At 37.9% G+C, this 932500-nt stretch overlaps 11 protein-coding genes and 3 long non-coding RNA genes across 22 annotated transcripts; 8 read left to right on the top strand and 6 right to left on the bottom strand.

The window, feature by feature from the left end:
- Window positions 1-57730: 57730 nt before the first annotated feature.
- On the bottom strand, window positions 57731-84986 carry prkd1 (protein kinase D1). The gene is made up of 21 exons (XM_055057201.1): window positions 84331-84986; window positions 77270-77408; window positions 76007-76138; window positions 75728-75897; window positions 75609-75632; window positions 74897-75104; window positions 74662-74739; window positions 73844-74045; window positions 73643-73766; window positions 72986-73063; window positions 72049-72216; window positions 71118-71229; window positions 69500-69552; window positions 67794-67866; window positions 65454-65560; window positions 64688-64849; window positions 63737-63835; window positions 62845-63005; window positions 62600-62706; window positions 61077-61162; window positions 57731-59938 (listed from the first exon to the last, which is right to left on the bottom strand). Exons 1-21 carry the CDS (start codon window positions 84544-84546, stop codon window positions 59708-59710), a joined length of 2730 nt encoding a protein of 909 aa, XP_054913176.1. The 5' UTR covers window positions 84547-84986; the 3' UTR covers window positions 57731-59707.
- A 58866-nt stretch (window positions 84987-143852) lies between these two features.
- Window positions 143853-148475, top strand: eapp (e2f-associated phosphoprotein). The gene is made up of 6 exons (XM_055057208.1): window positions 143853-144017; window positions 144494-144672; window positions 145074-145175; window positions 145873-145981; window positions 146072-146200; window positions 147593-148475. Exons 1-6 carry the CDS (start codon window positions 143938-143940, stop codon window positions 147864-147866), a joined length of 873 nt encoding a protein of 290 aa, XP_054913183.1. The 5' UTR covers window positions 143853-143937; the 3' UTR covers window positions 147867-148475.
- Window positions 148476-149599: 1124 nt separating this feature from the next.
- Window positions 149600-156370, top strand: sptssa (serine palmitoyltransferase, small subunit A). The gene is made up of 2 exons (XM_055057200.1): window positions 149600-149789; window positions 154451-156370. The coding sequence occupies exons 1-2, from the start codon at window positions 149687-149689 to the stop codon at window positions 154552-154554; spliced, it is 207 nt and encodes a 68-aa protein (XP_054913175.1). The 5' UTR covers window positions 149600-149686; the 3' UTR covers window positions 154555-156370.
- A 2684-nt stretch (window positions 156371-159054) lies between these two features.
- egln3 (egl-9 family hypoxia-inducible factor 3) lies at window positions 159055-166862 on the top strand. Its single transcript, XM_055057199.1, has 5 exons — window positions 159055-159606; window positions 164865-164984; window positions 165154-165290; window positions 165725-165798; window positions 165921-166862. The coding sequence occupies exons 1-5, from the start codon at window positions 159247-159249 to the stop codon at window positions 165953-165955; spliced, it is 726 nt and encodes a 241-aa protein (XP_054913174.1). The 5' UTR covers window positions 159055-159246; the 3' UTR covers window positions 165956-166862.
- A 7490-nt stretch (window positions 166863-174352) lies between these two features.
- Window positions 174353-413024, bottom strand: LOC129377323 (neuronal PAS domain-containing protein 3). Of its 3 annotated transcripts, none has more exons than XM_055057195.1 (12): window positions 412185-413024; window positions 351898-351996; window positions 318927-319171; window positions 289545-289627; window positions 256679-256768; window positions 220440-220620; window positions 200449-200567; window positions 199144-199337; window positions 194189-194295; window positions 182739-182886; window positions 182517-182632; window positions 174353-179902 (listed from the first exon to the last, which is right to left on the bottom strand). In XM_055057195.1, exons 1-12 carry the CDS (start codon window positions 412376-412378, stop codon window positions 178290-178292), a joined length of 3189 nt encoding a protein of 1062 aa, XP_054913170.1. In that variant the 5' UTR covers window positions 412379-413024; the 3' UTR covers window positions 174353-178289. The 3 variants fall into 3 exon arrangements, with proteins under 3 accessions (XP_054913170.1, XP_054913171.1, XP_054913173.1); XM_055057196.1 differs by lacking the exon at window positions 412185-413024 and adding an exon at window positions 408985-409633; XM_055057198.1 differs by lacking the exons at window positions 351898-351996; window positions 412185-413024 and adding an exon at window positions 408985-409633.
- Window positions 413025-415680: 2656 nt separating this feature from the next.
- Window positions 415681-416401, top strand: LOC129377359 (uncharacterized). The gene is made up of 3 exons (XR_008607903.1): window positions 415681-415870; window positions 415970-416218; window positions 416294-416401. It is a non-coding gene; the product is annotated as an uncharacterized LOC129377359 (long non-coding RNA).
- Window positions 416402-431098: 14697 nt separating this feature from the next.
- Window positions 431099-596605, bottom strand: akap6 (A kinase (PRKA) anchor protein 6). Its single transcript, XM_055057090.1, has 23 exons — window positions 596195-596605; window positions 589355-589627; window positions 586748-586919; window positions 572760-572869; window positions 572509-572650; window positions 571757-572338; window positions 569026-569334; window positions 567769-567912; window positions 567541-567681; window positions 567206-567457; window positions 548232-548354; window positions 535607-535703; window positions 534602-534804; window positions 503565-503680; window positions 490228-490348; window positions 472758-472904; window positions 467596-467856; window positions 448607-448690; window positions 448179-448331; window positions 441064-444018; window positions 439221-440435; window positions 438053-438147; window positions 431099-435197 (listed from the first exon to the last, which is right to left on the bottom strand). Exons 2-22 carry the CDS (start codon window positions 589570-589572, stop codon window positions 438082-438084), a joined length of 7611 nt encoding a protein of 2536 aa, XP_054913065.1. The 5' UTR covers window positions 589573-589627; window positions 596195-596605; the 3' UTR covers window positions 431099-435197; window positions 438053-438081.
- On the top strand, window positions 564298-565638 carry LOC129377271 (uncharacterized). Its single transcript, XR_008607892.1, has 3 exons — window positions 564298-564533; window positions 565157-565286; window positions 565376-565638. It is a non-coding gene; the product is annotated as an uncharacterized LOC129377271 (long non-coding RNA).
- Window positions 596606-600080: 3475 nt separating the features above from the next.
- On the top strand, window positions 600081-606894 carry LOC129377257 (snRNA-activating protein complex subunit 1-like). Its single transcript, XM_055057072.1, has 10 exons — window positions 600081-600508; window positions 600741-600891; window positions 600982-601122; window positions 601203-601307; window positions 601627-601785; window positions 602560-602613; window positions 603039-603101; window positions 603389-603527; window positions 603881-603952; window positions 604034-606894. The coding sequence occupies exons 1-10, from the start codon at window positions 600378-600380 to the stop codon at window positions 604108-604110; spliced, it is 1092 nt and encodes a 363-aa protein (XP_054913047.1). The 5' UTR covers window positions 600081-600377; the 3' UTR covers window positions 604111-606894.
- A 2613-nt stretch (window positions 606895-609507) lies between these two features.
- On the bottom strand, window positions 609508-644130 carry ppp2r5eb (protein phosphatase 2, regulatory subunit B', epsilon isoform b). 4 transcript variants are annotated; one of them, XM_055057067.1, is made up of 14 exons: window positions 643451-644130; window positions 632404-632567; window positions 622745-622941; window positions 620884-620985; window positions 619304-619396; window positions 619062-619192; window positions 618241-618300; window positions 616267-616375; window positions 615729-615782; window positions 614849-614899; window positions 614648-614767; window positions 614437-614564; window positions 612674-612775; window positions 609508-611772 (listed from the first exon to the last, which is right to left on the bottom strand). In XM_055057067.1, the coding sequence occupies exons 1-14, from the start codon at window positions 643477-643479 to the stop codon at window positions 611673-611675; spliced, it is 1440 nt and encodes a 479-aa protein (XP_054913042.1). In that variant the 5' UTR covers window positions 643480-644130; the 3' UTR covers window positions 609508-611672. The 4 variants fall into 4 exon arrangements, with proteins under 4 accessions (XP_054913042.1, XP_054913043.1, XP_054913045.1 ...); XM_055057068.1 differs by having other exon boundaries at window positions 632404-632564; XM_055057070.1 differs by having other exon boundaries at window positions 632404-632564; window positions 643570-644130.
- Window positions 644131-655560: 11430 nt separating this feature from the next.
- LOC129377422 (sphingosine-1-phosphate phosphatase 1-like) lies at window positions 655561-669398 on the bottom strand. Of its 3 annotated transcripts, XM_055057348.1 has the most exons (4): window positions 669154-669398; window positions 668437-669062; window positions 662223-662312; window positions 655561-660383 (listed from the first exon to the last, which is right to left on the bottom strand). In XM_055057348.1, exons 1-4 carry the CDS (start codon window positions 669194-669196, stop codon window positions 659832-659834), a joined length of 1311 nt encoding a protein of 436 aa, XP_054913323.1. In that variant the 5' UTR covers window positions 669197-669398; the 3' UTR covers window positions 655561-659831. The 3 variants fall into 3 exon arrangements, with proteins under 3 accessions (XP_054913323.1, XP_054913322.1, XP_054913324.1); XM_055057347.1 differs by having other exon boundaries at window positions 668437-669398; XM_055057349.1 differs by lacking the exon at window positions 662223-662312 and having other exon boundaries at window positions 668437-669398.
- Window positions 661744-662573, top strand: LOC129377423 (uncharacterized). Its single transcript, XR_008607917.1, has 3 exons — window positions 661744-661770; window positions 661848-661914; window positions 662171-662573. It is a non-coding gene; the product is annotated as an uncharacterized LOC129377423 (long non-coding RNA).
- A 43084-nt stretch (window positions 669399-712482) lies between the features above and the next one.
- On the bottom strand, window positions 712483-776965 carry LOC129377307 (protein jagged-2-like). Of its 2 annotated transcripts, XM_055057165.1 has the most exons (26): window positions 776684-776965; window positions 774701-775012; window positions 758618-758675; window positions 747043-747297; window positions 746222-746282; window positions 734919-735049; window positions 734661-734780; window positions 734437-734550; window positions 733663-733776; window positions 731357-731470; window positions 729660-729706; window positions 728950-729123; window positions 728529-728679; window positions 728262-728426; window positions 727587-727700; window positions 726139-726252; window positions 725671-725784; window positions 725452-725565; window positions 724929-724956; window positions 723919-724004; window positions 723270-723383; window positions 722055-722170; window positions 721691-721951; window positions 720584-720715; window positions 716959-717118; window positions 712483-715140 (listed from the first exon to the last, which is right to left on the bottom strand). In XM_055057165.1, exons 1-26 carry the CDS (start codon window positions 776750-776752, stop codon window positions 714644-714646), a joined length of 3735 nt encoding a protein of 1244 aa, XP_054913140.1. In that variant the 5' UTR covers window positions 776753-776965; the 3' UTR covers window positions 712483-714643. The 2 variants fall into 2 exon arrangements, with proteins under 2 accessions (XP_054913140.1, XP_054913141.1); XM_055057166.1 differs by lacking the exon at window positions 731357-731470.
- A 58064-nt stretch (window positions 776966-835029) lies between these two features.
- esr2b (estrogen receptor 2b) lies at window positions 835030-898188 on the top strand. The gene is made up of 10 exons (XM_055057251.1): window positions 835030-835239; window positions 860520-861029; window positions 866872-867071; window positions 867159-867275; window positions 868410-868760; window positions 875113-875251; window positions 890583-890716; window positions 894891-895074; window positions 895912-896247; window positions 897363-898188. Exons 2-10 carry the CDS (start codon window positions 860602-860604, stop codon window positions 897478-897480), a joined length of 2007 nt encoding a protein of 668 aa, XP_054913226.1. The 5' UTR covers window positions 835030-835239; window positions 860520-860601; the 3' UTR covers window positions 897481-898188.
- The last annotated feature ends 34312 nt before the right edge of the window (window positions 898189-932500 follow it).

The raw sequence follows: 932500 nt of genomic DNA, 5'->3' as shown, positions 1-932500 counted from the left end.
TCATTCATTTTGACCTTGTGATGACCTTACAGACGCTCTAAAACCCTACAGTAGTTGTGTCTTAAACTGTCTCAAAGATGAACAAATATTGTCATTAAGGTACTGAGATTTTATATTGATTTTTTTTTTTGATAGACAGACAAAATTAAAGTTACTGTGAAGAAGGAGGTTTTACTCAGAGTTTGGTACATTGACTAGAAGAGGGAAGATGAATGAGAGGTGGAAAAAAAGCAGGTGGATGTAAAGAAAAAATAGAGCTGAAGAGAAGAGAAAATAAAGAAGACAAATGGATTTTCAGATTAGCAAAGTTCAACTGAGGTTTCAATGCACATGAACATGCACATGCCCACACATGCATAAAGTACGTCACTCTGTTTATTTCTATTGCCTAATCGTGCACCTGACCTAAACTCAACTCATGAGTTAGTCCTAAAACACCACTTCTTTTTATGGGGCCAGGGCTTTGAGACCCATAAGAAGCCGTTGGTCCCCACAATGTTGTGTCAGACACAAGGTCACACACACACACGCACATGCATGCACACACACTCCCAGCTTGCAGCTGAGGAATGGTTCCAAATTCTCTGGAGTTTATTTAGTTAGTGATCTGAGCTGAAGGAAGATTTGGGCAAGCATCCACATGATATGCAGTTGTGTGTGTGAGAAATCTGAAATGTGTCTTGAAAAATAAACACACTCAGAAATGTTAACATACTCACATGAATAGCCCCTTTCTGGCCATGTAATAGAATAGAATAAAATAGAGTTCATTGTCATTTAGTGGTGGACTAAATTAGATGAGAATTCGTACAGTTAACGAAAAACAAATATTAAACAAAACATCCACACATTGTTAAAGTAACAAAAATAAAGAAACATCTGTAAAAGGTAAATGAATAACAACTGCAAGGTGCTTTTCTGTCTTGCAAAGCACAACAGGTATCATTTATGTAAATGACTTCCTGTCTAGCTATACATTTTGTTAGCCAGTGAGTATTTTTATTCTCTACTGCCACACTCCAGCTAATTAAAATGCCAGCTATCATCTGATTTTGTGTATTTTTGTGTTTTTTTTTGTTTTTTTTTTACAGATTTCTGCTACAGATATCTGTATTTCTGTAAATACAAATTTGATACATCAGACCTGCCTGTTCAATGTTTCTAAATCCTTCCTTATTTATAAACTGATGCAAGGCTAACATCATGTCTTTGTGACTTCACGCATGTTTTAGCCAAACCTTTTGGTCCAATATATGTGCTAGGTATTTGCTAACTTTTTCTCAGTAGCTTATATATTCATCCATGGAAAAAACTGGTTCTGTATTTTTTTTTCTGCCATTTTGTGTGACTTCACTATTCTCACACATTGTGGAAGAATTTTCTATTAAACTGTATTTGTGTTTTTCATCAACAAGGCTTTGCATCATAAAAAACAAAAATATAAATTCAAAGAAACAACAGTTGAGGCATTACATTTTGTCAAGTGTCATCATTACACATCTAATTTTTATTAATGTTTCATGACTATGTTTCAAAGCAACGCCAAAACAGGTGGGTTTTTCGTCTAAGGAACTCAGTGTTTTGGCTGTTTTGCATTTTTCTGGAAGTTTGTTCCAGATTAGTGGTACATACTGCTGCTTCTCCATGTTTGGTTCTGGTTCAGATGCAGAGCAGAACCAGAAGATACATTTTTAATGAACCAGGAAATACATTTTTAATGTATTTTGGCTAATTCTTCTTTCTATCATCGCCAGAAACAAATAATATCTGTCAACATTGAATTTCTTTCTGTCTTCATATCCCAGTACAATGCTTCAGTCATGTTGACTAGACTTTGACTTGGCAATTACAACAAAGCAATTCTTGTTTTTCTGCTTTGTGATGATGTCCTTGGGATCATCCTGGAACATTAACAACTTTATAAAACCTTTATATGCGTTTAATGCAAACCGTATCTTCATATTGTTAGAGTGTGTTTGGTTCAGCGTTTCCCAGCTCTTGTCCTAAAGGCCCACTGAATCAGTGTGTTTTAGGTGTTTCCTTGCTTCAGTCCAGGTGATTTCAATTGACAAATGTTTGCTCAACTGCAATCATCTGAATCAGGCCAATCAAAGCAGGATGTCTGAAACATGCTGGGCACTGTTGCTTGAGGACCAGGGTTGGGAAACATGCTCCTAAATAAATATTAACAATATTTGTTTCCATTCATTCATTTTCAATCCCTGTTCAATGTGACTGAAGGTTGTATACATAAAACAAGTTATATAAGCAAAAAGGATGTTTTTTTTTCTTTTCCAGACCTTGTCAATGCAGAAAACAAAGATCCTTCCAATTCCTGGTTTTGTGGGAATGTGAACTAACGAAATGTATATTTTCTATACTGTGCAGAGCTGCTTGGAGCTCAGACAGATGGACAGACATAACCTTATCCCATCCATCTGCAGTTGTCTTCTATGTTTCATCTGATCATATATTCATCACTGTATATATAGACACATATAGATAGATGCAGACCGAGTGCCAGCAGTACTGAGGCCTCCTTTTCCAGACCTCCATCTGTCTCTTCCACCCCCTGCCATGTTTGATTGACAGCCAGTCTTAGGTGGAAATAAGGAGTGATACGAGGGAGGGAGTCAAAAAGAACATAATTGAACAACAACAACAAAAAAATCTGCAATACAATGTTTGTATTTTCTGTCATTTGCATTTTTGTTGGTTTGGAAGATTTATTATAAAAATAGCAGGTGGTGAACTGACCCCAAAACCTTTCTGGAGTCATGTCAAAACACTGATCATAGAGCAAGCAACACACCAAATGTAATTTACCAATCTATAGGAAATACAGGACACATCACTTTTGTAGTTTACATAACTAAAAATATTATACTTGTTTTAATGCATCATTATGCTAGATGACACTATAGAAATTGGAAAGAGTGGCTGTGATTTTAGCTGGTTAGCAGAACTCTGCAGGCAGTAGTTTGTTTTCTGATGGGAATTTTTCATTTGTTGATGCTCGTCTTCATCTTAATAGGTAACTTCTAATCAGACCCATCTGAAGAATGAACCTTCAAGCCACATGAAGAAAATTACAAAGTCAGCCTTTTATCACCTGAAGAACATTAGAGGACTAATGAAAAATCTAGAGAAACTCACCAGGTGTTTATTTTCAGTTGCATCGATCACTGCCAGTGTCTTCACAGATCTGTCCAAAACAAGCAACCCTCCAGCTGCAGCGGATCCAGAACGGTTCTGCTCGCATTCTCACTAACACGAGAGCACATCACCCAGTTCTCAAGTTCTTCCACTTGGAGAACAGACTTTAAAATGCTGTTGTTAGTTTAAAAATTGTTGAAAGGCTTAAAGACCTGCTGTGGTTGTATGCTCTTGTATCAACCTTTCAGAAACTCTCAAGTCTTCTGGCTCTGGTCTATTTTGCATACCAAGGACCAGAACCAAACATGGAGAAGCAGAAGATTTCTGCAATTTTCCCAAAAACTGAACACAGTTGAAACTGAGTTCCTTTAAATCAAGGCTAAAAACACATTTGTCTTTGATCACAGATGAATTGTAGATTGAGTTGCAGCTTTATTACTACTATGCTCTTGTAATGGACGTTTCTTTTTATAGTACTTCAGTGTGTTATGTTTTTGTAAATATAAAGCCTTTTGAAACGCCTTATTGCTAAAATGTGCTATACAAATAAAGTTGACTACTCAAAATTCCCCAGCATTCAAAACCTTACAGTTTAAAAGTGTAAAGTAAGTCAGTAAGTGTAAAGTTGTGTTTCTAATGTGTCTCTCCCGGTTGTAACAGCCTCCAGAAGTTAGATCTTGACTATATAAAAACAGATTTAGGTAAAGCACAACAGTATAGAGGTACATAAAGAATTCAATAGAAAAGAATAATCGTTTCAAAATCAAGAGGTTATGAGTGTGATTCTAACTCCCCCTTCTGCTGCATGTTGAAGTGTCCTTGGGCAAGACACTTCCAACCAAATTACATGCTGATGACCAACATGTGTGATGTGAGTTTTTGTAGATCAGTGAGGATTTTAGTACAGAAGTGGTTTCAGTGGTCAATAAGGCCAAAAAGGCTCGCTGTAAGTGCAGTCCATTTACTGTTTAATATTTATCAGTCAAAATCAGTATCAACCAACATTAGACTTCTTAACATTTGTTATTGTTGTTTCATGTTTCACATTATTGGTGTGTAAAATGAAACGACCAATGGCACAGACTGTTCTGTGTCCTCTTCCTGTCCGAGTGTTTGTTCAGCCTGAAACCGTCAAGATTTACAGAAACACAAATTTCAGTGTCTCAGTACTATCTCTCTCTGTCCCTCTTTGTCTCTCTGTCTCTCTCTCTGATTCTCTCTCTCTTTCCTGATTTGAAACAACTAAATGCATTGTAAAGCTATCCAGTTAGAACTGAACTCCTCATTTGAAATATCCTTACATTGGTCTAATAGGAAGTAATGTTAACATTTTTAGAGTTTGCAAGAAGGAAAGGAAAAAAAAGGAAGAAAAGAGAACAGAAAAAAGGATGGTATGCTTTGGTCATTTTAAACTTTAAAGGCTGATCATGAAAAGTATGAAAATCAAGGTATTGGATGTTGCTTCATAATCAGAGGACAACATTGGCCAACCAGGAAATAAAGTCTAACATGGTATTGTCATAAGCGTCTATACCATTCACTTCCTTAAAGGGTTACTTTTTTTTATCTTTTAGTGTGTTTCTGGTCTTATAGACACACCATGTCAAAAAGAATGTATCATGGAGGGATACTATTCCTTTTAGAGACTTGACTGTCGTTACTTTTGTCATAACATTTCTCAGGTGATCTCAGGTGATCCCATTCATTCTGACTGTAGCTTTTTCCATGAATCAGGGTATTTTAATGAAGCATTTTTTTAGTCTATTAGGTTAACTCACTGTTGAAACAGAAAAACTCTGTAGGTTTCTCACACTTTAGAAAAATGGCAAGCAAAGCAAAAGATGAGGAGAGGATGTAGGATGCAAAGGAGATATATTTAGGAGAGTGGCAGATTGTGCCCATGTATTTGGGTCTCTCCATATCCGTCTTTTAAACTGTCATCTATCATCTACACCTTTACTGACAGACAAGATCCAAGAAGAGGCGGACATATTTTTAATAACCTCTGTCATCCAAAACTTTCTGTTTTTGTGGTGAATATGGGTGCTGTTAAAACTATCTCTTTCTGTCATACATGTTGGCATATAGAAAGTCATTTGGAAGACTGCATTGTAGAGAACACAAAGACATGCAAATACATGAAGAAATATATAGTTCATAACTAAGCAGGTCATCTTGCGACAAAGAGAACTTTTTGACTCACAGACAAATTTAAATTCAAACTATATTTCTTTGCCCTAACAACCTGAATCTCATGAGGATGTTAGCTGTAAAACTGAGTTCACAAGGTTGCTAAATTTATTTAATGACAAATTCAATAATTTTTTAGGCTCAAATTACCAAAGACCGGCCATCCATCCATCCATCCATCCATCCATCCATCCATCCATCCATCCATCCATCCATCCATCCATCCATCCATCCATCCATCCATCCATCCATCCATCCATCCATCCATCCATCCATCCATCCATCCATCCATCCATCCATCCATCCATCCATCCATCCATCCATCCAAGCAAGATTTTTTTTTCTATTTGCTAAATGACAGGATAAAAAGAGAAATTCGGAAAATGTAACTCCCTTTCCATAATATTTGATAAAATTGACTATAAATCTGTGTGACTCGGCCAAATATTCTGGAAATCTTTACCCAAGCTGCTTAAATCTTTTGCACATTCCTCCTGGCAGCAAATTTGTAGGCTACCTTAAACAGAAACACTTCGCTGCCTATAGATTCTCTAAGAAAAAGACATAAACTTTCCCAAATATCAGTTTTGTTGTCTTTAAGGCATATTTCAACCAATGCCAAACTTTCCAAAAGATTCACAACTTCTGTTTAGTTTTATAGCTTTTTTCCGATAAAGCAAAGATCTCAGGTGTCAAACATATTTGAAGAAAGACACAGGAAGAGACAGGCACAAGCAGCCAGGAAAAGCTGAGTTATAGTCACATGCAGCATTGTTAAGCTGCACAGACAGAGGGGAGAGTAATTGCTATTTTGAAATGAGTAAAATTAACTTGTAACCCCAACAGGCGTTATTGACATTGAATACATCAAATTAACAGTTATTTTCCAACACTTTACATATCAAACTAATAAGTAGCTTACTTACTGTTGAGAAGTGAACAAAGCTCTCTTTGCACATTCAGAACTAATATTTGTTGCTCAAATCTGTGGAAGGAGTCTTCAACAATCACAATTGCCTCAAACACAATGATTTATTTTTTGAAAAAGGAACAAAAACTAGAACAGTCATTCATAGCTTTTGTAGAGAAAACAAAGAAACTTCTATCTCTGTTGTCACCTAGCAACAGCTTTCCTGTGATTTATAGTAAAACTAACTGTCTTCATGTCTTATGTTGGGAGGTCCCTCCCAAAAGCCTGAAATGAGAGTTAACTACTAGCTTATTGTTGTATTTATGTATTTTATTTTATTACCAATCTTAAAAAAAGCTCTAATTAAGTTTTATTTCATATATTAGCAGAACAACTCTTCCTGTTTTTGTTGTAAAGCCGTACCATCCATCCATGGCGTTACATGATCCCAAAGTGGGTCACAGAGGTAACAGGGTAAGGGGTGCGATGATTGCAATGTTGGTAGGAGTTGATCCTATAATCAACAGGTTGATGGTTCGAGTCCAAAACTCTGTGTGTCTCTGTGTCCTTGGGAAGACCCTCCACCCAGCCAGCCTGCTGGTGGTGGTCAGAGGCTGCAGTGGCACGGGTGGCTACAGTCCAGTAGCTCACCACCATCAACAGTGTAAATGGTTGGATGTAATGCAAAGCGATTTGGGGTCATAAAGCCCCCAAGTATAAGTACAGATCATATAACGAGGGATACCAAGGAGGCAAACACACACCTTCTGCAGGTAATTCAGGGTGTTCCCTCTCCAGATGGGATTGTTGTCTCTGAAGTCAGTTCCTGATTTGCCTCTTGGACTCCTACCAGTGGTGTTCTTCCTCACCGTCTCTTTACTGGAAACTCAATGCATCATAGAGACTCCCCAGTAACTTATCTTTACTTGAGATTGGGTAACCAAAGGGAAACCCAGATCCCCCTATTCCCAGGGACACACTCTGGCTCATTTGGGGCATTCCAAGGGGTTCCTCGGTGGGTGTGCCCTGTTATTCCATTTAAGTAGGTTGGCTATGGAGAGGCACCCAGAAGGCATGCAGATGAGATGTGCAAACAACTGTTACTGCTGGAGGGGAGCAAAGATTTTACTCTGAGTTGCCCATGTCTGACGCCTGGACCCAGCCGCTCTAAGGAAGCACATTTCAGTCTCTTGTATCCCGGATCTTGTTCTTTCAGTCATGATCCATATCTAATGACAACAGGTGAGGAATGAAATGTTGACGGACCATTAAATTATGAGCTGTACTTTTTGACACAACTCCATCTTCACCACAACAGACCAGAGCAACACCTAGATAATGTACTGACTCACTGACAGCTGGCAGAATAGAAGTGAATATTTACACCTCATATTAGTATTGGAACAATAAACATGTTATCCTAAAAAAAATGTATTTAATTGTGTTGTATGTTGCCTCTTCTTTCAATAACAGAGACATAGTTTTAATGATAATTCTTCTGATGTTGCATTTCAGTGAAAAAAACCATAAGAACTTTCACTTTGATTTTTATACTGGAGATGAAGAGATTCTGTCATTCTTGGTCATGCATACACATGCATAATCATACCCTGAGATAGACAGATATAGTATGAATGTCTTGCTGTGATGTATATGAGGGTACAGTTACATCCTGGGGTTAATAATGGAGCTGTCAGTTTGATGTGCATACCTGTGTGTGTGTGTGTATATATCTGTGTGAGCCATTAATAGTGTGTTAGCTGCTATTACAGTTGAGGGGTTTGCGTCAACAGGGTCGACTTGCTCCTATTCAGTCTGTTCAGACATAATAACTTTGTAGCAAATAAATAAAGACTATATTAGCATTTGTATTTCAGGTATTTGCCTTGTTTCTTTTTTTTCTGATAGATTTTGTTAAAAAATTTAGCATAGATTTTAATAAATTTTTCTGAGTCACAGTGAGTCACAAAAGAATGATGTGTTTTTATTTCTTATCTGTTGCTTTTATAACCTTGCTTGGGTTCATAGCAACAATGTCATTAAAAAAATATGGTGATCCATCCATCCATCCATCCATCCATCCATCCATCATCCATCCATCCATCCATCCATCCATCCATCCATCCATCCATCCATCCATCCATCCATCCATCCATCCATCCATCCATCCATCCATCCATCCATCCATCCATCCATCCATCCATCCATCCATCCGAAAACTTTGCACTGACCTGGAACAAGATCGTCTCTGATACTTTACAAATCGTTTCCGTTACTTCTCTCTTCCACACCAGCCCCACTGATCTGCTCAATATTTGGCCCTTAAATGTTCCTCTCTTAACAGAATCTGGAAGGCTGAGGTTGCTGCTGCACAGAAAGTTGATAGTCAACAGATCAAGAAACTAATAGATTCCCAAGAATACAAGTTATTCAGAAAAAGGTTGCTGGTTACTAAATGTGAAAAAATTTCTGACGTTTATTTTTTCAAACGTCAGAAATGCGTATTTTGAGTTTATTTATATATATACATAAAATTCTGGAAAGGATGTGACTCTCTGACTGTTGCATAATTGTTGGGTTCTGCAGAGGAGTGGTTTCTCTACATTTACAGGGTGATGGGATCCAGCTGGTGCTCATCATCACCAATCAGCAAGGAGCTTAAATAGGAGCGGCTTCTGTGAGGCAGATGCCAGATGGTTCTGCTTCAACAGTGACTCAGCTCTGACCACTCTATGGTGCTGAATTACCTGATCCTTGCTGCTCCACTAGGCCTTTCCCCAAGATACATCCATGACCACCACCCAGCTGCTGCCTGTCCACCCTCAGTCTCCTGCTGGAACTCCTCCACCTGGAAACCCCACACTCTACCAACTACTGGCAAACCCATGTACCCACCTCACCTCCGCTTATCTCAACTCTCAGACCGGAAGCCATCACCAGGTTACCCCATCATTCCCTTCATTACATCCCTGTTTAACTGCTCACCTTTTCTCAGTTCCTCCTCTGGTCCTGTTCCTCCCTACTGCTGCAGATCAACGCCTCTCCATTGCGTTCAATAAATTTCTGGAACTGCTTTGGGTGTCCATAGTTTTTTCTTGCCTTTGAGTCCTGGTGGCCTCTCATCATGATAATAATTTGAAAGGGAAGTTGTTAAATGTGAAGTATGCTGGACAATGTTGATGATGTCCTCACACACTTAGATCTCAGTGAAGTGTGTGAAAGAAATGTCATGACGTTCATCCATCCATTTTCCGGTCACCCTTCTCCCTAATGGAGTCGGGAGGTGCTGGTGCCTCTCCAGCTGCGTTCCGGGCAAGAGACGGGGTCACCCTGGACAGGTCACCAGTCTGTCGCAGGGCAACACAGAGAGACAAACAGGACAAACAACCATGCACACACACTCACACCTAGGGAGAATTTGAGAAGGCCAATTAACTTGACAGTCATGTTTTTGGACTGTGGGAGGAAGCCGGAGAACCCGGAGAGAACCCACGCACACACAGGGAACATGCAAACTCCGTGCAGAAAGACCCCAGCTGGGAATCGAACCCAGGACCTTCTTGCTGCAAGGCAACAGCGCTACACACTGTGCCACTGTGCAGCCACGTCATGACGTCCAACTTTTCCTTAAAAAAATAAATATACTCTCTGAAGCTAAGTCTAAAGTTGTAGTATTTGTTGTAAATCCTATATAAGAGCCAGTTCCACTTCTGCCAATGGCTTAAGGCAAAACGAATTCTTGTGATAAAGTTTTACCACTTTTTCATCAACTGGCACAAAACTCACCAAGTAGATTTTCAGATGGCAAACCTTTCAGGATGACTGTCAATAACGAAAAGCAGACTGCCACACTCTTATCTTAGGAGTCAGAGGAGAGGCACTGAAAGGGAACTCCTCTTTGTAAAAGGGAATCGAAACTGCGGCCTCCACCAGCGTTACAGCCGGCTAATGCTTCCCTGTCAGTATACTTGAGCAGCAGCGTGTCTAAATCCTTCGAATCATTTTGTGGAGCCCCACTGAGCCAGGACCAGCCAATGTCAAAGTAAGCCATCAGCCAGATGAAAGGCCTGTAAGCCTTTTCTTTTCTCTAACTATTAGGAAAGACCAACTGAAATATTATTATTCTCCTGTTCAGAAATATGTCAGATTAAACTGTTACTTTCACTGAGCCATACATGAAAGACACAAACACTAAAAGTGCTTTACAGCCGTATTCCAGAATGCATTTGGAATTTCCTGAAATATTATATTAAAACATTTTTAACCTGCTCAGCAACATGACAGCTTAAATTGTTACTTTTACAGCAAAAGGGAGAAAAAAAGGAAAAATGACAGCAGAAGAAAAAAAGGAGAAGATTTAGAGAGAAAACCAGCAGCAACTTTGGTTTCTGAATCCCACCAGCAGATTATTGTATTAATTCATTGAATAAATGAATCAAGATGATAGCTTATCATGCACATGCTTGGCTATGTAAATAAAAAAATATAACAATACAGTCAATTACAAAAATATCATATTTGAGTTGATTCAGATGGCTGATTAAGATAACAAAAATAAGATCTTGCTAAAATGACTGAAGATGAAGATTTCTGAAACTAAATACATTTATTGTAAGGTAAATGCTATTTCAGTTCTTCAGTTTTATATCACCTTAGTCTAATATCTTTACAACCTTCCTTTTACATTATTTCTTTAAATGTATGAGATATTTCAACTAATTGATTTCACAAAAACTTGTAAACTGTGAAGTTTGTATGAAAAGTTAAATCCACACTGCAATTCAATCAGTCTTGCAGTAGACTGACAACCTGTCCAGGTTTTACCTCTGTCCATTTCCATTTATAACCCTACAAATGATCAGAGCCCAGGAGCCATGTTTAAGGTTATCAGTATCTTTTTTCTTTTTTTTTTACAGTTCTGAATCCACATGTGCAAAATAATCAGAGCAAATATGTCTACAAATGAAGGGATGTGTAAAAATATTTAATCAAAGTACTGAACACATTATGACAAAGACAGGCAATAAGGAATAGAAAGCTAAGAAAGCAGCAAAAATCTGACAGTATTTAGAAAGTTTTCCAGTGGAAAATGTTCTGGATGACCACATTTATATTTTTTTCTGCTATCTTCATATGATCTTTAAGAGATTTTAAATTCCAACGCATGCTGCCATTTTTGTATGTTGGCCCTAACATATGAACGTTTTGGAGCAACATCTCCTCCTGCGATGCTTTTCTAATATGATGTTGCTTTCTTGTAAAAGTTTGTACATACTGGATGCCAATGTGTCCTAGTGTCCTGCAGAATTATGACTGGATACGTTTCCTTTGTGTCTTGATTTAATTTTTTTATGATAAAAGATTAACTGAGCGACATGTCCAGATTGACCTCGCCTTTAGCCCGAAACGTTCGCTAGAGAGAGGCACCAGCACCCCACCTGATTCCACGAGGGATCAGGTGGACAGAAAATGGATGGATGGATGGATGGATGATGGATGGATGGATGGATGATGGATGGATGGATGGATGGGTGGATGGGGGGTGGATGGATGGATGGATGGATGGATGGATGGATGGATGATGGATGGATGGATGGATGGATGATGGATGGATGGATGGATGGATGATGGATGGATGGATGGATGATGGATGATGGATGGATGATGGATGATGGATGGATGGATGGATGGATCATGGATGGATGGATGGATGGATGGATGATGGATGGATGGATGGATGGATGGATGATGGATGATGGATGGATGGATGGATGGATGATGGATGGATGGATGATGGATGGATGATGGATGGATGGATGGATGGATGGATGATGGATGGATGGATGGATGGATGGATGATGGATGGATGGATGGATGGATGGATGATGGATGGATGGATGGATGATGATGATGGATGGATGGATGGATGGATGGATGGATGGATGGATGGATGGATGGATGATGGATGGATGATGGATGGATGGATGGATGGATGATGGATGGATGGATGATGGATGATGGATGGATGGATGGATGATGGATGATGGATGGATGGAGGGATGGATGGATGGATGGATGGATGGATGGATGGATGGATGGATGGATGGATGGATGGATGATGATGATGGATGGATGGATGGATGATGGATGGATGGATGGATGATGGATGGATGGATGGATGATGGATGGATGATGGATGGATGGATGGATGGATGGATGATGGATGGATGGATGGATGGATGATGGATGGATGGATGGATGGATGATGATGGATGGATGGATGGATGGATGGATGGATGGATGGATGGATGATGGATGGATGGATGGATGGATGGATGGATGGATGGATGGATGGATGGATGGATGGATGGATGGACAGACATTGGGTCATTCCTGCAGTATTCAGGCTGTATTTGCATTGATTCTGAGGCTGACATATGATTTTCAAGTCAAGTCAGATCTGCGTTGCTCATGTGGCAACATTTGTTTGGGGATCAATTAGTGGAACCATCAGTGTTAAATGGGATGTTGGGTGATACTGGTGGAATCATTGGTAGAGAAGCAGTAAGCAGTAATGTGTGCTTATTTCTGATGATTTGCAACATTTACATCATTTTAAACCCTAGCAAGGAGTAAAAAACTTACTTCCACATATTAGAATTTAAAAACTGTTCATTTGCTTTTTACCATGGCAGTATGATTTTGTCACCTTTTAAACTATTAATCGAAGATTTTCTGAAGATGGGTATCACCACGCTTTGCACAAACATTTTCCAAAACAGCAGTGTCTGTGTGAGCCAACTTTTAGTGAAAGCTGTGAGTCCAGCTGGGTGCTTAAGAATAAATTGATCACCCATAAATGTCACCTTGTTTTCAGCTGCACACTCAGACACTTCTTGCTTGCTAGGGGCTTCTCACAGTCATTTTGCAGATTTGAATTGCCAAACTGAAGAAATATCAGTCTTTGTTCTTTGAATCATACCAGTGTTTTTTTATTTATTTTATTTTCACCATTGACTAATCCTCTATTAAGCTTTCCAAATTATCAAATCATTTTCTGTCACTTTGCAACCTGCTACTGAACTCAACACAGTAAGACATTCATGAGAACTTTATTTTTTGAGTGCTTAGAGTAAGAAAATAGAAATATAACTTTTTTTAAGCTTACACTTTCACATGTCCTTGTTTATTTGCTATAACTTTCTTTATTTGAAAGCTGTTCCATAGTACAGAGCCCTTCAGGGGACATGGGGATTTTTTTTTCTTTCACATTTCATTGCAAAACTTTACTGATCAGTACATGTGACATAAGTGAATACTGTAAGCCTTCCTTACAGTGGCTGCGGTACTTTCTGCTTTAATATTGCAGAAAGAATTGCTATAATGTGAACTTCATTCATTGAATGTCAGGTTTTTAATGTTAATATCTCTTTGTGAAATATCTGAAGTTTTATATCTTTTTCTTTACTATAGAAAAGCATCAAAAACCTATTAAATAAACAGAAACATTCCATAAGTAGGAAAGAAACAAAAACACATCCTAATTGGGATTATTTCTGAGTTATTGTCATGGGGTAATTAGTCATCTGACTGTTTTTATTGTGTCTCTGTTGTTCTGGTTGTCTGAATGATTTAAAGGGCCGATTTCATGTTAAGTTCCATCTCAACCTTAACAGACATAAACATGAAGTAAATAAATCAAGTTTTGATCAGTTTTTGCACCAAAGACTTTATAAAAATAAACATGTTTTATTACTATAAAACATGGTAAACTGATGGTGTTAAATGGCCGCACTGATAACTCAGGGAATCTCATTTGTCCGTTTATCAATCAACTCCAAACCTTTTCTTTGTTTTGTCACAATTATCGATTTCTTCCATTTTGATTATCAAGCTCCAAACTTTGCAAGGACTGACCTCACCGCTCATTGCTTCCTCACACACACAAAGCCAGCAGGATAGTGACCTTTTCATTCATACTTGACATCACGCCCACATCTACACACCCACCACCCAGGTGTCAAAGCCGTGTGCTGCTGTCATATCAATAATCACTTATTTCATTCATATGGCTCTCAGTGAAAATGTGTTTATTATTATTAACTCTTTGGTGCAAAAAACTGATTGAAAATCAATTTATTTACTGCATGTTTATGTCTATTAAGGTTGAGATGGAACAGCGGAGAAATCGGCCCTTTAAATCATTCAGACTAGAACACAACATAGACACAATCAAAACTGTCAGTTGACTGATTACCCCGCGACAATAACTCAGAAATAATCCCAATAGATAGGATATATTTTTATTTCTTTCCTACTTATGGAAAGTTTCTGTTTATATCATAGATTTTTGGCTCCTTTCAATGGTGAAGAAAAAAATATAAAATGTCAGATATTTCACAAGGAGATATCAGCATACATGGAAAAACCTTACAAAAAAAGTAGAAAGTACGTCGCCCACCGTAAGAAGGGCTTACAGTATTCAATTATGCCACATAACTGATCAGTAGAATATTGCAAGAGAACCAAAACTTTTTGCAAGGGAACGGAAAGGGAAAAAAGAGTATGTATAAGTATATATATATATATATATATATATATATATATATATATATATATATATATATATATATAATATATATATATATATATATATATATATATATATATATATATATATAAGTATAAGTATATATATATATAATAAGTATAGTATATATATATATATATATATATATATATATATATATATATATATATATAAGTATAAGTATATATATATATATATAAGTATAAGTATGTATATATATATATATAAAAATTACTAATATATATATATATATATATATATATATATATATATATATATATATATATATATATATATATATATATATATATATATATATATATATATATATATATATATATAATTAATGTCTTATAATTAATGTCTTATTGGTTAATTAATGTCTTAATCTTGGTTCTTCTCAAGCAAGTTATGAATGCTGAGTCTGCAGTTTGATAACTCAACATCTCTATAAATGTTTGCTGTATTATGTGATATGTTTGCTGAACATACATCATCTTACAACTAGAAATGGCAACAATTAAAATCATCCACTTCAACTGGTGATCAACATTTCCTTGATTTGTATAAAGACCATATTTTTCTGACTTTGATTAAAAACTGCAGAAGGCAATGAACAAAAATGAACTCCAGACAGAAGAGGACATGTTTGTATTGTCTTCTCTCCTCTTCCTTTCAAGGTCCTCCCCATTGTTTCTCTCACTTTGTAACTTCACTTCTCACCTTTGACCTCCACTCCTCTACATGTCCAATGTTCAAATGATTTTCGCCCCTCTCTCCCCCCATATGACCTTCACTCCTTACCTTTCACCTGCTCTGCTCCTCATACCTAAATTCTCCTCTTTTTTTTTTCCAGAGGATCCTTCTCTCCGTCTTCATCCATGTTCTCCCCTCTCCTGCCTGTCCATCTCTCTTTCTCTCTGCTTGGTCGGGGGTCTGTATTGTCCCACTTTTGGCTCTCTGTGGGAACAGCTTCTCTGTTTTTTTTAGTAATTCAGCTGAGTTTTTTTTTCTTTTTTTTCAAAGAAGGCCACCACAAAAGGTCCCATCCTCCAAATACACACAAATCTAAGCAGTACCCCCTGCTCCCCACCCTCCCACTAAGGCCCTCTGAGTTTGTTTAAGAAATTGAGGACATAAAAAAGACAGAAAGGGAGAGGGACAGAGAGAAAGCGTCCATCCATTAAGGTAATTATATAGAGCCTCTGTTCCTGTTAGGGCCCTTAATTGATGTTAATGTTTGCCTAATTGGGGGGATTGAAGGAACTGGGGGGAGATGGGGATCGTCCTCAAAAGGGCCTTCTTCCCCACAAGGAGCACCCTTCAGTTCTCCCCACATCGTCTTGCTCTGCCGTTCACACCTTCCCCACAATAGCTGTTACTTCCAGCTTTATCACATTACTTTTTCTTAACACCCCGCCACCACCTCCCCCTCCACCTCTTGTCCCCTGTCCTCACCCCCTCTGGGCAACTGAACAGGCTCTCACAACTCACATACCAACCTCATTTAACTGCATCAAAACACAGCAACACGGTCAGAGACGAAACACAACAGGAGAGAAACGGAGGCTTAGTTTACCCGTCAGATAAAGATTTTTTGATTTGACGCCTTAAAAGTGCTCACATCTTTAGCAAAGTTATTATTTAAAGCTCATGCAGCTGAATGACAGTCTGATATGTGGACTATTTCAATTTTCAAAAAAACGTTTTCAAATACTTTACAATGAAAGATCATGGTTTAATTTTAGATTTATATTCGCTTTCTTACCTTACCTTTTTGAATTGTTTTATGGTTTATAATAACACAAAATAATTTTGCTTCATGAACACTTAACATTTAGGTCAAGTGTTTGTTGACAACGTTTTAATAAACATGGTAAATTATTTTAAGAGTATTTTCGCTGGTCATTTATACCTAACCTAAAACCAGTTAAAGTGTTTCTGTCTGTAGCTGAGTGTCCTTGCAGGCCTGCTGTTTCGCTCCAAAGCTCAACAGGCTGAAAACGAGCTTCATCCTGAAGAAGTGGCCAGTCCATCACTGGAGAACAAAGAGACACACAGGAGAAACAGCCTGCATCACATCATTAATGACTCAAAAATAAGTAAAGCATTAACAAATTTTGAAAGAAACGAAATAAATTACAAATGTTTGAACAAAAAAAAAATCCATCCTATGGCTGGATATGAAGAAGAAAAAACAATCAACCAAATACAAAGAATATCTATTAAATAAACAACAATAAATGGCGTGAGGGAAATTTATTGGGAAGAGAAGATACATAGTATGCACTATGTTCATAATGATCAATTTATTCTGTAAGGTTCCTTCTTATTTTGTCAGAACAACTCAAACAACGAAGTGATTACTGAAAACTAGTCGTTTAAAAATTATAACTAATTTTAAAATATTGTAAAGGAATAAATGCTTCATCCTCACCATGTGAACATTCATGTAGCATTTTGTCAGCATTCCTCAGCTTTTACTTTTTTCTTTGCCTTATTATGTTCCTTCTCCTGTTTTATTTGACAAATACTTGAATCAAATGTTTGAATTTTAAATTCCCTTCACAAAGGGAAACTTTACAAAGGGATTTTAGGTTATTCAAAAGGAAACAAAAAATCTGGTGCATTCTTTTACTTTTGCCCACATCTCAGTAAGCAGAGGCTCAGCGTTGCCTTTTGCATTCCCACTTTTATTTCATGCATTACTTCTCCTACTGCATAGCCACATAAAAGTAAGAACTATTGGAGGTTAGAACAAATTATTCCACGTTTGGTTCTGTTTGATGTCCTGACATGTTGTTCTGATCTGTTTTAATCGGTTATGTTTGGTTTTATAAACATAAAATTAGATTTTATTCTAATTAAAACCTCCTCAAGACCAACTCATTTACATTTGTTGAATTTGAAATATTCTGATATGGCATCTTGGGAAATCTCTCATAAATAATGTGAGGCAAAATTTTGTTGGATGCAATCTGCATAAATTTTGTTTCTAAGAGGAAGTCAAAGAGATCATATTGCTATTAATGTGTACAACTATTTCCTAAGAAAAATATAAATAATAAAAATCTCAAAGACTTATATTATTACATGATTATATATTTTATTTGATACCGGACTGCATTTCCAGCAAAAGTACATAGCAAATGTAAAACATTTAATCCGTTCCCAAAATATTTACTTAAGGTTTATACACTTGAAGACAAAACTATAATAAGTTATATATTCAGGACTCAAATCCAGGTATTGTAATATATTCAATCAATCAATCAATCAATCAATCAATCAATCAATCAATCAATCAATCAATCAATCAATCAATCAATCAATCAATCAATCAATCAATCAATCAATCAATCAATCAATCAATCAATCAATCAATCAATCAATCAATCAATCAATCAAGAACATAGAGACACAAGCACACATTCCCACTCAGCAGAAGACTGGAGGCTGTAATCCCCAAGTGAAATCCCTATGATCGCTCTATATTCCTGGCTCCAGGTTCTCCTATACCAAAGGTCCAAGGCCCAGAAGGCCCTGCTGTCTGACATGCCGCTGTCAGGTAGCAGCCGGTGTCAGAACGCCTGCCCAACACCACTCGTTCCAGGAACCTCAATGTCTAAATCAAATTAACATTTGAAAGTGGAAACAAGCATCAGAAGTTAGGTTGATTGAACGCTCTCCCTCCTGATGCCACTAACTGTCCCCAACCCCAAGGCCATATGTGTCCATGACATGAGAATTTGTGTCTGGGTGGTTCAATTCAACTGGGGCTACTATGAGACAGGAGATGGAGAATCCACAGCACACCCAAGTGACGCACCTGCATCCTAAGAACCTACAGGTGTGGAAGTAGCAGCATCACAGAGCCCCAAAACCTGACAGGTTCAAATGAATAAAACACATACAGATCTGAATCAGAAACTTTGTAATTGATTAAGCAACATTACATGTTGTTTATAAAAGACATACTGCGGTGTTAATGTGAAACTGTTCAAGACATCACAGACTAACCTACCTAACCCAGCCCAATCCAACTCCAAGGTAAATGTGAAATAGAGCTCACTGGGCCTAAACACCAAATCAGTCCAAAATCATTAGATCAAACATTCAGGATTAATCCCATTTTAAACCAAGAACTCATCCAAATCAGCCAACCAAAGTTAGATTAAACTAAAACACATGACAACAAACAAACACACCCATCTTCTTCCAGAGCAAACACAGTAAACTGAGTTGATCCAGAAGAACTTGAGCTAACTGACAGCCGCCATTGTGCTGCAATGACATGCTCTGCTCTGACACAAACTGACAGCGATTGTTGGTTTGTGTAGGCTCTGATGATGATGATGGTGATGATGATGATGGCAGAGGGTGAAAGGCACCGTCAGCCTCCACTGTTCTCCCGTCAGCTCCACCACCAGCATGTGCTGGCACTGCCGCCACCACCAGGCCCAGTGCTAATTACAGCTACATCTGTTTTTATTCTTCCTCTCCTCTCGTCCCGCTGTTGTCGGCTGAACAAATAGTTCACGCCTTGTCCCTCCCATCCTGCGTCTCTCCTCTTTACTCCCTCTGACACCTTCCTGCATGTCCTCACAGCTGGAGGCAGTGTCAGCGCTGCTCTATTATGGAGTGTATTTGCATGTTTTTGTGTGTCATCTGTGTGTGAGAGAGGGAACGTTTGGTATTAAACACTGGCACATTTTTTCGTGTTCCCACATCTCTCTGTGTTTGTATATGCTAATGAGAAATTTCTGTCCTGCTAGCCATAAAGGAGCTGCTGGATAATAACCCTGTAAAACAAACAGCTGCGAACCAGCAAACCAATTATCTCTGCTCTTGTTTTTCTGAGCCCACTGAAATTGCTGGATGTAAAAGAAAGAGAAGTGTGTTTTTACCAACACTGAAGCTTGAAATGACCCAACACACTACCCTGCATTCTTTCTCTTGGTTCAGTTAAGAGTACCCGTCATTTCAATGGGGGGGGAAAGGAGTTGAAGGGACCAACAGATGACGACAAGGCCGTTGGAAAAAGCTAAGAAAAATGACAGGACCACAAATAACCTTCAACGCTTTCTGCCCACGAATTCAGCCATACACACAGAAAGCTCCCCTAAACTATGTCCTGCAGCCAAATGAGACACCTGTCCAAACCTCCAAAGACCTTTTGTATCTTTCACAAATTCTCTACACAGTGTTCTAATTGGCTAGCCGGTCTGTGTGTTAGCGTGCATGGCATGCCTGGCTGCCGAGAAGGTAAAATAGGCAGGCGGGGGAGCTGAATAGAAATTTGATTGTGTTGCTGTCAAGCGCTCCCACATGAACTCCCCTTTTCTTTTTCCACTGAGACAGAGAGGAAAAGTGTGAAGGGAGAGTAGGGGGATAAGAAGGTGTGTGTGTGTGTGTGTGTGTTGGGGGTAGGGAGAATGTAAGGGCTGGGTATGACGAGGGAGGGTGAGAGAGAGAGAAAGAAAGAGAAAGGGTGAAAGAGACACACTTCATTTGCCATCCAGTGGCCTGATTGGAGTGGCAAAGCCAATTCACATTTCAAGTGGAGTTCCCATCACACAAGCCCCCTATACCAAACCTCCATTCCTCCTTCATCACCCTACCTCCCCGTTCCCACCGCACCCCCCACCCCCGTCCCTCGTATCCTGCCAATCAAGCACAGCCTGTACAAGCTGCCGATGTTTCGAGCAGAGAGCTTCATCATCATGGATGGGAGCGGTAATGACTCTCTCTGAGGGGCTGTAATAGCTGCGGCTAATGGGGAAGGGTGACAGGGAGCGGGGCACAGGGAGCGAGGGTCATGGGGAGGGTTGGGGGTGACTGCAGATCGGCTGCCGCTGTCACGGCCAGAAACTTTTTTGGGGTAATTTACACTGAATGTTTCCCATCGTTCAACAAGTTGGAGGGGTCTCACAGCAGCTTCTGATTGTCTTCAATACACACAGAAAGAAATCTTCCTAAAAATACCAGACGAACAGAGTTCATGTATGTGTAGCCTTGAGAAGGCCGCTGAAGAGGAAAGCACCGGGTAAATGATGGAAGATTCTGAAAGAGACCCGACGCGCCTAAGGTGGTTACAGACTTGGTTTTTGACATTTTGGGGACTTCATCTTTAAAAGTTTATTAAAAAGAAGAAAGAAACCAGAAGACGACAGGCCAGAATTCAAGAGGCTTAAAATTTGTTTAAAGAATCACAGATGACTAAAATAGACACACATAGAAAGTGTCAGAGAGGCAGATGACATGCTTCCAGTGACATCTTACAGATTCATCAAATATATTTTGTTATAGATCACACACTCTAGTGGTATACAAAATATGATGACTAAATTTTGTATAGTGTATACCTCAACAATGTTTAAGAAAATGTGTAAAATGATTTTATTAATCTGAGTAATTCAGGACATCTGTGAAAAAAGCATATTATTCTGTGGACTGGACAGACATGATGGCGTTCCTCAGAGACACAGACGACGTCTCAGTATTGGCCTTTGAGCTGAAGCCTCTTTGCTGCAGAGCCGCTGCGCTCCTGTTCTTTTGTTTCCCAAAGATTCATAGCAATTTAGAGCTTGAACCAGAGAGGCTGGGCCTTCTGGAAGAGCATCTATGTAATGTGCCAACAAGAAAAACAATTTCAGAACAAAGTGGTATGGAAAGAAAAACTGTGTTTTGGCCATCCAGTGAAATTCTCTCCATAGCGGTACAAACAAAAATACTTTTTAGCCTATATTTTCAGTTTGGTTTTGTAAAAAGTCACAAGAAAAACGTAACTTTCATGATGAAAATTACATTTAGGCAAAGAAAAAAAGGCAAACTAATTACTATCTTGATTTGAACTGAATGTACATTTTATGGGGTACTTTCAAATATTTGGAAAATATGTTGAATTTGTAAGTAGTATTTTCTCTTATCAAAATATACACTTTCTGTTTCAATTACATTTGTAAGCAGTTTGTTGTGCTGTAACATCTGGGTTTGAACTGTCATCAGATGTCCCTACATTTCACATTATTCATCTTTCTGTCCTGTTAATGTTGAAATGCAACCCCGCCTGCACTGAATGAAATAACCCCCAGAGTGCAATAAAACGAAATTGTTGTCTTGCTCAGCAAAATGTGAAACCTGTCGAACACAACACAGCCAGATTTACACAGTTTTAAACTTTTAGGAGATATTTTGACAGTGGAACAATTAAAAGGCTGACTCAAAGGTGAGTAATGTTGTGGAAGTGATTACCTGCAACAGTGAGCATGCACCTTATTCACTGCCAACAAACAGGATGAGAACTGAGCAAAGCAAAGCAGAGCCATCTCCTGGATGGCTGACATATATCATAAGAATTTCACAAAAACCGATTTAATGTTTTACTTTAAGGTTGAGTACCTGAAAAACACCAAGAACACAGAAGTGCACAATGCATGGTGGACAACAGTTCAATTACCTGCTGCTGCTATTTATTCATTTCTCAACAAATGATACCTGAACATTTCAAATTCCTACGTTCTGCCTGAATGCTTTGCTGGATATTTTGACATAATTAACATCTTAAACATTATATATATATATATATATATATATATATATATATATATATATATATATATATATATATATATATATATATATATATATATATATATATATATATATATAAATACGTATATTGTTTGTGCTTTTATCCAATGACAGAGTTTATATAGATCTGGCTGCTGACCTATAGTTCCTCTTTTGAACGTAAAGTTGCCCTTTTCTTTTAAATTATGTGGACGGCAGGATCTGTGTGTATGTCTCCTGTAAAACAGTGAAGGAAGGAATGTTGTGGTGACATCTTCATCTACACAGGCATTGTGGCTGAATTATTAAGTGCCAACCATGGCACTCCATGGATTCCCTAAAAGCAGCAGCAACATACAGGAGACTAATGTATGTTGATTCAAAGTTGTGCAATTTATTATGCACACCAACACATACACACACACAGAGACATATACAGAGACATATATATATATTTCTATGTTTGGTTTCTGTCCATTCAAGTCACTTCTTATAGAAATTGCTCCAAACTCCATTGACAAATTTTAGTGATTTACACTTCTATAAATTTTTACAGTTCATTTTATTCATGCATTTATACTTTGGGTTTATATGGTGACATGGCGGAACTGTAACTAGTTGTGTAAGACTTTTTTGCCTTAACTAAAAAAATTGTAAGACCCTTCATATCTGTAAAACCAGCACAGACATGTCTCAAAACTCAACAGCTTTCAAAACTTTCAATTTAAAAATGACTGAATGTTTGGCTTAAATTTACTTGAGGTTGTTTTGCTGAAGGAGGAGGGACATGAACGTAAAATGCCATCAATCACCAAGACGAAAAAACAAAATTGTAATTCAACCATTTTTGTTGATACTATATAGTCGAAACTCATAGCACCTTATGAGACATCAGAATCAACTTATAAATAGACATATATCATAATATTAATTACATTATATGGACGGTCAGCTACCAGTTGAAGTCTAGTTATGATAGAGTGCAGTCCAGTTTTTGGAAAGGCCAAAATAATATGTATGTAGTACGGATGAGGAAATTGATCAAATTTGCTTCTAATTTTCAAACAAAACAAAAGGCCCTTTATGCTTCCAACAGCAGTTGTGAGTAATCTGCTTTATGGCAGTGAAATTCAGTGAACACGTTTCTCATTTTATGAAAAATTTGAACTCTAATTTGAAAAACTGAATACTTTTCATGATACAATGACACCAAAACAAGTCAGGTAAAAAGTTATATATATATATAACTTTGACATAATTAACATCTTAAACATTTATATATATATATATATATATATATATATATATATATATATATATATATATATATATATATATATATATATATATATATATATATATATATAGTGTGTTAAATTATTAATTAATTTTAAATTTTTCATAATTCCATGTATTTCAAAGTAAAACATTTGTTATCCTTAATGTGTCTCTGATCAAATGGTTGTTCAGTTCAGTAGAAAAATATCCCAGGTTAATCAGTTCAGGTAAAACATAGAAAAAAAAAACACTGTCAGTTTTTGCTGTAAAACAGTGCATCATGTACAATGTGAAGGGGAAAATCAGTTCCTTTTGTAAAATAAAAACTCACACTTTAAGTAAAGTTTGTTCCACTTTAAGTTTGCAACAGCAACCAATTTTTGTTCTTGTTTGGATTTTCTGAGTTTCTTTGGTCAAAACTCAGAGTTCATCATGCAGAATTTTACAAAGCTGATTTAATGCTGAAGCAACATTCACTTCTCCAATTATTCATTCTCAATCAAAATTTACCAGCAGGAAACCAGAGATGTTTTCTTGCTCCATAAACAAGTTGTAATTAATAATGAATAGTTTGCTGTTTTGTGGTCAGGGTTCTGCTGGTGGTCAGAGGAGGAACTGAACTTCTCTTTCTCTAACTCCTCTATCACTGTGAACATCAGTGCAGAGGTAGACTTATAGGTCGCTGTGTTTTTTGAAGGATTGCATTTCAAATGCACCAATTAAATGCTGCATGGTTGTGCAGTTGGTAGTGCGGTCTTCCTGCAGCAACAATGGTCTGGAGAGTTTGCATGTTATCCCTGTCCATGTGTGTGTTCTCTACGTGTACTCTGACCAAAAACACGACTGCTACACTACTGTAAAATTTCCCTGAGGTGTAAGTATGTGGACGGTTAATTGGACCAGATTTTTGACAGGATTGATTGGCTGTTATGTTACAGAAAAGTTAAGAGGAGGAGCTATAGATGTATAAAAAATATAAAAACAAAACGGACAAAAAAAAAAAAAACAAGCAAGTAAAAAACTAGAATACTTCTAGCACAATTAGATGGCACATTGTGTTTTAACAGAAGAAATATTTTGCATTAAAACTCAAATAAAGTACAGTCTGTATTTCTGGCAGTAAAGCACAAACTATTGAGATTGTACCAGTTTTACTCATATGTTAGCTGTGGCTACGCTCTGTGATGTGAAGGAATAATACTTTTCAAAGTAAGACTTGTCAGCAGATAGGCTGGGTGTTGGTTTGGATATTTTAGGCTATGAGGGTTTCTGAAATGAGTTAACCTTTAGAGCAGAGGGACACAGAGAATTATCAACATGTCCTACACCACAAATTAAATTCTTCAAAATTCAGCGTCCACTCCTTGACCTCCTGTGAGTTTCTTTCTTCCCTCTACTCAGGGGAATTCTTTCCACAGCTTGGCTTTTCCGTTTCCTATCAACTGAATTTTCTATCTTTTTTAATATTCTGTCTTTTTTCTGTCACCTCCTCTTTCCTGTTGTCTCTTCCAGCTGTGGCTGACAGTCCCATGAATGCAGGGTTTGTAGATTTTGCTGGATGAGACGTGTGAAGTCATTTATGCAGGTCCGTCATCCCCACTGGTTCTGAAGATAATCTGATAAACAAACATGTTACTGTGTTTGTGCTGGATATTTCTCCGGCTGCACAGATGACTTTTCAGAAGTGATGAAAAACCATGTCAGTTTTTAGACTTTATGTCATAATTCTTCCTTATATTGACGCAAACATGACACATAACAGGTTAAAGACTTACCGAGTCTAAAAAAAATCCATAATATTTTATGTCTCAGTTTGTCAGATCATCAGTGCATAATGCTTGACATTTTCAAATATGTAATGGCTCAAAATGACACATTTTTGATTTGGTGCTGAAGTCCAAATGTCATCTTTTGAACCAAATATCCTGAAGTCTTGAAAATATGAAACATTAAGTCATAAAACATTTAACCTATTTTCAAAAGCAGTTTATTTTTAAAATACACTTTTTGTCATAAAACCCCCTCTGAGTCCTCACCCTTTGAAACAGAAATAAATGGAGTATAGCATATTTAACTGGACCTCTGAAAACCGTTTTAACAGGAAGGGTTTGTGTAGCTGCGATAAAACAAACAGAAAAAATTCTTTTAACAAAAAAGAATTAAGAAAAAATAAGTATTCTTACTCCCAAAAATCCTTTGCAGGAATTGTGGGTGAGCTTTGTGAAAAGTGAAAAGAACAGATTTCTCCTTCACTGTCTATGTTGGAAAATATTTTGTGTCAGGATGATGAAACTACATTAAAAATTTGACTTCAAATTAATGAACAAACTAAAGCTGAGAGACGAGGACACAAACATTTCGTGGCTCTTACAGAGTCAGCAGCATGAGCTCTGGTCCTCAGTGAACATCAGACATCTACAGATAACTACGCTACATGATCAACAGCCGCTCTCTATAAATGGCTCCCCTGTTTGTTTTCTAAAAATGAACTTTCATCTAACTGTTAGGTTTGATACATGTCAACCCTTGCTAGGCGTCTTATATGAAGTTGACATATTTACAAACAAGCCCCCCAAAAGACAGCTTTATTCTTTATGCCCAACAAATATATTTTTGTTATAACATATGCTGGATAAATGCTCCCTCCAGCTCAGCGTACAAAACACAGCATGTGTGTGTATGTATATATACATATATAGAAGTTGGACAGAAAAGATGAGAAGAAATAAATAACTGATATCTTAATTCTCTTCACCCTGGAGCAGAAATATTTTTTTTTTTTTTTTTTTTTTTTTTATCAGCAAAGAAGTAAATTAGTTTATTTACCTGGGATAATGTCCACATTAAACTGAACCTTTGACTCTTAAAAAAAAAAACAAGATAACATCAGAAAATGCATTTTGTTGCTTTCTACTAAGCATGAAACAACATCCTCACCATCTCCTGAATGCTGTGCTTTGGCTGACCTCTGACCTGTCTGAGAAACTCCCCCTCAGTGTGCATCAGCTATTAAAAGCATTATCTGGAGGTTTGTGTCCATTAGGGCTTTCAAGTGGTCAGTGATGAGGTCTTAAGAGTCTGTTCAGCCAATTTAGAGGACCTTGCATTGAGGGTTCTGATGACCACTTTCTATGGTCACTTTAGAGAGGCTCGGAACTCTGTTCGATGGAGAAACGAATTCAAAGATAGCCATCCTTTTTAAAGTCTGAGTGTAATTTAGAAAGGTGCAGAGTTTTTTTTTTCAAGTGAGTAAAAAAGAGCTGGTACACTATATTATAAAATGCATTAGTTTCATAGCAAACAATGAATATGTCTACAGTTTCACTCCTATTAGTGCGAGTTAATGGGTTATGAGTGAAATGTAAAAAGCTGAGGTTAAGCTTCAAACTGTTCTTGTGAGGTTTTTGTGTTTAAGGCTTTTAGGAACTGCTACCATCTCAGATAATACTAAGCTTTCCCTGTATTTCTATACTGCAACTATTTTGACAAAATAGTTTACTGAGACGTTTTTTCTTTTTCAGTTTGCTGAGGGATGTCATTAAAGCAGAAAGAAAACAATTAAAAAGATACTTTGCACTGACTGAAGGATGATGTTTTCATAATGTGGTGCAATTCTGGAGGTTGAAGAGTTATTTCAAGTCCAGTGAATTTGAAATTTCAAGTTAGAAGTTTCCCCAAACCTTAAAATCCAACATGTCTGCCTGTTCAAAATGAATCTGTAGTTAACTCAACTTAAACTTATTTGAGTTTGAATTGCAACAGAGGTATAAATGTATTAGAAAAAAAGAAGCTTTTTTATTGCTATTTTCATGATTCCATTATTTATCATCTTCAATAGAAAAACTTTGTTGGCATGACAGCAATAAAAGTCTTCTTAAGAGTGCAGAACAACTGATTGCTTGTTTCTTCTGGTGTTCTTACAATTCATGCTTGATGTTGAGTTCTAAGATCAAACTATTGATAGCAATAGTTGGAATTCCACATTCCCATCATCCTGATCGCTCCACACATTATTCATCAGATTGAAGGCAGGACTCAGGCTGGGCCACTGCAAAGCACATAAAAATATCCTTGAATAGTATCTAATTCTGCCACTGGTATGAATTATTGTGGGTCTAAATGTATGTAGATTTTTTTTTAAGGGAGGAAAAAAAAATTAACAATTTGCACTCTGGTTTTCTGACATTACCATCCAACCTCTTATATTAAACCTGCTGCTACAGTGTCTGGCAGTGAAATTTAAAGAAATATATTGTTTTAGCTTGTTAACAGCTAAAAGTAGTTCAGCTGAGTGTGTCAGTTAGGATTTCCAGAAATTTTAAAACAGGACTGCGTCTCTGTGAAGTTAGATGCCATGTTAAACCAAAAGCTAAGGACAAACTTTACACAGCTTCCAGCTGTTTCTGGTTGCCACAAATATTTATCTGAATTCATCAAACTTTCCCACCATCAGTGGTACCTGCTCCAAAAGTTTGTGTTTCTGCTAATAGTGGAATTGTGGAAATTGACATTGCAAAATTATTTATTTTTATTATTTTGAACAACAACAACAAAACCTCATGCATTTTAATATGTTTTTCAGCTGTATAGAAATAAATCTATTTCACAAAACTGCAACTGAAACATTTTTTCACATTGCATGAGTCATGTGATCAACAGCCCGATGTTACTGCTGGAGAAAAAAACCACAAAGAAGACGACAGGAAGTAGTAAGAAGATGGTTGTTTGTGTTTCTCCATCTGGCTTCACCAGAGCTCTCACATAATCACAGTTCACCAAAAGTTGTGTCATTTTCAAAGTACTGAATCCATAACTCTTCTGTAAAATTGCAGACTACAATTTCCCCAAAGTGCTGCATTCATAGCCACTCTAAAGTAGGCGGGGCTTGTTGCTCCAGTGCTTGAATAAGATGCTGACGTCTCCTCTGATTGGCTGGTAGATAATGAGCACTTATCTAGTGTACCTGTTTCATCACTAATTGACCACATTTTGACAGGGATGAGGGCAGCAGTAAGAGCTGAAAAAGTAAGAGCATTGAATCTGTTCCAAATTGTAGAACTTATAAAAACTCCTAGGAGCTGAAAGCAGAACGCTAAGTTAACATGAGGAGGAATCAACATCATTCTGCAACATCTGGAAAAAAAGTCTGTGTGTAAATGTCTCCTTAAAGTCCTAATCCTGTTGATGTCGGAGCCTTGTTTGGCCCAAAGAGCAGCAGAGGAAGTCTTAGCCGTTGAAGAATTAACCCGAACACGCCAAGGTTTCTATCTGAGCATGTAATCTTCTCCACAGGGGAGCTGAGAGTCTGGCTGCTCCGGATGCTCTGCATAGGTCATAGGCCATGACCTATGACCTCTGGTAAGGTCTTCATTGGGTTCTGTCCAGCATTGTTTTCCCCATTTTCTTTTCACCAATGTATGCCAACAATGACTTCAGAAAGCATACACCCCCCTGTGTTTGCTACAATATGTTACAAAGTGATGCTAAGGAATCAATAAAAATCAATCCCTCCTGGTTTCAGGTGTCAAGTCGACCCTGTAGGGTTTGGACCAGAACTGCCTGCCTGTTGGAACCATCTCAGTTTCATCTAAATAAAAGTAACCCAAAACCTTGTTACTACCACCTTAATGTATGACAGCAGAGCGTTCGATGTGGAGTGTTGTTTCTGTGCCAAACATGCCAGGACTGTGTTCAATTCCTCTTGCACTGGTTTTTGGGAGATTGTGACAAGACCTCTATGGAGAGGCATCATTTTGATCCTTTGCAACATTTCTGCAAGCAGTGGCTTTAGCTAAAGTATGGACATTGAGACCAACTGCTGGTATAGTTGGTCTCAATGTCAGATTGATCAGATTCACTAGAAATATTGCAATCAAGAAGATTGAAAATAAATGTGAAGGTACTTCAGCAAAACAGTGAGAAGATAAGGGTGTGCAAACTTCACTTTTCTGTAGCCAGCTTGTTGTGCTTCTTTAGTTTACATTTTTTTCCCTATAATGTTATTTTTCCATTTGAAGTGCACAGGACATATCCCACAATACAGATGGAGAAATATTGGACTTTTTTGTGGTGGTCTTTAGACTCTGAGAGCAGCATATCTATCCAACTCCAATCTCTCCTCAGTCTTGTTACGTTTCTTCTTGCTGCCTTGCATTCTTTTCATACTTTTCTCCATTCCCTTATCAACACTGTTTTGCTGTCCACTGCCTTCCTTTCAGTGGTAATGTTGATGACATTTTTGGTTCCTCACAGCCTCCTCTGAAGAAATCACTTGTCACCGTTCTAGTTTTGGCATCATGAAGCTTTTACAACAAAGTAGAGCACTAATAAGAGAAAAGTCTCCATGTTCCCTCATCTCCCCAATCCCCTTCTTCCTGCTCCTTCCTCCTTTCTGTTTCGGTACTGAAGGAGAACTTGACTTCTTGGCTGTAATCACTTTACTACTGTTTTTGTTCCTGGTAAGTGGACTAAATATTTGGATGCTCATAAGCAAAGCAGAATAATTGAATGTGTGATTTGTGGCAGCTGGCTCAGAGTCTATGGGCTTGTCTTGGCATAATGAAAACAGCTAGTGAACCGTTGTAAACAAAAGCAACTTGTTATGTTGCAAACCCCTTGCTGTGATTTGCTGTGTGTGGAAAACAACTAATTTTCTTGATGGTATACTGTAATCATGGCAAAGCTTTACCACGCACTGTGCTGAGAACTGCACTGCTTATTAATACAGAGAGAGAAGAGAGAGAGAGAGAGAGAGAGAGAGGGTCCACTCCTGGCAGAGTTGCAGTAAGGAGAAAGAACAACACACCAACCTGAATTATTATAATTATTAGTTGAGTCCAGAGGGGCAGATTGGGCTGGCTGGAGGACCTGAGTGTATTTACTGAAACCACTGGAAGCTTCAAATTTGGATTCTAGCAGCAAGGAGTTGGAATGATTTGAGGGTACTTATGGCTCTTTAAAATTCTACAATAATTATAATAATAATAAAAATAATTACAGTAATTACAGTTTGTCGGCTCAGCGGGGAGTTTCATAACTTCTGGATGTTTAAACCAGAACACAGCTCCTCTTTTGGAGCAAAAAGTGAAAACATTTTTTTATTTGTATACATTTTTGCTCAACAGTGTCCATCTGACGCTTTCAGCTAATTTATTTTTACTGATACACATTAGAATTTCCTTCCTGTTAAGTGCAGATGATGAAGTCGTGTAAAAAGCTGATACACCCTATGAAGAAAATGAATGTGGATCAATTTTTAGTATGGGCTGAAATTGAAGACTTGGAAAAAGAAAATGTTAAAAACAATTTTTTACTGCAACAAAAAATAAAAATAAAAAAAATAAAGACAATATTAGAAGAGCCATAAATTTATGAATACTTGATAATTATATTTTCCAAGTCTGGTATGCATTCTATTATCATGTTGAATTTAAAAAAATCTACACCAAGTACATTTTTTGATTAAAACAAAATTTACTAATTTCAATAAAGTTTTGTTTGCTCAAAAATAACTTAAATACGGAGAAAAACTACAGGGAATATAAAAGAATTTTATTCTTGAATTTTATCAAAAACAAAATTGTTGCCCTAAAGTGTTTCAAATGATTTTGGCCAAACAAAGAAAAAGATTATGGCAAAAAGTAACTTAGCCTGGTATTTTAGGAAGATGAAGATGACCAAGTCAAGTTTTACAATTATGACTCTTGTTGGAAAACATTTGCTCCATTCTGATCTATATAAAGTCTAATACATATTCAGGACATAAAGGACAGAAAGTTAAGTTCACAACACATCAAACTGTAAACTGGCTCTGCTGCGCTTTGGTGACCTTGACCAACTGGACCCTGAAACAATGACCCAAACTTACCCAGGAGTAAGTTTGACTTATTCATGGGTATCAAGAAACTCAAGGTTCTTGGCATAGTAAAAGCCCAGACCTTGAGCTCATTAAGATGCTGCTGAGTGACTTTAAATGTGCAAGAAAACCCTTAAGCTTCCTGAGAAACTGGACACTAGACACTGGTCTAGTTAAAGGACGTAACCAGCTGCTATTGGAATGGTGTCTCAATGTTTTACTCAGCTAGATGACACGTTTTGTTGATATTGTTTAATGAGTGAAAAGTTGTGTAATTGCTTTTAAACCCCTTCTTTTTCATATTTAAATAAAAAATAAGATTAGACATGTTCATGTTTTATAAAGAAGAACATTTAATGGGAAGTTAAATGTTTTTTTTTATAATACTTCAAACCATCGCCACAGATTTTGCTTTTGAGTTTCTACTGATGTTTAGTGAAACAAAGGCGCTGAGAATATGTTTCTCTTTCACTTTTCCCCTTCCTCCTCCTCCTCTTCCTCATCTGTCTCCTCCTCTTCTTTCTCTCTGAAGAACCCAGAACAACAGGCTCTTTAACTTCTTGTCCTGATTCTCTCATCTTCGTTCCTCCTTTGTCCATCGCAGATTCCTCCTTCAGAGGAACAAAAGCTTCTCTCCACATCACCCAGAGCCGACCTGCACCTGTGGGAGGGAGAGGGACGTCCACACAGGCCTGGAGAGAGAGGACGGGAGAAGGGGGAGGGGGGCGGCTCCTGCCCTAAGTGGAGTCAAGAGTCAGGGTGTGGGTCAGAGGTCAAGAGGAAGTCCTTTCTGCCCACAGAAAACCACTTATCATTCTTATCTAATGGAGCAGCCATCTGTCAATCAGGAAGAGAGAAGAGGGGCCAACAGGTATCACTGGCCCCTGATGCTGCACGTGCTGTCCCCTGAGGGGCCAAACCTTCCAGAAATATGGCTGAGGGGAACAGATCAGGTCGTGGGATTGTTTATGGTCCTTCTTCAGCCCCTGACCCAGACAAGTGCCGAGTGTTTAATCAAGTCTGTCTGACCTGAGCCTGGCCTGCTGCTCTGATAATGAAGTGTGAATTCCACCTGCACACATTCTTTAGAGAGTCTTCACTAATGTTCTGGGCAGTTTGCCCATAAACTGACTATGGCATCATAATCAGTTTATAAGCCCTGGTTCTGATATCACTGTTTAAAATATTGGTCTGTAAGCTAAGTCAGAATTTCTAAGATGTAACAGAGATAATTGATTTTTCTGAAATTTCACCATTTTGCTTTAACTGCTGTGTTTTCAATAATCAACATTCGTCAAATACCACTTGTTTTTTGGAAAATCAATATCATCTACCAGGACGTAATAGATAGAAATGAACAGGTTGAAGTTAAAGGGTTGACCCCGTTGTCGGACATGGCCTTCTGTACCTTCGCACAATTAAGACCTAATTTTATCGCAGTGAAGTTACTGTCAGGTTGGATGTTGTGTTTTCACAAAAATGTTATATTGTAAAATGAAAATGTGAAATTGCCAGACATCTTGATCGATGTTCTCCTCTAGATTTGCTAATATGTTGTCACTAAAATAAATGTTGAAAATGTCTTGACAACATTCCTTGACATCATTACATGCTGTAGTGATGTCAGCGATGTGACCACAGCCTGCAGTAGTTAGGCCAGTCTTGGAGACTTCAGTTAACAGATGAGAGAAAAACTATTCAGGATTTAAATTTGTTTCTGTGGTAACAGCTTCCTTGATGCTCTCTGTGCTTGTGTCCTCTGCATTGTGGCACAGAGATGGTGAAAAGGCAGAACAAACAACAGCTTTAATTATTTACAATATTTTATGAATACAACAGGGTGCTTATTTTGAATTACTGTCCTAACTTATAAGAATCAATAAGAGAGTTGAGAAGTGAGATCGATAATAGACTTTGAATTGACAATATCTAATCAGTTCCCATTCCTAATCTTGGGCTCAAATCAAAATAAAAATCTGGACAACCAGCAGAGCTGTGATGGTCTTCTACATGTGAGTGACATCAGAGATGCACGTAAAGTTAGATAAATAAGACACACTAATAATTCTGACTAATTGAAGCCATTTTTTCCTTTGTAAGTTGCTAATTTAAAAAATAAAACTTTCACACTGAGACAGAGATTTCACTTGCAGTGACTGCAGCGTTTTTATTTGCATCGTTTTGTTGATTGTTTGGGGCATACTTATACTTTCTGTGTGTGATTGCAGCATATGTTGCTTGCAACATTTTCTGTTGCATTTATTTTGTGTGTTTGTGTTTCAATGCATGTTTGAAATATCTCACCATTTGCTGGGCGTTTGCACCATTTAAGGCAGAGAAAAGAGGAAACTTATTATTATTATTATTGCTAAATATATAGCTACATTTGTAAGTTGCTTTGGATATAACTGGATAAACATTGTTATTTTATCTGAAATGAGGCACAACTGAAAAGTTGAAATTGAAGCAACATTTCATAAACGTGCATTTTATATCAGAAATGATGCAGCTCTGTACACAATGAGGCATTTCAGGCCAATCTCCTCTCTTTGTGAGGCTCTGGGAATTTGCTCCTTTCCTCCTTTTCTCCAGAGCACATCCTGTCTGCGCTAATTTATATTAGCATTCTAGCAGTCTCTTATCTCCAATCCATCCATCCATCCATCCATCCATCCATCCATCCATCCATCCATCCATCATCCATCCATCCATCCATCCATCCATCCATCCATCCATCCATCCATCCATCCATCATCCATCCATCCATCCATCCATCCATCCATCCAAATCAGCACTAATCAACAACAGCCATTTCATTCCTCCTCATATCAAATCATACAAATGATTACTGGCATTCAGGCAGCGAGGGGCAGCACAGTGCAGCAATCAGCCCGCTGCTCGCTTCCCGGGGATCTCACTGCCGAATCACTGTGTTTTTCTTTTCTTAACTAATCGTTTAATAATATATGACTATGATTGACAGCCTGTAAAATGGAATTATGTGTTTCTGTGGGAATAGACGTCCTGAATCTCCACATCATGAACTCAAAGGCAAGCTCATCTGGATATGAGCAGATCAGCCCAACCTCAAAATACTCATTCTGTTTTGTTTATTTTTTTTTATTCCATCTTCCCTCAATCACTCTCAGCTCCTGCAGGTGTAATTTAATTTCCACTGTGGTGTAAATACAGCAGGCAGGTACGAGATGAAAATGGATTCACTCAGGATTTATTGTAAAAAATGACAGTGTTGATTTAAAATGTTTCTACCCTGACCTGTGGTCACTGGCGCTGTTCCTACACACTGACATTGGAGTATTTAGTGAAAGTACCACAAAAAGGGAATACACCATTTCACATCTGCAACATCTATAATTCTCATCCTCATTTTAGCAAGAAAAAAACAAGCATTTTTTATGTTCTTTATTTTTAAATCAGTTCTATTTATTTCTTAAACAAATTAATAAATAAAGCATTCAGAATATTGCTGCACAACTTGAAAACAATAAGAACAAACTGGAATTTTGAATAGTTTTAAAATTTGGACAGAATTACTTTAGGAATGTTGTTAGTTGATTTTTAAAAAATCCTATTTTAGTGTCATTTAAAATTTTTTGTTGAAAACCTCAGAAAAGTTCTTCTTGGTTTTGTGAGCAAAACCATGGAGCCGTCAGGCATTACTGGTACCGATAAGCCAGGCCAGCTGCCTCTCTACAGCCAATTTAGTCTCAACACAGAAAAAACTGGATAAAAACCTTAATCATGCCCTAAGGTCTGCATGTCAAACGCTCCAAAGGTTTAATGAGAAAAATAACCTCTTTTCACCCAGCAGTGTCTCATGAGTTACTTTTTGAAATATGTGCTCCTATCTACTGGTAGGAAAGGAAACAGCAAGCAAATGGTGTCTACCAACTTTTATTTGTTTATTATTTATTGGCTGTTAATCCTAAGAAAGTCAAACAACTGGACAATGATTTCTACTCTGCTGTTTGTAATCTAATTCCTAAGCTGTTCAGAACAAAACCTGGAAGTAACTTACTTACTCATATATCTGCATCAGACTGAAGTAACAAAACAAAACAAACAGGAAACGCAAGGCATTATTTAAAGTACTCAAATTAAAAGTATTTTAAGCACTTTTTATGTAAATAAAAGTGCTTAAATTAATGCATCTAAGGGTTTATCTTTAGTATTTTCATATATGCACAGGGTTGAAGTCTCAGAACACTAAATGAGAACACTGACCTTTAGGTACATAAGAAAGTTTATCTGCAGAAACTTGCTCTCATACAAACACAGCAGCGGTTTAATGTGTTATGTAAAGAATTTAATACCAGATTTTATAGTCTAATTAAAATGATAAAACTGAAGGTCATGAATTGGAAATAAAATAGATAAACAATAATGTGAAAATAACCCAAAACGGGAATCAATGAAAATAAAATGAAGCATTCCTTTTATCATGATCATGAGCACTGTGCACAAAATGTTTTACATCTGGTAGTCTGGCAGGTTTAGACTATAAGGATTGTATGTGACTCTATTAGGGACCAACATTTCCACAATTTGTTATAGTTTTAGCTTAAGTGGTTCACCTTCACACTGCATGGTGTCAGATGAATTAAACACTGTGGTGGTGCTACTGAAGGAAACGACAAGAAACCTCAGAAGAAGACACTGAGCACAACTTCCTTCTTCATGAAATGGAAACAAACATTGATTGTTATCAGATTTTAGGAGTGGGAGGATTTCTCTTTTGTCTTGGGTAAAAGTCATTTCGTGTTTGTCTTAGTTAAATGTACCCAGAATGCTTTGCACAATAGTCCACTTCCTGCTTTTGGTCTCCGCTCTGCTTTGCATTCACATATGCATTGAACTGCATCAGAGTCCCTTTAACCAAACCCAGTTAGAGGTATTTATTTGGCCTCGTTTGCTTTTTTGTCCACATCAGAGTTTGATATTACACATTCCCAATTCCCCAAACAAACCAGAGTTTCATTAAAGCAGACTAAACATGACTCTACCCTTTCTTCTTTGTTTTTTAATTCAATATCATTTTACAGGACAGACAGTTAAAGCCTCAAGCAGAAGATAAGTTTGGAGTTTTTCTGAATTGGATCTCAGATGAATCTTAGAAGTACTGACTTAATGAAGCACTTTACTGGATCTCCTTAAGGTAATGTGTTGTTGATAGGGGTGTACAGATACATTGGCTCAGATTTCCTTATTTGTTTCTTGACCAGAGAGAAATTGATTATGTTCACCATTATTATCTACCTCATCAAAGGTCTGAAAATCATCCACTGTTCCCTTTTGCTCTGCTGAGAGAGAGGTTTGACTGACTGACCCATCCTCCAGGTCACCTCTGAAACTGTATCTTTTACATTAGTCATCCCACTGCTGCCAATTATGTGACTTTGTTGCTCTGTTTAGTGACTTTTTAGACAAAAAAAAAAAATTGGCCGAAAATCTAAATTAGCAAGTCAGACTTTTTATAGATTGCCGATCAGCCAGAGAACTGCAATCAATGCAACCACCTGACAAATAGATTTTTTTTTCTTGTCAGGTGTTCTCGTTAGCACTTGACAAACTTGAAGACTGTTTGACATAATCGAAGATCTAATCTGATCATTTGTAATTCTGCAGATGGCTGTAGAACTACAGCTCTCCCTGTGGCAGAGCTGCTTGATTTTTATTTCATTTTCTGTCTCATGCTGTAATTACATTATGACAGTTTCAACAAACATATAAATACATCGTTTTTGATAAACATTACAGCTGCAGCTTAAAAGCATGGATGGCATTAAATGAATCCGCTCATCCTCGATCCCCAGGTATTCTCACAGGTTTCCAGAGGGCTGGTGCCTTCATTTCATCCCACTTCGACAGTTTCATTAGTCATCATGCTGGCATGGCTGAGCCACTGAAAAGAAAAGACTGGAATTGTGGCCTTTTTATGGCTCCATTGGTGAAATTAAAAGAGTGATGGAAGATAGATCTGAAGTCATGGAATAGGCTTCAGATCTATTCCATCTGCACTGTTCCGTGATCAGTGCAGATAAGAAAAATCTCTTATCGTTAAAATATTACAACAGAGGGTGAACAGGAAGTAAAACCAGGGGGGAGAAAAAGCACCCACTGAAGCAGACGGATAATAAATTAATACAGCAAAAAGACGTCAACATTAATCATTTTAGAGTCAGAGGAGAGTCAGGTCTTAGACTTTATTGCAGGAGAATCTGTACAGAAACATGGCTGCCAGCCAGCAGCTGAAGCAAGGAATTGGGATGACTGAGCACTCCAAGGGGCAGACGTGTTCTCACCATATCTATTTAAATACAGTGTATTCCTTTTTCTGTCTAAAATCTATCAGAAATGACAGCATGTGTAATTGCATTAATATATTTCAATTATTATTTAGGGGACAAAACAGGGCAGATAAAAACCATGGAATAACATTTGATGTGACCTGGTGCCAAAGAAATAAAGACTTGAGCAGAACTTCCGGGTGTTTTCATCCCCGATAGTCCAGGATTCGATTGGGGGTCAAAGTCGTAACATCTGTTCAATTTTAAACTGGTGTGGTTCACTTTTATAATGCACTGTGTCAAACCACCAAATGCTTTGAACTCCCCACTCCGCCCCCATACACATAACTCCTCACCCACCCACCTGTGGGGGGCGCTGCACCGAGAACCACTGAAGAAAAGAAAATGAAAACCTCTGAGGAAAACTGACCACAACTTCTTTCTTCATGAAATATAAACATAAATGCAGTGGATCAGACTGGTTGGAGGATTTCTCTTTTGTCTCCTTTGTCTTTTGTCTCCTGCGGAGGAAGGGGACAGGGTGTCAGAGCCAAACACCTTTGTTTTGGCTGTATTTACCCAGAATGCCCTGTGCTAGACTTCACTTCCTCCAGGAGTGGTCTCTGGTCTGCTTGGTGTTCACATATGCACCAGAGTTCACTTCAGTAGAACTGAGACCAGGGTTTTTAGCCAGACCAGAGTTCAATTACACATCCACACCTCCCCAAGTGAACTGGACTTTGTCGGCAAACCAACCAGAGTTTGATTAAAGTGGACTGTGAATGTATCCTTAGTCACCTTCTGAGCTTCCTACATCTCTTCTCATGCACATGAATATTGGTATAAATAGGGATTTATTAATTTTAGAACTGTGAATAAAACTTTTTATAGATGTCTTCCTCATTAACCTGTTCAGGCACCAACACCATTTACACTGGCAGAAGACATGTGTGCTAAGACTTGCTGTGAGCTTGGATGAAACTCAGGGTGGTCTTATGGTCAGGATGCCTCCTGGAAGCCTCCATGGTGAGGTGTTGTGGGCATTTCCCACTGGGAGGAAGGCCTGGGGAAAATCCAGGACATGCTGAAGGGACTATGTTTCTCAGCTGGCCTGGGAACGCCTTGGGACTCCCCTGGAAAAGCTGGAACAAATGGCTGTGGAGAGGGAAGACTGGGCCTCCCTCCTGAAGCTGCTACCCCCCATACCCCAGATAAAGTGGAAGAAAATGGATGGATGGATGGATGGATGGATGAAGGATGGATGGATGGATGGATGGATGGATGGATGGATGGATGGATGGATGGAAGGATGGATGGATGGATGGATGGATGGATGGATGGATGGATGGATGGATGGATGGATGGATGGATGGATGGATGGATGGATGGATGGATGGATGGATGGATGGATGGATGGATGGTTGGTTAATGAAATAATAATCTTTTAATCTTATGCAATTAATGGTTTGGTAAAAAGGTTTTATTTTCTTATATTTCATAATTCCAAAGTTTTCCTGACAAAAAGGGTTTCTTGTATTTCTGACCTCTTGGAAATAAGACCACAAAGTAATGTAAACATTGCAAAGAGACTTTGTTTGTTTAGAAAATAACTTGAAGAAGTAAAATGATGCTGAAACATACAAATTAGTCTCTATACATCCTTTTTTTATGTTTTACTCTTAAACTCCAGGAGGGGGCAGTTCACAAAATTAAATTGACATAATTTTCCACCAGTAGCAAAAAAACTAAAATTACATGGCAATTTTGTCTTTCAGTTAAAACATGTGAAGGTGTAGACAGCTGCAGATGGATGCATCATATAACATTATAAGTTACCTAATCCCTGACCCTGGACAAACCCAGTCACAGTTCCCGGCGTTGCCTCAGTTTGTACCTTTGGTGTCAACAGCAACACAACAATGCCATCGGACCTGCTGTCAGATGAAAACAGCAGCGTCTTTAACTCCTAAATGAACAGAAATATAAGAGGATCAAGAAGAACTCAGCCTGAAAACAGTCTGCAAAACTGTTCAGCTAATGAGAAGTCGAGTTGTATAAAGGTAAGTCTTTATGGAAAAGGGTACAGTAGATTTCTAATTTAGCAACCAGCATGATTGGTTAGACTTGAGTCACCCTGAGAGATACAGAGACAAAGAGTGGTTTAATTTCCTCATCGAAGTCCAGAGCTGCATGAGAAGGAGTTCTGAGAGCCATTATCCTCCCTTCTCTCATCAAATTGGAAGCAGGTCTGATTTGGCCTTAATCGAGCTAATCTCCCCTGCTGCTCCTTCACAAAACTGGCTGCAGCTCAAATCATTTCCCTCCTGACGAGGAGTATAGGTCATTCTCCTTTAGCACCGGGATTCTTATTAAGAGCCATGTCTCATTTTCCTACTGTCTCACTGAGAGGTTCTTGTGAGGAGGAGGAGGCGGAGGAAGGGGACAGGGCGTCAGCGCCATGATTGCTGTTACCAAGACGACGGTGCAGCGGGTGCTCCCTGGATCATAGCAGGGTGGGGTGGAGGAGAGCAGACGGAGAAGTGAAATTGCATTCCATTAGTGCTAATACAGATACATTAAGAGTCTGTCTGAGGCACGGCCGCTAACGATTATGGTCACTAATTCATCCAATCAGCTCATGAGCAGACATTTCATAAAGTCATAACGACCTTGTCGCCTCTCCTTGCCGGCTATTACCATGTGATTGACAGCAGCCAACACTTTGTTTTAAACTGAGCGAGGAGGAAAGGGAAAGGTCAACAGAAGGAACATCACTGTCACTCCAAAAGTGTTTCTGCTGCATACTGTCAATTCCTTAACATTAGTCATAGTTTTACTGGCGCTTCAGCCCATCACACACTATAATCTTATATATCTGCCGGCTGTTTAAAAAAAAAAAACAACAACAAAAAAAAAAACTGTTATTGGAGGTACATTAATTCTCATGTATTTTCAGTAAACATCAGTTTTATTTTAGGTTGAATAAAATTTAATTAGGTCATAGTAAAGTTTTTACTGGTGGCCACACTTCTTTCAGAAACAAACTAATTGATGGAATAATTCATGGTGGTATGTCTGATTGTGAGCTGACCCGGTCCTGCTGCACCAGAACCACGATTCTCCCAGATCCAGGTTGGTTCAGACCAAACATGTCGCCTCTTCTGCTGCACAAATCTTTTCATTTGCTGCATGTAACAATGTGAACATTTCAAACTGTGCAGAGCCAGTCTTCATGAAAACATGAAGACTGGGTTAGTAAAATTACACTAATTAATCACTAAAAGTGATTTAATAATATAATACAGCTAAAGAAAAAATGGCTTAGCAATAATAATAATAATAAAAAGAAAACATTTTGCATTTTGACCTCTGTAGTTTTCCACTGCAGAATCTAAGCCATGTTTCATCTCACATTCAGCCGCTCCAAACAGATAACAGACGGGAGACATGGCTGTGCTTTAACTGGACCTGCTGGCCCAGTTAAAGTAAACACAAAGCCTCCTGAAGCTGTGCTGCTCCAAAACAACACAGGGAAATTCAGAAATAGGATCATTCCTGAACAACGGAACAAAGTGAATCCTCTTTTGGAGACCTTTATTCATGCCTAAAAATCTTAAGAGCTCCCTATAATAACAGACTGATGGAATTATTAAAAAACAGGAACTCTCTGCACTCATTGTCCCCTGGGGGAGCTCCACTTCACACAGGCCTGTAGAGTTCAGGCTGAATGATCCCGGATACTTTGCCAGTCCTTCCACTTATTTTGTGAACGTTTTTTTTTTTTTTTTTTTTTTTTTTCTGGCTGAACATGGGAAAGGCTTTTAGAAGTTTTGATAAGAGAGGTGAATATGCACCAAAGGTCAGAATCCATAATTTGGCCTCTTTTTAAGATGTATGGATGTTTACAGGTGTTGACCTGTGAAGTTCCTCTGTGTTTAGAAAGTGTTATGTGAATTACTCATAATGAGGAAAGATGGATGAGATGAGGTATTTGGAAGCTGGGACTGTTTTAATGGACTTTTGGTTTGTATCAAGGAATCAGCCACTAAGAAGAGAAAATGCAGCTCTAACATGGAAACCAAAGTGTTGTTTGTAAAAAAAAAACACCCTGTTTGTTCAGTGTGGATTTTAGAACAGCTACAACCTGCACATTAGAGCTAGATTTATAGGAAAAATGTTGCTATTCTTCAAGTTACTGTGGTACTAAGTTTTTTTTTCATTAGTAATGATGTCAACCTGTGATGTTCATTTTAATGGTCAGAATCAAGACATTTTAGTGTTTTCTGTGGAGTAAAACTGAGTGTCTATAAGTTTTATGACTGGTTGGAACAACATTATGACTATGAATCAGAATGTGAATTGTTTTTATTGATTCACTAATTATCAATCAATCAATCAATCAATCAATCAATCAATCAATCAATCAATCAATCAATCAATCAATCAATCAATCAATCAATCAATCAATCATTTATTCTCTCAATTTAATAAATTTCACAAACATATTCTCTAATAACACTTTCTATACTCTTACTGTACGTACAGTGTAGTAAGTGTACTAATAATGTACATTATTATGTAATGCAATAATAATGTACATTATTTCATTACATTATAATAATCTAATGCATACATGTAGAATAAGTATACATTACATTATTACAAACCTTATTGCTGGTTTGTTTTTCAGATATTCTGATTTTAGGAGTTTGGTTTGACCTGCAGAGCCATTCAGTGTTGACTAGGATCCCTCACTGAGAGCTTCAGTCCCAATATAACACTGGGAGAATCTAGTCTGCTCAGAGGAGGCCAATCTAAAATCTTTGATGTCCTTACACATTGTGTTTGGGAAGAGAATATGTCAGTGCCTCACACAAGAAACACAATTTCAAAGTGAAGTTGTTAGGTGAGAACTTTACAGCATGGAGCATCTCTCTACATCATAAGATCCAGGATCTTTACTGAGTGTGTTTTCCCAAACCACAGGCCCCAGAAACACAGCAGAGTTTTGGTTGAAAGCAAATTGTTGGACTTCAGCAGTCAGTCCCAGGACTTATATGAAACTGGCAATGAGGACTAACACTAAGATTTATTTAGAACAGATGTACTTGACTTAAGATTTATCTGTATGATTGGACTGAATTGACTTTTTAATAAAGTGACATGAAATGAAATAAACAGAATTGAATTTACTGGAACAGAGTTTCAGGAAGGACCCAAAGAACCTTTAAGATTTAGAGAGCGTTTGGGTGTAAGAATGGATCAAAATATGAAAGACATCTTAAAATTATTATTTAAATGTATTTTTCCAATGTTTAATTTTTAAGCTCTTTGTGTATTTTCCTTGTGTGTGTGGATTCCTTAGCTTTTGGATGACTTGGGGTGTGAATTTCATGTCAATGGTCCAATTAAAAACTAAACAGTTGACATGTTTAACACTGACAGTGTTTTACCAGCTGTAACTTCTTGATTCCTTTGTTCCTTTTCAATTTGTTTCATTCTCTCTTCACCTCTCACCCATTAGCTTAACTATTTCTAGATTTTGAAATTGATTTTATTGTTATTATTTTTACTTTAATTATTTTTGTTTTCTTTTAACCCTTAAGACTCCTACTGTATTTGGTTCTCCATAAAGCTGTAACACTTGTGATGGCTGGTGTGTGTAATTAATCCGCTTAATTTTTTAACTAAAAAAATGGTTTTCACAAAGTTCTTCTTAACATGTGTGCTCTTATTAATGTATAAATATAATTGCAAGGTGGTTAAAATGGACAGGAGAAGCTGTAGAATGTCAGGATGAATTAACACACAATCCATGTAAAACAATTTTTTTTTCTTTATGTGGCATAAAATCTACTCTGGAATTATCGAATTATTATTTTTGTGTCCAAATGATTTTTTAAAAATTGTTTTAAATTGCATTATTAAGAGCCTAGGATCAGAATTCTTATCACAGCTGAGCTGCATCAGTAGATCACAGCAGCACTGAATGCATAATAAATGACAAAGAACTTAAAAAAGAAATTTACAGGTTCACAGCATTTATAATTTTGCACTAAACCTCATCATTTTTGTTGTCTGTCAGATTTTGTAAATGTACCCTGAAACTTTCAGACAAGACACATTTGTTTTATCAAGTTATTGTTATTAAATTCCTAAGTATGATAAGCTCCAGCATATTATTTCTTTGTTTGTCTTGTCGAAAACTGAATTAGAATGTTGGCAGTAAAATATGTTGCATATCAGCTACAGACCAGAGTTGTACAACTGATCTGGCATAAGCGGATCAGAAAGCTGAGTTGCCATGAACGTTTGGCTGAGTAAAGCCGGTTGGTTATCCCAGTGGTAACTTTTCTAACACCTTCTGCTCTGTCCAAACCCCGTAATTAGTACTGAGCACACTGAGGCAGAAGACTGATCACCAGAATAAATTAAACAATATTCTTCAGTTTAAGTCAGGTCATCTTAAGATACTAAAACAACTTTAAGTTGAACTGATGTTTTAATTACCACATTGCTTCTATTTCTTTTTATCAAGGTTTTGTTTTTTGTTCACATTCATTTTACTGATATGTAAAAATTTATACTAGTTTTGTTTATTTATTTATTTATTTTAAAATGCCCTCATAACAATACTTTACCTTTGTCATACGGTGTTTGGCTGTCCTTTTCTGTTTGTCCAGCACACACTCACTCAGATGTGTAGGTTGGTTGTGGAGTGTCAGTGGCAGGTAAACAGCATTAACAGTTTGCAGGCTTGTATTCAGAGCCTGTAAACTCCTTTCAAATTCTCCCATGGGAGCAGAACTGCAGCGGCAACACAAAAATTGATCCGGCTGCTGAAAGGATGGAAATACGGAGGGAGACGGAGGCCTGGCCCGTCAGGAATGACTCAGGAAGTTTTTGTAGAGATAATTGCTTCAAAATTGGGGCTGATGGGAAATAAAATGCTGTACATTATAAAAGCAGATTGGTGGCTTATGAAAGACTGAGGGTCAATTTTGTTCTTTCAGAAAAAAAATCTATTTTCTTTAACAAAGCTGATGTGAATTTTGACTTCCTGCTTTAAAAAAAAAAAAAGAAAATATATATATATATATATATATATATATATATATATATATATATATATATATATATATATATATATGCACAACAAAGCATACATATTTGTGCTTTGTTACTTTTCCACCAGCAACCTTGAGGTGAAGGAAAGTCATCGTCTTCATCGTCTTTAACCTATCTGTTGTCTCAGATAGGTTAACCCTGCAGACTGACAATATAATGGCAATTTTTCCAAAATGTTAGAGTGTGGACATGAGCAGGTCTCTATGGACAGATTCTGTTTTTTAATTGCAGGACTTAATTCAGCGATGTGAGTGCTGCCAGCACTTCTAAAGACGGTGACATTCAGGGTGCCAATGCTGCTGAAATTTGTGGGGGTTCAGTTGGCTTAGAGGTCCAGAGCAAAAAGCCTCAGCATCCAGAGTCTCCCCTTGAGTCATGATGGAAGTGGCTTCTTTTTTCAAAGAATGTTAGGGATGTCAAACAAGTGAACGTCCAACAGACAGTGTGTAGAGTTTCTTTACTGTTTATTGACTCATCAATCTCTCACCACACAGTTCTTCCAGCAGTGTTTTGGGTTAATGTCTGTAAGACTCAAAAGTAGCGTCATTTGAGTGCTGTGCATTGGTTGGCGTGTGGGTGGGGGCTTGGAATGAGTTTTTTCTTTTTTAATTCATCAGTTGTCATAATAATTTTAGCTGCACTGTAGCTGTCTCCTGCTTTTTAACTGAACTAAAGGTCCGTGTCAGTGTAAAAGGCAGCTCTGCCTTTCTGCATACATTTTATGTTGTTCTTCAACAGTTTGTTCAGATGGCAATATATCAAGCTCAGGCATGAGGTGAAAATACACACTCACACTCACACGCACGTACGCACACATGCATGCATACATGCACACACACAACTACACTTTGATGCTAACAAAAGAATTAGCCTGATTCACTTGCACAGCCAGCCTCCTGACCAGAAGAGAGCTTCACTGAGTTATTTTTGTCAAACTGTTCTTAACTCTAGAGTTCCCAGGCTGCATTAAAATGGTGCAGTAAGATGTCTGAAATAAAGGATGTAAACATAAACTGATACTAAACAATGTATTTTTTGAAATAGCCAACTATAGCGAATACCTTTCTGACTGCACACCACCTATTCAAACGCTTTAGTTTACATGTTCACTCCAAAAGTAAGCTTGCTCCATTTTATTTTAAAATTAAGGAGGACAAGCTGCAGGTTTTTTTTTTTGTTTTAATTTGCCTAAATTCACATGAAACAAATTGCATATTGTGAAAATTAAACAAGATTACCATAGAGGTTAAATTATATAGCTCTATGTTACTTTGAAACTTGAGTTTTAGTTAAACATAAACAAAATTTACCGTTCACTATAATTTATACAGCGATATACAGTTTTAAATTTATATTCTATAAATGTTCTTAAAGCCTTTATGGTACTTCTCAAAAACAAAGTATATTCTGTCCATCTTACAAACTGCAGATTCTCCAGTTTTGTAATAGTTTATTAGCATTCAACTTTAACAGAAAGATCTTATTATTGGGAAAAGTTTCATAAAGTATTGATTTATTGCTGTTGTAGACATTTGATTTATTGGGCTGAACATGGTAGATTCTGTCTATCAACACTGACCTGAGAACAAGTAAAAGACTGTCCTAGTTAAAGTACATTTCAAACATCCCTCAGGTGAAAATGTGTGTCTGTTAATATTACATTCAACCAAAAAAAAACCTACTGACTTTACTTAACTACAAAGCTCTTGACCGCTTGAGGTCAATGACCGGACATTGGGGTCTTTATCCTAAAACACACATTCTACACACACTTTATACAAAACTGGAGCACAGTCATTTGCTGTCTGTGAATTTTCTGACAAAATAAAGGGAGAAATGCTTTCAGTACATGCTGTGAAACCTACATGTTCATATTCAGTATATAAATATCTGTAAACATTTTAGCCTCACTGTTTAAATGTTACCTGACATTATAAAGTTTACTCACATTTCCTTAGTATTTCTCATAATTACTCTTTAAACTCTTTTAGACAGTTTGGCTGTCCTTCCAGATTTTCTCTCTTAGCTTGAGATTCGATCCAGTCCACCAGACAGAACTGCTGGACCTCAGTAAGATGTCTGGGCTTCATTGCTCACACACCTTTACAGTTTCACATGCATATTTTCTATGCAGCTGAGTTCAGGACTTTGTGACAGAAAACACAGATGTTGATGTCTTTGAGCCACATTATGACTAATTTCAGTGTGCAAAAGGTCATGCAGGTGATGCTTCAATATTTTTCAAAGTAGTAATCTTTGTGTTTGAGTTAATCTTGTTTACAGAGTAAATCTGAGTTGTTTCAGGCAGTGAGAGAAACTCACAACTGAATAATATACCAGGCTTACTTGGCTTTTTACACGCTTTTATTATTTTTATTGTTATTTTAGTATTTTTTTTTATTATTTCAGGCAATTTGACCACCGTATCTAATCCATGCCACTGGCGGGCTGTTGAAAAAAAAAATAAAATAAAAATAAAAAGCGGTCCAGGTCTGTTTATGTGTCCAGGGGAAATGCTCACCTAAATTCGGCCCAGAGCCACCAAGTGATGTTCCAAATGATTCAGTTCTTATGAACGACTCTTTACCCGGAACTATAGGACTCAAGGGAGAGCCAGGTGAATTTTGTTTGTTGTTGTTTTTAAACATTGCTTGTTTTTAATGCTTTGCATAGAAGTCAACAGCTATTATATTGTTGTTTAATTACAACAGAAGGAAGTATGGAGACATAGGTCCCACAATTCATTTCCTTCATTGGTATAGATGATGGTAGAAAAGAGGATTTTTGATTCTGTCGAAGCAACTTAAGTTCATGTTCTTCTCTACAAATTGTTATATTTTTCTTTTAAATTCAGTATTACAAAAAGCAATAACAAGTTATTAGTGCACACAACATTAGACATTCCCATTGTATTTGCACCGGCATATAAATGTTGTAACAGGGGAACATGCCAGAAACTTTGCACCAAACGATGAAGCAGAATTGCAGACATTCATCATTTTCTTCCTTAACCCCCAACCCAAGTCATGAGAAATCCTCTCATTATTCTGCCATTCAGAAAATATTAGCTACTAACTCACTACGACAAGAAAAGTTTAGTGCGATTAAATGTAAGACACAGAAGACAAAAGACTTTTGATAAGGTGTATGCAAATATCTGGACCTCCTAACCATGGTGGTGTGTGTGTTGGGGGCAAAAAGAGAAAGAATCTAGCTGTGGTGGTGAATTATTTAGACCTACCTGTCACAAGTCATCTTTACTCATCAGTTGTAATGAGTAAAGGTCCAGCAGAGACTTTTGAACCTTACCCTACTTGTGAGATTTTCTTAGCAGTGTCTTGTCCATGTTTATTATTTTTACAAGAACTCAGCCTTTTGCTTTGCCTGACTGCAGCGATCAATAAAGCTTCATCTCAGTGGGCTAAAAACAACAAACATCTGAGAAGAGATGCTCTGAGATGAAAAATTAGTTGGCAGCGAGGCAAAAATTGTGAGGCACGATTCATTTGTTTTTACTCGTCTGTTGTCTGTGCTGCCACTTTGTGTAGTCAACATGTGAGTGAGCATGGCAGACAGACGGATGGAAGGGGAAGGGAAGGAGGGATAGTCAGAGGGAGGGCTGCCATGTTGTCTGGTCTCATTTATTTTCTAACACACAACTAAATCACCTCGATGTGGGAAAATGGTTGTATATGGATGTCGTCACTGGGTGATGCTTCTGATTTCAACAGAGAGAGGGCTGAATGAAGTAGTTACTACGGCAACAAACCCATCATCCCTCTCACTACACGAGCAGAAAGAGAGTGAAGGAGAATAGACAGCAAGAAGGGACTGAATATTCAGAGGGAGGGGAAAGAAGTGAAAGACAGTGAGAGGATGAGGAGGTGGAAGAGGATGAGAAAGTAAAAGATGAAGATAAAAAGAGAGTAGAGGAGTACAGCTGTGTGAGACCGCAATGTAATAATAATAATATTAATAAATAAATAAAAACAAAAGAATCAGAGCAGCTGGAAAGTGCTGGAAACTAATATAAAGACCCAGACAGAAAACAATCTAGTCTGGTGTTTACCTTTCTATTTTCTCAGAATTGTATTTGATCTAAATATGGATTTATTTGTGTGTGTGTACATATATATATATATATATATATATATATATATATATATATATATATATATATATATTATATATATATATATATAAAACAGCAGCTTTTAAATTCCAAACTTGTAAAAAGACAAAACAGCAATTAGTTGAAATCCTTCAAGCAGATTTACTATGAGCATCTAAATTGGACCATGCTTTAAGCGGAAAACACGAAAAGTAATCTTTCAAATGAATGATCTAATAACTGCGTTATGCACTCTTGTTGGGGAGGAAGTTGGATTTCTCGCAGTTGGATTAAACATAATTTGACGTCTCCTAAATCTTCTATAACGTTTCTGGACTGTTTTGGTCATTGCGCATTTAAATGCAAGCATGCCTTAAAAAAATTCAGACTCCAAGAGGAAGAATTAAGCTGATTTCTAATATGCTGGAAAGACGGCAAAAAGGATCGCAAAAGAGACAAGTGAATAAAAGGAGGGAGTAATGAAGCGAGAAAATGGCAAAGGGAGTGAGAGACATATGGCGACTGGTGGTTTGCAGACTTTTCCGCCTGGTGGCCCCGTGCTGACAGCTCGCTTCGGCCCCATGAATAACGCAGGGACACAACATGGACGGACATAAAGACAAGGTGGAGACAATAGAATCAGGCAGGAGTGATAAAGTAAAGTAGAAGCAAATGGACGCGAATGCAGAGCAAAGGGTGAACGTATTTACTGGGCTGTGAGAGCGGAATATGACGGCAGCCAGAGAAAGAGAGAACATTTGTCTGAGCCGGAGCGCCGCGCGCTCCCCCACAAATGAAAGCCTGACAGATTAATGGCATCTTATCCTGTGTTTGTACTCTGAAATATTATCTCTGGACAAAAAAAAAAAAAAAAAAAAAAAAAGAAAAAGAGCAGATAAAGAAGAATTAACACAACAACCCAGCAGGAGAGAAAGGAATTAATACAGCAAACAAGGAGCTCAACCTAAATAAAGAAATATGACTAAATAAAAAACACAGCAGCAAAATGTTTTCATGCATTTGGGATGTAAACAGAAACTTTTACTTTTGAACTTTTTACTCAATAATATTTAACTAAATTGCTATTAATAAATAATAATAACAATAATAATAATAATAAAAATAATGTTAAGCATATAAATGTATAATATAAACGTTAATCACATTGTGCAGCTTCTTTATACAGTAGAGGTGAAGACAGTTTCTGATTCATCTCTATATGTGGAGGTTTTGTTTTAGTCACTGATGTTTCATCTGTTCTGTTGTTTTGTTCTGCACTGCACAGCTTTTTATTTTAACCTGCCGCTGATTCAAAAGCTGAAGGAACCACACACAAAAAATCTAAATATGAATAAAAACAAAACAATATATAGCTACAAGATGCTAACGTAAAAATATAGAGCTGTAGTAAATACAAAAATTTGGATGACAAGAAAATAATAACACAGTCGTCAAGCAAAGTCCATCCAAAGTGTAGAATTATAAACACAGCAAAATAAAAATTTTACAAAATGCAGAAGCAAAGGAAGAATGTCTGCGAGACAGAATAAAATGAGGCAAATATTAAAATGTTATTTTATTTCCACATTTAAAGACTGACATGTTTATTTCAGACTTAATTAATAATTAAGCAAGGATAACTATTGATTTTTAAATATTTACATATGAATTGTCTTTATATCATAACACATTTTTAATAAATGAGCAAACAGGAAGTTACTGTCTTATTTTTACCCAATTTTAAACTTTTTAAATTCAAATTACAACATTAGAATATTATTAAAATACTAATGACATCTAAAAATATTACTAAGAACGGGTTTGCATATTTTATTTACATTGAGATAATATATTCTATATACACATAGTCATATTCAATAAATGACAGGTACAGATGAGTTTCCTTTTATCAGAATAAAATTACCTTTTGAAAATAACAACCTTAAAGCAGGTATCATATTTATGGTTTAATAAAACCCACATTTTCGTTTTTTGAAAATGTTTTCTTTAGTTGTCTCTTGTAATATTCTTATTTAAAATATGACAATAAATGCACAAGAATTGTTCAAAAATAATCTAAATTAATAGAAATAAAGGCTGTCAAATTTATGTGTATAATGTGTTTCACAAAGTTCATTTATTTCACTAAATAAATGAACTTTCCAGTATTATTTTTATTTATCAAATGTGTATGTAGAGCATAAGTAGATCAGTAAAATTTCTTCTAAAGTGAATTTTCCTTCTCTATTTGACAGCAAATTTCCTGGCCAGTCTGTGGGACCATGCTCTGATGAATCTTTACGGATTTTATTTTGTCCCACCTGAAGTTTCTCCTTGTTTATTTTAGGCTGCTGGATTCATCTAGCATGAAATCAAACATCTGACAAGCTGCTGTATGTGGCTTTTCCTCATTGTTTGGTGGCTGCTACAGCAAACGGATTGTTAAAGAGAATCGAAACACAAAGACTGTTTCCCGCCGAGTGAACAGACAGAAGCTTCTTTCTCCTGCAAGAAAACAAACGGCCCGACACCACAGACAGACCAGGATTCTGCTGGAGACACGTAAGAGATGGAATATTGTACATCTGTTTCATAAAAACTGAAATATGGATTACTGAAAATGAACTGCCAATAAAAAGTGATGCTGCTTTAATGTCCTAAAATATTTGTCAAATAACATGTAAAACTCCTAAATGTGAAGTGATGTAAATATTACAGAAAAAAGAAATGTAAAAAAAAAAAACTGTTTCTTCTGTATTGAATAATATGCTTTCAATACATAATAATTACTTTAGACATTTTATACTGGTAACTTATTGTGGCAAGTTCCAGTTAATTTGCAAATATTAGTAAAGATAATCAGGATAAAATAATAAGTATCAGCTGTCTTCATCCTGCAGAACAGAACATTAGTAAACAATAAAGAGCTGATGCCAAGAAACTGATTTAAAATTCTAATGAAATGATTCGTTTAGTTGACAAATATAAAACAATAGCAATGCGGCGTGTCATGTAACATGTTGGTGGATCTGCAGACACACACCGTCCCTGCAGAACAAGACAAAGACGATTCAGTTCAGTTTTCCTGCAGCTGCTTTGACTTGACAGCTCATTTACACACGTGACAGGTTTCACTGCTTTGGTTTGAGTGCGTGTGTGCGTGTGTGTGTGTGGGTGTGTGTGTGTGTGTGAAAGCATGAAGCCCAGGTAACAATGTGTGCTTTGCAGCAGAAGAAAAACCTGAATTAGCTGCTCGCAGTTGGATTTTACACGTTGTACAGTTTGTCATTTCATGTTTCTGATCAAATAGTTGGAGGATTTCAGACTGTTAATTGTCGTTTGCCTGTAATTAGCTTCTCGCAGTCTCTAAAAAAATATTTCTGTTTTTGTCTTAAAGCCGCCTCCTTCTCTCCCTCCATCTCTGTGTTTTTTAATTGGCATATAGGGAGGCTTGTTTGTTTTTGTTGTCTGCTGTTTCTTAAATGTGTGTGTTCGTGCTCATGTGGCCCCCGGTGTCCCAACAAGCACTGCGGTAGGTGTTGGGAGGCGCTTTCGGTGGCAACAAACACACAACAACAAAACAACACAGAAAATCTCCACACAGGGATCCACATGACAATGTACACGACAAAGACAGAAATAAGCAACACAAACCTGACACAAAGCGCTCTGGAAGGCACAAAAACACAAAAATATGCACATGCTTTAAAAATGAAAAGGAAAAAAGAAATACACACGCACACACACGAACACGCACACATTCATCATGAGGAACTGAAGCAACAGTCTCAAACGTTAGTTGGCTCTCATGTGGCCCCATCTAGTGGTAGTGTAAAAAAAAAAAAGAAATAACTCACCCGCAAAAGCAGCAATTATTTAATGTCAGGAAAAGATCAATTATTTCATCTTTTTAAATAGTGACTTTTGAGAACAATAAAATGCAAATATAGCCAAAAAAACAAACAAATAAATTTACAAAGATGCATAGAAAGGAATTATTTTCCATTTCTACATGACCGCAGTGATTTCCTGCAGATCTCCTGTCTGCCATGAAGCCACCAGGCAGACAAAGCTTCCTGGAGGAGGCAGATGGAAGCTCAGTGTGTGCATCTTCATCTGCAGGTGTGCAGCATGCAGTCCATAAAAATGAGTGATTTATAACAGTTTTTTTCTTATATGCTGTTTTTTTTTTTTTTTACTGGATGTCTGAAAAACTCTTTTACTGATATAAATTCTGTGTTGTATGAACCACTGAAAAAAATTGGATCCTAAATAAACTAAATTAAACGAAGAAGAGAAAAAAACAAAAACAACATAAAACAAAGGTCTCATATGACAGGTTTGAGAATAATTAATAAATTCTATTATTAGAGGCTGAGATTTATTTGGTACTGTTGAGGATGCATCTTCATTTACAAGTTCTTCACAGTAGAAATAATGTGTGACGTCTGTTTGATTAAAGCTACGCTTAGAACTTTCCATTCAGGACTTCCAGTTTGGGAATTAATGATGCGTCTGCATTTAAATACTCTTGGAAGCTCAATACACCATATTTTAATTACTCCTGTCTGTAATTACATCACTTTTAAGGAGTCAGAATTAAAATAAATGTAATCATTTTTAGTCTGATTCTAATTGTTGGAGACGGCTTTATTGAAACTTTATGAGGAAACGCTTTAAGAATCCTTCGGTTTAATCGAACGTTCTGACATTTAATGATCAGACAGGACATGTGCAGCTTTTATTCTTTTTTTTTCAAACCTCCCTAATCTTTGCAGCCATGTGGGGAGTGGCTGCTGTTGTTGTCTGTCTGCAGTGGCTAATGGTTGAGGTGCAGGTCATCATTTGACCGTGAGTTCATAGAGAGTGTTCTGCGACCAGGTGTTTCACTGGAAGTAGGTTCTCTTAAATGTTTAAGTATTTCATAATTTCATAAACTGATTTAAATAATAATAAAAAAATTGTTTGTTTGTATTTTTGAATCAACCAGGACAAATTTAGCAGTTTCCTCACATAAATGTCTCTTTCAGTGCTGCCCAAAAGTAATATTCATGTTTTTGATAGGTTTCTTTGAATACTATTATTTGTAAACTACTCTTAGAAATTTCAAAACATTATTAGCCCAAATAGCCCTACAAAAAATATCCCATGAAAATCACATGTGACTTTCACCTGTGACCACATGTGCCACATGAAAACCACACATGTGGTTCACACAACTTTTCACATGTGAATGCTGTGAATCACATGTGAAAGCACATGTATATGTGTGATTTTGGAACGTTTCGTGGTAAAATCACATCTGGTTGCCATGTGGTCAGATGTGGTTGCCATGTGATCACATGTGATACACACATTTCCACATGTGGAAATATGATACATATGTGTATCACACACACACATATATATATTTATCAACACATAAATATAAGTGTCTCTTTGTGTTTAAGTTGAAGTTTATACCTCTAGCATAACATTTATTTCACCTTAGTTTATGTGTATCCCAGGCACATAAACTGAAGCACATGTGAGAAATATGTGATCACATGTTGAATAAAACACGGATCACATGAACAAAATACTTTGTCACATGTGGAAAAAGGGAGCTACATGTGAATTTCATGGGACTTTTTGGTGTTGTACCTGTAGGGGGTGATGACATCAATACTAACCTCAACACAGCACACACACACAAAATCAACCTCAGCAGAACTTTAGTAGTCATGTAGCTGTAGAACAACTCTAGATAATGACAGTGCTATAAGTTCAATGTGTTTACCATTCTGCTCGTTTCCTGAGGAGTTAGCAGGAATCCACTGGGCGTTGGAGGGTGGACAGGCGGTGCAGGTGAGCTGACAGGAAGGAGGAAAAGAGTTGCTGAGAAGAACCACTGAGTCATCCAGGAGAAAATATTGTTATTAGAATTCCTGTGGTTGCTCTTTTTTTTTAAATCGGTGACTGTGAATGGATCATGGATTAAGTAGAGAAAACACAGGCAGTTATTTGAGGGGAAAACATATTTAACAAAAATAATCACAGAGGACTTGGAATAAACCTCAGGTAGCAGAGGCTGGGACGGGGTGCAGCAGGTGTAGTCTGCTTGATTTAACCCCTAGAGATGGAAGCTCCAGCTCAGAAGAAAGGAAAATATCACTCAGACAACAGCAAACCCCCAAAACAGGACAGTTACAGAGTAAAGTTATCTTTAGTTATCATTGTCTGGTAGAAAAACATTTAAGTGTAAAAAAAAAAAAAAGCAAATACAGAAGAAAAATGTGAGAGAACAAAATACTCTGACAGAAGAAGTCTTACTTTCAGGTTAGCAAAAATGTGGCAGCACAGTTATGTAGCAATTGGTGTTTGAGTGTCCATATGTAAAAAGATATACTAATCACCACAATTAACTTTGTTATCATTTTAATTTTGAGACATAAACAAATAAAATGAAGTTTAAGATAATAAATTGCAGCAAATTTAAAACACTGCAAAAAAAAAAAACATTTAAAATGCTCAATTACCACTCATTCCACAAACACATTTTCAGAGCTATAAGCAGCATGTCAACATAGTTTATGATAGAGTCATTGTGTTGTCTTTTGCAATGTGAAATGAAAGAGTTAAGAGTAAATACTGATCATTTCCAGTTCAGTAAAACATCCATCCATCCATCCTGTTGCCTGGGAAGAGGGGGGTATTAATAAGGAAGAGAGGTGGAGTACACTCTGGATGGTTTTGAGTCCCAAATATGAAAAGGTTTTTATAACCATAAAAACAAGTATGACATTGAGCATTTCTTCAAACAGCAAATTAATTCACAGTTATGAATAAAGGCATTTTGAGATTCATTGATCAATTCACCAAAAAAGAGAAACATGCACCTTAATAAGCTTCAGTTAACAGCAACTGGAAAAAAAGAAAAAGGAAAACAGAAATGTAAACCTCAGACACTTTGTCAATTAGTTACAGAGCAACTAGTGTCTCCGACTCCACTTGAAAACTCAAATATCCATCCATCCATCCATCCATCCAGGAGAGGACAATGGTGGGACAATGTGGTGGTGCCTGGTGCCTATCTCCCACATAGAAAATGTACTAAAACTGTAAGCCTGAGACCCTGGAGAGAAGTCTGATTAGAACACTGACTGACATTTTACAAATCATCTGATGCAGCCACATGAACCCAGCAAATGAAGGGGGAATGATTGTTCCAACACAATATTTTTGGCTACTCTTTAGCTGTGGAAATAATTACTGTCAGTGGTAAACAAATGCCATGTAAGATATAAAGAAAATACTTTTTTACCCTTCAAAATGTCAACCAGAAAGTGTAACTTCTAAGACCAGTAGCTGTGGTTTATTCAACCCATAGATAATTCTTCCATTAATTTCATAGAAGTTAAAACAGTCTTGCCTGTTGCAAACATGAAGCTCTTCTTCTCTAAACCATGTTTCTGCCCTCATAGTGACAGACTTCCTCACATAAAATCTGTTGATTTTTTTATCTTGCTCTTTGATTTCAAACTGATTTAAACTGAGTGATTATTATTTTCAGCAGTGTTAACTCTGACATCAGAATAACACAAACTCTGGTCAGGAAACAATTCTGGATAAAAGTCCTTTACAGTAATAATAACTTCAGTCATTTGTTCAGTTTTAATTTTTCACATCAGCCACCAGAGGGCTCTGCAGATTTTCTCCAACAGATGACTGACAGCAAGTATGTGCCAGAGTCGGGTTGCCTTCAAGTCACAGGAGCAGTTGTGTAAATCTAATATCACATTTTCTCCAGTGAACTCTGTTAACTGCACAAAGGCATCAGTGACACAGTGATGTGCAGTCAGGATAGACACTAACTTTTTCTTCAACCACAAAGCAGCTTTACATTGTAGAATAATCTGAAACAACATGAAGATAAACTCAGTTCTGATGTTTTCCTGCTCTTAGAGCGCACAGTCACAGCTGATTTGTTCCTTTACATCTACCATAGTCTTATCATATAGATCTGTTGAAGTACAATAAGAGGTGAATGGGAAGGCAGCCTGTTCTGCTGCTTTCAGACTGACTCCTATGGTGCCTGTGTAAGGTTAAAGTTCAAAAAGAGGAATTGTAGAAGAAAGCAACTAAAGTCAGTTTCTCTATTCTTAACTGAAGAAAGTGTGATGTCTATATGTCTGGAGAAGTTGAGGAAGTGCATCATGACATTATGACATGTACGACACTAAAAATGATAAAATAAATCAATTTGTCAACTTGATGGGTCTTAGAATTTATAAATAAACATTTTCATGGTCAAAATTGCTAAATTTACACATTGCCGGCAAGGCAGTGATGAGTCATGGTGGTGGTGTCACACATTGACTGACGGAGGCTGGAGAGGGCAGCGATTAAAGCTGCAGACTGTGACTTTTATATATATATATATATATATATATATATATATATATATATATATATATATATATATATATATAGATATATATATATATATATATATATATATATATATATATATATATATATATATATATATATATATAAATATATATATATATATATATATAAATATTTGTCTTCACAAACTGTTGAAAATCTCTATATGGCTGAATGGCTGCATTCACGCTGCAGCCTGAAGTGACCCAAATCCATTTTTTTTTTTTTACCTTAATACAACCTGTACCTGATCTTTTCATGACAGTCTGAACAACTCAAGATTAATTTTTTTTAATGTGACCCAGGCCACTTGAATATGTGGTTCTAAATCTGATACATATTTAATCTTTTCATATGTGACCTGAGTCTGTACAGTAGGTCACATTCATCCCTCCTGGACGTCATTGATACTCAGCAAATGTCACTATTCTGTATCCTGATAGTTTTAGCTGTTTATATTTAACTTGGGCACTGAAAAAATATTTCTTTCGTTTTGTTTTGGAGCCATTCAGAGTTGGGCTTGCTGCTGTACATTAGATCATTGTCGTGCTGGATTAACTAGACTAGTCACACCTGTAATACTTTACATCAGGGCTTTTCAAAGTGTAGTGTAAACGTCTATGAATGGAACATCAAGTATAGCGACAGAAAGAAAAACAAACAAACAACATAAATAATAAGAACAATGTAGTTGGTGGTGACGGGAATTTGGAGATTGTCGATTTGCCCTCTGACAGGCAATTAGCTCCACCATACTTTGAAAACCCCTGATTAGCATATTGTTCTGGGAGGATGGAGATCTCCTGGATGAGTTGGCGGTGTGCTCTTAGAGGTGTTTTCTCTGTGCATATTGTCTCTCACTAGAGTCCGCTGGAGTCACAAAGCCTTAGGGTGTTTTCACACCCGACAGGCTGGTAAACTTGATTGGGGACCAAAATTGCTGCATTTAATTCCATTTCCAGCTGGTGTGGTTTGCTTTCACACTGCACTGTGTCAAACCAACTCAGCCCTTTGAAAAATCTGTTCACCTCCTCGCCTGTGGCGGCGCTGTACCAAGAACCACTGAAGGAAAACTTAAGAAGACACTGAGCACAACGTACTTGTTCAGGAAACGTAAACCACAATTGAGTGTAATCAGATGTTAGTATTTGTAGTATTTCTCTTTATCTCTAAACTCACGTTTGTTTTGGTTGTCTTTACCCAGAATCCCATGTGGTATTGTCTACCTCTTTTGACCTCCACATATGCATTCAGACCTCACCAGAGTTCCCTTCAACTGAGTCAAAGCTTCAACAGAGTTTGCATTTTGGTCCGCAACAGTTTTATTATGCATTCACACCTCCACAAATGAACCGGACTTTCTAAACAAGACTGGAGTTTAATTAAAGCGGACTGAACAGGACTGGTGTGAACGCACCCTTAGAAATAGTTTTGTAACCCGGACAAAAAAATAACAAAAAACAATAAGTATGTCTGATCTGTTCTTGAATATGTTCAGATCATGGCATAATGGGTTGAATTTTAAGACCACAGTAGGGTTAACAAAAATAATAATAATAATAATTTCTCACAGAACATTTAATAGTGACAATAAACAGAAATCTGTAAGGAAGATTTTGTATTCAGTCATGTACTTCCTATTTCTTATTTCTTATTCCGACTCGGTTACTGTCACCTGGAAAGACATAAAGAATTGTAATGTTTATTTTGAATTTACTCAAACCTAATCATGAGACCTTCAATTCTAATGAGCTGCCTCCTTCAGAGGGTCACACCTGATCAGAACCTGAGCTTTTTATGAGCCATGGGGGAAACCAGAAACAGAAGCATGCTGATGCTTAAGTTTATCATCTCTAGTAAGAGTAACATGTATGTTTTAGGAATGTAGGCAGAAGCAAAAATCTTATTCAAGAAAAGCTACTGGAAAGACATGCAAACTCCACACAGAAAGCCTCCAGTTAGTGTTTGACAGGAACATTTACCTTGGAGAAGTCAGTCCACACTGCCGGTGTGCAGATTAGTAAACCTGTAACTGTTTTCATAGAAAAGAAGCCGATTTGAATGAAATGAAATAAAATGTAATACCTGCTTGAAAAATATTTGTAAATGTTCAATACTGCTCCTCCAGAAAAAGTTCAAACTTCCTTCTTCTGGTTTGTGTTACGTTGCGACGCTGTCCTCAGAGTTCACTGACCCTCTCACTGAGGGTCTCCAGCTCCTCCTCCTGCTCATGGTAGCGCTCCATCCCTGGATCAACATCGTTCAGAGGACCATTCATGAAATTGGAGGGGTAGTCAAGGCCGCTGAGCTGAGCATGATGGAGCCAACGAAGGTCATCGCTCTCATGGGTGATATACCGCTCGTTCATTCGACCCTCTAAATTTCTCAGGTCCAGCCACATCTGATAATCCTAGAGAGAAAAAAACAAACACACCTTCAGATAAAATGATTTAAAACTAATTTAATATTTTGTCACAATGCAATTAGAATTTCAATGGGTGGAATAAAAATCTTTGTTTTTGTGTATTAGAGGAAAAAGTAGTGAAAGTGATGAGATGGGAAGATGAAGTATGAACTTTGATAACTTTCTGTAAACATTCAATGGCTCGAGACTGTTCACTGTTCATTTTATACAAACAAAGTTGTTCATCTTAAAGTGTCACTTCCACACTTCTGTGAGTTAGGAATAAATATTTTGGAATGTCAAAGGAAAAAAAAAACAACAACAATAAAGTCATACCTGACACACAACAGGCCTGCTGGACTATCTGGGCTATCAATGGTAAGCAGTTTTGAGGTTTAAGTTCAGAGGTCATTGTTGTTAGTTAGGAGGTCTCAATTCAAGATGAGCTGATTCATTGGTCTTTTCTCCCTTTTTTAAAGCAGTCAGAGATTTAAATATCTGACTTTTATAAAAATATCTTTACATAGTTATTCAAACTGCCTCTGGGTGTTTTAGTTTGAATATGACATGAACTGTTTTCATGTAAAAGCTTAATGATCTGATTTTCTATAACATATCTAAAAAGTTACATCACATTACCAACTGCATGCTATTTCTAGGCATCAAATAGAAATAAATAAATAAAGATAACACTAAATAACGCGGACCAAGTGGAATTTGTATTTCTATCACTAAAACACACACAATTCTACAATCCTTATGAAAATGGGTCTGCAGGGAAAACAGACACACAAACTGTCCACTAGTTGATTATGTCAGGCTCTGTATTATGCAGAGCAGCTCTTCTGTTCATTAAAAATTGGACATGTTAATAGAAAAATGTGTTTCATAAAAGCTTTGTTTAGTGTGTTGCTAAGTCAGTGTAGTACCAAGGTAAGATGAAACATTTATTTCATTATACATTTCAGCTATTTTCTTTTGAAGGTTTTAATTGAACGATTTGAAACAACATAGCATGTTACATAAAATTAAACTCACCCATAAACACACAACACCCAAACAAAAATACAGAACAATAACAACCCCATCCTTTTTTTGTTTTTGTTAAATGATCACTGTAAAAGTTTTGAAATGTGTTTCCTACCTGTAGCCAGGGGTGACTGAGAGTCTTGTCCACACTGTACCTCTTCCTCATCTTCACCTGCAGGAGGTTGTTGATCAGGTCGATTGCTGCAAGGAGGGAAAGTAAGCAACAGAACCAAAGTAAAAAGGGCTGCCAGTTTTGTTTTTGTTTTCCTTCACTGTGTCAAAGAAGAAGCTCATTTACAAAGGGAGTTTCAGTCTTTATTATCACCAATTGGTAAAACCAGAGCAAGAGAACGATCGTTTGCAGGTTTTCCAGTGATTGTAAAGTTCCTGTTTTACATGTTTTGCTTTGCATTGAAACACGTTAGAAAGAAAATTAACAACTTAAATGATTATAGAGCGTACTACGTATGGAGAGCGTATTACTCTTCTTTAATTCTGAGGTTTCTATATTTGGTACAATAAACTTTCTGAAAGTGTTTTCTTCTTGAATTCTTCTTGATTTATTTTGGATTTTTAGCAGGTATTTTACAGTTGAGAAGTTGAGTTAATGTGTCAAAATGCTGAAACTAATACCCATAATGAAATCCTGACTAATTTAATAGGCTCTGCATCCAGGTAACTGACCTACATTTTATTTCATTTAATTATACAAAAAGTTTAACTTTCACCTTCTTTCATTTCCGTCTATAAGTTGTAATGTTCCGTGGGCAGGAGTCTTTCTTTTACCTGATATTTGGACATGCAGATCTATTGTTCAAAGACTGTCTCCTGACATTTAATCTGGAGGAACATTGCCTGCATTTACTTCTAAACAGCACCTTAAGTCACTCTGTCAGGATGAGGGGGAGGATGAAGAAGTGCTCGGGGTTTCTGGCTGAGGAGCGAGTGAGTCACTGATAAAACAGTCTCAGTGTCAACTTGACAACTTCAGTCAACAGACAGAGTGGACACATGTAGAGACATCGTCATGAGTCACCGAGCCGCCCAGAGAGGCAGCAGCAGACTTTACAGACATGGTGAACAATAGCAGGGCGAGGCTGGATTAGTTAGCTGTAAAGTGTGTCCAAGAACATGACTGCAGGTTTTTTCTCTTTTGATAGCCTGCCAGCATGTTGCTATAACAAGTGGTGGGTTTCAGGTGGCTGATGTGAATCTTAAAGCTGAAGTATGAAATGTTTAGAATTTGACATATATGTATTTGTTGAAACTGTTACTTTCTATGATTAAATCTCATAAATTATATAGATTTATTCATGAAATTTATTTTCTCCCTGCCTGAAGTTAAATCTGTATTCTTATTCCATACCTTCTGATTTTCTCAGTAGTTTTTATTCCAATTTTATGTCACCTTTCTTGCCTTGCGACAGTCTGGCCATCTGTCCAGGGATGGAGATGGGCACCAGCAGCCCACCTGACCCCACTAGGGACAAGGATGTCCATCATTACCACGTTTCTTTCAGACTTGGTTTCAGTGAGCTCAGGGTTTTTTTCACTGAAAATTTTATGGAAAATAAACTGCGGTATGGTGAACCTGACGTCCAGCCTAAACCACTAAAAAGGTTCTGCAGGATCACATACCTTCCTGGGAGACTTTCTTCCACGGGTGTGGAGGGTACATGAAGGCAGCATTCTGGATTTGATCATTAATATCTTCATCTTCATTGAAAGGGAATGTCCCACTTAAACTGCAGATACACGATATAGTTACAATGCAAAATATTACTATGATGACAAATATATTATTTCTGTTGATATGCATTTTTCTGAATCCAAACAGGAATTTGACCACTGATCTGATCACGAGTCATTTTTCTGATACCTACCTGACGTAGATGATGACCCCCACTGACCACATATCCAGAGAACGATTGTAGCCTTTGTTTCTCAGGACTTCAGGAGCAAGGTATGCTGGTGTGCCAACCACTGAGCGCCGGAAGGACTTCTCACCAATGATCCGAGCAAATCCAAAGTCACAAAGTTTTACCTGCAGCAGCACAAGTGAGAGGAGGCTGGTCTAACAAACCCCCACTTCTCAGCAATTCCCTTCCTGCTCGCAAGTGACTGGGCATAATGGGCGTTTTCCAGTCTCTGTCCCAAAAACAGTGGCATGACATGAAGCCTGGGCTTCTGGACAAGTTTTCATATGCATATAAAAAATTTACTCAAGACTTCAACCCATCAAAATGCAAACTTGATAAGCTGGTTGGCTTTCTGGCACTGACCTGGTTTTAGAAAAAATTCTTAAGACTTTCAGAAATGTTTGCGGGATGTTATTCGGTGTAGCTATCGTGGAAAAAACATTCAGTTAAAAGAGGACAAGAAGCATTTCCTCTCAACATTTTACAATATATGCCTCTGTTTTCATGAGTCCTTTAAATAAGGATTTCTTTCTCATAAAACATGGAGACTGTACCAGAAGACATCTTCTAAAATTAAAGAAGCTAAGAAGGTAACTTCATAACTTAAAGACAAATTAGTGTGGTTTGGCATTAACAATAACGCCAAATCAAGAAGAGGACATATATAGCTATGCACCATCTATAGCAAAACTTCCAAAACAAAGATAGTGGATTGGTGTTATTGTTGCCTTCATGTATTTCCCATGTCACCATTCATATTAAGACTTTAAAACTGTACTTAACTTAGCTAATTTAGTTAAGGTTAAATGCAGTCCAGCAGTGCCATAATTTGCATTGCTAAATGGACACCGATTACCTGAGGAAAAGAGTCTGCAGAAGCCAGAAGCACATTTTCAGGCTTCAGATCACAGTGGACGATGTTCTTGAAGTGGAGATGCCGCAGAGCCACCAGGATCTGATGAAGAAGCAGAACACTGAGGAAGAGCATCACAGGAACCTGCTGGAAGACTCTGAGGGAACTCCAGAACCTGGGCTATATCAACCGGCTTTTCTGCAAGTGTTTGCTTTATTTTTGCATCGGATTCACAAAGAAGATTGTATCCATAAAATTCATAAATCCTGTCCACAAAGGCTTTAACTGTGATCATCTCCACTGTCTATATGTTGTGTGACGACAGACAAAAGACTGACTTTCTAACATCTTTCTGTTCCAAATGAACTCGATGAAGAAAACAATGTCAAATAATCTAATGTCAGAGAGATTATTGTAAAGATAATCAGTCATTTTTATTCTTGGTCAGGATGATGTGGCTTTCAGACCAAATGTTGCCAAAACTCCCCAAGAAATCTGCAAGTTTACCTCTGGAGCTAAAAAGGAGGAGGACATTGTGACAGCGCACAACGCAGACAGCAGAGTGGGCTTTGTGGAAAAGCTGTTCCCACACTCACTGTTTGCCTTTTACTCTATCTGGAGCACTATGATACCTGCCTCTATTAGCTGTGAACGCCGGAGCAACGCAGACAGATTTCAACACTTTCAACGTGTGCTAGCTCCACCTTGCTGCATGAACTACCTGGAATAGTAATGATTGGTTCAGAGCGCTCAGAGGAGTCAATGCTGCTTTCAGCCCAAAAGGCTCATAGAACATCTTAAGTCTGTTTGTACTGGAAATGCTCAAGAAATCCTCCTGTTGATTTGTGGATTTTCTAACACTGAAGTTGAAAAGAGTGTCTTTATTTCATAAAGTTTAGTTAAGTAACGTCAAGCTCATGATTATGGGTAATGCTGATTATAGTGAAGTATTACCTGTGTGACTAGGAACTTGGTGATTCTCTCCGGTAACCGACCTTTCTCACTGGACAGGATCATCTCAAGCATGTCTCCATGGAGCTTCTCCATCACCACAAACACTCGCTCCGGCGTCTCAAACATGCACTCTAAGTTGACCACCCCGGGGTGGTGCAGACTCTGACAGAAAAGAAGTCAAATGATATTTATCTCCACTTGGGCAATAACCATCATCAATGTTTCACCTTCAAATGAGAGTTTATACCAATAGTTTCTTCACCCTACATGTACATAAATGCTTACGAAACGTAATAATGCATGATGGGATGGGAAAGTTACCTGGGTTTTAGGAACTGCACCAAACTTCCATAGGAATGTTTTGCTGGTTCCTTGTAATTTTGGTGATTTATGCAGCATTAGTCTTGTCTGTATTGGCTGCTGATCCACAATGCTCTAAGTCTGAATTTGAAACAAGTCTGAGTATTCTGACGAACAGGCCAATACGATGATCCCATCATGCTCACACTGATTGGCAGCGCATAAAGAACGTTGACTAAACGTCACTTTAGAGACGACAGGCGCTGTGATCTACAGCAGGGCTGGTTTATAAAACAATATCGAGCAACAGAAAATATGTCAGATAGAATGTTGACAATGTCATTGGACTCAGATCCAGAACCACAGCATTCTGGGGCATGTAAGGCAGAGGAAATGCTTTGATCGCTCAACCTCTCACTGCCAGCTATAGGTTGGCATCAACTAACTAACTCATTGCTAAGGTTACCTGCAGGATGGCCACCTCATTGCGCAGTTGGCTCTCCTGCTTAGTAGGAAAACGAAGTTTATCAATTATTTTGATGGCAACATCTCGACCAGACTTCCGCTGTTTACCTGCAACAAATACATTAACTTTTGTTAATTCCAGTTTTGTTGGATAATACTGGGAATGCAGAAATATAGCATATATTTGAGAAGGTTACAGTGACACCAGGGGAGATTTTAGTTTTAGATCTTTAGGGATTCTCAGCAAGTAACTTTATCGAAACAAATGTTTCACATCGATTTATTATCTTTGGAGAGATGCTTGTCTCTTTTCCAATCAGAAACAAACTTTATTGTTGAATGAAAAATAAAAAAATTAAAATTTCCCAAAGGTATGAATAAATTTGACCTTCCACATATAATAGTTTAAGGAAAATGCTCACATATATCTCTAAAGGGTGAGATAATGTTCAGTCACATACAACATGGCCTCTAGGCATGTTGTATATGCCTGGAGGCCATACAACATGCTATCAAACATACCTCAAACAGGTATGTTTGAGGCCACCTGTAGAAACTGTTGACCTGTAGAAATGTTTGCTGGTCCCTTGTTATTTTGACCTGGTCAAAGTCAAAGTTTTTACAGGTCAAAGTTTGACTTGTAAAAACTTTCAGTTTCTACAGGGCAAACAGGTGTACAGTAAGTTAGTCAACCAAAAAAAAAAAAAAAAGAGTGCTTGTTGGATCATGGACTTGAATTATTTATCCTGTGTTGCAAAAGGTGACATCAAAGTTATTAATCATTTTTCTGTTACTCAGGAAACAATTGTATCCTGCTTCCAAGGATAAAATCAGATTTAAATACATGAGTAGGAGGCATTAAACAGGGTAAGTTAGTCACCTGTCTAGCCTACAGACTGTAATAATAGCTAATTCATGCCAATAACCTGCCCACATTAAGCACTGTGAACACCCAACATGGGCAACACTTAACACAGGTGGGCAATTCATGTAGCACTTTATATTATAGCACTCTAAGACCCAGTGCTGTAATGTTACAAAATCTTTTTTTTGTTTTGTTTGCCACCCAGACTGAGAGACTGAACCTTATTGTTCAGCCAAATGCTTATGGTAAGACATTTGGAATTAAATTGTCATATTATGGTCACAACTTAAAAAACCTTGACTGAGCATTTTCAGTTTTGGAGTAATTATTACAATGTCAATTGGTGCAACTCTTAAAAAATGGAGCATGTTTTATGTGTTGTAATATTACAGAGTTAGGACAGCATGGCAGTCCATGCTGTGCTGAAAGTGCACAAAGTTAAGTGTGGTCCAAAGAGATATATTGTAACAGTACAAATACAATCATGTTCCCTACATCCTGATGACAACCAGAGCTCAATGCCCAGTGTCCTAAATTTCTTTTCAAAATTTCAAACAATGCATGAGAGGCCAGCAACACCCATTGGGCCTCCAAGTGAGAACTGCCATATCTGGTATCATGATGTGTGAGTTTGATGTGAACCATGGTAACATGTCTACCAATGATATTCATAATTTGCCTCATGATAATCAATTGATGAGGCGAATTAAACATTCAGTTGTTCAGTTGTTATTCAGACAGTGACTATCAATAACTTATGCAAAATTCTGCCATATAATGCAGCCATTGTTGTGATATCACATTTTCAAAAGACATTAAAAAAACTAAAACTCTGAAAACATCCTTCTTCATTTAGATCTGACAGAAAATCCAAACCGATCCAACCTTGCGTCCAGTCCGATCCAACCTGATTAACTGATTCTAATTAGACTTTTGAGTGAAGCAAACCTGACCTGATAGTTTAAAGACCTCTGTTCTCTGCTGGCCCAACTTTCCTGTTTTTAGCTAAATATCTTCCAGCTCCAATTTGTCGCTTATTGTAATCGCAGGGAGAGTCAAGTGCAAATTTTCTGGGATGTGAGATTACTAGGAGTGAAGCAGGGCAGAGCCGCGTTGCAAGCAGTGTGCTACACTTTTTACAGTATGATTTTATTTTTTTTCTTTCTGTCTTTCTTTCTGCATTTCTTTTTTTTTTCTTTTCATCTTTCTTTCTCTCTTTCTTTTTCACTGAAAGCTTCACGTTCATACAGCAGCTAACTTTCAAAAAAACTTATACAGTATGTCAAGTAACTTTTGGTATTGTTTAAACAGTTAATTTTTAACACTTAATCATTTAAAATGCTGTAATAATTTTACAAACAGTAGCTGTAACAGAACAACAAATTTGTTTGGGCTACTTCTTTGCAGTGGAAACAATTACTTGAAATATACACCTTAAATAATAACAGCAAGGGTTTGGATGAATGTGTAACTCACCTCCGTAAACAATACCAAACTGTCCCGAGCCAAGAACTTCATCTGGAAAAATCTGATAAACTGAATTGATGTCCTGGAGAAAAAAGTTTGAATACAAGATCATTAGCAGATTTGATAGCATTAAAGTGTTTACTAAACTTTAATTTTTCTAAAACAATTTAATATATGTCTGTTCTGAAAAAGCAATAAAAAGCATAAATGAGACAGATTTCAAAATTGGTAAATAATATAATATTAACAGTAACTATCAATAATAATCAATAAGTACCAATAACAGAAAAAAGCAAAAAAAAAGTAAATAAAATGTAAATGTGATTTGTCTATAAAAAACACAGCACTTATACATACATAGATATAGAAAAACTAAACAAATATGCCAAAATTAGTGAGTTTGCTGTCAATACCTAAAAACTTTCAGAACAATCTTAAATTGACAAAATTTAAGATTCAAATGTGAAACCGGAAGTAAATCAATCAAACCAAAAACCATAGTCACATTTTATTGAGCAGGTGGGGGTCTTGGAGAGAACAGGGTGGGGTCACTGGGGTTGCAGAGGTTTGAACGGTTACCATGGGATCGGTTTGTTTAATTGGTGCTAATCTGGTTCAGTTCTAATTGCTCGTCCCCAGACATGGAGCTCTGCGTCAGTTCATTTATGTCACACATAATGCTATAATTACTGATCGTTTAACAAAGATCCACCTGATTTTGTGTTATATTTATGTTAAATCCATAATAAAGCCTTTCTGCAGAGAACACTGAACACTGCTCCCATGGCGGTACTTTGCTCCAGTCGTTCTGTACCGGCTGCTTTCATTCATTCATGTGTTTGGCAGATCATTTTGTAAACTGGTCTTTGTTGCTTTGGTCCTACTGATGGAGGAATGATGAGAATCTCAGATGCTATTTTCCTTTGCATCTGAGCATGGAGCATAATGGCAGAAAGGATTTTAAATGTGTATTGTGAGGAGTTCAGACTATTTTGTGATATTAGGTCATACCTCTGAGCTTCAATGACAACATCACCAAACAATTTCACATGTTAAATTAAGAAAAAGTTTCTTCAAATACAGAGAGCTTCCCGGATTTCGGAATGGATCCAGGACTGGACTGGAGCCCGGAGACAGTCCAGTGCCTTACAGTGTGTCACAACACAGCATCACAGACCAATCGTCTGAAACTAGAAAATATTTCCTGCTTCTGCTGTCCGTAATCGCTGTCATTTCATCCCCTGTTCACAGAAAGCCTAATATCACACCTCAGGCAAAGACGACAGGAATACAATATTATAAACCTCGTCCTCCTCCTCATAGTTTGTGGTCTAATTACCATAGTCTCTATGGAAACCATGTAGCTGAGTGAGTAATCACAGTAATCTCCATTTGATGTGCTTGATACTTGCTCACCTTGGAGATGGTAAGGGTACATGTCTGCACGGAAACATGACACGATGTTCTTGGCAGCTTGCAAGCTTTTTTCTTTTAATATACATTTCAGTTACATAAACCCATGCTGACACAACGGCAAAAATCTGAAAAGTGTCAGTGGAAGCAAAAAGCATAATTGATTCAAATCCATCAACTCTGTAACCTTGCAAACGCTTGTGTGTGTGTATATGTCTGCATGCGTGCGTGTGTGTGTGTGTGTGTGTGGGTGTGCGTGTGTGTGTGTGTGTGTGTAGGTGTGCGTGTGTGTGTCTTCTTACCACATTTTCCTGGATCTGACAGTTGGAGACTGAAATACTGATGGAAATTTCCTCTGTTGATCAGAAACAAAGATGATCAGAACAGAAATGAAGCCAAACTGTCAGACTGACTCATTAGCAAAGAAAATTCAGTTCTTGGTGCAACTTATCTGCCACAAAGGGAAGAATGACCATGTAACTCAACTCTTAAATGTTAAAACTGTTGTTTCTCATTTCCTGTGGCAGTGATCTGGTGTTAAATCAATATTTTAATCTGTTTAAGTCTTATACCTGAAGGCTGTAGACGACTGTTTTAGTTCAACAAGCAACCTCGGTCTGACTCTTTGGAAGGATTAGTCATGAACAGTTTGACGTCACCAAAGCTTTAAATATCTCTGATGGGCTTTGAGTGGGCATTGTCAGTCTAAGGAGAGCAAAGTCCCTGCAGGGGGATTCAGCTTGAACAAAAACAGTTATATCTAAGTCATTTACCATGGAGATGATTTTCTATTTTTGCATGCTTTAGGGTGCTACAATATTTTACCTCTGATGTGTTCACAAGAAGAGTCCTTTATTCATTCTAAAGGTACTCTCTCAAACTGCAACTTGTCATTTTAGTTCAAGTAGAATAAAAGATGAATTTGCATTGAAAGTTAAATTGAGAAAACATTACATGTTCAGTAATAAGTGTTTGGTTCGTTGTTGGGTTTCAAAACAAATTATTGCGATTTTCAGGTTTTTACAGCTAAATGTAAAATCAAACTAATTATTTTTTGCTTCAGTCATTAACAATTTGAAATAAATCATACAATTATAGGTCTGTTCCTGTAATGTCATCAGCTGCTCCTGAAATGGGTCGACTCCCTCTTCAGACAAACAGAATAAAACTGGTGCTGGTGCCGCAAATCTGTTTGTACAACAGATTTGCGGTACAAACAACATATCTTCAATTTTCAATTGATTAGTTTTCAGAAGTAACATTTTTATTTAAATGTGTTCCTAATTTCACTGCCATTAAACAAGAGACATTATGGCTAATACTTTAGACCTGGTGTTTGTGAGTTTTCTTTCTCACACATCTCTGTTAAGGTAGTGACAGCTTATAACCATGATGGTGTTGACAGAGTACTCAAAGCAGTGTTGAATGGTGAATATTAATGTATTGGTTTGTTTTTCTTGCTTGTCCATATGTTGCGGTTTAGGTAAATGTTGCACAGTGTGAGCTCTGCTGGACACACATATTGTCACCGTCGACTGAAGGCCTCCTGGCTGGTCAAAATGACCTTTTCAGAGTGATGATGAAAGACAACAATTGTTTCACTGATGTCAGTTGTTTGCTGTATTTTCTCAACATCTTCAAAATCATGAAGAAACAATGAGGATAAATTTCAAGTCTCACACCTGTTTCTCAGTATCTTGGCTAGTTTTGTTACTGAAATGATTCACTGAAGGTATCCTGTCCTATTCTGCACCTTTATCTGAGATTGCGCAACAGTTAATATTTTACCTCAACAAGGACATGAGTCTTAAAGCTTTAAGCATTGGTTGTTTAACAAATGTCATAATCATTTAGTCTTTTACATCTTTAATTTATAAAATATTTGCAGGTGAGCTGGTCTTGTGTTAATCAGTGTCTTACTGTGCCCGGTTCGGTGGGAATTGTGGCAAATTCCTGTAGAGACAGCTGGCATCAGAGCATGCTGGATGGCCATTTCCCACATCCGAGCCACATCCTGCCCAACTCCACTGACCTGAAACCAGTTTGTGGAAATGAAATATTTTAAATTAAATTGTTTTTTTATCTATCATCTTCTTCCAATTGATCTGGGGTCAGGTCACGAGGGCAGCAGGCGAGCAGAGGCCCAGACTTCCCTCTCAACAGCTGATTGTCCAGCTTATCCAGGCGAATCTCATGGTGAGGCCAGGCCAGCAGAGAAATGTTGTGCCTTCAGCATGTCCAAGGTCTCCCTCTGGATCTCCTCCCACTTGTGAGGAGAACTCATGAACAAGACCCTGGGGCCCTTGAACTCCTCCACTTGAGGCAGGATCTTGGGGCACTCGACCCTTCTCTGTCTCAAGACATGACCTTAGATTTGGAGACCCTGAGCTTCACACATCTGTAAACTGCTCCAGTGAAAGTTGTGGGTCATGGTGTGATGAAGCCAGAGAACCACATCGTCCACAAAAGGCGGATGCTGAAGCCGCTTACAAACCAGTTTTTGTTGTCAATGGAAATGCAGCTATTGCATTTGTCTTTTTGTATGAAGATTCTAAAGTGCTGATAACCAAATGACTTTCTACATTTTAGAGTTGCTGTCAATTATTACTGAAATGCTGGGATTCATTCACAGTAAACAACACAGATGTAACCAACACCAAGCATGATGGGATTGAGAAGATATATTGGCTTACCATGCAAAAGGATGAAAATGTATGCTCATAATACAATCTACTCAAAGTTCTGTTCTGATAAATCATTTAAACACCAGCATGGGTGCATCAAACCCTCAATCACTGAAAGCTAATTCTGTATCATTTCACATCAAATATAATTCAAATCAGTCTCTCACCAGGATGCTACTGCCAGTCATGGATGATTCGCCTCTCAACAGGTTCTCTCCGACATAATAAACTAACATTGCTGTAGTGATTTCAAAACAGTGAGGGTTGGCTCCTTCTGGAAGCAGAGAGAAGTTCTGAGCTGGCTCCAGAGACAGGATTTCTGACAGAGGAATCTCCTGCAGACAGATAAGGAAATAAACGGAGCAAACTTGTGAAGATACAAATTATTTGGGTTTGGGAGATGAGTAGAATTCAGAATCCATAAAGTCTGGGTTTACTGAATCCACTTACTCTGAATCTGTGTTCATATTGGTAATGATGACGATACCTTTTCTAACAATGATAATGAGATTGAACTGATATGTGACTAAAACTACATTACATTTTAGGCCAAAAACTGAGATTAAAACTAAATAGATGAAAATTTGTTGTCAAAATTAACACTGCTCTGAATTGGAAATGTTAGTCTCTGGTTGCACAATACCGACTTCAATGTGGTTTAAGAATTCTGAGTATTTTTAAGTTCAGAGTGAGCAGGAGAGCTATACAAATCCATTGTGGTGAAGCCTTGACATCTTGAATCACCATGGCAACAACTGGAAAATAAAATCAAGCTATTTTATTTTGCTGCTGCAAGATGCTCTTCATCAAGCTTCTAAAGGACATAAGATATTGAATAAAAGAATAACATGGCAGGAGCAAGAATACTGCTTCACAAAGCAACACACAGTTGAAAGAAAAATTATGTGACAGAGAGAATTCACTGAGATCATTAATTTCTGGTTTTATGTACCTTGTTTTTATATTTGTTATGAAACAAAGACTAAGGGATAATAACATGTAAACTGTGAAGATAGATAGATCAAAATGCCAAGTCAACATTTACTATCATAAAGAATGTGATTCTTCCTCAGTAATCAAAAAGGTTGGAAGTGTGTATCCTACCTTGTAGTATTTACTTCCTGTATCGTTTTGATATAAGGTGATGCATTTACTGTCCAGCCGCCAGTAATGGCGTTTTCTCTGAAACAGGGAGAAAAACAGACGTCAGCAGAGGAAAGCAAACATAACCAGCAATAACTGAGAAACATCAGTATCAAAAGACTGTTTTGGTGGAAAAATTATCTTTAAATTTACTCTATTGTGATCAAAAACCTTTTCTATGAAAAAAGGGACAAACATTCTCTCTAAACATCATTTGGAACTCAAATAGGATTGCAACTAATGACTATGTTAGTAATCAAATATCCTATAGATTGCTTTAATGATTAATCAATTAAATGGACAAAACACGGCACATTCTGCTCATTTTTTATTGAACCAATTCAGTTGATTTTATTTTAGTATTAGAAACACATTCAAAAAACACAAAAAGTCCACAAATAATTAAATTCAGTTTTTACATCAGTTGCAAAATTAGTCGATGATTATTGATTATTTCAGTAACTGATTGATCACAATTAATCCAATTAATTGATTCAACCATAAACTCAAATTGTGCTAAGTATAAGATGCTTTTTGGTCAAAAAATAAAGAACAGCATTTAACCAAGTGAAATATTTCACAGTTTGTGGATAGTATAGGTGTTCAAAAATCAATTACAAGAGTATCCTTGCTGGTGTAGTGAACCATCCAGCCTTCCTTCATCACATTGCTGTTCTTCCTCTTGGTGTGTTTGACAGACTGAACAATTCGCATCAGTGGGATGTTGTTACTGGTGGACGGGCTGCAGGCAGACAGACAAAGCACAGCCTCAGCCTGGTTCTGTTCCAGCTTCAGTGGATGAATTGTTGGAGTGTTTACCTGATGGCACGGTTGGAGTCATCCAGGTCAGGGTCACGGAGGTCACTAAGGTCAGCAGATCCGGTGTCCAGCATTAAGCCCCCATCTGAAGTTAGCGCTTCGTCCATATCATCCAGGAGGCTACCACGTCGGTCACCACTGGGGTCGTCAAGGCAACCCTCCACCATCACAGCATCTGACTCTCCTCCGGGGCTCAGAAGATCTGTAACACAACAATTAAAGTCATAAAATAAAGAATTTAACTCGGGCTAGAATACAATTTCAAAACAAAATTATTAAATTGTCAGAGCTAGCATTGCTCTGACAACACTTAGACAAAAAATAGGTTTAACAATGAGAAATCGGAGAATTGTCTCAGTTAATGTGAGTGAATCACCAAGAGGTTTTGACTTAATTTCAGCTAAGAAAAGAATTTTAATTATACAATAGTTGTTTTGTTATTGGGAAATAATGTTACATCCCAAATAACAAATATTGGTTCATTGGTTAAAGAACATTTATGTGATTTGAGGCTTTGTTGTGTAAAAGCTAAATATACTTACTTTTGGAAATAGCTCAATTTAAAAGATAAACAAGCTCATGTAAAATCGTTTTTTCACATTTGATCTTGTCTTCTAATCGTCTTTATATAGTTTTATTTTTTTATACTTTAGTGGTTACATTAAGCTTGGCTGTAGGGTGAAGGTCCAGAAATACCTGGTTAACCTGAATAGCTTGGCCTGTCAGGGTTGTTGTACAGAATGTTTTAGCAAGAGAATCCATTCACCTATATGTAAAGTATGAAATGAGCTCTGATGGTTTTGTGTGTGGAAACTTGCCTTCATTTCTAGAAACTTCTCCAAGGCAGTTGTTTGGCACTTTCAGAGCACATCGTTTATGGCAGTTAAATTTACAATCTGAGAAATACACAAGAATGGAGAAGGTCACTGTTACAGTGAGTAAGCTAGCTACTGAACCAGGCAGTTACTCTTCATCAAACCCCCCATAATAATGTTCTTTAGCACATTTAAGTACTGGTGCTGGCTTAAAAGTAAAGATCACTAATGACCGTACCTTTGCATTGGAGACCCTGTCTGAAGAGGCCTTTCAGCAGCTTCTTGCAGTGTTGGCACACAGTTGGCCGGGTGTATGAGTGGATTAGGAATGTGTGGGGAACCTTGACCTTTGACAGTAGGATTTTGTCCAGCTCAATGGGGCGTCCGATGTATGACTGGGTGCTAGCTCGCCGCTCCCTGCCAGAGTAATAATCTAACTGGTTCTTCTGTCGCAAAGACAAACAACCATGAGGTTTGCTGGTGACAAGTGACATTTTTAAAACAATTATAATTCAGACACACTGAAGGAAACAGAACAGAATGACTCATATGTTTTATTATTGAAGCAAAGGAATCTAGCATGACAAAAGTGATGTGTTATAGTGCGACATAAGGCTACATATTCAGCCTCTACTATAGAACAATACTGGAGTCTGTTTTGTACTTTCTTGCTTAACTCAGTTTCATCCTAATTACCTAAAGGAGTATTTCAACATCTAACTGTTTTCTTACTATCCACATTATAATCTCAATATTACCCAAAATATTCTCATAGTTCAAAATCTCTTTTCTTTTGTTCGAAACAAATAGTAAGTTTAAGTTAGAACTAAAAAAACTCTAGATTGTAAAATCCTGCTTCTGTATTTGTATAATAAAAACATTTATGCTGAATATATTTATTATACAAATTTACACTCTAAGTTTGAAATTTTGAAATTGGAGGGACTTACCTCAACGTTGGGACTTACAGGAGACTGTACCATAATGAACATACACAATAAGACAATGCAGTCAGTTATGTCTCTGAAAATAACATGATTTTTTTTTCATCTCTTACAATAAAACTGACCAGCAAAGCATCATCTGTGTAGTGGGGAGGGGATGGCTCAGCAGAGAGGGGGCGGCCCACGTTGACAATTCCTCCTGTTAGTGAAACCGTTGAATTGCGACGCCTTCTCACCCCACTGCAGTTGTTGGGAATTTTAAATGCACAGCGTTTGTGATAGTTGAGACCACATCCTGGAAGACAAAAGTCCACCAAGATTGTATTTATTTATTTTTTTAGTTATTATACTCTGGGTTTTCCTTTCTTTCATCATGCTCTGGTTTTGAGCCTAAACTTTCTTACCTTCACATTTGAGCCCCTGCCGAACCAGACCCCACAACATCTCGCCGCAGTGGTCGCAGAAAGTTGGAGCTCTGTACGAATGAACAAACAGACTGTGTGGACGGATTTGGAAGTCCTCCATAGTGGCTGAAGCTGCAGAAGATCAGATCATAATAGCTGTGAACTTGTAGAAAAATATTACTTGTAGAAATATTTATTTTAAAAGACCTGCTTGTTTTAAAATAAAGCTAATTCAAACTGTTGTAGGTATTTTTAATGTAAGTTATTGATAAATGAGCTGAATAGTGTTATAATTCAAGGTAACTGGCTAGATACGCCATCTGTCCATCTCCCCTAAAAATAGACCCTATCCCAAAACCAGCACTTATCCTTATGGGGCCTGAGCTTTGGGCCCTATAAGAAGTGTGGGTCCTCACAAAGTAGCATTTGTTGAAAAGATTTTTTTCACCTTGCCAGGTGAGAAAGTATCACACTCCCACACAAACTCCACTGTGCTGTGCTGATAGTGTATACAGACATTGGGAAACATCAGTTGTTCGGCTGTCGTGCTGCTGTGTATGAACAGCTGAGTTCTGTTCTTCAGCCCAGAGACGGGTCCAAAGGACAGATGAGGACCTTGCTCTAAGTTAGCCACTTAGAGCCACTTCTTGTTTGCAATATGTTTCTTAATTAAAAGTAACATGTTTACTGGATTCTTTAGGCTGAGATGCTTTTCCTCACATTTTAAAATCGCAGGCAGACCTGCAGTAGGGTTGTTTCAGTAGCACCCTTTGAGACTCCTGACAATGTGAAATGACATACACTGACAAAGTGACTATTAGGCATGTTTCAATCAATTCCAGAAATGTTTGTCTGCACCAGTGAGTGTATTGTTGTGGGCTCACATCCTGAAACTGATGTCAGTTCTTTGAGTTAGGCTCTAAGGAATTGACCAACAATTAGACCTGCATGGTATCAGTATGTGCAATATCACATGTTGCTCTTTGAATATTATACAAACTATAGGAAGTCATCAGATTGGGTTTACATTTACCAGAATATTATACAGGGCATCTGGACTGTTTGATCACAGAGTTTTAAAGCATCACTTCAGAATCAGAATTCCTATCTGATCAATTCTCATGAAGGCCTGAATTTGTTTGTTCAACAAAATGATGTGCAAGACCTATCGTACACTTTTGTAAACTCACAAAAATGTATTCCACAATACCCAGAATGTTTTGCCCGTTTGGCAACGCATTAACACGCTTCCTCTTTTCTCACCTGACAGAATGGCCTCCACCAGGTCGCCCTCCTGGATCTGCGAGGCAGAGCGCAGCAGCTGCAGCATGTTGTCTGATGTCTGGTCATGACGAAACAAAAGAATCTTTTCATACATTCCATAGAATCCACACTCTGGCAGCTGGCAAAGAAAAGAAAATATATTGTGAGCTTTTGGGTATGGTGTAACTGCTATATTCTTGCAGCATTCTGCCATTCTGAGGTCTGAGTACCAAAACTGTTGCCCTTGGAATGGCATAATCTGACTCAAAAATAACAGAAAAGCAATGTAAGCAGATAGTATTTATTTAAAACTTGAAAGAAATGGTCAAGAGTTTATAAAACGGAAAACAAAAAACAAATCGTCACTGCTTATCTCAGCAGCTGCACTTCCCTTGACCATGTAATTTCACAATGTAATATCTTGAAAATAATTTTGCTAAATGTAAAAACATAAATTTTGCAAAGACTTTTGTTTTTCAATAAAAAGTCCTGGTGCTAGAATGAGATGGTTTTTTTATGCCCCATCTCAAACCCTGAAATGGGTTTATTTCGTAAAACTGCAAAGAAATCATTTTGTACCAGATGGTGCACCGGTGGAAAATACAAAATATAAATAAGTTCCAAAACATGAAAATCATATTTATATGTAAAATGACTCACTATAAACAGAGAAGAGAATATGACATGCAGCAGCAGAGAAGGAGTGACGTGAGCAGAAAGTGATGACAAAAAGAAAGAACATGAGGTTGAGTGGCCTCATTGTTCAGACCTTCACCTGCCTCTCCTCTCTACCGGCTTCTCAATAATACACTGCATAGATACAGTTTTGTATGTGTGCTGTCGCCATAGCAGCATTGCAGCTCTTGTTGTCATAGAGACAAAACGAGGCTGATTCCTCTCCATCTTTCCAATCTTTTTATTATATACAGCTTTAAGACTTTATATGTTGGCCAGTCTGCACAGCAGTTAGACCTGCAGATCCCCAAATGCTCAATTTAAATTATTTTAGCTCGTAATGCAACCCAAAACTGAAAGTTGTAAGGGTAATAAAGTTTTAGCCATCAGTTAATGGGTGATATCGGTTACACTCCTCCTCACAAGCTTTACTAAGTAAAAACCAAAAAGTGATCACTGCATACTGCCAACTATTAGAGAAATAATTTTTAAAACAAAAATTAGACAAAAATTACAACACAATACATTTGTGTAAAATCGAATATTTCTGATGAGGCCTTTATGAATAACTTGTGAGTTTTCAGATTATTTTCAGGTCTTTTTGAGCAGAAAATTAAAAGTCATCCAGAGCTTTACATCTTAAAAAACAAGCTTGTATTTTGTGCATCTGATGGTATTCATCTGGCTTCAGGGAATAAAATAACTTACTATAATCTTCACTACATTACAACAGTCTTAGAATAGTTTACCTCTTGTTTTTCACCACTTAGCTTCTTAAGACTCAAAGACTTACTGAAGTAAGTCTTAACAGTAAATGAACAGTAGATTGAGCCTCTGCTCCTTCATGTTCATCAATATAAATACTTAAGCTCTTAGTCCAGTGGTTTCTAACTCCAGTCCTCAAAAACTACTTCCCCATGCCTTTAGGATGCATCCCTCCTCCAGTGCAGTTGAGTCAAACGGATTGCTCATTTCCAGGCCTTTGCCAAACTTGATGCCTGCTGAAAAGATCATTTAATCGTTTGAGCAAGGTGTGTCAGAGCAGGGATGGATCTAAAAGTTGCAGGACAGTAGATCCTTAGGATTGGAGTTGGAGACCACTGCCTGGCTCTCACTGCCAAACTGCCTTAAACTGTTTCTGTGCTTGGTGTAGCTAAAGTGATGCATGTCCTACACATACTAAGGATCATGACGGAAGCACCTAGTCACCATGTAGCAGTCCAAGTCTGAGTGAGCTCAGCTTGTGTTTTATAATATTAAGCTATATTCGGAATACTGTGATGAAGGGCCAGGAAGAATTCTTTTTATTTGTATTCAAATCCATGCACAATAATGTCAATAAACCTGTCATTGGGTGCTTTTAACACATACTGGGTGGTGAAAGAACACATTACAGTCCTTTAGCTGTGAATAGTTTTATCAGAAGTGTTGACTTTTCTGAACAGAAGAGGTTAAGAAAAAAAGATTCAGTGGGTAGTAAGTTTGGTGTGTAGACATAGACCAGCATAACAAATGTGACTCTTTAAAATGCAAGTGATGGATTATTTCTACTTTAAAACTACATTGAAAATCAAATAACAATTACAATTTCAAAAAATCAAATAACAATTTTCAGTTTATTTAAAACTGAAAGTTTTTAATATTTATAAAGTCATGTACAACAGGAATTACCTAAAACATTTTAAGGTGAGAGGGGGATAAAATAAGGTAAAAAGAAAGAGGCATGAATAAATAAATGTGAGGACTTGAAACAAGCAGGAAGAGATATGACTACCAGATGGATGAAAGTCACATCTGTTCATCATCTTCCAATTTGTTTGGAAAGCAACGGCCTGCCTGTATGTGTGCGTCTGTAATAACGGTCCTCACAAGGACACTTCACAGTCCCAATCATCATCAGTTGCCAGGCAACAAAGGGAAAGCACAACGGACTGATACACGGTACACACAGTTCCATTTTTACTGCTTTAGAGGAGCAGAGGTGTTAGTATATGTGTATTCAAAACCTATCAGAGGTTATAACCAGACTGCTGCATGAACTAAAGTTAAAGTTAAGTTATGATGTATTTTCTGGATCTGACCCAAAAACTCTTCCTTGTTAGTTCAGATAGCATTCATGCAAATGAGCATCAAAAGCAGATGATGGAGCTCCTCTGCTCATTTCTCACTAGAAACTTAACCAGAGGGCTACTGCTCTGCAATATGTCTTAACCCTCTTAGTCAAAGTAAATAAAACTTTATTTATGTAGCACCCTGTAGATTTCAAATGCTGTGCAGAAAAAAAACCCCAAACAGTTAAAAGCAGTTTCTAGTTAAAAGCAATTTTAAAAAGCTGAATTTTCCCCTCAAACTAAGGAGGGGCTCTTTCAGTCTCACAACCAGCGGGTCTTGGTCACATGACCTTAGCATCCTGCTGGGGACATCTGAGGAGATGTAAACCAGTGCCTGAACAGCCCTGTAAGTGAGAACCAACATCTTAAAGTGAACTCTGCAGTTGATGGAAAACCAATGGATCTGGGCAAGTATCTCTGTGACGTTGGCACTGCACAGCTTCTAGTTTTATCAGTCATGACCTTATGTAATGACCATAGTTTAGTGTGATAATATGAAAACCTGAAAATTAAAAGAATGTCTTTGTGGATTCTCACCGTGAACACCTCACTCTAAACTGGGCCTTAGGGTGTTTTCACACCTGAACGTCCAGTAAACTTAGTTTGATTGGGGACCAAAACTGCAACATTTATTATGTTTTCACTTGGAGTGGTTAGCTTTCACACTGCTCTGTGTCAAACGAACCAATGTTTTAAAACACCTGTTCAGCCCCTCATCTGTGGACGCACTGCACCAAGAACCACTGAAAGAAAATATTGTATATGAAAACATCTGAAGAAGACACTCAGCGTAACTTCCTTCTACAAGAAATAGAAGGAAAAATCGAGTTTAACTGTGTTGGGATTTTCTTTTGTCTTCAGCAAAAAGCCATGAGCTATTCCTAGATATGTGTTTGTTTTGGTTGTATTTACCCCAGACACCCTGCGCTGCACTCCACTTCATGCTGTTGAAGTGCTCTGTGGTCCACTTGGCATTCACATATACATTAGAACCACACCAGAATTCACTTCAACTGAACCAAAACCTAGGTTTGTAGGGTGACCAGAGTTTGTTTTTTGTGGCGTTCATCAGAATTTGATAGTGTATTTGCATCTCTTCAAATGAACCAGACTTTATAGGCAAACAAACTCGAGTTAGATTATAGCAGATACTTTAAGACATCAACAGAAACAAACTCTTTGCAAAAACTCTGAGGCTCCCAAACAAATAAAAAAAATCATTTCCATAACTGCTAGCCTTTCAGGTACTATCTATGAAAATCACAAAAGAGACCACTGACTAAAGGAAAGCAGGATGAGCCCTTATCCATACTAGAAACAAGCTCAACTTCTCTTAAATTTCAACGGTGTTAGCAAAAGCTCCAACTAATTCAAGTGACTAATTCTTTAACAGCAATATCACAGAACTTCACATTTAAGCAAATATTCAGTTTCTTAGGAGAGTTCTTGATGTTCTTTTGAATCAATTGTTTAATGAACCCAAAGTTAAAAATCAATTCAGACAATTGAGGCTTGATTAAAAAAATTTAATCATGCATCCTTTTCTGGAAATGTACTCATCAAAAGAAGATGGTGAAGGGAATTATAACCATGAGTATTTCTTCTGGGAAATTCATTTTGTAAAGATAATTTTTGGTAATCAGCTCTACAAGTCACACAAGGGAATTATTACTATTGTTATTAATGTAACAATAGGGCCAGCTACCAAATCAAGAATATAACTGGAAAAATGTATAGAAGATCAGACCTCAGCATTTCAATCCCTATTTAGAATCTGAAATATGATGGTTTGAAATGTGACCTAATGATGAATGCTAATTAAAGATCAGTATTAGCTCACTCTGTTTTCAGTTATAGCTAAAAAATAACAACAGGAGATGTGGGATTTTGAAAGAACTGTACCTGACCAATTATCAGAAAAATATATTTTTATGTAGAAAGATGTTAGCAAGCATTCTCCTCATCACTACACTGGCACACTAAGCATTCACCTTCCAAATATTCATAAACAACCAATCATGCAAAGTGTCCTGAAACAATATTTGCCCACTTGCAGATTTTACCTTCTTGTTTAACAGTTCAAATATTTCAGGTCCTCAAATACATACATTTTGTAAGAGAAAAATAAGATGTGTACAGTAGACCTCCGGTGTGGGTGGGCCATTAATTCATCTTATTGATTAATCTAAAGTGCTATCATTAAAAATAACATTTTGGGGAAAATTACTTTTCTTTTTCGCCAATGAGTGTAAAGAGAATAACTTTAGAGTTATGATCCACAGGAAAATGAGTGGATGGGTAAGCGCACAAAAATTGCATTGCAAACAGGAGGACTTCATTGTGAATGCAAAATGTAATTTTCAAATGATTTCAAGTATCCAAACCAACATGGCCTTATGCAAAATTATAATGACCCTTTTGTTAAAGAATGAATTAAGAGTGAGCAACACAGGGGGGATTTTTTTAGGCACCTTATGATTTGATTAATTTATGAGTCAGAAGAAGATGTAATTATAAATCAAATGTTAAACCCTTCAATCACACAGAACCACCACTAGCGTCTTCGTAATGTAAACCTTCTATTATAGTTAATTGATATTTCCACCTGTGTGATTCTCATTCACAGCTCCTGTATGGGATTCACAACATGCTAGCTGCCACACATCAGAAGACAAACGTGAGTCTAGAATCCATGGCACTGGTTAAGAACTATCCCACATGCTTCTAGTGATTCTGGCACTTTGTTTCCATCTTGTAGGATGAGCTCACTGTGTCCTAAGGCTCCAGCTCTTCAACTGCACTTCAAAAAAAAAAAAAACTTCAGACACTTCAACAAAATCTGCTCTGGACTTTGTCTGACAGGGTTTCTCTTGTTTGTCACAAACAAAGTGAACAAATTGAAGGTTTCAGAGTGGCCTAATCAAAGTCAGGACTCAAATTCAATTGAAATTGTGTGGCAATACCTTAAACATGACGTTCATGCTCAAAACGCATCCTGTGTGGCTAAAATTACGTGTGCAAAGAAGTGAGATAAATGACTCACTGCCAGTTTTTACAGATGATTGATGGTGGCGAGAAAAAACATTTGATTTTTTTGTTTCATTACAGTTTTTTGTTTGTTTTGTTTAATTTACTTTAAGTCAGTTTGGATATAATATTTTCTCCTAAAAATGGATATAATTTTAGAAAACTTGTCTATATTTTCTCTAGTCATGCAAATTATCACAATAAACCTTATTTCAATGTCAGGCATTTGAACTTGGGTTTCTGTAAGGAACTTGATATATTAATAAAAAGGATGAGTGATTTGTTTTCATTTTAGAACAGTGTATGAAATATTACCATTTTAATGACCATAAAATACTGGGCATTTAATTAGGTCAAAGTTTGATCAGGTCAAAGTAGTTATAATTTATTAAGCACTTATCAAGGAGAAAACACCTGACTAATTAGTCAGGCTGTCTGCTTGAGTTCAGTTCTCAGTCAGCTGTTTGACAGATATGCAGCCCATAGCTTACCAACTGTACTTTTGCAAAGGGTGTTCCATTAATAAGAGTAACACACACAATGACTGTGTGTGCTTTACACACCTGCAAATATCTATTGTGACATTTTTTGAGTGGGAAATATGATGTGTAAGAACGTCATATCAGCCAGCTTATGCCAATGTATTTGCTGCAAAACATGCACTTTTTTCACTGGCTTGCTTATATGCTAACTTTGTGTCTAATTTTTGGAAAATCAGACTTCTAGAACACAGTTAGAATGTGGTCTAGAATTTCCCAGCTGTGCTGTGGTCAGTATCAGGTCAGAGAGGTGCATGTCTGCCGACAGTTTTCTAGCAGATCTGGACACAGTTGAGAGGAGATTCTCCAGGGCTCCAAAGTTTTGAAGAGAGGATTCAATCTGCAGGTGTTGCATATTTGTGTCATCACTTTGATATCCTGATCACCTGTTTTCATTTTAGTGTATTATTGTATGCATTTGTTATTGGGGTTTTTTGTACCTGTACAATGTCCTGCACAAACACAAACAAAATGCACTGTTATTATTATTATTATTATTATTATTATTATTATTATTATTATTATTATTATTATTATTATACACTAACTCGATTTAAGAACATGTGATAAGGATCAGTAAACAAATAACTACAAAGTGCATCAGGATGTGGTTATTATTGAAAAACGGTTTTGTGTTACATTTATGCATTTTGTTTGCAATGTGACAGAATCAAAGCTTCCGTTGAGCGTCTGACAAACTGCTGGTTACCTTCTGGTTGATGATGGAGCACGCCACTTCCCGGACCTGACTGAGGTTGAGCTCCGCGGCGTCCAGCAGCACCGGCTCCCGGCTCATGCCTATCTGGATCTGGAAGGAGATCACGCCGCCTCCCACTTCCCCTCCTCCTCCCTCGGCGTTGAGGCTGCTCGTCCCTCCCAAAAACGGCAGCGGGCTGGGCGCCCGGATCAGCGGAGGGGCACTCATTGAAGCCTTCTCCTCTGCGGTTCCCAACTTTGCCAAGAAACAATTAGAAGTCACAGCGGTGACAGATAATCGCCCGGTGCTGCACAGAGAGAAAGAGAGGAGGGAGCCAAGGGAGCAACCCTTGGTTTAAAGGAGATTTAAAGGAGATTTAAAGCGTGGAAAATCGCGGGATGCTCTGACGCACGGAGCGCCCCAAAGCGTCAGAGAAGCGCAAAAAGAGTTTCAGACGAAGCACAATTCATCAACTACAGAAAATCTCTCAGTAGCCCCGGCTAAAAACGCACAGAGAGGCACGAGGACACAGAACGGATGTGAAGGGAGAAGGAGAAGTGACTACATGACTGGACCAGAGACTGGAGCTGCCTGGAAACCGGTGAGGCGGGTGACAGAGTCAGAGACGTCAATACTGGATGGAGACGATGAGGAGGAGGGAGATGAAGAGGAGGAGAGGAAACCTCCTGTGCTGATATGGACTGAGATGTTTTCATTTTTAAGGACCATTGTTTTGGCTTAGAGATTTGAAGTGTCATTTACTGGAAGGAGAAAATCTGGAAATTTAAGAACCGGTAGCTAAAGTTCTAGCAATATAGAAACTTTGAAGATTAAATAAATGAATAGAAATAGCTACTCATCAGTATGTAGAGAAATCGGGTTAAATGTTAGGATTTCTTATCTGCTGTAATGGCTTTTATTGTGTGGAAACTGATATTTTGTAAACCAAAGAGTAAATTTACTCAGATGTTGGTGTGTTTTGTAAAACAGAAAGTGCCAAGATTATGTTTGCCTGTAAGAGAAATGTAATCTCAGTGTTTATATATATATATATATATATATAGATATATATATATATATATATATAATATATATATATATATATATATATATATATATATATATATATATATATATATATCTATCTATATATATATATATATATATATAGATAGATATATATAGATATATATATATATATATATATATCTAGGAAGTGAGTAGATAAGAGCAGGAGCTGGACTGGCTGGCAATGTGTAATAACTCCAAGTAGGTAAGAGAAGTATAAAACAAATTATAAAATGCGTATGTGTATTGATAAGGTACATCTGAAAAAATAGGAGTATTGTGCAATAAGTGCAATATTTCCTGCCAGTCATCTCAGAAAGTTAGCCAGTTATATGACTGAATGATATTTTCTTCCATTTTTATAAGTTTGTAATGAACCAGAAACCTTTAAACATTTTCATTATAATTGTGTGTAATTCGTAGAAACAATATGTGGACATAAAGTTTCAAACATTTTTGGAGCAGTTTCTAGTTATGGCACCTTGACTCTCATACTGTTGAGCCTGAGCTTTTTAAAACTCTTGTCACAGTTTGTTACAGTAACTCATACTGTTTGACCCACATCCCATTTTGAGGTGAACCCACACAGAGAAGTAACGCTTGACATGAGCTGCTGGCTGGTCCTCTAAACTCATCTTTTCACTCCCGCCTCATGTTTTTCAGAGCACCTGTTGCATCTGCCTGCTCAGCTCACTCAAAGCAGACAGAGACCTCCGGAGAGGTGCCGGTTGCTAGGAGACACACACGCGTACGTACACTAATACACACTTCAATCAGCCCTCCTACACTGCAGCCTTGCCTCTATTTACTTCCCTTTGTAATCAGGAACTATGACTGTATTTTAGAATCTGGTGCATGTGTGTGTCTATATCTGCAGCATGAGGGCTAATCTGCAAGTGACTCTGGTTTGAATGTATTTGCTGTAACAAGGACAGACCTTCAAATTGCTTTTTGACTTGGTTCAGAGTCAAAGTTCCTGTTTGGTTTTAACTTGTGATGAGTTGGATGTGAAAAAAGGATTTATTTATTGATAAAAAATCCATTATGTCAGGATGATAACAATATTAAAACAGAATTTATCCAGTTTCAGACAAATGAGGCTGAGCTCCAGCATCAGATCAACACCGTCTTACAAATGTTCTAATGTCATCCTAGTGAATACAGTAAAGTTTTCCATCCTGCCCTCACTGTGTTCTCGTATGTAACACACTATTGATGAAATAATATTACAATGTTAAAGTGTTCAAGCAATACCTTGTGTTATGTTTTTGTCAGCTGTGCAGCTCACACATCAGTTATGTACCTGCCTGAAAGAAATCTGACAAATTAAAGATAGAAAACAGTTCCAGAGATCACATCCTGCTTTCCACCATCTATAATGCTGTTGCTCAGGATTTGTTGGACCCAAATGGCATTTTTCTTCTTAAAAGAAAGAAAAATGCCTTTGAAAAAAATGCAATTTTTGCAACACCATAAACAATAAGTCACTTATATTTAATACATCAGAATATTCAATAAGAAAAAAAAACATGAATATAATTTCACCCAGACTGATGTTTTCAAGAATAAAAATATTTTCGACACTGAAATGAGGGCTTGATCCAAAGTAAGTTTAAAACCTGCTTAAAGGCAAGGCAGCACAGTTAAGTGAAAAGACAATTCAAAGGACTTTCAATGATGAAAACCTAAAACAACAGCATCATTCAGTGGCATAATGAAAAAGAGACTAACAGTTTGAATTCAGACTAAAATGAGTTGATTATTAATCTAACACGACTTTAAACAAATGCGTTATTAGCCTTGTCCAGAAGGAGCTCAGGGTTTTCAGAAGTATTGCATTTTTATGGAAGTTTTTTTTTTTTTTTTTTTTCCAGATTACAGCAGCACAAAAACTAAAAGCTGTTTGTTTATCTTTGGTTCTGGTTTCAGGAGATGTAATGCAGACTAGAACCAGAAAACCTGAGTGGTCTGGAAGGTTGATACAACCATGTATTTTGGTGCTAAGCCACTCACTGGTCTCTTAAACTCACCAAAGCATTTAAAGATCTATTCGCAGAGCTCCAGGGAGCCAGTGGAAGGACTTCAGGACTGGAGTGATACGCTCTAGTTTCATGGTTTTAGTGAGGATGTGAGCAGCAGCGTTCTGGATCAGCTGCAGATGTTTGATATTTTAGGCAGACCTGTGAAGACACTGTGATAGTAATCAATGTGATTAAAGATAAGTTTTTCTTGATTGTGCTAGGACACAATCTTTTGACCATGGAAAAGACCCTATCACCTGTTCTCCAGGTGATAGAATAACTGTCTTTAAGTGACCCTGAAAGTTTAGGTCAGAGTCCATCACTACATCCATTTTTTGGGCCCGATCTCTATTCTCTATCTGTAAGAGCTGCAGCTGTGCATTAACTCCAGATCATTCCTCTTTAGGTCCAAATTTAATATCTCCAGTTTTGTTTCTGCTTTGCAGAGTAAAGTCATATCAGATCCATGCATTGTGTTCTATGTATTTGTTCAGTGCTTGAATGGGTTCATAATCACCTTGCAGCATCACAATGTAGAGATGTGTATCATCTACATCATTATCATAACTTATCTTGTTTTAATTAACATAATCTAATGGGAATATGTGGATATTAAATAAGATGGGGCCCACGATGGAACCTTGGGGTGCCCTGCATGGGATTTGTGTCTGATCTGATGAAAGTTACTTGTTGGCTGAAAGAAGTTCCCATTCTGTGAGTAAGACTTGAACTAGTCAATCACTGTGCCATAAAGTTCAACCCAGGTTGTTGCTTTTAAAACTAGTTTTATTCTAAAAATGAATCTCATTATGTCAGATGTAAAAATTAGCCTGCAGTGAGAGTTAACAGAAGTGATGTGAGCAAACACTGAGAGAGAAATCAGACTCATGCATCAGGCACAAAAGTGTCACGTCTGAGTAATATTAACCCATTCATCCTTTTGTCAAACACTCTGAGGCATTAAGAGATGCTTCATCCACAACTTCTAATGGCCTGGTTTTCTGTCTGTCAACAAGCTATCACCAATAGCTTTCCTGTGATATCATGGCTTTATATATTGGTCTTTATTTCCCCATCAAGATTCATCTCAAAATAGGGCCTGATTACACTTCACACCACAGGTCGTAGGAGTAAAACATGACTGACAAATAGTCCAGCGAGAAATGAACCAACTTCAGGGAGAGGAAGACTCTGTTCTCAAAATACACCCAAAGTGTATTTCAATGTATCAAAAAGGTCAGGCTCAGTTCCATCCCTTTCCTCCGTATTTAACTTGGTTGCAGTGATTCACTGTGACTGCTTTGGCCCCAGAGGCTTCATGTAGGCTGAAAATATTTATTGTACTCAATGTCCTTATTTGTGGAGCCGCTTGCTAAAACAGGATGTTCACGATGAGTCATGGAGGATGAGCAGTAGAACAGTAAACTGTGTGAGGGAGTTTCATTTGTATGTGGATAAGCGAACCATATTGAAGTACTTTGAAGATACCAGGAACATGCAGGTAGTGATTGTAAAAAGAAAAATGACTTCTTGACCTTCACTGAAAGTGGACAAAGAAGACATATTCATCAAATGGCAACCAGAAAAAAGAAAAAGTCTTCTACAGTATATATATATATATATATATATATATATATATATATATATATATATATATATATATATATATATATATAAATATATATATATATCTTTTTTTTTGCAATGTATCACATGAATATTACACAAAGTCATAGACCTTACACATATTGCACAGCAGCTTAACCTGTTAAAAGTAACACTGTGTTTGAAGACCACAGACATCCTATAACTGAGATGCTTCAGTTTCATCCTACAAAACTAAAGCAACTGATACTTTTTCTTCCATCAGATGATTCAAAATAATCCAGTCTTAAAAAGCCATTCAGCTGTAGATTTAGTCTCATGCAATTCATAAAATGGAAGCATATTCCTGAAAGTCGCATGATGCTTAAATGTTGAACTAAATGAACATGATTATCTAAATGCTTTCTGAGACTGTCCAGATGTTGATGATGTTTGGCTAATAGTATTTGAAGACCTGTCAATGTGCCTCCACGACTGTCTCTAACTTTTCACTTCTTTCTGACATAATGTGTTGTTTTGTTTTTACATCCTGTCTTTCTCCAAGGCTATTCCCATTACTGTGGCTCATTATAGGACCTGAAATGTGTTCCTGCTCAATACACTAAATTCAGTGAGAATTTAGTTGTAGTTGTGTGTTGCAGCAAATCATTCTGAGACTTTAGAATGGTAAGTTACAACAGTTGTCATTTCAGGAAGTTAGATCATGTTGGAAGAAAGCGTCAGTCTGTGGATCACTGGTCACATCTACTGCACGTTACGCTTTGTCTCCAAACATTTGTTTTGAAATTGCAACTCACTAGAAAATTATAAACACAGATCAAGAAATTACAAAGGAAGGAAATATGTAAGCTTTTTTTTCTCAAAGACAGAAAGTTATCTGACTCTTTCTCTTCATCCAATCAGCTGCTGAAGCTCCAATTACTGAAGAGCAAATTTCAAGTCTGGTCTGCTTTGTGATAAAACGTGAGTTTGTGATGATTAAATTGGCCAAAAATTTATAGACTTATGGAGACAAAATATAACCTTCACCTTCTAAATTGGATCAGATATTAAAAATTCAAATTTAAAAAACTTTTCTGCAGCTACTAATGAGCTCTTGTCATTGATGCCATTTTCTGTCAATACAAACAATTGATAATGAACTGCTGACAGACTGGTAAGATAAGAAAGCAAGGTTAGAATGCAATTCTTCCTTTGTTGTGAACAACAGTTTTTGAAATATGAAGTTAATGAAGATTTTTGGTATGACATCTTTTCAAGGGTTCCATGCTGTACATTCATTATAAAAAGTGATAGTGGATGGGTGTTCCAGTTCTCAAGCAGAAGCCAGAGTAGTTGCCAGTTTAGTGACCTTATCATTATATATTATATTATGCAACCTTTCAGACCCCCTCTATTTTTAAAAGCTACTAACAACAAATCTAGCAATTATCTTCTGTTGCGTAAGACTTTGGCAACAGCATGTGAAAGCATCAGTCACTCTGCAGTGATTGAATGAGGAACAAGTCTTGTCTTGCAGCAAACCTGCCTGGCAGTCAGAGCACAGGGGGACTCCCATTCCACTCCATGTCCACATTGCAGATAAAACACTCGTGCAAAGCCAGAAAAACGCTGGCTATCAATTCTCAACATGCTCACAATTCCAACTCCTGACTGGTCAAAGTGCTGGTGTCTGAGTAAAATGATTATACTTCTGTGGGGCTGAGATGTAGACATGAACCAAACTATAGTGTTGTATTCAATAGCAAATTTCAACTGCAGTAGCCTCTAAAGAGGGCAGCACATGAATTTAGACCAAATGTTTCAAAATTAGATAGTTTTTCTGAAAATAAAAAAAAGTTGATTTGGGTTTAATTTTCTCTACATCCAACTAAATGTTTTGGAATATTCTTTGGGTTTGGTTAATTCTCAGAAATTTTTCATAAATGTTACTTTTGCCTCTGTGGGCTTTTCGGTCATTAACAAAAAGATACCAACAATTTTGTCCATGAGTGTAGTTAAAACATCTCCCCAGCAGCAGGCCCCCAGGGGCCAATGGCACCAGTGGAGAGGCGGTGTATCAAGTGGAAGTGTCTGGAATAACTGGTTTCAATGATTTTAATGTGTCGTCCAATAAAGAGTTGGACGACACAACTCTTGAAATGAGTTGTGTCGATCTTGCATTTAGTGCAAGATCGAAGGTCTTGCACTAAATGTATCGAAACAAGCCGAGCGAAATGATCCAAAATGCCGACATGCAGTGACTGGCTGCTGCCAGGAAGACACAGGAAGATGCAATTTTATATTTTGTAGATTTGTTCTAAAGTAGATTTGTTCTAAAGAAGTATGTCTAATGTACATCTGACATTAGACATTTATTTCTTTTTTTATTTTGATCTTTCAGATCTTTTTATCTTTACTTGATTTGTTGTTTGTGTTATTCTTTGTTAAAGTTAGATAAACACAAACTAGTAGCTGATAAAACATAGCTCAGGCAAAAGCTTATTGCCATTCAAAAGTTACTCTAAAAAAAAAACAAAACAATTCCAAAATTTTGTAATAAACTGCAACTTCTGAAAGCTTTCATTGCCTTTTTACTCTGTTTCTTGTATTTTCTGCAGGTTCACTTTTCTACAAAAAAAGTAGGATAAAACAACCATCAAACAATAAACAATAAAATAGATAATCGCTGCATGCTTAAAGAAACCTCTTAGTCATGCAGTTTATTATTGTTTAGACAAATTTACTGTATCTTTATACACATTACTATGAACTCATGTCACTGTAAAAACTATTTTCTGAGGATGGAGGAGAGCACAGATACATGTGCAACATTAAAGGAGTTGATATGCAGGTTTTTATCAAGGTCATTTCAGCTGTAGCTGCCTTCTGCTGCAGGGTTTGTGAATATTCTTGTTTGTTCATCTGCACACTTACAGACAGAACTAATAGAACATTTATGCTCATACAAGAGCACATAATGTGCTGGTTTCTCTTTGAAGCACTTATGGATTCTCACCTGGTGTGTTTGGCTACATCCATTTGATGTGGCTGCAGCAGCAGTATGAGTGCATTTGTGTCAAATGCATTTTGTTTCAAATGAAGCAGAAAACCTACAAATACAGATTTACGTTTTTGTGATGTGAGAGTGCCCTCCTCCGCTCACAACGGAAACTGCTTCTTCAACACGTTACACTAACTGATAATAGGTTTTGTCGTGGCCATAAGAATCTTAACCTACATGTGGATCAAGCGGCAAAAAAAATAAGTTATCTCCAAACAAAGCTAAAAACTTGTCAGGTGTCACAAGGGCAACAAGGTAAAATGTTAGTTTCTTTCATAATGAAACTGACATGAGGATATTAATTGGCTGCTGAAGATAAAAACAATGTAATTTTTTTTCATGCTGTAGAGCCACAAAATGTCAAGTGGACAGATGCAGCTGTTTTCCTTTAAATTATTGTATGACATTAGCATTTAGAAGGTAAGTTAAACACGTAGAGTATAAATCTAATTATAGAGAGAAAAAGATTAAAACACTTTAATTAAAAATCCATGGACAAAAAAACCACCTGGTAACACCTCAAAGACAGATGACACCCAAGGGAGAACAATATATTTTAGAGAGAGAGAGAGAGAGAGAGAGAGAGAGAGAGAGAGAGAGATACATATACAGGTACATTCTAAAACAGGATGCACAAAACTGCATCAAATATAATAAAGTATCTCTAATTGACCCCATGATGCATCAAATACTGGCGACTATAACTATTCTAGTCTGTAAATCAAGTCCGAAATCAAGTGTTTGATTTGGAAAGACACAGACTGTATGCTGTGCTCTACATGTACATCTGACATTAGACATTTATTTCTAAAACTCTAAAGTAAATGTAACTTGGTATTTTATCTTTATAGCACCACCTATCTTTAATTTCCTGAGGGAGTCTTCCCAAGGGATCAATAAAGTACAAGTCTAAGTCTAAGTCTTTCAAATAAAAAATTACAAGCAGCTTCACAAAGACAACATAAAACTGGTAAAATAACTAAAAAGAGAAAAAATAAATCCCATAACTAATGACTGAAAAAGAACAGAAATATTTGAAAACATCTGAGAGCAGGATGGTTTGAATGCCTTCATTTGTTGTTGTTTTCAAATTGGTTCAGAATATCAAGACTCAAGATAGCTTAAGAAGCTCCATTACTACATGCAAGACTGATGAAGTGTCTTGCTCAAGGACACAATAGTTGAGACAGAAGCCTCACTGGATGTAGACAAACAGGCAGCCAATGAAACTTGACCACCACTGAAAAAGGCTCAGAAGCTGAAGTGTTTCAATTGGGCCAAGAAACGCATGTTGACAGATTTTTCAAAGTTTTTATGAACTGATGAAATGAGAGTGACTCTGTTGGATCAGATGGATGGGACAGTGGCTGGATCTGTAACAGACATTTTCTTCCAGCTGTGGTACAAGAAGAAGTCTGCATCTTTCAGAGACAATGACTTTTATGCCGGACAATGCTCCATCACTTGAATCAAAGTACTAACCAGAAAAAATGTAAAACCTAACATCAGCTGACAGCTGTGGGCAGTGAAGTAAGAAAGTCCACCTCTCTGAACAGGCCTGGGAGTAATAGTCTCCACTTTCAGTTTTATTTCTCAGTTTTCTTCCTTCGTTTGTTGTCTTCTTGAAAATCCAGAAGGGTTTGTGCGGTTCATTGCTTGAAGTTCACCACTAGCTGCTGTGTCAGTCTGGGCCCTTTTCAGACAGTCGCAGGGCCCCTTTCACATAAGGGGATGACACAATCAAATTGTGCTGTTCAATGGGCTTCACTGGTTTCTTTCACCAAGTTTCACTGTCACAGTTATTATTTACATCTCTCCAGTCGTCTCTGTGGTGATCAATGGGGAAAGGGAAAAACCATCATGCATTGCACCTTCTTGTATGTAACCCCTGATCTGTATACATGTAAGTGTTTGGGGAATTGATGGCAGGAAAGGATTATAAAAACCATCATGTAAACATTTTTGACCTAAAATGTTTAGCAGATGTTTCTTTGATGATCAATTCCATGGTGTTTGCTTCAGATACTTTGTAGTTTTTCTTATAAGCAAGAAAAGCTGAACTTCTGAAGTTTACGCACAACACAATTTGCATTTCTAACCCAGGGGCATGCAAATACAGACACTCATTACTGTGAATATCAGGGTGACAATGACACCAGCTCCTCCATGATAGCTGTTTCCCCCGTGAGTTTCATGTAAATATTGACGAGCGCCTATGCCCGCAGCTGAGCTGCAGTGCACAAGCTGTCAGCTTTCATGTTTCGTTTCCTTAGACATATGTTGATGAACGACAAAATAAAAATGGTGCCGCAAAAGGTGACAAGACTTGCAAGCATTTTTTCTTCCATCAAGTTAGTGCAAAAAAACAGGCAGCTTCTGTTCATTACTTGGTTCCTTTTCTTCTGCACTGAGGTTCAATATTAAACACGTTAGCATTGGAATTCCAGTATCTAAAACATTTAGATCTCCCTCTTGATTACATGGCCAGCACAACAGAGTCAACCACTTGGCTCATGTTTATGTTATCACATTAGCAAAATATCTTTGTGCTTATGAATTTCTAATTCATGTTTAACCAATAAATTTATTTCACAATTTCAGTAAAAGTATTGTAGACGTACAATTATTCCAAGAAATCTTCTATTCACAGGAGAAAAAACAATCATCACCGTATCATTAGCCAAAGGAACAATGCAGTGATGCGACAGCATAAAAAGGTGACAGTGCTGCAGATTATTAAATAAGGCTTGTTTGGTAATGTATTCCAAAGTGTTGCAGTGGAACATATGTTGTGACAAAAAAAAGAAAGTAAAACTTCTCTTTTTTTCTACGTGTGAGTCTTTCGTTACAGACTCATCAATATACTTTACAGAAATCATTTTGGGACTGTCACACCAGCGTGTCACTTAAATTAATCAGCCTCAATTACATCTTGAAAATATCACTCAAAACTGTTTCTTATAAAGATTCATTTCTTTCATTAACTGCTTTGTGGTTCACCAAGGATCCATCCATCACATATTAATAGTTGCTTTACGACAAAAAACACTGCAAAATATCAGTGGTTTTCATGGATTCGGCATTGTACACACCTTTAAAAATGATAAGAAGAAGGATTGATAAAAGGTCAATACAAAATCTAATTGGTCTTTGATAAATAATTATCTACTAAACTGGTTTACTACATTTTACTTTTGAAGAACTAGGACCAAATTGGAATGAATAGAACTGAATTGATTTCTGTTTTTTCTATTTGATTATTATGGATATGAGTTTATGATTCTGTACTGACTGGATTTGTGCTTTGAAATGACACTTGTTGTGATATGGCGCCATTATAATACTTTTAGTTGAACTAATCAACAATCATTGTAAAATTTAAAAGTTTTTCACCAACATTACACCAGATGTACGCAGACATGCTGCAAATTATAAGCAAAATATTAGCAAAATATAAAAACTAAGCATTGTTTGCAATAAAAAATAAACTAAAAGAACTATTTAAGTAGCTCCTTGTATTTAATATTAATGGCAGTTTCTCTGAATTCAGCATAAAATGCCTCTTTTATAAAACAGATAAAGATCAAGCTGTGGATTATTCGGTCTGAGGTCATGAAATTTGGTTCATGGATACTTTTTACTGTAAAGTGGTTCTGTCTTGGATGTAACTTGAGGAACTGGATCATCCTGGGTTAGTTGGGAGTGGAGTCACTTCTCCCTCAAATTATTAGCTTTAATCCTGATCAAACTGCATCCTTTACTGAAAAGGTTCCAGTCTCAGTTTGCTGCTTCATACATCAGAATTTTGTTTTGTTGTTTTGAGTTAATTGGAAATGTGTTTTCTTACGGTGAGTGGTGGTGAACAGCTTGGAGTCAGTCATACAGCCGTCAGTGTTTAAAGGATGACTCCATGTTGGTGCATGAAAAGCTTAAGTTGTTAACTTGAAAAGGAAGGACTTGTATCTCCTGATAAACATTTTCACATACAAGGGAAATACATCAACAGTAACAGTAATTTAACACTCCTGCTCCACATAACTTGTGCCAACACTGTGAGCCTTAAGGCTTCAAAAAGTGTAGAGTGTGAAGATCCTGTATGAATAATATATATTTCATTGCTCAAACATAAATTCTGAGATCCCGCTGTGTTTGTTGCAGTCTATGATCCACCCTGCTGTGAATTATTCATCAATTTACAAACAATTTCTGATTTGATAAATACACAAAGCCTGGGGTTTAAAGTAGTGACACAATAAAAAGTAATGTAAGAAGCAAAGAAGGAAATGGAGTCTGTAATGTTAGACTGCTGTTCAGTCCATAGCATTTGGACATAAATGAGTAATTATTATTATTATTTTTTTTCTTCAGATTTTGTGGTTCAAGTGGTTATTATTCAAAGTCGGATATTCAACTTTGGGCAGCTGCATCTGGAACTACAATTGCACCATAAAATGTAGCATCTCTATAATTCTGTGTTGAAATAGATCAAGTTAAAATATGCCACCGATTCCCACTTCTCATACCTATATATTTCTGTCATGGTTTTTAGAAAGTGACTGTAATTCAAACTGAGAGGTTACAGAGTAGGACAATAATAGTTTTACATTCCCTGAAAAATCACCTCAGCCTAGTTAATTAAAGACATTCAAATGAAGAGCAGTACAACTACATGATGTGGTCAAGGTGTCCTAGTATACCAACAGGTCCTTCATTATGGTCTGATTTGTAGTCTGAGTCTCTGGCCCATTCCACTGCAATCACATCAACACAACAAAAGCTTGTGATGGATCATCAGCGGCTTTCAACTGTTATAGTTCTTAGATGTACGTTTTTTTGAATGTTTCTTTCAGCCTGATACTTTCTCTTACTATAGTTGCCCAAACATTTTGTTTCTGTGACTACATTCGCTTTCTTCTTTCTCTTCACAAAGTTTTAAATCATCCTGTGATTTTGGTCACTGTGCTGTTGTGTTTACCAACACATCCGCTCAGAAAATTCGTTCCAAATGAATGACTGCTGTTTACCAAGAAAATAGGAGTGTGGGCGTTTGGTCCAACCTCTACCCTGCAAAAGCTGAAAACAGAACACAGGTGTTGGTTGTTCTATGATGTACACCTCCCACGTACAGACATGGTAAAACAAAACCACAACCTCTGCCATGTCCAAGCTTTTATATATGAGGAAATTACAAAAATAATAAATTCTTTATCAGGTTTTCAAATTACATAAATAAAACTTCAAGTGTGATTACAACTTGCTTGCTTTCCTGGGCTGGGAACTCCACCAAAACATCACAAAGACCAATGGTCCCTGCTCTGCTGGAGGAGGCAAAAGTTTGTTTCATCTTGAGTGTCCACTAAATATATCAGTTTTCTTCTTGCTTTTCTAATGATTGTCAGGCCTCTGCAGTGATATTAACATCACACTATTCTAAAGAACCATTTGACATCTTGACACTACAAGGTTCAAGAAGGTCAAATTACTAATAAAATAAGTACATGCAATGTCTTAAATAATTAATAGAAACCCACTGGCAAATAAAGTGGCTGTCACTATTCACCAATAGAATTTTCTGCTGGGAAAACCAGCATCCTAGCATTCACATGGATTTATCACCAAACAACACAAAGAAGAACCAGAGAAAAGCCTCCCAACTCTCCTGACACCAACCTGTTGAAGCTTTTGTGTGACGGAAACCACAAAATTAATCCACAGAGACACTCAACAAGCCTCAGGGCCCAGAGGATCTGTGGCTAATTTCCTCAGACCGTCCACCACAGACCCCCCAGATGTTCTTCCTCCACACTCTGACAGTTCAAACCATTTTTGGCAGAATCCTGAGACAAACACAGTAATAGGCAGTTGGTGTAGCATTGATGAAATGGGTGTTGTGTTTCTTTCTTCATAATTATAGGCTTAGAAACCAAAGATATGAAAGAAGCACTGAATTTGTGGTGATCTTTTTCTTTTCCAAAAAAAAAAATTTATATATATATATATATAAAAATTATATATATATATATATATATGTATATGTATATATATATATATATATATATATATATATATATATATATATATATATATATATATATATATAATATATATATATATATATATATATATATATATAACCTCAAAACAACAACAAAAAAAAGATTGTTCATCCTTATTCTTTCCAGTTAGTAATAGTCAGCTTCAAAGGCAAGTTGTACCCATTTTCATTTGTTTAATGGAAAAGATCTTGACTTTCTCCACTCAGTTCAGAATGCGTCTCCTGGAAGGATCATTACAGCACGTTAATCTCTCCACAGTGGCTGTAGCTACATTTTACAATTCATTTTATTCATTCATCTATTATTCATCTATTCATTTTTCATATTCACTTTTAAATCTCATTCCTTCCAGGGTTTTCAGTTCTCCAGAGGCCGTTTCCAACCAGAGCATCGACCCAGAAATTCTCTGGTCTTCCTTACAAGTAGCTTATCGTTAGCTTTTTTATTAACTGCATTGTTATATCTACATTTTTAAGCTGCTGTGGATAAAAGTGTGTGCCAAATGCATATTCAACAACAGATTACCTGCAGTGGGGACTGGATAACTTCTGCTTGGCTCTGGGGATAGATGTGAGAGATTCAGGAGTCTGAGACCTGACCGAGAAAACAAATAGAAATTTTAAGAACTGTTTTTCTAACTGACATTCCATGTGTACACAAAGTGACACACTGTAATTGTTTCTTTACTGCTGTGTTCTGTGTTTTTTCTTCCAGAGTGTATTCTCCGCTGCCCTGTGAGACAGGGTGTTCACAGCATCTCCCAGAGGGGTCCACACATACAGCTACTGAAGCCTTGTTAGAGCTTATAATGAGCCATAAAATTGCTCAGCTGTATCTAACATGCATGTGAGTATCACCTGTCTGCAGAATCACACACACACATACTCATGAGCTCACCCCCCCTCACCCACCCCCCTCACACACACACCCCAACACACACACACCACACACACACACACACACACACACACTGCTTTCTCCCGCAGGAACAAATAAAGCCATATTGTCCCTGGTCTGATTGCTGTGATAATTAATGTAGCATACGACCAGAAAAACACACTGAGACCAATTATACCAGAAAGAGTGAATCAAAGAGGAGGAGATGGAAAGAAAAGAGTGGTGAAAAGAAGCAACGAGACAGGGCGAAGCTGAAGGAGGGAAATATTATTGAGAAAGAAACATACATCTGTTAGAAAACTTTTGAGATAAAGACCTTCCCCTCTGCACTCATAAGAAAAAGCAACACCAAGAGGAAACACAGCCAGAACAAGAAATATTCATTTTTGTCCCATATGTAATGTGTTGAGCTGCAAAGCCTGTTTCATTACTTGTTTTTGCATTTTCCAACTTTATTTTCAGAAGGCCTGTATATTACTTTTGTGTAACGTCAGAAATCCAGAGCAAGCAGTGATCAGCGAACCCCTTTGATTATTTAAACCTCACAACTTACAAGCATGGGAGATGACACCTTTAGTCTTGGACTTTGACTGTAAGTCTTTATAAGCAAATATTTGTTTTTAAATTGAAAGTGACTTAACTTAATTACTTTTCATGCCTAAACAAATAAGCTGCACTTTGTCTGAATATGAAGGGAACATTGTATATATATATATATATATATATATATATATATATATATATATATATATATATATATATATATATATATATATATATATAATATTATATGCTGTATAATATAATTATTATTTATAGGTTGTCTGCAGACACTAGTGTCTGCTTTCAATGAGCTGTTCAAAGACCCAATGACAATAATTTTATCTAACATTTGGTTACTGTGTAATTTATAGCTAACTTTACAAAAACAGTTTAACAGAAAGAGTTAAGAAATATTTGTAAAGATCTTACAATTTTTGTCTTGTTCACACAACTTTTCACCAGTATTATTTTGCCTGCAATTGGATTGTGATTGAGGTGATAAAAACAACTGCATAGAATAACTATTAACATAATTCAGCTTTAATCGAGTGAATTTAAAGACTTGTTGTCTTGTAATTCATTTCAGATTTAATGAACACTATGTCGCCTCCAGCTCTTCAAAGTTGCTGCAATGGTTAGGAAATAAAGGCTTAATGGAACAAAGCAATGATAAGTGCCACTGCTGCCATGGAGCTTTATTCAGGAGAGAAATAGAAATGTTCTGGCAACATGTGCACAAATACCACAGTTAGATTATATTCCCCCTCTGTCTCTCTGTTGGTTCCATTCTGACTTTCAGAGTGACATCTAAGAGTAATTAAAAGCAGCAGAGCCACTTTCACCTTACAGCCTGGAAACATGTGGCAACTTGTTAATTTACCTCCATCCCTCCTGCTCCTCCCCCTTCTGTCTCCTTGGAGAAAAAGGAACAGATGGGCTGCATTTCAATGACTAGTGAAGCCTTTCTGCATCTATCTATCTATCTATCTATCTATCTATCTATCTATCTATCTATCTGTCTATCTGTCTATCTATCTATCTATCTATCTATCTATCTATCTATCTGTCTATCTATCTATCTATCTATCTATCTATCTATCTGTCTATCTGTCTATCTATCTATCTATCTATCTGTCTATCTGTCTATCTATCTATCTATCTATCTATCTATCTATCTATCTGTCTGTCTGTCTGTCTGTCTGTCTGTCTGTCTGTCTGTCTGTCTGTCTGTCTGTCTGTCTGTCTGTCTGTCTGTCTATCCATCCATCCATCCATCCATCCATCCATCCATCCATCCATCCATCCATCCATCCATCCATCCATCCATCCATCCATAACACAATGTTCCTATTATCACAAAAATCTAGTAATTAAACTATTTTTGGTTCTGTACAGAAACAGTGCAGTCTGTCTGGGGTCCAGCTGAACACTGAGTCCAAATTGAAATCAATTTTCTAGATGTTCTAAGACATCTAGAGGGGATTATGCACCTTTGCAATTGCTGCCTGTATTATCTGGAACAGCTTGTCTTAGAGAGGCTCAATGATTGCTTTTACTTTTTGTGTTTTTCTTTACAAAGCATTACAACACATTGGAAACATTCCTCAAAGGTTTCGGTTTACATTAACATGATACCATCCCATGTTAATATAACGTATTATATTAAAATCCCATGATGTTAATATGATGTTAATATAACATGTTAACATCATGGGATGGGATTCATATGTTAATACGCTATATTAACATATGATAATAATATATGTTATATCATAATATCATATGTTAATATAGCATATTAAGATATGAATTGTCTGCTGAACTTCCGTGATGCAGCAGCCATTCCACCATGCACCAAAGCTTCCATATTGGACAGATCTGATGACTTGCAGATGAAATCAAGACTCAGATCAGATAACATTCTGTCAATCTACAGACCAACTTTGGAGAGGCTTTTTATACATCACTCTAAACTTCAACTTCTGGCGTTGAAAGACTGGCATCTGGTGTGGTCTTCTGCTGCTGTAATCCATCTGCTTCAGAGATAACAAGCCTTAAACTGGGAATTCCTGATAAAGGGATTGCTGTTTCTCCTCTCTTAAAGTGTTGCTGCAGTGTATCAGAGCTACATACCACAAAAAGTTACTTACTTCTAAGGAGCCAATGTGTCCACGCCTTCACCATGACACATAAGACCATTATGTGGAATATTTGACTCAGTTTAACTGATTACAGATCCTACAGCAACATTCTTCATTCAGGAGCCTCTTTGGATTTGCTGCTAGACTGACTGTTACTGGAGATCCTTCTTGTGCACAGCATCACGACTCTTTCAAGGTTCTTAAACCAGAAAATCTTGAAAGTTATTTTTCCTTTTTGATAAATAATATATTTCTGAACTGAATGACAGGAATTTAAGGTTTTAACATTTTCTCTCAAAATGCAATAAGTTGATTTTATAGATACGTTTTATTCTCTGAAATGAGTGACAAAAATATTGAACCATTTCATACATTCTAATTTTTTTTAGATGAAGCTGTACAATGTTCATCTCAAAAAGGCTGTACAGTCTTTTTTCATATTGATCCTTCTCCAAAAGGATCAATATGAAAACAGATTTAGTTGCTGAGTGGTAAATATTTCTCTCTTTACTCTCTTCCTTCCCGGTTTCTGGAGAAACATTGGAGCCTGTGCTCTGCTCTTGTGCGTCATCCAGTCTTGTTGTCACGTCTACCAGCTTTCCATCACAACTAGGTGTTAAGAGTGGCTGCTGATATTTCCTTTATGAGTCACTGTGGAACCTGCCAAGGACTTCATTAGACTTACAATTTAGTTGTTGGTTTAATGGAGCTTCCAAGTCCTGTATATTTCTCTTATGGGTCTTATTTTCAAGGGTTAATCTGGACATCCAATATCAATGCTATGCCCAAGATAACAAATGCTTTGAAGAAATTATAAATCAATTAAGCCATTCTTCCTGCTGTATTCATATCATACTTACAACTTTCTACATATACAGTATGTTCACCATGTCAGCTCAGTTTTCCTAATTTATTCTATTTCTGAATAGTTTCTCTAGTTTCTTCCTGTTATTGTTTGATTTTAAAATTAAAGTTCTCTTTTCTTCATTTTTGCTTTATTTTGGTTAATTTTGTCACATTCTGTTCAGTTCTTTATATATAAGCTTATTTTTAAGTTATTGTTTTTAAATATTCTCTTCATGTTCCATACATGTTCAATTCTATTTTTTTCTTTTTTATTCTTCATGCTCATCAGATTTATTTGTTTATGTTGACTGTTCTTTTTCACTGTTATTGTCTAGCAGTGTTGCTATATTTCCCTGTGTTTAGTGTCTTAGTGTTACGTTTGTATTCAGTTTTCTGTCAGGTTCTTCTTTTGATTCAGGTTCTATTTAGTCTCAGTTCATCTTCTGTGTCTCTGACCTCCTGCCACGTTCCTTGTCACAGCTTTCATTATTATCTACTTGGTTCTCATGTTACTTTTTCTCTGCAGTTAAACCCTCTGAACCCACCAGTGTTTCCCCATCTCAGGTATTCCACTCATCTGCCTCTCCAGCTATTTAAATTCACAGCTTTTCTTTATTCATTGCAGAATTTGGGTTCTGTTCTGTTCAGATTCGTCCTCCTGTTCAAGTCAGTGTCCATGGTCAATCTGAAGGCTTTTTTTTTTTTAGATGAGTGTGAAGGCCGAGAGGCTCAATTTTTTCTGTATACAAATAACCTGCAGGATTGTGGACAGAGGCGCAACAAACTGATAAAAGGGATACAATAATTTATTTTAAAAACAACTAGTTAAAAAGGAAACATTTGCTAAAGAAAGATCATTATACAAGTCCATAAAAAAAAAGTCTTAACTGGCCCACAACAGGGGGAAGAGGAAGGGGCGCGGTCCGCTGCTGCTCACACGTCCAGCCGGGTCCAAACAATCCTCCAGTCCACACGGACCTCAGTGAGCGCTAGCCAACGGCTCCGTTCAGGGGAACACGGTCCTTACTGCTTCTGTACGTCCAGCTTGATCTCCGGTTCTCAGCCCAGCAGTTCCACTTCCTTAGCCGGCCGCCCGCTCCTCTGCCGCGACCAGATTAGCAGTCCTCAGGGCCGGTCCCTCCTGTAGCCAACGCCTGAAGCCAGTCCGAGCCGTCTGCCGCTCCTTCACGCCGTCACAGTCCCAATGGCCTTTTTACTCCTCCTGATCTGTAAACAACTTGATGAAGATGCGGATCAGCTGTGTTGCTGCCGTGGGGCGCATGCGGCACGTGACCAACAACCAATCAAAACATGCAAAAACAAAACATTTAATCCAAAATAAACTAAGAAAATAACTTCAAAATATACAATCCAAAACAATATCAAAATCTAACTCAAAAGGAAAAACAAGGTCACCTTGCCACCCCCCCACACTTTAATGAGGCCCGTCCCGGCCGATGTTTAGTCTCTATAACGAGAAGGACATTGTCCTCTCGTAGCGCGTGTTGAACGGCGCAATCCTTGTTCCGGTTCTTCATTAACCACAGGGTAATAGAGCATTAACGGCAGTTCAGGTGTCTCAACAGAAGGTTGTTCTCTCAACACATCAATGGAAGGAGCAATACAAATCTTCAAAGCATTTCTATGCAAAGTTCGCTCCTTCCCACCTTTCTCTAGCCTAACCCGATAAACCAGCCCTGTATCTCCAACAACCCCCACAACCACATGTGGCTCTGGATCCCACCAACTATGTAGTTTCCCTTGTCCTTGTCGGTTCCTATCACGGACCCACACGCGTTCCCCGGGAGAAGCGCACTGGCCTTTGCTTTTTTGTCATAACGCCGTTTTTCGTTATTTGCAGCACTACTCATCCTATTCCAAGCTACCTCATAAGCATAAGATAACTTCTGGTGGTGTTCTAAGACCCATCCTTGCAAATCTCTACGGGGTTGTGTGTCTAACACCCCCAAACTCAAGTCGACCGGGAGCCTCAGATGACGCCCAAACATAAGGTAAGATGGCGTAAACCCTGTAGCGCTATGGATAACATTGTTATAAGCATGTAATAACTCTGGCAAATGCTCTGGCCACCTACTCTGTTTTTCAACCTCAAGTGTGCGAAGCATATTTAATAACGTCTGGTTCATCCTTTCTACTCTCCCATTACCTGCTGGATGATAGGGGGTAGTGCGACTTTTAGAAATGCCATACAAACTGCATAGCTCTTTCATAAGTTCCGATTCAAAATTTGGTCCCTGATCCGAATGGAAACGCACTGGGCAACCAAATGGTTGGATAACATGAGACCAAATTGCACGAACAGTAGTTTGCGCAGTTTGATCCCGTGTAGGAACAGCCCATGAATAACGAGTGAACATATCAGTCATTACTAGAATACTTTGATAAGTGTCGCTCGGCCGACGCAAGGAAAGGAAATCAAGAGCTACTACCTCTAACGGGTAGGACACTTCTATGGGCTTAAGAGGTGCTCGAGGTTCTACACAGTCTTTTTGTAAACTACAGACAACACACCCATTCTGGAAACACTGTACCCCCTTTTCCATGCTTGGCCAAAAGAAATGGCGCCTTAGGTGAGCGAGGGTCTTCTCCACTCCTGCGTGGGCTGTAGCTTCATGACATTTCTCCCAGACCTCCTGACGCTTAAGATCTGGGCACACAATCTGAAAACGGGGCTCACATACATATGAGTCAAACACACGTCTACAGAGAATCCTTTTGTGTATACAGAGTCTTTTCCAGTGTTTTAACAACTTTTTTGCTGGTTCACTTAGAGTTGCCTGCTCAGTCGTATTTGGGGTTCTCCCTTCTTCCACATACACTCGTACCTGATGTATGTCTGGGTCTGCCGATTGTAGAGCCTGCCAATCTTCACCCCACTTCAGTAAAGCCACGTCTTCTGTATCCGCCTCTGTTAAAGCCGCCACAGCACAGCCACTGTTGATGGAAGTTTTGGGGAATCTAGACAATGCATCTGCGTTAACATTCTCTTTTTCCGCTCGGTACTTTACCTCAAAATCAAATGAGGCCAGCTGGGCAACCCATCTTTGTTCCACTGCCCCTAGTTTGGCAGTTTGAAGGTGGGCAACTGGGTTATTGTCCGTAAATACTGTGAACTTGGCACCAGTCAAATAGTCCTTAAATTTTTCAGTAATTGCCCATTTCAGTGCCAAAAGCTCCAATTTAAATGAGCTATAGTTTGCATCATTTCTCTCGGTAGGGTGTAAACTACGACTAGCATAAGCGATTACTCGCTCTTCTCCTTCTTGATTTTGTGCCAGTACTGCACCCAATCCATAATTGCTGGCATCAGTGTACAACCTAAAGGGCTGGGTGTAGTCTGCATAGGCCAATATTGGTGCTTGAGTTAACGCCTCCTTCAGTTTGTCAAATGCAATTTGACATTCTAATGTCCAATCAATTAATTTTGCACCATGCTTCTTGTCAGTAGGGATGCCTGTTAACAGAGAATTAAGTGGGTATGCGATCTTAGAGAACCCCTGGATGAAACGTCTATAGTAGCCTGCCAGGCCCAAAAACGCCCGTACTTCCTTAACAGTCTTTGGGGCATTCCACTCTGTAACTGCAGTCACCTTCTCTGGATCAGGCATAACTCCCCTCTGATTGACCACATGACCCAGGAATCTCACCTCTTTCTGAAGCAGGTTACACTTGTCAGGTCTCAACTTCAGGCCATGCTTCCACAGACACATGAAGACTTCTTCCAAGTGCTGTAGGTGGGTATCAAAATCAGGTGAATATACAATTATATCATCCAAGTATACAAGCAGAGACTCAGCGATCTGACCACTTAAGCATTGTTGCATCAATCTCTGAAATGTTGCAGGTGCATTGCAGAGGCCGAATGGCATGCGCTGAAATTCAAAAAGGCCCAAAGGTGTAGTAAAGGCAGTCTTTTCTCTATCCTTAGGATCAACCTCGACTTGCCAATATCCACTGGCCAAATCTAAGGTGGAAAACCACTCTGCCTTGGAGAGGGAGGTCAGAGTCTCTTCAATCCTAGGGAGAGGGAAGGCATCTTTATGAGTAACAGAGTTCAGTTTTCTGTAATCGACACAGAACCTCCAGCTCCCATCTTTTTTCTTGACCATGACAATAGGTGCGGCCCAGGGGCTGGAACTTTCAGTTATCACACCTTTGTCCAACATGTCCGCTAATAATGACCTCATTTCTTTATACATGAGTGGTGGCAGTGGTCTGAATCTCTCCCTTGTGGGGCATGCATCTCCCGTCGGAATGGTGTGCTTGACGGCATCCGTCCGACCGAAGTCCTCATCATGTTTAGAAAACACTTTCTCCCATTTTTGTAATAAGGTGGCCAACTTACTGGCCTCAGCAGGCGTTAAAACTGGTTGTTCCACCAGTCTCTGTAGGCTGAAGCTTCGGCTCTCCTCCAAGGAATCCACAGCTTCCACCAGTCCAACCTGCACCACACCGCCGTCATCAACAGTGAGGCCGACATCACGACCTCCATGGACATCCACGTCATCAACCTGATAGAGGCGGCCAATTTTCCGGTAGCGCCCTAAAGTAACTGGAAAGTTATTCAAATTTTTCAGCCGAACAGGGAGCCTACCATTTCTGACGACAGCGAGGGTGCGGGCCACTGAAACAGTGTCGGGCTCCTCCAAGGCTTCCACCAGGCCACAATAGTCTCTCCCAGCTGGTCCTGCTCGAGCTCGTCCCCAGATCACCACCTCGCTTCTTGCCGGGATCTTAACCCTCGTCGCTGAGCTGGCCAGACATATCCTTTGAAGTCGTCCTCTGTGGCAACAGTTATCCTCCGGCAAAGAGAAAAAGCCTCCCGCCATGCCCGTTGGAACCTCGGGCTCTGGCAGCAAAAAGACAAAGGCTTCCCCGGGTTGCAGAAGACTACATCCCAACAGGGTCTAATTACATTCATGCCAATGACAAAGGGGTTAGTAGAACATTCATCAGTCACTACAAAAACACCCTTCTGGTTAATATCAACACCCTCAATCTTAAAGTCCATTAGGGCGTACCCTATACAGGGGATCTTAAGGCCATTTGCCGCCTTAAGCTGGATGTAGGTAGGTGCATTACTAACATCACAGTCAGGGAAATGTTCGAGGAACAGGCTCTGCTGCATAAGTGTCACTTGTGAGCCAGTATCCAAAAGTCCCTCCAACCTGACTCCTCCCACAAACACCTCCACATAGGGGCAGTTCCCCACTAAATCGGTCGTGGCCTTTTGGTCTCGCTGACCTGACCCCACTGTATAGGCCGCTACAGTAGGGTGTGCTAGTTTAAAGCTGGCTGATTTACAGAGGATTCTCTGCAAAATCTGGCTATATGTCCAGATTTTTTGCACACCCTACAAATAGGCCTACCATCCTCATCCCATTGGTAACTGGTGTCACGGTCCGGGTGCCATTTCCCTCGGCGACGTGGGGGAACAATCCTGGGGTACGCTGATGTTGGCATGGGACCCTTTGTCCTCTGGTCCTTGATCAATTCACAGGCCAGGTCCTTCATCTGGGCCTTTACTTCCTCCATAAGTTCCTTTTTCAGCTCCTGTTTCCACACATCACTCTGTTGAGATCGAACAGTGTTAGGGTCCCTTACCGCGGCACATGTCGCTTCAGGCCATCTTGGACTTTGTTCCTCTTCTAATAGAAGAGCCTCTTGTTGAACAGCGCTGAAAGTCGCATCAGGGTCTAGGCGCACAACTCGCTTTAGCAGCTGAAGCATGGCGCCATCCTCCAGGCCAAGCAGGAATTGGTCCCTAAGGTGAATATCAGTGGGTGCTTCAGTTGCATTGTGTTTCTGTAGTTTACGGTACAGCTCTCTCAACCGGAGTCCGTATGCCTGAACGGACTCACCTGGTTTCTGCACACAACCAAAAAATTGTGACCGTAAAGCAGACACAGGAACCTTCTTTGTATACAAGTCATCCAAAACTGAAAATATTTTTTGTCACCCTATCACGTTCATCATCACAGAGCACATTAATTTGGCGTCTGGGCAACCCAGACAAGGCACCAATCAAAATTTTTACCTTATGCGATTCAGGCAAATCATTTGCATCTAAAAGACCTTGTATTTGCTCCTTCCATTCGTTATATTTAACATCATCATTTTGCCCTACAAATTTAGGAATCCATGGGGCACCAGGATAAATGGGCATCATCATCTTTTCCTTTTTTTTTTAAAAAAAAATGTCTAATAAAACACTGTTCACAATCCCGCAGACCCTTCTCGCAGCGCCAAGTTGTGAAGGCTGAGAGGCTCAAATTTTCTGTATACAAATTAACCTGCAGGATTGTGGACAGAGGCGCAACAAACTGATAAAAGGGATACAATAATTTATTTTAAAAACAACTAGTTAAAAAGGAAACATTTGCTAAAGAAAGATCATTATACAAGTCCATAAAAAAAAAGTCTTAACTGGCCCACAACAGGGGGAAGAGGAAGGGGCGCGGTCCGCTGCTGCTCACACGTCCAGCCGGGTCCAAACAATCCTCCAGTCCACACGGACCTCAGTGAGCGCTAGCCAACGGCTCCGTTCAGGGGAACACGGTCCTTACTGCTTCTGTACGTCCAGCTTGATCTCCGGTTCTCAGCCCAGCAGTTCCACTTCCTTAGCCGGCCGCCCGCTCCTCTGCCGCGACCAGATTAGCAGTCCTCAGGGCCGGTCCCTCCTGTAGCCAACGCCTGAAGCCAGTCCGAGCCGTCTGCCGCTCCTTCACGCCGTCACAGTCCCAATGGCCTTTTTACTCCTCCTGATCTGTAAACAACTTGATGAAGATGCGGATCAGCTGTGTTGCTGCCGTGGGGCGCATGCGGCACGTGACCAACAACCAATCAAAACATGCAAAAACAAAACATTTAATCCAAAATAAACTAAGAAAATAACTTCAAAATATACAATCCAAAACAATATCAAAATCTAACTCAAAAGGAAAAACAAGGTCACCTTGCCACATGAGTAGTTTTTTGTTTTATTTTTAATGAGGAGTTAGGGTTATTATATCAAATTAAATTTTTCAAGAGTAATGTTATAGCGTATGTTATAATGTTATTCCCTCATCAAGAATATACCTGGAGTATTGATCTGATTATTTCATGCATGTTTAGGCATTTTTAGATGTGAATGTAACATTTTGCAAAGTATTTCTCCTCTCAGTTCATATTCCATATGCTTGCAGAAGTAAACATGCCTTCCGGCTCTGCCTTGCTGATCTTCCTGCTTGGTGAGCATCACTCAAACAGAGCACCAACTGTTACAAAAGTGATGTGCAAGACTGACAGAAATGACAGAACAGGCCCGCTCCCAACAGTACACACGCAGGCCCGTCTGTTGTGAGATATAGTTTGTGAGGACAGTAAAGCCGAGTATATCAAGTGTGAGATATAGACCAACATTTGTTACAACCTCTTACTGTGAAAACAACCCAATGCATATTAAAGTCCTCTATTTCAGTGTCTCCCTCCAAAAACACAAACATAAACTTTGCTGTCTCATTTACAGAGGCTACATTTTCATTTCATTACTGTACTAATTAGTACTGTATTATATGGTTCTAATTAGGTTAATAAGTAAGAGAAGGCTCTGGCATTTCAATACATCTTGCAAATTTCCTAATGTAGTTTTGAAATAAACGCTCCACCTTTAACATGATCAGTGTACTGAACATGATTACTAGACTGTCAGACCTTGGCGTACTCACCGCCTTTATTGGACTTTCAGATGCTTTCATTGGCAAGTCAGAGGTCAAACCAACCAAACTATTCACCTCCTCGCCTGTGGTGGCGCTCCACTGAGGACCACAGAAGGAAATGACTTGAAAACCTCCAAAGAAGACACAAAGCGCAACTTCCTTCTTGACAAAATGTTAACAATAGTGTGGTGGAGTCAGATTTTAGTAGTTGTAGGATTTATCTTTTGTGTTTGTCAAAAGACCATGAGTTATATATCCTGCTAGCACTATATTTGTTGTAGTGGTACCAAGTGTAGTTCTCTTCCTGCTTGTGGAGCCGTCTGTCTGCTTGGAGCTCACTGTGCATTCGAACTGCACCAGAGTTCACGTTAACCAAACTCAGACCAGAGTTTGTTTGTTGGTCTGCATCAAAGTTTGATTGCACATTCACATCTCAGCAAATGAACCGACCATTAAAGGCAAACAAACTGGAGTTTGATTGAAGCAGACTAAACAAGCCTGCTGTGAATACACCAATGGTTGACATTTCATAAAAACATTAGGAAACAATGTTGCGCACTCAGGCCCAGTTTTCACCCTCACACAGCATATCAATGGTGCAGTACAATGTGCTGATGCAGTACTCTGGTCTGGTAAATCAAAATCAGCTCATTGTAGCACATTTATGAAATCAGGAAAGATGCATTTGTGCATTTGATATTACATGTGGAAAATCAAATGTGCACCTGTGTGTAAGTAAAGTTTTACAGTAAAAAAACGTTTCAGGATTATCAAGTTTGCAAAGTTTCACTGCCTCCTGCAGGCCTGGCATGTGCACTGCATCATTTTCTTTGCAATTTGCTTTTTCATCTGGATGTAGAGTGTTTTCATTCTGATGTTGGGTAAACAGTTTTTATTTTGGATGTGCAATGGAAAATGTTTTTGCAAATGTCATGTAAACAGGATCTATGTCTGTACAGCATAGCCAGCTAATGAAGCTGGAGTTGGTGCCTGGGTCCTAAAGCATCCACATTAGGGCTAAATTTATGAGCTAGTTCATTGTTTTTTAAAAGGGCTGGAGCATATGTGATGAATTCTAGTCCTAAATCTAAAATACTTAAACCTGAAATGGATTTTTACGATGAATCCAACTTGTCAAGCTCAGAAAAAAAATGCTGTTTTAAATGTTTTTGGCATCAACACCAAATTAAACTGAGAAAAACAAGGCAGTAGAAAATACATCTGAGTCATAAATGTATTTTTGCTTGTTAACGTTTCTGATCAGTTGATAGGATGTATGCATATTTGTTTCAGAACAGTCTTCAGCCAGGGAGTGGGTGCGTGTTTGGTTGTGTGTAGGGACCTGTATTTTAATAGATCATTCAAAACGGTGACATGTCTTATCATTAGTCAGTGATTCCATTGATAGAGCTGAGCAGAGAGAGATCTGGTCTGAGTTGCCTGAGTGTGTTTTAGTGTCTTTTGTTCTAAGCGGTTTGATTTACGGTGTTTTTCCAGTGTTTCCATAATGCCTTTCACTGTCTGTGCTGGAGTTGTTGAATCTGTCTCTCAGTGTTAGAAGTGATTATAAATACACTGACATGTTGCCTGCTTAATTAAGGTGTATAATTCTTGTTGTTCAGTGCTGTCACATAAAGAGAGATGATAATAGACCGAGTGTGTGCGTGTACGTGTGTGTGTGGGTGTGTGTGTAATGATAATTAGATGAAGGTTGGTGCTGTGGAATAATTGAACGTCTGAACTACAAACACAGTGACAACAGCAGCGGCTGCAGGCTTCATTCTGTTTGTTGTAAGCAGAAAAGGAACAAACAGCAGCAATGTTTTGTCCATCTGACAGTAAACATGCAAAATAAACAAGAGACGAAGCTGAAACAGAGAGAAACAACACAGCACGCCGCTTCCCCCGTCTCCCACTGCCTTTACCTCACAAAGCAGACTGCAGAAATAACACGGCTTCTAGACGGGCTGGAAGAGATTAAATATGTAACTTTGTACAATAAACCATATGTATGATCAGTGACTTGTATGTCTGTCTCATATATGTACAATTATATGCACAGAAAGGTGAAAACAGAGGATCTCTACCATTATTGTGCAAGAAAGCACAACTAAATTTTTAAAAAGTGTAATTCTCAATGGCAGTGCAGATGAATAAGTATATCTTAATAAATATGAAAATTATATTAGAAACATACAGAAAGTACTAGAATGTTAGGGTTAATATTGCTCTTATGGTTCAGGGTTTTTCAGTAAGATCAGATTACCTTATTGTCTTGTTTTTACTTTATAGCCCTGAATTTTCATGTTTCACTGAGGCTAAGAGTTGGAAGAGCTGGTGGCTGGGCTGTGATGGGTCTCTGGTGATGCTGTGGACTCTTCAGATGCAGCAGGTCCCATAGGTCTCCTGCAAAGATGGAAGAGTTTAAGACTCTCTGGAGATACTTCCTCTCTGCTGCAGTGCAGCTGGAGAACTACAGCAAAACACCACAGTTCAACACCGGGTCCAACGAGACTCCACGGCTCAACACCGGGTCCAACGAGACTCCACAGCTTAATACCGGGTTCAACGAGACTCCAAGGCTCAACACCGGGTCCAACGAGACTCCACGGCTCAATACCGGGTCCAACGAGAATCCACGGCTCAACGCAGAGTCCAATGAGCAGAGATCAGACAGAATCCTCAGGAAAAACATCTTGCTGATTGTGTTAAACTGAATATGATATGAACAAAGTTCTTGCTTCTTTTACTGCTCACCAAAACAATGCTTCATTTCACCTGGAATGTGAAACATTATTTAAGTAATTCTAAGGAACATTGTCCAATAACTTGCCAGGTTGTGCAACTCTTAGGATTCAAACCTTCTCACATAAATAATGGTAAAGGTGAGGTGTTTTTATATTCGCAATGAAAACAGGAGTTCATGTGATCAAAAGTCAGTCTCCAGAGTTTCACAAAAGAATTTGTGAAAAAAAAAATGTTTTCAAATGTCATGGTCTCCAGATGTTTTGGTCTCCTTAAACAACTTGTCACAGTTATCTATGACAGTATGGCCTTTCATAGTATCATATGTGTTTAGTATCATATGGGACTAAACATCAGCCATTCAGAGGGTTTAAATGGAGAAGCACTATCAGGCAGCTTAGTATTGGCCTCTGCAGCACAGGAAACATGGAGCAAAGAAAACAAAGGTGAGAGAATCATCCTCAGCCAGCTTTGTTTTACTGTGACCACTGCTGCCAATGTCTGTAAAACATGAGGTTCAGGTGAATTTAGCCATAATCCCAGGACATGAGAAGGAAATCCAACTCCAACATGCCCAAAATACATTGTGTGTAATTCAGGTTAAATGAAAAACACAAAACATTTTCCCACAGGATTATTTCTTCTGCTCATTATCCGTCCTCTGCTGCCATCTATAGGATACAGTTGCGACAACAAGCCGGCAAAACCCTTTCATAATTTCCCTCCACATTATTATTGAGGAATGAAAATAAAAGATAAATATTTAATGAACAACACCTAGACCAGTCTTATACAATTATTTTTGTAGCTGATATATTATTTTGTAAAGCCAAAAACAGTGCTGATTTTTTCTCTTTCAAACTGATCTATTCTATATTTTCCACAGTAGACAGATTTCAAAAAATAAATTACAAAACTGTTTTGCAAACAGTGTAACACTGTTGTTTGTGAAAATCTGGCCTCTTGCATTGCTCCTTAAGGGTGTTTTATTTTTCTGACTTTACGTTTTAAATCATTGTGCAAGAAATACTGAGAAACCGTTAAGAGCAGCTCCAACGTTTGCTCCAGATTTAATGGGACTTGAGATCATCGCCTGCATGTAGTCCAACATGCTGCAGAGAGAACACACATTAGTTTATCAATGAAGTCGAATTGCTGTGACTGAACACATACAGAGCAGACATGGACTTTTATGTATGTGATTTTTTTTTTTTTTTACAATCTGGCGAGTGTAGAGCTCTGGAAAAAAAATTAAGACCACTTAAAATGATCAGGTTATCTTATTTAAATTTTTATAATATATAGCATATGTTCCTGGTGAAATATGAAATGAACATTGTTCTTGTATTCTATGGAGTACTGACAATATGTCTTTGAAATTATAAGCAATTGTTTGCAGAAAATCAGAAATGGTCAAAATAACAAAAAATAAATAAATAATGCAAAGGAAAAAACAAAACAAAATATACATACAATATATTTATTTACAATATATATATATATAATTTTAATTACATTTAAATTGTATGATCTTGTCAAACAACATCAAGTTATCTCTCAAGATGCCTGAAACTCATCTGATTCCTACAGGTTTGTTTTTAGTTTCATACTTTAAGGCTAGAAATAGAAATATTTTTTCAATTAATGAAAAAAGATGACACACCTTTTACATGTAAGACAGAAATTGTACTGAAATCAACAGTACAGGTGATAATTTAATCAACTTTAAATATATTATTGAACAAGACCAGCAGAATGTATTCCTGTCATAACATGTCGGCTAAGCAGAGCTAACTGAGGTATTCCAAAAGACCAAATTAAAAGTTTTTAGTTCAGTGTTTTTATGGCCTTTTTATGGCAGAGCATTGCAGCAGTTAGCTGCTGCTGATTTCACTCAACAAATACTCCAGGCAGCAGGTTTCCCCTCAACCGTCACCTCTCTAACGTCCAAACAGAAAGCCGTCTCTCCATGAAGGCTCGGTCCACATTAGTGAATCAGCTGCCCTGCTGCAGCGCATTAAGCTGCATGTAAATGTGGCTGCACATGTCAGTCCGATCTGGTTAAATGCTACTGTGTTTTTGGTGCAGGGTTTTACATGTGTGTCAGTACAGATGACTAGAATTACCGAAGTGAAGCTTGTTGGAAAAAAGGTAATGTCAGACCTGAAGCAGAAATTATGACTACTGATGGTAAAACCACCAGTTGTTAAAATTTAAATTCAGAAATACAACAAATTGCTGTCAGTCATCTAAGAAAAGAAATGACTTGTCATTTGAAGTTTCTGGTGTTAGCCTCTTGAAGCAAATTTGGAGTTAGACTGAAGTCAACATTTGCTTTTACTATTTACAAAAACTTGGCTTTGAGATGTAGAGGCATTGACTTTTTAAGCTTTCATGTTCTGTTTCATGCTCAGTATATATAAATGTTTGGTTGGATTGCACAATTTTTGTTTTGGTGATGGAGTCTACAATGACCTATCAAATATAAGTGAGCAGTTATGATGTGTTCAGATGATTCTCTCTTATGAGCAAAGTTCACTAGGAGACATTAGCTCATTACCGGACAGCTTCACTCAAATACTAACTTTTGTTGTTTTGACCTCTTATTTTTGGCGTTTGTGTAAACAACAATTAAACTGGAATGGAGCGGAGCAGCCGGCATCAATCAGCGATCTCTGGGTCGTCACCCAGCAGGCCTACCAGTTTTATTTTTTGCTCATTTTTTCACTGCTGTGTGATGTTTTCCGTGGCTCCGAAAACAAAATTCAACATATGTTGTTTCGTTTTCAGTTCTTTGTTCTTTATTATTAAATCTGGTTCATTTTAAGATTTTTATTAAATAAAACCGTTAATGCAAGATGTTTGTAAAGTAAAAAAAAAAGGCATACGATGTCCAATTTTTTCCACTTAATGTGTTGTCAATATTCAGTACAACTGAGTTGAAAACTATGTTGAGGAAAAAAAAAAAAATCTAAATCTTCAACTTGATTGCATAAGTTTGCACACCTTTGAACTAAGTCTTTGTTGGAGTGTCTCAGTATTCAGTATTTGGTGGAAGATCCCACTGGTTTACCTTTGAACAGGTCCAAATAGATCAGCCTGTGAGTCTGTTAGTGGTCCACACTGGGTATTAAACCCGGTGTGGATGTTTTCTGGCTCAGCATGTGAACGATGCAAACGCTAAGAGTTCCAGTTTGATAAAATCAAACAGGAACAAAAACACTTTCTTCCACAAGCGCTGTGGAGGGGATGGCCAGGACCAGATGTTTTCTCTAATGCTAAAAACTTCTGGCTTACAACATTCAGGTGTTTGCAGAATACAAGAGATTGTTGTCAAATGTTGAACACAACCAGCTCATGTTGGAAGTTCTTGCAATTTCCTCAGTTAGACTCAGACCAACCTCACTGAACATGTTTTTAATCTTTCGACCTACATTTTGTGCATTTTAGTCCATATAAATTAGACTGAAATGCAGCAGAGCAAATGTCAAGAATATCCAATTTGGACAATGGCAACTCTGTGGTTAATCAGGTCCTCTGGCAGCATCATCAAGAAGTGTTATTATTTTAAAAATTATTTGTTTAGGATTCTGTTCACTCTGGTAAAAGAGGATGCATGTTTCATATACAATACAAGTCTGAAGCTTTGCAGTTTGTTTGGTTTTATTCTTTAAATACAACATATTGTGATTCGGCTTCAGTTTTTCTGTCCAGTGCATGAAGTGTAGCTTCAGGTGGGAGATGAGTTGGGTTTCCTAAAATGTCACAACATGAACAGCCCTGACCATCTGTTTGGAACAAACTCTTTTCTGCACTGTGGCACTTTTAGAAGCTGCTTTATTTTCTAAGTTTGGTGTTTTTTAAATTACAAAATATACAAAAACAAACTGACATTTCCGTCTTCATAAACTTCATAAAAATCTGTGGATTTTTTTCTTTTTTTTTTTTTCTTTTTTTACAGATGCTTGGTTTCCACCTGCCACCAAGTGTTTCATTCATCTGATTATGTTCCTCATTCTTTATGGTACAAGGTGTCGTGTCAGGTGGGAATTGAACTGGCAGTTCTTGGAAAGAGCAGAGGGCAGGTTTCACACTATAACTCCTTTTTAAAAAGGAGCTCTGTCTCCATTTCTTTTACAGCTCTGATTAAAGGTGTCGTCACCATGTCATACCTATGATTATGTCTGAAGTCAATGGGGGGAGTGTGTGTATGTGGGTACGTCTGCGCGTGCGTGCGTGTGTGTGTGTGTGTGTGTGGGCGTGTGTGCGTGTGTGTGTGTGTGTGTGTGTGTGTGTGTGTGTGGGCGTGTGCGTGCGTGTGTGTGCGTGTGTGTGTGTGTGTGTGTGTGGGTGTGTGTGTGTGTGTGTGTGTGTGTGTGTGTGTGTGTGTGTGTGTGCACATGCATGTGTGTGAGACAGGTCAGTGAATACCAGAGAGAACCTGTTCAGTAATGTGACTAATATACTGAGCATCACAGGCCGGTGAAGCTTGACAACATTAATAATAGCTTCTTCTGTCAGGAGATGAATGACCTGCCTGCCTGTACCAGTTCAACCACAAACCCTGTACACCCATCAAAACTGAGAAAGACGAGAAAAAGTCTCAGGATACTGATGATTACTGGAGGATCATGTTTGTGTAGCACAGGATGTGCATATTAGGAGCTCAGGTCAAATACGTCTCAAGTAGTCGGCCATGTTACGGTCAGATTCCCCTCACTTTCCTCCTGCTTGTTTATGAACTTTAGATTTTTTCAATTTAAAACATTAACAGTTTTTTCATAGCAAACTTTCACCATTCCTTATTCATAGGATGGAAATATGAAGATCACATTCTTTCTGTGATGACATAGACATTGATGGAGCCCAGCCTACTGTCAGTTCGTCATTCACAGAAGATTCACCTTTTCACTGATTTTTTCATACAGCACATCTAAAATTACATCTAAATATTTTTTAAAGTAGCGCCAGTCATTTTCTTTCTGCTGATTGGCTGGATCCTAACGAGTGGAGAGAAGGAAGAACATGGATGTTAGCTTCTGCTGTTATGCCAAGACTTTTTCCACTTTGCTTATGAATGCATTTTAACTTAGAAAATAATTTGTTAAAAGCTTATCTAAAGGAGGTTCTCTAGTATTTGTAGATTTCAACTATTCAGTGAATATCAGAACACCAGCAGTCTGCTGGGCTGCTTTTAGTGTCGATAGGGTCAAACTAACAGAAAACAAAATGTGAGATTAATGTGACATAATTTAACAAACTTGGATGAAACTGTCCCAGCCAAAATCTACAAAAATAAATGCCACCAATTAGCTGATGTTGATGCTTTAATAAAGTTTTTGTTATTCACAAGAAATGTTTTTCCAACAGTTTTATCCCACCCTGATATCTTGCACCCTGATATCTTGCACATGTTGAAAGTATGTTGTGTCTCAATTTTCCATTCAGAAAAAAACAACTGAAAGAAACAAACAGAAAGGGAAATAAGTACAGAGACGCTCTGTTTCATTCAGCAGTCAGAGGAAAAACAAAGCTTTTTCCTCTCTGTACAAGCAAGTTACAGGTCAAAGCACAACTACAGATAAAACATAAATTGTTATTTATGTTTTAACTGTGATAATCATCACTTTATCCAGCTGAAGTGATGATTAGTTGGTTCTGGAAGCTAAAGCCAGCAGCTACTCCGACACCAAGGTAGAGTAAACCAACTCCAGAATTAAAACCATCATAGCTTCTCATGCGTACAATATTTCACAAATCTGTAAAAAGTGTTTATGTTTGCATTGGGTGGTTATAAAAGAAACTCACGACTGTTCACACACGTAAAGGAGGTCAGAGGTGTTGCGCCACAATGATTTTTCTGTGTGAAGCGTGCTGAGAATGGAAGATCCAAAGAGTTTCCTATCAGAGTGACTGTCTGATATAAAAATGAAACGATGTAAAATCTAATTTGGGAATTTTGTTTCACATTGCCTCACTTTTCTATGAGTAAGTTAAAAGGCTTTTCTCCTGTGGAACCACCTAGGCCAAAAACTTGGTTGGCTTATGCTGTGAATATTGTGAAGTGCACAATTCAGAGACGGAGGTCCAGACAAAAGTCAGGGAGCAAAAACAATCTTAAATACATCTGCAGACGGAGAGCAAAAATACACTACATTACATGAAAATTTTAATTTTCTTTTTCTCTTAACATTTACTAAGTAACTTCAGTTTTATGTGCTTCCTACGTTTAAATTTATTGATCCCTCATGCTGAGCAAAATTCTTCACTATTGAATAGATCCTATAAATAAGTCAAATTTAAACTTCTGATACCTACAATATTCAGATTCCTGATGTTCATTGATTTAAAATTTTTAAGCAAACTGAGCATGTTTTTTTTTATAAAGAAAAAAGAAAAACATGGGTTTTTGACTTTTGCCCAGTTTGGCTGCTGCTGATGTGATAATTTTTTAAAGCTAAACGTTCACTTTATCTTGAAGTTGGAGGTTTTGAACATAAAACAAACTCACTTTTGCTGAAATCAAAATACTGTCATTAAATGACAGAATTATGTTTCTAGCAAAGATTTTATTTTTATAAAACAGGAAGAACGTTTAAGAAACGCCTTTAAATTGTTACGGCTGACTCTATAAGATGTAAATGTGTTTGTGTTACACCAAATGAAATAGTGACCAAATGTCAATATTGGACTTCATGACTGTTGACTTTAAAGCGTTCTTTACATGTGAGGAAAAGAAACTCTTTGAGATAAAATGTCTCACCGGTGGCCCAGTAAGAAGCTCCAGAAACATCTGGATGGCAGTGAGTTTTCATCTAACTGAGATGGAAAGCAGAATATAAAACAACTAACCATGAATGTGTTACTTTCCTTTGTAGAATTTCAAATGAGGACAAATCCTGAGGGATATTTAAATTGAATGGTTGGTGCAGACAGTTTCAAAAAGACTTAAATGTCTCAAAAAGTCTTAATCAGTAAAAATACATAGAAGAAATGTTCCACAAATGTAAAACATGGATGGTGAAATGGATGGGGTAGCTGCATCAATAGATAGAGAGGCAGATGAATAGATGGATGGGTGCAGCTTGACTGCTGTGCCCTGCTCTGAACCTTCTTTTGTACCAAATTAGGGAGAGTATGAAAAGACAGAAAAAGAGAAAATGGCTGCTCTCTCCTTCTGCTTCTTGTTGTGCGATTTAATTTCCCCCAGCACCGGTGCTTCAGCTGAAATCTAATTTGAGTGAAAAATGGCAATCCAGCTGTTCCGTTGACAGAGCCCAACCAAAACATGGTTTTCTTTCAGCGCAAAAACATGCGGCGGCCATCTTCATCTGCACATCAATGACTGCTGAGCGGAGGCTGAGCTCAGCGCAGGGTGGTAATTATAATGTTCCTGCATGCGTGTGTGTGTGTGTATGTGTGCATGTTTTGTACTTTTACTGTGCGTTGCAGTGGAGGTAATTTGCAGCACTGCTCCTCCTCTGCTCTCTCTATAAAACTGAACGAATACAGAGAAAGAATGCATTGAGGCAGTTATCGAGATGAGAAGGAATGGAAATTATTTGGTTCATGCTCTCTCTCTCTCTCTTTCTTTTTTTCCTCTCTCTCCGCTCATTTGCTTTGTGTCACCAGGCAGGATGAGTTGAACCGGGAATTAAATAGCCCCCCTCTACCTCAACCTCCTCCCCCTCTACCTCCTTTCCTAATCTATTATGCAAACAGAAGTGGTTAATTGTCCATATATTTGCATGCACTGGGTAAATGAATTATACACTGGCTGTGTTGCTTAGCAACTATCCAGGGTGAGAGAGTGAGAGGCGGAGACAGAGGGTTGGGGGAACTGTTGAAAGAAGGGCTGGCAGTGACATTAGGGTATCTCACAACACAAAATGTAAAGAAGTCACAGAAGAGCGAATTCAAAAGTTCGATGAAAATGTCTGTTAAATCACGACTTTCCACTGAGCCGCTGGGCTGTGGGTATAAGAGGAAAGAGAAACACCAAGGAAATAACAATTATACTCAATGTCTCAGTTTGTCACGTAATTATATTAATACAGTTTTTTTTTCATGGTCAGTTTTTTATGTTCTATTTTTTGAGAAATCCTATTACTTTCTTCCCACCTTCCATCCAGTCACAGTTATCACCACATGTATCATGCATTATAATATCTACACTAGATATATCATGAACAAGTCAATGAAACATCTATTCATGTGAGAATCTTCTGTACTCACACCAGCAGTTTCAGAAATGATTCAGTTGCTGGGAGGGTTTCCTCAAGGCACGCTCCATGGCCCCCGTATCTTCTCAACTCTGCTAGCCGTGTAGCCTTCAGATGATTTCTGCTGCTGCTGCCATTACTTCCCTCTCTTCCCCCTCTCAACCCATCATACTTTGTCTCCATAGTTGCTGCTATTGCTGGTCTGTGAAGACAATCTTCCTCAGTATTTGCCCTTCTTAACCAAAGATGAGCATTTTTTCTCCTGTCTGCCATGATTGATGGAGAATGACTGCATGAAAATTGAACAAAAGGAATCTTAAAAGTTAGACTCCTGGAAGTCACGGACATAAACAACAGAGAACCATGGAAGACAGAAGAACAAATGGAGAACAATGAGGAAAGCCAGTATTAAATACTGAGGGAGAGAAGAGTGTGGCATAGGAACCAAGCGGAGTAGTCAGAGGTAAGCATGGCAGCTGGGGAAGAGAGGAAGCAGATGGAAATCAGGAAATGTAAAACAGGAATCATTAAAGGAAAAAGACTGAAACTAGCATAAATGGCAAAAGGAAAGAAACACCATTCAGAGGAACCTGACACACAGAAATGAAAACTATAGCTACAAAAACCAAAACAGGTATAATCAGAAAATAAATAGTAAAAAGTTCCATCACAGATGAAATAAGGCTAAAGATGAAATTTTCTATTGCGCATAATAAGCCAAAAATTATGGTGGCAAAAAATTTCAACAAATCACTAAACACAATGACAAATTAAATAACACAGCATATCCAAAAACACGACAAAGTAAGCACACCAACAAATGAAGAAAACACACCAATGTTAACAAAATGACAGAGGCATGCCTGAGTGGAAACTCTGATTGGACGATTCCTCTTTTGGATTTAAACCAGAAAATACTCTGGGAAATATGAAAGTAACCGGTGATGCAGACTTAGCTACATAACTCAGTTGTCTTGTCGGAGCAGGAATACTTCTCCAATAGTTTTTGTGATACAAGATTAAAAAACAAAATTTAATAAATTATTGCTATGGTATTTTAATGTAGGCTATTAAAAAACCCCCAGAAAGATAAGAAAACAAAACTCTGATGGGCCTTATTGCTGACTGAAAAAGAGCCTGGCTTTAACTAAACCTGGTCTGGTTAGTCTTGACTGTTTATCTTTTTTCCCTTTACCTCTGTCACGTTCTTCTGGTTTTGGTGTCCTGTTTTTTTTTTTATCACCCATCCTCTGTGTCCCTAGTGAGGTTTGCCGTTCATGTCTTTGTCTAGGAAGTGTTGCCATATTTATTTATGATTGTTATCTTAATGTTACATTTCCTGTGTTTTTGTATCCATTTTCTCAGGTTTTTGCCAGGCCTGGTTCTCCTTTTGGTTCCAGTTCCTCAGTCGAACCCGCCTGTGTTTGTGTTTCATTGTCTGAGTTAAACCCGTCACCCATTTATTGCTTGTTTCATAATTATTCCCTCAATTATATTTTTATGCCATAAAGCACTTTGATCTCCTATGTTCCTGAAATGTGCTGTGCAAATTGACTCCTCAATATCAGTTCTGATGACCAAGGATTTCACATCAGAATACAAACCATGCAGATGGCATCTTATGTACTTAAACCCTACATGTTTTAAACATTTAATAATCTGAATGATTCAGTTATGCATATATAGATAATCTTAAACTGAACATAAAGTCTTTTGTTGTTCTTTAAATTTCAGTTAAACCTTTTTTAGTTGCACTTTTATGTCTTGTTGCTGGTATGTCCACATTTTACCTGACAATGTAAGACTCTGAGTCAGTGTGGAAGTCAGAGCAGCAGGACGCCTTTCTGTTACACTGCAGCAGTTTGTTCATGTTCAAACAGAGATTTTTACTGATAGTTCAGCTGCTGGAACTCAATGATCACCCCATTTTATCTCACTGTTCTCATAAACGAGCATCACTGGTGATGTTAAAGTAGATTGAAAGCCTACTGTATAAAGTGGGGTTATGAACAATTTTGCAGTGTACTTTCTTATCCAGAGAAAGTTGAGAAACATCAACAATGAACTAAAACTGTTCTGGAGGTCAAGTGGTAACACTGCACACCTCTGTGAAGGGTCAATGAGAGTCATGATGGATTAAGGTGTGGACCGACATCAAAAGTTTATCACTTCTTAAATGTTTAATGCCCCAGTCTGATGAGAATATCCATGGAATTCTGTTATTAATTACTGAAGTAATTTATCACAGAAAAAGAACAATAACAAGAATGCAAAGATTACAATTTGATAAGAGCATCATCCATCCCAAAATGTACCGCTGTCTTTATTTATTTCTAAATTTTGGAAAGGTGAACATGTCAAATGTTCATTTTTGCTTACGGAGATCAGAAAAGGCCAGAGCTGCTCCAAAAAGAAAGACGTCTTCATGTCCTTACAGAGGCAGCAGATATGAGACATCCTCATTCACAGGATGTCGCCTCTTCATACCTCTGTTGCTTTATGTCTTCCCATGTATTTGCAGATGAGCAGCTCACACTGTGTCTCTGCAGGTCTGCAAGGTTTATGAGCCTCATCACCATTAATGCCATCAGTCTTCTTCAGCCTCTAATTGGCTCTGCACCCTAATTAGCTCTCACTGTTAGCACCTGCGGCTCCCCCATTCAATGAACAGTGCTGAGTTTAAGTCCTGACAATTAATAATTATTAAGAAGGAATGATACTGGGAATGTGGGACTTAAGTTTGAGGTGTAACATTTTTGTCACTGTCGGAAGCAATTCAGGTGTCAAACAGTGTTGAAATATGAGTCATTTAGCAGTGTGAAATATGAATTAAGAAGAAAGGGTTACTGTTCACACTGTTTAATAATTTAACGAGTGACAAAACCACACTTACTGATAGACTTGCAAGAGAAACTCCAGCTGGGTGAGCAACGGTGCACATGTTGGAGTTGTAAGTGCAACATATTCTGGGACTGCTCTTAAACACACCCTTTGCATTTGTAAAGAACTAATATGGCAATTCTTACAAAACAAAATCTCAACAGTGGATGTGTTTAAATTCACAGCTCTGCTGGATTGCTTTTCTGAAGTTATTAAAACCTGAAAGAAAAACATGAGAAAACTTTTCTGTGCTTCTGAGCATAATTTATATCAATATTTGCAGTTCTACCCATTGCAAAACTAACATAATTATTTGGTTTTAGCCTTTAGGCCAAAGTATCTCATTCAGTGAGTTCTTTAAACTAACCACAATCCCACTTCTCTCAGAACAAAAGAAAATCTCTCTAATCACCTGTTTCCAGCTTGTTGTCTTGTTTGTTAGAAATGCTTTCCAGTTAACAATATATCATGAGACATTTCACTTTACTTACTGTATGAAATAAACTGGCTGATACACTAATATTTCACCTGAGTTGAAATAAGTTTACACACCTCACACATATACCAACATTATTGTTAGTTTACCCTTACCAACTTCAAATGGTAAAAATCCAGACAGTCAGGTATGTCCATGTCTGGCATCACTGAAACTCATCCTGTCAGCATCCACCTGGAAAATATTAATCAGGAGTTACACCATTGTTTTCATGTAGATTCAAGATGCACAGTGCTGTACAGAAATGTTGAAGGTAAAGTAAAAAGAAAAAGAAAAATTCAAAAGGAACACACGGGGAAAAAAACATAATAAAAAATTCATAATAAAAAATTCAAGATTTAAAGAGAAAAATAAATAAATAAAAGTTGTCAAATGTATATTTAATCCTAAAATGTATTATTTTTGGAGCTAAACTGAAAAAAAAATGAATTGAATTAAATAATAATACTTGAAGTAAAGTTCTTTATTCAAATATTAATTGGTACAATTTAAATGTATTCATTTATTTCTTGGGCCATTTACATATTTCTGCTTTTATTTTTACTTTGGTTTATTGCACTTTGAATTGTCCTCGTTCATCACATATGAAGTTAAAATTGCCAATTTTCCTTTTTTTTTTTTTTTTTTTTTTATAACTTGTTACTTTCACCAAGCATCCAAATTGGAGCATTAATCTGTGCGTTTGTGATTCACCTCTGTGTTTGACAATAGGGATGGTTATTTTTCATAATGCTTAGTTGTCCTCTCAAGCTGTAATGTTAAGATTTGGATTGGTAACATAATTATCTGCTAATTCTAGCAGAACTGCTTTAGCAGCTCCTAATTGCTCCAGAGTTTGTTTTTTTATTATTATTGCAATTTATATTTGTTGTGTGTTTGTAAATTTTCCAGTTTGCTTGTTCACACCAGGAAACTCTAAAACAATTTTTCTTAGTTGTTTTTTATTTCCATATTTTTGCAGCTTTTGTGTTCATACCATATGAGCAGCCAGGATCCTGTTATTTACTCCAGGAAGCGGCTGCTGTCCATCAGTAGCTCTCCCATTTGCCTCCCACCAACCCAATGGTTCATGCTCACTGGGAGATGCAGAACTGATGCTAACCTTGGGTTTCACAAAGACTCTGACCTGATCTGGAACTCAAAAAGGATCAAACAAATGAATATTACAAATTACACTGGAATGAGAATATGTGGTGAAGAAATATTTACAAATCTCAGTTGACTGCATGTTCAAATCCCAGAGGACCTCAGCTTCAGCCTGAATGTTTCAGCAAAAAATTAGTTTGCTGTAAAATAAATTAAATGCTGCTGAAGGACTTTTTGAGCCCATCATGAGATAATGATTTGCAGCAGCTTTATTAGACAGTACAAACCTCCAGTTGGTGATCCTGACATCTGACTGACATCATCACTCAAATTTGAGATCCATTCAGTTTTTCTACACCACAGGTTACCAGTCAAATACATCTGAAGAACAGCTTTGCTTAATTTTTATATCATTCATCATGTAGTATGATATTTAAAATCCTAGTCTTTAAACAAAACTGTATTAGAATCAACAGAGCTGAGACCTCAAAGGATCACATCCAAATAAAAACGATAGGGAGGAGAAATCCCCCACCTGGACGACTCAGTCATGTGATGCCGTATTAATCTGTCTGTCTGCACAATTCTTCCTCTTAGCTGAACACACTGTGACTTCTGAACTTTAACCCCAGCTCCATCAGTGGGTCGTGTCTGAAAAACTTATACACTTTATTTTGAATAAAGCTACATTCTCATTGTGTGAAGATTCAATAAATAAGTTTTAAGCTGTATCATAGAAGTGTCATTTACTGCCTCCTTTTCTTCTATGTGACGTCCTCAGAAATTATGTGAACATAACAGTGTGTACATGTGTAAGTAATGCGTTGCTGCGCCAACATACAGATGAGTTTACAGACAGAGGCAGAGCCTGAGGGACAGCAGACTGTTTGTTTTGGAGAGACGGTACTGTTGGTATGACTGAACACACAAACACACATTTCCTTTTCTATCTCGTCTTCATGTTCTCTCCTTTTACTTTCACTCACTTCTCCTCCCAGTCCTCCTCCTTCTCACCCCACTACTAGCCCCCTGCTCCTAAAGCTCCACCCCCCTCCATTCCATCCCGCAGCGTTGCGTGCTAGCTGCTCTCCTCTCTGTCCGGATTGCTGCTCTGATGCTAACATGCTGTGACATGTTACACTGAAACTACTTTATGGAATCAATATTAAATTCACGGCCTATGACACTGAGGGCTAAACACACTCCCTTACTACTCCACTGAGTGTGTGTGTTTGCTCTGGTCTTTGTGACCTCATTAGGACGCTTCTTGTAAAACCAGTCGCCTTGTGTGGACAGTAGTCTTTATGCGACCAATGTACCATGATTATAAGGCAGAAAATACATTTTGGCAATTAAGTGATGTTTCTGTGTGGGACTGGGAAATGGGTTGAGATTGATTGTGTACAATAATAAGAAGCAAAATCCTTTGAATATCAAAGCTTTTTGCTCCTATTTCAATTGCTGACACACTGACTGGGGTGTCAAATATAACTTTAAAAACCAATGTTTATTATTAAACAACATTTTGGCAACATCTATGTGTTTCACTAATATTGAGTATTTCTATAAAATGTTTTTTAAAGAAGAACTCCTCTAGCACAGCTGCAGATCACATGTTGTCTGTGAAAATTTCAGCAAATTAATGATTTGGATAATTGTTAATTCATAAAAGAAATTTAGAAACATTTTCAAGATTAAATTTTTGGGCTTTGAAAGGAAGATCTTTTGAATTTAATGTAGTTCATCGCTTCATCATATTGTCTGTCTGTGGTTATTACAACACAAATATGTGAGTATGTCTGTGTGTGCAAATTTGTGGATATGTCTGTTCATTCAAGTGTGTGAGAGAACAAGAAGCCTGTTGAATGTATGTGTGTGTGTGTGTGTGTGTGTGTGTGTGTTTTTGGGTGTCCTGGGGATGAATTAGAGCAAAGGCAGTCATGTTTCATAGCAAGGTCTTGACATCAATGAAAACACTGCAAAACGGCACGCAAACTTAGAAAAAAATAATAGAAAGAATAGAGGGAGGAAACGAAAAAGGAAAAGTAGAGGGTCAGATAAAAAGAGTGAAAAGGGAACAAACAAAAACAAAAAGAGAAAAATGCTATGAAATAAAACAGTCAACAGAAAATGACAAGAAAGTAATATGAGGAATTGACCTGGAAGAACACACACGCGTACACACGCACAAATGCATGTGCATGCACACACACAAGCACACGCACACACATTCCTTCCAAAACAATTTGGAGAAACAAAAGGAAAATATAAAGAAAACAAACATAGTGAATTTAAAGAAAAATATAATGCAGGAGGCATCTATATTTTAAATTATGTTTATATTACTTTTTGATCCATCCTGAAGTTTTACATGGAATGAATTTATATAGAGCTTTTCCAGTCATTTTGACCACTCAAAGCGCTTTACCCTAGAGTCACATTCACCCATTCATACACCGATACGCAGACCGGTAGGCAATTTGGGGTTAACCTTGCCCAGAGGCCATCGATCGACATAGGGCAGGAGGAATGAATAAAAACCTTCTGATTGCAACAACCTCGATTGCAAGACAACAAAACACACAGCCACAGTCGCCCATTTGTGTTGGGCTTTTTAGCGGCTGTAGTTGTAATGCCAGGCCACTATATGGCACTGTGATTTTAGCCTGTTGTCGAAATGCGGATGTGGTTTTGACCCTTTGCTTTCACATCATTTGGAAAACAGTAACCCGTCTCAGTCTCCAATGAACTAAGTCCTCATGTTACACACATGTCCCTTATCAGAGGTTGTATTAAACCAAACAGGTTGAGTAGCACACATAGTGCTATGCTATCCGGCATTGTTTTAATTGGTATCGGCCCATGCATGCATAGAACAAATCCTGCAGCCATGTCTTCAAAGACTGTGTGCTTTCACACCTGTACAGTTCTTTGCAGGTGTGAAAGTGAAAACAGAACATGCTTTTCATAAGTGCTGGTATCAGAGACTCCTCAATGTTTAAAGATGCTGCTGGATTGTAAAAAATATATATATATTTAACTGAAAATCATCTCTATGTAATGTCCCTAACTCTCATCATTCAATAGTGTTTGAACTTGGAGAATTCATAAAGAGATGCAGATATACTGTAGATTAAGATTTTGGTGCCCGGACCCCAGCTGAAGACGTGGTCGCTGTGAATTGCATTAGACTTTGATGAGCATTTTAGATTGAGGATTAAAGATATCTTCCCCATTGGGACTGGACAACGGTGGTGAAGAGAGGATGGAAGCCTGAAGAAGATGTCGGGGAAACATGGATGAAGTAGATGGAGCCACGGATGGAGGACTTATAAAGGGAAGTTTGTATGCATCATACACGTATGAACATGTATGACATTGTGATTGGATGATGCAGGTGAGGTTGAAGAGTCTTTCAGTTTGAATTAATGCTTGGGCTTCATTTCAGAGCTGGGTGTGATGTAAATTCATCGATTGAAGAAGCTACTAGGAGGGAGGAGTTCTCAGTGACGTCATAAGTATAAAGCAGAGCACCAAGACAAGGGCTGGCCTTCCAGTGATCCCCGGTCATGTAAGGAGGTTCAGCATTGCATTAGAGAAATCTAATTGGATTAATCTTGTTGGCCTAGTACCTTTGGTTATATGGTGATCTTGATAAATATCTACAAAACCAATTCATAAAGAAACTCTGTTCCTTTTTTATATTGACTGCTTCCGAGGAAAGGACCGTTCAGCTGTTTGTGTAACTGGTGATCTTATAAACTCCTTGCAGAAGAAAAACCTGGACCCAAATCTTCCAAAAGTTTGTGCTTTACTCCTGCCGGTGTACTGTTTAGCTGCTCCCAGGATCAAGCTGTCCTGCAGCCAGCCAGAGTGCTGTCCCGGTCCATTCAGCTCCTGAATAGACTTCATTCGCGCTTTGTTCTGAGGAACCACATGCTTCAGTCGCTAACAAGCAGGGGTCTTTGTGTCTGGGCAGACACATTAGCTTAGAACTTAACAGGCTGGAGATTGTTGATTCTGTTGTTCTTTGTTGTTGCTCAAAATGTTTAAGTTTGCTAAACCAGTCCAATAAGTTCAGAGACAGCATGCAGCAGTAGAATTATTTTAGTTATTGATTTTTACCCTTTGATCTGTTGTAATATGTACAAAAAAGTACACATTTTTAAATATATATATTTTTATTTCCAATAGACATACTGATTAACAATGATATTCTTTTACAGAGAACATCTGTCCTTTCTGTTGGTCTTTCAGCCATCTTCCTTGTTTCAGACATTATAGTCTTGCCAAAAGTGCTCCTCACTACTCCTAACAGTTTGTCACTTATGGCATACTAGGAGGCCTTGTGTCTTATCTTGCCAAGATCCAATTCTAAGAAAAAATTTGAATTTGAGAAATCCCCAAAATTTTCCGAAAATGACATCAGTAGGAGCTAATTTGTCATGTGGGATTCTCTGAGATTATGGGCCCAGTCTATAGTCATTGAAAACTTAAAGGTGGTCTTTCTTTGGAATGAGACAATATGTATTTCACTACACTGGGACACTTCTGGGTTCCGGTTTGGCTGGCAGCATCTGTCTAGATGAGAGAGAGTCTAGAGGTCCAGACATCGACATCTTCTGATTTGATTGAAGACGATGAAGATGCAGAGGCAGATGCAGAAGCAGATGCAGAATGCTCCATGACTGAGGAAGAGGATGAACCATCTGATTTGTGACAGGGCAGCCATGATTGGAGGAATGTTTGGGTGTTCATTTGACCAGAGTAATGAGAGGAGCATGCTGAACTTGTTCTTGAACTAAACTGATTGAAATATTGTGATCAGTTCATTGGTTCCAGTCAGTCTTTGGTCTAGCTGATCTGTTTTCTGTTTGAAGTCTGTTGGCTTCACGTCTGAACGCATATTTGACTTAGTTATGTGGGAGCTTGCTCTTCAGATTCATCCTGTGTACTTCCTTGCTAAATCTAATCTTGACTTTAGGTTGCTCTTATATATAAACACACACTCACTAGAAACAGCAGCCATTAAACTTTGACAATCTGGCGGCAAAAGAGACTAAATGTTTTTTCTCTCCCACTGAGACATTATTTCATTTAAACCAATGACAAACACACATACATACAAACACACCAGGACCAGGACAACCCCCCGCCCCCAAACACACACACGCATCCACAAAATCATTAATGACACAGAGGTCTGGGCTAAGCTGAAGAGCAACAGACAGCTCGTTAAGATTGTCTTCACGCTGAGGCCTGAACCTTGTTAGTGCAACACACATCCAAATACAGAACACAGAACAGCCACACACACTGTTATAAAAACACTCACACACTTGCAAACACACATGAACACAATGTTATTTTAAGACATGCTGGGTTTTGGTCTTGGTCATTGTTACCCAGGCTGAATAGAAGACCCTGAGAGGTCTGTGTAGACATGTGTGTGCATGTGTGTGTGTGCGTGTGTGCGGAGGGGTGTGTTGGTGAAGATACATTTGAAAATATTATCTGCTGTGGTTGCTGAAGAGAAACAAACTTATTCGAACTTATTTAATTTTAATCTATATGAAGAAAAATCTAATTTAATTAATTAATGGTTGCATTTCTGCTTTGAGTAATTTGGTTGTTTTGTAGTAAACATAAACACACAAAAGAAGTGATAGATTTTAAATATAAAACCAGCAAAGAAAGGGAAAATATTTAACTAAAATGTCAATTTTAATTCCAGCCACAGCAAATCTAAATTAAATGTTTCTTCATTTTTTCGTAGAAAAATTCTTCCTGAATGTTAATTAACTCTGATCTTTTTAATTGGATTTACTCTTTAATAATTCTTATTTTTAGAGATTCCAGGGACTGGAATCTTTTCTAAAAGGATACTTTATACTTTTTCTTCTCTCAGACTTTAGATTTATTTTGTATTTGGATTTATGTTCCATATCCGTATTTATAGTGCACATTTTGATGTCATGAATGAAGCAAATTTCTGTTGAGTGTTGGATTATTATTTTCCGTTATGTATTTTTTTTATTGCAGTATTTTTATTAAATTGCAATATTGTATGATTGCTCTTTTTTGTACTCTTGTGAAGGCTCATCACAAAATTGTTATATTTCCATTTGGTAAAATCTGACTTGCTTAAATTTGTATTTTAGATAAATCAAAATTCAGCAAAAACAAAAATTTTACAAAACATTATTTTAGTACTAAGAGAAATTTTTGATGTATTTTCAAATAAAATCATACACTTTTGTAATTAGATGAATTCATCATGTAAAGGTTTAGAGCATTTGAGAAAATTTTAAACATGGTGACGATATCAAAGAAATAATTTTAACAAAAACATTAAACAAATACTATAAACAAAAAACAAACAAATTTATAACTGATTTATCTTTGATTTTATGCCTTAAATGATTAAAATAATAAGAAGCAAAGTCAAACTGAATTCATTTTCTAGACTCATGACATTATTTCCTGTCAGTCTATTCAGAAAGATATTAACACACACACACCAACACACGCGCGCGCACACGCACACACACACAAAAACAAGAACCTCTCTCTCACTCTCTCTAATTGGATTGAGACATCAGGAGGTGTCAATCAAGCGTCTTTATAAACGACAATCTCCTCAAAAAGCCATTATGTACACCAATGGCCCCTCGGGGCCACAGCATACACTGGTACTCACAGAAGACCGTGCACACACATTGACACAGTGAGAAAGGAGAGGAAGGTAATAATTAGTTGTTCGTGGTTTGATGGATCTCTTGACACCTCAAGGCCTCAAGAAAATATTCTCACAGCTCTCGACCCTGTGCATCTGCATGTGTGTGTGTATTTGAAAAAAAGAAACTGACCTGTCCCATATCACAACCCAGAAGCCTTGAGGCAAAGGGAAGAACAAAAGCTGGTTTCCTGCTCTGCTGGGAAATCCAAGTGAAAACCCATACTGACCGTTGATCAGTGCTTATTCTGTTAGTAAAATGGATATTTTTTTTACTTCCGGATGTTTTTAACGCAGTAATAATTGCATTTTTAGATGTGTTTTCTTCTTCATTATATTTTATTGTTAGTTTTTTGTCTCACAGAAAGGCAGATTGGAAATGGACGGATGGGTTTGATGGATTACGTTTTCTTAATTGATTTTGAGACACATTGTTCCTGAACTGGATCAGTCTGTATAAGAATCACCAAATCTTGTCAGGTTTAATGTATCTCCAAAAACTTTATCTTGGAACTTGCAGCAGATAAAATTGATTAGAAGGGCTTTAAATATTGTACGACGGTGTAACATTAATGGAGACGCCACGACTGCAGGAAAAAAGAATGTTTCATCTGCACATCACCCCAGGGCGTATGTCCTGCTCAGGCATGCAGACACACAGCAGTCTGACACAGAGAGCTGCAGCTCTGCTTCTTCTAATCAGAAGGCTTGCTTAGCATGGTGAAATCCAACATGTCACCTCAGATCATAATGTCACAGCTGCTGGGACAACATGTGACATAAACTAGCAGCTGTAGACATGTTTCATAAAACACTGTCAGACAGAGTTTAGTCACTGGAATCACAGCGGAGGGAAGGAAGACACAGACACTGCCATTTTGGACAGAGTGTCCAGGTGTCTCTGCTCCTCTGTTTAAAACTGGAGACACCTTCACTCTTTAGAACTAAGAGAAGCTACATGATAAAAAAAACTGACTCAATGGAAGGTCATTTGTATTGGTGAGAAAACTACTAGTTTGCAATCATGGAAATAGTCAATAGTCACGAAGAAATGGAAAAACACTGACATGGTCTGCAGATCCAGATGGACATAAAACGACATTCTTCTTTCTGAGGGTATTTCTCATAAACTCACAGGTTATGTTTGTGTTGGTTCAAAAACAGTTTCCTGTCTTTAAAAATAATAATACAACTTGCATGTGACTTACCTTTTTTTTTTACTTATCTAGAAGAACATTGTTCTTTTAGGAAATAAATTGTCTCCCCTCTTTTTCTGAACACATCTCAAATCTATTTCACATGGTTATTTTTTAAAAACATGTTTTTTTTTTGTTTTTTTTATGTATCTATTCATTTAGATTTCATATCTAAGTTTGATCTAGAAATCTGCATGGAATATTCTGATCTTCTGTTTTACCTCACTGAGCTGCCGCTGTTTTTCTGATGTGTGTCTTCCAGAAAAGTATGACAATGCCTTCAAATTTTTATTCTCAGCAACTTTAAAGACTTAAGCTTTTTCTAAATAATTTCCAGTAGGCTGTAGGTTGGTTTAGCACAACCTACAGCTAACCCAAGACCAATAAGACTCCACTGGTCTTATTTATATAAGCTTCACCAGGGAGTTTGATTATTGCAGGATTGAAGTTGAAGATGTTGTAATGCTTCTGCCTCAACAACCCCACAGAGATCAAAAGAAAGCAGGCAGCACTGACATGATCATGTTTATGTCTTTTGTGCATTTAACACAGTTCACCCCATTTTTCTACGTCAGAATATTCAGAGACACAAGTGGAGAACTCACAAACCGCCTGGCCAGACTTACTCATGAATCTGCAGATGTTAGACAATAATGCTGGCTCCTTTCATCTGTCAAATTGTGAGAAACTTGTAGAAGGTTTAGTAAAACCTTTCACACAATTCATAAAAAAAACACAAGGAAAGGAAAAAACTAGATGAATAAAAAAAAAAGCAAATCTTGAAGATAAAGATCCATACAGCACGAGGAGTCACTGAATTCAAATTTTCTGCACTCTGAGAGACTTCAGATTACACAACCACATGCATTGAAGAGCTAAAAATGTTACATTTCGCATTTATCTCCAAATCGAATTAAAAGAAAATGAATTTAAAGGTCTTCTGTCGCAGCCTCTCTTAAGTCACAAACAATATTGTCATGCACAGGTTTCTCACCTGAGCATGACAAACCCTGTCTACCAGGAAAGTAAAAGCAATTCCAACAGGGCCAAATAAATGATTGTTAGAATAGTGAACGCCTGTCTCTTTCTGAGTGTGAACTCATTTTATTCTTGAGTGTGAGGGTGGATGCTGTATTTACAACATGACTGAATAAAAACAATATTTTAAAATAGTTTATTGATGAAACGATGGTCCCTCCACCTGACAGTATCTCTTTTAACTTTATTGCGACATTAACAAAATTACATCAGTGGTTTGCATAAACATAAACTTCATACCAAAGTTCACCTCTGGTGTATCTTGTCTTGTTTCATGTAGCATCTTATAGTTATTCATTTTCTTCTCACTGTCATAAACTCCAGTGATACTCCAGCGGAATGCAAAGAGATACTCAGCCGTATGTGTTTGTGTAAAATATATTCATGTTATCGTGGATGCATGTGGTGCAGTGATTTTTGTCTGTAGGGTGTGTGTGCATGCCTGCGTGGGTGCGTGTGTGTGTGTTTAGGCCACCTGCTGTGTGTATGCCTGTTCAGCTGCTCTCCCACTGAGTCTGCAGCTAAATAATACTTCATTAAAATGGCAATAAATACTCCTAAAAATCACTCAAAATCCCAATGAGAAAGAAACTTAATTAAAATACCAATAAGCAATTAAGTTAATTTCATCAGCCAACAGATAAGCAGGAAAAATACCAGGCAGCAGCCAACTTCTTTCAAAAACACCCAATCAAACACAGTCAAAGGAGTGTGTGTGAGTGTGATTTATGTTTGTGCAACATTCCAATAAATGCCAGTTAGTCTCTTTCTCCCTCTGTGTGTGTGTACGTGGGCGTGCACATGCATGTGCAAGCATGTGCGCGTAATTTAAATGGTAATAACCGGGCCATGCTCTGGAAGTTTTTCTCTGTAAGATGAGATCCGCCTCACTCTTCCTTCATTCTTCCCATGTTCTTCCCACAGCTGGACTTTTGTATCTCTTCATCGCTTGTTCTGTCATATTTATTATGAGCATTTTAGCATTTCTGGCATGCTAATCCCATCCGAACAATCGACTGATGCAGAGGAAGTGAAACACACGCTTGCAGAATGGAACTACGAAGACTGAATAGACATACAAGGGTAATAAATGAAACCTTGCATATTTTTTCCCCATTCAATTCAAAGAACTTCTGATTCAACCAATCCACTTTTGTGGATTGGTTGGAAGATATGACACAATATGGGATATTTCAAATAATGTGTGAGAAAGGCTACCAAAGTGTTCTTGATGAAAGCAGACTTTATGGTGAGGAACAAGAACATCAGTCACAGCTGCTGAATACAGATATTGGCTTCTCACTGATAGTCAATCACAATTTTACGTTGGCCAAATCACATGAAAGTAAGAGCAAAAGCTAAATTTGAGGCAGCAAATCATTCCATGAATTCATGCAGAACCGACATTGCCAGGTGATACAAAACTTTTCTTAGCTCCTCTGAATTGTCTGCCTTTAATGTGCTTTTTTTTATTTTAATCTTATTTTCCAGAGGTTTCACACACCCAGGCTAAAATTACATGTTTTTCTGATGAAAATAGTGGAACTATAATAAATCATTGGATTTTTCTTTTCCTCCTATGGGATACAAATCCTGCAGAATTCACTTCAGTTGAAGACAATTTAATTCAGTCCAGAAATACTTTATTATTTTCAGATAAACATTAAAAATCAGTGTAACAAGTGGGAAGGATCTCCTGTAGAGGTTTGTATTGCAGTGGTTCTGAAGGCTCCTCTGACTGAAGGCACTCTGTTGCATAACAGTCTCATGAACAGAATCTTAAACGAGAGAGAAAATATTGGAAAAGATAAAATGTGTGTACGCTGACGGCATTCACTCCCTCAATCTAAAACCATGTGAAAGCATTTTGTATTTCAGCTTTAAGTTGTGCTGATTTCACATCTGCCATTAACTATACCCTCTTTGAGAGCTAAGTAAAGTTAATTATTAAGTAAAGTTCAACTTAATAATATCAATAGTATTAATATTATGTAATTTCCACAGCACAGCTCAGTGCAAGCTGTCACCAATAACTGGAGAAAATCTGGAATGAATTCAGTTCAGTTCAGTTTTTTGTCCATAGCACCAATTCACAACACTGCAGGAAGTTTCCCAAAAAATAAAAATAAAAAATCAGTTGAATCCAATCATGTAGACAGATTCCAAGTTATCTGCTTAGATTCCTAATTGATGATAGTCATCAAACAGTGCAGTCAAGTTCAGCTTGTTATTCAAATTACCTAAGATGTTATTTTTTTTAACATCAAGATATTAACATGCAGCAATGTTCCCTCTTTGTAACAGGAGAAATAAAAAGTTATCAGCAGAAGTAACACCTTCAGTGACTTAATGTAGGAAAGAAACTGAGCCAAAGCAGTTTTCAAACCTTTAGGATAACATGGATGAAGTAGAGAAAAGACAGTTAGTCGTCAAAACCTCAGCCGGCAGCTGTCTCTAAGGGCTTCAAAGGGCTTCGTATCATGACAACAAAAAACATTATGAACACATCACATAGTCAATAGATGTGAAAAACAAAATCAGACATTTTGTCGATAAAATCATCAATACACATGAATTATGTTGAATGTTCAATTTATTATGGTTTAAAAGCAACTCTAAACAGGTGGCTTTTTAGCCTTTACATAAAGGCTCAGTGTTTCAGATATTTTGCAGTTTTCTGGCAGTTTCTTTCAGATTTGTGGTGCATAGAAGCTGAATGCTGCTTCTTCATGTTTAGTTCTGGTTCTGAATGCAGAGCAGAACCAGAACCAGAACCAGAAGACTTAAGAGGTCTGGAAAGTTGATACAACAGATCTTCAGTGTATTGTGGTGTTAAGCTGTTCAGTGATTTATAAACTAACAGTTTTTTAAAGTCTACTGGCTGAGCTCCATGTAGGTCAGAGAATGTGACTGAAGATAAACGCATGAATGAGTTTTTCTAGATCCATTCTTCCTCCAATCCAAATGTTCTTAAAATCAGTTTTCTTATGGTTACTAACATAACAAAATCAGCATTTTCTGGAACATGTGTTCAAAATGATGAAGTCTCTGGAACAAATGAAATGACGTGTATGAGTGGGCTTGAGAAAGGAACATTTTGAATTTGCATCACCTGCAGGGGGTTAATTTACCTGAAGGACTGCAGGCAGGAACAGAGGACTGAAATGAAAGGAGGAAGGATGGAAGTGATTCATATTCAAACTGTTGGGAAATACTCCCGCTGAAACAAACACAGGTCTTTCAGATATTCCCTGGTGTAAGAGGAACAAGGTAAGTGTGAGGAAATAACAAGGGACTGACTCATTTAATTTGCCTTCATGGAGAACGGGTGTGTGCGTACGGGTGTGTACGTGTGTGTGTGTGTGTGTGTGTGTGGTGTGTGTGTGTGTGTGTGTGTGTGTGTGTGTGTGTGTGTGTTGTGTGTGTGGTGTGTGTGTGTGTGTGTGTGTGTGTGTGTGGTAAAGTGGAGAGAGGGAGGCAGGCAGAAAGAGAGAGAAAGAAACTGTGCAGGTGTGTTTCAATCTCATCAGAGGCTTCCAGACAGTCCCAGTTCACAAACATGGGCCGTTAATCATGTCCCTGCACTTTTTGCATGGAGGAGGTGATGGGGTTATGGGTGAAGGGTTGGAGGGGGGGTTACCTCATCTGAGGTGGCACAAGATAATGAAGCTTGGCCATCTCCTGTGTTTGCAGTGCAGGTCAAAGGGTGGAGCCCACAATTTGTGCAGCAAGGTAACTTTAAGGTTACCAATTAGAACCCAAGCAGAAAACAGCTCAGAGCGACCCGTGTTGATGCACAAAGCCTGGTGACATGGTGAACATTCTGAGGCCAAATGTGCATTTCAAAGCGAAACAAATAAAATGGATTCAGGCACACTTGTTAAAGGGGTGGCATCATCTACTTTGAAGGCACATAGTGCCGTCTTATAGCACAATCATGAAACTATGTCACCTTGAGTTAATATGGAAATGTTACATATATAAAACATGACTGAAGAGAAATTTGACTTTGCAATTTAGTGCCTTAAAACTGATTCTCTGTCTATTTAAGAAGTTTCCAAAAGTCAGTACATCATCACAGCAATGCTCCACATTATGCCGTTTACAATCGTTTCTTATTCATTTTGGACTGAGAAGTAATTCCTTCCTGTGAAGAGCTCAGTCCTTGCAGAGCTGATATTGGATGGAATTAGTTCCACGATGCAACTCAGTGCTTCAAAGCAACAAACTTCTGATTATCTTCAGTTCATGAACACTTTTAATTAGCAACATCCACCTCCTCTTTCCAGCCTGCATGACTTTGAAAGTAATATTTTGTTTTATTAATATTTTTTTTATGTTTAGCATAGGGTTTTGTTCCTAATGCAACATCATGTTTAAAAGTAATAATACACTAACAAACTAATTTTGTTCTCTGTTAAACCTTAGTGTTGTTCAAAAGGAAGCTCTGCCTCAGAGCTGACTCTGAACCTTCATGTGTCAGAGTGTGTTGGGTCTCAGCAGGGCTTTGGAGCACACCGCTGTGTGACAGAGACTGACAGCTCCATCTGGATCTAAGTGAGGGTGTAGAATAATGCCATCCATATGGACACAGTCATCACACACGCTCCATAAGAAGCAAAGACTATGTGACGGCAGGAATGTAGATAAGGAGGTTATGTGTGAGGGCCAATTTATTATTCCTGGCAGGGTGGGAAGGCTTCACGGACATGTTTCATGTGTCTGCAAGACAGCAGTGGTTGCAATAGAGAAATCATTTCAAACTGTATTTATATCTGCACTTCCTCCAGTCCAGTTAGGTGACAGGAAGGCACTCCGGCGGCACTCCGGCGGCTGACTGAATAACGATCAGCCCCAACAGTCCCTTTGCATCTTCTCACATTGTTTATTTCTTCTGCAGCCTGTGAAAAAAAAAGAAGAAGAAAAAACAGCCGGTCTTGTTTTTAGCTTTTGCTAATTGGAAATGGTGCTGCAGAAAACAAGCATGGTGGTTGTCAGGTAATCAGGTGAAATACTGTCAGACCTTCCAGATCATATCTGTTATTAATCTCTGTGAAACACAAAGAGTTGAAGCTGCAAAACAACATCAACTTTCTACACTCAGGTCTTGGAACCAGAACAAAGGATCCCTGACAAATACTCCTACGGAGAGAATAGTAACAACTTCTGGTTGTTGTAGCAAGAGGCTCCTTCTGTTGTTTGAATCCTGAATGTAGAAATACTTGCTGTTCAAAAGGAAACAGTGAAAATGTGTATATGCTCATGGTGGAAAAAAAGCACACCTCTGTCTGGGCTTTTAAAGGATAAATCATCAGAGGCTTCCAAAGTTAAAAGATCATTTAGATTTAATCTCAGATGCATAGAAACACAGAGAGCAAATTCCATTATTCCACTGCTTACTAACCATAAATAAACAGTTTTAAATAAAGTTAAAACTGAAGCAGTTTGGGAAATATTTATCCTACCACTGATATATGATACTACAGAATCAATTAATTTAAAGGGATGTGCATTTTTTTTTTTTTTTTTTTTTTTTTTACCATTATTGTGTCTGTCTGACTGAAACACGTTTCCTCAAAGATGCCCAGTTTCTGACATGGGAAATATGGCTCTCCACCCAGAGAGCCATTCTATCATGGGTTGGCAAAGACAAGCATGTAAAGAACAAGGATCCCTGTTCGCTCACCAACCAGGAAACACAGTAGAGGCTCTAAACACAAGGTGGTGTAGGTGTAGAGGTGTTGTGGGTGTTGGAGGTGTCCAAGCAAGTATTCGCTCTGTTGGGTATTCATGCAAGAAATGCCACTGGTTGTAGGCCACATCCATTTGATCCTACAACACAAGATGCTCTGTTTAACACCCACATTCTGCTGAGTTGACTTGTATGATGTGATAATAAATGATTTATGAAGTGGTTTTAAAGGCTGTTAATTGTGGAACTATGGCCTAAAAAGGGCCTGATATGAAACCATAACAAAAAAATCCATGATGAAGTATTGATTGTGAGGTAATGGTTCCCAACCCCCTCTCAAACACACACACTGCGCTCTTTCTGTACCCTATAGCTGTGCTTCCCAACCCCTGGCTTTTAGGGCATACTACCCCGCATGTTTTAGGGGTTTTTCTTGCTTCAGCGCAGCTGATGTCTGATTAACAGATGTTTGCTGAGCTGCAATCTTCTGAATTGGCTGTGTTAAAGCAAGGAATCATCTGAGACACCCAGGGCAGTGTGTCTTGAGGACCAGGTTGGGAGACACTACCTTACAAAGAGTATCCACTTCCTGTTGGGTTTTTAGGTTGTGCTGCGGTCTTCAACAAGCATAGCCAGTACAGACTATGTTTGCCTAAACCTGTTGCAAAAAAAAAAAAGACTGAAGACATTTTGTAGATGCCACATTATTTCATACTGTTTCTGCAGGGAGACACTGTGAACACTTCAGTCAGTTTCTCCCTGTGCTGACCTTGTTTTGTGTTTGAGTTCTGAAAAAAAAGCCTCCTCTCCTCACACACAACTCTAACAATGACACAGCCAACCCTGTTGCTTTGAAAAGCAGCTTCACGTAATTATCCCGCCACACTAAAAGTCTGTTTCTTCTTTCTTGCAGGAAATTGCAGTGTATTACTGAAAATCCATTGAAAGCCTCAAACAAAAGAGGGAAAACGCAACAGCGGCCACATCTGAAATTCCTCCATACACACGGTTCCATCCATCCACATAGATTGTCTGCTGCCTTCTTATCTATGATCTAAGCCAACAGTGAGTGTTTGTCTCTGCTGCGTGTGTTTGGCGGTTGCAGTAAAGCCGACACCCAGTGGGAGAGCCTGTCTGCCTGCAGAGGGACAGATGAGTGTAATTATGCTATTTTTACCTCCTCCAGGAGCTGGCTGCCAGCTCGGGGAAATTAGCATCACACCTGCGTGTAATTGGCTAAATTAGCTTGTCGAGCAGCAGAGCTGAGACAGAGGTGGACGCTGAGGTGTGTGTGTTAGTGTGTATGTAGGAGGCAGGTAAAACTGGAAAACAGTTGTTGTTGTGTGTGGTGCAGGAGGCTGTCAGGGGAGCGACATGTCACACCTGCGATGGAAAATGTCACCAAGCAAATCCACACACAAGAAGACACTTTGTCACACAGTCACACAACTGAAAGCTGCGTTCAGCTGCAAACTCGGCTAAAGGCGAGCAAACAAACAGACAAACAAAAACAGATGACGATATCAACACAGAGAGGCTGAGCAGAAAATGGGAGGCTTCATGCAGACGCTCAGGGGATGGTGGTCAATTTGTCTCCAGAGGACAGCTCTTCTTCTGCCTGGGAGAGGAACGTGGTTAAACATTCCGGACTTCCAAGCTTTTTGTTGTTTTTTTTTTTCTGACTTATCTAATCGTAATTCCAGCCTTAAAACTGTATTACAGGCTGGAAATTAAAAATAGTCCAAGAAGTTAAGAAGATAACTGATATTAGTTTTCTTTTTGTGAGAAAGAAGCAAATAATCACCTCATTAAGGGTGATCAACTACAAAACTTCAGGCGCATTGCGGCCGATTCTCAATCCATCAACTGTGTTTTTAGAGTAATTGTTCTCGGCCTCTCAGTTTGTCAAACTCCTGGGATTTTATGTTCTTTACTCCTGCAGTTTAAAAAAGATTTAACTATGACAACATAAAAAAAGTTTAGTCATCTTGGATGTGAATTGCTTCTACAGCGGAGCATTGGGGCCATTGCAGACAGTCAACAAGGAGTAAATGTCCTCCTAAAAACCTTTGAAATTTTAAAAAGAATCTCACAAAGTTTCCTGCAGATTTTCACACTTTTTGGTGGAAATTTGATCCTTCTTGTTTTTTTTTTAATCTAAAATTTTCCTAATCTACTGTCATAAGCTTCTTCTTTCACTTGGAATTAGAAAAAAATTGCTTACAGGAGCATTGTCCCCACCTGGTGGACTGAAGAGCCGTCCAGATTATTAATCATCAGTTTTTTCCATCCATCCATCCATCCATCCATCCATCCATCCATCCATCCATCCATCCATCCATCCATCCATCCATCCATCCATCCATCCATCCATCCATCCATCCCGTTATCAAAGTAGGAAATGAAAGGACACTCTGAGGTCTGATGACATTTACTGTCAGCTGGTGACTGACAAATTTCCCCCCACATGGTGTGAACAATAAACCTCGCAGATGCTTCTTTCCTTTAGAGGTCAGAGGTGATGTGGTTGACAGCTGTGTTATACATATTTTGTTTTTTCAAAGTTTTGTTTTCAGAATCTTGTCTCTGTATTCAACATTGCACCTTATTATGAAAAGTTGCATGAGAAAAACCGAAGAAAAGCAGCAGCCTTGACCTTAGAGTGACTGAAATACATTTTTCACATGTCCTATCTGTTGGCTCCACCTAGTGGTGGTACTGATGAACATTGCTGTTGTTCTGACCAGAAAAATGTACCAAAGCATTTGAAGCAAAACTGTAGCCCATCAATTCAGAAAGAAGTCAAACATGGTGGTTATTCAGATTTTTCTTCGCTGGTTTACGAGTGCAGGTTCTATAGGATCTTCTGTAATTAATGGAGTCATGAATTCTGCTCAATAGCAGAACATTGTGACGGAGAATATTGAACTGTTAATTTCTGAATTTAAAGGATCTTCTCAGATCACATTCAGAGATTTTCAGTTTGAGTTGTTTAAAATTCTGTAATCGGCTAAAACAGATTTTGCCCATCTGACTAAAAGTTAGAATCCATCATTCATGCTTTTTACTCATTTTTCAACAAACTCACAATACTACAGTGTAATAAATTACATACACTTTTATACATTTACTGTGCTTTCGGACAGCACAGGTATAGGGATTACAAGCAGTTACAACTAAACCTTAAATAAAAAAATAAAAAATCTAAACAAGGTTTTGCTTACATGGATTTGAATTATTCAGTGGGAAAACATACCAGAAAGTCAGGGGAGGCCTACTCAAAGTCTGGACTTAAATTCAATAGCGATGTTGTGGCTCGACCTTGGTGCAAATCATGACAAAACATCCTATTAGTTTTATGGTGTAATTGTTTTTCACCTGGTACAAGATTCATTTGGGTTATTATTAATAATTTAAAAAATATCTGAAATATTTTAGATAAACTCTCTGGTCCACCAGGAGGCGCTAAAGACACTTCTAAATTAATCAGCGTCCAAATAAATGTAAACGAAGAAGAAGCCACTTCACATCCAGGTGGTTTAGATTTATTTTCATTTGTCATCTGTTTTGTTTTTTATGTCTACAAAATGAACAAGTTGATTAAAACCCAAGAGTTTGACTCGTATGAAATTGAGGAACCGAGCGACGAAGAGCGAGCGGAGAGCAGGTATGCTACACATCAGCTTTGAACCATTAGCATGAGGCTAGCAGCTAAAGGCTAGCTGGATGCTAACATGTAAACAAAACGCAGGCGGTGGTTATAAATTGAAGTCTCGTCCTGTCAGGGTTTTATGTTGAGAGCGTGGATTTATTTCTGTCTGTAAGCAGCAGAGCAAGGCAGCGCATAAAGGCTCTTCATTAAACACACTGAGCTGTGATTTTAGTGTTTATGTCCGACACTGGTTGGAAGAAAAAGTCATTTATTTTTGAATACTCGTATTGTCACCTTTAACCTTACTGAAATAAGTAAGGTTATTACTTATTCCAGTTATTAAGAAATTAGGTCATTCCTTACTTATTCCAGTGAGATGTCAGAAAAGTATCTGAACTTTTGTCTTAGTATCCATTGACATGTCTATGGGACAGAAAGGAGGGACATAAGGCAACAATATGTTTGGATAAGAACGTTTCGCTTGGTTTCAGCTCAGAGGACGAGCTGGACGTGCTGCTGAACGGAACCCCGGAGCAGAAGAAGAAGCTGATCCGGGAGTACCTGACCGGAGAGAGCGAGTCATCCAGTGAGGATGAGTTTGAAAAAGAGATGGAGGCCGAACTTAGCTCCACCATCCGGACCATGGAGGGAACCTGGGGACCAGCAGCTGGTAAGTTGGTTTACTCTTTAAATTGCCATTGTTCAGGATTTGCGTCTCACTGAGTCGAGATGATTCACGCTATTTAGAGTTTGTCTGTTTGGAAATTCAGAGGATTGAATGTTCAAAGTCGATTGCAAAATAAATAGCAAAGGATATGAGAACAGATTCAAAAACATCTTAAATGTGTCTTGTCCAGTTTGGGCTTCATTACTGTTCTAATTGTTTTATTCCTTCAGCAAATGGCCTTCTAGTGAGTCTGTATGCTCCAGTTAACATTTAGATAATTACTGAGGTAGTTGATGATTGTTTCAGTAATTGATAAATCAGATTGTTTCAACCCTCATTTGAATATTGTGAGTTGTTGGCCAGAATCTATTTTCAAATAAACTAACATAAATATTCTGTGACAGATCCCACAGGTGGAGGAAGTGCTGGAGCTTCCTGCGTTTCCAAACCTCAGATGTACGATAAGGTCTACTTTGATTCTGACTCAGAGGATGACGACACTCCAGGTAAGATATCCGTCTGCATGGTTTCTTCATGAAAAATACCTTCTTTCTCTCTATGCCTAAATCATGTCAGTTAATATTACTATAACTTTCTCTGTTTACTAGAAGCTAGAATTTTGATAAATGCTTTCCTTCTAATTCAGAAGTTTTTATACTCCCAGATGAGGATGTTGGGGCTTTTTGAGTTTCGTGTTATTTAATTCAGAATGTTAAATGGGGAAATTACAAATGACAAAACATATATTTCCAAAATGGCATCATTCCAATCATTCCTTTTGTGAGTTGTACAGCCAGAGTTTTTTGTTTGATTTCAAGAATATAGTCATAATATTAGCAAAGTAAAAACATAATTTTACAACTACCCTCCCCCTACAAAAAAACAAACAAACAAAACAAACCCCTTAAAATTAGGAGAAGAAAGATATTTAAATAAGAAAAAAGTTTGGATAGATCAGGGTGTGATGTGAGCAGCTCAGGCAGTGATTCTTTCGTCCATTTATTTACATAATCATTTCAAAGTTCTGCTGCTGATAATACTTGGGTGCTGACGTGTATTAAGTAAACTCTATACCAGAGTTCAACCAACTGATCTGCAGCAGGAAAACTCTGATTTAATGTTAGAAAGTGTGGAGGAAAAAACAGTCAGCTGGTTTAAGAAGCCATGTTGAGTCTTGAGCAGTGATCTGAATCTGTACTGTAGGCAGCTCCACAGACCGGCGGCGCAGGCAGCGGATGGTTCCCAGTAACGATGAGCTGCTGTACGACCCAGACGAGGACGACAGGGACCAGGCCTGGGTGGACGCAAGGAGGTACAAGCATGACCTTTTTACTGCTATGAAAGTGCAGCAGAATGATGTTTTTCCTCTCAGTGTAAATCGGCATTCTTTCATTCTGTGAAGGTATAACGGCAGAAGGCATCTGAGCACAGCATCCCGGTCCCAGGCCGGCCAGAACCATCGCCTCCCCAGTAGTGACGCCGTGTTGAACTGTCCTGCCTGCATGACCACGCTCTGCCTAGACTGTCAGAGGTCAGGAGAAACACAACCACCTCAGTCTCACAAACTGTGTTCCGTTAGTGAGATAGTCATAGATCCAGGTGATTGTTGAGGTTTTCACCTTTGTCTTCTGGAGTTTGTCTCAGAGCAGATCAGGCTGACTTGTGTAAAATTCACTGGAGAAATCAAAGAGCATGACCCTCACAGTGCTGCCTGCTTTGTACAGATGACAGTGGATTTGTTGACAAAGGTGTATCATGGCACCTTCAACTCCATCTTCATGGCGATAAGTAAACTGCAGGGGGTCCTGATATGAGCTTGTTCACTTATTCAGACAGGAGGCTCCCCAGGACCTTCATGATGTGGGTTGTCATGGTTACTGGTCTATAGTCATTAATGACTGATGGCTGAGTTTTCTTTGGTACCAGAACCTGACAGGATGTCTTCCACAACAGAACCTTTTCTTGGGTCAGAAGAGATGCTGCAGAATCCCACAGAGCCGCTATGCAGCTTCAGGCCTTCAGGACTGTGGGCATGACACCATCTGGACCTCCAGCCTTGATCTGGTTCTTCATCTGACTTCTAAATCCAGAGAAGTGGGCGCAGCAGCAGCTCCTAATTCGGTTGAAGACAAATTTGTAGAAGCAGAAGAATTCATGGAAACTTGAACATCTGAGGTTTGACAGGAAAGCTGTAGGTTAGAGGAAGGTGGGATGTGTGTTTGACTCTGGACAGGAAAGGATGATGATGATGATGATGATGATGATGATGATGATGATGATGATGAGCTTGTTCCTGAACAGAACCTATTCAGGAACAAGCATCCATTTATCTCAGGGGTGCCCAAAGTCGGTCCTCGAGGGCCAGCATCTTGCATGTTTTAGTTCTCTCCCTAGTTTAATGCGGCTGGATCAAATAATGGCTCGTAAGAAGGCCTAAGAAGAACACTGACATGCTGAAAAGGTTATTTCAACCTTTTCAGGTTGAAATACCTCTCCCTGGTGGTACTTTACCGCCAGGGAGAGAACTAAAACATGTAGGATGCTGGCCCACGAGGACCGATTTTGGGTGCCCCGATCAAGCTGATCCTCCTTTTATTTGAATCCTATAATCTTCATCCCTGACCACACATCTCTGATATTGTTCTTCTGCAGTTTATTCTCCTGCTTCTTCCTCTACTTCTCTTTGCTGTCTCCAATTTTGACTCTGAGCAGCTTCTGTATAGTCCTACTCAATAACTTAAAAGAGTGGCAAAAGCAAATCAGATGGATTAGCAGAGTAGGGAACAACTGCTGGTGTCATTCCACCATGAAATATCATCTTTGCTGCCTAAAAAGTAGGAAAGATTTGTAACATCTCAAAGCAGTGTTGAATGAATTGGAAACTTTGTTGAATAAATACCGTTCTGTGTTTTGTTTTATCCAGGCATGAGAAGTACCGCACGCAGTATCGAGCCATGTTTGTGATGAACTGCACAGTGAAGACAGATGAGGTGCTGCGCTACAAAACGCAGCAGGAGAAAAAGCCCAGGAAAAGGAGGAGAGGCCAGACAGTAGAGGCTGCCAGCCCGAGCCCGGCAGGCATGGACTCTGATGAGATCTACCACCCTGTGAAATGTTCTGAGTGCTCCACAGAGGTGGCAGTCTTTGACAAAGACGAGGTCTACCATTTCTTTAACATACTGGCCAGTCACTGCTGAGGTGGACTGAACGGGTTCAAATCCTAAATTCATCTTTTGTCTGTTTTCCAGTTTGTCTGTGGAATCTCGTCCAACAGAAACTGTTTTTAGCTGTTTTGACTAAAATCCAAGAGCTGGATTTCCTCTCAACTTTTAAAAAGTCCAGTTTCCTGCATTAGTGTCACTTTTCATAGAGATTCACCTCAGACTGTCAGAGAGTCTTCCACAGCCTAATAAACTACTACTTCACATCCCAGTCCACTTCTGGAACAAGAACTATTTTTTTCTTTTGCTTGGGAATGCATTTTAGGTCCATGCTCTGAGGTCATATTGTGAAATCCACATAATTCTCTTTGTTTTCAGCAACTTGTTAAACAACTAAAAGACTTTTAAACAGTTGGAATTTTAATATCTGCTTCTTTTTTAACAACTATCATTTGCTGCACAGTTCTGAAAGCGTTAAGATGTTTTTGTGGATAACTTATTTATGGTGAAATGTTTATGGTCACAGGTCAGTAGAATACAAAAGACAGACTTGATGAGAAGTAATCTTGTGTTATTCATCAGCTGGATTTTTTTTATTAACATCATCTTTGCTATTACTTCAGTAAACTTTAATGTTTTCCCTTAGTTTTTGTCTCTTCATAAAAAACAAATCTGCCCTTAGGGTTATCATACTAGTAAGTATTAGTAGTATATCATAATTATCATTGGCACACTAGTAGTATAATACTAGTATCATTACTACTGATAGTAGTAGTGATATTATTCGTGAATACTGAACCTTTTTTTGTACATAGCATTTTATTCACATACTTCTCAAATAATGCAAAATGTTCTTATATTTAACCTTTTTTTTATTTACAATAATATGTCCAACAAGTTATCTAAACAGTAACTTGAACTGTGAGGCTTAAGGGAGGTAAAAGCAAAAATTACAAACAGGAAATTGTAAAAAAGAGGAAAAGGTTACAAACAGGAAAATGTTCAATACAAAAAATTAGGGCAGATTACATGATAAATTCTTTACAAATTGAAGTAGTCTTTAAAACTTTAGTATTGGTACAGTACGTCAGAGTGCAAATACGAAGAATCAGGCTTAAAAGCATTCAATTTGGGTTTCAACTTAGGAAATTTGCAGCTGTGGATATTACATTTAGCTAAAATTAATATTAAGTTTATAACAAAGACTTTATTTTCTTGGAGTGTTGAAATACAAAAAGCCACATAATATATTTTTAAAGTTAAATGGTACATCTATTTCCAATTTTCTTTTTAGGAGTAAAAACATGTTTCCAAAATATTTGAATATTAGAGCAGTCCCAGAAAAGATGAGTGATGGTTTCCTTTCCTAACCAGACATCTTTCCAGCAAATATCATTAAAGATATTGTCCCAAAAAAGTAGATGCTGGTTTGCTTATATGCGCTCTTATTAGTTCTCTAATAATAAGAGCCGTTCTGTGTTTTGTTTTATCCAGGCATGAGAAGTACCGCACGCAGCTCCATAGAGGTGCGTGGAGCTGCGTGCGGCTTCATAATACATTTATTTGTTTTTATACTTAAAAATGGGTCAGACCAGAGTTACCAATGAATAATTGTTCTGTTAAGTAATCAGTATGGTGCTGACATACTGATGAACATTTTCACCCCGCGAATCCTGAGCCATCTTCATGTGTCTGTCCTGGATTACGTCATATTCGCGCAATAGAAAACTGAGCTGTGATTGGTTGAAAATAAACACCAAACGAAATACAGGAAGTCACTCTGGAAACGCCGGAAGACATACCGGGGAACAGGCAAGCTTGGTGAAAGCTAAGTTGAAGTATTCTGAAGTTGGACTATGGCGCTTGGAGACTGTTGGAAGCAGCTGACCTGGTTTTACTACCAGTACCTCTTAGTGACAGCGCTGTACATGCTGGAACCCTGGGAGAGAACGGTGTTCAGTATCCTTTTCCGTGTCACAATGACTCAAAACTTGTTGCTAGTAGCTAGCGGAAGCTAACCTTAACGTTAGGCTCAGTGATAATTTGACACAACTTGAGTTAAATTGTCTTTGAGGTTCACGTCAAGTGAGTAATAAATTTAAACTACACGAATTTACGATTAAAATGATTTTCTTTTATGTATTTAAATAGGAAGGTGCGTTTACTTCCTATTGTTTTCACCTGGGAATTAAAAAGGTTTTAATTCCCAGCCCTTGTTCTGTCCTGAGAATCTCCACCTGCGTCAGAAAGTTCTCTGAATACAGAGCTTGTTTATAGTTGAAACTGGTGATAACTCTTTCTGTTGCGTGACAACCGTAGTTTTTTCATTAACCTGGCCCGTTCAAATGAAAACGAGAGAAGATGAATGGATGCTTGGGTTTAACCGATGGATCTGTCATTGCGTCACTGCTTCGTTTTGACGGGACATGACTAATTAATTTAGCGTTTCTCAACGGGGGCGTTGAGAGGATAACGGGGTAGCAGACGGCAATATTTACTAAAAGGGGGCGCTGACATTCTTTTGGGGGCGTTTGCTTGGAGGTAAAGTTTACACCAAAGATCCACAACAATACCAGTTTAATCTTTGAACAACTTGCAAGAAACTGGTCTGAAACATTAAAACCCACAAGGAATTGTAACGATATTGATCGTTTTTCTGTTTCTCTCAGCTGAAGCGCATCTCAGTGCTGCCTTCAGGAAAGTGGGACATCAGAGCATCATGGACCTTACCACAGTGCCCGGGTTTCATAGGCTTGATGCCCATTCGACGTAGTATTGCGCTACTACGTATGTGGCCGACTCACAAACACTAGCTAATGTACATGCATTCATAAACACATGCTAACGTAGCGCCAGGCTACATTGTGGACGAGCAGATCGGTGAAAAGTTTTCACATCAATAATCGAGAAAGAATGGTTCTCCTCTGTCCATTGTTGTAACTGATATTTGGTGAAAATCTGGCAGGAATGATGCAATAATCGACTCAGAAATATTCTATCAGTCCAAGTGGAAGATCCCATGTTTACATAGAAACAAAGCACCGCGAGGCTTTGTTTGTGAGACTTCCGGCCACGTGGGATTTTCTAGGTCGGTTATGGGCGGAGCTTTGTAAGGTACATTCATAAAGTTTCTCTCTTTAGTGGTATTACTCCTGGAAAAACGATTCTCTTAAATAAGTTAAAATTTATCAAGGATACGAGGTGAGCGAATTGTTATTGCAGTGGTTAAATATGCAATGTGCATGTATTCTTTATTTAACCAGGGAAACATAATTAATTGATATTAAAAACCTCTTTTCCAAGAGTGATATTTTGTTTTCAGACTTCCCTTTAAAACGCCCAGCATGCAGGCACACATTAAAACACTTCAGCACAAGATGCTTTTTTGGTTTGACTGCGGCACAGCATTTCCAAAGCATATGAACACAAAACAAAAATAGATTATGAAATATTATAATACCAGAGACGTACGCCCTGACAAGTGCATTACATCAACAGCACTTGTCGGTGCAATACTGGGCCAATATCGGCTGACAACTGCGACTTTTCTTTGTAGCTCTCTATGAATTTGTGTTGTTGTGAACTTAAAAGTCTTAACATCAATTACAATCTTTGATACATCTTTGAATAATATGGGTTTGATTTTTATGGTTTCTGTATTTGTCATTAGACTTTGATCTATTTGCAAAACGATAGTGCAAACAATACTCAAAACAAGGATAAAACTGTAACTGTATAATCAAAAGTCTTCAGTGTTTCCGTCAGTTTCTGGTGGTGCAGTTGTGTGCTGCCTTCAGGAGAATGGGACATTAGAGTATCTTTTGTAAAACCCAAGGCATTTTGTGCTTTCACTGCCATACAAATATGGGACAGAAACATGGATTATATCTTTATATAGACCTGACTATTTATTTATAAATTAATAGTTTTACTGAACAGAAATTGCAAAGACCAAAGCTGGCTCTTATTAAAATCCTAATGAGTCAGATTTAAAGTGTCATGGAGTCACTGAACAGCCTCGTGACATTAACACTGACATAAAAAATAATATTGGAAGAAATATATAATCTAATTAAAAACATAAATGAGCGATAAGCTCCTTATTACTGCTTTGGTCTGTAAGATATATTTCTTCTTAGAACTAGATATGGTCTCAACAAATTCATGGCACTTGAACAATATTATTTTACCTTTTATCTGAAAACAATGACTGTTTATTCTTGCCATATAGTCTTCTGTGTTAATTATTGCTCAAAAGGTTTAGCCATACAGGTTTATTCCTCTGTATTTACTTTAGTTTTAGTTAATTCTTGCATTTTGTTCTTCATCCATTTCCATTTAGTTTTCTTTGATTAGTATTATCCTCTCTTGGTTTATTGTTATGTCCTCTTTAGTCTCTTTCCTGTTGCTAGTTTTATTTTATCGTTTGTATTGATGCTCACCACCAGTAATCTTCACTGTTGTGCCGCTTAATCATCGTGTCTTTCACCTAATTTGCCACTCATATTGATTTTTCACTGTTCACTGCCGAATAGTCTGATCCAGAGTCACATTAGTCGTTCTATATCCCGGTTCTCCTGTTTCAGGCCTAAAAATCCTACTTTGTTCTCTGTTCTTAAGTGGTCGATTCTTTTATGTTGGAACAATTATTCTGTTCATTGTTTGGCTTTTCTGATTGGCTGTTATTTAATTAATTAATGAATGGTAGATTGCTGGCTGTTTCTGATTGGTTCCTGTTTATTATTGGTAATGAACATTTGAACTGAAATTTTTAGCAGTTCTGATTGGCGTATCTAATTTAAGTTAAATTTAGTCTGCTTTTTTAAAAAGTAATTAAAAAATGTTTTTTGAAGCAGCTGTGCATAACTTTTATTCTTGTGCCATTTTTGCTTCCCAAGAAACTAATAAATCTCTTTATCATTCATAGATGTGCTTAAAGAAATTATTTTTAATAATAAATTCAGAAACAATACTTGTCATAATGTTAACAGTAGTTGTAGCTCATCTCATTTGCAGAGGGGCGGTAAAGGACCTAGATAATGGATAGGGGGCGCTGGCCCAAGAAAGGTTGAGAAACACTGAATTAATTAAAGCATTTATGCTTATTGTGGACTAATTCAGTTTCAAAAACATAAACTTAAGATTGTGTTGAAAAACAAGTGACTCATGGCCAGATTATTAAAGTTAGTAATGCACTGAAGGCAGCTTAATTGGGCACGTCATTAAATTTGATTAGAGAGCCTATCAGGAATCTGTATCTTATTGTTCTCCAAAAGGCCTGACAGACTCAGCAGATGGAAAATAATATTAGAGCTTGTACATAAACAAGAGTTCTCACTCTAACAGAAACTGACTGGTGCATTATTGGTTAAAACATGTTTGTTGCTATTTCAGTGAAATTATTCACACTAGAAAATAAATTTTACTCAGGGAAGAGTATTGTTACTGTTAAGATTGCTCAATTGAAAGTTAATAGCACAGTGTCACTGTGCTATTACTCTTAAAAGTACATTTTGTTCCCAAAAAGATACATTATTGTCATTTAGTAACTGTAATTAGCACTGCCCACATAATAGTCTGCTGTTCAATTTAAAAGTCAGTATTCTCCACAAACGTGTCACAATTTCAAACAACCTTTCCAACAAATCTAATTTTAAGCTCAAGAAACCTTGTTATAACTAATAAACATTTGTCTTTTGTTTGTGTTTTTTGACGAGTTTGAAACCTTCATTCATTTAAATAAATAAATAAATAAATAAATAAATAAAAACTCTACTTTATTAATGAAGACCAGGGATGGGACTTAATAAAAATCTTTTATCAAGTTAATTGCTGCGTTGATTTATACAAAATTAACTGGGTTTGAATCTAATACCATAGTTACAAAATAAGTAATGGTTTAATTCCAAAAACTACAAAATTACTGGATACATAGACAAATGAAGTCAACCACAAATGTATTTACTCTTTTTAGTCTGTTCCTTTGTTTCTTCAACCATCAGATTGGAGCAAAGTGTTGTTCTCTTCTTTCATCTTTCTGGAGTTTCATGAAGCTTTAATCACTCATTTAACTGTGGGGGATGTCTGTGCTGCTGCTGTATATTTTGCATTGCGATGCTATTTCAGGCGTGAATAGCTTAATTGAGAGACTAACTCCTTCAACACAACCTAAACACAACAATAGTCTTTTTGCAGCGTCGCATCAGATTGGTTTTTGAAGCAGAAATGAACCAATGGATCAAAACGAGCTGCTTCATCTTCTACCGCTGCTGTTTGTAGATGTCGGATTTACCAGAAACACACAGATGTGGAGGTCCCAGCTCTGGTATGTTTTAAGAGAAAGAGACTCCATTAAAATCTTTGTAACTAATCACAATTAATATGTTAATGTCCCAGCCCAAATAGAAACACAACCAAGTTTTTGATCTTCTTCTTCCTCTAACATAGTATAGATGCCATGCATTAACCTTTAACCCTCACCTTAATTTTCGTCTCTACAAGGAATCTCTATGCAGTGTACTTGTTGTTTTATGATGCGATGCTGCTAATAACTATAATCCCTCACAGCAGAAAGAGTCTATTTTCCAATAGGAAGTTCTTCCTTAATCTCTGCCTGTCAGACTCTCTGCTGATCTCCGTGGCTGCCATGGCCATCTACACTGGCTACGTCTTCATGCCGCAGCACATCATGGCCATCCTCCACTACTTTGAGGTTGTCCAGTGAGCCGTCTCCTCTGGCGTTCCACTAATCCAGCCTGTCATCCATCCGCCTACCACATCCTCCAACAGCCCTCTGTTTTTCTCTGCTTGGATACACGTCTTTGGTTGAAGTCGTACTGTTGCAGAACTTCTCTCCTCATGGAATCCAGATCAAAAGTGGAACCTGGGGTCACTGTGCTGGAGGCCATGTAAGACTACATCCAACCGCTGTGAGAGCGGACATTGTAAGCAGTGTTTTACTTGGAGGAGAAGTGCTTCGTTTCAGCTGATGTTTGTTTTTTCACTTTGACTCAAGTGCACTTTACTGTTGGAGTGATGTGTCTTTTGTTGGACTGTACTTTGTTTAGTTGTTTAACTGACTGAGCAGGATGAGATCTTTAGATCTGGAGCTTTCCACCTCCTGTGATGAAGCTCAGCAACCTGATCTGGACAATTAAATCATATGCAGCATAAAGCCTCTCCAGAGAGCCTGTTAGCTCTGTTACAGCTAGTTAACAGCAAGCAGTTTTAGCACCATAACACATGATACTGTAGTTATCTTTGTGGCACACAATCCTTAATATAGATTTTTTTATTATTTTATCTTCTAACTTTCCTTTCAGACTCATTATTTTTAGTTATATTTTACCTTTTTTATCTGATTTTTTAATTTTATTTTTTTTGGAACTAATAAAGTAGATGGTTGCGATACTCTGCATCCCAAAATTATAGTTCACTTATTGAGCATAAAGAAACAATCAGCAAAAGTTTTAACATTTTTCTAACCATTATGACTTTTTTGATTCTTAACTTCAAATCTATAAACGGACAATAAATATATGTAAAATTAATTCCACTAATCACAACTTTGATAAATTCTAGCTCTTGAGTCAAGCTCTTCCTAGATGAGTTATAAACTGTAAAAAGCAGACAAATTTCTTTACAGGCAATAGATCTAGAAAATGTGTTGCAATGAAATGATTGTGAAAATCTGATTGTAAAGAACAAAAACATCTCTAATTTTCCTGTAACTCAAGATATGCTTTTTAATAGATACTTTCTATTTATGTTTGTAATGTAAAAAAAAAAAGTTAACCCTCCCGTGGTCCATTGAACCCCTCAAGCTTTGGACCCTGTACCCAGTCCGGTGGGATTGCAGTGACCATGTGTGCGCTTCCCCGTTGTCTGTCCTGGCAAGACCGCAGGAGGGTTAAACAATTCAAGGTTTAGGTTGTTTTTCAGTTTTCCTTTATTGTTCATTCCAGAGATTTAACTGTGGTTTTTAATCTCTGAAATGCTTCAACCAATCCTCAGGCACATTGTGAGCAGCAGTTATCTCCATCCCCATTTTAATTGACCAAAATTTGATCCAATTTCTGGAAATTGGTCTAAATTTTCACAAGGTTTGTGAGAATTTGGGGTCTATTCTCAATCCAGTGCAGCTCCTTATATACAAGCTCAGTGGACCATAACAATCTGTTCCTCCAGCACTTGATCAATACATGCAGGAAGGATTTACTGGACTGTCGAAAGGAAGGTTTAGTGGGAAAGAAAATCAGTCAAAATAAGGCCTAATCTAATTAGGACAAAGCTAATTTGTCCTTATAACAAAATATTGGATATCCTTTTTATATTTTGGTTGCATTTATTAGCAACATAAACTCTCACTGCCACAGCTAACACTTTCTCCTGCTAAAATATGTACTTTTCTTGAATGTATATATCTTGTATACATATTTGTAAAGTTTTGCAGTCAGATAATTTGACTTAACGAGATGTTTTGGTGAAGTAATACAATTCTATATATCTGAAATGATTAAACCTGTACTTGTTTTACCTTCTTCTGGTTTTCATCATGTTTAAAGTTTTGTCTTGTAAGATGGATTTTAGTCAAATCTGAAACATATTTTGTTGTCTATTGATAGAAAATATAAAATATTTTCTTGCATTTTAAGACAATGAAAGAAAATGATTTTAGTTCAGTCATGAATGACACACAGACCATATAAATAAGGTGGTGTTGGCTAGTTCAGAAAAGATTGACAAAATGAATGATGGTGACGAATCACACATACAAAGATACACAATAATAGAGGGAATTTTTGCTCATGTAGCTTACTGAGCATGCATACTTCGTATGTATGTAACATATCAAGTATGCTACATGCATGCTCAGTATGAAGGATTTCTCCAAAGTCACAATGCAATTAATTATCTGCTGTCCACATCAGTGTTTTCCTTAGAAAACTTAAGCTAATTGAATAATGAACTGAACAACTGGAATGGATTGAAATTACTTTGTTTTTTAAGACCCTTGAGATTACATTTTGTCATCGGTTTTAGAACAAAACTAAAAACAGTTGTAAAGTTGTTCTATAATAAACTGAATTGAATAAAATTGATGATTAGCAATTGTACACATACAACTTTGAGACTTGTGTTTGGCTGACAAAGTATACATTACTGTCAGTCAAAATCCATCGGTACCAAATATTTCAATAAAATTGCATAGAAAATGAATGTGGGTCATGACCCACTTATGGAAGCTCGGAGTTTGTAATTCGAAATGTAAATGTAAATATATTAATACTGAAATAGTATTAGAGAAGGAAAGATTGACTTTGAAGTTGCATGATGTCAAAAATCCATTTCTGGAGAAATACGTGGAATAGTGAAATGATACAAACGTGTCAAAACGTGTAAGACAGCGATTTTTGACGCACTTATACATGTCGGGTGAGAAAGTGCTGAATGAAATGCATTCCACTCTTTGAATTCTATTTGTGAAACCTCATCAGTTTCTTTCAGCTTCACAGATTTATTCTAACTCTCTTAAACAACACAATCATTGTACATTTTTGGCCAAGTTTGGAGCTGCAAAGAAGATAAAATACTACAAAGTTTAAATGCCTTTGCAACAATTAACTTTACTCCGTGACTTTGCTCAGTATTCGGTGTTTCTTACGGTCTCTGCTGGTCATATAAATAGACAGGAACCGACACGCAACTTGTCCATTGAATCCGTTTTGTTTTGAGCTGACTGATGAATAACAATAATAACAATAAGTTTGTTATGTCCATGTCTAATGCTAATGCCCATCATTTCCTAAGTCTGCTATATTGTGCAGCTATAGCAACATTTCTTTTCTCTGCGCGTGGCGAAGATCACGTCCACTGCTAACAGGAACTGTGATGGTGAAGTCGCGAGAGCTACATGTTCTCCACGTTGTTCTCAATGGCGCCGGGTACGCCCAGTGCGCGAGCACGTCGTAAACAGCTCGTGTTGTCTTTTAACCCTGAACTTGTTGTAGAACACAAAGAACATATGTTCAGCTCCACTGCTGACGGGAGGAGAACCCACAACCTCTGAAATGCTGCGGGTCTAACTTTGCTCCCGAGTCCCGGTTACTTTTCCCAAAATATACTTTTAATAAGAAATGTGACGTCATGTGTTGTCATTAAAGCCAGTGACCCCCTCGCCCCCTCCTGCCTCCGTTCCTCTACTCACAGCGAACATCACATTCAGCACGTCCCACACCGCTCTCACATTCAGCACACACATTCTCTATGTGAAGCAGCTGGAACAACAGCGGAACATGTAGAACCTGCTTTTCAAAATAAAGCCCTAGTATCACTGTTGCGACATGTTGGTTTTGTTTCATGATGAATAGCTGTTGTATGGTAAAAACAGCTGAAACACTGATACAAACAGTAGGATTGGTGGCTAAATGTGTGAAAGTTGACACGTGTTCCTCCTTCACTGTTGGCTCATCTACAGAACAGGACAAGTCCAAACAGTGGAAAGGATCATCTTGACTGAGCTTTCCTCAATACAGGATTTGTGCAGTTCTATGGTAAAGAAAAGGGCAGGCAACATCTCTGCAGACCCCACACATCCTGGACATGAACTGTTTAGACCTCAGAGTGCTGTTTGCAAGAAGCTGCATCTTCAACAGAGATGCAGCTTCTTCCACCATGATGACTCAGATTGATACCTTACAAATGTGCACTAATTCAACCTTGTCTCCTTCTTTTTGTGAAAACACTGTACATAGAAAGAGTATATATATTTTTTTATTTAACCTTTGTTATATATTCATATTTTAAAATGTTTACAGTAAGGGCTAACAGCTAACCTCATTTGGATTAGACCTAAGAGCCCTGCCTCTTCTATCTTCATCTACTTGTTGCAAAAGCTGGATTCTGAATATTGCTGAGCTGTTTCTTTCTTTCATTGTTTTATTAATACAATTTTTCCTCTGATTTAAAAGAAGAGGGGGATGTTCTTTTTTTCCATTTCTTTTTTCTAGTTACTTATCTGCTGTTGGAATGTAATTGCTCTACTGTGAAACAAACAAATTAATATTTTGATGCTATTCCATTGTTTTCTGCATATTGATTAGTAGCTTACATGCATAGAAGAGGCACGTAATGTCATTTTGAGATTTAAAGCTGACATTTTATTTTGAAGTGCCTACCGGAAGCAGTATGTTGGCAAAGTGTCTGTCTCTGCAGTTTTCAGTGTTTCTAACGGCCCTGTGTTTCCCTTAGCTGTGGAACGTTTTCTGACAGCAGTTCAACAGGGAACATCTGCGCTTCCACTCAGGCTCAGCTGAGTCTCTGACAGCTGTCCGCACACGCAACTTTTCTCTCTGTGTTTGTAAAATTTAGCTGAACTTTTTAAACACTCTACCTCAGTTCAAGTCCGCCCGTCAAAATGCCCTTTATTGAGAACATGTCGAACACGGACTTGGAGCGGCTGGCTTTGGAGCGGCTCATCCCGGCTCTGCTGTCCCACGGCTTCTGCTACGTGGACGGTCTCCTCGGGGATCTGGCCGGAAGCACCGTGTTGGACCAGGTGGTGGAGATGCATCGCTCCGGACAGCTCCAAGACGGTCGGCTGGCCGGCTCTATCCCGGGCGTCAGCCGCAAGAGCATCCGCGGGGATCAGATCGCCTGGGTGAGCGGCTCGGAGCGCGGCTGCGAGGCGATCAGCTTCCTGCTCAATCTGATTGATCGGCTCATCTCCGTGTGCGCCAGCCGCCTGGGAGACAAGGCGATCCGGGAAAGGTCTAAGGTAAGGACGCCCCGCTAAGAAACTTTAAAAACACTGACATCAGCTGCAGTTACAATGTGTTGGCTGCATAACTGCTGCTTTAACTGGATAAATGCTTTTAACGTTTTAGAAAACAAAGCAATCAGACTTAGATTTTAGAACCTCTGTGTTTTACTTGCCCCGAAGGCTCCCGAGAACATCTATGCATTTTATTGATGTTCATTACTTTTCTCTTTTCCACTTGATACAATTGTTTTATACATAAGATAATCGCAGGATAACCTGCAGCTAAACAATAAATACATTATAGAATGCAGATCAAAATCACCAGCCAGGCGATTTTACAAGGACAGAATTTTTTTTTTTTTCTAAAAAGATAATGTTCATCCTTCTTTCCTTAGAACTGTTCCACAAGCAGATGAAGTAAACTACCGCGAGATCATTTATTTACATGATAAGGATGGATTTGCCTGAAAGCATAAAGGATTTGTCTTCATTAGTTTTTCTACTTCCGATCTGATTCGTTCTCGTTTTGATTCTATTAATATAACAAAAATGTAATGGAAGAAAAAACTGCAGCTATAAAGTTTGTGTATTTTTTGTCTCTAGCTGATCAGAACAAAAACATATGATTATTATTATTTTTTTTGTGATTTTGATTTCTAGGGATGCACGATACATCAGTCATTTTTTAAAACATATTGGTATCGGTCTAATGAATGAAGCATATTTAGTTTTCTTTTGGTTCTGGACAGGGAGTGGAGGAGGTTGGTCATGTGACAGTGACGGTGATGCAGCAAAGAATTGTGGGGAGTGTAACTGAAGCAGAGGTGTGGTCTTTCCTTTCACCGTGTCAAAGCCATAGTGAAAAACCATAATGTTGTTAAATATCGGTTATGGACTGAAACAGCAATATTAATATTAAATATTGACCTTGGTCGCAGCTTTCATATTGGTGCACTCCTAATACTCCCAGTTTGTTTATTAAATACTGGGATACATTGCACTAACTCATCAAATAATCGTTTCAATCATTTATAATAAAATGATTATTAAAAATAAACAATTTTAATAATTAAGGTTTCAGAAATAAACAAAGAAATTGTTATTAGGATTCTTGTCCCAGAGACGAACAGATAGGGACCTGAGGTGTGAGTCTGCCTCTGGATTGACCTTGTGTTGGACGTCCTGTCAACAAGCTTCCTGAGACAGACGAAGCCTGGAATGGTGACGAATCTTTCCCATAGTCAACAGTTTGGATGGAGAAAAAGGACAAAGTGCCAAAAAATGGATGATAATAAAAGAAAAAAAAAAACAATGACAAAAGCTACAATAAACATCTTTAGTTCTGACTTCACTGTGTGAACAGATTGCTCCACATTTCCCTGATGGCGACAGCCATTCAGTACATACACATGCAGACTTCAACACACTTCAGACCTCATTAGTTCTGACTCGTTCAGAATCCAGGGAAGCTTTCTGTCAGAAAAACCATGCATTAAATGAGCAGAAATGTTCAAACCTATGGTTGAACATTAGGTATGTATAGATGCCATCAGATATGCGTCTATAGCTCAGCACTGTCTGCACCTGGTGGATGGTAGACTGAGAGTGTTGCTGAGGTCCGAAACGGCCATTATGTCATCCAAAGAGCCACCGGTTCCAAAGCATCTTGTGTGAGGGTGTCAGTGGGTCAACGCTCTCCTTCCTGACCCCCGTCATGCAGGCAGGCAGGCCAGGCGGGATAAATGAACCTGTACACACTGTGTTCTGATCACTAGTTTGTTTGGAAAACTTTCCTGAGCCAGAGTTTAGATAAAACATGATGGAACACCCACTGCCACTGGTGAGGCTCACGGCTTCATCTCCACGATCTTCCACTCATTCAGATTTTCACTGCCTCACTTCTTCTCAGAACCAATTCAGGCTTGCTCACTCACACAGATTTACAGTAAACTCAACACAAACAAGCACACACACTCACACACATTCCCAGCATCCCTTTCCATCTCCACCTCCAGCAGTATACAGTAAGGCCTTATCAGACATCTGTTTGGATCAGATGGAACGTTGTGAGGGGGTGTCAAAGGAAGCAAGCCGACACACACACTCACACACACAGTACCTGTTGGTGGGGAAAAAAAAAAAAAAAAAACTTTGGAAAGATGATCAACATTTCCTAGGAAAACCATAAACCCCTCAAACTTAAACAGCACATTTCTAACCTGTTTGATGTGAATTTGTCATTTAATATGTTTTTACAATGTCAGCAATCAGGGCCGAGCCAAGCCTTTTGGGGGCCATTGGGGCCCCCCATACACAATGAAAACATATCAACTTCAGATTCATTATCATTCCTACGTAACATACATGTTATTTTTATTTTTTGGTATGATGTAAATTAATTATATCGTACCACTGCTGTTGATTTCAACCTTACATAAGTAGCACACCAAAATATAGCAAAAGATTTTTGTGTGGTTTTCTAAATCTAACTACTTTTTTTTTTTTTTTTTTACAGATATTCACAAACAAAATTGAGAGACATGTTGTCAGTAATTCATAGAATAAAATAATAATAATAATAATGATAATTCATAGAATAAAATAATAATGTTCATTTTACTCAAACATATACCTGTAAAGAGTGAAATCAGAGAAACGTAATGTTTTTTTTTTCCAGAGGTTCATATTCTCAGTTTGAAACATAATCTCAAGACTAAATCAGACTGTTTGTTATTGTGCTAGCTAGGTGCTCTTGGGGAGAATCTACTGTAGCTCCCACACCAACCCCAGCTGGTGTAACAGCCCTAAGCAGCCGCTTAACTTACTTATGCCTTGGGCCGCCTCTGTCCAGGAACACGACATGAACTTACAGCTCTGCCTTTTCAAACAGAACGATTTGGGATGAGTGGCTCTTTTATTTGTGCTTCATAAATTGAAGCACAAATATGGTAGCAGTAGTTTCACATAAAAGTCACAGTGAGAGTCCGTTTGTTGGAGACTGGCACAGAAGCAGTGGAAAGACGTGGGCAGCTGTGCAGACGGCCTGCAGCTCCACGCGCCTCACGTAGCTCTGTCATTAAACCATCAACAGGCTGGACGTCAGCCAAACTGCTGCTCAAAGCTTCCCAATCCAACCACCACCCTGGGCTTTCTTTGTAAATAAGATAAGATAGCATTTAAACTTGGAGGGGTTTGGTTTTGAATCTCTTTCTTCAGCTGGGCTCCACTTCCCCTCCTATGTGTTTCTACATTTTTTTCACTGTGCTTGTGTGGCGATGATGATAAAAATGAGAGTACAGCGCACTTGGGCGTACGTGCTTTGGTGCTAGTGAGTAAACAAGCTTGCGTGATCTTCCCACAGCCAGACTGCGGTGCCGGATCAGTTCACCAGCTCTTTATCAGTGCTGGGGGTTTGTCGTCATCAGCAGCCGAGAGGAGCTGACGTCAAGACAAACAGGACAGAGTTCCACAGTAAAGAAGTCACTGCAATATCAATGTGTGCAGCAGTGATTTTCCAGAGAACTGCTCAGAAACAATATTTACTAAATTATTCTATTTCAAGTTGAATGCATGCAAATTCTGCAGGGCAGTTGTTTAGGTGGACAGTCTGTCTTCGCTAGGTTTATAATTTAGTGGCGATAGCAAGGCAGGGAAAGAAGCAAAGACAGGAAAGATATAGAAGAAAAGAAGGTTAATTGTAATTTGTATTATGATCTTAATGTCCTGAAATTGAGTAATTCAGAAGTTTCAATGTCTGTCTCCACTGAGGTTCACACCAGTCCTGTTTTGTCGTCTTTAGTTTAATTCTGGCCTGTTTGTGTACAAAGTCTGGTTTATTTCTGGGAGTGTGAATCAAACTGATGCAGACCAAAGTTCACTTCAGTTGAAATGAACATTGTTGCTGTTCAAACAAGCAGATCAGAGACTGTTCCAAAAGCAAGAAGTGCAGTGCATTCTGGGTAAATTCAGTCAAAACAAATGTGTGAGACTATGGCGAGCTGGAGAAATGGCTCTTATTTTATCTTGTTTTTTAGCACAAACAAAAGATAAATCCTGGAAAGACACAAAGTATCAACACAGGGAGTGAATATTGTTCCATCTTTCATGTTTCTGCTGCCTGTTGCTAAACCCAACATGTCCACATCTTGGAGCTGACAGGCACCAGCACCTTTACTCTGAATCTCATGATAAAATAGATCCAGCTATTTGGTGGATCACAAGTAGCAGATCCACCAAGTAGCTGGATCAGCTATTTGTGGCATTGATTTTGGTTTGTTTTTATTTTCTGTGATAGGAAGTCCACAGTTTATATTGACCTTTACAATCTCATATTTGATCATCATATCCTGGTCTTAGCCAAGCAAACACTTCCTGCTCAGGTGTAAAGGTCACGGCCAATCAGGACGTGCATGCAGGGTAAACAATGCTCCTTATCCTCTCTAAAACAAGATGATTCAACTTGTAGAAAACTAATATTTACAGCTTTGTTCCAGCCAGAAGTTTTTATGAAGCTGAAGGAGTTGATGAAATTGTCGGTCTGTTGTAACAAAGTGAGAGACGTCTCACTGCTAAAGAATACAACATGTTTCTTCTCATGCACACTCAAATGCCAGATGTAGAGCATGTATCACAGTGCAGAGGAGGTTGATTTGAATGGGATCTTTAAGAAAGATTGATGCGTACGTGACCCGGGAGTGAATATTGCCCCAGGATATGAGCTGAAGTTAACCCTCACATGCCCACGCTTTAATAGCTGTTTTCAACACTCCTTATAAATTACAGTGCAAAGTCTAACTCGCTTTCCCTTACCACTGACTCCTGAAGTTCACCCCTGTTTCGATTTGTTTTCCTTAAGGACTGGTGGTCCAAACTAGGCCAGTCCTACATAACAACACAGCTAGAAACGCCCACACACAAACCAAGACGAGTAAGCATGTGCACTATTTGTGTACGTGCTGCTGAGGGTGTAGGCACACAACTTTACGACACACCTGTGATGTGCTCCAGAATATTAGCAAATAGCTCTGCATGCAGGCGGCTGCACAGGAAGCTTCTGCCATCTGCTGCAGCTGATATTCATCAGCTCCTGAGTTGGTGCTGATGGTGTGAAGTACTCACTGTGAATCCTCTTCCTCATCAATATTCTTTTAGATGGAGACATTTAACACTTTTTGCTATCCAGAATCAACTTTGATGATGAATTCCCTTGGACAACTTGTAATGTCTTCCACTGTTCCGATGCTTCCTATTTATGTGAATCTGTTTGTCTTTAGGCCATGGTGGCATGCTACCCAGGAAATGGGGCAGGCTACGTGAAGCATGTGGACAACCCAAACCGTGACGGACGCCATCTTACCTGCATCTACTACCTGAACAAGAACTGGAACCCAAAGGTGCCGCAAGCTCTTTGTCTTCTCTGTATATGGCCATGATGACTTGAATACAGCATAATGATGGTGAAATGAAAACATTAACTTTGAAATTGCTGAGCCAATTCAAAATTGGAATTGCACCACCCCTCAGTGACTGTTGCTTAATAGTTTGATGTGTTTGTGCTGACAGGAGCATGGTGGTGTGCTCAGGATCTTTCCAGAAGGAAAACCATACGTGGCTGACATCAAGCCGCTTTTTGACAGGCTCCTCATCTTCTGGTCTGATCGCAGGAACCCACACGAGGTGCAACCCTCCTATTCCACAAGGTAAACCTCAGGAAAAATGCTCATAGGTCGGACATAGTGACAAATTATCAAGTTTAAAAAAATCCTACATTTTGAATAGATGGGATCCACAAACGATTTCAGAGACTAACTGTCTCTAAAATGCCTATTTCTATAGTTCAAACACCAAATGTATGCATATTTATGCACACAGTGGAAAGCATCCTGGCAAATACATAAAAGCTAACATCCATGCTCTGCCTTATATTCGATCTTGGAAAATGAATGTTGTACCTGGATTGAGATAATGTTTCAAGTCGCATTACACTATGTACAATGAAAAAATAAAAGAATAAAAAAATCTGAGAAGTATAGCCACAAACAGGCAGGAATCCACTGAACCATTCTTGCAGATTTTATATTTGTAACTTGTCAAAAAGATTCAATCACTGAAGTCACTGTTGTATTGGTTTCAGGTATGCCATCACAGTTTGGTACTTTGACTCTGAGGAGCGAGCCCAGGCTAAGAAGCGCTTCAGAGATCTAACAGGTAACAACTCTTTACCTCTGCTGCTCTTTGTAAAGTTAGTTTTATCTTCAAATATTTGGCTGGTTTTAGTTCCTATTTGGCTTGTTCTGTTTTTGACCTTCAAGCTTTTCTTTTTATTTCAGCTTCTACTGAGCAGCAGGGCAGCAGCTCTAGTTGATGGTGAGGAAATACTGCCACCTCGTGTTTGGAGAGAACATCACACTTTCACTGAGACCCAGCGTTTTAAACAGCTGAATCAACACAGTGGAGGACAAATAGGAAGACGAATTGTAGGATGCACGGACAAGTCTTGTGGTCTCCAGTTCTCCGAAATACAAATTTCCGATGCTGCTCTGACCGAATCAGGGCTGAGACAGAGCTGGCAGGACTGCATCCGATTAACCAGAGGAGCTGTTCTGGACTACTTTCGTTTTTTGTTTAATCTTTGTGTAACTCTGCCAACTCTTGCTGAGTGCCCAGCTGAGACTCCAGCCTTGATCTCACATATCCTGTGAGATCAAGGAGAAAAGTTGTCAGAAAGCCTGCAGAGTTTACATGGATGTGAAAACGACGAGCCTATGAGACAAATGATCCAGAGCTTGCTCTGAAGAAGCTGGCACACATGTATGATGCAGGTTTACAAATTGAGAGGAAAAGACACTATGTAATGTCTGAGTATAAACTAAACAATGAAAGCTGAATTTAGAAAAGTCTTATTATGACTCACTCTAATTTGAATTTTTTGTGAATTTCTTTTAAAGAAATGTTACAGATTTCCCTATAAAATAAATGGCTTACCACAGGCAAAGCTAAACAAGAAAACAAGTTAAGAAGAGATTAAATGATATCATATATAATATAGACTTCTTCAGAAATGCATGACACTGCATTTCTGAAATGCTGTAATGCAGGGAACAAAAACACACATTTGTTTACAAACTGTTACGAATTAAAGATTCATGTACAGATCAATGAAACACAATGATGTTGTTGCTGCTTTGTTTGCACTTAACTATTTTGGGAAGGTCACAGAAAGAAATGGCATACAGAAACTTCCAAGATTAAAAATACATGCTTGTAATTCATTACAAGAGCACATTCTTGAATTGCAAAAAGAAATGTCATTGATATAATCTTGATTTCTGGACTGTTTTTCATCTCCATTGAGCTCCAGTCCCAGTTTAATGAGATATGGTAATCCTGAAACTTGGTGAAGTTTGAGATTCCAACAGAGGAAGTGAGAAGGTGTCGCTCTGAAAGGTTCTGCTTTGGGGCCTACGGTTCCAAAACACCAGATGTGAGAGTGAAACATAAAGGTCAAGGTAACAAAACTTTCTCCAGTGCCTCAAAATAGCAACCTGCTTACCATGGATTTAGTCAACAGCTGCTCCATCCTACTGTGGATGGAGCAGCTCCAATTTCTGGAATATTTTATTTAATTTTTTTATGGTAATCCAGGTTCACACCAGGTTACGCAGTTATAGTTTCATGCTTTACCTGCTTGTCCATGGCCTTAGATATAGAAATCCAGACACAAAAGAATCACAAACATTTCTTAAGATAATCTAATCTGTTACTGAGCAAAAAACCCAAACATTTCTGGTCTTTAATTCAGAAAGAATTAAAGAGTTTATCGTCTTTGTATCAGAACATTAATTTAGTTTGGGGTATTGCAATTATTACTATCATTTAATCAAAAAAGCATTAAAATATGTAAAGATGTCTTTGTGTTGTGTGTCCTGGGCTCCTCCAGGGGGAAACCTTTAATGATTCTACTGATACTCTGACAGAATCTGTGAGAAGCTGCCAAATTACTCATGTTATCAAGTTCCAGGTTGAATGTATAATGAAGTTCAAGCATTCTTACATCGATATGGAAGCATGCTTTGACTCAGCAATGCTGAAACAGAAAATCCCTCTTCATCTTGAGCTTCCGAGCCGAAACCAAAATCAAAAGTAATATTCAGAACTGTTCATGATTCCATCCACCTCTTGTTCTATCAGAAGAAAAGTAATCCCAAAGTAATCCCAGAGTGATCACAGAGTGATCCCAGAGTGATCACAGAGTGATCCCATCCATTAGCATGTATGTATTTCATTGCATGGGTTATTGTGTGTTTGTTCTGTGTCGTTGTGTCAGACATACATGTTGGAAATGCAGTGAAAGGTTTTAGTTTAGTTCTATCAGACCAGTGCTGGGAGATTTTATCCAACGTGAATGTTTCAACTCTGCACAGTTCAGACATATGTATAATACATGACATTTTTCAGTTGAATTGGCAACGATAAAGAAAGAAGATTTCTAAATGATTCATCACGTTCTCCTATTTTAATGACACAAAAGCCAGACATTGTCATCTAGGCGTGTTGACTTTTCACATCCACGCTTCAGTGATTCAAAGTCTTAATACTATTTTACCATTAGACTGGTTAATTTAGAAGTGTTCCAGTCTGATAGTAACTGTCAGTCATGATACATTTGCAGCAGTCACAATACAGCAACCTAAAGGTGTAATACCTTTAGGTGGAAATAATCTGGATAAGATAAAAATTTTCCAGTGTTTGTCCTTCTCTTCCATGCTCTGGGTTAGCTCCTGTTGTTCCATTAAACCAGCTCTGCTGTAATTTTACTGACCAATTTTTCAAAAAATTATTTGTTTCCATAAACCGAATCATGGTTTTCCACAAGCTTACATTTGACTTATTTGAATACAAAAATAATTGAATCATTCGGACATTTCTTCTAATAATTTTCTTTCTTCCAGGAGTTCTTGTGAAGTGTTTTGTGACGCAACAGCTTCACATCTACGACACAACTACCGCAATATTAACCTTTTCTCTTTTTTTGAAGTAGTAATTTTCCTGAAGCAAATTTCCATCTCAAGAAAATGTATTTTTCAGCAAGAGGTCAAAAAGGTATCCATTAAAATGTTTTGTGAAAAAGACACATCTTCTTTTAAATGTTTATTTTTACATTTTTAATAGAAACAATATTGTTGGTATTTTTGGAGAAACATTACATATTATTACACTTTGCAAACTGAGAAAATACTGAATCTCAGCATAGAATTTCATTAACATAAAAGTGGACATTAACAATGAAGAAAGTCTCTTTACTGGGTGTTGTTACACTATTTAGCCTCTGGATGTCACTGTATCTCCACTTTTATGCAGTCTCCATCAGCAGTATGATGATACATAAAAACGTATCAAAAACTTGAACATTACAAACTGAATCGGAGGAAATGTGTTTCATACTTCTCTATGTAAACCTACAACTAAAAGTTGAAATGCAAATGTTTTAAAACCCTAATCACCTTTAAAAATGACTTAATAAACATAAGCTGAAGATCAGTTATTCAGGACTGTATCATTGGATGATGTAACTAAATACAAAAGCATCACTACTACACACTAAAACTCTGAAGTAAAATTTTAGATAAAAATCTGTTGGTTACATTTATGTAATCTAATTATAATCTTATGCTGCCTTTCAAAGTTAGAGATGATTTATTATTGAAACTGAGCATCAATATCATACTTCAACACCAGGAAGTTCTCAGGATTCCATTAAAAGATTCACTTCCATCAGTGGATGATGATTATTTGGTGGTGTGAGCGTGACTGATGATTTTCTGAGTTACAGATTTTTACATTTTCTAGATTTTTTAAGGTGGTACATAAAAGACTGAATATAATAAACACTAATAATAAACACTCACCTAAAACATTCAAAGGAGTTTCCATTAAGAGCTTTAAGTTGACAGTCCTTTGCCTTGTATATTTGGCAACAAGTTGTCAATTCTCATTACAAAGATCTCCCAACAAAACATCGTGGAAAAATATCATTTGGCATAATTGATCTATATTTGACATTGATCTGCTGTAATTTCACTCCACACATTATCCATGGTCTGCAGAAAGATGTCTCTGATAAACCTTCTTTTAGAAAAAACAAAACCAAACAAAACTCTTCACGAGGGTTGAGGATAAGAGAGGATGGAGGTAAGTACATGATAGAATGCTTGATGTCTGATTGCGCCAGGTGTTCATTTGAAACCTGATATTATCCCATCTGACCAAACAGGATGGGATATGTTGGGATGAATCATGTTCTGGATCCAGAGCTGCCTGACCAAGTGTCAAAACATGGAGCTGAGCTTTATAGGAGCCAACATCAGGTCTGTGTCCCACCATACCACAGCTCCTGTCCAGCTATCATCATGTTCCTCTTGCAAATATATTTTTCTCCTCTCTGCCTGATTTTGGCTCAGTTACTGCATGCCTAATTCACATTAATACAATAAATTAATGTGATGTCCATCCAGTGCCATCATGGTCTGGAGGAATACAGACATGTTGGAAAGACACTCACTGATGAGGTTCCTGTTACTGTTCACAAGCACCATGTTGTGGCCATTTACGCAAAATTTTTGTGCAATGTAATTTCTACAAATTTAGTTTTCTTCTTTGGGTAGTTAGAATATATTTAAGTTAGTTTAGAACCAAAACTCGTAATTAATTTTTATATTTGGAATTGTTTAGATTCCATTGTTAATTGCTAGACCCTCCCATTACTTTGAGTAATTAAGAACACACTGGGAACTTGGTGGAGGTCTATTGTTTGGTAAATGTCTGTTGTGTTGACGAGAAATTTTGTAAATGATTTTCTGACCATCTTTCAGAGCTTCAAACGTCAAATTGAGATTATATTTTGTTTTCGACGAAGTTACAAGACATTTTTAGTCATTGTTTCACAATAAATAAATCATACAGTATATATTCTTACAAAACAATCAAGTTGGTTGGAAGTGTGTGCAAATCAAACCACCTGTTACCACCCACCGCCTTTGTTGGAAATTTGTCGTGTAGCCACGGTTCAACATCAGGATTAGACTTCTTATATTTATTGGGAGCAACAAAGTCCAGAATCACACAATTGATTTTGAACACAGGTGATGTTAAGTCAATAGGACAAAAGGAGCTTCTGATTACAGGAGAAAACTGTAATAAGCTGCTGAGCAGTAACAGAGGAGAGGAAGCGACCTGCTAACAGTGGTTCACTAACTGCTGAGAGCTGTAAATTCAGTCAAGCTGGGAAAATGATCTAAAGTAGCAGTCTGAGAAATGTCACAGCATGAAACAACGAGGTCCAGAGTCTATCTGAGTAGACGGGTCGAACCACAAACAGACTGATTGCAAGAAACTAAAAGCCTTAAAAACTCAGAAGCCAATGACTTAGCAGAGCAACACATGTTTAGAAACCATCACAGTTTACAAGATTATCAGGCATTATCAAAATTATTACTCAAAAAAGTCTTGAATAAAATCCATATTGTACTGTGGTGGGTAGTAAACAACCTCACACACAGCAGGATATATGAGCTCAGCAACAAACATCCACAAAAAAAAAACCATCTGTCAAAAGAAGACGAAGTCACTGTAAATGCTGCAATAAAAATAATTTCTGTGGACTGTGGCAATCCCAGCATCATTCTGGTAGAATGTGGGGAGCTGAAGAACGAGCAGCTCTGAGAACACGCTGTTGTCACCCACTTTAATCCACGTTTCTCTCAACATTATCCAATCCAGGAAGTGAATTTGGAAAGAGACATTAGGGATAAAGTGGTATTTGTGAGTGATCTGCTTAGTAGCAGAATCTGAACTGAACGCTGGCTATTCTGCTGGGAAGCACCACCAAATGAGCTGAGATTCAACAAGCAGTCCCATGTCTGCACTGAGCAGTGGTAACAATGTTCAGGGATGGCTAGTGCTCCATGCAGGTCCCATGTACGGCATCAAGAAAACAACATATTTAAAATAAGAACATGTAAAGCATGTTAATGGTGTGGCAGTTTAAAATTAGATAAACATGGTGGGTTAGCGTCGATCGTGGCCTGTCTTGTCCATTCTGATGAACTCTCCTTAATTCAAAATCTGACAGCAAAAAAATGTATTTATTTATCATATATAAACATAAACATTCTTACCCAGGAAAAGGTTAGCCTTCTGACCTATCACAAGTTTGGACTGTTCAGTAGATTTTAATGTTAAAATCAAACATTTAGCTCTCCTAACTGTTGATGCACAACACAATACAGTCAAATGAATTGAACAAATACAAATACATATAAATGCTTTTCACAGAAATCCATGCCTGAAACTTGCTATCCCAGTACCTTGCTGTCACACATGAACTTTCAGCCCCAGTGACATCCAGCAGCACCACTAGATATCAGCTTTCATCTTCAAAATGTAACAGCCCTCTATGTTAAGAGATGGTCTGTCTTCAAAATACTTATACAGCTTTTTATGTTTTTACTTCTTCTGCATGTTGGGAATTAGTAGGAGCCCATGTGAAAGTGTAGATGAAAAACAGGCCATGTTTTCATCTCTAACGCTTTGTTTCATCATCTGTCCATCACGGCTTGTGATGAAAGGCTGCTCGTTACGCCTGCGGTGAACGTCTGACGCAGTTGGATCTAAATTCAACATCAGGCCTTCTCACTGAGATGGACAGCCAGAGGTTATTAAAAGGAGTTTCAGGTTGGAGCACCACAACACACACACATGGGCACGCACACAGCACTAGCTGTGATCTATGATTCATGTGCGCTCATTTAAAATAGAGTGAAATATTTAAAGTTAGCTGGTTGGCCCTCTGAGGGTCCAATGACTAACCTCTCTCCACTTATTAATGCATGGAGGACGAGATGGAAGAAACGGGAGGCGTTTTAAGCAAAAAGGATATGAAGACAGCCGAGACTGGAGAAGTACTAACTGGACGCAAGATGGAAGAAAGACATAATGATTTTGTTGCCTTTTGGTTTGCTCAGTTTATGTTTCATCTTAGCCATTTTGTGATTAGAATGAAGGTAAGTTTTGTACAAGGTTATAAGAGGACACCGTCCTTCAGCTCCTTACATTTAGTAACATTTTAAAAAGCTACTCAAAGTTCAATCACAATGTTAACCCACAAGGTTTAGCAAAAACTACATTTTTGATGACTGAGTTATCTTATATATCTTGTCTGGGCTGTTTCAGAAACCCAGGATCAGACTGTGCTTTTGTTTGTTCAAGTTTAATTCAACCAGTATTTGTTTTAACATGTTAAACTTGATGTGCTAACAGAAGAAACTTTTTACATCCTCCTCAGAAGGAGGTCTGATGTGGACAAACTGTAAACAGATATAAACAGGTGCTTTCCAAACCTGCAGGAGAACCTGTTAAGGTAATCTAGCAAATTAGATTCTGCTCAGGGATTAAAGGGATGGGGGTGCCCCTTTAATTAATTAGTCTTTCAGACCATTCCAAACGCTTTAAGCTTCTCGTCAGTTCTGGGGGACTGCATTGGACCTGCTTAACATCCTCAGATATGAAGTTTTCCATAGTTTAATGTTGCTATGAAAACACACATGTTCTCACAAAAATAGCTGTAAGAAGTCACAGGTTCCGCAAAACTCATTCAGGTCAGTGGCTGAAGCTTCAAAAACACTCAGCATAGACCTAGCTCTTACTTTGACTGTTCCATTCACTCCCTTGTGGTCTAAAACACTGGAATATTTCAATTTCTGCCAATAGGTTGGAATGAGATAAAGACAGTGATGATCAGAAAGTCACAAAACGACCCTGCAGACAGCCAGATATGAATCTTCGAAAGCCAGTTTTTACTCCTGCTGGGACACGTGACGCTGTCTGTAGTCCAAACCTCTTTCATTGGAGAGGTTTGCACTATTTAAATCCTAAAGAACATTGATGAGAGATTCTAGGGTTTTTTCTCCATGTCTTTTATCAGTTTAGTAAGCTATTTTCCAGCATCTTATGTGGTGGTATGCAAACCTTGACCAGAACATTATTAATTGGTTTTATCTCGTAACCAGGTTTCTGCGTATTGCAGAAACTTTGGAATCAATCTTCAAGGACAGGAAAATGTACAAGCACAACATTTGCATTTTCAAAAAGATCAACCAAGACACACTACATTTACATTGTCTTCTTAGTGGATATATGAGTACATTTATACATAAATGTTGTCAGCATGCATTTATGACTATGCAAACACACAAAATGTGGATTCAAATTCTCTTGCTTGAGTCACAGTACAAGTGTCAGGCAACACAGAAGAAGCAAAGAATTTGTATTACCGGCTTTATCATATGATCTCTCATTTCTCACACTTGCTTATTGCAACGTCTGGGCCTCACAGCGGAGTGAAGCCACATCCAGAGGTACAGGTTTAATTGGAGGATCTAATCCATTACCTAGCACCCTAGTTACCTCTTACAGGTATTAGGAAGTACCTCTGTATTTCCTAGTTACTGGCTGCTGGCGTATAAGAGAATTTGAGGTGTTGTTTGAAGATGGAAGGATGTAAATGTGAACCCACGGTAAAAAAGCTCCTTACATTACCTGAAGGACAAAGTTCCACTTACCTTGCTGATCACAAACATCAATCAGAAGACATGAAGGAAAAAGAAGACAAAACAAACCTACATCTCAGTGAGTGGGAGCGTTAATAGTCTGGTGAGGAGTGAGATGGCTAAATGTGGAACAGAAGAAATGATGCAATCTGGTAACCAATTTAATAGAACCTTTTATTATGAATATGGCACCTGCAAGATGGTCAAAATTGGGTTACAGAAAGACAACCATGTATGTGACGTTCTTTTGAACAGATGAGAACCTAGTAAACTTAAAAAGGAACATAGCTATAAAAAATGAAATATGTACATTTTTTGATTTGCAGCGTTATTTATGACAAATGAAAATGTAATTTCAAAGTAAGATAAAAATAAGCCAGGCACTCACAGTTAGCATCAGTTTGTCATGAGGTTTGGACTCCTTTACAAGGGAAATAAAAATATACACAAAAAAATAGAAACCATAGTAGCATAGTTTTCTCTTTTTTAATATTTTAATTTGTTTGTATTTAGAATTTTATAACACTGTTAACACTGATAATAAGAGATTCCCGCTTTCCCGTATTTCAGCTACTTGGCACCAGGTTCCTCATAAAAGAATCTGTTTAATTGTACAAGAAATAGTTAAAAACACAGACACAGTTTCTTCACAGGTGAATGAGATGACTTTTCAATATTTGAAAATTTTAAACACTATGTATTTGACAGCAGCTGTGATTAAGGTTTTTTATGGTTTAAAATCACCAGCAAAGTTTTCATTTTTCGACAAAAAACACAGAAAAACATTAAAACAGCTTGAAGCAGCTGTTCAGTTTTAGTTACATTTGGGTGTATTTCTTGGTTTCATTTGTGATATGCCTCCCATTGAACACGCGCTAAAGTATTTTCTACATGCTTGCACTCTTCCATTGCCTTTGAATCCATACATAGAAAATGTTCAAATTCAGAGGGTGGAAAGAAATTGCTCCTGAAAAAAAAACAATCTTAACACTGATAAACACAAGATGTGACAGCTGGTTTGTTTTGTCCAGATGTGATGGCTGGATCAGAGACATGGTCTGCTGAACTTCAGCAAACCTTCATCTTTCAAAAGGCCTCCATTTTATCCACATAATGGATATTCCAGACATGAAAAACAAAAACAATCAAACACGAAGTAAAATTACAGCTATTGGACTAAAAATAATAATAAAAAATCAAAAATGGGATTGTTCACAGTAAATGGACAAAATTACTAAACATGCATTTCAGTTTTCCAAAACACTTAGAAAAATAGATTTATAGTGAGAAAATTTTTTCCTGCTTTTAATATTTATAGAAATTGTTAAAACTGTTTTTTTGTTCATTTTTTATTATTGTGTCTTCAAAGAGAATTGTGGATGTTTTCAAATCCCTTGAAACCTAAGTCAGTTTGATTCCCAAAGACAAATTTGACTGGGAGTTCAAGACGTTTTGGTGCGGACCATTGAAATACACCCAATGCACAGAAAACACCTCCAGGAAGTCTGGGAAAATGTTTCACAGTCCAGGCTGTGGTCATTTTTAACCTTCACCTCACAGTATATTTAAAGTCCTTCCTCAGATTTTTCCTCATCAAACTTTATATTAAATTATGTAAATGACATTATTCCTACACAATTTAAATAATATAAATATTTCTTATTATGTTCTTTTGGGTTCATGAGCAGGAAACCTGTCCCAGAATTCCTCAGAGGCAAATACATGGCTCCATAAACCTTTGAGCTAGTTAAATATTCTTTTCATCTCTGAGAGAAAAGACAACAAGATAAAGAGGTTTGAATAAGACTACACAACAGCAAAAAGCAACAGTCGAGTGAAAGAGAGAAGGGTTAGAAAATAAAAATGCAATTTTACAAAGACAAAAAGGAAGCAGCAAAAAGTAAATGGTGGACTCTACCAATTTTTACTCCTGTTTTTTTTTTCTTTTTTGCAAAGGCCACCAAACACGAAATTCCACAACCTCCACTGGTTTCACTAAGACTGCAGATAGAGGGAAACGGAGGAGAAGGAGAAGGAAGCAGAGAGGCAGAGTTTAGATTAGAATTCATCCAGCTGACAGTTTTTCCCTCTGACGCCACTTCCTCTCCTTCACCACACTAGAGATAGAGCACAGAGAAGACAAAGGACAAAAACAGCTACAGTAGCTCAGTATATACTGCATATAGTCAACACACACACAGAGAAGTTGCCATGAAAGACGTTTTGACAGCCAGTGACACTAAACACATCGGTAACACGGTTTTACGGCTTAATCACACGGGGTAATAAGATGACGAGATGATAAAGACAGGGCTGTCAACTTTCAAAAGATTGACACTGTGATAGCTTATTACAGTTTGATTTAGTATGTTTTTTTTTTTTTTTTACCAAAAAATTACAAATGAGCAAGGATCACAGTGCTTTTAAAACACCCAAATGTGTGAACTTAGCATTTCTTTCTTTCTTTTTTTTTTTTGGCAAAGGAGGCTGGGGGAAGAAAGACACAACCAGAGCGAAAACAAAGCTTTTTTTTTTTTTTTTTTTTTTTTTTTTTTTTTAAGAAGAGGGATTTTCTCTTTTTCTAATCATCTAAATAAAGGAAATCCCACTTTACTCCTGTTGTACATTGATTGTTTGACAGATTGATTGAAAATGCATGTCTTTATTACAATCTCCTTGTTGATATGTAGTTTTTAATCACAGGTTCTGGCGATGGGATGGAAGAGAGTGGATTGTTGAGGAAAATGTTGTGGAGGTGATTCTGGTTCAGGAAGAAAAAGGAGAGCATAAAAAAACAAACAAACAAACAAACAAACGGAACAGGAAATCAAGATCCTGTCAAGGTTGTCAACATTCATTTTTTTTAAGTTTGCAATGTTAAGTATTTAGCCTCAGTTTAACTGAGAATTGAAAGTGACTCACTTATCAAATATACAGAAATAAAAAGAGCAGCAGAGCCTAAACATCTACTGATCAGCTCTACATTGTTGTGTGTATTCTGAGATTCCTGAAGGTTAGTCATAAAAAGAACATTAATCAAGCTGGAGGAAAGACAGGAGGACCGAATTTACAGTACCCACATCAGCCAGCTGAATCTGGGTAACTGGACATTTGTTAGCACCACAAATCTGTAGAATTACCAGACAAATGTGGACTGAAAGTTAAAGGTCATATAAGCAGAGTGAAGGTACAAAAACTCGACAGACTGAGATGGGAGTAGATGAAGTGGAGGTTATGTTTGGTGTGAGACCTGTAGGTAAACTCCTCAGATAAATGAGGAAACTTGTAGTAACATTCGATAGTTCACAGGTCTTTACCCGGCTGAAATTGCTTTTTTTGTTGTTTTTCTGTATAATGTTTGATTCCAAAGTTACATCTGAGCTAGAATATTTCATAAAAAGGAAGAAATAGAACAGGAAAAAGCATCGATTACTGTCCCCTCAATCGAGAAACATTCGCAAAAACCTTTTGTGAAAAGATTATCTCTGAGACAGCTGCCCTCTCTCCTCTCAGGTTAAAAACTCTTTTTCTTTAGCCTTGATCACATCAAGATACAGAAGAAAGAGAGGCAAAGCATTTCCAGTGTGTCACAAATACCTGCACCAACCTCCTGAAAGTATGCACAATCAACATCTTCATAAAGATGCAACCAAAACAAGTGATATAAAATGATTCCCTTCAGGCTCCAGTGGAATCCTTAGGCAACATGAATTCTCTGTAGGCAAAAAGGAATTCTTTACAGTAAAGAATCGTTGCTTTTTATTTTTTTGTTCATTTGTTAAAAGAAAAAAAATTGTTGATTACAATAAATGGAAGCAAAGAGATTGGTGATAGAGAAAATTAATAGAAAAGGGTTGTGTGTGTGTGTGTGGGGGTGTGTGTGTGTGAGGGCCACTCATGTCTTCCACAAGTTCAATTGCTCAAAGTGCTAGAGTACATTTGACAGTTCCTGTCTTTTGTTCCATCTTGGAAACACAGTGCTGCTCCACGCTGATAAATTCTTTCTTACTATTTTTTACTACTGAGTAGTCTTTGAGTTAGAAACAGTTGTTGATTCTTTAAACACAGTAATGCGGTCTTGGATGTATTTCATTAATCCTCCTTTCTTTCCAGAGTTGTCTGCGTAGTGTGGATCCCGTTGCTGTACACGGGGAACGGTAGCGTTGAGAAAAGTCCCTCCGCTGTGGTGAAAACGTTGGCTGTCGCTGACATCTGGCCTCCCAAGCTGCCATTGCCAACTGCAGGCGCAGAGGATCCAACAAAAGGGCCTGCAGCTGCTGCAGCGGACATGTTTAGCCTGTGGACATGATGATAGAGCATCTCCATAGGCGTCTTAGGGTCCAGACCAAACCCTGAGCTCTCCACAAAGTTCATGGCAGCATTGGGAAGGAGGTTCCCTTGTGCCATGGCCAAAGTGACGTCTGCTGGCGCGTACCTTATGGTGCCGGTGGTGTAGACACGAGGCGTCGTGGTGCTGGTAGAAGACAGAGTTCCTGTGACGCGGTGAACCAGCGGAAGGACCACATTACCAGCCTGCAAGCGCTGAAGTGCTTCAAGATCCCCAGAATACAGCAGTGAAGAAGAGCTTGAAGTTGAAGAGGAGGATGAGGAAGAGTTTGAGGATGTCGTAGGAGTACCTTGTTGCTTGTCCCGGGGGGATGCAGAGAGCGGAGGGGAAAGGGGGTCAGCGGAGGAAGTGATGGAAGGAGGAGCTAAACTCGTAGCAGTGGAAGAAGAGGACGAGGCGGAGTTTCCGTTGTATGGAGGCTTTCTCACCCCACCTGCTGCCCCTTCGGGTCCAGGAGGAGTGAGGACCGAGTCAGGGATGGCTACCTGTAGAGAGCCACCCTGTGGGGAAGGGAATGTCTCCTGACTCCCTGCAGCAGGAGGCTTGGAGGTCATGCTATATGGAGACTCATTTCTGCAAATCTCTCTGTTGGGTGGGTAGTTCCAGATGCTGCTGTCATTGTCAAAGTTTATAGGCTCTGCCATCTCTGTCTTGATTTTAAGAACAGAGGATGTGGTTCCTGTGCTGTCTGGGGAGTCGGACGAAGTTAGAAGCGGTGTGGAAGTGATGGAAGTGGCCCCTGAGGGATTGGCCTGTGGTGTAGAGTCGCCTATTGCTGCTGGGCTCGAGGGAGTTGTGGAAAGACGAAGCCTCCTGCTTCGTGTTCCATCCCATTTTTGCACTTTTCTCCTTTTCTGCCTTTTCTGGAGCTTGCTACCAGCACTGGCATCGTCACATTTTTGTACTCCTTCATCATCCACCTCATCAATGTCCTCTTCTTCCTCTTCTTCATCATCCTCTGATGAAGACATTTGTGAGTTGTGGAGTTCTTCCTCTCCTTCTCCATAGTGCTCTACCTTAATATGGAGCCCTCCCAAACTCCCCAGTCCACTGATGGTGTTGAGTCCCTCCAGTGCTCCCAGTCCAGCTAATCTCCCCAACCTGCCTTCCAGTCCTCCCCCCTCTCCTCGGACCACCTCCTGCTCCTGTTCCTGCTCTCCATCTGAGGGCTCCAGGCTGTCATCACTGTCCTGACTTTCAGGGTTACTTGAACTGTCTCCATCGTCATGGTTCTTCATTTCCTCGGATGAGCAATGTGATTGGCCTGGTTGCTGCTGACGTTTGCTGTCTGCTTCTGGATCCTCTCTGTGTTCTGCTTGGTGGCCTGGCTTTCCCTCAGACTTGGTATTTTCATTGTCTGTAAAAAAACAATAGGATGGTTGAAATAAAAATATTAGACAAGTTATCTACATAAGAAGACATGACATCCAGCAGAAAGCAGAGTTTCCTCTTCCATCATCCAGGGGAGCTTCCATCACAGTTAACCAGACCTCCTGCCTCCCCAAGAAGATCACAACATATAGTGATTGTAGATGTAGGTAGAGATGTTATCAGCCTTTCTACGTAGCACCAGGTCACATCGTCCGACTGCTTGATGCACGTGAAGGTCACGTCAAGCATTTTGTGGAGGTATATTTAAAGTTAGGTGGTCTGTGAGTGTTTGTTAAATAGGTGAAGTGGTTCTCAGCCGGAAAACGTTTGAGAAACTGAGCTTAAAGCACTGTTTGATAACTAGGATGAATTGTGATGTGTATGTGTGTGACTGTATGTTCTGTAAAGTCAGTCTTGGCCAGGATTCTCTTGTAAAAGAGATTTTTAATCTCAATGGGATTTGCTGTTGATATAATGGTCAATATTAGTAATAATAATAATAATAATAATAATAATAATAATAATAATAATAATAATTGAATTGACCTTTTTTGTAAAGTGTCTTGAGACAATTTGTTCAGAATTTAACTGCATTATTTTCTGTATTTGCTGTGTTCACCATCTGTTTTTGTTTAGTCATGTTGGCTTTGTCCAGCCAATTACACACAAACAATACACATATTATACCAGCACAAACAAAGCACTGCCCAGTTGGCTCTGTTTGGAGCGCCTAATGAATCAGTTTGGATGAAAGCAAAACAGATTAAGTGGAAAAACATCTCTGTATAATTCATTTACCATTTCCTTAATCAATGTATCTATTTATTGAACATCCAGAGATTTTGTTTGCTTTACTGGCAACTCGTTTGGGATGCAACATGACTGACATTCTGCCTATAAGCTCAGGTGTGGACTAAAGACAGCTGCCTTAACAGAGAGGCAGTGGAGTCACAGAGATGCACAGCGGTGGTAAATCTTTAGATCCGTTGTTTCAGTCTGACTTCCAAGGTATTGCAACATTTTTGTAAGCATTTGCAAACACAGGAGATAAAAGCTAAATGCATGACGGAAACTAAAAGAGAGGATTTCAAACTGAAGCAGGGGGATGTTCTTTGTGTGGATTCAATTAGACTTTGGTGTCGATTGTTCTGTAACAGCTGTAAACAAAACAGACACATCTTCTCATTTTGGTTGCCATCTAACGGCAGAAAGGTCAAAGGGCATCTGTTTCATTTTTGAACATGTTGAATCAGAGCACCTTGGGCCTGTTGGACATTTGCTGAAGCTGGCCCCCTCCTGCTGCAGCTGGCATCAGTTTACAGCCAGCAGCCTGCCAGAATCTCTATCCTCTAGCAAAAATACCAGCTGGCCCTGAGATCCACTGTGCCAACACAGGCTTTAGGATTTGATGGTATTATGCTTGAAGTGGAGGGGCTGTCTTGGTTTAAATTCACTTACAATGTGTAAGCTCTAAGTCACTTAGTGCTGGCTGCAACAAAGATATAATGCAACAATAATGTTTAAGATGTTTTTTTTAAGTTGTGAACAACTCACAGGAAGGTAATGGTGTTAGCAAATTGACTAAATTTCTGTTCAAGTAATGTGAATGACCTTAAAGACGCTTCAATTACTATTGATTCTAAGGCTTTTATAAAAACTTTGCTGGTTTGTGTAGATTTCCAACTCAACAAATATAGTGATAGCTACAACTCTGACTAATTATTATTTGCTCCATGTCAGGAGTAGAAGCTCCTGGTCGGGTAACCCATGACAAACTGGGTCCAATAGTCTCAGAGCAACTGAAAGGTTCTGAAGTAACTGACCACACAAAGAGCTCTCTCACTGTCACCTGTGTTTATTTACTGAACAGTTGTTCAAATGACCTGGAAGTAGAACCATTTTGTTGCAGGTTTGAATCTGGGGATGAGATATCAACAGAATTACATAAACTGTCTATAAGGTCCACTGGCTCCACAGGTCAGCGTGTCCTTCTGTCTCTAAGGTGTTTGAACTAACAAAGCTCTCTTAAGGATAAACGTTTATCTCTAGTATTTATTTTTAATTCTTTGCCCATTTTCTAAGTCATATTTGGAATTTTACAAATGTGTTTTTTTCTTCTCAAAAATACGTTCTGCTCTACACTGTTTAGAAATATTTTGAAGTATTTTGAGAAGTTGTTGAATTTGCAGAGCTTTGTGTATTTTGTCTGAACATATTTGATCATGTTGTCATTTTGCGGCAGCAGGCTGGGCTGCCAGTGAGAGCCCAGTCCCTGCAGCTGCTGGCACACACCACCGCTCAGCCTGGAACAGACCGCACACTGGCACCGACTGATTAAATATCTGGGACTTCTCTTACCTATCGCTTGGATTTTGACTTGTTTTTTTCACAACTTTCTATACATGAAGACTACATCTCTGTTGTGGTCTGACTTTAAAACATTGAAAAAACAAAACAAAACAAAAACAACCCAAACATTTTATTTAACATTTCAATAATATTTTACTTTGTAATCCTTTTTTTTTGTTCCTTTGTTTTTCAGCTATAACTCTAGATTTATTACGTGGACCTGTTCCTCCACCCTGCTATCACTTACATACCTGAGTTCTCTTTGGACTCAGACTCAGAGTCGGAGGTTTCGGAGGACTCAGAGGCTTTCTCTGGAAGATTTGGCAGCTGGGCAATGTCAATGGGTGTGTCTTTATACTCAGGATTACTGTGAGGAAAAACAGGAAAACTGTTACTGACAATTGATAATTCAAAATGAGAGGGGTATTGCTGCAGTTACTGTCCAATATTTCCAGTAGTGAGTCTTGTCTGACCTGAGGACGTAGTTGACCCAAATGATGTTTTTCTCACTGGAATTCTTGGCATTTATAGCAATGGTGGCACTGGACTGGATCCAGATGTAACCACCGTTCTTCTGAATCCACCGATAATACTTTGTCACACATTGACCTTTATTCATCACTAGAGAGAGACAGAAAGACACAAGAAAATTATTAAGCTTTTGTTTTATGTTAACTCAGCTAAATTGTTGCAGGTCTTAATCTTGGGCTCAGGTGGTTTTTAGCCTTATCAAAATTGGTTTATTTGACAGAATTGGAATCAGTTTTGTTGATGACTTGATGAACAGCGCTAAGACCCTCCTCCTCGCTCTGATTAGTTGATTCAGACTGAGCTGCATATTTCTGCAGATGACATTACGACCACAAGGAAGAAGCAGAGGAACGTTTTTTCAGATTATCTGTCACATATTAAACTGTGACAACATAGCAACAGTTTTAATAAATATGTAAAAAACTTTTTTCATATAAACGCTAGATGCTGCAGCTTTAAGCTGAATAAGTTCTTAAACAAGACAGATCAAAGAAGAAAAGCTTTTGAGGACGGGAATGCCAGATGGAGAGTTGCAGTGACAAGAAGATGACATCCGGAACATATGATTCAGTAAGAACTAGCACTTACTGCTAGCCTGTCTATGTTGAGTCCTCTTACACACCTATTAGTGGCACCAATTGCTCTCCCACAACCCCAGATAAGAACAAAGAAAAACAGAGACAAAGGTGATTATATTCAGTCATGATTCATTAACCTCTGTACTGCTAGTTTTTATCATCCTTTCAGAAACAAAAAAACCTTATTATACAGCTAAGATTTGAACTTTTTAGTGTCATTAAGAGACTTAAACCTCTTCAGTGTGTTAAAGTAAGTTTATCAGGATCACATCACGGTCAGTTCTTTTACTTTCCAAACACGCAACATGAGCTTTTCACTGAATAAGTGAATAAAAGTAATACTCCTGCTCTCCACCAGACATCGCTGTGCCACTTCAGCAACCACATGTCTCCATTTTAAAGGTGGACCCCAACCCCCAACCCACACCCAACACCCAAACCTCGCTTCACCCTGAGACAGCACGCGGGTAATAAATTTGGCTAAATTAACCACTAAATGGTTATCTCAAGCAATATGTATTGGCATTAATCAGGAGCCGCTCAAACAGAAACAGTCAGAGACGAGAAGCGAAGGCCTCTGAATTCATATCCCGCTCCTCAATTTAATTACGGACACAAATAGGCTTTCCATGACAGAGAAGAAAGAGAGAGAAAGCGAGGGCTGATTTATATAAAAAGAAGGCCAGTAATTAAAAACTATTAGAATCTAATAGCATTGTTTAAGACGACATCCCCAGGGCTTCAGTAATTGACTTTGGTTGGACGGCTGCTGCTTATTCCTTCTCTATTTGCCTATTCATAGGAGGGGAGAGGCAGAGAGACAGAGGGAAAATAACTTGTTTGCATGTTAAGGTAGAGATGGTGAGATCATGTCACCTTGAATGTGACCTTGTTTTGTTTGTACAACAGAGTAAATAACAGCACAATGAATACACACACACACACACACACACACACCATCAGACACATGTGCACAAGCATGGCAGTGGTGGCTGTTCAGATGACGGCAGGTCCTCAGAGAGATGCTGGCTGTATTAGCATGCCCAACGGAAGAGGACACACACCACACACACCATGAAACGTGGAAGGAGCTACCGCTGGAGTGAACTGTTTCTGCAGGTGAAATCTAAACACAAGCTCAGGTCCAAAATAACTGACTCCTCCGAAAACAGCTCAACTACACACCATCAATGAGAATGACTTTGTTCTGAAGCCATCCTTCATTCTCCAGCAACTCGCTCAAAATGAAACATCTCAATTAGATATCTGGTCCTCACCTAGTTTAAAGGAGAATCCACAGCAACAGACATGTTACTGTTTCACCAGATGAACAAACACCTTAACAATCCAAAAAATTCAAAGGAATGTAGAATCATTATAAACTTTATCATTCTTGGCACTTTGGATCAAAATTTTTCCACTTCTCTTGAAAGTTGTTCTGTGTGCGAATTACTAACAGTACATTTGGAAAAATGTTTAACTCATGTTGTTTTCTACTAAGAGTTTATGACATTTATTGGCTACATTGACATTGATCATTTACTCATTTGTCACAATTTGATCTCATATTTGGAAACATAGTTTTGGAAAAATGCGACACAATGAAAGTTGAAGTGAAACATCGCAGCACTTATTGTATGTCGAAAGACTAAGTTCATAAGTTTGTTTCATATTTGAGACGAGATGAGGAACCATCATTTCTAGGCATTTTCAGGGCTGAAAAACATCCACCTGACAGCTGTGAAGGAACGTAGGAAGTAGATTCAAACAAGACCAGAACGCTCTGACTTACCAACAGTGGAACTCATTACATTTTCTCCCTGCTTTCAATTAATGCAAGTATCGTTAAAGATCTAGAGAGACTCTCTTGTGATTCCTGCCTGGGTTGTTCTTTTCAACAACAAAAAAATGTCTAACATGTATGTTTGTTCATTAATGGGAATAACAGTTGTTTCTCAACTGTTGTTGAGAAACATTACAGTAGGTCACCATCTCTACCTTAACATGCAAACAAGTTATTTTCCCTCTGTCTCTCTGCCTCTTTTTACATGCATCTTTTCTCTTCTTTCCAGGTTTTCTAAATCTGTCTGTGATTGCTCCTTGAGTCTGAGACAACTCTTGATTATTATTTTGACACCTTTGTCAGAAATGGTATGATGAACTGTGCCTGATTTGCTTTGTCTCCAATGACCAGCTGGACTTTTCAGAAGTTTAGAAATGCAGTTGCAACCATTGTCACACAAATCTGTTTTAAAATGCTCCACTTTTTTGTGAAGGTCTTGCTGATTTCACCAGTATTTTGTTGTTGAGAAACATTACAGTAGGTCAGAAGTTTTAACCCAGCAGCTGATGATCTGCCCATAACAAGCAGGAATTGTTTCTAACTGTTGACATCTATTATTTGGTTTCTTGAGGTTCTGTGGCTTTTTGGAAATCTTCAAGCTCAGTCATCCACTCCTCTGCATCAGGAGGAGTCAGTTTGTGGAGTCAGGGCCTGAATCAGGATACCTTCTTTACGTCTCTTCACTACACACAGTATGACAAGGAAAACAGTTTTACATGCATCTTTTCTGTTCAAATAGGAACAATGTAAATTTTCCTAACACTTCCAGAAAGTTCATATCACTCAGTTGGAGTTCAACTTCAGTGACAGTAGCTGAAAAACATTCGGGGGGTGGAGTCTGGGTGAAACAAATGTAGGAAAATGTAGTCTGAGATGACCAAAAAAACCCTCCAGTCTGTATGATAAACCTTACTCTTTGTCTCCTTCAATTTTAAATGGCTCCCTCACTGATTGTTCACTAATGAAGGACAGAGGGAGAGAAGGAGAATAGATGGAGATGGGAAGAAAGGGAGTGCTGGAGGCTAGCCTGAGGCTGCAGGAGAGAGACTGCTCGATTAAAGGAGTTCTATTCCCTTTTAAAGTTGAGTCTCTTCACTTCACTTTTTCTCATCTTTTTCACCATTAATTTTTTTCTCCTTTCATCACCTGTCACACTTCTCATTTATTGATCATTGGTATTTATCACATATTTTAACCAAGCTATCTGTCTTAATCGTAATGATGTGAAAAATAAATCTCCTAACTGATAAGATTAGTCAAGCTGGTTCTCATGTTTATCCTTTCAGCACTTCAGTTCTGAACTCTATCATTTGACCAAATTAGTTTGCAAAGGACTCAGACTGGAACCCTCTGCTACCCCACTGCTTCATGCTGCCCAACATTCATGTTTCTTTATTGAGATGCTGATAAACGTCAGGTCTTGTTGGTGCCTAAAGAACTGGAGTTTGTAAGAACCAGTCCACTTTGTCAAGGCTTTCTGCTGTTCAGAAACAATTCCTTAATGGACTCTGCTGATGTTTTGAATTTTACCCAATCACTAACATTTGACACTAAGCTTCATAGTATCAAATGCACCACTTTGAAGCTTACTGTAGACTGCCTGCTCTGTAAACAGCCATTCTCCACAGCAAAGAGAAACTCTGAACAAAACGAAATGTTTTCCCGCTGCAGACTGAGTTGCTCTGCGCCTGGATGTGACTACAGTCCCAGTTAGGGAGATCTGAGACAAATCACAGGCTGCTTCTTCCTGGAGGTCTGTTTTCATCAAACAAGTGATAAGTTATGTATTGAAGCAGAGGACAGCTATGTTTTCTTTCAACAATCTTTAGTTGCACAATCATCAAATACATATTGACTCATCTAATCCCTACCTGAGTTTACTTTTTTGTATTTGTTTGTAATACATGTTATATACTTTTGAAGGGAGACTTATTTGCAAAGTGAGATCATACTATCTGTATTTTATTGCAGAACAATAAATGCTTTTAATTTGGAAAGATGTAAAAATGCAGCAATACCAGGAACCTTATTCTGAGACAAAAACCTCAAACTGTAGAAAAGTGAGAGGAAAGTCAGGATGTGATGCTGCTGATTCCGTCCCTTCATCCAGCTTCATCCACAGAGCAAGTCTTCTTCTGTTATCCTAGTGTTCTAAAAGGTTTTCTGTGTGTGTGTGTTTTACAACAAGTGTGTGTGTTTTATCCGAGAGGATAAAATATGCCTTTTTGAGTGTGTGTCGGTGAGGATTCATTAAAGGCAGTGTTGGTCCTGAGAGACGAGCTCTGCTGAAACGCCTGCAGGCTTAAATCCACAGAGTTTTCACTTTTTTGTTTATTTCTTCTCTTATTTTTCCAGCTTTTCTCTCTCACATCCTGTCTGTCATATTTTGTGACATTTACTCTGTTGTTGAAATTGATCTTGGTTTTACCAAAAGAATAAAAATAAATCAAAAACCCATTTTGCATCTCTAATTCTTGGCCCAGTCTCCTTTTGTCTTTTCTTATTATCAGTTTGCATTTCATTAACAGTTTTTGAATTTTATTGACTTTAATAACTAGACTAAAATTTGCAGAATCTGCACAGTCAACTGATAACCTTTAGTTTCCATGTTGTTGCTCATTATTTCTAATTTGCATGATGATTAACTAAGGAAATTCTTCATCCCCAGTAGGACTCATTTATGCTTTTTAGAAAAAGTTGTTGCATAATCTCATTTACTTCCTGGAAGTGTAACAATCTATTTTTTTCTGTCAGCATATCTTGCCCTTTTCTCCCCAACAAAACTGTGCATTTTCTCATCTGTCCTTGAGAAGACAGGGATTTTACCCTCTTTTCATTTTCTGCCTGTGAATCTAAAGTTCCTATTTCTCTGCCTTTCTTTCACCCGCTCCCTTTGCTCTGCTGACAAATCTCTCCTTCCTTTACCTTTCGTTTTCTTGTGAAAACTGCAGTTCACCTTCTATATCTTCTTTTCATGTTTCTCTGTTCTTGGAGTGGAAACTAGGACAGACTGACTTTGAGATCTGACCCAAGCTAAGACCGGCTTGTCAGCAGGTAATGATAGAGACTTAGCGAGTGACACCTTCTCACAGAAAGGGATCATCCTGTGTGCTACACTTAAAAAGAAGCCTTTTAAAATTTAGATCCCTGTTCAGAGAACAGCCTATCCCTCCAAAATGCACGTTGATTGATTCTCTAACTCCCTAACTCCTGCAGCAATGGAAAAACCAAAAATAGACGTTCAAATAAATCCCACAAAAAGTAATGCTGTATGTCTTTTTTTTTTTTTTTACCAGCACACTGACATAAACTCTCCATCTATTCATCCAGAAGAATAACTGCCTTTTTCTAGAATACTCATGGAGTTTAGTGACTGGTGCTTTATGTTTTGCTGTGAGATCAGGCAGATCAAACATCATCAGACTGCTCTGAAAAAATATTAATATGCCCTCAGGTCTCAACCTCATGCAGCTTTTCTTCAATAATGCCCAAATGCAATCCGGATTGCCTTAAAAAGTCTGTTAATAAGGTCGGACTGATACACACTGCAAAAATACAGACGATTAACCTAAGTCTAAACACCTCTGTTAAAATGACAGGCTTTGTGATGGTTATAAATGAGACCATTAATGATCATGTCAAAATTTTTTACACCTTCAGTGAGAATTACATCTTGGAGTTTTCATATGTGGGGGCGCTACACCACATAAGGAAACTACACAAAAACATCTGAAGAAAACAAAAGCTTTCAACTTCCTTCTTCATGAAATGTAAATAAAAATTGAATGCCATTAGATTTTCGTGGATTTCTCTTTTGTCATTGATAAAAAATCACAAGTCATTTCTCCCTCTAGCTCTAGAATCGCACATTTGTTCTTGTTAGATCAAATGATCATAATGCCCTGTGCTGTGAAACTGATTAACGTTGATTGTACAGTGCTGATGTGAATGCAATCCAACTCTATCGAGGAAAACGTGTCATCATCTAAAGGAACCAGACTGGAACTTTTATAGGTCCAAATCAGCAAAGAAAGCAAATCAAAATACTGAGTTAGCCCAAGTTCAATGGAAAATCTGACAAAGAAAATCAGTAACCAGTAACATTCTGGGACATTCTGACGACTTTGAAGTCAGAGTCTTAGATTACAGTAGAAGTCTACCACAGACAACTGAATGCTGGAATTCAGTTGAAAGATATTCCAACACAGAGTTAATTTATGGGTCTGTGGGTATGCAACCAGCAGTTTCACCACATGTTAAATTAGTTTTTATAGTTTTTATATTGGTTAATGTATTTATTGTAATTCTGCAGCACTTTGAGATTTACATATTCAGTATCTTGCATTAAAAAAATATTATTATTGTTTCCATCCGTCTGTCCGTCCGTCCATCCATCCATCCATCCATCCATCCATCCATCCCATCCATCCCATCCATCCTCCATCCATCCATCCATCCATCCATCCATCCATCCATCCATCCATCCATCCATCCTCCACCCACCACCCATCCAACCAACCCCAACCACCACCAACCAACCAACCCAACCAACCAACCAACCAACCAACCACCAACACAACCAACCAACCAACCAACCAACCAACCAACCAACCAACCAACCAACCAACCAACCAACCAACACACTCATGCCTACAGGAGTCAATGGGTGAGAGTAATGTGCAATTACTTTCTACAGCCATTTTTTAAGATGAACATTTTTTCTGGCTCCTGTGGCCTTTATTTGAAAGTAAACCTACAGAAAAGGGGCAGAGAAAACGGGGAAGGCATGAGCCACGAGGCACTGAGGATGGGTCTTGAACTCAGGACAATGGCATTGAGGTCTGTAGCCTCTGGGCACGCGGTGCCCTCTCTAATCATTGCGCCACACAATGTGCTTTCTATTACCGTTTTTACTAATGAAGCACACAGAGACAATAGTTACTGTTGGACATAATCTGGTTCACAAACAGACCAGCAGAGGGGATGAAAATACTTTAATTTCTAAGGTGATAGACTTTATCAGTGGGGGCATCATGAGGGCGACAATGGAGTGAGTGCAGGGTCTGTTATTTAGAGCTGTACATGAAGGTCAAAAGATATACTTTATGGTACCTGGTAAAAAATGTAGAATTTCTCCTCCGACTGGAGGAATCTCCATAATTATTACTTATTATGCTCAGGTAAAGACATCAAGTGGACCAGAAGACCTGGCTTGGGTCTTTTTGAGAGTTTAAAAAGAGAAAGGACAAAGGAGATATAAAAGTGATACCTTCCCCAGAAACCATATCTGTCATTATCCAGTCAGGCAGAGAGGTTCATAAGGTCTGCTGAAAAGGTTTAGTTGTTATCTGCTTTAGAACCAGGCTGTAGAGAATCTCTGGCATGCTAATAAATCACCAAATCAAACGGTCCTGGAACAAAAAGCCATCTTTCACAGCAACATCACCAACACTCCACCAGCTGGGCTTGGTTAAAGGGAAAAAAGAAGAGACATGGGCCCCTTCCTGCAACCCCTGTTTCTCAAAGCCGGCTTTTCACAAAGAAATGAATTTTGAAAGAAGCTGAATTAAACGAGCAGCCGGGGTGACTGAAGGTGCTTTATTAGAATATGCTCCTCTAAAACCAAGTCGTTTAAACTGCTGGCAGCCAGCTCGCCTTCCTGACCTCCTGTCCTCACCGCAGTGAAGAATCATCTGCCTCACTACTGCACACCTTTTTTGTGTGTGTTTTACACATTCTAATCTAACCCACCTCATTCTGTCTGACCCTTCAAGGCCAGTGTAAAGTTCTTACCTGATTACCACTCAGAATGTTTGGAGCTCAAAAACTTTGGTAAAAAACATGACAGAAAAGTTTCCTCATGTCACTTCTTTGTGTTGGACATATATCATCCACCCTTGCTCAAAATCTAAAACCCAGGAAGGAAATGTATCAATATTTTGTATCTGCATTCCCCTACAGATGCTGTCCTAAGGCCACTGGGCAGCAGCCAACAGCAGTGAGGGGCTTTATGGGGGTCGAAGGTCAGACTGTGTCTCTAAAGACAGCTGATCTTTTACCCGAGCACAGGGAAGATCCACCACCTAACTCAATTATCTCATCATACAGAACTTTCAGAAATGTATTTAATGTCTTGCTGCATCCAGATGCAGAGGACAAACAACCACACACACAATTATAGTCATGTTTCTGTTTGCACCTCTAATAACTGCCTAAAACTTCTAAAAACTACAAAATGCGTTTTTAAACATAGATATAACACATTCAGGTCATATTAGTTTTTGCATTGAGTAAATTCATTCAATTATTCAGTAAATATTTTTAGCTTCAGTTTTTAAATTTTTTTTACATAATTTTTCACAAATACTAACCAAGAACAAATACTGCATCAATCTAACAACCTAAACAAAGATATAAAATGGTGATTCTTTAAAAATGACCAAAAAAATACAAACAAACAAAAAAAAGCTACAATAGGCAATTATTAAAAATAATAAATGGCTCTCAACACAACATAGTAGCATTTTTAATCTTTGCAGATGTTTTAATTGAGCAATAAATAACAAAACCTGGAGACTATTTTGAAAGCTGTAGCAGAGCACACAGCTTCTAAAAACACCTTTAAGAAACACTTCATGTTCCTCACACGACCCTACTTCAAAAGACCTAAACTATCTCTGGAAGACAAGAAGGAATGGTTTCTCTATGTCACAATAATAAGATACAGGGGCTGGCATATGAAAGAATCTGACAGCTGCTGTCAACATTTGACTACCATCAGGCCAGTTGTCCTTGCTGTGTGCTTGTTATTATTTGGCATTCTGCCTAAACACCCTGACTGCATCAGATGAACCGTGAAACGCTGCGCTGCTCTGAATGCCTCCTCAGCTTTTACTGCCACTGTAAAGATCTGACTTCTGCAACAAACACAGTGCTGCAAATCATCCAGACAGACTCTAAAAGGCACAGCAAACCCACAGCCTGCACATGTGTGTCCATGTCACTGGGTGCATTGTGCCTACTGACAGCCGTAATAAGATTGTAGAGCTGCAGCTGAGAAAAAACTTAGCTAAGATACGAGAGAAGAGCAGAGTCTGTAAGAGGCCTTAAACTTTTAAAAACGGAGACACGGCTGCAATAATATTCCTCCGCCAGGCAGTACAAAGGATATTTACACTTACTGTGGAGCGAGACAAGGCTACTGCTGAAGCTTCGGAGCAGAGGTTTATCAGAACCTTCTGTCTTTTCACTTTCAGAGGGAAAGAGCATATTTAAAACCCCATAACTGTCATGAGGACAGCGGTGTGCTTGTCAACTCTTAGACATACATCCAAGTGTTTTAAAGGGTTAAAATGGCTGTTAACCATGTAAACGGCCGTGCATATGTATAGAGTTATATCAAGTCAGAGGACATTCATACAGACATTTACACACTGATGGTGGTAAGCTACATTCCAGCCCCTGCTGCCACTCAGTTGGTGTCACCAGACCGTATGATCATCATGGCGTGGAATGGAGGTGAATGTTCTGTCCAGGTACACAGCAGCATAGTGATGATGCAGAGCAGCTGTTCAAACTGGAAACCCACCGGTTACAAGAATCCTCCTCAGCCACTGCTATACCATGAGTGCTTGAACTTCTCAGTTGTTTCAAGCAGTCAGTCTTTCCATCAATATACATAGAACTGGAGCTGGGCCTACTGACCGTAAGATCTAAAATATTTTGTGTCATTATTCCTTAAGCCGTCTGCCCTGGATATGAGTTTATTTTTCTGACTGAGCAGGTGTCCTAAACAACAAAAAGCTCTTCATACTCTCAAACCTTTCAGTCCAGTCCCTATATACAATTTTTTTTAGGTTTTATATTGCTGTAGCCAAGCCCTAACCCTAACTCTGGAAAAACCAGCCCCCTTTGTTATACACTTTGCTTATTTTAGAGAGTCTGGACCCTCACCTATCGAGAACAATTGCTTCCTGGAGCCGTGGTAGACTGATGAAGTTTTAAATCTTACCCAATTGCTAATGTTTGACCGTGACGCATGTCTTGATGAAAATTGCCTGGCAGTAAACAATCATTCTCCACTGAGAAGAGCAGTGTCGAGCTAATATTTAGAAGTGTGGCCAACACCGACTGAACGGCTCAGTTCACTTCCTAAGCCTTGTTCTGTTATAAAGGTTTTTGGCTCTATGCATGTCTAAAGTGATGTTTGGTTTAATCATAAGGGTTTATTTGATGTTCAAACAAGTCTATTGCTCAAACTTTACCTTCTTCATTTAACAGTTGGTTGTCAGGTGGTGTATGGGTGGTGGGCATGCTTTGGGCTGACTAAGGCAGGGATGGCCAGCTCCAATCTCCAGGACCGGAGTCCTGAAACTTTTAGATGTTTCTCTGATTCAACACACTGGATGAATAATGAGGACATTAGAATTTAACTGTACAAAGGAGATAATTAAAATGTTTATTTTCAGAAAAACATTTTAAGATCCTTCAGTATGTTGGACCAGGGAGGCAGCTAAGAATTGGAGGACTGATGTGTAATTTCCCTTTTCGCCTTGCTGGGGATCCTTCACTAAATGGAGAGGTGATGCGCTCTTCCTCCCTTTGAACTGAATTCCATAGAGGATTGGCCCCTGGGCTTGGTCTGCATGGTGGAAGACGGTGTGGCTCTTTGGTCTGGCCGCTGCTGCCTTTGTGGGGGCATACAGCGTTCGGTTCTCTGGGGGTGGCAGACTGGCTAGCTGTTTGTTTTTTGTTTTGGGTGATACTTTTTGGCTACAATTCACTCATTATTTACTGTCAGTATAACAATTAACACTGATTTAAGCTGATTCAGTTGCCATGGAAATACTCAAACTTGTTTTTGTTTTGAGGAATGTGTGAAAATGAATTACACAAACAAACACAGCTAAAGCCGTAATAAAGACAGATGTTTTCATGGCTGGGGTGGGACAGAAGTGGTGAAGGTACTCACAGTCCAGGTGACTCTGTCTGATCCCCTCCACGTCTTCCGCATGAATGAACTGGTAGCACCTCTTCCCTACAATGTCCACAGGGGTCAGGTCCATGTAATCACTGATTCTGTAACAAAGCAAACAAGTAGCAAAATGAAACGAGAATGAAGACCTGCAGTTCAGACACTCACAGACACAGAAGCATGTCTGCTGTTTTTATTTTTGAAGCAGATCCTGCTTTGATGTGGATGGTTAAAACATTTATGAACATTTTTTATATATTTTTTGTTTTCTTGTTTGTTCCCTTGAGTATATGCCAAAATATTATGCCAACTTTTGTGTGGCCATTAAAGAATAGTGAGACTATTAAGGAACTGATAAGAATCTTTTACATCTCATAATGTTGAAGCAGTTTCTTGCATTGAGACTGGTTTTAATTTAGAAATAAAAGTCATGCAGTCAAAGAAAACACATGCATTTAATCCTTCATGCTGCTCTCAAAATGAACATTAAGTAGAAAAGGACAAGTAAGACAGAACTGCATTAAAATGAAAAAATCCTGCTTTTCACTGGTTATGCTATGTCATCTTGTTGTACCATTTCATCCACACCACATAACTGAGCTGGTCGCCAGAAAATATTTATAAGAAGAATACCTCAAGATTGAATTATAATTCAGTGATTGACTTGACTGAACCAAGACTGCATACAGAATCAGAGCAGGCAGGCCACATTGCTGTAGTAGTAACTGTGTTTGTATGACCTGCATCCATTCATATTTGTGTACTGTCTATGTCAGTGTGTTTGTGCCAAGATGCACACTTGCAAAAACGTAGAAAGCAGCAAAGGGTGCTTGGACTAGGCTCTGGAAGGCTGCAGCAGGACTCAGGCCATCACCCAAGTACCTGGAGGCGGCATTTTATTAACCGGCTGAACTGAAACTGAATCTTTTTGGCATTAACCAATCGGTACATTTTAGTGTCCTTGTAATTTTGCATGCAACTTGTCTGTAACAGTAATATATCTCCTTATTAATTAAGCCTGTTATGAAGAAGCAAAGCAAACCTCAACTGAGCATAAACTGTTTTGTTGTGTGTGAAACGTGTTGTAGTGAATCCGGGCAGGAGGAACTGGGCTGATCCTGATAACTATGAGATACATAAAGAGGATCCAATGGATTTGGGACTCAGACTCAACAAAAACACATTAATGTCTTTCACAGTCTCTTCCAGAACTCAGTCATATTCTTTTATCTCACCTTTTGATATTTTTAAAATAATTATAAAGCATTATAAACGTGTTATGCATTATCATGTAATGTGTCATGTAAACGTTCCTGACCTGCTTGTCTGTATTGAAATAACTATTCAGATGGGATCAGTGATTGGTTCAAATGCTACATTTTTTTTTCTCAACAAAATGTGTCAGGATGAAATTATTTGGTCCTTCTGTTTCACATTTACAACTCTTGTAAGTTTTTGGAGAAAAAAAAACAAAAAAAGAAATAGAAATGTTTTAAAACACTATAGCACCAAGAACGTGATCCAACTAGTCTCACAAGAAACACATTTCCCATTTAAAACAAATGCTTTATGACTAAGGGACAAGAAACTGGTCAGTCAGGTTCGGGTATGGCTAACACTCATCAACATTAAAAAGATTAACGTGAACAAAAATACCACAGAATGGAGCAGACAATTTCCCGTTTTAGTCAGATTGAGGATGGTTGAGGGCGACTAATGTCTGTACGGCAGATAACAGCCCATTTTGTTCTTTGGAGAAAAAGCATCCTTCCATTTTCTCATTCTCATAGAAACTTATCCTCAAAATTGAGCTGTAATGGAACCGACGCTTGTCTCTTTAACACAGCGGCGATTTCTGTCGCTCCACAGTGAATATCATCATCTGCTGCATTGTATCCACTTTTCCACCCACAAAAAAGCAATCTGTCTACCATCATTTTCCTGCTCTTTTTATTATGAAACATGAAGGAGGCATTTCTTTTTTTTTTATATATTTTGCCTGATATGAATCTTTGCAGTCAAGGCGTTAGCTCCTGCACAAGATCCTGATGGCTATCTGCTTTATCTGGACAGAGCGAAGGCGATAGAACCATCAGAGACATATTTCACTGTTAAACCAGGGAGGATTAGGTCATATTCCTCATGAATACGGAGCTCCAACAAGGCTGACAACTTTTTATTCTTGGAAATAGCCATGAAACATGGATGCAGATACAGTCAAATCATTTTTAGGATAGTTTAAAAACTGACATTGTTACATCTTTAAGTAATCAGAAAGTTTGTCAAAAGACAAAATATAATGTATTTGCATTTTTTTGTATTTACTTATTTCAAGCAGGTTTTAAAAACAAACACGAGAACAAACAACTCAATATTGATGAAAAATTGTAATTAAAATCATGTTCTAATGTTCATATGCCTGTTCAACAGTAGATTATATGACATAGACAAGATGGTTACAAATGAACTAATAAGACAAGAAAACAGTAACAATGATGATTGTAAATAACAACTTGACATAAAGCTAAGGTTCCCTGCACAATGTGAGTGTCATAGCTTTGTATTTTTTGAACTGGTTGATGTTTGGACATTGTTTTAGTTCCATATTCAGTTTGTTTCATTGTTTGACTCCAGATTACAGTGATACAAAATCTTCTCATGTTGCTTTAGCTATAATTAATGTATAATATGAATAATTTGGGAACCGACTTTAATAAAAGAAAACCTGAACACCTGACCTGTGCGACAATTATTGATTTTAAAAGTGATTTAAAATATGAATGTTGTATACATTCAAAAACAAAAAGTATTCATTTATAGTTGATTTGATTCTGACCCAGACTGAGTTCCAGTAGAGTCTGAAGAGGAAGCCAAAGACTCTGGTGATGGTAAAGTGACTTAACATCACCAAAGATGTTTTGTCATAATGTCACTGGAAACATGAATTTAAAGGAGGGATTTGGAGTTTGTATTGCCAACAATGTTTTTTTTCCAGTGATTGTTGTGAAATGTACAATAATTTTTTATACAACATTTGAAAAATGTTAAATAACATTAAATAAAAATTTGATTTTCAAACTGATACTATTATATTCTGAGGGCAGGGCTGGGGTTGCTGTTCAATCACCATAATGTTGATGTTTTTTAAGTTCAGGTTTAGGTTCATTTCAGATTTATACTCTATGTTTGCTGACCACATAACCACATGAACCACATTCACTTTAGCTATTCCTTAACACATGTAAGATACTTTTAGTGTAAAGTGAAGATTGTAAGAACATGTTTCTTAAATAAATAACTCCTCATTGCAGCGTTCCCTGGTGTTGGATGTTTTCCATATTGTGTAAACCAAGGACCAGGTTTCAGGTTTGGGATGACAATTTAATCTCAGTATCTGTCATTATGTCTGAGAGTTGTCCAACTTTGTTCACCGTTCGAACTAGCAATAAAGTTTTTGATTTGAGAGACTTTAACAATATTCATTTTGATTATTTGACTGCATCTCTACATAAGATATGCAGGTCCATCATTAAGTCTAACCCCAAGGTGAGGTCTTGTAAGAAGCATTTGCATTTTCTGTGTTGTGGCAACAATCTCTTATTATGCAAGGATCCTAATCATATCTAGTAAAATAACATTTATGTAATGTATTTGATGTTAAGATTTAGGTCGTAAGCCTAAAGGCATTAATCTGAACAACAACAACAACAAAACAAATCAAGAAAACGGCAGTTACAGCAGGGTTCCATGTCCATGGATGAATAGAAGGCAGCTGTGTTCGCTTGCTTCCACCTTCTTGGACCCCTAATTATGCAGCAGATGTTTGCATCAAGCTACATTATGCAGGGTTTTATATTTTATGTGGCAGTTTTACTGATGAAAGTGACAGGAAAACTTTAGGTCGCAGCTCTGCTGTAATATGTCACCAACACATTCTTCTTTGTGTTTTTTTTTTTACTCTTAATCACTACTCACTCTCTTCATATTGTTTGGCAAAGCAGCTTCTCTCAAATTCAGATCTTAAGGTCAGTATGTACTTTTCATCAAAGGAGGAATCAGTTCTTTCCCAGAGTTGGAAGAAAAGACGACATCATTCTGTTCATGCAACACTTGGTTTGGGTCTTTTTGCAGATTTCTCTGCATGTAAAATCGGGGCAGAACTTCTTTGTGTGATTATTTAGAAACAAGGACTTGCATAAGGACTTCTTTATGGAAAGATGCAGGACCAGCTCCATCTGGAAAAAATCCAGATTAGTTTTTTTCTGGAGGAAAAAAAAATTGCATAAATTTATATGCAAATGTTGTACATGTTTAAATGTATCCTATTCAGCTGCACATTTCAATCGGCTGTCATCGTTTTTCTCATGCAGTAAATTTGCCATTTCTGTACCGAGTCTGATTCTTACAGAATTAGATACTCACATATTCACCTTTGTCTGAATACAGGAGCTTTCATTCTTTGCTCCTCACATAAATTTCCCTACTATCAAACAATGAAGGATATTTCTATTCTATTGTATTGCATCTTAAAAAATCCATATAAGTCAAGTTTTCTTTATTTGTTTGCATGACAGCCCAGCAGTGTGACAGCTGAGTGTCCCACAGTTTTTTACTACAGGTAGTAAAAATGACTCCATTGGTTGTTCTTGTAACAACCAACGAGAACAACCAATAAATTACACATATTCCTAAAGAGGAGCTCCTGAAGAGAGACACCTTACTAAAAAAGATGAAATATGACATAAACAATATCCAATTTATTTGAGTTAAAGAGAGCAAAAATTCTGCAGGGGGTAAAACTCTTTATGGTCCTGCTGTTAATATATATGGAAACACTATAGAAATTGATCTGAAAAGGCTAGATGCATTTGTTCTGATCCATTACATTTTTTTTTATGTTATTCTCTGACACAAACAAAAGAATCCCTGAGGCTAATATTTTTCTCCCCTACCTGTTCTCACAGTAGACGATCTTGAGATCCATGTTGACTCTGGTGACAAACATTTGGCAGTCAATGCGAACCTCATTAATTGTGGGCGGTGGGAGGGCGTGAGCTACCACCACCATTCCCATTATCTGATTAGGCACCGAGCGGCTGTGCGTCAGAGCCATCCTGATCCGCAGACGCCCTGTGATGTGGATCACCTGACAGGGAAAACACAGCAGGTCACAGTCAGAGGGCGTGACAGCTTTGGATGTGGACATGGATGGTTCCAACATTTGTTACTTTAAATGCTGGAGAGAGAGAATCCACGTGAACCTGACAGCGAAACATTGAAAAGAGCAAAAAATTAAAAAAAGAACATTTTAAACACGTCTTGTTTTTAAAACGACCTGGAACAGAGTCAACTAGCAAGCACAGCTTTTTAAAGAGACTTTTCTCTCACTTTTTTCTTTAATGTTGGCACACATTAAAGAACACATGAACAGGTTTCAGCAGAAATGTTCTCTGCCTCATACTTTACAAAAGAGATGTCATTTCTCCTGCAAAGAAATTCAGTTAAATGCAATAGCAGTTACAGCAGGGTAAGTGCTGTATGGCTTCAATCGCCCATGGAAACACTTTACATGTACCATTCTCAGTATGTGTTTCACACTGGACAACTATTGGTGGTACATGACCTTCTACATCTGCCTAAATAATCATTAGCTTCTGTGTAATTAAATGTCTACTGCAAATATGACAACAGACTTTCAAGATTCACAAACTATTATTTGTAGAAAGTGAGATTGGAGTTCTATTAAGACACTAAGTCTGCTTGGGTCTCCAAATTTTTGGAGACCCAAGATTGCAGATTTTATTATGAAGCAAATCCTATATTTGAAAAAAAAAAAAAAAATGCAGATTGGGAAGCCAAAATACTTCCCAAGCTGCACAGTACTAAGCAGCTATGTGGTTCGCTTTGCAAAGCAGCCAATTGAGCAGTGCCATTCATTTGCCTCGCCATTGATTTGTTAAGAACAGAGAAAAGAAAGACTGTGAATGTGAGCTTCAGGAGAGGAGGTGGTTTGTCACTGATCACATTAATGCATATGAAGGTATATATTGTGTATGAACTATTAACCTATGTTAATAATAATGCCTATGCATTTAGATGTATTTCGAGAAGGTGTCTCAGGTAATTGCAGATTTTCTTCTCATTCCAATATCACTACCAAGATCCACAAACATGTCTAAGAATTTTAATGTTCACCTTAAGAAAGAAATCATGTTATCTCCAGTGATTGTAAGCATAGTTTGGGCTTATTCTCTTACTTTATATCCTGAGGACTTGATGTGCACACCTCTCTTTGTTAGAGTGGACTTCATCCGGATGAAGAAGGATCGTTCCAGAGAGTTATCAGGAGACAGGAGGCTGGGACTGCTGGACTCCACTGCACAACGAACAACACAAAGACAAGCAAAAGGAAATGAGCTAACTGCTGTTGACAGCTCTGGTGGGTTTAGGTTTAATGTTCCTCACAGTCTGACCAATATGGTTCCTGTCCTGAAGTCAGTGGTCGTTCCGATGCATAGCATAACTTAAGTTTGACAATGTTTCGGTGTTTCTATGGAGCAGAGGCGAGTGTCTGCAAGTTTTATTACAAACAATGTTGACTTGATTCAAGACTTTGTCACCCAAAAAGGTGAAGGTTTTGTTGCATTCTGTTCACTGCCTTCTGATTAGTTTTGGTTTCCATCAACTTTTTTTGTGGTCTAATATTTGTTTTGGCCTTAGTCCCAGAAAAAATAAAAAAATAAAAAACAAAGCAAACAAACAAACAAAAAACACCTCAAGTAAAACAAATAAGTCCAATTCATTCAATTTAATGTGACGGCAGTTTAAACAAGCACCTCCTCGACACAACTTATTCCATTAAAGTAAAAACATCACTCTCTGTTTCTATTTCCACTATTTACAAAATATCGTACAATTTTTCACTTTTCAAAAATGCGGAATCAGAGTTATTATCTTCTGAAAATAGTAGTACATACTTGGGAGAAGGAATAATAAAACAGAAAAAAGAAAACCACTAACAACAAAAAACAAAGATTATGTTTTTTTCCTTTCTGCCAGCTGGTGGATGAATGGCATTTCTGACAGGCTGAATTCTCTAACTTGACCAGTAGATGTCAGTGATAGTTGCAGTTCTTCAGTCTAAGTGCATTTGATGAGAAAACTTAATGTTATCCTGGCTCTTGAAGTCTTCTGAATCATTATTTCAATTTCACTTCAAGAGTTTATTCCACTTTATTTGATCAACATAAAAAACAAAAAACTGGATGAACAGTGCATGCTGGAAAATCTTATTAATTCTTCCAAAACAAATTTATGATCAATTTGTCAGTGGTCATAATGAAGATACAGATATTTTACTTTATTATTTACTGCGTAAATGACAAGTAGTGATTTTATTGTAAGAAATTAAGCTGATGTTTTACCTGGTTTCAAAAATCCAGAAGTTACATCAGAAACATGTTTGTGAAATAAACAAATATAGCATTTCTGTCAGGCAGATTTATTGGATAACTACAACTGCTATTAAACCATATAAGCTTGATGCCTTTTATTACATTCAAGCTGAAAAAAATGTCACAACACATCTGAAAACATAGATGTGTTGTGACTCAGAAATAAGTTCCACGTGTTTGTTAGAGCAGAGCATGAACTCTACAGACGTTACGCCTTCATCAACACGTAATCTCTGCAGGTAGAAATACAACATCAGATCACCAAGATGCAGGATCTGTGAGTCTGCTGCTTGTCCTCAACAGCCAGCATGGATCCACTGAATAAATAGATGAAGAACATTTTACACATGCAAGCAAGCACACAGACACGCAGCCAAGTCTCTGGTGGATGCACTGGTTGATCACTGCTGATACATGTTGACAACGTCTAATCTGAAAAATTGAAAGAAATGAATTAATATGCAAATTCATCCTTTATAATATAAATGTCCTTGAAACAGAGAGGGGGTGGTGACAGAGAGAGAAAGGCAGTGGGAAGAGGTGGAGGGAAGGGGCAGCGGCAGTAATGGAAGGGAAGGAAGAAAAGATGGGAAAATCTGACATGTACAAAAAATACACGAAAAATAAACTTAATAAATAAACTTGATGGACGAGTGTATTAAGACATGAAGAAAGGCAAACAAAAGAGAAAGAGGTAAAAAAAATTAAAGCTAAAGTAATGATTCGCAAAACACTGAATGCAAACAATTGTGTACTGCTCCTGCAGTACACAAAGAGATTGAGAGGAAGGAAAAAGTAAAGCCGAATGAAAGAGAGATATTAATAATGAAGAAGAAAAATAAAAATTATGAAATTTACCAGAGGAGGAAACAACTCTTTCTCTGCACCACAGTTTCCTCTGCTGCTTCTCTTCTAAACACCATCGGCCAGTTAGCTGTCAGTGCTTCAGGACAGTAAGGGACCATCAGATGGAGGGACAATGTCCCCATCATACTATGGTGTATTTAACTTCACTTTCTACGGTGTAAAACTTTAGGTATGTATATATGTGCCAAAGTAACATGCATAATGTGACATCCAGCTATCCCAAACAGCTCCAGCTGGTTAACATTTTTTATGTATATGTCATAAAGTGGTGTAGTGGAGGTGGTGAGGCAGATGCTGGAGGCCCAGGTAAGGTGAGTGGTAAAAGTTTAATAACATAAATAGTCCAGAAAACACAGTCAACCACACAAGTCCGCGGCCAGGCAGCACATCTGAGCGGAAGCCAGGGCTCACACCGGTAGGAACATGTCAAACAGGCGGACAGCACAAACGACAAGAACGTCAAACAACGACAAGGACCCGACCAGGAACAAAGGACACAGGTGGGATTAAATACACAGAGGGTAATCAGGGGAACAAGACACACCTGGGAGCAATCAAGGGGAAGACAGGACAACGAGGAGACTAGGACACAGAAAACTCAAATAAACAGAACAGAAACACACGAAACACAACAGTATATTGACAAAAGTATAAGCAACTCAGCCTGATAATTGTCTCAGCGGTGGGCTAATTAAACATTGTCTTAAAAGGGCCATATTATCTATAATCTAGGCACATAGAGAGATTTTTTAAACATAATCCAGTAACTATGTAATAGAAATGTAGTATATATCAAAATGAGACAGACACTGAAATGGGGTTGTTGTCTCTTTAAGAAGCTCCTGCTCTTTCTGACTGCACCTTCAGCTCGTCATCACACCAACGACTCTCCATTATGCCATTTACAGCTGTCCTTTTGTGTTAAAGTGTTTTTCAGCCTTCATTTGACAGAGATGAGACAGGAAAGTGGGTTATGAGTGAGTAGGAACACACTGCAATGGTCATCAGGCGGGACTCAAACCTGCAATGGCCTGGTAGAGGACTGAGGCCACCGGATGTGGATTTGGTGTTTTACCCATGAGCCATCACTGCGACCCTGCAACTGTTCTTAAGGAGGTTACCCACAATTCCTTAGCATATTAGACGACTGAAGTGGTTTACAAGGCCTTGTCTTCAGAGTAATTCAAGTAATAATGATTTGACCACCAGGGTGCGCTCACAGGCCTGCATTTTGTGGCTGTTATTAAGAATGAGAGAACTTGGCAGTTCACAAAATGTAATTTCTCCACATTTCGATGTATGTGAAAAGACAAGAAATAATATGACAGCAAATTACATCACTAAATCAAATCATAAATGAAGCACTCACTGTCCTCCTTTTTCTGTCTTTTGTCAATAACTTTGTGTTTTCTCATGAAAATTCAGTTAGCACACACGTTCATTCATTTGCACACTCTTACATGAGAGTCTGCTTGTCTGAAACTGAACAACTTCTACATACATTAGGTAAAGAGAGAAGTCTGACATAAAGTCAGACAAAAAAAAAACTAGGTGCAAAGACAGAGGATGAGAAGAGTTAGAGGAAAACAGGAGGAATTAAAAAAAACAAGAGGGAAGGAGAAGATCATGTGGGGATTCAGAGGTGTTTTCTCATTCTGCTTGCCTGGTTTGTGTTACCGTGGGGACAACGTTCCTACAAGACAAAGATTAGTGCTACAAAGGCAGCAGGTGGCTGCCGGCTCCACCGCTGCCCGACTCTGGGACTTAATTATCTGTGGCACTGAAACTTTCCCTCGTTTGAAGGACAAATGATTAATTAAAAAGAACAACTCACCTACGCCTCTCATCTGTGGACAATACCCAGTGCAGAGGGTTTCTTTGCATATGTGAATGCGATTGCAGGGATGTCTCAATGGGACTGCGTATCATTGTCAGACAGTCTAATAATGCTGCTTGGTTCAGGGAGCCCATTGAGTCAGACTGATAACTAGCTAACGAGCTAACGTGATGGAGGAGCAGCAGTGCGATACAAAAGCCACCAATAGCAAGGTCACCACAACCTCCTCCAGCGGCTGCCATCACTACTGCAGTGCAACACGGCTCCTACACACTAAGGCAGAGTGGGGAAAACACAAATATAATTGGCTTGACAAGAGGACTATAATACAGCAGATAAGGCAGACACATGTAGCGCATTAATGAGTCATTTAGTAAATTTCAGTGGCCCAAAGCAAATGGAAGAAGAGAGAACAAACACTGAGAATCCTGAAGGGCACAAACAAAACCATTACATACCTTCATCCTTTCATCCTCACACTTTCCCATTGTTGTGTCTCCATTTCCTTTGGAGATCACTTCTGGGCCTAAATGGTGACAACTGGTTGTTCACTATGCAGTACAAGGTATGTACTCAACATATTGTAAATGTGGAAGGTAACAGAACATGTTTCATTTTCATAAGCATTCAATTATATTCTGTGTAAAGTACAATCCAGCAAAAGCAAACTCAGTAAAAACAGTTTTAAAAGCAGCTTTGTTTGGGAGCAAAATTTAATCTAGACTACTCATGCATTAAAGTTAAACAGTATGTTATGGGGTCATTTACACAACTGTTTTGTTGGCACACACAGCCATGTCCAGGTTCAGAAAAAGTGTTCAACATTATAAATGTAAATATACTGTATATACATATATTTTCAAATAGATCTAGACAGCAAAAATACACAACCAAAATGCCCATTTTCCAATAGTCTTTTCAATAGTATTGATAGAAAATGAAAATCAATTTTTGAGGTTAATTCCACCACCATTTCCAGACATGACTCCTGTCTAAGTGCTTGCTTGTTACAGGCCAGAATCAACATTTTCCAACAATTTCACTGCTGCACTGTATGTCCCCAGAACGAATATTCTGGTGTCTTATGAGGGAAACACTGAGAAAGCAAAGGGACAGAAATAGTTCAGACATGTTTAGTGTTATGAAAACTAGAACTGGTGCTGAGAAACAGTTTGTAAAAAAAACCCTCATCATTACACTGCAATCAGTGAGTAAGTCCAAAATGTCTGCATTTACTAGACCATGATGCCATGATGGCCCTCATTTATGTGGCTGAGGTAAACACATGAATAGTAGAATAATAATGTGCAGCAAAACAATATACAACGTCCATATATAATAAAATTATATATATATGGATGGATGGATATCCAAACATTCATCCATTATCTGTTCACCCTTATCCCTATTGGGGTCGGGAGGTGCTGGTGCCTCTCCAGCTGCGTTCCGGGCGAGCGGCGGGGTCACCCTGGACAGGTCGCCAGTCTGTCGCAGGGCAACACAGAAACAAATAGGACAAACAACACACACCTAGAGACCAAGGGAGGAAGCCGGAGTACCCGGAGAGAACCCATGCAGGCACAGGGAGAACATGCAAACTCCGTGCAAAAAGACCCCGGGCCGGGAATCGAACCCAGGACCTTCTTGCTGCCAACTGCACCACTGTGCAGCCCTAAAACTACGATTTCCTTTTAATACACCCAGTATTACATTGGTTGAGCATTTCAACCACTGTTATTTGGTTGAAATAACAGAATCCTTCATAGAATCCTTCTTATTTCTCTTGTCATTTTCTTAGTCATAATTCAAAAGTTTTAGTGAGTGGAAAGAGAGAAATGTTTGACCAAAGTACTGCAGCTCCCCTACTTTCATATTTACCTTTAGGGAGTCCAGTAAAAAGAATCTGATCTAAAATAACCAAAATATGAAGCACACACACATAACCAAAATATGAAGCACACACACACACACACACCCGCACACACATGCAGAAATCCCCCAGCTAGCATATAAAGCCATGCTCAAATCATTCTTGTCCCACAAAGCTTGGATTGTGAGTGAAAGTTTGTGTATGTAAACACTCTGTAACTGTCACATTGCTGCCTCTCTCTCCCTATCGCCTCTATGGCTGTAATTGAATTGCTACTGTCAGGGGATGGGGGGCTGCTGGGTGAGACCTGCCTTATGAATAGAATGTGTTTTCTATCAGGAGGAATTTGACAAATTGAGTCAGGGAGGGAGACGAAAGAGGAGAAGGCAGAGGGAGAGTTAGCAAACGTAAGAGAACTTTAAAACATCAGAGACGAAAACAATCAGTGAGAGAAACTCAGAAAGAAAGACAACGTGAGAGTATATAAGAATAAAAGTGAGAACAATTTGAGGTCTTATCTTAAAACCAGGACAAAGGTTGCATAAACATTCATAAATAGAATAGAGTTAGACATGTACTGGAATATGAAGCAATTCACATACTCCCTTTTCACAGGAAACTCTGCTCATATGTGTATATGTGTGTGTGGCCTTACATCTGATACAGTGTAAGGACCATTTTCCTAACTCATACTACGTTGTGGGACAGACTGCTGGCCAAAAAGCCCAGACTCTGTGAAACAAAGTGCTGTTTTTGGGTCAGGGGTTAGGTTTGAATGAGGTTAGGTCAGGTTTAGGTTAGTCATGTACTGGTAATGGTTAGGTTTAGGGAAGGGTCAGGGGTAGGCTATAGAAATCAATAAAAAATGAATGGAAGTCAATGCAAAGTCCTTGTGAAGATAGCAGTGTGTGTGTGTGTGTGTGTGTGTTTTAAGGTAGATTTCTTCAAAGCCTTTTCCCACATTGCAAAAGCATGGGAACTAAATGTAAAGAAGCTAAAATCCCTTGTCTTTCCCAACCCACTTCCTCTTCACCTTTGTCTTTCTTCCTGTCTTTTCGCTCCATTAATCTCTGGATGCTCCTCTATCCTCATTCTTGCCCCCGCTTTGCTGCACTGATGAAAAAAAGAGACTTACATCGACAGTCTTATCAAGACAATGAGCTCAAATCAAACAGAGCTCTAATAGTCTGGAGACATCGTGATCCTGCCTTTGTCTAACTTTTCTTTCTTTTCATCCACATCTTCCTGCGGCTGAACTGCCTCCCCCTTCCTAGTCTTGGTGTAATGGGACTCCAGGACTTCTCTCAAGTTATTGAACGGGAGGGACAATGGGGGCACTACTCTGTGATGGGGCAGCTTGCCCACACATTTTATTTCAGATTTGGTCTTTTTTTCTTTATTTAATGCAGTTTTGAGACAACTGCACCTGTTCTCTTCCACTAATCCCAGAGCACATCATGGGAATGGTCATGAAGTGGAGCCAAGGCCTTTGGCCACCTCTGCAGCTTCACTACAAAACAGCTGACAATACAAATGTAACAATCTACCTTTTTCACTTCAAGAAAATATTTTATGTCTTTAGTGAATTATTTGTAAAATTTGGATGTTGTGCTCTGAACTGGTGCAGATCAGTTGCTGGCCACGCCTGAGTGAGCAATGCTCCCATTCTGGCCACCCTATGGAAATCTTCTGGCTCCCACTATAAGGGAGCAACAGATCAAGAAGGCAACTCTGTGCATTCATCTCCACAGCAACAACCCCTAACTCTAAGGCGGAGTCCAGTTCCCGTCTGGAGGAAGCTCCTCTTGGCCACTTTTATCCAGGATCTCATTCTTTCAGTCCTGATCTATGTCTCATCATGACTGTGGGTTAGTCTCAGAACATTGACGAACTGCTAACTCCTGAGCTTTGCTTTGTGACTCTGCTCTTTCTTTATCACAAAATATGGGCATAGTACCCGCACTACTGCAGATGCACTTCGAATCTGTCTGTTCAGCTTCTGTTTTTTCCTATCATCACGTGTAAACAAGACATCAAGATACTTCAGTTTCTCCACTTGAGAATGATACTGATTCTCAACTCCTACAACTTCACCCACTGATATAAAATATAATAATATTAAAATGAATCGATAAGAAAACAAAGAATGAAACAAGAGAAGTGGACTATCTAAGTATGCAGTAAACCAGAAAGAGATGATAGAAAGAGAGTGAAGGGAAAAAGACAAGAGGGAGATAGCAGGAATGTTAAAGATTGCTTGTTTCCGATGAGTTGGATAATTAAATTAGCAACCCATGTTTGTTTTCAGAAAGATTAAAGGTTAAAACGACACAAATTCGTAGCGGAAAAATAATAAGCAACTGTTTTTATACGCAACCTGCACAAATACTGCCCCAGACAGAAACGTGACTAAGGCAAAGTTCCTGTAAGACTGAAAACAGAGGGGGAGGAGCTAAGCAAACAATTATTTTAATTGAAAAACCAACTAACACCTGAGGAAAATGCAACCTTTGATTTTAGCAATCTTTGCTGCATATGAATCAAACTGACTCTTGAATTTTGGAAATCTGAATCGATACCCAGCACTAATTGGGAGTTTGAATCAAAGAGGATCAACAGTTTCTAGAAACACTCAGGGTCTGAATGTCTGGCACCACCAACCATGACATGCTTTCATGACCACTTTGATATTTAATTTGAACTAAAAAAAAAAGACATTATTGTTAAATAGTCGGCTGGATTAATGTTTCTGTCCAGAAATGGGTCTTTTACAGGCATTATTTCAAATAGCCTATAAACTTTATGAAAGATACCTGCTTTGTGATAATGGCCTGCTAATAATTTTCATTCTATCACACAGCATACATACAGCTATAAAAAGACTTAGGAGAGTATCAAATATTAACTATAAAGATAAGAAAAGTCAATCATAGTAGTTTACAAAAATGTAATAGTTAAATTTTACTTTTAGCTATATCTAGATGACTAGATATGGTTAGTCTATAGATGACTAACTGTGATTAAAGTAAACTAATCAGAATCTAATGACATTTGCTATCTGATTTGCTGAACGTTACTGAATCAGAATGTCCTGATTTGATAACTGAAGATATTGGTTTAGTCACATGTTATTCTCAATTGTCATAATAGTTTCCAAATGTCTGTCTGTTATGAGCTTATGCATTTATATATTTCTTCAGTGTAAGGCACTGCAATACATTTGTTTGGATCCAAATTTAACTAACTTAGGGTAAAATTAAAACTGCTAGCAGGTTCTTAGCCCTGATCCAGTCTTTGTGTATGAAGGTTGGCTGCTATGATCAACTAAAATCTATAAATACCACTGTGGTTGGATGGACTTAAAATATGTATTTCTTTTTTCACAATTTTGATGGCAAACCAGTTCATACTTGATTTTTCTTTTTAATATGGAAGGTTGAATGAGATTAGTAAAAAGAACAAAATAATTAATTTAAATTATTTTAGCCAGAAAATAACAGAATTTCTACTTAGTTGTTGATTAAAATACAACACATCCATGAATACATTTAATTTGAGCAAATTTTAATCATCCTTTCGGTGGTTTTCGACTCACTGGACATCACTGTTTTTATGTCACATTCTGGAATAAATTTATTTTTCATCTCCACTGTTCCGCGCTCTGTTTCTGAGACCTTTTGTCAGCATTTCATCTCTTTCATTCTTTTTCATCTAATTCCTCTGTTCCTGTTAGCTGTACCTTGATAAATCCGACAGAACATGTGAAGAAGGCAGAAGAAGCACGAGAAGGGAAACAGCATGTAGAGAAAGAAAAACAACAGAGAAGTTGAGGATCACAGTGCACTTGGCTGCAGAATATAGAAAGACAGATGGATGAACTGAACAGCTTAGCATCCATAATCAGAGTAAGGCGTGAGCAGGAATAGAAGCGGCAGCCGTGTTCATTGAGCTACTAACTGGTTTTACAAACACGTCTGTGAGGAGCTGCAGCAGCAACTATGACTTATTGTTGATCAGATGGAACAGATGCACACATATTGTGTAACATGATAACTAGATCCACAGGTTTAATGGAGGTCAGCTTCCAGTGGTTAAGAGAATATCTGCAGCACATGGAACTTTTTTCAGGATCTGATGACCTTGACTGTTGACTGGTTTGCTGAAATATTGTGTTAAAAACCAATTGTTTTCTGATTGTTTACTGACAAAGATTACAATCTTATATTTTTGGCTAAGAGTTATGGACATGTCTAGCTGGTCTTAAAGCATATTTCTGGAGTCTTAGCCTCGGTTAAAAAAATTGAATCAAGACAACTGCAGGATTCATAAATAATTAATTGTAATTCATGGCATTTCAATAGAAATCTATATATTGACAAAATAAATATTTTCAATTCAAACCCTTATTTGCTGCTAAATTATTGAGCAAGTAGATATAATCAGGTTATTCAAATTCTTCAACCATCACATAGGAACAAAGTGATATTCTGCCCTTTCATATTTCCAGAGTTTCCTGAAGTTCTGATCATTCATGGACCTTCTTCAGAAATGTGGACTATGGACACTAACATTAGTGTGTGGGACGTCTGTGCTGCTGCAACATATTTTACATTGAGATGCTATTTCAGGCTTGAATTGCTTCACCGATAGGCTAAGTCCTTCAACACAACTTGAACGCAACAGTTTTTTCCAGCGTTGCGTCAGATCGGTTTTTGAAGCAGAAATGAAACCCCAGAGGTGGCTTTGTCTTTCATGGATGGAGTTTGCCAATAAAGACTCCATCTGATAAATTTGATAAAGCTTGTGCATCAGATTTACGGGTGGGTATACCAGAAACACAATACAAAGGTTCCACTCAGAGCTTTTGTATGTAAAAAAAGAAAATGTGATTAGTGTTAAAATTCTTAAAGTGAAAACCGATGGAATCAATTAATGAAAATTAATGGTTTAAAGTCTCAGCCCTAACAAGTCTTATAACTTCAACCACTCTCAGAAAGCCCAAAATTTTCTTACATTTTTTTTTTACAAAGAATTCTAAAAACAAAAAAAAATCAGACCAATATAAAATCATAGCAAATAAATAAACAAGTAAAAAGTTCTGCAATTACAGAAAAAAATGATCTATTTCCATTAACTTGGCTTAAGATGTAGGATTTTTAGTTAAAGTTGGTAAAATATCAAAAACTATTTTAAATTCCCATTTCACATGTAGTTTTTCTCTGTGGAGGTTTGCATAATAATGTTGAGGCCTGCAGGCATTGCAGGTCATGTAAATGTTTAAATAATAACTGGTAAGATCTATTCTTCCTAATTGCAGTCTTTCTGTTTTGCCTTCTGTATTGTTTTTAAGTCCTAAGCATTTACTGCCCAGTTTACATGCAACACACTGCTAACACTGAGGTCTGAGACTGAACTGGAAAGAAGAAGGCACACATGAACACGCCTCAAACTTCAGCTCAAATTAAAAATTTCAGTCTCGGAACTAGCAGAGTTCCTGTGTTATCGCTGTGGTGACAGACAGATAGCAGCGAGTAGAGCTTTATTTGCCATGCGGTGCTGTCCTGTCCTCTGCTGTCGTTATCTGAACAGCTCCGGCTTCCATTGTAAACAGCCCCATCCTCGTTAAGAAGCCTAATTAGAAAACCCTAATAATAATGGCTTTTGATTGGCCATTGTGTACTCCAGATTGCAGTTTGAGGGTGGACAGTTTGATAGAACTTAACCAAATGGATAATTTTGTTTTAGCATTAATCCTCTACCTCACAGAAGTTCTTTGTTTGGCTCGAGTGGTTTCATTGCTTTTCTGAAAAAACATTCATGATACAAATTTAATTACTTCCAGCACTTTCAGAATTATGACTAATTCTATCAGTATATGTGCAGTTGAGAAGATTTGGTGTAGGAATATTATTTAGAAGGTCAAAAACCAAAGATGAACCTTTTGAATTAAATTTTCAAGAAAAATCTGTATCAAAGGTGGAACCATAGCAAACCCTCCATGTGTACAAAATGATTTTCAGATTTTTTTACTGTCAGAGTTTCACTGTGTGGACAATAGGCTGTTCAGTCTGATCAGTAAATAGTAATGATTATTATTTATTGGTGAGACTGAAATGAGTGAGGATTAATGAAAACTGCAACCTCTGTAATTCAAACGTGAGAAACAAAACAAGGATTGATAAATAACAGTGAGTCATCAAGTGATGCGCAAGTCAAACTTCAGATCTGTGTACAGACAGTAATATTCAATACAGTAAATATTTAAAACTTTCTGTTTTAAATATTTACAGAAATAAATCAATCAAGTTTAAAATGAATTTTAAACTTGATTCAATTGTTATGACATTATTACAAATTATGACTCTACAATGCTGGCTGGTTATCCTGGCCTGAGAACAACTTCCTCACTCTTGTCTTGTTTCTAAAGGCAGCAAGCATGAAGTCTGAATTGCTGAAGTGAAATTAATGAAAAGTTCCACCTTTTTATTAATTTTGTATCAAATTTATATCAGACATAAAGTCTTATTGATTTGACTTAAATCATGAGTTACAGATTACTGAAAACTATACCTTCCTAATTGATACTATTTTCTTCCAACAGTGGTAACACACACATCCTAAGTATGTAACAATACATATGTATTTAGTGATAATTATCATTTTTATAGGTTTTTAACGTTGATGCAATAAAACAATTTTTGATATAATGCAGATTGTTGGTACAATCTTTTCTAGAGTAGCTGTGTGAGATAAATGATTCATTGTGTGCTCCTGCAGAACGTTGTGACTCCGGCTTTGCAGGCCTAGAGTTGGCCACAAGGTATGGAGTAAAAACCAATTTGTTTGAGATCAAGACCAAAACCAAGACCAGACTTTTTGAGACCAGGACAAGGGTCAAATGTTTCGACCTTGAATAAATATTTCAGGACATTGTTTTCTGTACATCACAAAATGCAAAACCTAATTTAAAAAAATGCTAATTACTCAACCATTACCAGTTTAATATTAGTTTTAATCCACCCAGGCTCGGAAATTGCCTCACAGAGGGAATTCCCAAAACCATCAGAGCCAGTAAAATCCATGGCCATAAAACAACAAAGGTAAGACTGAATCATCCATTTTAAATAAAACCAAAAGGAATAATATTGATACTAAAGATAAAATTGCAACTCAAAATATTATCGCTGACAGAAATAAATTTAAATTAAAAATTGCAAACTGAAACACTTAAAACTCTAAATGTGTAAAACAACTTATTTTGCTGACACCTTTTAGTGCCCCTAACACGAATTGAATATGCTGCACTTTGTTCTTGTATTAACCTGTTAGTGCCAGAGCAGTTTCTTGTTTTATTTTTTTTAAGTACACTTTATATATGACAGTTTAAAGCATTTGAGATGTTTTTTTTAATGCTATCTGGGAACTACAGATGTAAAGCTACTGAAATTAATCATTACTCAATTAATTAGAGTAAAATTTGGGCATAAAAATATGTTAAAACATATAAATATGTTTTATAAAATTAACATTTATATATAAGACTAAGTTAAACCAATATCAAATATTTGACTTTTGTCTTGTTTGGAATCCAAAGCACATATTCAGAGCAAATGTAAACTTATTTAACTAAACACTAATGCACATCGACACACACACACACACACACACACACACACACACCCCCCCCCCCCCCAACCACACACACTCACAAGCCTCACTTAGTTTGTCCTTGAGCAGCAGCAACAGCAGCTGATGGTTGCTCTAAATGATATTAAAAGTAGGTTCTTGTAAACTTGGATAATTATGATAAATGTGAGTGATTATGATGAATTATTCCCCTCCATTGTGCTAATGGTGTAATTAGCAACAATAATCAAAGACTTGTGATGTTGAAATAAGGCAATGCTGTGGACAATTAGACGGCCCAGAGCTAATAACAGGGAACTTATGGTTTTTTATTTTTTTTATTTTTTTGAGGTCAGATATAATGTCATTCCTGGAAGTCTTTGAAATGTTTTTTTTTTTCTTTTATTGTTTTTGTGTTTCCTGATAAAATTATAACATGGTGAACCCACAGCTGATTCTGCATTGTCATTCAACTCTAAATCACACCTGTGATTTAACCTGATCAGGGTGAACACATAACACTGATGCTGTAAAATTGTGTATTAAGTTTATGACATTTTGTGTTTTAAAGTTTTTCTGCATTATTGGCTGTTTTTTTTTTTTGTTGAGGGTTGTGATGAAGATTAGGATTATCTTCATCAATAGATGGAAGGTTAAATCTGACTTATGGAGGATGAAACACATGACAAGTTACTAAGGAGGCAACACACCAAACCAGGACAACACAACCAGGACAACACAACATGTTGCCTGGACAACATGCAAAATCTAGAGCTTAAACATCTTAAAACAACAACACTGCTGCTTTTTTCCCACTAACATCATTTTCTTAGATAAGAAGAGGGAAAGTTCCATCTGCAACTATACATGCAATGTGTACGTTCACAGTCTGGTTTTCTGGGGAGAATTAGAACATAAATTTAAACACCGGGGCTTATGTATTTTCCAGGCACATAGTGACATTTTACAGTGAAATGTGACCCTCAATTGTTATGAAAATGCTGTACTTATCAAATCTAACTTGGAAATTCGGCGCTTTCAAATTGGCTTCCGTCTCTTTAAGAAGTTCCTACTGTTACAGACACGCCGCCTTCAGGACGTTATGACAACAATGCTCCTCATGACACTGACAGCTGAGGGCTGCTCTGTGAGACTGCGGCTCCAGTAAGGAGCTATGTGAGAACAAGCGTTCAGGCAGCCCTGGATGGTTGCCACGGGAGATTCAAGGATTTCTCAAACATGCAAAGAATCAAAGCATCACTCCACGTCTGTTTTTGATGACAGAATAACATTATTACCTGGTGTAATGCTCAAGACTTTAATTTTACTCATCCTTAAAAAGACTTGACTTTCCAACTTATATATTTCCTTTATTCAGCACAGCTAGTCATCACTCAGTTATTTTATCATGAATATTACAATTCACCTCAAGTGTCCATATTCAAAGTCGACAGGCAGAGGACAACAGATACATTCTAAGCATCTACCAGAGACTGATCTCTGATAATATGGAATTTTTTCAAGTAGAGAGGAAAAAAAGTGAAGAGATACAAGAAGTCTTTCTTCCCTTTAGCTGGACTCTGAATTCCCCTTATGAGTAATCATTTTCAACCACTCATTCTCAGTTGGAGACACTGGTGCTCTCAGCCTCAGTTTGACGGATATTAGTCAAATTGCGTCATGTGCTTTTAAAGATGAGTCTCTTTAACTGCAAGAGTGTGTTGGCAAGAGGCGTCAAGCTTCAAAGGAGGTTCTTTCCTCCAAGGTCATCTCATGTTTTAACTTCAATTTTTGCACTTTATGAGTGTGACTATAATTAAAATGATGGGGCCAGCTTTCTAATATATTTCAACAGAGCAGCCTGAGAGACAAGCCTGGCTGATAACCTGAGGTTTAAACTGACAGGTGACTCTTACCTAACAATAATCCACATTTGGCTAGTTTAGACATCAACTGATTTCTGATATGAATTTCTTTCCATCTACAAGAAATAAATTATTCCTAGAGAATAATTTAAGAGTATTATTCTTAAATTATAAGAATAATTTAATTTCTTAATATGGCAAGAATTTTTTTATGCAAAAATACATGAATGTAAGAGAAAAGCGAGGACTCTTAATGGGAACAAACAGATTTTATGCTAACTAAAAATGAGGTAAAATGTAAGTCTATAATTTGTAGGAAATTGCTTTTTTGAAACTTATGCAAAAAATATGAAAAGTCTTTTACTGACCAATTCATAAAAACACAGTAGAGCAAGATATGCAGAGGGTTAGCAGACGCAAAGTAGTAATTTGGTACAACCTGCCAAATAAGTCAAATTAGACTGATGCCAGGGGCCTTACAATAGAAATAGTTCATAATTTATAGACTAAGTAATAAAAAAGTCAAGTTTTGTTATATTAAAGGGATTTGAAGATCAAAGAGTGTAAAGCTGAATTCAGGTCTGATGTAATTACATCAGGACATGGACGACTAGAACAAATAAAGTGCTCCAGAAAAGTGGCTCAGATTTGAAGTTGAAACTGTTTAATATTTGGTTGCAGATCTAAAGGCTTGGAATGTCTGAGAACTTAGTGTAGCAGACAGAGATATAGTGAAATGATACACAGTATTACAAAAAAGTACTGAGACACACCCTCCAGACTTTTCGATTGAATTCAATTCATTTATATATATATTACTTAGACCATTAGTTTAGGAAGGTGACGATAAGTTATTTTCATACCGCAAGAGTTTAGATGAAAAAAAATAGATTTACAATTGACAGTTAATCAGCAATCAGCTAGTGAACCTATTCTGGGATTGATTGGTAGTGGCTCTGTCCTCCACTAGGGAGTTTTTGTGATCTGTCCTCATTGTGTTAAATTGCTGCATAAAAAAACTCACTCTCGTTTTTCTGTCTTCTCTATTTTCAAGGGTGTAACAAAACATTTTGTTTCCAACACAGAGGGAACAACAAACCTTAATATTCATCTATAGCAACAGAAACTCTTAATAATATCATGTACGTGGATGATGTAGTCATGAGGAGACCCATCAGCTAGACTAAATTTCATCAATAAATGGGTGCAGGGTCTTCAAAAGCAGTAGAGGAAATGACAAATAACTAGACAATGTCATGTTATCGTTCAGTGAACTTGTCCATGTAGGCTTTTAATTGACCTGTCCAGGTCTGAACGCCACTGATTGGAATCGGCCCAGTCCAATGACCCTGCAGTTATGAATGGATAGGTAAAAACGATGGTCCCTGTATCAGACTTTGCTAAATTGCAAATGTGACAGATTACCTTGTAAGTGACCAACAGCCACAACTTCCTTGTATGTCCTCTCGAAATATCTAAATAACAAAACTTTTGCCTTTATGTTTTGGAAAGGTATAAAATGAATCAACTAAAGGAAAACCAGCGCACCCTTTCCTTGTTTTGACACAACTTCCAATATTTGAAGTTATCTTTTCAGGTTGAATGTATGGTTGAGTCGTCAGTTTGCAACAAATCTACTGCTAGCTACAAGCAGCATAGATTTATTCACTCATCTGGCTCCTTGCTCTCAATGCAGATTTGCATTAAATACCACATACATGAATCCTAATTGCCTTTCTTCCTCTGACTGGTCAGAGTGTCATTAGGGATCACTCTTTCAGATTCCTGCATGTCTGCCTGAGACCTCTTCCTCCCTTCTCTGCTTTTTCATGCAGACAAATTAACATTGCTAAACACTCATGCTCATTGGAACATGTCGCTCCATCCCCGGCCTCTCCTCCTTACTGTCTCTCTCGGCAAATTAACAATGGAGAGCAAACATGTTTCTCTTGGCAACTTCTGTCTTTCTCCTTCCTTTGGTCAAGTCAATGTTAGTAATCACTGAGATATCCACACTACATCCTTTTTCTTCTTTTGCTTCTTTAGTTTTTAATGTTTTTGCACCTTGAGGGCAAATCCAAAGTGAAAAAAGTGTCATTGCTTTCATTTTCTCTCAGACAAATTGACATAGATGACCACATAGATGTACTCTTTGCCTCACTATCTATCTTTAGTTTAGTGTATGGAAAGGCTTTGTTAGAGGTTTGCACAAAGTCAAAGGAAAAAAAAAGAACAAAAAAAACCCTAAAATGTGGACCTCCAATAGACTCCAATTAATTTAAAAATCTTTCACACACACAGATACACCCACACACACACACACACACACACACACACACCCACACACACACACACACCACACCACACACACACCACACACACACACACACACACACACACACACACACACACACACACACACACACACACACACACACACACACACACACACACACACACACACACACACCCATCACCAGCCCCAATCAGCCCAGAATAAATCCGCGGCAGATCTAATTACTGTGCCGTCTCCGAAGACCCTGGTCGCCGCAAAGCCAATCTTCAACTCCTTGTTTGAACAGGCTGATGAACTAAGGGACTTGATGGATATCAAGTCATTTTGTTTAATTTATAAATGGATTTCCCCCTAATGCTTAAATTATCATCAGCATGAGAGACAGAGTGAGGGCACAATGGAAAGCATTTGGAAGGTAAAAAGTCTTGAACATGTGGTGCAGTGGAAGATGAGGGGATAGATAAATGAAGGAATGGAAGAGACAGGACAAAGAATCCCATGGAGAATTGTGAGCCCTTCCACTCCAGAACAATAAAAGTGTTGCATGACAAAATACAGCAGTGAATAAGGAGATATTAGAAAACAAGCATTGGAGAACTTTTGCAAAGTTAGAATAAGGACAGATGGTGTAGAAATAAGAAAGTAAATCCACCACTGCGGCACCGCTGAAGTTGTTTGGAGAGTGAAGCAGGTGTGGAGGTGGGATGGCAAAGTGGTTACGACCTTTCTGGACAAAACTAAAGGAGAACACACAATGTTAGTCCACTTATTCTAATCTAAATAGAGGAGCAGGTAGCTTTATGCTGACGAAAGAAAGAAAGAAAACAAGGTGCAAGCGTTAGATAAACTGTAACCTGAACCATCCTTCTCTATCAATCACACATCCCATAACATCTGCAGTTTGACTCACCCTGCGGTTACAACGAGGAACAAAAAGGAGCTGGAAGGTGTTAAAAAACACTAAAAACATGGGAAGATACACTACTAAGCCAGACGAGCAAAGTCCAAGGTCTGCAAGGATTTTAAAATGGTACCATTATAAAAGAATGTCAACTTTACTTCAGACTCAATACTCTAAATAAAGTTTACCAGTCAGGTCAGATCAGATCAAAAACAATGTCTATGGACCGGGTCAGATTGGGTTGGATTTTCTAGGTCAAATCTAAACTCTATTGGGTTTTCTCTGCATTGCCCTACAAAGGACTGGAAACTGCTTGATGTGCCTCACCTCCAACCAATGACTCTATCCCATCTCACAACCATCAACAGGACTCAGTGCTAACAGAAAACCAGTGAGTAAAAACAGTGTGGATAGCTGAAATAACTCAGAGTTAAGTCCTTTTATCGAACAAAATTAATAAATAAATATCTGTGCACCAATTATTTTCAACTTCATTTACCGTTTTTGCTCAGTGAATGCTGACTTTCACATCCATCTGCTTTCTTACACTGATGTTACTTTCCAGATTACTTTTTTGTCTGGTGTATTATCCGCAACCAAAATACAGTGGATCACAGTTTACAGAACAAAAAATACATTAATATAATTAGATTAATCTTTGTCATCAGATATCTTCCATAAGCCATTGTGAATCAGACCCTGAACATTTAGTAAGAACATTTCTAAATAGAATGAATGGACTGAATATAATGGAGGGTTATGCTGCATGACAACATTTAGGATAGCTGTGTTGCTCAGCAGTAATAGATACATAGCACAATTCTTAAATCTTCTTGTACAAATAACATTTCTTATTGTTTCCTTTACATTTGTTACATCATAAGAGTAAAAAGTGAGAAATCAAATAAGGTGAAAAGCTTGTTCTTGAATCTTCTACATCTACAATCCCTTAAAACAGGCCGGTTTTTCCTGTGGGCCTTAATGACTGACTTTTGCTAAACGTTTTCTGGCACTAATTGGTTTTCAGTAGAAGTTCAATACGAAGGAGGGCAGAGAAAAGAGGAGATGCAGTAAATGGCCAAAATTTGAAACTGGGACGACTGCATCAAGAAAAGTAGCTTCCATTAATGGTGCACCTGCTCTGTTACCGAGCAGCTGAGCACCTGGCTGGCTTTTACTTTATAGAAGTAGGAAATCATGATTACTGACAATATCTGAGGAAAAAAACAATCCCCCCAAAAATACAAGACTTCCACTCTGTTCATACATGAATTAACTGTTGATCTGATTCACCCCTTTGGATCTTTTGGCAAAGGGAGCACAACAATGTCAACATAGGTGACTAGATTATTATCAATATAGATCATCATTTTATTTTTATTAAAATATTTTGTGAGGTTATTTGAAGTAAACCACAGTTCTCCATGGGTTTGTCAGAAGGAAGTAAAATGTGTGACACTACAAATGTCAGTCACTTGAGTGAAATTGCTTCTGAGCTTGATGTCCTTACACCCTGGTCTCAGGTCTCCTACCTGGCTCAGGCGTCTCAGAGTGTGATGATGATGACGCTGAGGACGCTCCGTCTTCACTGACCGCTCCCTGGGACAGAGACATGCCTCTCCCCGGAGGAAGCTTCATGCCAAGCTGCTCTGCCATCTCCACGTGGTCACCAGGGTGGACGTAGTCAAACACACTGCTTCCTGTCAGCTCCACCTGCAAAGGAACAAATAATCAAGATGTTGGCATTTGTCCATCGAATGTTGCATTACACCTTTTTTCTTTTTCTCTGCATCTGTCTCAGTTCATCTGTAGCCTATGTCATTTTTCACTCAACATTAATTTCTTTTTATTCTGATGGATTGTATCTCCTAAAATAAAGGGGAGGTTTTTGTAATGAAGGCAAGAAGGTTTTGTACATCCTTTTGTTGATTAAAATCTGGAAATGTCAAAAATCAAATAGTTTCTATTTGTGTAGGACTATTTGGGCAATCAGCAGTTAAAAAAAGACTTTGTGGTGGCTGGGTATGCTTCTCCAAAACACTGTAAATTAGACATGAATTTGACATGTTTTAAAAGGTAAATATTCAGATTTTCACTTAATTGTTAGTCATTTTCTGACTGTCTCCTGATGCTCTGAGAGCAAATGTTAAACATTTGCTGTTCGAAGGCTGCATGTGTAAACGTAGCTATGTAGTCTTTTAGGAGAAGAAATGTTGTCAACCTTCTATATTAAATGATGCATTTTAATTGAAATTGTTTCTTTTTGAACTTTATGAATTTCAGGTTGGTCAAGGGCACTATTTGAAATGTTCATTACTGCACAATATATGGAAGTAAATAAATAAATAAATATTTATATATTAAAAAAAAAGAAAAGTGAGTCCAGTTTTAGCTTTACAGTTGTTAACAGAGATGTGAAAACTGGTGTTATCTCCTCTCCTCTCCCTCATCCCATTTTTTCATCCCTTCCTTTCATCCTCATCTAATCTGCCCCTTTACAGTCATGGACAATCGGCTGCATTTTGTCATTTTCATGAAAATTGAATAAATAGTCTTCGTTTCACTATGAAAATTCAGAGTTCCTTCACGCTAAACTCTCTCATTAGTCATGATAGAAGCGGATTTGTCTTTGTTAATTGGGGATGAGGGGAGCGAGCATAAACAAAATGAAGTCTCATTCCATAATCAGCTTCTACACACAGGTGTGTATTCAACATAGCAAACCTGCAACACACACACACAAGAAGGTGCCTGGTCTGGTCACAGTTATGAGGTGTAATATCCATGAACCTGCACACACACGGGAAAACATGGTTTCCAATAATACCCTCTGAGGTTTTATTGGAGGTGTGTTCTGTCATTTGTAGCATATCAAAAAGGTTGTACACATTTATTTCCATGTGTTAATCTGGTTATGTATAATGTGTTGGTGTGTGTGTGTGTGTGTTTTGGGATGTCCACTGGGACAAAGGGGATTATATGGATGTAATCCTTTTAATAAGAATTACCTTTAAGGCAATTTATTTCCCTCATAAAGTCTCATGTGAAACAGAAAGTAATGATTGAGAAACGATGCTGATAGCTGAACCACATGCGCTCACAGACACCAGAGTCATGTTTAGATGTTACACTGCTAATTGGATAAGCATTGTTCCTCCGTTTAAGTGACAAGATGACTTTTCTTATATTAAAACTTGGCTAATCTATTTCACCAGTGTTGCACATTTTAAGTGTTTTCGAAGCACATAAACTGTTTTTTTCTTATCTATTTAATAGATAACTCAGTTAAATAGTTATCTATTTAATCGTGGGCATTATAGTAAACCACTTCAGATTAGGCTAGGTCACCTCACTGCTGCGCTCACAGTGCTGTGCCACAATCCGCTGAGCACAAAGTCCGCAATGATGTGAAGTCATACAGACCATAGGAATACAGGGACCTGCAGGTAAGCTGGTACCAGGGAAATAAATTCAAATCCTAAATGATTCATCTGTCATGACAGTGTTGTGACCAGCAGTTAAACACTTGTGACATCCGCACAATAACTTGTCACAGTTTTTTTTTTTTTTTTTTCAGAAATGCAACACATTTGTCACACTGTGAGTCTTTTGTTTTAATTGCAATATTTTTGCAAGATTGGAGGAAAGGAATGTCAGTCAACATATCTGACAATTTTAAGCTTTTTGTCTGAAAATATCAATTACTGTCAGTGTTTTCACAAACACTGAATATGCATAAGGACTGTGGAAGAGCTAAGCAGTCAACAGAACAGGCACAATGAATGGCTTACTAATACTTTGAAAGAGTTACAGTTATCATGGAACTGAAGCTTCTCTGTGGTTTACTGTGCTTTAAGACAACAAGCCATTAAAACTAACTTTACATTGATGAAAATGATTGTTTTGGTGTTTCTGCACAAGTAGATACTGGAGTTCACGGCTCCTCCTGCCGGTGTGCCACGTTTACAAGCTTCGAGCTATGACAGATCTATGTTCCATTTGAATGCACATAATTCAAATCAAACTAATAGATACATGGTGCACCCCGAAATAAATTCTCCTGTCTTCAAGCCATGTCATGTCTGGTCTAAACAAAAGGTTTGTTCCATTAACCCAGACAGACAGCTCCAGAAATGATGACAATCAACAATGGCAGCACGTGTTCCCTGACGACTTTCCTGTGGTTCCATCCAGTTCGTGTGTTTAATTGAAGTTCACTTGAGACTTTGATGGACAGATGCTCCTTTCGATCACCTGGAAGGATTTATTGAAAATGCCAGCCATTTTCCCACATGATCTCCACAGAGAACATTCCAGGTGTTTCAATGAAACAAACCATCTGGCACATCAGCTCACAACAGACAGTGGAAACTTCAGACAGCACTGGGAGGAGCAAAGTTACTTTCCTGTGGTTAAATCCGTGCCAGACACACAGTGACTAAGGAACAAGATGTTTTTATCTTTGTTTTTGCTGTTGACCCAGCTCAGCCACCACTGGTTTCTCCAAAATACAGGTCAAAGCAGTGACCCTATAGCTGCCTGCAAGAACATGACACATCATCAACATGTCTTCAGAAAAACTCAGCTTAATTTCATATTTTTCATTTTTCAAAGAGGAAAGAAAACACTCGAGAGTACAAAACAAATGAGAAAACAACAAATAGATTAAACCTGATTTTCTCAATCTTCAATCAGAAATTGGCAAAAAGAAAAAAAAAGAACAGAATAGTTTGGGGCATATCTAAGGCTCAGTAAGGGAGAGCTAAAAATTAAATCTTTACCAAAGATTGACTCAGTCAGAATGGTTCCTGATCTTTATTCCTGAAAGTAGACCTTCTTGCACCAACAAAAGCTCCACAGCCTCCTTGATATATCAACCAGGGATCAGCTGCAGCTGCTACAAGCTTGTCACTATCTGAATTCTTAGATGTGAGTGAGGGACGGCCTGTATCTGGGCACAGCGTGGACATGAGCTGGACCTTTGACAATCTAAAACCAGCTGGACGCCTGATTCCAGCCGCTATTGGGCAAGGCACTCTGTTCAGGTCGCCATCACAGGAGGAAACAGAGACAATAACAAATAAACCTACATCCATAAATTTGGACGGTGGAAGGAAGCTTGAGTATGTGAAAGAGAGCATACAAACTCCATTCCAGGTGCTTTGTTTTCATCCAACAGCAGCTATGTTTACCTGCTCGACTCTTTACCTGAACTTTTGAGCAACGTTTTCTCTTTAAAATTCCTGCTAACGTCAGAACTGCTTCTGCGCCTGCATAGCTCTATGATTACAGGATCATCTGCAGCCTTAGCAGTGATGCTGTTCCTGGAAAATTCAGAAGCAAATGAAACAATGGCACGCCACATCAGCTGTTCAGGCTCTAAGTTTCTCTTTGCTCAATCCAATAAAACCTTTTCACATTAAATATTGCCCATGAAATATTAAAGTTTAATATCGCTACTCTATCCAAGGTCCTTCAGCCCAAAAGTTTCAAAGTTTCAAGTTTCAAACGCACACATCCACAAATACACGCATGCTTTCATAAATACACACACACACATATATATGTGTGTGTGTATATATATATATATATATGTATATATATATATATATATATATATATATATATATATATATATATATATATATATATATATATATATATATATATATATGTATATATATATGTATATATATACAGTTAGGGCCAGAAATATTTGGACAGTGACATAGGTTTTGTTATTTTAGCTGTTGACCAAAATATGTTCAGAAATACAACTTATATATAATATGGGCTGAAAGTGAACACTCCCAGCTGCAATATGAGAGTTTCCACATCCAAATCGGAGAAAGGATTTAGGAATCATAGCTCTGTAATGCAGAGCCTCCTCTTTTTCAAGGGACCAAAAGTAATTGGACAATGGACTCCAAAGGCTGCAAGTAACTCAAAAGGCCTTTCCCTCGTTAACCTGTAATCAAGTAAGTAGTTAAAAGGTCTGGGGTTGTTTCCAGGTGTGTGGTTTTGCATTTGGAAGCTGTTGCTGTGACCAGACAACATGCGGTCAAAGGAGCTCTCAATTGAGGTGAAGCAGAACATCCTGAGGCTGAAAAAAAAGAAAAATCCATCACAGAGATAGCAGACATGCTTGGAGTAGCAAAATCAACAGTCTGGTACATTCTGAGGAAAAAGGAATTGACTGGTGAGCTTGGGAACTCAAAAAGGCCTGGGCGTCCACGGAAGACAACGGTGGTGGATGATCGCCGCATACTTCCTTTGGTGAAGAAGGACCCGTTCACAACATCAACTGAGGTCCAGAACACTCTCAGGGAAGTAGGTGTATCTGTCTCTAAGTCAACAGTAAAGAGAAGACTCCATGAAAGCAAATACAAAGGGTTCACATGTAGATGCAAACCATTCATCAATTCCAAAAGTAGACAGGCCAGAGTTAAATTTGCCCAAAAACACCTCAAGAAGCCAGCCCAGTTCTGGAAAAGTATTCTATGGACAGATGAGACAAAGATCAACCTGTACCAGAATGATGGGAAGAAAAAAGTTTGGAGAAGAAAGGGAACGGCACATGATCCAAGGCACACCACATCCTCTGTAAAACATGGTGGAGGCAACGTGATGGCATGGGCATGCATGGCTTTCAATGGCACTGGGTCACTTGTGTTTATTGATGACATAACAGCAGACAAGATTAGCCGGATGAATTCTGAAGTGTACCGGGATATACTGTGCCCAGATTCAGCCAAATGCTGCAAAGTTGATCGGACGGCGCTTCACAGTACAGATGGATAATGACCCCAAGCATACAGCCAAAGCTACCCAGGAGTTCATGAGAGCAAAAAGGTGGAATATTCTGCAATGGCCAAGTCAATCACCAGATCTTAACCCAATTGAGCATGCATTTCACTTGCTCAAATCCAGACTTCAGACGGAAAGACCCACTAACAAGCAAGACCTGAAGGCTGCGGCTGTAAAGGCCTGGGAAAGCATTAAGAAGGAGGAAACCCAGCGTTTGGTGATGTCCATGGGTTCCAGACTTAAGGCAGTGATTGCCTCCAAAGGATTCGCAACAAAATATTGAGAACAAACTTTTTTGTTTGGGTTATGTTTATATGTCCAATTACTTTTGAGCTCCTAAAATGTGGAGTGTTTGTAAACAAATGTGTGCAATTCCTACAATTTCTATCAGATATTTTTCTTCAACCCTTTAAATTCAACGTTACAATCTGCACTTGAATTCTGTTGTAGAGGTTTCATTTCAAATCCAATGCGGTGGCATGCAGAGCCCAACTCACAAATATTGTGTTACTGTCCAAATATTTCTGGCCCTAACTGTATATATATATATATATATATATATATATATATATATATATATATATATATATATATATATATTAATAAACCAACAATTTCCTGATGACTTTCTTTAATAACAGTCCCTTGCTAAATCAGATCAATCTGCTGCCTGGCAGATGCCAGAGAAAACGTTAACAATTAGACTGCGAAAGTTAAAACTCCGTCCAGAAACACAAGAAGAAGAAAAAATGAAACACATGAAAAGTGAAGTGAGGAATTCTCATTAGTCACTCTCACTCTGTATCATAGTTTAATTAATGTAAAAACATTTTAAAGCTTAACACACGAGCACAAACCCATATACCTCAAAACAGTGAAAAACCTCTGTGTGACTTTGCAAAGTACTAATCAAATAAATTGATGTTGGCTCGCAGGTTTCAGAATTAATTATAGCATTAAACATTAGCTAAGTGGGGTAATATTCCAAGTTTGATAGTGCATAATTACTCTGCTGTTAATGATTCATGGAACATCGTCCTTTAAAGCAAAGAAATGAGGAGAAACAATGAACAAAAGATGAACTGTGAAAAATTTTCACACAGAAACTTTATGTCCTCAAACACTGAAGATCTCACAGACTTCAGAAAATATAGAGCAATCTTTTCATTTATACATCAGCAAATAATTACAACATGTTTAGAATGTGCTGCACTCGTCACAAAAAGGATAAAAATTTTACCAAATCAACAAAATTATCATCTTACAAGAATGCAATAAACTTTAAGGAGGTTTATTATGTAATATATATTTTTTCCAGGTACATAAAGCCATTTTATGACACAATCAAATAACTACTCCCCTTCTGTTGTTATGAAAATCCTGAATATGTAAAAAATGACTTAAAAGGAATTTGACTTCACAATTTTACACCTTGTGATGGGTTTCTGTCTCTTTAAGAAGCTCCTGATCTGTCACTCTCTCGTCAGCACATCATCGCATCGATGCTTCTCATTATGCTGTTCATAAACATTCTTATGATGTGTTGCACTCAGAGGTAAGTCTTGTTGAAAAGCTCAGCAGACACTCAGCTCCACAAGATGTTTGCTAATTGCTGCTGCTGCTGCTAGTTTGGAGGAGCTGAGAGGCAGAGGGGCTGGACACTGCTGCTCAAAGGAGTTTTTGTAGAAATGGGTGGGGCTTTGTTACAGTAAGTGTTTGATGTATGTCTGATAAATCCTTGAATTTCCATTGGCAACCAGTGCCCAAAGAATCAAAGGATAACTCCAAGCATATTTTTGATGAAGGAATAACATTATAACATGACATAAAGCTAAGAAAAAGTCAATTTTACAAAATATTAAAACATAATAAGTAATAATTGAAGTAGTCACTTCTCACAAGACGTATTGAGGGACATCCAACGGGAATTTAATGCGCAGTTTCAGTAAATGTCAGTGTCTCTGTGAACAAGCTACAACTAGGAGTAACGTGTGCATGAAGATGAAACTAACCACCTGATGACATCACAGCAGTATCATCAGTCATGAATAATAATGAAGCTGTAGAGTCAATAACTGCGTGTGTTCACACACACACGCGCACACACCTACGCACACACACACACGCGCGCATTCCATATCTAAGACACTTTTCTTGTCAACAGCTCAGAGAATGACAAATGGTCAGTCCATTATGAACTGTGTGTGTGTGTCTGTGTGTTTGTTTTTGTGCACATGAAGGCGTGTACACCAAGCTGATACATTTTGATTTATTAGGCAGAACAGAACACAGAACACTCAGACAATCACATCATTGAGCTCAGGTGACGAGAGAGGGGAAACCTGCACATTAAGTCACTCAGGAAGGACAGAAGTGTTTATCTCTTCTGCTGCTGTTTTAGACCATATTTTATTCTAATCAGTGGCAAAAATATGCAAGAATGCAATAAGTGTGTGCGTGGGTGCATGTAGGTGCGTGTGTATGTGTGTGTGTGTCTGTCAAAACAGCCCTTTCATTGAGACAGGGGAGTATGCACCTCCAGTCATGGAGAAATACTATTTCTCAACCTTTAGATGAAACCCTTCATTAACCTGAATCACATGCTTCAATTCCCTCATCAACATGTAATAGAGAGGCCTGGTAACGAGCTACTGGTTTGATCCAGGTGTGCTGGAGAAGGGATACATCTAAAAGTTGCAGGATGGTAGCTCTCCAGGACCAGACTCTGGCCACCCTGAAGAAAGCCATGTGAGCAGAAGAAGAGAAAATGACTTGGATTCACATAGTTTTACAGAAAGTAACTCAGTTAGATTACAAGTTACTTAATTTGTTACTTTCAGCAGCTGCTAACAATAATATACATATTTGTTGAATGGATTTGTATCTCAAAACATTTTCACATGCAAAAACGGCCCAGTCAAAGTCCAAGCCTATGTTGAATTGAGAATCTGTGGCAATATATGACAAACGATGGTTAAAGCAGAAGAGTTGACATACATTTTATTCTGTTCAAAACTGGTCGACACCCCCTGGAGACTTGCAGATGTAACTGCAGTGAAAGGTGTTCTACTAAATATTAAATCAGGGGAAATGAATATTAATGCATGACACAGATAGCATTTGTAAATATTTTGGAAACAATTACTCATTTTCATCCAGGTTTTTAGCCAGAAAACATTATTATGTAGAGTATAAAGGGGCATGAATTCATTGGAAGATTGTGAAGACAACAAAAGAAATTTCTTTGCAGGAAAGATGAATATAAAAAGTAAAGCTGTACAGTTTGGAGGCCAGGCTGGACAGTTTCACACATCGTGATTCAATACGGTTATATCAGTCAACTCTCTAGTTTAATTTACAAAAACTGTATTATTTACATAAATTGTATCTATGTAAATATCTCTCTTCAGTAGTAGCAGGTTACTTGTTGTCTCTGTATAGCTAGCAATAAAGACAGTTTTTTCTGTCCTTTTTAGCCGACTTGAAAAACGAAATATTGAACTTTGTGTGCATCTGTAATGGAATAAACAAACCTTTTCAAAGCTGTAATAAATCACTCCACACTGAGGAGCCTGTGAGTATCTGTTTGTGTGCTTTGTGTAGTTTAAACCCCCAGAGAGGGAAGAGGTAAGAGATCCTTCACCAAGATCAATACACACTCACACATCCTTTGCCTCCATGTCCCAAAGCACTAAAGCTTGTTCAACTTGATGATTTGTTAAAGCAAAAGCAACAGACAAAGATGTTAATATAACATTCACTCTGTCTCCACTTCACCCCCCATAACCATGAAACAGTATTTGGTGCATTTACTACTCGCAAGTTCTGTACAACGTTTGATACATCAAGGATTTTTCAAGTTTTTCTACTAACCAAAGTGGAGAAGTCTATAACATTCCCCTGAAATGTTAGAGACGACATGGAAAAACTATTCATTTTAAATAATTAATTAGCATTTCATTGCATGGAATAAGAATTTGATACACTAGAGCAGGGGTCTCCAAAGTGGGTCCTCGAGGGCTGGCATCCTGCACGTTTTAGTTCTCTCCCTGGTGGTAGTAACAATCTTTTCAGCATGTCGATGTTCTTCTTAGGCCTTCTAACGAACCATCATTGGATCCAGGTGTGTTAAACCAGGGAGAGAACTAAAACTGCAGGATGCCGGCCCTCGAGGACCCACTTTGGGGACCCCTGCACTTGAGCAACAGAATGTAATGTTTAGTGTAGAAACTTTTGTGTCCAGTTCCAGAGTTGTCTGTAGATCTTCACCACATTTGCTCACATTGTGGCAGAGTTTTGGTCCTCTCCTCCAAGCAGATCTTCTCCAGATCATTCAGGATTCAGGCCTGTTGCTTGGCAATAACAATTTTCTGCTGGGCTCAGATCTGGAGACTGGCTAGATCAATCTGGACCCATTTGCAGAGCATGATGGTTGCACCTTCATGTTTCACAGTTGCGATGGAGTTCTTGGGATTAAACTCATCCTTCTTCCAAACACGGCGATGTAAATATGAAACCAAAATGTTGTGTTTTGAACCTAATCTTCTCCCATGTCTCCTCTGGATCATCCAGATAAATGACTGACCAACTGTAGATGAGCCCGGCGATGCCTGCCTGGAAGTTGAACAACTTTGTCTATCAGATATGTGTCTATAAGAGCTTGAAGGAGTCAAAAATCCAACCTCTAACAGTAAAAGCAAACATCTCAAAACTGATTGGTTTTAGGTTCCTCAGAAAATGCAGATCATACTTAGAAAATAATTTGCTGGTGTAATTCCAACCATTCATGTCACACTGACATAAAAAGAAGATGTTTTTTGACCACCTTCGAAAAACATCAAATGTTTTTCTTTGATGACAGCTGGCCACCAGTTCTGGTGACACCTGGTGAAGACATGATCCTCAAACTCCCACAAATAAAATACATGTTTGCATGACTGAAATTAGACAACTTGCTGATCTGTTTGCCTGCTTTTCTTTGAGATTCTGTCGAGTTTAAGACTTTGAGCTCTTTTCCTGGTTTCTGTCATATATTCTCCTGTCCCCATCCACACCGCTAAATCCACTGTGAAGACCCAGAAATCTCTCTTGTATTCTGCCTAAAGCTCACAACAATGGTGGTCTTTCAACATTAGAGCGAGAGCCTCAGACACTGATAAGCTTAGTGTTGTGTGTCCAAACATCAGGGCCAATCCCTGCTTCCCAGTGCATTATGGGACTCTGATAAGAACACAATAGAGGGGCACTTTTATCATGTTTCTCATGCTAATACATCTACTACCGCCTTCCTTCTTACTGAAGAGATTTCATTTGTTTGGTGTGCTAATGACCTGTACAGAGATTTATTTAGTGTGTGTGTGATTGTGTGTGTTAAAGGCTGAATCTTATTCATCCAGCAGAGAGGTCCTTAAGGCAAAGTATAGGAACACACACACACACAAACACACACACACGCACACCCCTACACACGCGCACCCCCCCCCCCCCCACACACACACACATACACATGCATTAAATAAGTCCAACTCTGAAAATCAATTTGACGTTTTGCAAAAGCTTTTCAGCTCTTGCAGTTATTCAGAACTGGAACAAATGCAAACCCAATCCAAGCACTGACCTCTGGTTACTTGAGCTTAGGTCATGGACTAACAGGTCCAGGAGGGAACTCAGACATCTTGTTCCCAGAAACACACGTCATGTCCACAGTTCACCTCTTTTACAGAACAGAGGCAGAACATTTTCAGTCCAGCTTAGAAACTTTCCACATTTACAGATTTTGGGGCAGCTGTTCTCATTTTCGGGTCATAGGCACACAGTCATCTTTTTCTGTCAGGACAAATGCAATGAATACATAATTAAATATATATTTTCCCACACACATACTTAAATATTTGTAAAGCAATTTGAAAGATTATTTGCACAAATACATTTTAAACACACAATAACCTCACCATTTTGTTGGAGAGATGAAGTTGAGAAAAACATTGGACATTGTTTTTTGAGAACCCGATCATGCAGCGAAGGTATTTTGATATTGATGCAGACTGATATGTGGTGTGAGAATGGATACAGCTGCAAATTAACTGAACCCCGTGGGAGTCTATTAAAAAAAAAAAGTCAAACCATGATTATAATCTATAAGATTAGACTGAAAAGTCACAATCAGTTGGATGTCTTTATCCTCAAACATTTCCGGTCCCTTTGACTGTCAGGTTGCTAACAGAACCAACTGAAGGAGAGCAGAGCCTGAGTAGACAGAGATCCAACAAGATCTATGACCAGATTACTTGATTTGAAGAACTTCTTAGTGTACAGCCCATATTTATTTTACTAACAGGCAAAGGGCTTACTTCTGATTCCCTGCAAAACAAACAAACAAACAAAAAAACTTACAGGTAGGAAAAGATTTCAGATTAAAAAAGATTTAGTGATGGAAACCATCAGTGAACCTTCCAGGACATAAATGCAATCCAGGAGTAATTGATTGTGGCTGCACTGTGAGAAAAGGCTCTGAAAAACTTGTGTAATTTTGTCAAACTCCTTGTGACTGAAACACCTTGTTTGATTTTCAAGAAAATGTAGAGCAACTCATCTAATGGTGTAGTTTTTCTCATTGAAAAACTATCCACCATTTTCCCCTGCTGGCTGCAGCTGGTAGTGTGAGCTAAAACTATTTAGTAAGGAGAAGATGCTGACCTGCAGCAGCGGGAATCAGGATTGTGAAATCCGTTTTAAGACACGGCAGACTGTCACAGTGCAAGAACCTGCTGCAATGTCTGACAAGTGACCATCTGATTAAAAAAAAAAAAAAAATTACATTGCCTGTAATGGACTGCACAGAAATCAATGTTAATCCAACTGCAGACATATCACTACAAAACACAAGACTGTTAAATCTAACAATATAGCAGATGGAGAATGAGTGAGGATCCACACAACAGAAGGAATTCAAACATCGTCAGCATCAAAGATGGTTTATTTTGTTACAAAAAAATCAGCTGGAAGAATGCATATGTGTGTGTGTGTTGAAATGAATGTGCCTTTGTCTAAATTAGATTTAAAATTCTTGAAATCTTTCATGGGGGAATCTGTCTGTTGTTCCAACACTGACGCTATTTTCTGTCGGTCACAATGTGCGTGCATGTCGGTGTGTGTGTGCGCGCATGTCTATCTGTAGGGCAATTAATTGAGCAGCAATTGGACTGTGTCGCTGCAGCCCTCCCTTTGTAAGCCCCTACAGAGCTTTAAATGCAGACAAACACACACAGACCAAAGGCAAACACACACACACACACACACACACACACACACACACACAAATGCTACAATACATAAAACTCAGAGCCATTTCTCAACACAGTCTCATAGACATACAAACACACATATGCACGCACACAGAGCGGTGTTCCCTCAGGATCTCCACATTCAGCTGTGGTGACCTTGACAAGAACAAAACAAACTGCCTTTGCTCTCTTCTTCACATCTCTCTCTCTTTCTCTGTCTAAATGTATCTGCGGCTCTGTTGCTCCTCCTCTCTCTCATTTTACACTCTTCTATACATCATTTTCATTCTTTGTTTATCCTCCACAGGTCGTAGTCACACTAAGCAGATCTCTTGTCAGGTTTCTGCTCCATTCATCCAACTCGTCCCAAACCAACAGGTTCTGCTCAACCAGGAGCACAGAATAAACTCCACAGGGATGCAGTTGGACATGGGAATTCGCATTAGATGACCCTTCCTCTCTTTAAATGTCCAACAACAAATCAGTTACAACAATGAGCTAAAGACAAGTCACCTTTATCAAAGGAAACTACATCATCTGCTTCACAGCAGCGTCTTATGGACTCCACCTCCATGGAGTTCTCGGTGACAGCTGACAACAACAAAATCTGAAAATGTTTCCACTTTCTGGTGCTGCCTTGCTGGCCTGCATCTGCACGTCTACATATGCGAGCTCAAAGTTTCACATGTATAAAGTACAACAGTCGCTCTGCAAAATGAGGACAAGCGACTGTCGCCTCATCACGCCACTTCCACAGGAAATGAATGGAGAGGAAAATTTCTAAATTTACATTTAACACATAATGACTTCCATTAAACCCCTTTGAATATAAACACTTGGAAAACTGAGAATCTTCAGACATGTTTGGTTTGAGACAATAAAAAATGTTGTTAAACATTTTTTGTAAAGGTGTGTTTATTACTGTCCAGTCCCGCCTGACTGGGCTTAACTTGGTTTTGAATGCAGAAAAATCAAAGGTTACAATATTTTCGCATGGGAAACAGCTAACATCTGTCCTCTCCAACTAGTTAACTGTTCTAGGGGTTGATACTTGCTGCATATATTTAGATATTCTAATCAATGAGAATCTATCCATTAAATCTCATACTGACAAACTGGTCTCCAACTAACACTTAAAATGGGATTATGTTTCAAAAAAACTAAGGGTCTCTTACATCAAGTCAGAAAGAACCTGATAACTTCAACCATTCTGCTTCTGATAGATTATAGAGGACTGCTGTTTATTAACTGTTCAGCCCAGCATTTTGAAAATTTGGATGCTGCACATCATTATGTTCTGTGTTTCATGACTAATGTGAATGGTACAGCAAAATGTCCTTCAGACTTTCTCACTTGCTGCTTTTTATCTGTAAATGCATCTTTGTGCATCTCCCAACATGTTGATGTTCACTTTTGTGAACAACTTGCAGCCATTATAGCTCGTGTTCTCAGAACACCGTTTTAAGGCAGGCCCCAAAGGTCAGAACTGAGATATAAAAGAAGTTTTAAATTTCACGCCTCTCCACCTGGAATAATTTGCAGATGGATTTAAAGTTATCATCTCATGGTAATTCCACAAGTATTGGTTCCTGAGTAAAAACATTACTATTGTTGTTTCTGAATGAATATGAGCATGTTTTCTTTGCATTATTTGAGGCAAAGAAAACAGCACTGCATTTTTCATTATTTTGTCCATTTTTCATTTTCTGCAAATAAATACCAAATTTTTGCCAGTAGTTCATAGAATAAAAGAATAATGTTCATTTTACTCAAACATGTTCCAATGAAAAGTAAAATCTGAGAACTCATTACTATGCAGTGGTCTCTTATTTTTTTTCCAGAGTTCCAGATATAATGCTCAGAAATGCCACCCCTGATTTGACTGCTATAACGGCCGGTGGCTTGTGATCTAGTATTGCACTTTGCTACTTTAGTCTCCCAAGCTATATTTTCTTAAATTTTTTTAAAACAAATTCACAAATAAGCAACTTTTCCATAAATAACTTACATTCAGTTACATTCCACAGTGAAATCTCCAAATAGGCATCAGTCCTCTGTTGTACTTTTCACCACTTCAGTAAAAGCATGTTTGTTGAGATGAAAGCAGTTCCTTGACCAGATCTCAAGGACTAATCTGCTATTGTGTCTCACCTTCAGACAGAGACGCAGGATGACACACACACACACACATACCCGCACACACTCCCCCACGCACACGCCCACACGCAAACGCAGACAGCATGAGATACCAAACGTGCACATGGACAAACACCTGCACAAGCAGCAAAACAAAAGGCATGCATACCTGTTACAAAGTATGCAAGGACACCCTCCCCCTCCACCTTCCCCCCCCCACACACACCCACGCACACACACCCCCACACACACACATACACACACACCCCCACACACACACATACACACACCCACACACGCACACACACACACAGAGCAAATGACACTCTATGTAATCTTTGAAATGCAGCAATTAATAAAACACTTCACAAACTTTCCAACTGTAGCGCTCCACAACCCATGATGTCAAGCAGCCATCACTTCCTAATGACAAGCCAAACCTCTGCAGCAGGAGCTTCTCTGACAGATACCCAACAGCAGCTTCAAAAGACTGGAGTGGCAGCTTCCATCAGCTTCTAACTGCATTTTATTATGTTTAAGTTGACTATTAGAAAGGAGTTTAGAGAACATGAGCAATACTGTATATCGTTATAGTCTGAGAACAATCTGTGGCTTTGAATGTGCTGCCTGATGGAGATGCTTTGCTATCTGAAATGACTGTTTGTTTTCAATTTCACATTCCATCTGATTTCCTTAGAACTGGGGAACACAGAGGTTATTACCAACAAAGACAGGCATGCCTGGGCTGAGAGTGTGTGTCACATCAAAGAAATTAGATTTGAATTTGTCTGGAATACAGCTTGTATGGAGACTGTATGGAGACTTGTGTACTAGGTAGAATGAACTCTATCTATCTATCTATCTATCTATCTATCTATCTATCTATCTATCTATCTATCTATCTATCTATCTATCTATCTATCTATCTATCTATCTATCTATCTATCTATCTATCTATCTATCTATCTATCTATCTATCTATCTATCTATCTATCTATCTATCTATCTATCTATCTATCTATCTATCTATCTATCTATCTATCTATCTATCTATCTATCTATCTATCTATCTATCTATCTATCTATCTATCTATCTATCTATCTATCTATCTATCTATCTACTATCTATCTATCTATCTATCTATCTATCTATCTATCTATCTATCTATCTATCTATCTATCTATCTATCTATCTATCTATCTATCTATCTATCTATCTATCTATCTATCTATCTATCTATCTATCTATCTATCTATCTATCTATCTATCTATCTATCTATCTATCTATCTATCTATCTATCTATCTATCTATCTATCTATCTATCTATCTATCTATCTATCTATCTATCTATCTATCTATCTATCTATCTATCTATCTATCTATCTATCTATCTATCTATCTATCTATTCATTTTCCAGCCAGCTCTGGAGACACTACTGCACTGACCTCCATTGAAAACCTCGTGGTTATTCCACTAAATATGAATTTCTGAACTCTTCCTGAGTTAAGAAATTAGTATTGTTGTTTCTAAATGAATTTGAACTTGTTTTCTTTGCATCATTTCAGCCTGAAAGCACTGCAACTTTTTCCTTATTTTCACCATTTCTCGTTCTCTGCAAATAATTGCTTGGAATTTTGAAGACGTGTTGTCAGTAGTTCATAGGATAAAAGACAAATGTTAATTTTACTCAACATAAGATTATGTTGAGTAAAACATCAATTTACTGAACATGATGTTGTTGAGTAAAACATGATTGTTTTACTCAAATCAGAGAACATATAATTGTGCAGTGTTCTCTTAAATTTTCCAGAGCAAAATACATACACACACACAAACGCACACACACATATGTACTAGAAGACACATCCACAAAATCCAGTCTCTACAGAACTGTACTGGTTCAAAAAGGTTTTAATCAAAACACATGAAAAAATAAGGCCATAGAAATTCACTGATTTGTGCCAGTAACAGATTTGTAAGTGCTTTGATTCCTAAAGTGAGGGCATGTACAATATAGATGAGACAATAAGAGTAGAGTGAAGCCAGTTCTTGGACTGAGAGTCCAAACCATGAATGAAGGTCTCCAAATGTAGATGTTGCCTCAGACACACACTGCCAGCACTTGACAGTGTTACAGAGATTGTAGTTTTTCCTGAGGCCATGTGTTTGTGTTTGCGTTGTACAATTGATCCATATCTATGGTGGACAGCTGTTACAGTGACTGAGTGTTGGAACCAGTCGGCACATAGGAGCCACTCCAACATCCTATGTCTTCCTGCCTCATGTTATAAAGAGTATATGCAAAAATATGAGAAGTAGTAGAATATGGTCGTCCATCAGCCAAACTGTGAACCCATTCAAGCTGTCAGGTGCTGGTAATCCTCTGTAATGTGTCCACCAGGAATCCTGTATGACTGCTGACCTTCACTTTCCACTCTTGAGTGCTCTGTGTGGAACACCGTCACTCCACTTATGATGTCACCATTTATGCCTCCGGTGTCTTGTTGTAGACATGCCAGCTCACTGATGAGAATACTTTATGACTCAAATATCAACATTTATTGCTGAAGAAAGAAGAAATTGATGGAACTAAGGTGGCTGGAGTTTTGACCTCTGCAGAAGGGCGGGGCCTCTGCAGATAAACACACTAAAGCACACATCTAGTAAGACTGAAGTCAAGATTAAGAGCGACTGCTGTTTGAATGAATCTATTCGCTGTTTATTGAGTATGATGTGTGTGTGTATGTGTGTTTATGCCCAAACTAAAAGCAGATTCACAACATTTGACACCAAGTGTGTGTTGTGTGTCTTAGCTTGTTGATTTTGTGAGTTATCTTCTTTGTGCATGTGAAATTGTGTGAATGCGTGTGTATGTGTGTGTGTCAGTGAGTACGTGTGTGTTTCCCTATCAGTTAGACAAGTCATTATTCTTGGCTGACAGCGCTCAGCTCTCGCTTCTCTGCCAGGTAATGAATTCTCCTTCAGATAAAGCGAATAAAAAAAAAATCATCTTTAATTTCTCCGCCTTTCCGTTGTGTAAACTCAGATTTTTTTTTTCCACCTCGGTGCAAGGATTTGCCGCCATATTGCTCCCTGCCTGCCATGGGCATGAGACAAGCAGTGAGAGATGATGATGGCAAAGCAGATGTTGGGATGTGGATGAAAGAACCACTGCAAAATATGATGGATAAATGATTGAAGTTGTGAGAATGTGCACAGAAATGCACATGCAGACCTAACATAGAGATGAGGAACATCACAAAAGGCAGATAAATATACATTTAATAACTAAGCTCTATGTTTGATAAGTATGTCTTCACTAGTTCAATTAATACATTATTATTAAAGGAAAATTACTGTTTCTGGTTAGTATAAAACATGCTATAAGTCTGCAGCAGCAACTCATCATGAAGTAGTAGCAAAAAGAAGCAATTAGTGTTTTATGTCACTATTGAGGAGTTTTGGCTCCCACCTGATTGTAGATCTGTGTTCAGGCACATCAGAGGAATTCTGGGAGTAGCCTGCCTGTTTGAGGTCATTCCACAATGTTTCAATCAAATTTAAGATTTTCTCTTCAGCTAGGCCATTCTAAAACCTTCACATTGTCAATCTTTTTGAATGCACTGTATATTATTATTATCTCGATTCTATTTTCTCACCACATTTTGATCTTTTGCCTGAACCTTTTTAGTTTGATTTTGCTGTTGCACCTGAATTTCCCCAATGGGGAAAATATCTATTACAATTCATTCTGTGCTGATTGACATGAAAAGGGATACAGCAACGCTGAGCTTCTGGGGAGGAGAGGAGAATGTAAGGGAAGAAACAGGACCAGGGTTAGACCGGATTCAACACTACCATCCATATAGTGGAGGGATTGTAATGCAACACCTTTCAGGAATAAGCACTGTCCTCCAGGTTCCCAATTTGGTCGACATGCTAAGAGGTACAGCAACACCACTTTGGTAGGAAGAGGGGAGCAGAGTGTTGGCCCCTGGAGGGGGCCAATGGCCAAGGACAGTGTTGGGCTTGGAACCTGTTGATTGCTGCTTGTAGTTCTATGTTTTACTTTTTGCATTTTGAGTTATTCTGAGTTTTGCTTGCTTTGGATCATTGACCAACTATCAAAATCAAAAAGTTAAATCCAACTTTGGCTGAGGTTAAGGTCACAAACTGACAGTCGGACATTCTCCCTCAAGGTTTTCTGCTAGGAAGTAGAATTCATGGTTCATTCAGTTTCTCTAACCCGTCCAGCTCCAGAACAGGTCAATACGATACAATCACTGCGTTTAACAGCCAGTTTGATGGTGTGGCTTTCTGAAATGCTGTTAATTCTTTATTTACTGGCCAAATGTAAAGGTATACCTGTCTTCCTAAAAGGTGTGCCTTTTAGGAAGACAGGAAATCATATTCTGTGATTGTTTTGGGGGGATCATCAAGATTTTTTTGGCAAAAATACAACATGCTTTTGTTTTGTTTTTAATCAGCCATGGTTTGGCCTTGGATCTCTCCCATGGAGGCAGTTTTGCCAATATCCTATTGTGGAGCCCTGAAATGAGGCCTGTAGTGCTTTGCATGTTGTTCTCAATGAGCTTTTAGAGTCATTTTGGTTGGCAGACTCTTCCTGAGAAGAGCCACGTCTTTTCCCAGTTTCCTCTATTTCCGAATAAATTTAGAGAGTTTTTAGATGACATCATGATGTCGGACATGTATTTCAGTGATGTCTTGACTCTAGAGTTAATAAGAGGGATTGAAAAAAAAAAAGCTATCTGAGTTGGGTTGGACAGCTTTATTTACACAACAAATAAAATCAACATGCATGATCTTGGTTATTAAAATACTTTTGATAACTTTGACAAAAAAGAAAGCAAAAATGGCGGAATAGCAGTGTCAGGATTTAGAATGGAACAAGTTTATGAGATGCCCATTCTCTGGCTCTTTAATTTGATGATAAATTAAATCTACAATCTCACACACACTCAATAACCTTCCTTCCACATCACCAATAAGGCAGTAAGCTGTTAATGTAAACCTTAGCTGTCACACAACTCATAAAGGCAGCGGCCTGCTCCCTGATGTGTGCTCCGATTGTTTTATGCTCCATCTGCTCCAAATCCCTAATCTGCCATTAGAGCCAAACTACACAGAAGCCCTATGGGTGCAGAGACAGGTCAAAAAGAACATTGAGCAGCAACGGGGTGACACCAGTTCATTACCTGCATTAATGAGAACAATCAACAAAAAAGTGATCAGTGATAATACACAGCTACATATCCTACTCAAAACACAGTGGAAATAAATTCCTTTCATTCTTTCAGATGGTGGTTGTGGCCAACACCTGCAAAAGAACAAAGGCCTTTTACACTCTTTGTCTTTATCTACATTTCATTTATGCTAAATCATTTTTTCTACATATAGAACGCTACTCATCCTGCACCTCTGTATTTTGCAGTTTCAAAGTGCTCTATCTGTCCATTTGGCCTGGCATGTAAGTTTTTGTTCAAAAAGGCTAAAAGATACAAAATGATGACATCAGCATAGTTAGACGTCAGAAAGAAACTGAACAATCCAAGGTAATAAAAAAATGGAAAAGAAAAATTATAACATACCCAGAACTGAACCCAGCAAAACCCCACAGCTAAGTAGGATGCCAGACAAAGTGAGAGGAGAACTTGTCTGTCTTGATGCACAACGTCAAATCAAAACCTTTTTTATCAAAAAATTGACCTTTTCAGTCACAATTTCAAAAGGTCAGTTTGGCACAAAATACACCCTGAAAATCACATATGCAAATATATTAGGGTTGGGTAATGAGTGCCGTGTTTTTGATTACTTAATTACATAAAATTTAATGCATTAAAGGTGTTAACATGAGTAATCATTTTTTTCTGTTCTACATACAGAAATCCCAAAAAGGAACCTTTCAAATGACATCCTTAGATATCAGTGATGAATGACAAAGCTGCTTCCCTTGGAAAACCAATGTGACGCAGCAATAGAATAATAGTTCAAGTTGTGCTAAATGTAGTTCAAGTTGTGCTATCAGCAAAGCCATTCAAAGCTAAATATGTAGCAGCAGCAGCACAAAGAAGTTCCATGAAATAAAGGGGGTCCCTGAAACACTTCATTGCTAAATGGTTAGAATATCATTTTGCAGCAATCCTATGGTTGAATAACATAAAAAAGGTTGAAAACAATACATGTCCGTTTTGTTGTCTATTTATTCAGTAATTTAGTGGCAAAAGGGTTTTCTGAATTGAAAATGTTTATTTTGTTGATAATTAATTTTCAATTAAAATGGAATTAATAGTGATTAATCAGTTATAGACCCTGTGATTTACTGAATTATTTGCTGAATTAATTTAATTGAGGATATGTATGTATGTATGTATGTATGTATGTATGTATGTATGTATGTATGTATGTATGTATGTATGTATGTATGTATGTATGTATGTATGTATGTATGTATGTATGTATGTATGTATGTATGTATGTATGTATGTATGTATGTATGTATGTAGCTGTGCACACACACAACTGTCTACCAGTCTGCATCTCAAGTTGAGGATAGAGAAATCCTGTCTGTCCATGTCTGTCAATCCACACCAATCTTCAGTTCCACCAGAGCTAATATTACCTGAGAAATCCAGTGATTTGCAGTAATTGCAGAGAACATCTCTATTTCATGATTTTAATTTGCACTCCTAGAGCAAATTACCCGCTGCACACAGCTTACCTGAAAACACTAATCCTACACCGATCGAATTTCTGGCAGTTGCGAGCTGTAATTTGTCTCGCTGTGTTGTTTCTCTCTCTCTATTGCTTTCACTCTCTAAGATCTTAGATTGTTGTACATTTCCTCATGAATGAGAAAATGTACAAAATCTTTTGGCAGAATCACAGGTGATGCTGATATGTTTTGCCAGCATAACCATAGTAGATTTTATCTTGCCCTGTAAGCTGTATTTTATATTTATATCATGATGAATAGTCAAAGTGTGAGTCCCTGTCATACATCTAACAGGACGCCAGACAATAATTCCATTTATTTAAATTACACTGGAACTAAAATCAAACATTTGGTTATCCCAATTATAATTGTTCTCTTCAATAAATGTAAACTTGACTCTCACTTTCCTCTTCAAAAAGCGGTTTTAGAAGCCAAACCATGTTGATCCCTTTTAAAAATAAATCAAACTACCTGAAAACACTATTAGCTGGACAATAACAGTTTTGTTCTTATAAGATACATGAGGAAGCAATATGAAACTTTCTGACACACTGAGACAACATTGATCTGCATGAAAACACAGCAAAATAAAGAGCACCAAGTGCAAAGAGGAAAATTGGACAGTAAAAGATGAGGCCAGGCAATGTTTTAACAAAGTTTGAGGCACCAAGAGAAAAGAATGAAAAAGAAAAGAAAATCAGTGGAAAAATGAGGGAAGACAACCAGGATCAGTTTGGGATGGTCACTTTACTTGGAATCTGTCTGTATGAGTTCAATGGAATTTTTCGTAAGATGCCTTGACACGTGTTGTAAACTGACTCTATATATATATATATATATATAAAACTGAACTGTATTTAACAATATTTTTCCACTGGCATAAAGCTGGAGGCTTTCAATGGTTTATTTTGGGTAGACTCAGATTTCCGCTAAACCGTTCACAAAGCACGTGGAAATAATAATCTAGAACATAGCTTAAGAAGAACATCAGAAATATCTCATTTCTTCCTCCAACAGATGTATTGATTCTTTTAAAAAGTGTTTTGTTTGCCAGTCAGAGTTAGAGCTCCTGGTTCTTTTCTACAGGAAATATTAAATGATGAGTTAAGGAAGTTGTTCCCACATCGTCCTGAAGCATCAGAACTGCTTTCCACTGCTCCAGGCTCAAGCTGTCTCTCTCACAGTGATGTTCATAAAAACAAAGACAGAACTGTGTGAATTCTTCCTCCTTCAATGTTTCTTAACATTTAGCTGTTTTCCTCTGTCTCTTCTCAAAGTCCCTGAGGCCAAAGGCACTAAGAAATTGCTTTACACTGACTCAAACAATGGGCTCATAAAGAGTTTAAAGTGATCTCAAACTGCCCCGTTAAGATGTGGTGAATAGAAAACTGGTGTTTAAAACAGGTACATTCCAGATTTGTGGTCGATCTTAAGCACCCCTGCAGTGGAGTCTTAATCAAAAAGCTGTAACAATTGATTATCGTTGGAAAGAAAGAAAGAGGAGAACTAAAAATCAACTAATTGCAAACCTCATATTCTGTTCTTCCTGTCTCTCTCTACTCTCCTACTAATCCTTAAATTAGCTGTTTTTTTATTAGTTTTGTTTTTTGATTTGAAATTTAAGGATTTTCATTATAATTCTAGTAATTCTAAGATTTTGTTATATTTTATTTAAGTTGATTAAACATATTTCCATGATCATTTTAATCAATCCCGTTATCATTGTTGACTAAGTATTCTTGTCTGTGCTTTAACCAATGAAGGTTAGTTTGGAAATCAGAGGTGCTGACCAAACATGTGACATCGTTGGAATAACACTTGATGCTGAAGCAGAACTGAACCCTGCAACATGATAGTGAACCAAAACATACCAGTAAATCTACCTACCACTTTGGAATTAAGAATGGAATACCAACTTACAGTGTTTATTTGTTGTGGAAGGTGGAACTGATTATTTATGTAAAAAACCCTCAAACATCTCAGCCAAATCCTCAGATTTATGTCAGAGATGAGCATATTGCTACAAGAAGAGCCTCGCTGAAGTTATTTGTAGCTAAAGGGGCAAAGGACACAATCTGTCCAAAATGTTAATGATGTAAAAAAACATTTGCTGATGCACTTCAGGGAAGTGCAGTGGAACAGCTCTGTTGCCTGGTTGCAAGAAAATTTTGGGTTTGAATTTCAGCCTGGGGTCTTTCTGCATGAAGTGTGCATCTGGGTATTCTGAAATTCTCCCACAGTTCATAAACATGAGTGTTATGTTAACTGGTGTGGGGATGAGCATATGTATGTGTGGTTGTCCTTTGTGCCAGTGCATTGCCCTGCGATGGACTGGTGATCTGTCCAGGGTGACCCCCCCTCTCGCCCTATGACCCCTAACCCTATGGCTGAAGGTAAGCAGGTATTAGAGGTGTGTGATTTGACATATTTTGGCATCGATCTGATAGCAAGGAAATATTGCAAATATTGATACATTTTATTGAATTTTGATTCATCATCAAACTTCTGGTCTTTGGTGTTTTGGAGTTTTTCCTTTGAATGATTTTATCAATACCGAGAACAGAATTTGGACAAAGTTTATAGGTATATATATATTATTTTTTAGATAGAGTTCAGAAACTACAAAACAGAGATAAAATAAAATTTCAGCCTTGAATCTGAATCTAAAGTATCATCTAGTATCAATAATGACTTGGTATTGATAATGTTGGTTAATGATGTTCCCACATCTTATAAGTACAGAGAATGAATGGATATGTTATTCAGTGGGAAATAATAATTTATTTCTTTTAAGCAGAATAAATCCCTTTATTTTTCAGAAATAAAGGAACAATTTTATTAGGCTTCAGTATCTGAACATATCTTCAGCTAAGTATTGCTTCAAATTAATACATTTGGATTCTATCTAGGTTGATCGATTTGAGTTCAAATCATGTTTTCTTTTTTATATGTAATTCCTGGGAGACGAGGGAATCCAGGTTAACCCCTTGCTTGTTTGTGTTTGTTTAACAGCATATATTAATATTTCATTGTGATCAGAACTGCTAACATTTGCCTCTTTTACCTCCTTTTCTTCTCTCTCATCATGTCGGCCTAATCCTCCCTCTTTGTTTCTTATCTCCCTTCTCTCTCTTTTAACATTTTCCTCTCAGCTCCATCTCTTTCTCATTACAGACCCATTTCTTTCTCTTTATGCCTTCTTTTCCCCCACTCTCTCACTCCCTGCTGTTGCTGTCTGTCCTGATCTCACGTGGCCCCATCCACCCTGCCTCTTGCCGTTTCCTTGCCCACCCTCCTAGCTTCTCTCATCCTCCTCAGTGTAATGCAGGATAAAGACACAGGGATCACATATGGCCGAGTGGTAATGGTGGCGCGCCACTTAAATCCACTCATTTAAGTGCAAATCAGTGTCATTCTGGAACTGCCGAGCAGATGTTGGTCCATGTCAGCATAACTTGATGTGACCACTGCAGGCTTAAAGTGTGTGTTTATTTGTGCGGGTGTGTGGGTGTGCATTCTCAGTAATCCATATGGATTCTGATAAAAGAACCTGCTACTTAAATGCACAAAACCTGTGAACCGATAGGCAGTTATACATTTGTACAACTGCAAATGTGAGGGACGGATTTAAGCACACCACTCTTAAATTAGTATAACATTTTGCTTTTCCTAAGATGTTTTGTGCCTGGAGTCCAATTCAATCATGTGAGTGAGTAAAAATAATTTCAATAAAATAAAACTGATTAAGGAATAATTCAGGGCTCAACATCACCCAAAAGTAGCAACCATACTTTAGGTTTGTACTAGTCAAAAATGATTTCTACCTTCACACTAATCACTATCAGTATGCACTTTATGGTTTCTGCCATTTATAAATAGACTGGAATGGTCCTTTAAGCATCTATAGCATTAAATGCTATAGATGCTTAGATGCTATAGATGATGCTTAAAGTCCAAAAATGATGGTGGATTTGTGTGTTTTGTTAACTCACAGGTAGTCTGTTATGAGGTTTCCTACTATGTGTAAAATTACAATTATTTGACTGCTATGAACACAAAGTACAAGTATAACATAAGTGTAGAGACTGCCTCCTTATCATTCTGACAGCGAAACAACACACTAAGCAGTGTGTTGGTGAAGTGTTTCATCATTTCAGTTAAAATGTCACCAAGACAAGCTGGCACAAACATCTGTTAAGGTTTGAAATCTTTGAAGGAGTAGTAGTCGGTGTTTTCCAGGCACATAGTGCAATTTTATAGTTCAATCAGTTGCCTTCAGTTGTTATAAAAATACTGTATGCATCAAATATGACATAAAAGACATTTGGCTTCATAATGAAATTGGGCCTCTGTCTCTTTAAGAAGCTCCAGCACTTTCTGACACTGACATAAGCATTTCATCACAATATTTCTCCATTAAGCCTTTAACATCAATTTTAGGCCAGTCGGACTGAGAAGCAGCTCCTATGATGAGCTCAGCAGATGCACAGTTCTACCAGATTGGTCTTTCTCTCATGTGGGCAGCTCCCCCCACACAGGGATGGAAGGGGAAGCAGAAGCTCAGCTGGAGACTGCAGGTCTCAGAAAGAGCTGCGTGGAAAAGGTGGTGCTTAATGAGAACAATCGGTTAGGCACACCTGGTTGCCACGGGAGATTAAAAGATTTCTCAAGCATCCATGAAAGAATCAAACACTCCAGGTATATTTTTTGATGAGGGAATAATATTATAACATGATTTAAAGCTAAAAAACCTCAACTTTATATAGTTCCCCTCCTTTAAGATTTTCTCTGAGACTTTGAAGCATTCAGCTGGCTTTAGTTGGTAGAATATATCATCCATTCACTGTGTATGGATAATATGCTTGTCTAGACCTACACCATGGGACTACAGCCATGAAGTTACAGAACAATTCAAACCAGGACCCATTATTAAACAGCCTACAAAATACTAGGAGGCCAAAGCTCTCTGAATTTAAGTCAACTTTACAGTTTAGGAAAAAGGAAATTTATTTTCCCCTAAAACATAAGATCTCAGAAACCCGTCGTGTTCTCTTCCCTAAAAATATTGTTTCTCCATCTTAAACTACCCTCAACCTGTCCTACATCTTTTACTTTCTAACTTTCATCCGTGCCAACATTTGTCTTTTGGCCAATATTTTTTAGTCTGCCACAAGCAATGCTCGATCTTTAGCTGTACCTCCTCCTGTTCTTCACCCTATTCCGTTCTCTCCCTCTCTTCTTCTTTTTCCAGGTGTTTTGCACGGATAAAGGATTGATGAAGCCATCAACTCTCAGCTCTTGACATTTACAAAAGAGTCCTGCAAGGAGCCTCCCCACACATCACAGCCCTCTCTTGTGTTATCTTCCCACAACGCTACCTCACCCGTCACTAACCCAAACACATCATTAGGACCCAGTAATTAGCTCTCATTTGTAAAGCCCATGTAAATAAAGGGGACATAATGGTTGGGATATCATTCATACTGAGGTGTAAACTAGACTTTGCCTATGTGTATTTGTGTCTATGTGCTTCAAGTATTTTTTCTTCTTTTAGCATAAATAGAACACAAACAGATAGTCTAAGACTCATTCAGTGACAGGAGCGTGCTTTGAAAAAGTTGGTCGCAAAATAAAACAAGCAGGTGTTTGATCTGTTGGAGAAAGACGCTGCAAGGAAAATATTTAGAAAATAATCATTTTGCAGGAAGCGCGCACAGATACAGGCTGAACAAGTTGGTAAAGTAAAAAATGTCTTTCGATCAAAATATCTGGTATATTTTAGACCAATATACAAGGTTTTGGGTATATTGGTCCCAATATCAGATATATTCAGGTATACATTTTTTTATTCCTGAGGTATAAACAATTTGGGCTCATGTGTAAAATATATTATTGTTCTTCAGAGGTACAACTTGATTTATCCCCAACAATTGAAATTAATGCATGCATTTTAGATTCATTTTAGATGGATCTTTTATGTAGCTATAAAAATTCATAAATACAAGCCAAGAGAGATCTGATCTACTTTAAAGTTGCTCAGATATACATATTACAGAAATTCAGAATTAGTACACACACTATAAAAGGAACAATTCAAAAATACCTAAATGACGTGGGCCTTGACCTCCCTGATGATTCATTTCAGGTCTCCACATTTATGAGTGAACAGGAACTTCACAGACCAGTGTCCTGTTTTCACCACAGCCTCTAATGGGCTGGTAATTGACTGATTTATGAACCATCTACTGAGACGGGGGAAAGCAGACAGGAACTGACAAGAAAGAAAGAGGATCGCTTTCTAGTGAGAATATTATTTTTCACTTGACGAGCAATATAGTTTTTGTGTCTTTGTTTTCTCTGGGAGATAGCACAGAAAAAAGACAGTGTTCAGGTGAAGTAACCATGACAGGAAAATAAAATAAAATAAAATAAAAAACAAATCATGTGAGAAACCTGGGTTAGGGGTCTCTGGTACCTCAGACCTAACACCAGTGTTAGGAAATTGTTGTAATTGTTTGAAAATCACCAAAAGCGTCGACCCTAAAATCAGTAGAATTTATCTCAACATGTTCCAACTTAAGCATTTTGCAACAAAGTACTCAAGGACCCACTACTAAACTTTCACAAGACTTCCAAGGACCTATATGAGCAAATTAAAGGTATCTTGAATATCATTACACCCGTACTTAAACACAAAGCAAGATATCCTGGAACCCATTGAAATGATCTTCAAAGATAATTTCAATCATCCAAGAACTCTGACATTTCTCAAAGTAGTGCAACAATCTCTTAAGAATTCCTACAAATATCTTCAGACACATAGAACATCTCCTTAAAACTCTTGGAAATGTCTCAAAAGAGCTGACAGGACTTTCAATCTTCTTCTTGAAGACTTCTAAATGCATTTACTTGGTGGTTTTGAACTATTAAATGTTAGAACTATTAAATGTTACTTTGACTCTCAGAGGGTGAAAAACACCCAGAGTTATCTGCATCTATAGCCTCCTTATCAATGTGACTCTGTCAATAAAAATGATTGTTGTCTACTCTTTTGCATTTAATGACAATAATCTATGTCCCAGTGGGGGAAAACTACACGTTTAGACTGAACTGCTCTCCCATGATTGGTAAACTTTTCTCCCTTCACACTAGTTTTCAACCTAATTATCCAAAATTAAGTAAAAGTAAGTCGTACTAGAAAGTTAGAAAAGTAGCTTAAAACATTTTTTTCTTCCTTGTGAGTATTTCTTTCTTGAACTACCTCCAAGTCCTTTCTGCTCTATCTTTAATCCCACATACAGCCAGATTAAACCTGAGGTAGCAACAAATGTGGAGTTATTTACTACCACGTCTTACATTCTGACCAGGATGTGTCTTTATTTGGTGTTTACTTCACTGCACAAGATAATGACAAGACAACTTGACAGAAATTAAAACAAAACCCAAAAAATCTGAGTATGTTTTTTTTTTTTACTGTTATTCAAAATGAGTAGCAATATTAGAATATTTCCCAATGAAATCAGATACAGATACATCATCTCATCTCAAATTTGCAGCAGTTTTTAATGACAGCATTCAAATGTGGATTCCCATTTGTTCATTAATGCTGTATTTATGAGCAAATGTTACTCGGAGAAGACCTCTTTTGATAGAATCAATTTTATGTCAATGGTAAACCATTAAACATGCATGACCTAAATCCTTATCCTGATGCTGCTTAAAAATCCCAACCAAACACACAAACATGTGTCTAAAGCGGTCTATTATGCAAATCACACTTACACAATTCTACTCCTCACAATTCAATAAAACAAGCATCAATTTTGTTTGATGACCTGTTTACAGCTTCTACAGCACCAAGATAACGGCTGGCTGTAAATCTGAGCCCCGGGATGAGAGAGGAGGTGGGAGCAGGGAAACTGGGACAACTAATGTGAATTGAACACAAACATGAGAAAAGGAGCAAAATGTGGGAATCCAAATAACAGTAAGGTGTGATGAAAAAGAGGAAACGTCAAGACTAACATTGGAAAAAACAATGCAGGAATTCAAAAGTTAAGGAAAGCCATTCTCCAGCTCTCCTGCGGTCTTAAGAGATGGGGTCATTTTGGAGCCCACAGGTTTTTACTCTGTGCGGTCCAGCAGACAAGGTTTCAAAGATTTTTTTGTGTGTTTTGGAAACTGACAGGCTCTTTAACTCTGACTCTTTAACACCTACGTACAACCTGCTTTCCATTTGTTTAAAAAAATATCAAGCTATTTTCCTCTGCATCTGTCATGAACACTTTCCAAAGAAAAATGCTTTAAAAAACCAATGACAACCACTAAATAAATGGTTCTTGTGAAGGCTTCACAAGAACCAAATATAAGGCAGTCAAAGCTGCATTCCTAGAACATACTCCACACTGAACCACAAACACCCGGCTGCTGTTGTGAAGGTTAGCAGATGCTACATTCAGTCGTTCTGAAATATATAAAACCAAAGTGATGCTAGTTTGATGAAGCCCACCTGCCATCAGAATCACAACATGTCCAGCAGTTTTTAATGTGGTGAGAGCAAACAGAGCAGCCATTGAGAGGATCATGACCTCCACACCCCTTGTGCCATCACTTGCACCTCTAATGCATGACAAGAATAAGTGAAGCAAGCGTTAAGCCAAAAAACCAGCTAGGTGGTGTGTGTTTGGTGTCCTTCAGCAGCCCTATTTCACCTCCTGCTGTCTGTCTCTCGGACTTTCTAATGTATAAAAGTGTCTCTTCTTACTTTAAATCCGTTCTGTGCAGGTAGATGGTAACCTCTGACCTCACACAGTGGCTCGCTGTGTAGCTTCATCCATTTCAATGGCACCTGTCTGTACAGCACTCTGTCTAGACTCAGTGTGCACATACACACATTTCTGTCATACAGATTCATGCTCAAAGTAGAAGTATGAGGACCCACTCTATCAGGGCAGAAGTAAAGGTTGAAATGAAAACAGTAAAACGCTCCTGATCAAAATGTTAACACAGGTGGAGAAGTGCCATGATCCTGACAGGGTTCAAGGTAAATAAGTTTAAGAAACTGATGCGTAAGACAAAAAAAGACTGTAGATTTTCGGCTTACATTGGAAAAAAAAAAAAAAAAATCAATCTGATCAGTGTGACCCAGTTTCTGGAGTCCACATTTCTGAAGAAGTTCCATGAATGATCAGAGTTTCAGGAAGCTCTGGAAAGCTGAAAGGACAGAATAACACTTTGCTCCAATCTGATAGTTGATTAACACTCCAACAGTACACGCATTCAATGGACTGAGAAGTACTTCATATGAAGCAGATCCAAGATTGCTAATTGCTGCCGCCGCTAGTCTGCAGGAGCTGAAAGGGTGAGTCGCAGGTCAGCTCAGCTCTGTGAGGCAGGCGCTCGACTGGACACTGCAGCTCTGAAGAGAAGCTTTGTGAGAGCAACTCACAAACTCCCATTTCCACCCTGGTAAAAACAGCTTGAAATAAATCAGAGGAAAAAATATGATTTATATGTTATAATTGCATGTTAACATTTGGGTGGATCTTTATATGCAGAGGTGCATGTCTGCTTTTGATCCTGGAGGAGTTTGTCAGGACAAAGTAGACTTTACTAACATTACGAGGAGCAGAGTATGTAGAGGAAAGATCTCCTGGGCCCTCAACAGTCAGTTAGGACAGGATGTCATCATTATCTGATTCAGTAAGTTGAATCTATAAAACTTTTAAGCTGTAGTTTTTGAGAAGTCAGTTGGATGTGAGTTTGTGGACACCCATATGGATGACCAAAAGGAGAAAGTGGCCAATACTCGGTTCAGACTGTTTAATGCTAATTCATTCATGTTACCCTCCAGACAAGCGACAGTCCACAGGGAATACTGTAAGGAAAGGAAGTGAAAGTGAGAGATGGTGAGTGTGTATGTGCGTGAGTGTGTGTTTATAAGTGGATGGTCCCCATCCTCCCTGAGGGAATGTGGATGGCAATGAAATAGAGCAGAGATCAGGCCCTCTCTCCCTTCCAATGACCCTTCCTTTCATGTGTCTGTGTGCTTTTATGTGTGTGCTGAGGGTGGGGGGTAGGTGTGTGTGCGTGTGCTTGAGTGTGTGGGTGTGCACTGACGTAGCACAATAACCCTCATGTGCATTGGTGCGTGTGAGGAAAATGACCTTGCCTGTGTGTGTAAGTGTATGAGTGTGGTAGCATGTCTGGACTCTGCAGAGGCTCTTTAAATGACAAAGACAAAATAAAATCTCTGACACACACACACACACACGCACAAAAACATAGACACACGCACATACACATCATGCGTGCATAAGAACTAATCTCTATCCAGTCAACAAGTAAAGAGAAAGTGACGCCATGTTCAAACTCTGTTGGTTGATAAGAAAATTAATCATTTTTTCTTTTCATCAAACTAAGCTTAAATATCAATAATCCCATATGACTTGGGTTTTGTTATATTTTTGTCTCTTTTGTATGATCATGTGATGATGACCAACATAAACTGAAAAATTGTGTGATAATTTTTTGAATATACAGAGATACATAACCTAACAGGAAGCTGATTCATTCAGGTGATAATCCAAGGTTAGACAATTACGGTTTATTATCATCAGAGTTTCACACAAAGCCCTTTGTAGGTCCAAACATTCAACCCTATCGCTAATGGCTGATGGTTAATGGCAGGTTTTCATAAGTTCTCTGTATTGGCTATTGTAAAGTCCAGAATGTAAATTTAAATGAGTATAACTAAAAAAAACAAAACGACTAAAACTACTTTGTTAATGTGCATATTTCATGCCATTTATTTCAGAAAATGAAACTCCCATATTATATGGTGTCACACCATAAACAGCTAATTAACTCAAAATAATTTCCTGAGCATTTAAATGGTCTCACTCTGAGTTAGTCAGATTCACAATCATAAAGCAGACTGTTGTTTGTGTCTCTGTTTACACTATTTTTAGTCTTATATCAACTGATATTATTATTTATACCAAAGCTTCCTGTTCATGTTCATTATAATTGTAAGTTGCCATTTTTCTAGCACTAAATCCTTAATCATCAGTATGCTGCTTTGTCTTGCCTGCATTCTGGATCCAACTAAACATCACCGAAGACAAACATACTGTCATCTTCCTAAAATAATGGTCAGCAGTGATTTAGGCACAAAAAAAAATCCCTTTTGGCAAAACATGTCTTGGGTCATTATGTTAGGAAGGTGACGGCGTATACCTGGAGCTCACAGTGTCTGTCGCTGACTTTGCTTTTAAAGATATTAACTGCTGATAGCCTTCTAACAGAACCTCACTGTGAACATGTTGAACTATTCCTGTATAAGTAACTTTCCACAGCCTTACAGAACGACCACCATGTACCTAAGTTTACAACAGCATTTAAAAAAAAAAAAAGCCTAACTTGCAATCATTTTAACAGAATTCATCCAAAAAGGAAAAAAGAAAAAGAAATTGGGTCATTTAACACTTGCTTTATGCATAGCAACCATTCAGAAACAGGCTTCCATGTTACATGTGAGGCATGCAAGTTGGGGCAGTGTGTGTGTGTGACTCATCATGCTGCTACATATAATAGCCTGGCATGAGGAGAAGTTGGCTACGAATCATCTTTGGGCGTAACGGGCGACAATCCAGCAAACTAATTTGGATCTGGCTGAGACAATGCAGTTATTATTTTCCTCTGGACCATCAGGCAGAGGACACACAGCCATCTGTTGTAGCCACACACACACACACACACACACACACACACACACACACACACACACACACACACACACACACACACACACAGCCACACCCAAAAACCCCCAAGTGCCCTCCCACACCCCACACATACACACACATCTCAATTAGACCAGTGAGAGGGCAGCTGCAAGTGATGCTTGGTCCCACAAATACAAGCACCAGAAAACATGAACGGATTTATACATACATAAATATGTGTACATCGTGCTGTTCTGAGTGATCAACAGGTGGTAAAACAGACACATTCTGCAGCTCATGTATGTTTGAACTCCTGGATCCCAGAAACACATGTTTACATATGTTACATGTAAACACAGTTTACATATGTTACATGTAAACACATGTTTACATATGTTACATGGAAACACATGTTTACATATGTTACATGGAAACACATGTTTACATATGTTACATGGAAACACATGTTTACATATGTTACATGGAAACACATGTTTACATATGTTACATGTAAAACATGTTTACATATGTTACATGGAAACACATGTTTACATATGTTACATGGAAACACATGTTACATATGTTACATGGAAACACATGTTTACATATGTTACATGGAAACACATGTTTACATATGTTACATGGAAACACATGTTTACATATGTTACATGGAAACACATGTTTACATATGTTACATGGAAACACATGTTTACATGTGTTACATGGAAACACATGTTTACATATGTTACATGGAAACACATGTTTACATGCGTTTCTGCTCCATGTGTTAAAATGGCATGAATTTGGAAATAGTTTAAGGAAGAGGACACATTCTAATGTTTATGTGCACAGAGAAAGAAGCAAGCTGCAACATTTTACTGCAAATAATAAAAATTCAAAAATAAAGAAAAGGTATTTGTTAAGAACACAAAAATGAACATGGAGCAAGATTATAGAACAGAGACGGCCCTAATGTTAGGCAGCAGCCGTGTTTAATTACACATCCACACTTTTCAATGTCTTTATTAACAGTCTGTTTGACTAGCCGGCCACGTCCGCCGTCTCCCTGACGAGAAAGCAAAGAAACGAGTTTAACCAGCAAATCCTCTTTACACAGAAATGTGCCTGAGGATTTTTGTTCAGCATCGACCACCAAGCAAGAAATTTCTGGATGTCGTCAATTTGCCAAAAGGCTTAAATCCACCATCCACCATCACTCAGCCCCGACTCCCCCTCACAGAAGCATTTCCTGCATGGTGAGATCTAATTAAAGCTGAGAAATAATTAGTGATATATTTTTTCTCCTCGTAAAGTAAAAAAAATGAAGCAACGATTAAAAAGAGAAAAGTAGAAAGGAAGAGCAATTAAGATGATGGAGGTTGAGGAACTTTTTGTACACATGTTAGATTAAAGGATGGGACTTGTTCATGGCAAAGACGGGCTCGATCGCCCTTCCCCTCTCTTACTCTTTTAATCGGTGGCACTTCTTCAACAGCTGATAAAAGCTGAAAGAACAAGATAACTAGCAAGCCGATGATGGCAGAAAAGCTTAAGGGACCCAATTTAACAATTAATCAATTATTTGATAGAAATCATCAATCAATCTTGTTGGGGGAATTAGTTCACGGGTGGAGAGGGGAGAGACAGACGGTGATGTGTGGGGGTGTACCTTCATCCTTGATTTGTTAAACAATTTGGCACTTTGCTAAAATCCTTGTTTCTGAGAACTTTCCTCAACGTAATGAATAAGACAAATAACATGTCAAATCCATTAGAGAGCAAATTATGTTATAAGCATGTATGATGTTTAAGATAATGAAACAGAATGAGCGTTCTCAATAAGTCCAGTTCTTCACAGGTTTATACCATCACCTCTTCAGCCAGTCAGGGCTGCAGGGCCTCTTTCAAGATTTTCTGGTAGAACATTAAATGCATGGTTCCATCAATTGGGGCAAGTCATTTTACAATTTTCCCATTAAAAATAAACCCAATATGCCTTTCTGATTGGTGATAGAGCAAAATGAACTTGATAGTATTTAGTGTAAGGGAAATAATTAGCCAATCAGAATTTCCTGTCTGTGGTAACTGAGCAGAATTTATTGAGTAGAGAGGTATTCAGCATCCTGGTCAGAATATCTACAGTATTAGAATAAATAACAAGGTTAGTCCTAATAGAGCAGGGGAGCAGTCCTCACTGCTGAACTGCATCACATAGATCTGTGCAAATGACCACAGTTTTCTTCTTAATCCATAAACACCATTCTCGAGTCAGTTCTAAAACCCCATCAGTCTCGTAATATCACCAGGTCGGAGTAAAAATTCCCGTCTGGAATGCTTTGTGAAGCTCTTATTTGCAGAGATCAGTCAGTGGAGACTGTGAAGCGTTCACAATCACCACATGTTGTTTAAAACAGCATCAATAACTCAGACTGGTGATTTCAGGACATCTGTTTGCAGCAATACGGAGATAAATAACATAGTGGTGCAGTTAAACTGTCTCCCATTGCCGTGACAACGTACAAAAAAGCTCTGAATTTGACATAGAGGATCAAACATTCCCGACTCTTTTAGCAATGTCACGAGACAGCTGGAGGCTCACTTCCTGCTTATGAAATCAAGGATGAATTTAAATGTGCTCTGTTAATAACTTTTAAGAACTGAAGTAATAATAATTATTGTTATTCCAACCTCATCTGTCCCCAGCAAGCACACACACACACACACACACACACACACACACACACACACACACACACACACACACACACACACACACACACACACCCACCCACACACACACACAAGCACATATCCAGCAGTAAAATATGCATTGTTTCTCACTGCACAAATCAACAACAGTCTGCAGAGCTGATGAGATTTTGAATGAGTCCTAATTTGTTAGGAATTGTCTTTGGTAATGACACAAGGAGGAGAGGGAAGAATAACAGAGATGCAAAACAGATCAAAAGAGGAAAAAAGACACAATATGCAAAAAAGGAGAAGCCAGAGTTATAGTCAAAATGACTTTCAGTGGAATTTTTCTTTTATATTCATTTTGTTGTGAGACGTTAGGGGAGGCTTACCTGTGACAATCCCAGGTAAATGGAAACAGTCTCAGAGATGTAGAGGAAACGTCCTTCCTTGTTTAGTGCAAATACAAAACCGTCCAGTGACTGAAAAACACAGATAGAGGACAAGCATTAAATGCACTTCTGAACCCTTAAGTCTGTCTTAGTAAGAGGTTAATTTTTGAAGATGCAACATAAGCGGGAGAGAGGAAATGGGGGGGTGAAGGGTACCGCGGTGCACAGGGGTAAAGGAGGCCTTAGCCGGGGCTCACAGGTTCGAGTCCCGGCCTGGTGACCTTCGCCATATGGTCAATGTCGTCCTCTCTCATTACCCACTTTCCTCCCTCAAATAAAGACCACTAGAATCAATAAAATCTTTAAAGAAAACCATAAGGGGGAGAGGTTCAGAAACTGAGGCGAATAAAATGAAATGAGGGGGAAAAACAGATAATCTTAGGAATGGCTCAATGTGTTTTTAAATAAAAGTGATCACAGAAAACTGTTTGATCTTTTCTTTGTTTTTGGAAAATGAGCTTAGTTACATGCTCATCTGTCAGTTTCCCATTGTTTTGGTGTTATTGCAGAGAACTTGGTCACTTCTGAGTTGTTTTGTGCATCAATCAAATCACCAAAATATATTTATGTCACTTAGTTATTCAATTATCCTCTCTATTGATTCTACGTACATGTAGACCCATGAACTTTAAAACTTTGTTTTGAGCTTTGAAATACTGATCTCACATTGTTTTCCCTTGTTGGGTGTTCTATTTTTCTTTATCACCATTGGAAAAGTTGATCTGTGACAGACCCAGCCTTCAGAAGGCTCAGCATGTCTAATGGTGCATTTATGTGACACTCACGATGCAGCACTCAACTACAGCACATTATTTCACACACACATGCACACGCACACACACATTTCATATACGCATATTGCAAAGGGGGCCCTTTCAGGCCGGAATCTGTCTAATGCTGTTGATCTGTATGTCATGTCACAGCTTCTTCAACAATAGTTAAAAAAATCAAACACACACCCAAAGACCTCAGTCCTCAGATCTAGACTACGATAGTGTTGGATAAAATATTTTACACTGATCACACAACCTTGAAAACAAAGACAAAACACATTGATTCTTAGTTGATCCAAAAATTCAAAAAGTCCCTTCTCATGACCCCACACTCTTCATCACCCTGTGAAAAAAATACGAGGACACACAGAAAATGCTTATTCTACCCTTGCACTTCCTCAGGTTCTGCTATTAAGCTGCTGATGGTCATGGGTTAAATGGGGCACAGCCAAACACATAGAAAGACTGACATGTGTAGATAATCCCAGCACGTGTTTTCCCGTCTGTTCTGGTGTTTCGGTTTGTCTGATTGAGGTCAAGGTTTAGGAACAAGAGGTTCCAGGTGAATGTAGGCAAATCTGCCAGTTTCATAGGGATTAACATGGATTAATTAGAATTGGAAAGCAATTTTAGAGGTGATGAAGTGTGTGTGTCTAAACTATTCTGATATAATGCTGATGTGAACACACACTTTCACACAGTCATAGATGTGTTGCAAGCAAACATAATGTTGCCCAGGTTGCCTCATATATTCCCTTAACAACAACTCCCACCAAATATCATTCAGAACATTGTCTTCAGCTCTGTTGTGGTTTTCTCTTTATTCGGTTCATATTCATTTTTTTTCTGCAGAAGGTCACCAGGGGCCTGGAAGGTCAGTGGAAGCTTCACAAAGACATGGATAAAACAGGCCAACTGACTTCAGCATGAACAGCTTTCATCAAAGAAACAGCTTCATTCACGTGTGTTACAAACACATTCAGCATATCACATACAGGCCAATCTTTCTTATTTTACAGAGGAAATTACTTTTTAGGAAAAATTAAGTAAAGGTGTCTGTTAAGTCCTTATCAACTTTTGTGTGTTATCTAAGCCTGTGCTCACAGTCAGGAGAGTTCTGGGACAGAACTCTCCTGTGTGTGTGGAGGTGATATTCAAAAAATAAGTTTTGCTTAAAGAGCACATAGAAAAAAGAAAACCTTGCAACAAAAACACAGACCCCATGTCTGCTGACCTCAGTCTGTGTGCAGAGATATTGTTTCTATTTTCTTTGTTTACTTCACTTTGATTTGCATATTTATAAAACATATGCATGGGGATTTCTGATTTGAGTGTTCAGTGGTCAGCACACGTGACTGCATGTGGATGTAAGCGCTTGTCCATGTCATTTTATTTTCAATTACACCTATATAGTAGGGTGTAAGTCCCAGTCTTATAATGAACTGGCATGCAGTGTGTAGGAAGCAAGTAGATCAAGGACAATATTTACACACACACACGGACGCATGCAGCCAAACAGCGAAGTAAACAGATTCAAATATCACACACATGCAGCAGACGGAACCATTGGTCATAGAATAAGTCACACACACCACAAACTTAAAAAAACAATACCACTCTGACACAAACACACACACACGCACACGCACACCCCCACAGACACACACCGACACACACACACCCACACCACACACACACACCACACACACACCCCACCCCCCCCCCCCCACACACACACACACACACACACACACCCCCACACCCCCACACACACACACACACACACACACACACACACACACACACACACACAGACATAGGCTCCATCTCTTTTACTCTTTTCTTTCTGTCTCACACCAGTATATACAATCACACACCCTGTGGCAGCGGCCCCTCTGCGTGTGTGTGTCTCTCTCTTTATGAAATCACAGAGGGTCTGACCGCCTCATAGTAATTATGCTAATTGCCTGGATGCCCTTGCCTTTATTTATGCGGGGCTGGTAAGATAAATAAGAGGAAATTGCTTTGGATCTAACTGTATTCATTTCAGCATGCTAACTAGAACACTAATGCTGCTCTCACTGTTTGCGAGGGTGTGTATGTGTGTAACAAGGAAGCAAGTGAGCTGAGGTGAAGGTCTTTTGTTCACAGATTTGTTTACCTTTTAGAAATTCAGCAGGTAATTGCAATTTTGATTCTATATTTCCTATCTGTGTGTGTCAGGGCAGAGAGCTTTGATGCGTTTTGTCTGTCTGACAGCAGCTTGGTAGGTTAGCAGAGCCGTCTGTTTTCTGCAGCCGCTCCCATTTCCTTCTGTTTATATTGTTCTTCTAATTTGACCGATCATTTACCGCTTCATTCTCAGCAAGAGATATTTCAAAACTATGGAAACAATTTCAATACAAAGACATATTAGACACCGAGACATCCAAATGTATTCACTTTTGGTTTAAATACTTTAAAGCTGCAAAGACATATTTCAGTATTTAGTCAAATAAATACTGATGTTGATGTTTTGATTGCATCAAATGGTCAAAATCTAAAAAAATAGATTTTGAGTTTCCTTTGTAAATACTAATATATAAAAATTAAATGCCAAATTATTGTCTTTTTATAATCAAAAATATCTTCTGTATTGTTTTTTTTATACTGAAAAATGTTACAATATAAAAAGAAAAAGAAAACAATTATGATTTTTACATGCCAATCCATCACAGTTAAATAGCATAAGTAGAGGCTGGAGTTATTGAACTGCAGTGGACTCAAATTTCTGTCTTCCTTCTTCATGAATGCTATTTTAATGATAGTTGTACTATTATTTTTGGTATTGGTAGTAGTAGTCACATGATTAGTTTTTAATTCAGTATGAAAGCAACAGATTGTCTTCAGTCAGTGACAACAGAGTGCAGCGTTTCAATCATGCTGAATTGAATCCAGACTCCTGCTATGGAGCCGGCTGTCTGTGACAGAAAAAAAACATTTCAAATATTTTAAAATATCATTTTACTTTTATTGTGAAATGCATGCTATGACACATAGTGTATGTGACGAACCCTAAATGAAGTTCATCTTAATATTTTCTCTCTTTTTAAAAGCCATGCAAAGACAAGGAGAGGTTCTGTGAGGTTCAACAGGCAAATGTTATGGAAATCCTCCTTAGCTGAACATTATTCATGTTTCATAAAACCAGAACAAGTTTTAGCTTAATGGTGTACCTTTATGAATCCAAGGTTTTTCAAAAAATCTTATGTATTCATTTTTCATCTATTTATTTTTTCTTCTCCCATATTTGAGTTTGAGCTGGACAGAACTGCACATTTTAAATACTATTTTTTATGGAAAATGTTGGAAGTAATTTATAATGGTTTAAATTTTTCAAGAGGGAGGGGTGGGCATGGGGATGCAGCCTTACATAAGTAAAATGTATATGTTGTAATGCATCTGGAAATCCATGCCATCATCCTCTGACACGTTCATACACATCAAGAATAGCAGAAGCATAAATTATATCTTTGTCAGGACCGGAGCAATGAGACAACAGTTTAATGCTCTCTTTATTCACAATTAATTACTAACTACAGAACTGCAGCCTTTTGGGGGGGGGGGGGGTCTGACTGGCTGAGCAGTGTTTCAGCAGACATAGCTCACTGCAAGACCGACAACCAAACAGTTTCTCTACAATCCCAGTATCCCAGTTTCAAAAGAACTGGAGAACAGAGAGTTATCTGCAGAACTGGCGCTCAGGTTGTAGTGGAATTCTGCATCACATCAGAGAACAGACAGGAAATGCTTTTAATGGGCCGTGGTGTTCAAACCTCTCACACACCAACACACACCATGCAGGCCTAAATGCCGGACCACAGACAATAAAAAGAGGAGAAAAAAAAAAGACAAATACACACACACCCACACACGCAACAATGTCTAAATCTAGGCATTAAGACAGTAAGAGAAAGAATTGCAATTGATTAGTGAGCACTGCTGAATGGCCTGCTCTCTGTGCTTTCCACCTCCTGTAGATTACTGCATCGATCGCCCACTCTCTCTCTCTCTTTCTGTCTCTCTCTCTCTCACACACACACCCACTCACCAAGACACACACAACACAGAAACAAACTCACATTACAACAGATGAGGCTATCTTTTAACCATTCAGAATGCTTGGCTTAAATGTTACTGTCTAGTGCTCTGCCTCTTAATGACTAATGGAACAATAGACTGTGTGTGTTTATGTGTATAGGAGACAGTGGTGGGATGGTGTGCGTGTGTGTGTGTGTGTGTGTGAAGGGGGTGTGGGGGTGAATGAAATGAGGGGTGGACAAGAAAAATGGACAGAGGGTGATATATGGGGAAAATAAGAAATAAAGAATCAAGACATAAAGAGAACATGAAACAGGAAAGGGGTGTGATTAAAAGCAAAAGGAGAGAAGAAGATAAATTGAAGAAAAGAAACCAATTCAGGTGCGACTGAGAGAAAAGCTCTAGGAAAAGAAAAGAAAATAATAATTGATTATCGAGGGAGAAAGAGCAAAGTTAGTGCGAGCAAAACACTGCACTGTTTGTGTTTGGACAAGTATTCTGAAATCAACCATTTTCAGCTCATTTAGTTTCAGTTGTCTCTGGACCGACTGCAGGAATTCAGTCCCATCAACACAGAGCAGCGTTCCGGAGACACTGAACTGCTGCTGGTTGCTCAGAACCTGATTAAAGCTGACACATAACTTCATCTTTAATAGGCAGAAATGTGTTAAAATCACCAGACAGATAACTTAGTCAAATTCTCAATCTGGATGGGAATTTTGCCCTTCAATATTTTTCCGAGCAGATGCTCACCCCTCACTTCTTGTTGTATGTTCTGCAGCCAGCAGAGGGCTGTGTGTGTTAAACATGGCTCTGCATGCGCAGAAGCCACTGAGGACACAGCTGAAGAAAATCATGCTAGAACTGTATCTCCTATTCATAACATTTACAAGACATTTTTAAGTACTATGACCGCTTTTAGTTCCAGGGCTTTACTGCAGCAAGTAAACCAACAAATAAAAAGCTGGAAATGACATGAACAGGAAACAAGAGTGGGCAACAGATTAAAATGATAAAAACCATGACTAAATGGGGAGTCAGCAGATAAAATCGTTGTGATGCAGGGTTTAAGCACAATCCACATAAGGAGACCTCAACTCAGCTGTTACAGGTTCAATTCCCGGCTGTCGCAGATTGACCTTTGACACATGTCTTCCCTCTCTCTCATTATCTACTTTCTTGCCAAAGCAGTTTCAAATAAAGGCCAGTAGACTCCAAAAAATCCTTTAAAATAATGATTATCAAAAAACATTAGCGGAATTCTAAATCCATCCCTCGATTCTTAATTGATAGATTACTCAATTACTAAAATATTCATTTACAACAGGCCTAGTTTGTTGTACACGAAAGTCAAACCCATCAGTCTGGAAGTGATGTGAGGAAGCAGGCTGGCTGGGGAGGTTCAGATGTTCCTAAAGTTCAGAATTACTGGAAAGGATGGCCGGTTTGAGTGCTAACAACCACACAGGAAACTTAAACAAACCAAAACCAACACTGGAGTCGAACTAAAATGCAAAAAAACAGAAAAACCACTAATAAACTCAACACCAGAGAATGTTGAGTTTCATAAAGATAAAATAAAAAGAACATTTTAATCCAAAACTGCACTGGTAAAGCTAAGAATGTTGTGCCATCTCACCATCTCACACAACACCAAATCCAAAACTGAAGCGTTTTGGATTGAAATACTGAATAAAAATGTTTTTTTCAGTCAAATATGTGCTGATCTTTTTTAACATGATATAAATATTTGAGAATCAGTTCTCATTTACACACAAAATTTTTGAATAATGTGCAGTTTAAGTTGAAATTATTTAAAGAAATATCCAGACTAACATACGATATAAAAATTTTACAATGACAAACTAAAATGTTTATCGTTTCTTTAAAGTAACTTGATATACATTTCTATCATTTTTTGCTTAAATGAATTGATCCTCTTCAACAAAAACCCCAACACTTCCAGAATCAAGCCAGCTGTATAAGTTAACAGACATGTAGCAAAACTATTCATGAAAGATTTCAATTGATACTGTGAAAAATGTAACACTTCATCTGAATCAAACAGCAAAATATATTCCCCCAAACAAAAAACGATCTATGCATTATTCACTTTGCATCAGAGAGCCAGCTCTGCCATGTCGTCCTGTTTAAGAGCAGAGCTTTCCCGTGCCCAGCAAATGATCTGACAAGCAACATCAAGAGTTCGGTCTGCAAAGGTCAGCAGGCACCCCCCGACATACACACACACACTTGCGTCAATACTGACACACATTCTTTTAGGGGTTAACAGTCTCCAATACACACACGTACACGCGCACACACACGCACGGACACACACCATCATGGCTGAGCCTAAAAGGTCAACTTCATGCTTATTGGTGATAGAGCTATTAAATGAACCAATCAATAGAGAAGGGAACAGAGCAGGCTCCTGAGAGGCAGCATGGGCTAAGATGCAAACACAATAAGAGATGGAGAGAAAGCAATTGAGAGAAGGCCAGAGAAGGAAGAAAAAGGGAACAAGATGGAGATAAAGAATGAGGAGGAAGCAGGAAAGAAGTTAAAGGTGATGGCCAAAAGGAGGTAATGAGACCGTATACAGAGAAAGAAACAGGAAAGGAAAGTCCAGAAAGGTCAACATGTCAATATAGGAAGGACACAGGAAGAGCAATATGAGATAGAGAGAGAGAGAGTGAAAAGAAGGGAAAAGAATGAAGAGATGAAGGTCCAAAAAGGTCAAGATGTTCCAAAACAGGAAAAGGAGACGAGTAGTCATCTAATTATGGGTATTTATGAGATTAATATAACAAACCACTAATATCTCCATGTAGATATTTAAAGATGTCCAAAACCACACAGAACTAAAAGACATTTTCATATCTTTAAGTGTATTCATTTACATTCATTGAAGCTTTCCTGGGTGAAAACGCTCCTGCATCAACAAAGCAGTTCATCATACGGCAAACTTAGAAAATTCTTTTTGTGTCTGATTTAAAGGCTCACATGTTGCAGCTTTTAGTTTTGTATGTTAGAACTGGATTGTGACTGAAAAAAAAAAAACCTGATTGTGAAAAACAGCGTAAGGAACAGTGTGAGCAGGAGAAAAAGAAGCTGGGATCAAGGTGATGCTGCAGACACTCTGAGCATTTCCTGTTACTCCATTTTAATCAAAAGCAACAGCACACACCCAAACACACAGCTCTGGAGCAATATTTCCACTCCTCCAGTTATTGCTCATAGTTCAGAAAGCTCAGGATCACTTAAATTCTTTTCTAAAGTGAGTGCATGTGTGTGTGTGCGTGTGTGTGCGTGTGGGGGTGGGGAGGTCTGTGTTGAAGTCCAGGATGGACAACATATCCTGAAGCTGTTTTGCAAAGTTGTCGCATATTGAATAGTGCAAATAATTCAATATATAAGTATAAGCATGAAAACTGACTGAAATGATTTCAATAATTCAGCAAAGTTTAGTTGAGCTAAGACTTTAATAGCTTCTTCACTGCATTGATCATTCAGCTGGTCCTCCTGCTAGATGTCATGAGACAATAAAGATATTTTTACAAATTATTTTTAAATGAGGATGGTGTTGCACACTGGCCACAGCAATTTCCTGATTATATGACACTGAATCGTGATGTCCCTTTAAGAGTGACAAAAGTCATTGATTTCCAATCTAATGCTGCCTGTAACAAGTTTTCCAGCTTCTTTTCAGAGAAAATTTAAAAAATCATTAATCTGCACATCAACTCTAAAGCCAAAATCATTGCTGTACCCAACCAAAACTGCTTTGACTCCTTCCAATCTGGTTTGTGTGCTCACCACAGCACTGAGACTGCCCTCGTAAAAGTATTCAATTATATCCATATAAATACGGACTGTGGGAGAACCACAGTGCTGGTTCTGTTGGACCCCAGTGCAGCTTTTGACATATTACTGTATCGACTGGAGAGTTGGGTTGGACTCTCCAGTTCAGTGATCAACTGATTTGAATCTTACATGAATAACAAAGACTTCTTTGTTTCAATTGAAAACTTCTCATCAAAGAGGTCAAAGGTAACATGTGGGGTACCCTAAGGTTCAATCCTAGGACCCCTCTTATTCAATATTTATATTCTCCCACTAGCTCAGGTTATAACAGGAAATAATATTAGCTACCAAAACTATGCAGATGACATACAGCTCTACATTACAATGTCACCAGGTGACTCTGAACCCATCCAATCACTGAATAAATGTTTAGAACAGATAAATATGTGGATGTGCCAAAACTTTATCCAGCTGAACAGAAACAAAACTGAAGTCATTATTTTTGGACCTAAAGAGGAACGATCTAAAGTCAATGCACAGCTTCAGTTATTACAACTAAAAACTAGCGATCAGGCCTGAAATCTGGGAGTAGTGATGGACTCGGACCTGAACCTTGCGAGCCACATAAAGACAGTTACAAAGACGGCCTTCTATCACCTGAAGAACATCTCCAGGTTTAGAGGACTAATGTCTCAACCAGATCTAGAGAAACTCATCCACGCGTTTATCTTTAGTCGCATTGATTATTGCAACAGCGTCTTCACAGGCCTGTCCAACAAATCAATCAAACAGCTACAGCTGATCCAGAACACTGCTGCTCTTGTTCTCACTAACATAACACCAGCCTTAAAGTCCCTACACTGGCTTTCTGTAGCTCAAAGAATAGACGTTAAAATACTGATGTTGGTTTACAAATCACTGAACGGTTTAGCACCACAATATATTAAAGATCTGCTGTTGTTGTATCAACCTTCCAGACCTCTCAGGTCTTCTGGTTCTGGTCTACTTTGCATCCCCAGAACCAGAACCAAGAGAGGAGAAGCAGCTTTCAGCATCTACGCACCAAACATTTGGATCAAACTTCCAGGAAACTGTAAAAAAGCAGAAACCTGACTTCCTTTAAATCTCAACTAAAAACACACCTGTTTAGAATTGTATTTGAAATGTAATATGTAACAATGTATTGTTTATTCCATGATGCATGACTTTGTGTTTTTGTGCTTATGATGTAAAGCACTTTGAAATGCCTTGCTGCTGAAATGTGCTATACAAATAACATTTGATTCGATTTGATTTGATTTGATTTGATTTGATTCTAATAAATGTGTGGTCTTTCCATTCAGCCATTGCTTATATCTGTTTATTCATGCAGAGCTGTGGTTGCTGTTCGGTCCTTAAATTACAAATTATGATCTTACCCTTTCATTAAATAACTAGAAAATTTAATGATCAAAATAGGCTGAAATTATATGTCTTTATATTACACGTACATATATTTTGTTAAATTTTAACAGATGCGCACTATGTTACTTTATTAAGTCTTCTCTTTCTATTAGTCAGGTGGTAACCATGGTGATTACACAACTTTCAAACAAGAGGGTGCACATGGGCAATCAAACACACCCAGTACATTGTGAGCATCAAGGATGTCCGAGCTGATAAATCTTTTTAATACTCTCCAGATGGATGTTGTTTTGCTTTGCAGCTTAACCTTAGAACAGCCTTCCAAAGAACAGTCTTGCCACAGAGCAAATGCTGCCAGTCATCTGACTTTGTCATGTTGGCTTTGTGTTTTTTACAAAGATGGCCATATTATATATAGTGATTATAATACAAGCAGTTTGCTACAGTCTCAAAAGTTAGAGGGATGAAGATGCATTTGTGTAAGGTAGAAGATGTGGTCACAAAGTTAAGGATAGTGAGATAGGACCCAAACAGAGCCAGAGGAGACAGAGCTGAAGGGACACAGGAAATATTTGAACAATTTACCTTAATCCAAACTGAATAGAATCAAAACAGAAGAGCAGCTTGAATATAAGGTACATAGGCAGATACACTGAAAATTTAACCAACAGTAAAAGCTGAGCCACAATACAGTCACTGGTCATTTTATTGGCTATACCTAATCTATCGTTTCTAAAAGTAATTAAATTCCAAATCCGATGAAATGTTAAAATTGGGACTTCAGGTTTCTATGACTATGTTATGAGGCAAACTTTGACATTTTTGTGTAAATTTGTTTAATTCTGAAATGTTTTGACTGAGGGCTGCACAGTGTCACTGTTGATAGTTTTCTTGCCTTGCAGCAAGAAGGTTCTGGGCTCAAATCCTGGCCACGGTTTGAAAGGTGGCAACTGTAGTTTAATTACCCCGTTGAATATAAATGCCACATCTGTTGCAGGACGACTGTGAGACTGACTACGGTGCTTAGGAAAAGCAAGGGGCGACTTTTACTCAGCATAGTCCCTGTAGAATGATTGTTACTTAACATGTTGAGGCCAAAGTCTCCAATAACACAAAATTGAGTAGAGCTGCTGCTCTTTCACGTCGAGAGGAGTCAGTTGAGGTGGCTCGGGCATTTGGTCAGGATGCCTCCAGGTCGCCTGAAACAGTGGGACGTGTTCCGGGCACGTCCCACTGGGACGAGGCCCAGGGGAAGACGCAGGACATGCTGGAGGGACTATGTCTCTCAGCTGGCCTGGAAATGCCTTGGGATTCACCCGGAAGAGCTGGAAGAAGTGGCTGCAGTAGCAGCTTTCCTTTTGAAGCTGCTACCCCTATGACCTGGATGGATGGATGGATGGATGGATGGATGGATGGATGGATGGATGGATGGATGGATGGATGGATGGATGGATGGATGGATGGATGGATGGATGGATGGATGGATCGATTTAAATGACTTTGAGTGTTTCTTTCTTTTACACACAACTATCTCTCTGGTTTATGGAAAACCATCTGAAAAAGCAAAAGATATTCTGAGAGTGGTAGTTTTGTGGACAGAAATGACTTTTTGAAGCTGCAGTAGGAGAATGAGCAGAGCGGCTCAAGATGATTGAAAGGCAGCAGTAGGTCAAATAATCACACTTTACAACCAAGCTATGTGCATCCCTTATGAGAACACTGATCCATCCTCTGACTCTCTGTCCAGCAGGATAATGTAACATGTCACAAGGTCATATTAACTCAAATGGGTTTTTTCAACATAGTGAATTTACTGTACTCTGATTACCTCCACAGTCACCACGTCTCAATCCAACAAAGTGACATTGGCCAGCGTTGAAGAAGAATTTAGTTTTAGACAACTGTTTGATGTCATGATGTCAATGTGGATCAAACGCTGTAATGAATGTTGCTGCATGTGTGTCACAGAGAACAAAGACAGCTTTGAAGGCAAAGGAGGGTTTCAGCAGATGCTGACAAGGTAATAAACTGACATAAAAAATTAAAACAAAGGAAAGTGTAGCAGAAATAAGTGAAGTCAAAAGAGACGGTTACAGACGATGGTCACTTCTAACGCAATTATCATTGGCTGTGTCATATACACACTCCCAATGCTGTCTCTCTGGCCACACGCATCACACACTGCACATCTGCACCACAGGGTAACCAAGTGGTCGCCCTTTCCTTCCTCCCCTCACTCTTCTTCTACTCAGGGTGATTTTTGGCACTGTTGCACTGAGACAGCCCTCAGAGCAACTGTGCAGTAAGCAGGATGAACCACCAAAATTATTTTACTGTTGTAGACAAAAAACACATAGCAAATCATCAATTTACATGCAGTAAATTGAACAAATTTACTGCATGCTTTGAACAAATGGAAAAAAAAAAGATAAACTAAAAAGCTTTTGTGTTTAGCAATGGCCCTGCATGTCACACAGAGTTGTTCTCTGGGTATTTCTGTCTAAAGCAAATAGCTAGCTGAACAATAATCTTTAAATAATCATACAATTTAGTTGCAACACTTGCACAAGTCAGCTGATATGGGGCTAGGTCTACCTCACTGGGTGACTTATAGGGATAATAGCTGCAGGTTGACTTTTGCTAAAGGAACTTTTTACATTGCTGATCCCCTCTTACCATTTTACAAATTTGTTATCCTTTATTAAACTATATACAGATGAGACTGCAATTAGAGCAGAGATGCCAGTTTATCTTGTATTTCCAAGGTGACAACATACATAATTTAAATCACATTTAGCCAAAGGCCACAGAAATATGCACAAAAACTAGAACTGTGTTCAATAATGAAATGATAATAATGAAACTTGAAAATCCCAAACGTAAACAGCGTTCGTCTAGCTGTCTCCTTGGTTAATCACAATCACTCAATCTCTTTATTGCTATCTCCTTGATTAACACAATGTTAAAATACACTGTGATAACATCATGGCTATTAGAAAGAGAAAATGTAATTGCAATAATCATTTAATCACTTATTCCTACAGTTTTGTTATGCTTATTGCTACTCAAAAGTGCATTTGTTCTGTGTTGAAGTTTTTGTATCTTGCAGACCTCGGGTTTAACTGGCAAATGTTGAACTAATTATTTCAAGCAAAAAAACAAACAAATAACAATAAAAAACATAAAATCATAACTTCTACAATGCTAGGCTGATTTGTAATATTTGATCTTTCTTAGCAAACCAAGTCAGGCCTAAAGAGTTGCTTTCGTTTAATGTCACCTCATACAAAAATCTTGTTAATTTAGGAATATTTCTGCAATCAATGCAATATTTTCAAATAACGCTTAAAATTCCCAGTGGCTAAATCTCTTCTACTATAGGTGTTTGGAAATTGTCAGCTGTTTTTGTTCAAACAGGACATGGTGTATTTCTATAGAACCCACCATGTTATCAATAAAATCAAAATACAAAAAGTGGTAGACATTGTTCAAACCAGTAATGAATATCAATGGAGAAATCCTACAACTACTAAAATCTGACACTGCTCCATTTTTATTTCCTTTTTTTATTTCCTTCTTCAGAAGTTTTTCTCCAAAAAAAGGAAATAAAAATGGAGCAGTGTTGATTCCTTCAGCAGTGCAGCGCTTCCACAGGCGAGTTGTTTTTCAGTTACTTTGGGTTGTTTGACACATTGCAGAGTGAAAGTAAACCACAGCAAATCTTGCAATTTTGGTCCCCAATCAAACAGAGTTCACCAGCCTATCAGGTATGAAAATACCCTTAGAATGGAGGAGATCTTAGTTTTTAGATACATGTTGTATACTCATTACACTAAAACCAAAGTGTGGGTCCATATTGACTCTCAGTATGTTCAGATGGAAATGGCCAAAGCTTGCAAGCAACACATCAAAAAAGGGTGTTATATGTTTCTTTATCAGAGGGATGGGTGCACTTAAAAAATATTATTTGCAAATTTTAAGACATATTCTCAAGGCAGAAAAATCTGCACAAATCCGAAATGAATTGTCCAGAAGTCCTATGACAGATCCTCGAAAAATGAAAATGTTGACTTTCAGCAATACAAAAAAATATGAAGTTTTCACCAGATATTCAATCTACAACAGAACCTGGAGAAACCATTGTTAACAAATGGCTCTTCCAAATGAACCATGAATACATAAAAATGCTACAAAGTGGCTTAAGTACAACAGTCTGTTTCATAGGGGGACTAATGTCAGTTCCACAAAATATAGGGAGACGAGTTGAAAAGTGTCTGCAAGTAAGAGGAATGGACTAATTTCAGGTAATCGTCACTGATCTAAATTTGGAAAAGTTAAAGACAGCAAGAACAATCTGCATAATATTTTACACAGTGCAAAATTGAAGGCTGGAGATACATTTCTTTTTAATGTGCTTATCCAGACTAGGAAAATAATAGCTAATTTGTTAATTTTTCTTACTTTTCAAGAACAAAGGCAGAACACCAGGGCAAGAAACCATGGAGAGAAAAAGTCAGCGAGATTATGACTGTAAAGCAGCCTACAGCATTTGTCTTCATTTGGGGTGACTGCCTTCATGCATTATTATTAACGGCTGTCGAATGGGAGAGAAAGGGGCAGAGGAGTCAAGGAAATGAAGTACGGAGGTTGTACGAAACAAAAACAGAAACTGAGAATGTGGGAGGATAAAAAAGGAAGCTTTGCTTTTTCAGCAACAGGCAGTCAAATAAATCTAGTACTGATAAGCACACAACATAGAAACACTGCAAAGTTTGCATCTAATACATACCCTGCTCGAAGAAATACAACACAGATCTAACATAGAGTCATCTCAATTCATGCAATCTTATTCCTTCAAGTCTTACAGAATAATGTTTAATGTTATCCCAATGAGTTCCTTATGTAAAGGTAAAAATCTGTTTTTTACCTTAACATAAAAAAAACAATAATTTGGCTTATACCCCAACACATTGTGCTGTTTGGATTTTGAATGAGCAACCGTCCCAGTGGTGCTTTTCTTCTCCATATGTGACATCTAACTTTTTCACTGCAGTCTGAATGACCCAATTCTGATCTTTTCACCCTCCAAAAATATCATAATTCTATCTATCTATCTATCTATCTATCTATCTATCTATCTATCTATCTATCTATCTATCTATCTATCTATCTATCTATCTATCTATCTATCTATCTATCTATCTATCTATCTATCTATCTATCTATCTATCTATCTATCTATCTATCTATCTATCTATCTATCTATCTATCTATCTATCTATCTATCTATCTATCTATCTATCTATTCTATCTATCTATCTATCTATATCTATCTATCTATCTATCTATCTATCTATCTATCTATCTATCTATCTATCTATCTATCTATCTATCTATCTGTCTGTCTATCTATCTGTCTTCTATCTATCTATCTGTCTGTCTATCTATCTGTCTGTCTGTCTGTCTGTCTGTCTGTCTGTCTGTCTGTCTGCCTGTCTGTCTCTTCAGTTCTGCAGAAAATACCATTAGAGATGGCTGTGGGCCATTTTTGGTCTAATAAGCAAAATTTATATTTTATGTTTTCCCTTTTACTTTAATTTATAAACCAGTGTAAAAAAAAAAACAGCACAGTTCTTTTGACTTTTTGAAGTGCACTTGGTTTGGGAAAGATTTTCTTCTTTTCGAAATTGTCTCTAACGCTCATCTATTTTCAGTTTCATTGTATTTTTTCTGGATAGATCTGTGTTCGTCTTTCGTTGTTTAATTCAAATTCTATTTTCTGTTTTTCATTTCCGTGGATACCAGTGTTCAGCGGCAACGGGGTTTTGACACACGCTGGCAAACAGCATACTCAAAAGCACATACATACACTTAGGAAATCAACAAGCATTTATAGATAGGTCTAACATCACATAAAGGCACGTCTCAGTTCAATAGCTGGTTGAAAGTTGCTTCACTCCTCAAGCTCTTTCCTCTAACCAGCTAATTTAGAGCTAAGGCACACACTAGAGTGGAAAACAAAAGCCTCCAGCACCAACACCAGAGGCACAGTGATGGGTTCTGTTTGACACAGGGCTAACTCTCCACAGTAACAATTTAAAGAGACTCAGTTTACAACATATATCCAACACCTGCAGTCTATCAGGTGGCAGCGAGTCCAACAGTGGGAGAGAAAAGATTCCCTGCTTCCTCCCCTCCAAACAAATAAAAGCATAGACACGTAGAATCCAGCCCACCCTGTCAAGATTATCTGATACGACGTGCTGCAAAGCACGAAAAGCAGGGAAAGTGATAGATCTATTCATTCTCATTGTACTGTCCATATTCAACATAGATATTTTATTAATTCACTTTCATTAGTTACCTTATAAAATTGAGATCTGGCTATTCAAAACTGCCCCAATCAGATGAAAAAAGCTATTTTGAATTATTTTATTTTTCAAATTGTTATTTACTTTGAAGTAAAATATGAAAACTGTCACCTGACCAGGCATATCAAGTCAAAGTGGAAAAAGCAAGTTGAATTAAAACACTAAGCCAAGAGCAAAATATTTGGTCTCACAGTGATAGTGAGAGATTCTCAACCGAAAGGACAAAACAATCCTCTGTGTAAAATGGAAGACCTCTGGACTTTGTTTGATCCGTCATCCAAAGGGATTCTTCTGGTCTCATAATGGGCTGGAATGTTCTGACCTTTAAATCTTTTTTGAGAACAAACACTAATGGGATTGGTGAGGTCAACCCTGAAGTGTGTTCAAAACTGGAAGGAACGATCAGGACAAATACACTAACAGTTTATTTGAAATACACTAACACTAACAAATACACTAACAGTGGACAGCATGTTCAGCATAGGTGGCTACTATGACTCCTACATAATACTGCCAGTAGGTTTACATTGTGAGTGTTTGGTTTGGTGCCATGAGTTGTATAGAGGCTTTTCAGTGTGAGCCCTGCTCACTGCACTGGATTGAGCTCAGCCTTTGTTCTGCTGTTTGATCCAGAGAGAGTCAAATCCATCCGATAGGAAGCAGAGTCTGACTGAGAAAGCAGCGCTGGGTCATAATCATACTCCTCAAACCAGCTGGTGATGAAGTCCATCGTTCTCATCAAGAAAGGAATGAATCTTTCCCCATATGAGGCCCGATACAGAAGAGCAGGATAAAAACTGTCACAGGAGTAAACAAGACCAGCCTGAGACAGACACATGCTCTACCATTACACTCAACAGTCTGCTGCACACACATGCTTTCAGGCATCGGTTTGGTGACAAGAGTAAAGCCATAACCTTCCCCTCCCCATCCACAATCCCTCTGGGGACTGCCCTCACCAGCTGCTGACGCTGCCGGCGCAGAATCACCGAGTGGGAGCCCGACAGACATATGCACACAAACCCAGTGGAAAGAAAAGAGAGAAAAATGAAACTCCGGGTGATAGGACACACAGGGAGGGAGGTTAAGGAAGGACAAAAAAAAAAACTTTAGGAATGATGAGAGAAACAGAGCATAGAAGGGCTGAGAGGAAGAAACTGCCAAGATTATGGAGGCGTTTCCCATTTGATTAGAGCAGATTTCTCTGTTGAATTGTAGTGATTATTGAGGGTGACAGAGCCAGGTGACTGAAGCATACCAGCACACACATCAGAACACACACTTTCAATCACTTACACTCTCTTTTTTGTTCACCTTTTATGCTGTGGCATGGTTACCATTCAGAGAAACAACACTTTGGTGGAAATGTGTTTTACCCCAGCTGCTGCTTCCCGGCTCCACACCTGCAGCGTCCAAACCTTTTGGCATGTGTGCCAAAACGATGAGGACAAAAGAACTCACAGCCCCAAAATGCTACATTTTTTTTAAAACCAATACACCTAAAAAATTGTATGCAGTAATATTTTATGTGCTTAGCGATAAACTAAACATGAAATATTCAAAATAAAATTTTCTGATTATTTTGTGGGAAAGCGATGTATTAGTCATAATAACAAATTATTGGACTGAAAGACTTTTTTTTTTTCAAAAGAAAAAAAAATACTAATCCATCAAAAAGTAGAATTTTGTTCATGCTTTCTTAGAAAATGTTTGATGTAATTAGGTAGATTTTAAAAAGTTAAACAAAAAGTTGGAAGTTTCGGTGAACTAAAGTCTGATTTTGGAGTAAAGTCACTTAATAGAAGTGAACCAACTGAAACTAAATCCTTTGAGTAGTGAAACAAAAAATAATCATTTTTGTTATACATAACATCAAGTAGAACAAAAATGATTTGGGTGAATAACTGGAGCAACATTTGAACCTGTGAGTGATAAATTAATCTAATTCAAAATAAATGGTTTCTATTTTCAAGCACCTCCTGTGCTTGATGCCATACATAAAATAAAGCTTCAATATGAATATTTTTTATTATTATTAGTTCAGACCAATATCAAATATCAGACAGCAGCTTTCATTGAAACATTCCACTGTTTGACTGCTTCTGTGACTAATGCTAGTCATCAACCCTCTCCCTGCCATCAATGCTTCCTCATTTCTTCATCATCCTTGTAACTAACCCTTCTTTGTATCATTCCTGCATTGATATCTCTGTTGGAACTTTGCAATTCTGCTGAAGCAATGAATTTTGCAGGCTAGCAGAATCATACAGGAGTTACAGTTAATATTTTCTAATATGGAGCTTGGCCAGGAAAACGTGTCCAGGACCTGTTCTGTTTAGATAAGACATTTGCATGAGCATCAGTTCATACCAACATTAGCATTTCATTTCTAATTTCCAATCATTTCAGGAATCATCATGTTGTGTGCATGCATGTTTATCTTTGATATCACTGCAGATGTTTTTCAACACACAAGCAGGGAAAATATAGTCATACTTTGAAATGTATAATCACAGGAAAAAAAACTAAAAAAACATGCAAAATCCTCAGAATGTTTTTGAAACATTGGGAATTCAGTTTGAAATGGAAAGACAGTGGTCGACTTCACCAGGTGTCCGTTCAGTTCAAGCACATTCCATTTAGTTCTCCATTAAGAAAATGTTGCTTGATTTAGATCCCTGAGATATAAACAGTACTGAGTGGGTGAACATGATTTATTTACAGTTCATTTACCTTTTTCTGTTGACTTTCAAACAAGCATATAGTGCTGAACTGAAGGAGGGGAAGTCTCTGCAGAAAACCATGAGGGATTGGAGAAGCAACATAAACTAGCATACACCATTAGCCTTGCATGCTAGTAGGAGACTTGGCAAGCCTGGAACTAAATAAAGGGACAGTAAGGAGAAGAATAAACAGAGAAGAGAGAAAGGGAGAAAATCCCTGCTGTCTCTGTGACAGTAAAACCATTAATCCATGTGTTCACATCCTTATGATGAAATTATCCAACAGAATCCGCTTTCACTTCAAGCGTTTTGGTACGTGTGAGACTCTGTGTGCAAGGAGATTAATTTGGCACAGGTTGCGATTCGCTCAGAGTCTGGAGAGGAGGGAGGGTTTTACATCTTAACCCTCCCTGTTCAGCTCCGTGTGAGCAAGACACAGATTGAAAAACACAGGGGAGGAACGAATAGATCTAGGAGAACACATCACTGAATATGTAATCACACTCAGTGTGCATTCAATGTGCATGCACACACAATCAGAAACCAGCAAATTTACAGAAAAGAGATGGTAGGAGACAGACACACAATCTGATCATCTCATCTTCTCAGACTTTATTCTCCTGTTGCTTTAGCTTTGACAGAATGCTTCAAGATTGATCTCAGTCTCACTTTTTCACAATAACATTTTTAGCAGCTGATGGAGATTAATAGGCATTGCATTTTATGTTTTCATGACAAAGTCCTTGTTATGTTAAGCTGGGAGAGTTGGGAAAACTTTGTTTAACTTGACACAGGAAAATCTACAAAATTCAATTTGTTTTTTGTTTTTTTTTTTTTCCCACAGGATGCTCCAGGAAGCTGGTGTCAGGTTTTCAGGTCCTCATAACAAACCACCTTGCCCCTACTCAGCAGAAGGAAAGCCCCTCTCCAGGTCTGCCTCCTCCTACTGATGCTCCTCACCAAAGTAAAAACCTGTGATTCCATCATTCCAAGACATACAGCCTAGAATATCCACCATGTTATTATTCACAGCCTCGGTTTTTGATGTAGTTCAAGAGAATCCAACTCCCATCATTTTTAACAGACTGTTTCAACCCAATCCGCTGGGCTTCTGTGGAAATAGGCTCCCTGCACAGAACAAGACACCCTGCCGTCTTTACAACCCCAACTGCCCCAACGTCGCTACAAATTGCAAAATTCCCACTTAAGTGGGTCACAATCATTCTGCACATCTTACTAAATTGACACTTTATTTCACCTTTGAACTGCAGTCAGGAAAAAAAAACATTCTTCTTTCTTATGGTAACTAATGTATTTGTGGAGTTTTGTGGTGCGTCTGCTTCTCTTCAGGGAGGGGGGGGGGGGGGGGGGTAACACAAAACAGAATCCTCATTTGTTGCTGCTGGATGTCCACCATGTTTTGTTACTTACATGATCAGAGATCTCTATCACCTGTAAAAGAGACATCTGGGTTCCTGATTACATTTTTAACATTAAAATTAGCAATACCAAAGATTAAACAAAATTACCATGGATAAAATCTGAACTAAAATGCAATCAAGTACATATTTAACGTGTCAGATTATTGTGTTTTCTTTGGATAAAATAAAACCTCCATGTTGTTCCTCTTTCATAATAAATAAAACCACTTAACTTGATGTTAAGTTGTTATGGGAAACCTGTTTGGAACTAAAGAGAAATTAAATTAACTTTTCATCCTGCAACCAGGAGCACATAATAATCTACCAGATATTTCACAATACTCAAGTTATCAAAATTAAAGAAAAATACAGATGCTATAGCATAACTGTACCACGAGATTTCCTGCATGACCCAGAATACAAAAGTTAGTCTGTAATAGATATGGTTCCAAAATGCTTTATTTCTTGTTTTTCGAAGTTTCAGGTCACAACTTCTTCCAGATATGATTTCTGGATCCACAGAAGTTTTTTACTCACAGTGTCTGACAGCTTGGAACAAGTAAAATCCTTCATGGAAACATGCACTATTATCATTCGCACATAAACTCCAAATTAGATTAATTAACTGTTTAAAAGTTCTTTAGCGTTCACAATATCCTATTTTAAAGCTGCTGCCCATCAAACATGTTAGGTTCCGTTAGTAAATATACAACAACATGCAACTGCATGTCATTCAGTTCGTTTTGATATTTTGATATACCAAGTTAGTTATAACCCAATGTTTATAACTGACTGTCAGTGTTTGAGTCTTTTATATGTGGCGATAGACAGGAAGTGAGGATTAAAATCCTTTCATGGCCGTTCTCATGCCTTGCTTTATTTCAGTTGTCTGTCGGCGTTGCCCCCCTCCCTCAGTCTGTTGAAATGCAGTCCATCTCTCAAGGTTGTTTAATTCTCCCTCTCTTTCACGTTGGCATCACGTCAGCCAAGAAGGGAAGGTCAAAGTTCACGGCTTTCAGCCTCCTCCCACAGGACCGCTTGATTGACAGCAATCAGTTCTACCCTCCCATCCTCCCTGTTCGCCCCTCCCCCCCTGTTCTCCTCCACCTGTCAAGACAAAGTGGTTGGTTGTGTGTGTGGACCATTTCATTCTGTCATTTATAATTATACAAATGATATTCAGCTTCGGCTTCCTTCCGCTCACAAAAATCTCTCATCATTCTACGGCCAGCCATCCCTCCAGACAAAGCCGAGGGATATCGCTACACTCCTATTAGCATAAGACTGTGTTTGTTTAAAGAGCTTTACCCGCCTGTAAAATCAAACAATTAGAGATGCAGACAAGCCTCGGTTTATTGACTGCATCTCTAATAAGACTCTCGTTTTGTCTTATTTCTTCCTTCTTTTCACCTATGTTCCTCTCTGGATGTTTGGTTTATTGGTTCAGATCTCCTCACTCTCTCTCTCTCCATCTCCACTCATCTCTTTGCAGTTATTCCCTCTGCTAATGAACCTGCCAGACCTCACAAGAAGTCAGAGGGGGGTATCGCGGGCAATTGGGATGCAAGGCTTGACGCTCTCCACCATGACCTTTAGTCTCGCCGCCGCTGCCGGGTCATGCCAAGCCTCTGGAGTCATCTTTGCATGCAGCCTGAAACCCATCATTCTGAGTATGTGTGTGTGTGTAATGTGCATATTTTTTAATTTGGAAGTCTTAAAAATTTAACTCAAAACCTAACGTTTATTGTTCTGAAACAGCAAAAAGGTGAATAAAATGTGTCAGTCAAGCATTGTTGGAGACAAGCCAAAGAATTGTACTCATTTGTGTTTCTAAATCATTAATCCTAAACCTGAATCAAAGCAGAATGTACATTATGAAAGTTTCAAACACATTCCATTGAAAATACCTTGTCTGTACCATAAACTTTCATTAATATTAAAATTCTTGTTCATTTATAACATACAGCACCGACTCAGCTCCAGTAGATCAGTGGCCGCAGTAATTTGCGAACACCTGGAAAAACTGACTCTGATGACTTCTCGGTGCAAGGTTCCTGAAAGGGGTGTAAGCGGCACATCGGAGAAACATTGTGATGCCGTGTTGGAAAGACAAGCAGAATCTTAAAGACAGCTGGACCTCCCATGCTTCTTCACCAAGTACGGCATGGTTTTGGATATTGACGGTCTGACAGGACAGTCGTTTCGTTTCCCCGCTGTCCGACCGTGACATCTGTCGCACTCCTCCCAGCTAAACGTTTGCTTAGTTTGTCCCTGCCTTGCTTTTCTTACTTGCTTCATTTTTATTCATGTAATGACAGCACATGAACACACAGGTGACAGTGTGTGTTGATTATCAGTAGGAGGGTTAAAAGAAGAAAAGGTCTGAGCTTGTTTAAATCTGGTGAATAAAAATAATAATTGGAACATAGATTAGATTGATATAAATCCCTTGTGTCTTTTTCATTTTGCTTCATGCTTGTGTGAACTGATCTTCACCTGCTGCATTCTGAGGGCCATCATTAAGCCTCTCCACAGCCACTCCAAGTCGATATATGACATTTTTACCTGTAGTAACATTCGCTGGCTGTCAGAAAGATTGACAGGCTCACAGGAAACAAGTTTCATATCTGTGTGCTGTTTGCTGTCATTTTTAATTTCCCACTAACTGTAGTGACAACACAGAGCTATGTTACATCTGGTTTATGCTCTGCAGAACAAGATGGTAAGATGTCAGCAGCAGGCATAGCCGATGAAAGATCCCGACATTGTCAAACAGGACAGATAGTGGTACTTCAAGGACACAGCCTTAAATTGTAATTTACTGTTTGATACTTTGCTGCCATTTAATGTAACTAAATGTGAAAAACTGTGAGAAGCATGCCTAATTTTAATATACATATAGATCTAGAAAATAAAAAAACGAAAATGTCATCTTCATCTACACCCCTGAAGAAGAGGAATACATCTTTCAACGGAAGAAAGTTCAAATTGCAAATTTTATATATAAGTGAAATCATAAAACATTTGAAACATTGAAACCTAAATGAACCACAAAAACATAACATTTAAAATTCACTTGCATTATACAAAAAGATCTGTTCAAGCACATTTCTCTTTTGTCAATATCATTGCAATTTATAGATAAAATAGATGTAGTGCATGTATGTACAGTGGATACAGGAAATATTCAGATCCCTTTAAATTATTCACTCTTTGTTTCATTGGGGCCATTGGCTAAAATAATAATAAAAAAAAAAAGTTCACATTATTTCTCATAAATATTCACTCGGGATCCCATCTTGGCAGAAAAAACAGAAACAGAAATTTTTGTAAATGTATTAAAAAAGAAAAAACTGGGTGTTAAGTCTTCAGTTCATTTGCTGTGATGCTCATATTTAAGTCACATGCTGTCATCATTTCCTCTGATGTTCTAGTCCTTCACTGCAGTCCAGCTGAGTTTAATTAAACTGACTGACTTGATGAGGAAAGAAAAACACCTGTGCAGGTCAGGGGTCTGAATACTTTCCACACTTGCTGTTGGGTATGTAATACATGCAAACATGTATCTGCATTATAAAATGTATGATTATCACCAGATAAAGGGTGTAGAAGAGTCAGAGGAAATGTGAACAAAGGTGAGGATGAAGCTTCATAAAGAATGACATATGACTTCTTTTTTTTTCATGTCTAACGTTCATGGATGGTGTAATTCAGACAAATTCATAACTGCGCTCTCCAAATGGTTCACCCTGTATGTTTCCCATTACCTACAGAACAATGTTTTAGGGGCTTTTTGGGGACAAATGAATGACAGATTATATATCAGATTTTCAAACAATTTCCCAGCCATCATAAAAGGAGAGGAAATGGAAAATTGACTGAACGTAGAGCTGAAAAGTACAAATTGCATTTCAGTATGGCAACCTGTTTAAACATAAATGTGATTTTATGTTAAAACTATGTTATGTCCTGACTATTGCGATTACATTCTAGACATCTAAACATATTGACTATCCTAAATGATCATTTCTGATATCTGCATTCACATTCTGACTAGTAAGAAGAATAATTCCAGAAATTTCAGTTAATTCTTGACGAGTCAAAATATTCCGGATATCTCCTTTGTCTTCACTGGATTCATTATTTGAAGGGTCACACACCGTTCAAGATACCTCAAACGTAATTATGAGTCAAGAGTAATAATACTTTTAGATTTCTAAATTAAGAAATGTGTGTAGGACCCCTTGTACTGCCACCCACGTAGTTGCCTGAGGAATTTTAGAAGTCCAGCTCAAAATTGTTAGAAAATGGTACAAAGAGTTCACCCATATGGGATATGTGGAGAACACACAACTCCAAGAACTTGAACACTTCCGAAATCTGCAAAGAATTTACCATCTATTCTCTTCACACAATCACAGTACACTTAAAAAGAAGATATTAGAAAAATTCAAGATATTTCTAATTCATTTGGAGATATCTTAAATGCAAACACGTTAATTTCCTATATCTCTAATTTACTTTTGCAAAGTTATTTGCTTGAAAGTTATCTGGATTTTAATTTGTACTAGTCTAACCTATGTCTTGAAATAAAGCTTCCATAACACTTAATTTCTGTGCCCAAAATATTCATCTACAGTAAATATGAATTGCAAAGTTCTGCTGTCCGCTCTCAAATAGGTTTTTTTCTTTCCTACCTTGCTGTTCAACTTTAGTAAAGAAGAAAAAAAATTGTTTAACTTCTTTTCACACTTTTTAGACTAAAGAGCACACAGGTGTACTTTGATCCCTTCTTTCCCAGTCTGGTTAATGAGGGCCCGTCTGTCTGCTGCTCACCATCCTTAAACACCACATGGCATCTTTAAAGTACTAAACATCAATCTGTTCTTTAAAGTCCAAAAATACCAGCAGTTTCATTTGATCAGCAACAACAACAAAAAAACTTCCTTCACTTTTTTTATGTACTCAAATTAAAACATTCTAAAACACACTGTAAGGCTTCACAAACTAAAAATAAATATATATATTTTTTAATGTTGTAGTCATACTTGTTGGAAGCACAATAAAAACCAAAATAAGTTTGAAGAAAGAAACCACTGAAATATTTAAAGCAACAAATGCATAGTAGGCATTTTTAAGCTTTTCTAGATTGTTACTCTATGTTCCCCATAATGAGTTGCTCATTTTGGAACATGATCTTAAACTAGCTGCAGATAAACCAGGTTAGAGTCTGTGAGAAGGCAACTTCCTCCATCAACAGTCAGAGAACCGGAGGACGTGGAAGGAAGCTTCAGAACACAGAGAAAACTTATGTTTATAAAGGGACACTCCAGAGAGAAAGCTCTCAGCCAGGATTCGATCTTGTCTATGATACAGACCTTAGTAAAACGTACAACGAAATAAAGACAGAAGGCACATTTTCCTACACAACGATCTCTATTTATGGTGGATAAAGTTCATTCAAATACAATCTGAACATGCTGTTTAATGATGCTTCTCTCTCACTCCTGCTCTCTCTTCATTAAGCATTATCAACCTCTCTGGCCTAATCTCTCTGATATTAGTGTCTGGTCTCTACCACCTAAGTGACTGGCTGGCATTCATTAGCGCTGTGTTTTAGCCAAATCAATCACACTACGCCCTGTCCGCTAGGCTTTCTTAAAATGTCATCCTCAAACTTCTCACAATCAATTAGGCTGGAGATTAATGAGGCCAATTTGCTGCCAACAGGCTGGCCTTCTTTCTCTGCTGAAAAGGCCAGAGAACGATGTGTTTCTTGCAATGTTTCAGGAAGACTTCTGGGCTTACATAGCATGAGACACATAAACTCAAACAGGTTTAAGTGGCAAGATTAAAATGTTATTTCCAGCACAAAGTAAGATTATTCTGGTTCCCTGGAGAAAACACACCTCACCACAAAATGACATTGCTGTCAAATTAGTGCTTGTATCATTTCAAATTATACAGGTTAAAATTTGTGTCTTGTCATTTCTGACCCTGAAATTAACTAAAATTTCTCAGGAGAATCAGTCAAAATGTTTCATGTTAAAATACAACTTTAATAAAGAAAATTTGTTTGAAACTTCAAACAAATGAAGCTCAGAGAATAATTTAACACAGACAAATAAGGAGAGATGGGTGAGTAGGAAGAGTGGTAGGAGGACCAACTGACAATGAATGAGGACTATGAGGAGTGATTACTTGAATAGGGACAGGATGGGACTAATTAACTGGGTAACAACATCTAGCTGAACAAAATAACAGAGACCTTAACAGAACATAAAATAGGAGTAATTCAAATGTGGCATGGCGCAGCATGCACTGCCATGGTGTGGAACTGCAGGCATTCAGAGCGTACAATCTTCAACCTGGGTTTGATTCCTGACTTTATTGGATGTTTTCACCAGAACTTTCTCTCTTATCTTTCTGCTGTGTTTTTTGGTCTTTGCATTGCTGATCTTCTGTGGAGCTTTTTATGGAGATTGGAATCCATTATGGTCTCATACATCAATGAGCAACCATCCTCCTGGTCTACAGGTCCTCGGGTTGACAACAGCTTGCCACTGCCACTAAAAAAGTCTCAAGTTAACAATGCCTCACAATAAGGACAGGGGTGTCAACATCCAGTCCTCAAGGGCCGGTGTCCTGCAACTTTTAGATGTGCCTCTGCTGCACCACACCTGAATAGAATAATTAGGTCATTAAGGCTCTGGAGAACTGATCTACACAAGGAGGAGGTAATTAAGCCATTTCATTCCTGTGTTTTGTACCTGTGGCACATTGAAAAACTGCAGGACAGCGAGCGGCCCTTGAGGACTGGAGTTTGACACCCCTGATCTAAGATATGTTCAATATCATAATTGGAAGGAGGTAAAGTATAAATCTCTACATATTCAAAGGAAAACCACAATAAAAAATCTCTATCAACCTGAAAGCTACACACGCCTCTTCCAGGTGAGAAAGGCTCCACATTGTTTCTGCCACTCCTCATCTCATATCGGATTCAATCTGCGCTGGCTCATATGGTTGTCATAGCGACTCTCCAGGGATTAAAACAAGGTGTTAGGGGATGTCTAATGTCTCCACCTGAAGGATCAGAGCATGGTGTTAACATACACACACACACACACACATGCACAGGCTCAACATGGCAGCTACACTCAAAATTGTGAGGTGATGCGTGGCAGCTTGTCTTGTTCCAGCTCCATGTTAACACTCACACATGACAACATGATGTGCAGAGCGGACGGAAAGGAGAACGGGTTGTCACGGCGACACTCTTCCTCTGTGTGGTGGCTGTCTGTCAGAGTGAAGCAGGACAGATAAAGAACACATGCAATGATAAAGATGTGTAATAGATACAGCTGTAAGCAGCACTAAGCTGTGACGTCCCGACCAGTGGGAGCTCTGGGGTTCCAGCTTCCATCCCGCTCTGATAGTTTGCTCTGTGAGCAGTGCATAAACCAGTGTGGGCTGATGTATCACCTCTGATCATACAGTAACAAGCTCTGATCTAATGGAAAGATGCTGCCGCCTGAATCTGCAAACAAATCATACGTTCAAACTGCTCTGTGTCAAACTCTGCCTCTGGTTATTTCCACCACATTGGCCAGATAAATCAAACAATAACAAGTGTGACATGCCTCTTCCAGGCATTTATCATGCCGACTACATATACCTGGTCAAAAAAGACCAAAAAAATGAATTGTGAATGTGTATAAACAGTTGTACAAAAATAAGGTGTGTTGATATTTTTCTTAATTTCTGTATGAAATGTTTCAACAAATTTCATTTGAATGAATCAGTCATAATCAGCATAGATCATCAATTCATAATCTATGCTGAGGTTGTAGCAATCTGAACCTGTTGTGTTCAAAGATCGGAATAAACATCAATAGTTTTATTAGTGACGGGTAAGAAACTAGTTTATTCTCCATGGAGTCAAAGCTGTCATCTCTGATAGTAAGATGAGTCCAGGTGTTACTATTTCTCAGAACTGGTGCTGCTGGTGCAGCTTCATTTTACAGGAAGCCAATGGGTAAAAACAATCATACAGCTGCTTCTGATTGGCTGAGGGAGAATAATAAACCAACCAGCAGCGGACTGGTTGGTTTATCACCCACACACAGCAAACACACATAATCAACGAGGCACACAGAGAAAAACTTAGAAAAACATTCAAGGTAATGTTTTTCTAAGTGTTGCATTCAAAGAGATAAAAAGCAAATGAAATGTAATGAATGCTCTGGAACAATGAGATTCTTTATTACAATCAGTAACTATTCTTAGTAATTAGCTATTTTGGTCATTTCTTCAGGAAGTACCAACTGTAACTAACTATGTTTTAAAAGTAACCCACACAGTACTGGTGGTGTTGAAGCAATTGCATCAAAAAACTTGGATGACACCAGCGACTGGACCAGAAAATTATTGTGCTCTTCGTTTTAATTATTGTTAGGAAAAAACTTTTCGATCAAAACTAAACTCTTCATTCCTTCTGTAGCTCTCACCAGGATGTTTTTCATATGGAGATATTTCAGCAAACATATTCACATGCTGTATTTTAAAGAACATGTTGCAATGTTATTCATGTTCTATGTCATATTGTAAAGTTATTTCCTCATCAAAAACATACCTGGAGTTTTCCTTGGATTCTCTCATGCATGTTTAAGCAATTTTTTTTGTCTCACATGGCAACCATATCGGGTGCCTAAATTCTTGCTCTCATCAAGAGAGGGCAAATTTACACACATTTGCATTAAGTGGAAATATTGAAGAAATATCTCAAGACCTCAGCCTCAGGCTGAATCTTGGTCAGCAAAGTGACCTGAAGCTTCCCACCAAATTAGCAACAAAGTGGCATTAGAAGATGAGAGTCAATGTTTTAGAACTGCCATCACTTAGACCTGACCTCCATGCTGAAGAAACTGCACTGGCAGAGCTGAACATTTTAAAACTGCGTCCTCTGTTCAGCCATGTTTCTTTCCCAGGTGAAGCCACTAGATGAGCCACTGTTGCCATTAACTGTTTACTTTTTCTGTAGCATAGGAAATCCTAATGGATCAGTCCTGTGTTGTGTCTGTGTGTGTGTGTCTGTCTTGTCAGAATACACAAACATTTAGAGAGCAATAACTTAAAATGGAGAAAGCAATATATGCACATTTACAAAGAGGATAAGATATTGAGCCAAACACACATACATACACACCCCCGCACACACACCTACACACGCACACACACACACACTTCCAGATTCTAGCAGTTGTGGTATCGCATAAACCTGGCTGTGATCTTTAAAGCTCAGCCTTTGGGCTGTATGTTAAATAGATAAAGAGAGGAGCATGTTAGGAATTAAAGCTGCAAGAAACACACAGACGCACACAAACCCCAGGGAGTGAACCACGATAACCCAGTCATTATCATACTTTCGTAATTCCATTTAATAACCCAGCTTAGCTGCAGTAAGAGCTGCATGTTGAGGAATAATTGAAGTCTTGTTTGGTGTAAAATCTGAAGCTGAATTAAGAAGAATTACTAGGCTAATGTAAAAGTATAAAATAATTATGAAGAATAATTTGATATCTGACAAGTAAATTGTAGGAAATTATTCAAATGACAAATGTGTGTGAAAAAGATTTATCGAATTGTAAAGTTTTACAGGTCTATGTTTTAGAAGATGACATTATGAAGTAAATATCACTGGACAACAAAACTGATAAAAGTATATTTGCTCCTCCTCCATCTTCACAGTTAGTGAATAAAAGTATTTGTTTACCAGAGCTTTTCAAATTAATTCTCAATAAAACATTTGGGGTATTAAGTCAATGCTCAAAGTAAAATAAATAAGATACTTTTAAATTGAATATACCACCCATAGTGGTATTTTTTTTAATATTACAATACTGATATTAGATATTTATTTTTAATATAAAATTTTAATACTAAAAATGTTAAAAGTTACATTAATTCTGAGTTGCATGAGCATTATAATTTGTAAATAAAAGGTATTGAGGGCAACAGGCAGATCCAGTGCAATTGGTTCACATCTCCTTTCGCCAAGTTCAATGCATCAAATGTAGACCTAGCTTAATATAACTGGTGTGTAAAAATACCTGTTTTAAAATAAGCAAGGCGGGCAAGTAAAGCCTGTTGGCCCAAAAGAAAACCTGCATACATATGAGTGTTAGATACAAACAAGTTCAAATGGATAAGACAAGATTCAGGTTAAGTTCTACTTGGACTTTTGTTGCAAAATTAAAGTACATTTCATTTTAATGTTATCATTTTGCAAGCTACTTTTTGGTAGTTTGGGATCAATATCCTTTTGCATTAGTACATTTCCACTATTAAATTCAAGCCAATTGTGAGGAGTTCATTGATGTTTAAGTTACTGCAACTTACAAAGTTACATTTAAACAAGTTCATACCATCGATCCTTCACCACAGTGCTTGAAGAAACCATGAAGTTTGTTCATGTTGCAGCATCCTTTTTTGGAAAGGATTTTAACAAATTCAAAATGTGATGCACAAGCAACATCCATGAAGAACAGTGAAACACAATGAAGCAGCTTCTCTCGGTTCACTGGGGGTTCAAAAACCGAAATGACGGGAAACTGGAAAAGACTATTGTGTCACGTTATGTGAAAGGAGTTAGAAAAGCTTTTCAAGCTTAAAATAGCATCTCAAAGTTAAACATGTAGCAGCAGCACAGACGACCCAAACGCTAAAGGGACGTCTGTTACCATTCATGGAACGTTTTTTAAGACGTTTCATGAATGATCAGAGTTTCCTGAAACTATGTGAAGCTGAAATGATAAAATAAAACTTTGCTCCAGTCTGAAGATGGAAGAACCTTCAGACTCAAATGATTGAACTTATATTCAATTATTTAACAATAAAGCAACCGAGAGGGTTTTGGAATTAAAAATTTTCCTTGTTTTGTTCATAAAATGTATTTAATCAATTACAGACCCTACAATTAATGCAATTAAACATTTTAATCAAATACCTTCACATTTATTTATATATATATTCAGGGTTTTGTTGTGTCTTGTGTTTAAGCTTAAGTTTAAACTGGCACAATGATTTTGGTGTAAATGTTTTTATATGTTTCTGTAAGTCTACTTTATTAAGTGATAATAAACACTTTCTAATAGTAACAATTCTGTAAGAATTCAGCTCCACTAAGAGAAATTCTGAGGTATTTGGAAATTTGAAAAATAAGAAACAACCTTCAGAACTTATAAAAAGTTATGAACTTTGCAGATGATAAAGAGAGCTGCTTCTAATGAGGCTCACATTCCTCCTGATTTAAGCAGAGTGCCTCTACACTCAACATTCTGATCAGTATATTGATCAAAAATATATTTCCAGATGACCTATAGGAAACATGATGCAGATATACTAATATTGGAATGCATTTAACCAGGTGTGTTTTTCTTTAAATTGAAGGCATTCTACCTGCCCCATGATTTGGAGTCAAAATCAGGGGGGCAACATCTGGGGGTCCAAAAACACTGGTGAGGTTTGAACCCCCAGTGAACCGAGAGAAGCTGCTTCATTGTGTTTCACTGTTCTTTATGAATGTTGCTTGTGCATCACATTTACAGTTAAAGTGCTTCATAAGTAATAGACCACACAAATGTTTAAATGTTTATCTCTATACTGTGAGGTGGTGGAAATAACAGTAACAGTCTCTTGTCATTGCATAGAACTGATCTCAGGAGCTGTGATACAACAAACCCTGTAAACTTCACCTGTATATGGAGCAAATCCTTAAGCAAAAACAGACCCATTCATAAGACAGGTAGACCAAAATAGCAAATATCAGTCATTACAAATGCATTTTGTTTCATTTTACAAAGGTAAAATATTTTCAGCTGAGAATACAATGAATTTTTCTTGCATGTTACTGCTTATAAAGTGCAGTGAAGGACACATTACAGTGGTTATGATGTTGCTTTGTAATACTGACAAACATCGTCATTCATACGAAAAGTATCTTCAACAAACTGAACTGAAAGGCTCTAATCCTTCAAATAAACACAAAACACAAGTATTTTATGTGAAATAAAACCAACCCAAACAGTTGCCTATAGTATGGTAAACCATATTTTTAAAAGGATTGTAAAGTTATTGTAAATTAAGGTGGAATTTGTGTATTTACTACATATGGTAAGTGGGGTTACAGTACTTGAAGGAATTTGTAAGCATTGAATAATTCCTACCTGTAATATGTGGCTACCCAGGTGAGGTTCGAAGATCTCAGAGGCAACGGCACTGGGACTCCTCCTCCGCTGAGTACCGATAGCTAAACGAACGAGTTCACACACAACAAGAGAGAAAGCACAGGACAGGACAGAAGGAGACTGGTGAGACTCAGACACATTGATACAAGCAAAGCTACATCCACACACAAATATGTGTCCTCACACACAAACACACACACACACACACACACCCACACACATTTATACAGCCTAGCATGACAAACACACATGGCACAAGACAAAAGGAACCAGTGAGGTCATCTCTGAACAACCTAACATTGCTTGAAAGATGAACACTATTAGCTGTTCTCACTGTGATATTGTGGCTCACATTAATGAGGTGATTAAGATAACCAGCAAGAGAAACATATGAATAAACTTATGACATATGTGTGAAAGGAAACAAGGAGAGCTGTTAAATGCAGAGGGAAATACGTTTCATATTTTGGACAGCTTAAAAACTGACCTTTAAAGGTTTATAACGACAAAGACATAAAAATGTTTTGTGTGGAAGTATCTTTCTGGTGTCCCAACCTAACCGACTAAAGCATTAAAACACTGCTCTTTAAACAACTCTTTATTGCTTGCTTTCATAGTAGTCAGAAGAAATGTATTAGGGAGACCCAATGTTCTTAAAAGCCACTTTGTAATTCCTGTTTTATCAGCACATTCAAACCAAAAACAGAATTGCAACAACATATCACAATTAAGTGCAATTTCATTCAACATACTTAGTCTTTCATTTGAAGGAAAAATGAAAGGGACATGGATAACGCTTTATAGTTTTTAAAATTTGATCCTGAGGCCAGAAAAACAGGAAGTTCAACAGTCAAGAAGGGGTCATGACCATGTGAACAATCTGCCCTCTGGTAAAACTCTTCTTTCTTAAAGATCACAAAATGGACACAAGTGGAAAGCACAAGAATTATGCTAACAGGTAAACCGTTTCAAATGTACATCTGAGTCTCAGACTTAAAGTGATTACAGAACAAAAGCAGCAGATTAAAGGCACCGAGTTACATTGATGTTTGTTTACTGGAATGCCCTTTGGAAGCGCTTAAAGCCAAGTCCACCCTCAGGCCTTTATTTGGCTGCCAGACTTTTAACATCTCTTTGGAGGGGAGCATCAAAAGAAAACTAAACTAAACTAAAATAATTAATGTATAGAAATAGAACTAACAAAAGTTGAGCCTGATGAGAGGAGCAAAACAAGGTGCAATAAGAGAACACAAGGAATGCTTTTGGACCTTCCTTAAAAATCAGGAAGACAATTCAAGCAACAAACAAACAGAAGAGAATTTTTTCTGCCCCGAGGTCATTTTCCACTTGGCGCAATTTCCATTCACATCGTCTCCCTGCAGATCTCATTACACTGCATTTAAAACACTGACATAAATGCCAGGAAAACATTTTTAGTAGAGGTGAGTAGTATGTTAATGAAGCAGAATAATGTTGAATTAAGGCACAATCAAGCCACTTTGAATAAAAACAGAAAAAATAAAAACCTCAATAGTCAATAAAGTTGGTGAGGCCAAACTAAAGAGCTCAACATGTAGCATATCTAATAATCCAGAATGAAAAACTTCACGGTAATTATTTCAAATGCTCAAGTGATGATGATAGTAAGCAGTAAGAAAAGCCAGAGGAGGACAAAAAAAATCAAAAATGAAAATAAAGCAGATGATGTTGGAAAAATGCCTGGAGCAGCAGCTGCTGCCATGATGCACAAAGTAAAGAACAACAACTTGTAGCCCTGACCCTTCTCTCAAGTTCTTCATTGAAAATAAAAAGTCTGAAAAAATGTAGAAATTACAGCCCTTTCCCTTGTACCCAGTAGACCTACATTCGCCCTCTGATGGCAATCAAATATTTGTAAAAACAAATTCTAAAAAAAGAAATTCAAACCTATCTATCTATGCACCATAATGATTGTGCTTTTCATGATGAAACAGAAAATGGAATGGTGAAGTGACTTATTAAGGGTGAAGTAAAGTTGGATTACAGACTAAACTTAATGATGTACTTAGAATTATAACTCAAACAGTCAAAGAAAATGCTAAGCTAACGGGGTTAACGCCTTGACTGTATTAGATGAGTTCTGAAGTGAAAGGCAAGGAATACAAGTAAACAGATGTTTTGCAGGAAGCAGTGATGAACCGTGGTGAAGAAAAGTTCTTAGGATGACCAGCAGATAGCATGAATGATCAAGATGACAGAAGTTAGTGAAGAAAACTCAGATGTCACCATGTAGTGAAAGGAGAAAAAGGGTAAAAATTATCTTCAAAAGTGTCAAAACTCTATTTTAGTGTTTGAGTAAAACTGCAACTTGTCATTTGTCATTGTGTCAAAGTGGATCTAGAAGGTAATCTCAAGAGTATAGACAAAGAAAGATAGGCAAAATTACATGAATGTAGAAAAGATTATTTATTGGAATAAGATAATGTTAAAGCAACTGGGAAAGAAAAAGTAGATGACTTTTCAAAATGTGACTGTATTTGTTTAACTTTGTTGTGCTGATGAGACCATAGAAACAAATACCAAGCCACAATTGAAGAAATCTCTAAAACAGCATACATAATAAAAGTAAAGCAAAGTAAAAGTGCAGCAAATACAACAAATTCAATATTGTTCAGAAAGCAACTAAATCAAAACCGGGTCAGAAACAAAGAGTACATGCAAATGAACAAAAGTCTGCATTGTATACTTGCAAACTCAGAAAGGCAAAGACAGCAACATAGTGATGGATTTCAATAACAAGATTCAAATCCACCACAACAGAAAGACCATAAACTATATCAAAGTAATGAGTTAAAAGTAACCAGACCATCACATGGAAACAGCAGAACATTTAGGTACAGTCACACATTGCTGCACAGCACTTCAACCATGGACAGATAAATATTGTGGCCCAAGAATTAATATTATAAAACATTTAACACCACCTAAGTCTGAGGAAGTACAACAGAGTTTTAAGACACCATGGCAAAAAAGGAAGAAAATTGCAAGCCAGGAAACAGTCTTCTCCACTGCTCTAGAGTAAAAAAGACCAATAAAAATGCAACAACCAGTTCAAGCAGAGGCTCAAGAGACTGTTATGCTATGGCTCACAGCTCTGGTTACCTGCCTACAGAGGAAAACCAGAAGCCAGGAGTAGAAGTATGCACAATTTCAAGTCTATTTGATAGGGTCATAATACATATTAAAGTAGACACTCAAGTGTGTCTCCTGTGTTCTGAATAAAGGTTTACGAGAAGGAGGACCAGACAGTTGACCACAACTGTCAGGTTGTGGGGGATTTTGTTCGCACATCAAATAGCAAACACTGATTCAAGAATTAAGAGCTGGACTAGTGAGGTTAGGATTAGAAAAAAAATGTCTGGGGTAGGCATAAAGGTAGTCATTAAAATTAATGGAAGTCAATACAAAGTCTTCAATTTGTATAGAAGAACAAGTGTGTACCTGTGTGTGTGTGTGTGTGGGGTGTGTGTGTGTGTGTGTGTGTGTGTGTGTGTGTGTGTGTGTGTGTGTGTGTGTGTTTGTGCATGGGTGGGTGTGTACACTCATCCTTGCTGCCTTTTCATTTGGTAGAGTGCCAGCTGGTAAGTGTTAAAGTCAAGGACGAGAGAGGACAGAGATTGAGGCAAAGCAGCGCAGAGACAACAGGGTGGAAGAAAAATGACCACAATGGCCTAACATTGAGATGGAATAGGAAAAGGTCAGAAGGAAGATTCACATGTAATGTCTTGTAACTTTTGTTTTATGCTGTTGCCTATGATTCCTAAGTCTCCCTTGAAAAAGAGTTATTTAATCACAAAGATCCCAACAGCCTACACAGCCAAAAAAATAATAATCTGGATTGGGGCAAAATGTTACAATTTTGTTCCAGAGCCACAAAATTGTGCCTCTGGAACATGGGTGCCCAAAGTGGGTCCTAGAGGGCCGGCATCCTGCAGGTTTCAGTTCTCTCTCTGGTGGTAGCAGACCTTCACAGCACCTCAATGTTCTTCTTAGGCCTTTTAAAGAGCCATCATTTGATCCAGTTATGTTAAACCAGGGACAGAACTACGACATGCAGGATGCCGTCCCCTGAGGACCAACTTTAGACACCACTGCTCTAGAACAAGGGATTAAAGAACAAAGAACAAAGGACACAAAAAGAAGTTGTAACAGGTATTTCAGTGGACCCCTGAATTTCACAAGGGTTAGGGTCCACAACAGACCACGAAAAGCTGAAATCTGTGACAACTTGAGGCCCATTCTAAAACGGCATAGTTCAAACATCAAATATCACTTAATATTCTTTAATATGCACAGTGGAAACTACCTCAGAAGTTAAGTGGTCAGTTCCAGACCACTGATGCCCTTTATGAAGACATCTTCATCCATGTAGAGAAATGTTTTCATCAACCTCTCAGAAACATGCAGAAAACGTTTGAACAACTTTTCAATAATGTGTTCAGTGGTGTAATTATGTCACCCAAAATGAAAAGACTTTTAAATCCAGATTTAAGATTATGTGTCCATGAGATGTTTTTCTGTCTTCTGGTTGTACTGGTGTCTTGTCTACTCATATATTTCCACAGCAGGATCTTTTTAGTAAGTAACCTTTATTCAGCAACCAAAGGGTTCTTGTCTGACTTTATGCCAATATGTTACTCTGTGTATCATATTGAATCAGCGTATTCAAGGCTGACATGAAATTAGATTCTAATTATGGTGAAGGCAAATTCAACTTGGAGAGCTTGATATGTCCACACAGAAGTGTTTCTGTTTCTTAGTGTTTTGGTGACGGGTGTTTGTGCTGTCAATCCAAAACCTCATGAGATTTAAGGCTTCTCTGGTGTCTGAATTCGTCAGTGTACATGATTGGCTTCCCATACACCCATCCCCATTACTCCCTCTCGTCACACACACACACACACACACACACACACACACACACACACACACACACACACACACACACACACACACACACACACACACACACACACACACACACATGCACACACACGCAGACACAGAAAGCAGTTCAGTGAGGCAGGATGGTATTGACACTGTGGGAATACAAGGAGCAGACAGTAATTAGGAGCCAGTCTACTGTACCACACACACACACACACACGTCAGATTTATTCTAGGGGCATACACACACAATGTAATTAGGTAGGGGCACTAATGCCCCAGTGGTGAACTGAACAAGCCCCTGAATACCCGCGTTGGGAATGCCTGAAGACCATAATATGAGGGAAAGGGGTGTGAACAGACACACACGCACTGTAATTAAGTGGCAGCCTACTGGGCGTGAAGGGAACAAGGCGGTGGAAGGCCACAGTGGGAGTGTACTTGAACCAGCAGTAGTTAGGATTAACATGAGTCCACCTGCCTGAGCTGAACACGACTTCCTGCTTGTTCACCATGATTTTCTTCCCCCTTAAAAACGTTTGGGGGTTTGTCATCTACTTCCTCTCACGTGTTTTGTTTTGAGAGATATTTGTTTCTGTTTTTATACTAAAGTCCAATGAATTTGGATCATTACTTTAATTTCTCCAGCTTTACAGTCCAAAGTCCGTATTTTATCCTGCTTGCCAGTGTAGAGGTGTGGGTTTGTTAATCCTTTGTGATGCAGGGGGAAGATGACGAGGTCTGACCCACAGGAAAGAATAACTAGAGTACAATTAAACTGTTTTTTCCCAATTGAAAATATTCTTTTTGACAGACACTATCTTTTTAATGCTCTAAATATGCAATGTTGCAGTAAATACAAAAAGTCCAGAAAGATATAACATGATTTATTCTTGTGTGATGTTTTTGAACTTTTTAAGTTTGGTGTCAAGTTTCATATTTCCTGAAAAGCATATAGCACAATCCGTCCTCTTCAGAAGTATCTATGTAATGATACTAAGTATGTTTTTGAAAGATAAAGGAAGGGCTTAAAATCAACAAATGTCATTCAGTATTTATTTATTTTCTTATTTTCTCATTTTTCACCTTTCCAGATGCAAGTAAAAAAAATAAAATAAAATAATAAAAAACAAAAACAACACAGTGTTAACAAAAAATATCAATGGTAAACATAAGAGAGAAAAACTAATGATCCAGAAAGGATTATTAACAATATTTAAATATTAAAACTAATATTGTTAATATTGTTAACAAATTTCTATCAATGGCTGGAACTCAAAGTGTAGAATGAAAAGAGTGTATAGGTAAAAGTAGATACCTGTACTACCTTCATTTTTTTATATGTACATTATCATCAAAATCAAAACAACAGAATGCACATGTTTGTAAAACATATCTCCAAATAATTCCTCCAGTCTGTAGACCAGACCAGAAAAGAAAATAAACAAGCAATCTTAATCAAAACCTTCTGTATTTTTTAACAAAATATTTTTATACAATCCTTTCATTTAAAAATCAATAAAAACAGTTGTATCTCCTCACAATTATTCCACACATAAATCCCACTAACTGCAGAACACTGCTTTTCCATATTTGTCCAAATCTTTACTTTCGTAAACAAATATCTTTCTTTTAATTCATTATTTTTTTACCACATCTGTTCACACGCTGAAAGGAGTTTATTTTAAGTGGCTCTGAGCTTTGCTAAGATTTTAAAATATGCAATGTAAGAAATATTTTATTAGTTGGATCCTGCCTCTTCTTTGACGTATTCTCCACTTTTAAAAAAATTATAGCTCAGCTTGTAACTTACAGAATCTAGCGAGGAAAAATGTTCTTATTAAACTTTCTTTTTTCTGTTCTTTAGATTTTAATTAGCAGTGCTGTGTTGTGGTTGATCAAACTTTGGGACATCAGTTCATCAAACTGTCTCCTAGGAGATGTAGGACAAATGCACATGCACACACACACACCCTACACACGCACACACACACCCTACACACGCACACATGTGACTGAAATGTCAGTTAGAGTGCTTTTAAAAATAGAAAATAGAAAACTAGATTATTGCAACCAACAGAACGAATTCTACTTTTAGGGTGGTGCAGCTATAAATCGACATTAGGTTAGTTTGTCATTTTAATACTGCTATTTGGAATTTTTACTTGAGTTATCATACTTGTGAAGATATTAATGTTATGTCTGAAAAACAAAGAACATCTGCAATATCTGGAATATAGTCTTTAGCTGTTTGTCCATGCATCCCATGATCTGAGCAGTGAATTAGTTGTTGTCTGACTTTTAAAACATAATAATTAATAAAGAAACCTTTTTATAAGTGTTAGTTTTAGATGGTAACCATTAGAGCATTTTAACCTGACAAAAAAACTAATTAAGAATGACTTTCTGACTGTGCCAGGCAGAACAAATGAAGGGAGCAGGCATACTTCTATTCTCTTCAGTGTTAATCTGCTCTTAATTTGTCTGGACTTTAACATGAGGCACAGTGAGCTGCAGGAGTTTAAACTGAACCTGTTAGTCATTAATTTACCAGACACAGAGGTGAATAAGGCCACATGTCTTCATTATTCTCTGTCACACTGTCACCACATATAATAACTCCACTGTAGAACTCAGTGTGTGTGCGTGTGCATGTGTGTGTGTGTGCGTGGGGGGGGGGTGTGTGTGCGTGTGTGTGGTGTGTGTGTGCGTGTGTGTGCGGGTGTGTGCGTGTGTGTGCGTGTGTGTGCGGGTGTGTGCGGGTGTGTGCGTGTGTGTGCGGGTGTGTGCGTGTGTGTGCGGGTGTGTGCGGGTGGTGTGTGCGGGTGTGTGCGTGTGTGTGCGTGTGTGTGCGGGTGTGTGCGTGTGTGTGCGTGTGTGGGTGTGTGCGTGTGTGTGCGTGTGTGTGCGGTGTGTGTGCGTGTGTGTGCGTGTGTGTGCGGGTGTGTGCGTGTGTGTGCGGGTGTGTGCGTGTCATAAAAATATTGGTGATTTGAAGGAGGTATGCTTTTATCGCTTGTGGGATGGAGAATGTGATGTTCTTCAATCTGTTCCTTTAACAGAACATTGGACATACAGTGGGCGGTTCAGTTAACTTATGTGTCAAGTGGAAAGGTTGGTTGCCTGAGAATAATGTTTCTATGGAGACAGGGAAAACAGTTCTAGGGCTATGGCAATTTTTTTTAATATATAACAAATCATTCAATTGAAATATGAAATTATAATTATTGTAATATAAAAATATTAATACAAAAATATGTACATATATTAAAAATATAAAGAATATAAATATATTTGCTATGTGATGAACTGGCCACCTGTCCAGGGTGACCCAGTTTCTCACCCGTTGACAGATGGAGAAAGGCACCAGCACCTTTCATGAACCCAGTGGGACAGTGTGTAAGAAAATGGATGGATGGATTATATATTCAATAAAGTCTCTGCATGTTTTCTATATTTCCCTCAATAGAATATGACAGATTATTTGTTAGATAGTTTATAGGGTGGACCAAGTGTTGGTGGATTCCAGTGGTTTGACTGCAGGTGCGGTCTCTGACCCGGCTGACAGCAGGGCCCATTGAACATGTGGTATTTAGAACAGCTGTGCATTTCTTCAGACAGGAACAGCAGCACTGGGAGGAGGAAGTGGAGGAGCTCCATCTTTTCACAGATTATCTGTCATATTATACTGTCACCACATAGTGAGAGTTTAACAAATAAAGCAAACTAATGTTTCAATTGTCGACTGTGTTCTTTGACTATATTTTTGTCTTTTTATTATGTAAACACTTTGATCAACTTTGTTGTTGAAATATACAACATAAATAAACTTGATTGATTTAAATACGCCATTTGTGTTGCTTCACTAATGCAGGAAAAAAAACAAAGGAGAGCGAAACATTAAATAGACAAAACACAAATGGCAGAAATTGACAAGTGTACAGCAAAGAAATGTGAAAAAGAGCAGATTAAAGAAGTAAAGTAGAGGGCTGTGAGAATAACAGAGAGGTTTATTAGATCTTGTAAAAACTTGACACCAACACTCATTCTGGGCCATTTGATCACCAGCATACAGCTCTCAGGAAAATGTTCACAGATTGCCATAATATGTCCTCAAAAACACCCTTGCAATATGGCAAAGCACAGTATTAGATAAAGATGTAAGACAAATTAAGAAACATGTAAGGATAGTTTGGAGGAGGGAGGGAGAAGTACAAAAAAATGAAAAGACAAAAGGACAGAGGAAAAGGAAAGGAAACAGATTAATGGTCGGAAAGAGATTAATGGATTTTAAAATGGCAGATTCTGGACAGGTTCAACAAAGAAGAGCTGGAAGAGAAGCAAGGCTGGAAAAGAGGTGAGAGAAAAGCCTAGCAGAGTCATTGTATAGATGGCATTTTTCCCAGGAGGAAAGGAAACTGTACAGTCAAAACCACTCAAACTAAGCACTAGGTTAACAATTGAACCTCATTTTAAATTTTTATTCGTTTTTCACTTTGTGTTATCGGTGTTCTGTCTTCAAGATAGTGTCTCTATTATACTATTTGAGACTAAGTGATTTCCTTAGATAGCTGGTGATCTGTGGCCCTTTATCAAAATTCATTATTTTAAAAACTATTGTACATTTTTTGTGGTTATTGTTAAAAAAGGAGTTGGCTTAGCCTAAAATCTAAAAACGTGACACAGAGAGCAAGGGAGGAGGCGTGTTTCAGCCGTTAAAATGGAATGTTTTATGTTTGGATGTGTCCAGAGGAAAAGAATCGATGATAAAAAACAATAACATTACTTGAGCAACATAATCCGACACAACCCACCTTTTATCTGGTGCTAAATATTCAGCAATAAGCTAAATATCTAACTTATATCTAGCTTACCTTTTTATATATGGCTTCAAGCTAAATATTTCGTTTGAAAATTAAGTTTAGTCTGGAGAATAAATATTTCGTTAGCAAAATAAGTATTTAATTTGGAGCTAAATGGTTAGTATAAATATAAATATTTAGTTCACACAAACATTTAGTTAGAAATTAAATATTTAGTTTTGCAACTAATTAATTACTTTCTGGATGGGAGGAGGCCTATGGGGAGCTTTGTAATCTATAAAAGGAAATAGAATATCTTCAAACTAGCGTGGAAACAGCTTCCTCCAGATGAACTGGAGGAGGAAAAGTGGGGAGAAGCCAGTGCAGAGACCTCTGCTGAATCTGTTGTGCTCTGAACTGGTATTGTAACAGCAGTTAATATGGCTTTACAGAGACACTAGATCATAAATTTAGTAGGATTTCTTTCTGTAAAAACCATCAGACTTTTAAAGTTCTGGACAACAGTTCAGTCTGCAGTCGAGTAATCAGAACAGAAGTGAATAGCACAGAGAATTGCAGGGGTCAGTCATTATTTTCTATAATTTGACCTCAACCACCTGAGCAGAGTATACCAATGGGATACAATGAACAGAAGGGGACATTTCCACTGAACTAAGAGCGCTCTACATTACACCAAAATGCACTTCAATGTGGGACTGAGTGGACTTTTAGCCTCCACTCTCCAGCCTAACGCTTTCACACACATAGATAATAAGATGAATATCATCTCTACAACAAGGAGAGATGAGAGCTAAAACAAATAAAGAGGTTTGTATCATGACAACATGTGTAACAGTGATCTTTTATAAATAATATGAAAAGATGAGGAATTTACCTTTTTTAAATTGTTGTTGCTAATGGATATCTGTTAGTTTAATACAACCCAAGTTCTTCCTTCCTCTTTGCAGAGATGATTGTGTTGATTTTTGAAACACAGCAACATATGATCCAAAAAAAGAAAAAAAGCACATATCAACCCTGCTGTCACCACCTTTAAAGTTCCAGCTTTTTGCACATCTGTTCACCATTTTCTCCAGGGATTTTTTTTTTCTTCACTTGGCAACGTTACAGCAGCACTACTGCCAAGATGGTAGTTTAAAAAATGATTCAGAAATCACTTGCAAGATTTAATATAAATTACTTGATGTGGCCTTTATCTGGTTCTAAGATACTTACATGAAACTATGAGCCAACAAAATTACAAACCACAAGTTCCAAAATCTCATCATATATCAAACAAATTGGAACATTTTGCATCAGGCTGAGCAGGCAGAGTTTCTATTGATCATCTGTAAATAGGTCAGGTGTCTGATACAGTCTGAGTCAATAAATTAAAATATTATTGACCAGACCATTTATTTTAGCAACTTTGCCACTAAGTGAGACAGATTATATAGATGGATGTTTGAAAACTATTATTTTTGTTAATTATCATGATTTTCCACTTACAGATAATGAACTAATGGCATTTAAAATTAGAATATTACAACACAACAACATATAAAAAAAATAGTTTTAAAAATTAGAAAAGTGTGCTTTATTAAGGTCTGTTCAATGCCTGCTTATTTTTTTTTTTTAAATAGATAGCCTTAATTTGACAAACACAACTCATCTGGATGTATGCTACAACATGACTGCAAATCACAGAGAACCACACTAAGCAAAATCTAATAAACTAATCTCTATTTATATAAGATGGTCAAACAAAAATACTTAATATTACTACAAAAATAATTCTGTGGTTCAAGCCCTTTAACTGCTGGACTAGATATTATTTATTGCATCTGACAAGAAACATTGAGTGAATATAAGAAAATGTCTCATTCATAGCAAGGCATCGTTTTATAGAAGTATCTGCTTCTATATTATGTCTACTTTTACATTCTGTTTGACAACAGTTTGGCTGTTATGGTATAATTTCAAATGCAGTTCTTGGTTATTTTTTTAAAAGGAATACATAATTAGTGAAAAAAAAGTAAATTTTATTGAACTATGCATTAACACCTTCAACAAGCTGATATTTTTCTTGGCTATCAATAATATTCTTTTCCATCTCTTGCTTTATTTCCCCTCCATCATTCTGTCATACATTTCACAAAGTTTTCTTTCTCATCTCCTGGTTCTGTCATATGTGAAAGGTGTATAATCACCTGCAGACCTTCGTGCCTAACTAGCCTCAAACCCATATGGGCAGAAGCACTTTTGTATGCGCAGATGGCGGTGTGACGCTGACTAATGTGATGCTGGTTCAGACATGTTGCCATTAATCGATTAGCATCACATCTCAGCAGCATGAGTGCACACACATGCACACACTCTTCAATGGTTGCCATGAAATCAAAAAAGTAAATGGAGAAAAACCTTGGTTATAGAAAGAAGGGGAAAATATAAGTTAAAAAGGTTTCTCTTATAGACACTGAAGGCAGCAGTTAATATCTTTTTGCTGCAAATAAAGTAGGTATCTCCAGCCTGCATCACACCAAGATAAACAAAATGTATTGCACAAATCCATTTTTCAGCACAATCCTATCTGCTCTGTTTCCTATCAGAATAAACACATTCTAATGATATTGTACAAAAACAATTTACAATGACTTATGATTTAGTTTTATCACATTATTGTTATGTCTATTTCAACTCTATATTCAAGTACTGAAATGACTAGTTTATGTCTTTTTTGCACTGTGTTTTATCTTACCTGTGATGGTTTATAAGCAGGAGTCATTTAATTTTATTCTTAATGTATTTTCTAGTGAATCTCTTATTCATTTATGTATGTGCAGCAGATCTTACAGAAGTAAACACATTAACATCAGGTTCCACTTAAGCATTAGCTTATTCAGCCTTCTGTGTGCCTTGTGTTGCCAAATAAAAATAAATAAATAAATAAATAATGGCCTATTTTCCAATTTACTGCTTGTAAAACATTATCCAGAATATGTATGTTAAAAATAAATTATTTTCACTAGTCTCAGTACATTTTACAATTTTACCCTGACATCCACAGTAAAAGTACAGTGAACGTACACATTTCTGTGCTGAGCAGGAGGTTTCATCCAAATAGCAATGAGCTATCAGGATGGGAAAGCAGAGTAGATTAACACCCTGGTCCTTTAAACAACGCTGTTCAAATGAATTCTAACTAGTTTTCTTTCCACATGAATCATTTGAAACCACATGAGAATATAACATGGCCAGATAAATTAGCAGTAAGCAAGCTAACGTTCTACCATGAGTTTGACTCAGTATTTCATGCTATACTGAATCAATTTCAAGTGTTTTGGATATAAAAAAAACAACAACAAAAAAAAAACAGTGAAAGCTTCCAGATTACTATAATTCGAAAGCAGCAGCTCCTGGTCGGCAAACATAAAAAAAATATAGAAGAAGACTACTTTGGCTTTGATCAAGGGCATTTTTAGTTCTTATTACTATAATAGACATTTAAGCAACATAAACATCAGTAATAATTTTGCTCCACATTATCTTGGACCAAACCAACCATATTATGAAGTAAACAATTTATATTATTGTTCAAATAGTTGCACTTACTACATTGCTGTAATTTTTTTCAATGGTATATATTTAGCTGAGTTGCCAATTGGATTATAAACTAATCACATATACACCTTATTAGAAACATAAACATCTACAAAAAGTCAAACCTTACTGTTGCATTAATAAACCAGCTGATTCAAGGGATTTTATTAAAGCAATCTAAACATTAACGCTTATATGATTAACAATGAAACATAACAGATAACTTAAAAATATAACCATATACAGACTGCTCTATAAAATAAGTTAGCAATGAAGAGACAGTACATGATGGAGAAACAGAAGAAAATATCTACTCCCCAAGATCCTTTATACCCTTTAGATTGTATAGTTTGTTATATCTCTGTGTGTGCGTGTGCGTGTGTGTGTGTGTGTGTGTGTGTGTGTGTGTGTGTGTGTGTGTGTGTGTGTGTGTGTGTGTGTGTGTGTGCGTGTGTGTGCGTGTGTGGGTGTGTGTGTGTGGTGTGTGGGGGGGGGGTGTTATGGTGGAGGAAGGACAGTTTGTGAAAGTAGATGAAGAATGCTATCAGCTACAGCAGAGCTCTGCTGCATCCCTGTGCTGATAGCACCACAGCTAACACACACATAGCCACTGGTTGGTTGGTAACTGATGCACTGGCTTGATAACTTCAATAACAAACACACACTCACGTGGGCGTGCGTGTGTGTGTTTGTGTGTACTTAAGGGAGAAAAAGAACAAAGAGGAAAGGGATGCTGGTGTCATTTACAACATTCTACACACAAATGCATCAAAAACCCTATTGAATAGCAACATTTCCCTTATACATCCTGAAAGTGGAAATGAATGAACGTATGAGTTCACTAGACTCCTGATACGCCTCCATTTACACATGCAAGTAGGAGTAAATAGTTCATTCCTAGCTTGTCCAAAAAACATTTCTTCTCACACTAAGTAGAAAAAACTAATGAATGGCACAGACTACCCAGAAGCTGCTCTACAATATTCCAAGATGGTATTCTGATGGCCAAACTGACTTTATTCAGACAAACCATCTTACATCCTGTTGGAATAACCACCTGTGTTTGTATGACCTTCAGCCATTTGTATTATTTGTGAATTGGTGTATGGTAAAGTGGATGTGTGCATAGGTGTGTATAGAAGTAAGTGAGCTGGTGCATATGGGTGAATTAATATACACCTGGAGGTGTATATGTGTTACAATACTGAGAAGAGAAGAAAGTTTGTAACACTCACAACCCAAAACCAACAAGCAGCTGGTAGACACACACACAGACAGAACCAAGACTCCGCCTCAGACGTGCCATACATCCAACACAGGAATAGCTTTTCACTGATCCACATGTGCAGCTGCCTGGTTTAGAAGACTGCCCAGCACCAAGCAGCAAACCATGAAATGGTAAAGACAGAATAATGTGCACGGAGTCTGTGTTCATACAGGTCTGAATGCATAGCAGGGGAATTAATTATGGGACAAATAGATACATTTATTCACCAAGATCCCACTGATCCCACACAGTGCCAGCTTGTAATTAGTTGCCAAACCATGCCGTTTGTTAGACTGAAGAAACCGACACCATGTTGGTCGAAGCATATGTGCATCGTAACATAAGTGGAAGACAAATTGGATTCAAATGCTTTCTGTTTACATAAATATCTTCCTTCTGAAAAGAAATGTGTAGAATCAGTTGTGTAGTTGACTGCATCAAACCCCAGCCTACATCAGAAAAATCAGTTCTGATGGCAGACCTCGTTTTAGGCTCCTCCTAATGGTTTGTCTAAAATGGGAACGTTTTTCACCAGACGTCCACATGGAAACAGAATTTTAGGGGAACCCAGACACATCTTATTGGTAATGAGCTCCACAGTGAACATTGTTTTGTGTATTCTTGTGGACAGTGAAAAAACCTCCTTTACCAAAATGCTGGCTTATCAACCCATGTAGGTGGACCAATATCATATTGAACACTATGGACATATAAACCCATATGTGAGACAAGCAGGTGAGCCAGTACTTTTGGCAACATAGTGTATATTTCTAAGTGTGTTGGTCTGAGCATATTTTTCATCTGGGGCCTGACAATTGTCTCAGCCTCAAACAGGTTTTGATACTTACCTTATTCACATATTAAATATCAACTGAAACTACTGATAATAAGAATAACAATACTCAGTCATTGCAGTTGAACGTTGTTTCTGCACCAGTGTGTGCATACCTTTTATGTGTGTGTTGTGAACACATGATTGCAAGCATGCAGCATACCATCTAGGTGTCGCCAAAGGGATCAACATTACTGATGACCTCCTCTCTCATTTTTGTAAATCATAATATTAGATTACCATCTTCACATGTATTTTTCTGTAGCACAAAACTGCCCTATGACATGGAGGTAACCAGTTCTACCATAGCAGGCCAGGACAGGAAATATGATAAGAAAAGAAGAAAAAAAAACATTATTCCAGTTATTGTGCCTCTCTGCATGAGAACGAGAGACCTGATTTATGAATTAAACTGAGTGAAGATTCTGTGACTAACCTCCTCACTGTAATTTCAGCTTGTGCATTTCTGTCTTAAAATATGTTGAAAAACCAATTAGTATGACTGCAGCTCAAACAGTTTGACTGACAGGAAGTCACTTACAAATTAATCAGGATCCAAAGGGATAAGTGGCTTTAAAACTGTATTTGCTCATAGCCTTATAGCAATATATGTTTTCGTCATCTTCATTACAGTGATCTGAAAAGCTTTAGTTAGTCAACACAAGCTGCAATTAGCTGAGCAGCAGCTTCTGTTTGGTCCGAAAAAACAAGACATGATACAACAAAAGAAAGCCCAGGGAGGGATGAAGTGTTTGGTAATGAGATAATAAAGGAAAAATCCAAGGAAAGTGCAAAACCATTGGGAACAGAAAGAATTCTGGAACATGGAAGAAAACATGGTTATTTTGTAGGAAACAGGCAAGAAAGTAATGGCAGAAATTTATGTTACGTTAAAGATCAGGGGAGGAAAAGGGAAATCCTCCCCTGAAACAAAAGAACATGCTGCTGTAAAAACCAAAACATAAATTTATAATATTGTCAATACACTACTTATTTTAAGTCACTGTCTTGTAAAAACCTAGTTCAATACAACGCTGTCAAGAAATAAACAAGCTTTTGGTGCTTTTAGAAAATAAAAACTGAAGCTATAACAATGATAATTTTAGAATAATGTGGAAATGTGGTTGATAAAAAGGTATTATGTGCTTTATCTGGGGAAACTGCAGCATCATAAACTCAACAACTGTATAAACTGAGTATGTAAAGATCTTATACATTTTTACTTGACATTAATTTTTCACCTAAGTAATCAAAAGTAATCCAAACAGGAAACAAACATTTTCCAGTCATAAACCATCAATGTCATTTAATGACATTTATATAAAAAAAGACTAACTGACTTTCTTTATTGTGATCAAACTGCATTTAGATCTTTAGATTTCATTTAACAATAATTCCATTGATTTGTTTTCTTTTTGATTGTTTAATACCAACAAACAATCAAAATCAGATAATTAACAGTTTGATACTACTTGGAAAGTGGAAAATGAGGCAAAAAGGAGGGGAAGGAGAACTTCCGGTAATCCAGATGTAGGATAAATTAAAGGAGGCAGAGGGGAGGGCAGCCAGCACACATGGGGATGGAGAACAGGAGTATTTCAGAGAACAGATATGAGTGTTATTAAGAAACGGCTGAACTGCTAACCGAGCGTTCAGATGGAGGTACAGCTGAATGCTTCATGCCCCAGCAAACACAAGCCTGGCTGCACTCTCTCTCATCCTCTGCCATTTATAATTCTCTCCCTCTCTGATCCATTCATCTCTTTCTCTGTGTCCTCTAACTCTCCCCTCTTAGATTTTTGAATTGTAAAAAATCCATTAAATCCATTGGTTTCGATCAGAGTGCATCACTGAGTGTGAGTCTGTCTGTACTCATCTTTGTGTACACCTCCACAACTTCATTTTGTGTGACTAAATGTGTGTATGTGGACAACTGAAACACAGCAAACAAAATTTCATTTAATGTCTCCTGATAAACTTGCAGAAAATTTAGGGAAATTAAAAGCTTTGCTTGGTACAAGTATATTTTGGTAAGGTGTTACATACTCATATAAAAAAATTAAAATAAATAAATAAATAAATTAATTAATTAATTAATAATAATAATAATAATAATAATAATAATTACAAAACAAAATCTAGGACTCAATGAGATCTACTGTATTTTCTTTGGCAGAAAGTGTTTTAAACTACTATGAATGATTATTTGAACTTCTGTACTATTTGATAATTATTGTCATGCAACAATGTCTGGGTCTCTCTTATTCAATATCTACATGCTCCTATTAGCTCAGGTCATAACAAGAAACAATACTAGTTACCATAAGTACACAGATCATACACAGCTCTAGATTGCAGTTGATCCAGGATGCTGCTGCTGGCGTTCTCACTAAAACTGAACACATCGAACACATTACCCAGTTCTAAAGTCCTTCCACTGGCTGCTCAGAGAATAGACTTTAAAATACTGATGTTAGTATTTCAATGACAGAAATCATAGTGACTTGAGGGCATTATTGAACCACTGTAAAGGGTGCTTAAATAGAACACTGTTAAAGTTTGGTCTGCAAAATTTTTGCCTGGGAAGTCGTGGGTTGATTTTTATTAGTTTTATGACATGTACAGAGTTTCGATAGTAAGTGTAATTATTTTTTTTTTCATAGGACATATTCTACTAGAATATAATCTAAACTCTACAGCTCCACATATCCCTTAAACAGAAGATTTATGTATTTACGGTATGTGCAGCTGCTGTTTACCAGTTTTTTCACAAACAGCTGCGGAAGGAGGGGGGAAAAATAATCATAAAAGGGGGGGAGAAAACCCTTTGACTCAAACTAAGGCTGTTAACTAATTACCAACATATATCACTGCAAGCTCCGACAAGCCAATTACATCTGACTGGAAATACTTTACTTTGTCAAACACATGCTTTTCATGTTGGCTTTAATTCAGTGTCAAAACTTCTGCTACTTTCTACTGGAGCAGGTGATTGACTACTTACAGTGAGCACTGCATAATGTCACATTGATCTAAGAAATAAAGAGGAATAAAATGACAAGAAGAAAAAAATCTATAAACATGACAAAGGTATGTATGTATGTGTTTATGTGTATGTATGTATACACACACAGATGCATTTTTCTGTGTTTCTGGAATGAAGTTTGTGTACATGTCCTCTTGAATGAAAGTTAAAAAAAACGCCATCTGGGTTAACAGTGGAGGAAATAAGTTTAACATTAGTGACATCAAAAGTCATAGTTATAAATTAATTCATATATAAATTATTCATGAAAATCAGAAATATTCTGCCAAAATAATTTATATGTCAGACGTATGCCTTCTTAGGCTTACATTTGCAACATACAATTTGTAAATGTATGTGGTGTAAAACAGAGCTATTTTATTCCACGATCAAGTAACATATGTTACAATCAGTTGTTACAGAAATGCTATGATTGGCACTGATTGGCTGTATCTCCCAAAAGCTTTTGCAGTAGTGCTAAAATGTCTTCTGGTGTGTTTGTACTGATCCATATTGAGGTATATTTTGTTTTTGAACTATAATAATAGGCAGTCATCCATATCTTATGTATTTGCAGCTCTTAACCATTCATGGGCAGCTGTGGTCCCTGAACCCTATAAATTCTAGGGTCAATGTAGTTTTTATTTTTTATTTTTTTTTTGTTGTTCTTATTGAAAATTCAAAAAAACACTTAATGGCCTAATCAATTAACTCTTTTTGAAACAAAAGAGAAAAAAACATTAAACATGGTCTTGGGCTTTTGATTAGCTACTTCTGAAGTAGAACTAACAGGAAACGTTTGTACTCCTGATTCACAGAGTAAAAAAAATATCAAGTCTCTATGAACAAAACAAAAACTTTAGCAAATCCTTTCTCACTAAATCTAAGTTTTTGTATTTCGTCTTGGTTAAAATATTTGCTTAGTGATCAGCGTTCCTCTCTTATGCTACAGTGACTCGATGCATGACAGAAATGGAATCTGACAAATAAAAATGTAAAAGCTCTCCTGGAAACGTTTCGGTTTGAACCAGTCTGTCTCTGCCTGCATTTGGCCATGAAGCTATTTCACAACAACCTGGAATGATCTCACTCCACTTGAGAATCAAGCCTCAGATCTGAGTTGTGTATGCTTGCAGACACTTAATAAGACAAAAACATGTCTTTCATACGCAACCCCCCAGAGAGAAGCCCAGCCTGATTCAATAAGAGGACCGGCTCATACTACCTTTGTGTTCTACGTGATTGCAGAGCCTTTCTTGGGGTAAACAGAAACAAGAACCAATAATTTCTGTCATTACAACACATTGTTAGACAACAATATTTCCTAGAGCGGTTTTCTGTTTGCCAACAAAAAAAATAAAGATAGAAGACATAGGGGGAAAGGTGTTTGAGTAATTGTTTCCATAGTGATTATGTTCTTTTTGGCTGTGCCAGTCTGTGACAGCATGCAGGAAGAACGAGGAAAGAATTAAGGAAAAAAATGAGATGAGCAAAACACCCAGCAGCCCTGTCGGCAGCCGAAAGCAATTTCCTCGTCTAAATTTAGTTATGCAAAGCCTATGGGCATCATCAGCATTTAGTAATTAGTTTTATAATTACTGCTGTTTCCCTCTTCCTCTGTCGTTCCATTTTTCCTTACACTGCAACTGGGGAATCTAAACATCTCACACTTGCAGCTGGACAAATTACTTTGTTTATTAAGTTTGAGCATGCATGGCTGGTAGTTTTAGCTAGATGGAGTGACATCTGCGTTGCAGAACCATGCAGAGCATAGCTGTGGGCCAGCGACGGCACCACAGGTTTCTGCAGCAGCAGAGCTGAAGCTGCCATTTACAAGCTTATAACACAGAAAAGCAGCAGATCCCCAGCTTGTTGCTTTTTTAGGTTTAAGATGAGATTTGTGGGTAAAGGACTGAAGTGACAGTAAAGGGGGAATGAGAAAGAATTAACCATTATCGTACAGTGTGCACATGGTGTAATCCGAATTGGAGTTTCAAATGCTTTGGCTCACCCCTACTGCGCTGCAGTTAAAGAGGAGAGCTGTGTTATGTTGTACGAGACAGCCAAGGAAACATAATACCGCTGTTATATGTCCAATATACTGAATTTAACAGCTGGAGGGAGGTACTTGTTAGCATGCACAAGTAGGAACAAGCTGTTAGATGAAGATCATTTTGAGATGTTCGGCCACAAATCTGCAACAATGTGCCGTTTAGCTTCTCTTATTCCCAGAGGTCATCATTTCAGGCATCGTTTTGCCAAGACATGTACATTTGTTTAAAAAGGTTTCTGTGGCAACAGTGGAATTTATCTGAAGTATTTGACATGAAAATACATAAACAGAGAAGGAGGAAGCAGAGGTCCCAGAATCAGGAGTCAAACCTCAGACAGCTGTCTGTGGTCTGGGGTCTACACTCCATCTCCACTCCATGCTCTGCCACAAGATGTACACCCCATCAGTGTAAGGCTTAACTTAGTTCTTAAGTGATTGTGGGTTACAGCCCACTGTAGTGTTCTGGAGTTCAATGATCACATTTAAAGATTAATTCCAAAAACCTCATTCCACTATTTTGGAATATTCTAATTTATAAAAATGTATTTAAATGGGTAGTATTATGTATTTTCCAGGCACATATTACCTTGTTAAAGCACAGTCAGGTGACTGTTACTTTCTGTTATAAAAATGCTGTAAGTCAAACATGACTTCAAAGAAATCTGACTTTGTAATTTGACATCTTAATATGCCATTTTTTCATTCAAATGAAAAACTAGTTTTGTATCGCTTGATTATATTTTGAGAGATACACATGTAATCTAATATGTTCTGACCATTTTTTAAAAACATAAATGTATTGAAATACTGCACAAGTAATAATATCATGGAGTTTAGCACCATTTTTGAATATACTTTTTAGTCAAAAAAGTTTTCTCAATTTTTAATTATCAGCTATACTATCTTGACAATTAGTGCAAGAGGACAAAACTGTAACTGCTGTCCTCCAAACTCATATCTGTGCTATTTGTTAGAACCCAAAATGTGATATTCTGGAAGCTTGCTGAAAGCATTTCACATGAGAAACAAAATGACCAAACATGGCTCCTTCCTCAATGTGCTTTGATTATCATGGCTATTTGTCTGTAAAAATGATTTTTACACCAATGACAATCTGGTATGGCACAACCAGTTTTTCTTTCTTAATTTTATGTAAGTTTCTAAATCTAAAGATTTAAAGCATCCAAAAGTGCTTGTGCTGCTTTGGTTGGAGTATAATGAATGCTTCTGCACATTGAAACAATGCTTTAGATATGGGTCATAAAGTACATTTGCTTGAAAAAAATATTTGTTTCAGAAATGTCCAGAGCAGTGGAAGTGCTTTCCTTCCAGTGGTATATTTTTGGACATCAGTGTTTTTCGGTGCACCAAGAGCTGCTATTTTGTGTCCCATTCTCATCACATTCACCCAGTTTGAAGAGCTTCATGCTGTTCACAGAGATAATGCTGAGTCACTATAGGACGAGAGGCTGCAGGCTGAGTTGTGGAGGTGGGAGGGGTCTTATGTGAGCGCAGTGTTTATCTGGGTGTTGGGGTCACTGTGTTTCCTTAGTATAATGGAGGAAGCCATTAGCCCAGCCAGCAGGCTGCATCATAAAAACGTCAGCTGGTACAAAGAGACGAGATGGATCATAACGAGAGCAGACTCCCGCTGCTCCCGCTCTCAGTCTCTCAGCCTCACTGATAGCCTCTGTCTCTCTAATTGACTCGTCTCGTTTATTTTTCTCTCTTTCTCCTCCATGTTGTCGTTATGCCTCTCATTTTTCTACTCGGCCTCATTCTTCTGATGCTTCTCTTTCTTTCCCTTTTATCCTTCAGCTCTGAGTCTTTTGTGACCTGGAGGTTAATTTCGGCATTGAACAATAGTCTGGTGGTGGGTTATAATTGTTGGATGGTAAACACAGATAGATACACCTGGAGAAACACAAAGTCAAACAATATTAAATCAAATACATGTATGGAGCACACCAATAGCGGCTTCTAAGTTATTTGATATAGCCAGAACTTTTTTCTCTCTATTCTTGGTATGTCATTCACAACTAATACTTGATGCACTATGTCCCATCTGAGAGCTATTTAATGAGTCTCCATTTTTACCAGGCCTCGTCCAAACAAGAACACATTTAACCTTTTACCCCAGGTACAAACCTGGGAAATGGTATTTTTGTTTTTTGGGCTGGTCTAGTAAAAACCAGTCCGTTGTTCTATGCTTTGCTTCATCCAGCGGTTCTGGACCCTCCGGTGGTTCCTGGAGGTGTGGTCTGGTTTGAGGTCTTAAATCTCAGCTGATCGTTAAAGGTTTGTCCATGAAGTGTAAGGCACCAGTTAGGCACTATAAAGCTTCCTGGAAGTTGTCTATGCTGTAAACAACAATCCTCCACTGCAAAGAGAGAAGTGCCGATTGAAACGGGGCGGCTATTAATGTTAATTCAATATTTGGAAGCATGGCCAACATGACCTGAACGGCTTTCTGCTAAAACTACTGGCAGCCTTAAATTTTAAAACAGCAGAAAATTGGTATTGTTGTTCACAAACCCTCTTTCTGTTTACTGATTGTCCCTGTTGAAATTCAACCAGAGTTATCAAGGTTAAGAGGAGGGATTCCAGACAGAGTTGGGTAAGAAGATGGGAATCAAGCAGAAAGGCCAGGCTGAGTCTGGGGGAGGAACAAGACATTTTAGGCCCTTATTGGTGTTTTTGGTTGGATGAAAACATTTCAGTAAAGTGTCCTGTGTAGAAGTAGGTGCTTTTAACACCAACAAGTTTTTAGAAGAAAAACAACATTCTTGTATAAACGGACTGCTGGGTAAAGTATTCATATTCCAACAGAATACTACCTTCACTTAGCAAAAGCTAAAAGTGCTTCTTCTACTCAAACAGTTTTTTGTTTTCTAGAGTTTAGATCAGGCCTAAAAATATCAAACCTGACCCGGCCTGAGCCCACATGCACTGTGTCCGATCCCGGTCCAACACGACTTATTAACTTTAATTACAGGCCTAAGCCTGAAGTAAATCCGACAAATTTATTTAAAAAAGATTTTACTGGTTTCATTTAGATCACCATTTTATGTAAGCAGTGTAATTTCTCCAGGTTTTAGCTTTCGTTTAACATCTTCCAAGTCCATGTTGTTGCTTTTGAAACTGCAGGGTGAGTTGGGTGCAAATCATCTGGGATGTGTGACTGATAGGAACCCATCTCAGCTTTTGCTAAAGCAGAGCAGGGCGGAGCCACTTGCACATGCAGTGAACTGCACTTGTTACAGTCTAATTAGCTTGTGCACCTGACATTATTTTTTTCTCCATATGTTAAAACTTGTACTTGTTTATTTATAGCATAAAAACAGATAAACATTTTATATCAAGCATTCTCATTTGACTTTCTCTATGCTGTATGTATTGCAGACATATTAAACTCGCAACAGAACCCTGAGCCCAACCGAACTGGGTCATCAAGCATATAATTCAGGTTGGGTTCCGGTCAGACTCACCCCATAAATCTAAACTCTATGGCTTCTCCATTTTTAGTTCTATCTAAAATCAACACTGCACAGTGTTACAATATTTTTGGTGTAATGTTCTAAGACAGACGGCAAAGTAAGCTTACAGAGTAGCAGACATACACAAAAAAATCCTTATTATACAAACTGTCCACCAAGGCTGTTAGTCACGGTTTCAGTAGTCATAACCATGACTACTACATGGTTATGACTACTGACTGCATGCATATGTGGAAGCGTAAAGCCAGCCATTACTTTCAATTTTGTCTAATTGAAAGAAATGTTTTGAATTGAATATTAATAACAAAAACAGACACTTGTTTCCATTACTGTTGAAACTGAATCGTGGTCACAAATCTGTGCGTTCAGGTTTTAGGTTACACATCAGTGTTCTTAATATCTTCACCACTAGTTTGTATTTGTATGAATGAAGCATGCACAAAGCATGCTAGTGTTTCACTTTAGAAACTGTTGGCATGTGGGTCAGAGAGTCCTTGTGTGCATGTGTGCGTGTGTGTGTTGACTCTAGACTGGCTCATGAAGTGTGGCATTTCGATGTCTGCTCCTCTCTGCATGCATAATGAATAGCCAGGTGTTGGGGGCTGCAGGGTGGGGGTTGTAGAGATGGTGGTGTGGTGGGGATGACACACATGTGCAAAAACACACACACACACACTCAATATAACAGACTGTCAGACACCTCCCAGAAGCCAAAACCCAATCACACACACTGTTGGACAAACAGACTGCATGCATATGTGGAAGCGTAAAGCCAGCCATAAAACCCCACACAAACAGACTAATCAAAATTCAGACACTTTAACTGGTGAGTGGTCAGTACTATAAACACACAAACACCATTATGTGCACTCATGCTAGTATACGCACACACAGACTCAGAGTCAGGATGCTTCAAAGGTCACGGTTGTTTGTGTAGAGTCCTGTAGCAGATGTGGAGATCCTTTGACAGGATGTCAAAACCTCCAACGCTAAACTGGAGAAGAGCAACTGATGGGTCAATTACTGCAAAGGTCAATCGGAGAGGAGAAAACTGAAGAGGTGGAGGATAGGAAGGAAAGGAAGAGGATGAAAATGAAAAGAAAAAAGAAGAGAAAGTAATAACCTACACTGTTAAGACTGGAAAACTCAATGGGAAAATAAAGTGTGAAAACAAAGTTGGAAATTAGTCTAGTTAGCGCAGTTAGCAATTGGCTAGCTGTTGAATTAGTGACATGTTGAAGAAGATAAAATGCATCTTTTACAACCCTCCATGTTTCATTAGGAACCAGATTTACACTAAAATCCAGCTTCTGCCTCATTCAGCAGCAGTCAAAACAAAAAAATGTTGTCAGCTCAACTTGGCCAAGATTGGTATGGTACATTCAGTGAACATAAATAAAAAAACTCTGATTTGAGTGTTTGACTTGCTGATCAGCCTATAGAATGATCCAATTTTAGTCTATTTTGAGTTGCATCTGTTAGCATTAATAAAATATTATATATTTTATGAATATAAAATATTCATAAAATATATGAATGTATTTTATGAATATAAAAAATATATATAGAAAAATGTATATATATATATATATATATATATATAGATATAGATATAGATATAGATATAGATATATAGATATAGATATAGATATAGATATATACCTTTTCTTTCTTTCATCAACAAGGTAAGCTGCCTCCTCCTCTATTTTCTCTGTTCTGTATACACTGTAATTAAACATACACAGCATAAGTCTGACCGGGCCTGACCATCAAGCACATCATTTGGCCTCAACCAGGCCCAATTTTCAGATCCAAACTGTAATCCACGCTCTGCTGCCACATTGGAGACCGAAATCAAAAGCCTCCAGCTCTTCCTTCAAGCAAAGGAAGATCAAATTTTAAATCTTTGATGCTTAAAAAATAATTATCTGCACTAATGCTGTAACCACATACTGTATTTAGATAAACTATATTGAGATACAAGGTCAATATTGTTGAGAATTCTGTGTTTATAGGAATTACAGCCAGAACCAAAGACCAGTGTGGCTTGAGGTTCAGACTACGTTAAATAAATCTGTGTATTTTGAAAAAAATCTGTGTTTACAAAAAGAGGACAGGGTCATCACAAAAGGTAGTATTGACCATCTCTTCCAGTGTGAGCATAACTGTTCTGTAACTCATTTCTGTAACTGGGAAATAAATTATTTAAACTGTGTGTAAAATCCTGCTATTCCTTCTGTTTTGTTCAGCACAAGAGGTATAACTCAGATTTAATGTGTAAAAATTTTCATCAGATAATGGCTTACATCACATCTGTCCTCATCGAATTGAAGAATCTCCAGCCGATTCCACATTCATCCCGACAATGAAGAAGGCAGCACACCGATAGAATCAAAGACACAAACAGTACACAGGCACAACCATCGAGTTTTCACTCAGATATTATACTACAACACATTTGTTTAGTAAAATATAACTAATGTATTTCAACATCAATTTATGCTTGATTTTCTCCCTGGAACCTGGTGATTCGGTTAAATGGATCAGTCATCAAAATGCCTTTGTAAGCTGCAGCTGCACACTAGAAGCAACAACATAACCCTAAATATGGGTCGTCCATTCTAAAGCCAGGATCTGCGAGTTTGAAGTGTGTTAAGGACTAAACAGGGACAACTGTGACCTGATGTAAAGACAGATGCACATTTCTCACATTTGCTGGACTTGATGTTTCAATTTTCCAATCTGGATCAAGCCATTAGCTCTGTGAATGAAATGGAGACTTAGGTGCAAACCAGAGGCAAAAGTTTACACAAATAGTGCAACTTCATGAACTAGACCATCTGTCCAAATTGTGTCAATCTACATGTAGCAGACACACACACACACACACACATGCATACACACAAGTTTAGTATTTGCCTATCAGTTGTGTTCATTAAAATGCATGTACTTCTTCAAAGCACTGACAACAATGCTGCCATCTGGTACTAGAGAAGGAGTGTGTGTATGATCATCTATGGGACGAACACGTGTGTGGAAATACCTCTACACAAATATAATACACACATCACAAACACAGACACTAATCTTATCACCCATGGTCTGAAATTATGTTCTAGTACATATTTCACCTTTAAATTCCCACACTCTATACCAGAAACTTCAGATGCTGAGCTTTCATTCACAGGTCATCCCTAAAAGCCCAAAAGCCCTTTTTAAAGCAAATACCCCACTTCTACTCTAAGTGTGTTGCACAAAGGACCAATTTCAAAGGCAAATTCCACTTAGATTCACAAGAGCTGTGTATATTCTGGTACTCCAGGCAGAAATTCATCAAAGCTTAATGTTCTCTTCACAGAAAATCACTTTGGGCAGAGGCTGGCTGTCTATGTGAGTGTGTGTTTCTACAATGTTTCATTGTTTTGTGTGATGGCTGCTTAAAGCGCCAAGCAGTCACATGCAGCAAACCTTTCACGTCTTCCTATATGTTCAGCCTCATAAGAATGAGGTTGATTTAAAGACAAACAGCAAATAGGCCGTAATGAAAATGACATGGAGGACAAACAGTCAAACACTTACACACAAGAACTGGGTTAAAGGTAAGCTAAGGTTATTCAATCTGAAACCAAGTTACTTTGATTTCTCTACAAAAATACATGCTTTATGAAAAGATGTATGCGTGCGTGTGCATGCATGTGTGTGTATGTATATATATATATATATATATATATATATATATATATATATATATATATATATACATATATATATATATATATATATATATATATATATATATATATATATATATAACATGTATATATATATATATATTATATATATATATATATATATATAATATATATATATATATATATATATATATATATTATATATAATAAAGGGCAACTTTCACAGTAGTTATCAACAAGCTGGTCATTTTTGCAAAGTGTGGACATTTTCCTGGTTCTCACTGTTTTTGCTGTTTTACTGCACTCTATGAGTTAGTTGTGGTGTTATGATGTAAATGAGATTAAGGAATTAAGGGTTAGGCTAAAGGAATAATGTCTGTGTTAGGCATGAATGCAGTTACTAAAATGAATGGAAGTCATTCTGATTGAAAGATGGCTGTTTAGAATATTCTTCCAACAATATTCCTGCTATGTGTTGAAAATGCAAAAGGCATGACTGGTGCCACACCATCCACCACCTTCACTGCATGACACACATAAGAGGTCAATGGAAAAAAAAAAAATTGTCTTTATTTCCTCCTCCCAGGAATCTCGGTTTGGTGTGATTACTGGACAGGCTGTCCTCACTGCAGTGCAGTCCAAACAGGACAGATCTCTTTGAATTTTAGTCTACCTCTGCATATGCAGTTAAAATAATGTTTAAATTCTAAAATAAAAAAGCAACAGCAGGATGATACTCACAATTTGGACAACTGTGTCTTTATTTCAGAACTGCAAATGGCTATTTGGATCAATAAAAGTGATATGAAAAAGTCTTACAGGGATAAAAAATGATCACAAAAGGTCCAAAACATAAGAATGGACCATATTTTGTATATTTTTAAAATCCAAATTAAATTTTCCAGTTTGTCAGTTTTCTTGTGTGACTTCATGAATAAAAGAACAGAATCCTTTTATTGTCACTATACATATGTGCAATGAGATCCGAATCTCCAATTTCAGGCCACAAATTTTATTCGTACTATTTCTTCTGACTAGAGTTGCACAGATAAATCAGCCAGACGATTTATTTCCCCAATTCTCGTAATTTTGGGAGATCAGTGATCAGCCGATTCCTTAATGTGGAACCGATCTTATCCACTGATCTTAGCTAAATAAGCAAAGATCTAAAAATCAGCCACGGTTCTGTTCTGCTCTGCAGTGAGAGGTTTGACTGACTGACCTGCCCATCAGGTGATATCTGTATTTTCACAGTTAACAACAGTCACCCCACTGTTGCCAACTCAGTGACTTACTATATTTAGCAATATTTCAGGCAAATAAAAACTGGTATTGGCCAAAATCAAAATCTGTAGGTCAGGCTTTTTATCGGTAATTGGTGATTGGCCAGAAAAACTGCAATCAGTGCAGCACTCTTAAGTCTTGCGCAGTGTGAAGGAAAAAGGAGATCAGCTGTACACGCTGGCTGCGAAGTGAGATAAATGTGATCAGTTTTGGTGATCGGCAACAAGAGATCGTGATCGGCAATCGCTGAACAACTTTTCACGGAAAAAAAAAAAAAAATATAATATATATATATATATATATATATATATATATATATATATATATATATATGTAACTCAAGAGGACAGATTACCGGACATTACTAAAAGTGTGGACCCTACCTTTCACTGAGGTGTTGGGTGGGGGTCCCTCAATCCGCAGGTTCCATGGCGGATCCCCTTGGTTGGCAAAGTCCCTCATCTTCAGGTAGCTGATTGTGAGGCGGATGATGGAGGCCTTGTCCAGCTGGCTGGTGATGGCACCGGGCAGCGGCAGCATCTTGGCTAATTCATAGAATTCAAAGTTCTCTTTCCCTCGCCGTGACCTTGCAGCGTCCCTTGACTTCTCCTTCCGGAGAGCCTGCAGCCTGGACACACAGCAACCACAGAGCAATGTAAGAAATCTAATTATGAAGATGATATGCCAAATGTGATTTAGTAAAAAATGTCTACAACACAGAAAAATAAAATCACATTAGTGCATTAAGTTCTTTATCAAATAATGTGTCTGTGATGCAATTTTAATGCAGATTTTAGTTGCATTTGGGTGAATGACATTATAGGTTAAAATCTAAATTCAACTAAAAGCTAACTTTTCACAGCAGTCCTTTCTTTCACATTGCTTAAACTTTGACTCCTTCATACAAAACTTAAAAAGAATTTCTCATTACAACAAAGCTACACAAAGTAATGACATTCAAGCTTTACGATTTTCCAGAATTTCTTATTCATAAAATTTTATTAATAACGTTCAACTCTGTCACTCTACATCAAAGAATAACTCTGTTTACTTTCTCTCTCACCCTTGAACAACAACTGTGACAAACACTTTTTCCTGCGGCCGCTCATCATCATAGGACGCCATTATGAATTAACCTGGCAATAAATCAGCTGCTAAAAACCTCTGTGGGCTTCCTGTTGGTCACACACACATACACACGGACAGAAAGACAGGTGATTAATTTTTACTGGAGAAAAAGAAACAGGGGGACGGAACGAGGGGATCAGATGGAGAGACAGCGCACACACTTGTTGGGGGACTTGTTTAGGGCTAGAGATGAAAAATGGCTGTCATCTGGCCAAGAATATCATTTTCATATTGTTTCCCATTCATATATCAGGGAGCATAAAAAATAAATGGAGAGAATGAGATGTGCTGCTTTTTTTTGACAAACTTCTTTTGTTAGATTAGAAGTTGCAAGTGTTACGGGTGTATAATACTCATTTGATTTTATTAATATTATATCTAATATTGCAGGGTATAATACTCATTTAATTTAACACAAGATTTTCTTAATACATTTTTTAAGGCACTTTGCAGGATCAACATCCTATCCTCTGTATAAAGAATTAAAAGTACATTTTGGAATTAGCAACCTTTAAACAGGTATTAAATGCACTTTTTATTAAGCCCACATTTCTGTTTTAAATGTTTTATACTGGTCTGTTTTATACTCAATTAATCACACAGTAAATTGAAACAAACCCAATGATTTCCATTCGCAAGATTGTTTCTTTCCACCAATTAAAATACCGACAGTGTCACGATTTGCAGTTGTTGTTGGTGAGGATGGAGACTTGCTGAACTCAGGTTGTGGTGTGATTTTAATGAAATCCAAAAGAGTGCAAGGTTCAGGCAGCACAGGTGAGCAAAAGCAATAGTTCTGACACTGGTAGCAACAGTTGAAGTCGTTTGTACAACTTAAGACTATATTTTGACGCGAACAAGAGACATAGGTAGGTTTAAATGCAGAGGGAAAGTAATCAGGGGAAACAAGGGCCAACTGGGGCAATAAAGGGGAAGCCGAGACAACACAGGAAGTAAATAGAAACATTAGAAACATTTGACTGACAATCTAGGAGCTTTTTAAATGCAGAATAAGTAAAAAGAAAATATTGCAGGCACATTGTACATGTCTACTGCCACAAAATGTGATGTAAGCCAACAATGAAATGAGCATCCATTCAGAATGCTTATTTGATATGATAGTTACTGCAGCATGTGCAGATCATTATGAACAAGCAAAGTCATAAAAAACAAAGAACAGATCTCACTAAGTTAGACCTGAGAGACTGAAGAGCCGTTCAAAAGAATCGGATCGTTCATAAGTACCACATGACTGGTATTCTCAGATCACTGGGTAGAACTCACAGTATCCAATTGTGTCATCACTGGGCATATTCTTTTCCCAAACTGTCATAATATTTATTCTTTTGACAGAAAAAAAAGTATATGTATTGCTATGCTGCCTATCAAATAAAATAAAGTGCAGTAGATCATTACTCCATCCTCAGTAAATGATGTTGAACTGAATGCAACTGTAGAACTTGTTTGGACTGTTTGAATGTAGCTGAGCTTTCTGAGTTATCAAAAATATTAGCTTCATCTAAACCTTTAACTTGCATATTGGACTCCGTCCCAACCAAATTATTTAAAGTGTCCTCTGTGATTACTGCCCCCATTTTAAAAATGATTATTCTATCATCAGTAAATGGACATGTGCCACAAGATTTTAAGGTAGCAATTAAACCTTTACTTAAGAAACCTCTTGATTTAATTACAGATCTATATCTAATCTTCCTTTCCTATCTAAAATTAAAAAATATATATATTTTCCAATCAAGTGTGTGAGCATTTATATAGTAATGACCTGTCTGAGGAGCTTTAGTCAGGTTTCAGAGCTCATCTGAAACACTGTTGAAAGTTACTAATGATATTCTCTTGACTTCAGTGATGGACTTGTGTCTGTTCTGGTTTGGCTAGATCTCAGTGCTGCTTTTGACACAGTCAACCTCAACATTCTCTTAGTACAAAACAGTCTTGCCTACAAGACAGTAGCATTGTTTTGGTGGCTGGCTGAGGCAGTGCATGTCAGGAACCAAGGACAGTGGAGGACAGTAACTCTGCTTCTCCTAAGACCATCCCACTTTCACATTTAATGACAAAAATGATAAAAAGAAGTTCTGAAGGTTTCCGGTCAAAGTACTTGAATGTTTTGTGAAAATCAGTCATTACCAAAAACATGAGACAATGGTACAACATTGGAGAAGTTTGTGGCTTTGTATTATTGTAGATGTCATAGTGTGTGAGTTTTAGGAGCAAAATGCAGACATGAGCTGGGAGCATGGATCATATTGGAAGTTTTAATGAAAAATTACAAAAGAATTAAAGCTACAAAATGCCACTTGGAGCCAAAGCAGAACAAAAACTATAAATCCAAACCAAGAATTAAGCTGACAAGGGACAGAGGTAAAGAAAATAACTGGGCACAACAGGAGTGACCTGCCAGGAGTGTGAATACTGATTGTTTGAATACTGAGAGGGTGAATGCTGGAACAAAGACCTGGGCTAATGAGCTAATGGGCTGCATGTGTGAGGGGAGGGAGCAGAAGGCAGGCTGAGGAGAGAGAGAGAAAGAGAGAGAGAGAGAGAGAGAGAGAGAGAATGGCATAGGGGTGAGGGAGAGTACACGAGAGACTAGGGAATGAATCTAACTAAAAATAACTAGACCTAAGAACCAGAATTAAACTAGGAATCAAGGAATAACTCGAGACAAGAAATAAACGTAACTAGAAACATTAAGCAGGACTGAACATAAAGTAAAACAGAAACAAGACTGCTCTAATCAAAGACAGAACAATCAAACCTAAAAAAAAAAAAAAAACTATTCAAAATAACCCAGGGCTTAAAAGTAGGCTTGGAAGTCAGTGCAAAAAACACAACTGCCATATCTTGTGTGTATTTGAGTTCAAAGTTTATGTACAACATATCAGATTTATCAGAAATAACACAATGACCAAATTATTAGTAATATTTATGACTTTGCTTTAATCGTCCATCCAGGATCCAAAACTGAACATTGCAGAGTGTTCAGAAAGCTGCACACTCTGTTCCTTACCTCTCTCTCCAGATTCTGTTTTAGGAAATATGGATTATCCTTTCCGCTGTAGTCTCTGTGTCACTTCCACTTTCCCACACTGTCAAAATCACTTAGTTCCTAATTTCAACCTCTCTGCTCATCCAATGACCTATCTGAGAGGCTCCTCCCAGGACGTCAGTCCTTACAGTCCTCCCTTAGATTCATTCTTATTCAGTCACTGCCTTTCAAACCTTCTGCTGCAGAGCAACAAGTCCATCCTCTCTGTGCTCAGATCTCCAAAGCTACGTCCTTCCACTAGCATCTATACCAAAGATACATTTAAGACATCATTTTCTGAGACCTAATTCTATAATTTTGTTTTGAACCAGAACAAGTTCACTTTGATAATTTTATCCACTTGGCAAAAACTATGGAATACCTGCTCTTAGCGGCTGTTAAATTTGTTGTTTAACTTTGCAGCAAAAGAATAAATAACAAACACATAAATAAGATCCCAGATTATTTTACCCAAAATATTGAGACACCCATCCAAGTACTTTTCATGCAATGCTACTATATCTGTAACACTTATCATGATGGATGTCAGAAGCTAAAGTTTTCTGTTTACAAAATTATTTCAAAAACAAATAACAAGAGGAGCCACATTTGTGTAAGAGTAGTGCATTCTTTGATAAAAGCTACGTATGTATATACTGTGTGTACGGTGTGTGTGTGTGTGTGTGTGTGTGTGTGTGTGTGTGTGTGTGTGTGTGTGTGTGTGTGTGTGTGTGTGTGTGTGGGGTGTGTGTGTGTGTGTGTGTGTGTGTGTGTGTGTGTGTGTGTGGGGTGTGTGTGTGTGTGTGTGGTGTGTGTGTGTGTGTGTGTGTTGTGGGGTGTGTGTGTGTGTGTGTGTGTGTGTGTGTGTGGGTGTGAGGACGGCATGGGTACAAGTGGCAGCAGAGCCCTGTTAGTGGTACTTGGGTCTGTAACTGTGGTACAAACAGTAAGAATGAGGAGAAACATAATGATAGTTTAACAATGTCAGCCTTAAAGTTTCTGTCTGTAGTGGAACTTCCAACTCCAGAACTGTCATCCAAGAAGTCGCCAAAGCCTCATAGACTCAGATTGTAGCTTAACTTTATGATTGTATATTTGTCAAATTGTATGTGTTTGTTCTGTTACCAAAGCAGCCATTCTTACTTTTTGTGTAATATTTTAAATGGATGAGTGGGTTAGGTTCTCCTCACCATGGACAACTCACTCTGGGGACAGACAGAGTCTCCACCTGACTGTCCCCCCTCTCTGTTTTCATATAATGGTATGATCCCAGATCCTCATAGGTGATTGGCCACAAGGCTGCTCTGCTAATCAAAATAAAGTTTTGTCCTGAGCAGGTGGAGCAACTGAAAGTGAGAGCTTAGCTCTTTTGATTCATTACAAAGCACTGGCTCTTAGAGCCATCACCACAGCAACCACCCACACCAGAAGGAAGTGAAAGTAAAAGAGCATCATCAGGAGAAGGGGCAGAGCAGAGGCCATTTCATCTGAGCTGCAGTTAGAGGTACATAACCAGGCTAACAGCACAACGAGCTCTTCACTGTGAACTTCCTGCTGGATATACATAAAAATATAAACTTAAATAAGTCATCTATGCAGTCATTTGGTGCTCACCTAATTAATAACTACATCTCAAACAGCTCATTTATAAATAACAGAACTCATTAGTTAATAATTGATAAAATTACCCAACTACATTTTTTCCTTTATCCAATTCATTTCTGCTACTACAATATTGTGGTAAAACAGAATAAACATAACATCCATTGGTAACACTATAACACATGGTAGGAAGGTAGAACATGGGTCAAATTTGATCCACTTAAAAGCTTCTGAAGAGAAAAACTCCACTGAAAGGTGTTTTTCCCTAACTGGGTCATTGTGGCTATACAGGTGTGGAAAAGTATGGAAACATCTTCAATCATTTTTCAGGTGTGAATGAAAATGAAATATTGTACACGTCAGACACCTGCAGAAATACTGACACGACTTTGCAGTTGTTGGGCTTAAAAGAGATGGACAAGAGGCTGAGTACAGAAAGTTGGTGGAGCGCTTTGTGGCATAATGACGGAACAATCATCCTATTCTAACTATGAACAAAACAAAGAGGTTTCAAGGAAACAAGGTAAAGTCAAACACCTGTTCAACATTCTGGAGAGTCAACAGTGAAGCTGTTTAAAAGAAAGGACAGAGAAGACTTTACTTCTCCTAACTGTTACAAATCTAGAGATTATGCTGTGAAGAATAAATCAAGCTCCTTATGAGACTGCTTTTCAACAATAAAGTGTCTTCAGTCAGGGAGCTCTTTGGATTTGCTGCAATACAGGCAGCTACAGAAGTTTCTTCTCTCAAAGTGTCTGTGTTGATTGGATCCAAATGAAGATGAGCAGAGGCAAGTTGAAGGTGAGATTTTAATGAAATAATAATTCAAGACTTACAAAAAAACAGGGCAACACTGGGTGCAAAAGCAGAAACAAGCAATGAAGAAGTAACAGGATAAAACAAGAGAAAGAGACATTTTGATACTGGGAGAGTGAATGATGGACAATGGAGTGGGGCTGATAACTAACAGGTTACAGGTTTGAGGGGAAACGGCAGGTGGGGGAGAGAAAGTGAAAAAGTATGGCTAAAGAATGAGGAGGAGGAAACAGACAAGGAAATTGTGAAATCAAATCTAACTGTGACAAAAACAAACTAAACAGAAAGTATAACTAAGAAATAACTAAGAATAGACTCAAATAAAGAAACGAGACTGATCTAATCAGGGGAATAACTAAGGCAATCACAGAGCAACAAATGAACAAAACGACAAGCCCAGAAAAAAACTGAAAACAACCAAAGATCCTGAAGCCTGCAATGATGGGTGTTGGGAAAGCGACGTGCAGGCAGCCAGATGGAATTTATTTGTTCACAAAATTGGAAAGCATTACACTGAGGCTCAACAAATATGTCTTCATGTCTGTCTGCTGTGTGTAGGATTGTGAATATGTGTGTGAGTCCATACACAAGGAGGCGTATTTGACCTTGACTCAAAGCGACATATTTATCATGTAGTGTTGGAGTAAGTAAATGCAACTGTGGCTGTGATCTGTGTTTGTGCCTGTGTGTATGTCACCGTTTGGGTTTTATAAACATGAAATCAAGCCTTGTCGTAAAGTTCAGCCAGGCGACTTGATGGTGTTTTAAAGAACCTGTTGTGGCAGGTGGGGCGAGTGTGTATGTGTGTTTTTGTGTATTAAGTCATAAAGTTCAGTGAGGTGGGTCTGCGCTTTATAAAGAGCTTGTCAGCCAAAATAAAAGATGCATGTTCCCGTAAGTGTGTTTGTGTCTGCCTGTGTGTGTATGTTAGTCTTTTAGTCGCATTCGAGTAGGATCAGTGCAGAAGTTATGCTTTAACTACCAGGTCAACCAGAGGTCACACTGGTTATGATTTGTGACAGCAGACTGTTACTAGGCAGATTTATTTATGAACCTTGACAATGATGATACGTTTGGAAGAAGGTCCCGCATCTTAAAAATGGTTTGAAATGGTAGCTGTATAAACTGTCATTAACATCTATTAAGTGTGTCATTTTCAAGGTATAGCTTGCTATTTTTAGAGTTTAACCAGTTAATCGGCCCCAATCTTCACTCAGATTGCCAACATCTGTCTGGAGCTGTGACTCCTGGCCTGTCGCCCCGACGACTGGGTTCATTTGTGTTCAGATGTTGAAGAACGGGTCAGGTCCAGAGTGTTCATTCTGGTCACAAGCATGCATGCACATGCACACAAACGCACATGCACATACACACACATACATTTCATAATATAACTTTGCATCTCTCGCCACAACAGTTCTTTCCTATATTTCTACTTTCGAACTTTCAAATCTGGCCACCCCAAACATGATTTCCTTGGGTTCATCTGTTTTGATGGTGACATGTGCTTGCCATACACACCTAACGCCTGTATGGATTGCTCATATAAATGGCACTAGAGAAAAGAAGATGTATATTTTCAACCAGCTTAAAAAAAAACACAGAAAGATGTCAAGAGATTTGAAAATCTGCTGCAGCTGTAAATTTAAATTATCTAAAATGTACTCTGCCTGCTATAACTCATAAATTTGACATACATTTTTTATAAAAGTATTTCAAAATACATTTTGAATATTGTCAACTTTGTATTAAAAGTGTCATGATTTACCAAATGACACTTTATGACAACATTCCGATGACTGTTCATGAACATGAAGACTTACTCATGTTCATGACACGTGTTGTATCATGTTTATATCATGTTTATGACAGTGTCTTGACAGACTTATTCATAATCCATCAAATAAAGTGTTGTCTCAGTTGGTTGTGCATTGTTTCTGGAATAAAATAAACAAGAAGAGTAAAGTATTCATATACACACACATACATATATATAAATAACCAAAGTGGATTGAATTCTGGGTCAGTAATGTTGCTGTGGCATGGGGGGAAAGACTCATTACCATTCCCTATGTTGGCTTGTGACATTTTGTGGACGTAGCTTGTGGCGCAGTTAATGTTTTTTATGAAAATTAGGCTTCAGGACCAATGTCCATTGAGAAACTCCCCTGAGCCCAAGTTCTCCATCTGGTGAGAAGTGAGTACCACGCCAGAGGAGAAGACAAACCAGTACTGCCCTTCCCAGAGCAACAGCACAACAGCTGATTAAAGTTTCACTATTTTGAAAATAGTGAATCTTAAAAAAAAAAAAAAAGTTCCTACAGGTCACAAATATTTTTCACAGATAATATAATTTCAAATGGTCTGGTAACAGTCTGTGCTATATCTGGATTATTGTTTGGGGTTTTTCTTCGGCTTTTCGGTTTTAAATTTATTTTATTTTTTTATATAATCTTTTTAACAAATCATTTTCTGTAACAGTAACAGGTATGAGTTATGATTACTATGGTCAGGTTGGGTTGTGAAGGTTTGTAGGAATGGTATTGGCCTGGTGATCATGATGGTGATGCCTGGTTTTATCCAAGCATGACACCAAGCATTTACATTTTGTTTCTCTGGGTTTGAGTGTCCTTCAGGACCCTTTGGGTAACTCCAGACAGACTGCCATGAGCCTTTTTAAAGAATGGCTTTTGCCTGTCCACGCTATTAGAAAAAAAGGCCTGACTGATGTATAGATGCAGACATGGTTCTCCTTCTGGAAGGTTCTCCTCTCTCCATGGAGGAATGGTGGAGCTCTGGCAGAGTGACAATAGGGTTCTTGGTACCTCCCTGACTTATATTTGTGTGCAGAATTTTGAGGAAAGATGAATTTAATTCAACAGGACTAAGGAATAAGGCTGTAACATGTAACATAATGTGGTTCCCCCTGGATTGGCAGTCCAGGGTTGTGGTCTCCCTTTTTAAAAGCAGGCTGCAGAGTGTGTTCTAAGCACAGGGGGATCAAACTCCTAAGGCTCCCTGGTAAATTCCATTCAAGGGTTCTGGAGTGGAGAGTCCATCACATAGTGTATCCTTGGAACTCTGGAGCAGCTTCTGTAGGAGCAGTTCACAGCCGAGTGTGAAGCGACTGCGATCAAGATCAATGCCTCCAAAGCCGAGGCCTTGGTCTTGAAGTGGAAAAAGGCATAGTGCTTTCTCTGGGTCAGGGACCAGATTCTACTCCAAGTGGAGGAGTTTAAGTATCTCAGGGTCTTGTTCACAAATGAGGGATAAATGGAGACGGAGATTGATTGGTGCGTCATCTGGAGTGATGCGGGGTGTAGTCTATCACGGCATGGAGACCAGTCATCTCCATTCCTACCATCATTTATAGTTATGGGCTTTGGTTAGTGACCAAAATAACCGGATCCCTGATACAAGTGGCAGAAGTGAGTTTCTTCTGCAGGGTGTCAGGGCTTACCCTTAGAGGTAGAGTGAGAAGTTCGGCCATCCAGGAGGGACCAGGAGTACTTGTGCATCTGGTTATAATGCCTCCTGAGGTGAGGTGTTCAGGACACATCCTTCCCAGAAACCCAGGACATACTGGAGAGACTACGTCTCTGGTGTTCTGGGAACACACTGGGATTCCCCTGGAGGAGCTGGACCATTAGCTGGACAGAGAGAAGTCTGGGCTTCTGCTAGACTGCTGCATCTGCCGATCCGGTCCGATAGATAGACAGATGGACAGACTGACAGACTAATTTACAATTGAATTTGTTTCTTGTTTCTTCACAAATGGCAAATAGTATTATTTGGGAAAGGAATGAAGGACAAACGTTTCAAGAGTTGCAAAGAGAAAAAAAAAAAAACTTCTTCCTAACCTCAGTTTACTTCTGTCCTTCTGCGATGCACTTTTTCTCCCCCTTGTTTTCTCCTTTTAAGCCACATCTTTCAATAAAACCAATCAGATGACCCACAGCCAAGGTTCCATCCTGTCAACTCCAGCCAGAACAAGAACACACACACTTACACACACACAAACTGAGACAAAAGGCCCTTCAGAAGGAGGGTAATTGCTTCCATAGCGATGGGAAAGGAAGGCAGAGAACAAGTGTCACTTTGCATTAAGGCCCGCCTGCTGACATTGCCATGGTGATGACACCACTATTCACTATATGTGTGTGATCACTGATCAGGGGAGTGCCAAAAGCAATCTACGTACAGAGAAGTATGAAACGACAGCGAAGAAGGAGAGAAAAGAAGAAGGGCAAATAGCTACTGATGAAAAGAGCCAAATGAAATAAAGAAATCCCAATGGGACAAAAATGAAGTAAGGTTGTGAGGCTCAGACTAAGAGGGGAACAGAACAGAGCTGCATCTTGTATTGACTATACATGTGCAATAATCTGACTTAGATTCAAGTTAGACTGTGAAAGGGAGGATTTGATTGAAATATGTTCACAAATTGTGGGCTGTTAATCACTTCTACCAATCTGTCCACCATTAATAGTAGCATTAATATCACTACGCTGATGTGAACACTATTACTTTCAGTATGACTTTGGGTCGTTTTGGAACAATATCAACTTTTCTTACTTCTGGTGTCTCAGACATTCGCTGTTTGGCTAGTCTCCTAAATGAAAAAGGAACTTTGCTCTTTTCAGAATAAAAGCATCATCTGTTCATTTAGAAATACAAATCTCTCTTCTGTGCCCTACATATTCCCCCTCGTGCCCCATTTTTGTAAATGACCTAATTTGGAACTTGTTTCTTGTTTTACTTAATGTCAATTGCAAGACTGATTTCCTCAGTTTTGCAAATCCTTAATAAAATCGAAATGAAGACAAGAAAATCCGTCAAACCCTTTTCAGCGTAGAGTAAAGGAAACAAGGGACAATTTGAACACTCAAATAAACAGGTGCTTTCTACTCGAAACAAAGACAAAATAGGAGCATTTCATAAATTTTTATCTTTATCATATTTTTTTTATTATTTCTAATGGGACAAATGTGACATAAATAAAAAAAGTGCAACATAGATTTTTACATATTGATGTTTTTAAATGATGACTGTCAAAGGTTCATGTGTAAATGCAGTTTTAGGAATTTCATAGACCTACAGGCCCACTACACGCAAATGTACAATTTGGACAGAAAAATAACCACTGACACAGACATACACATACCCACGCACACATGCATACACACAATTAACATATTTAAAAAAAAAAACAAAACAAAAAAAACATCCTGTTATAGTTCCATGCCTAAATTTCCTTGTACGATAACTGGAATCTACAATTTAATGCCAGTCAGTCTTCTTCTGGCATCACTGGATGCCATTACGTAGACTTAATTTAGGCAGAAACACCCGTTATTCTTTTCTTCACCTACAAACCTATTGACAGACACAATTCTTTATAAAACTGATGATGATGAAGGACTATTCCATTATTCCCCCATAGTTACTTTGCAAGTCCACTTACGTTCACAATGAATTTAATATGACTGTAAAGAAGATTTAGTCTGTGTTCAGATTCACAAGATGCATCACAGTAGAACTATCTCTATTTGTAAGCTTATTTTTCACATCAATAGAACAAATGGAGTGGAGGTTTAATGCATTTCTAATGATGAATTATAAACTGAATGTCTTAATGTCTTTTAAAGTGCTTTTTCCGGTGGAAAGATATGTTTTTACATTTATAATGAATATTTTAATTTTTTTGTAAGATATATAACTTTACTTCAATTCAAAATCTATGTCAAAATCCAGCAGAGTTAATGAAGGCCCTATTTAGTCAAATAAATCCTGGAAATTTTATTTTTCTATTTTTTTTTATATCCTGACCATTTAAGTAGTTATATGATAATTCACAGACTTTTTACAACATCCATTTTTGCTTCCAGACATTTTGTCATTTAATTTCATGGCAACAGTTATCTCCAACTTTAAGGCACACATTCATTATTGTTCCACACAGCACAATTAACCAAAGCTCCTCTGACTAATGAGATAATAAATATTATGGGGATAATAATGTGAACTTTATGGATATAAGCTCAGAGTATTAATTACAAAGTATGAATATTAATATAAACTAATGGCTTTAGGGTACCGGTGCTTTGTGACATACTTTTCTATGTCAAACCACCAACAGAAACAAAACCAATACAAATAATAAAGCAAATTAATAAATCCAAAGCCAAAAGGGATGTTTTGAAATCAATCACTGGCTGCTGGCTTTTCATATTTCAATAAGGCAACTGAAAGAAAAGGCTGCAAATTATTAATTTTGTATATATATTTTTTTTCCATAAAGACATTAGCGACCTTAAAGTTGTTTCCCCTCACAAATAATTTAGAATCAGAATCCCTTTTATTGTCATTGTGCAAGAAAGAAAGCATGTTTCAGATCAATAATATTTTAAAATAAAAACAAATGATAAGTGAAGGGATCTTCCAACCCTGTACAGGGATGTGACTATGTATTGATTGATAAAAAGGTTGTCTACCAAACATAGTACAATCACTCAAAGCATTTTCTTCACATCAACCCATCAGCCTTCACATATTGTCTGGTGGGCTTCTTGGGTTCCAGAGTCTCAACCAAAGACTTTTCAACATGTGGAGAGAAGCTGGAATCGAACCTACCACCGACTACATACAGGAGTCATTGGTTATTCTACCGAAAAGTTTTCAGACAGATGAATTCAGATTTTAACTTTAAACTCTTAATAACACCACAAAGTCCAACAAGATTCCCAAAGTAAGCACAGAGTGGTTTTCAGAATTGTTACGGCCTCTGGAGGACGTGCAGGCTCTTTTATGCAGGTTCTGCTGTGACAGCACCTCTTCTGATTGGCTGTCTGGAAGCTGTAGGAACTTCACCCCATTGGACCAGCAGAGGACTGCAAGCCAATCAGATGGTTGATGAGCCTCACCTGTTCCTATAAAAGGAACATTCCTCCTGAAGCATTCCTCCAGTGGATCAGCTTGTAGGCAGAGGTTTTGTTCAGCTGTTCCTCACCTTTGTTGTTTGCTATGTCTTTTGGCTGTTTTGAAACTTTTTGTTGTTCTGTTAAAGCAGTTTGATTGCTGAAGTTTGTTTTCACCAGCTAGAAGCTAGTGTTTGGGAGGCTTGGTGCTCCATTTGTGTGCTTTTTTTCTTTTCCCTTAGGGGTTGTTTTTGAGTTACTTTAGACTGACTGGTCATTTTTATAATTTAATTTGCACTTAATCAGTCTTGAATTTGTTAACCCCTTTCTTTTGTTTTAATTGGGTTATGTTGTATTGTGTCTTTGGTCTGCACAACCTTCTTTTTGTAATAAATTACCTTTTGTTTTATGCCCTTTTCTCTGGAGAACTTTATGGTACCATCCCTGAACCCCGAGACCTTGGGGGCGTAACAAGAATCTATATCCTTTATCTTACAATTAGCTAAGGCCAGGCATGGTATCAGCTGACCAAAGAACAGAATTACATTCAAAGTGCCAGCAGTTTATCACAGTTATCTTTTTTTTGTCAATTTTAGTTATTTAATTTACAATCCATCCTTACCTTCTCATTAGTCTGGAGTCAGTTTGAGGCAACAGCATAACGCCCTGACCTCCCTCTGCGCCCAGACCTCCCTCACCCATGCCACTTCGGACAGGATCCTTTTCCTGACCTAGAGAAGGCCCTTCACCTTTTTCTGGCTCAAGACTTTAGATTCGGAGGTGCTGATTTTCAGTTCCCACTCTGCTGTGAACTGCTGGAGATCATCGTCTGATAAAGCCAGGAGAGCCTCATCATCTGCATAAAGCAGAGACTCCATCCTAAGGCCACCCAACAAATCCCCTCATTAACTTGGCAGCACCCAGAAATTCTCTCCAGGCCATCTAACAGGTCATCTCCAAGTCTGGTTGGGCAAACACTTCTGAATCTGAGGTTCAACTGTCCAATGGACCATAGTCTTCAGAATTATTGATTTAGAATTATTATTACAATTATTTACAATAATACATTTGAATCATCATTTAATGTCTTTTCAGTTCATCTTTTATTTTGATCATCCTCCAGTTTCTCTTGTTTTAGTTTTTTTTTCTTACTAATTGTCCTTTTCTGCTGTAGCTCATGTCTTTTACATATTTTCTCTTTCCTCTCATCAGCCAGGACTTTTCTTCCTTCCTTCACTCGATCCATATGTCCTCCTCTTTCTCCTCTGTTCTCCTCCTCCACCTCCCCGGGTTCAGCCGTGTGGAACAGTTCAGTATTAGCTCTGAAATTAGCAGCAATCCCCCATTAAAGAGTTGGCAGGAGCGGACACACACACACACACAGACGCACGTATGCACACACACTCAGACACGCCCACACCCACTCTCACAGTGGGAAGTGTTAATGGTGTAAAAGCTCCTACCACCTTGGAGACACGAAATTACTTCAGATCGTCTTTTGCTTCATGTCTTTATCAGTGCTCCTCCTTTTCTTTTTCTTAACACAGTCGGTTTTTCTTTATTTTCTTTTTTTCTCTGTCCTTTCTCTGCAACCACTTCTGATTTCTATCATTCCTTCCCTCCCTCACCCTTTTTTCTCCTCTTGTCCTCCTTTAACCTTCAAACAGACAACTCTCCATCTCCTCCTCTGGCCTGCAGCCAGCAGACAGTGAATGAGTCTCTCTTCACTGGCAACCAACATCAACTCCTCCCTTGTACTGTTCCTTTGGTCCCATCATTTATTTCTATATGCGTCTTTTTATCTGTTTTAATACACAATCTTACTTGTTACTAATCCTTTCTTACTTTTACACTAAGCACATTTAATTAATTAATAAGTAAATGTGCTTTAATTATAACAAATTTTGCATTATTTAAATAGTCTTTTTTTAGATTATAGTTCACAAACAGTAGGATGTCCTCCAAACATCAAATTTAAGCTTCAGTAAACTGTAAGGCATGTCGACTCGTGTATTATCTTATCGACTTTCATTTTGTGCTTTATGGATTATTTCTCATGTACCAGGGATCATTTATCAGTCTGAACACTTTGAAACAGTTGAAGTCATGAGTATGCCTCATGTTAAATTATTTTACGTTCAACATGAATATTGGATTACTCTGGGACAATTTTCTCCGCACCCAGCAGCTTTCAATGCACGACACAATGTTGTTCAAGATCTGCATCTGCTGATTCATAGTCTTTTAAACTTTGGTATCCTTATTTGGATATTGTGAAGAACTCTAGTAATTCATAAATCAAATGGAGGTATTGGAAAATTGGAAAATTTAGATCATTCTTGGTCTGGTGGAACATTCAGAATCACTCTCTGGGCAATTTGAATGCTGACTTGCAGGGTTGGTTCAGGTAGTTTGTCAAATGATGTTCCAATATTATCAGCAGGAGAGCTGGAAGTGGCAGGTCTATATGATCCTTCACTCTGGAAGATTCTGACTTCGGACATGTTTTTTTCTTGGTTTGAATAGTCATGCTATGTAACTTCTTTGAAGATAAAAACCCTAGTTCGGTTATTACCTGATTCTAAGTGAAATCAGGCTTTTGGCCCACAGCCGCCTATGTAAACACACACACACACATGCACCTACACACACACCCAGTCGGGGACACAGCTCTGTCCAACATGTAATACTGAAACACGAGGCAAACACCCTGCACCACTGATGCTAGTTCATTTCTAAAAAATAAAGAGTAAGGCTGGATGTTCTATTGACTAAAATACTGTATTCCTTCCCTAATCCAAAACAAGTAGAGTTGTGTAATGTGAATATGAATTATTCAGTTTTAAATATAACTAATTCAGTTGAAGCAGCTCACAACAAATATCTTCTCAGGGCATTTTACAAGACAAACTGATTTATTTACCATAAGTTATCAGTAACATATTATTATTATGATGATGATGATGATGATTATTATTATTATTATTATTATTATTAAATAACAAAACTACATCAGCACAATAACAGTGAGGATGTGCCCTGAGCATTAACTGATTAAAAAACAAGACAGAAGAAAACCAAGTGGTTGCCACCCGGCCTGCTGATCAAAACAACCTCAGTGCTGAGGCCAGAATGGAGACTTCACACAAACACAGACCAACACACACTAACACATGGGGTTAGGTCAACTTCATTCATGAAAGATGAGCTAAGCACAGAGAAAAGAGCATTTCTCTTTCTTCCTTGCAGCTCTTTATTCTTCCAGGTGTTTATATGTATAATGTACAGATATATATTATTTAATCCTGATAACACACAGGCTGCTAAATGCACAGCACAGGTCTTTGTGAATGAAATTCAACCCAGCAACATTGAACTATGATTAGATGGAGGTACTTCATGCTATTTTGAATTTAGGTTTTGCTTTGATCTACAATCCCATGGGTGAATAACTTCTGGTTGAAATTATGTCTTATAAATCTTTTTAGCAGTCAGTAATCAATTAAAAAGCAGGTAAGAAAAAACAAAAAAACAAACAAACAAAAAACAAAACATATATTTTGATGAGTTAAAACAAAAAAGAGCAGATTTCTGCCTTCAGCTGATCCAAAATCCTGCAGGAAGAGTTCTGAGGAAAATTAAAAAGAGAGAACATTTTTGTATCTATATTCTGGCAGTTTCTGTAAATCTATTGTGTTTAGGTAATGCAGTCAAAAGATATAGCTCTAACCCTTTATTAAATTCCAAACCAAAAATAAAATACATGTCACACCAAAGTGGTTCTATGTATTTCCGGTGCTTCACTCCAGCCAGTCCTAATCTGCAGCTCTGACCAAACGCTGAGCAGAGCTGCTCCGTTTCTCGTTTTTTCATCCCTACCCATTCTTCAGAATGTGCTGCTCACAGGGCGGCTCAATAACGCTCACTCCACTCCAAAGGTTGACGCATGTGTTCCCGGTGTTGATCATGATTAGACTCAGAATCATAGAGCTCCACTCCGAGCAGCTCTCTGGAAGTAGACGGCATGTCTGCCGTTCCACTTCGGTGGTTGACATGTTGTTTGGAGTTTGCAGTGACGTAAATCATGGGCCAGTCAACAAATTCAGTCTGCTGTCAATCATACCACTTGCATGCAATGCGCAGCATGGAGTGGCTAGAGCAAGACATGAAATGAGCATGAAAAACAGAGAAGAGCTGTGGGATGAATCTGGCTGCTCCACTGGAGACTCAGATCTAGTTATCAGGTTTCTCTCCTGTGGAACCAGTTGGATGTTTTAGTCCATGAGGAAGACACCTTGTCTACTTTTATAAGCTTTAAAAAGTTTAAATCTTTCCTTTTGGATAAAGCTTATTATTAGACTGGCTTATGTTATCTTGATCTCTTTATAGTTCTGGATTCTGTTACAGGTTTAGGCTGCCATAGGACACTCAGTCTGATACATTCCTCTCCGATGCTCCAATTTTGCAATATTAAGTGGTATTACAGTCTCTAAAGGTTTCTTTCACAAATAAAGAAGAAACATTTGAAAAACATTTGATTGTCATTAGAATGGAAATCAGACATTTTCCCAAAGTAAAGTTTAAATTAGGACAATATTTATTCTTTTCATCTTATAATCTTTGCAATGGAGCCAGAATTTCAGGCTTTGCTGTCAGTAAACCCCAACAATGTTTTAGCCATTAGATATCAATTTTAACAAAAGTTTAATTTTGTTATACAGATGGCAAATGTGTTCTTTTCTGTGTATCAAAAATGATATTTCCAGTTTAAGACATACTATAACAGGTACAGACAGCAAAGTAAAAATATGACAAGCAGCAACAATAACCTCCAATCATTAATTGAAAGTTGATACAGTAGAAGAAGAAGAAGTGATTAAAAAACCTTTATAAACTACGCAACACACACGGTGTGACAAATCTGCCTTGGAAAAATTTTATAGCTCACTAATCCACATGCATGAATATATTAAATGCTTACTTTGTCAGCAAAAACTGACTAAGTAAGGTTGGATGCAGAAGAAATGCAAACTTAATTTGAACCGTAGACTATTCTGTTAAACATTTATTACCCCACTGACTGCTGTTTTTGCACTGCAGTGGTTCACCCTCTGTCTGATTCAAAACTTTGTTGATAAAGATTCAGATTATGGTTTACTTTGTGGAAGTGGTGCAGGAGGCCGAGGTGGAGCAGACCCCAGAGACGCAGTCGCAGCTGGGCAACGATAAGACTGGATGAAGACTGATGAAGGAAATGACTACTGCAACAAGAAAAAGCTAAAACTTTAATTCTCAATTTTCTGAGAGTTGCATGAGGTTGTTTCAAGTGTCCTTTGGCTGTCTGGGAACTGGAACGTACCAGAACTGCACATTTCTGAACTTAAATAAGGGAAGGTAATACATTTTCAGCAGTAAGGCAGCTTAAAGTGATTTACTTAACTAATAACTAACTTATGTCATCATTTCATGTCCAAGCAAACAGACTCAAGGTATAAAGACTGTTGAGTAACAAATAACAGGGATCTGGATATATTGATGTTCACTTTTGTAAACGAGATGAACAATAAACCCAACAAAAGAAAAAAAAAAAGGGTCTGGATAAATTCTAACTAATTTGGTTCAGAATATGGATGAAATGAAAAACTGTTTTAAAAATACTATAAGTAAAAATGAAGTGTACAGTGTTGTCTTGAGTTGCATGAATTTAGTAAATACTCATGAACAAAAATGAATGAAACTGCACAAATATGTTTACTTCTCTATTTCTCTGACAGTAGTTTCTACTCAGTGATGTCATCAGTCACATGCAAATTACACGAATAAATTACTGCCTTCACACACCGTCAGTCACGTTTTTCTTCAGTCGCTCTATCTCCCACCATTTTAAACATTAGAAATCTTGCTTTATGATTAAAACAAGATTTCTAAACAAATCTGACAGTTTTTTTTTTTTAAGAGCTCACTAAATTGTAAATTCAGTTGAATATTTCTGCCATCCAGCTGATCCCCACTCTGACCTCTGTGACCCTTGGAAACTGAGGCTGCATTAATAGAAAATTTGCAATGTTTCCTCACTGCAAGATATAAATTTGATCATATCTACATGTTGATCAGCCTGCCAATCAGCACAAAGGTTTTCTCTCATCTGTTCTTCTTAACACACTTCACACACCTGGCTGTCTGCTACCTTCAGCGCTCTGTGTGTGTTTCTGCATGTCCCCCTCTCTGACAGAAATCCTGTTTGTACAAAGCAACAGAAAGCTGAATAATTGATGCTGGATGTGGTTCACAGCAGGCTCTCTCTCGAGCCTTCTTACACCTCTCGCTTTCCAAAAATCTCCTGTCTCCAGCAAATTCCCCTCCTGTTGTTGTTATTGTTGCTGTTCACTGTGTCAATAATAATCAAAAGCAAAGAGACAAGAGCCAGAAGACTCTTGAGAAATAGGCAGATATGACGTGGAGTGGAATAAACAATAAATAAATGGTGAGAAGAGTGCAGAGGATAAATCTGAATATGTCAGACTGCACACATTAATATATGTTGTTAGAACTTTAACAGGAATACAGTAAATTATCCTTGTTTTCATGTGTAATATTATGTCAATTAGAGAATAAAAATGTTAAAAGAGTTTGTCTTTTGTAAAATCTTCTAATCTCTATTTTTATGTCTCTGTCAGCCTCTCAAATGCTTCTTTTGAGGCTCATAAAATGATATGACTGATAGGCAGCTGAAGGACAGGAAATTGTTAAGAGTACCTGAATGTGTGTGTGTGAACTAAATGACTGATAAGGTGACACACTGACAGATGACTGACTTGTTCATGAAGCCTGCAGATTATGGAGCAATCTGAGCACTAACACTTAGAGAACATTACAAGGTCACTGACTCAGTTCTTTGTAGGATAACACAACTCAGTGAACAGCAAGCCGCCCGACTGACCTGTTCATACATAATGAACGTCACTGCTCATTCAAATGCCATAATTACCAGCTCATAAATTTATTACATCACCAGTTACACTGCCTTGCAAAAATATTGCATATCTTTCCACATTAGAAACACACACTTCAGTGGGTTTTCTTGGGATTGTATACAGGGTTTCTCCCAAAAAACTTGCTCAGACCAGTGCTTGGGGTGGTACAGCAGTTATCCAGCCAGCCACAGTGTTTTAAAAAATTTTAATTTGAGAGGAATTTTGAAAATGTAATTTAGTAATTGCCTAAACACTGACTATACTAACTATGCTTTGAAAATAGACAATCACTAGACAAACTAAAATAAATAAACAATGCTTAGTCTGGTGGGGGCATAAGCAAAGCCTGGTGGCCCACCAGGCTTACGATACTCAGGAGAAGAACCTGTTATGTGATAATTTTAAAAAATGTAATAGATATTTTATTTTCTCAACCCATTATGTCAGGCTTGCCATGATTTCTCAGCAAAAATTAATCCTGCGCCATTCATTTTGGTGCACATCAGTAAGTATTTTTATAAAGTCCTGTATGAACTGCATGGCTATCAGAAATGCATGCATTTGAGAACAAAGTTGGGTTGGGGTGACCTGGTTGATCAATTATTGGCAACACTTAGTGGTTCTGAAATGTTTGCAGGCCAAGCTTGAGTAGCTGTTGGTGAATTATGGGACATATGGTCTGATTGGCATCAGAGCTTTGTATGTTTTAGAATAATAAAATAACTTTATTGTGATTAGCTCAGAAAAAATGGCCAATAAAATTGTACTTCATATATCTATCTGACAAAAGGGTTTTTAATAACAGATATTTGAAATGATTTTTAATTGGGATTATATCATGGCTTGGACAAGGTTTTGAGCTTTAACATGCTTTGTGATACACCAAAATATGAGTCTTTTTTACATTTATGAATAAAAATAGGTGATCTGCATTTCTATTTAGTCTCTTTAAGCCAATAAACCTGTCAATGCAATTGGAGCCCCATGTCTTTTGGGGTATACCTCTATCAAACCAAACTTTGTACTTTAAAAACAGACTTTTATGGCTCCAATATAACTCATGACCAGTCAGTCTGGAATTACATTATGTTAGATTTTGAAATGTTTGATTCATTAACATAAAAAAACTGATTAGATTACAAAAAACTACTCTCAAAAGAAAGGAAAAAAATATAGTGTAAATTTATCATCGCAATTATAAGTGTAAATAAGATGCACATTTTATTTCTTATTATATTTCTACAGTAAAAAATGAGATTCTTCATACTCGTATTTAAAGATGTTGTCGATCTTGCATTACAAAGGACCTAAAGCATGAAGAAAGAAGCAATGACATGGAAATAGAGGTGAGAGACACACGAGTCCCAATGAAGGCATACATGTTTACACAAGAAAATAGGGAAACAGAGGAAGTGAAAAGGGAAAGATAAAAAATGACAAAGAAAAGGCTTTACGGACGGTAATAGATATGGCGGATAATGTGGAAAAGAGAATTAAAGGGAAAATTAGGAAAAGACATGAATTAGAAAAGCAGAAAATTAAATGATAATATGGGACAGGATTGAATAGAGCTGCGGTGAGAGGCAAAATGAGTGGCGGATTTGCATAAACACCCATTGTGTTATTGTTGTTGCAATTAGCTTCAATAGCTTTTAGCCTTTTACTCTCACAATAGCAGTGTGGGAACATTGGTATGAAGAGAGCTGCACACTATGATATGTCTCAGAATGCAGAAGAAAACCCAGACACCCCATTACTAGGGAAGCTTTAGTACTGCTCACATAAAAGCTGAAATGACCACAGAGAGCTAACCTGCATGCTTACAATCTGTGCTCACAACAATCATTTCTTTGTAAGAAATCACAGTGTAGTCCAAGCAATTCTATTCAGAGTTTGTAGACCTTCTCAGATGTTAATGGATACCAAAGGACTCATGACAAATATTCTTCTATCAAGAGCAGTGAGTACTCTCCAAACATATGTCCATGTCTCTGAAATGCTCTCCTCTGTTTTATTGAGTTACATCCTTTTGAATAAGAACTGTCTTAGGGGTACTGCTAACCACTGTTGTACACAGTTTTAAGGACTATTGATGATGTCAACTCCAAAGCGAGGTCTCTTTATTTCTTGGAAAAATACTATAACTATTTTAATGACTAAAGAAAAATAATGTTACACCTACCCACTTTGATATGTGATACATAACTGATCTTTTTCAAAAGTGACCTGAATCTGAAGGGCCAGGTCACGTTCATCTGACGTCATTGATACTCGACAAATGTCCTTATTCTGCATCCTGATACATGCAAATGGGAAGAAAAAGTTATTAATGTTCTATTAATCATCATCATCATCATCATCATCATCATCGTGGAACATGGAATTACAACACATTATGTATTCCTTTTCTAAAACCCAAACAGAATCTGGAAAACTGCAAAAGATGGATAAATGATTGTGACCAACCTCACTTCCACGTGTCCGTCTGTTTGAAGGTAACTGCGATTACATCTCCCATGTTGTCATCAATAAGCTTCATGGTTAAATCAAGCATGATGCATAAAGCTGAGTCCAAACAATAATATATATATATATATATATATATATATATATATTATATATATATATATATATATATATATATATATATATATATATATATATATATATATATATATATATATATATATATATATATATATATATATATATATATATATTATATACACATTTGTGAGATAAAAGTTCTGCTAAAATTCCAGTTACCTTCAGCTGACACAGTGGATGATTCTTTTTTCTGGCTTTGGCTGCAGTGTTTAAATCTTTGCTTTGCATTTCAATATCCTTTTTTCGCTTGCTTTCACACTCCTCACCCCACGCAACACACATTCAGTGCATGAGTGGAGCGCTGAGTTCTTAATCATACTGAGACCTGGCAGACACTCTGAAGCCTCTAATAAACACAGCCAGCCTCATGGCTGACCCATAGACACATTGCCACCTCTTTTGGCCAGATGGACCTGTCTGTGTCCCTGAGTGTGTGTGCGCGTGTGTGTGCGTTTGCTTGTGTGTGTCTGATGCTTGTCCTTGAATGAAGACATGATGGTCAAACTGTGTGTGTTACCAAATGTGAGTCTGTAAATGAGCTAATGTGAGTATGCTGACTAACTGGACATCCCATCAGCACAGCATCTGTGATCTCATCTCCCAGGAGATAAGTCCCTGTCACCTGGACAGGTCCATACTGATCTATAGATCAATACAGATCTATACAGATCTATAGAGGTCTATGCAGGTCCGCATGTACCTGTAAAAGGCTCTGTATAGTCCTGCATAGACAGCTATATGTAGGACTTCTACAGCCTATATCTATATCTATAGAGCTCTATACAGGTATTTAGAAAAACAAGCAAATTTAACTCATTGTTGATAAGCAATGCTGGATGCGGTCAGAGGATGGGTGGTCAGCTGTAGTTGTAGTAACATTAACGCTAAAAATGAAACTGAGACTCATTACTGCAATGGAGATGTCTGTGACAAATGGAAGAAATGAAAGTGATCAAAGGTCCTCATCAGTAGAAAGTGTGCACAAGCTTTTACGTATGTTTTTATGTAACATATTTTGGTGTTGAGCATTTTTAAAAAGATTTCCTTTTTCACATAATGTTTGAGTTCATAAAAAAACATGATTTGAAAACACATTATAACATCCTGTAAAACTATTGTTGTGTTGAACCACAACTGTTTTTTTGGGGTTTTTTTCCCATTTGTATATTTAAGTTAATTTACACTTGATAGCTAATTTATTTACACCAGCAGTTATGATGCATGTCTCATATCAGGTAAAAGTCAGATGAAATCCAACATGACCAACAGATTAAACCTTTCTTGCACTCCGACACTGTTACCGAGTAAGTACCTACAGCAAAACTGGCATCAGTAGCATACACTATCAGAGGAATGTTACTATAAATTTTGCAATTACAATTTTAAAACAATGTGTACATATATATGTATATATGGTCATTCAGCCACTCCAGCTGCCTTTACGAACTCAAACGTAGAAGCAAAACAAAATGTATTACATGGTTATGAGGTGAATTTGCACAAAGGAGCAAAAATCACTTATCGTATTTTCCGGACTATAAAGCGCACCCACAAAGTTTTTTTTTGTGAAAAACTGGAAACGTACATATGTATATAAGCTGCTGGTATCTCCCCGACTCTCGGTTTTCCACAAGGACGCAGCAGAGGGCTGCGTCCTGAATAAATCTGCTATTAAGGACTCAGCCCTTCGTCTCCAATGCTGACCTATGGATTTGTTTACGTCGAGCTTAAGGGCAGTGGCTATCGATCTGCTATGCCAGATCAATAGCCAACTTAAAAGCGTCATTATATGAACTTCTTCATGTTGTTTCCTTGATGAGGGGGTATGAGTTTGAAAACATTTCTCTGTCGTGCCTGCTGCTAGCATGTGCTTGTTCTAAATTGAAATCAGCACTTTTGTCTTTGATTTCCAATTTTGACTTCCAATAATTCATTTCCTAGTGGTTGAAGAAAAATCCACAGAAAAGCTGCACCGGACTATAAGCCGCATGGTTCTAAGTGTTGGAAAAAAGTAGCGGCTTACAGTCCAAAAAATACAGTAATAAAAACTCAACATCTTAGATTTAAACAAACTCCTCAGAAATAAAAGTCTCTATTCATTTAAAGGCCTTTAAAACTAATTATATCTCAGATGTAACTTTAAACCACCAGTATGTGGTCTCTTAAACTAGACTTCCAGTTAACACGTGAACATTCTACAGGACTGACATTCCCTGTGTTAAACATTCATTTTGTTTGTCAAATTTTTATGATTTTCTTTATTTCTCTTTGTCTTTGTAATTTAATTGGCAAAGATGGTTCGATTCGTCTTTTGCCCCTATGCCCTATTCGGACGACCGATTTGCACGTCAGGACCACTACAGGCCTCCACCAGAGTTTCACTGGCTTCGCCCTGCCCAGGAATAGTTCACCATCTTTCAGGTCCTAGTTCAGTTACTAGCTCACTAGAATTTATTGACTCGTGTTTTGACCGTCAAAGCATTGTAAGGGTAAAGATGTGTGTGATTGGATAGATATGTGATATAATAATAATTAAAAAATTAAGATCAAATTGGTTCAGACTTGCTCTCTTCACTATAAGCCTGTCTCTTCACCCCCAACTTTAACTATTCACCATGTAGAAAAAATATTAGACAAACACAACAGACCAACTTGCAAAATAAGGGAGGGACCGAGTCACAAAAAGTTACAGAGGATGGAATCCAAAAGGCAGAGAAATGACACTGCAAATATAAGAAATAAACAAATATGAATAATAATCAGCGCGACAGACAAAAAACTAACCTTTCTTTCCAAGTCCTAATTTGTTAGCTTTTTAAATAGATTAAATTTTTCTTTGTTCAGTGCATTTTCTCTGAAAGGACGAGACTTTAGCATGACATTCATCATCCACTGGACTGAACCTTATCTTTTCAAACTTTGTAGGGATATAAAGAAAAACTTTTTTAAGCACGTTTCAGTCCAAGTTTGAGTTCAAAAACCACAAACAGCATGAAAAAATATAAATCTTGCTCTGAAAAAAGAAAGCTCACATCAACCATTAATTGGAGCTAACTCAAAGCAGAACTGTACCTGCTTTGCCTCCTTAATGTATCCAACAACCAACTGCCAAGGGCCTGTTGTGTGTGAGCCAGGAGAATCTGAATCCAATTAAACTTAGTGATCAGGTTCAGCTTCAAATCATAAATGATGTGCGTATCAAAGGCGGCTGGAACAGAAATCAAAGGCGTAGGTGTGGAAAGTCCTCAGGTGATCGACTCAAGCTTCTGGTCTCAGTTTGTTGATAGGAGTGTGTTTATGTGTGAAGAAGAAAATGTTCTCAGGTTGAATTCTGTGCATTAAAAAGAAATAGAGACTCTTGTTTAAAATCTTCAGTAAAAGTTTTCCATGAGGAATTATGTTTTTGACGTTTCTACCTGCAATCTGCCACTTATGTATTTGTTATACCCTTCTTCTTTAGCATTTTGGTTCTTCAATCTTCCATTTCAATAAAGATAAAATGGGCTGAACTACATACAGTACATGAGCTCCATATTTAACAAAAATGAACACCAATGGTAGATAGGCACAAAACCCCCCATAATTCATTACCACTTTCTTATTGCTTTTACCAAAACTGAGTTTATTTTGGGTGAAATGTTTTAACAAAAAGGTCAATGTGAACATTATAATAATGATGAACTTATAAAGGATAAAAAAAGTACACAGTTAACTCATAATTAGACATAAAAAAACATTGTCTAAAATTAGAAGAATAACACAAAGTGACAAAAGTAATTATAAAAACATTTACAAGACATTCAAATATTATTCTCTAAATCAAAAGCCAAAGAAAAAAAGACAAGACCTAGACAGATTATCTTGTCTGAATAATCACTGGAAAACACAATACTTGTTACAAAATAAGTTATAATTAATAAACACATTTATATTTGTCAATATTAATAATAAATGCTAAACTATTTAATTTGACCAAATATATTTTATTATAATTTAAAGTGTTATTGTGTTAAAATGTCAAATAAATTTAGTAAATTTCAGCAACATTCTAAGTTGTTTGTTCCCTCGAAGTTTAAATTTAAATTTGAAGTTTAAATTCTACCTTTGAAAGGACTGATGCATCAGGTGGAAGACATGAGAAAATAAGACCACATGTCTGAATTGTAGTTTAATGAAAAACATTTTGTTTTTTTATATCTAGAGTCCAACTCAAAATTAAATGACGCATGTGTTTACAAGCCGAATAAAAAGTTACATGCAGTTGACCCAGTAACTGAAGGAAAACCTGACCTCCATTCTGCTCCAGTCAGAATTTAACAGCCTGGCTGGTCGACCCTGAAGCTCTTACTGTAGTTTAGATGACAGTTTGATCAACTGTAAAAGAGAAGGGCTGTTCTGGCTCGATTTTTATGGTCAACACCAAAAACTTAAAATAAATCAAAGTAGTTAAGTGAGATTCTTTTGAATGTTCTCATGGTTTTTCAACGAGCCTAACTAACTAAACAAAACACAAGTTTTACAGTAGTTTAAAGACAAGGAATCTTTACTACGGAATAGAATAGAATAGAATAGAATAGAATAGAATAGAATAGAATAGAATAGAATAGAATAGAATAGAATAGAATAGAATTGAATTGAATAAAAAAGAATAGAGTAGCACCCTGATGAAACTATGTTTGTTGACAGGTAAACATGTTTATTCATTCAGTCTGGGCTAGACCTGTGTTGTGACTCACTGTCTCTCACACACATGCATCTAAATGCATACAGGTGCAGGAAAAGACCGTCCCACACACACACACACACACACACACACCCCCCCCCCCACACACACACACACCCCACACACACACACACACACACACCCACACACACACACGCAATCGTGCACACACACTTGAAGTGTCTGTCTTCATAGATCAGGCAGAAAGGTAGACTGTGTGCATTCTCTGCCTTTGTTTCGACTATGATAGAGTGAAAACAAATGCAGTCAGTTCTACTGTTATAGACAGCAGTAAACTAGTTTTGTTTTTCCTTTGCTTTCCCTGCTATGCACCGCTGCAGTGAACCAACACCTGTGTTTGTTTGGTGGAAACAACCACAGATTAAACTTCAGCACCGCTTCTTAATGAGAATATATCCATCAGGTTTACATCTACGGCAACCTATCTTTTCTATTGTAGAGGCATTAAACAACATTGTTAAAAAATTGCATGCACGTGTGTCTGTGTGTGTGCACGCACACGCAAATGCTGCCTACTGCAGTGCTATACATACGGTATATATATATATATATATATATATATATATATATATATATATATATATATATATATATATATATATATATATATATATATATATATATATATATATATATCTTCAGATTTGTCCTTATAGACAATAAGGTTGTTACTGACTTGAATCTGTCGGGTGAGTTAAGGATTAGGGTGATGGCAGGGAGATCTCTCCACCTCAAACACAGAAGGGTTGTTATAAATCAGGTCAGATGCTTAAAATAGTCCTTAGAAAGAGAATGTTTTATTTAAAGAGCAAGATGAAATAAAATTTCAACTAAAAAAACCACTTTCATTAAAACCACAGTGAACCCTTAATAAACGCCGCATTAGCCTTAGACAACACTATTTGTTGAGAAACATCATGTCATGATTGTCAGGACAGATCAAACACAGGTAAGGAAAAATGATACGTTGTCATGTTCATATCTGATGATTCAGAGATTAAACATTAGATTTACAATCCTTGTCAAAAACAAACAAAAAAAAGCGTCCCAGGAGTAACACAGATTGCAACAGACTGCTATACTTTGAATGCAACTTCAAACAAGCAGCATGTTGTTTGACTCCACAATCTATCTTCTTTTTAGAACACTAACGTAGATTTTGGTTAGATTAACTAAAAAGGAGAACCCAAAGACTGACAGCAGCGCACAGACTTTCACAAAATAACTTTAGAGAATACCTTATGCTCATGCACTTATATTTTTCTCCCTGTCTGAATCTATGCAATCCATTATTAACATGTTCCCTGTCAGACAAAGACACAGGTGGGTGATGAAAAATAGAAAAATAAAGACAAAGACAGAGAGAGGGTTAAATTATTGAATTTCGGATGTTCTCTTTGAAATAAAAAGTCAGATGGAGAAAAGAAGGATCTATTGTTTTGGTGAGTGACAAAAAAAATCGAAGGTGAAAGTAGGGTAGAAAAAGACGGCAAGGTGAGGGAGAAGAAGGAGTGGCATCAAAGAAAGAAAGTTAACCAAAGTCAGCAACACGCTAGAGTCGACTCGTGCGACATTGGAGAGAAGACAGAGCTCACATCAGAGTGCATCACACCCCCGCCATCTAAACTATTCTCAGAGAGACAGACACATGAAGAGGAAGCAAGTACAAAGGTGAACCCGATGAAGGAGAGGAGGGAAGGAAGGAAGATATAGAAAGGAGTAAGGAAACAAAGAAAGAAAAAATTGATTAAATGTTATATATTTAGACATACAGTAAATGGGAAGGTGTTTTTTTTTTTTCTGAAGCACTAAAGTTATGATATGTTCAGAACATGTTGGAGTGGTGAATAAAGAATGTGAAAGGGGAAGATTTTCTTTGTCCCTGCAGTAGGACAGCAGAGACACATCGTCTCAGGGTCCATTCCCACCGGGCCTGTTACTCCAACTAAGTTTGGTTGTGAATGTGCCGCCAAACTCTAATGTGGACCAAAAAAGCAAACCTAAGACTGTATTTGGTTGATGCAAACTATCTGGTGCAGTTTGAATGCATATGTGAACACCAAACAGACCAAACAGATAACAGGGCATTCTGGATAAATGCAACCAAATCAAACTCGCAGGTCCAGCGCTGGCATGAGAAATGGAAAGCGATCTTTCACCAAAGACAGGAGAAAAATTCTCCAACCAATTTTAACTTTATGAAGACAGAAGTTGTGGTAAGTGTCTTAGGATGTTTTTTTGTGCTGAAACATTTATAAACTACATGCAAGTTCTGAAAATGAAAAAAATATCTAAAACCATGTTATTTATCTCTTTATTTTAACTGCATTTATTTCTGCATTATATACATTTAAGACCATAATTATTCATATTCCTTAAATAATTAGGTTTAAGGTTTAAAGTTATATATTTATTAATGATTTGCAGTGGCCCAGTCAGAATGCTGACATTAATCTAGACAGAGAATAAATTCTGAAACATTTCCTGTCATGATAATAGTTTTGGTTTATTATTTTCATAATAAATTTCAGTTACTGAAGGTAAATTAAAGAAAAACCCACAGAGCCATATGACCGGAAATGTTATTCTTGCCATTAGTTTCATGAGAGCACCATAAGATGTCAGTAAATCCTGAAATATGACTAAGTGCAGATTAGTGATATGACTTTCATTAACTAGGAATGTTTTTCTAGAACAGTGGCATCCTTCACTGGGAATGTTTTTCAAACCCAATAATTGTGTTTATGGTTATCACATCCATACAGTTACCTAAAGATATGTAATAAACAGTTGTTTTGTTTTAATTATAAGCTTTGTTTTCATCACAATAGTTCCATAAAATATTGTATTAAGTTTATATCAATCACACCAAACTGTTTGTCTCTGTATGTATGAATCTCTGCTTATTTTTACAAAAGAACAAGACTCCATATAACAGCTCACCACCACAGGGTGAGATGTACAAATAAACAAATAAAAACACACACAATCAAAGTAAATGCAGAGTCCTAAAGACACATAAATGCTCACATATACATCTAAGCAGGACAGACAGATGGAGAGGACATCTTGGGCCACCCAGCTGCTCCATCATTTATCTCAATTTCACCTTGTATACGTGAGCGCTCAAACATACACAAGCTCATGGCATTAGTGTCACACTAACCAAGAGCAAGACAGACATAAACACAGCAGACAAACTCACACACATGCATACATACACACACCTGAGCAGGGCCTCGTTTCAGACAGGAGGATAAGTGAAATTCTTGAGTAAGTTCTGGGTTAACTATGTGCATATTCTTGGTTTCCGTTCCAGGAAGCCAGATATCAGTGAAACAGGTGATGTAGTCACTACCACATTTTGACACTTCAGGCATAATCTCTTGATTTATTTTTGGGTGTCCTAAGTACAGTAGTTTCAGCTATTTGGGTCAGACAAATAAAATTATCCTTCTTTTGAACATTAAATATTTGTAGCATCAAGAATATTCCTAATTCTTGATGCTACAAATCACTTTCACACATCCATTGCCTGCCATGTTAATGCTTGCAATGTATTGACATATTTAGCAATACTTTTGCTAAATATGTCAAAACATATTAAATATGTTAAATATTCTTCTATATTCTGCTTATGTTCTTGTTACATTTCTAATTCCACTGGACAGAAATTCACACTTCCAGGCTTCTTTTTACTCCTGTTGCCATGCTGAATCGCATTATCTGCACTCCATTGATGAGGGCGTCTCTAGTGTATACTCATGCTCAGGCTTAACTCCGGTAACTTGACTCAGAGTTGAGTTACCTAATTAATATCTCCTGTTCTGAAATGAAAGACTCTGAGTATCATTAAGCCGGGTCAGTTTATTCAGAGTAACTGCCGACGACTCAAAGCTTATTAAACCTGCTTTCTGAAAAGGGGGCATGAGTAATATTTTGTAGTTTTATTTTTATCTTTTGTTGGTGAGTCATGACTCATGCCAGTGATTTAGGCATTAATTTACCTGACTGGCAAATTTGTAGAGCCTGGAGTTTGTTCAGGCACTACACTGTTTATCTGTGCAATTCCTGCTCCAGTGTGACTTTCACATCCTTAAGTTTACTAAAGTAGGAGCTAAAGTTCATCTCTCAGCCACATTTTGTCACAAATCCCCTTTATTGCCTACTACTGTAATTTAACATGGACACAAAAACTAAATATTTCATACAATGCACCAAGCATGAGTTCACTTCCTAGGGTCAAATCAATTTTTTTTCCAGCTTTGTGCTTTTACAAACACAGCAAAAGTGAGGATGATGGTCTGCAGAGGGATGACAGATTTCTGCAATCAGTACAGAACACCAGTACATATTTAGAAACACGTTTTCATGTAAATATGTAGACCTTAAAAAAATACACATACCTAGGCATACACACAGTAACTGCATTTAATTATATTTCCAAACTGACTGATACTTATTGATGTTCTCGTGGGACAAACAATGGAGAAAATAGCAGAAATAACATTTCCGATCAATCCGTCAGTTTTGTTTTTATTTACCCTCAATAACTAAAATTTATTATAAAAATGTCCAAATAAATATTATAATAAATGTTCATACTTACTTGTCAGTTGCTCTATAGTAAAAAGCGGAACAAAAGATAATATTCTCACACATAAAGAAATATTTTACTAAATTGAGCTGGTTTTATTCCATATTTTCCTTTATTCTTTCACCACTGTGTTCATATGTTAAGATAAATTCTGAAAACCATTTTATTTTACACAGACTCTAAATTGAGACTAGTATAAATTCAGATTGTTACCAAGGAAGATTTGAATTCTTGACTTTTTTAACTGCACTATCTTTAATAAAAACATGTTGGTGAATCATTTTAATGAGTGCATAAAACCGCTGATTTTGAACTCATTGACTGACTGTTTAAGGCTTTGTTTAATCCAATATATCAATTTGTTATTTGATCAAAAAAGAAAAAAAAAACTCTGGTCTTCTTCTATTTTTATCACTATGCAACTATAAATTAAATCCTTTAAGGTCTGAATATTTGTAAAATGTGAGCATTAATGTTTTCAGGACAATTATTGTTGTCCATTTATTGACTACTATTAGGTCAATATTAGTAAGAGACAATAAAATCTTAACTCTAAGCCAAGCAAAGGTGTTGGATTTTAAATTTGTGACTAAACCAAAGCATTTAATGGACAACTTTAAATGGATAAGTTGACTTTGGGTTTTCATAAAAACACAGCATTTTTCTCGAACACATTCATGTTACAGAGGACTTTTTAAAACTAATCATGCAACCAACTCTATAAATATTTTCAACCAATGACGGTTCTTGGTGAATATCATCAAAAATGCTGACGCCCCAAAAGACAGAGACTCAAACTAAGCAGAAAACAACCTAATCCCAATTATCATTCATCATTTGCTCTTGATAGATGCATAACACAAACAGAATATCTACCAATGCTAATTCTACAGCTACTGAGGAGCTGACGCCAACGTTACCATGGTGAGGAGGTATGCTGCTGGCCGGCCAGGTGAAGGGTCTTGGGCCGGGCGTTCGAGCAGCTGCCTGCATTAGATGGCCGCTCCCAGTAGGGGTCACTGTGAAACACACACAAAGATAAAGCGTGGAAAAGTTCTTAAACGACAGCCTTAGGACACAGAACCAGGAAAAGTAGAGAGAGTGAGGGGAAAATAAACAGGACAAAATATCAGCACCATTGTAAAAGGGGAAAAGGAGAATAGATATTAAGAATGCATGTATTAATGTAATACAAAGTGAATTTCAAGTACCAAAGTATTTTTTAAACAGTATTAACAATTTGATATTATAACATCAAAAAATAATTTAAAAATGGGCATTTTTAGCTCAATGGAATGGAAAATCCAGCAAATATAGACACATTATCTATTATGAAAAATAAACTCTCCAGCTACAAAATAATGCTGTAAATTTCCTGTTCAAAGAAATGTTTTATCAAAAAATAATATGTCTCTGTGATAATTTATGGAAGATCTTTGTTTTATCCTAACGTACATCACTCTTATTTTTTTGTTGTGTTTTAACAATTGTTTTGCCAAATAAAATGGCCTTTATTTGACACTAATCTAACAGGGGCAGAGAAAAGGGGGAAATGCATGCAGCCAGGATCTGACAGGACTCAAGCTTAAAGCCCTGGTTGGTGTAGCAGCCGCTCAAACCTCAGTGTTGCCTCTGAGCCACCGGTCTAACTCCTCGTTCATCTTTTCTCTCACATTTGCGACTCTGCAATTATGAACTTTGTACAAAACTGGGGTTAACCGTGTAAACTAGGTAACGAGTTAGCAAGAGAGAGGCTTTTAGGTGAAAATGAGAAAATCTGCATTATGCAATACTGAGGCATTAGATTAATTGCATTGTTTTATATTGGAGTTTGTTGTTTTGTGACTGTTCTTTGATTTACAGTGATGAAAACCAGAATGAAATTCCTTGTTTATTCCTGCAAACTTGGTAAATAAAGTTGATTCTGATTCAGATATATCGGCACAGAATTTCAGTTAAAAAAAAAACAAAAACATCCATTGGTCGACTAAACAGCTCAAGGTTTGTAAAATATTCAGGAATAAACAGATACAACTCCAGTTTAGCTGCTTTATTTCTCCATTTATATATTTATAGCAAAGCTAAATGGTACTGGCTGGGATTTGACAGGAAGGCGAAACGACACAGTCAAACACAAAACACAAAGCCGCCCCAGAGTCTATGCACAGAGAATTATTCAAATTTTACACACCCACCAAAGACAGGCTGTCAAAACCCATGTTGATGTGGATTTTTCATACTGAAAAAAGGAGCACAGGAGAAGTTAGAAAAATAAAAGAGAGAAGAGAAAAAAAACTACGAAACAGAGGCAGAGCAAGAGAGGCTGGAGAGTGAGAGGAAAGAAAAAAGGAGAAACAGAGAAGCAGTGCCGGCTTCCAGGAGAACATTAGCTGAACTGTGTAGCGCACCATGAAACCATTGATAATGTCGTTCTTGTTTTGTGGACATGTATTACTGTAAAACTGTTTTCTGAGGCGAGCTGCCCACTATTGTTCCTGTCAGAGGTTGGAGTGAGGGCATAACCTGTTTCAGTTTACAGCAACAGCAGAACACAAAGAGCTGCTTTCCAGATTAAATGACCCAGATAAAGTCTAGAAATTGGATTGCTTTTTGATTTGATGCATGTTTAGGGAACATATCTGATAAAAATGAATGTTTTTAAAAGCAGTAAAAATAAGATAAGTGTGGCTATTTGGAAAAAGGATTCTTGATCATGACAATGGTTAATCCGTGGAGGAGCAGCAGGAATTATTTGAATCAATAGTACATGACTGGCAGATTCCGTTGCTTACTTTCCTAGGTACATTAAAACGATATATTTTTTTATTCTTAACACATAAATGTATCAATTTAAATTAAACAGACATGGGGAACTTAACTCAGTATTCCCACATCAAACTATTTGCAGATTATCAATGTAACTCAAGTTATTGGTTGGCAATTTGCAGATTTTTTTTTTTTGTTAAGCTCTTCTAAAGAATTCTGCAAAAAATGCAGCTTGAGAAAGTGAAACAGCAAGGCACAATGCTATTTGACATTCTATTGCTTCTGTGGAAGCAGCCAATCCAGAAGCCACATTCATATTCTTTGGCACTGATTGGCTGTCCCACCAAGAGCGGAGATAAGAAACTGCAGATGTTAGCTTCTGTGGTAGAACCAACAATGTTTCCAAAATGTGTTTTAATGCATATTAAGGCATATTTTGTGTCTGAACTATACATTATGTAGTTATAGGCATTTTTAGAAACGGTTTTAAGTATTCATAAACTTCAGCTTGTTGTGGGTGGTCATGGTTGCTAACCCCTTTAAATACAAAGGACCACTTTAATAAACAATAAACAAATGTCATGTTGTGGCTTAAATCGTCTTTGTGAAGACTGGTGACTTAACATCTCTCCAGCATGCAGATGCTTACGTTTTTTTTACTGCTTTTTGCCTGGTTTTAAGAGATGAGGTCACTTGGACCCCACAAGTTTCTTAGTCTGTGCTCAGTCCGGCCGGGTCACACCTGACCCTGTGTGTGCTTTCACCAGGTGTTTTTTTATGCTTTCGGGATCCAAAGGTACATCCCCACACCCCCGCTATCCAACTTTGACATTTGCTGCACTCTTGCTCAGCGTGCGCCAAGCCAATGGAGAGTTAAAGAATGTAAGCCAGAGAAAGTCATCGCTAAAGCAGCTGGCAGTCCACACCAGTGTTGTATAGTAACGAAGTAAAAATACTTCACTACTTTATTTAAGTATATTTTGGAGTACTTCATACTTTCCTCGAGTATGAACATTTTTGATAACTTTCACTTTTACTTCACTACATTTCCAAACTTAATTGCATACTTTTACTCCGATACATTTTCAATGTGTGGTTTAGTTACTCGTTACAAAAAAACGAGAGAAACGCAAATGTTTTGATCCCACCTACTGATTGACTGCAACAAAGCCTGCTTGCCTGGGCTTGTTCATCACCACCAATAGGATGCACAGGTTTCGCTCCTCCCCACCTACGTCACAAAGTCCAGCAAACAGTCTGATTGGTCAGTGCTCCGTTTGTGTAGGTTTGTGCCGTTAAAATGTTCGTTTGTGCAGCTTTGGTTTCCGAGATATTAAAATGATTTTTTAGGCCAACCAGAGTTACCATCCCCCCATTTTGCTCCAAAGTAGGCTGGTTCGTTAGTGCTCCATTTGTGCAGGTTTGTGCCATTAAAACAAACGCAGCAAAGTTGTTTTAAATTTGGATTTTGGCTATTCCAATATCCGGTGTGAGCGGCGTCTAGCTCGAGGTTGATCTGATTCATGAACGCTAATTTGGGCCAGCCGGTCTCTGGTCTACCCCTTCCTCAAGGTGTCGGAGTTTCACTCAGGGAGAGGCAACAAATTTTACATCCAAACTCTCCTGAGAAACTAATGGAAATAGATTTCTTGCCTTGTGACCAACTGACACAAAATTCATGCAGTTACACGAGACACACTGTTTGCTAGTGAAGTTTTAGTCATACTCAATATTTTCAGTAATTGTAATCTTAAAAAGTATATATTTTGGATGGCCTAAAAAATAATTTTTAATATCTCGGAAACCAAAGCTGCACAGACGAACATTTTAACGGCACAAACGGAGCACAAACGGAGCACTGACCAATCAGACTATTTGCTGGATTATTTGAGTAGGTGGGGTGTCAGCTTCACAGAGGTCTGTTTCGCTTCTCCCATTAAACACCAAGTTAACAAAAAGCTCTCCCTCTTCAGATGCCAAATAAGCTGCATTTCCCTCCCAATTCTTTTTTTTCTTTTGCATAATGACCAGTTGTGTGCACCTATAGTTTGTGAAGTATAGGAATCGGAACGGTTTTTTTTCTTCATGTTGGCCGCATTTTGGCCACTATTTATTTTTCTCATTTTCAGCACTGACCTTACTGAAAGAAAAAACTTAAGGCTTACAAAAACTTTGTATTTTCTGTCCTGGAGGGTTTACCAAGAAGCTGGTTCAGTTGTAAAGCAGGTTAAGTTAACCTAAAGCACGTTAAGTTAACCTTGTGGTTTAGATAAAGCACCTAATGTTCTTAACTAAATGATCCTGCAGGTATGTCTATTAGCAGGTTTCATTTTGCCTGCACTTGGTTGTGTACATTATTTCAAGTGTATTTAACAAGTTTACCAAAATATAAAAAATGTCATTCAAACTGCATTTGCCTTGTTTTACTTTTTACTTGTACTTTTCATTACATTACTTGAGTATATCCATTTTCACAGTAATTTCCATACTTAAGTACAAGACGTTTCAGATACTTTAATACCTTAACTCAAGTAACATTTCAATCAGTGACTTGGACTTTTACCAAAGTCATATTATAGAGAGGTACCTATACTTTTACTTGACTCTGAGATTTCAGTACTTTATACAACACTGGTCCACACAGTCCTGCTTCTAAGTAGATCATTTAGAAAGTTGAGGATAAAGGAAAAACATAATTTACTCCAAGCCTTTATTAAGTGCAGCCATATACCAGAAAATTTTATAGCATTGCATCTTTTCCTGTATAGAAAAGCTTTGTGCAGATGGTGGTTTTGTTTTCAAGCAGGACTTGGTTCCTGCCCTCAGTCTGAAGCACCAACACATGCTTTCCACATGGAACCTCGCCTTTCCATCCACCCGATTACTGCTGTCACTCAGTCATCCAAGAGTGGCGTTGTTTTATCCTGGGGTTGAAAAACAAGATCATTGAGACAATCTCCGTACTGAAGGTCAGGGGTCATGATTTAGATATAAAATATAGACTGAGATTCATGGGCATCCGAGGCTAAAATTACTGCTGACCAAAAACCAGTCAAACACTTTTGACTGGTTGGAAAAGTGAGACCCGACTAACTTTTGAACATGGTGACAATCCCCAAGGTTTCTGCCAATAGATTCTGTGGACTGAGAAAACAAAAGTAGAACAGTTTGTGAACTATTTCTAACACCGCTTTTCATCAAAAGAGAATCATCCCGACAAACATGGTGATAGTGTGAAGGTCTTTGCTACTTTGATTACATCTTACAATCAATGGAACCATAAATTTCATAAACTTCAGCTTGATGTGCGTGGTTATGGTTGCTAACCCCTTCAAATACAACGGATCCACTTTAATAAACAAATGTCATGTTTATTGTAGTTGTGATCTACACAACTATGGGAATAGTTGTACAGCTTTTTATGGGCATTTTCACAATGATCATATACAGCTATGGGAAATATTAAGAGACCACTACACTGAACTCCATTGAAAACTTCATGGCTATTCCTCCAAGTATTAATTTCTGAACTCTTGCTGAGTTAAAACATTAGTTTTATTCTTTCTAGATGAAAATGAACTTGCTTGCCCTGTATCTTTTTTATTATTTTGACCATTTTCTGGAAATAACTATGAAATTTGTCTGTGGAAATTTCAGAGACATGTTGTCAGTAGTTCATGTAATAAAAGAACAATGTTCATTTTACTCTAACATGTACATATAAAAAGTAAAATCAGATCATTTTAAGTGGTCTCTTAATTTTTTCAAGAGCTGCATATTCTATATTATAGATTCACTAATATTTTCTTTTGTATGTAAATATATTGACTGTAGGTCAGATTCCTTTTATTTCAAAGAACAGAAATAAATTGTCCTGTTTTTTTCTTTATTAAATGAAGTTTCCGTCACACAAACCCACACTCACAGCTGACCTCTCCACCCTGCTGTGTCTGCTATTAACAGAAGTGAGACCTTTGGTAAAACAATCAATCTCCAGAGAAAGAATGAGGTTCATAAGGTCACTCATCACGTCACTTATTTCTTTCAGCAACATCACACTCCTACTCCATTTCTCTGGCTCTCTCTTTTTTCTTTCTACAGCGACTTTTTTCTTTCCATGATCTTTTCCTCTCTTGTCCCCATTCCCTGTTGGGTTTTTTTTCTCATTCCTTTTTTCCTCCCTCTGTTCTTCCCTCCTTTTCTAACATTTCATGCATCACTTACATTGCCTTTTGCCTCAATCTCTATCTCTCCAGTAAATTATTTCCTCTCTCGTCTTCCTGTGTGCCTCTAGCTAACTTTTATAAACTAATTTTTTGGTTAACCATAACCTGTGTTCTCATTAATCATTATGGCCATCATTTGTTTTTGTGCACATGTATACAAAAAATAATAATAATTTTTCATTTTGATTTTGTCTTTTTTCCTCTTTCTTGTTCAATCATCCCTTTAGCTACTTCCTCAACTTTTTCTTGGTTTTCATTTGGATTGTGCACCTTTCTCGAATTTTGACAAACCTGTTGCTGTGCCACATTAACTACTACATTCACAGGATAAAGAGTTAGGCAAACAATTTCAATGTGACACCACACACACAGTCACATAATGACAGAGACAAAGATACACAAGCAGAAATTCAATAACCTGTGAATAAACAATGTCACTGGTTTGTGCACATCGACACACACCCAAAGACAGACTTATAGGTAAAAGCACACTGAAATGCACACACAGACACACTGGATCTAAACACACACTCCATCAAGCCAAAATGGCAGTGGTGGGAGGCAGTACAATGGGTATTGCCGGGTGCAGGCAGAGCTAAATTGCAGACAGCGAAGGGGAGATCTGGGCCATTTTTCAAGGCTGACTATATATTACAAATTGGCTACCAGGGTATTGTCTGGGAATACATACACATACGGTTTCACACACACATACACGCACATACACATTCGCACAAAGTTAAAAAAAAAAAAAAACTAATCCTGGCTTGTCCTATTGTAGCCCATAGAGCTGCAGAAATCTGGTCTTTTTTCTTGTTCTCAACAATTTCCACAGAATAAACCGTGTGATTGAAAATGTGTCAGTTTAGTGGGGAGCGATTCTGCCACACATACACACACGCACACCCACGCATGCACACACACACATATACCAATGAAATACAAGAATACACATCAGTGTTTATTTGGTGTAACCACGTTGTTTGTTATGAGACTGTTCAAGCACTTCCAGGGCAGCATCCAACATCCACCCTCTGCAACAGCCAAACACACCACTGACAGAAACAGCTGTCCTCAGTTAGTGCTCATGATCTGGTTCAGGTTCAACTTCTCAGTTTTCCTTCAGTGCAGAATTAAATAAAATGTAATAAAATCACATATTTCTTTATGAATTAAGCACAGAATTGAATCACATAAAGCTGTGAAGGTTTAGATCAAAATTTTAAAAGGAATTCTAAAACTGATTGCTAGTCAGTTTTATACTAGCAAACTAAAACTTTAAAACCGGAGTTGCAGTTTATCAATTCTTCTGCTAACGACTAACGACTAAAGACTGGAGTATCTGAAAACAAACTCATCTTTTCTAATAGCAGAAACCTAAAAGCTGGTACATGGGCACAGCAGCAGTGATAGTTGAAATATCTACAAAATACAGACAACAAGCCACAAGAAGCACAGAGACAACTCATGTCCTCAGGTAGGCACAGCGATCGACCAATAGAAACTGTGAAAGCCGAGCTGCACCAATAAACTGGCTCCTAACCAGCTGAGGGCATTCTCAGATCTGTCACAAAAATCAGCTTTATTGGGTCAACAACAATACTTTGGAGGAGCGCAGAATACATTTGAACTACAAATCAAAATATAATTGGCTAATCAAAGTGTCCTTTTGAATGTTTGTTACTGCTCTGTAACAAACCCTGTCTGGTGACAACATTAAACTACTGTGGCACATTGCAGGATGCCTGAAAAGTTGTTCTTCTTTTACACTAGTCTATCACAGAGAAGTAGCCCTCCGCTTAAGAAAATAAATTATTTTTATTAATTTATTTTTTTGTTTGCTTGTTTCCATGGTCAATATTCTCATCCTGTGCTCCTTGATGAGTGATGGGGAGGTGAATTGGATAAACTGGTACTTCCCAACAGTTTTAACCATGCGTAGAACACCTGTTCAATTTTTTAAATGAAACATTTTGCTTTACATTTTCTGATGACATGTCATTAAATCCGGATAACAACTCGATAGTTCCTCAACTCAACAATTATAAAAAAGTCAGATACTCATTCTGTGATTCCTTGAAATTGTTGTGTTTTTCAATAATGTACTCTATAAAGGCATGCTCCTAAAATCACATTCTTATGTTAACTGTTAAAAAGGCTAACGTGGTGGACCCCCAACTATTCACCTCTCAGTATTCACAGATTTCTGTGGAACGTAACGTAACTTCACAGAAAATCTCTCAATTCCCATAGTTTTTCAAAATTATCTGAAAGAAAGTGAAGCTTGAGCAGATTGATCTCCTAGACACAAAGCTCATTGACACACTGTTATGTGGAGTTTATCAAGCTTGTCCAAAAATTCCATCTATTTTAAATGGTGCTGATTGCTGAACCCCTAAAAGTGGAAGTAAGGAAGACTGTAGACGTGTATATCAATGCATGCTACGATATATTTGGTGTTAGAACCGGTTAAGTTCTATCACGCCACTGTGCAACCCAGGGAGTAAATCGCAAAGTCAAATTTATTTTAAGTCATATTTGCCATGTAGAGCATTTTCATAATAACTGAAGATAATATAACTAGATTGTGCTATAAAATGGTTTTACGTGGCTGGAAAACACATAATACTGTCCCTTTAAAATAGACATTTTTAAGCATTTGCAGAAGAAGTGGCAAATATTTGCGAATTTTAGGTTTTCATAGGCAGCTGTGGACCCAGGCCCCTGAAAATACAGAGGTTCCAGGGAAGAAGTGTTATACATAGTCCTGTTTTGGGCCCCATAATATGAAATAATAATAAATATCTAGAGTAAAAATGATATTTCTCTAAACCTTATGAAAGCTGGGTGCTTTCAGGTGGTATTTTAAACATTACATAAGCATTAGACAATGCATCAGCCACAACAAGAACCCAGAGCTTGGTTTAAAAAAAAATCTAAATAAATAAAAACAAGCAAGTTGTTACACAAACTATAATAATCATGCAAGAGCTCTTTATAAATGTATTTGTAGATTTTCTCTAAGTGTCTTACATCCACCACCCTACCTCAAGCAAAGCATGTGCATGAGAAAAAATGTGGCTCAGTTTAGTTTGCACACATTATCAGCAAATAACTAGAATAAATCCAGTGCATGCAACACTTGCGCTGAAGAGCAGTGCATGCAGCCATAATGGATTCTGTCATTTGAAATGGATGAAGTTCCATTAGAGAGCAGCACGGTCGCCGGGCTAAGTGTGATGAAGGGCGAAGCTTTACCATCTCTCTTTTTATTTTAACAACGACAAAGAGGAAGCGGCATCCTGGCTCTGGAATAATGGAGCACAGTTGGATTGTGGAGTCTGCAGACAGAAAGGTAGATGTATGCAAAAACAGAGAAAGTCTCTGTTTTTTCTTAGATGTGGTAAGAGAAAAAAATCTTCTTTGTTTTAGAGACTAGAGATAACCTGTCCCCTTTTAAATGCAGCAGTTTGAAGCTATTTTTGAAGTATTTAAATCAATGTAATCTGTCTATGTTTTTCAGATATTCTTTATCCATCATTCACCTACTTGTTGTCTTATAGTAAATAGGGTCTATGTCAGCAAACCCAAACACACACACCCACCACACACACACACACACACACACCTCTTTACACTCACAGAGGCATCCACGCATAGATGACATGTTTATTAATCACCTCTTTAGCAGGCTTCCAGCCTGATTTACCGCTGATTTCTTAGCTGTCATCCCTAAGAACAACTGGCTGACATTTACAGGTAGAAGCATTCTGCAGTAAGTCACACACATGCACACCCACACCCACACACACACACACACACGCACACACACGCGCACACGCACACGCACACACACAACATGCAGAACACACATAAAAAGGACTTGCTCAAGTTGCCCTGTACAAATGATGCGCACATACACTCAAGACAGTTAGTCTGTCATACACTAACAGTCCTTCACACGCTCTCATTCTGCTCTTCTGTTTCTGTTTTGTCTTTTTACAAATTTATCTGTAATTCAAACTGTTCGACAAGTCATGGGTACAAGTCAAAATTGTCTCCATGCTAATTCTTTTTGTTCACCAGTAACCGGTAAATAAAAAAATTAAAAAAACAGAAAATATTATTTAAAATGTGTTATTCTAAAAAACAGCATTGATATTTTCCCCCAACAAAATGATTGAACATGATTAACAGAGATCGCCCAAATAGGATCTTAGACATTAAGATTTCAAACTTTTTACATTTTTTTCTTCAAGCATCTGTAAATGTTTAAGACAAACGTTGAGATTTCCAATAACAGTTTTAACTCTTTAATTGATAGAGAGCGAAACAATGTGTACCTGGTTCGGTTAGCGTGCAGAATTAGTCTGTTCTCAGTTTGTAATCCTGTCTGGCCTAGTTCTGAACAGAATTCAGTTAATTTAAATAGCACCAATTCAAAACAAATGTTGTCTCAAGACACACTGCCAAAAAACTAAATATGTCTAATCCAGTAATAGACAGACATATTCTAAATTAACTCTTGTTATTCAACAATGGAGTCAAATTCAGTTCATGACCTAAAATAGGTAGGCGCAGTGGCGCAGTGGGTAGCGCTGTTGCCTTGCAGCAAAAAGGTCCTGGGTTCGATTCCCGGCCCGGGGTCTTTCTGCACGGAGTTTGCATGTTCTCCCTGTGTGAGGGTTCTCTCTGGGTTCTCCGGCTTCCTCCCACAGTCCAAACACATTCTTCACTCTGATCATGCAGAATGGAAAACTCAATTTCTTCCTTTAACAGGAAGAAACATCCAACAGAACCAGGACCCGGCTCACTGTGAACAGCCATCTGCCAACAACTGACACAAATCCACAGAAGAACTGATCCTGGAGTACATTCTGTGATAAAGAAAATGAAAAAGACAATCAAAGTTGTATCTCCTTTACTGGCTTCATCCAGCAGAATCAAGGTTCTCAAGCAGGAAAAAGGAGGATACATCCTATCAGGGTTTCAGGATGGGATTCAAACAGAACTGGGAATTCTGTTATGGATAAATTCATAAAGTGGACTGTATAAAGAAAGAATGCCTGGCTCTGTTTTATTTTGGCATCCATATTCAAACTGTTGCCCAGAGCAAGAAGTGATTACCATAAAAGATAAATGGACTGGATTTACATAACAATTTCCTAGTAATACTGACCACTCAAAGTGGTGCATGAACCCATCACACTGACATGTATTCATACACTCATATAGGTAAACAACTATTTTAGTAATCAAGTACTCTATTGATTATTCTCACAATTAATAGAGTAATTGGATTTTTAAAAAGTCAGAAAATAAAACATTGGTAAATGTAACATAACAGCAGTGTTACAATCAAATTTTTTGTATTAGAACGTCCCTAACAAAAACGTTTTTGTAGTTTAGAAAATTAACCTGTAACAATAATTATTATCTTTCTAAGTTAAACTGAAGAAAAGTTATACAAAAATCAGAAATTATATTCATTTCAATAATTAAAAGGAAGACTCACAAGCGCTTATAAAAATGTCTATGCTCCAGCTTTTAGTTCATGTATTCATCTTGAGTCAATTTAAGAGATGAACTCTAAACTTACCCAGACATTTATAGCTTTTGTGTCAATGTTAGTTACAGGATTCTACAGCTTTGTTCGTCACACACAGAAACATCCATCGGCTACATACCACCGTGATGATATAACATTAATTTTACAGTTTGTCCGTGAAGCTACACTTGAACATTAGCTACAGCGCAGCCACCCAATGTTCATTGTATCCACTCATCTGCATAAACACTAAATCGCTCAGAACCAGCAGCTCCGAGAGAAGAAAGGCTTCCGTACTGCATGCATTGCGCCAGTCATTTTAAGGAAGCTTATTGGTCCCGCAAAACAGGACGTTATGTTGCCAGCACTTAGCTTTTGTCACCAACTCAGAGGAAGGAGTGAAAGCGCTGCGCATCACAAATAACGTCTTGGCTGGAACACGGTGCACTAAATAATAAACACCAAAATTTTCGAGGCAGATAAATTTTCCTCTTGGAATTTTACTTATGGAGGTACTCGAATCAATCGAGGAATTGTTACAGCCCTACACTCATATATAAATCAATGCGTAACTTTAGTTAAGTGTTTAAGCTTAGTTTGGTAGTTCAAGCTTAGAATTTGATGTATAGGTTTCATTATTTATTCCCTATCTATTTCACAACATTTTCACTCCTTTTATAAAGTAAATGTTTATCCTGTTTCAGTTGTGCCAATTCAATTTCATTGTACATATGGGATAGAGTTGGAAAGACAAAGAAGTCATTTCTATTCATTCAATGCAAGTTTTTTGAGCTAATTTCTATGAAGACCTTTCACCATTCTTTCCTTTCCGATGAATTAAAGAACAGAGTTTTGGAAGGGAGCCTTGTGTTTGAGATGTTGATAACCCCTTTAGCCCTGTTTTGTGTTTAAACATCCGTTTTAGTGCACAAGTCATCAGAAAAATAAAAGAAATCATGCAGTCCTCATGTCTGAACGAAAAGGTTTTTTGGACATTTGGTTGGAGAGGAGCAGCACTGGTACTTTAAACTGCCTTTACATAGATTACCAAAGTTTACAATAAAATTATGATTAAATAGAATTAACCTTAGAAAGAATGATTTGCTCACAGGTGTAGTCTCTAAAATTTTTCAAATCCCTCTTTAAAATGTATTTGGTGTTTGAATTCATCACTGTTTAGTTTGTGCGATTTTGCCTCTTTGGATTTTAGTTAGCATAGTTTGTTTTGTTTTCAAAAAAGAAAAAAATACAGAGAGGAGGATTGAAAGAAGCAGGAGGCAAGAAAAAAGAGAGTATGTCTATTTTCTCTCCCCTCTGTAAGGCCAGACATCACAGCAGGACACAGTAAACAAGAGAGTGGATGGAAGAGACAGACAGAGCATCCAGCAGCTCTCACCCCAGTCATCCACACCACATGTGTGTTACTACCAATCAAAAGCCTGCAAAGACCCAAACAACAAGATGCTTTAAAGGCAACAGTGTACTACAGGACGCTGTTGAAACATGTAACAGAAATAACCAATACTTTGGATTCATGTAATATCTGGATATCTGGATATTTTATATTCCGTACATATTTGTGTTGGTGGTGGTTATGGAGTTGTTTAACCAATCTTAAATTATATTCATCTACTTTTTACGTGTATAGGCCTGTCGCAATAAACAATAAATCTGTTAATTGGATGATAAATGAAAATGATCAACCTCATTTTAATTTGTCAGCTTTATGGTTTTTTCCTGCCTTTTTCTCTTTCTATTGATGACACTGGATGAAAAAAGGTCAACTCTGGTGCTTGACCTCAAGTCATCACCATGAGGGAGGAGTGAATTATTGGATATGTCCATCTTCTCTATCTAAATCTAATGGTTATTAAAGGGCAACATAGTATACATAATCTGTGCTCTTTTGGTTGAATGTAGTTTTTATTTCCACTTTGGTTTCATGTTGTTTAGTTTTTATTCAACTGTATTTTTTGTTAATGGGGGCTGAGAGTCCATTTTATTTTTATCTTTGGTTGTTTTGTTTATTTTGTTTACCAGTTCCAATGTTGTGTTCTTTTGAAAATAAAGTGTATTTATTTTTGTGAGGATGTGCTTATATGATTAGCATTACATCAGTTTAAAATGGTCTTTGAAAAAATATTATTGTTTATTGTAATACTCTGGTTTCCTCCCACATTCCAGAAACATGACTGTCAGGTTGACTGGTCTCTCTAAATTCTCCTGAGGTGTGTGTGCATGGTTGTTTGTCCTGTCTGTCTCTGTGTTGCCCTGCGATGAACTGGCAATCTGTCCAGGGTGACCCCGCCGCTTGTCCAAAATGTCTCGCTGGAGGTACCAACACCCCTGCTGACCCCACTGGGAACAAGGGTGTAAGAAAATGGAAGGATGTGGACATATTTTAAGGGTTGCACCGATTGCAGTTATTTGGCCGATCTCCAATTACCAGTGGTTACAACTGGCATCTTCATCTTAATTATGCAAATATGAGTGTGCAGGTGCCTGTCTCTGATTGGTTCCTAGGAGTCGACAGAGACGTCCAATTGGTGGCCTCCTGGAGGTGACGGATATAAAGGCTGCTGACTCAGACTTCCTGCCAACCGTCCTCTGCTCATCTCAAATTACCACACTGATAACACCTTGTAAAAGTTCTGGAGTTTGTAAGAGTGAGCTGCTGTTTATGTTTTTATAGTTTTCTCGTGTTTTTCTTAATTAGAGAGGTAAGTTTTTGTCATTTGATTTATTTACTTTTAATTAGGCAAGTTGGTTAATATTCAGATGTTTCCTTTTGTGTGTTGTTTTTGGTATTATAGCTCACTCTGAAGCCATTGTAACATCTTAATCAAAAATACATCTTTTTAAAATAAAAAACATTATAAAAGTTCAACTTTGTATGTGTCGGCTTCTTTGAATCTGAAGATGATGGATCCTTCATGTAATGATCTGGCCATCCCTAGACGGGTCGTAACACCGATCTTTAAATATTCTGACCCACCAATTCAGATTTTGACTGATAACATTTTTTTCTGTCAGTCAAACCTCTCACTATTGAACAGAAGAGGATAGTGGCTGATATTTAGACCTTTGCTGAGGTAGATTATTGCGTTGCTCTTGGTGTGTCATCTGGAGTAGACAGTTACCCATTATGCTCTCAAGGCGTTGGAGGGAAAACCACTTCATCGCAAGAAATAGACACCGTCTCTTCTTGAAAAGATTCCATGACTAGATTCTTTCTGAACTGAAGTAGCTTATTGGTGATTTATTGCTAAAGTTCATCATGAGATGATCAAACAGGAATAAGATGCCTCTGTCAAGATCATCAGGTTATGTTTTTCAGGTATGTCATTAGTTAATAAATTATATACAGCTTACATTATCTGGGAAGCTATCTGCGACTTAGGAGTCTCAGTCAAATGTGCAAAGTAGAACTAGATGTACTGAAAGGTATGAAAACATTTACACAATGGATTCTTATGGGCTCATCATAATGTCTATGGGCAAGGTTTGAGTGGGGGGGTAAAGTTTACATATATGAAAGAACAAAGTAGAAGGACAAAGGCCAGCTGAGCAGAGGTGAGATGAATACTGAAAGCAGAATGAATTGCTTTTTGTTTCTCCATTCTAGAAAAGCTAACAGAAATCAGAGACAGATTTGTTCGTTGTCTGTTGACCTTAATCTGCTCCCCTCTCAGAATTCCTTTTCTCTTTTGTCCTAGAGTTCAAAATCTCTCATAGTCTGTTGTCTGTCACAAATCATCTTTTACACAGATCCTCTTGCAGCTAACTATACATTTTTACTTGAACACAAACACCAGGGAAAACTCAGTTCTCCAAAAATATAGCTCAGGTTCTTGGTTTTCCTTTGTGATGCACATATTCATGTGTATTAAGAGCTTGACTGACAGTCGGGACCTCATGCAGGTCTTTCACATTCAAACGATGCTGACATGAAAATAGATGAGTTGAGGGGCTTTAGCTAGAAACTTGAGCTCCAAAACACTCCTTGCAAGCCTGTCAAGCACACGCAGTCATGCAGCTTCGGCATTGATGAGGATGTTGAGCAAAATCCCGCAGTCTTTATTTTCACTTTGGCTTCTGTTAGCTGACAGAACGGCTTAATGTTTAAAGAGACAGTAGTTATGTAAATGAGAATATATATATATATATATATATATATATATATATATATATATTATATATATATATATATATATATATATAGGGCATGACGCCCAAGAGCTATTTGGACAACCTTGGGCCTTCGCCTGGAGCAGTGAGACATTTCCTCTGCTAGCTGGAGAGGCTAAAGTGAGTGGCGCTTTTTTCAGTTCGCCTTGAGCGGGTGAGAGCATAGTCGCATGACTTTTCTGTGAGTTTCGCTGGTGTCTCTCTCTTTCTGTTGCGTGTTTCCAGTCATCGAAAACCATTTCAAAGCATCACTGACTTTTAGCATCATTGAAAACGACATGCAAAGCACAACACAGCTGCGACGGATGGAGGATAAATCAGACCGTTTGGCTGTACTTGGAGCTGGCTTTCAAAGTACCATCTGGAGAAGAATTGTTTCTGATGTTTGCAAACTTGTTCCGATGCTTTAAAAGTAACATCCATATTTTGGCAGCTCCCTGCTTCTTGCTCAGCCCAGTGAACTCACACAAACTCATCAGTGTCTACCCAAAGTGCAGGATAAGTACAGTAGTGTACAGATTGTTCATGGTCCTATCGCGGTTTTGCATGCGCCAGATCAGACGCAGCTCTGGCAGGACCATAGTTTCATGTCCAATATGAGTTTTAAACAAACCCTGTTAGTTTCTTCACCTCTCTGTCCAGCTCTTCTTTTTCTTACTTTCTGTTGTCCGCCATCGTGAGAAACGATGTTCCACCCCAATGTACAAGATGCGTCAAACTTAGACCAATAATTATCAAGGATTCATGATGGACGTTTACCAGAACATCTATGGGTGAGTCTGAAGCCCCTGCAAGGTTCTGCTAAGATACATATCTGTGATTGTGATTTGTATGATTCCAATCAGAGAAATGGAGAAAGAAGTGACAAAAGAGCAAACTTCACATCGATTGTTGCACAGATATGAACACGCTTCATATGGTGTGAGTTTAAATCTGTGCATTTACTTGGAAGCAGAGCAGCCTGAGTCTCCACTGCAAGCACAATATGTCATGTCTTATCTAATTTACAGCAAATAGAGAAAGAAGGAAAGTGTCTCAGACCGAGAGGGAACATTTTTTGCTAGAAAATACATAAAATGGCACAAAAGAATACAGTTACAGATGCAATAATATTTTTTATATTAAATTTTAATGTATTTTTGATCATTTTTTTCTTCTGTTGAGAATTTAACAAGATGGTCCACTACACTGAGCGTCTGTCGAGATTCCCCTTCATTTGAAAAATACTTTGTGTATTCTGACCTCAAGGAATGTATTTAAGTTTAAATTATCATAATCATGTTGTAGAAAAATCCAGCCAGTCATTCACACAAATATCAAGACTACCATGGAGACAGACGGTTTAGGGTCAGATCATTACAAGATGAGAGAATGGTGAGCAGTCAAAGGGGATAACACCACGAGACTGCTCAAAAGCAAATTGATCCCTGACTTTAAAGAGACTGTCATTCTGTCATTGAAGATAGAGAGGGACAGAAAAGATTGAATGTCCAATGTTCAAGGTAATCTTTTCTGTTCTGTCGTGTCCAGTATTGTGATCAAACAGATTATTCTTTAAGGCATCATGTCAGCTAAACCATCACTCAAGAATGTCCCACAGTTCTAATCCGATGTTGACCACAGCACATGTAGAACATAACAGGGGAGTAAGGCCCAGAGGTTCTTCTTTAGTAGCTGAAGTTCAAGATTAAAGCTAATACAAAAGCAAGACATGCGAAATGACTGGAGACCAGAAGCATCTGGTGTTGATTGGTGTAATCTGAAAAAATTAGAGGTGTGATTATTAACTGAACTCACGGAGATGTTGAAGACAGTTTAGGTAAAGAGTTCTGTGTGAATCCCATTGAGTTCTGATGACTCCTGTGGTTCTATGATTTTGTGATGAAAATACCATGAAGATGGGCTGCACAGTGGTGCAGTTGGTAGCACTTGCAGCCAGAAGGTCCTGGGTTCGATTCCTTGCCTGGGGTCTTTCTGCACGGAGTTTGCATGTTCTCCGTGTGCTTGTGTGGGTTTTATCTGGGTTCTCCGGCTTCCTGTCAGATTAATTGGTCTCTCTAAATTCTCCCTAGTGTGACTGCGTGTGTATATGATTGTTTGTCCTGTTTGTCTCTGTGTTACCCTGCAACAGACTGGTGACCTGTCCAGGGTGACCCCACCTCTCGCCCGGAACGTAGCTGGAGATAGGCACCAGCACCTCCTGACCCCACTGGGGACAAGGGTGAACAGAAAATTCATAGTGGCAGAATTCATAGTGGCAACAGACAGAAATTTTGTAAAAGAGGCCATCAGTTGGACACCATCTTGAAAACGTTTCACAAAGAATCACAAATGGCCACAATCAGCCATGATAATGTTAGATCATTTAGATCATGTTAAATTATCAGATGAATTACTAATGAATGTGTCCAGCCAAAAAAGTGAGTGACGCTAACTTTACCTTGCAGTTCAGTTCATCATCGTTTAGTTCATCATTTAATGGAGATCTGTCTGGTAGGAACGGGCTGCCTCTCACTGCCTGTTCAACTCTGGATGTTTTCAGCAGAGATGAGTTGCAACATGCTTTCTCAGGGAGAGATCTCTGCTGATGTCTGTGTGTGTGTGATGGGGATCATTGTGTTTTACCAGATATCACTTATCTGTTGTCCTTTTTTTGGGTTTCTGCTTTTCCTTTCCCCTTTCCTTAGATTTCTATTCCAATCTCACTTTCTCCTACCTTGTCAGCCCTCTGACCTCATGTCTTCTCCTTTTCTGCTCATCCTCTTTCCATTTTATTCTTTCCCATTTATATCTTGCCTCTTCAAAATTTATTTGAGCTTGTCTATCTTCTCCCTTTGTCTCCTCTCATCATTCTTCTATTTGGTTGCCCCACTCTTGTGTTCATTGTTTTTTCACCTCCCTCGTTCCCTTTTTTCTTCACTCTCTCCCCCTGTGTTTTTTTTTCTGTAACCCTTTGTTGTGGCTGTTGTTGTTTTCTCTTCTTTGAAAAAATCTCCTACAACTTTCTCCTCGTCTCCTGGTTTTTTCCAATGATCATCTCCTCGCACCCTTTCACTTCCATAGTAACAGACAGTCAATGAAAAACTCATTCAATAACCAAGGCAACTTAACACATTCTCACTGTGTGCGTATAAGTGTGTACTTGTGAGTTTATGTTCAGCTACCATGGCAAGTGTGAATGGCTGGCAAGAGGCACCAGAGTGTTAATGGATCCCATGAATGAAAGAAAACAGAACAAAGTCTCCTGTGAACATTAAATCCCTCTCAAGCAAATCCCCAGCAAACAGAACAAAACTACATTTTAAATTATTTTTCATTTGCATTATCATTATTAGAATTCAATATTTTTTTTCAGATCCAGGGTCTTGCCTTGAGCATTTCTGGATCATGCAAAAGAAAAAAAAAAGTAGGGAATGCAAATCAGAGGCAAATATGTTACACAGTGTATTTTATTTCTTGCATTTCTTGCTTTACTGTAAACAATTTCAGGACCGTGTTCTACGCATAAAAATGACAAAACCTGAAGCTGCTACACTTCAAAGACAGACAGGAAGAAGGATGGAAAAATCTTAAAATAGAAAGCTGTACACTGAGAAAAAAAAATACAGATTAAGGAATACAGGGTGCATATTGCCACTGTGTCAACACAATATATATGCTAATCATGCCTTTTGTATATGAGTGATTTTTTTTTACATGTGTAGAGCTAAGACAATTGTTGAAAAAAACAAGAGGAGGTTTAGAAACCACTGGCTGTGAAGGTCATTCCCAGTAGCATTTGAGTCATAACTGTGTCGACCATTAACAGGCAAAAACATAAAGTAACTAAATATAAAACAAGGTAAATGAACAATTCTGTGTTTGGATGGGTAAATAGAAAACAAATAAAAAACAATATCAGATGAGATGACTTGGGCAGTGCTCACAACCACAGCAAAATTCTGACTTTTCATAATTTAATATTTTGCTGATTCTGTTTAAACTGTTACAGAGGGCAGTGGGCCACTTTGGCAACAGTCCATAAGTTTTCCATTCTTACAACATAAATCATTAATATTACAATAGCCGCCAATTAGGATTTTAGCCATTTAACCATTAACATTTTTTTTAAATATGCTTCCAGTAAAAATGTTTCTTGACCTTTCTACTAGATGTAGAATATTCTCCTTAGGAATGAAGGAATAAACAGCAAACTCTGCAGGCTGTAGTCCCCTCAACATATGCATTTTTATCAAAACACCCAAAGGTTTTTTGATAGAAACACCCAAAGGTGTCATTCAACCGACATTAGGTTTTTAATTGTAAAGCAACAAAGTAAACTAGGGCATAATTTTATAGGGAATAAATGGCAATGTATTTAACCAAAAATACATGTCAGTTTAAACACCTAGACATGAAAGTCTTGAGCTAAGTGCTAACTTGTCTTCTTTTACCTGTTCTTTTTTCTCTAAGTGAAAGATGGAAAAGACTTCCTTTTTCACTGATGAAATCAGTGAAGTGACTGATTTCATCAGTGAAACACTGAAACATTTTCAGTGTTTCTACTGAACACTGAAGATCAGTGTTCAGTAGAAACACTGATTTTACTTTCATTTGACATGAGTAGATCATTCTTTTAGAAGCTCTGTATATGGTGGGAATCCTTTATTGTCTCCTTTAACCATGTTATCCTTCCACTCATCAACATTCATACAATAATATGCAGATCAATAGCCAACTTGAATTTAATGATTGACAACGAAAGCCCCTGCTCCTGGCTCTGATTGGTTGTTTCCGATGGAGAGCAGTGCATTTCTTTTGATGGCAACACTAGCATGGGGAGAAGATGGAAAAGCTTGACGATTTTTTCACAGATTCTCTGACTCATATTATACTGTCAGAGCATAGTGACAGCTTTAGAAAATAGGTTTAAAACATATTTTTGTAAAATTTACATAATATAGCTTTGATACCGACTTAAAGGTTATTATTTTCATCTGACAAACCAGACTCATCAGGATGCATATTCTAATTTATGGAATATGACTGTAATTCACCAACACCGTAATGTTTTGCACATAAGGCAGAAGTTTAAATGAACAACTATGGTAATTAATACAATGAGTTTCTCAATTGTATCATTTGTGTAACTTCATTTGTAACACATTGTACTTCATTTTCCATCAAGTATGATGGAAAAATATAAAAGCGTTCAATGCAAGACATTTCTCATAAGTAGAGAAAATACTTATGAGTACACAACATCATGTTGTGTATGATGTTTTTTTTTGTGTTTGTTTGTTTAATCTCAAACATCATTTAGATTTAAATATTAGAAGCACCATTTTTACTCTCTCTTTCCCAGGACTGTGTTGAAAAGTCTCAAAGTCTCTCTTAGTACTTTTCTTGGTAAAAAGAAGGGTCAGTAAAAAAAAAAAAAAAACTGCAAAATATGTAACTATTTTTTTCAGTTTACCCATGAACAGGCAAACTTGTGTGTCTCTTGTGACTAGTTTCTGAAATCCACCTTGTATTCATCTTTCATCCAGAAAATGTTTAATTCACACCTGAGTATTGTAGGTCTCCTCAATAAGGCCCTCTGTGCAGCACACAGCCAACTGCAAAACCCAACAACAAAACCTAATATCTATAACTATTCAAGAGTTTTTCCAAACTATTATAAAAATAATGTACACAGAAGATTTTATTTTTCTTTAATGAAGTGCTGTGCCTCTTTCAGCATGCAGTAGTTTTTGATTTGCCCAGGTTCTTTTGCTTTAATGCCTTTTTTTTTTTTCAAAAAGCAGCTGTTAATTTTCAGAACTGTGGCTTATCAGTGTTTCTCTCTTGCAAAGCAGCCCATAAATATTAATGCAGATCAGCCACACTATGCACCGCTGCATCGCCCTTTTCCTGCATAGTTGAATCTGCGTGTGTGGTTGTGTGCAGAGGTGTTAGCATGGTTGTGATTTTATTCTAAGAGAGCAAGTGTGGATTAGGTTGCTGTAAGTTTATGTGATTGCATATTCAAGAGCTCAACAGTTTCAGCATTTGTTTAGCTGTTTTCTTGTTTGTCAGCATGGTGTTCTGTCAGTGTGTGTTCATGCTGGTAAAACTGATGTGTATTCTCTGGCTCACTGCAAACAAAGAAGAGGGCACATATTGCTGCTGAAAAGCTAAATGCTAACTTCTGCATTTGCAACCCTCACACTCATAATGCACACCGACATACACACAAAAGGTGTACAGGTACAAGGCTGCAAACAAAATAGCTTTAATATATTCCATACAGTTTAGAAATTTGTAATTTTATTCATGACATCCAAGTTCGGGAGTCAGCGCCCCTGGTGTTCACTAGACTTATGGCATCATAACAGGTTTAGCTGTTAGTTTAGCTTGATTTTGTCTGTTGCAGTTGCTTAAAAACAAAAGATGCATTGCTAATCGTTTCATCGACTTTATCAGTAACTTCAGAATGTCACGCCGCAGCTTGTGGCTCTGATAAACGTTGCCATAAATCCCAGTTTTTCCTCATGCTGTTGTTCTCATCTGTCACTATAATACTTCACTTTTTCCCTTTGGCCTTTAGCATTTTAGGCACTTTGATCGGTATCAGACTCCATTCAACAAGTTAAATTATGAAGGTGTGCATTTATTGTATTGGCAACATGATAGCCAGCCAATATTGTATCTAGCCAGACTGCTATGACAACAAAATTTGAGATAACTGTCTATGACAGGGGTGGGCAATCCTGGTCCTCCAGGGCCGGTGTCCTGTAACTCTTAGACATCTCCCTGGTCCAACACACCTGAATCAAATCGCTGAATCACTTCCTAAGTACAGAATCACTTCAGAGTCCTGCTAATGACCTCATTATTTGATTCAGGTCTGTTGAAGTAGAGACACATCTAAAAGTTGCAGAAGACCGGCCATCAAGACTGGAGTTGCCCACCCCTAGACTCTGGACCCTATAGGGATTTATACTGTCACTTTATGGTATGTTTGTGGAAGAGCCAATTGCAGGCAGGAGGAATAATCCAGATCAAGTATATAATATATTTACAATAAGCAAAAGCAACAAATTTTTCAGTGTGGTATCTTTATGCACTAAAAAACTGAAAGAGGTCCAACACCAACAGAAGGTCAGTCAAAGCCTCAGATGAGGGTTAATCTCACTGATCAACCCTGAAGATCCAATTAGTTATTAACATAAATTTTGCATCTGAAGATGAGAAGGTAAAATATGGAGTTCCATATAGGAGATACTTTATCATGGCAATAAAATGTTGTAGCTTATATAATCTTCTGAAAGTTGCCATTGCTGATGATGCAAGAAAGATCTCCTGTAGCAGTTAGTATTCCAGCATATTTGAAGTAGCCTTCTAAAAGAAGACACTCTGTTTTAAAACAGTCTCATAAAGAGGATGCTCTGTCAGCGTTGTCCATAATTTTATTAATTTCATAAAGAATCTTTCTATGCACCATCATCTCCTGTGGTTCCATTGTGTTCTCAAACACACAGCCAGGCTTCTTTATCTGGTATCAAACATGCATGAAAGAATGAAAGCAACCTTTCATATATGCTTTTCATGAGTGAAAAACAAATTTTCCACTCGGGTGTAATGTTTCTTTTAATGTAAGAAACCTGTTTCTTCTCTCTGAGCGTTTTATCAGAAGTTGCTAGATTTTGACACATCACCATGCCAAAGGACGACAGGGCTTCTTTAGCCATCAAAAACATCATAAGGTAACTCCTGGTCCTCTGACAGCCTCGATTCACAATTTGAATACATTGCATTGACATAGTTCAAATTTAGAATTATTTATTTTGCTTCCTGTTCCAAATAGACTGGCACTAAAGTTGGAAAAGAGGATTTAGGCCACTCTGCTCTCTGTCAGCAAACACCTAGAAAATGACCTTGTTCTCTTCAATGGGTCAATCCAAATGTCTTATCATTATGCAGATGTTGTGTTTCAATGGTTTTGTTGTTGCTGGCTCTCTTTTTCAAGGCTCTCATTAAGAAGAGAATGTAAATTGCGTTTGATTATGTAATATTTTCTTTATATCACCCAGCCCTTAAAAAGGTGAAGGACGTCAGAACAAATCTAATGAACGAAGACTAATGAAGAGCAGATGAGTAAAATCTAAGTCGTACAATTGAAGCATTCATTCAGCTTAGCATTGAAAGGAACAAATGCCAACTCCAACTCTACACATTCACAACATTTCTAGGGGTGTTGCTATTAATCAGGAAAGAAATGTTTTGTTATTTTGTGTGTACCCTTTATGGCCAATCGCCGGCAGCCGATTTACAGAGCTCACTTGTCTGTTTGTGTGGTGAACAAGTCACTCCTCTATCAGCAGCCCCCGTTGTCCGGAGAGCTGGGCTGATTTTCATTAGCGATAGTGGCTCACACAAATCAAAAAGTCGAGGCGCTTGGGTACCACGCCACACTCCTTTAATTTCCTGTTGTTGGAAGACTGAAGGATTGTGGGGCAGCAGTAAGAAACAGGAAGCACGATAAAGCTGACATGTGGCTGCCCTTGGAGGCTGAGGAGGGTGTGGGCAAGTGAGTCTTTTTGTTTGTAGCACTAAAGTGACTAGGTTTATCAAATGCGTGTGTCAAGGCTTGTAGGGGTGTGTCTGGGAGTGTTCTGTATGTGTGTGAGAGAGAGAAAGTGAGAGAGAGAGAGAGATGCTGATCAGATGACAGAAGAGGTCAGCTTAGTCGTCTATTACCAAGAAATATTTTCCTCCTTCAGTACTTTATGAGAAACTGTAGATGTGTTTACTTTAGTAGTCACCCTACCCACCAGGCCTCCAAGCTACACAGATGCCTATGTCAAGTTACCATGGAAACTGGGCTACCTCTTAAAAGCCTTGCCTATGGAAAATATAATCTACTCTTGCTGAAACTACAAATAAAAGAATTGATAAGATCAATAAAATGGGCATGGCGGACGAGGAAGGAATGCAATGGTTAGCCGCAGATTTTAATTAAATCTAACAGACAACTATGTCTTGACTGAGCAATGCACAGAATTAATACTTTGAATAACTTGTGGGAATACTATATGTTTCTAAACAAAGGGTTTAAAATTGGCTCTGATTCAAAGATTTCTGATTCTTGGTTCATTTTATTTGTAAAAATAAACCAAGAATCAGACACAAGAGAATATCACAGACAAAACCAAACCGCTGTGTCATTGGTATCCCATAATACCAATGCATGATCAAAAATCTAATGTTATGCCCGTTTCTCTTAGTTTCTATTCCTTCATTGGAATGACACACTGACCACTTCCTCGTCCCTCTCTCTGCCTTCTTTCAGGAAGGATTTCACACCATCTGTTCCACAGTAAAGGGCTCTGCATGGTGGAGGGAAAATCGGTTCTTGATACAGATGTGTGACGAAAATCACGACAGTTTGTGCTCAGTCTCATATGCCTCACACACAGTACCACTTTAAATATATACCAGAGAAGAAGAACGATCAGGCTGCACGTAAATACAAAGTTTTTGTTTGGTATCACTACTATACACCCGTTCCCTTACTCCTCATTTGCCCTTGAATTTCAACATTGTTATGGGTTTGTAATGTCAAACAGCAGGATAATATCGATGAGGTGAGATGATTCCCCTGTTTTATCAATGTTTTTTTTTTTTTCCACTTTGTATCTATTTTAACTTCCTGCGGCCTGAGAGCGGATCTCAGGAGGAGCACAGCAAATGTTATGTTCAGACAGGGGTGTGTGGGGCAGATGTCCCATCAGATCATCAGTTCCCAAAACCACACACATACAAAATAACCACTAATAAAAACGTGAAGCATCTAAAAGAACATCACAGGGCACTTTTTTCATCACAAAATTTCAACAAAAATGGAGTTGTATCAGATTTTTGTCTTTGGCAAATTATCACAAGTCATTTGTGTGCACTGGACACACACATTTGTTTGGGTTGTATTTACCCAGAATGCCCTGTGCTGTAGTCCACTTACTATCTCTGGGCAGGATAAATACACACACACACTAATTTACACAAGTTGCAGAGACCAAATAAGTTAAAAGTTATGTTTTCTGTCTTTGGGAGGAAGCCAGAGAGAACCCAGCATCAATGCTGAGGAAATACAAACTCCACACAGAAAGACCCCAGGCCCAGATTCCAACCCAAAACCTTTTTACTGCAAGGCACCACTGTGCAGCCATTCTGCATTAAAGAAGAATCAACATAAATCATCATAAAAACACAGAAAAGCTTATAAAAGAGGCAAAAATAATTTTCTTTGTGTTCTCATCGTTTTCCTCCTCCGGTTTGCTCTCTTCTTCTGAAACGCCTGTGTTTTCTTCCACGCCTATTTTCGTGCTCTTCCCAAACCATTTGAGTTTACTGTGATTTTCTATTATTAAAGGTAAGTAGCAAAGGATTTATTATTTGTCTTTTCTCCCTTTTTTGAGCAAGTCATCCTTTTTAAAACTGGTCTCCATACTTAAACCTGATTCCATCACTTTATTTCCTCCTACCCTTTTTGTCCTCATCTCTACTCATTTGGCCCTCACCCCTCCTCTACCTAACACACTTGTCAAAATGTTCTGTCATTTTGAACAAAACAAGAACAAAAAGAGTACAAAAGGCAACAAGGAGCTGAAAAAGTGGAGGGTGCCCAAAAGTGTTATGTGAGTGTGGGTGGCGTGTCGTGAAGGAAACAGGGAGGCAAAACAGGAGGAGGCGAGGAGGAAGAAGTTATGCTGGGAGGCAGTGTAGTAAATTGTTCCATTTTTGCAGGTAATCTAAATGCTAACTAGAGGCAACTTATCACCAGAATGGATTTCCGACCATCTGTTCAAATAACAGGGGATTTGTCCGATGGCATGCGCAAGAATGGGATGATGGTGGGAAGATTAGGCGATGGTGACGGCGATGCAGTTCACCACGTTCTTACAACCGTGGCTTCAAAGGAAAAAAAAACTGAAAAAAAGAGAGACTGAAAAAATGTATTTTGTGCAAACAAGAACAGATGACGCCTGTACAATTACACCTGTCAGGAGCTCCGCAAAGCAATCGATCTCTGAGGCAGCCGAGCGGCGCTCTCTCACTCTCCTACTTCATAGCTAAATTATTTTCTCTTTTCCCTCATTCACTCTCCCTCTATTTTTAACTTTCTCTCTGTCTTTTGCTTTTATTCTTATACGCTCCTCACATCTTTTGAAATAATTTGCAAAGAAAAAGACCCTTTCATCTTTCATGATAATATTTAACTTCTCATGCCATTGCAGAGCAGTATACCAAGCAGGTGACAAATAAAGATGCAAATGCAAAATGAAAAGAAAGGAAGTGGGAAGGAGGGTAAATAATTATGGTAGCAAACAATAAAGGAGCTGGGAAGAAGAGAAGCAACAGGAAGATGGATAAAAGTAAAGGACCGGAGTTGGAGGATAAAGGTACCAGGAGGCAAAAATCAGATAAAAGAAACATTGAGGTAAATGTAGAAGAGAGAAAAACTCAGAAAGGTTCACAGCTGTAAAATTCAAGAGAAAACAAACATTTTGAGTGAAAAGCAGGAGGAGGAAGAGTCGTTAATGGACAGAAAAAAACAGTGTAATGTTGAGAGGGAGAAAGGGACGATGGGGATGAATAGCAGGGTGACAGAGCATGCAGTTTACTGGCCCAGGAAGTGTTCTCAGGCTGCAGGCCAATCGGCTTGGCTCGTTCACCCCTGTGTCACTAACAGCCCATTGGCCGATGAAAGCCGTCCTTTATTCGATCTTTCAATTGAAGCCTCACACCATCAAAGAAGACCCGTTTATCTTCCTCTTCAATCGGCCACACACACTACTTCCTCCTCTTTCTCTCTGCCTCTCAGACGTTCCATCCATCCCTTCAGTTCTCTCCCTCAGACTGCACTCGGTCTGCACAGAACTCAAACATAATTAATTGAAATCAATAGCAAAAAAACCTGGAGACGAGCTGACTCTAATTTATTACTAGAGAGAAAAAAAATTGTTGGATTCAGAGGCTAGATTTTTGTTTTTTATTGAGAGAAGATTAATGCAAAAATAAGAACCAAATTACTTTTGAAAACTCTGACTTTACCCTCTACTTGGAGGGGATGAAAAGGACAACCTTCTATTTACCAGAGCAACACCTCCACAGAGAGCCAGATTTAAACAGCCCACTACCAGCTGGTCACCTTCTTCCTGATCTTCTTCCTCTGGTGTTTTTATTCAGAGAACTCTGGAGGGTGGGTGGTCTTCAGATTTATCTGAACACCCACAAAATAAAGACCTATTGTGATTTGGACCATGCACTCATGAATCAGCAAGCTGAACTCATTGCTTCAGTACTCTAAGGTTTTATGTAGAGGTTGAAGTGCTACAGTACCTGCCTGATCAGTTCAGTACTCAGTTTCTTCTTTTTTGCTGTGAAACATAACGGAACATTTGCCTATTTGTGCAATCATGTACACCATCTCTAAAATATCCTGTAGAAAATGTACCTGAGGAAGCTGCAATGCCAAAACGCACTGTTACGCAATTTGATGGTGTTTGCGTAGCAGCCAACCCGGGAGCTCAATTCCTTGCTTCTGATTGGCTGTGCCCCCAAGAGCTGAGATCAGGAAGACTGTGTAGATGTTAGTTTCTGGGATAGTGCTGGGAGACTTTCACATACTTCACATGTTAAGGAATATTTGGTGTTTGAACTCAGAAAATAGGCAGTTTTGAGTGTTTTTGGAGCATGTCTAAAATATTTGGTTGTTGTTCCTAACCCTGCGATTAATAGGTGGGGGGGAGAAAGGGGTCCATTGTATTCTTTCACTGTTTCAAATTTTATGGCTGCGTATTTCTCTGGAACCCTTAAAAACATTCCACATGTTGCAAAAAAAATAAAAAATCCTCAGATAGGTTTGAATAAAAACAAATCCTTCAAAGGTCATGGAATCATAATGAATCACAAACCCATGCTGACGTACAGTATGGGTTTGTGATTCGCCAGGTTTGTTATCAATTTTCTTCAGGTCTTGTTGGTAACTTATGCTTAGGACTCACTGGTGTTAATGGTATTTTGTTGGAGAAAAGACTTTTGTGATAATATAGCTTCTTATAAAGAGTTTAGATATAATTTAATGTTCTCTTATACATAGAAAATTTTAATAGAGGTGCAATAGTTATGATGGGATAATTTAGCTCAATGCTACATAGATAAAGGTTATGTCCTAGGAAGTATTTACACTAGAACAGCAAACAATAAAATGTGCAGTGTGAACATTAAAATTGAGAGTCATCAAAGAGCTAGCTAAAATGTAAAACATATCTAAAATGTTTATAACTGCCTTTTTAATAGTTTAAACACCAATTATACCTTGATATGCACTAATGCTCACTGTGGGCTCAGCAAGGCTCTGCACCAGTACTCTGTACCAAAGTATTTTTAGAAAAATAAGAGTTTATTTTGTGGTTTTATAAGTTATAGGTTGAAGATGGAAAGAAATAAACGCATACTATTATTATTTTTATTATTTTATTGTTGGCTGCTCTGCAATATCCCCTCTGCTCTAGACTCCCTTAGAGCTGTGAGCTAGAGGTAACACAACTCCCTCCCGTTTCAAAGCCTTCTAAGAGTTAGAGATCAAAATATAACTGAAATGTTGGCTACCTTCGCCAGAAAAGAAGAGCAAAGTCTAGGAAAGCAATGTAGCAGTTTTTCTCAAGGCATAACCTGGCAGTTTATCAAGATTCAGCCAAAGTAATGAAATAACAAACTGCGGTCTGATTTTTATTGTTAATGTGTTTCACCCTATTGAGCAGTGAAAGTAAACAAAATATGTAAAATGTCTTTTGCTTTAAGTATTTACTTATTGGAGGAGTTTTTGATTGTGCTGCAGAGCTGCAGTTAACTCCTCACCTCAGCGGCTGGCTCCAAAGAGCCGGTGCCATTCAGGCTTCTGTTGCTCCTCCTACACTTTGGACTGAAACATTGTTCTAACAATGGTGGGGGGACCTAGAAATTCTTTCTTATTTTCTTCTTAGATGAATGCCAGATTAATTTCGTTCTTCGTTTCTATTACCTTTTTATACTAATATTGTTTAAATGCATAGGTTTCTTCTATGATTTCTTTGGGGAGGACAATTCTGCACTTTTTCAAGATACCAATATCTTCCTGATCTCCGCTGATGAATGCTGCTCCTGAGTTCAGCAACCAGTTCTGACCTGCATTGTCAGAACTGGTTGCTGGTCTTCAGCTTTTACCTTTCCTAAAACATTAGCATCACTGGAATATTTTATTCCAGCATCCTGGGCAATACAGGAGGTACTACCAAAATACAATCAGTTCAGACAGGCAGAAATATTGCTTCATTTCAAAAGTGTAAGACGTGGTGTCACAACAGCCATAGCCAGAGCTAACCCTCTGATCTCATTCAGTGAAATACGCTTACCTCCTATTATGTTGGCTTTGTTGTGCTGCTGGGGAGCCAATCTCTCCAAAAGGACATTCAGGGAACAGGAAATTCTTCAGAATTCCTATTCCTGAATTATGAAAGGTAAAGTATAAAGTTTGGAAAGTGAAAATGAAAACCAGGAGTGAAGCTGTTGTGTGTGTGTGTGTGGGCGCGCGTGTGTGTGTGTGTCAGTTTTTTAATCTAATAATATGCAGGGGAAATAGAGCAGAGCTGGACATCCTTGACACATAGTCACTCAATACTAAGATCTAACACTTTATCATTTGCAGTACCTGGACTTGCTGTTGTGACCATGTGTGTGCGCGTGTTTGTGTGTGTGTGTGTGTCTCCAGGCACTGTGAGGATGGGCAGTACTTATTAACCTGCTGCCCAATTTCTGTCATGGTTGCTTTGTGGCTGTGAGCAAAGAAGTTGAGGGTGTATGTGTGTGTGCGAGTAATTGCATGCGCATGGGTGTGTGTGTCTACTGTGGATGTACTCTTGCTCACCAGAGCCCAATGCGCTCAAATTACTAACTGAATACTGGGAGAGGGAGCTGAATTGACGTTTCCCAGTGTGTTAACACAAAATTATGCACAGAAACTATGTTGTAGTTAAATATATGAACCAAATGCAGTCCTTCAAAACTGAACAAAAATAAACCATGAATGTGTCAGTCTTTATTGTTGGTACATATCTATTTCTTTTTATTCTGCTGATTAATTGGATAAAAAACTGACCCATTCTGCAGACTTTTCATTTCATTACTTAATCCTTTTTTTATGTAATATTAGAAATATATTAAATGCAGGAATAAATAGATAATTCAATAGATTTTTTTAATAACATAAAATAATATAAAAATGTTTGCTGGTGAGGAACAGAAATAATCAAAATGTTGTTTGGTCTGAAGATTTCTGTCTTGGTCAGGTTTATTTGATGCCTTATATGGTGAAAACTGGTTAGTTTCCACGTTGATGGTCTGACTTGCTCATCATTTAAATAAAGTAAAGCTGCTAAATAATGCTTCTGCAGATGATGTAGCTGCTAGGTATAGGTTATGCAGTATCCTTTATTAAATAAATTCAACTAAATAAGTTATCTTGAGCACAGCCAGTGGTCTGTGTGCTGCAGCTGAATGCTGTGCTTGTTCAACAACAGGTGAGTCTCAACTGCATCTGTCCCAGACAGACATCTTTAGCACATCTGTCCATACATGGCTGGAATTTTGTTCTGTTTTGTTTATCATACTTTTCTAAATCTCTATAGAGATAACATTGTGACTGTAGGACAGATTCTAATTTTCTTTTTAATATGACATTACTGCATGTTTAACTTTCTCAAAATGGCAACAATGTTTATAATTGAAAACTTTTTTATGATCTCTTAAAAGGTGTAGAATCAAAAATATTGGATGGTACCAACCAACATTAATAAAAATGTAGTTTTCTGCATGATGTACTAAAGCTGGAACAACTTTTCTGCATTATTAAATCTTTCAGATATATTGCTGTTATGTAGCAAGCAATGATCTTGCCTAGGGATGCCTTAAACCGGCTCTGGCGCTTTCAAGTCGTTGTCAAAAAAGGTGAAGTGTGTTAATTGGATGAGACGCAGCAGCAGCTGGAAGACATGGATACCAGGAAAGACAGAATTCCAACTGTATGTAATGATATTTTGGTGATTCTTTCGTAAGTCAGTTTGTGTGTATATTAAAACCAGTTGTTAAAATGTTATATCCCTTTTCTGAATGAACAAAGCAATTCCACTGCTGGAATATTTATTTAAGCTCAAAATAGTAATAGTTTTGCTGTGTTTAAATTTGTATTTTGTTATGATCCTGGGTTTTGGTTTAGTTCTGAGTTTGCGTTCTGTCCTTGTTTTTTATTATGTTTAAAATGTCTCACCATATTCAGTGCATTTTTATGTATTCTATATTGTTAGAAATATAATACATCATCATAAGAAAGAATTGTCTGCTGGTAAAATACTAAAGCAGAAACATTTTTGTGGTGTGTTTGAAATCTGTAGTTTTTAATATCTTAAAGAGGTTATATGTATTTTTCCAGGCACGTAGCTCAATTTGATTAAATAATTACCTTCAATTGATATAAAAGGCTGTATATGTCAAAACTAAAATATTTATTTTTTGTTAATTGCAATTTGACACCTTGAAATTGGGCCCCTGTCTCTTTTAAGTTCTTACACTCTGCCTTCAGCACATCATAACAATCCTAACCGGCTTTGCATTGTGCCCTTTAGGTGTACTGCACTGAGAACTAGTTCCCAGGATTAAAAATTGTAAATCAAGAATTGTAATGTGTGGCACCGACTCAGAATTTAATTAGTCTTTTACCTGGAACCCTTCACAGAGAACTCCAAAACATCCAGACATCACACTGAAATCATTTCAGACTCTCAGTTTTGGTATGATCACTAGTCCTCCTCCACCTCTCCCACCAAAAACAAATTAATTTTTCTTCACTTACTGATGAAAAATGTACCTACCACATGCAGCTCCAAGGGATGTGCAACAGGAGCCCGATATGCAAATCTCACCCTTTTAAGACTTATCTACATATCAAATATTCTCCAGGCTTTACATACTCTGTGATATTGGACACTGACCGAGTGCTGGGGTGTCTGTGTGCATGCATACATCGCTTTAAATGGGATTCGTGCGTGTATGCGTGTGTGTGTGTTTGATCAGTCAGATGGTAGCAGCAGACAGCAGTGTGTCTGAGCTCTCATGTTTATCAAAGAGAAGCAGTTATCTGAGAGTATTGGATAGCCTTGTGCTGCAGAGTTAATCACAGTTATGTGTGTGACGGGGTGTGCGTGTGTGTGTGCATGTGCTTCATATAAGGAATTCTGGGCAACAAGTGAGTGAATGCTGTGCACTTGTGAGTGTGCCTTAAATGGTTATAATTTTATAACCATTTAAGTTATGAAAGTTGGAATATTTGTTTTAAAGTATGCTGAGGAATATGAGAAAAAGAAAAAGAAATATGTTTGGTGGATGGAACTGATCTCTGGGTGTCCAAAGGGACACTTCAGAAGTCAGTTTCAGCAAATTATGGAATCTTACTGACTCTTATAATTAAACATGAATACAAGAAGCACAGATGTGTAGTATAAAAATGAAAAAAAAAAAACTGATCCTGGATCTACAGCCCATAATTAAAAACCAATGTTGTATGCCAGAGCCTGATAAAGTGATCAACAGAGCATTAATAATCATTCACCTTTAAATCTCACATCAGTAAACACAGGCAATCAGTAAACATGACCTTTCTAAGCCTGGTCTCAAAATTAGGATTTTTAGGCACATCACACATGCACTGTGAGCAAAACGCTAAATAACTAAGATGTCTGCTTGTGGATGCTAATACACATCCACACATGTGAGGTTATTGTCAACCCTTTAACACACCTACAGCTTGTTTCTATCATTCCCACAAAAACACAAAGCAGTAACCCTCCAATTTTGTTTGGTCATTCCTACAAAATCAAATTCAAAACAGCACAGACACAATATACCCAAATAACAGACCACCCATTCTAAAGACTTTAAGTGTCTCTCTGCACCGCCGTCTAATAGGAACCAATTAGTTCCCATTGTACCAACTCCCAGTAAAAGAGCATTATGGGAATCCCTCCTACTTAACACCTTTCCTTTTCGAAACAGGCACCCAATTAGACAACTAAAAGACAAAGACAGTGATGGACAAGTGGGGCCTCATGAGCTGTGGATGGTGGGACTGTAGGGTGAGGTGAGGCCTGTGAGTGGCGTAGATGAATACGTCTTTGTTCAGTCAAGATTTTACAAGCAGCAAAGAAAACACTTCTGACTAAAGACTACTACAATAGCTAGATTTCACCATTCTATATAATATAATAATAATAATAATAATAATAATAATAATAATAATAATAATAATAATAATAATGAGTATTTTTCATTGTATGTCAGTCAGAAGGAACTGACAACATCAGTTTTTGTCCTCTTGGAAATATAAATTTGGGAAACCTACAGAACAGTATGATATCTGATTCCCTGAACAAATTCCATGAGGATCAAATTAGAATTAATGTTGCACCATAACACATCTTTCAAAAACTACTAAGTTACAGGGTAACAGGTGTTTTGTGGAATAAAATTCTTCATTTCTTATAAATATTAATCACACATGCAATCCTAAATTGTGGATACACAAATCATACATCAACTTTGAATCTATGATTCAAAGTTGATGAATCATACATTCATAACAAAAAAATGTCCCTTCACAATTATGCCACACACAATTCTTAACCCAGTTTTCTGTGTCATAAACTGCACTGCAATATGTTGATAAAACATATTTGGTATGTTTTAATTTTACAATTTACAAGAGGAAAAGTGTCAAAAACAAATAGAAAGTAAAGGCGTGAAGAACGCAAACAAGATGAGTTTGTATAATATATTGAGCTTTAGAATAACACTGTTACAAAGTGTAAGACATTTTGCAATGTATGACTTTAGTTATTAATATTTTTGAGAAGAATGGAACGTTCTCAAAAAAATGTAAGGAGTGCTGATCAATAGTCTTTTTTAGTAGACACAGCACATTTATTAATCATTGCTGATTTTGCTGTCAAAAACTTTTTAGTTTCACTTTCTAATGAATTTATTTGCAACTCCTATGATCAACAGTAAGTGCTTATTTTCTTAATGTAATTTCAATTAGATTATCAAAGGATGATAAAGTAATAGCTATTAATGTAAGCAAAAAGTAACAGGAAGTCATAAAGAGCCTGATTTGTAAATTGTCTCTTATTTGCACAAAAATATATTCAATTTGAATCTTGTGTTTCTTTGAGTTTTTCTCACTCCTCTTTCTTAAAATCATACTAAGGGAAGAGCAGAAAGAGAGACTCTTGCTGGGGAAATGTCTCACCAAGCAACAAGTACACACACACCGAGTATGCACACACACTCAAAAGATCGCAAGAACACACACACACCCACACACACAGCACAGTGACAGTTTTCCCATGACAGCATGGGAATTCCTCTGCTCTGGAGTCACTCTTAAGTGTATTACAGCAAGAGAGGAAGTGTGTGCGTGTGTGTGTGTGCGGGTAGGCTGGTTGAGGAGAGGGTGTGTGTCCCTGAGGTGGCCCACCCTCTGGTGGCCCAGCCTGTTTGTCTGTGTAATCTACACAGGGAAACACAGAGGGTAGATGAGGTGAATGTGTCGGTATAATCATGTCTCTCTCCAGATTGACAGTCCCAGAAAACTTATTCTCTCTCCTAACCTGTGAAACCAGAAATTACAACAGAAATTCAACATTTTGGAAGCGTACAAGAACATATTTGGGGGTTTTGTCACTTTTTTGGTAGACCAAATCATAGTTTTAATGTTTGAGATGTTATTGAATAATGTTATTTTCTATTACTATAAAATGCAAACATGCTAACTTCTTTGTTGCATTCTACTGACTGTTGTTTTTGCGGAACGCTCTTGGGACTTGAAGATAATTTGCAAGACTAGTGCAAAATAAACAGCTGGTAAATGCTAGGGAAAATTCTGATATGTTTTGGACAGTTTTTTTTACTCACTTGAACCAAATGTCTGTTTTCTAGTGGTAGAAGAGGTCCAAAGATGGAAGAGTATGGCTGAAAAATTAGAGGCAAAGTACTCAATGAAACCATACTGGCTCTTGAACACCAGACGGTTCCCTCTGCCCTGATGGTCACTAAACCGCACTGCACAGTACAGATTTCTACTAAGAGGTGTCAATGCGAAAAGGTGCCGGGGTAAAATCACGTTGGGACATCTACACCACAATGATCCAGCGTTGTAACTAACTAGCTGAAGGTCATGGAAATCCAATCTGATCCCTTCCAGCAAACAAGATATTGTTCCGTACTGCTTTGCTTTATCCGGAGCAAAGGAGAACATCAAGGACAATCATTTAAGATACAGAGAAGTTGAAAATGTCTTTGGTGAGGTTTCTGCACATCTTTACTTTGGATTCCTGTGATTAAACCCTTGCATAATTTTAAACTGTCTCTACTGTAAACAGGTAAAATCTTTTAGGACAGCACTCTGCATTTCTCACTCTGAGTTTAAAAAAAACAAACTATGATGAGCATGACGCTTTCTGGACAACATGGAAACAATCACCTGTGGTAAAACCTCTATTGATTGGCAGATAAATAAAGTAAGCTTATAAAACTTTGTTTACAGTCTACAGTACAGTTCATGTTTTTGCTTTTTAAATGTATTCTAATTATGCATAAATTATCCAGTTGAAACCAATTTTGATTATTTCATATTCATAAGGTTTGCCAGGGGAGATGTGACAGGTTGGACATGAGGCTGAGATTAAAATTATGTGATTTTCATGTCTCAACTGCAACTTTTCAAATGGATTTTGGCAGTTTGGCTCAGCCTTGAGACACAAGCCTCCATTCTGGCTTCTTCTCACTTATTAAATAATAACAACATGGTTGAAATTTGTGACGTGTAGGTTTGTACATCTGAAGTTAAATTTAAATAATTTTACTATGAACATAAACATCTAGCCTGTGGTTAAAGTACGACTTTACCTCAGCTCCATTTCCTCTTTATACTCAGGGTTTTTGAGCTGCTTTTGCCTTTCTCCTCGGTACTTCCACACTAGGAGCGCTTATTCACCATTTACAATAAAAAGTAAGTGAACCTGTTGATAAACTGGTGAAACCTGGGCTAGGCTCCTTTCTACACAGAGTGACAGAGAGAGTATCCATGTCTAGCTTCTGCTGTGCTGTCCCTGCCAGCAGTATGTACACGCATGCATACACACACATCACACACAAACAGGCTGCTTTCTGAGCCAGGCCCTTTAGAGGAAATGCCAGAGGCACTAAGAGATGGAAAGTCTCACTGTTGTTTCTGTTGAAGCACTCAGCACATTTAAACCAGTTACTTTAAATTCAAACCTGCCGTTCTATCAACCAACTCCCAGTCCTGTTTGTGCACATCTTTAAGCACATACAATATTATGTGTTTAAGAGGATTCAGCGGAAAGATGAAAGGGAATTCGGGAAAGAGAGAGAGATGAGGACACCTTGGTGTGACAGCCCGAGTATCCAGATGCATGAAATTCTGATTCGTTGTCACTTTGGTGTAAGGGGCGAACCACTACTGTGATCTGACCGAGGGTGTGTGGCAGGAAAGTATTAAATTCGGTTTTAGCAATTGAGCACTCATGAAAAAGAAATGTGGGGCTGCTGTCATTGATGAGGGTTACATCCAGGAGGACTAATTTGTGGGCAAAGGGTTTCAGCCTTCATCCTATTTCTGTCACAAGAACTGACAGCACAGCCTCCAGACAGAGGAACGCAGCACAAGGACAAAACCAGTCATGTTGCCAAGAAATTAGCTGCAATGGAGTTTAACACTAATAAAGTACATTTCATAGGAGTGTGGTACATATTCTTTGTGCACATTCAAATTGTTGAGTAACTGAGTGTTTTATCATAAAATATTTAGTTGCTGCTGACTGGACTGAACACCAGTAACCTCAAAGTTTTAAAAATAAATTCAGATTAAAAAGAGTGTAAGTGGAAAGAAAAGCATGCTTAGCTTCTTGCAGCTGTTCTTTCCCACCATGTACCACTCACTGCAGCAACCAGATCAAAATCAGATTATGAGGTACAAACCCAAAAGTTATTTTTCTTCTGCTTCAGATTACGGCTGCTGTCACATTCCCACAAGTTATGCTGGAGAATATTGGGCCGTAAAACCAACTAGAACACTTTCTCCTTCCCTAACCTTTAAAAGTGCGAGAACATCAATGTTTGCAGTGGGGTGACCAGTTATACAATTCATTTTGCTTTGACAGAATCAATGATTATAATTTTAATGCAGAAAATCATGGCTGTTTTGGTTTTCACAGGACACTCTTCTTTTTCCCTCAGAGGTGGAACTGACATGATTTATTCAATGTATTACAACAATGGGGAACATTTTCTAAGTCACACAGTTGATACTCACTTTAAGCTCTCCATTTACTTGCACAACGACAGAGATATTAATTTCCTATTATAAAGCCGTAATATCCAAACCAGTATCCATCTATTTCTAGTTATTTCTGCAGCTAGAGACTGGTTTAAACCACAGCTCATTTGTCCAGTATAACCAGTAAGTGTGATGGCAGTGAGAGACCATCATTCTATCCAGCCTGCAGCGCTGGGAGAGAGTGACTGGGAGGACAAACAAGGTAGAGCTAAACAAAGAAAAGAAAGAGGGAGAGGGAAAGACAGTGTGTGGATTAAGGCCTCCCAGGGGAATTCCCACTCATTTTCTCTCCGGAGCAAAACAGAGAATGAGGGAGGGTTAGTTTTTTATCTCTTCATTTGACACTAGAAAGCCTCTCTCTTTCTGTCTTTTTGTCTGCCTTGTTTTACCACTCACGTCTCTCACTCCCACTCTTTACCAGTAAGCTCTCTTTCTTTTCACTTCTTTTTTGAGCCCATTTATCTCTTTATCTTCTGTCCTTTCAGGTCCAGTCAGCTTTCCATCTGTCTTCTCTTTCCCCATGTAACCTAAAATACCTCTCTTGATTCTTTTAGTTTTCAATTTTCATCATTTTTAATTTCCATCTCAATGATGTGTTTTGGTGTTTCTTATTTCAACATACATATTTCAATAGACCCTTCTCATGCTCTGCAGATGTTATTCGCTGAGTTGTGTGTGTCACTGAATTTTACTTCCAGAAATCCAGTATTCTATATATTTATGTAGAACCATGCAACATTTTTTAAAAATCTCCTACATAATTAAAGATAAATTAATTAATGTATTAATTGATAAAACAAAAATTGATATTTTTGTTTTATTCACTTAATCAAAATTTTTTGATGCTTCAAAATAAAGGTCTAGAATATTATTTACATGAAATAATATTTCAGTCAAACATCAGTTAAGCTCATTATCATCAACACAGAACACTCACACAAACTGTGACACAAAAAGTGACAGTATACGAGTCATACAGTCTTTAAGAAATTTGATTTTATGCAACACCAAATCTCGGAAACACAGATGTAAATGCCAAAACTCTCCTGTGCTAGAGTATTGATTACTGACACCACAGACTCTTTAAATAAGTTATTATGAATTAAAAATTGAAAGAGAAGCTGATCAAATATCTCAGGTTTCCAAAGTTGGTCCATAATACTGCAGTTCTATGGTATATATTAACATCTGTTTATCAAAACCAGTGATGGGCCTCAAAATCAGATCTGACAAAAACAGATGAATTCACATAGACAGACGTATTTACGTCACGTGTATCCTGATGAGTGAATTCATAAACAGAAAAATGCACCATGAGAACAAATAAATGAAATGAAATGCACTTTTTGACAAATTTGGAAAACTCTATTAAAGTCAAAATTATGAGAAAAGACAATATATGCAAAATATGTATAATTCTACAACTTCTCTTCAAGTGAGCTATCGTCTTTAAGAAGAAAAAATAATCATAGCTGCACAAATTGGTGGATCTAATTGCATGAATGATGCATCATTTACATACAGACGAACTGTGGTCACATAAGGAATCTGAGGTTATTTGTACTACATAAAATAAGGACAGACTGTTCACTGTTAAAGTAAAGACAGGGCAGAGACATGGAGACAGCATGAGATGTGAGAGAGAGGAAAGCGAGAGGATGAACAGCAGATTATGAAGTTGATATTTAAGCAGAACAAGAAAGAGAAACAATTCAGACGAGAAAATAAGACGAGATGAGGAGGGAGGAGGAGAGGACGAGCAAAACCCTAAGGTCTCCTTCTAATGAGCGTCACAACCTAACAAATTCATTGCTGTGTTTCAATTCCAACCGCTTTTGCTCTGCTGGCTCTACCTCCTCCTCCTCCTCCTCTTCTTCCTCAGCAGTAACAGCAGCAGTAAAAGAGCCTTGATATGGAAAGCAGGAGGAGGACTGGTGCTCCTCACCACCTCCTTTGAAGTCACAAGAGGAGCGGATTATGTAGTAGAGCTTCCAAGTAGAGGTCCGCCTTAAACTTCTTACATTTTATTCTATGATTTTAGTCTGTTTGATACTTTTATTACATTAAAAAAAGAATTAGTCTTATTGAGAAGACTAACGCTGAGCAGATGCTGACAGGATGATAAAAGAAAGGGAACATGAGGGATTTGCACACAAAAGTATGGTTGGAACAAAATATTTATAAAACACAGAAAAATATTAATTATATTTTTAACAAACCCAGAAAATGTTTCAATATTGTGATGAATTTTGTCTGGTGACTGTCTGGTGTCTGGCAACTATTTTTCTTTTTTTCCCATGTCACCAGATGGGCTCAGTAGTAACTTCTCCTTTCCAGGTAAAATAGGTGCTGAATATTATTGAGCACATTGCAATATTCTAAGTAAATATGTTTCTAAATTTGTCATTGACTTAAAACTCTCACCACCTTAAATATGTAAATAAATCAATCCACAGATGTAAATCAATGAAGTGATGTGTAATAAAAAGTAACTATGCACAAAAAATTATTAAACAGGTGAAAAAATGGAGGTGTCACAAAGCATGAAGTAATCCTCTTACAAAGCACAAACTTAATATCAGCTGCTTTAGACCCAATTTGTGATGTGAACCCCATTAGAGAGGTTTCACATTGAAATATATCCTCTTTACTGAAGGCACTGTGCAACGAAACATGAGAAGATCTGTGGAAGAGCAAAAGACAGCCTGCTGAAAGCTTCAGAAAGAAAACAACACATTAAACACCACACCATGGACACACACTCACTGTGCCAGACTCTACTGTTGAAGAACAAGCATGTAGAACAAGCAAGTTTGCTGAACAAATTTTAGACAAATTTGTGAAACACAAGAAAATTGTAGTGTATGGCCGGGTCGGTGGGACGGGGGTAAAGCACGCAACTCATATCCAGAGGCCTCGGTCCTGGACACAGCCGTCACTGGTTTGAGTCCCAGCCTGTTCACTTCTGCCTCATGTCTTCCTCCTCTCTTATTACTCACTTCCTGTCTGGTTGTTGGGGTCAGTGGTGAAACATCAAACTGCTCCTGTGAATTCTGAGTAAAGTAACTATGTAACTTATAGTTAACTATGTGACTATAAGTAACTCAGGGTGCACCGTTCACAGACAAGTGAAATTTTATAATCAAGTGTACTGATTTCCTATATTTATTGTGACAAATTATTTTATTTCCCATAACATGAAAGTATATTATTATTATGTTTGATGAGCTAGGTGGTCATTTAGCCTATTTTTACTCCATTAGAACAAACACCACACAACTCTTAGTGCTGAACAGACAGCAGCAGTACAAAAACAATGCAAGATGGTTGTGGTGACTCAATATTATCAGCTCAGTGTCACATGCAAAATATTTCAATGTGAACATGGTTTCCTGTCAAGTTGTTTCCAGAGCAAGTCAATGTGTCACCGGGTATGTAGACATGGTCACATACTCTAGACTCCTCATTATGTCCTAATTGACTCCTCATTGACTCCACATTGTGTCTTCATTGAGTCCACATTGTGTCCTCATTGAGTCCACATTGAGTCCTCATTATGTCCTCATTGTGTCCTCATTGAGTCCACATTTGGTCATCATTGAGTCCTCACTGATTTCTCATTGAGTCCACATTGTGTCCTCATTGAGTCCACATTGTATCCTCATTGAGTCCACATTGTGTCCTCATTGAGTCCACATTGTGTCCTCATTGAGTCCACATTGTGTCCTCATTGAGTGTGAGCTTCTATGGAGTGAAGTATGGCCAATGATGCTGGGTTCATCATGAAACTGGTAGTGCTCATCTTACTCAGCAGGGTGTTGCTAGCCAACCAAACAGTCAGTGAGTTAATGGATGCCACCTTGCTTAGCTGGCAGTAAAAAAAGTAATATTTGGATTAAACTAAAATAAAATGGTGGATTTTTAAAAAAATTTCAGAGAAAATACTTCAGATAAAATATCACTGCAGTACAAAACAGCATTTTGAATGTAATGCAACAACATAGGTCTGCAGTAAAAGAGTCATTTTGAAACTACCCATTAAATCAAAATCTAAATAATTTTTCTTTGATTGAAGGAAAATTACATTTTATTCTCTACATTTCTAAAAATACCATGTCAATGTAAACTTAACATGTAGTATTGAAGCTTATTGTTTATCTACTAACTGTATTTCAATCTAACATTTTTTAATGCATTGTATGACTTTGTTCTTAAAATCAATTTATGAATGCCTTTTTAAATATCAAGTTTTTTGCTGTCTTGTTTGCAAACATGAGCATCAGACCTGATTGTGAAAGGGATCCTACCAACCCCATAAAACACAATGACACAGAGGTCATTATATCATTAATGTGATGCTTTTAATTTATTTCCTCAACACAACTGCTCATTTTACAGCTACCAGAGGTGGATCAGTCCATCAATGCCTTCACAGGCCACAGCTCAGACAGCCTCTGAACACATCCACCTACCCACACACACTGTTGAGAAAAGCTGCAGTGTTTTCAGTGAAAACATCACAGCAAAGAAAGTGCAAAATGACAGCATTATTTTACCCACACACACAGAATAATTATCTGTTGGAATGTGTTCTGATGAGTGGACTCCTGTAAATGTGCAGGTCTGAACCATCCAAGAAGTTTAATGCAGCTTTAGAAAATATTTTCTTATTTGTATGATTTTCTTAGATGTGGGATTACAAAAAGGACAAGCAGTGACACATCACTCTGAATATGAAAATCCTGACCAGCTCAGAGAACTAAACACATCAGCTGTCTGTTCATAAACAGTTTATTTGAGCCACATCCAGTCACTAGGTAGGCAGTTCTGGATCTCTTACAGTCCCAAGCAGATAATTACTGTGCAAACAGTTATTTTCACTGTCTGATATGAAGTCAAACTTCACTTTTCTTTTTTTCATCAGTTGGTACAACTAACATCCTTCCTAAAGGCAAAAGAAAAAAGGCAAAGCTCCAAAAGTAACTTGAGAAGCCATCTTTTGATGTTAAAAAATGAAGTCAATGTTTAAGCTGGATATTTTGAAGACATGTCTGATAAAAACTACAACTTAAGTGACATAATTGCAGTTTTACTGTAGCTGGAGTGAAAAGAGGAAGCCTGCCTGAAAACACAACTGTGAAGCATAAGAGTATTATCATGAGAGAACCCGCAACATTATGTGTACATTATATATGTTAATGTCAGACACTTTTCACCCATACAAACATAACATTTTAGCTACATAAGCAACTGGACCAACCACAGTATGAACCAAGAGTACCAAAGATAGATGAGAATAACCCCAAGAAAAAGACAAGAAAAAAGAATCCATAAAAAAACAAAAAAAGGAAGAGCTTCTTCTGTCAACGGTTGATAAAACAAGAAAAAAATGTTTAGAAAGTACCTACTGATAAGAAAGATGAAGTATAAATAAGGAAGAACAGAAGGTGTAAGAAAGACAAGTGGACAGCTAAACCTATAAATGCAGAAAGAAGAGAAGGAGAGGAAGAAGAGCAGAGTGTATTTAAATGCAAGCCTGTGTTAATGAGTTTGGTCAGAGTGTGGAACAGTCTTTTAAAGCTGCTATCATTCTCATTAATGTAGTGAATGAGCCGCTGATCGCTGTCATGGACCTCACACTCTAATAAACAACAACAAGCACACCTATAGATGAGCTTGCCACACAAACACAGAGGGCCAGGGAGCTGCAGGAGGCACCTGCAAAGAGCTGCTTATATGTTGCTTGTGTGTGCATATGTGTTTGCACATTGTCAAATGATGTGGGATTTGAGGTGAAGACTGAAAATGTGAGTGTGCTTTGATTTAATGAAAAAAAAAAACACAATTTACAAATTCAGCAGTTCTGTTTTTAATGAGTATCCACTAAGCTGTGAGATAGAAATGCAAATTTACTTCAACAGGCCAAGCAGACACACTGAAAAATTAATGGAATCTCCCTTTAATTTGGCCGAGCAGAGAGACAAAATGCTGCCAGTAAACAGTTCTTCAATGTTTGAGAAAGATTTACATCGTTAGAGCCTTTTATTTTGCTCAAATTGTGTTAGCGTTGTTTCTTTTTTCCTCTGCTCTTAATCAAGACACGTCACAGTTTGTTTTATTTTTTTATCAGCACGATTATTTAAAACCTAATTTTTATTTTACTGTCTTATCACTAATAAGACAGTAAAATAAATAGATTCTGATTTTGGCATACTTTTATTTTTTTCTGTATAGACCATATTGTTTTACAGTGATTGACATATTTTTGACTTTTGAATTGTCTAACAATAAAGTTCAATGTGTCCAATCACTACAACCTCCTACACACACACGCGCACGCACACACAGAGTGTAAAATGAATCTAAATTTTGATGACACATTCAAATATCAATACTTGATACAATAATCTAAATGTTTCAACTCAAACAAATTTTGAATGACTAAAACCATTTTAAAACGTAAAATCTAGATTATGATGATGAGCAGCATTTTATACTTTGATTTAGTGGAAACTGGAATTCAGTTCTGCCAAGACAACTCATTTTATACTGTTGTAAATCCTGAAAATGATTCTCTAATTTGCTGGGAATTTACATAAATAACAAGATTTTAGTAATTTAGTGTTCTACATTTAGCTCTGTGATTTATTTTAAACAGGCCAAGTATCTTTCTTCACACATCACTCTGAACTAAAGTTTGGGGTGATGAAGGCAGGAGTTCGTTCTGCTATTGGAGGGTTGCTGGTTGGATTCCCGCCCCATCCTGCCTGCTGGTGGTGGTCAGAAGACCGCCACTGCATGGCAGACTCACTTTTGTCAGACGGCTCCAGAGCAGCTGTTGCTACTATCCTATAGCTTGCCAACTTCAGTGTGTGAATGGAAATGACTGATCTCATAAAAAGTGTTGTTGAGTGTTGAGAAAAGCATCTCAACATAAAGGTTTCATTCTGCCACCCCTCTGGACTCTGCAGAGGTGAATGACTGAATGCTGATGGGGGATTTGGCTGTTTGATTCAGGTGTTTTCAAAAAGGGATGCATTTGAAAGTTGCAGGATAGTAGCTCTTCAGAACAGAACTTGTACATCCTTGTTCTTCAAGATGAAAAAAATTAAACAGAGTTTTAGTTCCAGTTTTCTGTGAAGCTGAAAAAGCCTGAAGATGCAATGAGATTCAGAAAGCTTGAGCTTAAATCCACTAAGTATTTATAATTTGGAGAAACTGTAATTCCACACGTTAATTCTGCTTCTTTTTTTTTTTTTTTACTTACCACAAATATATTCATTTGAAACAAATATTAGGCGTTACTTTAAAAAAAAAAAAAAAGAAATCTGAATTGAAATTATTGTGGGGTGAATTTTTTTTTATTGTTTATACTGATTGAATGAACCCTGGGACACAATTTCCAACTTTTTGCACAAATAGTCAAGTAGGATAGATAGAAGTCCTACATAAATCCTGTGCTGTGGGACTCCAGGGGGAGGGGATATGGTGGTTACAACATGTTAATTAAGTAGAAACTAAGTTCATATGAGAAAAACTTTAAAAGACTCTAAAACCACATTTTGATGTCAAAATTCTGAGACTTTATATTTGTATTTCCAGTCCCGATGAACTTGAAGCTCACTTTGTTGCAGATCAAATGACTCGTGGTAGAAAAAAACAAGCTATCAATTACAGTTCTACCTGAAATTTCACCTTCCTTTGGACCTTCAACTTAAGAACTACTTTCCAACTTGCAAATTATCCCAACTACAAGTTAGCCCGAAGACTTTGACATTTTTCTGGGCTAAACATAGTTAGTTAACTCAAACTAACTATGTTTATGGAAGAAATTAAAGAAATAGGTTAAAAAAAAGAGCCAGATCTTGTGATTTAGTCATTATAAAGACCTAAGAGAATGACATATTGGTAGGATGACAAAGTTTTCTCTTGGTTTTGAACAGAAAAACAGCAACATGTGTATGTTATGCTGCATCAGTCCAAGCAGGGAAACACACACCGACATGGCTATGAGCATGCTTCCATTTGCATGTCAATACCTTTGAGTTGTCCAGCACACACTGGACAGAAGCTTTTGAGGACAGAAGCTAAAAGTGTGTTTCTGTGTGTATAACCATATGGGAGCAGGGCAGAAGTCAAATGAGTGAATAAGCACAGATATTTATAACCAGGATACATGCATGAAATGACACACAGTTGATCCATCACTGGCAGCAAGAATGAATCTGTCAAGCCAAGCATTGTCCTTATCATCTAGACTGGAATTCATTGCAAAAGTGAATGTCAATGTGTAGGTTGTGAAGCATTGATTCATGAACATTTTCGTCTAAGTGCAACATTTGCACATGCACTGTTTTTGTGTATTTCTGGGCTATTTTTACCCATGTGGTTCCAGTACTTATGAAGTTAAATTGCTGTCTGAGCACACCAGTAAAAACAACAGCTACATCACAAAAACAGTGGGCAGGAGCAAGGAGATCAACAACCAGTTAAATGTTTTCATAATACAGTCCTAATTAGTAAAAAGGAGGGCTGCAACAAAGATTTGGGTCAATATTGATTTCAGATATTCATTTTAATGTTATGGTTGATAACTGATATTTAATGATATTATATTTACTTCACTACACTTTCAACACCTTGAAAGAAATGACCGCTGTTTCTCTACTTCAGTTGAGGTTTCCATGGTTCCGCACTGCATCACCATCACTGTCACATGATTTAGCAGAGCTCACATGACCAACCTGCAACATATAGCAACAACATGGATGAAATGACGGATGTTTTATTTATTGAACTGATACAATATGCTAAAAAATAACTAATATTGTCCGATACTGGTGTTAGTGCTAACATATCATGCACCCTTAGTAAAATGTGTGTCTTATCCTCTGTTTGTTTGCTCTGATGCCCAAAATGTAACAGAAAGCACAACTTTTTTTTTGAGTGTATAGTTTGACACTGTGTACAGCTCCCTTTTGCAGCATGTCTGTGAATCCCATCACAGGCCAGAAGTGTCGGTTCAAAGGCACTGCCACGCTTAAAAGCATTCCTCTTTTAAAACTTGTTAGATTAAAAAATTAAAAAGATTAAAAAAATAAAAAACTATAAATTTCCAGATAATTTTTCAGCTATAGATTCAATCTGACGTATGTACATATTTATATTTGATGGAATTGTTTTTCTAATGAATTCCTCAAAGAATTGTTCTAACTGAGCTGCACCTTCCCATGCCTACCACACTCCTCCACCGGAACCCTGGATTCCAGAATAATCAATAGTGATTTCACCCTTGGGTCTCTTTGCTGGCTACAGGGGCAAAAAGTGACCACGCCAGGGCAAAAGAGGAGATGAGAAGAGGTAATGAGACCAGAGAGGGGGACATGAGCAGGAAGACAGGAAGATAGGACAGAGGCAGCTTTCACTTTGTTCCCAGATTTTTAAAATTGCACAAAAAACTGCATATAAGATTATTAGATGGCATACATCATAAACACCATAACCCATTGCCATGACTGAACACATGTTGTGACAACCAAACACAAAACACACACACACAGCAGCTGCAGCAGCCCTGGGTATTTTATAGCCATAGAAGTTTAAATTTATCTTCATTTGTTTTGGAGGTTTTTAATACTTATTTTGCCCCATTTTCTAAGAAAATTGTCCAAGTTTTTTTGAGGGGACTGCTGCACAGAGTTTCAGAGTCTGGCACTAACCATCCATCATAGGTCAGTCTATCTGCTGACCAGTCGGTGCATAGTACCATCTGATGATAATGTCATTTTCATTTTGAATGGCGTTTCACAATGATCCTTGGTGATTTGGCAACTTCAATATGTATACTCAAAAGTATCTTATGTCAACATAGAGAGAAAAAGGAATGTCAGAGACACCAACATAATCTCAAAAGGTCCAAAGAGGAGTTGTTGTCAACTTAATCTTGTAAAATTGGGTCAGACATAATAAGTCTTCTACTTTTTGATGTAATGTGGTGGTGTAGAGGCAGCATACCCCATCCTCAGTACACCATCCAAGGTTCAGTTCCCAACCTTGGGACCTTTTCTCTCTCTTTGCCCATTTTCTGTCTCTCTGCTGTCAGTAAAGGCCACTAGTGCCACAAAATACCTTTACGTTATTTTATTCTATTACGCTTTCATTTTACATCCTGCTTTAGAAGTGAATTACAGTGTGAGCAGAAGCGTGGGTTTTTCAAATGAGCAGCTCATTGTTGACCGAGGTGGAGGTCACCTTTTGTATTTTTGTCAATACAAGCAATTATTTTAAAGACATCTCCAGTTGCTGCATTCATCATCTGACATGTCCTTCCAACCAAGTGACAGTACTATGAGATACTGGACAAGTTCAACACAGAGAGCTTTAAAAAAAAAGTCATGTTAATGGGAAAAGCTGAGAATGAAAGAAAAGAGAAAGAAACATTATGCTGTAGCAGAAAATCTTTTATAAAAGAGTCAAAATAAAAGTACATGATGGCAAGAACTGACGAAAAGAGAAGAAATAATACAAAAGTCAGAAGAGCAATAAAGGAAAGGTGCAGCATGGTGTGTGTGTTTGAGTGTGTGTGTTTAACCAATCCAAGGTGTAAAATAATTGAAGTGTGTGTTTTCAAGGACAGGTAGATATTGGTACTAAGGTAAGAAGCTGCCCAGTCAGCAGGTCTGAGCTGATTACATCCTCTGTTTCCGACAGGACAGGAGAGGAGGAAGACACAGCAGAGCAGAGCAGAGACGGGAGTGAGGAAAAGAAGGCAAGTAGAAGCAGTGAGGATGGAGACTTAAAACCTTATAAGTAAGGAAAACTTCTTCCATATTGAGAGACACTCACAGTCAATAAACTTTTAAATGATTCTCATATTTCAACAAATGTACAAGTCCTAGATTCAAAAGAAAACCTGTATATTAATAGAAACGTTTTCATCTAAATGTGGTTTGGCAAATCATAAGCAAAGTTTTGTCTTTCTGACTGCTGCTTATTTTCCAGATGCAAAAATTTCACTACAGGATGCTCTCAGCACTGCCGAACAGTCTGTTCTTAGCCATCTATTATTTGTTCTTATTTTTTCTACTTGATCCTGTATCCTTAAACTAATAAAAATAAACAAATGAAATTTGCAATAAATATACCATAATTTCAAATGCCTTATATAAAATCATAGCTCTGGAGAGGCAAAATAGATTCAGGCAGAGGCTTAGAACAAAAAAGAATAATGTTCATGTGATGAAACTGCTCATGCATTGCAGGTAAAAACAATATGTTACCTCAAGAAAACATCACTAACAAAATGTCTTCAGCATCTTGTAATATTCTTGTTTGTATGCTGTGCAACATTATTTACGATTTCAGTCAGATCAGCATTCAGGACAGAGGTTCTGCAGGAAATCTACACCTTATTTTGTTCCATAACAACGGGCTGTCACTCAGGTTCAATTGTTGACCAGACACATTTCCTATGTCATTCCAGCCCAAAGACAAATATGAATTCTGTCTGAAAATGAAAAACTATTTTCACTTAGACATCAGCTACCAACAAATCATTTTCCTTCCTGTCTGATAACTATGTTTACATGCAAGTATGCACAAAATCAATCTGTCAAATTCAAAATGAGAACCAGGACCAAATCACCACATCTGAAACAAAACCTTCCAGCTGTTTGATTTTCCTTTGATGTTATTTACAACAAATCTTAGTTTTTTCTTCATGCTAAGAAAGAAAAACCTTTAAAATCCACAAGCTCCTAGCTGCCCAAAGCCTCAGCAGCCGCTCTCTCTACAGAACGAGGAAATTGGACATTTTTCATATGTTTTGTCTCAAGGGAGGAGGAAGAAGGACAAACATTTTGGAAAAAAAGGTCAAGTTTGTGTGTTTATGCTATTTCTGAAATGTTGCCAACACTCACTGCCACAGTGTCCCTTTTTGAGTCACAGGTTTCATTTTGGTCTTAATCTGCCTGCCTTCTATCAAAAAAAATTTTTTTTACAAGTCAAGTATTTGACTGAACTCATGCAGAATTATTCACTCAGACATAACGAGTAATTTTGTCTGAAATACCAAGAAATGTATTTCATAATCAGCTTTTAATTTCATTTTAATTTGCAAAAGTGGCAAGCTTAATGTTTTAAGTTATGAATAGAAATGTAATTTCTGCTGTTTCAGCAGTAAAACTGTTGCTCTGACTGCGGAGCAGCTTATTACTTGTTTCCACTGGCATGGTGATCCTGTATCCTTGTCGATGAGATTCATGGTTTTCTGATAGGAAGACATATTGCCTCATTGCTGTCAGCCAAATATTTAGCTGCACCAAAGATTCAAGTCAGAGGAAACATGTTGGTAAAATTAACAGAGTAAATAAAGTACTTTAAACTCAACTCTCCCAGTTGTTATGAACAACTAGGCTTAACTTTAATGGTTAAGTACAATTTCTCACTAAGTTTATGTTATACTTTTTTTTTAGAAGAAGTCATCCATATGACAATTAAGATAATTTTAAGAATCTGTCTGTTCATCCATGGAAAAACTGTAAAAAACTGGTCATTATCCAGTTTTTCACAGCATAGCCGTAAAGACATTATCATCTCAGGGTTGAAGAGAGAAAACATTTGAAATTCTCATCTCTGGCAGCAGATATTAAAGGTTAGTTTCTGTTTTGCACGTGTCACTAAAACAGGATGAGAACCTTCAAAGCTGAAGGCAAAATTATTAATCAGAATAAGAAGTGATATAATAGGTAATATATTGTGATGGGATTTTCTGTCATGCCAAAACATTTTTAAGAGAAACGGTTATAATTTATGACACAATGGACGGCCAGGTATTTGGGGAGCTGAGGGACTACATCCGCCCGCAAATAACTGAAATCTGTGAAAAGTTGAGACCCCTGCTAAAAATGCTTATAACCGCCTATTTTAATGTGTGAAAATCATCTTGGAATTGCAGTAGATACTAACATATCCACTCTTAGGGTGCAGCCAATCAGTAGTAAAAGTGAGCAGCTTTCCTGGTTTGTCTGCTTTGCAAACCCCAGCCAGTAGCATGTCAAGTAGCATTTTAGCTCTGGGTGCACTTTGGCTATTTCAGCTTCACAAAGCTGCATTTAGTTGAGAATATTTTAGTAATGCTCTACAAAAGAAAAAGTCCACAAGTCTGTCCATTAATAAAATCAAAACTTAAACTCTACTGGAAGGTTGGTTAAGAGACACAACCAGAAATACATTGAGAAATAACACACCCATAAGATACACACATTCAGTCCAGCGTCAGGTTATCAGGCAGGTGTTCCCCACCACCTGCTTCCTCTGGGGCAGTTAAGCAAGCTCTCCTGCTGGGCTCTAAGAGGTTCTTATCCAGCCTGAGGATGAGTTGGAGTCATCCTGAGAGATGCACCAGTGAGAGTCAATCAGGTCGATGAGTGATTCGACCTTCACTCATCCACTTCTCTGTGTTCTCCTTCACTGCCTCTGCTCCCCTTAGTCACAGTTAGTGTCTGATCTCTAGCACTTTTTGAATTTTTTCTTTGTGATTCTGGCTCTGCTCTGTCATTTTCTATCCACATTTTGGGTTATGTCTTCTTTTCTTGAACTTATGTCTTTTTCAACCCTATATCCTAGTTTTATCATGCAAATCACTGTCTGTAAGGACTGAGTGTGAGAATATGAGGTAATATTTAACATATGCTTTGAGGAAACAACTACTTAGGTTTAAATGAAATATGTCTCAATAAAAACACTGCCATTCAGTATCATCAGTCCTGACTGCCTCAAAATAAAGACAAAATTCATTTTAATTCATTAACCTTCAATGTAAAAAAGGTTTTAATAGTTTTCACTGAAAGTTTGATGAAGTATAGTAGATAACAGGAGTGTTATCTGCTAGGTCAATGAGTTACATGGCAATTTCCAGTTTTCCAATCTGACCCAATGAAGACACACAGAATGTGGGATGCTTGGCGCTGGGCAGTGGAGCTGTTAGCCGTTAGCTTACAGCCGACCGCCATGAAAAAAAATTACACTACTGCTTTCTCCTGCTTATTTTTTTTTTTTTGTCTGAATGACAAAATTGATTACTGCAGTTTTAAGCACATGTGTACACCTAAGTGTACACTACAGTTTGTTCACAAATCCAGACATATATATATAGCAGCACACTGCCAGCTATTATTTGTCCTTCTAGGTGATAAAGCAGCTGAATTGTAACAAAATACATGTTTTGATGCTGTGGCACATATCTTAGAGAGTAATGGAAGTCAGTGTCTAAAGCTATTAACTACCACTGAGAATTTAGAAACAGGCCAGATCAAGTGTGACTTCTTGATCACACTTGGTAGTTGTGGCTGCTGTGTCTCTGCATCAACTAAGGCTATAACTGTACCTTTATTTGTACCAAGAAATACAAGTACAGCCCTTCTTTGTTCAACCAACACATATCGAACAGATACCTGTAGTCTTCAAATGCAAAACATTTCTGAGAGTGGAACTCAATGTTCCACAGCACAACTTTAGAAGTAGTATCAAAAAAGCAAAGAGGACACCCGAGTTTCATCAAACTCTGCTATGTAGGAACATTTGGGATTGTCTTTTAGCTACAGTGACAAAGACAATCACAGTGGCACAAAGAAAAAATGACCTTAAGTCCAAATCCAGCTGCCTGTGGCATTCAACTGACTCCAATCTGGGAGGTTTTACTGCAGCAGAAATTTAGCTGAACACACATAGTGTGTTGAGCGAGTCCGTCTGACATAAAATCATTTGTTGAAGTCTATTGTCATTCATTTATTTTTTTCACGTATCCAGTTTTTGGCATGTTAGGCATACTTCATAGAGAAGCTGGCTGCCTACATGTGCCAGTTTAGATTTGCTCTACAAAAACAGTATTGCAAGATGTAATCCTAATTGAATGATTGCCTTTATTAAATCAAGACTGCAGGCCTAAGTACATAGACCACACTACTCTAATAGCAACCTGTGTTTGCTTGACCTTCAAACATTCAGATTATATGTGTCAGTGTGTTTGTTTGGATTTTGAGGGTGTGTGTAAGTGAGTTTCTCACTGTTGTGGAAACAATGGAAGGCCTGGAAGACTCAATGCCTAAGAACAGCAAATGACAATTGGACTTGGTTCTGAAAGACCCCAGCAGATGGACACAAGGCACCAGCCCAGGACAGCCATCAGTCCCACACAGAGGTAGGAGCAGCAGCCCCATAAGGTTGTAACTTTGGCATGAACTCATATTTTATGTTCTTTGGTGACCCACCAACTTGTGCTGTTTTTTTCTCTCCTTGTTCTGAATTCAGATTTGCTGCCACTATGATTTTGAACAATCATAGTCGCAGAGCATAAGATGTGTGCATACTGAAAATAGCAAGAAAGCGATGTGTGTGAAGAGGAACACATTTCCTTCTTGCTGCATGAAAAGATCTCTCCAATCAGGGCTAAAGGCAGTATATCTGCTATCACTGGATGAACCTGAGCTGAAATTTTATTATTAGATCATCTATGCACCTCATAACATGCATACAATTTTCCCCTCTTCAGTTCAGAGAACTTCCTGTTTCCTCAATAAATAAATAAATGAAAGAATCTGAGCAGCCTCAAACAGAGATGGGTTGAATAATTTCCACTCTATTCATTTGAACTATAACTTCTCAATCATGTTTAGCTCTTTAAAAGCATTTATATTTAATAAATAGCTGGTAAACCACTGCTCTAAAACGGCTTGATGGCTTTGACTTCAATTGTAAAAAGCAATGCATTGAGCATATTTAAATAAAATTTGAGCTGTAAGGGATGATTTTCAGTTTTCAACTGGGATTTAATCTTAATCCATAAAAAGAGAAAAAGGTAAGAAAAAGAAAAAAAAAGTCTTAACTTTCCAGGTTTAGTTTTGACAGGATATTTTTACTCTTGTCTTGTGCGAGTGCATGTTAATCATGCTAGTGTAGTGAACTCTCTACCTGCCCTGAGTATAGCCACACCATATTTTTATTATTTGTTTTCAAGTTATCAGATTTTTGAACAAAGGACAGAAAAATAATTATTAAATAATAAGCAGACCAAACAGATCAACTGTAAGGAAACTGGAGTACACTGGCTTCCTCAATTTGTTAGTGTGTCTCTGTTAGCTACTTTGTGAAATTTCCAGGATTCACCATCAACAGCTCTGTTTGAAAGCGTTTTTGATTTGCTTCAATTCATGACGCTCTAATGGTGTTTAAAAGTTTTTCAAGGACGATTTTAAAAGTTATTTTTTTGACTGATTTTACCCCTGATTCGCAGTCAGAAAAAAATCTGCAGTTGTGATGATCAGTCAGGTAGGCCAGTCAGTACATTTCAGATAGTGTGAAGACTGCCAGTCTGAGAGGAGAACTGACCCAACCTCAGCTGCAAATGTGTCTGAATTTTTTGAAGTGGATCTGAACACAGTAATTAATAAATGACTCAACACAAAAGACTCTAGCTAACCGACCAGCATTGCAATGAAATATAAACAAAACACCACAGACATACTCAGATATTTCAAACTAAATTACAATAAATGATGAAGGCCCTTGTTGAAATAAGTTAAACAATTCACAATATTAGACATAAATGTAAAGGGACTCAATTAAACATTTATTATAAATGTTTACGAGGTTCAACAGGAACCTCTATTTGAGGTTAAGAGTTTGTATGAGATGATTTAGTTGAATCAAATGCTTAACATGAGTGCAGTAAAGTCAATTCTACTCAAACTCAAATCATATTGCTTGTGCATTAAAATGTATGTTTTTTTTTATGTTGTATCTGGCATAATGCTGATTTTATTGCACCCAAATGCAGGCAATATGAGGCAGATGGTTAAATAAAAATTGAACTTTAATCACAAAAAACAAAGACAAAGTTACAAAAAGTCAAATCAGAAAGGAGCATGGAGGCGATCATGGATTGTGTGCAACAGAAGGAACCAGCGAAGAACAAAAGAACATGAACTTATACACCGGAGTGGAGAGGACAAAGAACTGGAAGAAATTAATTACAGATGAACAGATGCATGTGTGGAAGGAGCAGATGGGAACAAATAAGGAAATGACCAACAGCCGAGACAGGGACCAAACTGGAAAGCTGAGAAGTGAAGAAACAAAGCGAAACAGAGAATGGGAAGGAACAGAAAACCTGAGTAATCCACAGAAATAAATACTGCCTGGACATAAGTAAACAAACAACTAGAGAAGAATAATCTAAATAAAAGCAAATAGTAACTAAAACAGAACTCAAAAAAGTAAATGATTAAAAAGCAAACACCCAAAACTCAACCAACCCGGAATCCTGACAGTATTTAACAAAGGAAGCAGAGGAAGCTGAGGGTCAGACCCACTGCATGGAGCAAACAGAGGGCTGGTTTTTACCAGGCTACCAACACTTTTGTTTTGACTACAAATTTTGATGTTTTGGAGCAGCATAAAACATCTCAACTTGAATCTGTGGAGAGACCAAAAGATTAGGGTGATGGCAAGTAGTGATTGGGTCAGTCACAAACATTTCGGCACGTAGAAGTGAACGATGGGATCCTCACTGAGAGCCTTTCCTCGTTATGAGGGCGAGACTGCTAACACAGCGGCACAGTGAGCAAACCATGAGACTGAGACACCCAGAAGGATAATAAATTAAGGGCCTTTTGGGAGCCGAGATACGAGAACTGGCTCTCTGAAAAGAGTAGAAATTCCCATCACTAATGACAAAGACACCCTCCATCCTAAAAGAATAGGCTTGTATAAAAAACATTCCAGGAGGATCAACAATTTGGGGTTTAAAGTGATGAAGACGGTTGAGTTGAGAGGGACTTTAACATCTGGACCAACCAGAGCTTGAACTGTGGATGGATGCTGAAGCATCATCCCTTGGTAAAGCAGCTTTATGATCAACCAGGTTTCCCTGCCGTCTATGAACATCTATTGTCATGTCTTTAGCACTGCTGACATCCTGCTGTTATAGATCACTGCTCTCACACCCATCACATGTTAGATCAAAAGCCTTTTAAGACAGCTTCTCATTCCCGAATCAACAGGTGAAAATTTTGCATTTTACATAGCAATCAACACACCCTGAAATGTAATAACAAAAATCACAGGTTTTTATATAAAAAATATAAACACTCAGGAGATGAGTTTAAAGGTTGATAACTGTTAATATAAAATGCAATGAAAAAAAAGAATAAGGTTTTGACTCAGAAATCCCGGTCACTGAGACTGGCTCAGTCTCAGTGACCACCTTTGAGGTCATTTCGAGGTCTGCCTGTTTTCACGTGAAGTTCCAATCGCCATACAGTCTTACGGGAAGAATTCCTCCACATAATAATCTAAAACTGAGGGACGCATTGTTGCGCATTAATAACTGTATCGGGCACTGACGTGTCCACACACACACACACACACACACACACACACACACACACACACACACACACATATACATTTGTCATCGATTAATACATCGTTTCCCATGATGCTCAAGCAGCAGCAGCAGCAGCACAGAGCACACACAGGTGCTCACACACTTGCAGAAGAGAAACGCGAGAGGAGAGCAGCAGCAGCAACAGCAGTCATGTGTTTCCGACCTGTAACCAGCCGCATGCCTGCCAATCTCAGGCGCGCGCCAGCACGCACGCCCCAGTTCTCCTCTGGGAAGGGTAGAATTCAACCCCCCCAAACCCCCCGCCCCCCTCAAAGCGGACACGGAGCAGCCTGCAAACCGCCCGAGTCTGTGCAGCTTCAGCATGCAGTGAGGAAAAAACGCACTAATTCAGAGCTGTGTTACCGTTCTTTCCGTGTTGGGTCCTGCTGGATGCTGGGCTTTGTGGGCGCCATCTTCCTGTAACAATTAATTGGATCTCTTACTTTCCCTCCTCCTTCGTTTCCCCTCCTCAGCTGTCTATGTGGACACGGAGCCGCGGCGCGGTGCGGCGCCCTGACAGCAATGCGTCATGGTCGGCGTGTTAAGACAAAAGCCATGTCTGTGTGTGGAAGTGTGAACGTAGGGGATCTGCGCGTGCGTGCTCCCTGTGCGCGTGTTTTTTCCGCGGCTCGGCGCTCAGGATCGTGGAAACAACGGCTCGTGGGGGAAACGATGCGGCCGCACGAGCATGCCAAGCGGCGTGAGGAAGGGGAGCGCGGTGGATGCCTCGTAGATGCCTCTGTCCTGGCTCTTTCTGTCCGTCTCTCAGTCCGTCCCTCCACGTCCACGCGTTGTTTCTTTGGCACTTCACAGGAATTTCCAGCATGCGCTCCGGAGTAGAAAAAATGAAAGGCAAACAGGAGCGTCAAATCTCCCCAATCTCGCCTCTTCCGCAGCGTCTGTTTCCGTAGAATCCCCGAGGCAGAGCGTCTCAAAGTCCTTGTGGTTTTTCTGGAATACTTTTCCCTCTTCTGGCTGCTGATGGGGAAAAGGGACACCCCACATAGCTAGTATTTTCTCCAGCCCAGGCGCAACAACGCCACACTGTAACATCTGGACTCAGCTTGCGTGTCTCTGCGTGTGTGCGCGCGCGTGTGTCTGTGTGTGTTTAAATCAATTGATCATTTTATTTTCTCCTGTATTCCTTTCGAGCTGGTAGTGTTATCATTATCCTTATTTTAACTATTTTACCCTCCAAAAACATAATTAAATGAAAACATGGTGAAGGTCTGATGGGGGATAAATTCAGTTATTATTTCAGTTTCCAAACTCTCCACCTGCTTCACTTTGTAATGAAATAAACTCACCGCAGCCAAAGTCCACCTCTAAGATTTAAAAACCAAACTTTATTCTGCTGCCTTAGTGATGTACTAAGGCAGCAGAATAATCTTTTAGATGACGACAGTCTAAGACACATGGAAGTCTGAATATGGACTTCCTGTTTTAGATCACTGAATTGTATTCTTCCCTAAGCTCACATATTTGCAAATCAGAAATAGTTCATTATCTTCCATCACAGACTCCCACCTGTTTCATATTTCTATCCGTTTCCCTCCACATTCATTTGAATTGCACCATTTTTGATGTATAATTCATCAGAACCTATTCGGTGTGCTGTGTGATTAACCCCAAGGCTGGAGCCCCTGGAAGCCCAGCCTCCCTCCCCTTTCCCTGCACCAATGACCTGTCAAGGTCAGAGCCATGCTAGGTATTCTCCAAGCAAACACAGAGTTACAGGTGCTGCAATAGTGGAAAAACGCAGACTATAGAGGGAGAAGAGTGGGCTCCATTTGGCCGCCGATGGGAGCCGACCCCCTACGCCCCGGCCCCTCACACGTCGATCAACACATGTCATGTAATTCTAAAAAAAAAGCCATCAACGGATTCTTCCAACGTCCTCCATTCATCATTTTGCCAGCCGCTGCAGAACTTACAAACATAAAAGTTGGTTGATTGTTTCACTGAACTGCAAAATACATAAATTTAGATATAGTTAAAGCTCAACTAGGACCAGTTGTTTCATTGTTTTTCTATTTATCTGGATATATTGGAGTAAAATTCAAGCAAACTGTTCTGATTATAAAACAGTCCAGTGTCAGCTTTGGCACTAGAGCTTTTCCTGAACCAGGGTTTGATTATTTAAATCCTTAATGACAGGATTCAAATAAAATAAAACTTAAAAGTTTTAAGATTTCTAACTTTTAAAACTTAAATGTTTGAGGGTTTTTCATCTTTAATCAGTAGACATCTACTCTGGTTACTGGTAGCTCTTGAACAAAGGAGACGTGGATAATGGAGCATAATGTGTAAACATATTAGCTCCCAGCTGTTTGTTGAAGGAAATACGAATAGAGAAAAGCAAAAAGGCCAGCTTGACGACGAGGCGATAAAGACAAGAGAAAACTCGTCTGCTGCTGGTGGAAACCTCATGAAAATCACTAAAACATTTTACACAAAACCCAACAATTAGACAAGCTTCTTTACACAATTAAGGGTGTCATCAAGATCTTTAAAGCTTTCATGAAAGGCCATCGGAGGCCACAAGTCAATAAAGTTAAATCTCACATAAATATGGGCACAAACACTCTCCAAAACTGAACACAGAAAATACACCATGCGTTCTTAGACACTTGAAGTGCAAACATAACAGCTTCTTTGCCTGTTGTTTGTTGATAAGACACCTAAGACCGTCTCTTTGCACTCACAGAGTTCCCTGCTGTGATTTATGACTTACTTGCTTTCCATAGCTCACCCGTAGTGACACGGACAGGTTTGGGGTAATAATGTATGTTGGAGATTTGTTTAATCTTGTTTTGCATCCAGAGAAAAAAGAACATAGAGGTTATAATTCTGATTCAAAGAGAAAATAAAAGAGAAATGTTGAATCATTACAATATTTTCCTTGACAACTTTCATGTCTCCGTTTGTATTTTAGGAAGTCATCCATCCTTTCTCGCTGACTTGTATTCTATGTGTGTATTCAGGCAGCCTTACCCAGTGAATGTGCACTAAATCAGCTCTGCTGCCTGTTCATCTGTCTGATTTGGCACATGCAGATATTCAGTTCCCGTTTTTGAAAAGCGAATCGCAAAACAAAATAATATATTTTTAGTACCTTTTGAATATCAAAAATATATTTGTTAATTTTTTCCCACCTTTTTCTTTTTGCTCCATTAATAAATTCAGGGGGAAAATACACCAAACAGGTGAAAATATTCTCTTTGATTTTCAGTTTTTAGAAAACATGTGACAAATAGTTTTTCACCCAAAGTCCAAAAATGCTAAAATTATCTGTAATTTCCTAATGTTGGAGATATTAAATTATAGTCATGGTTTTATGAAAACCTTTTTCCACATCCATTGAGTTAGAGATGCCCAACGGTCAGTCGATTCACGAAACACAAATTGTACATAAAATCCAATAAACATCATTTTAAATTTTTCATTCACTATTTAGACTCTTTTCATTTTGTTTCATTTTAGGTAACCTTGAAACATACATGTTTCTGTGCTCACAACTATTACAATGTACAGATCAAAAGTCCTGCTAAATCCCCACTAACCTTTGCTGGTATGCGGAAATTCCTTGGACACCCTGTGGAGTCCCGTTAGTGGCTCCTGGTACCGGAACCGGCACCCGACCTACAGGGGGTCCAGTCACCATCCCTCCGGCTCCGCCTCCTCCACCACCAGACCCGACTCCTCCGGTCGCCGAGGCCGTCACCTGGACGCTGAAATCCGGGAAGATCCTGATCATGGTCCTGGCGGTCTCCGGTGCGCTCCTTCCTCACCTCCGGTTGCCACTGATTACTGGAGTCACTGGGAGGACTGGGTATTCGACTGAGTAGTGAAATTCAAACACAGACCTTAACAGCAATCTTCTTTCTTCTCAGCGAACCTCGGATAAAACTTTGAAGCAGAATTCAGACCCTGCACCCAGTGACTAAACGGTCACAACTCAATCAACAAAGAGATAGCAGAAATTACTGAGTGCATCAGAACATCAAATAAGTGTTGAAAACATTCTTCTTCTTTTTCTTATCTCAATTGATTTCTGGTTTTCTTCTTTTGTTTTTTCTTCGCTTCTCCTTTTAGCTCTATTCATCAAAACAAGCCATCCTGCCACAGATCATAGTCCTGGTGTCCGGCGCGCTGTTTGCAACCTCTCCTTTCCTCCCGAACTCAACAAATGAGAGAAGTCATCATTTCACCGGAGAAAGCCTAACAGAGGTGTTGGACCGCCGGGGCAGGAGACTCGTGATCTAAGCGGTCGCCGCCGCCGGAGCCCCCGCCGTAAAAAGCATCCCGTCCCCGGACCTTCCTCCCTGCGGTGCCTGCTGGCAGCTCAGTGCCGGTGTGGGAGCGGGGAGCCCTGGAGGAGCCTGGAGCAGACGGTCGGTCAGTCAGTCAGCTGCACCAGCTCGCCAATGAGGAGCTACACAGCGATACAGCGTGTGTCGGTATGTCGATGAGCGGTTACGTGTGTGTGTGTTTCTGTGTCTGTGCTAACACACACACACACGCGCGCGCCCGCACACGCGTACGCACACGGACAGACAGAGAAGAGACAGGAACAGTGCAGCGGGAGGAATTTGTTACTCAGACTATAAGACGAAGAACTGCTTATTCTTTTTTATCTTTATTATTGACTATTCAGACATTTTTTTATGAGTTCTCAATTGAATATATATATATATATATATATATATATATATATATATATATATATATATATATATATATATATATATATATATATATATATATATATATATATATATATATATAGCTCGCCAATGAGGAGCTACACAGACCTTAACAGCACTACTATATGAGAGTGTAGTTTTTTATAAACTCATAAAAAACTACAATAACTCGTACGGTATGAATGTATTAAAAAACGTATCTACTGTTAAAGAGTTGTCAGACTTTGATCAGATTTTCCTCCATGTGTTTGAAAATGAGCAGGTCAGTCTCAGACGCTTTATAACATAACTCCGTAGAAGTTGTCGAGGTGCAATATTACAGTTATAAATAAAATAAAAATATATGAAAAACCAGAATCGGGAGAAGCAGCGCGACATCGCGTTGAGTTTGTGTCGCCTTTCTTAAGGAGGGAGAAGTGGATGCTTTTGAGCCGCAGAGGGGAACATATGACGCCTCTGTTAAGGAAATAGGTGGTGTGTGCTGCCTGGCCTCTGTTATGTGAGACAGAAGGTCTTTTCGCTCTAATGTGATCCCAGCAGATGAAGACGCTTATCTATCCTCGCTGCGCTCACTGAGCTGCATGTGTGATTGGACTCACCAATAAAGTCATATTCAGAGGCAGTCTCTCTCCACCTGTCTCCTCCCCTTTCTCTCTCCTTCCTTTTCTCTCTCTGTCTCTTCACTCACAGTCAGTTTTCTTAAGAATAGACAGGAAAACTCTCCCCATTGTCTTTTAGTTGTTGTTGCTGTTACCTATTGGGTAACAGCAATAACATAATATATGAGAAATTACTTTTTTCACAAGCCAAGAAATAAACAGAAAAAAAAACACATTTATGTGGTGACTATTGTTCATTCTGATAAAGGAGTCAGAAGTGGGCTGATTCCTCTCTGGACTCTTATTAGCACCATGAAAGAAATTGGGATGAGGTCAACAATGGCCAGATCCCGGATGGAAGCAGGCAATGTTTTAATAGTAAGGTCTACATTATATCTCAGAATGACATCAAACAAGATGAAAATGTTGCATTAGTTCCATATTTGCTTCCTGTCCTAAATAGATATATCACTGATGCATAGCATGCCATAACAGGTGTTCTAAATAAATACTCCAACTCTACACTTCATCATCAATGGACACTGTTCAGAACAATATGCATCTTATTCTGCCTGACTCACCAGTACTGAGCCTTCTTATTGATCAAGTCTTCACAGTTTTGCTTTCCAGTCCACTGGCTTTTAATGGACAACATGGCAGGACTGCACAACCTGCCTTGATTTGTAGTGGACCTCAAATAGTTTATGAGGTTTTGTTTACTGAAAGCTCTCTCCACACAGTCACAGGGAACATACAAAATCTACATAAAATAATTCACACTTCTCCAAAATGTCTGATAGTTGCATGTTGTGTAATGTGTTTAGGAGACTGATTAGCAGGAAAAGTGGTAGCATATGTCATGTTCAAATGGCGTGTCTCATCTTTCCTTGGCGGTGAGACCTCTGGTATATTTCTTCCTTCTTCATAACTGGCTGGCACACAGAAGGGCTTACATCCTAATCTGCCCAATGTTTAAAACACCACAGAACTTATCAACTATTCCTGCTGTAGTGAAAAACCTGGTTTCAAGATCACTGATGGTGTGGTCCATAGCCGTGATAAAAATTAAAAATTCAATTTATCATTCAATGTAAATGGATAAAATTGGATTCATGGTTTGCAAAATCCATGCAAGCTAAGACGAGATACTCACTCAAACTAATTTCCTGTGTCACACATAACATTTTGTGGATTATTTTTATTTTTTTTCGTCTTTTGTGCAAAAAAAGTTGCACAAGCTCTGACAGAGGACCTGCATAAGGCTCTTTCTTCAGACTTCTGACGAAACCAACTGATATGAAAAAAAAGGTTCATTTTTTTTTCTTTTTAAACTTTATTTTTATTTATTTTTAACAACACATGTCCACAGTTGCATTCGTCTGTCTCTTACTGACATATATCTTCTGCATTATAACTTGACAAAAGATGAGACATCAAATGATCTAACATAGGCAATAAGGAATACATACCAGTACAAACATCACACAAGAACAACAAAATAAAAATAAAAATAAAATACAAGACACACAATTAAATCCCCTCTGACATAAGATGGTCCTCACATTCTTAAACAGTATGGTATTTTAACTGACCGTTCTTTTTTTTTTTTTAATCCAAAGCTCCAGACACTCTCCCAGGTTGCGGGTCAAAAGTTGCAGTTTTTCTCTGGTCTGGGGGGTTTAAATAACCCTCCTGAAACAACTCCTCTTCTGCGGGGAATAGGCTTAACAGTGTATTTGTCAGGGTCTTGGGGTTGTTCTTAGCGTTTTGTCGCCATGGGTTTGGTTTGGGTGGTTGTGCTTCTTCTTTTCCACCAGAGGGCGCTGTCAGGACGGTGGGCTGGATTACGTCAGCGAGCACACCGGTTGCGAGTTGAGCTCATCAGGAGCAGCGTCTTCAGGAGCAACCTGCCAGTCTTCGGCGCCTGAGTGTCTTCCCGTATTGGTACCTCTGAGCCTCCCTGTTGCTGTCAAGTGTTCTTTTCCTTCTCGTCTGAGATTGCCCTCCTGTGACTGTCTCTTTGTCGCTTTCTTCTTTCACCAGACCATTCACCCGATGCAGTGGAAGGATTTCCCGTTGTGCTGAGTTTCTCGACTCACCTTCTCTGTGCAACAACAGGCTCCCCTCGGATTCCTTGGCTGGCTGCTCCTCGCTCCTCGTGCCTCGCTCCTCGTCCTGCTCCGCGTTTCCACCGTGGACACCGAGCCCACCTGTCCGCCCGCCTACACACACACACACCCTGCCGCTACCCTGCAGTGAATCTCTTCCACGCTGCAGCTGTCTACCCCTCAAGTAAGACTGTTCCTGTTTACCCTCACACCGTGTTTCCGACTGTCCCTGAACTCACCACCTCATCTGTTTACATAGTTCCCGATCGCTCCCCCCTCCCGAGACGCTCCTGTGGACCGGACCCGAATCCCTGTCATTCCTCGTTCACTGTTGTGTAAAATAAACCTTGTAAATATTTGCACTCCACCTGGATCTCTCTGCGTATTGTGTTCTGCATATGGGCTGGAAATAAAATTCCCCATTATGACAGAACACTCAGGCCAAACTCTCAGTCCAGCGGACGCAATTCGCAAAACGTTGATCGAGCAGCAATCTGAGATCCAGGCCCACAAGGTGGCGCTTAGACAACTCCATGATCTCCAGACGGAAACGAACCAGCGTTTAGGAGAGCTAACCGCGTTTCTGCAGAGCTCTCATTCACCACCATCTACTCCTGCCCCCGTTCCTGGTCCGATAGCTCCGGTTCCGCCCGTCTTTTCCGACGTCCGCCTCCCCGGGCCAGAAAAATTTTCCGGAGACCGTACAAGGTGTAATGGTTTTGTGCTACAATGTTCTATTATATTCAACAGCGCTCCCCAGAGTTTCTCTCAAGACAGCACAAAGATAGCCTACATGCTCGCACAGCTGTCTGGTCAAGCCTTATTATGGGCAGAATCCCGTTTCCCTGACCCCACGGATTACGGTGTTTCATTTGACCACTTCTTGACTGAATTTAAACAGGTTTTTAGCTTGGACTCCGATAAGACCCACATTTCCCGTGAGTTCTTGCACATAAAACAGGGCAAACAGACTGTGGCTGATTTTGCTATCCACTTCCGCACCAAAGCCGCTTCCACGGGGTGGAATGCGGCAGCGCTAAAGAGCGTGTTTTTCCAGGCGCTTAATGAGCCTATACAAGACCAATTAGCCACTTTAGACGAGCCAAAGACTCTAGAGGACCTTATCAGTATCGCCATCAGGCTTGATAATCGTCTCCGCTTCCGCGCTCGTGAAAGAGGTCGGCACCGCTCTCCCGAGGCAGACCACGGACGGCTTAGAGCAGCCCCGCTAGCATCTCCTGCCCGCGTTTCGGCTACCCCCGAACCCATGCAGCTGGGTGGTACGCGTCTCACACCGCAGGAGCGACAACGTAGAATGTCGAGTCGCCTCTGTCTCTACTGCGGTGCGCCTGGCCATTTCCGTTCCTCCTGCCCGCTCCGGTCAAACTCCCAGGTCCGCCAGCCGGAGTGAGGGTGGTGGCGGACCACCAGAATCAGAAGACCTCACCGCGACTCCTTTTGCCGGCTACCATAACCCACGCTAATCAGTCATTCCCATTATCCGCTCTCGTTGATTCGGGGTGTGAACGGAACCTATTGGACGAGGTTTTTGTCAAAGAGAGGGGCGTTGAAACAGTCCCGTTGCCAACTCCTTTTAGAGTCACTTCACTAGACGGTAAGACATTACAGCCTATTACTCACCAGACGAAACCGCTCCACCTGACCATTTCCGGCAACCACTCTGAGTGGATTTCTTTCTTCGTGTTTCCCACTTCTAATTCTCCGGTAGTCTTAGGTTTCCAGTGGCTCAAACAACATAACCCCCAAATAGACTGGTCCGAGGGGCACGTCCTTTCTTGGTCTACTCCCTGCCACTCATCATGTCTCCGCTCTGCAGTTCCTCCCGGGTCATCATCCGGCCTTCATCATCACCACTAGGAGCGGGGTTCTTCTTCGTTGGGAAGAAGGACGGATCCCTGCGGCCCTGTATTGATTATAGAGGACTCAACAACATCACTGTTAAAAATAAGTACCCTTTACCGCTATTATCCTCTGCATTCGAGCCCGTCCAAGGAGCCGCCGTCTTTACTAAATTAGACCTGAGAAATGCCTACCATCTGCTCCGCATTCGCGATGGCGACGAATGGAAAACTGCCTTCAAGACTCCCATGGGGCAGTTCGAATATTTGGTTATGCCTTTTGGATTGTCCAATGCCCCTGCGTTTTTCCAAGCGCTGGTAAACGATGTCCTCCGAGACTTCCTAAATATATTTGTATTCGTTTACCTCGATGATATTTTAATTTTCTCCAAGTCAGTGGAGGAACACAGACTTCACGTGCGGCAGGTTCTCCAGCGATTGCTTGAGAACAAACTTTACGTAAAGGCAGAGAAATGTGAATTTCACCAGTCCTCCGTCTCATTTCTGGGTTTCATCCTAGGGGGCGGACAGGTGAGGCCTACGGAGGAGAAGATCCAGGCAGTATTGGAATGGCCCGTTCCGGAAACTCGCAAACAGCTCCAACGATTCCTAGGATTTGCCAACTTCTATCGTAGGTTCATTCGCAATTACAGTCAAACCGCGTTACCCCTGACCGCTCTGACTTCCTCTAAGGTTCCATTCCGTTGGACCCCAGAGGCTGATAGGGCCTTTAATCACCTCAAGAGCCTGTTCTCCAATGCCCCCATCCTCATTCAGCCAGATCCGTCTCGTCAGTTCATCGTAGAGGTGGACGCCTCTGACATGGGAGTCGGAGCTGTGCTGTCCCAAATTTCCGCAGTTGACAATAAAACTCATCCGTGTGCCTTCTTCTCACGCAGGTTTGTCCCCATCAGAAAGGAACTACGACGTGGGGGACCGGGAACTGCTGGGCATAAAACTAGCCTTGGAGGAGTGGAGACATTGGCTGGAGGGCGCGGAACACCCGGTGCTGGTCTGGACCGATCACAGGAACCTCGCCTACCTGCAGTCTGCCAAGAGGCTGAACCCTCGCCAGTCACGGTGGTCACTATTCTTTTCCCGATTTAATCTGTCTATTTCCTATCGTCCAGGCTCCAGAAACACAAAGCCAGATGCACTGTCCCGGCTTTACTCTCCCGACGACTCTGACAACCTTCCTGCTCCCATTCTCCCACCCAGTTGCACAGTGGGAGCTCTGACTTGGGAGATAGAGGAAATAATCACGCAAGCTCAAACACTCCGAACCCCCTCCAGAGTCCTGTCCGGCTAACAAGATATTCGTCCCTTCTTCCGTGCGCCCCCAGTTCCTCCAGTGGATCCACGCCTCCCGATTTTCGGGTCATCCCGGAGTCAGCCGGACGATTGCCTTGGTCAACAGACGGTTCTGGTGGCCATCAGTCCACAAAGACGTCCGAGAGTATGTCCGGGCCTGTTCCATTTGCTCCAGAAATAAATCCTCCCATCAACTCCCTTCAGGTCTCCTGCAACCACTTCCCACTCCTCAGCGACCCTGGTCTCATATCGCTATAGATTTTGTCACGGGTTTGCCACCCTCTAAGGGTGACTACCATCCTTTCTATAGTCGACAGGTTTTCCAAGGCCTGTCATTTTGTCCCGCTCCGCAAACTTCCCTCTGCCCTTCAAACGGCTCAGCTCTTAGTAAAACACGTTTTCCGGCTTCACGGCATTCCCGCGGACATACTCTCGGACAGGGGCCCTCAGTTCACTTCCCAGGTTTGGCGGGAGTTTTGCTCTGCTTTAAACGCCAAAACATCACTCACATCTGGTTTTCACCCACAGTCGAACGGACAAACCGAACGGCTGAACCAAGATCTCGAGGCCACCCTCCGATGTTTTTCTTCCTCCAACCCTTCCGACTGGTCTCTGTTTCTACCATGGGTAGAATACGCTCACAATATTCATGTCTCCTCTGCCACAGGTTTGTCCCCATTCGAGGCGTCCCTGGGCTACCAACCTCCGCTGCTACCCTCTGATGAAGATTCCATCTCTGTCCCTTCTGTCCGTCACCACATCCGCCGATGTCATAAGGTTTGGAGTTCCACTATTCATAATCTCCACCTCACCGCTGCACAGATAAAACGGCAGGCTGACCGTAAGCGGCGCCCCGCCCCGACTTACACACCTGGTCAACAGGTATGGCTGTCCTCTCACGACATCCCCTTAAAATCCATTTCCAGGAAGCTTTCACCCCGTTACATCGGCCCTTTTGAAATTGAGACTATCATTAACCCGTCTGCAGTCCGCCTCCGTCTCCCGCCTCTCTCCGCATCCATCCCACCTTTCATGTCTCCCAGATCAAACCCGTACAGACCAGCACGCTCTGCCCTCCAGCCGAGGCTCCTCCGCCTCCCGTGAGATCGATGGCCATCCGGCTTACACGGTTCGGAGAATCGTGGATTCCCGTCGTCGCGGTAGGGGGTGGCAGTATCTCGTAGATTGGGAGGGTTACGGCCTGAGGAGCGTTCCTGGGTCCCGGGGTCTTACATTCTGGACCCGTCCCTTATTTCTGATTACCGGGCTTCGCTTCCCTCTACCTCGTCTGGGTTGCCTAGAGGCAACCGTTAGGGGGGGGGTACTGTCAGGGTCTTGGGGGTGTTCTTAGCGTTTTGTCGCCATGGGTTTGGTTTGGGTGGTTGTGCTTCTTCTTTTCCACCAGAGGGCGCTGTCAGGACGGTGGGCTGGATTACGTCAGCGAGCACACCGGTTGCGAGTTGAGTCATCAGGAGCAGCGTCTTCAGGAGCAACCTGCCAGTCTTCGGCGCCTGAGTGTCTTCCCGTATTGGTACCTCTGAGCCTCCCTGTTGCTGTCAAGCGTTTTTTTCCTTCTCGTCTGAGTTTGCCCTCCTGTGACTGTCTCCTTGTCGCTTTCTTCTTTCACCAGACCATTCACCCGATGCAGTGGAAGGATTTCCCGTGTGCTGAGTTTCTCGACTCACCTTCTCTGTGCAACAACAGGCTCCCCTCGGATTCCTTGGCTGGCTGCTCCTCGCTCCTCGTCCTGCTCCGCGTTTCCACCGTGGACACCGAGCCCACCTGTCCGCCCGCCTACACACACACACCCTGCCGCTACCCTGCAGTGAATCTCTTCCACGCTTCAGCTGTCTACCCCTCAAGTAAGACTGTTCCTGTTTACCCTCACACCGTGTTTCCGACTGTCCCTGAACTCACCACCTCATCTGTTTACATAGTTCCCGATCGCTCCCCCTCCCGAGACGCTCCTGTGGACCGGACCCGAATCCCTGTCATTCCTCGTTCACTGTTGTGTAAAATAAACCTTGTCAATATTTGCACTCCACCTGGATCTCTGCGTATTGTGTTCTGCATATGGGCTGGAAATAAAATTCCCCATTATGACAGTATTGTGAAATCAGTAGCTATCATACCAGTCCTTGTGTTCAGTCTTTCATGTCTAGATAGTTGTAATTTTTTAAGAAATTAGCGACTTATCTGCTTTCAGACAACAAATATTTAAAGATGGATTTAGCTCAGTCAGTTTAAACAGACTGACCTGAAACTGACTTGTTCAATTCTTAATGACACCAAACACAACCAAACAAAACCACCTGGAATCATACCAGAGGAAACTGTCCAGGATGTCTTGGTTTACAATTAAGACGGATAAAACAAATGATTCTGGCCAGAAAACAGATCTTCTTATTTGATATGTGGATCAAGCATGCACTATCAAAGAGATACTACTGTCAATGTTGACCTCTGACAGATGTGATGCCCCATCGCCGACTGAACTCATTCTTGACAAGCTGTCAAATATTGGTCCTGACACGAATACTAAGGCAGTGTGATCAGTGGGAGTGATAGAGGGATACCAGTCCTGATTTCAAGTAGATGAATTGGAAATTTATTGTTTGTTGTCATGCATTGTGTTTAATCAGAGGGAACAGCTAAATACCTTTTTATACAAGCTGAAAACATTCACCTGAGGCTAAATACATATTGAAAGTAACGAACAGACACCTGTTCAGGACTGTAATCTCGAAAAGACAGTAGGAATAACATTGGAGTGAGACTGTGGGGTTATGACCTCAGGGGTTGCATCTGTTGAACCCTGGTGCTAAAGTGAAAATTGAGAAAGTCTGACTCCACAAAGCCATGACAGAACTGGCTTGTTACATTTTCTTGCCCATATGCTGCATAAGGTTTTGGGAGTAATGGATCTGATGGCGAAGCAAAAAATAAAACTCTCTTTATCACTGTTTAATTCATCAAAAGCTCATCTGTTTGCTTTGAACATCTATAGACTGCTGAGTTTTCTTGGACTCCTCTATATGTTTTCTTTGTTTGTTTAATTTTGAAAGATCAGAAAAACAACAACTTTGGATTAGAAAACATGCTGCATCTGATGAACCTTCCTTTAGCTTGTCTCTGTCCCAGCTCCATGTTGGTTCTTGAGCCAGAGCTTGAACTTGCATAAATGAAAACACACCACTGTTTGGCAGAAAAAAGAGTTTGGGTCATTTAACGCCAAATACAGAACTAGCCAAAATGTATTTGGAGGAATTATTTACTGTGATCTTCATTAGATTAAGGATCCACAATAAATCAGCTTTGCCATCGGTATCAGCCACTGTTAGTAATTTTTTAGCATATCAATAGTATGATAACTGGCCTACTGATGATAACATCAGTAGGCCAACATGTTTTATTCCATGTTGTTGTTTGCGTTTCATGAGGGGGAAGGGATAGGGTCGGCCATGTGATTGTTCATAATGGTGCAGGACATTATGGGGTGTTTGCCTGAAGTGATGTTGGCAGTATGGTTGCTTTTACATATGTTGAGAGTGTAGGGAATTAAAAATAATATAGGGAAATAGTGACCACTGAAACTATAAGATGGAAAGAACCCAACTTTATGCACATCCTATCGACTGATGAGTGTTCTTTGTGTTGATCAAAAAATTCATTGATAATTGCCAATAGAATCCATTTATGTTTAAGAAGGTTGTAAAATTTGACCAAACACAAAGACAGGGAACTGATAAAGTGAGGAGGGTCTTAAATGTACATTTATTGGCACAGACGAAAGGTGTTCCATCAATGCTTCTCAAAGGCCAAGATGACACCTAACAACTTATCAACAGTACTTCATCACTGCAAAGCTTTGAACAGGATCTTCTCAGATGGACGTGTTCACTGAGCTCAGTGTCACAGAGCCTCATCAGTAGACTGCAACTGAGATACAGAGATTGAAAGAGTCACAGAAAAGCATAGAGGAGGACGTCATTTGGCCAAATCACATATTAGCTGGCACATTTGAAAAGTCGAGAGGCAACTAAGATATACATCAGACCATTTGAAACCATTTGCATCAGACTGGTCTGCATCATATATGGCCTGTAAGGGTACCTGACTGCACCACCAAGGACAGGCGTCATCGTGTAGCATGAGCAAAGAACCATTTACACTTTGTCGGGGCCCACAGGTCCTTGACAAAGGAAGTGGACCTCAATGCTATTCTGAAGAAAGTTAGTTCATGCTGAGCAGAAATTATGTAGGTTAGTGGTACTGGGGATGTCATGGAGAGCACTATGCATCAGTCACTGTTGCTGATAAACTTTTGGTGGTAGTAGTGCTACAGTGAGGGCACTTTGTGAATGGTATAGTGACAAGTCCATACTACCAGAATAACGTAATTTAGATCATTTGTGTACTCCTGCATGAACAACACAGGTCTAACTTCACCTCATTGAAGTCAGTTTCCTTGCATCATTAGGGAACGACTCCTGGAGGCTGAGGTACATCACATAAAGTGGTCTTCAGTTCTCCAGACTTGAGTCCCATAGAAGACCTTTCAGATAAGCTATGGGATGTCCATGTAGAGCCTCAAAAGTCTGTACCCGACAACCTAATGGCCTGAGGGCTGGCCTTGCTCAAAGACGCATGACAGATTATTTTGTGCCACCCACTGTTATTGCCAATGGTTTTAATACATTGTTTAAGATGACTAAGTCACCATTACATGATTCTACTTAAATGCCATACTTTCAACTTTAATTTGCATTCTCACATTTACAGCACACAATGTCAAACACCCAGCATTATTTGTATTTAGTCACACAAAATAGATGTTCAACATTTCATGTTCCTCTGGACTGGCAACCACCCCACCAACATTCCTGCAGAAACCCATAGCTTTGGTTTGAGAAACTCTAATAACCTACAGTTCTTCTTTTCTCTCCTGACACAAAGTATTGGACTAATAAAAAGATCCAATCGAACTGATTAAGTAGAAATAAAAACACATTGCTTGCTTCTCTGCCAGCCTGCAGTTTAAATTGGTTTGAAGCTCTAACCAGCAGCCGCTAATGAAAATCACTGTTAGCGAGCCTCGGTTTATATTTTCTTTCTCAGCTTGTGTTTATATGTGTTTGTGTGCTACAAAATGAATTAACTGTTGTACAAATAGGTTTTAGTGGAGACAGGCTGGGTTCTGATAAAAAAATCAAGAGACTGTTTGATGTTATGTGTCTTTATATAACCATATAACAGCCAATGGTTTAAGTATAAAGTTGAATATGAACTATTATTGAGTTTGGATTTGGGGTGTTTACAATACAGGCAGGGTATATTCAATTCTTTCTTTCTTTGTGAACTGTGAACTGGTAAAATATAGCAGACAGAATCAGGACAGGGACAGTCAGCCTACACACCAACCATTCACAAATTAGGTACACCTTTTTTATTGAGTTCGACCCCACTTTTTTGAAGATTTGCCTTAGTTCTGTTTGGTGTAGAAACATTATTCAGAAATTTAGAGATTTATTGTGCTTCATATAATTACATTTCATCCAGATTTAAATACATACTTCCCATTCTTTAGGGATTTATATTCACATCATGAAAGATTTCTTAACAATTCCAGGGAACAACCCTGTTTACCATTTGCCTAAATTGTCCAGTTTGTTTGGGGAAGTTTGAATGTACAGTCAAATGCTGATGTGGCACAAAAAAAGTGAACTCTGGTGCAGGTTGAATGTGTATGTGAATGCCAAGTGGACCAGAGACCGGTCCAAAAGCAGGACGTGAACTACAGTGCAGGGGCCTATGTGAAAAACAACATTCTCCATGGTCTCTGCCTCGTCTAATGCTCAAACTGAGTTTATTGTTGAAGAGGATTAGTTTGACCCTCTTGAAACTATCTGGACAGAAGATAACATCTGACATCATTCAATTTTTGTTTACATTTTGATATTTTGTGTTGTTTCCTTCAGCAGTTCTTGATGCTGTGCCTCCATGGGCAAGAGGGTCAGCAGGTTTTTAGACAGTGCAGTGTGAAAGCACAACACCAACTGAAAATGAACAAATGTTCATTTCCAACTAAACCAAATCTACCAGCGTATTAGGTGTGAAAACACCTCTAAAACAAACATCCCTTATTGGGGATGTACTCCAATAAGATGGTGTTTTCATTAACTGTTTCCCACCACAATGTTGGAAAAGAAATTTACACCCAGAGAGATGAAGTCACCCTCTCTTGCCCTTCATTTCCAGCTGAAAAGCACTGTGAAATTTCTCTTCTCTGTAATCTAACTAATTTTGTTACCCTCCTAATTTTCTCACTCTTGGAACATTGATGGATGGGGTCAGACTGCTTTTTCTCGGGTCAGGTCAAAGGTTTAACCAGAGACTCAGCTTTCTGCTTCGCAACTGTAATGGGAGCTGAAATATTAGTCCTAAACTCCTGCAGACGCCCCCAACGCCACAGCACAGATGATGAATTATCTGTTAGGAAGAATTACAGATGGAGCATTTTGAAGCGATGCACACATAAACTTTTCACTCCTACGCATGCTCATCTGCTCACCTCCACATGCAAATGATTGATAATAGACATCACTGACATTAGGTTTATTGCTTCTTTTACCTAACTCCCACCAGCACACTTTGTTATATGCTAATGATTGATCGGGGTCTTCGGTTGATGCTGGCATCATCACTGCTTTTATTTATTCTGCCATTCAGAGTGGCTCTTGGCCTCTCTCCATCGAATATCAAATAGTTTTTTAAATGTATTTTGACGACTGATGTGAAAATGCAATCAGGCTAAAACTATGAATCCGTTTAAGGAATGCACTCCTTCATATACATATGGTAATAAAACTCATTGTAACAATCAGCAGGACTTATTGAAACTGTGATGTGGTGTTACATGAAGGTCATTCATCATAAACTTTTGATTGTTTTTGAAAAAATTGCAATTCCACTAATTATCACCTTGATAACATCCAACTTTTATGTTTCCAGATGAATATGCTTGTAAGATTCAGCTTCTGAACATTTCTCTCTGAAAATAGCTGAAAACATTTAATTGTAATCTTCATGTTTTTTTATTTTATTTTATTTCATTTTATTTTCATGTTTCTGTAACCGATTTGGATCTGTCTTCTGATAACATGTTCAGTTGGTTAGTTAATAATTAGAGAACTATCATGCACAGCAAAGGCAACAAAACTGTTTATAAAAGATCTAAACAGGAGAAAATGTAAACAAATATAATTTGTGTCAAGATAACAATGAGGCACAAGGAAGAAATAAACTGTAATAATAATAATAATGTGGAAGTGCATTGAACAAAAACTTAGTTTTGGACTGCATCATTAATTATATAGTATATTGACATTTATTTATTATATATAAATATAGAATTATATAATGAAGTTTACCACTGCTTCTAATAAGAAGACAAATTAGCCTACACAGATAGAGGCAGTGGATGGATGGGGATTCATGTGACAGGCAAAGCAGTGTATAACTTAAAAAAATATATAACGGAAGTGGTTTTCAACATTTTTACAAATAAAAATTTGAAAAGATTGGTATGTTGCTTATGTATTAATATTTAGTTCCCATTAGATCTTCAAATCAGGGACAAATGGGTGGATTTGGGTAGAAATGGGGAAATATGGAAGCCTTTAATTTGGGACATATGGGTGGATTTAACATGGGGACATATCTACGATGTCTTCATGATGGGTAAGAAGGCTGAGTATTAGCTGAGATGACCTTCCTACTGTCCGTTACACAGACATGATGTGGATTCATACAAGTTCTGGACAATAAAAGTTTTGACATTTAAAGCCTTTAACTAATCAGTCCATCTGCAGTTTTACCCCTTGTCTCAGACTTAATAGTCAGAGAAGAGATAATTTAAGCACCCTGTCTGTTTTATGTACGGTAATCATATGTGATCTTTTGGACAGGGAGCCGGTCATCTCGTTAATTTGAGCGTCAGTACGCCGCCAGGCCTTCCTCCCCCATCCTCCTCAAATCAGGCCAAGGCCTGAAGAGTAATTGCCGAGCCACCATGCTTCGATGCGCTCGACCTTTACGACCTTAAAAGCCATTTCCATTTTCTGACCACGAAAAAAGAACATATCTCGTTAATTGCAAAAAGGCAAATATTCTCCGTCCTCTGCTCTCGCTTTTCCTTCCACAGTATTTGATTTCCCTTTGAAGGCAAAACACTAAAAAGCATTTCCATTTTCATTCATCAATGCTTATCAGTCATCTGAAGGCCCCTTCAGCAACAATCAACATCACAGCTCCAACCGAGAGGGACGCAACAAGGAGAAACTATCAACAAGCGAGAGAAGCAATTTGCTTTAATGTGGAGTGTTTTGTTGCTTCTAACTGCTATTTTTTAAATCCTCTGACAGGCCTACTCTGATTCTTTCTGAACGGAAGGGAAAAGTGTCAGACCCCGCTTTATGATAATGTTAAACACATTATGCAGATGAAAAAATTCATATCGACCATCACCAAGTTCACACTGGGATTTTTGGATGTTGTAGTGTTGATCTCCAATTCTGAAAGAAATTTAAGAAATTATTTGTATCTTGTAATCAGTGATCTGTGGTTGTCATGGTGAGGCTCAGTCACAGCAGTCTGTACCTAAGAATAATCTATAAATGTCAACCAGTGTGACAGAAAATTATCTGTAAACATTATGAGCGCTGCTTCAAATATTGTGCTTTTCCCACCCCTGGTGTCTCACTCCCATTTTTAGCATTCTAAGTTTCCTATGTCACATGTGTAAAGAAAGTAACATGCATACGTGTATACATGTATGCTGGAGGTGCATGTAGATGTTTTTGTCTTGATGATAATTATTCTTTAGACATTATCATCCCTTGACCCTCAATCCATCACACAAGAAAGTCCAAAGCGGATTTTAGAGAGACAAGTTACCCATACGTGATTTTGCAGTGTGTTTGGAAGCTGGAGTTTCTGGACAGAACCCAAACATGCACTGGGAAAACATGCAAACTCAAGGCAGAATGTCTCCTGGTCAGACTGCTACAGTATGTACTGATTTGCGAAACTATTAATACCCTTTGAATGTTTTCCACTTTATATACCATTGTCACAGAATTTAAAGTATTTCATTAAGATTTTACGTGAGAGACCAAAACTAGTGTGTAAACGCGAAGAAAAGTTGATGGTAGTGATGGGTAAATGAGGCATCATGAAGCTTTTTGACCCATAGCAAAATTGTATCGATACTGTATCAATACTGTGCCACTGAATACTGACACCTGCTGGACATTAGAAATCCCTACAGGCAACGTAGCTGACAGACTTACTTGATGGCCTAGTCCAGTGGTCCCCCAACCACCGGGCCACGCAAGAAATAATTAAATATTTCCGTTTTATATATTATTTGAGTCTAGAGGATCTTTTGTTTTGAAAGTCCTTTCATCAGGTTCTCTCGGTTACCTCTTGAGAGCCAACATTGATCCACAAGTAGCAAAATGAGTAAGAAACAGATCAGATGTCTTTGGAAAATTTCTTTGTGAAGGGAAAAGGCCCAGAGAGGAGACAGAAGAATGAATTTATCCCGGTAAGTTGTTCCCACATTCCAAGCTGCTCTGCATGATATGGTGACCAACTTGTTAATGAGGGAATGAAGCTTCAAAGTGCTTCTCCACGTAGAGACCAACCACCCTGTGCATTAGCAACACTTCGGGTGTCATTGTCTCTCATCACTCTCAGATGTGACCGTCTCGTTGCAGAGAAACGAACTCAGGCATCCCATTATTATCATGGTGAGTTAAAATGTTCACAAAAACAGATCATAAAAAGATCAGAGCAGCAGAATCAAAGCCATGCAGTTAAAAAGAACCTGAAGGCTGGTTCAGCGCTAGTTCTGATCTGGCTCTGTTCTGTTCTGCACTGGTTGTGGTTCTGTTCAGGGCATAGCTGTGGAACCTCTGGAGTTGATGAAGCAAAGACACATATCAAGAACATGATAGACAGCACACTGCATCATCTTCTTGAGACTGTCATACAACAACATGTAGTCTTCAGTCAGAGGTTTCTTCAATACCACTGTCAAACAGACTGCTACAGGAGAGCTTACTGCCCAGAGCCTTGGATAATGTGAGTTACAACATTTTATTTCATTTTGGGATCAAAAAAGTCTATTTGAAATTGATTAAATAAGGTCCCCAATTACTGATTAAATGGTCTGAAAAAAAAATCCAAACAATGCTTTATTAATTAATAAAACATTGTTCATATATTTATATGTACAATGCTTTATTAATTAATAAAACATTGTTCATATATTTATATGTACAATGCTTTATTAATTAATAAAACATTGTTCATATATTTTTATGTAAGTTGGTTGTAAAGCAGCAAAATCGATCATATTTGTTATCAAAATTGTATTTGTAATTCATTGGGCATAATGGAATGAGATTAATGCCCTTGTAATGGCGATGGGAGAAACTAAAACAAAAATAGCCAAATCAAAATTATTCAGGAAGATAAAACATAGCTTATATAAGTCACAGCAAAAATATTAGCAATTTATTTTCTTTTTCTGCACCAATTTTAGACATGAATGCATCGATCATTTCCCAACAAAAATTAACAAGATGTTTTCAATATGTTTAGCTCACCTACCCACTATAAAGTTAGTGACACAATGATTTTCAGTAAAGAAGAGAGAGTCAGGCAAGGAGTTAGCATTCAGTGTCACATTTCTGAAACTCATTTGGCTCTTCCTCCTCCTCATCCTCTTCATCATTCAGATGCTGCTCTTACCTAATCAGACTTACCTGTTTCTGATTCTGACCACCTTGTCCTGAAGTAAACATCAATTATTGTTCAGTAATATTTCCTGAAGTGTGTTTATGATACATCTCCTTCAGTTTTTGGTTATTGTTCTTGTCCTTAGCAGTTTAAATGTGTCTCCTGTTAGTGCAGCTGAAGGGCAGGAGTGTAGAAAACCCAGGTGATTATGGGAAAATAGAAATGTCTTTGGGAGACTTTAAAAAAATGGACCGATGATTGGGGGCTTGGCACATAACTACTTGTTTGAGAAATAATCAAACCTCCAAGCCTGACTTTATTATCAAGTGACTAAAACATCAAAAATCTGCATGACATCCATGAGACATTGTCAGAGTATTCAAAGCTGCCATATCTCAGTATCAGCAGATATGGCAGCTTTACAAGTCTGGGTCTGAGTCAGCACTACACACAAGTTGTGTTGTCATCAGACTCACCAGGAGCCGTTGGACAACAGCAGTTTGTAGAACATGACACAATCAAGGCAACAGTAGAATCTACTTTCTTTCAAAACATTTTCTTCAAGTTTTAGAGAGAAACCAATTCATAAACATTTACCTTGTTAATAAAGCTGATGAGTTATTCAGTTGGCTGAGTGCAGTTTCATGCTTAACACGATTTTAGCTGAGTATGAAATATGTATGGAAAACTTGAAAAGCATACAGAGTTCTAAATGATTCATTACCATTCAAAATAAAAGCAAACATTTTTTCAAGTAATTAATCTCTGATAATGACAAATTCAAGGTCCTAAACGTTTTGACAATCTCAGCCATACTACATAACATATCATATTTTAGCTAATTCTAAAGCCACAGTAAAAATGTTCCACTCTGATCTTGGTTCAAGGAACCTTGGTAAGAAGGTCTCACCTCCAGTAAGTATGGATGTTTTTACAGCCTCTTTTTATCTCATTCCATTTTTAATGGAACTAATACTGACATTATGACCTTTATGTACTCCATGTTAATTTTCAAATTGAAACACAATTTGAAAATTGGTTAACAATAATAAACCCCCCCCCAAATGAATCACATCTCATGATTTTATTTCCGGTAAAGTTTATTTTTCAGCGGTAAGTTTTACAATATAGTCAGCAGAAACCATGCAGTCAAGCTCCTATTGTAATAAAGAAAGCCCATATCACAAATGAAATACCCAGTAAAACACACAACTAGAGATCCTCCTGTGCTTTGTACACTGAATTTTGAACAAACCTCTTGTGTTTATTTTATTCTCTGTTGATTGTTGTTTATTCACTAACAGGAGACTGGCGTTCAGAAATAATAAAAGGTGTGAGAATAAACAGCAGAGCAAGGCACAGAAGTATATTAGAACCCTCCACACCCTTTCATCCTTCCATGCCTCTCAAAACCAGTCTCACTTCAATCACTGCTCATCATACTAGGAGCTGCTTAAGAACTAAAACACAAATAATAAATGTTACAGAATCTAAGAAGTATTAACACAACACACATCAATGAACCTTTACTCATACACAACGCTGTTTTAGCTCTCGCTAACTTTGGTTGTGTTGCATAGATAAAACACTATTTAAAAGACAATTGTTTCACCCTGTAGTTTGGTGAAGCTACTATAAGCAAGAAGTGAAAATATTTGGTTCCACATGCTTTAAGGTAAAAATAAATGACTTTCACATCCCAGGAGAATATAAATACAAAAAATCATAATTCCTCTGTCAGCTGCTGAAATAATAAAAAAGCAAAAACAAAAAAAACAAGCGAACTGGTAAAATCCATACAGTCTCTGTCCTGATAGAACAAATATTTCCTCGTCAGTAACATACAATTAGTGTTGAATCTAAAGTAAAACAGATTAAATCACGTAAAGATTTGCCAGAGCTGAAAAGGTGAACATGGGGAGAGAGAAGAGTGCTGACAGTCTCTGTTCAGTCAGATGGTTTCCCTCCATCAGAAACAGAACTTTATTTCAACTCTTTCATTTTTCTGAAAGTGACGTCCATAGAGGACATGTCTACTGAGTCAAACATCTCAAACACAGATGAGGAGGCGATTTCTGTGACTCTAGGTCATGAGTTTTACGAAGTGAATCCTGAAATCCTTCACAAATCAAGACAAAGACCTACAGGTATGAAGCAAGCAGCACATTGGGTTTACAGTGCGTAGTTTAAGGAGTGTATACAGGAAATAGATCAGTGTTCACAACGACAGCATCAAGAATGGCATACAGAACAATGTCTTACTGAGTTCATCAGATTCATGGTAAAATACAGAGAAGGAAGGAAGGAGGGAAGAAAGAAAAAAGAAGAAATTGCTAACTTTTAATATAAGTTCAACTTCACTATTTGACTTCATTGTCCTGTCAGACCCTGCTCTCATCTACACAGTGGGCCTCTTGTATTGGCAACGTTAGTGACCACAGCCACCTGTGGATAGATAAAATCCACTAAAACATGACACTTCTCCTGAAGTTGTTAGAAATCCCTGTTTTAATAGTTCTACTTCCAAACATACCTTAATATCCATTAATGCTCTCAGTGCAGACAGTGTTAGCACTGTAGCAGAAGAACATCTGTCTTCCTTATTTCCTCTCTTGAAGGTCCAATCAGTGCCAAACAAAATACAGAGCAGAAGGTGTTTTAAATTCTTAAACTGCTTTTTCTTTAGAATATTTTAGAAATGTGCTAAAAAATAATCAGTGAAGAGGCAGACTTTTCTTGAATATTTAGGATTTATTTTCCACATAAAGATCCATGAACTGGAGGGCATCCACTGCACTCTGCCGTTTCCTTTCCTGCTACACATTTTAGAGAAAGATTGAGCTGTTCTGGGGTCTGGGCTTCACTGCAGCTTCCAGGTTACATTTTATTGTCCCCTAAAAACATTACAGTGGTTTGATAAAGTATGTACACCCCTTCAGGTTTATTTTGTCAGGCTACAATCCAGAAGTTTAATCTGGATTTTTCCACATTTTATTTAATAAATCAACAGAAAGTACAGCATATATGTGAAGTGGAAGGAAAACTATAGATTTACAATACTTTTTTCAATAAAAAACAAATCTGAAAAAGGTAGAATGTTCATTCTTTGTAGAATAGTTACAGCACTGCACAGAACAGTTTGGATTGAATTCAGTCTTTTTTTTACTGATTCTGTTCATTCAGATTGGATGAAAAACATCTGCAAACAACGGGCCTACTGCAGCTCTCTGGCTGTGTGTAGGCTTGTCTTCAGTCTTTTCAGAGTTTCCCTTCCAGATCTGTCCTGTTTTTATACTGAGTACGGTACTTTAACCAAAGGCTGCTCTGTTTATCAACTGGGCTGTTTTTCATAGCATGAAATTTTATTCAAGAGTTTCAGAGTAAAGGAGTAAGAGGAAGATCCAAATTCAAACCAAATTATGTTTTTTTTTCTTTCTCCTTCATTACGCTATACTAAAATCTTAATCACATGAAATAATAAAACACCTACATGTTTGTAGTTGTAATTTAGCAATATGAAAATGCTTATGGGGTGTACGTACTTTTGAAAGGCACCATATAAAGCAGCATACATAATTCTATAAATCTTTTTTGCGTATAACTTTGAGTATCTATATTATGGACTTGAAGAAGAGTGAATTCAGCTGATCTCAAGTTGCAGTTATTTTTTTTCAAAATTTTTTTCTAAGTATTGTTTAGCCCAAATTAATTTTTTTTCTAAATAGAAAATGCTGATGGAAGGATTAGACATTGGTCTCATTCTTGATGTATGGTGGGCCTTTGCTTAGCAGTTGTTATGGTAGCAACATGGGTCACCATGTCTGTGGTAGAGGGGATCTAATGGAGCTCCAAGAGTTAAATGAAGAACCCAGGTGTAGTTTCCTATTAGCTGCACTGTTCACTGCAGTTTTTATGGGAATCGTTCAGCTCTTGTTCACCCTTTCTTAATTTCATTGCAAAACATGATACCTTTAATAAAGAACTACTTACTATGTGAAGATTTTCAGTTTGTAATGAAACCTCTCACAATAAAAATGGGGCACAATGTTTAGAAATCAAGAAATTTACCAAAGCTGATTACATCAACACTCCAAACAGTGTCATAAAAGTCTGAAAGTCTACCAATCAATGGTTTGGAAGCTAGAGCTTTAGAAACTGGAACTGACTGGAACTTTATACTTCAGAAAGTAATATATTGTGAAGTTAATATTCTGCAAATGTTCAGCCCACTGCCGTTCTCTCCCGCATCATGTCCTGATGGTAGAGTGAGGGAGAAAAACATGAAACTATTTCAATATGTAGTAAAAAGCTGCATTCTCTTTCAGCTTTACATCCATCTCTATGAATGAATGGAAACAGTCATTTAAGTTTTTCTTTTTTGTTCCATGTGGTTTGAATGTACTATTGCAAATGGTCAAACAACTCAACAATCAGGTGAATGCATCTGATTCCAGCTAGTATCAGCGTCTAAAAGCCCAATTTTGGAAAAAAGGGTCAAAATAGCACAAATTCCAGCTTTAATCCACCATTTTCACCATTACAGGTAGGATTGATGAAAGATTTCAAGATCAAAACGTTTTGGATTTTTTCTATATTTTGACAATCATACTTGAAAAAATAATGTCATTTTTCACTGAAACCAAGGTTGATACAAAATAATTCCTGGGAAAGTTTCTCAAACTGTAGGACACAATAGGTGTAGCCCAATTCAATGTGAGCAATGGAACATGGATTGGGACAAATGTCTGACAAAGTACTCCTATTGGGAGCCTCCCTTAAAAAGATGATCACACACTAAATGATCTAAAATGTTTACTCATTCCCTTGAATATTGAAAAAGTCTGTCAGGCCTTTACATAAGTCAATTAGCTTTTTACTAAGTGTACATGCATTTAAATTCTACATTCAAGCAAGACCTCAGAGAACCTTGAAATATCCTCAGGAAAAGTCTTTATGACTGCTTCATGATCATAAATTCACCAACTCATCAGGCTGGTGAGCTGGGCCAATCCCAACCTGTGAAGCTCCAGCGAAAGTCCTCCTGACACCAGATGTGAGTTGAGTCAGAAGACAAAGATCCGGGACGTAGAAGTCTGCAGAAGCACAGAGGGAGACGCTCAGAGAACACCGACCCAAAGAGACCTACAACTGCATCCTTCAGACTCCTGGACCCAACTCAGATGGTCTCTGAAGGAAATAAAAAAGATAATTTCATTTCATGCTAGCAAAAAATAGTAAAGGAAGTATGCTTTCATTTTTTACATACGAAAACTTTACTGCCAAGAGAATTTGTTTGCCTGCCTTCACACACATAGGTTTGAGGAACAATCCATTTTTAATAGGTTCCTATGATGTCTGCCTTCTCTCTTTGGCTTAATGAATTCTTCAGAAGGGCTTAACACAGGGTTAACTAAAGTACTTATGATAATTATTTACAATTCTTCCAAACACACACCTGCAGAAAGTGATGTTGGGTGAATTTTGGCTCCAAGTCATCCCAAACTTCTATACTATACTAAACTTCCACAAAGTTAGAAGTAAAAAATTGTCCAAAATGTACTCATATGCTACAGGTCTCAGATTGAAGTCCCTCAGCAGAAACCTAGGACTCCAGAAGGGAGGGTAATCTGAAATAAGGTTTGGTGCATAAACACAATAGTCCGGTCCTGGTACTTTGAAAGCAAGGAGTCAGAACTTTATCTGTCTGCATTGCCAGCAGTAAGTCAGACTTGTTTCCCGTCAGAGTTGAACTTTATTTCTAGGCACAGCCATAGTATTAAGATCCTAAGTGTTAAGATCTGTTTTGGGGACCTCTATTTTTTCAGCTAATGTGGTTCTTCATCAGACCATGATCTCCAGGTGTCTCTGGTGCAGTTTGTAGTCAAGTCTGAAGTGGTCTGGATGATAATAAGTGCCTCTAAATATGAGAGCATCGTCTTGAGCCAAGAGAGGGTAGAATGTCCTCCCCAGGTCAGAGAAGAGGTTCTGCTCCAAGTAAAAAATCCAGACTCCTCCTTTGAATTGGCAAACAGTCCAGTGGTGGCAAACTTTACATTGATTCTTCTGTCGCATTGCATTGCACTAGATGATACAGAAGCTTGGTCATGAGAACTAGTTCCATAAAGCTTTGCCTAAAAATGGTCACCTCAGCATACATTGACCTTACTAAGGATTTTCCATGGTCTACCATTCAATTGCTGTAATTCCCAGTAACTTTCTGATATTGGAATATTTTGTAGGATTCTGGGGAATCTTTATGATTGAACTTACTGTACAGTACTTTTTGCCACTGTACCACTTCAGTATTATTTGAGTTCTGGTGCGTTTATACCAAAAGCATTTTGAGCATAAGGCTCGTCTGGTTTACATTCAAAGTTTATGTGGAGCGTTGGATGTGATGGATGCTCTGGAAATGTCAAACACTCTGAACGGTTGATATCGCGCACCAACGGCCCTCAAGTGCCTCCACATAGACTTTGATTGCAAAACAGATGCACCTGACTCTCAAAACATGTTTAGTGTGAATAGGAAACAGGGACAGTTTCCTATTCCTGTCTAATGACAGGAATAGGAAACTGTTTTAAAGTAATTTAAAACTAGCATGGAATCACTGGGTGGGAACCAAAGTCTGGATGGATTCATAGTTGAAGCACTGAAACTGTTTACAGGTAGGAATAGGAAACTGTCATTAGAGTTTCCTATTCCTTCTCAAATGTTTGAAGAAGTCTTCATGGTTTCATGGATATTGTTCAGATGTTGTCACAAGTGATGTATTAGTTTAGATTTTTGAGTGAATATTTTCTATGCTATAATACAGATGTATACACAATATTTAAGAAAATGAAATGCTAAATATATTCAACTTAGCATTAAATAAGTATAATCTATGCTCTCATCCACTGACTGAAAGTTTTAACATGTTTGTGTATTATTTATTTTGATTTATTTTTGAGGCTGCTGTCTGGTGAAACTTTTTATATGCAAGTCAGTGATAAAACCTGAACATTACACACACTCCCATACTCTCCTGTGTGTTTGCTGTAGACCTTCTGCTGTCTGGGTCACAGAGCACATCATGAGTTGCATTCACGATTGCTTTAATTGCACCTGTGTTTGTGTGTACAGTGGGTTTGTGTGTGTTTGTGTGTGAACAGGTGGGCTAGACTCAGCCACGTCATGGAGGTCAGGACCAGCTATACGCATCATAGATATGATGTCTGGATGATGGTGAAGTGTGTGTCCCTCGTCGCAGCGCTACATCCACTGTGTGTGTTTTCGCTGGGATTTATTTTTCTGGTTCTTTGCATAAAGGTGTCTATGTAAGTTTGTCCTCTGTTGTGTGTGGGTGGGTGTTTAGGTGTGTGAGTGTGAGTAGTGTGTCTGTCTAACCCGCAGCTGTTGGGCTGTCATAGCTTCTACCTGGACTCTCATGCCCTGCCCTCAGGGGTGTGTGTGGATGTTCAGGTGCACATTTGTGTGTTTAGAGTATGAGGGCAGGAGGTTTTGCTTAGCCCTGGAGGCACCCATAGGGCGCACTCATCATACACTAAAACACACACACAGACTGTCAGTAACGTCCTTTTGTTCATGTTCTCAGTTTCTGCTTAGATTTTAACTGATTTGAAAAAGGGAACAAGAATAATTATTTTACTATCTACTTATCAAAATTATTCAACTATAGCTAATGCTAATTCAGGTTTTAAAATCTATATTAAGGATCTGGAATATGTGGAACCTATTTTGTAACGCATGTAAGCAACAGTGAATAAATAATCAAAGTAATTTAAAACTAGCTTGGAATCACTGGGTGGGAACCGAAGTTTGGATGGATTCATAGTTGAAGCACTGAAACTGCCTGTTTTGTTGATGAGTCTGTTGGATTCTAAAGCACATGGAAAGCAACAAACTTAAACAGAGATGAACTGAGATGTAAAGCCTGGTTGTATTTCCACAAAAAAAGATTTTGGTTGTAGTTTTAAGCAGCTGTGATTTTTTTAAAAAATCTCATCAACACATAACCAGGATGTTACATGTTAACATACTCTGACTGCTCTCATCTGAGAAGGAGACCTCACTGAGGGTTTGCTTCATCCTGTGTTGCTCCAACGTTGTGACTGAGAACTGGCCAAAATCCCACCTACATCACAGGTAGGGAGTACAGAAAGACACACAGATAGCAGGATGTAAGACAAAAAAGGACAAAGAGCAAAAAGATATAACATTTAAAAAGAGCAACAAAAACACTGGAATGCTTTTAAATCAAACAGATGATGGGCATGACCAGAATTCTATCTATGAGCTCGTTTTTCAGTTATTTTACTCAAACAGCATATTTCACTCAAACAGTATTACAATAATATCCTATCATAATACTAATAACACAGAAATTTGCAAATACCACAAATAAATGATATAAACAAATTGATATACTGAATGCTTCCTGTAATCACATATAATCTACTGAACCATACATGCATCTGATTATAACACTCAGCTTTTCCTCCTCCTGACTGCCTTAACATCCTGTCCATGAATACCACAAAATAGACTGTGGAGGAAAAGCAGCCACTTATACTTTTCTACCACCAACCACTGAAATGTCATTTTGGTTATCCAATGTTAGCACAACACAACCAAAATGTCAAAATGTCTCAAAAAGAAATTAGACTGTTTTGCAGGACATCTCCCATCAGTATTAGGATGAAAGACCAGTACTCCCAGATCTGTCAACTGTTCCTCAAGAATAGCAAGGTCTCCAGGAATATGACATTTGTGTCAGCCATAAATGGTCAATTGATACATTAGAAACCTAATGATTTAAAAATGTTTACATTTATGCACTGTCAGTAGCAAGTAATTGACTTTGAGTCTAATAGTCCTAAAGACTCAAAGTGTTCAGGAGGAGTCCAATAGCAGACTCCTCCTAAAAACTTGGAGAAGTCTGCTATTAAAATAAAGGGCTAAGGAGTGAATACAAACATAACACACAACAAAGACAGCTCAGCAGATAAAAGACAAAGAAAACTCAGAGGGAGCAGAGGGAAAGAAAAATCTGTCTTACTTGAGAAACAAAATAAAGAGAAAGCACTTCATGGCCTTCATTCCCACTGATGGGCTTGACTAAAACTAATACCCAAAGCAGAGAAGTGGAGTCCAGTATCAAGATGCTGTATAATGTCGGGAGATAGTGCAAATACATGGAACACTAACCTGTTTCACCAGAGCAGACTTTGCTTCTTGCTGCAAAGTGCTCCAGCCCTTTTTCCTTTTCTCCTCCTCTGCCCATCGAGTATCTGCCTCTTTGCTCCTCTTCCCCTCCTCCCTATCAGGCCTTCTCATCACTGAGCAGTTAATTTTGGGATTAATACGCGTGGCGGCGGTGGCTGGCTCTTTTGAGGGATTTGTAGCAGAGCTGCAGACACTTATCTTGGTCATTACGGTGCCCATATTGGATTCAAGCGTTTTAGTATCTGCCAAACATTCTGTGGCGAAGGAGTCTATCAGGGCGACACGCACCCAGGGATTAAGATAAGAAGGGCCCTCATTACGACTTCTCTCCTCCTGCGGCATGCTGACACTCACAGCAGTCGCGACTTTTCCTACAACACCATCAGAGGAGAGGTACAGGTCTTCACCAAGCTTTTCTTCCATTGCCTCAGTCGACACAGGTAGAGGAGAAAAAGGGTTGTCACCTGAAGAACTGAAGTTGCTTCTTGAAAGTGAAGAGGTGGAAAATAAGTTGTAACAGGGTTCAGGACGGTAGAAGTTCTGGGTTTCATTTGCAGAACCAGATTCTTGTGTCGAAAACAAGTGGTCCGTCCACCTATTGTCCAGTTTGGAACATTTTCCCTCTTGGGACAAACAAGGTGCATTTTCATTCAGCTCACAACCACCAGCCAATGAGGTCTCCAAACACAGTTTATAGTAGGAGGGCTGAGGTTTCTTTTTGATCACCATGCTGTAGCATAAAGGTGGCCCAAGGTAAACTTCCTCTGTACATGCTTCAAACAGCGTCTCCTCATTCCTGAAGTCAGGACTGGTGGGTACAGACAGAGAGGGAGTAGAAGACTGCTGCTCCACTCGCCCTCCATCTGAGACGCTGGCAGGTTCACCGTCAAAACACTTCAAATCCAGACTGCCGATGTTGTCCTTGGCAGGCAGGCTAGGGGAAGAGCATTCGCTCAACTGAGCTGACTGAAAGGAAGACATTGCCACTTTGGTGCTGGGAAAAAGCTCAGGGCTTGGACTGTTTGGGGTTGGTGTCGATGTGCAATAGGATGGGATGCTGGAGGGCACAGGGGTTAAACTCCTGTCCTCAGCACACTGACTGACCTCACCACAGTCGCTGTCATGGGAGGAGAGAGACAGGTAGGAGTAGAAATCTCCCTTCCGAAGATGCAGAGGCCTATGGGAGTGTTCAAGCACCTGAAGGAAGAAAATGAACAGTTTGTTGCTTCGCACTTGTTTCTAAGTAGAGGGTCTGAAGTAGTAATAAGCAATATTGATAGTCACATACACAAATGTCTTATTTTGATGCTTTAATTAAAGCTAATCTGAAGTGAAATCTGATTTTAAACTAAGAAATACAAAAATTTAATTGAAAAGTTCAGCCAAGAATAGGATATATATACAACTTTAATCATTATCTCTTTGTATTTCATTGTAACCATCATACCATAAAATCTTTATTTACATTTTAATGTTTTACATTATGACAATGTTTTCTGCGTGATTTCTCTTTGACTTTTAAAAAATGTGGACTGAAAACTAATGAACTTTTAAATTGCTTTACTTACTGAAGAAATTAATAATTACACCCTCATAGTTCTGATCTGTGATGCGATTTATTGAATTACTTCAACTGAATAAACAAATGAAGACAGATAACTTTCCTTTGAAATAATTTGTCTTTGAAATGCACAGAATATACCAGGTCAAATAGGACAGCTTCAAACTCATGTTAATTTACGTCAGATGTTTTTATATTAGTCATCCAACAATTGTGTGGTAGACACTGTGTGAATCTGATTATTCTGTAGAATTAAAGTTCTACCTTGTCTCGGATATGTGCTAGTGAGGTGGAGGACTGGTCTGGGACAGACCCACTGGTCTCCCTCTGGGTTGCTCCATCCGACTGATTCTCTTTGCTTTTCAGTGCTACAGAGGCCATGTCAATAATCTCCATTACAAAATTGTGAACATTCTCCTTCTTGCTTTCGTCAATGCTCAGTGGTGAGGCCGGCAGGAGGAAGGGGCTGTGGCAGGAAGCGTGGGATTTGTGGCCTTTTTTGGATGGCAGAGATGAACCTTTTGCTCTGACTTCCCTCCTCGTCTCTTCTGTGACCAACGATGAGAACTTAAACTTCTCTTGAATTGTGATGGCTTTCCGTCCTCCAGCAATTGAGAGGTTGTTGTGCAGTGTATTGTGGGATCTGCAGTTGACTTCAGACAGCAAAGGGGGTGAAGGAAGTGAGGCACTGTGGCAGGGGAGCTCCCCTCTGAGCTCTCCTACCAAACAGAAAGTATGCTTGGAAGAGAAGGGATGGAGCTCACTAGATGGTGATGAACAAATATGACTTGTTGAAAGGGAATTCATTTCAGCTCTCAAGTTGCCAACATCTTCAACTTGGTCTTCTGTTTTGGTGTTCACATAAATGTCCTTTAAAGTGTCTCTTTTCTGAGTGAACAAGCCAGACTCTTCTTGAAGTAGCTCATCGTCCTCATCTTTTCCTTGTTGACAGCTGTGGTCGATGTTTCCATTCTCCACATCATCGACGAATTGGCTGATGTAGCTTCTCGTCACATTCAGTCTGGTCTCATCTTCTCTTTCCTTTCTACTTGTCTTGCCACCAGCTTTGTTATTGCAATCCACTAATCGTGCACGTGAGTATCTGAAGGTGGAAGGTGGAGCACTTTCACACTGCAGCTCATCCAGAAGGCCTGCCTCTGATTTGAATGAGGAGGATACAGAGGTGCGAGGGGGTCGTATCCAGCTCTGTAACTCCCTCTTCATGTACTCAAGCCCCAACTCATAGGAGGTTTCCATGTCATTTTCATCATTATCCTCATCCTCCTCATTCTCAGAAGACACACCATTAACCCTGTCATCATCTCCATCCTGTTCATCTCGAACACCAAATTCCTCTTCAGTGAGCGTCAGTGTGGAGGATGAAAGCAGATCACTGTCATCTTCATCTTCATCTGTGCATGCTGATGTACATGAAACATTGACCACCATGCTTAAACTAGCAGCATCCGACTCATCTACAGCTTTCTCTCGCCTGTTGCTGTTGTGACAATGTTTCATATGAGGGCTAGAACTGGTTGCTGTGTTTGGATCTAGGAAAAGAGGGTGCTGGTTTCTGAGCACGGCAAAATCATCAGATCCCACAGACGAGTCCTCTGTGCTACTCAGTTCAGTTAGTGATACATTTGATAAATTTTCATTGATCAGTGATGGCTGTCCTTTCCATGAAGTGCTAAACATCCTGGAGAGCGGAGTGTGTTGACCACCTAAAGAAGGTGAAACAGGGAAGAGGTTCTTTTGTGGGATGCTGCTTTGAATTGACATATCAGAAACACTTCGGGTCATCTTTCCAACCAAAGGATTCTGAATGTTCTCCAAGCGCTTCAGGAGATCAAGAGTTCTTTGACTAAGTTCTCCAGAAGATGCCTCTGTTTCAGTATCCATGCTTGCTCTTAGATTAATGCTATCTTGGTCTTTCTCATGGCCCAGGTTCATCTCGTCTGGCCTTGTGAGACTGCCCACCGCCTCCCTGTCAGGGCTGTGGCATGGATTAAGGCAGCTTTCCAAAGAGACGCTATGATGCAGCCGTTCTTTGGAGGGGAATAAGTCGATACCCAGAGCCAATAGAGACTCCAAGGAAGAGCTTTGAGACAAAACAGGAGTTGATGTCCTACTGCTGAGAGCAGGGGGAGTCTCTGAACTATTATAATGGTCAGGGTTACACTCTGCGTTGTCCCTCTGGGACATGAACATCTTAGAGTTATCAAGTCCTTTCACATCAATGTCAGAGTCAGAGTTGGCAGGTGTCAGGATCCCATGTCCGTTCATCAGGATTTCCACTGCGCCCCCTGCACCCTGTTTGGACCTCTTCTTCTCCTCCTCCTTTCTTTTTAGTTCACATCTCAGCTCATTCCTTCTCCATTCTTCCAAATTTGTAGATATTTGCATCTTGCTCCTTTTATAAGGGGCAATGCAGTTCTTTTCCAGAGCTAAACTATAATGTTCTTGTGTAACTTCACATTTCCTCCGGTCTTTTTTCTCCTGTCTCTCTATCCCCTGATCCTCTTTCTTTCCTTGTACTCCAGAGTTTGATGATGTCTCTGAATCTCCATTGTCACTTACAATCCCACTTTCACAATCTGATCGTTGACTATTTTCTGACTGACCGCTCCTTCTGCCACCCTCACTTTCCCTATTACAAAATTCACTGATCCTATCTCGTTGTTGGCTACTTGACATCAAACCTCCCAGGAGGTCTGGGAGAGATTCAATGGATGACAAGGAAGAATCCTTACTAATGCTCTTCAGCAAAAAATGTTCTTTGTTTTTTACAGGTTTATTGATGTGTATTAATGTGGAAGGAAGTGGAAACACCGGCTGCTTGCATAATTCAATACTGTGGAGGCTGTACACTTGATATACGTTATTGTTTGGTGGGGAATGGGAGTTAACATCCATTGAGGATCCATCCTTCAAATTAGACAACTCTCTTAACTGAGTGGCTTGGATATCAGTTTGAACCTCAACAGGTTGATTGTCATTGGCCAAAATATCGTTTGACGGCAGACTTGATTGCAAAGGTGTGGGGAGGTTGGTTGTGAGGTCAGGGAGTGGTACATCTAGTCGCTCTGCTTCCATGACCGACATATCTATTTCATCCCATTCCCAGGAGTCCTCTGGTGGCACAGTTACTGAAGCCACTGACACAGGGCTAATCTGGTGGAGATCCACTAGGCCAGTTTCCAGAATGTTTCCATTCACCTACAAGAAAAAGAGAAGAAAAAATATTTGAAAGCTTGCATTTGATTGCCAGGAATAGCTTGAATGTACTTTGAATGATGGGATTAAAGTGACTTTTTTGTTAAAAAAAGTCACTTTAAATGCCTTGACACATAACATGTGTTTTTTACAACACATGTTATGATAAGTGCCTTGAAACAACACGTTATGATTAAACACTCAAGTACTCAAGCCACACAAAATTGTGACTGCCTAAGATATATTCAGCACTAGAGGAGTAATGACTAAAACTCCATATTTCCCATTGTTCTCTGGCTCCAGTAAGACCACGTCTTCACTTCCTCTTCCTCAGTACGTCCCACATCACTCAGAACAGGACACCCCCACTTTGCATTTGTATTTGAGTCAGACTTACCTACATTCAGAAATTCCAGAGGATGGAGCTATTACTGAAAGATGTGTTTCATTTAGTATTAGTTTTGTAAACATAGAACAAGCTAAAAATGCTACGAAGAAAATTAAACAAGGAAGAAACTTTTGGAGAAAGCTAAAGCAGGTGTTCCAGTTAGGACTGTGATTTGTTTTAATTTGTTTGATGAACAAGAGTCTGACAACAAATGAAAAAGAAATAAAAAAGATTGGTCTATAAATCCATGTCCTACATGATGCTGCTTTTCTTCCACTGGTTGGTGAAACTTACTTTGATATAAAAATGTGCTGCAGATTAAAATTTTGTATAAATTGTAAAAATAGAAATTTGACTAAAATTGCTTTTGACTGTGTGGTGCCATAATCATTTGTGAATAAAGAATTGATGAATTATTGTTATTCTTCAGTTTATGATATCCTGCTTTGGAACCAATTTGTTTCAAAAGACATGTTTTTTTTCTGCTTTGAGATCAGTGTCTCTTCTCAAGTCTACGGTTAAAAAGACACCAAACTCTGAAAAAAGCATGTTCTAGGGTCATGTGCAAAAAAAAAAAAAAAAAACGAAACAAAAAAAAGTGAAATCAACCTACTCCACAGAAACTACTTATAAGTCTCAACACAAATTATTCCACTCTGGAACAAAGCAATGAATTATTCAAAAACAACTTCTGAGAGAAAGAAAATCCCAAGGTAAATACGTAATCAAAGCCTTCAGAAAGCTTGGCTGTCTAAAAATATGCTTAGACACAGGAAACCTTCCCTGCCCCAGACATAATTATACAAATTGCTCTACGTCTCGTTAACAAAAGAGGGGGGTAATTCGTATTAGCCATTCATAGCCTATTAATCTAATAAACTAGTTGTCTAAGCATGTGTGTTAGTGTGTGTTTCAGACGGAGTGAGTTTGCGTGGTTATGGCTGTACTTAATGAATTTCTATTAGAATTGTGTTTATTCCCAATGTGCTGATAAGGGAGTCGTGGATAATGAATGAATTGAGTTTTGCGCTGCAGATGCAGTCGAGAAACCTTCATTGTTGAAAAGGCAGCGTTGCTGTTAGCTTAGTCCAATCAATGTTAAAAACCTTCCAGAAAGTTTTGATGGAATTGTTCCCATTTCTAGAAACACCTCTTACATTTGTTTATGGCTGAATTGCAAGTATTTTTCTGACAGTAAAGTCACATCTTCTATCTGCCAGTAACTCAAACCTTGTTTCATAAGTAGAAGATTACTTGATTAGAGGTGAGAGCAGGCCACTGGCAGAACTGGCTAAGGAACAGAGGAGGTCAGTTTGCAATTACAAGTGGTGTGAATTTGCAACACATAATTAAATAGCAGCTGTGTTGCATGTAACAAAAGGAATTTTGATCAATCTAGCTAAGCTTAGCCAATAAAAACAACCTCTTTTGTGCAACAGTGAGTTCTTTCTTTGCCATTAGCACATTTAGCAGTAAGAACATGGGGGTGATTGACAGCCCTAAGGCCCTCCTCCTGACTCTGATTGGTTGTTTTTGTTCAGGAGTGGTGCATTTTTTACATGGCAACAGTAGCTCAGGGAGGAGGTGGAGGAGATTGATCTTTTTACAGATTGTTTGTCTCGTTTTATACTGTCACAATATGCTGATTGTTTTAGCAACTATGTTAAAAAAACATATATTCTTTCTAAAAGTTACATGCGGGGGCTTTTTGCAGAGACCAATTAACTTAATAATCAAGGTTCATGCTTGTGGTAGGAAGCCGGTGAATCTGGAGGGAACCCACACATGTACAGAATCCACACAGGGAACCCACACATGTACAGAATCCATGTACAAAGGCTCCCGGGTGGGGATTCAAACCCACAACTGCAAAACAACCCACTGTGCAGCCCCCAAAAAGCCCAATGTCTTTAAATATGCCGTAAATATTTGTTGGCCTGAATCTGAACTTATAACAGTTTCAGGTGATGGAAATGTTTTGATTTTGAAATTGTCTCTCCTTTAAGAAAAAAAAAATCTAGAAAATAATTTGGGGATAATTTGCAGGCTATTTGTTAATGTGTAAAAAATGAGTACCAGTACCTTTTGTAGGTGTAGCTTATGGATTTGTGCATGGATGAATATGCTTAGGCATGTCCACATACTTATGTGTGAATACACACCAGAATATTTTGTATACTGAGCTAAGTATAGAAAAACCACACTGCTAGTATTTACATGAATACATGTAAATACAAAATGAAATATGGACCATGTTGATTAAGAAACACTGGAGTCACTTTATGTTTTTTTATTTCTTCCTATTCTATTTTTGACTTGACTTTGGGCTACATAATAAATAGCATATAAATATATTTGTTTGCAATTATTAGTCATTTGTTCAATTAAAAAAAAAAGATGTATTTTTTCTGACATATTCTGCAGGTAACATCAGAACATCAGGTTGTTCAAACACAGATTAATGGTGCAGATTGTGTAGTTAAATTGTCATCACACATTTTAATCCCATACAGAATTACAGAACATCAGAGGATCAAATTTTGGAAAAAAGTATAAAAATAATGAATGAATAAGACTGATTAATTACAGTTTTAATCAGGTCATTTGATAGACAAAGATGAGGCAAAGTTGTCTGTTCCAGTACAAAACATAAAAAAACACAGGAATGAAAGAATATGTAATGTGTGTAAATTACCCAACAGTGTCTGTAAAACACAACATAAATTCCCTGCAAAGCACACTGTATTTAGTACAAGAAGATGCATTCAAGGAAAAACCTGGTTCATATTCTTTTTCACTGCCTGTTTAAAATTTTTCTGAGGTAGAGCCCATTAAATTTAGGATCTGATTCTTAGACTTGGTTTTTGAATATAACTGTCTGCAGAGAGTGCTGTTTTGATCAGATGAAAATCAGTGTGAAGTTTATGAAAGTTCTTTCATTTTTTAGATTTCTTTTATGGCATAAAAACAATACTCTTTAAAAGGCTACTGAGTGTAACAGCAGCGTTTGATGGTAGGAAACATAATGAATAGTCGAAGAATCCATGGTTTCGTCTGGGAAATACATTTAGCATATTCTGACATAAAAATACTTTTGTAGATCAGAGGCTTTTATAAGCCAGTTGTAATAGTTGTAACTGTACAGTTTGTTCCCACACAATCATGAACAAACACAAAAACGAGGAGAGGACAATCATTTTATCATTCAGCAAAGAAAGTGCTTATTTATAAGCTGAACCACACATAAAGCTCTTTAGTTCTTACTGTCCAAGTTTTCCTCTGCCTCTTGCCCTCTTTTTATTCCTCTCCAACCTCCAGTAGGAGTGAAATTACTCTCCAGCCAGGCCCCAAGGTCAGAGTGTCTGGCCTTTGTGATTTATCTGTTGCCATAGGTTTTTCTATGTGCATATACAAGGAGAGGAAAGAAACTTCAGTGTCTAATAGCACTGAGGTTTCAAACCCAGCTGGGTTAATCAGAGTAAATTCAAGCTTTTTCAAAATGACTCTTCATATATACCTCCGCTTTGCACAGATTAGCATGTTCATTAACTTGTGTTTCTGTAGGTAGGTCTGGTTTATAAACCAGGTTCACTTTCTCTATGAAGATTGCTCCACAATTAAAAGGATATAGGTTCAGTCATAACACCATATGTCTTTTAAAAGACACGTTAGTGTCAAATCAAACAGTGTGATGCTCACTGAGTGGAACTGTGTCAGCTGGCCACCTGCAGTGTGAAATGATGGCTGTATAGTGGAAATGTGAGGGGAGTCCAACCTGCTGCTCTCCCAGCTCTCTCTTCAATCTGTTCTGCCACTGCAGCGCCTGCATCACTATCGCCTCCCACCTCCTCTCCAGGTTGATTGACAGCAGCTGCAGGGCCTCCCGGTGCTGCTCAGAGTCTGGGCCCACTTCAGCCATCAGGCCCGACTGTGGAAGGATGGACGAAGATTAAAAAAAAAAATGCTTCTCAGCAAAGGAATTTACTGAATTAAAAAGATTACAACTCCTCTATTCACAAAGAGATGAGCTCATGTTTGCGATTTAAAAAACTTTGAAATGATTTTTACAACTAATGTGAATGATAATTTATTAAAACAAGTTTATGTCACTGGAATTGTTTTACATTCTTCTTTTCTTGACAAGTCTCTATTTTGTGACTTTTTTCAAGTGAGAGGTTTTTAATCGTGTTTTTCTTCACTCACCTGGCTCTGCTGCAGCAGCTTCTGACACAGTTTCAGAACTGAAGCGACTCCTCGGCGCCGGCTTCCAATCTCTGAACACAGGGACTGTAGACAGACAGGCAGATGAAGGGAGACAGGATGGATGTCAAGTCTGATAAGTTCTGCAGATTTCAAATATGTCAGAACAAAAACATTTCAAATGAATCATTGTCAAACAAATAAATTGTTGCTGAAAATGCAATTATCTCTATTTGGCTAATTCTGTGCCACTGCAAAGGTTCAAAGCCACAAATGATTTCATAATTGGCAAAACAGACATTAGTACCATCTTTCATGATTTAGGTAAAATTGTAGAAATAAATCTTCTACAGATATTTCAAGGTGCAACACATACTTAGATTATAAATAAATAAACTGGGTAATTCCATACACTGTTACGCAATGAAAATTAATGTTCAATTTTTGTGTTAGCAGCTTGGAGTGCAGTAGAGTTATTTTGCAGAACATCTGTGTATTTTAAACAGATACAAATGAATCACTTGTTAAATCAGTTATGCTGTAGATGGATTTAAGCTCTATTTGAGCAGGGGCAGCAGCAATAAAATAATTTATTTCTACGAATGTCTGCAGTTAACTTTTCAAACATTTGTTATATGATTGGAAATAAATTCAGACATTACGGTGCTAAACAATAAGAAAAAGTTTTTTGTATTTGGCTGTTCTTTGTAGCATATCTAAATTATTACAATGATTCTACTGTTAATTCATTTATCCATTCTTTGCTATATTTCACAAAACCTATCAAAACAGCCCAATTAATATTCTTTGTATAAGGGGTGAAGCAAAATGTTTTCCAGAGTTGCGACATTGGTAAAGTGTCCACTGACATGTCAATTAGCACACACTAATTACACGTTAAATGGCATTATAATTACCACGTGCTAATAACATTCATAAGATTAATTGCTAACTCAATGAGTGGAGTTAATGTCAGTCGTGAGCAGGTAATAAAGTTGTGAATGAATGTCTTTGGCTCCACAAATATCCACTGATTGTCGTTTGATTTTACATCAAACTCAGGACCGAGATGAGAGAAAGGACTGCGGTGGTCTGGTCTCCATGTCTTGCTCATGTGTTGGTATGAAGGTGTTGTTTTTGAGAAGAGGATGTCCGATTTAAGAACTTCGGCATTCTAACTTTTGACCTTTTCATTCCATGACCTCCAGCAAGGGCTGGAGTGGTTTAACAGCTAGGATGAGAATCGGCTTCTTCCTGTCTGAGGCCGTGGTTCTCAAGCTGAAAAAGGGAGATTGATGCCTCTGAGTTAGAGGTTTCTGCCTCCACTGGAGGTGTTGACTTATCTAGAAGTGTTTCTCAAGAGTGATGGCTGGGTGAAGAAGGAGATGGATAGATGTTTGCAGACATCTGCAGTAGTGCAGGTATTGCTCTGGTCTGTCGAACTGACAAAAGAGCTGAAACCAAAGACAAAGCTCTATTTGTTGGGCTGACAAGGTTTCAATCCCCAACTAAAGACAACAGGGCTGGTTCATAAGTAAGAGAATGAAATCCCACATTTAAGTAGTTCAAATTAACTACCTCTGTAATGTAAGGATGAGGAGTTCAACGGATCCAGTGTTTCTCCACAAAGGAGCTCGTCAGAGGTTTTTTGGCCATAACCAGAAAACCTCAGTGGAAATTCAGGGGCAAACCAATGACTTGGTGGAGGAACTTGATATTGCTACTTTGGAACTCCAGAAAGAGCCAAAGAGTTTTTCTGAAGAGATGAATGTCTGGGTCTCCCTCCTGGACTTGTTAGTCCTTCAACCAGGAGTCACAAACATAATATTTTTCACATTTCACCGTTTTTTAAAAACAATGGAAAAATTACTGTAGAAAAAAAGTTAGTGTTCTTCTTCTTGATGTTTCATGGGACCTGGATTGTTCAAAAATATTTAAACCATTTAAAAATGTAATGCAACTGAATAGCCTATGTCAATATCACAAATCAATATAATATGATGAAATATGACAGCCAGCAAAATAGGCAGTGTGATGTCTTCCTTCAACCCACACATCAACCACAATTGATGGCTGGATGGATCTATCATAAAATCCAGTTAATAAAATTCTCATGATATGACTTAAGACCATGGACCTGGATCATTGCCACATCTAGAACTTCTGTTTTGCCCTGAGTGGAACATCCCCTTTCAGTGTCAATATTGAACAACCACAATCCAAGCGGAGGCAAGGCAAGCACATAAATAAATGCTCAAAATATTTGGCCTTGTAGTTTCCCATCTGTTTCTTATGTCCACTGTGCGATTATGAATGGTGCCGTAAACTTAATTATACAAATATGGGTGCGCAGGTGCCCGTCCCTGATTGGTTCCCAGAAGACGCTGGAGAGGCCCAATCGGTGGCCTGCCGGAGGTGATGGATATAAAAGCTGCTGACTTCCTGACATCCATCCTCAGCTCATCTCAACCAGCCACACTGTCTGTTAAACACTCTTTGTAAAAGTTCTTGGAGTTTGTAGAAATTAGCTGGTGTTTATGTTCCCTTAGTTTTATTTTCTTAATTAGGGAAGTAAGTTTTTGTCATTTGGTTTATTTACTTTCAAATAGGTAAGTTTTGGTTAATATTCAGATTGTTTCCTTTTGTTTGTTGTTTCCGGCATTATAGCTCTCTCTGAAGCCATATATTCCACTTGATGTAACATCTTATTCAAAAATAAATCTTATAAAATGTTGAACTTCATCTCTGTTGGCTGCTTGAGATCTGAACAGGGTGGATCCTTCATGTTATTATCTGGGCACCCCAAAACGGGTGATAACAGTGCAAAGACATTATGGTTGAATACCAACTTTTATATTGGTATAAATATTGTTTATTTAAAACAATAAAAGGCTATTTTCTGTTTTAAATAATAAATTGATGATATTTGAGCCTTTTTGGAATTAACCAGCCATGTAGTTCTTAATTAGTATTCACTACAGAAAAACATGATCATACAAGCTTCTATGTTGCAATATAAAACTGCTCTGTCTAAGAATGAGGAAAATTAATTCTTTTATCCATCATTCAGAAAAGTTGAAAGTCTATTAGTGGTACTATAATTTATTATATTTTGCTAATGCAAGTTTAAATTCAACACAAAGATCTGTGATCAGCAATAACATGTAAAAGTGAAAATATTCACCAAAACTCTCCCAGCCTGCCACTCCTTAACAAATGCAAAAAGAAGAAAGAAAGAAGGATTGGCAGAGCCTATTATAAATTACTATATGCTGATGAGTTTTCATTCTTAAAGGTCAGTCTGTGCGTGTTTGCATGTTTGAATGTTTGCTCATACAGGTATGTGCACAAGCATGCGTAGATGCGTGTGTGTGCATGTGTGTGTGTGCAAACATATGCATATATTTCGGTGTGTTCCAGAGAAACGAGGGGACAGCCTTACTCCTGAGCAGCGGGACCAAACACATCCAAGCCCCAAACTATTTATGCTAATCCTGCCCACTCACTGAAAAGCACTTCTTTTACATTTTCCTTACATTTTCCAATAAATATTAAACACTATTACAATGAAATGGGATTCTCTTTTCTGTCCCCATCTTCCGTGCACACACTCTTACTCTGCAGCTTTCTCACACACACACACTCAACACTACTTCTCTCTTTCCTCTCCTCCGCCTCCTCCTCATTTTCTTTAGTTTAGCATATTTGTGGCTCGGCTGCTTGTCTAAACAGGAGATGGGGATGCAGAATACTGCAGACGGGATCAAAAGGACAAGCCCGGTGTGTGTTTGAGGGTGTGTTTATGAGATGGCAAATAAATTTATTCCAAACAGCAGATATGTATTAAGTTGAAGGAGACAGCTTTAAACAACAAAATGACTGAGGGAGACTTGCACTGCATTAGACAAGGCCACACAGAAGAACGACAGACATACATTATATTTAGCTAGATTACAGGTGCAACAATAAGTTGAACTTTTTGATGAGAAATTTGATTGTTTATCCTGAAGCTGAAACAAGATTAGTTGAATACTAAAGTTAATCTCCAAGAAATGAAAATAAATTTTCTACAGTGGTAAAATTCTTAGCTACTCACCAGGTTTTAAAATCAGATCAATACAGCTTTAGATTATCAACAAGACTTGTTACATCGTGTCACTTTTTATTTAGGGCAAACAAAGCATTGTTGTGTTTTTGAAGCACGATGTCCAGTCTACATGTGTAAACTCAAGTTACACATGTAGTTTGTAACTTGAGGCTATCATCTTTATGTCCTGATCACTCATCTGCACTTCTTCATGCATGGATTCATTATATTGAGTCCCACCGGAATTTATTTGTGCACAGTTCTCTATGGTTTCCTGAATCATTTCAATGAAGTAGAAGTTTTCACTTTGACTGGGCCATTGCAACACTATGACTAATTCAGCTTACATTGAAGCCTGACATAAGATTCCTCCAACAATCCAAAAACATTAGGGTAATTGTTCCATCTAATTTGTCCTTCAGTGTGTGTGTGTGCTTGTTTGTATGTACCATGTGATGGACTGGTGACCTATCCAGCGTGTATCTGGCCTGCAGCCCAATGATTGCTGGAAATAGACACCAGCAAGACAATGAGTGACTGCGAGACAACGATGCAATCTGCTGCATTTCACTCGATAGAAATATTGTTCAACCATTTTCAGTAATAGAATCTGTTGCAATGTATGATGAGTAGGATCAATTGTAATGTATGTGCATAACTTTTCTTTTTAGGGTAAGGTTTTTAACAGTGCCTTTAGTGAATTGGCAATTGATAAATTAACTGAATGGAACGGAAATGCTATGGAGTCCCATATTACTACAGAGGACTGTAGGAAATGGCTCTCATAGAAATGAACAGATGGGAATCTAAAAATGACACCAGAGTATCATACTGAGCCACAAGCTAAAAACTAAAACAAGTTTTTCAATTATTTAGACTGGTCAGCACATACCAGGACTCAAAAATGAACTAAAGTTCACAAAACAAAATATAAGCCAAGTATGGAGTGCTGCAAGTGACAAAATTGAATAATATCAACAATCCAAAAATAATTCAAACAGAAAATTAAAGTGATAAACACAAAAACACTTCGATCCTGAAATAGAGTTTATATGGTGCTTAATTTATTATGTGGTAACAAAGAAAGCCAGATATACTGGAAAAAGTTCTTTTAAATATGCTCATGCTGAGATTTTGCTGATGAAAGTAGATGGTGATGACATTGGGAAATATTTAAATGATTAAATATGGCTGCACATATGTGAAAGTTGGTAGCTCTGGTGCCTTGCAGCAAGAAGGTCTTGGGTTCAAGTCCCAGTTTGGGGTTTTTCTGCATGGAGTTATCATGTTCTCCCTGTGGATGTGTGTTCTCTCTGGCTACTCTGGCTTCCTCCTACAATTCCAAAACATGATAGTCAGGTTTTGTTTGTTGATATACGTACAGGCCTTTGCTGGTATGTTTTGGTGGCTTCAAAGACTAAAATATCAAGTTGTGTTTATTTCATCATTTACTTTCTTTCTCTCTCTTCTTCTTTCAATCTGTTTATCACTTATCAACTTCCATCAGGAAAAGAGAGCAACTCAGAAAAAAGACCAAACAAAGGCTCACTCCTTTCCTGATTCCACCTTCAACCCTCCACAGCCTCTGCCACTTCTATATCTCTCATTTAAATCTGTCTCCTAAAAACAAAATCCTCTTAAGCCCCTCCACCTCCTCATCACAATAATCTAATTACTGAAACTAGCCGTGAAGAGAGGGCTGGCTGGCTGAAGAGAGGAAAGAAAAGCAAAACCAAAGAGGTGGAGATTGACAAAGCACGTGTAATGTCAGTATTGGATAGAAATTGAATGAAGAAAAGTGAAAAAGAGAGGGACAAACTGAGAACAAAACATTCAACTGTAAAGCTATAAGGCCACAGGCATAGCATAAGAACATGATACAAAACCAACTTGTTCTGGTGTAAAAAACTACAGTAACAGTTCCACATAGATGTTTTACAAAGCCTGATGTAGTGCAGAAACTTGCAAATTCATAAAACACACATTTAACTGGTGGAAGAAAATAAAATATATTTTTTATAAGAATTTCATAACCAAGGAATGAAACATTGCGTGGACAGCACATAAAATCAACACACAAAAGATACAGAAATTGATATGTGGAGTTAAAAAGTTATAAAGAAATTAGCTGGAATCAAAAAATCTACATTTGAAGCAAATATCAGTGCTTCATTAATTGCCTGGAATCTTTTATTTAATTTATTTTTATTTGAGCCAAAAGAAGGAAAAAAGTATACAATACAGACCTCACTGTGCACACATACTAATCAATACACTCAATACAATACTGACGAAACATTGTGCAAAAAGAAAAATTGCTAAATTACAATCGAGCAGTTTCAGCCCCTATTTTTTTTCAACAGAAAATAAAAATTAGACAACTAAAAAAAAGACAAAACCAGGCCTTCTCTTCCCATTTCAGCTCAAGGTCAAACTGATGGGAAATAAATAAATATATGATTCATCAGACATGACTACCCGTATTTATAACCAAAACAAAATTCAGCAACAGACACCTTCAGTTGGGCAAAACTTCAAAGTTTTAAAAATAGAAAATAAAACATTGCCGTTTTTGGTAAAACTTTTTCTAAGTGGAGGTTTTCTGTGCTGTTTTATCAGAGCGCATCCTCTGTAAAGAGATGTTTTGAGATTAAATAATCACTACAACATGTGGACTTATAATTCAACATTAACTAAGGGAACACAAATAAACAGTCTCACAGTTTAAAAGAAATGGTTTGATATTCACAGATTGAAAATGAAAACAAGACAAATGGCAAACATCCAAGAAGGAAAGGTGGCACAAGAAAACAAAAAGACAACAGAAAACCTAAGTATTAAAATACTAACATTCTTAGAGAAAGAAAAGCAATAGAAACGATGAGATGTAAAGAAGACAAGGACAAACATGGAGGTGGGAAAGATATAAAGAGATGAAAGAGAGAAGAAAATTTCACTGCCTGCTTTGTGACCCAGTGGAAATTTCAATCAATTATCATTAATTAGAAATCTCTAATTAATTCTATTTGTTGATTAAGTCAATTAAAACCACAAGCACTCGTTATCACACAACGAGCCTAATGAATTCCTGTCGACAATTTCTTCCCACACATATTCCCTCTGCTGCTGCTGATACAGCCTAAAGGGTCTGCTGTGTCTTTCAATGTCTTCATAGTCCCCATTTGGACCGCCTCTTCTCGTCTCTGGCTCTCATTCTCCAGCCTCCACCATACTTTCAGAAGTTTTCTTGTCCTTTTTTAATATATTTCTCTAAACTGCAGCTCTTCAAGCTGTGTGTTTGGATCAATGGAAAAGCAGATGTTAATAGAGTATAACCATGTTCTCCTGCAAAGATTTGTTCAAGGTTTCATGCCTAAAGACAGATATCAAGCCTGGGGCCTGCAGCCCACATCTCCTCCATGTTAAAGTTGCTTCTTTAAAATGTGTCAAAAATAAACTTGTAATCATTCAGTAACATTGACGCTGCAACATGAAAGCTGGAATTGAGCCAACAACCTTCCAAATTATAGGAGAGTAGTTTCAATACTGGATCCCCTTTGAAATGAGATTAGGATTGTATGACCAAAATACAGAAATCTACATGTTTATATCATCTGGAATAATGTTTGCAGGGTATAGAGCAGAAATGAATAGAGCTCTTGGTTCCACATCACACAGTATGTGATGTGAGAATACCTATACTCCACATGCACCTAATCCCAGTAGGTTGAAGAAGCAACATATATGAAGTAGTGGTTGAGAGGAGTAGTGGCATCAGAGGCAAAACATATTTTACAATATTTACAACACAGAAGTTTACTACAAAAAAAAAAAAAAAAAAAAAAAAGACTTTCGTAATCTTGGTCCCAGTCCGCTTGGCCAGATACCTTTTCCATTAGCAGATCCGGTGCGGTTCTGCCCGGCTGTTCTCAGATTTTCCTATCTGCTAGCAGCACCGAGCAGGGTACAGCACCAAAGCTATTTGATTGCCTGCTGACCGCTTTCGTTGATTGGTGCTTGCTTTATGTCACTGAAAACTCCAAACATCGTTTAGTTTAGCTGCTTTCAGAGAGCTCCTCATTAAGAAGGGGGTTAATTATGAGTTTAATCAGGAGCAGCACCAGGCAGACATGCAGTAAGTTTAGCAGCAGAATGACGGTGAATTAGCAGCGCTGCTAGCAGCTCATCTCACTGAAACACGAACAGTAATAAAGAAGAGAGAAACACTGCAGATGTGGTCAGCTTTCTGATACAGCTGACCACATTGCCTTATGGGTAAATACAAAGATAACAAATGTGTGAGTCTAGTGCTAGTGGAAGAAATGGCTTTGATCAATGACAAAAGACAAATCCTACAACCGCTAAAATCTGACGCTGGTCTATTCTTATTTCCTTTTTGTGAAGCAGGAAGTTGTGTTGAGTGTCTTCATGTTTAATTCAGCAGTTCTTGCTGCACTGGACAAAGAACTGCTGAGGAGGTACACAGGCAAGGAGGTGGGCAGCTTCTTCAAAGGGTTTGGTTAGTTTGACACAGTATGAAAGAACCACACTAACTGAAAATGTAGCAAATGTTGTAATTGTGGTTCCCAATCAAACCAAGTCTATCAGACTACTGGGTGTGAAAACATCCTTACAGACTAAAATGTTTGCTCATTTTTCATTGTAAGATGGCTCAGGATCAGTCTGACAAGATGGAGAGCATCTGATTCTGCACACAGTAATATTAAAATGAAATGCAAATACATGAATGGCATTTTTGCAGCAAAACAAGTTGCTCAAAGATCTTGACAGTCTCAGAGTTATGTTTCCATAATGCTGACAGTAGGTGAACTTCATTTACAGAAACAAACAGAAATAATCCAATGTTCTATTGCAGCATTTCTGTGAAGCTAAGATGGGTTATTGTTGACATCACCAGCCCTTAATGATTGTTCTAAGTTATCTAAAGTTCTTTTGCTGCTCAACGAGCTGCAACATTTTAGGGGTGAAAGCTTTGCTCTTAAAATATTCTGCAGTGGTAAATAAATTGGGAACATATAAAGTCTCTGGGAGTAAAGGCATTTATAGCTCTAACTAATACAGCAAAATGAATTCGCTGCAGCTGCTTAAAGGATGTTTATCAAGTTTCTACCTCCTAGGATTTGTCTGTGCATTTAACTTTTCATGTACCTTCAATTTGCCTCATTTTACCTTTCTTCCTGATGCTCTGTCTTTCCTTGCAGGCTTTTTTATTTATCGTTGTCTCACATGTTTGCCTTCTTGCTAGGATTTCCTTCTGTGTCTTTTTTTGTGGCAGCTGAAAGTATTTTTTATTTTCACATTTGACTGTTTTTTTCTAACACATTCTACCTTTCTACACTTTTCTGGAATTTGAAGATTTTTCTGTTCGTCTCTGATCTATCATCATTCAGGCCACAGTCTAAATCTTTTTAATGCTTTGTTTCATGGATTGCAGTAATTAAAAAACAGCATACTGTCTGTGAGGACTTTAAAGCTCTCCACATTTTGCTGTAGGGCTGTTGTTTTAATAATTAGTTGTTTTTTTAAATTTCATGTGAATATGGTTTAGTTTCAGAATGAGGAAACTGACTGAAAAGTGGTAAGAAGAATGTCACTGGGTCAACAAGGTAAGGGAGAAAACAGCTTTTCCCTTCAATATTCAATATGCAAATATAAAGTTAGGAATTCAATCCTTTAAATTCTACGTTTGTGTGAAATCATGAATAAAATCACATTTACTAAGCCTGCAACAAAAAAGATGTTACAGGGTAAAATGCTAATTATGGGGTAAATTGCTAATAAGAAGAGATATTAGGTAAGTTATAGGTTCCTGCAAAGAAAGAGGAACTAAGACAAGATACATAACAGAATATTTTAAATAAAAAAATACATCATTATTTATTCATTTTACAGTTTTTGCAGATAATAACTGATGTTAAACCAAAGTCTATCAGAATATTTGTGTGGAATGTGTTGTGAATGCTCACTTACAAACAAACTGCAATTCTATTCTTTGACTGTAAAACCAGATTTTTCAAATATGAAATAAAGCTAGAGAAGATGTGAAGTTTTTTTATTATTTTCTGACCAGATTCAAATACAAAAAAACCTAAATTTTTTTCAATTTCCCAACAGATGAATTATCAACAGTCGTTGAGATGAAATGTTAATTATTGCCCTCCTTCTCATCTTACTGTTAATTTAGAGCAGCTGTTTCTTCTCTCTCTGCATTTTTCTGATGTCTTTTTGTCTGTTTTGGACTATTTATTTTTTGTTTTGAGTGAAGGGGTTGTGCGGGTGTGCGTGTAGGTGTGTGTGTGTGTGCTTTTGGTTTCTCTTTAGCTGATAAAAGAGCTCAGTGCTTTTTCTCCCCTCCTGAGCAGACGAAGATGAAAGTCTGATCTGTTTGTTGATATAGTTACTGTGGCGATGTCTTACCTTTTTGCTCGCCTTCAACCCCTAACGAGCAACTCTTAACGAGAAAACTCTACTTCAAAACATCAACAAGCACACTCACCAAACACACACTCGCACATAAGACTGAGCTGCAAACTAAACCACAAAGGAAGGCAGCATCAAAAGACTCACCTATATGTAGCAGGCTGAGTTCTTGGCAGGGAGTCGGTGGATCATTAATCCTCATTGTGTAGCAGGTATCAACATTAGACCATCACTATCACCTTCTATTAGTCTACAGTCAGATATAGTGGGGTCAGGCTGCTTTTTTATTATTTAAGGAACATGGCAGAAACCACCGGTGTCTATGGCAACAGTTTAGCAGCAAACCCAACAGTCACACTGTTGCTTCCACAGTAAGAACCAAGTCCAAATCAGAGTACCAGTATACAGTAGACGTCTAACCCCGGTAGAGGCCCTGGTAAGTGTAGTGTCACCCTGGGTAGTACATTTAGACTTAGACTTAGACTTGACTTTATTGATCCCTTGGGAAGACTCCCTCAGGAAAGTTCCATTTTCATGGACTGATGATCCATTCAACATTCTAAGCTTGAGATATTTTCAGTACACTCTAACAAATGGCTGTAAAAACTACATCATGAAAATACAGTAAGGGTTTTGAAAATAGAGCTCTATATTGTGATCTGAAATGTGTGTGAAAATTATAAAGGATGTGATTGGAGCGCTGGATCATGTGCGGAAATTTACAGCTGTACAGTAAATTTGTTACTGTAAAAAATACAGTAACTGGCTGGCAACCCTGCTGCTAAGTAAGTTACTGTAAATTCTACAGTGACTTTTTTTTACAGTGTAACCTAATCCTGCTTTAAACATCTGGACAAGGTTCTGATCTGCCTGCTGTGTTCCTCAGTCCTTTAGACGCTGTTCGTTTATTAATGTTCTCTAACATGTGAGATCAGACAAAAGGAGAAAAAATTCCAACGCTTCTGAAAACACTCTGGACTCCACACTTTCGAGATTTTTGCTTGCAAAAGATTTTAAATACTCATTTCCCTTTCAAAGTTACGTGTAGGTTATATTGTACCACATAAAGTCCTTGTAAACTCTGATGACGTTTGTGGTTATAATGTCCCAAGACATGAGAGAATCCAAAAACTGTGATTATTTTTACTTGACATTGTAGTTTATGTATTGGAAACCAGAGTTTTACTGCCTTACTTTTAAACCATAAGCATCGGTACATAACTTATTTCACTGTTTTTGAGAGGAAATCGGCAAATGCTGGAACTGTCCCCCAGACTAGTAGAAGGAATTATCTTCTTAGTGTCAGCAGCAAAAATGTACTGAAATGACCTGCATTAGACCCCAAAGATGGAATGTTCACAATTGACAGCAAAAAACCTTCTAGAGCCATAGTCAAAGCCTTCCTATACACAAGCCTTTTAGCTGCGTCCGAATTCAGGGTCTGTGTCTTTTGAAGGACGGATTTGTGGATTGTTTACCTCATAGCGTGAATTCAGACAAAACCTGTCCGAATTCGAAGACTCCTTAAAATGTGGCCTTCAAATGTATTTGTCTTTTCCCCAGATTTGAAGGATGGATCTAGTGTATCCTTCAAGACCCACCATATCCTATAATTCGTTGCGGGTCCAAACTGGGTGTTCAGGCAAAGTGGCAATGGCTGTGAAGAGCGGCAAATTATTTTGCTATGTTACACATTCAGTGAGACAACATGATTTTTTACAAAGTTTTTAGGTGAGAATATATCTGCTCGGTTCATCAATACATCATCTAATTATAATATTGCTCTGAGATTTTTGGACATGTCTGCTCCTGATGCATTAATAGCCAGCTCCCCTCACCAGCTGCCAGCTGGCCGGGCACTCCAGCTTTGGGACACCAGAGGAGAATGCCTAAAAATGTTTCTGAAAAATAACTGTTCTTCCAAACCGTACTGCAATTTTTCAATTGGGAGTCTAATCAGGGTTTACTGTCAGTTTTACAGTTCCTGCACGAAACCCACTCATTACTGCCGGAATACGCCAGAATTCGATTACCCCAGTCAGGATGACCCAAGGCAAAAATGAACCTTGTTCTCCTCTTGAGACCCCCAACGGCCTGGAGTGTTGGGAAGCTGTCCATTTTATGTAGTTGCCATTTTGTATTACTTGTTTGTTTATTCAAATTATCAGGCAGTTAAATGGACTAAACTTGAACAAAAGAAAGCATCACTGCAGTCTACTTCCAGATGCCAAACACCCTCGAGTGTGCAGCCGTTTTCTTATAAGAATGAAGAAAATATTGTACAAATGTAACCAAACATTTAAGACAATTTTCATAACAGATCTTTAGAGATTCTATTTATTTAATATTCACTTATTGCCTAATGATGCCATGTTTGTGCCGTTTTGTGATTAACTGAAGAAAGGAGCACATGAATAGGTCTGCTTTGTAGGATCAGAAACAGGAAGTTACATGGATCCATCTTTAAGCAAAAAGTATGGATGGGGTTATGAGTTATGCAATGCAGACAGTTCTAATTGCAGGGCCTGGATTAAGTGCAGAATTATCTGAAGAGAGGAAGAATGACAAGGAGTGAACAGAGCTTGATCTGATTGAGGGAGGATATATTCATCTGCTGCTGATAGCAGATAACACTAAGAGATGGAGAGATATACAGCAACAGGCACAGGGGAACAACAAGTAAAACAAAGAACTGAAAGGAATAGAAAAGTGTGTAGTTACAGTGCAGGGAGGCAAAATGTACTTCATAAAAACTTCCTCAAAGTTGCAGAACAAAATAAAATGAAGTGCTTGTAAAAAATTATTTGACTGAAACAGTTGATTCTTAAATACAAAAAATAGAAAATCTGGCCTGACACAAAGCAGTAGGATGCAGGAATATTAGGCAAGCTATGAAACGCTAAAAAAAACACTTAACCCTTCTAAAGACTTGCTTTGTTTTTGCTTGTGTTACACCAGGGGTCCCCAAAGTCAGTCCTCGAGGGCCGGTATCCTGCATGTTTTAGTTCTCCCCCCTGTTTTACACACATGGATCAAATGATGGCTCTTTAAAAGGCCCAAGAAACATACTGACATGCTGAAAAGTTTGTTGGTACTACCACGGAGAGAACAAAAATGTGCATGACGCCGGCCGTCGAGGACCTACTATGGGCACTCTTGTGTTACACCTTACTGTTTTATACCGTCAAACTAATTTTTATACTAGACAAAGATAAACACATCAGACTAAAGAAAAAGTTTTGAAATAACAGTTTCCTCTGTTATAAAAAAAAAACAGCTATGAAAACCAACCTGATCATATATAAAATATTTTCTGGTTCCAGACCTGGACCACTTGCCATAATTAACAAAACAATTATTCTCGCTCTTTCTGACTAAATCTCAAAGGCAAACATCACATCATCAGTTATTAATCAGATCCAGAGCACAACACAAAGTCTACCCTGAATGGATAAAAAAGCTTTTATATGGGCCTTGAAAAGTCTAATCTAACATTAGTTTAGTGTATTAAATACACAGTTTAATACAGTTATTACTGAACTGTTAATATTCAGTTCAGTAATATTAACACTCAAATGTTACTGAACTGAAACAGGCCTGCAAAGTGAGAACTAATATTCTTTACATCAATACAAAATATTACTTGTTACATATCGCCAACATTTACCCATTTTTACTGTTATTATTCCAAGTCTCAGTAGATTATCACAAAACAAGTTGTTGAGGTAATCATATTTTCTCACAGCACTAAACTGGCTTGGTATTTTGTTTTCCCTAAGTAAACTAATTATCCAAGCAAACTTAGTCTTTGTCTCATATTAAAGTTTGTTTAATGATTTGAACAGAATAAATCTATAAGCAAACAACAACTTGTACAGTCTATGGTAAAATCTTAATTTTTGGACATCTAATCTTGCATACTTAGCAGGAAGTTAGAATTTGTATTTCTTCCCAGTTCAACATTGTAGCTATGAATATAATAATGTATCTGTGTCAGTTCCAGTTCATTAATTCTTAGTGTGGCTGTCCCCCAGAGCCTTTTCTCTACAATAAAGAGTCATCGGATGCCCAGGGCTGCCAGAGGAACGTCTGGTCGATGCCATATCTTACAAGACTGCTAATTCAATTAAGAGTCATGATAGAGACAGACAGGTGGAAAGGAGGAGGCTTCAGGGAAAAAAGACCAAGAGTGAAAAGAGAGAAAGTAATACAACAAGAGAGAGAAATGGAAGTTGTTATAAAGTAAGACCTAAACAGCTTTACATTTAAACATTGTAAAATTGGTGACATAGCTCATCTATGTCCAATAAATCATCTACAGACCACATGCAAAATGAATTATTTATAATAAGCTATATCAATAGCTTATTATTGATATTAAAACAAAAACTCATTCATCTTTTTTCAGCTAGCCACCAGCAATTAGCAAACACCTGCTGGAGCTCATTATAGGAGCTACCTCTCAGAGCAACACAGGTCAAGACATTGTTTAAGATTAATAGAGAAGCTATGCTGTGATGATTTCCTGAAGGTGGAGTTTCAGGGAAAGCAGGAGTTTTTAAACTCAATGTCAAGGTGTTAAATTAGGAAGTAAAATTTCTTTCAAGTCATATTTGATAAATATAACATTTTTTATAAAAACTGAAGTAAACATAGTTACTTGATTGTGCTATAATCACAATCAATGCATGATACTTCACTGAAGAAGAGTGAAGATATTATGTGGAAGAAGTGACCCAAGCCATCCAAAATAAACAACTACAATTAGTGTTGTTCCCATGGACGCCATCCTTATGCAGCATTGAATTTATAATTTGTGCAGAAGTATTTTCTGAATCATACACTCAGATTTACAAACTTTATTACTGAAATGAAGTGTGACATTTAACAATGACATTCAGAAAGTCTGAGAATTTTCAAACTTGTTTACTCCTCTCTCGTTTCTTTGGGCTCCTCTACAGTAAAACCTGAGCACAAACTGAAACCTTTAAAGGTTCCCACATCTTTTTACAGCACAAATCAAACTATTGTTTCCAACATTTCACACATTATGTTCAAAAAGATGATATTGGACAAAAATATCCTGTAAAACAATCAGAGGAAGGCATATCATGAATTGAACAATACCTGCAGATAGATAAAAAGTATATGTTATATATTCTTATGCAAAGAGCTCTTGGGATTTCAAAACCTTTCTATTTGGGCTTCATTTAGTAAAACAAATACAGATATGGTGAAATCTCAGGTGTGTAGCTTTGTGTGGCTGCATTTGAGGTTAGACAAAAGAGAATATAGAAAAATACATCTAGAGGCTGTAAAAGTGGCAAGACTAAGATCATTTTTGTTGAAACTCTAAAACTGAAAAAAGGGTACATTCTTTAAAAAATATTTTTTTATTTATGTGTATGAGTGCAAATGCTTGCAATGTATTGATATCCCTAGAAATTTTAATTAGTGTTTTTTAGCACTGTCATTCAGTCACCACCTAAATCTGCATATTATCAGACAGCTGTGCTCTTAAGGAAAATATGTTCTTTTTGTTTGTCTGGAAATTATTCAGATAGATTTAAGAATACACTTCTTGTACTTGTATTTGTTGTGACTCATAGCAACCCTTGCCACTTTCTCATACAGTAATAAACTATAGTGCAAAAATCGAAGCCATTCACAAGGCCAAACGCCAAAAACAGACAAATGATTGCTAAAATGGACTTGACTTTTCTTGAAATGGAGCTCCTTCTGCGTCTCTCCATACAAATGACTGCTATCAATACTTCCAATCTTCATTTTTCCTGAAGCTCTCAGCCTCTTTCTGCCAGAAATCAATGGCTTCCCACTGAGAGTTGTGACAATGATCAAAAGTACGAGGCCCACTTTCTTCAGATAAACTCTCATTTCAGAGAGTTTCATCATTAGGACTGGCTGTGTGTGTGTGTAAATAGGCTTGCTCATTTATGTTGTGTGTGATTACAGCAACAACTGTGAATACCTCAACAAGATCATGTTACAGATATTCTTTTAGAAAAAACAAACTGCAGCTGACATTGTTCGGTGACACTGGCTTATATCTGTTGCTGTGTTGTTTTAGTTCTTGTTGCTCAACATATTTTCATAACATCAGAAACAAATTCAACATTTTCCTTCTTTCTAACAGAATCACATGTCAAGTGTCAATTAACCACTTAATTGTCATTTCTGAAGTTGATTAGTGTCAAGCAATGTTAATTGGCAATTCATGAGTGCTGAATTGCTGTATTCCAGTACTCTCAGTAGAGGTGTGGCGATCGATCAGTCATTGATCGATTTGCACACCTCTACCAATCAATCAATGGTAGATCATTCTACCATTGTCAATCTCTTACTGGCAATAAGAGATTGCCAGTTTCAGCAATATCTAATATGTTCACAATATTTAATATTCACAATATCGGCAATAAGATATAATCACCAGTCACAATCTCCTATTGCTGATCACCTTTATCTCACTTCTCAGCCTGCGTGTGCAGCTTATCTCCTCTTTCCTTCACACTATGCAAGCACGCAGCAACAAATCCTAAGCGATGCCGTGTGGAACTATAATACTCTGAGTGATTGCATGTTGTGGTGAAAAATTTGGCAAATGCATCAAAATGCATCAACACCACGAGTAATATGACATTTAAAAAACATACACTTGTCGGAGTTTGGCTACAGTTTGGCAGGATCATTGAAGGAAAAAAGCGAACAGACAGCAGGTAAAATTGATTATGAACAAATAATCAATCAATTTAAAATAATTATTATTAAATAATCAATCTCTGAACAAATAATCAATCTCTTCTGCTTCTTCCTGTGTTCTGCAGAACTCAGCTTAGTCAGAACCAACCAATCAGAACCAGAACAAAACCGCCATGTTCTCAGGAAGTTTTGATGTAGTATCTCAGAAACTTGTATGTTGATGCAATCTGTGCCAACATTGAATTAATGTTTCCTTTTTTGATTGACATCAAATAATATAAAGTAAAAAGCACTGTTATAAGATTTATTTAATTTATGCATAAATTAGGCTGTTGAGAGCCTTACTGTCAAGTATTAATTTATTGACTGCAGGTTTTTCAGTTGTCCTTTTGACTGAACAGCTGTTGCATTGTGCCTGCAAGTATTTTGCATGTTTTATGTCTAAATTAGGGGAATTTATTACCAGATAGTTTTTCCATTTTGGGAGATCACATAGTATCATTTATACCTAATGTGAAAAATTAACAGCCAGTGATCGGCAGAGATCGGCCTCATGGGTGATTGGTATTGGAATTGGCAGCAAAAAACCTGATCGGAGCATCCCTAATTCTCAGCACTTGTAAGGACTGTCATGGACTGTCTTTGGCCCATCATTGGATGGACAATCAATCATATTCATTTTTGAAAACTACAATAGCAGGGCAAAAAGTTTCCTCTCCCAAAGTGTTTGCATTGTGCTGTATTGGATGTACCTTGAAGCAACTGAATTCATCAGCTGGTTTGTGTCTGCTGTGAAGATGTGATTATATCTGTGTTATTAAAGTTATCCTCCTAATTTTGCATATTTATCTTTTGAGTCAGTATAAGTTGGATGTAATTCATTAGCATATTTCTTTTGTCTCAGAGTGGATTGAAAGTGTACATTGAGTTCTCAGCATGTGAGGGCACATAGAAATACATGCATTCATTTAGCTTTGTGTATTTGCTTTTCTAGTTCAGCGGGTGCACATTGTGTGAGTGTGTGTGTGTATATGTGTGTTTATGGTTGTCAGTCACACTGCGGGGCTAGGCTAATTAGCGCAGCTAGCTTTTTGCTGTGTGATGTGGGCTGATTAATATCCTGTTAACGTCCCGTTGCTTTTAAGGCTAACTGCTGTTTCCTCTATACATCCATAGCTTCAAAACAGCCATGCTTTTGGTTGGCCTCATTAAGATGATGCACTGCTAAACATAGCAGCAGTACATAGAAATGCAAGCACTCAATATGTTGTTTTTTGTCTTTGATATAAGATGTTATATTACAATCATTTCTGTCAATGGAAAGCTTAACATGTAAAAGTGCCTCTTAAAACAAAAATCAACTAGATGATCTAGTCAAACATGCTTTATGTGGCCAAAATATTCTTTCTTCTACTGACACACACAACTATGAACTTGAGTGAATATTATGATTCTTAATCCATCAGGATTCATATATGAGCCTGCATTTGCAGCAGAACCATTCTGAGGTGGTTCAGGGCTAAGATTATGGGATGTTTATTTTTACCGTTCTTCCAGAAAATGCATGTGTGAGGTCATGACCCTGAGAAAGCCTGGTCCATCACTCCGCTAATTTATGCTGATGATCTTCTACTAATCCCATTCTTCAACACCAAACTCATCGTCCATGTGTCCTTTTGATTTGGGGTTAAATCGAGACATATGGCTGGTATCATAATAAAATTCCCACTGTCACTGTTAGTCCTACCTTGAAACTTGAAAGCTGCTCGGAGGCACACATCTCCTGTCTGAGGCAGGAGTTGAAGATGAGCAGCTCTGTGTCTCGAAGCCATGCCTTAAGCTCCTTGATTCGAGCCTCCAGCTGCTCCAGCAGTGAATTAGTCATTGGGGACAAAGCTGAGCGAGGATTTTCAGCAGCCACATCCTGACCAGCGACCAGCAGAGTGTTTGTATTTGATGACAGCTTTTGCTCAGAAGAACATGGCACTGGATGCTCTGAAAGAATTTTCTGAAAAATAATGGAAGAGAAAAAAAAACGGAAGGATCATTAAGAAGACCTAAATGTATGTATCAATAAAATAATGTGTTTCTGATCAAACACATGGCTGAATGACAGAGTAATCAGGACATTTCACTATTATTATTTATTTATTTTTGATAGTAATGATGAAATTAAATTGTGATCCTTTTCTCCTTATAGTGAAACAATATTAGTTTGATCTGGTCAATATCCAAAATAATTTAAAATAAAGAAACAGGCTCGGGATGAGGATCAGTGCCTCCAAATCCGAGGCCATGGTCTTGAGCCAGAAACGGGTAGAGTGCATTCTCTGGGTCAGGGAGGATGTCCTCCCTGACCCAGTTCAAGTATCTTGGGATCTTGTTCACGAATGAGGGAAGAGGGGAGCCAGAGATTGACAGGCAGATTGGCGCAGCATCTGCCGTGAAGCGGACGCCGTACTGGTCATCTTACTCCACCTGAACATGTATTTGGTAGAGTAAATTTGCTTTACACACAAATCATGTGGTAGAAACTTGAATGTTAACACTAAAATGTGTGTGTGATAATTTATTGCTTGTTTTAAGTCCTCATATTTGGTCACTTCTTATCACATTCATTTACTTTTAAGTCCTAACGCCAAATATTTTCATTAATTTTGAGTTTATTTCAGCTTCACTTACAGGAATGTGAAGTTCACACAACACAGAAAATGCTACTTTGACACAATACTAACTAAAAAGAACTTAGAAGATTAATCATTGTTTCAAATTGAAACAACATAAATAAGCTTGACTCATTGTGTGTGTTCTGCATAGGTAATTTTTCCACTCCTTTCAATGACATGGTGAGACTTAGTAGTCTTGTAAGAAAAACAAATTCCTCTGAAGATTTTTGGAAGCAAACAGAATGATTGTCATGCAAAAAGAGAATTTACAGTCTTACAGAAAAATTGAAGAATGGGATGAGAATAAGGATCAGCTTGTTCCAAACTGAAGACAGGTTGAATAACCGTCCTGTCCGCAGCTAAGTCCAGGACCAGACTGAGCTCAACAGGAGTCAGCAGGTATAGAAGAAAGATGTTGTGGTCTATTAGTGGTCGGGTTTTGGTTTTCTCTTGCATTTGTTTTTTTTACGTGGGTTTTAATGATCATGTTATCTTAATTGTTTTATGATTTAATCATTATTAGAAACATATTAGAAACATATTTAATTAGTTAATTCCTTTATCTTTATTCTTGAATTCTGTTCTGTCTTCCACTTCTCTCTCTGCCCTTTTTCCAGTCCACATACTAATCTGATGAATTAATGTGAATTAGCCACTAGTGGCACAAAAACATTGAATAATAAAATTAAAAGTTTGCTTTCGGCTGGTTTGAAATCCAGCAAACCAGCTGTAGCCTTTGAATTTCAGACTATTGCTCAATCCATCATCTGAAAATGGAAAAATTATGACTCATCTGCAGACCTATTAGAACATGGCTTTCTCATAGGTTTCTTATTGAAGCAATGGACTGAGAAACAGTGACAAAAAACAGCAGGTTGGAAACTGATGAAACAAAAATTTGTTTTCTCAACTAGGCAACTAAAATATGGCTTTTTATGGAGGAGTTGCAGGTAGAAAAGTATAAAAAGTTCACTGCTAAAACATGCACTCCTACCACCTTGAACACATCGTCGCTATGGCGCTGCACCTTGACCTTTGCCTGCACATTATAAGAATAGCATAGTGAAGTATGCATACTTTTGTATCAAACTGTTCACTGAGCTGAACAAAGAGAAAAGCCCACACATGATTAAGAAAAGTATTTGTGAAAAATTAACGAGAAAAATTAAAACTAAATAACTGCTTAATTTTCCTCAATATTTTAGCTGAGTCTCCATCTGCACATTCAAACTGACACTTGCTCATAAATTCTTCAAAAAGCCACAATAGGTCAGAGGAAAGACACAGGACATCAATTCCAGTTAATTCCCAATTTGCATCAATGCAGCAGATGCCAGCACAAGCACTGAAAGGCCAGTTAATATGCAACTGGGACGTCATGTTGGGATGATGGAAAGAAAGTGACTAAACAAGAGCATGTCAGCACAAAAGATTAAATAAGTGAAAGATCTTCACATCTCAGAATACTGATTAAAAGACAATCAAAAAAGCATCATCCAACAAAAGTCAAAGCTGCAGTATAACTTTTATAAAAATATGTTCTTTACATATATTTCAAAACTGTCAACATGTTATGACATGATAATATAAAAAAAATATCGAGCTCCTCTGCCTTCTCCCAGAGGAGCCATCTGCAGAAATCCACTGATTGGTCAGAGACATCCAATCAGAGCCAGGATGAGTCTTAACGCTGTCAATCACACACATGTACGCTTACACCTTCCCCCTCGTGTGCTAGCTTTTGAGGATACAACTGCTACTGCATGTTTTGGACATAATTATCTAGTTTTTTTTGTTGTTGTTTCTGGGGAAAACATAATACAAAAACATTCAGTGACGTTCTTGACGTGCTGTCAGCTAACTCCTTAATTATGTCAAGCCAGTTTGCTTTATTCATATTGTGGTAGCCTTAACATTGTAATAGGTAGCTGACATGCATGGACACTATGCTCCATAATGTAGGTAGTTGGTATGGATGTTGAGGGTGTAAATGCAGAAATAACAATATGGTGATTTTGCATTTCTTTTTGATGAATTCTTTAGAACACAGGTGTCAAACTCCAGTAATGGAGGGCCACTGCCCTGCAACTTTTAGATGTGCCTCTTCTGCACCACACCTGAATAGAAGAATTAGGTCATTAGCAAGGCTCTGGAGAACTCAAAGGGTAACAAGGAGGAGATAATTAAGCCATTTCATTCCAATGTTTTGTACCTGTGACACATCTAAAAACTGTCCCCTGCTTTAGAATGTGTGGTTCTTCTGGCTTGTTGCCTTCATTCTCTTCCTCTTGGTGAGACTCTGGCTCCAACATAGAAGGTTGGATAGACAAGTCTTATAAAGTTTATTCCCAAGTTTATTCCCAAGTATATAATTGTGTCGCTGCAATTAAATTACAAAAATGGCCGACCAGGGTAGAGTGGAAAGTTCTGCAACCTTGAAGGCGGCAAAGCATGAAATGTCTCACATTTAAAAATACAGCAGCAAAAAGACTTGCTCTAAAATGAGGGTCTGTGGAGCTGCAATAACCAGGAATTCAGACCAAAGCATTGCAGTTTTACTTTATATAGACCATAACGTGATTGATTTACATGTGAAAAGGCAAGATTTAAAAGACATGTCCACATTAAAAGAAATTTTACTTTGCAATGTAATGCTTTGGAATTGGGCCTCTTGTTTCTTTAAGAAGTTCCTGCTCTTTCCAATACTCCTTCAGCACATCATGATAGCAGTTGTTTTTCTAGCCTGTAACAATGTTTCACTGAGAAGTAATTTGTATGAAAAGCTCAGCTAACTCACAGTTCCACCAGTTGTTTGCTAATTGCTGCTGCTGCTAGTCTGGAGGAGCTGTTGGGGTGTGATGGGGGATAGATGGTCTGCAGCTTGTAAGCTGCAGCTTCATGGGGAAGCTTTGTCAAAAAGGCAGCATTCAGTTACACCACTCCCTGAATGGTTATTGTGGGATTTCAAGAATTTCTCAAGCATGAATCAAAGAATCAAGGCAACACTCCAGATATTTTGTTAATGAGTAAATAACAGAACACAATTTAAAGCTTAAAGCAGTAAATTTTACATAATACTGCTTCTTTAAAATCAACAGATTACAGGTGAAAGAGAAGTGCAAGATGTGATATTGACTCCAAACCTTAGTGTACCTTTCTGTAATGTTAAGATACATATGTTTTGTGATGATTGTAAACGTGAGCTGCATTGTTGGCCTTGACCAAAGGTTAGAGCCTAATGTGGTGTTTTGTCCAGGTGGAATCACAGATCATATTTCAGGACTCATAATAAATATTGGATCAATTAGAAATATTTTGACTCTCTATAGTACGATAATTTCTTGCTTTCTGTTCTCAAATGTTAAATGAACCCCAGACTCCTCTGCACAAAAAACAAAAAGCCCTGTTTTAAAAATCACTAAATTCAAGTTTCCTTTTTATTCTGGTTATTATTTTAATTTGCTGTTAAATAAATGCACCATAAATAAAATGCAAAAATCCCATATCTCGAAAAGTTAGAAAAAACAATTAACATTTTTGTACCAACCAGGGTCTTTTTGCAAGTTGGTGACATGCAAAAAGTCAAATATATCGAAGTCAGTCCAACTCTTTCCACAACAGTAATAGAAGTTTAATCACAGTCTGGTTATTGTTGCGGAAACACACACAGCAGAAAGGAAAAGATGAGACACACAGAGGGAGACTCGTCTGCTGCTGCTGTTTAATTTCTAAAATGAAATCGGTCTCAGAGAATTTGATACATATGTTAATGTACACACACTCCCAAAAACTTTGAATGTGTGCATGAGACAATTATCTTTGTGTTTGACTGCGCATGAAAAGTAATGACACACATGCAAACATACACATATGGCGTTTCATACTCCATTGTTCCTCCCTGTTTGTGTGGCGAGTATAACTTATGTTGCATTTTAACCTCTCGTTGAAGCATTCCCTGTCAGATATAAAATACACTGCCACTTTAGCTGACATCGCTCACAGGCCAGTGAACAGTTGGAGAAGGAGGCCGGTCAGCTGAACAAAGACACGACAAACAAGCATGGCAGCAAAGAATGTGCAACGCCCTGTTCAGAAAAAAACAGCAGCTCTTTTTCTGTTGGATCAACTGGAGCGAAACATGCTTTCTCCATTACAGCCTGGTAAGCTCACCACTGCACAACGTTATTAGATGTTTTATATCTTCCCGTTAATATCAAGGTGTCTGTCCTTTTGTGGGTATTACCTCTAGTTGCTGCCATGTGTGTGTGAGGTTGTGTATTTTGATGTGTAAGTTGCTCGGTAGTTCAGTCCCACTCCTCTTCAGACTGGCAGCTTGCCTGAGCAGGCTCGTCTTCCGGCTCTCCATCGTCAGCAGCTCAGCCAGGCTGCTCTGGAGAGGAAAAAACATGCAAAAGACAGAGTACCCAGAGAAACATTACATAGTGCTTTTGCTATTAATGTCTTTCACATTCAATTCTGGATATGAACCGCCTCATTAGGTTTATTAAAAAAGAATATATTTTGTACACATTTATTTTTATTATTCACCATTTTGTTTTATCATTTGCAGATGATTTTTTGGTGACATGTTCAAGGGACTGGCTGCAGATTTCACTTTACATGCATAGACTACATTATGGTGAAAACTGCTGCAGTTATCCAGAGGTAAAAACATTATTTGATGGCAGGATGCTCAGTGTTTATGGAGCTGTTTCTTTTCTTGAATAGACATGGCTTTGCATCACAAAGTCTTGTCGAATAGCTCACTTACATTTATTCTGATTTGTGCTTTTGCACCAAGTCATATGGAAGAAAATAGCAAACTTTCAATCTCTGAAATGCCTCTTCCAGTAAGTTTAGAGAAACAGTTACACTGCTGCCTTTTCTTTCCTTTCTAGTTGACAACTTACAGCATTTTTACAAAAGAGCCAGTTTAAAATCAAACGGAACCGCAATTTATTTCACATACATTGTGACTATCATCTAAAATCATGACAGTTAATGAACTCATAAACTGCCACCATTCTATATACATCCTATTAGTAAGATAACCAGAGAAAGTTTCTTTTTCTGGTTATCTTGTTTTAAGACGCATTTCAGATTTCCTTTCTTTCTGCTCCACTCAACTACAGTCAGGTTAGAGATGTAGAAATCCACAGAGGCCATATGACAATATTTAGTGGTCAAATCATAAAATCATTGTAGCCACAGCCTCTTAGAACAGGAATTGTAAAGTTTTACTATGAACAGTTCCTAGCTGACCCTTGTGATTTAATCAACATGGAAGGTGTATTGGTGTTACTTGGTTTCCAACACTGAACGGTTTTAGTGGAGGATGTGGGTGTGATGAAGACAGATGTCATGCTGATGCCATACATTGGGCTCCACATTGTTCAGCCAAGCTGCACCAAACTCACTGATTGATTCTATTTCACCCCCCAAAGGGAATTAAGTTCAACATTTTGCCAACCTGGCCTAATTTCTCCACAGCGCCCCCTGGAAATATTTCTAAAATCAACCCCATATAATTTGGTGTATGTGGAACTTGTGGGACCTATGTAAAATTCTCCTGGAGCCATGGTGCAAACTCAATAGGAAGTTGGCCATTTTGGATCAAAGTGTGGTAAATTAATGATGCCATTAAAGCTCCACCTCTTGGAATGTCCCTCAGCGACTGGATCAAGTAGGAGACTTGAGGCAGAGGAAAGTTGCAGACCCACTGGGTGTTTATTCACCAACACTGATGCTGGTTTACTCTGCTCCACAGCAGCCTCGGGTCTTAGCAGCAGCCTTTTATAGCCCGCTATCCCTCCCATTAACAGACCCACCAAGAAACAGGGTAAAAACAAAAATACATAAACACACCACATTTTCACAAAGGTAGCAGTGTTAGTCTATCAAGCACACTGATAGTATTTGCCATTTTTAAACATTTTATTTTAAACGTTTTTTTTGTTTCTTTTTACTTGTCTGATTCTAATGTCAGTGAGAATAAAGTTATCTTTTTCACACAGTGTATGTAATTATCTGGCTTCAGCTGCAAACATTTGTTATTGATCAATTTTCTTGAAAATCTGTTTTTCTGTTTTCATTGTTTGCTTCATATTTGCAGTATGTTGTATCAGGCTAGACATTCTGGGTACCTTTCTTCAATTTTCTCAGATTTTTCTGTATTTCTTTGCTATTTTGTTGATAGCAATAACATATTTTTCCTAACTTCAAATTGTATGTTTTGTTGTTCTTCTTCTTTAACCTACAGAAGTAAATGGTCTATCTTTAGTAGTTTTACTGTAAAACTGTCAGTACTGTTCACTTGTGTTTGCCTAATTCATCCAGCTTTTTTCCATGTGTTTCCATCCGTCTCCTCTCGTAAATCCTGCAATAGCTCCATCTTTTTTTACTTAATTTTCAGCCCCTCTTTTTTCTTCCCCTCTTTTCATTTTCTGCATCGATAGCTACTTGATTCTACTTTTCCCTTGTCCTTTATCATTAACGCCTCTGCCTGTTTGAATATTTAAATGTCTCTGCTCTGCCTGCATGCATGCATGCGTGTGTGTGCGTGTGTGTGTATGTGTGTGTGTAACTGCATATGTGTGTACGAGTGTGTTTTTGCTGCGCTGTCATCAAAAAGGTGGTGGCCATTTTTCAATGTCAACTATTCTGATGGAGATGCTATTGCTCTTCACTTCACGGCCATCCATCCCCTTCAGATAGCTAATAGCCACGCCACAAAAACAAGGAATCAATGGCAAAAAAAGAAAACAAGTGGAAAGTAAATATGTCAGCGTCACATTCCTCTAACAGTGAGGAAATTATACAATTTATCTGCTGATGGCAAATATTGATTTAAAAAGGGGACATGCAGCTGGTGGAGAAGAAGAAGAGCAATGCTGTTTTGTTGTTGTTTGTGTGAAAGACGCCACTGATGCAAAGTCAAAGAGGGAGAGGGGGAGCTCGTAAGATAGACGTGTTGATTAAAATGCATGAGATTCAAAGTTTGAGATAAGTGCTGAGAGAGGGATCTTGGTAAAATAGGAGAGTGGAAAGAGGTGGGGGTGGGGGATGCATGGATGGCTAGTTGTGATGTATTCATGCCCCCAGTCAGTCTTCATGCAAGGATGGACTGAGAAGCGCTGGCCTGGAGAGCAAAAAACGCAAAGGAGGAAGAGGAAGACAAAAAAGCAGATTGAGGACGAGAGAAAGGAGAAGAGGAAGAAATGTAACAAATAAATATGAAAACTTGTCAACACTAAGAGAAACATGAAGGCTCAGGCTAAACATCACAGAAAAACCCACCCGTAAAATTTGCTTACACACAACAAAGGTACAAAAAGCCTCCGAGATGAGCAATAACGGAGCTTAAGAATGTAAGACTTTGCTGTATGAGAAAAGAGAAACAAGCTAACAACTTGAACTTCAACTAAGAAAGTTCAAGTGCCTAACATGGCTAAGTGCCTGACATGGCACTTCGCCATGTTAGCATCTCAGGTTGTCATGACACTAGAAACGATATGTCATAAAAGGAGATTATCACGCCTTCAACAAAAGGAAGAAAATTGACTATGGTCATCGACAAATTGGTGATTTATACTGCAACATGAAAAAGAGCAGAAATCCCAAAAATATGAAGCGTGATCCAATCAAAAAGTTAAAAAAAAGTTTAAAAAGATATGATTTTTTTTCACATTTCATTTTAACAATAGTAGCAAGAGAAGTCAGAAATATAAGGCATGTTTTTTTTTTTTTTTTTTTTTTTTTTGGCATTACCAGAAAACAGACTTAGGCAGATCTAAATACACGGAGGCACTGTATTTAGTGTTTGTCTAAATACAGAAAACGTTTTAAAGAAGATTGTCTCTTTTTAATATGACAGAAAAATAAAAAGCATTCTAGATAAACAAAAAAGAAAAACTGCCCAGCTTTCTTTTCTCAGTGTACATGTTAGAGACTATTTTTTGGATCTGCAATTATTTCTTCTTTTCTGTGTTGTTTCACTGAAAAATTACATGTCTAATTTATTGGTGTGGAAATAAAAAGAAAAAAAATATATATATATTTGCCTTTTATTAATCAATAAGTAGCCTCATTGAATAATTTCAACTTGCTGAAGATGGCTTGTGGTACAAAACGTTTGGATAAACTTGCAAAGATTGATTCTATATTTTGTTCTCATGTTAGTTCTGTGCTCTACTCTGGAAGGAGCCACAGCCCAAGCCACAAGTACCAAAGCTGTACATTGTTTTTTCTTTTCCAAAGAAGTCATAACTGAATGGGTTTTCTGCCTTTTCAAGACAGCTGTGGCAGATTCTCGCTCTGAGTGTGGTTCTACTGAAAGGGAGGGGCTTTTTCTCACCTGTCGATCACCTTAGATTGCCTTTTTATTTTTTCTAATTAGCTTTATATGATGTAAAATCTGCGATGGACTGGCAACCTGTCCAGGGTGACCTCGCCTCATTCGCTGGAGATAGGCACCAGCACCCCTCCTGACCCCACTAGGGAAACGGGTGTAAGAAAATGAATGGATGGGTGTGAAATTTGCAAAATTGTAGGTCAGATTATGTTTCTTCTTTGCCCATTCATTGAATTCCCAGTGTGATCGAGATGTTTGCTATTAAATGAGCTATTCTACTAAGAAATATATGCACTGATTCTTTTGTTTTTCAACTGGATGGAATAGAAACTTTACCAAAACATGTTTTAAAGTGCATGTAAAAACTTAGGGGATAAATGTCTTACAAAGCAGAAAAGCAAATAAAAAAGAGGGAGTAGGGAAGAAAAGAGGGATGGAAGCAGGGGAGAAGAGGATATAGAGGGAAGAAAATCAACAAGCAATCATAACTTTAATTTGGTCTCCATATTAATGAGCACAGAGCTGAAATGTCAGCAAAAAGGCAGTCATACATGAAAAACATCTAATGTAATTTGAACATTAGATTTTTCCCCCTGCTCTTCTCACAGATTCATCCACCAAATGAGGGAAATTAGAGGCTGCATAGCAGAGCGACTTTGTCAGAAGTGTTAGAGGAGGGATACATTTCAGAATAGTTTTTATTTTGTTTATAAATGTGGTGGTTTCTGATGCTTGTAAACTCTGAATGTTTTTGTTCAGACGTTTTGAAAGGTTTTGCCTGTGACTGGTGACTTTTTCCTCTTGATTTACTGCAAAATAGAACATTTATGACTAAATTACGATGATAGTCAAAGTGGATGAAAAGATTGCAGAAAGAGCAATTTAAAAATGCTGGTTATTACTAGGAAATACAACTTATAATTGGGTACATGTTTTCTTCATACAGTGTCAGAGTAACAAGATCAAATCCTGTAATTAATTTTGTCCTTAAAATAAATAGGCATTTACAAAAGCCATAGAGGCCTCAACATTCCCAGGTGTTATAAACACTACCTGGATAATAGAAGGCAACATATCTGAAAATGGTCCATTAGCTCATTGATGGATGAATATTGAACAAACACAAGAGATGCAGAATTTTCCATTTATCAGTTCATCAGTGTTGACTCCTCCATAAAGACCTGCTGGAAGTATTGTAAATGAACACTGTGTTTTCATTTCACTGTGCTTTTAAAGTATTTGCGTATTTAAAACTAAAGAGTTGCATTATTTCATTGTATGTCAATAAATTTCACCTCTTGTTGCTGATAAAATGAATAAACTAGAGTAATTATATATTTTGCATAAATTTTGACTACTTTCTGTGTTGGTGTTAGTTTCTGAAAGTTTAGAAAAGCTTCCTGTCAGAGGAAAAAGTGGGTGAGACTTTGGCATTGCAAATGAGGCAACAACAAAAGACCTGGCAACATGTTTGAATTGTCACCATGGAAACTCGAATGAGCCATTTGACTGACCAGTAAATACAGCCTTGCATCGAATCACGTGTGTGTTTGGAGGTTGTGTGGTTGGCTCTCAAGATATTAGTACAAAACAAACAGTTTGAGGTCTCTGTAAGTCTCTTGAGATAAACACACAAATTTAAAGAAAAAAGGTGGGAGAGAGTAAAAACTGAGCAGTATTCAATGGGGATTATTTGAAGCTTAAAGGAAGCAATCTCTGTGTTACTTCATAAATTAATTTACTACTTCATATATTTTCAGTTTAAATGGAAAATATCCCTAAAGTTGTCATATAAAACAAAACATTTGTGCTATTGTTGTAATAAAGAACAGAATATGAGCTAATCCTCACACTTCTGCTTTCTGCATGCTCTCCTTTCATAATGTGCCACCTGCTCCTCTGTCACACTCAGATTGATCGTTTTAACAGAAAAAAACAAGATTTGTCCCGAGAGGTGGATTATTTACACTATTTATTTATAACCAAAGTGCAAAACTAGAAAAAAGTCTAGCATTGCGTCATAAAAGCTGAGTTTTTGAGAAATGTCTTAATGTCTAAATATCTTTGATTTATCCAACCAAGCTCTTGTTGGATTCATTCAACAATGTTGTCACAATGAACACCAATTCCAACTATGAATGCATCGTAATGCCACAGATTGTCCCTAATGGACCAAGAACAGCAGAGTTGATAATCAAAAGGCTGATTGCTTACTGAAAATAAACATGACCTAAAGTAACTAGTGGCTACTTTAGAAAACAGTTTGCAAACGTAAAATATTATTAGCATAGGAAATTCCCAATCTCACCTCCTATTATTATAATCATACAAAGTTGATCAGACTAAAAAAAAAAAAATCTAAATCTACAAAATATTTATTTAAATCAGATTACTGGTTATCATCTTATGCTTGTTGTTTCTCACAAAATCTCTGAACAGGCTTGGAACCAACCTTGGTATGACTTTGGCTCAGTGCTCCACGTCAAACTACTTTTAGTTCCACGTTAGATTTCAGCTTGTTTCTGTGTGTGAGAGGGAGTTAGTGTCAGGTTTCACTCAGAAAGTGTTCCTGGGAAGATGAGGGGGTCTCAAGAGAGACGAGATACAGAGCTGGAGAGAAGAGAGAGGGCTGGGGAGGGGGAAGCTAGTGAGATGCTGCTGAGTCGTGTCTCTTTGTTCTAAAGCAGATATATCCCCGACTTTATCAAGACTGACAGAACAAACGCAGAGGAAACAGCCTCCCACAGGACATATAATCCACACACACACACACACACACACCCCGACACACACACACACACACACGCACCCACACACACCCACAGAGTTAGTTCATACTTAGCAACATACACATAGGACAAAATAGTAGAGATATAAAGCAAAGAGATTTTGTAAAAGTTTAGAGGACAGTGATGCTGAACAGATCATGCACATTTCTAAGCACTCATTTACTGACTGCTGAACAATGACAGGCTCTCAGTCCAAAGCATTTAAAGTAAAACAAACTTGTCTGTCCAGAAACACACACCCCCCCCCCACACACACACACACCCCCACACACACATACACACACACACACACCCACACGCTCACACACCCCCCCACACACACACACACACACACAAACACCCACACACACACACACACACACACACATATGGTAGATGTTTATTACTACACCTTGGGTATTATGTGTCAAAGGCAGATCCCCAATCTCGAGACTAAATTTGTACCAAATATTCCTAACATTTGTAGAAATTTTAACCTCCATCTGAATCTTGTAGCACAGTTTCATTTATGATCCCAGACTGATGATTGCATGGCACAGTGCAAAGATCGCAGTTCCTCCTACAAACTTTGACAGAAAAAAATCCAACTGTTGGAAGTCAAAATACAGTACACTACAGAAAACTTCATGAGGACTGCATTCACCCAAAACAAACACATTTCCAGTATCCAGGCTCCTCTAGTAATGCAGCTGGTCCTTGACTTCTTCCCACCTGACACAGACTACTGTTTTAGACTCTCTGCAACTCATAAATGGATCCCATCAATCAGCGACTTGGCTGGTGAGAAACCAGGGGATGGAAAGGATACTTCCCACAGAGTATGAAAGGAAAGGGACTCACTAGTGTGTGTATATATATACATGCCTTTACTTAATAATGACTAAAATAGATTAATTGTAGTCTAGACTTGTCATTACTTGTCTTTATTCTGCTTCTGCATTTTGGCAGAATCCAGCATTTTTTATTGGTTTGTTTTGTTCGTGTCAAGTTAAGGACTTTGAACTGGCTTGATGTTGAACTGGCTATGCAAACAAACTTGACTTGTTCATAATGTTATGATTTTGACTCTAAATTTGAACATCTTTATTACTGAGAACTGAGGAGGAGAACAAAACCCTGAGATCCTACTTGCAATTTATTCTAAAGAAGTGGAGAATATGATGACAGGGACAAGCGGGGGTTAACTCAGTGACTGCAAAAACAAAAGCTCTTTCTTTGGTTCAGAAATTTGACTCCAAAATGTTTTTATATGTTTATATTATATTTTATTGGAACATAAATCCTTTTGTTTTATTTCTAATGAGCTTAATGTTCTATCTGACCCACTAGATAATCTCTGATGAAATGTATCCTTAGCACATTTGCTAGAAGAAAACAGAAATTGCTAGACAATTTCTACAAAAACAGTGATTGATCTTATTAGTGATATTGGGCCATTATTACTATTTTTTAAACCACTTTTTACTATAAAATTTGTGTAAAGTATAATCTTTAGAAAGAGACATTGAAATAATGTTCTTTGATTTTCTCTTTTTCCACATTTTTCTCCTGTTCACTGACATTTATTTTGCTGTTTTTTCTTCTTCTTATTTCTTACTCCTGACACGACTGCTGTGAGATTTAATAATCTGTTTGTCCTTTTTCTTTTTTTCCCAGTTTTCTTTATTTAACTACTTTCTATTTGTGTATTTTATTACTTATTTTTCCTTTTACTCATTGGAAGTATCAAAATTCTTTCCTATCTTCAAACAAATGTGTTCGCCTCGTTTTGTCTTTCGTTTGCATTTTATTTTCCTTAGCTCTAGTAAGCAGAAGGAGGGTGAGAGCTTTACTAACACAGCAAGGATCGTGGCAACAATTACATGTGAAATTAGCCTCGCCTCATAGCCTAGAGTGTAATTCCAACCTTCTGAGGCGTGGCAAAGTCATCTGTCTCTAATTAAAGATTTTCTCTCAACCTCTTTCTTTCCCAGTCTCTCTCTCTGTCTCACTCACAGGTTAATACTAAACTTCACTTATCCCCCCGTCTCTCTCTTTGCTATATGGTCAGGCTGCTTGAAAGTGAAAGAAAATCAAGTCGAGTTCATTTCAGTAACAAGGCAGTTCAAAGTGCATCATAAAAATGTCATATTTATCAATTATGAGACAAACAACACATACTACATCTTGTCAAATGCTATAATCAAAATCATTATGGAAACACACATAAAATGTGTTGATCAATGTTCTTACTATCAAAAGTTACTCTAACCAGATAGGTTTTAGTCTATCTTTAAAGGAACTCAGTGTTTTGGTTGTTTTGCAGGGTTTTTTTGTCCTGATTTGTGTTGTATAGAAGCTGAAATTCTGCTTCTTCGTGTTTGGACCTGAGAGGTCTACAAGGTTGATACAACAAAAACAACAACTGTTTAGAGCATCAATGGGTTCAGAGTCACTTTGTGACATCATAATGTAGGGCTGTGTATCGTCTGCATAGTTATGTTATCTAATCTTATTTCTTCTTAACCTGAGCTGGTGGGAGCATGTAAGTACAAATAGGAGGGATCCCAGGATTGATCCTTGGGGGACCCCAAATATGACTTCTGTCCACTGCGTTGAGAAGATACTTACTGAAACAAAGAAATTCCTGTCATCTTCCATTCTCTTTTCTTTAGTCGTATTGATTTTCTTCTTTTTAATTCTGTAGAAAAACAGAGCAGATGGGTGCAGTCCTCTAAATGGTGTTTCATTTTGATGTCGGCTTGGTCAATTTTTTTTTCTTTTTATGACATATTTACTTGTGTTATTCAAAATGTCCAAAAGTATCATATTCAATACATTAGAAACTATTGAAAAGTTAATGTATTTCAGTAGTTCAGTTCACTAAGTGAACCATTATGTAGATTATTTCTACAGACTGTTTTTAATTTCTGTTTTTTGTTTCATATTTCAGACATATGCTGCATTAAAACTATATGCAAATAGCCAGATTTTCTGTGAATAATTTGTATTTAAGAAACGAACCGTAAATAATGGATCATGAATATGGGGGACTCCACTCTATTTTGAAAGGTAGATGTGATTTGTTTTATTTTTTCTCTTTCGTCAACACCAAAAGGCTGAGTTCATGTAATTTAACCTTGGCCTTGCTTCTCATATTTATTTGATTTCACAATGAATGTTGTGTGCATGATGTATGAACAGAAAGTTTCCAGCAGTAAGAAATAATTGTGTTTAAATATTAAATCTATTTTTTCAAAGGAAGTAGTTTCAGTACACCAGTGTGTGCTAATTTATTTAGTGTTTCTTCATTTGGTAAACCAGAGATAACCAGACAGCCAGTAAAACACACACTGCTTGTAAGTATGACTTCAGACAGAGCTCCTCTGTCACACTCGCTGTGATTGGTTTTGGAACCTAGTTAATGAGCAGGTGTGTGTGTATGAGTGGGGAACTGCGTGAGTGTGTGCATGTACCAGTGGTTCAGTGCTCCATCAGAGCACCATGGGCTATTTGAAATGAGAATTTAGCGGCAGGGATGCACACACACATTCACACATACACTCTCCTGATAGCCACTGTAATTAGTTGGACTCTACTGGAACTTGCCGCAGGGAGAGCGACAGAGAAAGAGCAAGAGAGGGAGGGAAGCAAGGAGTGGAGCTACATCCGTGATGACTTAATGCAAAGAAATAATGTCAAATTAAATCTTAAACAGAATTTTCTGATTTGTCCACAGGGAGCCATGTATTATCCCTACACTTTTTCACTTTTAAAGTTTTTTAACATGCAGTCGAACAAGTCTGACTGCATGACTGTCAGAGCTACAACCATTTACATCAACATACCATAGGTATTTTATTTTACATAAGGAGCATGCAAATTACAAATGAGGGTCAATCAAATTTGCTGAAAAACAAACTTTCCTGTTTACGCATTAGTCAGCTGATCAAGACTAAGTTTCAATGCACACACATACAAACACCACACACACACACACACTTGCAGTAGATGTCTGTTTACGTTTCTTCTTTTTTTTCTTCTTCTTCATAGATTCCTTTTCACATTATATAAAGTGTCTAAGAATGCATGGTAATATCCATGTATTGTTGTGGGGTAGATACTTTATTTGATTCTGTTTGTCCTAATATTCATTCCTTTATGCAATCTTCCCAGTTGAAGCAGAAAATGCCCAGGGTGAGAAATGTCTTTTAAAATACTTTGTGCTATTTACTCTGATTTTTTTTTTTTTTTGTTTCATACTGGTAAGAAGCCATTGTGCATACCTAAAAACTTATCTGTCCTTAAAAATCGTACAGAAAGAACTGCAAAGTCTTACAGAGGAATGTCTTTGTTTTTCTTTTGGAGCTTTTTCTGCTAAGACCAAATCTGGAATGAGTGCAAAACAACAGATGGATTTTTCTGCACTTACTTTTAGACTACTTGGTGCAGATAGAAGTTTTACACCCTTTTTATAACAAGAAAAACAACAACAAAGAAACATTTATTATTTTAATTTATATGGTCTAAAGGTATTACATTAGTGGTTGCATGCATCAATTGAAATCAAAGAACATACAAACACTCTTCAGCAGCTATTTTCCTTCCTATCCAAGGTTGATAAGTGAATCCATCTACAGCATCACAATAAACAGTAGAGTCTCAGCCTGCCAAGGCTGTTCGCACAACAACTGTCAGCCAAGCTTTCCCTTTCCGGAGGACAAAAACCCTCACACATACACACACAGTCACATATCTTACTCTTCCCCAGTTTCAATTCACACACATACAAACACCACATACACACACACACTTGCAGAAACATTTTGGGAAAAGAACAACTTTTGTTTGGCCCTGGCATTACTATGGTTACAAGGCTGAGTTCTGTGTTCAAGGGAATCACTGCAAGGTTCTTTAACAGTCACATGGAGTGAAAAAATAAAATGGAACTGAATGAAAACACTGGAAGGTTGGAGGGTTTTTTTTTCTTTTTTTTAAACATAGCACTCAAAACAGGCAAGGTGAAAATGTTTCCCTTCAACACATGCAATAGCGGGAGTTGTTAGTGATTTGTTGTGATTGGTTGATTTCTGTGTACTATGTGATTTGGAGTGATCAAACAACTGACGAGACATCAGATCTGCATTTGAAGGTGGTCTGCATTTATCCAACCTGACAACCAAGAAATATTAGCATTAGCATCACAATGCATGAAGATGCTCTCATGCCGCAAGGAATACCACTGTGTCATTGGCTGCTATGGGCATAAAAGAGGAGAAACTCATGGTGTGGTCACCATCCTCCTCTGACCTTAGCCCTATTGAGAACCTTTGGAGTTTCCTCAAGCAGAAGATCTGAGGGTGGAATGCAGTTCATATCAAAACAGCAGCTCTGGGAAGGTTTTCTGACATCCTGCAAAGAAATTCAAGCAGAAACTTTCCACAAACTCACAAGTTCAATGGATGCAAGAATTGTGCAGGTGATATCAAAGAAGGTCCTATGTTAACATGTAACTCGGTCAGTTAAGATGTTTTTGATTGAAATAGCTTTTAATTTTAGTACATGTGACCACTTAATGCTGCACATTCAAAGAATGACCATTTGCAGTTCTTTATAATTCATAAAATATATATAAAATCTGCAATGCATAATAATTTGGAACAGTGTATTTTGAGCTTTTTATTTTTGAAAAAAAAATACTCTTCTCTAGGGGAGCTTTGTTCAGTGAAATTTGATTCATAGTAATAGTTCATGACTTGAAAATTATACTAACCATCATTTGCAGTGACCATTTAAGAAAATATCACTTGCATAATAGTATGGAACACGATGTATAAAATGAAGCACCTAGGCATGCAGACTGTTTTTACAAACAGAATAGTTCACTCTCAGGAGCTCAGTCAATTCCAGTGTGGAACTGTGATAGAGTGACACCTGTGCAACAAATCCAGTGGTGAAATTTTTCTCACTCCTAAATATTCCCCATATTCCATTTTCTGAGCACCCTTCTCCCTAACGGGGTCGGGAGGTGCTGGTGCCTATCTCCAGCTGCGTTCCGGGCAAGAGACGGGGTCACCCTGGACAGGTCGCCAGTCTGTCACAGGGCAACACAGAGAGACAAACAGGACAAACAACCATCCACACACACACTCACACCTAGGGAGAATTTGGGAAGGCCAATTAACTTGACAGTCATGTTTTTGGACTGTGGGAGGAAACCGGAGAACCCGGAGAGAACCCACGCACACACAGGGAGAACATGCAAACTCCGTGCAGAAAGACCCCAGCTGGGAATCGAACCCAGGACCTTCTTGCTGCAAGGCAACAGCGCTACACACTGTGCCACTGTGCAGCCTCCACAGTAAACTGTCAACTCAATTATAAGAAAATGGAAGTCAGCCAAGTGGTAGGTCACATAAACTGACAGAGCGGGTCAGCGGATGCTGAAGCACATAGTGCAAAGAGGTCACCAACTTTCTGCAGAGTCAGTCACTACAAACCTCCAAACTTCATGTGGCCTTCAGATTAGCCCAAGGAGAGCTTCATAGAATGGGCCTTCATGGTAACCAGCTGCATCCAAGCCAAACATCAAACATGCGTAAAAAGCATCCGACACTTTACACAATGTAAAATGTCGGATGCAGTGGTGTAAAGCTGCCGCCACTGGACTCTAGAGCAGAGAAGGCGCTTTCTCTGAAGTGATAAATGGCACTTTTCTATTTGGTGATGTCATGGATAAGTTGAAGCTGTTCTTGCTGCAAAATGGACCAATGTAATGTTGAACCATATGGATTTCGAATGGGATGCCACTTAAGCTCATATGTGAGTCAAGGCAGGTAAGCAAATACTTCTGGTAAAATGATACATTTTCATTAATACAGAGATGAAAAATAAGCATTTGAATAAAATAAATAAGAGGACTGAAGTGAATCATAAAACTTGCCTTTTCCAAGTGGAGAAAATAATAAAAGGAAAGAAGAATTACTTCAGTTTTGTTTCTTGCTCAACCAAAGAAAGTTATGACGTATCCTCGTGTTGACTTGTTTTATGGATCTACTTAGCACTTGAAAGGGTTCATATCAACCTGTTGACATTATAATGTAGAGCTGAACTATCATTGTTTAATCTGAGCTAATGGGAATTACATAAGGGGCAATTTTACAATATGACAATATGAGATAGTTCCATCATTATAAGGGGATTGGTATAAAGATATTGCATATTACATTTTATGAAAATTAAATTAATTAAATTGTGTACGTATTGTATTTTATTCTTATGGTAGGGTTACCTACCATGATCAAGTTCCTGGCTTAACTTGATTATGCATTTTAATAAATTTACAGCCTCAGAGAGAAAATGTAGATTTAAATGTAACTCTAATGTGGCATAAGAGCGTACAGGTCTTGAAGCACACACAGTATTTTTTAATTTTTACTTAAATTTACACAGAATAACAGATTCAAGGCTTTAGGTTGGCCATTTAAGAAACTGTTCACCAATCTGGTGCGGAGAGAGAAAATATTAGAAAATAATACTACAAAGTAATGTTATATATTATTCTGGAAGACACGCAAAAATTTGCACCCTTTAAAATTTTGAAAAGACAAGAGTTCAGAAGACAATTGAATATCCAAGACTAAGACACTGTGGTGAGTTCCACTAAATGTATTTACCTTGTTAGATTCTTATGAACAGAGATGTGCTGTATACAGGTGCACAATGCACTGGCAGACGAATTCAGATAAAGTGTGGGAAACAAAAACATGACGTCTCTGTCCACAGGCTTTTTCCAACATGAAGGTATAAAAAAATCCATATGTGAGCAGCATGCAGCGTAGACCTGTCTGCAGACCTGTCTCTGCAAGTCGCAGTGGTGAAGAGGGCAAGAAAGAGTATACCGAAGCGACCTTGGACTAGGCGAAGAAATACTGTTGAGATCAACATCAATAATTCAGCAGAAGAGTTGACACATCAAAAAAATGAGAGAGAGAAAGTGAAAAAGGAGAAGACAATGCCCACTGATTCTGGAGTCATCTAAAATTCATGCATGCATCATCGCTGCCATGAATATTCATTAGGAGATGAATATTTAAGTGTGACTCCTATGGAGAAATTAAGTTCATCTTTACACTTATCAATAATTCGCAGGCCAGGTGACTCTCATCAAGCAAATAAATAAATTATGCCGTTGTGTGCACACACACAGGCGAGCATGCGCATGAACAAACACACACATATACACGCGCACACACACCCACACACACAGAGAGAAGCACACAAAGTAAGGCAGAAAAAAAAAAGAAATTTTTGAAAACAAAACAAAGTTATGATTCTTCATAGCTACATTCTGGTTCAAATGGAAGTCTTCGTTCCCCAGTGCATATGGAAGCCCCCTGTTATTTCATGTATCATGGTACCGCAAGTATTTGCATCATTGACTTGTTCTGTTATGGCCTTCACTGACATATGACTGCAAACATCTCATTCAAGGGGTTGTCAGATTGGGCTTGTAGTCATAGTAACTCCTATGACAACAAGTCAGAAAGAGGAGTGTGGTATATCTAGAGTAGTTGATGGTTTGTGAATATTTTAGTGTTCACTCACATCACTCACATATTGTCTGATCTGGGCTCTCTGGTTCAGTTTGTATTTTCCATCATTAGGTAAAATAATTTGCTTTTTGTTATATGTTCACTTGATCCTTTCTGATCAGTAATTAGATTATCTTTGCTTTTTGTTTTAGAAATAAATTGCTTTTAATCACTCATGCCAATAGAAGATTTACAGGAACGCAGACATAAAGGTTGCAGTTTTTAAAGGTCAGAGTTTTCCAATTACAATATTATTTGTCAGTCAGCTGTAATTTAAATCCAGAGCAGAGATTTTGTTACCTGAAGGTTCCCAGGAAAAATCATCCACTGAAAATCAAGCTCTTAGCCTTCTTCCAATGCTCCGTCCAGAACATGTGTGTGTGGGTTCTGCAGCGGCACAGCCTCAGAGAGGAAAGCTCTAACCCTAACCCGGTCCCAGAGGAACCCCAGTATCACAAAAGCCAGGAACGTGAAAAAAATGCAGCTCTCTCAAGTCACTGACAGTCCAAATCTGCACACACTGTTCAAAAACACTTTCTATGCAAAATAGTAAACAAATCAATATCTTTGAACAATGTTAGTTGGCAATATTGAGATCGCCATCTAAATATCGGCATATGTGCACTAATACTAATCATGTGCAATATTTGTTAAAATGTGTAAATTGTTTTGTTTTTTGTATTTTGTCCTATTTTTTCCTTCCATTTCATTTCATTTTTGACTAATTTGTTGTGCAGGTAAATGATGCTTAACTGATGCACCTTAATGAAATGAAATGGCAATGAAATATTGATACTACATTCCTTCCAGAGACTGTCAAGATATTATCAATTTACAATTTTTTTATGATTACCTGAAATAAGAAGTGAAAAGACAAGGCCAAATCTTTTTGGCAGAGCAGGAGGAACCTAAACATGTGCCTATAATAATTTGTCCAGTCAATTCTGACTGACTGTTACAAACCAGCAGCATTTGGTCAACAACTGTCACTTATCTGAGCAGGCCAATGATCCCTCTCAATAGCTGAAAGACAAATTTAAATTATTTTGTTTTTTTTCCAATGCACTTTAACCTGAAGCCTTCAGGTTTTCAACTTGCTTATATAATATAAATGATGAGTGACAGCCACCATCAACTGGTGGCTGTCGGTCACCATAGCATCCATGTCCATAACAGCAATTAAATATTTCGAATGGCTGGTTGGGAAAGGAAGATTCACTCTTGCTCACTTATAATATTTGTCACTGTAATTAATACCCCTCTGGTGACTTTTGATTAAAAAAAAACAGCAAGTGACAAATCTAATGTTCAGTCATGTCTATCTGGTGCACATTGTCTGATCTGGGCTCTGTGTTGTTAGAGCCTTGTATACATCTCAGCTGACGCCCCGCTCTGTCCTGAGTAAGCAGCAGGAGCTGCTGTGAGCCCTTCCTGTCACTCATCAAGCACTGCAGTCATCTGTCCTACAATGTTGCCAATGGTCAGAGCAGAGGAGACCAATTCCACTTCGTGTTTACACTGCAAATAAATCACACATTTACAAGGCTGAGTAACCAGTTTGGACAGTTCCCAATGATATGCAATCATTAGAATCCCTAGGACATGAAGAAGCTTTTGTCCCATAACAGACCCAGCGTTACAGTTTCTTGTGCGTCATTATCATGTTAAGAGCTCAGTGGTAAAAGTAGTTGTTTTGGAAACAGAAAGTTTTGGGTTTGGGTTTAGTTTTAGCAATAAGTTGACTAACAATCTGTATACTGATATCTAAATGTGTTTTTAATGTAGAAGTACGTGGAGTGATTGATATGACTAGAAATGTGCTACATAGATACAGTTCATTGACTCTTATTGTCACTGGTAGCCAGTGACAGAAACAGTAACTGTCACTGGCAGTTACTGTAAAGAACTTGACTTCACAAGTTCTTTACTTGTGAAGTCAAAGAACTTGTGCTGGAAAATAACATTTTCCATCTAAGAGACTCACAAAGCAGCCTATCTTACTTTGAAGAGGTGATGTCTCTGCTCTTCTGACATCATCAACTGGTGGCTGTCGGTCACCATAGCATCCATGTCCATAAGCCACTCCCACAGTTCCTGGTACTCTGCTTCAAACTCCTGCAAACTAATAATAGAAAGAAACAGGTTCATGAGTTTGTTTGCAGTGATTAAAACTTTTGAAATTATTATTTGACTTTTATTTGCTTGACTAAATGGGTTCATCCAAACAGCAGGTAGGATGTTATGCAGGATGACTCTTGACCAATGCTATTCTGGGGCCAAACCTTTAAAGTATGGCGTCCCCCAAGGCTCAATTTTAGGTCCCATTTTGTTCATTTTATATTTATTACCTCTAGGTCAGATTTTTCATAAATTTAACGTTTCCTTTCATTGCTTTGCAGATGACGTCCAGATTTATATGCCCCTTAAACTAAAAAATGGAAATAATGAATCTCTTCAGTTATTGACAGATTGTTTGGCTGAAGTTAAATCTTGGATGGGACAAAACTTTCTTCACCTAAACCAAAGAAAAACTCAAGTTATATTATTTGGCCAAAGTCTTTACACTACAAAACCAGATCAGATTCTGGGTTCTTTGGCTCAATTTTGTGAGACCTCAGTTAGGAATCTTGGCTTTACTTGTGATAGCTGTTTAAAGCTTGATAAACAAGTTAGTTCTGTCGTTAAATCGAGTTTTTATCACCTACGGATTTTAGCAAAAATCAAATCTTATTTTTGTTTTAAGGACTTTGAAGGACTGATCCATGCCTTCATTACCATTCGTCTGGATTATTGTAATTCTTTATATAGTGCCATGGTTAAATCACAGATTCATTGACTTCAAATGATCCAGAATGCAGCGGCACGGCTTCTTACAGGAACCAGGAAGCATGACATTCTATACATAACATGCCTGTTATGTATAGAATAGATTTTAAGATTCTTTTAACTTAAAAAGTTTTAAATGGGTTAGCTCCCCCTTATCTTCAGGATCTTTTAAAACTTCAGTCTGTGTCCAGAACCCTCAGATCAAACAATCAGCTTTTACTTACAGTCCCTCGGACCCGACTAAGGAAAGGAGATCGGGCTTTTTCTGTTGTTGCTCCTAATTTATGGAACAATTTGCCTTTTCAGATTAGATCTGCTAGCAGCCTGGATCATTTTAAATCGCTTCTCAAAACTCATTTTTATTCGTTGGCTTTTAACTGAAGCAATTTTTTGATATTCTGTTTTATCTACTTGTGTTACTGTTGTTCCTGTGCAGCACTTTGGTGCAGTTTTATACCTGTTTTAAAGTGCTATATAAATAAATTTGACATTGACATTGACATTGACTCTGTACCGGGATGTTAAGGCATTGACTCTAACCTTTCTACGTCCAGACACAATCACAAAACTTTGACCGATTCTCATTGCAAATCACGACAAAAGGCTGATGATGGAAAAAGTGATAAATGTAAATAAAGAGCACCTAAATTGTCTTTCTTAAACTCATAAAAGTTTATTTAAAAAAGATAATTAAGAAATCAGATATATGTTTTGATTAGGGCTGTCAAAGTTAATGCCTTACTCGCATGTGTGATTTTTAAAGTTATTTTTCAGCAGTGTGACAGTGAAAGAAGCGGTTTGATTTAAATTCCGTCTTCTTTGCATTCACAACTAATTTGGTGATAGTTGTTTAAATTGTAATTAGTGTGTTATATAACATTGTCCTTTGAGAAAACTCTTTGTTGACATCAGCTTTGTTGCCTTAAAATGTTTATATATAAAAAAAAATTCCCTTCTCACCCACCGCGGGTGGTTCTTATCCTCTGAACTCGGGTCCTCTACCAGAGGCCTGGGAGCTTGAGGGTCCTGCAGTATCTTGGCTGTGCCAAGGACTGCACATTTCTGGACTGAGATGTCTGATGTTGTTCCTGGGATCTGTTGTAGCCACTGCTCCAGTTTGGGGGTTACTGCCCCGAGGGCCCCGATGACCACAGGCACCACTGTGGTCTTCACCTTCCAGGCCCTCTCCAGTTCTTCCCTGAGGCCCTGGTATTTCTCCAGTTTCTCGTGCTCCTTTTTCCTGATGTTGCAATCACTTGGTATTGCTACATCAACCACAACGGCTTTCCTCTGTTGTTTATCCACTACGACAATGTCTGGTTGGTTCGCCATTACCATTTTGTCTGTCTGGATCTGGAAGTCCCACAGGATCTTAGCTCTGGTGTTCTCCACCACCTTTGGGGGTGTTTCCCACTTTGATCTCGGGGTTTCCAGTCCATATTCTGCACAGATGTTTCTGTACACTATGCCTGCCACTTGGTTATGTCGCTCCATGTACGCTTTCCCTGCCAGTATCTTCCCTGCTGCTATGATGTGCGGACTCGGCCTCCTTGCACAACCTACACCTTGGGTCTTGTCTGGTGTGGTAGATCTGGGCCTCTATTGCTCTGGTGTTTAGGGCCTGTTCCTGGGCGGCCAGGATGAGGGCCTCTGTGCTGTCCTTGAGTCCAGCTTTTTCCAGCCATTGGTAGGATTTACTGATATCAGCCACTTGGGTTATTTGCTGGTGGTACATCCCATGTAGGGGCTTGTCCTCCCATGATGGTATCTCTGGCACCTCAACCTCCGTTCCCTGTTGTCTGAGACATTCACTGAGCACATTGTCTGTTGAGGCTTTGTCCCTGATGTATTTATGGATCTTAGTTGTTTCGTCCTGGACAGTGGTTCTCACACTCACTAGTCCTCTGCCTCCTTCCTTGCGGCTCGTGTACAGTCTCAGGGTGCTGGATTTGGGATGGAACCCTCCATGCATGGTTAGTAGCTTTCTAGTCTTAATATCTGTGGCTTTTATCTCCTCCTTTGGCCAGCTAATTATTCCAGCAGGGTATCTGATTACTGGCAGGGCATAGCTGTTTATCGCACGGATTTTGTTCTTGCCATTGAGCTGGCTTCTCAGGACTTGCCTTATTCGTTGGAGGTATTTAGCTGTGGCTCCTTTCCTTGTGGCCTCATCGAGGTTGCCATTGGCTTGTGGTATACCTAGGTACTTGTAACTGTCCTCTATGTCTGCTATTGTTCCTTGTGGGAGTGAGACTCCTTCTGTGTGGATCACCTTCCCCCTCTTTGTGATCAGCCGACCACACTTCTCTAGTCCGAATGACATCCCAATGTCAGTGCTGTAGATCCTTGTGGTGTGGATCAGTGAGTCGATGTCTCGCTCACTCTTGGCGTACAGCTTGATGTCATCCATGTAGAGGAGGTGACTGATGTTGGCCCCATTTTTGAGTCGGTATCCGTAGCCAGTCTTGTTGATAATTTGGCTGAGGGGGTTCAGGCCTATGCAGAACAGTAGCGGGGACAGAGCATCTCCTTGGTATATGCCACATTTGATGGACACTTGTGCAAGTGGTTTGCAGTTGGCTTCAAGGGTGGTTTTCCACAGCTTCATCGAGTTTGCAATGAAGGCTCTCAGAATCCTGTTGATGTTATACATCTCTAGGCATTCAATGATCCAAGTATGCGGCATTGAGTCATAGGCTTTCTTGTAATCGATCCAAGCCATGCACAGGTTGGTGTGTCGGGTTTTGCAGTCTCGGGCAACTGTGCGGTCTACGAGGAGTTGGTGTTTGGCTCCTCTGCTATTTACACCGATGCCCTTCTGTGCCATGCTCATGTGTTTATCCATGTGTTTGCTTATCTTGGCCGCTATGATGCCTGACATGAGCTTCCAGGTTGTGGAGAGGCAGGTTATTGGTCGGTAGTTGGGTGGGACTGGACCCTTTGATGGATCCTTCTGGATTAGGATTGTCCGCCCTTCAGTTAACCATTCAGGGTGAGTCCCACTTTGTAGCAGCTGGTTCATTTGGGCTGCCAGTCGCTCATGGAGAGCAGTGAGTTTCTTTAGCCAGTAGGCATGGATCATGTCAGGCCCTGGTGCTGTCCAGTTTTTCATACCTGAGACTCTTTCTTGAACATCTGTCACAGTGATGGTTACCGGGGCTTGCTCAGGGAGGTTGCTGTGGTCCTCTCGTAGAGAGATCAGCCACTGTGCATTGCTGTTGTGGGACGCCTCCCTTTCCCATATGCCTTTCCAGTATTGTTCAGTCTCCAGCCTTGGTGGGTCTGCTCTGTTGTTATTACCCTGCCATTGAGAGTACACCTTAGCTGGTTGAGTGGAGAAGAGCCAGTTAATCCTTCTGGATTCATTCTCCCTTGTGTATCTCTTTAGGCGGCTGGACAAGGCTTGGAGCCTCTGTTTGGCAGTTTCAAGTGCTTCAGGTATGGGCATCTGACTGTACTTTCTGGGTACTGGTCTTTTCATTGTACCCTTGTGGAGCTCTGACAGTTGGCTCACTTCCCTCCTTGTTACCTTGATTTTAGCCTCTAACCGTCTTTTCCATGGTGGGTATTGGGTCTCATATATATATATATATATATATATATATATATATATATATATATATATATATACGGATCATGATTTCTTGGTTTATGTCAAGTTGTCATAAAGACATTTTTGTCTAGGTTAAAATTTTAGTCTTCTACTGTTGTTTTTATATTTATGATGTAAAGCACTTTGAAATACCCTGCTGCTGAATTGTGCTATACAAATAAAATTTGATTGATTGATTGATTGATTGATTGATTGATTGATTGTGTTCTCTTACATTGTATTTTTTCCTCTGATGTTTGAACTTCAACCTAAGCAAAGTCAGTTTATCCAGGTGAACAGAGTCATAATCACTAAATCATTAAATTAACTTGTTCTCAAAAGCAATTTTACATTTCCATATATTTGAATCTCAATTTGTTGTAAGTGAATTTTGTGAAAGCCAGTCTGTGCTGTTGTGGTTGGTTGACATGAAGACATTTTTTGGCTTTCAGGAATATGTTTTTTTTAATGGATCAATTTTCTCAAAGGTTTGAAAATATCTGCCACTATGTAATCAATCTATATAATGTGTTTCACACAGTTTTTTGACCAAATTAAATAAATAAACTTTTTAATAATAGTCTTGTGCGTGTGTGTGTGTGAGTGTGTTTGAGTGTAAACTAACATAAGATTTAAGCAAATGACTTGCTTCTGACATGGGATTCAAATTAATTACCACTGACAAATGTTCATTTTGTCATAAAGTAACCTCAATCTGTTTTCTGTCTGCCATATTGAAAGTCTGATTATATTGTCATGGAAACTGATCAAAAAATAAGTTTAAGTGTTGCAGTTTATTTTCTTTTTGTCCCCATTGTTTACTTTATACTTCATTTATTTTACCTCTTCTATTTTTTTTTTTACTGGTTTCAGAAACCAGTAAATCATAATTCAGTATTTTCCGTCTCTTATTCTCTCTTGGCTTTCATTTTGAAAGAGCAGCTCTGTTGTTTTTCTCTTCAAGTTCATCCTTGTTTCATCTCCTACATCCTTCTCCCTATGTATCATGCCCATATTTTCTTTCACAAGTCCATCTCATGTTTCCTCTTCTGCTTTTCTCTCCACTATTTTACCTCTGTAATCTTCTTCCCAACCTTTTCCTCCTCCCTGCACACATCTGCTTCTGTTTCCATTTCCTCCTCCATCATCTTCACTATCCTCCTCGACGCAGGATCACATCTAATATTTATGCTCCTGGAACAGGGGCCGATTGCTCAAACACACAGATTACTGTCAGCCATTTTGTTAAGGTGTGTGTTTATTATTTATATATTCTCTGTTTTTCAGTCTCAGCAGGGATCATCAACGCGTTTCTCGACATTAGCAGCAAAATTGTTTGGAGTTCTCTTGTCACCACAACTGACACTTTGACAATCACTCGAGCCTAAAGCATTTTCATGACGACATGCACACTCACACACATAGAAGCATGCACACAATTTAAGACAATTACACACTAAGGGGCACTTTATTCAGCAATCACGTCACAAACAGCCTCATCACAACGGATGTACACATATACACACATAGAAATACACACACTCTAAGGCAACAAAAATGATGTCAACTGAGAATTAAAAAACTAAATCCACTGATCTCTGAAAACAAATCAAGATTTTTAGAGTTCTTTTAAAGGATGATGTTATATAACACACCAATTGCAGTTAAAACTAGTTGTGATTGCAGAGAAGAGAAAACTAATAATAATAATAATAATAATAAAATATATACCTTTATTTTGCTCCACTCTTAGCAATACTAAAGTTTCTATGTGATTTATCATTTCCAACTTTTAAAAACACAATCAACTGTGACTTGACAGCATGGCAGTTTTTTAAATGATCATGTACAATTAGTAGGTATGGTAATGGAAATTTTAGGAAGGGGTTTTCAACAATTTTAGACTGTTTTATCAGATGGAAAAAGTCAAAGTTCCTTCCTGGAATATTTTTTGTTCACATTATACAATTTATTTATCCTATTAGACAATTAGAACATTAGATACATTGACATAAACATTTCTAACAGGCTGAACAAGATGATATATTTATAGCATCATATTTAAAGAAACAGTAGCTCTGAGACAGAGCTTTGTTGAAATAGGCAGCGCCTGATGAGAGTTCCTGTACCCAGAATGTTTGCCATGGGAGACTAAAGTATTCCTCAAACATGCATAAAAAATTTAAAGCAACATTCCAAGGTAGGATTTTGATATGATTTTGATGAGAGAACAACATCAGAATTACATTTTACATAACACTGCTCTTTTAAGAAACAATTCCACAACAAACAGTTTCAGCAACAGATTGAAAGCTTTGGAAGTTTGCATATTTAAGCTGATCTTGTCAGTAATCCGCATGTGTCTATGTTGTAACGAGATATTTACACAAAAAGGTTTCTTTAACTTTCAATATAATATATTTTGGTAACACAAATACGTATGTTTTTTTTTTTCGAACAATGCCTACAACACGGCTATTGTAAGAAAAGAAACAGTAGACTACTAGAAAAAAGTACTTGTTGGCATCTTCCACCTCTCCACTATCACCGCCAAAGGCCTTCAACCTCACACACTGCTGTTGTCACTCTCAATGTCAGTTTTATTTTGCTCCAGAGCTCGTGCGCTCCTGTTCATCACACAGCAGGCCAGCCTTTTGAAGCCTACTGGTAAAAAGCTGTATATTAGCTGCATCACAGTGTTCAAAGAGTGTGGAAAAAGTAGCAGCATATAAGTCTGACCTTGGCAATTTTGGTCATGGCAGTTAACCATGTTCATTTACATTATACACAAAGGTAGACACCATAACAAAGGACATATGTGCATATTTTGTGTTTTTTTTTTTTGTTTGTTTGTTTTGTTTTTCAAATAAAGCACAGAGCCTACACTGAAGAGAGTAACCATGTTAAAAAAAACAATTCACTCTTTCACTCTTTGAAATTTTAATCTTGGGAGAAATGGAGATATCAAAATCAAAAGCAACGTCTCACTAATATTACATAAACACTGGATGCTGTGGAACTTTATAGCAAGCTATCCCCAAAGGTTCTTAAAAAGTTATTTTTTTCTAAAATATTAATCGTTCTTTGATCAAAAGAAAACAAAATATTCTCCAGATTTTTCTTAAAACATATACATTTTTTTTTTAGAATACATAGAGAAATCTTGCTTGCTTAAGTTAACTGTAAAACTGACATTTTGAGGAGAGGCTCTATGAAAGTTTGAACTTCCTCTTCCATTCCATTGTCTCCAAACTATCTTTTTCCTTTCCTCTCAGGTACAGTGAACTGCATTCCCTCCCCCTCCTCCAACTTCTGCTCCTCCCACGTCCTCCCTGCCTGCTTCTCCAACACCTACGTGCAGCTTTACACATTTCATGTTCTCTACATCCTAATAAAATAAGAGCTACACAGAAAAGATGAAGCACAGCAAGCAAGCACTGCTTCCTTCCCTTGAGGCGGCGTTCCTCATTATGCAGCGAGTAGAGCGGCCCTTTACTGACTCAGGAAGATAAAGCAGATACAACACTTGCACAGATTGTTTTCTCTTGTCATTTGTCAGTTTTCCACTCCCCCTCCTTTCCTCTCCATCGTTTTTGTCTTGTTCACACACTAATGTTAACTAAATGCTTTGTAAAACAGGATATCTCATGGGGTTGAAGACGAAAAAACAGACAAATCTGAGAGGAAGGAGCGACGTGGTGCCACTGTGGCACAGCGTTCGGTGCTGGGATGGTTACAAAGTGTTTGAAGTGTCAGCTTCTTTTTCTGTCATACCGTGCTGGTGGAGTGTGTAGGAGTGCTATGGAGAGCTATTCTGACACTCAGTCACCTGAGGAAATTTGAATTCTAGGAATCTATTATTCATGTCTGCCATGACAATCTCAATCAGCCCTAGTTACAAAAAAAATCTACTATATGGCTTGGAGATGAATAAATATCTTAAGATTTCTGTACAACAGAGAGTTTTTTTTAAAATGTTGAAAATGCATTTTAAGTAATTTTCTATTTTCCAAAATGTTGTGCTTTAAAGAGTGTCTCTTATAGACAGCAGAGTTACACAATAAAGAAAAATATTTTTTTTAAAAACAAAATTGCAACTTAAGATAATCAGAAAATGTAGAGGGAAGCCTGGAAGGTGAAACATTTCTTTAGGAAATGTATCCCATTCATCCAAATACTGGATATCCTCCTGTTTGCACTTGTGTTTTCGCAGATCCACTTGTAAATTGGTGGAGGAGGATGCCGGTCAGACCTGGCGGGCTCAGAGGTGTTGTGAGGGTCTGCTGGGAACGTCTGGCAGAGTCCCCTGTGAGACGGAGCTTTAACTCCCTTCTCCGGCAGAACTTTGAACACGATCCGGAAGAGGTGGGGGACATTCAGTCTGAGTGGATCATGTTTCATGTCTCCATTGTTGAGGCGGCTTATCAGAGCTGTGGCCGCAAGGTTGTCTGCGCCTGTTGTGGCAGCAACCCTGTTCAAAAAGTCCTGGGTCTTCCCCGGAGCCTGGATTGGATGGTGTGTAACCCTCTCAGGCAAGGTCTATTCAAGGGTCCTGGAAAGGAGGGTCCGTCGGACAGTCAAACCTCAGATTCAGGAAGAGTAGTGTGGTTTTCATCCTGGTCATGGATCACTGGATCCTGGAGGGTGCGTGGGTGTTCGCCCAACCGGTCTGCATGTGTTCTGTGGACTTGGAGAAGGTGTTCGACTGTGTCCCTTGGGGAGCCCTTGGGGAGCCCTTGGGGAGCCCTGCGGTGCCCCATACTCAAAGGCGTTCCCTTTGAGTATGGGGCACCGGGCCCTTTGATTTTGGGCTGTCAGGTCCTCGTATGACCGGTGTCAGAGTCTGGTCCACACTGCCAGCAGTAAGTCGGTCTCGTTTCCAGTGAGAATTGGACTCTGTCAGGCCTGTCCTTTGTCCCTGATTCTGTTCATTACTTTCATGGAAAGAATTTCTTGGTGCAGCCATGGTGTTGAAGGGATCCGCTGCTTTTTGCGGACGATGTGGATTGGCTTAATCAAGTAGTGATCTGCAGCTCTCGCTGGAGCGGTTCGTAGCCGACTGTGAAGTGGCCGGGAAGAGGATCAGTGCCTCCAATCCGAGGCCAGAGTCTTGAGTGTGTATGTTTCGGAAAAGGGTAGAGTGCCTTCTCTGGGTCGGTGGGGATGTCCTGTCCCAAGTGGAGGAGTTTAAATATCTTGGGATCTTGTTCACAAATGAGAGAAGAAGGGAGCAGGAAGTCGACAGGCAAATTGGCCCAGCATCTGCAGTGAAGCAGGCACTGTACCTGTCTGTTGTGGTGAAGAGAGAGCTCAGTCAAAAAGCAAAGCTCTTGATTTGCCGCTCGATCTGCGTTCCTACCCTCAACTATGTTCATGACCGAAAGAATGAGATCACGGATAAAAGCGGCCAAAATCGGTTTTCACCATTGGGTGGCTGGGCTCTCCCTTAGAGATAGGATGAGAAGCTCGGTCATCTGGGAGGGACTCAGAGTAGAGCTGCTGCTTTTTCACATCAAGAAGAGCCAGTTGAGGTGGGTCAGGTATCTGGTCAGAATGCCTCCTGGACGCTTCCCTGGTGAGGTGTTCAGGGCATGTCCCACCGAGAGGAGGCCCCGGGAAAGACCCAGGACATGCTGGAGGGGCTATGTTTCTCAGCTGGCCTAGGAACACCTTAGGATTCCCCGGGAAGAGCTGAAACAAGTGGCTGGGGAGAGGGAAGTCTGGGCCTCCCTTCGTAAACTGCTATCCCTGCGACCCAACCCCGGATAAGCGGAAGAAAATAAATGGATGGATGGATGGACATTTTTCTGTGGAACATAAAATAAAAAATATTTGCAAAAAGTTGCCTGCTTGTGGATTCTGTTGTAGAAAACATTTTTAAGAAAATGCAACATCAGTTCAAATACAACTAGACACACTATAGGCTGGTGTTTGTAAAGCAGCAAGACCAGGCACACCACTCATTTTATTTGGTGCTAATTGGCTGAAAGACCATAGATGTTAGCTTATGCATAGCGTTCCCAGGCCATGCATGATTTCAGCGTTTCCAGCTCATATTATGAAACCAAAGGGTGTGACTTACTGGTAAGTAAAATGCAGAAAACGTGTGTGGGATTTTTCGCTGTATATGAAGTGAATTACCAGAGTGTGCTTTACTCTCAGTCACAAACCTCATACAGGGTGTTTCAATGTAGTCAGTGTTTTAAATAAAAACAATGAGGCTGCTCATCATTCTCAACATATAATCATCATATAACAAACTGCAATATACACCAAATGGCTTTGCTGCTGGCTTTTCAAACAAAAAGACCTATGTTTTATAGAGGACGTAACTCATCATGTCTTCCGTTAAAGAGTGTCACACATTGCAAATCATTGCATGCAAACATGAAACCCTGACGCTGCCCTTTCCTACATTGAATTTTGCTAAAACTAATGGAATAGAATCATTCCAACAGATAGTGTTCCACATCCAGGTGTTTAACACTTATACTATACAAATGACCTCTGTTTAAAAGACCTGTATTTATCACACAGAATGTTTTAGTCATAATAACATCATTCTGTGTGTACTCCCAGTGATCTCAAAGATGCTCCTAAGCCCCATTTACAAGCTCAGATGAAGCAAAGGCAAGGGCAGCTGACCTAAAAGATAACACCCTAAAGACAAAGGTGCAAAATCAATGGTTCACACCTTTTGTCAAGAACAGTTGTTCCTGACTTCATTCTGCAAGTCAGCCTATAAAGCGTAAAAAAGCTGCAATGCTTTTTTTGATTAACTCCGACATGCATTTACTAGCAGCTAGCATACTACCAAAAGAATAATTTGGTGAAACACCAAAACCCTGATGATGAATGTTAATAAAGACTCAAGCAACCCAATGCCATTTGGCTACAACAAAGCCTTAATGCAGTCAGACATTACAGAGTCTTTATGTACAGTACAGACCAAAAGTTTGGACACACCCTTTCATTCAATGAGTTTCCTTTATTTTCATGACTATTGATATTGTAGATTCACACTGAAGGCATCAAACTATGAATTAACACATGTGGAAATATGTATGAAACAACTGAAAATATGCCTTATATTGTAGTTTCTTCAAAGTAACAATCTTTTGCTGTGATCACTGCTTTGCACACACTCTGCATTCTCTTGATGAGCTACAAGAGGTCATCACCTGAAATGGTTTTCACTTCACTGGTGTGCCCTGTCAGATTAATAAATGGGCTTTCTTGCCTTACAAATAGTCATAAAAATAAAGGAAACCCATTGATATAAAGTATATGTGTAAATATACTTTTTCTTTATAGAACAGAAAATGAACAAGTAGAACATGAGAACTTTGAGCAAAAGAATATACAGGACAGAAGCAACAATCGAGAAGAAATTGGAGAGAAGAAAGAAAAGAGGAAAGAGTTTGAATATAGAAATTTAAAGAGGGAAAAGTAATGAAAATCTAGAGAATAAATAAAAGCAAAGAATGGATACAGAAATAAGGAAATGTAAAAGGGAAAAAGGGACACAGGAAGAGGACAAAAGAAAAAATAGAAATACATAAAGACAGAAAGGAAATGGGCAGAATGATGTGAATAAGAAAGTGATGTAACATGTTCTGAAAGGGAAAGTCCAGGAGGTCCATAAAGTCATAGATAGAAAGGTTGAATGAGTCATATTGGCAGCTATGGCTCTTCACTGAATGATTGTCAGATTTATGAGGGTTTGTAGGATACTCTTCATGGGTATTACAAAGATATTCATAAAAGTTTGGTGAACATCATTCATTCATTATTTATTGATTCATTCTGTCATGCTAATAAATTCATTTCTCACAAATTGTGCACAAATCTCTTCATCAAAAACACACTTAATGCTGAAAGGTGAATTTTTCATTTCTATAAAACAAGAATTCTGAACTGAAAAAGGAACTTCATATTTGTAGTTTGTTTTTTCTGCGTTAGCTTTTAATGTCAAAATATAAAACAATCCTTTTGTATGAAAATGGGAAGTTTTATTCTAACACACACAACGCCATCTGAGCCCCAATGACGATGCAAATAACAAATGCGAAACATAATGCTGCACACTCACAGGCGTCAAATTAAGCTTCATTCGTTATTTGCATACGCAGAACTTGGCTCATATTTTGCTTTTATATTAATGTGTGTATGTACATGTCGCCCTGCCAGTGAATGATAACCACCAGGGAAGCTCCACAGAGCCGGGGGATAAAAGGCCAATAGGCAGCATGACCGAAGACGAGCTCAGCCTGGACACACTGCATTACATGCATGGAGTGAGTGTGTGTGACTGGGTGACTGCATTCAACTCTATGTTTATTATGTTACAGCTATCACTTGTCTTATTTCATTATAGAAAAAAAGAAAATATTTGTGAATTAATTTATCTTAGTTTTTTAAACATTCAGCATTTTAAATGTCTCCCACTACAGTATAAAGATAATGTCTATTGAAAAACAGAGGAAACATGAAATTATGAAATTACAATGTGACATTCTGGATACTGTAAAATGACTATGACAAGAGTGGCAGTAGATGGACAGTCGATGGGCCTGAAGTTAATATTAAAGCCTCGCTATGGACAGACAAGCTCTCTAAATTGCTCTCTAAGTTGTAATGGACAATCAGGGCGTGTACATGTCTATGGTACAGTCTACTGAATTATGTTGGACATAAACTGTTTAGGCTTATATCTTCAAAAGCAGCTGTTACAGCCCGTCTCTCTGATGATCAGTTTGCGGAATGATACAATATACATATCTGCATTAAATCAACCATTTGTTCTTCTTTGTAAAAACACTTCTTTGTAAAAACACTGTATCTATGCAGCTAATAAAAAATAGCTGCATAGATACAGAGAAAAGAAATTAATTTGACAGAAAGGGTTTTCTGTGCTTGCCTGCTGCTCCTGTTGTACTTCCTGGAGGATGATGGGTAGTGGAGTCCCCTCAGCCTGACTGACATCGTCTCAAGGGCGACTTGCTGGATGTTGCATTGAGTTGAATTTCGCTGCACCTGAAGAACACAGGACAAAACTTTATGAAAGCACACAAAATATGTATCCACTAATATTCTCTTTATTAACCTGGCATCATTATGATTTAGCCGGTTTTAGGTTTTTAAATAAAACCTAAAATAGCTTGACGAAAAGCTAAATGTAACTTTCTTCAAACTAAATATAACTTTCTCAAGTGTGGAATAAAAAGTGGAAACAAATGTATGTCTAAGACCAAAATGATTCATAAGCCTGACAGAAAGTAATCTAACTTCACCAACATGTTTCTTCTAATTGTAAAGAATAAACACATGTAGAAAAATGTTTCAAATTTCAATGTCAACTTTATTTAAGTAGCATTTAATAAACAAGTTGCACCAGCATGAAACACAGAAAGAACAATAAAATAATTGATAAGAATAGTGATGACAGAAACACAAAAGACAAATAAAAGAAAAATAATGAAATTAGTTCTATGCCAATATCAATTGACAAGTTTGAAGACAAACAAAATACTTGCCTACTAATCTGTCTGTTACCGCATTACTAGAGGCTGGGATTTCAAATGCAGTTTAAAGGTACTTTATCATATCCATGACTCAACAGTAACCAGAACATCAGGGCATAAAAGTGACTGAATGAGAAAACAATCTGAAATCTGTTGGCAAAGCATGCTGTCCTCAGGGTCCACTGGAGAGTCCATGCAGGACTGTGTAGAGTCAGTCAAGAACTTTTCTAATACCCTGAAAGATGACCTAATCAAAAACTTTTGAGGAATGCAGATACAACATTTGTACAGTGGAAGCGATTACGACATGACCAGAGGCTCAGAATCAAAGTAACAAATCAAGCAAGCCATGTCTCCTTTGGAGGAACAGAGAGCCTCCAAAGGAGGGGATGAACACACCCCCTGCCAGGTGTGATTAGCTGTTTGCTGTAAGAATACTGTGTGTGTGTGTGTGTGTGTGTGTGTGCGTGCAGGCGCGAGTGGGTGCGTGTGCATGTATGTGGTGTCCTCTAAAGCCCTGTAAGCGGCCAGCAGCCCACTAGAGAAACACTCCAGTCTTATCCTCCTGTCTCGTCTCTTGAGTGACAAAACATTGTATCTCACACACTCAGCCACACACCATCCATATGCTACAGGTTTATTATAGATGTGTAATGTACTCTGAATCCACAAATACAAATCTTGTCATCACAAATTACTCTCGGACCTGCATTTATCATAAACAGCTTTGTTCTAACACAAGCAGCCGCTCACACACACAAACTTTCATCAGGCTAGCACAAATGTTCTCATAAAGTCACACAAGCTCACAAATTGACCACGAATTGCTGCAGACACATGAACACACACATCACAGCAAGTCGTTTCTAAACACAATCATATAGAGGCACTCAGCACGCGGCTCAGATGTAATTGCATACAAACTATATGGAGATGAGGCTCCAATTGAACCAATGAAGGAAGGCTGAGTGTGTACAAATAGCGAGGCAAACACACACACACACTGCTTTTTCCCCATTCAGTAACAATCTGAATAAAGTATTGGCGCGCGGAGTTGCGTTTACCATCCGATCTACTTAGCAGAGTCGACAGAAGGATCTGGAAAGGTCATCCAATCTGTGGCAGGCAGAGATGCTCAATCAAAGGACTAATAAACAAGCAGGCCATACACAATCAACACCGCTGTCTGGATCACTGTTAAGATGAGAGCATGCTTTGTTTGCACATGCATTGCTGTTGCACAAACAAAGCTAACTGAAGAGGAAAAAAAAGAAAAGACTCTCACTCTGCCTAATGTCTCCTCATCTTCCCTCATTATTGTCCTGCACGTCCATCTTGGTTTGTATTGACAGGCTGTTTGCTGCCTGCCTGGTCAGTGAGTCAGGCTCTAGATCAGTTGCATCAACATTTTTTATGTGCTAATGTATACACAAATTAAACTATGTTTACAATTTGTTCTACATGTTAATAAAAACTGCTTATTTGAATCCCTTCTTAATTTTCAATGCAAAAGTCTGGCATAAAAAGATTTTTGAATGTTTCCACTTTTTTTATGGTTTATTTTTGGTGATAAACTCCAAATGCTTTAGGCTGGAAAGCTTCTCTCCAATCGCTCCTATCTTTAGCTCCCTCCAGAGATGATAGGTGTGGAATGCCAAGTGAATACAGGGCCAATATCGCCAATACAGATACCAACACTTACTCTTATTAAAGAATGATACATCATCAAACTTCTGTCCTTCAATTATTTGTATTGTTTGTCCTTTGAATTATTTTCTTAAAATACAGGAAAGGAAATTGGTCAAAGTTTAAATGCATCTACAAAATAATTGAACAACATATGAACAATAGAAAAACACAGCAAATTTTTGGGAATGGTGTTGTAAATGAATATTGCAAAAAAAAATTATAACATTTGAGAGAAAAAGTGCATCCATCCAAAAATCACATATTAGAAAATATCAAGACAAATTATTTTTTTATGGTCAAATTTAGAAACTACATTACAAAAATAATATAAAATTTCAGTGGGGAATCAGAAATTAAAGTGTCAATATTATAACATTAGCATCAATCAATTGATAGTTTTCAATTGCATTACTATTTGAATTAATCTGCCGACCTCTGCCAGAGATTCTCTATGAGGCTCAGCTGGGGATTGGCTCACTTTAAAATATTATTTTGGTCAACCAACCATTTCTTCACCACTTTAGTTGTGTGTTCTTGGTCACTCTGATGCTCAAACCCTTTTTGCTGAGAGAAATAAAAAACCAAATACTGCTTAAATTAAAAGAACATTTATAGAAAAAGTTAAGATTTTAATAGTCAGTGTATTTTCACTGCTAGTTTGCAGTGTATTTTCAAAAAATACACTGCAAAAATCTGCATGGTTTATTTCTGCAATTGAATTTTGACATACACATATGCCTGCATTAAAGAGAGTGTTTACAGCAGGAATAAATACTGTAGAGATTGGAAATTATTTTCTGTTTGTCCATTACTCAAAAAACATACAACAGATGGGCCTTGTATATTTATGCATAAGTGGATTTTGTTCTCCGACTTAATGGGTGAATCCTGGGTTTTCAATTGCATTTTTAGGGCTGCTAATAGACACACAAATCAATAAGAATCTGCCTCACTTGATGAATGAGGAGGGCTTCCCCTAATGCGTCCCATCCACACGCAGACACATGTATCCAGCAAGCAGTTCTGGATGTGAATGCTGTGAGAAATGTGCCGCTCATAAATGTGCTGAATCAAGACATTTTAGGGTTTTTTGTTTTCATGTCAGAGCCAATTTATCCAGCATCTTTAGAAACCCTCAGAACCCCATGTCTCTTGGAGTGCAGGCCCAGATTTTTGTGTTCTTCATGTGTAAAACCTATGTGGAGAAAATGTCTGTTGATCTTCTGCAGGGAGAGTGTGGCTTGATCTCTAATGAATGTGCAGGTGTTTGTGCTTGTTTTTCCTGTTGTTTGTGTGTGTTTACGTGTGAGCGTGTGTGTCTCCTGGGGTTTTCCTGGGGCTATAGCTGCCAATCACACAGCTGTGTAAAGACTGAGACCTGAGAAGTAGCACCATCCAATCAGTCTGCACAACCCAAAACACACATTCTTCTTCTCAGGTTAATTGAGATAAAAACACTACAATGAGTATACCACAGATGACTTCATCACTAAGCTCAAGAGCAGCACTGCATTAGTATTACATTAACAATGAGCTTAGTGTGTAGATTCCAGCTGCAGTCTCATATCTGCAGACAAGACAGTTTGCTGCAGTTTTCCTTCCTGTCCTCTGAGGTGCATTGATGATCACAGCCGGTCTGTAATGGACTGTATAACAGAATAAAAAAAGTCTTTACTAATACTTATTATTGCTGTAGTCTGAACTTCACTAGTTATCCAGGTGTCATTGAACAAAACATAATGTAAAGAGCATTTATTTACTCAAATGACAGAAAAGCTCAATTACAGGCTAATTCTATTAGAATCAGTTGTTCATGATCTACATGTTGCTTTATTATTAGATTGAATATAATTTCAGATTTTTGCATGATTTTGTCCAGGTTAACTTGAGCTATTGTTAATCTTTTAAACCATAGATAAGTAACCGTTAGGGACATATAAATATGACAAATTATTTTATATGATCAAATTTCTTATTTGATTACTCAATTAATAGTCAGAATAATCGATGGATGGACAGAGAGAATACTATGATAAAATTGTTAAAATTCATACGTTGTTAAAATTCAACGTATGCATTTAATTTCCAGCCTATCATAATTTATCAAACTTTATCACATGAAATATCTTAAGTGTCATGTGATAAGCATTTTTGCAGTTATGTGATGCATTAAATAAAACAGTTTGAAGACAAACTGTTTGAAGACAGTTTGTCTTCAAACTGTCCCCCATTACCTCCCTGGAGTGGTAGTGGGGGGCACTACCACCACAACATTCCCTCTCCATGTGGTAAGACAAGGTCATCCTGTTTACTGCTGGTATTTCCTCACCTTCCTGTAGATCTAATGATTACAGAAGGTGATGAAAGACAGAAGCACTGATCAGAATGAGTCTCTGTTCTGTCCAGAGACACACGATTCAGCCACCACTCTGCTCTGTTCATGCCCTGGACCTTAACTTCACATGTTAAATAACCTCACATATGACATGTGGGCATAAAAGTATCTGTATATTGTCTAAGTCTATCATCTAAGGTGAGAGATTTCAGCAAGTGGGTGGTTTTGTCTTGACAAAACAAAGCAGTCGGTAATGATACAGGATCAATAATGGATATGAGACAGCACACACTGTGGAAGCTAGCAGTGCAATTTGACATCTGACATGATTCAATTAATATTTTCACCATGGCAAACAATGTAAGAAAACAATAACAAAACAAACATCAGCAAAACAAACCCTTCTGCCATTTTACTATACCAAATTATTCAATTATCAATACAAGAACTGCTACAGAGATTAAGAAAAACATTTCAAAAGTCTTATTGATTTCTATGTTTCTAAATGTTGTTTGGAAAACATAAGCTTGTCAGTTTATCTAAATTAATTGTTGAATGAGTTTTAGAGCAACATGACCTCATACACAAAACCTTTTAATCTATTCATTGGTTGCTTCATGACGTATGAGTCAGATGATCTGTGAAAACAATTTAGCCTCATTATTGCCCTATGGTGCTGCTGTCATCTGCACACATACACAGCTCTGTCGCAAACAACCAATCAGAGCCTGAAGTAGGGACTTAGTGCTGTCAGTCATCCTGGTGTACACGCTGCTCACAGTCTTCCCCTTTCTCTCTGCCATGCTACAGCTGGTTGACCACAGCACACCCTGTCAGGAATGCTCATGATGTTTAACATGGCCTCCAACGACAGAAGATAAACAGTTTTCCTGGAACAGTGAAACTAAAACATTAAACTGCACTTAAACTTTCATCTATTACTGGAAAACCGAGGCCTCATCAGGCAGGTATTGATAGATAATAACACACTGAACTTTTTTGCCCATTTTCTCTATAACAAGAGTATGCTGCCTTTGATCTAAATTACTCGCCTTATGAATAATTGCCATAAGCAATTCTAATAATTATTCATCGCCTAACCTGACTCCTACAAAAGCACAACAAACAGGGTTTAGTGTATACAGCCACATTCACAACCAATAGATCAGTGAATGTGAAGGTGAGATGACAGACACATCTAGAGGAACAGAGATGATTTGTATGTCAGAAGAGAATATGTTAGATTTCATTTTGAAATTAACAAATGTCAACAACAGACATTAATTCAGTGTTTTTATTTCATTGCAGTTGCATAATAATTCCACTTTGGAATGCTGGTACAAAACCTCCTGGATGTAATCTGTTGTACTGCCTCATAAAGATTAGATTTTTTTTTAAAGTTGATTATTTCCCAATTAGCTTGCATGTTAATTAGAACAGTGACTAATGCTAGTTGGCTGCTCTAATGGGAGCGATCTGTCCCAGCGCTGGGAACCACTGCATGCCAAACAGTTTCAGTGCAAACCAGATCCACCTTAGAGAGTCAAAAAATGCCAGACAGGAAAGAGCTTAGTACTGGATGTAAGATACAACACTGCAGGATGACAATGTGGGCTATTCTTTGGTCTACAGCACATTCAAGTTTTAAAAATCAGAACAACCAAAATATGTCCTCTTAAAATACTATCAACATAACTAAAGTAATACTGCTGCTCACAGAGGTGATGGAATGAAAACCTTATTCCAGATCTTCTTTTCACTACATAAAATATATAAATGAACAGCAACAAATATAATTAACACATCTGAAAGTTGTGTAAGTTGGGACAAAGGTAAATAAATCAAAACCATATTTTTTAATGACATTTTGCATCAAATAATAAAAATGTTCTTCACCGCATATAAAAAGAAAATTATCTTGTTGGAGGACAAAACCTTTAAAATGAAATTTGGAGGAGATGCTTTGAGTTTTGGTTTTATCACCCACAAAGACTATATTATTTTCTTGACAGTGTTTTTTGACTTTTTGTGGGGGTGGGGTGTGTGTGTGTATGTTGAGGGGGGCTATGCCAAAATGTTGTGTTGACCAGTTTTGCCACAACACCAAAGAATGATGTGAACATACAAGGATCAATCAGAATTCTGGTTGGAGGTCCTCCCAATGTTATGTTTTTAGCAGAAAGCCTCATATGCTGTTTCTTAAAGGGGAACCTTGTAATGTGTAGTTCAGGAAGCACATTCTAATACAATCCCAGTAGCATCCACACAGCTAAACATGCTGCATTCCTGTTGTTCTCCCCTGCATGTTTCCCGATTTCATCTTCTGTCCATCTTTCTGTCAGCTAGAGTGACCTTGTATTTAATTTACTGATAATTATATGGATTTATTCCACAGAGAGGTCTTAATTAGAATGCTAGAAATATCGACTGCCTCTATCTTCTCCCTCTTCCTTCCTTTACACATCTCTTCTTCTCTATGGCCATCTATCTCTGGTTGAGCAACCAAACAGCTTAAAAACCTACTTAAAGGAAAGGAGGAGACAGAACACAGGGAAAGTAACATGAGCTTCGAATGAGTTTGTTTTCAACTTCTCAGATGCATCCAAACATGAATTATGTAAATTTAAAACTTTAAAAGCAATACATGTACTGTTTTGAATGCTGAAAGACATTTTACCATATTTTAATACTTTTAATTACTGATTTCACAAGAAAAAGGTTTCAACCTAAAGTCATTAATTCAGAATTTGATTAAATTTGTTGATCCCTGCAAAGCAAAACAATACTGGCATCTGTCGCTGAAAACAAATTAAAAACCATTAGAAGACTTGCAGGCATTTGGAAATTAATTTAACACTGTTCGTTGACAGTATGAACAAACTTAACAGCAAGGTATCCAATACTGTCACACTGCAGTTGGACAATTAATAAACCTCCTTTCTGTGTAACAAATATACAGCTTGTGGTGCTGAACATCCAGACACCGTGTTCTTAGTTTTGCTATTTGTACTCATTCCCTACAAAATAAACACTGCCCATACGCACGATATGACACCAAACTTATCACAAGCCAAAACTAAAGTGAGTGAAGTGAGGCAATCAACATTTAAAACCACTGTACATGGTTATCTAAATTCTAAGTCTCAATTAAGTCACTAACAACATGACATGTATTGAAGAAGAGGGGATGCAGAGAAACTGAGGCAGTACAAAGATTTGAAGACTTAATTCAAAAATAAGTATGCAAAAGTACAGGGAGGCAGAGGAGAACAAAAAATAGTGATGGGAGATCAGCCAGACTTAAAGGTATGTGTGGAGCAAAAAAAGGGAGTGCCAGACAAAGCCCTGCTTCTATGCTTGTGTCACGTTGCTGAAAACAGACAAACAATGCATCTCATTTCAGTGGACAATTTGCATGTGTGTTTTCAAAATAAAACAGTAATATCTACAAAATGACCTGTGCTGATTTGTGGGTTGTTGTAGGTAGTTTGATCAAGCAATCAGGAATAGTAGCATTTCAGAAGAGGATTTTTAACCCCTTAAACTGCAGCAGAACACCCACATGGTGTTTTTACATTGTCATTTCCAGGGGTGAGGGTTAAGGGATTTTAGGATTTGCCAAAATGAGGCCAACAAAAGAAGACAAAAACCTCTCTGAGAATTCTTTAAGATGACTGCTCACAATAAGTTTATAAAATAATGAACCCTTCAGCCTCTGCAAATACTCATCTTCTGAAAGTTTCCATTTACATCTGCAGCTTGATTATTGAGGATGTATCAGTCTTACACAACAGAGAGAAATTTAAAGCTGTTGGAAGAGTAAAATTCTGCATGTACATCTGAATATAATGATAACCAGCTAGAAATATGAAAAGAGAAAACTTTGAAGAATTGTTGTTTTATGTCTGTCTCAACAAGTATTGCACTCCCAACATGCTAAAGCATTAAATGTCAATATTGTCAAATTAGTCTATTACATAAAAGATAAATATAGCAGATGATTTGGGTGTAAATCTTAACAACTAAAAAGAGTTGACAGTTAAATAGGTTTCAGTTACTTTACTGTTACTAAGCTTAGGTTTGACAAAAGCCTTGTGGCAATATTGCATATACAGTTTTTTTTACATAAACATTTCACTACTCAATGCGTTCACTATGCATTGAGTAGTGAACTTTGAGGTAAACCAGAGGGCTGCAAAGTTTCAGAGGCTTCATTTGGCCACCAAGAAGCACAAGATTCAAACAAACAAACAAAAAACATGTGACCAGGGTAACCGGACCTAATGGGATTGAGCAGGAAAAACAAGCAAGGAGTGAGATCAGCAGAAGTGCTTAAGTACTGAGAGAGTGAAAGTTGGAACAAATGACTTGAGCTGATGATCAAGTCATTTGATGTGAGGGGAGAGGGAAAGTGGCACAGGGGGAAAAGGAGAGTTCACAAGAGACTGGGAAATAATCTAACACTAAAAAATAAAACTAGAGTAACCTGGAAACTAGACTCAAGAATATAAACTAGAATGACTAAGAAAGGACTGAGGTAAGATGAAAACAGAAACAATTCTGATCTAATGAAAGTAAGAAACTAAGGAATAGAAATAATAAAAACCCAGAACAGCTAAAACAACCCAAAATCCCGACACAACATTCATTATGTGTCAATGAATTGACATTGTTTGCAGATTGTGACTAATTGTTAAAGATTGCATCATTAAACAAAATCACAGAGAATTTTTTCGTCAGGGAATGAGATGCCGGTTTTGATGTACATAATTAAGCAACAATGGTAATAATACTAGGCAACTGTAACTGGAGATCAAATAGACTACAATTAATATCAAAGCACATCCTAATAATTATTTACATCTGAGATTTATTCTAAATGTATTTCAGTGGAAACAGTCTGTTCTGGGTATTGGGCTGATCTGAAAAAAGAAAACACAATAAAGTGAAATAAACGTTCAACTGAGCTAGCACGTCTGCCAACTTTGTTTTCTGCTGGCCGAGGCAGAAAGATATCACTTGGTTTTTTTGATGTGTGATTAATTATTTTGGTGCCAATCCATTGCAGCTTTCCTTCATATTGAATTATAATTTAAAAACATAATTAAGTTTTTAATCTGACTGACAAAAAGAAAACTCCACTCTCTTCTTTTCGTTTCTTCCACCAGATCAGCAATTTGGAAGCAGTCTGCAGGCCTTGCATGCAAGCCTACATAGACACAGCAAGGCAATTTGTGTTCTTTTTAAGATGGCAGCATAGTGGAAAATAGTGGTGGATAGTCCCAGCTTGTATTTATATAAATTTGAATGTTTCCTTGTGTCTAGTTCTGTCACATGTCATCCTGAAGGATAAATTTCATCTTTTCATTAAGCGACTGCCAAGGGGAGGGTGAGGTATAGAAAATCGACTTCTTTGAGCTTAACACAATGTTATTCCTTCAACAAAAACAAAGACGGAGGGTTGTTTTATTGATTTATTCATACATGTTTGAGGAATCCTTGACTCTCCCTGGCAACCAGTTGGGGGTGCCTAAAAGCTTGCTCTCGCAAAGCTCTGCCTATTTCCACAAAGTTCCTCCTGAAAGCTGTTGTCTGCAGCTGAGTCTCCACCTCACAGAGCAGCCCTTAGCAAACGCCTGGAGGAACTGAGTCTCTGCTGAGCTTATCAAGAACTACTTCTCAGTAAAATGCTATTAAGAAGAGCTGTAAACTATAGAGGAGCATTGTTGTGATCATTTTCCAATGCTCTGAATGCAGAGCATCAGAAAGAGCAGGAGCTTCTTAAAGAGACAGAGGAACTTCAAGGAGTCATATTTAAGTCATATTTGACACATATTACATTTTATCTGAAGGCAACATAGCTGCTACATTAAGCTCTAAAAATGGTACTGTCTGCTTGTAGTATATGTAATATTCCCTCTTTAAACATTTAGAGAAGATGAGGAAGTTTTCTTTTTATTTTGAAGGATTAATCAACATTTGATGTGAGATTTCAACTGAAAAAATTATCTGAAAGACATTAGTAGAATAAACAATTACATTTAGCATTTGTCAAACTAATGCTTATCCACTCATAATTAACAGAACAAAAACAAACAAATATGGAAGCTAATGAGCATAGAAGGTAATTCTGACAAAATGTTTCAGTTTTATAAGATGAACATTCAAAATATTATTGACCTCTAAGATATAGAATGGAATTTATCAATGTCTCAGAAATCTGAAAAGAGGGACTTTTTGTCACACTTTGGAGTTTTTATATTTACTTTAATCTAAGAGTGGGAAGTAAAATGGAAAGGGAACGCAATTGTTTAAAATCTGTCTTCATCCATCAGCTTTTAGCACCACAACTGACAGAAAAGAACTGAAAAAAAGAGTACCTTTCTCTAATCAGACACAGTAATCCCTTTAATTCAATTCAAAAATATGTTATTTATCCAAAAGGGAAACTAAATATTGTCATAACTTATATCATCCAAATATATTCAAAGAATCATTTTGGATGGTAATGCTGTGGGCAGGTCAGACCTCCAGTAGAAGTCAGTCAAGTCCCACAACTCCTCACAATAAAGATTATTACTGTCTGACAGCAATAGTGACTGTAATGACACTAACAGAATTGAAAGACAGGACAAAATAACTTTTATTGCACCTTTGCACCTGACATCATCACCGCAATATTTATCAGTATTCTCATTCATCGCAAGATTTTCTAATATCATGGAGTTCTACTAGTAAGGACTGCATTATTGCCAGGGATAAAAGAAAACTACCACTGAAAAGGAGCCATAAAACCACAGCTTATCCTTTTTATCTTATTTTGAGACTTGGTTGTCATAGTTTTCTTGGTAAAAATAGTTTATAATAACCCTTGACCTAACAGTACTAACTTCTGTACTGTCAGCAGAGAAAAAGAAAAAAGAAACCAAACAATCAATCAGAAAAAAAAATGTAGTTATCTCCATCTACTCAGTCTCAAGCTTTTCAATGATTATCATATAATTACAGACTGATGATCTGATTTCATGGATTCAAACAGTGAGACATGTAGCAAAAATTAATTAGTAGACTTTCAATTTCTGTTAACGCAACAAAAAGACATCCCCTGGTGCCGAGTTCAGTTCAGCCCATTAAAAATCCAGTAGATTCCTTCATAATAAAGTTACTTTAAACCAATTTAGAGTGTTCTCAAATCCATCACTATGGGACTCAGAACAAGCAAATTAGATGTGGCTTTTATTTATGTGTGAGGTGGGAGAGAGGGAATCAAGATTCTGGAGGTAAATTACAAGTAATTAAAGTCAATTTTGTGTAATTCATGATATAATGATAAACAAGTAAAGATAACACTTTTGAGCTAAGAAAATAATATTGTAAGCATAAAGATCCACTTGTGTCTTGGATAAATCCTCAAACCCAGATTATATTCCTTTCCTTGGACAAATTAACACTCTTGCATTAATCGGTTAATTTAGTTTGGCTGGATGGTTTTCAGTTTGAATGAGATATTTTTTTAAATCCCTTTAATTGAATTGAATATTTTAATTTCAAAACTAAGAACAGATTTGAATTTGCTTGTCGTAATTCAGATTGAAATATTTTCTTCATGCCTTTAAAAGGGCAAGAATGAAATCAAGACCTGGATTATTTTCCACATAGCGTGTAATGAACAAGATGGATAGCAAAGCCAAACAAAGTTATATCTGGGATGAGTGAGTGGGATTATTAGCAAACAACAAATTTAATTCTTTAAGAGAAGAGCAAAAACTTTCTGCAAACCCCAAAACATTTCAATAAGCACATGCTTTAACCGATTTATTAACTTCATTCTTAGGATTGAATGAAAATCTCAACTGGTAGAGAAAAAATACGAATAAAAGAACTGGAATTTAAAATGCAGTTATTTTGTCTCTTTGACATGACTAGCTGCTTCTTGTGAACATCCTAAGAATAAACTGAATTAGACATTGTTATTAACTTGTATTTATTTGCAATAGACCATAAAAGTTAAAATAATTAATACAACGTAATAATAATGATAATGTGGCAAGACTGTTGATGCTGAGAGATCCTAATATTTACCGCAGTGCATTGAGAAAGAAGTCTTCCTGAAGGAATTAACTCATGGAAAAAAGCAGTCATGCTTTTGAGCAATGCTCAAAGTTGTTTGAATATGAATACTACGTTAGAAAAACATATTAGAAATGCCGGGGCACCTGTTTGCTCAGGCATATCACAGCAGCAGCAGCATAATGCAAAAGGTTCAGGTCAAGAACTGGTTTGTTATACAAACAAAACCAGTTGAAAACTCATCTCAACTTTTAAACCTAGCCTGACTGTGGCTGCTTTTAATATTTGCAAATACAATTATTATATATTACTTGATGATTGGCCATTTGTCAACTAGTTTTAGAGAAAATGTATCATCACTTTTTACATTTTCTAATAACTAAAGTACAAGTATGATCGTGCAGAAATGTAATTCCAATGTCTAAAACTGCCTCCATTTACAGAATTTACAGACATTTTAGAGAATATTAAACTAAAAATTATAATGTTTTTTTCACAAGATTCAAAATTCTTGAAGCTTGTGGGAATCCTAATCCTAAACTTTGATTAATGTCAAAGAAATATATCACAGTTGCCCACTGGACAAGATCCTTTCTGAATTTCCCTAAAGTTGACTGTGTTGTATTGATCACGATCGGACCTTCTGCTAGTGAATCTGAAGTAGAGCAGATGAATAGATTGGACCAGTGTGTCAGAGTGAACATAAACTGGACTGGTTTATCTTGTCAAGTGTTTCAAGATTGTGCTGAATTAGTATTAATATAGAATCAACTTAAATGAACTGACATATAGCCTGGATTTTAGTAGTTTGTCATTGGGATGTACAAAAATATATATTTGGAAGCCAAAGTCAAACCTCTGATGATAATATAAATTCTCAGAGAGCTTTATGCATAAGGCTCTCAAAATTTGCCTTCTCACCCTGCAATCCAGAATGGATTTCAAATTTATCTTTACTAAATGTAATAACATAATCTAAACTCCCATTGAAGATTCTTTATCAAGTGAACCTGAATGACCAGGTTCAGTCTTAGCTTAGAAAATAAATCAGAGTTGGATACTGACTGCTAGTTTACTAATTTAAGTCGCTAAAAGGAAAATGTGAACCATAGGTTTCATTTGACCAACTAAAATTTGGACAACCAACAGGAGCTTCAAGTCTTTGGCTAACACCGTTTACTCTTATGACCAAGATTAAACACATGACCTAATGGATCCAGTAACTTTTCACTCTTTTCTGATAATTTGATTGAGAGCTAAGCCAAACTGCACAGATATTTGGAAATGTGTGACCAGTTACTATGACCAGTAACCACTGGTCATAGTTTCAGTCATATCATCAGGCAACTGGCCCATATCGCCTGCAACAAAAAAAAGTGTGTGATCTGCAAATAAAACAATTTTAATTTTTTGAGTTAGATAGCACAGATCATTTATGTGAATACTGAATAACTTAGGCCTTAACTCTGCCCCAACATGTCTTTAGACAGCAGTAGCAGCTCAAGGAGAAAGTGGAGAACTTTAACACTGACTTCACCACACCAAAGGTGCAGTTCACTCACCATGAGCATCTATCCGAGTCTATGGTGCATGTTGTTGTGGCTGAGTAAATGTGAAATATTTCTATGGATGTTCCTATAGATCCATTGAAATTATAGTTGTATCTTGAATGGTAGAGGAAATATATTTACTAAGCACCAGTTTATTGCATGCAAAGTTACAATATTGGGCTAATTAAACCACACAGCTTGCTGATGTTAGTTCATTACCTGTCCTCTTTATAGCATCTCTGCTTAATAGCCTTCTAAATGATCTAAAGTCCAAGTTATGATGGCTAACAAATACTCAAAACATGATGTTTGAATTAAACAAAGGATAATCAATTCTTTGGCATTGAGACTACGTATCAGAAAGAGCAGACAAAGATGGCTGCACCTGGACTGGCTGAGTGTTTCACTTCTGTCTCTTTTAGTAACAGCCAGTCTTTCAGGGAGCAGCAAAGTCAACCAAGGGCATTATTTGATATTTAATATTTAACAAGCTCATCTTATTATGATTAGACCTTGTGTGTGATTGTGTGTGTGCGCGCGTGTGTAGGCGTGTGTATATGGGAGATAGCGGGCACTGTCACTAAAAAAAAAAAAAAAAAACATGTTTTTGGTTTGGCTGCAAGTTATATATTGATTTTACAAACAAGTGATTTATCATAATTTTTCTTAAACTGTCATGCATTATTCTTCACTTTCATCTCCCTGCTATCACTCACCATGTCTTTCTGTCTGACTCAAACACACACTTCCTCTCTGCTTTTCTCTCTATGCAGCAGCACCATCCAACTCCTCGGTCAAAGCGAAATAATTGTCAATGAATATTTAACAAGGTTTCAGATAGTGGGATAGACATCATCCTCTCTCTCTTTTTCTCCCCCTCTCTTTCAAACACACACACACGCACACGTATTTAACTGTGATCCAGGCAGAGGTTAGCGATACAGCGTGGTCAGTGGTGCGTACAGCAGCCAGTGGATTAGTCGACAGGAGATGATGAAGTGCAGAATAAATACTAAATAAACACCCTCTGGTTTCACTCCTCAAATAGGAACCGAGCTTTCAGGTATCTCTGCACCCATATTTTTTGTCCTTCTTGACCTCCCTTTCAGCAACTGAATTTGTACCAATGACTGTAATTAAATAATAATTATCCACCAGTGGCAATTGCAATAATTTGGTGTGGAGAGTCAGAATGTCTCAATCTGAGCCTTGGCGTCAGCTCACGGTCCTGATCCAGTCATTGGTAATGATCAGTCCTTGACTAAACTCAACTCCTGTCATCTGTTAGTTTACTGTGTGATTTTATGCCAGCTGTTCCCCGAGCAAACTGTGCAGACATGATTTAAAATGCCAGTTTTTAAAATCAAAGCCTGTTTTCTTATAAACAACCTGTAAACATTTTATCAGTTTTGCAAATGATTTTGTTGATGTTATAAAATGTTTTTGCAATGATGTTCACTGGCTGTTGGTGTTTCCTGTCAGTAACAATTGACCAGTCTATCTGTTGGATACTATGCAAGGTCGAGCTGAAACTGTAGTGTTTAAATTGTATAATGTTCAACGTGGACAGCTAAGTTTATGAAGCAAATATCAAACCAAAGTACAATATGATACTCCTTTTAGTGATTTTCCTTTATCTAGTCAAGATAAAAGAAAATATCATTTTGATACAAAAACTAGAGATCTTATCCAACAAAAACTCTAGTTTTGTTAGACTAACAAAACTAGAGTTTAACAAAAACTAGATTGTTAGACTCTAACTAAAGTAACAAAATGACAAGGATATATTGTCCTCTCGCAATGTCCTTGGCATTGCAAGAGGACAAAATCTGCTTTTTTGCCAGAATTTAAGAAAAGTGATAAAATTATCTTTTTGACAATAATCAACCTAAAATAATGAAAATGTTGAAATGCAAAGATTATAGCAATACAAAAAGAGTGAGAAAAGTTATGTCGTCTCATCCATCAAACAGTAACAGATTGCATAACTAACAGTGTTGTCACAAAGCAGTCCTCATCAATTCACCTTAAATTCTGGTATCTCTAAGAAAGTCTGCAGTATTATGGCATTTTCTAACAAATGTAACTATCTCTGTCTGACATTGGGAAAGCAGGGCAAACTCTGGACAGATGGCAAGTCCATCAAAGGGCAACACAAAGAGACGAGACAAACAACCATATATACATACACACGCACATTGCCTCATCACAGGACATTTTGGACAGACCAGTTGATCTAACAGTCATGTTTTTGGATTCTGGGGGAAAACCAGTGATCACGCAGAAATACTCCAGGCCAGGATTTGAACTGTGACCTTCTTGCTACAAAACAGAGCTACCGATTGCTCTACTGTGCAGGCCTTTTACATGTACATGCCATGAATTTATTAACTACTAACTATACAAATTTCTTTAAAAAAAAAAAAAAACCTGAAGAGAGCCAGAAAAGGTTTTCGTGTAGACATGTACTTGATCAAATCTTGAATGAATCAATTATGTAAATGAATGACAGAAATCAAAGTTTCCCAGTATGACATTCACCATAGCATTCAGCAGGCCTCTACTATTGGACGCTTGTATTCTTCCATGTTGTGTTTCAGCGCCATGTCTTCCAAAGGTAAGTGACCCAAAAAACAGTGTTCATTGTTTTTTCAAATGATGCAAAAGATAAGGTGATTTGTTTGAACTTACATGACACCTCTAAGATTTAATTTATTTATTTATTTATTTTTACCTAGCTTACATTGCACATACAAACTTCATATCAATTGCATTGTATCTAGAATTCGCTATTATGCTTCATCCTAATAGATAGAGTTTTACTTCCAAACAGCTTTGTCCCCTGTTCTTTCTCGTGTTTCTTGCTCTTTCTCTCATTGTAATCAGCACCCCTTACAGCCAATCTGCTGGCCATAAAACTGTCTGCAGCCTGATGATGTACAACTCACTGAATTACCTTATCTGCTGCTGATTTACTGTGCCTCACAGGTATAGAGACAAAAACAGCCTCCACACCTCTGCCTGATCCATCTCTGCATCCCTTCATCCCCCAGCCTCCTCACATATCCTTCACTCTCCCTTTTCCACATCTCAGCATTGCTTCTTTTCCTCTTTCAGTAAACCTTTCTTCCTCCGTGTTGCCTTTTGTTCTTGTCAAATCTTTTCTTCAAAACATTATTCTTGTCCCTTACTTTTTCACTGTTACAGAATAGTGTTTTTCTGACTTTACCTTATGTGATACATTAACTTGATTCTAATCCTGCCTTTTTCTGTATTCACCTCTAAATGTCAGAACATTACTTTTTTCACCTTATTTACCACCAGTTACCTATCAATACAATAACAGACAAATATTCCACTGACCAGCTAACAGGTAAATATAAAATGAGCTTTTTGCTTTTTCAGAGATGGGGTGGCAATAACAAACAGCAAAACATGAGTAAATAGAGTTTTACAACTGCATTTAACGCTACAAAATACACATCAGACATTCTGGAGAGTAATTACAGCCTGTAGTGTTTTTGTTCTGTCTTATTTAAGAACAAGATGGAAATACTTTGATCAGAAACAGAGAGAAGGCATGTCAGTGAGTTTGCATAAAAAGTGTGCATGCCTTGATGTATGAATGCAAATGAGTGAAATGATATCAAAATGTGGTTTTGATTGTGTGACTTAAAGAGCAGAGCTAGAAAGAGAATGTAATTAAGTCACCAGGGAGGTGCGCAAGTGTTTGCATGTGTGTTGGGTTTGGGAGGAGAGTGTGAGTGTGAGTTAGAAAGAGAGCGAGCCCATTTGTTAATGAGTATTTTTGTTTGTGTCTATTTTTCATATCTAGGCATAGTCATTCATTTCAAATTATGTGTATGTTCAAGTTGATGAAATGTCTCTGTGCTTTGTGTGTCTGTGCAAACATTTACTGGTTTCTCATTAGAGCAAAATTCCTTCGTCAACGTTCCCTAATGAAAAATAAATAGTGTCCGCTGTTTCAGAACATCCTTTCAATAAGCAGAAAAATGCCCAGAGCAGAACGAGACAAGGCTCTTTCAAAATGTCTGATTTGCTCATAAGATATGGGATTAACATCTGCAATGATTAATTACACATATATATATATATATATATATATATATATATATATATATATATATATATATATATATATATATATATATATATATATATATATATATATATATATATATATATATATATATATATATATATATATATATATATATATATATATATATATATATATATATATATATATATATATATATATATATATATATATATATATATATATATATAAATTCCCTTCTCACCCAGGTGGTTCTTATCCTCTGACTCGGGTCCTCTACCAGAGGCCTGGGAGCTTGAGGGTCCTGCAGTATCTTGGCTGTGCCAAGGACTGCACATTTCTGGACTGAGATGTCTGATGTTGTTCCTGGGATCTGTTGTAGCCACTGCTCCAGTTTGGGGGTTACTGCCCCGAGGGCCCCGATGACCACAGGCACCACTGTGGTCTTCACCTTCCAGGCCCTCTCCAGTTCTTCCCTGAGGCCCTGGTATTTCTCAAGTTTCTCGTGCTCCTTTTTCCTGATGTTGCAATCACTTGGTATTGCTACATCTACCACAACGGCTTTCCTCTGTTGTTTATATATATACAGTTAGGGCCAGAAATATTTGGACAGTAACACAATATTTGTGAGTTGGGCTCTGCATGCCACCGCATTGGATTTGAAATGAAACCTCTACAACAGAATTCAAGTGCAGATTGTAACGTTTAATTTAAAGGGTTGAACAAAAATATGTGATAGAAAATGTAGGAATTGTACACATTTGTTTACAAACACTCCACATTTTAGGAGCTCAAAAGTAATTGGACATATAAACATAACCCAAACAAAAAAGTTTGTTCTCAATATTTTGTTGCGAATCCTTTGGAGGCAATCACTGCCTTAAGTCTGGAACCCATGGACATCACCAAACGCTGGGTTTCCTCCTTCTTAATGCTTTGCCAGGCCTTTACAGCCGCAGCCTTCAGGTTTTGCTTGTTAGTGGGTCTTTCCGTCTGAAGTCTGGATTTGAGCAAGTGAAATGCATGCTCAATTGGGTTAAGATCTGGTGATTGACTTGGCCATTGCAGAATATTCCACCTTTTTGCTCTCATGAACTCCTGGGTAGCTTTGGCTGTATGCTTGGGGTCATTATCCATCTGTACTGTGAAGCGCCGTCCGATCAACTTTGCAGCATTTGGCTGAATCTGGGCTGACAGTATATCCCGGTACACTTCAGAATTCATCGGCTACTCTTGTCTGCTGTTATGTCATCAATAAACACAAGTGACCCAGTGCCATTGAAAGCCATGCATGCCCATGCCATCACGTTGCCTCCACCATGTTTTACAGAGGATGTGGTGTGCCTTGGATCATGTGCCGTTCCCTTTCTTCTCCAAACTTTTTTCTTCCCATCATTCTGGTACAGGTTGATCTTTGTCTCATCTGTCCATAGAATACTTTTCCAGAACTGGGCTGGCTTCTTGAGTGTTTTTGGGCAAATTTAACTCTGGCCTGTCTATTTTTGGAATTGATGAATGGTTTGCATGTACATGTGAACCCTTTGTATTTGCTTTCATGGAGTCTTCTCTTTACTGTTGACTTAGAGACAGATACACCTACTTCTCTGAGAGTGTTCTGGACCTCAGTTGATGTTGTGAACGGGTCTTCTTCACCAAAGAAAGTATGTGGCGATCATCCACCACCGTTGTCTTCCGTGGACGCCCAGGCCTTTTTGAGTTCCCAAGCTCACCAGTCAATTCCTTTTTCCTCAGAATGTACCAGACTGTTGATTTTGCTACTCCAAGCATGTCTGCTATCTCTGTGATGGATTTTTTCCTTTTTTTCAGCCTCAGGATGTTCTGCTTCACCTCAATTGAGAGCTCCTTTGACCGCATGTTGTCTGGTCACAGCAACAGCTTCCAAATGCAAAACCACACACCTGGAAACAACCCCAGACCTTTTAACTACTTACTTGATTACAGGTTAACGAAGGAAAGGCCTTTTGAGTTACTTGCAGCCTTTGGAGTCCATTGTCCAATTACTTTTGGTCCCTTGAAAAAGAGGAGGCTCTGCATTACAGAGCTGTGATTCCTAAACCCTTTCTCCGATTTGGATGTGGAAACTCTCATATTGCAGCTGGGAGTGTGCTCTTTCAGCCCATATTATATATAAATTGTATTTCTGAACATATTTTTGTCAACAGCTAAAATAACAAAACCTATGTCACTGTCCAAATATTTCTGGCCCTAACTGTATATATATATATATATATATATATATATATATATATATATATATATATATATATATATATATATATATATATATATATATATATATATCATAAATGGCATACACAAGGTATACTGCTGCTAATTGTGGATATGTATGGTAGACCATTGGCTTTTCAAGCAATATAACTTTGCTCTTGTTAAAACAGTGACCAATCACAAATTTCCTTGAAGAAATTTATCTGATTTTAAACACAGTGTTTATATGTTAAACCAGAAATTTCAACCCTGCAGTCTTACTTTTTCTAAGAACGGTACATTAACAATTATAAAACTGTCAGAAAAAAATACTGATTAACATTGTGCTTTTATATCTAAATTTATTTAATCCAGATTTCTCTTAGTACTAGGTAAAGTTTTGTACTAAGTACATTTATAAAGTAAATGTACCCTATGCTCCATTTCTTGGCTACTGAATGTTATTACAGTTGGGAAGGCGAGATTTCGGCACCAACCGTACATCAAACACGGCGATCTGCAGTGTGCGCTTCTGTGAGGAGGTTAACAATGAAATGACCCAAATGAAAACGAGATGGGATCCAGGACAAACGACAAAATCAGGCTAAAATCCAATGCAGTACCACCATAACACAGCAGAGGCAGCAAGCAGAAGAATGATGCTGATGGGGAGCAGATACAAAACAAAACAAGTCCCAGTTTAGACCTGGAAGAGGGTCACTGGAAAGAGTTATTAAATTTCCCAGAGGTATGAATATTTTTGAGCCTAATTGTGTGTATACTTATTATTTATCAATCTTATCTTGGTATATATATATATAATTCTCTTAATATACATTATATACTATATAAAATTCTCTTAGCAGTTACCACTGCAGTTATCATTTCTCGGTCTGTGAGCATGTTGCTTTCTATTCCAATATCTGCTATTTAAATGATCTCTGTTTACTATGTTGTCAAAGCTTCTGCCTCACCTATGTGTCTTCAGTCTTAAGTATATTGCTAATTTAGTGAAGGCTTGGCTCTCAGTCTCCAGACCAGTCAAGTTCATCTACACCAGACTCTCCATCCATGTCTTTGTTTTCTGTTCTAGGGCACAATCATGTTGGAAGAGGAAGGGTCCAGCTCCAAACTGTTCCCACAAAGATGGAAACATGGAATTGTCCAGATGTCTTGGTATGCTGAAGCATTTAGAGCTCCTTTCACAGGCCAGCTCAGCTCCTGAAAAACAACCATACACTATGGTCCACCAAACTTTACAGTTGGCACAACACAATCAGAGAAGTACCGTTCACCTGGTAACCACCAAACCCAGACTTGTCGATCAGATTGCCAGATGGAGAAGCACGATTCATCACTCCAGAGAAAGCGCCTCCACTGCTCTAGTGTCCAATGGCAGTGGCTTTACACCATTGCATCTGACGGTTTGCATTGCACTTGGTGATGTTTATCTTGCATGTAGATAGTAACCATGGAAACCCATTCCATGAAGCTCTCTGTGCACTGTTCTTGGGCTAATCCACATGAAGTTTGGAAGTCAGTAGTGACTGACTCTGCAGAAAGTTGGTGACCTCTTTGCACTACGTGCTTCAGCATCCGCTGACCCGGTCTGTTAGTTTATGTGACCTACCACTTGGTGGCTGAGTTGCTGTTGTTCCCAAACACTTCCACTTTCTTATAATACAGCTGACAGTTGACTATGGAATATTTAGGAGCGAGAAAATTTCACCACTGGATTTGTTGCACAGGTGTCACCCTATCACAGTTCCACACTGGAATTGACTGAGCTCCTGAGAGTGAACCATTCTGTTTGTAAAACAGTTCTGCATGCCTAGGTGTTTCATTTTACACACCTGCAGCCATGGAAGTGATTGGAACACCTAATTTCCATAATTTGGATGTTTGAGCAAATACCTTTGCAATGTAATGTTTTGAAGAATCGGCCATTTTTGCACCAAAAATATTAATTTCAGACCCATTATGGTTCATAAGCTTAAACGTGTTTAAAGTGGAAGATGCACTTTAAGAATTATTTGTCACAAGTTATTTTGACTTAGTATTTTAAAACAAACATTGTTTTTCAAAATTTAGACTTTTTTAAAGTTTTAATGTCTTTTGGAAGATGCCTGCCTCAAGTCCTGTCAGAGACAAACATTGTGGTTAAATAAAAATAGTGTCTCTGCTTTGTAGTAATTACTTGATCTTTCGCAGAAGAATTCATCTGACAGAAAGGACTTCCTCCAGAAGAACATCTATTTTTTAGAGCATATCCTGATTTAAGCCAATCATTGGGAATGATTGACAAAAGACGTCTTATAAAAAGGTGCATGGGATTAATATGTCTTTCACTTAGTAAATGAGATAATGAAATAAATGTCTTTTAAGCTATGATTTATTAAATATACTTGCTACTTAACAAGACAATTACTTAACAGAATTTCTTTATCTGAACATGTCAAAAGGTAAAGTATGTCAGTGGATGGTCTTCCAACTTTTTGCTTCGCGCTTATGTACTATTTATTTTTTTTAATAGTTAATTAAAATCCACTTTTACCATTCCAGGAATTAATACTTGAGAAATATTGAAATATAAAATTGAAATAGGAAAAAGGCTTGTGCCAGCACCATCAATTTATTCCGTCTTTCAGAGTGCAAGAGAAACGTCAGAATGCCGGTGGCAACAACAGAAAGAGCAGGGTGGGATTTTTTCAAACTCACTTTAAAAATTACATTTTGAAGTGCTTTGGCATGCTGCCAGAGTGAGCAGACAGCGTTTATTATTTCTTATTGGAATCACCGTTGATTATTTGCATATTTCATGTAGTTTCTATAGATGTTGCAAGTGGGAGGGGGTGAGACAGGTTGTTCAAGGCACTTTTCAAATTTTTAAAAACATTTAAAAAAAGAATGATTCAGTGATCGAATATGTTTGAAGAAGCATTAAATTAGAGTAATTTCAAAAGCTTTCACTTGCTGCTCTAGTGGTGGTCATGAACTATGTTAACCTTTACTGCTGAAAACAAAAAACATTTGACTAAAACGTTTTTGAAACTGTGTGTCAGCTTTAACTCATTTCAAGGCATGAGTGGTTTAAAACCAGAACAGAAGAACCTGAAACAACTCAGAGAGCTTCAATCAGAAGGATATTAATGATCCACTTCTACAATAATTGATCGATTGTGTCCCAAACGTATCCAGTTCACTCCAGCTTGATTCAGTTTCTACCAAAGTCTAGAGATAGACTTGCTTTGTATAATATTGGAAAAATTATACTTCAGTCAGTACGCTGTGGCCTTTTGGGAGACAGTAATTAAATAATGTGAATTTCTATTAGAGAGCTACAGAAAACAGAAGTCTCTGTTTTATTTTTTAGACCTTTATCTTTTGTCGTTTGATTTAGTTGAAATAGATAACCTGCAGTCTTGTTGCTGCTGCTGTTTGACACAAAATCCCTCCACCTGCAAATCTGAAACTATCACTTTCCAATAACTTGGAAATGCAGTTTTACAAATCACATCAACACAAACTATGCTACTAAAGTGTCCCTGAGTGGTTAAACTAACTCCCCAAACTTCCCAACTGTAATCTCAATTTATGTAAAGTGCTGTGGTGGAGCTCCAGGAGCAGGATGAGCTGTCTGATTGGCACTATCAGGTATCAGGCAGGAGGCCAACACTAGGTAATTTGATTTAAAAAGCTTGTAATAACCTGGGGTCAATATTTAAATCACTCAGAGGGACGGGGTGGGTTGGGATATCACTCTGCATGTTCAGAATGCTTCATTCACCATGCTTCTGGTTAGCTGGATCACAATTACTTCAGTTTTTACCTTCCCGTCTTTCCTTTTGTCTTTCTGGTCCCACCATCCTCTCAATTCAAAGTACAACCTGCTCATTTTTACGTTAGGGACCAGTCTCCACTCTGATGTTATAGGTTCATGGTTATAATCATCTATCAGGATTATAAAAAGTTGATTTATGTGTGTTTGGTAGATTAATTACAACAAGAGGAAAAAGTGAAAATGTTTAATTAATTCTCCTGAACCAACAGAATATTGAGGAACAGATCAATATTCTGAACTGTTCCTCAATAACTCTTGCAACATGAAATGTGTATTTTTTCTGTAACAGAACATGTTCGCCACCTCCCAAAATAACTGCATTTTACTAGAGTGGACTGGCGAGTTCTTCCATTAGGAGTTTTTGTCACTACAACCTTCACCCCTCCCATCTTCTCCTCCTCTCCAAGTATCTGCACTCCTCAACTCCCTCTTTCCCTCCCTCTCTCCGTCATTCTCTGTGGGGTCTGTAGGGTGAAATGGAGGCCTGGGGCCAACAAGCTGTCTCCACCAGCTACACTGATAAGACAAACACACACACGCACACGCATACATGGAAGAGCCAACAGTCACAATCATAAGGTGTACAAACAGTCACACACCCACACATGCATACACCTTCACACACATGCATGAAGTTTTTTAAATTCAGTTCAGAATGTCCAAAGAGGGATCCACAGAGAGTCACTTATCTCTTTTTACCTGGTAATTCTTTAAACACAACACACACACACGCACGCACGCATACACCAACACACACTTTTGTTTAACAGACAAATGTGGATCCTTTTCACTGTGTAGTACCCCATCAATAAACCCAAACTATGACCAGCAGAACGTTATGTAAACCCATAAATGACCAAATACTAAATATATCTCTAAAATCAAAAACAACTTTTGTACATGGTGGATGTCATAATCAGGACTTTTTGGACCCTAGTAATATTGATTGTAATATACATGCAGTAAAATAATGTGTTTCTTCAGTAGTAACAGCTCTGTTGACACATTGTGATTGCCAACTGACCCACTCCTCAAGCTGCATGTACTTTAACCCAATCAAAGTTTCTGAAGGTTAACCCTATAATGGTTTTCTTTTTTTTTTTTTAACATACAGCTGACGGTACATAGTGAGCTAATTTCGCTTTTGTTTTTGATTGGGACACCTTACTACTCTAACAATAACATATTTGCCTTTAGTTTTGATGTGATAATAAAACACTTTACTATAGTTCCAGTAAAACTGGTTAGGACAAACATATAAAAAGGCTTTTCTGCTTTAAAAAACGTTTTGTATTGAACTTCGACTACATTGATAACAGGTCTTCAGGTCTTGTGTTGTAGTGTTTAAATGATCTCAGCTTTATATGTACTAAACATCACTGCAAAGGTACTAAAAAAAACACACACACACAACACAAATTTCACCATGTCTGACATTATTTGTCATGTCTGACCAAAAGGAAGACCCAGAACTCCATTGAGGGTTGATGTTTCTCAACTGCCCTAGGAAAACCTTGGGATTCCCTCTGCTAACCCCACCACCAATCCCAGATAAGGGATTGATGGAAGGACAGATGGCATTTAGTTAAAAAAATATATATAACAAAATATGAAAAGCTCATAAAAAAAATGCAAAAAATTCATTTTTAAAAGGAGACACGACACACATTTCTTGTGTAGTTGTCGATGTGTGTGCGTTAAGTTAAAATGTACATGAATGATAGTGTGTGTAGTGGAAAGGGGTGGGGGAGGTTTAGTTAAGCTCTTTAACATGATTTGTGTCCCTTGTGTTCACAGGAATCTGCCTGTGGACATGGGGGCTGGTCTAATCCTGAAACATCACCTCCCTTCCCACTCGCCCTTTAAGGCACCAACTAAAGCCACCACCACCAAACATACACTGTACTGGTATAATGCATGTAATAATAAGTTAAAGTCATTTCATCCACAACGTTGCAACATAAAATGTGTTTGTTTTTTTGTTTGTTTTTTTTTAGAGTAACTAACCCCCATATCAAGTTTTTTGTAAATAGTCTACATCTTTTGACCTTTTTCCACAGGTAGGATGTATTGATAAAAAATCTGCTGAGTAAGTAATATATGATGTAGTATCGATGTGTGCATCGATGTGTGCATCCACAAGGTAAGATGGATTTATGTGTAGCACAGACAGTCAGAACACCTGTGCGGCTGCAGTCACCGGAGTCCTGTTGTATTCTGGCCCTTGCTGTTTCTGCATTGCTTGCATCGAGCGCTGTATGGAATGTGGTTGTGTATCAATTGCCTGCTGAAGCTGCTGAGACCATTTGGTCTGGAAAAATATTTACCTCAGCCTCATCTTGTATCTATCGGTAAATAAATTGCCCATTTTATTTACTGATAAATAAATAAATAAATAAACCCCTGCTTTAACACCACTAGCAGGGGTGGTGTTAAAGAAATATATTCGATCTTAGACCGCTTTTTGTTTGTTTTTAATGGGTACAGAAAATTCTGACATTTTGATGGATTACAATTTATACCTGACTACTTCATGAAGATACACACACACAGATGTTTTTAACCTTAAGCACAAAGTACATTGCACAGGTTACTAAAATAGATAATTGACAAGTTCTTAGAGTATCTACTCTGACCTGAACAATGAACAACACAGTTTGATGTCTCAAAGCTGACAGCACATTGTGCAGTTATGAACAGGAGATAGTTGAACGGGTCTCGTGCAGAAGGAGCAGATTCTGCTAGATTTCCTCTTGATGACTTCTGAACACTTTCAATGGAGAAATGTTCCATGATTTAAAAATTTTGGCTAAGTGGTGCTTGCAATATGCTGATACTTTTGATTAAGTTCAATTAGGTGTACAGTTCATATCCATGTTCATAATTTAAGTGCAATCCTTTAATTTGAATGTTTACATGTAGTTACTGGGGCCAAAGTCAGAAGTTTGTCACATAGTAAAAACTTGTATATCAGATTGATGGCACAATGTAATGTGGATTTTCTATTGATCTTGTTGAATATTAAACTGAATTAAAATTAAATGCATTTGAATATGTCTTTGTTATTTTAAAAAAATTGGTGGGTAGAAGTATATTATTACAATATTTTTGTGATGCCATCAGTAAAAATTACCAAAAAAATTCAAGTGCAACCTCTGACTGAGATCTGGAAGATTACTCATCTCTGCACCCTCCTCCATGGCATATAAACCAATCAACAGACAACTTCAAACCAGCCCACCTGGACAACCCAATCACAGGTCTCTGGATTTCAAGGACTGGGGTGGTCCTGGGCTCCAACTACCAATTCAAAAACGCCAGACCAAACAATAATTTATTTTACCTGTATTGCAAAGAACTACATCACTCGGAATTTTAGTATTGGGGCATACTAGACAGTCCTTTTATGCGTGGACCTACCTTATTCTTGTTAAATGTGTTTCAAGAGTTTTGAATATTGAAACATGATGACATTTGGATTCTGAAACAGCTACGACATTCAGATTTACCTGCTGTCGCTGAAAACAAATCCACATTTCAGTATCCAAGCTGTGATTGGCTGTTTGTTTGTTTGTGCATATTTTCAGACTCATTCTGAAACCTTGTAATGTGACAGACAAATCTCCTTAAGCTGTTAAATATTACACTGCTTTCACACTGGTATTAAAAGCCTCTCTCATCTCCTTTTTAGTGTTCACACCTCCAAAGCACTCCACCTTTTCTTCCATTGTCAGCATGCAACAAGATGCACTTCACACAACAACATGCAGAGATATGGTGCTGCTCCTTCACCACAGTACTACAACTATTCACTAAGAAGTGTGCACATGTGTATTAATCTGTAGTGCTTGTTGTAATGTCGACCTAATATAGTTGCTGGCATAAGTGTACCTTCTCCTGGTCCCTAAATCCCACCACCCTAGCTCTGATATTTCCTGACATTTATAGGAATCATCTCGATCTCTTCAGATGAGCAGACTGCAGAGTTAACACAGAAAAGGATAAGAAAGGGATGAATACAGAGGAGGAAGGAACAAATGAACAAATGAAAGATAAAGAGAAGGGCAGCAGATACAAAGATTTTGTGACTCCTGTTTGGCTAATGGCGTAGTAGAGAGCACACTGGAAGAGCTCTGTGAAATGCTTCTAGAAACAGATGAAAAATATTCTGCAAAATCTGAAAATCTTTCTCATGTGCCAAAATGGGTAAGACAACAAAAAAAATCACACCCAAACATTTTAAGAACAAGAACCCAGTGATGGGGGCCAACATGGAGGTGATGCTGCAAGTCCTAGAGGAACAGTTCATTTCAAAGCTTTCTGTTCAATAATTAATGGATTGGGCTTTACTTGAGACGATACTTGAGCAACACCCAAAGCAGAGTGCTTGAGCTCGAAGCCACCTGTAACATGCTAATAAAGGTAAACAAGATGATAAAGTTTAAAAATAATGACCTGGAAAAAAGGTCCAGATACAATACTGGAGAAGGGGAAAGGGGAATGTTCACAGAATGGTTGATGAAGATTTTTGAATCAGAGTCATTCCCCACACTGTTAGATATGGACAGGGCTCATCAGATCTGTGTGGCTGAGACCTGGAGGCTTCACATCCATTCATTGCAAAAATACACCAAAATAAAGAATGAATGCTCAAACTGGCAAGGAAAAAGGCTTTCTCATTTTTCACAGTAAAGAAATCCACACCTTCCCAGCCTGCAGTTCCTGCAGCTTAGGAGCTCCGGATTCCTTTACAAGATGTTTTTCTCCGCCAAGCTCCAGGTCACGGACAAAAACGTACCTCTCACTCCAAAACATGCAAGATCCTTTGTGATGAGGTAGTAATGACCCTGATAGCATAAAAAATCTATTTAGAGTTGCTAGCAACTCTAAATATAATATAATGAATTATAAAAATATGTTGCTCTTACTTCTTTAACTGCACTGTTAAAAGAGGCTCGAAGACCATTTAAGAATAGAATATGCTCCTGTAAATTAGATTTCTTCCACAAATGTTACATTTTTCAGCAAAACTGCTTTGAGCAGCAGATATTATAATTTACCTACACACATAGGCAATAATCTCTTTTTAACACAGCAAATATTGTATAGAATAGAGAGGCAATGTTCATTAAAATGATCAGTCAGAGAAAACACATCACTGAGATAAAAAGAAGTAGGCAGAAAAAGGACTGCTGTCGAGGAACTTAAAAACCTGAAGAAGACATCACAGCGACCTCAGAGGTCAAACAATGTTCAAACCTAAAGTAAAAACAAGGCTCCTGATACATCTATATTAACAAGATTTGATTACACACGAACAAAAAGATTATTTTTGTGTTTGATTTTGTGGTGCTTCTTCGTACCTTAGTGACTTTTCAGACATGTTATATCACTAACCTTTTGATTTCTATTTTCTTGTTTTTTCTTCTTTTTTTGTATCACTGACTACAACAACCACAAGCGTCTTTGGTCAAGACAAAGTCGATGTGTTTCTACCTGATTCAGAATCACATTATAGTTACCTTTAGGTCTTTTAGACAAGTGGTGCCCAAAGTCGGCCCTCGAGGGCCGGTATCCCGCATGTTTTAGTTCTCTCCCTGGTGGAAGTAACAACCTCCTCAGCAAGTCAATACTCTCCTTAGCCCTTCTAATGAGCCATCATTTGATGTGGGTGTGTTAAACCAAGGAGAGAAATAAAACATGCAGGATGCCGGCCCTCCAGGACCGACTTTGGGCACCACTGTAATAGGCCATAAACTGCATGAAGTGTGATATTTAAAATGTCATGTGCACAAAGTGAAACACTTCATTTTTTTCTGAGTTTGTTTGTATCTTTGCTGTGCAATCAGCCAACAACAATAAGTCAGCAGTCTGGTACCTCAGAGTGAAGTGGGGTTTTATGGATCAAAGATTTAGGTGCAAAAAGAGATTCACACTTAAAAACAATCTGACTAAATTATGTGCTGATAACTAATGGATACACATGCAAAGAAATAATTAGAGCTTCTTCACCTAAACTGAAAACAATCAAGTTTCAAAGAAGAAAAGGAAAGTTATGGAGAAGAGGAAAGACAACAAGTATAGCCCAAAAAAAATAATAATTTGAAGGTAGATAAATACTGACTTGTATTTTTTTCATTTGCATTCAAACTGCAAATGAATGAACATAATATTAGGTAAAGCATAACCAAAACCTACATGAGAAAACAAAAAGGAACAACAAATAATGCATTATCACTGGTTCCAACACAAACGTCTGATGAGTTCTAGAAGACATTACCATGCATGTTTTAAAGACTTTTATGTAGAGAAATTCTGACCAGTTTAACTGAAACATTCACTGCAAAATTGCAGATTCTCTCAATTAATTAATTATGTAAGGAAAATTGCAACAGCAAAATTACATATTAGCCAGGAAGGTAACTGGCACCTATAGTGAATAAACATAAACACAAGTGTTCCATAGGTGATGAGTTGCTGTTACTGTGAGCTGCAAGTGCAAGCAGATAAAGAGGGATGCAGGGAGGATCAAACAGAGAGGAAACAGAAGTATTCACAAAATGAAAAACAAACAAAAAGCACATGAAAATAACAAACATTAATCGCCACACTGAAGACGGAGCACACTAGTTGCTTACTTTGAGGTCTTCTGCAAGGCATGGAAACTTTCCATTGGCTGACAAGTCCAGTGTGGATGCACAGGGCTGCTGCGAATGGCTGGTGTAGAGGAGGCGGGTCTGGATGCAACGAAGGGCGCGAAGCATCCAGCCATGTTGGCGTCGGATCTGCCACTGGAGCTGATCCCACTGGCTTCCAACCATATGGAGGATATCCTTCAGAGCTGGAGGGATAAGAACAGGAAGAACCAGGGGACAAGTCAGAGAGGATAATATTTATCAGAAAAATATCTTACCTACCTATGGCTTTGGTAAGCCAGAAAATTCTTTCAAGCAAGCCATTTTCACAAAACAAAACATGGGGATTAAAACTGAACTGTTGGGAGTTTTGCAAAAAGTTTGATGATAAGTGAGTCTTATTCAATCGTTTTATCTTTTGAACTGTGTTTATTGGTTGCATCATCCAGAATGTTCAGTGCTTTGTCCATATTTGAAGCAAATACATTTTGGTGACCCAGCCATCTCACAGTTTATACAGTTTAGTTGTAACTGGAGAAGGCAGGTCTGCTATGTTAATTCTTAGACATTAAGTGTTTTTTGTAATCATTATTCCCCGTGGTTTGGGATGCTGTGCAGTTGGACGAACTTTTGGTCTTACGCTGTCAGACAGTTGTTTTTATCCAACTACAACTGTTTCAACAAGAATGTTTTTGTTGTTGTTATTGTTGTTTTTATTGTTGTTTTACTACCAGCACCAGCTGATTGGTTTCATCTCAACAGTACTTCTGAATTTAATTGCAGCTATAATATTGAAACTGAACACAGCATCAATTGCTATGTACACTTTTCTCTCAGTATTGCCTGTTTTTGCTGTTTGGTTCCACATCGCCAATCCCTCAGCCCCAATATACTTTCTTGTCTTTAACCTTATCTGACTACATTAATAATGTTTACTTCATGAAGGTCACTGGCTTAATCCAGGTAAAAACAATAACAATAATATTAATGTGTGAAGTAAGAACATACCCAGCTGGTGGGAAGTGATGATATCGAGTAATGACTTTCCTTCTGCCAATATGGTCTCCTTCAGCACATGTTGACTGTCCACATTCAGCTTGAAGGTCTAAAAGAGAAACAAAGTTCACTGTAATTCAACACCATAAACAGAACAATTCATGGGTTTGGAAACTTAACCAGTCTATCTTAAAGTAGCTAACCTGAAGGTTCCTTTTGTCCATCAGATAATTCTAAAAAATAACAAAGCACATTATATTTGAAATATTTTGCTAAAATCTAGCAAAGTAAGCATGGCTCACTGCAACTCTTCTACAGGAGCTTTGGTTCTCAGTTTGATTGGTCATCCTTATAGTGTTTCTGGCCCAAAAACGTGAATGTGATTTGACTTTTCATCAATTTCTTCCATTTTGGTGACTCTCCTTTCACACAGCACGTGCCTTATCCCCAGATTACTAAGCAGGTAATAACTGAATAATTAATTCAGTCTAATGTACTATTGATAACTAGGATCAGTTTGAATGTATGTATGAGTAAACTGAAATATGTTTTTTGTACAGTTGAGATGACATTTGCTGTGAATAGGCACAATATAAATAAACTTGACTGAATTTAATAAAATTTTGCTTAGGTGTAATTTTTTTTAGAAATCTAAATTGATATAACATTATGTAACCATGCGAGAGCCACATTTTTTGCTGCTATTTTAGATAGCAGCTTGGTCGTTTAGAGTTTGAGATGATTACCTTATGAGCACTGATGTTCTCAGAGGAGAGTTTGCTGATTGGTTAAAAAAAATAAAAAAACAGAGAAAGAGGCCCCAGAAGTTTGAATATAACTATACTATTTAAGCTCTCATTGGTGAATTAATCTGATTTTGACGGCCGTTGCATTAATTGTAAGCTTTTAACAGTAATGAAAAAAAAAAAAAAAACATTTTAGATTTTCTAAAACATCTGCAGTTAAGAAAGGGGGAGGGATGCAAATTCTCATCACATAATTGTGTAATACATTTTGTCTGTTTTTGTACTATTTATACATCTGAACCTATGTATATTTTTATGTTATCATCTGCAAAGGGTGATAACATAAAAACAGAAGTCCTACTTTGATATAAAGAAAAAGAGAACTCGAGTATAGTCAGCAGGAAAAACACAAAGGAAAGGGGAAGATGAATAAAAAACATGAGAGTAGATATGATGCTGGATGAACTGATTATAAATGGTTAAATGGATAGATAGATGGACAGACACAAAGTAGCCTGAGGCAGTGTTGGTAAAACCCTGCAGTCTGGTCTCTGAACACCATTAGAGCTCTTTCTGATCTTATTTGTGTGCGTGGGTTGGCTAGTATGTGTATAAGTCTCTCTGGAGGAGCTCAAGCCGCAAGACTTAACCACCTCTGACAACCTGCTGTGCTGCAGTGGGAAATGCTGCACACTGATATTTAGATCCATGCATGCTCACACAATACACACACTTTGCTCTGAGTACACTACTGTAGGTTGTGTGTATACATGTGTCATTTTCCTAATAATACATTCTATGAGCACATCAAAAGAAAGCACAAAATGAAAAACATTCATCTGAATCAGCTAATAAATAAATAAGAGGCTTTAGGTATGATTGTCAAAACCTAAATGAAAGAAATGCTTTAGTTTTTCCGTTCATGACTTTCTTTAAAGGGTATCTGTAACATTGTTTTTTACGTTTCTGTACTTCCATCTGAATCTTTACTGCTTCTAGAAAATCTGAGCTTTCTTTGGCTATGTGTTCATTTGGTATCTGGAAAATGAGACATTCTGAAAACCTCAGAAATATTACTGCCCTGCTACCTAGCAACCATAGGGCGCGAGCAGGTGACAGCTCAAACGGGTCCACTCAGCCCTTTGAATGATAATGATAGTCTTATCATTCAGAAAGTGCTGCTACATTCTTGATGGTAGTGGAGGAGATTCCACTTCTTCTGCTTCTGGCTCTGACTCAAGAGTCAAAGCCATACCACTGTTCCTCAACTTGTAGCCATTTTACAGATTCAAACCGATGTTTGTATTAGTGCTCAGTTCCTTCTCGCTTTAATTCTGGGTGACTGCAAATTGATCAACACATCATACTGATCTTATCTTCCTCCACAAAGGCCTGAATATCAGCCACTGTCCCCTTTTGCTCTGCTGTGAGAGAGAACTGACTGACTGACAGACCCTCTCACGAGGTCACACTTGCCCAGTCACCCAACTGTTGCCAACTTAGCATTTTTGTTGGAGTGTCAGTTATAAAAATCCTTATTGGCCAAAGTCGATCAGCTGGCCAGCCATTTTAAAGTGCCGATTGGCCAGGAAATTAAGGTATTTAATAGAATTTATTATTGAAAACCAGTAGTTATACTACATAAACAGTTTGACCTAAACTATTGTCTGTTTTTGTCTGTAGAAGTACATGACTGACACATTAGTTTAAAAGTATTTGTTTGAGTTTAGTGGAAACCCCATAAAGTTGTTTTTTAACTCTGACACTGACCAGTGTCAGCTTCTGACTTATGCACTTTGCATGCAGTTAGTAAAATTTGTTTACAATAAGTGATGGTGGTTAATCCTTTCTGAGGCAGAGAGGAAAAGCTGCCAGAGCTCCATAAGACGGGGTGTTGCTCTCTTTGTGGACATCTCCTTATTATTCAGTGATCTTTTCTGTGCCTTGTGTCAGCTTGACTATTGTTGAATTAGATCAGTCACTTTAAAAGGGCTGATCTAATGTTCTCTTAGTTTACTTATTAAAAACTTAATTAGCTGGTATTATTTTTACAAAAGTCTGTTTTCAATTTCACATTAAAGGATTTTTAAAATTGTTATAGAAAATATAAAGTTGAATGGACCCTGATTTCATCATGACTGAAAGGATGAAGCAAAGAAGGTGAAACTTTTTATAGGCATTGTATTGTGTAATTGAGAAAGTATTCCTCCACCCACGATGAAGTAGGACCACAGTCTGTTTCCCAGATTCCTACATCAAGTCGTTCTGGTTGCTCCAGAGACATGCTCGTTCTTCATACAGTAGGTATTGGAAGCTGCTCTAAAAATGAATGTTTTATTTGTCAGAATGCTTGATTAAAATTCTGGCTAACTTTGTGTCTATTTTCTCTCACCCTTATTGAACACCTCATAATTTTAGCACAAGGCATCTAAAGATCACATGTGGTGCAGCACATAGCTAATGCAGGTAAACTCCACAAGATCTGTGAAAGATGAATGGAACCTCAACTACAGAACAGCAAAAACAGAAATAATAGCAATAATATAAATTGAAGGAGGTGGTTCTCGATTTCCTCTTTGAGGGATGCTCGGGCTCCCGTACTTAGAAAACACCTGCTTTAATTAAAACGCATCATTTCTTCTTTCTTTACGATGTGTAAGCAAATAGAAACTACACGACTGACTTCTTCACCTCTCCATCACAGATTCAACACATTTATACAACTATTAAGATATTTAACACATGGATGTGAGACTCCTGTTTAAAAAAAACATGATGAGAAAAAGCAAAGAAAAGCCAGCATGCAGCTTCAGTGCATCTCTACATTTTTTCCTGAGACATTCCTTCGTCTTCGATGAGAGATAGATGGCCCATGGCATCAGTCAACACATGACAAGGTCACACCCCCACACGGCCAATATTTATGGAGCAGGCTATAAACAGAGGAGATGAATGGAGCAGGGCGCTTTAAATCCAGGCAACTAGCAAGAAGCTGGAGGAATCTGGCTAAAACTGGTCAACAGAGAATCATTTAGAGCTTAGCTTTCATTTTAAATTTACAATCCCACATCTTTATTTTTGTCTGATCAACACACAACTATGTAATTAATGTTTATTTGCAAATGCATTCAGTAGATAATTGCAACAATCTTTCCATTAATTTGTGTATGATACATATTAAATATTGGCCTAGATAAAGAGGCTAGATTTATAAAAAGTCATCACATGTTATATTATTGTGTGTGGTATGAACAGGAGGTGTGACACTTTAATAAAATTTAATGTTGAACATTTAGCCAACTTCACCAAGGCTAAGTCCTATACCAGAGACAAAACAGATATTACCTATAAAATATCTGGATAATAATAAAAAAAGGAATTATGACCATAATTATTTAAGACCAGGACTTTCAGTTGTCTGTAAAGTGTCTTTTTTTTTCCATCAGAATATAATCCACAATTTTAGCACAAGGCATCTAAAGATCACATGTGGTGCAGCACATAGCTAATGCAGATAAACTCCACAAGATCTGTGAAAGATGAATGGAACCTCAACTACAGAACAGCAAAAACAGAAATAATAGCAATAATATAAATTGAAGGAGGTGGTTCTCGATTTCCTCTTTGAGGGATGCTCGGGCTCCTGTACTTAGAAAACACCTGCTTTAATTAAAACGCATCATTTCTTCTTTCTTTACGATGTGTAAGCAAATAGAAACTACACGACTGACTTCTTCACCTCTCCATCACATTTATACAAATATTAACCAAATTTAAAATAAGTACCTTCATTCGTTAATGTTTGCTGATTGTAAATGACCTTAAATCTCACTGCATTTCACAGGGGCCACTCTGACCCACTTAATTTCCTGATAAGCTGATGAATACCTAACAGCTAATAAACATAAAATACATCCATCAAAGCTACAGAAGAAACAGCCTGACAGCCTGTGTCTCTGGGATACGGCTGGTTGTTAGGAAGGATTTAGGTTGTGCAGATTAGCTGGGCTATCAGAGAGCAATCGTATTTCAACACCTTCCTCCACCAACGATTTGGCTCAGTTTCCTCCGTTTAATATATGGAGAGCATGGAATCGATAAGAGTAGAAAAGCCAACTATCAATCACGGGATGATAAGGCATGAAAAGCAGCTCAGCGTTTATGCACGTTGGACAGCAGGCGGTAATAGGAGCCTGTGTGTGTTAGAAATCTATGTGTCTGTGTTTGCATATGGAAGGATAAACTGTAGCAAATTTATGCAGCTCTGCAGACAGGGAAAAGAGGAGGTAGACAAACAGTAGTTTTCATATATCTCGTTTTTATTGTTAAATACAAAACTGATTAATTACACAACAGACTATTAGAAGGTGCTGGTTTGAATGCTAACTGTTCCATTTTCTCCTCAAACACCTTGAAGTTAGGCTCAACTTTTGGGTCAGCACAGTTTTTGAGTTCAGATTGTGATAGAGAGCAACAAAACAGAATTGGATTTTAATGAGCTAAACTAACTTTTAAACCTTGTCACCACTGTGAAGATATCCAATGACATTTATATAAATGTACTGTGGAAGAACCAGAATGCTGGCGTTACTAGACCTGAATACAGAAGTGATTATGGAAGTGACTGGACAACTGGGCTGGACTCTCTTTGACTCGCTAGAGTCTTACTTGAGGGTCAGGCAGTTCTTTGTGTCAATAGGTAACTTTTCATAGGATAAACATCTTATGCTGAGTACTCCAGGGTTAAACCCCATTTAACCTCATGTTAAAATGGGTTCTTCGTATTTAACAAATACATGCAGAACTGAACTGAAAATAGTCTGAAAGGCATTAGCAGAAGATACTCATCAAGTGCATGCATACAAATATTCCTACTGTCTTCAGCAAAAGCCATTATTTTGACTTGCAGTGACTGACTTTGACTCTAAATGCAAACATAAAAGTATCTGCTTAATTGGACATTCAGTTGAAGGCCCTGAAAAGTTTTTTTCAAGTTTGTCACAGAAAATTTCAAAAATTAGAATGTGGAGTTACAGATGGAGCAGTTCAGATCTGGAAAGAAGGAGAGTTTCCCCATCAGAAGCATGGCTGTTTTCTTTAGCTTAATGCAGTTTTCTAAAACAATCTTAATTTTCTGAGATCTTCATTTTCACCTCATCATTATAATAAATCACCTCAGCTCCACATTATAATGTCACCAGTTGACTATCAACTCATTCAGACATTGAGTAGATGCATACTAATGCTTGTATGCATGAAAACTTTCTTCAGCTGAATAAAAACAAAACTTGAATAACTTTGGACCAAAGGTCAGGTGATTATGTTCATGCTTATCTAAATGTTTTTCAGTTGTCTGATTTGATATTTTCTGCAAGCTGTAGCTACAGAACAAGAAAGAGCAGAGACATGATCCCAGTTGTGTATGTGAAACACACATGGCTCCAATTGGGTTGCAAGCACAGACAAAACTTATTGCAAATTAGTCAATAAGTGATACACAGCCAAGAAAACAACATTTGACAGTTTGCGCTGCAGCACTTGCCCAACAATGAGATGAGATGGGATGAGATGGGATGGGATGGGATGGGATGGGATGGGATGGGATGGGATGGATGGATGGATGGATGGATGGATGGATGGATGGATGGATGGATGGATGGATGGATGGATGGATGGATGGATGGATGGATGGATGGATGGATGGATGGATGGATGGATGGATGGATGGATGGATGGATGGATGGATGGATGGATAACTTCATTATGTATAAAATAAACTAGCAGCTTGGATTAGACAGACTTAGGAATGTATTAGCAGCTCTTGCCTTAATGGTTTGAAGTTCTGCTCTGATTAGCATACAGTACATACTCTACACTTAGTTGTAAGTTAAGCAGCTTCAAAGCCTGAGTAATTAGACCACCTGTTAGCATTAGCATATGAGTCTGCAACCCACAGTGGGACAATCTCAGAAGATTACCCATAATAGCAAGTTTTCAGCACTGGCACAAGCACAGTAGTATGAGGTGCTATCGCAGAGCACTGATACCAAGCTGACATTGAGGTCTGTCATTGAGATTGCTGATTGGGTTGAACTGATCAGAGGCAGATAAACACACGATAGAGAGCTTTGAGTTGATGAGACATGATTTGATCAAAGAGTCTTTGTAATAACGGTGATCAAATTGTCTACATTCATATGGAGGCGAGAGCTACAGCAGGATGATGGCATTCCCTGAGGATCCACTGTTCTTTCTCCATTTAGCTATCGTCTGTTTTCTGTTTTCCTCCTTAGAGCTTTTATGTTAAGCAATGAAATGCTCTCATTTCCTGTCCCCTCTCTCATGTTTTCTCTTTTCTTTCTCCATGTCATTTAACCTCTCTCACTCTCACTTCATAACTTCATCTTGAATTGTCTTGTTGCCCTTATTACTCTTGAAAACCTCTTTGGCTTTCTTTATCTCACTTTATCGCTGTACTTGCTCACTTTTCCCAACTTAAATTCCTTTTTACTTCTACTCTATTAGAAAAATTGAGTCTAACATGAAGCTGATTAAACTTTCCTATCATTATTTCGGCTTTTTGTCCAAGCCAGGACACTGTTATTGATATCAATACAAAAATCTCAAAGTACACAAACACTCTTTGCACATATTTTTTGCTTAAATCATGAATGACACGTGGGAAAATAATTCTGTCATGCCATTTTTTACAAGTCATTTTGTTCTCTCTTGTCAACATTCCACAGGAAAAGATCACAATTTATTTGCTTAAGAGAAAAATTTAAAACTGGCATGACATTTTTTTTTATCCACCTCGCCTTTCAGGTAGTTTTCCATCAAATGGATTGTGGCAAAATTTACCTATCACTTTTTGGTGTTTCTTCTTCCTATTTTCCTTTGAATTCCAGATTTGTGGAGTTTGTAAATTATTTTATTTCAACAGATTCTGCCACCTGCGGTGTACAGGTCCTTAAGAGCTACTGTCAGCATATTGGCTGCTTCTGTAATTACCAGTAATTGTCTCCATATGCAGCTTTACAGTTTAGGTGGATAACTATGTGTGTAGAGGTGCCATCTTCTTCATTTTCAGATGACGTATTGACCAGAGCTCCATGAGAGTCTTAAACCTGATCCCAGTTTTAAAATTCTTCACCATTTCATCTCTGAACCCGTTTCTAATGTTTTATTTGCTTTCAAATGTCATTTAAACTTGGAGATATTCACAGAATAAGAGACAGAGCAAAAGAAAAAAACATTCTTCATATTTACACATTGCTTGTTTTAGTCATTGGCATCACAACAAAACTATATTGCACTTAATGATTAAGATAGCAAGTTCAAGGACTATACTTTTCCCACATACTGTACATGAGCCACTAAACATAAAATTTTGCAAGCAACCTACATTTTGACTTATCCAGTATACTGTGTATGCATATATACACATATACTTACATATATCCACATATACACACAAATATAAAGACATCATTCTCATGCCCCTCCCCTCAAGTGGCCACCAGTAGTATGTTGTCTCTAATGGGATTCAAAGGCTTGGTTCCCCCATCAGACCCAATCAATAGGCCTTTCATTGGCTGCAATCTCTGAGCGCTTCAAAAAGAGCAATGTGTGCGTGCGTGTGTGTAGGACTGTGTGCGTTCTAGCATCCTCTTCCCTCACTGATCTCCCGAGGGGTCTGGAAAGACCTACACCCAGTTGCTCCACACGCACTAAAATACACATATAGATACACACATGTCACACACACAAACACACGCACTCCTACATTTGCCAGCTGGTCCAAATATTCAACTGAGAGACCACCTCCACTCCAACCACAAAGGGAATGCCATTTTGGGGTCAGGGGTCAGGTTTAGGACTATGGTGTGGATTGAGTTTTGGTTCGGGTTAGGATTTGGCATGTAATGGTTAGGGTTAGGATACGGACAAGGGTAAGGTTTCTGCTGTAGAAATTAATGGAAGTCAATGGAAAGACGCAATCTTTGTGTGTGTGTGTGTGTGGGTGTGTAATGATGAATGTGACCAACCAATTCAGGGACAGAAGTAATACTTGTGTAATACAAAGTACATTCACCACATTTGGAAGTGAACAAGAAAGCAGTAATCATTTTTAAACTGAACAAGGTCAAAGGCTGAACTATAAAACCATATTCTAACCCTCACGCCACGGATTTTCTTGAACTACCTGCTGGGCACATGGAGAATGTTCTGCCGGTGAATTATGAACATTTTAATACATGTTTATCTGGCTGTACTGAAGTGAGAATGAGTTAATCAGCACTACAGGCATCAATCATTACAGACTGACCCACAAAGGCCAAACGCCTTGGAACTGTCATTTTTACTTAGTCCCTTTTTTCCAGTGGTGTCCTGAGAAATTATTCATTTCATTAATCAACATATTCATAACGTGGTGCACAGCTAATGGTATGGACTATATCTGTTGCACAATGTTAATCATGGCTAAATCCTTTCAACTTTTGGCATAGATTTGATGCTATCCATTCAACTTGAAATGATTTTGATGCACTAACTCCTCACTGCTGCACTTCATCGCTTAACTTAGCATTTTGCACAATGTGAACTGAATTGCACAAGTGTCAAACTGCAACAAATGCTCTGAGTGTTCAGCTGAATTTGTGGCAAAACTGAATCATTAGCAACAATCACAGCGTCATTTTCAAGGAAAATGGCCAAAGGGAGAGAAAAATTTTAGCTCAGCAAAGCGGTGTGTTTATCTGTTATTGTTTTAGAAACTGCGGTTTGGGACAAAATGTATCCAATCTATTTGCTCAATGATACTGGCTTGTGTGTAATGTATTTTTTTGTAATCTAATAATTTCTTGATATTTCATTAAAACCAATTTGTATCAAGTATCTATTCTTATGAATAGGATATTTTCTGATGTCCATTACTGATACTCAAGTGACAGCATGCAAACAATTGTATCTGTTTTGTAAACAGAAATTACATGACCATGATACTCTTGCAATTAAAAATTATATCTTAATCTCAATACAAAACAATTTCCCAAATATACATTTGTCTTAAAACACATTCCTGTGTTAATTCATAAGCAGTTAGTTGAGTATACCTGATATATGGAGCCCAATTCAAGCAGATTATAATATGTATGGCTGATTTTGAATTGAAAATCTAAAATGTGTTAATAAATGCAGTTGTACACATTAATAGTTACCGATACTCAAACAGGATTATTACTGCACAATATAATACATGTGAGGGAAAATGAGATGAAAAAGCAACAGATCTAAAGAAAAAAAAAGACGAAGAAATCCTAGCTTTACTCTGCTGCATTCAACAAAATACATGCAATTATTCATCCAGCTAATAACTACAAAGTGCAAGTGTGACTATCAACACAAAAACACACTCAGACATCAAGTCAGTTGGCTAACATGGTATCAAGAGTGAAGCAGTTCAAAGTCCTATTAGCAATGCTTTTTCATCCCCTTTTGCTTTATTTACCAGACATGCCAATTAAGAACCAAGAATTCTAATTGAAGCTAACCACCGCAAACAGTAACGCTGCTGGCACCTACAACCGAGTCAACATATGTAAACAAACCAACAAAATAACACAAACAGGAAAACACAAGAGACAGACTTTAAAATGCTTTTTGCCCGTTTACAGTTTTTTGTTGTTGTTTTTGATGCTAACTTTTTATTTTTTAAGATTTTTATATCTGCACAGTCCAATCAGGGCCACTGGGGCAACAAGTCCAGGAGGGAGATTCGGAGATTCAAAGGTTAGCCTAATGCATAAATAAAGCCATACTGTATTGTATGTAGATGTATGTAGCACTTTGTCCTTTTCAATTGCTTTCACTTTAAAAATCATTGATCTCATTTTAGATTTGGGCTCATGTGCTCAACAAAACCTAGATTACTTCTGTCATTCATTTAAATCTTGCCCGGATCAAGTTTTCTGTGAGGCCAAAACTTTAACTAGCTAACCCTTTAGGTAAACCTATTAGCTCTTGCTAATAATTACTGTTCAGGAAAAACCTTATCAGCCAGTTTATTTAAAGATGAGCAGATATTTTAAATACCATGTTGTCAGTTAAAACCAGACATTTCAGCAGGACTCTGGGTCACTGTCCACCTGGGGTGGATAGTGCTACAGGTCTCTGCATACAAATGTTTTAAAACGGGTACTTCTGATGTAGTGTCAGGCTTCCTCTTGAAGTTAACCTTAACATTAAACAGACTTCTGACTATTATAAAACATGGCTGTATTGAGAATCAGGCAGCATACTAGATCCAAATTAAGAGTAAAACCTCTTATTAAAACCTCAAATTAAGAGTAAAACCTCTTAATTGAAAAGCAAAAAAAATTCAGACTGGATGCTTATATTTATACACAAGAATATGAAGATAGTGACAGACACTATCACTGTGTTTCCTTTGCAAATGTGCACAAATCTTTATTCATATTCTTCTAATGTCAAAAAAACATAATTCTGCAAATGCTGTTTCCATTAAATAATAAATTAAAATCACCTGTGATTAAGCTAATTCATGTGATAAATCATTAAAAATCATTGTAGTGATGAATTAATTATATTCATAATTCTTGTTCTTAACTGTCCTGAACATACGCTCTATAGAGAGTTTGATCTTCCATCTGGCCACCACTTTAGGATGCTAAGATCAGAACCAGGCGTCAGGTTTCTTTCATTCCTACAGCCATTTCTGAGCTTAGTCTCTCTGGCTTAGACTCTAATACCTTTCTGGGTTTTTTGAAATACATATTTTATTTCTTATTATCTTGAAAGCACCATTCATTTGATGTGCTAGAGCATGAGTTAGTTCTCATAGTACTGCAAAATGAATAAAAGTGAAATTAATTCATCTCATCTGAGGAGGCAGCAACGTTTAACACATATGCTGCGCTTTGGGGAAATTATAGTTGGTCATTTACAAAAAAGCTATGGCTTCAACTGAAACACACACAAATGACAGCTTTTTATGAGAGCAGTGGAGGTGAGTTCCCTGATAAATCGCGCTTCTCCCTCTGGCAATCTGATGGATGAGTCTGGTTTTGGTGATTGCTAGGAGAAAGGTACTTTACTAACTGTGCCGAGCATAAAGTTTAGTGGAGGAGGGATCATGGTGTATGGTTGTTTGTCAGGAGCTGAACTGAGCTCCTTGTTCCAGAGAAAGGAGCTCTAAATGCTTCAGCATACCAAGACATTTTGGACAATTCTATGTTTCCATCTTTGTGGGAACAGTTTGGAGCTAGACCCTTCCTCTCCAACATGACTGTGCAACAGTGCACAAAGTAAGGTTCATAAAGACATGGATGCCAGAGTCTGGGGTGGATGAACTTGACTGGTCTTTACACAAACACACTACTAAACCTTGTGGACAGCCTTCCCAGAAGAGATGAAGCTGTTCTAGCTGCAAAGGGTGGACCAGAGTCATGTTGAGCCATATTGATTAGGAATTAGATGTCACTTAAACTCACATGTGAGTCAAGGCAGGTGAGTGAATACTTTTGGCAATATAGTGTATTTTTAACAATCAGTTATCTGGTACATTTCAACACAGTGCTAGAGGAAAGGCCTCTCCTGCCAGCCAGAGCGAAAGCTTGGATTTGTCACATCAAGATGCAGAGCATATAAATTCATGTATGTAGTGTGGATAAATCTGTGCACAATATGCATGAACAGCTGTTCCTATGATCAGTTACCTTTGTATTTAAGTGTGGAGGGTGTTTTGACATGATAGGGATTCTAGAAGACAGGGAGATTTGCTCAATATCATTACTTAAAGTAAGAAATAAGTTAAATAAATTATTATCCTATTGTGGCATGTTCACTTATGAGAAAGCATGTTTGCTTACCAGGTGAGTGTCCAAGTAAACCCTAAGGCTGTCCAAGTCCTGCCTGGGCTGTGTCCAGTTTTCAGTGCTGTCCAGTGCCTCCTGTAGCCATGAGATGAACCCGTCCAACTTTTGCACAAAACACTGGAGACAGAGACACAGATTATTAATGAAAGAATTTAATCTGATACATCCTACAAAACTAGTAGTAACACACATGGGAACCAAATTGTTCCCTTCTGATACTGCACTAAAATTCCACAATGGTCACTGCAAGAACTTATACCAAAAATAAAGGTAATAATGAACAAATGTATTCTAAAAAAAATCAATCAAGATGAAATATTGCTTTTTAAATGTGGTTCATTAGAATTGTTAAAGCACAGCACTTCTCTTGATCAGCTTTGTTTTTGTGTCTGTGAGCATTGAGCTGATGCCTTGCTAAAACGCTCCAGTTTTAGCAAGGCATCACCAAACAACATTCTCCCAGAAGCGTTGTGACATGTCAGTATGTACCGTGGAAAATTACAGTCTAACATTTTTACACTTTGCTTTCCTTCTCAGTCATCTCCCCTGAAGTCCACTTTGGTTCAAACAATGATTAATGGTGGGATCTGACACTGATTTACCTTGACTTTGGAGTTGACCTTCAATTTTTTTGGAGGTTGTTCTCCAAAAAAATTACCTTTCACGTTTTCCTTCTCTTTAATTTGCCACCAGGGATGTGCTAGAGGACCTTAAAGTTGTGAATAATACAATAAATTTGTGACACAAATTTATTGCGTAACATTTAACATGCTGTTCTGTAATTCTCATTCTGACCTCCTGGGACAACTCTCTGGTGTCTCTTCTCTGCTTCCTGTGGTCCATGTTCAGTGTAATACAAAACATGTGATGGACGAGTTTGAAAAGTGTTGGACTTACAAGCAAAGATCACAGGTTGAGCTCCAGATTCCCTCATCTGCCACATGTTGAAGTGCCTTTGGCCAAGACAGTAAGTACCTCTCAACACACACATCATTCCAATGGGGCCATTGGCTGTCACACCGGGCAGTTGCCCAGACCAGAAGCCACCCGCTGGTAAGGGTGAGTGTTGCTTTTAGATTGGTTGATATGACTCATAAACCAGGGGAAAAAACTATGCAAGTAGTTGCACATTGACATATTTCTATAGTAGCTTAAGTATTTTTTTATTTTATTTATTTTCTTTTTATCAAAAGTTATTTTTTCCAATAAATAAATAAATGAAATAAATCACTTTGGCAAAAAAAAAAAAAAAAAAAAAGACAGACCATTATTTTAGGAAGATAGCATTAGTATCTTCTTTTTTATTATATTATTATCAGTCATCTTCCTTCCCCAAACCCAACACACACCTAATTCATGCAGGCAGCTGAGCAGCAGTTTGCTCCCATCCCTGATGACTGTGTTCAAGAAGACCCTGACAGAATCATCTAGAGCTAATGAAATAGTAATGAAGAGGAATAAAGAATATGAAATATGAAACCAAGAAAGAAAAATACCTAATAGAGGTGACAAGAGAAGAAAGGGAAGAGAAGAAAATAAAAGAAAAGAAAAAAGAAGAGAAAAAAAGAGATTAAAATTGAGATAATACTGGAAAAAAATAAGAAAAATGTAGATAGAGATAAAAGAGACATACAAAGATACAGAGAGTTAGAACAAGTATGGCAGGTTGCCCTTCACAGGAGAACACAGAAAAAACACAACGTGAAGATGTGAAAACTGATTGAGGAGAGGAAGAGAAGGGGCTTGTTGCTTAGTGGAGTGTTAGTGCCATCTGCTGGCCACAAAGAGCACTCATGAAGGACTTGAGCCATAACTTACCACCGAAACAAATAACTAAAGGCAAAATTCAGGGTTTACACATGGAAAAGTCACTACTTTAGATTATCATTTTTTTATTACTGCTGGAAGATTCAAGATTCAGTTGGGGATCAGAAGAATAGACACTGATACAATATTGATTTCTCCCATTGAAGCAACTCAGTCATAAAGAGGGGTAGAGAATATGGCTTAAAGGAAGAAGAAATGTGTGTTTATGTCTTCATCCTTGAAGAGGTGAAAGGGGAGAAAAACACTAAAATTGGAATAAAGGATTCATTTACTATTACAGGGTGTTTGAAGTTAGTTTCTTTTTTGAAAACACAGAAAAGTTAAAGGATTTAAAAAAAAGAAAACTTTCAGTCTGCAAGTCTTTGTAGGAAAAGTATGTTATAAAGTATCTCCTTGTTGTTCACAGGTTTTTTTTTTTATTCTAATGAGCAAAAACAACCAGCATGACAAAATGAACAAACCACCACAGTCAAACTGTGAAAAAGTTCTTGTTTCTGAGTGATAATGAGCATCTGCCAGCAACAAAAACATCTTCTTTGTTGCTTTGAACTTGAGTAAAATGTCCTAATGTTGATGAGAAGGTCTTTTTAGGAGATGAAGGACGACTGCATTTCAGCTCCAAACAGAAATATTTAACCTTTAGCATTTAGCATGACTGAAGCTGTCACCAAAAGGGAAGCTAATGAGCTGTTCAGGTATGTGGTGAAAGAAATCAGACATCTGGAGAATATGATTGCAAAGATGTCAATTTTTGACTACACTGATGTTCTGTACTTTATTTCTTCTTTAATCTTTGAAGGTGTCCTATGAAACATTGCTTTCTACTGGCACTACTCCTGCACTCAGAAGCTAATTCATTGTATAGTCTTTAGAACTGTTACGGGAAACAAGAAACAATTTAATTACCCAAAAAGGTTTTGTACCCAGTTTCATTTTTCATGTTTAGAGACTATGTTTTAAGTTTATATTGATGATGATGATTCTTTGTACTGAGAAAATTCAAGAAGATAACGATGGTAGTCTAAAACATGAAAGTAAATAATTTTAAACTTTTGCAAAACCATCACAGCTGACAGAAATAATCATCTGCATCTCGAGGGACATTTTTAATTTCAACATTTGAGATTTCAATCTAAATGTAAAGAAGAACAAAGATTTCCTGGTAGATGACTTAAACTCCAGGAAGAAGGAGTTTGAATTTTGTCTTAATCTACTCCTTAGTTGAATGTGTATGAAAATGAAAATTATTTTCTGCTTTGACTTTCAGTTAATTTTATTTCTGAATAAATTAGTTGTCACAACTAATTTATTTATGCCGTATATGGATAAAAACATAAAATTAGCAGCAGCTTCTCCTGCAGCTTTGTGAACACTGTGATAGAGAAGTGTCTCACTATCAGCCAACATTGGACAGAGCCTATGATTAACATATTTCTCTCCATTTTACTCACTACAAATTATATAAATATAGGTTAATGTTCCGTTTAAAATACTAATCAAATGAAGATGATTAGTATCATCTGGTTTCGGTGAATGATTTCTGAAACTTCTGCACTGCTTACAGACTAATTGTTGACCTTGCACATTTTTAATGTGCTTGATTCAAAATCTAAGACAATGTAAGATGGTCTGAAACTAAATTTCAGACCAGGAAGGTTTTCTTGGTCCAAGAAGTCAACTCCATACTGCCAAGATGGCTAATCATTGGCTAATAGTGAAACTATGCTGGTAATTATGCTCATGTAAAGGTGCAGTATTATGTGAAAGACTTTTTTAGCTTTACATTATGTTATACTTTCATCAAAATCCTGTCTGGAATGATGCTTAGATTTTTTCATACATGTTTGTGGAATCCTTAAATCTCCCATGGCAACCATTCAGGGTGCCTAAGTACTTGCTATCAACAAGCCCCGCCTATTTCTACAAAGCTCCTCTTTAGAGGTGTGAGGGTGGGGTGCACAGATCACCCCACCCCCAGACCTCCCACATTCAGCTCCTCCAGTCTAGTGGCAGCAGCAATTAGCAAACACCTGGTAGAAATGTGTGTCTGCTGGGTTCATCTTGTGAACTACTTTTCAATCCAGCACTCTAAGAATGGTTGTAAACACCATCATGGAGGAGCATTGTTGTGATGATGGGCTGAAGGTGGAGTGTTAAACTCCTTAAAGAGACAAAGGTCAGTTTCAAAGCATCAAATTGCAAAGTCAATTTCCTTTAAATCATGTTTGATATATGCAACATTTTAACCACCACTTAAGGTAATATAATTACTTGACTGTGATATAAAACAACACTATGTGCTTGGAATATACACAGCACCGTCCTTTTAACAATGAAATCAGGCTGTTTCTCGCTGGCGCTACAGAACTTCAAGCCCAAGAGACTTTTCTAATCTCGATGAAATTCTATGAAAACATCCAAATCTTGTAAAATAATACACAGGCAAACTAAAGGAGAATATTGTATTATGAGTTCAAACATGTATTCTTTCTTGACAGCCATAAAAAATCTTATCAATAAGGAAACAACATACAGTATGTATTTCATGTAGTGAGTGTTGTTTTAATGTGGTGCAACATGTTTATCACATTTTAATTCACCTTTTAATAGTTGGATTAAATCATGTCAATATCGTACGGAAACAGCTTATTGCATAAAATTAAACACGTTTTCAAACGCTCATGTCTTTTATGGTTGTGTCTCTACGACACTTTTGATGAAGGCTAAATAGACAATTGAAACATTGAAAAGTGAAAATCAGAAGATGAAGAATGAAGAAGCATGAGAGTGGAAGTGAAGGGAGAGGAGGAAAGGACATGAAAATAATTTACGGAGGGGCAAAGAAAACAAGAAGAAAATGAAATTAAAATATAGAATTCATTCCAACACATTAGGGTAAAAAAACAAGAAAAATAAGAAAAGATAAATTACATAAAAATGAGAAAAAAGAAATGAGCAATAATGTAAAAAGAAAACTGGAAATAAGAGTGACTGTGTTAAAAAGGAAGGTTAAGGGAAGATGAGAAGAGAGAGGAAGAGGATGTGAGAGAGATATACGGCAAAGAGCTGCGCTGGTTTGGATATCGACCAGCATGCACTGGGCTGCTTACAGATGCTTTGATGTTTCCAAACCAGTCTGGCCCTAGAGGGGCAGAAAGGCCTACTGGGAGCTGAAATGCCTGATCTGATCCTCTGCCGCATGGATACCCATTCTGATATTCTTCTCCTTCTCTTCCTCACGCCGTTCATCTCTTCACCTCTAGATAATTACTGTTCAACTGACTGAGCTTTCTGAAGGATGAAATCTATAGATCTGGACTCAAAGTCCTTACTGAAAATGTTTAGAGCAGTAGGGATAATACGATCAATTATTAATATTTCAACAGCCACTGACATGATATTTATGCTCCCAGAGTATAAAGCAGAAACAATATAAAGAAATATGACTGCTCTACAAAGATAATCTGTTAGTTTGTACAAAATGAGGGCGGATAGAATTATTATTCCGAAACAATTAAGGGCATAAAGAGCAACAAGTGTTTCACTCAGATTACAAAAAGCTGGAAAAAAGAAAATTCTGGAGAAAGGGGCAAATAGTAATCAGCAATTGATGACTTTTACAAATTCAATTCTGAAATACTCAAACCAACCCAACAACCATTGTTGTTGGTTCAAAATTATTTTGTTCAAAATCACCTAAATCACCATTCTGATGCTCGGTTGAACTGCAGCATATCGTCTTGGCCATGTCTACATGTCTAGATGCTGATTCTTTTTTTTTCTTTTTTTCTTTCTATCTATCTATCTATCTATCTATCTATCTATCTATCTATCTATCTATCTATCTATCTATCTATCTATCTATCTATCTATCTATCTATCTATCTATCTATCTATCTATCTATATCTATCTATCTATCTATCTATCTATCTATCTATCTATCTATCTATCTAATAAAAAAAAAAAATTCCCTTCTCACCCACCGCGGGTGGTTCTTATCCTCTGAGCTCGGGTCCTCTACCAGAGGCCTGGGAGCTTGAGGGTCCTGCAGTATCTTGGCTGTGCCAAGGACTGCACATTTCTGGACTGAGATGTCTGATGTTGTTCCTGGGATCTGTTGTAGCCACTCCAGTTTGGGGGTTACTGCCCGAGGGCCCCGATGACCACAGGCACCACTGTGGTCTTCACCTTCCAGGCTCTCTCCAGTTCTTCCCTGAGGCCCTGGTATTTCTCCAGTTTCTCGTGCTCCTTTTTCCTGATGTTGCAATCACTTGGTATTGCTACATCTACCACAACGGCTTTCCTCTGTTGTTTATCCACTACGACAATGTCTGGTTGGTTGTTTATCCACTACGACAATGTCTGGTTGGTTCGCCATTACCATAGATATATATATATATATATATATATATATATATATATATATATATATATATATATATATATATATATATATATATATATATATATATATATATATATATATCGTTCCATCGTATATATATATCGTAACCATGCATGTAGGGTTCCATCCCAAATCCAGCACCCTGAGACTGTACACGAGCCGCAAGGACGGAGGCAGAGGACTAGTGAGTGTGAGAACCACTGTCCAGGACGAAACAACTAAGATCCATAAATACATCAGGGACAAAGCCTCAACAGACAATGTGCTCAGTGAATGTCTCAGACAACAGGGAAAGGAGGTCGAGGTGCCAGAGATACCAGCATGGGAGGACAAGCCCCTACATGGGATGTACCACCAGCAAATAACCCAAGTGGCTGATATCAGTAAATCCTACCAATGGCTGGAAAAAGCTGGACTCAAGGACAGCACAGAGGCCCTCATCCTGGCCGCCCAGGAACAGGCCCTAAACACCAGAGCAATAGAGGCCCAGATCTACCACACCAGACAAGACCCAAGGTGTAGGTTGTGCAAGGAGGCCCCTGAGACAGTCCAGCACATCACAGCAGGGTGCAAGATACTGGCAGGGAAAGCGTACATGGAGCGACATAACCAAGTGGCAGGCATTGTGTACAGAAACATCTGTGCAGAATATGGACTGGAAACCCCGAGATCAAAGTGGGAAACACCCCCAAAGGTGGTAGAGAACACCAGAGCTAAGATCCTGTGGGACTTCCAGATCCAGACAGACAGAATGGTAATGGCGAACCAACCAGACATTGTCGTAGTGGATAAACATCAGAGGAAAGCGGTTGTGGTAGATGTAGCAATACCAAGTGATTGCAACATCAGGAAAAAGGAGCACGAGAAACTGGAGAAATACCAGGGCCTCAGGGAAGAACTGGAGAGGGCCTGGAAGGTGAAGACCATAGTGGTGCCTGTGGTCATCGGGGCCCTCGGGGCAGTGACCCCCAAACTGGAGCAGTGGCTACAACAGATCCCAGGAACAACATCAGACATCTCAGTCCAGAAATGTGCAGTCCTTGGTACAGCCAAGATACTGCGCAGGACCCTCAAGCTCCCAGGCCTCTGGTAGAGGACCCGAGCTCAGAGGATAAGAACCACCCGCGGTGGGTGAGAAGGGAATTATATATATATATATATATATATATATATATATATATATATATGATCCAAGTATATATATATATATATATATATATATATATATATATATATATATATATATATATATATATATATATATATATATATATATGATCCAAGTATATATATATATATATATATATATATGATCCAAGTATATATATATATATATATATATATCATGTCAGGCATCATAGCGGCCAAGATAAGCAAACACATGGATAAACATATGAGCACGGCACAGAAGGGCATCGGTGTAAATAGCAGAGGAGCCAAACACCAACTCCTCGTAGACCGCACAGTTGCCCGAGACTGCAAAACCCGACACACCAACCTGTGCATGGCTTGGATTGATTACAAGAAAGCCTATGACTCAATGCCGCATGTATAACATCAACAGGATTCTGAGAGCCTTCATTGCAAACTCGATGAAGCTGTGGAAAACCATCCTTGAAGCCAACTGCAAACCACTTGCACAAGTGTCCATCAAATGTGGCATATACCAAGGAGATGCTCTGTCCCCGCTACTGTTCTGCATAGGCCTGAACCCCTCAGCCAAATTATCAACAAGACTGGCTACGGATACAGACTCAAAAATGGGGCCAACATCAGTCACCTTCTATACATGGATGACATCAAGCTGTACGCCAAGAGTGAGCGAGACATCGACTCACTGATCCACACCACCAGGATCTACAGCACTGACATTGGGATGTCATTCGGACTAGAGAAGTGTGGGGCTGATCACAAAGAGGGGGAAGGTGATCCGCACAGAAGGAGTCTCACTCCCACAAGGAACAATAGCAGACATAGAGGACAGTGCCTTTGCTTGTATACCACAAGCAAATGGCAACCTCGATGAAGCCACAAGGAAAAGAGCCACAGCTAAATACCTCCAACGAATAAGGCAAGTCCTGAGAAGCCAGCTCAATGGCAAGAACAAAATTCGTGCGATAAACAGCTATGCCCTGCCAGTAATCAAATACCCTGCTGGAATAATCAGCTGGCCAAAGGAGGAAATAAAAGCCACAGATATTAAGACTAGAAAGCTACTAACCATGCATGGAGGGTTCCATCCCAAATCCAGCACCCTGAGACTGTACACGAGCCGCAAGGACGGAGGCAAAGGACTAGTGAGTGTGAACCACTGTCCAGGACGAAACAACTAAGATCCATAAATACATCAGGGACAAAGCCTCAACAGACAATGTGCTCAGTAAGGTCTCAGACAACAGGGAACGGAGGTTGAGGTGCCAGAGATACCATCATGGGAGGACAAGCCCCTACATGGGATGTACCACCAGCAAATAACCCAAGTGGCTGATATCAGTAAATCCTACCAATGGCTGGAAAAAGCTGGACTCAAGGACAGCACAGAGGCCCTCATCCTGGCTGCCCAGGAACAGGCCCTAAACACCAGAGCAATAGAGGCCCAGATCTACCACACCAGACAAGACCCAAGGTGTAGGTTGTGCAAGGAGGCCCCTGAGACAGTCCAGCACATCACAGCAGGGTGCAAGATACTGGCAGGGAAAGCGTACATGGAACGACATAACCAAGTGGCAGTCATAGTGTACAGAAACATCTGTGCAGAATATGGACTGGAAACCCCGAGATCAAAGTGGGAAACACCCCCAAAGGTGGTGGAGAATGCCAGAGCTAAGATCCTGTGGGACTTCCAGATCCAGACAGACAAAATGGTAATGGCGAACCAACCAGACATTGTCGTAGTGGATAAACAACAGAGGAAAGCCGTTGTGGTAGATGTAGCAATACCAAGTGATTGCAACATCAGGAAAAAGGAGCACGAGAAACTGGAGAAATACCAGGGCCTCAGGGAAGAACTGGAGAGGGCCTGGAAGGTGAAGACCACAGTGGTGCCTGTGGTCATTGGGGCCCTCGGGGCAGTAACCCCCAAACTGGAGCAGTGGCTACAACAGATCCCAGGAACAACATCAGACATCTCAGTCCAGAAATGTGCAGTCCTTGGCACAGCCAAGATACTGCAGGACCCTCAAGCTCCCAGGCCTCTGGTAGAGGACCCGAGTTCAGAGGATAAGAACCACCCGCAGTGGGTGAGAAGGGAATTTTTATATATATATATATATATATATATATATATATATATATATATATATATATATATATATATATATATATATATATATATATATATATATATATATATATATATATATAGCTATGCCTCCTACATTTCTTAGCATAAGCTTAAACTCTATCAGTTGTATGTGTGCTGTAGATTTATGAATAGCTGAATAATAAGGAAAGTTTTGGGATGACCACAGCTGACAAAATTTCAAATTCTGAAATGATGATATTTGTTAGGTGAGACTGCTAATGTGCACAACAAGTTAAGTTATTAGATTGACAACACGAACATGTCATACCAAACATACACTGCTGCGATGAAAGTAAAGGACTTGGGGCGCGGGGGGAGAAGTTTGATTAGAAATTCATTAAATAACCTAGATTGAAAAATGGTAATATTTCATTTGATCCATCAGGACATGTTCATGCACTGCACTAGATTAGAGAAAGAAAGAAAACTGGATCCATCTATAAAATAATTGGACATTTGTTTTTCAATCAACTTGAGTGATCATTTTTATGAATGTCATTTATATATGTGTTTTTATTGTTTTTGTTTCGAGGTTTTTGGCTTCCATCTAAACTCTGCTCTGTTCCGGCAAACAGCTGAAACAAATACATTTTACTAGCAGGTGTTTAATTTAACAAGTATTGAAATAAATTTTTGATATCAATGCCACCAGGCAAACTTTATGTAGCAAAAAGTCAGAGTTATCTTATTGAAAACCCAATAACTATTGAATATAAATTCAAATATTTAGAACATAACCACTTCTTCACAGACAAAGCTATCGGTCTCATAGTATTCTAGCTCTTAAGATGTGTTTTTCTTACTTACAAAGTCTCACAGAACATGTGAACAACATCCCTCTTCATCACTGTCCTCTGGCACGTTCTTATTTTCCTATCCTCTCCTGTCATTGTGCATCTCGACTCCCCCTGCTGGGCCAATCAGACGATTGTTGATTCAAGTCTGTTGTCTGTCTGTCTCCCACTGTTCACAGATAGACTGGTATGCCACAGAGTCTCCAAATACACAGACATCTCACACTGAGGCCATTAATGCTTGCACAGACAGCCAATACCATGTAATCACACGATGCATAGGACACTTAGCTAACTGATGGATTGCTATTTTTTCTCCCAGCTTTTGTATTGTTTTTGGTTCTTAGTGAATATTAAAACCCATAAGGTATAATGTCTCATACAGCGCAAAAGGGACTGTGGCTTTCCATCTACAAATACATCCGGTCCCTATCTGGAAGACTAAGGAAATACATGACCCGAACATAGTCTTGGTTTAGACTTTTAGACAAATGATTTAAAAGTAAAGCAAAAGATAACATTTCTAAAAAGAAAAAGGGTAAGAGTTTTGGGAAAAAAAGAAAAAAATGTATATATTTATGCAAACCCACTGAATCATGATGCCCCTGAGTGCACCTCGAGCCTGAAGACAAGTCATACAAAGATGTGTGCTGCTTAAAAAGGTTCAAACAATATTTCTGAGCTGTTTCCCTCTGTGCAACAGACTGGCGGCCTGTCCAGGGTGTACCCCACCTCTCGCCCAAAACATTCGCTGGAGATGGGCACCAGCACCCCTGTTGACCCCAGTGGGGACAAAGTGTTAGAAAATGAATGTTTCCCTCTGTAGGGATTATTCAGGAATGTTTCCTTTACCCTAGCCTCTATTCCCAAGGCTTTTTTTGTATATTGTGTTAATGTTGGCTCTACAATTCCTTTTAACTTGATCTGGTATGTAGTGATAAATGAGGCTTAACATTGAGCCTGTTTGGGAAGTTATCTTTGTTTCAGTCTGCTCTACAATAGTTTAATGTCCAGTTCAGTGGATTGTTTTAGCTGCTCAACCTGTTGCTATAGCTGATCTCTTAGTTTTATTCAAAAGACATGCATGTACTGATTACTTTATTTTTTCTTTACTTCCTCAATTAGTCAGCTCAGCCACTCCTATGATTACATGCTGCTACATAAGCAGCTAATCAGCAAATTACTCAGAGCACAGAGGAGTGAGAAGTGTGGGTGTGTGCACATATGCATGCATGTGTAAGAGAGCAAGGTCTCCTTCATATGTGCAGTTTCCCCACACACTATGAAGTGTATTTGGGCTGCATTTCAAGTTATGGACTGTTTTACATTAACTTCAGTTAATTTTGTTTGGTTTAGGGATGAAACCACTATTTGTGTTGAATTAGTTTAACTTATACATTTTTAACTTCAAGGAACTTTTGGCTTTGACTTTATTCAAAAAATTGAGCTTCACCAGGGACAGATCAAATGGGTGCTATGGTGGGGCTGGGCTAGAACACAACCTACTTAAGGAGTCCTTTGTCAGGATCCAGGGTTGTTAGGTTCTCGCTGTAGGGGTTTTGGGTGCATGCACCACCTTTGTTTCCTCACCAGATGGCACCATCAGTTTGACGGAGGGCGTGGATGACGTCATCTCCCACACCGGCCTCGGATTAGCTCATCAGCGACAGGTTTTGAGGAGCGGTCTACCAGTCCTTCGGCGCCTGAGTGTTGCCCAGTTTTGGTACCTCCTAGCTACCTCGAGTTTGTACTCTGTGTTTTTCTCGCTGTCTGAGCCGTCAGTGATTCCTTTGTCTACTCACCTCTCCGCAGTCTCCCCTTGGATTTCCTCGACTGGAAGACGCGCCGTTTCTCGCTCCTCGCGGATCCCGCCTACCTGTCTGCCCTCCAGCGCGCACACGCCCCACCCAAACCCCCAGAGAGACCGGACCCTGGACCCAGCAGCCACCCGCCGCTAGCTTTTCCCGGCTACTCAAGTAATCTGTCCAGTGTTATCGACACTCCACTTTCCCACAGCCTTCGAACTCACCTTTCCTGCTCTGTACTCCTAGTGAGCCGATCGCTTCCTGATCCTTCCCTTCCCGTGGACCAGACCAGTTTTCATTCCCTGCCACTGTGTTCCGTTTCCTTCTCAAATAAATTCACTATATTTTCACCCACCGTATCCTAGTGTTGTGTTCTGCATATGGGCTAGAATCAAATCCTCCCAATATGACAGAACACTCAGGCCAACCACTCAGCCCGCAGACGCAATACGGAAAACGCTGACAGAGCAGCAGTCTGTAATCCAAACACACGAGTCTGCAATACGACAACTCCACACCCTACAAACAGAAACCAACCAGCGTCTGGCAGATCTAACAACTTTCCTTCAAAACTCTCTACCGCAGATCCCGGCTCCAGCTCCTGCTCCCTCTCCCGCTCCGGCTCCGGCACCCTCAGTTCAGCCCGTGTTTTCCGACGTCCGACTGCCTGGGCCGGAGAGATTTTCAGGTGACCGGAATAAATGCAATGGTTTCCTCCTGCAATGTTCAATAATATTCAATCATTCCCGCAAAGTTTTACACACGATGGCGCTAAAATAGCTTACGTCCTGTTTCAGTTATCTGGTCAGGCCTTATTATGGGCAGAGACTCGTTTTCCTAATCCCACTGATTATGGTTGTTCCTTCGAGAGTTTCATCAAGGAGTTTAAGCTGGTTTTTAGCCTTGACTCCGACAAGGCTCATAACTCACGAGAGATATGGGACTTAAAGCAAGGCAAGCAGACGGCGGCAGACTTTGCCATAGAGTTCCGTATTAAAGCGGCTGCTACAGAGTGGAATACAGCAGCGTTAAAAGCGCATTCTACCATGCACTTAATGAGTCGCTAAAAGACGAACTAGCCACCCGGGACGAACCAGGGACTCTAGAAGAGCTAATTAACCTGGCGATCAGACTCGACAACCGTCTCCGCTCCCGAGCCAGAATCAGAGATCGACGCAGCTCACCGGAGAGAGACAATGGTGGCGCTAGCATCGCCCGGGTCGCCCTCCTCTTCGCGCTCCTCCGCACCGGAGCCCATGCAGTTAGGGGGAACGCGGCTCACACCGGAGGAGCGACAACGCCGTTTCTCTGCTCGACTCTGCATTTACTGTGGTTCCCCCGGTCATTTCCGTGCGTCGTGTCCCCTCCGTTTAAACTCCCAGGTCCGCCAGCAGAAGTGAGGAAGCTGGCGGACCACCAGAATAGTGAGAATCTTCCTCAGCTTGTACTGCCTGCCACTTTAAGATATGCGACTCAGTCTTTCTCCGTATCTGCCCTAGTTGACTCAGGTTGCGAACAAAATTGATTGGACGAGGCCTTAATCAAACAAATGGGGGTGGAAACCGTGCCGTTGGCGGTTCGGTTCAAGGTCACCGCCTTGGATGGGAAAACCTTACAATCCATAACTCACCAGACCAAACCTATCCACCTAATAATATCCGGCAATCACACTGAATTTATTTCATTTTTTGTGTTCCCCACCTCCAACTCTCCAATGGTTCTCGGTTTTCAGTGGCTTCAGCAACACAACCCTCAGATTGATTGGTCAGCTAAGCGCATCACCTCCTGGTCCGTCCGTTGCCACTCTTCTTGTCTCCATTCAGCGCTACCTCCAGGACCACCACCCGTTCAGCAGCAGGAGGTTGACCCCGTAGACCTGTCTACCATACCTACCGATTACCATGACCTTTCGGCCGTTTTCAGTAAGTCTAAGGCGCTCTCTTTACCACCGCACCGTCCCTACGATTGCTCCATCGATCTGTTCCCCGGAGCTCCTTTGCCGTCCAGTCGCCTTTACAACATTTCCCGTCCGGAGAGAGAGGCCATGGAAAGATATATTAAAGAATTCTTGGCTGCTGGAATAATTCGCCCGTCTTCATCACCCTTAGGAGCGGGTTTTTCTTTGTTGGAAAGAGGGACGGGTCCCTTAGGCCCTGTATTGATTACCGAGGCTTAAACATCACTGTGAAAAACAAATACCCGTTGCCCTTACTATCATCAGCGTTCGAAACCGTTCATGAGGCCACCATCTTTTCTAAGTTGACTTAAGGAATGCCTACCATCTGCTTCGCATCCGTGAGGGAGATGAGTGGAAGACTGCTTTCAAAACGCCTATTGGCATTGAATATCTAGTGATGCCATTCGGACTGTCTAACGCCCCCGCTTTTTTTCAGGCCCTGGTCAATGATGTTCTCCGAGATTTCTTGAATTGTTTTGTGTTTGTTTACCTCGATGACATTTTGATTTTTTCCAAGTCCTTAGAAGAACACAGACATCATGTCCGGCAAGTGCTGCAGCGGCTGCTCGAGAACAGATTATGTTAAGGCTGAGAAATGTGCTTTTCATCAGACCTCTGTGTCATTTCTCGGATTCATATTAGGGGGCGGACAGGTGAGGCCTACGGAGGAGAAGATCCGGGCGGTTCTGGAATGGCCGACTCCTGAGACCCGCAAGCAGTTACAGCGCTTTCTTGGTTTTGCCAACTTTTACCGGAGATTCATTCGAAATTATAGTCAGACTGCTGCACCCCTTACAGCCCTGACCTCTTCTAAGATCTCGTTTCGTTGGACCTCTGACGCAGAGGCCGCGTTTACTCGTCTGAAGCACCTCTTTGCAAATGCACCAGTTCTCATTCAGCCGGATCCAGCCAGACAATTCATTGTGGAGGTCGACGCATCAGATATGGGAGTAGGAGCAGTATTGTCTCAGATTTCACCTCTCGACAATAAAACTCACCCCTGTGCCTTTTTTTCACGTAGGTTAACTCCCCCCGAGAGAAACTACGATGTGGGGGACCGAGAGCTGCTCGCCATAAAGCTGGCCTTGGAGGAATGGAGACATTGGCTGGAGGGGGCGGAACTCCCGTGCTGGTCTGGTCCGATCACAAGAACCTTTCCTATCTGCAGTCAGCCAAAAGGTTAAATGCCCGACAGTCACGCTGGTCACTTTTCTTCTCTCGTTTCAACCTGTCCATATCCTATCCTGGTTCCCGAAATATAAAACCGGATGCCCTGTCACGTCTCTATTCTTCCGATGATTCCGACAACCTTCCTGCCCCCATTCTGCCACCCAGCTGTACCGTGGGAACTGTAACTTGGGAGATTGAGGATATCATCAAGCAAGCACAACAAAACGAACTGACACCAGACTCCTGTCCACCCAACAAAATATTTGTTCCGTCCTCCGTACGCACCCGCTTTCTTCAATGGATCCACGCCTCCAAATTTTCAGGACACCCTGGGGTGAGCCGGACTATCGCCTTAGTCAACAGAAGGTTCTGGTGGCCGTCAGTCCACAAGGATGTCCGTGAGTATGTCCTGGCCTGCACTACCTGCTCACGCAACAAGTCCTCCCATCAACCTCCGCCTGGTCTCCTCCAACTCTTCCCATTCCTAAACGCCCCTGGTCCCACATCGCCATAGACTTTGTTACTGGGTTACCTCATCTAAGGGCATGACAGCCATCCTCTCCATAGTCGACCGGTTCTCCAAGGCCTGCCATCTCGTTCCTCTTCGCAAACTTCCTTCTGCCTTCCAAACGGCTCAACTTCTAGTGAAACATGTATTCCGGCTTCAAGGCATCCCAGTGGACATACTGTCAGACAGAGGTCCACAATTCACCTCTCAGGTTTGGCGCAATTTTTGTTCAGCATTAAATGCTAAGGTTTCACTAACTTCAGGTTTTCATCCCAGTCCAATGGGCAGACTGAACGCCTCAATCAGGACCTTGAAGCCACTCTCCGCTGTTTCACATCCTCCAATCCTTCCGACTGGTTCCAGTATCTTCCTTGGGTAGAGTATGCTCACAATTATCACGTCTCATCCTCCACAGGCTTATCGCCATTCGAAGCATCCATTGGCTACCAACCACCCCTGTTGCCGTCCGATGAGGAAGACATCTCAGTCACTTCTGTCCGTCACCACATCCGTCGCTGCCACAAGGTTTGGAATTCCACCATCCACAATCTTAACCTCACCACAGAACAAATCAAGCGGCAGGCGGATCGTAAGAGGCGTCCTGCCCCTGTTTACTCACCCGGTCAACAAGTCTGGTTGTCGTCCCAGGACATCCCGCTCAAATCTGTGTCTAAGAAGCTCTCTCCCCGTTACATTGGCCCTTTTGAAATTGAAACTATAATCAACCCATCCGCTGTTCGCCTCCGTCTACCCACTTCCCTCCGCGTCCATCCCACCTTCCACGTCTCTCGGATAAAGCCCGTCCGGACCAGCCCGCTCTGCCCTCCAGCCGAACCCCTCCGCCTCCCCGTGACATTGCTGGTCATCCGCCTATTCCGTCCGCCGGATCGTGGACTCCCGTCGACGAGGTCGGGGTTGGCAATATCTTGTTGACTGGGAGGGCTACGGTCCGGAGGACCGTTCTTGGGTTCCGGGTTCATTTATATTGGACCCGTCACTTGTCTCGGATTATCGTGCGTCGCTTCCCTCCAGCTCATCTAGGCCGCCAGGTGGCGGCCATTAGGGGGAGGGTACTGTCAGGATCCAGGGTTGTTAGGTTCTCGCTGTAGGGGTTTTGGGTGCATGCACCACCTTTGTTTCCTCACCAGATGGCACCATCAGTTTGACGGAGGGCGTGGATGACGTCATCTCCCACACCGGCCTCGGATTAGCTCATCAGCGACAGGTTTTGAGGAGCGGTCTACCAGTCCTTCGGCGCCTGAGTGTTGCCCAGTTTTGGTACCTCCTAGCTACCTCGAGTTTGTACTCTGTGTTTTTCTCGCTGTCTGAGCCGTCAGTGATTCCTTTGTCTACTCACCTCCCCGCAGTCTCCCCTTGGATTTCCTCGACTGGAAGACGCGCCGTTTCTCGCTCCTCCCGGATCCCGAGCCTACCTGTCTGCCCTCCAGCGCGCACACGCCCCACCCAAACCCCAGAGAGACCGGACCCTGGACCCAGCAGCCACCCGCCGCTAGCTTTTCCCGGCTCTACTCAAATAAGATCTGTCCAGTGTTATCGACACTCCACTTTCCCACAGCCTTCGAACTCACCTTTCCTGCTCTGTACTCCTAGTGAGCCGATCGCTTCCTGATCCTTCCCTTCCCGTGGACCAGACCAGTTTTCAGTGCCACTGTGTTCCGTTTCCTTCTCAAATAAATTCACTATATTTTCACCCACCGTATCCTAGTGTTGTGTTCTGCATATGGGCTAGAATCAAATCCTCCCAATATGACATCCTTATGACCTGATGACCTTAGCTGTGTGTCTTTCTTGTCTAACTACTCTAAAATAAAGGCCACTAGAGCTAAAAAAAAAAACTTAAAAAAATCTTGAATTAGTCTACTTCTTTAATTTAAATAAACTAAGTGTATTAAATTTGTCAAGTTAAACCAACTTAATAAATTAAGTTGAATAAACTCATCAAATTACTTGTTACCAACTGAAGCAATTCAATTAAGTTGGTTCAGTTATTTTTTTCCAGTGCATCTAACGCTAGAGAAGCACTCTCCGTTCTGCTATAGTGTGTCAGCAGCTGCAGTGTGACCTCCGCTGGTGCAGGTGTGTGTATGTATTAGGGAGAGTTTGTGTGTGACCTTTGGCCTCTTTTTCTGGTGCTTAAGTGCTTTTATAGTTTCAAAATGGCCCATAAGACAATCCTTGTACCCTAGTGGTGTACAGCCCAGAAGGAAATATAAACAAAAACAAAGTATCGCTTTTTCTAATGATAGGAAAAGTCATAAAATTGCATTTAAAAATTGACAGGCAAAAATACAATATGATGGAATTTTTCTGGAGCCATCAGTCAAAATGACAGACAACAAAAAGTACAGCATGACCTCTGCTTCAAGCTACATGTTTTAATATCACCTGAATATAAAAGGTCATTTTTTGAGAGTTACTCCCTTATTTCATTTCAGCTACAATCATCTTAACTGAATGAAAAATAATATTAAAACTAAATTTTCCATGGGTGTGAATAATTTTCACCTAGATGTTTGGCATTTATTAGATATCAAGTATCAATGTCTTAAATGAAGTTGGGTAAATTGCGTCAACCATGAATAGTTTTCTGGTTTTGTTAGTGTGGTGAGCATTTCACCACACTAACAAAAAGAGGTTGGTTTTGCTACATTCTATTGATGCCTGACAGACAGTAGTAGTGAGTAGACATTGTATTTGCAAACTAAACTGCATTAGAGGTTCAAATTAAATGTTACAGCAGTGAAAGGTGGGGGACATAAATATGAACACCCTCTCTTTGTAGTTGTATTTAAAAGTGCATGTATGAAAAGTATGATTCTCCAGTTATTGGGATTTTACCACACTCCAAATGACAGATATGACTGATTAGTTAACTAGGAAGCATCAGTAATCTGCTTGCTAATCAAATGTGACCTTTTAGAAGAAGCTTAATGAATTAACAGGTTCAATACCAGCTTTTGATTTTATCAAAAGCTGGTATTAGATCGACTTGTCCTACTGCATCTGAACATGTGATAATATTTTGACGTGTTGTGTTGATATAAATCATGGAAAACAGAAGCCAATTCTGACTATCAAACCTGGTCAGACAGGGCAAACATGTAGAGACGGAATCAGAACCAGCAGAAAGATAAATCGATGCAAAACATAGGAGCAAACTGTATGTAAGGAATTACCTCCATCTTTACCCAGATGCCTTCGTTCTGTTCCTGGATGTCCTCCAGCAGTTTTTTCATCAGAGAAGCACATCCACGGCCATCCACCAAGGGCGCTGTCAGCTGGAGGGAACCATCCACAGACCTCCTGCTCTGCTCCTCTCCTGACAGCAGGTCACTCAAAGGCCTTGATTCTATGCTGTCTTCAAATGATGGAGCAACATCACTGGAGGAGGAGCTGAAGCAGCTCACTGAGGTTTGTCTGTGAGGATGCTGATGAAGAGTCCACAGGAACATGTCACTTCACCAGGAAATGATTTGCTTTTTGATACTTAACACAAAATATGTTGTCATACCAGTGACAGCAGGGGAGATGGACCGTAATCCCCACTCCCCACTATGTTTCTTGTGTTGACTCCACTTTCTCCAGCGTCCCAGTCTACATTAAGCTCTGACAGCTCCCAGTCATCCACATCCTGCAGACCTCTCTGCTTCTGCTGTGAACAGGTTAAACAAAAACATCAGCAACCAATTTCAACACATTGTGTATGTTATGGTGAATGAGCCCACAGTTCTGTACTGACCAGGGTGCTGGACTGTATCAGACTTTCTAGTTTCACAGCCAGCATCTCAGTTTCATGGAGCTGAGCAGGGAGAGCCAGGAACTCGTCTGACCCATACCAGTGCTCTCTGGACTGGATCCTTTCTGATGTAACCTGGGATCCCTTCTGCACAAGAAAAGAGCATCGGCATTTCATTGTCTTTCTTCACCTGTACAGTAATTCACTCCTTGAAATGACCAGTCAAAAAAGAAAAAGTACAGTAAGACTTTATTTGATAAGATTGACTTCATCATAAAGATGAAGTTTTCATGAATGTTTATGACTGTTTTCATGAAGTGTCATTTGGTAAATAATGACACTTTTAATGCAAAGTTGACCACTTTGATGGACTTTCAATATAAGTTTTAATTCAACTTTGCTTGAAAAGTGTAATTCACTGATTGCAAAGTTGCAGTAAAAGTACATGGTTTTAATGCATTTTTGTTCCAAATTTGCTTCAAAAATTTCACCATTTACCAATTGACACTTCAAGACAACAGTCATAAACATTCATGAAAAGTCCATCTTCATGACATGTGCTATGTAATGTTTATGACAGTGTCATGTCAGTCTTATGTCAAATAAAGTGTCACCAAAAGGACTTATAATCATACAGACCCCCCTAGAGAACAAGGGCAATTATTTTTTCTTTTGCGTCCCCTCGCAAAAGTTTTGCGAAGGGACGCAAAAGGAAAAAAAAAATTCCCCATATCCCCTCGGGGGCTCCGAATAATCAAGTACTTAGTAATGAACATGGTAATCTCTGTGTGTTCATTTAAACACCAACAACCTTTTTTTCTTTATGTATTTTTCAAAAAATATTTACAGAACTATTCAGCACATATTTTATTGGTTTTGAACATGCAATGAGAAAATGCCACAAATCATTCAAGAAAGAAATGCTCATATGAAGAACAGATGATGCAAACAAAAGCTAATCTGTTGACTTTATTCATTAAGAAGTATTAGTATGAGTGTTTGCCACACAATTTACTTGAATGCGAAGAGAAAAATTTACTTGAACATGAAATGGTGTCAAAAGGTGCATGCCTTTTGTACATTAAAGAAATTTACCATTTTAAAGCTGCTTTGAAAAAAAACTCCACAAGTAAAAACTATAAATAGTTTTATAAGCAACATAAAATTGTTTTTATGGTGCTTTTTTACTGATTCTTTTCTGATGCTATTCAGTAAAAACTAAATAGTATCTGCAAAATGCTGGATCCTGCAAATAGTCACCTTGTGCCCCTGCCGGTTCACTGTCCACCCTGCATTCCTGCTTCCACCCCACTGAGCATCAAATTCCTCTCCAGATGCCTCCAAGTCTGAGGACAGAAGCTGCTCTGAAATGGGGGAGGACAGGGAGGAGTACGAGTCACCCATAGTGACTGTGCATGTCTTCTCCTGCATCCTTTCTGTTTGGGTGGATATTTCATCCAAAGACATCAGGCGGCAGACGGGTAGGCTGCCATTGGTGCCAGAATTTCCCTCGGGTTTTCTATGTGTTGAGCTCACATGGTGGTTTTTGAGGTTGTGCTCAATTGTTCTCTGTAATAAAAATCTTCAGTTAGAGATGACAACTTTTGCTTAACATACTTTTAAAAGTGGAAGCATTGTTTTCAAAAAGAAATTTTCCAAAGCCCCGCTGGCAAGAGAAATGCCTGCAATGGATTTGATTCATTGTTTCTATTTTCACATTGAAAATAAAATATGATGTTGCTCATCAAAGTTAGAAAGTTGACCAAAATTTAACAGTAGAAAAAGAAAGTTGCTATTGTCTGTGCTATTGGAAATACATGTATTTGTTCTCTATTTTGAAATGTCCAAAGAACCATAATCTGTCCACCAAGACAAGAAACCTGGGTTTGTTAATCATGATAAATGGAATTGTGTCAGAACAAAACTTTCCAGCTATTAGGACATTTTTTTTTTGTCTTGGTCATTCATAAAATGCTTAATTTTAAATGTGGTCAATCACAAAACACAAAACACCTATCTATGATAATGATTAGCTTGATTTCTGCTCAAATACAACCCCTGCGAAAAAGTCCAATAACTACCCTACAAAGATGTTAATTTATTTCAAAACTAATTAATGAAACTGTTAAAAGCTCACTAGGAAATTAAAAAGTGTAGAACTTATTTATGAAAGGAAATAATTTAAATCCATGTGTTGATTAATAGATCTCTTTGATTATAAATGCAATATTCAACCAAGCCCTGTTCTGGACCAAAACATCATCGGAAGAAAACACTTTGATTTCAGTAAATTAAAAATTTGAACCATTACAATAGATTGGATTGGTTATGTGGCCTAGTGTCAGTCACAGATGGATTATATATGTAAAGCCTTTCAATCTCTCCAATCCAATCTTTTCACCATCATGAGTAAAACCAATGAGCTGTCCAAAGAGGTCAGAGACAAGATATTTGGTCTGGACGCAGTTGGAATGTCTGCTACAGTCAGCAACAAGCTTGGCGAGAGTGACTGAGATTATAATCACACACTCCAAATATAAACCAGTTAGTGACCGATCAGGAGCTCCATGCAAGATGGATGTAATGGGCTAAAACTGATGATCAAAATAAGAGAAACATGTAGATAATCTAAAAGCAACTGAGATTACATTTAACATAACACTGGTAGAACATGTCATTGAGAAGCTGCAGAGCACATCTGTGCAGGCCTGTGTTAAGTTTGTAAGTCAACAGCTAGAAAAAAATAAGACAACTTGGGAGCCATCAGCTTATGATAGGATGACATCATAGTCAGGCTTCTGGGTGTCACCCCAACTTGACGTGTTTGGAGATAGAGAAACGATAAGGTAGGATTGTTCCTGTCATTTCATGTTCCTCTATCATAAAACACTTGCAAAGATGCAAGTGTTTATAAACTTGCAAAGATGAATCCCATGAGTTATCTATCACTGAGAAATCATCAAAAAGTGGAAGCAATAGTCCACTTGCAGGGATATCCCATTCAGCTGTGAACCGTTGGGGAAAGAAGCCCAGCAGTGCGGGATGATTAGAGTACATGAGACCCTTATCCATCACACCCAACGATTACAACCTCAACCAACAATGACTGATGTAGACCCATCACTGGTTAGCATTATGAATGAAATTCAAATTCATTTATGGGGCTGTGTATCTGATAAAGGAGCGTCAGATACTGGTGGCAGTCGTTACCTCCTCATTAAAAGCACAAATGAATATTAAAGAGGTCCCCCTCTATCAATTGAAAGTAGGTTTGGAAAAGAGATGTTTTAGTACATTAATGTGTTTTTCCAATTTAGCAAAGAGGATTCAAACATTTATTTTTTACAAAAGAAACATTATATCAGTGATTAGGCTAGCAGTGAAGATTTCAATCTATTTTAAAATTGTAAGTGATGAAGCTGCATCCTACAAACAGAATTAAAATGCTGGAACCTGTAACTGATTGAGGCTAATTGTTGTTTCAATTAGTGACTTTCTGAAGCCTTAAGAAATTCAGTTTGTCATAAACCCATAAAATCTTCAACATAATATTTCCTATGATTTTTCTCTGTTCATAGCTACTTATTTTTCCTCTCAACATTGAACCATGCATTTTTTTCCTCTGAACAACGAATAATTAATTGTTAATACAAATTTTGTATCAGATCTGTAATTTTTTTTATTGTTCCTAAGTAAAACAATTAATTTAGCACCATGCAGTAGTAATGTCTTTCGTCAGGGATTATGTAAGTTTGTACAGTAGCTCAATACTTTTTACAGTCATTGAAACAGATAGAATTGCCCCTCCCCCCATCCCTCTCACACCCCACACACACACACACACAAATTCAAGGCTGGAATGACAAAGTAAATAAATCTGATTCAGTCTGATTTGGATCTTCATCCTAGCTTAAAAGTCCAATTTTCATGTTAAACAAAATGCAAATGGAATAAGAACAAAATCAAAAAATGAATAGAAATTAGCTCAAACCTGAAGACTCTCGCTGGATTGTGGAAGGTTTCTCAGATCAACCGAGTCCAGTTCTAGCCAGAACTTGGATCTGTCTGGAGGATCCACAAGAGAGGAGGTGCTCTGACTCAGCTCAGCCTTATGCTGCAGCTCAGCCTCATGCTGCAGCTCAGACTGCTGCCTTGACTTCCTAAAACTGCTTCTTGATTTGGTTCCTTTGTTTGAGAATAAGGCTGCTCTTTTGGGAAGGGATGGCTGTGTGGGGGAAGATTCAGTGCTGTGACTTACAGCCTGTAGCGAACGTTTGGAGCTTTCACTGTATTTGGGCATGTCACTTTGATTTGTGGGTGATTCAGGTGTAGAATGGCTGTGGTTGTCTATGTCACTGGTCAGAGAGGGCTGAGGTAAACTCTTGTGCAGTTCAAGATTTGAGTTTGCGGTGTGAACTATGGACTCTGTTCCCCGGTCCTCAGGATGGTCACTGGGACTGTAGTCGCTCAGCTCAAAGGCAGTGATGCCACAGTCCAGGGAGAAGTAGTCCTGGCTGCAGCGGATTGTTAACTGACCACAGTCGTCCACCTCTGTGAGAGCATCCAGACGGGTCTGAATACAAATAATTCAATATTCAAGTTCCAGACTGTCAGTAACCAAACCAAGAGAAAGAAACTATCACAATGTTTTGATACAGATCTGATAGTGGTTCAAGGAATCCTTCCTTCAACTACATTTTAATTCCAAGTATACATGGAAATTTAACTTAATCTGAAACCAACCTGGTGCTGGTCCTGGCTGAATGCCTGCAGGATGTCAGTCTGTCGGGTGTAATTTCCGTTTGGGTCCTGCAAACCCTGCAGCAGTCGCTCTTTCAGAACCAGAACTGAGACTCTCAGCTGGTGCCACAGCAGCTGCACTGTTCTGGAAAAACACAAAAACAAGAACAGTGCTTTTAATTAAGCCTACTTAAGTATTAATCTACACCGCAGAATTTATACCTTGCCACAATCATTTCTTTGTGGAAACTCACCTAATGTCTACAATAATGTTTACAGAGTAGGACAGCAGCTTCAGGGAGAACTCAGTCTCCAGTAAAGCATGAATCTGCTCCACATGGTCGGAAATGTCCTCACAGATGTCCTAAAGTCATAAACATACATTCAAAAGTCAGCAGAATGTTACAAAGCAAATATACCCTCATCAGCCCCAACACACTGTGTGTGCAAGTGTGTAATAGAAAAACATCTGCAGATCCACTGAAAAAGCAGAAGACGTGGGAAGGACGTTTGACACCAAGCATCCACTTTTAACAATGAGTCAGTTTCATGTGGCTCCACATGAAGTGCAGACACCAAGAACATTACAGTTTTTCTTTGGTACATTTTTCAAATCAGAAATTAGCAAAATGCAACTGCTTTTGCACATCATCCAAGTGAATAGTACAATTCCCTTTTGTTTCCTACATTATGAATTGCTTATGTCACGATCAAAATATACCATATGAGTCTCCACCCACACATGCAAAATGCCTGAACAAGTTGTCAAAATATGTCATATATCTATAAATTTCAAAATGGAAGAAGAGTCAGAAAAGGTTGAGAACATAATGCTAGTTTCTATCATACCAACTTGATCTGCTGTGGTTTGTGACACACAGCAGGGTTCTGATGGAGTTCCTCTCACCCTGCTCCTCATTCTTTAACTCCACTGAGGATTTTTTCCTCAACATTGAGATGGACAGTATATGACCACATACACAGATGGCTGCTGTGGAGGGTGCGTGTGATGGCTGCCAGTGGCTGTCTAAAGAGGCTGGATAAGACTAAAAGTTTCTTTCCGCACTGAATTGAGGGAGAAGGTATTCGTAGGGGTATTGATAAGAACTTGTGACCCAACAAGTGGGACAGTCAGGAGGTGTAGGAAGAGGAAGTGCTGTAGAAATAATGACTGGTTTTTAACCTGCCAGTTGCAGAAGTTAAAAATGTAGTCAAGACCCAGACATAATGCTACAGCTGCTGCAGCTGTTAAGGCGTGGCATTCAAATTTGAAGCACTTACCCAACCACTAACAGGGTCACCACAGGATTAAGCATGTTTCTGTAAGCTCAAATATATTAGATTTCACCACCCCCATTTATGATGTATGAATGTTAAGAGGAAATTCAGAGGATCTTTGACTTTGTTGCTAGAAGCTTGTAATGGGCCATCATACTGAATAGTATGTTTTTGGACCCTCAAAGACGCTTTACAATAAAATCACACACACATTCCCATTCACACACACATTCACACACTGATCAAGCTACTGGACAGTAGCCAGAGCTGCCCTGAGACAGTCTGCCATGCAGATGATATCTTGCATTAGTGGAAACTTCTGGAGATTTGTGAAAGTGCACAACACACGTCAACAATAACCAGAAATGCAATATTAAATTATCATACCAGCAGATTTTCTTTGTGGCCAAAGTTTAAAACAAGTGTTGGATTCTGATGTGGTGCAGAATAAGCTGCATTAATAACACATGATTATACAGCATAAGTATTATTGCAAGATTTTCCTGTTATGTAGCAGCCTAACTCAGAATGGCAGATAAAGTATTTTTTCTTGATTTTTAATAGCAAAAACCAATTTGCTCCTGAACCAGTTAGGGAACCAGAATGAATTACCATGGAAACAGGCCTAGGTAAAAAGTAACCTACAGGTGAACTGAGCTCAGTAAACCACTAATCCTGCTTAGAGTGCAGCTCCCACATCTCCCCAGTTTTTACGCACAGCAGTAATCAGGCTCACTACTGGCTTGTAGTTTTTAAGTTTTTGCTTTTTTCCACAGGGGAAACCTCTGCCTTGTGAATAGCTCCCAAACATACTAACCTCCACCAGGACGAAGATCCTCTCAACCTCCAGACTGCGTCCCTGGATCACATCCCCTGCCTGCCTGACCACCTCTATTCTCTCTGGAAATTAAACAAGGCAACACTGCACCATCACCATACTGCTCTCTGCTGACTTCAGCCAAAGTCAGATTACATACCCTCACCAATCCCTCTCCTCCTCTTGCTGCCTCTCTTATAACTTCTCTCTTTACCATATAAGCATATTAAAATGCTCTTTTTTGTGTTAATTGCTGCAATATCTGAAAACATAACAGGATGGAAGTAAGAAACATTCCTATTTGTAAAAAAATATATATATATACATTTTGTTCCACTCAAACTTTGCTGTGTGCAGTTCTAAAACTGGCTCATTTTTCTATTGTGCCGCCTTGGAAAAAGCAGGTGACCTGGCACTGAACCCCTGGGTGATCCTCTGCTTCTATCTTTGGCTGCTGTTTGCATGTTGCTCCATGGTGACCTCCCTGAACAAGATAACACTTCTTGTTCTGTCACTTCCTGAATTATAACTGGCACCTAGCCAGTCAAAATGTAGGTCAGATACTCTGCCAGTCTGTCTCATGCTATGTTGGCTAACACTCTGACCTACTAAGAACTGTCCTGTGCACATTACTGTACTCTACACTATGCACTACAGCAGGAAATCCATGTATTTGAGAGCTGGTGTCCTGTAGTTTTTAGATGTCTCTGCTTCAACACACCTACGGCAAAAATGAGGGTATTAGCAGGAATCTGGAGAACTGGACTGCATACTGAGGAGCATTTGGCCATTTGATTCAGATGGGTTGAACCAGGATCACCAGCCCTCAAGGCCCAGACTTGATGTAGGGGTAAATGAGATAGTTACATGGACTGTTCTCTGGTTTTTATACTACTTCACTACTGAGATTTAAAACTGAATTAAGATTAAGTCTACACTCAATAGTAGATTGAATGTGAATATATTGAATCTATATTCAGATTTCAGATGTTGACTGACACTGACATATGTTTGCCAGATTTAGATTTGGTGAGGAAAGTTGAGCAGTGTGTGGTCCAACCTTTAGACATGCATTCCCTTTACCAGCATTTACAGAGGTCAGAGAGCAAATGAGTTATAATTAATGTTATATTTGAAGGTCCTGGCACATTTCAGCTCTAAACATTTCCACTTTCAATTCATCATGTATGTATTTATGTGCAGAAACCTGCTGCAAATGTGGTTTAATTTGTAATTTAGCAATATGTCGATGTTTTTCTAAGCTCTAAGTAAATGAAATTTAAAACTGATAGAAAGGGATCTCAAAAGGGAGAGAGAGAAAAAGTCAAGACTGGTCATCAATTAAAGTTCTGTCTCCCCTCTTCTTTTGACCTTCTCAGAATCAAAGTTAGTTATTGACCAAGTAACCAGAAGAAATACTGAACTGCAAATGGGCTACATTTAAATTCATGTGTGTCCCTAACTCCCCTGTGCATGCTTACACTCTTAAAACTTCACATGCACAAATTTTGCCGGCCGGTTTGGCTTGAGGAGAACAAATGATTGTCAGCTCATGGGAAAAGCACCATCAAAAATTAATAAAAAATGATCAATGGAGCCTCCTGTCTGCCGAGCGTTTGAACCAGCAAAAGGCAAAAGCTTGTCATTGTGTAAGTCAAGAAATCCTATTGGGTGCACATACTAGCTAAATGATGACTAGATAAACCAGTGGTTCCCAAAGTGTGTAGGAAAACAAATAAAATGCAATTCTCAGAGTAAATAGAAATAATAGGTATATAACACAATGAGGAGGATTTAAGCAGGAGCAAGGAAAAGAAAGAATGTCCATGGCATGATACATACATACCATTAATACAAAATCTCAGTAGGGTTGCACTGTTCTCTAATGCACTATTATAACACATCAGACACTCAAATTTATCAGAGACTCTGGTTAGCAGAGTACACACACCCACACACACAGTTTCGACATCAAAGCACTATCATGTCAGTCTAAAACTGGTGAAAATGTCTGTGGGGTCTTTCAGATGTTTGAATAATTTACACAAACTTTTAAATACTAATAAGGACACACACACATACAAACACACGCACACACATATAGAGCATTCAACAGACAACCTGTCAAACTGAATCAACACAAATCATCAATAAAGTCCATCATCCAATCTGAAGTCATTTAATACTTAGATCTTTGGTCCAAGCACACAGCTTGGACCAAAATTTTCATTTTAAGCATGCACATACAGAGCTACGGGGTAAATTAACGTGTTGATCTAATCTCGGTGTATATTTCAAGTCTTTGGGATAAACAGATATTCCAGCACATTGTTCTGATTCTAATTTTCTCTTAAATCGCATCATGAAACTCAAATTTTCTAAAATAGTTTCAGCTTCTCTGTTTCACCTACCACATTACTATTATTGTTTGTTCATCTCTTCTTTCCCCAAAAAATATTGAGCACAAGAACTGATCAACTGATGCTATGAACTCTGCAAACTCTTTTCTAGGCTAAAAGAGTTTGCAGTTGTCATTGTGTAAGTCAAGAAATCCTGTTGGGTGCACATACTAGCTAAATGATAACTAGATAAACCAGTGGTTCCCAAAGTGTGTAGGAAAACAAATAAAATGCAATTCTCAGAGTAAATAGAAATTATAGGTATAAAACACAATGAGGAGGATTTAAGCAGGAGCAAGGAAAAGAAAGAATGTCCATGGCATGATACATACATACCATTAATTAAAATTGGCAACTGCTTTCAGTTGCCAATTTTTATTGGCAACTGAAAGCAGGTTCATGGAAACCAATAACCAAATAAAGTGAGAACAATGTTAAAGAAAAAGAAAAAAAGGAAATTAACATCACTTTTTGTTGTCTGAATTAAGAACAAAATCCTGTAAACAAAATTATATCATAAGTACAAGATCTTTTGGTCAACATGTTACAGTGCTGCAGTTTTGCCTGCCTCCTTATCTCATAACTACTCTGTGTGGATCATCATGGTACATTAAAGAAAGCTAACATGATCAAACATGTTACACAGTCGCAATACACACTTAATGGAGTGATAAAAAAATTTTTTTTTTACTCTCCAGTCACGTTTATTCAAGATATGAACTGTCAATCAAAAGCTCATACATCTAGCAGCATTTCTAATTGCCCAAAATCAATCTAAAACAAGTAGACTTTTCCTTCAGGTCCAATCGCTGTTCAGCTTCATCACCACCAACATCAAGGGTTTCTTACTGGCCATGTTCAAACTGCTCATGACAGCTTGGCCTCATCCTTATCCATTCGATCTAATAACCTTCAACTCCTTCCCTACAGCCCATCAACGCAATGTATTTCACCTTGGAGATCAAAAACCATGTGTTCCCTCCTTCCCTGGAGTATTCAAATTAAACAGCTTCAAAGACACCAAAGACTCGCTGTTGTGATACAAAGACTTGTTACAGTTATTTCTTCAAAGGGACAGCTTGAGTGATAACACAGAACACTCTAAAATGTATTATAAGGCTGTATTCACAGCAACCCTACATTTACGTGACTAATTTAAACATATAAGATGAATTACCAGCTGAGGACTATACCAGCTCTCAAGTCCTAAATCTGAATCGTTATACACAAAGGTATGGAAAGTCCCTTCCTGACGGACTCAGTGCACAATCAATAAGAATTTTAAGTTGCACCTGTTTTCTCAGCCTTTTCATGTTGGCACAGTCTGTTGGTTTCAAGACCTGCTTTTCTGTGATAGTTTCCTTTTGTGTTCAAACATTTTGACTATGTGCATGTATGTACCAGGAAACACAATCTTTTCTTTTTCTCATCAAAAGCATTCATTCTCAGATTCCCACACACACTCGCAGTGTCCCAGCAAAATTCTCCCAGTCCTTTTTCTAGACTGACAAAGGTTTGGATCAAAGTAAGTCTGAAAAAGGTAATTATGTAAGCAAATATTAAAATCATGTTTTGTGATGAGCCTTTGTTAATCAGCCTCTTTAATAAGTGAATTTCCTAAGGCATTAAGGGTCACTTGGGATTAACAGATCATTTCTATATTGATGCAAAAATTATGAGTAAGATACCATTTCTTCAAATTTAGAAGTTTGCTTAAACTAAGACTGCTATGCGTTTAAAATAATGACAAAGTCATGCTATGTAAGATTCTGATACAATTTTAATGATAGTATTTCTGGATGCCTTTTAAAGCAACACCTTAAACCAGTGGTGCCCAAAGTGGGTCCTTGAGGCCCTCCATGTTTTAGTTCTCTCTGATTTAACATAGCTGGATCAAATGATGGCTCCTTAGAGGCCTAAGAAGAACATTGACCATTTAATGAACATTTAATGAAAAGGTTTGTTACTACCACTTTTAGAGAGAACTAAAACATGCAGGACACTGGCCCTCAAGGACCCACTGACCCTGAAACACACTGTGCGTTGAGGCCAACATGCAAAAACCAAAGCAGAAACAGAATGTATTGATGTTTAGTTCATCTTTGTGTACGTCTTCCAGATCAAACAGGAATAAAATATTATATATAACTATATGAACTAGTTAAGAAAAGTGTCTATTAAATTACAAATCAAAATTGTTTTTACAAAAATATTTATTGAAGCTTGTCTGTGTGTTGTTAGTTATGCACAAAGAAACCAGTCTGGTTCTGTCATTTCCATTGGACTGAATTTCCATTCAGGGAGGACAAAGTCACTAATCCAAAATCATACTGCAAGGGAGATAACAGTTTGCAAATGCACTCAGGCACAAATAATGTTCTGTGGTTTAATTAAAACTGAAGTGTTCAGTCATAAAGAGCATTTTCTTTTTTTAGGCTCTGGGGTTGTTTTTTGAGTTTTTTCTGGGTTTACACTTTAGAATTTTGATTGTTTGTCATCTCTTTTACCTTAGATCTTCTGTTGGATCAGACTTGGTCCTGCTTTGCTTTAAATCAATCTGCTTTTAATTATTTTAGTTAGATTTTTTTTATTTACTTCATGTGTTTAGTTATTTTTTGTTTTAGTTAAGTTAATTATTTCCCAGCTCCCTTGTTAATGTTTATTCTCCTCCCCATGCGTGTTTACAATTTTTTAAATTGTATTTTATTTGGAGTTTTCTTATTGCTTTTTTTTTTTTTACAAACACATTATGAACATTTCAAAATAGCAAAAAAAAAAACAATACAGAATTCACAAACCTCTCATGCAGTCATGCAACCAAACCCCTGCAAATTTTTATCCCACTCCAGTCCATTAGACAAGTGATTTAAAATCCAGTTTTAAGAATATTCCATTTCTTACCTTTCATCACCTTTTGATATTTTCAGATCGCTCATTTTAATACCGTAAAAGAGAAAAAAAATCTAAATCCTTTTTCAAAAGAAGAAAAGAGCATCAAAAACTCTGCTGCTACTGTATAAGAAATAACACACCAGTAGGGTGTGTGAGGTGTGTGTAGGGGGCTGGAAGTGTTTGTGACCTAGTTCCTCCATTTGGGTGTTGGTGTCGAGAAGAGGAGACAACAGTTGGATGGTTTATTTTAGGACCAGTCTAACCCACTCCTCACACACACACACACACGAATACACTTAATGCATTGCAATACATAAATGAAGAAGCAATGTACCACACCAAAGACCATGGCTGACAGAAAAGTTCCTTTTTTATATACATATAGGCACTATATGTATATAAAAACATATATATATATATATATATATATATATATATATATATATATATATATATATATTGAGAGAGACATAGAAAAAGAGAAAGAGAAGGGGGAAGAAGGCAGCAAGTGGTGTGGGGCTGGGAATCAAACAGTTCAGCACTAGAACCTCTGTTTATGGTCTATCCACTCTACCACTGAACCATGTAGCATCCACATAATCTTCCTCTTTTTAAAACCCCAAGATACCAAACAGAAATCTTGAAATGAATAGTTCTAAATTTGCAGTTGTAATGAAGTCAAGACACTGCTCTTTAAAATGTTGTATGTATAAGCATTTTCCCTTCAAAGACTTTGCACTCCAAAGACTGAAAATCCTTTTTTTTTTTTTTTGTTTCCTGAAATGTTTGCCGTCTTTGGTAGAAACATGGCAGCTGCTACTGTGAGAGCTATGAAGGCATGATGAGGCAGATAAGAAGAAAATGAGAAAACAGTAAGAGTGAAGTCCATTTCTAGGGAACATAATATGCTTCATCATTAAAATAATGCAGACTGCTTTTAGGCTCGCTTTACCACAGAATGAGACCAAGTCAGTCAGAACAGTGATGAACCCTGGATCCTGGAGTTATATGGCACATCCCAAAAGAACAATGGGTTCAACTTTCATGACGCAGCATATAAAAGTACGAGCCAAAGAACTGCTGTTTGTTTTTTTTATTGTGCTTGCAAAATATTAGACTCCTAGCCAAGGGATCTGTTTCCTCACCTTCTGACAAAGTGAAAGGTGGCGCCCTCCTGGCAGCAGATTGGGAAGAAACTGACAAGTCTCATTTCTGAAAAAAGTTCTGCTTCTCCCTACAATTATCTCAGGTTAACCACCCAGACTTGCTTCAAATGCTTACATGCCACTTTCCAAAAATGTAAAAAAAATGTTGCATACTTTGGTGCTGCTGCATGATGCATAACTGTGTGACTCTACCCAAAGAGTCACACAGTCACTGCAGTGATACAACACAGAGTAAAGACAGCTGTTGCCACAGCAGAAGTACAAGGTGTGGAGTGGAAGCAAACACACACCTTACAGGTTGCTTAGGTGAATGTCATGGGTTTTGTTTGATTGTGATCTACACTGGCTTGGAGAAGGGTGCCCCAATGCTTTTATAGCATTTCTCTGGTGGACTGACGGCTGAACCTCCCAGACTCAGAAATGCTAGAATGAGTTATGACATGTATTTAATATTAACTATGTACAAGATGACATTAAAATGTTGTTGTAAACATTCAATATAATACAAATTATTAATTAAGAATAATTAATGGTTTATTTATTTTACATTTTTATTTATTCTAACATCTTACTTGATATTTTTAATGTTTGCAAACATTTTCAGCTGGCATTCAATTCATTTACTGGTATTTTCTCTATAACCTCATTCAATACTACTATGTCTTGATAGTTATACTTACGCTGTTTGATTCAGCATTAGGTTAATTTTCAGCTTTAATTTTTCTTTTTTTTACAATAATATGGTGATTAGAATGGTAATGTGACGAATTTGTTTACAAAGTTAAATGTTCATGTTAGTAGATGAATAGTGTTGACAAGAAAATCATGGATTTTGTTTACATCAAAGACATCCTCCACAAATGAAAGGGAGGCAAGTGTTTAAAAGCATGGCTTCAATGTATGAAAAAATGGTCAGACCCCATGAGAAATATTAGTTATTGTTTTATTCACTGGTTTCACTAAAGAAATGGCACAGGCCAGGACAAACTGAGGGGTGGAAGTGGGGGGAGGTGGGGTGCTACCAGGACCAAGTGAGACAATCTTTGGTGAGGACAAAAGTCAAATGCTCTATTGAAAATGTTTTGTAGTTATAGCTTTTTAAGTTTTACTATTTCACAGAATACCATGGAAGTGTTGAGAAGATATAGCAGCCTCTCCCTTGCAGAGCAGTTCTGTTCAGCTGTTGAACTCCACCTGCTGTATGACACTAAGAATAGTTCAGGGGAGTCCATACCATTACTGAGACACACACCCAGACACAGAAACAACACACACCAAAGAGGCAGCAGCTGCATCAGTATAATCATATCCTACAGTCTCTATGTGGCAAGGTCGGGTAATAGAAAAATGCTCTGCAGGCAAACGCATTATAAAATCGCCAAAGATATGGAGAGAGGTGGGAAGAGAGAGATTGCAAATGATGGAGAGGATAAGAAAGAAACAAAAACCACAAAAGGGTAGGAAGAACATGATGAAGGAAGAGAGAGATCACCAGGGGCATGAATGTGATTTCAACAGCCATCTGAAGATGTGTCTGTTCAGTGAGTCTGCTCAACCACAAACCTCCTCACCTAGAGAGGAGATCGCTCCTCTCTAGGTAAAACAGCTAACCAGGCATTAGCTGCTTGTAAAAGTCATAAATGTAGGTAACCTAAATGTTTTACAGTAGGAACAATGAAAACCAATGGGTTTTCATCTCTGATCATCTCTGATCACAGCTGTCCTTGTTCAGCTGGACGTTTAAGTGTATGGCCTCATCTTGGGAGGTTTACATTTGTGCCTAACTGTTTTCATTTCCAAATGTTAGAATAAACAGAGAAATGTTCAAAGTTCAGAAAATATTTTTGTAGTCAAAGTCTGCTTTAAACTTCTCTTTGACCTGTCTGTCGTGTTCCTTGGACTTTTTGATACTGTTTGCTCTCCAATATCCTGTGAACCTCTGAGGTGTCAGAGCAGCTGGATATGTTCTGAGATCAGATTTCACACAGGTGGACTCTGTTTAGTAATGAGCTATTAGGCAACTTCTAAAGCCAATTGGTTGCACTCAGAGTAAAGGGGGCTGAATACTTTTTCACATCACACTTTTGTTTTGAATCATGTATAATTATATAATTCATTACAGTATAATCAACATACATATTGTGTGCTCTACATTTTGTGAAAACATTACTATAGATTTTGAAAACATTAATTCAGATAAATTCCTGTGGTTCAGCAGACTTAGACAATGAATTCTGCTATAAATAATAAATATGTTTTAGGAAGTTTTCTAGATTTAGGTGAAACATTTGAGTCCACCCAACAGAGCAGTCTTCTTTGGAAAATTTAAAAAAGCAATGAGACTGGTTACATATGACATGCCTCTTATCCCATCGGCATCTCCACAGGAGGGGGGATGCCAGTGCTGTTCTCCACCTTGTTGCAATACAGAAACAATACCACTAGGTGGAGCGGTCAACCTGAGAATGAGCATAAGGCTAAGCAAACATCAAGTCAGACAGAATGTAGACTATTTCACAGCCAAGTCTTTAAATTTTATATGAGCAATTTATGCAGTAAAAATCTGAATATGATCTCAATATATTACACATTATTTAAAAAAAAAAAACTTTACGTGGTGTTTTGTTGTTCGCTATCTTACCCAGTTTAAGGCATTCTTAATACTAGAAGGCACAAGTTCTATCTCTCTATTGCTGTGTTTATTAACTGTAGAGGCACCAAAGTGACATTTCCACAAATAAAGACTGGTGACAAAAACGCATTAGTAAACACACACACGCACACACACGCGCACACACACACCCACACACACACACACATACACACAAACACACACACCCACGCACACACACCCACACGCACACACACCCACACACACACCCACACACACACACAGAATGACCTCAGAACCCAAACAGTAAGCTGTTGTTTTATGCTGTGACACAGGCATTATGCAAAAGTTTGGGTTTGTCGCTTCCCCGAACTGCACTGAGCATCAGCACATAAAATTTACATCCATCTAGCATCTCCATGTCGCAATTTCTAGACTTTTGATCATTTCAATTGTTCTTTTTTTCCAGGGTTAAACAATAACAAGTTCAAAGACATCAAACACAAGAATTGGGGGTGGGGCCTAAGTTGTTTCAGATTTTCTCGAATTAGAACAATTTCTTTTTTTTTTTTTTTTTATTCGCATCAACCCAATTTTCAACAAATGTTTAAAATTTTACAATAATGGCTCATTCAATTTATTCACGGAATATGTAATTATACAAAATGATTATATATTTTGCATAATAATTAGAACTATGCAAAATAAATTGTATAAAGATAATGTAACGTTATCCCATAAAGTCCCATTATCTTTATACAAAAATAGTCAGTTAAATCCAATAATATAGAGAGATTTACACAACTGTCTAAATTCAAACCTAATTGGTTTTTCTGGAACACATCCTGCTTTTCAAAATAGCTAGATTTTAAGTAGAACTGAAGGGTCATTCAAGAAGCTCAAAGCAAATATTGCTCATATTTTACATGCTTGAGATACATGAGCCAGTGACAGATTTATACATAAAGATAAATGATATGTGCCATAAAACATTTCTTAAAATAATAAAAAATAAAAGAAAGTTAAAAACAAAGACTGAATTTCTTTCTCATAAACTGGGATCTATTTAATTTATATATGATGAAATTATATAAAATGAAACTCTCAGAATCCAAAGCCAGTTCTGATCTGATATGCCGTTTCATCCCGTTCCACCCCTCTCTCAACAAATGCAGCATGATGCATCTACCAGGAAGTCTCAGTGCTCTCTCTACTTCCCTCTGCTGACCAGCTTTATGGAAATGCTGATTTCATTTTCCAGAAAGACTTGGCATCTGCCCAATCACTCAAGTTTGTTTGAACAACACATTTCAACAAACAGGCAGTACAAAGTACTTTACATCATAAATAAACAAATATGCAAAATCATAAAAGACACCATACAGTCAGCAATTGAAAAAAAAACAGTAACAAACATTACATTTTGATAAGTGCCATCATCAAAATGTAACACCACCTGACAGCACAGCGGTATTAACTTTCATTATCGTCAGTTGAACCATTGATTCTGGATGTGACATCATCACACCTGTCAAACTGTGGATCTTTGCTCATTGTAAGCTGCCATCTTGGTAGTTGATCATTCTGTTCAGTCACTGTAATGGCTACTTAATAGAACAGTGACAATCAGTTGCAATCAATCCAACGTCGTGTTCTTTAAAAAAAAATCCTCTAATAAAATAATGCCTCTGCATTGAATTGTGAACTAGTTGGTCAAAAACGTATTGTATTGCTTGTTCTTAATAAGTGAGCAAAGTTAATTTGGCCTCACTCTAATTCCTTAAAATAAACGTTGGTTTTTAAACATAAACATTTATACTGCAAGATCCAGATGTAGCACAGATGTCCTCCCCAGTGGAGTCTGAGATCGCTCAGATGGAAGTGTGTGAGCAGAGTCTAACATTCTTATGGGTTTACTGAATCCTTATATTTTAGAACTTCTGTATTCATCTGAAATACTTCTTGCAATAGCCGTATTATCCTTTATTTAATGTGAGGGGGTATTTATCTGCATAAAACTGCATAAAGAACTTAATGTCTCCATGACAGAAGTCATGATCCCAGCAAGGTGGCTCAATTGAAAAATATTTTATTGAGCCCAAAGGGAAATTAAAAGTTGTTGTAACTCATTCATTCTAGAACCTTCAAAGTTTTCGTAGATAATAATGGCTTTTAGCAGAAAATACTCTGACAGCAGTCTGAAGTACAGTGAATCTGAAGAAGCCTCTGGCTGAAGACATTCTGTTTTCCCAACACAATCTCTTGAAGAGGAGGGTCAGGGTTGTCCATAACTTTCTTGGTTTTATGAAGGATCATCTCCAAAAGCGCCACAGGTGTCCCCAGATAAGAACAATATTTCACTGGTTCTTCTAATAGACTTATGGAGAGATCCCACAAGTAGAGATTTAGGTTTTTAAATGTTTGTATAGAATTCCAACGCAATGATAGACAGAGCTGCAGCAAGAGTTGTCTGAGAAAAAAGAAGCATCTCTCCTCCCTTACGTTAACAGATATCCCATTCATTGCATATGAAGAAGACTCTGTCAAAATGAATTAGAGGACAAATGAAAACAAATGAAACTGCTTTCCAGCAGCTATGGCTTTGTCCTCTGAAGTTCTTTAGATTGGATCTTATCACCAGAAGCCTAGTGCAGCATGTGACAAGGAAGAGCGTTTGGTGTTTTTTCACATTTTAAAATAATATCATCAATGACTTCTCAGGTATGAAATATTGTTCAGTCACTTATCTAGAATAGAAAAGGAGCATTTGTTGATTGGCCTCTGGATTTATGCGATTGGGTGAGTGAAGGTGGGACTTACAAACTCTGAACAATAACATCTCAACCATCACTTAAATTTGAGACCTAGTAGTTGGTGAGATGGTGAAGTGCAAGTCAATAATTCCATGGTCAAACCCTGACGTAAACCTTTTTATCAGTTGTGGCGGAAGAGCGCATGCAGCGTTATTGAACAGGGAAACCCGCAACAAACAATATACCAAGAGAATTCAGAGAAAATGACTGACAGGGGTGCGTGCAAGAGTTGCCATAGTCAAAGGAAGAGCGCACTTTTTGCTTACCTTAAGTTGTACTAGGTGAACATCCACATGTCTGTGGTCACTGTCTTGTCCCACAGAGTGTGTGAGTTGAGCAACTCTGTCAGTGGTTGCTCTTAGCCACTTCTCAATCTCTGGCAGATGGAGGACGACCTTCCAGTCGGCTCCGGTGTGGAGAGGAGGAGGTTTCTTTGTCCTCAAAGTAGAATACATGAGAAATAAATACAATAAAGAATGAGAATCTACACTCAGAATCATCATACAAGTCTTCTCAGTACTAAATGTAAATTTAGCTTTCTTGGCAAATAGTTCTGATAAAGTTAAATATCTGAACAATAATATATATTTGAGTTTTGAATTGTGACTTCCAACATCCTAATTTATGAAAAATCAGCAATACCCCAAAAGTCCAATAGATATTTAAAAATAATGCCAAACCCTGGTGAGTGTGGGTTTTTTTTTTTTTTTTTTACTTTGATGGTAGCTACACAATTTTTGTTTACATTTTTTTACTTTTTGCTGAATGTAGTTAAATCTTAAACTTTGCTTAGAATAGACATACTAATGCAGCATCTCCCCTCCTTTGTGTCAAATTAGCAAATGTATTTCACTTTGTAGATGCAAATCTAAAGTTTTTAGTTTAAATTTTAACAAGAATACAGTACACTCCATAAAGACAAATATTTTTGTTGGAAAGTCCCACTTGGTGGTGTTTAATTTTCTACTTTTCATTAGCTGAATGCTGCAGTCAGAAACCTTTCCTCAAAATTCTACACCCCTGAGAAAAATGTTTTTGGAATCTTTTTGCAAATGTATTGAAAGTATTAAAAATAGAAAGCAATAAATAAGTCACATCTACAGAAGACTACACAGTCTATGCTTAATGCTTTACCGTTAAACCTCAACTCTGAGCTGTTTCTACTGATCATCCTTGAGATGTTTCTAAAGTAAACATGGAGTCCACATGTGGTCAATTCAGTTAACTGGGCTTGATTTGAAATGGACACACACACCTGTTTATATCAGGTCCCAGTTGACTGTGCGGGTCAGAGGTCAAACACCAAGCATGAATTCAAAGGAACTGTTTGTAGATCTCAGAGACCAAAATTATACAAATCTGGAGAAAAATCCAGAAAACTTTGTAAAGCTTTGAGGCGATGGGCTCAGTGGCCTCCATCATTTGGAACCAGCAGAACTCTTCCTACAGCTGGCCAGATATCCGAAACGGTCATTAACTTTTTGTGAGCCTAAGATCCCTGAACTTGATCTACATCTGTGTTGACACACTGAATAATAAAAGTCCCTTCTAAATCTAGGCATTTTATTTATGCCTAGAATAGCTTTACTTGTTAAAGTGGCTACATTTCCTTTAAATGTGATATAGCAGGAGGTCTGGCAATAGCTTCTCTAACAAATAAACTAAAAGGTGATGTCATTCAGTATCACCTTTTACAGTGCTAGAAGGAGGAGCTTCCCCTGTAAACCTCCTTCAAGTCAATGTGATGTTTCAGAACAAAGTCTTTCTGTAAGGTTTCTGTATTTTGGTTCATAAATGCAGACAGACAGTCTGATGCAGCCTGCAAGGTCTCAGTCAGAAAGGGGCTCCAATAGTTAGATTTTTTCATCTGTGAATATGTCCCCTCTGACAGGTAAGTGGAGCCAAAAGAAGTATTCAATTGTAGTGCATATACAATGAGAAGAGGGAACGTCTCTCTGCTTAGAAGACCCCAAAATTCATTGTCTCTTAATCTGGCTATCAGTTACATGTAATTATGCAAATTATTTATCTCCTCAATAGTTTTGTAAGGCAAATGCATAATGAAGTTAGACTTAGACTTAGACTTAGACTTAGACTTCCTTTATTGTCATTGTACAAAAAAACACAAGATGAATCTTGACAACAAAATGTCGTTACTTGGCTACCAGTGTAACAGAGCTAAAACCTTAAACTACACAATAAATAAATAAATACAATACAAGTGCCATAGAATACACAGGTTCAGTTCTGCTGCTATGTGCTCTATTTCAATGTGCTGAGAGGAGTTTGAGAAAAATGTAGCAATGTCCTCCATGACATTTAAGTCATCAAAACATGAACTCAACTCTGCTGTCACTTTGTCTATATGTGTGCAGAAATCCTCCAGGTCCTCCTCATCCTGCTCTTTGATTGTTGAGATCATTTTTTTTCAGATTCAGAAAATGTTTTAGCTTTCCAGTGTTCAGATGTGTCTTCGAAACACAAAGTTCGGTTTGTATGTATTAACTGCACTAATGTTGGACAGATGTTTGTTTTTTTTCCCTGGAGTTCAGTGTTGAGGACAGTTAGCTTAGCAGTTTTAGCAGTTAAAAGCAGCAAATCTTCTTTGTGCTCTTCATTCCCAGACTTTATCTCTGAAATAGAATCAGCACATCTCTGCACTTTGAAAATGACTCATCAGAGTGGAGAAATAGGTTGCTATGGTCAAGTCAAGTCACCTAACTTTTTGATCCTCCATATAAATTAGAATTATCACTGCAAAAACAACCATCACAAAACATTTTCAGTGTTGCACCCTCATTGTCCAGGAGAGGGAAAAGGACCTACACTGCAAGTTTAAACAGATATCATCATTATTGTGGGGGATTTTATACCTCTGGGAGAAGACTGGATCAGTAATAGACTCTTCACCGGTGAGGTTGGACTGGTTGCTCTTAGGGCCCAGGGAAGAGGCTCCATTCAGAGACTGATGAGCCACATCTGGACTCACAGGGGCGTTAGCTGGGTGAAGGGACGGCTCGACGTCTGTGATGAATATGAGCTTTGGGGATGGAGGCTCAGTACTCACAGGTGAGAGAGTTGCAACGCTCATGATGGTAGAGAAAGTAGAATTCCAAATGTTATTGGAGTGGCTTCAGGGACAGGAACTGCAGAGAAACAAGAGACAAAGTCTTGTGGTAAATTAAAATGAAGTCAAGTCAAGAAGACTGAACAGAAAAGAAAATATAAATGAGAAACAACACAGGCCAAGTCCAAGACAGAAGCTAATTTCCATTGTTATACAGAGGATACTGTATTCATCCGACAATCAGTTAGAAAGACTTGAGTACATAAAAACGTGGATGTCTTGATTTTTTCTGCTTTGAGATTCAGGCACACAGAAGTTATCTTTGGAGCAGCATGTCTGAAAATTAACCTACTTAGTTAACCACTTGATCTGATACTGGCATTAAATTAGCCTTCAGTAATAAAGAACCTCAGTTTTATTTTGATCTCTACAGACTTTACAAAAATAAAGTCTGTCTATGCCTCATTTTCTGACCTATTTTTTCTCCACAGCTTTGTTTTTGTTGCAAACATAAGCTGGCACTGCGTGGCATAAGCTGGCACTGCGTGGCATAAGCTGGCACTGCGTGGCACTGCTCACACACCCCCATTTATCACCCTCCACCATGTGATAATTTATCACATGGTGGAGGGAAGCAGATAACTCCAAGCATTGATTCCATCATGCCTCTGTATTTTGCATAAAAAGCAGAGGAGAAGAAGGAAACAGGAAACCTGACTCAGTCACATACTGAAGCACCCAGGCACCACTAGTCGGCGCAAAGCGTGCATCTGGAAAAAACTAGAGCAACAAGATACAATGTGAGGTTGGACACGTGTGAGCAACATAAATAAATAAAGTATGGTTCTTCAAGTATTTTCACTCAGTCCATAACCTCCTTGCCGTCACGATTTGTTACATTTCACTGGAGACAGAGAATGCTTTTGTATTATACAATGACAGAAAGAGTGGTTCACATTTTTTGCTCAATCTGCAGATCACTTCAGTAAAATAAATGATCATTTGTAGATTAGCATTTACTTTACATCTTTACAGTGACTTAAAATAAGCTTGAGAGAGATGCAATGACTTATTAACAGGTCTGTGAACGGTTTGTGACACAGCAGACACTATAGGGATCAGGAAGCAACTAAGATCCATCCTTGTGTGAAAGAAAAGACATTCAAGCTTTTTATGAACAGCCTTCGCTGCACCACTTTGACCAAATGTGCCTTCAAATTATCCTCTCACATTCGGAACAATGCATAATAATAGATACATAATCATTACAGATACATAATCTGTTATGCCTCTAACATAATAACAAATGTGGTCAGGTAAAAGAAGTTAAACTTTACACTGTTTGTACAATTATTATGCCAGTTGTCGTTTTGATCATTTATTTTAAGTTTTATTATTGAACAACTACAGCGCTCTCAGTCAATCCAAAATGTTAATAACATCTCAAACCTGACATCAATCTTTCTTTTAAGAAAGTAAAACTAAGATTTTGGCTTTTTTGGATAATATCTATGTGTGCGTGATTATTGGGCCAGTATTAGTGTGCAGCATTTATATACATTAAAACTGTATATTAAAACTGAAAATCAAGCTTCAATATTTAGTTGAACTCTAATGTTATACAAAGTACTTCAGCAAACAAAAGAAAAACAGGACACTTAAAGCAAAATCAGATTTATGAAGATAAATTTCTATGTGGCTTTTTTTTTTATAAAAGTCACCCTGTTCAGCTGATCTCAGAGAGTTCCAGAGTCTTGGAGCCACAGAAGGTTGCAGGTGAAAGGATGCAAACTGATGGAAACTGATGTGTGCTCATGCAGAGCTCTTAAAGTCAAAAGGTGGATGTTGACATGCTTCGGAAATTAGACAAGGAGCCAACTTTTACATATTAGCTAGATTTCAACTGTACAAAACAAACTCTCAATAAAAATGAATAATTTTATGGTGAGAAGGCTTACTGGCCTGTTTATGTTCTGCAGACAGGCAGGGAGAGCATTCTGAGTGGAAAATCTATCATTGACCAGATGGAATGAGATCAACAAGCACACATCACCTCTGGCAACTCTGGCAAGCAGATCTGAGTGGTGACTCCAAGCCAAGCTGTTCATGTACACCATAGTCTTTGTCATGTTTGTTTAAAACTAAATACTTATGTTTTAATAATGATGGTAACTACTGGCAAAGACTGAGCATTGAAGAAATGTGTTTTTGTCTCAGGATGAAAACATGATTAATAAAAATAAAAATCTGAATTTGGAGATAAACATCAACAGTGAAAAACAGAGTGACTTAAAAATCAACTTGATTTTATATATGAATAAATTACATTTATAAAATGTATGGTGATTTTCACTAAATGTTGTATTCAATAAATACCTCGCCTATTCAATATCTACCTTTACCTGAGGTTAAAACAAGTACTACGATTACCTACCATAACTACACAGATGATACACAGCTCTACATTATGATGCCCTCATTGACTCTGAACTCATCAATACTCTGAACAGATGCTTAGGACAAATCAATGTGTGGATGTGTCATAACTTTCTCCAACGGAGCAGAAACAAAACTATATGGTGTGCAAAATTATTTGAGTTTTGACCATATCATCATTTTTATCAGTATTTACAGACTCCACGCTGTATAAACTTGAATGTTTGTGGAGTATGAACTTATCAGCTAATGTGTATTTGTTTAATGAGGGAAGGAGGGGCCTATGGAGAACAACACTCTGTATTAATGTGTGGATAATTATTAGACAGCTTCTTGTCCTCAGATAAAATGGGTCTAAAGAGAGATTTAAGTGACTCTGAAAGTCCAAAAGTGTAAAACGTTTTTCAGAGGGATGCAACACTTCTGTAATTGCTAAAACATTGGTCAACAGGGTTGCAAAAAATGTGTTGAGAAAAAAAAATTGCAAATTAACTGGCAAAGAGTTAAGAAGAATCAAACATGAACCAGTAACCCATTATCTTCCAGTGCTGTCATTCCAGGACTACAACTTACCTGCAGTGCCCAGAAGTACAAGATGTTCAGAGACATGACCAAGGTAAGAAGGCTGAAACCTGACCTCCACTGAACTGGACACAACACTGAAACATCAAGACTGGGACAAGACAGATCTGAAAACAGACTTTTCAAAGGTTTTATGGACTGATGAGATGAGAGTGACTCCTACTTCAGAAGAATTGATGTTAACAACAAACAGCTTCTGAGAACCGGGCTGAATAAGGATGGGGGGTCTCAGAGAAACATCCCTTTAATTTGAGGAAGGCCACTTCAGTCTCAGGACTCAAAGAGAAGGGGATCTTGGTGGAGGTGAGAGCAGCTGGGGGAGAAGCCTCAATGAGAGCGTGAGACTGTGATAGAAATTGGCAAATCCCTGAAATTTTCGCAAATGTTTGCAGGTGTGATGAGTAGACCAGATGGTGTGTTACAGAGTCCAAAAGGCATGACACAAAATTTTAAATGGATGTTTTAAAGGTAGTCGTCCAGTCATGGAAGCCGTGTGGTGAAGGTGCTGGAGAGCCAGCTCTGGGAGTTTGTCTAGAATCAATGGAATATGGGAGGAACAAGGACATCAGAACAAGACTGGGAAATCCAGATCTGGAGTTAAGTAAAGGTAACCTGATCAAGGAGACAATGAGGAGAACAGCACAAAAGAAGAATTAGGAGGCACAAGATATAGTCAGGGGGCTCAGAGATTTACCACTGCGGATGCAGGCTCAGGTGTCGAAGTGCTGGCGTCCAGCTCCTTAAATCCATAAGCAGAGGGGTGGAAATGAGCTGCAGGTGTGACAGAAACACCTGCAGCAAGTCAGGATTGCTGCTATCTGGCGCCCTGATAAGGAGGGGCACACAAACTTCAACAAAGGATTAACAGAACATACAGACTATCCCAGATCCTAACATTTTATTTTAACATGATTTTTGAAATATATTTAGTATATTTAGATTTTATAGCAATTTATATTATTTTTGTCGCATACCACGAATGTACTTTAAATGAAATGTGAAAGTAGGCATAGTAATTAAAAGAATTTAGACAATGTGCATATTTGTGCATTAAAAAAAGAATAGCTACAAGATATTCAATATTGAAATGTACAAATATTTGTGGGTATGTGCAATCTTCTAAATATTCTATAAGTGTGGCAGAGAACTCCTTGTAAAACAGCAACATCTGGCTAATTGGTATTTTTTAGGAAAATGTGATAAGTACAGTTGGCTACTATTATATAAATCAGGGGTGCTCAAATCCGGTCCTCAAGAGCCACGGCCCTGCAACTTTTAAATGCATCCTTACTGCAACAGACTGGGATCGAAAGGCTGAATTCCCTCACCAGCGGTCATTCAATTCTGAGCAGGCCTGGTAATGAGCCATTCATTTGATTTAGTTGTGTTGGAGCAGGCATGGATCTGAAAGTTGCTCTTGATGACTGATATAAATAAATCCAAGGACTTAGCGCAACAGAATTTTGTGAAAACATCTTGATGCTTGAAGCATCTAGGTCGATGCATCTTGTTGGCATCGCTGACAGAAACAATCAACTGATCTGGTGATTCTCATCAGACCAGTTTCACGGTGGCTTTCATACATCTACACATCTCTGATAAAATCAGCTGGTGTGATGAGATCAGACCATAATTACAGACTTTTTCCAAGAATAATGTGAGTAAGCAAATTAACTATGAAAAAAAATAACTCTTCTGGATTGAAAAATGGAAAATTTGAAAAGCTGCTATAATAAAATTTGCATTTCCCTTAACCTTAAAAATCTTGTTGAACCATCTTTTTATTCAATTACAGCATTTAGTCTGCCTTTGATAAATGAGTCTAGAATATTAACCTTCTCTGCTTTGCAGAAGCTCATCAAATCTCTCAGATTGTGAGGATGTCTCTTGTCCAAAGGCCTAACAGTGTTCAACTGTTGGTAGATTTAGTGATGGACTCCATTCCATAACTTTGATGTTCTTCACAAAGTCATCTTTTGTAGATCTGAAAGTCACTTGGACTCAGTACATTTTTTAATGTTTGCAATCTTTTACCAGATAGCTGAAGGTGTTTTCTTTTTTTGCTTGTTTTGGTCAAATAGAGCTTTTGGAACGATGGCAGGGGAAAAAAACCTCTCTGCTAGCTCTAACCTTGCATCAAGGATCCACAAGAGCAAAATTCTGCTAAAACAGTTGAATTGTTTTCACTGTAACTGACAGCTGGTGTGAACTTAACAAGGCTGAACTCTGAAATGAATCCCACAGGCACCTCAGCACAATGACAGTTCAAGGCTGTGCATATTATTAAACCAATCTAGTTTTTATTTAGTGATTTTGTATTAAGTTCTGGAATGATGTATCATGATGTTATCTTCACCAAAACCTTGCATTTTAATAATTCTCTGGCTCTGTTAAGAGCCAGAGAATGAACCCAGTGTGAAAGCAAACCAGTAAACCAGTGTGAAAGTAAACCAATACGTTTTCTTGTTTTAACATAATCTGACAGTTGTATTACAATTAATCATGCGCAGTTTAGGATTTTAGGGCACACAGACAACAATTCTGATTACTACACTGCCAGTCAGAACATTTAATACAATAAAAAAAAGAGCAAATTATGAAAATTGACCCAGAAATTGAAACAAAGACTTACATTCTTTCCAGACTCAGCATTCTCATAGAGTTGACCATTTACGGTCGGAACTCAAACAGAAAAAACAATGCATAAGTACAGGTCTAGTCTTTAGTAGACATTGTTGAGATTTATTTACAATGTTCTCAGCTGGGAAACACAATACTGAAGTGAGCACTTGATTCAAAACTTAAGATTCTACTTTTCAAAGAGGGAAATAAAACTTTTCCAATTTCAGTTCCAAAGGACAACAGAACTCACCTGCTACCCTTTTTTGTACTACAAATGTAAACAAAATGTAGAACAAAAATGTTAAAAAGGGTTAACATGCACACTCAACCACTTGCCTGGTGTAATTAGAAACAAAACTTCTTGACATAACAAACATCTTCAGCATTTTTACTTCCAACTGTCAAGCACCCTATCTACAGTGCCCTCCATGGAACTTGATTACTCATATTTCCCGTGACTACTGGCCTCTAGATCATATTATTACTTATGCTGTGACACTCCCAGTAGTTTATAAAGATCACTAAAGGAACAGTCAAAGTATCCCATCAGACCTGCCTGCAGTAAAACAGTATTTGACAACAACTGAGCAGCATCCAGCTGGAATCAGGTCTGTGCTGACACAACATCAAATGAAATCATAGAAGAGCCAGCTTCTGCTCCATCACAAGTAGCCCATAATAATAAACAGCATAAATTTATACATTTCTAACCTCATCAGTTGTAAGGGAGCATGAATAACATGTAAGGTGTAGGCCTCTGTCAATATGCTGCAAACGGAGGAATATTAACAGAAAGAAGCAGGCCTCCTGAACAAAAGCCCAGCCAGATCCAGGGAGTCACCTCCCTCTGCTGCTGTCCAGACCCCCCACACCCCAACCCCTCTCCTCATTATGCTTCACCATCACACAGCTCAATAAAGCAGCATTCTCCTCAGGATTACAGACACACAGGCAGGAGTGAATTTCAGACATGGGGAGGGGAACGAAGCAAGTCAGAAATACGTACCACATTGCTACTCTTCCTCTCCTTCATTCCATCTTTCTGCCTTCTTGTTCTCTGTTAAATGGTAGAGGAGTCACCAACTGGGGGATGCCTGTAATGAACTGACAGTCCAACTGCAGAGAAGGCAAGATCAGGTTAAGAGAAGAAGAGCTAATGCTAACCAGCCAGCAGCTTAGCATGGGATGGTGAGATGGGGGAGAGGATGATGATGCGGCACCTTTCTGTATGGAAACAGACACTGAGCGAGAAAAAGAGAGAGAGGTGGTGGGGAAGGAGGAGGGGGGTTGGCTCTCTGTTACCTTAGAGATCGAGATGATGTGATGGAGGAGGTGGAGCTGAGCTCTGATTGGCTGGCAGGGTGTGGTGGTCCCTTTCCTGAGAGAGGAGGAGGGAGATGACAAAGCAAAGGCAGGGATGTGACAAGCAGCTGCTCCCCGATTCCCAAACAGAAAAAGAGAGAAAAGGGCCAATGATGTCCCCAACTGGCTGCTCTTAGAAGTGCAAACATTTAAAGAATGTGTTCGATGCGTCACAGTAGCTGTTCAGAACCTCCCTGTTAAAGGGAAGTTATTTCTCTCCACTCCACCTCTCTGATGACCTGGGAATCCTGGAAAAGAAGGATCAGACAGAAAATAAAGATGAATATATAATCCAAACTGAAGAGTTTCTCAAAACACTTCATTTTGTACTTATGTTGCTGAGACATAAGTACATGTGTGTACGCATGTGACCTGTGTGTAAATACAAAAGTATGTACAATGTGTATTCTCACACATTGAACAGGCATGTTTTTTTGTTTTAAAACAATAAAAAATATTGTTTTTAAATTTACAAAGGTATAAACAATAAATCCTTGATCTGGGACATTCAAGAATATCATACATTTCTTCAAACTGCATTTTACAATTTTTCCGCTGAAATTTATCAAAAGTAGTTTCATCTAAAGTGTCACACTTTGCTCTACTCATATTCAAACATGCTGTTTAGACATATTTTTTTGTTTCAAAACACTAAAACTTTTGTTTTTAATCTTACAGAGGCTTGCGAACAGTACAGGTAAATTTATTCAAGAAGATATTCAAGGAGAACATAGGTTTCTGCAAAACTCCCTCAGAAATGAAGCTACTTTTTCCAATTTTGCTCTACTTACATTCTAACATGCCATACAGGCATGGTTGTGTCTTGAGGATAAGTGCAGTTTACTCTAATTAGTGCTTTATTCTGTAACCAGGTTGCTGGTTACAGAAGCTGCCTTGCAGACTTCTGCCCAGGTCCTTCTTGAAAATGAGGTCCAGATTACCTGGTTAAATAAAGAAAATAAAAAAATTAAATTAAATTAATTTTAAAAAAATCCTCCATGGCTACATCCCAAAGTAAATGTAGAGACATGAAAAATAAAAAAAATCTTAGAACCTAAATGAAGTATGTGTAAAAATTGATAGACACTTAAGAAACTCAAATTCCAATTACTTCAGAATATAGTAAGATGGTTCTAAGAGCACAAAGAGATGTGTGGAAATGGAAATACTTATTCCAGAGTTTAAAATACATTTCCAAACTATTTGTTTTTGCAGCTGAGACAGTGGCATTCGTAATAAGCTCACAGTGAGTATAGGAGGTTCAACCAGACAGGGTGGTGATGTATACAGGTTCTAAAGCAGTAACAGAAAATATTAATGGAAAAGGAAATACAGGAAAGATTTAGTATTAGAAATTTTGTTTATTTAGGTTATACAGGGGTGCCACTGATATTTGGTTCTGTTGGTACCAGCACACAAAGGAGAAAAAGGCCATGAAAAGCCAGAAAAATTAGATAAAAGGGCTTTAGAGGGGGCAACCACAATTACATTTGCTTTTGATAAAGGGGTGGGAAATAAATAATTAACAGTAAAGAAATAGAAATATGGCAGTAAGGTAGAACAAAGGTAAGAAAGGAATGCAATTATAAAAAAATAAAAAAGTCAGTGTTAGATAAAAATATTAGTGATAGAAACAGAAGGGAAGAAATGATAATGATTAGATTAAGGGAAGGCCATACCTTGTACAGTAGGTGGCGCTATGCAAGGGAGAAATATCTTTCTAAGGGGTGGACAACAATTAAAAGGAGGAATGGGATTAAAAGAGTGAGTGGTTATCCAATATTAAATGATGGAGAAATAACAGCAATTACTGACAGAGAAAAGGCAAAAATATCAGTAAATACTTTTGTTAAAATTCATAGTTCTGAAAATATCAGTGAAGAAGAAAAAAAAGAAGAGAAAAGACAATTTTAGGGAAGAATGATTTATTACAGCAAATAGGAGATACAAATGATCCATTCAATGTCATTTACAATAACAGAACTGAACAGGGCTCTTAAAAAATATAAGTTATCAGCTTCAGGAAAAGATCAAATTTGTTATGTTATGGTCAGTAATTTAAGTGAACCTTTTAAAAATATTTTATTAGAAATGTATAATCAGATATGGGAGGATGAGGAACTGCCAAAGAGTTGGAAGGAAGCTGTGGTTATTCTAATCTGATGAAAGATGAGTCAAAACCAGAAAACTATCGGCCAATAGGGTTAACAGCCAACCTATGTAAAATGATGAAGAGAATGATGATGACATCAGACTGGTTTCAGGAGAGGTACAATGTTTAGAGCACTCACTTCATTCAAGTGAATAAAGAGAGTGTTGTGGCAAAATTTTATTTGACATTGAGAGAGCATGTGATATGATGTGGAGGGAAGGGTTATTATTTAAAATTAGAAGAATAGGAATAAATGGTCATATGTTCAGATGGATTAAAAATGTTCTATAAGAAAGACAAATACAAGTGAGGATAGGAAAAGATTCTTCTGAGAGTTTGAATATACTGTAGACAATGAAAAGGAAGCATAGTACAGTAATCGGTTATTGCTTTTTCAGTGGTGGGTAAAGATATGTTTAAAAAAAGTAAAGGGTGGGATGGGATTTTTACTTTTTGCTGATGATGGAGCGATGTAGAAAAGAGGAAGAAATTAAGACTTTATTGTAAAGAAGCTTCAGTGAGCAATTTCAGTTGTATAAAAATGGTTATATAAATGGGTTTTAAATTTTCTGTTGAGAAAACTAAAATAATGTTTTTTACAAGGAAAAGAGTTGATGAAAAAATTAACTTAAAATTATATGGTCAGGATTTGAAAAGAGTTAAACAATTTAATTTCTTGGGATGTGGTTTGATGAAAGAGTGACATGGGATGTGCACATTAAGAAAATAATCGATAAATGTAGGAAGGTGTTAAATATGATGAGGTGTTTAGTTGGAACAGAGTGGGGAGCTGATAGAAATGACCTGATTGGGAGAGTACCATTCAGGTAAGGATAGATATTAATGTTAGTTACAGTATGACCGAAATAAAGAATATAATTAAACAAAAAACAAAAGAGAGGTGGCAAAAGTTATAGGCAGAAAAAAGAAAAGAATGTGGTTATATAAAGTCAAAAAGAGAATTGGACAAATGAGAAGAACAGAAAGAAACAAGACAGAAGAGATCATTATTTCACAATTTAGAATCGGACAAACTGTATTGAATTGAACACTATTTCTGATAGGGAAACATCAGACAGGAAAATGTGACTGTGGAGAAGAGGAGTTATTTTGAGTTGTAGGAATTATCTGACTCAGAGAAACAAGTTAATTAGGAACCTTAGTGATATGAAAATAAATTTTAATATCACTGATTTACTGCAAAAGACTTGGGAAGCAGAAAATATCAGACTACAAACAGAGTAAGTTGTATAATTGAATATAGTTTTTGTTGATTTTTTTTCTTTTCTTTGTCATGTGAGCCACACTCCTTACCAGTTGGTGGCGGTAGTTCTCACCTAACTATTCTTGCCAATCGCCAATAAATTTCAAGAAGAAGAAGAAGAACAAAAAAACAAAAAAAAAACAAAAACAAAGAAGAGACAAAAAACATCCGGTAGCTACAATAACTGCAATACATAATAGAAAAGAAGAAGAATATTTGAAACCGGAGATTCTCATTGGAAAGGTTTCAGATCGGTTCTAGTCGTGGTGAGAATCGAAGAGTCCATGATTGAGTCTAACTGGGTCCAGTCGGCCACCATTTCTCAATAGATTTCTACGAAAGGTTGACGGGCTGACTTTTTGCTCGTTAATATCGGCTCTAGCTGCTCCTGGTTGTTGAATCCAGTGTGAGATGGAGTCCTACCGGAAACCTGTGAAATCAGACTGTGAGGCTTTGCTCAGCCGCTTCCAGCAAACACAGTCGGTCAGATTTGAGGTTTTCTCCAACATTTGGAAGGAGATGAAGTTCGTTCAGATCTTCAGGTACACAAATACTTTAATGTTAACGTTAAGGTCGTTTACGTCGAAGTGTCTGTCCCCATACCCTAACAAGCATTTAAAAAAACTTTCTAGAAGTTGTCACCTTCTGTTATTAATGTAGTTAAGTTGATAAATATGAATGCTTTGACAGGAACTTGCCTTTCAAGCTTTCTGTCCCCTTTTCGAGCTTTCAGGGGCCTCACGGTCAGTGTTTGTTTTTTTGTCCCAATGACAGACAGGGCCACAACAAGCGGGCCTTCTGCCGTCTGGTCCTGGATGTAGCTTATTGCTATTTCCTGCCCCCGTTCAGCTTCCAGATCCGTGTGGGTGGTCTCTACCTGCTGTACAGCTTCTACCACTGCCAGACCACCTCACCTCCAGAACAGGTCTGGACTACAGTACACATCCCGTCTGTTTAAACTGCAGTCTACTCCTAGTTTCTTCATGTTGCCCTGTTGGTTCGTCCTTGACTGCAGATCCGTGTGGCCCTGAAGGATTGGGAAGACGTGAGAAACTTTGAGAGGGAATCATTGGATGCTCAACACCTTGACATTGCCTACATCTTACAACAGCTTATGACTTGCAAAGCTTTCCTCTTCACTGCAATGCCCACTCTGGTGAGCAGTCTGACACAAACCCTCGTTGATGAAGTAAAAGGTTTGTTTTACGCTTGACTCTACTCTTTGTTTCCATTCAGCTTCATTACAGCAGAAAGAGGACTGAAGAGAAGTCAGAGCTGTGTGATGAGTTCATGGAACGACCATGTCGCCCTCAGGAACTGATAAACACTCAACTGACTGAGGTGAGTTCAGAGTAGCCAATCACCTTCCAGTAAGTTCCCACCTGGTACGATTAGAATAAAAGAATGTGTGCTTCGTCTGTGGAATCATGATGGGATTCAGAACAGGATTGTTCCACCCCTCAGTCCAGTTTTTGGGCTCTTCCCTTTTGACAAAGATGGCTTATTCTTCCTGCCGAGCCAGGATTCTGGACAGGTGTTGAAACATCTTGAGGAAATTCTAAGCCTTAGCCTTATGTTTGCCTTGGAAATAGGCCTGTTGTGCTCTGCCTCTCCTCCAAAGATCAACTTTGTTAAAATTGTTTTGATTTGACTCTTGTAGGAAATGTCAAATATCCATGAGCTGTACAAAAATATGAAGGCGTCCATCAGCTCCCAGATGTCCTCAGCAGCTGCTGCGTCTGTCAACCTGGTCCGTGATGGAATCGTGTCGGAGCTCTGCAGCGCTGTGGTGGAATTCTACAACTGGCAGCAGAACAGGGTGAGCTTTCCACATTTAATCACTTCTAACCCCTATTAGCACTTATTATACCCAAATCTTATTGAACTTATTAAACATTTCATTGGCTAATATGTTAGTAAAGCTTTAGGATAAAGCCAGTGTATTGTTTGATAGAAAATGGCTTTCTTTGTCTAACTTTTACTGTTTCTCATTTCAACATACACTGCAATTTGTTTCTTTTTGTATGATTATATTATATCTGCAACCTGAGGCTCCTTTCACAGTCGCTCTTAATTTTATGAAGGATAAAAAACAACTAATGTATTTAAATATATATATATATATATATTATATATATATATATATATATATATATATATATATATATATAATATATATATATATATATATATTATAATACTAATGGCAGTTATAGCAGGTTTTTAAGTTATTTTTTTCATTGATTATTGTTCATTGAGTTTACAATGATGAGATTAAGAATACATGCCTTTTGTATCTTCCACAAATATCAACATTCCATTGATAGATCTTAACCTTTCTTTATTTTAAAACCTATAAATAAAAGGCACTTAAACCCTTATCCTAACACTGATTGGTTGTTTTTAGTTAGCACTCAAAGGGGCAGAGAAGTCCCAGAATGAAAGTGAATTGTATAGTGCATGTCTCCTAACGTTGATCTGCTGTTGTCCAACATAACTTCACCCTCCATTGATAGATGGCTTAAAGAGAACTAACAATGGGTGAACAAGACTGTTTTTTTTCTCAAATGGTTGTTGCCTTTTGTCTTGAAAGGACACAGTCGATGAAGCCCAGCCCAACCAGGAAAGGATTTCATCTCAGCAAGAGGTATGTTTTTAAAATGGGTTATTAGTCATTCTTCTAAAGTTTGAAGAATGAGTTTAATATTCATGTTAGATGCTGTTAGAAGAGCCCTGAGGAGAGACATCAAGTGTTTTTGTTCTTTACTAAAATTAACAGCTAATTCGTAAAGTTGCACTGTTAAATCAGCTCCAGTTTCCATCATTTTGGGAGATCGGTGATCAGTCAAGTCTTACATGTGAAGCTGATCTCATCTGTGTCAGCAAAGGTCTAAAAATCTGCCACAATGCTCTGCAGAAGAGCACTGTGGCTGAGTTGGCAGTCACTCTGCCAACTCAGCAGCTTCCTATATTTCGCAGGATTGTAGACAAAAACATATTGGAATTGGCCAAAATGAGAATGAGCAGGTCAGGCTTTTAACCCGTCAGTAACTGGTTGTTTTGTGTCCTCAGTGTTCCAACAGAGCCCAGCTGCTGGCAGCCATCAAATCTAAGGCTTATGAAGAAGCATCAGAGGTGTGTGTTGTTCAGTATCCTTATACTGGCTGTTTCAATAAATGATTGTTTTAATGTATAAGATTTTTCTAGCCTTTGCTGAAACTTAACAGCAACTCAACTTTTTATTGTTGATTTCATGTATAATGTATGTAATGCTTTTTTTCTGTGTCACAGTTTATGATATAAAATGCAACATATTTATTGAGTCAAAAGTTCTTAGTATCTATTCATCTTCTGAAGCCTTTTCTAATTAGAAGTATTTAAAAACAAAGAAGAAGAATCAGAAAATGTGATGCTATTTTCAGGCTGTAAAGTCACGGCGCCATCGTCAGGTGGAGATCGATTTACCTGCTGAGGAAGACGAATCCTTCCTGAAGCTACGCCATTCCAGAGTGACCAAGCCATCTCTCAAAAACAGAACTAAAGAGCAGATCCACATGTCAGGTAAATCTGTCAACTTTTAAAATAAAATGGTTAAATATTAAACAGAACTCTTTGTCCAAGTTGAGCAGAAAAACTTTGAATCTACGGTTTCTGTCAACAACTACCATGAGTTCCTGAATTTTTATTAACTTTTGTATTTATTGCATGAATGTCATGAATTATGTCTTAGTAAAAGTTGAGGAAGTGAAACATGTTTCGCACCGTGTCGTCCACTGTGCGACACAGTGTCACAGCGTAAAACAAAACAATGGTCGAGATCTGACCTCTGAACCCATCATAGCTGCTCACACATCTAGTGAAGAATTTTTACCTCAAGTTGGACTGAACTAATCCTCTCTGGCTGTGTTTCCCAGGCGACCTGGGGAGAGAAGCTGCAAGGCCCACCCTGATAAACAATCTGATTTCCCTGGAGCCCACTTTACGAGGTCAACACCATCATATGTTTTAAATCTGATGTCGACTCTGTCTTAATTCTGCCCTCTTACTTTCCTTTTTTGTCATTTCAGAAAAAATCAAAAACGAAAGAAGATTCAAGTCTTTGAATGAACATCTGGAGTCACAAACAATGTCAACATCTCACTGATGTTTTTATCTGGTTTTAAAAGTTTGACTCTTCAAAATTAGAACATTTCTTCCATGTTAACTGGCTGATTCAAAGTTGGGTCGAAGGCACCATGTTGCACATGTGGCCGCTGTTCAAAGCCGAACTCCGATGACCCAACAGAACTGCTCTGCTGAGTTGGAACAGGAACAGTCCCATAAGGACCGGAGTACCAGACACAATCAGGTTCAGAATACAAGATTGGCTGTTTGGGATATATGAGCTTTGACTGGATGGAGAATTTGAAAGAACCAGAACTGTTTGATACAGGAAGTTTCCCTGTGAGGAATTACAGGGAAACTATGACCATGTGTCCCACGGTCATTGTTGACCATTGGACCCACTTCTGCTGCTTTGAAAAAACAAGTTTTTCTGCTATTGTAAGGGCTGTCAACTTAATATGTTTGTAGTGTTTCTGCCCATGGACTCTAATGAAGAGATAAAGAGAACCAGGAAGCTGCTGTGTCACAGATACTGGGAATTAATCAGCCACCCACACATTTATCTGTACACCTCAAGAAATTGGAACTCATCTGAGTGTCGCTGACAAAGTAGGATAGTGTTTTTGTCCAGCTTTTGTCAACTTTGCCCTTGGTACTTTTGAACTTTGTGATGAGTTCACACAAACTGAGCAAGTGATATGGTGTAGCTTGGTGCGTGCATCGTCATGGGCAGTTCAATGACTCCACGTTAATTGTGTAACAAGGCAGTTCAAAGTGCTCTACATAACAAAAATAGCATACATGTGACAATGAAAAAACCAGTGACAAACATTACATTTTGATGTATGCCATCATCAAAATTATGAAACATACACAAATATGTTTGTCAACGTTTCCTTATTATGGTTCAAATGCAACTCTAACCAGGTAGGTTTTTAGTCTGGATTTAAAGGAACTCTGTTTCAACTGTTTTGCAGTTTTCTGGAAGTTTGTTCCAGATTTGTGGTGCATATCAGCTGAGTGCTGCTTCTCCATGTTTGGTTCTGGTCCTGATGCAGAGCAGCACCAGAAGATCTGAGAGGCCTGGAAGGTTGATACAACAACAGCAAATCTTTAATATATTGTGGTGCTAAGTGCACATTTCAGATCCAGACAAAAGTCCGGGAGCAAAATCAATCTTTAATGCGTATTCGGCCGGAAAACAGAAAATACATGGACAGATAAAAAAATTTGTTCTAACGAACTCAGTTACATAGTTGCTTTATTCTCTCAGCTAATCTTCAAGGACCAAACAAAGGAAAACAGACAGACGGAACAGTTCAACTTTGTACGCTCATTTTTGATTCCTGTTTCCAAACTCAGAGTGTGTCTGTGTTCTTGCATTATTTGTAAATGGTCAAGTGAGAATTTTTTGTTTCAGCAGCTGTTGTTTCTGCAGCAGCAATTTTTCTTCCAATTTTATCAAAAGCTCAGGTTCAAATGACCCGTGTTTAGGAAATCCAAATTTATGGTTCCATTGTGGCAAATACTGAACACATTATTCTCCATGTTTTTTAGTCATTTCTTCTACAATGGGCCCATGAGGAATATAATCCTCTTGAGGCTCCTTGGAGGAGAAAAGTCCAATTCTCTTAATTCTTATTCTGCAAACCTCCTACAATTTAAAGCGTTTATTTAAAATGTTTATCCTAATTTCTCAGTCTAAATTAATAGACCTACAAACCTTAAGATGTTTTGCTGCCCCTCTCAGCTCTGCCTTTATCCTGTCGTGGCTGATCCAACCCGGTGGAGCGTTGGGAAAGTCTTCTTTCTCTCAGTCTAGCCTGACGGAGGTAGTAGAGGGTCGATGATCAGCCCCTCTCCCCGGATCCACCAAATCGGACAAAAGCAGCGCAGGCCCCACATTGGGCACCAGACTGTGAAGTGCAGAGACAGATCCAAACAAAAGTCAGGGATCAAAATCAAGCTTTAATGTGCATAGCCAGAAAACAGAAAATACATGGAATGAGCAAAAAAATCTGTTCTAACGAACTCAGAGTTACATAGTTGCTTTATTCACCTCCCAGCTAACAGAGGCGGAGATTTAATCATCAAGGACCAAACAAAGGAAAACAGAGAGACGGAACAATTCAACTTTGTACGCTCATTCACTATCATGTCTACAGGACATCTCCGTGTAGGGAAGGCCACGGGAAAGACAGCAAGTTCCCAGACGACCCGTCTGGGAAACTTCAACAGATCCATTTTGTTCAGTTAGTTTGTACACCCTCTGCAGCTGCACAGAAAAACATCTTGACTGTGATACAATAACATTACATTCATGTGATGCTTAAAGGAACACTGTTTGATGCAAATGAAACATTTTCTCCTTCACAGTCATCAAAAACTAACATTATTTTAAAGTCTATTTTCTGATTTCCATGGAGTCAGTGGAAGGACTTTAGAACTGTGTTTTAGTCAGAACATCAGCAGCAGCGTTCCGAATCAGCTGCAGCTGGAGGGTAGATTTTCTTTTTCGGCAGACAACTACCATGTGAAGACAGTGTTACAGTAATCAATGTGATTAAAGATAAATACCTGGATGTCGTAGATCTTGCTGAGATATTTGCTATTTAATCCTGGAAATGTTTTTCAGGTGATACAAGGCCAACTTTGTAACTGTCTTTATGTGACTGAATGTTCGGGTCAGAGTGCATCATCGCAACCAGATTTTGCTCTTGGTCACCAGCTGTTTCTAGCTGTAATAACGAAAGTTGTGTGCTAACTCTAGAGATCTTTCCTATGTAGGTCCAACAATAATAAATTCAGTTTCATTTTTGTTCAACTGGAGAAAGTTTGGGCACATTTATCTGTTCTAAGCATCTAAGGGCTTGGATTCTTTCACTGACATCATAATGTAAATCTGTGTGTCATCTCCGCAGTTATATCTAATCTTATGTCCTATTAAAACCTAATCTAGTGGGAGCAGATTAGGTTATTGAATGAGATATTGAATGAGAGGTTCTAGGATTGAACCTTGGGGTACCCCATATGTGACATCTGTCGACTTTGAAGAGACATTACCTTGTCTGTATGTCAGACTGGAACAAGTTCAGGACTGGACCAGAGAGTTAACAATGTCAGATGCTCTACTGTGGTTCTTCCGCAGTCTGTATTTATGTGGATGTCATTGAACTCTGTGGTGAGCATGGAAACCAGATTGAAACATATCAAAACGGTTAGGAAGTTGAGTTGTTTAATTGTTGAGACAGATTTTTCAATCATTTTGTTGATGAATGGGAGGTTGGAGACTGGCCTGTAATTGTGCAGTACTATTTTCTTTTCTCTTTTAAATCAGTGGTTTTAGAACTGTTGTTTTTAAAGCCTGGTGGAAATGACCTGTGGCCTCATGTATAAAAGAGTGCGCAGTTCTCACACCAAAACGTGACATACGGACAAATTTAGAAAAGCGCGGTTCACAAAAAAATTCTGATGTACAAAAGCGATGCGCGCCTTTCCTTTATCAGTCCTAATTTGCAGGAAATAGAGCGCAGCTGCTGGTCCGCCCTGTCGCCATCCATAAATAGGCCTATAAATGTATAATGTATTGTATATGTAAATGTATATAAAATCAAATCAAAAATTTAAAAGAATTAAAGAAAACATTACAAGTTTAAAAAAATAAATAAAGAGATCCAAGTGCAGAAGCCTGTTTGAACAGCCGGGATTTAAAGCGTGTCAGTCATTTGAGTGACTTCCGGATTTATTCTAAACAAATAAATCACGTGCATAAGTTGTACATTTACAGAATAGAGATGCATCCACAAAGTGGACATGGATCCACTGAAGGATGACGGCAGTTGCACCGGTACCGCACGGCTCGTTCTTTAAGTTTTGCTCAGAGCTCCAGGATGATCAGGAGTAATCTAACCAATAATAAATCAACATCAACATTTCCCAACAGATCAATATGATCTCTGTACACAGGCTCCCTCTAAATCCTTCCATTGCGACGTTCTCCATCACAGCCAAAGCGCTCCACCACCTTACACCTTGATCACCCTAAAATCAATCAAGCCTGACCTTTTTTCTTTTTCAGTCGGAAAGAAATTACCGGCAGATTCATGCGCTTCGGCTCACAGACCAATGCGTTAGGCTACATGTTTATGATACAAACTGAGGTTTTTTTTTATTTTGTTCTTTACATTCGAGTGAGGTTTTCACATCCTTTTATTTTGGTTTTCTTTATTTTGTGTATGTCAGGACAAGTGCGGTTCAGTTTAATCGTTTACGTTTCAACAATAAAATATTAAAATCATTAAAAAAAAAAACAGGGTTTGATGCTACTCGGTCTAAATAACACCGAATGTAGTCAGTTTTCAACTATTCATGATCCCTCTGCTGACAAGTTGGATGGGAATGCTGATTTGATTTTGTTTTTTTATTTTAGCAGGACCTGGCAACTACCCACACTGCCAAAAACAATGTTCCTGGTCTGGCTGGTCAACAAACACCAACTTCAATCTCTGAGAGAATGTATGGGCTATTGTCAATAGAAAGATGATCTGAGTTTGTGTTCCACCTACCAGAACAGCAGGCTGATCACCTCCATTCCATGGCACATTGGAGAATTAGGCCCCAACAAGAACTGAGTAAATGGAGACGAACAGATGTTCCTGCCTGACGTTTGTGCTTAAACACCATATTTCGATTGCAGAATTCAGTGTCTCAGAAAATTAGAATATCATATTAGACCAGCGCGTTGAACCCTGGGCAGGAAACTGAGCTATGGCGTCGTAAACGGAGGTTTCTATGCAAAACATTAACTTGTATTTTTCTATTGTATCAAATGGTTTATGTGTGTGTCCGTTTAGCTTTGTTTATTACATCGATTTTAGACAGAGCAATTGAAAAAAAAAAAAACAGTACATCAAATACCTATTGTCCTCAAGTATTTTAGCTGTAAACCATAATCAAAATCAGAAATAAATCTCAGAAATATATTGCTCTGTGTGATGAGTCAACAGGGTTTCCCTTTATGAGCTGAATTTATGGCATCAATTGAAATTATAGTGACAGATGAGGATGTTTCCTTAGAATAAGAACACCCACCTCCTGCAAAAAAAAAAACCCTGCAATCTTTCTAAATTTTTGCATGGGAAATTTCCAGCTCTTTAAATAGATTCTTCCCAGATTTAACATTAATTATTTTCTCAATATAAGTATGTGAGGAACATTAATAGATTTGTTTCTAAGGAAAAAAAAAATAATCAAATGAACACCATTCCCCCTTTTCCTTTTAATTTATGTTGTCAGTTTTCTTTTGGGGCTTTCCCCATACAAAACCATGGACAAAGAAATCTGCTGTACAATGGCAAATGATCTGAAACCACATCATATCTCAGGAAAATCAAGCTCTTTAAAACTGGATAAAAGAAAACAACAGAACAGCATTCCAGTCTTTATCACAAAACAGATTTAATTTAATATCTCTTTATTTTTTTTAAAATAATTAAACATTTGTATTCTTCCAACCCTTTTGATCTTTTTTTTTTCAGATTATAAATCATATTAAATCTGGGCCATTCTACACCACACATCAATTCTGTAAGGGAGGAAGGGGTCGTGTTGGGGCGGATCACTCTCAGGTCCCAACAATTAAACAATCTCCTCCAAGCTTCCTCCCCACATTTAACCCCATCCCACTGCACCCTACCCCAGTCCACCCCGAGCTCCGAGCTCATGTCTAGCTGCCCCACTCACTCTCGCCCCTTCCCTCAAAAAAAAAAAAAAAAAAAGATATACATATACATATATCTCTAATGAACAAAAAATATTGAAAAGATAAAAATCAAGAGCAGAGGGAGAACGTGAGACAAAAAAAATTAACATACCAAAAGGGGAAAACACTAACATGTATAGTAGGAAGTCTTGTTCCATAATACCTCTTTATATACTGGATAATCCTCTCCACAATCCCTAAGAAAAATTTTAAAAAAATAAAATAAATGCTAAATTACTACAAGATACAGGAATATCAGGGTACTGCATTAAATAATGTACAGGGTCGTTTTTAATCTGCAGTAATACTGTGAAGTCAACGCAGCGCCCCCCAGTGACAAAAAGTTGGAACAGGAGTTTGGTGCACTTTACAATTCGTTCCTGTTTATATCTTGGGTGTGTCAGTTACTGCAGTCTGGTACCAGTACCAGACCTGTACCAACATGTCTCCTACAGTTGGAAGAACTGAGGGATTAACAGACCGATAGATTTCTGACGGAGGTAATGAGAGTGTGTTTACATGCAGTCCACAGAGCGAGAAATGATTATAAACTGAAACTGGTCAAACACTCTATACACTATACAAACAATAAAAAAACGGAACAGTGGCTTAAACACTCACATTTCTGGTGGAGTTAAAAAAACAAACAAAAAATAAAACCCTAGAATATATATTTTAAAAGTTTGTTTTTTTGCCATTTCTGCTGTTCCCACCACTAGATGGCACTACAACAAAGGAAAAACATTAACCCTGAATCTAACTGAAGACCGCTAGAGCACCAACTTCTACAGGAAGTGAATCAGGCATTGACAGGAAATGATCATTCTATCTTCAACTGCTGCTTTTCACCAATTATCAGTAAAATCAGAGGCTGTTTAACAATTGCACCAATCAGTAAGAATGTTCACATGACTGGTGATCAGAGGGTCAAATATTAAAAAATTAGTCCCCACTTCATTAAATGCATTAAAGCCAAAAATCCTATGGTTTTCAGTACATAAATGTATTGATCAACAACAGATTGCAGACTTTTGTTTTCATGCAGAAATTAAGAGGATTCCAAACTGACTGCATTCACAAACCTGCTGCATTTCTATTCTGTGCTGGAGCTGTTAGAACAAACATCCTCGCATCGGGATCTTCAAAAACAGCAAATCCTCTGAAACAAAAGGAAAGCTTACATGTTGAACTAAACATAACCCAAACATCTTTTAGCTTTTCCTGATGTTCCTGACCATGCATGTAAACACACTCAGAGGGCTTTAGAAGGGCCCCGTCCACAGAGTGGGTCTGTTCCTGCAGGATGGACAACATGCCAACAGGCAAGAGACCACACATCCAGGACTACTTTTAGGCGACACTGAATCTAGTCGATCCAGATAGAGCAGACAGGAGAGTACACCGACAAGAGGAGCGAAAATGAAAGTTAAATGTGGGATGCGCTGAAAAGGAGGAGTGGGGTGAAGAAAAACCCAGGAACCTACGGCTTTTTGATGCTTTCTGTTTTTTTTGTTTAGATTCCCCTCACACACAAGTCATTTTCTCCATTTCAGTTTTTTCCTTTTTATTATTGTTATTTTTTTATCTCTTTGCAATAACATTAGGGGAAAAATAATTATTTACAGTGCTGCTGAAATAATGAAAACAGTCGTGATGAATCTACAATAAACTAAGTCGCACAAACACAAGAGGAAACAAAACAGAACAAAATCATAATAAAAGGATTAAGAAACCAGCGGTGCTGTGGAAGTCCAGAGACCACAGCCTGCATCACGAGCTCTGGGCAGACATGGCTGAAGTGGAAGGGAGTGGGATGAACGGGGAGCAGGGCTCTTTCTCTGTTAAGTGGGGATGATCCCATCACTCCTAAGGCCCCGCTTCAGCTCCAGGTCCTCCAGCTTCTTCCACAGCTCCTCACGCTCTTTCTCCTTCTTCTTCTCACTGAAACAGCACAATACATGTGAGCTCACACACACAAGTGGACATGTTTAGAAAAGTCCTGGGGCCTCATACATAAAAGAGTACACTAAGACTTTCTGTTCATAGAGGAGCATTCACAAAGCGGGCATGGCTCCACTGAAGGATGACAGCAGTGGAGTACTGCATAGCTCCTTTAAGTTTTGCAGTACACAAAAAATATTTACAGTCTAAAAAAGTAGATTTTGCATGATATGTCCCCTTTAAAAAAAATAAATAAATAAAAAAAAACATCAGTTTGGAAGTTTAGCCGCAGATTCTCAGTTGGATTATGCCTCCATCTTAACCATCCAATTGTACTCTACATGACACAAACACCAGTTTATGGTTCAGAAAAATTCCCAAGTTCTCAGTACCTGTGAGCATTGGTGTTTTATAGTTAGAGTTGCTGCATCTGCACCCTCTCCTGGTAGCACATGTTACCAGAACAATGTCTTCTCTCCATGATGGACTCAGCTCTAGAATCTAACTCTGCTTTAAAGTGATGAACAGCTTCTCCTCTAACATGTCTGCTGGGTTCCTTGGTCTCCATGATGTCACTTGTTCCCTTAAAAGTCATTTAGGTGATATATGTCTGAAGCAGATGGGTTGCTTAGGATTTTAACTGGGGTTACCACAGTCAGGCAGGGACACCACATCTAACTGTTATTTATGCAGAACACATATTTCCCTTCCAATTCATAGTTATGAAACACTGTGCTGGTCAGTCAAATACACTTCTAGTGACAAAAAAATGAAGAAAAGATGGAGCTTGAAGCCATCAATACTTCAGCAGTGTGGGTGCATAACTGAAACCAAAATGTTGCTTCAGTCTGACTGAGTGTTCAGCATGCTTTTGCTGCATGGCAGGATTCTGGGCTCTTACCGCTGACGGTCTGACTTGTAGGTGGCGGTGAGCTCATCAAATAAGGTACTGTTCATTTCCATGAAGGCCTTTAGGACATTGTACACCAGCGCTACGATGGCCCTGGGACAGAATGGACAGACACGCTTCTGAAAAGACTCTTCCACATTAGAGAAATAAGTACAAAAGGACAATGCATCATTTCTATGGCAGAGCAGGGTTTGCCCTGGTGGGAGTGCTACACCACAGTCACTGAAATCTTGGTTCACTCAAGATTTCAGTGACTCTAACAAGAAATGAAGAGTCTTAAAAAAAGCAAACTCAAAAAATAAAATTGATATAAATGATGTACATTTTTGCCCTTCAGTTAGATCCTAGCTAAGTGATCAGTTGTTAGCTTGGTCTTGAAACAATGTGTGTAATGCTGGTCAGACACAGAGCTATCCTGAGCCTCAACAGGACTAGGCAGGTAATAAATAAAAATAAAGATAATAAATAATAAAGATCAAGTTAAGGACTAAAAATTATTTTAAAAAATACCCAATGGTACAGAAAAATAAAAAGACTAATGGAACTAAAATGTCCTTTTTAAAAGAAACTATGAAGGTTGTGACTTTATAAATTACAAATGTTACAAGAAATTCATCAGAAACTCTGACATTAGTTTTCTTCTCCTCTACCATTGAGAAGAAAACAATTGTTTAAAAATCATAAAGATATCTCCAAGGAAAATGAAAACAAAATAACTTTCTACTCCACTCCCACAAAAAAACCCTTAAGATATTAATTTCATAATTATGTATAGGTTTTCCTATATTGATTTCTGCAAAAGAAATTAAAAATAAATATAAATTCCTGTGTTTTGTGACTGAGATTTTGAGACCATACACCTTTTTTTACTTGCAACTTCATTAATGTTTTTAGAAAGATTTTCCTATTCCGTCTTTACGTTTTAATGTGATAAAATTTGGTCTAACAGGGAATGAAGAGTTAAACTATAATATATTTCTTCCTCTGGATAAGTTTTATTCACAAATATTGTTTTCTAATAAATCATCTCCATTTCTAAGGTGAAACATTTTTATCCAAGCATGTTTAAACAATGCAACTTCACAAAAGCCCAATTTTTATACCAATATGTTAGTATCTTAATTTAAGATGTGAAATTTGTCTTGCATTTGTGACATTTTATTTGGCTTTCCTTACAGTTAGCCTGTGACTGTTCTATATTTCTTCTTTTTTCTGCTCAGTTTATTGGATTTGGAGAATGTGGAACACACTACGCACTCAAACCTTTCGACATGAACACGCAGTTGAAGGACACAAGGGCGTAACAAGGGAGGGAATGTGAGTATTGGGACAGGGCTAGAGTCTGTCATGAATGCAAAGCCAGGGACACCTGGAATGGCTAACGATGAAGGGGTGGTACAAATAAGAACTAGAGAATAAAATATATCTGCCAGTGTCCCCTGAACAAATGTGCTTCTACTAGTATGTGTGTGTAACCAAACAACATATGAATGTCCCATAGACAATACAAAAAAATGATCCAGTTATAATATATTTAAAAAAAAAATAGATCAATCAAAAACAGCAGAGCCTTTAACTTATCTCTGATCAGCAGGGTAGGGAAAGTTGAGTTTTCATTATTTTTGGAAACACTAATCTGAACCAGAACAAATCCTATTATTGATTTGCGGGCAGATTTATCTCAATGTTTTATGTAATAATTCCCTAAACAGACAGTTTGTTCATGTTCCTGTTAAGTGTGCAAGGCGACTCACGGGTTCCAGTGCTCTTTCGAGATCCTGTACAGGCTGGCAAACATGATGGGCAGGATGACGCTGGAGTTTTCCTCAATCAGACTCATGATGTATTCGTTGTTCCAGTAGTACAAAGCTCGCTCTGCGACCTGCAGGGAAGCACGCGCACGCACACACACAATCATCTCCAGATCCAACCAGACCAGTCAGGCTTCTACGGGACATTACTAACCTGGAAATGTGGGCTGGAAACGCATCTGGAGATCTGTTTGAATAGCGGCTCCTGGATCTTTACAAACTGTGTGGGCTCTATCACATCCAGAATTTCCTCCAGCTCTCCCAGAAACATCACCTGAACCACCACAGAGGAGAGCATTACTTATTCACCGAGCGTGTGTATAGAGGTAGTCGTCCTTTCCTTCATCAGTCTTACCTCTTTTTGACTGCACGTTTTTGGCCAGAACTTCAGTAAGCCCCTGATGACCTGAGGAGGAAGGCAGAGAACATGGAAACGTACTTGAGTTTCAGCTCTGTGTTATTCTAACTGCAGTGTATGTGTGTGGAGCTACACAACTTTGAGAGTAGTTTTATCTGAATATCTGAGAATTACCATTGAGGATATTTGAAGGAGCAGATATTCTCAATGGTAACCTCAGAGTCTCATATAAGAGTGTCAGCTTTTCGTTTTGCAGAAAATTCAGTTCTCTGAGTTCCATCAAGCCAACAAAACTCAGTCAAGCAAACTCCTCATCTGAGACTGATCCCATCAGGGTAGAGCGAGATGGCAATGGGAGGTGGGAGGTGGCAATGAACTGGCTGACAGCGCAGCAGTCCACTTCCCATTTTTGAAGTGGTTTCTGATCTGCTTGGTGTTCACATACATTTGAACTGCACCAGAGTTCACTTCAACTGAAACCAAGGTTTTAGGTGGACCAGAGTTCACTTTTTTGTTGTGCATCAGAGTTCAAATACATAATCAAACCTCCTCAAACAAACCAGACTTTCTAGACAAGCAAATTAGTTTAATCACAGCGGACTGGAACGGGTTCGGGGGAACGATAAACTCTATCCTGGTATGTTAGAGTTCATCAGGAATCCTGTAGAATGGCTACTGTAAGCTGAAGAGGATCACTGGGAAAGTGTCAGGATGCATGAAAAACCCAGGGAGCTTTAGTCATCCACAATGGTCATCCACACCCCCACTATTCTTTATTATTGCAACATTAGTGATCTATTTAGAAGCATAGTGAACATCTGGTGTGAAGCCAGCTGTTGAATATCTGAAGTGAATATACAAGTGTAGTGATACTTACTGGTTCTGTTAATGTCGGGTCTTTCTCTAAGAACTGTACAATGCAATAAGCCAACTGTAAAAAGAGAAGAGTTAAAACTTTAATACCAGTTACTTCAAACTGGTTAGGTAGATTACAGAGCTTAAATAATCAGGTTGGTTTGATAAAACCTACAACTATTCAAGAGATTCGACAAAAAGCTTCTGAATCAAAGATTCAGAAGCTTTTTGTTTCCCAACATTGTAAATTTGTAATCCACTCCACCTCCAGAACCAAAACCTCGTTATTTAAACAAAGCCTAAAAATGAAGTGTTTAAAATCAAAACATTTCAAGTTTCAAAACTGGTGCTTCTGCCTGAACAGGCATCAAATAAGTTCAATAATATCCAATGATATCTTTAATACAATATCAATTGAAAAAACACAGTTGATCAGAGTTCAGTTAAAATTAAAAATGATTTTAAATTCTAAAATCTAAAGCAGCACAATAAAACAGTTCAATCAGTGTCAAACTGACAAGAAAAGGTAACTGAGGCTGAATGTTCCAGAAAGACATTACCTGTGCATGGAAGAGGGACAGACTCCTGACAGTATGAAGGGGAATCAACACTTTAACCAGAAACTGCTTATGTTCTGCTTTCAGCGGCAAAGCAAAACCATTGATTATACTGGCAGAAAGAGAGACGAGACAAAAAGTACCATGAAAGACTGAAACAAAGATGATCTATGTTAGCAGCTCAAAACTCAAAAAGTCAGTAATGAGCAGAGGCAATATAAATTTTTAAAAAGTTCACATTAGGAAAATTAAAAACTTCAACTAAATCTGTTTGTAGCCTAAATCTGTAAACCCTGAAAATGAAACTGTATTTACCATATAAATTTCTAATAATTTGTCTCAAATGACACAAACTAAGAAAATATTTTCTTTATTTCAAAAGTAAAAAGTTTTTCTCAAAATTCTAAGATCTGTGACAATGAAATACCAAAATGGATAGACTGAAGCAAAAGTTTCACAGGCACAATATACCCATCTGTCTGAGAACAGGTACAAACTGGAGCCTGTTTTAAAGAAAAATATTTTCCATGTAACCTCTTCGGAGAAGTCCATAGTAAAGTTAGTAAGTATTAAAAGTACTCTTTCAGGATCTGCTAATTTCACTAAGAACTCATTTACTCCTTGAGCCTCTTTTAGTCTGGGAAATATTAAATGAACACAGGCAGCAGCCGACAGCTGGACTAAAGCCACATAAAGCAGAGACAACTGATTATATTTTCACTTTTCTCAAACTACAGGCTGAGATTGAGAGAAGCAACCATCCTTTAATCAGTTTGATTAGTTCTATGTAAGTTATGAGTTTTTTTTAATCAACATTTAACTGGTTTATCATCAAAAATTAAAACTCTTTTCAGACTTTCCCTTCCCATCAGCTACCATGCCTCAACTAAGATTTCAGGCAGTTCTCACACCCCCCTTATGATTTAGTATTACATATTGATAGTCATCATAGGCTCAATATAACAACTTGATGTAGCATTTATTCTGTTAACTTCTGTTCCTGTTGTGAGGGTAAGAGTTAGGTATGCAATGGTTATGGTTAGGATAAGGATTAGGATTAGGTCTAGGCTGTAGAAATGAATGGAAGTCAATGGAAAGTCCCCACAAAGATAGCCACGCAAACGTGTGTGATTCTGTGCTACAGTTCCAGAACAAACATGATGCATGGAGGTTCTGATTACTCATTAACGAGAAAGGCAATAAAAGTTCCTTAAAGGCCAGAGTGAACTTTAGAGTAAGTGAGGATGGATGTGTTTTTAGGTGGTGTGAACAGCTTGGTTTCAAATCTCAGCAGCATAAAGGCTCAGATCAGAAGCTGCAGAAATGGGCCTGAGACTGGGATTGGTATTGGGCTGGGCCTAATGATGAGCCGTAGGACTCACTGGAGACCTGCTTGCAATGCAAAAGGTCAGCCACGTTGTCCTGTTTTTTTAAGGACACTACATTGCCTAATGCTACAAGAGGAAGTAACACTGTGAACAAGATCATCAATTTGAGAAGGAAAGAAATTAAAGACAGTTCCTTTAAAAGATTTAAAAGTAAAGTCTGGTAAAGATATAATGAAAAATTCTCTTAGATTTGAAATGCTCATTTAAAATAAAAAAGATTATTAAAAAATGGTTAAATAGCACAGGGTTATGAAAAATTACTGTTATTTCTTCACATTCAATGCCATATGTCAGCACACAGTCTGAAGTATGACAACAAGAATGGGCAGTACCTTGAATTCTTAGGGTAAAGCCTATTGAGTCTAAAATAGTATTAAAAGCTACATTGAGCCCATCACTCTCAGTGTCAATATGAATGTGGCAAATACTTGACTTTGGTCGCTGACAATTAGCAGTCTTCTTCTGCTATGTTGTTGAGCAGGGAACATATAATTAAACATACATTAAATGACAGTTTATGTAAAAAAAAAATTGATGTAGGGATTTGGTACACTTTACAGAGAACCACCTTTACTGCAGATTTCCATACCTTCCCAAGATCTCCAGCAACTCAGCCACTCCATTGAAGTGTTCCGTCTCATAAACAAAACTAAAGAAAGGAGGGTAAAACACAGAAAACACGTAAATATCAAGGGCCTCATGTATAAATTGCACCTACCATGAAAATATGTGGTAGCCACACAAATTTTGTTGCGCACAGTAACAAACTTTGATGAACGATGAAACTGAAACAAAGTTATCCTCAGAAAATACGACACAAAATAAATTAAACAAAATAAAAGGATGAGAGGAGGAGGTAAACCTGAGGAATAAACCTCAGGTTTAGGTTTACTCCTAAACCTGAGGAATAGTAAGTTTTCTCAAGTTTTTTCAAATACAAATGTAACTTTGCATCGGTCTGTGTGCTGAAATATAAGTTAAAGAAAATGGAGTCAGATCAGGAGATTAAATCCAAACAGATCAGGTTTGATTATTCTTAAGGTGCTCAAGGTGTGTAGACAATCACAAATATATAAGTAGCTGCGCAATTGTGGAACGCTTTAGAACTGATTGAGAACATTGGTAATTGAAGGATTCAGAGCGAGCATGTGTTCAGAGAACATACTGATCTGCTCTGACATGTTGATGGTTCATTATTCTTCAGATTGTTCAGACTGATAATCCTGGAGCTCTGCTGTTTTTGAGTAGAAATGGAGACAATTGTGTATTCTGCCCTGCAGATGTGTTAATTTATTAAACAAACAAAAAAAAGCTGCAGTACATATTTTTGAACTGAAAATGTCCCTTTATAAAATGATCAGAGACAGATGAGAATGTTACGAGAAAAGAAATGCATCAAGAAAAACTCACCGTAAAAAAATATTATTGATCTGTTTTCGTATAAAAGCCCTCAGCCCCAGGAATTTTCCGTAGATTCTATGCAAGACTGTCTTCAGATAGTCTCTTTCTCGAGGGTCCTCGCTGTCAAACAACTCCAAAAGCTGATTGAGGGGAACAAAAGCAGTGATGTGGTGAAGAAGAAAGGACACTGAAGCAACTGGTAAGAAGTGGAAATGAGACGAGAAGTAAGACAGCCAGCAGCAGAAACTCACCTGTAGGACAAACTTCTGGTCTATGTACTTTTTGGCAATGCTGGGCTGGAATTCCTGACTCTCCAAGAACCGAATGAAGAACTCATATACCAACTGAAAAAGATTTGAAAAAAATTAAGATTGGAACTCATTACATATAGCATATCTAATGCCCCGTTCACACTACAAGATTTTTTGCCCCGATTTTGCCCTTACGACAATCTTAGAACGTTCTGAGTTCTAAGATTGTCGCTTCCGACAATCGTAACCGATCATCCTGTAGTGTGTGGTGTGTTACGACTGATCGGGTCCAGTCGGTGGAACGTCTGGACCGCTGCTATGGTGAATGAAATGTGCTTAATTAGATCTCATAAAACCATAAGCAAAACTTTATCCTTATTCGGAGCAGCATGCTATTGGATCGTAGTTGGGTTTTTTTGTTGTTTTTTTAAAAATGAAAGATAATTATAAAATTATTGCACAGAGTAGATCTGGCTGAGAAGCGCATTCCAATCTTTGGTTGAAATGGCGCATTTGATTTTATTCTGCAGTCATAATACAATTTTAAACAATGCAATAAGTTTCAATTAAAGGAGCTGGAATACGTTAAGCTTTCGTGGTCAGTTGGGAGGAAAAAGGGATAACTGCCATCTGATTTTCTAAAAACGAATATGCAGGAAATGCTTTCTTCTACTTTAAGCTGCTTTGATGTTTCAGTAATTCCGTTAGATGCATATATTCTACAACAACATAAACACAGCGAAAAATTATAAAATTATATGTAAACGATAACGGTTAATTAAACAACAAAACCAAAAACATTAAAAACAGTATTTTTTTATGAAAAAAATAAAAAAAAACCCTCACCTCCATGTTACAAAGCAACAAATATAATCCTTTCTCATGATATCTCCAGTTCTTAATCCAAAACTTTGATTTTTGGTTACGTCTTTTTTGGGTTAACATAAGTCTGCAAACTAAAGTTACCACTTCAACGTTGTTGTCCATGTTTGTTTGTTTACTCTAAATTCAGGTGTGTCTGTGCAGGATTTTAATTTGAAGGGATTTCGAATATGGCATTAGAATGTGTTCGAGTGAAACCTCACACTCTACGATCGAACCCGTTACACCTACGATTTTAAATCGGCTAGTGTGTGGTCTCTCACGTTTTCAGAATCGGCCGACTTTTCTAAAATTGTGTGGTGTGAACTGGGCTTAAGCAGGTGCGGTGAGCATGAAAATAAGGTTTTCTCCTGGTCATTCTAGAGAAGGCAGGCTACCAGCAGAAAGGTTTGAAATAAAATGAGTTTCCATACCAAAGAACTCACTGCAGTTTAATGCATTTAATGAGATGCCAGACAATGAACTGGAGGCTTCTACAGCAGAACAGGAGCCAAATGGAAAACACCCCCACACACACACCTTTTGCATCACTCTACTGGTTAGGTTTGTAAAGACTAAAAGAAAATACTAATCACTAAAGTTTCCTTTGCATTCAAGAAGGACAAGCCAAGCTCAGAATTCTTTTCACAACATATTTTTGAATGGTTTAGTTTTATAAACAAATTAAGACATTCTGTTTGACAATGCATATGTTTTACCTGTAAATGTGGCCAAGACGCCTCAAGTGTGGGCTCATCCTCCTCAGGGTCAAACTCATTGCTGTCACTGGGCGGAAGGGTCCGGAATATGTTATGAGACACCTGGAGTAGACAAACGGAAAGCGTGGAAAGCATTCTTAAATGAGAAAAGAATAATTTTGATCCAGTTGATCACAATGTTCTCTAAGAAATTATGTAGGAATGAAAACCCAGCAGGTTTACAACTCATCTGCCTGAAAGATTCCAGCTTTTTCATTACATTAAAAATCTTCACATTCTAAGGCTACTTGGAACAGTGTTTTCAGTGTCATAAATCTCAGTGTTATTTTTGACCAAGATGTCATTTAAATACCATATTAAACAAATTTCTAGGATTTCTTTCTTCCATCTCTGAAATATTGAAATTAGAAATAACGTCTTGTCCATCAAAAATTAGTCTATACATGTGTTACCTCAATGCTGGACAACTGAAATACTTTACTATCAGGACGTTCACAAAATACAATTCTAAGCCTTCAGCACTACAGCAAGAGTTCTGATGAAAATTAAGAGAGATTATATTTCTTCTCATTATTCTATCTCCACCTAAAACACACAAAGTGTGTTGTGTACCTAATACAATGGTGCCAGAATAGGGGAGCCGTGGGGCCATTGGACCAAGTAGAGATACACTTAGAAGTCAGGACTAAGAACATCAATAAATTTGGGTGTCTGAAGTAAGTAGCAGTGTGGCACAGTTCATACATGGGATGAAAAGTACCTGTCTGTTAGAGTAAAATGTATGTGGCTTCAGTGTGGTATCAATACAAAGACTTCAACTGCATGCAACAACCATACAACATATTACTCACTAATAAAAAAAAAATATTTAAAAAATCTTTAAATTAGGTCCATTTACGTCTCCAGCACGTAAATCTAAGTGTCCATTTTGGCCCAAAGTCCTCATCTATATTTGCCCAGAAGCAGATCAATTCTGCTTTTAAAGTAGGGAAATAATTGCATAGACACTAGACATTTTTGTTCATCCAAAAGTCAGTTGGGGTTTGCTACTGCGCTGTGATGGCAGTTTGCTTTGGAGAAAAAAAAAAAAAAACTCACCTTCTCAAGTTTGACATAACTGAAGTAAAAAATAATCATCAGATCTATATCTTTCTGAATGAATATCACTTAAACAGTAGTCTCATAATCTTACTCTAAGGTACACTAAACCTTTTTTTAAATTTTATTTTAAATAAACTTCCTCTTTCTTTTCTAAGAAATGGTAGAAATTAGTGTAAAAAAATAAATGCTCTTTTGTCAGAAGTTCTCCACATAAGGACAAAACAGAAAACAAATTTTACTTTTTCTTTTCTGACTTTATTATTATGACTGTTAAGCCCACAAATCTCCTAATTTACATAGACAATGAAAACACCCCGATTATCATTATTCTACGCATGTATTGATCTGACAATTAGGCTGACCTGTTATGTTGTGGGTATTTATAATACAATAGGTTATTCATACATTAATGGGTGATCTGATTTCACCCATTTTAGCTCTCAGCATTGAATCCCCTGGATATGCAAATATATGGACCAACATAGAAGTTAAATTTTTTATATTTTGACCATAATTTAAGCATTTAATTGTTTTAGAAGTTTTAAATTTTCCTTTAGTCAATCCTCCACAGAAAAGAAGAAACCCTGCATGCCAGGGAGACGTCGTTGAAGCAGTGCTTATTAACCAGCCGTTACTTTGTAGGAAATCTGCTACTGAAAGGAACAATAAGAAAGAGTTCTAGAAGAAATGTGAAACTCAAAGACATGCATGCTTTTAAGTGACCCAGTACTAAGCAGAAGTGTGTGTTTGACCTGCTTACCATTTTGACAACTTCTGGATAGGCCTGTTCTGTCAAGTAGCCACGGCTGATAGTCACATAATCCACCAACTCATTGAGCGTTGAACGCTTATACTCTTTCATCTTGAGATCCGACAGCGTGTCCATGAAGTCAAAGACAGTACAACACTGTTGGAGCTTCTTTAAGAACAGTTCCGGCTGCTCTGGTACTGGAACGTCTGCAAGCACAAACAAAACACAAAAAGCAAATGTGAGATGAAACTAAGGAAACAGAGGATGAAGTGTACAAGCAGATAAAGAATTAAAGAATCAGGGTGTTTCAACCCACTAAACAACAAACAAGAAGAATACTTCACAACTTTGTTTTAAATGCCATCAAACTGTCAAGAAGCTGTGCTTGTTTTTACATCACGGTTGCAGATGAACAAGTGTGTGAACCTTCTGCAGTGTTTGTAACAGTAAAAGTGCAACAGTTCCAGACCTGTCCCTTCATGACCTTGGAACAAACTGGCTGAGCTAAAATGAGGGAGCGCAACAAAAACATCTGGCTGAAACATTAAAAACATTCTTTAAATTCAACTTCCTATGAATGACAAAAACTTAACACTTATTGATAAAACAATCAGAAGACCGATGATCTCAGATGCGACTCTAGAACAATTTAGAATTCAGAGCAAAGTGTCCAGGTCCCAGATTATCACCCCTCCACCACCAAGCAACTGAAATGATCTGTTTTCAAGGATAGGCTGTGCATCAAGCTAAGCATTGCTACCTTGATTTTGCTCGTTAATCACAGCAGGAGGCTGACTGACAAGGAATTTAGTAAGTAATAATTAATTCTAATAGGCTCCAACATCCCTGCTCCTAATTGTTAGTCCTAGCAAAGTGACAATTACAAAAATAATGTTTATAGGAGCTTAATATCCAGCAAAAACATTACGTAAATTTAATTACGATCTTCAGAAATCAATGTTCATAGCCTTTTTGTCCATAAATGCTATCTAAAAGCTTATCAACATTTCTAATACTTCAAGCAGCCCATAGTAAGCATAAGAAAGTTTTTTTCTTTCATCAGGTTACCTCCATGAAAAGACAGAGTTTATCTAGTGGTCGCTGGATGACATTGGCTTTGGTTTTAAACAAAGCCAAAGCCGAAGTGTTGCTTTTTTGCAGGAAAAAAAGCAACACATGATGAAAAGCTCAAAAAAGTTGATTTTACATAAGCCCCCCAAGCCTCCTTTTAACAAAGATATTTTATAGTCTATTGTCTCTTAAAGAACCATTTCCATAGTTCTAGTGAGAACATGCACCTCTTTTAAGACAGACATTGCTTTGAAAACTAAATATTTTTAAATGTAAAATCTGTTTTGGAATCGAGGTGCAATGATCATCTGGAAGGGTCCACTCAAATACAGCCTCTGGCATTCCAGCTGCAAGTGCTAAGACAGCTGTACATCTCGCGTTGCGGGAATCCCCAATGCTGAAGTCAGAGGTACCTGCCCTTTACTCCAGCTCACTCACCAACTGTTCCAGTGTGTTCCTAGCAAAACACCAGCAGCGTTGCCGTTTTACTGGAAAGAGATTGGGATTCATATAACTACTAGTAAACAGGAAAACACAAACATGTTCCTTACACTAAGATGACATTTTGGTCCTTTCTGATCTTTACTAGACATCTTAGTTTAAATGAGAAATGGCCTGTACTTGTCCAGCAGTTCATCAACACCCCAAAGCATACACTGGATAGAAGCCACTGCTGCCCATGGGCAGTCTGACAGATGCAAGGCTGCCATGCACAGGCAAGTTCTCTATCCACCATCAGCAGGGAAGGTAGGTGAAGTGTCTTGCCCAAGGACACAGCAACTAAGAGAAATGGAACAGGAGCACGAACCAGCAACCCATCAGTCAGAGTATGAACTTCTACCTCCTGACCAACCGTCTTCAAAAAGAATGAAAAAAACTCCTTGACTTTGACATCCCATAAAAACTAGTTAAGAAATCTGAGTTACTGATCTTGCTACAATGTTACATAGAAATACAAATTAACCTGAGCCTCCCAGGAACTGTTTTATGACATGTTGTATAAGGCCTCCACAATACTGAGAAAGAAAGCCATTTGTGAGGCCATCGGTGACAATACACTGGCAATGGAAAACAAGCAAACCCAGTGTCATATCTATCAAGTTTCACACTTGATAGACATGACAAGTGGAAACTACAGATTTTTTTACCCCCTTTGTCGCTGTGCTGCCATATTATTATTTTCCTGTAAATGTCCCATATTGTGCCCCCTCCGCTCTCATGTTGGCTATATCATCCCCTGCTCATACATTCCCAACTTACATGGGTATATACCGTAATACTGCATGTCCCACTTTCATTTTCTTATAATACAGCTAACAGTTGACTGGAATATTTAGGAGTGAGGAAATTTCATGACTGGATTTGTTGCACAGGTGGCATCCTATCACACTGGAATTCACTGAGCTCCTGAGAGCAAACCATTCTTCAACCATTCAAATGTTTGTAAAAACAGTCTGCATGTCTGTGTGCTTCGATTTACACACCTATGGCCATGGAAGTGATCGGAATAACTGATTCCAATAATTTGGATGGGTTAGCAAATAATTTTGGCAGCGTAGTGTATTGCACAAGTCAGTCCAAGGTTGTATGAGGCCCGAGCAGAATACCTTTTATCGCACCACCAACAGCATTTCAACAAAGATTTAGTGGAATCTGGTAAAGGGGTTCTAGTTTAATTAGACCATCTTAAAAGCAATCAGTGACAAAAGTAAGTTGCTGATGCATACAAATATATATTTAAAAATATAAATTTGAACAAACAGAGCTCCGACTCAAAGATTAAACTAATTGCACAAATTGTAGCTATGGTAACATAGTCTAACTATGAACATTGCTCTTTGAAGTTTTACAAAGTAAACTTACCAATTCCTTGAAATCTTAAATTGAAATGTTATTTAAAATCTGTTAATTTGTCCCCACTGATACCACTAAATCAAATTTAACAGCATTGACATTCTAAATAAACAAATGTTAAAATTCTATATCTGTGGTCTGTGTTAAAATGTTAGCCTTTATGGGGCCCCTTAAGATCTGGGGGCCCTTAAGCAGCTGCTTAATTCATTTCTTCTTTGGGTCGGCTCTACATGTGACCACTATTTCTTCAGCAGTGTTTCCACAGACTGATTACCTAATTAGGATTTAACAGATGTGCAAAAATCAATATTTATTTTAATATTATGTTTAGGTTTATTGTTTTTAATACTATAATTGTGTGTTTAAGCATTAACAATGGCTTCCCGTAACATAATAACCCACAATATTTTTACATTTCCTGACAACTTAACATTGCAAATTAACTTGCATTTTAAAAAATATGATTCGACTCAGTGTGGGGGAGTACTGGAACACGGAACTTGCTAAATTGTATGTGACTTTATTTTTTGATGTTCAATCAATACACATGTAAATTATGTACATTTTAAATTGGGACCCATCTTAATTGCATCCCTTTGATTGTCCGATACAGCCATTTCTAATAACTGCACAGTATTTTCTATTATAGTCTTGTACAGTATGTTATTATAATCAGTCTTTTTTTTTTCCAATATATATATTCTTTCTAAAACCAAGAACTTTCTATGTGAACCTTTATATTTGCTGCTGCTGTTACACCAGCATTTGTCCTTAGCAGAACAATAAAGGTTGTTTCTATTCTAATGAATGTTGCTAATTTTAAGTTTTATTTCACAATCCTAGGACAATGAGCTACAACCTCAAAGTCCATGATCTGTGACTTGTGTAGTCTGGATGGACAAAGTGATCCATAACGGTGAGTTTGTACTTCAGTGTTTGTGGAACTCATGTGAAACAGTTAATGGGCAGTTTGAGCACTTTGAAGTTCAAGTTTTGGGTTGATACTTTATTTTAAAAAAATAATTTCATGTGAATAAAATTTTGAAAGATTAGCTTTCATTTTCATTTTCCATTGCGTGTAGTTCACCTCGTAACAAACGTACTGAATGTTACTCCTCTGGGGTAACCTGGGTGTGAGCGGGAGCTTTATTACACATCATTCAAGCAAACCTTACAGCTGCTTAGATGTGCTGAATTCATTTTGGGAAGAGCATTTCTAAGCAAATGTCAAAAATAGGCTTGTGATTGCATCTTTGACAAGTGAGAAATACAAAGGTAATTTGTGAAAAATTTTAAGATCCCTTGAAGAGATTTTATTATGGACCAACACCAATACATAAACTCAAGATAACTTTTTCATGTTCAACTTGCCAAATAACTTTAGCAAGGTCTGTCAACTCTGGCATGTGACTCAGACGTTTAAGTTACCCAACAGAATCTCAGGCAGCAGGGTTTATCTTTAAATCCTTTGACTCAAAATTTAGTTCAATTTACACTGATGAATAAGCTAGCAGAGGTTACAATAGGAGGAAAGCATTTACTTTAAGTGGTTGAACAAGCAACAAGCCTGTTTAATGAACTTAAACATTCTTACTGTAACAACGATTAAAGAAGCAATGAATTAACATATTTGGGTCATAACTACCCAACATTTTAGCTAACGTTTAGTTGCTTAGAAGATGAAGATGATAGTCTTATTATACATGCTGTGCTCCATACCCAAACTTTCCCAGACAGGAAAGATGATCAAATGCACTACTTAGAGTTAAGCCAGTTCTTTCCTTCTAAATGCTTATAAAAAGCAGCTGTTTTCCATTAGTCCTTTTCAAGTTCACCTTTGCACACATAAGAGACAGACAGGGTTGTCTGGTAGAAGGCAGCTCCTGACAGCAGAGGCTAACTTTAACACACCATGCTATACTTGCAGCTACATTTTCACAAGACTCCTTCAATGAAAACTGTAACTCACTTAATCAGATTTCCTTCCTCAAGTAGGGTTACCTGAAACAGACAGTCATAAATGTGACTGTGGGAATTAATTTGTGCAAAATATGGACAAGAGGCTTAAATAATCCAGTATCCTCTGATGACTTGTTTGTGGCGAGTGGAGTTGGAAAAATGTAAAGAGACACCACATGGATCAGGTTTCTCTTGAAGGGAGGACGGACATGGTGGGGAAGACGGCAGCATGTCGGTGGTCTTCATTGGCCACACAGAGCTGGAGAGAAGCCCCAGAGAGAAGCTAGGCTGGGCAGCATTGTGTACCTATTTTAGCTCCTCATTTTTTTAAAGCTTGTTGCACAGTAAATTTGGAGACAGATCTGCCCTCCTACTTGAATGCAAGCGTGTAGACACTAAATCTGTGGGGAAATCCTGACAACACCAGCCAAACAACAATACGAGCCCACAATAGGGAAGGAGTGGCCTTATCGGCTCTGCCTAGTTGAGCCGAACTGCCAAAATCTGTTCTCACTGGAGCTGCGTGACAAAAATTGCGACATTTTCTTCTCAGCCTCATGTCCTTTGGCCCTTCTTGTCACAATACCACTGGGGATGAACTTTTCATCCCCGGTTCCATGTTCATCTATTGTGTGGTTGGTCAGAATTTCATGCGTATTTACGTGGAAAGCAGCACTACTCAGCTTCCATGACTTACTGTTCTAACTACCTGTGAAAGGTAGGTCAGAACATGTTTTTCAGTGAAACAGCAGACTTTAATGTGGAGTTGTCCGAGGCCGTGAAGATTCAACTTCTTCTGCTCGGTTCTGGTCCAATGAAGTGGGAAAACTGCTCAACAAAGCCTTAGCTTTTATCTTTCTTTTTTTCTTTTTTTAATGATGAGGGGAAAACAAAATGAGATTTTTCAGCTTAACAATCATAATTTCCTCTTCCTCCAAACTAAAGAACTCATAATAGTTGTTCATCGCTGCCATGGTTACTAATTCTGTTGTACATCACACAACAGAACATCATGACGTTACTGCAGCGGAAGGGGGCATAGTTTGCTCTGTCTTGTAGGCTGCGAAAGGTCTGTGCGAAAACTAACATCTGAAAACTATGTGACCGCACATCGGCAGTAGGACTTCCATCTGACAATGCTGGGCCCTTTAGAAGATGGAAGATAAAAAACCCTGATTTTAGATGAGCAGAGGGTTTCAGTCACTTGAATAGAGCTCACATTTTTGAGAACTATGTACTGAGCAAAACCGTTTTGTCAGGTGATGGGTGCGAAGACCATAGCTCATGTTGGCAATATTTTGACACCACACTGCATGGGGTTAAAAAGTTTATTTTGTAGCAGCAAACTTTGGTTTAGTTTATGGTAAACTTAAGTCTACACTCATCCTTTTGGTTGTTTACTAGAACAGCAAGCCACCTTCTTTGAGCTGACTGCTCCCGGTGTAATCCTGTTGGCCCAGAACAGTCCAGTAGCCCTCGACGGAGTCACTGGCATCAGGAATGTCTATAAAAACACCAGTACTCATTCAGTCTCCTGACCAGCCTTGTTAATTCCTCCATCTTATTAACCATTGATCTTACGTTGCCCATGGTAAAGGAGCGGAGAAATGGCTTGTATCTCCTCGATAAACCTGGATAACCTCAAGGTGTTCTCCAGATATCCAAGGGAAATTCTGTCACCTGTCAGCTCCATCCAATCAGCTGATCCCTGCTGTAAACAATGTAGCAAAGTTGTTGTGCCCAGCACAGCAAAAAAAGCATCTCAACAAATAAGTAAAAAAATATTGTTGAAAAATGAGCTTGTTGTAACATTGAAAAATAAAATTATAAAGAAAAAATCTAAAAGTTGTAAAAATAAAAAGTAAAAAAAGAGAAAAGACGATCAGAAGTAACAGCAACAGGCTGCTTAGATGTTGCCATATGTGCCGTTAGTCTCCAGATGGGAGACCAACAAGTTCAGTTCAGGAACAAACTCAGAATCCTCCTATTCTGCCCCCTGGCCCTTTCCTAAACAATTTGATAAAAAGGGTGGTTCTGCTCTGGAACCTCTGGAGATCATTGTTCTTTATTTAATGTTTCATAAAATAAAGAACATTGATAACAAAACTCAGCATCAGCCGCAGTAGTTTCTTCAGTTAGAGGCTTCTTCAGACTCACTGTAATACTGACCTCTACAGGAGGTCTGGCCTAAAGCATTATGATCAACAACTCCAAAGAAATCTGTATTAGTTAAAATATTTACACTCCTTGCAGAATAAAGGATATGTCTTCAGATTAAATACTTTTAAAAGGCATTAAAATTTGGAGTTTTTTTTTTTTTCGTTTTATGCACATCCTCTTAAATAACCACATATGATGCAAGTAGTCACATTCAATGACTTAACTATTTATCCAATCAATCATCCATAAGATTAGAAAATCAGTTCCACAATTCATCTGACAACTATCGTAACAGATATGAGCAGAGAAGAGAACACAGGACAGATCATAAACAATGAGCTGGTCAGCTTATGATAACTCAAGGTAAATAAAAGGTAGAATGGAATATGCAGACTTTGCTGCTTGGAAATGAGCACTTTGCCCCTTATTAAACTGTTTATTGACTGCAATCCACAGCTCCTCATTGGATTTATTATTGTAATTATATTGTTGCAATCTCAGAGCAGAGTCAGGTTATATGGAGCATCTGAAGCAATATGCTGATGAGAAGTGAGGACTCCTGCTTGACTATTTTGACATGATATTCTATTGCTATCCTATTGTGATCAAGCTTTGTTTATTTCACACCACTTCTTACTGGGCAGCAGTCACATTTTCTAGAGACTTCACATTAGGTTTCATTTTTAATTCAAAAACTGATTAAAACTAATTCGTAAGCATTTCTTGTGCCAGTGGAGGCATCACTGCCAAAATTTTCCCCTTAAAAAAAAAAAAAAAAAAACACCACAAAAGAAACAAGAAACGCTCAGTCCTGATCAGATAAGATCTGATCCCCACTAGAAAAGCAAGACCTGAATCCCAAAGTCTCATCTTTAGGGTTAGCCTCCTACAGAGATAAAAGAGCTTGGAATGTTTTTTTTTTTCTTTTACAATTTATGCTTACTTCATGGAGTAAATATGTCACACAGCCATCATCCATGCAGTGACGTTAAAGTTGTAAAGGTGAAACATGGCTGAAAATGTTACTGCTGAAGAGACGATATGTGGTAATGCATATAGTTGTTTGCCAACCACCATGAAACAAAAGCAGGAGCTAGTCAGCTGGTTTAGTTTGAACTGAACTGAATTTGACAGAATTCTGGGCCAGACTGTGTTCAAGCTTGAACTGCAGTCTTTTTGTGTGACATATTTTAGTGTTAAGCATTTTTAATTGAAAGGTAGACTTTCTTTTGCATTAAAAACAATTTTTTGGTTTGCACATAATGTTTGCATTTAAGAAAATATGAGGGGGAAACACTTTAACATCTAGTAAAACTAATGTTCTGTTGAACCACAACCATTTGTTTAATTTGTATATTTAAGTACTTCATTTCCAGTGCATAGCTGATTTCAGGCTGTTTTTGTTAGCTTATATTTTCATTTATGTATTCTCCATTTTCTTTGACTCAAACACTGTGTTATTTTGTAAAAAAAAAAAAAAAATTATGTAGTGACTTTATAAAGTAAAAAAAAAAAAAAAAAAACATACAAATGCCCCTTCACAAAACAAAAGAAAAAGAAGAAAACGTAGAATATTGTCTGTAAAATCTTTAAACATGTATTGTGATATTAAGGTAGGGGTAGGTAATATCTCCCTTACTTTGACAATCAGCTCAAAAGTGAGTTGAGTTGAGTTTTACGACCTACTGTCTCAATGTGGTGGGCAGGTCTGAGTCTGGACAGTGACCTGACCTCCTCACCTTTTTCTTTGGACCTGATAATCCCTCCCTAAAGTTCTACTACTCTGTTCTATATTAAGTTCTGTAAATCAGATTTTTTTTCCTCTGTTTTCTGGTTTAATTAATGTATTCCTTTGTCTTTTGTGAGTAGCTAAATTCCTTACCAGTAGCTCAGGAAAGAAGATATTAACAGAATAATTCATCTGTAAAGTTGGGCTGTTTTGTTCTCAGACTTGATTAGAAAAAAGTGTGTCAGTGATCGTTCCTTGTTGTATGAAAAGTTTCTTCTGCCAGTGGTCTAAATTTACTGCTTCATGAGAGACTAAGTTTGGCATATGACTCCAGACATACAGGATGGTGCCACAATTCCATCAATATTTAATTTTATCATTTTAATTTTGATTTAATAATTTATTATTGGATACAATAAATAATTACAGAAGCCAAATATTGAGGCAAATTGTGATTCCCAACAATTTTGATGACACCACATCAGATTGGTAAAACATTTTGGTTTCCAGAGTTCTGACTCCCAACAATCACATTATGTCAGTTATTGTAGTGACACAACACACTTCAGAGAAAGATGGGAGATAAAAGTTCCACACTGCTGGAGGTTTTTACAGTCCATGTGCGAGTTACCCCTTACATCACTTTCAATAAGCATGTGTAATAATGCTTATTACACATTATACTGTGTTCAGTGACCTAACTGAGTCCAGTTAAGACACTGGTGAATTCAATCAGAGTATATCTGAGAAGACATTTACATCAGGTCATCTCAGTTATTATTGCAAGCAATTAAACAGAAGAACTTGGTTTTAAAAGCTAGCTCTAGATAAATGAAGAATTTGCTGCAATTATTATCCTGTTTTCAGCTTAACATTGACACATGGTCATTCTTACCTTTGAGCAGTGGCAAAGGCGTGAGTTCAATGGGTTTGCCTTGAGAGCGGAACTGGGACGAACTCTGTGATCGCTTCTGCTTGGCCTTCCTTACAGACTTCCGAGAAAATCCGTCCACTTTGTCCACCGACGGTGATGAGGTGGGTGCCGAGGACATAGCCCTGCTGGGAGAGACATGGGAACGGGAGATTACATATTTGATGTTGCACCTGAATTTTCCCTTTTCAGAACAATAAAAAGTGTTCCTATTATATTTTCATTCATAGTTTTCATTCACATTTCATCTTTACGTCCACTGACAGGAAGTTACATTTCCAAAGCAATGCTACACCTTGTCGTAAGAAGATCAAGGCAAACATTTAAAATTTGTGTTAAACTACAGCTACATGCCGGTTTTAATACAAAGAAATATAATATTTCATAGTGGGCCCAAAGCTTTTCTCCAGAGAGAAATCTGGGAATGTGAAAAGATTGAATCTGGCAATATCTGCTGTAAAATGTGCGATGGAGTTACTTGACTTCATGAACAGACCGACTCCTTCCCCCAACAACATTAATAAAAAAACAAAGAAATAAAAGGGCAGAAAGGCAAGGAAAACCTCTAAGGCAGGGGTGCTCAATACGTCGATCGCGATCAACCGGTCGATCGCGATCAACCGGTCGATCGCGATCTACCGGTCGATCGCGATCTACCGGTCGATCGCGATCAACCGGTAGATCGCGATCGCGGGCAGGTTTTGAGTCGATCTCTGCAGGACGCTGAGAGCAGCACTTTCTCTTCTGACAGGCTTATCAAAAATATTCGCTAAGATCCAAAACGTTTGTAGCTTCATTAAATAATAATAAAGCCTGAAAACCTGATATCGTAACGGACTGAACGTTTTTAAGTAATCTTTGCTCGGCTTGCGGGGCGCAAGCGGTTGCCACGGCAACGGGTGTGCTTAAAGGTAGAGAGAAAGAGAGTGAAACGGTGCGAGTGGTTCTGAGTTGATCACCTGTTTGGGTTATTCTACTTTGTTTTCCTTCGCTGTGGTTCATCACAGCCGCTGGAGTTTCTGAACGTTCAATAAACTACAGACTTGGACTAATTACCTCGTTCGTTTGCAGTCAACGTCACAACCAACGTCAAATAGTACACATACATTTGATTAAGTTTTAACAAACAAATGGCTTCTACCACAATAATTGTGTCAAATTACATTAATTATATCCCAAATTCAGAAGATTTGCCTTTATCTCTGCAGAGCTCTTTGGTTCCTCCTATCAGTCTGCAGTTTCGCATAGTGACGTCATCAAACCAAATTTCGGATATACCATAACCAACTGACACCTGCTGGCCTCAAGTTTGCAACCAGCTTCTGACTGAGAAACCAGTAACCTGCTCCCAGTGTCAGAATCTCACTAAGGAAGAAACTGCACTAGGTTTTCTATCACTTTATCATTTCTGATATAACTGATGTATATTTTCATAGAAAATTAGTCAATAGGGTTTAATTTATAATTTGTATGTCTTCATGCTATGAGGTAGATCTCAGCCGGCTGGTGAGAGAAAAAGTAGATCTTGGTCTCAAAAAGTTTGAGCACCCCTGCTCCAAGGTGAAGCCCCTTTAGTTCAGAGGAGCAGCAGCCATAAAGGAGGTCATCACTCTGTAGAGGGAGTGCACTTTATCCATTTATGTTTTTTGGGTGATTGATGAGCCGTTTTGGTAAAAGAAAATCTCAGTGAATAAGCCTTTCCTGACATGAACGTTATCAAGAACACACACACTGAACACACCTTAAAGATGCATGTTGACAAGACTCACTAAGCTGGAAGAATGTGCAAAAAAAGGTTAAATTATGTAACTAAAATGCTGTAAGGTGATGTGTTGCCAGAGGTCCTAAAGCTACAGATCTTTAAATCTGTAGCTTTAGGACAGATAGAATAACTTGTTTCAATGTAAAATAAATCTAATGTGTTCAAAATATGTTGGAAAATGTTAGTAGCAATTACAAATATAGCTGACTAGGACGTAAAGAGTCAATGACCTTTACAGTAGGTCATTGACTGAAGGTGCTGCAAACTCCAAGGAAACATGCAATATGAAGAGAAGACAATCAAATGAAAAAAACTCCAGTTCCTAGACTGATGTCCAGTTAGTACCCAACACCAAAACACTATATTAAGAAATAGGCCGGTACCACATTAAATTTCATAAAATGAATGCCTTGTGTTACCTTATGTTGCACTAATATGGGTGAACTAGATCGAGAGTGTTCAAAAAGAAAGCTTTGATTTGACTTAATGATTTGCAGTTAATATTTTACAGTTAAAGTATAACCATAACTTACAGAAACCAAAGTTATGGTGCTTCATAAACTTTCTTTGAATACTATAAAACTTAACTAGCACCTCAGTTGCACTTTGTACAGCTCTGCTCCATACTAAGATCTGAGCACAAAGGGTACAGACAGAATGGAACCTGCAGCAGTCGATAAGGTCTTTCTGTCCTCATGTCATTGGAAAGCACAAGAAGAAAATGCAAAAAAGCATCACTGGCTGAGCACATGAAAATACATCAAACATGGTAGAATGGTTTGGAAGTTTTTTTTTGTTGATTTTTTTGTACTACTATTGTGATAATGATAAAAGAGATAATAACTTTGTATTATGTCTTTATTAGACGCAATACATATTTTATTTATTTTTTATTACACAGGCAGTGCTCATGCCACCCTTAGACAGAATTTGGCTCCTGACAAGTCAAAGTAAATATCTTGGATGACAAAACCCATACAAGCAAGCTAAGGAATTTTAGATGACCCAAAAAAAACATTTCTTCCGTTTCCCTGGCACACCTTGGCATCATTTCTGCTCATAGGATGACACTCCATGTTTTACCCTATAAGCCAATTTCTAAAACAGAATCACAGAGTATTTTCTTCAAAGTTTTTAAGGTTATTTGTACAAGACGTGTTTCAGAATTGTGGGCTTGTTCTACAAGATTCTGTTCCCCCACTGTAAATGTATCTTTAAAAATGTAACATTTCTTGAATTTGACAATACTTTGATGGGTTAGAGATGCCAGTAGAACGTGAATTCCATTTAACAATCCTCTCAGGTTGCAGTAATTTCTTTTGCTGGAACACTTTTCCTATCAACGGTTCCTTCCACTCAGCTTTTTTTTTTGTCACTTGCGACACGTCAATGACCGTTTTCTGGATCCCTGTCCAGTAAGCAGTCTTCCTGTTGACCCTGACAGAGTATCAGTTTGTCAAGAAATGTGCAGGTGTTTAAAGGTAATCAGCCAATTAGGGAAAGACACCATGACTTTACAATATTTAACTCATTCAAAATCATTTGAGTCACCAAATTTGGGTTTTTCTCATCTTTAAACAATTATAATTTTTTTTTTTTTTAATATTTCATTCTCAGTTTTACTTTCTGAAGTGAGCGACAAAAAATAGTTTTCATGATATTATATTTTTTAAGCTGTACCTTTAAAACTGTTGAAGGAGATGCTTGCTGCTTCTTTTAAGTATTTTTTTCTTTTTGCACCGCTTGAACTTTTCTGAGATGTGATCTCACTTTCACTTAAACTTTTTCACTGAATGAAAAATATTCTAAATTAACCTCTAAATTAATACTTTGGTCATTAAAAATACAAATGTAGCTTACTTGATCCAATCTATATTTAATGTATTTGGTACTGCATAAAGTCCGTCTTTCCTGCATACACCAAGAAAGACGGACTTTACAAAGTGCCATAAAGCTGTTCCACAACAGCAGAATACGTGTAGAAGTGGAAACGTTTCAAACTTCAGGAGCAGTTTTTACCATTTAGAATCATATATGTCTTAGAGGTCGCATTAACGCAATGTTTTCTGTATTTGACCGGTTATTTTTTAAATGACGGAAAAATTTAAAGTCCGTCCGTCATTTGACAGGTTACAGTAAACACCCTTGACCCACACATTATAGACTTTATGCAGAGCTCATCAATGAGGCAACAAAAATCAATAAAAGAAAACAATTTCTGAATATCATCTCATAGACACTGAGCTCAATGAAACTTTCTGACCGAGAGCTGAAATAATGTTGAAGAGTTATGAACCAGACGCTTTGGAGTACATCTGGTTCAGAAGCGCATTCCAAACCTTTGGTTGAAATGATGCATTTAATTCAAGTCTCCATTACATACAGAACTTAAAGAGAACTTAAGAGTTTTCAAGATTGTGTTAATCCATTTGCAGTATTAACAGATGAGCTGGCAGTTTATCTTGAGGAAATAAATAAATACAGGTGCAAATGTTAATTAGACTAACATGCAGATTCGGCTCTGCCTCTGCGAAGAATTAAATTTAAATCACCCTGCGGTTTTAACAAATGAAGCTAAAGACGTTACCCTCCCACGCCCAGAAGGAGAGCAACGCTCAGGAGAGCAGCAGTCCGTTTCGGAGAAACCATGCAAGAAGATCCTCTTAAAAGCGCACAAACGTCTGTGCAGGGTAAAGAGCTCGCAGAGTTCAATTGATCGGTTTGGATCAGACAGATTCAACTGACTGATGAACAAGTGCAGATTTCTCTGCAGATGCGGACCAGGAGGAATTTGTGAAGTTGTGCGTTCAGACCGCAGCAGGTGAAGTGCTTGTAATTTAAGTGGAGTTGTTTAATTTAATTTATTATAAGTTATTAGGGGCACAGTCAGTGGTTTTGGTCACTCCAGAGAAAAGGTTAGATGCGTTTATCTGCTTTATGTGTGATGGGATCTGGATTCATGTTTCAACTTTGTGAATATTAACTAAACCGCATAAAAATGCGGCTAAATAACATATGTTGATATGATTATAATTTGACGGGTAAAAATAGTACAAGACAGTTTTTTTTCCCCCCCAACACTGTCGGTCAAACTGACAGAACAAAAGTCTAGCGCAAGCTCTGATTTGGTTCTGGTTTATTCTAGTTGTTTGAAGCAAGTAGCAGCATGCTCACCCTCCCCCACCAACTGCCAGGCACTCCACATTATTATGACTGCAATAATCAATGTGATTTCTTTTATTTAACCTCTATTTTACCAGAATGAAAACTCACTGAAATCAAAAATCTGTTTATTAAAGAAGTCCTGACATCACTTTCACAAATCACTACTTTTCTTTTTCAGAGCATTCTAAAGTTAATACTAAAACTTTATATATATATATATATATATATATATGTGGTGTGTGTGTGTGTGTGTGTGTGTGTGTGTGTGTGTGTGTGTGTGTGTGTATAATTTATTTACAAGAGGTTCTTTTTACTTTTTCTGTAATATACGTTTAATTCTGTGTGTATGCCTATATGTTTATATGTGTATGGATGCATAGGCTTGTACTAGTGTCAATGTAGATATGTTTGACGCAATGGTTGTGACATGTCTGTACTTAATCAAATAAATCAAATCAAACAGTGGAAAAGTTCAAAATGCCCAGTACCTAGCTACTATGGAATTAAATAGTAAATCAACTGAGAAAAAAAAAAAACATATTTGCGGATGGATTTACCAGTGTAGTTCCTCCACTTTGTTTCAAAGTGAAACCAAGAAAAAAAATTTAAAGTTTTTTTTTTTTTAAGTTAATACTAAAACTTAAATGGTACATACTTGGCATGTATGTACCAGTATATACATGCCAAGTACATACTTGCCAGTATATTCAAATGTCAGCCATAGGACGTTTGAAGTCTAGCAGTCAAGGGCAAAAGTGTTCCCACTTTAGACTGTCTACATCAATTATTATGGTGTTTATTACATGTTATACACACACTGACCAATTAAACAACTGGTAGGTGGGATAAGGGTGGGGTTTGGGCGAGAAAATAAAAAGGAACAGGAAAGGGAAAACAGCCAATAATTACAAGGTCCACTGTCTGACAGTCTGGTTTCTATCACAAGAATCAAAGTTCACATCAGATTATTTGAGAAGCTACAGTCTTGACATCAAATCTGAACTTAGCTGTGAGTCAGGTTAAAGGCTTCTGCAGCGCCCAAGCATTAAACAGCATCTGCTTTCAGAAATACTCTCAAAGGCTAGATCCACCGCATTAAACGGCCCAGACCAGATCCAACCTAGACCAGACCAGACCTAACCCAGCCCTGTCACAGTAAGCAATTAATTTATCAAATGCTAAATTAAAAATCTCAATATCTATTTGCATGAAATATTGTTTCTCTTTTTTCTCTTCCAAGAACTGGGTGACAGTTGACACTTTTCAATTTGCCCTGTTTTATTTTATTTATTTTAAAATGTCTGTTAGTTTCAATGTTAAATGTTCATTAGAAATGTAAGTTTATTGATACTTGAAAATGTCTTCCCACATTACTGGGATGATTTATTTGTTATTGTAGCAGGCCTATTCAGAACCAACCCAGATCACCTGGGCCCAACCACAAACCAAAGCCAAATTATTAATTAACATATGAAATCACAGTTATCATCACAATATCAGTGTGCAGATTAATCACCGCTGTCAAAGAATTGCTTGGATGCCATATCTGGTGGGCCGTAAAGAGTCATGCCTTCCCACGTTGCATATTGATAACATGTCTGCCCAGTTGCATTAACCTCATAGCTCCAATTCACTTTTCGGTGCCTCAGATACTAAAGCTCAGAGCAATGCCAAAGAAAGGAAAGGACCAATCAGGATCAAAAGTAATCAATAACACAATTTTCAGTAGCAGTATCACAATTACAGATTTTCAGCCCTAATTTAAATGTTATAATATGGACTATGATACAATGTAACAAAAACAGAACCAATGACTGTCTTGTACTGAACATTCTATAGATGTTCAAGATCTGTCTTGTACTAATGACTTAAACTGGTCACCAAAGTCTTGGTGGTCATCAAAACTGTGTTTTTGGTTCATGTGACCTTGGAACCAGCCCACACATGCCATGTTGCCCAGTTTCTTTCTTATTGTTGAATTATGACCTTAGTGGAGGTGGTGAGGTCTGCAGAGCATTACACCCTGAATGTGTCAATGAGCTCCTGGAGGACGTTCTCTTGGGATAACACAAAACTAGCTCACAAGCAGACTGACAACCATTGCCTTCATGTGCAATTCTGCTAGAAAAAAAATTCTCACCTCCAGTACAGAGCCTGAGCTTTCTCCCCCCAACTTGGATTACCTACTGTTGATTTTTGACGGGCCAATCAGTGGACAGAGGGAGACGTTGTGAACATTAACAATGATTTTCTGTGCTATTTTAGAGTAGTAGTCTACCTGTAGTTTTAGGAAAGGCTTAAAAATATTATTAAACAGGTATATCTCGGCTCACTCTAGGGAAAAAAAGAAGACATTCAGATCAGTTAGTCAGCAGGTAAAGCACCACACAACTACACTCAACAAAAATATAAACGCAACACTTTTGTTTTTGCTCCCATCTTTCATGAGATGGACTCAAACATCTAAAATTCATTCCAGATAAACAATACTACCATTTCTTTCAAATGTCCACAAATCTGTCTAAATGTTTGATAGTGAGCACTTCTGCTTTGCTGAGATAATCCATCCCACCTCATAGGTGTGCCACATCAAGATGCTGATCTCACATCATGATTAGTGCACAGGTGTACCTTATACTGCCCACAATAAAAGGCCACTCTGAAATGTGCATTTTTCTTTTTGCTTTATTGGGGGTCTGGGGACTCAGAACCAGTCAGTAGCTGGTGTGACCACCATTTGCCTCATGCAGTGCAACACATCTTCTTTGCATAGAGTTTATCAGATTGTCAATTGTGACCTGTGGAATGTTGGTCCACTCCTCTTCAATGGCTGTGCAAAGTTGCTGGACATTAGTGGGAACTGGTACACGCTTTTGGATACGCCGGTCAAGCACATCCCAAACATGCTCAATGGGTGACATGTCTGGTGAGTATGCTGGCCATGCAAGCACTGGGACATTTTCAGCTTCCAAGAAGTGTGTACAGATCCTTGCAACATGGGGCCGAGCATTAACTTGCTGAAACATGAGGTGATGTTCATGGATGTATGGCACAACAATGGGCCTCAGGATCTCATCACGGTATCTCTGTGCATTCAAAATGCCATCAATAAGATGCATCTGTGTTCTTCATTCATAACAAATGCCTGCCCATATCATCACCCCACCTCCACCAGGGGCCACTTGATCCACAACATTGCCATCAGCAAAGCGCTCACCCACACAACGCCACACACGCTGTCTGCCATCTGCCCTGAACAATGTAAACCGAGATTCATCCGTGAAGAGAACACCTCTCCAAGGTGCCAGACACCATCGAATGTCAGCATTTGCCCACTCAAGTCTGTTACGGCAACGATCTGGAGTCAGGTTAAGACCCCGATGAGGACGACAATCATGCAGTTGAGCTTCCCTGAGATGGTTTCTGACAGTTTATGCAGAAATTCTTTGGTTATGCAAACCAATTGTTTCAGCAGCTGTCTGAGTGGCTGCTCTCAGACAATCTTGGAGGTGAGCCTGCAGGATGTGGAGGTCCTGGGCTGGTGTGGTTACACGTGGTCTGCTGTTGTGAGGCCGCCATATTCTCTGAAACGCCTTTGGAGACGGCTTATGGTGGAGAAATAAACATTTAATGCACAAGCAACAGATCTGGTTAACATTCCTGCTGTCAGCATGCCAATTGCACACTCCCTCAATGCTTGCGGAATCTGTGGCATTTTGCTGTGTGACAAACCTGCGCATTTCAGAGTGGCCTTTTATTGTGGGCAGTATAAGGTACACCTGTGCACTAATCATGATGTGAGATCAGCATCTTGATGTGGCACACCTATGAGGTGGGATGGATTATCTCAGCAAAGCAGAAGTGCTCACTATCAAACATTTAGACAGATTTGTGGACAACATTTGAAAGAAATGGTAATATTGTTCATCTGGAACAAATTTTATTTCTTGGAGTCCATCTCATGAAAGATGGGAGCAAAAACAAAAGTGTTGCGTTTATATTTTTGTTGAGTGTACTAACATTCACCCAGATTAGCATGACTGCAAAAAGCTAACCAAATAGCCCAAAAAATAATTTAAGTCAACGAGCTAGTGGTGTAAGACTCTGGTTCTGCTCTTGCAGTTGGACACACTATGGATAGTGATATTTCACAGATGGAGTTCCATTCAAGCTCCATCCGGCAGTGAATTCTCTCACCGAACGTTTGCATAAAGCATTAAATTAAATAACAGATTTTATATGCACATTAAAACTTTCGCTATGTTCTAACATAAAACAGATAATTTCTGAAAAATAATCACTCATTTGCCTCCCCCAGAATTACTCCACTCAGTCAGAAAGACAATCAGAACCAGCATTAATCAGCTAGCCATGTTCTCAGGAAGTTTTGATTCAGTAACTCAGAACTGTTTATTTTGATGCAACCTGCATTTGACTTAGAATGAATATTTCCTTTTTTACTCAACATTATTTGATATAGGCACTGTTGAGATTCATTTGACTCATGTTGAGTGTACTGAGAACCTTACTGTTCAAGACCGATTACTTATTGCAGGTTTTTCAGTTGTCCTTTTGACTGAATAGCTGCTGTATTGTCCCTGCAAGTATTTTGCATGTTCTATGTCTAAATTAGGTAAATTTATTACCAGATCAGTTTTTTGATTTTGCCAGGTCAGATAGTTGCATTTACACCTAAAGAAAAAAAATAACAACCAATCCAAGTGATAGTCAGTGTTTTTCCAATGTATACAGCTAAATCACAATTCAACTAGAAAAATTATAAACTGAACTCTTATTGTGATTTTTCCTTGGCAAATGGAGCAATGTTTTGCTTTTATTGTTTACACTCACAATTCTGCTGCCTGTCTCAGAATCATACAGCATACACACTTCAGCAAGTTACATGTGTTTTGACCAAGAGCACACTGACAAGTGATGGAAGAAGCTGGAATCAAGATCACTACATTTCAGTCCCGACTACTCTTCCACCTGAGCCACATGTGTCCCACAGCTTTTACATTTTAACTTGGGCCAAGGTTTGCATGGATCCTGCTTATTAATAAAGATTTGCTTATGAAAAATAAAAACATAAAAGCTCTAAGAGAGAAAATACTTTTTTTTTACAGCATTGTAACTTAAGTTGGGTCTAATGTGGCATGTAAAAGACAGCTAACTGGCATTTTAAGTTATGGAAGGTTTATTCAATTGTTCATTGTGATGTATGCAAAAATGAAAAATGGTGAATCGTGATAACTATTCATAAATTTCAATGTAAATTAATTTGTAAAACTAACAAAACATTTACAAAAAAATTTTCAGCTTGTTAATCAGTAAATCTCTATCCTTCAATTCATTGTTCTTTCACATGAAATTGTTTGTTTAGACATTAAAAAAAAACTCAAAAATCTTTCTAACATGCTTATCACTAGATGTTCTGGTGTCTTGATCTCATCTAGAAATTATGTTTGAACCTTTTAACAATGCAGATTGAGAGAACTTGGTCAGAGAACAGAACGTTGTCCCGAGATCAGCCTTTCGGGAAAGCCCAAAATGTAACGTAAAACCGACCCATACAGCAGCAAGAATGTACATCTTCCATCTTGAGCTAGAACAGCAAAGTTGTTCGTGTTGTACACAGGGTCAGAAATCAAGCCGTTAGATGCCAGGCGTCAGTTTGGCCGTATTGGGCCTGCAGGAACAAACTTGACAGCGCATTATCCAAGTGTTAGCTCGCTAGGGACGTTAGCTTAAAAATTACCTTGCACAGAGAATCACATAAGTGCCTGTAAGCTGTTTTAATGTGAACCAGAGCAGAGCCACATTTAAATAGTTTTCATATTCAGCCAGAGTAACATATTAATAAAAAGGCTTACGCTCGCTTATTAAAAAAATATATTAGGTCATTAGCCACGTTAGCACGCCAGCTACCTGGAGCTAGCCTAAGTTGAGCGTATAGCTGTAGTTCAAACGCGAGCAGCTGTAGCTAGCTATGTGAGCAGCCACCTAAAGGATCACAGCGAACAGGCTCAAAACAGGAACTATATTAAATCTCAATTTAAATGTGTGTTGGTGAGATAACATTACCTGGGCGGGCTCGGGCGATCACCCATCATCCCGGATGTAAATACAGGGACAAAGCTAATGATGCAAATGTTAGCTACAGCTCACACACCGACAGTGACCGGGCTGGAAGACACACACACCGTTCCTTGTCCTGGCCCGAGTCCCGACCTGAGCAAGACTGGTTGGAACCTCTTCCGTCGTTATACTTCGTCTTGATCCTCCACAGCTTGCAGTGAAGACTGTGGCGGAGACTTGTCTTGTGTCGGAATAACTGTCAGGCTAACTGTGCGGCTGCCTCCAGCTCGGTGCAAACAACCTCTTCCCCAGCAGCAAAATCTCGGCCTAAAACAGCCAAACCCACAAGCAGTTTTCCATCCAAATGGAAAATCCTTAAACTACCAATAAGAATAAAACACGGCTCTACGCAACGATTAGATTAGCTCTATAAAATTCCCGTTACCGGTTAAACTCTACGTCTCAAACAACACCCTGAATTTGTCGTGTTTTCCGTTGCTCGTTGTCGATTCAGGGTTGTTTCTTCTCACCCTATTGTCAACACTGCTGGGTCCAGACCATGGCACACATTACATAAATGCACATGAACATGCTAGACGGGTGTAGGACAGCAGACGACGGCGATTGGTTACATTGCGCAGTGTCGAATCTTATGATTGGTCCAATGAGCTTGCCAATAAAAGAAGAGGGATAGAATCTCCGAATCCCGCTGGTTAGGTGGAGGAGAACGGACACGAAAAAGACCGGGGCGGAAACCAGTGTGGAGAGACCGACTAGTCAACCGCTCTGCGTAAGGTCGCTCTTACTTGTCCCGCAAAACTGTTCTTTAGTATTTGTTGAACTTATTCATTTTTAACAAACACAAATGACAAAAATTTGTAAGAATTTTATGTCACACATCAATATAAAATGCATAATTGTAGAGTGGAAGAACATTTTTATTTTGTGTCTCCTATTTTAACATCAAAAATATGAAAAATGTGGCGTGCATTTGTATTAAAACCTCTCAATTCTGCATCACTGAAATTAAATCCATTGTAACCTCTTGGCTTCAGCTGTTATATGCAAACAAAAAATGTGGACACCCCTTCATAGAGAAGAAGACAAGATTTAAGTGTAACAGGTGGCACCATTAGGTGTCGCACTCTTCAGAGCCTGAACCTCCATAAAAGGGAAGCTGGAAGGATGATAGCCAAGTGTCAATTTCCTGCACGTTAGACCAGCTATGTGTTGGGCCCACGCTGTTTGCTGGCTGCGGGTTCCATTGTTAATGGACCTTACCAAGCTCTGTCCACAACCGACCTAGAAAATTCAACGTGGCTGCAAGTCTCACAAACAAAGCCTCGCAACGTTTTGTTTCTATGTAAACATGGGGTCTTCCACTTGGACTGATAGAATATTTCTGAGTCGATTAGTGCATCATTCCTGCCGGATTTTCACAAACATCAGCTACAACAATGGTCAGAGAATCTAACAAGTTCATGTCAACTTTTTTGGATGACATCAAGGTGTTTGAGCCACGCAATGCCTCCAACATTATGCATGGCTGGCAGTTTTGACAGCAGCGGGATCGGACTCAGGAAAACCGACACATCGTCAGGAGCTACAGAAACTGTAAGACACAATCATTTTATTTATGTGCAGCAGGACAAGAAACTGCCTCTATTTTCCAGGAAACTGGATAGTGCAGAGTTGTTGACTTTGAACGAATGGGTCAAACTGATGAGAGAATATTAAGAGGAAACGCAGGAAAAGAATGGGCGCAGATTATCTATGAACATCTAGAGGGCGCTGCCTGAACTGAAATTAAATTCTTACCAACAGCTCAAAAGGAGAATGTGAAATGTATTTTTAATGTTCTTAAAGATGTTCATCATTGTATGCATTCAAAAATTTCTCTACAACGCAGACTATTGAACCGTAAGCAACTTGAAAGTCATTTATTGATTATTCTCATGCTCTTATGAACTTGATGGATCAGATAATAAAAAAGCAGCTTCACACTTCTCTAAACACCCGTGTGACCAGTTCTGTGATGGTGTGAGAAAACAAGCTCTTGGAATGAGACTAAAAGATTTGATTCATGTTAATTCAGAGTGGACCATTCATGATTTTAGAAGGGAAGCCACTAGGTGGATGGCACAATATGAAAATCAGTAATACAAATACAAATCTAACAATCCAGTCCTCAATGAAATGTCTGCCTCCTGTGAAAGTTCTGTCTCTTGCCCTTCTGAATATAGGGAATTGGTCTCTTTGTTAAAAGCACGGCAGGCCCAATTAGAACTGGCCATGAAGACTTAGACCCCTCAAACTTTACCTCCCCCTAGAATTTGCAATTTTCATCCTAGACAAATTGCTAATGGAAAACCAATTTGTTTCAGATGTGAACAAAGTGGATATATTGCCAGGAATTGTACTGCTACTGTTAATACTGAGCCTAAACAAGCTATTCCTCCTAAGCAAGCGGAAAATAAGAACCCGCCAATGTGCAGAGCCAAACATTGGTGGGCAGTTTTCATGGCTCTATTGACAATAAATCCAGTGCATGCAATCTAGTAGGTGAATGTCTGCAGGAGGAGGTGGATTTTGCTGGAGTGAGGACAAATTGTTTGTTGGACAGTGGCTCTATGGCAGGGGTGGGTAATTCCAGGCCTTGAGGGCCGTTGTCCTGCAACTCTTAGATAGCTCCCTGGTCCAGCACAGCTGAATCAAATCGCTGAATCACCTCCTAAATGCAGTCAGGTTCTCCAGAGTCCTGCTAATGATCTCATTATTTGACTCTATGGTAACGACTGTAGCAGAGTTTTTTCAGAAAAATTTTTTCCCAAGAAAGAACTAAAGGACTGTCGTTGGTTGGGTTTAAAGGCAACAAATGGGTTAAAAATTCCTTACCTTGGCTATGTGGCGCTTGATGTTGTTGTGTTAGGGGTGTTGCTTCCTCGTCGAAATATATTGGGCGCAGTTTACCCCCATGATCTTGAGAGAGATAAAATAAACTGGATGTACCTGATGATCTGGGGGTGAATGTGTTTGACCCTCTTTACCATGAGCTGTATAGGCAATGCGGCTCTGACCTTTGGGAAGCACCTGTACTCCAATTAGCATGGTGGGGATGGAGAAAAATGCTGAGACAATGTGAAATGATGGAAGCGATGGCCAACTCTCCCAACCCTCATCAGGTCAGAGTGCAGGGTAAGAAATCTTTGTGTGTCCCAGCTAGTCGTCTCTGTCATGTGCCAGTGACATGCCCACAGATGCCTTTACACCAACCAATTGATTTATTTGTTGAACGTCTTAGTCCTGAGGGGGGCAGTCTCCCAGAGGGATTGCTGGTTTCACCTTCTTTAGTGAAGGCAGAGAAGGGTGGTGCTTTCATTCCCATTACCAATGTGTTACTGATGTGTGGTTAACACCTCATAGAGTTGTGGCCACTGTTCAAACTGCTACTCCAGTGACAGATGATTCTAATATTCAGGTCTCAGTTGACTCGCAAAGTTGTATGGCATTTATTGCTAGTCATGAAACCACTGTGACTAACATAGACTTGGACTTGGCTGAGTTTGAAAATCTGCAGAAAAAGAGAAAAAACAGGTGAAGGAATTGTTGTTAAAATATAACAAAGTGTTTGCCAGAAGTGATCTGGATGTGGGTAGTACAAATTTAGTGACCCACGAGATCCCCCTGCTGGATGAAACACCAGTGCGACAACCTTATCAATGCATTATCCTTTCTAGGTATGATTTAGTTCGCAATTGTATCCAACAGCTATTGCAAAGTCATGTTATTAGGGAAAGCAGTAGTCCATATGCTTCAATAGTTTTAGTTCAGAAGAAGGATGGAACATTGCGCACGTGTGTGGATTATAGACAATTAAACTCTAAAACAGAGAAGGATACATTCCCTTCACCCAGAATTGACGAATCCTTGTATGCTTTAGTGGGGGCACAAGGGTTCACAACATTAGATGTGGCAAGTGGGTATAGTCAGCTTGAGATGACTGAGAAGGACAAGGAAAAAACTGCTTTTTGCACTCCATTTGGGCTGTTTGAGTTTAATCATGCCTTTTGGATTGTGTAACGCACCCAGTACTTTTCAGCTTGTTTGGAGATTGCCGTTGCCAGTCATTGCTATTGTATTTAGATGAATACATCTACATGTATTAGATGAATACATCTAAATGTGTTCACCAACATTTAGGTCAAGTTGTCGAAATGCCGTTTTTTCAGAAGAGAGTTAAATATTTAGGTCATGTAGCATCAGAAGAGGGGGTTTCTACTGATCCAGACAAGTACGTGATTGGAGGCAACCTAATACTCTGGCAGAACTGCATTCATATTTGGGGTTTGCCAGTTACTATTGGAGGTTTATTTGTGGTTTTTCAAGCATGGCTTCCCCATTGAACCATCTTGTTGCTAGGCTGCTTCCTCCTGGGAAAAAGCCCAAAAACTCAAAGAAGCCTTTGGGTGGCTTATGGGATGAGGAGTGTAAGTAGAGTTTTTATAAGCTCAAAGCTGCATTAATAACAACTCCTGTTGTTGCTTACACAGATTTCCAGAAGCCACTTGTTTTGGAAGTAGATGCCAGTCATGCAGGGTTAGGAGCAGGACTCTCTCAAGATCATGGGGGTAAACTGCGCCCTATAGCATTGGCAAGTTACAGTGTGAAGGCCACCGAGTGGAACATGAGTAATTACAGCTATATGAAATTACAGCTTGTTGCTCTTAAGTGGGCTGTTACAGAAAGATTTAGAGAGTATCTGCTGGGCAATAAATGCACACTCTTCACAGATAATAATCCATTAAGCCATCTGGTGATGGCAAAGCTCAGAGCAACAAAGCAGTTTCTGAACTGGCAGCTTTTGATTTGATTTTGAAATACCGTCCTGGTTCTCAAAATGCTAATGCAGATACATTGTCCCATCAACATGTTGCACACAGAGAAGTGAAGGCTGGCTCTGGTGTGGATGGAGGGTTTATTGGAGTACAGGAAGAGATCAGTGTGTTCCCTGGTCTCTCAAGAGCTGATCTCTGTACATTGCAGAATAAGGATCTTACCATTGGTCTTTTATGTAATTTTGGACCAGAGGTAGGATGCCTGATGCTAAAGAGAGGAACAAACTTAATAAGGTCACCCAGGAATTGGTTCGGCAGTGGAACCGGCTTGGGGAGCGAGAATCGATCCTTTATCGCAGTGTCCATGCTTCTGATGGGCAGACTGAGGTTGAACAGTTTGTGTTACCTCAGTGTTTGCAGGAAGGTGTTATCCAGTCACTTCATGATGATCACGGCCATCAAGGGGTTTAGTGGACTTTGCAGCTAGTTCACTCACGGTACTATTGGCCCAATATGTACTCAGATGTAGAAAAGTGGTGTAAAAACTGTGAAAGATGCATGGTGTCAAAGCTCTGTTGCCAAATGTTAAAACCTATACGGGCACAATTAAAGCATCTAGACCCCATCATCTGTACATCTGTACCTGCTACAGATGATGGGGAAATTGCCCTTGTAATGACTGATGTTTTCTCAAAGTTTCCCCAGACTGCCCCTACAAAAGATCGGCGTGCTAGCATGGTTGCAGAGACACTGGTAAAGCCCTGGTTTCAACTTTTTGGGCCCCCAAGCCGGATTCATTCTGATCAAGGACGAAATTTTGAGAGTAATTTGGTTCAACAGCTCTGTAAACTTTACAAAATTGAGAAAAGTCGCACTACCCCTTATCATCCTGAGGGGAATGGGCAGTGTGAGCGTTTTAATCGCACCTTACATGATTTGCTTCGAACTCTTCAACCTGAACAGAAACACAAGTGGCCCCGGCATATTTCCCAAGTCACCTTCGCATATAACATATGCTTACCCTAACTGACTTTGGATGTGGCAAACTTTACTATTACTGAACGCGGGGGAGCCTCTGGTGGAGCTCAGGGACCCAGAGAGCGGTGAGCTCTCTCAATGCTCAGGTCGAGTGATATCGAAATATCCAGTTTCTCTCTAAGTAGATTCTCTGAGAGCTGGAATAGATAGTGAGCCATCCTCAGAGCCGTCCACAATGCCGTGGAGCCTCAAGTTTTCCCGTCTCAATCTCCCCTTGAATTCCACCAGCTTAGCTTTGAATTCGTCCTGCACTTTACATAGCTTCATAGCTACTTCTTCGAGCTGCTGAATCCTGTTTTACGCTTCCAAGAGGCACGTTTTTGCCTTGTCCAGTCTTCTGTTTACATTCTTAAAATCCTCTTTAACCTCTGGGAAGCCCTCGCCATTTTCCTGACGTGATTCTCTTAACTCTTCGAGAATAGTTTGCAGATTAACTGTTAGCTCAATCGTTAGCCGCTAACGATGCTTCCGAGCCCGAGTGGTTAGCCATATCGTCTTCGTTCGTATTTTCTTCTCTCAGGATTGATTGCCGAGACACCAGAGTGTTCTTTGGTTTAGGTTTGTGCATTTTGATTAACTTTCAAGTTTATTTTATATCCCGCACTTGCCTTGAACCTGTGTTTTTTAAAAAATATGTCGGGGAACCACCTGGTTAAGCTGTCGCCATCTTGCTTGCTCACCCAGAAGTCGAGGTTGGTATTTCTGAAGATAGAACTTCTGATGTTCAGCCTCTTTCGGACAAGAAATCCGCACTGGAGATTGACACAGCCATCACTCCGGAGCTTAGGAGATCAGCACTGAAAAATGCAGGGGAGCATTCCAACCTTTACAGGCTGCCCTGTTCTGTACAAAAGAAATTATTCTGTTTTTGGGTAACAGTTTATTTGAGGTACATCATCGGGTCGCCAATGCATAATGGTGAGGAGGAATGTAACAGGTGGCACCATTTGGTGTCACTCTCACCAGGCTGAACCTCCATAAAAGGAAAGCTGGAAGGGTGGTGGCAAGTGTCAATTTCCTGCGTGTTAGGGCAGGTGTGTGTTGGGCCCACGCTGTTTGCTGGGTGTGGGTTCCATTGTTAATGGTGTTCGGGTGGTAGCGTTACCTGGGCATGGTTGTTCGACATCACAGGTAGGTTTTATACATTTATCTCTTTTTAATCAAAATGAATTGCATGTTTTTTGTATTGTTTTATTTGGTAGGATTGCACCAGATCGGCTATACCAAGGTTGAATCTTGGAATGTGATTTATGCAATGCAGGTAGGCAGTGTTTTTAATGTGTTTTAGATTGATTTGATGAACATTATTTGATAAGCATTTAGTAATTTTTGTGTTTTTGTTTTTTGTTTTTGCATTGCATCATGCTGTCCTTTTAGAGTTTACCACTCCACCTTATGACTAAATTCAAGGATTTGCTTTTTCAGCTCTCTGGGTTTCACTTGTGTTTGAACCTAATATACAGATAAGGCTGAACTGAATTCTGAGTATACAAGATATTGCATGTCAGAGATGGTTAAATCCAGAGTCAAGAAAAAGCAAAAACCTTCCTTTAATCTTGTTACACCCCTTAATTTTACTAGGGGTGTAACAAGTTTTTTGTTTAGTTTAGTTTAAACAACTTCATAAAAGCAGTGTTAGTGAGAGGAAGATAAAGATGAAACAGACAGTGTATAAGTTTCCCTTGTTACCAATTTATCCCCTGAAACCTGGAAACTGGAATAAGATTCTGGAGGAAGAAACTGACTTAATCTCCATGAAAAACAAAACTTGGTGGGGATGAAGACTACACAGACAAGTGGACCCTACACATCCCAGTAACACCATGAGAAATGGAGATGAGATGAAATCCAAATATTACACAGGTGTATATGTTTGATTTACAGATGTCCAGTCTGTAAATCAAACATCCCATCCAACAGATTTGTATTGTTTCACTCTTCATTTGAAACAAAGCACAAGTTTGACAGTCACTAATCTGACTAGCATGAAGAAGCCAGAATTTCTGCCAAGCTGCAGAGAGAGAACATCTTCAAGACAATCTCAACAGATATTAGGAACAAATTCCCTAAGTTACATAGATTTTAGATTGTTTTGAGGTTTCCATTGAGAAGCCAAGCCTACAGATGGAACATGTAGAGAGACACAGAAACACACTGCAGCAAATGTCTGTGTTATTTGCAACAGCTTGGGTTGTGTTTCATTTTGAAGGTTGTGGTGCCCAAATCAGAGATATCAATCTTGTCAGATACTCCTAGGCTCTGAGTCCATAGTGAAGGACGCATCACTATGGTGACCAGATCCTGACCAACTGCAGATTCACCAGGCACAAACATTTTGCTTCCTACTTTGATCAGTGGTGGGATGTTATTGTACTTATGTACATTTTTCATGTATTTGTACTTTACTTAAGTAGATTCAATCGTGGATATTTTCAACTTTTTCTCCACTACATTTTACAGTAAGTATCTGTACTTTCTACTTCACTACATTTCTATAAAGCATTACATGTTACATCCAAGTCGCATTGCTTTTTTGTTTGTTAGATTGAAAGTAATAAATGACAAGAGGGGAATTAGTCCACCAAACCACTGCAAAGCGGGAAAGTATCATTAGATCATCCTTCAAGAAGAGTGAGGCAGCTACGTGACACCTGCAGAATCACTAATATCCAAGAAGGGTAGTCATCCAGAAGACCTAGAGCCTCATCGACATTATCGTAAAGCATCTGACTCATCATTTTCAACATCATATTTACCTAAGAATTGCTTCAGCACCGTTCAGCCATGCATGATGGTCCAAAAATTGTAACAGAACAGCACACATACATTTCACTTTGTGACCCTAAAACTTGGAAAGTAACTGCAAATGTCCTCAAAGTACAATTTAATAAACATGACATAGTAACAAAGTGAGTACACTTTGTGATAACTTTGAACTTCTTTCAATATTAGTATAAAACAAACTTTGCATGGGATGGTTTACATTCAAGTTTACACCTGGCCTATTTTCTCAATGAATCTGAACATCTTTGGGGGGAAAGATGAGGAACATTTTATCATAATTATACTGCAAATTTCTTATCCAGAATGAATGGAACAGCTTTGTAATCTTTCTCCAGGAAAGTCCGTGGCTCTATAAGATGAAGGAGCTGCAAGTGTGAACCTGGTCTGCAGAGAAACAGGAATACTTCAGCATACATGCTTATAGCATGTACCGTGCCACACTGGTTAGCATGAAGATGCTGGCATCACACAATACAGTCCATTGATTAGGGGACAAGTGGAAAGCATGAGGTTCCCCCTCCTCATCAATGGTGCTGCAGTGGCATAGGACAGCAGCATTAAATTCCTGAGGATACAGATCACTGACACTTCCACCTGGTCACTCCAAACCTCTGGCCTGTGAAGAGAGCTCTCCAATGTCTGCACTTTTCATATCGGATGAGAAGATCAAATCTCCTCTTTCCCATCCTCATCACTTTCTCCAGAGGGACAATAGACAGCGATATCTCAGTCCGGTTTGGGGCATATATCACCTTATCACCTCTGACTGGCAATGTAAAGACAGAGGCGAGGACAGCTGAGAGAATCATCAGGTCTGAGTTTCCTTCCATCCTTGACATCGCTCATAGTTGCTGTAAGCGAAGGCTCAGCCAATCATAAGGATCCTTCCACCCTCAGTTTGGCTTGTTCTCCCAGCTGCCCTCTGGGAAAAGATTAATCAGCTTCAAATGCAGAACAACCAGATCCCACAACAGCTTCATGCCTCATGCCAAAAGACTGCTAAACTCAAATACATTTTTTTGCAATAAACTTTTGCTCAATATGTTCACTTTAGATGTACAGCTGAATTATAAATATCTGTTTTGCCTATTATTCTTTTCACAATAGTTCAAGCTCAGCCTAAGTGGATGGAGAATGTGAACATTAGTTTTTAAGTCTCGCCACAGATTCTCTTACATTTAGGTCTTGACTTTGTTTAGTCTTGAGGTTTGCAGGTGACTGAGTCAGCTGGGGAATGAACTGCAACAGAATCCAGTTTCATCAGGAGTGACCTTTAAGGTAAGTTTCAGGATAAAGGAGAGCAAAGAAGGTTAGTAACACGAGGTGCTCACTAAAGATTAACACTCCATCAAATGACTGGCGGTAGCAGAGTCCTCTTAAGCTCCATTAAATGAAGATGGATGATTTGCTCCCTGACTTCATCTGGTGGAGAACTAGAAGAACTGACAACAGTGGAAAAAACAGATCCCAACTATTTTTGCATCACAATCTGCTTTCTCTTCACCCTGACAGACAGCAGGTGCTAAAGGAAGAAAGAGAAAAAAAAATATATTTTTATTATTTTAATTTGAGAATTCTAATGTATGAATATGCTTTGATTCTATAGTGCAATGTCTCATTCTATTCTTGGCTGTATGCTTAGGGCCATTGTCCTCCTGGAAGGAGAACCTTCATCTTAGTCTCTAGTTTCTAACAGGTTTTCCTCCAGGATTGTTCTGTATTTAGCTCCATAAACATCCAGAGGATGATGCTGCCACCACCATACACATGACTATGTATAAGCCCACTAAAGTGGCATCCTTGTTTAAATTTGCAGACGACACAAGTGTAGTGGGTCTCATCTTAGGGGGAATGAATCTACCTACAGGAACAAGGGGGAGCAATTCACAGTGTGGTGCACAGATAACTTGATCCAAAACAGTCAAGACCAAGGAGATCATACCGGATTTTAGAAGTAAAAGAGACATTCAATCACAATACATCTGCAGAGACAGGGTGGAGAGGGTGTCAAACTTGTTTCCTGGGAGTTCATCTCTTGGATAATCTGGCCTGTGATGGAAGTACAGCAGAACTGGCAAAGAAGACCCAGCAGAGACTTTCTTTCCCGAGAGTCCTCAGGAAAAACAATATTTCTCAAAACTTGCTGGTGTCTGTAGGTTTGCAATCAAAAAAGTCAAACAAAGTTCAGAAGTTGTAGAGCTCTCAATTGTTTTTATCTTTTTTTTCTAAAAGCATTTCCTTCCAGTTTACAGCATGACATGTTCACACACAAGAGGGAGAGAATCTCCTCTGATCTAACACACCTGCCTTTTAAAGCATTGGCTCTTCCTTGACTAATTAAGGGGTGGAGTCAACATTTACAAGTAAAAAAAAAACATTTGTACTACACTATATTCCTAGAAAGAAATTTACATTTCAACTAACAACTTCAAAACTAAAACAAAAACAATCTGGGCCCCAAATTAAATCCAAAAACATCTCCCTTCCCTCTCAAACAACAGATTCTGAGGTTGATTTAAAACACCAGGTCCTTGTCAGCACTGCTCATGGGCGCGCTTCCATGGCAACACCTGACCAGGTGACCTCAAAGAGAAGAAAAATGATTAAAGCAAAAACACCAAACAAAGCCAGTTGCTTCCTCCAAACAAAATACACTTAATAAATAAATTGGAATATAGAAGCACAAACGCATCACCTTTTGAGGAGGGGTAAATCCCTCACAGTGTCCTTCTATTGATGCTCTCTTGAAAGCATCATCTGCTATTGTCTGTGTGTGGTTCTCCAGCTGCACAGTAGCACAGAGGAAGACTCTCCAGAGAATCATAAAATCTACCCAGAAGACTATTGCTCTCTGCCATCTCCTGAAGAACTCCATAGAGTCCATTGTCTCAGGGAAAACAGGAACATTTTAAAAGCCTCCTCACATCCTTGACACAATTTATTCCAACTGTTGCCATCTGGCTGCAGATACTGAAGCATTAAAACAAGGACAAACAGACTGAAGAACAGTTCATACACAATACCGATATGAGCATTAAATGCCACCAGAGCCATTTATCACTTGAGAGAATCATCAGCACTGAGCTTCCTTCCATCCTTAACACCACTCATCGCCAGTTTCGTTATAGTGCATGTAATTCCATTCCATGGTTTCTGTAATGACGATAAAGGTTATTATTTTATTTTTAGCCAAGAAAATTTAATGGGTATTTACATATGATCGTCACCATAAACTGATGTGTTAAAACACATTTTAAGTAAATGATTTCAAACGTTATTATTGCAACATAATTTTCTAAACTGTAACAAACATTTGTATAACTATAGCACAGTTTTATAATATGATGTTGGTTGGAACACAAAGGACACAGACATGGAAACATTCTACTGGGAACACTTCAGCCCTCTGGTTGCTCTGGATGTTTCCTTAAACTACTGTATGTAATGAAGCTAGGAAAAACATATTTTTATTTTTCAAAACATTTTATTGAAAAACAAAAAATACTAAAATCACCCCAGGACATGTTTATCTGGGAGCTTTATAAATGTACATGGAAAACCCAAAATGACATTCAATGACAGGAATGTTTTATTGATTTAAAAACAAACAGTGCAAAGCAGAATAAAAGATCAAACATTCTAATAAGATTTAAAAATTTAGGAAATATATTATTAAAAACTTTCTGTAAGATAGTCTGCTCAGTATATTTCAAAAATGTTTTGGGTTGTGCCTTGATAACTAAATAATTTTATTAAAAAATATTAGCTGAGCTTGCAGTGTGGCATACTCAAATCCTGTAAGCATAGGTTATATTTTCACGTTGAACTGACTGTGGCCATACAAAAAAAGAAAAAGAAAAACAGACATAGTAATATTTCTGTACAAATGTCCCTCTTCATATTTGAAATAGAAGTTTATATTCAAGCTGTGGAAGAACCAATCTTCAATACTAGCAGGATATGTATTTCATCACAAATGATCTAAACAGGACATGAGAGTTCACACAAACAGGAAAAAGCAAAAAGCAATCATCAAAATGCCAAATATGAAAACGAAGACATTCCAAACCTTTTCTGTCCCTGTCTGCATATCTAGGTGCTGCTCAGCTCACCCCTTTGCCATTTCATACTATTGCACTTCTGTGCCATTCATACCTGCTTTATGAGGTACAAAAGGAGCAATGTGTCAAAGAACGCACCCCATCTGCTAAATTGGTCACTTTGACTGACCTACTGGAAGAAAATTACTTCATATCACTCAAATAATACTCAAATATATCACCAAAACATAATTAATTAGATTTTTTTAGGCAGAATTTAGTTTGCTATTTTCATTTTGGTTTGAGTCAAACTTTCAACAACTAAATCTTTTTACATATTGGTCAGTTTTTCTGTATATTCCTAAAATATGAAATCTGAAGTTTATTTTCAGAGCCTCTTACATCTCTTCAGAAAATGTGGCGGCTCATGAATGTGTTCAGTTGAATTACACACATAACTGAATTTAAATTCAGGAGAAGTGTTTAAGTTAAATAAACTGATATGAAAATGTAAAGTACTTAGAAAATAATTAGTTGAAGGACATGTCGTAGAAGAAGGAAGGGACAAAGTGGTAATGATGTAAGGGAAAACTTGGCGAAGGAGTGAACTGCAAAGGAAAAACATTTCACTGTGTTGGAGGAAAAGCAACAGTTTACCTCAGAGTGACAAACTGGAAGGTTGTTGTCTATAAAAGCCAAAAATATAGGAAAAGACCTTCAGTAGTTTGTATGGTGGATTCCGCTGCACATGTGCAATTAAAGGGAACCTTAAATATATCAGTGTCATATATACCAGGGACAGTTCAGTATTTTTAATGTAAGGTTCTGTAAGACATGCAAGATAATTTAGCTTTACAGAGTCAGGGGGGAGAAGGGTGGGGTATTAAAGGGACAGTTCAGTATTTTTAATGTGAGGTTCTGTTAAAAGTCAATATCTTACCTACAGTAGATGATTTGGGGGGTTTCATTTAGTGTAAATCTACAGTAGTTGGACCCAGAGGATGAAGGATGTTTTTATGGCATTATCAGAAATCTAAATATAGTGAAAATCTGTTTAGATTGTGCTTCACATGCTCCTTTTGAAAAAAAAAAGCATGTTTTTTGTTTGGTTTGTTTAAATAATTGTAAAGCACAATCTAAACAAACCAAACAAAAACCGACATGGTCTGGGATCAAACTCACAATCCTTGAAGAACATATACTATATTGTCAAAAGTATTTACTCAACCATCCAAATTATGGGAGTCAGGTGTTCCAGTCACTTCTATGGCCACAGGTGTATAAAATGAAACACCTAGGCATGCAGAACTGTTTTCACAAACAGAATGGTTCACTCTCAAGAGCTCAGTCAATTCCAGTGTGGAACTGTGATAGGGTGACACCTGTGCAACAAATCCAGTGGTGAAATTTTCTCGCTCCTAAATATTCCATAGTCAACTGTCAGCTGTATTATAAGAAAGTGGAAGTGTTTGGGAACAACAGCAACTCAGCCACCAAGTGGTAGGTCACGTAAACCGACGGAGCGGGGTCAGCAGATGCTGAAGCATATAGTGCAAAGAGTATAGTCACCAAGTATAACCAATATAGTCACCAACTTTCTGCAGTTAGTCATACAGACCTCCAAACTTCATGTGGCCTTCAGATTAGCTCAAAAAGCAGTGGGCAGAGAGCTTCATGGAATGGATTTCCATGGTGGAGCAGCTGCATCCAAGCCAAACATCACCAAGTGCAATGCAAAGCATCAGATGCAGTAGTGTAAAGATAGATGACAGAAATCATGTTGTGACTATATTGCCTTTGGTGAACAAAATCCTGTCTAAGATCAGTAGCTGTTGGCGATCAGTAGCACACTCCCACCGGATGTTTAGTGTAACATGGAGCAGAAAGCTGACGTCGTTGTTTCTCCCTACATCCTGTGGGTAGCGCAGGTTGCTACAATCAATAGTAGCCACATAGGTCCACCTGCTAGAAGGAAACAAACACACCCAGTACAACACTTTTATTCTATTGGCTGAGAAGTTGCTAGGAGACTATGCCAAAAGGCAGTTCCATGTTTCTTAAGCAAGCTGAGAATCCGAGCAGAGACTAAGTGTGAGTGCGAGGAGTATAAGAGTTGTAACTCTTCTTTTGAGTATAAGAGTTACAACTTTTAAGAAGTAAGACATGAAGTCCTGCTTTCCAAATGAAAATGTAAGCAAAAGTATTAAAAGTTTTGAGAACAAAAGACATGAAATCCTGTTTTCTGACTGAATATGTGTGCTCTTGAATTATGGCAGGAAAATTTCACCAGGTGAGCAGAGAGTTTTGCAAGCGAAGATTTGCTCCAAGCAGAGACTAAGTGTGAGCGCAAGGAGACATTGTGAGAACAGTCATTGAAAGTTTTAAGAAAGACATGAAGTCCTGCTTTCCAAATGAAAATGTAAGAAAAGTGTCACACGTTTTGAGAACAAAAGTCATGAAATCTTGCTTTCAGAATAAAAATGTCTGCTCTTGAATTATGGCAGGAAAATTCCCCCATTTGGCCAAGTTTTGTCAATGGCCAAAAATCTGCATGAAACTTAAATTGGAACTTTAGAAAAAGCACAAGCGGTATCAGAAAGCTGGATCATCTGAAGATATTTCAACATATTGTGTCTTGCTTAAAAGTTGACTGGAGCTTTTAAATTGAAATAGGCAGAAGTTGTGACCCATAAAAGAGCAAAGGTTTTTACAGAATTTTGTGGAATTCTTCAGAATTCCAATGCATTTCAAAGGGGTTGAAATCTGCAAAAAAATTGTAATTGTAATTAAAAAAATATTATTGTTGAAATAACCAAAGGTCATCGCACAATGCTCCAGAAGAAGCAGAACGTTTTGATCTATGAATTGCTGAAATTCATATGGCAGAATTAGGTAAGTGCAGAATTAGTTGAGAGCTGAAAAATTTATGGAACATTGAAAAATAATAATAAAGAGAAACACAATCTTAAGTGAGAATGCTGAATGCATTCATACTTGATTATACAAGGTGTTAAAATAAACATGGCTAAGCTGCATGGTCTGCATTTGATCTAATCATAGTGCCTAATGTTAGGACTGTATGCTTGTATTTGAGGACAGTTCCCCCAACGGGACCCCAGGAGAAAGCACTTCACCCCAAGTTACCTACTGATCCAGTGTTGGGTGTGTTAATGAGGGAATGCTGCAAGGAGACAGTGACTGTAATGTTGAAGCACTTTGAATGGTCAATATGACTATGAAAGCACTTGCTACAGGCAATCGACTGCAGGTTAGATATTACCTGCTTATAACCTTTTAGCAAAACCTCATTAAAATTCTTGAACTGTCTTTAAAAAGGCAATGGAATGGATATTTAATGTAAGTCACACCAACATAAATAGGTTTGTCTTTCCACAGGTTAATCTTATAAAAGACAGTGCCACTTAAAGGAAATACTCCCTTGCCCTCATCCTGCTCCAGAGCTAACCTGAGTCTGTTTAAAAAAAGAGCAGAAAGGTTAAGAAAGTGAGGAAGGAGTTCAGTGTTCAGGCTTTAATGCATCTGAGTCAGTTCTGGCCCAAAACCTCCTGTTGAAGAGCAAAAACTCTTGTTTACATGGAAAAAACACTAGTTTACATGCAAAAACAGTATTGAAACGCTGGTTCTCCAATTCCTGGCTGGAGACTAAACGTGCACTGAAGCAACATCCTTTTATGAGTTCTCCACATAGGTGAAGAGCAGTGGAACCAAGAAGAGCACACTGAAGCCCATGGTCCCATAAACAATGTAGCGGTACGGGAGTTCTACCTCCATGTGCTGCCGGGCCTTCCTCACGTCTGAGCTGGGCACCCTGAATAGCCAGCACACCAGTGGGATGGTGACGGCCTTCATCAAAGCCCGTATTGTAATGAGGACTATCACACCCAGAACCAACCGCAGCATAGCGCCACACATCAGGCCGCCACTTACAGTAGGCACCATGAGAGGTAGCTGGTCCGCCGTCAGATCCGGCATCAAACCAAGGAGCTGGTTTACATGAGACGCAAGTGCCACGCCAGCACCCACACCCAGGATCTGAGCCGTGTCACCTCGAGAAGTGCTCCAGGTGTCCAGGGTGAATGAGAAGAGGGCCAGGGCCAGGGGAATGGAAACGATGACCAGCGGAGCATAGCGGCAGCTCAGGTTGAAGCTGTCAATCGTGTCCAATGCAGGGAGAAAGAAGAAGAGGATGAGCATGCTGTACAGGATGCCAGCAATGACGTCCTGCAGGGAAGAAGCACAGAAACAGAATCTGTGAATCCACGGCATGCTGCTTTCTCCATAAAGCAGAGAAAAAATATTAGGAATCTGAAATTTTCCCCTTGATTAGAAGTTCTACTAAAATCCTCCAAATCATGAAGTAACCTTCCAATGTTTTCAGCTTATAAATGCATAAACAACTATTGTAATGCATCTTTTATGGCTTTCATGAGAGTCAAATCAAACTTAGAAACATGTGCTTTGGTAATCTAGTAAATCATTTTCTGTTTTATTAAAAAGCTACTACAGCTGTTGAAGAACCTGTAGCACATGTTTTCTCTTTTATGTGTCAGAGTTCTTAGAGACCAAAAGAATCAGAAGTGATTACAATCTGAGTCAATGGCGCTTTTCTACTACACCGCCTCTAACCGGTTCGGTCCCGGTTCACCCCGGCCAGATTCATTTTCCATTAGCAGATCCGGTGCAGTTCTGCCCAGCTGTTCTAAGATTTCAATACCTACTATGGGAACAATACTAGCAGCACCAGCAGGGTATGACACCAAAGCCATTTGAATGACAGCTGTTGATTAGCTTGTGATTTATATCACTGAAAAATCCAAACATCATTTAGTTTAGTTGAGGATCACGGATATGCCGTCAAATAGCTGCTCAGTATGAGGAGTTTAATTATGAGTTTAATCAGGAGCACCACCTGAAAGACATGCAGTAAGTTTAGCAGCAGAATGACAGTGAATTAGCAGTGTTGCTAGCAGCTCATCTCTGAAAAACGGACAGCGATAAAGACGAGAGAAACGCTACAGCTGTGGTCAGCTTTCTGATGGCGCAGCAGTTTTGCGCCGATAGTATAAAACACCAAAAATACATAATATTAACTTGTGATGTGAATTTTAATTTTAACGTGGATTTAAAAAATACTAATAATTTCATGCGTGGCTATTGGTTTACATCTTGACTGCCTTATCTGAATCCAAAAGGTTGCACATTTTAAAAAAGAAAGAAAGAATGTCATTATATTTACATGTTCAGTTATGATGTTTGGCCATCACTAAATTTCAATTAGACAAAATGAAATATCTATTTGAGTCCTTCAGAACAAGAACCTAGCTCTCATTGCTGAGTGTTAACATCAGCAGAGTGTTGACCACAGCTGCTGCTCATGTCCCACCCACAATAATGAGGAACACATTAACTGGCGCAAAGTGCTGATGGAAAAGTGTCTTCAATGTTAGTGATAGGAGTATGTGTAACGGGTAATAGATATAGATGAAATTCTTGCTAAAATATGTTTTTTAATTACCATGTGATGAATGGTTTTTGGCGCCCCCTACTGGTTGCCTATAAATAGGAAGATAAACCGTAAATTCCACGGTCTGTTCAGCACTCTACTGTGGTAAGTCACCAAACCCAGTTCTTTTCTGAACAGTCATAGTGGGTGTGCTCAAAGACTGACGTGGAGTTTTATTACAGTATGTGGAGAACTGGTGGACCAGTAGAACAGCTCAATGTGCTAATTTGTGTTGACCATTTATTACAGGTAATTATGTGATATTATTTATTAGTAATTTATGTTGTCAGTTATGTTTGTCAGTTTTTCTTCAGTTGAGTTTGTCGGTTTGTCTGTTTGATTTTATGTAAAATCTTTCTTTGCACCATTATCACAAGAAAATGCTTAATAATATTGGCATTTTGCATCTCCATAAGCATGTTCAGTTATGGCATGAGGCATCGGCTAATGATTAATGGTTAGCATTTATTATAAACACTGTTAATAATTCTTCAACTTTACTTAGGGCTGGAAGTGTCAAAGTTGGCACCATGTTTGAGACTGTGTGTGAGACATACCAGTACTGAGTGCATCCCCATGTAGATCCGGCTGGAGCAGACCAATAGACACCAACAGAGAGCCAAGCTGAAACCGAGGGTGTAAGGGTACTGCAGAGATGAGAGGAGGCACACTTCAAATGGGAACATCCTTATCCAATAATGGCGTTTCCTGTTACCCAAATCACCCTGATAAAAAGTTTATATAACCAGATGTTTTGGCCATGAGACGCACACAAGTAGATGCATATGGGTTTGAATATCCTTAAACCCATCCTCATCCATGATCTATTTCTTGTAATTAGTATGTCTCAAAGTTCTTTGCAGGAATGCACTGATGTTATTGCATTCAAAACCACAACAAAGACAAAAATAATTGCGCAAGGGTAACTGGACTTCATAGAACCAGAAAAGAACATGAAAAGATGCTCAAGTAATTCAAAACATCAATGAGAAGTTTTCAACCTCTAATTAAAAAGAAAAGGAAATAGACATATTCACTAAAACTGGTTGGGATTTACTTAAGAATAAAAATGGAAGATGAAGGATTCTCAAGGCCAGCCTTAATGTTCCAAACATTGTTTGATTTCACTGCCTGTATGGTGGGAGAAGCGGCAAAGGAGGGTTATTACAGTAGTGTTTTATTTAGTCATTCTTTTAAAAAGTTATATTGTTGGATAATGAATGGCTTCAACAAAATACTAACATGAAGGAAAGACCTATTTTTGTTTTATCATTCATATTCTCTGAAAAATGACAAACTTCAGAAAAATTGCCAGTATACACATATCCTGGCAATTTTGAATAAATTCCCATTGTATTCTTACACTGAAAAATGTGTCCAACCTTTAATAGACAACATTTATTCAGTGAAGAAAATGTCTTTATTTTCCTACCATGATAGGTGTAAAATTTAAGTTTAATTGTTTCCCTGTGGCAACAATGAAAATGGCTAAAACTAGACAGCAGGAATAGAACATCATTCCTTAGTCTAAAACCTCAGTTTTAGTTTTCTGCACCTGACTGCTGAAATGAAAATAAACAAAGAGCTTTCTTAATCCTTTAGAAAGAACTGGAAAAGAGTCTGGTAAAGATTTGAAATCAGGCATTTGGCTATAACAAAAAGTAGTCCACAAGTGGAGGAGATGCCAAACAAATGCCAACACACCAAGGTCTGGCCGTCCAAACATGTTCACCCAGAAAGCACAAAGCAGTATGCTACAAGAAGTCTCCACATCCCCTAAAATGTCACCACAGCACCACCATTGGATTGCTGTGGTGACAGCAAGATCTAGAGAAACTCATCCACCTTTAGTAGCAACAGTTTATTCACAGGTCTGCCTAAAAAAATGCAGACAGCTGCAGTTGATCCAGAATGCTGCTGCTGGTGTTCTGACTAAAACCAGGAAGACATCCACTGAGAGAATACACTGCAAGATACTGTTGCTAGTTTATAAATCACTGAACGGCTTAACACCACAATACATTAAAGATCTGACAAATATCTCTTCAGTTTGATGTCATAATGGAGACAGGAAGTGTGTCACTGAAGTAATGGCACCAAAGACAATAAAATTATTCAGGGTTAGAGTGTTGTAACTTGGAGTGGAGGAAGTATTTGATCCCCCCACTGATTCTGAAAGGTTACTCTGACAAATAATTTAAAAGCCTATGATTTTTAAGGTGGCTTCATTTTAACAGTGTGAGAGAGAATATCAAAAAGAAAATCTAGAAAATTAAGTAATATTTAAAAACAAAATAATTTGCCTTTCATTGAGGGAAATAAGTATTTGATCCCCTACCAACCAACCAATGTTGGCTCCCACAGACCACTGACACACCCTAATCTCCGTGAAGTCATTACCTGCATTAGAGACACCTGTCCCAAATTGTCACCTATGTAAAAGGCCACCTGTCAACAGACTCTATGACACTCCAACATCTGGAGCATAGGGACCAAAATCCAATTGAAAATCTATGGAGAGAGCTGAAGCTTTGCATTTCCAAAAGCAGGCCTAAAAACCTCAATGATTATGAGATGATCTGCAGAGAGGAGTGGGCCAAAATTACTCCTGAAGTGTGTGCACATCTTATAAAAAAATTGACTACTGTCAAGGGTTTTGTCACCAAATATTAAATTATGTTTCACTGGGGGTATGGAGGGGAGGGGGTCAAATACTTATTTCTTTCAATAAAATGCATTTTCCCTCATTTTATACAATTTTCCCAGTTTTTGTTTTGATATTCTATGTGTCACTGTTAAAATAAAGCTGGTATAAAATCATAAGATATTTTCTTGTATAAAATTTTTTAGTCACTTTATATTTATATTTGTCTTAATATTATTTGTTTGAGGAAGACAAAGGCTTTTGTTTATCTAAAAGGAACTCATCGTATTTTTCTGAGATTAATGAAAAAAACTATAATATGTATTTGATGCATTTCTTTTAAACAACTCAATAGGGTTATACTTTTTTCATGTGATTCTGTGATGCAAGAATTTCATACTGACTGACTGGGTGTTAGAAAGAACTCATATCAATGCTTGGCTTAAATGTTTTACTAATGGATTGTGTAAAGATTCCAGTGTCTAAATTATGAGACATGAATGTTTGCTGTGCCGAAGCAATAAAACAAAAGAAACATGTAATAGAGTAAACAGACTGTTACAGTCAGTATGCCAGTAAACCTTACATGAAAACTATCAAACCCTAAATTTTTGCCTAACAGCATAGCATTGGCTGTTAGGCTGTTGGAGGTCAGACTGCTCTTTTAGTATCTTTCTGCATGGAGTTAGGGGAAAAACAATTTGAACAATGACTCCTTGTGCAATTATAAAGTTCAAAGTACAGCTACGTTTAACAGTTTATGGTCTTTGGTTGTTGAAATGGCTTCGCTGTACTTTCACTGCCTTCATCAGACAATGTGTTTCATGGACACTCAAAAAGCTTGATGTTTATCAGTGAATATGGTTTGGAGATTTTAATTGAGCTTCAATTAAAATTCCTTCAATCAAGTCACTGCTTTTGATCAGAGTATGCTATTTTAATAACGCTACAGCATTTTTTGTTGTAATGTTACCCTTACTGTACAGTACATTATTCTCAATTCTGTTTTATTGATGGTGAGACTCAATTAAAATGTTTTAATTAAATGCAGGGTCTGCAATTAATTGATCCCAATTGCAAACGTCTGATAAAATAATTAAGAAATGTGGACTGTGAACGCTAACATTAGCATTTGGGACATCTATGCTGCTACATGTCTAGAGGTGCTATTTTAAGCTACAATGTCTTTGCTGACAGGGTAAATCCTTAAAGCACAACTTGAAGGCAATGTTTTTTTCCCAGCTTGCCATCAGATTGTTTTTGAAGCATATATGAGCTCCCAGTGGGCCAAGGGAAGCAACTTTGCTGTTGCTAGCAGTTGTCACTTAGCTCACTAGGACTACAGTGGTAGTGGTTGTTAGCTTGATCTCTGCTCCTATGCATGGAAGCCTCACTTCTATCAGACTGCCCCAGGTCAGCTGTGGCTACAATCCAGGATCTTTCCACCATCAGTGTGTGAATGGCTGAAAGTAGAATGCTGTTTAAAACTGATTTTAGGCAGCATCATGGATAGTTTCAGGTGTGACTGATGTCAACAGTTAAAAAGGGGTGTGTCTGTTGCAGAGCAGCAGCTCAACATGTGTGACGCACACGATCAGGTCCACGCAGCGGGAAGAGTCCCCTTGAGGAAGTTAATCAAACCTTAAATGGAAAAAAAAGCACAAAAAAAAAAAAAACATAAAAGGGATCTTACAGCATTCATCCCAGCACCACAGATTGAAACCGTTAGGGAGTCTGGCTTCCACGTAAACGCCACCCGGTGACCGAGGATGCCACACAGGGGAGAAAACTAAGCTCTATGAAATTCTGAACTATTTCATTTTGGCTGTTTTTTGTGGCACCACTATTTTTTTCTTATCTTCTCGGGAGCACTTTGCCATTTGGATTTTTCATTTTGGATCGAAACTTAAAGCCAGCAGCTGGGAAATATTTATGGGAGGTATTTTTTGAGCATAAGGACTTCATTCTGATTTTAATTAATTAAATTTTGGGAAATCTTTTGCTGACATAAACTGAGTTATTTAATCTAAACTAATATTTTTGAGAGAATTCTGTCACTGCTAGCTGTTTATTTTCCAGTATAATCATTTATCCTTACTATCATTATTATGGAGTTGTGAATAAGGAAATTGTTGACAACATGAACAATTTCCATAAGTATTTATTTGTCAACAAATTAAGAGTGATTATCAAACTTGGTCATCTGATACCTGAAACAGAACCTTTTGTAAGTTGTGCCTTAAGTCAAGCTGAATGTCACAAGTTTATATTTCTAATAAATCACCAAACAACTGTTTGTGCTTTCAATTGCCAACTGTCAGTTAAATGAGCATTGTAAAACGCTACACTGTCTGATTAACTTCTAATGTATCCTGGACTCAAATGTCCTCATGAATAGTTCACCCTCTCAGTTGCATCCTGATTAAATACTCATCACTTCCTGAGAGAAAACATTCCCTATGGAAAATATTCAAAACATTAATGGGAAAATATTTTAAGAAATAAGTTTTTTTTCACCTTTTCCTTTCCCCAAGTAATCCCATTGAGACTTAAAATGACTTTTACAAGAAAAACATGGTCAAGAATACAGATGTGAAACAGACAACAGAAAACAGACTGGTTGAAACAACTTAGCAGCTTGCAGTAGCAGAGTACACCCCTCATATTTTTGTAAATATGATATAAGTGGTGGTCTGAGACAGTGACCTGTCCTCCTCACTAAAGTGTGGGTCTACTCTGCTCTACAACAATGTTGTGATGCAATTATGGTTCTGTAAATTTAACTTTTTTCTACATTTCCTTGTTTAGTTAGTTTTGAAGTTATTTTCCATTTCATTTAGTTGTAGTTCAGTCATGACACAGCTCAGTTTCTGGGCAGCAGAGATGATATTCTACAGTAACATGTTATCATTTATTTCAGTTATTTCCAGCTCTGATAATCCACTTCCTTTGCTTTTGCTGCTCCTCTTTCAGACTCTGTCAGACCACATGGTCAGAATGTAAACAGAGAGATGGTAGAGTTGAGAATATGATCCTTTCTCATCATGCTTGATGGAAGACATGGTTTGAACTTCCTCCTTCTCGCTGCCTCCATGAAGGATCCTTTTCAACTCCTCTATGATTGGGGTCATAGTTCCAACTATTATTAGGTGCCAATTATGTGCTCATTGTGAAAACACCTTGATGCCACAGTTATGCATCATAACTGTTTGAAAATAAAAAAGTAAGAGCAAATGTCCTTTCAGCTGGAGAGCATTCAAACTCAGAGGGAACAAGTATTTAAACATGCAATGCCTCAACCCAAAACGTAAAGAACAAAAGTCTACAAAAAAAAAAAAAAAAAAAACTCTTGGTTTGTGCATTAATATCTACAGACTATCATTCTTGAGATTTTCCAAAATGAAACTGACTTTGACGTCCTGCTCTCTGATGTGAACTGTTCTGCTACCTTTTGTTTGGGCAATGGTAGATGGACCGTAAAGGGCTTTTCTGGTCAAACCGACTGACTAAATATGCCCAAATTCTTTACCATCGACAATCATGCAAACTTTTTCTGTGGACAGTAACAAACTACAAAGCACTAAAACTTGCTTAAATAAACAGAAATCTGACTCTATTCAGTGTTATTTAATCCAAAGAGCATAAAAAAATGTTTTTTATGATTTTAAGACTTTACTGTTTAAACAGTAACACAAATGCTCAAAAATAATAATTAGAACTAAAATGATGAGTAAACCGCCACATGTAAATTTAAATGCGCATTGGCCTGTATGCCAAAGTACAGAAAATGCATGTAAATTGGAAGGGATACTTTTGTCCTCTCTGAAAAAGAAAATAGTATAACAGAATCATAGTTTAAATATATTTGAATCATTTCTGTTCAGCTGTGACCCTGTGCATAGATCATAATTGTTATTTACTCTGTGGTTCAATGCTTATAAAGCTGATTGGTGAGGCCCCAATTCAAACTGCACTTACGGCCTCAAACGACACTGAGCCGGCCCTGCTGATGCTCTAATCTAATGCAACTTCATTTGTAAATAATACTTGTGGCCAGGAGGAAATGAATCCTAACCACTTCTCCATATTTTCAACAGTGCAGTAGCCTGGTGTGTGTTAGTGATTACCTCCCAGCGGCCATGGGTCATGAAGAACAGGGAGAAGGGGATGGCTGTCCCTGACATGGCGTGGGTGGACGGCATGCTGTACTCAGAGTTGTAAAACATTTCCACTTTCACCACAGGTGGAGAAGCGGGTCGGGGCCAGCCGATTACATCCTTTGTGCACTGTCCCACGTACATGACCCAGACCCACACCATGATCAACCGTCTGCTCACGAAAGCGTCCACATTCCACATGATGAAGGGAAAAAAGATGATGTAAAACAATTCGTTTCCCAACTCTGTCCCGAAGGTGAACAAGTAAAACAAGAAGCGGTTCTCGATGACAAACTCCTGCCCCGCTTCGCCCGTCAGAGAGTTTCTGCGGAGGGGTTTAAGAGTGCTGCCCCGCACAGCGACACTTTCTCCGACTGTGGACAGAGAAGCCCCGTTCAGGGGAGCGTCTTCCATGTCATGCTTGAGTTTTCTAGGCTCACTTACATCTGCGGTCCTCCTCTGAACTCCCATACTGGTCAAGTGTTCATCTCCCGTTTCCCCGGCTGTGTGATGATGGAGAGCCCCGTTGTTGCGAGAACGAACCTTTTCTACTGACCTGTAGCTGTCAGAGGTCGAACTATCGGCAGGAACAGGTTCTGAAAAAGTACCCCGTATCCCGCAAATAAGCTGAAAGCGGGCGACAAGGTGAGGGTCTTGGAGATAGCGAAGGTACTCCATAACTCTCACCATGTTGAGCTGGCTCTATTCGCGGAGGTGCAGGAGGGAACATGGACTTGTGTACTTCCTCTGAGCGGTGGGTGTTAGCTCCGAGGCTGCCGTCTGCTGACGAGGGCAGCTATCTGAGGTGAAGCGCGAACCATGAGAAGAGCTGAGAAAGTTCGGATGACCCGTAAAACATGCACAACACAGTGCAGGAGACAGTGGCCTGTTCGGTCACAGCGGAAACACAAAGACACAGACTCTAGATTCTCGGAAACACATTTTTTACATTGCGTTCAAGGGCTGTGGGAAATCTTGCTTATTTTGTCATGTTCATATTTGGTTGATAAGTAATTCACGGCAGAATTGTACCGTCATAAACTAACGCAGGAATAATATTATATTTGAACTAATTGTTGATCAGGTTCCTTATGCTGCAAACATTTTTCGTTGGAGATTTTGTCTTGCCTCTCAGAGCAACTGACTGTGGCCAGAGAAACCCACCATAAAACATTAAATGCAACATGAGTGTCCTTACCGTACGTCTGTGTCAACGCCATGTTGAGAGTGTCATATTGACACCCAAAGTATGTGACAATTTAAACATTTATGAGACTGAATGTCCATGTTCCCTTTTCTCTCTCATTGCTGAAATTAGCTTCAGGACTGTTGCTTGACTAAACTCAAGTTCTCCCCGGTTCTTGCCTCATTCTAAAGGTTTATTCTTTTATCCTGAGCTATCTCTGTAGATATGCCATAGGCTTGTTTTTTATTCTCCGCTATTAACCATGTACTTTTCATTAACATACTTCTACAACAGCTCTTCTGTTTTTGTTTTGTTTTTTTTTTTTTTGTTTTGGGTTTTTTGTCTTCTCAAATCCTGTCAGTAATGGCAGGTGACCGCTCTTACTAAGCTCTTACTAACCTTGACTATCTCAAAATCTAAAATATATTTAAACAAGGTGGAATTATTCTAAACTACAAAGATTCTTTAAAATAAATGTATGTGAAAGTTTTATTTTGTTTGTGAAAATAAATGTTTAAGAGATAAAATTGACATTCAGGTATACCATAAATGCTTTACATGAAAAAGTAGTTTTGATAAATAATTTAGTCCATTTGTGAACAGTTTAAGTATCTCAGATTATGAATTATGTGATTCTGATTCTATCAGGTTCTGCACAAACAATGCCACCAGCTAACAATGCCATCAGATAAGGTGAGGTGCTGATCACAACAGTGCCACACCTTTTGGTGAAAGACTGCAAAGTGAGGCAAATGACAGTAAGCATCAATCCAAGGAAAGCAGAGTGATCAAAGACTAGATCAGGAGGTTGGGAGCTACCCAGACTTATCTTTGTGGACTGGTGTGTGAATGAGCAGATCTGGGACCTCATCACCAGGAGCAATACATTACATCCTGTTAAATCACTCACACAGAGTCAGGCTGGCCCCCAACACAAGGACTCAATACCAGGAAGACAGGGTCTTGTGATTAACCTGCTTCTCTACACAGATGACCATTTCTCCATCCGGCAAAGTTGGATGGAGACATCCAACTTTGGATGGAGACAAAGTTGGATGGAGACAATGATAGCTGGATTTCAAGCAAGGAGGGTGAGATAGTTAGACAAGGTTGAGCAGATCTCAGAATGGTGTCCCATCAATACCATGCTCCTTTAAACCACAAGAATAAATTAGCTCATTATTGACTCTAAAAGAAAAAAAATTGATATCCTACCTCTAGTCATTGGCTGGGCCCATGTGGAGAGGGAACCAGTGTTCAGGTTTCAAGCTAGAGAATGACCTGAAATGAAGTTCCAACACCAAGGAGCTACTGAAGAAGGCAATGCAACAGAGAATGGATTTTTTCAGGATCCTCAGGAAGCGTCTTCTTCCACAAAACCTGCTACTTGTTTTCTGTCACTGTTCCACTGTGATCATTCACTATGTGGCACACCGCGGCATACCACATGCTTTCCTCTTTTTCAGAGAGGAAAGGGCTTCATTGGGTAATCAGGATGGTGAACAAATTAATTGGCTGCACCTTCATCCTAGAACAAATGTACACCTTCCAATAAAAAGCATTGGGCACACAGGACTCATCATGGACATTGCTTCTTCCAACTGTTGCTATCAGATAAAATATTTAGACCAATGAAAAGTAGGACTAACCATTTAGGAACCATCTTTTTGTCTGAGCTTCTTGGCCTTAAAATTACAAAGAAACTTCTTTAAATTCTCAATGTGCAATGGAGATCCAATGAATGCAAGATTAATTAATCTTTGAGTTGATAATTATTCTTCACATTTTGAAGCATATATGAGCTCCCAGTGCATGTCTCTTTTTGAGCCGACAGCACTTTTTTTTAAATTTCTTTGTTCCTTTGTAAAAAGTGACTCAAAATAAAGGTTTTGTTTTTGTTGTGCAGTAATTTACTCAACATTTTTGTGAAATAGCCATTTACTCTGGATATAATTTGAATGCTACCTACAGCTTCCTGTTAGTCAGACTCAGTATGGAAAACAAAAAAATAAAGACTTGCTTTAAACATGACTTGAAAATTTAAATGACTGCAACTGATGATTAGCTACATCTACTCTTTTTTTAACCTGGATTATAAATCGGGCATTTGTCCAATCACCATCTGACCTGTAGATGTTTCCTGAGCCTATATGTTTTGTCAAAACACACAAAAAGAACAGGTTATGGTAATGTCATCATCCCAGTAAAATCTGTGACACAACACCCTGAAGCATGGATACCAGCATGCACCAGGCACGTCAGCCTGTGTATAGACCTGCAGTGTTGTAGAAATAAAACCCCAATTCCAACCAGGTTGGGATCTTGTGTAAAATACAAGTAAAAACAAAATATGATGATTTGCAAATCCTTTTCAACCTGTTTTCAAATGAATTAAAGATAATGCATGTAATTTTCAGATGAAAAATATTTTTTTTCATATGTTCATGTTAGATTTTGATTCCTGCAACACAATTAAAAAAAATGCAGAGAAAGGGGCAACAAAAGACCGTTTCTTTTAGCAACTTGTTTTTCTCTAACTTGTGTTAGATTAATTTGCTAGTCCCCAGGATAGTCCAGGTTGGTTTCTGTTTTATCCAAGTGAAAACAGGTGAGAGCGAAAACTGGGTATAAAGACAGTGTCCCCAAGCAAGGATGGGCGCGGTTCACTGCTTTGTGAAACACTGTGTGAGCAATTAGTACAGTTTAAGAATAGTTTTTCAAAGTACAATTGCAAATATTTTGTAATTGAATCATCTACAGCCCATAAAATCATGAAAAGATTCACAGAATCATGCAATCTTGTCACTGTAGCATTTGACTAATGTCAATTAAAGCTTTTATCACCAGTGGAAAAACAAGAATTCATTTTGATAGTATACTTATTCTTTGAATGAAATAAATATTTCTTAATTTTTAATGTGAAAGTTAAGGTAACATTTTATCCATTGATCACCTACTTTTATTTAAAGTCAAGAAAGATTCAAATGTAAAACTGATTGAACACTTCACAATTCTTTCATATCTAAAAAAATTGTTACTTTCTGATAAAGACTTATTATGATGATTACAATGACAGAAAAACTGAAAATAAAGATTAAAAGGGAGAATATTTACAAGAAGAAAATTACTTTTCAAGTAAGTCTGCTTCTTAAAGTAGGAAGATACACAGGAATGACTGATCAGCTGTTTCAACACATTAGATGAGAATATCCTTGAAAGAAAAAGCATTTAGCATTTTAGTTAAATCTTTAAGCGGTTTCTTGAAGTCATACCAAAAATTCTAAAAATATTTGACAGTTGCCTTGCAGACATATGATGTACTAAACTGAAAATCTAATTGAAATAATGTAATATTTTATAGACCTTAAAATTATGGACAAATATTGTCTTTAATATTGTGTTTGTCTGACTGCTGCTGAGGTTGGTTTGGGTTGGTTCCCCTCACTTACAGACTTCAGTCAAATAGATTTTCAGGCCATCTCATCCTGTAGACCTATGGTTTTTACCTTTACAAAGAAGCTTGCAAAAGTCTAATAAAAAGAAATGCCTGGCAAACAACACTGGCAGTTTTATTATTTGTTCTTGATAGCTGTATTTGTTACATTATCATAAACACAAAGCAACTGTGCTTAGCAAAAACTTCAATCACATTAAAATTATAAGCACACAATTTTAAAAAGATGAAAAACAAAAATGAGACAGAGAGAAGCTCAAATATTTAAGACGTTAATGCAGGCAATAATGAAGGACTTTCATTTAAATCCAACATTTCAAATATAAAACATGAAGGTAACATCCATCCATCCATTTTCTGTACAGCCCTATCCCTTGCGGGGTTTGTGAGGGATGCTGGTATCTATTTCCAGCAAATGTTTCGGGCAAGAAGCGGAGTAAACCCTGGACAGGTTGCCAGTCTGTCCCAGGGCAATGAAGGTAAAAATGCTTCTAAATTAAACAGTTTTATTAATGTATGAAATAAAGTGATTTCGGTTGAGAAAAATTTATTCAGAACTTACAGGTCTGAATAAAATATTTTCCAATTAAAATATAGTTACATACCATAAATACTGCCATTGTTAAGATCCAGTTCTGTTTGTTGTCTGAACATTTCTGAGTATTTATTATTTTTAGAAAGATTTTGTCACTATGCTATTATGTGCAGAACAGTAATTGTATTTTTTATTCAGTTTGATTTTATATGGTAGTTGGTTACTTCCACACAAGAGGGCAGTGTAGTATCAGAAGGAATAGGTGTGGTTATCTTGCCATCAAGTAGAGAGAGAGGTTTGACACCGTTTTTTTTTTTGTTTTTACTTCATTTTACTTGACCAACGATTCTTTCATGTATGCCCAGTATTTGAATGGTTCAAATCTTATTTAGAAAACAGAACTTTCACAGTTAATCTTGACCAATGCTATTCTGGGGCCAAACCTTTAAAGTATGGCGTCCCCCAAGGCTCAATTTTAGGTCCCATTTTGTTCATTTTATATTTTTTTACCTCTAGGTCAGATTTTCCATAAATTTAACGTTTCCTTTCATTGCTTTGCAGATGACGTCCAGATTTATATGCCCCTTAAACTAAAAAATGGAAATAATGAATCTCTTCTGTTATTGACAGATTGTTTGGCTGAAGTTAAATCTTGGATGGGAAAAAACTTTCTTCACCTAAATCAAAGAAAAACTCAAGTTATATTATTTGGCCAAAGTCTTTACACTACAAAACCAGACCAGATCCTGGGTTCTTTAGCTCAATTTTGTGAGACCTCAGTTAGGAATCTTGGCTTTACTTGTGATAGCTGTTTAAAGCTTGATAAACAAGTTAGTTCTGTCGTTAAATCGAGTTTTTATCACCTACGGATTTTAGCAAAAATCAAATCTTATTTTTGTTTTAAGGACTTTGAAGGACTGATCCATGCCTTCATTACCACTCGTCTGGATTATTGTAATTCTTTATATAGTGCCATGGTTAAATCACAGATTCATTGACTTCAAATGATCCAGAATGCAGCGGCACGGCTTCTTACAGGAACCAGGAAGCATGACCATATAAGGCCTATGCGGGTCAATTTACACTGCCTGCCTGTTATGTATAGAATAGATTTTAAGATTTTTTTAACTTAAAAAGTTTTAAATGGGTTAGCTCCCCCTTATCTTCATGATCTTTTAAAATTTCAGTCTGTGTCCAGAACCCTCAGATCAAACAATCAGCTTTTACTTACAGTCCCTCGGACCCGACTAAGGAAAGGAGATCGGGCTTTTTCTGTTGTTGCTCCTAATTTATGGAACAATTTGCCTTTTCAGATTAGATCTGCTAGCAGCCTGGATCATTTTAAATTGCTTCTCAAAACTCATTTTTATTTGTTGGCTTTTAACTGAAGCAATTATTGATATTCTGTTTTTATCTATTTGTGCTACTGTCGTTCCTGTGCAGCACTTTGGTGCAGTTTTATACCTGTTTTAAAGTGTTATATAAATAAATTTGACATTGACATTGACATTGCTTTACCTGAGGTATTGTGTGTTTGCTCTTACTTTTAGTCTTCCATTGGGGCAGCCTCATAAAATCAATGTCAGAAGTTGTCTCTGTAGTTACACCATTTATATGTTTGGACCCTAAACAAAAACAGTTTTTGTCCCCTAAACTTAAGGGGATAAAACATAGTTTTAGGGAATGAACATAGTTTTGAACTCAAAGATGAAAAGGGCCGATATATCAGAGGAAATATAAATGAAGAGCCATATACTTTTCTCTATGTAGGCTGAAGAAGAGAAAGTGTATTTATTTCCAGATACACTTAATCTTCCTCAATGACCGAAGAGCAAAATAACAAAAGTGTCGAAGTAACCAAAGCAGAAATACAAAATGCAATTCAGAATCTAAAGAACAACAAATCACCAACAAATCACAACTGTTTTATGGTATAAAACAGTCATTCTATTAAAGTTTTATGGTATAAAAAAAGGGAACTCACTCCCATACTTTTAAAAACTTTCAAAAGTTTTTAAAAGACAAAAAGATTTGTGTCTTTTGAACTGGGCACTTCAAAAGACACAAATCCCCCAAGTTGGAAAAAAGCTATGATATCACTCATTCCTAAAAAGCAAAAGGATAGATAAGAGCAGGGATGTAAAGTCGAATACACAAAGGGCCAAAAAAATCAAAAACTTGATTTGGAAAGAAACTAAGTTACATAAAAAGTAATTGTTTTAGTTACTATCAGCAACTGATGACAACAACACTCTGCCTCCTGTGAAAATCACATTGATCTTTACCAATATTTAATTGCAAATTATATTATAATGGTAACATCAACAATGTGTCTCCAGTTATATATACATAAATAAAAGCTTGCATTTGTTGGGAAGAAATGCTTTTATGTGCTGAATTATCTTCTGCGTTGGAGTAAATAAGAATGTTTATTCCACTTTACTTGTAATTATTTTCACATATCCAAAATGCTGATGTAAACACTAACCTTGGAGGGTTTGGCCAGCAGCTCATTTGCATAATCGTGATGTAGCCCCAGACATCACGATTATGACATCTAGGGCATCATAATCGTGATGCCATATCACTGACTGCATAATTGGGCAATGAGTGATATTTCACTCAGACATTGAGTGAAATCTCAATATCTGAGAATAATTTTGTGTATTACATGTAATATTTGTATTTTGTATATACTACACAAAACATGACCTGTTCCAGACCTATAATAGTGGGCCTTTAAGAATTTATAATCATGTAGGCACCCTACCAGTTTGGCAGCTAACTGACTTGACTCCACTGTAATAGAGAAAAGAAGTGCTTGCACACACTTACAGACCCCTCATCCCCCCACACACATCTAAAATGTCCTCCAGAGTTTCCAAAAAACAGGTGACCATCTGCAAATGGGTGCAGTGAGTGAACTGGCAGTTGGTTAGAAGACAGGAACATTCATCATCTTCAGGCTGCCACAGTTGGTGCACGTCCCAAAGAAACACACAGAGCAGACAGCTCCATTTAAGAGCACTCAATCAACAGCTGAACCAACTCAGGTCCTTAGTTTGGCCTCTTGAGGTCACACAACTGAGTTTAAATCCCTGTAGAGGTGCAACCAGACCTTCTATTAGTGTGAAGTTCAAAGAGATGCACAAACACATTCTCTATCATGGGGGACACAGGGGGCGAGACAGGGGGAGATCAAAAGGGACTGGCCTACTGTAATGCAAACAGAAGCACCGAATACTAATTTAACAGTACTTTGTTATTTTTGTTTGTTTTCTCAAAGACTCCTGGTTATGCCACAAGTAAATGAAAGGTCCAAATTCCAAATAGATTTAAACTTGAAATAAAAGAAAAGATTTTTCAGCAGGTAATGTGGTGCACAGCTAATCTTGAAATTGTTGTGTCGCTCTTTATGGTGATGAAAAGCACTAAAGAGCTTGATGATATTTTTGGAGTATGAAAAAGAGTTAATGTCCAATTTCTGATGGGACTATGAGTTAGTAGCCTGAGGATGATGAATTTGATGAGTCTTACACACACACAAAAGTTTGCAAAAATTGCAGCCAACTCACTGATTTCTTTTTGAAAAAACATTTTGCATTAACACCCATCTGTTTTTTGTAATTGGCATTCAACAAAAAGTGTCCAATGATATTATGACCTCCATGGTTACTGGTCAGTTTAGTAATTTAGTCTTGTAAAAATACGTCAGCATCCTTTAATTCAGCTGATCCACCATGTTAACCAACAGACTGCATAGCTTAGTGGGGATCGCTGGGGCTTTTTATAGATTGGTTTAAATCTTACTTTTCAAAGAGAAATTTCAGTGTCGGTATCAATCATGTCAGATTCTACTGATATAATATGAGGGCTCTGGTCTTATATTATATTATATTATATTATATTATATTATTTATATTATATTATATTATATTATATTATATTATATTATATTATATTATTATATTATATTATATTATATTATATTATCCATCCATTGTCTGCTGCTTATCCGGGAAAGGGAGGCCTTTCCCGGATAAGCAGACTTCCCTCTCCCCAGCCACTTCTTCCAGCTCCTCCTTGGGAATCTTGAGGCGTTCCCAGGCCAGCTGAGAGACATAGTTCCTCCAGCGTGTCCTGGGTCTTCCCCGGAGCCTCCTCCCGGTGGGACATGCCCAAAACACCTCACCAGGGAGGCGTCCAGGACGCATCCTGGACGCCTCCTGGTGGCCTGAGCCACCTCAACTGGCTCCTCTTGATGTGGAGGAGCAGCGGCTCTACTATGAGTCCCTCCCAGATGACCGAGCTTATCACCCTAACTCTATATGAGAATATAATGGAAATGCTTACTACCTAGGGTAGAACTGAATCTAGATTAATTGGTCAGAACATGACTTGTTGGTGGAAAAGCACTTTAAGCGTTCCTTTCACTGGAGCTAAGAAGCTGTGCCCAACTCCTTAAAATCCACCCACAACATAATCCTCCTTCCACCTTACTTTACACACATTGCAGTCAGGGTAGTAGAAGTCGCCTGGCAACTGCCAAAACAAGACTAATTGGATTGACAAACAGAGAGGCACCATTCATCACTAGAAAACACATATCCACTTTTTTCCAGGCCAGTGCCAGCGTAGTTTACTCCACTGCATCTGATCCTTTCCATTTCACTTAGCGATGTAAAACTTGGATGCAGCTGCTCAAAAACCTCTTCCATTTTGCACTTTATGTACTTAAGCTTTCTGTGGCTATAAAAAGTATTCACTCCTGTGTTTTACCATTTTTATTGGTGTTACCCATCATAAGCAACAAAATTAGACTTTTGACAAAGAAGATGTAAGCCTAAAACATAATGACAATTAAATAATATTTTTTTTATATAAAATCAGTGATTGCATAAATATTCACCCCCTCTGCAGTGACTGACCTAATTCATCAGAGGTCCAGCTAACTGGTGGTTATGCTCTCACAATGAGTGCAATGAGAGTGTTTAAAATGATTGTAGTATGAAGACAGCTGTGTCTGGAAGAGGTCATTGGACTTACTCGTCATGAAAACATTTTTTTGATAATGATCAATGTGTGATAGCAATAAAAGGAGAGAGAGACATTTTAGAAGCGTTGTTTAAGTGGCATGATGTTTGGAGGACAGTAGCTACTGATCATGCAGGAAGTTAGTAGTCTTTGCATCCTCTAATCCTGCTTTGATTGTTATGTGGCCCACTACTTCCTAGATGAGTTGCTGTTGCTCTGAAAGACTCCCTCATTGTTATAATACCACCAGCACCTGACTGCGGAGGGAGAAGCAGTGATAAAATTTGCCCACAAGATCTTTTGCTTGTGGCATCCTCTCATGGTACTATCCTGGAGTTCACTAAGCTCCCTATTCTTCCACTAATGTTTGTAGAGGCAATCTGCAGGCTACATGGTGGACCTATACTCCATGATCCAGCTTTGAAGTGGCTGGACCATCTGAACGGAACCAGTACACCCAGTAATCCTTTGAAATAAGTACAGGTTTCTGTTGTCTTATCCCAGATCCAAAACTGAATGGATAGAAATGTCGATCATTTCCACTTGGGGGTGCTGCAGACATCAGCTTAAATAAAGTTTGAGACTCTGTGAACCTGGACTATGATGACGTGATCTTTCTAATTACTGTAAACTCAAAAAGAGAGGATTTAAACAGAGGCTAATCTGCATTTAAGATCAATCTCATGAATGCAGTCTGGAGAAGCAGCGGTTTTAATGTCTGTTTATGCTTTATGACAACAGGTTATGATTAACAGCATCAGTGGCGTCACAGAGAGTAACACAGTCAGCAGATGCTGACACTGGTGACCAAACCCAAGTCTTACAGAACAGTAACATTTTTGTGTATAATTTTTAATCCAACTTGCTGTCAGTGACCATTACTCAGTGAGTAGTTTTTTTTTTTTATCCACTGGATGATCACAAGTCATATGTCTCAAGTTATGCTGGAGCATATCATTGGCATGTTGGATGCAGGGATGTCCATCAGAGCAGTGGCTGTACTCAATGTCCACAATCAGACCACAGGCCATTTAAGAGTTTGTTTCCGACATACTGGCACTACTGCAAATCACCCTCATCCTCGTCAGCCACGTGTGACCACTCCAGGACAAGATTGCCACATCCGGCTCCTCTGTCTGTGGGATTGCCTAAGACCAGCAACACACCCAGCTGATGCGACTATTGGTCTGCACAACAGACGGACCTCAGACTGTCTGTAACCGCCTTTGAGAAGCCAACTTGCATGTTTGGCAAATTTCTCAATCTGACCATGTGCATTAGCAACACTGTCATTGTCTCTCATCACTCCCAGATGGGAATGTCTCGTTGCAGAGAAACGAGCTCAGGGCTCCCATTATTATTATGGTGAGTTAAAATGTTTACGAAAGTAAAATGTTTGTTTTTGTGGTGCATTTGTATCTAATTTTGAAGGGATCTGTAAACGTTACCATAGCGACCAGAGTCAGAAAAAGTTAGGTCAGTGAGACGAGATGAGAGAAGTTTTAGTTCACACTGCATGATTTAATAATTGTTGGCCTATTTTCCAAACCTCTGTGACCACAGAGTGGATAAAGGTCCAACAGGTTCGTTTGGTTCGTGTGTCCAGCCACATGGCAGGAGCAACACACCACAAGAACCGATTCCACTTACCAACATCCCGATTCTAGAAGAAAATCCAGTCAAACCATCAACATACCATACGTGAATTTAGAATAACCAAACACGGATGACGATGTAGAAGCAGTAATAGTTTGTGGATAAAAGATGAGGCGTCTTTTATCAAATGCCTTTTATCAAAAGGCGTTAGATAAATGATGGCGGGAGCCGCTCTATTTGTTGCACTATGATTTGGAGGTGAGTTAAGTTTTTTCATAGTTAACATTTTTAACTGAATAAACATAACCATATATAATAAACATATATAATGATGACCTTTACATATAGTAATAAACATTTCCACATATCACCTCCGATGTCAACCGGACTCTCAGTTGCCATGTCAACCCATCACTACTTGTAACATTTGATCATTTTTCAGCATGAAAGCCTGTTTTTATATACCATCTTCCAAATTATTATGCAAGTGATATTTTCTCAGATTTTTTTAAATGGTCACTGCAAATGATGGTCAGTATAATTATCAAGTCATGAACTGTCACAGTATAAATCAAATTTTACTGAACAAAGCTCCCCATGAGAACAATACTTTTTTTCAAAAATAAAAAGCTCAAAATACACTGTTCCAAATTATTATGCATTGCAGATTTTCTATATATTTTATGAATTATAAAGAACTGCAAATGGTCATTCTTTGAATGTGCAGCATTAAGTGGTCAAATGTACTAAAATTAAAAGCTATTTCAATCAAAAACAGATTAACAAACCGAGTTACATGTTAACAAAGGATCTTTGATTTCACCTGCACAATTCTTGCATCCATTGAACTTGTGAGTTTGTGGAAAGTTTCTCCTTGAATTTTTTTGCAGGATGTCAGAAAACCTTCCCAGAGCTGCTGTTTTGATATGAACTACATTCCACCCTCAGATCTTCTGCTTGAGGAAACTCCAAAGGTTCTCAATAGGCCTGAGGTCAGAGGAGGATGGTGACCACACCATGAGTTTCTCTGCTTTTATGCCCATAGCAGCCAAAAGGCTGCTATGGGCATAAAATTGAAAATGTTGAAAGTGGTATTCCTTGCAACATGAGAGCATCTTCATTTATTGTTATGCATGAAGATGATTTTGCTACTGAAGGTATGGCTCTTCTTTTTGAACCATGAAAGAAAGTGATCAGTCAGAAAGTCAATGTACTTTGCCGAATGACTCCACCACCTCCTTGCTGATGTCACTGCCGTGTTGGGAAGTGGTGGCCATCCAACACCAATTCACTACTGCGTCCATCTAGACCATCCAGGGTTGCACAGCAGTCATCAGTGAACAAGTCTGTTTGAAAATTAATCTTCATGTACGGTTGGGCCCAGTGTCACCGTTTCTACTTGTGAGCTCTGGTTTGGAGTGGCTGAATAGAAGGTTCATGCACCGCAAGCCTTTGGAGGATCCTCCATCTTGAGGTTCCAGAAGCAACAGCAGCTTCAAATAACTGCTGCTTTGTCAGGGCATTTAAACAGCTGCTCTCTTAATCCCATGAATTTGTCTAACTGAAATGTTCCTCATTATGCCTTTATCTGTACAAACCCATCTTTGTTCTGAATCAGCCAAAAATCTCTTCACAGTACTAGAACTCTTCAGTTTTTGTTAAATATCTAATGTTTTCATACCTTGTCACATGGCTCAACACTATCTGCTTAAAAATGTGGAACATCCTTCTTCAGTAGATTTCCTTTAATTGAGCTTGCCAGACAAACTAATTGACCCAGCTCTCTAAAATTAATAATATGGATTTATATGGATATTGATTCAAAGAGTCTGGACACACAATACCATCTATAAATTTAATAGCGTGACAAAAATTTTGTCTTTCTGACACTTAAATCCAATTTGCATTTGGAACATGATGTCTAACAAAATCGCATTATTTTTCAAGGGAATTTAGGGGTTCTGGTCGGGTCCTGAAACTGGTTAATGAACCAGGCGGAGCACAGAAACAAAAATGAATGAACTCCAAAATTACAAAAACGAAACGGTCATAATGCTCCAGGACTATAAACTACATAACTACACCATATGAAACAATACGAAACGTTTTCGGTCTCATAAAATGTTCTTTGCCTGCTGGGTTGCAATAAAGAAAAAGAAGCTTTGCATAAAGTAGCACAGTTTTAAGACCTCAATGTACAATTAGCTGTCCTAGCTGTTGCCTGACCCAATATTATCAGTACAACAATGCCCTCTAGTGGGAATTCAGAACAGGTTCTGGTAAGCAGATTTCCAAATAGAAAGAAGAGAGGCTTGGTTGGACTATAGGTATGAAGATTTGATTGCTATGCTCCAAGGATTCTGTGGAGTTCATCACTGATGGTGCAGTCATTTGCCATTTAGAAAATGGGGTTGTGTATGACATAGGAAGCTTTGATCTTGATAAGTTGGAGAAGTTAGCTTTGAGCATCAAGGACCTCTGACACTGTAGCTGACCAATCTTATGAGACTATTCAGATAATCTAAAGCAAAAAAGAAGTGAAGAGTATATTATGCATGTTTCAATTTTATCCCGTTCTGATGATTTTTTTTGATTGAAGAATTTGAATTAACATGAGTTACAGCAACATTTAATAAATTATTTTTGATTTTTTTAGTTCGATTCCCGACCCGGGGTGTTTCTGCATGGAGTTTGCATGTTCTCCCTGTGCATGGTATCTCTTTGTGTAGTCCGGCTTACTCCCGCAGTCCAAAAACATTACTGTCAGGTTAATTGGTCTCTCTAAATTCTCCTTAGGTGCGAGTGTGTGTGTGTGTGCATCATTTTTTGTCCTGTCTGTCTCTGTGTTGCCCTGCGATGTCCAGGGTGTCCAGGGTGTACACTGCCTCTCGCCCAAATGTTTGCTGAAGGTAGGTACCAGCACCCCTCCCGACCATGTTTAGGGACAAAGGTGTACAGAAAATGGATGGATAATGAACACTGTTTATATCAATCAAACAAAAGACAATTTAAAAAAATTAACATTTTGCTAATACATAGAAATTTCATCACATAGGCTGAAGTTCATCAGTCAATATAAAGAGTTAGCATAGAGAAAAGAAAATACAAATGTATCAAAGGATGATGCATTTTCCCTGACACTGTCATCCATAAAAGATGCAGTCCATCATCAAAGATGACCTACCAAAAAAACTACTGAATTTACATCAAAGTTTGCAGGATTGGTGATATTCTGTAAACTGGACACGCCTTTTCCAGGAGATGGCAAATGAAGTTGTTAATTCTAGGTCTCATGGCTTCATAATAACCTTCTTTCTTTGTCTGATTTTTTGTCTTGTAGGTGCCGCAATGAGATGTTCACCTCCTGATGCAGTGGGGTCTGTTTGATCTGGAGCATGTTCAAATTTTTCTGCATCATATTCTGGATGACAGAGACAGAGACAGGATATAGAAGATGGTTAGGATGCGATAGTAGTAGGAGTCAGAACGCAGGAGGAGGTGTAGAAGGCCTAGAAACATCATCTGCTTTGCGACCAGCCTGGTCCTTTCTCCACAATATTTGTTTGCATCTGCTACCTTTTTCATTCATTCATTCATTGAACATATATATATATATATATAGTCTTAGTATATATATATATATATATATATATATATATATCAACTAAGAAACACTAAGGTGTTTCTTAGTTGAAGCTTGAAGTGACAAGTCAATCAGTTGCATTAGTAATAAAAGTGGAGAGTGTTCTATTCCAAGAGGAAGAGAAGGTGTTGATCTGTGTGCAAACAAGGCCTGATAATTTAGCTGGGGTCCTTTTAGTAGGGTGAGGTTGGGATGGGAAGTCTGGGAAAGTCCTAATAACAGAGCAGCAGCGAGACAAGAAACAGAGCCAAAACATTGTAATTAATGTCCAGGTTCCCATGGCTCAGACTTGTTTGATGGTAAAACAAAAGCTACCTGGACGATGCAAGCAATATTTACACACACATTAGACAGATTAAGAAAAGCAGGAGGCTGACGTTAAACAGGGGTGTGGGGGTTGAGTTAGGTGGTGCTTGTGATAAGAGGAGGGTAGGAACATGGCCAACAGGTAAAGTAGATCTGAAGCTAATGAAGGAGTGTTGGACCATCTGGTCATAAAGAGGAGGGTCAAAGGTCTTCCTAATGATAGCCCTAATATCAGCAAACTACACAAGACAAAGCATAACAGCCAGTGTCAGGACATCAGCATCAGACAAATTATGCTGTTGCAACATGCTTTGTTGTGAACTCACCTTTCAACAAGTCAGTTAGCCAGTTCATCATAGGAAAGCTAGCAGAGACTAAAATCATATAACCAATTAAAGCAGTTAATCAAGTGTAGAATAGTGTTAGGTCGTTCACTAACTCTTGAAATTAATTTTGCACAAATTATGGAAGCAAAATGTTCTCTTAAATTGTGTTTTTATGTAAAACATTACACACATAGACACACCTACACGCGCGCACACGCACGCACACACCTACACACACACACACACACACACACACACACACACACACACACACACACACACGTACACACACACCCCCACACACACACACACACACACACACACACACACACACACACACATTACGGTTCAACTGAAGCCTAGTGGAAAGTGATGCACCTTTCTGCGTTTGCGTGACCCCATGTTCGATGTGTCCCAGAACTATGCTAATTCTTGGAGCTCACAATCATAGCAGTTATGTAACAAGCAAAATTATATAAACGCCAAAGCAAAAGTTTTCATCCTTCATTAACAAGGTGCTGTAAATGTAATTCTGCACAAGAAATGTGTTTGCTCTCAATGTCTGCAGTTGTCTGAAGACATTGTTGCAACAGCAACCACAAATGTCAAAACCTCTCTTCTCTCCTCCACTCTATAACACAACTATCGTCTTTCACAGCCAAAAGAGCCACACGAAGCATTTTGCATTTCATGTAAAACAAGCTTGTAATGATGCTACTCAATTAGAGGCCTTTATGCCACCAAAAGGAAGGAAGTGGATGTTGAGATGTGGGTGGTGCCAGAGCAGCACAAGGAGGAAGTCCTGAAAGGTGTGGGAACAAGACCGATGAAGGCTGGGTGAGGTTTGGATCCTGGTGAATGACACACACACATACACACAGGCACACACAGCACACCCACCCATTTACGACAGCAGTGTATATCAAATTAGTTTCATCTGTGAGCTGTGTGAACCAGGCTATTGTGTTGAGTCTCTAACACTCAGCATTATTTTATTATATTCTAAAAAGATTTCTTATTTAAGTTTCTTCATAATTTCAGAAACCTAGTTATAAGTTTCTATTAACTTATAATTTACAGAATGCTGGCACCAATACTCGGACATGCTTTTATTCTTGAACAAAAGCAACTAAAAGTTAACACTGTGACATCACATGAGAGTTTCAGTTGGATTCTCCTGACATTTATGGCTTCCAGGGCTCTTACCCATTTTACAAAAGGCTGTCATTTGTTTTTGATGACTTTCCAGGTCTGGGTAAATATGGAAAGACAAAGTACAGCACAGAAAAATACTCATATTTGCCAGTCTGTAATCCTCCTTCAGTTGTTTAAGTGTTGCATCAATTCTCACATCCCTCCTTCTGTTCTCTGTTGTTCCATCCATTCCTTCATTCTTTACTATGTTTCCTTTGTCCATGAACAGATCCATTTATAAAAGTTGTCTAAAAATGTCATTTCTAGAAACCTGAGTGTGAAAAAGAATGGATCTCAAGTAAAAGGATTGCCTCTTTTACTCTGGAGCCATTATAGACACATTTTAAAGTGTTTCCTAAATTTTTGGCTATTTTGTCAGCAAGTTATTTTTCAAGCTGCAATGACAAAACTTTCATGCTAAACTGCATGGCAAAGCAAAAATTCCACTGTCAGCTTTACCCACGTAAAGCTTCACAGGTGAATGAGCACTGATGATATTCAAGAGGATTAGTGGGTGGAATTTTCCTTTGAAAGGAGTTTCCGCCCACGGCGGCGCTCTTGTCACATCCCACAGACTCACTACTATTGTCTGAGCCTCACAATCAGTAGTGATGGCCTGACAACTCCTCGCTCAGACAAGATGGCTCTATTTTCAGCTGTTATCAGAGCAGAGTTGCAGAAGGTATAGATGTTGTCTCCTGCTATTGCAGTGTGTGTTTATGTGTGTTTTAGTATTTCCTACCTTATAAGGCCCATGTGAACAAATACTATGCAGTGTTCCTTATGCAGAGCACTTATAAAGCCATATGCCTAAACTGGCATTAATCAATGAAGCAGCCAAGAAATAGTGAAGGTGGGTCAATCTGATAACCAATATTAGACATGAACTCCATAATTCTGGCTTTCATGAAAAAACTGTATAATTAAACGCCTCTTGGTGGTGGCTGAATAATCCCCTCTAGACGCTTTTCTTCAGCTAGGACAGAGAAGACAACCAGAGTTGATGAGAAGATGATTGGGGTAAAATGCAGGACAACCCAGGTAGAAAACTTGAGGGACTGGGCAAAGCCCAGAACTGCTGTTTTATGTAGATTTTGACAGCTATATACCTCCTCTCATCCACTTCAAATATTGACTGCTTTGTGTATGTCTGTCACATAAAATCTTACAATAATAACAACAAAAGTTTTGTGACTGTAATGTGACAAAAGGTGAACAAGATTAAGAAGTATTAAAACAATGCAACACGGTGTAAGAAGTAATCAGCTGATTTTGAGTTAAAAGTTCTGTGTTTGTAGTCAATTCTGCAAGTACTAACATGCTGACTGCTGACTGGGGCAGCAAAGCAGACATGGAAAAGAAAGTCCAGCCATCCCTGACGGCAGATCTCCAAAGCTCGACACAGCTGCTTAGCTTCCTGACAACCAGCAGGAGCACAAGAAGAGCAATAAAGTAACAAAGGTTTCCATGATGCTGCAAAACAAGCAATTTACCTAGCAACATACAATTTTAAGCAATTTTTATGTGTTTTTCAAAACTTTGGCTTTGCATGGATATGCATCTTATGCTGCACACAACTTTGAGCTTACATACAATACTTTCTACTTCATCCACCAAACCATGAAACCTGCAAGAAAACAAACCAACATCTATTGTTGAAAACATAATCTCTCAACACTTCATCTGGGTTTCAGTGAGTCTAACAATGACATGATGGCCATATCACTATTCTAACCTTGGAAATAAACCTCAAGTTTAGTCACAGGATCTGCTCTTAAAATCACAGCTCACATGGGAAACAAATGCACTAAACGAATCATTCCTCAGACAAACAATGTATGAAACATAGAGCTGGATTGAGAAAGAACACATGCAAAATCTAGCTGTGTGGTGAGATAAAATTGTGATTTGATAGAAAATAGAAAAAGTGGCATTGGGGGAAACTCCATTTGATGTGGATTTCCTGTTTTATATAAGCTCTTCCATGTCTCATAAATCTATTAATACCCCCTTTGTGGTGTGAATGCAACAAGGCCTTCAAATACATAAATTTTCCTGCTTCCAGTGCATTAAAGACTGTGCTGCACGTCCACATGAGTTATATGGAGCTATATCAGCAGGAACCCGAGTCTACATGAGGGAGGAAACGTTACTGATTCCCACCATAACTCAGCACAGACCTAATCAGTTATGGTAGCTTGATGAATGGAAGGCTTATGGTCCACACAGACCTTTGCCGCAAGCTGCTAACAATAAGACAGATTGGTATATTTCACAATTATAACTGTGCTAAAAGGACTCCAAAAAATAACCAAATGCATTCCCGCCCTCTTTAGCAGCACTCATGTGGTTTTGTGAAATGAAAGACTCCATGTCTGCACACACAAATCTAGTTATCACTGTAACTGTAGATTATAGCCAGACTTCCACAACAAAAGTCAGCATCGACAAGAAACACCAAACAAATTCAAATACAAAACAGAGCACCTGTAAAAGCCTGTATGAGTGCTCATTAAAAGTAATTCAAGCAGAAATTACACATGCTTTTCAATAATTCCACATTTTTGTTTTTAAAAGTGCTTTTTTTTATTTTTTATAAGTCAATGTACCTTAGTATTCTCATGTTATGTTTTCTTTTATTGGCCCCTAATCTAGATACACAACCTAGTGGAAGGACTTGGGCAATATGAAGCAAACGTTTCACTGTGAAACTACTGTGGGGTGGGAGGACGAGTAAAGGGAGGGTCAAAACTAACAAGTCGGCCAACCACTTGATTATATGGTATGATTCGCCAAATAATTTTTAGGTATTAAGTTCTATCATCAGTAGATGAGGTGACATTAACAAACAGATAAATGAGTGAATTCATCCAATGGTGTCACAGAAAGTACTGCGCACACATACAGCACACACAGATTGATTCTCTCCAAAACATGTTTATAAACAACACAATTTAATTTTACAGTTAAAATATGTCACATAATAAACTCTGTAACTAAGCTAGTATTGTTCAACTAAAGAAAATAATAAGCAATAATTTATTTTATTAATTTCTTGATACAATTGATAAAATAAATAAACTATTGATTTATTTTACTATTACTCATTATCACTTTCACAAAAAAAATGATAATGAGGAATAACTGAAACACTGATGAAATAATGAAAAATAGTAACATGAAAACAACAGAGAATAGAGAAACAATGCATTAATGTCACAATTCAGCATGGATGCAAATGTCTCAAAGCCAAAAAGTGATATGAAGAATTGGGAATGAAGACATTAGCTTTATGGCTAACAGAAAAAAACTACCTGGTTAACTGACAAGCTAGCTAATAGAAAATAGTAATGGGAGGATCATTTGCTGAACTAAGCACATTAGTCTTTAATAGTGATGGCTGAATAGAGTAGTACTCCTGTTTGCGGTCTTCTGGGTGGAGTCACTCATGTAGTCTAATTGATGATTATGTTCTTTTTTTCTGTAGCCTCCAAAATATTTTCCCATGAAGAATTGTTAGTAGAAAATTTATTTTATTCAACTAGTAAGAAATGATAATACATCCGGCTCATGAGATCACAGAGATAAAATGAGTTTGATTTGCTACAAGATACAGAAATTTGATATAACATGGGTCTTTTAACCCAAACAGCAATTTTTTTTACAAACTTCACAGACCCCTTTATTAAAATTTAAACCTTGCTTTTTAACATAATTTTTTTTTTTACAATGAATTTAGATTTAATTTTACTCATCAAAATCCTACTTGACAATTTAATGACCACTGTTAGAGGTTTCAGTGAATGAGCATTTTCTCACTTTCAGATTGGTTGTCATTTTTTCTTTGAAATATTTCTGTTCCCAAATAATTTAAGATCTCACAGATATTTTCTTACATTTTCCCATGCTCAACGGTTCCTTCTCCTGCATCTGAAATTTAGAATCACATTTTGTTGTGTTAAGCAGTGTTTTAAAGAACAAACTATTACTGGTTTTCAGCATTACCGAAGTCATGTTTAATTCATTTTTTATTTGGTAGGGTCTTTAGTCTTTTTTTTTTAAATAATACCAAAAGGCATAAATATGTGAATTTTCTTTAATTGCACTTTTTTGAGTCCTTAAGATTGTAAAAATGTATTAGTTAAATGCAGTTTAAGATGGTAGGAATGTCTTAAACTGTACTTTCGACACATGAGGACAAAATTAACCAAAATGTACAGATAGAAGCCCACTTACTGATAAAGTAGATGGAACAGTAAAATCTATAATAAAATGCTGGCAGCTGAAGACGTCAGAATTTTCCTGCATATGAGGTTTTATCACAGTGCTGAATATGTCAATTTTATGCCAGTAAACTACTGGGAGCTAAATTTACCAGTATTGTACCATTTAATTTTTACAGTATCTGTACTGTATCTACTTTAACAGTAATTTACTGTCAGTAAATTACAGTACAATTAAGTAAATTTACAGTGTGGCCTTTTACAGTAAATTTACAAAATTATTTCTTATAGTGACACCATTTACAATCCTAGTCTTTTTTTAACCACAGAAACTGGAGTTGTTGTGTGAAGTTCACAGTCTTTCCATTACTCACGCTGCTTGTGTCTGAATATTTCAGGAACAATTCATTTAAAAATTTTCCAGCATTCTAATTGAACAAATCACCAGAAACTGAGAGGTGACAACCACACGGCCAGAAACAAGAGCCACTGCTCAGCAGTTTTAGCTGATGGATGCATCCATTAATTTTCTTTGACAAGCTGGTGAAAACATGTAAGAACAGGAGTGAAAGATGCTATTACAAGGCAGAGTGAAGCTTGTGAATCTCCAAAAATACAAAGGTGGGAACTTCTTCTTTGAACCACAAAATGGACGTCATGCATGAAAACAATTCTTTCCTCTGGGAATGTCCTTCACTGGACTGAATGACAAAGAGATGCAAACAATGGTGGTAAGTGAAGTAAGTGAATTAGTACAACAGCTTCAATATATCACAGTCAAGGCTGGGGAATGATGTAACCAAAGGAAAGAGATGTGTTAGCCCAGGGGTCGGCAACCCGCGGCTCCGGAGCTCCGGGCTCTTTAGCACCGCCCTGGTGGCTCTTTGGAGCTTCATCAAAAATTTTTGAAAATGGGAAAAGATGGGGCTGGGAAATATTTTTTTGGTTCCTGTAGGAGGACAAACACGACACAATCATTCTTAACGTTTTCCAATGCTATAAAAATGTGTAGAAGAAACATTCAATTCTACAATTCTTGGCAACGAAAGATTGCCTGAATGTTCGCTCTGCAGCGACAAGTTGTCAAATAACTAAAAGAGGACCGTACTTTCTGGAGTGCACCTCAATGAAAGCCGAAGCTACAAATTTTTTGGAAAAAAATAAAAAACTGAAAGCATACATAAATGAGCGATACAGTAATTTTCATCAGCACACATTTAGAATGACACTTAGCGATATTATTTTGTGTCGTTGCTCAGGTCGGGTTGCTCATAGCTGCTTTGTGTTACTGTTGCACTGACTTGCTTGGCATTTGCACAGAAATTGAACTTAAACTCTGTTAATTTTATATACTTTACATTTTCAAAAGGCTGCCGTTTTATTTCACTCCGTTTGTTGTTTTTTTGATCACATGCTTAACTGTGATTATTTACAAAGAGCGATTTGGGGGCAAATGCAGATTTTCCAAGTTTCAAAAAGGGGAAAAAATGACACTTTCCCTGTCGCTCTTCATAATAAAAATGATATCAAAAATCTGATTTCTTTATTGCGGGGCTGCACAGTGGCACAGTGCTGTTGCCTTGCAGCAAGAAGGTCCTGGGTTCGATTCCCGGCCCGGGGTCTTTCTGCACGGAGTTTGCATGTTCTCCCTGTGTGTGCGTGGGTTCTCTCTGGGTTCTCCGGCTTCCTCCCACAGTCCAAAAACATGACTGTCAGGTTAATTGGCCTTCTCAAATTCTCCCTAGGTGTGAGTGTGTGTGCATGGTTGTTTGTCCTGTTTGTCTCTCTGTGTTGCCCTGCGACAGACTGGCGACCTGTCCAGGGTGACCCCGCCTCTCGCCCGGAACGCAGCTGGAGATAGGCACCAGAACCTCCCAACCCCGTTAGGGAGAAGGGTGCTCAGAAAATGGATGGATGGATGGATGATTTCTTTATTGCGTTTCTTTAATTTTGTAAATGCATTCATATTGTGACAGAAGGTTAACATAAAGCACCATCGTACAACAGAAGAGTCACGTGATGCGTCATTCCTTCCAGGACGCACTGCAGGGAAAATCAACATTTCATCATGAATACTAATTATGTATACACTTAGTCATTTTGATAATACGCTAATATAAACACCTAGAGCCTATTTTGCCTTCATTATTAGCCTTATATAAGGTTTTTACTTTTTTGCGGATCCAAACAGATTTGTTTTTCGTTTTTTGGGTCCAATATGGCTCTTTCAACATGTTGGGTTGCCGACCTCTGGGTTAGGCCGTAAATGCCTTGGTTACACTCTGAGCCGGAACTGATGAAATCTGTTTAATTGGGTCAAAACTCTTTACCCAATGAAACAGCAATACTTATCAGCTCCTTTTCTTTGGAAAAATCTTAGAAGGACGACTCTCCACGAATGAATCACAGAAGTGCACGAGGCAGAGTCGCCTTTGTGTGAGCAGTTCATAGCCATGTGTGTCTCAGCTGTAATGCCTTCAGATGCGGCGCCTCGCAGAAGAATTCACGCCACTTGAACTTTGATTTTTCTTCTTTGGCCCCTTATGAAAAATCCATTCTCACAAATTTAGGGGTGAAAATAGACCCCTGCATTATAGTTTGACTGCCAAGTCAACAGTGTGATTAAGTCATATTTACGTAAATTTACATTAATAAATTTACATAGTTCTTCTATCAGCAACAGGATTTTTTTCAGATTTCTGTCATTGAAATGTTGAAATAATAATGTTTGAGGTCAGTTTTTTGACAAAACAGAAAACTGCTATATACTCTTGTAAGTTGGATAACGAGGAATATCACTGCTTTCTTTTAACATGTCTGTGTCAGGGTACTCATTTACACATGTTAAGGTTTTTGCACTACACTTAAATCTTTGGCAGCTGACCTGGTGTTGCTTCAAGAGACTCACATTAGATCATCTTTTTTGAGATGTTTTTTGAACAGAAGTCTCTGTCTTATACTTGGGTGGACAAACTATATCAATCTTCATTTTCCAGTAAGGTTTGTTGTGTTGCAATTATTACTTGGAAAAATATTCCTTTTAAACATAGTTCAACACAATGTAATTTGAATGACTGATGCGTCATTGTAGTAGAATATCTTTATTCTGATCACTTAACACTGTTGAATATATGTGGCCCCACTATTGATGATTTTAAATTTTTCAGAAAAACCTCTGAGAAATTGTCTGACCTTTCAACCTCAAAATTAATAGTTGCTGTGGACTATCATTTAGTTCTCGACCCCCATCTTGGAAGGATTTGGTATTAATTTTAATATTGAATTTTAAATCAAATAACTACAATTCTACATAGGATGTTCTTGCACTCAATCGGATCTGAAAGTATCCCATTGAAAGTAAGAGAATTTATCTAGATGGCATAAATTCTCACTCATGCTCAACCTAGATTTTAAGACTCTCAATTAGATACTTGCAGAAAGGTAAAATAACTGTTCAGAATCCATTATTCACATTGATCAGACAGGTTTCATCCCATATCATTTTTCTTTCTTTAATGTTAGACATTACATATCACCTTAAATAAATTTTCTAAACAAGCCGACCCTTACAATGTGATTACATTAACTAGAACACATAATGAAACTAGTGCTAAGTTCCATGGAGTAGTGAAATGTGTAGGTGTATGACCACAGCCCAGAAAATAAGTTCAAACTATTGGCTTATTATTTGTTTACAAGAAATGAAACAATATTACAAACAGTCAACATACATTTAACACAAAATTCAATCCAAATAATTGAAACCTGTTTTAACCTAATGTTAGGTATTAAAGGGTACTATTTATTTAACCTAAATTATAGTTCTATTAAAGTTAGAGTCAATACTGTGAATCGATTCTGATACTTTGTATTTTTTTTAAAAAAAAGGTTATGTTTTTTTAGTTTCCTATTTAGTGACAACTTTTGTTTTAATGACATACTTCATTCTGTTTGCCAGTTTATATTTAATCTATGTGAATATTATGTTCTTCTCTTAGTGAGAAGATGGGAGAGAGGAGCTGATTTCCTCTAAATCAAACCTGTGTAGAGTTTCCTTTGATTAATAACTGTTACACTGATCAATATGTTTTATGTGCCTTTGCTTGATAGTTTTGATGACTTTTGACAAATGTGATGTTTATTGTTTGTTTCATAATTGATTACTGTAATGTTTTTTTACGTGAAGCACTTTGAACTGCCTTCTTGCTGAAATAAGCTATACAGTACAAATAAAGTTTACTTATTTGACTTCAACTTCACCTGCTCAGAGAGTAGATAAGAAGAAGTTAAAAAGAACCATATGCATGTTTTGATGTACATCAAATATGTTTTTCTTAAAAAGAAAAAAACAAAAAACCCAAGACAGACGAAAATTAGTTTGTGTTTACACAGCAGAGTATCTGTCTAGCTATATGGCTCATGTATCCGTTCAAACAAATACATTTTTACTTTTTTCTCAGTTGAGCTTCCTCTTGAAATACCTCCTGACATCAGGCTTCTTCTCTGGGAACCAGATTTATTTCACTTTCTTAAGCTGCTTGACTTTCGGAATCCATACAAATGACCTGTTTTGATTATTTGGGAGCTACAGCATCATTAGTCGTGCCGGTGAAGAATAGAAGAGGGGCTTTGAACCTTTATTTACCATTGCTTTTCAGCTTCCCAATTATACTTTCTTCATTAATGCCCTTGGACCGGAACATCAACAACCCAAATACACTGAGAATTTGAAATGCGTGGGAGACATATTTTGGATTTGATCATGGAGCTGTCTTGATCTAATGATTATCCTTTACAGGCTGATGGACTGCCAATGTAAACCTCAGGGTTTGGAGTAATACAACACAGAAACCCCAGAACGATAAGAGACATCAAATTTAAAAACTGGAGATTGCATCTTTTAGAGGTTCAGAATATCCTGCTGTGTGTTGCACTGGGGAAAAATACTTGTCAATAGTCATTAAGTTGGCGTAGATAGGTTTCTAGATTGGTGTGACTCCCATAAACTTCAGATTAACATTAAACAGGTCACATTCTTAAAATATTTAGATGTGTACATAGATGGTAATGTTTGATAGTGCACACATGTGGCAGGTGTGTGCAAAGTCTTCATTTACTTAGATGGCTCTGACTGTTTGGTTTTTTCCAAAATGACTGTATTGGTGAATCTGCTGGGTTCCCTAGACCGAAAAACTTTTAAAAAATAAAGAGAACTGTCTAAGTAGGATCATGTTAGAAGAAATTTACATTTTTGTAACATGCTTTGAGATGCCAAGTGTTGTGAATTTGTGCTATGTAAAGAAACTAAATTAAATTAAATTGAATTTGGCGTCATGGTAGTTAGGTTGGTAGGGGCTTACCAACTTAACTACCATAAACATAAACAGATGTTTGATCATCTATTTATTATCAGATGATCATAAAGAAATAAGAGACATCAAATTTCTCTTGTATGGTACTTGTATTTAAGTATCAGCTTGTATTTGCATTTAAGGGAGAGTTCATTCAAAACACTGACACTTGTACTTGATTTTTTTTTTTAGAATTTTCTTTCCATTTCTTGTTAGTTTTTCAGAGGAAATATACATAAAATATGTCATTCTGAAGGTGTAAAAATCTGAATAATTTTTCGTAGTTTTAAGTTTTTCCATCCCAACAACATAGCAGTTTTAAATGTGGTGTGAAAACTTTTCAAAATCACTGTTTACTTAATCCGTTAAAATGAATGGAATGGTATGCTTTTAAAAATAGTAGTCCATAGGCTGTGAAAAAAAACCCTGGAATTTCACCAAACTGCAGGTTTACTGTCCGAACCCATAATAAGCAAAGCTTGCGTGGGAGAGGCAGCATATCTAAATATTTCTATGGGGGCCGTATTAATCTAGAGATTGCGCTCATGAAACCCTGCAAATACAAAGCATTGCATTGACTAGGCTCCGAGACTGACTCCAATCAAATCCGCTGTTTTTGCTTTTGGTTCCTGATCCTTAATGAAAGAGAAGGACGACTTAGTGTCACAGAAAGTAAGAAGTGATTAATACACTGAGGTGTGCTGCTTTGTTCCTCGTTTGAACGTTTCTGTGAGCAAGCTTAACCCTACTCTGCCTTAACATGCTGCGTTAGCCTTGCCTAGCTGTGCTTGCCTGGGCAGAGAGAAGGCAAACATTTTGGAAACAAGAGTGTTTCAGTGCTGGATAAAACACTTTGGCACAAAATAAACATCTTTTACACCTAGCCTGAGGGCCCAGGCACTGTTTGATTGACTCAACATGAAAACCTCCATGGGTGTGTGATTTGGTTCTTTCTTTTTCACTTTCATGGAAATGAGATGCTATTGGTGGCACACCCAAAACTAAGAGTTTCACTGTAAGCTTTTACCTGGGAGAGTAGAAAAAAAAAAAAAAAACGTTTTCATTGTGTTGGCGTTTTATTTACCTTGACATCAATTTAAGGAGAATGAAAAGAATTTGATGTCTCATAATCCTCAACTAAATTCCTCCAATATTGAATCCTTAAACAACAAAAGACCCTGTTGTTTGGTTACTAAGCATACATTTGATTTGCTGCCTCTCATGGTTAATTTTTTAAAGTGCTAAGTAATACGATGAAAAAGGAAAATACCCTTATTGTGACTAAATAAAGATACTGATGTCTTTTTTTCTTAAAGCTTGTTTTATTATTTTACCATGTTCAAAAGTTGACTCCCCTGAAATTTAGCTATTTTGTCACCACTCCAAAAGTTCATATCTTAGTCTTTTCACATGAAGGATGCTTACAAGTTCAGTTAGCCAGGTCTCAATCTTGGGGGATAAATCATATTTCCACAATTTCAGATTACACCTCTTCACAATCATCATACAGATCAGTCCATATGTTACAGTCCAGATTCTTCAACAGAACAATTTCAGGGTCTGGTGTGACAATGACTTTGAACACAGAGAAAAACCATTGAAAAATGAGAGACCAAAAATTATGTAATTTTGAGCAAAACCAAAAAAGACGTGCTAAAGTACTTTCTGCTGCCTGACACTTATTGCACAATAATTTTAATTAATTAATTAATTAATGTAAGCTTTGAACTACCTTGTACTTGTAACCAGTAGAAGCCTAGCATTAATTAACATGATATCCCATGTTTCATCCTCAATCTCATTAGCAATCTCACCTTCCCAGGCTTGTTTTATTTTAATTGTAGATTTTAATTTTAGAAGCAGACCAGCACTAATGACAAATGTTTTACTTCAGGGAGACCCAGAACAGATTTTAACAGCACATTATTTTCAGACAGTAATTTATTCAACTTTGTAGTCTGTCAGATATAGTGACTCAGTTGTAAATGCCAAATTGTCTTTTTTGGAATTGACTGTTTGGATTGTAATTGTTCAGAGAAACCCAATTGTTTGTCAACACACTGTGTGCACAATTATTGTGCAAGATTAGTTGAAAGCCTTCTGTGCATCTAGATGTATACCTGGTTAACATATCCTTCACTAAATATAAGCCTTTTCATAAAAATAGCTGTAAGATATTTCTGTTCTGGTAATTTCCTGTTGCTCACGTGGACACACAAAACAAAAACCATACAAATTTTATATTTTAAACTGACTGAGGAGGATTAAAATAAAAATTAAAGGCTTTTTTTTTTAAATATCTGGCTTTGAGAGTCTGCTGTTTTTTATATATATATTATGCTTCTTAGATATGTTTAACATTCATACAGAAAAAAAGAAAAAAAGAACAATAACAGGACTAAACTTATACAGCACAGATACAGAAAACAACAACAAAAAAAATGAATGAACAATTGATTATTGTGGCATTGACTGTCCTTATTTTCTTTTCTTCAAAAGAATGTTCTTATTTGGGGCTTTGCGTTTTCGCAGGTTTCGCAGGACCACTGCTTTTTATTTTAAATATGAAATTGAATATAGTTTAAAATTTTTGTGTAATTATTTTTTCAGGTTGGTTTAGAAAATGAACTTTTATTGTTGCAACTCATATTTCTAATCTCAGAAGAGTGATTATTGATGAGTGTTGTGCTCCCTTCAGTTAGTGTTCTTTAAATGGTACATTCACCACAAGCATCTGGTCAAGAATGATAAGAAAGTTTAAGGTCTCGTTTTCTTTAATAGAGCTGAGAGTGGTCTACAAAAAATACAAAGGACAAACAAATGAAAGCTATTTTTTTTGCTCGCCACAGCTATTACCAATTTGTCCAGCAGATGGCAGCAAGAGACAACAAATAAACTACAAACCACATTATCATAGCCTCAACTCTTAAAATTGCCAATCACAGCAAAGCTTATTCAGATAGCTTCCTGAACTCTTAAAGTGATATACACACAGTTACCATTTTCAACAGCTGCCCCCAAATTTGTCTTACAAATTTGAATGGAAAATCCAAGTTATATCTACTTCTTCTTATCATCAGTCTCTGGAATGGCTGGAAGATGCACACATTGGGCCACTGGTCTGATGTAATTTATATTTCAGCTGTTTGAAAAGTTCCATCAAGTCCTGGTAGACGTTTCACCACCTTTCCAACAGGCCATAGTGCTCTGGGTAGTTGTTTGTCAAGTATCATTACCACTGTTCCGAGTTGACGGTTTTCTGTCTTGGTTGACCATTTCTGATGTGACTGCAAAGTGGTCAAGTAACTTCTTATAAATTGATGCCAAAACTGTTCTGCAATCATCTGACTGCGCTTCCAGTGTTTCCTGGTCAACAGATCTGATTCAGGATAGATTATCTCTGGTAATGAAGCATCTCGCTGCCCTATCAGGAGGTAATTTGGCGTGACAGGACCCAAGTCTGCGACGTCTGACGATACATAACCGAGTGACGTGGAGTTTAGTACCCCTTCGACTTCAATGAGCACAGTTCTGAGAACTTCTTTTGTGACAGTCTGAGCTCCAAGGGATACTCTTAGTGCTGACTTGATTGATCGTACTTAACGGTCCCAAACTCCTCCGAAATGAGGTGCACCAGGTGGGTTGAAGGTGAACCTTATCTGTTGGTTGAAGAGGTGGTCTTGAATTGTAGGACACATCTTCATGTAGTTCTCTCTGACCTTCTTTGAAATTTGTCCCACAATCAGAGAGTAATTTTGATGGTTTTCCTCACCTTGATACGAAACGCCTCAGAGCCATGAGGAATGAATCAGAGGTCATGGTTGTGAGGATGTCAATGTGAACTGCTCGTGTTGTTAGACATCCATCCATCCATCCATCCATCCATCCATCCATCCATCCATCCATCCATCCATCCATCCATCCATCCATCCATTCCGGGAGAGAGGTGGAGTACATCCTGGACAGGTCGCCAGTCTGTCGCAGGGCAACACAGAGACAAACAGGACAAACAACCATGCACACACACACTCACACCTAGAGAGAATTTGGAAAAACCAATTAATCTGACAGTTATGTTTTTGGACTGTGGGAGGAAGCCGGAGAACCCGGAGAGAACCCACGCATGCACAGGGAGAACATGCAAACTCCGTGCAGAAAGACCCCGGCTGGGAATGGAACCGAGTGCAACAGTTCTACCAACTGCGCCACTGTGCAGCCCTTGTGAGACACTTAAAGAGAATACCCCATCCCTTTTCGTTTCTCCTGCCAATCTTCACAAGGAATGGTCCGAAGCAATCAACTACCCCTGAGTAAAAGGGTGGTTTTAAAAGGCACAACCTTGCTGCTGGTAGATCAGCCATCTAAGGGAGCTCCAGTGTTGCATGTCATTTTTGACAGAGTGGACATTCTCGTTGAAGTCGTTTAACTGCTTCCCTTCATTTAATGACCCAGAAGTGTCTGTGCAGTTCAGAAAATACTCTTTCCTGTGCTGGGTGATGGAGCTTATCATCAAACTGTTTAATGATAAGTTTAGTGACATGATGGGTGCAATCTAACAAAATGGGATGCTTTTCTTCTGTGTCCAGGTATTCACTATGTCGGAGACATCCACCAACTCTGATTAGTTTAATCTCTGTGTCATACTCTGGAGCCAGTTTAACAAGTCTACTTGAGGGTGGCACAGTTTTTCCTGCTTGCGGCAGCTGATAACCATCTGGAAAACAGTCCATTTGAGACTGTTGTAAAATTGTCATCTCTGTATCTCTGTAGCCATCCACTGAGAGGTGATGTTAGGAAGGAGCCGCCCCGTGAGCAGATGTTGCGGTGCGTTTGATGAGTTCTTGAAAGGAACATACTTTATCCGCATCAGGTATAGAATTTGAAATCTGTATTGTGGCTCTACAGAAGGCTGTGACCTTCAGTTCACACTCATTCACATCCCTCAATTCAGGAGGATTAGGCCAAGAGGAAAGCTCGGCCCTAATTCCACCTTTCTGAGTTGATAAGGGACTTCATGCACTTTCCTTGAGTGATGTCATCAGTCAGGTTATTTCGTGAATCTATATATCGTCAGGTCACAGAACCGGTGAGTTCTTGGATCTCTGCCACTCTAGTTCCGATGAAAACTTTAAATCTGCATGAATCTGACTGGATCCATTTAAGTACAGTTGTGGAGTCACATCAAAGTACGACTTGTTGTCCTGGCATGGTCAACTCAGTGACTAGTCCTTTTGCCAATTGCACACCAGTCAGAGCAGCGCACAGTTCCAGTCTTGGAATGCTCTGCTGCTGCTTGAGGGCCATTCTGAATTTTGCCATCAAAACAGCTGATTCCACATTGAGCCAGAATGAAAATGTGGATCAATACTGATAGCCAATATTAATAATGCCATTGTACCAGCATGTAATGACTTTTGACATAATGTGAAATCAACCAAACTGCCTTACTGCTTCTCTGCTTCAGTTAAAACAACCCATAATTCTGCATCAATAACACTATCAAATGACCAAACTAATACTTGATGGCCAACCCACTGGGATTGGCCATTGGGATTTTAATAAAATCTCAAAGCGTAACATTGATATTCAAAATTTGGTTAGTTCAGATGAGTCAACATACTTTAATATTGATGTATGGACTCCTACAAGTACCTCGGCCTGTGGCTGGACAGTAAACTGGATTGGTCAAAACACACCAGCCACCTGTACGGGAAGGTGCAGAACAGGATGTGCTTCCTGAGGAGACTGCGGTCCTTTAACATCTGCAGCAAACTGCTGTTGATGTTCTACCAGTCAGTGATTGCCAGTGTCCTCTTCTACACCATGCTGTGCTGCGGAGGCAGCACATCCAAGAAGAACATGTCCAGACTGGACAAACTGATCAGGTGTGCCGTCTCTGTGGTCGGCATGAAGCTGGACTCTCTGGTGACGGTAGCAGAGGCGAGGACACTGAACAAACTGCTGGACATCATGGACGATCTACACGCCGTCATCAGCAGCCAGAGGAACCTGTTCAGTGACAGACTGCTGCTTCCCAAGTGCCTGACCAATAGATTCAAGAACTCCTTTGTCCCCCGCGCCTTCAGACTGTACAACTCCTCATTGGTGACACAGTACTGAGGGAAGAAGGAGTAGTGACCCCTTGTACTTTTATGCAAATGTGAACTCCATATTTATCAGGCCAAACCATATAGTGCAATACCATATCACTGGTCAATCTATCTGTCAAATTCCTATATTTTCTTTTGTGTTGTATTTATTTTATTTATTTATATTTTATTTATATTCTTATTCCTTGCTTATTTTTGCTTAATTTAGGGTTTTGGCTACTCACATTTAGTGTGTACATTTGTATTTAATTTGTATTTGTTGTATTCTTTTGTATTTTGCGCACTGTGTGCCACTTTTCTGCCTGTAAGCTACTGGTAACTTCAATTTCCTGAGGGAGTCTTCCCAAGGGATCAATAAAGTACGAGTCTAAGTCTAAGTCTAATATGTCTTGAACTGAAAAGAGTCCAAAGTCATTTTGATACCAGACAAATGGTACCCTTGAGCCGTAGAGTGATGTTTGTGTGCTTTTCCTTCTTTGACTATTTGCCTTGCCCGCAGCTGGACTTCTTTAAAGAAGCATATGGGACTCTCTTTGTTTCAGACAAAAGTTAAAAAGATAATCTTTTTAAAAACTCTGATTCACTTCCTATCTTTCCCACATAGTTTAGATATAGGATGGACCCAGGAAAATGCATCTTGATCCACATAAATGTTATTCTTTAACTTTGTTTATTGCTCCAGTTCTAAACCCTTGTGCTGAAAAAAAAGGTAGAATATTCTGGCTTCTTCCTTTTGTGGTGAGTATGATGATTCATCCCACCTGAATCCATCTGGAGAAAACTTTCACTGGCGTTTGAAATTATTTGAAATAAGAGGCAGAAATGCAGCAAAAGCCAGAGAAGTTGTTTCTCATGCTGTTTAGGGTGACTTTGTTTTAGGGGGACTTTGTTAATCTAATTTCTTCATGTCATTCCTGGGTTTACCATTTTTATTTAACATTTTAATGAGGAAAAACCTTTTAAATTGAAATATGAGAGTCAGTTTTCTTTTAAATGAATTCTTATAATCTATCAATTGTAAGTTGCCAGGGTTCAAAATGAAAAAAAAAACATTTGCAAGGAAATAAATCTGCATTAATTAAATGACATTCCATAGTTTATTAGAACAAATCTTAATGGAACAGAAACAGAAGAGAAATGCTTCACATTAACTGTTTGCCCTCATTAGCTACATTAACCTCAAACATCGACAAGACCGTTTAGATAGAACTCTGCTTTCCAGAAGTAAAAGAACAAAAAAAACTGAACATTCTCTCAGATTTCTTCAGCATCAGTTGAATCAATTTTTTTTTGCCAAACACTGGCTGATACTGTCTGATGATGCACATCTTGTACAGCTGCATGATCAGTCAATTGGAACATCATAAACTAAACATATAATGAATGGTATTTTTTTTCTGCTTGTCACTTTCACTTGCTGTTTGTCTCTCTGTCAAGGAACACAAAATGCAAAAATACAGCTGAAAAAAAAAACATTTTACTTTTTGTATTGATTATTTTTTTCCCAGCCTAATTTTATAATTTGTTAACTAATTTGTATTTGGGTAACATTGTATATTATAACATGATTCAAAACTTGGGTTGGAGACAGAAAAGAAGTGACCAGGAACAGAAAGGAGTTCAAGGCCTTCAGATTCAGTTGTCTAAACGTGTTAGTTCAGAAATCTACCAGTTGTATGGTTTTCTACCCTCACTGAACTTTGCCTTCAGGCTGTTTTTGTTCTGTAATTACACTTCTCCACATCAGATGACATATTTAGACTCTATAGTACATGGACCTATCTAAAAGCATAGGATATGATTTAGTAATCCTAGATGTAGTTTCGCCTTGTGTGAAAACATGATTCAAGCTATTTGCAGGACACACAACATTGATTTGAAAGTGATCCAGTCCATTAGTTGTGATGAATAGCTGGGTAATCTTAAGAGTCACAGTTTTCCTTTTTGAGTTGAGGCTTGTCTTTACAATGTGTAGCCTTGGGTGGTATAAGTATAAGAAAGTCATTCTGCATCAGTCTGTAGATCTCAGAACCCCATTAAATGACTCAAACTGTTCACTGTTGCTGCTTGAGAAAGTGCAACACATGTAGATTGGGAAACATGTCAGGACAGGAGACTAAGAGAATTATATATTTTTTAGATATAATATATAGCACATTGTATATTTAAGTAAATTAGATTAAAAGTTTTATAGCTGCTTTTCTTTTGCTTTTAGATGTTTGCAAACGGGACATTTTAGTCATTTTAGATCACAAATATTGCTGTATTAAACTTTATTTTAAAACTGGTCCAACTAATATTGAACCAGTCTTAAAATAAAACTTCATATTATATTTATAGAAACTAATGTTTCCATACTGATGCTTTTTCCCTTGTACTTTTCCTACAGTTCAAAATCCTTCAAATGAGATGCTGGAGAGAGACTGACAATGGTGTTGGAGCATGGAGTAGTGACCCAATTTTAGCTCTGCTCAGTTGGGGCACAGTTAAGGCCTAAACTGATATTGGTTAAAAGAACAATATCACACTTTTTTTTTCACTTTTTCAGACTGTGAAATTTTTACTTATAGGGCTAGTTCATATTTTTGGAAGGGAAATTCAAGTAAATTGTCATTAGTTACCTTATGGAAATAACTCATCATCATGGGCATGTGGGAAAACTTACCTTGTTAGAGGCTAATGCCTAATTGAGACATACCATGTGTCAATGCGCTTCATCAGTTGGTTTGATCTGTGCAGGACAAGAACATACAGTTGTGGTCAAAAGTTTACATACACTTGTATAAAACATAATGTCATTGCTGTCTTGAGTTCCCAATAAGTTCTACAACTCTTATTTTTCTGTGATAGAGTGATCGGAACACATACTTATTTGTCACAAAAAACAGTCATAAAGTTTGGTTCTTTCATAAATTTATTATGGGTCTGTTGAAAATGTCACCAAATCTGCTGGGTCAAAAATATACATACAAATATACATACATTAGTATTTGATTACATGTCCCTTGGCCATTTTCATGGCAACTAGGCGCTTTTGGTAGCCATCCACAAGCTCCTGGCAACATTCAGGTCGAATGTTTGACCACTCTTCTTGACAGAATTGGTGCAGTTCAGCTAAATGTGATGGTTTCCTTGCATGAACCTGTTTCTTTAGCACTGTCTACATGTTCTCAATGGGGTTTAAGTCAGGACTTTGGGAAGGCCATTCTAAAACCTTACTTCTAGCCTGGTTTATCCATTCCTTTACCACTTTTGATGTGTTTTGGGTCATTGTCCTGTTGGAACACCCAACTGCGCCCAAGACCCAACCTTCAGGCTGATGGTCTTAAGTTTTCCTGCAGAATTTGGAGGTCATCCTCCTTTTTCATTATCCCATTTACTTTCTGCAAAGAACCAGTTCCACTGGCAGCAAAACAGCCCCAGAGCATAATACAACCACCACCATGCTTGACAGTAGGCATGGTGTTCCTGGGATTAAAGGCCTCATGTTTTCTCCTTCAAACATATTGCTGGGTGTTGTGGCCAAACAGCTCAATTTTTGTTTTGTCTGACCGCAGAACTTTCCTCCAGAAGGTTTTATCTTCGTCCATGTGATCAGCAGCAAACTTCAGCCGAGTCTTAAGGTGCCTTTTCTGGAGCAAGGGCTTTGTTCTTGCACGGCAGCCTCTCAGTTCATGGCGATGTAAAACACGCTTGACTGTGGAGACTGACACCTGTGTTCCATCAGCTTCCAAATCCTTGCAGACCTGCTTTTTGGTGATTCTTGTTTGACTCTTGACCATCCTGACCAATCTCCTCTCGGCAGCATGTGATAGCTTGCGTTTTCTTCCTGATTATGGCAGTGACACAACTGTTCAATGCACTTTAGACTTGCGAATAATTGTCTGCACAGTGTTGGAACATGTAGCTGCTTTGAAATGGCTCCAAGTGACTTCCCTGACTTGTTCAAGTCAATAATTCGCTTTTTCAGATCCACACTGAGTTCCTTTGACTTTCCCATTGTAGCTTTTGTGGCTGAGTCTAATCACAGGGTCAAATGAGCCCTATTTAAATGGGCTCATGGGAAGTGAACAACTGTAGTCAATCAGAATCACTTACATGAAGTGAAGAAGCCATGACATTAAGCTAATTTGATTGACACAACTCTCTACATCACCAACATTGACAATTTATTTTGCTGTATGTATATTTTTGACCCAGCAGATTTGGTGACATTTTCAGCAGACCCATAATAAATTTATGAAAGAACCAAACTTTATGACTGACACAGAAAAATAAGAGTTGTAGAACTTATTGGGAACTCAAGACAGCCATGACATTATGTTTTTTACAAGTGTATGTAAACTTTTGACCACAACTGTAAATACTTAAAGCAAAAAACATCTAACATATGTATTTACCTTCATTGCTCAACAGGAAGAACCATGTCAACAAAAATCAGTCCACAGATTGTTCATTTTATTACTTAGACTGAATCATAATAAACTGCATTGTTATGCCTTTTAAAAAAAACTAGCAAAAAGGTATCAGATATCTCAATTATACTTTGAAATATACTTCCTATTTTCTTGCTTTGGAGAGTGTCCTTCCAGCATTTATGTTTTGTCTAATGAGCTATATCTAGATTTCCTTCAAGTGTTCCAGAAGTCTCAGCATTGTTCTCTGGGATTTCTCTGAGAGTTCCAGCAGTTTCAGCACTGTACCAAAGTTTCCCTAAGGGTTCCATTGGTCCCAGCACTGCTCTCCAAGTTTTATCCAGGGTTTCCAATGTCTTGTCAATCAGACTTCAGAGGCTCCTCCAGTCACTGCTGACAAAGTACTTGATGAGTTCTGTATTCCTCCTGGTTGATCCTGAGTAGAGTCTCCAGAAGTAATGTTTTTCTCTTCCTACTCCTGAATGCTTTTTTTCTTTCCTTCTTCCTCTCTGCCCTACTTTTTTTCTTGAAACCAGGACAATTCTTTTCAAAGCCTCTCTTTGCATATTTTCCCAATTGCAAATCACATATCTGGTCAGCTGTTCTCTCAATGCAAAAGATCAAATTTTCTTGACAAGAAGATTGAGCAAAGGAGAGCCGTCAGGGCATATGCAGCTGGAGACATTTGGTTTTCTTGGAGAAGTGGAAGATAACATGTCTGTTCATATTGTCAGTCAAAGATATTGGATTTTAATAGTAGAATTTCTGCTTTTAGGAGTCAGTGGTTACCTGGAATATTGTGAAATTCACAAAAATAAGCAGCTGTTCTGGCCATTGAGAGACTGCCGTATGAGGGATTGCGCTGAGCAGTAGAATTGAACGCTCACATTCCGATGTTTATGGATATTCATGGAACAAAGATAACAAGACAAAATCCAATAATGGTCAAAGATTTGGACACAGTTTGTCACTTTCTTATGTTGAAGATTCCAAGAAGATAGCTAAAATGTAAGTGGTTATAATAATGCAGAACAAAGGAAAAATTAGCAAGTATGACTTATAATTCTTTCAAATAGCAATCTTTACAGTTATATCAAAATGTTTGCTTTGCTGAATAATTCATTTTGGTAACTGCATTTATGCCCAATGCTAACACTCTTACCCTAACCCATAGTAACATATGCCTAACCCCACTTTTAATCAAACATCAATTCATAACAAATGTACAAACTTAATGAAATCAGTGGATTTGTAAAAAAGATAGATAAAAAAAATGAGGACTAGGAAAATGTCCTCACTTCCAATATAAGGCCTCCTTTACGGTGTGAAAGTGTATTTTGATTCTTTATATGTAGCATGTATAAGCACACACAAACTCACAGCAGTCTTTCCTGGAAATGGTCATTGTTTTGAGTCTTTTTCTACACTTTGAAGTGAAGTACTCAGAGTGAGGCTACTCCTTTTCTCTAGGGAGAGTGAAGGTTTGATATTGGTAACATCTGGAGGAATGTGTTAAGAAAGGCTCCCTTGGCAGGCGGTTGCTATTGGCACCAGCAATCTTCCTACCAGGAGCCTTTCATCTCCGTTTGAACATGTGGATGTGGCCCTAACCTTGGGAGGAGTCAGAGGGCTTACCACTATCAGGCTGGCTGAGGTGTGGTCACTGTGTTGAGCACTCTGTGCCTTTCTTTCCTCACCCTTGACTATGGGTGAGGAAAGTATGAGGATACTCTTTACATTGTATTGGAATGTCAACAACTACTCTGTCAGATTTCTGGTGAGAATTATCCCAGCAAATGTCTGCTGTTAAAGTTTGTTAAGTAAGTAAATTGTATTTGTGAATCCCTTTTCACAAATAAAAATCACAAAATGCTTCATAATTAGAATAAAAAACATAATAGCCCACCCCCCAACAACAACAATACAACAGTATTTAGGAAAAGTAGAAAAACAAAAGAGTTACAGTTCAAATGCAGAAATATGGAGTTTCAAATCTGGTTCTTGTGATTATGAGTAAATGACAGAGGCTGTTGTCTTTAGAACCACACTCTTTAGCAATAAATCACTTTATCAGTAATTTACCTATGATTAAATCTGCTTCAGTTAAAAACAGATGCATGAAATATATACCTAAGTGTACATTAATGAAATACTACATTAATGTATTAATGTAGGGGGACACCCAAGAGCATTTTGACCATGACCACTTTTGATTCCATTGGAATCCAAACATTTCACACAGGGGACAAATTTTGGTGACGTTTGGTGAGTTTTTGAACATATTAAGTCTCCAAAAGGACATGTTAAGTTAAGAAATCTTACTACAGTGCTTAGCAGCAAAGGTCTATCCCTCACCATTGTTGACATATTGTTGGCTCCAAAATTTCATGTGCATCATCTGACTTGCACCAACTTGAAAATAAACGACCTTTGTTAACCTCTAAAGAGGCTGACAGCTTCTACAATAGGACTGAGATAGAGGCTTAATGAGCACAACTCAGTCAAGTACTCAGGCTTCTGTGATCACCATGAGCCCAAATGAACACTTGCTACTTAAATTTTTCCTCTTTAATTAAAGCTTGTGCTTTAATTTGTCATTGTTTTGAGAACATAAAATTGTAGTGTTAACCTCAATAATGAATAAATAAATAAATAATCTCAATCAGACATGATGGGTCTGAGTGTGCCTACAGACAATCAGAGGGGATGGAAGGTGGTCAGATGGGATCAGTAGTGATACAATGGACCTTCCTTTGCTGTCCGCCAGCATATTTTAAGTCCAGATTTGATAACTGACTCATGTAGTCTGTATGTTACGTGAACTTACTCTGCCAGTCACCACAACCTCGTTATTCTCATGAATAACTCAGACCAACTTTCCAAAGCCATTGACAATCTGATGGAATTCAGGCCTTGAAGTTCCTCCATGGAGTACTCCGTATTCACTAGAACTATGTCACAATACGAGAGTGGAGGTAGCATGTCCACGATGTCTGGCATGTTTTCATTATGTGTCTCATATGGGTTGATGCCGGCAACAGCGATTTTGTTGATCTAGATCTCTCTTAGATATTCGTCAAGAGGGACAATATACTTTTTTTTGTTGGTGTCAAAGCCATGATTCATCCACAGTTTATGCTTCACTTGCCTACCAAGATGATCACTTGTGGGAACTATATATTCTTTAATCTCAATGTGTTTTAACATCAGATGCTATGGGATTTCAAAGCACACCAGTGCACAATACATTTCACCGAACCAATTCAAAGCCTGGCCAATCAGCTGTTACTGAAAATAATCACTATGGCCAGTCAGTCCTCTCAGGAGATACAGTTAGTTAAACATAAAACAAGGCTTGCATTGTATCACTCAAGAGATGACCAGTGTTGGTGATATAAATTATCCAAGGCTCAATAATGGTGTAATCATTACTCATTACTCCATATAGCTAATTTTAAGCATGCATTATAAAGCAATTATCCATCTTGGCAACAAGGAACTTGATAAATGAAATATCTTGGAATGGTGCTGAGTAAATGCTTTCCCAGAAGATTGATGTAATTTGTGGTATGATTTGATGATTCTGATGATGGCGTTTGACAAAATGTGATGTTCATTGTTTGCTTCACAGTTGGTGACTTTGTGATGTTTTTATGATGTAAGAAACTGTGAACTGCCTTATTGTTAAAATATGCTCGACAAATAAATTTGACTTAATCATATACCTCACCATCATACATAAACTCAAATATGCTGCTTAATTTATAGAAGAATATTTTTCACCGCACCTGCGACTGAAAAGTGAGCAGGATGTTCATCAGCCCATGTGTTCTGAACTGAATAAAGTTTTCTTTCAGAGAGGTTGTGATCTTTTCACATGGTTCAAGAGTAAATATATATTGGAGTAGAATAGAAATGCCCTTTTTTGTATCACAGTAGAAAAATTTACGTGTGCTAGCATCAAAGCAAAAAGCAAACGAGAGCATGCAATTTCATGCAAAGATAAAATATAATAACAAAATAAGAACACAAGACTGTAAGCAAAATCTAGTTTAAAACAGGAAAAATCTGTAGTTAATGAAAACAGCACATGCAGCTTCAAAGGAATGTGCACTAAGTAGGAAAATCATCTTGAGTTTCTGTTTCTATTAAAGCTTATAGTTAAAAAGTAAACACAAAAAGCACACAATGTTGGTGCTAATACAAACAGGCTACTCACAAAATTATGAAAAAACTTTGCAAAACTGCAAATAACAGCAGGGATGTGTGGGGAGTTTGTTGGGAGCAGTGTTGGTTATAAATTCCCACAACTGCTGAGAGGAAGGACCTATGATAACACTTCTTTATGCACCTAAAATTATGCACAGTCATAGTTGGACCTTTATACCTGAGATTGTGCCAAGGTGCCTTTGCAAAGTCTGTCACTGAAGGAGCGCTGCAGTTCTGTTCCAGAGCAGCGCTCATAAAATACTCTGTATTTACAGGTGAAATGCAGAGATGTGCAGGCACAGACATGGAAGAATCCAGAAAAGACCATTGAAAAATAAGAACCATTAATACAGAGGGAGGTGTTGAAAATGGAATCAGATAAGCTATTCAGAGCAAATGTGGTTCAGTTGTGGCTGGGAGAAACCAGGGAAACAAAGGGAACTGAAAATAAGCCCTTGTTAAATAGGAAGAAAATGTAAAATGTAAAAGAAATACAACATGAGAATACACTGAGAAACTCAACAGAAAGAAATGAAAAATTATGGCAACACCATTCTAATACTGAACACTGGGAAACAAACTGACAATGGCAAGACTTACTGAACACGACGACAAAAATATCTGTGAATCTCTGACACATACATGGGGTGGGACCAGTGCTGATGTCTCATATCCATAGATATGTGTATAGGATTATATGTGTGTGTGTCTTTTAAGTTCTTCCATTACAGATCATGGTCAGCTGGTAATTCCCCGCTGAAGCTCATCAACATCAATGATAATGGCAATGAGAAGCAGAACCACTGAAGCAGAGATTGTTTTCTCACTCACTAGCAAAGCTGGCTTTCTGAGTGAATCACTAAAACTGCAAAGGCTGTCAGATCCTTTTTCAATAAAATACAGTCAAGTTTGTGTTTAAAAACTTGATCAGATGTGTAAAGGTTTTTAGGGGGTGTGATTTTTTTTTATTTGTTTCGCAAACGCTGTAGCATCTGTTGCTGCTCAGATTAAAATGGCACCATAATCTCAGTTCTGTCTTTATTCAGTGAAATGTTCCCATTGATCCTTTGCATTTAGTGTGGGACTTGTACTATAGGTTACAGATTAAAAATAATTAAACTTGAATACAAAAAAAACGTGTAGAATTATGATTTGGAACTTATTTAATTTTCTCTATAAACTTCTTAGGACAAAACTAGTAAAATACAGAAGAGAAATATTGAGACCAGGAAGTGCTAGTTGGGTTTAAAATCCCAAAATGGACTTAAATAGATTTTGGTCTGCATCTCTGGATCAGTATACAGACTGTATTGTGGGGCGACACATGATCCTAATACCATCACGGCTTCCTCTCTCTCGCTTTTCCATCACCACTCGCACACCTTCATTGTACTTCTATCCAAGTAGGTCAGTGAGTGTGGTGCACTGTATGTGCATGTGACCCAAACACTGCATCATCCAGGATTCCTAGCACATTTCCCATTCTTCCCAAAACAACTGTTGGGCTGATGAACTCCCAGCATGGCACATAATGTCCCATCGAGCATTAAGGACATCCATCACAGCTGCTGGAGGCTTTTAATGCAGGGCTGTCTATTGTTAATTGTTTCCCACAGTGTCATTATAAGGGCAGATGAATCACACAAATAACTCACCTCATTGGCTTGGCACTAAAGGAGACAAGGGATTTATGGTTGCATATGTAAATGTCACACTGGACAAGATCACAAACAATGATTTTCCTTACTCAATAAATGTGAAGCCAACTGAAAGCAATCTTCATTATCGCCTTCTCAGCACACCATATGCTTTTTATTGAGTCTTAAAACTCTGATCGGGGGGAGTGCTGTAGCGCTCCCCACGTTTGGAGGCCTGTCCTTGACATGGACGTTGCGGGTTCGACTCCCGGGCCCGGTGACCTTTGCCACATGTCTTGCCCCCTCTCCTTGCCCTCTATCCTGTCAGTCTACTGTCAAAAAATGCGAGACACTGGTGCCACTAAAAACTCTTCGGAGTAAAAAAAAAAAAAGCTGATCGGGCAAAAGTGGAATGGGCTGTTTGGACATTTCTGGAGACTTAATGTTGGCCATGGTTGATATATATAGTTTTGTAATAACTGATTCTGTCTGCTGAGCAAATGCCACAGACATATACGATTTAACATTCTAACTTTTTTTGATTAAAAAATAGTAAAAATAATAAAAGATTTGAGTTAAAATGCCTTTTACATCTTCAGTTCTTCAATAGCTAAAAGAAAGATGTTATGACTAAAATAAAATGGTTAAATAGAATAAGAAAAAAATAAAAAAGCTTTAATTGTGCTACAAGTTTTTTAGATTTGCATGTATCAAAGAATCCAATACACAGCAACATCATCCACAAGAAGAAATAATGAATCATCAATAAAAACTCAACAAAATCATTTTTTGTATAAAATACTTTAATAAATAATAGTATTTTTCTGAAAAAAAGTCAACTAACAAACCAAAATTTTGTACAAAATCATAAAAAAATTCTGCACATTCAGCTCCTCTTCCAGGGCTAACACATAGTACATTTTACAGTCAGAAATTGAGTGTAAGTTCTCTTTCATCACCATTATTAACAAAACTGTCTTTTAAAAAAATCAATTTTCATACACAAATATTGACAATATTTGACATTACCCCGTAAACACTCAAAAGAGGGAACATCAACGATTATACAACTTGTTCCCTTCATAAAACCGGAAAATCATAACAGTGAACCAAAATGAGAAGAAATAGAAGGAACTTTCAAATTCCTACTATGATGTCTACAATGAGGATGTTTCTTAAGGCCACTTCACTATCAGGCACCCTATACTCTATAGTGATTACACTGTCAACAGACTGTAAAACTGTAGATCTGAACCTGGAACATGAGGAGGCTACAGAGACTGCCAGCTGTGACCCATGAAGTGTCAGATGGATGCGAGAGCCAACCTTTGCTGGTACATGTAACATTTTTGTCAATTTCAGTCCAATAATATAAAAAGACAACATGCAGCAGAACAATGCAACCAAAGTCCATACGAGTTTATATGCTGATCTATCTTTTCATCAGTACTGACTTACTTTCTTCTCACTACTTCACATTATCCCCACATCATGATGCTGCCTCCACTTTTCTTAGCTGTAGGGATTGAAGCCTTTTCCATTATGCATTTCCTGTTACATCTATTTTAACATACTGGAAGACATGCACAAAACCAACAATGTCTGATCTGTGCATAGTCAGTTGTGCATCATTATGTCTGGTAAGCGAATGCCATTGATAGGCAAGTTGCATGATTTGCAATCATGCATGATTTGATCTGGATCAAATCATGCATGATTTTATCTGGATTTGGCTAAAGATCAACACGTCTGTCATGAATAGTGAACTGTTTCAATCAGAAGGCCTACAGGTTGTTATGCTGTTCAAAACAATACCTTAGACTCATAGGATGAAATGAGGAAATTCATAGTTTGACCAAGGACATTCATCTATTTTTCTTTAATGTCGGGCATGGTCAGGTTTTTGAGTTAAAATCATAGCAATAACACAGTAATACTGGGACCAGTGATAGAACAGTAACAAACTATGCGATGTCTTCAATGTTTTTTTTAAAGAACAAAATGTACTTTTGGAAACAAGCATTCAGGAAGGGATGAAAAACACATTTTGATAGCTCAAAACTAAATATGAAAAGTAGCTTGTCCAATCATTCACAGGGTAAAACAAAGTAACTCTTTGAGTGCAGCATTTAATTAGAGGAACAAATACTCTTTAAACAATTCTGTACTAGTAATTAGGTTTGAGAATTTACAAAATCTGAAAATGATTCAAATAAAATCTGCCATTAAAAAACGGAATGACATAAAAATCCAAACATACATGAAGCTTTATTCTTTAAAATTACTGCAATACAAATAATTTCTTAACTTACTAAAATCAAATATACACAGTAATTTCTGTCCTATTTACAAGGTTTCTGTACATCACAATAAAACAAGCATTAGAGGCCAGACGTTTGTGATTATAGCCACTTTCCCTTTATATGTATTAAGAATCTTCTATTATAAAGAAGGGAGAAGTTAGCAATTAAAGGCATTTTAATTAAAAAAGGAAATACTGAAAGATCACTGCGTACAGGAGACAATTCTCATTTTAAAAGGGCAAATGCATGAAATTGCAAGCTTCAACAAAAAAAAAAGAGAAAAAGCTATTCCATGTATCAGTCAGCCAGGTCAATATGCCAACTTGCACACAATGTAAATCTTTTTTTTAGATGTCAGGGTTTGGGCTGAAGGTAAACAGCAGTCATAAATGTTCACCTTAATGATAAAAACACAAAGCTTCAGCTTCCCTGTAATATTTTGAATCAAAAAGAGAAGCTTGTGGACTCCATAATCCCTGAAGCACTTGATTTTTCATGCCACTTTTTAAGTTTCTTTCATGATTTAAAAAAGCCTCCAACTGCAAATAAAAGACTTAAATAACACATTATAAACTCAATAGAAAATGAATGCATCTGCAGTCTTCATATGTGGTGCAAAAGTTTTAAAGTCTGTGATGCTGAATTTGTTATTTGTTCACACACAGAGGTCTATAATGTCCTCACTAAACTTGGCTGCATTCAGGTTTTTACATCGGTTGTCTTTGGGGCTGTATGCTGTCCGATGTGGTGCCTTTACTGGACCGCTGCATGACGTGCACATCACCTCTGCCTTTATCATGGTGCTCCTGTCCTGAGCTCCCACTATGGGACACTTGTGAGACAAACACTTGTCCCCCAAGCCCAAGACCATTTCCTCGTCTTCCTCCAGCTGTTGCTCTTCCTCATTAGCCTCGTCACATATCCTATCTGAGGGACCTATTAATTTCTTGCATTCATACTGAATGTCTTTGTCTCGGTTGACCTTTGGGGTATTGCTCTGCAGGGGCTCCAGCTGGTTGTTAACGGTGGTGTCTTCAGATAGGGCGGCTCTCTCTCGCTCTTTCTTTCTTTTACGGGTCCACCAAACACAGACAACGAGGCAGAAGACCCAGAGTAGGCTGAAGACAACTCCAAGCACAGGGACAAAATAACCTGAACAAGAAAAATATAAAACATTTTAGAATTAAAAGTTGCTTTGCACATTTATTTACATGCAATTAGGGGTATAAAATACACCCTATTTGCAGGCAGATAAGATTTTAAATATATTGTTAAGATAACTAAAATGCATCCTTGTTGGTTACAAATAGAGTAAAGGTTTGAAAATCACAAACTGTGATCTTTATGTTAATCTTGGAATTTGCAGAAAATGAGAAATGGGCAAAATGATGAAAATGAATCTTTGTTTCAGTTCAGTTTTAATCACAAAGTATTAGGGATTTTGATCAAGAGATGATCAAATGCAGACCAATTTGATTCAAAAATGATGAAAGGCCTTCAAGATGCTGAAGTTACGGTTATCAGAGGCTAATTGTTAACCAGTTGCAGTACAGAAAAACCAAATCACTGTATTTTTTAACTAAAATCCCAGAATGCTCAAAGTACAGGAGTCATTAAAGTGTTGTCAGGCAGCTTGATATTTGGTAAAAAATAAAATAAAAATAAATAAAAAATATATATATATATATATAAAATAATATATATATATATATATATATATATATATATATATATTATATATATATATATATATATAATATATATATATATATATATATATATATATATATATATATATATATATATATATATATATATTTAAAAACAAAAAACATTTCTAAGCCAAATAAATAAGTTGTCTGTTCAAGTTTCACATGTATGTAAATGCATTATTTTCATCAATGGAACAAAATACAGAGTTTAATTTCAGAATTTAACTAAAACAGCACACTTAAAACATAAAATATTAATGCATTCGAGTGTGTACTTTTGTTTAAAGGCACAATTTCCTTTACAGCACTTGAGTATAGCACAAAACATATTTTACAGTCGGAAGCATGACTTCTTAGCTTAATATAAGAATTGTTAGAAGTCAGCTGACTTTTCTTCTAGTGAAAGAGTCAAATTTCATCAGAATTTATCAGTTGACTGTTTTATGGAAGAACTTATAAAAGTCTTCAATAGAAGCAGCTTTTGTGATTTAGATTCCAACTTCTCACAGACTTCAAAAGAGAATTCCAACATCTAAAATGCTCCAAGTTACATCATTTTTAACCAACAGATATATTCAATGTTAAAAGCTCTTTCATTACTTCTTCTCATTACTTATTTCGACATACTTTTTCACTATGCAGGGAGCTGATGGAAAGCTTGTCACACCAACAAGAAAAATGGCATTCTACCGCTGTGTTTTTGACGTTACGGTGATGAAGCTTGCTGCAAACAAAGCTATCAAGCTGTTAATCAGACCTCTGAAACATATAACCAGTCTGTGCTGCTCCCACAATCAAAAAACCTGGCTTTCTGAAATAATCCCTTACATTCATTCATTTCCCTCAGACTTTTTAAATTTTTGTCATCTTCACTACTGACTTCACTAGCTTTGTTAGTGAAGTCAGTCGAGTTGCACCTAGAGTGAAATTATTGTTGAATTGTCAATAAGTCAATGAAGCAGCTATTCACACATTAAACTTCTAATTACAAACATGTAAGTGTTTCTATTAATGGTTTGGTACATATCACAGTGTTGGATTCACATTTTTTTTTGTTTTCCATGTTTTTTCCTATTTTCAATAATCCAAAAATATCACATCATCATTAATCTTCCACCAAGAATCATTTTATTTTGGATTTCTATGACACCCAAGACTTGTGGCTTATACAGAATACTCTTCCATAACCCAGTTGCTGCCATTGATAAAGAGCGGAATGAAGAAACAAAAATTTATATGCCATTAAAGTTGGACTCACCTTCAGCTCGACATTCAGCCTGCATCTCCACCCTAGCCTCCACTACCGCTTGAAGGATGGTACTGTTGTGGTATTTGGACAATGCACTAGTAATGGCAGCTGCTGCGTTCTGGATATAGCCACAGTCACTGTCCTTCAATTGTCCATCCATTTCAAAAGACTGCAGAGAAGGAGACATATAGAAAGACATGAAACAGTTTTTAATAACTTGGATGTAACTATTGAATTTTACTATTTTTATGCAGTCATTGGATTGCATAAATTACCAATGGTCAGTGGTCATTGGTCATTTGATGAATAACCATCAGTTTGATTTCTGAACTCTTCCTAAGTTAAAATATTAGTGTTGTTTTCTTTAAATCAATATGGACTTGTTTTCTTTGCATTATGTTAGGTCTGAAAGCACTGCATCTTTTCATCATTTTGACCATTTCTCATTTTCTGCAAATAAATACAACATTTTTCTTGGAAGTTTGGAAAGATGTCAGTAGTTCATAGAATGAAAGAACAATGTTCATTGTACTCAAACATATATCGATAAAAAGTCAAATCAAAGAAACTGATTTATTTGATATGTGATGAGATGATGTGAATCCTCCATTTAGCTCGTAGAGTATTATTTTTAACAAAAGAAAATAAAATTATTATAGTTTAAAAACTTACATGCGACTGACACAATTTTTTTGTCACAATGACAGACATTGAGAAGTCCAGATCCTCTGACTGAGAGAGGTGGAAGATAATTTGTCTCTGTCCCACCCCCGTGCAGCCAGTGCACCAATCAACATTTGACTCCAAACCTTGGGATTCCAGAAAGTGTGGTAGGACTGGGTTAGAGGTGCTAATGCAAAAACACTGGGCCCAGCTTTGAAGCCTGGCCCAGGCAGTGCAAAAGGGGCTATTGTAGGTAGTTGGTATGGATGGTCAGGGTGTGAATACTGTAAAAGCACGATGGTGACGCATTCTATAGAATGTGTGGCTCGTCATCTTCATTCTCCCCATCTAAAACGAGCCTTAGAGCAGAGGCAAAAGAGGGTCTGTGGAGATGCAATAACCAGGAATTCAGACCAAAGAAGTTCTGCCTTAAATAGACCATATAGTGAGTGTGATTTACATGTGAAAAGGAATGATTCACAAGCATGATATGTCCACTTTTAAGCAAAAGGGATGTAATGCATTTTATTTACTTTCACTGCTGAGACAATAGAATGAGACACATTAACAATAAAAGTGTAACTGCAGTTTGTACATTACTTGGGCTGAATCACAATAAACCGCCTCATTATTTCTTGTAAATCAAAACCAACAAAACTGGCTACATTGCTTTCAATCAAGTTTATTTGTATAGCATATTTTAGCAACAATGCAATTCAAAGAGCTTTACATCTTAAAGCACATTATATCACATTTTTGTTGACAAAAAAGTCATCAATTGAAACATTACATTTTGCCAAGTGCTGTCATTATGCATCAAAATGTTGGTTAGTGTTTAATTTATTATTGGTCAAAGCAACTCTAAGCAGACAGGATTTTAGTCTAGATTTATAGGAACTCAGTGTTTCAGTTGCTAAACAATTTTTCAGAAGTTTGTTCCAGATTTGTAGTGTCTAGAAACTGAATGTTGCTTCTCCGTACTTGGTTCTAGTTTTGCTATGACAGACTTAAGCTTTTTTTGTCGAAGGTCAACAATATTTCAATTATATTTAGTCCTCCTAAAGTCTCATTAGCATAAGCTTTAAATGGGAGCGAGGGGCTGAGCATTTCAAATTATGGGTGCTGAGAGCAGAGGAGCTGATGGTAGATAGAAGAAAAGAAAGCATGTTTTTATTTCTTACCATCTTCAATGTTCAGCCTTTACAGTCAGTATTTCTTTATTGAAACTCTGGTGCTTTGAGCGTGAAGTTCAAGTTATGATACTTACCAGATATTAATTATTTCTACCTACTGGATAAAATCAATGTTTATTAAGAATTCTATTAACTGGAGTTACTCATTGAACTTTTAATTTAGAGACTTAAAAAATGTAAAATTGTCAAAGTTTTGTAGCAGAGATTAGATCAGTGACACTGAATCAGACTCATATCTAAACATTAAAATTTCCATTTGTCATTTTTGGCCCTGCAGTTTGAATACATTAAAAGAACAATAAGGAACATTGTGGTAATAATTAATATTACCACAAATGTGTCTATTAGCCATGAAATTTAAACACAATAATTGCCAATTATTCAGTATACTTTGCGCTGATAAGTTTCTGCACATTTTACATTGCATTTCATTGTAATTTTGCCCACACCTCCAAAATTGTTCTTAGGAATATCCCTGTTTATTGTCCCAACCAATAAATAAATGGGGCTTAATTAGTGGTTTGTAACTTCATCACATTTAATTATATAAAAACCAACTCAATTCAAATTAAATCATGTTCAAATTATAATGCAGAATAACTTAGTTGATCACATTGAAAAAAAGTTAACTATTTATGGAAGATCAGCATCTACGTTTAATTTCTGTAGCTTTCACAAAGAAAACCCCCCAAAAAACATAAGCCCCAGTCCAGGAATATTTTTCTGCTGGAACAAAACAACGGTGTGTAAACATAATTACAACCCGTTGCACAAAGTTGGCTTGTGTATACACAAGCTAACTTTAAAATGGTCATCATTTTGGCAGGTTTTGGGCCTCCCTGCTGAGCATAGCTGGTGTTAATTACTTAATAAGCTGCTGTGGGTAAAGCTGCTACGGAGAACAAGGAGGATTAGCTTAGTGTTGTGTAGTTGAATTGATCCAAGCAATCGAGAAAGAGTGGCTGTGCTCTTTGTTTGATCGGGTAAAAAAACAGCATTTTTTATTTCTCTTCAGGAAATTAGCAGTTCATTCCCACCTCTCTACTGCACAGGGATGTGACATAAACTCCGACTTGTAGTTACTTATTAAAAGTGCCTTGAATTGCTGTCATTCTGGTGCAACAGGAGCCTACATCAACCATGAATATTTATGTATCTGTTGTGTTTTTTGTAAAACATTGCAGTGGATCAGGCTCACCACTCCCTTTCCTACATCAGCTTCTCAAAGCTGCCTTCCTTCAGAGCTAATCTCCTCTTTAAGTGTGTTAAGCTCCAAAATGGATGGATGTTCTTGTTTGCTATCATTTTTCTAGAAATTATTTAGTGGCATTGTACATTTATTTAATCCTTAATTAATTTCAGAATCCACATTTAGCCAGCAGTGTTACCTGTGCTAATTGCTCAGAACCAAGTCCTGTTTCACTGTAACTGCTCTCATACACAGATTGTGTACTGCTGCTTCTGCTGCCACAACACAAGTGAAAAAAAAATGCCACCACTGGAGTAGAAAGGCTGGAAAAAATTAATTTGAAGACTAATCTTATATTAATGTTGATTTTTTTAAGATACATCAGCATCAGTAGGATGGAATTTAAAACACAAACTAGCCAATTTGCTCACTTGATTCTGTATGGTGCATCTCAAGTTTAAAATGTAAAATTCATATGTCTTTTGTGGCAGTCATTATTTAGCTTACATATGAAGCATTTTAACAAACATCTCATATTAGGCAGAATAGTGAAAATATAAGTGTTAGGGTAAGTATGAGAAGTAATTACCATGGCAACCTCCACAGCATTTCTTGTATAGTAGGACAAATCACAGAGGATGATCAGTGTTCGGTCCACAGCCAGCATCTGAGTCACAGGGAGGTATCTGAGCTCAGAGCAGATGTTCTCTACAGCAGTTCCCTGCCACACACACACGCACACAAAGTAGGTAGATTAGTAATAACATTGTCACATTGTTACAGTGGCTCCAGATGAGGAAATTCGGGTCAGTCGAGCCAAAATTATTAGCCTGATGGTGAGTTGGGCTTCTGTGGTGCATTTTATATACTGTCAATAAATACACAAAAAAAACTAAAAGAGAATACATGATCAAGTTGTGAGTTGCTATAGTTTAAATAGAGGAGTAAGTAGCTTATGGCATAGAAGAAGGACAGAAATCAAAGATCAGACGTCCATCAGACTAACAAGTGCAGTGCGCAGCAAAATAAATGCACTGCAGCTCCAAGCTCCACTCCAATTAATCACACATCAGAGATGATAAAATCCAAAAAGTTAGAAGTTATGCTGCTTACTTTAATGATGGTCTAAGAACGAATGCAGTAAAAGCTTAATTAAAATAAAAAGTTGGGTTCCCCACCGCTTGACGGCTTAACCAAGCACAGAGAGCAGTCTGCTTCTAACCTATGAAATTACACACACCTCGTTCCAAATTCACAAAAAGAGAACATGGCTGAAGTCACTAAATCAATCAATATAAGAAGAATTTCCAACAGGGTATCATCTCTGATCTGGACACTATCTGAGAGCAAACAGTGGCATGTTGAAGAGTTATGGACTTTTATGAGTACAGGTAGGAGTACTAGACGGTGGTACCGGGATAGAACGAGTTTTATTCTGAGCTTTTAATCTGCAGGTGAACTTATAGTAGGGAAGGGAAACTCTACGGATCTCTGTTATTGCAGTGCTGGTGTCTGAAGAAGGGAAAAATCTTGAAAATGATTCAGTTAATTTATTTGTTTTGATGAGTATCTTGGAGTCATTCATATTTTCAGCATTAATTTTGTCTCAATATAGATTATTTTATCAATCCTTTTTTACTGGGTGTTTCTGTGATTAATGCTTTCCAAAACATCTAACACCTTTACGTATGAGTACCTGTGGCAGTTTGTCCCCGTTAAAGATGAGAGTGATGTGAGCACAGCTGTTGTCTAGGTAGCCACTATGGGGCTCACACTGGGTATGCTCAGGAGTGGGAAGGTCAGGTGTTGAGCACACCCCCCACTGATGACATGGTGGAGACAGGCATGCGAGGAGCGGATGCTTCTCACACTCAAGGCCTCCAGGACAGGGCTGATTGCTGGTGACTGAAGGCAAACCAGCATTTGGAAGGATGCAGGGGCGACGGCCGCACTTCACCTGGAAGTGGACAGTTAGAAGGATTTAGTACATGCCTAAAATATTTAAAGTAATTGCTCTCAGCCTGTATATCTGGAAAAAGTCTTTGGTTCATCAGTGAAACCTTGGAACAGTGAACTTCGCCATTGATACACTGACAGGTGTTACAGTCCTCCTCCCAGTGACTGCTGTGAGGATACTGCAGGCCAGCGTGGCGGCATGACTTTCCAAGTCCTGTGACTGAAAAGATAAAAAGCAGCTTTATTAAGATGCAACTCACTATAAATGATTCTCAAATATGAACTTCTTTAAAATAATCAATCTATATTGTAATTTCACAATAACTTTCTTTTAGAGCTTGGGAATATAAAAAAGCTTCATAAACAATTAAGGATGCAGCCCTGCGTCTCCAATGCTGAACCATAGATTCATTCACGCTGAACGTAAGGGCAGTGGCTATCGATCCATACTGCCAGATCAATAGACTTAAAAGCAGCATCATATGAACTTCTTCGTGTTGTTTCCATGAAGAGGGGGTATGAGTTTCCCCGTCATGCCTGCTGCTTGCATGTACTTGTTCTAAATGAAAATCACCACTCTCTTCTTTGATTTCCAATATTGACTTTCAGTGATTCTCTTCCTGCTAAAGAGCTTCGTGGTGGTTGAAGAAAAATCCACAGTAAAGCCGCATTCAAAGCATTGGAAAATCACTTTTCCAAAGTGTTGGAAAAATGTAGCTACTTATAGTCTGAAAAATATTGTACAATATATGTTAAATATTTTAATACACTTACTTGCCTTTTTTTTTACATTGGTACCACAACCAAAACTTTTGTATTTGTAGGCCCACTGGGGTTTTGTTGCTGCTTCTGAACTGATTTGATGGGACGCTGGGAAAGACTATTGTGATGTATAAGTCGTGCAAAAAGAGTTAGCTCATCAGTGAAGCTATTCAAGCATAAAATAGCATCTCAATGCTAAACATGTAGCAGCTAATGCTAATGTCAGTGACCAGAGTCCATATTCTTGTAGATGTTTTATGAATGATCAGGAGTTCTTAAAACTCTGGAAATCTGAATGACAAGAATAACATTGTACCAATCTGATGGTTGAAAAATATGACGAACATGATAAAGACATAAAGTACATAATGTTAAGCTCATATGCTTATTTATTTAATAATTCAGCAGCAATTCATAATTCATCGAGAATGTTGCTTGGGATTGAACTTCTTCATAAAAATGTAATTCATTAATCACAGACACTGCAATATCTCATCGCTAGTTTTTAGCCTTGATTTTAAATTAATACAGTAACGATTTAGATGTATTTAACTTACACTGCTGACACTGAGGTCCAGCTTGTCCAGGAGGGCAGACACAACGGTAGGCACTGATCTCATCTATGCATGTAGAGCCTTCAGCACAGGGAGACGACTGACACTCATTTATATCTATGGAAGCAAGTATGCAGAACATTCACAGAAATATGGAGTCAATGTTGTTTTTAAAGACAGAAGCTCAAGATTAGAATTGAATTTTAAACTTAGAAGAACTAGTAGCATTTTGATCAAGTAAAACAAGTCAAAATCTATATTTGTAGAAGGTGAAATACAAGGCTGGAAAAACCTGAATCTTGGTGTACTTTAAGATTCATTTGAAAACCTTTAAGGAGATTATTTTCTTTCAATTTGATCACAGTTTGGTCTCAAAATATCAAAATTGATACCACTCTGCTTCTGTAAAATCTTCTCTGAAAAGCTTTCTAGTCAGAGACGTCGTGGGAGTCCCCAACCAACACAAGCTCTGACCTCGACTCAGCACAGAGGGGAAAGGTTAACATCGTTTTCCTAAAAGGCTTCCAAATCTGTCACCCAGAAACAATCGGCTCAGGCTCCCCTACCAAGGCCCTTCATCTCTGACCCCCTTCCTAATGCCCCAGCCCACCTGACCCCAGCCTCCAGCTCCCTTCGGTTCCCAAGCACTCACTGATGCGGCAATCTGGTCCAGCAAATCCTGACGCACACTCACAGCGGAACCAATTCACACCATCAACACAGATGCCATCATTGTAGCTGTAAAGGAGAGAAGAGCAAAACATAATTCAGAAAATTTATATTATCTTTTTCCATCTGTTTTCTTAAATAATTCCAAGGCTTTTAGGTTTCATCAATAAAATATCAGCGTTTTTAAAATCAGCTTCTTGTGCAGAATATTGGTCGAAACCAAGAGGCAACATTTTGATCTGTTATTCATTATTAGTGTGAAAAAAGATGAAAATGTGTCTTTATTATGGAGTCGTGGTGCTATTTTCTTTGATTTTGATGAGACCTTCAAGCTAAAGCCAAATCAATGTCCAGATTTCATATGTAAATCCATACAGACCACATAGTGAGGGTCACTATGTGTAGTGAGAATTGGACCTAAGAACAGGTCCAATTCTCACACTTTTCTACAAGTTCTGGTATCACCCTGTTCTGCCTCTCTTCCTTTTCCACCTCCTCTCTTCCTAAAGTTTAACTCACCCTCGAAGAGCCAGGGTGAGGGAAGGTGGGGGTCAGAGGGCCAGATTGTGATTGCTTTTTGTGGACCTCCATAAGAATAGCAGCAATGTTGCTGCAGTTAAATATGGATCCTAAATATTAACTTTTTAGTAAGAAAGAATGTAGTTCTATAGTTACACAGTTCTATTGAAGTTTGGTGCACTATTGCAGTGTTTTCCAACACTGCTCTTCAAGGCACACTCGCCCTGCATGTTTTAAATGTCTCCCGTGCTTTAATATACCTTTCAGATTATTGATGTTCAGTAAAACCTTGTTAATCAGCCATCAGTTGAAATCAGATGTGCTGAAGCCGGAAAGCACCTAAAACATGCAGGGTCGCATTTACCTGCTGGGTGAACATAGGCTAAAAGAAGATAAATATTACAACACTAAATTATGGATGAATAACAGGGGTAACTCAGACATAAACATGTAATCTAAATCAGTTTGTCTTACCAAGGGTGTGGGTTGCAGTCATCGATATCTACAAAACAGAAGAACAATAAAAGATCAGATGGCTCAGAATGAATGAGATCATTTGTGCAAGACTTCTCTTACACAAATTTTTGGATTGCACAAGATATTCTCTGTCCTTATTGTGGCATTCAGAAAATAAAAAATGTTTGGTAATCAAACAGACTTAAAACAGGATTCAGTTAGTCTGGTGTTGAGAATAACACCAGACTCTTTGGACAGAGGCTAACAAAAGAAGTTACTATCTGTTGCTTGTTGCCATTTTGCATGTTAACTCTTAAGGGAAGCATGTCAGAATGGACTAGCAGAATTTTGGTATTAATAAATGGAATTCATGAATTCAACCCATTGACTCTTCTTTAACCTCATACATCAAGAACTCAGCATGGGGAACAGTTAATTCTCTTTACTGGCTAAGTAAAAATAAGGCTAGGCATCCTTTTATATAGTGGCTTATATTTAAGACACAATAACTTCTCTCTTTGTCTAAGAAAAAAAGGCATACTTTTTTCACAAGTGGGCCCTTCCCACCCATCCTTGCAGATGCAGGTGAACGGTTCTCCTCCAACACATGTTCCTCCATTCTCACATGGATCCGAGTCACAAGTGCTGTTCTTAGCTAAGGGAAAACAACATTTGATCATCCACTGATTTAATTTTGTCTAGTAACAGCAGCTGATGCAGTCATCATGATTAACTTAGTTGCATGGAAACAATGACTGACCTGTGTTGCAGGTGTTTCCTGTCCACCCTGTCGGGCAGCGGCACAGGAACGAGTCTCCACGGTCATAACAAGTCCCGCCGTTCCTACATGTGTTGGAGTCACATTGGCTCTCACCTGGAGAGTGGAAGCACCACACAAACACTGCTGATATTTGTCTTTTTGCTATTGTTGATAAGTACCTACTTCCACTCCATATATGAAAAAAACAGAGTAGTAAGAGGATCATGTTCACTGACATGTAAGGAGTTATGGAATCCTTCCACACCCCAAAGATCAAGTAGATTAAGTAGTTCAGAAATATAAGACCTGACATGCAAGGAATGTGAAGGAAAACATTGCAATTTTTTTGCTGACTATTAATAGTAGTACTAATAGGACAGATATGCAAGTGGGAGGAAAATCTGACAGTTTGTGATAATCACAGAAATAGTTTTCAATGTGTGCATAAATGAATGTAGTCAAACTCACGTAAGTGACAGTTTTTCCCTTTCCAGTTGTCTACACAGTTGCAGTAGAAATCATGAAATAGATCCACACACTGGCCTCCGTTCTGACAGGGGTTGCTGCTGCACTCATTCACATCTGGAAATGAAAGGTTAGTTTGGGTTATGGAGAGAGGAACTTAAATAAAATGATTAGAAAAGATGGATAGATGATCACATCAAACCAGAAAAATGACTAATTTTGCTGGTAAGTCTTTCACATCTTTATCATTTTACGCCTTTGAAGATTTGGTTATTTTGTGATCAATGTTTTTTGGTACAAAAGCTTGCCCCATATTGGCAGACATTTTTTGCACAGATCAGGCAACAGTTTCATGTCTAAAGTAAGGAGACACGATCATAGTTAGCTCTCCAATGAATAGCTTCAACTAGCATGAGTTATTTAGTTTGTTCTTGGATCATAATCTGTCATAATGAGTGCAAACCATAAAATAATTGCAATCACCAAACCAAAATAAAGAGCAATGAAGTTTTAAATAAAGTTTTTGAAAAGTAATATACAATTTTAACTAATTATACATGAGATTTGAGCATTTTTATCGTCAGTCATCTTCATAATTGGTTAAATCAATTCACTATGGTTTAAGTAACAAAACAGTTTTACAGTAACAAAATGAAAGTACAAGAAACTAAATCAGAATGTACAGATATGACATGCAGAATCGGCAAAGGATTGGGTTGCGCCAGTACCTTCACAATGCAAATAGCAGTATCATCTGAAAACATGCATGCTTAATTTATGTGCTATATATGAGTCCAAACAAGATAAAACAACAACAAAAGAAATATTGTAAACAAACCAGAAACAGTGGTTAGAGACAAACTTAAATAGGAAAAACAAAGACTTCATTTTTGACTAATACTCATGGTCTGAGACTCAAATTTTATTCACAATCTGTATCTTAAGTGATTAGGAGTGAAACCAAGAGACTGAAACTTTAAATTGTTTTTCTGCACATTGAAAAGTTAAAAAATAATTGTCAACATTCAAGTGTTAAATTAGGCTTTAGGATAAACATTACAGATTTTCCCTTCTAAGCTATATTAATGTTGTTATTGTCAGACGAGTAATGTTTATTCACGACTGCCGACTTCAGAAAAATGACTTGTGAACATGTGTTAATGCTCTAAAGTAAAACTGATGTAACAAAGTTAACATTTATTGAGCCTTGACAAATATAATGACACTTCTTATGGTTTTGGAGAGATATAATAAAAAACAATAAAATAATGTACAATGATAATTTACCAAATAGCATCACTTTTGGAGCTAAATCATATGTATGCATAGGGGGGTCAGTTATGGTGGTTCTGTAGAAGAAGGCTGTAACTTAAAAACATTTTTCTTCAGATTCCCACAGGAACTTTTCGACATTGCCAGTTTAAATTTGTGCTGCCCAGTCACACACTCACCAACATCACAGAGGTCACCCTCCCAGCCACCTGGACAGACACACTCAAAGGAGCTGATCCCATCTATGCAGGTGCCTCCATTTTTACATGGGCACGATACACAGTCATTGATATCTGGAAAAAGAGTTAGTATTTCAGAAAAGGAAGTTGCTAAAAATAAATAGATTAACAAATGGTATGCTCTCCTTTCTTTGTAAAACAATGGGGGAAAAAATCCACTTCCTGGTTCAGTTGTTAGCAAACATTTTTTTAAATATTTGACCATTGTGCATTTTAAGATGTCCACTGAACTGAAATGCTTTACAAAAAAAATTGTTTCACCTTTATTTTACCAGAATAAAGACCCATTGAGATTAAAGCCCTTTTTCAAGGGAGTCCTGGCCCAGAAGTAGCAACAAACACAAAATAAAAAAAGAGCAGTTAAAAAAAGATGCTGAGCTATAAAAACCGGCACATGTCAACAGTAACAAACAACTTGCAAATAGAACGAGAATGGTAACGCTGTGACATCTAGCTCAGGTTTTCCTCTGGACTTTTTATGTCCACTATACACCATATTGATGGTGATGATTAGTGAAACTTGAGCATGAATTACCATAAGGCTTGTGGTTCCTAGTGATGGTAACTGGTGATAAATATAAACCATGTATGAGTGACAGGCTAATAATGACTCACTCTCATGGCAGTAGGTACCAGTGAATCCCAGATCGCAGGAGCAGCTGAAGTTCCCGGCAGGCAGGCTAATGCAATGGCCGTGTGGCCCACACACATTTGACGAAATGCGCCACACTTGTTGTTCACTGTCATTGGTTGCAATGGCAACAGTGCAGCTGTCAATCACTTTGGGGTACAGACAAAAAAAATGGTCAAAATCAGCAAGTCAAAGCATTGCTGCTGTTTTGAAAGAAATAATGATAAAAACAATAGTAGGAGCCTTGCTACCTTCACACTGGTTGGTCTTGCAGTGGTCCTTGAGTTCAGAACAAGTTTTGCCCTCATAATCATTAGGGCAGCTGCAGTAGAAGTCACCAGCTAGGCTGTTGCACTGAGCCTTGCTTTGGCAAGGATTTGGATTACAAGGATCATTTTGCACCTTCAGAGAAGAAATCAATAACTGAGACACATTCAAACTCTCCACACTGTCAACGTTATTCAACATAAGAAACAAAATAGTTGCTTTACATCATATTTCATAGGGCAATAATGAGCTCTTTTGTCAGGTAGTCTCATTGCATCAATTTTTAGGTAATAGATAGCTTTATTGAAGAACTAAAACTGAGATTTGCCATTTTCTTTAAAATATCAAAATATCATCTTGTCTCATTCTCATTAATTGTCACTATGCTTACAATACTTTCCTCACCTCACAGGTGGTTCCAGTGAACCCTAGTGGGCAGTCACACACAAAACCATCCAGATGCGCACGACAGCGGCCACCATTTCTGCAAGGACTGCGAGAGCAATGGTTCCTCTGAGCCTCACAGTGCCGACCCACAAAACCTGGCAGGCAAACACACTGGTAGCCTCTGGCTGTGTCCTAGTATGAACACAACAAGTGTGGTTCTCAGCAAGTCAATCAATAGATTCAATAGCTGTCAAAAGTAACTCAGGGTTAAATTCTCATTTAATCCCGCAAGAGAGACAAGGCCACATCACTAAAGCAGCACCAGATCATCTCCTTAACATAAGATTTTATCTAACTGTAAAACTACAACAGCTAATTCTTAATTCACAGTCATCCAGCAGCAATAAGCTCAAAGTCCAACTCAACTTCAAAGACATTCTAAATTCAGCTCAGAGTCAACAAATATTTATCAGTAACACTAATTCATAGAACAATGCATAATAATGTAGTTGTGTTGACAGTTTTATCATACAATGACATCTGGTAAAGTGGTTAGGAAGCATGGATTAGACAGCAGCTGAAGCCCTTAGAAACTGTTAGAAGCTACAGAAGACCTGACACTACAATGTGATTGTCTATTGTTCTTGTACTCATATCTTCAAAAAAGCATAATTTTTTTAAAATTAAAACTAGCAGCATGTTTGAAGAGAATGAGAAGTGGGCCTTACCTTACAAGTACCTCCATTCTGACACTGTCCATGGCAACTGTTCATGTCTGAGGAAAAACCAAATGTATGAAATAAAATTCAATGAATATGAAGACAGAAGCACACTGATGGAGCGACATGCGAAAGAGTGCTTGTTGGGGGCTGGGAGGAGTGGGGCCCTCAGAGCAGGGTGATCAATGCCCAGAAGAGATACGGTTTCAGAGGAAGAAAGACGTGGAACTAAAAAATTACACTAATTAGAAAAATCTCTCATGGATGACTGAACAGAGTTTTTAGAAATTTAGATTTAGTCAGAGACCCTGGAGTCCAGGTGAAGCATGGAAAATGCAGCAGAAAGGCATGAGACTAAAGACAGAGAAAGAAATTCCAGCAACCTCCACTGACCAGCTTCTATTGCACTTGCATCAGCTAGATCAAAAGTTTATATCCACTCATTGTTTAATGACGTATTTGAATCACTCTTTCATCATGTGGAATGGTTGATGAAAGAGTTCAAGGAACATAAAAGCTATGAATTGGTGCAAAAGATTGCATTTACAGTGGATTTTCTAAATATTGCTAAAACTATAGACACATTCCTGCTCATTAACACAGAAATTCTACTAGTACATGAATGTTTATTGGATTTATATATGGCATGATTTACAAGAACCAGTTTTTGTGTCTTTTTGATCACTGTCAGGCTGGGACGTCAAACTGTTTCAAAGTTCCAATCATCTGACCCAAACTTTGACCTCTGATGACAGGAAATGAGGTAGGATGTTCAAAGACCAACTGTGACCAGCAGTAACAGAGTCCTGTTCAGGATGGGATTCTTTCCAGCTGGCCACATAGTCAAGCCAAGTAACCTATGATGGTCAGACCAGACAAAGACTGAACTGCTGTATGTCTCTGTGGTAAATCAAGGGGAGGCTTTTCATTTCAAAGAATATAGTACCTGCTGTTAAGCATGGTGGAGGTAGCATCATGCTGAGGGGCTGTTTCACTGTCGGCGTTACTAATGCACCGTATTCATCACAACGGGACAGTTATATGATATTGGAAAGGATTGAAAAGACTAACATGGAATGTCTCAAACCTCAATCAGAGCCAAACTTCATGCCAACCAAATTAAGAAGCTTCTTCATGACTGGAAAAAGAGTGCATTGAGGGACATTTAGGAAAATATTAATAGCTACAGAAGACCTGACACTACAATGTGATGGTCTATTGTTCTTGTACTCATATCTTCAGAAAAGCATACACTTTTTAAAAATTAAAAACACAAAATCTTACCAAGCAATTTTGATTCAGTTTCTAGTGCAAAAATCTAGTACACTAGAAATAAGAGAAGACTATCTTACATCATCTACCTTTTCAGCAGATACATGAACTTGTTTCAATAATTTCTTAATATTGATGAGGAAGTATTGGTTCCATTGGCAGATGTTTTTAAATTATGATTTCTTTCCCATATAAAAAAAAATCACAATGAAACCATTGGTGCAAATGGAAGTACTACTTTTATTCATGCATTTTAAGCTTGCATGAAACCAACCAACAACATGGACAGATATTGGGGACATTTGAGAAAGAACATATAACATGCTGGCAGTGGAACAGAGGTTGGTCAGAAAAAGCTCTGGATTACAGCTCAAAATGATGCAGCCAGGTGGGAAATAGACTGAAGACCAACACTTTTCTGAAATCATACTGACTTATGTGACAGTTGTGGCCCACCCATCCAGGAAAGCAGGCACAGTGATATCCACCAACCATATTTTTGCAAGAGTAAGCATTGAGGCAAGGCTTTCCCCCACACTCGTTAACATCTGCAAAGTGGAGACGAGAGGCACAAAGACAGGGAATAAGAAGCCCCATCACCAAGCACAGCTGTGTTACACTCATCTGATGGCATTGCATGTTATTTAAACAAATTTAGTAATACATTACAAATTAAACCAAATAGGATTGCCCTCCAGATCTTTGACTGTAAATAGTAAATGAGGTCAAAGAGCTCCATGATGTGTTGTTCTGAGAAGATGTTAAAACTGTTGGGTTTTTTTTTTGTATGAGATTTTGATCCAAATGTAAGATTACCAGAAACATTTGAAGCAGATGTTGAACAGTGGCTTATTTCCTCTACTGCTCCCCCGGGGTTGCATTCCCGAAAGGCCAACCTGTGACATTCCAAGTGGTCAGTTTCACCACTTCATCCACTAAGTCCAGCACAGCGCATTAATAGTACTCCCAGGAGGTGAATGGCACCTGTTGGCCTTCTTAAATGAAACACCCAGAACCCTTTGCTCCAAACCAGTTCTCTGTGTCCAACAGGGTCCTTTCTGCACCAAGAGCAAACTGCTGCTACTGCTGCTTGTTGAAGTTTCCTGGGAGAAGCTGGAGGGGCAGACCGTAGAGCATTTACTCTTCTGTTATGTCCTGTCTGGAGCGCTCTGCCCCTCCCCCCAATACCCCTTACAGGATGATATTTGCTCTCAAGGCCAGCAGCTGCCACGAGGTGGTTATTTTTAGCTTTACTCAAGTCACCTGGCTTGGGTTGCAGATACTACCACTGCTGGGGATGGGTGTAGACAACATACACTCACACAGATACAAAGACATATAACCTTGTAAAAGTTTTCATACTGCTTCAAAATGTTCCACATTTTTCACTTTAAAGCCATGTGCATTCTGTTTTTTATTCATTGTGAGAGACCAACACAAAGTTTGGTGTGTCTTTGTATTCATAACCCTAAACTTTGATACCCCTACATGAAAGCTACTGCAACCTTCAGCAGTGACCTAGGGTGAGTCTGACTGTGTGTAACTGAATGCTAGTTTAGCTCCAATTGTTCTGTTTCTGACCTCAGAGGTTTGCTAGAGATCATAAGAGAAGAACCAGCATCATGTAGACAAAGGAACACAGCAGACATGTCAGGAAGGAAGTTAGAGCAGAGTTATGTTCTAAAGCATGAGTAGTTAATAGGAGGGGCTGCTGCCAATGCAAGCAACAGTGTAGAGACAGCAGCAGTTTTACTTGTTTTGATCCCATTTTGATAAACCCAAACCTTGTGTGGGAAAGTAACCTGAGCTGACTTAAAGCTGTTTACAAACTGTAAAATGGCCAAATTTGTTTTAACCAAATTGTGTGCAACTGACTATTACTGTTATGTAGAGACATACTCCTCCAGAAACAGGAGGACTGTAATCGTCAATGATGATTGGTGCTCATCATTGACTCAGAGAAGCTTTCAGTTTCTTTTGATAAAAACTCTGACCAATTTGAATAATAAAAAGAAGCTGCCTGAACTGTGTGTACTTTACTTGGAATCTGCCTCTATGATTGGATTGAATCAACTATTTTTGTTTTTGCAAAATGGTGTGAGAAGACATTTGCTGTGAATTGGCGCTACATGAAGCTGAATTGAACAGAAAAAGTCCCACGTGTTGAACATTTCTCTGTTCAACCTGAACATAAAGAGAGGATGGACCAACTGAGACATTTATGTCCTCCTACACCGACTGGCTGAACTTTTTGGTCAACATGCAAAACCTCATCTGTAGAGGAAAATCAACGTTCTAGATTAACTATCCACAGTGAAACAAAGAGGTGGCAATATTGTGCTGTGGGGAGTTTTTTTTTCCAGCAAAGAAAAAAGTGGCTCTCAGGTTGAAAATGGTTGAAGCTCAGTGAAGGAGAATCCTGGAAGGAAAACTGTTAGAAGCTGCAGAAGACCTGACACTGCAATAGTAGTAGACTTGCTACTACCTGCAGAAGTAGCAAGTCCTACCAAGTGTTCAATCAAAGGCGCTGAATACAAACAGACCAAATTTTGTATTTGTAATAATATTAAATGAGACAAAATATGGAGACGTTTCTTACACACCAGCATTATCACTGCAAAAAGTCACCTCACATGTACAAGTTAGCAATTAAATGCTAAAATGGCCAAGCTCTTTTTGAAAGCAGTGGTGTTTCACTTGGAAAAGCAGGTCAGAGACAAAGACAACAGGGACAACACACCAATCTGGCAGGTCTTTCCTGTCCATTGCACAGGGCAGAGGCACTCGAAGTCGTTCTCCATGTCAATGCAAGTCCCTCCATGAGCACAGGGGGTGGAGGCACATTCATCTGTATCTGAAATATAGATATACAATACAGATATTATCACAAGACCTGCCTCTGAGCTCTAATTGTTTTTTTTCTAGGTTGCACTGGGAACACTAGAAAAATACATTGGAGCCGTTGAATCTTTTAGGGCTTTCTGTCTCTGTCTGTCATTATGCCATTAAATGTTTAGATATCTCATACATCCAGTTCATCAGAATTAAACTTCAATCAAAAATATTGAGTTAAATATTCCTGCACTCCTCACCCCTCAAATCTAACAAGTGGCAAAGCTTGACTGCCCATGGTCACCTACTGACTGCAATAAAAAATTAATACAGTTTTTATTCTGGCTCTGCTCTAATTTCTGCTTCAAACAGTCAGCCGTTTTTAGATATGGACAATTTTGGAAACTTGATGTTGCCTCTAATTTTTCTACAGATTAGGGCATTTGAATCAATTACTTTTAATAACTATAAGCAATCATTTTAGTTCTCCTAATTGGTTGGTTTAAAGGGAATATGTAATTTGCATAAAGGACATTGTTTTGATTCTAGAAAGCGTTTTTCCTTTCAGACTGCTCTAGACTACGCAGACTGCCACCAATGAAAAGCCCCTGTTAATCAGCTCTTTATGTCCGCTCCTTTATTCTGAACTAAAAGGGAACCAAGCATATTTTTTGCATTTCACCTTCAGCACAGGTTGGTCCAGACCAGCCAGCAGGACAGTGACACTCAAAGCCTGAAGGGACTTCATGACAAGTCCCTCCGTTGGCACAGGGGTTAGAGAGGCAAGCGTGCTCCGCTAGAGAGACAGTTGTACATCTTACTTCAGATTTTTTCCAATTTTCAGGAATTCTGTTACATCAAAACAGTCATATTTTTATATAATTTGGATATTAATAACATACTCACCAATCTCACAGTTTTTGCCGGAGTAGCCATCAAGACAAGCACAGTTGTATTCATCTGGCTCTGTGTTCATACAGGTTCCTCCATTCTTACAGGGCTGATTGGTCCCACAGTAGTTCAGGTCTGGACACCAAAATCAGTAATAAACTCTTTAGATTAGACTCAAGCTTTGTGCTGTTGCACTTCTGGGACATGGACATATAATCTATTTTTGAATATGACACATAAATTTGTTTAAACAAAAGGTTAGAGAAATCTGACCTTTATTACAGAGCAGCCCACCCCAGTTCTTCTCACAAGTGCACTGCCAAGGCTCAGTACAGGTCCCGTGAACACATCCCGGGTATGGGAGGCACCTGTCACACAGTGGGCCATCCCACCCATAGTTACACCTGGAACACATTGGTATTATTGTTAGGCATTGTGCACCTAAGTTGTAAATCTATGGATCTCCTCCAGAGTTACCATGGGCATCTATGCTCTCCTTGCCAACCATTTTACTGCATGTTTTGGTAGGTCTACATGTGCTCCTCTACATGTCCAAGTAATGGAGTAAACAGATGATCAGAGCTTGAGATGTTGTTTTAGAACCTAATTAATTACTATGAAGCAGTTGGAATTAAACAAACATAGCATACAATAGATTTATTTCAGACACATTTCTGTATTTTTTCAGAAATACAAAAGAGCAGTTACACCTCTTCAAATTCTTAAGTACAAGACACAGATTGTATTCTTTGAGTCACACTTAAAAATAATCTTACACTTATAGTTTTGCCCCAAATCAAACAAAACATATGGTGCAAAACAAATTCACATAAGCCAGTCAGAAAAAATAACTTGTGAATATTTGTTGTTGGTTTACTCTATCTATTAAATTCTAGTGAAAGTCACCTGCCATTTCCTTCTGCCATCAGTAGTTAACTGCAGTATTAATGTGAATGTGTGGATAACCACTTTTCCTACCAATTTGCTCATTGGTGAATATTGTTTAACATTGTGAAGACCAATGAAGAAGATATGGTTCAGGTGTGACCAGACACTTATAGAAGTTCTATCACAGAAAACTGACTAAGTGTCTTATTAGCAATTTGGGTTACTGAGATATGCAGAGTGAGGTGATAATAAATGCAATACTAAATACTTTTATGCTTTGAGAGCAAATGCTGCCAGTGAAGAGTGCTGGATGAACTCTAGTTTAAAATAACAAATAATAATGATCCTTCAGAGTGTTTTAAGTTGGTGGTGGAGGCCAAAGATAAACAGAGTGAGGGTCAGACTGCACAGACAAGTGCTGACAAAGCAGAGTGTGACTACACTCTGCTCCCAGAAAATCATCAAACTGAGTGACAGTCTTTATTTTTAGAACAGGAGACAGTTCTCAACAGACACTGTTTATTTTTGTGTCTGTGTATGCATGTGTTTGTACAACTACCTTTTCCCAAATTTGGATTTCATTTGTTGTTTCAGCTCTTGATTTGGATCCTATTGAAGTCTGAGATGGTGACTTGTTTGAAAGTTGCAGCAACTTAAGACGCTGCAGTTATGGTTGACATGTCCATAACTGCTCTATCTGCAGTGCACCATGACTCAGAACAGCTCACATACACCCATTATTACTTTTCAAATCAGTTTCATTCGTTTGTTTTTTATGATGCTGTTGAACCACATTTGAAAACTAATGTCTGACTTTTTTTTGGTTCATTTTCAATACATTTAAATTTATTATCAATATAGTCAGTTTCAAGTTATGTGGCCATTGTGTGTTTTTGGTCATAAACAGAGAGGAAACAATCTTGTCCACTAATGGCTAACGATCTGATACATTACCACGTCAAAATGCATCAACACAACAAATCTAATATTGCACTTACAAAACAAGCACTTGACGGAGTTCAGTTACATCGAGGCTCAATGTAGGATAAAAAAGACATCCGGAAAGACCATATAGCACGTGAAACAGCACACAACTACCCACAGTCACCTGGATTAGCATCACGGTCAGGAAGCCAAACAAATAACTTGAAAAATAATTTAAGTCTTCGAGCTAACGGTGTAAGATACTGGTTCTGCTCTCATTCTTGGACCGCCGCTATTTGCTGCTGATGGTAATATTTCACAGATGTAGCATCGCTCAACCTGTCCCCGCAGTGAACTCTCAAACTGAATTATCTGCTTAATGCTGCAACATGTAACAAAACACTTTTAGATATGTATTAAAACTTTCGCTGTCCTAATAAGACAAATAATATCTGAAAATAAGTCATCTCCTCTGCCTCCTCCTTGAGTTCTGCAAAATTACTTGGTCAGAAAAAGCTAATCAGAGCGAGCATTAATCAGCTAGCCATGCTATCACAAAGTTTTGATTCAGTAAGTTAGGATTTTTATGCAACCTGCATTTGACTTTGAATGAATGTCTCCTTTGTTACTTGACTTTATTAGGCAAGTTTATTTGACTAATAATTTAGAGTACAGAGAGCCTTACTGTTAAGTATTATTTTGCTGATTGCAAGTTTTTCAGTTGTCCTTTTGACTGAACAGCTGCTGTATTGTGCCTGAAAGTATTTAGGATTTTTATGTTTAAATCTGGTGAATTTATTTCTAGATATTTTTTTTTATTTTGCCAGATCACTTAGTATCATTTATACCTAAAGCAAAAAATTAACAGCCATTCCAGGCAATTGGCAAAGATCGGCCTCGTGGGTGATTGGTATCGGTATTGGCAGCAAAAAACCAGATCGGAGCATCCCTAACCAGGAGTAAATGAAGGAGGTGTAATTAAAAACTGTGAGAGTTAATGCTGGAACAATAGACCAGGGTTAATGGGTTACAAATGTGAGGAGAGAGCAAAAGGCAGACTGAGGAAAGAGAGAGAGAAAGAAGAAGTGACAGGGGGTGTGGGAGTGTACCCTGGGGACTTACAAGTTAAAACTCACAATTCAAGATTAATAAACTTAAAAACAATGTTTAAATAACTTGTCACTTGTTAAATCAACTTCATGAACTTTAATTTCAGAGTTAAAACCAATACAAGTTTCTTTTAAATTGCATTTTCAAGGCAGCAGGTGGACTTTCATTTTCAAGTTAAACCACCTTCAAATGTTTTGCAGTGTTTTTAATACTAAGAACTATTTATCTGATACTTTATATATGTTGCTGAATTTCCTTTTTGTGTGATAAAAAAAAAAACAATGTTTCTATTCTTTTCTTTAACTCTGGCTTTGTGGTGGAAGCTGAGCTGAGGTCAAACTTGGAATGACTGGTTGGCTGTGTGGAACAAGAGTTTACCATCTTGAAGGGGAGGCCTGCTCAGGGTTGCTCATCTGTTGGTTTATAGCAGCTCTCTGTTATTTCAAGGCCACTGGGTAACATTGCCCCCACCTGTCTTGTCATTTCTCTCTCAGGTCTATTTTGGGAAGGATCCGCCACCACCCCTGCCTCCTCCATCACACGACTCTAGCTCCCACAAACACTCTAAAATAGATGCTGATCAAACAGTAGTGATATAGAGCACTACACAGTAGCAATAAGGAGACACTGTAGTCTTCAGGTTAATCACTAACCTGCTGCTTAATGATGACACATAACACTCTGGCTTGATGGTTTAACTTGATAAGATTTTATTCAGTTTCATGCCATCCGTATTTCTAGCCCTTTAAAACACATCACACATGTCCAGACAGTTATGTTTTATGCACACCCTGCAAAGGCAGCACATGAATTTGTGCATCTTGAAGTTGTTCACATTTTGTCATTTTGTTTTTTTCACTGTATTTTATCAGGAACTCAAAGTACAAACTATTTGTTGATTGGAAGGAAAGGAAAATATGGTTATAGAAAATGTTCACATATTCCCAGAGCAGTGATGTTGGACCACTTTTTTCAGTAACAAATGTTTACTAACATGTTTCAAATCCAGTAGTCAGACTACAGTTACTTATCAAAATCACTTTGCCTTACAATTTTCTTTTGGAATTTAATTGTATTTATTCTGCGTGTCTTGTCAAGTGATCGCCGTTTCTATGTGACAGTGCCAACAGCATTAGAAATGTAAACAATGGAGGGAGATGCGCATTTTGTTCTCAGAAAAACAGGAACTATTGAGATTCTGTCGCCAAGACCGATTATTATAAGTGGCTTTAGGCTTGTTTTTTGTTAAGTCGCGGGTTGCGCTTTTGGGCTCATTTTTGAACGTGAAGTTGCTCCTTTGGGCTTGGAAATAAGCAGAGACACATAATAAACCCCAGAATGTGTCTGTCATTCAGTTAGTTTTAGTCAGGCCTTCAAGGTCCATTTATTCCTGGATGATCCATCCCCTGTGTCTTTGTTAATGTCAAGTTAATATATTTCCTTTGAATGACGTCGAGCTTCGCTTTGCGCTCCAGAAAATTGTAAACATGGATACTAATATGAACAGCGCAGTAATTGTAAAAACAGCCACAAATGAACGAGTTCGTAAAAATGTGCAACTTAAACGCCATTATAATTTATAATATTAAGATAAGTGCCACAAATCTGCGCAGCAGCCATCTGAATTGTGGAGCCACAGGAGAAGCACTGTGTGCTGCTCTCTGACACCAAACCTGGAGGCTGGTGGTGGGGGTGGATGCTTTAAAATCCTTCTTAAGAGTTTTCCAGACAATAGTGGGACACACACAAAAACACACAAATTACTAAAAAAATTTTGAACTGATGTAACCATTAAAAAAACTCTTCAGTTCAACCTTATAAGTGGAGACACATTGTTGATTTTACTATTATAAAATAATTGCAATTAAGTATTGGCAAAGGTCAATGTAATTTTTACAGGTGTTAGCAGCTGCTGAAAGTAACTAAAAAAGTTACTTTTAATGTAACTCAGTTACTTTCCAAATCAAGAAGTAAGTAAGCTACTTTTTTAAGGAGTAATCAGTAATCTGATTAAAGTCACTTTTTCAAAGTAAGTATGCCATCACTGTCCCAGAGAAAGGAACTTCCTTTAAAAGTCAACTAATTGGTAAACAGAGTCCAACCTCACATGTAGCAGGAGTGATTCTGGTACTGGCCCCAAAGGTGTGCTAAATATTCAAGCTCAAACAGCATCATGACAACCAAGAAACACAGCAAACATGAAAGTTGTGGTTCAGTTTAAAGAAGGGTCGGGTTCTACAACAAAGGTGTGCTAAATATTCAAGCTCAAACAGCATCATGACAACCAAGAAACACAGCAAACATGAAAGTTGTGGTTCAGTTTAAAGAAGGATCGGGTTCTACAACAATATTCCAATGATGTAAAAAATAAAATGGAGACTGCACATCGTTCTAAACATAATTTTCACAGAGAAACATGGTGTTTCAAGCTGTTGGGATAGATTTCTTTGCCAGGGTGAGAGTGCTCAGAGATAATTTGCAGCTATAAATGAATGGTTGTCTACAAAGCATAGACTTAAGGAATGTATGGATTAATAATGTAATGATGGCTGTTAATGTTATCATTATGGTCATATTAAAATTAAAAGCCAATAATACAGTAACTTGACAAAAATATAATATGATTTTGGGTGTTTGACTTTGACCTGTAACATAAAATCCTAATGCAGCCCACTGAAGTGCTGAAACAGTTTTGAACGCTGTGTATCTAACCTATCCAAGATGCATAAAAACCACCTGTATTCAAAAAAATACATTGTTCCGTTTATTTATTACAGTTATGTCAATAATTTCCACAAAATTGAGTAATATCCTGTACATAAATCAACCTTTATTGTATTTAGTAAAACTTATCAAAAATATTTTGCAGCTCTAACTTTGTTGACTTAAGTTTGTGTGGCAGTTATTGAATTTTGCTTTACTTATCTAGTTTTAATACATATGGCAGCAGTAATCTTAGTTTGATTTACTAAACTAAGGCATGTCACCAGTTTCCATGGTGTAGTTAAGAAAATTCAAATCAAACCATTGTTGCTTATGGAACATACATTTCTACCAATTAAACAAAACCTCTGGTAAAGTATGATTGCACAACTCTTTACAGCTACACGGAGAGAATGTGCAGCTATACTTGTAGCTCAAAATTCAACCATCATTTTCTAGGCATAATTTTGTTAACCCCAAAGGAATGAATCCCACAGGTGTTTGTGATGACTACCTTTCTCACTTCTGGTTACTTTGCTGGATGGTTTAACACAAACTAACACTTGGTGAACATACAAAATACTGCAGTCAGTTACTGACGACAGAAGAAAATGGCTGGTGACTTTCACTAGAATTTGACAGCATAGATAGAGTACACCAAAAACAAATATTCACAAGTAATTTTTTTCTGATTCAGGTATGTGAATTTGTTTTTGCACCATTTGTTTTGGATCGTTTGAGGCAAAACTGTAAATGTAAGATTTTTTTAAGTGGGACTCAAAGAATACAATTTGTGTATTGTACTTAAGAATTTGAAGTGGTGTAAATGTTTTGTATTTCTGAAAAATTATACTTTTTCAGAAACATCCTAGAGAAGTTATGTAACTATAACTATGTTTTCTCAAAAACCTCAAACAAAAATATTCATATTAAATGCGTGCTGATCGATCGGCCACTGATCACAAGGGCTGATTTCCATAAAAAGTGTGTGGTCGTTATCACCGATGATCACTGCCGAACTTGTTCCATAAGTGAGATGGTGTGATCTCACGTCGCAGCCGCTTTTCTTCACTCTGCGCAGCAGCAAATCCGAAGCAATGTATGGAATTATAACGCTCTGAGAGTGCAAGTTGTGGCGCAAAATTTAGGGGTGAAGCATGTCAAAAGGCATCAACATAACGAGTCTAATAATTACATCGAGGATCACTGCAGGAAAAAAGTGAACTCTCACACCGAACGCCTGCTTCAAATTACTCACCTGCAGTATGTAACTTTAGCAAAATATTTAAAACTTTTGCTGTCCTAACATAAAACAGATAACCTCTGAAAAAAAAACACAAAAAAAAAACGAGCTCCTCTTCCTCCTTCTGGCATTCTGCAGAACTCAGCTCAGTCAGAAAGATCAGAACCAGAAAAAAACTGCCATGTTCTCAGGAAGTTTTGATTAGTAACTGTTTATTTTGATGCAACCTGCTTTTGACTTTGAATGTATGTTTCCTTTTTTACTTGACATCATGACATAGGCAGTGTTGTGAGATTTATTTGACTCATGTATAATTTAGGGTACCGCGAACCTTGTTGTTAATTATATTCTTGCTTGAAGGTTTTTCAATTGTCCTTTTGACCGAGTAGCTGCTGCATTGTGCCTGCAAGTATTTTTCATGTTTCATGTCTAAATTAGCTAAATTTATTGTCAGATGTTTTCCATTTTGCCACCTGATCCGAGCTTCCCTATTCATAATATCTTCTTAAAAACAGTTGTACCACTAAATTTACTTCAGAGTGAACTTCTGAGCATGCACAATGTCTTCTTAATGCAATATGATATGGGACTTTGAAAAGGTCCCATAACACTCAGAGAGTGCTGAATTCACTCAGCAATGTTATTTTGTATTTTTAAAAAAGCAGGTTTTTCTTACTTTAACAAGTAAAATTTGTTTTAATAAACTTATGAAAATATGCTACATTTGAAATTCTAACTCATATTTGGGCATAGCGTCATCTAGCAACAATTTGCTGAGTTCATTTTTTTAATGTCATAGAATGTGGAGCAGAATCAAGAGTGAGAGGAGGGTCTGCTGCGCATAGCTTAGACCGACTGTGCGGTCAATGCGCTGCTTACTGTCAGCCTGAACAGCAGTGTTGTCGGTGAGGAGAGTGTGGGAGGGTATAGAAAATGTTTTAGGCAGACACAAGCCAAAGGGTGGCATAATCCATGAGCCCTTTCACTATCCCGCTGTCCCATCAACAGAAGAGGCTCTTGGGGCTGCCAGAGCCTAAAATACCTTGCCTGGCCACAATGCCTGCCCCTCAGAAGCACTACATCCAGGTGGGCAGAAGCAGTTCAGAGGGGGAGTTCTATCAGATCATCATAAGCTGTCAGAATAGCATACATGCAATGAGTACGCATGCCTATGCATGCACATTAAGAAGTCTGTGCATGTGATGTCCCATTAATCAACAGAAAATGGCAGCAAAAAGTTTAGAACAATTATAATTCAGAAAGAAAAAATTAAGGAAAGTGAACAAGAGCAGGGAAAACTCAGTTTTTTATAGCATGAGAGCATTATAAGCAATGTTGTAATTTTTCCTGAACCATGTTCTTGTAAAACCCAGCAGGCCCAACTGACTTACCCATTGCAACTTAAGAAAGCCTTTTTTCTGCATCTGTTTTGATAAATTTAAACAATGACCCAGAAATCCATAATAAAGAAGCTCTTATCCTCTCTTCTCTTTTCACAGGAGTCAATTTGTGTGCGTTTGCCCTCATAGCTATGAAGCTTCAGATCACATGTTGAGGCACATTCCTGGGTGTTTCTCTCTCTCCTCTGGCCATTTTCAGTGAGAAATGTCAGCTTCATTATTTATGAGTGCTTAACTAAATCAAATGTGCATCTTTAAAACACCTTAACCCCTTCTTCTCACTGCACTCCTGGCATTTCCAAGTTCTCCACACTGTGTTACCTTTGTCTGCTGGCAGCTCAGTGTCTCTGCATTGTTAAAATAGAACTTAAGTTAACTACATCAATGTACAACACCACAGATTGTAGCTTGAAGATAACAATGTAAAAGTTGTACGTCAAATCTAGCATCAAACCAAGTTCACATAGCCCAAAATATTTATCATTAAACTAGTGTCTCAGAAGGTGCTACTGAATTGTTTTAGGATTTAGTAATTTCTTTAAAGTTAGACAAACATAACACCCAAAAATAATCTTCACTAGGAAACTATAGGCTAAGTACTGACTCTTTAAAACGTGACAAAAGAAACCTTTACTTTAGTCGTGCGTCATCTCTGCATCAATCTTGCGTATCATCATATTTTGCGAGCTCGAGGTGTTATTACAGTCTACATAGGCTATATCTGAGTGCTTCAGCACAAATACATTTATTTTGCTAGCGGCCTCTATTTTGTGTTTCAGTCAATTATTGGCTTAGAAAGCAACTTCAATAGCATGTATCCACACAATTAGCGACCTATTTGTAGGAGTGGAATGATGCACCCAGATCCCAATACAAGATGACACATAATATTGCTTTCACATAAATGGTACCAGATTTTTTTGTAAATCATAATTACTCATGTTTTTATATTATAATAACACAAAATATAGTTTATTGTTGCAGAAAAAATGCATGTTAGAGAGTAAGTGTTGAATAATTCAGTTAGTGTTTGAGTATTCCTTGAGTAGTTCTCATTGACTTTTTTCTGCTTTTCCAATTTTAAGGAACTCCTAATGCCGATGAAACCCTGGCAAATGCTCCCAATTTGTGTCTTCACAAATAGATTAAATCTGTTTAGTATAAAATAATCCCTTTTATCTTTTATCTGGTTAAATATTCTACAATTTAAACTACCGGTAAATCAAATATAATCCAAACTCAACAGAAATTATGAAACCAACTCTCAAGAAGAAACAGATGCCAACTTTAGCAGAAAACAATTAACTAGTATTATTTGTCTACAGAGGATGCAGAATGTCGGCACACAAACAGTTTAAAAGTGCTACTTTAATCCATCGAGAACCACGCATTCATCATCTTAAAGATGAACTCAGACCACATTGCTGAAATGCCACTTGCTGTTGCAAATGGAGAACTTCCTTTGACTATTTCAGCAAAAACAAAATAATCAAATGTGAAATTCTCTGATTGGGTTATTTGCTAGGCAATAGGGATGCATTCTGCATCAGGTTTTTTGCAGTCGATTCTGAGGGCCAATCACTGCCGATTACCTGGATTGGCTGTTGATTTTTCACTTCCTGCTACTATGCTACTGTAAATGCCATGCAATCTGGCAAAATTGAAAAATGATCTGACAATAAATTCACCTAATTTAGACAAACATGCCAAATACTTGCAGGTACAATACAGCAGCTTCTCAGCCAAAAGGATAACTGAAAAATCTGCAAGCAGTAATATAATATTTAACAGCAAGGTTCGCGGTACACTAAATTATACATGAGTCAAATAAATCTCAACACTGCCTATGTCATGATGTCAAGTAAAAAAGGAAACGTACATTCAAAGTCAAAAGCAGGTTGCATCAAAATAAACGATTACTAAATCAAAACTTCCTGAGAACATGGCGGTTTAGATCTGGTTCTGATCTTTCTGACTGAGCTGAGTTCTGCAGAATGCCAGAAGGAGGAAGAGGAGCTCGAGTTTTTATTTTTTATTTTCCAGAGATTATCTGTTTTATGTTAGGACAGCAAAAGATTTAAATATTTTGCTAAAGTCACATGCTGCAGGTGAGTAATTTGAAGCAGGCGTTCGGTGTGAGAGTTCACTGCTTGGCGGAGGTTGAACGGCTCTCCGTATCTGAAATATTACTACTAGTAGCGTGTAGTGGTGGATCAACAATGAGAGCAGAACCAGCATTTTACACCGCGAGCTCATTGACTAAAATTATTTTTTGGGTTATTTGTTATTGTTATTTGTTTAGCTTTCGGACAGTCATGCTAATTCAGGTGAATGTTGGTACTGTGCTGCTTTACCTGCTGTCTGTTCGCTTTTTTTCCTGCATTGATCCTCGATGTAATCATGTTCTGTCAAGTGTTTCTTTTTCAAATGTCATATTAGACTCTCTGTGTTGATGCCTTTTGATGTGCTTCACCCCTGAATTTTGTGCCACAACTTGCAAACTTCCGCACAACATTGCTTTGGATTTGTGTAGGCTGAGAAGTGAGATAAAGGTGTCTCCAACCTTGGTGGGTCTGCTCTGTTATTACCCTGCCATTGAGAGTACTTTCTGGTACTGAGGCTTTCTGATGGTACTTCACTCAGCGGTTGTAATTGGCGCCGAGGAGGTCTGGTTGTCATTCGGGTCATGATTCTCTCTCTCAGGTCAGCAGCTGTCTCGTTCAGCTCTGATTCGCTCATTGGGGCCGTGTATCCCCTCACTGGGTGGGGACTTGTAGTTAAGTCCCCACAGTTCTGACATCCAGGTTCCTCCTTTTTGCTGTAGCATTTGTGTTGTATCTCGTCAATCTCAAGTTGTGATAGCAGTTGCCGTTTGCGGATGTTGGAACACTGAGCTACTAGTTGTTTAGCGCTTAGTGTTGACTGGGGATGTCGAAGTAACCATTCCTTCCCCAGTCTTTGCATGTAACCTCTCTGATTACCACTCTCTTGAGTAGTAGCATTCCAACAGATCCAAGTTTTCACCTCTCGCCCATTTCCGTCTTGTTCCAGTAGCCCATTTGTCATCAAGGTGCTCTGGTTCCCCAACACCTGACGCAGACCTTGTTTGGCCGGGCGACGTCTGAGCCGGCATACATACATGCATACATGCATGCATGCATACATACATACATGCATACATGCATACATGCATACATACATACGTATGTACATAGTTATAGTGAAATCCATCATCTGACATGAATAGATCATGTGGCCAGAGAAGCCAACAGTGACAAACATACACATGTATAAAAGAGCTGACTTACTTGCATTCCCCAGGGGTGTTGCAGGTCCCATGTAATGAGCTACATCCCTGTTTACAGATGGCTTTGAGAGAAAAAAAGAAAACATAATTTTGAGTCATGAAAAAGATTCCTACTGATTACCTATTTTAATTCACAGAAAACCCCAATATCGCTCTGGAAATCTGAATATGTGTCTGCTTGTGGGACGAAGTTGTTGTTTTTGCAGTGGATGGGAAACTGAAAGAGTTGGGGTGGTTTTCAACACTGACAGGAGCTTACATGAACTCAGCCTCTGAGCTTTTTCCAAAACAGCAAACAAGAAAGTCAGATCTGACTTTGGACGTGTGACCAGTGATCCAAGGAAGCATTTCTGTGTAGTTCTTATTCTGTTCAGCTGCTCTGCTTATGACTCTGCTCTCTTTTTTTTTCAACTGCCTTTGAATTTCTTAAAAATATACACATATATCAACTCTTAATTAGGGAAACAAGAAAAGTCAAAGTGAAGAAAACTTATTTTTATGTAAAAATTTTGTTCATTGAACTGACTTGTGTCCAAAAATTTAGAAGTATTTTTTTTTAATTTGCAACTCTATTCCCTTTTAGTCTGTATTCTTCTGTATCTTACTCACCTGATTTTTTTTGTTTGTTTGTTTATTTGTTGTTTTTTTTCCCTCCAGGGGGGTTTTGTGGGCTGCAGTGTCACCGACAGGAAAGGTGGAAAGACATGCGGGAAATATCGTAAGGTCTGGGAATTGAAACCGCGATGGCCGCGTCAGGGTCTCAAGACCTCCAAACGTGGGTCGCGCTACCCCCTATGCCACCACAGCATACACTCTGCTCACCTGTTTTGCAATCCTCTCCATCCCAGCCTTCAATACAATGCCTCTTCCCAAAATGGTCACACACATAATGTCCAAAATAGTCGTCACGGGGACGACATACATTGTTGCATCTCATGCCATAGTAGTGTTCATCACAGCGCACACGCATGGTGTATTTAATTGTGGCGATGAAGCTTTTATGTTCTACTGGCTGCCTCCCCTCGCCAGGATTAATCTTTCCCTTGTAGATGCTTCGCTCAATCAGCAGCTCATCATCTGCAAACAACAAAAGTACAGAGAAATTAAAATAACATAATTTGCTAGCTATGGAGGCGAATGACAGGGAGATTTGTTTGAATTAAAAAACATCCAAATTAGACATTACATCTGGTTATGCTTGTTATATAGCAAATATAATGATTAAACTTGGTACAAAAAGGTGAGTGTCATCTGCATAGAGGATTATTCTATGATCTTGAAACACAAATGTAAGACTTTTAAAGGCCATAAACTTCCCCATAACAACAAAGCTGGCATTGAATAAACTATGCACTTTGTTTTGATTTCAAGAGAACATATCATGCAAAATCCACTTTTTAACCTTTAAATACATTTGTTGTGTTCTTTGAGTGTCTAGAAGTGGAATTTAAAAAAAAAATATTCTCTCTCTGTGCTGCATTGAGCAGCACTGGTTTAAACCAGCTAAACCTTAGAATGATATTCCATTTAACAGGTCTGTCTGACTCCACCAAATGAATCTATGGACCTTTGGAAAATGCTAGTTGTTAGTGCACATAAGAAGGTAGGGTAGGAGGGGGGATCTCCTATCAAATATCTCCATGTTTTACAAGAATGTAGAAGAAATAAGTGGAGGAAAAGGTGGAAGAAAATAAAAGAATTAAGGAAACACAAACAGAGGTTGAGGCCTGAGCTGGCTTGATAACCAAAAGACGTTTTCCTGCTCAGTAAAAGGCTTTTCTGCCCCCTCCACCATCGTCAACTCTCTCAGGATATTCGGCCCCGACTTCATCAGAGCCAAGAAGGAAATGACATGAAACAAGGGACAGGGAGGGAAGGGCGACATAGGAAAGGCACTTTAGCTTTTTCTCAAGGAACAGAAACACTCATGACCCAGCGGGTTTGCTCCTGTTGCCCTTTTAGTTATTTCACTTGAGTTTAGTTACAGCCTGAGCATTTTTAATAATGCTGCAAGTTTTTTCTTAGTTGCAATAATGTATTCACTGGTATTACTGCTCAAATGTCCACTGAACAATATCCAAACATAAAATATAAAGTAATGAAAGCTGCTTGTGACAATGCACCAATGACCAGTTTTTTAAATCTGAAACCATAACTTCTTCATTACATTATCCACAATACTACAAGTCTTTGAGTTCTGCCCAAACTGTGCAAGGACACAGTAGCAAAGTAACTGACTAGACAACCCATCCAAAATCCACAGTGTAATTTCACCTAAAATATTCCAGACAGGTTTATGATCTGGTTGTGTTTTACAAGTAGTGTGATATGATGGTAACACTGCATCATCAGTTAGGAAACATACTGTTTCCTAACATACTTCCCCACAGCATAATGCTGTGGGGACTTCCCCACAGCATAATGCTGTGGGGACTTCCCCACAGCATTATGCTGTGGGGAACCTTTGCTTCAGCAGGCCAGAGTTGATGGGAAGGTGGACGGCGCTAGATCAAGGACAGTCTTGGAACAAAGCCTGACAGAGGCTGCAGAACACTTGAGATTTAGGTGATTCTAAACATACACCCTGAACTACAATAGAGTGTTTTAGATTGAGGCCTCTTTGTATGATGATATAGTCAAAGTCTAGACCTAAATTCAACCCAGAATTTGCTGTAAGACGTGGAACATTTTTGTTCACGGAAACTATGGATCCATCTGGATTCATGGAGGCTGAAATGCCCATCACAGATTTTCAGTTGTTGCACTACTTCATGATAAGCACTCATAAAATTCCTATTAATAACATGCATGTTTGCTGTAAGGTAGCTTGCATAGCCTCAGTGATGGTTCTTATGCACAGTCTTGCACTTCCAGTGCCTGTTTTATTGTAGAAACATTTGCATTTAGCATTCACAGTCTTGCACTGTGAACCATAAGCACAAAATAGGAAAACAAAATTGCAGTAGATAAACGCAAAAACTATTAATGACATTGATTTCCACATAAATTTCAGAAAACCATAAATTTTGTTTTATTGTGTGAAGAACGTGACACCAAGCTTGCATGCCTTTCCGTGTTTAACATAATCAGTTCCTTCACAAAAAGCTAAAAAAAAACAAAAAAAAAACAATTTTTTCACTGTCCTGGTATATTCAGTCTTGCGAAGAATTAACACACTGCCACAGATTTCAGTTCCACACCCACCACCTGAAACACAGTTGTTCATCTCCAGCAATTAGATATAAAAATATAGACCAATCAAGAACTGCCTCTGAAGTGGAGGAGCCATACTAAGAGAGGCAGTTGTTACTAGGGAGAGCAGGTGGGGAGTTAGGTGGGGGTTCTTAAGACCAGCTTACATAAACAGTGAGGAGTTCCAGATCTGAGCAGCTGATCATGTCAAGATCAGCACAATGAAACACTGAAAGGAACATATTTTTAAAAGCAGAGAGCAAAATGTCTTTAGGTCGTAGTGAAGGGCTTCATTGCAGAGCTCCAGCTCTGTGGCCCCTGACTTCTTTTAAAATTGTTGTTTGAGACAGAGCTGAACCTTGACCTGGTGCCAAGGCCTTTACCTTTGCATAATGTTTCTCAACAGCTGAAGCTATTTCTCTGTCAGGCTATGATGACATTCAGAAACCAATCGTGTAGAAAGGATCAAATTCAAGGCTGTATGAGTTCATTTCATTTCAAACCACTCCACTGCTATCAATGACCAATATTTACCCTGTGTGCATAAAAATACGAAATAAACAGCTGAATGAATCACACCTTCTAATCTAATCACTATGGACCTTGATTGAATTTGCTCGTTCAGGACCGTAGCAACATGGGGTCTAACCTTTCATACTCTTTTATTTCATACACTAGGTGTGACACTTAAAATAATTCAGGGTGAACACCTGGAATGGAAAGCTCTGCCAAAACATTACTCATGCAACAGTAAATCAGCAATGAAAACAGTTTGACTTCATTTTGTAAGAAATCTATTTTCTGTTGCTTCACTCTTACACTATTTAGCAGAGAAGCCATGTTTTAGAGAAGCCCTGTTCTTTGAAGGTAACCTCAGTTAAAAAAAAAAAAACTGGAAAGAAAATTAGCACAAGCACCTTCTGCAAACATTTCACAATCAAGCAAAGTGGTAGAAGGCTGGTGATTTGGGCTTCCCTTTTTGCTGATCCCACACAGTTACAAATGTTAATGGACAACATCCATTCATCCATGCTTCTTCTGATTATCCTGGGTTGTTTTGATGGGGTAGCAGAATAAGTAAGGTCTGCTACCCAGACTTGGGCCAGCTCCTCCGAGGGAATCCCAAGGCTTTTCCAGACCAGCCTAGTCTTCCCCTGGGCCTCCTCCTGGTTGGATGTGCCTCACCTGGGAGGCGACCAGGAGGCATCCTAACCAGATGCCCGAACCACCTTAACTGGCTCCTCTCTATGTAAAGGAGCAGCAGCTCGACCCTGAGTCCCTCATGAATGACTGAGCTTCGAGCCCATGCACCCTATGGATAAAACTCATTTCGGCTCCTTGTGTCATAAGCCAACGTTTGTGACTATAGTTGATGGTAGGAACATAGATTGACTGGTTAATCAAGAGCTTCGCTTTGCGAGTCAGCTCTCTCTTCTCCACAACAGACTAGTACAGCGTCTGCTTTACTGCACCAATCTGTCTGTGTACAAGATCCAGAGATACTTGAACTCCTCCATTTGGGACAGGACACCCTCCACCCCCCGACCGAAGAAGGCACTCTACTCATGGCCTCAGATTTGGAGGTACTGATCCTGATCTCGGCCGCATCACAATTGGCTGCAAACCGCTCCAGTGAAAACTGTAGCTCACAACCAGATGAAGCCAGTTGGACCACATCATCTGCAAAAAGCAGATGCGATTTTAAGGCCAACAAAACGGATCCCCTCAACACATTATCTGCTACCAATGAACAACAGCTGCTTATACATCAAAAGCTTATAGTAAGGCTTTTGAAATGTACATATGATTTCCAACTCTGTGTAAGCTGCATTTACTATTAATTTTCACTGTACAACTTTTATAATAGAACCATGTAGGATACTAAAAATACTATTAATTAAGCCTACATGACTGTATTAAAGTTTTCTATTGACTTGATGTACTGCAATGGACTGGCAACCTGTCCAGAGTGTATCCTGCCTTTCACCCAATGACTTAACATTCAGATTTGTTTAAGGTTTAATGTGGTCATATATTCAAGCTTAGTCATGCTTTTTTATTATTTATTTGATTTTGTCTTAATTGCTTAAATGTTATCAGCAGTCTGGCAGCATTAATCTGTCCCAAGCAGACATCTTACACATATTATATAATGGAGCTATATTCAACATGAATATGTAGGATAATGTCATCAGACATGTCCTGGCAGAAAACTAAAGGATTCATGTTGGGCTTTCGGGCAAAACAAAACTTCATTGCAACGTCATTAGATACCTTTTCCTCTGCGCACCTGGACAGACGAGAACTTTCTCTCTCTATAATTACGATACCACATCACTAATGTGGGCTCCACCTGCATATGTAAACTCGATTCTACAGGTTTCTACCTGCTCTCTGACGTATGTCAAAAGCATTTCTGGAAAATGTAGGAATTCCCAGAAAGAAGAGGAGGAAATCTCTGCAAGCATAACTACACGCAACAAGAAGGAAAGGATGTGGTTTAAATCCCCAAGATTCTTATTTAACTGAATAGTCACCTCTGATGAATGAAGCGTCTCTACACAAAGTGGGTAAGCTTTCAGATCCCTTTCATTTTTTTAGATTCTGTGACTTTACAACTTTAAGATTACATGTGTTTTATTGGGTTTTTATGTGACAGACCAACACAAAGTAGTTAAATTAATAAGAAAAGGACATCTATTAAATACACAGTCACAGCATTCTGATTGATACCTTGAATCAGAACAGGTATCCATCAGATAACTGGAACAGTTCCAGTTGCAGCTAATGACACCTCATCATTCTCCCAGAATGAAAGGTTTCCTATTCTACTTCATAAAAGCTCAAGGTCAATCAGTCATAGAGAATGGAAAGAAAAAAAACATCCCCTCAGCAACCCATCTTCTCCAGGACAGTGTGGACAGGGTGATGTCCACACTGTAGGTTTTTTGCCACAAATAATGTTTTAATGATCCATCGATTCATTTTCTTTACACCCCTGTCCCTAGTGGGATCAGGAGGGATGCTGGTGCCTATCTCCAGTTAATCTTTCGGGTGAGAGGCCGGGTACACCCTGGACAGGTCACCAGGGGAACACAGAGACATTCAGGATTAACAACCATGCACACATGCACACACGCGCACACACACACACGCTCCTACGCAGTCATGTTTTTGGACTCTAGGAGGAGGATGGAGTACCCAGAGAGAACCCATCATGCACAGGGAGAACATACAAACTCCTGCTAACCCAGGACCTTCTTGCTGCAATACAACAGTGCTACCAACTCCGCTACTGTGCATTTAATATTTATTCATTTCATTTCAGTTTTGTTCTCTGTTCAGATATTTTCCCACATGTCTGCGGTGTCTACTGCAGTATAAACTACTGTCAGCACTTCTTATAGATTTCTTTCAACAATGGGAGAAACCGCGACTGTCAGATATGTACAGTGCATGACTAATAGTTACAGGTACTTCATCTGAAGTTCCTCCACAGTTACCAAGAAACTGTTTCTCGGTCATCATGAGGCTGTTTGTAGTCTAATCTAACAGCTCTGACTAAATGGTCACCTTCTGAAGGAAACTGATTGCACTGGTTATTTAGGGGAATTAGAGTAAGTTACAAATGCACCACACTTCTTAAATTTTTGTTTCAAATTTTGAAATGAAGTACCTTTTACTTCCAATTCACCACTACACATCACATAGTGATCAATAAAATACACTGAGGTTTATGGTTGTAAAATGATAATCAATGGAAGAGTTATGGGATGTGAAGTGCTGACAGACTGTACATGAACTGGGATGAGCAGACCTTCAGTCATCAACATGCAATGTTTATGTGAAGGTGGTAGAGCACGTAAAGAGTGAGTTCGCGGCACAGTGGGCTGGGTCTGGGAGCGGCTGGAAGGTTAAGTAGGAATCAAACATCAGAGGAAGGAGCACAATCGGGACAGAAGGGCCTGTAGACTGTAATTAATTGCTTAACAAGCTTCTGCTAGAGCTAAAGAAAGCCTGAGAAAGCATACAAACAGTGAGAAAAGAGGGAGAAGCCGACAGAGGAGCAAAATAATCTATCTTTTACAAGTCAGAGCAGACTCTTAGGATTGCTCTTCATTTTCTTTGATTTAATGAACAGGAAGCATGTTGAGACAGACCCTCTCTCTGCGTGACACACCTCCCCTTCTTCATCTCAGTTCACTTCACTCATTCATATGAGAAGCAGTTCAAGCCTCCTGGCTTTCTCTCTGATCTCTGAAATCCTGATCTAAAGGCTTCTATTATACATCCAGCTCAAAAATATATCACATCGAGTTCCTGAGAACAAGAAGAGATTTTAGCTAGATTTCTTGAGTAAAAACATTTACATTTTTGTTTATACACAAAACTGTTTCACATAACCATTTGAAAGAATCAGCAGTCACTGCAGCATACACTCAAAAAAAAATTGAAGTAAGGTCATTTTATTTATCCACCTTATTCCTAGCCCCCATGAAAGTTTGCATGATTTATGGGTGTGACTTCCACCGCAAAATCGGAACCGCCATTTGTTTACATTAGCAACTTGCTAACTGGCTTTTCACAGTGATTTTAGGCTATAAAATACCAGCTTAAATGTGGCAATATTCTTTTACTGTTACCTACAGCTATTGCAGGGAAGGATGGTGACTTGAAGAAATAACCCACATATGTAGCGACTTCGCTGACTCAGTTCCTTTGGATGCAGATCGGGTTTCTTCCATTGGCTTTTTTTCCACACAATGAAATGAGCACACATAAAGCATTTTGGGTTCTCTCTTCAAGTTTAGAATTTTTAACCAAATCTTTTCTGTTTCCTTATCCCTGGGTAGGCGATGAAAACTACGTTGTTTTGGGAGAATATTCAAAACACATTTGCTGCAGCCACAAACTGAACTTGGTCTGATTATTAAAGTATAGCCACGAACAGCACAACAGTTACCCGAGCTCCACAAGGGCAGACACTTTCCAGTGGCAAGTAACTCTCTATACCGGGTTAATGTGTGATTTGGTTCGGTTCTAGTAAAGTGGGGAGATTCTCTGTATTATGGTCTGGTGCACAGCAGCTGTGGCCATTTCTTCACTGATTTGTAGAGACACTCAGCAACAGAGAACCTCAAGGTTCTGGATGTAATGGGCTAAATAAACCTAGACATTTTATTTTGTCGTATAAAAAATTATTTTTGGCCCAAACATAATGATAAAGAGTCAAATCATAAACTTTATTTTTTATTTTTTTTAAATTCAAACGAAAAATAAAATTTACATTACACCAAGCTAATATTATATAGTTCTGGTGTTTTACACTGTCGGCGCAAAACAGCAGCTCAAAACTCTGACCAACTTCTCTGCTTTTCCCTTCTTTATTACTGTACATTCTTCAGTCACGGAGAAACAAGCCGTTAGCACCGCTGCTACCTCATGTTACAAAACTTAGCACTCTGTTCCTGTTGCTCCCTGTGATTAAACTCATAATTACAATCCTCTGTACAGAGCAATTCTCTGATAGCAGATGGCGTGTCCATAAACAAGTTTTTCTAAGTATTGTATTATAGCTGAAAAAAAGAGAACTAACTTCTACTATGAATATAGACTTGGAAAAAACCCTACAATGACAGTGAAATACTGCTATGTCTGGTAGCCGGAAGCAGGGACACCGCCAGGAATCTTGGACCTCATGACAAAAAATTTTATTGGGCTCCCCCATGCAGCAAGTTACAATTTTTTGAGTCTGACCTATCAAAAGAGTCACAATTTTAAAGGCCTTGTTTTCTTTGGTCCGATACTGATAACTAGCACAATATTTACTGCTCATGAATTTTATGTGCAACAGTCCACATACAGTTTGCAAGTAGATTGCTTAAATGTTTTCTATTAGTTTTAGCTTACTGAAATGTCTCTCCCCATGAGCACCAGTCACAGGCAACATGCAAAATATACATTAAGCAATCCAGACTTCTCAAAAAATGCAATGTAGTTGCATTTTATTCAAGCTGAAGTATATAACTTCAATAAAAAATATGCTTTCTCCACATTTGTTAAAGCTGTCGCCATGTCGTGCCAGTTTGTTATGAGACAGATAATTTGTGAAAACAATCAATCTGCTCAACCTCCTCCCTGAACTATGATTACTGCCTAAAGTAATCCAACGTTCCGACCAAAAGAACCAATTAGAACTAGTAGGAGGGTCTTTGCACTGTCAATCAAGCTCGTTCACTCACTGCTAAATGTGCTAATGGTAGAAAAACAACTTATTACAGGAAAAATTTTAATCTGCTGTCATTGGTATTTATACTAACTAGACTGAGCATTCACAACAGGCTGCACTAGGTACAGCATAGGGATGAGCAGCCACATGAGATTGTGATTGACACCACTAAACCTCTCCGGTCTCTGAATAGTTGTTTCTAGAGAGCACTGGGTGAAAGTAGAGGAAAAGGATTTTTAACAGATTATCTCTCATACCATACTGTCACAATATAATGACAGTTAAAACAAATATGTAAAAAAAATCTTCAGCTTTAATTTCACTTAGGAGAGAACAGGTCAAGAGAGACGTGGCTTAGAGCTGCTGCTGACTGATTCATTTGTTGTTAAGTGAGGTAAAAGGTACAGGGACAAGTTCAATATATGAATATGTTGGTAATTATTTTCCTTAATTCATTAAATGTCAGTGAAAAGGAGGCGAACAGTCATCTGTAGGTAAGCTAACTATGCTAAATGGTTGGTAATCTCACACTGTCTGGCCATCTCTGAAGCTAACTCTGAAGAAGCTTTAATGGTATGACTGTTTTTATGAAGATATTTTTGATGCAAAAGTAATCATGGCTTGTAACTGAGAAGTTGAAAATATAGAGAAAAATCCTAGGAACTCATCATGAACAGTTTTAAAGTTAACAAAATAAAGCCTCAAAAATGTCTTCCGGTAGTTGGTTCTTGATCTACAGGAAGGACAATACTAATATACTTTACCAGATGCTTTGTTTAATTGGTAGTAAATGTTTTCTCCACAAAACTATGCTGTGGAAAATGTTGACATTAATTCAAGCTAAGATTACTATTGCTATATCTATTAAATCTGGACAAGTAAAGCAAAATTCAATAATTCCCACACTAACTTCAGTCAGTGAAGTTGGAACTGCAAAGTATTTTTGCTAAGTTTTACTAAATACAGTAAAGGTCCATTTATATACTTAACATAACTCAGTTTTGTAAAGATTTTGAACATAACTGTATATAGAATTAAATTGAACAAGTCATTTCTTTGAATGTAATTCACTAGGAATGTATTTTTATGGCAGTTACCCAGTTCAGCTTAAGGATTGAAGATTTTGCATTACAGATAATCAAAAAAAAACTTTATTTTGACATTTATATTACAAGAACAAAAAAACCCCACTGACTTCAAAAATGTCTTTTCAAAGGAGTCCTGGCCAAGAGGCAGAAACAAATACAGTACAGAAAAATAAACAGTTAAAATAAAATGTCAATGTCATGATGGGTGGGAGAATGATGAGGTGACACAGTAAGAATCAGGATGAAGTGAAAACAGGTTCAAAAGTAACTAGGCAAACCTAATCTGAACAGCCAAAGCAGGCAAACAAAACAGAGGATCTCATGACCAGCAGGGAGCACAGATGAGGCTAAATACAAATGAGAATCAAGAAATGAAGCAACGAAAAGTAAGATCATGACAGTCAAGCTATCAAAAACAAGTACGTCATAGAATCTGCTTCAAGAACTGATTTAAAAGCACTAAATGAGATGAGTTCAGTCAATCTGAAAGTTTCTTGTAACAAGTTCCATGAAGAGGCAACAGAGTGAATGAAAGCCTTCTTGCCCAATTCAGTCAGCGCAAATGTTCAAAAAGAAGCAACAAATAATGCAAGAGAAAAATATTTCTCAGTGAAATGGCAGTAGTGGTTACTCTAAAAAGCTTAACTTGTTGACATTATTTAACAGAAATCAATGCCATTATTTATTTTGACCCTAAAGCATCTCTTCCATGGAGGGTTATCTAGTAACGTGTAGCAGTGTGTTGCACCCGCTTGCACTGTGGTTAACAATGTAAAGTCGCAAGCACGAGTGAAAAGATGAGTGAGGAGAGTCAAACTTTTGTCTCAGCTGCAAATTTTGCTTTAAAAGACAATCTGGGTAAAACCAAGCTAGTATGTACATACTGCAAGGATCTAGCCTGTAGTTAACATTTCTTAATTAAAGTTTGAAACAACAATCTTTCAAGCCTTCCTGAATATAAAAACCTGGAGAACTGATCATCTTAAGACAAAGTTTAATTTGTGACAGTACAAGATTTTTTTCAACATTATTGTTTAAACTGATGAAGTTAAGCAAAGTGATTGATTGTGATTAATCACAGCTATAATCTTTAATTTATTTGTCAATTGGTTAGAAATTCCTAAAAATAAGAATTAAGTCTGAAAATGAGTTTAAAAGCAATAGTGTTTTTCTGAAACTAGCTGATAAATGCTTAGAAGTGATAAGGTGGCTCATATGATTTCAAAAAGCAATTTAAATTGTATTACTGAAGCTGCCTCAGAAAAGTCAGAAATATTAGGCACCCTGGTTCCTAAATTTTTTATGGAAGAGTTAGCAAACACCTACTACAGTTTTGACTAATCACATGGATCACATCCCTCCATTAACCATTCTTTTCCCAGCTCAGGTGGAAAATTGAGATCAGAGGGGTTTTGTAAACAGGATACAAACTCAAAAAGAACAATTGCATGTGCAAGCTGCAGGTGCACTAAAAACACACTAAGTAATTTTTAAGTAACAGAAATTCCTCTACCTCGAGTTTTTCTACAGAAAGAATAACAAATATATTTAGTTACAATATCTACAGCCACTGTCAAAAAATAAAGTACACCATGTTACTTTCAGGTCTTCATATTTAACATTGTTAAAAACCACCCAAGATTTGATTTGACTCTTTCCAGATTGATGGGAGCAACAAATATACTCTTTCAGTCCTTACCAATACTTTTTTGACTGTGTGATAAGACAAATGGGAAAATTATCAAGCTTTCCAGTTCTATGTAGAATCTCACATTTGATAAACCAAGGTAACATCACATGGCTGCTTCTGCTGTTTTTTTTCCATTGTATCTTAAATTCTTCAATTTGAAAACTTAGAACATGTTGATCAGAACAGGAAGACTCTTACCACTGCCATGTGTGCCGTTGTCCTTATCCCAAGCTTCCACTATCAAAGTGTAATCTTGCTGAAACAGAAAGAGGGGAGACCAAAGGTTATTACAGTGCACACTAATACAAAAAATGTATGCATGAATGATCCTACTGCCACTTCGGGAAGTCCATTGTAAGATGCAGACATTTACAAGGTGAAATGACTAAACCTATATAGAACGTTACACTAAAACCACAGTCAACAATATGCACAACTTAACACATTGTGTGGTAGGCAACTTGGCATTTACCTAGGGCTCATAGACAAGTGACAGGAGGAATCAAACAAACAATCTTCCAATCATTCTATACCCTCCGAGGCACAGTCATACATGCCTCACTTGACATGCCTTAAACACGGACATTTTAGAAACTCTTAAATCTTCTCATGAATCTTTTCATACACATATTTTATTGTAGGAATAATGGTGGGAAAAAAGCTGTTGTTCCCACACTGCTGTCACTCATTACCTTCCCTGTGCTCAGGGCTTCTTAACTAGTGCTGCTACATAGCTAAAGGCACAGCAAACTTTCACCTGGAAACCAAAAACTGGTTTTTAAATGTTGCCTTACATAATGAATCTTAAAAATCATTTTCATTTGATGTAATAACTCAGGTCATTATCAGACAAATATTGATAAAGGTTAGATGGCCCTTGCTTTCTGTCGGATGCAAGAGTTCCTAGGTAACAGGAACTCAAGCAGCTGTGAGTTTCTGTGACCTAAGTCCGGTGCAGAGCGACTGAAGGCTGCAGGAGAAGAAACAATGTTGAGCTGCTTGATGTTAGAGACACAGACCTAAATAAAAACCAGAAATGTCACTTGGACATAGATTTGTGGTTGAAAAATGTCCATATGTTGAATAGAATCCTCAACAAGTTTCACCAAGTTTTTTGGTGAAACTTGTTGCCTCTACATGTGTCAACAACATCAAGCAGGCTGAAGAACTGAACATATTTGTACATAGAAAGATTAGGGGGAGAAGGACTCAAACCAACGGGTGTCAAGTTTTGGTTAGAGTCAAGCTTGGACTCTGGCCGGGCCATTCCAAAATAGTTTTATTTTCAGAAGAAACACATTTGTGAATGCACTATACACAGGTAGGGCAATCACACTCTTTGTTGCAGAGGCTGTAGCTCAGAGGCTGTAGCTCAGTGAAAGAGACACAAATGTTACAATTCTCACTCTTAGTGAGGTGCTTAAAGAATCAGAGGGATCATCAAATGGAAGAGGCTCTTTAAAAGGAAACTTTTGTTCTATGACATGTCCAGTCATCACTGCAGTTCATTCAGACTGCAAGAGACTGGGATAGAGCATGCCCCAAGATAACAGGAGGGCTGACAAATATTTGAAGTAAAATGTCAGACATGAGTCGTTTGACATAAGGTCAGCTGCTGAAGGTTGCTATTCAGATTTGCTGCCAATACTAAAACAGACTTGTAATTTGTAAGAAACTCTGAAAAAGTGTACATGATCATAATTTATGTCATATGTTGCCACAGGGCCCAGGTCTAAAACTGATGCAGCTGCCACACGGCTTCTCCGCAGTTTGAATTGCTTGTCACATTTCAAGGTGTGTCTAAGTCTGACTGAGGAATAAAGAATCAAGTCCGTGCTACCCACAATGCAATGGCTTTAAGAGTGAACAAAGACAGAGAGGAGATGAGGCATGCTAACACCTCACAACTGATCTGCAAAAGTCAGGAATTTAAGTTTAGATGGGAAGAAACCAATACACTCCTTACTGTTTTCACCTGTTTAATGAATACATTACTGCTTTAAACTGAGCAGGACAAGCAAACAGCAACAGGCAGTTCTGTAGAGACAAACTGTATAGTCTGGAGATGTTTCACATGCAGGAAGTTGGTTTATCACATGTTAATAAACGTCAACAGCAGAAAACTGAAAAGGACAGCTGTCTGATGAAAATCATTTAGACAAGCTAAATCACGGGGTTGGAATGTAGCAACCTTTAGATGGAGAAGGAACTCGCTACAGCAAACAGAGAGGGGCAGGTACACACCACTGTCAGTCCCATACCTTGTTTGGAAATGGTACTATTGCATTCCGGAAATGAAGAGGGCGCTATTTTCACAATCACTTGTATAAAGACCTTAAAGAAGCGGGGCTAAGAGGTCATTGAAAGAAGTTTGAGAGGTTCTTCCACTGATGTTCGGCAAATGATCCACAATACTAAACCCACAAAGTCAGCAAAAGGTATTTTCTACCTTCTTAAAACTTTTTTTCACATGGTAAATCAATATGCTTTTCTAGATTAAGGCGAAAATATAATTAACAGCAGTAAACTAGTAAAATTCGTAATTCGGCTAATTTTAGCATGAAGCATAGCTAATTATTTTCCTCCAGGGCATCATTAGATGAAAATCAAAAAGTAGATAACATGTACAATTGAGAAATATCTTTTATGCTCAAACTTTGTTTTTTATTCTTATTATACAGATCCACATATGTATTTGCAACATTCGACATGGAGAGAAGATTCTTCTGTACTGCATGAACGATACATATTTCTGCTTCCTTTGCTCATACAGGGCCAAAGAGTCGTACAAGATACTGAACCATAGAGCAAAAACTGCTATGGTTCAACATAATGGTATGTAAAACTACACTTGAAAATGATAAAATATTTTTTACATATTTACCAGTGTTTGCCTTTTATTTTGAAAGGTTAATCTTTTTTTAAATATGTTTTTGTACACCAATGTTAAATTTCTGGAAAGTCTAATACTTTTCCATATGGTGTCCAGCTGTGCATCAGCCCAGCAGCTACCAACATCCAGGCAACATCCAGGATGCAGTACATCATTACACTTTTGTCCATGCAACACAGACTCTGGGTTCTGATTCCTGTGTGGCATCCTGGACATTGGACACTATGCATTAGTACAATACATGTTTGATATTGCCTTTCATATTTACTGCATTTCTTGACGTTTGTCTAATTCATTCATTACTCTGCGATAGTGTTCACCATCAGTGTGACATATTTTTTCAAATTCTGAAGCCTAAGCATAGGGAGATTTTCTTCCTTGCTTCCATCACTGGCTTCACAGATGAAAACCACATCAAAACAAAGTTTTATAGGAATAAGTTGTCTTGCATTCTCATACATGTTTATAACTTTTATTATAAACATGTATACAAATATTTCACAACATTTTTATGTTGTGAAATATGCCCTTGCTCATTTTTAACTTAAAAACTTTGTATCAGAAAAGTCTGTCTTCAGATGTCATTTGGACTATGGACAGAATTTGTTGGCAATGATGTTAAAGTGAGACATTATGATGGGACACTTGTGGTGCTTATTTCCAACCATTCCTGCTGTAAATGTTTATAATCAGTATTATGGGTAAGGCTGTTGTTCTTTACCTCAATTTGATTGTTGTAGTAATGACACATTCATTTTCTTCCCCCCTTTTTGAATTTTCTCGTAAACAACACAGGGATTGCCTAAACAAGGACTGTCCAACAACTGTGGAATGTTTGTAGTGATGGTAACATCCGCTTCCACCTACCATATTGTTGTATAGTTTATATAGACGTAATAATCACATTTTTCTCTACTGTATGCACTGTACTTTGTGATGGGAGCATCATTTTATTTCAGCGAGGTAAAGAAACAGATGAGAGTCTATGCTTTCTGTTGGAGATTTCATTAAATGTGAGCCCGTGATGTCCACTGAATAATATGATGACAATACGAAGATGGTGGTGTCTCACTCTCTTGAGAAACTTCCCTGTGAAGAAAGAACAATAATAGTGCACTGTGTCAGTTTTTTAAGAAAATCTTCAACTTTTTAAAAGGTCCAGAGAAGAAATACAAAAGGAGAAAAAGCAGAAAAAGTTGATTAGAGGGCAAAATGTGATGTAAGCTATAGCTAAAATTAATCAGTTTGTAGTTTTGAATCATGTAATTTGTATTATATCCATTCACAGTGCAGCTTAGAACAAGCTTATGAAGGGTGGAGGAGATGAGACTGGCACCATTAGGTTGTGACGGAGGTGTGTGACCAGGTAATTGGCTGAGCAAGTGAGATGAAGACAGTTACAGTTGGAATTTACACACTGGCTTAATTTATGTATCCAGTGACTTTATTTAAAAAGGTTTTCATATAAAAAAAAAAATTATTACTCTTCCATGGCAGATCATTCTCTCTGGTGGTTATCTGCGCAGTGTCTATTGCCGGGGTCCAAGTGCCAAAGATTATTTCTTGTCAAATAACCTTTCTAAAACCTACTTTCCCTCTGTGTGAGTCTTTCCAGGTTGAAGCTACATTTAAAGTTTTAAATGAATCACTTTGGGTTTTGCAACAATTGGAAATTTAAGGTCTTTGGAGCACAGTTTATGAATCAATTGCTATTGGTAGAATTGATTTGGAATTTCTAAATGGAATAGTGGGACACCAATCAGTTTACTGGATAAGTTGGAGTCCTTATAGGAAAAGTTTCCAATAATACATTATGGTGAACAATGATAACAGTTGAGCCAGGTCACATGCAACCAAGCATATTGTAGTTTTCAGAATGGCACTTATTGGAATTTCAAAAGTCCTATGGTTTGTTTGTAAATTATAATCACAATGTAAATAATAAGACATATATTTGGCAAATAGAACAAAAGTGCATTGTGAATAGATGTACTAAGTTGGCCAAAATTATTGATTAAATGTTCTACAGACCAAACCTCTTTTCAATCTAGTCCTTAAATAAGGCAAAGGCTATTACAGTTAAGATTTCAACTTATTTATTCTAAGAGTACTGTTCACAACATCAAAATCTATTATTTGAACTTCAGCACCAGCTAGTATTTGGTTATACCTGTTTTCTTAATCTGCGATGCAGCAGAACCTCACGACCCCACTATACAGATAAGTGTGCGTGTATAATAATTAATGGAAGGATAATTGTGTTCTTAATGTAGATTTATTTCCAAAATATTAATCTGATTTAGGTTTTATGACTTTGTCTGGGATAGCTAGGGTATAAGGAGAGATAAATACTTCTTCATAATGTTTCCTTATTGTTGCTTATTTTAGATGATTTGCTATTAATATAATTTGAACATAATTTGAATATAATTCTGAAAACAATAAAGATTTAATAAAGACTTAAAAATAAAAAAGGGACATACCACAAGACTCACATGCCACATGACGCAACACATATTGTAGCTATTTCTTTACTGTTTAATTTGTCATTTTAATGTTGAAAGTGTTCTTGGGTGTTTTGAAAGGCGTTGTCAAATAAAATGCGTTATTATTATTGTAATTATTAAAACACAGCTGGTACAGGAAATGGTGTTGGAATAGTCCCATTTCCATATAAGGTCTGAGACTGACAGTGTCCGTCTCTGCCCCTTTCTGTTTGCCGCAGCGAGGTGCACTTGTTTAGATGTGCCTCTGCACTAGAACGTCTTAATCAAACATTAGTTACTAACTAACTCTGGACTAGAACGTGACTGCATGATGAGGCAGTAAGTCTGCCGTTTGGGTCAGGTGTGTTGGGCTAGGGACACATCTAAAGGTTGCAGCCATCATGGTCTGGAGTTTCACTTCATGGAAGTCCACTGACCAGGCACATATTTACTGTCTTTTAAGAAGACTTGAACCACAGTCTTCTTATGCTGTTTTTCTTTCATCTGATTCTAAGAATAAGAGTATGAATGTCAACAATAGGAAAAGGAATGGATGAACTGTTATTCTTCAACTATCTCAGTCCAATGTATGGACTACAAATCACACAAGTTTGATCAAATTGAGTTTGCAAAGTCAATCATTTACATCTATGCCATGTACAATTAAAAGTCACAGATCAAGTGTAGCAACACTTGTTCTATGTGTTGCTAACATACGCATCATATGTTAGCATTTACAGCAACTGTTTTAGATTTTAAAGATTGCAATAAAAATTTTTCAAGAGATTCCTGATCACAGTTTCAAGGGTCCTGATCACTAATGAGAAAATCATTGATGTTACCACAAGTTTAGTATCTTTTAAAAATTCTACAGTATAGAAGAAACCACAAGTCTTTTTAGCCTTTGAGTCTTAGGAATAGGTATATATGCAACCTTACACTATGTGAAACATTCCAATTGAAAAGTACAGCTTCGGGGCACAATAACATTTCAGCTGCCATGCATTTTCTACATATGTTGATGTTCCACACACTGCTTGATATATTTAATAAATTTATGTGGCATATTTAGTCTTTCTGATCAGCCATAATGTGCAGTGAAAATGAGCAGGGTGATAAGAAATAGTGATAGGATCACATTATTTCTACCGGAGTCAGTAGAAATCATGCATTCACGCCGAGTGGGTCCAATGAAGGAAGATGCCAACCATAAAATTATTTCACGTCCCCTTCTGCTGAAGCTGCTGAGATTCACCAACAGCAATAAGAACCTGGATGCAGCTCGAAAACCTACAGCATTATTACTGTATTGTTTTGACCTCTAAGATAAATATATCCAAAATAAGGTCTATTTTTATAACCAATTGTAGTCCCCTTTAACCAGCTACCTGATGGTAACAAATCAATAAGTGACACTGTCTGAGATCAATTCGCCTACAGGAGCTGTTTCACTCCTGTAGGACAAAGAACAAAGCTAGACTAATCCTCAGCTGTGAAGCTTACAGCAGCACCAGAGATCCAACAGGTTTTCATCTGCTTGAAATAAGAGGAAGGAAAAAAGCTACTTGACAACTTGCACTTCCGATCATCTGATCCCCCAGAGGAGATCGGATGGTTAATTGAGCACGTTATTAATGAAACAGGCCCACCACCCCTTGATTCAGTCTCACAGCTTATCCCTGAGGAGATCTTGCTGCTCTAATCAAATCTAATCTAATTAGGTCTTTATACCGTGATGTAGAGTTATGATATGACCTAATTCACTTTTCTCACACCAAATCTGTAAAAAGCTTCTGGTCATGCTTGGTAACAGAAGAATTCTGTGAATTAGTATTTTTCAGTGAGACCAATCTGTATGTGAGAACATCGAGTTTCTGGATTATTAGACCCTAGCACAACTGTTTGTTCCTGAGCCAGCAGGTGTAATCACAAAATCACAGTATGTATAGAGATAAAATCATTTTATAGCAGTTTTATTACCATCTCATCAAATCATACTCAGATCCTGCAAGATTGTACTGCATCACAGTGCCAGGGAATACAAAACAAGGACCTGGAGCATATATACATATCCGTTACAAACACACTTTATGTCTAAATCTACTGTTTATCTTGTACAATGACAACTATTGGGAAGGCAGCTTCACAACTGACAGAAGTGATCAGCAGAATAAGCGAGCCAAATTCAGAGAACAGTTCACTGAGATGCTGCCAACCAATGCCAAGACTGAGCTGAACTGACATGACAACATGTATATGGACATTATATCAATTTATTTTAGTTTTTTTAAAGCAGCTAGATGGTAAAATCACAAAAAAAAATAAATAAATAAATGAAATAACTGCTAATGCAGGATTGCTATTTAAAAGAGAAACCTTAACTGGGCTTAAGTTGCATTAGAGCTGGCAGCATTAGGAAGTCACGAGTGGCAAAGAATAAGAGCATGGTGCAAGATATGGAAAGTGGAGAGGTGTGTGGTTAGTGAGATAGATGGATCCAAGTTAGAGGTAAATAGGTGAAAGGGAGTCTTCTTCTGGAGATTTATGTCGCTGCCTTTATGGTATGTATGTGTTTCACGCATAAAACAGATAGGACTCCATCTTCTGTTTTGGCAACTTTATTTGCCCCACCCTTCACATAATTTTTGGAATTGTTCTCTCTGGATCAGCCAAGCATGGATGCAGAGATCAAGAGTTACACAGCTAACAGTGACATAGTACAAAAATCAGATTCTGTAAAACTTCAGCGCCTGAACAAAAATAACCAGACATAATGTTTTAAGTAATAAAATTCCATAGTCAAATAAAATAAATTAATAAAATGGTGTTTTATCCATAACTTAAAAAAAATAATTTAATAATCTAAATAAAATACTTCCATGGTGCAACATACGTCTTTGAGACGTACATCTGCACCAATTAAATGTTTTTAAAACACAATAAACGTATGGTTAAGAACGACCACCAGACCTTCCAAGTGGAACTGCTCTGTTACATTTACGACTCCCTCGAAGGTAAATGTACAGCTACTTTCTTACTGTGTTTATAATTTATTACCACTGCACTGAAATCTAAGTGCAACTCATTAAACACATAATTACTTTAAACATTATTGTTGATCGTGTTATGCAAGAATACATTCAAAAAAATTTGTTCAGAGTGGAGTTCCCATGAACAAATTCTTCATAGACCACTATATTGTAGAATCCCATTTTAATTTCTATGTTTTTGTTTGCAAGTAACAGAAATGTAAGATGTAAGTACCAGATTCTGCCTATTGCTCTGTAAAGACATTGTTATCGTAATGGCCCTCAAATTTTTTTTCTTATGTAGCCATTCTTTATATGCTCATATTCTCACTATTTCAGACATATTTGAGTTAAAATAAGTTCATACTCTGTTAGAAATGTGTTTGTGTTGTTGACAAATGGTTCTGTTGTAAATACTAAAATGTTCAATTCAAGGTGGAGTATTGCAGACATTTTAGATCATAGCTGCGCATTTCCTTACACAGTATGATATCCTGTAATTCTGACCTGTGCTCAGAATTCTTCCACATGAAGAGCAATTTCAACAGTGGCCTATTGTTAAGGTTGAGGCATTCAGCAAGTTTAACAAAGTGATTTAAGGTCACTGTTGTCGCCAAAGCTTAGGAAATAAGTTGCTGATGTAGGGGTACATTCAGGCATTAATTGGTTCAATGCTGTACATATCTATTGAAAAGAAAACTGTTTTGTCAGGAGGAATGCTAACTGATTTTTAGCATTATGGTGCCAATGTCTAATATTCTAAAGAATATAAAGGTATAACAAATTCATTGTCCAGTACCAACTTCAGTATTATTCATTTTCTCTATATTTCAAACAAAAATGTAATATTTTGTATTACTGTATTTGAATTTAAGAAAGTATTCTAACACCTTCGATGCAAAGTATTAACATAAATTAATCATTCGAGTAATGCTGCCTGATAGTTTCTCAGCTGGAATTAATTTTGTAAGAAAATATATAGTGCAGAGGCACCATATAACAGTGCCCCTACCTGTTATGTGGGAAGAGGCATAGTAAATCATAGTTTTTAACTATGATTGTGAAAGAGAAATAAAAATCACCCAAAAATGAATTAATGTCAACAGTAAGCTAATTTCCCCCCCATTACTGGAGATCAGAAATGAAAAACAAACTCCAATCAATGCATCGATAACTGAAGAATGTCTATTTCAGATAATAAATGAATGTAGCAAAGGTAGCAGATCGCATAAGAAAAAGCAACAGGAACACTCTCCCAACGAAGAGCGAGAAGACAAAAAAATACAATGTTCTCATGAGCACATCAGATGGATTTATCTATAATCTACCAACCAACCTATTCTTCAACACTAGTCTCCAAAAAGACGAGACTTGTTGTAAGTTCACTCATTATGGTTTCAGAAATGTGGGGATTACAGAAGTTTTTTGTGATGGGGAGGTTGAGTAACACAGAGATTTTAGTCCTCATTTAGTTGAGAAACTCTGCTGAACCTTCACCCAATACATTTTCAAGACATTTGTGGCACTAGTGCTCTTTATTTTTCATTAATCCAAAAGGAAATTGGCAAAGAGAAAAGGAATGCTTTCATACAAACACAAAAGAGGAGTCCTACGCAAAACTAATGAAACCAGCTAAGAAAAAAAAAGCTAAATTTCTAATATAGCTTTCATTTTCAGGCAGAATTGTATTGACATCTTGCTTGTCCATTTTCAATTCGTTTAGAATCTCATCATCACAGTTACAGGTGCAACCATATCTACTCTATATATCTACTTCTTGTTGTCATCAAAATATCAGAAGGCTGCCTGCTCTGCATATTTGATATAATATCACAATGTATACATTTTTTCAGCTAGTTGGAAGCAATCCTTAATGCTTGTACCTGATGGATTTTTTATGACTGCCTCACGAAAATTAAAGTCATGGATACATGTCATATTAGTCATTCATTTTATATTTTAAAAAGAAAAATGTCTGAAACTATGGATGAGCAGAATCTCCATTGATAGTTTTGCAATTAATATTTTCTGTTATCATCCAGGTCTAGACTAGAGAATTAGTGCCTGACGTGGAACCATGAAGTAAGAACGACTCAACCTGTTCTGATATCGCCTAAACAGGTATACTGTACACAATATTTAAAAAAAATCTGGGTGCATAAAAACATACAGCTACATACAGATTTTATTGTCATTAAAAAATACATTTAAAAATTGAAATCAATTTTGTTGCCAGGCTCCAATAATAAATAAAGTATAAATATAAATACATGCAATAAAATATTACATCAATGTGAGCTAAGTGGTCTTATGCCATGAGGGATGAAGCTGTTGTGGAATCTGGTTGTTCTGCATTTGAAGCTGCTGAATCTTTTCCCAGGGGGCAGCAGGGAGAACAAGCCATACGGAGGGTGAAAGGGTCTTTGTTGAGACCTGGGCAGGCAGTGACTGTGAGCGGTGTCAAGGATACTCACTCCTGATGCTTCTCTGAGCTGTCCTCACCACTGTCTCTAGACATTGCCAGTCAAAGGTGTTGCATGCTCCAAACCATACAGAGATGCTGTCTGTCAGTATGGTCTCTATTGTCCGTCTGCACTGCAAAATATTTGAGTTGTCTTCCATCTTCTACTCTTTAAGTCAAATAAATTTATCCAGTCTTAGATTTTGTATCAAAATGTGTGAATTTCCATTAGTAAATTGTCCAAACTTTTTATTCATTTTGTCAAACCTCTAAAAGTTGAATAAACTAGGGGTGTCAAACTCCAGTCCTCAAGTCCTGCAACTTTTAGATGTACATTTGTCTTGTAAAGGTATCTAAACATTTTAATCCATTCTAACGGACAATGTTTTTACCATATTTTGTACTTATTTCAATGTATATTTTGTGTGTCTATTGATAGTGTCAAACAGAGACCAAGTAACGGCTGAGGTTGCGGCTCAGGCTTTTTGCTTCTGTAGCACAAAAAGCCCCATAGCTTAAAAGTAGGACAGCACTAATATCAGAGTTTGAGTTCAGCTGACTGTTCAGGTTCAAAGTTTTTGCTTTTATTACTTTTGCATGTTTCTTGTAAAGAGCTCAAATTGAATGGTGTTTACAGCAGTGTGTACAGGTGGATCAGTTGTTTGGCTCTCTGGCTGTGGTCTGTTCATTCGTTCCCATACACCAGGGGTATCCAAAGTCGGTCCTCGAGGGCCGGCATCCTTCATGTTTTAGTTCTCTCCCTGGTTTAATGCTCCTGGATCCAATGATGGCTCATTAGAGGCCTAAGAAGAATACTGACTTCCTGAAAAGGTTGTTACCACCTCCAGGGAGAGAACAAAACATTCAGGATCCTGGCCCTTCAGGACCAACCTTGGACACCCCTTCCATAGACTAACTCTTTTGGGCTGAATACAGAAGTGATTCCATAGAAATAACACAGGAACGGCTTCTTTATTTACCAGAAAGGTAAATAAACCCTTTATATTAGAAAAACAACAATGTGCACAGTATTGCTTTATTTGCGTTTGAAATATGACTTTGTCTTTTCAAGTTGTCATGGTAACTCAAAAACGGAAAACAAGAAAGCCACATTTCGCTCATGTGGATGTGACATCAGCGCCATTTGTGCAACACCCTGCTGATAAATTCTAAAGATTTTTACTTTGACTCCTCTTAACACAGCTATTTTCAGTCAGAAAATATGAATGCATTCATGATTTAATTTGTGAAACTGAATAGTAGTGGTTGCTCAGAGGATATAGATGAGATGTTTCTGTGCTTATGTGGGACAGAAAATCATATGGCAAAGACAACACACCACATGGATAGATTTCACTCATTAAACCTTCCAAAATCTCTTGAAATCAAACGTGAGATCAGAGTTAAGAAACCTGATCAATGAAGAAGAAGCAAAGATAATAGTTTGCAGACTATTTTTAACAGAGGTGAAATTATACAAAAAGATGTGTGATGTCCACCAGACTTTCTGGGTCATGGCAGTTGTTTTGTCTTCTGTGTCCACTTTCTGTCACCTCGAGCTCTTATTGGCTACACATCGCATTCCTACACATTTTTCCTCGAGAAACACCCTGTGATATCGGGTCAAAATGATTCAACATGTTGAACACCTCAAATTTGAGATCAAATTCAGATTTATACTTTTAATATACAAGAATACATAAAAGCTATCAAACGTTAAAAAGTAAAAAAACAATCAAATGTACCAAGAAAAATACAGAAAGTATAAATCAATCCAGAGAAGTCCAGACCACCTTCTAATCAGACTAGATTACTCTTTACTCATATGATTACTCATATACAGTTGGAATATCTCCAAAGATTGTTTTTTAGAGCAAAGGCGATAATAGAAGCATCCTTAAAATAGTTGGAATGGGAAATTGATGTCAAAATTAGCATAATTATCTTGCCATGTGAGCCAGGCATTTCAAATCCTGCACCTTTAAGCTGAAATAAAAGGCTATCATCCTTTATAACCAAAGACCCCACGTCCAAAACAGCATAATCACCAGAATTCAGATTTTTGTTTTGTTTTTTGTCAACATATAGTTTTTGATTCAAATGTGATTCATTAATTACACATCCTGAAATTTAGTCAATTAAAAGTTCTATTCGAGTTTCATCACTTGTATTTATATATTTTATGAAGTATTATTAATAATACTACAGCTTGGCACTCAATTTGCTTCGATGCTAAGACTTCCATTAGAAGTGGTTGCTGGAATTTGCACACAACACTCTTCACCCTCCACAGTGGAAAGCGGCAACCCCATGCATGTGGAGTGAGACAATGACCCAATAACAGACGCAGACTGAATCTAAGAAACTGTGAGGTAAAGGCATCCCCAGACAACATTCTCCAGGGATCTTCACTTGTTTGAGTAGATGGTGTTATTGATATCCATCTCCAGTGTCACATACGACTTAGTGGTAATCCTATCTGCCAGCAGGGCCCCAACTTACTGCTTCCACCTTCCACTCTGCTGACAGCTAACCATGAGGAGTGATGAATGGAGGAGTTGTGTAGCCAGCCAAGCACACAACCCTCATAATGTGTGATCAGACATGATCACACTGACTATATTTTACTGGATCTTACATTAGATATCAAGAAAGCACAACACAATATCATATTTAAAATCATAAAAGTACTTTTATCAACAAAGTGTATTTAATAAAGGGTGTTCATACACACGTTTCTTGTGCATAGACCTGTCGCTTATTTAATTTTGACAAATTTAGAACTTTAACTTTACAGGACTCTGATAAAGGCATTTTGTCTCTGATGATATTACCTGTTTTTTTTCCCTCTCACACTTCAATGTTTCAGATCATCAATCAAATGTTAATATCACATAAGCATAACCCAAGTTAACAAAAAGGAGTTTTCAAATGAGGATTTCATCTCTATGAAGGGAAAAAAGACATCAAAAACAATCCCCCTCCGTGTGAAATAATACATCAAATGTAACTAACCACACGTCAAGGGAAACTGAGTTTAGTTTCATCAGACACCCAGCCCTGATTTCTGGCTGGCCCGTAGAATCAGGAAATAAATTAAACAGAATGTGTCTGATTACGTGTACTACACCTAATTTATATAAATTGAACAGATGAGAAACAAAGTTACTGACATTTGTGATTCTCAAGACTAAACCATTGAAATGTTTCCAAACTGACAGTGAGGATCTTTATCGATAAAAGAATGAAACATGGAACAGTGGAAAACTTTCCCAAGAGTGGCCAGCTTACAGAGAAGATTCAAGAACAAAATCTACAGCTCTGCAGGCCACACTGCCACAGTGAAGGTCAGAGTTCATGATTCAATACACACACAAAAAAACAAAAAAAACAAAGACGTGCACAAAGATCACCACTGCTGACCCAAAAGGACACAAAGGTTTCTTTTACGTTTACCTTAAAGGTTTTGAGGAAAATATTATGTGGAGTGATGACATAAAAGTGGCACTTCCTGGAAGATGTGTCCCATTACTTATGGTGAAAAACTAACAACGTTAAAGAAAAAGAATATCTTACCCAAAGTAAAACATGGTGATGGTGTTACAGTCTGCAGCTCCTGTCCTGCTTCAGGAACTGAACAACTTGAGCTAACTGATTAATTTTGTGAGGATTTGGATTTTGTGTGTGTCTTCAGTTAACTGAGTCTCAGTGTTGTCCCGGTTACCCTTTGTTTGTCCCCATATGTTCCTTGTTTTCCCTGATTACCTTCCCTGTGTATTTAAAACCCCTTGTGTCTCTTGTTCCATGTTGGATCCTTGTCTAAGCTGTCGTGTCATGTGTCTAATGTCCTGTATTCCCAGTGCTACCACTGTCTGTGTTTTCCTTGCCTCATTGCTCATATGTGCTGCCTGGATTTCTGTTCACCTTTTGTTTATTATTAAAACAATAATTTTTTATCTCCACCTGGGTCCACCATGTCCATCCTCTCCACAAAACCTACAACTCATGACAATTTATGCTCTCTAGCTCTAAGTCCTGAAGCAGAACATCTGACTTGACTTGAATCAAAACAATAAGAATAGTAGGTCAGGTTGGTTTGGATAGATGTCTACTGTAGTAAAAGTAATCGGAATATAAAAAACTGCATTTTAAACTTACTCTACTCATCTTCTCTAAAAAATACATTAGTTTGATGTAGTTTGGTTTGTAGGACAAACAATCCTTAGTGATTGTGATGTTGGCACTAATATTATTATTTTCACAACATAAAATGCATTCGAAGTGCTGACTGAATATTGTATTAAGTCTTTAAAAGGAGGCTGAAAAATGTTCAGTCAGATAGCTTAGAGAATCAGTCATTAGAAGCTTTAGCAGTTTGTTTTGCAGCTGATTTACTGATTAACTCACTGAACCCTTCAGAACAAAAAACATTTCCTGATTACTGGGTTCATTTCCATTCTCATCCTTTGTTTTCCCTCCCATGTTGTTGGGCTCACAATGACTCGAAGTCATCAGCTATTATGGGAATCAAATGAATGACAGCATAAAACCTGCCCCGATTAAGATCTCTTCGTGTGACAACAGTTTCTTGGAGCTCTGATTGCCAGTGCTGATCTAGTTTCCCACACTGCCTCTCCAAGTAAGGAGCTGGAGCAGGTTTTGTTTGGCTTGCTGCTCTGTTTGGATGAGATAATAGATTACCTGTCGCTTTTTATACAGAACCACTTTGGAAAAAAACATTAGTTTTCCCCCAATTAAACAGAGGAACCATCCCACTCCTCTGTCATCAGCAGTTGAAGCTATGTACTGAACTGCTGAACCAAGACACAATTGTGAGCATCAAAGTCCTGCCTTCATAGGAAAGACATGGAGCTTTACCTCCAAAGTCCCCACACAGGAATGTGATGTGTCCAGACAGATAAATGATGATGCACACTGAGGTGGTTCTTGCATCAGAGATGCCCTAGGTGAGCCCCCTAAAAAAAGCAAACACACACACCCAGTACTCTGGGAAAATCCAATGTTTCATGATACTTGACAGAAACATTAAAGGAGGTGCTGTCTACTCTTTGTCCATCTCTGTGAATGCTCAGACAGATAGATGGAAGTCAAATAGTCAGCAATATTTTTCATTCATAGTGCATAAGCCAGGATGGCACACATTTCCCATTGACTGAAGATCCCACAAAGCAACAGAAACCTTCCCAACCTATTTCATGTCTGAAAACATGAAATAGAATAAAGGATCTCCAAATCCACCACTGGATACAGATGTGCCCCAGGAAATGGGGCACTTCTGTCTCAAAAACACCAGTGATTAACTTGTTCCAGGAAAACATTTTTATGAAATTCTGAAGAAAATAAACTGAAATAATAACTTATGTTTAATAATCTATCACATGATCAACTTACCGGCCATGAGAACTGGAAGGGAATGACAATCTTCCCAGTGTCGTGACTGCCTTTCTGGCTTCCTCTGAACTGGAAAGTATTCCCACCAATCACCTTAGTGATTTCTGATCCATAGGTGCATGGTCCGCCAATCTTCACCTCCTGTTGGTATTCCTTTAAACACACCCTGAAGTAAGTATCACACTCGTCCAGGCCGCAGTTCCCATCTGCCTGGCGGCCCTCCGAGTCGCAGCAGTCGCCGTTTAGAAGCTGACCTCTGGGATTTTCCACCGAGATGAGTTGCAGCTCAAAGTAACCCGAAGACTGACAAACCTGAGTGGCAGACAGGGAAGTGAAGAAGGTTAAAGCTGCTTATCTCTACTGCAGACTTCCAACGTGTGGTATGAACAGACAGAAGTCATTTTCCCATGTGGTGTTCAGCCAATCAAAGCAAGAAATACTATTTTTCTTTCGCTTATTCATAAAGTGCATTCCAACAAAGTATTTTCATCATCTTCAGGCTATAAACACCTCCATCAGCAGTAGGTTCTTTGATGCACATTTATTTTGGTTAAATAAAATTATAATACTTAGAAATAGGCAGTGCAAGCTGCCTGCATGTGTATTTGCACTTAGTAGTATAAAATTTTCATCAAAATTTTCAGATTTATGAATTTGACCCATCAAAGTTTCTCTGATTGATGATCAGAAAATCCAATCCTGAAAAATCCAAACATTTTCTCCTTTCAAATGAAATAATTTATGAACTATAGTTGAATAAGCACTTTTGTAATAATTTACTTGAGTTTAATAAAACAAAGTAGACTTGCAGATAAACTTGTATCCATAAAATAATAGAATTTACTTTCTTTTCACAAAAGAAACCAACATGTGCAATTCTAGTTTTGCACATGTTTAAAACTAGGATTCTTTTCATTAAAAATAGTAAAATCCTCCTGTGACGTAATTTTGTGAAGCACTTTGGTCTGTTGAGGTTGTTGTAAATGTCCTAATTAAATAAACTTTGACTTGACTTATAAGAGCTAAAATTGAAAAAGAAAAATAATAATGAAATAAAATATGATGGTCAGTTTCCAATTTTGTTACATAAATTTTGAATTATCTGAACAACATATTTCTTTGTTTCATTCATCTGAAAATCGAACTTTAAGAGTAGCCTACAGAACATTTATCAACTCTTTCTGAACTGGCCAAATGTTTCCACCATCCAAACGCACCCAACCCTTTGGAAGAGACATGAGGCTCCAACTGCTGTTTGAGTTAACAATTACTAGTAAGTAAAATAGCGATATGAGTTCTCGAAAGGAACCCATTCTTAGTGAGTCGTGACCCCCAGGGATGCCAAACCTCATCTTTGAAGACCACTGCAGCACATTAACCAAGTTTCTCTGAAGTTGATTCCTGTAGCCTTTTGTTGGGAAAAAGGTGCAATTTCCTAGTTAATGTCTTCTTAATTTTCAGCTTGCAGATACTGTACGGTCTGTCAGCGCTGCAGTTCAGCGCAATTTTTGGAGCTGCAGTTCAGGTTGCAGCTGTGCAACTGACCTTTAGCCTTAAGATTTTTTTTCACTGCTCCCAAAAAACAAACTTTGAAACTGACTAAAAATAGATCAGACCTGTTAAAGTATTATTATTATTATTATTATTATTATTATTTTATTTTATTTTAATTATTATTATTATTTTTTTTTTTTTTGCTTATACAGCAAACTGGAAATTGCCCCACTAATAACAGACATTTCAGACATGGATCATTACTTCACTAATTAAAAGTGACATGATTAAAAATTATACGCAGATCATTCTGCTGGGAAATATTTGCATTCGCTGAAGGGAGTAGGTATATTTAGAAATAATAGATCTGAGTTCTGCTCCAAATACATAATGGAGTTACAAAATATGGAAAACAATAAAACATGGGAAAAGCTGAATCAAGTGCAAAGTTATCATCTTGCTTGGAGAGCAACCTGATCAAGTTCTCACCTCGGTGCATGCAGTCAGCAGGAAACAAAGTATGAAGAAGCGATGCGCTTTCCCCGGGTCATTCCACATGTCTCCGTCCGATCAGAGTTAAGGATCATCAGGGAAAAGAAGCAGATCTGTGCGCCTCAGGAGGTCAGAATAATACTGGAGATGGAGGGAAAGCAGTATCCAGATAGTCGAGGGCGTGCAGGGCTGCAGGAGGAGAAGCGCACCTCTACCGCTGATGCCACTGCTGTCTGAGCTGCGTACAGTCCGCCTTACCTCCGCAGCTCCGCTCTGGGATCTGAGGAGCGGGACAGTGCAGCAGCAGAGCGTCTCTGCTGTCCAAAGCAGGCGCATAGACGGTGCTATGACTGGCAGCTCAGCGGGCCAATCATAGACCGGCGAGGTGAATCGTTTCTAGCTGAGAGCCAATTAGAAGGAGAAACTCCGAAAGGGACTACTGATGGATTTATTGTTGAGGTTCCTCTCTGATGCGTTGCTACAAGTATTTTAACGACCTTAAGCATGGAGTCGAGTTTCATTTATCTACAATATTAAACTTTTAGAATTGTTTTTCCTTAAAACCTGAATGTAAGGATACTCTTGATACAATATCTGCTTCTATTCTTCCATTCTTATGATAAAAAGCTGACTAAAGGTTTATCCTCTAAATGAGGGCCATAAATCAATTAACACATTCAGTTCAGTGGAGTTCTGTGTTCCTGCGTCCTTTTCAGAGTACGACCGAAAGCGCCCTCTACTGACAGCTAACTATGGCAAAGTCTTGGATATGAGACCGATGTGAATGGATTCACTAACATACACAGAAAAACAAAACACTGTTGGAATCTCATCTAAGTAGTTAAGAAAACTTAAATCAAATAATTACATTAAAACCAAATGTAAAAATGCACGTTTAACAAAATGTACTACATTCCACCTTTAAGATAATCTGACTTGAAATAAATCATTACGAGAACTACAGCTTTTTACAAATCAGTGCAATATGAATAACCGGAAAAATAAATAATAGACGGTGTTTACCTGTAATTTCTGGTCCATTACTACCAGGTCATTATAGGTAGGGTATGATACATTTGTTTCCCACAATCAGATGAACTTTTAGACATATTTTTGAAGAAACTAAAATCTTTATAACCTTAAAACTAAACAACTATGAGAAATGGCATCTTTGTGTTTTCACAGTAAATCCAAGTTTTATAAATAATTTGTGCCCATCCTATACATAATGACACAATGTGATATTTATTAAGCTGGCAAGTGATTAGCCCAAAGTTGGACTGTACAGTGGTTCAACATCTAGTTATTAAACTGGAGGTTGGAAGAATTGCAGAACAACCAAAATGGTTCCAGGTTTAAAAAATAAAACTACTAATGTGTCTTATCTGTTCACATATCTCAGAGATTGTGTTGTGCTTAATTTACTTTACTGTCCAGGATATATTTATGACAGCAGTGTGTAATGATTCAGTTGGAGAAAGTAAATCTGAAGCACCTTCAAGAAGCATTTGGAGTCTACAGCATGGCTGCTGTTCACTCCATTGGTCACAACCATGATGAGTTCACAAGAGGTTTGCTAAATCGAGTTCATTTTCAACTACAATGCAACATCTGACAAAATAAAACAGTCTTGAACTTCATTTATAGTTACTGTAATTACAAACAGTTGCAGAGGAAGGCTCCAGCTTCCTCTGGTCAGAAACAAGAAAACAGAATCTATAAAAACAATGAAATGCTACCACTTTGATGAAAGAGTGCCACTTTTAGCACAACTCATTTATCATTAAGCTGTAAATCAACAAAGTATTTAAATCTTTAACACATACTCTTTGTCCAAATGTGGCAGTGATCACAGCAGATGTAGAGATGAGTTTCATTGAGTTAGTGCAGTTCGCCACCATCTTTGTTTAAAAAATACTATGTGTTGAATTGTTTTAGAAGAACATTAATTGTTTCTGAAAGACCTTGCTTGTGTTAGAAGAACTATGATGACACTTTTTCTTATGTTCATAGGGAAATCTGAGTTATTGACAGAAGCTCTGCTGCCTCCCAAAACAAGAACAACATTTTAAAATCTTCTAAACAGCTAACAATAATTTAAAAACTGACAATGTCCAAAAATAAATATTTTCCATTGTCTGTTAACCAGTATGAAGGGTCTCCAAAATGTATATGCCCCTTGAATACTATATCCTTTTTATTGCTTTTACAACTCTGTCACAAAATTTGGCTTTTTTCAAATTGCAAACTGATTTCTTCTCCAGTGTGTCTGTCAGATGCCGCTGCTTCTATAGTGGGTCTGTCCAACGCCTTCATTGCTTCTCATCGCCTCCAAGCATGTGAGCCCACTCCTCATCACCAGCAGCTGATGCTGCTTTTTATTTCTAAGGGTTCTGACAAGAAACGTACTCCCATGTCTGCTTACAGTGCTCCTCAGTCTGCTGCCACATCGTCAGTTTCTGCCTTGCAGCATTTTTTCTACCAACAGCAGAAGCTGCCCTCACTGCTGCTTAACTTGTGGAGCTGTTGTCCTCCTGGTCGTCACAGGAGCTGTTTCTCAGTCAACTACTATAGCAGAAGCAGCTGCACCACTGCACAAAGTCCATCAAAACATGGATGCCAAAGTCTGGAGTGGATGAACTTGACTTACCAGCACAAAATCCTGACCTCAACCCGATAGAACACCTTTGAAATGAATTAGAGTGCTGACTGACAACCAGGCCTTCTCGCCCAACATCAGTGTGTGACCTCATAGATGTGCTTCTGAAAAAATAGTCAAAAATTCACGTTAAAAGTCCTGAACCTTGTGGAGAGCCTTTCCACAAGAGCTGAAGCTATTCTAGCTGTAAAGGGTGGATCAACGTCATATTGAACCTTATGAATTAGGAATGGGATGTCACTTAAGCTCATATGTGAGTCAAGGCAGTTGGCTTGTTCGGCAATATAGTGTTCGTAAATATCTGATTACAACTACATATATATATATATATATATATATATATATATATATATATATATATATATATATATATATATATATATATATATATATATAAAAAAAAATTCCCTTCTCACCCACCGCGGGTGGTTCTTATCCTCTGAGCTCGGGTCCTCTACCAGAGGCCTGGGAGCTTGAGGGTCCTGCGCAGTATCTTGGCTGTGCCAAGGACTGCACATTTCTGGACTGAGATGTCTGATGTTGTTCCTGGGATCTGTTGTAGCCACTGCTCCAGTTTGGGGGTTACTGCCCCGAGGGCCCCGATGACCACAGGCACCACTGTGGTCTTCACCTTCCAGGCCCTCTCCAGTTCTTCCCTGAGGCCCTGGTATTTCTCCAGTTTCTCATGCTCCTTTTTCCTGATGTTGCAATCACTTGGTATTGCTACATCTACCACAACGGCTTTCCTCTGATGTTTATCCACTACGACAATGTCTGGTTGGTTCGCCATTACCATTTTGTCTGTCTGGATCTGGAAGTCCCACAGGATCTTAGCTCTGGCGTTCTCCACCACCTTTGGGGGTGTTTCCCACTTTGATCTTGGGGTTTCCAGTCCATATTCTGCACAGATGTTTCTGTACACTATGCCTGCCACTTGGTTATGTCGCTCCATGTACGCTTTCCCTGCCAGTATCTTGCACCCTGCTGTGATGTGCTGGACTGTCTCAGGGGCCTCCTTGCACAACCTACACCTTGGGTCTTGTCTGGTGTGGTAGATCTGGGCCTCTATTGCTCTGGTGTTTAGGGCCTGTTCCTGGGCGGCCAGGATGAGGGCCTCTGTGCTGTCCTTGAGTCCAGCTTTTTCCAGCCATTGGTAGGATTTACTGATATCAGCCACTTGGGTTATTTGCTGGTGGTACATCCCATGTAGGGGTTTGTCCTCCCATGATGGTATCTCTGGCACCTCAACCTCCGTTCCCTGTTGTCTGAGACATTCACTGAGCACATTGTCTGTTGAGGCTTTGTCCCTGATGTATTTATGGATCTTAGTTGTTTCGTCCTGGACAGTGGTTCTCACACTCACTAGTCCTCTGCCTCCTTCCTTGCGGCTTGTGTACAGTCTCAGGGTGCTGGATTTGGGATGGAACCCTCCATGCATTGTTAGTAGCTTTCTGGTCTTAATATCTGTGGCTTTTATCTCCTCCTTTGGCCAGCTAATTATTCCAGCAGGGTATCTGATTACTGGCAAGGCATAGCTGTTTATCGCACGGATTTTGTTCTTGCCATTGAGCTGGCTTCTCAGGACTTGCCTTATTCGTTGGAGGTATTTAGCTGTGGCTCCTTTCCTTGTGACCTCATCGAGGTTGCCATTTGCTTGTGGTATACCTAGGTACTTGTAACTGTCCTCTATGTCTGCTATTGTTCCTTGTGGGAGTGAGACCCCTTCTGTGTGGATGACCTTCCCCCTCTTTGTGACCAGCCGACCACATTTCTCTAGTCCGAATGACATCCCAATGTCAGTGCTGTAGATCCTGGTGGTGTGGATCAGTGAGTCGATGTCTCGCTCACTCTTGGCATACAGCTTGATGTCATCCATGTAGAGTAGGTGACTGATATTGGCCCCATTTTTGAGTCTGTATCCGTAGCCAGTCTTGTTGATAACTTGGCTGAGGGGGTTCAGGCCTATGCAGAACAGTAGCGGGGACAGAGCATCTCCTTGGTATATGCCACATTTGATGGACACTTGTGCAAGTGGTTTGCAGTTGGCTTCAAGGGTGGTTTTCCACAGCCTCATCGAGTTTGCAATGAAGGCTCTCAGAGTCCTGTTGATGTTATACATCTCTAAGCATTCAATGATCCAAGTATGCGGCATTGAGTCATAGGCTTTCTTGTAATCAATCCAAGCCATGCACAGGTTGGTGTGTCGGGTTTTGCAGTCTCGGGCAACTGTGCGGTCTACGAGGAGTTGGTGTTTGGCTCCTCTGCTATTTACACCGATACCCTTCTGTGCCATGCTCATGTGTTTATCCATGTGTTTGCTTATCTTGGCCGCTATGATGCCTGACATGAGCTTCCAGATTGTGGAGAGGCAGGTTATTGGTCGGTAGTTGGGTGGGACTGGACCCTTTGATGGATCCTTCTGGATTAGGATTGTCCGCCCTTCAGTTAACCATTCAGGGTGAGTCCCACTTTGTAGCAGCTGGTTCATTTGGCTATATATATATATATATATATATATATATATAATATATATATATATATATATATATATATATATATATATAGTATGGTAATGGCGAACCAACCAGACATTGTCGTAGTGGATGAACAACAGAAGAAAGCCGTTGTGGTAGATGTAGCAATACCAGGTGATTGCAACATCAGGAAAAAGGAGCACGAGAAACTAGAGAAATACCAGGGCCTCAGGGAAGAACTGGAGAGGGCCTGGAAGGTGAGGACCACAGTGGTGCCTGTGGTCATTGGGAGCAGTGGCTACAACAGATCCCAGGAACAACATCAGACATCTCAGTCCAGAAATGTGCAGTCCTTGGCACAGCCAAGATACTGCAGGACCCTCAAGCTCCCAGGCCTCTGGTAGAGGACCCGAGTTCAGAGGATAAGAACCACCCGCGGTGGGTGAGAAGGGAATTTTTATTTTTATATATATATAAGAAACTGAGTTACATTAAATAAAACACACAAGGTAGGGTGGGATGGATGGATGGATGGATGGACGGACGGACGGACGGACGGACGGACGGATGGATGGATGGATGGATGGATGGATGGATGGATGGTTCCTAATAATAATGATAATAAAGATGACTGAGGTCAAGGGGTCTACCATGTCTCAGAAGGCCCACTTCTGAGACTCATATTTTCCTGAATGGAAAAAATGAGCATAAACAATAGACGGTTGGATTACAAATGGAATATCACTCAAATATATTTAATCATTTGCATTCATAAATATATAAGAATATTGTGCATTTTAATAAGTTCAAATTGTGACCTATTTGAACTACTTTTGAATACATAAATAACATTTGATTAAACTAGTCACGAAAACAGAAAGTCATAATATTTATTATAACTTTAGATTTCACATATTTGTAAGGTATAAAACAATAGCAGGACATGTTCATATTTTGAAACGGCCTCATTGGTTATACGATGTATCAGCCCATGCTTTAGATGAGTGTACCTGCTCCTTATCAGTTTAGTTATTGTATTTATCTGTGTGTTTACCCTGACAATACCAACTGAAGCTGAAGAGCTGAGAGACGGTTATCTGTTCTCCACAAACTCAATACATGCCAAGGGTTAATGTCTGTGAATCAAACACTTTGAAGGGAGCTCTAATGTTTCTTGCAATAACTTGCTTGTGTCAAACTCCATTTACCAATGCAGTGCCTGTTGACATCAGACTTACTGTATATTGCTGATTAACTTTAATCATCAGGGAGGCTCTGACTTAGCATCATATTTTACTGGTTCATCTTGAATGTCAACATTTATTCTATCAGTTAGAAATCTGCAACCACCTGCTCAGCACAGTGGAACTTTGTTTGCTCACAGCCCTGAAGCCTTTCACCTATTTACACATTTTGGTTAATGTGGTAATACCCCTTTACAATCTTTCCACAATCCCTCTGCAACTCCAAGGGAGCAAGTTTCAACAGACAAGAATTTAAAATGATACTAAGCAGTGTATTGTAAGCATTGCATCATGAAAGGCAAATGGTGAAAGATTTTAGTTACAGACATGACAGGCAGTCATTTTGTTATCTTAAGAGGACTCTATAAAATCTGTTGCACAGATTGGATGGAGAGAGTTTGGGAATATCACCAATTTTACATTTGGAGAGGTTTTTCTTGCTAAAGAGAAATATCCTCACATTATAATGCTGCCTCCTCCATGTGTCACCATGGGGACAGTGTGTTCAGGCCAGGGTGACATACAGAGCTGTTTTTTTTTTTTAAATTATGTCATTAGGTCCGTGACAAACTGTAAATTAATTTTCTCAGGTTTTTATTCTTGATGCATTTCCCTCTCCCGGGTTTAACACACCTCGATGAAATGATGGCACACTAGCTGCTGGTTTCTACAGAACATTCTGAAGAGGTACCTGCCACCAGGGAGAGAACCATGCAGAATACCGGCTGTGGAGGACTGGCTTTGGTGAAACTGCACTCCCTCGTGGTAGGCATGAGGCAGGTTAATGAGAAGACAGTTTGCTCTCACACAGACCATCACTCTACAATTCAAACATGTGCAGACACTAATCCTACCATGCAGATAGGTCAATTAGTTAACTGCCTGATGGAGTTCAACAGCTGGCTTCTGACAATCTCCACCAGATGTTTCCTCCCAGGAAGGCAGGTGCAAACACACACACCCCTACTCACATATTTGCCACACTATCAATGTGGGGACTTTCCATTGACTTCCATTCATTTCTACAGTCTAACAACTAAAACTTAATTCACACCTTAGTCTTAAACCTAACCCCTAACCCAAACATAGCATTGCAGTGGGTCCCCACAATGTAATATATGTCAGGAAAATGGATGTATCAAATACAAGGTACATTTCTATAACCTAACCCTGACCCATACCTTGACGTTTAGGATATGGGTCAGGGTTAAGTTAAGGCAGGGGAGCTCAATATGTTGATCACGATCAACTGGTCGATCGCAGGAAGGTTTTGAGTTGATCTCAGCAGCAGTTGACAAACTGAAGGCCGCCAAGGCACTGAGACCAGCACTTCCTCTTCTGACAGGCTTATCAAAATATTCACCAAGATCCAAAACGTTGATCGCATCATTAAAGCATAATAATAATAATAATAATAATAATAATAATAATAATATAATAAAAAAATGAACAAAACATGTTAAATTTTTTTAATATGTTTTATTATAAAACATCTTAGTAATGATCTCAGTAATTATTGTTAAGGTGCATTCCAGGTCCATTAAGAAAGAGTGACTCAACGACAGACTGACGAGCAGAGCAGGAGTTTAAGTTAGCTAATCAACCACCGCTGTGTACAGGGGAGACTCTTTAACTACAAACTTGGACTAATTACCTCGTTCGTTTGCAGTTAACATCATAATAAACATCAAATAGGACGTCATAAACCAAATTTCTACCATAACTGACTGACTGACACCTGCTGGCCTCAGGTTTGCAACCAGCTTCTGACTGAGAAACGAATAACCTGCTCCCAGTGTCAGAATCTCACTGAGGAAGAAACCACATTAGGTTTTCTATCACTTTATCATTTTTGATGTATATTCGTATCGAAAATGAGTCAATAGGGATTAATTTACAATTTTTATGTCTTCATGTCATCTCAACCGGCCAGTGACAGAAAAAATAGATCTTGGTCTCAAAAAGTTTGAGCACCTCTGGGTTAAGGCATCGGATAGTGTTAGGTTTAGGGCCTAAACCTAGTTATTACAAGAACATCCCTAACCTTAAACCAGGCCTAACCTCAATTTTCACCTTGGGTCCAAATCTAAGCTCCAAAACAACACCTTTTCGAATGGGATCTGGGCTTTGGACCACATAAGGAGAAGTTGGTCCTCACAATGTGGTATTTGCTGGAAAATCGTTCTTGAAGTGTAGAAAATACATGGTAAAATACACACACACGTACACGCACACGTATACACACATGCACACCCAAGGGCAATCTACAGAGAGATCAACAAATGTGAAATGTATATTTTTGGACTGTGGGGGGAAAAAGCAGTAGAAAGAGAGAACTCATGTGTAAACAAGAAAACATAAAAACTTAATGAAGTAGGATAGTAGGCTGGATTTTACCACTATTGCCTTAGTAACAGTGGATGCTGAAGAACCAACTTCTCCCAAAATGGGGTCGAATTATTCTCTATTTATTATAGAGCGTTAGATGTTGCTTTCTGAAGCCATTTTTCAGGAGAATCCTGTTTTTTCTTCAGGCGAACATCTGTAATGAAGTCATCTAAATTTACACCTCTAGTAACATAATAAAACGGAAGTACAAATGTTTTTATGGACCAATTTGTAAAAAGAAGAAATTGTAAAAAAAAAGAAAATAAATTAAGGTATATTTGTCAATATCAGACAACACATAGAACCACAATTTCTTAGGAGCCCATGTTTTCTGGATAATTTATCCAATACAATTTGAAAATAATATTTTTTTTAAGTTGACAAAAAAAATGTCAACTTTTTTTGACATTGCAGTGAGCTTATTTTTGCAAAACTTTGAAATCAGCTTCTGTTCCTCAGATGACTTACAAAATAAAAGCAAAGCTATAGTGACGTCTCATTCATACAAGAAAAATGAGAAACTCGTCACACATTCCTTCTCTCTTTCTCATATTCTTATGGTGTGGCTCTCCCACCTCCCTTTTCTTCATGACCAATGAGTTGCTGTTTCTATAAAGGTTTGTATCAGAAATCAAAGTGTGTTTTTATGAAGTATACAATTGCACCTTCACCCTCAGCTTACAGCAGCATGCAAACAGAGATGGTTGAATGAGCTGCCATGGAAACGTTTACAAGTCTCGCCCTGAAGAATGCAAACGCATGTTAGTGCAGCTCTTATCTGACAAAAGAGCAAACTTTAGACTAAGTCTTGTTGCTGCTTGCCAGTGTGGTCTTTCAGCCACAAATACAGCAGGACATGTAATAGCTTCCGAGAATGGATCCTTATGCTTAAAGCCAGAACAATGCAAGCTAAAGGGAGGTCATAAGGAAAAAAAAGTGTTCCCACAGTTATGAAGCTGTTGATTATTAGGGGAGGTGGAAGAGAAATATGACTCACACTGAAATTCCCAGCAGAAGATGAGAAAAATAATGCTTAATATGACAAATCATGGTTGCTCACCAGGCGGGGCAGATGTGCTGATCAAACAGAAGCTGTCAGGCACCCTGAGGTGAACATGTCATACCTCGATAAGCGTCTGCATGGAAACAGGAGTACCGGTAATCCTCTGAGCTGATACTCACAAGTAGCGCATGCATCTAGAGCTTTTCATTTCAAACGGGTAGAATATTCAGGTAAAGAAAATTATCTTCTCGTTTTGTCATGTAAATAAGTTGTTCCAATGCAATGCTAAATATAGGATAGCATTGCTATGCTCCAATTCTACTCCAATTACTCACAGGACTGAAGGTTCCACTTTAAATAATGTTATCCATTATATTTAATATTAATACAACCCTAAATAGTTTTCTGTTTGTAAACATGGTGGTAGCAGTTTTGGACGCATAGCACTGACAGATAAATTTAGCTTTCTACCCGTGCTAAAAATGAAAAATTTGACGAGGTAGCACTAATAGTCAGAACACGTGTACGTGTGATAGAACGCGATGAGATTCAGGTTTTTCTGTCCATCTTAAGGGAACTGTAATATTCAAAGGCAACTCTGTGGAGTATCAAAGAATGAGTTTTTTTTTTACTGAGCTGACAGAATGAGAACGGTAAGGCTTGGAGCTTTGCATCAGGGGCCATCTTTCCATCAGCCTGACATCCACAGCCTCATGTTCAACACCGGTGCTGAGCAGAGATGCCGTTAAGGTGAGCTGTGTGCTAGTATATGTGTGGTTTATATTATATTTTATGGCTTGCTACATACAGTCATGAAAAGATGAAAAATAGTTCTACTGGACATTAAAATAAAGACGAAAAAAACTAGGGTGGCTTTTTTTTAAATTACAGTATGTGCAATACTTTACAAAGACAGGTGTGTGCCTTTAATTTTACTCATTATTCGAGTTGTGTACATCTGTTATTGATAACCATGTGTGCGTGGACTTAAAGTAAATATGGTTGTTAATTGAAATAGTCTTTGTGGGTGTATAAGTTGTTCACATGGTAAATGGTGAGGAGAACTTTCTGCATTGTGAGCAGCACCAGATCATCTGGATCTCTTTCAGGAATATGCAGCCATCAGCATAGAGATGGCAGATCTCCTCAGAGAAGAGTTGAGTCAATCATCAGAGGAAAGATAAATTCTGGTGTGCTCAAACATAGCAGCCTCTTTTCTTAAACCCACTACACACAGGTTGTAGGTTGCATAGTGTCATGGCCCTGCTAAAAACTTCTATAAATTTAACTTTTATTGAAACACAGAACATGCAGAAATGTGATAAACATCAGACAGAGTGAAAATAAAAAAATAAGATGAAAACTTTTACAACTTGTCTATATTACACTGTTATAAAAGACATTAACACTTCCCTGTACATTTTAAAGTGTCTATTTCAGAACACATCATACAATTGATAGCATTAACTCATTCATTCCGTAATGAATGAGTAATCGGCCATTTACTGAGGTCAGGTTTGTGACAGAAGGGAAACATCTGAAATATGCAAGGCAAACCGACCTGAAGTCCAGGACTGAGTATTTTAAAATATTTCACATTGCAGATTTCCAAATGAAGGTATCCATAAGTGAACACATGCATTATTCAATAAACTAAACAGTTTAAAATAATTGTTTGGTTTAATGAATGATGCATATGTTGCGATTAAAAGGAACCCAAAATGTCATGTTTTTTGTTAATTCTACTTTGTACTACATATTTCTATCCACTGTTTAGTTGTCCTGTTGGAGAATCTTCAGTACAAAATGAAACCAAAAACAATGAGAAAATGGGTCCAAAACCTTCAATCATTGCTGGATTGTATTTTGCTAGTTTTGTTCTATGAAGATTATGTTGAGTTTAAGTTATTTTAAATTAATTTAGGGCTACACAGATTAGAAGGAACACAGTTTTATTCAGCTGAACCTCATCAGATTAACCATGATCAAACATATTTAGTTATTTCAAACCAGTAATATACTGGTTTGAAATAAGTAAAAGATTTTTTTATAAAGAAAAATGAACATAAATTTTTGGATGACAGCACATGTATAACGGGAAAGAGAAAATATATATATATTTCTTGACAACACATGTGTAAGGACAATAAAAAACAATATATATTTTTATGCTTCTCTTTTTTGTTATGTCAGTTTTGGTCCTTTGGTCCTTTGTACTCAATAAAGGAATGAGATCTTAATTTAGTCTGAATGTAGAAGCTAGGAATCACAATTGGCCACATGTGGTACATATTTGATCCAGTTGTAAGTGATTTCTATTTTAACATGGTATGCATGTCAGCCATTTACTGTTCCTATCTACTTTTTATCTCATTATTTTTTTAAATTCTGTAACTTTCTACCCTGATGTGGGATCACATCCATAGAATGGCCACCAAAAAGTAGCCTGAGAGGTGTGTGGGTTGACACAGGTGGGAAATGGGTGTTGCTGATAAAGCTAATAAATCTTCAGCATGACTCCAGCATTATCAATTACACACACCTCTGGATTAAAGGAGCTGCACCTTCTGCTGCTGTTCTCACACTGATTTCATGTCAGAGGCACTGATCTTGGCAAATGCTCACCTTCCATGTATCCTGTACTAGTCTTTGGTGCCTGTCAGGGTCTGTGGTTGGATGTAGACTGCTGTGAAAGCCCACTTCTGTTGAGGCTCTGAGTTTTGAGGAGCAGCAAACAGACAACCCTGATAACCCCATACACCCAACATTCATTGGGAAAGTGAATGGTTTCCATCTGGCTTCCAAACATGTTGCTGATAGATCTCTATAGTTAAGCTCATATGGAGCCTCCTCTGTACTTCCCACGGGGTGATCAGTTCCACCACTTCTAAAATTGACCCCTCAGCGTACTGGGACTTTTCTGGTGTTGTATTTGACTTATAACTGGTAGCTATTCTCATACACAAACGGACTAAACTCAGGAACAAAAATGAAATACAACATAGAAATCAGAATATGGAGCTGAATGGTGAACAATCAAGAGTTTGAGTGGCAGATCAGCTGAAATACATGATGATGAGGCATCACATGTGAATGGCACAAGGGAAGATCACTGTTAAGCATAAATACAATAAAAATGTAAAGTAGTCCTACATGAGAGAAACTAAAGAGGACATACTAAATCAAGAAAGACCAACATCAAGCTAAAGCTAAATAGAAATCAGAAATCAAACTTTTAGCAACTTTAATGTGCGTACTCCCACCTACTGAACATGAGTGTGTAGCAACACTACATCTATTAAATTCTATTTTTAAATTTTGCATTCTGAAGACAAATAAATGATGCTTTCCTTAATCTGTAAATATCCACTATGTTTCCTTAATTTCCAAATATCCCTTTAAGACTCCATTCTTGAGCTGTCCTTCTAGCCATTCTTCTCAATCTCTCCTTTTCAGGTTCATATGTTTTACAGTTCATCAATACATGTTCTACATTTTCTTTCTCTCCACATCATTCACATTTATTATTACTTTTCCTCCCTATTAAATATAAAATGTAATTTAAATAGGAATGACCTACTCTTAATCTGATTATTATTTTTTTTCCCTTCTGTTTCTCTCAGTAATATTTCTAATTAACCCAGAATTTTGTACTTTATTTAGTCTTCTTCCTTTCTTAACTTCATTCCACCTTTTTTGTTTTCTGTTAATTGAGTCTCTGTGTTGTCATGTCTTCCCCTTCATTGTCCTCTGCTTACCCTTGTATTCCCTGATTACGTTCCCTGTGCATTTAAACCTACCTGTGTGTCTTGTTCCCTGTTGGATCTTTGTCTAAAATCCTGTCATTTGTGTGTAGTCTATTTTCCAGTGCTCATAGTGTCTGAGCTCTTAGCTTTATTGCTATCCTGTGCTTCTTGGACTGTGCTTTCTCTTGAGATTTACCAGTGCTACCAGTATCTGAGCTCTTATCTTCATTGCTCTCCTGTGCTGCCTGGATGTTATACTCACTTACATTAAATCATTATACCCAGTTGCTGCCTCTTCCTCTCCGCTTTTGGGTCCAAACCTCTATTACCAAAAATCATGACAAAAACCCAAAATTGTCACTGACATAACTTTAAATAAACAAAAATGTACTGAAAAATGTACAGTTCATTTTGAACTGTGATTCAACAAAATAGTTTTTAAAAATGAACTAATGCAGCAGGTCAAGTAAAAAATGATACCTTTAGAAAATATTAAAACTAATTCTGGAACATGTAGAACTGAAGTGTGTCTTTAAGCTTGTAATCAGTCAATGTGCCTACAGTAGCCACTGTGCTGCTTGTGTACCACACTTACATTGAGCACAGGAAGCAGAAGAGCGAGTTGTCCCAGCAGGCCAGAATGAGAATTACAGAACAACATGCTACAGGCAGTGTTAGGCAAGTTAATTTTAAAAATAACAACCTTGCTTAATTTGATAATATGAAGAAATATTTTTATTTCTATGTTGCATGTTTGTTGAAAGTTTTAGAAATTTCCATAGATAAAAAGTCTCTTTTTGTGTTGATATTGTTTCTAGTTATTTTCTGTTGTTCTGTTGTTTAGTTCTTCTTCTTTTTGTTTTATGGCAGTTGGAAAAAAACTTATAGGTGCATTACCACCACCTTCCAGACTGGAGTATGGATTTAAAACTACTATAATCTTCCCATTAGACCTGACCTCCTAAGAAAACTAAAAGTGCTGTTAAAAATTATATCCTCAGACGACTTTTGCAGCAGATTTCTAATATCTAATTTATTTTTGTTCCTATTTAACTCTCTGATTAAAACCTGTCTTTCCTGAATATATTTATTACATTCTAGAAAAATATGCTGTTTTGTTTCCAGCTCTCCACAATAACTGCACATACCTGCACTATGTTTGTTAATTATTTTCAGAGTAGTATTTAACCCCGTATGCCCAAACCTTAGTCTGGATATAACATCCTCTTCTTTTTTATCCCTATCACCTTTCCTACATTCTCCAACTTTTTTTGATTGCCATAATAAAATATTGAACTTTCTTCTCTATCCCATTGTTCCTACCATTTCTTTTTAATATACATTTTACTTATATTTTACTTATACCTCATTTTTGCTCATTTTGATAATAAGCTTATTATCCCTTTTTGCTGCATTTTTAGCAAATTTATCTGCCAACTCATTTCCTAGTATTTAAATTTGAGCAGGAATCCAAACTAATTTGATCCGGGATCCATATTTTTTAATTTTAAAAACTGATTGATTAATATCCAATAAGATATATTGTCTTGTTTCTGAATTTTGTTTTGAAATACTTATTAATGCACTACTTGAATCTGAACAAATCAATAGCTCCTTCTTTTTCGTTTCCTCACTCCATTCTAGAGCCATTAATATAGCCATTAATTCACTTGCATATACTGTCAATCTATCCGTTATTCTTTTATTTATCATAATATTTTAGTCCAGAATTATAAATGCTATTCCAATTTTATCATTTAGCATTTTAGAAACATCTGTATATATTTGTATATATTCTGAATATTCTTTTCCAATATAAGTTTCCACCTCTTTCTTTTCTATTTGTCTGCCTCTTGCCAATGAACTTAAATCAACTTCAGCTTTTCCATACAACCAAGGTGGAGTACTACCACAGGAATACTCACCACAGGACTAACTAAATAATGATTTATTCCTGCCTCATTTATTTAATTATTAATAATCCATCCAAAACTATTAATTTTCTTATTTTTTACTTTTTCTTGACAAGGTTGTAACATAGCATTTGGAGGATAACTTTCCTTATGACCTTTAATATTTGCCCAATGAATTATGGCTAGTTGTTTTCTTCTGAGCTCCAGTGGCATCACACCCATTTCAACTTGTAAAGCTGATACTGGGGTTGTTTTCATTGCTCCACAACAAATTCTTAACGCCTGATATTGTATTCTATCTATTTCTTTTAGTAAACTATTAGAAGCTGATTTATAAACAATATATCCATAATCAATTACTGATCTAATTAGTCCAATGTATATTATTTTTAATGCTTTCCTATTAGCTCCCCGATCTTTACCTCTTAAACATCTCATTATATTTGGGATTTTCTTACTTTTCTCAATTATTTTTTTTTTATAAATATTTCACATGTAAGTTTTTTATCAAACCAAATTCCCAAATATTTAATCTGATCTATCCGTTCTATAATACTCTCATACAATTTAAGATTTACATTAATATTTGTTTTCCTATTAGTAAATGTAACCAATTTAGATTTAGATATCGAAATTCTAAATCCCCATTCTAAAGACCAAGCTTCTACACTATGCATCGCCTCTGTATTTTCTTATTTATAAATTTTATATTTTTTCCCCTTTTCAAAATAAGGCCATCATCTGCAAATAATGTCACTCCAAAATCTTTCTCTGTTTTACAATCTGGCAAATAGTTAAAAATATCATTAATCATTATAACAAATAACATAGGACTTATTATACTTCCTTGAGGAGTACCATTTTCGATTTGATGTTTTCAAGTTTCTCATTGTCTTATCACTATTTGCCGGCTTGTTTGATCATTTTACTCATTTCTCCCGTTTGCCTGAGATCTCTTCATGTTTCCAGTTTGGCTATGTTTGGATTTTTCTGTTCCTTGGACTTTTGCATTTTTTAGTGATGGTGAAATGAATTGTGCTCATGTTTACATGGTTTCTCTCTTTTGAATTGATTCCTCTGCTATGGAAAATACTTGCTCCCATGGATTGCAGATGAAGGAAGAAACATATCCGCAGGTTTATAGAAGTTGTTATAAATCATTTTGTTACTTTCACAATATTCCAGCAAATGTATTCTGTCTCATCTTAGTATCCTAAAATGTCTTGGCAGAAGTTGGCTCACCTGGTTAATATCAGTGTCTTTCTGTAGAGCCCAATAAAGCCACAGCACAGGTGAGATTTTGTTACATAATTCATTAAAGTTAATTTGGACACAACACTTAACTTTTTAAAACATTAGAAATTGGACTGACAACCTGTCCAGGGTGACTTCGCCTCTTATCCATAGCAGGGGCACAAGCACCCCTGCTATACCCAAATGGGATAAGCATGTAGAGAATGGATGGATGGAAAATAAATCAAATGATGGGCAACACAGAGACAAGACAACCAACCATGCCCACACACACTCACATCTAAGGAGAATTAACCTAACAGGTTAATTGGTTTGTGGGAAGAAGCCGGAGCACTCAGAGAGAATCCATACATGCAGAGGGAGAACATGCAAACTGCAAGCCAAAAGTCAACAATTAGGCAACATACACACTGACACATATACATTTTGTAGACTTCCTGGTTGTAAATAATTCCTGTAATGCAGCGCTGAAGTAACAAATGCACGCACTACTTTTGCAGCATCACTCCTGGATAGAATATTTCTAATTTTAGCAATATGTGATTTAAATGACATATTCTGGCCAAAAATAACAGAGGATCTTTACTTATCAGAGTTGGTTTCTGATAAATACCATCCAGATCAAGTGATTGACTAAGCAGTTTCTTTGGTCCATAGATGACAACTTCTGTCTTGTTAGAATCCAAAAGAAGAAAGTTGAATGTTATCAGAGGGTTTATGTCTTCAAATTATGTTTGTAATAAATCTGATTCTGAATGGGTTTTTTTTTCCTTACAGCTCTTGTAAAGTTACTCCCTATTACAGCAGTAGAAGCACCGACATGTTGCAGCCTAATTAACGCAGACTTTCTGACTCCAAGAATTTCTGAGTCTGAACATGTTAGCTTCACTCTTTCTTCTTTCTCCTTAGGTTTACATTTAGTTTGCTTTGACTTATTATTTAACTTTACTTTGCACAACATCTTTGGTGGGAGGTGAGATGGGATGCGGGAGAAACTTCCCTCGCACCATCATCACCACATTCATAACCCAGAACAAGTGTGTGCTTGACTGCATATTTGTGGAGGTGGGCATGTGTTTGCATTGGCTAATTTTGCAGCTTTTGTACAGTGGGCAATACACCACCCCTAACAAATTTACATGGAATAGAACCCTTGTAAAAGGTTTTGTTATAATGCAACAAATGTACTTAAATTTGTTCTTTCTTTTTCAAGAAATACTGATTATCTGCATAATGTAAGCATCCCTTCCATTTAGGCTTCTTTATTTTACTGTTGTCAGCAAAAATAGAAATGTTTTAGGAACTAAGTGAGCTTTACTGTTTTCTAAAAAGGAGTCAAAGTAAACAACATACTTAAACTGCTAATAGACACTCTTGTGAAAACGTGCTGACCCTAAAATCTATTAAACTATTAGATAACAATAACCTGAGTAAAAGTTTGATGGTGACAACCTTGATCTTCTGATAATCCATGTTTGGTTTTCTGATTCTCACCTGTGTTTGTATTGATGATAAATGGTTTGTACTTTTATAGCACTTTACCTAGTCTAGAGGACCCCACAGTGCTTTACATTACTCACTCACCCATTCACACACTGATGGTGGTGAGCTCCTGGATAGTAGTCACAGCTGCCCTGGTGCACACTGACAGAGCCAATGCTGCCACTCACCGACGCCACCTGTTGGGCCGTCTGACCACCAGCAGCAGGGAGGTGAGTGAAGAGTCTTTCCCATGGACACAAGGCAGATGGAGCATTTACAGGCTGGATTCCTAACACCATTGCCACCATCACCCATTGATTTTAGGGTTGTCTATTAATGCCAGTCTTTTGTGTTGTTTGTAAATTTCTTCTCATATTCCACTGCTTGTATATTTGGCTTTACAGTAAGCAGTTGGGTTTAGTCTTAAGCTTTTGGAGAGTATGATCCTTTTGCTTAGTTTTCTGCATTTAATCCTTCGCTCAGTTCCCTGCTTAGATTCTCACAGTGTTTCCAGGTCACTTAATCATTCCGCTATAGAATTTCTGTGTGCATCACAGAGAATAAATAGTCCATTCATTCTGACATTTAAGACTCTATCAAATGTGGTCCATCCATCCATCCATCCATCCATCCATCCATCCATCCATCCATCCATCCATCCATCCCATCCCATCCATCCATCCATCCATCCATCCATCCCATCCATCCATCCATCCATCCATCCATCCATCCATCCATCCATCCATCCATCCATCCATCCATCCATCTTCTTCCGCTTACCCGGGGTCAGGTTGTGGACGTAGCAGCCTAGGTAGGGAGGCCAAGACTTCCTTCTTCCCAGCCACTTGGGCTATCTTCTCTGAGGGGCCCAAAGCCATTTCCAGGCAGGCCTAGAAACATAGTCCCTCCAGCATGTCCTGAAGATAAATAAATAATGCTTTCCTTAATCTGTAAATATCCATTACATTTCCCCAAATTCCTCTAAGACTCCATTCTTGACCTGTCCTTCTAATCATTCTTGTCAATTTCTTCCTTTCAGGTTCATATGTTTTACCTTATCACTTGCATAGCTTTGCTAGACTTCTCTGCCACATTGCAGATTGGCTCATACAATGAAGACAGTTTTTATTTCACATTATATTTGTCTCCATAATCTTTAAGAATTCTTGATCATTTTTCTTTTTTTATGTCCAGGCTTCTGAAATTTGGTGACCGGCTGCCCACTTGGGGAACTGTTCAGTGCATTGTATTCAGATGTTATTAAAAGTAATCTCAAACTCACATCTGTTCTGATTCATTATGTCAGCACAACCTCCATTCAAGTGACAGTACAGGGATGAAAAATACATATTGCTTCATCATGCTGTATACTTCTAAATTTACAGCATGGCGGTGAACGAGTGAGATGTCCTTTCAAGGCAAAGCACACATTGTTTTCCCAACAATCCACAGTCTGAAGCAGGAAGTCATACCCAGAACATAAATACAATGATCAGCATGACTGTGGCATGGTGACAACAGAACCGTGGCTCCACAGAGCAGTGGGAAAATGGTCTTGTGTGCTATCAGGAGCTCTGAGCACACACAAGTCTGCAAACACAGAGGGAGAAATAACCACGTGCTGCTGAAGGGTAGCATTTATCATCAATGACACTTAGTTTTCAGTTGTCTGCATTTATGCAGGTGCTTATAAAGTGCACAAACTAACAAAAAGCCAGGATAAAAAAGCAAAAGACATTCAAACCGTGAATCAGAACAAGAAGCAATGTGGAATTTCTCTTCGCTAAACCTGGCTCCTGAAGGAAGGATGTTCTGAGATTCAGGAATCCATGAATCACAGAAGCTGTTTCCTGTTACACATGATCAAAGTGGACGCTTGCTCTGTGATCAAATGAATCCAGGGCACACCTCCTTAGTCCACCATCAAAGTCTAATGGATGAGGAGACAGTTCAACTATCGGAGTGTGGTCTTTTACCTTTGAAGCTTTCAAGCCAATCCAAGCATCACAAGATAAAAAAAAAAAAGCCAAGTAAATGGACTGAACTTTTCCAGTCATTTTGACTACTCAAAGCACTTAACACTAGAGTCACATTCACCCATTCGCACACTGATATGCAGACCGGTAGGCAATTTGGGGTTAAGTGCCTTGCCAAGAGGCGTGTCGACATGTGGCAGGAGGAAGCTGGAATCGAACCTACAACCTTTCGATTGCAAGACGACAACTCTACCACACAACCACAGTCGCCCCGTAGCACCCAGGCTGACCTGCCATTGCACTCTCTCTTCTAGACTGAGTGAACTCAATCAATCAATCAATCAATCAATCAATCAATCAATCAATCAATCAATCAATCAATCAATCAATCAATCAATCAATCAATCAATCAAATTGTATTTGTTTAGCACATTTCAGCAGCAAGGCATTTCAAAGTGCTTTACATCATAACAAACACAAAACCACAAAGTCATGTTAAAATGACTTCAATATCATGTTACAATCAAGCACGATATTAAGTGAAGTTCCATCATTAAATTTGTAATTGATTAAGTTTCAAATACAGTGCTAAACAGGTGCATTTTTAGTCGAGATTTAAAGGAAGTCAGGGTTTCCGCCGTTCTACAGTTTTCTGGAAGTTTGTTCCAAATTTGTGGTGCATAGAAGCTGAATACTGCTTCTCCTCTCTTGGTTCTGGTTCTGGGGATGCAAAGCAGACCAGAACCAGAAGACCTGAGAGGTCTGGAAGGTTGATACAACAACAGTATATTTTTAACATATTGTCGTGCTAAACCATTTAGTGATTTGTAAACCAACAACAGTATTTTAAAATGTATTCTTTGAGCTACAGGGAGTCAGTGGAGGGACTTTAAAATTGGTGTTATGTGCTCTATCTTCCTGTTTTTAGTGAGAACACGAGCATCAGCATTCTGGATCACCTGCAGCTGTTTGCTTGATTTGTTGGACAGACCTGTGAAGATGCTGTTGCAATAATCAATGCAACTGAAGAAAAATGGATGAGTTTCTCTAGATCTGGCTGAGACATTAGTCCTCTAATCCTGGAGATGTTCTTCAGGTGATAGAAGGCCACCTTTGTAATTGTTTTTATGTGGCTCAGAAGGTTCAGGTCAGAGTCCATCACTACTCTGAGTGATGGACTCAGAGTAATGAGTCCATTTACTCACTACGATTTATAGTAATTTTTAGTTGTAATCACTGAAGCTGTGCATTGACTCTAGATCGTTCCTCTTTAGGTCCAAAAATAATGACTTCAGTTTTGTTTTTGATCGGGGCATAAATGTAGCTGTTTAATGAAGGCCTCAAAGGTTTGTTGGAGAACATTAGACAACAAGCAGCATCATGAAGAACAAGAAACACAGCAGGTATGTTAGAGAGAAAATCTTATCTAAAAACACAATAGGGAAGAAACAGTGATGGTCATTTTCACTCTAAATACACAAACGCACAGTAAAATATGATGGCATCATGATTATGCTGTAGGTAGAATATTCTTTGGAAGTTACAGAACCAAGTCAGAGTTGATGAAAAGATGAATTAAGCTAAATCCATACCAGTCCTGTAAGAAAGCCTGCTTAAAACTGCAAAAGAATAAAGCTTGACTGTTGTAAAGGGCTGACATGACCTTGACACAGAGCTGAATTGAAAAGGCAATGAGAAAAGAGTGAGGAAGGCAGTAAAAAAGGAATGCCACTGGAATCCCCCAGAATATCCCCACATTCCCTCCCTTCTCCACTCCCCACCCACACCCCCCATCACTGTTCCTAAATCCATAAGAAGTTTTAATATACTCCACAATGGACAAGGGGAGCTATTCTGTGACCATAATGCAAGGAAACACTACCTCAATGAAAAACATATAAGGACTACAGAGGCCCCCAGCCCTGAAAACAATCGGCTAGGAAGTTGAGGCAGGTGCCCACTTCCTGTGAAAATATTCTAACATAAAAGGGAAGGACTGGGTGTGTCTGTCTGTCGACAGCAGCACCAGGGCAATTAAACCATAAAGTCTCAACTGCCCTGCACCACAAAACACCGCACAGCTGCAACATACAGATGCTGTCAAGTAATACACGCACACTATTCGACAGGGCAGAACTGGAAATTTAGTCCCAAACCATATGGACACATGCTGGTTGCTGTGTGATAAGGAAGTTGAAATTGGGATTCAGGAACTGACACAATCTACCTGCTCTCCAGTTATGTGAAAAAAATTATTGAATTTGCTCTGCGACCACCAGACTCGGTGTGCCCGGTAGCACAGCATTTTACACATTGACAATCAATGTATAAAACCATTGACAATGGTTTTATCCAGGAGATGAAACTAGAATGAAGTTAGGATGTTGTGTTAAACAAAAATGAAAACGAAGTACAATGCTTTGCAAATCCTTTTAAACCATTCAATTTAATTAACTACAAAGACAAAATATCAAGTTTTCAACAAATACATTTTGATATTTTGCAGATATGCATTAATTTGGATTATAATGCCTGAAACATGTTCAAACATGTGAAACAGGGCTAAGTTTACCTTTGTTACATTACTTTTTTCCAGTCAAGCATTTGTGAGTTGATGAAGTTAATTGTTGATGTTATATAGATGGAATTTCTTCCCATTCTTGTTTGACTACAACTTCAGTTGCTCATTTCACACTTGATGAGGAAGTCACTTTATAATGCTCCACACATTTTCAATTGGAGACAGTTCTGGTCTTCAGTTCTGCTAATATGTGCCCTCCTGGCTCTGCCTGGTTGATTCTGATCCAGCAAGGTGCATTTCTTCTGACATTAAGGTTTATGAGATTGCTCTTTTTACGACATAATTTTAGCAAATATTTAAAAAAAACATTTTTTAAATAAAAATCTTTGCTCTTTTGAAGGTTTTTATGAAAAAAAAACTGTATTTTTGCATATAACTCCAGGTAATCAGATAATATTAAGATTTCTGACTCACTTTTGGATGCACAGTCCTGAAATTATGAGAATTATCTTCTATCCTAAGCTAAAAAGGAACATCCCAGCAGCTTTTGCAGTGGTGTTTTTCTTCTTTTTGTACGTTGGTGGGTTGCTGACAGTTCGTAGCGTCATTCCAATTGCTTTCAGAAACACTGACTGTCACGACCTTGTGCTAAATAATACAGATTTACAGAGAGCAGGAAAATTTTCCTGCGAGTACAGGTGTGCTCCGATAGTCTCATAAGCCCGCGGGCCGCACAAAGAAAGAAAGATGTTTCCTTGGTGAAAAGGAACGGGGGAGGCACAAAAGTGCAGGCGAGGATCAACAATGGCTTCTTCCTCGGGGAGGATTCGGTTTTGACCTTCGGGCGCAGCTTCAAATGAACGCGACTGCCGAGAAGGAAATCAAAAATCCCGATGACCCTGAATCCCTCCACCCTTCTGCAGGCTTTGAATGGAAAATGTGATGTTTGAAAAACACGAAACACGTTTTCAGACGAGCAGAGAGACAAAAAGTGAGCCGGTGAGGCCTACAAACAGCATCAGCAGCGACACTCACTTCTGTTTATGCATTCAAATCTGTGAGCACAAAACACCGTAAACACATGAAATGATAATAGTAATGTGACTGGGACTCGGTATCTGCGCTGAAATTGGCCATTTAATTGCACAATTTGAGATTTATACAATAAATTTGCTCAGTGGAAACAACAGTTTCAGAAAAATTCTTTTTTTATTGAAAGGTTTTGGCACCAGTAAGAAGTGGATTATTTAATTGTATTCAAAACTGGTTTATTTAATAAAACTGCAATGGAAACACTTTTTCTGCATGATCCACACCGGAAGTTGCCACTTGTGAAAACAACAAAGAAGACGTAGACAGGAAGTTGTAGAAGGATCAAGAGATGCATTTTTTAATGACTTATTGCAGAAATAAATTTATTCACATGTGATTTTAATTACTTTTCTTATTTAATGAAAACATAGCAATTGCAAAAATGTGTTTTTTTCTGCAAATCAGAGACATATTGACAAAGGTTTGGCTGTTAAATTGAATGAGAAGCTTCTGCTTTCAGTTATACTTGTATCTCTACTAAAGTATCAATCAATCAATCAATGAAATATCTTGGCACTAAAAACAGAACCAAAAATACTTGGTAAGAGTTTAAGTTTTTTGCAGTGTAGTTGTAAAACATTATATGCTTTTATATTGTTTTTGTTTTATGTATTTCAAATGAGATTTCCAATTAAGTTTATGATCCAAAACAAAATCCTAAAAATGTAACTTCCAACCTCAATAAAATGAGGAAAAAAAACAAATCAGTTTTTTAAATCTGGTTGCTGTGCCTTTCACCCCTTGACCCGATGCCGACCTGGGCATTGGCCCAAGTTGTGCAAAATTGTCTGATGGAGTGTAATCCATGCAGCTTCTTAATCCGGTTCACTGCAGGGGTCATCTTGACATGCAGTGATGGGTTGACAGGGTAAGTGGCCAAACTGCTGAGTCAGTCAATCAGCAGTTAGACGAGGCACAAACACTGCAAAAAATACCCCTAAATATTACCAAGTATTTCTGAACTGGTAGTGCAGATATGATGGTACACTTGAAATAAGACAAAACTAATTTACAAGTAACTTTTACACAAGAACTATGAATTTCTTTTATGTCATTAATCCTTTAATATTGATGAAAATGTTTTAGTTCCATTTATAGATTATTTCACTGACAACATGAGAAAAATGCCTTGTTATAAGTGAAATAATCTGCTGGTGTAACTACCACTTTTCCATCAATATTAAGGAATTACTCACTTAAAATAAGCTTTGATATGTTGCCCAAAACTTACTTTTAATAATAGGATCTTTGCACTAGAAAATACTTGGTAAGATTTTGCGTTTTTGCAGTGTACGTCAAAAATTTCTCAACATGCAGATTTTTCACTTATTTTATTACAGAAAAGTTTCTTGTAAGTTAAGACTGTCTTATTTCAAGTGTAGTAACATAATGTTACTACACTTGAAATACGTTAGAAGACCTATGTCAAACTCGAAGCCCGTGGGCCAAATGTGGCCCGCCGCAGCCTTTTATGTGGCCCTCTGCAAAAAATCTGCAAAACTCACTCAAAGTTCACACAAAATTCGCACAAAATCAACAGATTCCCACACTTTTTTCTGATTTTTACTGAACATTTTTCTCAAATTTGGCCAAAAGCTTTGGGTTTAAATGATTTCTGCCTCGTGTTTCTTAATGAAACTATAACTTGATGCCATGACTGATACAGCAATCTAAAAAAGTCACGTTCAACATCATATGTTAGCACAAATATCACAAAAATGCCTTACAAATATTTAAACTAGAGCCACAAAATCTGAACGGACTGATCAGTGTGAAAAGATGTTCAATGTGATTTAATGTTAATATTTAGCAGTTGAATTGTTTGTATCAACATTCTGGCACAACCGGGTCTTCGAGAACATTTAGGTTTTTGATTTGGCCTAAAATGAAAATAAATCCCAAGAGTTTAAACCCAAATAGTTGGTGTAATTTTGTGTTTTTGCAGTAAGCTGGCCGAGGAGCGGAGCCGCAGGAAGCGTTTTCTCAGGAAACTTCAATGAATCCACCACGAATAAAACAACAAATGTCCACACTTCATATGGAGATAATGAAGATTTTCACTTTCAAACATCTGAGGCTGAAAATCAGGGAGTCTCAAAGGGCAGCGATGCAATACGACCCGCTGCAGGCTCAGAAAAATCCTGCTCTCCTTGTGTGTCACTTAACAGCCATGGGAAAAGACTTTCTCCATAATTTTGCTGATAGCGCAAAGTGTCTCCATGAGGCTAATGCTTTATGTCAGATTCTATACAAACTGGCATATTAGAACAAGTGGATCCACCTTTGCTTCCCCCTTGAAAAGGCTTCTCCTCCTGCCTGCAACACTTGGCAGCAGTGAGGTTTTTAAAGCATCAGCGCCGTTGAAAAGCTGATGACTGAGCTCTGAGTAGAAATGCTCCAGCCTTTCTCAATGTTTTCCTCTATTTCACGCCCTCGTTTTATTATCAACAGGTGTTGACAATGCTTCATTGTTCCTTATTTAAAACAATCTTTGCTGACACAAAGTCTACCTCTTTAACAGAGAGAGGATGTCTGCATGTTGAAAATCTTTCAAGGTTTTTAAGAACCATGTTTCTCAACGCAGTCAGCTCTTTTGTGGTGCCGATGACTAGCAAGTATGTGTTGTTGATGAGACTCAACAGGGCGTACCTGTTGATCTCAACATGGTCTCAAATGTCAGCTACTCCCACCCATGGGAGTAGGCCTTGCATAAACTTTTCCTCGCCACTCCATATCCTGAAATTCCAAGGAACTCCAGTTTTGTAGTAAGGCCTCCCCACCTTTGGACTTCTGGCATGACGTCTCTCCTAGTGCAGTAGAGTCCATGGTTGTGAGCATCCTGAATGGAAAAGGCACACAGTCTTCCTCCATTCCTAGGAAGAGAAACATAAGCAGTGTATCCACATAGAAAGTACCAGTCTGCCATTGTCCTGGATCCTCTGTTCCCGGGAACAATGGTGCTGCAGATGGTGGAACTTTGACGTCTCGTGGTCTTGCTTTCGATGTTGAATGTCCTCACCTTAAGAATGTTAATTCTGGTACAAGTATGGTCAGACTTCCATCTTATGGAACAGGCAGTACTGACGTGGTTCACCTCTTGGGAGGCTTTAAAGCCAAAACACTCTGCATTAAAGAAACACATTTTGTGAATTTATACAAATATTAATATTGACCAATTAGATTTGGGCTCCATACTTAGTAATAAACCACAAAACACCAACATATCAGCTTAGTTTTGTTAACATGTATAATTTAATTTAATTCAATTGTATAGACAGATAATAAAACGTGTGACTGAACTTACTGTTGTGTTCCATGTTTTTCTGTTTTTATTTGAGTTTTCTGTGTCTTGAGTCTCCTCGTTGTCCTGTCTTCCCCTTGATTGTTACCAGGTGTGTCTTGTTCCCCTGATTACCCTCAGTGTATTTAACCCCACCTGTGTCTCTTGTTCTCTCCCTGTGGTCTGTGCTCCTGCCCTTAGTATACCCGGTGCTACCCGTGTCGAGCCCAGGCTTGCGCTCGGCCGTGCTGCCCGGTGTTGGGACTGAGTTTGGACTGTGTTTGCTGTTATATGCCATTAAATCATTTGTTTCAACTTTATCCTGGGTCTGCTGCCTCTGCCTCAACACCTCCACGCCTCTGATCGTGACACTTACAAAGTATAAAAAGAAGTAGTTCTAAAATTGCACCTCTGTAATGTACAGTACAACTGTAAGAAAACTGCAAGAGCAGTTTTCCTGTAAACTTCAATCTTCCAAGTTAAGCATTCCATGAAAAATGCAGTATAAATTGCAGTATAAAATGTATTTATTCTCAGTGTGGTTTACCAATGCAGAAGTCTTTAAATGTAATAGAACTGTGGACTTTAGACATGTCTAAATGCTGAAAAGCTTCTGGAATATTCCTTGAAGTCAAAACTATATGTGTCCTTTCTTAGATTTGGGGTTTTACATAGTCGAGTCTTGGAAGCCTACAGGTATTTTCTTTGACCTCACTGTTTGGCTTCTGCTCTGAAATGCACTGTCAGCTATGAGACATTTATGCTACTCCATTCCAAAGTCATGTCACCTAAATTTACTAAAGCGGGACAGTTATGGGAAAATGTAGAAACATCTGAAGGATGATCAGTGCAGGCAGGATGCAGCTGAGTTATAAAAAACATTGTGACTGCTCATTTAGATTTGATTTGTTTTTAACTGAAATTTACTTTTGTAATAAAATAAATGGAATTATCATTCCATTTATTTTATTATGTGTTATGTGTAGAATGTTTAAACTAATTAATCCATTTTGTCAGAAATCTCAAATCAAGACAAGTTTCAGACTTCTGACATAACATAATGAAATGGGAGATTGAATTGAAGGTATGTATTTTCAGATGTGCAGCATGTGTTTCGTCTTTAAAGGACAGAACAGTCAGTCAGACAGTCAGCCTATCTTACTGACTGTTCCGTCAGTCAGACAGGCCAGTCATACTGGTCTGACTGACTTTCTGAACTCTGAATTTGGATCCTGACTGCTTAAAAACTAATTTTTGTTTCATTATTTGTTACTGTTTATATGATTTACTTTCAACAGAATCTGAAGATTATTTAAATGAATTTCACATTGACTGAAGTCTCACTGAAGAGCAGCTGTCAGGAGACAGGTGTCCATGTTTGTAGAGGTGGGCTGACAGTGTTCTTGGGGAAACACTTAGACACATTCATAAAAACAAAGAACTACAGTCCCTGTGCTTCTGTTGCCTGCTTGTGACCACTTTCTAGGCCGATAGTGCAGAACTGCATGCCTGTTCTCATCTGATATCTGACATGTATGAATGAATAATAGGTCAGAAACTTAAGCTGCTCTGAAACTTTACCCTTTAGTCCAGTAAAGGAAGTACGCCAACAGCCTCAGCCAACAAAATATATGTGACCACCACAGAATATCCATTCACTGTGACCACTGATGAGTAAAAGCCATGTTTTTACTGCCAAAGAAACACTGGGGGCTTAACATGAACATTAGAGTGGCTGGTGGCATAACTGAGACCTCAATGTGTTTCCAGTTGTTCCAGAGAAGCAGCTGTGAAGGCAGACTGATGTCTAGAATGTGTTTTGCTTCTTAATCTTCAGATTTGGACTGGGTGGTTCTGTGGCACTCTAACATATCTGTCCCCAGCTGTTCTGGCTCATATATTCTAATTTATGCCTCAGTATGGACACAAATGGAGAGAGCCCTGCCAAAATGTTCACACAATTTCTTCACATAAAAGCCACAAGTTCCAGTATAATTTATTTTGATTTTATGTTACAGATCAACACAAAGTAGTAGATAACTATGAAGTAGAAAGTTTCTATTTGTTTGAAAAATGGGCTCTCAGCTACTGAGAAACGATTGCTTCCTGGAGGAGTGGACTATGTTGAAGTTTAAAATTTTACTCAGTTGCTAATGTTTACCTATGATGTATTAATGCGCCAGTACAATACGCATTCCATATGTCGCAAACTTACTGAAAGTTGCTTGAACAACCATCTTCCACTGGGAAGAGAGATATGCCAATCCGAATGAGGTGGCTTTGTTTACAACCTCCACTGCCATTGGTAAAACTACAAGCAGACTAACTCAAAGCCAGCACAGAAATGTCATAATTCACAAATGCTTGTGAATTATGACAGAATGTTTGCAGAATAGTCTAGTAGTTGAAAATCTTGTGGACAAATGGTAGAAAGTCCAGATGGCTTCAAGGTTCTGTTGTGGATGTATATGCTGAGTGAGTCATCTTTCCAGAGAGGGTCTTTGATGAAGAGCTTCAGCCATCTGCAGAGCTGGAAGCTATAAGTCTCATCAGGGCGCTGAGGATATAAGCAGCTACAGAACCATCACTTGGTACTAGGTCATTAATGTTTACCCAAGGTCTTTCTGGTCTCCTCGCTTGGTGTCTTGTAGTTTGTTTTTTCCTCACTTACCTGAGGGAAAAACAGGTAAGTGACAAGAACAAACTAAGTTGTTCTTGTCTGTCACTCTGACATCAGTCCTCACTGGTTTTCCTCAGACAACCACCTACTCTGTTTCACCTCCTGTGGTTTCTTCCTGGAAGCTCCCCTGTCTGTCTGCTCCTCTGCCTCAGACTCTCTGTCCTGCTTCATCAGCCCTCTGGGTCTCTGGTGTCACTACCACCTTTGCACTCACCTCTGGAATACTCAATCATCCCACCATCTACATCAAATTTAAAGCATCCAAAGCCCATTTTATTGCAAGTCGTTCTTTTTCCTCTCGGTCCAACAGCGTTTTACTTAAGAAAAGGACAAGTGTGTCTTCACCAGTTTCTCTCTGAGCCAGCTCTGCTCCAAGATCAACATTTGACACACCCACTTAAGCAACTAATGGCTTGGAAAAGTTAGGGCTCTGCAAAACAGGAGCTTGACAGATCAATTTCTTTAAAGAATGAAATGCATGTTCACAGTCATCCTTCCACATGATTTTAGTATAATGGAATAAACCCATTCCTGGAATCTGAAAGGATGGATCTAAAGGCACTTACCAGTAACCTTTACATAGATCTAAGGTTGTGAAGTATTTGGCCTTCCTCGGTTTTTCCAGTAGCTCATCAATGTGTTGCGTAGGATAAGAATCAAAACAAGAAATGCTGTTTCGCTTTTTTAAGTCAGAACAAAAGCGAAGTTGAGTCTTTCTCAAGCCTGGCTTTATCTTTTGTTCTGGATTTTGTAACCCTTTTTTTGTAAGATAGCCCCTCAGAGTGCCTTAGCATTATGGATGTATATACTTTTAAAAATCTTTTGAAATGCCATGTGCCATTTAATTCCAACTTCTCAATTCACATAAAGTTCTAATAAAATACTCAAACTGCAAAGCAGCAAAATTTGAAGCCCTCCCCTTAATTGCATCCCTAACCTACATAAGTAAAAGTGATTAACATCGGCACATTTTTGTCCTCTGAGTTTGAAGAAGTTTTGTTTATATTCTCATGTATGAACAGTTGCTAGCTTTCCATAGACAACAAGAAACCTGTATGTCTGTGTTTTATTTATTTATTCTTTTTTACACAAGCTTAATACAATAAAAAAAAGATTATATTTACTGATTGGGGCAACTGCGACCTTTCTTTGACCACAGCACCCTCTGCAGGAAAAACAAAAAACTACTTCACCTTCTCTAAAGAAAATATTTTCAAATCTCTATATTGTTTCACAAATAAATTTGTCTCACATGTCTTGAGCACTTATGACTTTTCACATATTTTAATGTTCTTGAAAGTAAAAAAGTGTGGTGCATCATGGTCACCTGGAAATGGAACATAGGGAATCTATAAAGCAAAAGCTATACACATGGGCCTTGAATCTAAATATAATATAGTCAATCTTATGTATTGTGCTGAATGAACTGAGAAGACAAAGATTAAAAACAAACGACACAGACTCGTTTAACCAAAACATCCGTAAATGTTATGGTGAGTTTTAAACAGAGAACTTACAAAAAAAGTTGACTTTATGAGCAGGATGTTGAATAAGCAGACACATCAACAGAACCAGTGAGGAGTAATTAGGATAAGAAAGCTTAAACACAGAGGGAGAGGTGGAAGAGACAAAAGAACAAGAATTTATCAGGAAGAACTGGCAGACAGCACAGAGAGAATACTGTAGGGAAAAGAGGAGATGAATAACTGCTGTGCAGGAAAAGAAACTGAGGAAAGGTGAAACATGGAGCAGATGGCATGGAGGTAAAAAAAAAAATTAAAAAGCACTGAAACAAAAAAACGCTGATCCAATGTTTTCACAAAACCAGACTAGCAGATTAAGATGAAATTTTCCAGACATGCTGATTGAATTAAGCAGTGGTTCCATTCCACAAAAGCAGTAGCACATAAAACATATGACAGTGCCATTGTTTCTATTTTATAAGTGTTTTTAATTATTGTTCCTGATAGATGTTAATTGATATTTTGTAAATCCACAAAAAAATTATTTGGCCATATTTTGAAAACAAAAAATGCCTCTGGTTCATGAAGAAGAGCAAGATTTGAAGAAGCCTCTGACTGAAAACTGTTGAATGATCGTCTGATGAAGAGGATGCTCTGGTCATTTTACAGATAACCTGTGTGCTGTCACGGTATTTGGTAGAAAATATTTGTAAGTAAGTGAGTTTGGTACAACTTCTAATTAGGAAAATCTATTTTGTTTCTCGTGATTTTCTTACTTTTATGGTGTTTCGAATATTAAAATAGAATATATAAATAAAATTAAAAATATTTCAGAAAGTGAAGCAACAAAAGTTGAACATATAAAAAATGCGTTAAAGTAGTGAACATTCTTAAGAAAATAAACTTGAAGTAAAAATAGCATGATATAAAAGGAACATTTGGAGATTAATGTCAGATGCTCTAATCTATGTGGACAGTGACTACTAACAAAACAGTCAGCAGACAGTGATAATCTGTCAGATTAGTGAGCATTCAAAGAAAACCTGTGAATCTCCAGTTTCCAGTAAATCTGTAAATCCAGCTCAAAGAAGGAATGTATAATCAAAGAGGTGTGCTCCATGTCTACATAAAAAGAAATTGCTCATCTTCAGAATCAGAAAGCAAACGACCTGTTCTATAAACATTGTCATTGTATTAACCTAAGATATACATTAACTCTTTGCTTTTCCTCTATCATCATGTGTTCCTCAAAGGCTGAAGAAGACATGCCTCATGTGCTTACACTTAAGGCAGTGTTTCCTACTTCAAGCAGCTTATTTAAAATTAATAAAATACAGATCCTCCAGGATTGTTCTGATTCTTTTTCATCTAGGAAGCAGTGGTAAGTACAATTTTCTTTTAACAAAGCAGCACAGGTTATTTCATCGCCTTTCACCAGAGGGCACAATTAATCCACTTTGTACTCTCCCAGTCTTACACAAAATTGCATTTCAGTAGTTTGAGTAGAAGAGTTAGTCTTGGTCAGCAGATGACAGCAATGTTTTGTTTCCCACGATATTTATTTAATGTTTTTCTCAATTCTTTTCACACATTTTCTGAAAACATGCTTCATATTTGCAGACCTTTACATGCAAAACCCTTCAATACAACTCAGTGATTCTTGAGAAGAGAGACAAAACATTTCCTATGGATAAAACACAACATTTATATAAAATATACATAAAATATATGTTTTTCAAATATCTGAGTAAATGAATCCCCTCACCCCCCAAATCCTTCTTACTAAGAACCTCAGCATTACTAACAGTGTTTCAATATAGATAAGGTGAAGTCTGTGAGAGGGAGACCAGGTTTATTCAGGGCAGATTATATCAGTTTAAAATCAATCACAGATTATTGGTTGTTTGCTGTGACGTATTTGTGAACAAACCCAATTTAAACACAAAGATTACACCATATTGTAGCCATGGTAACACAACAATTAAAATATCAAGATGATTCTTAAAACTTTTACAAAGTAAACTTCCTAGTTAAATCCTAAATGTACTTTTTTTCTCAGCTGAATACATTAAATAAAATTTAATAACATCGTCATTCTCTGTAAATGATGCTACACATTTAGATCTATGGTCTGTGTTACAATGCGACCATTTCTAGGGGTCCCTGAATGTCTGAATGGCCCCTGGAAGCAGCTACTGAGTTTTATTTGCCTTGATATCCCAGTCTTACAATTCTAGATCTCAGAGGTGCTAACATCAAAAATTATATAGTTAACCCCTTTGAGCTTTTTTGATCAGCAGTCTGCAGCTAAGTTGTTCAAGAGGTTTAATTTGTATTATTAGACCTTAATGAGTAAAATGGCAGCAAATTTGCTTATTTCATACCTTGATAACCTTTGACTTTCTCTCCTCTGTTCTGTTTAACAGCTAGAGTCTCAGATCAACTCAGGCCTCCAGGACTATCAGCAGCAGAAACAGCAACATTATACCTGTTGGGGAAAATATACTACATTTGCTTTGCATTGTACCTGCATGATGGTAATGATTAGTAGGATCCAATTAAATTCTTGATTATTATGGGTTGCTGCTAAGATGTTTTGCAGTGTTTTAAGATCTTGTTCAATGTGCCCTTTTTTTTTTACTTTGAACCCTGCCCCCCCAAAGGTTACTGCACGGCCCTGCTTAAATGTGCAAATAATTCATTTTAATGTATTTTACACAATAGGTATTACTTCCCATGTATCACGTCTTTCTTTTTACTCACTAGTTTGTCACCACCTTCAGTTCTGCGTTAACTCCATCAGATAGACTTTCTGTTGTTTTTTGTTTTAGACAATATTTTTTTGTTTCTTTTGAAGCATTTGTCTGTAAAACTGAGTAAAAATATCACTAATAAAGGGAGTAAACAAAAAACTTCTCCTTTTTTGTTAGCTGCTCCACCAATAAAGTTAGTCAACTGAAATGTATTAAAAGTCTTCTGAAGAAATGTAGGATTTGCCTGCTCGAGCCAACTAATAGTGGTACCCAATAGTGGTAACCTAGGTGTTCCCTAGGTGTTCTGCAACGCTGTATGAAAGGTGTGTGCTACAATGAAAAGACCATAACCATGACTTCATGTTGACTGTTCATCTTCAGATGACATATGTGGAAGCCTTCAGGTGGGAATCAGTGGCCAAGAATCAAAACATTGGTGTCATGGTTTGGTTATGTGGAAGAAGAGCAGCATGACTGAAGTCCAGGATTAAGTACTAAGCTTTTAAAAAAAAAGCCATGACAAAGTCCAGACACGGGTCGAAACAGGTGGCAGAGGTATGTGATGCTCAAACACAAAAGTGACTAACAAATGAACAGAGCACACAGGTGAGGTAAGATACACTGCTGTCCACAGACAGCCGGAAACAATCAAGTGCAATAGATGACAACAGGGGACTAAATAAGCCAAAGTACATACACAGAAACCTAAGTCCTCACAATGGTTTGATGTCGAGATATCCAAAAGGCAGTAGAAGTCCATCATGGACAAGGCAAATGAGAATAATCCAGAAACAACTTGAAGACAATTGAAAGAAAAGATCACTCCTCTGTCTCCAGGCTCTACCTGCCTAACAATAATCTGGTAGACAGCTAGAGACTGGAGATAGCTTTTGCTATCTCCAGCATACAAGTGAGACAGGAAAATAATTAAGCATGGCTGAGGTGGGGCTGATTGATTAATAGTCTTTTGGTATAAATAACATGGTAAAAGGGACATAAAATGAAAATACAAACTAAATACAGATGCCAGAAATGTGAATCATGACAAATGTGAGTGTGTGTGCATGATAGCTTGACCTGTTTGTTTCTGTGTTGCCCTGCGACAGACTGGCGATCTGTCCAGGGTGTACCCCGCTGCTTGCCCGGAACGCAGTTGGAGATAGGCACCAGCAACTTCCAACCCCAATAGGGATAAGGGTGAACAGAATCAATGGATGGATGGCTTTATAGGCTTGTTTTACCTGAGCTGGATGGTTGCTTGCTAGCATTCTGTCATGTTTTTACTTACTCTGAACTTTAGTATATTTAACTCCATTCCGTTTCTGTTTCACAACTTCTGGATTTGGAAAGGCTGTTCTGTAACTTTAGAATAATGAAGACAGAGACTGATTTTAGGTGCTACTTTTTTCTCAGAGCCAAACTTCTGTTTCGGTATTGGGGATAGTGCGGCATTGAAAGACAGTATTCAGCAGAGCTGAATACTGCAGCTGCTTTGTGAGGGAGGGAGAGGTTTGCTCAGTGCATTAAGGTATCTGTCAGCTCAGACTGAAGACAGTTATTTGGGAAAGGAAAAGTAAGACATGTCTAATAAAAAAGCTGATAGATTTTTTTGTCAAAAAGAAACTTCTCCTTTTTTGTTAGCTGCTCCACCAATAAAGTTAGTCAACTGAAATGTATTAAAAGTCTTCTGAAGAAATGTAGGATTTGCCTGCTCGAATATTCAGCTGTCACGTTTCCCTATCTCTCCTATAAAGCTCTCCAGATTTTAAAAAGGGCATTGATTAAAAGTGAGCAAACACTCCTCTCAGGTTACAGTTCTCTGCTGTAATAAAGCTGTGTTTACAGAATGTGCCGTGGAATTAATGAGACTAAATGGTTTGCTGGCTTTATAGAAGAAACTAAGGTATTTAAGCTGTTTGAAAAGACTTTGAAGTTTTATGACTTAAACTTTGGAGAAAAGGAAAATTTGAAAAGTTTTCACCAGGCAGATTTAAAGAATGTCAGAAATTAAATTAACTGGTCATCATAATTTGACAGAAAAAGGAATATCAAACTTTTGATGGTCAAACTTTGCAAATACAGTAGATACATTTTCAATCTAAAACTTAACACTAAAGGTAGGGATTCACGATTAGTTTTAGCAATTGACTTTATTTGGGAAATATTTATTTTAGATGTAAAAACAGTACAGTAATAATATTGTAGGGTGTTTAGTTTTTGTAAATTTCAGTAAAACATTGTCACCATGTTGTTCACGCTGCAATGCATTCTGGGCCAATGAAGTGTAATAATCCAGTTGCCTAACTCCTTCCAGATGTGACACTGTCAGAAGTGAACACAGTGGTGGGTAACGTTATGCCTGTTCAATTTGAAGTGGAGCTCTTTGAAACCAATCGGAATGGAGAAATCATAAGAGGTAATGAAGGTGAGGAGGACCAAACGGAGGAAGAAGACAGAGGTGGCAGAAGGAGCTGGTGTTAGCTGCTGCTGCCTTCAGCTTCATAAATGAAACAATGAATGACATGTACCTCTGGTCGAACTGTGTGATCCGGTAAATACTATGGCTCTGTTTCTGGTTCGGCAACAGGCTCTGCTTAGGTTCCTAACTCTGTCCGGTGTGGTAGTGGTTTCACATTCAGTATAGTGTTCTTGCTCATTAGTATTTCAAGTAGTAATAGCAATAGATGGTTATCTTTGATGTTTCCCCCAGCGTCTGTAGAGTTGTGTCCTGTTCAGCAACAGCTGTTTAGAGTGGACTTAGTCCAGTCATCGGAAGGCAGTATAGCTCTGTTAGCATTTAAATGAGATTACAACTCTGTCTGTCTCAGCAAGGCCAGCATGGCATTTATTTTTAGCTGGTTAAGGTAACGATCACTTGTTAGAGTCTTCATGAGTTTTGCTGGTACAATGACTCAAAGTCTTATGGAGAGAAATGTTGAGGCTTGGTAGTTTAAGTCCGTCTGAAGTTGTTTTCTGCCTTTTCACTGTGCTCTTTCTTTCATGTTGGAAATAATCCAGATTCACCTCATGTTGTTTTCTTTTTTTTCTTTTTTCCTTTTTTAAAATTACAGCCAATACACAGTGTGGCATAAACTAAAATAACACCAGTCAAACAAAATAGGATTAAAAACAACTCCTATGAAGTTAGCCTCCCTCTTTTTATTCTCTAGACTCCAGTACAGAATGGACCATTATGACGTCTGGTCATCTAATAAGGAGGCGGACCACAGTAACTGGGTGTCAGATTGACCAACTGAACAAGTTAAGTAACAAGTTTTTGAATGCTAGTTGAAGAATGGGATTGTTGTGGGTGGTTCTCTAATAAAAACTATGGTCTCTATGCTGTTGGTGAATTTCTTGCTTCTGTGAAGTAAAATCATCCGATCAAATAGTGCTTATTTCACTATACTAAAAATAAATTGTTTGGCTTGGGTCAGAGATGATTTAGCATGTTTTTGTTGGGACACCCCATTTACCCAACTCCACTGTTAAACCCATGAATGCATTTTCCTTCCTGTATTTCCAAGTCTGGTTCCATCCATCTGTCCATTCTTGACTGTTGGTGCCTATCCTATTTTCAGCAGTCTTTGGCAGTCTTTGGCAGTCTTTGGCTGACATTATTTTTTGGCCCTGTGCAAAATTACAGCCAAAGGAAGGAGACTTTTTTCCCTTTTAAGGCTACATGTATCATACATTTTCATTAAGCAATGAAATTATCTGTTCTGTTGGAGATAAAGTTGTTTAAGTATAAACAGAAAGCAGGAGATGTGACACTGTCAAAAGTGATTAAGCTAAAATGGAGAAGCCATTTTAAAATATGAAAAATACTGTTATTTGCATAGGATTTAAGAAGGAAGGAGCCAGGTGAATGTTGCTGATTGACCAAACTAATTATTGATCTGACATAACATACCGCTGTTGTTTGACATCAATGTGTGAAACATTGCAAAGCTAATTGTAGCCTAAGTTTCATCACTTTAGATGGGAAAAAGTTATTTAATAAGATGCCGGTCTTCCCAGGAGATTAAGCTCAAGGTCAGAGTGTGCAACACTCAGAGAAAAAACAGGATTAGCAATAGTATAAAACTAAAAAAAAAACAAAAAAAAAAAAACACGAGGACAAGTTTTACTTGTTGAAAAATAAGTCTAATTTAAATCTTGGTACTGTACATTTAAAAGAGGAACCACGCTTAGTCTTGCAGGACCAAAGAACATATCAGTCTTTCTGAATCACACTACCCAGCATTTCAGGAAATAAATAAAGCCACTTAGTCTTGGAGAATTACAGTTACTCTTTCTGTTAGAAGAAAATCGATCCATTCATTCAGGCTTCGCACCAAACTCAAAAACATGCGTTCAGCAAACAGATGAAAAAAGTCAATTGAACTTTTAATGCAGAACTGACTGACTTTTCTATATGTCTATTCATGTCTATGTTTATGTTATGTGTAGAAGGAGGTATGTTTTGTAAGAATATAAACATTTTCAAAGGTAAAATTTTTGGATCTGTTATTACTTCAGCATTCTCATTGAGGACTTTCTGCCATCATGTGAGAGAGCAGCTCATGTTCTGTGGGAGAATTAAAAACCCTACTGGTTTCCCAGAGAAGGAAAGGATTTCCAAGGGACTGAGGGTACAGGAGTTCAAGGTAACCTCTCCTGCAGCTCCTCTAAACTCCCACACACACTGTGAGTCAGAATCACTGCTGCAGACTAACAAAAGCTCAAAGAGTCTTTGTTGGGAAGATTTAAAGGAGATGATGCTCATCAAGGATGTTTCACTATGATTTCATACCAGCTTTAAGTTAGTTGAACAGATCATTGATATGCAACTGATATGTTCCTGCCAGCTGCACTTTATTCAGTGCAGCTGGCACACCATCATCACATTCTTTTCAGCTTAAAACATGCCTGTTGTGGTCGTGCTGCTCTTTTTATTCCACTAAGTTACAGTTTGATCCCAGCAGGGACACTGTATGAGGGGGAAAAGTTAGAACAATTCCAAGGGCCCTTGACCGACAGGGGGCCCTCCCACAAAAAAATAGTTGTATTTTTCTTATAGAAATCTAAAAATAAAAAAAAAATGAGGGGGCCTGTCAATTACAAAATTAATCATAAAGTGTTTTTAAAATATTGTAGTTTTATCAGTAAAAATGCTGCAGACAAGGTTATATTATAGCACATGGAATGGAGTCCAGTCCTCCATAGAATGTTCATAAACACTTAAAAGAGCAATGTTAATCTGATGTGCTGAAGGTGGAATGTCAGAAAGAGCAAGAGTTTCTGAAAGGGATCCAGGATTAGTTGAACATGTTGGCCTGAATACATTGTAATTTTCCTTTTAACTAAACAATTGCAGTTTGTGATACACCAAAACTCATAATTACCTTAAATTTTGCATTATAAGTTGCTTCTTTTTTCACACACCTCGAACACAGCGGTTTATAGTAAGGTGTGTTTTTCAAATCCATGTTTTGTTTTGTTTTTTGTATTTTTCATGCTGGTCTTGTGCGAAATTCTGTTCCCCTGTGACAATCTGTTTCCCTTGTGTCGGGGGCGCACACTGCGACCAGAGACACAGATCCAATAATTTCCACGGTGCTTCTGATTGATTTCTTGGTAAAGCAACTCATATAATCATGGCAAGGTTGCAAATTTAAGTTTAATTGGCAGCTAACAAAATTGGAAAATAAATAAATATACAAGGTCTTGTGTGGAGTTCTTATACAGTTTTGTGTTGTTTTTTTAAATTGCCAAAATAATCTGTCTTTTTCCGACTTAAGCACGAAAATGGGGTTCAAACACGGGGTTCCTATACATTGTGTGTATTTATCATTTTAATTGCTGATGTAAGAAGATGGAAGTTGGCTGATTCCCGGGCACAAAAAATTATTTCACTCACCTGAAATAATCTGTTCCCCCTCTATAATATAAGCTAATTATTTTTTCATAAACTCTTAACTCATTATCAATAGTAAATCCTGTAAATATGGTAACATTTGCTGATTATATGCCAGTTATGATGGGGGAACCAAATATCTTGCCACCTGAAAGATATTTGGTTCCCATGTTACATGTTACGGTTGCTCCCTGTAACATGGGAGCAACTTTTTCACAAATTCTTTAACTGTGCTTATTCATGTCCTCAACAAATCCTGTGAATTTGGTAATATTTGCTCTTTATTTTCCAAAGTTATGAGGGCAGAACCAAATATTTTACCCACCTGAAATAAACTGTTCCCACCCCCCATGAGAGTTAATTAAATTGCCAGAAAGTCTTTAACCATGCTTATGACTCTCTTCATCAACAATAAATCCTATGTTTGAAAATATTTGCTCAACATTTGCCAAAGTTATGAGGGGGTACCAAATATTTTAGCTGTCTGAAATAACCTGTTTCCCTGTTCAAAGTAGCGTCTGCAGTTGTACTACTGTGCATATCTTGAAATATTCCTTTAAGTAAAAAAAAAGTATTTTGTATAAAAACATCCTGCCCATAGCCCACATCTGTGTGAGTCTGTGCCATATCCATCTTAAACCCCACTATATGTTGGTTTTGTCTATTTGGCAGCTTGGTGCTCTTTCTGTAAGTTATATATACAGTGAAGCTCACTAAAAATGTATAAGTCTTTTAGCAAGTAATTTAATAAAACATTTTAAGACTAAATAATCTGCATTGCTCTATTTATAATTTATTGAAACAGTCGGTAGGACTGTAGGCTTAAAGAGAAGAAGGGGCATCCTGTTATAAATCAAATTAATTTGTTTTCAAAAGTTATTGTGTATTATATAAGTAGCAACTACTTGCTATCATGAGTACCTAAACTTAAGTACCATACTCGTTCTCATACTCAACCATTAATTTTAATGATTATGATCATTATATTCAGGGATCATTTATTATATCATTAATTAGATAATCATTATAATGTCAGGAACTATTAATTATATCAGTACTGTATATCTAAGTAGATTGTCATAATTTCTACTGAAATTATTAACTGCACATCCTGCTTGAGGACAACTCTAGCAGGATGCTAGACAACTGTAGCAGGATGCCCTGCTAGAGTTGTCCTCTAGCTACATGAACCCCATGTAGCTCAACTCATGCGGTTCATCTGGTGTTACATTCAGGCAGTGTTTGTTTTGTGTCATTCAGGGGCTACATAGAAATAATTCATCAGTACCCTCTGAAATAACTTGCACATCTCTATAGAGTACATGCAGCTGAATATTCAGTCTATTACAAGAGTAATATGCAACAGGCGAATGAAAGCACCTGGAATCCATCTGTCATTGCTGACTGAAAGGTCGGAGCACAGAGGTCCAGTGAAAATAGTTTGGACATGATTTAAGAAAAAAACATTGGGCAAAGGATGACTCCTATGGACCTACACTGCACAGCAATTCAATATTAGAGCAGAATCTCTATCTGAGACATTCATGGACCTTTTTCCACACAAAAAGGTCCATGAACACAAAGCATCATGCTTTCCAGTAAAAGGGGGAGGACATATTTGTCTTCATTGTGACTTGGTGTCTATTGGAGAAAAGGCTAAAGGAGATACAGGACATGAGAGGGAACACACAGTACTGCTTCTTTCTAGCCAGGATTTGGGGGAAATGGAAATCGTGATCTGGTGCTACTTTGTAACATGTAAAATCTGACTGTGGATAGTCAGTCACTAATTTGGCAAACTGAGTAGATATCAAAGGATAATTGAAGTAGGATGGCAAACAATCAACAAATCAGAAAAGTAATATGTCTTTCCAAAAGAGCAAATAAGGCAGAATGAGTAATCAGACACCAGCAGACTCTTTCTCCCTCATATGCAGCATTCTACTTTCTATGCCTTGCAATGATTTTACTGAGGATCACGTAGAATATATCATCATTAAAGTATAAAGTAAACAATCCTCAGAGAACATGGATAGTAGCCAAGATGGCAAGTATTGCAAAAAATAACAAATCAGTAAGATAATAATCCAAGATTTATAATACAAGTAATTAAGGAAAAGAAAATTCCCTCCTCACCCACCGCGGGTGGTTCTTATCCTATGAACTCGGGTCCTCTACCAGAGGCCTGGGAGCTTGAGGGTCCTGCAGTATCTTGGCTGTGCCAAGGACTGCACATTTCTGGACTGAGATGTCTGATGTTGTTCCTGGGATCTGTTGTAGCCACTGTTCCAGTTTGGGGGTGACTGCCCCGAGGGCCCCGATGACCACAGGCACCACTGTGGTCTTCACCATCCAGGCCCTCTCCAGTTCCTCCCTGAGGCCCTGGTATTTCTCCAGTTTCTCGTGCTCCTTTTTCCTGATGTTGCAGTCACTTGGAATTGCTACCTCTACCACAACGGCTTTCCTCTGTTGTTTATCCACTACGACAATGTCAGGTTGGTTCGCCCTTACCATTTTAAACTTAGACTTGTATTTTATTGATCCCTTGGGAAGACTCTCTCAGGAAATTGAAGTTACCAGCAGCTTACAGGCAAAAAATAAAAATAAAAATAGCACAAGTATACAAAATTACAAATTAAATACAAAGGTACACACTAAATGTGAGTAACCAAAATCTTAAATTATGCAAAAAATAAACAAGGAATAAGAACATAGAATATAAGAATATAAATAAATATAAATACTAGACAAAATAAAATATAAGAATTTGGCAGATAGATTGACCAGTGATATGGTATTGCACTATGTGGTTTGACCTGATAAGTATGGAGAAAAGTACAATGGGTCACTACTCCTTCTACCCTCTGTCCTGTGTTACCCCCCCCCCAATGAGGAATTGTACAGTCTGAAGGCGTGGGGGACAAAGGAGTTCTTAAATCTATTGGTCCGGCACTTGGGAAGCAGCAGTCTGTCACTGAACAGGCTCCTCTGGCTGCTGATGACGGCGTGTAGAGGGTGGCTGCTGATGTCCAGCAGTTTGTTCAGTGTCCTCGCCTCTGCCACCGTCACCAGAGAGTCCAGCTTCATGCCGACCACAGAGCCGGCACGCCTGGTCAGTTTGTCCAGTCTGGACATGTCCTTCTTGGATGTACTGCCTCCCCAGCACAGCACGGTGTAGAAGAGGACACTGGCAGTCACAGACTGGTAGAACATCCACAGCAGTTTGCTGCAGATGTTAAAGGACCGCAGTCTCCTCAGGAAGCACATCCTGCTCTGCACCTTCCCGTACAGGTGGCTAATGTGTTTTGACCAATCCAGTTTACTGTCCAGCCACAGCCCAAGGTACTTGTAGGAGTCCACGACCTCAACCTCTGTTCCCTCTAGTACACATGTGTCAAACTCAAGGCCCGAGGGCCAAATCCGGCCCGCTGTAGCTTTTTATGTGGCCCTCTAGAGTCTAGACTAAACACTAAGTGTGATTAAATATTATATTATCAATCATATTGATACAGTTTTTATCTGTTTACTGCCAATTTATATCAATCAATCCCTCCAGTTTGTTGAGAATTTAGTTGATGTATGATTATAGTCCATGATTTATACAGCGAGTAAATAAACAGTCACATTTATTATTAGTTCCTGAAGAGACTGAAAAGATGTTCAATAATATTATGTAATTTTAAGAATGAATTGACACATTAACAGTTTGTGAACAGGTTTTATCAACACATTCTGGCACAACCGGCCCTTTAAGAGCCTTCATGATCTTGATTTGGCCCAAAATGAAAATGAGTTTGACACCCCTGCTCTAGTACGACTGGTCTCGGCTTTGGTCTGGACCTCCCAAAGTCTATAACCAGCTCCTTCGTCTTAGAGGTGTTGAGTTCCAACATGACAAAAGCAATCCTCCTCCTCTCTGTCGTCCCTGATACATCCGACTATGGCTGTGTCATCAGCATACTTCTGTATGTGACACAGCTCCGAGTTGTAGTGAAAGTCAGAGGAGTACAGGGTGAAGAGAAGAGGGGCCAGCACTGTGCCCTGGGGGGCTCCTGTGCTGCTGACCACAGTGTCAGACATGGTGTCCTTCAGCCTGACATACTGCGGCCTGTTGGTGAGGTAACTATGGATCCAGGTGACCAGGTGCAGGTCCACTCCCATGCTGTTTAGTTTATTTTTTGGATGGTCTCCATGTTGTAGCGACGACAAACCAAACTTGTCATTTTATGTTACAACTTTTAATGAGGAAAGACACGGAGCTAGACAGCACCATTAACAAGGAAATCCAGCTTGGTCAGGTTGGCGTCTGCAAGGAAATCTAGAGTTGTATGAAGCCCACTGACATCAAGACTGGACAGCTGTCTGAGGAAAGTTTTGTTTTTCACGTCCCATTTCATTAGACAAATCCAAAACCTGAAGATCCAGGGAGCGGTTGTTTTCACAAGTTTTTTTTTTTGTTTTTTTGTTTTTTTTTCCACTGTGATGGAGGAGCATGCGAGCTAGCAGGAAGAGCTGCGGCTGAAAGACAAAATGCCGAGATAGAAATGCCCGACATCATCTCAATCCAACACTGCACTAAAACCACGGCAAACTATTGCTTTCATCATTGCCATCTGTTTGCTTCTATCCGGGGACATCCACCAGTGTCCAGGCTCGCTAAACCACACATCAGAAGTGAGCTACCATCATGGCGACTCCACCCTGAACAGGAGCATCAATGATAACTTACAGCCTTGTGTTCTTCCTGTGAGTGTAATGTTGCCACCGATGTCTGGAATGAATGAGGACATCAACGGGACCGGGTCATTGGAGTCTGGGAGCAGCGCGTCTTCATGGACTTCCTGACGAGGACGGCGCCGTTAGCCCCTCTGCACTTCCACTCTGCGTGGACACAGCATTTCCACACCACTCCGGTTGACCTCTGGTGTTAGAGGCCGTACCGCCATCGACCTCAATCTTCCCATGGTCTGCCATTACACCACGAACACCGACAAGATTCTACCAGCTTCATACCTGGACCATATTACATCCACCGGCTACATCCCCGTGGTGCACATTCAACGTGTCATCGGCTACGTCATCGGAAGACGACCAACACAAGAGACAATAAAGGAAAGCAGTGGCAACAGGGAAGTTGTGGGGTGGATTTTCGTCTACTTCGCACTTTCCCAAAGACTAAGCCCAACTCCGAATTAAAAATAGAACTATGCAATACTCAGTCTCTCTGCAATAAAACCACTTTTATTTTTGATCACATATGTGATAAAAAAGTGGACATATTGTGCCTTACTGAAACCTGGCACAAACCTAGTTTATATATGGCACTAAATGAAGCTTGTCCGCCAGTTTATATATCTGGAGAAAGCTAGGACTAATGGCCGTGGTGGATGGAGGGTTGGCCATTTTCCATCGCAGGGACCTACCTGTAAACCCCCCTCCCACTGCCGGAGCTGACAACATACGAGAGCCTTCTTTTCAAATGTAAATTGCAAAAAGAAACAATTTTGATGCTCCTCATTTACCGCCCTCCAAAACTCAACACTAGATTTATTATGGAACTGAAAGATCTCCTGACTTCACTTTGTGCTACAACCCATAATACGTTCATTCTGGGGGACTTCAACATTCATGTTCACTTGTCTAATAACCGCTTTGCTGCAGAATTTCTTGAACTTCTGGACTGTCTACATCTCACACAACACGTTTCAGTACCTACATACACAAAAGGTCACACTTTGGATTTAGTAATTACGGACAATGCCCCCATTTCCAATCTGCAAGTTGAAGACTTGGGGGTGTCTGATCATAAATTAATTTCCATGACTCTGCCATTAACAAAGACATAAATGCAAACAAAACGCCAAATTCAATTCAGAAATTTAAAGGCAATAGATCTGACCCTTTTCAACCAGGATATTTAGGATATCTCACTAACTACAAAATTCACTTCTGTCAATTATTATGTCAACTACTATAATTCCAGCCTTCGCAGTATTCTCGATACTCATGCACCGGTTAAAACTTGGACAGTCACTTTCTCTAGATCAGCCCCATGGTATACATCTGAACTCCGTACAATGAAAACTGCAGGTCGTACCCTGGAACAGCAGTATATCTTGATGAAATAGAATTTTAAATTAGCACAATAGTAGACAGGCTAACCTTTACGTTAAGACAAACTTAGATAAAGATCCAAACTAAAACAACTGGCCACTCTCAAAATTTTACATAAATTGTATAGGGAGGATCTTAAAGAAAGACAGACTGAGACTTCCTTAAATCTCTTTAGACAGGACATCTATCTGCCAGACAATTAACAAATTCCTTAGCGTGGTTCAAAAGTTCACTAGGATCTTAAAACTTTTTATAAATAATTTTATCTATATTAGAATTAAATATATTTCTTTAAGTATGTTTTGAATTAGTTACTTCTTAGATCCAAACTTATAGTCATTTTTTAGCATTAGATTTTGTTTCAGTAAAACACAAAGACGTTCTAGTTCAATCACTGAGGCAGAAAACCAAAACAGGCATAGGTCGTAAATTTTCGCCAAGGGAGGGTTTGCAGGAGACGCCTGATATGCCAAAGACCCAGTTTGACAATCCATATATCTGCCTTTGGGGCTCTTTAGCACGAGATAATAAAATTAACATTAAGACAGCCCCCACAAAGAAAAAACACACCTCCTAATGCATATATTTAAATTTAGAGAAAGGCACAGGCTTATAAAAGATTTCGTTTGCAACAAAGAATTTGAATTGCTTTCTGCCCGAGTTCGCAATTTCCGGAAAAATGCATTTTTCTGCCTTTACTTTCAACTCATGTAATTGTCTGTTTTGTCATGTCTTGGACTTTTTGATAATCTAGGTGAGATGCTTATTGTAACATTCTTCTTGCATTGATTTTCTCTGGATAAAACTCTGGATATCTGAAGTCTGATGCCGTATGATTGTTCTTTCTCCCTGCGCATATTGAGGCTCAAGAATCCGAGATCAGAGAGGAATTAACGAGTAAAATCAAGTTATTCCTCTTGTAATTCTTAATAATCTCCAGTGGCTTATTGGTCCACAAACAAGTCTATCGCAAACACCAAATAATATATTCTAGAGCACTCACTGCAGCAAGATCCCGTTACTTTTCCCTAAAAATCTCGAATAACCATGGGAATTCCAAACAGTTATTCTCTGAAATAAGCTCTCTGGTCAAACCTTCCACATACATGCATGCTGATACCAGTATGGATAATTGCAATAGATTCATGTACTTTTTCATTAATAAGGTGACATCAATCTGGATAGTCTGGATAAATCCTGCTCTCCCTGTAATAGCTCAATCTCAAGTTGATATAATTCCCCCCATGTAAAGTGGGACATTTTCAGCTTTCTTCGTTGTCACCCAGTCAGAGGTGGAGAAAATCGTAAAAAGCATGAAAACCTCCACCTGCATGCTAGATCCTCTCCCCACAACATAACTTAAGTCTAACATCTCAGCCATTTCCCCATTAATCACAACCATTATTAACCAGTCTTTGCAGGCCAGCGAGGTCCCCCCAGCTCTTAAAACTGCAGTCATCCACCCTTATCTGAAAAAACCCTCACTTCACCCCAATATCCCTGCCCATTAGAGACCTGTTTCAAATTTACCATTTATATCAAAAGTTCTGGAAAAAGTCGTTGCAGCCCAACTTCATCAACACCTTCACATCCATAACTTCTATGAAAAGTTTCAGTCTGGTTTCCGCTCAGCTCACAGTACAGAGACAGCACTGGTTCGCATTATGAACAACCTTCTCATGACTGCGGACCAGGGCTCACCATTTCTCCTCCTCCTCCTTGACTTGTCGGCTGCTTTCGACACAGTGAACCACACCATCCTTCTTAACAGGCTACAGTCAGAAATTGGATTTTCAGGTACAACACTTAAATGGTTTCATTCATATCTTACCAATAGAACTGAATTTGTCTCCTTGGGTCAGTGTAAATCTTCAACTCATACTGTGACTTGTGGAGTTCCACAAGGGTCATGGGCCTACCCTCTTTACCATCTATATGCTCCCCCTTGGTCATATAATCAATAAACATAAGGTCTCTTTTCACTGCTATGCCTATGATACACAACTGTATATGAAAATGGACTCCACTTCTCCCACAGTTCTCCCATCTTCACTTCAACTTTGCCTGGAAGAGATAAAGGTTTGGATGTCTGCCAACTTTCTTCAACTTTACAGTAATAAAACGTATGTAATCCTTTTTGGCACCCCTCATCAAACTCAGTCCTCAAATCTCAGCGGTATTTCAATATTTGGCCTTAACATACCCTTTTCCACCACCGTCACAAACCTTGGAGTTAGGCTTGACTCTAATCTCACTTTCAACACCCACATCCGTCACCTCTCCAAAGTCTCCTTCCTCCATCTCAAAAACATCGCCAGACTCCGCCCCTCCCTTCCCCAATCGGGTGCTGAGAGGCTGATCCATGCCTTTATCTCCTCAAGGTTGAATTACTGTAATGCTCTCCTCGTTGGGACCTCTGGTAAAAACCTGCAAAAGCTACAGCACATTCAGAACTGTGCTGCCCGGGTCCTGATGGGGAGGTACAAATATGACCATATCACTTCCGTTCTCAATTCACTTCATTGGCTACCGATCAAATATAGAATACATTATTTACTGTTTTAGGCACCAATTGCTGTGGATCTAGGAAAAGTAAGTAAAAACAAAAATAGCAGGTAGCTTACCCAGGAGTGGAAGCACAGTTTCCTGGAGAGGAAGTGGACCAACAAGTGAGGACTAGATGGAAGCCACACGCCGCAACAATCCAGCTGCAACCGCCAATGCCACGCCAGCAAACAATGCTGCAGAAACGCACGGCAGGTATAGCACCAGAACCAAACCACAATCCCAGCCAGATGGTACAAATGGCACTTACGATTTCAAGTAAGCCGATCAAAACCACAGGCCACTCAGTCAGCCAGCATGTAGCAGAGGAGACAAAGACACACGCACCTTGCAGCAGCCTGCCTGGCTATAAAGGCACCTGCCCCGCCCACCAATCAACGGTGCACTTCTTGTTGCATCTGGTATGCAGAGTGAGGAGGGTGAAACACCATCCCACCACAATTACAAGCTCTGTCTGCTCACCTATCAATGTATCCATGGAACTGCCCCTGCTTATCTCAGTGAACTCCTCTCACCGCACGCTACCTCTCGAAGTCTTCGTTCCTCCACTTCCTTTCACTGCCTGCATCAACCTAAGACCAAACTTGCCACTATGGGAGATAGGGCTTTACAGGCAATAGCTCCTTCCAGAGCCCCTGAGAGCCCCACAAGGTGTGGAGGCCTTTAAAATAGGTCTTAAGACTCACCTTTTTAAACTGGCCTTTTAGAATTGTAAGTTTCACTTTAAATTGTTAGTTTTAATTTTTATTTTTGTACCACTTGATGTGAGATGTATTATTGTATGTTTTATTGTAAGCTCTACAATTTATTCTTGTCTCTGTAGCACCTTGAGATTTCTTTGAAATATAAGGTGCGTTACAAATAAAATGTATTATTATTATTATTATTGTTATCCTGGAGCAGAATCTCCAGGATGTCTGTTTGGATCTGGAAGTTCCACAGGATCTTAGCTCGGACATTCTCCACCACTTTTGGAGGTGTTCCCCACTTTGATCTCAGTGCTTCCAGTCCATGTTAAGCACACTATGCCTGCCACTTGATTATGTCGTTCCATGTACACTTTCCCTGCCAGTATCTTGCACCCTGCTGTTATGTGCTGAATTGTCTCAGGGGCCTCCTTGCACAACCTACACCTTGGGTCTTGTCTGGTGTGGTAGATCTGGGCCTCTATTGCTCTGGTGTTTAGAGCCTGTTCCTGGGCGGCCAGGATGAGGGCCTCTGTGCTGTCCTTGAGTCCAGCTTTTTCCAGCCATTGGTAAGACTTTCTGATATCAGCCACTTCAGTTATTTGCTGGTGGTACATCCCATGTAGGGGCTTGTCCTCTCATGATGGTATCTCTGGCACCTCAACCTCCGTTCCCTGTTGTCTGAGGCATTCACTGAGCACATTGTCTGTTGAGGCTTTGTCCCTGATGTATCTATGGATCTTAGAAGTTTCGTTCTGGACAGTGGTTCTCACACTCACTAGTCCTCTGCCTTCTTCCTTGCGGCTCGTGTAGTCTCAGGGTGCTGGATTTGGGGTGGAACCCTCCATGCATTGTTAGTAGTTTTCGAGTCTTAACATTCGTGACCTTTATCTCCTCCTTTGGCCAACTAATTATTCCTGCAAGGTATCTGATTACTGGCAAGGCATAGCTGTTTATCGCGTGGATCTTATTCTTGCTATTGAGCTGGCTTCTCAGGACTTGCCCTATTTGTAGGAGGTATTTGGCTGTCATTCTTTTCCTTGCAACCTCATCGAGGTTGCCATTTGCTTGTGGTATACCTAGGTACTTGTAACTGTCCTCTATGTCTGCTATTGTTCCTTCTGGGAGTGTGACCCCTTCTGTGCTGATGACCTTCCCTCTCTTTGTGACTATCTGACCACACTTCTCTAGTCAGAATGACATCCCAATGTCCGTGCTGTTGATCCTGTTGGTGTGAATCAGTGAGTCGATGTCTCGCTCACTCTTGGCGTACAGCTTGATGTCATCCGTGTAGAGAAGGTGACTGATGTTGGCTCCATTCTTGAGTCGGTATCTGTAGCTAGTTTTGTCTGGCTGATCTCTCTACGAGAGGAACACAGTAACCTCCCATAGCAAGCCCAGGTAACCGGCTTTCTTGGACATCTGTGACAGATCTGTGACAGGTGTCCAAGAAAGAGTCTTGGACAGCACCAGGGCCAGACATGCACCAAGGCCAGACATGATCCATGCCTTCTGGCTAAAGAAACTCCCTGCCCTCCATGAGTGACTGGCAGCCCAAATGAACCAGTTGCTAAACAATGGGACTCACCTTAATGGTTAATTGAAGGGTGCACAATCCTGACCCAGAAGGATCCATCAAACGGTTCAGTCCCACACAACTACCGACCAATAACCTGTCTCTCCACAACCTGGAAGCTCATGTTAGGCATTATAGTGGCTAAGATATCAAACACATGGATAAACACATGAGCACAGCACAGAAGGGCATCGGCGTAAATAGCAGAGGAGCCAAACACCAACTCCTTGTAGACCACACAGTTGCCCTGGACTGCAAAACCCGACACACCAACCTGTGCATCGCTTGGATTGATTACAAGAAAGCCTATGACTCAATGTCGCATAGTTGGATCATTGAATGCTTAGAGTTGTATAACATCAAGAGGACTCTGAAATGCACTGAGGAGATGCTCTGTCCCCCTTGCTGTTCTGCATAGGCCTGAACCCTATACATAGTTTTTAACACTTTTGTGGACAATTTGCAGCAATATTGCTTATATTTCAGCTTGTCAGAGGAGAAGAGATGAAAACAATAAAACCTATCTTTTTATTATTTACATTAACAATAGAAAGATAAGTTTTGTCTATTTCCTGGCCTTTTTCTCTGAGCAACATTTACTTGCTTATGATAGAGTATAAGGGCCAGGCTCTGATTTTTGATTTGGGTTTTAAATATGAGTACAGTTGGATGAGAATAAAGTCCTAATGTTATAACTTTTCACCATACTGCACTAAATTGAGGAATACTGAGGGTCTTGTAAGGTTATAGTTGATACTGGTTTAACAAATGAGTAAGTACGAAATGTTTTAGCACACCAGAAGAAAATTTTCAGCCTCAGGACTTTGAAAAATTGTTCAAACAACTTGTCATTTAATAGAAAAAAACAGATGCTGTGTGGGTCACATTACTTATTATTCTATTGAAGCTTTTTAATTTAACAACTTTCTTCTGGAAATATTGCGTCTTTATTCTGACAATATTTAAATTACTCTGCTAATGCGACTTGGTTCTAGTAGGGTTATAACTGTATTCTTGTATTGGAAATAGGCCTGTCCCGACAAACGATAAGTCAATTAATCGCACGATAAATTAAAACTATCAACCTCATTTCAATTATTGTCTATATTGTTTCTTCCTGCCTTTTTCTCTTACTGTTGATGACACTGAATGAAAAAAGGCTCAACTCCGGTGTTCTCCACTGACCCTCCCTTCCTTATTTCCTTAGTGTAATACCCAGCGCGCGCTGCACGATCTTATGTCGCGGATTGTCGGCCCATTATCAAAACCTGAGAGACACATTTGCCGACAGAAGCCTAGCTATAGCGGTTCAATCGAAACCGTGTTGTGTCCAACAATGGACTCAAAATAATAAATCCAGTTCACTAACTTTGAAACCAGGCATTAATCAATTCCTTACTACAATCTACCTGCAATGCATGTGGCGAGTGTCAGTCTGACTGAATGAAAATCATTATAACCTATTTGGGTCACGTTAACGAAGAACAGCTGAAATGTTATCGGGTTTTCTGGTAGAAATTTCACTCCAACTCCTCCCCTAGTTATTTATACTTTCTTTGCACGAAATGTTGAATAAACATCAATGTTGCATCGTGTCAGCTGTTCGGGATTCCCTCCGTGTTTCCACTCAGAAAGCACGAGGAGAATCCGCGCTTTCTGATTGGCTACCGGTCACATTCAACAGGCTGTGTTAAATTCCCAGTCTGGATAAATCCTTGATTTAGATCTGAGCAGAAACGACGATCTACCGTAACACACAAGAGACAATCTTAGAACGAATAACGTTCTAAAATTGTCGTTCGGGGTAAAAAAAATCCTGTAGTTTAAAGTATTGCATCAGGCAGTCGGATATATTCTCTATTTAAATCTAATGATTACTGAAGGGCAATACACTATACAGACTTCATAATCTGCACTCTTTTGGTTGAATGCAGGATTTATTTCCACTTTGGCTTTATGTTGTTTAGTTTTTATTCAAGTGCATTTGTTGTTAATGGAGACTAAGAATCTATTTTATTTTTGTTTTTTGTTGTTTTATTTATTTTGTGTATCAGTTCCAGTGTTAAGTGTTCTTTTGAAAGTAAAGTGTATCTATCTTTGGCAAGAAATTACATGTATTATTACATAATTTCCATTAAATTAATGTAAAAAGGTCTTCAAACAATATTATCGTTTATCGCAATAATTTTTGAGACAATTTATCGCCCAGCAAAATTGGTTATCGTGACAGGCCTAATTGGAAAATAAAAATTTATTAGGCTGGCCATAAAACTCTGTCATACTTGCTTTATTGACATCTACTGCCATTTTTGAGAGATCTCAAACTTCTCCATCTCTCCTCTATGATGATAGGTATATTTTAAAACATCCACGCTTGTATCCTTCTCTGTTTTTTTGTTGCTTTTTGTTTGTTTTCCCTCATCAGTTTCATCAATTTCAACATTTGTGATTTCAAATAATAAATAATAATTGTCTTAAGACATAAAGAACCACAAAAATATTTATTTGCTAAACATCTTCAAAATTCCTCTTTCACATAACAACTAAAGAATTATCAATTTCCACATATCAATTTGAGCTACCCAGGTGACGGCTGCTCAGTCAGCTAAATCTTCCCATTGTTTATGCTCACACATTTCAGTGCATTTCTCCCTGTGTTCACCGAACAGTTATAGCATTCTCTTTATTGTTCCTGGTCTGTCTCTGAAAATCTCCCTGCTATACTTTATCGCTATTTCTCCTTGGAGAAACAAATCAGGTGGGCCGCCCCAATGGTTGGCACAAGGCTGGACTCTCTGCCAACAGTGGCAGAGAGGAGAACACAGGAGAAAATCCTTGCTCTTATGTTTATCAGCCAAGTTCTGCAGTAGCGCCTGCAGCTGTACGGCCGTACACACTGTGTGTACCTTGAGATTTTTCTTGAACTATAAAAACAAGAAAAATGTGATTGTAGTTTTTATTATATAACCTTCTTTACTATAAACAAAATTGTAGAGAGAAAAAAAAGGCCTTGTGTGTCAAAACATCTTATATGTAGTCACATCTATGTGACTCTATGGGAGTGGGAACTTGTGCATTCTGAACCTAAATGTTATTGTTCAGTTTACTTTTGTCTTTTGACAGCTTGGCTCTCATTCAGTAAGCTAAATGTGACTATGTACACATAGTGGTTAAGTGCTAAAATGAAATAAGCACAGTTTAAATGCACTGGAAATTCTAAAAGAGGTCAAGTGAACCCTCCAGTGCTTTTTACCATGTGCGCAGTTCTGTTGGGACTGGTAGCTGATGTGTGATGGGTCAATCAGTTGGTCGACTATGACCTCTGTCACACTCTTCCTGAGCATCACGCCAGGACTGCAGCGGGGTTAAATAGTTTGATCAAGTCGAAACTTTGCTAAAAGAGAAGCAATGAAGCAATCGTTGCTTCATCTCCAAGTCTGGAAATCTCAGACACAATGCTTGAACCTGGGAACCTCCATCCTTCCTCCTGCGGTGGATTAAATTTGTTGTTTTTGTGGGTCATGCACATTATGCGTGGGGCGACTGTGGCTATGTGGGTAGAGCAGTCATCTTGTGATTGGAAGTTTGTAGGTTCGATTCCAGCTTTCTCCTGCCACATGTCAATTTGTCCCTGGAAAAGGCACTTAACCACAAATTCCCTATAGATCAGTGTATAAATTTGAGTGTGAATGGGTGATTGTGATGCTAGGGAAAGCGCTTTGTGTGTTCAAAATGACCATTACTATTTACATATGTGCATGTGGCCTGTATTTTACATTATGAAAATGTACCATTTATATTTTCATAAAACTGCACCATGACTGAATTGAATGTTCAGTTTCATGACCACCCTGCTCTGCCTGATGATGTAACCTTACTTTCTGTTGGTCTTAGACTTAGACTTAGACTCGTACTTTATTGATCCCTTGGGAAGACTCCCTCAAGAAATTGAAGTTACTAGCAGCTTACATGCAGAAAAGTGGCACACAGTGCGCAAAATACAAAAAAGTCACATAAAATCCCAAAAAACACTATAAGAGCTGAAAATCTAAATAGTTCTTTAACTTTTTGTCAGTTTTATCTTATTTGTCAAGAAATATACATACATTTGGAATGACATAGTGCTGTCTTTAATTTGTTATCACAGTAGTCACCATAAGAACAACTTCATAATTTCTTAACAAGGCTAAAAGTAAAGGCTCTATATTATGCTTTTCACACAATTTGTTTTCAGAAAAAGAAGATGCATTGATTTTTACTATCCAAAGTAAAAGAGTTGAGACAAAAAGTTGTGTTAGTGAGCAAACTTTTAACAAAAGAACCAAATGACACCGAGTTACCCTTTTGGCCCTTTCAAAGCTATTGAAAACTGATTTCAGGCATAAAATCTATTCACTAAACCCCTCAGCTGCATGTTGAGTGGGGGTCAGAAGCATACACAAAAAGGAGAAAAATCCCTAAAATTAGTTTAGGAAAAGCCAGTTGAAATGAGACAGAGTTACCTTAAATTTTTTAGATGTGACTGGAGAGATTAAGGGGGAATAAATAATAAAATCTACATTGACATCATCACAAAGCTTTCAGTGTAGATTCTTAGTAATCCAGCTCCAGGAAATGAGGAAATGGACCTCATTTTCTCTTGCTTTTCTTTTTTCCAGTATGTAGGATCCAGGTTAACAGTGCTAATGCTAAATATATGTAGACCATACAGAATCAGTGAAATTTATTTTAAACTTTGTGATGATTCTGATTTTCACAGAACAAAATCCACTATATGGTACCCCATGAGGTGACGAAAATAAGCTGAATAAGGTTGGGAAATGTATATTACAATTTTTTCTCTGTGGCTTTGGTGCATTTCTCAAATACGTTTTGACGTTTGCAAAACAGTGAGTGCATTTCTCAAACAGCAAAATACAATGGATTATCTGCACAATTCAGTTTTTTTCTCAAAATCAGTAGTTCATATCTCAAAAGAAAATATGTGTTTCAAGGAACAGATCAGTGCCTCAGAATGACAAGTTCCTGAAAGGAAAAGACTGCACAAGCAAAAAAAAAAAAAAAAACTGTAGAAATGGGAACAAAACAATCTCCTTATTGAAAACTGACATTAAGTTTGTAGGAGTTACAGCGAAATCTTTCTATACTTTCCATTTGTATGCTGAAAACATCTTCGGTGGAGTTAAAGAATGAAGAGCAGGGTGAGAGGAACTCCATTAGAATCTTGTTGTGGATCATAAATCATTACTTGATGATTTTGATAAATCATTACCTCATGCCTTTGAAGAGACTGAGGCATTATGTCCTCAGTCTTTTCTGCATCTTCCTTTGATTGCCTCCTAACAGAAAAAGAGGCAAACAGCCTCATTATTATTCCCTTTCTTCTCTGTCTGTTGACTTCATCTAAATCCTTGTGTCCTACTGTCAGAAATGTATGACTGTGTTGTTCTTCAGGTTTAAACACTATACTTATCAGCTCATGGTTCATGCGATGTGTAACTGTGTCTATATTAATATTTTAATGCATTCATCTGTTCATATCTGACAGTTCTTGTGCTCCATTGCGTCTATTATTGGTGGTTTGATCATCCAGCTCCTTGTGGCTTGTCTGATCATCTAACTAAAAGGCAATCAGACAAACTCAGAAGTAAACCGGTCACACTTGGACCTTCAATCTATTCCAGGAAATGGGTAGACCATTGACTGATGTACTTCTCCCTAGGGCCGTGCAGAGACCACTAAAGGGGCAGGTGCTCAAAAAAAAAAAAAAAGGGTACATCTAATCGCATTTTAGGACAGAATATTAACAAAGTCACACAGCTTTCTGAGTTTAATTAACAATGATAAATTACAAAATTGTGAGACATACAATCTGCCTGGGTTGCTGTATTTGCAGTGGAGATGAAGACGGCCCATTCAGAAAAACAGAGCTGCATCAAACTTTAACGTGGAACTGCAGAAAAAAAACAAAAGCAAAAATTTAATTAATGCATGTCACTATGAGAAAAGACTACTCTATTTGTGTTTTAGTGTATTTTGTAAGTACCTATGTACATTTTCTTCAATCTTTTCTCTTTTTTTCTTGTTAGTTTCTCTTTTCTTTTTTTCCTCATTGTCTCATCTTCTCTGTGTGACTTTTATTTAAATTCTCCTTCAAGATACATTTATCAAACAGTAGAATAAATGCAATGTACATCATTCACCAAAGAAAATTAGAAATAGCAAAAAAAAAGAAAAACGTGCCTGCTTCTCCCCATATTTACCTAAATTGAAGAAACTCAGGACTCACCTGTTCAGGACAGACGTAGAAAAAAAACTTCTAATGGAATTATATAGCTATACTCCTATACAATGAAATTAAATGTTGTGGTGGTTCAGACTATTCCACAGAAATCAATATAATACATTTTGACCAACATGACAAAAGCAATTGAAAATGTAGGAAAAGGCAGACAATTAATTGTACATATTACTAGCATGATGTAGCAAATCAGTTGCAACTTGGTCCAAGGAACTGGAAACTGCTTTTTCAATGTGCACAACTGACTGACTGATTTGAAGATTTTTGAGAACTTTAGTTCTGTTTTGAGAAATGCATCAAAGCAACTGAGAAAAACTGTACGAATTTTTACGGCAAAGTTGGAGTATTTTGTTAAATTCTGGGTGTGAGTCCAAGAGAAGATGTTTATTCTTAATGTTTGCTTTTCTTGCTAAGTGCATTCATTGCTCTATAAAATAACACTTCACCCAGGCGCATACATGATGGCACCTCAGACCAAGCAGCATGCAGTTTCTGCAACTTTCTAGTCTCTTTATCGCCTACAGCACCTTCATCCTTTAAAGGACAGTCTTATCATCCACAGCCTCTTCTCTACTGTCTTTCCTAGCATCATCCTAACCCTTCAGTCTCTGGGGGTTTGGCTACCAGCTCTTCCTTTCTGCGAAGGGTTTCCTGCTTCCTCATGTGATGGCCTGCATATGTTCTGGTCCCTCTCACTGCTCTTCTCAAAGTTTGGGCCTTAACAGCTCTTTTGTGGTTTCTGGACTACCCATCTGGATTTTATTTAGAGGTATCAGAGTTAAGGAGGTTGAACAAATACCCATACCACACTTTTTGTTTGAAAAGCATATCAAACTAAATTTCATTGTATGTCACAATTACAAACTACTCTGAATTGGGCTATTACATAGCATCCCAAAGAAAATTTCATTTTGAGGTTGAAGCTAAACGGTCATTTCACTGACTTCCATCTTGTTTAATATGGGAATCTTAAACATGTCTTAAACAGGATTAAACGGTTTAATGGACGTCAGAGCTGGTCCGCTTCAGACACATCCAAACTATGTTTCTTCTTTCTTTCTCTCTCTACTCTAGCATTATTATCGAGCACATTGTCTTGTAGCTGCAGGTGAGGCAAGAGCAGCAGCAGTGTGGGGGATGCTGCTGAGGCTCCCCCCTCTGTGCGCAAGAGGGGGGCGTGGCCGCTGACGTTTCGAAATGGGCCAAAGCTTCATGTTTGCTCTTTGATTGCTGGATTCGACAGAGGGGAAAGAGAGAAGGGGGATGGCCGAAAACATACCGGCAGGCATGAAGTTCTCAGAGGACAAAAATCTTAGGAAGAGGCGCTGCGTCCGTCTTAAACTTTAGTTGTACTTTAGTTCCGTGTTTCCGTCTATTTGGACTCTTTGGTGCTCCAGCTTTGAAGGCGCAGAAAGATCGTTTCCAAGTCCTGAGAAAGCAGAAGCAGCTGGTTTGGCGTGAGCAGCGCATCAACTGAGTGACAGGTCAGTGACTCCCTGCCTTCCCGCCATGTCAGGCTGAGAAAGCAGAGTTCACTCTGACAGGTGCTCCTCCTGCAGCCGGTGAGCCGCACCAGAAGTGTGAACAGGTTCCAGGCGGGGCTAGACAGATGGCAAGTTTACTCAGATCATAACTGAGACTAATAATAACTAATAATAATAATTGAACTTACTTAATTGAACTTACTGCGTTTAGATCTAAACTGGAGTATGAAAAGAATAGTTTGATTTAAAATTGTACGTCTAAGCTTCTGACAATAGAACATCGGAAAGAAATTGTTTGGAAAATAATATACCGGAGTTCAGACTTCATCAAATGTGACTAAATGTGGCATGTGTTCTAGCAGATACAGAAATAAATGAAATATGAATAAAAAAAAGAAAAAAAGAAAAGTTTTATAAGCTGGACAGAAATGAAAATAAAATCTTATTGAAATAAGAATCAAAGTTTTATTACCTTTTCCCTTGTTTTTTTCTTGTCTTTTTTTTTCCTTTTGACAAAATACATGTCAAAATAATGGATTAAAGGTTATTTTAACATCACTGATGTAAACAGTTGAAGGTTTTACAGGATGCAGTGACTTAAAAAAACAACTGTTAACCTAAAAAAAAATTATTTTTTTTTTTGTAAAAGTGCTATTGTGCAGAATACAACCATTTATACAGGTGTGTTCTTTAACACTAATGTGGGAAGGATCTGTGAGCCGAAGTGGAGGCCGGCTACAATGGAGGAGTGAAGGGAGGCAGAAGCAGTGGGAACAGCCCGATGCAGCCAAAAAACTTTTTTTTTCCTTTAGTCTTTTCAGAGGAACTCTAGGAGTCTAAGGAGCTGATGTCTGCTGGGTAATTAGTTGGACTATCTTCTCTGATAGAGGATGGAGTCACATGCCACACAAAGTTTGCCCTCTGTAAACAGTGCGACTTAACAACTGTTTTTAGTTTTGTCATCTTTCAATCTGTACTTTATGTTGGAACTTTTTAAACCCAGAAGTCAGGCTGGGTGAAGAATGTATTCAGGTGTGTAAAGAATTCACTCAATGGAGCGCTGTAAATTTTTTTCTGTGTAATTTTATTAAATTGTCTTTAGTAAATTAGGTAATTTTTTTTCTATCATATATATATATTAAACATTATCATAATAGTGGATTGGAAATCTAAACACTAAACCTTCTGTGTGACGGGGTCAATCTGATTGACCCCATGTTAAGTGTAGTATTAAGTGTTTAGAAAAAGGCTATATAAACTAAGTAAATTTACATGTCTAATTTTACACATAAATTATACTTTTAAAAAATTAAATATTTGGTAAACATTCTATTAACACAAAACTTATTTTTGAATGGTAATAAACATTAGTTATTCAAATTATTTATTTATTTTTTCAAGCATATTAATTTCTCAATGTAATGCTCATTAAAGGCTATTTTAATGTTGGCGTTTCTGTAAGTCCACTACGCTGTTGCTGCATGCTCACCCACTGAATGCTGCCAGTCAGGCCCTATAACAAATTGGAATCTTTATTTCTCAAACTTATTTTTTTATTATTATTTATTTTCCTTTATTTAACCAAGTAAACCCTGTTGAGATTTGGATCTCACTTTCAAAAGGGACTTGAAAGCTATTCAGATATGCGTTTCAACTAAAGCAGAAAACTTAGCCAAAACATGAGTTATATATTTAAATGCAGGGTACAAATCAACATGAAATTAAAATAAATGTTTTGGTTGTTCCCCTTAGTGGGACCGAGACAGGCAGCTGGATGTAGACCAGGAGTGTCTAGGTGGGAGACCATGAAGGCAGAGCTGAAGCGGAAAACGGGGTACTCAGGATCAAATTCTGACGGAATCTTGATAAAACACCAACTCTTTCTTGTCTGGTGCTCACTGCTGTAGGAAGTAAATGAAGTTACCTGTGAAGCCAGTTGTAGTTTAGGTTCTCTTTTTTAAGACAATAACATTTTCTTTAGGACTTTCAAATTAATGGACAAAAAATTGCAAATCTAAAAATGATCTGAACACATTTTGTTTTTTCCTACATATTTTTGTTAGGAAATGTTGGCTAAATATTCCAGACAAAACTGAGGAAATAAACAAACAAAATCTACTTTGGTCCATAGCCAACAGTGTTGGTAAAAATAAAGTACATTCTTCTTTAATTGTTTTATAAATAATACAAGGCAACTGCTGGAGATGCACACCTCATGACCTCATAACCCCATAAAGATAAGCGTGTTGGATAATGGATGGACAGGTAATAGGCTAATCTTTACCAGGTTCTACTAAATCTGTCATTAAATGCACAAAACCACATCAATTCTGCTGTCCTTTATTGGTCAGAAATGAAGAGGTTTGTGTGAAAACCTAATTCTGTCCCATGATCCAACATCTTGTATTAAAACCTTCAGCAGCAAGATGTCTCAGCAGTGTTTTCTGTCACTGTGGGGATAGTTTGTTTCAGGTCATTGAGTTTTATCCACATTTATTTTTGCAGTGCTCTCAATCAATCAAATTATATATATATAACACATTTCAACAACGACTTGCACTGATCAAATTGTTCCACAAATTAACATAAATAAATATGTGCAATAAAACAAAAATAATAAAAAGCTATAAAATATAATCTTGTTAAAAGATCTATCTAAAAATACTAAAAGACAAAATTATTTTAAATAATGGGTCTTAAGTTTGGTTTTGAAGAGAATGTTGGACTAACTACAGAAAAAGACCTGTCCTCTCATAGCTCACACCTACACTAAAAAAAAGGATTGTTCCATTTACTTAATACAGTTATGTCAGCAATTTTCACAAAACTGAGTTATATTCAGCAAATAAGTGGCCCTTTATTGTATTTAGTAAAACGTATCAAAAATATTTTGCAGTTCCAACTTTACTGACTTAATTTAATGTGGCAATCACTGAATATTGCTTCACTTATCTAGTTTATATAGATATAGCTGTAGAAGTCTTAGTTTGATTTACTAAACCAAGACATGTCAACAGTTTTCATACTGTAATTGAGAAAATTCAAGTCACACCACTTTTGTTTTATGGAACAAACATTTACTATCAATTAAACAAAGCATAACACTTAACAGCTACAGAGAGAGAAAGAACAGTTATTCTTGTAACTCAAGAATCAACCATCAATTTTAAGGTTGTATTTTGTTAACTCAAAAGGAGTGAATCCCACAGATGTTCGTGATGACTACCTCTCTCACTTCTGGTTACTCTTCTGGATATAAGAAGAGTAACCAGATAAGGCCCGCTGCAATACTCTTACTTGTTTTGGCCTTGTGTCCTTCAAATACACGTTCATGTTAAAGGGCATGCATACAGAATGTACCAATTCTCCACATCTGTCTTAAGCCCCACCCCATTTGGATCCTATTTCTGCACTTCTGCTGAGTCTGCATCTGGGCGGACTTCAGCAAAACATATTCCCCACAATTCAATGCTGCATGTTAGGCTTTGAGATAAAAGACAGAAATACGGATTTTTGTTTGCATTTATTGAAAATTCAAAAGAAATAGTATGATAAGGCACATATCCATAACGAAAATGTTTGGCATGATAAACTGAGCAGAAAAATATAAAAAAAAGACAATAGTCACACAAGCTAAGTATGTGAAGAAAGTAAAACAGAAAATGCCAAAACTACAAGAGGAATTTCAAGTCTTAAATTAAACAACTATTGGTACAATAGTACCAATTTTTGTTGTTGCAATGTTTAAGCTCTTCACTTAAAATATGCTAAAAATGGAGGTAATTTTGAGAAAGTGGCAATTGTGAATAAAAATTTAGCTAGACGATTAACTCGGTAATACCATAATTTGACTCTTCATTACCTGTCAGGTTAAAAGATAAACTTTTATTGTATTAAAACGTAAAAGAAGAATAGATCTTTTGAACAAGATTCAGTTCTGAAAATCTATCTAAAAACAGTAATGAAGTGGAAATTGGAATAAAAAGTGCCTCAATATCTGTCACAAAATGCGCACTAGTTGATGTTTACATTAAATTTATTCTGCAGAAAGTAATTACAGGGAAATGTCATACATCATTTTTATATTAATTTCCTAATATTTTTTGTGAGAGTGAAAAAGAAGGCACGTGGTTCTTATTTTCTTTAGAGATATGATTTTTAAACAAATGTTTTTTTCTCAGTGGAGAGGGCAAGAAAATGGATGTTAGAATGTTCTTATGAATTTATTATTAAATCTTTTGTCTCAATAGCCAGTCATAATCTGAGATGGGTTTTCTTTTTGAGTAGCAGTTAAATGTGTAAGCTTACGTTTAATTAGATGAATCATAGCTAGAGAAATTGCCTTTAAGGCTGTGAATGTTAGTACACTGACCCGTCCAACATTTTGGATATCGAACTTGATATGCAGAGACATAATGTTCTAACTCTCAAAATTTTGCACTCTTGAAACCTGCACACTTGAACCTTTGTTCAATTTGATTGAGTACACACTTCCATAATTGTCAAGTATTTCGCTCTAGCTAGGAAACTACCATATGTCACCCCTCTTTCCTGCCATCCTTCCGAATTAGTATTTTCTCGTAAATTTCCTTTATTATAATATAATAATTTCAAATAAGAATTCGCTACTTCTCCAAATTGAATTAAATCATTAACCTCGTGAGAACTTCCACATGCAGTAGCTCAGAAGGTAGTTTGTGTGAGATGAGTGCAAACAGCAGGAACAAACCAGGTGTTGTATCAAAAAGTGACAATCAGTCAAATACTGATCGCGTGCGATGGGGCGCACCCTCATGAAGGAGTGCGCTAAGGAGCACATTTAGTCTCCTGGAATTTCTTTTTCATTTCTAACCACTGTGTGATCACTGTCCTGTGATGGATGAAACTCCATCCATCCATCAAGCCATTATCCAACACTTTTATCCCTATTGGGGTCATGAGAGGTGCTGGTGTCTATCTCTAGCAGTCAGTGGGTGAGAAATGAGGTCACCTGCCAGTCCATCACTGTGGATGGAACTCTATAAATAATAATCAAGTCAATCAAATCAAATTTTATTTGTATAGCACATTTCAGCAGCAAGACATTTCAAAGTGCTTTACATATGCACAAAAACACAAAGTCATCCATCATGGAATAAACAATACATTGTTACATATTACATTTCAAATACAATTCTAAACAAGTGTGTTTTTAGTTGAGATTCGAAGGAAGTCAGGGTTTCCGCTGTTTTACAGTTTTCTGGAAGTTTGATCCAAATTTTTAGTGCGTAGATGCTGAAAGCTGCTTCTCCTCTCTTGGTTCTGGTTCTGGGGATGCAAAGCAGACCAGAACCAGAAGACCTGAGAGGTCTGGAAGGTTGATACAACAACAGCAGATCTTTAATATATTGTGGTGCTAAACCGTTCAGTGATTTGTAAACCAACAACAGTATTTTAAAATCTATTCTTTGAGCTACAGAAAGCCAGTGTAGGTACTTTAAAACTGGTGTTATGTGCTCTATTTTCCTGGTTTTAGTGAGAACAGGAGCAGCAGCTTCTGGATCAGTTGCAGCTGTTTGACAACAACAGCAGATCTTTGATGTATTTTGGTGCTAAAGCGATCAGTGATTGTAAACCAACAACAGTATTTTAAAGTCTATTCTTTGAGCTAAAGATAGAGCACATAACACTGGTGTTATGTGCTCTATCTGCCTGGTTTTAGTGAGAACACGAGCAGCAGTGTTCTGGATCAGCTGCAGCTGTTTGATTGATTTGTTGGACAGGCCTGTGAAGACGCTGTTACAATAATCAATGCGACTAAAGATAAACGCATGGATGGGTTTCTCTAGATCTCGCTGAGACATTAATCCTCTAAACCTGGAGATGTTCTTCAGGTGATAGAAGGCCAACTTTGTAACTGTTTATGTGGCTCTGGAGGTTCAAGTCCGAGTCCATCACTACTCCCAGATTTCGGGCCTGATCGCTAGTTTTTAGTTGTAATAACTGAAGCTGTGCATTGACTCTAGATCAGGGGTCCTCAAACTTTCTCCTGTGAGGGCCACATAACTTGTCCCTTCTCTGATGGGGGGCCGGGGTCAGTTTGTAAGAGAAAAAGTGTGACGATTGTAAGAGTGCTAAACATAAAAATGTATTGTTTTTCAGAAAGCACAATCAAATAACCTTTTCTGGATTCTTCAGAGACCAAAAGTAAGGAAATAACACTATTTATGAAATAAATAATAACCAAATAACACTCTGCGTTCTCCACATAAAAAAAAGTCCATGGAACATAAACTTTCTGTTGTGCTGGTCACAATCTTAAAAGGTCCAAGTTCAGTTTAGTTGTGGCTCATATGAGCACTCTGACAGCACTCACTACACCTGGTCACAGGCAGGAGGAAGAAAACTACAGCGGTCTGGAGAAGGCTCTCAAAGTTCCTGTGTTCCTTCCTTATAACCTTTTTGTAGGTTCCAATAGCTTGTAGACATTGCTGTTTGCAGCTCATCAACTTCCCTGTGAAACGATTGTAATAAAAAAGAGCAGCTGTGCGGTGTCCTGCACGTCCGTGCTCTCATTCAGTGCTACCGAAAAAAAATCAAACTCTTTCGCCTTCTGCTGCAGCTGTGTATATACATTACCGCCGATTTCTTCAATGCGTCTTGGTGATTGTACTGGCTGATAGACTCACGGCATTAAAGACGTCTTTCTTCTCGGGACACACTTCCTCCGCTACAGCTCTCATGCATTTCTTGACAAATTCTCCGTCAGTGAAAGGTTTACCGCTGCTTGCTATCAGTTGAGCAACCCGAAAGCTGGCCTGAACAGATGACTGGTTCAGCTGAAGTTGGCATACAAATGTATTCTGCTGAGCTAACAATCCACTTTTTAGCTTTGAGAGTTTATCTGTTCGCATTTGGCCTTGCAAGCTATCATACTTGTCTTTATGATGGGATTCATAGTGTCTCCGCAGATTGTATTCTTTGAATACCGCCACCGCCTCTTGACAGACAGCCTTTTCTTTGCATTGGACAAAAAAAATAATCGTTTGTCCATTGCAGGTTAAATGCCCTGCATTCTGAATCAATTTTTCTCTTACCTAATCTTTTCGCCATTATTCCGTTCGCTCTTTGAGAGAGGCGGGTTTAAGATTTTTTGATGAGGGTTGCCATATAGGCAACATCCATCCACCCTTCTGGGGTCTCTTACGCATATATGTCGTTATACTTATATGTCATGCATATAACTGATATGTCAATTATATGCATGTATAAAATAGTTACTAACCAATAGTTAATAATAAATAAAGCTCATTACTAAGGAACATTTTATTGCAAAAGCCCAACTTATCAAATAAAAATGTACATATATGAAAATACTCTGATATTTTCAGGGGGCCGGACCAAATGTAGAGGCGGGCCACATCCGGCCCACGGGCGGTAGTTTGGGGACCACTGCTCTAGATCGTTCCTCTTTAGGTCCAAAAATAATGACTTCAGTTTAGTTTCTGTTCAGCTGGAGATAGTCACCTGGTGACATCGTAATGTAGAGCTGCGTGTCATCCGCATAGTTATGGTAGCTAATATTATTTTCTGTTATAACCTGAGCTAGTGGGAGAATATAAATATTGAATAAGAGGTCACATGTGACCTTTGACCTCTTTGATGAGAAGTTTTCAATTGAAACAAAGAAATCCTTGTTATTTATGTAAGATTTAAAACAGTTGATCACTGAACCGGAGAGTCCAACCCAACTCTCCAGTCGATTCAGTAATATGTCATGGTTGACAGTGTCAAAAGCTGCACTAAAGTCCAACAGAATCAGCACTGTGGTTAAAGAAATTTTCCACGTATGTTGAAGTTTTGTATAAAGTTCTATATTAGTGTCAAAGTTCGTTTGTAGCCTTTAACCTGAATTCCAAGATACTCAAAAGAGGTGAAATTACCCAAAGAGGTTTTACTACAATTTATAGTTTTCTTAAATATAGAAGCCATGCCTCCTTCTTTTTTTTATGTTTTCTATTCTCGCTTAAAAAATTGTAGTTAGGAGGTGCTGATTCATTTAGTACAATTTGGTCATTATCATCATTCAACCATGTTTCTGTCAGAAACATAGCATCAACATTATACTCAGTGATGAAATCATTAATTAATAGAGCTTTAGCACAGAGTGATCTGGTATTTAAAAGAGTTACTTTAAGTGGCTTGGAGGCAAAAAGATTTTCAGTGTGAGGTTCTTTCTGCTTTGCCTGCTAGAGATGAGAACCAGGTGGAGTCAATCTCCTGGCAATCAAGAGTGTGCATTTATTAATTAAACCAGGACACAAATGTTGATTAAAATGCAAATTTATTTAATGATGTTTATTCTACTATGAAATACTTCATATTTATTATACATTAGGATTAAATGATTTAAATCGGTGGAAATATATTTTGAATTTTTCACAGTGTATTTGTTTTGATTTCACAATGTGATTAGATGTTTCTGTTTCTTTTGAGGGTTTTCACCTGTATGATTGGAGGAAAGTTATGACCATCATATAAAAATACAGATAACTAAAATGAAGACTCCTTGAGTGAAGCCCAGTTATGTTTCACAAAAGAGACCATCCTTTTCAAGTTGGGATTGCACGGTAAAATCAAACAGAAGAAACTTGACAGCCATTCTAAAATATTTACTTTGTTGTCAATAATGAAAGTACAACAAATGGAAAATATTAACTTTTTGAAAATCAGTAAAAATACTTATTTTCTTTCTAGATCGTATTCTGCCTTACTGTTCTAAATGTGTGCAGTTTTAGAATATTGTGAAAACTGCAATATTTTGTTTAAGACTATCATACCATAAGACTTCCACACCAGCCATTAAGAGTTCTATATTAGTTTAGAGTTGTGATCATTTGCTTGGGGAATTTTATTGCTCATTTGTCTGATGAGAACACTTAAACAGATAACGTTGTCCAACTTCAGCAATCTTTCAATTTGCACTTATTTTCTATTATTGTATAGCTGCTCAAAAGGCTCAAATGACAGGAATTGACTTCCAGAGGATGTGGCCCAAAATTTGGTAGAGAGTCCAGTAACAGATGGAAGTGAGGTGTGTGGCAGTTAGATGGAGCCAAAGCAGTTCCAGGTGACAGGCAAAATGACTCTATATCCTGATACTGTATTTAGGCTGTCCGTTCTGTTAGCGCCTCTCACTGCTAAGAATCCCCAGGAGCCAGAAGCACCTCTGTCCAGCAGCTTTTTCTCCCATGTTATCTGTCCACCTCTTCAGTTCAGCTCAACTCTTCTCTTCCAGCAACTCCTTGTTGGCTTTGTGAGTCTGAGAGAATGCAGGAATAGAGGCTGTGCAATGGTTGTAAGGGATCTCATTGTGCTTTGGTATGTGGTGCTGGCTGAGAGCTGAAGGGAGAAAGGTCCAGGCTTCTATTATTCACAACATAAACATGCTTGTAATGTGGAAGCCAGGGTAAGGTGCTCTCCAAACAAAATATTTTCTTCCATTCAAGGTAAAGTTTTTAGATATTTCCTCTTGCTGACAGATTCTTTGTTGAAGTGTAATAGTACTGTGTGCTCTTTGGAACTTTACACAAATTGAAATGTGGAAAAAGTTTTTACATTTGAAATTAGAGAAGTCTCAGCTATGGTGTTATCAGAAACACAAAGCTGATATCACTGCTGCCATAAAGGACAGTTTTAGGCAGTTTTTCCTTTTCTTTATTGAGGCTCCTGAGTCTGAATTGTTCTTGTGTTTTATTGATTTGAACACTGGGTCAATATTGAAATTCGTCGAATTTCAATATTGTACAGTTGAATATTAAATGCACTGTATAACAAATAGACATATATTTGATGTTTCCTGTTTTTGGCAATCAGTTAGGATTGCCAAAATTATTTCCATTTGTCTTAGAGTCAGAATGAGGAGGGATAATTTTTTATACCATTTTAAAAATAATTTAAAAAAACCACCAGAAATGCTATCCAGTTGTGAGGAAACAATTTTGACACCCTATTAAAGATGCAGTTCTTTATCAAGAAATATTCATGTATCATAGTGTACTTTTCTTTTTTAAAAGAAAATGACTTAATTACAGGCTAAAACCTTAAATTAACCTTGTTTTTTTACTCATTGTCCACAATTATTTGACATCCGACCCCTTAATATGTAGACTTATCCCCTTTGTCTGAAATACCTTCATTGATATGCAGAGGGCAACACTTTGTTTGACGAGTTGTACATATGATTGACATGACACTGTCAAAAAGATGACATGGCACCTGTCATAAACATGAAGGAAAATTGAAAGAACACATTTATTTCAAAATAATTTAAATAAATTATTTTGAAATAATAATTTGTTATTATTTCAAAATGGAACAATGGGTAATTGCAATTACCCATTGCAATTACCTTGCAATGGGTAATTGCAAGGTAAAAATACCTTGCAATTACCCAATATATTGCAAGATATTTTTAAAATCCATTCGAAATAAAAATTATCTCATAGTCTTAGCATAAATTAACACTTTTTGATCTTTTTGTTTAAAAAGTGAAGACCATTAAACTTAGTGTGCACCAGAAACCTGCTGACCATCAAACTTTTTCTGTCATTGCTTACATTTTTTCCTAAAGGGATTGTCACTCTGCTAACCAAGAAAATGGAGGGAAAGTAGCTCTGGCCACATCTGTCCATCCCGAACTGTAGTTGTAGTGTAATTCAGAGTGAAATTATCTGCAACAAGAGAAAAATGTGCTGTTTGTCAGAGCAGATCGCCCTGACATTGATAGAGCCTTGTGGGTGTTTTTTCTTTCCAGTCTGTGTTTGTTATAAGCTGTCTACTGAATACTTCCTAAAGTCTGGATAGTTTGAATGAGATGCTGAAATAAAGGACTCAGTACTCATCTGGTAGAACAAAATACTACATGAATAAATTTCCTCACAAAGTTTATACCTCATGATATCTTGTCTGATGTATGTATTTAAAACAGAACAAATAAGATTCCCAGACACTTCTCTTCTGAAATGGTTTACATCCTTAGCATGGCATGAAGGCAAGACTGCTCCTCCTATACAGAAGTAGAGAAAACCACCGACAAATAAAACACAATATTAGCTGATGGTACTGAAGCTTTCTGCATTACCTGGGACATTTGATAAGGCATGTTTGTCTTATCAGCCAATATTATTATTAATATCAGGAAGCTATTTAAATTAGTTTTTGTTTGTTAAATAGTGTGGCACATGGTCTTTTTCATTTTTGTTTTTATTACATAAATGTGGTCAGCAGTACCAAATCTTTTCTGGCTTTAAATGCAGAGCACCCAGACATAACGGTGCATAACATGAAGATGGACTGGAATTATTAGGTTGTTCTGCTGCTCAGAATTGGCATTGCTGGGAAATATTGGTCATCTATTTTATTATTAGTAACATTAATAATAATAATAATAATAATAATAATAATAATAATAATAATAATTTAACTTTGCATATATTTGACCAGTCATGTTTCTATGGATCCTTTTCAGCCTACTTATTTCAGGCGCATGTGGTACTTGTAAAAAGCGAGTGAGTAATTAATTAGCAGTACATATCTGAGCTATGTTTTGATCATGTCTGTCAAGCTATGCAGGGATATTTGTATCGCATGCCTGAAAAGTTACTACTTTACAGAGAAATTGTATCCAGACACATCACACATTTATTGTTTTGGACCGGCCTTGGTATATTCATCTTTGATTTAACCATTAAGCATACACTGTGACAAAAACCAAACATACTAATTGTGGTTTTTCTGTTTTAATAGAAAGCAATTAGATCATGTTCTATGCTTTTGTTTTAAAACTTTATGGTAATGGTAACATAAAATTTGCTTACTCTGGTTGTTGTACCACAAAAATTTCTTGACTCATGAGCCGGGCATCTTGGAAATAGAAAACAGACCAGCACAACCTAAAATCACCATCAGAGGAAAGCTATCTATTTCAATTAGTGTTTTTTTTTTTTTTTAGACATCTAGATCAAATCAAATCAAATTTTATTTGTGTAGCACATTTCAGCAACAAGGCATTTCAAAGTGCTTTACATCATAAACACAAAAACACAAAGTCATGCATCATAGAATAAACAATACATTGTTACATATTACATTTCAAATACAATTCTAAACAGGTGTGTTTTTAGTTGAGATTTAAAGGAAGTCAGCGTTTCTGCTGTTTTTCAGTTTTCTGGAAGTTTGTTCCAAATTTTTGGTGCATAGATGCTGAAAGCTGCTTCTCCTCTCTTGGTTCTGGTTCTGGGACCAAAGCAGACCAGAACCAGAAGACCTGAGAGGTCTGGAAGGTTGATACAACAACAGCAGATCTTTGATGTATTTTGGTGCTAAAGCGATCAGTGATTGTAAACCAACAACAGTATTTTAAAGTCTATTCTTTGAGCTAAAGATAGAGCACATAACACTAGTGTTATGTGCTCTATCTTTCTGGTTTTAGTGAGAACACGAGCAGCAGTGTTCTGGATCAGCTGCAGCTGTTTGATTGATTTGTTGGACAGGCCTGTGAAGACGCTGTTACAATAATCAATGCGACTAAAGATAAACGCATGGATGGGTTTCTCTAGATCAGGCTGAGACATTAGTCCTCTAATCCTGGAGATGTTCTTCAGTTGATAGAAGGCCGACTTTGTAATCGTCTTTATGTGGCTCTGGAGGTTCAGGTCCGAGTCCATCACTACTCCCAGATTTCGGGCCTGATTGCTAGTTTTTAGTTGTAATAACTGAAGCTGTGCATTGATTCTAGATCGTTCCTCTTTCGGTCCAAAAATAATGACTTCAGTTTTGTTTCTGTTCAGCTGGATAAAGTTTTGGCACATCCACATATTTATCTGTTCTAAACATTTATTCAGTGATTGGATGGGGGTTCAGAGTCACCAGGTGACATTGTAATGTAGAGCTGTATGTCATCTGCATAGTTTTGGTAACTAATATTATTTACTGTTATAACCTGAGCTAGTGGGAGAATATAAATATTGAATAAGAGGGGTCCTAGGATTGAAGAGAAGGTTCCAATTGAAACAAAGAAATCCCTGTTCTTTATGTAAGATTCAAACCAGTCGAGCACCGAACCGGACAGTCCAACCCAACTCTCCAGTCGATTCAGTAATATGTCATGGTCGACAGTGTCAAAAGCTGCACTGAGGTCCAACAGAACCAGCACTGTGGTTCTCCCACAGTTCGTATTTTTATGGATATCATTGAATACTTTTGTGAGGGCAGTCTCCGTGCTGTGATGAGCATGAAAACCTGATTTGAAAGTGTCAAAGCAGTTGGTCATCATGAGGAAACTATTTAATTGTTTACACACAGTTTTTTTCAATAACTTTGCTGATGAATGTTTGAGATTGAGCTGTAATTCTGCAGAAGTGATTTGTCCAGATTGTTCTTTTTTTAGCAGTGGTTTGATGACTGCTGTTTTCAAAGCCTGGGGAAAAACGCCTGATGTAAGCGATGAGTTTACTATTTGGATTTGCATGTTTTAGTGTTGAGTGATAGTTACGCAGTCTTTCTTTATAGATGTCATTATGAACGTGAAGTTGAGTTTTACCCCATTTTCGTTATGCTCTACAACAGAGTTGTCTTGCAGATCGAACTGTTTGTTCTTTTCTCCATGGAGATTTCTTTGTACCAGACACAATCTTTAGATGATGATACTAATAATTTGCTTTGTTTTGTATTTGAGAAAAAGTTTCTGAATCTGGGCTTTGTGAAACATTTTCTTATTTTTGTGCAAATAAAGCTGTTCTACTTTAATGCTGTGTTCAGACTGAACATGTTAGGTGTCAAAACATGTTCAATGCCTCAAGTTGGATGCTTGCGGAATTAGAATTCATACGCTTGACATTTTGCACTAGATACATGCTCAGAGGAGTCTCTTGATCTTCTTTTCCCTTCTTCCACTTTGAACAATGGCACATTAAGTTTTTACAGTGTTTTGGTTTTACTTACAGAAACCAAGAGAATGTCATCATCGTGCACCTTATTCAGCAGATAATTCAAAGATGCTGTGAATTTTATGTGTTTCACATCCGAGCTGGGCACTGATGAATGGTCATTGCATCTCCTGGCCAGATATAGGCCATTACATCACATAGTAGAGTTCTCCCTCATTTGTTAACGCTCTGTGTCCAGTGGCAAAATTTCAGATTTTCCAAGTTCAGCGTCAGCCATGTTAAATGTGCTTGACTCATGTCGAACACCTGAAATGCTCAAAATGCTTCAAACACGTAGCACAAGATGTGCAAATTGTGCCACAAGATTTTGACGCTTCGTTGATACTTATTCACATAGAGATTGCATGTAAACCAGATGCCCCTGACACTTAAATCTCATTCTGTCTGAACGCAGCATACGCCAGTTTGACTAAATCCAGGTCGTTGATGCCATGAATGATGCAGTGGAATAAAACTAGGAGTATTGAGATTATGCCCTTTGACTCTTTGCTGCCTGTGCCGTGATTTACCATGGATGGTTGCCATCAACACTAATCTGTTCAAAGCTCAACCTTCAGGTGCATGTTTCAACAAAACAGCATTTTGGTTATCTGCTGCTGAAACCCTAACTCTTGGTCTGCACGGCCTACAAAGTAAGTGCACTATTAAATCTTATGTAGACAGCTTTTGGATATTCTACATTATCCTGTAGTTTATACTGTTGTCCCAACTTAGTTCTAAACTGACTGGCTGTTAATAGTTGACAAAATGTAAATGTTCAGTTTTAGTCAATCTGAGAAAATACAAACTGGCTCACAGTTTCGTGTTAATTGTCAGCAGTTCACGCCCCTATCTCTTTCTGAAACTTTGAACTGATCATGTTTTTCTCACTGAGTTAAATTTTCATGGACACAATGACAGATACTTCTTTTTGTTCTGCTTCTTTGCATTAACATTCTTATCTTACAGACAGCCTAACAAAATAACAAAATGAAACAACAAAAAACCATGAAAGCAAAGAGATGATTTCTCTATGAGAATATATTTAACTGAATTTTTCTCTGAATCCAGATTAGTTTGTTCAAAAAAAAAAGATAACGACTAATCTGAGAGCGGCTAAGTCCTAAGTGAACAACTAGAAATCTAGAAAATATTGTAGTAATTTTTATTAAAATGATTTTCTGAGGCTTTAAACTCAGAAAATCATACATAATTGTTTACACTGGAGGTTATTTAATCAATGCTTATTTACATGTAAACTGCAGGGAAGAGCTATTATGCCACTAATTGTGTCATATCGTGTGAAACTTACTGAGAAAGAGCCATACCTTTTTGATAAAAGCAAAACCGTCTGAAAAGCAGAAATACCAAACATTGAACAATGGAAGTTGACAGACTGCACAACTTCTGCAGCAAAATTGCCTCAGAGTGTTACATGAAACAATCTTTCAATACATTGATAAATTGTTAATGCTGGACTTGATTAGCGCTGTCCAGCAATTGAAAAAACTTGATCAGGTTAATCACACTCTAGCACTGTGATTTATTGCTATTAATCTCTATTGCATGAAATGTAAGAAAAATGTTGAAGATTTTTTTATTTTTATCTCAAACCAAACATCTCAATTTTCCATTTCCAATTTTATATTCAGGACTTTATAATGTAAGCTATTTTGTCTCAAAAATTATTTAGAAATATTAGTTATAAACTGGTTGTCCTTTAGTGGAGTAATACTGTAATTCATCTTTGCAATAAGCAAGCTACATACAAGCTTGTTTTTTGCCGTCACAGTAATTTTAAAGCAAAATTTGCCACTGAGCACACCAGTCTGACTCTCTCCACTCATTTTTCACTCCCATTTGCAAGGCCATACTGTTGTGAGCTAGTTAACCATCTGCAGGATCGAGGCCTTGAGATCAAAATAGGTAGTATAATTAATCTGCATTATGTAATAGAAACAAGGCAAACCTTTTAGATCAATTGCATGCGTTAATTTCCTAGTTTAAACTCGGACCATGTCCGAATAATTGACATTTTTGCACCTGCCTTTTTAATGAGCTCTTGCTTTGTGCTCTCCTACATGTTGCTTTCCACTTGCACTGTTTTGATGGCAGCCAATTATGTCATTAACAATCATTACTGTGGTTAGCCAGTAGACAACAGATCTCTAACATAGGCCAAATTTCTATTGTTTTACTGTATAGAACTCTACAGACACTTTGGACAAGCTTTCCAGAAAATGTCACGCTACCTCATATTTGTTTTAAGTCATTTGTGGTCAGGAGAAGACTTGGCTCGGCGTGTCTCATTGAGCAACTAATAGCTACCAGCTCAAGCTCCCACCTGACGATTTGCTTTCATGAGAAATTATGACTAAGACAGACACATAGGATTAACCAAACTTTAGACTTTTTTTTCTACTGTTCTCAAATTTAGAAAGTGAACAAAGTTAATTGAAGAAGTGATTTCCCAATTGGTAAATTCTTAATTATTAATATATGACCAAATTTTTTAGAAAAGCAAGGTGAATTTCCTCAGCCACAAACCTGTCAAACCTGTAGAATCAAGAAACCACTCCGGTAGAATGTGTCTGACAACTTGAAGTAGTCTAAAATATTTTCAAAAGTAGCACGTCCAGATCAAAAGGAGTTAAAGGTCCCGGGACTCATGTAGAAAAGAGTGTGCAGCTTTCACCCTAAAAATTTGCGTACAAACTAATTTAGAAAAGTACGCCACACAAAAACAAGAAACCTGTGCACATGCACATTGCTGCACACCTTTCTTTATAAATCCCAATTTGCGGGAAATATATATTTATATAAATAACACTGAATGGAGTGAGATTCTAGTGCATTTATTTGAGTTTTAGCACTTTGTAGTTTGCTATTGTCCACAAAGTAGTGTAATAGTTCTATAGTTAACATTAATTTTATAGATAGTAGTTTTCCTTTAGTTGGCGTTTGGCTAGCTTTGTACTTGTATAGCGCCTTATCAAGTCCAGAGGACAAAAAAGTGCTTCATACTATAGTCATTCATCTATTCATGCATGCACTCATACTGATGGTGGAAAGCTACCAGATACTAGCCACAGCTGCCCTGGGGCAGTCTGACAGAACCAATTTGTGTGTAAAATATGCACATGAGAACAGGTGTCACATACTGAACAGGACTTTACTGATTTTGTTTACCTTTCTGTTTCGTTTTAATGTTTGCAATTTGTTCTTTTTTTATACTTCCTTCACTCCAAGCTTCATTTGACAAAAATCTGTTTTTCTACTTATTTATTTTGTGCGTACTCTTGTCTTATAAAGGCTCCAAATGAGAAACAAAGTCACTGATATTTATCGGTCTGGGAAAGGTAGAAAGGAATTTCCAAGGAATTGGAACTCCAGTGAATCACAATGAGAACCATTATCCATAAGATGAAGTAAACACTAAGCAGCGGGCCACAGTAATGACTGTTTGCTGTAAATGTGTCAAAACTGCCAAAAAACAATGTAAAATGGATTAATTGAAAGGGACAGATCTGGGGCACAGTGGTGCAGTTGGTAGCACTGTTGCCTTGCTGCAAGAAGGTCCTGGGTTCGATTCCTAGCCCGGGGTCTTTCTACACGGAGGTTGCATGTTCTCTCCGGGTACTCCGGCTTCCTCCCACAGTCCAAAAACATGACTGTCAGGTTAATAGGTGTGCATGTGTGTGCATGGTTGTTTGTCCTGTTTGTATTTGTGTTGCCCTGCGACAGACTGACGACCAGGGTGTAGGCCGGAATGTAGCTGGAGATGGGCACTAGCACTTCCCAAACCCCCTAAGGACAAGGATGTATAGAAGATGAATGGTTATTCATGGTTATTGTCATCAGTGAAGATGTTTATTGATAAAGCAAATACATTTATACGTTTCTTAAATTTTTTCTAAAGTAAGTAAATTTAGAAGTATTTTAGATTTCTAGTCATTTTTTCCCCTTTTTTTCCCTTCACTTCATCTAGTGACTTCAGGAAGTCACTATTATATCAGTTAGTACTAATAAATTAAGTTACTAATGTTCTGATCCCACTCATATTATTATTATATTATTATTATTATTATTATTATTATTATTATTATTATTATGTGTTTTTAATTAGGTTTTGTCTTTTTTGAGACAAATCATGTGAATACGTAATTTGTGTTCTGCCTCTCTATTCAACTGTTCCTGCCTAGTACATAAAGTTTTCCCTGGCAGTAAATTGTATGCATGTACTTGCATTTTTGCAATTCATTGTAATAATGAATTCTATTAAAGGTATGCATATTATTGCATATTATTGCATATTATTCACTTGAATATTAGGAGTCTCATATTTAAAATTGACTTATTGAAAGCTTGATTTACTTATAATAAACTCTTTCTAAAACTTTGTGACATTAAAAATTTGTTGAACAAAAACATTTCCTTATTCTTTGTTACGAACACAATCTATAAATCAGAATTGATTAAAATTAAATGTTGAGCAACTCATCTTTCCAAATGAAGTCACAAGAAGCAGTGTTGTGGAGCTGTATATCGTGTCTTGGAATAGAACTGGCAATCTGGATTGAAGGGCCTAACCTCTAAATTAGGGCACTCAGTGGTGATCCTGAGCAGAACAATGCTTGCATTGTTCTGCTCAGGGTCACTTCAACCTGACCCATATGAAACACATGTTGACCATGGATTGATTAGTTTGTGGTCTGATGCCCAATGCTGATACAATGTTTTTTCTGTAATAACTTGTGATAATAATTGAAATTTACTTTTGACCCATGAGTCATCGTGTTGACATTGAAAGCCAATGGGTTTCTAATGTCAACACTGGATGAGAAAATATCATTTTAACCCTGACCTGATGGTATATCACTGTAGGCAAAAACTTATTCTCCACAGACAAGTAACACATTTCCAAAATATTTTAGATTTATTTTTCCATTTTTTAGTCCACGGTGGAGGAGTTTGAGCCTCTATGCCAGCTTCTGTGTCTTCTATTTTGCTACTGATTAACTAGTCGACTATTTCTGGGTCTGCTTGAGCTAGGCTGTTGTACAAACCATGCACATACACATTTTTACTGTTGTGAATCACTTTTTTGGCTTATTTAATTATTTAGAATTAAAATTAACAATTCATTATTAATCAAAATATTAATAAAATGATTTTTTTAGCTTAATCAGGGTGCCATCCAGTACTTGTGGAATCATAAGTCAAAATCAGTCTCCCTTCAAACATGCAGCAGCCCAGATATTGGAACAGTCGTACTTTGAGTCAATCGGTCAGTCGTGTCAAAGCAATGTCCAGAAGTAAAACAAAAAATATATATATTCTTGTCGACATTCAGGCCTGTTTCAGGAGGTCTCTGAAAATAGGCATCAAAATAGTTTTGTACATCTAAAGAACTGAGGTGGATACACGGCCAGCTTCTTTAAAGTTCTCCGGTGAACCTTGTGCAGATTTTAAAAGTCTTCTTTTCTGGCCAGGTTCTTCAAAGCTGCACAGAGTTGTTTAGAGGAGCAACGTTTTATGTTCTGGTGATCAGTTCTCGAGTTATTTTGTAGGATGGGAATTTTGTCAGTGATGTCTCCAACACAAGAAATGCTGGGAAGTACAGTTATGGAACAACAATGAAATACCACGACATTTAAGCTCAAAACATTTGAGCTTAATTTATGCACTGCCAGGAAGATTTCAGCTTAAGTAAATGTTATACACTTTACTATTTTTAAATATAAATCTGTCAAGGAAGACCATAAAAAAAACATCTTTCAGGAAGTTTTATTCAAACCTTTTTTGAGGAATTTTTCAAAGGATACATTTTACTCCACAAAGACAATTTCTTCGCCTTTGATCGTCTCAAAAATATACATTTGCATTGACTGCTTCCTAATCCAGCTCTCAGTATAATTATCAAAACCTTCAAGTTTCTAAAGTAAGTAAATTTACTAAACCGATAACATATTAATGGAAATTTACAGATGTTGATGTAATCAGTGAACCATTATTTGTATCATTATGTCAACTAGCATTTGTGTTAAGATATGTTTAATGTAGTGTAGAATTTTCACATATTTCCTTCCATTCACGAAATGGATGCAGTCTGACCTTTACGAAACAAGATAGTTTTTCTGCCAACTTCCATCTTTGAAATATGAATAGTCTTCATTCTTCTATTACTTCTCACTCCACTGCTGTTCTGCTCCCCAGTGAAGTTACATCCTGCTTAAATGACTGCAATTCCCTTCTTTCTGGACTACTACAGTTGTGATTTGTACATAACATCATGCGTATATGTCAGGAAGTATTTATCCAGTCCACACTGATGATCAAAGTGTTACCGATGCAGAACATTAACCGCCAACCTGGTACTGACTCTGTGGAGACTCTCCATCAAACGTAAGTCAAACTATTTATTTTGTGTTTATGATGTACTTCTCAAGAAGCTGCCAGCAAAGTTAAAATAATTACTGGAAAACTGTGACTGGCTCTCAGGTACTGCTGAATTATTTAAATAATTACACCATTAGTAGTCAAAACACTACTTTTAGAAAACTAAAAATTTGCACTTAATTGCCCCAGAGTGTTGAGTGAAAAAAAGGGCATGCTGTTGTCTTATTGAGTTTCTTGGGGAAAAGCAAGAAGTCTTCTTCATGAAAGGTATGTTATTAAATAACTGATTAACTCAAGATGTTGATGTCTCCTCTCCTTTTATCTTCTTTTGCTCTCCTTTCACTTTACACAAAAATCAACTTGTGTTCGAGGAAAACTAAATTACATGAAAACAAATTGTCGTTCACATTGACAAAATATGGCTAAACTAGCAATCGGATGAAGTTTCAAAGAAGAATCAGATAAATGAGTGTTGCATCACCTGTATTCACTGAGGGAATAACAGTGATTCCCTCACTGTACTATATGCCTGGCGGGCTGCTTGACTTTATATGCCCTGCCACCAGGCTTAGATTTGCTTGTTTTTATTTTAAATGTTTTTTAATACATTAGTAACCCTGGTCTGCATGGTACACTACGTTGCACAGAGTCCTTCCTGAATGAAGGACTCTGAATTGAGGAGTGTAGAAAACAGAACAGCAGCACCAGCTAAATATCATTGTGCTTAACCGTTGATACAAAGAAAACAAAGCGTATTTGCTTCTCAATAAAGAAAGGACCATTACAGACCATTCTGATCATTGGGGATTCTATTGAACTAGAATCACAGGAAAATACTTCTGAAAAAATTTGCATGCTTAGTTAAACTTTAAGAGCAATATTGCCAAAATGCACAAAACTGCAAGTTCAAACATTAATTGTTAGATAATTAGTCTAACACTTCATGCGACAGAGACCCTTCCACTCAATGATGCTGTCATGCTTCATGTGTTCTTACAGAGCTATTGTTTGGTCACAGACTAACTAAACTATCAAACCAATAGAGTATAATGGCTAAAGGTTTTATGTCAAAAGCCAATCAGATTTAATCACCATCATATCTTGGCTAATTTTAATATTACGGATTTTGTTTTAGATTTTATGAGTCACAACTTCTTAAAATTTATTTTTAAGTGATTGAGAGAAATTGCACCTAAACCATTAAGTAATTTTATACAGAAATTGAATAGTAGATCTATCAGAGTAACTATAGTCAGTAACTGTAAGGTTCCCTTGGAACATCAGAAGCACTTTTGCTGAAAGTGCTCTTTCTATGAGAAGACTGGAGTTTGAAACTCACTTCCTGTCTATTTAAAATCTGCAGGGTGGGCCATCAGTTTCCATAAATAGAAAACAAACATTTTATATTGGACAACCATTTTTATTTTTGTGGGACTCTGTGTAATCGTTGCACGTCTTGGACCAGTTTGTGATTAATATGCAACATTTCCAGTTCTCTGAAACTTGCAAATGTGTTTTACCACAGTGTTGTGTGTGATGCTCGTTCCATGTTTTCCGTTAAAGTTTAATGCAACCAGATCTCAGTATAATTGCAATTCTTTGCTCTTTTGTCAAAGGCATCTTCTTGTGTATTTGAAATATAAAAGAAATATACATTTTACATTCTCCTACACTGTAACAAATGGTAAGAACTACAACATGAAAATATAGTACGGTGCTGGGTTTTGAAAATACAGCTCTTTACTGTAATCTGAAATGCGTATGGACAGTATATGGGACATGATTGGAACACTGGATCACGTGTGGAAATTTACAGCTGTACTGTAAATTTTTAATATACAGTTGCTTTGTGGGATACTTACCAGCTGGAGGCGAACTTTCACGGGCAAGAGGTAGGTGACAACAATGACTTTCACCGGGTAAGTACTTTTTAAAAGACATTGTATTGCAGTTTTGTGTTTGTGTACGAAAAACACAAAATTGTGCGGTTATATTGAGCTACTCTCGCTTGTTTGCTCAGCTAGCATAATATGCAACACAAGTGCTTTTTAGTTGCGGTTGGCTATCTTCTGGTTTTTTTTTGCAGAAGTTGTTTGATGCCTCAACTGTTGTTTTTTTTGGCACCTCTGTCTGCTAGTTAACCGATAGAGACATTAGAATGTATATATCTATGGAAATCTCTCTCTGAACCTGAGTATTCAGTTAAAATTAAAACTAATATCACTGAACATTGTTATTTTTCAGGAAACTATTGGACCTAGTGTAACCGGGTTCTGCTTCACTCCACTGTACCAGGCCGACCCAAGTAACCCCTCGACTCTGCGTTGTGTAGATGTTTTAATGAAGACCAGGAGTTCTGGGTGAACAGGCAGTTTGTTTCCTGAACGAGAACAGATCGGGTTGGAATCAATGCAATGGCTCAGTTTTCCTCAGCACACTCTCGTGCAGCTTCCATAGACTACAGTACATTAATATTTTTAACATTCAATGAAAAATACAATAATAAATGATGTACCTGAATGAGAACAGATCGGGTTGGAATCAATGCAATTGCTCAGCTTCCCTCAGCACAATACAGTACAACAGAGCGTCATGTTGGCTTTAACTTAGCACAGAAAGTGTTTTACAATATTAACAAAAGTAAAAGTGCAAAATTGGTGCCAGGCACACAAATCATAAATAGTAGTTGCACACTATTGATGTAAGTTATTAAAAATTATATTTTATGTGTTTCTAACACTTTTCCGTGCTGTGTGCTGAGGAATGAAACTCACCTCTCGTGCAGCTTCCATAGACTGGCACTGATTACAGGGGCCAGCAACATATAACCAGCCACACAGAGAGGAGGGCGCTATTTCCCATTGCACTGATAATATATAAAGCAAGTGGGATTCTACAACATATACTCTGTTACACTAGCAGGTCCAGCAGCGCCTTTTGGCACTAGAGTATTTTTTCATAGATGAGAACTAAGAGAACTGTTTCAGTAATCCCTTTACAAAACATATTTGGTAGTTCACAGGCATATAATATGTATTTAAAAAACAAGAAGGCAGTTTTGAAAAGCCTCCCATCTGTTTCTAGGTGATTCATAGGCCTTTAAACAAGAAAGCGTAACAAAAGCTCCAAACTGAAAAGTGACATCAAAACAAACAGGACAAATTATGCAAAACACTAGGACAACAGTGAACCCGTGTGTCTCCATTCTCCTTCTTCATGGACTACCAGTGAAACTTTTAAAATGGTAAAATTACCCACTTATACACAATCAGTTTTCTTACTCCATGTCTCTCCCTGTCTGTCTTTTTCTCTGTCTGTCTCTCTGTATCTGTCCTGTCCATTTCTAATTGACACACAGGAGGACAGCGACAATGAAGGAAGGTCAGAGTGAGTGTCTGTCCACTGAATTTTTCCTTTTCATCCTGTCTGTCTTTAATTGACATAAATTCAATTTAATATGCTGTTTATCTCATGTATTAAAACATATTTTTCTTTCTTTATCTACAAGCAACACTTTGATTATTTCTGGAGAAGTTCAGGACTAAGACCAACTCAGAACTCATCTATGTTGGTTTTGTTTGGCTGTTCATTATTCTTGCCCACATTTTTTAGATGTACTGTTGGTGTTCCAATAAAGTTTTGAAAAATATGTAATTTCAATATTTGATATTGCTGGATTCTTTTATTCCCTCAAAGGAAGAAAATTACTTTTAGAATTTTGACTGCAAGTTTTACATAAAAAGCGAGTAAGACATTGTTTTTATGACTTTGACATGCAGTTTGCTTGGAAATTTTGATGTTTGGGCACTTTTGTTTTAGTAAAGATTATTTAAGTTGCTGTGTTCAATGTCATATTATTATGACTGTAAATATATCAGTTATGTTTTTAGATCAGAGTAATTTTCACTTTGGTTGTGATGCTTTGACTTCTACGTAACAAGCAAATGTTGCAAAATACTCCATCTTGTGTTACTTCAGCTTTTCAGATTTAAATTGACAATAAAATAAAGCGATTTGAAAATATATATGACTATTTTTTTTATTTGAAAAATAAAACATTTTTTGAGAGTTTGGTCAATTAATTTGTAAGTTCAAATTTAAGCTTAAAAGCTAGCAATATGCAGTTTCATGAACTACTGTAAAATGACAACTTTTTTGTAATTATATTATATGACTTCTGTAATTTTATTATGATAAAAATGTGATGAAATCATAGTAACCATGTATATAAATACTGTGTTATTTAAAATAAATTAGAGTAATACTAATAAAATTACAGTAAGATATTAATAAAAACTATAATGAAACTGCCATAAAATCCCAGTAAAACTGTAAAACAAATTACAGTAAACCTGTAATAAAATTGCAGTAAAATTGTAACAAAATTACAGTAAAACTGTAATAAAATTTACCAAATTCCCTTTGGTGTTTCAGAACTGTTGGCAAAGATCCTCTTCACAAAATTGTTTTGGTTAAATTTACCCAAGCAGAATGTTTGAAAAATGTTAGCTCAACTTTTTGGGGGCAAATACTATAAGTTGTATTTTACAATGTAGAAACTACTCCTTATCTTCAAAGCTGTCCACAACCCCCACTCCTCCATATTTTTTGGATCTCCTTCACATTGCTACACCTGCCCCAACCCTCAGATCCTCTTGTCCTATCATTTCATTCATTTTTGTAGTTATTTTAATTGTATCTTTTATATTGTGTTTTTTATGTTAAATGATGTAAGGTGACCTTGGGTGTTAATAAATAATAGATTTTATTGGCACATTTTCTATCATTTCAGTCGAGCTTAGTGAAGATTAATTAGAATTAACATGACAAAGATGATGAGCTACTAGATGAAAGTGGCAACAAATATTTTCTTTCAAATAGAGAGTAACATTTTGTTTTCTGTTTCTGCTGCAGGATTTATGTCCAACAGAACACGTAGAGCAACGAGCTGCAAAGTCATACAGATCAATTAAGGCGTCATCATCATCCGCTCAGCATGGCATCTTCCCCGGGGTTGAGTGCTGACCTTTTACCCATGCTTCAGCTCCACGACGGGGACTACACCAAAGCATCAGAGAGGCCGCCTTCCCCAGTACTTCTCCCTACTATGTACAGTCCTCCAATGGGCATAGAAAGCCACACTGTTTGCATCCCCTCTCCATACAGAGACAGTAGTCATGACTACCACGGACATCCACCCTTAACATTCTACAGTCCTTCGGTGTTGCGCTACACCAGACCATCCATCACTGACAGCCCATCATCCATGTGTCCCCCTCTGAGTCCCTCTGCCTTTTGGTCCTCTCACAGTCACCACAGCATACCTTCTTTGACTCTGCACTGCACCCAACCTCTTGTCTACAATGAACCAAACCCACAAGGATCCTGGCATGAGTCAAAATCCCATAGCATGAACCCCAACAGGTAAGACTGCTGATACTCACCCATGGATAAAAAAAAAATACACAGATTAACAGTGTAATGTTGGATGGATTTGTTTTTGAAAGTGTTTGACACAAATGCTGTGTTGTCTTAAACCTGAACCCATAAAAAACCCAGACATCCAGACATAAAGTGAGGAATTCTGCATTCTGCTGTACAACTTTAAAAAGTGACACTAAAACAAAGCAGTCAGGCCTCCCAGCTATCACTAATGTCTGTTGTTGTGGCTTTAAGGCTTCTCATTCATTTTTAGACAGGGTAGAGAAAGAAAGACGCAGTTCAGTTTATTGCAAAAAAAACTTGACAAAAAAAGAAGTCGGCTTACTGACAGACTCAAAATTAATTGTGATTAGATCCAAAATCTCAAACAATGCAGTCCACTTGGCGCTCAAATAGTGTCATTAACTGAGCTACAATCCTTCATACAGAACATGCATGTAGCACCAGTAGAAAGGAAAACTCACCTTCAACCAGAAGAACCCTCCAGCTGAACCAGGATCTGCCATGACTGACTGGATCACAAGAGGTAATGAAGCTGTTTAGAGTCTCGACTCCTTCCAGTGTGGATGAAGCCTGTCAGCGTTAACTTGTTAAGATAATGATCACCTGAGAGAGCCTTTGTCAGTTTTGCTTATACAAATGACTCAAAGTCTTCTGGACAGAAATGTGGAGAACACAAATGTAGGGCCTTCGGAAGTTGTGTTTGGCACTCTTTTTTTAATTCATGTGGAAAGTGATCCAGACTCACCACAATGTTTTTTTTATTACAGCCAACAGTGTTGCAGTGTCAGTGTGGCATTATCTAATATTACACCAGACAAATCCAACATTGTAAACAACTCACGTAAAGTTAGTCTTCCAGTGTTTACTCTGGATTTCAGTACAGAAAAAAGATCAGGCAACATCAATCCAGCAGGTAAAATAATTGCAACCTCCATAGGGAAAAAATATAACATACAGTTAGGGCCAGAAATATTTGGACAGTGACACAGGTTTTGTTATTTTAGCTGTTGACAAAAATATGTTCAGAAATACAATTTATATATAGTATGGGCTGAAAGTGCACACTCCCAGCTGCAATATGAGAGTTTCCACATCCAAATCGGAGAAAGGGTTTAGGAATCATAGCTCTGTAATGCAGAGCCTCCTCTTTTTCAAGGGACCAAAAGTAATTGGACAATGGACTTCAAAGGCTGCAAGTAACTCAAAAGGCCTTTCCCTCGTTAACCTGTAATCAAGTTAGTAGTTAAAAGGTCTGGGGTTGTTTCCAGGTGTGTGGTTTTGCATTTGGAAGCTGTTGCTGTGACCAGACAACATGCGGTCAAATGAGCTCTCAATTGAGGTGAAGCAGAACATCCTGAGGCTGAAAAAAAGGAAAAAATCCATCAGAGAGATAGCAGACATGCTTGGAGTAGCAAAATCAACAGTCGGGTACATTCTGAGGAAAAAGGAATTGACTGGTGAGCTTGGGAATTCAAAAAGGCCTGGGCGTCCACGGAAGACAACAGTGGTGGATGATCGCCGCATACTTTCTTTGGTGAAGAAGGACCCGTTCACAACATCAACTGAGGTCCAGAACACTCTCAGAGAAGTAGGTGTATCTGTCTCTAAGTCAACAGTAAAGAGAAGACTCCATGAAAGCAAATACAAAGGGTTCACATGTACATGCAAACCATTCATCAATTCCAAAAATAGACAGGCCAGAGTTAAATTTGCCCAAAAACACCTCAAGAAGCCAGCCCAGTTCTGGAAAAGTATTCTATGGACAGATGAGACAAAGATCAACCTGTACCAGAATGATGGGAAGAAAAAAGTTTGGAGAAGAAAGGGAACGGCACATGATCCAAGGCACACCACATCCTTTGTAAAACATGGTGGAGGCAACGTGATGGCATGGGCATGCATGGCTTTCAATGGCACTGGGTCACTTGTGTTTATTGATGACATAACAGCAGACAAGAGTAGCCGAATGAATTCTGAAGTGTACCGGGATATACTGTCAGCCCAGATTCAGCCAAATGCTGCAAAGTTGATTGGACGGCGCTTCACAGTACAGATGGATAATGACCCCAAGCATACAGCCAAAGCTACCCAGGAGTTCATGAGAGCAAAAAGGTGGAATATTCTGCAATGGCCAAGTCAATTACCAGATCTTAACCCAATTGAGCATGCATTTCACTTGCTCAAATCCAGACTTCAGACGGAAAGACCCACTAACAAGCAAGACCTGAAGGCTGCGGCTGTAAAGGCCTGACAAAGCATTAAGAAGGAGGAAACCCAGCGTTTGGTGATGTCCATGGGTTCCAGACTTAAGGCAGTGATTGCCTCCAAAGGATTCGCAACAAAATATTGAGAAAAAACTTTTTTGTTTGGGTTATGTTTATATGTCCAATTACTTTTGAGCTCCTAAAATGTGGAGTGTTTGTAAACACATGTGTACAATTCCTACATTTTCTATCACATATTTTTGTTCAACCTTTTTTAACGTTACTCTGCACTTGAATTCTGTTTATTTCATTTTGTGCTGTGCATATATTGTTGTTACTTTTTCTGGCCCTAACTGTAGGTGAAAAGCAACATTCAGGGACTTAGATGATGATCAGGCTGAGGTCATACACAGAAGGACAGAGAGAGCAAACTTAGCAGGAGGGACAGGCAGAACTCAGTGGTTGTGGGGCAGAGCTTGGGTCACGGTCCAGAAATCCAAAACAGACGGGATCCAGGAGGGGCTTAACAGAAGGGGTAAATCCATGGGCAGGAAAGGTTGTAAATACACTGAAGGCTTGGAAGCAAACGTTGAATCTCTACTAGCTCGTGACTGTCGATAATCTGGCAAGAAGGCAGAAGCAGAGAGGTGCTTAAGTAGGTTGGGACCCAGGTGAGACAGGTGAACAATCAGGCGTAGCAGCTGAATGACTGACAAAACTCAGCATGGACATGACGTAGAACATGAATCATGACAAGTAGTAGCAGCTTCTTTAGTGAGAAGTACACAACTAAACAAGTAATTTGTGAGCTTGTGTTCAAGTCTAAAGGATAAAAGAGATCACATACTACTATTTACAGTTACAGGTTCCTCTGTTACCCATCTGGGAGAGAAATATTGTTAAACACTGAGAGCCAAGAGTATTATTTATAAAAGGAGGAAATAATGGTGCTAGTAGCAGTGACTTAGCCAATGCCCTGGTCTCTGGCATTCATCTAGGTGATATGTGTCACAGCTAACCAGAAAACCAAACACAAATTAGCTTCTATGCAAACCTAAAACCTAAGACAACATTTTTTTTGGCTCCCTGAATAACCTGAAAAGATGTCAAGCCAAATATAAGGATCACTGGTACAGAGAAAGTCAGCTATAGTCCAATCCCAGCTGCCTGAATAATTCAACCATCCCCAAAAATAATCTTTAATCTTTATTAAGGACAGTGCACATTAATGGACAGTCAACACTACTGTATAGACTGTAAATGAGCCAGATTATAGCATAATTGCTCATTTCCATCTGTAGTCCTAGACTACAGATGGAAATGAGCAATTATGCTATAATCTGGCTCACAAGGAGACCCAAACAATAAAAAGACATTATAAACATACAATCAAAAATACAATGGAAGTGTTCACAGCAGCAGCAGCCATGAGACCTCACAGCAGTACTGACGCTAGAAGAGCCCATCCATCAAGAGATCTTTCCCCAACTGCTCTGCTTCTGTGACGCATTCAAGAACAAGTCCTACACTGAGTTGTCTATATATCAAATGGGCATAGAGACCCACTCTTCATTCACAGACAACTGTCTGTGTATAAGTCATATACTTCAGCTTCAGCGGGGCATGCTGTGGTGGCGCAGGGGGTTTAGCACGCCCCATGCTTGGAGGCCTTGGTCCTCGATGTGGACGTTACAGGTTCGACTCCTGGTCCCGGCAACCTTCCCCCTTCTCCTCGCCCTCTTTCTTGTCTGCCTACTGCTGCAAAAATACGAGCCATTAGTGCCACAAAAACTCTTCGGAGAAAAAAAATGGAAAAAAAAGAAATGGCTTCAGCATATTTCTATTTGTAAACAAATCTGATTATTTTCAAGTGGTTTTATTATTAAAATTATTACAGTATTTATTCAGAAAACTTACATTTGTGTTTGTTTTCTAATTGAAATATACAGAAAATTTGTCAACCATGACTAAAACCAGGTCCATAGTGAACTGTGATATTTCTCTATTTTATACCCCTATGCACACGCTCACAGAGCAAAAGTTACTTAATTGTGCACAATAAACTAACTGTTTACAGTGTCTTGCAAAATAATAAAAGAAAAATGATATGAAGGATTTATTTGACAGACATAACACATCACCAGTAATGCAGACTGTTGAAGTGGAAGGAAAATGATACATAATTTTCCAAATTTTGTACAGATAAATCTCTGTATTCAGGCCGCTGAGTAAAAACTTTATAAGCAAAATAAGCACAATTTACTTTGATTACAGCTGTAAGTATTTTGGGGAGAAGTGCTTTCCTACTTTGAATATTAAAAAGGTAAGTTTGCCCCATTCTTCTATTTGGGGTACTTTAAAACATCACAATTTTTTTAACTAAATGAATCTTTAAAAGTGCAATTGATATAGAATTCCAAACACATATCTTAGAAAGAAAGAATGAGAGGTCCAAAAATGCACTTAATGTGACATCAGCTGCCTCTGTCACTTCTGATGAGTATTAACCCATTAGTGTCCTTATAAAAAAAATCTGCTACAGCAGATTTCTGCATCCATGTAAAGACCAGTCTTTAACAACTGTTAGAAGCAGAAATCATTTTGTATATTTATAGAAATAAACATATAAAAAACATGGAATGACATCCCATAATATATAAAGTTCATCCCAAGACACACCATTGTCTCTTTTGAAATGAAAAATAACTGCTACTTTGTAAGAAGTCTCATGCATTTGTTCTGTTCTGCAGAATAGGAATCTGCTGTAAAACAGCAACTGTGCGGAGCCAGATCCAATTTCTACTAAACTTTTCCTATTTTAAATAAATAAATGTTTTACAACTATGGCATAAGTTAATTGTAATCTTGTGACACCATTTTTATGTACATAATCATTTGGAAGCTAAATATTCTAGAGATTCCAGTGTTGAGTTCCAATACAGGATAAAATCAACTATAGGTAAAAGTAAGAACTTTTATCAAACCACTCAGAAATGCAAAAGAATGTCCAACTCATTATTATTATGTTTGAACACATGATGTTACCACCACCTTGTTTTATATTGTGTTCAGAGGGATATTCCATTTGTTTTACACGTTGGTTGCAAAGTTCAATTTTGCTCTCAAAGCACGTTCAACTTGACTTTTTTCTTCCGTAAAGTGCAGACCTTTGGAATACACAGGTCCTAATACTGTGATTAGGTGATTTTGTTTCTTTACTATATTCAATAAAATAGGTTTTGAATATATCTCCACTTCTCACTTTTAGTCTTAAAACAAAAATTTACTATCCACTTTAAAATATTCAACACTTTGTGCTGGTCTATTACATATTGTCAATAAAATTTATTGAACTTAATGGGTAGAAATGGTTTTGCATTTCTACCCATTACATTACTTTGTAATGTTTTTAATGGTAGAAATTAGATTACAAAGTAATGTGACTTCAGATATATATATGTATCAGATAACATGACCACTGCAATTGTGATTTCATATGTACCAATGAGTTTCTCGGATAATAGGGTTGGATGGAGGACAAATCACCAAGGAATGATGAGCCAAAAACCCATGATGTCAAGTTGTCCTTTTCACTGAGTCTATGCTTTTTTCTGCAGCTCTGTCATCAGCTGTAACAAGCTCCAGAGGAAGAAATCAGAAGAAGCAGGAGAAGGAATAAAGTCTTCTTCATGTTCATCTGCTGTAGGGAAAGCTGACATGCACTTCTGCGCTGTCTGCCATGACTATGCCTCTGGGTATCACTACGGTGTGTGGTCATGTGAAGGTTGCAAAGCTTTTTTCAAGAGAAGTATTCAAGGTATTAACTCTTTCTAAAGCTCTTGTCTATAAATTTATTTGCTTTTTAACTATAAAACAACTTTGTCACTTGTTCCTCTTTTCCCAGGACACAACAACTACATTTGCCCTGCCACAAATCAATGCACTATTGACAAGAACCGACGTAAAAGCTGCCAGGCCTGCCGCTTGCAGAAATGCTACGAAGTAGGCATGATGAAGTGTGGTAAGCATAATTTTACTAATATTCTTTGCATTTCTCCATCTTGCAATAGTGTTAACATTTGTGTTAAAGAGGCTTAAGGAGTAAAATATCACCCTGGGTGATTCCATATCTACAAACTCAGTATGTTATAAAGTTCTAGAGGAATTCTTTCTGATTCTTTCATCTAATGACATCAACTTCACATCTTAGGACATTTATTTACGTGGATATTTTGTGGGCCTTTGTGGGTAACTGGCAGTTGAAAACCTTTTGATGAAAGAAAGTTGCTACACTGTAGGAACGCTTTTCCTCAGGAATGAAGCTAAAAGTGCTATATTCAAATGCCTTCTTTGGTACATGTACAGAACTGAATAATACCATCCTGATGCACGACATACAAATCAAATGTTTCATGAACTATTTATTATAAAAAGTCCATTATTATGGTTGGATATGTTCAAGCTGGAGTAGTCCTATGGACTTTACAAAATATGTCCATTACATTTAATAGACAAAATTATTCTCAGATATTGATCAGTTTTGCATGTTTGGAGTTCATTAAGGATTGTTTTGTTCTACAACAACATCATGATTATCCAAATGAGCTGCTGCTGACAAAAAAACCTATGGATGAAAATGATCTGTGCCAACTATAACTTTATTTTGGCAATATTGCAGTAACATTGCAAGCAAAAATAAAATGAAGCTCTGTTCTTCATGACTGGGAGAAAATGCACTGACACGTGCTCTATAGAAGCCAACAACAAAACACTTTTCTTTTCCAGCAGTCATTGTACAGAGATAGTTTGTAAAGAAGTCGGTGGAGCTCTAAGTTGCAAGTTGAGGGCCTGGACTTTATGTTTCTCTGTAAAAAAACAATGACACAACAATTTAGAGGTCTTTGAAACAGTTTTCCGGACCCCAGCAAAACATTTACCAAAAAATGGTTGGTTGTTTCATTTTTGCTTTTCTACTATTTCTGTACTACCACTTGGTCATGCAGAATCATCCAAAAAGGGAATTTTGCATATTAGTGAACCTTTAAATCTCAGATTCTGTGGATTTGTCTTTTATAAGTAAAACTTGTCAGTATGTGGCATAAAGTACATTCATTACAGGTAATGTAGGCTTCCTTTGCCCCACTACATTATTTAGGTGTGAGGCGTGAACGCTGCAGCTATCGAGGGGCCCGACATCATCGTAGTAGACTCCAACTTCGAGATGCAACAGGCAGGAGTTTGGTAAGGGTCGGGATGGCTCCGCAGGTTCAACGCTTCCCACCGATTGAACTGTCCCTTCCCCCTCTGGCTCAGCCGAGCCAAGGTAACCAGTCGTTCATGAGCCCAGAGGAGTTCGTCTCCCGAATAATGGAGGCAGAGCCCCCTGAGATCTACCTCATGGAGGATTTGAAGAAGCCCTTCACTCAGGCTAGCATGATGATGTCTCTTACCAACCTGGCGGACAAGGAGCTGGTACTCATGATCAGCTGGGCCAAAAAGATTCCTGGTGAGATGGATCAAATCTCTTCAGATTTTTTACTTCTACTCATCTTTAGCTGGATAGAGACTTAAAGGTTTCTAGGTGGAAAATCCTGACTTTATCATTTCACCTCTAACATGGAAGCAAATAAAACATTAAAATACTTTGGTTCTTTACCTTGGAGGCTTCCTTACCCTTTTTCTTGATCTTTCCATCAAGTTGGCTTTTAGTCCAGGTAACGTCACATGTATCTTTTTTTCTGTTCTGCTCTCATTCTGCTATGTGTTCTCCCTGTTTCTTTTCCCTTCCTCATATTCTCCCTCATCCTGTCAGTCAGAGTTCATCTCAGCAGGTAGCATACAGTGGTTTTGAATAAAAATAATCTTCCCAGAAGTAGGTTTTTTTTTTTTTTTTTTTACTTGATTTGTGTGATTTTGTACCTTCCCTCTGAAGTGAAAATGAGTGCACATTTTCTGCTCTGACAACGACTAACAGCCAGCTACTAGAGATCTTGGTACTGTCTGTCAAGTAAAATGCAGTGCTGTTGTTCATTTTTTGTTATTTTTAACTTATAATTATTTATTCTTGGTCTGTCCTTGTTTTAAACATTGTTGCACTTAGAAAAGTTTAATTGGTTATGAGGAGAGAATAAATTATATGTAGATGTTTCTGCAGTTTACATCAAGTATTCACTCCCATTAAACTGTTTCCCATTTTGTAATTTATAACCACAAGTTTCAATGTATTTTATTGGCATTTTATGTGACAGACAAACACTAAGTAGTGCCTCCCTTTCTTCATGTGTAAAGTAAAAGATACATGATATTTGGTTTTGAATTTTTTTCTATAAAGAAATCGTCACTGTTTTCAGGCTCCCAGTGAGAACTTTAAAGAACCATGTTCCACCAACATGCTTGTGGGTGTTCAGAGGGCCAAACAGCAGGCACTGGTGCATGCAACATTGCTTCTTGTCAGTGTGCCCCAGAGCAACTGAGGCTACGATCCAGGAACTTTCCACTACCAGCGTGTGAATGGGTGAATGTGTCTGGATGTAGTGTGGAGCGTGACTCTTCTGGACTTTATAAAAGTGCTATACAAGTACTGGCTATTTGTCATTTGTCTCTACTAGATTTGATCAGCTGGTAGAGACAAATCTCAAACAAAGAGACTGACATTATTGCCCAATCTTCTTTTTAAAACTGCTGTAGCTCTGTCTGATTGAACAGAGAGTTCAAATTTGGCCACAGTTAAAATATTAGTTTGATTGCAGGATGTCCTCCCTCTTTGTGAACATCTGTAGATTATTGAATATCTTTTAATGCTCAACAATATTTGAACTATACCATTTAAACCAGGGTGTTAAACTCCAGTCCTCAAGGGCCGCTGTCCTGCAGTTTTTAGATGTGCCACAGGTACAAAAAAACGCTGAAATGAAATGGCTTATTTGCCTCCTCCTTGTTCTCCGGAGCCTTGCTAATGACCTATTATTCTATTCAGGTGTGGTGCAGCAGAGGCATATCTAAAGGTTGCAGGACAACACCCCACGAGGACTGGATGTTGACACCCCTGATTTGATAAAAATGGTATAGCTCAAAGATACCGTTTTTGAACTATACCAAAAGCTTATATTGCTGAATATAAGCAATATAACTAATAGCTTGCTTATATTCAGCAATATAATTTTCAGCAATTATATTGCTGGAAATTTTGAACAAGATTTAAATTCTCAGTACTCTCTCCACAATATTAAGAAGTATCTCCTATAATGTGCTCAGCAGATGTACAGTTCCACCAGGTGTTTGCTAGTTGCTACTGGCTAGTTTGAAGGACTTGACTGGGGGCGTCACGGGGAGAGCGTGGTTTTGTGAGGCGGAAGCTCAGAAACTTGGAAATTGCAGATTTCATGAAGAGCTTCTTCACTTATGGAGGCGCTTGGTCCACCCAACCATTTTGCACAGATGAATGGTTGCCATGTAAATTAGAAGATTTCTTAAACATGCATGATAGAATCAACACAACACTCCAGATATATTGGTAATGAGGGAATAACATTGTAACATGATGTAAAGCTCAAAAAAGTCAATACTGTCCCTATAGCACAAAGTTCTGACCCTGTCATCTGAATGTTGCTGCTGAACTCCAGTTCAACATGCCTTGTGTTTGTGAATAGTAGCATCAGGTCCATGTTAGCTGATGATGGCAGCTGGGTTGGTGTTCTGCTGCTGTCGATCATCTACTTCAAGGTTTTACGTGTTGTGGGTTTACAGTTGGTGCTCTGTCAGTGGCTCTTTGAGCCATTGTTGCTCCTCCATAATCTAAAAACAGTCGCCTATTCTTATGTTATCTTTGACAAGGTATATTTATCTGTGCAGCTGCTGGTTACTCCATATTTTCTGTTTGCTAGACCATTATCTTTAAATAGATAAAGATGAAAGATAGTTGTTGGTGGAAATCTGCTGAAGCAGATCAGCAGGTTATAAAATCCTCAGACCTGGAACCAATGACCACTCCATGTTGAATGTCAACTAAATCCATTTTCTTCATTCATAAGCTCACTTTGAACTTCAGCAAGTGGTCTTGAAATCATCTGCCTGATTTCAACCATGTTATTGGTTATACTCTATCTGTATATATACTGTATCTGTATGTACAGTTGAGATAAAAATGAATGAAAATGTTGAGGTTTTTCAAAAATTTCTCAAGCAGTGTTAAACAGATCCATCTTCTTCCACTTATTTGGGGTCTGGTTGAAGTAGGGAGGCCAGATAGCTCTCTTCCCAGCCACTTGGGCCAGCTCCTTTGGGGCTACTAGTGCTTTTACAAACATCCTAGTTTTTATTTTGAATGTATTTTGCACACAGAAACCAAATTATTTCACAAAAGCTACCCAGGTCAAAATAATAGCTGGCAATAAATAATGAACTTAATGTCACCTTAGTAACTGACATTTTTATTGAAAAGTTCAAACCTATGTTTTAAGCACACATAACAAAGTGTGCTTTCACTTTAAGATTACCATTTGTAATCAATCAATAAATCTAAATCTCAGTATAAAATTCCCATTGACTACTTTCATACTACAGACTTGAATAGTAGGTTCTGATGTTTTGTGAAATAATTTTTTTTGCATGTTTGTTCAGATTTATAAATATACACTCACCAGTCACTTATTGTTGCCGTTCTATCAGTTCAAACTAGTCTGGCCATTCTGGTTTGAGCTGACAGGTGCGTTTGCACCTGTCAGCATATCTGATGGCTGACAGGTGGCCGGCCTGTGCAAATGCGCAACAAACAAGTGAAAAACAAATGCAACAAAGAAGACATGCAAACAAAAAAGAGAAGCATATAAATGAATTGCAGCAAACCAAAATAATCTCCTTTTGTCGTTTGCTGCATTTCATTTGTGGTTGTAGTCTTTTTTGTTTGCATCTCTTTTTTGTTTGTGTAGCTCCAATGTGACAACGCAGGCATGGCTCTTAAAAGAGCTCTTTTGACAGGCTTTTGACAGGCTCTTGAAAAAAGTTAATGCCATGAACTTTTACAAAAAAATTTAAAGTTATTTTTATAGTGGAAACTATAAAAATAAAACACAAAGCTTTAGATATAGATACATTTACAGACAGACAGGTGACACGTGCTTTCACAAAAGTTTCCTCATGGCCGCCTGCCACTTTGGAGGTCTTTAGAAGATTAATTCTTCATCATCTACTCTAAATTAAAATATTAAATAATTAAAACACAATAATTTACAAAATATTGCAAACATAACTACAAAATACCTTGACAGCTACAGGAGACATGAGGTTGCTGCACATAGCTCAGTTCCACGCTTCGGCCCTTTCTCTGTTTATGTCTCACACCCTTTCACATATATGCAAATTTTGTGATAACTTTCAGCAAAAAGAGTTTGACACAAAGTAAAAAAACATTCATTTTACACAAATCTTAAAACGTGACTCAAACAACTTAAAATACTTCATCCTATCTGTTAGAAATGAACATATATTCTTTTAAGAAAAATTATCTCACTAACACTTAAAGTTGTCTTTTTTTGTTTGCTGCAAAAAGACTCCAACAAAGTTGGAGTCTTTTTTGTTTGCATTTCTCTTTTTGTTTGCTTTCTTTTATTTGTGGTTATATTCTATTTTGTGTCTCTTTTTTTGTTTGTATCTCTTCTTTGTTGCATTTGTTCTTCACTTGTTTGCTGCACGTTTGTACCTGTTGGCCACCATAATATCCTATGATTTTAAAACTGTTGTCTGACCAGAGCCAGCACATTAACAGCTTCATCTGCATTGTCATCATTGTTTTTCTTCCTTCTTGCACACAGGTCACATTTGAAAAGATGAAGGCTCTCGTGTATAAAAGAGTTTGCTCCTTTCACAGTAAAAAAAAATTGGTGCATAGACAAATTCAGAAAAGTGCGGGGCGCAAAAATAATCACATTTATAAAGCACTGCGCATGCATTTTACCTGCGTGTGTTTTCTTTATAAATCCCAATTTTTGGAAAATAGGGGGCAGCTGCTGGTCCGCTACCCTAAAATAGGCTTACCTGTGTAAATTAGCATAAATACCTCACAAGACTGCCACTACATCACAACTATGAATCATGAATCAGCTGTGATTCATCTCATACATAATACACATTTGTATAAGATGTCTATCATCTTATACAGATGATTCCTATGTATAAGTTGCGCATGAAAGAGGTGTGCAATTTATACACATGATTCCTCTATTAGAACAAACTTCTACAAACCTAACTCACTGTGAAGGACTCCCTGTCACAGTGAGTTAGGACACTATACATTTGACCAAATTAATAGTGTCAAATAAGACAGTCATTGTAAAGAAATGGCTCAAACATTAAAAATTCCTAGTATAATCCATTACATTGCTTTCATGCAAATACCATTTGTTATCTTTCTACATAAACTGATTATTATTACTCATTAGATTATCGTTTTTGAAAAGTCAGAAATGCTCTGATACAAAACTGTTTACCGGTACTTGAGGCACAATGACCACAATATGCAAGACATGCCCCAATCCCCTGAACCAATTCTGCTAAACTACAAGCACTGTTCCCGCTTTACACTGATATTGCAGTTGTAAAACACTTTTTTCAAAACACAATATAGAATTTTCAGCATTCAAAACTATGCACACTGACTCATCACAGTTGTCACAAATGGATCTTCCCCTTCTTCAAGCTATGGGAATGCATGTGGAGATATGTCACATGCAAGAGACAAAGCCATGCTTTCATGGCTGGATTAGCCATGCTAGATTTTTGTGTGAAAAATAAAATAGATTTGTTACTATGTATTTATGTGTTCTGAGTATGAAAGCAATATTTAAAATATTTTACAACACACTTATGCATGTACTGTCCATAATAAGTGTAACTCAATCATTATGATGGAGAAGTGTTTTCCATTCATCATAGTGTTTTACATGGAGCACATCAGTGTTCAGCTGGTTCTTATAAAAGTCTATTTATATAAAGCTCTGTGTATGAATCTAAAAACAAAATACAACTTTAAGAAGAGACAACATTGCATTAAATGTAGTTTCAATTTGCAGTATCATGGAAACGTTTTTCCCATATGTGTGTTTTTCTATTTGTGTGTAGAGTTCTGAAAGTTTGGGGCATGCTTTCAGAAAATATGTATCAAGAATCTAAAAAAAATATTAATTGTACAACATTTTTCAAAACGTTCCAGAAAACTGAAATACTATACATAATACAGAAAATACTATAAATGTAAACAGAGATAAAATCGGAATAAGAAAGTTAACATACTGGTAAAGAACAACATATTTTTGTTGCTGAATCTAAGAAAGACCAACAAGCTGGTAAAGGCCTGCGGTCAAATATAAGGATATGTAAAGTTAAACAGGTGCTTTAGTGAATTCACACTGATATAGGTAGCTTCTAATAGTCAGGAGCAGGCGTTTGCTGTTGGTTATCATTAAACAAGGGAGTTTGGACTGCTTGAATGACATCTGTGTTGGCTGGCAGAAGGATATGGGTAGTATGCCAAAGCAGTGAGAAATAATTCATACATTTTGGGGAGTTGTCTTGTGCTCTGCTGAAGCAGTGATGATGACAACTGAGTGGATTCCAGTTCCTTCAAGCTGGTCAAAGCAATTGAGAAAAACTGTGATGTAACCACTCAAAATAAAATTAGGATTCTTTTTCTTTCCAAAAATTGAATTAGAAAATTGTTGATCTGTTCAACAACACTTGGGAAATTTTTTTAAAAAGTCTTACATTTTCTTGGGAGAATAACAATTTTGACCCTAATTGTATATTTTGAGTTGCTCTAGGTCATAACTGGTCTTTTATTTTTTACTTTGCATGATTTTCAACAGGCTTCGTGGAGTTAAGTTTAGCAGACCAAATCCACCAGCTAAAGTGCTGCTGGCTGGAGATCCTGATGCTGGGTCTTATGTGGAGGTCTGTGGATCATCCCGGGAAACTCATCTTCTCTCCAGATTTCAAACTCAGCAGGTCAGAAACCTTTCTTCTGCTTGAGCCACATTGCCTGCAAATGCAATCTTTTCTATTGAACATATCACATGACTTGTTTTGTTTCCTGTGTACTGTATATAAAGACTACAGACTGTATATACAATCTAGAAATTAAGCAAATCATAAGACATACATTTGTATGAAATATTATCAAAAAATAGATGGAATGTATTTTTTTTTTCTTTTCTATTTTTAAATGACTGGTTGGAGAGAGATGTACTGGCATAAAAGATGCAACGGGACTCACTTAAGCAATACACTGTAAAACAGTAGTGCCCAAAGTTGGTCCTCTGGTATTCATCATTTTTGTATACTGAAAATATAAACAAGAGATTTAAGTTTTCTAGTGGATGGCAGTGAAATTCTTGACATTTAGTAGCTTTTCATCAAAATTATTTAATAAAAATAAAGAAGCATAACGTGACTTTCCTCTCAGGACTGGTTCTGCTGATGAGTGTGGCTAGAATGGCCTGCACTCTATCTCTGGCACAAGGAGCAAGCAACTCAAAAATACAGGAAGCGAAACAGTTAAGTTCAAGACGTTTTATTACAAAGACAAATCACCTTAGTGGTGACCCAATAAAACAATTATTTTTTCCCAATAAAATACAGGATTCAATAATTACCAGAGCGTTCTGGTAACCAGAGACACAAGTTGGCCCTTGCTCACTATGCTGCTTCTGGTGGAGGCGATCTGTCTGCAGCGAGCTCTTTTTTGCCAACCTTGAGCTATGAAGCATCTTTCAGCCCGATCCAGCAAAAAGGAAGAAACAGCAAAACACCAGCATCCCCACATCAAGACTTTGTTGGAGGACATGTTTCTGCTGGTAATCTCTGATCGAGACGAAGCTCTATTTACCCTAATCCTCTGTACTGGGGGATTAGGGCAGTATGGAGGCATGGGGATTCCGACTGCCCCTCACTCTGTAGCCTGTCCATTTCTGTAGCTTGCAGAATCAGCTAGTCCCATCTTTCTTTTACAATTTATTTTATTTTGAACACTCAGCTGTATGGACTTTCAATTACTGTGCTCCGCCTCCTTAGACAACCACCTTCCATATACTGTGTTTGGGTTGTTAAATGCCAACACAATCTAAATATGCAAAGTAAAACAACAACAACAAAAAACAATCACATTTTTCCCAGTCCAACATTCCCCCACACTTTTACAATGACAGTACCTCGCACTGTTCTTCCAGTCTATATCGAGCAGGAGGTTGTCCTAGGTTCTGCTCTTGCAGAACATCGAGGTCCTAAAATCTCTTTCTGAAAAGGAGCTGAGGGGTAGGCATGACAACATAAAATAGGGGACCTATACTAGTCCCTACCACACTCTCCTTGCTAGCTACCAGCTGGGGTTCCTTCTTTAAACAAGCAATACAAAGTTTCAATGAACATTTTTTCACGTCCTCTCTTCTCTGGCTGCACTTTGTACACCATTTCTCCTACTTGCTTCACTGTAACATGAGGTTCAACTTTCCATCCTGGATGCAATTTACCTTGTCCTATCCCATTTCGGTTTCTCACCCACACCTTCCCACCAGGTGCCAGGCAGGGTTTGCACTTTCCTGTCATATACCTTCTTGTTGTAAAAACCAGCTTTTGTTATGTGCCATTTAGCAATTCATAGGCAAAGGACAGCTCTGCATTATTGTCTTCAACTCATCCTCCCATGTCATGCTGACACTGGAGTTGTCCCATTCCCAATCCCATATCCACTGGTTGCCGTAAGTGTTTTCCAAACACCAAAAATGAAGGGGCATAACCTGTAGAGTCATGGTGTGACAGCTGTCCCTGCTGTCACAGAATAAAAGTAATTGTTTTCTGTTTTTCTTTAATATTACTTTATATATTTGTTTGAATAGTTTAGATTTTTATTTTTAAATTTGTTTTTATTAATTTGACCAATTTAGTTAACTATGTGTAGTGCACCCATTTAGTTATCTTTATTTGTCAGTTTTTTATCATTTTTGTTAAATGCACTAAATTTCTTTTGTTTGAGTTTACCAGTTTCCCAGGGAGCTACAGATGGAATTAAGATGATTTCCAGCTGATGCCCACTGGCGGTCAACTTCTCAGTGGGCCATTCCACCTGCTCACCAGGGGAGGGGGAAATTTGTTTTTTTAGTTTAGTTTCATTATTTCTTTAATGTTTGTTTCTTTTGAAAGTTAGTTCAATTCTAATATTTATTTAATTTAAAGATTTAGTAAATGTTTCTCTGTATTTGTTTGGTTTTTTTTGTGTGTGTGTTTAATTATCTCTTGTTTAGTAGTGGTTTGATCACCCACTATTTAAGTTCTCTTCGTGTCTTGTTAGTTAGGTCAGTTTTTTTGTTTGAGTTCTTTGTGTCACTACCTGAGTTGTAGTTTGTTATGTTGACCTCAGTTTTGGGCCCGATTTATCATTTTCAAATTATTTTTGGATTTTTTGTAATAAATTTATATTTCTTTTGAACTTTACTCAATACTCTCTGGCTGGTTTGTGGGAAATTCTCACACATGGATAGGGTTGTTATAAGCTGGGAACAGTTCAGGTAAATACTCTAGCCACCTATGTTGTCTCTCTGCTCCAACAGACTCCAAGACACTTCTTTTCCCAGAGGGGTGAGGCAGAGTGTTCCTGTTTTTAGAAATACCATAGCACTTACAAAGCTCTTGCATTAAATCAGACTCAAAATTTGGTCCTATGTCTGTATGAAATCTAGCTGGGCAGTATCACGTGTGACAATAGCACCTGAACTGTTGACTGGGCAGTTTGATCTATTGTTGGAACAACCCAAGAACAATGTGTGAACCAATTAATCATGACCAAAATAGACCTACCTTTCTGTGTCAGGATCCATGTTTTCTTTTGTTATGTTCCCTTTTTGTTTTGATGTGGTTTCTGTTTCCCCTTCCTGGATCTTCTGCCATTCCTCCTGGCATCCACCAGATGCCGCCAGGAGGCTGCCCCTGGAGTTTGGCCGTGCCGACCCCGGGGATGCACCTGTGGTTAATCTGGGAGGCGCGGTCGAGGAGTATATAGGAACGGCGGCACGACTCTTCCTCGCCTGAGTGTTTGTTTACCACGGTGAACTCGTCTCCTTGTGGCTCCTGTGAGAGCGATCTGCCCTGATATCGAAGCAAGCGTTCCTCTGCGGAAGCCTCGGACTCCCAGCGACACGTGTCCGGACCTCCAGCTCAAACCCAATTCCACCTGGGATCCCTTCGCCCTGGCCCCCAATCACCCTGTCCGCTCTCCAACCGGTCCTCCATCTCCAGCTCATACCGACCACCATTTCCACCCACCAAGTAAGACCCGTAGACTCTCTCCAGCTGAGAGAAATTACAACGTGGGTGACCGAGAGCTCCTGGCTATTAAGTTGGCCCTAGAAGAATGGCGACACTGGCTGGAGAGAGCAGAACATCCCATCCTGGTTTGGACTGACCATAAAAATCTGTCTTACCTCCAGTCTGCTAAGCGGTCCAATCCGCGCCAGTCTCGTTGGTCGCTGTTTTTCTCCCCTTTTAATCTGTCCATCTCCTACTGCCCAGGTTCCAAGAATGTAAAACCCGACGCACTATCCCGAGTCTATTCCCCCGACGACTCAGAGGAGGCTCCGGCACCTATCCTCCCTTCCAGTTGCACTGTGGGGGTGGTGACCTGGGAGATCGAGGACCTCCTTCGTCAGGCACAACAGGACGAGCCCGCCCCCGCTCACTTTTACCTGTCCTTTTGGTGGGAGTCCATCCACAAAGACGTCAGGGAGTACGTCTTGGCCTGTGCAGTCTGCTCCCGCAACAAATCCTCTAATCGTCATCCAGCCGGTCTCCTTCAGCCACTGGCTATACCCCGTCAACCCTGGTCTCACGTCGCTGTCGACTTTGTCACAGGACTTCCCATCTCTAAAGGTATGACCACCATCTTTACCGTGATCGACCATTTCTCTAAGGCATGTCATCTCATCCCACTCTGTAAACTGCCTACAGCTGCTCAGACTGCTATGCTCTTGGTCAAGCATGTATTTAAACTTCATGGAATCCCTCAAGAGATTCTCTCCGATCGAGGACCTCAGTTTGTCTCACATGTGTTGACAGTTCTGCGCACCTTTGGACGCAAAGGTGTCGCTCACCTCCGGGTACCATCCTCAAACAAATGGACAGACGGAACACATGAATCAGGAGCTGGAAGCAACCCTGCAGTGCCTAACCTCCATCAACCCCACCGACTGGTCCCAGTACCTTCCCTGGGTCGAGTACGCGCATAACAGTCAAGTCTCTGCAGCTACTGGCCTCTCCCCTTTCGAGATCGTACTGGGTTACCAACCGCCTCTCCTGACCTCTGATGAATCTCACATCTCTGTTTCCTCTGTGCAGCACCACATCCGAAGGAGCCGTAAGATTTGGAAGGACACCGTTGATGCACTCACTAACACCACGGCATGAAATAAACGCCTGGCGGACCGCAGGCGGGTTCCTGCTCCTCAGTATGTCGTGGGCCAGAAAGTGTGGTTGTCGACACGGGACATCCCCCTTACGGCGATGTCCAGAAAGTTGTCTCCCAGATTCATTGGTCCTTTTGAAGTGTCATCTGTGATCAGTCCCTCTGCCTTGTGCCTTCGCCTTCCCTGTCCTTACGCATTCACTCTACGTTTCATGTGTCCCAGGTCAAGCAGATCCTGTCAAGTGACCTTTGCCCTCCGGCCACGCCCCCTCCTCCCGCCCGAATTGTTGATGGCCATCCGGCCTTCACGGTCCGCCGGATTGTCGACTCCCGGCGGCGGGGTAGGGGCTATCAATACCTTGTTGACTGGGAGGGTTATGGCCCGGAGGACCGCTCCTGGGTCCTCGTTTATTTTGGATCCTTCCCTTGTTTTGGATTATTGGGCCTCCCAGCCTTCTTCCTCTGCGCGGCCGCCAGGTGGCGTCCGTTGAGGGGGGGGTACTGTCAGGATCCGTGTTTTCTTTCGTTATTTTCCCTTTTTGTTTTGTTGTGGTTTCTGTTTCCCCTTCCTGGATCTTCTGCCATTCCTCCTGGCATCCACCAGATGCCGCCAGGAGGCTGCCCCTGGAGTTTGGCCGTGCTGACCCCGGGGACACACCTATGGTTAATCTGGGAGGCGCAGTCGAGGAGTATATAGGAATGGAGGCACGACTCTTTCTCGCCTGAGTGTTTGTTTACTACGGTGAACTCCTTGTCTCCTTGTGGCTCCTGAACCTGAGATCTCCTCATGGCTCCTGTGAGAGCGGTCTGCCCTGAGATCGGAGCAAGCGATCCTCTGCGGAAGCCTCGGACTCCCAGCGACACGCGTCCGGACCTCCAGCTAGAACCCAATTCCATCTGGGATCCCTTCGCCCTGGCTTCAGCTAGGACTCCGTCCCGGCCCCCAATCACCCTGTCCGCCCTCCGACTGGTCCTCCATCTCCAGCTCATACCGACCACCATTTCCACCCACCAAGTAAGATCAATACAATTCATTCTGGAAAGACTCATCCCAGACCCTCCTGCTAATCTGCTCCTCTCGTTAACAGTAAGACGAACCGAGTACCAGTTCCAGTCCTCACTCCCCATCCCTTTTCCCGATCGCAATAAACACTCATTATATTTCATCCACGTTCCTTCTGGTTGTGTTCACGCATGTGGGTTAACAAACTGAACTCCAACATGACAATATGTAGGTCTACCCAGGAAAAGAAAGTCCAGGCCTATAACCTTGGGGAGGGGGAAGGAGGAGACACATATATGGGGGGCAATGGGGACCTAGGCCCTAACCTGTTTTGCAGGCTACAGCCAATATAGTCCACCTGAAACTAATGCACATTATTTTCCATATTGGAAGAACTGATGAATTCTAGACAAAGTTCTCTCCACTCCTGCATGGGCAGTTGCTAGATGGTACTTCTCTCATACCTCTTTGTGCTTTCTTGAGGGGCATACAACTTGAAAAAGAGTTTCATTAGTTTTACAGTCAGTTATTTTTTGACAAACAACACCATCCCAGAGCACGTGTTTTCTCCACTGTTTCAAAATTTTGCATGTAATGACCAACAAGTCCTTTCTGCACTTTATGCATCAGGTAAAGTTCCCTATCTCACATACCTTTGTACAACATTCAGGTCCATATCTGACTCTTGAGCAGTCTTCTAATCTGGTGTCTGTAGTCCAGGCTCCTGAGGATTTGGAAAAGGTGCTACATTGATTACATAGGCAGTTTGAACCTCTGACGATGGGTCTGCAGAAAATCTGGACAAAGCATATGCATTAATGTTTTCCTTCCCTGCCTGACAAGTGGAGAAATCTCCACTCGTCAGGGACCATGTTCTCTAGGGACATATGTTCTCTAGGGACTAATTAATACGGCGGATGATGCGGAGCCCGGCGCGGGCGCTTCCTTCTCCAATCTTCCCTGAACTAAACCGCAGATCTACAAAACTACTGATGGAAAGCTTATAGTAGAGGATGAGTTTTTAAATTTTCTTGTGGTCAAAATCAAGACTATTGGTGGACCCAATAAGGACTTGCAATAAGGACTTGCATCAAACAAGCACAAGCTTGTCCTCTAGAAAAGTCCTGTTTGAATTGTGTTCCAATTCTAAGCAGTGTACACGGCCTTCAAAGGAAACCAGAAAGCTGCAAATGCCATAAAAAGTTGTTCAAAAGTTCTGAATGAGTGCGGGGAAACTATACCACTTCCTGGATGAGCTGCCACCTGTGACATTCAACAGCCTAGATGTCTCCAACTTACTCAGCAAGATGGAGCGCTTACAGAGTAAGGTTTGTGCCCTAAAGCATACAGGTAAAGTTCCCTATCTCAAGTGAATGTTGAAGAGAAGTTGCGTGAGGTTACTGCTACCATTGACCGCAGAGTTGCAGCAATGGAACGACATTTGCTGCCCAGAGGCGGAGGATCCAGTAGTGTGAATACGCCTGCTTCAGGAATACCCAATGCCAGCGACATGATATTGGCTGTGAATGTCTCTGAGGAGGTGGCGGCATGCACAGATTCTGTTCCAACAAACTATGTTACCGCTGATAAAGCGGCTTTGCCCGTGAATGAGTCCTACTCCGACTATTCCAGGACTATTGACGAGTCTGTAGCAGTGAGTGATAAGCTAAGCTGTGCTGTAGATGAGCCCACCAGTTCACCCACATGGAACTTGGTGGTGAAACAAGGCCAGCGGAAGAGAACAGAGAGCCATCCAGCTCCGCAAAAACTGCAAGCTAAACCTGAGCATAAAAGACCAGCGCCTATTATTGGTACTGGCACTCAAAGCACTATAAAAGTGATAAGAATGAAGCTCTTTGCAACTAGATTTATTCCAGATCTTGATGATTGAGACACTAGCGAACTATCTTAAAGGAAAACTTGGGCGTGACGTTGAGTGCCGGCGTATTGTCACTGGGAACACAAGATATAGTTCTTTTAAAGTCAGTGTGGAGTGTGAAAATGTAGCAGAAGTGTATAACTCAGAGCTGTGGCCAGAGGGTTCAGTAGTGCGCCGCTAATATGAGCCACGGAATAAACCTACAACGTCTAAAGGGCCTGGGGTGACCACTCTCCAGTGATTCCAGAGGGTTCGATGGAACGACTGCAGTGAGTTCTTCATAGACCAATTAATGCGTGTTATTTCTTACAACTGCCGGGGACTGCGTGTCGGTAATATAGCTGGAGATAAAGCACAACATCTGGTTGTGGTTACACTGTTGCAAAAATGTGATGTCCTTTGTTTACAAGAAACCTTTTTATCAAAACAGAACTTGGGAACTTTGAACTGTATTAATGACTGTTTCTGTGGAGCTGGTGAATCTACTGTGGATCTTTCTATGGGTATAGTGAGGAGTCGAGTCGCAGGAGGAGTAACCATTCTATGGCACGAAAAGTTGGATCCAGTTTTAAATGTCATCAGAACCGGTGTTGACTGGTGTATTGCTGTTCATTTGAAAGTTGAAAACAAAGAATTTTACATTATTAATGTTTACACACCATATGAGTGTCCTCAGAATGAAGACATTTATTTGAATAGACTTGCTTTCTTGAACACTTTTATTGATGACCATTGTTTTACCTCTGTGTATGTAGTAGGTGATATGAATGCAGATATATCTGATAAAAATCCTTTATTTTCCAAACATATGCATCAGTTTTGTGAAGATAATAGTTTAATATTGTACAGTCAGCTCCTGCTACCTGCAGAAAGCTTGACATACAACTTCATGGCTTGACCATTGCATAAGCTCTGCTGATGCCCATGCTGTTGTAAAATCAATAGAAATCTTAAACGATTATTCTATGACATATCATGTTCCATTTTCAATGATGCTGGATATTAAAAATCTACCAGAGTTTATACGGGGGGAAAATAGTGCCCCTACAGTTAAACTTAACTGGTCCACACTCTCTAAAGATGACTGATTCACATATCATAGGAAAACTGATCTTCTTTTGAGTAAAATAAGTCTTCCTCTTCAATCTATTATGTGCTCAGATGTTAATTGCAGTGATATTTCTAACTGTATTGACCTCCATACTATGTATGATGGCATTGTGGATGGTTTGTATGCGTGTACAAGACCATAGCTTACATGCAGAAAGACTAATAGCATCAGGCCAGGCTGGAATAAACATGTGTCAGGATACTGTGCAGAAGCTAAACAGGCATATAAGATGTGGGTACAAGCAGGTAAACCAAGAGATGAAGATATCCTAGATTATAAAAAACTCACCAGTGTAAAGTTTAAATATGCCATTTGATACATTTCCAAATCTGAGCAGAATATGAGACCAGACTCCATGTCTGAAAAACTGCTTTGTAATAACACCATTGTCTTTTGTAATGATGTTAGAGCCTTAAACAGGTCTGCTACATTACTTTCCAGCACTATAGAGGGCATATCTGGGGCCCATAATATAGCAGATCTATGGAGACAACTCTATTCTGCCTTATTGAACTGTGTAAAAAGTGAACCCTATGGATTGGGAAAGATTGCTAAGAGTGATGTGGTTATAACAACCGATAGAGAAATCCAGCAGGCTATAGTGAATTTGTGTAAGAATAAGGCAGGTTCTGAAGACATTGCAGCAGAACATTTGAAATATGCTAGCCAAAAAGTGTCTGTGGTGCTTGCAATGTGTTTCTTTGGGTTTATAACCCATGGGCAGTTGCCTGATTCCTTATTATCCGTTACTCTTGTGCCAGCAATTAAGGACAAAACTAGTAAGGTTGGTAGCCTTAATAACTACAGACCAAAGGCTTTAGCTAGTCTGATATCTAAAGTATTAGAGAAAATCTTGCTTGGTCGGCTCAATCAGTTTTTTATTACAACAAATAATCAATTTGGTTTCAAAGCCAAGCTGGGAACTGATTTCTGTATTTATGGCCTGAAAGAAGCTGCAAGAACATATTTAAGAAAAAAATTATCTGTGTTAATTGGGTTTATTGATGCCTCTAAGGCCTTTGATCTTGTCAATCACAATAAGTTATTTGACAAATTAAAATAGAGAGGTGTTCTAGATATTATTTTATGAATTTTTGTATACTGGTACTCTAACCAGAAAAAGCATGTAAAATGGGGCAATAACATCTGCTTCCTTTGGTGTGAGTAACGGTGTGCGGCAGGCGGGCTTCTTTCACCTGGCTTGTTTAACTTGTATATGGATGACTGTCAAAAGAAATAAACCGTTGTAAAACAGGATGTATGATTGGTGATACTTTGGTTAATCACTTTATGTATGCTGATGACCTGGCTGTCCTCTCACCCAGCAGTGCTGGTTTTCAGCAGTTACTAAATATCTGCTCTGATTATGGGTTGAGATTTGATGTGCAGTATAATGATAAAAAAAACTGTTGTACTAGTTTGTGGAACTAAAGATGACAAACAATGTTGTTTCCCTGATTTTTTTCTGTCAGGGCAAAAATTAAATGTTTGTTCCAAAACTAAATATCTGGGTCACTACATCACAGGCCAGCTCTCTGATGATGATGACATCTATCGGCAGTGTCGCGTGTTATATGCCCAGGCAAACGTTTTGGGGAGGAAATTTTATGTGTGCTCTGATAAGATAAAAATAAGCCTGTTTAAAGCTTACTATATATCCTTATATACAGCTCCTTTGTGGTGTAAATTTAAAAAAGCTAGCATGCAGAAGCATAAGGTTGCTTATAATGACTAATTGAGAATTTTGATCAAGAATCCCAGGTTTAGCAGTGGAAGTGTAATGTTCTGTAACGCACATGTCAGAACATTTCAGGCACTTCTGAAATTCTGATATACAAGTTTATATGTCGTTTGGTCAACTCACTGAACAGTCTTATTGTGATGTTTTCACATCCCTCTGTCAGTGCGCTAAGATACCAGTCAGCTCTGTGGAAACATTGGTATACAAGTCGTCTATAAGATTTATATTTTATGTGTTCTTATTATTTTTTTAGTTTTCCCTGTTTTTGTTTTGTATGTTGTGTTGTTGTGACACACAATTGTTGTGAAAAACATGATTCAACAGTGTGACTGAAGTTAAATGCCAATCAGGAAAGTTATGATAATTTTTTAAAGATTGTTTTTATTATCACAGCTTTGTCCTTGCATGAGATCAGTATTTGACCTGTTATAGAATTGTTTTCTTATCAAGGTGTCATGTTCCGTGTTTTTCTGTTGTGTGTATTTGAGTTTTCTGTGTCCTGAGTCTCCTCCTTGTCCTGTCTTCCCCCTTGATTGCTCCCAGGTGTGTCTTGTTCCCGTGATTACCCTCAGTGTATTTAGTCCCTCCTGTGTCCTTTGTTCCTCGTCGGGTCCTTGTCGTATTTTTGTCATTGTCTGCCGTCATTTGTTTGCCGCCTGTAAGACTAGATGGTACTGGTGTGAGCCCTGGCTTCCGCTCAGCCGTGCTGCCTAGCCGCGGACTACGTGTGTTGACTGTATTTTTCTGGACTATTTTGCTATTAAATCACCACCATTCAACTTACCTGGGTCTCTAGCGTCTGCCTCACCACCTCCACCACCACAATTTATGACACAAGGAATGAGAATCTGTTTCAATAACAAGAGACATATTAATCTTTATCTTTAAATTCCTTTATTCAAATGCAAATGCATTTGAAGACCTGTCCCCATGAAGGGAGTCAGGAGAAGACCCCAGAACAACACACATCACCTTGTTATTATAGTCACAGCAAGGAAAAGACCCACCCAAAGACTGATCTTATCTCTATTGCCAGATGGACCACAAGACAATCCTTACCCCCACCTCATGAACTGTCCCTCACCTCTTTGGAGGGGTCGGTTTCATGGCAGGAAAGAGAGCTGTTAAGGATTCCAACAGAAACTTTTAGTTCTTCACCCATAACAAAAGTACCAACAATGCATTCCACACATGACAGTCCCTTAAGACATTTGCCAGGTTAAGCATTTTACCTAGAGTTAGCACAGAACTTCAGCTATTACAGCTAGAAACCAGTGAAGTCTGAAATCTCTTTTGTAACTGAGATATAAACTCATTGGTTCTGCAAACTGCCAGATAGCAACTCCTCTCTGCAATGAGGACCAGGTCAAATCAATCTGCTAGGCAATCAGAGCGTGCATGTACTTTTGATGTGATTGAGATGTCACGCTTGTCTGAACTGAGATTGCAGCGTGAGGAGTGAGCAATGCTTGATATTGCATCTCAAATCAAAACTGTGCAAACAGAAACTCTGCTACAAACTGTGAGCAGACTGTGAGGGAAAGCCAATCAGTACCAAAATGCTATTGAATGTTTGCTTAAACTCAAACTAAGGCATTGAACAACTTCAATGTTGTATTATTGAACTCATACGAGTCTATACACTTGGTATCTGTATAAACTGTACACTTGATATTTGTTGTTTATGGCTTCATTAGTGAAAAAAAGAAAATAAAAATTTATTAGTTAAAAAATACTAATGTCTTTACTCTTATCATGCATGAGTGGTTAAAATTATCTATTTGTTTTTATGTGATTTATAAATTGGGTAGATTTTTTGACTATGAAAACTATGAATAAAACTTTGATAAATAAGCTAATTTATTGGGTTAGAAATGTTAAACTTTACTCTAAAAAGTAATTGTAATTGGTTAAAGGGGCAGAAATGTATTTGGTAATTATTTCACAATGTGTTTATTTTGTATTAATATAAGCAAGCAGTAGATGTGCTTCTGTTTTTTCATTGGAAGTTTTTCTCCAACATGGCAACTATGACCAACCATGCATCAATAAATATGGATGAACTAACATTAAGTTTATTCACTGAGTGAAATCCAGTTGAAAATTGTATTGTGACAATCCCTTTCAAGTGGGAAATTGCACGAGAAAACAAAACCTAATAGAACTTGACCCTCACCTAGTTAAAGAGCACACATTTATCTATTTTTACATTATTGAGTTAAAATAAGTTAAAATAGAATCATTTAAGTTCTTGTTTCAAATTGCATGAACAGGTTTTCTAATCTAGTAGTGAATTTTATTAAATAAAAATTCTGCTTACCGTATTACATTTTGTTTGAAAAAAGCAGTTGACTTCATACCACACAAGAGTCACTTCAATGTAACACACTTCCATTTCACTCATTGTGCAACACATTATACAAAAACATGCCGCCAAGCATTCTGGGAAGTGGTTCCTTTTGAAATGCACAGATTTTCCAGAGATGAGACTGAGGCAGCAAAAGTGCAAAGAACAGAAACTTTTATTATCACTTGCAATTTAGAATGACAGATAAAATCATAGCAAACTCTAGGTGTGTTCTGGGGAGGCCGAAACAATCACAGAATACACCCCAGTTCCTTGGCACACAGGAAGTGGGAGTCGTTTCAAATGCCCAAAACCAAATAAGGACACATAACATAAAAAGAGGTACTCTGAACCAAATAGACAGCCCTGAGGGGGAAGTGTCCTTTACCTAGCTTCCCCCAAAACTACACAGATAAGTTGAGCATCTCATCCCGTTCCCATTGTGGGGATGCGCTATTTATCTCTTCCCTTGCAGGTGGCTGGCCTCGGTCCTCCCTTTTACCTATACAAAGAAGAACTGAACTTATGAGACTATGAGTTACCAGGTGCAGCTGGCTAGGAGAGAGGAGTACACTTATACAACTCAGAATATTTTATACATGTCTAGGTTTAATCTTAAATATTGTAGATAATTAATTTTGTTCCACAGTTCTCATCCCTATATTTTACTTCTTTCAGTTTTTTCAGTGCTAACCTAAAAACTCTAGTTGATTCAAATCTTGGAGGTTTGACAAAATTAAGTTTAACCATGACTTGTGGTTTATCTTTCACAAACTCACACATTTAGGATCAACATCTAAATCTCACAAAATGTATTTGACTTGTAGAAGACACAACTAAATGCGGCTCATAGATTACTGCAAAATGTCTTCACAGATCTGCTGAAAAAAATCCTCCAGCTGCAACTGATCCAGAACCCAGCAGCTTTTGTTTTCAATAAAACCAGGAAAATAAAGCACATCACCCAGTTCTAAAATCCTTCCACTGGCTCCCTGGAGGTCAGAGAATAGACTTTAAAATGCTGTTTTTAGTTTATAGATCACTGAATGGCTTAGCACAATACTTTAAAGATCCCACAATACTTTAAAGATCTACTGTTGTATCAACTTTCCAGATTGATCAGGTCTTCTTGTTCTGGTCTGCTCTGCCTCCCCAGAACCAGAACCAAATATGGAGAATCCACAAAACTGCAAAACAGCTGAAAATAAATACTGGTTTTCTATAAATCAAAGCTAAAAACCCAGCTTAGAGCTGCTTTTGAGCAGCTTGCAGCTGCTCAAAAGCATTTTTCAGTTTTAGTCCGGGGTGCAATTTCTTATACTTCTCTTTTTTCTTTCTCTGATTCTATTGATCTTATCTTTAAAAGATCCATCGATACAGTTAGAAAACTTCTGTGTATCTTTAAAAATCGAAGTATATGTGCATACAAATGTGAGATTTTCTAACCTCCATCCATCCTTGTTCATTCTTCCACAGCTAGCAGCCCCTAAGATCCCAACATAATCTGACCATCTGGGGACTTGATGCAGAATTCCACCGGAATTTATCTTGTCCCCGTCAAGATAAATTCTTATGACCACGTACATGTACTTGGTGTCGCACAGTGAAAAGTGTTCACATCAAACTGTTTTTTATGCGACACTGAGCTGATAAGGTTGAGAGTCAGCGTACCCAGTCATGAGGACACGCAGTGTGACTGCAACTTTGTGTCCCATACTGACAGGTGTGTGGACGCTAACTAAATCATCAAACTTGCTAGTATTCATTATAATTGTACAAGTAATGTAGGCAATTAGTACACATTACTGTGAAATTCCAACCATGCTCGGAAAGTGGACTTCGAGTATGTGAGGCTCACAGAATGCACACAATGTGCTCGAGTGTGTAGGAACCTTAAGTAAGGAGATCCAGACTTTCCTTTCTTCAGTTACTTGGCCCAGCTCCTCCAGAGGAACCCTAGGAGGAGCTGACCTGGGTGTTCCCAGAGAAACATAGAAAACGGGTCAGCAGAGAAACGTAGTCCTTCCAAAGTGGGTTTTCCTCTGGATCTCCTCCTAGTGCCCCAAACACCTCACCAGGGAGGAGGAGACATCCTAACCAGACGCCCAAACCACCTCAACTGACTCCTCTGAATTAAATTTTGCCTTTACTGATTTCTTCTGCTTGTAAAATATGAATAAATATACTATCTTCGTGTGTCGTAAAGATATTGGAATTTGTTTACTTTTCAATCACCTGAATCATAGATCCAGGCGATTGAGAAGTTTTGAATCAATGTTACAAGTTTTGAGAAGAAAGACATGAAGTCCTGCTTTCAAAATGAGAATGTAAACAAAGTTATTGAGAATTTTGAGAATAAATAACATTGAATCCTGTTTTCAGACTCAAATGTGTGCTCTTTGATTATTGCAGGAAAAATCTGCCAAGCGAGCAGAGACTAAGTCTGAATACAAGACGTTTTGAGTACACTCATTACAAGTTTTGAGAAGAAAATCAGAAAATTCTGCTTTCAAAATAAAAATGTAAGCAAAAGTATTGAAAGTTTTGAGAACAAAAGACATTTATCTCACAATTGGTGGGTTGCTGGTTCGATTCACGCTCTGACTGCCACTGTGGTTGTGTTGTTGGGCAAGGTTCCTTGTCTGGTAATGGTGATCAGAGAGACCGGTGACACCAGACATCTGTCGCTACTTCCCAGTGGCTTACCACCATCAATGTGTGAATTACTGAATGTAGAGTAAGGTCTTATGGATTTGATAAAGTGCTATCCGAGTCATTTACCATTTCTTACTCTGTGTCTCTTCAGGGAGGAGGGACAGTGTGTGGAGGGCATTATGGAGATTTTCGACATGCTTCTTGCAGCAACCTCTCGCTTTCGGGAGCTCAAGTTGCAGAGGGAGGAGTATGTCTGCCTCAAGGCCATGATCCTGCTCAACTCCAGTGAGTTTCACCAACACACACAAAAAATATTATGACAACAAATCTGCGCCAAGGTTCCATGAAGATACAAAGTGTGCTTGGTGCTGTGTAATCAGTAAAGCAATTTGTGCTTTAGGTACTTACATAACGTAGATAAGTTTGACTCTCAGCTTTGTTGTTCTTTCTGTCATAATCTTGAATATGGAGGGTTAGTGACAGTCACTACAGCTCTAGTTTACATGCATTAAAAAAAGGCTGAAACACAAAACAAGAAATGAAAACAAAGCTTTTCAGAAAGTCTTGTGCATAAGACTTCCTGTGCATAAGCACAAGACTTTCTGAATAGTCTTGCTGGGGTTGTTTTACCACTAGCATTGTGCTTATGCAGAAGCACAAGACTTTCTCAATAGTATGATTTGAAGAAAAGAAGCGTGAAAAGATCAACTGATCATCATTAGTGAGACTGCCTCTCTAAAAGCAAGACTTTTAGCAGTCTGCTAGTATTGTTCAACAATAGATTGCTTTGGCTATAAATAACTATTAATATGTTCAAAAGGCAATTACTGACATAGTTAATGTTAAAAGAAATTATCACGGAGGGGAACCACCTGATTATTGGGAAATAGTAGCCAAACAACTTTCAGGTTCTTTCAGGTATTGTTTTATGAAAAACTGCATGGTAAAATGTGGTATGAACATTGAATGAAAAAGGAAACTTGTGATTTGATGTACTCAAATAGCGAGCTCGGCACACAAGTACAGAACAAACAACTTCTCTTAAAAATATGAAAAATTTTAAACAAAATACTTCAAATTCCAGCAAAAAAACTTTAACCAGGAATCTCACGTAGTTAGGTGAGTAACAGCACAGCTAAACTACCAAGGACAATGAAAAGATTAAGAAATACACCGTGGAGGAAAAAATTATAAAAAGGAACCAATCAAGATAAACTGAAACCAATAACAAACAATGCAATAATATCACAGTTCAATAGGCATGATTAGCTCTGAAAGCTAACAAAAAATATATATTTTTGTTTTTGGTGTTCAAACAACCTATTCACAGTGCAAAACATAATGGAAAATGAGATATTCTGTTAATAATATGATTTGCTAAACTAGATTTTTGAAAGAATATTTTATTTTCCCTCCCCATTTGGAAACAAAGAAAATGGTGGCTGTGGCATTATTTAATCACCACAAGGAACAACAGTTATAAAACAAAGGTGGCAGGAGTGGGTCACTGGCTCAAGCCACTCTCCATCTCTGCCTTTATGTTCTTGAGCAAGATACTTCACCTCCTTGTCTGCTGGTAGGGGTCAGGCTACTTTCCAGTAACTTGCCACTATCAGTGTGTGAATGACTGAACATAGTGTGAGGAGCTATGATGTACTCTGGATGTCATAAAGTATTATACAAGTACAGATCATGTACCATATGGCATACCAAATTACAATATTGCTGAATAAAGTCAGTATTTTAAGGAGTAGTGGCTTATTTGTTGGCTGCAGCACTATTTTGCTGCAATCACCACAAGTCATGGTTAGGTTTTGGTAAACACCCATGCAGAGAGCTTTTTTTCTACTCATTTGTACGAATATATGGTTGAAATGACTTGCCAGTAATGGGGTGCAGTGGTTTCCTGTGGTCACAACACCCCTTCTTCCTGCCCCTCCTCCTGAGCAGCATACATATGATACAGGCTTCATGGAGCTGACCGACCCTTTCGAGCACAGTTTTCTCGTCCCGAAAGAACACACCACTCTGCCAGTGTCTGCTCTCTATTGATTCTGCTCTACTGCAGCTTGGCTGATCTTCCAAAAGAGAACCAATTGTGCAAGAGATATTGTAAAAGGTGGAGAAAAAAATCCAGCGGTAAAGGGAATGATGAATTTAGATAAGAAGAAAGTTGTGTCTCTCCTCTTTCATGTGTCCTCTGTACTTGTTATAGGTGCACAGGTTTATTTATAGCTTATCCTCTCATCCATTTTCTAGTTTTTTTATCCAGAGTGTTTGTTACAATCTTTGGGTTTGTTGATGAGCCAGATGATCAGGTTGAAGGATCTGTAGAAATATGCCAACCTCAAATTTCATGAGGCTTCAATAAAGGTGTTATTTTCTAGTATCTGGCGTTGTAATTCACACTTTTTATTAGTCACTCCGAGGAGGTGCCTCAGATTCCAAGGTCCACCCAGGCATTTTGCACAAGTGAATGGTTGTCACAGCAGATTAAAGGATTTCTCAAACATGAATAATAATTAGGTAAATAAATTAATTAATTAAAACAATTTTAGTTCATTTAGAAAATGAACTAAAATTTTGCTGAAAAGTAACAGTCAGAATTCATTGTGTTTAATACAATTCTTTATCCAGTCAGAAGTTTTGTTTATGCAATTTGTGAAAATGTGAAAATGTGAAAATATTCTATAGTAAATTAAATACTCATTTTATCTTTCCATTGTGAGTGAAAAAAATAAAGAAATGTGTGCTCTTTAACTAAGTCAGGGTAGTTTTTTGTATTTTATATTGTGAAAGAATTATTTGGTTCAAATTGCAGTCTTAACTTAAAACTCAAAATTCAAGATTAATGGACTTGAAAAACAATGTTTGAATATGTCTCTTGTTGTTAAATCAACTTTATGAACTTTAATTTCTGAGTTAAAAACCAATGCAATTTTCCTCAAGTCTTAAATTGCATTGTCAAGGCAGCAGGTGGACTTTCATTTTTAAATTAAACCACCTTCAAATGTTTTAAAGTGCGGGAAAACTGCTCCAGTTTTTCCACTTTGGAAAAACACTTAGTTTTGGATGTACTTGAACATCTGCAGGCTCTTGCTAGGAATTCCAATGAGAAGAGTAGAAAACAATGGCATGGGCCAGTTTTGCAGTATCTGAGAGGGAGAAAATGGGACAGAGTTTGGAAATGTTTCTTAGCTGATAGAAGCAGGTTTTGCAGAGATGCTTGATATGAGATCAAAAAGTGAGCTAGTGATCCATTTTTCCACCAAGATTTGTGACTGCTAATGAAAGAGGATTACTGGAACCATCCATCCATCCATCTTCTGCCGCTTATCCGAGCTTAAGAAGGGAGGCCCAGGCTTCCCTCTCCCCAGACACTTCCTCCAGCTCCTCCGGGGGAATCCCGAGGCGTTCCCAAGCCAGCCGAGAGACGTAGTCCTTCCAGCGTGTCCTGGGTTTTCCCCAGGGCCTCCTCCCGGTGGGACGTGCCCGAAACACCTCACCAGGGAGGCGTCCAGGAACCAGAGAAGGAAAAGTTGTTTATGGATGATGAGATGTCCCCACTAGAATGGCTTCAGTTTTGGAGTTGTTGAGTTGTCTATAACCTTATCTTCTCTAGACCAGATGAGGATGAGGATGCTTTATACTTTATCTACCCTGGTTGCAGCAGTGGCATTCACATAAAGCTGCGTGTCATCAGAAGTAGTGAATGGACAAATTTTGACCGTTGATGACTTAACCAAGAGGAAGGAGGTAAAGAATAAAGAGGTTGGAACCCTGAGGACTGAACCCTGAGGAACACTGAGGATGACTGTGATTGGATTTGATGTGGACTAACTCATGGAAATTAATTTCATCTGGTTTGGGAGGTAAGCCTTACCCAAAGGAGGCTGGGTAAGGCTCATAGGTGGAGGGTTTCATCTTTCTCATTCTGTTTTGCACTTCTTCTGATGAAAATGGGGGTTGGGGGTGAGAGACCAGAAATAACTATTGTCAAACAGGTCTAGAGCTAACATGTCTAGATCTAAATGTGAGGAAATTAAACACTTTGTGAGTCTGGTCTCTCTTTTGTTTGTGTGTGTTGCTTTGATGTATGCACACACAAATATGAAGCGAGAGATGTCCACAATGATCAATTCTATCAAGGTGACCATGATATTAACTTGTACTTACTTATGTTTTTCTATGTTTTAAGATCAACTGTGTATGCCCCAAAGTGGGCAATTAAAAATGCAGAGTAATTGAGACAAGACAAGCTGCCATCAGTGCCGTCAGCACTGATGGCAGTATTTAGCATGCTAAAGTCAGTAAATCTTTGACAATATTGTAGGTTTTATGAGTTTGACTTCGGGTGGAATTTACTGGAATAGGGCTGTCCTTGTTGTTTTAACTCAACAAGGACAGTGTTGTTGAGTTAAAATGTATGTAAAATATGTTTTGTCTTTTTTTTCTTCAGATCTATATACAAACTCTCCACAGACTACGGAGGAACTAGAGAGCAGGAACAAGCTGCTGCGCCTTCTGGACTCAGTCATTGATGCTTTGGTTTGGGCCATTTCCAAACTGGGCCTGTCCACGCAGCAGCAAACTCTTCGCCTTGGCCACCTCACCATGCTGCTCTCCCACATTCGTCATGTCAGGTGCACACGTCTGAAAATGACATAATGTAAAAGCATCAATATATATGTCAGAATCTCTCACTCATTGAACTTCCCATTCTGTCAAATTCCAACCACAATCCTTAGTGTATATCACTGAGATTTATGGAACAGACCAACTTAAAATTGTGCTCAATTGGACTTTTTTCACAAATAGTGTGCTATCTCTTTGTACCCATTTATTGTGATGATATCTTAAGATAGCATGTTGTAATCCCAATCAGATTTCTGCTATTTCTTTCCCCTGTTGTCAAGCTCAGCACAGTAGAATGCATTCTACCATCCCATTTCCTCAAAGATTAGAGTGGGAGTTGGTTGCTTTTCAAGTATAACTGCTACAAAGCATTTTAATGTTGTAATTAATTTCTCCAATTTGTGAAATTGTACAAATTTCCCCACTCACTTTTTAGTGAGAGGGGAAATGTGTGATCTGATGTCTAACTTGGTTTCTAAGTTTAACATCAAAATGTTTCACTTACTGGTTTATGAGATTGACTTTGGGTGGAATTTATTTGGTATCACTTTGGTAACTAATATCATCACACTAATTTTAGTGTTGGTGTATTTGGGAACACTAGCAATCAACCATTATCATAAACACTGCAGATAGGTCAGGCAAATGGTTATGGAGAAGTTCAAAACAGGTTTAGGTTCTAAAACAATGATCAGACTTTGAACACTTCTCGTGTAATTCGTAACACAGATTTCCATTACAATACACTGAAATACATCAAATGAAGCATGAGACAGTCTCTTTTGAGTTTCAGAGAAGACATAGTGAACATGGCTTTTTCAGTTCTTTGCCTTCTCTCTCCACAGCAACAAAGGCATAGACCACTTGTCGACTATGAAGAAAAAGAATGTGGTTCTGGTGTACAACCTTCTTCTGGAAATGCTGGACGCCAACACATCCAGCAGCAGCAGTCAAACTGCTGTGTCCTCGCCGACCTCTGAGACCTACTGTGACCACCCACCCCCTCCGTTTTACCTGCTGGCTGATTTAAATCAGACCTTCACCACCAGTTCCTGTACTGATAATTCTATGGTGCCTCCAGAGGAACCAGTTGAAGACCATATGATGCTTAGACACATGCAGTCTCAAGACCTCCTGTCCTCTCCTCCATCTATAATAGGATTTGAAATGAAAAGTGAGGAGTAAGTTTCAGAAGTCTCGCACTCGTATCGTTAACATTAATGTAATGTACTTTCACATCACTAACATGACATGTGGGATATGCATCAATATTTTTTACATATTCTAGCCATGGCGACTGTGGTAGGAGTTTGTCTTGTAACTGGGTGGATTTCTGATTTGAGCCCCCAAAGTATTCTTGTGAGAGGCACTTCACCCTTCTTACCAGCTGGTGGTGATAAGGGGGCCAAGGGTAGCTGTGATATAATGTAGCTAAGTGTATGACTGACTGAATGTAGTGTCTTCACACTACAACCAGATCCTATCAGATTTTCTGGCGCTGTACAAGTACAAGCTGTTTTTTATACCTTAAAGAGGTAGTACTATGCATAATTGATTGTTTCAGCTTTTTCTTTGTAATTATCAAGAACACACTTGGATGTTCTGTTATATAATTTCAGCCTTAATAATTTTATATATGTTTGAGAAATCCTTCAATCTCTTGTGGCAAGAGAAATCTGTACAAAACGCTTGGAGGAACTGAGCACTGGTTTCAAGGACAAACATCCGCTTTAGACCTGCAGTTTCCAAGGTTGTTACTTCCTACTTTCCATCCCTCTGTCTTCCCCCACTCTCAGCTCCTCAGACTAGCCAGCAGCAATTAGCAAATGCCTGATGGAATAGCGTTCATTATACTTCTCCATGCAACACTAGTAAAAAAATTGTTAAAGAGGAGCAGAAAATTCTGACTGAGACTGTGACCCAATTTAAATATGTAAAGTCAAATTCATTTAAAGTCATATTTGATATGTAGGGCATTTTTATAACAATTGAAAGTAACATAACTACTACTAGTTACTACTACTAGTGGCTGGAAAACACATAGTACTCCCTCTTTAAGAACTTTGAATTTGGACCTTTTTTGCCAAATGGTATGTAGTCCTTAAGATCCAAACTTTCTTTAAAAACCTCCATAATTTGGCCTCATAATTGCTTCTACTACTAGCTGTCTCTGATGCTCCTGCATGTGTCGTCATGTTTTCGCTTGTTGCTTTTCCATTTTTGAGATAAGCTTTGGGTGAGTATCCTCGGTTTTAATGGTCAGACCTATAAGTGACCACATATGCTTCTCCCACAGCAACACCACTCCTGAACACTGGTCTATGGATGAAAGGGATGCCAGTTCTTCAGTGGAGCCACCTGGTTACATAATCACTGATCAAGTTGTAATGGAAACCACCTTGGAAGATGATTAAAAGATCGGAAAAAGAAAACTGACTTTAAAAAGAAGCAAACACAAAAAAGCACCAGGTGTTGTAAAATTTTGTTTTTCTTTTTTTTTTTTTTAGATCTTTCTGGTCATTTTGATTGCACCAGGCTTCGTCTGTGTAAGTATTTTTTGTGATTGTGCACTATGTCAAGTGTTCATGAAAATGTCCTCGAACTTCTACCCAGCAGTTCAATGTGCAGTACTGGTATCCTTTCTCTTTATCTTGATGTAATATTCAGAACAAGTCATATCCTAACATCTCGTCTTATATCTAAAGGTGCAAGTAGACTACACAGCTAACACCCACAGATTCCATGAGGACTGTTATTCTGAGGAAAAGGCACTGTTTTTGTTGCTCTACAGTGAAAATTTCCTTTTGCACTAATGCTATACTTTGTGTACTTTGGTGTCTCATTGGTGCCTGTTCATTAAGTGTTTTTCTACTTTTGTGCAAGTTGTCAGTGGAGCAAGACTATGCTGTGTGACCTTTTACCAAAGTGACTGTTAAAGATTTCACTGTTTGCTTGCTTCACCTAAGGCTGAATTTATAGTATTAAAGTTTATGTTTGAAGCCACAGCTTAAAATGAAATCCAAAAACCGTTAACCACAAGCTATAATCATTCCAAGAAACTTAGAATGTGTGGACTTAGAAAGTATGGACTTTGACACTGCAGCATTAAAAAATTAAAGTTGACAGCTTTTTCTGTTTCTGAATGATTTGGCTAGAAATTATCTACTGCCAAGAGGCACTCAAAGGATTCTTCAACATGAGAAAAACCTAGCAAGAAAAGATCTACCCTGTGCATATAGTGCACAATATTGTTCTTAATGCAGAACAAGAGTGTGAATTTCACATATGATTCCAAGAAACAAACTCTAGGGCAGGAGAAAGCAACACATATTTCAAAGATGTGAAAGGATTCGAAATTACACAAAAACCCATATTTTAGGGTGCAACGATGGTAGGAGTTCGCCCCGCAGGCTGCTGGTTCGATCTGTGCTTTACCCGTCTCTGTCGTTCTGTCTTTGGGCGAGACACTTCACCTGACTTACCTGCTGGTGTGGTTCAGAGGGCCTGAAGGCAGCCTCACCCAAGGGCAGCTTGCCAACAGTGTGTGAGTGTGTACGTGAATGACTGTAATGTGAAGCGCTTTGGGATCCTCTAGTCTTGATAAGGCGCTCTAAAAGTATAAAGCCATTTCCTGATCAAGAGACCCAAGTAGTGCCAGTTTTTCTGTTTTAGCAGTGCACAACAACTCTACAACAACTTGGCTACACATTGTTTTATAGATCAAAAAAACTCAAAGGGGTTAAAGTTACCTTTGAGTTATAGAGTTAACTCAAAGGGGTTAACTCTATATAAGCCCTTGGTTATATAGTGTTAACTCAAAGGGGTTAACTCTATATAATTGTTCAATGTTAGCACCTTTGAGATCCAGAATTGTAAGACTGGGATATCAAGGCAAAGAAAACTCAGGAGCTGTTGGTAGAGCCCCTCCAGACATTCAGAGGCCCCTAGAAATGGTTGAATTGTAACACAGACCATATATCTAAAGCTATAGCATTTAATTATAGAGAACAAATGTTATTAAATTTTATTTAATGCATTCAGTTGAGAAAAAATATTACATTTAGGATTTAATTAGTGTCATCTGTCACATCCAGCTCAAAGGCGTTACAAAAAAGGGAGACAGATCTATATAATTTATATAAACAATTGATTTACAAAAATATATGGCGCTGGGAGGAGTTCTGTCATGTTAGGAGCTACACACTTGACCCACATGCAGAAGCTCAAACAGGAGATGCAATTTGATTCATATGAATAAAATTTATTGGTTCAAACATAAATGATGAATGAGAGTCTGTGGTGTGTCTCGGGGGGCCACTGGGTGAGGGTCGTCTTTGCACTGATTGCAGGGAGAGGTGAAGTAAGAGGAATGAGTGAACTGAAACAAACAGAGTTCAGGAACGAGCTTACTGGTGAAATAAGGACCCTCCTCCAGGAAGGGATAGCTGTGTTGTTTGTGGAAAAAGAGTGCAACTTACAAATATTCTAATATATTTTGGGACTTTCTTTGCGTCATATAGATTTTTGCAGCAGGGTCTTCATGTGGAAAAATGCCGGTTTAAAAATTTTAGAATTTCAAAATAAACCAATATGGTTTTTATTAAAATAATTAAAAAAAAACACATTTTAAATCCAGAAGGAATTATTAGAACAAAAACACATCACTTGTTCTGTGTCAATGGAGGAGAACAGTAGTTCTAACTATGGTTCAGTAAAGACACAGCTCTTATGTTGGTGGAGGGCCATTGGTGTAGTGCAGCATTGGGTAGAAGGATTGGGCAAAATAGTTGGACAGACTACAGCTGTGGTCCTGGTCAGACAGTGGTACCATGCAGACTAGGACCAGTAGCACGAGGAAGAGCAGGTGGAGGGGGAGGGCAGGTCGTATGAACCGGCAGAGCAAAGGTCGATGGAGGAAAAGATCTCTTCTCTCTTCTCTGCAAGCAGACAGAGATAGCTATGTTTATCTTTAATGTAATTTAACAAAATGTAAAAAGATAAAGAAATATGAATACTTCTCAAACCTGTAGCTGCTTACATCAAAATCAAGTCAGCTTAGGAAGTGCTGGAACCTAATCACAGTGGCTAGCAGTTACTACCATGCACTAATGGAACCTGAGACATTCTTCTGGAGAATGTCTCCAACCGTAGCACTGTCTCCTCCACTGCTTCTATCAGTGGTCAGACAGAAGCAGACAAGTGGTCCTTAAGTAGCTTATTGATTGCTCTGACATTCAACTGCATTGTTATTCTCTTTTGGAGGTCTTTTTGAATACATGTCTAATGCAGAAACAATAATTAACAGAAACAGAAATTAGTATGAATACTAATTTCTGTTTATAAAATGTATATATAAAATATATACATTTTATATAAATAAAATGTATATATAAAATATATGCATTTTAAATAAATAAAATATATATATGGAATATATACATTTTATTTACATAAAATGTATATAAACATGAAATTACAACAAATACAGGGAAATAAACATTAGCAGCAAGTAACATTTTCAGTATGGGGGATAGTACTGGATAAGCCATTACTTTTCATACTCTGAGTTTTAATAGAATTTTTTAAATTAGTTTTTTATCACTTTACTCTACTGGTCAGAGCTTAATATACACATACACACAGCTTACAAATAAAATAGCATTCTACCACTTTCATTTTTATGCACACTATTTATACTAATTTTGCTCTTAATTGTGCAGCCTTTTTACTTTGCTTCATTTCATCATCCAAGCTGAACTGCACATGCTTTTAAGAGTATGTGCAGGTCATCCTTGTGTAATTTAATACACAATTTTTATTAAATTAATTCCTCTCAGATCACACCTTTGATTTGTATTTTTAAATAAATGTTGAATATTCTTTGGAAGCATTTTAGAATGTTGACATTCAACATGTCAACATTCTGCTTACATGACTACACATCAGCGGATGGAGAAAAATAAAGATGTTACCTAATAGGTGTAGCTGCCACAAGAAAACCAGTCTTCTCCTGAAGCAAAGATAAAACAGATAAATCTTAATTGTTTTGATTAAGGTTTAATCAGGCGAAGGTAATGTTTGCTTCTTCCTAACACCTCAGTCACCTTTATTGCCACTTTTACCTTTGTGGCCTCCTCCCTAAATGCAGATAGAAGGCAATATTTTTATATTCCAGGGGTTGGACCGACTAGTCGATTCGTTACTCTACAATGACTTTTTACGAGGCCAGTCGACTAGTTGTGATCACGTGACAAAACAAATTTTTTCCAAGAAAATGAAATAAGGCAAACTAGGTGAGTTTGTTAGACAGCTCAACTTGTATAAAAATGTAAATAATTTACCAATTTCAGCAAGAGCTACCGGAATACAGGCGTTGTGTGGTGCAGTGCTTAGCACGGCACCTGCATAGAGAGACTGTAAACTGTGGTTTTTCCTGTCAAATAAAGAGAACTAGTGCCGAAACAATTCTTAAGAAATAAAGAGAAAGACTACTGGTCTTTCTCTTCCCCTGTAAAAATCTGCTCCCCCTGTGTTGGGAGCGCGCATTGCACCCAGAGAGGTGGATCTGACCATTTTCTGAAATAACTCATACAGGGGAACAGAATTTTGCACAAGACTGGTGTTCTGACTATCAGTACTACCTCGCAGAAAATAAAATCCCCAAAAAATAAGCATGGACCTACCATTATTTTCTGCATTGAACACAGGGCTGCAGCTTCCTTCCGCAGCAACACATGAAGCTTGTTGCCAATGACATGAACTTTCTTCTTGGCCTCCACACTTTCCTCAGAGGTGGCTTTCGACAGGAGTTGGGAAGAGATCTCCTGCAAAACTGAAAACCTGACAATGTCTGGCATGAAGCTCCTCCTGCAGTGCCTGCAACAGGGTCAAGTTATGAACTGAGATAAGTTCAGCTTCCTTCAGCACATGAAGTTTCAAAGCATAGCATAGCAAAATGTAAAATAAGAGAAAGATAAAAATGTACCACCTAAGTAGACTTTAAGAGGGATCCATCCTTAGTTGATTATAGCCATGGTAACCAAACATTTTGACTTCTTTCACTGAGATCAACACTGGAATTGTTCAAAACACTAAAATATACTGCTTCTCAGTACTTCTAAGCTGTTTCAAAGATTATGAAGCTGAACTTTCATGAATTTGCAGAAAATTATACAGTGGTGCATTTTTGACTTATTTCACTGAGAGAAAGCTTTTTTCGTCTTAGTCTTACTTTTTGACTTCTTTCACTGAGTTCAACACTGGAATTGTTCAAAACACTAAAATATACTGCTTCTCAGTACTTCTAAGCTGTTTCAAAGATTATGAAGCTGAACTTTCATGAATTTGCAGAATATTACACAGTGGTGCATTTTTGACTTATTTCACTGAGAGAAAGCTTTTTTCGTCTTAGTCTTACTTTTTGACTTCTTTCACTGAGATCAACACTGGAATTGTTCAAAACACTAAATATCTGCTTCTCAGTACTTCTAAGCTGTTTCAAAGATTATGAAGCTGAACTTTCATGAATTTGCAGAAAATTACACAGTGGTGCATTTTTGACTTATTTCACTGAGAGAAAAGCTTTTTTCGTCTTAGTCTTACTTTTTGACTTCTTTCACTGAGATCAACACTGGAATTGTTTAAAACACTAAAATATACTGCTTCTCAGTACTTCTAAGCTGTTTCAAAGATTATGAAGCTGAACTTTTATGAATTTGCAGAAAATTACACAGTTGTGCATTTTTGACTTATTTCACTGAGAGAAAGCTTTTTTCGTCTTAGTCTTATTTTTGACTTCTTTCACTGAGATCAACACTGGAATTGTTCAAAACACTAAAATATACTGCTTCTCAGTACTTCTAAGCTGTTTCAAAGATTATGAAGCTGAACTTTCATGAATTTGCAGAAAATTACACAGTGGTGCATTTTTGACTTATTTCACTGAGAGAAAGCTTTTTTCGTCTTAGTCTTACTTTTTGACTTCTTTCACTGAGATCAACACTGGAATTGTTCAAAACACTAAAATATACTGCTTCTCAGTACTTCTAAGCTGTTTCAAAGATTATGAAGCTGAACTTTCATGAATTTGCAAAATTATACATTGGTGCATTTTTGACTTATTTCACTGAGAGAAAGCTTTTTTCGTCTTAGTCTTACTTTTTGACTTCTTTCACTGAGATCAACACTGGAATTGTTCAAAACACTAAAATATACTGCTTCTCAGTTCTTCTAAGCTGTTTCAAAGATTATGAAGCTGAACTTTCATGAATTTGCAGAAAATTATACAGTGGTGCATTTTTGACTTATTTCACTGAGAGAAAGCTTTTTTCGTCTTAGTCTTACTTTTTGACTTCTTTCACTGAGATCAACACTGGAATTGTTCAAAACACTAAAATATACTGCTTCTCAGTATTCTAAGCTGTTTCAAAGATTATGAAGCTGAACTTTCATGAATTTGCAGAAAATTATACAGTGGTGCATTTTTGACTTATTTCACTGAGAGAAAGCTTTTTTCGTCTTAGTCTTACTTTTGACTTCTTTCACTGAGATCAACACTGGAATTGTTCAAAACACTAAAATATACTGCTTCTCAGTTCTTCTAAGCTGTTTCAAAGATTATGAAGCTGAACTTTCATGAATTTGCAGAAAATTATACAGTGGTGCATTTGTGACTTATTTCACTGAGAGAAAGCTTTTTTCGTCTTAGTCTTACTTTTTGACTTCTTTCACTGAGATCAACACTGGAATTGTTCAAAACACTAAAATATACTGCTTCTCAGTACTTCTAAGCTGTTTCAAAGATTATGAAGCTGAACTTTCATGAATTTGCAGAAAATTATACAGTGGTGCATTTTTGACTTATTTCACTGAGAGAAAGCTTTTTTCGTCTTAGTCTTACTTTTTGACTTCTTTCACTGAGATCAACACTGGAATTGTTCAAAACACTAAAATATACTGCTTCTCAGTACTTCTAAGCTGTTTTCAAAGATTATGAAGCTGAACTTTTATGAATTTGCAGAAAATTACACAGTTGTGCATTTTTGACTTATTTCACTGAGAGAAAGCTTTTTTCGTCTTAGTCTTATTTTTGACTTCTTTCACTGAGATCAACACTGGAATTGTTCAAAACACTAAAATATACTGCTTCTCATACTTCTAAGCTGTTTCAAAGATTATGAAGATGAACTTTCATGAATTTGCAGAAAATTACACAGTGGTGCATTTTTGACTTATTTCACTGAGAGAAAGCTTTTTTCGTCTTAGTCTTACTTTTTGACTTCTTTCATTGAGATCAACACTGGAATTGTTCAAAACACTAAAATATACTGCTTCTCAGTACTTCTAAGCTGTTTCAAAGATTATGAAGCTGAACTTTCATGAATTTGCAGAAAATTATACATTGGTGCATTTTTGACTTATTTCACTGAGAGAAAGCTTTTTCGTCTTAGTCTTACTTTTTGACTTCTTTCACTGAGATCAACACTGGAATTGTTCAAAACACTAAAATATACTGCTTCTCAGTACTTCTAAGCTGTTTCAAACATTATGAAGCTGAACTTTTATGAATTTGCAGAAAATTACACAGTTGTGCATTTTTGACTTATTTCACTGAGAGAAAGCTTTTTCGTCTTAGTCTTACTTTTTGACTTCTTTCACTGAGATCAACACTGGAATTGTTCAAAACACTAAAATATACTGCTTCTCAGTACTTCTAAGCTGTTTCAAAGATTATGAAGCTGAACTTTCATGAATTTGCAGAAAATTATACAGTGGTGCATTTTTGACTTATTTCACTCAGAGAAGCTTTTTTCGTCTTAGTCTTACTTTTTGACTTCTTTCACTGAGATCAACACTGGAATTGTTCAAAACACTAAATATACTGCTTCTCAGTACTTCTAAGCTGTTTCAAAGATTATGAAGCTGAACTTTTATGAATTTGCAGAAAATTACACAGTTGTGCATTTTTGACTTATTTCACTGAGAGAAAGCTTTTTTCGTCTTAGTCTTATTTTTGACTTCTTTCACTGAGATCAACACTGAATTGTTCAAAACACTAAAATATACTGCTTCTCAGTACTTCTAAGCTGTTTCAAAGATTATGAAGCTGAACTTTCATGAATTTCTAGAAAATTACACAATGGTGCATTTTTGACTTATTTCACTGAGAGAAAGCTTTTTTTCGTCTTAGTCTTACTTTTTCACTTCTTTCACTGAGATCAACACTGGAATTGTTCAAAACACTAAAATATACTGCTTCTCAGTACTTCTAAGCTGTTTCAAAGATTATGAAGCTGAACTTTCATGAATTTGCAGAAAATTATACATTGGTGCATTTTTGACTTATTTCACTGAGAGAAAGCTTTTTTCGTCTTAGTCTTACTTTTTGACTTCTTTCACTGAGATCAACACTGGAATTGTTCAAACACTAAAATATACTGCTTCTCAGTACTTCTAAGCTGTTTCAAAGATTATGAAGCTGAACTTTCATGAATTTCTAGAAAATTACACAGTGGTGCATTTTTGACTTATTTCACTGAGAGAAAGCTTTTTTCGTCTTAGTCTTACTTTTTGACTTCTTTCACTGAGATCAACACTGGAATTGTTCAAAACACTAAAATATACTGATTCTCAGTACTTCTAAGCTGTTTCAAAGATTATGAAGCTGAACTTTCATGAATTTCTAGAAAATTATACATTGGTGCATTTTTGACTTATTTCACTGAGAGAAAGCTTTTTTCGTCTTAGTCTTACTTTTTGACTTCTTTCACTGAGATCAACACTGGAATTGTTCAAAACACTAAAATATACTGCTTCTCAGTACTTCTAAGCTGTTTCAAAGATTATGAAGCTGAACTTTCATGAATTTCAGAAAATTACACAGTGGTGCATTTTTGACTTTATTTCACTGAGAGAAAGCTTTTTTCATCTTAGTCTTACTTTTTGACTTCTTTCACTGAGATCAACACTGGAATTGTTCAAAACACTAAAATATACTGCTTCTCAGTACTTCTAAGCTGTTTCAAAGATTATGAAGCTGAACTTTCATGAATTTGCAGAAAATTATACAGTGGTGCATTTTTGACTTATTTCACTGAGAGAAAGCTTTTTTCGTCTTAGTCTTACTTTTTGACTTCTTTCACTGAGATCAACACTGGAATTGTTCAAAACACTAAAATATACTGCTTCTCAGTACTTCTAAGCTGTTTCAAAGATTATGAAGCTGAACTTTCATGAATTTGCAGAAAATTACACAGTGGTGCATTTTTGACTTATTTCACTGAGAGAAAGCTTTTTTCGTCTTAGTCTTATTTTTGACTTCTTTCACTGAGATCAACACTGGAATTGTTCAAAACACTAAAATATACTGCTTCTCAGTACTTCTAAGCTGTTTCAAAGATTATGAAGCTGAACTTTCATGAATTTGCAGAAAATTATACAGTGGTGCATTTTTGACTTATTTCACTGAGAGAAAGCTTTTTTCGTCTTAGTCTTACTTTTTGACTTCTTTCACTGATATCAACACTGGAATTCTGCAAAACACTAAAATATACTGCTTCTCAGTACTTCTAAGCTGTTTCAAAGATTATGAAGCTGAACTTTCATGAATTTGCAGAAAATTACACAGTGGTGCATTTTTGACTTATTTCACTGAGAGAAAGCTTTTTTCGTCTTAGTCTTATTTTTGACTTCTTTCACTGAGATCAACACTGGAATTGTTCAAAACACTAAAATATACTGCTTCTCAGTACTTCTAAGCTGTTTCAAAGATTATGAAGCTGAACTTTCATGAATTTGCAGAAAATTACACAGTGGTGCATTTTTGACTTATTTCACTGAGAGAAAGCTTTTTTCGTCTTAGTCTTATTTTTGACTTCTTTCACTGAGATCAACACTGGAATTGTTCAAAACACTAAAATATACTGCTTCTCAGTACTTCTAAGCTGTTTCAAATATTATGAAGCTGAACTTTCATGAATTTGCAGAAATTACACAGTGGTGCATTTTTGACTTATTTCACTGAGAGAAAGCTTTTTTCGTCTTAGTCTTATTTTTGACTTCTTTCACTGAGATCAACACTGGAATTGTTCAAAACACTAAAATATACTGCTTCTCAGTACTTCTAAGCTGTTTCAAAGATTATGAAGCTGAACTTTCATGAATTTTCAGAAAATTACACAGTGGTGCATTTTTGACTTATTTCACTGAGAGAAAGCTTTTTTCGTCTTAGTCTTATTTTGAATTCTTTCACTGAGATCAACACTGGAATTCTGCAAAACACTAACATACTGCTTCTCAGTACTTCTAAGCTGTTTCAAAGATTATGAAGCTGAACTTTCATGAATTTGCAGAAAATTACACAGTGGTGCATTTTTGACTTATTTCACTGAGAGAAAGCTTTTTTCGTCTTAGTCTTATTTTTGACTTCTTTCACTGAGATCAACACTGGAATTGTTCAAAACACTAAAATATACTGCTTCTCAGTACTTCTAAGCTGTTTCAAAGATTATGAAGCTGAACTTTCATGAATTTTCAGAAAATTACACAGTGGTGCATTTTTGACTTATTTCACTGAGAGAAAGCTTTTTTCGTCTTAGTCTTATTTTTGACTTCTGTCACTGAGATCAACACTGGAATTGTTCAAAACACTAAAATATACTGCTTCTCAGTATTTCTAAGCTGTTTCAAAGATTATGAAGCTGAACTTTAATGAATTTGCAGAAAAATACACAGTGGTGCATTTTTGACTTATTTCACTGAGAGAAAGCTTTTTTCGTCTTAGTCTTATTTTTGACTTCTTTCACTGAGATCAACACTGGAATTGTTCAAAACACTAAAATATACTGCTTCTCAGTACTTCTAAGCTGTTTCAAAGATTATGAAGCTGAACTTTCATGAATTTGCAGAAAATTACACAGTGGTGCATTTTTGACTTATTTCACTGAGAGAAAGCTTTTTTCGTCTTAGTCTTATTTTTGACTTCTTTCACTGAGTTCAACACTGGAATTGTTCAAAACACTAAAATATACTGCTTCTCAGTACTTCTAAGCTGTTTCAAAGATTATGAGCTCAACTTTTATAAATTTGCAGAAAATTACACAGTGGTGCATTTTTGACTTATTTCACTGAGAGAAAGCTTTTTTCGTCTTAGTCTTACTTTTTGACTTCTTTCACTGAGATCAACACTGGAATTGTTCAAAACACTAAAATATACTGCTTCTCAGTACTTCTAAGCTGTTTCAAAGATTATGAAGCTGAACTTTCATGAATTTGCAGAAAATTACACAGTGGTGCATTTTTGACTTATTTCACTGAGAGAAAGCTTTTTTCATCTTAGTCTTACTTTTTGACTTCTTTCACTGAGATCAACACTGGAATTGTTCAAAACTAAAGTATACTGCTTCTCAGTACTTCTAAGCTGTTCAAGATTATGAAGCTGAACTTTCATGAATTTGCAGAAAATTACACAGTGGTGCATTTTTGACTTATTTCACTGAGAGAAAGCTTTTTCGTCTTAGTCTTATTTTTGACTTCTTTCACTGATATCAACACTGGAATTCTGCAAAACACTAAAATATACTGCTTCTCAGTACTTCTAAGCTGTTTCAAAGATTATGAAGCTGAACTTTCATGAATTTGCAGAAAATTACACAGTGGTGCATTTTTGACTTATTTCACTGAGAGAAAGCTTTTTTCGTCTTAGTCTTACTTTTTGACTTCTTTCACTGAGATCAACACTGGAATTGTCAAAACACTAAAATATACTGCTTCTCAGTACTTCTAAGCTGTTTCAAAGATTATGAAGCTGAACTTTCATGAATTTGCAGAAAATTACACAGTGGTGCATTTTTTGACTTATTTCACTGAGAGAAAGCTTTTTTCGTCTTAGTCTTATTTTTGACTTCTTTCACTGAGATCAACACTGGAATTGTTCAAAACACTAAATATACTGCTTCTCAGTACTTCTAAGCTGTTTCAAAGATTATGAAGCTGAACTTTCATGAATTTGCAGAAAATTACACAGTGGTGCATTTTTGACTTATTTCACTGAGAGAAAGCTTTTTTCGTCTTAGTCTTATTTTTGACTTCTTTCACTGAGATCAACACTGGAATTGTTCAAAACACTAAAATATACTGCTTCTCAGTACTTCTAAGCTGTTTCAAAGATTATGAAGCTGAACTTTCATGAATTTGCAGAAAATTACACAGTGGTGCATTTTTGACTTATTTCACTGAGAAAACTTTTTTCGTCTTAGTCTTATTTTTGACTTCTTTCACTGATATCAACACTGGAATTCTGCAAAACACTAAAATATACTGCTTCTCAGTACTTCTATGCTGTTTCAAAGATTATGAAGCTGAACTTTCATGAATTTGCAGAAAATTACACAGTGGTGCATTTTTGACTTATTTCACTGAGAGAAAGCTTTTTTCGTCTTAGTCTTATTTTTGACTTCTTTCACTGAGATCAACACTGGAATTCTGCAAAACACTAAAATATACTGCTTCTCAGTACTTCTAAGCTGTTTCAAAGATTATGAAGCTAACTTTCATGAATTTGCAGAAAATTACACAGTGGTGCATTTTGACTTATTTCACTGAGAGAAAGCTTTTTTCGTCTTAGTCTTATTTTTGACTTCTTTCACTGAGATCAACACTGGATTGTTCAAAACACTAAAATATACTGCTTCTCAGTACTTCTAAGCTGTTTCAAGATTATGAAGCTGAACTTTCATGAATTTTCAGAAAATTACACAGTGGTGCATTTTTGACTTATTTCACTGAGAGAAAGCTTTTTTCGTCTTAGTCTTATTTTTGACTTCTGTCACTGAGATCAACACTGGAATTGTTCAAAACACTAAAATATACTACTTCTCAGTACTTCTAAGCTGTTTCAAAGATTATGAAGCTGAACTTTAATGAATTTGCAGAAAATTACACAGTGGTGCATTTTTGACTTATTTCACTGAGAGAAAGCTTTTTTCGTCTTAGTCTTACTTTTTGAATTCTTTCACTGAGATCAACACTGGAATTGTTCAAAACACTAAAATATACTGCTTCTCAGTACTTCTAAGCTGTTTCAAAGATTATGAAGCTGAACTTTCATGAATTTGCAGAAAATTACACAGTGGTGCATTTTTGACTTATTTCACTGAGAGAAGCTTTTTTCGTCTTAGTCTTACTTTTTGACTTCTTTCACTGAGATTAACACTGGAATTGTTCAAAACACTAAAATATACTGCTTCTCAGTACTTCTAAGCTGTTTCAAAGATTATGAAGCTGAACTTTCATGAATTTGCAGAAAATTACACAGTGGTGCATTTTTGACTTATTTCACTGAGAGAAAGCTTTTTTCGTCTTAGTCTTATTTTTGACTTCTTTCACTGAGATCAACACTGGAATTGTTCAAAACACTAAAATATACTGCTTCTCAGTACTTCTAAGCTGTTTCAAAGATTATGAAGCTGAACTTTCATGAATTTGCAGAAAATTACACAGTGGTGCATTTTTGACTTATTTCACTGAGAGAAAACTTTTTTCGTCTTAGTCTTATTTTTGACTTCTTTCACTGATATCAACACTGGAATTCTGCAAAACACTAAAATATACTGCTTCTAGGTACTTCTATGCTGTTTCAAAGATTATGAAGCTGAACTTTCATGAATTTGCAGAAAAATACACAGTGGTGCATTTTTGACTTATTTCACTGAGAGAAAGCTTTTTTCGTCTTAGTCTTATTTTTGACTTCTTTCACTGATATCAACACTGGAATTCTGCAAAACACTAAAATATACTGCTTCTAGGTACTTCTATGCTGTTTCAAAGATTATGAAGCTGAACTTTCATGAATTTGCAGAAAATACACAGTGGTGCATTTTTGACTTATTTCACTGAGAGAAAGCTTTTTTCGTCTTAGTCTTATTTTTGACTTCTTTCACTGAGATCAACACTGGAATTGTTCAAAACACTAAAATATACTGCTTCTCAGTACTTCTAAGCTGTTTCAAAGATTATGAAGCTGAACTTTCATGAATTTGCAGAAAATTACACAGTGGTGCATTTTTGACTTATTTCACTGAGAAAACTTTTTTCGTCTTAGTCTTATTTTTGACTTCTTTCACTGATATCAACACTGGAATTCTGCAAAACACTAAAATATACTGCTTCTAGGTACTTCTATGCTGTTTCAAAGATTATGAAGCTGAACTTTCATGAATTTGCAGAAAATACACAGTGGTGCATTTTTGACTTATTTCACTGAGAGAAAGCTTTTTTCGTCTTAGTCTTATTTTTGACTTCTTTCACTGATATCAACACTGGAATTCTGCAAAACACTAAAATATACTGCTTCTCAGTACTTCTAAGCTGTTTCAAAGATTATGAAGCTGAACTTTCATGAATTTGCAGAAAATTACACAGTGGTGCATTTTTGACTTATTTCACTGAGAGAAAGCTTTTTTTGTCTTAGTCTTATTTTTGACTTCTTCACTGAGATCAACACTGGAATTCTGCAAAACACTAAAATATACTGCTTCTCAGTACTTCTAAGCTGTTTCAAAGATTATGAAGCTGAACTTTCATGAATTTTCAGAAAATTACACAGTGGTGCATTTTTGACTTATTTCACTGAGAGAAAGCTTTTTTCGTCTTAGTCTTATTTTTGACTTCTGTCACTGAGATCAACACTGGAATTTCAAAACACTAAAATATACTACTTCTCAGTACTTCTAAGCTGTTTCAAAGATTATGAAGCTGAACTTTAATGAATTTGCAGAAAAATACACAGTGGTGCATTTTTGACTTATTTCACTGAGAGAAAGCTTTTTTTCGTCTTAGTCTTATTTTTGACTTCTTTCACTGATATCAACACTGGAATTCTGCAAAACAGTAAAATATACTGCTTCTCAGTACTTCTAAGCTGTTTCAAAGATTATGAAGCTGAACTTTCATGAATTTGCAGAAAATTACACAGTGGTGCATTTTTGACTTATTTCACTGAGAAAGCTTTTTTCGTCTTAGTTTTTTTTGACTTCTTTCACTGAGATCAACACTGGAATTTTTCAAAACACTAAAATATACTGCTTCTCAGTACTTCTAAGCTGTTTCAAAGATTATGAAGCTGAACTTTCATGAATTTGCAGAAAATTACACAGTGGTGCATTTTTGACTTATTTCACTGAGAGAAAGCTTTTTTCGTCTTAGTCTTACTTTTTGACTTCTTTCACTGAGATCAACACTGGAATTGTTCAAAACACTAAAATATACTGCTTCTCAGTACTTCTAAGCTGTTTCAAAGATTATGAAGCTGAACTTTCATGAATTTGCAGAAAATTACACAGTGGTGCATTTTTGACTTATTTCACTGAGAGAAAGCTTTTTTCGTCTTAGTCTTATTTTTGACTTCTTTCACTGATATCAACACTGGAATTCTGCAAAACACTAAAATATACTGCTTCTCAGTACTTCTAAGCTGTTTCAAAGATTGAAGCTGAACTTTCATGAATTTGCAGAAAATTACACAGTGGTGCATTTTTGACTTATTTCACTGAGAGAAAGCTTTTTTTGTCTTAGTCTTATTTTTGACTTCTTTCACTGAGATCAACACTGGAATTGTTCAAAACACTAAAATATACTGCTTCTCAGTACTTCTAAGCTGTTTCAAAGATTATGAAGCTGAACTTTCATGAATTTGCAGAAAATTACACAGTGGTGCATTTTTGACTTATTTCACTGAGAGAAAGCTTTTTTCGTCTTAGTCTTATTTTTGACTTCTGTCACTGAGATCAACACTGGAATTGTTCAAAACACTAAAATATACTACTTCTCAGTACTTCTAAGCTGTTTCAAAGATTATGAAGCTGAACTTTAATGAATTTGCAGAAAAATACACAGTGGTGCATTTTTGACTTATTTCACTGAGAGAAAGCTTTTTTCGTCTTAGTCTTATTTTTGACTTCTTTCACTGATATCAACACTGGAATTCTGCAAAACACTAAAATATACTGCTTCTCAGTACTTCTAAGCTGTTTCAAAGATTATGAAGCTGAACTTTCATGAATTTGCAGAAAATTACACAGTGGTGCATTTTTGACTTATTTCACTGAGAGAAAGCTTTTTTCGTCTTAGTCTTATTTTTGACTTCTTTCACTGAGATCAACACTGGAATTGTTCAAAACACTAAAATATACTGCTTCTCAGTACTTCTAAGCTGTTTCAAAGATTATGAAGCTGAACTTTCATGAATTTTCAGAAAATTACACAGTGGTGCATTTTTGACTTATTTCACTGAGAGAAAGCTTTTTTCGTCTTAGTCTTATTTTTGACTTCTGTCACTGAGATCAACACTGGAATTGTTCAAAACACTAAAATATACTGCTTCTCAGTATTTCTAAGCTGTTTCAAAGATTATGAAGCTGAACTTTAATGAATTTGCAGAAAAATACACAGTGGTGCATTTTTGACTTATTTCACTGAGAGAAAGCTTTTTTCGTCTTAGTCTTATTTTTGACTTCTTTCACTGAGATCAACACTGGAATTGTTCAAAACACTAAAATATACTGCTTCTCAGTACTTCTAAGCTGTTTCAAAGATTATGAAGCTGAACTTTCATGAATTTGCAGAAAATTACACAGTGGTGCATTTTTGACTTATTTCACTGAGAGAAAGCTTTTTTCGTCTTAGTCTTATTTTTGACTTCTTTCACTGAGTTCAACACTGGAATTGTTCAAAACACTAAAATATACTGCTTCTCAGTACTTCTAAGCTGTTTCAAAGATTATGAAGCTCAACTTTCATGAATTTGAAGAAAATTACACAGTGGTGCATTTTTGACTTATTTCACTGAGAGAAAGCTTTTTTCGTCTTAGTCTTACTTTTTGACTTCTTTCACTGAGATCAACACTGGAATTGTTCAAAACACTAAAATATACTGCTTCTCAGTACTTCTAAGCTGTTTCAAAGATTATGAAGCTGAACTTTCATGAATTTTCAGAAAATTACACAGTGGTGCATTTTTGACTTATTTCACTGAGAGAAAGCTTTTTTCGTCTTAGTCTTATTTTTGACTTCTTTCACTGATATCAACACTGGAATTCTGCAAAACACTAAAATATACTGCTTCTCAGTACTTCTATGCTGTTTCAAAGATTATGAAGCTGAACTTTCATGAATTTGCAGAAAATTACACAGTGGTGCATTTTTGACTTATTTCACTGAGAGAAAGCTTTTTTCGTCTTAGTCTTACTTTTTGACTTCTTTCACTGAGATCAACACTGGAATTCTGCAAAACACTAAAATATACTGCTTCTCAGTACTTCTAAGCTGTTTCAAAGATTATGAAGCTGAACTTTCATGAATTTGCAGAAAATTACACAGTGGTGCATTTTTGACTTATTTCACTGAGAGAAAGCTTTTTTCGTCTTAGTCTTATTTTTGACTTCTTTCACTGATATCAACACTGGAATTCTGCAAAACACTAAAATATACTGCTTCTCAGTACTTCTAAGCTGTTTCAAAGATTATGAAGCTGAACTTTCATGAATTTGCAGAAAATTACACAGTGGTGCATTTTTGACTTATTTCACTGAGAGAAAGCTTTTTTCGTCTTAGTCTTATTTTTGACTTCTGTCACTGAGATCAACACTGGAATTCTGCAAAACACTAAAATATACTGCTTCTCAGTACTTCTAAGCTGTTTAAAAGATTATGAAGCTGAACTTTAATGAATTTGCAGAAAATACACAGTGGTGCATTTTTGACTTATTTCACTGAGAGAAAGCTTTTTTCGTCTTAGTCTTATTTTTGACTTCTTTCACTGATATCAACACTGGAATTCTGCAAAACACTAAAATATACTGCTTCTCAGTACTTCTAAGCTGTTTCAAAGATTATGAAGCTGAACTCTCATGAATTTGCAGAAAATTACACAGTGGTACATTTTTGACTTATTTCACTGAGAGAAAGCTTTTTTCGTCTTAGTCTTATTTTTGACTTCTTTCACTGAGATCAACACTGGAATTGTTCAAACACTAAAATATACTGCTTCTCAGTACTTCTAAGCTGTTTCAAAGATTATGAAGCTGAACTTTCATGAATTTGCAGAAAATTACACAGTGGTGCATTTTGACTTATTTCACTGAGAGAAAGCTTTTTTCGTCTTAGTCTTATTTTTGACTTCTTTCACTGATATCAACACTGGAATTGTTCAAAACACTAAAATATACTGCTTCTCAGTACTTCTATGCTGTTTCAAAGTTATGAAGCTGAACTTTCATGAATTTGCAGAAAATTACACAGTGGTGCATTTTTGACTTATTTCACTGAGAGAAAGCTTTTTTCGTCTTAGTCTTATTTTTGACTTCTTTCACTGATATCAACACTGGAATTGTTCAAAACACTAAAATATACTGCTTCTCAGTACTTCTAAGCTGTTTCAAAGATTATGAAGCTGAACTTTCATGAATTTTCAGAAAATTACACAGTTGTGCATTTTTGACTTATTTCACTGAGAGAAAGCTTTTTTCGTCTTAGTCTTATTTTGACTTCTTTCACTGATATCAACACTGGAATTCTGCAAAACACTAAAATATACTGCTTCTCAGTACTTCTAAGCTGTTTCAAAGATTATGAAGCTGAACTTTCATGAATTTGCAGAAAATTACACAGTGGTGCATTTTTGACTTATTTCACTGAGAGAAAGCTTTTTTCGTCTTAGTCTTATTTTTGACTTCTTTCACTGAGATCAACACTGGAATTGTTCAAAACACTAAAATATACTGCTTCTCAGTACTTCTAAGCTGTTTCAAAGATTATGAAGCTGAACTTTCATGAATTTGCAGAAAATTACACAGTGGTGCATTTTTTGACTTATTTCACTGAGAGAAAGCTTTTTTCGTCTTAGTCTTATTTTTGACTTCTTTCACTGAGATCAACACTGGAATTGTTCAAAACACTAAAATACTGCTTCTCAGTACTTCTAAGCTGTTTCAAAGATTATGAAGCTGAACTTTCATGAATTTTCAGAAAATTACACAGTGGTGCATTTTTGACTTATTTCACTGAGAGAAAGCTTTTTTCGTCTTAGTCTTATTTTTGACTTCTGTCACTGAGATCAACACTGGAATTGTTCAAAACACTAAAATATACTGCTTCTCAGTACTTCTAAGCTGTTTCAAAGATTATGAAGCTGAACTTTAATGAATTTGCAGAAAATACACAGTGGTGCATTTTTGACTTATTTCACTGAGAGAAAGCTTTTTTCGTCTTAGTCTTATTTTTGACTTCTTTCACTGATCAACACTGGAATTCTGCAAAACACTAAAATATACTGCTTCTCAGTACTTCTAAGCTGTTTCAAAGATTATGAAGCTGAACTTTCATGAATTTGCAGAAAATTACACAGTGGTGCATTTTTGACTTATTTCACTGAGAGAAAGCTTTTTTCGTCTTAGTCTTATTTTTGACTTCTTTCACTGAGATCAACACTGGAATTGTTCAAAACACTAAAATATACTGCTTCTCAGTACTTCTAAGCTGTTTTCAAAGATTATGAAGCTGAACTTTCATGAATTTTCAGAAAATTACACAGTGGTGCATTTTTGACTTATTTCACTGAGAGAAAGCTTTTTTCGTCTTAGTCTTATTTTTGACTTCTGTCACTGAGATCAACACTGGAATTGTTCAAAACACTAAAATATACTGCTTCTCAGTATTCTAAGCTGTTTCAAAGATTATGAAGCTGAACTTTATGAATTTGCAGAAAAATACACAGTGGTTCATTTTTGACTTATTTCACTGAGAGAAAGCTTTTCGTCTTAGTCTTATTTTTGACTTCTTTCACTGAGATCAACACTGGAATTGTTCAAAACACTAAAATATACTGCTTCTCAGTACTTCTAAGCTGTTTCAAAGATTATGAAGCTGAACTTTCATGAATTTGCAGAAAATTACACAGTGGTGCATTTTTGACTTATTTCACTGAGAGAAAGCTTTTTCGTCTTAGTCTTATTTTTGACTTCTTTCACTGAGTTCAACACTGGAATTGTTCAAAACACTAAAATATACTGCTTCTCAGTACTTCTAAGCTGTTTCAAAGATTATGAAGCTCAACTTTCATGAATTTGAAGAAAATTACACAGTGGTGCATTTTTGACTTATTTCACTGAGAGAAAGCTTTTTTCGTCTTAGTCTTACTTTTTGACTTCTTTCACTGAGATCAACACTGGAATTGTTCAAAACACTAAAATATACTGCTTCTCAGTACTTCTAAGCTGTTTCAAAGATTATGAAGCTGAACTTTCATGAATTTTCAGAAAATTACACAGTGGTGCATTTTTGACTTATTTCACTGAGAGAAAGCTTTTTTCGTCTTAGTCTTACTTTTTGACTTCTTTCACTGAGATCAACACTGGAATTGTTCAAAACACTAAAATATACTGCTTCTCAGTACTTCTATGCTGTTTCAAAGATTATGAAGCTGAACTTTGATGAATTTGCAGAAAATTACACAGTGGTGCATTTTTGACTTATTTCACTGAGAGAAAGCTTTTTTCGTCTTAGTCTTATTTTTGACTTCTTTCACTGATATCAACACTGGAATTCTGCAAAACACTAAAATATACTGCTTCTCAGTACTTCTAAGCTGTTTCAAAGATTATGAAGCTGAACTTTCATGAATTTGCAGAAAATTACACAGTGGTGCATTTTTGACTTATTTCACTGAGAGAAAGCTTTTTTCGTCTTAGTCTTATTTTTGACTTCTTTCACTGAGATCAACACTGGAATTGTTCAAAACACTAAAATATACTGCTTCTCAGTACTTCTAAGCTGTTTCAAAGATTATGAAGCTGAACTTTCATGAATTTGCAGAAAATTACACAGTGGTGCATTTTTGACTTATTTCACTGAGAGAAAGCTTTTTTCGTCTTAGTCTTATTTTTGACTTCTTTCACTGAGTTCAACACTGGAATTGTTCAAAACACTAAAATATACTGCTTCTCAGTACTTCTAAGCTGTTTCAAAGATTATGAGCTCAACTTTCATGAATTTGAAGAAAATTACACAGTGGTGCATTTTTGACTTATTTCACTGAGAGAAAGCTTTTTTCGTCTTAGTCTTACTTTTGACTTCTTTCACTGAGATCAACACTGGAATTGTTCAAAACACTAAAATATACTGCTTCTCAGTACTTCTAAGCTGTTTCAAAGATTATGAAGCTGAACTTTCATGAATTTTCAGAAAATTACACAGTGGTGCATTTTTTTGACTTATTTCACTGAGAGAAAGCTTTTTTCGTCTTAGTCTTACTTTTTGACTTCTTTCACTGAGATCAACACTGGAATTGTTCAAAACACTAAAATATACTGCTTCCCAGTACTTCTATGCTGTTTCAAAGATTATGAAGCTGAACTTTGATGAATTTGCAGAAATTACACAGTGGTGCATTTTTGACTTATTTCACTGAGAGAAAGCTTTTTTCGTCTTAGTCTTATTTTTGACTTCTTTCACTGAGATCAACACTGGAATTCTGCAAAACACTAAAATATACTGCTTCTCAGTACTTCTAAGCTGTTTCAAAGATTATGAAGCTGAACTTTCATGAATTTGCAGAAAATTACACAGTGGTGCATTTTTGACTTATTTCACTGAGAGAAAGCTTTTTTCGTCTTAGTCTTATTTTTGACTTCTTTCACTGAGATCAACACTGGAATTGTTCAAAACACTAAAATATACTGCTTCTCAGTACTTCTAAGCTGTTTCAAAGATTATGAAGCTGAACTTTCATGAATTTGCAGAAAATTACACAGTGGTGCATTTTTGACTTATTTCACTGAGAGAAAGCTTTTTCGTCTTAGTCTTATTTTTGACTTCTTTCACTGAGATCAACACTGGAATTGTTCAAAACACTAAAATATACTGCTTCTCAGTACTTCTAAGCTGTTTCAAAGATTATGAAGCTGAACTTTCATGAATTTGCAGAAAATTATACAGTGGTGCATTTTTGACTTATTTCACTGAGAGAAAGCTTTTTTCGTCTTAGTCTTACTTTTTGACTTCTTTCACTGAGATCAACACTGGAATTGTTCAAAACACTAAAATATACTGCTTCTCAGTACTTCTAAGCTGTTTCAAAGATTATGAAGCTGAACTTTCATGAATTGCAGAAATTATACAGTGGTGCATTTTTGACTTATTTCACTGAGAGAAAGCTTTTTTCGTCTTAGTCTTACTTTTTGACTTCTTTCACTGAGATCAACACTGGAATTGTTTAAAAACACTAAAATATACTGCTTCTCAGTACTTCTAAGCTGTTTCAAAGATTATGAAGCTGAACTTTTATGAATTTGCAGAAAATTACACAGTGTGCATTTTTGACTTATTTCACTGAGAGAAAGCTTTTTTCGTCTTAGTCTTATTTTTGACTTCTTTCACTGAGATCAACACTGGAATTGTTCAAAACACTAAAATATACTGCTTCTCAGTACTTCTAAGCTGTTTCAAAGATTATGAAGCTGAACTTTCATGAATTTGCAGAAAATTACACAGTGGTGCATTTTTGACTTATTTCACTGAGAGAAAGCTTTTTTCGTCTTAGTCTTATTTTTGACTTCTTTCACTGAGATCAACACTGGAATTGTTCAAAACACTAAAATATACTGCTTCTCAGTACTTCTAAGCTGTTTCAAAGATTATGAAGCTGAACATTCATGAATTTGCAGAAAATTATACAGTGGTGCATTTTTGACTTATTTCACTGAGAGAAAGCTTTTTTCGTCTTAGTCTTACTTTTTGACTTCTTTCACTGAGATCAACACTGGAATTGTTCAAAACACTAAAATATACTGCTTCTCAGTACTTCTAAGCTGTTTCAAAGATTATGAAGCTGAACTTTCATGAATTTGCAGAAAATTATACAGTGGTGGCATTTTTGACTTATTTCACTGAGAGAAAGCTTTTTTCGTCTTAGTCTTACTTTTTGACTTCTTTCACTGAGATCAACACTGGAATTGTTTAAAACACTAAAATATACTGCTTCTCAGTACTTCTAAAGCTGTTTCAAAGATTATGAAGCTGAACTTTTATGAATTTGCAGAAAATTACACAGTTGTGCATTTTTGACTTATTTCACTGAGAGAAAGCTTTTTTCGTCTTAGTCTTATTTTTGACTTCTTTCACTGATATCAACACTGGAATTGTTCAAAACACTAAAATATACTGCTTCTCAGTACTTCTAAGCTGTTTCAAAGATTATGAAGCTGAACTTTCATGAATTTGCAGAAAATTACACAGTGGTGCATTTTTGACTTATTTCACTGAGAGAAAGCTTTTTTCGTCTTAGTCTTACTTTTTGACTTCTTTCACTGAGATCAACACTGGAATTGTTCAAAACACTAAAATATACTGCTTCTCAGTACTTCTAAGCTGTTTCAAAGATTATGAAGCTGAACTTTCATGAATTTGCAGAAAATTACAGTGGTGCATTTTTGACTTATTTCACTGAGAGAAAGCTTTTTTCGTCTTAGTCTTACTTTTTGACTTCTTTCACTGAGATCAACACTGGAATTGTTCAAAACACTAAAATATACTGCTTCTCAGTACTTCTAAGCTGTTTCAAAGATTATGAAGCTGAACTTTCATGAATTTGCAGAAAATTACACAGTGGTGCATTTTTGACTTATTTCACTGAGAGAAAGCTTTTTTCGTCTTAGTCTTACTTTTTGACTTCTTTCATTGAGATCAACACTGGAATTGTTCAAACTAAAATATACTGCTTCTCAGTACTTCTAAGCTGTTTCAAAGATTATGAAGCTGAACTTTCATGAATTTGCAGAAAATTGTACATTGGTGCATTTTTGACTTATTTCACTGAGAGAAAGCTTTTTTCGTCTTAGTCTTACTTTTTGACTTCTTTCACTGAGATCAACACTGGAATTGTTCAAAACACTAAATATACTGCTTCTCAGTACTTCTAAGCTGTTTCAAACATTATGAAGCTGAACTTTTATGAATTTGCAGAAAATTACACAGTTGGTGCATTTTTGACTTATTTCACTGAGAGAAAGCTTTTTTCGTCTTAGTCTTACTTTTTGACTTCTTTCACTGAGATCAACACTGGAATTGTTCAAAACACTAAAATATACTGCTTCTCAGTACTTCTAAGCTGTTTCAAAGATTATGAAGCTGAACTTTCATGAATTTCTAGAAATTACACAGTGGTGCATTTTTGACTTATTCACTGAGAGAAAAGCTTTTTTCGCCTTAGTCTTACTTTTTGACTTCTTTCACTGAGATCAACACTGGAATTGTTCAAACACTAAAATATACTGCTTCTCAGTACTTCTAAGCTGTTTCAAAGATTATGAAGCTGAACTTTCATGAATTTGCAGAAAATTATACATTGGTGCATTTTTGACTTATTTCACTGAGAGAAAGCTTTTTTCGTCTTAGTCTTACTTTTGACTTCTTTCACTGAGATCAACACTGGAATTGTTCAAAACACTAAAATATACTGCTTCTCAGTACTTCTAAGCTGTTTCAAAGATTATGAAGCTGAACTTTCATGAATTTGCAGAAAATTACACAGTTGTGCATTTTTGACTTATTTCACTGAGAGAAAGCTTTTTTCGTCTTAGTCTTACTTTTTGACTTCTTTCACTGAGATCAACACTGGAATTGTTCAAAACACTAAAATATACTGCTTCTCAGTACTTCTAAGCTGTTTCAAGATTATGAAGCTGAACTTTCATGAATTTGCAGAAAATTACATTGGTGCATTTTTTACTTATTTCACTGAGAGAAAGCTTTTTTCGTCTTAGTCTTACTTTTGACTTCTTTCACTGAGATCAACACTGGAATTGTTCAAAACACTAAAATATACTGCTTCTCAGTACTTCTAAGCTGTTTTCAAAGATTATGAAGCTGAACTTTCATGAATTTCTAGAAAATTACACAGTGGTGCATTTTTGACTTATTTCACTGAGAGAAAGCTTTTTTCGTCTTAGTCTTACTTTTTGACTTCTTTCACTGAGATCAACACTGGAATTGTTCAAAACACTAAAATATACTGCTTCTCAGTACTTCTAAGCTGTTTCAAAGATTATGAAGCTGAACTTTCATGAATTTCTAGAAAATTATACATTGGTGCATTTTTGACTTATTTCACTGAGAGAAAGCTTTTTTCGTCTTAGTCTTACTTTTTGACTTCTTTCACTGAGATCAACACTGGAATTGTTCAAAACACTAAAATACTGCTTCTCAGTACTTCTAAGCTGTTTCAAAGATTATGAAGCTGAACTTTCATGAATTTGCAGAAAATTACACAGTGGTGCATTTTTGACTTATTTCACTGAGAGAAAGCTTTTTTCGTCTTACTCTTACTTTTTGACTTCTTTCATGAGATCAACACTGGAATTGTTCAAAACACTAAAATATACTGCTTCTCAGTACTTCTAAGCTGTTTCAAAGATTATGAAGCTGAACTTTCATGAATTTGCAGAAAATTGTACATTGGTGCATTTTTGACTTATTTCACTGAGAGAAAGCTTTTTTCGTCTTAGTCTTACTTTTTGACTTCTTTCACTGAGATCAACACTGGAATTGTTCAAAACACTAAAATATAGCTTCTCAGTACTTCTAAGCTGTTTCAAAGATTATGAAGCTGAACTTTATGAATTTGCAGAAAATTACACAGTTGTGCATTTTTGACTTATTTCACTGAGAGAAAGCTTTTTTCGTCTTAGTCTTACTTTTGACTTCTTTCACTGAGATCAACACTGGAATTGTTCAAAACACTAAAATATACTGCTTCTCAGTACTTCTAAGCTGTTTCAAAGATTATGAAGCTGAACTTTCATGAATTTGCAGAAATTACACAGTGGTGCATTTTTGACTTATTTCACTGAGAGAAAGCTTTTTTCGTCTTAGTCTTACTTTTTGACTTCTTTCACTGAGATCAACACTGGAATTGTTCAAAACACTAAAATATACTGCTTCTCAGTACTTCTAAGCTGTTTCAAAGATTATGAAGCTGAACTTTCATGAATTTCTAGAAAATTACACAGTGGTGCATTTTTGACTTATTTCACTGAGAGAAAGCTTTTTTCGCCTTAGTCTTACTTTTTGACTTCTTTCACTGAGATCAACACTGGAATTGTTCAAAACACTAAAATATACTGCTTCTCAGTACTTCTAAGCTGTTTCAAAGATTATGAAGCTGAACTTTCATGAATTTCTAGAAAATTACACAGTGGTGCATTTTTGACTTATTTCACTGAGAGAAAGCTTTTTTCGCCTTAGTCTTACTTTTTGACTTCTTTCACTGAGATCAACACTGGAATTGTTCAAAACACTAAATATACTGCTTCTCAGTACTTCTAAGCTGTTTCAAAGATTATGAAGCTGAACTTTCATGAATTTGCAGAAAATTATACAGTGGTGCATTTTTGACTTATTTCACTGAGAGAAAGCTTTTTTCGTCTTAGTCTTACTTTTTGACTTCTTTCACTGAGATCAACACTGGAATTGTTCAAACACTAAAATATACTGCTTCTCAGTACTTCTAAGCTGTTTCAAAGATTATGAAGCTGAAATTTTATGAATTTGCAGAAAATTACACAGTTTGCATTTTTGACTTATTTCACTGAGAGAAAGCTTTTTTCGTCTTAGTCTTATTTTTGACTTCTTTCACTGAGATCAACACTGGAATTGTTCAAAACACTAAAATATACTGCTTCTCAGTACTTCTAAGCTTTTCAAAGATTATGAAGCTGAACTTTCATGAATTTGCAGAAAATTATACATTGGTGCATTTTTTACTTATTTCACTGAGAGAAAGCTTTTTTCGTCTTAGTCTTACTTTTTGACTTCTTTCACTGAGATCAACACTGGAATTGTTCAAAACACTAAAATATACTGCTTCTCAGTACTTCTAAGCTGTTTCAAAGATTATGAAGCTGAACTTTCATGAATTTCTAGAAAATTACACAGTGGTGCATTTTTGACTTATTTCACTGAGAGAAGCTTTTTTCGTCTTAGTCTTACTTTTTGACTTCTTTCACTGAGATCAACACTGGAATTGTTCAAAACACTAAAATATACTGATTCTCAGTACTTCTAAGCTGTTTCAAAGATTATGAAGCTGAACTTTCATGAATTTCTAGAAAATTATACATTGGTGCATTTTTGACTTATTTCACTGAGAGAAAGCTTTTTTCGTCTTAGTCTTACTTTTTGACTTCTTTCACTGAGATCAACACTGGAATTGTTCAAAACACTAAAATATACTGCTTCTCAGTACTTCTAAGCTGTTTCAAAGATTATGAAGCTGAACTTTCATGAATTTCAGAAAATTACACAGTGGTGCATTTTTGACTTATTTCACTGAGAGAAAGCTTTTTTCGTCTTAGTCTTACTTTTGACTTCTTTCACTGAGATCAACACTGGAATTGTTCAAAACACTAAAATATACTGCTTCTCAGTACTTCTAAGCTGTTTCAAAGATTATGAAGCTGAACTTTCATGAATTTGCAGAAAATTACACAGTGGTGCATTTTGACTTATTTCACTGAGAGAAAGCTTTTTTCGTCTTAGTCTTACTTTTTGACTTCTTTCACTGAGATCAACACTGGAATTGTTCAAAACACTAAAATATACTGCTTCTCAGTACTTCTAAGCTGTTTCAAAGATTATGAAGCTGAACTTTCATGAATTTGCAGAAAATTATACAGTGGTGCATTTTTGACTTATTTCACTGAGAAAGCTTTTTTCGTCTTAGTCTTACTTTTTGACTTCTTTCACTGAGATCAACACTGGAATTGTTCAAAACACTAAAATATACTGCTTCTCAGTACTTCTAAGCTGTTTCAAAGATTATGAAGCTGAACTTTCATGAATTTGCAGAAAATTACACAGTGGTGCATTTTGACTTATTTCACTGAGAGAAAGCTTTTTTCGTCTTAGTCTTATTTTTGACTTCTTTCACTGAGATCAACACTGGAATTGTTCAAAACACTAAAATACTGCTTCTCAGTACTTCTAAGCTGTTTCAAAGATTATGAAGCTGAACTTTCATGAATTTGCAGAAAATTACACAGTGGTGCATTTTTGACTTATTTCACTGAGAGAAAGCTTTTTTCGTCTTAGTCTTACTTTTTGACTTCTTTCATTGAGATCAACACTGGAATTGTTCAAAACACTAAAATATACTGCTTCTCAGTACTTCTAAGCTGTTTCAAAGATTATGAAGCTGAACTTTCATGAATTTGCAGAAAATTACATTGGTGCATTTTTGACTTATTTCACTGAGAGAAAGCTTTTTTCGTCTTAGTCTTACTTTTTGACTTCTTTCACTGAGATCAACACTGGAATTGTTCAAAACACTAAAATACTGCTTCTCAGTACTTCTAAGCTGTTTCAAAGATTATGAAGCTGAACTTTTATGAATTTGCAGAAAATTACACAGTGTGCATTTTTGACTTATTTCACTGAGAGAAGCTTTTTTCGTCTTAGTCTTACTTTTTGACTTCTTTCACTGAGATCAACACTGGAATTGTTCAAAACACTAAAATATACTGCTTCTCAGTACTTCTAAGCTGTTTCAAAGATTATGAAGCTGAACTTTCATGAATTTCTAGAAAATTACACAGTGGTGCATTTTTGACTTATTTCACTGAGAGAAAGCTTTTTTCGTCTTAGTCTTACTTTTTGACTTCTTTCACTGAGATCAACACTGGAATTGTTCAAAACACTAAAATATACTGCTTCTCAGTACTTCTAAGCTGTTTCAAAGATTATGAAGCTGAACTTTCATGAATTTGCAGAAAATTACAGTGGTGCATTTTTGACTTATTTCACTGAGAAAAGCTTTTTTCGTCTTAGTCTTATTTTTGACTTCTTTCACTGAGATCAACACTGGAATTCAAAACACTAAAATATACTGCTTCTCAGTACTTCTAAGCTGTTTCAAAGATTATGAAGCTGAACTTTTATGAATTTGCAGAAAATTACACAGTGGTGCATTTTTGACTTATTTCACTGAGAGAAAGCTTTTTTCGTCTTAGTCTTATTTTTGACTTCTTTCACTGAGATCAACACTGGAATTGTTCAAAACACTAAAATATACTGCTTCTCAGTACTTCTAAGCTGTTTCAAAGATTATGAAGCTGAACTTTCATGAATTTCAGAAAATTACACATGGTGCATTTTTGACTTATTTCACTGAGAGAAAGCTTTTTTCGTCTTAGTCTTACTTTTTGACTTCTTTCACTGAGATCAACACTGGAATTGTTCAAAACACTAAAATATACTGCTTCTCAGTACTTCTAAGCTGTTTCAAAGATTATGAAGCTGAACTTTCATGAATTTCCAGAAAATTACACAGTGGTGCATTTTTGACTTATTTCACTGAGAGAAAGCTTTTTTCGTCTTAGTCTTACTTTTTGACTTCTTTCACTGAGATCAACACTGGAATTGTTCAAAACACTAAAATATACTGCTTCTCAGTACTTCTAAGCTGTTTCAAAGATTATGAAGCTGAACTTTCATGAATTTCAGAAATTACACAGTGGTGCATTTTTGACTTATTTCACTGAGAGAAAGCTTTTTTCGTCTTAGTCTTATTTTTGACTTCTTTCACTGAGATCAACACTGGAATTGTTCAAAACACTAAAATATACTGATTCTCAGTACTTCTAAGCTGTTTTCAAAGATTATGAAGCTGAACTTTCATGAATTTCAGAAAATTACACAGTGGTGCATTTTTGACTTATTTCACTGAGAGAAAGCTTTTTTCGTCTTAGTCTTACTTTTTGACTTCTTTCACTGAGATCAACACTGGAATTGTTCAAAACACTAAAATATACTGCTTCTCAGTACTTCTAAGCTGTTTCAAAATTATGAAGCTGAACTTTCATGAATTTCAGAAAATTACACAGTGGTGCATTTTTGACTTATTTCACTGAGAGAAAGCTTTTTTCGTCTTAGTCTTATTTTGACTTCTTTCACTGAGATCAACACTGGAATTGTTCAAAACACTAAAATATACTGCTTCTCAGTACTTCTAAGCTGTTTCAAAGATTATGAAGCTGAACTTTCATGAATTTGCAGAAAATTACACAGTGGTGCATTTTTGACTTATTTCACTGAGAGAAGCTTTTTTCGTCTTAGTCTTATTTTTGACTTCTTTCACTGAGATCAACACTGGAATTGTTCAAAACACTAAAATATACTGCTTCTCAGTACTTCTAAGCTGTTTCAAAGATTATGAAGCTGAACTTTCATGAATTTGCAGAAAATTACACAGTGGTGCATTTTTGACTTATTTCACTGAGAGAAAGCTTTTTTCGTCTTAGTCTTATTTTGACTTCTTTCACTGATATCAACACTGGAATTCTGCAAAACACTAAAATATACTGCTTCTCAGTACTTCTAAGCTGTTTCAAAGATTATGAAGCTGAACTTTCATGAATTTGCAGAAAATTACACAGTGGTGCATTTTTGACTTATTTCACTGAGAGAAAGCTTTTTTCGTCTTAGTCTTATTTTTGACTTCTTTCACTGATATCAACACTGGAATTCTGCAAAACACTAAATATACTGCTTCTCAGTACTTCTAAGCTGTTTCAAAGATTATGAAGCTGAACTTTCATGAATTTGCAGAAAATTACACAGTGGTGCATTTTTGACTTATTTCACTGAGAGAAAGCTTTTTTCGTCTTAGTCTTATTTTTGACTTCTTTCACTGATATCAACACTGGAATTGTGCAAAACACTAAAATATACTGCTTCTCAGTACTTCTAAGCTGTTTCAAAGATTATGAAGCTGAACTTTCATGAATTTTCAGAAAATTACACAGTGGTGCATTTTTGACTTATTTCACTGAGAGAAAGCTTTTTCGTCTTAGTCTTATTTTTGACTTCTTCACTGAGTTCAACACTGGAATTGTTCAAAACACTAAAATATACTGCTTCTCAGTACTTCTAAGCTGTTTCAAAGATTATGAGCTGAACTTTCATGAATTTGCAGAAAATTACACAGTGGTGCATTTTTGACTTATTTCACTGAGAGAAAGCTTTTTTCGTCTTAGTCTTATTTTTGACTTCTTTCACTGAGATCAACACTGGAATTGTTCAAAACACTAAAATATACTGCTTCTCAGTACTTCTAAGCTGTTTCAAAGATTATGAAGCTGAACTTTCATGAATTTGCAGAAAATTACACAGTGGTGCATTTTTGACTTATTTCACTGAGAGAAAGCTTTTTTCGTCTTAGTCTTATTTTTGACTTCTTTCACTGAGATCAACACTGGAATTGTTCAAAACACTAAAATATACTGCTTCTCAGTACTTCTAAGCTGTTTCAAAGATTATGAAGCTGAACTTTCATGAATTTGCAGAAAATTACACAGTGGTGCATTTTTGACTTATTTCACTGAGAGAAAGCTTTTTTCGTCTTAGTCTTATTTTTGACTTCTTTCACTGAGATCAACACTGGAATTGTTCAAAACACTAAATATACTGCTTCTCAGTACTTCTAAGCTGTTTCAAAGATTATGAAGCTGAACTTTCATGAATTTGCAGAAAATTACACAGTGGTGCATTTTTGACTTATTTCACTGAGAGAAAGCTTTTTTCGTCTTAGTCTTATTTTTGACTTCTTTCACTGAGATCAACACTGGAATTGTTCAAAACACTAAAATATACTGCTTCTCAGTACTTCTAAGCTGTTTCAAAGATTATGAAGCTGAACTTTATGAATTTGCAGAAAATACACAGTGGTGCATTTTTGACTTATTTCACTGAGAGAAAGCTTTTTTCGTCTTAGTCTTATTTTTGACTTCTTTCACTGATATCACACTGGAATTCTGCAAAACACTAAAATATACTGCTTCTCAGTACTTCTAAGCTGTTTCAAAGATTATGAAGCTGAACTTTCATGAATTTGCAGAAAATTACACAGTGGTGCATTTTTGACTTATTTCACTGAGAGAAAGCTTTTTTCGTCTTAGTCTTATTTTTGACTTCTTTCACTGATCAACACTGGAATTCTGCAAAACACTAAAATATACTGCTTCTCAGTACTTCTAAGCTGTTTCAAAGATTATGAAGCTGAACTTTCATGAATTTGCAGAAAATTACACAGTGGTGCATTTTTGACTTATTTCACTGAGAGAAAGCTTTTTTCGTCTTAGTCTTATTTTTGACTTCTTCACTGAGATCAACACTGGAATTGTTCAAAACACTAAAATATACTGCTTCTCAGTACTTCTAAGCTGTTTCAAAGATTATGAAGCTGAACTTTCATGAATTTGCAGAAAATTACACAGTGGTGCATTTTTGACTTATTTCACTGAGAGAAAGCTTTTTTCGTCTTAGTCTTATTTTTGACTTCTTTCACTGATATCAACACTGGAATTGTCAAAACACTAAAATATACTGCTTCTCAGTACTTCTAAGCTGTTTCAAAGATTATGAAGCTGAACTTTCATGAATTTGCAGAAAATTACACAGTGGTGCATTTTTGACTTATTTCACTGAGAGAAAGCTTTTTTCGTCTTAGTCTTATTTTTGACTTCTTTCACTGAGATCAACACTGGAATTGTTCAAAACACTAAAATATACTGCTTCTCAGTACTTCTAAGCTGTTTCAAAGATTATGAAGCTGAACTTTCATGAATTTGCAGAAAATTACACAGTGGTGCATTTTTGACTTATTTCACTGAGAGAAAGCTTTTTTCGTCTTAGTCTTATTTTTGACTTCTTTCACTGAGATCAACACTGGAATTGTTCAAAACACTAAAATATACTGCTTCTCAGTACTTCTAAGCTGTTTCAAAGATTATGAAGCTGAACTTTCATGAATTTGCAGAAAATTACACAGTGGTGCATTTTTGACTTATTTCACTGAGAGAAAGCTTTTTTCGTCTTAGTCTTATTTTTGACTTCTTTCACTGATATCAACACTGGAATTGCAAAACACTAAAATATACTGCTTCTCAGTACTTCTAAGCTGTTTCAAAGATTATGAAGCTGAACTTTCATGAATTTGCAGAAAATTACACAGTGGTGCATTTTTGACTTATTTCACTGAGAAAAGCTTTTTTGTCTTAGTCTTATTTTTGACTTCTTTCACTGAGATCAACACTGGAATTGTTCAAAACACTAAAATATACTGCTTCTCAGTACTTCTAAGCTGTTTCAAAGATTATGAAGCTGAACTTTCATGAATTTGCAGAAAAATTACACAGTGGTGCATTTTTGACTTATTTCACTGAGAGAAAGCTTTTTTCGTCTTAGTCTTATTTTTGACTTCTTTCACTGATATCAACACTGGAATTCTGCAAAACACTAAAATATACTGCTTCTCAGTACTTCTAAGCTGTTTCAAAGATTATGAAGCTGAACTTTCATGAATTTGCAGAAAATTACACAGTGGTGCATTTTTGACTTATTTCACTGAGAGAAAGCTTTTTTCGTCTTAGTCTTATTTTTGACTTCTTTCACTGAGATCAACACTGGAATTCTGCAAAACACTAAAATATACTGCTTCTCAGTACTTCTAAGCTGTTTCAAAGATTATGAAGCTGAACTTTCATGAATTTCAGAAAATTACACAGTGGTGCATTTTTGACTTATTTCACTGAGAGAAAGCTTTTTTCGTCTTAGTCTTATTTTTGACTTCTTCACTGAGATCAACACTGGAATTGTTCAAAACACTAAAATATACTGCTTCTCAGTACTTCTAAGCTGTTTCAAAGATTATGAAGCTGAACTTTCATGAATTTGCAGAAAATTACACAGTGGTGCATTTTTGACTTATTTCACTGAGAGAAAGCTTTTTTCGTCTTAGTCTTATTTTTGACTTCTTTCACTGAGATCAACACTGGAATTCTCAAAACACTAAAATATACTGCTTCTCAGTACTTCTAAGCTGTTTCAAAGATTATGAAGCTGAACTTTAATGAATTTGCAGAAAATTACACAGTGGTGCATTTTTGACTTATTTCACTGAGAGAAAGCTTTTTTCGTCTTAGTCTTATTTTTGACTTCTTTCACTGAGATCAACACTGGAATTCTTCAAAACACTAAAATATACTGCTTCTCAGTACTTCTAAGCTGTTTCAAAGATTATGAAGCTGAACTTTCATGAATTTGCAGAAAATTACACAGTGGTGCATTTTTGACTTATTTCACTGAGAGAAAGCTTTTTTCGTCTTAGTCTTACTTTTTGACTTCTTTCACTGAGATCAACACTGGAATTCTCAAAACACTAAAATATACTGCTTCTCAGTACTTCTAAGCTGTTTCAAAGATTATGAAGCTGAACTTTCATGAATTTGCAGAAAATTACACAGTGGTGCATTTTTGACTTATTTCACTGAGAGAAAGCTTTTTTCGTCTTAGTCTTATTTTTGACTTCTTCACTGAGATCAACACTGGAATTGTGCAAAACACTAAAATATACTGCTTCTCAGTACTTCTAAGCTGTTTCAAAGATTATGAAGCTGAACTTTCATGAATTTGCAGAAAATTACACAGTGGTGCATTTTTGACTTATTTCACTGAGAGAAAGCTTTTTTCGTCTTAGTCTTATTTTTGACTTCTTTCACTGAGATCAACACTGGAATTGTTCAAAACACTAAAATATACTGCTTCTCAGTACTTCTAAGCTGTTTCAAAGATTATGAAGCTGAACTTTCATGAATTTGCAGAAAATTACACAGTGGTGCATTTTTGACTTATTTCACTGAGAGAAAGCTTTTTTCGTCTTAGTCTTATTTTGACTTCTTCACTGAGATCAACACTGGAATTGTTCAAAACACTAAAATATACTGCTTCTCAGTACTTCTAAGCTGTTTCAAAGATTATGAAGCTGAACTTTAATGAATTTGCAGAAAAATTACACAGTGGTGCATTTTTGACTTATTTCACTGAGAGAAAGCTTTTTTCGTCTTAGTCTTATTTTTGACTTCTTTCACTGATATCAACACTGGAATTCTGCAAAACACTAAAATATACTGCTTCTCAGTACTTCTAAGCTGTTTCAAAGATTATGAAGCTGAACTTTCATGAATTTGCAGAAAATTACACAGTGGTGCATTTTTGACTTATTTCACTGAGAGAAAGCTTTTTCGTCTTAGTCTTATTTTTGACTTCTTTCACTGAGATCAACACTGGAATTGTTCAAAACACTAAAATATACTGCTTCTCAGTACTTCTAAGCTGTTTCAAAGATTATGAAGCTGAACTTTCATGAATTTTCAGAAAATTACACAGTGGTGCATTTTTGACTTATTTCACTGAGAGAAAGCTTTTTTCGTCTTAGTCTTATTTTTGACTTCTTCACTGAGATCAACACTGGAATTGTTCAAAACACTAAAATATACTGCTTCTCAGTACTTCTAAGCTGTTTCAAAGATTATGAAGCTGAACTTTATGAAT

The sequence above is a fragment of the Poeciliopsis prolifica genome, unplaced genomic scaffold, assembly GCF_027474105.1.
Source record: "Poeciliopsis prolifica strain line A6 unplaced genomic scaffold, Auburn_PproV2 SCAFFOLD047, whole genome shotgun sequence".
NCBI lineage: Eukaryota > Metazoa > Chordata > Actinopteri > Cyprinodontiformes > Poeciliidae > Poeciliopsis > Poeciliopsis prolifica.
Note: the sequence above shows the minus strand (reverse complement) of the source record. Positions and strands in the feature narration are given on the sequence as shown.

What these genes read in the sequence shown, in the direction of transcription:
- prkd1 (XM_055057201.1), bottom strand. Translation starts at nt 84,546, where the DNA reads ATGAGTGCCCCTCCGCTGATCCGGGCGCCCAGCCCGCTGCCGTTTTTG. An exon ending in GCTCCATCATCAACCAGAAG is followed by an intron (nt 77,409 to 84,330) that starts GTAACCAGCAGT and finishes TTTCTTTGCCAG; the next exon opens with CTGCCAGAGTGTGGATTCTA. An exon ending in GAAGAAAGTCTCCCAGGAAG is followed by an intron (nt 61,163 to 62,599) that starts GTATGTGATCCT and finishes CCCTCCTTGCAG; the next exon opens with CAATCGACCTGATCAACAAC.
- eapp (XM_055057208.1), top strand. Translation starts at nt 143,938, where the DNA reads ATGAACAAGTTGATTAAAACCCAAGAGTTTGACTCGTATGAAATTGAG. An exon ending in AACCTGGGGACCAGCAGCTG is followed by an intron (nt 144,673 to 145,073) that starts GTAAGTTGGTTT and finishes ATTCTGTGACAG; the next exon opens with ATCCCACAGGTGGAGGAAGT. An exon ending in AGAGGATGACGACACTCCAG is followed by an intron (nt 145,176 to 145,872) that starts GTAAGATATCCG and finishes TCTGTACTGTAG; the next exon opens with GCAGCTCCACAGACCGGCGG.
- sptssa (XM_055057200.1), top strand. Translation starts at nt 149,687, where the DNA reads ATGGCGCTTGGAGACTGTTGGAAGCAGCTGACCTGGTTTTACTACCAG. An exon ending in CTGGGAGAGAACGGTGTTCA is followed by an intron (nt 149,790 to 154,450) that starts GTATCCTTTTCC and finishes TCTGCCTGTCAG; the next exon opens with ACTCTCTGCTGATCTCCGTG.
- egln3 (XM_055057199.1), top strand. Translation starts at nt 159,247, where the DNA reads ATGCCCTTTATTGAGAACATGTCGAACACGGACTTGGAGCGGCTGGCT. An exon ending in CAACCCTCCTATTCCACAAG is followed by an intron (nt 165,291 to 165,724) that starts GTAAACCTCAGG and finishes TATTGGTTTCAG; the next exon opens with GTATGCCATCACAGTTTGGT. An exon ending in GCGCTTCAGAGATCTAACAG is followed by an intron (nt 165,799 to 165,920) that starts GTAACAACTCTT and finishes TTTTTATTTCAG; the next exon opens with CTTCTACTGAGCAGCAGGGC.
- LOC129377323 (XM_055057195.1), bottom strand. Translation starts at nt 412,378, where the DNA reads ATGATCAGGATCTTCCCGGATTTCAGCGTCCAGGTGACGGCCTCGGCG. An exon ending in ATTTCCGCATACCAGCAAAG is followed by an intron (nt 351,997 to 412,184) that starts GTTAGTGGGGAT and finishes TGTGTTTCACAG; the next exon opens with TGACCCCTACTGGGAGCGGC. An exon ending in TGGGTCAACTACGTCCTCAG is followed by an intron (nt 182,633 to 182,738) that starts GTCAGACAAGAC and finishes TTTTCCTCACAG; the next exon opens with TAATCCTGAGTATAAAGACA.
- akap6 (XM_055057090.1), bottom strand. Translation starts at nt 589,572, where the DNA reads ATGAGCGTTGCAACTCTCTCACCTGTGAGTACTGAGCCTCCATCCCCA. An exon ending in CATCTCCCCTGCTGTCACTG is followed by an intron (nt 567,458 to 567,540) that starts GTATGACAACAT and finishes ACTCTTCATCAG; the next exon opens with CATCCTCACAGACAAACCTC. An exon ending in AGCAGCTTTCAAGTTTCAAG is followed by an intron (nt 448,691 to 467,595) that starts GTAGGACTAACA and finishes GTCTGTCTACAG; the next exon opens with TCCCTGTGTTCAGAGATTGG.
- LOC129377257 (XM_055057072.1), top strand. Translation starts at nt 600,378, where the DNA reads ATGGAGTCCTACCGGAAACCTGTGAAATCAGACTGTGAGGCTTTGCTC. An exon ending in ACAACTGGCAGCAGAACAGG is followed by an intron (nt 601,786 to 602,559) that starts GTGAGCTTTCCA and finishes TTGTCTTGAAAG; the next exon opens with GACACAGTCGATGAAGCCCA. An exon ending in CCTGGAGCCCACTTTACGAG is followed by an intron (nt 603,953 to 604,033) that starts GTCAACACCATC and finishes TTGTCATTTCAG; the next exon opens with AAAAAATCAAAAACGAAAGA.
- ppp2r5eb (XM_055057067.1), bottom strand. Translation starts at nt 643,479, where the DNA reads ATGATGGGTGATCGCCCGAGCCCGCCCAG. An exon ending in ATCAATAATATTTTTTTACG is followed by an intron (nt 618,301 to 619,061) that starts GTGAGTTTTTCT and finishes TCCTTTCTTTAG; the next exon opens with TTTTGTTTATGAGACGGAAC. An exon ending in ACCCGACATTAACAGAACCA is followed by an intron (nt 614,900 to 615,728) that starts GTAAGTATCACT and finishes CTTCCTCCTCAG; the next exon opens with GTCATCAGGGGCTTACTGAA.
- LOC129377422 (XM_055057347.1), bottom strand. Translation starts at nt 669,156, where the DNA reads ATGGTGAGAGTTATGGAGTACCTTCGCTATCTCCAAGACCCTCACCTT. An exon ending in TGACCCATGGCCGCTGGGAG is followed by an intron (nt 662,313 to 668,436) that starts GTAATCACTAAC and finishes TCATCTCTGCAG; the next exon opens with TACCCTTACACCCTCGGTTT. An exon ending in TGGGGATGCACTCAGTACTG is followed by an intron (nt 660,384 to 662,222) that starts GTATGTCTCACA and finishes TCTTCCCTGCAG; the next exon opens with GACGTCATTGCTGGCATCCT.
- LOC129377307 (XM_055057165.1), bottom strand. Translation starts at nt 776,752, where the DNA reads ATGTGGAATGACCCGGGGAAAGCGCATCGCTTCTTCATACTTTGTTTC. An exon ending in TGGACCTCAGTGTCAGCAGT is followed by an intron (nt 722,171 to 723,269) that starts GTAAGTTAAATA and finishes TTATCTTTTCAG; the next exon opens with TCACAGGACTTGGAAAGTCA. An exon ending in GGCTGAATGTCGAGCTGAAG is followed by an intron (nt 715,141 to 716,958) that starts GTGAGTCCAACT and finishes TTTCTTGTTCAG; the next exon opens with GTTATTTTGTCCCTGTGCTT.
- esr2b (XM_055057251.1), top strand. Translation starts at nt 860,602, where the DNA reads ATGGCATCTTCCCCGGGGTTGAGTGCTGACCTTTTACCCATGCTTCAG. An exon ending in AGTAGGCATGATGAAGTGTG is followed by an intron (nt 867,276 to 868,409) that starts GTAAGCATAATT and finishes TACATTATTTAG; the next exon opens with GTGTGAGGCGTGAACGCTGC. An exon ending in CATGATCCTGCTCAACTCCA is followed by an intron (nt 890,717 to 894,890) that starts GTGAGTTTCACC and finishes TTTTTTCTTCAG; the next exon opens with ATCTATATACAAACTCTCCA.